Source organism: Lissotriton helveticus, chromosome 4_1, assembly GCF_964261635.1.
Source record: "Lissotriton helveticus chromosome 4_1, aLisHel1.1, whole genome shotgun sequence".
NCBI lineage: Eukaryota > Metazoa > Chordata > Amphibia > Caudata > Salamandridae > Lissotriton > Lissotriton helveticus.
Window position 1 is genome coordinate 1,677,861,685 of NC_136063.1, and position 1,153,433 is coordinate 1,679,015,117.

Below are 1,153,433 nucleotides of genomic sequence, written 5' to 3' on the forward strand. Positions count from 1 at the left end.
ATAAAACTCACTGTAATGAGAGTATTGGTTATATCCGAGCTTGAGTGAAGGGTAAATTAGCGTCGGTGCATGAATATCTATAAACAGGTTAGAGTCCTGTACGGGTACATGTTTCATATCTATAAACAGGTGAGAGCCCTGTACGGATAACGTCGTTATTTTGCTAACGGTGCATGATTTCTATAAACAGGTGAGAGTCCTGTACGGATTTCATGTGTGTTTGAAATTAGGGAAATTTCAGTGTGAAAGTGCGAGTTTGAAATGTATTTTATGTTCAAGTGGAACTCTTAGAACTTTCACTTCGCGGTGGGTTCAGAGCAAAGCGAGTTCATAATTATACGTGTTAGAAGGGTGGGGTAAGGGTTACTCTACTGACAATTGAATATTATCCTTAGTGTGAATAGCGCCGTCTATTCCGAAGTGTGGATACTTGAATGTATGTAAACTATCCTAAATAGTGAAACGAACAGATGTTGTCTTTATAGTCATTGTTAAGAATTAATTTACACTGAAAAGTGTTCTTAAAATGGCGCTGTGAAAAGATTTTGTGAAGGAGGGGTAAGCGCCAGGAGTGAGAAACGAGAAACCGCAGCTGCTGTGTACGTCACAGAGCCGCGCTGGGATTGGGTGACCTACGTCACAAGCTATATTCTGATTGGCTCTTGAGTCTCTGACGGCCTGTGAGCTGATTGGTCCTTCGGAAAAACTCCAAATTTATTGGTTGAGCAGAAAAGTGACGTAGCTCAACTGTCATTGGCTTGTTGGTGTGTTTCGCGCACGGATTGGTTGTTTTTCGAAACATCCCGGAAATATTTTACGAACGATTTTGTGAATTAGATTTAACTCCTAAAAATGAGTTATCATTTTAAACATGTTGAGAAAAAGCCAACATTATTTCAGAAGTTTAAGAATTTATTTTCACCTGACAAGAAAATCGAAACGCGAGGTGGTAAACTACTTCATAAGTATAAAACACCTGCAGCGTATATGGAAGGTGAATATGGATATCATACTGTCTTATGGTTCGATAGTTGGAAACGCTATACTAAAAACGACGGTGTTTTAACTTGGCCTGATGATGGTTCATTTAATGTAAAAGTCTTAAGAAATTTACGAGAGAAAATGAATGCTCTTGTTCCGAAACCGAGACCAACTCAATTTGAAGCTTTAGTTGAGTGGGAAGACGAGATGTATCAATTACAAAGAGAAGCTAGTGGGATTAAAAGACCTTCTAAAAATCCACCTTGGAGAAGAGAAACTCATGAAGATAGATTGCGAATGTGGAGACAGGGAAACATGAGTGAAGGATTGTATTTAATTCATGAAATGGTAATGGGTACTCCTACAGGAAAATCTATGGAAAGTGAATCTGAGGATGCAGTTATGGAAGAAATATATACAACTGCTAGAAAGAATCAGCCTTTGAGACCTCCTAGATCATGGTCTACTCCGGTGGTTTCTACTGAAACTTCACCGAGTGCACCTCCAATTAATGAAGCTCCTAAACTTTATCCAAATAATTGTGAAATCATTGAAACTCCTAGAAGACCAGAATTCGAGAATGCTCGAAATGAAGGTAGACATTTTACAATGGCTCCAAGAGCAAGAGAACCTCCAAAAGATTATACAAGAGAGGCAAGAAATGTTGAAGATGTTGATTATAATGAATATATAAGATCAAAAGAAGAATTAATAAAAAGAATGACAAAAGGCATGGAAGCTGTGACAGTTCCAGTAACAATTGGTCCTGTTCAACCCGTATTTGATCAAAGAGAAACAAACAAAACTGGATTAACTATTCCTTTAAATACAGAAATTCAAAAAGCTGCTGAAAAATTTTATTCAGACTTATCTGAAATAAACTCTTCTAAATCGAGAATGCCTGATTTAACCTTTAATGAGGATTTATCTCCAAAAACACCAATGGGTGCTATATCAGATATAGGGAGTCCTGAAGTCAGGGTAACCACACCAAAACTTGATGTGGCCAAATTAAAAGCGAATATCGAAGAATTAATAATTGGAACAATTGGTCCAGATAGTTTAAATTACTATCGAGATGATGAACTACTGTTCATTTGCAAAAGCATTCAGTGGAAAACGAAAAACAAATATGATCAACTAGAGGATCTAGCAGCAGAACTTGAAATTGATGTGAGTAAACAAAAGAATTTTGCAAAACATTACAGATTAGACTTTTCAGAAAGTGACATTGAGAGTTTAAACTCAATGGGAAGAATAGTTCATATTAAAGATTTGATTGTCTATATCAAAAAGCTAGGAGAACTGAACAAATGGAGAGTAAAATGGACGAAAAAGAAGGAAGATGAAAGATTGGAAAAATTGTCAAAACAATTTCCAATGAGAGAAATTGCAGGTGGAGGATATGTTCATGTCCCTTGGTCGAGACAGGACATTCTGTTATTTACAAATGACTTTCCAAAATTGAGGGAAAAACCAGTTGAGTGGTACAGGCAAGTCGATAGATTTATCAAAGTGTCAAAAGTTCTGTGGATTGATTTAGATGGATTTTTTGACATTGTTGTTCCATCTGATCTTTGGACAGAATGCAAAATATCGATTAGTTGGCCAAAAACAGAACCTGAGCGAATCAAAGAAACAGGTGCTCCAAATCCACTTGTAATGGATTTTTATGAGAAAGTAATTGTTTGGATGAAAAACAAAATTCCACCCAAAGAAGTCGATTGGGTTAAAATAGAAAGGACAGAACAGGAAACAAAAGAATCAGTCCATTCTTTTTATGAAAGACTACTGTTAATCTTTAAACAATACAGTGGTTATGAAAAATTAGATGAAAAAGACATGAGTCATTTTGTCTATAGATTTGTTTATGGACTAAAACCTGAAATTGGAGAAATGATCAGAAATAGTATTGTCGGATGGCAATCACTATCTGTAGATGATATTCTAAGGAAAGCAAAGTATTGTAGCGATGAAATAGAAGTAAAACAGAAGAAGCTGAAGGAGAAAGCCATGTGGGCTCAGGTAAAGGTGGCTGAGCAACAGATTGCCAGCATGGGAAATAAAAACACTAATTTTGTTCAAAATGGAAATACAAACCAGATACAAGGAAAGTTTAAAAGTAATAATTTCCCAAAGAAATTTAGCCCAAAGATTGAGGAGTTGAAACAAAGATTACCTTGTTTTAATTGTGGCGAAATTGGACATTGGAGAGACGAGTGTCCTCATCCTCCTAAAAACTTAAAGAATCCCTTATTAAATCCACAGATGCAGAATGGTGTTGACCTGCAGCGACAGCTACAGATGCAACAGGGGTTAAACGAATTTAATATTCAGCGACAGTTACAGCAACAGCAACAACAACAGGTGAATAATCGTCAAGACCAATTGCCACAACCACCTTTTCCGAATTGTGGGGGAGTTCAAAAATATAATCCAAACGTGGGATTTCAGGGAAGTGAACAGGTAATAAAACCACAAAAACAGCAAAAGCAGCAAAGGGTTCAAATGCAAAATGCTTCACAACAATTTTTATTAGCAGAAAGTCAAGATAGTGATTCTGATGATTATTGTTGACGGTGCCCGAGAGAGGAGGAAGAGTGTGTTGTTGGAGCCACTCTTGAGGTTGACCAGTCTGGTCCTTTTGTAAACGGGAAAGTTAATGATGTAGACATCACTTTTCTAGTGGACACTGGTGCTACCCGTTCTACTGTTAGATCAGTGGAAATTGAAAACCTACCTCTCTCTGGGGATACCATCCAAGTTGTTGGAGTAAGTAATCAACAAATTAAAACTGACTTAACTGATCCAGTACCAGTTGAAATTGGAAACTACAGAGACAAACACAGATTTGTGGTTTGTAATAGTAGTCCAGTAAATCTATTAGGCAGAGACATCCTATGTAAAATGAATTGTAGAATATATTGTTCTCCTGATGGAGTTGAGTTACAAACAATGGAGGAAGATGGTTTATACAGAATGACAATGATGATGATGGAAGCAGAAGAAACAAAATTGTTTCCTGCATTTGAAGAAAAAGATTTACCTGAAGAACTAAAAGAAACAGTGAAATCTGAAATATGGGATTTTACTGGAAATGAGATGGGTCTGATGAAAAACGTAGATCCAGTAAAAATTACATTGAAACAGGGAATAGAATTTCCAAACACTCCACAATATAAAATGAAAACAGAAACAATTGAAGGCATTACACCTATAATTGAAAAATTAATCAAGCAAGGTGTATTAAAAGAAATGGAAAGTAGCTCTTGTAATTCACCAATTATGGGAGTTAAAAAGTCTAACGGAACATTTAGAATCGTACAAGATTTGAGAAAGGTTAATCAAATTGTCGTTCCATGTTGTCCTGTGGTTCCAAATCCAGCAGTAATTCTATTTCAGATTCCACATGATGCTGAATGGTATACAGTCATTGACCTTTGCAATGCATTCTTTACTGTTCCCTTACATCCAGACAGTTATGAAATCTTTGCTTTCAGATTCCAAGGTAAGACCCTCGGATGGTCAAGAATCCCTCAGGGCTATACAGAAAGTCCTTCAATTTTTAACGAACTGTTAAAAAGATCATTAGAAGACCTAGACTTACCTGGTAGGTCTACGCTAGTGCAGTATATTGATGATTTGTTAATAGCTGCAAAGACAAGAGAAAATTGTGTAACAGACACAATAATTCTGTTAAATCGCCTTGCAGAAGAAGGACATAAAGTGTCCCCAGCAAAACTACAGTTTTGCAAACAAGAAGTAAAATATCTTGGTCACAGAATTGCAAAGGGAAAAAGACAAGTAACAATAGAGAGAATAAAAATGATTCAAGCAATGTTACCACCAAGAACACAAAGACAGGTCAGAATGTTCTTGGGAATGGTTGGTTACTGTCGACAATGGATAAGTGGATTTTCAGTAATTGCAAAACCACTACAAAGACTGACAAAGTCAGATGTAAAAGATCCAATTATTCTCAATGATGCTGAGATGGATTCTTTTGAGAACCTGAAAAAGAGCTTATGCCAAGCTCCTGCTTTAGGTATGCCAAATTATGAAAAAGATTTCGAACTGTATTGCAGTGAGAGAGAAGGATGTGCATTATCTGTGTTAATTCAGAGACATGGAAATTTAAAGGAACCTATTGCATACTTCTCTGCAGTTCTTGATCCAATTGCTAAAGCATTACCAGGTTGTTTGAAAGCAGTTGCAGCTACAAGTATCAGCCTCGAACAAAGTGAGGGGATTATAATGGGATTTCCAGTGAAAGTTTTTGTGCCTCATTCAGTTGAAATATTACTGACAAGAGGTAAGACTCAACATTTAACAAGTAGCAGATTGACAAAGTATGAGAAAATCATACTAGGAGCAGATAATGTTTCGATTTCAAGATGTTTGAATCTGAATCCTTCTACATTACTGCCTGATTCTGAAATTGTTGATGACATTGAAACAGAACATGAATGTTTAGATGTCATGGAATTCTGCACTAAACCAAGAAAAGACATCAAAGACAGACCTTTGTCTGAATCGGATTTTGTCTACTTTGTAGATGGGTCATGCTTAAGATCCGAAGGAGGTGTCTTAAAAGCTTCATATTCAGTTTGTACAGTCGTTGATATTGAAGAAGCATCATGTCTTGAAGGAGTTCGTTCAGCACAAGTGGCTGAATTGATTGCTTTAATTCGTGCATGTGAAATATCAAAGGATATAAGAGTTACCATCATTACTGATAGTCAGTATGGGTACGGAGTTGTACATGATTATGGACAACTCTGGTCACAGAGAGGATACATGACATCAGCAGGATCACCAATTAAAAATGCAGTTTTCATTAGGAGATTAATTGAAGCAATACAATTGCCAAAAGAAATCGCCATTGTTAAGTGTGCAGCGCACACTAGAGGAACTGATTATATTTCCAAGGGAAATGCCTTCGCAGATGAAACAGCTAAATACTGCGCAAGGAAAAATTATTCTTACAATCGGGAGAGGAGTAAAGAAACTGATTCAAATTCATTAATGCTAACAACTGTTGTAGAAACATGGCATGAGATTAGAGATTTACAAAATGAAGCAGAAGATGAAGAAAAAGACTTATGGTTAAGATCAGATTGTAGACCACGTGAAGAAGATGGAGTGTGGGTTTACAAAGATGGCAGAGTAGTCTTACCAAATTGTTTGATTGCTGACATGGCCAGATTATATCATGGTCCAGCACATCTAGGAAGAGATTCTATGGTTACACTTTTCAGAGAAACATGGTTCAATACCAAGTTTAGAACTATTGCTGAATCTTTTTGTCAAAGGTGTTTGTCATGCCAACAAATGAATCCAAACAGAAAATCAGTGGTGGGGACAGGAATAATTGGTCGAGAAGGTGGTCCCTTTACCAGGTTACAAATGGATTTCATTGAAATGCCCTTACACAATTGTTTGAAATATGTGCTTGTAATTGTGTGCTTATTTTCAAGATGGGTAGAGGCTTTCCCTACACGACATTGTGATTCAATTACAGTGGCAAAACTAATGCTAAGAGAAATCATCCCAAGGTACGGTTTTCCAGTCACTATTGAGAGTGATGGAGGAAGCCATTTTGATAACAAACTGATGAAGTTAATTTGCGAAGCTTTGAGCATTGAGCAGAAAATACACTGTGCATACAGACCAGAGGCATCAGGAGTAGTTGAACAAATAAATGGAACAATTAAAAACAGAATTGGAAAAATGTGTCTTGAAACAGGTATAAAATGGACCGATGCTCTTCCACTTGTTTTGATGTCATTAAGAAGTACACCAGATAAAAAGACAGGTTTGAGTCCTCATGAAATTTTAATGGGAAGAGTTATGAGGCAAGCTTTTGTACCTGTAGGTAAACTGTTGAGCATAAATGACAGTGCAATTTTGGATTACTGTAAAAGGTTATCTGATATGGTAACTTCTGTGTCTAATCAGGTGGGAACTGAAGCTCAATCAGATGAAAAGGTTTTGACACATGATCTGAGACCTGGCGATTGGGTCAGAACGAAAGTACATCGGAGAAGGAATTGTCTAGCTCCTAGATGGCAGAAACCTAGGCAGATAATTTTGATCACTACTAATGCTGTAAAGTGCAGAGGATTGAAACGTTGGATTCATCCTAGTCATACTATTCCAGTACCAACTCCTGAGAGTTCTGATGTTGAAAGTGATACCACAGACGATTCTGATTCTGAGGCAGAAGGCAAAACAGAAGGTGAAATAATTCCAGATTCTGAAGATCGACAAGAAAGTCGACATCTGGAAACTGTGCCAGTGAATGGAAATCTGACAAGAAAAGACTTGGAAATAATTGAAATAGATTCTGAAGGTGAAGAGAATCTGTTAAAAGGAAAGATAACTGAAGATTCGGTTGTCTCCATTGAAGACAAAGAAGCAGAACAAAAAGAAGTTTCAGACCAGGAGAGTATCGAAAGGCAGAGAACAAACTCTGAAGTAAGGAACAGAAATCCGAAATCTGGGAAGTTAGAGGTAATTGAGGAAGAGGAGGAAAACGAATTACCGAGTACCAGTGATGGAAGACTAAGTGAAGTTCCTGAAGGAGTGAAATTGCCGAATAGAGAAGTTCCTGAGTCAATTGAAATTTCAGACTACGAAACTGAAGAAAGTGACGTGGAAGGTGAAAGTGAAAACAGAAAGAAAAGGACTTGGAAGTCAGAATCAAATAATTCTGAACCAAAGAAGAAGTACGTGAGAAAAGCAGACTACTGGCCAGGTGGAAGATTGAGAGTCAGATTGATCAAAAAGCCAAAAGAACAAGTTGAAGAAATCAGTAGTCAAAAGAGTCCTGGAAAAGAAGTTGGAGTTGGAAGAAAAATTGAAGTGATATCGAGAAAAGGGAAGAGAATAATAAGACCAAACCAAAAATACAAATCTCCTGAGTGGACTTACTTAGTAATTCCACCTGTTATTGACATATATGATAGTAGTGAAGAAGAAAACGAAATCCAAGAAATTAGTGACAATGATTGAAGTACAGAAATATTAAATTGGCAAAAGGCTGAAGAAAATTTGTTAGTTGACACAAGGTCGAAGAAAAACTGTTTAGTTGAAGAAAAATTATGTATGACATAAGGTCGAAGAAATCTTGTTTAGGGTTTTAAAAAAAAAAAAAAAAAAAAATATTTTAAAAGGGGGGTGTAAATATAAATTTAGAATTTTAAAAATTATTTTAATTTTATTTTTTTGAGGCTAAAATTAACCAAGAATGCCTTATGTTAAGGAGAGCACTTCAAAGTGTTCTGTTTTTAAAAGATGCTGTAAGATGACTCTGGTGTGTCTGCTCATTTTAGTTCTGCTCTGGTTGGTTCTAGCTGTAATTATCCCTTTAGAGATGAATAGAGAATCACACAAAGTTAACTTAACAAACAAAGCTCTGGTTAGCCAAACTAAACATAGTGCGTCTGCAAAAGTTATTGATCATCAGCCTAACATTCATCAAGATAAATCAATTGGTGATTTTTCAAGTAATACATTCACAAAGCTATTGAGTGAATATGTTAAGGTAATGGATGCAAAAGACTGTTACGTCTGCGTTAAGTTACCTGCTTCTGTTTCTGAGGGAGTAACATATAATATGCTTCCTCTCACTTATGCTGTAACATGTAGTGTATTAACTAGTTTATTTTATCAAACTGGACGTTTAGAATATTACTATTCAAATTATGATGAAATTTTTGCAAATATTAAGATTGATAATGCTTTAAATAAGCATAAGAAAGCAAAACAAATGAGAGAATTTTTCCTTGTTACTAATGAACTCACTTACGAGTATGCTTACAAGAATAATCTAACATGTAAATTAAGTGCTGAAGGAAAGAAATTTTTGAATATGGTTGAGGAGAGAAGAGCAATTTATAAGAGGAATGAATTAGTCAAGCAGACTAAGTCAGGCTTCTGGCAGAGAGAGGATGAGAAATTAAATGGCAAAATGCTTGAAAATATTGCAATTCACATAGACAAACCTGTTAGTGGAAAGCTTTGCATTAGAAGAGATAATACACTTTTTGATAATTACTTTGTAGGTGCAAGTAACTGTGAAGATACTTATCAGATTCTGGGAGGTTGGGGATTTAAAGGTGGAAAAGATCCTATCTTTCCTGGGATTTATTTTGTTTGTGGTGACAAAGCCTATTACAACCTTCCAGACCACTGGTATGGAACTTGTTATGTGGGAATTGTTTTTCCTAAAGTGTTTCATGTTGACAGAGATTCAGAAGGATTGTTTAAAATTCATAATTATGTAAATAGAGTTAAAAGAGAAACTTTTACTGAAGTTCTGGGAGATATTTTTCAAGCTGTAATACCTTTTGTTGGTATAACCCTAAATGCAGGGAGAATCAGAAAATTGTCCACTATAGTTGATAGATTATCAACTGACACAGCTGATGGATTTCAATTAGTGAATGTTGAAGTTATTGCAATTAGATCTATGGTGATTCAAGACCGCCTTGCTTTAGACATACTCCTAGCAAAAGAGGGAGGAGTCTGTGGCATTTTACATGTACAACATTGTTGTACATATATACCTGATGAAAGTAAGAATATTGAAATGTATATCAAGAATATTACACAAATGCATTCAGAGATAATTCCTTTAGAAGAAGATGATTTTACAGGGAAACTTTCAAAAAGGTTTCAAGCAATTAAAAACTGGTTTCATAATATCGGAAGTTCAATTCTTGGCAAGATTCTGGCACCTTTGATTATAATAGTATTCATTTTTATTTTGACCAAAATAGGTTGTTTGTTACATAAAAGAAAGAAACAGTTGAAAGAAAAGAAAAGAATCTATAAACTCAGAAAAGAAGAAGAAAGGGAGATTGAATTACAGGAGTTACATAGAGAGCGTTATGCTAATTCCAAAGATTATGCAGAAACAGACTTTTAGGTTTACTGATACAAATGAATTTGAATCGATTTCTTAAAATTATAAATTACCAAAATTTTGAGTGCTGGTGTGGTGATTTGTTAATCACCAGATGAGGGAGTTGATGGAGCGAGATAGAAAACAAAATTTTGTTTAATCTCGTGAAGTCACATTTCCATAACATGAATAATAATATTAATGATTTGTGATATGTCGTGCTAATACAACTTAGATTAAACTTTACACATGGGGGGACTAACGTGTGTGCTCATAAACGTGCATAATTGTTGCATCTTTTTGTTCGTGCAAAATAATAAAATAATTTATTGTTTTCGTTTTTGTCATTACTAACTGCTGCAAATTTAAAAGAAGCATGTGCTTGTTTTGCTTTTCCTTGTCTGTGTGATGTCATTTCTACTATTCTAGGTGCATTTAAGTCTCATGGAGTAACGGAGACTGGTAGATATAAACGCTGCTTTATTTGTTTGCATTGGCTAGGTAACATTTTGATTAATCGGGTGGGTTAATTAATTAGTAAATCCTGGGGTGGATACAGAATCTACATTATTTCTTACATTAATACTTTTCTTGTGTTTGTTTTATACTAGAAAGTTTAAAGTTGCCTGCTTTTGGGCCTAGTCACTTGAGTCGCAGAAAAGAGCTGACTTGTAATTCTGCAAAAGTCACGAGACGCCCATTCTGAATTAAAGCGTTTATCAAAGCTGCGTTCACAAAGCAAAAACTAATGTGCTGTCATCATTCTGTCGGACATGGCCAAGGTCGAAAGTGAACATTTTGTCAGCCTTAACTTGGCATCCGCGGAAGTTGCTTGGACGTAGTGAGAACAAATTTGAACATTTGTTGCAAACTCAGGAAGCTCCTGGTTTCACGTGGAAGAGACAATGGTCTTTATGAAACATGATTTAATGGAACTTTTTGAAAAGTGGGTGACATGTCACTTGTCACTCTCAGCCAATGGGACGTCGAAGATTTCTGAAAACTTTCCTTTGCGTAGTTTAGTTAGCATAGAAAGGTATAAAAAGTCAAGCCCTTAGGGATGGGCTGGCTGCTGCTTTCTGACTTTCCGATGAGGGTGAAGTGCTGACGGACTTTGCGTGGAGCACGTAAGAATTCTCAAAGAACTTTACTTTAATTTCTATCTATTTAGCTCAGTTAGGGAATTAGGTTTTAGAAATGCTAAACTTTATATATTCACTTTAAATTCGATTCATTTGCTTAAATTGTATTTTCTCATATTTCTTTACAATCATGCTTGCTTTATTGCTAATAAGATTCATTTATAAAACTATCAACTTATATACCATAAATTAGTAAAATAAAATCTTACTTTTGACAAACAAGCTGGTCTTGGTTATTCAGAAGTGTAGGTTACTATTAGCTAGATCACGTCGCCAATGGTGGTCGTTTAAATGGTCAAGTTTTATTCTAATGACAATATTCTTTCCGCAGATGTATAAAATGTATATAGCTTGTAGATAATGTGTATATAGATTTAATTTGACCACCTGATTCAGTAGGCCCAAAATATGTCAGGTTTATAAATGGGTCCATATTTAGTATAGAATTTTGTTTATAGGTTATGAAGTTGGGTAGCGTTGTTTATGATATATTTTCTATAGGCCGCTGGATCAGTCCCATCATATAAAACCACTACATTGCACCTTACTTCTCTCACTCTCTGTGGTTTAGAAAATTTGCTCTCACCTTTACACACAATTCCAACCTTCATTATCACCACCCAATATCCTCCCTTTATCTGTTGACTCTTCACATTCTGTGTCAAATTGTAGTATATCTTAGTTTTATCTTGAAGATCAGAGACTCTTTTTGATACCGGTCAATACACACATCTTTTGCATTATTAAACCATATGGGACATTCTTTTCTTCCTGGCTCTCTTCTCTTCAGAAAAGCGAAGGGTGATACTCCAGACACCAAATGTGCCGTCATTCTGTGTGCCCGCACCATCTTCCTCAAGTCCTTCTTCCATGAAAGATGGTTAGCTAACAAGAGCTGAATGTTTTCCATAACCATCAAGTTTAACCGTTCCACCAATCCATTTACTTGTGGCCTAAATAAGGCTACTTTTTTATGACTGACGCCCATCCTGAAAAGAATAATCAGTCATCTTCCAGGAAACAAATTGGACCCCATTATCTGAAACCAAAGTCTTAGGAATTTCTTCCTCCATGAAAAGTTCTCTCTAGGAATTCAAACACATTAGCAGTTGTAACCTAATCTCACATTTCTGTGACAAACCACTTAGTATGTGAATCTGTGAATCTACTATTATCAAAATATACTTGTTTCTCACTCCAAGTTTAGCTACAAGACCAATGACATCAATAGTTAATCTTTTCTACGGCCTCATGGGGAAATCTGAGCATTCCAAGGAAGGCTGTCTAACCACTTTAGTCTTGTCACTATTCGCACATGCCAGGCATATTTTCACCACCTTTTCAATGCCACAATCCATTCCAGGCCACCAATATGACTGACGTACCCTCCTCTTAATCATGTTGCTCCAGGGATGTCCCTCAAGGGCTAGAGCAACTATACGGCTCCGAACTCAAGTGGAAGGAACAATTTGATTCCCTCTCATTACCTTTCCTTCAATCAAACTCAACTCATACCTCAGCTTGTAATATTACTTCAGCTCTTTGTTCGACACATCTTCCTCAAACCAACCTTGAACCACTCTCCCTTCAACTTCTCTCAACACCAAATCTCTGTCTTTGACTACCTTCCATTCATCAAATCCTAAAGCCATCCCACTACTCTCACAATCCGCAATCACCTCACTTTTCTCTTATTCCCCTGCAATCTCCTCGTGTTCCTCTTCAGTCACAAGCAACCTGGATAAACATTCCGCAATAACATTCCTACACCCCTTGACATACTCAACCTCAAAATTGTAGTCTAGAACGGGTAACATCCACCTTGATATCCGAACTGTAACATTCCCCTGCAATCCTCTACCTCCTTTAAACAGATAGATGAGTGGTTTATGGTCCATTTTGATTCTAAAAGGAATACCCCACAAATAAAATCAAAACTGCTTGATGCCCCAACAACAAGCAAGGGCTTCCCTCTCACTAAATAGGAAACGTTGGCACCTCTTAACCTCCTAGATGAAAACCCAATTACACGCTCTTCACCATTCACGCTCTGCATCAAAACCACCCCCAATCCAACAACACTTGAATCTGTAGCAATGTATGTTCTTCCCGATATTTTGAAATGCCCCATTGTCGGTGCCCATGTTATACTCTCTTTTATTTTTGCAAAGCACCACTTATCATCCTCATTCCACTCAAACACTAAATTGTTTGCCATGATTACCTTACTGATGCCACAATTTCCGCAAAGTTCTTCACATACTTGGAACAATATTCAGCAAGTCCAAGAAAGTATCTCAACTCATCTTTGTTTGATGGTTCTAATGTATTTTCAACAGCCTTCACAATACTTTCTTTCGGCCTTATTCGTTTAGTATTTAACACATGACCTAAATACGTCACCTCATTCTTTCTTAGTTGACACTTTTCTATCTTTATTGTCAAACCATGTAATTCCAACCTATCCATCACCTCATCAAACACCACATCATGATCCCGCTCTTCCTTCCCCAATATGAGTATATCCTCCTGAAAGCACATGACTTGATTAATGTCTCCAAAAATGTTCAACATCACCCTCTGAAAAACAGCAAATGCTGATGCCAACCCGAATGGCATTATTTTACACCGAAACGCCCACAAGGGTGTCACAAACACATGTAAATTCACCTGGTGATATGCAGACGACATGTCTAAGACACTAAAGATAGATCCACACCCCATGACAGCAATAGTCTCTGATATGTTGGGAAGAGGATGTCTGCCTACCCACATGTTCTTATTTAGATCTCGTAAGTCCACAATCAGCCGAATTTAGCTCCCAGCTCTTAGTCATGTGCCGACAGCACCGCTTTCACCGCTCTCCACGTGCACAATGAAACCCTTGTGCCACCATCTTGGCTGCCATGCTCCGCGCTCCTCGCGCCCTACCTCGAGGCTTTCACCGCGCTCCACACGTACAGTGGAATCCTCATGCTCCACTCCTCACGCTCCACCTTGAGGCCCGCTTTTCAATGGTGCCAACTGCTGCAATGAAGCACAAACCTCATTAAAGGATTGAAAAATAGCCGGACAGTTGTGATTTCAATCCGTTGTTTGTTCCACCTTTCCTTCCTCCTCTTCTTATTTTTTTTTCTTTTCTCCAATCCACTTATTTTTCTTTTTCTTTTCTTCTCTTTGCTGTATTCAGGGGTGGGAATACCTTAATTTCTGTCCCCTGCCAGACCAACACTCATCGCCATGTAAAGAAAATGCCACACCAATCTTCTTTTTTCTTCTTTAATTTGTAAGGTTCCCCAGCAATACAACTGCTTGACTCTCTTCACCTGAGCCAACCTTCCAACCACCCAATGACATCAGATTCTCTTTCCTGTGTTCCATATTCTAGTGAAGTCAACCCTACAGAGGATTCTCCAAGGGTCGTGGGCGAGGTGGGTGGTAGATCTTATTAGAGATAGTGTCACTGGGTGGGGAGAATTATGGAACAAAATTGTCCTCAATAACTAGATATGCCTCTAGGGTTTTGACAGATAATCTCAATTTAGATCTATCAATGAGGAGAGAATGGTCGATGACGAGAGAGTCCAGATATAAATATTATCCTGGAATGTCAACAGTCTAAGAGTGAAAGGAAGGAGGGATAGGATTCTGCTGTACATAAAAGATGCTTCAGCTCATATTATTATTTTACAAGAAACTCCTTTAACTGAAGGTAAATCCCTAGAATTATTTGGTACTAGGAGATGGATTGAGAAGGTTGCCTGTACTAGTCATCATTTTAATATAAAGGGGGAGGCCTTACTGATTAAGAAAAATTCATATATCACTACAAATGACAGTATAGAAAATAGAGCGGGCAGATGGGTCATTGCGAAATTAAGGATCCATTATCAAAAGCTCACATTAGTGGGCTACTATGGCCCGATTGCTGATGATGTAGGGCCATTCAGAGAGAAGTTGACAAATGTATTACATTTCCCTGACCCCCACATTTTAGCTGGGGATTTTAATGTGATCTTAGATAAGGAAGTAGGGCATAGATGCATCAAGCAAAATTGCGATCGCAATCGCAGCGAAACAGCGATTGCGATTGCAATTCCCACTTCAGCTATGCATCAAGTACAAAAGCAGAAAATTGCAAAATCGCAAAACAAAGAATCGCTAAACCATTTGGAAACCCCCTTTGCGATTCCTTAAAAGCGATTACCCACTTATTCTGCGAAAGCAATAGTGAATTCGCTATCAAATAGCAAACTCGCTATTCCCATTCATCATCTATCGCAAATACCGAAAATACCATAAATCGCTAATTGCGAGTCGCAATTTAAGGAGAAGCAAAACCAGGTGGTAACCATGAAGCCAAATTGGAAAAAAACAAAAATCTGCAAACAACAAACAGGTGATGGGTAAATCAAACACACTTAAGGAGACTCAGTAGGAGCATGAGGAAAGTCACAATGGCAGGTCTCTACATCGTGGCAAGGCAACACCACAGGAACGGAAGTACAATGCTGCGCATATACACACCAGAAATGTGATAGAGTGAACATTTGGCATGTTAAAGAGTCTATTCCACATCCTCCACAAGACTGGCGGGGCCCTCATTACCAGCCAGAGATCTGCTGCCGCATTGTTGCCGTGTGCGCCATGCTGCACAATATTGCCACCAAGCTGTTGAGGTGTCTGGTAGTGAGTCAGAGGGGGACACCTGCCACCTGCACATGTGCATCATGCACACGGGGAGAATCCTGCTGAAGGTCACAGGCGCCGTGCCAACATCAGACAGAACTATTTCTAGTGCACCAATACCCCTCACACAACACTGCACTCATGCAAGCCACATCAATGATTGACATGAGGAAGATTTGTTTTCAAAATAAAGTTTTTGTTTAATTCACAAGCTCTCAATGTGCTTTCATCAGCAAAATATAGGGGCACTGTATTCAGACATCCAAGCTCATTTAACCTGAGCTGGCGTGCATGGTTACCTCACCACGGGCACTGCCGGAAATGTCAAGTAACTAGCGCCTCCTGCTGGACGCACCCTGTCGCCCCTCACCCTCCATGGCAGGCTGGTTTTGACGTGATGCAGTGTTGGCCCTGGAACTGCGCCGCCTTTCTGTTTGCACCGGCACAGACAGGCTGCTGAGGCTAGATGTGTCTTCGCTGGCATCATCACCCCCCCCCTTCTATTGCCATGGTCTCCAGCCAGTTGTGAGGGTGTGCTCCACCTGTAGCTGCAGGGGTGTCCCTGGGTCTCGGTGCAGGTGCAGCTGCAGGTCCAGGTGCAGTTGCAGGTGCTGGCTGGCTCTCCCTCTACGTCTCGTCAGGTGTCTCCGCAAGTGGAGAATCTCACTGTCAGACGTGTCAGCATCCGCAGCACCTGTGATGTGGATGAGTGCATGATTAATGATATGATTCAGGCACCTGGGATGTAGCAACATGCATGCAGGCTCGCTATTGCTTGATGTCTGCATTCCATGACTGGCTTTAGGGGTCTGTGTTACTTGACTATTCTGACTGTGTGTGGCTATCAGGGCACATTGACACACTACAGGTTCCACAAGGCATTTCGGCGTTTGGGAGGAGCAGGGACTGGATTACTGGAGTTACAAATATGGATTGCACTGGGGGCATGGGCATTGTTAGGGTACGGAGTCGCAGTAGCATGGCTCTTACCTTGAGATTGGTCTGTGGCGCGGGAGGTGTCCAGTTGAGTGACCCCCACGCAGGCTGCAGGGTGGATGGTGTTCTCCACTAGGTCCTCCATGGGTGTGTTTTCAGGGACTGTGGAGTGTCCTCCTCCCATAGTCAGTCTCTCCCCCAGTCTCTCAGCAATGCGCTCTTTGGCACAGCCTCTGAGGTCGTACCACCTCTTTTTTAGGTCATCGATGGACCGGTGCATGACTCCCACCGCGTTCACCTTAGCCTTGATGCGCACCCAGATGCGCCTCTTGGAAGCCTCGGGCACCTTCCGGGACAGCTTCCCAAACAGTTGGTCGTGGTCCCTGCTGACTCCTTCTATCAGGTACTCCAGTTCTTTTTCACTAAATTTTATTTTGCGCTGCCTGGGTTTTTCACTTGGTCCTGCAGCTTCCTGGGACATTGTGGTATTTTTTTCAATCCTGTATTGGCACTGCATGTTGTGTCTCTTGGAGCTCAGTGCTCTGCCTCCTCCTGTATCTAGCTCTGTGATCCAAATGATGCATGGAGCCTGCTACTTCCTGGTAGTGATGTCATCATTGTGCTCAAGATGCAACTTCACGTTTTTGCGATCTTGCATTTAGCGAGATCGCTAATTGCGATTTCGGTAATTGCGGATTCTCAATTAGGGGGTTGGAAACAGCCGACTGCGATTTAGAAGCGATTTTTGCGGATTCGCATTTGTCGATTGCGGACGTTTGCGATTCGCAGATATTTAGCGATTTGGATGATGCATCCCATTCTGCAAATTCTAATCAGTGATTCATTATTTTTCGCTATTTGGGATTCGCAGAATGGGTGCTTGATGCAACTAGGAGTAGATCATTAGGGTAACAGCAGGTCAGTCACAAATAGTAAGATGACGTTTCAAATTAAAATCTCCATGAAACAGCTTGGATTATGCATTCTATGGAGAGAGAAGATGGGGGTCAGAAAAGGTTTCACCTATAACAACAAAAAAATATGGACACCAGTCTAGAATTGACTATTTTCTGGTCGACCAGAGGTTAAAAGAGTTTGTGCAAGATATCTTGCATGTAGGGGCCCACTTGTCACATCATTCTGAGCTTTCACTAGTCATGTTTCTGCCCAGCAGAGTAGCTCAAAGAGGGTGGACAATAAACCACACTTTATTGCAGGATGAGGCAGCTATTACGGTGCTTGGGCTAGAGACTGAGCAATTTCTTACTATCAAAGTGGATAGCGCACAAGTGGGAGTGATGTGGGATGCATGCTAGGCCTTTTTATGGGGGAAAATAATTAGTATGATAGCATTTTGAAGGAAAGGGTATACAGCAGAGGTAGGGAAATTAGAAACCCTAATTCAGGTTCAGGAATGGGAGATGGTAGATGCAGTGGATAATACTGGAAAAGCAAGTCTACACGTTTGTCTTTAGGTTTTAAAAACAGAACTTGAAGAAGTAGTGGAAGAGGCTAAGAATGAGGTGGCAGGTGACTAGAATCTCGCATTTTGAGTATGGAGAGTGCTGCAGGAAACTGCTAGCCTGGAAAGCTAAGACGTTGCTAGTAAGGAGCACCATAAAAGAAGTCAGTTGCTATCACTCTGGGAGATTTCTCTCAAGACATGGGGAAATTGAGGAAGCTTTCCAGAACTATTTTGGGAAATTATATCAGGAAGAGATAGTGGTTACCGAAAAATAGTTTAAGGCATAGCTGGATCAGGACACCCCACCTGGTATCAGTGAGTACACAGCAAGGTGAAAAATAGTGATATAACATCTACAGAACTTAAGGCCGCAATTAGGGCAGAGAAGATAGGTAAAGCAGCGGGACTGTGTGCCAGAGTCCTGGTGAATGGGAATCTCTCTATACCTTTTAAGATTCCAAGGGAGACTAGACAGGGCTGCTCGCTATCACCCCTGCTTTTCAACCTGCATATTGAACCACTGGCAACAGACATCAGGAATGAGGGACTATTCCTCCTGTTAGTTTTAAGGGTTGGGAAAAAAATTTGGCCTTGTATGCGGATGATCTCATGGTATATACCTCAGACTTGCAGGTTGCGAACCCTGTTATAAACAACCTAACTCTGAAATTTGGGCGGATTACAGGCTGCTCAGTAAACAATGTTAAAACAGAAATCAGGCATATGTAAAAAAGAGATGAGATATTTAGGCATAAAAATCACACTGGCTATCAAGGCTCTCCTGGAAGTAAACTTTTTAAAATAATGAAGGAAGATAGAATGAATGAATGAATAAGGGTCTTATAATGCGCAAACTTAGCCCAAGGGTCATCAAGGCGCGGGAAACAGACATACAAGACACCTCAGAGAACAGACATAAAAGTAACAAAATTACAGGAGACCTAAAATCCGTAGGCCTGGGAAAAGAGCCAGGTCTTTAGAAGTTTGCGGAAAATCCCCAGTAAGGGTTGACTGGATAATTCATGGGGGAGAGAATTCCAGAGTTTCGGGGCCAAGATGGAAAAGGCTCTTCCCCCCCACTTCGCCCTTTTAAATCTGGGGACAGAGAGCAGATTTTTAGAGGCAGAGCGAAGAGTTCGACTTGGAGTATAGGGGCTAACCAGTGCACTAATACCTTTAGAGCCTGATCTAAATACTGCCCTATGGGCCATGCAGATAAGCTTGAAAGAGATCCTGGCTTGTATAGGTAGCCAGTGGAGGTCTTTTCTAGCTTGCGTTGCAGACGCAAGCCTAGGAAGGTTCAAGACCATCCTGGCTGCGGCGTTTTGGACCTTCTGGAGGTGATGTAGAGACCTCTTATTAATGCCACCGTAGAGTGTCTTAGATGGAGGACGGAGGATAGAAGATTCAGGGCACTGCCTCCCATCCCTATCCCCTTCAGCCTGTCCACCATGACTGAAGGGGACAGGGTATCAAAGGCTGCCGTGAGATTCAATAGCACCAACAACGTGGTCCGTCCCCTGTCGACCTCAGTTCTGATATTATTAACCACGACTGTGAGGGCGGACTCGGTGCTATGGGCAGCACAGAACCCATTTTGGGAGATATCCAGCAGGTTCGCGCTCTCCAGATACGAGGCAAGATGACGATTAAGATGGGCCTCGAGTATCTTGGCCGGGGCTGGGAGCAGTGATATGGGCCAAAAATGTTTCAGGACTTCGGGGTCCAGAGAGGCCTTTTTTAAAAGTGGTTTAACTACTGCAGTTTTCCAAGATAAAGGAAAGATCCCCTCAGTGATAGACATATTCATGACCATTAGAAGGGGGGGAGGATAACCTCTCTACAGGTTTTCAGGATCTTTAGAGGACAAGGGTCAAGGGGCGAGCATGACTTGGTGGCATCTAGCAGGCGGTTCAATTCTTCCAAGGTCAAGGAAGGAAAGTTTGTACAACCGGGACTTAAACCCGTTTTAAGGACCGCATCATTGTTGGAATAGGAGACTGAAGGCAAAAGTGCACTATTGGTGTCCAGCTCCAGATTGAGGGTTTTAGAGAATTGTGAATATCCGCAATCTTAGAATGAAAGAAGCTTGCAATATTATCGCAAAGCTCCTGTGTCTCAACAACAGAGTTAGAGGCTTTCAGTGTCGACAAAGTGTCGATGATTTTAAAAAGCTCTCTTGATGATTTTAACGAGGTGGTGATGTTGCTAAAGTAGTTCTTTTTTTCATCAGCTATAGCTTTTTTGTATTCCCTAAGAGCAGATTTATGCTGAGTTTTCCCATGTGAGTCAGGACATGCATACCAGGATCTCTCCTTCTGCCTACATTTCTGTCGCAGTAGATTGCTATTTGATGATAAGCTGGGCTCATTTTCACTAACTGTTGGAAATGGCACTTTTTGCAGGGTTATCCCCAAACTTTTTGCTTCTTCCTCCCTTACTTTTCCTGACCCGTGGTTGTTGGCAATAGGACTCTGGGCACTTTACCACTGCTCATCAGTGCTATAGTGCATATGCTCTCTGTGTAAATTGGTATTGTAATTGATTATCCATGATTGCCATATTTGTATTACCAAGAAGTCCCTAGTAAAGTGCACTGAGTGTGCCAGGGCTGGTGATTCAAATGCTACTAGTGAGCCTGCAGCACTGATTGTGCCGCCCACATCAGTAGCCCTAAAATGGTGTCTGAGGCCTGCCACCGCAGTGCCTGTGTGCAGTCTGTGAACTGCCATATCCTCCTGGTCAGTGTCCCCACTGACCAGGGCTAACCATTCCCTTTCTGTACACATTGGTCACCTCTATGGAAGGCCCAAGGTACCCCTTGGGCAGGGTGCTGTGTATGTGAAAGGTAGAGCATGTACTAGTGCAGGTGACATGCTCTGGTAGTGAATGACAGCCATTTTTGTTTTTCACTATTGTAAGGCTACCTTGCCCATAGGCTATCATGGGGAATGCTGGCTACAGTGGCTACTGGCATATCTTCCCATAGGAGCAAGGTAGGACATAAAAGTCTGGTATCCCTGAACTCAGATTTTAATAACACATCTTTTAGGAAAGACGGTTTTTAAATCCTGCATTTGAGAACAGCACTTTTAGAAAGTTGCTATTCTCTTGTCTGACCTTTCTGTGTGCCTTGGCCTGTTTGTGAATTGACTGTCTAGTTTGAGAGTGACAGGGGTTCGGGTGCCCCCAGGAGGCTGGCTGAGTCAGCCCTAGGCTGAATGACTTCATCTGCATCTTGAGTGGTGGGAGGGGTAGCACCTGGGCCTGAAAAGGGTTGTGCCTGCCTTCCACAATGCTGGCTCCTCCTCCTGCTGGGTAGCTGACGACCCTGCCCCTCTCTCTGAAAGGAAAGGAAAGGCCAGGAAAACAAAGTGCTCAAGGAACACCCAGAACTGGTTCAGACCGGACTCAGAGCCCTCCTGCACAAAGGGAACAAAGACTTTTAAGGGTATAAGTACAGGACCCCTGACTACAGAAAATTAGATCATCCTGGAATCAAGAAGGAACCTCTGCCAAGGAGAAAGCTGGAAGACTGAAGAAGGAAGACTGTCCTGCTGTTGCTTTACTGGACTGACCTGCAGTTGCTTTGCTGCCAAAGACTTTGCTTTGCGCTGTGTCCCCTTTCTTGAAGGAATCTCCAAGGGCCTGAAGAAGAGCCGGCTCCCTGTTAAGAAGTCCCAGGAACAAAGGACTTCACCTCCAGCTTCCCTAAACTCTGCTGAGAGAGTTCTGTCCTTCCTAGAGTGCTTGGGCTAGTTGTGGTGCCTCTAGAAGTTGTACCTGTGGTCGGAAGCTGGAACCCAAGATTTTAAAGACTTTCTGCAAGTTTATAGCATCGCTCGCTTGCGGAGCGCATCCCCGCCAGTGCGAGGAAATTCCCCTCACTACGAAGGCCGAGATCGTCCCAGCAACTGTTGCCGCTGCCAGAGTGTCACATCCTTCGTTTGCGCGACCCACCAGTCCGGTGCAGGAAGATTACCATCACTGCGAGTATCGTCGCAGAGCCTGTTGTCACTGGGTGAGATTGTCGCATCGCTTGCTTGCGGACCGCATCACGTCGCTGCAAAAGTCATCGCAGAGCCATCACATCGAAGGGCCGCGAGAGGAGAAGATCCACGCTGAGCCGTGCCTCGTCGCCACATCGGAGATCGTCACCGCCCCGAAGATCGTTGCATCGAACCTTTTGCGAGCTGCTTCCACCGAAACCTGTGAACCAAAATCCACGCAAGGTATCGGATCCCTCCCCATACAGACCGGAGTCACCGCAACACGCCTGCTGCGTCCAGCAGGGTTGTCGCATCGCGTCCCCAGGGTCTCAGGAGTGATGCATCGCTTGCTTTTCAACGCTACAACTTTCACTTGGAACTTTTGTCATATCTAAAGGGTCTGTTGGCTAAAACGTAACGCAACTGTGGATTATTTTAACGCAACCTTAAGAACTCATTTGAAACCATATTCTTGAACTGTGTATCTTGGATTTTTGTCATTTTGGTCTTGTGTAGTTTAGATTAAAAATACCTTTATTTTTCTAAACTGTTGTGGAGTCAGTTTGTGGTGTTTTCACTGTTTTACTGTGATTTTTGGTACAAATACTTAGCACATTGCCTTTGATAAGCCTGACTGCTCGTGCCAAGCTACCAAGGGGGTGAGCAGGGATTATCTAAAGAGTGCATCCTTCTTACCCTGACTAGAAGCAAGGGTCCCTATTTGGACAGTGGTACCTACCTCTGCCAACTAGAGACCCCAGATCTAACATTGGTGGCAGCGGTGGGATCTTGAACTTGTATTTGTACTAGACCCACAGTGACTGGTGTACATCACTAGTGAGTGCAGACCACTACGGCACCGCATACTACGGTTGAGTTTTTTTCGATTGGTTCTATTTTTGAGTAACTCTTCAAAGCATCATGTCTGTGAATGGAAAGGCACCAAGTGTGGAGGCAGAATTGGAGTTGTCATTGAGGATTTGTATTCATACAAAGCTGAGGAGCTTAAGCATTTCTGCAAAAAGTTTGAGTGCCCAATAAAGAGCAGCTTCAGGAAGGATGAGCTGCAGAGAATCTTGAAGCCTGGTGGGAGGCCCAACAAGGAAATGATGCAAGTGGAAGGGAGGGGTTTCAGCCCCATGAATTGCCAGTGGGCAATCGAGGCTCAAGGCCTGGTAGCAACCATTCCAGCCGGGGTCTGTCCCCAGAGGAAATAGAAGAGAACCAAAGAGTGAGAGATCATGAAATTGAAATCATGAGAATGAAAATGAAGCAATTCGAAGTAGAGAAAGAAAAGGCGGCGGAGGAGAGCAAGAATGCTGGTGCCCTGGAAGAATTGAAATTGACCTTGGCACATGAATTGAGAATGAGAGAGCATGATTTGGAGCTTGAGAGGCTTGAGGCAATGAGTGTCTCAGCTGAAGAGGAAAAATGGGTAGCTCAAGAAGTTTTCTGAGTTGAGGTGGAGTCCAGCTCAGATGGTGGCAGCAAGATGGTAGTTTTCGGTGCTGAGAGAAAGGTACACACACCCAGAGATATGGCGTCTGACTTGATGGAGGTGCCCCTCCCTAACCTAGGGGCACCACTAAACTCAAAAAAATATAAACAAAAAAGCCCTGGCAGAGCATTATGGGGTGCTCTTTCAAGGAGCAGTGAATAAGTTCCTGCCCCTCTTTTATTATTCATTTTGGTGACCCGGTTAGCACCGGGGAAACCCTTTTTTATAATTACTAAGGACCTCATCTCCAGGGCCATAGTATTTTTAAAGGGGAGGTGCCCTTTACATGCCTGAGGGACCCCATTCCCGGGGCTTGTATTTTATTTTAAGGGGAGGGGACGCACACCCCTTACCCGAGCCAATAGCTGTCTTTTGGCCTTAAATGGGTGCCCTGGTGCCCTCAATGGGCCCCCTTCAACTAACCACTACTAGGTTTTCACTTGGCCAGTGACTCTTAATTGTGGGTGGTAGTTTTTGTTGAGTTGAAATCCCAATGCAGATTCTTGCCTCGTCGTGCACCTTTCATGTCTAGTTTTGTAATTTTCTGTTCAAATCTTGAAATATGTTTCTGCCTTATTCTGTAACTTACCTGGAATGTTTAAAGTATGATTATCTATGGTGAAATCATTCAGGATGTTGGGGGTGAGTGACCCTCGCTCCTGGGACCTTGAAGTGAATTTCTGTTTCTCTGAACATTAGCGTTTGCATTCAAAGAAGTCTTTCAGACAAGGGTTGGAAAAAGATAAAGATATGAAACAAGAACCATGGAAACGTATAAGGAAATGAAAAGGTAGTCATTCCGAAAAGCACACGCTCTGTGATCTCGACTAGTCTTGCTTTTTCAATTTCCTCTGTCAGATCTGTCGAGGCAGCTTCTAGGTAAGAGCCCACGCAGTAGCAATAAAGGCCATTTTGATCAAGGTAGTCCTCGAAACCTCAACTTGGGCCTTGAAATCGCTTCCGTTTTTTGCCGGTGAGAAATGTTTCTGACAGCAGTTGTTCCAATGTGAAATGATGAAAAAACTGCGAAGAAGGGATTCAAGTGACAGACAGGCTTGGCACAATTACCATGAGCTGTTAAACCTTCCTGCCACTCAAAGTCAGGGACTTAAAACAGTCTATCCTGCTTTCTCCCTCAATTAAGTAGACAGCGCAGAAGGCTCTAGTCACTCGCCTGGCTGCGCGAGGCGCAAAGACTCCACCCTAACTGTCGCAACGACGTCAGGCGCCTGTCAAAGTCCCGACCGAGAGAGTAGGACAAGAGAGCAGCCGCACACTGACTCCTCTGAAGCAAGCTACCTAGCTGCACACGAGGGAGCAGATGGCTTCTGAAATGCACCACTGCTTCACTGCATCAAGCTTTCATTGAAACCTGTATAGATTTTCAGCTGAGTTTCATTATCCTCAACCTGCTAAAACAGGGCATTTACACATGCCATTAGGTTTTCTAGTAGTAACGGGGGGGAAATGCAGGGTCGGACTGGGGCTGAAAATAGGCACAGGCATGAAAATAAAAGTGCCCCCCATCTGCGAATTAGAAAATGTGGCCCCTGTTTGTAAATTGGGTCTGTTTTTGAGTTTGCAAAGACACACTGTGTAAGTGTTTTGCAAAAGACTGCATGGATTTGAGCCTGCTCCAGAAAATGTTTGTTTTGATATCAGGAAATCAACATTAAAAACTGGCCCTGCAACAGGCCCTGGGGCGATAGAATGTATCCGTGCTCTTCGCTAATTCATTGAACTGCTGATATTCCGAATTCATTGAACTACTGATATTCGTGTGTAACTTGAGCTTTGAGTCAAGTCAGCCTCTTATCCTTCCCAGGTTGATAAAACCTTTACCATTGAGTATCATCCTTCAGAGCCTAGGTACAATGCAGCGTGTTGAGAGACCTTTGAGAATCTCGAGTCTTGCCTGTCTCCATAGACAACATATTTATCTATTTCTGCTCTGTCGTGTATTTTTGGTGTGTGCAAGCGATTGCAGGAATGCTCCATATGTCTCAATGTCTCTAATGAGCCTGTTCATGGACGTCCCCGCTGGATATCAATAGAGTAGGCAGCATGTACCTGCATCCCTTTCTTTTTCTATTTCAAAAGCTCTTATGAGCTCTTGTGCTTTCAGAGCGGCCATGGTCTGTCTTTTTACACCCATTTTTGGTATTCCTAAATTAAGTAACTGAAGCGAAGACATGTTTCAGATAACTGGCTGTGAGATGAAACTGGGATGGAAGAGGTGAGGCTTATCTTTTCATTAGACAAAAAATCTCTTAAGAATGCCATCTCAGACAGTAGCAGCTCTGTAATTATAGACATGCCTCCTTCATTAAAATGCAATGTCTGTAGAAAAAACAGCCAAGCCACAAGCGTAAAAGGGTTATGTCTTTTCGGTCATGAATTCGGAGATTTTCCAGACATTGCTCAACCTGCTACCGTATGCGTTAGGTTAAAAATATGGAAAAATGTCAGCTTTATTGTACACCACAATATTCTTATTTAGTTTAGTCATGCATTTATTTTTTCTAGTGGTAGGTGGAACTCACAGAATTTTAGGGGCATATTACCAACGATTAGCGATATTTATCGCTAACGAGGCTTAGCAACGAATTTTCTATCGCTAAGCAACGCCGGAAATTATCGCAGAGATAACTTGCTATTAGCAAGGTTTATCTCAGAAGTGATAAAAATCCTCGCGCTAACTGCCAAATGAGAGATTATCGCTGGAAAACCAACGATAATCTCTCGAAGTTTGGCGTTAGCTTGATGATAGGGGCTCACAAACTTAGCCATAATATCCACCTTCCATAGGATATCATGGCTAAGTCAGGAAAATACCAGGTGTAAAAAAAGCAGCGCTAACCGCGGTTAGCGCTGCTTTTTTTATCACTAACAGGGTTAGCGAAATCCTTGATAATAGGAGAAATGTCGCTTAACAACATTTCTCCAATTATTTTTCTCTGGAACGCCCCCTTTGCATCTCATTAGAGATGCAAGGGGAAGCAAAGAGAAAAAGGGTGCTAACATGCGAATTTGCGTGTTAGCACCCTGTTGCTGATAGGGAGATAATTTTATCTCCGCTTTCTTGGCTTTTAAAGCCAAAAAAGCGGAGATAAATCCCTTGATAATATGCCCCTAAGTCCGCGTAATTCCCTAGTGTTACCTAAAAAGTCAGCTAGATTCCGCATAATTCCACAAGTGGCAGAATTCCGTTCCGTAGCGTTGCTTCTGCTGAGTTTTAGTGCCAGGAGCTTTTCCCGCACTTTAAAATAAGCGCAAACAGCACCAGCAGCACGCCAGAGGGCCCTGTGTTTTCTGTCGCTTGAGTATAGTTTCTTTTTTTTTTTGTTTAAGAAATTTTTATTGAGTTTTCAATTACAAGGAGTACAAGAAGAAATAAAAGCGATAAAACAATAGTTATAATATATACAGCATAATATGCATACAATAAGAAAAAACAAAAGAACATAATGGAGTAATATATGCATGATCGGAGAAAAAGAAGGGAAAGGAAAGAAAAAAGAAAAGGAGGGAAATGGAGAAAAAAAAAGAAAGGTAAATAGATATAAGGAGGCAAACGAGGGAAAGAGAATAATATGACAGAAAAAAAAGAGGAAATAACAGATTAATGTGCAGGATTATGAGTAGATAGATAAGATGAAAAAGGAAACCATAGGAGATCAGATTTAATTTTTGGAGAGACAGAAAGAGAGGAAACATTAGTAATTCTATGCTCGTCACAGATAAAATTAAACCAAGTGACAGATGATAATGTAGAATTATCTTTCCAGGATAGTAAGATAACTTTAAAAGCTAGTGCAATAAAAAGATAAAATAACAAGGAAACAGGAGATGAGCAATCTACAACAGACGATAAGGAACCTAGAAATACATTTTGTAAAGATAAAGTAAGGTTGCATTAAAAAATTTTTACAAAAGGGGGTGGTGATGGACGGAGCATCTGAGCCAATCAAACACTCACACCCAGTCAAAAGATCTGGGTTTGATCCATCACCGTTCTTTAGCCCACTCTGCCACCCCAGTTCAGACATGGATATATGCATATCAGTTTGACCCTGTGCCTCATGGGAACAGTCCAGCCCGAACTGCCAAGCCATGCCTTCCCTGGACCGGAAACAAGCTTCCGAGGACCGTTTTTCTGGCATTCCAGCCGTGTTCAGCCCGGCTTGCTTGAATCCAGTGGCAAAGTGAGCAAGGGACTCACGTCTGAGCATACCCTGCCACACTTATGGCGGCCAAAGCGGTACAAAAGGGGGTGGTGATGGACGGAGCATCTGAGCCAATCAAACACTCACACCCAGTCAAAAGATCTGGGTTTGATCCATCATCGTTCTTTAGCCCACTCTGCCACCCCAGTTCAGACATGGCTATATGCAAATCAGTCTGAAGCTGTGCCTCATGGGAACAGTCCAGCCCAAACTGCCAAGCCATGCCTTCCCTGGACCGGAAACAAGCTTCCGAAGAACGGTTTCTGGCATTACAGCCGTCTTCAGCCCGGCTTGCTTGAATCCAGCGGCAAAGTGAGCAAGGGACTCACGTCTGAGCATACCCTGCCACACTTATGGCGGCCAAAGCGGTACAAAAGGGGGTGGTGATGGACGGAGCATCTGAGCCAATCAAACTCTCACACCCAGTCAAAAGATCTGGGTTTGATCCATCACCGTTCTTTAGCCCACTCTGCCACCCCAGTTCAGACATGGCTATATGCAAATGAGTCTGACCCTGTGCCTCATGGGAATGTAGTGTGGTATCTAGGAAACCTGAATCGATATTCCTATTTCATGCCCTTGTCAGGCTATAATCAATAATATCCATACAACGGCATAATAATCATATCCATAATTCAGTCGTAGCACATGCTGTCACATTAAGCAAGGCTACTTCTCCGGCCCCCTAGTAAGCACACAGAGTTCTCTAAACAAAACCAAGCCTCCAGCAACCTGGGAAATCCCCCTTGCTATTGTTTTGATTTCGTCCTAGAACTCCTGTAAAGCACTGTAAGAACGGGCAGTTCTTAGTGACATCTTTATTGACGTCTTATGTCCAACCTTACGTCAAACCCGGCACCTTTCAGGTATAAATATACCAACGCTGCCTTAAGCAAACACAGGGTGGTGAATCTGGAGCAGAGCAGCTATCTACTTCCGAGAGCCCAGCTGATGCGAGAGCCCACGGACGCTGCCCCTCCATTTTGACGCACTGAGAAAGACGCTGTCTTTTCTCCTGCCGAGAAATCCAGCTCCGGCGTTTCCAGCCTACCCTTGCGGGTTGCTTGGATATCGAGTCCTGAGAGAGAGATACCAGACCTCCTGCTTTATATTACCCAGGTACGGAGCTGACTAAACCCTTACAGAGAATTCTTGAGTCAGATTCTTGGCAAAACAAACTTAACTTAAACTGCTACTTACTTACTCCCTCCCACGTATTAGGCTTAGGTCAGGTACACCGGGGTAGGCGTATTTAGAAGCACCAGTTGAGTACGATTAGTCAATGTATATATGTATGTATATATTTTATCTATTTTAAAGTATCATATGGCTAAGAAACCATATCAATGCTTTTACAGTATCATTTTATAATCCTGCTTTTACTGTACGCACTTTACTTTACTATACGTATTGCAATTGTAGCAATTCATTTCTCTTGCATGAGAAAGGAGACTGCTCAATAAATAATACCTTTATTTGAAAACGCCCGTCTCTCTTTTCTCTGCAATCTGGTGAAACTAAGTACGCACCTTTGACTGAGTGAAATAGCTGTCTTTTGTTTTCACACGACTCTAGAGATATACTCTTAATCAGGGAGAGCAAAGTTGTCATGTTTTATGGTTGTCAGAAACTAAATCCCTTCTTGTCTATCCAGGGAGGTTAAACTCCTCCTCGCTTATTCGAGAAATTTTTTAGTGACCTCTGAGCTAGCTGGCAAAAACTTAAGTCTAATATAGTCAGTAGAGACCTAGTTAACCTCAGTCCTACGTCTACACTGCTGAATATATTATTCCAATGCGCAGAGCCTATTGAGACTATAGGAACTACATTACAGGAACAGTCCAGCCCGAACTGCCAAGCCATGCCTTCCCTGGACCGGAAACAAGCTTCCGAGGACCGGTTTCTGGCATTACAGCCGTCTTCAGCCGGCTTGCTTGAATCCAGGGGCAAAGTGAGCAAGGGACTCACGTCTGAGCATACCCTGCCACACTTATGGCGGCCAAAGCGGTGCAAAAGGGGGTGGTGATGGATGGAGCATTTGAGCCAATCAAACACTCACACCCAGTCACAAGATCTGGGTGTGATCCATCACCGTTCTTTAGCCCACTCTGCCACCCCAGTTCAGACATGGCTATATGCAAATCAGTCTGACCCTGTGCCTCATGGGAACAGTCCAGCCCGAACTGCCAAGCCATGCCTTCCCTGGACCGGAAACAAGCTTCCGAGGACCGGTTTCTGGCATTACAGCCGTCTTCAGCCCGGCTTGCTTGAATCCAGTGGCAAAGTGAGCAAGGGACTCACGTCTGAGCATACCCTGCCAAACTTATGGTGGCCAAAGCAGTACAAAAGGGGGTATGCTCAGACGTGAGTCCCTTGCTCACTTTGCCACTGGATTCAAGCAAGCCGGGCTGAAGACGGCTGGAATGCCAGAAACCGGTCCTCGGAAGCTTGTTTCGGGTCCAGGGAAGGCATGGCTTGGCAGTTCGGGCTGGACTGTTCCCATGAGGCACAGGGTCAGACTGATTTGCATATGGCCATGTCTGAACTGGGGTGGCAGAGTGGGCTAAAGAACGGTGATGGATCAAACCCAGATCTGTCAAAGGGGCAAGTACCTGGAATTCCAGATTTCCGTAGAGACGCCTGGCTGAAGAGTGATGCTAATTTCCCAACTCCCTTTCACCACTGAACCAGATTTCTCTGAACCCAGAGGCGAGGGGGAAAGGGGAAGTGGATGACAAACAGAGAGACAGACACACTGGTGACTTCCTTCTTCTTCAGATTATGGTTGTTCACCTGCAAGAGTTAACCAACCATTACTACATTCTCACAACATCTGAATAAGCTAGAATGTACTTTACTCTAAACCTTAGTGTTACCTGACTGAGTGTGTACATAAGCCTCTCTCTGAAATGACTCTAAAACGGGATAGACTCTAGCTGATTCTCTGGAGATTTATCATTGAGTCTTTAAGGCTGTGGTTGACTGCGTTAAGGTCTGAGAAGCTGAAACTGCTTGGCTTTGAAATGGAGTTAAGGGAATAACAGTTCTCCGTTGGGAAGAAATCTATTGCTGATGAGTAGAGTTGGTAAGCAAAAATATATATATATATATTTCTATCTACATTCAGGAACCTGCGTGTAGAATAATCAAACTGCTGCCAAAGTCCCAGAGCCTTGAGAAGATTGAATACTGAAGCCTTACTCTGAAGTTTGCACAACACGCAATTTCTGGAATTACTGGCGCAGTATTAAAGTCTTAAGGATATCTGAACTATAGAAACAAACACAGTCTTAGCCTGAGACTATATGCTGAAGAACTCCTCTCAAAAATGAATACGATGTTACTTGTCAGAGTCAGTAAGAGTTCTTCATTGATGAAACATGCGAAGGTTAAACCGGTAATTCAAGGAACAATCTTACCGGGCAATTCTGCTGAATCTCAGAACGGTGTGACTGGAATAGCGATGTCTACACAGGAATGCGCTCAAAGGAGAAAATGTCCGTTGAAGCTCTGAGGTGACTTGATAAGAACAGCGCTGTCATCACTGGAATGCGAGCGCTGTCATCACAGGAATGCGAACGCTGTCAACGCTGGAATGCGCTCACTGGAAAATGTCTTCGTGTCCGCTTAACAGCTGACAAGATTCAAAACAGACTACAAGGGGAAACGCGGCCACAAGAAGTAAACTGGAAGGGGTGACTGAACACCTAAGATTTCAGGAACGACAGACTTGTATTACCGCAAGACGCGGTTCAAATAGTTCAGAGAGCACGGGGAAGCTACCGTCTCTCAGAGGATTACAGTTGAAGTGCGCAGCGGTTACATCGCTCGCGCATCAAATTCCCTGCTCCAGAGCGTCATAAAGCAAGACTAGAACGCTGACCAGCAGAGACATCAGAGGCATTGGAAGTAGCTACCTCCATCTTGTGTCTGAATTTTGCCACTAGTTGCGTCCATTTGACCTTGTGACCACGCAACATCGTGATTGCAGGAACCAGATGATGAGGGGTTTTAACCAGGGTTAAGTTAATGCCTAGACCATTCCTGACAGTACCCCCCACCAAAACCCCCTCTCTAGGTTTCTGTGGGTAAGTTTTATGGAACTCTCTCACCAATCTGGGGGCATGAATGTTTGAACTGGGTTCCCAAGACCTTTCCTCTGGACCATAGCCTTTCCAATCTACCAAATAAAAGACCTGACCTCTTTTTATCTTAGAGTCTAGAATCCTTTTTACTTCAAACTCTTCCGCAGATTGAACTTGAATTGGGGCTGGAGGAAGGACCTTGCGCAAGTTAGGTGGATGTCTGCGTATTAGTGAAACATGAAATGTTGGGTGGATTTTAAAGGTTTTAGGCAAGCCAACCTTGACACACACTGGATTTATCATTCGTACCACTGGATAAGGACCCACAAATTTTGGCTGAAGTTTTCGATTACCTCTCAACCGCATATGACGAGTAGAGCCCCAAACTTGATCCCCTGGTGCAAAGACTGGTCCCTCCTTACGACTCTTATCAGCCTGCTTCTTGTAATCAGCTTTTGACTTAATCAAATTCGCAGAAGCTAACTGATAGGCCTGTTGCAATTTCAAAACTAAATCACCAGCTGCTGGAACCTCAACTTCCACTTGACCCACCAACATGTTGGGATGCCTGCCATAGTTTAAGAAGAAAGGGGAGAACCCGGTAGCAGAGTGTACTGAGTTATTGTACGCAAACTCTGCAGTAACAAGTAAAGACGGCCACTCCCCAGCTTGTTCCATCAAATAAATTCGGAGATATTGTTCTAGGTCTTGATTAACTCTCTCAGTCTGTCCATCCGTTTCTGGGTGGTAACTGGAGGACAAACGAGAGTCTATTCCTAACCCTTTCAAAAAGGATCTCCAGAACAGAGACACAAACTGTGGCCCTCGATCTGAAATGACCACCCGGGGAATTTCATGCAGTTTTACAACGTGTTGAACAAATAGCGTAGCTAATTGAGTGGCATTTGGAAGGCCTTTCAGAGGGACAAAATGACTCATCTTGGAAAACTGGTCAACCACTACCCAAATGACTGAATTTCCCTGACTAGAAGGCAACTCGACAATGAAATCCATCGACACAGTGTGCCAAGGATGAGGGGGAATGGGCAAAGGCATGAGAAGACCTTGTGGAGACTGTCTAAGACTTTTCCCTTTTAAACATTGTTCACAAGTGGCAACATACTGTCTCACCTGAGCTTCCATGCCAGGCCAATCGAAATTCCGCTTCAAAAGCTCCAAAGTTTTAGTTACTCCCTTGTGTCCAGCCAGTTGTTGATCATGAAACAAACCAATTGCCTTTTCTTGTAGCTCAGCTCCTGGAACGAATGTTTTTCCCAGCACTACCGGTTTTCCATCCATTACTGATCGATTTGGACCCTCAGAAGCCCAATTCTCATATTCTTCTTTCAAAAATTCTTCTTTGATTTGTTCCTCCAAGTCAAGTGCCACAGAAACTGCCACAATTCTTTCTTTAGGAATGATGAATTCTTCTGACTTAGTCTTTGGTTTATCAGCTGAATCATTTTCTGGATTCAATCGAGAAAGGGCATCTGCCTTTCCATTTTCTGTCCCAGGTTTGTAAGTTAGAACAAAATCAAAATCTGCGAAGAAAAGAGACCACCTGAGTTGTCGAGGGGTCAAAGTTCGAGCTGATTTCAAGAACTGCAAATTTCGATGGTCAGTAAATACTGTAATCACATGTCTCGCGCCCAATAAATAATGACGCCACTCTTGAAATGCTTCTTTCACTGCCAATAATTCTCGATCTGCAATGGGATAATTGATCTCCGCAGGTGATAACTTTCGAGAATGGTAAGCTACTGGATGGAGCTGCCCAGTCTTCCGGTGTCGTTGTGATAAGACTCCTCCAATGGCCCAGTTTGAGGCATCTGCTTCTACAAAAAATGGTTCTGATGAATCTGGATGCTGCAGGATAGGTGCTGAAATAAAAGATTTTTTTAAGAACTGGAAAGCTTCCTCAGTAGCAGAATCCCACACAAACCTTTCATTCTTCCTGAGCAATCGTGTGATGGGACTCACCTTTTCAGAGAAGTTTTGGATGAAACGTCGGTAAAAATTTGCAAACCCCAAAAAACTTTGGATTTCTTTTACAGATTTTGGAGCGGGCCAATCTTGAATTGCCTTTAACTTTGAATCATCCATGTAAACTCCTTGAGGAGAAAGAATAAAGCCCAAAAATTCGACTCGTGAGGAATGAAAAACACATTTCTCCAATTTGACAAAAAGTTGATTCTCCAATAAACATTTTAGGATGGTACGTACATGATGAACATGTTCATCCAAATCCTTCGAAAAAATAAGGATATCGTCTATGTAGACTACCGCAAACCTATCCAAGAACTCCCGAAGGATATCATTCACAAAGTGTTGGAAGGCTGCGGGTGCATTGCACAAACCAAAGGGCATAACCTGGTATTCAAATAAACCAAATCTAGTTCGAAATGCCGTTTTCCACTCATCTCCTTCAGCCATCCGCACCAAGTGGTAAGCCCCTCTTAGATCCAATTTGGTGTATATATGGGCATCTTTCACCTGATCCAGAAGCTCAGAAATAAGTGGAAGCGGGTAACGATTTTTTTTTGTAACCAGGTTCAAAGCCCTATAGTCGATGCAAGTCCTCAAACTTTTGTCCTTCTTTGGGATGAAGAAAAGAGGAGAGGAGACTGGGGACTGCGAAGGCCTAATAAAGCCATTGGCCAGATTCTGATCAAGGTACTCTTTTAAATTCAAATTCTCGGATTCTGAAAGAGCATAGATTCGACTACATGGCAATGACGCTCCAGGCTCTAACTCAATCTTACAATCATATTCCCGATGGGGAGGAAGTTTAAGAGCTTCTTTTTCATCGAATACTGATTTTAAGTCTTGATATTCTTTTGGGATTTCTGGAATTTCCACCGTGCAAATGATCTGAGGTTGATTAGCTAGGCAATAAGAGGTTGTTGGCTCTCTCTCCTTGGAAACTGAGTGAAAACAATGTTGTAGACAGTAGTCAGAATTTAATTCAACTGTTCTCCTGGCCCAGTCAATTTTGGGGTTGTGTTCTGTTAGCCAAGGTAACCCCAAAATCAACTGAAATTGCGGGGCATCGATTAGATTGAAACTGATATAACTACAATGTTCTCCTGGTCCCAAAATCGTAATCACTTCTGTGTCAAAGGATATTGGACCAGAGGAGAGTGGAGTTCCATCAACAGCGCGTACTGGTTCAGGTTTTGCTTTTTTCAAAAACTGGATGCCCAAACTCTTGGCAAAAACTAGATCACAAAAATTTCCAGTGGCTCCTGAGTCAATCATAATAGCCACTGTGGCCAGTCCGGATTTGCCAAAAGAGATTTGACATGAGAGAATAAGATGAGGAGCAGAACATTGCAAGGTATTTGCCAAACTTTGCAGGTTGGGAGTTGTCTTAGAATCTGCTTCCACCAGAGCAACTCCTTCTACTGGTGGAGCTTGTCTTTTACCCATGACGCAGTCTTGGGTCGTCTAGGGCACTCCCTTAGAAAATGACCTGAACCACCGCAATACATACACAGTTTCCCTACTCGTCTCTTCTCTCTTTCCTCTTTACTCAACGGTCCTCGGACGGTACCAATTTGCATCGGTTCTTCTGGAGTTACTTCTTCTTTAGTCTTTCCAACTTCAGCACGCATTCGATCAAACCTTGGAGGTATCGGTCGGATATCTTTTCTTCGTTCTGAACGTCTTTCTGATTGCCTCTGATCAATTTGAAGAACCAAATCTATCAATTCCGAAACATCAGTAGGTCTTTTAGGAATCTGAGCCAACCCATCCTTTAATTCGTCCCTCAAACCTCGATAGAATATGGCTGCTCTTTTGGACTCTGGCCACTTCGTTTCCACAATTAACTTATTATACTGAGCAAGGTATGCCACCAACTCTCTGTTTCCTTGCTTCAAATCCAGAAGCTCGTTGTCTGTGGACTGAGAAATTGATCGTCGATCAAAAATGCGCAAAAATTCAGTTTTGACATTTTCAAAATTATATAACACTGGGTCATTGGTGGATACCAACGGCATTGACCACGCCGCAGCATCGCCACTCAGGTAAGACAGCATGAAAGCCACTTTTGATTGATCTTCTTTAAAAATTATTGGTTTGCACAGATAATGCAAAGAGCATTGAGTAACAAATACCTGTGCCTTGTTTGGGTCTCCCAGAAATCTTTCAGGCGGAGCTAAAGGAATTGTTGGGGACATTGCATGCACTACCTGAGTTGTAAGTTCTGAGGACGAAGGGGAAGGACTGAATGTTTGGGACCTCTGACCACCAAAATTTGGACTGGGGCTAATAGTAAGTTCATTAAGCCGCTGACGCAGATAACTAGTCTCCTGATTAGATTTTTTAACCTCCTCTCTTGTCTCACTCAACTGTTTTTGTAAACCTTCCAAAATTGAGCCCAGTGCTTTCAAATCTAAACCTTCAGCCATGACGCCCAGACGGAAGGCAACTGCAGGCACTTCAATCTGTCAAAGGGGCAAGTATCTGGAATTCCAGATTTCCGTAGAGACGCCTGGCTGAAGAGTGATGCTAATTTCCCAACTCCCTTTCACCACTGAACCAGATTTCTCTGAACCCAGAGGCGAGGGGGAAAGGGGAAGTGGATGACAAACAGAGAGACAGACACACTGGTGACTTCCTTCTTCTTCAGATTATGGTTGTTCACCTGCAAGAGTTAACAAACCATTACTACATTCTCACAACATCTGAATAAGCTAGAATGTACTTTACTCTAAACCTTAGTGTTACCTGACTGAGTGTGTACATAAGCCTCTCTCTGAAATGACTCTAAAACGGGATATACTCTAGCTGATTCTCTGGAGATTTATCATTGAGTCTTTAAGGCTGTGGTTGACTGCGTTAAGGTCTGAGAAGCTGAAACTGCTTGGCTTTGAAATGGAGTTAAGGGAATAACAGTTCTCCGTTGGGAAGAAATCTATTGCTGATGAGTAGAGTTGGTAAGCAAAAATATATATATATATTTCTATCTACATTCAGGAACCTGCGTGTAGAATAATCAAACTGCTGCCAAAGTCCCAGAGCCTTGAGAAGATTGAATACTGAAGCCTTACTCTGAAGTTTGCACAACACGCAATTTCTGGAATTACTGGCGCAGTATTAAAGTCTTAAGTATATCTGAACTATAGAAACAAACACAGTCTTAGCCTGAGACTATATGCTGAAGAACTCCTCTCAAAAATGAATACGATGTTACTTGTCAGAGTCAGTAAGAGTTCTTCATTGATGAAACATGCGAAGGTTAAACCGGTAATTCAAGGAACAATCTTACCGGGCAATTCTGCTGAATCTCAGAACGGTGTGACTGGAATAGCGCTGTCTACACAGGAATGCGCTCAAAGGAGAAAATGTCCGTTGAAGCTCTGAGGTGACTTGATAAGAACAGCGCTGTCATCACTGGAATGCGAGCGCTGTCATCACAGGAATGCGAACGCTGTCAACGCTGGAATGCGCTCACTGGAAAATGTCTTCGTGTCCGCTTAACAGCTGACAAGATTCAAAACAGACTACAAGGGGAAACGCGGCCACAAGAAGTAAACTGGAAGGGGTGACTGAACACCTAAGATTTCAGGAATGACAGACTTGTATTACCGCAAGACGCGGTTCAAATAGTTCAGAGAGCACGGGGAAGCTACCGTCTCTCAGAGGATTACAGTTGAAGTGCGCAGCGGTTACATCGCTCGCGCATCAAATTCCCTGCTCCAGAGCGTCATAAAGCAAGACTAGAACGCTGACCAGCAGAGACATCAGAGGCATTGGAAGTAGCTACCTCCATCTTGTGTCTGAATTTTGCCACTAGTTGCGTCCATTTGACCTTGTGACCACGCAACATCGTGATTGCAGGAACCAGATGATGAGGGGTTTTAACCAGGGTTAAGTTAATGCCTAGACCATTCCTGACAAGATCTTTTGACTGGGTGTGAGTGTTTGATTGGTTCAGATGGTTCGTCCATCACCACCCCCTTTTGTACCGCTTTGGCCTCCATAAGTGTGGCAGGGTATGCTCAGACATGAGTCCCTTGCTCACTTTGCCACTGGATTCAAGCAAGCCGGGCTGAAGACGGCTGGAATGCCAGAAACCGGTCCTCGGAAGCTTGTTTCCGGTCCAGGGAAGGCATGGCTTGGCAGTTCAGGCTGGACTGTTCCCATGAGGCACAGGGTCAGACTGATTTGCATATGGCCATGTCTGAACTGGGGTGGCAGAGTGGGCTAAAGAGCAGTGATGGATCAAACCCAGATCTTTTGACTGGGTGTGAGTGTTTGATTAGCTCAGATGCTCCGTCCATCACCACCCCCTTTTGTACCGCTTTGGCTGCCATAAGTGTGGCAGGGTATGCTCAGACGTGAGTCCCTTGCTCACTTTGCCACTGGATTTAAGCAAGCCGGGCTGAAGACGGCTGGAATGCCAGAAACCGGTCCTCGGAAGCTTGTGTCCTGTCCAGGGAAGGCATAGCTTGGCAGTTCGGGCTGGACTGTTCCCATGAGGCACAGGGTCAGACTGATTTGCATATGGCCATGTCTGAACTAGGGTGGCAGAGTGGGCTAAAGAATGGTGATCGATCAAACCCAGATCTTTTGACTGGGTGTGAGAGTTTGATTGATTCAGATGCTCCGTCCATCACCACCCTCTTTTGTACTGCATTTAAAAATGTTCATGCATGTAGACCAAACAGCTTTCCAAAAGTTAAAAACATTAGCGCATTCATAAAGTTGGTGTCTCAATGTGCCAGTATCAGTAGAACAAGATCAGCATAGAGGAGAAGAAGAGGGAGAAAACTTTGAAATCCCAACTGGGGTCATAATAGCTCTATCATAGATGAAATATAAAGACTGAGTAATACGAGCAGCAGCAGAAACTTCAAACAATTTAGACCATAATTTGTCCCAAGTTGCAAAGGAAAAAGAAACAGACAAATCGGTTTCCCATGCAGTTTCAACAGAAGACTTCGGTCTATCAATAATACGGGATAACAATAACTTATATACAAGAGCAGCTTTAGGTCTATGTGTGGGAAATAAGAGATATAAAGGAGAGGTTGGAGTAAGGGAAGGTGTAGCATCTGGGATAACAAATGTATGTAAGTGTGATAGTGGATACTCTTGAATGCAGGAATCAGGTAATTGAAGTTGTAGTTGCAGAGTAGAAAAGGGGAGAACAGAGTTTTGGGAAACCATTTGATGTACATAAATAATACCCTTCTCCTTCCAAAATTTGTAGTAGAATGATTTACCTTTATACCTAAGATATTTATTATACCAAATTGTGGAGAATAAGAAACATTGGAAAGGGGTGAGATCATTAGAAAAAATATTATAAAGCAGATTCTGAGAATATTTTAAAATAGGGTTATGTGATAGGAAAGTGCTATTGGACATATAAAGTACATTTGGAAAATATTTTTTTTTAATAAGGAGCGTTCATAAGCAATCCATCTAGGAATAGGGATATCAGCAAAATCATATGATAAGGCAAAGGCTTGTTTAATTAGAAAAGCTGAATGATAAGCTCTGAAATTAGGGAAATGGACACCACCCTCAGATTTAGGACAAATAAGTCTGGTAAGGGAAATACGTGGGTGTTTCTTATTCCATAAGAATTTTATACACATGGAATTAATTTGAGAAAAAAAGGAGAGAGGAATGCGAATGGGTAGCATAGAAAGTGTGTAAAGGACATGAGGAACAATCATCATTTGTATAGTGTCCAGCCTACCCCACCAGGAAAGAAAGAAAGGAGACCAGGTGTGAAGAAGTGATTGAATTTTTGTAAGTAGAGAATTAAACGTGTATTTAAGGGTGGTATGCAAAGAGGAGGAGAACCAAATACCAAGGTAATTAATTTTAGAAGGGCACCAAGTAAAATGGGTATTGTTAAACATAAATTGAAAACAGATGGAGTTTAACGGTAAAACTTGTGTTTTTGAGAGATTTAATTTATACCCAGAAATACTAGAATATAATTGGACCTCTTCCATAAAGGGTGGGAGTGAGTCAGTAGGGTTTGACATATAAATTAATATATCATCTGCATAAGCAGATATTTTGGTCTCAATGGAATTATGAATATAACCAGATATACGTGAATTAATACAAATGCATTCCAGGAAAGGTACAAGGCATAAAACAAAAAGTAAAGGTGAAAGGGGACACCCCTGTTTGTACCTCTGGATAAAGAGAAACATTTTGAGAAATGATTATTAACAAAAATACTAGCCCGAGGACAGGAATATAATAACTTAACATAAGATATAAAAGTAGGGCCAAAACCAAACCATTGAAGAGTTTTAAACATTATTTGCCAATTGATCCAATCAAATGCTTTTTCGGCATCCAGGGATAATGCTGCAAGGGGAGACATATTTTTTAGCATATAAGATAATATTTGTAAACATTCGTGCATTATCTGATGCCAATCTACCTTTGACAAATCCGACTTGATTAGTTTTATCTAATAAAGGGACAATTGTTTCAAGTCTTGACGCAAGAATCTTGGCTAATAATTTACAGTCGTAGTTTATTAAAGATATAGGACGACATTTTTTACATTGAGTATGATCTTTATCTGGTTTGGGGATGAGAACAATTAAGGCATCCATAAAGGAACCAGAAGCTTTGGCATCTTTAATAAAGGAATTAAAAAGTGCTAGAAGGTGAGGGACAAAAATAGAGGTGAAGGTAGAATAAAATTCAACGGACAAACCATCAGGACCAGGGGCTTTGTATTTTTTTAGAGAATTAATAGCATTAATTATTTCTTGAGAAGTAATCTCTCTCTCTAAATCATTACATTTATCAGGTATAGAAGGGGGAGAAGGGAGGCCTGAGAAAAAAGTATGTAAGTTTTGATTAGAGGGAAATGTATCATCAGAGTAGAGGGATTTATAAAATTCATGAAAGACTTCTGCAATATCTTCATCTGAGGACACCATTTTCTTAGTAGAATCATTAAAAATGGGGCCCATATTCTTGCGTTCAGATTTAACTTTCAGGTAATTGGCAAGCATTTTACCAGCTTTATTTTGACCACTATGATATTTGGATTTAATTTTGAGAAGAATATTACAAGCCTCAGGGGTGGCTAGTTTATTGCGTTCAGATTTGGCCTTAACTAATTCATGGAGAGTAGAAGGTGACTTAGAGGTGTAGTATGTGTGTTGCAGTAATTTGAGATGGTTTAATTGTTCAGTATACTTTTTTCGCATAGTCTTCTTTTTAGTGGAGACATAGGAAATAGTGAAAGCATGAAAAGAGGCTTTGAAGGCATCCCAATTATTAGAGACAGAGGTATCCATTGGATTAATAAAATTAAAAAAATCCTTAATAAATGTGGTGGCTTCTGTAATGTAATTAGTGTCAGATAATAAAAAAACATTAAGCTTCCAACGACTAAATTTGGGTGAAGTAAGTGAGAGGTCAAGAATAGCATGTACGGGAGCATGGTCAGTGATAAAAATGGAACCAATTTGTGAGGATTGAATAGAAGGAAGCAGAGATTTACTAACTAGAACATAATCAACCCTAGAACGAGTATGGTGAACACTAGAAAAAAAAGTATATTCAAGTAAATCAGGATTACAAGTCTTCCAGACATCGTAAAGTGGACGAGAGGTGATGGCCGATTAAAATGCTTTATGAGATTTATCCGGGTTAAACTTGCATTTAGAAAATCTGTCTGAAAAAGGGTCAATCCACTGGTTAAGATTACCAGCAACAACAATATCAGGACAATCAATAGAAGAAATAAAAATTTTGATTTCATCCCAAAATTTGGGGTCTGGTTTGACAGGACCATAAATGTTCAATAAAACTAGGGTTTTGTTGTGTATAATATTTGTACAGATAAAGATTTATGAAATAAAATGGCAACACCCCCTTTTTTATTCAATGCAGGAGAATAAACAATTTGTCCCACCCAATTTGTTTTCAACTTAAGAGATTCTGCATCAGTACAATGTGTTTCTTGAAGAAAGGAAACCTGGGAATCAAGTTTAGATAAATGAGATAATATCTTCTGACGTTTGACGGAGTGTCCAAGACCACGAACGTTCCACGTGACGAACTTACACATAATGGAGGGTTAGGAGGGTAAAATACACGTGGAATTGAGACACAGCAGTAGCACATCTACAAAAAATGGAACAGCACTCATGAAATACAGACATAAAAAGAATGCAAGAAAAATGACATACAGTACCACATCACATTCGGAGCAGATACATTTCAAAGGTAAATCTACAAAAGAAGACGCAACACAAAACAAGGCAAAACGGATCTCAGCAATAATAATAAAGAAGATAGGGAGAAGAGGACAGACCGAGGAAGGTAGAATAAAGAGAAAAAAAAAGATCAAGAGGCAATTAAAGAAATCTAGAAAAGTCAGGCATTAGCGTCCATTCCATTAGAAGAGAGGCTGTGGAGAAAAAGCTTGAGTTTATCCGGATCATCAAAGGAGTGAGAATGACCATCATGGGTAATCTTGCAGAGACAAGGATGAAGAATTCCATATTGAATATTCAAATGACGCATCTGAGGGCGAAGTGCGAGGAATGCTTTACGACGTGCATTAGTTGCAGTAGAAACATCCTGCGAAATGAAGATGTTGTGGCCAGACCAAATAAGGCGTCGTTTAAGTTTTGCAGCTTTCAGGACTGTCATTAATTCAGTAAACTCCAAGAAAAGCATGATAATTCCATGAGGTTTCGTAGCATTAGAAGTTGGACGCCCTAAGCGATGGGCCCTTTCGTATGTTGAAGGGAGGAGATGAAGACGGGAGATCTAGATGCTCTAGAAGGAATTTCTGAAGAAAGAGTACCATATTGGGCCCTTCAACATTTTCCGGAAGGCCATACAGGCGTAGGTTGTTTCTACGGTTCCGATTTTCAAGATCCTCTGTGTGGAGTTTCAGCTTATGAATTTCTTGTTCAAGTAGCGGAATTTTTGTGCTAGCATCTTGTATATCGCTGACATGTTGTTCCAGATTTAACACCTTGTTTTCCATAACAATCCACCTCTCCTCGATCTGTCGCAACTTCTCATTTGTTGTAGACATAAATGGTTGAAGACCACGAGCTTCTTCCAAAATGGAGGTCTAGAACCGGATTCTGAGAAGAATGGATTGGAGATGGTGGGTCATTTTTTTGTCTTTTAAATTTTTTACCTGTTGCAGATGATCTAGCTGAATGGGAATTGTTAGCCATCGTAGTTTGGAGGTACATAAAGAGTTAGTTAGAGCATTCAATAAAGATCCGGTGTTAGCACAGAAAAAAGGAAAAATGGCGATGAAGGACACTGCATGAAGAACAAGCAGAGTAACTCCTGTAGACCAGGGATGAGAGAGCGCATGTACGGCAGATCCTTAATCATGAAAATACAGTTGGTATGGAGACCATGAGGCTGACTTATAAAAAAGTGGATATTATATGAAGGAAACCAAAGTGGCGATAAAACATGAGCTCAGCAACCAGAAATGATAGTTATCAGCATCCCCAAGAAGCAGGAAATAACCAAGCATCAGGGTACGATGGGAAAATGCAGTCACACATCATAAAATCATGGTCAATAGAACAAAAGTCCAGGAAATGAGCATAGAATCCCCTGTCATGCCAAGCAAGCGTAAAGGAAATATTGCTTGTAGAAATCATTACAATAATGTGAAAGCAGAAAAACCAGGATGACTGGCTATAGGGGAAGAAAAAGAAGAGGAAAAAGCTCGCGGGCGTGGGAGCCAGAAATGGCGACAGCCCGCCTCATGAAAATGCCAAGTTCCTTGTCCCCAAAAAGGCGAGGGCATGAAAACATTACAAACGCAATCAATGCGCTCACCGCATACTCCAGCGTTGGTATTTGGCACTCAGTCAGCAGGTAAACGAAAGGCCAGCAGGTTTGTGAAAAGAAAACGTGGAAGCGGCAGCGCAAAATGGCGGCCGCCCGCGTCGGAGACAGAACAGAAGCGCCGCTGACTGTAACTTGATGCAGAGAGCAGTGAGAAAGTCCAATCGCGGTCAGCAAATTCAGCAAATGCTCCAATAATAATAATCGTCGCCATAGCGGTGAAAACAGTGAGAAAGAGGTTCGTTAAGGGCTTCTGAGTTCCGCTGAAGAGCGGAGCTCACGCTGGATTCGCCATCTTGCCTCGGCTTCCAAGCCACGCACCCCTTGAGTATAGTTTCTACTCGAGTGACAGCTTTTGCAGCGCGAGCGGAAACTTTCTCAATGCAAGTGGTAGCCTCTTGCAGCGACTGCCCGTGTTGAGAAATCTTGCAGTGAGGCGGTCTTGTGCTTGTTTTTTCTTGCTCGGCATGTCAAGTTAACATTGCCAAGTCGCGAATGAAAAAACTCCACCACGCAGCGGTTGGCGGGGTTTATGCTGCAGAGTGCGCAAAACTGAGTTGACCACCCACCCCAAATTTTTACAAAGTGCCCATGCCACCTTCACGCTGCTTATGAGCACTTATCTGCAAAACAAAATTTCCAGATTTCTGGATGAACACACAGAGTGCAATTATTAGGTTCTGAGATTGGCAAGTTCTGAATTTTGTATCTGTAATCAAACTGGTGAGGTCATGGGACTTTCCCCCTTTTCAGAATTTCAAAAGGGAGCATATTTCTAACTGTACGCTCAGCAGCTGGAGACTACCTTTGAGTACTGTAAGCAGAGGGTGGTCCTAAGGTGTACTCATGTTTCGCTATGTGTACACAAAGTTTAGGCCAAGGTGTACTTTACACCTAGAAAAGTGCACATATTACTTCTGATTCATAACATATGAAACACACATTATGATTGACTGTAGATAAAATGTACAATTGAAAAACATGCTTAACACTAGTCTAGCTCATGTCTGGACACCCATGTCTGGACACCTAACTCAGAACTGAAGGATTCAGGAAAATAAAAATATCCTGTTCATTATATAATATACACCTTGCTGCAGGCATGCAGGCATGCACACACACATACAACTCTAAAATCACAAACCAGTTAGGAAACAATGCTAACAAATGGCCATGGCACCATAGTGGAGAATATGATAACCATACACACAGGCACATGATTTCACTAGCACTTTCCATTTACGGCCAGAAAACCTGCAGCAAACACAGGTTCAACAGGTTTCATGGGGTACTGCTTGAACATTTTTGTGAATTATATTTGCATGTGGCCGGTTACACATACATATTTGTCATGAGAAAGAAAACAGGCCCCTGTTTTAACCTACATTGCTTGCTTTGAGCAAAATGAAGACTCTTTTTCTATCATGTTGCTTTGTATTGTTGTGACAGTTCGTTGTGCATCACATTGGGTGAGATGGTGCAGGACACAAGAAACACGCACTGTTTTGTATGTAAAACAGGATGCATTAATGAGACAGGTGTATATGACAAATCACAATTTCTACCAACTGGTTTTTGGTGTGTATATATACATATATATGACAAAACATATGTGCTATTTTAATTAACATGCACATGGGTCTTTATTATTAAACTAGACAAGATGCACTGACAGATATTTAAATCCTTACTGTGGTGATTAAGACTATGCAGCAAGACAAATATGGCACCATGAGTATGGGCAGTGAAAAACAATACTGGTGCATCTTGGGATTTGTAGGATTGCGACATCATACCACGAGGAAAACATAGATAAAAGCACCACCCGTGTTTGCAATTTTACTCACCTGTGATCAAGGCCTAACAGCAAAACTCATAAGGACATGAAGTAAATATATTACCTTCTCGTGGTCCCCAGTAGGTAGTTATAGTTAGGACTTTGTTTCTATTCAAAAAGCGTTTTTTCTTTTGCAAAAATCTTTGGTGCCGTTTGACGAATGTTTGATAAAGTTTCAAAACTAATGAGTGGTCAGGTCAGCTCCTGTGTTGAAAGTTTTGATTCTGCATCTCTCTTTTGTGTTGGATTAATTTCAAAGGATCGCCATTCTCGTTCCCAGAAGGCGCCCTGCAGCGTTGGGGACCCCTGCAATGGAGTTTGCTGTTCTTTGGTGACATTTTTTGGGGTCATGACCCACTTGCCCCATACCAGACGTAAATAGGATTTGCCATGGATATCTGGAAAACAAGGTGAGAAAGGGAAATGAGAGAGGTAATAACCTCTCTCGGACAATTTTGAATTTCCAGCATGTCAAAATATATGTGCTATTTTTATTAACATGCACATGGGCACTTTATTTTTAAAGAACCAAGATGCACTGACAATTATTTCATCCTGACTGTGGTGGTTAAGACACCGTGCAGCAAGACAAATATGGCACCATGGGTATGGACATTGAAAAACAATACTGGTGCATCTTGGGATTGAAGGATTGTGACATCATACCACATTGTTGCATGGATAAAAGCACCACCCTGTGCTTGCAATTTTACTCACCTGTGATCAAGGACTAACCGCAAAACTCATAGGGACATGAGGTAGCAGCCACTTTAATGAAGAAAATAAACTCACTGTGTTTTTGGAAACAGGATTCTGCATCTCTCTTTTGTGTTGTGTATATATATATATATATATATATATATATATATATATATATATATATATATATATATATATATATATATATATATATATATATAATTGTCTTTTTTCCTTACTGCTGTGATATATCTCTAACTTGTTATATATTTGAATGCAATGCAATCCCCCAGTGAAAATATGAGTTTACACTTAAAGTACGCAAAGGGTTTTATTTATGTGAGCACTACAATACAAGATGGCACCCACACTGGATATGATTTATCTGTTTGCTTGCAATGTAGTCCTTCGCCTCTGTTGATTAAGATGAACAGTTTTGGCGCGCTTTGAGTAACGTTTAAATTGCACTGTGGTAGCTCATTCCGTTTGTCATCAGTGAGCAAGGACATTTTTGTCTGAAACGCGTCTATATATATATATATATATATATATATATATATTTTTTTTTTTTTTAAAGCACGTGGTCTGGGGCAACGCCCATGACCACTGGACAGACAAAATAATGTTGTGGACTAGATAGATAGATGACCTCTTTGTCGTCTGGCGCAGTGACCAATCCTCGGCTGAGGAGTACGTCGCTGCGCTGAACGACAACGAGTGGAACCTGAGATTTACCAGCACCATGAGCACGACTTCCGTGAATTATCTGGATCTGGAGGTCTGTGTAGACAACAATATCCTCCAGACTAGCCTATACAGGAAGCCCATGGCGGGCAACGCCGTGTTGCATGCAGCCAGCCACCACCCTAGGAGCTTGGTATGTAACATTCCCTTTGGTGAATTCCTACGCCTGAAGTGTAACTGCTTGGCAGAGGAAGATTACCAAAGTGCTAAGAATGAAGCCAGCACCAGATTTAAGACCAGGGGGTATTCAGACAACATTTTGAGGGTGGCTGTAGAAAAGGTAGCGAAGGTTAATAGGAAAGACCTTTTGGTAGTGAAACCCGTAACTAAAAGAGAGGAACCTGCCAGAATGATCACAGATTTCAACATCAAGTCAGGAGAGATGGTGCATATCTTTAACAAAAACTGGCATATTTTAAAAACAGACAATGCCCTAGAAAACACCTCCCTGATCGTCCACCGATAACCTACAGATGCTGCCACTCTCTTGGGGACCATCTAGTCCACAGTCATTTTTCAACTCCACTACAGTCCCAAAAGACACTAACTGTAAAGGGATTTTACCCATGTTTGCATAGCAAAAAGGTATTGAATTATCCAGGGAGACCAGATGATGCTAAACCTACTAGAGAGATCAGAAGACTTCTGAATTGCAACTCAGAATACACGATATACTGCCTGGGGTGTCCATGTGCCAAGCGCTATATCGGTAGCACAATCTACCCTGCGAAGAAGCGAGTGCTTGAGCACATGCGTGCTATTACTAATAAGGATAAGAACTACCCTGTAGCACACCATTTTGCCCAATACCACCAGAGCAATAGGGACCTATTAAGCTTCTACTGCCTAGATCAGGTAGATCGAAGGGAAAGGGGAGGAGACAGAGTCAAAACACTCAGAATCCTGGAGTCCAAATATATCATCGATCTCCAAACCAGGGCCCCTTTGGGATTAAATATTGATGAAGAGAAGTGTGTACATCTGTAAGCACACTAGATACTAGTTGATAGGGCATCGTAGAAGGCTGCAAATTCAAAAGGGAACTTAATGAAAATGTTAAGAAAGTGAGCTAATGTTTCATTTGAACCTACTTTAGAAAATAAAATTACACTTACACTTAATAGCTCATATTGATACCTCGACATCAGCCCATACAGGGCTAGATACCGACACAGGGGTGCAATATCCAAATTAATTCAATGTATGAGAATGTATTTATTGACACTGACTGGTCTTTCAGACATATTTCAATGTAAGGTTATGAATTACTATGGCAAACCTTATGAAATGACCATTTGATACGATATATTTACTATATTTGCTATATATGTCCTATTTGATATATTGGATTTTTTGATTTTTGATTCCCCTTTGCACAAATGTTGTTTGTTGTTTATTTTGTAAGCACTGAAGCACTTTACTGAACGGCCTCCTTTATAACTACATATTGAACAAAATATGTTAAAAGATGGCCGTGGCATTTTTAACCCTTGCCGACGTCATTCTTCCAATATCATGTAATGTATGTGATGTTTCACGACTAGAAATTGCCGCACTTTTTGCACAACAAAACAACACTGACGAAGCCAGTTCAGTGACTGGGTGACACTTTCTAGTGAGCAAAAATCAAGCAATGAAGATGAGGGTAACACAAATATCAGAAATTACACCCCTTTGAACAAGGACAAACACAAACTCTAAGTTAACTGCTGCAAAGTTTAAGAATAATTGTTAGACGGCTTTCATTTATCTGACTAGCCAAAATTGCAGAAAATAGATAAAGCAGTCCGGAAGACGTGTATAATTATAATCAGCTCCTTGCAGACTCCCTCGATTGCCCCCGGCTACATGAGCAGTAAGCATGGCTGCATTGGAAAGCTGAGAGTGCGAGGCACTCATTTAAGTCACAGCCAGGCAGGGATGTATGACGTTAAAACGCATACTTTTACAACGCATACCGTTACAACGGGACTTTTACAACGCAAATACTATTACAACGCATGTATTTACAACGCATTTTTTTACAACGCAGGTACCTTTACAACGCATACCATTACAACGTAAGTATTGGTAAGTATATATAATTTTTTTAATTGTATATTATTTAAAATTAATATAATTTAATGTAATTGTATTTAATTTAATTTAATTTAATTTAATTTCATTTAATTAATTTAATTTAAATTTAATTTTATTTTATTTTTACCCTGTACCCCTTTACCCAAAAACCCAAAACTGACCCTGAACCCTAAAAATACCCCTTTACCCAAAAACCCAAAACTGACCCTGAACCCTAAAAATACCCTTTTACCCAAAAACCCAAAACTGACCCTGAACCCAAAAAATACCCCTTTACCCAAAAACTGAAAACTGACCCTAAACCCTAAAAATACCCCTTTACCCAAAAACTGAAAACTGACCCTGAACCCTAAAAATACCCCTTTACCCAAAAACTGAAAACTGACCCTGAACCCTAAAAATACCCCTTTACCCAAAAACTGAAAACTGACCCTAAACCCTAAAAATACCCCTTTACCCAAAAACTGAAAACTGACCCTGAACCCTAAAAATACCCCTTTACCCAAAAACTGAAAACTGACCCTAAACCCTAAAAATACCCCTTTACCCAAAAACTGAAAACTGACCCTGAACCCTAAAAATACCCCTTTACCCAAAAACCCAAAACTGACCCTGAACCCTAAAAATACCCCTTTACCCAAAAACCCAAAACTGACCCTGAACCCTAAAAATACCCTTTTACCCAAAAACCCAAAACTGACCCTGAACCCTAAAAATACCCCTCTACCCAAAAACCCAAAACTGACCCTGAACCCTAAAAATACCCCTTTACCCAAAAACCCAAAACTGACCCTGAACCCTAAAAATACCCCTTTAAAAAAAACCTAACATATAACATTTTAAATATAATTATATACTTACCAATACTTACGTTGTAATGGTATGCGTTGTAAAAGTACCTGCGTTGTAAAAACATGCGTTGTAAATAAATGCGTTGTAATAGTATTTGCGTTGTAAAAGTTCCGTTGTAATGGTAGTGCGTTGTAAAAAATGCGTTGTAATGGGTGTATACCGCCAGGCAGGCTTAAAGCATGTTTTCTTTTTTAGACAGATAAGATTACGATTTGAAAACATCTGTGCCACCTTAAACTGTGTGGTGGGTGTGGCATGTCTGCTCCTGAACAGGATTTATTGTGGCTTAACAGGTGTGATCAGATGTACTGGGTGTTGACTTGTGTGACCTTGTTGCTCATTCCCTCCATTGAATGACAATTCATGTGTTGTTGATCAGGACTGGTGACATTCTCCGGCCCCCTTCCTATGATGGCGCACCTCATCAAAGCCTTTTCTCCTCTTGTCTCTTGGGTTGTGTTGAAGAATGCCCTGTTCTTCAACTCCACTCTCTTGTTAACCTTCTTCCTATGCCTTTATCCTCCTTTGTATGGTCACATTAGTTACCATTGCAGCTGTGAGCCCTAAACCTTACGCAGTGCTTTAAACGAAAAAAGAGACATGCCACTACTCAACACATTACTTGGGGTGGTTCTGGAAGGGATGTATCTTTGAGGCTGGCATGTACAATATCAGCATTTTTGCTACTCTCACTAATGACATGCTTCAGTTCTATTCTTGATATCATTGGAATGTTCATTCAGATATTGTCATTCAGCTGCCCAATCGAAGCTCATGTTAGATGTGAAGGACATCTAACATAAGCTTCGATTGGAATTCCATAGAGCATATTATCAAACCCATTATCGCCACTTTAGCGACACTTTCCTTCTGATAAAGTGGCAATAATTTTGTCGCCCTGGCTTGATATTATGGCCCAGAGTGCGTAGTGTACAGCAGCTTCTCTGTAAAATCTATAATTACCTCCGAGCAGTGACAACAGATAGGTTACAACAGTCTGACAAGCAGATCCACAACCTTATTACGCCACTTTTGAGTCACTTTTAACATGGGTAAAGTGATGCAAGGAGCTAGTAAATGTATGTCTGACTTTCAAGAAAAAACTCAACTCCAGGCTCTGCGACACAGTTTTAATGTTGTTTTCTCTCTCTCTCTTTCTCTCTCTCACTCTCTGTGACAACATTTTTCTTTATCTCTTAAACTTATAGACACTGCTGTCTGCTTGGACGTGTAGAAGAATTGTTTGAATCAAGTTGTGAACTCTACTTTCTTATGTGTTTGGCCGCAAGGTTTATACAACGGTAAGCACAGAGGCCTTGATCTACAAATCCTTCATAGCAATGCATTAGAAATAAGTGGGCATAACGGACGTCAGTAACGCAGTAGGCACTTCCATATAGACACCACTTGAATGCGGCACTATAACAAGTGAAATGTACCAGGTACACTGCACTCGTAAAACTGTAGTGTAACCTTTATTTGTGAAAGAAGAGAGGGCCATATTATCAAGCCTTGGCAACAAAATTATCGCCACTTTATCGACAGCAAAGTGCTGCTAAAGTGGCGATAATGGGTTTGATAATATGCTCTATGGAATTCCAATCGTAGCTCATGTTAGATGTGAAGGACATCTAACATGAGCTTCGATTGGAATTCCATAGAGCATATTATCAAACCCATTATCGCCACTTTAGCGACACTTTCCTTCCGATAAAGTGGCGATAATTTTGTCGCCCAGGCTTGATATTATGGCCCAGAGTGCATAGTGTACAGCAGCTTCTCTGTAAAATCTATAATTACCTCCGACCAGTGACAACAGATAGGTTACAACAGTCTGACAAACAGATCCACAACCTTATTACGCCACTTTTGAGTCACTTTTACCTTGGGTAAAGTGATGCAAGGAGCTAGTAAATCTACGTCTGACTTTTCAAGAAAAAATCCCAACTCCAGACTCTGCAACACAGTTTTAATGTTGTTTTCTCTCTCTTTCTCTCTCTCACTCTCGGTGACATCATTTCTCTTTCTCTCTTAAACTTAGACACTGCTGTCTGCTTGGACGTGTATAAGAATTGTTGAAAACAAGTTGTGACACCAACTGCCTGAAATGTTTAGCCGCAAGGTTTATACAACGGTAATCACAGAGGCCTAGATCTACAAAGCCTTCATAGCAATGCATTAGAAATAAGTCGGCATAACGTGCATCAGTAACGCAATAGGCACTTCCATATAGACACCACTTGAACGCGGCACTATAAGTAACAGAACTGGAATGTACAAGTCACACTGCATACGTAAAACCGGAGAGTTACGAAAACTTGTAGGGGCATATTATCAAGAACAGCGATAAAATTATCGCCATTTCAGCGGCAGGAAACTGCTGCTAAAGCGGCGATAATTGGCTTGATAATATGCCCTTGTGAATTCCCATAGTAGCGCAGGTTAACTCCAGAACCTGGTCTGCTATGGTAATTCACAAGAGCATATTATCAAGCCCATTATCGCCGCTTTAGCTGCAGTTTCCTACTGCTAAAACAGCGATAATTTTATCGCTGTTCTTGATAATATGCCCCGTAATGCTTCAGCTCATTTACTCACATCTACATAATTCTAAACTCTAATTTTCTTTTTTCTTTTGCAGATTACCAATCGGACACCTTTTGGAATCCATTTCACAATTTGTTTATAACATTGTTTGTTAAAGTTATTTTTCTAGTTCTAATATAGTTATAATTGAGTTTCGTTTATATTTATTGTTTAATAAAAGTTAATAAAAAAACGACATACTTCTTTTATTTTGTGGGGGAGGGGTATGACGGTCCACAATAAAAATAATGTTGAAATACTATAGTAAGATATTCAAGACTAGGATTGAAAACTACTGAGTTCTAACTAACAGATATAATAAAAAAACAATGGTGAAAAACTACTAAAATGGCGGTGGACGGAGTACGTAATCAATGTTTGGCGCCTCGGCACTACCTTTCAAATAAATATAGAAAAAATATGATTATTAATACTTTGCAAAAGTACAGCAGCGGATGACACACACTAACCGGGAAAAGAAAGCGACAGATTTACTACCTGAAATTAAGAAAGGTTTGCTTGTTGAACTTGAAGAAAAAGAAAACGTGGGCTTCGAAACGACACTGTGCATGTGTAGAGAGTCCAACTGCTTCACAAAAAAAAGGAAAGCTTTATATACTATCATAGAAATGAAGGAGCATATTATCAACAAAAGGCGATACATTATCGCCGCTTTTATCGACAGGACACTACCGATAAAGCGGCGATAATGTGCTTGATAATAGGCCCTTGTAACTTACCATAGCAGCCCAGGTTCTGGTGTTAACCTGGGCTGCTATGGTTATTCACAAGGGCATATTATCAAGCCCATTATCGCTGCTTTGTCGGCAGTTTTGTGCTGATAAAAGCGACGATAATGTATCGCCTCTTGTTGATAATATGGCCCATTGCTCTTTTTTTGACCAGTAAACTTAGGTGCATATTATCAAGGACCGGTGTTAAAATTATCGCAGTTTTATTGGCAGGAAACTGCCGATAAAACGGCGATAATGAGCTTGATAATACGGCCTTGTTATTTCCCATAGAAGCCCATGTTAACACCAGAACATGGACTTCTATGGGAATTAACAAGGACATATTATCAAGCCCACCCTCCCAACATTCATAAAAAACCATAGGCCCTTGTAAATTCCCATAACAGCCCAGGTTCCGATGTTAACCTGGGCTGCTATGGTTATTCACAAGGGCATATTATCAAGTCCATTATCGTCGCTTTATCGGCAGTTTCCTGCCGATAAAAGCGACGATAATAAATTGCCTTTTGTTTATAATATGCCCCATTGCTCTTTTTTTGACCAGTAAACTTAGGTGCATATTATCAAGGACCTGTGTTAAAATTATCGCCGTTTTATTGGCAGGAAACTGCCGATAAAACGGCAATAATGGGCTTGATAATACGGCCTCGTTATTTCTCATAGAAGCCCATGTTAACACCAGAACATAGGCTTCTATGGGAATTGACAAGGATGTATTATCAAGCCCGCCCTCCCAACATTAATAAAAAACTCCAGACAATGCAGGTTCCCAGAGCTGGAAGGTCATTTTACAAATCACTGCCTCAGAAAGGTGGTGTTCCCCGCGACGTGTACGGGGAGAGAGAGAGAGAGAGCTCAAAACATATATTTTTTTAAAAAGACCCAAGGGTTGCCGCTCACCAAGACTGCGGGGAGTAGGACCGTAACCCCCCCCCCCCGCATACTAAAACATAAAACCAGAGGATTGCCGTTCCCCAGTGCTCGGGGCACCTTACAAGCCCCCATTGTGCAAAAAAATTGCCCCCGTAATTTGCCCCCCCCCGGAACCTAATGAATGAAAAGGGCTACTAGTTTTTTCCACCTTTTCCACTGCGTACAAGTACTGCATGAGTACCCCACCATTTTTTATTTTAAAAAAAAATTGAGCCTAAAGATCCATGTACCACCCCCTGACCAAGACTATAGGGTCAGAATGTTTCTACCCTGCCCCCTTTCCTTATTTCTCAACTTTGTTTTATTGTTTTCTTGTGACTCTGCTCTCCCGACAAACAAGATGGCTGCCAACACTTCCTGGTTTGGAGTATTGACAGCCAAGCAGCATGCAGCTCTTGCTAGTAATTGTACATATTTCCATACGAGTACGCCGCGATTTTCCTTAAAAAAATAAAAATAAAAAATAGAGCCTAAACATCCATGTACGACCCCCTGAGCAAGCCCAGAGGGTCAGAATGTTTCTAGCCTACCCACTTCCCTTATTTCTCAACTTTGTTTTACTGTTTTCTTGTGACTCGGTTCTAGCGAGGCACAAGATGGCCGCCAACACTTCCTGGTTTCGAGTGTTGACAGACAGTTCACAGCCAATCAGCATGCAGCTCCCGCTCGTAATTGAACAGATTTCCGTACGCGTGCTGAACTCCGTCTCTAGATATCGCTATGATTTTACTTGCAATTTTCTCACAAACTTCTGAACGGATTTACACCATTTAACAAAAAGCACAATCTGCCAACAGAACTCTACCTCTCTGCCAAATTTCAAATAATTCGGTTCAGCCGTTCGGGCTGTAGCCCTGGCTAAAGGTCCCTATGGAAAATTGCATGGGGAAAACATGTTTTGGGACCCCCCTTTTTTTTCTGGCCCCCACTTGACGAATCACTCCCAAACTTTCAGGGAAGGAGCATAACCGAGCAGGCCATTTTCTTGGAGAAATTCATGAAGATTCGTCCACCTGCGCCAAAGTTATTCCAAATAGAATGTTGTGAATTTCCTATGGAAACTAGGTCCTAACTATAACTACCTAATGGCGACTGCCAGTAGGTAATATATATAAACATATATATATATATATATATATATATATATATATATATATATATATATATATATATATATATGTCGAGTCAAACACTCCCAATTGCTTGCAGCAAGACAGAGAAACGGACGCTTAATCTTCTTCTTGAAGTGGCAGGTATTTTATTATTCAAGATTTTTCAAATGCACTGCATAGTGCTAAAAATCCAGATGCGTTTCGGCGAGCGCAGTCGCCTTGCTCACTGGAATAAAGTGACATGTGACCGAACAAAATTTAAAACACCACAAACCAATCCTGTGTATGGAAGTCACATGACTAGTGGACAAACATGGTAAAAAGACTCTATATACCACGCTTTATCAAACAAGGACACTGGTAAAATCAATTGTCAAATATAAAAAACACTCTATCCAGAATATTAAATCTGAATTGCAGAGGTTTCAATATTATTTTGATTTGGCAGACAATAACAGTGTGCATACCTTAGGACAATTTACTTCATGAACAGCCAAATTAGCATCATATTAATGCATTTTTGTAAAATGACAATTAGACATACTTATTCAAGAACACAAATAATTACTGCATAATACAATATCACAGTTTCTATTTGAACTTGAATTAGTTGATATATCATAATTATTTTGATTGCGTTTACAAACAGTGCACAAGTTGGCGGCCTTCTCTTCCACCGCTAACTATTTTCTCTACTGATGAGGGAAGTTATCCCGAAACCCGAGCCATGTATTGGGCGATATCCAAGAACCCGGGACATGTATCGGGTCTAGAGATTATCAGTTCAACAAGTACCTACTTGCACCCACTGGGGGTAACCACTCAAGAACTCCATGCAACAGAGTCCCTAGGGGCGATCCGAAGGAGGGGCTAGCGGTGTGCTGTCCATTGCGATTGTGTCTACAAATTGGCTCCCTTGAGCTTTGAGCCGAAGGGCTCCTGGACGACGCACCTGCGTGCCGGTTCAAGCATCGAGGCCTTTGACGGTTGCTTGGAGGCCTTCTCTTCCACCCCTAACTATTTTCTCTAATGATGAGGGAAGTTATCTCGGAACCCGAGCCATGTCTCGGGCGATATCCAAAAACCCGGGACATGTATCGGGTCTTGAGATGATCAGTTCAACAAGTACCTACTTGCACCCACTGCGGTGAACCACTCAAGAACTCCATGTACCAGAGTCCCTAGGGGCGATCCGGAGGAGGGGCTAGCGGTGTGCGGTCCATTGCGATTGACTCTACAAATTGGCTCCCTTGAGCTTTGAGCCGACGGGCTCCTGGACGACGCACCTGCGTGCCGGTTCGGGCATCAAGGCCTTTGACGATTGCTTGGCGGCCTTCTCTTCCACCCCTAACTATTTTCTCTACTGATGAGGGAAGTTATGCCGAGACCCGAGCCATGTCTCGGACCATATCCAAAAACCCGGGACATGAATCGGGTCTAGAGATCATCAGTTCAACAAGTACCTACTTGCACCCACTGGGGTGAACCACTCAAGAACTCCATGTACCAGAGTCCCTAGGGGCGATCCGGAGGAGGGGCTAACGGTGTGCGGTCCATTGCGATTGTGTCTACAAATTGGCTCCCTTGAGCTTTGAGCCGACAGGCTCCTGGACGACGCACCTACGTGTCGGTTCGGGCATCGAGGCCTTTGCCGGTTGCTTGGCGGCCTTCTCTTCCACCCCTAACTATTTTCTCTACTGATGAGGGCAGTTATCCCGAAACCCGAGCCTTGTCTCGGGCGATATCCAAAAACCCGGGACATGTATCGGGTCTAGAGATCATCAGTTCAACAAGTACCTACTTGCACCCCCTGGGGTGAACCACTCAAGAACTCCATGTACCAGAGTCCCTAGGGGCGATCCGGAGGAGGGGCTAGCGGTGTGCGGTACATTGGGATTGTGTCTACAAATTGACTCCCTTGAGCTTTGAGCCGACGGGCTCCTGGACGGCGCACCTGCGTGCCGGTTCGGGCATCGAGGCCTTTGACGGTTGCTTGGCGGCCTTCTCTTCCACCCCTAACTATTTTCTCTACTGGTGAGGGAAGTTATCCCGAAACCCGAGCCATGTCTTGGGCGATATCCAAAAACCCGGGACATGTATCGGCTCTAGAGATCATCAGTTTTACAAGTACCTACTTGCACCCACTGGGGTGAACCACTCAAGAACTCCATGTACCAGAGTGCCTAGGGGCGATCAGGAGGAGGGGCTAGCGGTGTGCGGTCCATTGCGATTGTGTCTACAAATTGGCTCCCTTGAGCTTTGATCCGACGGGCTCCTGGACGACGCACCTGCGTGCCGGTTCAGGCATCGAGGCCTTTGACGGTTGCTTAGCGGCCTTCTCTTCCACCCCTAACTATTTTCTCTATTGATGAGGGAAGTTATCCCGGAACCCGAGCCATGTCTCGGGCGATATCCAAAAACCCGGGACATGTATCGGGTCTAGAGATCATCAGTTTAACAAGTACCTACTTGCACCCACTGGGGTGAACCACTCAAGAACTCCATGTACCAGAGTGCCTAGGGGCGATCAGGAGGAGGGGCTAGCGGTGTGCGGTCCATTGCGATTGTGTCTACAAATTGGCTCCCTTGAGCTTTGATCCGACGGGCTCCTGGACGACGCACCTGCGTGCCGGTTCAGGCATCGAGGCCTTTGACGGTTGCTTAGCGGCCTTCTCTTCCACCCCTAACTATTTTCTCTATTGATGAGGGAAGTTATCCCGGAACCCGAGCCATGTCTCGGGCGATATCCAAAAACCCGGGACATGTATCGGGTCTAGAGATCATCAGTTCAACAAGTACCTACTTGCACCCACTGGGGTGAACCACTCAAGAACTCCATGTACCAGAGTACCTAGGGGCGATCCGGAGGAGGGGCTAGCGGTGTGCGGTCCATTACGATTGTGTCTACAAATTGGCTCCCTTGAGCTTTGAGCCGACGGGCTCCTGGACGACGCACCTGCGTGCCGGTTCGGGCATCGAGGCCTTTGACGGTTGCTTGGCGGCCTTCTCTTCCACCCCTAACTATTTTCTCTACTGATGAGGGAAGTTATCCCGAAACCCGAGCCATGTCTCGGACGACATCCAAAAAACCCAGGACATGAATCGGGTCTAGAGATCATCAGTTCAACAAGTACCTACTTGCACCCACTGGGGTGAACCACTCAAGAACTCCATGTACCAGAGTCCCTAGGGGCGATCCGGAGGAGGGGCTAGCGGTGTGCGGTCCATTGCGATTGTGTCTACAAATTGGCTCCCTTGAGCTTTGAGCCGACGGGCTCCTGGACGACGCACCTGCGTGCCGGTTCGGGCATCGAGGCCTTTGACGGTTGCTTGGCGGCCTTCTCTTCCACCCCTAACTATTTTCTCTACTGATGAGGGAAGTTATCCCGAAACCCGAGCGATGTCTCGGGCGATATCCAAAAACCCGGGACATGTATCGAGTCTAGAGATCATCAGTTCAACAAGTACCTACTTGCACCCACTGGGGTGAACCACTCAAGAACTCCATGTACCAGAGTCCCTAGGGGCGATCCAGAGGAGGGGCTAGCGGTGTGCGGTCCATTGCGAATGTGTCTACGAATTGGCTCCCTTGAGCTTTGAGCCGACGGGCTCCTGGACGACGCACCTGCGTGCCGGGTCAGGCATCGAGGCCTTTGACGGTTGCTTGGCAGCCTTCTCTTCCACCCCTAACTATTTTCTCTACTGATGAGGGAAGTTATCCCGAAACACGAGTCATGTCTCGGTCGATATCCAAAAACCCGGGACATGAATCGGGTCTAGAGATCATCAGTTCAACAAGTACCTACTTGCACCCACTGGGGTGAACCACTCAAGAACTCCATGAACCAGAGTCCCTAGGGGCGATCCGGAGGAGGGGCTAGTGGTGTGTGGTCCATTGCGATTGTGTCTATAAATTGGCTCCCTTGAGCTTTGAGCCGACGGGCTAATGGACGACACACCTGCGTGCCGGTTCGGGCATCGAGGCCTTTGTCGGTTGCTTGGCGGCCTTCTCTTCCACCCCTAACTATTTTCTCTACTGATGAGGGAAGTTATCCCGAAACCCGAGCGATGTCTCGGGCGATATCCAAAAACCCGGGACATGTATCGAGTCTAGAGATCATCAGTTCAACAAGTACCTACTTGCACCCACTGGGATGAACCACTCAAGAACTCCATGTACCAGAGTCCCTAGGGGCGATCCAGAGGAGGGGCTAGCGGTGTGCGGTCCATTGCGATTGAGTTTACAAATTGGCTCCCTTGAGCTTTGAGCCAACGGGCTCCTGGACGACGCACCTGCGTGCCAGTTCGGGCATCGAGGCCTTTCACGGTTGCTTGGCGGCCTTCTCTTCCACCCCTAACTATTTTCTCTACTGATGAGGGAAGTTATCCCGAAACCCGAGCCATGTCTTGGGCGATATCCAAAAACCCGGGACATGTATCGGGTCTAGAGATCATCAGTTCAACAAGTACCTACTTGCACCCACTGGGGTGAACAACTCAAGAACTCCATGTACCAGAGTCCCTAGGGGCGATCAGGAGGAGGGGCTAGCGGTGTGCGGTCCATTGCGAATGTGTCTACAAATTGGCTCCCTTGAGCTTTGAGCCGACGGTCTCCTGGACGACGCACCTGCGTGCCGGTTCAGGCATCGAGGCCTTTGACGGTTGCTTGGCGGCCTTCTCTTCCACCCCTAACTATTTTCTCTACTGATGAGGGAAGTTATCCCGAAACCCGAGCCATGTCTCGGACGATATCCAAAAACCCGGGACATGAATCTGGTCTAGAGATCATCAGTTCAACAAGTACCTACTTGCACCCACTGGGGTGAACCACTCAAGAACTCCATGTACCAGAGTCCCTAGGGGCGATCCGGAGGAGGGGCTAGCGGTGTGCGGTCCATTGCGATTGTGTCTACAAATTGGCTCCCTTGAGCTTTGAGCCGACGGGCTCCTGGACGACGCACCTGCGTGCCGGTTCGGGCATCGAGGCCTTTGACGGTTGCTTGGCGGCCTTCTCTTCCACCCCTAACTATTTTCTCTACTGATGAGGGAAGTTATCCCGAAACACGAGTCATGTCTCGGTCGATATCCAAAAACCCGGGACATGAATCGGGTCTAGAGATCATCAGTTCAACAAGTACCTACTTGCACCCACTGGGGTTAACCACTCAAGAACTCCATGAACCAGAGTCCCTAGGGGCGATCCGGAGGAGGGGCTAGTGGTGTGTGGTCCATTGCGATTGTGTCTATAAATTGGCTCCCTTGAGCTTTGAGCCAACGGGCTAATGGACGACACACCTGCGTGCCGGTTCGGGCATCGAGGCCTTTGTCGGTTGCTTGGCGGCCTTCTCTTCCACCCCTTACTATTTTCTCTACTGATGAGGTAAGTTATCCCGAAACCCGAGCGATGTCTCGGGCGATATCCAAAAACCCGGGACATGTATCGAGTCTAGAGATCATCAGTTCAACAAGTACCTACTTGCACCCACTGGGGTGAACCACTCAAGAATTCCATGTACCAGAGTCCCGAGGGGCGATCCAGAGGAGGGGCTAGCGGTGTGCGGTCCATTGCGATTGAGTTTACAAATTGGCTCCCTTGAGCTTTGAGCCAACGGGCTCCTGGACGACGCACCTGCGTGCCGGTTCGGGCATCGAGGCCTTTGACGGTTGCTTGGCGGCCTTCTCTTCCACCCCTAACTATTTTCTCTACTGATGAGGGAAGTTATCCCGAAACCCGAGCCATGTCTTGGGCGATATCCAAAAACCCGGGACATGTATCGGGTCTAGAGATCATCAGTTCAACAAGTACCTACTTGCACCCACTGGGGTGAACAACTCAAGAACTCCATGTACCAGAGTCCCTAGGGGCGATCATGAGGAGGGGCTAGCAGTGTGTGGTCCATTGCGAATGTGTCTACAAATTGGCTCCCTTGAGCTTTGAGCCGACGGGCTCCTGGACGACGCACCTGCGTGCCGGTTCAGGCATCGAGGCCTTTGACGGTTGCTTGGCGGCCTTCTCTTCCACCCCTAACTATTTTCTCTACTGATGAGGGAAGTTATCCCGAAACCCGAGCCATGTCTCGGACGATATCCAAAAACCCGGGACATGAATCGGGTCTAGAGATCATCAGTTCAACAAGTACCTACTTGCACCCACTGGGGTGAACCACTCAAGAACTCCATGTACCAGAGTCCCTAGGGGCGATCCGGAGGAGGGGCTAGCGGTGTGCGGTCCATTGCGATTGTGTCTACAAATTGGCTCCCTTGAGCTTTGAGCCGACGGGCTCCTGGACGACGCACCTGCGTGCCGGTTCGGGCATCGAGGCCTTTGACGGTTGCTTGGCGGCCTTCTCTTCCACCCCTAACTATTTTCTCTACTGATGAGGGAAGTTATCCCGAAACACGAGCGATGTCTCGGGCGATATCCAAAAACCCGGGACATGTATCGAGTCTAGAGATCATCAGTTCAACAAGTACCTACTTGCACCCACTGGGGTGAACCACTCAAGAACTCCATGTACCAGAGTCCCTAGGGGCGATCCAGAGGAGGGGCTAGCGGTGTGCGGTCCATTGCGATTGAGTTTACAAATTGGCTCCCTTGAGCTTTGAGCCAACGGGCTCCTGGACGACTCACCTGCGTGCCGGTTCGGGCATCGAGGCCTTTGACGGTTGCTTAGCGGCCTTCTCTTCCACCCCTAACTATTTTCTCTACTGATGAGGGAAGTTATCCCGAAACCCGAGCCATGACTTGGGCGATATCCAAAAACCCGGGACATGTATCGGGTCTAGAGATCATCAGTTCAACAAGTACCTACTTGCACCCACTGGGGTGAACCACTCAAGAACTCCATGTACCAGAGTCCCTAGGGGCGATCCAGAGGAGGGGCTAGCGGTGTGCGGTCCATTGCGATTGAGTTTACAAATTGGCTCCTTTGAGCTTTGAGCCAACGGGCTCCTGGACGACGCACCTGCGTGCCGGTTCGGGCATCGAGGCCTTTGACGGTTGCTTGGCGGCCTTCTCTTCCACCCCTAACTATTTTCTCTACTGATGAGGGAAGTTATCCCGAAACCCGAGCCATGTCTTGGGCGATATCCAAAAACCCGGGGCATGTATCGGGTCTAGAGATCATCAGTTCAACAAGTACCTACTTGCACCCACTGGGGTGAACAACTCAAGAACTCCATGTACCAGAGTCCCTAGGGGCGATCAGGAGGAGGGGCTAGCGGTGTGCGGTCCATTGCGAATGTGTCTACAAATTGGCTCCCTTGAGCTTTGAGCCGACGGGCTCCTGGACGACGCACCTGCGTGCCGGTTCAGGCATCGAGGCCTTTGACGGTTGCTTGGCGGCCTTCTCTTCCACCCCTAACTATTTTCTCTACTGATGAGGGAAGTTATCCCGAAACACGAGCCATGTCTCAGACGATATCCAAAAACCCGGGACATGAATCGGGTCTAGAGATCATCAGTTCAACAAGTACCTACTTGCACCCACTGGGGTGAACCACTCAAGAACTCCATGAACCAGAGTCCCTAGGGGCGATCCGGAGGAGGGGCTAGTGATGTGTGGTCCATTGCGATTGTGTCTATAAATTGGCTCCCTTGAGCTTTGAGCCGACGGGCTAATGGACGACACACCTGCGTGCCGGTTCGGGCATCGAGGCCTTTGTCGGTTGCTTGGCGGCCTTCTCTTCCACCCCTAACTATTTTCTCTACTGATGAGGGAAGTTATCCCGAAACCCGAGCGATGTCTCGGGCGATATCCAAAAACCCGGGACATGTATCGAGTCTAGAGATCATCAGTTCAACAAGTACCTACTTGCACCCACTGGGGTGAACCACTCAAGAACTCCATGTACCAGAGTCCCTAGGGGCGATCCAGAGGAGGGGCTAGCGGTGTGCGGTCCATTGCGATTGAGTTTACAAATTGGCTCCCTTGAGCTTTGAGCCAACGGGCTCCTGGACGACGCACCTGCGTGCCGGTTTGGGCATCGAGGCCTTTGACGGTTGCTTGGCGGCCTTCTCTTCCACCCCTAACTATTTTCTCTACTGATGAGGGAAGTTATCCCGAAACCCGAGCCATGTCTTGGGCGATATCCAAAAACCCGGGACATGTATCGGGTCTAGAGATCATCAGTTCAACAAGTACCTACTTGCACCCACTGGGGTGAACAACTCAAGAACTCCATGTACCAGAGTCCCTAGGCGCGATCAGGAGGAGGGGCTAGCGGTGTGCGGTCCATTGCGAATGTGTCTACAAATTGGCTCCCTTGAGCTTTGAGCCGACGGGCTCCTGGATGACGCACCTGCGTGCCGGTTCAGGCATCGAGGCCTTTGACGGTTGCTTGGCGGCCTTCTCTTCCACCCCTAACTATTTTCTCTACTGATGAGGGAAGTTATCCCGAAACACGAGCCATGTCTCGGACGATATCCAAAAACCCGGGACATGTATCGGGTCTAGAGATCATCAGTTCAACAAGTACCTACTTGCACCCACTGGGGTGAACCATTCAAGAACTCCATGTACCAGAGTCCCTAGGGGCGATCCGGAGGAGGGGCTAGCGGTGTGCGGTCCATTGCAATTGTGTCTACAAATTGGCTCCCTTGAGCTTTGAGCCAATGGGCTCCTGGACGACGCACCTGCGTGCCAGTTCGGGCATCGAGGCCTTTGACGGTTGCTTGGCGGCCTTCTCTTCCACCTAAAACTATTTTCTTTACTGGTGAGGGAAGTTATCCCGAAACCCGAGCCATGTCTCGGGCGATATCCAAAAACCCGGGACATCTATCGGGTCTAGAGATCATCAGTTCAACAAGTACCTACTTGCACCCACAGGGGTGAACCACTCAAGAACTCCATGTACCAGAGTCCCTAGGGGCGAACCGGAAGAGGGGCTAGCGGTGTGCGGTCCATTGCGATTGTGTCTACAAATTGGCTCCCTTGAGCTTTGAGCCGACGGGCTCCTGGACAACGCACCTGCGTGCCGGTTCGGGCATCGAGGCCTTTGACGGTTGCTTGGCGGCCTTCTCTTCCCCCCTAACTATTTTCTCTACTGATGAGGGAAGTTATCCCGAAACCCGAGCCATGTCTCGGGCGATATCCAAAAACCCAGGACATGTATCAGGTCTAGAGACCATCAGTTCAACAAGTACCTACTTGCACCCACTGGGGTGAACCACTCAACAACTCTATGTACCAGAGTCCCTAGGGGCGATCCGGAGGAGGGGCTAGCGGTGTGCGGTCCATTGCGATTGTGTCTACAAATTGGCTGCTTTGAGCCGACGGGCTCCTGGTTGACGCACCTGCGTGCCGGTTCGGGCATCGAGGCATTTGACGGTTGCTTGGCGGCCTTCTCTTCCACCCCTAACTATTTTCTCTACTGATGAGGGAATTTATCCCGAAACCCGAGCCATGTCTCGGGCAATATCCAAAAACCCGGGACATGTATCGGGTCTAGAGATCATCAGTTCAACAAGTACCTACTTGCACCCACTGGGGTGAACCACTCAAGAACTCCATGTACCAGAGTCCCTAGGGGCGATCCGGAGGAGGGGCTAGCGGTGTGCGGTCCATTGCGATTGCGTCTACAAATTGGCTCCCTTGAGCTTTGAGCCGACGGGCTCCTGGACGACGCACCTGTGTGCCGGTTCAGGCATCGAGGCCTTTGACGGTTGCTTGGCGGCCTTCTCTTCCACCCCTAACTATTTTCTCTACTGATGAGGGAAGTTATCCCGAAACCCGAGCCATGTCTCGGGCGATATCCAAAAACCCCGGGACATGTATCGGGTCTAGATTTCATCAGTTCAACAAGTACCTACTTGCACCCACTGGGGTGAACAACTCAAGAACTCCATGTACCAGAGTCCCTAGGGGCGAACCGGAGGAGGGGCTAGCGGTATGCGGTCCATTGCGATTGTGTCTACAAATTGGCTCCCTTGAGCTTTGAGCCGACGGGCTCCTGGACAACGCACCTGCGTGCCGGTTCGGGCATCAAGGCCTTTGACGGTTGCTTGGCGGCCTTCTCTTCCACCCCTAACTATTTTCTCTACTGATGAGGGAAGTTATCCCGAAACCCGAGCCATGTCTCGGACGATATCTAAAAACCCGGGGACATGTATCGGGTCTAGATTTCATCAGTTCAACAAGTACCTACTTGCACCCACTGGGGTGAACAACTCAAGAACTCCATGTACGAGAGTCCCTAGGGGCGAACCAGAGGAGGGGCTAGCGGTATGCGTCCATTGCGATTGTGTCTACAAATTGGCTCCCTTGAGCTTTGAGCCGACGGGCTCCTGTACAAAGCACCTGCGTGCCGGTGCGGGCATCGAGGCCTTAGACGGTTGCTTGGCGGCCTTCTCTTCCACCCCTAACTATTTTCTCTACTGATGAGGGAAGTTATCCCGAAACCCGAGCCATGTCTCGGTCGATATCCAAAAACCCGGGACATGTATCGGGTCTAGAGACCATCAGTTCAACAAGTACCTACTTGCACCCACTGGGGTGAACCACTCAAGAACTCCATGTACCAGAGTCCCTAGGGGCGATCCGGAGGAGGGGCTAGCGGTGTGCGGTCTATTGTGATTGTGTCTACAAATTGGCTCCCTTGAGCTTTGAGCCGACGGGCTTCTGGACGACGCACCTGCGTGCCGTTTTGGGCATCGAGGCCTTTGACGGTTGCTTAGCGGCCTCCTCTTCCACCCTAACTATTTTCTCTACTGATGAGGGAAGTTATCCCGAAACCCGAGCCATGTCTCGGGCGATATCCAAAAACCTGGGACATGTATCGGGTCTAGAAGTCATCAGTTCAACAAGTACCTACTTGCACCCACTGGGGTGAACCACTCAAGATCTCCATGTACCAGACTCTCTAGGGGCGATCCGGAGGAGGGGCTAGCGGTGTGCGGTCCATTGCGATTGTGTCTACAAATTGGCTCCCTTGAGCTTTGAGCCGACGGGCTCCTGGACGACGCACCTGCGTGCCGGTTCGGGCATCGAGGCCTTTGACGGTTGCTTGGCGGCCTTCTCTTCCACCCCTAACTATTTTCTCTACTGATGATGGAAGTTATCCCGAAAGCCCGAGCCATGTCTCGGGCGATATCCAAAAACCCAGGACATGTGTCGGGTCTAGAGACCATCAGTTCAACAAGTAACTACTTGCACCCACTGGGGTGAACCACTCAACAACTTTATGTACCAGAGTCCCTAGGGGCGATCCGGAGGAGGGGCTAGCGGTGTGCGGTCCATTGCGAATGTGTCTACAAATTGGCTCCTTTGAGCTTTGAGCCGACGGGCTCCTGGTTGACGCACCTGCGTGCCGGTTCGGGCATCGAGGCATTTGACGGTTGCTTGGCGGCCTTCTCTTCCACCCCTAACTATTTTCTCTACTGATGAGGGAAGTTATCCCGAAACCCGAGCCATGTCTCGGGCAATATCCAAAAACCCGGGACATGTATCGGGTCTAGAGATCATCAGTTCAACAAGTACCTACTTGCACCCACTGGGGTGAACCACTCAAGAACTCCATGTACCAGAGTCCCTAGGGGCGATCCGGAGGAGGGGCTAGCGGTGTGCGGTCCATTGCGATTGTGTCTACAAATTGGCTCCCTTGAGCTTTGAGCCGACGGGCTCCTGGACGACGCACCTGCGTGCCGGTTCGGGCATCGAGGCCTTTGACGGTTGCTTGGCGGCCTTCACTTCCACCCCTAACTATTTTCTCTACTGATGAGGGAAGTTATCCCGAAACCCGAGCCATGTCTCGGGCGATATCCAAAATCCCGGGACATGTATCGGGTCTAGAGATCATCAGTTCAACAAGTACCTACTTGCACCCACTGGGGTGAACCACTCAAGATCTCCATGTACCAGACTCTCTAGGGGCGATCCGGAGGAGGGGCTAGCGGTGTGTGGTCCATTGCGATTGTGTCTACAAATTGGCTCCCTTGAGCTTTGAGCCGACGGGCTCCTGGACGACGCACCTGCGTGCCGGTTCGGGCATCGAGGCCTTTGACGGTTGCTTGGCGGCCTTCTCTTCCACCCCTAACTATTTTCTCTACTGATGATGGAAGTTTTCCCGAAAGCCCGAGCCATGTCTCGGGCGATATCCAAAAACCCAGGACATGTGTCGGGTCTAGAGACCATCAGTTCAACAAGTAACTACTTGCACCCACTGGGGTGAACCACTCAACAACTTTATGTACCAGAGTCCCTAGGGGCGATCCGGAGGAGGGGCTAGCGGTGTGCGGTCCATTGCGAATGTGTCTACAAATTGGCTCCTTTGAGCTTTGAGCCGACGGGCTCCTGGTTGACGCACCTGCGTGCCGGTTCGGGCATCGAGGCATTTGACGGTTGCTTGGCGGCCTTCTCTTCCACCCCTAACTATTTTCTCTACTGATGAGGGAAGTTATCCCGAAACACGAGCCATGTCTCGGACGATATCCAAAAACCCGGGACATGTATCGGGTCTAGAGATCATCAGTTCAACAAGTACCTACTTGCACCCACTGGGGTGAACCATTCAAGAACTCCATGTACCAGAGTCCCTAGGGGCGATCCGGAGGAGGGGCTAGCGGTGTGCGGTCCATTGCAATTGTGTCTACAAATTGGCTCCCTTGAGCTTTGAGCCAATGGGCTCCTGGACGACGCACCTGCGTGCCAGTTCGGGCATCGAGGCCTTTGACGGTTGCTTGGCGGCCTTCTCTTCCACCTAAAACTATTTTCTTTACTGGTGAGGGAAGTTATCCCGAAACCCGAGCCATGTCTCGGGCGATATCCAAAAACCCGGGACATCTATCGGGTCTAGAGATCATCAGTTCAACAAGTACCTACTTGCACCCACAGGGGTGAACCACTCAAGAACTCCATGTACCAGAGTCCCTAGGGGCGATCCGGAGGAGGGGCTAGCGGTGTGCGGTCCATTGCGATTGTGTCTACAAATTGACTCCCTTGAGCTTTGAGCCGACGGGCTCCTGGATGACGCACCTGCGTGCCGGTTCGGGCATCGAGGCCTTTGACGGTTGCTTGGCGGCCTTCTCTTCCACCCCTAACTATTTTCTCTACTGATGAGGGAAGTTATCCCGAAACCCGAGCCATGTCTCGGACGATATCCAAAAACCCGGGACATGTATCGGGTCTAGAGATCATCAGTTCAACAAGTACCTACTTGCACCCACTGGGGTGAACCACTCAAGAACTCCATGTACCAGAGTCCCTAGGGGCGAACCGGAAGAGGGGCTAGCGGTGTGCGGTCCATTGCGATTGTGTCTACAAATTGGCTCCCTTGAGCTTTGAGCCGACGGGCTCCTGGACAACGCACCTGCGTGCCGGTTCGGGCATCGAGGCCTTTGACGGTTGCTTGGCGGCCTTCTCTTCCCCCCCTAACTATTTTCTCTACTGATGAGGGAAGTTATCCCGAAACCCGAGCCATGTCTCGGGCGATATCCAAAAACCCAGGACATGTATCAGGTCTAGAGACCATCAGTTCAACAAGTACCTACTTGCACCCACTGGGGTGAACCACTCAACAACTCTATGTACCAGAGTCCCTTGGGGCGATCCGGAGGAGGGGCTAGCGGTGTGCGGTCCATTGCGATTGTGTCTACAAATTGGCTGCTTTGAGCCGACGGGCTCCTGGTTGACGCACCTGCGTGCCGGTTCGGGCATCGAGGCATTTGACGGTTGCTTGGCGGCCTTCTCTTCCACCCCTAACTATTTTCTCTACTGATGAGGGAATTTATCCCGAAACCCGAGCCATGTCTCGGGCAATATCCAAAAACCCGGGACATGTATCGGGTCTAGAGATCATCAGTTCAACAAGTACCTACTTGCACCCACTGGGGTGAACCACTCAAGAACTCCATGTACCAGAGTCCCTAGGGGCGATCCGAAGGAGGGGCTAGCGGTGTGCGGTCCATTGCGATTGCGTCTACAAATTGGCTCCCTTGAGCTTTGAGCCGACGGGCTCCTGGACGACGCACCTGTGTGCCGGTTCAGGCATCGAGGCCTTTGACGGTTGCTTGGCGGCCTTCTCTTCCACCCCTAACTATTTTCTCTACTGATGAGGGAAGTTATCCCGAAACCCGAGCCATGTCTCGGGCGATATCCAAAAACCCCGGGACATGTATCGGGTCTAGATTTCATCAGTTCAACAAGTACCTACTTGCACCCACTGGGGTGAACAACTCAAGAACTCCATGTACCAGAGTCCCTAGGGGCGAACCGGAGGAGGGGCTAGCGGTATGCGGTCCATTGCGATTGTGTCTACAAATTGGCTCCCTTGAGCTTTGAGCCGACGGGCTCCTGGACAACGCACCTGCGTGCCGGTTCGGGCATCAAGGCCTTTGACGGTTGCTTGGCGGCCTTCTCTTCCACCCCTAACTATTTTCTCTACTGATGAGGGAAGTTATCCCGAAACCCGAGCCATGTCTCGGACGATATCTAAAAACCCGGGGACATGTATCGGGTCTAGATTTCATCAGTTCAACAAGTACCTACTTGCACCCACTGGGGTGAACAACTCAAGAACTCCATGTACGAGAGTCCCTAGGGGCGAACCGGAGGAGGGGCTAGCGGTATGCGTCCATTGCGATTGTGTCTACAAATTGGCTCCCTTGAGCTTTGAGCCGACGGGCTCCTGGACAAAGCACCTGCGTGCCGGTTCGGGCATCGAGGCCTTAGACGGTTGCTTGGCGGCCTTCTCTTCCACCCCTAACTATTTTCTCTACTGATGAGGGAAGTTATCCCGAAACCCGAGCCATGTCTCGGTCGATATCCAAAAACCCGGGACATGTATCGGGTCTAGAGACCATCAGTTCAACAAGTACCTACTTGCACCCACTGGGGTGAACCACTCAAGAACTCCATGTACCAGAGTCCCTAGGGGCGATCCGGAGGAGGGGCTAGCGGTGTGCGGTCTATTGTGATTGTGTCTACAAATTGGCTCCCTTGAGCTTTGAGCCGACGGGCTTCTGGACGACGCACCTGCGTGCCGTTTTGGGCATCGAGGCCTTTGACGGTTGCTTAGCGGCCTCCTCTTCCACCCTAACTATTTTCTCTACTGATGAGGGAAGTTATCCCGAAACCCGAGCCATGTCTCGGGCGATATCCAAAAACCTGGGACATGTATCGGGTCTAGAAGTCATCAGTTCAACAAGTACCTACTTGCACCCACTGGGGTGAACCACTCAAGATCTCCATGTACCAGACTCTCTAGGGGCGATCCAGAGGAGGGGCTAGCGGTGTGCGGTCCATTGCGATTGTGTCTACAAATTGGCTCCCTTGAGCTTTGAGCCGACGGGCTCCTGGACGACGCACCTGCGTGCCGGTTCGGGCATCGAGGCCTTTGACGGTTGCTTGGCGGCCTTCTCTTCCACCCCTAACTATTTTCTCTACTGATGATGGAAGTTATCCCGAAAGCCCGAGCCATGTCTCGGGCGATATCCAAAAACCCAGGACATGTGTCGGGTCTAGAGACCATCAGTTCAACAAGTAACTACTTGCACCCACTGGGGTGAACCACTCAACAACTTTATGTACCAGAGTCCCTAGGGGCGATCCGGAGGAGGGGCTAGCGGTGTGCGGTCCATTGCGAATGTGTCTACAAATTGGCTCCTTTGAGCTTTGAGCCGACGGGCTCCTGGTTGACGCACCTGCGTGCCGGTTCGGGCATCGAGGCATTTGACGGTTGCTTGGCGGCCTTCTCTTCCACCCCTAACTATTTTCTCTACTGATGAGGGAAGTTATCCCGAAACCCGAGCCATGTCTCGGGCAATATCCAAAAACCCGGGACATGTATCGGGTCTAGAGATCATCAGTTCAACAAGTACCTACTTGCACCCACTGGGGTGAACCACTCAAGAACTCCATGTACCAGAGTCCCTAGGGGCGATCCGGAGGAGGGGCTAGCGGTGTGCGGTCCATTGCGATTGTGTCTACAAATTGGCTCCCTTGAGCTTTGAGCCGACGGGCTCCTGGACGACGCACCTGCGTGCCGGTTCGGGCATCGAGGCCTTTGACGGTTGCTTGGCGGCCTTCACTTCCACCCCTAACTATTTTCTCTACTGATGAGGGAAGTTATCCCGAAACCCGAGCCATGTCTCGGGCGATATCCAAAATCCCGGGACATGTATCGGGTCTAGAGATCATCAGTTCAACAAGTACCTACTTGCACCCACTGGGGTGAACCACTCAAGATCTCCATGTACCAGACTCTCTAGGGGCGATCCGGAGGAGGGGCTAGCGGTGTGTGGTCCATTGCGATTGTGTCTACAAATTGGCTCCCTTGAGCTTTGAGCCGACGGGCTCCTGGACGACGCACCTGCGTGCCGGTTCGGGCATCGAGGCCTTTGACGGTTGCTTGGCGGCCTTCTCTTCCACCCCTAACTATTTTCTCTACTGATGATGGAAGTTTTCCCGAAAGCCCGAGCCATGTCTCGGGCGATATCCAAAAACCCAGGACATGTGTCGGGTCTAGAGACCATCAGTTCAACAAGTAACTACTTGCACCCACTGGGGTGAACCACTCAACAACTTTATGTACCAGAGTCCCTAGGGGCGATCCGGAGGAGGGGCTAGCGGTGTGCGGTCCATTGCGAATGTGTCTACAAATTGGCTCCTTTGAGCTTTGAGCCGACGGGCTCCTGGTTGACGCACCTGCGTGCCGGTTCGGGCATCGAGGCATTTGACGGTTGCTTGGCGGCCTTCTCTTCCACCCCTAACTATTTTCTCTACTGATGAGGGAAGTTATCCCGAAACCCGAGCCATGTCTCGGGCAATATCCAAAAACCCGGGACATGTATCGGGTCTAGAGATCATCAGTTCAACAAGTACCTACTTGCACCCACTGGGGTGAACCACTCAAGAACTCCATGTACCAGAGTCCCTAGGGGCGATCCGGAGGAGGGGCTAGCGGTGTGCGGTCCATTGCGATTGTGTCTACAAATTGGCTCCCTTGAGCTTTGATCCGACGGGCTCCTGGACGACGCACCTGCGTGCCGGTTCGGGCATCGAGGCCTTTGACGGTTGCTTGGCGGCCTTCGCTTCCACCCCTAACTATTTTCTCTACTGATGAGGGAAGTTATCCCGAAACCCGAGCCATGTCTCGGGCGATATCCAAAATCCCGGGACATGTATCGGGTCTAGAGATCATCAGTTCAACAAGTACCTACTTGCACCCAATGGGGTGAACCACTCAAGAACTCCATGTACCAGAGTCCCTAGGAGCGATCCGGAGGCGGGGCTAGCAGTGGGCGGTCCATTGCAATTGTGTCTACCTATTGGCTCCCTTGAGCTTTGAGCCGACGGGCTCCTGGACGATGCACCTGCGTGCCGGTTCGGGCATCGAGGCCTTTGACGGTTGCTTGGCGGCCTTCTCTTCCACCCCTAACTATTTTCTCTACTGATGAGGGAAGTTATCCCGAAACCCGAGCCATGTCTCAGGCGATATCTGAAAACCCGGGACATGTATCGGGTCTAGAGATCCTCAGTTCAACAAGTACCTACTTGCACCCACTGGGGTGAACCACTCAAGAACTCCATGTACCAGAGTCCCTAGGGGCGATCCGGAGGAGGAGCTAGCGGTGCGCGGTCCATTAAGATTGTGTCTACAAATTGGCTCCCTTGAGCTTTGAGCCGACGGGCTCCTGGACGATGCACCTGCGTGCCGGTTCGGGCTTCGAGGCCTTTGACGGTTGCTTGGCGGCCTTCTCTTCCACCCCTAACTATTTTCTCTACTGATGAGGGAAGTTATCCCGAAACCCGAGCCATGTCTCGGGCGATATCCAAAATCCCGGGACATGTATCGGGTCTAGAGATCATCAGTTCAACAAGTACCTACTTGCACCCACTGGGGTGAACCCACTCAAGAACTCCATGTACCAGAGTCTCTAGGGGCGATCCGGTGGAGGGGCTAGCGGTGTGCGGTCCATTGCTATTGTGTCTATCAATAAAAAAGAAATTCATAAATTCATGGTAAAACACAGATAAATTGACCACCAGACTAACCTAAAAACCATCTATATAAAATGACTAAAAACATAATTTGAATGGATTAAAAAGTTAGAATATAAAACCTTAGAAAACCATAAGAACCACAAATTCATGTACATACAACTGCTGACATACAAAGCGAATGTGTTTAAAAGCCCTATAGATAATAGTGCAAATCCTCACAAATGTTGAGGCCCCTCGGGTTCTTAGTATCAAGCTCTATGATATATTTTGTTTCAAGTTGCCTGAGGGTCCTCTCCCTGTTGCCTCCTCTCTTGTTCTGTGGGACACTGTCAATCACAAAATATTGCAGAACGTTAAGATTGTTATTGTGTTCTGCTTTGACATGTCTAGCAACAGGGTATGATAGATCTGAATTGACCGTAGACCTTAAGTGCTGTAAGATGCGTGCATGTACTTGGAGCTTTGTGCTTCCCACATATTGTAGTCCGCAAATGCATTTTAAAACATAAACAGCATGGTTGGTTCTTCAAGTATAATGCCCACTTATTTTGATTGGAACCTCCGAGAAAGCATTAGAGAATGCGTTGGTATTAACTCCAAACTTGCATGCCCTGCATGTACTGCATTTAAAAAAAACTTTCTTGAATACAGCCAATTGCTTTTATTGTAGAGCTCAGGACTAGTTTTTACCAAATCACTACGCATGGAGTGTGCCTTGCGGTATGTAAAATTAGGTTTGCTTGGTAAAACTCCTTGTAGAACAACATCAATTAAAACTATTGGCCATTGGGTATTGATGATTTTCTTAAGAGATTGTGACTGCCTATATATATATATATATAATATATATATATATATATATATATATATATAATATATATATATATATATCAATGAAAAAACCATAGGTTATAGACCATATATAGTTAGGAATTAGCATTTAAAAAACCTTATTTTACTCACACAAAACCATTGAAATTCCATATATAGTTAGTTGTACTAACTATATATCGCGCACCCGCAATCCACTGCTGATCATGTCACATATTACATCATTCATGACATGGTCAGTGGCATCACTGATGACATCACTGATGACATCTCAAATGACATCACTGATGACATCACTGATGACATCTCAAATGACATCACTGATGACATCACTGATGACAACATCCAGTGACTGTATTTTTCTGTAAAGTTAAAATATGTCTTGAGTGGATGTATAAGTGTCTGGATGAAGGATTTAGTAGGTGCATGACTGACTGTATGAGTGAGTGATTAAATGTGTCTCACTGAGTGCATGGGTTAGTGACTAAACTGTCTTAATTTGTGCATCATTATGTCTGTTGTTCTGTAAACTGCTGCATGTGTTGATCAGTAGCTATATGAGTAACTATATGGGTTATTGATTGGTTGCCCAAGTATTTGTATGGGCGACTGAGTGTGTGTGTGGGTGGCTGGGAGGTGTATGACTCTGTGCATAGATGTGTGAGCAGTTGATTCACTAGATGTATGGGTTCAAAAGTGCATGTGGAAACAGCTGTATGGGCGGTTGACTGTGTGCATGAGTGTATTGGTGAGTGAATGGATATCTCAATGTTACATGTCAAAGTAAGTACATATGTAAAACACAGTACATGTGAGAGTTGACATATATAAATAACTGTGCATAAGAGCCAGTGAATGTGTGAGTGGCTGTATGGATCATTGTGAACTTGTATCAGGGATTGTATAAGAGAGTAAATATGTTTTAGTATATGTTTGAATAAGTATGGTGTGTATAACTGTATAGTTGAGAAAATGGAGGTATGATTGATTTTTGCATGACTGACTAGGTATGTGAGTATCTCCATGGATGAGTGACAGTCTGTGAGTGCCTGTTTACACTGAGTGTATCTAAGGTTATATTAGAGTCTGAAGAGGTTAATTGTATTATCACATGAATGATGTCATCAGTGATGTGATCAGTAATGTCAAATGAGATGTCATCAGTGATATCATTTGAGATGTTATCAGTGATGTCATTTGAGATGTCATCAGTGATGTCATCAGTGATGTCATTTGAGATGTCATCAGTGATGTCATCAGTGATGTCATTTGAGATGTCATCAGTGATGTCATCAGTGATGTCACTGACCATGTCATGAATGATGTAATATGTGACATGATCAGCAGTGGATTGCGGGTGCGCGATATATAGTTAGTACAACTAACTATATATGGAATTTCAATGGTTTTGTGTGAGTAAAATAAGGTTTTTTAAATGCTAATTCCTAACTATATATGGTCTATAACCTATGGTGTTTTCATTGAATTTTCAAGGTTTTGTAAATGCAAATTCCTAACTATATATGGTCTATAACCTATGGTTTTTTCAGTGAATTTCATTGGTTTTTTAAAAGCTAATATCTGTAGCTGTAAAATGTATTCTTCTTTAAATCCAAAAATATATTTTATATGTTTATTAATAATTTTTTTTTTTATATATTTTTTTCTTCGCTCCCGGTTCGCGAACCGGGAAGCTTCCCGTTAGCTCACCTTGATGCCGCGACCCAGTCCGCGAACCGGTAAACGTTCCGTTTGCGGAACTGCCGCGTTAGAAATGAACATCGTGATGCATCGCGGAAGCGCGACATATCACGTTGTCGCGTAATGCGTCTTATGACGCGCCGCGTTAGCGCACCCGGAAGTGCTCCGGTACGCGAACTGAGACGTGAAGCGCAGCTCCCCGGAAGTGATCCGGGGCGCGTCGCGAAAGCGCGATGTATCGCGTTGCCGCGTAATGCGTCTTATGACGCGCCGCGTTAGCGCACCCGGAAGTGCTCCGGAGCGCGAACCGAGGCGCGAAGCGCAGCGACCCGGAAGCGATCCGGGGCACGTTCCGCAGCACGTAACATAAGCGTAACAGGTCATGTGACTTGTTAATAAAACTTTTCATTGGTTCATTTCACTTTTGGTTTCATAATGATGTAAGGCTAGGTCAGGTGACCTAAAAATAACACTTTTCAACGGTTTAGAACTATTGTTTTTCCCAAATGATGAAAACCCCTCCTTCTTTCCTCACTCTGACTTTCATCTTTGTGAGAGGAAGACCTTATTTCATACTTGAGCAATGGCTTCAGTAGTTGCTTCAGCTGGTGCACCCCCACCACCACCTCCACCTCCTCATGGGAAGAGAGGACCACCTCCCCAGGTCATCACCAACACAGAGGAGGAAGAGGAAGAACTAGAGGAAGAGGAGAGAGAAGGACCACAGTTCTTGGAAGAGGTGCCCCGGGTTTTCCATAGGAAAGCCAGTTTCATTTGGCAGTTTTTTTCAATCCCTCCAGGGCAGAAGAAAGTAAATGCGAGGTATGTCACCTGCCTCATTTGCAAAGAGAAATTATCAAGAGGGACTGATAAAAAGTATAGCTATGGGAACTATACCATGCATCGGCACATGAACAGGTGGCATCCATTGAATTACAGCCGGGCAGAGATACGTGACCAGCAGGAGAACCCAACAACAACTCCTGTGGCCAGGTCAACTTCTCAAATATCGTTGTCAGGAGCAGAGGCACGGGAAACCGTGCCAAACATTCAAGAGAACTTTGCACACTTCAAGTTCACCTGTTTGTATTGTGGAGCATTGATTTCCTGTGGAAACATGAGCATAACATTAATAAATGTAGCTTATGAAAATCATAATTGCCCTAAACGCCCCAAAAAATAATTTTTTTTTGCTCCTGTTGAGCCCTTTTCAATGCCTGTTTTTTGTTGTTTCCCCCCCCAAAAAACCAAAAAATATATAAAATTGTTCAAAAAATACAAAAAAAACAAAAAATGTTCAAAAAAAAAATATATATATAAAACAACAAAAACATTTTAAAAAAAAGTTATTTTCAGAACTACCTCCCCTTTCAAAAAAAATTGCTAGAATGTTTAGCACTCTGGCAAGCTCTATTTCTTTTAGTTCGCTTCCCAGTTCGCTTCCCGGTTCGCGAACCGGGAGCGAACCAAATATTAAAAAAAAAAAAAAAAAAGAAGAGTAAGTATAAGGAAAGTAAACAGAGAGTGATGTTAAAAGAAAGACAGCTATAGGGAGTAAACCAGAGATACTGTTTAATAGATCTATTTACCGAAGAAAAGATTTAAGAGGGTATAATTGTGAAAAACAAAATAGATAAGGAAGTGAAAGAAAAAAAGGACAGTAGAAGAATAACAAAGAAGAGTTTCTTAGAGAATATGAGTGAATGTTCAAAATAAGATTAAAACATGTGGAATAACAGAGAGAAAAACAGAAAACAAAAAAGAAAAAATAACAGAAAAAGATTAATTGAAACAGCAAAGAAATGTAAATAACATAGAGCCATATCATCAACATAGGCAATAAAAGTTTTGCAGCTTTTATCGGCAGAAATGTGTCGCTAAAGCCGCTTTTGCGGCGGAAAACTGCCGCTAAAACAACTTTTGCAACACTTTTCTGCCGATAAAAACAGCAATAATTTTATTGGCTGTGTTGATAATATGCCCCTTAGTGTGCTTCAACTACACAGAAGAAGCATAATGAACAAGTAGTGAAAGAGTGATCAGTCAAAGACACTAAGAGTAATAGAGACGGAGTGAATGAACAAGAGTGAGGAACTATGAGAAGAGAGGGACTGAGAAAAGGAGTGGAAGGAGTAGAGTAAGTAGGTAATAGAGAAATGAATGAGGGAAGTAGCAAAGGCAGGAAACTGAGGGTTAAAGAAATGAAGCTGTCAAACTACTAGTAGGTGAATGTGATAGAAATGTAACGAAAAGAGTACAAAACATTTACCTTATAATTGTCATTAACTTACTCACTTTTTGTTTTTATACTTTCAATCTGTGAAAGAGAGAACAAACATTTGAAAAATATTAAAACATGTATTTAAAAATTAGAAAAGACAAGGGAAAAGATTGAAGGACAAACAGTTTTTCAACAACTTTGACACTTACAGAAGCTTCTGCTTCTCCAGGCCCCGTACACAGTCCTAAAGATATACATGTTAAACTAACAGTATCTTGATGCAGATGAAGTGAGGCCTATCTTAAAAAATGGTGCATCTTTTGCACTGCTGTTGTTTCACAAAAGTGTCGCAAGACACTAACATTTTAAATGTTTGTTTCAGGATGCCAATAAGATGTGTCCTATCCAGAGGTTTGTTTGAGGTGAGGCCTACTCAGGGTTCCAAATAAAATTTCGAGTTGTTGAAGAATACAGAAGAGATAATACATGTGAAGGCCTACCAATGAAGTAAGTCATGTCCACTTCACTCTTGAACAAAGGCCAGACCTCTTCTGTGTCTGTGGACAGACCTAAACTTCATCTGCACAATGTCATTCGTAAACTTAGGAAACACAGGTGATGTAATTGAAAAATGTGGAGTTTCTTTTCCTCATTTCACAATCACATCACCTGTGTTGCCTTTGCTTAGGTATCTCATAGTGCAGATGTAGTGCAGCATATTAAACAGTACCCAGAAGTGCACCACTGCATGCAACAACTTTGACACTTACAAAAGCTTCAGCTTCTGCATGCCCCCTACACACTGCTAATTATATACATTTTAAACTGATGGTATCTTGCTGGAGATGAACTGAAACCTATCTTGCAACATGGTGCATCTTTTACACAAAAGTGACCCACAATGGAGCAAAAGAGGCGCACGGCCACCATAAATCTGACCCTAACATTTTAAATGATTGTTTCAAGATGCCAATAAGGTGTAACCTATGCACAGATTTGTTTCAGGTAAGTCCTACTCAGGGTTGCAGATGGAATTTAGGTTTGTTGAAGAATACAGAGGAGATAATACATGTGGAGGCCTACCAACGAAGTGAGTCATGTCCACTGCACTCTTGAACAAATGTCAGACCTCCTCTGTCTCCAGGAACAGGCCTAAACCTCACCTACACAATGTGATGTGTAATGTTAGGAAACACAGGTAATATAATTGAAAAACGTGCAATTTATTTTGCTCATTCCACAATCATATCACCTGTGTTTCCTTTGCTTAGGTATCTCATTGTGGAAATGTAGTCTATCATGTGAAAGACTACGTAGAATATGAGCACTGTATGCAACAACTTTGACACTTACAGAAGCCTCACCTTCTCCATGCCTCCTACACAGTTCTACATGTACATCATAAATGCAAACAGTACAGAATTAATTATACATGTTAAATGGTTTATTTTTGCTGTTCTCAGAATGTATCAAATTTCACTAAAAACAGTGACTTGAAGGTATTCATCATATAACAGCGGGGAAAAAAAACACAATCAAAATGATTGTGTTTAAAAAACCCATACAACATAACAAATCAGAATTCAGAACTCCTTAAAGTTAACTTACTTTCCATGACGTCGAAGGATGTCCTATGAACAGCTTACACTCTGTTGTGCTGTTATTACTTTCAGACCGCCACTTTCTGAAAGAAAACCTCCATCGTTTTGAAAAACATGTTACATACAATAAATGACTTCTCGCTCTCTACCACACGTTTCCACAAGGCCAAATCGTGTCAGAGCCATTTATAACTCTTGGAATTCTTGTAAGCCAATCCCGTCATGTTGTATTTCCGCAACTTTCACAATTAAAATGTTGAAGATCATTTTCACAATCCTGGACTAGTAATATCTTCCCCTTCTTGCTCAGTCATGTTCTACATTTCCTATGACACTGATACTGCTTACTATGAAGCAGACTTACACTACCTCTATGACTACTACAATTATTTAATTCTCTACATCACTTTTAATCACAAAGCAATGTAAAACAGTAGACAGCATTGCAGACTTACATTCCCTCTACTCTATGTTTTGATTGGCTGCTTCAATTAGCTTATAAAAAGAAACAGTTTTTCTGAACTCATTCAAAGTGCACTTATTTCTCCATGACCTCCAGTCTTATGGTTAGAAGTTATGTCTCTGAACTACACTTATCCTCAAGGCCAAATCGTGTAGGAGCCATTAGAACTTCTTGAAATTCCTCAGAGCACATCCCGAGATTCTTTCCCTAAAATTTTGGTTTTAAAAACACCAGGTAAGAGTTTTTAAGGTCATACGGCAATTTTTTTTGGAAAATTTAAACAGAATCATTGCAGAATGACCAGCCATTTCTAGACTTTAAATAAGCTGTGTAATGTCCTGATGTTATTGAAGGACCATCATGATATATAATTGCTGCAGTTACAAAAGTCCTTCCTGATATTGACAACTGTGAAGCCACAAAATTTTTAATTAAAGTTGTCAATTTTGTTCCATCAGGCCTACATCGTTGGAACATTAAAATGACATACTGGCCATATGTTCGTATAAATAATGTGGACATCATTTCAGATTTACATTGGCTACACTCCATGTTGTGATCAGCTGCTTTTACTAGCTTATTAAAGGAGACTGATTTACTGTCTGGCAAAGTTAAATATATAAATCTTTCTGAGTCTACACTAGTAGTACTTGATACCCTACAGTTCTCGCAGTCATGCTGCCATTGATAAGAAAGCCCAAACAGCTGATCTACATCTACACCTTCAGCATGCAATACATCAAGCATATACATTAAAAACTCCTGACAATCTTGCTGAATATTTTGAGAGAATTGTGTTTGGCCTGAACATCTGTCTAACAGATTTCGAATTTCAGACACACTTTCTATGTTTGTTCTATCAGTGCTACATTTTTCTAAGACAGAATTTAACAAACTGCAAAATCTTTGATCAGAATTGACCACAATCTCTTCTTTTACATTTTCTAGAGAAAACAAAACATTAACCACTACATTAGCATAGCAGTTGACACCAGAACTGTTTTCAAATTGAAAACCAACAACATCTTCAACAGAATCCTTTTTGTTTCTGCTTATAATTTCAGGTTCATCGACTTTTCGTCTTTTTGCTACAACCTCCCCAGTATTGGTCACATTTCTTCGTTTCCGGCCTACCACACGTTTCTCAAACAAAGGATATTGAGGCAAATGTGGCGCATACTCTCTTCTTAACCTATTGTATTCCTTAACACAATCTAGATCCGCACAAATGTTTGTGACATCACACTCAATCAAGTACAATCCCGATAAAGTTCTAACTCGTGACAATGCCACATATGCCATACCCTCCTTGAACACAGAACTGCCAATATTCACCAATGCACTGTCTACACTTAAACCTTGCGATTTATGGATTGTCACCGCATATGCCAAGCAAACAGGAAACTGCTTACGGCGAACATATAAGTCTTTTACAAGCAAAAATCTAGCAGAACAACGACCAATTAGCTGTACTTCCTCAATGCCATCAAATTTAATTTTTAAAAATTCAATTCCATCTCTATTTCTGTATTTTACAAAATCAACAACATTACCCATTGATCCATTTACCAGACCTCTTTCAACATGTAAATTCCTTCTTAAAATTATACGGCAGTTCAAGCACACATTCAGAGTCTTTTCAAAACCTGCAGTTTTAGATATACTCTTCTCTAATGAATCCAATTTTGTTTTCAAATTCTCAGACAAAATAATTGTTGATCCCATATGCTCTACTCTGTCAATAGCTTCCAGTTTCACAATCTCTTGCTTTTCTAAATGCAACATTTTGTTGTTGAATTTGGCACATTCTGCAAGAGTTGGCATCAAACATATTCCAGATTTGTTCTCAGTAATTTTCTGAAAAATATTCTCAGGCACAACATCTTGTTCTGGATATAAATTTGACAGTAATCGTGCATGTAAAGCTTCTTTCCCATGCTCGGTCACTTTTCCAATTCTAACATCTTGTAGAATAGTCTTGTAAATTTCATCCTTCGCCTGACGCATATTTTCATGCAGTTCAGCATAATTGAAGTTTAACCAAATATTGACGTTGCCAATGCTCCCTAGGCACTTCCTGGTATCTTCATGCGTGAGCATTTTGAACACAGGTTGCCCTTTCACTGGTGTCAGCTGCAGAAGATCTCCGAAAACAATGATGTGTTTGCCACCAAATAACACATCATACTCTGTTTTGAGAACTTCTTGCATTCTCAAATGCACAAAAGCAAGCATGACATTGGAAACCATGCTTACTTCGTCAATGATAAGAAGTTTCATTTTCCTCAAGACTCTTGAAACTTCACAACAAGCATCTCCAGATAGCTTGTGATATTGTAATTTGTTGTCATGCTCCACTGGCAGCATCAGTAAACGATGTAAAGTAATCCCTTTAATGTTATGTGCTGCCAGTCCAGTTGGAGCGGTGACAACACAAGACAGCGATGACTCTGTCCTTTCCTGCAAATAACATGAAATTGCTTTAATAAGGAAACTTTTTCCAGTTCCCGCTTCTCCACTCACGTACAGTCGGACAGGCTTCAACGACGTACATGAGCACTCTTTCTTGTCATGACTTAATCCATGATCAATTTGCATGGTAACTTCGTCATATATTTTCCTTTGCTCAACGTTGAGTTGTCTTTCCAACTCTTCTAAGTTAACCGCATCCTCCTGAGCATGTGCCATGGCTCTTTCCACTTCATTCATAGCAGTGGCAGCTTCATTTTCGATAACAGGTCCTCCTAGTGGATCCTGACTCAATGAAGCAGAACTCTGACTGTCCTGAGAACTGTCTCTGGCAATCTCGGCTGCAATCGTTGCTTCCTGCTCGATTTCCACATTCAACATTTCTACATATGTGGGAAAAGCAGGACATTCTATGGTCTCCTTGGCGGCATTGAAAGAGTCTTCGTAACAGAGGAAATCTCCAAGCAGTTCCTCTTCTGCACGCCAAGGCTTGAAAAGTTGCAAAAGTGCTAAATAGAAAAACTCCTTTTTTTCAGGAGATTCGCCACTCAATTTTCGATGGTTTATCAAGTGGCATTTTCTTTGCTTGACCAGACATCCCTCACTTCCTATTACAGCATACACTCCTTTCTCAGTATCTTCTTTGATGTTCCTCTTGAATATGTAATTTTGAAGAACCTCATACAGACAAACATTCTCGAGGTGACTGCTTCGATTTGGATAATATGTATCCAACATGTTTGTCTTCAAAATGTCGGTACTGTTTGGCTCCTTTTCCGCCAAATACTCAATTTCCTGCACAGGTTTGAGAACTCGATTACGCGTTGCAGCAAGACCAAGACTCGCCCAAACGATACTCCTGGACTTGGCATAGAGACTTGCTGAAGACAACCGGTCAGAACATTCGTAAGCTCCGATTTCTCGATGCGACAACATCTTCAGACTGAAACTGTACAACTTCTTGCTGAGGCTCTTTTCATGGGAAATGTCCTCCCACATATCCTTCAATTCTGCCTTCTCTTTTTTGGTGATGTAAGATGTCACATACCGAGCCACAGCCATACAGTTATCAGCCACAAACTGTATATCCATGTTAGCATTCCACATGGACAAAATCACCGGGTTGTAGTCGTTGATGTACTTAGACTCTTTGTTCCTCTTCAAATTGTATGTGTTTTTAGGTGATTTCTTCATCACATTATGTCGCAGCGAAGACATCAAACTGTTCACTCTTCCTTTAGAAATCACCGGTCGTGGAAAGCCGAAACGACATTTGGTGTAGAACTTGTCTTTGTTTCGGAATTTACGACGACAGTACTTTCCACATCGATGGCTTTGGAAACGTAGAACTTTTTCTCTTAGGCTTTTCTTGTCCTTTGCGTTTGGAACAGCACACGTAGAATACTGTTGGATGAAACTCATCACTGAGTCTTCTGGATCCGTTCCAAATTTAGGTGCATCCTTGATCCACAGCAACATATGTATATGAGGAGCACCTCTTGCTTGGTACTCCTTTCTCCAGATGAAATCCAACACCTCTCCAAGAGGTGGATTCTTCTTATTCATGATGAAAGACATCATAGCTTCAAATCTATGATTGAAGTACCTACATACATTGACTGGATCCAAAGAGCACAGTTCTCCGGGTGTCTTGAATTCGATGTTTTCTACGTTAGCATTTGCCTCTCGTAGAAATTCAAGTAAGTCTTCCCAGCCATACTCGGCACAGCTCAGAGTGAGGAACCATGTGGGAGTTCCTAAGTTCCTCAGCATACATTTTAAATCACCATGACGACGGTACCAGTACTCATTAGTACCACGCTGACACGCCATGAGATTAATCAGGTGACAATCCAAAATACTGTCTTGGACATTGACTTTATCCATAAAGTCACTTGCCGAGATGTTTTGCATGTGTATACCACTTTTCAAGATGTGGTTCACTGCATATGACAGTCCAGACAGATCGCTTTCAAACAGGAGATGAAACAAATAAGGAATGCATTGTCGAAACCTAGCATCTACTGCATACAATCGCAAAGTCCCATATTCAGAAGCAGGAATTTGATGAGGTCGCTCATCATATCTTCCTCCCTGACCTGTTGGAAAAAGCTGTGGGAAACACCGAGCTTCCAAACTTTCCTCCCAAACACTAATGGGACTCCCTTTGGCTTGTTTCATTTGAAACAACTCAATAGCATTCCCCATGACTTCCTTGGAATGCAAAGGATGAACACTATAATGTTCATATATTTCTTCACTAGTAGAGGGTTCTACTTTCTCAATTTGACCAGCACACAAATCACTATCCTCTTCCTCACTTACTTCCTCTTCTGCAACATATACATTCTTATAGTATTTATTATTTTTTTTCAAATACAATGTTGCCTTTTTAACTTTCCTAACATCCACTAAATCTTGCCATATTTTCTTATTCTTTGTCGGAACCCCATTAACTAAGATAACCAGAGGTTCCTCTTCCACTTTTTCTACCCCAATTGTGTTAATGTTTTTCTTCAAATCTAGAGGCAAATAAACAACTCTTCCCTTTAATCCTCTCTGTAAATCTGATGGAGGCAATTTCCCTGTCTTTGGCTCCATTCTTACAATAGCCTGAAAGGGATGGATACTTTGAATCAAAATAGATTCATAAGTATTTAAATCCTTCAATTCAGAAGGAATCTCAACCAATTCCAGATTATTATGAACTGCTCTAGCAGGCATCTGGTTTTGATTTAATTTATTACAACAATAAGTACACACACGTTGATCCAATCCCAAATCAAAACAATTTTCTACCATCAAGTATGTTGCGAAATCCTTCCATTCACTATTATTTTCCCTTTCACTTTTTGCATATAAATCCACTAACTTAGTCTGATTCTTATAATAAGTGCGTCGACAACACACACAAGTGAAATTTGGCCTCTCACTTGATTTGACCTGAAACGTCGCAATTTCCCTCTGGAAATTATCTGTACTGGAAACCTGTACACTATCTTCCACATTACCCGCTTCTTCTTGGTCAATTTCAACATTCTCCTCTTTACTTCCAAAGTAACAAAACTCAATTTCTTCACATATATTCTTCACATCTATTTCAGAACCATGCAAAAGAGCAGCGCATAATTGTTTAAGCATAATTGCTGGACTCTTAGCATAATACAACATTCTAACTAATTTCCTCACTTTATTATGATGCACTGCTAGCATCCTGAAATGATGAAAGACACTCTGGCATACTCTCCTGGAAAGACAAGCCAGTGAATGACCATGCAAACCTGTCACTTCTCTCACTCTGCAAGGATCTAATTCTTGCAACAACTTCATTTTCTGCTTCAAACTTTTCTTATTAAATGACCGTACAAAATCACAAAGCAAATTGATGGAATCCTGTCGCACACTGCAAATACTACTACACTTCATGGTGTACACAGGACCCTTAGGATGTCTTCCTAAAACCTCATTACCTAATACCTCTTCTGCCTCTGTTGTCACAAGTTTTTCTTTTTCAACTGGACAACCATCTTTCACTTCATAAGCTCGACCACTGGTGTCAACTGCATGCACCAAATCATTATCCTGGAAATAACTCTCTTCATTAAAAAATGCCTCACAGCTTGAACTATGCATCCATTCTCCAGAAAAAACTTCACAAAAATTACTACGATTAACTATTCTCTTCCAACTACTATTTCTTTTGAAATCATAAATTGCCTTGTTTAGCTTCCTAATTCTATTGATTATCAAAATAAATAACTTACGTTTAATTTCAAATGCCTGATCAATAACTTTCTCAACTTTTTTTTTTCTCTTATAAAAAACCACTTTCTGTTGACCTTTCTTAATATTTTTTAACAAATTGCCAATTATCCTGTTGCGGAACATTCGTTTACGAATGTCCCTAAACTGTTGTTTCCTTCTACTATCATGCACAGAGTTATCTCTTGCTCTAGCAGTAACATTTTTCATTGGCCTTTCCTTTCCGTTTGAATTGCTTCTCTTTTTCTGGACTGAAACATTTTCTGTAGTAATATTTTTTTTACTACAGATATTTCTTATGAATGTTTTTGTACTCTTACCCGGTGCTTTCTTAGTGACTTGACAAATCTTTTTGTTAGAGGACTGCTGCTTTTTTTCATTGACCTGCTGTCTTTGACGTTTTGCAGCCTTTCTCAGTCTTTCTTTGGTTGGCATGGTGAAATCTTGAAATGATCTGCAGTTGAATCTGTGGTAAAATATATTAAAAAATGTTATTAACCACTATTACCCAACAGTAAATCAATAACAGTAATCAAAAACTTAAAACACTACTTGACTTTTTTACATAGAAGATTTTTTAGTCCTTGGCAAATTTAGAATACAGAAATAGCAGAAAAGAAATGGAATTTATATTAATTTTACCTGTGCTATTTTATATGTGAATCTGATCTAATTTTATGAGCATATTTTAATATTTTATTGAAGACACTACACATAACCTGTTTTTGAAGGTGTCTTTATTTTTAAATTAAACGGTTTACATTTTTACTTTTTATTTATTATAAATTTTTAAAATAAATGTTTATAGTTCCATAGGCTCAAGCACGTCAGCTTCCCATCCTATGTCATATAATTCTGACAAATCTGCATCCTCATCACGTTCTTCTTCATCCTCAGGATTTAAATCATCCAAGGGATCAACATCCACTGATGTTTCAATTACGAGTTCAATGATGAGGTCGAAATCAACTGATTGCTGATTGTCGCTGATGTTGATGTTGTCTTTATCTTTAAAGAAAGATAACAACAATGAGATGTTGCAGAGTAAGAGACAAATCTCAGAGATTATAATAGTAAAATTGTTTAACAAGAGTAACATTTTGCAGCTATTATTTAGCCATGTCCAGCGATGCTGAGCAGGTCAAGCCTATGTCTAATTTTTCACTGAACAGGACTCATCTCTTCTTAACCTTGGATAAGCCTCACCGACTCTGTGTCCCCTGCACATACTTAAATGTAAAGGGGCAGATTTATGTTAACTGGCACATCCCCAGGCATGCACCAGTTAACGTGCACCGCTGCTCTGCCACCCATGGTGTGCCGCATTTACAATCAGATAGGAGAAAGCTGCGTCAAAACCCTGCCCCTGCTTGAAGCAGGCATAGGTCTTGACGCAACATTGTGGAGATGGGGCACCCCTGAGCGTTGCTGGAGCTGCATCGCACTTGCGATACAACTCCAGCAATGCGCCACCTTAACGGCACAGATGCGTCACGCATATGTGCCATTTTTGCCCCATGCTGCGCCGCATTGTAAATGCAGCACACCATGGGTGGCGGAACAGCGGCACAGGATGACTGGCACATCCCTGGTGATGCGCCAGTCATCATAAATCTATCCCTAAGCTTCTTATCTTGTTAGAGATAAACCGCCATATGTATCATCAAACTATTTTGCATTTCCTAAATAGCGAATTTTAAAGAATAAATAGCGATTCTTTACCATTCCTAATTTGCGATGAGCAAATTGCTAATTACAAATTACCCATTCATTTCCATGGGCCAGGAGGCCCATAGGAATGAAGGTGCAATTTGCGATTAGCAATTAGCTCATCACAAATTAGGAATTTTTCCAAAGGTGCAGGGGTGTCTCAAGAACACCCTGCTGCACCCCTGAAAAAGAAATTTGGGGGCATATGGCGCACATACATGCCCTAAGGGCATGTATGGGCATCATATGGCACCTTTTGTTTTTTGGAAAAAAAGCTTTTTGAAAAGAATTCGCAAATTACCACCAACTAGAAGTTGGTGGTAATTTGCAAATCCTTAATGGCATTTTTTGCATATTTTTTGTTTGATACATTGCATTTAAGGAATCTCAAAATTTGCAAATCCTTAAGTGCAATCGCAAAATAAGGAATAGCAAATTTTGCTATTCCTTATTTTGCATCAAACTTGTTTGATACATACCATTTGTCTAATTAGCATTCGCAAAGGCCGAAATTCGCAGAATTTTGGCCTTTGCGAATGCTAATTAGCTTGATACATATGGCCCCAAGTGAGGCCTGTCTTGCAACATGGTGCATCTTTTGCATCACTGCTGCATCGGTTTCATGTGGCACGTTTTTTTTACACCATGACACATCTGTCTAAATGCATCAATTTGTAATTTTGTCGCCTCATAGCAAATCTTTTGCACCGCCGCTGCATCAGAAAAGTGACCAAAGTGGCGCAAAAGAGGCATACACCTATCATAAATCTGTCCCTAGCATTTTAAATGATTAATTCAGGATGACGATAAGGTGTGGCCTATCCAGAGGTTTGTTTAAGGTGAGGCCTACTCAGGATTGCAGATGAAAGTTACACTTGATGAAGAACACAGAGGAGATAATACATGTAAAGGTCTACCAATGAAGTAAGTGATGTCCACTTCATTGCGCCAGTCATCATAAATGTATCCCTAAGCTTCTTATCTTGTTAGAGATGAACCGCCATATGTATCATCAAACTATTTTGCATTTCCTAAATAGCGAATTTTAAGGAATAAATAGCGATTCTTTACCATTCCTAATTTGCGATGAGCAAATTGCTATTTGCAAATTATCCATTCATTTCCATGGGCCAGGAGGCCCATAGGAATGAAGGTGCAATTTGCGATTAGCAATTAGCTCATCACAAATTAGGAATTTTTCCAAGGGTGCAGGGGTGTCTCAAGAACACCCTGCTGCACCCCTGAAAAAGAAATTTGAGGGCATATGGCGCACATACATGCCCTAAGGGCATGTATGGGCGTCATATGGCACCTTTTGTTTTTTGGAAAAAAAGCTTTTTGAAAAGAATTCGCAAATTACCACCAACTAGAAGTTGGTGGTAATTTGCAAATCCTTAATGGCATTTTTTGCATATTTTTTGTTTGATACATTGCATTTAAGGAATCGCAAAATTTGCAAATCCTTCAGTGCAATCGCAAAAAGGGGAATAGCAAATTTTGCTATTCCTTATTTTGCATCAAACTTGTTTGATACATACCATTTGTCAAATTAGCATTCGCAAAGGCCGAAATTCGCAGAATTTCGGCCTTTGCGAATGCTAATTAGCTTGATACATATGGCCCCAAGTGAGGCCTGTCTTGCAACATGGTGCATCTTTTGCATCACTGCTGCATCGGTTTCATGTGGCACGGTTTTTTTACACCATGACACATCTGCCTAAATGCATCAATTTGTAATTTTGTCGCCTCATAGCAAATCTTTTGCACCGCCGCTGCATCAGAAAAGTGACGCACAGTGGCGCAAAAGAGGCATACACCTATCATAAATCTGTCCCTAGCATTTTAAATGATTAATTCAGGATGACGATAAGGTGTGGCCTATCCAGAGGTTTGTTTAAGGTGAGGCCTACTCAGGATTGCAGATCAAAGTTACGCTTGATGAAGAATACAGAGGAGATAATACATGTAAAGGCCTACCAATGAAGTAAGTTATGTCCACTTCATTGTGTCAGTCATCATAAATCTATCCCTATGCTTCTTATCTTGTTAGAGATGAACTGCCATATGTATCATCAAACTATTTTGCATTTCCTAAATAGCGAATTTTAAGGAATAAATAGCGATTCTTTACCATTCCTAATTTGCAATGAGCAACTTGCTAATTGCAAATTACTCATTCATTTCCATGGGCCAGGAGGCCCATAGGAAGGAAGGTGCAATTTGCCATTAGCAATTAGCTCATCGCAAATTAGGAATTTTTCCAAGGGTGCAGGGGTGTCTCAAGAACACCCTGCTGCACCCCTGAAAAAGAAATTTGGGGGCATATGGCGCACATACATGCCCTAAGGGCATGTATGGCCGTCATATGGCACCTTTTGTTTTTTGGAAAAAACAGCTTTTTGAAAAGAATTCGCAAATTACCAGCAACTAGAAGTTGGTGGTAATTTGCAAATCCTTAATGGCATTTTTTGCATATTTTTTGTTTGATACATTGCATTTAAGAAATCACAAAATTTGCAAATCCTTCAGTGCAATCGCAAAATAAGGAATAGCAAATTTTGCTATTCCTTATTTTGCATCAAACTTGTTTGATGCATACCATTTGTCTAATTAGCATTCGCAAAAGCCGAAATTCACAGAATTTCGGCCTTTGCAAATGCTAATTAGCTTGATACATATGGCCCCAAGTGAGGCCTGTCTTGCAACATGGTGCATCTTTTGCATCACTGCTGCATCAGTTTCATGTGGCACGGTGTTTTTTACACCATGACACATCTGCCTAAATGCATCAATTTGTAATTTTGTCGCCTCATAGCAAATCTTTTGCACCGCCGCTGCATCACAAAAGTGACGCACAGTGGCGCAAAAGAGGCATACACCTATCATAAATCAGTCCCTAGCATTTTAAATGATTAATTCAGGATGATGATAAGGTGTGGCCTATCCAGAGGTTTGTTTAAGGTGAGGCCTACTCAGGATTGCAGATGAAAGTTACGCTTCATGAAGAATACAGAGGAGATAATACATGTAAAGGTCTACCAATGAAGTAAGTGATGTCCACTTCATTGCGCCAGTCATCATAAATGTATCCCTAAGCTTCTTATCTTGTTAGAGATGAACCGCCATATGTATCATCATACTATTTTGCATTTCCTAAATAGCGAATTTTAAGGAATAAATAGCGATTCTTTACCATTCCGAATTTGCGATGAGCAAATTGCTAATTGCAAATTACCCATTCATTTCCATGGGCCAGGAGGCCCATAGGAATGAAGGTGCAATTTGCGATTAGCAATTAGCTCATCGCAAATTAGGAATTTTTCCAAAGGTGCAGGGGTGTCTCAAGAACACCCTGCTGCACCCCTGAAAAAGAAATTTGGGGGCATATGGCGCACATACATTTTAACAACATTCCTTTACCTCAAAAACGATTTTCAAGTCATAATTTGAAAACACTGCCCACGGGGAAATGACTTAAAATGTCCTTAAGACACATGAAAGTGTTTTTTTAAAGCCTTTGCAACTTTTTTGGGTCACTTTTAACATGGCTATGTAACTCAAACAGTCAAAATCTAAATTTACCATGCACAGGTGGGACCATATTTACAAGGAATGTGCTCCACGGGGAAAGGTCTTTTAATGTAATATGGGAAAAATAACATCAGAGACACTGAAATGCCTTATAAAGAAGCATACACCATTATGTCCTTGTCATAAATTTAAAAACCATTCCTTTTCCCCAAAAACGATTTTCAAATCATAATTTGAAAACACTGCACATGGGGAAATGACTTAAAATGTCCTTAAGACACCTGAAAGCGTTTTTTGATTGCCTTTCCAGCATGGTTGGGTCACTTTTAACATGGCTATGTAACACAAACATTCAAAATCTAAATTTGCCATGCACAGGTGGGAGCATATTTACAAGGAATTTGCTCCACAGGGAAAGGTCTTACATTAAAATGGGAAAAATAACATCAGAGACACTCAATTGCCTTATAAAGAAGCATACACCATTATGTCCTTGTCATAAATATTAAAACCATTCCTTTTCCCCAAAAACGATTTTCAAATCATAATTTGAAAACACTGCACATGGGGAAATGACTTAAAATGTCCTTAAGACACATAAAAGCGTTTTTTGATTGCCTTTGCAGCATGTTTGTGTCACTTTTAACATGGCTATGTAACGCAAACATTCAAAATCTAAATTTGCCATGCACAGGTGGGAGCATATTTACAAGCAATTTGCTCCACAGGGAAAGGTCTTACATTAAAATGGGAAAAATAACATCAGAGACACTCAATTGCCTTATAAAGAAGCATACACCATTATGTCCTTGTCATAAATATTATAACCATTCCTTTTCCTCAAAAACGATTTTCAAGTCATAATTTGAAAACACTCCACAGCTCCTATGCACAAAAAAACCCTGTCAGTACTAATACTTCACATTTTCTCCAATTACAATTTCTCAAAGAAACAAAATCTATTTGTAAAACACTTGAGGCAAAGCAACATTTGAAAAACACAACTTTCTTCATAATTTTCTCCTTAAAGCACACTATTCTCTATCTAAATTAAAGAAATCTTTTCTCACCTTAGCAAATACTTTGAGTTTCAAAACAGTCTCAGAAACACACCAATTTGTCTTCAGCAGAGCAAAAGGTATGCACTCCAGAGTCTGCAGCTATCAAAAGCACAGAAATGCTGTAATTCTTCACACATATCTCTCATGTCACCCAATCAAAACTCTTCCCTCACTTTTTTTCAAATCAAAACCCTTCCCCCCTCTGCCCTTTCTGCCTTTTTTGCATAGCAACCACCTCCTTGAAGGCCTCTGGTGTTTGCAAGTTCACACAACAATGTTGCAATTGAACTCTGAACTCTCAGTGCACCTCATATCCAGTGCATTCTTTCATTTAATGATTTTTTCTTGACCACTCAAAATACATCTTTCAAAGAACTCATCCATGCACCCTAACTTTCTGTTTTCAGCAATCAAAATCCACCAATCACTGTTACTGCTTCATTAACACAGAAACTCCACAGTTTTTTTCATTTTAAACTCTTATTTTTTCAACTGCCATTTCATTGCCACACTTCATCTGACTGCAGGAGAACCTTCTCTCACCATGTTTTCTGTCTGGATTGTTGGACATAGTTACATCTATTGGGCTCAGAGGTATGCTGAGAACAGGAATTTACCTAACCTCAATTTACAAGATGTGGAAATTAAGTGGTTTGGCCACAGAGGATTAAAATGTCACCAATTGATACCATTGGTGAAAACCTTTATGCATTTGCCAAAACCTGACCTGTTAATTGTGCACTGTGGAGGTAATGATTTGGGCACTTTGACTGGGGTAGGTCTGGAAATGCTTTTAAAGGACACCTTTGAGCAATTAATGGCACTTTTTCCTCAGACTGCCTTGGTATATTCAAATATATGCCAAAGACAGAAATGGAGGTGGTCGAACCAATTTTGTCCACAAATTGAAAAGTCGAGGAAGCATGTAAACAAATCTGTTTCAGCTTACATGAGAGACCATGGAATGGGCTCCTTGTACAACAATAACTTGCGTTACTACATGCAAGATATCTACAGAGGAGATGGAGTTCACTTCTCAGATGAGGGCAACAGAGTTTTCATTCTGAATTTAAGACTGTGCATTGGTACCTACTTATAAGTACGTAAATGTACCATAAACCCAAAAGCTCTTCTCAGAGCTACCCTACATCTGATCACTCACAATTATTATTTTACTCTAACTTTTTTCACTAATTTTCAACAAAGTACGCTCCCCGGGGCGCTACCCGGTACGCGGACCGGAAGCTAACCTCGTGAAATTTTAAAAAAAAAATAATAATTTCGCACATATGGGCCTCCTCAGCCACCCTCAGAAAACCTAGGGGGTCAAGATAAGTCTACCGTGCCCCCTTCTACCCATTCTGAGCATTATTTGCCCTCCATCTTGTATCTTAAGTCGACCAAAACACAAAATGGTGGACTCCCGTAACGCTTAAGGTTCGCGTACCGGGGCGCTCGCCAGTTCGCGTACCGGGTCGCTCCCTGGGAAGCGCACCATCAAAAAAGGTGGGAAAGTAGTTTACAGAAAAGCGACTGGAGACACTTTCACCAAATATAGATTAGCTCATACTACATACCAATCCCTACCATTTTCACAAATTTGATTGAAATTCCATTTAACCATTTAGCCTGTACACCTCTCTAAATACCCTGAGGTAAATTACTTCACAAAACACATCTGAAGTGTTGGAATTGACAACCAATTAAAATGTTACTTTCATTTTCTACTTTTTTACCTGACATTTGATTGGTTATGTACCTGAATATATATAAAGGAAGAGAGAGAAACACAGCCATTTTGACTACTACTTCCTGAACTACATTGCAAGATCATTTTCACTCACAACTTAAACTTGTTTTTAGAAGGTGAGATATTATTTTATAAATTTGAAAACATTTTCAGATAGTTAAATACTATCCCTCTGTAAGAGTTAGACATTGAGAAAGGCTTCTTTATTATAATTATGGATTGATTTAGGTTTCTGTGGTATAATTATGAATTTACTTAGGCTTCTTCACAGGCACTTTTTAATAGTACTACTACACGCCTGAAACCATACAGTGCCCATAGATTACTTCTCTGTTATAAACTCACAAGTACCTGTCTGAACTTAAACCCAACAGTGCCCTATCTCTACTGATATAATTATTTTTTATGCAAATTACAGCAATAAAATGGAAGGTGAGCAGAATATTTCCTTCGAAATTGTTCTGGAGAACAACACAGAAAGAGATATTGAGGATAATGATGACTCAGATTTCATGGATGAATCACGGGACCATGAATTAGTTCAATGTGTAGAATCTGTGGATCATTTACTTCATTATGATGACGGTCAAATGTGGGAAGTTATGTTCACTCAACAAGAGGACATATCTGACAGTCAAATGTTAGACATTCTATTAAATTTTGAAAAACAATCCGAAAAATAAAATTATATGTAATATTAAAAAATTATTTGAGTCTTTAATCATTTTTATATGTAATTCATAAACTAGTGAAATGTTAGAAATGTTATTAAATTTTGAAACACAATTACATGAATAAATAATTTTTTAAAAAATTAAAAAATTAAAAAATAGTCAACAAAACCAACAATCAATTAACATACAGTATTTGAAAAGTCTATCATTCTTTTTTCCTTATAGTACGCTGCCCAGAACGCTTCCCGGTTCGCGAACCGGGCGCTACCCACGCAAAAAAACAATTTTTTTTTTTCTTTTTTTGCCCCGCGGGGCCCTTTTAAAGCCTCCACATTAAACCTAGGGGGTCAGGGAGGATCTACTATGCCCCCTTATGGTCATTTCCCCCTTTGTTTTGGCCTCCTCTTGTCTCTCAATCCTACCGAGAGACAAGATGGCGGCCGCTCCGGACTGTTTAGAATGTTGACAGACACCGGAGAGCCAATCAGCTTCGCTACGCGAAGTTCCGTTACGCGTAAAGTCCGCGAACCGGAGCGCTGCCCGGTCCGCTGTTACAGATATATATCTTTTTTTGAACGTTAATTTCTCAAAATCCACTGAAGCACATATATTGAGACCTAGCAAAGGCACATCGGGCTACCAGTCCCTACAATTTTGCCAAGTTTCGTGGAAATCCATTCAGCCGTTCGGGCTGAAAGTGAGGCCAACCGCCCTATGGAAAACTCAATGTTAAAAACACGTTTTGGGACCCCCCAGGGGCTGCTCAGAAACAAAATGTTCCATTTTCCCAAAAATTTCAGCCAATTCCGTCCACAAACGCCAAAGTTATTAGACATAGAATTTTCAAAAATCCCATAGGGAAAAAATCCTAACTATATATACCTACTGGCGACCGCCAGTAGGTAATATATACATATATATATATATATATATATATATATATATATATATATATATATATATATATATATATATATGTATATATTACCTACTGGCGGTCGCCAGTAGGTAGTTATAGTTAGGACCTACTTTCCATAGGAAATCCTCAACACTCTATTTGGATTAACTTTGGCCCTGGTGGATGAATCTTTGCGAATTTCTCAAAGAAGATGGCTCGGTCCGCTGCGCTCCTTCCCTGAAAGTTTGGGGGGGATTGGTGAAGTGGGGGCTGAGATAAAAGGGGGGTCCTAAAACGTGTTTTCTCCATGTTATTTTCCATAGGACGTTTAGACACGGCTACAGGTCGAACGGCTGAATGAATTTATTAGAAATTTGGCAAAACTGTAGAGTCCGGCTCGCAGATTAAGCTTTTTTTGGAATGTTGTAAATCTGTTCAGTAGTTGCTGAGAAAATTAAAGTTAAAGTCAATTATATATCTATAAGCGCGTACGGGTGCGCGCATTCAAGCGGCTGCGCGCGAGCGGAATTTTTTTTTTGCTGCGTCACGTCTGTTAACGTTCGATTCGAAGGAAATCAGGAAGTGTTGACCGCCATTTTGTCACTGCGAGTAAATATATTGTCATTTCAAAGCGTTGGAACATGGAAAGAGGAGAAGGTAGAGATTGTTTTGCTGCGTAGGTTCTCTCAGGGTGTGCAGTAAGGCCCTTAAACGCGAAAATATATATATATTTTTTTAATAAAAAAGTTGCAGGGTGCGCGCACTCGGGCGCGCACACCTATTTACAAGAGTGTGAAAATGGAGATAAATCAGAAGTTTGAGTGCTTTGATATAAGGTGGCTCTGAAAAGAGCCCTTGTGTTAATTGAGTTTTTTCTGCATTTATAAGTAAGTACCGATGCAGAGTCTGATGTTGCAGAGGAAGATTCTGTTTCCCTCATCCGTGAAATGAACACCATCTGTCCTATAGATGTCTTGCATTTGGTAACGCAAGTTGTTGTGGTAAATAGAACCCATGCTATAATCTCTGAGGAAAGCAGAAACAGATTTATTTACATGTATCCTTGCTTTCTCAATTTGTACACAATGTTGATTGGACCAATTCCATTTCTGTCTTTGGCATATATTGGAATATACCAAGGCAGTTCGAGGAAAAAGTGTCATCAATTGTCGAAAGGTGTCTTTTAGAAGCATTTCCAGACCTACCCCAGTCAATGTGCCTAGATCGTTCCCACCACAGTGCACAATTATAAGGTCTGGTTCTGGGAAATGCATAAAAGTTTTCACCAATGGTATTAATTGGTGACATCTTAATCCTCTTTGCCCAATCCACGTTATCTGCACATTTGGTAAATCAAGGTTGGAAATTCGTCTGCTTGCTGCATATTTTCCACTCCAGTGAATATAGCTGTGTCCTAAAAGCCAAACCTTCATTTTCAAGGCAGATGCACTCGTACTCCGATGGGTTCTGGAAGTGGAATGGCAGTTAGAAGCTGAAAGTCAGGATAAAAAAATTGATGAAGCTTGGTGTGGTTGAAAAACGAAAAATGATTGGTTGATTCTAATACGTGAAGATTGAAGACTACGTTGCATGTTAATGTTATGTAAAAGAAAAAGTAGTATTGGGTGTGAAAAAAATGACATGTAACAGAGCTGTGGATAGGCAGGTGTTTCTGGAGGGAGAACAGTGTTGTTAGTTTGCTGTAGAACGTTGAGATATGAACTTTTTTGACCTGTGCCTTCAGCCAGGTGCAGAATGAGGTGTTACCATGGAAACAGCCAGAGATGGCAGTGGGTGATGGGTGACTTTTATGTGACATTGAAAATATTGTGAGGGACAACCAACTGAAATGTAAATTTGAATACAAAATTTTGCGGGAGGAAATATGATTGGTTGAAGAGACATATATGAGTCTGTATTGACTGGATATCTGTGCCATTGAATTTTGGTTGCAGTGATAGCAGCATAATTGAGACTTCCGTCAAACGAATATCTATTTTGTGACTGTCACTGTTGTACATCGTACAAAGCATTGGTAAAGGTAAGTCTGTAACTGTTTGTTTTGTCATGTACCGTAAAATATGGTTTACTCACAAACAATGATTGATTTTCCTCATAGTTTGAAACTAAACTCTTTTTGGCTGTCATAATGTGTTGTATTTCTAAAACTATTTTTAATTTAAATGTGAAATATGAAGTATAAAATATGTTTAATATAAAGAGTAATTATTTGTGTGATTTTGAAGCCTTTATATATAATGAGAGAAGTTGTTTATGAAGTGAAAAAATGATATTAGCAGAGAGACAGATAATGCAGATAGAGAGAGAAATGGTAAATTACATGTGATACCGTCGTGAAAAAATGTTAATGGTTAATGAATTCGTAAACTTTCTGTCACACGACAAAATTAGAGTGCGGTTTCTGGACGCGGCCTGCATTGGTGGGTGTAGGGTGAGAGGGGCAGGTGGTTGAGTGAAATAAAATGAAAAGTTGGTATATTACATGTGATACCGTCTTGAAAAAGTGGTAATGTTTAATGAATTCTTAAAGTTTCTGTCAGACGACAAAATTATAGTGCGGTTTGTGGCCGCGGCCTGCATTGGTGGGCGTAGGTGAGAAGGGCAGGTGGTCGAGTAAAATAAAATGAAAAGTTGGTACATTACATGTGATACGGTCTTGAAAAAGTGGTAATGCTTAATGAATTCTTAAAGTTTGTGTCAGACGACAAAATTATAGTGCGGTTGGTGGCCGCGGCCTGCGATGGTGGGCGTAGGGTGAGAAGGGCAGGTGGTCGAGTAAAATAAAATGAAAAGTTCTGACCATGAGGTTGTACACAGATTTGTGCAGTAAATGTGTTCGTAAATTGAGGTACCAAACGGAGTATAAAAATATCTCTCTCACTCCTGCTGTTTGACTGCATCTTTATCTCTCTTCTGTTTGCCGTCTCCGTTGCCATGTGTTATCTTATTGTGTCTGTGTCTGTCTGTGTCTGCCTTCAGTCCGGGCTGAGGAACTTTGCTGTGGAGACACACACAGATAGTCGCATCAAAGTAGTTGGAACGTTTTCAAAAAACTATTTATATAATTGAAATGCTTTTTTGAAGCGCTAGTGAATGTTTTCTTTCAGAATTACCGCTCGGTTGTTTCCATAGAGCAGAGGGTATGTTGTATTTCACTACTTAGTGCCTCTGCATGTGCACTCTGTTCTCTGGTGGCTGGCGGAGAAGTGTTCGTTATTGTGGAGATTAAAGCGTGATAAGGAGTGAAATACGACATAGCGTCTGGTCTGTAGAAGCGTGGGAGCAGTGATTAACACTGAGTGGAGCGGAACTGCGACGGTGCTTGAGAAGAGTAATAAATTATTTTTTTACAGAGGTACAACTGTCTGCATGGTGCGCGACCTACTAAGAAAGGGTTCACGGGCTGTTATAGGGCTGTGGGTTCTAGTATGAGTAAATCAGGTCGACAAAAGAAAATATTAAGTTAGTACAGCTGAAGTTACGTGGAACACATGAATACTGTTTCAGTATACAATCATTTTAGTTGAGATTATGGATTAAAAGAGAGAACGTGTATATTTGAAATGTTTATTCAGAAATGCACTGTTTTGAAGGCAAGTTTCTAATCTAATACGAGTAGAGACATTGCAAAAAACAAAGTAATCGGTATAGTCAGTAGTACCTAGAATATAAACGGTATAGTTGATGAAAAATTAAAATGGTTTTGCAAAATTAATTATACACTCTTATGAGGAAGTATATTATATTTTAATAAATGGAAGAAGGTCTCTGGCCTTTCAGTTTAGGAACGATACATGAAAATGCTAGTGGTTAGACATTATGTCTTTATCAATCAGCTCTCTGTATGCGAAGCACTATCACGTTTCTGTTATGCTATTGTGTAAGGGAAAAAAAAGCGCCAAAACGGACAAAATGGCGAGAGGTGCATGTATGTAATCAAAATATTTCAGTTTATGGAAAATTAAATGATCAGAGGTGTCTGAGGCGGAATTAAGCAGTTCAAATGCGAAATGGCGTTTACAGTTATAAAAAACTAATTCTATATTTACACATTAATTAGGGCACATGTAGCATATATTAGCGAGTTTTGGTTCGAGTACGTTTGAAATAACATAAGATAAGATATACAATAGAATTGTTGAGATTAGACATTAATAAAAAATAAAGTTCAAAATCGAGTAGCTGAAGAAAAAAAATTTAGTCCACATAAAAGATCAAAATTTAACCAGTAGGAAATCATAATGTCCACTGTTAGTAAAGCCAATAGGTCTGTTCATGTTAAGAAAGTATCCAAGAAAACGTGAAAAATATAGGGAGGCAAAACGAAATGTGGACGTCAATGGCTTGCATAACAGTCAACCCAGGATTGTATAGGCGAAGTAGGCAGCAACTGCTTCTAACAGGAAGTCACTGTTATGATCCGAAAACATGTCAGCCATCCAATTGAAAAGAGGAAAGCAGCATTCATGATCTGTTATTACCGGAGCCTCTAGTACCATCAGAGGACAGCTCGGTGGGTTTTCAATGTAGCTGTCTGTCAGGAAATCTTGCGCCGCTGCGAATATATCCCAATGACCCAGAACTCCTTGTATCGCTGCAAAGGCCATAATCCCTCCGTTGCAACAAAGTTGTTCATGATCAATTAACGGATTCATGAGATGATTGTAATTCACTTCAGGAGGTACCAAGTTGCAGAGACATAAGTCCAGGGCCCACATGAAATCACAGCTCAGGCAATGAAATACAGGCTGCACACAGGTGAAATAGGAATATCGAAATGATAATCGATATGAAGTATTCAGAGTCGAGAGTGCTAAGATGCCGTAGTAGTCAAGCATCTTCTGGCAAAATAGTTCTAAGTGTTCCGGCTTGTTTGCGAAGACAGGAGGGACATCCATTTTGAAATAAACGAGATGGGAACACAAACGTCGCAGCACTGGCAGTTCAACAGGAAGTCCACAGAAATAGGTCGCAGAGCATGGAGTGAATAGTAGCAGAATGACTTGATATAATTTTTGGCAATCCGGTCAATAAACCATTGGTTAGTAGTTATAAAAAAAATAGCGTGTCTTGAAGTGGAGGATGTGTTTAAAATTAAGGGAGTCACCTCAGTAAATTGTAAAGGAAGGCCACTCTTTTATAAGGAATGGTGTTGTCTGTGAATATTAGCTAAGTGAAAGATATGTTCGCGAACAGATGCTACGCTAACTTGTTTTTGTGACAATAAGGCTGTTGTTCATGTCTTGTTATTCAAGGCCGGAATTCGCTGCCAGATGAAAACATCAAGGTCCACATGCGTGGGGTAGATAAACTACATTCTTAAAGGGAAGCAAATGCAGAGTGATTTTTACCGCGTAAGCTTTGTCGTTTAAAAAGTCATAGTGATTTTCATTATATGTAAAAAATAATATCACTGATGAAGAATGAAAAAAAATCGTTATAATAATAGGCACTGGTGTCTTTTTGGAAAGATATGCAACATTACAGGGATTCCACTTAAATAAGTCATGTAATTGAAAGTGCCTGCATGTGGACGACTAAATATATGTTTAGGCGTTTAATATGCAGCTTTGAAAAAAAACGTGCGTTTGTTTTAAAAATGAAATGTAAAGGTTTAGAGCAGGAGTTTCCAAAGCGGTCGTGGAGGGCTAGATGCATGGCAGATTAAAAAAATTACTACATGTTTTTCAATGGGGTTATCTTAAACATATGGGGGCATATTATGAAGCAATAGCGATAATTATCGCTATTGCTTGGTTGGAGACAAAAATGTACCGTTGCGCTGCGGTAATTTTTATCGCAGATAAACCTTGGTATTACCAAGGTTTATCGCAAATGCGATAAAAAACGGCCGCAATGCATGAATATCGCTGAAAAGTCAGCGATATTTATGCATTACCGAGCTAATGCTCTTAGCCATGTTATCCACCTCCCATTGGATAACATGGCTAAGAACTGCTCAGGGCAGGTGTTAGCTTTTGGAGATATTCGCGCCTAGCACGAATATCTTCAAAAGTTGGTAATAGGAGATAGCGATGTTAGCGACTGTTTCCAGTCGCTAACATCTTGGCACGCCCACTTTGCATGTCATTAGTGATAAATATCACTGACATGCAAAGTGGGGCCCAAGATGGACGCTATCTCCTACTAGCTGTCGCTAACTGGTGTTAGCGACAGCTAGGTAATAGGGAGATAATTTTATCTCCGCTTTCTTGGCTTTTAAAGCCAAACAAGCGGAGATAAACCCCCTTAATAATATGCCCCTCGTTTCTTTATCTACTGTGTAGTTTTTCTGCATGTTGCCTATTCTTTGATTTTTACTGTTGCTGTGTCTTACACATTTTCCAGGGGCGGGTATAGGGTCATGGCAGCCCTGGGCAGGGAGCGTAGGTAGGGGGCTCTGTAACAGGGGGTTTGGGCGGGGCGGAGCGTGCAGCCCACTGAAGAGGGGGGGGTGGATCAAGGTGTTTGGAAGTGGAACAGAGGCAGAGCACGCCAAATTCCTGCCATGGTCCGCTACGCAAATATGTATGCATCCTTAGAGGATTATTCTATTAAGGATATATATTAATATGGTGGCTCCTGGGGTTTGGTGGTTCTGTGCAGGTGTACTGCTTGCATATGCCCATGGTTGGCCCTGTATTTTCTGTCTATGCACTTGTTCTCCGTCACATGGGCTTTTAGTTATGAAGGCCTTGTGTCGCTGGTGCATGAGTTTTAACATGGGAAAAAGTGATATATCTGTGGCGCAATGGTTTCATAAATGAGACATTTTGTATCTTATTGTAATGATAGAGAATCTTGGGGAATTTATCTGTTATGCTTGATCTTTGCTATAATGGCTCTATGTTGTGTAAGAAATAAGTCTGTAATAAGTTAATTAAATTTTATTATTTTCTTTTTTACAGTGTTTGGTGCTGAAAAGCAACAACGTGCCTTCTGAGTTACAGAATTTGAGTAATTATATTCTTTTTTTCAGGTGAGTTGGTATTTTTGCATAGGCAATTTCTTTGGGTGCACATGAAAATAATGGAGAAGATTTTTTTAAATGTTTGTAAAAGTTAATTTTGGAATATGATTTTATCTTGAATTATTCACATGGGTTGTATCTGCTTATACTAGATATGTATTTTGAGATATTCTCCACTGACAGTTGAAATTATCTTTTAATGGGCTTGGTGCATGTGTTCTTTTTGATGGAGTTCAGATTTACGGATCATTGGAGTATATTTCTTTCATGTTTCCATTACTTAAATCTTGTGAAGTGCTCATGATTTTTGAAATCTTGTTGCATTATGTTTGGCAGTTTTTCTCCTTTATTTACAAAGAGGTATTATGATATGGTTCTAGGTGTGATGGGTATCTTTCCTGCATATCTGTGATTATACTATGTATAGGCATTGTTTTACATATTCATGCAGAGGTTTATTATGAGGTTGTTCTTCATGCTTAGTATGACAGTTTGTATATGCTATGACTTTTACATGGTGAGTATGCTGTTGAAACATAAAAGGAACTGTTTCTGTGAGAAGTAGTAATCTGTTAAGTGAATGCTATGGTTTGTATAGTGTGAGCCTTCTCTTCAGAGTGCATATAGTTTACATAGCTCTTTGTACTGGTGAACTGAAAAAATGGGTCTCTAAAAATTAATTCTACAGATTATCAATATTTGTGATATCTAGAAAATCTAAAAAGAAATTTTACAGTAAAATGTCTTTTAACAAGAGTAATTATTTAATGGAAAAAAAAGATCAGTGTTAATGTTTAGGGTTATATTGCCAATTTCTTTTCAAAAGAAGAGGAACGTGATATCTTAAAATATATAGAGTTAATAAGTTAGAAATTATAAAAATATATGTAGTTTAAAAATTAGTAAAGGTATTTTTAAGTTATACATTTATGAAAAAAGATATAATTTAGTCTCTATATTTTTTAAAAAGGATACAGAAGAATAAACTGAGTCTAGTTATGGAGAATTCCTCAGAAGAGAAACAAATTCATTTTGAAATCATTAATGAAGTGATGGAGGAAATTTTAGACGCAGTCTTTCAAGAGGAAATAGATGAAAAAAATTATTTTATGGACATGTCTTTAGACTCCGCTTACTTAGAGATGGTTGAAGGAGATGAGGACTTTGGACTTGAAGAAGTCCCTGATGATATAATGGTGGAAGTTCTACAAAATTATGAAGATTTCAATAAATAAAAATGTTTTTGATAGTAAAGCATTCTTGAAGACAGTTTTCTTGTCCTATTCGTCGTTGATGTGCTTTAGGAGAGTGATAAGACATGTTCTCATGAAGTGTAAAAGAGATTGTAGTAAAAAAGATTAAAACATCTACGATGACCCATAGTTCTTGAAAAAAGTGTACTGTTTGTATGCTTTAAAAATTAGAATTAAAAACTGTCTATAATGTTAAAACAGATATGGAGTGTGATAAAATTAAGAACCAACATTCACTACAGGATTTCCTACTCTGTTCAGAGACTTTCTGTTATTTTCTTAATTCTACTTAGAAAATGAATCTGTGGTTTAAATTTGTACGTTATATGCTAGTAGTCAACTATAATATTTGTTATGTTTGTGTTTTACAGATTGAGAATGTCATCAAAATCTTAAATTAGGATGCCGACTAGAACTGAAAAAAGAAAGCTCTATAAACGGACTTACAATTTGAAGAAGAAAGGAATTGAAGAAGTATCAAAAGAACATAGGACGGATAAAAAGAAGAGTGCTCCTGGTAAGCAAACCAAAAAGTTTTTGAGAGCAATATGTGGAAGGAAAAATGTTAGTATTGAAGTGGACAAGGAAAAAAGTATACCAGTATCGAGAAGGAGACATGGAACCAAAGATAAAAATGTTTCTGGAATCAGGAGACAGGAATATCTGTACAGTAAAACTCGGATGAATCAATTTAGCCAAATCAGGAAGCGTATGTTTTACAACAGAGTAGTTTCGAATTTATTACAAAAGGAGAAAGTTTCTAAAAGAAGATCTGCTTTTCTTAAGAAGAAACAATATATAGAGGGTATTGTTGAGCGCGCGTTTGAGACAAAAAGAAAATTATTTATTTTAGTACTTAATAGAATAAATACGCTAAATAAGGCAATACAAGTTTTAAAAGCTAAAAGTAAATGGAAGAGACACATAAATAGGAGTAATTTTTGTAAAGTGTTTTCTGGGAAGTGGATGCATACTTCAACGTCTGAACCATTTTTTAATGAAGAGAGTTACTTTCAAAGTAACGATTTGTTGCATGCAGTTGACACCAGTGGTCGAGGATACGAGGTGAATGAGGGATGTGTAATTGAGAAAGAGAAAATTGTGGTTAGAAATGCAGAAGAGGTGATGGCTGGAGAAGCTTCAGGGGGACGTGCTAATGTTCCTGTTTACAGTTGGAATTGTAGTAGCATTTGTAGTGTACGACAGGATTCAATTGATTTCTTTCGCAATTTCTTACGTAAGTACACTAAAGAAAGTCTTAGAAAAAAAATTGTTATGTTGCAAGAATTAGATCATTGCAGAGTGCGAGAAAAAATAGGTCTGCAAGGTCATTCTCTGGCTTGTCTTTCTAAAAAAATATGCCAGAGTGTGTTTCATCACTTCAGGATGTTAGCAGTGCATCATACTAAAATGAGAAAATTGGTGAGAAAGTTGTATTATGCAAAAAGTCCAGCACTTAAACTTAAACAGTTAAATTCTGCTCTTTTGTATGGATGTGAATTAGATGTTAAGAAGATTTGTGCAGAAATTGAGGTAAGTTATTTTGGTCCAGAGGAAGGTAATGCAGAAACTGATATAATTATAGAAGGAAATGTGTTAGAAAATGTTGGACATGTTAATATTGAAAATTTTGAACAGGAAATAATAAAGTTTAAGGTAATTGCAGGTGAGAAACCAAATTTTTCTTGTGTCTGTTGTCGACGCATTCATTACAAAAGTCAAACTAGGTTAGTTGATTTATATTTAAAAAGTGAAGATGAAAGTAATGGTCAATGGAAAGATTTTGCAACTTATTTGTTGGTGGAAAACTATTTTGATTTGGGTTTTGAGCAACGTATTTGTAAATATTGTTATAATAAATTAAATGAAAATAAAATGCCTGCTAGAGCTGTTCATAATAATCTAGAGTTGATAAATATTCCATCAGAATTGATGGATTTAAATACTTATGAGACTATTCTGATCCAATGTGTACATCCTTTTCAGGCTATTGTTCGTATGGAGCCTAAGACTGGTAAATTAAATCCTTCAGATTTACAAAGAGGATTAAAGGGTAGAGTTGTATATTTGCCACTTGATTTAAAAACAAATATGGAAACAATTGGTGTTGAAAATGTAGAAGAGGAACCTCTAGTTATTCTAGTTAATGGTGTACCTACAAAGAGTAAGAAAATCTGGCAAGATTTAGTGGATGTTAGAAAAGTCAAAAAGGCAACGTTGTATTTAGTTCAAAACAATAAGTACTATAAAGATGTATACGTAGAAGAAGAAGATGTAAGTGAAGAAGAGGAGAGTGATTTGTCTATTGGACAAATTGAAAAAGTTGATCTATCCAGAAGTGAAGAAATTTATGAACATTACAGTGTTCATCCACTGCATTCCAAAGAAGCAATAGGGAATGCTATTGAATTATTTCAGATGAAAAAGGCGAAAGGAAATCCTATTAGTGTGTGGGAAGAAAGTTTGGAAGGTCGTTGTTTCCCACAGTTATTCCCTACAGGTGAAGGTACACGATATGATGATCGACCTATGCAGATTCCTGCATCTGAATACCGGACAACAAGATTATATGCAGAAGATCCGAGGTTTCGCCAATGAATTCCATATTTGTTTCATCTTCTGTTTGAGAGTGACTTATCTGGTCTCTCTTATGCAGTAAATCATATCTTAAAAAGTGGAGTTCATCTGCATAATATTTCAGCAAAGGAATTTATGGATAAAGTGCAACAGAAAGATAGTGTTTTGGATTCACACCTAATTAATTTAATGGCTTGTCAGCGTGGTACTAATGAGTATTGGTACCGTCGTCATGGAGATTTGAAGTGCATGCTTAGAAACTTAGGAGCACCAACATGGTTTTTAACTCTAAGCTGTGCAGAGTATGCTTAGGAAGATTTACTTGAATTTCTTCAGGAGGCGAATGCAAACATAGAAAATATAAACTACAAGACACCCGGAGAACTGTGTTCGTTAGATCCGGTTAATGTTTGCAGATATTTTAATCATAGATTTGAAGCTATGATGTCTTTTCTTACAAACAAGAAAAATCCGCCTCTTGGTGAAGTACTGGATTTCTTTTGGAGAAAAGAATACCAAGCAAGAGGTGCTCCTCATATTCATATGCTGTTATGGATCAAGGATGCTCCTAAATTTGGAAGAGACTCGGATGAGACTGTACTCTCTTTTATTGAACAGTATGCCACTTGTGACATACCTAATAGTACAACTGATAAGGACTTAAGAGGAAAAGTGTTACGCTTTCAAAGTCATCGTTGTGGAAAATATTGTCGGCGAAAATTCAAATCAAAGAGTAAATTCTACACCAAATGTCGTTTTGGATTTGCACGACCGGTACTTTCAAAAGGAAGAGTCAACAATTTGATGTCATCTTTGCGACATAACATCAGAAGAAGGTCACCTAAAAATACGTACAATTTAAGAAGAGGTGAAGAATCCAAATATATAAATGACTATAACCCAGTCATTTTGTCCATGTGGAATGCTAACATGGACATACAATATGTTGCAGACAACTCTATTGCTGTGGCTCGATATGTAACGTCTTACATCACAAAATCTGAAAAGACGGAACTGAAGGAAATGTGGGAAGACATTTCTCATGAAAAGAGCCTAAGCAAAAAATTGTATACGTACAGTTTGAAGATGTTGTCTCATCGAGAAATTGGAGCATATGAATGTTGTGACCGATTATCATCAGCAAGTCTTTATGCTAAATCAAGGACTATTCTCTGGGTGAGTTCGGGTCTTGCAGAAACATGAAACCGTGTTCTAAAACCTGTGCAAGAAATTGAATATTTAGCCCAGAAAGAACCAAACAGTACAGACATTCTGAAAACAAATATGTTGGATACATACTATCCAAATAGAAGTACTCTCTAGAAAACATTTGTCTGTATGAAATACTTCAAAACTACACTTTTAAAAGGAATGTTACAGAGAACATTGATAAAGGTGTATATGCTGTAATTGGACAAGAAGGATGTCTGGTGAAGCAAAGAAAAGGACACTTGATTAATCATCGGAAACTGAGTTGCGAAACACCTGACAAAAGAGAATTTTACTATTTTGCTCTTTTGCAACTCTTTAAACCATGGCGTAGAGAAGAGGAACTACTTGGGGAGTTTGATAGTTACTAAGATTCATTCAACGCATCTAAAAGTAGTATTGAATGTACTGTTTTTAGTAATTATCTGCAAATGTTGAATGATGAAATAGAGCAAGAAGTGACAATTGCAGCGGAGATTGGTAGAGATAGTTCACAAGATAGTCAAAGTTCGGCTTCATTAAGTCAAGATCCACTGGGACAACCAATTATCCAAAATGAAGCAGCCACTGCCATGGATGAGGTGGAAAGAGCAATGCAGCAAGGTCAAGAGGAAGTAATCAACTTAGAAGAATTAAAGAAGCAATTTAATATTGAGCAAAGACAGATATATGATGAAGTGACAGAGTACATTGAGCATGGCTTTCGTCATGAGAGAAAAGATTGCTCATGTATGTCATTTGAACCTATTCGATTATATGTAAGTGGAGAAGCTGGAACTGGTAAAAGTTTCCTAATTAAAGGAATTACTACATATTTACAGCAAAGAACTCAGTCAACACTGTCGTGTGTTGTTACTGCTCCAACTGGATTGGCAGCACATAATATTAAAGGTATTACTTTACATCGTTTACTGATGCTGCCAGTTGAACATGAAAATAAATTACAATATCACAAGCTATCTGGAGAAGCTTGTTTTGAAGTTTCTAGAGTGCTTAAAAAAATGAAACTTCTTATTATTGATGAAGTAAGCATGGTATCTAATTTAATGCTTGCTTTTGTGCATTTAAGAATGCAACAGATACTTAAGACAGAGTATGATGTGTTATTTGGAGGTAAACATGTCATAGTTTTTGGAGATCTACTCCAACTAACTCCAGTGAAAGGACAACCTGTATTTGAAACTGTTACGCATGAGGAGACTAGAAAGTGCCTGGGCAGTATTGGAAATGTTAATATATGGTCACATTTCAAATATACTGAACTGATTCAAAATATGCGACAGGCAAAGGATACTAAATATGGAAATATTCTTCAAGATATCAGGATTGGAAAACTAACTGAAGATGCGAAACACGATTACTTTCCAAGCTGTTTCCTAATGAAGATAATGTACCTGAGAAAATATATAGTAAAGAGGTAGCAGATAAATCAGTGATATGCTTGATGCCAACTGTGAAAGAATGTTCAGTTTTTAATGAGAAAATGATGAATTTAGAAAATCAACAAATTAGGAAACTGGAAGCTAAAGATAGAATAGAGCATGAAGGTAGTACTATTGTTTTGTCTGAAAAGTTGAAGTTAAAATTGGATTCTCTTCAAAAAAGTATATCTAAAACTGCTGGCTTAGAGAAAAATCTGTATGTATGTTTAAATTGTCGGATAATTTTAAGGAGAAATTTACATGTAGAAAGAGGATTGGTAAATGGAGCAATGGGTAATGTTGTTGGTTTTGTTAATTATACAAATAGAGATGAGATTGAATTTTTAAGAATAAAATTTGATGGAATTGAGGAAGTTCAGCAAATTAGTCGCTGTTCAAATCGTTTTTTGCTTGTGAAAGACTTATATGTCCGTCGGAAGCAATTTCCAATTTGTTTGGCATATGCAGTGACTATTCACAAATCTCAAGGTTTAAGTGTAGATTGTGCTTTGGTAAATATTGGAAGCACTGTATTCAAAGAGGGTATGGCATATGTTGCTTTATCGCGAGTTAGAACTTTATGTGGACTTTATTTAATTGATTATGATGAGACAAAGATTAGTGCAGATTTAAATTGTGTGAAGGAGTATAATAGGTTAAGAAGAGAATATGCTCCAAGTTTACCTCAATATCCTTTAATTGAAAGGCGTATGGTTGGTCAGAAAAGGAAAAATGAGGAGAAATGTGCTGAAGTAGTTGAGAAACGACGAAAAAAAGATGTAGCTGTTGTTGGTAGGCATAAGAAAACGGTTAGTATTGAAGAGATTGTTGGATTTAAGTTTGAAAACAGGTCTGGTGTCAACTGTTATGCAAATGTAGTAGTTAATGTTGTTTTTTTTCTAAAAAGTGTTAGGGAACAGATTGTAGAAAATCAGGAGCAAACATTTTGCTATTCCTTAAATTCTATATTTGAAAAATGTAGTAGTGGTGAAAGTGAAGTAGGAAGTGTTTCAGAACTAAGGAATGTTTTAGACATATGTGCAGGAGTAAATCAATTTTCACAGAATATTCAGCAAGATTGTCAGGAATTTATTATGTATATGTTTACAGTTTTGGAAGATGAAGGTGTAGATATTGATAATCTTTTTGGCCTTTCTTATAAATGGGAACATAACTGTGATAATTGCTCATTTTCAAGTAGTACTGATATACACAGTGAAAGATTTATATATTTAACATTACCAGACTGTAAAGAAGTGTCTTTTAATAAACTAGTTAAAGATGCGCATCAGAACATGGTCTGTTCTCAATGTAAGTCAGAAATGTTATCAACTTTATTTATCCATAGATATGGACAATATGTAATATTAATGTTTCAACGATGCAGAGCTGATGGGAGTAAATTGTCAACTTTAATTAAAAATTTTGTGGCTACTCAAGTATCTATTTCTAGAAGAACATTTGTAACTGTAGCCATTTTTTCATGAAGGGCCTTCCACATCATCAGGACATTATACAGCTTATTTGAAGTGTGGAAGTGGCTGGACGCTTTGCAATGATACCCAATTGACTTTTAAGAAACGTTTGCCTTTTGCCTTAACTAACTCTTATCTGCTATTTTTGGAACCCAAATTTCAGTAGAATCACTTGCTGTAGGAAGATTAATACTGTAAAGATATGAAACTTTCTTGTTTACAAATATCGTGTGACTGAGGGTCTACAAATCTATAAATGAAATTTGTGTTTGGTATAGTGATAACATCAGGTAGAAATTTAGTTAATGTTTGGTGGTATAAAGCATGTTACACATTTTTACTGTAAAGGTTCACAAAAGAATAGATAAGATTAAGATTAAGAAATTTCAGAAAAAAACTACTTAACTCATAGTATTTGGCCATGTGGAAAAATATGAGAGAAGAAAATGAGTACTTTAGATAATTATTTTAGAACATATATGGACGCAAGTTTTTGGGAGAGGTATTTAAAAGGTAATGAGTTAACTTATACAATTTGGCCATGCGGAAAGGTATGAGAGAAGAAAATGTATACTTAAGATAGATTTTTATAGGAGATACTTGCACGGTGTTTTTTTGAGATATATTTAAAAATAGGTCGTATAGTTTAATTAGTTTGTAACTGTGGAAGATGTAGTGTGCTTACTCAAGAAATTGCGAATTTGAGAAAAACATTTAAGATATGTTTTTTTCAGGTATTTATAATATGTATGGAGATTTTGGATGGGTTTTTTAAACACAATCATTTTGATTGTGTTTTTTTTTCCCCGCTGTTATATGATGATTAATATTGAAATCACTGTTTATAGTGAAAATCAATGTATTCTGAGGACAGCAAAAATAAACCATTTAATATGTTGTTTGAGTTATTTTGTTACATTGAATTTAGAAATATGTATTAAAACATATTTTTTTACTGTCTTCCACAGATATTATATTTATAAGGTAAGTACAACTAATAACATCCGAGAGTTTTCTCTGCCTCTCTCTTATTGACTCTACTTTTTTTAATTTTATGAAATGTACATTATAATCTTATTTTTACTTTTCTTCCACAGGTACTACGTTTTTAAAAGAAATTTACTTTACTTTTTTACTATTTTTTAGGTAAGTATAAAAAATAAAGAAACTTTTACATCACTGTGTCATTTCTTTGTCTATCCTGCTTAAAGCAATGTCACTTCCACATAGGATTGGGTGCATTGTTATAAGGCATGCTTTAAAAGTGATTTAATGAAATGAGCGACATTTTACTGAGTGAGTTCAGCAACACTGATATATGAAAACATTGGTGGGAAATGATATTAAATGTTACATGTTGTTCTTTCCAGGAGTTTAAGTCCTTTGCTGCAGTGGCAATTCTGCCTCAGCATTAGGGGGCCGGGGGGCTGAGTGGTACTTCTATGTTCATGATAGAGGTACTCCTTCATGAGCCACGGTTGAGATCTGTTCATGATACAGTGGTTCTCTCATGGCTCTGCTTAGTCAATAGAACGTGTCATGGAGGTACAATATTAGTGCTGTGCAAGCACAGGGGCAAGGCCATGACAAAACTGGTCTATTCTGGGGACAGCTGAGGCAATGCTCGTGATGGAGCGGCTCTGTCATGAGCATGGAAGGACTTAACAGGTGTTAAAAAAACATGAGGGGTCTCTTCAAAGAGAGTGTTGGTTGTAATTTAAAGGGCACTTTAAAACACATTGTAGCAGCTTTATGTTGACGTTGCGTCTCTTTGCGCCACAATTTCGTCAGTTTATTTAATACAATGACAGTGGAAATAATGTACCATATTTACAACGTTATGGATCTAGGAGATATGTCACATTCTAAAGCCCTGCACCATAAGGAAGTGTTCCTCTGAAGGAATGCGTCTTGAAAGTGGCTGACTGTAATGCATGATATTTCACTCAGTGACTTTCAGACCTATGCTGTTTCAAAACTGTGCATGTGCTTGAAGCAGGCGTAGGTATTGACGCAGTATTGTGAATATAGTGCATTGGTGAGCCTTGCTGGAGCTGCATCACACTTGCGATGCAACTCTAGCAATGTATTACTTTTTGAGCACCGATGTGTTACGCATGTATGGTGTTTTTGTACCATGGTGCGCCACATTTCAAATGTGGCACACCATGGGTAACGGAGCACTAGCATACTGTGGTGCACATTAACTGGTGCATATCTGGGTATGAAGTAGTTAACATAAATCTGCCTCATAGGTTACAAATCCGCGTTTAGTAGAGTGTTCGGCCTTTGTAGTGTTATGTTTTTCTGTTATTCTATGTAGGTATGTAATATTGCAAGATTTTTGTCACGAAATAGAAGCCATGAGTATTGGGTTTGTGAAAGATTGCAAGATTTTTAAAATTAAAAAGCAAGAACCATGGCATTGTTTAATATAGCATTGTAAATACTTATCTTTAATAATGATGAGAGAGTAAAAAAAGGTTAACCTGATGTTTTAAAGTTATTCACAGGCTTCTTTAGAGGAAGTGTTCTATATGATTGTAGCGTGGGTGTTTGACTTTTTTATAGGTAATAGAATGCATTTTGTATGCTGTAGCAGGAGGAGTACTACATGCTTGAATATTCTTCAGTGCTTATTTTCATTTCGTAAGTGGTATTGAGACCGACACAGAACTTCAATGGATCGGAGGAGTTGTTCCTGTGCATCTGGAGGACTGCCAAGCCGTTGCAGCAGTGGGAGTGAGGCCTCTCACGACAGAGAACTTCAATGGATCGGAGGGGCTGTTCCTGTGCATCTGGAGGACTGCCAAGCCGTTGCAGCACTGGGAGTGAGGCCTCTCACAGGGGCGTAGCGCAGCTCCTTTTGATGCTCACAATTGCAGATAACAGGGTAGAGATGTCTGTGGAATTTATAGATGGTTAGTCACACTAGAGTGTGGGCGGCGCCCCTAGCACTTCATTACGGCACACAGGGGAGCCGCGTTGCACAGTTTGAGAATCAGAAACTTAGGAGATAAACCTTCATAATAGGAAGGCTTCTAAGTGATAAAAATCCTGTAACAATCTCAGTATTTCACATTATCGCGTGAAAAGAAAGTCTTTCGAAAGATGTTGAACGTTGTTCTCTTTTGAGAGTAGAAAAGATAGTGAAATAAGTGGGTGGAGTGCTGCGTGTAAATTGCAGAATAGAAACTACTAAGAACCAATTGGAAGTGTTGTTTTCGAGTCACATGACTTCACATGCGCGTCTCGGGACGTGTAGGCGGTGACAGTATCTGGTCACGTACGCCATTTGGAAGTAGCGGTCTAATTCAGCGAAGTTTCAAAACGTGAAAAGGAGTAAATCCAAACACATCCGGATTTAATATATCTTCTGAGCTCGATTCAAGCATACAATTGTTAAAGTATAAAACCTTTTATATATTTTTTTTAAAATACCAAGGTGTGTACATTCGGTCACGCACGAAAGTTTAAAAAGACATTCTGCTCCATTTTATGAAAATTTTCATAATAATAAAAAAGAAGCATAGGTTTACTGTCTTTGATGTAGTATAAGTTCTTTGATGGGTCTATGAAGAAATTTAAGAAGTTGCAATTGCAAAGTTTTCACGAAATATATAGGCGGGTGCGCGCACACGGTCGAGCACGAACGAAAGCCAAAAAAGCGGAGATAAACCCCCTTTATAATATACTCCTGGAGCTCTTTTTGGTAGAATGAGTTAGTTCTGAAAATAACTTTTTTTTTATTTTTTTAAAACAAGTGTTATGTTGTTTTTGATTTTTTAAACTTGCAACAACATTTTCATGTGTGACACAGGATCAAAATGAAATGAAGAAATGTATCTTTTCTCGGGGCATTTATGACTCTCAATTTTTAGTTTAGTAAGAATGAGGCTCTGCTCTCCGTACAGAAGAATTTCTCCACACTCCTTGCATTTCATGTGCACCTTTGCAAGATATGGTCTCAAGTCCATCACAGCACTCGATGGAGATACAGGTCGTCCACCAGAAGATGTGCTGGCCACCTCTGATGGTAATAGCGTGGCCAGGGCTCTTGTCGATGCCTTAGCAAATTCCACAGGGTGCACTTGTTTGACATGCCGCACCATGGTATGTATGGAAAAGGAATATTTTTTTCTTGGATTTCCTCTTGAGAGAACCGAATTGCATATCGTGCAGGTAACTTTTGGCGCATTCACTTTCTTTTGTTCTTCAGGATAAGTGAAAAATTGCCAAATAAAAGATTCCTTTTTTCTTTTTAAAGGTAGTCGCTCATTTCCTTCAGATTCGGAAGATGAATGCGGGGCGGCAGCCATTTCAGCAAAGTCTGCCTAAGGGTGTTGAACGTCGTTCTCTTTTGAGAGTAGAAAAGATAGTGAGAGGAGTGGGTGGAGTCCTCCGTGTAAATTGCAGAATAGAAACTACTAAGAACCAAGTGGAAGTTTTGTTTTCAAGTCACATGACTTCACATGCGCGTCTCAGGACGTGTACGCGGTGATAGTATCTGGTCACGTACGCCATTTGGAAGTAGCGGTCTAATTCAGCAAAGTTTGAAAACGTGAAAAGGAGTAAATTCAAACATATCCGGATTTAATATATCTTCTGAGCTCGATTCAAGCATACAATTGTTAAAGTATAAAAGCTTTTATATTTTTTTTGTAAATACCAAGGTGTGTACATTCGGTCACACACGAAAGTTTAAAAAGACATTCGGCTCCATTTAATGAAAATGTTCATAATATTAAAAAAGAAGCCTAGGTTTAGTCTCTTTGACGTAGTATAAGTTCTTTGATGGGTCTATGAAGAAATTCAATAAGTTCAGATTGCAAAGTTTTCACGAAATATATAGGCGGGTGCGCGCAGTCGGTCACGCACGAAAGCCTGGAAATGCGCTATCCATTTTATTGAGAACTGTTGCCGAGAGTGCGCACACCGGGTCGTGCACGAAAGTTTAGAAAGGCTATTTTTATTTACAGGCAAATTTTAATGCGTTGAAAAAAAGGTAAGGTACAGACTTTCTAATTCTGTATCGCTTTACAAGGAGTCTGTATGCAACTTGAACAGTGAAGAAAACGGCTTGTTTCTGAAAAAAATATTGCCAGAACTTTATTGACAAAAGTATAGGTTGTATACACGAGATATTTCTGAATTAGCATTTTAAAAACCAATGAAATTCACTGAAAAAACCATAGGTTTTACACACGTTATAGTTAGGAAGTAGCATTTACAAAACCTATGAAATTCACTGAAAAAACCATAGGTTTGATACCAGTTATAGTTAGCTGGAAATTTTACTGATATAAAACCAATGAAATTCCACGTTATAGTTAGTTGGACTCACTATAACTTGCGCGTGTAATGCACTGCTGATGACGTCACATATTACATCACTCATGACATCACTGATGACACCATCCTTGTGACACAGTGACAGACCTCCTTTCACTGTAATCTAACCCTTGAAACGCATATTCAAAAATAGAAACTAAAATTTTCAAAAAAATGGAGATACCCATACCAGTTACAACAACCAATTCAGTAATTCCACCATCTATATACACATGCACTAATTCACCAACAGTTCTATATAGTCACTCATACATATATTCACTAATCATATGTAGTGATACACCTACACATCCTGTTACACACCGACAGTCATCCAAAAGTTATTCACACACATACTCACACATGCAAATAAACTATTGAACATCCATTTATTTGCATAAACAGCTATACACACACTACCACTTTACTTCTAAGGAAACTTACACATACTTACTCTCTTAAAAAATCACTTATAGAAACACATACTAATTTAAACAGGAACTCTTACAATCCCTCACTCTCACATATAGTCACTTATATACATCAATATTCACATATACTACATTAAAACATATGTAGTTACTGATAAAGACACTAATAAGACAGTCATTCACTCACTAACACAGACATATGCACACTAATCCACCCATACAGTCCTGCACATATGCTGTCTTCAAAACACATACAAACAGAGACTCAGTCATTCTTGCATCTATGTAGTAAGTAATACCCCCACCAAACCATGCAAACACTCATACTGATACTAAGAAAAACATCTAATAACCTATATACATACACATGTACCTACTCATCAACCCATGCAGCCGCTTATACACAAAGTGAAACACTAATACATATATTTAAATATTTAAGCATTACTCAGTAATATATGTATTCACTAAGATATTCAATAATATATACATATATAACACATATTTATTTTTCAGAAAGACACACATTCAATGGATGGTGTCATCAGTGATGTCATGAGTGATGTAATATGTGACGTCATCAGCAGTGCATTACACGCGCAAGTTATAGTGAGTCCAACTAACTATAACGTGGAATTTCATTGGTTTTATATCAGTAAAATTTCCAGCTAACTATAACTGGTATCAAACCTATGGTTTTTTCAGTGAATTTCATAGGTTTTGTAAATGCTACTTCCTAACTATAACGTGTGTAAAACCTATGGTTTTTTCAGTGAATATATATATATATATATATATAAATATATATATATATATATATATATATGTGTGTGTGTGTGTGTATATATATATATATATATATATATATAGATATATATATATATATATATATATATATATGTATTACCTACTGGCGGTCGCCAGTAGGTATATATAGTTAGGATTTTTTCCCTATGGGATTTTTGAAAATTCTATGTCTAATAACTTTGGCGTTTGTGGACGGAATTGGCTGAAATATTCTGGAAAATGGAACATTGTGTTTCTGAGCAGCCCCTGGAAATTTGGGGGGGGTTCGTCAAGGGGGGGCCGAGAAAAAAGGGGGGTCCCAAAACGTGTTTTTAACATTGAGTTTTCCATAGGGCGGTTGGCCTCACTTTTAGCCCGAACGGCTGAATGGATTTCCACGAAACTTGGCAAAATTGTAGGGACTGGTAGCCCGATGTGCCTTTGCTAGGTCTCAATATATGTGCTTCAGTGGATTTTGAGAAATTAATGTTCAAAAAAAGATATATATCTGTAACAGCGGACCGGGCAGCGCTCCGGTTCGCGGACTTTACGCGTACCGGAACTTCGCGTAGCGAAGCTGATTGGCTCTCCGGTGTCTGTCAACATTCTAAACAGTCCGGAGCGGCCGCCATCTTGTCTCTCGGTAGGATTGAGAGACAAGAGGAGGCCAAAACAAAGGGGGAAATGACCATAAGGGGGCATAGTATATCCTCCCTGACCCCCTAGGTTTAATGTGGAGGCTTTAAAAGGGCCCCGCGGGGCAAAAAAAATATACTTTTTTTTTGTTTTTTTGCGTGGTTAGCCCCCGGTCCGCGAACCGGGAAGCGTTCTGGGCAGCGTACTATAATGAAAAATGAATGATAGACTTTTCAAATACTGTATGTTAATTGATTGTTGGTTTTGTTGATTATTTTTAAATTTTTTTATTTTTTAAGCAAATATTTATTATTGTGATTGTGTTTCAAAATTTAATAACATTTCTAACATTTAACTAGTTTATGAATTACATATAAAAATGATTAAAGACTCAAACAATTTTTTTATTTTACATACAATTTTATTTTTCAGATTGTTTTTCAAAATTTAATAGAACGTCTAGCATTTGACTGTCCGATATGTCCTCTTGTTGAGTGAACATAAGTTCCCACATTTGACCGTCATCATAATGGAGTAAATGATCGACAGATTCTACACATTGAAGTAATTCATAGTCCCGTGACTCATCCATGAATTCTAAGTCATCAATGGGTTCCATAACTTGTTCATTGTTGCTGTCCAGAACAATTTCGAAGGAAACATTCTGCTCACCTTCCATTTTATTGCTGTAATTTGCATAAAAAATAAATATATCAGTAGTGATAGGACACTGTTGGGTTTAAGTTCAGACAGGTATTTGTGAGTTTATAACAGAGAAGTAATCTATGGGCACTGTATGGTTTCAGGCGTGAAGTAGTACTATTAAAAAGTGCCTGTGAAGAAGCCTAAGTAAATTCATAATTATACCACAGAAACCTAAATCAATCCATAATTATAATAAAGAAGCCTTTCTCAATGTCTAACTCTTACAGAGGGATAGTATATAACTATCTGAAAATGTTTTCAAATTTATAAAATAATATCTCACCTTCTAAACACAAGTTTAAGTTGTGAGTGAAAATGATCTTGCAATGTAATTCAGGAAGTAGTAGTCAAAATGGCTGTGTTTCTCTCTCTTTCTTTATATATATTCAGGTACATAACCAATCAAATGTCAGGTAAAAAAAGTAGAAAATGAAAGTAACATTTTCATTGGTTGTCAATTCCAACACTTCAGATGTGTTTTGAGAAGTAATTTACCTCAGGGTATTTAGAGAGGTCTACAGGCTAAATGGTTAAATGGAATTCCAATCAAATTTGTGAAAATGGTAGGGATTGGTATGTAGTATGAGCTAATCTATATTTGGTGAAATTGTCTCCAGTGGCTTTTCTGTAAATTACTTTCCCACCTTTTTTGATGGTGCGCTTCCCAGGGAGCGACCCGGTACGCGAACTGTTGAGCGCCCCGGTTCGCGAACCTTAAGCGTTACGGGAGTCCACCATTTTGTGTTTCGGTCGAATTAAGATACAAGATGGAGGGCAAATAATGTTCAGAATGGGTGGAAGGGGGCACGGTAGACTTATCTTGACCCCCTAGGTTTTCTGAGGGTGGCTGAGGAGGCCCATATGTGCGAAAAAAAAACATTTTTTTAAAAATTTATCGAGGTTAGCTCCCGGTTCGCGTACCGGGTAGCGCCCCAGGGAGCGTACTTTTTTGAAAATTAGTGAAAAATGTTAGAGTAAAATAATAATTGTGAGTGATCAGATGTAGGGTAGCTCTGAGAAGAGCTTTTGGGTTTATGGTACATTTAGGTACTTTTAAGTAGGTACCAATGCACAGTCTTAAATTCAGAATGAAAATTCTGTTGCCCTCATCTGAGAAGTGAACTCCATCTCCTCTGTAGATATCTTGCATGTAGTAACGCAAGTTTTTGTTGTACATGGAGCCCATTCCATGGTCTCTCATGTAAGCTGAAACAGATTTGTTTACATGCTTCCTCGACTTCTCAATTTGTGGACAAAATTGGTTTGACCACCTCCATTTCTGTCTTTGGCATATATTTGAATATACCAAGGCAGTTTGAGGAAAAAGTGCCATCAATTGCTCAAAGGTGTCCTTTAAAAGCATTTCCAGACCTACCCCAGTCAAAGTGCCCAAATCATTACCTCCACAGTGCACAATTAACAGGTCAGGTTTTGGCAAATGCATAAAGGTTTTCACCAATGGTATCAATTGGTGACATTTTAATCCTCTGTGGCCAAACCACTTAATTTCCACATCTTGTAAATTGAGGTTAGGTAAATTTCTGTTCTTAGCATACCTGTGAGCCCAGTGGATATAACTATGTCCAACAATCCAGACAGAAAACATGGTGAGAGATGGTTCTGCTGCAGTCAGATGAAGTGTGGCAATGAAATGGCAGTTGAAAAAATGAGAGTTTAAAATGAAAAAAACTGTGGAGTTTCTGTGTTAATGAAGCAGTAACAGTGATTGGTGGATTTTGATTGCTAAAAACAGAAAGTTAGGGTGCATGGATGAGTTCTTTGAAAGATGTATTTTGAATGGTCAATAAAAAATCATTAAATGAAAGATTGCAGTGGATACGCAGGTGCACTGAGAGTTCAGAGTTCAATTGCAACATTGTTGTGTGAACTTGCAAACACCAGAGGTCTTCCAAGAGGTGGTTGCCATGCAGAAAAGGCATGAAATGGCAGAGGGGGGAAGGGTTTTCATTTGAAAAAAAGTGAGGGAAGAGTTTTGATTGGGTGACATGAGAGATATGTGTGAAGAATTACAGCATTTCTGTGCTTTTGATAGCTGCAGACTCTGGAGTGCATACCTTTTGCTCTGCTGAAGACAAATTGGTGTGTTTCTGAGACTGTTTTCAAACTCAAAGTATTTGCTAAGGTGAGAAAATATTTCTTTAATTTAGATAGATAATAGTGTGCTTTAAGGAGAAAATTATGAAGAAAGTTGTGTTTTTCAAATGTTGCTTTGTCTCAAGTGTTTTACAAATAGATTTTGTTTCTTTGAGAAAATGTAATTGGAGAAAATGTGAAGTATTAGTACTGACAGGGTGTTTTTCTGCATAGGAGCTGTGGAGTCTTTTCAAATTATGACTAGAAAATCGTTTTTGAGGAAAATTAATGGTTATAATATTTCTGACAAGGACATAATGGTGTATGCTTCTTTATAATGCAATTGACTGTCTCTGATGTTATTTTTCCCATTTTAATGTAAGACCTTTCTCTGTGGCGCAAATTGCTTGTAAATATGCTCCCACCTGTGCATGGCAAATTTAGATTTTGAATGTTTGTGTTACATAGCCATGTTAAAAGTGATACAAACATGCTGCAAAGGCAATCAAAAAACGCTTTTATGTGTCTTAAGGACATTTTAAGTAATTTTCCCATGTGCAGTGTTTTGAAATTATGATTTGAAAATCGTTTTTGGGGAAAAGGAATTGTTTTTAAATTTATGACAAGGACATAATGGTGTATGCTTCTTTATAAGGCAATTGACTGTCTCTGATGTTATTTTTCACATTTCAATGTAAGACCTTTCTCTGTGGCGCAAATTGCTTGTAAATATGCTCCCACCTGTGCATGGCAAATTTAGATTTTGAATGTTTGTGTTACATAGCCATGTTATAAGTGATACAAACATGCTGCAAAGGCAATCAAAAAACGCTTTTATGTGTCTTAAGGACATTTGATGTTATTTTTCCCATATTACATTAAAAGACCTTTCTCCGTGGGGCACATTCCTTGTAAATATGGTTACACTTGTGCATGGTAAATTTAGATTTTGACTGTTTGAGTTACATAACCATGTTAAAAGTGACCCAAAAAAATTGCAAAGGCTTTCAAAAAACACTTTCATGTGTCTTAAGGACATTTTAAGTCATTTCCCTGTGGGCAGTGTTTTCAAATTATGACTTGAAAATCGTTTTTGAGGTAAAGGAATGTTGTTAATTTTTATGTGCGCCATATGCCCCCAAATTTCTTTTTCAGGGGTGCAGCAGGGTGTTCTTGAGACACCCCTGCACCTTTGGAAAAATTCCTAATTTGCGATGAGCTAATTGCTAATCGCAAATTGCACCTTCATTCCTATGGGCATCCTGGCCCATGGATATGAATGGGTAATTTGCAATTAGCAATTTGCTCATCGCAAATTAGGAATGGTAAAGAATCGCTATTTATTCTTTAAAATTCGCTATTTTGGAAATGCAAAATAGTTTGATGATACATATGGCGGTTGATCTCTAACAAGATAAGAAGCTTAGGGATACATTTATGATGACTGGCGCAATGAAGTGGACATCACTTACTTCATTGGTAGAGCTTTACATGTATTATCTCCTCTGTATTCTTCATCAAGCGTAACTTTAATCTGCAATCCTGAGTAGGCCTCACCTTAAACAAACCTCTGGATAGGCCACACCTTATCGTCATCATGAATTAATCATTTAAAATGCTAGGGACAGATTTATGATAGGTGTATGCCTCTTTTGCGCCACTTACAAAACACTGCCCATGGGGAAATGACTTAAAATGTCCTTAAGACACATGAAAGTGTTTTTTTAAAGCCTTTGCAATTTTTTTGGGTCACTTTTAACATGGCTATGTGACTCAAACAGTCAAAATCTAAATTCACCATGCACAGGTGGGAGCATATTTACAAGGAATGTGCTCCATGGGGAAAGGTCTTATAATGTAATATGGGAAAAATGACATCAGAGACAGTGAAATGCCTTATAAAGAAGCATACACCATTATGTCCTTGTCATAAATTTACAAACCATTCTTTTTCCCTAAAAACGATTTTCAAATCAAAATTTGAAAACACTGCACATGTGGAAATGACTTAAAATGTCCTTAATTCAAAATTTGCTATTCCTTATTTTGCGATTGCACTGAAGGATTTGCAAATTTTGCGATTCCTTAAATGCAATGTATCAAACAAAAAATATGTAAAAAATGACATTAAGGATTTGGAAACTACCACCAACTTCTAGTTTGTGATAATTTGCGAATTCTTTTCAAAAAGCTTTTTTTCCAAAAAACAAAAGGTGCCATATGACGCCAATACATGCCCTTAGGGCATGTATGTGCGCCATATGCCCCCAAATTTCTTTTTCAGGGGTGCAGCAGGGTGTTCTTGAGACACCCCAGCACCCTTGAAAAAATTCCTAATTTGCGATGAGCTAATTGCTAATCGCAAATTGCACCTTCATTCCTATGAGCCTCCTAGCCCATGGAAATGAATGGGTAATTTGCAATTAGCAATTTGCTCATTGCAAATTAGGAATGGTAAAGAATTGCTATTTATTCCTTAAAATTCGCTATTTAGGAAATGCAAAATAGTTTGATGATACATATGGCGGTTCATCTGTAACAAGATAAGAAGCTTAGGGATACATTTATGATGACTGGCGCAATAAAGTGCACATTACTTACTTCATTGGTAGGCATTTACATGTATTATCTCCTCTGTATTCTTCATCAAGTGTAACTTTAATCTGCAATCCTGAGTAGGCCTCACCTTAAACAAACCTCTGGATAGGCCACACCTTATCATCATCCTGGATTAATCATTTAAAATGCTAGGGACAGATTTATGATAGGTGTATGCCTCTTTTGCGCCACTGTGCGTCACTTTTATGATGCAGCGGCGGTGCAAAAGATTTGCTATGAGGCGACAAAATTACAAATTGATGCATTTAGGCAGATGTGTCATGGTGTAAAAAAAACGTGCCACATGAAACCGATGCAGCAGTGATGCAAAAGATGCACCATGTTGCAAGACAGGCCTCACTTGGGGCCATATGTATCAAGCTAATTAGCATTCGCAAAGATCAAAATTCTGAAAATTTCGGCCTTTGCGAATGCTAATTAGACAAATGGTATGTATCAAACAAGTTTGATGCAAAATAAGGAATAGCAATATTTGCTATTCCTTATTTTGCGATTGCACTGAAGGATTTGCAAATTTTGCGATTCCTTAAATGCAATGTATCAAACAAAAAATATGTAAAAAATGACATTAAGGATTTGGAAACTACCACCAACTTCTAGTTTGTGGTAATTTGCGAATTCTTTTCAAAAAGCTTTTTTTCCAAAAAACAAAAGGTGCCATATGACGCCAATACATGCCCTTAGGGCATGTATGTGCGCCATATGCCCCCAAATTTCTTTTTCAGGGGTGCAGCAGGGTGTTCTTGAGACACCCCTGCACCCTTGAAAAAATTCCTAATTTGCGATGAGCTAATTGCTAATCACAAATTGCACCTTCATTCCTATGAGCCTCCTAGCCCATGGAAATGAATGGGTAATTTGCAATTAGCAATTTGCTCATTGCAAATTAGGAATGGTAAAGAATTGCTATTTATTCCTTAAAATTCGCTATTTAGGAAATGCAAAATAGTTTGATGATACATATGGCGGTTCATCTGTAACAAGATAAGAAGGTTAGGGATAGATTTATGATGACTGGCGCATCACCAGGGATGTGCCAGTCATCCTGCGCCGCTGTTCCGCCACCCATGGTGTGCTGCATTTACAATGCGGCGCAGCATGGGGCAAAAATGGTACAGATGCGTGACGTATCTGTGCTGTAAAGGTGGCGCATTGCTGGAGTTGTATTGCAAGTGTGATGCAGCTCCAGCAAGGCTCAGAGGTGCCCCATCTCTACAATGTTGCGTCAAGACCTATGCCTGCTTAAAGCAGGCGCAGGGTTTTGACGCAGCTTTCTCCTATCTGATTGTAAATGCGGCACACCATGGGTGGCAGAGCAGCGGTGCACGTTAACTGGTGCATGCCTGGGGATGTGCCATTTAACATAAATCTGCCCCTTTACATTTAAGTATGTGCAGGGGACACAGAGTCGGTGAGGCTTATCCAAGGTTAAGAAGAGATGAGTCCTGTTCACTGAAAAATTAGACATAGGCTTCACCTGCTCAGCATCGCTGGACATGGCTAAATAATAGCTGCAAAATGTTACTCTTGTTAAACAATTTTACTATTATAATCTCTGAGATTTGTCTCTTACTCTGCAACATCTCATTGTTGTTATCTTTCTTTAAAGATAAAGACAACATCAACATGAGCGATAATCTGCAATCAGTTGATTTTGACCTCATCATTGAACTTGTAATTGAAACATCAGTGGATGTTGATCCCTTGGATGATTTAAATCCTGAGGATGAAGAAGAACGTGATGAGGATGCAGATTTGTCCGAATTATATGACATAGGGTGGGAAGCTGACCTGCTTGAGCCTATGGAACTATAAACATTTATTTTAAAAATGTATAATAAAAAAAAAGTAAAAATGTAAACCGTTTAATTTAAAAATAAAGACACCTTCAAAAACAGGTTATGTGTAGTGTCTTCAATAAAATATTAAAATATGCTCATAAAATTAGATCAGATTCACATATAAGATAGCACAGGTAACATGATTATAAATTCCATTTCTTTTCTGCTATTTCTGTATTCTAAAATTGCCATGCACTAAAAAATCTTATATGTAAAAATGTAAAGTAGTGTTTTAAGTTTTTGATTACTGTTATTGATGTACTGTTGGGTAATAGTGGTTAATAACATTTTTTAATATATTTTACCACAGATTCAACTGCAGATCATTTCAACATTTCACCATGCCAACGAAAGAAAGACTGAGAAAGGCTGCAAAACGTCAAAGACAGCAGGTGATTGAAAAAAAGCAGCAGTCCTCTAACAAAAAGATTTGTCAAGTCAATAAGAAAGCACCGGGTAAGAGTACAAAAACATTCATAAGAAATATTTGCAGTAAAAAAAATATTACTACAGAAAATGTTTCAGTCCAGAAAAAGAAAAGCAATTCAAATGGAAAGGAAAGGCCAATCAAAAATGTTACTGCTAGAGCAAGAGATAACTCTGTGCATGATAGTAGAAGGAAACAACAGTTTAGGGACATTCGTAAACGAATGTTCCGCAACAGGATAATTGGCAATTTGTTAAAAAATATTAAGAAAGGTCAACAGAAAGTGGTTTTTTATAAGAGGAAAAAAAAAAAGTTGAGAAAGTTATTGATCAGGCATTTGAAATTAAACGTAAGTTATTTATTTTGATAATCAATAGAATTAGGAAGCTAAACAAGGCAATTTATGATTTCAAAAGAAATAGTAGATGGAAGAGAATAGTTAATCGTAGTAATTTTTGTGAAGTTTTTTCTGGAGAATGGATGCATAGTTCAAGCTGTGAGGCATTTTTTAATGAGGAGAGTTATTTCCAGGATAATGATTTGGTGCATGCAGTTGACACCAGTGGTCGTGCTTATGAAGTGAAAGATGGTTGTCCAGTTGAAAAAGAAAAACTTGTGACAACAGAGGCAGAAGAGGTGTTAGGTAATGAGGTTTTAGGAAGACGTGCTAAGGGTCCTGTGTACACCTGGAAGTGTAGTAGTATTTGCAGTGTGCGACAGGATTCCATCAATTTTCTTTGTGATTTTGTACGGTCATTTAATAAGAAAAGTTTGAAGCAGAAAATAAGGTTGTTGCAAGAATTAGATCCTTGCAGAGTGAGAGAAGTGACAGGTTTGCATGGTCATTCACTGGCTTGTCTTTCAGGAGAGTATGCCAGAGTGTTTTTCATCATTTCAGGATGCTAGCAGTGCATCATAATAAAGTGAGGAAATTAGTTAGAATGTTGTATTATGCTAAGAGTCCAGCAATTATGCTTAAAAAATTATGTGCTGCTCTTTTGCATGGTTCTGAAATAGATGTGAAGAATATATGTGAAGAAATTGAGTTTTGTTACTTTGGAAGTAAAGAGGAGAATGTTGAAATTGAGCAAGAAGAAGAGGGTCATGTGGAAGATAGTGTACAGGTTTCCAGTACAGATAATTTTCAGAGGGAAATTGCCACGTTTCAGGTGAAATCAAGTGAGAGGCCTAATTTCACTTGTGTGTGTTGTCGACGCACCTATTATAAGAATCAGACTAAGTTAGTGGATTTATATGCAAAAAGTGAAAGGGAAAATAATAGTGAATGGAAGGATTTCGCAACATACTTGATGGTAGAAAATTGTTTTGATTTGGGATTGGATCAACGTGTGTGTACTTATTGTTGTTGCAAATTAAATCAAAACCAGATGCCTGCTAGAGCAGTTCATAATAATCTGGAATTGGTTGAGATTCCTTCTGAATTAAAAGATTTAAATACTTATGAATCTATTTTGATTCAAAGTATCCATCCCTTTCAGGCTATTGTAAGAATGGAGCCAAAGACAGGGAAATTGCCTCCATCAGATTTACAGAGAGGATTAAAGGGAAGAGTTGTTTATTTGCCTCTAGATTTGAAGAAAAACATTAACACAATTGGAGTAGAAAAAGTGGACGAGGAACCTCTGGTTATCTTAGTTAATGGGGTTCCGACAAAGAATAAGAAAATATGGCAAGATTTAGTAGATGTTAGGAAAGTTAAAAAGGCAACATTGTATTTGAAAAAAAATAATAAATACTATAAGAATGTATATGTTGCAGAAGAGGAAGTAAGTGAGGAAGAGGATAGCGATTTGTGTGCTGGTCAAATTGAGAAAGTAGAAACTTCTACTAGTGAAGAAATATATGAACATTATAGTGTTCATCCTTTGCATTCCAAGGAAGTCATGGGGAATGCTATTGAGTTGTTTCAAATGAAACAAGCCAAAGGGAGTCCCATTAGTGTTTGGGAGGAAAGTTTGGAAGCTCGGTGTTTCCCACAGCTTTTTCCAACAGGTCAGGGAGGAAGATATGATGAGCGACCTCATCAAATTCCTGCTTCTGAATACCGGACTTTGCGATTGTATGCAGGAGATGCTAGGTTTCGACAATGCATTCCTTATTTGTTTCATCTCCTGTTTGAAAGCGATCTGTCTGGACTGTCATATGCAGTGAACCACATCTTGAAAAGTGGTATACACATGCAAAACATCTCGCCAAGTGACTTTATGGATAAAGTCAATGTCCAAGACAGTATTTTGGATTCTCACCTGATTAATCTCATGGCGTGTCAGCGTGGTACTAATGAGTACTGGTACCGTCGTCATGGTGATTTAAAATGTATGCTGAGGAACTTAGGTACTCCCACATGGTTCCTCACTCTGAGCTGTGCCGAGTATGGCTGGGAAGACTTACTTGAATTTCTACGAGAGGCAAATGCTAACGTAGAAAACATTGAATTCAAGACACCCAGAGAACTGTGCTCTTTGGATCCAGTCAATGTATGTAGGTACTTCAATCATAGATTTGAAGCTATGATGTCTTTCATCATGAATAAGAAGAATCCACCTCTTGGAGAGGTGTTGGATTTCTTCTGGAGAAAGGAGTACCAAGCAAGAGGTGCTCCTCATATACATATGTTGCTGTGGATCAAGGATGCACCTAAATTTGGAACGGATCCAGAAGACTCAGTGATGAGTTTTATACAACAGTATTCTACGTGTGTTGTTCCAAACGCAAAGGAGAAGAAAAGCCTAAGAGAAAAAGTTCTGCGTTTCCAAAGCCATCGATGTGGAAAGTACTGTCGTCGTAAATTCCGAAACAAGGACAAGTTCTACACCAAATGTCGTTTCGGTTTTCCACGACCGGTGATTTCTAAAGGAAGAGTAAACAGTTTGATGTCTTCGCTGCGACATAATGTGATGAAGAAATCACCTAAAAACACATACAATTTGAAGAGGAACGAAGAGTCCAAGTACATCAACGACTACAACCCGGTGATTTTGTCCATGTGGAATGCTAACATGGATATACAGTTTGTGGCTGATAACTGTATGGCTGTGGCTCGGTATGTGACGTCTTACATCACCAAAAAAGAGAAGACAGAATTGAAGGATATGTGGGAGGACATTTCCCATGAAAAAAGCCTCAGCAAGAAGTTGGACAGTTTCAGTCTGAAGATGTTGTCGCATCGAGAAATCGGAGCGTACGAATGTTCTGACCGGTTGTCTTCAGCAAGTCTCTATGCCAAGTCCAGGAGTATCATTTGGGCGAGTCTTGGTCTTGCTGCAACGCGTAATCGAGTTCTCAAACCTGTGCGGGAAATTGAGTATTTGGCGGAAAAGGAGCCAAACAGTACCGACATTTTGAAGACCAACATGTTGGATACATATTATCCAAATCGAAGCAGTCACCTCGAGAATGTTTGTCTGTATGAGGTTCTGCAAAATTACATATTCAAGAGGAACATCAAAGAAGATACTGAGAAAGGAGTGTATGCTGTAATAGGAAGTGAGGGATGTCTGGTCAAGCAAAGAAAATGCCACTTGGTAAACCATCGAAAATTGAGTGGCGAATCTCCTGAAAAAAAGGAGTTTTTCTATTTAGCACTTTTGCAACTTTTCAAGCCTTGGCGTGCAGAAGAGGAACTGCTTGGAGATTTTCTCTGTTACGAAGACTCTTTCAATGCCGCCAAGGAGACCATAGAATGTCCTGCTTTTCCCAAATATGTAGAAATGTTGAATGCGGAAATTGAGCAGGAAGCAATGATTGCAGCCGAGATTGCCAGAGACAGTTCTCAGGACAGTCAGAGTTCTGCTTCATTGAGTCAGGATCCACTAGGAGGACCTGTTATCGAAAATGAAGCTGCCACTGCTATGAATGAAGTGGAAAGAGCCATGGCACATGCTCAGGAGGATGCGGTTAACTTAGAAGAGTTGGAAAGACAACTCAACGTTGAGCAGAGGAAAATATATGACGAAGTTACCATGCAAATTGATCATGGATTAAGTCATGACAAGAAAGAGTGCTCATGTACGCCGTTGAAGCCTGTCCGACTGTACGTGAGTGGAGAAGCGGTAACTGGAAAAAGTTTCCTCATTAAAGCAATTTCATGCTATTTGCAGGAAAGGACAGAGTCATCGCTGTCTTGTGTTGTCACCGCTCCAACTGGACTGGCAGCACATAACATTAAAGGGATTACTTTACATCGTTTACTGATGCTGCCAGTGGAGCATGACAACAAATTACAATATCACAAGCTATCTGGAGATGCTTGTTTTGAAGTTTCAAGAATCTTGAGGAAAATGAAACTTCTTATCATTGACGAAGTAAGCATGGTTTCCAATGTCATGCTTGCCTTTGTGCATTTGAGAATGCAAGAAGTTCTCAAAACAGAGTATGATGTGTTATTTGGTGGCAAACACATCATTGTTTTCGGAGATCTTCTGCAGCTGACACCAGTGAAAGGGCAACCTGTGTTCAAAATGCTCACGCATGAAGATACCAGGAAGTGCCTAGGCAGCATTGGCAACGTCAATATATGGTTAAACTTCAATTATGCTGAACTGCATGAAAATATGCGTCAGGCGAATGATGAAGTTTACAAGACTATTCTACAAGATGTTAGAATTGGAAAAGTGACCGAGCATGGGAAAGAAGCTTTACATGCACGATTACTGTCAAATTTATATCCAGAACAAGATGTTGTGCCTGAGAATATTTTTCAGAAAATTACTGAGAAGAAATCTGGAATATGTTTGATGCCAACTCTTGCAGAATGTGCCAAATTCAACAACAAAATGTTGCATTTAGAAAAGCAAGAGATTGTGAAACTGGAAGCTATTGACAGAGTAGAGCATATGGGATCAACAATTATTTTGTCTGAGAATCTGAAAACAAAATTGGATTCATTAGAGAAGAGTATATCTAAAACTGCAGGTTTTGAAAAGACTCTGAATGTGTGCTTGAACTGCCGTATAATTTTAAGAAGGAATTTACATGTTGAAAGAGGTCTGGTAAATGGATCAATGGGTAATGTTGTTGATTTTGTAAAATACAGAAATAGAGATGGAATTGAATTTTTAAAAATTAAATTTGATGGCATTGAGGAAGTACAGCTAATTGGTCGTTGCTCTGCTAGATTTTTGCTTGTAAAAGACTAATATGTTTGCCGTAAGCAGTTTCCTGTTTGCTTGGCATATGCGGTGACAATCCATAAATCGCAAGGTTTAAGTGTAGACAGTGCATTGGTGAATATTGGCAGTTCTGTGTTCAAGGGTATGGCATATGTGGCATTGTCACGAGTTAGAACTTTATCGGGATTGTACTTGATTGAGTGTGATGTCACAAGCATTTGTGCGGATCTAGATTGTGTTAAGGAATACAATAGGTTAAGAAGAGAGTATGCGCCACATTTGCCTCAATATCCTTTGTTTGAGAAACGTGTGGTAGGCCGGAAACGAAGAAATGTAACCAATACTGGGGAGGTTGTAGCATAAAGACGAAAAGTCGATGAACCTGAAATTATAAACAGAAACAAAAAGAATTCTGTTGAAGATGTTGTTGGTTTTCAATTTGAAAACAGTTCTGGTGTCAACTGCTATGCTAATGTAGTGGTTAATGTTTTGTTTTCTCTAGAAAATGTAAAAGAAGAGATTGTGGTCAATTCTGATCAAAGATTTTGCAGTTTGTTAAATTCTGTGTTAGAGAAATGTAGCACTGATAGAACAAACATAGAAAGTGTGTCTGAAATTCGAAATCTGTTAGACAGATGTTCAGGCCAAACACAATTCTCTCAAAATATTCAGCAAGATTGTCAGGAGTTTTTAATGTATATGCTTGATGTATTGCATGCTGAAGGTGGTCGCGGTCTTAGACAATCTCAGAAAGGGCATGGATGAGAACAAGCACCAGGCACTGGTCCTCCTCGATCTCTCCGCCGCCTTTGACACGGTGGACCACACCATCTTACTCACCCGTGTCAAGGCGGCCGGTATCGGGGGATCAGCTCTCGTCTGGCTCTCCTCCTTTCTGAGGGACCGCACTCAGGCGGTTCGGCTAGGCAACTTCACGGCCACTCCTCTCCCCGTCACGTGCGGTGTCCCCCAGGGTTCCTCTCTTTCCCCTCTGCTTTTCAATCTCTATATCTTTCCTCTCATTTTCGCACTCCAGCAGCTGGAGGTCACCGTTTATAACTACGCGGATGACCTCCAGCTCATCTTTGATCTATCCCCCTCTCCTCTTTCTGTCTCTAACTTCCAGTCAACTATGACTTTCATCAGGGACTGGATGAACCACAACCATCTCAAGTTGATCCCGGATAAAACCGAGTTGGTTCTCACGGGTGGTTCATCCAGCCCCTGGAACTCTCTCTTTTGGCCCCCCTCTTTCGGCCCTTCACCTACCCCTTCCACCACAGTCAAAACACTCGGTGTAAAAATAAATAATCAGCTCACTCTCCACTCACATATTAGTTCCGTGGTATCCTCTTGTTTCCTCACTCTCCGCACTATCCGCTCTATTTCCCGCTTCTTTTCCCCCCAGGCACTTAAGATTATCATGGCCGCACTTGTGATATCGCGACTGGACTACGCGAACGCTCTCTATCATGGTATCCCCGCATACAGCTTGCGTAGACTCCAGATTATCCAAAACCAGGCAGCGCGACTGGTGTATGGCCTTCCTCGTTATCACCATTCCACCCCCCTTCTCAGGGAGCTTCACTGGCTCCCTGTAAAAGAACGTTCCCTTTTTAAGATCGGCTGTATGGCCTTTCAGGCCCGCCAGGGCACTGCCCCTGCTTTTATCACTTCACTAATTCATTCGTATGTACCTGCAAGAGAACTTCGGTCTTCCTCCATGTCCCTTCTTCAGACCCCTCGCTTCACACGTAAAAAGTGGGGCGGGGCCAGCTTTTCCACCCTGGCTCCAATCTTTTGGAACTCCCTCCCCGATCACCTCCGCTCTACTACTCAGTACCTTCCCTTTCGTAAAGATCTGAAAACATTCCTCTTCAGCCAGGCTTTCTCTTCTTAAATTCCCTTCTTAAATTCTCTTAATTACCTTCTCTTATCCTTGCTTCTGGTCTCTTCTCCGCAGTAGCCAATCCCCCCAGCGCCAAGAAACCGCAAGGTGTACGCTGCGCTCTAGAAATATTTTAAATTAGAAATTAGAAATTAGGTGTAGATGTAGATCAGCTGTTTGGGCTTTCTTATCAATGGCAGCATGACTGCGAGAACTGTATGGTATCAAGTACTACTAGTGTAGACTCAGAAAGATTTATATATTTAACTTTGCCAGACAGTAAATCAGTCTCCTTTAATAAGCTAGTAAAAGCAGCTGATCACAACATGGAGTGTAGCCAATGTAAATCTGAAATGATGTCCACATTATTTATACGAACATATGGCCAGTATGTCATTTTAATGTTCCAACAATGTAGGCCTGATGGAACAAAATTGACAACTTTAATTAAAAATGTTGTGGCTTCGCAGTTGTCAATATCAGGAAGGACTTTTGTAACTGCAGCAATTATATATCATGACGGTCCTTCAATAACATCAGGACATTACACAGCTTATTTAAAGTCTAGAAATGGCTGGTCATTCTGCAATGATTCTGTTTTAATTTTAAAAAAAAAATTGCCGTATGACCTTAAAAACTCTTACCTGGTGTTTTTAAAACCAAAATTTTAGGGAAAGAATCTCGGGATGTGCTCTGTGGAATTTCAAGAAGTTCTAATGGCTCCTACACGATTTGGCCTTGAGGATAAGTGTAGTTCAGAGACATAACTTCTAACCATAAGACTGGACGTCATGGAGAAATAAGTGCACTTTGAATGAGTTCAGAAAAACTATTTCTTTTTATAAGCTAATTGAAGCAGCCAATCAAAACATAGAGTAGAGGGAATGTAAGTCTGCAATGCTGTCTACTGTTTTACATTGCTTTGTGATTAAAAGTGATGTAGAGAACTAAATAATGGTAGTAGTCATAGAGGTAGTGTAAGTCTGCTTCATAGTAAGCAGTATCAGTGTCATAGGAAATGTAGAACATGACTGAGCAAGAAGGGGAAGATATTACTATTCCAGGATTGTGAAAATGATCTTCAACATTTTAATTCTGAAAGTTGCAGAAATGCCAAATGACGGGATTGGCTTACAAGAAATCCAAGAGTTATAAATGGCTCTGACAAGATTTGGCTTTGTGGAAACTTGTGGTAGAGAGCAAGAAGTCATTTATTGCATGTAACATGTTTTTAAAAACGATGGAGGTTTTCTTTCAGAAAGTGGCGGGCTGAAAGTAATAACAGCACAACGGAGTGTAAGCTGTTCATAGGACATCCTTTGACGTCATGGAAAGTAAGTTAACTTTAAGGAGTTCTGAATTCTGATTTGTTATGTTGTATGGGTTTTTTAAACACAATCATTTTGATTGTGTTTTTTTTTCCCCGCTGTTATATGATGAATACCTTCAAGTCACTGTTTTTAGTGAATTTTGATACATTCTGAGAACAGCAAAAATAAACCATTTAACATGTATAATTAATTCTGTACTGTTTGCATTTATGATGTATATGTAGAACTGTGTAGGAGGCATGGAGAAGGTGAGGCTTCTGTAAGTGTCAAAGTTGTTGCATGCAGTGCTGCACTTCTGCGTACTCTTTCATATGCTGGACTACATCTGCACAATGAGATACCTAAGCAAAGGAAACACAAGTGATGTGATTGTGAAATGAGCAAAAGAAATTGCACGTATTTCAATTACATCACCTGTGTTTCCTATCATTACGAATCACATTGTGCAGATCAAGTTTAGGTCTGTCCAGGGAAACATAGGAGGTTTGGACTTTGTTCAAGAGTGCAGTGGACATGACTCACTTCATTGGTAGACCTTCACATGTATTATGTCCTCTATTTTCTTCAACAACTCGAAATTTCATCTGCAACCCTGAGTAGGCCTCACCTCAAACAAACCTTTGGATAGGACACATCTTATTGGCATCCTGAAGCAATCATTTAAAATTTTAGTGTCTTGCGACACTTTTCTGAGACAACAGCAATGCAAAAGATGCACCATGTTTTAAGATAGGCCTCACTTCATCTGCATCAAGATACTGTTAGTTTAAAATGTATATCTTTAGGACTGTGTAGGGGGGCTGGAGAAGCAGAAGCTTCTGTAAGTGTCAAAGTTGTTGAAAAACTGTTTGTCCTTCAATCTTTTCCCTTGTCTTTTGTAATTTTTAAATACATGTTTTAATATTTTTCAAATGTTTGTTCTCTCTTTCACAGATTGAAAGTATAAAAACAAAAAGTGAGTAATTTAACGACAATTATAAGGTAAATGTTTTGTACTCTTTTCGTTACATTTCTATCACATTTAACTTCTATTAGTTCCACTGCTTCATTTCTTTAACCCTCAGTTTCCTGCCTTTGCTACTTCCCTCATTCCTTTCTCTATTACCTACTTACTCAACTCCTTCCACTCTTTTTCTCAGTCCCTCTCTTCTCATAGTTCCTCACTCTTGTTCACTCACTCCGTCTCTATTACTCTTAGTATCTTTGACTGATCACTCTATCACTATTTGTTCATAATGCTTTCTCTGTGTAGTTGAAGCACACTAAGGGGCATATTATGAACACAGCCAATAAAATTATTGCTGTTTTTATTGGCAGAAAACTGGTGCAAAAGCGGTTTTAGCGGCAGTTTTCTGCCGCAAAAGCGGCTTTAGCGACACATTTCTGCCAATAAAAGCTGCAAAACTTTTATTGCCTATGTTGATGATATGGCTCTATGTTACTTACATTTCTTTGCTGTTTCAATTAATCTTTTTCTGTTATTTTTTGTTTTCTGTTTTCTATTTTTTCTCTCTGTTATTCCCCATGTTTTAATCTTATTTTGAACATTCACTCACATTCTCCAAGAAACTCTTCTTTGTTAATGTTATACTCTCTTTTTTTTTCTTTCACTTCCTTATCTATTTTGTTTTTCACAATTATACCCTCTTCCGTCTTTTCTTCGGTAGATAGATCTATTAAACAGTATCTCCTCTTTACTCCCTATAGCTGTCTTTCTTTTAACATCACTCTCTGTTTACTTTCCTTATACTTACTCTTTTTTTTTTTGTAATTTTTTTTGGTTAGCTCCCGGTCCGCGTACCGGGAAGCTAACCGGGAAGCGAACCAAAAGAAATAGAGCTTGCCAGAGTGCTAAACATTCTAGCAATTTTTTTTGAAAGGGGAGGTAGTTCTGAAAAGAACTTTTTTTTTTATATCTTTGTTGTTTTATATATTTTTTTTTTTTTGAACATTTTTTGTTTTTTTTGTATTTTTTGAACGATTTTATATATTTTTTGGTTTTTTTGGGGGGGAAACAACAAAAAACAGGCATTGAAAAGGGCTCAACAGGAGCAAAAAAAAAATTACTGGGGGCGGTTAGGGCAATTATGATGTTCATAAGCCAGGTTGATAGCATTTATACTCATATTGCCACATGCTATCAACGCACCACAGTGCATACAAGTATGTTTCATGTGGCCAAAATTCTCTTGTATGTTTGGCACAGTTTCCCGTGCCTCTGCTGGTGTCAATGAAATTGACGATCTTGATCTGGCCACAGGAGTTGATGTAGGATTTTCCTCCAAATCCCGTATTTCCGCCCGGCTGTAATTAAGTGGATGCTTCCTGGTCATGTGCCTGTGCATAGTATAGTTCCCATAACTATACTTCTTATCCGTCCCCCTTGATAATTTATCTTTGCAGATGAGGCAGGTGACATACCTCGCATTCACTTTTTTTTGGCCAGGAGGGATTGAATAAAACTGCCAGATGAAACTGGGTTTCTTATGGGAAACCCGGGGCAACTCTTCTAAGAAATGTGGTTCTTCTCCCTCCTCTTCCTCCATTTCTTCCTCTTCCTCCTCTGTGTTGGTCATGACCTGGGGAGGTGGTTCTCTCTTCCCATGAGGAGGTGGAGGTGGTGGTGGGGGTGCACCAGCTGAAGCAACTACTGAAGCCATTTCTGAAGTATTGAAGTACTAATAAAGGTCTTCCTCTCACAATGATGAAAGTCAGAGTGAGGAAAGAAGGAGGGGTTTTCATCATTTGAGAAAAACAATAGTTCTCAACCAATGAAAAGTGTTATTTTTAGGTCACCTGACCTAGCCTTACATGATTATGAAACCAAAAGTGAAATGAACCAATGAAAAGTTTTATTAACAAGTCACATGACCTCTCACGCTCATGTTACGCGCTGCAGAACGCGCCCCGGTTAGCTTCCGGGTCGCTGCGCTTCGCGCCTCGGTCCGCGCCCCGGAGCACTTCCGGGTGCGCTAACGCGGTACGTCACAAGACGCATTACGCGGCAACGCGATACGTCGCGCTTTCGCGACGCGCCGCGGATCGCTTCCGGGGAGCTGCGTTTCGCGCCTCGGTCCGCGCCCCGGGGCACTTCCGGGTGCGCTAACGCGGTACGTCATAAGACGCATTACGCGGCAACGCGATACGTCGCGCTTTCGTGACGCGTCACGATGTTGATTTCTTAACGGTTCGCGGACCGGGTCGCGGCATCAATTTGAGCTAACGGAAAGCTTTCCGGTTCGCGGACCGGGAGCGAAACAAAAAAAATATTTAAAAAAAATTATTAATAAACATATAAAATATATTTTTGGATTTAAAGAAGAATACATTTTACAGCTATAGTTATTAGCTTTTAAAAAACCAATGAAATTCACTGAAAAAACCATAGGTTATAGACCATATATAGTTAGGAATTAGCATTTACAAAACCTTGAAAATTCACTGAAAAAACCATAGGTTATACACCATATATAGTTAGGAATTAGCATTTAAAAAACCTTATTTTACTCACACAAAACCATTGAAATTCCATATATAGTTAGTTGTACTAACTATATATCGCGCACCCGCAATCCACTGCTGATCATGTCACATATTACATCATTCATGACATGGTCAGTGACATCACTGATGACATCACTGATGACATCTCAAATGACATCACTGATGACATCACTGATGACATCTCAAATGACATCACTGATGACATCACTGATGACAACATCCAGTGACTGTATTTTTCTGTAAAGTTAAAATATGTCTTACATATTTAAGAATGAGTGGATGTATAAATGTCTGGATGAAGGATTTAGTAGGTGCATGACTGACTGTATGAGTGAGTGATTAAACGTGTCTCACTGAGTGCATGGGTTAGTGACTAAACTGTCTCAATTTGTGCATCATTATGTCTGTTGTTCTATAAACTGCTGCATGTGTTGATCATTAGCTATATGATTAACTATATGGGTTATTGATTGGTTGCCCGAGTATTTGTATGGGAGACTGAGAGTGTGTATGGGTGGCTGGGAGGTGTATGACTCTGTGCATAGATGTGTGAGCAGTTGATTCACTAGATGTATGGGTTCAAAAGTGCATGTGGAAACAGCTGTATGGGCGGTTGACTGTGTGCATGAGTATATTGGTGAGTGAATGGATATCTCAGTGCTACATGTCAAAGTAAGTACATATGTAAAACACAGTACATGTGAGAGTTGACATATATAAATAACTGTGCAAAAGAGCCAGTGAATGTGTGAGTGGCTGTATGGATCATTGTGAACTTGTATCAGGGATTGTATAAGAGAGTAAATATGTGTTAGTATATGTTTGAATAAGTAAGGTGTGTATAACTGTATAGTTGAGGAAATGGAGGTGTGATTGATTCTTTGCATGACTGACTAGGTGTGTGAGTAACTCCATGGATGAGTGACAGTCTGTGAGTGTCTGTTTACACTGAGTGTATCTAAGGTTATATTAGAGTCTGAAGAGCTTCATCGTATTATCACATGAATGATGTCATCAGTGATGTCATCAGTGATGTCATTTGAGATGTCATCAGTGATGTCATCAGTGATGTCATTTGAGATGTCATCAGTGATGTCATCAGTGATGTCATTTGAGATGTCATCAGTGATGTCATCAGTGATGTCACTGACCATGTCATGAATGATGTAATATGTGACATGATCAGCAGTGGATTGCGGGTGCGCGATATATAGTTAGTACAACTAACTATATATGGAATTTCAATGGTTTTGTGTGAGTAAAATAAGGTTTTTTAAATGCTAATTCCTAACTATATATGGTGTATAACCTATGGTTTTTTCAGTGAATATATATATATGTATATATATATATTCACTGAAAAAACCATAGGTTATAGACCATATATAGTTAGGAATTTGCATTTACAAAACCTTGAAAATTCAATGAAAAAACCATAGGTTATAGACCATATATAGTTAGGAATTAGCATTTAAAAAACCTTATTTTACTCACACAAAACCATTGAAATTCCATATATAGTTAGTTGTACTAACTATATATAGCGCACCCGCAATCCACTGCTGATCATGTCACATATTACATCATTCATGACATGGTCAGTGACATCACTGATGACATCACTGATGACATCTCAAATGACATCACTGATGACATCACTGATGACATCTCAAATGACATCACTGATGACATCACTGATGACAACATCCAGTGACTGTATTTTTCTGTAAAGTTAAAATATGTCTTGAGTGGATGTATAAGTGTCTGGATGAAGGATTTAGTAGGTGCATGACTGACTGTATGAGTGAGTGATTAAATGTGTCTCACTGAGTGCATGGGTTAGTGACTAAACTGTCTTAATTTGTGCATCATTATGTCTGTTGTTCTGTAAACTGCTGCATGTGTTGATCAGTAGCTATATGAGTAACTATATGGGTTATTGATTGGTTGCCCAAGTATTTGTATGGGCGACTGAGTGTGTGTGTGGGTGGCTGGGAGGTGTATGACTCTGTGCATAGATGTGTGAGCAGTTGATTCACTAGATGTATGGGTTCAAAAGTGCATGTGGAAACAGCTGTATGGGCGGTTGACTGTGTGCATGAGTGTATTGGTGAGTGAATGGATATCTCAGTGTTACATGTCAAAGTAAGTACATATGTAAAACACAGTACATGTGAGAGTTGACATATATAAATAACTGTGCATAAGAGCCAGTGAATGTGTGAGTGGCTGTATGGATCATTGTGAACTTGTATCAGGGATTGTATAAGAGAGTAAATATGTTTTAGTATATGTTTGAATAAGTAAGGTGTGTATAACTGTATAGTTGAGAAAATGGAGGTATGATTGATTTTTGCATGACTGACTAGGTGTGTGAGTAACTCCATGGATGAGTGACAGTCTGTGAGTGTCTGTTTACACTGAGTGTATCTAAGGTTATATTAGAGTCTGAAGAGGTTAATTGTATTATCACATGAATGATGTCATCAGTGATGTGATCAGTAATGTCAAATGAGATGTCATCAGTGATGTCATTTGAGATGTTATCAGTGATGTCATTTGAGATGTCATCAGTGATGTCATCAGTGATGTCATTTGAGATGTCATCAGTGATGTCATCAGTGATGTCACTGACCATGTCATGAATGATGTAATATGTGACATGATCAGCAGTGGATTGCGGGTGCGCGATATATAGTTAGTACAACTAACTATATATGGAATTTCAATGGTTTTGTGTGAGTAAAATAAGGTTTTTTAAATGCTAATTCCTAACTATATATGGTCTATAACCTATGGTTTTTTCATTGAATTTTCAAGGTTTTGTAAATGCAAATTCCTAACTATATATGGTCTATAACCTATGGTTTTTTCAGTGAATTTCATTGGTTTTTTAAAAGCTAATATCTGTAGCTGTAAAATGTATTCTTCTTTAAATCCAAAAATATATTTTATATGTTTATTAATAATTTTTTTTTTTATATATTTTTTTCTTCGCTCCCGGTTCGCGAACCGGGAAGCTTCCCGTTAGCTCACCTTGATGCCGCGACCCAGTCCGCGAACCGGTAAACGTTCCGTTTGCGGAACTGCCGCGTTAGAAATGAACATCGTGATGCGTCGCGGGAAGCGCGACATATCACGTTGTCGCGTAATGCGTCTTATGACGCGCCGCGTTAGCGCACCCGGAAGTGCTCCGGTACGCGAACTGAGACGCGAAGCGCAGCTCCCCGGAAGCGATCCGGGGCACGTCGCGAAAGCGCGACGTATCGCGTTGCCGCGTAATGCGTCTTATGACGCGCCGCGTTAGCGCACCCGGAAGTGCTCCGGAGCGCGAACCGAGGCGCGAAGCGCAGCGACCCGGAAGCGATCTGGGGCGCGTTCCGCAGCGCGTAACATAAGCGTAACAGGTCATGTGACTTGTTAATAAAACTTTTCATTGGTTCATTTCACTTTTGGTTTCATAATGATGTAAGGCTAGGTCAGGTGACCTAAAAATAACACTTTTCATTGGTTTAGAACTATTGTTTTTCCCAAATGATGAAAATCCCTCCTTCTTTCCTCACTCTGACTTTCATCTTTGTGAGAGGAAGACCTTATTTCATACTTGAGCAATGGCTTCAGTAGTTGCTTCAGCTGGTGCACCCCCACCACCACCTCCACCTCCTCATGGGAAGAGAGGACCACCTCCCCAGGTCATCACCAACACAGAGGAGGAAGAGGAAGAACTAGAGGAAGAGGAGAGAGAAGGACCACAGTTCTTGGAAGAGGTGCCCCGGGTTTCCCATAGGAAAGCCAGTTTCATTTGGCAGTTTTTTTCAATCCCTCCAGTGCAGAAGAAAGTAAATGCGAGGTATGTCACCTGCCTCATTTGCAAAGAGAAATTATCAAGAGGGACTGATAAAAAGTATAGCTATGGGAACTATACCATGCATCAGCACATGAACAGGTGGCATCCATTGAATTACAGCCGGGCAGAGATACGTGACCAGCAGGAGAACCCAACAACAACTCCTGTGGCCAGGTCAACTTCTCAAATATCGTTGTCAGGAGCAGAGGCACGGGAAACCGTGCCAAACATTCAAGAGAACTTTGCACACTTCAAGTTCACCTGTTTGTATTGTGGAGCATTGATTTCCTGTGGAAACATGAGCATAACATTAATAAATGTAGCTTATGAAAATCATAATTGCCCTAAACGCCCCAAAAAATAATTTTTTTTTTGCTCCTGTTGAGCCCTTTTCAATGCCTGTTTTTTGTTGTTTCCCCCCCAAAAAAAACCAAAAAAATATAAAATTGTTCAAAAAATACAAAAAAACAAAAAATGTTCACAAAAAAATATATATATATAAAACAACAAAAACATTTAAAAAAAAGTTCTTTTCAGAACTACCTCCCCTTTCAAAAAAAATTGCTAGAATGTTTAGCACTCTGGCAAGCTCTATTTCTTTTAGTTCGCTTCCCAGTTCGCTTCCCGGTTCGCGAACCAAAAATTAAAAAAAAAAAAAAAAAAGAAGAGTAAGTATAAGGAAAGTAAACAGAGAGTGATGTTAAAAGAAAGACAGCTATAGGGAGTAAACCAGAGATACTGTTTAATAGATCTATTTACCGAAGAAAAGATTTAAGAGGGTATAATTGTGAAAAACAAAATAGATAAGGAAGTGAAAGAAAAAAAGGACAGTAGAAGAATAACAAAGAAGAGTTTCTTAGAGAATATGAGTGAATGTTCAAAATAAGATTAAAACATGTGGAATAACAGAGAGAAAAAACAGAAAACAAAAAAGAAAAAATAACAGAAAAAGATTAATTGAAACAGCAAAGAAATGTAAATAACATAGAGCCATATCATCAACATAGGCAATAAAAGTTTTGCAGCTTTTATCGGCAGAAATGTGTCGCTAAAGCCGCTTTTGCGGCGGAAAACTGCCGCTAAAACAACTTTTGCAACACTTTTCTGCAGATAAAAACAGCAATAATTTTATTGGCTGTGTTGATAATATGCCCCTTAGTGTGCTTCAACTACACAGAAGAAGCATAATGAACAAGTAGTGAAAGAGTGATCAGTCAAAGACACTAAGAGTAATAGAGACGGAGTGAGTGAACAAGAGTGAGGAACTATGAGAAGAGAGGGACTGAGAAAAGGAGTGGAAGGAGTAGAGTAAGTAGGTAATAGAGAAAGGAATGAGGGAAGTAGCAAAGGCAGGAAACTGAGGGTTAAAGAAATGAAGCTGTCAAACTACTAGTAGGTGAATGTGATAGAAATGTAACGAAAAGAGTACAAAACATTTACCTTATAATTGTCATTAACTTACTCACTTTTTGTTTTTATACTTTCAATCTGTGAAAGAGAGAACAAACATTTGAAAAATATTAAAACATGTATTTAAAAATTAGAAAAGACAAGGGAAAAGATTGAAGGACAAACAGTTTTTCAACAACTTTGACACTTACAGAAGCTTCTGCTTCTCCAGGCCCCGTACACAGTCCTAAAGATATACATGTTAAACTAACAGTATCTTGATGCAGATGAAGTGAGGCCTATCTTAAAAAATGGTGCATCTTTTGCACTGCTGTTGTTTCACAAAAGTGTCGCAAGACACTAACATTTTAAATGTTTGTTTCAGGATGCCAATAAGATGTGTCCTATCCAGAGGTTTGTTTGAGGTGAGGCCTACTCAGGGTTCCAAATGAAATTTCGAGTTGTTGAAGAATACAGAAGAGATAATACATGTGAAGGCCTACCAATGAAGTAAGTCATGTCCACTTCACTCTTGAACAAAGGCCAGACCTCTTCTGTGTCCGTGGACAGACCTAAACTTCATCTGCACAATGTCATTCGTAAACTTAGGAAACACAGGTGATGTAATTGAAAAATGTGGAGTTTCTTTTCCTCATTTCACAATCACATCACCTGTGTTGCCTTTGCTTAGGTATCTCATAGTGCAGATGTAGTGCAGCATATTAAACAGTACCCAGAAGTGCACCACTGCATGCAACAACTTTGACACTTACAAAAGCTTCAGCTTCTGCATGCCCCCTACACACTGCTAATTATATACATTTTAAACTGATGGTATCTTGCTGGAGATGAACTGAAACCTATCTTGCAACATGGTGCATCTTTTACACAAAAGTGACCCACAATGGAGCAAAAGAGGCGCACGGCCACCATAAATCTGACCCTAACATTTTAAATGATTGTTTCAAGATGCCAATAAGGTGTAACCTATGCACAGATTTGTTTCAGGTAAGTCCTACTCAGGGTTGCAGATGGAATTTAGGTTTGTTGAAGAATACAGAGGAGATAATACATGTGGAGGCCTACCAACGAAGTGAGTCATGTCCACTGCACTCTTGAACAAATGTCAGACCTCCTCTGTCTCCAGGAACAGGCCTAAACCTCACCTACACAATGTGATGTGTAATGTTAGGAAACACAGGTAATATAATTGAAAAACGTGCAATTTATTTTGCTCATTCCACAATCATATCACCTGTGTTTCCTTTGCTTAGGTATCTCATTGTGGAAATGTAGTCTATCATATGAAAGACTACGTAGAATATGAGCACTGTATGCAACAACTTTGACACTTACAGAAGCCTCACCTTCTCCATGCCTCCTACACAGTTCTACATGTTCATCATAAATGCAAACAGTACAGAATTAATTATACATGTTAAATGGTTTATTTTTGCTGTTCTCAGAATGTATCAAATTTCACTAAAACAGTGACTTGAAGGTATTCATCATATAACAGCGGGGAAAAAAAAACACAATCAAAATGATTGTGTTTAAAAAACCCATACAACATAACAAATCAGAATTCAGAACTCCTTAAAGTTAACTTACTTTCCATGACGTCGAAGGATGTCCTATGAACAGCTTACACTCTGTTGTGCTGTTATTACTTTCAGACCGCCACTTTCTGAAAGAAAACCTCCATCGTTTTGAAAAACATGTTACATACAATAAATGACTTCTCGCTCTCTACCACACGTTTCCACAAGGCCAAATCGTGTCAGAGCCATTTATAACTCTTGGAATTCTTGTAAGCCAATCCCGTCATGTTGTATTTCCGCAACTTTCACAATTAAAATGTTGAAGATCATTTTCACAATCCTGGACTAGTAATATCTTCCCCTTCTTGCTCAGTCATGTTCTACATTTCCTATGACACTGATACTGCTTACTATGAAGCAGACTTACACTACCTCTATGACTACTACAATTATTTAATTCTCTACATCACTTTTAATCACAAAGCAATGTAAAACAGTAGACAGCATTGCAGACTTACATTCCCTCTACTCTATGTTTTGATTGGCTGCTTCAATTAGCTTATAAAAAGAAACAGTTTTTCTGAACTCATTCAAAGTGCACTTATTTCTCCATGACGTCCAGTCTTATGGTTAGAAGTTATGTCTCTGAACTACACTTATCCTCAAGGCCAAATCGTGTAGGAGCCATTAGAACTTCTTGAAATTCCTCAGAGCACATCCCGAGATTCTTTCCCTAAAATATTGGTTTTAAAAACACCAGGTAAGAGTTTTTAAGGTCATACGGCAATTTTGTTTTGAAAATTAAAACAGAATCATTGCAGAATGACCAGCCATTTCTAGACTTTAAATAAGCTGTGTAATGTCCTGATGTTATTGAAGGACCATCATGATATATAATTGCTGCAGTTACAAAAGTCCTTCCTGATATTGACAACTGTGAAGCCACAAAATTTTTAATTAAAGTTGTCAATTTTGTTCCATCAGGCCTACATCGTTGGAACATTAAAATGACATACTGGCCATATGTTCGTATAAATAATGTGGACATCATTTCAGATTTACATTGGCTACACTCCATGTTGTGATCAGCTGCTTTTACTAGCTTATTAAAGGAGACTGATTTACTGTCTGGCAAAGTTAAACATATAAATCTTTCTGAGTCTACACTAGTAGTACTTGATACCCTACAGTTCTCGCAGTCATGCTGCCATTGATAAGAAAGCCCAAACAGCTGATCTACATCTACACCTTCAGCATGCAATACATCAAGCATATACATTAAAAACTCCTGACAATCTTGCTGAATATTTTGAGAGAATTGTGTTTGGCCTGAACATCTGTCTAACAGATTTTGAATTTCAGACACACTTTCTATGTTTGTTCTATCAGTGCTACATTTTTCTAAGACAGAATTTAACAAACTGCAAAATCTTTGATCAGAATTGACCACAATCTCTTCTTTTACATTTTCTAGAGAAAACAAAACATTAACCACTACATTAGCATAGCAGTTGACACCAGAACTGTTTTCAAATTGAAAACCAACAACATCTTCAACAGAATCCTTTTTGTTTCTGCTTATAATTTCAGGTTCATCGACTTTTCGTCTTTTTGCTACAACCTCCCCAGTATTGGTCACATTTCTTCGTTTCTGGCCTACCACACGTTTCTCAAACAAAGGATATTGAGGCAAATGTGGCGCATACTCTCTTCTTAACCTATTGTATTCCTTAACACAATCTAGATCCGCACAAATGTTTGTGACATCACACTCAATCAAGTACAATCCCGATAAAGTTCTAACTCGTGACAATGCCACATATGCCATACCCTCCTTGAACACAGAACTGCCAATATTCACCAATGCACTGTCTACACTTAAACCTTGCGATTTATGGATTGTCACCGCATATGCCAAGCAAACAGGAAACTGCTTACGGCGAACATATAAGTCTTTTACAAGCAAAAATCTAGCAGAACAACGACCAATTAGCTGTACTTCCTCAATGCCATCAAATTTAATTTTTAAAAATTCAATTCCATCTCTATTTCTGTATTTTACAAAATCAACAACATTACCCATTGATCCATTTACCAGACCTCTTTCAACATGTAAATTCCTTCTTAAAATTATACGGCAGTTCAAGCACACATTCAGAGTCTTTTCAAAACCTGCAGTTTTAGATATACTCTTCTCTAATGAATCCAATTTTGTTTTCAAATTCTCAGACAAAATAATTGTTGATCCCATATGCTCTACTCTGTCAATAGCTTCCAGTTTCACAATCTCTTGCTTTTCTAAATGCAACATTTTGTTGTTGAATTTGGCACATTCTGCAAGAGTTGGCATCAAACATATTCCAGATTTGTTCTCAGTAATTTTCTGAAAAATATTCTCAGGCACAACATCTTGTTCTGGATATAAATTTGACAGTAATCGTGCATGTAAAGCTTCTTTCCCATGCTCGGTCACTTTTCCAATTCTAACATCTTGTAGAATAGTCTTGTAAACTTCATCCTTCGCCTGACGCATATTTTCATGCAGTTCAGCATAATTGAAGTTTAACCAAATATTGACGTTGCCAATGCTCCCTAGGCACTTCCTGATATCTTCATGCGTGAGCATTTTGAACACAGGTTGCCCTTTCACTGGTGTCAGCTGCAGAAGATCTCCGAAAACAATGATGTGTTTGCCACCAAATAACAAATCATACTCTGTTTTGAGAACTTCTTGCATTCTCAAATGCACAAAAGCAAGCACGACATTGGAAACCATGCTTACTTCGTCAATGATAAGAAGTTTCATTTTCCTCAAGACTCTTGAAACTTCACAACAAGCATCTCCAGATAGCTTGTGATATTGTAATTTGTTGTCATGCTCCACTGGCAGCATCAGTAAACGATGTAAAGTAATCCCTTTAATGTTATGTGCTGCCAGTCCAGTTGGAGCGGTGACAACACAAGACAGCGATGACTCTGTCCTTTCCTGCAAATAACATGAAATTGCTTTAATAAGGAAACTTTTTCCAGTTCCCGCTTCTCCACTCACGTACAGTCGGACAGGCTTCAACGACGTACATGAGCACTCTTTCTTGTCATGACTTAATCCATGATCAATTTGCATGGTAACTTCGTCATATATTTTCCTCTGCTCAACGTTGAGTTGTCTTTCCAACTCTTCTAAGTTAACCGCATCCTCCTGAGCATGTGCCATGGCTCTTTCCACTTCATTCATAGCAGTGGCAGCTTCATTTTCGATAACAGGTCCTCCTAGTGGATCCTGACTCAATGAAGCAGAACTCTGACTGTCCTGAGAACTGTCTCTGGCAATCTCGGCTGCAATCGTTGCTTCCTGCTCGATTTCCACATTCAACATTTCTACATATGTGGGAAAAGCAGGACATTCTATGGTCTCCTTGGCGGCATTGAAAGAGTCTTCGTAACAGAGGAAATATCCAAGCAGTTCCTCTTCTGCACGCCAAGGCTTGAAAAGTTGCAAAAGTGCTAAATAGAAAAACTCCTTTTTTTCAGGAGATTCGCCAATCAATTTTCGATGGTTTATCAAGTGGCATTTTCTTTGCTTGACCAGACATCCCTCACTTCCTATTACAGCATACACTCCTTTCTCAGTATCTTCTTTGATGTTCCTCTTGAATATGTAATTTTGAAGAACCTCATACAGACAAACATTCTCGAGGTGACTGCTTCGATTTGGATAATATGTATCCAACATGTTTGTCTTCAAAATGTCGGTACTGTTTGGCTCCTTTTCCGCCAAATACTCAATTTCCTGCACAGGTTTGAGAACTCGATTACGCGTTGCAGCAAGACCAAGACTCGCCCAAACGATACTCCTGGACTTGGCATAGAGACTTGCTGAAGACAACCGGTCAGAACATTCGTAAGCTCCGATTTCTCGATGCGACAACATCTTCAGACTGAAACTGTACAACTTCTTGCTGAGGCTCTTTTCATGGGAAATGTCCTCCCACATATCCTTCAATTCTGTCTTCTCTTTTTTGGTGATGTAAGATGTCACATACCGAGCCACAGCCATACAGTTATCAGCCACAAACTGTATATCCATGTTAGCATTCCACATGGACAAAATCACCGGGTTGTAGTCGTTGATGTACTTAGACTCTTTGTTCCTCTTCAAATTGTATGTGTTTTTAGGTGATTTCTTCATCACATTATGTCGCAGCGAAGACATCAAACTGTTCACTCTTCCTTTAGAAATCACCGGTCGTGGAAAGCCGAAACGACATTTGGTGTAGAACTTGTCTTTGTTTCGGAATTTACGACGACAGTACTTTCCACATCGATGGCTTTGGAAACGTAGAACTTTTTCTCTTAGGCTTTTCTTGTCCTTTGCGTTTGGAACAGCACACGTAGAATACTGTTGGATGAAACTCATCACTGAGTCTTCTGGATCCGTTCCAAATTTAGGTGCATCCTTGATCCACAGCAACATATGTATATGAGGAGCACCTCTTGCTTGGTACTCCTTTCTCCAGATGAAATCCAACACCTCTCCAAGAGGTGGATTCTTCTTATTCATGATGAAAGACATCATAGCTTCAAATCTATGATTGAAGTACCTACATACATTGACTGGATCCAAAGAGCACAGTTCTCCGGGTGTCTTGAATTCGATGTTTTCTACGTTAGCATTTGCCTCTCGTAGAAATTCAAGTAAGTCTTCCCAGCCATACTTGGCACAGCTCAGAGTGAGGAACCATGTGGGAGTTCCTAAGTTCCTCAGCATACATTTTAAATCACCATGACGACGGTACCAGTACTCATTAGTACCACGCTGACACGCCATGAGATTAATCAGGTGACAATCCAAAATACTGTCTTGGACATTGACTTTATCCATAAAGTCACTTGCCGAGATGTTTTGCATGTGTATACCACTTTTCAAGATGTGGTTCACTGCATATGACAGTCCAGACAGATCGCTTTCAAACAGGAGATGAAACAAATAAGGAATGCATTGTCGAAACCTAGCATCTCCTGTATACAATCGCAAAGTCCGGTATTCAGAAGCAGGAATTTGATGAGGTCGCTCATCATATCTTCCTCCCTGACCTGTTGGAAAAAGCTGTGGGAAACACCGAGCTTCCAAACTTTCCTCCCAAACACTAATGGGACTCCCTTTGGCTTGTTTCATTTGAAACAACTCAATAGCATTCCCCATGACTTCCTTGGAATGCAAAGGATGAACACTATAATGTTCATATATTTCTTCACTAGTAGAGGGTTCTACTTTCTCAATTTGACCAGCACACAAATCACTATCCTCTTCCTCACTTACTTCCTCTTCTGCAACATATACATTCTTATAGTATTTATTATTTTTTTTCAAATACAATGTTGCCTTTTTAACTTTCCTAACATCCACTAAATCTTGCCATATTTTCTTATTCTTTGTCGGAACCCCATTAACTAAGATAACCAGAGGTTCCTCTTCCACTTTTTCTACTCCAATTGTGTTAATGTTTTTCTTCAAATCTAGAGGCAAATAAACAACTCTTCCCTTTAATCCTCTCTGTAAATCTGATGGAGGCAATTTCCCTGTCTTTGGCTCCATTCTTACAATAGCCTGAAAGGGATGGATACTTTGAATCAAAATAGATTCATAAGTATTTAAATCCTTCAATTCAGAAGGAATCTCAACCAATTCCAGATTATTATGAACTGCTCTAGCAGACATCTGGTTTTGATTTAATTTATTACAACAATAAGTACACACACGTTGATCCAATCCCAAATCAAAACAATTTTCTACCATCAAGTATGTTGCGAAATCCTTCCATTCACTATTATTTTCCCTTTCACTTTTTGCATATAAATCCACTAACTTAGTCTGATTCTTATAATAAGTGCGTCGACAACACACACAAGTGAAATTTGGCCTCTCACTTGATTTCACCTCAAACGTCGCAATTTCCCTCTGGAAATTATCTGTACTGGAAACCTGTACACTATCTTCCACATTACCCGCTTCTTCTTGGTCAATTTCAACATTCTCCTCTTTACTTCCAAAGTAACAAAACTCAATTTCTTCACATATATTCTTCACATCTATTTCAGAACCATGCAAAAGAGCAGCGCATAATTGTTTAAGCATAATTGCTGGACTCTTAGCATAATACAACATTCTAACTAATTTCCTCACTTTATTATGATGCACTGCTAGCATCCTGAAATGATGAAAAACACTCTGGCATACTCTCCTGGAAAGACAAGCCAGTAAATGACCATGCAAACCTGTCACTTCTCTCACTCTGCAAGGATCTAATTCTTGCAACAACTTCATTTTCTGCTTCAAACTTTTCTTATTAAATGACCGTACAAAATCACAAAGCAAATTGATGGAATCCTGTCGCACACTGCAAATACTACTACACTTCCAGGTGTACACAGGACCCTTAGGATGTCTTCCTAAAACCTCATTACCTAATACCTCTTCTGCCTCTGTTGTCACAAGTTTTTCTTTTTCAACTGGACAACCATCTTTCACTTCATAAGCTCGACCACTGGTGTCAACTGCATGCACCAAATCATTATCCTGGAATTAACTCTCCTCATTAAAAAATGCCTCACAGCTTGAACTATGCATCCATTCTCCAGAAAAAACTTCACAAAAATTACTACGATTAACTATTCTCTTCCATCTACTATTTCTTTTGAAATCATAAATTGCCTTGTTTAGCTTCCTAATTTTATTGATTATCAAAATAAATAACTTACGTTTAATTTCAAATGCCTGATCAATAACTTTCTCAACTTTTTTTTTTCTCTTATAAAAAACCACTTTCTGTTGACCTTTCTTAATATTTTTTAACAAATTGCCAATTATCCTGTTGCGGAACATTCGTTTACGAATGTCCCTAAACTGTTGTTTCCTTCTACTATCATGCACAGAGTTATCTCTTGCTCTAGCAGTAACATTTTTCATTGGCCTTTCCTTTCCGTTTGAATTGCTTCTCTTTTTCTGGACTGAAACATTTTCTGTAGTAATATTTTTTTTACTACAGATATTTCTTATGAATGTTTTTGTACTCTTACCCGGTGCTTTCTTGGTGACTTGACAAATCTTTTTGTTAGAGGACTGCTGCTTTTTTTCATTGACCTGCTGTCTTTGACGTTTTGCAGCCTTTCTCAGTCTTTCTTTGGTTGGCATGGTGAAATCTTGAAATGATCTGCAGTTGAATCTGTGGTAAAATATATTAAAAAATGTTATTAACCACTATTACCCAACAGTAAATCAATAACAGTAATCAAAAACTTAAAACACTACTTGACTTTTTTACATACAAGATTTTTTAGTCCTTTGCAAATTTAGAATACAGAAATAGCAGAAAAGAAATGGAATTTATATTCATTTTACCTGTGCTATTTTATATGTGAATCTGATCTAATTTTATGAGCATATTTTAATATTTTATTGAAGACACTACACATAACCTGTTTTTGAAGGTGTCTTTATTTTTAAATTAAACGGTTTACATTTTTACTTTTTATTTATTATAAATTTTTAAAATAAATGTTTATAGTTCCATAGGCTCAAGCACGTCAGCTTCCCATCCTATGTCATATAATTCTGACAAATCTGCATCCTCATCACGTTCTTCTTCATCCTCAGGATTTAAATCATCCAAGGGATCAACATCCACTGATGTTTCAATTACAAGTTCAATGATGAGGTCAAAATCAACTGATTGCAGATTATCGCTCATGTTGATGTTGTCTTTATCTTTAAAGAAAGATAACAACAATGAGATGTTGCAGAGTAAGAGACAAATCTCAGAGATTATAATAGTAAAATTGTTTAACAAGAGTAACATTTTGCAGCTAATATTTAGCCATGTCCAGCGATGCTGAGCAGGTGAAGCCTATGTCTAATTTTTCAGTGAACAGGACTGATCTCTTCTTAACCTTGGATAAGCCTCACCGACTCTGTGTCCCCTGCACATACTTAAATGTAAAGGGGCAGATTTATGTTAAATGGCACATCCCCAGGCATGCACCAGTTAACGTGCACCGCTGCTCTGCCACCCATGGTGTGCCGCATTTACAATCAGATAGGAGAAAGCTGCGTCAAAACCCTGCGCCTGCTTTAAGCAGGCATAGGTCTTGACGCAACATTGTAGAGATGGGGCACCTCTGAGCCTTGCTGGAGCTGCATCACACTTGCAATACAACTCCAGCAATGCGCCACCTTTACAGCACAGATACGTCACGCATCTGTACCATTTTTGCCCCATGCTGCGCCGCATTGTAAATGCAGCACACCATGGGTGGCGGAACAGCGGCGCAGGATGACTGGCACATCCCTGGTGATGCGCCAGTCATCATAAATCTATCCCTAACCTTCTTATCTTGTTACAGATGAACCGCCATATGTATCATCAAACTATTTTGCATTTCCTAAATAGCGAATTTTAAGGAATAAATAGCAATTCTTTACCATTCCTAATTTGCAATGAGCAAATTGCTAATTGCAAATTACCCATTCATTTCCATGGGCTAGGAGGCTCATAGGAATGAAGGTGCAATTTGTGATTAGCAATTAGCTCATCGCAAATTAGGAATTTTTTCAAGGGTGCAGGGGTGTCTCAAGAACACCCTGCTGCACCCCTGAAAAAGAAATTTGGGGGCATATGGCGCACATACATGCCCTAAGGGCATGTATTGGCGTCATATGGCACCTTTTGTTTTTTGGAAAAAAAGCTTTTTGAAAAGAATTCGCAAATTACCACAAACTAGAAGTTGGTGGTAGTTTCCAAATCCTTAATGTCATTTTTTACATATTTTTTGTTTGATACATTGCATTTAAGGAATCGCAAAATTTGCAAATCCTTCAGTGCAATCGCAAAATAAGGAATAGCAAATATTGCTATTCCTTATTTTGCATCAAACTTGTTTGATACATACCATTTGTCTAATTAGCATTCGCAAAGGCCGAAATTTTCAGAATTTTGATCTTTGCGAATGCTAATTAGCTTGATACATATGGCCCCAAGTGAGGCCTGTCTTGCAACATGGTGCATCTTTTGCATCACTGCTGCATCGGTTTCATGTGGCACGTTTTTTTTACACCATGACACATCTGCCTAAATGCATCAATTTGTAATTTTGTCGCCTCATAGCAAATCTTTTGCACCGCCGCTGCATCATAAAAGTGACGCACAGTGGCGCAAAAGAGGCATACACCTATCATAAATCTGTCCCTAGCATTTTAAATGATTAATCCAGGATGATGATAAGGTGTGGCCTATCCAGAGGTTTGTTTAAGGTGAGGCCTACTCAGGATTGCAGATTAAAGTTACACTTGATGAAGAATACAGAGGAGATAATACATGTAAATGCCTACCAATGAAGTAAGTAATGTGCACTTTATTGCGCCAGTCATCATAAATGTATCCCTAAGCTTCTTATCTTGTTACAGATGAACCGCCATATGTATCATCAAACTATTTTGCATTTCCTAAATAGCGAATTTTAAGGAATAAATAGCAATTCTTTACCATTCCTAATTTGCAATGAGCAAATTGCTAATTGCAAATTACCCATTCATTTCCATGGGCTAGGAGGCTCATAGGAATGAAGGTGCAATTTGCGATTAGCAATTAGCTCATCGCAAATTAGGAATTTTTTCAAGGGTGCTGGGGTGTCTCAAGAACACCCTGCTGCACCCCTGAAAAAGAAATTTGGGGGCATATGGCGCACATACATGCCCTAAGGTGCCAGTTCAATGATGAGGTCAAAATCAACTGATTGCAGATTGTCGCTCATGTTGATGTTGTCTTTATCTTTAAAGAAAGATAACAACAATGAGATGTTGCAGAGTAAGAGACAAATCTCAGACATTATAATAGTAAAATTGTTTAACAAGAGTAACATTTTGCAGCTATTATTTAGCCATGTCCAGCGATGCTGAGCAGGTGAAGCCTATGTCTAATTTTTCACTGAACAGGACTCATCTCTTCTTAACCTTGGATAAGCCTCACCGACTCTGTGTCCCCTGCACATACTTAAATGTAAAGGGGCAGATTTATGTTAACTGGCACATCCCCAGGCATGCACCAGTTAACGTGCACCGCTGCTCTGCCACCCATGGTGTGCCGCATTTACAATCAGATAGGAGAAAGCTGCGTCAAAACCCTGCGCCTGCTTGAAGCAGGCATACGTCTTGACGCAACATTGTGGAGATGGGGCACCCCTGAGCGTTGCTGGAGCTGCATCGCACTTGCGATACAACTCCAGCAATGCGCCACCTTAACGGCACAGATGCGTCACGCATCTGTGCCATTTTTGCCCCATGCTGCGCCGCATTGTAAATGCAGCACACCATGGGTGGCGGAACAGCGGCACAGGATGACTGGTACATCCCTGGTGATGCGCCAGTCATCATAAATCTATCCCTAAGCTTCTTATCTTGTTAGAGATAAACCGCCATATGTATCATCAAACTATTTTGCATTTCCTAAATAGCTAATTTTAAGGAATAAATAGCGATTCTTTACCATTCCTAATTTGCGATGAGCAAATTGCTAGTTGCAAATTACCCATTCATTTCCATGGGCCAGGAGGCCCATAGGAATGAAGGTGCAATTTGCGATTAGCAATTAGCTCATCACAAATTAGGAATTTTTCCAAAGGTGCAGGGGTGTCTCAAGAACACCCTGCTGCACCCCTGAAAAAGAAATTTGGGGGCATATGGCGCACATACATGCCCTAGGAGCATGTATGGGCATCATATGGCACCTTTTGTTTTTTGGAAAAAAAGCTTTTTGAAAAGAATTCGCAAATTACCACCAACTAGAAGTTGGTGGTAATTTGCAAATCCTTAATGGCATTTTTTGCATATTTTTTGTTTGATACATTGCATTTAAGGAATCGCAAAATTTGCAAATCCTTAAGTGCAATCGCAAAATAAGGAATAGCAAATTTTGCTATTCCTTATTTTGCATCAAACTTGTTTGATACATACCATTTGTCTAATTAGCATTCGCAAAGGCCGAAATTCGCAGAATTTTGGCCTTTGCGAATGCTAATTAGCTTGATACATATGGCCCCAAGGGAGGCCTGTCTTGCAACATGGTGCATCTTTTGCATCACTGCTGCATCGGTTTCATGTGGCACGTTTTTTTTACACCATGACACATCTGTCTAAATGCATCAATTTGTAATTTTGTCGCCTCATAGCAAATCTTTTGCACCGCCGCTGCATCAGAAAAGTGACCAAAGTGGTGCAAAAGAGGCATACACCTATCATAAATCTGTCCCTAGCATTTTAAATGATTAATTCAGGATGACGATAAGGTGTGGCCTATCCAGAGGTTTGTTTAAGGTGAGGCCTACTCAGGATTGCAGATGAAAGTTACACTTGATGAAGAATACAGAGGAGATAATACATGTAAAGGTCTACCAATGAAGTAAGTGATGTCCACTTCATTGCGCCAGTCATCATAAATGTATCCCTAAGCTTCTTATCTTGTTAGAGATGAACCGCCATATGTATCATCAAACTATTTTGCATTTCCTAAATAGCGAATTTTAAGGAATAAATAGCGATTCTTTACCATTCCTAATTTGCGATGAGCAAATTGCTAATTGCAAATTATCCATTCATTTCCATGGGCCAGGAGGCCCATAGGAATGAAGGTGCAATTTGCGATTAGCAATTAGCTCATCACAAATTAGGAATTTTTCCAAGGGTGCAGGGGTGTCTCAAGAACACCCTGCTGCACCCCTGAAAAAGAAATTTGGGGGCATATGGCGCACATACATGCCCTAAGGGCATGTATGGGCGTCATATGACACCTTTTGTTTTTTGGAAAAAAAGCTTTTGGAAAAGAATTCGCAAATTACCACCAACTAGAAGTTGGTGGTAATTTGCAAATCCTTAATGGCATTTTTTGCATATTTTTTGTTTGATACATTGCATTTAAGGAATCGCAAAATTTGTAAATCCTTCAGTGCAATCGCAAAATAAGGAATAGCAAATTTTGCTATTCCTTATTTTGCATCAAACTTGTTTGATACATACCATTTGTCTAATTAGCATTCGCAAAGGCCGAAATTCGCAGAATTTCGGCCTTTGCGAATGCTAATTAGCTTGATACATATGGCCCCAAGTGAGGCCTGTCTTGCAACATGGTGCATCTTTTGCATCACTGCTGCATCGGTTTCATGTGGCACGTTTTTTTTACACCATGACACATCTGCCTAAATGCATCAATTTGTAATTTTGTCGCCTCATAGCAAATCTTTTGCACCGCCGCTGCATCATAAAAGTGACGCACAGTGGCGCAAAAGAGGCATACACCTATCATAAATCTGTCCCTAGCATTTTAAATGATTAATTCAGGATGACGATAAGGTGTGGCCTATCCAGAGGTTTGTTTAAGGTGAGGCCTACTCAGGATTGCAGATCAAAGTTACGCGTGATGAAGAATACAGAGGAGATAATACATGTAAAGGCCTACCAATGAAGTAAGTTATGTCCACTTCATTGTGTCAGTCATCATAAATCTATCCCTATGCTTCTTATCTTGTTAGAGATGAACTGCCATATGTATCATCAAACTATTTTGCATTTCCTAAATAGCGAATTTTAATGAATAAATAGCGATTCTTTACCATTCCTAATTTGCAATGAGCAACTTGCTAATTGCAAATTACTCATTCATTTCCATGGGCCAGGAGGCCCATAGGAATGAAGGTGCAATTTGCCATTAGCAATTAGCTCATCGCAAATTAGGAATTTTTCCAAGGGTGCAGGGGTGTCTCAAGAACACCCTGCTGCACCCCCTGAAAAAGAAATTTGGGGGCATATGGCGCACATACATGCCCTAAGGGCATGTATGGGCGTCATATGGCACCTTTTGTTTTTTGGAAAAAAAGCTTTTTGAAAAGAATTCGCAAATTACCAGCAACTAGAAGTTGGTGGTAATTTGCAAATCCTTAATGGCATTTTTTGCATATTTTTTGTTTGATACATTGCATTTAAGAAATCACAAAATTTGCAAATCCTTCAGTGCAATCGCAAAATAAGGAATAGCAAATTTTGCTATTCCTTATTTTGCATCAAACTTGTTTGATACATACCATTTGTCTAATTAGCATTTGCAAAAGCCGAAATTCACAGAATTTCGGCCTTTGCAAATGCTAATTAGCTTGATACATATGGCCCCAAGTGAGGCCTGTCTTGCAACATGGTGCATCTTTTGCATCACTGCTGCATCAGTTTCATGTGGCACGGTGTTTTTTACACCATGACACATCTGCCTAAATGCATCAATTTGTAATTTTGTCGCCTCATAGCAAATCTTTTGCACCGCCGCTGCATCACAAAAGTGACGCACAGTGGCGCAAAAGAGGCATACACCTATCATAAATCTGTCCCTAGCATTTTAAATGATTAATTCAGGATGACGATAAGGTGTGGCCTATCCAGAGGTTTGTTTAAGGTGAGGCCTACTCAGGATTGCAGATGAAAGTTACGCTTCATGAAGAATACAGAGGAGATAATACATGTAAAGGTCTACCAATGAAGTAAGTGATGTCCACTTCATTGCGCCAGTCATCATAAATGTATCCCTAAGCTTCTTATCTTGTTAGAGATGAACCGCCATATGTATCATCATACTATTTTGCATTTCCTAAATAGCGAATTTTAAGGAATAAATAGCGATTCTTTACCATTCCGAATTTGCGATGAGCAAATTGCTAATTGCAAATTACCCATTCATTTCCATGGGCCAGGAGGCCCATAGGAATGAAGGTGCAATTTGCGATTAGCAATTAGCTCATCGCAAATTAGGAATTTTTCCAAAGGTGCAGGGGTGTCTCAAGAACACCCTGCTGCACCCCTGAAAAAGAAATTTGGGGGCATATGGCGCACATAAATTTTAAAAACATTCCTTTACCTCAAAAACGATTTTCAAGTCATAATTTGAAAACACTGCCCACGGGGAAATGACTTAAAATGTCCTTAAGACACATGAAAGTGTTTTTTTAAAGCCTTTGCAACTTTTTTGGGTCACTTTTAACATGGCTATGTAACTCAAACTGTCAAAATCTAAATTTACCATGCACAGGTGGGATCATATTTACAAGGAATGTGCTCCACGGGGAAAGGTCTTTTAATGTAATATGGGAAAAATAACATCAGAGACACTGAAATGCCTTATAAAGAAGCATACACCATTATGTCCTTGTCATAAATATAAAAACCATTCCTTTTCCCCAAAAACGATTTTCAAATCATAATTTGAAAACACTGCACATGGGGAAATGACTTAAAATGTCCTTAAGACACATGAAAGCGTTTTTTGATTGCCTTTCCAGCATGGTTGGGTCACTTTTAACATTGCTATGTAACACAAACATTCAAAATCTAAATTTGCCATGCACAGGTGGGAGCATATTTACAAGCAATTTGCTCCACAGGGAAAGGTCTTACATTAAAATGGGAAAAATAACATCAGAGACACTCAATTGCCTTATAAAGAAGCATACACCATTATGTCCTTGTCATAAATATTATAACCATTCCTTTTCCTCAAAAACGATTTTCAAGTCATAATTTGAAAACACTCCACAGCTCCTATGCACAAAAAAACCCTGTCAGTACTAATACTTCACATTTTCTCCAATTACAATTTCTCAAAGAAACAAAATCTATTTGTAAAACACTTGAGACAAAGCAACATTTGAAAAACACAACTTTCTTCATAATTTTCTCCTTAAAGCACACTATTCTCTATCTAAATTAAAGAAATCTTTTCTCACCTTAGCAAATACTTTGAGTTTCAAAACAGTCTCAGAAACACACCAATTTGTCTTCAGCAGAGCAAAAGGTATGCACTCCAGAGTCTGCAGCTATCAAAAGCACAGAAATGCTGTAATTCTTCACACATATCTCTCATGTCACCCAATCAAAACTCTTCCCTCACTTTTTTTCAAATCAAAACCCTTCCCCCCTCTGCCCTTTCTGCCTTTTTTGCATAGCAACCACCTCTTGGAAGACCTCTGGTGTTTGCAAGTTCACACAACAATGTTGCAATTGAACTCTGAACTCTCAGTGCACCTCATATCCAGTGCATTCTTTCATTTAATGATTTTTTCTTGACCACTCAAAATACATCTTTCAAAGAACTCATCCATGCACCCTAACTTTCTGTTTTCAGCAATCAAAATCCACCAATCACTGTTACTGCTTCATTAACACAGAAACTCCACAGTTTTTTTCATTTTAAACTCTTATTTTTTCAACTGCCATTTCATTGCCACACTTCATCTGACTGCAGGAGAACCTTCTCTCACCATGTTTTCTGTCTGGATTGTTGGACATAGTTACATCTATTGGGCTCAGAGGTATGCTGAGAACAGGAATTTACCTAACCTCAATTTACAAGATGTGGAAATTAAGTGATTTGGCCACAGAGGATTAAAATGTCACCAATTGATACCATTGGTGAAAACCTTTATGCATTTGCCAAAACCTGACCTGTTAATTGTGCACTGTGGAGGTAATGATTTGGGCACTTTGACTGGGGTAGGTCTGGAAATGCTTTTAAAGGACACCTTTGAGCAATTAATGGCACTTTTTCCTCAGACTGCCTTGGTATATTCAAATATATGCCAAAGACAGAAATGGAGGTGGTCAAACCAATTTTGTCCACAAATTGAGAAGTCGAGGAAGCATGTAAACAAATCTGTTTCAGCTTACATGAGAGACCATGGAATGGGCTCCGTGTACAACAATAACTTGCGTTACTACATGCAAGATATCTACAGAGGAGATGGAGTTCACTTCTCAGATGAGGGCAACAGAATTTTCATTCTGAATTTAAGACTGTGCATTGGTACCTACTTATAAGTACCTAAATGTACCATAAACCCAAAAGCTCTTCTCAGAGCTACCCTACATCTGATCACTCACAATTATTATTTTACTCTAACTTTTTTCACTAATTTTCAACAAAGTACGCTCCCCGGGGCGCTACCCGGTACGCGAACCGGAAGCTAACCTCGCGAAATTTTTTAAAAAAATGGTTTTTTCGCACATATAAGCCTCCTCAGCCACCCTCAGAAAACCTAGGGGGTCAAGATAAGTCTACCGTGCCCCCTTCTACCCATTCTGAACATTATTTGCCCTCCATCTTGTATCTTAAGTCGACCGAAACACAAAATGGTGGACTCCCGTAACGCTTAAGGTTCGCGTACCGGGGCGCTCGCCAGTTCGCGTACCGGGTCGCTCCCTGGGAAGTGCACCATCAAAAAAGGTGGGAAAGTAGTTTACAGAAAAGCGACTGGAGACACTTTCACCAAATATAGATTAGCTCATAGTACATACCAATCCCTACCATTTTCACAAATTTGATTGAAATTCCATTTAACCATTTAGCCTGTACACCTCTCTAAATACCCTGAGGTAAATTACTTCACAAAACACATCTGAAGTGTTGGAATTGACAACCAATTAAAATGTTACTTTCATTTTCTACTTTTTTTACCTGACATTTGATTGGTTATGTACCTGAATATATATAAAGGAAGAGAGAGAAACACAGCCATTTTGACTACTACTTCCTGAACTACATTGCAAGATCATTTTCACTCACAACTTAAACTTGTTTTTAGAAGGTGAGATATTATTTTATAAATTTGAAAACATTTTCAGATAGTTATATACTATCCCTCTGTAAGAGTTAGACATTGAGAAAGGCTTCTTTATTATAATTATGGATTGATTTAGGTTTCTGTGGTATAATTATGAATTTACTTAGGCTTCTTCACAGGCACTTTTTAATAGTACTACTTCACGCCTGAAACCATACAGTGCCCATAGATTACTTCTCTGTTATAAACTCACAAGTACCTGTCTGAACTTAAACCCAACAGTGCCCTATCTCTACTGATATAATTATTTTTTATGCAAATTACAGCAATAAAATGGAAGGTGAGCAGAATATTTCCTTCGAAATTGTTCTGGAGAACAACACAGAAAAAGATATTGAGGATAATGATGACTCAGATTTCATGGATGAATCACGGGACCATGAATTAGTTCAATGTGTAGAATCTGTGGATCATTTACTTCATTATGATGACGGTCAAATGTGGGAAGTTATGTTCACTCAACAAGAGGACATATCTGACAGTCAAATGTTAGACATTCTATTAAATTTTGAAAAACAATCCGAAAAATAAAATTATATGTAATATTAAAAAATTATTTGAGTCTTTAATCATTTTTATATATAATTCATAAACTAGTGAAATGTTAGAAATGTTATTAAATTTTGAAACACAATTACATTAATAAATAATTTTTAAAAAAATTAAAAAATTAAAAAATAATCAACAAAACCAACAATCAATTAACATACAGTATTTGAAAAGTCTATCATTCTTTTTTCCTTATAGTACGCTGCCCAGAACGCTTCCCGGTTCGCGAACCGGGCGCTACCCACGCAAAAAAACAAAAAATTTTTTTTTTCTTTTTTTGCCCCGCGGGGCCCTTTTAAAGCCTCCACATTAAACCTAGGGGGTCAGGGAGGATCTACTATGCCCCCTTATGGTCATTTCCCCCTTTGTTTTGGCCTCCTCTTGTCTCTCAATCCTACCGAGAGACAAGATGGCGGCCGCTCCAGACTGTTTAGAATGTTGACAGACACCGGAGAGCCAATCAGCTTCGCTACGCGAAGTTCCGTTACGCGTAATGTCCGCGAACCGGAGCGCTGCCCGGTCCGCTGTTACAGATATATATCTTTTTTTGAACGTTAATTTCTCAAAATCCACTGAAGCACATATATTGAGACCTAGCAAAGGCACATCGGGCTACCAGTCCCTACAATTTTGCCAAGTTTCGTGGAAATCCATTCAGCCGTTCGGGCTAAAAGTGAGGCCAACCGCCCTATGGAAAACTCAATGTTAAAAACACGTTTTGGGACCCCCCTTTTTTCTCGGCCCCCCCTTGACAAACCCCCCCCCAAATTTCCAGGGGCTGCTCAGAAACAAAATGTTCCATTTTCCAGAAAATTTCAGCCAATTCCGTCCACAAACGCCAAAGTTATTAGACATAGAATTTTCAAAAATCCCATAGGGAAAAAATCCTAACTATATATACCTACTGGTGACCGCCAGTAGGTAATATATATATATATATATATATATATATATATATATATATATATATATATATATATATATATATACACACGCATATTACCTACTAGTGGTCACTAGTAGGTAGTTATATCTAGGACCTTGTTTCCACTCAAAAAGCGTTTTTTCTTTTGCAAATACCTTTGGCGTCATTTCACGAATGTTCGCGAGAATTTCAAAAATTATGGGTGGTCAGGTCAGCTCCTGTGCTGAAAGTTTCGGGGTGAATCGTCAAGCGGGGGCGGGGGTGTTCTCTAAACATGTTTTCTCCATGTTGATTTCCATAGGAAACTTTAGACAAGGTTACAGCCCTTTCTGCTGAACAGAATTACACCAAATTTGGCAAAAAGGTAACACTTGATCCAAAAAACACTCTTTTTGTTAAATGGTAATAAAACAAGAAAAGGGGACAGGGTAGAAACACCCTGATACCCTAGGCCTGATCAGGGGGTCCCAAAGGGACCTCTTGGGCCAAAAAAAACATTTTTAATAAAAAGAAATATTCAGGGGTCACATTGGGTGTGCAATTCCTGCAGGAAATTAAAAAAATATTGATCTGCGGTCCCCCAAGCTTTGTTTTCTTTAAGCCCCCAGGTGGATCAGGTCCCGGGGGCAAGCATGAAAATACATGCACAGGCCTGCGTGGGCCCCCACTGCCCCAGGGACTGCCACCTCCCCAGGCATATGTTCTCTAAATGCAGGGGGCCACACAGGGCCCCCTCTGCCCTGGGGACCACCACCTGGGGCTTTATTTTTTTGAAAATTTGTGGGGGGCACCTGCCTCACGCAGCCCCGGGGACTGTCACCGCCCCAGGGTTTTTTTAATTAAATGTGGGGGCCATGTGGCCCCAACCCCAGCTCTGGGGACCGCCACCTCCCCGCAGCTATCTTTAAAAATGAAGTGTGGGGTCTCAATCCCCCCCACACAGCCCTAGGGACCACCACCTTACCAGGGCTCAAATTAAGTAAATACGGGAGACTATTGCGGACCCCTTGCCCTTGGGACCACCACCACTTCGGGGCTACACAGAAGATGGGAGGGGGGCGGCACTGCCCCTCTCCAGGAGCCCTCCATGGCCCAGGGGATCAACACCCCTGAGAGCCAGCTCAAGCAATGCCCCGGGGCACCCACCCTAGGACATTGCAGTTTGCTATGGCATGGCGGGAGCACTGTTCCCACCGTGCCATTGAAAACCCTGCTTCGCTTTCCATGTCATCAGTGAGTTAATTTGAGATGTCATCAGTGATGTCACTGACCATGTCATGAGTGATATAATATATGAGGTAAAAAGCAGTGCATTGTGGGGGCGCAAATTACAGTTATCTCAGCTAACTATAACTGCTGAATGTTGCACAAGTGAAATGTCAGACTGACTATAACGTCCCTCTAACATTTCTTTTTCTCTGTGAATATCAATGGTTTTTTAAATGCTAATTTCTAATGATAACGTCCCTGATATGAAGAAGAAATCCTTAGCCCACCAAGAGACCAGCAGGACACACAAGGTACGGACCACAGAAACGTTCCTGTTTTAAATTCAAAATAGTGCTTTATTGTATTCACAGCACATCACATCGTGTTGCACAAGACGCGTTTCGACCATAAGACACACGGTCTTAGAGAAGAGAGAGAAAGAGAGAGAGAAAGAGAGAGAGAGAGAGAGAGAGAGAGAGAGAGAGAGGGGTAGCTAGATCGATATAGATACAGATATTAAAGCTCCACAGGTTGCCCTTGCTTAAGCAGCACGCTGCACAGATATAAAAATTCAAGCCTTTATTTGTGGTATGAAAAGCGTCCTGTCTGCCAATGTCGATTGGCAGCTGCTCTGTCCCCTTGCACCAATGCGTTTCGAAGGCAGTTCCTTCTTCTTCAAAGGTTTGGAGACTGCAGTTCTGGTCTCCGTTCCACAGTAATTAATGCTGAATTCCACGCCCCCTGATGGGTTCCTCCTATGAGTGTGTGGCATTATGGGAACTGAGGTTTCTGAAAATAAGAGGCGCCAAGTACTTGACAGTGTTACAGTGAGCTGTGTCATGACTCAAAGATCTACTGGCATGCCACGATTGTCAGACCCCTACCTGGAAGAGGACCCCCTCAGAAGGCTCCTCTCAAGCTGCAACCCCCGAGCGACATGCTGCCACTCTGCTTTTGAGCAGACTGCTGAGTGCTGCCTATCAGCTACTGTTGATGGTGTGATCTCCCTTCCCCAAGAGGGTAGATGGTAATAGACTGAACAAGCCTAGATCCAAAAGACTAGGGGTCCCATTACGATGGCGGTCAGACCGTAACGGTGAACGGGACCGACTGCCAGAGGTGCGGCAGTCCCGCTGTGTCCATTAGGATGCAGCTGCCACCCTGGCGGTCGCATCCCGCATATTTAACATTGTGGCGGGCAGTGCTTTAATCAGCACCTGCCACAAGGTTAAATGTGCATGTTGTGCATTGGCATGCACAACGTGACAGGCACCGTGTGCTGCCTGCCACCTTGTGCATGCCAATGTAGGGGGTACCATAGGTACCCCCCAAGTGAGGCCCCCACCCCTCCCACCTCCCGGGGGTCCACAACAGACCTCCAAAGCAATTCCCGCATGCCTTTCCATGGCAGCATCGCTGCCATGGAAAGGCCTTCTCTGCCAGGCATCCTGATATGGATGAAGGTGTCTTTCAGACACCGCCACCATATAAGGCCCAAGTTTCACCCGGCAAGCAATCGGAACAATTGCCTGCCAGCAGAAATGCGGCTGACAGTCTTTACGTCCGCCGCTGTAACCCCGCCATTGTAATATGGTGGGAGGTAAATGGAGGGCGGGCGGGAAATGATGTCGGGCAGATCGCCACCACCTGACGGGCAGTGGCGAACCGCCTGACATCATAATGGACCCCTAAGTGTTAAGATTAGATAACAGGGGTTGATTACGAACCGCACCGCATCAACCGACATAGAACGTCAAACCTGAGGGGAGAAGCCCCGAGACAAGAGGACCCATAAGGGGCAGATGGATATCTAGTCAGCTGAGGTCCCTAGAGCAAAAAGACTTGCACCTGTGAACTGGGTATTTATGAATTATTGATTGTGAAATTCTATATTTTCTGTGTAATAAAGTACTTGTCTTTTCTACAAAGAGAAGCACTGTGCTGGACATTGCTCTTATTGTATTGGTGAGGAGTTGATATTGATTCTTGAGCCCGGGTACCCCCCCCCCACTAACATCACTGGGAAGACTGCTTGCCGTCCCTATAGCTGAGTCATTTGCGGAAAGGGTGGTACTTAGCCCAGTTTGCAGAGCCGTAGTAGAGCAGACCTGGGACTGCAGTGGTAAAAGGCCTCCCTCAATCCCTACAGTTGTGTCCCAGTAACTCCTACCGGCCCCATGCCCTCCTGAATTGGGTCTGACTGCTAGTATCTTCCTCCCTCTTCTTTGAAATACTGGTTTGTAATAGTGATAAATAAAGATGGCCATAGCCTATTTTTTTTAAAATAAACATTTCTTTCCTATTGTATTAAGAATAGTAAGGAACATGTTTTCCTAGAACTTGGATTCAATCCTGAGTCTAGCGTACCTTTTCCTTGAAAATATTCTTTATACGTGGAAAAGGTATTTTGCCATTATGGCATTTCTCCTAAGTGAAGTTTAATCATCCTGATTTTTTTCAGACAGTCTTTCTTCATGTTGAAACTCACCATAATGACAAAATTCCATGGACACACAGGACGCAAAACCTGCCTAAAGATAATCCAAAGCTTGTTGTCAAGTACCTACCTAAAAGTCAGTCCAACAGAATTCCTCCTATTGGCCAAAAGTTCCAAAAACTTGTTGTCAAGTACATACTTGAAATTCAGTCCAAAAGAATTCCTCTATCCGCCAACAGTTCCAAACAAGCAAAGATTACTGCATAGCTATGCCAAATAAATCTAGACAGCTTCAAAGCCCAGGTGATGAACACTTCCAGTACAAAACTAAGACCGCATGGTATCAGCTCTCCCTCCTCAAAATATTGGATTTTCAGGATTTTGATGGCTTGCAGACACTCATATCACATTGTTCCTATCCTCACAACCCCAACTAACCCAATCCGAGTGCATCCAGTCACTCAAACTGTCACTTACAATGAAGCTATAAGGACCTACGAAATGCCACCCAGAGCCATGTCTAGAGTCAAGTTGAGCCATTAAAAAGCCTTGGCATTTAAAACCATACTGGAGACTGTCTAGTAGGGGGGAGTAGCATGGCAGCAGTGCCAGAGGACCGAGGTGGGAGAGGAGCAGCCCGTGCTCTCGGCCCCCAGAGGGATGTGTCAGGAAGCTGATTAGATTCATGTCCCTAAGTTCACTACACCCTGTGATCGTTGTAAGGTTCCTCTATGAAAGTAAAATATGAACGGCATGTGTGGGGGTACCAGCTCAGCTCAGGAGAGGTCCCAGCTGATGAGATCTGTATGGGGACCTCGCTGCTGTGGAGCAATTTGCTCTTCAAGTCGAGGAGACTGAATTGAAGGATAGTTATGTCCCTGCATAATAGGGAAACAAAGAGCACTGGTCTACTGGCTCCCCTCTGCATTTACCAAATTTGAGCACTGAGTAGAAAGGCACTTCCGATGACACACCAGTTTAAGCATTGCTCCACAACAGTAGTTAGCATTGAGGGAGAGGGAACATAACAGGAAAAGAGGGACACAGGATCCAATAGCAATTAAATACAATTAACTGCAAATGTATGCTGCTAACAAGAATTATTGGGCAAAATGACCCGGGAGCCACAAGAGGACTCCTCATAACACCATTGGAGACTCACCATGCAAGGCCCTGACATCCAACACCGGGCCTTACTGGTCAGAAGTGGAGGAACAAACCCAGCTACATTATCCTCGAGTATCTTAGGACATTTACATCTGTTGGGGCATCTACCAAAATGTAACCTCACCTACAAATGTTCCCACAAACATCCTGGTGAATCCTTCTGGGGTAGCACAAGCATCACTCGGGCAAAAGGGGGCCTATGTCCATGAGGGGTAATCCAAAATCAAAAGATCCAATCAGTAAATGCTTTTGCTCTGCATCTGCCCCACTAAATGAACAACAAAAGCGCCTCCACCACACAACAAGGCAACTGCCTTCACAAGAGAGGACCTGAAAAGCAAACTCGTTGAATTCCAGTCGAGCCTGATGGGATCACTGACATATGGACTCACCTCCCCCAGAGAGGAAATGCAGGGCTGGCTAAGCAAACTGAAGAGCGATAGGCAATCCCTGGACCTCAGAATTGAGATGTTGGAAGGCCACATTACCTTCACGGAAGCAATGGTTCATCTGCGACACACAATACCTACACATCAGAAACCCACATTGAGGGACTGCAAAAAAAATGTGAAGACCTGGAAAATAGATTTAGGAGGGAGAATATCGGTGTGCTTAATCTTAAAGAGGGGAAGGAGGGAGAAAATCTCTATGGATGCCTTGAGGGCCGGTTTAAATTTGTGCTGCAGGCTGACTACGCAATAAAAAAAAAATCATTAGAGCGCAGAATTGGAAGGTGGTCTAATGAACTGGATCACAGCCCAGAGAATTAATAGCTAAACAAGGAGTCCAAATGAAAAAAGATGCCATCACCGCTGAGGGATAGATAAAGGTACCACACCACTTACAAGAAAAAGTAACAAAATCGCTTTCAAGACAGGAAGATACAGCTATATCAAGACGTCCACACTATCACTTTACAGCAGCAAAGTGGACTCTGTCCATTCATCCAAAAGCTTATCAAGCAATAGGTCAAATACAGGTAGACCTACCCAACACGTATGCAATATCAATGGAAAGAGAAACAATAGACAATAAATAATGTAGCACAGGCCTGCCTCAAACTTTCACAACTTGATGATGCCACAAGTTACCAGAAGGGAGAGAATAGAACAACAAACACAAAGGGAGAGAATGCATAAAGAAACTCACCGAGAGGATCTGCACCAAAGTCACGCAGAGACAGGTCAATGAGAAAGAAAGCAGACAGGACAGGTCACACCTAAGGATGACAGAAGAGATTCACTGGAAATGATCGACTGCTTGCTGCCCCAGGAGGGTACATTAACGTTTTATGAGAAAATAGATCATTAGTTAGGGTGGATGGAAATCTCTGAAAATAATAATATCCCTATTCTTGGTAGGTCATGTAAAGGTTTCAGTAATTTAAAAGTGAGCTTAACCCCTGGCAGTTATGACAGAGAACAGAAAGGCTTACCTTCAGAAAATATGTAAAGCATTTAGAAGTACCAAAAGAGTTACAAAGTTGGAAACACAGCACAATAAAAATCCCACCCCAATTTATAAAAATAGAGATTATTTTCATTAACAAAATGACACCCAAAAAATCTGAAAAGGGGGACCAAAGATATGAGTTATAAAAGTTTTTAAAAAAAATAGTGCCTCAAAGCTCCAACTACAGGCAACTGGCCATGCTAGATCGGACATGGGTAAGGTTTAAGGCCAACTCCAATGGAGCACGGGTCAGATATAGAGTTCAGGTTTGTCCCTATCTTGGCATATGGGTTACTCTGTCACAAAGTGGATATTCTGTCCGCCGAAATATAAATCTCATTGGAAATAATGGGATTTATATTTCAGCGGATGGGATATCCGTCACCCTTATGATAGAGTAATCCATCCGCCAAGATCAAAATCAGGCCTTCAGTCTCTGGAAATGGAAGCCAATATCTTCAGCAGAGTAAGGCAGCAGACTGTGATTGAGATTATTCTACAATGCCGGATAGCCATTGTACGAAGTCCTGGTGAAGCAGTTGACTTTTGGGGAGTAAAGTCCAAAGCAGGATAAATGCAAAATTTGCACAATGGAGGGTACCCTGCTGGCCAAATACTTTTGGCACCTTCGCCAGGTGAAGATTTCTACCTTTGCACTCAGTCACTTTTTGAGCTCAAATTCTTCTTGCTAGACAAGGCAGTAAGCTGTAGCAGAAAAGGGTTCCACGAGGCTGGATACCTACTCCGTAATGTCCCACTGAAATAGATTTACTGCTGCGAAAACTTCAGAGGGGAACAACCTGAATCTTTGGCCCAGCCGCAACACATCTTTGTCAAATCTGACCTGGTAGGTTTCTAAGTCCCAGGTTTTAGGGCTAAGTAGGAGTAGTGTATTCTGACACTTATCTAAGGCCTCATGACATCAGAAACACCATTTATGGGTCAGGGCTCATTCCAGTAAAAACCACCAACAGGTTTCATAGCAGGCCTATTTAGATCTGGTCAGCTGGGATCTTCAGGAATGTTGGCTTCCCACAGCTTGTGTGTCCCTGTAGCTTAACAGGAGTTAGCCAATTGATCCTTGGAGTCCACTTGTCAGTCCTGGGTACAAGTCGGAGCAGGTCCAGCCCTTAGGGTTCTCCTCACCGGTCACAAAAGCAGGTGCAGTCCTTCTTCTGTCTTTCAGAGGTCCAAAGGTGTTCTGAAGAGAGTACTGGGGTGCCACATGTATGCCCAGTGACTGGCTGTGGGAAAGGGGTTCTCCTGGCCACTCCCTAACTACTTGGGTAAACATTCTCATGGGTGAACATACCCACTTTAGCAGCACTTCCTCTGGGTTTTTTTCTGTAAACTATCACACAGTGCCCCGCCCAACATTTCTTCCCTTGTGCATCGCACCTTGTGCCCACCTAAAAGTGTGGCTATGATAATAGGCAAACCCTCCCTTGTAGTCACTCAAAATCTGTTCTGGGTGCAGTCCATCTACCACTGGGATTTGTTCCTGTCTGGCCAACAGGCTATAGAGGGAGAGCGACTAGGTGTGAGCTACAGCTGCCTGTGACAAGATAGGGACTATTTGAAGTTTAATGAGTTCCTGGACACAGACAGACGTCCTGTCAAGGGTAGGTCATCCCTCCTCAATTTGTCTCAATTCTTGAAGCTACTTCATACCTAATCAATGACCCAGTCAGCTTCTCAGTGTCTGTGAACTCTGGCAGAAAGGCAAATTTGACTCAGGCAAGAAAATTACAACTTTCTAAAAGTGTCATTTTCAAAATAGTTGTAAATCTGACTTGACAATTAAGTTGGAATTTAAATTACTATTAAAATGAGCCCTTGAATAATTTTGTTTGAAACTGAAGCTAGGCATTATAAGGTGTTGTAAAGTAACCCAGGGGCATATTATCAAAGACGGGCGATACATTATCGCCGCTTTTATCGGCAGGAAACTGCCGATAAAGCGGCGATAATGGGCTTGATAATATGCTCTATGGAATTCCTATCGAAGCCCATGTTAGATGTTTTCACATCTAACATGGGCTTCGATAGGAATTCATTGAGCATATTATAAAGCCCATTATCTCCGCTTTATCGGCAGTTTCCTGCCGATAAAAGCGGCGATAATGTTTCTCCCGTCCTTGATAATATGCCCACCAGTGCTTTCCCTTGGGAGAGCCAGACTTGTTACAGTGAAAAGCAACTTAGGAGATTTTTCACTGCCAGGACATGTAAAACATAAAATATACATGTCCTACTTTTTAAATACCATGCACCCTACCCTATGGGTGTTTAGAGCCTTCCTCAGGGGTGACTTATGAGTATTAAAAAAAAAGGCTTAGGTCTGGCAAAATGTTTACTTTTTATAAAGAAATTGTGGCATTGTCAGGTCCCCAAACAAACCTTTAATGCCGTTAAGCATCAATAAAGTTGGATTAACTAATTGGAGTGTATTCTACCACTTCTTGCCAGGTCGAATTTGCAGTTTTAAAACTGCCTACGCAGACTGCAAAGTAGGCCTGGAGACATGCTTTGCAGAATATGTGCTGTATTCCACTAGTGACATTTAACTTCCAGGCCAAGGGGTTCACTGTTGTTCCATATACTAGGGACATACAGGTAGGGTAAATATAGCATCAGGTGTATCTCAACTTAGCATGCTTTTAAGGGTCAAAGCACATACACTGGGTACCCAAAAGCAGTGTTCCAGTGTGCAGAATCCAAAAACCAGCAAAATAAATGATTACAAGGTAGAGGTGACCATACAAAAAGGGCCAAGGAGAGGCTCTTTCCTACACCCCTTGTGTCCTCACAAGTACCAATGTACAAGTAGATACTACACTTATTGAAAGACTTAACCTAACTTCCATAAGTGGGTAATGAAGATCTCGGTAATTGGAGGTGGGCAGGAGGAAGAGGAGACAACACAATACTCTTCCTCGGACTAATGAGCCTCGGAGGTCTAAAAAAAAACATCCACATGACACCACAAATGGGCGAGCTAAGGCTAACTGTCTAATTACTCCTGATGGTACGTCTAGCAACAGTAATCCAGGCCCAGTCAACCAGATCTATAGGTACTTCATTCATTTTGCTATGGGGAGGAAGGGAAGTTACTCAGCTCAAATTCTCAACAAAACTACAGGTGGTGGGGCAGACATCATGGAGTGCACATCATGACTCTCACAATTCAAACTATTCTCAATGTTAAAGGCCTCATTGCCCTTAATAAAAGGCACAGTGATGTAGCTAGACCTTTTGCTGTCCCTGGCGGGCCCTTTGTTTCCCGCCCCGTAACGGCTGCAGGTAAGAGCGGGGGGCGGCGGGGAGACAGACAACGACGAGGGTAAAAGGTCTGCTGCCACCCCAAAGAAAAGTCATGCCCCACCCTTTCTATGATATTGAAAAGGCTTAAAATATGACATTACTTGTCACAACAAGATCCAGACATGATGTATCTGCAGGAAACCTACTTGCTTCCCAATGATTATGTTTACATGTGGCATAAACACTGCTTGAGACAATTTTGGGCCTCGGCTACCACGAAGCGGTGGGGGTCACAATTCTTCTTAATCATATCATTACAGAGGTCACTACTTGAAATTACACCCAAAATTGAAGGCCAAAACGGTTATGCTACTCAAAACATATGCTCCTAATTCAATACAAATGCAAAAACAACAGTTGATGGACAGAATACAGAACAATGTCATACATTCACCCCAGTACAGGGATCTGGGCCTAAATCCATCGTTTTTTTGTTTGCACTCCACACCACCCCAGTTCAGACACGGCCATATGCAAATGAGCCTTGACCCTTTGCCTCATGGGAACAGTCCAGCCGAACTGCCAAGCCATGTCTTTCCTGGACCGGAATCAAGCATCCTAGGACCGGATTCTGGCTATCAGCCGTCTTCAGCCAGGATAGCTTGACTCCAGTAGTGTGGAGAGCATGGGACTCACGTCTGAGCATACCCATCCCACTCGGGGTGACAAATGCAAAAACAACAGTTGATGGACAGAATGCAGAACAATGTCATACATTCACCCCAGTACAGGGATCTGGGCCTAAATCCATCGTTTTTTTGCACTCCACACCACCCCAGTTCAGACATGGCCATATGCAAATCAGCCTTGACCCTGTGCCTCATGGGAACAGTCCAGCCCGAACTGCTAAGCCATGTCTTTCCTGGACCGGTATCAAGCATCCTAGGACCGGTTTCTGGCTATCAGCCGTCTTCAGCCAGGATAGCTTCACTCCAGTGGTGTGGAGAGCATTGGACTCATATCTGAGCATACCCATCCCACTCGGGGTGACAAATGCAAAAACAACAGATCATGGACAGAATGCAGAACAATGTCATACATTCACCCCAGTACAGGGATCTGGGCCTAAATCCATCGTTTTTTTGCACTCAACACCACCCCAGTTCAGACAAGGCCATATGCAAATCAGCCTTGACCCTGTGCCTCATGGGAACAGTCCAGCCCGAACTGCCAAGCCATGTCTTTCCTGGACCGGAATCAAGCATCCTAGGACCAGTTTCTGGCTATCAGCCGTCTTCAGCCAAGGAAGCTTGACTCCAGTGGTGTGGAGAGCATGGGACTCACGTCTGAGCATACCCATCCCCCTCGGGGTGACAAATGCAAAAACAACAGTTGATGGACAGAATGTAGAACAATGTCATACATTCACCCCAATACAGCGATCTGGGCCTGAATCCATCATTTTCTTGCAATCCACACCACCCCAGTTCAGACAAGGCCATATGCAAATCAGCCTTGACCCTGTGCCTCATGGGAACAGTCCAGCCCGAACTGCCAAGCCATGTCTTTCCTGGACCGGAATCAAGCATCCTATGACCGGTTTCTGGCTATCAGCCGTCTTCAGCCAGGATAGCTTGACTCCAATGGTGTGGAGAGCATGGGACTCACGTCTGAGCATACCCATCCCACTCGGGGTGACAAATGCAAAAACAACAGTTGATGGACAGAATGCAGAACAATATCATACATTCACCCCAGTACATCAAGCATCCTAGGACTGGAGACGGCTGATAGCCAGAAACCGGTCCTAGGATGCTTGATTCCGGTCCAGGAAAGACATGGCTTGGTCGTTCGGGCTGGACTGTTCTCATGAGGCACAGGGTCAAGGCTGATTTGCATATGGCCTTGTCTGAACTGGGGTGGTGTGGATTGCAAGAAAACAATGGATTTAGGCCCAGATCTCTGTACTGGGGTGAATGTATGACATTGTTCTGCATTCTGTCCATCAACTGTTGTATTTACATTTGTGACCCCGAGTGGGATGGGCATGCTCAGACGTGAGTCCCATGCTCTCCACACCACTGGAGTCAAGCTATCCTGGATGAAGATGGCTGATAGCCAGAAACCGGTCCTAGGATGCTTGATTCCGGTCCAGGAAAGACATGGCTTGGCAGTTTGGGCTGGACTGTTCCCATGAGGCACAGGGTCAAGGCTGGTTTGCATATGGCCTTGTCTGTACTGGGGTGGTGTGGATTGCAAGAAAACAATGGATTTAGGCCCAGATCTCTGTACTGGGGTGAATGTATGAAATTGTTCTGCATTCTGTCCATCAACTTGTTTTTGCACCTAATTTAATACAAGGCATATTCCTTATGCAAAACACTCGAGCAACTCATGCAGGAGCTGCAAGATGAGACAATCATTGGTGGAGATCTCCACACAGTTTGGGACCCCCAGCTGGAGAGATCGGTAGTGGCTCAGGGTGGAACACTTGTAGTCAGCAGGGGCACCCATAAGAACTTCAAAGAATGAAAACTGGTGTATACCTGTAGAGCACTATACCCTGACAACACAAGACTATACATTTTGCTTACATGTCTATAGGGCATTTTCATAAATAAGCTGCCTCTTTGTTACCCATGGGCTGGTAGGCACTTTGAGATTTTTTCCACTAACCATGCACATATTCAAATTGAATCAGATACCTACAACCCCAGTGCATGTTGGCACCTAAACAACAGCTTATTTCGAAACCAGGAAAATAGCTGAAATGGAACCGGCTATTGAAAAATATTTTGAGCTGAACAACCCGACAGACACTTCGTTATACACCTATTGGGATGCTTTTAGAGTGGTAGCCAGGAGAGAAGAAATAAAACTCTCAGCAAAGATAAAGCAACTAGAAGCTCTACACAAAATGCACCCAAATAGACATAATGAACCTCAGTAAAATGGCAGAGGCCAACTCAACCTTATTTGAACCAACAAAGTAGATCTTCTTAACACTAGGGAAGATATTCCATGAGAAAAGTAATTCAGTGGCAACATGCCTAACCGACAGATTGTGAGCGCAGAGAGCAAACACCTACATAGCTAAGATAAGACACCCTAGCAGCCACTGGGCTGCTAGTGAAGCAAATAAAAGGGCTGTCTTCATGGACTTCTATCAGTCAGTAAACACCAAGGGTACAGAGGACATCTCAGAAATTCATGCTTTGATACTACAGAAATACCACACATCTCCCAAACTTTGAGATTTGGATAGTCCCATTGAGACGGGGGTAATAAAAGCAATAAAAGAGATGCAGCCAATTCAGACCAACAGAGACCAATGATGAAGTAGATGTCCCTCTGATTCTGAAGCCAGGTACGCACCCTAATAAATGTGGCTCATATCAAATCAAATCAAATCAAAAATAGCTTTATTCGATTTCAATTGTAAAAAATCACAAAAGCACAGGTAGATATACAGTGGAAAACAAGAATACATAATCATCATAAACATTAAAATTCATTCAGGGCAAAACAGTATAACAGTTTAAGAGTACAGCGTTTTAAAAGATTAGGTCAATTCATTGATATTCTGTGTCTAATTATGCTTTTTAAAAACATTGACACTAGGTACATGGTCATTTCATGTTCTAGCATTTGCAGTCTCAGGAAGGCCGGTCTGCATTGTCTCAAACCCCAATTTCTCAACAAAGATCATAAGTATTTTTCCCTAGGCAAAGTATAAAATTTGCAGAACAAAATACAATGTAACATCGATTGTGCGGATGTATCATCGCAGGGGCACAAGTTCACGTTTTTGGACCAAGAATTAACTTCAGGGAACGTAAGTAGTCTGAAAAAACTCCCCCCCCTAAAACGTGTCAGGAGCATACGAGAATAACTACTTTGAGTGGAAATCAGATATGGCTGAATGCCCTGTCCATGTAGAATCAATTGATTCTCCAAGACAGAGATCTTACTTCTCTCTAACAGCCAACATTTGTTCTCCAGGAAAAGGAGACATATTTCTTTCAGCTTCTTTCTCGATACTGTCACTAAACAAGTCAGGGATTCAAAATATTCGGGATATCCGATATCTCTTAGGAAGTTCTTTACATATGTGATCCAACCAATTCTAAGAACCCCCTGGAGTGTCAGACAATCCATGATTATATCTCGATTAAGACCGGTCTCGTCGGTAGTCCATACCTTGTGCCATAGTAGGATGGGGCTAACTTTAATAAGGTCCGAGATATAAACTAGACCTACTTCTTTATGGCATACATATGTGGAGGTAGACCTAGGAACTGCTAGTAGGTACCGGAGGAATGCGTTCTCACAAAGTTGAATTTCGTGAGTATCTGCTGTCCCCCAAATTCCTGCACCATATGTTACAGTGGACACACATTTTGATTTATATATGTCCACCAAAACTGGCACAGGTCGACCCCCAAATTTCTTAGCGAAATTTCTCAACGCTCCAATGGCGCGCGAGAAAGCTAATTTCCTTGTATGAGCTGCTGACGACCAGGTCCCCTTCTTGTCAAAATTTATGCCCAGGTAAGAAAATGTGTTGATTGTGTCTATCTTTGTGAAAATCTTGCACAGAGGGTTTCTCTTTATATTACAACACATGCTAAAATTCTTACTAATATTAATTTTTAATCCTTTTGTGCTCATGTAGTTTGAAAAGTTAGTGAGCGATCTCTGTAGACCAACTTGAGTCCTGGCCATAATTACCGCATCATCTGCGTATAGTAGGATGGGGACTGAAAGGTCTCCAATTTGGGGGTAATCCTGTTTATCTTGAGTAAGGTGGGATGCCACGCCATTTATATATAAATTGAATAAAAACGGTGTGAGAATGCATCCCCGTCTTACTCCTTTATTTATGGGAAATTTGGTGGTACACTCGGCGTTGTTCCCGAACCGTACCATCGCGCCCACCCCGATATAATTCCTTAATAAGATTCAGCAGATTTAAATCAATGCCCAATTGCAGTAATGTAGACCATATAATTTCATGATTCAAGCAGTCAAAAGCCGAGCTCAGATCGACAAATGTTAAATATAGTTTGTCCATTTTTGCCACCACATATTTAGCTATTATCATTGCCAAGTTTAGTCCTTGTTCTCTGGTGCCTAATCCTGATCTAAAACCGTTTTGAAATTTTTAAAGGATACCTGTGTCTTCCGTCCATAGCTGTAGTCTCTTGAGTATTACCCCTCCCGCGACCTCCATTAGAGAGTCCAGCAATGAAATTGGCCGGTAACATCTTGGATCATTACGGTCTTTTTATTGAGTAGTGAAACAAACACGGTCAGTAAGTTACAATAATCTCGATTCCGCTTCAGCACCAGTAATACATCTGTACTTTATACATTTCTCACGTTTATAGCCCCAAGAAAAACAATTTAGTCTATGTCTTCTGAGCCAGTCTGTCGGACTCGAGGAGGCTCGCATATGTTTCCCCTAAAGTCATTCCAGCTTGACGATACTTCTCCTCATTTGCGGGGGCACCCTCTTGCTGTATATACAGTCTTTTCTTGCAGCATGCACCAATCCATGTCGCTTTGCCAGTCTGTCAGTTTCGGTGGATTGGGGGCTCCCCACAATCTAGCAATGTTTCTCTTTGCCACCATCTGCCCGAGTGTCACCCAGATTTTCCCTTTTGAAGATAGGTCCGTGGGCTCCCAGATATTAAGGAGATATCTCTTAGCCTCCAGGTGGATCTCTACTTCCCACACCTCCCGCATACAGTGCACCACTTGTCTCCAGTATCTTTGCACCTTCGGACAGTCCCACAATATATGAAAGAAGGTGCCTGTCCCTCCACATCCCCTTCTGCAGAGCCCCTCTCCTCCCCTCCCCATCGCTTGTAGCCTAGTACATGAGATATACACTCTGTGAAGAATTTTCAGTTGGATTAATCACAATCGGGCCGATATCGCCACCTCCCTAGGGGAGGCAAGAGCATTTATCCATTCTTCCTCATCAATCTCTAACCCGTCAGCGACCCATTTCTCTTTTAGTGGAAGGAGCGTGTCGGGGGGATTGTAGATTACATTTTTATATGTGAGAGAGATGACGTGTTCTGTAACGTGTCCGTCTAATAATCTGTCTTCGAGTGGGGAGGTCTGAGGCAGTGTCGTCTCTGGTGGAATGTTAGCCTGCAGGGAATGTCGCACTTGCATGTACCTGAAGTGTTCGGTGTGAGCTAGGTCGTATGTTTCTTGCAGTTGGGCAAACGTGTGAATTCCCTTAGGGCCCCAGATGTCTCTGATTTGTGAGGTTCCTATCAGGTCCCAGTTACGGAACCCCTTGGTGTGCCTCAAGTTGCCAAGTTTTTCGGAGGCCCAGAGTGGAGTTGACATAGTAAGGACATCTGACCACCCTAGTTTCCGCTGAGCGATATGCCATATCTGTACTGAGTGTTGAGTTGGTCCCGTGAGTTGGTGTTTATCCGGCTTGGAGTAGAGTGCGACCTCGTAGTTCCCCCCAGGAAGTAGCCATCTGTCCATCCCGTACCCGGGGTCGTTCCCGTCACTGTATGTCCCTTGGTTGATCGCTGAGAGGTGGGTGGCCCAGTAATATTTGCGAATGTCAGGGAGGGCGATTCCACCGTCGTACCACCCCAATGGGAGTTTACGCAATACGATTCTAGGCGCCCCTGCCCAAAGGAGGTCACGCTGCGCCGTTTCAACTGCTGCAAAATACGAGTTGGGCACCAGGTCTGGGTAGTTCTGCAGAGCATAGAGAAATCTTGGCAGTGCATCATCTTAAACAGGGCCGCTCGGCCCAGCAATGACAATGGGAGTTGCCGCCAGGACTTAGCGTCGCGCTGGAGCCGTCGTAGAGGTGGCAATAGATTTCTTTCGTACCGCAGAGTCTTGTCTGTGGAGACAAAGACACCTAGATATTTGAAGCTGTCCTCCGCCACTGTTATGGGACAAGTGGCCGGGAGCCTCGGGGGGTCCCTGTGGAGTACGTAAAGATGGGATTTGCTCCAGTTTATCCGGAATCCGGAGTTTCGGCCGAAGCTCTTGAAGATATCCAGCGCCGCAATGATAGATCTACACGGTTTGGAGAGGTACAGAAGGATATCGTCGGCGTATAGGGAGATCTTGCCCTCCCATCCTTCCGTCCAGGCTATTCCTTTAAGGTAAATCAACAGAAGAGTGACAATAAAAAAGGGTTAAGTTAATTCATAATATTACAAAAAAACATTCAATAGGTTTCAACCATTCAGACAATTCAATTCAATTCAATTCATTTATTTTTGTTTTGGAACTCCTACGGAGGTCCACAAAAACACATTAACAATTTAAAAAGACAAACATTACATACAGTACAAAATTCCTTCCTTATACATTACTATAACATGATATCAAACGTAGTGTGAAGTGTGCAAATAATGCTATACTACGTAAAACAATCACATAACCGGCCAATAAAATGCCTTATATACATACTAAGTAATGTGCAAATGATGCAATGAATACAGAGACAATTAAATAGACAACCAGTTGATATTAAGTCGAAACCAGAGTACTACTGTTAGACAAAATTCTAATAAATAAGCAAAAACGTTCTAAAAAATTGGTATATCTTAAAACAAACCATTTCATTCGGGGGTGACAAAACTAGAGAACGTGCAGCCTGAGCGGAGTGAATGTTAAATTTGATAAATACTGGTTTTAAAAACACTCGCCTGGCACTTTGCAGTTTTGGACATACAAATAAAACATGGTTAAGATCTTGGATTTGCAACTGGCACAGTTCACAAATTCTCTTCTCTCTAGGTGTTTTATCCCAGATACCAGTGACGTCTCTTAAAGGGAGCAGATTGAATCTCAGTAGGAGTATCAGCCTTCTAATCCCATGAGGGATATTCCAAGTTAAACAAGGCTGAGGTTTATTCCCCAATGGACTCCCACTGACCGCCACGTTACTGGGCCTGGATTTACTTAAAGTAATGTCTCTAGCTAAACTGATAGGGGATCTAAATTTCTTTAAGAACAGTTTCAAACTAGATTTAGGCATTGGAGAAGCGAGAGTTAAACTAAGACCAAAACTGTCAATTGCACATAAGAAAGACCTAAAAAACGTGGATTGTGCTTTTAGATTGCAAAAGATTTCTATTCTCAGAGCAGCCCTAAGAGTACCCTCTTCCCCCAGAAAGAGAGAATTACCCCACCTAAGAACTGCTGCCTGGGCTAGAATAAAGGATGAGACTAATCCGAATTCGAGGCGCAAAACCTGTGGGGCAGTCAGAGAGTTTAAATTACAGATTTGGCGCATAATTCGTCCTTCTACCTTATCAAACATATGCCAATGATTCATGTCCACCACCTCGGCAGCATATATTAATGAGGGTGGGATTTTGACCTTAAAAACAGATAAGACATGGCTGAAATGGCGTCTCCCGCAGGTTTTATAAAATCTATTTAATGCACTTGCCTGGGAGACGGCTTTACTAACGCAATGTTTAATATGTTCCAAGTCTCGACCTGTTTTAGAAAAAACTTTACCTAGATATACATATGAATCAACCAATTCCATTTTTTCAGAACCAAGCATCCATCTTAAACATTTCTTTATTCTGAGCCCCTGCTTATGAAAAACCAGGATCTTACTTTTTGCAATGTTAATTTTTAAAAAATGGACCTCTGCATATTTGTTTAGAACCTCCAGACGGCGTTGCAAAAAATGGACCATTCAGACAGAATCATGTGGCATGCACAAGGTGAAGAAAAAGAGCCCTCAGGCACCAACAAGACAGTTGGTTGCCATTTATCTTCATTGGGTTCTTTTCTTTCTGAAAAAGTGAATAAGAGTGAATAAGTGAGTTAAAAGAAGTGTGGGTTACTCCTCGGAAAAATTACTTTATTAGGAGTAACTCTAACTCCATTAAAATAGGTGAAGAAGTCGGACAGATTGGTGATTATGTTAGTTTGAACCACCCTGTCCTATAGGTGAAAACAATAAGAGGTCAACATGTTTCTGCTATTGGGAGCCCAACTTGGCTCAGCATTCATCAGGACCGATACAATTACAACATATGTGTAAAGCACACTAAGGCTTTACTGTCATATGAGGTAAAGAAAACATATATTTGTTAAAAAATACCGAATACGACCTTATGTGTATCCCAAAGCACTGGAATTTTCTAGTGCTTCATCTCCTATATATGAGGAAATTTGTCTGTGAAAACAATATGTAACAAAACACACAAAAATGTTGATTAAAAAACATTCAGGTATCGATTTTCATACATTTTGAATTGTATGTGCAGTGCAAAACAACCACATTTAATTTGCAGAACGTAAGGTGCGAGACCATTTCTCTATTGGGGCGGCACCCATTGTCTAGCATGCAAGATGTACACAAATTTTTGTAATACAGATGTAGCTAAAAAGGGCCACCTTTTACCCCTAGATTCATTTATAGATTCTTTTTTATATAAAGCCAAGGTAAAAGAGAAATATTTTACTTAAACACTGTTTTGGCGCGCGTTCAGTTAAAAAAATAAAGAAGAAGCGCAATTTTGAGAAACTTTCTCAAATCATATTGTTACCAAATGACCATTATTAAAACAATTCGACAACCTTGGTTGACGAAACCCTAAAATACACCTTAAATTCGACCAGGAAGACTAGAGAAGAAACGGATATATTGGCACCAATACTCACACGTTTGTTTAGTGAGAAATGTGCCATGAGCTCGCGGCAGGGGAAAATCTTCACGCCGGGTGTTCTCTAGAAAAGAGAAAACCGAAGGAAGCAATGCCGTTAGGAGTCCGGTTAAAAACAAAGGTTGGGCATGTTAAAGATAGCAGACTGCCTCTCACCGAGCCGTCAGAGTGACGACCCGGAAAGTCAGCGTCCAACCACCCCGCCACACCCCTCCCCGCTTACCAAACTACAAGTGGCTCTCCGCCTCTCAACCTGCTCGTTACCACATCCGCGGCCCGAAAATGTTAGGACCTCGGTAACCAGCCGTTTTAAACACTTGCTACACTACCGGCGAATGCAGATGACGCGTCAGTGTTTCCGATCACGTGTCATGCATTCGATGCAATTCTTAAAGGGGCTACGTGCACAAAAGTGAAGAGACTGAACTTTTTACGAACAAAAATCAGATTAACTAGTTTTATTGGATACCTTCTAGAGCAAGCAAAAGTCCCCAATTATCGGAAGAAAAATGGGAATTTCAGAAATATTTCCAAGGTATTTCATAATTCATATTTTCCAAATTCAGGTAACATTGTGTCCCAACCCGTCTATCTCATTTGGCAGTCCTAAACAGAACTAAAAAAGAGAAATGTAATGGGGAAAACAAAATGTAATAGTTGTAACCTGTATTAATAGTTAAATGACTTAATAGATGGACAGGTCATCAGCGTTTCATTATCGACCCCCATGGTATAGCGTCATTCAAACCAGTAAGGTGGGTCGACAGACGGTACACCCACCTCTGTTCCTTCTCAAATATACCCTTCTCATCGGTGTGGCTAAGTTGTTCAATAACCGTCCACCTGAGATCATTGGGGCAATGTCAGTTTTCTAAGCAATGTGCTGTTAGTTTTGTTGTACTTTTGCGGCACCTCACATTACTGCGGTGCTCGCAAATGCGCACTTTTACTTTTCTCATGGTAAATCCCCACGTAGCGGAGACCACAGGGACAGGTCACGAGGTAAATGACATTGCATGAGTTGCAATTTGTGTGTCCTCTTAGGTGCCAAAGTTTTCCAACTTCAAGATTCAAAGTTTTTGTCGCTGCTGTAAGATGGCATACGCTGCACCCACCACATGGGTAATGCCCGGTGACTGGGGGCAAACCCCATGTGGTGAGAACGTTGCCATCCTGAGTGGTTTCAGCTTGCCTTGGTCGAGTATGGACCAATGCATCCTTGAGACTCTTCTCTCGCTTATAGGAGAATAGCGGTTTTTGCCAGTTGCGACCATTGCTGGTCAAGATTCGCCAATGTTTGCCCACACTTCGACTCACTGCATTAGAGATATTACTGTAAGTTGTGACGCATGTAAGGGGTGTCTCTGCATCATTGTTCTTAACGCAGTCCTCTAAAAGAGCCTCTCGATTTTGATTTTTAGCTCTCTTGCGGCTCTTTTTCAAAATACCTTCTGGATAGCCTCTTGTAAGCAATTTGTTTGTCAGATCATCCGCCTGTACCTTGAAATCAGTCACATTACTACAAGTCCTACGAATCCGTAGGAATTGGCCAAAGGGTAAATTCTCACGCAGTGAGCGTGGATGAAAACTCGTGAAGTGAAGTAAGTTGTTCTTACTTGTAGGTTTATAATAAGTCTTTGTGACTAGATGGTCCTCTTCCCTGGATATTGTCACATCTAAGAAGACAATGGAACTCGGGTGATAATGGTGGGTGAATTTTAAGTGGGAATCACAGGTATTGACCCAGTCAAAAAATGCCAGAAGGCTGTCCTCCGAACCCTGCCAGATTAAAAGCACATCATCAATGTACCTCTGCCACAGGATTACATTGAGAGTGTAGGGGTTGGTTTCAGCCAGAATATGTTTTTTTTCAAAATTGTGCACGTACAGCCCCGCAATGCTTGGGGCAAAAGTACTGCCCATTGACGTGCCCGTCTTCTGTAAGTATAGATTGTCCTCATACTGAAAAAAATTACGCTTTAAAGCAAGGGTGGCACAGTCAATAATAAAAGATCTGGAGGTGGTATAATCCCATGTTGTATTTTCTAGGACATCAGCCAAAACTTTAAGTGTAGCATCCTGCGGGATGCAAGTGTATAAACGTTCTATGTCTAAAGAGACAAGGAAAGAGGGTTCGTCAGGCATTTGGACATCACGAAGTAGGGACAGCAGACTTTTTGTGTCCTTTACATAAGTGCTGGTCGATTGAACAAGGGGTTTAAAGAAAAAATCACAATACTTTGAAAGAGGCTCTTTAGACATAGAAAGTTTATACACTTGCATCCCGCAGGATGCTACACTTAAAGTTTTGGCTGATGTCCTAGAAAATACAACATGGGATTATACCACCTCCAGATCTTTTATTATTGACTGTGCCACCCTTGCTTTAAAGCGTAATTTTTTTCAGTATGAGGACAATCTATACTTACAGAAGACGGGCACGTCAATGGGCAGTACGTTTGCCCCAATCATTGCGGGGCTGTACGTGCACAATTTTGAAAAGACACATATTCTGGCTGAAACCAACCCCTACACTCTCAATGTAATCCTGTGGCAGAGGTACATTGATGATGTGCTTTTAATCTGGCAGGGTTCGGAGGACAGCCTTCTGGCATTTTGTGACTGGGTCAATACCTGTGACCCCCACTTAAAATTCACCCACCATTATCACCCGAGTTCCATTGTCTTCTTAGATGTGACAATATCCAGGGAAGAGGACCATCTAGTCACAAAGACTTACTATAAACCTACAAGTAAGAACAACTTACTTCACTTCACGAGTTTTCATCCACGCCCACTGCGTGAGAATTTACCCTTTGGCCAATTCCTACGGATTCGTAGGAATTGTAGTAATGTGACTGATTTCAAGGTACAGGCGGATGATCTGACAAACAAATTGCTTACAAGAGGCTATCCAGAAGGTATTTTGAAAAAGAGCCGCAAGAGAGCTAAAAATCAAAATCTAGAGGCTCTTTTAGAGGACTGCGTTAAGAACAATGATGCAGAGACACCCCTTACATGCGTCACAACTTACAGTAATATCTCTAATGCAGTGAGTCGAAGTGTGGGCAAACATTGGCAAATCTTGACCAGCAATGGTCGCAACTGGCAAAAACCACTATTCTCCTATAAGCGAGAGAAGAGTCTCAAGGATGCATTGGTCCATACTCGACCAAGGCAAGCTGAAACCACTCAGGATGGCAACGTTCTCACCACATGGGGTTTGCCCCCAGTCACCGGGCATTACCCATGTGGTGGGTGCAGCGTGTCCATCTTACAGCAGCGACAAAAACTTTGAATCTTGAAGTTGGTAAACTTTGGCACCTAAGAGGACACACAAATTGCAACTCATGCAATGTCATTTACCTCGTGACCTGTCCCTGTGGTCTCCGCTACGTGGGGATGACCATGAGAAAAGTAAAAGTGCGCATTTGCGAGCACCGCAGTAATGTGAGGTGCCGCAAAAGTACAACAAAACTAACAGCACATTGCTTAGAAAACGGACATTGCCCCAATGATCTCAGGTGGACGGTTATTGAACAACTTAGCCACACTGATGAGAAGGGTATATTTGAGAAGGAACAGAGGTGGGTGTACCGTCTGTCGACCCACCTTACTGGTTTGAATGACGCTATACCATGGGGGTCGATAATGAAACGCTGATGACCTGTCCATCTATTAAGTCATTTAACTATTAATACAGGTTACAACTATTACATTTTGTTTTCCCCATTACATTTTTCTTTTTTAGTTCTGTTTAGGACTGCCAAATGAGATAGACGGGTTGGGACACAATGTTACCTGAATTTGGAAAATATGAATTATGAAATACCTTGGAAATATTTCTGAAATTCCCATTTTTCTTCCGAGAATTGGGGACTTTTGCTTGCTCTAGAAGGTATCCAATAAAACTAGTTAATCTGATTTTTGTTCGTAAAAAGTTCAGTCTCTTCACTTTTGTGCACGTAGCCCCTTTAAGAATTGCATCGAATGCATGACACGTGATCGGAAACACTGACGCGTCATCTGCATTCGCCGGTAGTGTAGCAAGTGTTTAAAACGGCTGGTTACCGAGGTCCTAACATTTTCGGGCCGCGGATGTGGTAACGAGCAGGTTGAGAGGCGGAGAGCCGCTGGGAGTTTGGTAAGCGTGGAGGGGTGTGGCGGGGTGGTTGGACGCTGACTTTCCGGGTCATCACTCTGACGGCTCGATGAGAGGCAGTCTGCTATCTTTAACATGCCCAACCTTTGTTTTTAACCGGACTCCTAATGGGATTGCTTCCTTCGGTTTTCTCTTTTCTAGAGAACACCCGGCGTGAAGATTTTCCCCTGCCGCGAGCTCATGGCACATTTCTCACTAAACAAACGTGTGAGTATTGGTGCCAATATGTCCGTTTCTTCTCTAGTCTTCCTGGTCGAATTTAAGGTGTATTTTAGGGTTTCGTCAACCAAGGTTGTCGAATTGTTTTAATAATGGTCATTTGGTAACAATATGATTTGAGAAAGTTTCTCAAAATTGCGCTTCTACTTTATTTTTTTAACTGAACGCGCGCAAAAACAGGGTTTAAGTAAAATATTTCTCTTTTACCTTGGCTTTATATAAAAAAGAATCTATAAATGAATCTAGGGGTAAAAGGTGGCACTTTTTAGCTACATCTGTATTACAAACATTTGTGTACATCTTGCATGCTAGACAATGGGTGCCGCCCCAATAGAGAAATGGTCTCGCACCTTACGTTCTGCAAATTAAATGTGGTTGTTTTGCACTGCACATACAATTCAAAATGTATGAAAATTGATACCTGAATGTTTTTTAATCAAAATGTTTGTGTGTTTTGTTACATATTGTTTTCACAGACGAATTTCCTCATATATAGGAGATGAAGCACTAGAAAATTCCAGTGCTTTGGGATACACATTAGGTCGTATTCGGTATTTTTTAACAAATATATGTTTTCTTTACCTCATATGACAGTAAAGCCTTAGTGTGCTTTACACATATGTTGTAATTTTATCGGTCCTGATGAATGCTGAGCCAAGTTGGGCTCCCAATAGCAGAAACATGTTGACCTCTTATCGTTTTCACCTATAGGACAGGGTGGTTCAAACTAACATAATCACCAATCTGTCCGACTTCTTCACCTATTTTAATGGAGTTAGAGTTACTCCTAATAAAGTAATTTTTCCGAGGAGTAACCCACACTTCTTTTAACTCACTTATTCACTTTTTCTGAAAGAAAAGAACCCAATGAAGATAAATGGCAACCAACTGTCTTGTTGGTGCCTGAGGGCTCTTTTTCTTCACCTTGTGCATGCCACATGATTCTGTCTGAATGGTTGAAACCTATTGAATGTTTTTTTGTAATATTATGAATTAACTAAACCCTTTTTTATTGTCACTCTTCTGTTGATTTATTTGTAGATTCCTTAAGGGGTATAAGAGTGGCCTTTGAGCCCTTTCTCTCCTGTTGATTATATATATTCCTTTAAGGTAGACATCTTGCCTTATCCAGGCCGCGAGCGGTTCAAGGGAGAGCGCGAATAGGAGGGGAGAGAAAGGGCAGCCCTGTCTAGTCCCTCTCTCAAGGGTGAAGACCTCGGATGCCCTACCATTTACCACCACCTGGGCCAGCGGTTCAGTGTAAAGGAGACGGATCCAGGATATAAAATTCGGCCCAAAGCCCAATTTATGAAGTACCGCGATCATGTAGGGCCACTCCAGGGTGTCAAATGCCATGGTGGCGTCAAGAGAGACCACCACCGCATCGTCTTGTAGCCTATGTCGCTGCCCGATTACCCTGTTAAGGCGTTGAATGTTAAGTGCGGTGTTGCGGTGGGGCATGAACCCTGATTGATCCGGATGGACCAGGGTAGGCAGGACTGATTGAAGCCGATTTGCCAGTGTTTTGGCCAAAATTTTGGGCTCCGCGTTGAGCAGCGAGATTGGTCTAATGAGGCACAGGACTCTCTAGGTTTCCCTTCTTTAGGTATTGCCACTATAGTTGCTAGGCGTTGGTCTCGTGGCAACAGTCCAGCCTCTTTACTTTTTTTCGAACATGTGTTTTAGGTGTTCACTGAGGGCATCCGGCTTTACCTTGTAGAGCTCTATTGGGAGGCCGTTGGGCCCTAGGGCTTTGCCCGGGTGGAGGTCGGCAATAGCACGCTGAAGCTCAGTGACTTCTAGTGGGTTCTCAAGGGCTTCTCGGTCTTCCTCCGACAGTCAAGGCATTCGGATATCTGTCAGGAGGGCTACCGAGTCCTCCTCTGGCCGGTCAGACTCCCGGCTGTAAACCTGTTTATAGTGTCGTGCAAATTCGGCCACTATCTCCCGGGGTTCAGTTACAACAGTCCCTGAGGCCGTTTGTATTTCTGGCACTACTTAATTGGCCTGTTGTTTTTTATCAAGCCATGCTATAAGTTTCCCAGCTTTGTCGCCCTGGTAATATAGTCTTCCCATCTTATGTCTGGCTACTGTTTGAGCTTCCTGCGTAACTAGTTCCCTATATTCTGTTGTTTTGAGCTGCAGTCTATGGTGTACATCAGTTGCCCCGGTTTCACGCGCTTCCCTCTCTAGCACCGCCAGATCTACTTCCACTGTGGCCACCTGCTTTTCTTTCTCTTTCCGCTTACCTGCGATGGCCGATAACGCCTCCCCCCTGATCACTGTTTTAAAGGCCTCCCACTGGGGAGTCCACCGACCCCACATTATTGTCAAAGTAGTGGGTAATTGACTTAGAGAGCTTCCTCCTGGTCTCCTCGTCCTTTAAGTGCCAAGCGCTTATTGGTGCGACGCAGCCCTCACGCCGAGTCCCGCACGTTATGCGTGTAAATACCGGCGAGTGGTCAGATATGCCACGGGTTAGGTGCGTTGCTTCTTGTATCGTTGTGTCGTGTTGTAGTAGAGTGAGGATGTAGTCAAGGTGGGAGAATGAGCGATGTGGCCCGTAAAAGAAGGTGAAGTGAGTATCCGATGGATGTAGCAGCCGCCAGACGTCTGTGAGCCCGAAGGCCTCCACTAAGTCCGCCAGCCATTTCTGCCCTTGTGGTATGTCTCTGGGGGGATGTCTGTCCAGGGTCCCTGACATTACAGCATTATAATCTCCTCTCATTACTAATTGACCGTCAGGGAGGGAGAGCAGCAGTTTGCCCACATCTGTGTATGCTTGAGTTTGGAGGCCAGGTGGCATGTATACAGAGAGCAGGTTCAGGTGGTAACCTTCCCATCTGCCGGACACTATTGCAAAGCGGCCCTGAGGGTCTGTCTCAGTGTGGTCTATGTGAAGGGGCAGTGAGCGACGCAACAAGATCCCTACACCCCTGGAGCCTGAGGTGAAGCCAGAGTGAACTGCAAGGGTGTACCCCCACCTGTTGAGGGCCTGACATGCCTTTCCCATGAGATGTGTTTCTTGTAGCAGGACTGCGTCCGGCTGGTGCCTTTTGATGAATTGCAGGACTATGGTGTGTTTTAGACTGTCTCCTAGCCCGTTGACGTTCCAGCTCAGAACTTTGAGGCTTTTCTCCCATTTCCTAGCCATAACCATTACTGTGTGACATGGCTTTTACCTGTATTCTGGTGCCCGGGTCGATTCTGACATTGCAAACCACACATGACCGTTTAACCTTCCCAACTCCCTTGCCCTCCCAGCAACCCCCCCAACCTTCGTGTTTAACCACCCTTCCCCTTCTCCCCAACTTCGTGTATTGAACCCTCCCTCCCCTTGTACTGTTTGAGCTGGCCTGTCCCTGTACGCCAGTGCAATTCTTGACTACGTTCACAGTAGCAATGCGTGACCATAACAACCCCCCAACTCGCCCTCCCCAAACTTTCAAAACAGTACATAAAGCAATTGGTATCACTTTCAACGGACCCGTTGCCGTCAGTTCTCATCCCTCCCAGCATTACCTTCCCTCCCCGTCGAACAAACCCCCCCACCCTGCTCCCTGCTCTGTAGGTTTCAAACTACCCACTACCCCATTTAGCACAGCGCCTGTCGCCCAACCCCACCCCGGAGAGAGTGAACCTCTTCCTCCCTGAGGAAACTCTGTTAGTGAGAACGTGGGCCGGCCCCAACTCCAGCCGCCATTCCCGTCAGCCCCAAAACTATAGGTCCCTTAAGTCTATGGTGTACCTGGGGATCAGCTTTGAAGTTCAATAGTCATGGACGGATGTGTCCGCTTCCCCACACCGGTGACGCTGAAACCTTACCACTGTGGATGCTTTGTACATAACTGTTCGACGAGGCGTGGTTCTGCAGTCTTAATCCTCATCTTGCTGTATTGTCTTGGAGTGGGTCCCAGCGAGGACTGTTAGATCTGGAACGCCACGACCTTTGGCTCTGCTCGTCCCCCGCTGATCTCCCCGCCGCTGACCCAGGGGAAGGGGCCCTGGTTTCCCTCCAGTTGTCGCGGTCCTGCGTCGCCTGTGCCTCCGGCGCCATCCCATCGAGCCACTCCTGGACCGCTGCTGGCGAGGTGAAGAATCGGGACTTGCCCCCCGAGATAATCTTGAGTCTCGGGGGAAAAAACATCATATATTTGATGCCCCGTTCTCTGAGCGCCGCCTTTACTCCCATGAATGAGCGTCGTTCTTGCTGGACCTGCAAAGTGAAATCAGGAAAGAATCGAATGGTAGTCCCTTCGTATTGCAGGTCTCCCTGTTGTCTGGCAGCCTGGAGGATGGCATCACGGTCCCTGTAGGGTCAAAATTTTTGCAATTATTGTTCTTGGCGGGGCACCTGGCTTGGGTTTAGGGACCAGGGCTCGGTGAGCCCGCTCAATGGTAAAAATCTTAGAGAGTCTCTTCGGCCTCAAGTGGTGTAGAATTAGGTCCTCCAGAAATAGCTTCATACTTTGCCCCTCTGAATCTTCCGGCACACCTACGACGCGGATATTACTCCGTCGGGCCCTCCCTTCCTGGTCCTCGAGCTTCAGAGCCATTTGGCGGTGTTGGTGAACGAGTTCGTTAACCCGCCCCTCTAGCTGCTTTGTGGAGGCCTGGAGCGCCTTAATGTCCGTCTCATTGGTCTTTGATCTTTCCGTGGTCTTGCCGAGGTCAGTGCGCAGCAGGTTAACCTCAATGGAGATCTTGTCCATTTTTGTCTCGAGATTCGTGCCGAGCGTCTGTATTGCGGCCATTATGGAGGTCAATGAGGGCTCAGCTGGATCTGCGGTGCCTCCCCCCTTCGCTCCAGACTGTGTTGGGCCAGTCGGCACCGCATATTTATCCAGTTTATTAGTCTGGGTCGTTGTTCCCGCCTTGGGCCTCATCGCCGGCACCTGCAGGCTCTGTATCACAAGGCCAGTGGCCGACAGCCGCTATTCCTGCTTCGCCACAGCACTTTCGCTTGGGCTGGTCGGGTAGGCCGCGGGGAAGGTCGGGATCAGCGCCACGTGCACGGTTGCGGAGTTCGTATTAGGCCCCAGTCAACTACGCACTCTACTGGTCGGCTAAGCCGGTCATATCTGGCCCCTGGACCAGGGCTACCACTGCTGCGGGTGGAAGGCTCTCCCCTATTGGAGGCCGTCACGTCCTCGGTGCGTCACCGCGGCAGCTCCAGGGCCCGGCTGTGAGGGTCCTCAACCGGGTCCCTACTTGCAGTTCTTGGGAGCCGCGACTTGCCGCTCCGGCCACCTCGCCACCACTTCTTTCAAGTCGCTGTTTGTGTGACCCTCAGGTCCTCCGCTACATCCAGGGTGCACGCGCGGTAGATCCGCGAAGGAAGCCGCCTCCCTCCTGCCGGCTGGCTCCCACAGCGGGCCGGCGACGCCGCAGGACGGGGCCCACTCGGCTCCCCTTCTGGCTCTTAAATACCTCCTCCACCGGCGGGCACGCATGATCCCCCAGGCCACGCAAGCGGCGTGGCTCAGCGCCACCTCGCGCCGAGTCTCCGGATGTCGGGCCCCGCTCCGACCGGGGTCAGGGTGTAGGCGCGAGCCGGGGCCTCTATTTTGCGCCGCTCCGGTCCTCAGGCTCCAGGCCGCGATCACAGGCCTGGTCGCGGCACAGCCTATCGCGGCGTTTTGTCCGCACTGGGAGCTCGAAATCCGCTCCAAGCACAGATCGGCAGCGCTCTGTCTAAGGGAGCTGGTGCGCTTACTTGAGTGCGCTCCAGCTAGGATTTGACGCCGGATTTTGTGGGGACAACAGTCGGCGGAGCTCGGTTCCTAGGCGGCCATCTTCGTTGGCGCCTGGCCACGCCCCCCACGGTCTCCTTTCTCGAAGATTGGGACCACAATGGCCTCTTTTTCATGTAGGGAGAAACCCAGTTTTATTACAGCTATTTAAAACATTAGTCAAAATAGGCGCCCATAACTTAGCATTGGATTTATATATGTCTACAGGAACCCCATCCGGCCCTGGTGCTTTTCCTGCGGCATTCTCCGCTATAGCAGTTTCGACTTCAAATAATTAAAAGGCGATATCAATTGGAAATAGTCCATAGGTATTGCTATCCTCTACTCTAATTATTTCAACATTCACTTTCCCTGATAAATCATCTTTTTGATATAGCTCAGTAAAGTAGTTAATCCAGGTGTCCTCATCTATTGCCACCTCTATTGAATCAGTTTTCCCATCTACGAAAAAAGGGCATTTACCGCCTCCCAGAATCCTATATTATCTTTTGCTAAACAGCCTTGATGTAAGGCCTGCCACACCTCCTGCTTTAATTCCTTCTTTCGATTTTTTATTGCACTATAATATACGATTCTGGCGTTTCTAATTGCGGCAACATTTCTGGGTTCGCCTTTAAGCACCAGCTTCAGGTGTGCGTGAGCTTTGCTACACTCCGAGCCAAACCAGCCCTGCGCCTTAGGCTTGATATTCTTCAGAGTTCCTGTGAGAGAATTGCAGATTTCTTCAGAAATACGGCGGAAAGCCGAAATGACTGAAATACAGTCATCGTTATCTGAGAGGCATGTTACGAATTCTTTCTATTTATTCTTAACTAAAGTTTCAAAGAAGGTAGTGGGCTCTATTTTGTTCCACTTTATAGCATATCCGTTCTTTTTCGCTAAGCTTATTCTATGGCTATATAAATTATCAATTAAATCAGTTTTTTTCCTGTTACGTGCCGCAAAAGAGAGGGAGAAGCTATTTGGAAAGTGATCGCGTATTGCCTTGTCCCATGTTTTATAAGTAAGAACGCGGCAAGAGTGACTGTTGGAAATCAGTGCAAAATCTATCACTGAATTACATCCCCTTCCATTAAATGTAGGCTCAAAAGGAACCTGTGGGGTGCATAATTTGTTTACAAAACCCAAGTCCAAATGGAATATTAGATTATTAAGATAATTCCCTATGGTCGTATGTGAAAAATGAGTACATGGGTCACCTCTGCCATTATCCAGACCACAAACGCCCGAGTGGCTATTAGGGCATAGGAAGCAGTTAAAATCACCCATCCATAGGACACATCTCTCGACGGGACAATTGTCATCAATATTTATCAGGCTTTGTGAAATCTCTTCGAAAACCTTACTTAACTCTACTTTCGGAATATTGTTATAGAAATTAGTCACAGCAATTGTTTGATTACCTCCCACGCTCAGCTCTAAAAACTGATAATAATCAGAGTCAGTGTTGGATTTTATAACCATATCATTCAATTTATTTGAAATATAAATACAGAGTCCCCCTTTATTTCTGCCCCTCGTTGATGGAATAGCAGGAGTATGGAAAGTACGGAAGCCATTAATATGAATAGCCTCCCGTTCCCAACACTCCTGAAGACAGATAATAGAGAAATCTTGTATAAAAGGTAAAAACCCTGGATCCCTGAACTTATTTGATAACCCGGCAATATTCCAGGATAGGAAGGTAATGGTATGACCCTTTTCTGTATTCTTAAATTCGACATAATCGCTTTCATTTGCACTTAAATTACAGCAGACCAAAGGGTGTGAACAATGTTCTATGTTCTGTTGATTGTCTGCCCTAGGTTTTTCCTTTTCGCTTCTTAATGGGGATGCCTGCAATTTACAAGGGATACCTTTATAATCCGTAAAAGAATTGGAATCATTCCTTGTGTTCATTTTGCCTTCTGCAATGTATATGCTTTGCCCACTCGTATCAACATTAAAGGATCTACTTTCACTATGTTGTCCCTCTATTTCTCTCGTCCTTGCTGTGTAGAGTCCCTGGGTGTAATAATTCTTGGGGTAAGTCAATCGACCATTTCAAGCGCGCTGTATCTATTGCTAGTAGGGAAGCAAAACCCTCAGAATCATGCCCTCTTCTCAAGCCACTTTCAACAAACTTCCCTTCCAAAGACCTTCTCTGTTGGATATAATTTCTCTTGGGCAGTTCGGGGATATAAAAGTAAGTTAAATTTAGTGGCTGTATTCTGGTATTAGTAAAAGTAGGCCACCCATCGCAAATGTGCTGTACGGCTTGCTTATCCTTAAAATTTACAATAATATAGTCCCCCAAAATATTTTTTCTTGTTGTACCAACCCAATTAACTCTGCGTACAAATAAAATCTTACTTTGAATGTGATAAGGTAAGGGTCTATGGACATTGAGCCAGTGTGTAGTTTTGTTTTTTAATTATATGAATGATTTTTGACTGCCTTTTCCCAGCTCAGGGACCCCTGTCAAAACTACAACATACGGAACAGATTCCAGGTGTAAATCAATATTTGGGCGCAATGGGCCTTGATCCACCATTTCATTAAATTCCTTTCCACCCTTCCCTTTAATCAGACCACCCTCCGCTGCAACATTTATTTCGCCGGCTCTATTGATTAAGTCTCTTTTTTCCTGTGAGCTTATAGCGTTCTTTTTATGCGGTCCGCTTTCAGCATCGCTCCGTGAAATTCCTTTCGTCAAATCCACAACGGAGGTCTTAGACATAGGCGTAGGCGTAGGCGTCTGCACATTACTTGTAGCTTTAGTAGGAAGGGAGTTAACTTGGGATGCTAAGTGTGCTGTGAATTGGTTCTTTTTGTGGAGTTCTAGGTTTGATAAGGTCAATTGTTCAATTTTCTTTAATCTTTCTTCAATGACCTTTAGTCTGTCCGTAATTGGTCGGATAGAGGATACAACAATTCCTCCGACTTTAGCCCAGAACCCTTCATCGAGAACCAGTGGACCATCAACTGTAACATTAGAGCCAATGGTATTTTCTCTGTGAATTTCAAGGTCCGGGTTGAATTGTTCAGCCGATGTTAACGCAGGACAGTTAGCTTTAGAGCTTTTTTCTTGTTTACCCCTTTTGACACCCCCTCCACGTTTCTCTTTCGCTATTGCGCCCATTTATGTTCCAGTCGAAGCAAGTTTCGCTCCGGACTCAGCAAATGTTAATGCACGGGTTGATACCCCATCCGGAGGCCTGATCGCTGTATTGGTGTTACAGTTGGTTTGTGGATTAGAAAGCCCACTTGATAATTGAATCACTATATCTGTAGTAGTTAGGTCAATATCCAAACATACAGATGGCGACTCAATGATGGCTTTTGAGATTACACTGCGATCCGGTGTTTTTGACAACGTGATGTTACCCAATGATGAACGTTTGGTGTAGGCCGGATCAAGAGAAAGTCGACGCTCTGTCATGTCAATTTCTCTTGCAAGCACAGATGTAGCTCTGACAATAAACTCATCAAGAGTACCCACCACAGAACCCCCAAACATGGCCTTCGTACCTTTTTCCTGAGCGACCTGCCATTCTCAAAGCATATAATAGTTCAAGCACTCGATAGAGGACTTACTGGTAGGTCGCAGTCTTCAGCCATTTGAGGGATGGCCCAACCCAGCCACTCCAGACTCGAAAAGGCTCAAACGGCCCCGCTCTTGGCCTGGGCTTTGCCCGGAGCGCGCCCGCACGCGTTCCACGAAGCGGAATGCGCCCGTAAAGAAATAGGGGTAAGTGGGAGGGGCAGGAAGAGGCACACAGCTGAGTAAGAGCACGGGCTGCTGGTCCTCGCAGTCCCACCGTCAGTCAAATGCCCCAGAGTCACGGAGAACACCAGCAAACAAACCACTGTGAGCGGCCCCCACGAAGCGGGGGCCGCGAGTAGTTAAATGGAGTCTTCAGCGTGGGAGGGCGGGAAGAGGCACACAGCTGAGTAAGAGCACAGGCTGCTGGTCCTCGCAGTCCCACCGTCAGTCAAATGCCCCAGAGTCACGGACAACACCAGCAAACAAACCACTGCGAGTGGCTCATATAAATCTATTGCTTTGCTCAAGAGGAATGTGAAGATTTTTACAAAAATTCTTACAAATGGATTAGATGCATTGATACACTTCCAAGTAGACCCAGAGCAAGTAAGTTTTGTAAAAGAGTGTCAGGGCCCTGACAATATATAGCAAATAGGCAATCCTATAGACAATGTGACACAGAAAAGTACCCCAGTTATTATGCTGTGTCTGGACAGCATAACAATGTTTGATAGGGTTGTGGCTAATGGGGCACCTTTAACACAGTTTTCCCCACTATTTATACTATGTAACAAATGTGTTATTTTTATAATACATCTGACACTGGTATGAATCTAGTTATCTTAGTCCTGAGTCTATAGTCTCATTTCCTACCTCTGGTACTGCATCTGCATCTGCATAAATCAAATATGATCTCATAGTTCAGTAGGCCGTCACTGATGTGTGTACATATGGGAATTACTACTTATGCTCAGGTTGTAAACATGATTATGTGTCGTTCGGTACAAGAACAGAATCAGAATGGGCTCTGAGTTTCTGGCCGCATCACATGGACCTGCAGCAAACACCTTTCTCAATGATTTTTATATGGAGGCACAGGAGCTGTGGTGGATGAGTTGATGCACCTGGTTAATAGAGGGTGGCATGACAGACTGTGGAGAAAAACGGTAAACCTAAGAGTATTGTCACAAAACAAGATTTGTCACAACAACTTGGCAAGCGAATATATAAACGTACGCAACAGACACAGTGACCTTCTCCTTGCGGGATTCGGTGAGTCTCTTGCGAGAAGGAAGCAAGATGGCGGCCGCTTAGGAGGCCGAAAGCAGCACTAGTGAGCCTCAGCGGGTCTCTTGGTGATATGAAACCCCTGTAAGGACAGCTGAATTTAACAGAACCACTCAACTATCAAGTTAAATATTTCTCCCCTGCAACGGAGTCTGGCGGCCTGGACCAAAGTTGGATTGCAGATACTTAGAAGTGCCGCAGATAAATACCTGAACCAGATGGTGCAGAATTTAGGAAGTGGTGTAAAAATGGCCTGAAGGTAGCATAGAACTCCACCGCATCCAAATCCTTTGGAAATCTAAAACTGCGAGGAGAGACGCCAGTAGACCTCAATATGCTGGACCAGTCACCGGGACGCCTACAGCAGAATCTCGCGCCCGACCCGCCAGCAGTGAAGAGAGGAAGAGGCAGAGCAACAGGCAGAAATCGCCCGGCCAGCCCGGCGGTGGCTAAGTTACTGCTTCGAGCGAAGGACCCACAGACTGGAGAAGGAGCAGCAAGCGGTGAGAAGGGCATTGAGAAGGGCAGGCAGAACAAGGAGGTGAGTCCGGAAGAGATTCAGGACATTCCTGATGCAGAGGCCAGAGGGGACATTCTCCCGCATCAAGGGCAGCGGGTGGAGAGTGAGGCTCCCCCCTCCTGTATATTATTTTTGGAGGAGAGGGTAATGTGATGATGCCCGATAATGTGAAGCATGCCATGGCCGCAACTGTTGTGGCAGCATCATCGGCATGTGTATCACCAGCCACGCGTGAATGTGGTTGTGCAGGATGCGGCAGGTATAAAACAAGTGGATGGACATACTGACAATCCAGAAATACAGCAAATAGATGGAAATGAAACCCAGTCTTTTGTCTTAGCGCCTGATAGGAATAATGCAATGATGACAACAGATAGGTTAGCAGGGGACAAGAACACGGCTGACCTGGTTAAGGAGCCTAGTGACTGTTTCTTTTCCATCTCCGAGGGGGCAGAGTGATCAGATGATGCTCTAAGTACATCATCAGGGGCCAGTAATGTAGATACAGATCCCGAGGAGATCGACCCAGTCCTCCGTATAACAGCGAAAAAATCCATCTTCCGCCCTGCTTCTCAAGGTCGGAGGAGAAAGGACTTGAAATGGGACTATTCATCGGCAACTCCGCTATCGGGCCCCCCTTCTGGTATATCTCCCTCGGAAACTGGCGTGACTACCCCTACTCTGGAGGTAATTCATCAAGCTATCCTCTCCCATAGGGAAGAAAGGTGCCAAGACAGCCGGAAAGCACAGGCTGCAATGAGGAAAATGCAAGGAGTCATCAGGAAGCTCTCTAAGGCATGCATAAATATAAGGGAGAGGGTGATGAACCTCGAGGAGAGAAAGGGAAGATGGGGGGAATCGTAGGAAGCACATGGCTGTATAAAGAGTGGGTAAAATCTATGATTTAATAGGAGTTAGGGGGTATTGTAATTTATTTTGGATTAGAAGGACCCTGGCGGCTAGCGCTGTGTACATCGCATGCACAGACCTGGTCTGAACGCTTCAATGGGGTGGTGGGCGAGCACGAGGTAAGGGAGGGAGCAGGGGGGAGGGGTACAGAGGGTGTGTTGGGGGATGGGGATGGTGGGGGGTTGCACGGTGAGGGGAAGAAAATAAATACCTGGCAGGATTTTATATTTTGGCTTAAAGTTTTCTATACAAACCAGATAAATAGCCTGATGTTATCATGCCTTTTCTATGACTCTTTGACTCTATAAAGCACTCTGATACCCTAACGGGTCAAGTTCGCGCTCTATAAAACACTAAAATAAAATAAATAAATAAATACACCGGTTAGACTTGCTATGTTTACAAGAGACCCACTTACCAAAAAGGCATTTATTAAATATTTGAGGATTTGTTCTGTTGGCTTTTTCCTCCCAGACACCTACCATCAGAGGGGTTGCAATATTGGCAAAGTCAGCCCTGGGAAGGGCAAAAAGCCAAATGACAGATGCCCTTGGGAGGTGGGCGGTGGTCGAAGTTGGCTTAATTACTCTCTGCACAATCTACGGGTCAAATCAGGATGATCCTGATTTATTTGACCAGCTGGAGATAGAGTTGATGAATTGGCCGAGACCTTTGATAGTGTGCGGAGATGTTAATATTTCTGCTGATCTTAGTAATAATACCGGGTACATAGGCCGTAAACCAGAGGTATATCGAGCACTGAACTCATTAGTTAATTCACATGGTTTGGTAGATGTGTGGGGGAACAAGGAACCTAATAAACCAGGGTTCACATATTTTTCTTGCCCCTTTAAAAAGTATACCAAGCTGGATTCTTTTTTTATTTCCATGACAGAAATTAGGAAAGCTACAATTGTGAAATTACTGAAACTAGTATCGGACCACAATCCATTAATCCTACAGCTTGACATAGAAGCCATAAATAAAAGTCATTCAAAAAGTCATTCAAGATGGACCTTCGAGAGGAGGTTATTAGCTAATCCTAAATGTATAGAATATATAAGGAAGTGGACTACTTTGATATGAATCGGTATAGTGCATCCCGGAATATCGTTTGGGATACATTCAAGCAGCCCTTAGCGGGGAAACGATTAGCTTCTCCGCATTGGGTATAACCCTTAACTGCAACCTCAACATGCATAAACATATTAGCAATGTAACAAAGGGAGCACATTTCCAGAATAATATTCTAAGGAAGCTGAAACCCTTCCTACCAATCAATGACTTCAAGACGGCTGTTCATGCTCTAGTTATCCCCAGTGTCAATTATGGAAGTGTCTCTCTTTGCGGCCTCCCCAAAGCAACAACAGCACCACTGAGAGCCACAATCAATGCTGCAGCAAGACTCCTACGGGCTCAAAAAAAAGGTCCCACATCTCCCCTGACTTAAAAGCCTTGAATTGGCAACCATGGGAAGCCAGAATTCACCTAAAAATAGCCTACATGACTCACAAAGCCATTCACCATAAGACACCCAGCTATCTCACTCAGAAACTGACTATCTCTGGGGGTAATAGATCCACTAGAAGTGCAGAACACCTTTTACTGAAGCCACACAGATTCAATAAGATGAAAACGTATAAACGTTCCTTCTCAGGGATGGCTCCTAGGATCTGGAACTCACTACCCCCAGAAACCAGACTTATCACTTCTACTGCATTTTTCAAAAAGGAAGTAAAGGTGATTCTCATGGAAAAATTCACATGATCATTACCTAAGGAAACCATGACTTCTCTAGTACCTCTACTGGTAGTTCTTTTAGAACACGGGTACAAACAGACAACCTACGTTGCACAGGCGCTCTCTCGGTCCGCACCCTTCTCTTTGTTTTATTTTGCACAACGTGTTACTCATATTTGATCTACCTCCTTTGTTTGATTTATGTTGCACATTATGTCACGTATAATTGGTTCGACTTGTCTCTATTTTGTTGTATAATTTGTCATCACTGCTTGTAAAGCGCTCTGATATCCTCAAGGATCTGGTTCGCGCTCTATAAAACTTTCAAAATAAATAAATAAAATAAATAGGTTAAAAAAAGAGGCTTGGAATGGAAATGAGAGATTATTGGCTCAGCTAGTAGCTGCAGAGGATTGACATATGATAGATATCGGCCAGCAGAAAGAGGTCACTGAGATTCAGCAGAAGATTTTGACTATTAAATCAGAAATACATAAATGGATAGCCCTGAAATCTGCATATGAATACCAGTCACATAGAGGTAAGCTATATGAGACAGGAGAGCAGGCGGGTAAACTTTTAGCACTTCGGATTAGGCAGAAAAGTTCGAAGAACGTAATAACAAATATACGAGAGGGGGATCAGAATTATACAGAGCCAGTCGATATACTTAAGGTTTTTAAAGACTTCTATCTAAAACTATATAAAGAAGAGATTGGAATAGTTCCTGATAGTTTGGAGTTTGATGATAAAGGTCTTCAGCTGGGTAGTCAGACCAGAGCAGTACTTGAGAAAAAAAATTCAATAGGGGAAGTTGTGGAAGCACTGCAAGATCTATCAGCAGGGAAGGCGGCTGGGCCCGAGAGTATCCCGCTTGAAGTATATAAATGTATTCAGAGTGAAATTGCCCCTATATTGCTCAATTTATTTAATGGCATAATGCTCTCTGGCGAAATTCCAGAATCCTGGAAGGAAACTAACATTGTAGTGTTTCACAAAAAAGGGAAACCCAAAGAGAATCCTGCATCTTATCGTCCAATATCCCTCATCAATACAGACACTAAGATTTACGTGAAGGTTCTGGCGAAAAGGTTGGGAGGGGTCAGTGGCCATTTGGTGTCCCCGTGGCAGCATGGGTTTATCCCAGGCTGAGGGACAACGGACCATAGCTGTCCGGGGGGGGCGGATGGCCATGATCCTTCTCGACGCGGAAAAGGCCTTTGATCGTGTGACATGGAAGTATTTGTGGGGGATATTAGAGCGTAGGGGCTTTGGCATCAAAATAATGAGAGCTATTAAGGCCATGTATTCGGAGCCAAAGGCTAGAATCCAATTAATGGGAGGGAGCTCGGAAATAATTTTTATCTCCAGGGGGACGTGGCAGGGCTGTCCCTGTTCACCAATTCTTTTCGCCCTTTACATCAATTCCGTTGATTCAGCGAATATTAAGAACTCAAGATATTAAGCCAATAGTGTGCAATGGGTTTGAGACCAAGCTTTTGGCCTATGCTGATGATCTGGCCATAATCACCCCGGAGCCAGTCAGGGCTATGAGAGCTATTACGGAGATTTTGAGTGAATTTGGGCGGCGCTCTAGTTATCTGCTGAACGAAAGTAAGACCCAGATAGTCTGCACCAATAATACTATAATGAATGATGTAGGATGTATAGAAACGGCAGTCTATCTTGGGGTCAGGATAAGCTCCACAACGGATACAATTATAAAGGACAATTTTGTCCCGGTGGTAACATCTATTGCAGTGGATTTAAAAAGAATAGATGCTCTGCATTTGTCTATAATAGGGAGAGCCAATGTACTTAAAATGACTATGCTTCCCAAAATATTATATCTCTTCCACTCTATCCCGTTCATGATTGACGAGGGTCTATTAAAATTGATAGAGGCAGCATTTATGAATAGTATATGGCAGTATGGGAAAATCAGGCGTGCCATGAAATATATGTCTCTACCGCAGGAAAAGGGAGGATTGGCAATTCCTAATATCAGATTTTATCATTGGGCTTGTCTAGTAAGCCAGATGGCAATTTTATTTGATTCTGCTAGCAGCCCGACTGACACCTCATCTGGTAGCCAGACTCTTCCTTCCATTTATGAGTTGATGTTGGGCAGAGAAGCCTTAGGGCTTCTGCTGCGGAAAACTGATAGGCAGTATTACAAACAAATGAGTTATAAGATAATGGACAGTGCCTGGTAGGTATGGAAGCTGATACAAAGAACGCTGGCTGCTCCAAGAATAAATTATTATACTCCCCTCTGGAATTCAAGCATATTCCCACAACTTAGCTATGATAGGTTGGGGAGATCTTGGGAGCAGCAAGGAGTTAGAAGAATAGGAGATATACTTGAAGGGGACCAATTGATGGGCTTCAATTCCATTCAGCAAAAATTTGGCATTCACGCAAATCAAGGTTTCACATTTTTACAAATATACAATACTCTTATGGGTATTAGGCCACGGATCTCTCCAGGGGGTAGAATTAATATGATCGAGTATTTATTAGGTAGTGGAACTAAAATTAGAATGGTGTACTGTTCTTTAGTATCGAGTCTACAAGATGATCTCGAAAATTTGAGGCCTCTTGGATGACGAAATTATACAATCCGGATGTAGATTTATATAAAGCTCTAGAATTACCAGGGAAATTGTTTCGCTCTACAAATCTAAGAGCCCAACACTATAAAACCCTCTCCAACCTTTATTTTACACCAGCCAAATTATATGTTTGGGGGAGGAGGGAGGATGATAAGTGTCCAAGGTGTTTGGAGGGGCCCGCTAATCTGGTACACATGTTCCATCAGTGTGATAAACTAGGTGTAATTCGTGAAGAGATCGAGAAGTTTTGGAAGGGGCTGCTAGGTACTAAGATCAACCTATCCCCTAACCTAATGGTGATAGGAATTGACAGTAATTTGGGTCTCAGTAAGGAAAAGGAAGTCTTTGTTTTTATATGTGTGGTACTCCTGCGGATATTACTTGCGGCGGGCTGGAAGGATACTGTAGCACCTACCTTTCAGATGTGGCTGGCTAGATTCCTGGGGATCCATAATATCGAATCCTCCTTATACACTCAGAGAGGCCAGAAGATGAGGGAGCTGGGATTGAACATCTGGGCCCCCCTTAAGGGGTGGAGGGACTCATGTTTATGAACAGGGGCGAGAGTAGAAGATTATATATGGATGTGTATGGAGTAAGCCCCTCTCAAGCAACAGGTTGTTATTATTTTTAATGGGTCCCCAAGTCTACATGATGTCTTTTATGTGGTCTCTTACTCTGATTTTTACTCATATTAATTAACTGCTTCTCAATCAATGGTAGAATGCCACAATATATTTCTTTTGATGGTTTCTTACGTTTTATAAATCTGTGTATACTGGATTTTAACAGATTGAAGTATGAAATGTATTTATTGTTGTTGTACCAGGTATTTATTAAAAATTAATAAGGGGAAAAAAAAGAGATAGTGACCTTCTCAGAGGTACCTGGGGCACAGGTGAGAATACAGAAAGCACTGGCGCCCAAAAGCAAGCAGAAGACACACCAGTGTGGAGGGCCAGGATTATAAAATGAGGCAGATGCTCGGAGCAATTTGGCAGGTAGATGGAGTCTGCAGTAGTGAGAATGAGCTAGATGTACCCGTTTTTCAGCTGTAATCTTATTATCTTTAGGCAGTTTTAATCTGGCTCTTGATATTAAACTTACCTTTAGGCATAAACATAAAGCCTCATGCCAGCCTTCAAATATGTCCCAAAATCGGAATAATTGAATCCACAGAAAACACAATATAACCTTGGTTGAATGGCTTCTCAACCAAATCAGTTTGCTAAAATAATTCATATTCCCACTGAATGTGCATACATTGCAGAGTACTGGCACAGCTTTTTTGTGTGGTGCATACAATAATTAGACATGCTACAGTAGACCAGCAAAATAACTCATTTGCTATTCCCTATAAATAAATAGCGATATTGGCGGGAACATTGCAAAAAATACCTGATTTCAAAGCCAGCATCCTCTCTTCTCATACAGCACAGAGAACCTCAGTCCTAAAGAGGGCCCTGAGAGAGATTGAAATGAAAGAGATCAAATTTCTCTCTAAAGGAAAAAAGTAATCAGACCCTAAATTGGATGGAGCTGAAAGCAGAATAATATATGGAAACTTAACGGCTGCCCATAAAACACATGGAATGAAAAAAGTGAAAATGGCTCACATGCAGAGCCAAAGATTGGTGGGATTTACTTGATGAACACAGTCCTTATTCATAAGCAAATAGTTGCACAACAAAAAAGAAACTGAAGACCTTTAAAGTGGGGCCCACAGTGTTCAACTGCTAGAAAGACCAGCGCACAGGAGATAAATGATGGAAAACATTATTTACAATGCACAAGTTACAACCCGTGTCAATACAACAAATTGTTTACAATGCGAAATCCATTACAACACATGTCATTACATTACAACGCATTCCCCAAAGTAACGCCCCAGCGGAGTTAGAATAGTAATTGCGTTGTAATGAATTATGCGTTGCAATGACATGCGTTGTAACAACATGTGTTGTAATGGGTTTCGCGTTGTAAAGAAAATTGTTGTAATGACACGCTTTGTAACGCATGCATTGTAACGTGTCCTATTCATAAATTATAGCCCATTTTGGCATACCCAAAACGGTTTTAGTTTTTTAGGGGGGGGGGGGGAGAAACAATATGGCTGAGTGGTATTGTACTCTAAAACTTACCTATAAAATGCTATTGGAAGATGAGCAAAAGTTGGGGTCAGATTAGTTGTACGCAATTTACCTACTTATTGTACTGATGCCCTTTTAGAATAAAAGTGGTGTATATATACATTGAAGAAGAAGCAGCTTTGGGTAAGTTTAGTATGATTGCTGGGCAGTATCTGAGACAGTTCTCAAACATGATTAATCCTCAGCAACATGATGGAATACTATATTTAAGAGATCTGGCTGGATTAGAGGACAACGGGTAAATTTAAACTTACAGCAAAATAAACCTCCATGGGCACAATTTTGAGCTACAGGAGTACCCTATGTTATCAAGCAAATAACAGAAAGGTGCAAAAAGTGATGGATGGAGTTGTTGAATTAAGCACAGCCCATCTTAAATACCTTGGGCCACATTCCAATTCTTCATTGTTACTCACTGTGCGACTACAGAGACAAAACATATTCAATCAATTTTGGCCCTGTTCTGGTAGGATCAGGTCAGCCCAAACTGCTAGACCACTATCCTTATGAATGGGAATACAAGCAACCACAGACATCAATCAATCAATCATAGCATGTATAAAGCGCACTACTCACCCGTGAGGGGCTCCAAGCGCAGGGGGGTGGGGGATGCTCCTACTGCTCAAAAAGCCAGGTCTTGATGGGGTCTCCTGAAGGTCAGCAGGTCTTGGGTGTGCCGTAGCTGGATGGGGATGGTGTTCCAGGTCTTGGCGGCGAGGTGGGAGAACGATCTGCCGCCGGAGGTTGCTCTTCGGATGGGGGGACTGTGGCGAGGGCGAGGTCGGTGGAGCGGAGCTGGTGGGTGGGAGCGTAGAAGCTGAATCATCTGTGTGTGATGTGGCTGCGACAAGGGATGTCGAGGATCAGGCGTGCAGAGGCATTCTGTATGCGCTGCAGCCATTTCAGGAGTTTGGCCGAGGCTCCTGCGTAGAGGGCGTAGTCCAGCCGGCTGCTGATGAGGGCTTGGGTGACCGTTCTTCTCGTTTTGGTGGGGATCCACTTGTAGATCTTGCAAAGCATGCGGAGGGCGTTGAAGCAGGAGGAGGAGACAGCTTTGATCTGCTTAGTCATGAGAGGGTGGAGTCGAGGATGACCCCTAGATTGCTTGCGTGATTGGGGGTGTTGGAGCTGTTCCCAGTGCCGTTGGCCATCAGGAGTCGTCCCAGGTCGAGGGGGTGGATACGAGGATGAGGACCTCCATCTTGTCTGAGTTCAGCTTCAGCCGGTTGTTCCTCATCCATTCGGAGACGGCCTTCATTCCTTTGTTAAGGTTGGTTTTGGCAATGTGGGGGTCCTTGGTGAGGGAGAGGATCAGCTGGGTGTCATCGGCGTAGGAGATGATGTTGAGGTTGTGGAGTCGGGTGACGTGGGCAAGCGGTGCCAAGTAGACGTTAAACAGTATTGGGCTAAGTGATGAGCCCTGGGGAATGCCGCAGATGATCTCGGTGGCTTCGGAGCGGAAGGGGGGAGGCGGACACTCTGTGTTCTGCTGGAGAGGAAGGAGGTGGTACAGTCCAGGGCCTTCTCTTGGATCCTGGCATTGTGTAGGCGCATGCGTAATGTGCGGTGGCAGACCGCATCGAAGGCGGCTGATAGGTCCAGGAGGATGAGGTCCGCGGTTTCTTCGTTGTCTATCAGGGTCCTGATTTCATCGGTGGCGGCGATGAGGGCAGTTTCGGTGCTGTGATTGCTGCGCAACCCGCACTGGGATGGGTCCAGGATGCTGTTTTTCTTGAGGTAGCGGGTCAGTTGTTTGTTGACGGTCATCTCGATGATCTTCACCGGGAACTGGAGCAGGGAGATGAGCTGTAAGTTCTTCAGATCATTGGGGTCCGCCTTGGGTTTCTTGAGTAAGGCGTTGATCTCGGTGTGCTTGCAGCTCTCTGGGAAGGTTGCTGTCTCAAAGGAAATGTTGATGGCCTTCCGGAGATGGGGTGCAATGGAGGCTCTGGCTTTGTTTCAAGATGTGCTGCGGGCATGGGTCTTGGGCATGAGCCGGAGTGGACTGTGTTCATAAGCTTGATGGTGTTGTCGTCATCTATGTTGGTCCAGGAGAGCAGGCATTTGGTGCAGATGGTGGTTCATGGGGGAGGAGGTCTCAGTGGTTGTCGGGGTGGTCGTGGCGTTGAAGCTGTCGTGGATGTCCGCAATCTTGCGATGAAAGAAGGTGGCAAGTGCGTCACACAGGTCCTGTGAGGGTGGTATGTTGTTGGTGTCGGAGCTGGGGTTGGAGAGTTCCTTCACGATGTAAGGGAGCTCTTTGCTGTTGCGTGCGTTGTTGTCTAGGTGGTCTTTGAAGGAGGCCCTTTTGGGGGATCTGATGAGGTGATGGTGTCTCCGGGTGGCGTCCTTGTGGGCTGCGTAGCTGTCTGGTGTGAGTTTACGGTGCCAGTTCTTCTCTAGCTTTTGGCAATTTTGCTTGGAGGCCTGGAGGTCTTCAGTGAACCAGCCAGCTTTGTTGCTGGTGTGGCTGTTGGAGGGTTTTCTGAGCAGGGCGAGGGTGTTGACGCAGTCATTGATCCACGAGCTGAGGTTGCGGGCCGCGGAGTCGGGGTTGCTGGGGGTGGCGGATGGGCTCTGGGCAAGGGTGGTGGTTATCTGGTCTTAGGTGACCTTACTCCAGCAGCGGCGAGGCATCTGTTGGGTGTGGTGGTGCATGGTGGGTTTCCAAAAGGTGAAGTGGATGCAGCGATGGTCCGTCCGGTGGAGTTTGGTGGTGTGGTTGAAGGTGACGTGAGGGTTTGCGGAGAAGATGGGGTCAAGCGTGTGGCTGGCAGAGTGGGTGGGTGTTGTGACGAGTTGTCTGAGTCTGAGGTTGTCGATCAGGGTCATAGGGTTGGTGTCCTTGTTGTTCTCGAGGTGGAAGTTCTGGTCCCTGAGGAGGATGAAGTCCCTGGAGGCGAGGGCTTGAGTGCTGACGAGGTCAGCGATGGAGTCACTGAACTGTGGTCGGGGTCCGGGGGGGCTGTAGACGAGGGTAACTCTGAGGGTGGAGTTTGGGTCGGTGTGGATCTGGAAGTGCAGGTGTTCGGAGGTGCTGAGAGTGTCATCGGTTTTTGTTGAGACGCTGAGGGTGTTCCTGTGGGCGATGGCGATTCCTCCTCCTACTCTGTTGATGCGGTCCCTGTGGGTGATCTTGTAGCCTTCCGGGATGGCTATGGCGATGTTGGGTGCTGAGGAGGGGTTTAGCCAGGTCTCTGTCAGGAAGGCAACGTTTCGGGAGGTTGAGTCTAGTAGGTCCCAGAGTTCAACGGCGTGTTTGCAGGCAGAGCGGGTGTTGAGAAGAATGCATTTGAGGTGGTTGGGTTCTTTCCTGGTGTGTGGGTTGGCGGGCCGGATGCTAGTGAAGCGACAGTTCCGGCAGGAGAAGGGTCCTTGGGTGCGCCTCGGGGTAGCCAGGCAACAGGTGCGTGATCGTCCGGCGTTGAGTTGAGGAACGAGCCTGAGCAACGTCAACACCTCCAGGGATCAAACCTGAGCCAACAGGCCCCAGAACCCAAAACCAGGGACCAAAGAAGAACATCCACACCAGAAGCTCAGGGCCCCACCTGGGGAAGGAGAACTGGGAAAACCCTGGACCCTCGGACAAATAAAACTCAGTTTGAACCTACACCACCAAGGGATATCGTGAGAGTAGCGGTAGGATACACACCCTTGTCCTGCGCGAGCCTGTGCCCCCAGAAGGGCAATACCCGACCATTGAGCAAAAGCTCCTAGGTCCAGCACCCGCAGCAGCAGATACCAACGGAGGATCCCCCAGGCGAGCACCACCAACAGAGCAAATGCCCCATCCAGGCCAAACAAACCCAGAACCCACGGAAGCAAAGGGACCAGAGGAAAGCACAAAACCAGGAGCCCGAAAGAGAAGGCAGACAAAGCCACCACTGGGGACTCAAACGGAAAACTGGAACAAAAGTGACCCAGTCAATGACAGCACAACCGTGCCCAAAAAATCAAAGGGGCAAACCCAGCAACCCCCAGAGAATGAGGCAGGTGAAAAACTGCCCAGAAAAGAAACAAGAAGCCCCCACGGGGCAGGGGCAATCCCTGACAAGCCAAGGAATGGCCAACAGAAGTCAGACGAGAAACCCACCATCAGGTGTACCAACTGACCCAGTACAGACCGGGAACCCAAGCACGCCCCACAGGATGGCAAAGGTCACACTACACGGGAAGGGGATACCAGAACAGGAAGACCACTGGCCGCACCAGTAGACATCGCAGGAAGGGAGCCACCAGGGCAAGAGAGGGGACACCTATGGGAACAGGCAAAGCCAGGAACAAACCGGAACCAAGGAAGGCCCAGAGGCACTGAGACCAACTGGACGGGGAGGTCCTCCAACAGACAGACCAAGCAAGCACCGCCAGCCAACAAGGCACTAAAACACCTGAAACACTCCCCGTGAAAGGCCCCCACCAAGGCAGACAATCCCAACATGGACAGCTGGGGGGCCACACAAAGCAAACCGAAAGGGGACAGGCACCAGGAGGAAGGCAACCAAAAAAACAGAATAACCAGAAACAAGATGGGGAAAACACCAACACCCCACCGGGAAACCGGAACCAGATTAACAGGACCCGCTGGAGAAGAACCAGAAAGACAGCCAAAAAACTACCCCGCCAGAACCCGTCAAAACGTATACCTAAGCAGAGGCATGCGCCAAACCCCTGGCCCGACCAAGCCATCACCACCCAAAGGCAGTAGACCAACCAAAGAGCCACAGCACTTCGGACACGAGCAAGGGAGCCCAACAACCGACAATAACCAGAGTGGTCCAGCAGTGGACAGGACCCATGGAACCTAGACAGAGGCACCAAGGAAGGAGCGGCAACAGAAGGCCCACAACAGAGATCCAACCCCCAGGAAGCAAGGAGAAGCTCAATCAGGATGGGGGTGCAAGAGCCACCTGCCGAGCCAGGGAGCAGGAGGAGGCGGGCCACCACGGCCGCAGCCCTGGACAAGCAAGGAGCAGAAACAGCAGAAGCAAAAGCCCACATGGTGACCACAGAAGCAGCCAAGAGAAGAACGGCAGAAGGACGGACTGGTGCCAACTGCAGCCCGCCCCCATCAGACAAGCAGCAGCCCTCAGCCCCCAGAATCCCCAGGAGGATGACCAACCAGGGACCGACCAGGCCAGACCAAGCACAATAAATGAGAGCAGGATGGAGGGATCGCAGGCGCAAAGCCTCGATGTATATGCTTCCATCAGTACGAACAATAATATCAAACATATACAGCACAACTATTACATGTGTACTACTACCTAGAAAGCCCCAATGCAGTGTCCTGCAGTGCACTTTACAGTGCACGTACGGTAGTACAAAAATAATATTTACGACCAGCAGGTAATAAACAGAAAGCATTGATGCAACCATAGTATTATGTAGAAGACCTACGTACAGAAATTACAAATCTGCAATTCAGAGCTTAGGAAGGACACAAAGCCTTGTCCAGTGTGAGCCGGTGCCACAAGAGGCACAAGACCAACCCTCCAGCAATAGCTCATTTGTTGATTTACATACTGCCCTTTGAAGCAGGTCCCTCAACACCAGGATATAACGGGGAAAACCAACAACAAATCTGCACTGAGAGGATAAGGCAACCAATTCCAATTCCAAAAATTCTTTATTTCGGCCGCCTGGGCCATAAAAGATGCAGTAAAATACGGTACATAAATACACAGTAAAATGGAATGCATATATTACAGAAAATTACATATAAAAAGGCTAGAGGGTCTGCATGAGGTAAGGAAACACAGTGGCACCAATTCAGGGGGACATTTTCTTCCTTATTAACCAAGCTGCCATTAGGAATTTTGATACCGCAAAAACAATGTGTCCTAGGGTATTGGTTTTCATAACCCTGTATGCTTGTAGGTATTCCCGAAAACCCAGGTTTCGGCACAGCGGTGCAATCCAGCGCTTCCTGGGATTCTGGTATGCGTGGCAAACAAACATTATGTGCAGATCATCTTCGTTCTTGGTTTTACAACAAGGACAGAGTTTGTCACCCCCAGTGAGCCATTTGTGAGTAAATACTTTGGTGGGGAGTGTGCCAAACCTCCATTGCAGAAACAATTTCCTCGCCAAAAGAGGAAAAATAAAATCCATAAAAGATTCAAAGAGGTAAGAATTTTTGGACTCCATAAAACGACTCGTCAGGGTGCCGGTGCTATGAGCATTGTCCATGTTAGCCAAATTTTTGTTTTTGTACAGCTGGGCAAGAGTTTTGCGTGTGATCCTTTGACAACCCTGAACTGGATCATCCCAGAGGTCTGGCAAGTTCAAACTGGACAATTCTGATTTAATAAAAGCTAGCCAGGGGATTTTGTTGCTGCCATTCAACCTCAGTACATGGATAAGGTCCTGTCTATAGTGATGTAGATCCTCAGTGGACCATATCCGATGCCAGAACTTCACGGGTTTAGATAAAAGATCTTCAGCGATGGAGTGTAGGCCCAGATCCAATCTTAAGGGGAGGAGTGGCGTTCCCTGCGGGAGAGCAAGTAGGCGTCTCAAGAATGTATTTTCCACCGCTAACAATGCCTTCCCTGCTTTGTAACCCCACAGCTCGCTGCCATACATGGCTGCTGCCTTCGCTTGAGTTCTATAGGTTTCAAGGGCCGGGCTTACAGGCTTAAAGGTGGATTTATTTGCCACCTTCAGGAGCGCGCCCGCTAGCTGGGATAACTTCAGCCTTGATCTCGCTATCTGGCAGTCCCAGGCCAAGTTTTCTTGTAATGTTACCCCCAGATAGACAAAGGTCGAGACCCTCTCAAGACTAACTTCCCCCAGTTTTGGGTTGGGTCTGGTTCTGGCAGGGGGATTGAAGATCATAAACTTAGTTTTTTCTGTGTTGACCTCCAACCCATGTTGCCGACAGAAAAGGCCAAAACCATTTACAATCCTCTGGATCCCCATGGGGGATTTGGAAAGCAGGAGGGTATCATCAGCAAACATGATTGCCGGAACCCTCCTGCCTGCCAAAACCGGGGCGTCATTGTCCTCGACAGTGTCAAGGTGTTGAATGACACTGTTAATGAAGAGGCAGAAGAGGGTTGGTGCCAGGACACAGCCCTGTCTGACTCCTCTAAGGACAGGGAATTTGCCTGAGAGCTTACCATCCCTCCCACACCTTACTTGGGCATAGTTGTTCTCGTGGAGCCTGATGATAGTACTGAGAAGGTGTGGGGGCACTCCTAGCTTCTGCAAAACCTCCCAAAGTTTCCCTCTAGGGACTAGGTCAAAGGCTGACCTCAGATCCACGAAGACCATGTACAGTCTTCCACCCTCTATGGTGACAGTCTTCCAATATAGGAGAAGAAGGCGGAAGATCTGATCCATGGTCGACGTGTTCTTTCTGAAGCCAGCCTGGAGGGGGGTCAAGATGTCATTTTCCTCCACCCAGTCCAGGAGGTGATTAAGGATGAGGCGCGCAAAGAGCTTTTGGGGGACATCTATTAGGCTAATGGGCCTATAGTTGGCGGGGAGCAGAGTAGATCCCTTCTTGTGGATCGGAACAATCTCTGCCCCCAGCCACGACCCGGGGATTGACATACCTCCTAAGATGGCATTAAAAAGAATAAGGAGGTAAGGACCCCAGATGTCCAGATGGTGCCTAAACAAATCCCCAGGTAGCCTATCTAGACCCGGCGCCTTCCCCGCTGGTAGTTGCTTCAGGGCTGCCTCCACTTCCCCCAGGGATAGTTCCAATTCACGGTCCTGTGTGCCACAAGGTGCATCCAGAGCTGTGACAGGACAAGGATTGGTATCTTGATAAAGTTCCCCGAAATGGGCCTCCCAAACCTCGGGGGCAATATTAGGTTCTACTGCATTTTTGAGTTCCCCTGTGCCATTATTAACAAGGGCCCACAATTTGCGGGAGTCCCTAACTTTTAGGGCATCACAGAGATCATGCCAATGGTTCCAGTCCCACTCGGTCCTGGCAGACGCCATCACTGTTTTATAGTGTTTCCTATGGGCACGCACCTTGGCCTTGTTTGACCCCTCTTTTATTGCAGCAATGAGCTCAGACTTTGCTGCCCTACAAGAGGAGGTATACCAGGTGGGAACATGGGTCTTTTTCTTTCTATTTGGCACCAACGGGTGGAATACCTCAGCCAAATCTCTTACAAGACCCTGGTGGATATCACCCAGTTTCTCATAGTATTCCGGGGTTCTTGGTGCGTTTAGCAGTGCATCCACCTCCATAAACCTTGGGATTGCCAACCCGTATAGTTTGCTAATGGCCTCTTCTGAGCTCACAAGTTTTCCCCACTTAACCCGTCGCCTACTGGTTGTAAGAACCAAATCCCCCTCCTCTCCCCCTGAGTTTTCTACCACTTTTCCCGCTACATGGGGAGGCCGCTGGATATTTAAACACAGGGCATTATGATCGCTATCTGACCTGATTATTACCCTGAAATCGTGGACTTTAGGCCAGAGTGAGATATCCACCATGATATAATCTAGCCTCGACTCATGACCCCTCCTATTAAAAGTGCACACTGAGGGAGTATCGGAGATGGTGAGCCCATTACAAGCCCTCAGTGCGTAGTTCAGGGTAAGGGACATAAGTTGTATTACAAGGGGGGACCAGGCTTTAGGATGTGGGGAGGACGAGGGTGGGACTCCCCAGTAGTCATCTTCAGCCGTAAGGGCACCCTCCGACATGCCCTCAAGGGGTTCAAAGTGGCAGTTGAAGTCTCCTCCAAGCACCACCTTGAGGTCTCCCGGCAGCTGCCCCAAGAAAAAGGAGAGGTCGTTTAGGGTGGGGGATTCGTCAGGCGTGGCAACCGGTCGAGAGTAGACATTCACAATGGCCCATGATGGTTTGCCAGGCCATGTGAGCCGAACACACTGGATGTCCTGCGAGGACGTAAGTACCTGTTCCGCCTGACATCCAGTGTGACTCGCAATCCAGATCGCCAGCCCGCCCGACGGCCTCCCCCTCCCCCCCCATTTGGCAGGAATCTCAAATACATCAAACCCATTCCTGATTACAGTGTCCCGCGCCCACGTTTCTTGAAGGAGGAGGATGTCGCTACTGGCCAATAAATGGTCCCACTCCGGTGTGCCTTCCTTGTTTGCAATACCCGCTACATTCCACGAAACAATTCTCAGGCCCTGATCTGTGGGAAGAGCGCCTTGACCCACAGCGGGGGATTGCATAGGGACGGTGGGTAGATGAATTCCTGGCACAATGGTAGGTGGACCAGCCCGCTCGTCCCCCCCAGGTTGCAGGATATGGCCAGTCCCGGTGTTGTGAGAAGTCCCCTGTAAGCCCAGACTGTCACCGCTGTTCGGTGGTCGGTCACTAACATTGACCTGCGGGGCAAAATCTATTACGGGGGCTACAGTCATTCCCACCCGACTTTGCGCTTTAACTTTAGCATTCACCTGGAAACCAGGTTCAGCTACAGGGGCTCTGCTCTCTCCCACCCCCCTGCGAACCTCATCTACCATCTTTCCCGAGCCAGACGAGGTGCCACTGATTTGTAGTCAGTCGACCTGGTCTAGGCAGGAGAATCTGTTGTGATGAATGAAGTTTGCCTGGGCATGTGGAATGTGGTGCCTTGGTCTGTAGCGTGAACCATCCACAGCAAAGCCCACTCTAGTCCACCCCTTCTCCCCCCTTGCCTCTTTGCTACTTGCATTTGGGTAGAAATACGAGAGGGGGACTAATTCTATATTGGACTTGTCTGGCCTAGCAAGCCAATTAGAAATGTAGTTAGCTACGTGGGGGCTTTTAAAACTTATGATGATACAATCCCCCGCTCTATTCTTTGGGGTGTGACCGATCCAGGGGATCCTCCTAGCCATCAGGACCTCACCTTTCAGGTTAGGAGGCAGCGGCCTGTTGATGCTAAGCCAGCTTATCACCTTGTTGCGTAGCGAGTCTTGGGACTCCCTCATATCACCAGTTAACTCAGGTACTCCCACCATGATTACCGTGTAAGGGACCGCTTCTGGGGGCAGGTTGACCACCCTACGCCTATCACTTTGGGGAGCGGGACCATCAGTAGGGCCATTTGTAGGGATCACAGTTCCCCCAGTCTGTGGCGCTGGAAGTTGCTTTGATCTCCTTGGGGCCGGAACAGGGGGCCTGGAAGCCGAGGGCAACGAAGGGGGCGCCTGAGAAACAGGCGCACCGTCCGTCCCTGGCAGCACCGCATTAGCGCCCTGTGACGGTATAGCGGACCGCAGGCTATTTACCAGGGAGGCCCGGGGGACTGGAGGGGGGTTAGTCACATTTCTGTCTGACCCAGGGCTTTTCCTTAGATGACTGCTTTCCAGGGCCTTCAATCTGGACTCTATGGCGTCCAGTTTAGCTGCAATGGGGGTTAACAAGTTCCTCATAATATCAGTGAGTGTGTTAACTAATGAATCAGTGCTAGTAGAAGTGGAAGTTGCCCCACCAAAAATAAAAGGGCCTGTGTGCAAGGGTAGGGAAGCAGGAGCTGGCGAGCCCGTGCGAATTGGCCTGGACCGTGATAGGTTGAGGTCAGGAGAGGCAGAAATGTCTATGCTGTCAGTCTGGTTTAGCTCTACTGTGTCCACTTTAGCCCTTTTAGCCTTCTTTGCTTTCCTGGACCTTTTCCTTTTGGGGGGGTGTTCTACTATGCTGTCTACATCATCTATGGGCGAGTCAGCCTGACCTGCATCTTGCAGGACTGTTCCCCTGCTTTCCGGAATGGTAGTATGGTCAGAAATCCCAGATAGCCGGGATGAGTTCCTGTCCCTCTGCGTCAAAGGAGTTCTTAACTGCTGAAGGACCGACTCAATCGTCTGGTCAATGCTGTCCAGTAGTGACATGTGGGTGGCATCCAGTGTGATCGGTGTACTCGTATCTGTAGAAAAGGTATCCCCCTCATCCAGAAACACACTTTCCGGGCCCATCTCGAGGTGGGCCTCAGGGATTGACGAGCATTTACTAGCTAGGTTACTAGTCTTTGGGAAAAATTTATCCAGAGTGCTTGTACCTTGTTGGGCAGACTTGCTTCGTAAGGTTCTGGTCGCCATGATGGAGTATGTAAGGGAAGCCAAAGTAAACCCGGGGCGTCAGAGGGGTGGCCCGGTCCGGTCTCTGCCGGCCTCTAACGGCCTAGAACGGCCCGCTCTTTGCCCGGTCTTCGCCCCGGTGACCGCCCCGCGCGCGTCCCGCGATGCGCGTGGGCGAGTTCACCTAAGTATGACAGGGGGGCGTGGCACTGGGAGGGGGCGCGGCGCGGCGGGAAGAGGAACCAGCTGACGATGACCAATGGAATGCTGGTCCTCGCAGTCCCGCTCGCCTGCGCCTCTCACCTCCACTGCGGCCGGACTCTCAGGCGGTGTCTCCCCAGGCAAACAGGCGTTGGCTCCCAGCCAGGACAATGGCGAGCAGGTCAGCAGGGCAAATACTCCACACGAGCGGCACCCGCGGAGCGGGGGCCGCGAGGAGTTAAGTAAGGGCTCAGGCGGGGGGGCGCGGCACTGGGAGGGGGCGCGGCGCGGCGGGAAGAGGAACCAGCTGACGATGACCAATGGAATGCTGGTCCTCGCAGTCCCGCTCGCCTGCGCCTCTCACCTCCACTGCGGCCGGACTCTCAGGCGGTGTCTCCCCAGGCAAACAGGCGTTGGCTCCCAGCCAGGACAATGGCGAGCAGGTCAGCAGGGCAAATACTCCACACGAGCGGCACCCGCGGAGCGGGGGCCGCGAGGAGTTAAGTAAGGGCTCAGGCGGGGGGGCGCGGCACTGGGAGGGGGCGCGGCGCGGCGGGAAGAGGAACCAGCTGACGATGACCAATGGAATGCTGGTCCTCGCAGTCCCGCTCGCCTGCGCCTCTCACCTCCACTGCGGCCGGACTCTCAGGCGGTGTCTCCCCAGGCAAACAGGCGTTGGCTCCCAGCCAGGACAATGGCGAGCAGGTCAGCAGGGCAAATACTCCACACGAGCGGCGCCCGCGGAGCGGGGGCCGCGAGGAGTTAAGTAAGGGCTCAGGCGGGGGGGCGCGGCACTGGGAGGGGGCGCGGCGCGGCGGGAAGAGGAACCAGCTGACGATGACCAATGGAATGCTGGTCCTCGCAGTCCCGCTCGCCTGCGCCTCTCACCTCCACTGCGGCCGGACTCTCAGGCGGTGTCTCCCCAGGCAAACAGGCGTTGGCTCCCAGCCAGGACAATGGCGAGCAGGTCAGCAGGGCAAATACTCCACACGAGCGGCACCCGCGGAGCGGGGGCCGCGAGGAGTTAAGTAAGGGCTCAGGCGGGGGGGCGCGGCACTGGGAGGGGGCGCGGCGCGGCGGGAAGAGGAACCAGCTGACGATGACCAATGGAATGCTGGTCCTCGCAGTCCCGCTCGCCTGCGCCTCTCACCTCCACTGCGGCCGGACTCTCAGGCGGTGTCTCCCCAGGCAAACAGGCGTTGGCTCCCAGCCAGGACAATGGCGAGCAGGTCAGCAGGGCAAATACTCCACACGAGCGGCACCCACTATTAACCAACAAAAGTAGCGAGGCAAACACATACATACTGCTGCAACAGGTGTCGGAAACCATCCAAGAAAAAACACAAATATATATACATAATACACACTCCCAGAGTCTGTTGATACCCATTAAAGCACTGGGTCATCACGAGTCTGAAATGAGACAGCAGCAGCAGAGCCGAGCAATTTTGACAGCTCCTAACAATACTAGGGCACTTTCTCTGCCAGCTGAAAACCAGAACTTCAGTTTTGCTGCGTGAGAAAAACATAGTGTGCATGCGTGTGAGCAAGACACCCTACCAAACCTATACTCCATGAAACCCTTGTGAGTCAAGGAAATAGTGCAACTCATTACGTAAGGTAATGAAAAGACTCAGAAAGAAACTACCCAAAGGATTGGTGCCACCTTGAGGACACATGGTATTCTACAATCCATACGCCGCCGAGACTGAGGAACGGGATAGAGTGAGGCTACTTATGGGACAAGGGTTGCCTGAGGCTACGGCAGCAGCATGGCTCATGGCTGCATGTTGATCTGTACGGCTCCTGACAGCACGCCTTTAAGAAGGAGCTGCACGGATCCAAACCCTGTCTGCACGCTCAGCAAGCAGGCTATTGAGGTAAGGCCTCTCAAGTCCCGCATCACAACTAGGAGCTGCACAACATCAATGCGATCAGGCCACACCCACCAGTTTCGTAAATGTGGGAGTAAGAGCCAGAGACATTATCCCCTAAGCCACAGTTCCTCATCCAAGGGAATCCCGCAGAGATGCAGTAGCGAGGCCCTCTGTGGGCCCGAACCACAATGTAGCGGGTGCATGCCCTGGAACTGTAGATTGGACTGCAGGGCATCCCCACCTCAAACAAAAGTCCCTAGTCACCCAAGCAAAGGGAGACCCGGAGATGTTGGGAGCGTCCCCAACCAAAGGAGCAACACCAGGGGGTGGAGGGTGGTCCGGCATGGGTCAAACTACCAACAATCTGCCCACAAGGACAAGGTAACAGGAAAAGGGCTGCCAGGTAGATCCCCAGACCACCCCATCCGTCCCCTTGTAAACCCTCGGCTCGCTAAAGCAGAACCTAACCGGTCCAGACCAGACAACAGGGGAAGAAAGGAGGATGGTCCCAGAGTCCTAGGGTCTGCTAGAGCAAAGCCACCAACCAGGGACCACAGTTCCAGCTACAGCAGGAACCACTTACCTGAAACACGCTCTGGAGAATCTGAAGTGCAGCACCAAAAAAACAGGCCATAGGTTGGGCCGCACCTCCTCCTATAGAGGTCAATGGTGATATGGGTCAGCAATGTTGGGAAGGGATGGGAGGCTAACTTTTGCTTTGGTGGGTTCTGATATGGAGCTGAAGCTAACTTTGTTAATCATGTGGGGAGGAAGACTTACGTGGAGGAAGTGCCTTCCAGGTAGGCAGACACCTGGGTCAGCTTGTTGACTTGCTCCTTGATGGCATTCAGCACTATAATCTGACCCACAGAGATGCTCCTCAGGAGGTCAACAGCCTCCTCACTCAGGGCAGTGTGGCTGAGGTGCCTGGAGTGAGGGAGACCCCTATGCTCTTAAGGGAGCAGGAACAGCCAACTTGTGGGGGGACAACATGGAGGGTGACGATTGAACTGGGATGGCAAACAAGGATGGAGGTGGAACTAATTCTGTTGGGTCAGTCACCACTCTAGAGTGTCCACCAGGGGATGACTCAGAAGATGGCAAACTTTAGTTGATGTCCTCTGGGCTCTGGGGCCCTACTCATACCCTCCTGGTCACTGGGTCCCTTTGTGTCAGATGACTCATATCCTGAACCACCGTGACCTGCAGTGTCCCACCTAGTTGGCCCCTTCTCCTACACTTGCCCTGAATGTATCTGCAATGACATGTAACATAGGTTTAGTCCATACCTAACCATCACATATCCACTGAAAACATTGAAGAAGTCCACATATCACACCACCTTCATGGTTCCCTCCATAGGCTTCTAATTTAGCAGGAGCCCATACATGCATGCTACATGACCTGCAAACCATTGGGTCCACTCATGTTATAGCCCCAGACAGGCCCACATTTATTGATGGAATTCTCTAAACTCCACCCTTATGTCCAAACTAGGATAGTTGATCACCTTGTATACTGTGGCACTGTTGTATACCATTGTAAAGAGATGAAACCAAATAGGATGGATCCAAGTGTGAGATGTACACAATGCTCATTCAAGGCCCAGAGTCAAGGACATCTGACTATTACTCATGTGGGAGAAATCATGTCACATGCAAATGCTCATCATGTCACATGCAAATGCTCATTGCACACTGATGACACTTTGCACTCAAAATTACATCATAAGCCCACTACCTGAAAAGTCAAATGAAAGCTGTACACATGTAGTTTAGTTATGTATCATATTTAGCAGATAAAATTCAATGTAAACATTGAGGTCCAAACATTTGGTAGATAGTACTCTGATTTCACACAGCACAACGATCCATTTTGCCATATGAACATCCTCAATCCTGCTGGTTGCAGGTGACGACGCCAGTCATAGATTGTACATCCTCAAGCCATTACACCTTTAAAGGTTTTTGGTGTCCAAGAAAATCTATGAGATGAAGATGTGGGACCACTAGAGTTCCAATCTGCATGTACATCACATCAGTCTTTGGTACTGAATACTCAGATTTCTTTGTAAGGATCAGTGTAGAAATTCACGTTAGTTCCCCACAGTTCTACATCTCACAGTTCAGTTTAAATGCTGACTTGAAATTTTGCTGAAGCGAAGCAGTGTCTCTCCCATCCTCCTTCTGTTTAAAAATGTTCCCTTGAGCCACTGAGCTGACGAGCTCTTGCAGATGCATATGTGCGCCAAGAAGAGGTACAGAGACCTGAGAGGACTGTGGCAGATTTCTCAGCAACCCCCAGATGAATTTTGGTTTTATCTCTACTGATGAAGGATAATATCCAGAAACACATGTGACTAGAGATTAACAGCACTAACCTGCACCAACTTTGGTGAAACACTTCTGCAAAATTTCAAGTTAGCATTTAAACTGAACGGCATTTACCAGGATGCTAAGGGGTTAACTGTGCTGGGAGGTGAAGCAGTGTGCTCCCATTCCCATCCATTGGAATGATGAATATAGTCCATAAAAGTTAGTAACATAGTATACACAACATACTAAGACTAAGGTCGCAAGGTAAGGGTAGGTATGTGTGACACTCAGAGCTGCCTCTCTAGAGGCTGTGTGGACATGTGGACTATTCATATTAATAACATAGTAAGTCATAAAGAGTATGTGTTGTTTGTGCTGCCATCACAGGACACCCCTTTTGCCATATGTGACACTGTAACTGGAATGACTCTCAACTAAGTATGGGCGTAAAATCCGCTCCGCTCGCGGATTTTTCGGATTTCCGGCAAATTCGCAATCCGCGAACTCTCGCGAATTTGTCAAAAATCCGTGAATCCGCTCGCGGCGGATTTTTTGCTTGTTTGCGGCGCGCGGCGTGGTGCACGGCGTTCACTTTCCGTCATTAAGCGTTTGCCGAGTTGTTTTTCTCGATCATATTTTGCGAGTGCCGCGCCATTTTGGATCTTGCTGCGTGATCCCGCGGGAGTTTGGCGCCCGCGAATAGGTAATCGCGGCTTGCCACCTTGCACAGCACACCTCGCGAGAGTTCGCAATTGCGAACACGTAGTTGCGGCGGAAAGGAACAATCTCGCACTCGCGAAATAGAGATTTTGCAATTCTGCACAAGAAATCCACCAGCAAACAGGATAAACCTTCAGAAAATGATGATTTTTATCAGAATCACTCCTCAGGTTGACATTTGCATGGCCTTTTTTTTTGCAAGGAGTCCATTTTTTTGGGGGGGAGGGAAGGAAGTGCCCCACAGTCTCCAACTTCCTGTTCCTGTCCAGCAGGCTCCTCCCAGTGCTTTGTCCATCTCCTGGTCACTTTCAATTGGATCTGGAGCTGGAAGGATTACTTTTTGTGGGTGCTGCTGGATATTTGGATTTGAGGCCTTTTTGACTTTCTTTGGATCACTTTTGGATTAGAAATCAACTTTCACAAGTAAGTTTGTTTGGGGCATCACAGTTGCTGCAACTACAATTTTTGAACTTTTTCAGAACATTAAATAAATTATATTGTGGGTAGCCACAGTATCCAGTAGGACCAGGGTTGGTTATGGGTGCATGATACAACTGTTTTGTTGAATTTAAACACCATTGAGGCCATGGATGGGCTGGGATTGTGCTGATTTTTGTTGTTTTTGTTGTTTTTTTGGGGCTGCTGGTGGGGCCCTTTGCCCAGGGGTGGTGAGTGTTGCATGGGCCTAGTCTTTATGTGGGGTGTCTTCTTGAATTTAAACATCATTGAGGCCATGGATGGGCTGGGATTGTGCTTATTTTATTGTTTTTTGTTGTTTTTTGGGGGCTGCTGGTGTGGCCTTTTGCCCAGGGGTGGTGGTGCATGGACTGAGTGTGCCTGTGGTGTGGTCTCACTCTCTTTAATGTAAACATCATGGATTCCATTGGATTGTGGTGATTTCTGGCTGTTTTTCTGTTTTTTGGGGGTGTACTGTTGATGTGGACTGGCCATGTGGGTGGTGGTGGTGGCCATCTTGAGGGCTGGCTGGTACAAGCAACATGTGCTTGGGGTGCAAGGGGCCATTTTGAAGAGAGGCAGTGTCTGAGGCCTGCACTTATTTTGCCTACTTTTCATCCATTATGCCCAGGGGTAGTGAGTGTTGCATGGGCCTAGTGTTTCTGAGGGGTGTCTTCTTGAATATAAACACCATTGAGGCCATGGATGGGCTGGGATTGTGCTGATTTTATTGTTTTTTGTCGTTTTTTTGGGGCTGCTGGTGGGGCCCTTTGCCCAGGGGTGGTGAGTGTTGCATGGGCCTAGTCTTTCTGTGGGGTGTCCTCTTGAATTTAAACACCATTGAGGCCATGGATGGGCTGGGATTATGCTGTTTTTTGTTGTTTTTGTCTTTTTTGGGGGGCTGCTGGTGTGGCCTTTTGCCTAGGGGTAGTGGTGCATGGACTGAGTGTGCCTGTAGTGTGGTCTCACTCTCTTTAATGTAAACATCCTGGATGGCATTGGATTGTGGTGATTTTTGGATGTTTTTCTGTTTTTTTGGGGTGTACTGTTGATGTGGACTGGCTTGGGGTGTAGTGGGCCATTTTGAAGAGAGGCAGTGTCTGAGGCCTGCACTTATTTTGCCTACTTTTCATCCATTATGCCCAGGGGTAGTGAGTGTTGCATGGGCCTAGTCTTTCTGTGGGGTGTCTTCTTGAATTTAAACACCATTGAGGCCATGGATGGGCTGGGATTGTGCTGAATTTTGTCGTTTTTGTCGTTTTTTTGGGGCTGCTGGTGGGGCCCTTTGACCAGGGGTGGTGAGTGTTGCATGGGCCTAGTCTTTCTGTGGGGTGTCCTCTTGAAGTTAAACACCATTGAGGCCATGGATGGGCTGGGATTGTGCTGTTTTTTGTGTTTTTTGTCGTTTTTTTGGGGCTGCTGGTGTGGCCTTTTGCCAAGGGGTAGTGATGCATGGACTGAGTGTGCCTGTGGGGTCTCACTCTCTTTAATGCAAACATCCTGGATGGCATTGGATTGTGGTGATTTTTGGCTGTTTTTCTGTTTTTTTGGGGTGTACTGTTGATGTGGACTGGCTTGGGGTGTAAGGGGCCATTTTGAAGAGAGGCAGTGTCTGAGGCCTGCACTTATTTTGCCTACTTTTCATCCATTATGCCCAGGGGTAGTGAGTGTTGCATGGGCCTAGTCTTTCTGTGGGGTGTCTTCTTGAATGTAAACACCATTGAGGCCATGGATGGGCTGGAATTGTGCTGAATTTTGTCGTTTTTGTCGTTTTTTGGGGCTGCTGGTGGGGCCCTTTGACCAGGGGTGGTGAGTGTTGCATGGGCCTAGTCTTTCTGTGGGGGTGTCCTCTTGAGGTTAAACACCATTGAGGCCATGGATGGGCTGGGATTGTGCTGTTTTTTGTCGTTTTTTTGGGGCTGCTGGTGTGGCCTTTTGCCAAGGGGTAGTGATGCATGGACTGAGTGTGCCTGTGGGGTCTCACTCTCTTTAATGTAAACATCCTGGATGGCATTGGATTGTGGTGATTTTTGGCTGTTTTTCTGTTTTTTTGGGGTGTACTGTTGATGTGGACTGGCTTGGGGTGTAAGGGGCCATTTTAAAGAGAGGCAGTGTCTGAGGCCTGCACTTATTTTGCCTACTTTTCATCCATTATGCCCAGGGGTAGTGAGTGTTGCATACTTGCATGGCCCTAGTCTTTCTGTGGGGTGTCTTCAATGTAAACATCATGGATGGCATGGGATTGTGCTGATTTTTCTGTGTTTTGTCGATTTTTTGGGGTGTATAACTGAACTGATGTTCCTCTGTCTTCCATTGCTTTTAGGTGCACAAGACTCAAGAGAACCACCAGTGCCAGGAAGAAGTCCTGCAGCGGTGTGTGTGTGCAGCATAACGTCACGCGACGTCACGTCTGGACACAGACAACTCTGCAACTCGTGCAACTGCTGCCTGCTGTTCTGACCTGCTCTGAAGAAGATGGCCCCAAAAAAAGTTACCCGTAGCTCCTCTAGCAAGAAAGGTGCCAGTAAGGAGCAGAAGAAGCAAGTTACCAAGGAGACTGGTGTGCCGGCCGACCCTTTTTTTGGGAGTAAAAAAAAAAGTATGCCTGCAGCAGCAGCGGGATCTGCTGGGGACCAAGCTGGGAGCAGCACCCCCGCTCCATTGGGCTCAGTGCCACCACCACCACCACGCCAACTTAAGTCCAAGCCCTTGAGTGCTGCAGAGGCAGCCAGTATAGTTGTTCAATCACCATCGACCAGTGATGTTGGCTCATCGCAAGAAAGCAGCAGCAATGTCCCTCAATCAACACAGGTTGTTGTAGCTCATCTGACGAGTGTTGAACAACCACAGCCGCAACAACTATCACATGTGCAAGTACAAGCCCAAGTACATGTGGAAGGAGAGGCAGCGCAAGGAGATGCGCAAGCAGAGGTGCATGGAGGGTCACAAGTGCCCACAATAGTTGTTCCTCCAGAAGTAGGGGCACATTAGGAAATTGACAATCAAGGCCAGGTATCATTTGAGGAAGACACTCCTCCTGATGATCATTCATTGTCTTCCACACCCCTAGCAAGGAAGAGATCAAGGGTGGTGTCTACATCTTCTTCAAGCACACCTCCTTCTGATGATACGGATCATAATTGGGAACCAGCACCACTGCCGTCTGAGAGTGAGGCACACCATGATCTGACAAAGGTAGTTAAGCGTAAAAGGAAGCTCGTCCAAAGTCTCAGAGTTATGGAGTGTGATGATGAGGCTCAGCAAGAAGTGGCGGATACTGCTGCTGATGAAGACTCTGACAACGACGACCCAGTCATCATAAAGGTAACTGCAGCCCCAGCGGGCATGCAGCAAACAGACATTTTGACCCTAGCCCGAAAAGCTGCTGAGCGTGATGATGATGATGATGTTGTCGACGAGGAGGCAGTGGAAACACCACCACAATCATTGAAGTTAAGTAGTACACCAACTCGTACCGCTTCCATATTTCTTTCTGGCAAGAAGGGACCTCCATCCACCTCAACCTTAATTAGTGGCGGTGAAAGTGCACAACGTACAAAAGTTGGGCAATCCAGATCCTCCACTTCATCTGGCATTAGCAGCATGACCACCACCACCAGTATCGCCACCTCCTCCAGGCCCCACAGACACTTCAAGTCACCAGTTTGGGACTTCTTTACTGTTTGCCCAAAAAGGGAAAAGTTCGCCATTTGTACCCTTTGTAAGGTTGCAGTTAGTCGTGGTAAGTCAGGTACCAACTATGGTACCGGAGGCCAGAGAGGTCATCTTAAGAGACAGCACACTGTCCAATGGTTTGCGCACCTAAAGGCGATCAAGGAAGCCCGAATTTGAAGTCAAGAAAACGTTGATGTTTCATCTGATGATGACGAGGAGGAAGAAGACGTGTCAAACACTTCACTTACACCCAGTACCCCTGTCAGCAGCACACCCCATGAGAGGCACACTAAGAGTGTTGGAGCGAGTGAGACACCAAAGCGCAAAAGTTCACCAGCGAGCATAATTGCGTCAACGAAGTCATTATCATCCCGTAAATGCTTGGTCCAGGGCAACATTAGAAGCATGTTTTCTTCAGACGCGCCATATGAACGCAACCACCCACTGACGCGTCTGTATAACACTAAGCTGGCTAAAATGCTAGCTGTGGACCTTCTCCCTTTTTCTTTTGTAGAAGCGGAAGGTTTTCTAGAATTAGTGGCAACGCTCTGCCCTAAATGGAAAGTTCCTAGCCGGTTCTATTTTGCCAGAGTTGCGGTTCCAGCACTACATGAAGATGTGCTGGAGGCGATTGGGGCAGCTTTGCAGAAGAGTGCTGTTCACACTATACATCTGACAACAGACATGTGGACCAGTGGCGCAGGCGCTGATTACATGTGCATCACTGCACACTGGGTCTCTTTTTCAGGTGTTAAAGCAAAGCTAAACGCAGGTGTTGACCCGGACCAAGTTTTTAAAGCTGCTCGGAAACATGCAACACTAGCCATGTTTGGCTTGGAGAAAAGTCACACAGCACAAAACATTTTGGACGAGTTTAACAAAAAGGTCTTTCACTGGCTGTCCCCAAAAAAACGCCGGATTGGTTATGTTTCCACGGATAATGGCGCCAATGTAGTTAAGGCCATGGCGCTGGGTGACTATTTCAGAGTGCCGTGTTTGGCGCACTGTATCAACCTGGTAGTTCAAAAATTCTTGAGTGATAGAGACAGTACAGCGTTCGAGGTAATGGCCACCTGCCGCAAAATGTGCAACCATTTCAGCCATTCTTTTAAGGCCCGGAAGCATCTGAGGAGGCTGCTACTTGAACGTCGAATGCCAGTGAAAGCACTCATCCAGGAGGTGGCAACACGTTGGAACTCAACCTTCTACATGCTTGAGCGTCTGTATGAGCAGTATACGGTACTCGATCACTATTTCTTAACAGAGGGTACAGCTCAGATGGACCTGCGGATGGGTGCGGCGCAATGGGACATAGTTAAAAGCCTGACAGACATGCTTCGTCCTTTTGAGTTCTTCACGCGTGCAGTCAGCCAGGAGGACTGTAATTTGGGAAAAGCTATCCCATTGTTGTGCATGCTGGAGCACCAACTGAAGGCGGTGTCTTCTGAGTTTGAAAAGGATGCCAAAAAAAAAGACCCTTTTATTTTGTCGGAGAAATTATTAGAGCGCCTACGTGGTGATGAACGTCTTAAAAAGATCAACTCAGAACAGCATTACATTTGTGCTACTATTCTGGATCCACGCTACAAAAAGGCGCTGGCAGGCCAAGCATTCTTTCCTTTTGCTGATGAAGATGTTAAAAAGTACAAACGTTGGCTAGCCTGGTCAGCCAAGAGGTTTGAAAAAGAACGGCAGGATATTGAAGGAGAAGAAGGCAGTACATCAGCATCAGCATCAGCAGGCCATCCCCAGTCAAAAAAATCCACTTCTGCACCTGTGGCTGTGACACAAGTGACCTCTCAGCCGTTAAAGACACCGGCAACCGGATCATCTGCACCAGACACAACAGTAACAGTGGGTGCTGTACAGGATTGGCTAACTTTGCTTGGGTGTGGTTCTCGAAAAAATGTCACAGGCACAGCAAAAAGTAAGCAAAGTGGAGGAACCGCTGAGGACCTTGAGTCGATGGTGCAGGACTATCTGAATGACTCAACAGAGGTCTTTCTTAATGATGAGCCATTGCAGTATTGGCATGGGAAAAAACAATTGTGGCCACAGCTCTCCAACCTGGCTATAAACTATTTGTCTTGCCCACTCGCAAGTGTGTCTTCTGAACGGGTTTTCAGTGCTGCTGGTGGCATTGTAACTCCCAAACGGAGCCGCCTCTCGCCCAAAAATGTGGAGCGGCTGACAATGATCAAGATGAATCAGCACCTCATACCACCAGATTACAAAGTACGAGAAAGCACGCCGCATGAAGACCAGGAGGACGGCAACGTAGATGAGGGGATTTGTTCTCTGTTCGGTCACACTGACCTCATCCTGCCTGAATTCGCAGAGTATGATGACGAAATCTTCTTCTTATTCCCTGACACCGAGCCCTGAAAATGAGACAATGAATCAATAACTTTCTTTTTCGTCCTTATTCACTTTTATTCCTGTGTGTCTGTCTTTCTTTGATTTGCGCAGTTAATTTAATTCAAACTTTAATCACCTAATCCCAAAAGCAAGCCCATCAGCAGAACTGTCTTCACTTGTTTGCTTATTGATTTGAAGGTGCCGCAGTCTACATTCCTCAGGTTCACAAGTTCTGAAGAACATGCTCCTCTATCCTCCTCCTCCAGACTCCTATTTCCCTCAAAGCAGAGGGCTGGATTATGCCCAATGAAGAAAGACTCAGCACTTTTGGAGGTGTTCTACTTCTTTGCGGGTGAGTTGACGGCTCTGGGCCCATTGCTGTGAAGCTCTAATAACGGATAAAAGTGTTTTGGACCAAATATGACGCGGACATTTCTTGCCGTTTTTGCTGACTTGCTTGCCTTTGAGGTGCTCTTTGGCGGGGTTCCGGGTGTTTGTGGGTGAGTTTTGGGGTCTGGCAGCACTGCTGCGACAGTCTAATCTTGATTGCATTTGCTTTTCAGGAAATCCGTGGTGGAAAACAGGAGTTATGATGATGACCTAGCTGCACAGCGCGTTTGGACCGAAGGCCGAGAGATATTGTAAGTATGAGATTTTGCTTTTTGGCTGTTTGGGGGTGTTGTCGTGTGCTTTTTGGCGGGTGGGTTGGCGGGTCTCTTGGGGCATTCCTGTGAAGGTCTAATAACGGATAGAAGTGTCTAGGACAAAATCCATGCAGATTTATTTTTTGCTATTTCTTCTGACATCTTGCTCAATGAAGCGTTTGCGGGGACCTGTTTGAGGGGCTTCCTGGTGTTTGTTGGTGGGTTTTGGTGTCTCTGTCGGAGCACTGCTGCGACAGTCTAAACTTGATTGCATTTGCTTTTCAGGAAATCCGTGGTGGAAAACAGGAGTTATGATGATGACCTAGCTGCACAGCGCGTTTGGACCGAAGGCCGAGAGATATTGTAAGTATGAGATTTTGCTTTTTGGCTGTTTGGGGGTGTTGTCGTGTGCTTTTTGGCGGGTGGGTTGGCGGGTCTCTTGGGGCATTCCTGTGAAGGTCTAATAACGGATAGAAGTGTCTAGGACAAAATCCATAAGGAAAAACCTTTTGGCACTTTTTGTAACTTAGGGTTCATTAGGGTTAGCTAACTATTATTTTGGCCATACTTATTTACCCTTAAAAAGGTGACTCAGACAGAGTACGCAATTTCAACAATATTGTACTGTCTTAGGGAAATCAAAGTGTGACTTTTTGCACCACACAGCGTACATACCTTATATTTATTTATCAGTGGTATTGTAATAGCACTTCCTGTTTTACGTTCAATAATTACAGGCCGGGTTTCAGTCAACATCCGCCAGGCAGGCAGTGGACAGGGTGTCTTCTGTCAGTGGTCACCAACATTGATGGACGAAGCATCAGCTGGAATGGAGGAGTGCCGCTAATAGGAGGAATTGTTTGCTGCATGCAACTTACTTACCAAATTCAACAGGACAACTCCAACAACATACAGAATACAGATACAGTATCCATTGTTTTCTTCTATGAGTGTGACTGCATGTGGTTAGCTTTAGTTTGTACCCAAAGATTTCTTTATCTTCAATTATTGTTTGTCCATGCTGTGCTTTTTTTTCTTCTCTCAACAAAACCTACCCAAAAAGAAACCCCCATTCCCATCCATTTTCCAAACCCTAACCCTCTTCCCCCGGGCTGTGTGGTTTTGCTTGATGACTGACTAAATGACATCAATAATTCCACACACTTGCTGGGGAGGATAAGGTCATAGCAACAGGCTGGTGAAGGAATACGAGGATATATTCTAGCCTTACTCAGCTTCAGTACTATTTCTTGTTGTATTAGGAGCCAATGTCAAATAAATTCAACGCAAGTACTAGTTATACTTGCAATATTTTACCATTTGTTAGGCTACATTGTGGCACTGTTCTAGTGTACTGTCACCTGCTATATTCTCGATCGTGCCGTAACCGTTGTAATGCTACAGTAAGGACAAACCAGGTTTCGTTTTATTTTTTTCCATAGGCATGCAACTGCCACTGTGTCACACCACTAGTACCACCGCAATGAGGAAATTTCATCCGCCCAGGATTGCCAACCTTAATCCCCATTTCACGTGGAGCCAGCCCTGGACCTAGCCCTAATTTCTAACACAAATTACAGGTAAGATAAGCGTTTGGTGGGAGGTAGTATAATGGAGTATTAGGACTAGACGAGAGATTGACGGTAGTACTACTAAAGTCCTAGGACTCTTCAGGAAAACAAACTTACTGTTACACCCCCACCCACCAGACTGAAAAGCAGTAAAAAACAGGTATGGTCAGATAAAGTTTAAAAAAGTATATTTATGTAGCCCTAACAAAATAATCTCCCTCAAGACCCTCCCTAACCCCAACGATTGTCTTTGAAAAGTCCCAAAAAGCACCCAACTCCCAAATCCCACCCCCCAAAAGTCTCTAAAAAAAGGGCAAGGGACACTCCACTACTGGAGGGTGCTGGTGAATTTTGCGGCCAGGGCATCATACTCCTTGCGGAGGGTGGCATGCTCGAAGCGGAGGCCCTCCACCAAGTTCTTGTACCTATGGACCTCCTGCTCCAGGTAGGACATTCTCACTCCTAGACAGCGCTGGCGTGCCTTGCAGCTCCTGTGGGGGGCAGCTGGTCTTTTTGCTGCTTGGCGGTGGCGGTTGGCTTTGTTAGCCCGGCTCCGTTCCGCTGGAGCACTGCGCTGGCTGGCAGCCCGTGGGTTCACGGAGGAGGATGCAGCTGTCCCAGTCGAGGATGTTGTGGTTGCACCGGTCGACTGCGTGTCCTCCGACTCCTCCAGGGCCACCAGCCGCCGATATTCCGCGACAGTGGCATCCAGCCTCCGTTGCCGGGCCATTAGAGCCTGCTCTCTCCGTGATGTCGATTTGGAAGGAGCAACTATATGAAGAAAGAAAGACATAGTCTGTAACCATTGCTCCTTAACATTAATAACACAAAGTGATTGAGCCGAAAGTTGTGTCACAGTACAAGTAGCAAATTGAAAGCACAGTACATAACTATTGAGGACAGTATCTATCTAACCTCCCACTTCTGCATCCTTGCTCTAACATTAGTGGTAGTTTAATGAACAAATTCTACGACCACTATGGACTTCCATTACAGTCGACTATGACAGTACACCAGTTTTATTCTTCTTCTTCTCTCTTGTTTCGGAAAATTGGTACGTTATCTTATGCAAGCCGGCAGAATGCCAGCGCAGTGAACTTGCACCCGAGAAAAACAGACGCACACCATGATGAGTGAGACAAACTTGCGTTACTGTACCGGTCCAGTACATGCAGGTGGTGAAGCTATTACTTTTCTATTACGGGTGGCACTGAGAATACTCTGTTACAAGGGCTACTGCTTAATTAATTTACCTTTCACCCTACAGTGCAAATAAGTACTAGAAAAGGAAAATGAAGAAGCTAAATAATTAGATTATCTATCACTTCACATGGGATGTATTTGATGACATATGGGATGACTTTAGGTGCTTTGCTTATTATTGAGTGAACAGTGATACACCCACACATGAATGACGTACTACTACTAAACTAAAGTTATTAAGAGAGGTACGGAGTGTCCACCGTAATAACCGGATATATGCTGTGCTTGCAGTTGCAATACAAACTATTGCTACTATTCATGGTAGTATTGGACAAATTTACAATTTCTTTTCCTTGCCTTCCCTACACTGGAACGGACGTGCGGGTGCGGTGTTACATGCTCTTCAAGGTAACACTTAGTTCATCCAGTGACCATTTATTTATTTGCAATTTGTATTGCGCAAACTAAACCCGAAGGTGTCAAGGCGCCTATCAAAACAGATCAGAACGTTTGCAGAGCACCACTACAGGTATGCACGTGTGAAAAGGTGGGTCTTCAGAGCAGATCTAAAAGCTTGCAGAGTGGGGCGGGACCTTACTTCCAAAGGGAGAGCATTCCACCATTTGGGGGCCAGATTAGAAAAGGCCTTGCCTCCCCATCTTGTTTTCCTAACACGCGGCACAGAAAGAAGAAGCTTATGTGTGGAACGGAGATTCCTGCCAGGGTTGTACTGAGAAAGGATCAATCCAATACCTGTAGGGCTGGTTTTGGCTAAGGCCTTGTACATCATACACATGGATTTAAAAAGGATACGATCCTCAACGGGGAGCCAGTGGACCTGCTTCCGGGCTTCAGTGGCAGAGGCACGTTTGGGTAAGTCGAGAACAAATCTCGCAGCCGCGTTCTGGACCACCTGCAAGCGCTGTAGCTGACTCTTAATCAGTCCTGCATACAGCGCATTGCAATAGTCCAGACGGGAGCCCAGAAGTGCGACGGCAAGCTGCTTTCTTGCCTGGAGTGACAGAGAGTGCCTGATTTTCCTTAGGATGTGGATAGTCCCCCAACAGGTCGATATAGTCCTGTTGACCTGTTGGCACATGCTAAGGTTGGGGTCAATCATAACCCCCAGATTTTTTGCTGAGGAGGTAGGATCGGGGCAGACGCCCAGCGAGTTCGGCCACCACTCATCAGACCAGATCTTTTCCTTTTCTCCAAATACCATCACCTCCGTCTTCTCCCCATTCAGTGTCAGTGAATTGTGGATCATCCACTGGCCGACTGCCTCCATACAAGATCTAAAATTGGCTGCAGTCGACGTGACTGACTGGGAGAGAGAGACTAGGATCTGGGTGTCGTCCGCATAGGAAACTACCTCCATCCCAAAAGATCTAATAAGTCTGGCAAGGGGGGTCACATAGATATTAAAAAGGGTAGGACTAAGCGCTGACCCTTGAGGGACCCCACATTGCACAGACAGGGATGGAGATAGAAACGATCCCAGCATCACCCTTTGCTCTCTATGGTCGAGAAAAGAGGAAAGGAGTCCCAGGGCCGACCCGCGAACCCCAATCTCCCTCAGTCGAGATGTTAACACCGAGGGGGATAGGGTATCGAAGGCAGCCGTGAGATCAAGAAGGATCAGGAGGGAGGTCTGTCCCTCATCAACCCTAGTGCGGATGTTGTCAAGCACTATGGTGAGGGCAGACTCGGTGCTATGTTCCCTCCTGAATCCATGCTGGGAAAGATCCAAACAACCCGAGCTCTCCACAAATGCAGCCAGATGTTTGTTAAGATGGGCTTCTAACATCTTCGCGGGAGCCGGGAGCAGTGAGATGGGGCGAAAGTTTTTTAATACCCCAGGGTCCAGAGAGGGCTTCTTTAGCAGAGGTTTTACTACAGCATTCTTCCACTGCTGGGGAAAAATGCCCTCCTTCATCACCCTGTTCATGATGTCAACCAGTGGGGGAAGGAGGGATTCTCTGCAGTGCTTAAGGATCTTTAGCGGACAGACATCTAGCGGGGAGCCAGATTTAGTTTTGTTGAGCAGGATCTCAAGATCCTGACAGGAAAGAGGAGGAAAGGATTCCAGATCCTGAGGTCGAGATGATTCAGCATCATCAGGCTCAAAAAGAGCGGGCACCAAAGGCACGGCGGTAGAAGGTCTTTGAGCCTCCAGGGCAATGTAAATGTCCGCGATCTTAGACTGAAAGAAGGCAGCTATCTTGTTGCACAATTCCTGTGAGGCAACCACGGGGTTTGGAGTCTGGAGGGAGGTAAGGGAGTCAACGATCCTAAAAAGCTCTCTGGGAGACGAAAGTGAGGAAGTGAGGGCCATGAAATAATCTTGCTTGGTCTTAATCACTTCCAATTTGTAGTTTTTAAGCAGGACCTTATGAGCTTCTCTATCCTTAGGGACCCAGCTAGAGTGCCATAAGCGTTCCTGCCTCCTTACTTCCTGTCTACGAAGCCTTAGTTGTTCTGAGAACCAGGGACCATCTACTCTCTCTAGATACACATGTGCTATCTAAGAGTCAGATAATACCATGCTCCAGGCATCCATCCATTCAAAGTATATGCACACATACAGTTTATGTTTCACCCACCCAGGCTGTTGTCCTTCCACCCATCCTTGCTTCATCATTGACCCAGCCATGCACCATACCATATTCTTTCCTTCCCAGCCACCTCGGGGGCCAAGCAAACACATATCATTCTTCTTTGCCAGCCATCATAAAATTTCTCGTCCTTCCACACTTACTTACACCCTTCTTTCGCTTTTCGAATATATAGCTTACCTGTGCCCGCCACCACCGTGTCAACCCTCACAGGCACATTGGTGTTGTCCAGCACTCGCACCGCCTCCTCCCCAGAAGAGTTGTCCTCCTCATCCACCACCTCCGCGCTGGCCCCGCCACCAGATGTTCCACCTACAAAGTACATTTTTAGAATGTTAGAATACACCACTCACTACTGTATAATATTTGGTCGAGGAGGAATAAAGAAAGTTAAAAAAAACGAAATACAATGTAATAATTTGTAACTGTATACTCTACAGTAAAAATGTCCCTTTTTTCAGGGAAGGCTGTTGTCTTGCTGCACTTTTTGTCACAACTGATGAATGCTTGCTTTTTATTTTTAACACACAACACTTTTTCTCCTAACAGAAGCTTGACTTCTAAGAACACGATCAGGGTCAAGCTCAAGTTCAAACCAGGTGAGAGCTCAGCTCGACCACAAGAAATGTGTCCAATTAATCGTTAGCACTAAGCACTTTTCCATTTTCAGTTAAACGTTTACTTTTATGACAAAGTTGATTTTAATAAATGTGTTTAGTTTTAATACAGCTTTTAAACTTAAATAGACTCTGTGGTTTTTGGTCCTCCAGACTAGAGTGGATGAGCTAAAGGTTTTGGAATTTTTGCAAGCATGAGTGCCTCTGACACTTCTTGACTGTGACTCCGTACTCTTGCCCTGCGTAGGATAATCTAATGATCATTGGGGATCAATTATCGGTGACTTAGGGAGCTAAATGACTCTGCCACACTATCTAGTCAGTAAGGAGATTGGGGGTTCTTCAAAGTCTGATATCACTGAGCTATGTGGAAAGAAAGTCTACCTGCGCCTATTATAATTGATAAACAATGCACTATTTAGTGTTCATAGTTCGGTTTGTGCAGATTTGTCCCTGCAACAGTGGTAGAATGGATTGTCCTTCTATCCAAAACAAAAGTAAAGTAGTATCTTATTCTTTCTTGGTGGTCATTCACCTTTTTATTGTTGGCAATTGTCAAAGCATAAACATTTAGAAGACTTGAAAAGACATTATGGACAATCCCAGAGGACTGCACTCAGTGCATAGAGCTATTGCTGACTAGAATGGGAGTCCAATGGAATTGCCAAATGTGCAATCTTAGTTAGCTACACAGACAGACTAATAAGAATAATCTAGTAATACCACAGGGAGTCATAGTCGAGGCAGGATAAGAATTTAGATCCAGTCTACAAGAAGATCAAAGACGATTTAGAAAAAATCGAATGAGGAACGCTAGGAAAAAATAGGTACTCTTTATTAAAATTAAAACTTACTGGGGCCAGCAAAGGAGCCCTCGCCTGCCCGATCCTGGCCTGCATCCTCCTGAACAGCACCCTCCTCCTGTGTCCTCTTGCCCTTGGGGGGAGCTGATGTACAACATGAAAGAAAGAAAGACCAGAAAACATGGATGAGATTTGTCAACCAAATCAAACATTTCAAAAGAACTATAACAAAATATTTTTGAGAAATAGCAAATAGATAGACAACTATTCCACGGGATATATTGACCTATCTCATGTGGTATACTACGTTATTCGTATTGCCTGATTTGCGGACCGTTGACTTTCAAAGTTCCTATGTAACTCAATAAACAGACTACTAAAAAGGTTTGCCTAGGCCTGGTAGGCAGCAGTCCGCAGCACGCAAAGTGACAGACAAAGTCCATCCTGCTTGCAGATCAGTGAATACTCAAACTATCAATCCACCGACCACCACCACTATTTCTTCTTATAGCCATGTGTCTAAAGGAAGGAATGGACTTCAGTCTGTTGGGGCTGATTTAGAAGTCCCTTGCGGCTCATTTTCCTCCATTGTTGCGTGACTTTGTGACGCAGCGGCAGAACAAAAGAGTCGCCATGGTGCGACGTATATATTAAAAAAAACGCATATGGGAGATGCATCACGTTGTAAAGCCCTGCGCCATCAGGGGGCGTTCCGGCGCAAGGGAGGGCGTTCCTGCGCAGGAACGAATCCTAAAAGTGGGTGAGGGAAATCTACAAGATGTCAATCAGTCACTTTTAGGACAATGATGCGTGACTCAAACCCTGCGCCTGCTTGAAGCCGACGTACGGCTTGATGCAGCATTGGGGAGATAGGGCACCCCAGAGCATTGCTGGAGCTGCGCCATCGTTGGCACGCAACTCCAGCAATGCGCCGCCTTTACGGCACAGATGCGTAAGGCTTCTGTGACGTTTTGGGCCAATGGGTGGTGGTGGCATGGCGCACAATTACTGCTGCATCCCTGCTACTTTGCAGGGATGCGCCGGTAATTGAAAATATGACCCTTAGTGTCTAGCATTACGCAGTTCTTATCTTTACACTACACTCATACATAATTTCTCAGGCCAATGAAATGAACACAAAATACAAAACAAATAAGCATAGTAGCAAGCAAGGCTACTGAGAAGGAGAGCAGTGCACCTGAAATGCATAGAAGATTTTGAAATATAATGTACCTACAATGTAATCGGCAGCATTATTGCTCTTGGTAAAGAACAAAGATTTGCAAATAACAGAGCCGGATAAAACAGAGTAGTGATGAATAGCTACTACTACTCACCAAGCCCGGGGACCTCTACGCCGAGCGCGTCCAGCAAGTCCCGTTCCCGGTCCATAACATCCGTCCAGCGGTGGGTGGCCTGGTTATAGGTGCGCCGGACCCCAGAGAGCTTAAACATGGCCCGGCACACCTTCTCCCACCGCTTCCGGCGCTCCCGGATGCCATAGCCGGTTGCGATTTTGCCGCCTCCCAGGATGGTCTTGGGGAGGCGGCGCTGGACGTAGAAGATTAGTGCGGCCACCTCCTCCGCGCTAAAGATCTCCCGTGGCACCACTTGCTCCCCCCTCAAACGCCCGCACGGGAGCCGGGCACGGGGTGCGGGACCCTTCCCCTTCTCAGGGTGCTTCCCGGCTCCCTTTACCATGGTCTGGGCAGAAATAAAGTTAAATGATAAAGAAGAAATAGAATAGTGAAGAAGAAAAGAAAAGAGTTTAAAAAAGTAGTTTAAAATTAACTAAAAGTAGCGGAAAACACAAAAATATAGAGCTAGAAAAATAGAGGGATAGATAATAAGTAAAATAGATCAAATAAACTTCAAACAAGCAAAGGATGGCAGAGATTCAGAGAGGATACAGAAAGCATGCCCAGAACCATAGCAATGAATGAGAAACAAGATGGCCGCGCCCATTCACGACCGCGTGGGTAAGTTCGCGCGAGATTTTCCTCACGATCACGTGCGAAATTGTACTAGCGAGCAGCACACTTTGCGAGATTACACATAGCGGCCGGAAACGGAATTACGTCACGCAAACAAGATGGCCGCGCCCGTGTACGACCGCGTGGGTAAGTTCGCAAACGTATCACTACAAGCGCCTTGCGAACATGCAAAAAATCACGCGAACATACACGCCGCAAACAAAAAATTAATGTATTCGCACGCATCCGCGGCTTCCGAAATCAATCTCACACGGATTCGCGCCCCGCGAATAGCGCGAAATTGCAGAAAAACGATTTTTGCTAAACTGAAAGCAATCACCAGGTGCAAAAGTTCAAACTTAACATTAGTAACCATTCACTCTAGTGCTTCCTGAGGGGCCCCTCCAGAGTTCAGTTGCCTATTTGCAACTATTCTATGACCCTGCTATGACCCAAACAGCAGGCTCATAGAATAGCTACAAGTAGACCATAAAGGTCCTGTGAAAAAAAATAGCACTGCAACAGAAAGCAAATTACAGATAAGGAAGGAAGCAGGTGCCAGCCAGACTGAAAGTTTCAAAATTACTGACACATTAATCACCCCCAAATTAATTCATGGCAGTTGAAGAAGGGCAGGTGTGCTTGCTTTCACTGCAACAGAAAGCAAATTACAGATAAGGAAGGAAGCAGGTGCCAGCCAGACTGGAAGTTTCAAAATTACTGACACATTAATCAACACCAAATTAATTCATGGCAGTTGAAGCAGGGCAGGTGTGGTTGCTTTTTTTCACCCCCATAATATACAGTGATAAACAAACCTAATGGGTGGCAGTGAGGATGTACCAGAGGGTGGCATGGGTGTACCAGAGGGTGGCAGTGGTGAAACAGAGGGTGCTGTGAACCTGTGATGATAAACCAGACGTAGAAACAACATAGTCGCGGCCGTTGCGAGCCGAAAAGTAAGTTCGCAATTGCGAAATGGTCCACAAATCCTCGCGAACGCGCGCCAACACAAAAAACGTAAAAATCCGCAAATCCGCGAGAGTTCGCGTATTTTTGCGGATTGCGAATCCGTAAATACGCAAATTCGCGTACGCGAGATCCGCTAGATCCGCCCATGCTTACTCTCAACATACCATTGTATGTGTAGTGATAGGGAATACTGTAGCCAAGTAGATGATTTACATTTCTACATCTATTCAAAAGTAACCCACTATCAACACTGTTCATTTCACAGATGTGCAACAGAAATGTACAGTGTAAGAAACACAATTAGAAAAGTATCAACAGACTGTGTGAGTAAGAGGGCAGTCGTTAGTGACAGACTCACATTGACACCATGGGTCAGTGGAAAGAAGTATCAGGCCGGGGGTTGACCTCAGTCATCATGCCTCATGTTATCTATGTAACAGCTATCAGGGCTACTAGTGGTGCAGGTAACTTTATCTGGAAATATCCATGGATCAGCAGTTCTACAGTGACATTACTCTGTGCAACAGTTCTGCCACAGCCAAGCATTGCTCTCTGCAGGCTGAGACAGCTTATCCCACATGAACCTCACATTTCCAAGAATTCTATACAGAAAAGTGAAACTTCTGCCCATTTCATACGTGAACATACATTTGTATGGCACTCTTAAGGGGTCTGTGAGTTACAGCTACCTCCCCGAGAACTGTTTTACAAAGTCTGATGTGGGCTGAGTGATCAGTGGGACTGTACACTTGGCTAACATCATCCTCAAATACCAATAACAGTATACAGACATGGCTCATGGTGTAAAGCCTACACATAACAATACACATATCCCATGCTGAGATTTGAGAACTAATTGAAGCTACTACGAACTTGATCCCTGCATAGAAATATGCCTGTAACACTAGTAGAAATCACCCTTATCACACATTGTAAAGGTGGCCTTCTCTCCACAAAGTCCAGGGCCCCATAATCCATTGAATGTGTGCCCTTTGTAGGGACCACACAATGTATAAAATCAACATAATGCTTACACTCGGACACTCAGAGGCACATTCTAGCCTACCCTATGGAAATAGAAAAGAAGTAGTGAAATAGAGTTAAATATGTATTTGAGAAACTTACCTGTTCCTCTGGTGAGCCATAGAGCTTGGCATACAAGGGAAGGACCTCCACCACCAGGGCATCTAGCTCCTCTGGAGTGAAGGGAGGGGCCTTTTTCCCTGTAATGTGTGTCATGATTGTGCCTCGAGGTGGAAAACACCAGATAAAATGGAGGAGGTGTTCATAGCAGCAGTGTCAGGAGGCCATTGAGAATTTTTTTCCAATGGCTGTGTACATGTAGGCTACATTTGCAGTCATCAGCATCGGCGAGCACAGCGAATTGGTCACTGACCACCACCATCACCATCGTTAGCCTTTGTCTGTGACCGCTGTGTATGTGACTGCTTACCGCATGGTCGACAGCCACCAGTGGCATATGTTCGACATGTCCTATAAGCGAAGTCAGGCATCTGCCATGTTAGCGGTTAGGAACACTGTATTTGTTGACTGTTAAGGGCATCATCACCATGACAAATGAGGGCAAACATGTTTACATTTGAAATGCTCCATTCCCATGTCATGTCCAGTACAAAACACATATTTTATTCTGCACACTGTGACCAATATACATTTATGTGTTGCTCCTCACATAGGTACCCTGGGAGAGGGAGGAGATGTCAGGCTCCAAAGTACCTTACATTTGCAGACCTATGGACCATGGAAGAGCGACATGTTATCCAGAAGTTCCATTTGAGTCTTCAAACTATCCTAGATTTATGGCATCAGTTCAAGCCTGACCTCCTACCTCACATCAATTATCCTACATCAGTTCCATCACTTGTTAAACTCATCTCATATCAGTGTTGCATTTTTTGGCCACAAGCTCATTTCAAATCACTGTGGCTATGTCAGGTGGAATGTCACAACAGGTGCTGGCAGCATGTTTAAGACATGTGGACATCTAAAGCAAGTTCCCCAGACGTTAGGATTTAGCCACTGTAAAGACAGATTTCTATGGATTTGGTCACATCCCACATGTAATTAGATCTATTTATATTGAACAAAGAAGGGTTTGGCTTCAGTGCAGTAAAGCTACGCCACAATCATAAGTAACAAAACAAATGCCAGTACTGCTCGATTATTCTCTCAAAGAAAAATAAAGTTGAGCACCACGTTCTCACCTTAATAGACCACTCTTTCAGTCTTGAAATGTATCTCAAAATTGTTTTTATTTTTTAAAGAATTTTTGAGTTTTCTCTCTTAGTTAATAACATCCACCATTATTACATCAAAAAAGGGGGGGATGAGTCTACCTATTTATACTAATTACAATTTGGAGGAAAGACTCCAATGATTCAAATAAATTTGTGAATATGTACACGGACGGGGGTGTCAGGAAGGATGTGCACACAATGCAAAAGAAAACGTGCTGTTGGTTCAACACTCATTCATCAGGTTCATTTTCTCAGCAAACATACAAAAATGAAAAACATACGTGAAGGTAGGTGTGGGGGGAAAAAAGATTTGGTGGTGTGTAAGACACAATGAAAAAGATAAAATCCCTGAATCTAATTTGTTTCCTAATCCAGGGTTTTAAGAAAACGATGAGTACTTTTTCTTATGATCACCAAAGGTGATTAGGCCATCTTCTACTTGATCTTTTTGGATTTATTTACAACCATGATTGGCCTAGCGATATTGGAAAGAAAAATCTTTAAAGACACAAAACACAATTTAACGCCACATGGAAAACAACAAGGTCGACGCGTTTCGAATCCCTTGAATTCGTGGGATTCTCTTCAGGACCATAACAGATTCGATCTGGAAAACATGAAAATCAAAGAAACATTCAGTCAGTGGCAACAGGCAAAAATGACTTTTCATTTTTGTATGTTTGCTGAGAAAATGAACCTGATGAATGAGTGTTGAACCAACAGCACGTTTTCTTTTGCATTGTGTGCACATCCTTCCTGACACCCCCGTGTACATATTCACAAATTTATTTGAATCTTTGGAATCTTTCCTCCAAATTGTAATTAGTATAAATAGGTAGACTCATTCCCCCCCTTTTTTGATATAATAATAGTGGATGTTATTAAAGAGAGAAAACTCAAAAATTCTTTAAAAAATAAAAAAAAATTTGAGATACATTTCAAGACTGAAAGAGTGGTCTATTAAGGTGAGAACGTGGTGCTCAACTTTATTTTTCTTTGAGAGAATAATAGATCTATTTATGGCACTCATATTGACTTAGAACCACCACACAACAGAGAGCAGGTCCACCAAAAAAGGAAGCCCTTCCATTCTATCAATGTGCAAGTTGTCGGCTTATCGGATTTGCACATCAGAAACATCTGTGCCTGGCTCCCAGGATCTGCACTTGATGCGTTTGTACTGCGGAACAGCACTATACCCCAGCTGATGTCACAACTACTACTGGAGAGGGCCTGGCTTGTAGGTGTGATCTGTCCTAACTGTGTTTGGCAAATGGCAGGTAATATGATCTAAAAATGTATAATTAAATGTTGCCCTTCTGTCATTCTTCCATCTAGGAGACTTAGCGTATCCCAATCCTCCTTGGCTGTTGGACCTGCTGAGGAATCCTACAATGCCTGGGGAAGTCCACTTCAATGAGGCCCACGGAAGAACATGGCAGCCAGTGGAGCCGGCTTTTTGCCTCCTGAAAGCCAGATTTAGATGTCTGGACCAGACTGGGGGAGCCCTCCTCTACTCATCCGGAAAGGTGTGTAAGATCACCATGGCCTGCTGTATACACCAAAACATTGCCTTGCGACAAAACATGCCTTACATTGCAGAGGATGCAGGCCATAAAGAGCCACTGAGTGGGGAACCTGAAATGCCAAATGGAGATGATGATGGTGGTGAGGAGGGAGGAGCAGACTTGCACCTGGATCTCATCCAGAACTACTTCTACTGAGTGTAAGTATGGTGTGAGATGTGTTGCCCTTGACTATTATTGCAACTCTTGTAGTGATGCTGTGAGAAGGATGTTAATGTTGCTTTCTAGGAATATATTGTTCTGAAAATATCTGGGAAGAGGTATTTGTATTGTAAGTGTAGCTTTGTCCAGCTGTAAATGTTGTTTTGAACTGTGTTCTCCAGAAGGTGACAATGTGTTGTGGGTCATATGTATGTTTTCTTAGCGACTCTCTCTATGTTGGTCTGTTTTAGGTACCTTTACCATGTCATCTTCATTTGGACATTTTTAAGTTGTGACTTTAGCAGGCGTATGATGCTGTTCAGATGTAGGAAGTGGACATGGATTGGTCCTGGGAATGACTGTCACAGAGTTTGGGTGTACAAAGCTGGTACCAAGACAGCTTGCACAGCAAAAGAATGGAAGTCACCCGGCTTCGATTGGGATGTTCCCTTGTGGTGAGTTGTTCCTAATGCAATATGTGTGTCATCATGTGATCCAACACAATGTTGTGCCCAATTCATGCTATCCTGCTAATTCCTCATTGTGTATGAATTGTATGTAGCTGTTGAAGTGTCTCCTCATTGTGGGCCAAAGTTATTGTAACACATCACTGACATTTGTTTGTGACTTTCCACCAGATGCAATCAACACTGGAATGAAATGAGCCTGTGGTGAGGAACTGCTGTATTGACATGTGTCTGTTTATTTGTATATTTGATTTAATATTTCCTTTTGTGAGGCAGGAAATATTAGTCCAGCTTATGATGTAGACCTGATTTATTGTTGCCTATTGTGTGGGATATTGTCAGATGTATCCTTTCCTTCCATGTTGTGAAAGTCTGCAAGTGATTATGTGAGTAATTTCTTGTTGGATATGTTTCTGACAACATGTCAGCCTAGGGAATAAAGATGTTCTCAGCCCGAAACTTCTATGCACGTGTTGTTGCGACATGGTAGGGCTCCTGAGCTGAACATTGTTTACATTTAACATATCCATGCTTCCAGAGGTCCCAGGTTTTGACATTCCAAAGTTCACCTGGTAGTACATTCACATGGTTATATGTGAACATTAGAACATGAGACATTTCTTTTGTAACATGTTTTTAATGAAGTGAACAAGAATGAGATCAAGAAATTAACTTAAGAGGGGGGCGCTCAAACTGCCTGCAAGATCGCTGCAAGTCTGTAACGCTCCGTCAGCCATTGGAGGCTTTCACCATCTACAGACGTCTGACTTCCAGGACAACATGCTGGGAAGATTTGAGTGCCCGAACGTGGGGAGAGCAGGTATTCTTTTTAAGTGAAAGTTTAAGTCTGTTTAAGCCGTAATTAGTTTGTAGCTCTCTCGCATCGTGTACCTCAGCATCGGCGGTTGCGGACACCATTTTCTGATTTAGAAGGCAGGTCGAACCAGCAGCTGTCTCACTCGGTGCCTCCTATAATTCTGCAGGTTTTTTTCTTTTTTTTCCTCATTGAAAGCCTGAAAAAGGGAAAATCAGAGGAGAAAAAGGTAAAAAGGAAGGATAAGGGACAGCTCTTTTGATATTGTTCTTTTTTCCTTTTTATTTATTCATTCATTAAGAGCTGAAAAATTGGAATGCTAGCTCATCAATATATTTTGCAATAATAGTTCTGAGGTTATATTCACTAACAGCGAGTTTAAGAACTCCGGTTATTTCTGTCACTTCACTTTTCCTCAAAGGCTAGTTCTGTGGACTGTTCAGATTCTTCAGCTTCTGGTATTGTGTTTTTACAATATTAATTAATGTACACTCCTTTGATATTTTTCAGTGCAGCGTTACTGTGATCCTTCCACAGTGAATGTTGCAGAACTTACCATATGCTTATGGAGTCCTCTCTACCCTCTGGCCAGAAGGCTGCCACCTCCTCCGCAATAATGCCCTCTGTTTGTGAAGACTCGAATGCCTCTACAAAATGAAAAAAAAGATCCTGCCTCCCCTACAAAGTCTCCCTTACCTTTGACTTTAGATGACCTTATGGAGAAAATGAAACACGTGAAACCTTTTGTTATGGAGACCAATGTCACGCTTCACCGTATTGAAGAAAAGTAGTCTACTCTAGAGTTCAGAGTGTCAGGTGTGGCGCAACGAATTAGTGAGGTGCAAGATGTGCCTACCCAGATTGACGGTATGGCTAAGGAGATTGCGCTCTTGAAAAAGCAAACAGAAGATTTAGAAAATCAGAACACATGCAAAAATCTATGAATTTATGGCATTTTAGAAGGAGCAGTGCCTTTCTTAGAGCTCATATCCCTGAATTGGTGGGCCTCAGGGATGGAACTTATCTTAATTAACAACAGGCTCACCTAATGGAATGTGGCCAAGCAAGATGGCAGAATAGGCGCACTCTCTGAGAGCTCCCGCTATCTCCGCATCCTGTAACATCATGATGGTGGTAACTGGACCATAACAAACCGCATTCGACAAATCCCCCCTGTCTTTATCCAGGAATAAATCGCTGGAGCATTGACCTGATGTGCCTGTGGCTGAGAAGAGTCTCCGACTGCGGCGCCGGGAGCCGACCGGCCATCTTGCATGCCCCAGTGGCCTGGCGAATAATTCGACGTGGAGGCCGGCGTGCCAGAGCCTAAGCCGGGGCCGCTTTTAAGTGCCCACAAGCGGACTGCCGGGTGCTGTTGGAGGGCTCCTCTTGATGGAAACCAGCAGTGGGTGGCGAAGGAGGTAAATTGCGTGGTTCCTGCTTGCTGCGTCCATTGAAGCATCGCGAGGCATCCCTCCCCTGACCGCTGTGTTGTGTGCTACAGAGCGCTGCGCCTGGACGCCTGGGCAGCACGTTCTGCTTGCACCTGAAGACCTACCTTCTGCGGCGGTTCTCCGAGGCTCCGGCTGGCGTAGCACTCTGGGATGATCCACACGGATTCGCTGCATCCAAGACCTGCACCTTCTCCTACAGCTCGAGGCACGGGCCTGTTAGCGGGTGAGACGGTGGGCGGCATATTATGACGCCGGCTCCCCAAGGAGGAGGAGTGTCTTGCTATTTATTTCACAGCAGCGACCTGGTGGAGTGTGGGGCCGGCTGAACCTGGACTCTGCCAAGGCCTTGGGCATATATACCTTCTGCCACTGCTGACGGTCTCGCTGTGGAAGGGGGAAGAATTGAGATTGACCATATACACTCTACGCCTATTACCGAAGCCTTACATGTATATGGTACAAAAGGGGGTGGTGATGGACGGAGCATCAGAACCAATCAAACACTCACACCCAGTCAAAAGATCTGGGTTTGATCCATCACCGTTCTTTAGCCCACTCTGCCACCCCAGTTCAGACATGGCTATATGCAAATCAGTATGACCCTGTGCCTCATGGGAACAGTCCAGCCCGAACTGCCAAGCCATGCCTTCCCTGGACCGGAAACAAGCTTCCGAGGACCGGTTTCTGGCATTCCAGCCGTCTTCAGCCCGGCTTGCTTGAATCCAGTGGCAAAGTGAGCAAGGGACTCACGTCTGAGCATACCCTGCTGAGTGAACTAAAGAATGGTGATGGATTAAACCCAGATCAGTTGACTGGGGGTGAGTGTTTGATTTGTTGAAACGCTCCGTCCATCATCCCCTTTTGTATCGCTTTGTTCGCCCTAAGTGTGGCAGGGTATGCTCAGACGTGAGTCCCTTGTTCACTTGGCCACTGGATTCAAGATAGCCTGGCTGATGAGGAGTATGAATCCGAAACCGGTCCCAGGATGCTTGTTTCCGGTCCAGGGAAGACATGGCTTGGCAGTTCGGGCTGGACTGTTCCCATAAGGCACAGGGTCAGACTGATTTGCATATAGCCATGTCTGAACTGGGGTGGCTGAGTGAACTAAAGAATGGTGATGGATTAAACCCAGATCAGTTGACTGGGGGTGAGTGTTTGATTTGTTGAAACGCTCCGTCCATCATCCCCTTTTGTATCGCTTTGTTCGCCCTAAGTGTGGCAGGGTATGCTCAGACGTGAGTCCCTTGTTCACTTGGCCACTGGATTCAAGATAGCCTGGCTGATGAGGAGTATGAATCCGAAACCGGTCCCAGGATGCTTGTTTCCGGTCCAGGGAAGACATGGCTTGGCAGTTCGGGCTGGACTGTTCCCATAAGGCACAGGGTCAGACTGATTTGCATATAGCCATGTCTGAACTGGGGTGGCTGAGTGAACTAAAGAATGGTGATGGATTAAACCCAGATCAGTTGACTGGGTGTGAGTGTTTGATTTGTTGAAACGCTCCGTCCATCATCCCCTTTTGTATCGCTTTGTTCGCCCTAAGTGTGGCAGGGTATGCTCAGACGTGAGTCCCTTGTTCACTTGGCCACAGAATTCAAGATAGCCTGGCTGATGAGGATTATGAATCCGAAACCGGTCCCAGGATGCTTGTTTCCGGTCCAGGGAAGACATGGCTTGGCAGTTCGGGCTGGACTGTTCCCATAAGGCACAGGGTCAGACTGATTTGCATATAGCCATGTCTGAACTGGGGTGGCTGAGTGAACTAAAGAATGGTGATGGATTAAACCCAGATCAGTTGACTGGGTGTGAGTGTTTGATTTGTTGAAACGCTCCGTCCATCATCCCCTTTTGTATTGCTTTGTTCGCCCTAAGTGTGGCAGGGTATGCTCAGACGTGAGTCCCTTGTTCACTTGGCCACAGGATTCAAGATAGCCTGGCTGCTGAGGATTATGAATCCGAAACCGGTCCCAGGATGCTTTTTTCCGGTCCAGGGAAGACATGGCTTGGCAGTTGGGGCTGGACTGTTCCCATAAGGCACAGGGTCAGACTGATTTGCATATAGCCATGTCTGAACTGGGGTGCCTGAGTGAACTAAAGAATGGTGATGGATTAATCCCAGATCAGTTGACTGGGGGTGAGTGTTTGATTTGTTGAAACGCTCCGTCCATCATCCCCTTTTGTATCGCTTTGTTCGCCCTAAGTGTGGCAGGGTATGCTCAGACGTGAGTCCCTTGTTCACTTGGACACTGGATTCAAGATAGCCTGGCTCTTGAGGATTATGAATCCGAAACCGGTCCCAGGATGCTTGTTTCCGGTCCAGGGAAGACATGGCTTGGCAGTTCAGGCTGGACTGTTCCCATAAGGCACAGGGTCAGACTGATTTGCATATAGCCATGTCTGAACTGGGGTGGCTGAGTGAACTAAAGAATAGTGATGGATTAAACCCAGATCAGTTGACTGCGGGTGAGTGTTTGATTTGTTGAAACGCTCCGTCCATCATCCCCTTTTGTATCGCTTTTTTCACCCTAAGTGTGGCAGGGTATGCTCAGACGTGAGTCCCTTGTTTACTTGGCCACTGGATTCAAGATAGCCTTGCTGATGAGGATTATGAATCCGAAACCGGTCCCAGGATGCTTGTTTCCGGTCCAGGGAAGACATGGCTTAGCAGTTTGGGCTGGACTGTTCCCATAAGGCACAGGGTCAGACTGATTTGCATATAGCCATGTCTGAACTGGGGTGCCTGAGTGAACTAAAGAATGGTGATGTATTAAACCCAGATCAGTTGACTGGGGGTGAGTGTTTGATTTGTTGAAACGCTCCGTCCATCATCCCCTTTTGTATCGCTTTGTTCGCCCTAAGTGTGGCAGGGTATGCTCAGACGTGAGTCCCTTGTTCACTTGGCCATTGGATTCAAGATAGCCTGGCTGATGAGGATTATGAATCCGAAACCGGTCCCAGGATGCTTGTTTCCGGTCCAGGGAAGACATGGCTTGGCAGTTCGGGCTGGACTGTTCCCATAAGGCACAGGGTCAGACTGATTTGCATATAGCCATGTCTGAACTGGGGTGGCTGAGTGAACTAAAGAATGGTGATGGATTAAACCCAGATCAGTTGACTGGGTGTGAGAGTTTGATTTGTTGAAACGCTCCATCCATCATCCTCTTTTGTATCGCTTTGTTCGCCCTAAGTGTGGCAGGGTATGCTCAGACGTGAGTCCCTTGTTCACTTGGCCACAGGATTCAAGATAGCCTGGCTGATGAGGATTATGAATCCGAAACCGGTCCCAGGATGCTTGTTTCCGGTCCAGGGAAGACATGGCTTGGCAGTTCGGGCTGGACTGTTCCCATAAGGCACAGGGTCAGACTGATTTGCATATAGCCATGTCTGAACTGGGGTGGCTGAGTGAACTAAAGAATAGTGATGGATTAAACCCAGATCAGTTGACTGGGGGTGAGTGTTTGATTTGTTGAAACGCTCCGTCCATCATCCCCTTTTGTATCGCTTTGTTCGCCCTAAGTGTGGCAGGGTATGCTCAGACGTGAGTCCCTTGTTCACTTGGCCACTGGATTCAAGATAGCCTGGCTGATGAGGATTATGAATCCGAAACCGGTCCCAGGATGCTTGTTTCCGGTCCAGGGAAGACATGGCTTGGCAGTTCGGGCTGGACTGTTCCCATAAGGCACAGGGTCAGACTGATTTGCATATAGCCATGTCTGAACTGGGGTGGCTGAGTGAACTAAAGAATGGTGATGGATTAAACCCAGATCAGTTGACTGGGGTGAGTGTTTGATTTGTTGAAACGCTCCGTCGATCATCCCCTTTTGTATCGCTTTGTTCGCCCTAAGTGTGGCAGGGTATGCTCAGACGTGAGTCCCTTGTTCAATTGGCCACTGGATTCAAGATAGCCTGGCTGATGAGGATTATGAATCCGAAACCGGTCCCAGGATGCTTGTTTCCGGTCCAGGGAAGACATGGCTTGGCAGTTTGGGCTGGACTGTTCCCATAAGGCACAGGGTCAGACTGATTTGCATATAGCCATGTCTGAACTGGGGTGCCTGAGTGAACTAAAGAATGGTGATGGATTAAACCCAGATCAGTTGACTGGGGGTGAGTGTTTGATTTGTTGAAACGCTCCGTCCATCATCCCCTTTTGTATCGCTTTGTTCGCCCTAAGTGTGGCAGGGTATGCTCAGACGTGAGTCCCTTGTTCACTTGGCCACTGGATTCAAGATAGCCTGGCTGATGAGGATTATGAATCCGAAACCGGTCCCAGGATGCTTGTTTCCGGTCCAGGGAAGACATGGCTTGGCAGTTCGGGCTGGACTGTTCCCATAAGGCACAGGGTCAGACTGATTTGCATATAGCCATGTCTGAACTGGGGTGGCTGAGTGAACTAAAGAATGGTGATGGATTAAACCCAGATCAGTTGACTGGGTGTGAGTGTTTGATTTGTTGAAACGCTCCGTCCATCATCCCCTTTTGTATCGCTTTGTTCGCCCTAAGTGTGGCAGGGTATGCTCAGACGTGAGTCCCTTGTTCACTTGGCCACAGGATTCAAGATAGCCTGGCTGATGAGGATTATGAATCCGAAACCGGTCCCAGGATGCTTGTTTCCGGTCCAGGGAAGACATGGCTTGGCAGTTCGGGCTGGACTGTTCCCATAAGGCACAGGGTCAGACTGATTTGCATATAGCCATGTCTGAACTGGGGTGGCTGAGTGAACTAAAGAATGGTGATGGATTAAACCCAGATCAGTTGACTGGGGGTGAGTGTTTGATTTGTTGAAACGCTCCGTCCATCATCCCCTTTTGTATCGCTTTGTTCGCCCTAAGTGTGGCAGGGTATGCTCAGACGTGAGTCCCTTGTTCACTTGGCCACAGGATTCAAGATAGCCTGGCTGATGAGGATTATGAATCCGAAACCGGTCCCAGGATGCTTGTTTCCGGTCCAGGGAAGACATGGCTTGGCAGTTCGGGCTGGACTGTTCCCATAAGGCACAGGGTCAGACTGATTTGCATATAGCCATGTCTGAACTGGGGTGGCTGAGTGAACTAAAGAATGGTGATGGATTAAACCCAGATCAGTTGACTGGGGGTGAGTGTTTGATTTGTTGAAACGCTCCGTCCATCATCCCCTTTTGTATCGCTTTGTTCGCCCTAAGTGTGGCAGGGTATGCTCAGACGTGAGTCCCTTGTTCACTTGGCCACTGGATTCAAGATAGCCTGGCTGATGAGGATTATGAATCCGAAACCGGTCCCAGGATGCTTGTTTCCGGTCCAGGGAAGACATGGCTTGGCAGTTCGGGCTGGACTGTTCCCATAAGGCACAGGGTCAGACTGATTTGCATATAGCCATGTCTGAACTGGGGTGGCTGAGTGAACTAAAGAATGGTGATGGATTAAACCAAGATCAGTTGACTGGGGGTGAGTGTTTGATTTGTTGAAACGCTCCGTCCATCATCCCCTTTTGTATCGCTTTGTTCGCCCTAAGTGTGGCAGGGTATGCTCAGACGTGAGTCCCTTGTTCACTTGGCCACTGGATTCAAGATAGCCTGGCTGATGAGGATTATGAATCCAAAACCGGTCCCAGGATGCTTGTTTCCGGTCCAGGGAAGACATGGCTTGGCAGTTCGGGCTGGACTGTTCCCATAAGGCACAGGGTCAGACTGATTTGCATATAGCCATGTCTGAACTGGGGTGGCTGAGTGAACTAAAGAATGGTGATGGATTAAACCCAGATCAGTTGACTGGGTGTGAGTGTTTGATTTGTTGAAACGCTCCGTCCATCATCCGCTTTTGTATCGCTTTGTTCGCCCTAAGTGTGGCAGGGTATGCTCAGACGTGAGTCCCTTGTTCACTTGGCCACAGGATTCAAGATAGCCTGGCTGATAAGGATTATGAATCCTAAACCGGTCCCAGGATGCTTGTTTCCGGTCCAGGGAAGACATGGCTTGGCAGTTCGGGCTGGACTGTTCCCATAAGGCACAGGGTCAGACTGATTTGCATATAGCCATGTCTGAACTGGGGTGCCTGAGTGAACTAAAGAATGGTGATGGATTAAACCCAGATCAGTTGACTGGGGGTGAGTGTTTGATTTGTTGAAACGCTCCGTCCATCATCCCCTTTTGTATCGCTTTGTTCGCCCTAAGTGTGGCAGGGTATGCTCAGACGTGAGTCCCTTGTTCACTTGGCCACTGGATTCAAGATAGCCTGGCTGATGAGGATTATGAATCCGAAACCGGTCCCAGGATGCTTGTTTCCGGTCCAGGGAAGACATGGCTTGGCAGTTCGGGCTGGACTGTTCCCATAAGGCACAGGGTCAGACTGATTTGCATATAGCCATGTCTGAACTGGGGTGGCTGAGTGAACTAAAGAATAGTGATGGATTAGACCCAGATCAGTTGACTGGGGGTGAGTGTTTGATTTGTTGAAACGCTCCGTCCATCATCCCCTTTTGTATCGCTTTGTTCGCCCTAAGTGTGGCAGGGTATGCTCAGACTTGAGTCCCTTGTTTACTTGGCCACTGGATTCAAGATAGCCTGGCTGATGAGGATTATGAATCCGAAACCGGTCCCAGGATGCTTGTTTCCGGTCCAGGGAAGACATGGCTTGGCAGTTCGGGCTGGACTGTTCCCATAAGGCACAGGGTCAGACTGATTTGCATATAGCCATGTCTGAACTGGGGTGGCTGAGTGAACTAAAGAATGGTGATGGATTAAACCCAGATCAGTTGACTGGGGGTGAGTGTTTGATTTGTTGAAACGCTCCGTCCATCATCCCCTTTTGTATCGCTTTGTTCGCCCTAAGTGTGGCAGGGTATGCTCAGACGTGAGTCCCTTGTTCACTTGGCCACTGGATTCAAGATAGCCTGGCTGATGAGGATTATGAATCCGAAACCGGTCCCAGGATGCTTGTTTCCGGTCCAGGGAAGACATGGCTTGGCAGTTCGGGCTGGACTGTTCCCATAAGGCACAGGGTCAGACTGATTTGCATATAGCCATGTCTGAACTGGGGTGGCTGAGTGAACTAAAGAATGGTGATGGATTAAACCAAGATCAGTTGACTGGGGGTGAGTGTTTGATTTGTTGAAACGCTCCGTCCATCATCCCCTTTTGTATCGCTTTGTTCGCCCTAAGTGTGGCAGGGTATGCTCAGACGTGAGTCCCTTGTTCACTTGGCCACTGGATTCAAGATAGCCTGGCTGATGAGGATTATGAATCCAAAACCGGTCCCAGGATGCTTGTTTCCGGTCCAGGGAAGACATGGCTTGGGAGTTCGGGCTGGACTGTTCCCATAAGGCACAGGGTCAGACTGATTTGCATATAGCCATGTCTGAACTGGGGTGGCTGAGTGAACTAAAGAATGGTGATGGATTAAACCCAGATCAGTTGACTGGGTGTGAGTGTTTGATTTGTTGAAACGCTCGGTCCATCATCCGCTTTTGTATCGCTTTGTTCGCCCTAAGTGTGGCAGGGTATGCTCAGACGTGAGTCCCTTGTTCACTTGGCCACAGGATTCAAGATAGCCTGGCTGATGAGGATTATGAATCCGAAACCGGTCCCAGGATGCTTGTTTCCGGTCCAGGGAAGACATGGCTTGGCAGTTCGGGCTGGACTGTTCCCATAAGGCACAGGGTCAGACTGATTTGCATATAGCCATGTCTGAACTGGGGTGCCTGAGTGAACTAAAGAATGGTGATGGATTAAACCCAGATCAGTTGACTGGGGGTGAGTGTTTGATTTGTTGAAACACTCCGTCCATCATCCCCTTTTGTATCGCTTTGTTCGCCCTAAGTGTGGCAGGGTATGCTCAGACGTGAGTCCCTTGTTCACTTGGCCACTGGATTCAAGATAGCCTGGCTGATGAGGATTATGAATCCGAAACCGGTCCCAGGATGCTTGTTTCCGGTCCAGGGAAGACATGGCTTGGCAGTTCGGGCTGGACTGTTCCCATAAGGCACAGGGTCAGACTGATTTGCATATAGCCTTGTCTGAACTGGGGTGGCTGAGTGAACTAAAGAATAGTGATGGATTAAACCCAGATCAGTTGACTGGGGGTGAGTGTTTGATTTGTTGAAACGCTCCGTCCATCATCCCCTTTTGTATCACTTTGTTCGCCCTAAGTGTGGCAGGGTATGCTCAGACGTGAGTCCCTTGTTTACTTGGCCACTGGATTCAAGATAGCCTGGGTGATGAGGATTATGAATCCGAAACCGGTCCCAGGATGCTTGTTTCCGGTCCAGGGAAGACATGGCTTGGGAGTTCGGGCTGGACTGTTCCCATAAGGCACAGGGTCAGACTGATTTGCATATAGCCATGTCTGAACTGGGGTGGCTGAGTGAACTAAAGAATGGTGATGGATTAAACCCAGATCAGTTGACTGGGTGTGAGTGTTTGATTTGTTGAAACGCTCCGTCCATCATCCGCTTTTGTATCGCTTTGTTCGCCCTAAGTGTGGCAGGGTATGCTCAGACGTGAGTCCCTTGTTCACTTGGCCACAGGATTCAAGATAGCCTGGCTGATGAGGATTATGAATCCGAAACCGGTCCCAGGATGCTTGTTTCCGGTCCAGGGAAGACATGGCTTGGCAGTTCGGGCTGGACTGTTCCCATAAGGCACAGGGTCAGACTGATTTGCATATAGCCATGTCTGAACTGGGGTGCCTGAGTGAACTAAAGAATGGTGATGGATTAAACCCAGATCAGTTGACTGGGGGTGAGTGTTTGATTTGTTGAAACACTCCGTCCATCATCCCCTTTTGTATCGCTTTGTTCGCCCTAAGTGTGGCAGGGTATGCTCAGACGTGAGTCCCTTGTTCACTTGGCCACTGGATTCAAGATAGCCTGGCTGATGAGGATTATGAATCCGAAACCGGTCCCAGGATGCTTGTTTCCGGTCCAGGGAAGACATGGCTTGGCAGTTCGGGCTGGACTGTTCCCATAAGGCACAGGGTCAGACTGATTTGCATATAGCCTTGTCTGAACTGGGGTGGCTGAGTGAACTAAAGAATAGTGATGGATTAAACCCAGATCAGTTGACTGGGGGTGAGTGTTTGATTTGTTGAAACGCTCCGTCCATCATCCCCTTTTGTATCACTTTGTTCGCCCTAAGTGTGGCAGGGTATGCTCAGACGTGAGTCCCTTGTTTACTTGGCCACTGGATTCAAGATAGCCTGGGTGATGAGGATTATGAATCCGAAACCGGTCCCAGGATGCTTGTTTCCGGTCCAGGGAAGACATGGCTTGGCAGTTTGGGCTGGACTGTTCCCATAAGGCACAGGCTCAGACTGATTTGCATATAGCCATGTCTGAACTGGGGTGCCTGAGTGAACTAAAGAATGGTGATGGATTAAACCCAGATCAGTTGACTGGGGGTGAGTGTTTGATTTGTTGAAACGCTCCGTCCATCATCCCCTTTTGTTTCGCTTTGTTCGCCCTAAGTGTGGCAGGGTATGCTCAGACGTGAGTCCCTTGTTCACTTGGCCACTAGATTCAAGATAGCCTGGCTGATGAGGATTATGAATCCGAAACCGGTCCCAGGATGCTTGTTTCCGGTCCAGGGAAGACATGGCTTGGCAGTTCGGGCTGGACTGTTCCCATAAGGCACAGGGTCAGACTGATTTGCATATAGCCATGTCTGAACTGGGGTGGCTGAGTGAACTAAAGAATGGTGATGGATTAAACCCAGATCAGTTGACTGGGGGTGAGTGTTTGATTTGTTGAAACGCTCCGTCCATCATCCCCTTTTGTATCGCTTTGTTCGCCCTAAGTGTGGCAGGGTATGCTCAGACGTGAGTCCCTTGTTCACTTGGCCACTGGATTCAAGATAGCCTGGCTGATGAGGATTATCAATCCGAAACCGGTCCCAGGATGCTTGTTTCCGGTCCAGGGAAGACATGGCTTGGCAGTTCGGGCTGGACTGTTCCCATAAGGCACAGGGTCAGACTGATTTGCATATAGCCATGTCTGAACTGGGGTGGCTGAGTGAACTAAAGAATGGTGATGGATTAAACCCAGATCAGTTGACTGGGGTGAGCGTTTGATTTGTTGAAACGCTCCGTCCATCATCCCCTTTTGTATCGCTTTGTTCGCCCTAAGTGTGGCAGGGTATGCTCAGACGTGAGTCCCTTGTTCACTTGGCCACTGGATTCAAGATAGCCTGGCTGATGAGGATTATGAATCCGAAACCGGTCCCAGGATGCTTGTTTCCGGTCCAGGAAAGACATGGCTTGGCAGTTCGGGCTGGACTGTTCCCATAAGGCACAGGGTCAGACTGATTTGCATATAGCCATGTCTGAACTGGGGTGGCTGAGTGAACTAAAGAATAGTGATGGATTAGACCCAGATCAGTTGACTGGGGGTGAGTGTTTGATTTGTTGAAACGCTCCGTCCATCATCCCCTTTTGTATCGCTTTGTTCGCCCTAAGTGTGGCAGGGTATGCTCAGACTTGAGTCCCTTGTTTACTTGGCCACTGGATTCAAGATAGCCTGGCTGATGAGGATTATGAATCCGAAACCGGTCCCAGGATGCTTGTTTCCGGTCCAGGGAAGACATGGCTTGGCAGTTCGGGCTGGACTGTTCCCATAAGGCACAGGGTCAGACTGATTTGCATATAGCCATGTCTGAACTGGGGTGGCTGAGTGAACTAAAGAATGGTGATGGATTAAACCCAGATCAGTTGACTGGGGGTGAGTGTTTGATTTGTTGAAACGCTCCCTCCATCATCCCCTTTTGTATCGCTTTGTTCGCCCTAAGTGTGGCAGGGTATGCTCAGACGTGAGTCCCTTGTTCACTTGGCCACTGGATTCAAGATAGCCTGGCTGATGAGGATTATGAATCCGAAACCGGTCCCAGGATGCTTGTTTCCGGTCCAGGGAAGACATGGCTTGGCAGTTCGGGCTGGACTGTTCCCATAAGGCACAGGGTCAGACTGATTTGCATATAGCCATGTCTGAACTGGGGTGGCTGAGTGAACTAAAGAATGGTGATGGATTAAACCAAGATCAGTTGACTGGGGGTGAGTGTTTGATTTGTTGAAACGCTCCGTCCATCATCCCCTTTTGTATCGCTTTGTTCGCCCTAAGTGTGGCAGGGTATGCTCAGACGTGAGTCCCTTGTTCACTTGGCCACTGGATTCAAGATAGCCTGGCTGATGAGGATTATGAATCCAAAACCGGTCCCAGGATGCTTGTTTCCGGTCCAGGGAAGACATGGCTTGGGAGTTCGGGCTGGACTGTTCCCATAAGGCACAGGGTCAGACTGATTTGCATATAGCCATGTCTGAACTGGGGTGGCTGAGTGAACTAAAGAATGGTGATGGATTAAACCCAGATCAGTTGACTGGGTGTGAGTGTTTGATTTGTTGAAACGCTCGGTCCATCATCCGCTTTTGTATCGCTTTGTTCGCCCTAAGTGTGGCAGGGTATGCTCAGACGTGAGTCCCTTGTTCACTTGGCCACAGGATTCAAGATAGCCTGGCTGATGAGGATTATGAATCCGAAACCGGTCCCAGGATGCTTGTTTCCGGTCCAGGGAAGACATGGCTTGGCAGTTCGGGCTGGACTGTTCCCATAAGGCACAGGGTCAGACTGATTTGCATATAGCCATGTCTGAACTGGGGTGCCTGAGTGAACTAAAGAATGGTGATGGATTAAACCCAGATCAGTTGACTGGGGGTGAGTGTTTGATTTGTTGAAACACTCCGTCCATCATCCCCTTTTGTATCGCTTTGTTCGCCCTAAGTGTGGCAGGGTATGCTCAGACGTGAGTCCCTTGTTCACTTGGCCACTGGATTCAAGATAGCCTGGCTGATGAGGATTATGAATCCGAAACTGGTCCCAGGATGCTTGTTTCCGGTCCAGGGAAGACATGGCTTGGCAGTTCGGGCTGGACTGTTCCCATAAGGCACAGGGTCAGACTGATTTGCATATAGCCTTGTCTGAACTGGGGTGGCTGAGTGAACTAAAGAATAGTGATGGATTAAACCCAGATCAGTTGACTGGGGGTGAGTGTTTGATTTGTTGAAACGCTCCGTCCATCATCCCCTTTTGTATCACTTTGTTCGCCCTAAGTGTGGCAGGGTATGCTCAGACGTGAGTCCCTTGTTTACTTGGCCACTGGATTCAAGATAGCCTGGGTGATGAGGATTATGAATCCGAAACCGGTCCCAGGATGCTTGTTTCCGGTCCAGGGAAGACATGGCTTGGGAGTTCGGGCTGGACTGTTCCCATAAGGCACAGGGTCAGACTGATTTGCATATAGCCATGTCTGAACTGGGGTGGCTGAGTGAACTAAAGAATGGTGATGGATTAAACCCAGATCAGTTGACTGGGTGTGAGTGTTTGATTTGTTGAAACGCTCCGTCCATCATCCGCTTTTGTATCGCTTTGTTCGCCCTAAGTGTGGCAGGGTATGCTCAGACGTGAGTCCCTTGTTCACTTGGCCACAGGATTCAAGATAGCCTGGCTGATGAGGATTATGAATCCGAAACCGGTCCCAGGATGCTTGTTTCCGGTCCAGGGAAGACATGGCTTGGCAGTTCGGGCTGGACTGTTCCCATAAGGCACAGGGTCAGACTGATTTGCATATAGCCATGTCTGAACTGGGGTGCCTGAGTGAACTAAAGAATGGTGATGGATTAAACCCAGATCAGTTGACTGGGGGTGAGTGTTTGATTTGTTGAAACACTCCGTCCATCATCCCCTTTTGTATCGCTTTGTTCGCCCTAAGTGTGGCAGGGTATGCTCAGACGTGAGTCCCTTGTTCACTTGGCCACTGGATTCAAGATAGCCTGGCTGATGAGGATTATGAATCCGAAACCGGTCCCAGGATGCTTGTTTCCGGTCCAGGGAAGACATGGCTTGGCAGTTCGGGCTGGACTGTTCCCATAAGGCACAGGGTCAGACTGATTTGCATATAGCCTTGTCTGAACTGGGGTGGCTGAGTGAACTAAAGAATAGTGATGGATTAAACCCAGATCAGTTGACTGGGGGTGAGTGTTTGATTTGTTGAAACGCTCCGTCCATCATCCCCTTTTGTATCACTTTGTTCGCCCTAAGTGTGGCAGGGTATGCTCAGACGTGAGTCCCTTGTTTACTTGGCCACTGGATTCAAGATAGCCTGGGTGATGAGGATTATGAATCCGAAACCGGTCCCAGGATGCTTGTTTCCGGTCCAGGGAAGACATGGCTTGGCAGTTTGGGCTGGACTGTTCCCATAAGGCACAGGCTCAGACTGATTTGCATATAGCCATGTCTGAACTGGGGTGCCTGAGTGAACTAAAGAATGGTGATGGATTAAACCCAGATCAGTTGACTGGGGGTGAGTGTTTGATTTGTTGAAACGCTCCGTCCATCATCCCCTTTTGTTTCGCTTTGTTCGCCCTAAGTGTGGCAGGGTATGCTCAGACGTGAGTCCCTTGTTCACTTGGCCACTAGATTCAAGATAGCCTGGCTGATGAGGATTATGAATCCGAAACCGGTCCCAGGATGCTTGTTTCCGGTCCAGGGAAGACATGGCTTGGCAGTTCGGGCTGGACTGTTCCCATAAGGCACAGGGTCAGACTGATTTGCATATAGCCATGTCTGAACTGGGGTGGCTGAGTGAACTAAAGAATGGTGATGGATTAAACCCAGATCAGTTGACTGGGGGTGAGTGTTTGATTTGTTGAAACGCTCCGTCCATCATCCCCTTTTGTATCGCTTTGTTCGCCCTAAGTGTGGCAGGGTATGCTCAGACGTGAGTCCCTTGTTCACTTGGCCACTGGATTCAAGATAGCCTGGCTGATGAGGATTATCAATCCGAAACCGGTCCCAGGATGCTTGTTTCCGGTCCAGGGAAGACATGGCTTGGCAGTTCGGGCTGGACTGTTCCCATAAGGCACAGGGTCAGACTGATTTGCATATAGCCATGTCTGAACTGGGGTGGCTGAGTGAACTAAAGAATGGTGATGGATTAAACCCAGATCAGTTGACTGGGGTGAGCGTTTGATTTGTTGAAACGCTCCGTCCATCATCCCCTTTTGTATCGCTTTGTTCGCTCTAAGTGTGGCAGGGTATGCTCAGACGTGAGTCCCTTGTTCACTTGGCCACTGGATTCAAGATAGCCTGGCTGATGAGGATTATGAGTCCGAAACCGGTCCCAGGATGCTTGTTTCCGGTCCAGGGAAGACATGGCTTGGAGGTTCGGGCTGGACTGTTCCCATAAGGCACAGGGTCAGACTGATTTGCATATAGCCATGTCTGAACTGGGGTGGCTGAGTGAACTAAAGAATGGTGATGGATTAAACCCAGATCAGTTGACTGGGGGTGAGTGTTTGATTTGTTGAAACGTTCCGTCCATCTTCCCCTTTTGTATTGCTTTACATGTATATGGAGCATACGTTTGGGATACCCCTCCCCCACTAGTGGTGCTTTGCGACAGTAGTCACTGGTCACCCTACAGTCTGCTGCCTGCACTGTGTACTAATGGCCTTCTAGCTGGCTGACTCACCAAGAGGGTCAGGCCGTCATCATTGACTGTCGTAGCCAAAATCACACGCCACCTGAGGCCCTCCTAGTTATTGTCATTCGGCCACCACCCACAATGGTCAAAGATAAAGGGAGCAAAACAGCTCAGACCAACAAGATCTTCAATTACGCCCAGCCACTGCCTTTAGAACATGGGGCACCAATGTCGATGCTACCTACAGGCCCGGAGGCAGCGGCGCAGAATGCTGATTGGCCTCCATATTTTAGCGGTGGTCCTAAAGGCTATCCATGCCACCAGGGATTAATTAAGCCCCAAGATTGATTTAGTGGCTATAGACCTGAGTCTGCTACGATGCGATTTGCGTAAGGTCCAAGACTGCATGACACCCACTGAGAAGACGGTGGGCACACTACAAACAGAAATGCACACGCTCAAGGACACAGTGATCAGTATGCAGCAGATACTGGTACGACTGGATGCATAGGCTGAGGACGCGAAAGGGTCTTCCCGGCGAAACAATCTTCTCTTTATCAGGTTTCCCGAGAAATTGGAAGGCCCATCGACGGAGCTGTTCCTGGAGGAATGGCTGATCAGCATTTTAGCTCCGAATAAACCTTCCTGCTTCTTTACAATAGAAAAATTGCACCGGATGCTGGTCCCCCCTCCAAAACTGGGGACACCTGCCAGAACTGTAATAGCCCACTTTCTTAACTTTCGAGATAGGGACTTAGTGCTGCAACTGTCGCGCAACAAAGGCCAACTGCATTATGAAGGGCACCAAATCTCAATTTACCCGGATTACATGCAGAGGGTGCAAGAACAAAGACGATCCTTTTTAGCCGTCAAATGCCGCATGAGAGACCTGAACCTTCTGAACAGTTTATTTTATCCGGCGAAACTGCAAGTGGAGTACGGCGGCAAAATATTATTCTTTTTCTCTGCAGGAGACGCGACGGACTGGCTGCATGCAAGAGGCTCCTCGGGGTTTGTCTGGTCCCCTCCATAATGACGCCAAAGAAACCTGGAACTCGTAGCCAGTCTCGAGGACGCTGGCGCCAAGGACAGTCACTGGACACGGCTAAGAGCCACAGCCCTAACAGGATCTGAGTTTGCTCAGATGGCACATTGCAGGCATCGGCCATTGTGCCAGACTCACGTCCATTGTCACCGGGAAACCCGTCAAGTACCAATATGAGCAAAGATACAGAAGTATGATAGGGGACTATGCCGGGGTACCTGAACTGCTCGAAATGCCACACTGTATGTGCAATACCTACTTTGCAAGACTGAACTATTGTGGACAGGGTTGGAGACATTTGAATATTGTGGGGTTTATCACCAATCTACACCTGATGGCGGGTGCTCGAGGCTCCCCCTTTAGAGGCTGGTGCCTGTCACCGGAGTTGGAGGCATGTCCTCACACCTCGACAGCCAACCATCGACTCATTTCAATGGGGAAGGGTGGGGACGGAAGGATACTGTCATTTTCTTGTTTCTTACATTCTTAAGGTTACAAATTGGGGTGTTACAGTCAGGAATGGGGCAACACCTACATACCTACACCAGGCTACATGTGGCAGGGGTGGGGAATATGATATTGCCCAGGGGGTGGAGGGAAGTTGGAGTAGTAATGATTGACCATTACCAGTCCGTTCTTCGTAGAACTCAGATAAGTGGTAACCGCTTGAATTGGGTACGATGGAGCGTCAAGCAAAATGTGCTGGTGCAGCCACCATGAGTAAATGGATTACATGGAACGTGCCCAGCATTGCCACTCTTGAAAAACGTAGGCAGATATTTGCTTATTTGAAAAGATGGCGGTGGCATGTCTCAAGGAGGCGCATGTTTGGGGAGACTCTGTAAAATGTTTGAGGAAACGATGGCGGGGGCAAGTCTACGCAACTTCCTATTCTGGCTTTGCTTGGGGGGTCCTTATATGGATAGCACCGGGGGTTCCGTTCCAACACTTACACCATGTTATAGATCCCAACAGCCGGTATGTTATTTTACATGGGAGGCTGGACAGATAAGAAATGTGCATAATTAACGTTTATGCTCCACATGATAACAACGCTTCCTTTTTTGGGAATCTTCTTGTGATGGCCTCCCCCTACCTGGGAGCTCCGATACTATTGGCCGGGGACATGATCTGTCTACTAGATAGGACCCTAGATAGGGAACCTCCAAAGCTACACACTAAGCAAATAATGATTGCAGCCCTGAAGAACCAGGTTTTTAGAACCCAGCGGCGCCAGGGGAAACGCCCAAAGTCTCCGGGTCCACCTGTCTTAGAATACAGAGACACGGGGTACTTCTTGGTGACGTCAAAGATCAAATTTATTAGCTGCAGCCAGTAACAGAGATCCTAAAAGTACAACACGGTGTATGTTCTCAGGAGACTGCTCAACTTTACAAAGCAAGCCATCCCTTTTTATACAAAAAATTGTGCTTCAGGCAGACATTCCTTATTTACAGTTTAACCACTCACATGTTTCCACGACAAAAGCAGGAGCATGTTGACAAGCCCATTTTTCAGTTTGTCCAGCCCAAAATTAATCATAATAAACATTCTTCTTTCTAACAAGCCGGACAAGAACCCATAATAAAAGACCTCAACCCAAATCATAAATAGGCCATAAAAGAAGGAACAGAAACAGATGAGAAGCAAGATAGAAGGGTGTGTGCATGTACCATAAACTCAGCAATGTCCTGCTCTTTGATCTCTATCTTGACCAGCTAAAGGGCAAGAACTGGTTTGGCAAGGTCAGCTTCAGGCAGCAGGGTCAGTTCACTTCAGGTCAAACAGGAGTCAGTAAAAACTCAAGCTAAGTTGTACGTATCCCAGAGACTTGTTCAGCTACAGTCATAGGCCTATGTGAGAGCAACCACAAAATGGCTGTCATACACAAAATGGAACCCAAGGGTTTCAGAACGAAATCGTCAAATACACAGTGAATCCATCAATGTAACGTGACGGAAACACTCATGCTTGCTGAGCTCACTGTTTACGGTTCGCTGTTACCAAAATCGTAACAGAACCACGATCATTACGACCAATGGTCAGAATTCACGGAACCTCAACCCCTCCTTTTGCCCTTACATGGACAATGACCTAAACTCACGTCAATCTGAATCCAGGTCTATACTCATCAGATCATCAAGATGTTGCTGTAGCATCATGCTATTACTTAGCACGTCTCTTGATACAGGTCTCCTTCCACACTCGGTAGCACAAAGGCTACATATAGCAGGAGCACACTGTACACAAAGACAGAAGAGGAAAAGGATAGCTAATACCACGCCACTGACCATCAGAATCTTCCATCCCCAAGTGGATAACAATCCCCAAAACCATCCCATCAACGACCAATCTCCTTCATCCACATGCACAGACTCGGAGATCTTATGTAGCTTGGAAATGGCTTGGTACACTGTCGGAGCGTTGTCTGGAATAAAAATGCAGCAGCTCGATTGAATCAATTTACATACCCCTCCTCTATCTGCAAGTATGACATCTAACGCAACCCTGTTCTGAAGAGTCATAAGGCGATCCGACTGGAGCTCAGCAGTCAAGTTGCTAAGGGCACCGGCAGTTTCAACTATGGTGGCCTCAACCACTCTCGTCAATTGCCGTATGTTCCTGCTGTTAACCATAGGTCCCCAAAACGGCAGAAAACCCTTCAGAAAATTTCCCAATTCTTGTTCTGCAGTATCTTCCTACTGAAGACACCTCTAACATCTCTCGTCTTGTGGTAATCTGCCGCAGCTGTATACGTAGGAGGCAACAGGAACGAGACAAAACATGTGCCCGAGAAATCAGGGGGCAACCATGTGTATGCTCTATCGTAACAGACGAAATAGGTACCCTTAGCTGCTAGGAACGATGGGGAAGTCTGGGACGCAAAAACGTACGTCTCAGTGCAGATACTCTTCCCTAACTGAGCTCTCGGATTCTAGCCATTACCTTGCAGACAAAAATGACCCTGATGGAGTACAATCCAAATCGGAGAGGATCTTTTCGCTTGCTGGTTCTTACTCAGATTAGCTCCATATCCGGTCACGTTCCATCCAATATGTGCTAGTGTCTCATCTCTCGGGATAGTCTCATAGGAACTAGCTCCTTTAATCATATCGACTATTCCCTTAACTAGAGCACTATTCTTTGGATTGTCTTTCACAGAACGTAGGGGGTAGACTTCACGAGCATAGATGAACATCGTTCTGTATGCCCACACGGAACCATTATAGCTGAATGGCAGGACCAGGTAAGGAATACCTTTATCGGTAATATGGAGCATAAGGCCACACACCCAACAATTTGTCGTGTTCACTACTAGCTGGTGTTGGTGCAGAAGCTGAACAAAGGAGTTGTTAACGAATTCCAATCTCCTAATGGACTCATGTTCAGGAAGAGGATGAAAAGAATGCGAAGAAACAGTAGAAGAAGGTATGCGTTGTGTAGTGGGTGCAAACGTCACTTGAAAAGAGAATATAATATATCCCATCAAGAACATCATCAAGCTAAGTAACATAAAAAGACATAATATCAAAAAGCACTTTCTACTCATAATTCGGCACATTTTGCTCTTAAAACTAATTTCTTCAACAGGTCTCTCCATCTCGAAAAAATCCATCCTCTAACCGTGCTGATCGCGGCGGTTGGGTCTTCCGTGCTAAGGAATGCGTCTGTCAGTCCAGGGAACGCCCTAGGACCAACCAGAACCGTCGACCTTATGTCTTCGGCTTGCACTCCCAAGTCTTTACACCGCAACCCTACAGCAGAACACGGATGGCGGTTCGAAAAACAAAAATCAGTCAAAACAGTTTCTCAGATGGGAGAGCTGAACTTTCAGAAATAGCAAAAAGGATTTTCACTTTATTAGTCCCACAGCTCTTGGTCGCAAATTATAACGGTCTTTTCCAGGCAATGTCTGATCACGGAACAAGAGTTCAGGCTTGGTAGTGTCCAGTCGAACTGACGGTGGCACAGCTTCTTGCAGAAGATCGTCACTTTCACGCTCAGAACTTGTCCCAATTAAACGTGCATCGCTAAAAGGCAGAAAACAAGGCACGGTGTCAGTTTCTGAATCAGGAATGCCCTCCTGGACCCACCGGTTGTACGGCAGAGGCAATGTAACCCTCTTACAATGTACGCCATGGATACAGTTTTTCTTCCCTTGCACTCGTACTGCAGATCGTGTAGACAATAGCACCAAGTAGGGACCGGTCCAGCGGGGCTGATCGTTCTTTGTCCGCTGAAAGTTCTTCACTAGGACCCAGGAGCCAGGATCGATGGCGTGTCCTGAATCTTCAGAAGCCTGAGGCAATGTATCATGAACCTGTTGGTGTAAGACACGCAATTTAGCCGTCAATTCGTACAGGTAATCAAGCAGTACAGGGTGTTCGATCTCGCTGAATTTTGTTGGCCTCGGCACTCCCCATATGTTTGCCGGGCGACCAAAAACTATCTCATATGGACTAAGTCCCACTCGAGAATGGACAGTCATTCTAGTTGACAAAAGTGCTGATGGAAAAGCATCAGGCCATTGAAGACCAGAGCTCGCCTGTATCTTGGCCAATTTCAACTTAAGGGTGCCATTATAGCACTCCACTAGACCAGCTGATTGGGTGCGATTTGCAGCATGGAATTTCTGACGAATTCCTAAACCATCACATACTCTCTTCATCACTTGACCCACAAATTCACTCCCATTGTCACTCTAGACCATTCTCGGTAAACCGTACCTAGGGAAAAACTCCTTAACAAGGGCTTTAGCTGTGGACAAGGCAGTATTATCTTTCAGGGGATATGCTTCTACCCATCTTGAAAAGGCACAAACAACCACGAGTACATACTTCAAATTGTTGCACCTCTCCATGTGGATGAAATCTAGCTACAAAACCTCGAACGGATACGTTGGAGGCGCAAAATGACCAGCCGGAGTTGGAGTTCCCTTGCCAGGATTGTACATCAGACAAACCATACAATTCTTGACCACATTCTCTGCACACTTAGGAATTCCAGCATTTTGCCATACTGGAGCCAACAACTTACAAATCCCTTTCATACTGATATGAGCCATTCCATGCGCCATTGTAACCACTGCAAGTACGTACGCTTCGGGTAACAACCATCGCTGATGCTCTGACAACTCAATCCAACAACCATTCGAATCCAATTTACCCGTACTGTCTCTCCATACGCTCAACTCTTTCTCTGTAGCTTCAGTTTGAATTTACTTCACACTTTCTATCGTATCTTCACACATTCCTCTATCCGGAACCCATCTCGCCGGACCCGCAACATACATTCGACTCATCACATCCCTTGCCGTTTCTTTCGCAACTTCATCTGCAAACGCATTACCACGACCAACGTCATCGGTAACCTTCTTATGTGCACTGCATTTCACGATCGCAACTTGCAACGGCAAAGTAAGTGACTCAAGAAGCTCATTTACCAACTGACCATGCTGAATCTTAACTCCATGCGAAGTCAGAAACCCACGCTCTTTCCACAATCGTCCAAAACTATGAGCCACACCAAACGCATACTGGCTATCAGTGTACACAGTCACTCGTTTCCGTTTCGACAACACACACGCTCTTGTCAATGCAATCAACTCTGCTGCTTGAGCTGAGTTATGTGGGATACGTGTAGCTTCAACAATCTTGTGCAAAGTCGTAACAGCATTTGCCGCAGTCGTATCACCATTCGGAAGCTTGAAGCACAAACCATCTACCCATAAGGTACCATCATATTTTGAAAGAGGAGTGTCCCTAAGGTCTATTCTCCCTTTTGTTTCCTCCTCTGTCCTAAGAAAACAATCATGCTGTTCAGAAACATCTGTCTCCACTGAAATCGGCAACAACGTAGCTGGATTCAACGTGTTGTATCTCTTTATATGCACATGACTCGCTAAGAGTGTCAACTCATAACCTGACAATCGAGCACTAGTTAAGTGCTGTGTCTTTGTCCTGTTCAACAATGTATCCACTGCATGTGGAACCATTACAATCAACGTATTATCCATCTCCAAGCCAGCAGACTGTCGAATAGAGACAGCCGCTGCCGCTGTGGTTCTCAAACAACTCGGCAACGCTCTAGCTACCGGATCCAAAGTCGACGAGAAATACGCACATGGACGTTGCTTATCGCCGAACTATTGTGTCAAAACTGACAATGCACATGCCTCTCTCTCGTGGACATAGAGTGTGAAAGGCTTACTGTAGTCGGGAGTACCCAACACAGGAGCCGAACACAACACATCACGCAATTCTGAAAAACCCTTCTGGTATTCGTCAGTCCAAGGAATGGGATTCGGAGTATCCATAACAGTAAGAGCTATCAAAGGTTTGGCAAGAAGCGAAAAATTTGGAATCCACTGTCTACAATACGACGTAATACCCAGGAAAGCGCGCACTTCTCTCTGAGTAGTTGGCACACTCATTTTCGCAATCGCTTGGATTCGTTCTGGGGTCAATCTTCTTCACTCCTTCGATAAGAGATAACCTAAGTAGGTCACTTCTTGTAGACAATACTGCAGCTTTGAAAGAGACACCTTATGATGGAAGTCAGACAAATGACGCAACAACGACAAAGTAGCTTCTTTACAAATCTCTTCATTGTCAGCAGCAACTAACAAATCGTCGACATACTGAACAAGAGCAGCACCACCAGGTAAGACAATCGTATCAAGCTGTGTTTTCAAAGCCTGACTATAGATTGATGGACTCTCACAATAGCCTTGAGGAGCGCACTTGAACCGGAAGCTTCGACCACCTAAAGAGAAGCCGAAAATATCTCTACTCTCCTCGGCAATCGGGATGCTGAAGAAAGCATTCTTCAAATCAATCACCGAAAACCAAGTGGCTGAGGCTGGGATCATGGTCAGTAAGGCAGTAATATCTGGAACAACAGGAAATAGCGGAACTACAATGTTATTCACCTTGCGAAGATCTATCACGAACCTATATACAGGCGGTTGTGAAGAATCAGTACGTTTCAGAACAGGCAAAACCGGACTATTGCACACATTACCTCTCGTTTCTTCAATCACATCTTTCTCAATCAGGTCATGAATGATCGCTAGCAACGCTCTTTCACCATCACTAGAGATCCTATATTGGGGAATACGTGGCATTCGAACATTTGCTTTCAGTGTCACAACATATGGCGGTATCTCCAAAAGACCCACATCATTAGGACCAGTAGCCCAAAGAATATCAGGAAGAGAAGACAATTCGGCCGGGAGTCGGTCTTTCGACAAATACATCGGAGAGATCACTCTCTTACCTAATGTAAGTTGTACTCCCGAAGGAGAACATTGTAGTGTCGCATACAATCTTTTCAATAGATCCAATCCCAACAAATTCTCACCATAACCTGTCGTCAAAATAAGGGGTACTTCGAATTCACAGGGTCCAACAGAAAGAGACAAAGGACTGGAAATCGGGGTTCTAACTGGGGGTAGAAAATCCTACTGAAACATTCGTCAAGCCAGACAAAGGTGCACCAGGGAGTTTAGAGTGCATAATAGAACTCTTCGCAGCACCAGTATCCAACAGAAAAGGCTCTGACACACCTGATGTAATCACTTCAACATAAGGTCCACTCTGATCAACTCCCTCTCTTTGTCTATGGCTGTCCTAGCAATCATTACCGTCCATATTTTCACCTTCGACATAGTAGTCGTCAGCATAGTACTGAGTCGTCCTACCAGACGCACCATTTTGCTGATCAAAACAATTCATTGAATTTTGTGGAGGAAAGGAACGCGCATTCTGGGGGAACACACCACGTCCTCTACCTCTAGAAGCTTGCTGAACACCTTGACCTCTCACACCAGAAACACCATTCGCGCGCTGTAACAGAACCGGGCAACTATTTTTAAAATGGCCCTCTTCCTTACAATATGCACACTGATTAGGGCCTACAGGAAAACGCGGTTGAGGAGGCTCAAACCTTTGCGAGTTTCTCTGAAACTGCTGAGGCTGCTGATAATCACGTTGGCTACTACAAGGCGGATACGCTTGCTGCAAAAGAACCTTTGTTTTCAACTCTTTAGTCTTCTTGTCTGCTCTATCCTTCTCATCCTTATCCCTATTTTCGTAGTACTGTGCAGTAGCCAATATCTGTGCTAATGAGGAAACAGCTTAAGAGCTCTCCGAATCCTTCAATCTAGTACACAACTCGGGAAGAAAGTTATGCACAAACTTATCAACAAACAACCGTTGACCACCTTCCGTACTCATGTCTTGACCACTATGGTCAATAAACGTTTCTTCAAACCTAGTGAAGAAATCAGACATACTTTCATCTTTCTTCTGCTTACACGCAGACAATTTGTCCCAGTTTACTCGCATAGCAGGCATTAAAGTCTTCATATAAGTAACGATCCTACCAGGAAGTTCTGCAACTAGAGGCTCAGGTTTAGCACCACCAACTTGTCGACCATCCGCAGCACCAATATTAACCCAGGTATCACCTAACTCTAGCGCATGATCCATGTGACGAATCAATCCCCATAAAGGCTGTGGAACCACATTTCCAAACAACATGTCTATATCAGCTAGATTCATAATACATGAGTCTGCAGTCTGTGATATTTCCTTATAATACCCTGCAGGATTTTTACGGGGGTCAGGCAAAGTCTGCTTAAGAGCCAAAACTTCCGCTCGCTTCCACGGAACATTTGTGGAGGAAAGGAACGCGCATTCTGGGGAACACACCACGTCCCCTACCTCTAGAAGCTTGCTGATCACCTTGACCTCTCACACCAGAAACACCATTCGCGCGCTGTAACAGAACCGGGAAACTATTTTTAAAATGGCCCTCTTCTTTACAATATGCACACTGATTAGGGCCTACAGGAAAACGCGGTTGAGGAGGCTCAAACCTTTGCGAGTTTCTCTGAAACTGCTGAGGCTGCTGATAATCACGTTGGCTACTACAAGGCGGATACGCTTGCTGCAAAAGAACCTTTGTTTTCAACTCTTTAGTCTTCTTGTCTGCTCTATCCTTCTCATCCTTATCCCTATTTTCGTAGTACTGTGCAGTAGCCAATATCTGTGCTAATGAGGAAACAGCTTAAGAGCTCTCCGAATCCTTCAATCTAGTACACAACTCGGGAAGAAAGTTATGCACAAACTTATCAACAAACAACCGTTGACCACCTTCCGTACTCATGTCTTGACCACTATGGTCAATAAACGTTTCTTCAAACCTAGTGAAGAAATCAGACACACTTTCATCTTTCTTCTGCTTACACGCAGACAATTTGTCCCAGTTTACTCGCATAGCAGGCATTAAAGTCTTCATATAAGTAACGATCCTACCAGGAAGTTCTGCAACTAGAGGCTCAGGTTTAGCACCACCAACTTGTCGACCATCCGCAGCACCAATATTAACCCAGGTATCACCTAACTCTAGCGCATGATCCATGTGACGAATCAATCCCCATAAAGGCTGTGGAACCACATTTCCAAACAACATGTCTATATCAGCTAGATTCATAATACATGAGTCTGCAGTCTGTGATATTTCCTTATAATACCCTGCAGGATTTTTACGGGGGTCAGGCAAAGTCTGCTTAAGAGCCAAAACTTCCGCTCGCTTCCACGGAACATTTGTGGAGGAAAGGAACGCGCATTCTGGGGAACACACCACGTCCCCTACCTCTAGAAGCTTGCTGAACACCTTGACCTCTCACACCAGAAACACCATTCGCGCGCTGTAACAGAACCGGGAAACTATTTTTAAAATGGCCCTCTTCTTTACAATATGCACACTGATTAGGGCCTACAGGAAAACGCGGTTGAGGAGGCTCAAACCTTTGCGAGTTTCTCTGAAACTGCTGAGGCTGCTGATAATCACGTTGGCTACTACAAGGCGGATACGCTTGCTGCAAAAGAACCTTTGTTTTCAACTCTTTAGTCTTCTTGTCTGCTCTATCCTTCTCATCCTTATCCCTATTTTCGTAGTACTGTGCAGTAGCCAATATCTGTGCTAATGAGGAAACAGCTTAAGAGCTCTCCGAATCCTTCAATCTAGTACACAACTCGGGAAGAAAGTTATGCACAAACTTATCAACAAACAACCGTTGACCACCTTCCGTACTCATGTCTTGACCACTATGGTCAATAAACGTTTCTTCAAACCTAGTGAAGAAATCAGACACACTTTCATCTTTCTTCTGCTTACACGCAGACAATTTGTCCCAGTTTACTCGCATAGCAGGCATTAAAGTCTTCATATAAGTAACGATCCTACCAGGAAGTTCTGCAACTAGAGGCTCAGGTTTAGCACCACCAACTTGTCGACCATCCGCAGCACCAATATTAACCCAGGTATCACCTAACTCTAGCGCATGATCCATGTGACGAATCAATCCCCATAAAGGCTGTGGAACCACATTTCCAAACAACATGTCTATATCAGCTAGATTCATAATACATGAGTCTGCAGTCTGTGATATTTCCTTATAATACCCTGCAGGATTTTTACGGGGGTCAGGCAAAGTTTGCTTAAGAGCCAAAACTTCCGCTCGCTTCCACGGAACATGTACCCAAACACGTTGAAAATGGGCTGGTGCAGCTACAATACCAGCATTAACATCAGCCTGAACGGCCTCTTTCCACACCGGAGGAACCTCCCTCATTGGATATTGTCGCACTTTCCTCCTAACAGAAGGATCAGGCTCAAACAACGGCTGAGAAGGAGACTTACTCCTAAACGACAACCATGTCGCAACTGCTCTCTCAACATCGAGACCCACTATAGTTCCCTTCGCAAATTCGGACTGTACACGGAAAAACTCAGGCGGAGTCTGTCCCAATTCACCATCTTCCCATTCTTCACGAAGGAAAGTACACATTTCATCAAAAACATACCTCTGCTTCGGTGCTTCCCATTGACGGAAGACATCCATAACAGATTCTAAATCATATCTCAAAGTATTAGTAACCCATTTACGTGCCAAATGATCCAGTACTGTCCGCTCGTCGGGACCAGGCAATTGGCTACTTAATTGTTTACGCTCTGAAACAGGGGTCATACCTAGTGACCCAAAGAGAGGGGAAAGGAGACCAGTAATGGTATCAGTCATCCTCTGTCGAACAGAAGGAGAAGTTGACAGAAGGACAGGAGACAAGGCAGACTGAGAGGAAACCAATATAGGACCGGTAGCAGAAGAAGTAGCAAGAACAGGAGACAAAGTCGTAAGAATTGGAGACGGAGCAGGTAGCAAAGTCGGCGGCCCTTGAGAAGGCTGCGCCAGTGGAATAGGAGCCAACTGAAGAGGAGCTGGTGGCTGTGCAATACCCGGAGGCAAAGCAACCGGAGGTTTCACAACTAAAGGTTGCGAAGGTGCTGTAGCACTTTGCACATAAGGGGGTGGCGACCTCAACAAATGGGACATCAAAGGATCCTTCTCAAGTTCCTTTGTTGCATCTTGCTGATGAGGTGGCAAAGCTGGATAACACTTATCAATCGCCATTTTACGTTGCCTGTGTAACTGCTCACTCGCTTGTTCTTCTTCATTATCTTTAAACTGTATAGCAGCTTGCATTATCTAAATACCCTTCTCTCTTTTATTTCTCTTCGCTAATTTAATTTCTTTCTGTTTGGGTTCCTTTCACCAGAGGCGGAAAGAGTCAAACATCGCCGGCCGGGCTATCTTCTTGAAGAGTTTAACTTCTAAATTATCTAAAATCTCCGTGTCATAACCACCATATTGGGGCCACTTTAGGACACCGTCCTTTCTAGTGTAGCAAATCCACACTTCATTATACGTGATGGGGCCCACGCCATGTTTCAAATAGAGCTCATAGGTTGCAGTTCCAATCGGAGGGACCGGACACGAATCCTCCAATCGGGAATCCCTATTACAACCACAACAAAATAACTTTCCAAGTCTGCTAAGACCAGGCATCTTCGCTCACTAGTCTAGCTTCAAACTTCAAGGGAATATCGAATACAATAGTCTCGTGAATACACGAGTCCCTCGGCTTTGGAGCTTGCAAGTCCCAAATCAAAGATCCCAAGGATACCCAAAAACTGAGGACTGGGAGACGCTCCACTCATACTTAACTGAGGTATCGATCACGTCACCAGAAGACCCGTCTATCGTCTCGCTTTACAAATTGTCTAAGGGCTCCAAGACAGGGCGACAGTCAGGGCAGCAGTCCTTCGTAGCCGTCGGAAAGCGGGGAACCTCGCAGCAAAAGACTTTTGGACCACAACGACATACAGGTGTCGATGAAGTGGCAGGCCTTCCTCCAGATTTTTCACACGAAGCTCCTCACGATCTTCAGGCTTGAACCGGTACCGCTGAAGTCGCCCCGGGTCGGGCGCCAATTGAAGAACCAGGTTTTTAGAACCCAGCGGCGCCAGGGGAAATGCCCAAAGTCTCCGGGTCCCCCTGTCTTAGAATACAGAGACACGGGGTACTTCTTGGTGACGTCAAAGATCAAATTTATTAGCTGCAGCCAGTAACAGAGATCCTAGAAGTACAACACGGTGTATGTTCTCAGGAGACTGCTCAACTTTACAAAGCAAGCCATCCCTTTTTATACAAAAAATTGTGCTTCAGGCAGACATTCCTTATTTACAGTTTGACCACTCACATGTTTCCACGACAAAAGCAGGAGCATGTTGACAAGCCCATTTTTCAGTTTGTCCAGCCCAAAATTAATCATAATAAACATTCTTCTTTCTAACAAGCCGGACAAGAACCCATAATAAAAGACCTCAACCCAAATCATAAATAGGCCATAAAAGAAGGAACAGAAACAGATGAGAAGCAAGATAGAAGGGTGTGTGCATGTACCATAAACTCAGCAATGTCCTGCTCTTTGATCTCTATCTTGACCAGCTAAAGGGCAAGAACTGGTTTGGTAAGGTCAGCTTCAGGCAGCAGGGTCAGTTCACTTCAGGTCAAACAGGAGTCAGTAGAAACTCAAGCTAAGCCTATGTGAGGGCAACCACAAAATGGCTGCCATGCAGAAAATGGAACCCAAGGGTTTCAGAACGAAATCGTCAAATACACAGTGAATCCATCAATGTAACGTGACGGAAACACTCATGCTTGCTGAGCTCACTGTTTACGGTTCGCTGTTACCAAAATCGTAACAGAACCACGATCATTACGACCCAGGGTCAGAATTCACGGAACCTCAGCCCTCCACGGGATGGTGTAGGGACTACAATTGCTTGATGTGTGGAGGGAGCGCCACCCCACTGTGAGACACTTCTTGTGCTATACAGGGCCACACAAACTTCCAGAAGGCTGGATTATTGGTTCCTACCCTCGCACTTGGGTTGGAGTGCGGGAGGGATAACATATCAAACAAGATACTTCTCAGAACGTGGCCCGATCCTACTGGAATTGGGGAGTAGAAAAGTGAGACCCAACATACCCCTGTGGTGACTTAACGCTGATGCACTCACAAACCCGCCCTTTGTACCCACAATTTCCACGCAGCTAAGTAACTACTTCCAAGAAAATTGGGGTATGGCCTCGAGTCACACTATGGAGTGAGAGGCCATAAAGGTAGTGATTCATAGAATATGGATAAAGACCACATTTGGCATCCGAACGCAGTTGGAAAAGGATGTTGCTCAACACGAGTCTAAGTACAGCCCCAAAAAAGTTGACAGAGTAGACCGAGGTTAAGGAAGCGCTTATGACAGACGTAGGTTGGAAAAATAAAAATACACAACAACTTTATAGGGAAGGGGATAGAACTGGGACGCTCCTCGCATGGTTAGTTAAACAAGAAACGTCTGCTACTCAAATATTACAGATGAGGGATGAGGCCGGGGCACTAGTGTACAGGCAACATGTTATAACAGAGGTGCTGGCAACCCATTTGGAATGAGTACACCAACCATTCCTACACGGACTAGGGGGTAATGAGAGGTTTACTTAGATGCCCTTGGGCTCCCCCAACTCACTAGGGAAGGCTATGGTTATCCTGGTTACTAAAGAGTAAATACAAGGCACCATTGGCCTCCTCAAGACAGCCAAAAGTCTGGGCTCCGATGGCTTGCCCAATCAATCAATCAATCAGGAGTTTGTTAAAGCGCAACTACTCATCCGTAAGGGTCTCAAGGCGCTAGGGGTGGGGGGGGTGCAGGTTCCATTCCATCAAGGAGGGGGTCTGTCGAAGAGCCAGGTTTTGATGTTTCTTGCGAAGATGGGGAGCGATGTTGTCTGTCTGAGGTGGAGCAGAAGGGCGTTCCATGCTTTGGCCACGAGGAAGGAGAAGGAGCGGCCTCCCAATCTGGTCCTTCTGGTGCGGGGGACCACGGTGTAGGAGAGCTGGGCTGATCGTAGGGTCCTTTGGGGTGTGTGGAATTTGAGCCGGCTGTTCAGGTATGCTGGTCCGGTGCCGTGGAGGGCCTTGTGTGCGTGGGTGAGCATCTTAAAGGTGATTCTCGCCTCGACGGGGAGCCAGTGGAGTGTGCGCAGGTGCTGGGAGATGTGGCAGTGTTTTGGCAGGTTGAGGACCAGTCTTGCAGCGGCGTTCTGGATGTTCTGTAGCTTGCGGGTGAGGTTTTTGTTTATTCCGGCGTAGAGTGTGTTGCCGTAGTCGAGTCTGCTGGTGAACAGGGCATGAGTGACTGTCTTTCGGTGTTCGAGGGGGATCCATTTGAAGGTCTTACGAAGGAGGCGGAGGGTGTGGAAGCAGGAAGATGAGACAGAGTTGATCTGGTGGTCCATTTTGAGCTCGGAGTCCAGGATGATTCCCAGGTTGCGTGCGTGGTCTGTGGGGGTTGGCGGGTTTCCGAGGGCGGTGGGCCACCAAGTGTCGCTCCAGGTGTCGGGGTTTGGGCCCATGATGAGTACTTCTGTTTTGTTGGTGTTTAGTTGTAGGCAGCTGTTTTTCATCCATTTGGTGACTGCTTCCATGCCTTCTCGAAAGTTGCGTCTGGCGATGTTGGGCTCGTTGGATAGGGAGAGGATGAGCTGGGTGTCGTCTGCGTATGACACGATGTTGAGTCCGTAGGTTCTAATGATGGGGGCAAGTGGAGCCATGTAGACGTTGAAGAGCGTCGGGCTGAGGGAGGAGCCCTGGGGGACTCCGCAGGTGGTAGGTGTGGGGTCTGAGAGGAAAGGGGGGAGTCTGACTCGTTGCGTCCTGCCGGAGAGGAAAGAGCAGATCCAGTCGAGGGCCTTGTCCTGGATACCTGCGTCGTAGAGTCTGCGTATTAGGGTGCGGTGGGAGACTGTGTCGAACGCCGCTGATAGGTCTAGGAGGATGAGGGCTACTGTTTCTCCTTTGTCCAGTAGGGTGCGGATGTCGTCTGTTGCGGCGAGGAGGGCGGTTTCCGTACTGTGGTTTTTTCTGAAGCCGGATTGGGAGGAGTCGAGGATGTTGTGTTCTTCAATGAATGTGGTGAGTTGGCTGTTGATGGCTTTCTCGATGACTTTCGCTGGGAAAGGGAGCAGGGAGATGGGTCTGTAGTTTTTGAGGTCGGTGGGGTCCGCTGAGGGTTTCTTTAGGAGGGGTTTGACCTCGGCGGGATTCCAGTCGTCGGGGAACGAGGCGGTTGCCAGGGAGCGGTTGATGGTGTGGCGGAGCATGGGTACGATGGTGTCGGCGGCTCTGTTGAAGATGTGGTGGGGGCAGAGGTCCGTGGGGGCCCCTGAGTGGATTGACTTCATTGTCTTCAGTGTGTCTTCGGTGGTGAGGGGTGTCCATTCATCAATCGCTGGTTTCCGGGTGTCGGGGGTGGTTGGTGAGGGTTCAGTGTGTTGGTTGTCTTCGTCGAAGTTGTCGTAGATGCTCTTGATTTTGTGGTGGAAAAAGGTGCTGAGTTTGTCGCAGAGGTCTTGTGAGGGAGGGATGTCGATAGACTCGCTGGTGGGTTGGGCGAACTCCTTGATGATGCTGAAGAGTTCCTTGCTGTTGTGTGCGTGGGTGGAGATTCTGTCTTCAATCGCTTTTTTCCTCGTTTCTCTGATGAGTTGATGGTGGGCGTTGGTGGCGGCTCTGAAGTTGTTGTGGGCTTCTGTGGATTTGGTGTTTCTCCAGGGCTTTTCGAGGCGGCGGCATGTGCGCCTGGACTCTCGAAGTTCGGTGGTAAACCACCTGGCTTTCTTGGCACGGGTATTGTTGTTTTTCTTGAGGGGGGCTATGGTGTTGGTGCTGTCCGAGATCCATCTATGCAGGGTTCGGGCTGCGGTGTTGGGGTCGTCGTTTTCCACGATGGTTGGGGTGGAGTTGTTGAGTGAGGAGGTGAGCTGGTCGTCGGTGATTTTGGTCCAGTTTCTTTGTGGAAGCAGGTGCTGGTGTCTGTGGATGGTGGGTGTTCTGAAGGTGTAGTGGACGCAACGATGGTCGGTCCATGGGAGTTCGGTGGTGTGGCTGAAGGTGATGGAGTTTCTTGTACTGAAGAGGGGGTCGAGGGTGTGTCCTGCTGAGTGCGTGGGCTCGGTCACGATCTTGCAGAGTCCAATGTTGTGGAGGTTGTCCAGGAGGCATGTGGTGTTGGGGTCTAGTTGATTGTCGAGGTGGAAGTTGAGGTCTCCCAGCAGGGTGTAGTTGGTGGATGCGATGGCCTGCGGGGAGATAATGTCCGTGATGGAGTTGGCGAAGGGTCCACGGGGTCCAGGGGGTCGGTAGATGAGGGTTCCTCGGAGGGCGGCGGTGGGGCTGGCCAGTATCTTGAAGTGAATGTGTTCCATCAGTTCTGTGGACTCGTCAGGGAGTGTGCTCAGGCGGAGGCTGGATTTGTGGACGATGGCGATTCCTCCTCCTGGGTGGGTGGGGCGGTCCTTCCTGGAGATCTTGTATTGGGGGATGGCGATAGTGATGTCCGGTCCCGAGGTGGCGTTGGTCCAGGTTTCGGTGAAGAATGCTACGTCCGGGGTGGTACTGTAGATGAGGTCCTAGATTTCTGTGGCGTGTTTGTGGAGGGATCGGACGTTGTGAAGGATGCATTGCAGGGTCTTCGGTTTGGTTGTGTTCTTGTGGGCGGGTTGTGCTGGATCCGTGTTCTTGGCGGTGCTGCAGGTGTGCCGGCAGCGGTGACAGCTGAAGGGTCCACGGGTGTCGGCTGGTGATGCTAGCTTGCAGTTGTTGTTGCAGCCTGGGTTCAGGGAGGGCTGGACAGCTGGGGGCAGGAGCGGGGAGAGGAGCCGGATTGGGCCGGTCGCGCTGGGGGGGAGGGGCTGCGGGGGCAGCAGCGGCGGGGAAAGGTAAAGGGAGGAAGGAAGGGATAAAGAAAAAAGGGAAAATAAGCAGAAATAAGGTAAAAAGAGCATAGATGCAGAAAAGGGCAGAAAGGTGAAAGATGGAAAGGGTAGAAAAGCGAGTGAAAAGAGTGAAGGAGCAGAGGGAGAGAAAGGGAAAATGGGCAGAAATAAGGCACAAAAGAGCAGAGGTGCAGAAAGGTGAAAGATAGAAAGGGTAGAAAAACGAGTGAAGGAGCAGAGGGAGAGAAAGGGAAAATGGGCAGAAATAAGGCACAAAAGAGCAGAGATGCAGAAAGGTGCAGAAAGGTGAAAGATAGAAAGGGTAGAAAAACGAGTGAAGGAGCAGAGTGAGAGAAAGGAGACAGAGGTCCACTGGACCACCAGGGATGAGGCGCAGGGAAACCTGCGGGTGGAGGAGGGCCTCGATCACTAACACTCAAGAGTGTAGGGGCAGGGGCCCCTCACTGAATGGTGGAGCTGCGAGGGTGGGAGAGCAATTTCACTGACAATGAGTCAGTGGTCTTGCTCGCCTGTCCCCGCAGTGACCGCCATTAAGTAGGGGTCAGGGAGGGCTGGACAGCTGGGAGGCGGGAGCGGGGAGAGGAGCTGGATTGGGCCGGTCGCGCTGTGGGGGGAGGGGCCACGGGGGCAGCAGCGGCGGGGAAAGGTAAAGGGAGGAAAGAAGGGATAAAGAAAAACGGGAAAATAAGCAGAAATAAGGCACAAAAGAGCAGGGATGCAAAAAAGGGCAGAAAGGTGAAAGATGGAAAGGGTAGAAAAACGAGTGAAAAGAGTGAAGGAGCAGAGGGAGAGGAAGGGAAAATGGGCAGAAATAAGTCACAAAAGAGCAGAGGTGCAGAAAGGTGTACGATAGAAAGGGTAGAAAAACGAGTGAAGGAGCAGAGGGAGAGAAAGGGAAAATGGGCAGAAATAAGGCACAAAAGAGCAGAGATGCAGAAAGGTGCAGAAAGGTGAAAGATAGAAAGGGTAGGAAAAACGAGTGAAGGAGCAGAGTGAGAGAAAGGAGACAGAGGTCCACTGGACCACCAGGGATAAGGCGCAGGGAAACCTGCGGGTGGAGGAGGGCCTCGGTCACTAACACTCAAGAGTGCAGGGGCAGGGGCACCTCACTTAATGGTGGAGCTGCGAGGTTGGGAGAGCAATTTCACTGACAATGAGTCAGTGGTCTTGCTCGCCTGTCCCCGCAGTGGCCGCCAATAAGTAGGGGTCGGGGAGGGGTGGACAGCTGGGAGGCGGGAGCGGAGAGAGGAGCTGGATTGGGCCGGTCGCGCTGGGGGGGAGGGGCCGCGGGGGCAGCCGCGGCGGGGAAAGGTAAAGGGAGGAAAGAAGGGATAGAGAAAAAAGGGAAAATAAGCAGAAATAAGGCACAAAAGAGCAGAGATGCAGAAAAGGGCAGAAAGGTGAAAGATGAAAAGGGTAGAAAAACGAGTGAAAACGAGTGAAGGAGCAGAGGGAGAGAAAGGGAAAATGGGCAGAAATAAGGCACAAAAGAGCAGAGGTGCAGAAAGGTGAAAGATAGAAAGGGTAGAAAAACGAGTTAAGAGGCAGAGGGAGACAAAGGGAAAATGGGCAGAAATAAGGCACAAAAGAGCAGAGATGCAGAAAGGTTTAGAAAGGTGAAAGGTAGAAAGGGTAGAAAAACGAGTGAAGGAGCAGAGTGAGAGAAAGGAGACAGAGGTCCACTGGACCACCAGGGATGAGGCGCAGGGAAACCTGCGGGTGGAGGAGGGCCTCGATCACTAACACTCAAGAGTGCAGGGGTAGGGGCACCTCACTTAATGGTGGAGCTGCGAGGGTGGGAGAGCAATTTCACTGACAATGAGTCAGTGGTCTTGCTCCCCTGTCCCCGCAGTGGCCGCCATTAAGTAGGGTTCGGGGAGGGCTGGACAGCTGGGAGGCGGGATCGGGAGAGGAGCTGGATTGGGCCGGTTGCGCTGGGGGGGGGAGGGGCCGCGGGGGCAGCAGCGGCGGGGAAAGGTAAAGGGAGGAAAGAAGGGATAAAGAAAAACGGGAAAATAAGCAGAAATAAGGCACAAAAGAAAAGAGATGCAGAAAAGGGCAGAAAGGTGAAAGATGGAAAGGGTAGAAAAACGAGTGAAAAGAGTAAAGGAGCAGAGGGAGAGAAAGGGAAAATGGGCAGAAATAAGGCACAAAAGATCAGAGGTGCAGAAAGGTGAAAGATAGAAAGGGTAGAAAAACGAGTGAAGGAGCAGAGGGAGAGAAAGGGAAAATGGGCAGAAATAAGGCACAAAAGAGCAGAGATGCAAAAAGGTGCAGAAAGGTGAAAGATAGAAAGGGTAGAAAAACGAGTGAAGGAGCAGAGTGAGAGATAGGAGACAGAGGTCCACTGGACCACCAGGGAAGAGGCGCAGGGTAACCTGTGGGTGGAGGAGGGCCTCGATCACTAACACTCAAGAGTGCAGGGGCAGGGGCACCTCACTTAATGGTGGACCTGCGAGGGAGGGAGAGCAATTTCACTGACAATGAGTCAGTGGTCTTGCTCGCCTGTCCCCGCAGTGGCCGCCATTAAGTAGGGGTCGGGGAAGGCTGGACAGCTGGGAGGCGGGAGCGGGGAGAGGAGCTGTATTGGGCCGGTCGCGCTTGGGGGGAGGGGCCGCGGGGGCAGCAGTGGCGGGGAAAGGTAAAGGGAGGAAAGAAGGGATAAAGAAAAACGGGAAAATAAGCAGAAATAAGGCACAAAAGAGCAGAGATGCAGAAAAGGGCAGAAAGGTGAAAGATGGAAAGGGTTGAAAAACCAGTAAAAAGAGTGAAGGAGTAGAGGGAAAGAAAGGGAAAATGGGCAGAAATAAGGCAGAAAAGAGCAGAGGTGCAGAAAGGTGAAAGATAGAAAGGGTAGAAAAACGAGTGAAGGAGCAGAGGGAGAGAAAGGGAAAATGGGCAGAAATAAGGCACAAAAGAGCAGAGATGCAGAAAGGTGCAGAAAGAAATGGTAGAAAAACGAGTGAAGGAGCAGAGTGAGAGAAAGGAGACAGAGGTCCACTGGACCACCAGGGATGAGGCGCAGGGAAACCTGTGGGTGGAGGAGGGCCTCGATCACTAACACTCAAGAGTGCAGGGGCAGGGGCACCTCACTTAATGGTGGAGCTGCGAGGGTGGGAGAGCAATTTCACTGACAATGAGTCAGTGGTCTTGCCCACAGAGTTCTATAGGTGTTTCGGACCACTCTTGGTGGATGAACTACAGGAAGTCAACAACGAGGCATTGGACAGGACTGAACTCCAACCTAATATGAGTGAGGCACTTGTCGTCATGATCCTTAAACAGGATAAAGACCCTGACCTACCAGGCTCCTCTAGGCCGATATCGCTATTGAACATTGACGTTAAAATATTGAGTGGTATTCTGGCTGAGCCCCTTCTCCCACTGATGAAACTCCTGATTCACCCCAATCAGTCAGGGTTTATACCAGGATGGAACACGACTTATAATTTACGATGACTTGCACACATGTGGCATGCTCCTGCTCTCCTGCAGACTGATGCTGCCATTACGTCCTTAGATAGAGCACAAGCATTTGACTCGGTGGAATGGCCGAATACGTGGCACGTTCTGAGAACGATGGGAGTGGGTGCGCAACACCTGAGGTGGAGTCACTAACTTTACTTGGCCCCTACGGCCAGAGTGCGGGTGTGGAAAACAGTTAAGAAACCCATGGCTATACGGCTGAGGACGGTTATGGGTACCTGGGGTATATAGTTGGGGACTAATAATCATGTGCTGTCGCTCTATGCTGATGATACATTGGTTTATCTGAGACAACGAGAGCACCAAGTCAAACTACTTGTAGCTGAAATGAATACTGTTGGTAATGTCTCGGGATTGCATATCATCCGGGCAAAATCAAAACTGATACCAATGGGTAATTTGGCAGTGGCTATCCCGGAATCGAGGCCTCACCTGACTATCCTGTGGACGGAAGAAGGGTCAAGATACTTAGGGATTTATTTAGCGGGCTCTGCCGACTCCTTCCACAGACTGAATATAGACCAGGTGGTGGAGAGTCTGAGAGGCTCCATTCGCTTTTGGGCGGATTTACTGCTCTCATTAATGGGGCGAATAGCTATCAATAAAATGATTGTATCAATGCGCTGCCTCTATACACTGCAGCACTCCTTCATGATCCCATGATCCTATTTTATTACGTTGGAAGTCTTGCTTGGAGACTTATTTTGGGGCAGGAAATGTATTCGTGTGAGCTTACAAATATTGCAGAGCACATGGGGGACGGGGGGACTAGAGGTTCCAAAGCTAGAACTCAATTACATGGCCTCCCAGCTCCAGTGTACGGTACACTGGCTCGATGATGGAGACAATTGGGAAAAATTCCTTTTGGCGGGGACATATCGGCAGAATACACTTGCGGGGCTAATGAGGATGGGAGGAGAGGTTCCAGTCGGCTACAGATATATAATATGTCATGTAGGTAACTGTAAAATAGGTTAATAATTAAAGATAACAGGGAAACTAAGTAAAGGGGAAGAATACAGAATATCACAGTAACCTCTGGGAAAGTGCAGTTCGACGGGTAGTCTGGCACTCACAATACGCACTGATATGCCCCTGTGAGAAATCCGACCCTTTGCCGTGATTTCTGACTCTGTCGATCCGTCGTTGGAAGAAGGGGGGTTATTTACTTCTGGAAGACCTTTATAGGGAAGGGCAATTCATAACGCAAGACAATGCACAAACCGAGTTTGAACTTGGAACAGGACAATTCCTTCAATATGCCAAAATCTCGACGGTAGCCCGGGAGCTATGGACTAATTTTCCCTCTGAACCCCCTACCACTAACATATTAGCGATGAAGTTGTGTATGGCACAGGGACGACGCCTCACCTCTCACCTCTACCGAGAGTTGTGAGATGACATTCCGCAAGAACCTTTAGGACTGCAACACAAGTGGGACTTGCTACTGCACTCACCCCTGACAGCGGCGGAATGGAGGAAGGTACATGAAGGGGTCCATAAGGTTAATGCTAACCCAAGATTTAAACTACTTCCTTACAATGTCATTCATCAGGTGTATCTAACCCCGCGCACCCTTCACACGATATATGCTCACTGCACTGACACTTGCCCCAGGTGCACTGCTGGGAAGCAGACTTTATACATATGATCTGGCAATGCCCCAGACTCCAGCCTTACTGGGACACTGTTCAGACATGTCCGGGGTAGGTTGCAGGATGGACTATCCCATGGGAGATCAGACAGGTACTCCTGGGTCTACTACCTAAACCCAAGAATAAGGCACTGAGTAGGAAATTTGAGTAGGAAATTTGTAAATCTGGGATTGGTATTGGCTAATCGATGTGTAATTATATGGTGGATGCAACCCCAACCACCGACACACACTGGCTGGCTACGAGAAATGAAGGAGTGGGCAATGGCGGAGCTAATCAGAATTAAATTTGTGAGAAGAGATGACAAAGCAGAAGATGATAGGATGGCGTGGAATGCCATGATAATAGACCTCCAGGGAGACCAAGATCAGACCTCCCAACAAGCTGAGCAGGGGAACGCTACTCAGAGCGATGTGAGCGTTATTAGCCCAGGCCGGGAGGGGTTGGTACATCAGTAGATGGCGCAATCTACATTGAGGGTGTGCATGCCACTGAGAATCATGTTGCTCCAAGGGAAAGGACGTGAATACAGGGTGGTTACTGTTTATATTAATAGCAGTTTTACAAATTATTGGCGCCAAAGTTGAAGTACACCACAATATTTCGCAATGTTTTTTCTTCTGTTTATGTAATACTTGTGCTAAGTAAAGATTGTGGTCTTTTGGGAAAAACTGGAAAGAAAGAGGGAGTTAGTAGTGTGATCAGGAGAGGAGGCTAAAATGTGCTAATGTAATACTGGACCTTTTCTTCTCAAACCTCTGTGAGAAGGCCAAAGATAATATTGCAATATGTTTTGATAACACCATCCCAGGGGTTGAGGTCCATAGAGCTTCTGAAGGCATTTGTGGTCAGGTAGCATCTGATCTGACTATGACAAATAAACCCAGATTAACTATGGGTGAAAGGTGGCTTGACAACAACTGTTCACGGGCCCATCGCAATTTGACGCAAGCCCTTAAAAACATATCTTGAGATAAGTAGCTGATAGCCATGCTAAGGAAACAGTATAAGATCGGTGTTTCTAAGCGGAAAAACAAGATTAAAGAGGAGGCCTAGAATGCACTCTTATCTGTTGAAGTCCTTAAGGATAGCTCTAGATTCTGGGCTATTGTTAATAAATCCTTTTTTCCGGTATGGAGAATGACCCTTTAGAATGCAACATTACAGAGGCCCAGTGGCGCTCCCATTTTGAAGCAATTTATGGATCTAATTCCACCACAGACCCCTCCACCAGCTTGGAAGCTAATAGGGCTTCACCTCCCTTGGTCTTTTAAGGAGGAGGATGTAGAAAGGGGATAATACAGAGCTCGAGTAACAAAGCACCTGGCCCTGATTTCGTCCCCACTGACCTGTATAAATGTAACCCAAAATTCTGGGCCAAAATATTAACACATTTTTTTAATGTTTCAAGTTCACAGAGGTTTCCTGCTTCATGGTCTTTATCCATGATCATACCAGTTTTTAAAAAGGGTCAGAGAGGAGATCGATGGTGTTACAGACCGATATCTCTAATTGATTTTGCCGTTAAAATCTTAGACAAAGTGATCCTAGCTAAAGTCACGGATTGGGTGAACGATAATGAGGTCTCATCCAACCTACAATCTGGTTTTAGACAAGGTAAGAGCACTATGGACCAGAACCTTAACCTACATCTAGCAATAGGTAAATATACCATAGCTAAAGAAGGCACTTTACAGATAGCCTTTATGGACCTTTCCTCGGCCTTCGATCTGGTTAACAGATCAAAGCTGTGGTCTATTCTGCTTGATATGGGCATTGACCCTTGCCTAGTCTATTTTTTGGCAGATTTACACCAGGATCTCTCAGCAACAGTTAGGGTCACCAAGGAATGTAAATACACAAGGCATTTTAAATCGGGTGGTGGCGTCCGTCAGGGATGTTTATTGGTGCCACTACTTTTTACCCTTTATATTAATAATCTAGATAAGAGCCTAGATCAGGCAAGCTTGGATATTCCGCGAGTAGGAGAAAGGAGTATTCTGGTTCTCCTATATGCGGATGACGCTGTGCTATTAGCCAGTACAGCTATGGGTCTCCAGAGGCTACTGGATGCCTTTGAGGCCTATATGAAGTCCTTGAATTTAATAGTGAACATATCGAAATCTGACGTTATATCAATGGGCCAAAGAAATAGAAAAACTAAATTCCTTTACTGCAATGGGGCAGAGGTGTCCCGGGTGTCCTCTTTTACCTATCTGGGGTTTTTATTTGATGATAGAGGTACTTGGGTCCCCCAACAGAAATTCAAAAAAAGTGCAATGGCTAGATCAATGGCAGCTGTACAAGGGCTTGCACAGTGCCTGGGGGCTAGGCCCATTGAAGCTATGCTTAACATTTGCAGATCTAAATGCCTGGCTATTGCTATGTATGGCTCTGCTATCTGGGTCTACAAGCAATTGGAAGGGGTGCAGACATCTGAAAACAAATTCCTACGTACCCTCTTGTCAGTACCTCAATCAACCGCAACCTTTGCTGTTCACGAAGAAGTGGGGCTAGGATATTTGTCAGACTTGTTGAGATTGGCCCCCTGTGGTCTGCTGGCTTAAGACCTGGCTTAACCCAGATCTAACCCTGAATCACCAGATTATTCGGGATTGTGTTACCCTGGAAAAAGCCAGTAGTATCCCGTGGTTGCATTATGTAAAGCTCATTTTCTCTAAAATGGGGCGTCCAGATCTCTTTAGCGACCCGGATGGGATTAAAAAACAGGATGTTAAATGGGATAAATCTCAGCTTCTGAACTTATTGATGGTGGAGCGCGAGGAGCAGGAGTTAATGAAATCCTCAGTTAGGGCTCACTTTTTGCTAAAAACTACCCCACTAATTAAGCCATTCTTGAGAATTCTTACCAAGCTTTTCCATTGCTGGCTTTTAATCAGGTTACGTTTTAACGTAATTCATTTCTCGCTGGGTAATGTGCAAGGCTGGTGTAAACCAGAGGATATAGGCTTGTGATAATTTTTCGTCACAGGACACATTGCATTTCATAATGTTTTGTGAATATTATAGTGAAATTTGTAGGAGATTTTTAGTTCCTCTGCTGAAGGGAAAGGGCTTTTAACAGGTCAGACCGCCATTATATTATCTTCAATTGCTTAATGATACATGGGATATTTTTAATATTGCCAGCTTAGTTGCAGTGGTTCATCTCAGGAAAATAATGTATCCATTGTTAAATTTTGTATGAACACCCTTGTCTTATTCTTCTATGAAATTTCTCGTAAGTGAGTTTTTAAGCTTTGATGTATTATATAATTGATTCTGTTGTATTAATTTTTTTTGTATCGCTCATGCGTCTTATTGATTTACATTATCCTATTATATTACATATTGTGTATTGTACTTTTATGTTTTTAATTAATCGAATAAAGTGGTTTGACTGACTGACTGACTACTCTTCTTTGCCTCTGTTTGTTATCTAATCTGGATTCCCTTCCTTGGTGTGCTGTCTCTCAAGTGCCTCCCTTCCCAGACCAATTGTTTCTATATTATCCCCATGTCTTGGTAAGTGTTATTTAATGGTCTTTTTCGTATTTTGCATTTCTATTTTGTTTATTTACTTGTATTACTACGTTGTTGTCTTGTTAGTTGTATTAAGAACAATAATTGTTGTCTCTACTTCTATATTCTCTTTTTCTTTTTCTACGTTAATAATTGTCTCAGTGGTCATTGCTGCCCACTATTGATTGATTTTGGGCCTGTTGCTTGTCTTCAATTGTTGTGCTTCTCCACTATTCCTCTATTATATTTCTTCACTTTAGATGTGTTCCATTTTCTTAATGTCTGAAGCTCTTTGGCTTTTTATCATCCTCTCTGTCTCTCTCAGACTAATTGTTCCTTTCTCCATTTTCATTCCTTTGTCCTCTTTTTCATTCCTTTTTTGTTGCTCTTTTTTTTCTGTTTCTCTGTTCTCATCATAAAATATAGATCTTTATTGAATACAAATTGCTTGAGATGTTTATACGTATATGGTCTGTTGTTTAAGTCCCTTCATATTTTTGTTGTAGTTTAATATGTATGCTAACACATCACAATGGTCAATACACTCAAAGTTATTTCCAGGAATGTCAAGGGCTTACGGAATCCTATTAGGAAACAGCAAGTTGTTACCCATCTATCCCGTCTTAAATGTCACATTGCCCAGCTACAGGGAACGCACTAGCTTGACAAGGATTTAAATATGTTGCGAAGAAATTGGGTTAGTCAAGTATTTAGTTCTCCAGCCCTTGATCAAAAAAATTGGCGTATTATATTCGTACATAAATATTTTCCTTTGGTTATTGAAAAGGAGGAAAGAGATGCAGAGGGTGGATGGATATTACTGCATGCACTATTCATCATACACCCATATCTATTCTAAATATTTATTTCCCATTGGCATTGATGTGCAATTTCGGGAACTAATGTCAGTTATGCTACGCTCCTGCCCGAATACGGATCTTATAGTAGCTGGTAATTTTACCAGGTCGTAGACCCCTTCCTAGATAGAAAATCACAAGTTAAATATGTTCCAAAGAAGATGCAGAAAACATTTGCGAGATGTATTCATTCCACAGGACTGGTTGATGCCTGGAGGTTTTACTCTCTGGATACACTGGAATACACCTTCTGTTCACCTAATCATAAATCACTGTCTCAAATTGATGACTTATTTCTTTCCCCTCCATTAGTTACTACACTTACACATGCTGAAATTGAGTCAATATTAATTTAAGATCATGCTCCAGTTGTTGTTGATCTAGATTTATTACCAGAGACTTCTAAACCAAGTCAATGGCGTTTTAATATTAGTCTACTGAAGGATAAAGAATTTGTGCAGAATTTCTTCAGGAGCATTTTTTATATGACAACACACCCGATATTCCATTTCATATAATTTGGGATACATAAGGCATCTGCCCATGGACATATATTTAACATGTTATGGCCAAAAAGAAGAAAGCCATTAAAGAATCTTAACTATTACTCCAATCTATTAAACAATTAGAGCAAGGATTTTTCACAACTAAATAGGAAGATGTGTTATGGCGCCTAATGAATGCCAAATTCAAATTTAATAAAAGACCAACAGAGGAAGCCTCTGGAACATTATTAAAAACTAGCAGCCCGTCCCGATGTTGTCCGGGTATGAATTGCTGCCAGCCAGTAGTATATTGTTTTGTAGAATTTCGTTTTGATAGCATTTCTTATCTATGACAGTCCTGTGAAACGCTCCGATTCACAGTACACTGCTGATGCACTTAAGAGTGCGCGTTCAGTAGTGTGTGAACTTGAGTTTCCCTACTTTATTTTTCCTTGCAATATTATATAGCGCAAACTCGACAACATGGCGTGAGTACAATTTACATTACAGAAAAACACATTCATTTGTGGTAGGCACGGGGAGACAAAGCGATTTGCCTGGAATCACAGGATGTTGAGCTGATGCAGAGATTCGAACGTAGCTCCCCAGCACTAAAGTTCGCAATTCTAGAACTTGTGGCGGGAGATGTGTCTAAAAGTGTATGTCGGTGCTGGCCATCAATGAGAGAGACCTGTGCATTTTTCAAATCAGTGGTGAAAAAATATGAGTATGTTGCTGGAGATGTGGGCCGCCGTGCCACCAATGTACTTACCGGGGAGGGTAAACACCCAATGTTCTGCAACTTTCTTTCCGCATACCATCACTCCGCATACTTTCATTACGAAAGTACCATGACTCCGCAATGCCATTATAACGCATGGCATTACATTTTATATGCTTTTACCATTCATACATTTACAACGAAATTCGTTGTAAATGCATGAATGGTAAAAGCTAACCCTGGGCGAAGCACTAAGCTACGCTCGCGGAGTTTGCGAAGTTTTCGCAACTTCGCACTACGCGAGCTGCACGTAGCACAGTGCGAACATGCGTAGTGCAGCGTAGCGTAGTGCAGCGGTCATTTTTTGCTTGTTCGCGGTCCTGAACGTCATGTTCGCGACCGCGAACAATCAAAATTACATCCCGGCGAGATTCTCAATGCGAGGAGGTCAGGTTTCTCATTGTGAGTGGTTGCGCATGCTCGCGACCACTCTCAATGAGAAACTACCTGTTCACGTTGAGAAAGCTGCCACTCGAGTAATATTCTACTCGAGCAGCAGAAAACTACAGCTCGCACTGTGCAAGACGCCGTTTTCAATGCTTGCACAGTGCCGGATGCTTGTCCATGCTACTACGCAGCTCGCGTAGTGCTACGTGAAGTTCGCGTAGTGCGAAGTGCACTTCGCGTAGCCCAGGGTTAGTAAAAGCATGTTTTTTTTTAATGTTTGGATAAGGTAAGTATGGGTATAGGGGTATATGTTTTGGGGTACTGAGGTATATGTTTTGGGGTTGTTTGGGTATTTTAAGGGTTCAGATATAGTTTTGGGTTATGCGGTACAGGGGTAGTTTTAGGGTTTAGGGATAGGTATGGGTTTTGGGGTACAGGGGTATTTTTAGGGTTCAGGGGTAGGTTTGGGTTTTGGGGAATAGGGGTATTTTTAGGGTTCAGGGGTAGGTTTGGGTTTTGGGGTACAGGGGTATTTTAAGGGTTCAGGGCTAGGTTTGGGTTTTGGGGTACAGGGGTATTTTTAGGGTTCAGGGCTAGGTTTGGGTTTTGGGGTACAGGGGTATTTTAGGGTTCAGGGGTAGGTTTGGGTTTTGGGGTACAGGGTTATTTTTATGGTTCATGGCTAGGTTTGGGTTTTGGGTTACAGGGGTATTTTTAGGGTTCAGGGGTAGGTTTGGGTTTTGGGGTACAGGGGTATTTTAAGGGTTCAGGGCTAGGTTTTGGTTTTGGGGTACAGGGTTATTTTAGGGTTCAGGGGTAGGTTTGGGTTTTGGGGTACCGGGGTATTTTTAGGGTTCAGGGGTAGGTTTGAGTTTTGAGGTACAGGGTTATTTATCGGGTTCAGGGCTAGGTGTGGGTTTTGGGGTACAGGGGTATTTTTAGGGTTAGGGATAGGTTTGGGTTTTGGGGTACAGGGTATATTTATAGGGTTAAGATGGGTTAGTGTTTAAGGGTGTTGAGGTATTTTAAGGAGTAAGGGTGGGTTATGATTATGGGGTGCAGGGGTATTTAAAGGGAGCTGGGTGGACACCCGGAGCTGGAATGGACAGAGCCTGGGAAGAAAAAACAATGAAATATTGGGCAAAACGCTCGCTTTCCGTAATCCAGCGCCAACGCCCCCAGCACCCGCCCACAGAACACGATATGAGACATGGCATGAAGGGCGGAACATACCACACGCCCCCAGCGTCTGTCACGCCCCCCAGCACACGCCCACAGCACAATGCAGACACGCCCATAAGGGACTACTTTGCTGGCACGGTTCTTTTACCTTTTAAATGTATATGGTGGGCGTCTGCATAGCCTATGTCCTTCTGCTGCAACTGCCTTTTCCAATGCTGTATTGGGTGTTGTGATTGGTGCTGTGGTTCCTGAGATTACCCGCCTCAAAGGTTTGGGCTCTCTCTTTATTATATTAGTATAGATTAAATCTAAGTTCTATGGAGGGCGAAACAAGGCTGGCATATTACTTGCTAATTATCTGAAAGTCAAATCTCATAAGTCTAAAACAGTAAAGATTACAGATGAAAGTGGACTCCTCATTTTAAAAACACAAAAATCTTAAAGTGTTTCTCTGACATTTATACAAATCTTTACACACCAGATCACTTTCCCACGGATAAAGAATTAGATTATTTTTTCCATTCTCGCTCACCAAAACAACAACAGATACAGGATCTCTCCTTTTCAGATGAATCCATTTTAATTTCTGAACTAAAATCCAGGCTTAATTCTCTGCCAAAGGATAAAGCGCTGGTCCAGATGTTTTTTCTGTTTAATTCTGTTCTTGTTTTTCAGATCTTCTACTACCTCATTTACTTACTCTATACAAGTATTTTCTCTCACAAAATGAAGCCCGGGTCACCTTCTTGGAGGCTATGATTTGTTTAATCCCCCCCCCAAAAAAAGATCCTTCCTTGTGTGTATCAATTTAGATTGCAAACTTTTTGCCAAGATTTTATCTATTATGATTTCTCCCCTTATTTCTGATATGGTTGGATTTGAGCAAACTGGATTTGCTAAAGGAAGGCATATGACGGATAACTCTAGAGTGATTTTGGATATTTTACACATGATGTCAGCTAATAATACGCCTAGGGCTGCTGTAACTCTGGATGCCGAAAAGGCATTTGACTGTGCCAAATGGAAATATATGATGCAGGCTCTCAAATGGAATGGGTTTAGTCCAACTTTTCTCAATTACATTGCTTTATTATATTCTTCTCCAATGACTTCTGTTTTTCTAAATGGTAACCAATCTACATATTTTTCTCTTTTACGGGACACCAGGCAAGGAAGTCCTTTATCTCCTTTGTTTTTTTATTTTATCTTTAGAACCTTTCTTACCTACATTATGAAATTCCTTAGCGTTTCATTGCTTCCGATATAAGGACACTGAGATTAAATTCACAGCGTACGGTGATGATGTCATCCTTTATGTCAATGATCCAGAATCATCAATACCGGTCTTTGCCAATCTTTTAACATCCTATTCAAAATCATTGTGAAATAAACAGAATTTTTCAAAATCCAAGCTACTTCCCTTTAAGAAGTATTGTTGTTTGAAAGATATGTTTAATCGCACAGGACTTAAATGGTCTCCACACTGTTTGGGAATTAAATGGTCTATTTCCTTGGCTAAGACTATTCAGATTAACTTAGATGATGTTCAAAACAAAATTCTTCAAATGACGGAAAAGTGGTCACCTTTATATTTGTCTTGGTGGGGCAGGTTAGCCGTGATAAAATGATGTTTCTGCCTGTCATTAATTTTTTTTGTCCATGTTACCTATTAAACGTCCCCCAAAAATGTTTAAGTTGTTAAAGAAGTCAATTTCTGTGTTGTTATGGAATGGGGAAAAAGTGTGCATCTCCTTAGCATCTCTTTGTAAACCTAAGGAGCTGGGTGGCGTAGGTTTTCCAAACTTTAAACAATATCATACCACTTTTGCCCTAAAGCAAGTCTTACCTTGTATCAGGGATGCAGATTTTTCACCTAATAATATTTGGCATAAGGTGGAGGAGTCACTGATATCTCCCTTCCATTTTTATTCTTTAGTATACTTTTCAAATCCTCCGCAGGCATTTCCGCTCTAACTATTAAACACTCTAGTACGGTATCTTCCCGTGTTCTTAAAAGTTCCATGTCTCGGGTACAAGACTTCTTGGAATCCTCTATTTGGCATAATAAACTCACCAAAATTTGGAATCGTACTATTTTCTGGGGAGGTATAATTCAAGTCAAACAATTAATGTGTGATATGATTTCTCTTTCTTTTCTGGAAATTCAAACTAAATTTGATATTTCCTCTGCTTATGCCATTAGGTATGAATACCCTAAAGGTGCTCTCTTACAAACTATTTCCATGCTCAGTAAATCCCAATCTCCCACTTGTTCCTCGCCTCCCGACCCAATTACATTTTCTACATCACTTGAAGCATCCTCTATATATAAATATTTGCACTATATCACGCCTTCCCGTCCAAAATCTAAAACTTAGTTAACTTGGGCGTCTGATTTTCAGCATTCCTTTTCTTTAAGAGTCTGGGGTCTAATTTGGAAGACCATACACCATACCTCATGTAATGCTAGTACTACACACACCCTTTATTATTTTCTTAATATGTTATATATTACCCCACGTTCTCTGCAAAAGTACAACCCAACTCTTTCAACTATATGCTGTTCTTGCAATACCCTCGCCTGTACATATCTACATATGTTCTTTCTTTGTGCACCAATTACAGCCTTTTGGGTTCAGGTCTGTATAATTATTTCTACTATTTGTTCTATTAACTTTCCATTTGATATTAAATGCATTTTTTGGGAAGCTCCTCATGCTCTTACCCATCTCATTCTAAATTAGGTACATTTGTGGATCTCTTACTTGACATTGCTTTTCAAGTTATTACATCCAACTGGAAGAATGTAAAAAATGTCACTTTTACTGGTTGGTGGAACCTTCTTTCTATCATCCCAGACTTGATAAGTATCAGCCACTTCTACATTACAGAAGAATAATAAAGAACTCTTTTGGTCTCCGCTCACTGGTTACTTAAACAAAAGTTATAAACCTTCCAGGGATTCCATGATGGTTTTTCAACACCTATGACTGTCTTTCCTTTCCTGTTTGTTAATATATACAGTTTATTCTACAATTGTTATTCTATGAGATAAGTTGTTATATGACATGAAGTTAATACTGAAATAAGCTATTACATGACATAAAGTTTATTTTATGATATGTATTCAGAATATGCAATACATATTTTCTTGTGTCTGTTTTCTTTCTTTTCTTCTCTCCCCCTTTCTTCTCTTTTCTTTTCTTCTCTTTTTCTTTTTCTTCTTTATTTCTTCCTTTTTCTTAATTTCTTCCTTTTTTAGGTCTCGCCTGAGCCAGCGAGCATGCGCTGCCCTGCAAGACTTTTTGTAAGGGGCTTCAAAAATCTGACCACACGCTCATGCTTGTGGTCAGATTTTTGTCACAGGCTATTGACCTTTGCGTGCATCTTTCTAGGAAAGACAGCATGCAATTGGGCAAAGGCGGGTGCATGTCCCGCCTTTGCGCCACCCACGGCCTAATGCTTGCAGTTACTTGCATGGGCAGCATCTGTTTTGAATTATCGTGCCCAGACAAGGGTGCGATAATTGAAAACAGATCGCTCTCTGTGGATGTGTATTATGCAAGGAACAGAGGGAAGAGCTTACAAAGTGGATTCCACTGAGTAGTTTATATGGTCAATAACATCTTGTACAGAGTTTACATGCGGACTGCAATGTGAGGAAAAGAGGGTGAGACATTACCTAGTGCCACACAAGAGACACTGGTGGAGAGACTACGTGGCAAATGCCACTAGTGTTTGATAGGTCATTTGTTAGGCGAGTGACACTTTAGTGCCTGTGATGGGGAAGTTTGCTAGACATCTGCCACTCGAGAAATGGAAAGGAAAGTTTGAGATGAGCACCACTGGTTGTAGCGCGATTTCAAAGGGAGTGTCTTGGAGGATCAGTGTAGTGGTGGGCAACCCACTAATAAAGAGGGAGAGCCGAGAGTCTGGATGGGGTCCAAGAGTTCATGCACCACCCTTGCCCTTAAAATGTTTGGCATACAAACTGTGCAACAAACACAATTAAAAAAATATGATAACAAAAGCTCATTTTTATAACTTGCAGAAGCATTTCACCTTAGTAAATCGGATTATATCACTGCATAGCGACATGTTTTTAAGATAACAGTTCTTAAACATGAACTTAAAACTATTCATACCCACTGTCCACTGCCATTAAACAATGCATTAATAAATTAAGAGGCAAGTCATTTGTCATGTGCACACTTCATGTGGCCTGGATTCTTACATGGAGCAACATTATAGACTATTTACATTGGACATGAGCGGTCCATGTATAGCAAACACTCTGAACTCTAGTATTCCAAATTCAGTTCTACTGCTATAAAGAACAAGCATTGGAAATGCAATAGGTCTCGCCTTTGATTAAGTTAAAGCCATTTGCTTTGCTATACAATACCATTAGCAAAGCAAATGGCTTAAACTTAATGAAAGGTGAGACCTATTGCATTTTAATGCTTGTTTAAATATTATTTCTTGTAAGCACTCGCTTTTGTAAATGTTTTACTTTATAACTCAAATTTTTATTGTAAACAAAAGATAATTCTGTACATCTGTATTACATTTTAATAAAGCTTTTTATTAAACTAACTCACTCTGGGTGCCCACAGTTCCCCTCCTACAAGCCCGTCCCCACTGCCCTGGGCCCTTATCATAGACTGAACCCTCCCACTGGGTCCTGGTTCCTCCATGACTGGGGTGGTGTTAGCTAAGTGCAGGTTTTGGGGACAGTGTTTGGCTGTGATGTTGCAGCAATGGTGGGATATGTTGTAGTGGGCACAGGGGCCCCACTGCTGGTGTTTGCCCAGGTTGACAAGGTGGGCCAGGACCATCATCCATACCCAACTCTTCTCGAACGTTGTCATAGTTGAGGGCTTCATCCTGGGGTGGAGAGAAACTGTTCTGTTTCCAATCTCTGTACAGGTGCAGTGGTGGATTGACCTGTTGAGAGGATAGAGAACATTGTTAATGGTGCAAGGGAAGTATCTACATCCATGTTGTTTGTGTCAAGGTAAATGGGGAACTAGATTTGAACTAAATAGATAGAGAGTAGTTGTATCATCTATTTGCATGGAGTTGAAGTTGGTTAGTAGAAATTTGTAGACATTCAATATATGTAGTAGATTTCATCAGCTGATTGGATGTGCAGATATGTGCGATTTGGGCTGTAGGAATAGAATGACATCTCCACAACTCTGCTACAAACACAGTGTAGTCATAAAAATCTGTATTTGTCCATCCCAATGCCTAGTTGTCTCTAATGCAGGCAAACACCCAACTTGGTGGTATATTTAGCATTGTTCATCATGTGAGAAGTGTAGAGTTAAAGGGTCACCTGCCGCTGCTAATGAGCTGAGTTTCGTTGATGGAGGACATATATTAGAGGTACACCATTGTTATGGTGTCACTCATGCCATCAGTAGTTTGAGTTGATGGGTCAAGGACACCATCAAGCAAAGTATTCAGACGTATATCTGAGTGGAGCATTGTCTGTACATTGCACAATCCATGACGAGTGTAGATCAGTTGTGACATGGCAGACAAGTGAGAAGGAGCAAAAGGAATATAGAATCTTGGTCAGAATAACAATCACAAGGCCTCATGGTAGTTGTAGTCACTTTAGCAACACTTGAGTAATGGTAAGCTGAATGACTCGTGTAGATCAGCTGTAACATGGCAGACAAGTTAGATGGGGTACAAAAGGGTGTAGCATCTTGGTTAAAGTTGGAGTGACAGTGCCTCATGGTAGCTGTAGTCACTTCAACGTCACTTTAGCAACACTTGGGAAATGGTAAACTGTAAGACTAGTGTAGATCAGTTGCAACATGGCAGGTAAATGAGAATGGGAAAAAGAAGTCTAGCAAGTTGGTCAGAGTTACAATCACAAGGCCACATGGTAGTTGTAGTCACTTCAATGTCACTTTAGCAACACTTGACAAATCGTAATCTGTGTGACCAGTGTAGATTAGTTTTAACATGGTAGACAAGTGGGAAGAGGAAACAGGAGTGAAGCATCTTGTTTAGAGTTGGAGTGAGAGGGCTTCGTGGTAGTAGTGCTAGCTTTTGCCTCTGAACTTAGCAAGACTTGACAAATTGTAAGTTGCATGACAAGCGAAAATCAAGATTGACATAACAGACAAGTGATAAGAGGCAAAAGGAGTGTAGCATCTTGCTTAGAGTTGGAGTGAGAGGGCCTCATAGTAGATGTGGTCACGTCAAACTCACTTGATGAACAGTTAGTGTACCAAAGCTGTTGGCAACATGCATTTAGGATGGACAATACATTTAACCCATATCATGGGTCCTGGTTTGATATTTTGATTGTTATGCACTTACAGACAGCATTGCAACATGTGGCATGTCACAGAGTTGTATACATGTGCTCTTATATGCAGCAATACACATTGTCACATACAGCCCAACATGTCTGATACTTGGAGTATTGCATGTTAGGAAAGTAGATAGAGAACACATTTGCAAAAGCTGAGTTAAGAGCAAACAGGACATTGTGGTATTGTGGTAGTTATTGAAGTGTAGCTTACCAGAGTCCACTCCAACCTCTATTCCTATTAAGTCCTCAGTATGCAGAATGGCCAAGACCATCTCCTTCCGAGGAAAGAATTGTAATTGTGCACTGGGAGGGCCAGCGCAAGTCCTCTGGGCCTCCAGGGCCTTATTATGAGTTCAGCTGTGCAGGAGCGGGACCGCCCTACTCTCCACCACCAAACCTGTGCAGGAACCGACCGCCAGATCAGGAGTTTTCTCCCGCTCTGATGGGACGTTCTTTGGCGTTCCCAGGACGGTGATTATGAAATAGGCACGGCAATGGGAATGTCAAAGGCAGTACCTGCACAGCATGGGCTGCTGCAGTCTATGCCTATGCAGATATTGGTGTGCATGCACACAGGGGGCCACATGTTATGCCCCTCTGTCTGCATCCGCATGGCATGAGGCACCAGGGCCCTCTTTGTTTCCTCACTTCCACACATTTGATGGCAGTCGCACTGCCATGAAAAGTGTGGCAGTACGGAAACTTATAATATGCTTGGTGGAGCCACTCGGCCCCGCCAAGCATATTGCGGCCTCAAAACTGCTGGGCATCACCAAGAATCTCTGATCCATGGTGGTTGCAGAGGCCTGAGGGTGGCTGACTGCCCTGATCCTAATGGGCCGATTGGAAGACCGCTACCACCACGCCCATACAAGTCTGGCTATCCTTGGACTGCCAGACTCATAATAAATCCCTTAGCCCTAGGCCCTTTCGCTTCTTCCTAATGTCGCCCTCTGTTGAATATCTTGTCCCACATTTCAGTTTTACTACTGAGAGCAGTCTGCTGGACTTGGGCTCCAAAAATGTGTAGCTCTACACTAATGATTTCATCGACCATGACTCTCAACTCTTGCTCAGTGAAGTTTTTTTACCACCCGCCACAATGTAACACGTTTCCATTGACTTTTCAGTTAACAGATGCGCAGGCAGGAACATCTTAAGGTGTTTGGGGTCTCTTGGCCAAAACCTATTTTGTGGGTCCCTGTTTGGAACAGCTTTGAATGTATGATCCAAATTCAGCTCTTTGACGCTCTGCTTGGCCAGGTCACTGTCACTACACGGGCACACTCTTCTAAATTCTAAATGTGTTGACATCCAATATTCATTGATATGGGAGTGTATTCAAAATTGTAACACATACATTACAGCAAATAATCTTTGTGATACCCTCCCTTTTCTCACATGCTGGGTCCTGTTTTGATATAAAAGAAACTTAAGTATGTATGTTCCATGAAACAGAAACACACCTTCTAGGCAAACGTTCTGCAATAAACTCTCACACATCACCCAATTAAAAAATGTTCAGGAAGTATTTCAAGGTCATTATGGAAAGACTCTCTGTAGATCAGGGTTGGCTCAATCAGAAGGCACAGTGAAAGTCTGGGTCCCTGGGCCAGAGCCCACTTTGCCCTTTCCTCGAAACGTCTCTGTGCACAGACTCCTTGGCTTGAAGTGTAAAAGCGACAACCAATGACATCACCAAGTGCGATGCATATATGTGTAATGTGTAAGTGTGAGATATTAAAACAAACACATCATTAACAGCATTCTTCTCAAATAACAAAAGTTGGTGTAAGGTACAGACAAAACATTAGCCTGATGTTGAAAAACATAAGACAAAAAGGTAGGACAACTAACTAACTAGTCTGCAGGAGTAGTTAAAAAATATCTAACTTTCACACAATAAACACATATCCAAAAAACATCATAGGGAGAAGTGCAAGCAAAATGATGTTGACATTTCTCAAGACAAGCTGAAACTTTTGCCATTTGAAATACCACCCAAATTAATGTCTAGCCCAATCTGGATTCATCACACATGTCCATCCAAGGAACATTTCCCCTTGTTCTGTGTGACTCCTGCACTGGTTTCCATTCTCTGAATATTTAAACGTGTTCATTTTGATCACCAATCAGGGTGAAACAAACACATCAATTAGGTGGCATAAGTAGTCATCACTATGATGAATGCCTGCCCATAAAAACTAATCACCATCACATACCATATCAAATTGTGCATATAAATAACAAAGTAATCTCCTAAAATAGATGTAATATAACCTGCCATAATGTGTAAACATTATAAAATAGCGTCACAATTTAACCTCTGCAACATTGCGAGGTTCCATGGGGTGTTGAGACGGAATATTGAGTTGGAAAAGTTTATTTACACAAATATCGAGTTTGAAATATCATGATTCAGAAATATCGACAGCAAGAATATCATGGTCAAGCATATCGAATGTAAGGTAAGAAATACTGTTTTTTTAAATATAGAAGTCACTAATATTGTTTGCAAAAATATAGTTGTTTAAAATATCAATTTTTTAATTAGTGTTATGAATTTTAATTTATATTTTAAAAGTATGTGATGTATGTTTTTTGTATAAGTATTGTTTATGTTTTTTAATATATGTGTTACATTTTTAGTAGTTCTCAATTTTATTTTTTGTTTTTTAGTTCCTTAGCGATTTGAGGGTTTATAGGGCAATAGGGTGGGAAGTAATTTAATTCTATTAAATTAATGATTATTTTTATTTATTTAACTTAGATTTTATAGCATTAATTGTGGGAAGTAATTTATTTGTAATTCATTATTAATTGGTTGTTATTTAATATTTATTAATTAATTGATACTTAATTAAGGTAATTGTGTCGTTTTTTAAGGTGCGGGTTGTGCGGTTTATAGGGGTAAAGGGTAAGACGTTATTTATTTTTGATTAGTTGAGTTGTTAATTTATATTAATTAGTTAATTGAAAATTAATTATGGAAATTGTGTAATTAATTTTAGGTGTGGGTTGTGGGGATTATAGGGGTGATTGGTGGGAAATAATTTATGTTAAATTAATTATGAATTAGTTGTTCATTTATATTAACTAATTAATTGATTATGGTAATTGTGTGATTTTTAATTAGGTGTAGGTTGTGTGGTTTATGTGAAAAAGGGTGGGAAGTCATTTATTTTTAATTAATTAATAATACGTTCTTAATTAATATTAATTAATTGATTGAAAATTTATTATGAAAATTGTCTAATTCATTTTAGGTGTGGGTTATGGGGTTTATAGGGGTAAATGGTGGGAAGTCATTTATGATTAATTTACGTATAATTAGTTGTTAATTTATATTAACTAAGTAATTGATAATTAATTATGGTAATTGTGTGATTTTATTAGGTGTGGGGTGTGGGGTCTAGGGGGTAAAGGGTGGGAAGTTATTTATTTTTAATTAATGAATAATTGGTTGATCATTAATTTTAATTAATTGATAGGGGTAAAGGGTGCTGAGTAAATTAATTTTACTTGAGAATTTGTTTTTATATACTATTAGTTTTTTAATTTTAAATACGTTTTGATTGTGTAATACATTTTTTACAGTTTAATTTTACAAGTCGTTTGTGGGGATAATAGGGGTAAAGTCTTGGAAGTTTATTAATTTTAATGAATTTTAATTTGTTTTTAACTAATAATATTTCTTTAACTGGTAATTAATTTTGTTAATTATGTAAGCACATTTTTTATATAAAATTTAGATCTGGGTTGTGAATTGTGTGGTGTTATAGGGTAGGAAATATAAAAAGTAAATTTATGTAATAATTATTGTTTTTGATTCTAAATAATTTCACTTTTTTTAGTTGAAGTTTTTATTTTGTTTTTCCAATGCAGAGTATACAGTGTTTAACATCTTTGTGCCCCCCGCTCCCCCACCCCTACATTTACAAGAGTACCAGATTTACCAAATTCTTCAAGGACACAGAATTATACACAGATGAACACCTTAGGTTTGTATGTAAACTAGTAAAATTGCAAGGTTAATGAAAAAGAGGAAAAAACAGAAGGAAGAAAAACAAAGAAAAGAGCTAATCAGGCTGTGCTAGCCAGGTGGTGAGAGGTCCCCAAATATCTAGACCCTTTTTTCTCCCTTTGTGGCCTTTTTTGGCGTACACAGCTTTTTCAAGATGATAGGTTGCCATTAGCCTAGCTAGCCAATGGGAAAAAGGAGGTGGGTCGGCCCCGATCCATGCTGAAGCTACACAGATCCTCCACACTGTCATGGCTACAAATACCAACGCCCCTCCTTTTTTCTTACTGAGCTCTTCTCGTGTCCCTAGCATGATTGTCGTGGGGGTCAATACAAAAGCCTGAGAAATGACCTTCCCTAGAAATTCCTGTATTCTAAGAAGGACGGGGGAAAGTTTTTGGCAGGTGGCAAACATGTGGATAGAATCGGCGCCAAACTCGGAGCACTGTGGACTGTTGTCCCTTTACCCGTTCCCCATTTGGCAATTTTACTAGGTGTAATATATAAAAAGAAGGTGGTCTTAAAGTGTTGCACCTGTAGTTTTTGCTGACAGCAGGTCACTTTGGGAGAGTTCAAGAGATTTAAAAAACAAACTATGCAGCACCTCTAGTTTTGTGAGCCACTTATCCACTATCCTGGGTAAATCATCTGGGATTTCGATGTTTAAGGCAGCGTAGATAGAACCTATCCGTGGAGTCGCTGGAATCCATAGAAAATTGATAAATGTAACCTCCGAGAACCCAGCGAGTCCCCCAGTCTTTCGAGAAAGAAAGTCATGTATAGCAAGATATTTAACGGCGTCTTGATTTTTTAACCCATATTTATTTTGTAGGTCAGCAAACGTTTTGACCCTTTCGTTTGAAATTAAGTCTCCTACTTTTGAAATGCCAACCTTGTACCAGTCTGCTAGGTAGTTTCGGCCAAAGATGGCGGACAGGTTACAGTTCAAACTGATAGGGGTATAGTGGTTAAACCTTCCAAGTCCATTAATTCGACGTATATTGAAAAAACACTTTAAAAGAGTTCATCAATGTCTTGAACCTAACCCGCTTGTAGTACCCAAAGCATACCTTCCTGAACAGACAGCCACGAGACTCCTCTCCCAGCAAGAGCCAAAACGGAGAAGGCAAACCAATTGCAGGAGTAAGAGAGTGTTCTTTGATTAGGTCGGTGCTGTATTGCAAAACTGACGCCCATTAATAGAGTACTATATTGGGCAGTGTCCAGCTCCCCCCGCTCTCTAGGGAGAGACAGTTGTTTTAGGGCCCGTCTTGGTTGTGCGTATGCCCAGCTAAATTGCGTAAAGATTTGCTGAAATTTCAGTAGCTTAGCCTTGCTAAATTCCAGTGGGATGGAGCGAAAGTAATAGAGTAGTTTTGGGAAGAAGGTCATTTTAATTACATTATATCTTCCCACAAGGGTCGGATGGAAGTTGTCAATTTGTTTGAGGGCTCTTTTTGTTTCGGAGGCCAGGGGAGTTAAGTTCTCTGTTACGATTTCATCTAAGTTGGCTGTAATTGTCACCCCCAGGTATTTGGCCTTCGCAACTACCCGGCTTTTCTTCCAGTTAAATTCTTTGTTAATTATTATTTGTGTTTTGTTGCTATTTAGTGCATACCCCGAAATTTTTCCAAATAAATACTTGTGCCTCCAATTCCAGTGCCAGAGTAGCGCTTTCAGGTTCAGGGGTGGTGATGGCCAGGTCATCAGCGTACGCCATGATCTTAGTGTTGACTCCCTGCGTTCTCACTGCCAAAATTGCCGTTTTTTTTTTCAATTTTCTTGATTAGAGGGTCTATATAGAGGGCAAGTACTCAGATAGCCTCCCATTTGTCACTACACAGGCCATCGGGCACTGATATAGAGCCTGTATCGCCTGTGTAAGTTTAGGCCCGAAGCCCATCCTCTTCATAACACTCCACAGAAACCGCCAGGACACCCGATCAAATGCTTTTTCAGCATCTAGCAAGATCAAAGACATCGGGCCTCCTGACACCTGTGCTGCGTCAAACAGAGTGATAGCCCTCCTAATATGCTCGGTAGTGCTCATTTTTGGAATGACTACATGCTGCCATTCTGACACCAAAGACTCTACTACGGAAGATATTCTCATTGCTAGCATTTTGGAATAAACCTTGGAGTCACAGTTTAATAGAGTAATAGGCCTGTATGAACCCATCTCTAAGGGTGATTTATCCTTTTTAGGAAATATAGAGATGTTGGCGTTGGACCAGGAGGCGGGGGGGGGGAAACCTGTTGAATATAGCGGTTACTACGTCAAGAAAGATGGATTTTATTTGAGGTGCAAATATCTCGTAAAATTCCACAGGAATACCATCTATTCCTGCGGCTTTACTATCAGACAGGCTGGCTAAGGCTGCTGAAATATCGTCCTATGTCGGAGTAACCTCCAGCTGTGCAGAGTTGCCCTGATTAAGCTGCCTGAGTTCTATGTCTTGCATGTAGCTAGCTGTTTCAAGTTCTTTTAGTTCAGCTGGCCTGTTGTTTTCTTCTGAGTATAACGCTGCGAAAAGCTCTTGAAAGCCCTTCTTGGAGGTTTGGGAGGGTGAGAGCAAGGGAAAATGATCTTTGATAGGGTACTTTGTAATGGAAATGGTAGGGAGTGGGGTCTTGGAGGTAGAGGGAGTACCTGTGTGTGAAGAGTCTGTTGTGAGTGCAGGTGCATGTATGTCTGGTGTATGTGCTGCAAGTATGGGCGTGTTGTGTTTCTGTTGTATCTGTTGGGTGCTTGATTGTGTGTGTGATTGTGTTTCCTAGGTGTGTAGAATGCGACTGGTGGATCTGTGGCTGTTACAGCAGTGGAAGTACTGGGTTTGAGTGTTGTGCACACTGATGTGGTGGTGACCATGTGTGTGGTGTGTATATGGAAGTGATGGTGTTTGAGGGTGGGTGTGGTGTTCTCTGTGCTGGCTCTGGGAGTTATGGCAGTGAAACTGCTTGGTGTGGTTGTTGTGGATGCTGATGGGGTGGTGACAGTGGGTGTGGTTGTGTGTGGTGTGTATATGGAAGTGATGGTGGTTGGGGCTGTGTGTGGTGTTGTCTTTGCTGGTGTATATGGAAATGATGGTGGTGGGGTGTGGTGTGTGCATGCATGGGTTCTGTCATCCGTGCTGTGTGGGGATGTGATGGGGAATGGTGTGAGTATGTGGGTGTGGTATTGTCAGTGGTGGTTGTGTTTGTGATGGTGGAGGGGATGCCTGTGGGTGTGGTGATGTGTGTGGTGTCTGTGCGTTTGGATGCGTGCCTGGTTTTCTTGTGGGGTTTGTGCTTATGTGTAGATGTGCTGCTTGGGTCTATATGAGTGGGTGTGTGCAAATGTTTGGGTGTGCTTTGTATAGATTTGAGAATAGGGCTTGGTATGGGTAAAGGGCAGGGAATGGACTCAAGTTTGTGGGGATGGGAGGCTGCTCTGAGGGAGGAGGCCAGAGCCAGAAAAGATCTCTGTAGGCCTGTCATTTCACTGTGAATGCCTTCCAGGTAGGCCATCATCTGCTGCAGATGGCCTTCAGTAGTGCAGTCCTACCCACAGAGATCTTTCTTAGGAGGTCAATAGCCTTCTCACTTTGTGCAGTGGGAGAACAGGGGCAGGAGCTGAGGAGCCTGGAGCAAAGGAGATGGATCCTCTCTTAGGCTAACTGGTTGGAGAGCAACAGGGAGGTTGGGGAAGGAACTGAGGGTGGCAGACAAGGATAATGTTGGGGCAAGACCTCTGACCTCCTTGTCAGAAATCTCTGCTCTCCTCTCGTGCAGCACTGTTGTTGTGTTGCTGCCCCAGCACCTCTCTGGTAGCAGATATGTGTTCGAGGCCCTCCTCCAACTGTAGGTTTCTGCCTGCGACTTATTCCTTGTGGTCCAGTGAGAGAGCCTTGCTCTTCTGCAGGTCCGCTCTGCCAGTCTTGTCCGTCTGCCTTTTGTCTGTCTTCCCTCTGTTTTTTGGCTGCTTTGTGCACTTTATGCCATCTCGTTGCCTTTTTGTCTATTTGTGCTTTTTGCCTCTTTGTCTATTTTGTCTATTTGTCTCATATTGTCCCCTTCTTCACTCTCATCTTTTCCGTTATCCCACCACGTCTGCCCCCCGGCTCACCACCCCTGCATTTCCCACCTCCCAGCAGCCCTCTCTCCCCCTGTCCCCTACTTAATGGTGGCCGCTACGTGGCTGCGCTGCATTTGTGCCTAAGGTGCGCCAAAGCCAAGCCCGTCTGCCCTGTCAGTGACCTGACCACGACCAGCGCCAGGGACCATGGTTCTCCAAACTCCCTCCATAACGAATCATCTGCCCTCCATGCACTCAACCCTGGAAGCAACAAGAACTGCTAGTTGTTGATGCCGAACTTCACCCACGGCCAGTTCTCCTGCCAACACTGCCGCCGCATGTTCACCAACCTCCTGACCCCCAGAGCTACCACCCACCCACTGAACACCATCGCACCCAAACCACTGAGCTGCATCCTCATCAACTTATGCTCCTTGCACAGACAAGCAGTAGAAATCTGGAACCTCCTCGACACCCTGTCACCAGACGTCACCTTCTTCACAGAAACCTGCACCAACGCCACCTCCGCCCCTGACATCGCTACTGCCATCCCCGACAGATACAAGATCCAGAGGAAGGACCGCCTTAACCACCCGGGAGGAGGACTCCCCTTCATGCACGAGAACTCCCTCTGCCTCACCATATCCAGCACAAAGGACTCCTCGTCCCCCACAGACACCCTCCATTTCTAGATCCAACTCTCTCGAGATCGAAATCTCTTTCACAGGGGTCTATCATAGCCCACATGGAGATTGAGCATTAATCACTTCAAACAAGAAAAACTAAAGTTCGTGGGTAAAAAGAATTTGGGGCTGTCACCTTTCTGTTACCATATCAGAAACAACCCTTAATTGTTGTTTTTCCAAAATCTTCACAGGCATCAACATCTTTTTGAAAATACTGGTTCTTTAAAATTACAACAGGGGCGATTACCTCTATGAAATTTGTCTTTTGGGCTTAGGAAAAACAAATGAATGTACAGATACTTGGGACATTGAAATACACAGTAAGTCAATGGGGGTGGACTATTACTATTCAGTAAAAGCATCCACATGCTGGAATTCGCTCCCCCGCTGTCTGCGGCTGGAACCTGTCCACTTATGCTTCCGCAAACAGCTTAAAACTCTGCTGTTTCCCAAATAAGCTTTTCCCCTCCCGCGGCCATTTCAGTTCTTTACAGCGCGGGGATGCCTCCGGGTCACCAGGCACTTTACAAATCGTTAAATAAATAAATAAATAAATAAATACAGACAACCATGGTCTGGTAACCATGATTTGACTTATATTTCTTCGTTTCTTTCGCTTACCAGGGATTTAGGACAATTTCATTCAGAATCACTTGTTAGGGGTTTTTCCGGAAATCTAATTCATGGAATAGGCGGACCTTGCCCTTTTTCTAAACTAAGAAGTGAGTATATATTAATAAACACATGTTAAATTTGGAAAATGGGGCTAAATAGGATTGCCTGCTAAAAATCTCTTGCATTTTATTTACTTGCTTCCCAGAATACTGGGCGTATCGCAGCCACGTTTGGTATCTAATCTTAAGAAATAGTATCTACCAATTTCGGCAAATATTTTTTGTTGGAAGGTTAGTGACCTAGAACAAAAATTATTGGGGACCTCGAGCACAGTGTGTTGCACTAGTTTTGCAACAAACAAGGTGTCTGATTTCCAATATAATACGGCTATCAGACACCCTATCAAACAATTTATCAACTGCAATACAAGCTATGTGGTTTATTGTATCATTTGCTGCGGCGGACGTATCTATGTGGGGAGTACCATACGACCGCTAAAAGAGAGGATACAAGAACATTTGAGGGCAGTACACAACAATAACTGTAGTTGCCCCTTTGCGGTCCATTTTAATCAAAGTCACGCTCACAAAGACATCAGAAAAATTAGGTTTCATTGGATTACGCATACACAGAGTGGCCCTAATGGGGGGATAGAACTTTGGCTCTGAGAAGAACTGAGACACAGTGGATTATCAAATTGCATGCCGTGAAGATGGGGCTCAATTTTGACAAGGAATTGCATGTATTACTAACTAAAAGAAAATCATGTGTTTCCAATTGTTGATTAGTAGGAATATTTTCAAACACCAAGAATTTTGTGATGGGTTAAGTGATGTTTGTTGAAATGTGTTAGGAACTAGGATTTGTAATCAGTGTTGATTCTTGGATTCTGACGGATGATATATAATTGTATCGCAAAGAAATAATGCCAATGTGAAATTTTGTTAGTCTCAATATTCACAAGAAAGGAAAATTGTATTTTCAGATTGAATAAGATATGAGCGATTGTATGCATGAGCTCTTCTGTTGGCCTATACTTCATTTCATTTACTTGTTGTAATTAGATCTTGGTGGTGGTAACTAGTCTGTAAGCACTTTTTGCTTTTTTGAAATATTTCACATTTGGTGTTTCTTGGGGTCTCGGATAGGATTCATTGGGTACTGGTTATAATGAGAAATGGACTCTTATATACGTGTATATATGGCGTGATTTTTATTATGTCGGGTATAGTCAAATCATACTAAATATAAATAATAGTGATGCTCAAATGTAACACGCTAAACGCATTAAATATGGAATCATATTCATATTGGTCAATGTTTGGCAATACTGGCCAACTATATTACGAAAATGTCCAGTTTTCAAGGCTGTTTTTTGATAAATCACAGTTATAAATATACCAACTGCCAGAATCAACTCTTTCAAATATGTCCGCCACTTACAGCATCGATTCCTATGGAAGATAAGAGAAGCGAAAGTAAAAGGGGACTAACAATCCCAGTCCACAGAGGACAGAGTTCACGTGCGGTGTGTTTCACGTAGCGCTGGGTACAAATAGGGACCACCAACCTCACATTCTTTTCCCACACTAAATGGATATTCCGAAAGCCCCTGCCGCATGATTCTGGCAGCTTCTATTTGGTGAGTTGCAAAGGGAACACCCTTTTTTGGGGGGTTTGGTTCATACTTATTGGGTTACCGTTACCTGCAAACTTCGGATTGGTGACATGTCGGCAAACTGTGTGTGAGTTAAACTGACTTTCCGTATTCATGGGAGGTCATGCCGTTTGTTTTACACATTATGAGGGCTGCTTCAAACCAATTAATTATGATGCATTAACTTCCTTAAAATGAATGGTTCAGTTATGTTTTAAAGGTATTTTTTATGAACTGCCACTAGGGGGTTCTATGGTTCTTGTCATGGGGTGTATGTGGACATAATAATAAGGGTCTATATAAATGCGGGTGGCGATCCTAAGGGCCTATCATCATCCAATCACTTGACAATGTTTTAAAAACTGATTTGCGCGTCACGTTACAATTATATTTATTCCAAATCTCTCACCTAGGGGCCTGCCATAGCCCATACGGTGTTTGACAATTCTTAGGAAGTATATTGTGAATTATATTACTTTTTTGTTTATTAGAAATCTCTTTCACAGGGGCCTATCATAGCCCACATGGAGATTGAGCATTAATCACTCCAAACAAGAAAAACTAAAGTAAGTGGGAAAAAAGAATTTGGGGCTGTCACCTTTCCGTGACCATATCAGAAACAACCCTTATTGTTGTTTTTCAAAAATCTCCGAAGGCATTGACATCTTTTTGAAAATACTGGTTCTTTAAAATTACAACAGGGGTGATTACCTCTATGAAATTTGTCTTTTGGGCTTCGGAAAAACCAATGAATGTACTGATACTTGGGACATTGAAAATACACAGTAAGTCAATGGGGGTGGACTATTACTATACAGACAACCATGGTCTGGTAACCTTGATTTGACTTATATTTCTTTGTTACTTTCGCTTACCAGGGGTGTAGGACAAATATTTTCAGAATCACTTGTTAGCTGTTTTTCTGGAAATCTAATTCGTGTGACAGGCAGACCTTGCCCTTTTTCTAAACTATGAAGTGAGTATATATTAATAAATGAATGTTAAATTTTGAAAATGGGGCTAAATAGGATCGCCTGCTAAAAATCTCTTGCATTTTATTTACTTGATTCCCAGAATACTGGTCGTATCGCAGCCACATTTGGTATCTAATCTTAAGAAACAGTATCTACCAATTTCTGAAAATATTTTTCGTTGAAAGGTTAGTGACCTAGAACAAAAATTATTGGGGACCTCGAGTACAGTGTGTTGCACTAGTTTCACTTGGGATATATTGTACGTCATTTGGAATATGGGTCTTTAAATCTTTTTCTTTGATATTTCTCTTCAGATATGATGAGCACCATCTAGGTTTCAGTATTACTTTTTGGGAATTTCCCCCTATTTGTAGTTTGTTTCATTCTTCTTCTTGTTCTTGTCTTACACTTTCAGAAGTGTAATGATTTTATATTGGACATCATGATGAAAATGTTACACTAGAATAGGGATATTTTAAATCTATTTAGACAATAGTCTATAAACCATACACAAAACCATGGATCCACTTTAGCAATAGAAATTTTACATGATAATTCATTTTAACATTCTATATACATTTAAAACCATAAAAACACTAAATTGACATTCTCCGTATTTTAAAATCTTAATGTCTTAAAATTTCCCAACTTCCTTGGATGCCTAAATTACAGCTTCTCTTGTTACTTTAAAAAATGTCCCCAACGCAATTGTGATATCTAATAACGACATTTCTGTAAGGAGTGCAACCGCCTCCGATCGCGAGTTTACCTTGTATTTTAAAAATATTGGACGTAAAAACATTTTTCGCACTGGTAAAATCAATGTACAGTCCAATAGTATATGTAAAATGTCATTCTTTACACCTAGGCCACATTTACAAATACCATCAGGTTGGATCACGGCTACTTTTAATTTACTATCGATCATCCATGGGTTTAAGCCTACCCGAACCTTCATAATTTCGTACCTTAACCATTTACTGGGTAGCACATCGAAGTATGGAAACCGGACCTCCTTTTCCCATTCATTCCTTACTCAGTTCACTGATTTTTTTAGCTTCAGGTACTCCAGGTCTTGTGATCTGGAATGTTCGTGCCCTCGGTCCCTAAGCATTTTCTTAGTAAAAACTAAATCCAATGATGGTTGTTCGAGGGTCAACTTGATTTGCGCAGTTACTAGCTGAAGGGTTTTCCTCACTTCCCGTGCCCAATATAAGCTACTTGCTTGTATTTCCCTTCTGCACCAAATTGACACCTTCTGTTCATCACCGGGCATCTGGCGGTTCAAAAATCTTAGCAATGACATTTGTGCCTTTACCTCCCATGCTGGCAAGCCTACCTCCAATCTAATTGCTTGCAACATGGAACCGTTAGGTAGGGACAAAAACATTTTAATTATCTTTCCTTCCTCCCGGTCCCACCCCCTTTTACCACTCAGATAGAGCACTTCAGCGCCATAGAGAACTTGTGGGGGTATCATAGCTTCATATGCTTTTAGTAACCGCCTGTGTGACATATCACCATTGTCCTTATTAAATTTTTTCAATCCACAGACCGATGAGGACGCCTTTGAAGTTTGTGCCGCCACGTGGGTATTCCACTTTAATTCACTGTCAAACCAAAGGCCTAGATATTTATATTCACTTACTACCTCTAATTTGTCTGAACCTAAAAACCATTTACATTTTTTTACCCTCTTCCCAAAACATAGGATCTTTGTTTGCTCCATATTTACCGTTAGAAACTTTTTATCACAATATGTTTTAAAAGCGTTTAATTTCCTTTGGAGGCCCATTTCAGTTTGGTCCACGATCACTAGATCATCAGCATATAAAAGGCATGCAACTTTATTACTATTCATGTGCGGGCTCGCACTCTTATCAACTGCCAAAACCATAGGAAGATCTGCTAGGAAGATTGAAAAGAGCAAGGGTGCCAAGACGCACCCTTGTCTCAAGCCATTCTTTACAGGAATTTTCTGCGTTAATGAGCCCTTTGAATCTCTAATGACCTGGGCCCAATTGTCACTATGTAATTCTTTTAGAATATTTAATATGCCCTCCGGCAATGCATAGTTTTCTAGCACTTCCCAAAGGCTACTTCTATCTACTGAATCATAGGCCGCTCGGAAATCAATGAAACAGCAACATAATTTGCCGTTTTGTTCCGTCGATTTCCTAGCTAAAGCCCACAGGGCAAAACAGTGATCAATCGTGGAGTGGCCTTCTTTAAACCCACCCTGTTCCACTGGCACGATTGACCGAAGTTCCGCCCACGCTTTTAGCTTACCGACTATCATCTTTGCAAAAATCTATTTTCCTATATCTAGTAGGTTAATTAGCCTTAGGGGCATATACATCCCCTTTCTTATGCAGTGGCCTTATTATTGCACCCTTCCAGTTTGCAGGTACTACCCCTTGCTCTAGTATTAACGTAAACATTTTTTAGAAGAATTCCGCCCACCAGAGCTGATTTGAATTTAATATCAGGGCAGGCATATCATCCGGGCCCGCCGCTCTTGTTAAATTTAAAGTCCTAATTATCCTAAGGACATTTATTACTGAACAATCATGTTTGAGATCCTCTACTAGATTTCTCCACAGCTTTGGTGCCAAATTATCAGACAACCCCCCCCCCCCCGGGCATACAGTTTCTGAATGTACTCAGCCCATGCATCTTCCTCAACTACACAGGTCATTGGGGCAATCAAAGATTCCTTAGCTGACTGTATTAGCTTCCAGAATTGCCGTAGGTTCTTAGTTTCAATGGTTTCCAACAATTTGCCCCAGCACAATTCTTTATGGATCCTTTTTACATTGCGGATTAACATATTATATTCTCTTTTTATTTTGACTAATTTTTCCGCCTTTGCTCGTGTAAATTTTTTACATAGGCTACGCTCTTCTCTCCTAATTTCTCTTTTTTTCACTAAACAATCCTGATTGAACCATGTTCCCTTCTTACTTTGGGTATTTCCTTTCTTGTTCTGGTCATTTGCACGGGGCCTTAATTCTATACTAATACTTTCCACTACTTGTTTTATTTTTTCCACAAACCAGAATAGGTCTTGGCCCTTCAAACTGCCTAACTGAATCTTGTGTTGCAGGCTTGCTAACTTCTCAATAGATTTTTCAGATAACCTAGTGGTCATCGGCTTCGGATACTCTGTCTCTTGCCAGATAACTCTGTCAAAAACCATATGTTGTGCTATTCCCAATTCTAGCTTTATTAAATAATGATCACTACATTCCATGGGATTAATGCTAAAATCTTTCACTAACTCGAAATTCCATGCCGGCATAAACACATAGTCTATTGGGCAATTATGTGCCCCATATTTAAAAGTTTTCTTTGCCGGGCGGTCTTGGACTATCCTTCCATTTAGACAAAAGAAACTTTTATTTGATAAATAGTTACCCAATTCCACCGCATCTGCAGAAGTTTTTGTTACCATAAACTCTGCATTTTTTATATCATATGCCTCTAGAATTTCTGAGTACCATTGATCAGACAATTTTGGATTTAGTTTATGGTTAGAATCTCCCATTAACACAATCAGGTCATTTCCATACATTCTTAAAATGTAACAATTTGACCCCATATTCTTTCGTTGAGTTCCATTGCATATATACATTTATTTATTTATTTAAGGTTTTGTAAAGCGCGTAGTAACCCGTAAGCATCCCAGCGCTAAGATCCGGACACTGAAGAGGATAATGTGAGGGAGGAAATCAGGGGAAAAGGTGGGTTTTGAGAGATTTTCTGAACCGGAGGTAATCTGGCTCCATCCTAAGTGTGGGGGGTAGGGCATTCCACAAGCGGGCCGCGTTCACCGAAAAACGCCGTCCGCCAGTGCGTGCCCTCTTCACTCTGAAAGTAGTAATAAGGTGTTTGTGGTCAGAGCGAAGGGATCTTGCGGCTTTGTAGGGCTTGATGAATTTCTTGAGGATGGGGGGACCTTTGTCCTGCAGGAGTTTATGGGACAGGCAGAGAGCCTTGAATTCGACTCGCTCTCTCACTGGGAGCCAGTGGAGATACTTCAGAGCTGGTCTCGCCGATGATCTGGCCGGAGTGTTGGTAAGGATCCGTGCCGCAGCGTTCTGGATCCTTTGCAATTTATTGAAGGTTGCTTCGGGGGGGCCCCAGATATATGGCATTGCTATAGTCCAGCCTTGAGAGGATGAGGCCATGGATGAGCAGTTTCTGGGAGGCGGGAGGGAGCAGGGGCAAGATTTTCCTGATAGATTTAAGCAGCCCGAAGCAAATCCCAGTTGTGTTCTTGGCCTGGGTCTTGAAGGACAGATCATTTTCTAACCAGATACCCAGGCTTTTGATCTCAGCTTTGGGGGCTGGAGGTTCACCCAGACAGGGGGGCCAGATGTTAGGGGGGAGGGAGGTCCCCTTTTGGCCAAGGATTAGGATATCTGTTTTTGATCCGTTAAGTTTCAGTGACGAACAGTTCATCCATCCCTGGATTTCTGAGAGACAGCTGTAGAGGTTAGATGGTTCCTGGTTGGGATGAGACAGAGACACCACTAATTGTGTGTCATCCGCGTAGCTGATGATTTTGACACCGAACGGGATGACCACCTCCTCCAGTGTGGACATGTAGACATTAAACAATGTCGGGCTAAGCGACGAGCCCTGGGGCACTCCACACTGGAGGGGGGTTGCGGGGGAGCGGGAGTCGTTCTCCCAAACCTGGAAGGAGCGGTGGTCTAGAAATGATGCAAACCATGCCAGGGCAGTACCAACCACACCGATGTTTTTAAGTCGCTGGATTAAGACCCGGTGGTTAACAGTGTCGAAGGCCGCACTGAGGTCTAGGAGGATCACTGCCACTTATCCTCCTGCGTCCAGGATGATTCTGGCCTCCTCCACTGCTGCGAGCAGGGCGATGTCTGTGCCCTGGCCTGGGCGGAATCCGGTTTGCGAGTCCCTGAGCGAGTTGTTGGACTCGAGGAACTGCGATAGCTTTTTGTTAACTAGCTTTTCAGTAATTTTACTGATTCCAGGGAGGAGGGAGATTGGCCTATAATTGGCCAAGTCAAGGGGGTCATGTGAAGGTTTTTTGAGGAGCGCCTTGACAACAGCCGCTTTCCAGCTGGGGGGGACTATTCCCTGGAGCAGTGATGAATTGATAAGGTCCGTGAGGGGTGGGGCGATCGTAAAGGCCACTTTTTTTAGAATATGGAGGGGCACCGGGTCACTGGGGGAGCCGCTTTTCATAGTAGCTAACGTCGTTGTAACCTCTTCGATAGTTACTGGGCCAAGGGAATTTAGGTGGGGGATGCCTGGGTCCTGATTGGCATAGCTCTCATTGTTGAGACTGAGGTCGACAGGAGGTATGGAGGTGAGAATTTTTTGAATTTTCTCATCGAAGAATTTGGCTAAATTGAGGCATTTTTCTTCCGAGGTTTGTGGATCTGGAAGTTTCTCAAGTCGTGGCTCTGGGGCTTTGAGTAATTCCTTTAAAATGATGAAGGTTTCCCTGGCAGAACAGGAGGAGTTTTTTATCCTTTCATCATAAAAAGTGCTTTTGGCCTTGCGAAGGGCGAGTTTGTAATTTTGTAGGGAGGTGCGAAACACAGCTTTTTTACTTGTGGATTTATCCCTTCTCCATAAGCGTTCTCTTCTTTTGCACTCCTTACGTAAAAGGTTGAGATCGGGAGTGTACCAGGGGGTCGGGTTCACTCTTTTGACTCGTTTTAAACTGGTGGTTTTAGGGAGGAGATCGTCCAGTGAATGAGTAAGCCAGGTGTTGAACTGACTATCCGCGGTGACTGGGTCGGAGGCCATGGGGGGAGAGCGGCCCTGAGAGTGGTGGTCCACTCTTCTGGCGAAAGTTTGTGCCAACGCCGATCGGTGACCCGGGTTTTTGGCGGAAGAATGGGTGGGACTGGGACATACCAATAAATGGGTATAAAGAAATGGTCGGTCCATGGAAGGGGAAGGGGAGTGTGGGTTTTGAGGTCAAGGATGTTGGTGAAGATGGGGTCAAGGAGATGTCCTTTTTCATGGGTGGGTTCTGAGTTCAATAGCCGGATGTCATAGGACATGAGGTCGAGGAGAATATCAGAGGCAATTATATCCTTGGGGTCAAGGTTATATAATTATATAAAAGGTTCAGGTCCCCCAGGATTAAAAAATTGGAAGTAGTGGTTGCCATCTGGATGACTGTGTCAGCAAGAGCGCTGGGGAATTTAGCTGGGGGTCCCGGCGGGTGGCATATCAGTAAACCAGAGAGGGAGGATACAGGGGATATCTGTAAGGTAAAGGGCAGCTTTCACAGTTATCTATATTACCATCGTTGGTTCTGCAAGAGAATTGATCTTTATAGATTATTGCCAGGCAACCTCCTCTGCCGAGGGGTCTATTCTGGGTATGCATTTGGAGCCAGGTGGAAGAGCGTTGACAATGTGGGAGTCAGAGCATGGGGTGATCCACGTTTCCGTAAGGAACAGTATATCGATGGCATGGTCATAAATCAAAAGATTGATTTCGTGAGAGTGCTTAGGGAGGGACCTACAGTTGAGAAGGCCGAGCTGTAGGCCCTGGCGTTCGATGACGGTAGTCGCCGGATTGCAGAGGTCACAATTGAAAAGGAGTTTTTCTCCTGTATGGGTGTAGTTACACTTAGGGTTTTTCAGTGGGTTAAGTGCAAGGAGCCTGTCTCTGGGGTAGGAGAGGCGACCAGCAGGAGAATTGGGCATAGTAACTGAGCCTGAGGCCGGCTGGGCCCGGACGGGCCCAGACGGGCTTGCCTTAGGCGAGCCCGCTGCGCCCGTCCGCTGCGCGTACGTGGAAAGCACATCACTTATAGGCGGTGTTAGGGGCGTGGCCTAATGCACCTGGGCGTTGCCTGCGATCAGGCTGGGTGGTGGCGCCAGAGGTAATTGACGTTCTCCCGCGGCAGCGTTTTACTCGGCTGCGCGGGGGTCAAAGGGGGAGAGGAGAGCTCCGGAGAGCACTTGAACAGGTAGGCAGATTAGTCAAATTTTAAAATCATAAAGTGACACAAATGTTAACAAACAGCTTCAATAACCAAATACAAACTCCCGGCAGAGCCTCAGGAGTGCCGCGATTTAACAGGCGGGCTTGTAGTCAGTCCGCTTTATGTAGTCGGGGTGGGCGTGTGTGGTATCCTCGTGTTTGATCTCGAGCGCACCCGCCGCATGCATTGGAACTTGGAATCCCTGGTGTGGGATTCCGTTTAGTCCTGTGCAACGGTTGGCGTGGGTTCCTGTTATCTCCTATCTAACCTATATAATAAATCATCTTTAACAACACTCCACGTGTGAAGCTCATCATACTTACCAGGATTTATCACTGGCGACGAGGAAACGAACTCAGGTGATTTTTGGAGCCCACAGCCCCGATACTCCCGGATAAGATTACCGTTGTCAAACTTGAATGCGCTATCTCCACCACGCACTTTGTCGAAGCCTCTCTATCCTGTTGTTGACATCATCCCGAAAATCCCGCATTTTCTTCTGGCATGGTGAGACTTTTATCCTTTTTGCTGCATTTTCTCTCAATCGCTGACCATTTGATTTAACGCATGCGCATCTCCTCGCGCTAGAGACAAAACAGCTCATGCTCATTAGCCATTTCGCGCATGCAACACTACGTCTCTAGCAATCTAGTGCATGCGCATAACCTTGTGCCCCACGTTCCTTATTTTGTCACAGAGGCAGCGCCAGCACAAGCAAACTCCGTGTTCTACGTTCTATTTGCATCACAAAGGCAGAGTCAGCACAAGTAGACTTTACTCGCCTCTGTGACATCACAATACTTTTCCAATAAATTCATTTTCTCTGTAAAGAAAAGAACTACAATTGTCTTTCATTGAAAGAATCTATTCCAATTCAAACCAATCTTCAAGATTATTTATGACATCATTTTGCCTCTGTAAATAATTCTATATTACCAACAATGGAAAGTTTTAATGCCCCACCACCTTTTCTGGCAAGTCCAGGTGAACCCCCTTTGGAGTGGAAACAATGGCGGGAAGGTTTCGAAGCTTACCTAGAAGCCATAGGTGGAGAGAATTACACTGACAAACGCAAACTCGCTATTCTCAAGCATTCTCTAGGTGCTGAAGGAAGACAAATTCTTTCTCATCTTCCTCCTCTAACCTTGGATAATTCTTCTGAAGAAGAAACTGATGTTTACGAAAATGCCATCATACAATTAGATAAACAGTTTATCAAGAAAGTCAACGAAGTTGTAGCTCGTCACAAATTTCTAAGCAGACAACAACTTTCCATTGAACCCATTGATTCTTTTGTCAAAGATTTAAGGATTCTAGCTGCCAAATGTAATTATCAACAATTTCAAGACCAAATGATTAGAGACCAGCTGGTGCATAATGTTACCGATGTGAAACTCCAAGAGAAGTTACTAGACGCAAAAGATTTATCCCTTTCAAAAGCCCTTGATATTGCGCACCGATTTGAAGATATGAAGTTAGGCATCAAGGAGTTATCCGACAAAAAACCAAAAGAATCTTCTTTAGAAAAATCCAATGTCTCTGTGGTCCAAACCGTCAAAAAAAATATAACTGAATCTTTTCCCAACAAACCTACTTTTCCTTCTACATCATATCAAGGTTTCAGAAAAGAAGTAGTTTGTTTCAAATGCGGTTTTCCTGGCCATGTTGCAACTGACAAAAGGTGTCCCGCCATTGGACAATTCTGCAATTATTGCAAATCTAGAGGTCACTTTGCCAGAATGTGCAAAAGTCGCAACAGATCAAAGAACTTCTCTTCTGATTCCAGACGTCCCAGATTCTCAGAGGTTCAAGCTGTGGTCAATGATGACGACGTCTACGATGACATATGCACTGTTTATGAAGTCGGAGAAGAGAAAAAAGACTCACCTTACTGTATGCTTCAAATAGGGTCCAAATCTATAAAGGTTATGGCAGACTCTGGTGCAAAGTACACGTTGATTGGTGACGATGTTTTGTTAAAAGTATTTCCAGAGGTTATGTCCTTATTTCCTTCTGACATAAAATTAAGGGGTTATGGTAAAAAACCCATTGAGGTATTTGGGTACTTTCATTCCACCTTATCATTTAAGGGCAAGTCGATACCTGCTAAAGTATATGTTGCCAAAGATGGGTCATGCTTATTAGGTTGGCCACAACAAAGAGAGTTAATGATGAAACTTGATCCTAATCATCCTGATCAGGTTCTGGGGTATACTGATTTTATCAATTCAGTTGATGTAACTTCAAACAACAAATGGGAAACTACTTTTCCGCAGGTCTTTTCCCCTAATTTGGGCTTGCTTAAAAACTTTAGTCACAAAATCATTCTTAAACATAATGCTGTTCCCAAGGTACACAAAGTACGCAATATTCCCTTGGCTTTAAGAGAGTCCGTAAAAAAAAAGAACTTCAAAGATTGTGTGATTTGGATGTAATTGAGGAAATTGAATCCTCTGAGTGGCTTTCGCCTGTAGTTGTCGCCCATAAACCCAATGGGAAAATTCGTCTTTGTGTGGATATGCGCGATCTAAATTCCAATGTGTGGGTTGATAGGCATCCTCTACCCAATATCGGAGAGATGTTCTCTAAACTTAAGGATGCATCTATCTTCACCACATTGGATTTATCTAACGCATATCATCAGATAACCCTTCATGAAGATAGTAAACATCTTACATCGTTTATTACCACTGAGGGTGCCTACAGGTACAAGAGAATGCCCTTTGGCCTAGTGTCCGCGTCCTCAGTATTCCAGCGTGTCATGCACAACATGTTTAAAAATATTCCTAATGTATTATATTTTCAGGACGACATATTAGTTTTCGGCAAAGATGAATGTGAACACTCTGAAATTTTATTTAAGGTTTTGTCCATCTTACAAGACAATGGTCTTACCCTCACCAAAGAAAAGTGTAAATTTGAGAAATCTTCAGTAGATTATCTAGGCCATTCCATAAGCAAAGAGGGTATTTCCCCCAAGTTAAGTTTAGTTAAGGCCATTGAGAATGCTCCCGAACCAACCAACAAGGATCAGCTCAGATCTTTTCTTGGTTTAGCCGAGTATTATGCAAAGTTCATTCCTTCCTTTTCCGACAAAACTTCACACTTACGGAAATTAATGAAAAACCAACAACAATTTATTTAGGATGACAATTGCAAAGCTCAATTTAATTTTGTAAAGAAATGTATTATTTCTGCTCCTGCCTTATCACCTTTTGACACCAATTGTAAATCATTTATTGTCACTGATGCAAGCAATGTTGGCCTTGGTGCGGTGCTGATGCAGAAGCAAAATACTGGTTTAGTCACCGTTGCTTTTGCATCAAGACCATTACGTGGTGCTGAAACAAAATATTCCACTCTAGAAAAAGAAACTTTGGCTTGTTGGTGGGGAATCGAATATTTTCGCAGATATGTATATGGTACTGATTTTATTGTACGCTCTGATCATCGTCCCCTTATTGATCTTTTTACGACCAAAGGATGTAGCAAAGCCACCTCCAGGATTGCGAGATGGCAGTATAAGTTACAAGATTTTCATTTCTCAGTCGAATATATTCCTGGTGCAAAAAAAATTCTTGCCGACTTCCTTTCCAGGTTACCTGTTCAAGATGACAATCATGTTGCCCCTGATGATGATCCTGATAAAGTTGTGTCAATCTGTGAGGTATCCAATGGTTGCATCCGAGAAGATGATTGGGCACTGGCTTGTAGTGATGATCGTGATTATTTAGATGTTTTGTCTTTTGTAAAAAATGGTTGGCCTTCAAAGAACAATCTATCGTCTAGCATTTTGCCTTACTTTCATGTTGCACAAGAGCTTTCTGTCCAGGGAGAAACATTATTGAGGGGTTTACTTTTAGTTGTACCTCATGGTTTAAGAGACACCGTGTTAGATATGGCTCATGAGGGTCACCCGGGCATGTCCAGTATGAAAAGAAGGGTAAGAAGTGAATTCTGATGGCCTAGCGTTGACAAGCTAATTGAGAAAAAGGTAAGATCTTGTATCGAATGCTGTGTGAGTGATAAATCACAAAAACCTATAAAGTATCAACATGATTCTATCTCGAGGCCTTCTAAACCCTGGGAATGTGTTTCCATTGACATTGCTGGTCCGATGTCTTTAGGTCGTAACCCAGTATATGCCATTGTTTTGATAGACCAATTCTCCAGTTGGCCTGAGGTAAAATTTGTTCCTCATGTATCTTCTAGGATTATTATTGACTTTCTAAACTCCATTTTTGAAAAAGAAGGTTTCCCTACTTCCATCCTTTCTGATAATGGCACCCAGTTCACCTCCGTGGAAATGAAATCCTTTTGTTGCAACCATGGCATTTCACACAAACGCTCTTCGGTGTATTATCCTCAAGGTAACGGGATGGTTGAAAGGTGGATTAGGGTGCTCAAAGAAGGTTTACAACTTGCAGTATACAATGGTGAAAATTGCTACGATGCAGTTAAGAAGCTCTTGTGGAGTTACAGAAATACTCCGAAGTCCGTTGGTGATTTGTCTCCTTTCGAAAAAATGCGAGGGAGAAAGGGTGTGTGTAACATGAGTCAACCCTGGATGAGGAATCTTGTTGATGGTAAATTCAAGAAAAGTGATACTTCTATGAACTGTAACAAATCCAACAATCCCTGCATGATTGGTGATTGGGTACGAGTGAGGAAGTCTGGTTTTATTAGATCTGGTGTGTCGCACTTCTCCGACCCTATGCTAGTTGTTAGAGTAGGCAGGCAAGTTGTTGAACTGTCAGACGGTAATGTTTGGAGTCTCTCCAAAGTTGTTAAAGTTCTGTCTCTTTGTATGAGACCGTCTCCCTCTAGAAGTTCTTCTTCTCCCAACCTGACAGGAACCTCTCATTCTTCCAATTCAAGCCACCTACCTTCTGCCTCTCGTCTGCAACTACCTGTTCCCATTTCCTCCCGCAATTTGTGTACTCCCCGTCTAAAGAAACCACCTGCATGGTTCAAAGACTACAGTGTTGGAAAATAAGTTTTCACTACATCAAACTGCAATGTTAATTTTATTCCTTATATTACTTGTATGGATTTTGTCTTGTTATGTTTTCTTTCTCTTTTCTAGAAAGGAGGATGTGTGGTATCCTCGTGTTTGATCTCGAGCGCACCCGCCGCATGCATTGGAACTTGGAATCCCTGGTGTGGGATTCCGATTAGTCCTGTGCAACGGTTGGCGTGGGTTCCTGTTATCTCCTATCTAACCTATATAATAAATCATCTTTAACAACACTCCACGTGTGAAGCTCATCATACTTACCAGGATTTATCAGCGTGGCCTAATGTACCTGGGCGTGGCCTACGATCAGGCTGGGTGGTGGCGCCAGAGGTAATTGACGTTCTCCCGCGGCAGCGTTTTACTCGGCTGTGCGGGGGTCAAAGGGGGAGAGGAGAGCTCCGGAGAGCACTTGAACAGGTAGGCAGATTAGTCAAATTTTAAAATCATAAAGTGACACAAATGTTTAAAAACAGCTGCAATAACCAAATACAAACTCCCGGCTGAGCCTCAGGAGTGCCGTGATCTAACAGGCGGGCTTGTAGTCAGTCCGCTTTATGTAGTCGGGGTGGGCGTGGCCTAATGTACCTGGGCGTTGCCTGCGATCAGGCTGGGTGGTGGCGCCAGAGGTAATTGACGTTCTCCCGCGGCAGCGTTTTACTCGGCTGCGCGGGGGTCAAAGGGGGAGAGGAGAGCTCCGGAGAGCACTTGAACAGGAATGCAGATTAGTCAAATTTTAAAATCATAAAGTGACACAAATGTTTAAAAACAGCTTCAATAACCAAATACAAACTCCCGGCAGAGCCTCAGGAGTGCCGCGATCTAACAGGCGGGCTTGTAGTCAGTCCGCTTTATGTAGTCGGGGTGGGCGTGGCCTAATGTACCTAGGCGTGGCCTGCGATCAGGCTGGGTGGTGGCGCCAGAAGTAATTGACGTTCTCCCGCGGCAGCGTTTTACTCGGCTGCGCGGGGGTCAAAGGGGGAGAGGAGAGCTCCGGAGAGCACTTGAACAGGTAGGCAGATTAGTCAAATTTTAAAATCATAAAGTGACATTTAGGATCAGCATAAATTTATATTTCTTATCCACGAATGTGGTTTTGATTCTGCAGGCTAAAAGCCACTTACACTTTACAGGTATCAAAATGGTTTTACTTGTTAAAGTTGTTGATATCATTGTCAACAAGCCACCTGCAGGGCGCCCAGAGTTCGATTTTACAGCTGTGCGGTGGACTTGTCAAAACCCTTCAACTACTAGGGGTACACCACAGAGCCAGGTCTCTTGTATACAAATTATTTTGTTCTTTTTTGCAAGTTCTTTCACTGCTTCATGTTTTAAATGTGTCCCCAGTCCATTTATGTTCCAAGAGACCAATTGTGTGTTCTGTGGCTGCGCCATTGCCTATTCTACATCACTTAAAGGCCCATTCACTACGGAATCCTCCCTGTAACTATATGAGGGTCCTGCTAAGCTGAAGGTGTTACTCCAATTCTTCCATGCACCCAGCATATCTGTATTGTTTATTACTATATTAAAATGTTCTCTCCCTTCCTCTATTTCCTTCCCTGGGAGCTTCACCTGCCGCTTGCTTAGACCCCATGGTACCTTAGGAAAGGTTTCTGCTGGGGCACCATAAACACTAGCGCTAACTCTTCTTTGGGCACTAGACGAATCCCCTCTTTACGGATATATATATATATGAAATATGAGACTATGTCATTATCTTTGCAACCTTGAGAAAGTCATCGGATGTGACGAAACACGTGTCAGCTGTTGTGTTGTTGGATCAAGAGTATAGAGCTTCCAAACATCTTGTTAAATTAGTCTTGTAATTGTTATGTTTGTGTGAAAGAATAGGGGGTTTCTATGGTCGCTTTTTGAAAACTGTGATGTTTTAATTCATTACTTTGTCTAAATTAAAAAAATAAGTTTTCTTATGAATCCATTTCTGCTTGTGATCAGTGATATATTGAGAAAATGAAATGAACTCTTGCTTATAATGGTTGGACACTAAGGAAAATTTGATATTACTATTTTGAGTGCTGGGGTACTTTGTATTACATATTGTATTATACGGCAACTGCTTACAGTTGCTGTATGCTTATGCACCCAAGGTAGTAGGGTGCATTTGTAAACCTGAGTGGCACCACAACTAATTGTCTATTTGTCATCTATGATAAGGAAAATCTAGAACATCATCTTAACTGCTTAATCTGATTATATACTTCTCTCTGAGGTGCGATCTGTTTAGACACTACTACCCTTCTTTTGTATTCTGTTGGTACACAATGTGTACATCCAAAGTTTGTGACTGTCTTTCCCAGGATTAACTCATGTTCTCTTTGTACTTCAAAACAGCACCACATACATGCAAATGTCACAATTCTGAAACGTCCAATTGAAGATGACATGGTGAAGGAACCTAAAACAGATCAAAACAAAATATTACCAATCAAACATAACATATTAGACACATTACAAAGTGAATCTTTGGAGGACACCGAATCTCAAAACAGTCAGATATAGACAATGTAGCTCTCAACACAGTAGTCAATGTGCCAGAACTTTGATCAATAAACACCTTTGGCCTGAATTTGCCTGAACTTGCTCTTCCTAACAAATTACCACCACATACGTCTCTCATCATCACATCAGTAGTTGGTGTAAAACTGAAAGTGATAATATGTAATGATATATTTACACTCATGAGAAGAAGTTGTCAATGACATTTCAACGTAAGTCAACTCCTTCCTCTTCACCACTATTATCTTCATTTCACATTTCAGGATCCTCACTTGTGGTTCTTCATTGTCTCCATCCTCTGCGACGTAAGGGATGTTCCGCTGCAGGGCGATATTGTGAAGCATGCAGCATGCCATGATGATTTGGCACACCTTATCGGGTGAGTAGAGGATGGCTCTGCTAGTTTTGGTCAGACAATGGAATCTAACATTTAGAAGCCCGAAAGCCCACTCCACTGCCACCGTGTTCATCCATAGGCCTCAAAGAATTGCACTTCCCCTGGCGTTGTCTAATTTCTCAGCTGTGCCAACAACCATGGTCGGTTGGGATAAGCTGAGTCTACTAGATGAAAGACAAAAGAATTGCTAAAAAGATGTGATACAATTTATGATTGTTCAACTAGCAATTCCCCAAACAAAATTATGAAAGAATGTACTGACCAACAAGCCAGGCCCTTTCAGGTTCAAGTTCTGACATTTGTAGGAGTATGGAGCTGTTCTGTAGTACAAAGGAATCATGGGCAGAACTCGGGAAATGATGTACAAATCCGGTAAGCAGACAACTTGCATGTTGATTGAATGTGTTTCTGATTGCAGTACACCTGTTCTCTAAGGTGTGGTGGCACTAAGGCAATATGTTTGCCACCAATTGCTCCAACCACTTGTGGTAGGTGACCCAAACTGTAAAAGTCCCCCTTCACATTGGATTAATCCTGCTGTTGTGGAAACTGGATGAAGCTGTTGATGTATCTCATTATTAAAGATATAACTTCTTGTCGCACGCCACTGAAATTTAGTTGTGACATTCCACCAGTTACTACCACTCTGTAGTGAAAGGATCCTGTGGACACAAAGTTAAGTATTGCCATGAGTTTGACAATTGGTGTTATAGATGTGGGATTTCTGGCATGAGGCTGAAGACCTGGCTCCAGCTGAAGCCATAAATCCAGTATAGTTTGCCTATTCAATTTGCATTTCTTGATTATATCCCATTTTTTCATGGTGGCAAGGTATGGAAATGGGGAGTACACCCGAGGCTGTTGTCTCCTCACTCTCCATGGGTTCATATGTCTGCATTGGTAAAACATTTGAAAAATGTTCACATTTTCCACAGAAACATATTTAATATTTACACTAAAGTCATATGGTTGTACAAAATACATATGGTTTTGCTACATATTTTAATAAAACATCTACTTTTTGTCATTTTTTTATTCACAGTTTACATTTACAGCCTAAAATAAAAAAAATGAAAAGGTGTAAATAATACATTTCAAATATATGATTTTTTTTGTATTTTTCCTACAGAATTACCACCAACTGAGGTGTGCACAACACCCTGCTAATATTGCTTTTCAGCACAATAAAGCACTACATGTGCATGTTTTTTTTTAAAAGAATGAGTGTCCATCGAAGTTTGAATATGTAAACAAACTAGCCCCCATTTTGAGTGGTGATGACACACTTAACACTAGCAAACACACTATTTTGAATCTATAAAATGTTGGGTGCCTGACCTCGCTGATAGGACATTTAGAATCAGACAGTCGCGGTGGAAGTTGACTGATTAGTGGGCAGGAAACTGCACAATGGACACAGCCATAGGCTAACATTGCTGAAAGTAACATACAAAGGCCAATGGCTTTGTCCTTCTTCGCTGATGATCTTGTGCATCGCATAAATATATGTGACAGCTGGAAAAAAGCTCACTTGCCTCTTAACACTGCTGCCTCAAGACCTCCTTCCTTTTTGCTGCTGTCACTTACCTCTGGGAACAACAATGGCTGGTTGAAAAAGTGAAAGGGTCCCTGTCTTCTTGCCAGAGGAGCTGGACTTGTTGCCACAAGAGGTCCTCTCCCTGTATGGCCAGCTCCATAGCTCACCATAGTAACAGGTAAATGTCTGAAATGTATATGGGAATCTGTCTAACTTGTATTTTTCCATTAACACAGGCTACAATGTCCCTTTGAGTTCCTAAGTTAAGTGTAGTTAGTGATGTGAAGTGTCATATGTTTTTTTTCCTTACAGGCGACGATGATGTTGAGGATTTCTACGCACTTTACAATGTGAAAAAAACAACATTAGTATGCTTTATGTATTTAAAGGCCCAGATTCTAATTGGTGTTGATGTAGAAATATATCTGTGTATCTGTTTGAATTACATGTGCTATGTTTAATACTCACATAATGGAAATTAGACAACACATCATATACTCTCTACAACTGTCCATGCAAAGTTTTTTGCATAAACCGGCTAGATGTTCAAGGCTGTGAACTGCAGTCTCACTTCGATGTGTTGAGATATCAGAGCTATTTTACAGACTCACTCAAGTGGTGTTGTGATTGGTTCATGTTAATGTGAGTGGAGATAGGACATTTCTGAATCTTCTGTTACTTTTAAATTTAAGTTCTCATAGTTAGAGTTACAAGAGATTCCGTGTAGACTTTTAGAGGTACAGACATTTCTTCTTACCTTATTCTTGCAAGTGTGAAGCTTTATGCTAAACAATTATTTTCTTTTTCTTTGGACTTTTACAGAAGTCTGATGATGCTCACGCCTTCTTTTTTATGCTCCTGAATTATAGACCATTGGTAGATGGCTCTAAATTTGACATATGTTTAGAATAGAAAAGGGACGTTTCTTTATGTAACACCTGTTCCTTTTTATTTGTTACTGTACAATTGTGACTATCACAATTCTGTACCTCATTCTTTTGCATCTCAATCAACTGAGATACTTCACTTTGCCGATTGTACTACTGTACTTAAGGAATTTACTTTTGACTTGAATATTTACTGGATTGATTGGTAATCCAAATAAAGCCCTTCATTGCTGCTCGGTGATTCCTGGTCCTCATAGTAGAATCATGTGGGCTTCACAAGTTAAAATGGTATTGTTGATGCTTTCTCCCTTTTAATGCTTCATGTCAGCCATCAAAGGTTTATAGAACCAATGGGGAAAAATCTTTGACAACTTGACTAAGAAATTACGTTGTAAGGCTGAGTGCTCCAGCAGATTGGAATCAGAAATAGCTTCAGACATCCCAAACAAGTGCCTCACAATCATGGATCATGACATTTTGCAAAGGAGTGCTTATTTAGGAATTGTGAAATTCATCCTGACTGCCACAAATGTAATTATAAGAGTATTGTCAATCACAGGGTTAAACGCTTAAAACATTACATATAAAAAACATCGACTGAATTAAGACGTACAAAAGGAATTTTTGCGATGAATCATCTTAAATTTATAAATATCACCAAAACTGAGAATATTTCAGGGGTATATAGCAGCATCACATGATAAAGTGCAGAGTACAAATAGATTACAGGGGTAGCAGCAGAAGGAAATAGGCTATTAGACCCATAGATAAAAGTCCACACAATTTAGACATTAGCCAAAGACCAAAGTGCATATTATTCATCTGCATAAAAGCAAGACGTTCACATGATACAATCAGATCTACTTATGAGGGACTCATAAAGGCATGCGAACAAATAGCCATCTTCACAAAGGTACAAACATGGAGGGTTAATTTTTCCCCGTTAAGCTGAAGGATAATCCTGTAAGCAGCCATAACATCTGTTATTCCAATGGCTCTAAAGAAGGGAATCAAGAGTTGTTTACTATACTTTTGATAAAAGTTACAAAAGAATAAAAAAATTTAACATGAATTGCTTACCAAGATTACTGCAAGGACAAGGCAGTTGCTCAATATTTGTTTGGAAGCCTAAGGGGAAGCATAGCAAGTATTTTAATGTGCCAGCTCTGAGGCGAAAGAGCAAGCTTCGATCCCAGCGGTTAATGTATTTTAAAAGATAACGAGCTGGGAGATACGAAGGCGGGCCTCCGTCATCTACCATAGATATATAACGAGTGACAGATGGTTTCTAGAGCTCTTGTGCTTGTCTTGCTTCCCCGTAATATTTATATATGGCTTCTCTGATAGTCCTTTTATTGATACCCTTTAGCTGGTCTGGGTTTTGAAAAAAATGGCCAAGATTTACTCTATTCAAACTTGCCCTTACTTCCGCCAGCCATGGTATGTCTCTACCCTTATCGCATTTTAGACAATCAACAATAATTTCTCTGGTTAGCGAGGCTGCCGGATTCTGCCAAACTTTTAGCCAGTGGGGGAGCAGCTTTTGTGTACTATGGACATTGAGTCCTTATACACGAACATCCCTCAGACTGCAGCCCTTCTAGTCATTAGAGACATTCTTGAAACTAGGCCCAGACCGCACCGGGTACCCTCTTTTTTCATTCTCCAATTACTAGAGATTTGCCTAACGAGGATTTTTTTCTCATTTGAACAAAAGTACTACCAACAGGTGAAGGGTACATCAATGGGGGCTATTTTTGCCCCCAAACTGGCCATACTCTTTATGGATAAAATAGAGACCAACACCATACTGACGTCATCCAACCCGTTTTATTCTGCCATTGTTAACTGGAGGCGTTACATAGATGATATTTGTTTAATCTGGAATAACGACCTTGCCAGTTTCAATCAGTTCACCCATTGGCTGAACAATAATTGCTGTGGGCTCACATTCACCAGCACTGTTGATGCACACTCAATTCCCTTTTTGGATCTCAATATCTATGAATTTGAGGGTGCTCTACATACTGAACTATACCGCAAGCCAACTGAGAGGAACACCCTCTTAAGCTACAATAGCAATCATCCTAGGGCCCTTAGGGATTCTTTACCCTATTCCCAATTCCTTCGCATTAGACGCAATTGCTTTGAGAAGGAGGATTACTTTAGGGAAGCTTTGATCTTGTCCAACAAACTCAAGGATAGGGGTTACCCTAGCAGACTGGTTAGGAGAGCACTCAAACGTGGCTGGTACTGCCCCAGGGAAGCTCTCCTCTGCCCCAACAGAAAGGATTCGAATTCTAGAATAGCATGTGTAACCACATTCTCACCAGTTTCCAATGCCCTAAAGAAGACTATAATCAAACATTGGCCAATACTCAATGCAGGCACTTTGCAGATTGAACGTCCTCTCTTTGCATTTAAGAAAAGTTCTAATCTAAAAGACCACCTGGTCAGGGCCGCACTACCCAGCCCCCCGCGCGTGATACACTGGACTTAATTTGGAATTCTACTTCTTTGGTGGGACATGCCAAATGTGGTTCTTGTAATGTCTGTAATCTAACCATGGAAGGTAAATCATTTACTTTTAACAATGTCACCATCAATTGTAAATCCTTCACTAATTGTAACAGTTGTGATGTTATTTATTTGATCCAGTGCCCATGCAGGCTTGTATATATGGGCCAAACCAAGCAGAAAATAAAATCCAGGATCGGCCAGCACCGCAGCAGAATCCGTTGCAAGACCCCCAACGCTCCTTTGGTTGATCACTTTACGGAGAAAGGACACATGGACACTGATTTAAAATGGACTGTCCTTAGATCTGTCAAACTGCCTCCGCGGGGAGGAGATATTGACCATTTGCTCAACAGGGAAGAATTGAAATTAATTCTTCTCATAGACAGTATTAGAAATGGACTAAATCGAAATGAGGATTGGACCTCTCTTCTTTAACTCGGTCTGAATTCTATACACATCCTTACTTCTATGTATATTGCTTAGCTCTGCCAAATTGTTGATATGCCCAAATTGTATTGTCTTGTCACATAGACCAACTGCTTGAATTAATTATGTGCACTGTATATATTTAGTCACCTTCACTGCACCGTTTTGTTCATCTTCACTACGCTATAACACTGTACATAAATCAATTAACTCTCCTTACAGAACCGTAATTTTCACCCCTCTACAAGATGGCCACCACCGTTATTCCAACTTCGCCCATTCCAAAATGGCCGCCATGTTTTCAACCTTAACCTTGCCCATTATGGCCGACTGCTCTATTTCACGGGGCACAGCTAACTCCTCATCTCTGACTAGTGCCATTGGGCCCAGCAGACGTTTCGGTTGTTCGATTCTGAACACGACGGTAAGCGTTCTTTCCTGTCACCCCGTTGGTGCAGCATCCATCCTTGCCAGTCCTCATGGCGGAATCCCTTATTATTATTTATTTTCTATAGGTCTGGCCTTATTACAGGTCCACACCAGATCGCATTCGACCAAAACAACAGCCCCCACTGAGACCGGACTTCCGGTTCCCCTGAGCGGTCCTGCACAGAAATCCAAGGTAAACCCTGTCTCAACGTCACTCCCCGTATGCATCGGTCCTGGGATTTTTTCCGTGACTTATTCCTGTTATTCTCAACAGGTCCATCCGTAGCTGGATTATTATCGTCCCTGGGTCGTCACTGCCACCTAACTTTAGGTAAGCGGACTTTGGCTATGACCGCCTTGGGTCACTTGTTCCATCGCGTTGAGCTCACCCCCTTCCCCCTTTGATTCCCATAGGTTCCCCACCGTGGATCCATCGTGCCTCGTTGGTACAAGCCTCCTGACCCCGATCCTTCACTTGTCCGACCCTCCCAGCCGCCTCTAACATTACCATTGTTATTGGTCTTCATCGGAAGACCCTGATTACAGGTAAGCCTTGTCAGAGGTTCTTGCACCTATTGTCTCCCTCCTGAGACAGCGTGCTTACCCCCTTTCCCTCCCTTATCACCCCATAGTTTTGAACCAGCCCGGATCTCTCCTGTTCCCGGGTGCCAGCGCGATCCTCGCTGGGTAAGCTCCTTGCTCTCCGGCCATTACCATAGCCTCCTTTGAGCACCACGCCGCCATCACCCTCACTGTCTCTCGATCCACATCACGCCGAACCATCGGTAGTACGCAGCCCCTCATCACCTTGGTTCCTTGTGGTACCGCGTGCATTTGAATAATTGATGAATCTCCGTATAGCCAACCAGCATGCTATACCTTCCCCTCACTTTGCGGTTCACGCAGCAGCACAATGAGGTTTCTCTTCGCCGTAATCACTGTTTTCCTGGTTGAATGTTACCTGACAAGGTATCAGGCCCGGACTGGCCATAGCGGGCACCGGGCAATCCCCCGGTGCGCCGCACGGGTGGGGGCCGGTTTTGGGCCCCTTGGGGCCGATTTTGTTACAGGGCCGTTTTTGCAGTAAATCGGCCCTGGAACAAAATCGGCCGAAAACCGGCCCTGGCAAAGAGCTCGGCGGCACCCCGGGGGGTGGGGGGCCGCCCGAGCACTCTGCCAGGGCCGGTTTTGATTCCCAGTCCGGCCCTGCAAGGTATGCACCAACACGTATGGCATGGTGTCACCTCCAAGCATGGTTTGCAATCGCTGATGCAATGCAATTAAGGTAGAGGTGAGATTCTAAACAAATGTTCCTTGTTCTTTTTTTGTTTTCCCATTGTTTGATTACAGGCTCGCAATTCCAGGCAGTACATTGTTTGTCCTGATGATGATCCCTTATCTTTTTAGGATCGAAACGCCGTCGACAGTAAATGTGGTTTAAACTATGGTTCTCCATTGTGCGACATAATTATGTTTTTACTACATGAGTAAAGCTATGATATTAGGTTCCATATGTACTAGCTTCTCACAAAAGATCTATTGCCTGATGAACCTTCTACCCCCTTGTTTGCCTAATCCTGTTGTACACAGTGAATACAGGCTTGTGTCCCACTTCATCATTGTTGTGCTGTTATTTTTCTTGCATCCTTTTTATTGATTAAATCTAAGGATCCGGCTGGACACCTTACTTATTATAGTGCATATTGTGGCCTATAATTATTTAACTACTACATTCCTCTTTGTCAAGGACCATTGTTCTATGATAAAACTTTTAGCCAAAACAGGGCCAGGCGGGACATGATGTAATCTTCTATATAGAACAGTTTTAGCTCATTATGACAGACAAAGGATGAGGAGGAGATAGGTATCCCTAAAATTCTCCTACAAAATCTATTTTCTTTAACCTGAATACTGGCGGAGGCGGAGCTTCTGGCTTGGAGGTTGGGATTTTAAAATCCCCACCTCTAGGCCGCAAGCTCCACCACTGGGCCGGAAGCTCCGCCCCAAGCCAGAAGCTCCACCTCCGGGCCGGAAGCTCCGCCTCCGGGCCGGAATTTGCGGCTCGAGTTCGGACTTAGAGTTAGTAGTCTTAAATCAATTCTGTGAATACCGAAAGTAGTAAGTTTATTCTGTGAATCCCGAAAGTAGTAAGTTGACTCTGTGAATCCCGAAAGTAGTAAGTGCATTCTGTGAATACCAAATAGTAGTAAGTTTAGGATTTAGTCTTAAGTTCATTCTGTGAATCGGGCCCTAATATCTTAAGTGTATTGTCAATTAAAGAAATTGGTCGATAACAACTCGCGTTGGATCTATCGCCCTTTTTAAAAATTGGAACGATAACAGATGTTGGCCATGTATTGGGGATATTGGTAATTGTCAAATTATTAAAAACATTACGGGAAAGGGGCGCCCAGAATGCCGGCCTAACTTTAATAAGATCGATGGGAAACCCATCAGGGCCTGGGGCCAATAACCCAAACTTTGGTCGATAGCATCCTCAACCTCTAATATTGATAATTGAATTTGTGTGGCAACTTGATTGTCTTTAGGATCCTCACACTGAGGTGTACCTGCATATATTTGAGAGAAATGGGCTACCCAGGCTTTGCTGGTTATGTTGCAACTTAAAGGGAGTTGAGTTGTTTTCCCCTGCGATCTTTGCATTGAAATCCTCACCCAAGCAGATTCCAGCTAGTTTTTGATGACCTGTGAGATTAGGTATATCCGAAATAAAATTGAAAAGATTAACAAAATTCATATTAGGTATAGTTCAAAAATCAGTATTATATAAATTAATAAAACAGATGGAAACCCCCCGTGTGTATATCGAAGCTTGGATGTTAGCGCTTTTGGTGGGAATTGTTTTAACACTGCCTCCTGAAGAAATTTTCACCCAGATAGATAGGAATTGCGAAATTCATCCTGACAGCCACAAATTTAAATATAAGAGCATTGTAAATTTAGGGATAGGCCCTCTTTCGCCAAGCTGCTTTTTTTTATCAACAATGGCTTTCTCTCTTCTGCTACCCACTGTCCCTCCCCTTACATCTCCTTTCCATTCCATTCTTTTTCCATTACTTTTTCCAGTTTCAGTTGTCTACATCCACGCATCTCTAACTTAATCTCACTTTTCTTTAATCTCTTTCTCTGTTTCTCTCAAATCCTATCTCCCCCTTTCTTCCATCACTTCTACCAATCCATTAGCACCTCTTTTGCCTTTCCCACTCTATTTTCTTTAACCTCTTTTCTCCCTGGGCAGGTCTTTCTCCATGTGCTCTCTCCACTCCTTTTCTCACCCTTTCTCCCTTCTTCTTTCACTCAATCTCTCTGCACTCCCACCCTCTCTCCTCTCTGTTGGCATCCTCTCTTTTTCAATCCTCGCTATTTCACATTTGACAATTATCTTTATTCCATCAATCACCTCTCTTATTCAGATCATAAATGTGTTACAGTAGTACTTGCCTCCTGTCTCAAGGCACATTGCATAATCACATGTCCCCTAATCTTAGATTTTGTGTGAGAGAGCCATGCAACCGTCTATACAGCCGTATGCTTCCGTGACAAGGAAAAGTATTAGTTTGTTTCCTTTGTAAAATTATTTTTATGAACTAAAACTAAAAGCTTCATATGATTTAAGAATGTATTGGCGGCGCTTCAGAGTCTGTGTGCTGCTTTACAGGTGATAATATATGATAATAAAACCAGGAGTGAGGTCTTCTCTAAGATTTAGCTTGCCTAACAGTAACTCTTGATTGGTATGAACTCAGGTGTGTCTTCCTTCACTGACAAGACTGCAGCTCTGCACATGCAATATTGATGCTTTTTGCTGTACTGTATCATATAATAAAATTGTCACTGCTAAAAACACCACACTGACTGGTTTAATTTGCTGTTAGGTTAGGTCAATCCCAATTGCCCATGCCATTTCTTGCCTCATCCTGAAAACGGACCCCAGTTATCAGTCACCAGCTGACTGGGGTATTCTTCCTCTCTAAAAACATCTGCAGAAATGTAATCACACTTCACGGGTGATTCTCCAAAGACTCCATAGGGTCCTGAGATGTCCATCACCAATTTGCTCCATGGTGACATTAGAATTTTTATCGAGTTACCAGAGAAGGTTTAGTAACCAGAGCCTTATTGCTGAGAGCACACATATTGTGCTTCCTCATGTGGCTTTCTACCATGCAATCAATGCTAGACCACCAAAAGCCCCTACCCTAATTCTACGCTTCATGGGCCCAGTACCAATGTGACCTTCACGTGCAATGCTCAGACCTATTTGTCTCAGTGTCCCTTGCACAAATAAATGCGTCTCAACTAGCCTTTGTCATTTAACAACAACTTTGCCATCTTTCTAACTGGGCAACCAAAGTCAGCCCTGTAATAAAAATTAAAACCAGCCCACTACATTTGCCTCCTCATATAATCTCTCTTTCCATCCCTCCATCCATTCTCTCTCTCTTCTCTCTTCTCCCTCTCTAATCGTTTCCTCTGTACCTTCTTCCCCTCCCTCTCTTTATTATCTCTTGAAGCCTTCCTGTGCCTGCTGACATTTAACTCAGGAGATTGGAAGAGTGTCAGAGGCAGCAGGAGTGACCCTGTGTTATCACAACCAGCTTCAGAGGAATCTAGCCCATTGAGGAAATGCCAGGTGGAATAAAAAGCCTGTCCCACCGTATCCAAGTTCTTAAAGAGGGGCACTCTTTGATCACATACTCCACAATTCGGCTCAAAATGATAGCATGTTGTAAACACTTCATCCAACACCCACCCATGCAGTTGGTTATCACACACACCATCTCCACATTAAAACTAAGGGGCTCATTAGGATCGCGGTTTTCCCGCATCCTCCGGGCCGGCGGAAGCCACCGCCGGCCTGGAGGATGCGGGAAAACCGCTGCGGAGGCACAAAAGACCCACCGCCAAATTAGGATGGCAGTGGGTCTCAAAATCGGTCCGCAGCTTTTCCGCCGCGGTCGCCTTCCGACCGCGGCGGAAAAGCTCTAACATGGCTGGCGGTGTCTATCAGACACCGCCAGCCATATTAGGATGGCGGAAAACAGATGCCTTTCCACGGCGGATTCTCCGCCGTGGAAAGGCATACGGTGATTTCTTTGGGGGCCCGTTGCGGGCCCCCAGGATGATTGGGGGGGTCGGGGGTGCACATGGGGGTACCTATGGTACACCCCTGCATTTGCGTGCACGAAGCGGCAGGCACCGCACGGTGCCTGCCCCTTTGTGCATGCAAATGCTAAGCATGCATATTTAACCTTGCGGCGGGTGCTGCTTCAAGCAGCACCCGCCGCAATGCTAAATATTGAGGATGTGACCGCCAGGCTGGCGGTCACATCCTAATTGCACTGGAGGGACCGCCGCTGCCCCTGCGGACGGTCCCTCCTCCTCTAGGGTGGCGGACGGACGCAGGTCCGTCCGCCATCCTAATGAGCCCCTAAGTTCATCAACCTGTTCTCCATTGGTCAATGGCATGCTGGATAGAAAATCTGCCCATTTTATTTTCTTTCTTGGGATACATTCTAGTTCATACTGAAATTCGTGTAGGCGGAACCACAATGTAGCAGGCCTCAGAGTAGCCATTCCATCCTCAAACACAGTGAATAAATCGATTAAGAGCTTGTGGTATGTGTGAAGCACAATCCTATCCTCAGATCCACTGCCAGGATGATCAAGGAGATAGAAATGGTAATCAGTTATTATTACAAGCCCATCAATACACAACACTGGCACATTGTCTCAGAAGTAACAGCGAATGACCAGAAAGTTGCCATTTGAAAACAAATAGATACCAACGCAATGCATGTCGGATTAAAACCCTACAAAGAGTTGGACTTACATTGCCTCTAATAAGGTGCAGATAAAGGTAAAACATTCCTTTACAACGTCTGGCAACTTGGGAAACTACAATAGCAACAAAGCCAGGCAAAGTTTTCCATCTGTAACTGACTTCGATGATGCACAGACGCCATCCCCTGGCTCTATAAAGCTGGGCTTTTTTTTACAACTGCAAAATAACGAAAAGAGGGGGGCTTTCCCGAAAGTTATTTGACTATGTATGGTATCGATCAGCGTTTCTAACTTGTAGACTTTGTCTGCTACCTTTTTTTCAGCTCTGAGAATCAGTAGGAAGCACATCTGGAGCGGAAGTTACACTGGAAGAACTTCTCTTTTCCACCAACCGAAAATCAATCAGACTCATGCTTTGCTGATAACCCTGTCTCCCAGCCCAATATCAAAGGTGATTTAATTAAGACCTGTGCACATCTGTCGACACAGTGAGGACTCTCTCCTGTGTTTAATCAGCCTTTGAAGTAGTGATTTTTGCAGAGATAACTTTACTTTAGGGGGAATGGTGCCCCCACCTACTGCGAATGTACAAAAGATGAAGTAAAAAAGAATTTCTGCTAAATCCTGTTTCCCAGCAGTTATTCTGCATATCTGTTCCGACTTTTAATTGTGGGGCCCCCCAGCGATTAGACCAACGAAAGAAGATGCGCTACACAGATGCCAATAAGCATTACAACCCCAACTAATCATGGACAAACAGATGTGCTGCTGTCTCTGGTCAATTTAGCACAGGGACGTTAGAGTATCAACGTCATTTTATAAATGTTGTATTCACTCATTTTTTTTATCGAAATAGCATTTTGGCTCGAACGAGAGCTTCTCAATCGGGAAAGCGTCATTTCAAGGTCATTTCTCTATCTAATGACATTTCGGTGGATTCATCACTCGGGGTCTCGTTGTTCTTACTCGCAACTGAAAGCAAACCACCGAGTAGAACCGCTTCTGAGTACTCCTACGCATTTTTCAGGCGTTTTATTATATTGTGGCCATTGTCAACCGCTTGCCAATACCGCAATAGCAGCATCTAACAAGGGCTCTGCATTAGAGGAATCACACCTGCTATTTTCAAAAACAATATAACTCCTTCGCCCTGTCATTAAGTAGACAGGCGATCTGGCGACGACGTTCAGCACTTCCCAGAAGGCTCATTTTCTAGAAGCGGCGGGCGCATTATCTCCCCTCTGTGTGTGTAATTTCCGAGCGTGTTGTGTGGAAGATGCTGAGGCGGCGCGCGCGGCCCTTCTTGAGAAGGCGATGTTTACACTGACCCCATCACATGATTAGAGGCTGATTGATGGACGTCCAGATGGAACGCAATTGGATGAAACACAGTGACAAATGGACTGTCCTCTTCCGTCAATATCATTGATCGAAGGCTCAATTGAGGCAGTTTTCAAGCGAAGTGTTGATCGGACATTCTCCTCAAAATGAAATATTTTGGTGTCTCCGTGTGCTTTTCAAATTGCACTCTCATTTTGAGAAATGTGCCAACGCGCTACGACCTTTCAAGTTACCCATCTTAACTAGAGCGAATGGGCAGTAGAGCAAGAAATCAAACTTGAGTCCTCCAGCTGTCAGCTCGATTGTTCAGGGCTGGGCAACAGGACATTGTTACTTTTGTTATAAAACCTCAATTTTGAGCATTTTTATAGATACAGCAGTTGTGCGCTGTTTTTTTCATGCATTTGTGATGTAAATTGGAATCTATTGGGGTAATCGTCCTTTCCTTAACGGGATGTCAACCCCACAAGTTTAATCACTCCAATAGATTTCGATGAGTTTATCAACACAAACCACTACTTACCTGATAATAAATATATAGAGGATACTCCAGCACATAAGGGCTATCACCAATAAGGATCAAGCCTATCCAGTGGCTAGGCACTTTGAGGAGAACCATGATAGCAATCCAGTACACCTACTACATTTTGTTATTGACTCCATTCCACCTTTGAGGAGGGGAAGAAATCATGAGGCCCAACTTGGTCTTCTAGAAACTAGCTATATATTGGAACTAGATATTAAGACACCTGCAGGGCTGAATGCGAGTGAAGATTTCTACACTTGCTTATAGTGGGTGAGCGAAGCTATCTGAATATTGTATGTACTGTAGTAGCACCAGTTTTTTCTGTATAAGAAATAGTGCATATGCACAGATGTAAACATTTCCCTTGGTTTACACCAACATTTCAAAACCCTATGGCTATAAGAATTTGTTATTTACTTTTTATTTTATGCCACTCAGCACTTTTTTGAACCAGTTGGTTCAAGTGGGTGACATGTTTTTGCACAACACATATATTGACTGCTTAGACATGGAGTGGCTGTTCGCCCACTTGGGCTTTATTGTACTTAGCGCAACATATACAAAGAGCATATCATCTTGACACCAACAAGTGAATGAGTTTATCATTGTAATTAAGTGAGTAACACTTTACTTTAAAACCACACCTCTTTTTGCTTTTTGATAGCCTTATGTGTTTGTTTTGACATGGGAGTGGTTTTGTGCAAATGAGACTGATATAAATGTATGACCAAAATTAGGGTGTTAAAAATAATGGCATTTTTAGCTTTTTTTTACAGTTCTTATGCTTGAATGTTTTAACAGATTTTAAATGCCAAAAATCATGTCTCATGTTTACATTTGTGTTTAGATCTATTTTACATTTATGTATTTATTGATATATTTATTGTACATTTACGTATTTATTGAATCAAATGTATGACTATTTGCACATGGTCAGTAAAACCAAAGCTGAATATCTCGAAATAAGCCTTCAAATCAAGCAAAATCGAGTACATTCGGCCCTGTTCAGGAAATCTGCAGCAGGCAACAGTATACTTCATGCCCTCAGCAGCCATCCGGAGGCTCTCAAGTGGAGCATCCCATATGGTGAGCTGCTGAGGGCAAAAAGAAACAGCAACACTGAGGAAGCGTATCAGCAGGAAGGTAATGCCATGGTTGAAAGGTTCAGGGCAAGAGGATATCCCAATATGGTGCTCAAGAAGGCCAGTGAAAGGGCAAATGGGGTGGATAGTACCCAGACAATCTCTGAAACTGACATAGTGCCTACAGATACAGGAGAGGACCGTACAAGAATGATCATGGTGTACAGTTCAGACTCCAGGGATATCAAACGCATTCTACTAAAAACTGGGATATTCTTAAATGTGACAACATCATTGGTGATACCATTTCTGAAAGACCCAGTATAACTTACAGAAGAGGTAGAAATGTTAGGGATTTCCTAGTACATAGTGACATCACTATCTATCCCAATAGACGTGAACACAGTCTAAGTGGTTTCTTTCCCTGCGGCCTCTGTAAGGCCTGCAGAAACAGCAAATTTCAGAACAAGGTTACATATAACGGTGTCAATAAATCTATATCTCAGTTTCTTACCTGCAGCTCCACATTCGTCATATATGCCATTGATTGCCCCTGTAAACTCTGGTATATTGGCAGCACTACACTCATGGCAAAAAAACGTATATTGGAGCACAGCAGAGCCATCACCGGTAATGATCCAAAATATCCAGTAGCACGTCATTTTTATAAAAATCACTTTTCTAATGCATCCCAAATGGGGTTCTTCATTCTGGAACAGATTTACAGGAACCCGAGAGGGGGAAACAGAGTCTTGAAACTGAGACAAAAGGAGTCCAAATACATCATAGAATTTCATACTAAGATACCGGGGGGGCTCAACCAAGATGAGGAGCTTGCCATGCATTTGAAAGAGGAATAGAGTTCTAGGGTTGTACCCACATCTTGTGCTTTTTTATTTGACGCGGCTAGTATACATGTTGTAGTCATTCATATTCTTATTTGTGTTTGAACGTGTATTCTCGTGTATGCCCTCTTTCTTCTAATTTTCTCTGCATTAGAATAGGTAGGAACATGTAATTTGTTTTTAATCACAATAGTATTGTCTGAGACACGTCAACCTCACAATGCTATTATATTAATTTGTTCTGTTCTTTTGCTTTCTTACAGGAGGAAAGGAAAGGACCCACTCACCTGTACTCACCTGCACAGGCTGCCTACCCTTTTCCCCTTGGGCTCACCATCACATACGTCAAGTTGGTAACTCCTTGTTTGTATAAGGGATGTGTAGTAATTTGGACAGGGCTCTGTCTAATCAGTTGAAGTTTCAATCGCATAACCCTAAGTTTTCCATCAGCAGATACACATGCACGTCAGCCTTATGTTGTGTTCATTTAATAATTTCCATTTGAGCATGATACTTAGAGATATGTATGACGGCACTTGCCAATCATCGTATGCTCAGAGCACATAATATTTCAAAATCTCACGGAGCAGGGTACTTTTGGTATCCTTGTATTCTTAATCAAGATGACTATTTAGGCTTCTCAACAATAAGTATTTTGACACTGGTTATAGGGCAACTTTGCCTCAGTGGACAATAAAGATCATTAAGGCACTATGCCGACATGCGCGCATGTGCTTCTCCCTACAATTAGATCAGCTTTCCTTGAATCCCAGTGGACTGTTCACATCACAACAGCACTGCAACTGGCAGGTTCTCAGGAATTTGCCAGGGACACCCAATCAGGTGGGATGCACTGCAAGCGTAACACACTTGCTGCATTCAATGTGTTATTGTATGCCACTGTGACTTTGATAAAGCTTTATTGACATGCCATAGTTTTTTAAGGCCATTGCAACAATCATGAATATTACGCGGGATGCATTCAATGTTTTTCCATGGGGCCCTGCACATTGATACATTTTTTATGGACATACAGGGATCGATTCCGATCCTGGAAAAAAAACGTCCGTACGATTCGTATCCGGAGCCCTCTCCGTACGCATCGTACCCATCCGTCTGAGTCGCGTAGTACGATCCGTATTACGTGAATCTGTCCAAATCGTCACGATCCGTACTTATTGCAAGGCTGAAACCGTGAACCGTACGACTCGTAAACATGCCGTATGACCCGACGAGTAAAATCCGGACCGGGGTATGAGGACGCGATTCGTACGGTCCACTTCAGGTAAGGGCGATTCATGTGGAAAAGCACACAATCACATACACACCGTACGGTCCGTACACGCCATGATCGCAGGGGTACGATGCGTACCCCTGCGATCATGGGGTGTATGCACCATACCCCACGATCGCAGGGTGTACACACCGTACACCCAGCGAACATGGGGTACAGTGCATACACCCCATGATCGCGGGGTACGGTGCGTACACCCCATGATCGCAGGGGTACGGTGCGTACCCCTGCGATCATGGGGTGTACGCACCGTACCCAGGGGGGGGCTTCCGTACCTGTTTCGAGGCGAACTCTGCTTCTCCGGACGTTTTCGGCTCCCGTAGAAAAAGCGTTGTACGGTGCGTACCCGACACAAATCGTACTTGCTGGGTCGGAAAAACCAGCTGCGAACCGTATGGATGTCGCGTACAGCGGGTTCCGAGGGAGATTCGTACGGGGATTTGATTTGTACGTTCTTTGTACGATTCGTAAGGAGTCCAGCTCCTGGTACGAATCGTACTTCATCGTACGTACGGGGGACGTTGCAGGGTACGATTCGTATGGGAAAAATGCTCCGTATGGCTATTCGAAGCGGTTTTTCCCGAATCAGAATCGACCCCACAATGTTTTTGTGCATGCCACTGTGATACTGATAAAACTGCTTGAAAAGTGAATTTCCTCCAGCAGAATTCGGCTGGTAATCATCTGATTGTACCGCCATGTCATAGATTATGTTTATATTTGCCGTTCTGAGACTGTACCTATGTATTATTATTTTCCGCATTAGACTGAATGCAATTAACTGCGAGTGCAATGCTGTGAATGTAACGAAATTGGGAAATACCATGAAAGTTACCATTCTAATATGTCTGCCATTTTTGACATAATTTTGCGATTGCCCTACGTTGATGTTTACCACAACCATGAACCTATATCAGTTACCTTCTTTTTGTGCACATTTCACGTGATCAAAATGATATATAAATCGATGAACCCTGAGAGTGTCAGAGTTTGGCAGAACAATGCATCTGCCATAAAATGATGGCTGCACAACATAAGGCCTATTGAGAGATGGGGAAATGCAGGATTTCCATGGGCAGGGTCTCAGCTGGCTCTGCCCTCACAAGGCTGTCAGCTGCCAGGTTATGTTGACGGGCCTGCCCCATTTAAGGCATGGGGTGGCCATCACTTGGTTTGCTTACTCACACCACCACATGAGACATAACAGTTCCAAGCAGAGAAATCACAACATGGCATTTTCATTGGTTCGGCAAGAACAAACCCCTGCTTGTGCACATCAAACATTGTGCCTACTCAACAAAGTTCAATATTTTTAGTAGAGCTAACATACCCACAGGTAGACTGAAGGTATAGAGGTCTTGCCTGCCTGGCAGGCAGGGATCCCTAAACTTAGCAGGTGGGCCTCCAAACGTAGAGCATAGGTCATGCCATCTTTTGATGCTGCCTTGGTATTACAAGAGGCAATGCATCTCAGCTTCAGAACCATTGAGTGGAAGCTAGCCAAATCAACGGGGAGGCTCAAGTCCTTCTCTCTATCTCCCCCAATCTTTCATTCTCTATCTTTCTTGGACTGATGATACTGGGCATCAGAATTTCTCCTGGAGGCATGGCCAGTTTTGTTACTGGGGGCCGGTTTTGAAGCAGTGCAGCAGTTTTAAAAGCAGCAGCTGCAGAGTGCCTTGTACATCCAACACGTTTCAGGCATCAATACAAGTGTCAAGATGTGTCTGGTGATTGGTCTTCCTGCTGGAGAGAGATCAGACTTTTTTTAGTGGCAGTTTTGACTCATCTAAAGTAGTGCAGATGGATAATATGCCTGCTGCAAATAACTTCTAATATGCATATGATAGAACTGTATTTTATGTGCAAAGCTTAGTGGGTTACTGCTTTTGTCAGAGATATCCATTCTAGGTCCAGCCTAGACAGTGCATTCCCTGTTTGGAAGACCTGTTGTAGTCGAAAAAAACTTCTGTCCTGCATACTGCCTTCCCATTGGTACACTGCATTATCACTCTTCTTTGCTGCTTCCTAAATGATTCATGCAGCAATATCTCACTTACATTTTTTGAAGAGCAGCGGACACCTACTACAGTTACCTTCCTCCTGCATTGTTAATCTGTTTTTCGAGGGTACTCTTTTTCCTGTTTCCGGCGTACCAACACCATGGCGCCTTTTACGGGCCAACACAAGGAGATGATGGACAGAGCGCTGAAACTTTTCAGACACTCACTCCCAGTCACAGATCTGGGTTGAATCCATCATTGTTCTTTAGCTCACTTCGCCACCACAGTTCTGACCCAGCTATATGAAATTCAGTCTTGACCCAGTGCCTCATGGGAAAAGTCCAGCCCGAACTGCCAAGCCAGGTCTTCCTTGGACCGGAAACAAGCATCCTGGGACTGGTTTTGGGGTAACACCCCTTATCAGCCAGGCTACTTTGAATCCAGTGGCAAAGTGAGCAAGGGACCCACGTCTGGGCATACCCTGCCAATTTAGGGCGAACAAAGCAAACACAAGGAGATGATTGACAGAACGCTGAAATGCCATACGCATAACTTTAATAGGCACGGGCGCCGCGCTATATGTTTTAGCACGGCACCCGCTTTAGTCTTTATTGTGTATTTGTTTTCCTCCTTTAAAGTTTTTGGTTATCGGCATGGCACCTTTCATGGGCTGCCATGCGCATAACTTTAATAGGCCGGCTCCACGCTATATGTTTTAGCACAGCGCCTGCTTTTCTCTTTGTTGCGCATTTTTTTATCCTACTGTATCAATGCTGGTAATCTCCTCCGCTTGGTAATATGTACATAATGCAGGGCCCCACTCCTTTTCCATGCTCCACAGGTAGCAGTGTCACAGCCATATTCTGCGTTCAGTGGGGGCTCGGCTAGGGAAAGCGGCCAGAGACAGCTGCAGGGCCATGTCTGAAGGAGGCGGCTCTCCAAGCCCACTCCAGCAGTGGTTGCTTATTGGTGCTGCATGGCTGCTGCTTCAGGAGGCCGCAGCAGGGAGCAGGGAGCAGCAACAGCAATGCCTGGCCAGCCCTGAATGCAATGCCAATTGCTTGGCTGGAGGATTCCTGTGCCAAACTGGAGGTGCATTCCAACAGTGGTGGTGGAGAGTTGGTTGCTTGGATAATGGGTTCATGAGTTGAGATTTTTTAGATTAAATAATAACATTTGAATTCACAATGTTTTTATTGTTTTTGGTATGTTTTTTATATTTGTTAATACTTCTGTGAAGGAAAGTGTTTCTGGTGAGTTTTTTTTCGATCTTAGCAGGGTGCAAAATATTTTCGAAAATAAAGCCTCAAATGTAACCTAATTCAGACTCCGTTGAATTGTTGCCGATAGTGTCACGTGACCTCCCTAGCATCACCTGCATATCCTGCTATCTGCATGGTCGTAATGCAAGAGGATAACCTTGAATGAACTTTACGAACTATTTCAACAAATGTGAGTTTGCGTATTTCCTGAATCAACAGGTGTGATTGACAAACTCCGGAGACATAGCTTTAAAACAAAGTTAACAGTAACCCATTTCAATATTTAATTTACACATCTTAAACCATCCCCTAACCTGCGTAAGCAAACAGTCACCTGCTTGCCTCTTTCTGTTCTTACTTATTAACGATACACAATTTCACAATTAAAGTATCCCTCCAGTAAATCCGATGCAGAGAGGTGTTACACGGTTTAAACCTTAAATTGCAAAAATTGGAAAAAAACGATAAAAGTGAAAATAAATTGCGTTCTTTGGTTCGTAAAGTGGGTGTTCTCCTTCCCTTGCATTTTGGTTTCAGTGCTCCTAAACCTAGGATGTATCATACATATGTTTATATGTATATGTATGCATGCACCCATTTATTTACGTATTTATTTAGACAAAGTTTTATATGGCAAACACACCTCGCCTTACTTCAGAGCTGTGTAAGGGAAGATCCTTAACTGGCTTTCTTCGCCTCCCGCCCCTTCCTCCCCCTTCCAACCCCTCGTAAAGCTAATTACCTGGGGGGCCTTTTCGGGCTAGGAAGCAATTTCAGCTGAGAGCCATGGACTCATATTGACAGCATTTCAACAGTCTATGTATGTGAGAAGTAAAGTTCATATTAGTTTTATCCTGTGATTTGTTTGTTGGAGCAAAATAAGTTCAGTAACATAGATCACCGATAATGTAATCAATACAAAAAGGCTCTGCTAAATGTAAACTAAAAAAACATATATAAAAAAAATGTGCATTTACAACGCTAGTCGCTCTCACTTTCCCCAATGCGAGACCTATTGCAATGCAAATGTTCGTGTAACTTGCAGCTCATAAGTTTCAATCCTAATACAGCACAGTGAGCTACGAGCTGCCTTCAAAGATCTGCATGCAAACTGCATGCTACAGGTTAGAAAGTTACAGTCTTTCATTATCCTAATGTTGCTAAAAAGGTTTTGTTTGGGTACAAATAAATTCTTATTAGTAAAACGAACCCTAACAACTGTATAACGTTCTGAATCCTGAGTTTGTGATTCTCCAGATCACTCACTCTTAAAAAATGCCTACCAGTATGGATGACATGCGAATCCTACACACTGATTTAGGCACCTAGGATGAATTATCTCTGTATGTTTTACTGCAGAAAGTGACAAGCTTTTAAAAAACAAAAATGGTTGGTTTTCCCAAATCGAAATGTTTGTGTTTGATAGGTGTATGCGTGTGTTTTCCAAACAGATAAGCCGCTTCTTGGAGATAAATTGTACTTAAAGCAAATAGCTGAATGATAACTTATGCTGTGTTTTGGAGAGTTGTTTCTGATGTTTTCCTTGGTGTCAGAGGAACTTCCTATTGATAGAATGTGCTACAACAATATTATTGGTAACCATTGGTGAAGCTCTGGAATTGTGATTTAATCCTACACGGGTCACTATTATAATCATGTTTGATGTGGTCACCATTGCAACAGTAATAATATTTGCTAGGCGATCCGCAAGATTTCTATTGATCAAAAGGTTAAAGGCCCTGATGTGAAGCATTTGCAACTCGTCATCTGGAATTTGCACAACTGAAGCTGATAAAATGAAGCCTTAGGAGTGAGAACAGAGAGCATCAACTCATAGTTACAAACCCTGAAGATTCTTACATGACGTTCCTTTCATCTGTCTCTTTCACCTATAGTAGTGCTACGGGCTGCTAGTCCTGGTGCTGTCTGCAAGAGGGGCTGTTCAAAGGTGTCCATTTTCACACTCCCTTAAAGGGCTAAAGTCAAGGGACAACAGGTGGGCGGGAATGCTTTAATCTACTGAACCACGGGTAATTACTCTGGATGTATTTCATTCCATCAGTTTTAGCTCGTCTGAGCCACCTCAGGTAAGTACGCTCAAAAAATACATCCATCCCGACCTATAGGGCCTCTTTTCCTATTAAAGCGAAAACAGATTACATCAAATGTGTTTTAGGGTGTTTGGACCTCAAGTTACCTCATACATAAAGTTTAGCTTAAGTCGAGAGGACACATCAAGGCACTAAATCTGAAAGCGTGTTTTACCACAATGATGTTATGTTATGTTATATAATTTTATAACGCGTGCAGCTACTCCGAAGAGTGTCCTGGCATGAACCAAGAGGAGTCAGCAAACTAACACTAGGCAGAAAGGTAGGTTTTTAGATGTTTCTTTAAGGCCAAAGTGTCTTGGGTATTGCAAAGTGCAAAAGGAAGGGCATTCCATGCCTGAGTCGCTTACACAGCAAGGGAACAGCAGCCTATGACGGATGAAGCAGGGCACTTGAGCTAAAAGAAGTGCTGATGAGCGTAATTGTCTCAGCAGGACATAGAAGGAAAACTGCTTCCGCAGGTAAGCAGGACCATGACCATGAAGCGCGCGATGGGCAGTAACAAGGGATTTAAACTTAACCCGGTCTGCCACGGGAAGCCAGTGTAGTGCGCGTAGATGGTCTCGCACACTACTCCTAATGGTAATTTCAAGGAAAAGCCTAGAGGCCGCATTTTGGACAACCTGGAGTTTTTTCAATGAATATCCCGGGATGCCGACATACAAAGCATTGGCATAATCCAAATGGGAGAGAATCAGAGCGCAGAAAACCGTCTCTTTAGCCGGTCTAGGGAGAATAAGAAGAAATCTCCTTAAGGATTTAAGGAGACCAAAGCAACTACCTGAGAGCTTCTTTACCTGGGTAGAAAAGTATAGATTGTCCTCGAACCACACTCCCAGGTTCTCAGCGGATTTCCCGTTAGATGTCGGTAGGAGGCCAGATTGTGTCTCTGAAACTGGGGGGGAAATTACCATAGAGGAGAATCTCTGACTTGTCTTTGTTGCATTTGGGTTGAGCGGCAGCCAGCCAGCCAGCCAGCCACTTAAAGACAGAAAACAAGCAGTGCTGTACAGAAGATACAGAGTCTGCATCCTTTTCCCAGGTAAAGAGGAGCTGGGTATCATCTGCGTAGGCAATCACCTTAGCCACCAAGTCCTCAGCCAAGTAGACCAGAGGACTGACATAGATGTTAAAAAAAGGGGGCTAAGGGAGGACCCCTGTGGGACACCTGTGTCAACCGGCTGAGGGGCTAAAGCGACCAGCGGCCGTCGGCAGCCAGACCTGTTGCACCCTCCCTTCCAAGAAGGACCTAAGCCAGCCCCAGGCAGAGCCCTAAACACCAATCTCAGTGGGCCGGGTGAGCAGCAGTGAGTGAGGGACCATGTCGAACACTGCCGACAGGTCAAGCATTTCTAAAGCTGCTCTCCTGCCAGGATCCAGACACTCATGAAAGGCCTCGGAGACCGCCACCAATGCTTAGTGCTATGAGAGAATCGAAACCCTGACTGGGCTGGATGCAAGAGGTCTGACCCTTCGACAAACTCAGTAAGTTGTCTGGTCACCACCTTTTCGCAGACTTGGGCTAGACTAGGCAGGAGGGAGAATGGGCAGTAATTCCTTGGGATCTGGGGGTCAAGGGCAGACTTTTTTAGAAGGGAGAGGATTTTAGCCTGTTTCCAGACCTCCGGCACATGAGCCTCAAGAAGGGAAGAGTTTATGATGTTATTCACTTCTGGGTTAATGATATCCGCGACAGCAGCCAACAATCTAGCCACGCAGGGGTCAGCGGACGAGCCTGATTTCAGAACCTTCAAAATTTTGAGGGAGCTATGCAAATCCACTGGAGAGAAAGCGTGCACAGTGCCTAGGAATGGTAGGCGTAGGGACACAAGGCAAGGAGTCAGATAGAGGCCCAGAGCAGGGCGTAAACGGCGCCTAAATCATTTTGATTTTTCCATAAAAAAATTGGACAGAATATCGCACCTGGCCTCTGTGGCAGAGAGTGAGTTTTATTGTGCCGTTGGAGATGTAAAGCTCTGAACTATTGTGAAGATTTCCTTATAGTTATTTTGCACCTGCTCAATGCGGGCTGCATAATATTGCTTCTTAGCCTGTGTTATCGCAGCATAGTAACTTTTTTGTCTACACCTGAGATTACCCTTAGCCAAAGGACAATATTAAGGCGCCAGGCATGGTCAAAGCTTTTGCACTCATGCTTCAGAGTAGATAGAACCGGGCTGAACCAGGGTTTGGAAGGAGACTCCCTGGTGAACCTAGAAGAAGTGGGCATGGCTAGCATATTCATGGTATTGGATACCCAGTTTGAGAATCCCGCAAGACTCCCATCAAGATCCTGAGGGAGAGTGGGTCTAGAGGCCGCCAAGGACGAGGAGAGTGTGGAGGGCTCGATTTTTTAAATTATATCTGTGTAAACTGTCTTCTCAATATATATGAATAGGTATGTATTACGAGCACTCTTGTTACAATGACTATTGACCCCTTATGATCATAAATAAATAAGATATCGTGGTGGTGCAGAATGGCAACTATTGATGTAAACAAGACTTGTTTCGAAGCCACAATGATGATCCACATATTTTAAAAGGGATAGTGCTGAAATCAATGCTGAAAAAATATGCAAATTTAACACAGACAGTGTTTTTTTCACAGTTGCAAAGCGTAGCAGTTGTTGTTTGTATTCAACGTATAATTTGTGGAATAACAATAGCTAAATATCGAAGATCTGGTTTCCACATAGCTGCAGATAACCTGGAAAGAATGTGGAAGTTGTTTTAATGACAGCTGTCAGGTTACAGTGTGACTGTCGAGTTGCTCACCTTTTTTCTGGAATTAGTTTATATTCAGCAGGACTCCCTAGACTCTTACTTACATTTTTGATTGACATTGGAGTAAACATAGCACATTAATATGTTTAACTTTAAGCTATCACTCATCTCTAATCTCTGGGAGTTTAGTTCTGTAAAAAGAAATAAAATGCCGTGGCATTGGATCGCATAATGGACCCGCACATTTAACACTTTAGAGAGTCCTTGGGAATAGAATGATCAATCACCTCATAATATTGCAACCCTCCTTAGATTGCTTATTTGGTGGTTTCACCTTTCTAGCCTCTTCACAAACTCCTTGTGAACACGTCTTCCACCAACATTCGACTAGCAGAAGACAGTAATCACCTGTATAAGAACTTAAAAAGGAAGCACTTGCTTATTCTGAAAGGCTTGCAACCTGAAAGAGTTCACAAAATAGATATCTAGCTAAAGATCATCACTCCAAATTCATTTTATGTCAATGATTATGTGACTGTTTTTTTATAATAGTATAATAATACCACTTTCTTTATTCGGATGACAACACATCCATAAAAAGATACAATAAAACAGTCATAAAAATCAATACAAACAGGTAAAAGTACACAAGACAAAGTACCCCATAAATCTATGGTTATGTACCTCATCCTGCCAATATTAAACTAATAAATACAAAGCAATAGGGTTCAATCCATTTTTTTTCAGCTCGATGCGCTTCCCATCTAAAAGGTTTCTCCTCTGTAGGCGGTCATCAAATAATACTCCTAGGTAGCGGAAGGATGAAACCCTAGCCAGAATATGATGGCCCACTTTAAAACTTTTCATGTGAGGCCTCCGCCGCTTGGCCACTAATATATATCACTTAGTAAAATTAACCAACTGGTCCAGCCTGTCCATAAAAGAAATGAAGCCATCTATTGAAGTCTTCAACCCCTGGGCCATACGGGCCATAGACACTGCATCGTCGGCATAGAGTAAGACTGGTAAGGCTCTCCTCCCCACTCTAGGAGAATCCGACTGAAGTGCCAATAGAGCAGCCTCGAGATCGTTAATATACAAAGAAAATAACAATGGAGCTAAAATGCAGCCTTGGTGCAGTTAAAATGGTGCAGTTAGAATGCCCTTGTGCAGTTAAAATATTTAGTGAGTTCCCCCCCAGGAGTATATCTCAATGTTGCAGTCGTCTGGGCATGAAGTGGTATAAGTAGATGGACAATACAAGGTTACACTCCCAGGGAGATTGAGATATCCCAAAGCTTAGTCTGGTTGACACGTTCAAACGCAGACAGAAGGTCCATCAAACCTAAGTACAGGACACTCAGTTGTGTCAGTGTTTATTTGGCAGTCAAAAGATACAAATTGAGGCACAGGTCAGTAGTTGACATGCCGTCCCAGAAACCAAATTGGACTTCCGCTTAAATCTGGTTATCTATGGCCCACACAGGCAGTCTAGATAAAAGAACCCGACCCAAGACCTTAACAACAGCGTCAATAAGGGAGATTGGGTGATATGAATGTGGATTGTCCTTGTCCCCTTTTTTATAGATTGGAATAATTATGTCGGTGGACCAAGAGGGCAACGTCCCCTTCAAGGCTACCACATTTAAAACTTCGGCTAAAAGGGGGCCCAAACCTCGACATTATCACACAACAGATCTGGGGGTATTCCATCTGCCCAGGGCCTTATTTAACAATAGCAGCTCTATACTTGAATGACCCTCATCCAGCAAAAAACTGATGGGAATTGCAGATGGGCTAGACGGTATACCTACCTTTAAATCATACTGGGGGACTACGGAATATATCTTTTCAAAGTGAGATACCCACTGCTCTGAAGTAATATGATGACATATGAAATGTCTAGTCGATTCCGCAACGCAGGGGCTGTTAATAATTTTCCCTCAACTTCCCTGCTTTCGCTAGATCCTACCACGCCTGTTTTCGTATATGGTGCCTTTGCAATTTCACCGACTCTTTGTATGAACGCAGGCACTGAAACACTCTATCTTTCACCCAGGGTCCTGCTTCAAGGCTGCCTTTAACCTCCTCAGTGATTGAGAGCACTTGCGGTCAAACCACGAGTGAGGAGTCTGAACTTGCCCACTGACTGTGTCAATAAGGAGCCGGAGACCACTTGGACAATGGAGGTAAAATAGCTGAGAATGACCTCACTTGAGGTATAGGGTTCCAAACAAAGGGCTTTCTCATGCCGACAAGAGGAGAAGAGGCTATAGTTAAAGGCCTTAGCATCTATGCTTGACCAACGTAGATGCCTACCCTAATCCATTGATTTCTAGAGGTGCCTGAGACCTAGAAGAGGCCAATGTATGAATGCCTTCCTCCTCAATGTGAGTGTTGGGGGGGGGGTTATGGTTGCAAAAGGAGTTATGCTCTATGGTAAAAAGGCCAGAGTCCATGCCCAGGGCGGCAGACACAATAATATAGTCTATGCTGGTGGCGGATCCCTTACCTTTATAGGATGGGGGCAGATGTGAAATGGTCCTTTAGGAAAAATTAACATAGGTGGCAATTAAAATCACACACTACAATAAGGTTCATATACCCAAGACCCTCACACTTAAACAGTCTGAGGCAATATTTAGAGCATTAATATTGGACGGAAGGCCTTTACCCTTCTTCATGTTATGAAAATTGATTAACCCAAGTGGGGGCTCTCTCCCTATACACAATTGTATTCCCTGGAACACCCAAGAGTCCTACTTGTAAATCTGCACGTCCTGGCAAAAAACTAGCTCCACAAATATGAAAAGACCCCTGCTAGCTCTTCTCATGTTGGAATCGTGTGCAGGGAAAAAAAGGTCTTATACCCATCTTAAAAAAACATATTCTGTGTCTCCCAGGTTTCCTGTAGACATATCATTTTGAAAGATATAATATATAAAAGCCATCTATCATCGGAGAATTTGGCGGACAAGCCAGCCACATTCCAGAAGACAAGATTAAATTTAGTTTTAGGATAATAGTTAGAATCTCCTAAATCAGATAAGGGAGGGCGAAAGCATATAAGGCCTTGCCTGAGAGTCAGGATTGGCTTTGGGCTTCACCTTGGGAGGGGGCTCTGATGATATCCTAGCCGGCAATGAAACTGATGCTTCAGGATCCTGCCAAAAGGGGCCTTTTTGCTGGGGCGCTGATCATGCGTTGCCTCCGAATCATAAAGTCAATCCACTCTTTAATGTCTTCTGAAGGGCCCCCCCCCCCTGCTAAGTTCCTCGCCCTGGTTGTACAGTAAGGATCTGTAAAAGAAGCCCAATGGGAGTAGTTTTATGCCTGTGTCTAGGGAAAATGATTTAGAAGCCCCAATGAGTATTTTCTGTACTAACTCTTGGTGACGTGTAGAGATGATGATACAATTGCCATTAAACCTTTTCCTTGTTGGACCTATCCAAGCCACCTTCTCGCCATCAAAATATCCTTATAATCTCTTTCGGAAAGCCCAGAATACTGCGTTAGCCAATGCGAAGATTTGTTATTCAATTGAATGGTAGTTTCCTCTTTGTTGGCAGCTAAGGCTAGGACCCCGACAAAACCACAGTATAAGAGGTGCATGCTAGTGGACGATCGATCACAGAAAGCTGAACAGCCTTAGGGTGTTGCACCCTAAGGTGGGGGGCGTCTTCCCTGTCTAGGGCCCAAAAAGCAAGAGCAACAGAGTAAGGGCCCCCTTCCTCAAAACATGACTTAGTGACCCCTTGCGTTGCAAGTTGGGCTTATTCCCTCTTGGATACATTGACAGGTGAAGTACCCGTACTACTCCGAGGATTACCAAGGGGTATTGTATCCGATGAAGGTGGGCATAAAGACATGTAATCGGGTTGGGGCTAAGCAAGGGAGGTTAAAACTGTGTCCAAATTACGTGCCAAGTCCCTAGATGCTGACTCCAACTTATCCAGCCGTATCAAAATCGGTGATAAGAGGTCTATGAGGATCTCCTTGATTCTATGTAGCGCTGGGGCCAGCTGAGTCAGCAATTTCTCCGTGTTGGGTCCTAATACAACATTCCCCATAGTAGATTCCTTTGCCCTCTTGATCTTCCCTTGTCGCCTTGGTGCTGGAGGGCTCACCGCAACAACAGGAAGAGTGAACTGAGGGGGGAACGGGTGCTGGTCCTGAGGCTGTGGGCTCGCAAAGAGGAGACTTGTCTGCATCCTGGTTCAAAGGCGAACGGGAAGGAGCTGGAGATGGGGCCGTCAAAGGGGCATTAGATACCACAGATGGAGATAATGTTCAACCCAAACTTCCTACATCATCAGAAAGCCGACATTCCGCCCAGTCTATCTCCTTGTTGATGACATTCATGGCCTTAGCCAAAAGATGTTTCAATATTGAGGTGCGGCTGCCCACGTCACAGGTTGTGCTTTCCTTTTCCCCATTACAAAATGTTAATCAATATCCATGGGAAAAGTCCAACGGACCGAAGGGCAATGTTGATTCGTAGCAAAATTATACAGGGTATCCCCCCCCAATGAAGTAAGTTCCTGATAATGTCCCCCAAAATGATGGGCAAACACAAGTAGGGCAGCACTTGAGCCGGCGTGCTCTGGGAGAGGTGTGGAGTTAAACAAATTGGCAGTTCAGGCTAGACCGTTCCCATGAGGCACAGGGTCAAGACTGATTTGCATATAGCTGGGTCTGAATGGAGGTTGCGAAGTGAGTTATAGAACGATGATGGATTCAACCCAGATCTGTGACTGAGGGTGAGTGTCTGAAAAGTTTCAGCGCTCCGCCCAACAACTCCTTGTGTTTGCTTTGTTCGCCCGAAGTTGGCAGGGTATGTCCAGTCGTGGGTCCCTTGCTCATTTTGCCTCTGGATTCATACTAGCCTGGCTGATGAGGGGTGTTACACCCGACTGGTACCATGATGCTTGTTTTGGGTTCAGGGAAGACCTGGCTTGGCAGTTCGGGCTGGACTGTTCCCATGAGGCACAGTGTCAAGACTGATTTGCTATTGCATATAGCTAGGCCTGAACTGAGGTGACGAAGTGAGCTAAAGAACGATGATGGAAAGACATGTAAAATGATATTCCTGTCTCATGTTTGTGGCCAGAAACAACTTGCAATGTACTTTATTTAAAAAGGAAAGATCCCTGTAAAATGCTGCTTTAACTTAATTTTAAATTAAATCTGCATTTCAAACAGAGTTTTTCTGACAAAATAAAGTATCTTTGCATTTTGATGCCCAGAATAAAGCCTTTCACTCGCATCTTTTTCTAACAAAAAACATTGCTATCTTCCACAAACCTGAGGTTGGCAGTGCGGGGAACATCACTTGCAACGCAACTTTTACCACGCAGTGCCTTTACGACGCAACTTTTACAACGCAAACCATTGCAACGAATTGCGCTGGGGGGCGCTCTAGGATAGGGAAAGTGTTTAATGTACTATCCAACACCTTCCCTACTATCCACGGGGAAAGGGGTTGGAATAGTAAATTAAACAATTCACTATCCAGCGCCTAAAAGCATTATGCGTTGTAATGGTATGCGTTGTAAAACTCGCGTTGTAAAAGCATGCGATGTAAAAGCATGCGTTGTAATGTCGTACATCCTGGCAGTGCGGTTGTGCCTCCGAGGCTGCTGCTCGGGCCGCACAAGTCATGTAGGATCAAAGTGCGATGCTGGGCAGCAGAAGCCAGGTGTTGTGGTTCCACATGGGCAGTTTAACACTGCTCATGCCAGGCCAGAATCACTCGCTTCACCTCACCCCTCCCCAGCTAAAGCTCAATAGCCAATGGGAGAAGTTGGTTCGTGAGACAGCAGGCAGGAACACATACGAGGCTAAAAAGGCATAAAAATATACAAAATGACCATGACCGGGTACAAAAATGGGCATTGAGTCTCGAGCTACAGACAGGTTGTCAGCGAGCTACCGGTAGCTCGCGATCGACAGGTTGGAGACCCCTGGTTTAGAGTAACAGGGTCAGTCTTTATCCACAAACAGTGGCATCCCAAAATTGAATTTTCTTGTAGGGCCATGTCTTTATGGAATGGCACTTATGTCAGCCAGAATGCAACCGGGAAATGTACACCTACCTTGGACAAAGCATCTCACGTTACACTTGGACAGATAGCACTTTATTTGATTTATTTATTTATGCAATTTATATAGTGCGCAAATACCCTGGGGTGTCTTGGCGCTGTGGAGTAAAGGGAGAGCAGCAGAGTTGGGTAACTACTGGTTTAAGAGCCAGGTATTTACTAGTTTCCTAAATGTTAGGAGGGTGGGACTGGTTTTAATGTGGAGGGGGAGGGTATTCCACAGTCTAGCTGTGGCAACTGTGAATCGTCTTTCTCCCCAGGAAGTTTTCTTTGTGCGAGGAATAGTAAGTAGGTGAGCTGAGGAGGAGCGCAAGGGTCTGTTGGGGGTGTAAAGACATAGTACTTTTTTTAGGAACTCAGGTCCCGTGTTGTTAAACGCTTTGTATGCTATGCACAGTGCTTTGAATTTGGTTCGGCTTCTGATAGGCAGCCAGTGAAGTTGGCATATGACTGGAGAGATCGATTTGAACTTGGGGGTGCTGGACAAAATTCTGGCCGCCGAGTTCTTAACTAGTTGCAATTTGTTCAGGACTTTCTCCTGGGTATTTAGGAGGAGTCCGTTGCAGTAGTCAACCTTTGACATAACCAGTGTGCACATGAGGGTCTTACCGGTGCTGGAGGGGAGGAATGGTAGAAGTTTCCCTATCATTTTAAGGGTGTAGAAGGTTGAATAGACGACTGCGTTCGCATGGTGGATGGACAAGAGCTTGTCGTCGAACATTACACCCAGGTTCCTGACCTTTGTGACAGGTCCTGGAGGAGATCCTAGATTGGATGGCCACCAAGTGGGGGACCAGCCAGGAGCTAGGCTGACAAAGAGTATTACTTCTGTTTTATCAGAGTTCAGCTTTAGGCAGCTGTTTGCCATCCAGGAGCTGATGACTAGCATGCCCTCCTGGAAGCTGGCAGCAACTGCTCCTCCATCATTGTGTACTACCAGCACCAGTTGGGTGTCATCGGCGTACGATGTTAGTCTCATCCCGTGTGCTTTGATTACCCTGGCCTAGTCTGACACATAGATGTTAAATAAGGTCGGACTTGGGGCACACCACAGGGAAGGGTAAATACAGGGGAGTAGAAGTTGCCGAGTTTAACTGACTGGGTGCAGTTGGAGAGGAAGGAGGTTAGAAGGGCTCTGGCCTTATGATGAATGCCGATGGAAGAGACAAGGTCGATCAAGATGGCGTGATCCACCATGTGAAAGGCAGCGGACAGGTCCAGTAGTATCAGGACTGCAGCGCCGCCCTAATCTAGGATCATCCTGATCTCGTCAAATGCCTTAATAAGGGCCGTCTCGGTCCAGTGGCTCTTCCTAAACCCAAATTGGGTGTCATCCAAAAGGTGTTTGTGGTCGATGAACACAGATAGTTGAATGTTCATGATTTTTTCAAACTTTTTTGATGGAAATGGGTAGCATGCAATAGGTCTGTAGTTTCTGGGTTCTGTGGGGTCGAGATTGAATTTTTTTAGTTGGGGTTTGAGAATGGCCTTTTTCCAGACTGAAGGATAGGATCCTGTATGGAACATTGAATTGCAGATATTGGTATGGATGGGGCCTATCGAGTCAGGAATTAGTTTTAGAATGGAAGGGGGACAAGGGTCATGGGGGGTCCTGATTTAATGGAGGAGATTAGCTCTGTTATCAGCTCGTGTGAAGCCTGTCTGAATTCGGAGAACACAGTGGCCGAGGCGTTGGAGAAGGTATTGCAATTAGGATGGTCAGAATTGACCTGGGTTGAGAAGTTGGAGTACATTTGATTGACCTTGTCTGCAAAGAAGTTAGTGAGGGAATTAAGTCCCAAGACTGTCATGAAACTAACTTCTGCCTACTTATGTTTCATAGGAAATGGTACCATCAGCGTAGGCCATAATATTAGTTGTGGGATCACAGTATTCTGCGCTGACATGCAAGGGGCTCCTCTAGCCTCATGGATTTTTTCTGGCAGCGTGGAGACCTGCTGTATGCCCAGTTACCACCAAACTGGGTAGACATTTCTTTGCTCCAGTCTTGGTAATTCCTGGAATAAACATATCCAGTTTGCATAAACACCCCAAGAGCTACCCAACAACCATGCCACACCGCAACTGAATAAAGAGAACTGCAGAATATTAGGGCATGAGCACCTGGAATGAAGTTCCCCAGGAGTATCACATGTTCAATGATGCTGATCCTTTCTTTGAAATGTCATAGTGATATTATCGGTGATGCCACTGAGCATGTCATGAGTAACGTAATATGTGAGGTCATAACAGTGCATTGTGGCGGTGTGAGTTATTGTTAGCTCAGGGACTTTAACAGCTGAATTTCACTCGTTGTGTACTAGTGAAATCTGTGCCAAACTATAATGTCCCTGTAACCTTGGTTTCTTACAGTGAAATTCTAAGTTTAAAAAAAATGAAACTTCTTAACTATAACGTCCATTTAACTTTTGATTTTTTCACTGAGTTTCTAAGGTTTTTTTATTTTATTTCCTAACTGCAACCTATAACCTTTGAGAGTAAGTTTGTGAGGGAGTGCATGAGTGTCTCAGTGGGCATGTTAGTGAGTGTGTGAGTCTCTCACTAGGTGTTTGAGTAGGCACATGAGTGTCTGAGTTGGTCTGTGAGTAGGTGTGTGAGTGTCTGAGTAGGTGCATGAGTATCTGAGTGAGGGTCTGAATAGGTCTGTGAGTAGGTAGGAGAGAGCCTGAGTGATTCTGTAAGTGGGTTAATGAGTGTCTGACTGGGTCCGTGAGTGGGTATATGTGTCAGAGTTCATCTGTGAGTGGGTGCACGGGTGTCTAGGTGTCTGAAAGGGTCTGTGAGTGGCTGTGAGAGTGTCTGGGTGCATGAGTGCCTGAGTGGGTTCTGCTGATTTTCTGCTCAATTTCTTACTTTTTTCTCCTTACTTCTGACCTTTATTTTGTCTCTTTCAGTTATTTGTGACCTCTAAATTTGTCTCTTTCTGGTCATTTTTGAACTGTATACTGCCACGTCCTGCTCAATTCTGATCTCATTTTTTATTTCGTTTTGTTCGTTTCCGACCTCCATTTTGCCTCTCTATGTTCGTTTCTCACCTTTATCTTGCCTCTTTCTGCTCATCTCCGACCTTTATTCAGCCTTTTTCTGCTAGTTTCTGACCTTTATTTTACCTCTGTCTGATTATTTCTAACCTTTATCTTGCCTCTTTCTGCTCATTGCTGACCTTTATTCTGCCTCTTTCTGCTCATTTCTCATCTTTATCTTGCCTATTTTTGCTGACCTTTATTTTGCCTCTTTCTGCTTGTTTACCATTGTCTCTTGCTGCTGATTTCTGACCTCTCGTTTGCTTCTTTTGGCTTATTTCTCACCTTAATGTTTCTATTTCTGCATTTGCCACCTTTATTTTGCCTCTTGCTGCTCATTTCTGATATTTATTCAGTCTCTTTCTGTTTATTTATGACCTTTATTTTGCTTCTTTCTTCTCTTTTATATAAGGCAGCAGGTGGTCCTTTAAGGTACCGCAGTCCCAGCAGGCTTCCTGTCTCATACGGGGGCCGGCATTGCTGGTGCACAGTGGAAGCTGCTGGAAAGGCAGCTCCCTCCATGCAGGAGTAATCAGTTTCATCTTTTTCCCTGCCCGCATGTCTGCAGGTAGAGAAAGAGATGACACCTGCTTCCAGCAGGCGGGAGCACTTTGACAGCTCCTGTCCGGTGGAACCAGAGGGTTTGCTTTAGCTTGTTGAGAGTTGCCACAATACCTGTCAAGCTAAAGCAAACAGTAATGTCCCAGGCTACGCACACAGGATGTAGCAGAAGCCGGCCCTTGTGGATGCTAGTCCCTAGGGCCATATGACTCCAGGAGGGTGTCTATGCAGCCCCCCTCCTTTGATCTGCACAGGCCAGACCTGGGGAGGTGGTGGTCCCCGGGGCTGTATATAGCCCAGGGGGGCTGCACAGCCTGCCTCCATGTGTAAATTTAGAATTTTGCCACAGGGAGGTGGTGGGTCTGCACAAAACCTCTTTATTTTGTTTATATATCCATGGAGAGGTAGTGGTCACTGGTGCTTCTAAAAGCCATAGGAGGGGGTCCATGTGGGCCTCCCCCTTTTCTATAAAAACAATGGGTAGGTGGTGGTCCCTATGGTCCAGTGGGTCTGCGAGGCCCCGCTGATTATAATTTAAATAAGCCCTAGGGAGGTAGTAGGCCCCAGTGCATAAATATGCCCTTGGAGGGGGCCCTGTGCACCCCCTTCATGGTTTATAAATATAACCATGCCCCGCGGTCAGTGTCTACCCAGGGTCTTTATTAAAAATAACCGCAGGAGACCGCACTTGTTCTTTTGTATAAATGTTGCTGTATATTTGCGGCTCTGTCATGTTTCTGTGGCAAAATAAAAAAAAGCCTTTTATGCCATGACCAAGACTTTGGGAGTCAGGGTATTCCTACCCTGCCCTCGTTTCTTTTGAATTTTTTGGGGAGGGAGACTCGAGTCCTAAGATGGCTGCCAACATTTACCGCTTGAAGTGTTGGCAGCCAATCAGATTTGAGCACACGGACTGTCGGATCCTGGGAGTATCCGCATCCCTATATCTCCAACTTTGGATTTTTTTTTAACTATCTCAAAAACTACTGAACAGATTTACACCAAATCACAAAAGGGTTGCTTTATGAACCAGCATCTACCTTTCTGTCAAATTTGGTGTAATTCCGTTCTGCAGCTGGGGCTGTAGTCGTGTCTAAAATCCAAATGGGAATTTGCATGGGGAAAATGCATTTTCGTCCCCCCAGTTTTTATGCCCCCGCTTGACTGATCACATCGAAACTTTCAAGAAAGCAGCTGAAGTGAGCATCATACTAATTTTAAAAATTTCACGAGGCTTCGTCAAACGGCGCCAAAGTTATTTGCAAAACAAAAAAAAGCTCTTCATATGGACACAAGATTCTAACTATAACTACCTACTAGTGTGTGTTATACTTACCTTAGGGCATGAGTAATAGTTATGTGAAATAATTATAGTGGCTTAATTTCTATGGTTTTCTGTGCATAAAATCTGAACCTAACTACATTGTCCCCATACTCTTTGATTCTTTCAGTGAATGTCTATGTTGTTTTTAATAATTATTCTGAACTATAATGTCACTGTAACCTGGGTGTGTGAGGGGGGATTGTGAGTTGGCGTGCATGTGGTTGTGTGGGTGTGTGAGTATGTGGTGGGTATGTGAGGGAGTGTGTGTCTAGCTGTGTGAGTCTGTAAGTGGGTGTGGTAGTGGCTGTGTGGGTATGTGAGTGGATGTGTGTGTGTTTGTGAGTGGTTGTGTGGGCCTCTCAGTGGGTTTGTGAGTGGCTGTATGGATGTGAGAGTGGTACAGCCCGAACCATTGTACAGAATTACATCAAATTTAGCAGGAAGCTAGCTCTTGGTCCAGAAAGAGGGCTTTTTGTTATTTGGTGTAACTCCATTCAGTAGTTGTTTAGTATACTAAAGGGAAAACAAATGTGTATATCTAGTGACACAGATCCTCCTTGTGATATCATCAGTGATGTAACTTGAGATGTAATCAGTGATGTCATCAGGGATGTCCCTGATCATGTCATGAGTGATGTAATATGTGAGGTCATAAGTCATAAGCAGTGCATTGTGAGGCTGTAAGTTGAGGTTAACTCAGGTAACTATAACTGCTGAATTGCTATGGTTATGTACATGTGAAATCTGAGCCTAACTATAACATCCTTGTGACCTTTGTTTTTTTTGGTGAACTTCTATATTTTTTATGTTATTTCCTAACAATAACTTCCCTGTAACCTTTGTTTTCTTCAGTGAATTCCTAAGTTTTGCAAATTCTTTTTCCTTCCTATGACATACCTGTATCATTTGTTTTCTTTAGTGAATTTAAAACAAAATGTTAGCTTTATTTTCCAACTGTAACCTGTAATGTTTGAGAATAGGTGTGTAAGTGGCTGAATAGGTCGATGAGTGGGTGGGTGACTGGTTTTATGGGTATGTGACTGGGTCTGTGAGTGACTGTATGTCTCTGTGAGTGGGTGTGTGAGTGGATATATTGGTGGGTGAATGAGTGGGTGACTGATTGCGTAGGTCTGTGAGTAGATGTGACCGTAGCTGAACAGCTGTGTGAGTAGGTGTTCAAGTTTTACTGTCGGTGTGTGAATACCTGTGTGAGTGAGTGGGCTAGAATGTAAACTCCCTAGTTCCTTTATCTAACACAATCCACCGTTTTGTAGTAAATATCTTCAGTACTAGTATCCTTTCTACTGCTTAACTAGTAAGTGCATCTTCATTGGGTAAATTTCTACTGCACATTCTACAGTACTGTTGTGCATTGGATCTGCTGAAAATGTCTCCAGTGTACTTGTGTATCCTTTGGCAATCTGACCATTTATCATACATTTGTATCCAGAATTCTGTGGTACCTTGAATCCTTGTATTCAAAACATAAAATAGTTAAAAGAGGTGAGTCTTCACCAAACAAAGATACTTGCTCTTAAGTATAGAATGTTAGTGCTTCTTTGTTTGGTGGAGATGTCCTCACATTATTCTGCTTGAATAACACATCACCAAAATCCGCAAAATGTTGCGTGAGGGACCTTTTTGTAGTTGTCCATTATCCAGGCAAAATATGGGAAGACCTATCCCTAATACTTAAATGTACAAGGCTAGGGCAAATTTGCAATACCTTCAGGTGATTTTGCACATTTGATTACTCATACTCATTTAATTAAAGAATCATGAACTCTGCTTTCGTCTTTTAAATGTAAATTTGCTTAGAAAAGTCACATCAGGTCCAGGAAGTTAACTTCTTTGCAAAATTGACATGCATATTTTTGGTTGCAAGGAACAAATGGCCCTGATGTTTTTTTTTCTTTTTTTTATATTCGCGAATTCATTTTGAAAAGTCACATTACGTCTATTCCAGTTTCAGTTTATAAACTTTATTTCAGTTTGTTAAAAAGAACACAAAAGTTAAGACAGCATATACAAAGTGGCCCGGTTACAGTAACACACCTTATGTATGACAATAGGAAAAGACTTAATATGTAGTTGTCACCCCGGATACGACAATTAAAAAGATAATAAATAAGTAAAATATATACAAAACAGATCCATGATATATAAAAGATGTTAAAAAAGGTAAATATTGGCGTCGTTTTAAAAAAAATTGTTGACAGATTAATTACAGAAATGTTCTTAATTGAACAACATTATAAACAGTTAATGAGAACTCTTAATTTTCCATCTAATCACCCATACCCAACCCAGAAACTTGGCAGTAGCAACCATAGTCGAGCCTTCAACAGATGATTTTATAATTCTAAAGGCCTCACTGCTAGATCTAGTACCCAGGTTGACCCATACAGGTTTAAGCCAAGTACGTTTAGGTTTAGCATAAGCATGACAGACAAAGAAAACATAGGTCATGGTTTCACTTGCATCAGGGCAAAAGGGACAAGCACTAGACTTAGTGTTGCCCCATTTGGAAGTAAAATAATGTATTGGCAAGGAACCTACCCTAAACTGGTGGAATAATTTCCTGTCACATGTAGATGTGATAAGGTCCCAGTAACGCTCGAATTTGGGTTCGTGTTTTAGATCAATAAAAACCTTAGTCAGGGAGCCATTTGAACAAGAAGCAAAACGCTTCATGTTAATTTGCTTCCAATAGACTGCCTTCAACTCAGATTTACTAGGGAAAGTACTTCCCATAGGAGTAGTCCACAAATGGGCCAGCCCTAGCTCACATAGGGAATTTTTCAGAAAACTAAACCAGATGATTGTTTGATTAACATCTAAATCCCTCACTTCTAGAATGGCCTGGGCATAGTGAGCAAGTTCAGGGGTGACCCAGATACGCCTCCAGTAGACTAAGAGCCTATATCTGGCCACATCCCTGATCGATTGACAGCCCAGGTCCAATAAAAGAGGGACTATTGGTGTCGATTGGGGGAGACCAATTAGAGACCTCATGAATTTGTTCTAGCTCATCACTAGGTTGGTCAGGTTGGTGTGACCCCACAGCTCGACACCATATAGGATAGATGCTCCTATTTTAGCATTGTATATCTGGAGCACCGGGGCAATTGGTTTAGAGTGTGACCGATTATGTTCCCTGAGGAGAGCACCAGAGAGTTGGGCATGTTTTACAGAGAGAAAGTCTAGTTGTGCCTTCCAGCTCATTTTCCTGTCAATTAAAACCCTCAGATACGAAAATGTCTCCATTTGATCCAGGGATCCCTCCTTCATCCTAACTCTGCCAATGACTTTTTTTGAGTTGTGCAAGACCATATACTTGGTTTTGTCGACATTTACAATGAGATCATGGTCTGCAAAAACTCTTCAAACCTCGTGAGGGCCCTTTGGAGACCCTGTCTAGATTTAGAGAGTATGAGAGTGTCATCAGCAAACATTAATAAGGGGGTCTTGGTACCGGCCAAACAGGGTGCATCTGTGGGATGATCTTTAAAATAATGTATTACCCCATTTATGTAGATAGAAAAAAGGGTGGGAGCTAGGACACATCCTTGTCTCACCCCCTTCTCTACCGTGATTTTGCTCATGGTCCCACCTGCCGAGTCCCATCTAACCTGAGCAAAATTATCGGTGTGTAACTTTACCACTAGATCTAAGAGCTCTAGTGGCAAGCCCAGTTTTAGAAGCGTAGACCACAGCTTGGGACGCGGGACTAAATCGAACGCTGACTTCAAGTCAACAAAGGCAGCATAGATGGTCCCTTTCCCCAGGATAACGAATCGCCAATATATAAGAATACATTTTAAGACCTGATCCGCCGTGCTAATTGATTGCCGAAACTCTGCTTGTAGGTTGGAAAGGATATTAGAGTCATCCATCCATACCTGGATCCGGCCTAAAACTACCCTGGCCATATCTTTTTGGATACAGTCAATCAGGCTTATTGGCCTGTAGTTGCCAGGGTTCGATAGGTCTCCTTTTTTAAAAACAGGTAAAATTACAGCTCCTGCCTTTAGAAATGGTATTTAGTAATAGTTGTATGTACAAAGCCCAAGAATCAGCATCTTGTAAAAATAAATCTGCTGGAATGCAATCAAGCCCCGGGGCCCTACCTCTTGGGACCAGGAGCAGGGCGTTTTCTATTTCTTTTTTGGCGAGGTGTAAAGTAGGAACAAAGACTGGCATCTCAAAAGTCGTTTGATCTGATAAACTACATGCGAACTGGCTCTTAAAGTGGGTAACCCACTGATCGGGCGCCACATAATTGATTGGAATAATGTTTTGGTCGCCGTTCCCCCACTTCACTAAGTGCCAAAACGTAGTCATGTCCCTATCCTTACACGCCCTAAGAAAATCCCTCCAGTGAGCTTCGTCCCAGTCCCTCTTGGCCTGGGATTGGGCAACCTTACAGGCCATCCTTTTCTCCCTTATCCGGGCACCATCTTTACTTTTATAGCTGCAGTTAACCGTTTGTAGGCAGTACGACAAACAGAATTATACCAAACAGCAGCCTTCTGGGCAGGAGGAAGATGCGATTTTTTATGTTTAACGGTAAAAAAACCTTTGAGACCATTAAATAAGTTTTCATGGACCTGTGCAGTATTATGGATGAGAGAACCGTGTGTTTCGTCAGACTGTAGGGTCACTATGGCTTCAGCTAACATGTGGCTCATTTGATCCAAATGATCTGGCTTACTGGATACATTAGACCACTTGAGCCGACGTGTATCATGGGCTGAAAAAACATCTACACAGTCCTCTTCTGCACTTAAAAACAGGTCGTGGAAATCCAGGGGTTCAAATGTACAGTTTAAGTCCCCAGCCAATATTATGTGATTTTTACCTCTGTAGTTAGTTAAAAAGGCGTCAAGCAGCTCTATGGTGTTCATAGCCTTCCCACCTTGCACGCCCCTAGAATAAACATTAATTTTAAAAAATCAGGAAAAATCCTGATGATGAGGATGTCCTGGGAATCAATATAAATCTCCTCCAATTTAAGATTAGAGCTTTGCCTGACCCAGGTTGTTAGACCCCCTTTGGGGCGACCTTGTACTCCCTTTTCTGCATTTTCATAAAAGTTGATATAACCTGTGCGAAACACCTGGTCCACCGCCCAGGTTTCTTGGAAAGACATAATATCAAACTCCTCAATGAGAGTTGACTATTCGATTGAGGCTATTTTGGTTGCCAAGCCTGCAATGTTCCAAGAACCAAACTTTAGGCCTACTGGTTTCGGCATTATTTTAGTAATGTTTTCACATAGGCATAAATTGCTTTTGTGCGAAGGAGGGTTAACCACTAGTGGATTAAGATTCATAATGTGAATCGTACCACAATCCGATGTTCTACTTGGAATTAACTGTACAGGATTACTACTCCGGACTTGACCTATGGTAGCGTTTATATACGATTGGTCATTCTGGATAAGCGGCATTACCATGTTAGCCCAACTCACAAAATCCAGAGGTGGGAAAATTATAGTGGACTCAGCTTGATTGCCCAGTCAATCATTGTTTTCTGAATCAGAAAGTGGGTTAAAAGGATTCTGGGTTGATACATTATATTCGTAAAGGCCCTGACCAACGCTTCTTGCTTGGGGGTTACCCATTGGAGCCGGTAATAACGGTTGATTCCTATAAAAAAAAACAGGGGTAGAATGCCGATATCTGCCTCACTAAAGAGCCTGGACCCGGCCCTATCCAGAATCGTTTTCACTAGATGGGGAGACCCAAACTTCAACACAACACAATCGCCACTACAGGCTTTAGGCGACCTCCCAATCCAAGAAATTCTGCGAATCATTTTAAACTCGTGAAACAAGTGATTTCCCAGTCCAGTTTTATTATTTAAGTAGAACACTGACTTGTTTCGTAGCGCTGCCCAGTGTTCCTCCTTGTCAGAGGGTAAACGGGGAACATTAGTTAGAATTAGGGTATGGGGTGCAGCTTTTGGCAGTAAGTTATAATAATCTTTTGCATTAGCCATGCCACTCCTGGCCTTTCCTATGTTTCTTTCCCTGGGTCTACCCCCCAGTGGTACAGCATTCGACGTGCTTGCAGATTAAATAAAATGATCCATTGATAGTAACGGAGCACTGTTGTTAGGACCAAGGCCAGGGATATTAATAGTTGGAACAGCTACAGAGGCTGTTGCAACACTAGGGGCAATAAGACCCATGGTTGCTCGTTCAGAAGGAGTAGACTTGGGTTGGGAGATAACCTGCTCAATCTTGTCCAATCTTTGCTCTATTTTAGACAGCTGTGTTAATATAGGAATAAGCATTGTTGGCAACGAAGACATCGCCGACTTCATCAGCCCACACGCCCTCCCCTCCGCCGACTACATCCCCCTCGGGGACCTCAACTTCCACCTGGAGAACAACAACGACCGCAACACCACCACCCTGCTGAACAACCTCGCCAACCTCGGACTCAAGCAGCTGGTCAACACCCCCACCCACTACGCCGGACACACACTCGACCCGGTCTTTTCTTCCAGCAAAGACATCGCCTTCAGCCACGCCACGGGACTCCACTGGACGGACCACAGCTGCGTCCACTTCAGCTTCAGAAGGACCACGTTCCACCATCACCAGCAACAGGTTCCTCGCCGAAGCTGGAACAAGATCACAGCCGACCAGCTCGTGACTTCCCTGAGCAAGAACCCTCCCATCAGCACAACAAACCCCAGCCAAGCGGCCACCAACCTCACGAAATGGATCAGCGACTGCGCAGACGACCTCGCCCCTCTGAAGACCCCACCCAGCAGACCCGGCAGCAAGAAAGCCCCATGGTTTAACGACGAACTCAAGAGCTCCAAGAAGAACTGCAGAGCACTCGAGAAAACCTGGCGCAGAAACCCAACACCAGACAACATGACTACCCTCAAGCTCGCCACCCGAAAACACCACCAACTGATCCACGCCACCAAGAAAACCGCATTCAAGGAACAACTGGACAACAACGCACACAACAGCAAGGAACTCTTCAACATCGTGAAAGAGCTCTCCAACCCCAACGCCGGAAACAACGACATCACCCCTTCGCAAGACCTCTGCAACTCCCTCGCCTCCTACTTCCACAACAAGATCGCGGACATACACAACAGCTTCAGCACTCAACCGACTCACGCCACGACCGAACCACCGCCCCCCACAACCACCCTCCACGCCTGGACCCCGATCAGCACCGAAGACACCGTCCACACGATGAACTCCATCCACTCCGGATCTCCAACAGACCCCTGCCCTCACCACGTCTTCAACAAGGCCGACGCTGTCATCGCACCCCACCTGCGGGACATCATCAACACCTCCTTCGACACCGCGACCTTCCCGGAGAGCTGGAAGCACGCCGAACTCAGCGCTCTACTTAAGAAACCATCAGCCGACCCCACCGACCTCAAGAACGACCGCCCCATCTCGCTGCTCCCGTTTCCGGCAAAAGTCATCGAGAAGACCGTCAACAAGCAACTGGCCGCCTTCCTCGAGACGAACGGTTCCCTCGACCTCTCGCAGTCTGGCTTCCGGGCCAACCACAGCACCGAGATCGCCCTGATCGCAGCTACCGATGACATCCGAGCCCTGCTCGACAACGGAGAAACAGCGGCCCTCATCCTCCTGGACCTCTCCGCGGCCTTCGACACTGTCTGCCACCGTACCCTAGTACAGCGCCTCAGCAACGTCGGAATCCAGGAGAAGGCACTGGAGTGGATCATCTCCTTCCTCGCCGGAAGGACACAGAGAGTCCGCCTCCCCCCGTTCAGATCGGAGGCCACCAAAGTCATCTGCGGCGTTCCTCAAGGCTCCTCGCTCAGCCCAACACTCTTCAACGTCTACATGAGCCCCCTCGCAGCCATCGCATGCCAGCACAACCTCAACATCATCTCCTACGCCGACGACACCCAGCTGATCCTCTCCCTCACCAACGACCCCGCCACCGCCAGAACCAACCTGCACGAAGGGATGACAGACGTAGCCAAATGGATGTCGAACAGCCGCCTGAAACTGAACTCGGACAAGATGGAAGTCATCATCCTGGGATCATCACCCGCCGCCTGGGACGACTCCTGGTGGCCCCCCGCCCTGGGCAGCGCACCCAAACCCACAGACCACGCACGCAACCTGGGCTTCATCCTGGACTCCTCCCTCTCCATGACCAGACAAGTCAACGCCGTCTCCTCGTCGTGCTTCAACATCCTGCGCATGCTACGTAAGATCTTCCGATGGATCCCCATCGAGACCAGGAAGACGGTCACCCAGGCCCTCGTCACCAGCCGTCTGGACTACGGCAACTCCCTCTACGCCGGAACCACCGCCAAGCTCCAGAAGAAACTCCAGCGGATCCAGAACACCTCAGCACGACTCATCGTGGACATCCCCCGCCGCAGCCACATCTCCGGACACCTGAGAGACCTACACTGGCTCCCAGTCAACAAAAGAATCACCTTCCGGCTCCTCACCCACGCACACAAAGCCCTACACAACCAAGGCCCAGGATACCTCAACAGCCGCCTCAACTTCTACGCTCCCAAACGCCAGCTTCGATCGACCAGCCACGCCCTCGCCGCCGTCCCCCGCATCCGAAGAGCCTCCACAGGAGGAAGGTCCTTCTCCTACCTGGCCGCCAAGACTTGGAACTCCCTTCCGACCCACCTCCGCCTGACCCAGGACCACCTCACCTTCAGGAAGCAGCTCAAGACCTGGCTGTTCGAGCAGTAGCGGACCCCCTCTCCCCAGCGCCTTGAGACCCTCCGGGTGAGTAGTGCGCTATATAAATGCTTTGATTGATTGATTGATTGATTGCATTTGTCTTCTATTTGTGACAATAAACATTCAGCAAAATCGGTAGATACCCCGCAATCCTGCACATTAGTTGCGGGTGTATTGGATGTACAAGATTAAACAACCCCCTGGGATTTCCCACGCCCCGCTCCTCTGGTCTTTGCCACCTTATTAGCCTGATGAGTTGTAATTGGCAACCCGCCCGCTTTCCTTTTTGTTTTAAACAGGGGCGGGAACAGCGGCCTTGCCCTTTCTCCTTTCCTGAAACAATCGTTGATTTTCGGGTGAGAATATTTGCTGTGGGTGGGGGGCTGGCAATGGGCACACTAACTGGTGTAGGAGAAACTGCTGCTGATGCTGTGGAAGATAAAGTATTCTGGTGTGATGAACTATCCGGGGCTGAGTTATTGATTAGCAAGGGGCCCAACGATGGTACCACAGATGAGAGGCGACGGGGTTCTAGCGACAATCTCCTTTCTGTTAGAATAATTTCATGATTCAATACAGACTCTGCCCTCGTAAGGAATGCGTCTAGTGTGCCTACTACACCATGTCCCCCCACCCCTTTCCGACTACCTTTACCCATGTTAAATAAGGATAATAGACAAGAGTAATCCCGGCACTATAACGATGATGCTGCAAATCAACTTGAGCTTAAAAGTCACTAACCCAAATAACGGTGATGACCAGTGTCCAATGTCCGGTGGGAAATGAATGATATGTGGCCCAGCCTCCTCCGGGCTTCGACCTGCGCGGGCGTCCTGCGGGCGGGTGATTTAAGCGCCTCCGGCCGCTAGGACGCTGTCAAATGAGCGCGCCACTGGGGGATGCCGCGTGATGTAGTCCCCCGGTAGCAGGTCACTTGCCGCACTCTGGGCGTGAACGGGACCAGCTGGCAGGTCCGGTAAGCAGGCAAATCCCTCGTTGGCCGTTAAGTAAGGGCAAAAGTCAAAGGCAAAGTATGTACCGCGGAGCGGGAGACGCCCCGATGATTTAAGCACCTCTGGGCGCAAGGACGCTGTCAAAGGAGCGCGCCACTGGGGGATGCCGGGTGATGTAGTCCCCCGGTAGCAGGTCACTCGCAGCACTGTGGGCGTGAACGAGACCAGCTGGTGGAATCCGGTAAGCAGGCAAATCCCTCGTCGGCCGCTCAGTAAGGGCAAAAGTCAAAGGCCAAGTGTGTCCCCTATGTCTATTCCTTTGTCGCTGATATTCACAAAAACTGTGTGATTCTAGAAAAAATTAAAAACTTACATACATGTTATAAAATTTTGTTTGAGGTCAGTAGTTTACTAACGTAACATAAAAACATAGCCATTGCGGCACTTTTCACCGCTGGATCGGCAATTTTTTGACATTCCGGTGATGTGACATATTTATAAGGCCATGTAAAGCCACTTTATGTGGCTTTTCATGGCCTTATAAATATGTGCCTCTTTCACACAGAGCACTGCATGAAAGAGGCGTTCCATGGGTCTTGCTAATTGGTGTTGAAACGCAAGTCCCATGGAATCTGAAGCATTCCCAGATTTACGAGAAATTGTAAACGTGAGACGGCCTCAGTATCTAATGCCACCTCAGTGGTGACGTTAGGGAGGTGCAATGAGGAGAATTTGTAATATTTGTCCTGTTCTTTTCCGTTTTCTATGTGTGCTATGTTCTGCAGCATACACAGAAAGAGGAAATCACCTGAATTGATTGATTTTGTGCAGGAAGGTGTCCCTTCTAGCAAAAAAATCAATCAGCCTCACAATGCAGGCACCCTTGCACAATGCGCATGACAGTCCATTAGGCACTGGCACAGGGGGAAAAAACTGGAATGTGCAGTATCGGTGATGGATCAAACCCAGATCTTTTGACTGGGTGTGAGTGTTTGATTGGTTCAGATGCTCTGTCGATCACCACCCCCTTTTGTACCGCTTTGGCTGCCATAAGTGTGGCAGGGTATGCTCAGATGTGAGTCCCTTGCTCACTTTGCCACTGGATTCAAGTAATGCCATAAACAGGTCCTCGGAAGCTTGTTTCCAGTCCAGGGAAGGCATGGCTTGGCAGTTCGGGCTGGACTGTTCCCATGAGGCACAGGGTCAGACTGATTTGCATATAGCCATGTCTGAACTGGGGTGGCAGAATGGGCTAAAGAACGGTGATGGATCAAACCCAGATCTTTTGACTGGGTGTGAGTGTTTGATTGGTTCAGATGCTCTGTCCATCACCACCCCCTTTTGTAGCGCTTTGGCCGCCATAAGTGTGGCAGGGTATGCTTAGACGTGAGTCCCTTGCTCACTTTGCCACTGGATTCAAGCAAGCCGGGCTGAAGACGGCTGTAATGCCAGAAACCGGTCCTCAGAAGCTTGTTTCCAGTCCAGGGAAGGCATGGCTTGGCAGTTCGGGCTGGACTGTTCCCATGAGGCACAGGGTCAGACTGATTTGCATATAGCAATGTCTGAACTGGGGTGGCAGAGTGGGCTAAAGAACGGTGATGGATCAAACCCAGATCTTTTGACTGTGTGTGAGTGTTTGATTGTTTCAGATGCTCCGTCCATCACCACCCCCTTTTGTACCGCTTTGGCCGCCATAAGTGTGGCAGGGTATGCTCAGACGTGAGTCCCTTGCTCACTTTGCCACTGGATTCAAGCAAGCCGGGCTGAAGACGGCTGTAATGCCAGAAACCGGTCCTCGGAAGCTTGTTTCCAGTCCAGGGAAGGCATGGCTTGGCAGTTCGGGCTGGACTGTTCCAATGAGGCACAGGGTCAGACTTATTTGCATATAGCCATGTCTGAACTGGGGTGGAAGAGTGGGCTAAAGAACGGTGATGGATCAAACCCAGATCTTTTGACTGGGTGTGAGTGTTTGATTGGTTCAGATGATCCGTCCATCACCACCCCCTTTTGTACCGCTTTGGCCGCCATAAGTGTGGCAGGGTATGCTCAGACGTGCGTCCCTTGCTCACTTTGCCACTGGATTCAAGCAAGCCGGGCTGACGACGGCTGTAATGCCAGAAACCGGTCCTCGGAAGCTTGTTTCCAGTCCAGGGAAGGCATGGCTTGGCTGTTAGTGCTGGACTGTTCCCATGAGGCACAGGGTCAGACTGATTTGCATATAGCCATGTCTGAACTGGGGTGGCAGAGTGGGCTAAAGAACGGTGATGGATCAAACCCAGATCTTTTGACTGTGTGTGAGTGTTTGATTGGTTCAGATGCTCCGTCCATCACCACCCCCTTTTGTACCGCTTTGGCCGCCATAAGTGTGGCAGAGTATGCTCAGACGTGTGTCCCTTGCTCACTTTGCCACTGGATTCAAGCAAGCCGGGCTGAAGACGGCTGTAATGCCAGAAACCGGTCCTCGGAAGCTTGTTTCCAGTCCAGGGAAGGCATGGCTTGGCAGTTTGGGCTGGACTGTTTCCATGAGGCACAGGGTCAGACTGATTTGCATATAGCCATATCTGAACTGGGGTGGAAGAGTGGGCTAAAGAACGGTGATGGATAAAACCCAGATCTTTTGACTGGGTGTGAGTGTTTGATTGGTTCCGATGCTCCGTCCATCACCACCCCCTTTTGTACCACTTTGGCCGCCATAAGTGTGGCAGGGTATGCTCAGACGTGCGTCCCTTGCTCACTTTGCCACTGGATTCAAGCAAGCCGGGCTGAAGACGGCTGTAATGCCAGAAACCAGTCCTCGGAAGCTTGTTTCCACTCCAGGGAAGGCATGGCTTGGCTGTTAGTGCTGGACTGTTCCCATGAGGCACAGTGTCAGACTAATTTGCATATAGCCATGTCTGAACTGGGGTGGCAGAGTGGGCTAAAGAACGGTGATGGATCAAACCCAGATCTTTTGACTGTGTGTGAGTGTTTGATTGGTTCGGATGCTCCGTCCATCACCACCCCCTTTTGTACCGCTTTGGCCGCCATAAGTGTGGCAGGGTATGCTCAGACGTGAGTCCCTTGCTCACTTTGCCACTGGATTCAAGCAAGCCGGGCTGAAGACGGCTGTAATGCCATAAACCGGTCCTCGGAAGCTTGTTCCCAGTCCAGGGAAGGCATGGCTTGGCAATTTGGGCTGGACTGTTCCCATGAGGCACAGGGTCAGACTGATTTGCATATAGCCATGTCTGAACTGGGGTGGCAGAGTGGGCTAAAGAACGGTGAAGGATCAAACCCAGATCTTTTGACTGGGTGTGAGTGTTTGATTGGTTCAGATGCTCCGTCCATCACCACCCCCTTTTGTACCGCTTTGGCCGCCATAAGTGTGGCAGGGTATGCTCAGACGTGAGTCCCTTGCTCACTTTGCCACTGGATTCAAGCAAGCCGGGCTGAAGACGGCTGTAATGCTAGAAACCGGTCCTCGGAAGCTTGTTTCCAGTCCAGGGGAGGCATGGCTTGGCAGTTCGGGCTGGACTGTTCCCATGAGGCACAGGGTCAGACTAATTTGCATATAGCCATGTCTGAACTGGGGTGGCAGAGTGGGCTAAAGAACGGTGATGGATCAAACCCAGATCTTTTGACTGGGTGTGAGTGTTTGATTGGTTCAGATGCTCCGTCCATCACCACCCCCTTTTGTACCGCTTTGGCCGCCATAAGTGTGGCAGGGTATGGTCAGACGTGAGTCCCTTGCTCACTTTACCACGGGATTCAAGCAAGCCCGGCTGAAGACGGCTGTAATGCCAGAAACCGGTCCTCGGAAGCTTGTTTCCAGTCCAGGGAAGGCATGGCTTGGCAGTTTGGGCTGGACTGTTTCCATGAGGCACAGGGTCAGACTGATTTGCATATAGCCATATCTGAACTGGGGTGGAAGAGTGGGCTAAAGAACGGTGATGGATCAAACCCAGATCTTTTGACTGGGTGTGAGTGTTTGATTGGTTCCGATGCTCCGTCCATCACCACCCCCTTTTGTACCGCTTTGGCCGCCATAAGTGTGGCAGGGTATGCTCAGACGTGCGTCCCTTGCTCACTTTGCCACTGGATTCAAGCAAGCCGGGCTGAAGACGGCTGTAATGCCAGAAACCGGTCCTCGGAAGCTTGTTTCCACTCCAGGGAAGGCATGGCTTGGCTGTTAGTGCTGGACTGTTCCCATGAGGCACAGTGTCAGACTAATTTGCATATAGCCATGTCTGAACTGGGGTGGCAGAGTGGGCTAAAGAACGGTGATGGATCAAACCCAGATCTTTTGACTGCGTGTGAGTGTTTGATTGGTTCGGATGCTCCGTCCATCACCACCCCCTTTTGTACCGCATTGGCCGCCATAAGTGTGGCAGGGTATGCTCAGACGTGAGTCCCTTGCTCACTTTGCCACTGGATTCAAGCAAGCCGGGCTGAAGACGGCTGTAATGCCATAAACCGGTCCTCGGAAGCTTGTTCCCAGTCCAGGGAAGGCATGGCTTGGCAGTTTGGGCTGGACTGTTCCCATGAGGCACAGGGTCAGACTGATTTGCATATAGCCATGTCTGAACTGGGGTGGCAGAGTGGGCTAAAGAACGGTGATGGATCAAACCCAGATCTTTTGACTGGGTGTGAGTGTTTGATTGGTTCAGATGCTCCGTCGATCACCACCCCCTTTTGTACCGCTTTGGCCGCCATAAGTGTGGCAGGGTATGCTCAGACGTGAGTCCCTTGCTCACTTTACCACTGGATTCAAGCAAGCCGGTGCTGAAGACGGCTGTAATGCCAGAAACCGGTCCTCGGAAGCTTGTTTCCAGTGACTGATTTGCATATAGCCATGTCTGAACTAGGGTGGCAGAGTGGGCTAAAGAATGGTGATGGATCAAACCTAGATCTTTTGACTGGGTGTGAGTGTTTGATTGGTTCAGATGCTCCGTCCATCACCACCCCCTTTTGTACCGTATCTCATATATACAGCACATCCCTGCTATTTTTTATATGTAGGGCAGCACAGCAAGATGTCTTGCGGTACGGCCCTACACAAAAACCTCAGAAATGAGGCCCATTCATTTTATTAAGTAATTTTATGGAAAAAGACTCTTTTATTACATTTCCTGAAATTGTGATTGTGTTGGCATTCATCAATCCCACATGACTACGAAATAAAGGGATTTCATTGCATAAAACTCTTTTAATCATTCTAGAAAGGAAGTCCCTACATAGTTTTATTTTCTTTGATCTCCTATTACTGAAATTGGAGGTTTAATTTATTAGAGTTCCAGTTTTGATACTGCTATACCTTGTTTTGGATTGTTGGCTTTTTCTTTGTTTAAAATGGCATCAGGTGGCAGTGAAGAACAGTAGCCAGGCCACAGAAATGACAGTGCATCAGAGGAGAACCTTCCAGCAAAAATACAATCCATTGCCTCGGATTTATTTTCAATACAGTCAAGCAAAAAAAAAGGTTGTGCCAAGCACGTCAAGTACAACTTATGTGAAAAGTTCTTCTCCAAAGGAACATCCCAAAAATATTCTTGTGCCTCCACAAGTACTTTGAAACATCTAAAAACATTTCATTCAATGTTCTTGGCAAGGGTGGAGAGTCAGCGTTGCGCATCTGTCCCATGAACATCAGCATAAACACCAATTACTCCCTGTGATACTCTCCTACCTGAGTTTCCGGTAACGGGTCCCTGAACGAGCACCTGAATTAAAGAAGTTTGATGCATTCTGTACAGACTGTCAAAACGTTTTGACAGAGACAGCAAAAAAACATAATCATTAATTTATGGGGGATTTTATTTTATAATGACACTTGTTTCTCAAATTTTGAGTTTTTGTGTTAAAACGTTCTTTATCCCAGTTGAAATTTAAAATTTTAAAAATAACAAAATGTTAGAAAACTCCAAAAGTAAAAAAGGTTCACCAAAGTGGAAAAACAAAGAACTGTATGTGTCTGAATATATAAGTGAGAGCATGAGTACTTGCATTAGTGGGTGAGTGAGTGGTTTTACGGGTAGATGAGTGGTTGAAACAGTGCTTGTATGGGTGAATGAGTGAGTGTGGTAATGGCTGTATGAGTAGAGTGAGTGGCTGTGTGAGTGGCTGCATTGGGTGAGTGAGTGATTGTATGAGTGGCTGTATGGGAGAGTGAGAGTGGCTGTAAGGATGAGTGAGTGATTGTTTGAGTGACTGTATATGTGATTCAGTGGGAGTATGAGTGACTGTATGGGTGAGTGAGTGAGTGGCTGTGTGAGTGTCTGTATGGGTAAGTGGGTACATGTGTGAGTAGCTATATCAGTGAGTCAGTGTGTGAGTGTCTATGTGTGTTTGAATATATATATGAGTAGGTGTATGGGCAAGTGAGTGTGTGAGTGAGTGGCTTTATGGGTGAGTGAGTGGGCAAGTTGCTGTATGGGTGAGTAAGCGTGTGTGTCAGTAGCTTTACGTGTGAGAGAATGTATTTGTGTGTAGCTGTGTGAATGAGTGAATGGGTTTGTGAGTGGCTGTATGGACGAATGAGTGGACGTATGGGTGAGTGAGTCTGTAAGTGTCTATATGGGTGAGTGAGTTTGTATATCAGTAGCTGGATGTGACTGGGTGGGTGTGTGAGTGGCTGCATGGGTGAGTGAGTAAGTGTGTGAGTGGCTGTATGGGTGAGTGAGTGTATGAGTGGCTGTATGGGTGAGTGAGAGTGTGTGAGTAGCTATATGAGTGAGTGATTAGCTGTGTGAGTGGTGTATGGGTGAGTGAGTAGATGAGTGAGAAGCTGTATATATAAGTGAGTTTGTGTGTGAGTGGCTGTATGGATGAGTGAATATATATGGGTGAGTGAGTGGTTATATGAGTCACTGTATGGGTGAGTGAGAGTGTGTGAGTAGCTATATGAGTGTTTGATTAGCTGTGTGAGTGGTGTATGGGTGAGCGAGTGAATGTATGGATGGCTATTTAAGTGAGTGAGTGCTTGTGTGAGTGGCTGTATTGGTAAGTAAGTGCATGTATTGGTAGCTGTAAAGGTAAGTTATTCTGTGTGTCATTGACAGTGAGTAGGTATGTGATGTCTCAGTGGCTGTATCACTCTCTACCTTGGTGTGCACCTTGACAATGTAAGTTTGTTCAACAATACAGAAGAAGTAATTAGGACATTATATCACTCCAATAGATGGTGCCACTCATCTGTTTAAAAAGAAAGGTAACATAAATATAGGTTGGTATTACATTTTACAAAATTGTTTAGAAAAACTTTTAATTTCTACAGTGCATAAGTTCATATTATAAACAAAACAGTACACATTTCTTATGCTGTAAAAGTATTTCACATTATATTAAAGTATTTCATTTTCCGCTTTTTAAAGTTCCCAGCTATCATACTTGCACACCAAAAATGATGTACTGTTTAAAGAGTCATCCTTAAATAGTGGGGAAAAATACAATCATATAAATTGTAGAAAAAAACTGATCTGCATAGTATGTTACTATAAATAAATAACACTATGCATTGCACTCAGTACAGCAATTTAATAAATTGTTTTACCTATAATTACTGAACCAATCTAACCAAACATATCTTAGAAATATTTATTTTATTATTAGAAGTGGTGCAATACTACTATTGGATATAAAGGACACTTGAATGATGGAGACCCTTATGAAGACATCACCCCTTGTAAACAGTGAAGATCCACAGGGAACACATACCATATACCACATTTTTTTAATAATAATCCTCCTTATAACTTTGGTTGAAGAAACAAAAGATAAGAATTTGGCAGCTTGAAAGGCAGTTCTTTATTTTTTATTAATGTTTGCTGTCATTACATTCCGCCCATCCAGTTTGGCTCCTAAAATAGACAGTAGAGCTTTCAGATGCTACACTAAGTCATTGGTGAAACATGATAGCTATAGTAAAATAAGTTCTTCCAGAAATTTGCTAGTTGTTCAGCTTTGAATTTTATAACTTCTGTTTCCAACTTACTTCATAAGCTCAGCATTGTTGTAGGATTAAAATAAAGTTATGTTTCACTTCTTCGAATATGAAATGTTGACAAAACATCTGATCGACAATGTGAGCAGGTATTGTTTTGATGAGCTTTTAAGATCAATCTGTCAAAAAACACAGTTTTGGAATCAGATACAGTTAAGTAAAGAAATCGCTTGAAATCTATTTGAGTACTTGACGTGAATGAGCAATCTTCACACTCATGGTTCTGATGGAGCAGATTCCACCTGCAGTCAGGCATTGTTTATTTTTATGCTTCAGACAGACTGCATTTAATTTGCCACACACATTTTGGTGCAAGTTAAAAACATGGCACATGAAAAATATGAAAGTGAGGCCTAAGTCAGTCGGAAATGCTTGTGCTAAATTAACATGTGTTTTTTTGTAGTGTAGAGAAAAGTGGCCTTTTTAGCTTTGAAGATTAATAGAATGTGTTTCTTTCTTCCCAGCTCATTCCTTGTAATCTAAATTCACTATTCCTGTCTTAAAAGACTTTGACTTGTTGCATATTTTGATAAACATTTTCAGTTATTAATAACACCTCTTTTTATAATGTGTGTGATTTAATAATGCACCAAACATTGCACATGGGGCTAAATGCTTTTATGCATGAAAAGCTATCTAAAACACTAAAGCATGTTGCTGTGTGCGCTGTAGTAACTGTGTGCGCTGTATTAACTCAGTGTGCTTTTAAATTTTACACTAAAGCATAAAAATGCTATGTTGCACATTGCACATTTATTTTGCTAAACCTAACTGGACCTACCTTGCTGTTTGTCGACCGCTGGGTCAGCCACTCGCCGTAAGGGGAACGGCAGGCGGTCAGGCGAACTGCGAACGCCGTGAGGGCAACGGCTGTAGTTCCCATCAGCGGACTACTCTTCCCAGTACCTCCCGGGGCCGGAGCACCTCACACGTCAGCAGCGCGCCCGGAGGCGTTTGAAGAGGCTCGCGCTCCGCGAGTCCAGCGGGGAGCTAAACCTAACTGGACCTACCTTGCTGTTTGTCGACCGCTGGGTCAGCCACACGCCGTGAGGGGAACGGCAGGCGGTCAGGCGAACCGCGAATGCCGTGAGGGCAATGGCTGTAGTTCCCATCGGGGGACTACTCTTCCCAGCACCACCCGGGGCCGGCGCACCTCACACGTCAGCAGCGCGCCCGGAGGCGCTCGAAGAGGCTCGCGCTCCGCGAGTCCAGTGGGGAGCTAAACCTAACTGGACCTACCTTGCTGTTTGTCGACTGCTGGGTCAGCCACACGCCGTGAGGGGAACGGCAGGCGGTCAGGCGAACCGCGAACGCCGTGAGGGTAACGGCTGTAGTTCCCATCGGGGGACTACTCTTCCCAGCACCACCCGGGGCCGGCGTACCTCATACGTCAGCAGCGCACCCGGAGGCGCTTGAAGAGGCTCGCGCTCCGCGAGTCCAGCGGGGAGCTAAACCTAACTGGACCTACCTTGCTGTTTGTCGACCGCTGGGTCAGCCACATGCCGTGAGGGGAACGGCAGGCGGTCAGGCGAACCGCGAACGCCGTGAGGGCAACGGCTGTAGTTCCCATAGGGGGACTACTCTTCCCAGCACCACCCGGGGCCGGCGCACCTCACACGTCAGCAGCACGCCCGGTGGCACTTGAAGAGGCTCGCGCTCCTCTCGCCCCGCGAGTCGCGCGCGGGACCGCCCGGGCGAAGCCCGGGCAAAGGGCGGGCCCTCTTAGGCCCTCAGAGGCCAGAGGAGGCTGGGCTGGGCCACAGCTCTGACACCAACAACAAGAGGTGAGCCGGGCTCAATACATCATGGGAAAGCGTAATATCAATACGTCCTTAACATCTGCCCCTGTCAGCCCCCCTTTTCCACCACCCTCGTTTGAATGTTTATTAGAAAATGCCTTGACAATGGTCCAGGAGGAAATTGCTAACACTGAAAGAAGGATGTCACTGGGTTGCAGCGCCACTGTTTTACAGTCACCTCAAAGTAGTCCCTCAAACATTTGTCCGTTATCACCAACAATTACCATCACAAAATCATCCATCATGGCACCATCGTTGGAAATGCCGATTGGGGACAGCAGTCAGGCTATAACCATCGCCTCTCAGCCTGACTGCATTATACAGTCTGTAACATCACCCCTGCCAACAGGCAATAAAACCGGATAGGGCAAAAGGAAAAGGGGCCCCATGAAATCGACTGTAAACAAAAGGAAGCAACCGGCGCGTAATAAAAATCAACCAACTCCTCAGAGCATGTGGACCAGAGGGAAACAACTACAATCCGAGGCCAACACCGCTAACATTGAAATGCCCCTAAATATTGATTTAGCTACCCCTATAACTCTTTCCATTGATGACCCTAACTCCCTGGGTACTCAGACAGAGTTTTTGACTGAGAGCATCATCCAACCCAAACCCAATGGCAATTTTATCGAGACAATTGTGGACTCTATTTTTAAACAATTAGAATGTCAAATGATCAAACAATGTAATGCTGTTTTTAAAAGATTAGATAAATTAGAAAATGTAGTCAAACAGGAAGAGATAAAAAGGAAAGGGGCGATCAGCCTTGACCAGCTGAGGGGTGATCGTCTTTTGAAAGACCTGGAGTCAGCGGGCAAGGTTTTCTTGTGTGGCGCCCCTAGCCCTAGCAGTAGCATGATGGGAGCCCCTAAACCTGTTAGCAGTACCCCTACGGCTGACAACACACATAGTCACACCAATACAGGGCACACCAAATCTGTCCCTAAACCCAAGCTTACTCCTGTCGTTGCTGCCGTTTCCTCTAACACCACCACCACATCTAATGGCACACGACAGGAGGGCCTTAATACAATTCCGGCGAAACCTGTGACTCAAAGCTGTAATAACGTTAGGAAGGAACAACCAGCAGCCAGCAGACCCAGACAACCTCATGAATCTGCCCTCCACTTACCACCTGACGCCTGCCCATACGTTCTAGTATTGGCAGGCGTCCCACCTCTTAAGGAGGGACAAGGGGAGTCATGGGTCCAGTTAAATAACAAGTGTATCGACTGGCTAACTAAACACAAGGGGGTCGGCCATGACATTTCACGCGAAATTTTGTCTGCCCGCCGTGTAAGCTGGGTTGGCCCCTTACGTAAAGATTTTAATGGGGACTGCGTCGTTCTAAATTTTAGGTATCCTGGCACTGCTAAGCACATACTTAACCGCAATAGCTTCTACCCTGCTCCATCCACTGTTGTTACTCCCTTGCCTTTGGCCTATTTTTATAGGCCACCACCTAGGCAACTCCTTTCCGCTCCACCATCCTTTCCACTTTTTCCAGCACCACCCCCTTTCCCACTTTTTAACAGATATAGTGCACTTGCAGACACATGTAGTTTGGACTGACCATTAGAAATCTCATCTCACACTTCAGCTGGCAACTGCATTAATAAGGTAACTCCTGCTGGTGTCCCATCCATTTGTCCTATCGTAACATCGCCCAATTCTTTAGGTAGGCACAGGTTGTTATCGGACTCTTCCAGTGGTGTCCAGGGTCATGGCCTCACCACAGCCTCCGATGAATTCTCAATCCTGAGTTGGAACATTGCTGGCCTTAATGCCAAAATGAACATTAAGTCCTGGACTGATTGGTTTACTAGTTTTGACGTTTTATTGCTGCAGGAAACCTGGTGTACAAGACCCATACTCTTTGATGGTTATAGCTGTCATAATCTGATCGTCCCCTCCCCTCCCATTGGTCGTCCCAGTGGGGGTTTATCAATTTGGGTTAAAATTACAGACGGAGTCAACACGGAACTACTGCCAACTAATAACAATAGTTTCATGGCGCTGAAATATATAGGCCGGTTAAAGTTATGTTTTATCAACTTTTATAATAATGACTTTACAACCCATCCTAACATTAAATTTTTGAATTTGTTTAACTTCATTGATGAAGTTGAGGAGGGTCAAAAATACGGCAAATTTGACGGCATTTGTCTGGGAGGTGATTTTAATGCTCATATCCATTCCAGATTCCCACCATGTAGGAGAGGAGATGAATTACGCGATCTGCTGGCATCACGTGATCTAGTTAATGTAATGGAGAAACTAGATACTGTTGCAATTAATCTACCAGTTCCTACCTACATAGGGCGTGTCGAGCTCTACAACTATAGATTATGTATTTATCTCATCTCTTCTTGAGGATCTTTTACTAAAATCTAAGGTTATTAGGTCACTATATAGCGACCACTGTCCCATTTTTATTTGCTTTAAAACAATTAAAACTCTGAGGAAGAAAACCGAAATTGGGGCCAAAAATTTAACAGTATCAACGGACAGGTTAAGGGTAGCCTGGAAGGGGATAGACAACCAGGACGTCCTGGCTAGAGTCATTAAAAAACATCCTACTCTAGTCTCGGTTTGTCTATCTACCCCCAGCCTGGGGCTCGACATTGTAAACTCATTTTGTGAGCTCTGTAAGGCCATAAAAACTGAAATCTCCAAACCCATCCCTGTCCTAAAAAATATCAACCCCAGGTGGTTTGATACCTCATGTTCTAAAGCTAATCGGGATTTAAGGGCAGCTTTATCTGCTGCCCCTCTTGATCCGTCCTTAGTAAGGACTTTGAGATCCAGATATAAACATTGTCTAAAAGTTAGATCGGAAGAGCTATTAAAAGAACATTGGGACTCGCTTGTTCGTACAGCCACCCTACGAGACGTTGCAGGGTTTTGGAGGGAAGTCAAGAATCTTAGATTACTGGGCTCTAATATCTCCCCTATTAATTGTAACATAACTGGGGATGTGTGGACTGAGCATTTCTCTAAGATTTATGATGCCCCGGCGGCGGGTGAACTGATTGAACCCACCCCAGTCATTAAGTCTTTAAACATCTTGTTGCCGGAGGTGGAGGACGCTATTGCAGAAAGCGCGGGGAATAAAGCCCCCGGCCCAGACGGCCTATCCATTGACCAAATTAAATCCGTACCGGATTTCTGGGCTCCCTTGCTATGCAACGTCTTCAATAATTTATCCCTCACTATTGTCCCGGAAACTTGGTCCTGTAGCACCATTGTCCCTATATTTAAAAAAGGCGATAGACTCGACCCCGGATGCTATCGCCCTATATCCCTAATCGTCAATACATTAAGGGCTAGATGTAGGTAGCCTAATACCGGTCGGTAACGGCCGAAAATCGGTGTTTTCGGCCGTTACCGACCGGTATTCGGAAAATGAGATGTAGGTCGCTGAAAACCGGTAAAATTACCGAGTCGGAACAAATACCGAGTCGGTAAAAGTACCGACTCGGTAATTTTACCGAGTCGGAACAAATACCGAGTCGGTAAAAGTTCCGACTCGGTAAAATTACCGAGTCGGAAGAAATACTGTGTCGGTAAACGTTCCGACTCGGTAAAATTACCGAGTCGGAATTTACGAAATGGAAAATACCACGCAATCGAGATGTAGGAGAGCCTTAAAATACAGATTTGCTCCAAAATTCGGTAATTAGGAGTCGGTAATTAACATGGATTGCAAGCAGGTGGTAATCAGGTGCAGCCTATAAAAAAGGACCCCAAAATGCAACACAGGAAACAGCGGCATTTTACGTCATAGCAAGACGGCTAAGGCTACAGGCAGCAGGTGAGAGGGAATGGAGAAGGGAGGAACAGGTATATAGGCAAAGGATTACACTCTTCCAATTGACAGAGCCAGAGATACTGCAGAGATACAGACTGCACCCTGATACCATCATGGACCTGACCAGGGACCTGCATCCACTCCTGGACCACCCAAGACCAAGGGCCCATGCCATTCCACCCCATGTCCAGGTGCTCTGTAGCATACACCTCCTAGCATCCGGGAGCTACCAGAGTATAGTTGCAGCGGCAGGTGGGGTGTCCCAGAGCTGCCTGTCGCGTTTTTTCAAAAAGTTCCTGGATGCCATGATGCAAAGAATGGATCAGTACATCCACTTCCCAGACACTGATGCGGACTTGCTCAGGACCAAGACTGACTTTTACCTCATGGCAAACTTCCCACACGTGATTGGCTGCATTGATGGGACCCACATCCCCATTTGCCCCCCTGCTGCCACAGAGCACATATACAGGAACAGGAAGTCAACACACACGATTAATGTTCAAGCAATCTGTGATGCCAAGTTCTTCATCACAGACATAGTGGCCAGATACCCAGGAAGTACCCACGATTAATTTATCTTCCAGAACAGTGGGATCTATACCCGCCTGACAGCGGGTGAATTCGGGGAAGGATACCTGCTAGGTAAAGAAATGGGTGACACTCCCTTGATAGATGAAGCAGACGTATGTTAATGTGTGCATCTGAGTAATGTATATTTTGTCTTCCACTTTAGGGGATAGTGCATATGCACTCCGTTCCTTCGTCCTGACACCCTACCTCAACCCAACAACCCCCAGCCAAAGACGTTACAATGTGGCACATAAATCCACCCGCAACATCATTGAGCGCACCTTTGGCCTCCTGAAGAGCCGGTTCCGCTGCCTCCACAAAAGTGGGGGGGCACGCCAGTACTCACCTGTAACGTGCTGTAAGATTATTGCTACGTGTGCGATGTTGCACAACCTCGCTGCTAAGAGGGGCACAGAGGTGGAATTGGAGGACTATGAAGACCATGATGATGAGCAGGCACTACCATCAGCCAACCCAGTAGGAGGACCAACACCCACAGACGGTAGACAGAGACGGGCAGAAATCACACACAACTACTTCTGAGTAAGTATAGAGACAAAGCACGTATTGTATTTCAAAGCACGTAGTTTAATTTAGCACTACGTCGAAATGACATGAGACACACACAATACACATACTAGTGTGCCCAGCACTACTGTGTGGACGGGGGTTACGTCACCCTCACATGTCCATGAGCAAAAGTCTGACTCACTGCTTGCGTCCAAGAACACCCAGGCGTGCTGCCTGATGTTGATTTGGTTCAGAGTCTGCTGTGCCAGCGTCGGCACTCTGGCGTCTGCTGCTCCTTCTTACTTCAGGGGCTGGGGTGCTGCTCCTGCTACTAGGGGTATCTGTGTCCCCAACAGCTTCTAGTCCTGTGGTGGCTGCCTGGTTAGTCAGCAGCACTTCAAGTGCTGTAGTGACTCTCTCCATCCCCCGGGATAGATCAGTACAGCCGTGCACCAGGCCCTCCTGCATTGCAACTGAACGGCGACACATGAGTGAAGTCGCAGTTGCTAGTTGGCGCATTCCCCTTGTCTCATGATGTGTGCGACGGCTCTCCCTGCGCCTTTGTGGACGGTCCTCTCGCAGTTCCTCACACAGTGTCATCACAGACGAGACATGTCCCTGAGTCCCTCTGCCATTTCCCTCATGCTGTCTGCCATTGATGTGATTCCATTGTTAAAGTCTGTGAAGTTGCTGTTCATAATTCACATCTGCCTGTGTACTGCACTTATCCCTCTTGCCTGCAGGCGCTGGACCTTCACCATTGTGGTCTCGAGGCCTTGGAACACACTCTCATCACGGCCACTGCCGCATGACTCCCGGACCCTGCGACGTCTTGTTCCTTCAGATGGCCTGACAGGAGTGGATGTGTGCCCTGGTGCATTCCCTGCCATAGACTGCATTGCCTCATCATCTTCCCCTTCCTCATCCGAGGATGTTTGTAGGATCCTATGAGGGGGTCCCTCATGCCTCACAGGCCTGAGGATTTCAGACACCTCGGAGTCAGCTGGTGTGTGTGACTGTATTTCCGCAGGTAGTGGTGAGCCTATGAGCACAGGAGATGCTTCCAGTTGCATGGTGACATCTGCCTCTGGTATGTCTGCTGCTTGTGAGCATGGTGCTGTGGGTCTTGCACTGCTGGGCCCAGCATCCCTGCCTTCTTCCTCAGTGCTATCCTTTTTGGGATGTGTCTTCTCCCTCACCTGCTGTGACTTGCGTGATGTCTCTCCTGTGGACAGACATGGACAGTATCTTAGTGGTGCTTTCACCTTGTTCATCAATATTAAATTACACTTTCACATCACTATTTTCTGCTCCTCCCATGTGTCTGCTTGTATTGTGTGGCATGCCTGATGAAATTTAATGGTGACTGTACATATGGGTATTCTAATGACTACCACTCCCATAATGCATTGCAGGTGAGTACTAAAGTCAGGACTGGATTTCCTGATTACATAGACACATTGGGGGAGGTACACAGGCAGGGGGTGTGGGATGCTGGACATGTCCCTTACCTTTCTTAGCTGCCGCTCGGGCTGAGCTGTCTGCATCACCAATCCCCAGGACGCAATCTGGCTCCAGTGTGGACTCCACTAGCTCTTCAAGGTCTGTGAGTGGAGGTGCCTTGTTCTTCCCACCACCTGTTAAATTGGACTCCTTCCTTCTTGCAGCCAGTTTCTTCTTAGTGACGATCCTTAGATCGTACCATCGTTTTTTTAGGTCGTCCACTTCCCTGTTGGTGACTCCAATGGCGTTGATTTTAGTCTGGATCCCCAGCCAGGTGCTCCTCTTCACAGCCTCTGGTACCTGCAGGGAATGTTTTCCAAATATTCTTGGGTAGTGCTTCACTACCTCCTCCACCAGCACCTGCAGTTCTCCAGTGCTAAACTTCATCTTCCTCTTCCTCTCAGGTCCATCCCTCTGTGAGTCTTGTTGCTCCATTTGGTTTACCTGCAGGGATCTGCTTCACAACTGGCTTTCTCTGTGTGTCTGCTCTCCTGTGTGATCAGTTACACTGCACCTGCATGGGTGTGGCCACTTCCTGGTTGTGGGGTGGGGTCGATGTACAGGATTGGTCTATTGCTCTGTTGGTTGGCTGAGGGGCGGGATGGAGACACATGATTGGTTGATACTTCAACTGCCTGATATTTGTATCCCCGACTCGGTATTTACCGACTCGGTAAATACCGAGTCGGTAAATACCGAGTCGGTAGTTTCAATGCATTCCTATGGGCATCCGGGCCCATAGGATTGCATGTGACTTACCGACTCGGTATTTGCCGTATCGGTAAATACCGTGAATGGGTTACCGATTTTTACCGATTCGATATTTTTTACCGGATTTTGACCTACATCTCGTTTCACTTTACTTAAATACCGATTCGGTAAAAATCGGTATTTTAAAGTCGGTAAAAATGTGTTACCTACATCTGGCCCTAAAAGTCTTAGGCAGGGTCCTTTTTAACAGAATCAGTACATGGGCAGAGGAAAACTCCATCCTACACCCCTGCCAGCTAGGCTTTAGAAGTAAAGTTGGCACGGTGGAGCAGTGTTTGAACTTAAACCTACTCATGGCCAAATACACGATTGCCAAAAAATCCCCCTTATATTTTGGTTTCATGGATTTGAGTTCTGCTTTTGATTTTGTTAATCGTTCCCGCTTATGGTCTGTCTTGCTGAACTATGGTCTAGATGAAACTTTAGTATATTTTTTAGCACATCTTCATAGCAACCTGAAAGCCCGAGTCCGTATTAACAATGATGGTAAAGTCTCTAATGATATTTTAATTGGCAGGGGGGTCAGACAGGGTTGTGTCTTGGCCCCCCTGCTTTTTATTTTGTACATAAATGATCTGAGTGTTTCTTTGGCTAAAATAACTAACGATGTTCCGCAAGTCTACGGTAAACCTGTCCCTGCACTTCTCTATGCGGACGATGCGGTCCTTATGGGCCGCACACCCAATGCTCTGTGAATTTTAATTTTGGGTTTTGTTAAATACATGGCAGACTTGGGATTGTGCAACAATTTAAAAAAATCTTTTATAATGTCCTGTGGGCCTAAAAGCTACAAAATAAGCCACATTCAATCAGGGGACAACACTCTAAAAAGCACTTGCACTTTCCCACATTTGGGGTTGTTATTTTCAAATACTGGCTCCTGGCAACCACATGTAGCGCAAGGAAGGAACAAAATGAGTAAGGCTATAAATTCTTTAATTTCCCTTCGCCAACCTCACCAGGCAGACGTGATTATGTCACTGTTACAAATTTACAGAACACAATGTCTTCCGGTTGGCACCTATGGCGCCGAGGTATGGGGCTACTCTAACTGTACCCAACTACAGTCTGAAGAAAATAGATTTTGTCGGAAGATTCTGGGGGGGTAATTAGTGCACCAACCCATATCTGTCATAGAGAACTTAACCTCCATTACATTGAGGACTTTATAAGATCTCGACCTCCACTATTTTAGATAAAAATCTGGTGTAACCCTGCTGCCTCCCTGTCACGCGACATCATCACTGACTGCTTAAATTGTGAGAGGGCTAAACTTATACCTTGGCTTAAGGCTGTGGACAGTAGCTTATCAAGTGTGGGGCTTGGTCACCTTTTTACATCACCGCAATTGATTAACCACACGCATAAGAATATATTCAAAAAGGCCCTTTACGATTGCTACCGTAAGCAGAGGTTAATGCGTGATCTGGCCAAGCAGACCACAGTTAGATACACTTCCCTTATGGAGCAAATCGACAAACCATCCGCTTTGCCCCAGGGCTATCTTCGTTTAAAGCTTGGCAGGTGGAACAGGAGCTTGCTATTCCGGTTTAGGGATGGAAGCATTATAAACTTACTCAGCTTTCCCCTAGGTTTTAACAAAAATGTGGAAAAATTAAATTGCCCCTGCAATACAGGCGGCAAACAAAGTCTGCTTCATTTTATCTTTTTCTGTGATTTTTACAGAATGCTTACTATGCACTTCATAATGCCGCACTGAAGAAAATATGCTTTGACGGATTTTAAATTAGCTTTTAAAGATCTGTCACTGTTGAAAACGGACGATGTCATCTTCAGAATGAGCTGCTTTCTTAAAGTAGCTGTTCGGTCCCGTGCCTCTATGCTAACTGACTGAGAAACTGGCACTATGCACATTTTGCACCTTGCTTATTGCACATTGCACATTTTGCACTAACAATTGCATTTTTGCACATGGAAAATTATGTATTGCTATGAATTTGTAACCAAATGTAATGTGTGTTTTTATTTCTGTTGGTTTTTTATGTGTACTTTTATGGATGTTTTACAATCCGAATAAAGATCATTTGACTTGACTTTGACATTTATTTTGCATGCTGTCATAAATAATAGAAAAGCTGCTTGAAACTAATAGCTTGGCTAGGTAAACATTTATAAGGGGTATTAGTATGGAGTTTGGAAACATAATGGGCTGATTTACATGAAATTAATATTCTCTTTGTGTTTGTTTTATTTTTGGGGCCTAAGAAAAAATGGCTGCCTGTGAATCCAGCAAGGCTATGACTTGCAATTTTAATGAAAAGGGAGCATGCGCAGACTGTACCAGCTTTCCTAAAGGAGTCAAGGACACTTTAAACTTTGGACATTCTTGTGATTGTGCCAATGTACCAGTTAGATAAAGCATCCGTCCTGCTGCGCTGTGACAGGAAGGAAGAAAAACATTTTTCCTAGTAAATGTTGCAAATGTTTATAAATGTATTAAATCATTTGTGCTTCTTTTGGTAAAACTGGTATAGTTAGTATTTTAGAATGAGTCAGGGTAGTGAGAACTTATGCTATTGTGGCTGACCAATCACATACAGGTTTTCCTGAAGATGCAACATTTTTGTGTAGACTGCCAAGAATTAGAGTCTAAATAATGACCTCTCTGGAGGCGGGGTTGGCTTCTTGCTCATTTTGGCTACTAGGCTCACTCTGCTTCAGGGGGGCGTGTGAGCTCTTGAGAGAAGGAACAGATTAGACCAGACATTTTATGGGTTAGGTATAAGATTGTCACGGGTGCAGCCTTGGGCGTCCGAGGAGAGTCAGGTGGGGGGTACCCTGGTGATTTTTTTTCCAATGTCTTGGCACGTCATAATTTGGCACTGCAGGCCATTCCTTTGAGGTCTTGTGAAGGGCGGGCTGTTTTGCTCTTTAGACACAGACAGGAGCAGAGAGTGCAGCTGATTAGGATAGACTTAGATGCTAAACTTTAAGTTTATGCTTTGACTAATTACTTAGGTCTGAAAAGATTTATTTGACTTATGCATTTATTTTTCTTAATGGGAGATTTTTTGCAAACTATTTAAGTATTGCTTATCCTTGCAAGACTATTTTTTCCTAGAAACTCTTTAATAATTTTGCGCCACATTTTCTTTTCTAAGTGTGATGCTTATATTTAGGCTGTAATATGGTTTATATTAATGCTGTTTTTCCTGTTTTGCAAATTCTGTAACCTGATTGATATTTTACTAATGAATAAAGGGTCAGAGAAAAACTTAAATTTTTACTAGAAAATAAAACCCTTTAAAATACTCAACAACTCTCTTTATTGGCTTAAATAATAATTTCTTTTTTGACTGTTCATGATTATTTAAAATCTCCTGAAGGTAATACATGGTGTGAAGGGCTCAAGACCTTTTCAGCGGTAAATTAGAGTTAGCATGAGGGTTTTGCATTGAGAAATTACCAGAAGAAATTACCGCTCCATCAGTTCCATGAGTAACTCAATCCAAATTATTCATCTATACTTATTTCCTCTTCTTCTAAAACTCTAAGGATGACCATTATAAACTTCTATGCATCTTGTTGAGAGTCAAGAGTACATACTACTTCCGGACCGCCATTCCTGACCTCTCCTCCATTCCTGCTGTCTCCCCCTTGGAAGACAGATTGCTGTCTGAACCCCTCCCTGAGAAGGCCATCTCCTACACCTATCGGAAACTATGTAATAATCTTCCCAACTCCTTCCAGTCATTGCGGACCAAGTGGGAGGCGGACTTGGGCCCACTAGATGAGGAAGACTGGCTTCGGCCCTCATATCCCCTAGACAATCGGCTATCTGCCACAGGTTCCGATTGATACAACTGAAGATTTTGCATAGGGCATACATGTCCGCCCCTACCCTGGCAAAACTTGGACGACGCCCTGACCCGTTGTACCTGCGGGGCTGTGGTTTACCTGGTACCTTCTTCCATATATTGTGGGACTGCCCGAGGGGGCAGCGGTTTTGGGGTAGCATTGTCAGGAAAATTAGTGATTCCTTGGGTAAACCACTCTCATCATTGCCTAGGCCTTGTGTCCTCGATATCTGGGGAGCCAACGACCTTAACAATCAGGAACTGCAATGGGCAGCACTAAGTTTTCTGTTGGCTAAACGCTCCATTGCAATGAAGTGGGGCTCCCAGGACATGCCGCTGGTGGTGGGTTTGGTGGCCGAGATGGACAGGTGCATGATAGCAGAAAAGACTGTGTATAAGGTTTGTGGTTGCCCTAAGGTCTGGGCCAAGAAGTGGGGTCACTGGAATGCCTATGGGGTGAACTCTGCGACTCTCCTACAGCTGAATTAGCCATGTCACGTAATGGACCCGTAGGACGACTCCTACGCTAATTTGTAATATGTCTGACTTAGGTAATGTTTCCTGCAAGGTCAGCGCTCTAGTTGCGCTGTATGTGTTTTTAGGATAAAAGGTCAGTAGAAACGCAGCCGCGGGGTGGAGACGAGTCTAGCCGGTGGCAGTGGCTGACTCTATCTGCTTTGCGCTGTATGACAAGAGCTGCACTGCGAGCGCTGAATGTAGAGCGTTTTTAACTTTAGCTATTGGATGCTAATTTTAATATTCACAGTGAATTCTTGTGTGTAATTTTATAATTTGACTGCACCTCACCTGTGGGCTGATTTGAAAGCTCTGTGATCACGCACTCATTATACTCCCGCCCCGGTCCGCCGCGTCCATTCTGGGCATTTGATGAGGAGGGTGAGGAGGAGCCCAGCACTTCCGGGCTCAGGGCTGCAAGGTCAGCGCTCTAGTTGCCCCTGCCTCTCCGTAAATGTGTGTGGGTCAGCGACCGCGCAGCGGACGCGTGCAGCGGGCGCGCCGGAAGCGAGCCGAAGTCGAGCCAAAGTCAAGCCCGTCTGCGCCCGTCCGAGGCCGACCGGGGCATGGGGCCACGACCCCTGGCTGGTCTGGGTCCTCCCACATACAATATGGAAGACAGGTATTGCTAGATCTACGTCCGTCGATTATTGTACCCTGCTGGCACACGATGGAGGCGGCATCTCTTCGAAGCTGCCCCATATGCCCTTTTAAAATTGCTAGAGAACCTACTAAAGACCTAGATAAAGGAAGGGTACAAGGAGGACTGCTAAATTGTAGATCACTTAGCAAACGTAGTAATCAGATCCGTGACCTACTTGAAGACGAAGCACTGGACATACTCTTCTTAACAGAAACTTGGCTAGGGGAACACTCCGACCCCGAAATTATAGAAGCCATGCCACCTGGCTACTCTCTCTCCAGACTGGATAGGAAGGAGGGGAGGGGCGGAGGGATTGCAATTGCGATCAAAACTCCGCTGGAATGTTCTCTATCACCCCTGCAGATTGACCACTGTAAAGCGGGTCTATTCACAATTATACTTGGGCCTCAACACTCTGTATCGGGTATTCTTGTCTATAGACCCCCAGGCAGGCACTATGACTTCACTACTAGCCTTGTGGAAGCGGCTGCCCACTTAGCTATAAGGAAAAGCAGAATTATGGTACTAGGAGACTTGAATGTCCATTTTGACGACCAACTAGACAAAGAGGCAAAGGACATCAGGCAAGAGCTACAGTCCCTATATTTTGACTTAAAAAATAGTTCCCCCACCCATAAACACGGGCACCTGTTTGACCCTGTATTCGGCAACTGGAGTGGAGTGAAAGTTCTAGCATCCTCACCGGTACCATGGTCAGACCACTTTTTAATTCCTTTTCACATTTTGATGTCAGAGCCTGAGATTAAAAAGGACAATAATAACCGTTACCAATGTCGTAAATGGAAAAACTTCTCACAAGAAACCTTTAATAAAATACTTGAGCTAGGGGGACAGCCAGGGGGCACGGACTGCGAAAGCGCATACAGTAGGTTAGAGGAACGCATCTTAACTGCCCTAGACACTCCTGCCCCAATACGAACTATCAAGAGAGTTAATAGCAGAAAGAAAACCACCTCATGGTTCACACCCGAGTTACAGGCCGCGAAATCTATCTGTAAAAAATTAGAACGGCAATGGCGCTTAGACTTCTGCCCTATAATCAAAACCCACTACAAAAAAGCACAAAAGGAATATAACATAATACGTACTACCAAGGCCATGCATTATAAATCCCGCATTGGGGAAGCAGAAAATTCCTCTAAAGAGCTCTTCAAAATTTTCAAGGAGATCTCAGTAATAGCCAATGATAATACTTCCCAAAACGACTCAGTGGAAACATGTAATAAAATAGCCAACTACTTTTCTGGTAAGATACGAGACATCTATGCTACTTTCTCTGGAAACATGACATCTGGACATGATTTTGTAGAAAGGGAAGGAGCAAGCTCTGTGGAGGTATGCTTACAATGCTTCACGGTCCCCCCTCCAGAGATCCTTAATAGCATATGTAAAAGTATCAAATCAGGCTCCCCTCGGGACCCAGCTCCTCCTAGGGTACTAGGAGAGAGCCTGATTGTACTGGAGCCGTTTTTCAGGCATGTGCTCCAGGTCTCCTTTGCTTCTGCCAAACTCCCGGAAGTATGGAAGAAAGCAATTGTTCTTCCGATCAAAAAGAAGCCGAATGTGAGCCACGATACCCTTGACAACCTAAGACCTATCTCCTTGTTACCCTACTTAGCGAAGGTGGCGGAGAAAGTGGCTAACACTCAGTTAGTGTCCCATCTGGAAACGAACAATCTCCTTCACGCGTCTCAGTCTGGCTTTCGGCCTGGCTACTCTACGGAGACTGCCCTCCTGAGAGCCACTGAAACCTTGCGACAAGGAGCAGATGCTGGACATACCATGGCACTTATCATGCTGGACCTCAGTGCGGCGTTTGACACTGTAGCACATTCCATCTTGCTACAGTGCCTAAACAAAGCCGGGGTCACTGAGTCGGCGCTGGGCTGGCTGAAAGCGTTTCTTACAAATCGTAGCTTTCAGGTACAGCGGGGATCTTTCTGCTCAGACAGCATAATCTTAGAACAGGGGGTGCCTCAGGGCTCTGCCCTGAGCCCCACCTTGTTCAATCTTTACATGGCGCCCTTAGCAGATGTGGTGCAATCGTACGGTGTAGAATTAGTCTCTTACGCCGACGACACCCAACTGCTGATCTCTCTATCCCAAGCTCCAACCATTGCAGCTGCCAACTTCAAGGCCTGCATGCAGGACCTAGCAGGTTGGATGAACCACCACTGCTTGAAGCTCAATGGCTCCAAGACGGAGGTACTGGTGATAGGAGGAAATGATTCATGCTGGACGGGGGACTGGTGGCCAAACTGTCTTGGACCACTGCCTACTCCCTGTAAAGAAGCTAAGAACCTGGGTATTTGGGTCGATCCCAAATTATCATATGATGGCCATATTCACAGGTTAGTGGGAAAATGCTTCGGGGTACTAAAAACTCTCAATCGCACCCTGGACCTACTTCCCTTAGAGGCTAGACGAACCATGATCCAAGTTTTGGTGACCTCCCGTATAGATTATGGCAATGTGTTATTCCTGGGAACCACTGAAAAAAACTTGAGGCGTCTGCAGGTACTTCAAAACACTGCAGCCCGCTTGGTCCTGAGATTACCCAAAAGAGCATCATCTAAACCCACTCTTGCTGCTCTACATTGGCTCCCTATAAAAAAAAAGGATCCTATTCAAAGCACTCTTAATGTGCCATAGGATTATATGGCACAAAGCTCCTCAGTATATTAAGGACCTAGCTCACACTTATGAGCCAAGTAGAGCACTTCGCTCTAAAGGGACAGGCCTACTCAAAATCCCCCGTGTTCAAAAAGCTAAACTGGGAGGCCGCTCTTTCAGAGTGCTAGCTGCCAACAAATGGAACTTACTCCCTGTGAACCTTAGGTTAGCAGAAACAGAAACTAATTTCAGAAAACTGTTTAAAACGTATCTTTACACCTTATAGACTCTGTCTTTTTGTCTCGGCACTGTCTCTATCTCCACAGCGCAGGGACACGCCGAGATGGCGTCACCATGCGCTTTATAAACCCCTTTATTATTATTATTATTATTATTATTATATACTGCACTAACTGTGACTCTTCTTTGACTCTGCTTTTCTTTTCCGTCATATGTTCATGTTATGAATCTTTTTTTGTTTTGGAAAAATAAGAAAATACTAAACAGTCAATTCGATTTTATTACGATCACATACCTGGTCATGGCACTGTATCCTGATATTCAATAGCCGCCGAGCCCCCAGGATGTCAGCACGAAGGCCGTGTACTATTTTATTTTTTCTAACAACTGTCATACGCTGCCGGCCTCAGGGTTGTTCGGCAACAACCAGCTGTGTATGCTATACCTATTGAAATAAAAACTGTTTAAAAAAAAAAAAAGAGTTCCTACTACTGATCCACTACATATATCTATTAGATCTCGAATTCCTGAAGCACAATGTATTACAGTCCTATCAACATGTAAATGTTACAGCAAAGCACACAGTGCAGAACATAATCTCTTCTGTGGTTTCTGTTCAATTGCATTTTACAAGATGTGGCAAATGAAAGAGTACATTGAGAACAACATTTACAAAGCAGTTGACACCAGAAGGGTTTGACAGCTTGTAACCTAGAATATCGCCTGTGTTCTCTACTTTTTTCCTCTTAATAGATTCCTTGTTCTCCTTCTTTTCCTTCTTTTTAGCAAAGTTTGTAGAATCCTTTGCAAGCTCTCACTTTGGACAGATTATCATGTTTTCATTAATGGGACAAAATGAGGATCGTATATACTCCTTAACCGATTGTACTCTTTGACATTAGTTGCATCAGCATTTACTTTGCTGTCATCAAAATCAACTAAAACCAACTGAACAGTGTTCTAACTCGATGTAATGCTGCATAGGACATACCTTCTTGAAATATAGTACTACCAATATTAATAAAAGCTGCATCTATACTTAAACCTTGAGATTTATGGATAGCCACAGCATATGCTAGAGAAACTGATGCCGCCAAATATACAAGTCTTTTACAAGCAAAAAATGTACAATACATCTACCAATCTGCTTCACGCAAAAAATCTGATCAAATGTTATTGCTAAATAATCAACCTCATTCCTATTTGAAAAGTTAATGAAATCAATCACTTTATCTATAGGACGATTAACAAATCCTTCCTCAACATTTAAACTACACCGCAAAATTAACCAATCCTTCTTCAACATTTAAACTACACCGCAAAATTACTCTACAGTTTTTGCAAACACATAAACACTTTTCTGATCCCATAGTTATGGAAACAGATTTCTCCAATTAATCCAATTTTGCTTGTAGCTTTTCACGTAGCAATACTGTCACCCCCTTGTGTTTGTTGATTGGTGTAATTTTCAAAATGTCTTATTTCTCTAGATTTAGTAATTGTTCGTTAAAACAGGAGCACTCCTGAAGTGTAGTCATTAGGCAGACAATGAATTGTGAATTATATGTGCAGCTGTCTCGTTTGAAGAAAATAATTTCTTTAGAAGTCGACTTTCTAAGAAATGTGTGAGCTCCTACTCTAATATCCTTCACAATATTTCCCTATTCCACGTTAGATGTTTGTCGCATATTCTTTAGTTCTTGTATTGGAAGTCTAGCCAAATGTTTCGTTTCCAATACTGCCCAAGTAATTTCAAGTTTCATCATGAAGAAGTGTCTTGAACACAGGCTGTCCTTTGATTGGGGGTACCTAGAAACATCCTCAATTGGAGACAGACAGAGACTAAATGACACTCTAAGAGAGGTCCAGCACTGGCTATCACACAATACTGCCCAAGTAATTTCAAGTTTCATCATGAAGAAGTGTCTTGAACACAGGCTGTCCTTTGATTGGGGGTACCTAGAAACATCCTCAATTGGAGACAGACAGAGACTAAATGACACTCTAAGAGAGGTCCAGCACTGGCTATCACACAACCACCGAAAACTCAACCAAGATAAGATAGAAATCATTCTCATATCCCACAATGAGCAGACCCCCCCAAGTCTCAGAATGACTAAAATCCATTGATGCTCCTAATTGCAATCTTACCATGGCTGAATCTGTAAAATGCCATTGAACCATTCTGGACCCATGTTTAAACATGAGCAAATATATTAAGAGCACTGCGAAGAGCGCATTCTACAACCTAAAACTACTCAAAAATCAAACCCTTCATCCCTCACAGGCCACAGGTTCTGTCTATATTGGTCTAGGGGAATGGAATCCACACAGGCACGGCAAAATCTCACTAAGCCCCCTTTCGAACAACGCTAAATGCAGCTGCTAGTATGGTCACTGGAGAAAATAAATACGACCACATCTCTCCTTCTCTAAGAGAACTAAAATGGCTCCCGATTAGAGTCTGCTCCAACTTCAGAACTGTATGTTTCACCCACAAAGCTCTTCACACCGGTAAACCTGCCTACCTGGCATCCAAACTCAAAAAGGCAGGCCAAACAAGGAATCTCAGAAACGCAAACACACTACTTCTCATTCCTCCCAAAACTCACAACCAAAAAACCTTACCATGCTCCTTCTCTGGAAATGCTCCTAAAATTACAAACTCCATCCTAGTCCATATCAGGACCAACCCTTCCTTCAATAAACTTTAAAAGACAGCTCAAAGACCTCTTCCTCAACCAAACTCTTCAAACTCGATAGCATCCACCCAGCGAGACAGAGTACCTTTGCCACAGGAATCTCATCCAGCGGATAATCTAGCCACCTTAACGAGAAGGCATCTACATCGCCTGCCTTTTTATTTGCTTCTATGATCCCTTTCAGGCCTCAAGCAGAATCGACATGAGATAATACTGTTTATTGAAACAATGTGTGTCTGTTTGCATCATGATAAATGTTGTAAAGCGTTCTGATACCTTTAGGTCTGACCAGTGCTATATAAGTGGTATATAAAACTCTTAAATAAATAAATAAATAAGTTGTAGTAGATCACCGAACTTCATTAAGCAATCCCCTCCAAACAGCAAATCATACTCTGTTTTAAAATCTGTTGCATTCCCAAGTGAACAAAAACAAGCATTACGTTTAAGACCATGCTTGCCTCATCGATGAATAAAAGTTTCAGTTTCTTCAGGTCTCTTGAGATTTCATGACAAGCTTCGTTTGGTACTGTAGTTTGTTGTCAAGTTCTACAGGTAGCATAAGTAGTCAATGTAAACTAATTCCTTTGATGTGGTGTGCAGCTAATCCAATTGGTTCTGTTACTGCATATGACATCTTTGAGTCTGTAGTCCTCTGTAGGTAAGCGGTGAGAACTTCATTTAAAAAGCTTTTTCAATTTGACCACTGACATATAATAGTATTGGCTTAAATAAGGAGCATTTACATTCATTCTTCTCATGGAGGATTTCATGTCTAGTTTCTCTTTTACATCCATATATATTTCTTTCTAATTGTTGTTCAGTGGTAAGCCCTCAAGTACCCTAAAGAAAGGGTTGGAATTATTCAGGGTTCCCACACAGAGGAGGGTTTGGACAGTCGGGAGGATACTCCCATGTCCTATGTCTAGTTTCGCACCAGAGCGGGAGCCAACAGCTCCCTGTGCTAGTTTGAACTGGACTATGCAAGGAGGGCACCAAATGTGCCCCTCAAGCAGACAGAGTGGCACTGGCAAGCACCTCCACTCTGTTCTAATACAATAAGCCCTGTCTGGGAGGTGGCCACACCTCCCTGTGACAGGATATCTATTATCCTGCCTTGCTCTGCTTGAGCGTGGCTCAGCAGCAGGAGAGCAGAATCATGTCTCTGGTCGGCAGCAGCCATGTTGTTCTGTCCTGGTCTAGATGACTGGTACCGGGAACACTGAGGGCCTCCCGGAGGAGTTTTACAGTGCATGGAATCATACCTCCCACCCCGTTCACGGTGGGAGAGTATGATTCCAACATGTTTGATGCCAAACATAACAGGGTTAGTTACAGCGTGTATAGAGATGGTCATCGCGTAATGACGCATGGCCACTCTATGTATCATAATGGCTGATGCACTTACAACCCTGGAGAATAGACTCCGAAGGTTGTAGGGTTGTTCTTCTCAAGCAGGGGCACCCTCACACTTAGAACAGAGCAGCATGCCTTCAGGATTAAAAGGCCTGTTTGGGGGTGACATAAAGGTTTTATGTGCAGTGACCTTAGATATAGGGAAACCTAAATCTGTATCTGTCGTAAGTGGTGCTTACACAGGCTGCAATGGCAGGCCGGTAGCTACAGTTTGAGTGGTCTTCCATGGGTGTCATAATACATGCTTCCGCCCATGGGGGCCCCTGGTGTACCTATGCCCGAGTACCTCAGTACTATATACTAGGGCCTTCTAAGGGTACACCAGTATCCAATCTGGGATGTACCTAAGTATTTACCATAACCATTTTAGGGGAGAAAGCACAGAGACTGGGGTCCTGGTTAGCAGGATCCCAGTCAGACTAGTCAGAAACAGCATAGCACCAGTTAAAAAGTGGGGGTAACTATAAAAGCAGATCCTTCTTTCCAACAGCTGTCTTTCACAGAGCTAAAAGAATCTTCTTAGCAGTCATAGTCGCCAAGTAATTCCAATTAAAAATGCCCCGGGTTGAAAAGTTGTAAAAGTGCTAAATAAAAAAACTGCTCTATCAGGAGTTTGGCAACTAAGGGCCTGATTTAGATCTTAATGGTATTACTACCATTCGGCCGCGGTGGCAAGCCCAAGTACTCCGTCAAGCCGATGGTGTTCTGACTGCTGTATTTTGATCTATGTCTGTACAGCTGCAGTCCATGTCAACAGAGCTGTAACCGGCAGCCAATGTGGTGGATTCCAATGCTGGTGATGAGCACTCCTTCACCAATGGGACGGCAGCATTGTGCTGACCATATTTAAATAACACAGTTGAGCTGCCGGTGTACCAGTGGCGGTCCCATGACGGCATGAATCCGTTGTGGAACCCGTTCAGCATTGGACTATGGCTGCAGCTATTGAATGGATGTTAGCAGCTCACACCTGATATATATCCTGATATATATTGGACAATTGTGAACACCTGCAAAGCACATTGTAAAATCCATTTAAGACACCATGATACTTTGCTGTTTCACTGCTGACCACCATTCTGAGGACTAGCTTGCCACTGAACATCCAGGGTATTTTTTGTTTTCCTGTTCTCTCTCAGTTTCTTTTCCATTATGTTTTCAAATCACTGTAGGGACACTAGTATATAATTGTTTTTATCACAATGGCAGTGAGGAGCAACTTACGTTTTATAGAGGGATAATTGTCTGTCATGGTGGAGAAAGTCATTAGAGTAGAGCCACAATTGTTTGAAGCACAAGTACAAAATACTACCATATTTCAGAAAAGGCAATTTTGGGACAGAATAGTCATGAGAGTGAATGCTGTACCTAACAATCTTTGCACACAGGAGGAAATTAGGAAGTTGTGGAATAACCTGTGGGATAAAGTCCTGGCCTGCAAGTGTCAACTGGAGGTTCAGAGGACTTGTGGTAGTTCTCCCAGTCACCCACTACAACTATTTCCCTGGGAGGAGAAGGTCCTGCAGATCCTACACCCTGAAGGCTTGACAGGAATCCCTGCTGGAATGGAGACTGGTAAGTTACGCAATAACAAAAGAGAGAGTAAGGGATTGAATTCACAAACTGTGAATGGAGATTACTCCTGTTCCCCTGGGTAGGATATAACAGCTAACAAAAGGAGGAGTATCACCAGAGAGAATCATGGATTCTTAATGGGATGTGTTTTTAGGAAAAGGAAAAAGTCTTTCCTTTTGTAAAAAAACCCTCACTCACCAACCTAGTGGTGACATGCTTCATCATCGGGGTCCACCCTGATGACCGAGTGCCATCAGGGTGTGCTACGACACCTGGATTACAGTGGAGCTGGTTGTGAGTGTTTAAGTGCAGGAAAAGTGAGTTAAAAATTGTCCTGGTTTAGCTTAAGAAAAAGAAAGTTTATTTATAAGTAACTGGACAATTTTAAAAAGAAGTGTGGAGATACTTTGAGGGTAATTAAGACCAAGAGTATCTCTGTGGATGGTCTGGTCTACATGTTTCAGCCTATGTGTGGAAGTTACCAGGTTTTCGTCAGGACCAAGGGGTAAGAAAATGGACGGTCTACACCCCCTAAATGGTGTACCCAATCCTAGATTCTTAAGACCAGATGAGCAAAAAAGTCTGATATCGGTGTGAGCTCCTGCCAAAAATGGGCAGGCTTATAAAAAAAGGAAAAAGACCTGTTGGAGGAAAAGAAAAGAAAAGCAATCATAAATGGATTCATTTACGTGCCTGTAACCTTGTGATGATTCTCACGTGTCAGCATGCACCATGCCATTCCCATTATGTTCCAGTGAGTAGCCTGCCAGAGGTTCACGGGGCTAGCTTATAAGTGTATCAAGTTTGCAGTGCTGTTATGACGCTGCTTGGTAACCCAGTTGGGTTAAAAAGCCATCAACTTTCACACTGATCAATATGTGTGTGAAAAGTGGCGTTTTAATTTAGTCACAAGCGTCTCCAAACTGTAGTGGCGTGCTAGTACATCCTCTCAATATTATGTGTGAGGACGGGTTTAAAAACATGTAATTTTATCAGTGCTTCAAAATGACAGACAAAGACCAACAGACAAAAAGGACCCACAAACGAACAAACATTGAGGTTTAATCGGTCGTTCTTACTCCTATTCGGTGTCTTTTGGCATCGGAGGGCAGGGGATGGGTTTTGTCAACTAAAACATATTCTGTGGGTGGTGGGAGGTAAAAGAATCGTATAAGCACTAGGTGGCGGGGTCCCCATGGTAGTGCGGTTAATAGAGCAAAATCCGAGTTCCAACGTGGTGGAGAGCATCGGAGCTGTGAAGGAAAGGGTTAGAGATACTTACAGTTCTGCTGTGCAAACGAAGGCAATGTACCTATCTGCCAAGCCCGCTAGCCCCACTACACTGGCCGGGACTGCCGGGGTCTGTTAAGACCGGGGTTGATTTCCGGGGTGGGCGTGGCTAAGTCGCGGTCACGTGTTGGTTACCCTGGTGATCGCAGACTGTGGTCTTTACGGTGGCCCGGAGCAACCAGACTGGTAAGTTACACCTATGTTTGTCTCAGTAATCACAAATGGAGTCCTTGCCCTTAACTTAGATGTTCAGAATGTTTCTAGACACTTATCGAAAGATATATATTTAAACTTCAGTTTTCAACATATCTTGGGTTATACAAATCAGTAGCATCATGGTTGTTACAATCTATTTAATAATGACCAATATGTATTGTCATATTGTGTTGCCCTCCATAAATCACCCCTTGCATTTACCCAGTCCTTTGCTGTATCTTAAATTCATATGCACATGAATGTATAGTGCTTGTAAGTTGTATTGTTACTTATACACGAAATTTAAATACATGTACATACTGTAAATGTGTGTTTGCTTTTCACTGTAGTAATTAAAATATAAATATGTTAGTTTTTTCACAAGTATTGGCAATAGTGTCCACAAATGACGATAACTACCAAGATGCCTGGCTTTTGTCTCTGCAAAACAATAAGGCAATGTGATGCTGGCCAACTTTCTTTTTCTTCCACAAGTACACAAAAGACCAGTAGTTGGTTCTTTATATGGGTGGGGGGGATCGTCCCCTTGTTACTTTGCCACATTAAAAATATCAATCAATAGAAGATTCCATCTTTTTTGTGTGCAGTGACTGGCATGACCGTCAGCCAGTTAAAGAGGCTGCAATGGGGGGGTAGGCAAAAGCCTCTGTTTCAAGCCCGCTGATTGACAGGTGCCAGGTGTTGTGTTCTGGGTGCGGGCCACCTTAGGCCTCAGTGGGGCTGACTCGCTTGCGCAGGGGCAGGTCGCGCACCAGCGATAGCACTCAGACCGACACCAGTGTCTTAGTCGGAAGTGACGTGCACGAGCGCCCGTCCTCCTTTTATTCAACCCCGCACTGTGGAAAATGACTAAAATTAGGAATACATAAGCGGCGTTCATTTATGTTTACCACAGCCACTGTTGAAAGTAAAGTGAACATCGCGAAACAGTGGCCACGCCATCTTGTCCCTTTTAGGCCCCATCATGCACGTAGGTGGCAGCCATTTTGTGTGTCATGACCTCTCTGCCCACTGCCCATAGCCTGCGCGTCTCTCCCCCTCACTCCCCAGCCTCGCAAGCATTCCCCCGCGCTCTGATAGCCCCCGATCTTTCCTGCCCGGGCCATAAACGCACCTCTAATGCGACCCTGTCTCAGAGCCACATCCCGTGCTGAACCCCCTCGCTCTTTCATCTCATTCAAAGAACAGGCCCTTTTGATAACCTCTTCCTCCTTGCCCGATTGTCCGGCCTGATCCCAGGCCATCACCTAGCCCAACAGATGCAGTTTATTGCCCCCTACAGTAGGACCTCGCCTCACATCAAAGGAGCGGTGGTTAATCAATACCCTCACACCTCCAGATCCGACCGATCACCCACTCTCCCGTTCCCAGCGGAATGCCCAGCTGCGCGATAACCACCACATGCTGAGATCGGGGTGGGAACTCTACTGTAGATGTGTGTGGGAACGGGCCTGGACCGGGGATTCCAAGGATGTGTTTCCTGGCCTTCAAAGAAACATTACGGATGCAATGTATGTAATAAAGCCATAAACCTGTGTATAAGAGGCCAGGCCTCAGAGATGCGGTTAGAGCACCTCGAGAAGATACCCTGTTGTCTGATTTGACGTGTTCTGCTCCGTCGGAATAAACTCCTGTTTCCTGCCTTCCTGTCTCCAGCGCCTGACTCTTTGTTTGGTAATATTGAATGGTATGAGAGGCGACTATCGCCGGGCAAACACTGAAAGTTCTTGGTCGACATCGGCCCTGCCTTTTTCACAATTAGTGTCCCAAACGTGGGGCCCATCAGCTACACATGGATCCAGTGGGAGGGGTCCCAACGACAGAGTGAACAACTGCAACGATCGGGAAGTGCACCTGCCCGATAGACCCTCGTCTGGCAGCCGATCATCCGAACTTCACCGGTTCTGAGCAGACCTCTCTCGAGTGATCTACGGTCCTGACTGGGAACCATCAGGAGTGCCACAGCAATTACGGAGAATAGAGGACGATCAGGCGCTGGAAGCGGAAGACGAGAAACTGTCCATGCGGTCCGGGTAAGGTCGTGTAACACGACGAATTGCGAAATTGATTGTTTGATTGTTTGAAAATACTAGTATTACTCATTTGATTGTTTCTGAGAGATTCTCTGTCTGCAAACAGGGAAGAAAAGGAGTATTCTCTCTTTGCAGATAGTGAAGGGTAGGTAACGCTGGCCTTTGCCCCCGTTGTAATCGTGCCTGCTTCCCTCTCCATTTGATTGATTGTTATCCAAGCATTTACTGTTTTGGAATTGGTTCTCTTTGGATCATTCTCTATTTGCAAACAAGCACAGAGTCGCAATAGTCTGTTTAGTCTTTGCAGATAGTGAAGGATAGGTAACGCAGGCTTTTGCCCCCGTTGTAATCCGTCGTGCCTATTTTTATCCCTCATTTGATTGATTGTTTATCCGAACATTGATTATTCGGAATTGGTTCTCTTTGGGTGATTCTCTATTCACAAATAAGCACAGAGTCGCAATACTCTGTTTAGTCTTTGCGGATAGTGAAGGATAGGCAGTGCAGACTTTTGTCCCCTTTGTAACCCGTCATGCCTATCTTTGCCCCGTTTGTTGGTAGTTGGTTCAGCCCGGACCGTTTATTAGAGGTAGATCATCCGGCTCCACCGGAGGACACCCCTAATAAAAAGGACATATATATAAAAATGCGGATTAGCCGCTGTATCGTGCTAGCAAACTATAACGTAAAAATCGTTAGGAAAAACAAAAGGAATCGAGCAAAATCAGTAGGCCACTGATGGGATCTCTTTTTGACCTCGCTAAAATAGAAACATTAGGAACAACCCCTCATGAGAAATATGAAACTAGTGAGAGGAACCGAGCTCGACGCCATGATGGCTGCAAGACAGCTCGGCTCCGCCGCCCACCCCGCCCAAATGACGACAAACCCCATGCAAATAAAGGATAAATATATACAACACTCCAGCAAAGTAATATGTTAAAACGTTTTATTATACAACTATTTACATGGCAGCCGGCTGCAACATCAAACCCAATGCATTCGCCGTCTGCTTGACGCTGTTCCTGTCCCTCCTTCCTTAAAGTAGCAATGTTGGGCTACTTTGGGCTACTTTGGGCTACTTTTTAGTAGGTTTTGGGCTTTAGAAAGTCTACAAAAGCCATCAGCCGGCGAGGTAGCATCGGTGGCGGCCTGGGGTGGAGGACCGTTGTGCGAATAGCCCGGAGGCGACACCACGCGCCGAGGCCCGTCCCCAGGACATCCAGAGGTGGTGTCCAGCAAGTTGTGTGCGGGGGATGCCTTGCTGATGGCTCTCCTCACCCCCCGCACCCTCTTCTGTTGCCGGGCCCGGCTAGCTCAATCAATCGAGCATGAGACTCTTAAACTCAGGGTCGTGGGTCCGGCCATTTTGTATATCTACGCCAGGAGATGGCGTGGGGCGCCCGTGGAGAGGTGGCGCGGACGGCCCCCTCCCCCTCCAGGTGGAGGTTCCTCTCCTGCACCAAGATTGCCATTAGCGTTCCACTCAACGGGCCCCCGCGGTTGACTGGCCGGGGGACCCGCTCCGGTGGCCGTGGTGAAGGGCGGCTGCTGCGGGACTCACAAGATGGCGGCCGGCTCATTGGCCCTCGACTCCCGCGGGCTTCCGGTGGGGGCAACCGCCACTGTTGCTCGACTATCCCCCACGGATATGCCGCTGCCCCGGGTGACCGCCGCCTTATCCATATCTGGTGCCGTAGGAAAGGCTGATTCAGCGCATCGGGGGAGGGACACGCCTGCTGTCCCGCTCTCTGGAGTGGCCACAACGTTGTCACAAGAGGGTGGTGCTCTCATGCTGACGCCAGCTTTTGTCCAAATTACTAAGAGACACTGTAGACTGTCAACTCGATCAGCTCCGGTGGGACCTCAGCGTGACCCGGTAGGGAAGATTTTGCCTTCCTCGCTTTCAAGTCGCGGTTCATGCCGCCTGTCCTTTCTGCTGGCGTTAACGGAATTTTTTGAACTGCCGAAAGGGATTCTGGTCCGACCACTTGTTATTGGAGGCATTTGGACTATACTCTGGACCCGCCCGGCCTCGACCAAAATGGCGCCAGTATGGGCGGGACTTGCAATTCCTTATGACGTTCTAGTTGCTTAAACCTTGATGTTATGGGATATGTATGCGGTCTTTGTGCACACGGCGGGCGGGGAAGGGTACTGACTGGGCCTGCGGACAACCCTATTGATGTTTTTTTTGTCATTTTTGAATATTGTATTATTATAGCTTCGAAGTAATGTTACTGATGATACTCGCCCATGGTGTACATATGGACGATTTTATTGTAACTGATCCTGTTATATTTCCAACTATAAAATAAACCTTCACTGGTCCTGCAACCGTTAGTCACGTTTAGTTTTTCAATTAAATGGCTCGTCCTTTACTTACTTCTATACTACAGTGTAATGTCTCCTTACCTCATGCGTTTCCCGTCTGCTCCGTGACCGGCCTACATGGTCGGAGGCCCGTATTTGAATGCTGACATCTTCACAAATAAAGTTTTTTAAATATGTGGAACTAGCCTCATAACAGTCACTTAGATTGGTAGGTTCTCGAATAAAGGCTACTATTCTCAAATAAATAAAGGGCAAGTAAAATGAAGCAATTTTGGTTATGAAAAATTAGAAAGACATGGTACACAGAAATAATGCGAAAAGAATAGTCAGGATCTGTCGTATTTTACATTCCTGCAGCATAAGCAATAAGTAAAGATCCTGATATTTAGATATATCTATGAATAGGACAGTAGACCAGTTCCTCTGGGCTTTAATGCCGAGATGCAAGGTACTGCATCCCAAAGAAGACAAGTTAGGTACGTGGTAGGTAAAAACATTTTCGTGTTTATGCGCGCTGATGTGCTTTGAACGCTGTCACCCCCCCCCTCTTTTCTTTTCTGCAGGTTACATCGGAATTTCAGCTGAAGTATGGAGAAGACCTAAAACCGCGCCGTGTTCCGCGCAAGGAAAATAGGCTAGCTTTGTGAGACGGTACATCATATGTGGGAGCTAGAAAAATTGTATGCTATGAATGTGCGCATGGGCCCTGATTTGTGTCGTATGAATGCTTATGTGTGGCGCACGTCTGGGTTGACGAAAGAATGCTTTTTGTATGGCTGAGGTGTTGATCGAACGGTCAATGGGATAGGAAAATTAAGCCCGAACATGGTACCTGCATGTGAAAAACGAATAAAAATATAGCACTTTCCTTACTTAGGAACGACTCTCTCTGGAGCTAGCGAATGGGAGAGTGGCCTACGCCAGAAACTTGAAGGCTTATTTCAGTACGACGAACCCAACCCCAACCGATATCCCAAATGTACACCCAAAATAAAACGCACCAGTGAGTCAATTTATGTGCTGACAAAATAAGAAAAGTTAAGAGTACCCCGGGTTGGGGTCCATCCAAAATCTCCCTCAGCCCAGCTATTAGGGATATTGTTATTTTTTAGATTTACCCCTTCTTCTTCCACCCTCATAGAAAAGTCAGAATTGTACCATCGCACGTCCGACTGACACCCCTCCTTTACCTCAGCTTGGATCATCATTTGTTAGATGTTGGAAGACCTCATCGTGAGTATAAGCACGACTGGACTGGTGTCCGACCAATTAAAAGGAGTAAGTATTTTTGAAGCGAGGTTACCAACAAAAATTGTCTACTATTAGGAAGAAAGGAGAACAAAGAGCTCGACCCCCAAATGAATTAATTGGAGTACTGAAAATATGCAACACGCATGAAAAAGTCCTTTTGCCCAAAATAGCTCTGCGTTTTGTCTTAGGTTTTCGTACTTGATGTATGTACTGTCGCACCCTATCTGGTATTTGTGTGTACGTAAACTATGAATTTATGTTTTCCCTCAGCTTGTGTTTTATACGTGAAACCGACCCGTACTGTTCTATATGTGTGTGCACTGAATAGTCTATTATTATACACGTTTCTCTCTCTCTCTCTTTTTATGTTGTACGTGTACTAATAGCCTATTTGGTGCGCACGACGCTCTCTCCCTCTGAGGGCTCCCTTGCTCCCTTTTGAATAAATGACGACACTGTACCTCGCCGGTACAGGTATAATTGGCCTTAGACACGACAGTGTTTGAACAAATTGACAGAAACAAAACGATCGTATTTTGCCATATTACTACCTCTCCTTTCTGTAAAATGATGGAACTTAATTGGCTGAGAAAGAAAGGACAGGTAAGACGACTGATGTCCCCTAATCTGACCCTTATAAGGGAACTATATGTCAGTGGCTTTTGTTTTAGTGCTTTAGTAACACCACCCTCATCATTCGGATTACCACCGCCCATTGCACAAAAGTAGAATGTCCGAGATGTCCCCGTTTTTCCAGAATGGTCCCAGTTCTGTACCAGCGTCCCAGAAAATCTTAAAGACTGTAGCTGTAAGCCCATGATAATAGCACTTCACACTTTTTATAAATTAGCAGGCCTTGAAGAAACATATAGCTCAACAAGATTTGTTTTAGACAAACACGATTCTCTACTGGAGGAGCCGGTTTGAATTCGATAAACCATGTAATTTTTAGATATCAGACTTCTTGCCACGTTCGCAAATATAACAGGAATAAAACACCAGACAGGCATGATGTTTGAAAATAGAAAAATGCTTGCCAACCTGAACCACAGCAATGATGCATGAGTTAACAGCATACACCGATGTAAGGATTACTAAGCATCCACCCTATCGTGACCAATGAACGTTTCCCCAACTACTTGGGGTTGGGAGAGAAATTAAAGTGTGTAAACGTCTTCCCCTGCCAGTTCTCTAAGACTTGTTTTTTTGTACTCATTTAAAGATAACGTGCAGTCGTCGGAGGAGAGGGGCCGGACGTGACGCACAGCCTGGCTGCAGATCGGGGAATATCTATGACCTCGACCAAGGTGGAGCCACAAAGCAAAGAGTTGCGGGACAAGGCAACATTCTCAACGTGGAAAGTGAAGGAAAGAAGGGCTGTCCAGAAGCCCCTGCATGTTGATGAGCTCGTGCCGAAAGTCCCAGCCCATTGTGCCCGATTGATGGGCCCACTTGCTTGAAATTTCTGCCCTCCTTGGTCCGTCTCAGATCTGATCCCACTCCACCCTCTCTTCCCTCGGCCTCCCAAAGCACGCCCCCATCACCCCCTTTTTCCATATGGAGTTTTTTTAACTTGACTTAAAAAAGAAACACAGCACAAAAGATAGAATAGGGTTTGTCCCGAAAGAAGAACGGAATACGGGCACCCCAACTAAAAGTACCTATGGAAGATTAGTTAGGTAACAGGACAAACAGGACTGTGGTCCGAGAGCAAAGAATAGCCACACCCTGCAACGCGAGATCTGAAGTAGAGCTGGACGCATAGCTCCACCGCCGGTGCTCAACAGTGCCAACGAAAGAGGAAGAACGATGAGAGCCTACCAGTGATGGCTCGCTGTAAATAAGACACTGGGAAGACGAACCCTTTTTGAACATTGCCACTCCTTGACTGTCCCTTGTATTAAGTTGGATTCCTCTCCCAACCACTTTGTATTGATTATCGCCCAATTGAGCTTTCGTAACCTTACATCGCTCACTTTTCAACTGTACATGGATAACTAAGAAGGCGTTAACTCTGTACCTTGATGATTGTAGAACACCAGTTATGCACATGAACATGCTGTCTAGTTTTGACCCCCATGGAGTCCAGACCTCAAGTGATAATAGCCCTTATTCTGCCAGAACATTTTTTTGTATGACATCATGTTTGTATTCGAACGAAATCCCCTACATCATCTAAGTATTGTCCCCATCTCCAAGGTCTAACGTATGACGCAGCTAATGTAATTATATATGCTCTGTCTCCCCGCCCATCACATTGACTACATATGATTGTGTACGATTCTGTCTACATTGATAGCAGAATTATTTCCATCTGCCTGTAATGCATATGGGCTACCAAAGCGAATTGTATAACTAATGTCAGCTTGTACATCCTCACCTATGACATGAACAGGAATGAACTAACTTATGATAAAAACTGGGGACTGTGGAAAATGACTAAAATTAGGTATACATAAGCGGCGTTCATTTATGTTCACCACAGCCACTGTTGAAAGTAAAGTGAACATCGCGAAACAGTGGCCACGCCATCTTGTCCCTTTTAGGCCCCATCATGCACGTAGGTGGCAGCCATTTTGTGTGTCATGACCTCTCTGCCCACTGCCCATAGCCTGCGCGTCTCTCCCCCTCACTCCCCAGCCTCGCAAGCATTCCCCCGCGCTCTGATAGCCCCCGATCTCTCCTGCCCGGGCCATAAACGCACCTCTAACGCGACCCTGTCTCAGAGCCACATCCCGTGCTGAACCCCCTCGCTCTTTCATCTCATTCAAAGAACAGGCCCTTTTGATAACCTCTTCCTCCTTGCCCGATTGTCCGGCCTGATCCCAGGCCATCACCTAGCCCAACAGATGCAGTTTATTGCCCCCTACAGTAGGACCTCGCCTCACATCAAAGGAGCGGTGGTTAATCAATACCCTCACACCTCCAGATCCGACTGATCACCCACTCTCCCGTTCCCAGCGGAATGCCCAGCTGCGCGATAACCACCACATGCTGAGATCGGGGTGGGAACTCTACTGTAGATGTGTGTGGGAACGGGCCTGGACCGGGGATTCCAAGGATGTCTTTCCTGGCCTTCAAAGAAACATTACGGATGCAATGTATGTAATAAAGTCATAAACCTGTGTATAAGAGGCCAGGCCTCAGAGATGCGGTTAGAGCACCTCGAGAAGATACCCTGTTGTCTGATTTGACGTGTTCTGCTCCGTCGGAATAAACTCCTGTTTCCTGCCTTCCTGTCTCCAGCGCCTGCCTCTTTGTTTGGTAATATTGAATGGTATGAGAGGCGACTATCGCCGGGCAAACACTGAAAGTTCTTGGTCGACATCGGCCCTGCCTTTTTCACAGCAGGCCACGCCTGGCCTGCGGATGTAGGGATGCGTGTGCGTGCGGCAACTAGACCGCTACCAGTATTACATCCCTATCCAACCATATAATTTTTTTTTCAACGACTGAAACTTAGTTCTATCGTGAAGAACAGTTCAAACAGAATGCCTTAGTACTTGCATGTCCCTTGATGACAGCTTCAGGGTCTTAGCAGGCAGGTATAGTCCTTCAACTTCTGACTCGGTGCTGGATTGGGCCGCAGATTGTATCTCCGGGTGTTGGCTCGGCCACCTTCAGTACCTTGAGAAGCATCTCTGATTGTATCCAACGGTGTTTGAGACATCAATGCCGGCTCAGATCTCTCCGCCTGGCTCTCTGAGGGCAAATTATCTTCTTCTCCGGGCGTTGCGGCTATGTGTGGTTCATTGTCCTCTTCCGCTGCCCCCGAGTATTGCCTGGACTCTGGTGGTATTGCCTTGAACCAGGAGGTATTTCGTGACACTTTCTCTTCTCCTTTCCTTGCGGTGATCATGGTGCCTTTTGTGGACGTCACTGTCCAGGTACCCGGCTCATATCGAGTTTGGAATTTTCCCCCGGGGCGTCTATTCCTTATGATCACTCGGGTCCCCTGGCTAAAGTGTCTTGGGGTGGCTCTCCTGCATCGGCTAGCTCGCTGATTCGCTTGTCGTCTCCGATTCTGTGCTTCATCGGTGTTGGCCGAGTCCGGTGTCCACCCTGGGACAGTGGGAATGAGGTCTCTTCGTGGTCCTTGGAACATGAGGGTCCAAGGGCTCCGTTGCGTAGTGCAGTGAGGGGTGCCCCGGTACTCCCGTAGAAATTTGTGTAGTCTCTGTTCGGGATCGGCTTGTTCCACCACTGCTATCCGGAATACCTTGTTGAGGGTCCGCATAAATCTCTCAACATCCCCGTTTGCCTGGGGCCATTGAGGTGTCCCTACATGCGTGAATGCAGTGGAGACAACCCTCTCCACTAGCGGGTATTTAGAATAAGAGTCGATGGCCACTAGCGTGTGTCCTTCCCCCGGGAAGCTTCCAAAGTCTATGCTGACCTTGGTCCAGGGAGATGTACAGGCTTCTTCCGTGATTACCGGTGCGGGTCTCTCAGGATCGCTCGTCAGTTGACAGGACATGCAGTTTCTCATGTATTCCTCCACCATGGTTTCCAGCTCCGGGAACCATACCTTCTCCCTCATACGTGCTTTCATTTTTGTCGTGCCTTGGTGACCCCCGTGGGCGAGTTGTACTGCTCGGTGTCTTAGGCTCTGTGGTATCACCAGTCGTGACCCTCTTAGTAGCACTTCTTCTTCCGTAGCACTTAGTTCATGCCGGACACGCCAGAACTTTGTAAGTGCCTCTTTGTCTTCCGCGGTCCAGGAGTTGGGTGGGCGTAGGTAGTCGGCCCACGAGCCTTCTCGAACTGCCTGAAGCGACTTTATGTAGATGTTATCAGCAGCCGCTGCTTCCTTGATGTCTTCTATCGTCATGCACTGTGGACATGAGGTAAGGGCCACCCATTGAGCGTATTCCTCGCAGTCGTCGTCCACTGTTTCTGGCTCTTGTTGTGAGGGATGGCGCGACAGATAATCGGCAGGGTTTTTGGCCCCTGGCCGGTATATCACCTCCATCTCGTATGATTGTAATTGAATTACCCATCGTTCGATGCGAGGTGGTGGGTGTGGGGCAGTTCCCTTGAAGAGGGACACTAGGGGTTGATGATCAGTGACCATAACGAAAGAATGTCCTTGTAGATATAAATGGAAATGGCTACAGGCCCATTTGATTGCGAGAGCCTCCCTCTCAATCTGAGCGTACCCGGTTTCAGTTGAAGTTAGGGCCTTGCTGGCAAAAGCTAATGCTGTCCACTGGCCGGGTTCATGTTCTTGGGTCAAGACAGCGCCGAGGCCCACCGGGCTGGCATCGACGATTACCTCCGTACGTTTCGTGGGGTCAAAGTAGGAGAGGGTGGCCTTCTCCAGGAGAGCGTCCTTGATTCCCTGAAACGCTTCATCTTCCTTTGGGCCCCACTGCCACGTGGCATCCGTGTTGGTTAGTGCTCGTAGCGGCTCGCTCCGAGTGGCCAGGCCCGGTATGAACCGACCACAGTAGGTGGCCATACCAAGAAAACTTCTCACTTCCGTCGGGGACTTCGGCGCTAGGGCATCCTTAATGGCCTTGGACTTCCTTGGGTCTATCTGGATCCCTTCCTGGTTAAAGACATAACCAAAGAATTCAATAGAGGGCTGAAAGAACTGACACTTTTCTCTGTGGAGTGTTGCTCCATAGGTGCTTGGTCTCTTTAGGACATCCCGAAGGTGCTTGTGGTGTTCTGACGCGGTGGCAGAGTGTATTAAGATGTCGTCACTGACATTTATTACCCCCGGCAGTCCAGACAGGAGTTCTCTAATGGTGTTCTGGAACACCTCTGCTGCCGATGAGATGCCGAAGTTTAAACGCTTGTAGCGCCGGAGGCCAAGATGGGTGCGGAAAGTGGTGATGAATCGGCTTTCCTCCGCTAGTGGTAGTTGATAGTATCCAGCATTGAGGTCTATTTTTGAAAACCACTTTGATCCGTTCACGTCAGCCACTATATCATCCATGGTTGGGGTCAGATGTCTCTCCCTCCGCATAGCGGCATTTGGTAGCCGCATGTCGATGCATAGGCGTATCTCGCCTGGTTGCTTAGGCTTCTCTACAGTGACCATTGGCGATACCCACGGGGTGGGCCCCGTGACTTTTTCTATGACGCCTAGGCTCTCCAGTTTTTCAAGTTCCTTCTCCACCAGCGGGCGAAGGTGAAACGGTATCCGGCGGTGACGCAAAGCGGTGGGAGCAACAGATCTGTCAATGTGTAGTTTAACCGGTTCACATTTTATGCAGCCTAGGCCTCTGAATAGTTCAGGGAACCGTCCCAACAGTTCATCTACTTGATGCGCTGTAATGCGAATGGCAAATGCTATTAGTTTTCAAGTCCTCCGCTGTGTGACCACTTATTAGAGTGTCAGCCTCTCGGTTGATTATATGAACTGTCGCCATTACTTCTGACTCATCAGCCTGAATGGGTATTGTGATCTTTCCCTTGAGGGGTAGCGGTGTGTCCGCTCTGTAGGCGAATATCCTCGTCTTGGATGGCAGTACCGGGGCCGTGGGCGTAGTTTGTTAAATTGTTGCAGGCCCATTACATTGACAGTGGCGCCGGTGTCGATGATGGCTTTAACCTCGTTTCCCCCCATCTGCACGATGCACATTGGTTGTGGCCGCCGTCGTTGTTTGAGCTCCCGTGCGAACGAGACAATGTAAGCCTCTTCATCCTCCGACTCCGATTCGTCATACACCGTGGGTAGGTGTCTCTCTGCCTTTGCCGGCGGTGGGTCGGCCAGTGACAACTGATGAACGGCCTTGGTAGGCGTCCGTGACCTCTTGAAGTTCTTTGACGTGTTCTTTCTGCGACACACCGATGCGAAGTGGTTTGGGATTCCACAATTTGCACATGTCTTTCCCTGGGCCAGGCAGTCCTTGGCCGCGTGGGGCTCATGTCCGCAATATCCGCACCGGGCTCGGGGCGGGTCTCTCCGATAGTCTTTCTGTGGCGGTTCACGTGGTTGAGGCCGCACTGCATCTGCCCGTTCAACCTTGATGTTTTCGGTTTTGATCTGGGGCTTGTGTAGGGCCTGTTCCATGGCAGTGGCTCTGACGTTCGAGAGTTCATGAGATCTTGCCAGGATTAGGATATCTTCCAACGAGATTCCTGGTTGCGTAGAATTGACCCTCTCAGTGCCTTGTCTCGACACCCTTGGATAATCTGCCTCCTTATGGCTTTTGGTTGGTCCTCGTCGGTGGAGCTGGCTAGCTCCCTGACCCGAAACTGGAACTGGTCCATCGACTCACCCTCCCTCTGACGTGCCTGTCCTAACTTGAAGACTTCGAAGTCCACGTTCAGTTGGGGGTCAAAATGACCGTTGAGGGCAGTAACGGCGTCCGCTGCTCCCGTATTAGGCAAATGTTTGAACAGTCTAAAGATTTCATCCCCCGCATAGTGAAGTAGGAGCGACCTTTTCACAGCATTGTCTGTCTCTCTTGTGACCACAAAATAATTTTCTAGTCTTTCGAGCCATATTTTCCACCGTGGTGAGGCTGTGGATGGGTCTTCTGCTTCGCTGAACGGTGGTAGTACCCCCGCCGCGGCGTGTTGAAACGGGAAATTGATTGTGGGTGCTGGTGGATCTTCGTCCCCCATGGCGGTGGTGCGACTGTGCTTGGATGAACTATTCTTGGCGTTCCTCCTGTCCCCTCTTGTGTTGCGACGACGTGTGGCCTTGCAGACTAGTTTCCCCTATGGCGCCCGTTCAGCGGCACCATGTGGCAGCTGCGCGGCTCACCTCGGTTCCGCCGCGAGTTCAGTCGGCCTCCGGTGGCCTGAAGGTGTCGTGGTCTCGTCCGGGGTTTCCTCCACCACTTGGTCGCTGTTCGTACCCCTCCGGGGCGTAGAGGCGTGCTCCCAGGCTGTGTCCACGACACACGCGCAATGCGTGAGCAATTGCAAGGCGTTTCCGCGTCTCACGCGCAATGCGTGAGCATTGGTGGGGCGTTGCACCGGCCCGCGACTCACGCGGGATGCGTGAGGAACAGCATTCTGTCGCGTCTGCGGACCGGCCGTGCAGCTGTAATGACGCGTCCCCCCTTGTGGAGTGGCAGGGACCGCTCCAAGGCCCAGGCGAGGAGGCAGGAACAGGTGGGCAGGCCCAGGGCAGGGAAAACGCCACAGCCGGCAAGCACGCGGTAGGCACCGCGGAAAGGAGCGGACTGCTCCGGGCAGGTTTCCGGTGTACGGGCGAGGGTTGGGCCCCCCACGCTCGTCGCCAATGTTGTGTTCTGGGTGCGGGGACACCTTAGGCCTCAGTGGGTCTGACTCGCTTGCGCAGGGGCAGGTCGCGCACGAGCGATAGCACTCAGACCGACACCAGTGTCTTAGTCGGAAGTGACGTGCACAAGCGCCCGTCCTCCTTTTATTCAACCCCGCAGGCCACGCCTGGCCTGCGGATGTAGGGATGCGTGTGCGTGCGGCAACTAGACCGCTACCAGTATTACACCAGGCCTCCTTGAGGTGAAGTGTGCATGTTGGGTTGGACGGGTGCCTTGCTCGGACCAGCCAGACATGCGAACTTGAGCCCTTGTCCGGCTCTGCAATGTAGAAGCCCAGGGGATTGCTGACACAAACCACATGGGTGCAAATTAGCATTGCCAATGCTCAGTTAATCCTTGTACTGCTAGAGTTGCGGAGACGGGGCCTGATGCCTGGCCTGGAGGTGAGTCTGCACACTCGGAGGCAGCACTTCATGAGTGTTCTTCTCTGTGACACTGGGCTAATGAACTGTGTGTCATAAAATACAGCCTGTCCCTTCCCCTCCTCCCCACACAGGAGGACCCCGGGGGAGCGAGGAGTCAGACCCTCATACCTCGAGACAGGAGGCTGAGGCGAGCTGGAAGACCAGAACATGGGGCCAGGGGCTGCCCCATTGCCGGTGCTGTTGTGCGGTGACTGCGACTGCCTCAGAGACCCCGGGGGTTGTGTATATTAACACAATATTCTCTCTCACACTTCGAGGTCCACTGGGCTCTGAATCGATGTCCACTGGTCTTTGACAGACTGAACCGAGGTGAGCTCTATATTAACAGACCAGCAATGCAGTTTCTCTAATTTCGTTGTAATGTCTCGCGATTAGATCTCGAGCAGGCAGGAAGGCACAGGGGCGCTTTCTGTTTCTCTAACCTGAAACCAGCTGCCTGGCTTGCAGACAGCAGTGGCGCAACAGTGATTTGAAAATATGAAATCCATTTCTTTCCACATAGATCTCCACGTCCTATTCAACAGGGCTTGTTTTACTCGGCAAGGTTGCATTTCCCAGAATTAAGCACATGTTGAGCCTTTATATTTTCTAAGAAACTGTGATATTTTTATACAGCTTAGAAGCACCCGGCTATTGGGATAGCTGAACATGTCATGTACAGTGACTGTGCATGAAGAATTAAAAGTAACTGTGACCATGTGCTAACTGGCTGATGATCAATAGACGTTTACTCTTTGTTCATTCCACAGGCTTCCCATGATGTTCTTTTCTGGAATTTTGGGTTGTTCATGATTTTAAACTGCCTCACAAATCAACTAACCAATTGACTTTATTTTTTATGTGGACCAGTATATTTTTAAACTGTAACTTCTTGCATTGTATTCTTAAAAATACAGAAAACAAGGCACTGTCTAAAACAATTATAGATATTAAGACTATCAATCATCAGTCTCATATTAAATGTGGAAAAAATGTAGGCTTGAGAAATTGCACCCAGAGCTTTCTAACTTTTCACATATAAAATTGATTGTCGTTAAATATGAAGCACACAGGTTAAGCTAAGGTCAGATCTGCATGTTTTATGAGGTTTCCTTACTAGTATCCCCGTTATTGAAGGTTTCCTAATTTGAAATGTACTAATCATCATAATGTTTATTTTAAAATGTACTAATCATTGTAACCTCTCTGGAGATGTGTTATCATAAAATTCTGCATAGTGCTCACTACTCTCACCTCCTGCGTAGACTTCGAATACCCCAAGTCATGATAAGTGCAGCTGGTTCTACTCTGTGGTTGTAAAATGTAGTGAAGTTATGTTCTATTCCACGAATAGTAATTATTGCAAGTCCCCATTTAAGTGTTCCATGATTGCAAATTGAGGCTCTGTAACTCTATAGACCCTACATCTTTAGTTAATAAACAGCTTTGAGATATTGCCACCCGCAGTCGGTGCTCTGAAATGTCACACCTAATACCAAGGCGGGAGGGCCGGACTGGTAACCAAAACCGGCCCAGGCAAACTGATCGGCTGGCCCCACCAGGGGGTTGGGGGTGCGGCCGAGCTGTTTGCCAGTGCTGGTTTAGGCCGATTTTGTTACAGTGGACGATATTGCAGCTATGCTGCAAAAACGGCCCTGTAACAAAAAATGCCCCCCAGGGGCCCAGAACCGTCTCCCACCCTGGTGACCCACTGGGGAAATGCCGGGTGCCCCCTAGGGCCAGTCCGGCCCTGCAAGGCGGGGTAGACATAAATTTACCTAATGGCTCTTCCATCCACTATCAGAAACTCCCTGCCACTAAGTTTTTCTCCCTTTGCAACGGTTTTCCCATCTTTATCTTCCCACTCCTTTCTCCTTTGTGTGCTTACCCCTCTATTGCCCGCAGTCAGGGCTTGATGAATACAATAATTGTCGGTCCCCAATGTATTCACTGCCATTCAAAGTGATTCGCAGAGGGAATCATGCCTCATTAATATACATGAGGTGCTACTTCTGCAAATACCACTGAATGGGCACTATGCACTTTAGAAAGTTAGTACTGCAGTTCCAGAGCAGTATAAAGATGGCGTTTCAATGGGCAGCTGTGCAAAAACAGCAGCAGCTCTGAAAGTTAGATGTGGTGGCCAAAATTGTGTGGAACCACTACCGAGTATTTGAATGGCGGGTGATGGAGACACAGCGCATTGTTATCCTGGGCAAGTCACACTGTGCAGCTGAAGGACACAGAACACACTGCAGAGACCTCTCAGTGCGGCTTCACATCTCGATACACACAGGGGTTCTGTGGCCCCGTGATAGCACCTTTCAGAGCGATGCTACCACTTGTCAGGAGAGCTCTTAGACTTGCACTGTAGCATTACAGCGCTTCTAGCTTTTCCATACAAGAGGCGCTGTGCACAACGACACGAGCAGAGAACATCACACCACGAGCTCAAGGAAGCCTTCCTGCTGTCAACGCACTTGTCCTTGATCTACTCTAAGTGATGTGTCCAGGAAAACAGTGCTCGAATGTCTCTGGCTCTACCCATTCTATCTCTCTCTCACACTCACTTCCACTCCTCCTCACTCTCTTCCACTCTCCCTCTCTTCCACTCTCTATTTCTCCCTCTCTCAACTATCTCTCTCGCTCTCTCTCTTCAACTCTCCTTTCCTCGCTCAGACGTTCTCTTTCTCTATGTCTCTCTCTACTTCTGTATCTATCTCTGATTCCAGGCCCTCTTCTCTCTCCCACCAATTCTACTCCCTTCTCCGCTCACCTTCTGCTTTCTCCCTACTCTCTTCCCCTATCATTATATCGCTCTCTTCTATTCTCTCTCTCTAACACACGCACACCTACCAATCCGTGTTATTGTCTCTCAGACAACGCCTCTCTCTGACTCCCTCCTCTCTCTCTCTCTCTCTCACGCCCCCCCCCCCCCCACCTCCACTCCTAGTTGACAAGTTAGAATATGCATGACACCTTTTTTACACCACGGCTTGAAGAGGAGGGTTTCAAACCTTTTCTGAGCAGGCCTTTCTCTTTCGCTCACAGTGCAGCCTTGTAAATATTTTCTCCCCATGGTCCCACCAGCACGGCCCAGCTGCCATCGGTCTCTCAGTTACATGGGTTTTGTATTCTTTCTTACAATAGGCCCGTGGATGCTCTCTTAATACTGAGGGGTTTCATTAAAACACCACCAGAGGCTCCATAATATGCTAAGTAGTATCAGTCTTTATCATACCTTACATTATTTTGTACCCAAATGATGTCCTAACTACAATTGCTTTATTAACCTTCTTGCTTTCTCAACTTTGCTTGAAAATGCACTATTTGCCCACTCAGTTTTCAAAATGTTCTTTTGGGGAAACCCCCACCCCCCATTATGATGGTTTGCTTCGCTCGCTCACCACAGGGCACTCATCTCGAACTTTTATGCCTAACCACTTTTAAATGTCACCAGTCGCAACTGAAAAAAACAAAGCTTTATGTAGTTGTAATTCACCATTTCATGTATGTTTACAAATGTCATCTGATTCGGTTTGTTGTCACCTTCTTGTAACTCGATGGAATAGATCTACTTCCTTGAAGAAATCATAGTAGGATAGTCAAAGGTTTCCAATCATGTTCTTTGGCATGCTGATTATAAGTAGTAATGATACACTATTTGCTATGTAGTGTACATATAATGACCAATGCCATTTAATCCAATACGTTTTATCGTGGTTTGTTTTGGAGGCTGCAAGGACTTGAAATGGCTCAGCTCTCTAATCTCCTCTCTATTGTGTTGAGTTGCATGTCTGGTATATGGAATGTACACTTTCTAAAAAACAATTTATATTTCAGGGCATCTCTCCATCATTGTTACTGAAGTGTGCCTCTGTATGCATTGACCTGCATGGGTAAAAAGTGAAAACCACACAAAGGCCTCAACAGCCCATTACTCATTATTTTTTCTTTTCTTTAGGCTGCATCATCTATAGCTGGAGACAGATTTGAGGTACAATACAGACCTTTAATGTTTTTATATTTTGTAAGTCATATTAGGACCAACATCCAGGGCCAGTGGGCCACTGTCTGCACCTCCACTCCAGGACAGAATCAAGCGTTCAGTGAGGACACCACTCCTGCAGGTCCGGATGATGAGTGTTTGCCTGGCCAATCTGATTTGTCTGGGCAGACAGCCCCAGAGAGTCACACTCAACTCACACCTACACCTCCCACCCCAGCTACTACAACTACGCATACTCCCTATGTCCAGCGGAACACAACTCCCATATTGTGCCCCACAGTCCTGGCTACTGTTGAGTAACTATCACCACCTCCAGTTGTGCCAGGACCCAGTGGGATGGCCCACACTGCCTCAAGGGCACAGGATAGTGGGGGTGGGCATAGTGGGAGGGAGTCTGTGGTCCTTGAAAGTGAGGCCACAGGCATCATTGACACCCAGACCACCGTTGACTGAGTCGTGGGAGCAACGCAAAGTCCCAAGATGTGATGGGACAGTTCCTAACAGAGATAAGGGACCATAAGCAGGTGCAGAGGTAGCACAATATTGAGGTTCATAATCTGAACTCCAATTTGTGTTCCTTGACTGGGGCGATGTTTGAAATTTCTCATCACATGTGCAGGGCTTTTCCTGTACCATCTTCCACTGTCCTTCTACATCACAACACAATATACCTTTCACGGACAGGGAGGCCCTGTCACAAAAGGAAACTGATCCATCTACCCGAGTCCCGGTGGAACATTTATCCGAAAGACTTTCATCCGAACCACCAAGAGAGGATGGAAAGACCTCCACCACCACCTCCAAGAGAACACAAACCTAATTTCCTCCAGTGTTTGTCTACCATTCACTCTGTGGACTATTTCATGGACACATTTTCCTTTTCTGAGAACAGATATGGGGGCATATTAGCAAGAATCTCGGTAAAATTATCGCCGTTTTAGCAGCAGTTTCCTGCCGCTAAAACGGGGATAATGGGCTTGCTAGAATGCGTTATAGAATTCCAATAGAAGCCCAGGTTAGATTTCCTGCACATCCAACCTGGGCTTCTATTGGAATTCTATAACGCATATTAGCATGCCCATTATCGCCATTTTAGCGTCAGCTTCCTGCCACTAAAACTGCGATTTTTTTAACGAGGTTCTTGCTAATATGCCCCATATTTTGTACAGTGGAATCCAAACAATTTGTGCTCAGCAAATATAATTTTATCCACCATGATGGACTTTTTTATGATTGTCCTATTTTCTTTATGGTTTCCAAGCTATTGCACTCATCTTTTTGTTGAAAATAAATGCACATAAAAAAAAGTGAAAGACTGGTGTTATATTTGTTGTGGTAATTCATTTTCTATGTCTTCTGTACGTTGTCATTTTTTTAAATCTGTGAGACAAAATGACACTTAAACAAATAATATATAGAAACTATGTAATGTGTTTCCCATGTTTAAAAAGGATGGAAAAAGAAACAATGACATTTGAATGTATTGGTGTCATACATATCTAGGCAACAAGTTTGTGACACAAATATGCGTCCACAAACCATGCAGAAGCCAAATAGTCTGTTCCATTTAGAAATTGACAATCCAGAACATTGACACCATGGAAGAAAGGGAATAGTATTAAATAGGTCAACTATTATTGATGCATGATCACAGCTAGAGCCAGACATCCTGCCCTCACAAAAGAAATCCTACATCAATAACACCAGTAGTCCACATCATGGCTGTATAGAAATTTGAGGCCAAATTACCATGTCATCTTGTACCATGTCACAAACACCATGTCGTGGTGTGCTAAAAACAAATTCTTTCAACTATTTGGAGACGCATCAACAGCTTCCTACACTGGGGAAACAACCTTTACAATGCAGTCATTACATCGCACTACCTTTACATAGCAGTCATTATATCGCAACATTCTTTATATCGCATGTCATTACAACGCAGCCATTACATTGCATGTCACTACAACGCATGTCATTACAACGCAGGTCACTACAATGCAGGCATTACATCGCAAGTCATTACAACGCATACCATTTCAATGCATAGTACCCTTACACTATCCGACACCAGTATACTATGGCCTGATATACACCTTTGGTTAGAGACCGTTACGCAGCACTTATTGCCTTGGTGGCAACATCCCACAGAAAATAGGTTTGATACAATCTTAAGAACTTTCATTCAATCACAGTGCAAGTTGTCCTTGTACAAGAACTGTCCATCCCAAGTTAGTGTCTGTTCCATGCTCCTTTTGTAATTTCGAACAGCAACATATCACTCGAAATGGTACATTTTTAAATGTCCAATTGAAGATGAAATAGTGAAGGCCCCTGAAACAGAATAACAAAGGACAATTTATGTCAATAGACACAATAGTAAATGAAGGGAAATTCTGATCCACAAACATCTTTGCCTTGAACTTTCCTAAACTAACCATTCCAACAAAATTTCCATTGCATACCTATATGTTCCCTATGTCACAAGTTGTCCTGACATTTGATTTTACAAAACGTAAGGGTGAAGAAGTGGTCAATGACATCTTGAAATAGGTCAATTCCTTCCTCTTTGCCACAGTCATGTTCATTGGGCATTCAAACATCCATACCCGGTGGCTCTTCACGGTCTGCATCATCTGCAATGATTGGAAAGTTCCGTAGCAAGGCAATTTTGTGCAGCAGGCAACTTTGATTTGGCACACCTCATCAAGTGAGTACAGGAGGGCTCCATCGGTCTTGTCCAGATACCTAAATCTGGCCTTCTGGAGATCAAAAGCCCATGTCACTGTCCTCCATGTTGTTCCATGGACCTCATTGAAATGGACTTCACCTGGCATTATTGGATTACTCAGCAGTGCCAACAACCATGGTCAGTTAGGATAAGCTGAGTCTCCTACATGGAAGCAATACATTGATAGACTAATATCATATCAACTCATTGTACATTCCTAACCTAGGATTAAAGCAAATTATATGGTACCTTAGGTACCAAGGGCATAGGTACCCCAGAGGCCTACCAGGGGCTGAAGCATTTATTATGCCACCCCTGGGAAGCATTCCAAAATGGTACCACAGAATTGCTACTGCAACCTTGGTAAGGTGGTGCATGCACCCCTTACTAAGATATAGGTTACCTATATCGACCTTTAATCACTGACACATATAAACCTCCTATGGAAGGCCTTATCAATTTTGACGGCAGAGTGCTTGGTTTTGTGTTAGAGGGTGCCCATGCATGAGCAGGACCCCTCTGCAGCTTTCGGAATCTATTCTCTGAGACTGTCCTGTGATGCAGCCAAACCAGATACTCTTAAGTGCATTATAACCTCACGGTAAATGCTAACTTTGCTTTGGGGAGAGGAGTTAGCCTAACGGCTAGGGCGCTCGACCTCGGACCTGGGGATCTGGGTTCGAGTCTCGGTAACGAGGCCAAAACCTCCTGTGATTCTGGGCAAATCACTTAATTTTCCCGTGCCTAAAATGAAAGTGTGTCCTCATGTAACGTAACTGGAAAATATATAAAGAGCTCTGATACCAGATTCGGTTCGGGTCTAGTTCGCGCTATATAAAACTCTGCAAAAAAAAACAACAAAAAAAAAACTTTGGAATGGCTGCATGGAAACATGTCGTGTTTGGTGTCAAACACTTTGGAATCCTACCCCCCTGCCAGTCCAGGCGGCGGGGTAGAATTCCATCCTTCTAGAGGGAGACACATGTACACACTGGTCTAACCGGTAATAGTTTAAAAGAGCCCCTGGCATCACAAAATGGATGCCACAGCCACGGGTCTGACTTTCTGCTGCTGGACAGAAATCCGTCAGGGGAGGGCTGGACTATAGGTTTCCTGTCACAGGGAGGTGTAACCACCTCCCAGATACGCTTTAGTGTATTGGGGCTGGGTGGGTGCATTCAGAGAATGCTTTTCAGACAGTGCTGGGGGCACACTGTGTCCCTGTGCATACCCCAGTTCAAACCAGTTGCACTCAGCCCCTGCTCTGGCGTGAAACTGTACAAAGGGAATGGGTGTAACCACCCCTCTTTCCAGACCCTCCCATAGGTGGATCCCCAGAGTATGTCCAACCCCCTAACTTAGTATAAGTATGGGATCCCAGTCCTTAGGACTTCAGATTACACCTGGACGAAACCTGCAACATATATACTGGAACTTCAACATTCTACACGATTAGAAGGCAAAAGAATCTCCCTTGGGGTCAAGGAGTGACTCCCCTGTTCAAACAGGCACCAAAGAAACAAATTACCAGTCTGCATTTCCTAGGCTCCCGCTGGACCCCGAAGTATTTGTGACTCAGGACGCAGACTTCCAGACTTCTCAGAGGCCGACACAAAATCCCAGCAAAGCTGAGACCCCCAGCCCTCACAAGTGACGTTGAACTGGAACAACTTAATCCTGCCTCTTGACAGCCATATCTTCATTTTTGTCCTACCACGGCTATCGGCCCCTTTACTCTAAAAACTGTTTTGTTTCCCTGCCTCCCCCATTTCCTCTCGCAGTCTGAGATTTCTCAGTCCACAACCACCCACCCAGCCCCTCCCGTTCGTGCCTTCTTTCATGCCCGCACTTCTGTTTAAAATGCAATAGGTCTCGTGTAAATACGAGTCCTATTGCATTTTAAATGCTTGTTTGGTGTGTGATTGGTGGGTACATTTGCACTAGTTTTTAGGTTTTGAATCGCTTTCTAGGCGGATCGGCTGCTCGTTTGTCTCGCATGCATGCACAGGCACTAGCAGACGCTACTCGCTGTCTGCCTTGCACGGCTGCATGTTTATTTATTTTTTATCAGATGTGCACAGTTCACTGGGATGGAGAGGCTAGGGCGTGTGGCTCGCAGAATTTACAAATGTTAGCTCTCTAGTTACCATTCTAATTACATATGCTCCGGAATGCCCTAAGGAGAAATGCAGTGATGCGTTCCCCACTGCTTGTTTCCGGCCTGAGAGCGGGCACTGGGACTGTTTAGGTACTTCTGAGCTAGACTTCAGTCACAGACGGGGTACTTCTCCCATACATGGACAAACCGGCGCAGGCAGCACGAGCACTGCCAGGAAAGCGAGCAGATGTTCGCAGCCACTATGCCCGCCAGTCGTCTTTGGTGCCCTCCGGTAAGCATTCTTGTAACAAGGACACATCTTTGTGTCTGCCCACAGGCGTGTTAATAATTGAGCTTAGAGTGCCAAGTTGTGTTTGTGTTAGCTCTGGTAGCAGACAGTGAGGCAGGGATATTGTGGTGCAAAGGTAGCTGTTCTGGATGCTTTTGATCTGGCTCCGGGACTTGTTTCGATCTTCTCACACATTTGTTGACACGAGTAACTCTCAAGAAGTAACGCTAACCAGGAAAAGGCGCTGCACCGCAAAGCACGTCATGTGTGTCTTAAGGCAAAAAGCGCTGTATTTGTTAAAGACGTCTTGGGTCACGATCTTGTAATGTGGACTAATTGAAAATAATGTCCCACGGTGGTGCAATACACAGTGTTTGCTGTCCCAACAGACAGCTCCGTTCCATCCAAAAGTTACTATCTGCGTGCACTGATAAAGTGGCTCTGAGTCTTATTATAGGTACTAAGGGGCAGATTTATGTTAACTGGCACATCCCCAGGGATGCGCCAGTTAGTGTGCGCCACAGTGCGCCACAGCCCCGCCACCCATGGTGCGCCGCATTTACAATGCGGCGCACCATGGGGCAAAAACGGCACAGATGCGTGACGCATCTGTGCCATAAAGGCGGCGCATTGCTGGAGTTGCGTCGCAAGCGTGACGCAGCTCCAGCAAGGCTCGGGGGTGCCCTATCTGACCAATGCTGCATCAAGACCTACGCCTGCTTCAAGCAGGCGCAGGCTTTTGACGCAGCATTGGCCTGAAAGTGACTGAGTGAAATCTTATAGATTTCACTCAGCCACTTTTGCGAGGCGCACCTGCCCCGGAACGCCCACCCTGCGCCGGAACGCCCACAAGCGGCGCAGGGCTTTACAACGTGACGCATCTGCATAGATGCGTCACGTTGTAAATTGTTCGTAGGGATGCGCCACGTTTACGTCGCCTTGCGTGACGCAACAGCGGCGTAAACGTGGCGCAAGGGCCTCATAAATCTGCCCCTAAGTACCCATACCATAACTTTGCTGTTCCAATTCTAAACGTTTTGCCATATTGTTACACGCCGTTGTCTAAATCCACTCAGCGCCCTTAAACTGCATGTGAAATTGCCTTTAGCACTCTCCTATCTTAATATTCACACAAACGAAGCTTGTCGAAACGTCTTCAATAGCCTGCGATTGCTAAGGAACAAACAACCGTGGTTCTTAAATGTATTTACATCAGCTTGTTTCACCTCGACTTGTTAATATAGCACTTAGGGGCAGATTTATGAGGCCCTTGCGCCACGTTTACGCCGCTGTTGCGTCACGCAAGGCGACGTAAACGTGGCGCATCCCTACGAACAATTTACAACGTGACGCATCTATGCAGATGCGTCACGTTGTAAAGCCCTGCGCCGCTTGTGGGCGTTCCGGCGCAGGGTGGGCGTTCCGGGGCAGGTGCGCCTCGCAAAAGTGGCTGAGTGAAATCTATAAGATTTCACTCAGTCACTTTCAGGCCAATGCTGCGTCAAAAGCCTGCGCCTGCTTGAAGCAGGCGTAGGTCTTGATGCAGCATTGGTCAGATAGGGCACCCCCGAGCCTTGCTGGAGCTGCGTCGCGCTTGCGACGCAACTCCAGCAATGCGCCGCCTTTATGGCACAGATGCGTCACGCATCTGTGCCGTTTTTGCCCCATGGTGAGCCGCATTGTAAATGCGGCGCACCATGGGTGGCGGGGCTGTGGCGCACTGTGGCGCACATTAACTGGCGCATCCCTGGGGATGCGCCAGTTAACATAAATCTGCCCCTAAGACACTACCTTTCCGTCCCTTCAGGGTGCGCATCAGGGAAAGCATAAAAACGCCGGACATATAAAACTTGTGACTGAGGTGATAATTTTCAACTGAGTACAGGAATAACATCATCAACAAATGTGAGCATTTTAGAGAGGGTGTCAGATGGATGAATGGGTGGATAGGTGCAGCATGCCCATAGAACAGTTTATTCAAAGTATTCCGCACTATGCGCCGAACCCATAGGCATGTAAACCTGGTAAAACGGTGTTGCAGAGACATAACAAGAACAGCACGGTGTACATGAGCATAGGGAAGCACGGGAGCAAGAACCTGTGTGGGGCTAAATAGGCGTGTAAATAAAGGGTGCACTAATTCCCTGGTCTGTGTACTATCAGTGTTTAAGTCAAGGATTCTAAAACCAGACGAGCGCGACATTTGCATGTTACAATATTGAAAGTAGCCGTAATAGTAATTGCTCTAGCCTAGGGTGTCCTTCAGTTCCCTCTGGCGTTTGCACACTGTGACCTTAAAGTCTGCATGGGCTCTTCGCTTAACTCTGCCCCCTCATCAGCTGGGATTGGCCCCTATAGGAAGTATGAACTAAGGATTTGCTTGTGTATCAGATATTATGTGGAGTATTTAATGGGCGGCAAGTTCGACTGCTGTTAATGGTGTTTTTTAGAGCCGGTGCTCTCTGAGCTGCATTGATTGAAACCTAATGGTGCCTTTTCACAACCCTAGTGAACATCCCTGTGGGCCGTTTCCAAAGAGTTTCTGCTGGACCTAGTTACTGCCATTTTGGATTTCGGACACCTGTTGTTCTCCTGGGGGGAGCATCTTGCAACTGGTTATTGGTGTCCATTGATCAAAGTTGGTATTTTTGTTTGTGTCCTGCGTAGCAATGGAGATTCATTGTGGTCTTGAAGGTTCCTTATCTTTAACCCCACGTGCATTCAGTGCTTTTCTCTTTAATGCATCAGTAATTCACTACATATTCTAAAGGTGAGTGTGTTGTTCATAAGACGCCACATATATGGTGAAAGAAGTGCCCTTTCCTCGCAGCCTGCCTTCGGGTGAATGTAATGCCCTCTCACCAGCCAGTTATTCAAAAATAACATTTTAAATAAATACTTCTCAATGCAGTTCGATAATATGCCTATGTGTCCTTGCGTAATGTAACTGAGGCTCATGTTAACCACTCAAAAACCTTTGTGTCTAGTTTAAACTATTAAAAAAAATACTTCCACGTTAAAGAACACTAGATGTTACAGTGCCACCCAAGATAATATGCTGTATAGCTAAAAACGTATAAGCTTATAAAGGTGAGACCGATTGCATTGCAAATGCTTGTTTAGAATTAAGGGCTCTGTGTATTATGAGGAAACTGAAGACAGGCAAGAATGCCACCACCCAACACCTCAGGTAAGTGTTATTGAAAGATGACCTTAGGAAGACTGCAGAGCCTGAAAGGGTAGGCAATGGGGTGGAAAAAATTAGGGCTGGGCGTAGTTCGCGAACTGAGTAGTAGCATGTTCGCACTGTGCAAGATGCCATTTTCAATGATTGCACAGTGCAGACAAGCATGCGGCACTGTGCAATCATTGAAAACGGCATCTTGCAGAGTGCGAGCTGTAGTTTTCTGCCGCTCGAGGAGATTTTGACTCGAGCAGCAGCTTTCTCAACGCAGACCGGTAGTTTCTCATCGCGAGCGGTCGCAAGCGCACGCGACCACTCGCAATGAGAAACCAGCCCTCCCCGCGTTGAGAATCTCGCTGGGAGGTTTATTTTCCACGCTCGTGCTCAACAACTTGATGTTGCTGATCGCGAACGAGGAAAAAGTCTTGCCAGGATTTCATTTTGCTTGCTCGCGGTCACCAACTTGACGTTGGGGACCGCGAGAAAGCAAAAAATGACCGCTGCACTACGCTACGCGTGTTCGCACTGTGCTACGTGAAGTTCGCGTAGTGCGAAGTTGCACAAACTACGCAACCGTAGGGTAGTGCTTTGCCCAGGCCTAGAAACAACAGAGGGAGAAGAGGCCAGTGGTTCAAAACAACAGGACTCAGACTCTGATGTTGACCAGGCAGGTGACAATGACCTATACCTGGACCAACCAGCTCCAACTGGAGATGAAGAAGGCCATAGGGGCCCTTTCTTTGTCCCCCCCAGGAAGAATTAGAGATGTGCCTAGAAGGCCAAGATCTCCATCACAGGAATCTAACCATTCTGACACATCTGTAGGGACCTCTGTCTCTTCTCATAGGAGGCACACCTTCCAGGAGAAGATAGAGAAACAGCTAAGGCTTGAAGAAGCTCAATTGAGAATAAGGAGACAGAAAGTAGCCTTAGACAGGGAGTCCCTAGAGCTTGACAAAGCAAGAAAAAAGATGGGACTAGAGTCCCATGGTGGCAGCAACTTCCCTAGTGGTAGGGAAAGGTCTTATGACCATAGAAACTTAAACAAGATTGTCCCTCCCTATCAGAATGGGGATGACATCCACAAATGGATAACTGCACTGGAAAGTGCCTGCAAAGTACAGATGGTCCCCCAGGAGCAGTGGGCAGCAATCTTGTGGCTCTCCTTTGCAGACAAAGGTAGAGACAAGCTCCTCACTGTCAGAGAGGAGGATGCTGATGATTACAAAGTCCTGAAGAATACTCTAATAGATGGGGTTGGCCTAACCACTGAGCAGTATAGAATACAGTTCAGATATACCCAAAAGACACAGACTCAGGACTGGGTTGACTTTGTTGATTGTGCTACTAAGCCTCTGGAGGGCTGGTTACTGGGCAGTAAAGTGTGTGATTATACAGGGTTGTACAACTTGATTATGAGGGAGCAGATCCTTAATAACTGTCAGAATCAGCTGTTGCATCAGCACCTGGTAGACTCTGATCTGACCTCTCCCCAAGAATTGGGAAAGAAGGCAGACAAATGGGTCAGAACCAATGTGAAGCAGAAGGTACAGAACCAAGGTGGTTACCAGAAGAAGCAATATCCTAATAAGGGTGGGGAGAAGGGTAAAGACCAGAAGTCTTCACAAGGCCCCCAAAAATCTTCTAATGGTGGGAATTCCCAATCTTCCAAAAGGAAAGGCCAAAAGAAACCATGGTGTAAAGTCTGTAAGCAGAACAGCCATTGGACTAGTGACTACACTAGAAGAGATTCAACTCCAGTCACCATTGCCCCTAAGGCAACTGTTCCCCCTAGTTCAGCTCCAACTGGTGGTGCTCAGGAGCAGGGTATGGTAGGGTTAACCCTGGGTACTGAGATGGGCTCTGGCTTAGTCAGAGTGACAACTCAGGCTGTTCTGATCTGTGATGGAGGCATGCATATGTCCTCCTGTGTGAGCCCCAGTAACTTGGGCAAATACAGACAACTGCCTTTAATAAATGGAAAAGAGGCTATGGCCTACAGGGACAAGGGAGCAAGTGTCACAATGGTGACACAAGACCTTGTGGACCCTGGACAGATCATACTTGGTGAACTTTACCAAGTGACCAATGCTAGCAATGTCAGGACCGAACAAGCCCTGGCACTTTTTAATTTCTCCTGGGGAGGAGAAGCTGGCCTCAAGAAAGTTGTAGTAAGTACAGACCTCCCTGTAGAATGCATGCTTGGAAATGATTTAGAGACTTCAGCCTAGTCTAAAGTGGAGTTAAGGACCCATGCAGAAATGTTAGGGATCTCTGCACATGTGTTTGCTGTGACTAGGTCTCAGGCCAAAATGTCTAACACTGAAGAGGCCCTGGAGTCTGGAATAGTGGACCAGGTGCCTTCCAAGAAAAAGGCAGTAGGGTTAAGGCAGTGCCTTCTCCCTGTCTCATAGTGTTGATCAGTCTCTTGAGGGAGATGATTGTGCTCCTGAAGAAGGAACTTTCCCAGAGGAGCTTGAGCCTGATCAGGTTGAGTTCTTGGAGACAGGGGGCCCTTCCAGGGCAGATCTGAGTCAGGAGCAGCTGAGCTGCCCTTCTCTTGAACCCCTCAGACAGCAACCTGCTGCTGAGGCTGCTGGGAATGCCAGTGGCACCCATAAGATTTATTGGGATGATGTACTCCTGTATTCAGAGAGTAGAGACCCCAAGCCTGGTGCAGCCAGGAGGTTGGTTATACCTTTGAAATTCAGGGGCTTCCTATTGACACTTGCCCATGATATTCCTTTAGTAGGACAACTGGACCAAAACAAGACTTGGGACAGAATTGTCCCTTACTTTCATTGACCCCACATGTCTGAAGACACAAAGGAGTTTTGTTGCTCCTGTGTCACCTGTCAAGCCAGTGGCAAAGCAGGTGGTACATCAAAGGCCCCCATGACACCACTACCTGTAGTGGGGGTTCCCTTTGAGAGAGTGGGGATTTACATTGTTGGACCAATGGATCCTCAGACTGCATCTGGGCACAGGTGTATCCTACTGATGGTGGACAATGCCACTATGTACCCAGAGGCTATTCCCCTTAGGACCATCTGTTGTGGCAAGAGTCCTCTTGGGAGTGTTCTCAAGAGTGGGTTTCCCTAAGGAGGTAGTATCTAACAGAGATACTAACTTTATGTCTAGCTACTTGACTGCAATGTGGAAGGGGTGTGGAGTGAACTACAAATTCACCACACCCTATCACCCACAATGCAATGGCTTAGTTGAAAGGTTCAACACAACCTTAAAGGGTATGATCAAGGGTCTCCCAGAAAAGCTTAGGCGGAGATGGGACATCCTACTATCCTGCCTTTTATTTGCATGCAGGGAGGTTCCTCAGATGGGGGGTGGCCACAGCCCTTTTGAACTTCTGTTTGGGCATCTTGTAAGAGGCCCATTGTGTCTGGTGAAGGAGGGATGGGAGTTATCTCTCAAACCCCCTAAACAGGACATAGTGGACCATGTACTTGGTCTCCATTCCAGGATGACTGCGTATATGAAAAAGGCAACTAAAAACCTTGAGGCTAGCCAGGAAATACAGAAAGCCTGGCTGACCAAAAGGCTGTACTGACTGTTTACCAGCCAGGTCAGAAAGTGTGGGTGTTGGAGCATGTGGCCCAGCAGCTCTCCAAGACAAGTGGAGTGGACCCCACAATATTGTTGAACAGAAGGGAGGGGTTACCTATTTGGTAGATCTAGGAACTTCCAGGAGCACCAATAGGGTGCTTCATGTCAACAGACTGAAACCATATGTTGACAGGGCAAACATGGGCTTGCTCGTGGCTACTGATGAGGGACTGGAGGAAGAGAGTGATCCACTCCCTGACCTGCTCTTACAGGACCCTGATGATGGGTCAGTAGATGGTGTAGTCTTGGCAGGCAGCCTCACTGTCCAGCAGCAGACGGATTGCAGAGAGGTGCTCAATCAGTTCAGACATATGTTTTCTCTGACTCCAAGTCATCAGACAACCTTGTGCACTGATGAAGTGGACACTGGGGACAGTCTGTCTGTTAATAATAAGATTTACAGGCAACCTGATCATGTCAGGAACTGTATCAGAACAGAAGTCCAGAAAATGTTGAATTTGGGAGTTATTGAACCCTCAGATAGCCCTTGGGCTAGTCCAGTGGTCTTGGTACCTAAACCTCACACCCAGAGTGGTAAGTGAGAGATGAGGTTTTGTGTTGCCTACAGCGGTCTAAATGCAGTCACTAGGACTGATGCCCACCCAATCCTAAGAGCAGATGAGCTTATAGATATGTTGGCCTCAAACAAATTTCTGAGCACATTTAGTCTTACAGCTGGCTACTGGCAGATCAGATTAACTGATGATGCAAAGCCAGAGACAGTATTCTCAATCCTATTGGGCACTATCAATTTGTGGTAATAACCGTTGGTCCAAATAATGCACCTGCCACTTTTCAAAGGTTGGTGAACAAAGTCCTAACAGGCCTGGAAGACCATAGTGCAGCATATCTAGATGATATTGCTGTCTTTAGCTCCACCTGGGAGGATCATCTGGTCCACCTGAGAAATATTTTGGAGGCCCTGCAAAAGGCAGGCCTAACTATCAAGGCTACTAGGTGCCAGATAGGGCAGAGTCAGGCTGTGTACCCGGGCCCCCTTGTAGGCGGGGGCCAGGTTCAACCATTACAGAGCAAAATCCATACCATCATGGAATGGGTTGCTCCAACTACCCAGACTCAGGTCAGAGCTTTCTTGGGCCTGACTGGTTACTACAGGAGATTTGTCAAGGGGTATGGTTCCATTGTGACACCCCTGAATGACATAACTTCTAAAAGAATGCCTAAGAAAGTTCAGTGGACAGTCATCTGTCAAAAGGCATTTGATGACCTGAAGCAGGCCATGTGCAGTGCACCAATTCTGCACTGTTCAGACAGACCATAAGCCCCTCTTATGGCTAAAACAGATGAAGGGTGAGAACCCCAAACTTTTGAGGTGGTCCATTTCCCTACAGGGGATGGACTATACAGTGGAACATAGACCTGGGAGTAACCATGCCAATGCAGATGGACTCTCCAGATATTTCCACTTAGAACATGAAGACTCAACTGGTCAAGGTTAGTTTAATGTCCCTGCGTTTGGGGGGGTTGTGTAGGAGAGTAGGATCTGCTTACTATGGTTAACCCCAGTTTTTGCTGGCGTTTCACTGTTTTTCGACATTAGTCTGGCTGGGGCCCTGCTATTCGGGACCCCAGCCTTGCTGCTTTCTCTCTAAAATCATTGCATGTACTTTAGGTACACTCCTGATTGGTTACTGGGTTACCCTTGTGAGTCCCTAGTATATGGTACCTTAGGTACCAAGGGCATAGGTACCCCAGAGGCCTACCAGAGGCTGAAGCATGTATTATTCCACCCCTGGGAAGCCTTCCAAAATGGCACCACAGGACTGTTATTGTAGCCTGGGTAAGGCGGTGCATGCACCCCTTACTAAGATATCGGTTACCTATATCTACCTTTAATCACTGACACATATAAACCTATCAGTCGCTCCTATGGCAGGACTTATCAATCCTGAAGGCAGAGTGCTTGGTTTTGTGTGGAGGTTGCCCATGCATGAGCAGGACCCCTCTGTAGCTTTTGGAATCTATTCTCTGGGGCTGTTCTGTGATGCAGCCAGACCATATACTCTTAAGTGCATTATAACCTTGCGGTAAATGCTAACTTTGAATTGCCAGCATGGAAACATGTCGTGTTTGGTGTCAAACACTTTGGAATCCTACCCCCCACCATTCCTGTCGGCGGGGGTAGTTTTCGACCCTTCTAGAGGGAGAGACATGTACACACTGGTAATAGTTTAAAAGAGCCCTGGCGTCACAAAATGAATGCCACAGACACGGGTCTGACCTCCTGCTGCTGGACAAAACTCCGTCAGGGGAGGCCTGGACAATGGGTTTGCTGTCACAGGGAGGTGTAACCACCTCACAGACAGGCTTTAGTGTATTGGGGCTGGGTGGGTGCATTCAGAGAATGCTTTTCAGGCAGTGCTGGGGGCACACTTGGCGTCCCTGTGCATACCCCAGTTCAAACCGGTTGCAGGGGCACTCAGCCACTGTTCTGGCGTGAATTTGTACAAAGGGAATGGGTGTAACCACCCCTCTTCCCAGACTCTCCCATAGGTGGGTCCCCAGAGTATGTCCAACCCCCTAACTTAGTATAAGTATGGGACCCCAGTCCTTAGGACTTCAGATTACACCTGGACGAAACTCTGCAACATATATCTCGGAACTTCAGCATTCTACACAACTAGAAGACTTGAAGAATCTCCCTTGGGGTCAAGGAGTGACTCCCCTGTTCAAACAGGCACCAAAGAAACATCTTGCCAGTCTGCATTTCCGAGGCCCCCGCCAGACCCTGAAGTATTTGTGACTCAGGACATGGACTTCCAGTTTTCTCAGAGGCTGACACGAGATCCCAGAAAAGCTGAGACCCGCAGCCCTCACGAGTGACGTGGAAGCGGATCTCCTGGACACCGTGCACATTTCCAAGTGCATCAATTTTCCGAGCGTTCCTGTAGTTGTGTGTTGAGCTACTTGTAGTCCAAGCCCCGAGCACCATCTGCACTGAAGATTGTGGGCCTACTGTCACGATCAACAGGCTCCTCAGGATCAGGAAGATGCTCAAAGGTGTCCACCTCCAGAGTTCCCCGCACTCTGGTGATTGTATAGTATACAGAGTACAGAAGTAATCAGGCGAGGGATAGGATAGGGTGGGAACAGCGATGGAAAAGGGATACCTGTAACGAGAGAAACCAAACATTAACTCATGTATTTTCCTGACTAATCTGATATAATTCTCACTAGGTGCTGTTCTGTACCTGTTATCCAACTTCTGGAGATGAACCCTTCTTCCCTGCCCTGCGACAAGATAATTCCTCTCCCGGCAGGTAGGACTCACCTATGATGCAAAAACACAATTCATGAACCTATTGCTCCCCCTATGTAAGCTCACACACTCATCTTAATTACACAACATACATACCATTCATTGTCCACCCCAGAACAGTAAATAAGGTCAAACTTCAGCATCCTCCCAGGAGGGAATTAGAAGACTTCAAGAACAAAGCATAGAGTTGTGGTGAAAATAGAAAGTATATCCAAGAACAATACAAGTAGCAAACACTCTGGTTCAGATGCTGGAAAACATAGGAAGAATAATGTAACACAAAGAAAGTATCTACTTAAATGGTTCCTATCACAGATCTCCCTGCCCAGGATGAGGAACAATCAGGAGCCTTCCTTAGCCTCTCATGAGCAGGTTCCAGCAAAACTCCCACCGGAGTTAGTAGATAGCAGTTCCGCAATTCCCAGCCGGGAATGGAGGAGCTAAAAGAAGATAGTAAAATCCGCTCAGCCGAGGGGTAACAACAGAAGGCCAACAACACGGTCCCAGCCGGGGAGGATGGGGTAATCCGGCGTCTCCTTACCTGCCAGCCAGCACCAGACTCGGTCTTTGCCGGGAAAGGAGGGGCCAATACGGTGTCTCCTTAACCCAATGGCAAGGATCAGAACTCGGTCTCCACCGAGAAAGGAGGGGGCAATCCGGCGTCTCCCTACTTGCTGGCAACTCGTGGAAGACAAGAGGCGTTTCCGTTCAGCCGAACGGAAAGCGAAGTAAAGGAATTCAGGAAATAGAAAACAGCAGCCGCTGTCTTCAGAATACGCGGAGAAAGGGGCATCTAGAAAATATGACCACGAACGCGGTCCCAAGAAACTTCACAAGGCTCCGCGGGAACAGGGCGTCCGCCACTCTCCCAAACCTGCCAACAGACGAGAGTCACATACGACGCTCCCCGCGTCTCACGTGTTTAAGTGTTCTTCCTGGTTCCTCCCAGAAGGATGGCCTCCTGGGAGATATAGTCCTGTAATATTCCCTATTTCTAGGTAGGCACAGGTCAGACCCTGACAGTACGCCCTCCTCCCAAGTGCCTCCTAGCACCCGGCTTCCTCTGGTGGTGTGAATAGAACAGACGGACCGCACAAGGGGCATGTACCTCAGAACAGGGCTCCCACGAATCGTCCACCGAATGATATCCTTTCCAGGAGATCAGGAACCACAGCCTACCCTGGCGATATCTTGAATCCAGAATCCGGCATACCTCATACTCCAGTTGGGATGTATGACGTTACAACGCATACTTTTACCACGCATACCTTTACAACGCGGTTTTTACCACGCATACCATTACAACCCATAGCGCTTAGAGGTGCTGGATAGTGGTAAGTATAATTTTCTATTCCAACTCCAGTCCCCGTGGACACTAGGGAAGGTGTTGGATAGAAAATTAAACTTATTCCCTATCCTAGAGCGCCCCCCAGCGCAATGCATTGTAATGGTATGCGTGGTAATGCCTGCGTTTTAATGGTAGTGCGTTGTAAAAATTTCGTTGTAAACGTTACATACCCTCCAGTTGACCATCCATCAACACTGGAGGCACCGCTTTCCGTCTTGCTCCCCTAGCAGGTTTCAACAAACTACAGTGGAATACCGAATGCATCCTCAAGGAAGCAGGCAGCTGAAGCTTGTAGGCTACAGGGTTTATTTGGGGAAGGATGGTATAAGGACCAATGTATTGAGGATGGAAAACACTGCGATAGCGGAATCGTATGTTCTTCGTAGAGAGCCAAACTTTGTCACCAATCTGATACGTAGGGCCATCTTGCCGGTGTAGTTCGGCCCACTTCTTATAGGAGGTGTTTGCCTGATCTAATGACTTTTGTATCCGTTGGTGTGTTTTCAGGAGGGTCTTCACATGAGCTGCTACTTTAGGATGGTTTTGGACTTCGCTCGGATCACCAATGGCAAAGTGTTCGCATGAAAACGGGTATTAGCTCTGAACGGAGTGTCCTCTATGGAGCTGTGCCAGGCATTATTGTAGGATAGTTCAGCCAAGCACAACAGCGATACCCAGGAAAGTGTGGCCTCCTCAGAATAACACCTCAGATACTACTTGATGTTCTGATTAAGTCTTTCGGTCTGTCCATCTGTTTGAGAATGGAAACTGGAGGATATGGCATCTTCCACACCGAGGGCTTTACACCACATGTGCCAGAACCGCGCCACAAACTGAGGACCTCTGTCGGAAATGATGACTCTTGGAATTCCATGCAGCTTCACCACATGACTCAACAACAACTGAGCGGTCTGGCTTGCAGAAGGTAAATTATGGCAAGGGATGAAGTGTCCCAATTTGGTCAAACTATCAACCACTACCAAGATTGCATTGCATCCCTGATCGGATGGTAAGCCCACGATGAAATCAAGACTGATCATGTGCCATGGTTTTGATGGCGTGGGTAGAGGCATGAGTTTCCCCTTGCTCTTAGTCTGCACTCCTTTGGCTCGGGCACAGGTATCGCATTGACTGATCCACAACTCTACGTCCTTTTCCATACCTTCCCAACAGAAATGGCGCTTCACTAGATGTAACGTTTTTTTGTTTCCTGGATGACCTGCGAGTACTGCATCATGACACCAATTAAAGGCATTCAGGTGTATAGGATGTGTGGGTAAGTATAGTTTTCCATCATACATGGGTATCCCGTGTGTAAGGGTACGGAACCTGCTTTGTCCTGCCCATAGCTGCCACTGGGCCTGAGTCTTGTGACTGGCCACTTGATCCAGAAAGTGTTCCACTGTAACTGCGCATAGGACATTATCAGGAGATATAATCGCCCGTTGTATCTCTCGTTGTGGAGTAGCATTTTCTCCTTGTCTAGAAAGTGAATCGGCCTTACGGTTATCTGCCCCTGGGCGAAAAGTAATTACGAAATCATATTCTGATAAGAACAACATCCACTGCAGTGTCTTTCATGCAACTATTCTTGCATTCGTAGGAGAGGAAGCTGATAGTCTTGGGCCTCCAATCCATGGTGGGATTGTGTTGCCTCAACCATGGCATACCCAAAATGACCTCGTATTGTGGGGCCTCAACAGTGTTCAAAACAAACATTCTACATGATCTCGTGAACAGCCTAAGAGGATCAAATCCACCACCTCGGTGTGTTCTGTTATTGGGCCTGATTTGAGCGGGGTGCCATTCACTGCCAACACCTTTTCGGGTTTGTCATCGGATACTCTCACTAGTCCCAGGTGACGGACCAACCCATCATCTATAAAATTTCCCGTGGCTTCGGAATCAATCATGCTCTGCACAGGAAACTGCTGTTCTCTAGTTCGAGCAACATAGACAATACCAAGTGTGCCACTGTGCTTTTGGAATCGATGGCCACCAAGGATGGCAAACTCCATTCCATCCCTTCAGAACCATTCCCTGCTATCTGTGTGTTTGTGGCATATGTATTTTCCACCACAGTGGGCGCTAAATTGTTACTGGCAAAAAAGGGTTTTGCTCTCCTGGGCTTAAGGGTACAATCTTTCACGTAGTGTCCTTTTGTCCCACAATACATGCAAAAACCCTGGGTTTTACAGCTTTCCCTCTCACCTCTGGATAAAGGAGACCTAACAGCTCTGACTTCCATAGGCTCGGGAGGGGTATCTCTAGATGTGGAAGGATGCCGTGTTGCCTGCTCCGATCCACCTACAAACCTATCACTTCGTCTATGATCTCCGCCCCTTTCGGCCAATCGATGATCTAATCTTAAGGTCAAATTTATTAAATCATTGCAAGTGGTAGGCTACAGATCTATTTGTGCAAGCACGTCTTTAATATCATCCTTCAACCCCTGATAATAAAGCGCCATTCTTTTTTCTTCCGGCCAGGCGGTCTCGGCCACTAATCGGTTAAAAGTGGTCATGTAGGTAACTACATCCCTTTTGCCCTGACGTAGCACCAGGAGTTCCCTGTCGGCGCTCAGTGTGGTGGCCCTCCAATCGAACAGCCGTTCAAATTCTCTTCGAAAGGCAGCCCAATCTGATAGCAAAGGGTCATCGTTCTTGACCAAAGGGACAGCCCAATTAGCCGAATCCCCAGTTAGGTAAGTGTGATCCAGCCCCACGGGACACCCGACCCCGAGACACCCCCTCACCTCTGTTGCCCTATCGCCCCACAGCATGTCCGGGTAGACGCGAGGCCTCCCCAACAACAGCGTCCATGACGACCGGAATCCCGCCCCTCTCTCCATTGCAGGGTCCAATCGGGTGTAACGAAGGACCGGAAGGGCTACCCCGCGACCCCGGAAGTCCCGCCTCCCTACGGACGGCCGGATACAGAAAAGACGGAAGAGAAGAGACACTCGGAGTCGAAGGATCGTGGCAGAAGCTTTCGGCTGGAGCGGTGACGGACGGAGAGATCGGGAACGGAGACAGCGAGGAGTGGTCCGAAGAGTGGTGGAGTCCCACGGAGGTGGCTGAAGAGCGGCCGTAACTCGGAGGAGAGTTACGGCGGAGCGTGTGAGTACCAGTTCCCTTCTTGCGCACATTAGGTGCACTGTGTACATATCAGTAAAACCCCTCCCCTTGTATAATTGTTCCCGCTATCCTAGGCACGTCACCTGTAGGCACTAGGCATCTTGTAAATACACACTTGACACTGTATAAAGAGCACCCCTCTCCCCACCACCCTGTGCACGTCTTCTTTACTTCCCCTTCCTCGACTCTTACCCATACCCTCCTCTGCCCGTACCTGACCCCCGCATTCCCCTTTCCTTTCCTCACACTACCGGGTAACGGTGACGGGATCGGATCTTTAGTCCAAGTGCGACTAACGGCTCCCTTTCTCTCTTATTGCCCTCCGAGGTGTTCTCCGACCCTACCGAGGCAGCTACACCCAAGACCCGGACACCCGTCGGACCTTCGTCAGAACAGGACGACTAAAGAAGAAGAACACCTTTCCCTGAGTGTTGAACCTGAACTCTCCTCTTGTCCCCGTAACCCACTGTATAATAACGTAATAAAACACTATCGCCCACTATATCCGGCCTCCTCGCCTGACTTACCAGTCCGCCGACCGCCCACGGTCACAGTAAGAAACAGCGAAGGCTACTCTAGACAAGTTCGTCGGGAAAGAAGCAGGTCTGCAAGAAAAATGTAAAGTGATTTGCGTCAGAAAAGCCTGGATTTTATGAGGATCTCCTAAATACCTCTCAGGACTGGATAACGGAATGGGTGGGGGAACAGTCACCTGAATCTGCTGGGTGCCTGCTGACGCGTCGAAAGGATTTCTTGTCTGTCTATCAAATCTCTCTTTCAGGGCGGCAGTCTCCACCCGTGAGGTCGCTAGTTCTTGCTGTACCAGGACCAGTACCTGTAGTTCATCTTCTAAGGTGGCCATCTCCGAGGATCGTCCTGACCAGGAGGAGGTTTTGTGGGTACGTGATTCTGTCACGATCAACAAGCTCCTCAGGATCAGGAAGATGCTCAAAGGGGTCCACCTCCACATTTCCCCGCACTCTGGTGACTGTATAGTATACAGAGTACAGAAGTAATCAGGCGAGGGATAGGATAGGGTGGGAACAGTGGTGGAAAAGGTAGAATACCACAATGGATCGCACACAGCTAGCCTCTCCTCCGGATCGCCTCTAAGCACTCTGGTATTTGAAGTGCGTGTAGTTCGAAGAGTAGAAACAAAGTTTGTAAGTGGTTCACCAAAGTTGGTGCGAGTAGGTACTCGTTGTCCCCAAGATCTCTAGACCCGAGGCATTGCCCGGGTTTTGGAATAGTTTCCCTCATCAGTAGAGAAGTATTTGGGGTGGATGAGAAGGCCGCCAAGTATCCGTCACAGGCCCTGATGCCTCTCCGGCGCGCAGGTGCGTCTCCAGGAGCTCGTCAGCTCGGGGCTCATGGGAGCGCTATAAGTAGAATACCACAATGGATCGCACACCGCTAGCATCTCCTCTGGATCGCCCCTAAGCACTCTGGTATTTGAAGTGTGTGTAGTTCGAAGAGTAGAAACAAAGTTTGTAAGTGGTTCACCAAAGTTGGTGCGAGTAGGTACTCGTTGTCCCTAAGATCTCTAGACCCGAGACATGGCCAGGGTTTCGGGATAGTTTCCCTCATCAGTAGAGAAGTATTTAGGGTGGATGAGAAGGCCGCCAAGTATCCGTCACAGGCCCTGATGCCTCTCCGGCGCGCAGGTGCGTCTCCAGGAGCTTGTCAGCTCGGGGCTCATGGGAGCACTATTACTAGAATACCACAATGGATCGCACACCGCTAGCCTCTCCTCCGGATCGCCCCTAAGCACTCTGGTATTTGAAGTGCGTGTAGTTCGAAGAGTAGAAACAAAGTTTGTAAGTGGTTCACCAAAGTTGGTGCGAGTAGGTACTCGTTGTCCCCAAGATCTCTAGACCCGAGACATTGCCCGGGTTTCGGGTTAGTTTCCCTCATCAGTAGAGAAGTATTTGGGGTGGATGAGAAGGCTGCCAAGTATCCGTCACAAGCCCTGATGCCTCTCCGGCACGCAGGTGCGTCTCCAGGAGCTCATCAGCTCGGGGCTCATGGGAGCGCTATAAGTAGAATACCACAATGGATCGCACACCGCTAGCCTCTCCTCCGGATCGCCCCTAAGCACTCTGGTATTTGAAGTGCGTGTAGTTCGAAGAGTAGAAACAAAGTTTGTAAGTGGTTCACCAAAGTTGGTGCGAGTAGGTACTCGTTGTACCCAAGATCTCTAGACCTGAGACATGGCCCGGGTTTCGGGATAGTTTCCCTCATCAGTAGAGAAGTATTTGGGGTGGATGAGATGGCCGCCAAGTATCCGTCACAGGCCCTGATGCCTCTCCGGCGCGCAGGTGCGTCTCGAGGAGCTCGTCAGCTCGGGGCTCATGGGAGCGCTATAACTAGAATACCACAATGGATCGCACACCGCTAGTCTCTCCTCCGGATCGCCCCTAAGCACTCTGGTATTTGAAGTGCGTGTAGTTCGAAGAGTAGAAACAAAGTTTATAAGTGGTTCACCAAAGTTGGTGCGAGTAGGTACTCGTTGTCCCCAAGAACTCTAGACCCGAGACATGGCCCGGGTTTCGGGATAGTTTCCCTCATCAGTAGAGAAGTATTTGGGGTGGATGAGAAGGCTGCCAAGTATCCGTTACAGGCCCTGATGCCTCTCCGACGCGCAGGTGCGTCTCCAGGAGCTCGTTAGCTCGGGGCTCATGGGAGCGCTATAAGTAGAATACCACAATGGATCGCACACCGCTAGCCTCTCCTCCGGATCGCCCCTAAGCACTCCGGTATTTGAAGTGCGTGTAGTTCGAAGAGTAGAAACAAAGTTTGTAAGTGGTTCACCAAAGTTGGTGCGAGTAGGTACTCGTTGTCCCCAAGATCTCTAGACCCGAGACATGGCCCGGGTTTCGGGATAGTTTCCCTCATCAGTAGAGAAGTATTTGGGGTGGATGAGAAGGATCCCAAGTATCCGTCACAGGCCCTGATGCCTCTCTGGCGTGCAGGTGCGTCTCCAGGTGCTCTTCAGCTCGGGGGTCATGAGAGCGCTATAAGTAGAATACCACAATGGATCGGACACCTCTAGCCTCTGCTCCGGATCGCCCCTAAGCACTCTGGTATTTGAAGTGCGTGTAGTTCGAAGAGTAGAAACAAAGTTAGTAAGTTGTTCACCAAAGTTGGTGCGAGTAGGTACTCGTCCCCAAGATCTCTAGACCCGAGACATCGCCCGGGTTTCGGGATAGTTTCCCTCATCAGTAGAGAAGTATTTGGGGTGGATGAGAAGGCCGCCAAGTATCCGTCACGGGCCCTGATGCCTCTCCGGCACGCAGGTGTGTCTCCAGGAGCTCGTCAGCTCGGGGCTCATGGGAGCGCTATAAGTAGAATACCACAATGGATCGCACACCGCAAGCCTCTCCTCCGGATCGCCCCTAAGCACTCTGGTATTTGAAGTGCGTGTAGTTCGAAGAGTAGAAACAAAGTTTGTAAGTGGTTCACCAAAGTTGGTGCGAGTAGGTACTCGTTGTCCCCAAGATCTCTAGACCCGAGACATGGCCCGGGTTTCGGGATAGTTTCCCTCATCAGTAGAGAAGTATTTGGGGTGGATGAGAAGGTCGCCAAGTATCCGTCACAGGTCCTGATGCCTCTCCGGCGCGCAGGTGCGTCACTAGGAGCTCGTCAGCTCGGGGCTCATGGGAGCGCTATAAGTAGAATACCACAATGGATCGCACACCGCTAGCCTCTCCTCCGGATCGCCCCTAAGCACTCTGGTATTTGAAGTGCGTGTAGTTCAAAGAGTAGAAACAAAGTTTGTAAGTGGTTCACCAAAGTTGGTGCGAGTAGGTACTCGTTGTCCCCAAGATCTCTAGACCCGAGACATGGCCCGGGTTTCGAGATATTTTCCCTCATCAGTAGAGAAGTATTTGGGGTGGATGAGAAGGCCGCCAAGTATCCGTCACAGGCCCTGATGCCTCTCCGGCGCGCAGATGCGTCTTGTTAGACGGGGACCTGGAGGGTCGGCCGAGCACAGTGATCGCACAGACAGGTAACTTCCCCCCCACAGATGGACACCACACAAAGCTTATGGTAACACCTTTTATAGGCACTTCGGGTAGTAGAGTGGTACGATACAGGGCGATCAGGACACGATGATCCTCTCAATTCTAGTCTCTAGTAAGGGAAGGGGGTAGCGGGACAGTCTTGGTACCCACGGGTACGGGTGTGTAACGGTGATAGCTCACAATCCTCGAGCTCGGTGTTCGGATGGGTCAGACCGCGGCAGCGCCGGCAGGTCCCGAAGAGGTCGTAGGTGGCACGGGCCGCGGCAGCGCCAGCAGGTCCCAACGAGGATGAAGGTTACAACGGGCCGCGGCAGCGCCAGCAGGTCCCACGAGAATGCAGGTTGCAACGGGCCGCGGCAGCGCCAGCAGGTCCCACGAGGATGAAGGTTACAACGGGCCGCGGCAGCGCCAGCAGGTCCCACGAGAATGCAGGTTGCAGAGGGCCGCGGCAGCGCCAGCAGGTCCCACGAGGATGAAGGTTGCAGAGGGCCGCGGCAGCGCCAGCAGGCAGGACAATAGTTCACAAGGCAGGGCTGTGGCAGCGCCAACAGTCCGTCAAGGATGAGTTCGTCGCGGTGTCTCTCGACTCCAGGATACAACTGCCTTCCTGTCCTGGGGCTGCCTCAGTTATAGGTCTGGCGCCCTTTGATGTCCGGACCCTCGCTCTTGGAGGTCGGGAGGTCTGGGATGAGGGAGTCCAGACACCCAGCAGGGGGGTGGAGCCAGCGCCCGGGGAGGCTGGGGGTGCTCGGCACCTGGCGGGGGAGAGCCGTTGACACTTCGTACTCCCATTGACCTGCCAAGTGGGCCGTTCACCTCCTGGGTGGAGGGTGGTGCCGGGATGTCGGGGCCTGGCCAGGCCCAGGGTTGGGGTCGGGGTCGGGCTAAGGCCGCGCGGCCGCGTGGTGCCGTGTCCAAGATGGCGGCTGGGCCGGGCAATGGTGCTGACGGTGGCCCGGGCCCTGTCCTGCGGGGAGGGAGCGAGCCCTTCATGTGGCCTGTCCAACATGCGTCCCCCCCAGCTGAAGGCGGGGAGAGTCACCCATCTTCTTGGGGACTCTCCTCGTCGAGGCGGAAAAAGCGGGACAGGCCATCCGCGTTGGCGTGGTCTTGGCCGGGTCGATGTTCCACAGTGAAGTCCATCCCCTGCAGGGAGATGGACCAACGTAGTAGTTTCGGGTTTTCCCCCCGCATCTGCATGAGCCATTGCAGGGGTCGATGATCGGTCTGGACCCGGAAGTGGGTGCCGAAGAGATAAGGCCGGAGCTTTTTGAGGGCCCACACCACGGCGAAAGCCTCCCTCTCGATGGTGCTCCAGCGTCGTTCTCGGGCCAGGAGCCGTCTGCTGATGAAAGCCACTGGCTGGTCAAGTCCTTCGGGGTTCAGCTGGGAAAGGACTGCCCCAACGCCATGGTCGGAGGCATCTGTTTGGACGATAAATTCCCGACTGTAGTCGGGGGCCTGGAGCACCGGGGCGGAGCACATGGCGGCCTTCAGCTTCTCGAAGGCCGCTTGACAGTCTGGGGTCCAGTTGACCTTCTTTGGTTGGTTTTTGGAGGTGAGTTCCGTGAGGGGCCCTACGATGCTGCCATAGTCCCTCACGAACCGTCGGTAGTAGCCCGTGAGTCCCAAGAAGGCGCGGACCTCGGTCTGGGTGATGGGGGACTGCCACGACTGGATGGCCGCGATCTTGAGTTGCAGAGGGGCCACCAGACCGCTTCCCACCTGGTGCCCGAGATAGGTCACGGACCCCTGGCCAATCTGGCATTTGCTGGCCTTGATCGTGAGGCCAGCTCGTTGGAGGGCCTGTAGCACCTCTCGGAGGTGGTGGAGGTGGTCGGACCAGTGGTGGCTGTACACAGCGATATCGTCCAGGTAGGCGGCGCTGAACCCTTCGAGTCCTGCCAGGACCTGGTTTACTAGCCGCTGAAAGGTTGCTGGGGCATTCTTCATGCCGAATGGCATGACCTTGAAGTGATAGTGGCCATCCGGGGTAGAGAATGCAGATCGTTCTTGGGCCCGGGGTGTGAGACCGATCTGCCAGTAGCCCGCTGTCAGGTCGAAGATGCTGAGGTAGCGGGCAGCTCCCATGCGGTCGATTAGTTCATCTGCTCGGGGGATGGGGTGTGCGTCTGTTCTGGTGACCGCATTCAAGCCCCGGTAGTCGACGCAGAACCGGAGCTCCGGCGTGGCGCCGGGGGCGGCCGCTTTGGGGACCAGTACCACTGGGCTGGCCCAGGGGCTGTCTGAGGGCTCGATGATCCCGAGGGTGAGCATCTTGGCCACCTCCTCTTGGATGCAGGCCCGTACCCGATCTGGTACGCGGTAGGCCCGATGGCGGATAGGGGGACTGTCTCCCGTGTCCACGTCGTGTAAGCACCAGGGGGTGACCCCTGGGGTGAGGGAGAACAGGGTGGAGAACTGTAGCAGGAGGACTCGGCAGCCTTGGCGCTGTTCCAGGGTGAGGGCCTCCGAGAGTCGGACCCCGTCCACGGAGCCGTCCTTCTCCCGTGACCGTAGGAGGTCAGGGAGGGGTTCGGAGTCCTCCTCGGTTCCATTGTCGGTCGCCATCAAGAGGCTGAGTTCGGAGCGTACAAAGTGGGGTTTCAGTCTATTAGCGTGGAGGACCCGGAGAGGGTTTCGGGAAGATTCCATATCGATGAGATAGGTGACAGGGCTCTTGCGCTCGATTACTTTGAAGGGCCCCGTCCATTTGTCTTGCAGGGCGCATGGTTCAGTGGGAGACATTACCCACACTTGTTGACCGGGTTCAAATTCGATGGAGGATGCATTTCTATCGTACCACCTTTTCATGTCCTCCTGACTGGCCTCCAGGTTTGCTTTTGCCATCTCTCTGAACCTTCCGGTCTGGTTGCGGAGGGTTAGGAGGTACTTGAAAACATCTGGAGGGTTCTTTAGAGGGGGCATTTCCCAGCCTTCTTTGACTAGGCTGAGCGGGCCTCGCACCGGGTGTCCATACAAGAGTTCGAAAGGGCTGAAGCCGAGGGACTTCTGGGGGACTTCTCGGTAGGCAAAGAGAAGGCACGGTAGTAGCACATCCCACTGGCGACGGAGGGGCTCTTCCAACCCCCCAATCATCCCTTTGAGCGTGCGGTTGAACCGCTCAACCAGTCCGTTCCCTTGAGGGTGATAGGGGGTCGTGAATCGGTAGGTGACCCCACACTGTTGCCAGAGGGACTTCATGTATTTTGAGATAAAGTTCGTACCCCTGTCGCTGACGACTTCTCGGGGGAAGCCCACTCGAGAGAAGATCCCCATTAAGGCTCGACCCACTACTGGGGCTGTTATCGTACGAAGGGGGACCGCCTCAGGATAGCGGGTAGCGTGATCCACCAGGACCAGGATGAAGCGATGTCCCTGTGCTGTTCGGGGGTCCAGGGGCCCCACAATGTCTATTCCCACCCTTTCGAACGGGGTGGTCACCACGGGGAATGGTTGTAGGGGTGCCTTGAGTTTGCGGCCGCTCTTCCCACTGGCCTGGCAGGTCGGGCAGGACCGGCAATGGTTGGATACGTCGTTCCTCATTTTGGGCCAAAAAAAGTGAGTCACCAGGCGGTGGTAGGTCTTGTCTTGGCCCAGGTGCCCGGCCAGGGGGACATCGTGGGCTAGGTTCAACAGGAAGTCTCTGAAGTGGAGGGGCACCACCAGCACTCGCCCGGCCCCCAGTTCTGCGATTTTCTGTTCGCTGTACAAGAGATCATTGTCCCAATAAACCCAGTGGGCCCCGGTGGTGTCTCCTTGGCTCTGGGCGAGCGCTTGCTGTCGCAATCCCTCGAGGGAGGGGCAGGTCCTTTGCTCCTGCCGGAATTGTTCCTGGGTGGGCCCCCCTTCTTGACGCCACTGAGCCAGGTCGGGAAGCTCGGGGGGCTGTGTGGACCCCTCTGGGGTGGGGTCCGGGTGGTCGGTCTGGAGGAAGTCTTCTTCTGGAGTGATCGAGGGCGGAGGCGCTGCCCATTCTGGTTCTTCTGGTCTAGGGATGGTGCGGGTGGCCATGGACCGGGTTGTTACGCATGCCCAGTCCGGGAGACCCAACATCCCCAGATGCTCTCTTCTTTCCACAGCGGCCCACGGGGAGCTCTCGAGATCGTTCCCCAGGAGGCAGTCTACGGGGGCATCGTCACGGACAGTTACTTTCAGCATGCCGGACACTCCTCCCCATTCGAAGGGGACGCAGGCCATCCGACACAGGCTCTCCGAGTTGTCTGCCGATCGGACGGGGCAAAGTACGTTTGGTAGGATTTGTTCTGGGGTCACCAGGTGACAGCGGACGGCCGTCACACTGGCCCCGGTGTCACGCAGGGCCTCGGCCTTGCGCCCATTGATGCTCACCCATTGGCTGTACTTCCGAGTGTTGGCGGGCAGGGGAGTCCGCGGGACCATGTCTCTTCCTCCCAGGCATGACAGGGTCATGGCGGCGGGTTCCCACTCGAACTGCTCCGACTCATAGGTCTCCGTGTCTTCGGAGATTTGTTCTTCTCCCAGGGCGGCGGCCGCCATCTGGCGGGGCCCGGGGACCTGGTTCTTCGGGCAGGTCGGGTCACTGGCATAGTGGCCGACTCGCTGGCATCGATGACACGTCACGTTAGCTCGGAACCCCGGGCGCATCGGGGGGTTTCCCCGGCCTGCTGGAGCCGGGGTGGCGTTAGTGGGTGCGGCCGGGGCGGCGTCTCTGCCCCGGCCCGGGCCTCCTCCTCCTCCTCGGGGACGATGGTGACCTTGGTTGGTTCTGTTCTGCTCATTCGGCCCACTCCGGGCCACTCGGGTGCTCTCCCACCGGTCAGCCTCGGTGGCGAGCTGCCGGGGTTCAGTCAATTTACTGTCGAGGAGGTGCTGCCTGAGCTCGACAAAGCAGTTGTTGGAGAGGTGCTCCCATACAATGAGATTGAAGAGTTGTTCGTAAGTGGTTACGTTGTTACCCTTGATCCACCCCTCGAAGGCTCGGCTGAAATAGTTCACGTATTCCAACCACGTCGTACCTGGGATCCGGGTGCAGTTGCGGAACCTCTGGCGGTACATTTCGGGTGTAAGTCCATATCGACTGAGGAGGGCGGCCTTCATATGGTCATAGGACGTCATTTGATGGTCCGGAAGCTGCAGCAGGGCATCACGACCCTCGTTGACGAATCTCCCCCATAGACCGGCTCCCCAGTCACTTCGAGCGACCCGGTGGGCGGTCATGGCAATCTCATAGGCTTTGAACCACTGCTGTATGTCGTCGTTCCGGTGATATTCTCGGACCACATCCTTGGGGATGAGGACCTTCTGCTCGGTAGGGCCCGGGGAGTGCGGTTGCTCGGGCACCCCTAGGTTTTTGTTCAGTTTGCGTATTTCTATCTCCGCTAGTTTGCACTCGTGCTCGTATGCCAGTCTTTTTTCTTCGAGGTCTCTCTGTCTCTGTTTTTCCTCTCGCTCTTCTCTGAGCCGTAAGTGTTCTAAGTTTATTTTTTGTTCCGCCAGTTTCAATTCTCCGTCTAATCTGAGTCGTGCCAAGTCTAACTCGTGTAATCTATTTTTTTCCCGCTCCTGGATCTCTTCATGGGAGGGGCCTGGTCTCCGTTCCTCCGTCCGGGTGGTGTTGACTTCCGGGGCTGCGGGGTCCCGGGGGGTTGCGGTATTTGTCTCTGTCCAGGCCTCTAGGGCGTTTTTGAAGTCTTCTTTTGTGCTTAGCCCGGTGGTAGCAATGCCTAAGTCCATGCAAAATTGTTTGAGCTCTCGGTGGTTGTATTCTTCCAGCTTTTCCATCTGGAACTTCTCCGCCGATCCGCTCTCTTTGGTCGTCATTGTGGTTTTAGTCGTAGGGTGAGTTACTGTCTGTACGGTACGCGTTGGTTCGGATCGCGCCGCTAGCCACCAATGTTAGACGGGGACCTGGAGGGTCGGCCGAGCACAGTGATCGCACAGACAGGTAACTTCCCCCCCACAGATGGACACCACACAAAGCTTATGGTAACACCTTTTATAGGCACTTCGGGTAGTAGAGTGGTACGATACAGGGCGATCAGGACACGATGATCCTCTCAATTCTAGTCTCTAGTAAGGGAAGGGGGTAGCGGGACAGTCTTGGTACCCACGGGTACGGGTGTGTAACGGTGATAGCTCACAATCCTCGAGCTCGGTGTTCGGATGGGTCAGACCGCGGCAGCGCCGGCAGGTCCCGAAGAGGTCGTAGGTGGCACGGGCCGCGGCAGCGCCAGCAGGTCCCAACGAGGATGAAGGTTACAACGGGCCGCGGCAGCGCCAGCAGGTCCCACGAGAATGCAGGTTGCAACGGGCCGCGGCAGCGCCAGCAGGTCCCACGAGGATGAAGGTTACAACGGGCCGCGGCAGCGCCAGCAGGTCCCACGAGAATGCAGGTTGCAGAGGGCCGCGGCAGCGCCAGCAGGTCCCACGAGGATGAAGGTTGCAGAGGGCCGCGGCAGCGCCAGCAGGCAGGACAATAGTTCACAAGGCAGGGCTGTGGCAGCGCCAACAGTCCGTCAAGGATGAGTTCGTCGCGGTGTCTCTCGACTCCAGGATACAACTGCCTTCCTGTCCTGGGGCTGCCTCAGTTATAGGTCTGGCGCCCTTTGATGTCCGGACCCTCGCTCTTGGAGGTCGGGAGGTCTGGGATGAGGGAGTCCAGACACCCAGCAGGGGGGTGGAGCCAGCGCCCGGGGAGGCTGGGGGTGCTCGGCACCTGGCGGGGGAGAGCCGTTGACACTTCGTACTCCCATTGACCTGCCAAGTGGGCCGTTCACCTCCTGGGTGGAGGGTGGTGCCGGGATGTCGGGGCCTGGCCAGGCCCAGGGTTGGGGTCGGGCTAAGGCCGCGCGGCCGCGTGGTGCCGTGTCCAAGATGGCGGCTGGGCCGGGCAATGGTGCTGACGGTGGCCCGGGCCCTGTCCTGCGGGGAGGGAGCGAGCCCTTCATGTGGCCTGTCCAACACGTCTCCAGGAGCTCGTCAGCTCGGGGCTCATGGGAGCGCTATAAGTAGAATGCCACAATGGATCGCACACCGCTAGCCTCTCCTCTGGATCGCCCCTAAGCACTCTGGTATTTGAAGTGCGTGTAGTTCGAAGAGTAGAAACAAAGTTTGTAAGTGGTTCACCAAAGTTGGTGCGAGTAGGTACTCATTGTCCCCAAGATCTCTAGACCCGAGACATGGCCCGGGTTTCGGGATAGTTTCCCTCATCAGTAGAGAAGTATTTGGGGTGGATGAGAAGGCCGCCAAGTAACCGTCACAGGCCCTGATGCCTCTCTGGCGCGCAGGTGCGTCTCCAGGAGCTCGTCAGCTTGGGGCTCATGGGAGCGCTATAAGTAGAATACCACAATGGATCGCACACCGCTAGCCTCTCCTCCGGATCGCCCCCAAGCACTCTGGTATTTGAAGTGCGTGTAGTTCGAAGAGTAGAAACAACATTTGTAAGTGGTTCACCAAAGTTGGTGCGAGTAGGTACTTGTTGTCCCCAAGATCTCTAGACCCGAGACATGGCCCGGGTTTCGGGATAGTTTCCCTCATCAGTAGAGAAATATTTGGGGTGGATGAGAAGGCCGCCAAGTATACGTCACAGGTCCTGATGCCTCTCCGGTGCGCAGGTGTGTCTCTAGGAGCTCGTCAGCTCGGGGCTCATGGGAGCGCTATAAGTAGAATACAACAATGGATCGCAAACCGCTAGCCTCTCCTCGGATCGCCCCTAAGCACTCTGGTATTTGAAGTGCGTGTAGTTCGAAGAGTAGAAACAACATTTGTAAGTGGTTCACCAAGGTTGGTGCGAGTAGGTACTCGTTGTCCCCAAGATCTCTAGACCCGAGACATGGCCCGGGTTTCGGGATAGTTTCCCTCATCAGTAGAGAAATATTTGGGGTGGATGAGAAGGCCGCCAAGTATCCGTCACAGGTCCTGATGCCTCTCCGGTGCGCAGGTGTGTCTCTAGGAGCTCGTCAGCTCGGGGCTCATGGGAGCGCTATAAGTAGAATACAACAACGGATCGCAAACCGCTAGCCTCTCCTCGGATCGCCCCTAAGCACTCTGGTATTTGAAGTGCGTGTTGTTCGAAGAGTAGAAACAAAGTTTGTAAGTGGTTCACCAAAGTTGGTGCGAGTAGGTACTCGTTGTCCCCAAGATCTCTAGACCCGAGACATGGCCCGGGTTTCGAGATAGTTTCCCTCATCAGTAGAGAAGTATTTGGGGTGGATGAGAAGGCCGCTGTTAGAAATGGGATCCCTGGTTGGCCATGGCTTGCGCCAAGGCCAGGCAGAAATCGCCATTTCTAGTTAGGGTAGGGAAGTCACCCACCAAGACAACCCCTGCTCACCCCCTTGGTAGCTTGGCACGAGCAGTCAGGCTTATCTCGGAGGTCATGTGTAAAGCATTTGCGCACGCACCCCCAGCAACAACCTCCCGGGCCCCCCACCAAAGGAACTCCACACCATATATATATGAAAAATAGACTTTGTATTGAAAAACATACTTAGGGATAGATACACAATATACAAGGTGCCAGGGGCACGGGCAGGGTTACAAGGGAATATATACAGGACAGGGCCCTGGGGCCACTGCCAGGAATATGCACATGATGGAACTGGCATTTAAGCCACATAACCACTGGGAGCTTCCTAGAACTAGTACTAGAACACCTAACAACCAGGAGCTAGCATTAGAACACACGACAACCTGGAGCTTAATAGAACTAGCAGTAGAACTCACTCTAACCAGAAGCCATATACATGAGACCTAGGATATTTAAGAGGGAAGGAAGGACAAAGCACTTAACGTAACAGAAGCACCTTCAGAGGGGCAACACAGAATAACTCACACGAATCATATAAGAACATCAGGCAATAACTTCCAACAGGCCAGCGGCCTTTTCTGTGGCTAGGACCCCCCCAATGTCTCAGAGTCAGGACAGGCTGCAGGGAGCCATGAATAACCTACACGTGGCAGCTGCCCACGAAGTGCTGGGCAGCTGAGGGCCAAGGATGGGCCAACACGATGGAGCCTCGCAGGCTCGGGACAGATAACCGCTAGAGGAGCCTCTCAGGGCTCGAGAACGAGATGCTTGCCGAGCCTCACAGGCTCGAAGGACAATGGACAAAAGGTGGAGCCTCTCTGGCTCATGAACAGGAGGGGGAGTCCCTCTCGGGGGAATCGATATCACAGGGGCCCCACGGGCCAGGACGGAGCCTCTCGGGGCTCAGGAGCGAGGCTGTGGGCAGGCGGAGTCCCTCTCGGGGGACTCGGTATCACAGGGGCCCCACGGGCCAGGACGGAGCCTCTCGGGGCTCAGGAGCAAAGATGGGGGCAGGCGGGGTCCCCCTCAGGGGACCCGGCAACACTGGGGGCCCCCACGGGCCTCCGGGCACAACTGAAGAATCTTTGGAGGGGAGGGGCGGGCACCGGCAATGTGCCCTGACGCCCCGCCTCTCCCTCCTGCATCACTCACCGGTCGGCGGGCGCGCCAGTCTCTCCTCGCTCTCCTGGGCTCCCTCTCGCTCCTGGGGGCCCCGGGGGGAAGCGGCCAGTCTTCTGGGGAAGCAGGGGTGCGGAGTAGGCTCCCGCCGCCCCCTGCCTTCTCGTCTCTCTCTCCTCCGCCTCACAAGCTCCCCGGGCCGCCGTCCAATCACAGCGCGGCCCGGGGGGACGTCAGCAGCCCGGGCCGGCAGCCAATCACAGCGCGGCCCGTGGGAGGGCTTTACGAAGGGTCCCAGGCCGGCGGCGGTGAACTCGGGGGAAATCACAAGGAGTGGGCTCCCTCGAAAAGTACAGTAATTACGGGGATAAGCGAGGTAGGCACTCGCTGGGGATGCAGAACCTCGGTAGGACGGGGCAAATGCCGGGTGGGCACCGGCTTGTTGAATATAGCGCTCGTGGCGCTAGTAACACGGAAGAAGCGCTCCAAAGCGCTAGGGTGCAGGAACCAGCGCTCCCAGGCGCTAGGTAGAAGGGACAGCGCTCCCAAGCGCTGGGGGTCAGAAGAAAGCGCTCCCAAGCGCTAGAGGAAAATAGCAAGGTCCATAGGAAGTCCAGGACCTCAGGAGGAGCACCGCAGCTCCTAGCAGGGAAAGGCCATCAGAAGTCCAGGAGAAGGGCAGGGCCCAGGGAGGCAAGCCAACCCTGAGCCCAAGCAGCAGCAGCCCCTGGTAGATTCAAGTTGGGAACAAGAACATTTTAGAAGAGGTCACAGCCTCCTTTTGTACACGAATTCCTTTGTCTAAAGGTGCTGGGTGGGGGAGAAACCAGTCACAGCTGGTTTTGGGAGTATCTTGTTTTCCCCAGCCACCCTTTCCATTCAACAGGCTGGCCAGGATCATCAGACGCACCCCAGGGGGGTGGAGCCAGCATTGTGGGGGGTAGCCCAGACCCATACAGGATACAGGCACAGCCCCTCCCTCAGATCAGCATGTTATTCTCTCCATTCACCACCGGGGCAGACCCACACAGACTCCTGGAGCCAGGCTCCCCAGCTGGCTACAGCCAATCACGCGCTAGCACACCTACTGCACACACACACCATGTCTAGAAGTGGCACTTCCCTTCTAGACACACACACGCCGCACACATCATCTTGCAGCATTCAATCACACGAGTCCATACATACCAGACTCGACCCCGTACCCCCCACGCATCAGGAACTACTAGGGACACATACATTCCCCATGCATTCCTATGGGAGGGCAGGCTTCTCTCATCTACACGCACTCAGAGTGGGAATCACCATCCCCAGATCACATATAGCAAGCAAGAACTTCAGGGGTGGACCTGCCAGAAGGGCCCAGTCCAACAGCCGCCAAGTATCCGTCACAGGACCTGATGCCTCTCCGGCGCGCAGGTGCATCTCCAGGAGCTGGTCAGCTCGGGGCTCATGGTAGCGCTATAAGTAGAAGGCCACAATGGATCGCATACCGCTAGCCTCTTCTCCGGATCGCCCCTAAGAACTCTGGTATTTGAAGTGCGTGTAGTTCGAAGAGTAGAAACAAAGTTTATAAGTGGTTCACCAAAGTTGGTGCGAGTAGGTACTCGTTGTCCCCAAGATCTCTAGACCCGAGACATGGCCCGGGTTTCGGGATCGTTTCCCTCATCAGTAGAGAAGTATTTGAGGTGGATGAGAAGGCCGCCAAGTATCCGTTACAGGCCCTGATGCCTCTCCGGCGCGCAGGTGCGTCTCCAGGAGCTCGTCAGCTCGGGGCTCATGGGAGCGCTATAAGTAGAATACCACAATGGATCGCACACCGCTAGCCTCTCCTCCGGATCGCCCCTAAGCACTCCGGTATTTGAAGTGCGTGTAGTTCGAAGAGTAGAAACGAAGTTAGTAAGTGGTTGACCAAAGTTGGTGCGAGTAGGTACTCGTTGTCCCCAAGATCTGTAGACCCGAGACATGGCCCGGGTTTCGGGATAGTTTCCCTCATCAGTAGAGAAGTATTTGGGGTGGATGAGAAGGCCACCAAGTATCCGTCACAGGCCCTGATGCCTCTCCGGCGCGCATGTGCGTCTCCAGGAGCTCGTCAGCTCCGGGCTCATGGGAGAGCTGTAAGTAGAATACCACAATGGATCGCACACCGCTAGCCTCTCCTCCGGATCGCCCCTAAGCACTCTGGTATTTGAAGTGCGTGTAGTTCGAAGAGTAGAAACGAAGTTTGTAAGTGGTTCACCAAAGTTGGTGCGAGTAGGTACTCGTTGTCCCCAAGATCTCTAGACCCGAGACATGGCCCGGGTTTCGGGATAGTTTCCCTCATCAGTAGAGAAGTATTTGGGGTGGATGAGAAGGCCGCCAAGTATCCGTCACAGGCCCTGATGCCTCTCCGGCACGCAGGTGTGTCTCCAGGAGCTCGTCAGCTCGGGGCTCATGTGAGCGCTATAAGTAGTATACCACAATGGATCGCACACCGCAAGCCTCTCCTCCGGATCGCCCCTAAGCACTCTGGTATTTGAAGTGCGTGTAGTTAGAAGAGTAGAAACAAAGTTTGTAAGTGGTTCACCAAAGTTGGTGCGAGTAGGTACTCGTTGTCCCCAAGATGTCTAGACCCGAGACATGGCCCGGGTTTCAGGATAGTTTCCCTCATCAGTAGAGAAGTATTTGGGGTGGATGAGAAGGCCGCCAAGTATCCGTCACAGGCCCTGATGCCTCTCCGGCGCGCAGGTGCGTCTCCAGGAGCTCGTCAGCTCGGGGCTCATGGGAGGGCTATAAGTAGAATGCCACAATGGATCGCACACCGCTAGCCTCTCCTCCGGATTGCCCCTAAGCACTCTGGTATTTGAAGTGCGTGTAGTTCGAAGAGTGGAAACAAAGTTTGTAAGTGGTTCACCAAAGTTGGTGCGAGTAGGTACTCGTTGTCCCCAAGATCTCTAGACCCGAGACATGGCCCGGGTTTCGGGATAGTTTCCCTCATCAGTAGAGAAGTATTTGGGGTGGATGAGAAGGCCGCCAAGTATCCGTCACAGGCCCTGATGCCTCTCCGGCGCGCATGTGCGTCTCCAGGAGCTCGTCAGCTCCGGGCTCATGGGAGAGCTGTAAGTAGAATACCACAATGGATCGCACACCGCTAGCCTCTCCTCCGGATCGCCCCTAAGCACTCTGGTATTTGAAGTGCGTGTAGTTCGAAGAGTAGAAACGAAGTTTGTAAGTGGTTCACCAAAGTTGGTGCGAGTAGGTACTCGTTGTCCCCAAGATCTCTAGACCCGAGACATGGCCCGGGTTTCGGGATAGTTTCCCTCATCAGTAGAGAAGTATTTGGGGTGGATGAGAAGGCCGCCAAGTATCCGTCACAGGCCCTGATGCCTCTCCGGCACGCAGGTGTGTCTCCAGGAGCTCGTCAGCTCGGGGCTCATGGGAGCGCTATAAGTAGTATACCACAATGGATCGCACACCGCAAGCCTCTCCTCCGGATCGCCCCTAAGCACTCTGGTATTTGAAGTGCGTGTAGTTAGAAGAGTAGAAACAAAGTTTGTAAGTGGTTCACCAAAGTTGGTGCGAGTAGGTACTCGTTGTCCCCAAGATGTCTAGACCCGAGACATGGCCCGGGTTTCGGGATAGTTTCCCTCATCAGTAGAGAAGTATTTGGGGTGGATGAGAAGGCCGCCAAGTATCCGTCACAGGCCCTGATGCCTCTCCGGCGCGCAGGTGCGTCTCCAGGAGCTCGTCAGCTCGGGGCTCATGGGAGGGCTATAAGTAGAATGCCACAATGGATCGCACACCGCTAGCCTCTCCTCCGGATTGCCCCTACGCACTCTGGTATTTGAAGTGCGTGTAGTTCGAAGAGTGGAAACAACGTTTGTAAGTGGTTCACCAAAGTTGGTGCGAGTAGGTACTCGTTGTCCCCAAGATCTCTAGACCCGAGACATGGCCCTGGTTTCGGGATAGTTTCCCTCATCAGTAGAGAAGTATTTGGGGTGGATGAGAAGGCCGCCGAGTATCCGTCACAGGCCCTGATGCTTCTCCGGTGCACAGGTATGTCTCCAGGAGCTCGTCAGCTCGGGGCTCATGGGAGCGCTATAAGTAGAATACCACAATGGATCGCACACCGCTAGCCTCTCCTCCGGATCGCCCCTAAGCACTCTGGTATTTGAAGTGCGTGTAGTTCGAAGAGTAGAAACAACGTTTGTAAGTGGTTCACCAAAGTTGGTGCGAGTAGGTACTCGTTGTCCCCAAGATCTCTAGACCCGCGGCAAGGCCCGGGTTTCGGGAAAGTTTCCCTCATCAGTAGAGAAGTATTTGTGGTGGATGAGAAGGCCCCCAAGTATCCGTTACAGGCCCTGATGCCTCTCTGGTGTGCAGGTGCGTCTCCAGGAGCTCGTCAGCTCGGGGCTCATGGGAGCGCTATAAGTAGAATACCAGAATGGATCGCACACCGCTAGCCTCTCCTCCGGATCGCCCCTAAGCACTCTGGTATTTGAGGTGCGTGTAGTTCGAAGAGTAGAAACAAAGTTAGTAAGTGGTTCACCAAAGTTGGTGCGCTTAGGTACTCGTTGTCCCCAAGATCTCTAGACCTGAGACATGGCCCGGGTTTCGGGATCGTTTCCCTCATCAGTAGAGAAGTATTTGGGGTGGATGAGAAGGCCGCCAAGTATCCTTCACAGCCCCTGATGCCTCTCCGGCACGCAGGTGTGTCTCTAGGAGCTCGTCAGCTCGGGGCTCATGGGAGCGCTATAAGTAGAATACCACAATGGATCGCACACCGCAAGTCTCTCCTCCGGATCGCCCCAAAGCACTCTGGTATTTGAAGTGCGTGTAGTTCGAAGAGTAGAAACGAAGTTAGTAAGTGGTTGACCAAAGTTGGTGCGAGTAGGTACTCGTTGTCCCCAAGATCTGTAGACCCGAGACATGGCCCGGGTTTCGGGATAGTTTCCCTCATCAGTAGAGAAGTATTTGGGGTGGATGAGAAGGCCGCCAAGTATCCGTCACAGGCCCTGATGCCTCTCCGGCGCGCATGTGCGTCTCCAGGAGCTCGTCAGCTCCGGGCTCATGGGAGAGCTGTAAGTAGAATACCACAATGGATCGCACACCGCTAGCCTCTCCTCCGGATCGCCCCTAAGCACTCTGGTATTTGAAGTGCGTGTAGTTCGAAGAGTAGAAACGAAGTTTGTAAGTGGTTCACCAAAGTTGGTGCGAGTAGGTACTCGTTGTCCCCAAGATCTCTAGACCCGAGACATGGCCCGGGTTTCGGGATAGTTTCCCTCATCAGTAGAGAAGTATTTGGGGTGGATGAGAAGGCCGCCAAGTATCCGTCACAGGCCCTGATGCCTCTCCGGCACGCAGGTGTGTCTCCAGGAGCTCGTCAGCTCGGGGCTCATGTGAGCGCTATAAGTAGTATACCACAATGGATCGCACACCGCAAGCCTCTCCTCCGGATCGCCCCTAAGCACTCTGGTATTTGAAGTGCGTGTAGTTAGAAGAGTAGAAACAAAGTTTGTAAGTGGTTCACCAAAGTTGGTGCGAGTAGGTACTCGTTGTCCCCAAGATGTCTAGACCCGAGACATGGCCCGGGTTTCAGGATAGTTTCCCTCATCAGTAGAGAAGTATTTGGGGTGGATGAGAAGGCCGCCAAGTATCCGTCACAGGCCCTGATGCCTCTCCGGCGCGCAGGTGCGTCTCCAGGAGCTCGTCAGCTCGGGGCTCATGGGAGGGCTATAAGTAGAATGCCACAATGGATCGCACACCGCTAGCCTCTCCTCCGGATTGCCCCTAAGCACTCTGGTATTTGAAGTGCGTGTAGTTCGAAGAGTGGAAACAAAGTTTGTAAGTGGTTCACCAAAGTTGGTGCGAGTAGGTACTCGTTGTCCCCAAGATCTCTAGACCCGAGACATGGCCCGGGTTTCGGGATAGTTTCCCTCATCAGTAGAGAAGTATTTGGGGTGGATGAGAAGGCCGCCAAGTATCCGTCACAGGCCCTGATGCCTCTCCGGCGCGCATGTGCGTCTCCAGGAGCTCGTCAGCTCCGGGCTCATGGGAGAGCTGTAAGTAGAATACCACAATGGATCGCACACCGCTAGCCTCTCCTCCGGATCGCCCCTAAGCACTCTGGTATTTGAAGTGCGTGTAGTTCGAAGAGTAGAAACGAAGTTTGTAAGTGGTTCACCAAAGTTGGTGCGAGTAGGTACTCGTTGTCCCCAAGATCTCTAGACCAGAGACATGGCCCGGGTTTCGGGATAGTTTCCCTCATCAGTAGAGAAGTATTTGGGGTGGATGAGAAGGCCGCCAAGTATCCGTCACAGGCCCTGATGCCTCTCCGGCACGCAGGTGTGTCTCCAGGAGCTCGTCAGCTCGGGGCTCATGGGAGCGCTATAAGTAGTATACCACAATGGATCGCACACCGCAAGCCTCTCCTCCGGATCGCCCCTAAGCACTCTGGTATTTGAAGTGCGTGTAGTTAGAAGAGTAGAAACAAAGTTTGTAAGTGGTTCACCAAAGTTGGTGCGAGTAGGTACTCGTTGTCCCCAAGATGTCTAGACCCGAGACATGGCCCGGGTTTCGGGATAGTTTCCCTCATCAGTAGAGAAGTATTTGGGGTGGATGAGAAGGCCGCCAAGTATCCGTCACAGGCCCTGATGCCTCTCCAGGGCGCAGGTGCGTCTCCAGGAGCTCGTCAGCTCGGGGCTCATGGGAGGGCTATAAGTAGAATGCCACAATGGATCGCACACCGCTAGCCTCTCCTCCGGATTGCCCCTACGCACTCTGGTATTTGAAGTGCGTGTAGTTCGAAGAGTGGAAACAACGTTTGTAAGTGGTTCACCAAAGTTGGTGCGAGTAGGTACTCGTTGTCCCCAAGATCTCTAGACCCGAGACATGGCCCTGGTTTCGGGATAGTTTCCCTCATCAGTAGAGAAGTATTTGGGGTGGATGAGAAGGCCGCCGAGTATCCGTCACAGGCCCTGATGCTTCTCCGGTGCACAGGTATGTCTCCAGGAGCTCGTCAGCTCGGGGCTCATGGGAGCGCTATAAGTAGAATACCACAATGGATCGCACACCGCTAGCCTCTCCTCCGGATCGCCCCTAAGCACTCTGGTATTTGAAGTGCGTGTAGTTCGAAGAGTAGAAACAACGTTTGTAAGTGGTTCACCAAAGTTGGTGCGAGTAGGTACTCGTTGTCCCCAAGATCTCTAGACCCGCGGCAAGGCCCGGGTTTCGGGAAAGTTTCCCTCATCAGTAGAGAAGTATTTGTGGTGGATGAGAAGGCCGCCAAGTATCCGTTACAGGCCCTGATGCCTCTCTGGTGTGCAGGTGCGTCTCCAGGAGCTCGTCAGCTCGGGGCTCATGGGAGCGCTATAAGTAGAATACCAGAATGGATCGCACACCGCTAGCCTCTCCTCCGGATCGCCCCTAAGCACTCTGGTATTTGAAGTGCGTGTAGTTCGAAGAGTAGAAACAAAGTTAGTAAGTGGTTCACCAAAGTTGGTGCGCTTAGGTACTCGTTGTCCCCAAGATCTCTAGACCTGAGACATGGCCCGGGTTTCGGGATCGTTTCCCTCATCAGTAGAGAAGTATTTGGGGTGGATGAGAAGGCCGCCAAGTATCCTTCACAGCCCCTGATGCCTCTCCGGCACGCAGGTGTGTCTCTAGGAGCTCGTCAGCTTGGGGCTCATGGGAGCGCTATAAGTAGAATACCACAATGGATCGCACACCGCAAGTCTCTCCTCCGGATCGCCCCAAAGCACTCTGGTATTTGAAGTGCGTGTAGTTCGAAGAGTAGAAACAAAGTTTGTAAGTGGTAGACCAAAGTTGGTGCGAGTAGGTACTTGTTGTCCCCAAGATCTCTAGACCCGAGACATGGCCCGGGTTTCAGGATAGTTTCCCTCATCAGAAGGGAAGTATTTGGGGTGGATGAGAAGGCCGCCAAGTATCCGTCACAGGCCCTGATGCCTCTCGGGCGCACAGGTGCGTCTCCAGGAGCTCGTCAGCTCGGGGCTCATGGGAGCGCTATAAGTAGAATACCACAATGGATCGCACACCACTAGCCTCTCCTCCGGATCGCCGCTAAGCACTCTGGTATTTGAAGTGCGTGTAGTTCGAAGAGTAGAAACAAAGTTTGTAAGTGGTTCACCAAAGTTGGTGCGAGTAGGTACTCGTTGTCCCCAAGATCTCTAGACCCGAGACATGGCCCAGGTTTCGAGATAGTTTCCCTCATCAGTAGAGAAGAATTTGGGGTGGATGAGAAGGCCGCCGAGTATACATCACAGACCCTGATGCCTCTCCGGCGCGCAGGTGCGTCTCCAGGAGCTCGTCAGCTCGGGGCTCATGGGAGCGCTATAAGAAGAATACCACAATGGATCGCACACCGCTAGCCTCTCCTCCGGATCGCCCCTAAGCACTCTGGTATTTGAAGTGCGTGTAGTTCGAAGAGTAGAAACAAAGTTTGTAAGAGGATCACCAAAGTTGGTGCGAGTAGGTACTCGTTGTCCCCAAGATCTCTAGACCCGAGACATGTCCCGGGTTTCGGGATAGTTTTCCTCATCAGTAGAGAAGTATTTGGGGTGGATGAGAAGGCCGCCAAGTATCCGTCACAGGCCCTGATGCCTCTTCGGCGTCCATGTGCGTCTCCAGGAGCTCGTCAGCTCGGGGCTCATGGGAGCGCTATAAGTAGAATACCACAATGGATCGCACACCGCTAGCCTCTCCTCCGGATCGCCCCTAAGCACTCTGGTATTTGAAGTGCGTGTAGTTCGAAGAGTAGAAACAAAGTTAGTAAGTGGTTCACCAAAGTTGGTGCGAGTAGGTACTCGTTGTCCCCAAGATCTCTAGACCCGAGACATGGCCCGGGTTTCGGGATAGCTTCCCTCATCAGTAGAGAAGTATTTGGGGTGGATGAAAAGGCCGCCAAGTATCCGCCACATGCCCTGATGCCTCTCCGGCATGCAGGTTTGTCTCCAGGAGCTCGTCAGCTCGGGGCTCATGGGAGCGCTATAAGTAGAATACCACAATGGATCGCACACAGCAAGCCTCTCCTCCGGATCTCCCCTAAGCACTCTGGTATTTGAAGTGCGTGTAGTTCGAAGAGTAGAAACAAAGTTTGTAAGTGGTTCACAAAAGTTGGTGCGAGTAGGTACTCGTTGTCCCCAAGATCTCTAGACCCGAGACATGGCCCGGGTTTCGGGATACTTTCCCTCATCAGTAGAGAAGTATTTGGGGTGGATGAGAAGGCCGCCAAGTATCCGTCACAGGCCCTGATGCCTCTCCGGCGCTCAGGTGCATCTCCAGGAGCTCGTCAGCTCGGGGCTCATGGGAGCGCTATAAGTAGAATACCACAATGGATCGCACACCGCTAGCCTCTCCTCCGGATCGCCCCTAAGCACTCTGGTATTTGAAGTGCGTGTAGTTCGAAGAGTAGAAACAAAGTTTGTAAGTGGTTCACCAAAGTTGGTGTGAGTAGGTACTCGTTGTCCCCAAGATCTCTAGACCCGAGACATGGCCCGGGTTTCGAGATAGTTTCCCACATCATTAGAGAAGGATTTGGGGTGAATGAGAAGGCCGCCAAGTATCTGTCACAGGCCCTGATGCCTCTCCGGCGCGCAGGTGCGTCTCCAGGAGCTCGTCAGCTTGGGGCTCATGGGAGCGCTATAAGTAGAATGCCACAATGGATCGCACACCGCTAGCCTCTCCTCCGGATTGCCCCTAAGCACTCTGGTATTTGAAGTGCGTGTAGTTCGAAGAGTAGAAATAAAGTTTGTAAGTGGTTCACCAAAGTTGGTGCGAGTAGGTACTCGTTGTCCCCAAGATCTCTAGACCCGAGACATGGCCCGGGTTTCGGGATAGTTTCCCTCATCAGTAGAGAAGTATTTGGGGTGGATGAGAAGGCCGCCGAGTATCCGTCACGGGCCCTGATGCCTCTCCGGCGCGCAGGTACGTCTCCAGGAGCTCGTCAGCTCGGGGCTCATGGGAGCGCTATAAGTAGAATACCACAATGGATCGTACACCACTAGCCTCTCCTCCGGATCGCCCCTAAGCACTCTGGTATTTGAAGTGCGTGTAGTTCGAAGAGTAGAAACAAAGTTTGTAAGTGGTTCACCAAAGTTGGTGCAAGTAGGTACTAGTTGTCCCCAAGATCTCTAGACCCGAGACATGGCCCGGGTTTCGGGATAGTTTCCCTCATCAGTAGAGAAGTATTTGGTTTGGAAGAGAAGGCCGCCAAGTATCCGTCACAGGCCCTGATGCCTCTCGGGCGCGCAGGTGCGTCTCCAGGAGCTCGTCAATTCGGGGCTCATGGGAGCGCTATAAGTAGAATACCACAATGGATCGCACACCGCTAGCCTCTCCTCTAGATCGCCCCTAAGCACTCCGGTATTTGAAGTGCGTGTAGTTCAAAGAGTAGAAACAAAGTTTGTAAGTGGTTCACCAAAGTTGGTGCGAGTAGGTACTCGTTGTCCCCAAGATCTCTAGACCCGAGACATGGCCCGGGTTTCGGGATAGTTTCTCTCATCAGTAGAGAAGTATTTGGGGTGGATGAGAAGGCCGCCAGGTATCCGTCACAGGCCCTGATGCCTCTCCGGCGTGCAGGTGCGTCTCCAGGAGCTCGTCAGCTCGGGCTCATGGGAGCGCTATAAGTAGAATACCACAATGGATCGCACACCGCTAGCCTCTCCTCCAGGATCGCCCCTAAGCACTCTGGTATTTGAAGTGCGTGTAGTTCGAAGAGTAGAAACAAAGTTAGTAAGTGGTTGACCAAAGTTGGTGCGAGTAGGTACTCGTTGTCCCCAAGATCTCTAGACCCAAGACATGGCCCGGGTTTCGGGCTAGTTTCCCTCATCAGTAGAGAAGTATTTGGGGTGGATGAGAAGGCCGCCAAGTATCCTTCACAGGCCCTGATGCCTCTCCGGCACGCAGGTGTGTCTCCAGGAGCTCGTCAGCTCCGTGCTCATGGGAGCGCTATAAGTAGAATACCACAATGGATCGCACACCGCAAGCCTCTCCTCCGGATCGCCCCTAAGCACTCTGGTATTTGAAGTGCGTGTAGTTTGAAGAGTAGAAACAAAGTTTGTAAGTGGTTCAACAAAGTTGGTGCGAGTAGGTACTCTGTCCCCAAGATCTCTAGACCCGAGACATGGCCCGGGTTTCGGGATAGTTTCCCTCATCAGTAGAGAAGTATTTGGGGTGGATGAGAAGGCCGCCAAGTATCCGTTACAGGCCCTGATGCCTCTCCGGCGCGCAGGTGCGTCTCCAGGAGCTCGTCAGCTCGGGGCTCATGGGAGCGCTATAAGTAGAATACCACAATGGATCGCACACCGCTAGCCTCTCCTCCAGGATCGCCCCTAAGCACTCTGGTATTTGAACTGCGTGTAGTTCGAAGAGTAGAAACAAAGTTAGTAAGTGGTTGACCAAAGTTGGTGCGAGTAGGTACTCGTTGTCCCCAAGATCTCTAGACCCGAGACATGGCCCGGGTTTCGGGATAGTTTCCCTCATCAGTAGAGAAGTATTTGGGGTGGATGAGAAGGCCGCCAAGTATCCGTCACAGGCCCTGATGCCTCTCCGGCGCGCATGTGCGTCTCCAGGAGCTCGTCAGCTCCGGGCTCATGGGAGCGCTGTAAGTAGAATACCACAATGGATCGCACACCGCTAGCCTCTCCTCCGGATCGCCCCTAAGCACTCTGGTATTTGAAGTGCGTGTAGTTCGAAGAGTAGAAACAAAGTTTGTAAGTGGTTCACCAAAGTTGGTGCGAGTAGGTACTCGTTGTCCCCAAGATCTCTAGACCCGAGACATGGCCCGGGTTTTGAGATAGTTTCCCTCATCAGTAGAGAAGTATTTGGGGTGGATGAGAAGGCCGCCAAGTATCCGTCTCAGGCCCTGATGCCGCTCCGGCGCGCAGGTGCGTCTCCAGGAGCTCGTCAGCTAGGGGCTCATGGGAGCGCTATAAGTAGAATGCCACAATGGAACGCACACCGCTAGCCTCTCCTCCGGATTGCCCCTAAGCACTCTGGTATTTGAAGTGCGTGTAGTTCGAAGAGTAGAAACGAAGTTTGTAAGTGGTTCACCAAAGTTGGTGCGAGTAGGTACTCGTTGTCCCCAAGATCTCTAGACCCGAGACATGGCCCGGGTTTCGGGATAGTTTCCCTCATCAGTAGAGAAGTATTTGGGGTGGATGAGAAGGCCGCCAAGTATCCGTCACAGGTCCTGATGCCTCTCCGGTGCGCAGGTGCGTCTCCAGGAGCTCGTCAGCTCGGGGCTCATGGGAGCGCTATAAGTAGAATACCACAATGGATGGCACACCGCTAGCCTCTCCTCGGATCGCCCCTAAGCACACTGGTATTTGAAGTGCGTGTAGTTTGAAGAGTAGAAACAAAGTTTGTAAGTGGTTCACCAAAGTTGGTGCGAGTAGGTACTCGTTGTCCCCAAGATCTCTAGACTCGAGACATGGCCCGGCTTTGGAGATAGTTTCCCTCATCAGTAGAGAAGTATTTGGGGTGGATGAGAAGGCCGCCAAGTATCCGTCACAGGCCCTGATGCCTCTCCGGCGCGCTGATGCGTCTCCAGGAGCTCGTCAGCTCGGGGCTCATGGTAGCGCTATAAGTAGAAGGCCACAATGGATCGCACACCGCTAGCCTCTCCTCCGGATTGCCCCTAAGCACTCTGGTATTTAAAGTGCGTGTAGTTCGAAGAGTAGAAGCTAAGTTTGTAAGTGGTTCACCAAAGTTGGTGCGAGTAGGTACTCGTTGTCCCCAAGATCTCTAGACCCGAGACATGGCCCAGGTTTTGGGATAGTTTCCCTCATCAGTAGAGAAGTGTTTGGGGTGGATGAGAAGGCCGCCAAGTATCCGTCACAGGCCCTGATGCCTCTCCGGCATGCAGGTGCGTCTCCAGGAGCTCGTCAGCTCAGGGCTCATGGGAGCGCTATAAGTAGAAGGCCACAATGGATCGCACACCGCTAGCCTCTCCTCCGGATCGCCCCTAAGCACTCTGGTATTTGAAGTGCGTGTAGTTCGAAGAGTAGAAACAAAGTTTGTACGTGGTTCACCAAAGTTGGTGCAAGTAGGTACTCGTTGTCCCCAAGATCTCTAGACCCGCGGCAAGGCCCGGGTTTCGGGAAAGTTTCCCTCATCAGTAGAGAAGTATTTGGGGTGGATGAGAAGGCCGCCAAGTATCCGTCACAGGCCCTGATGCCTCTCCGGCGTGCAGGTGCGTTTCCAGGAGCTCGTCAGCTCGGGGCTCATGGGAGCGCTATAAGTAGAATACCACAATGGATCGCACACCGCTAGCCTCTCCTCCAGGATCGCCCCTAAGCACTCTGGTATTTGATGTGCGTGTAGTTCGAAGAGTAGAAACAAAGTTAGTAAGTGGTTGACCAAAGTTGGTGCGAGTAGGTACTCGTTGTCCCCAAGATCTCTAGACCCGAGACATGGCCCGGGTTTCGGGATAGTTTCCCTCATCAGTAGAGAAGTATTTGGGGTGGATGAAAAGGCCGCCAAGTATCCGTCACAGGCCCTGATGCCTCTCCGGCATGCAGGTTTGTCTCCAGGAGCTCGTCAGCTCGGGGCTCATGGGAGCGCTATAAGTAGAATACCACAATGGATCGCACACCGCAAGCCTCTCCTCCGGATCTCCCCTAAGCACTCTGGTATTTGAAGTGTGTGTAGTTCAAAGAGTAGAAACAAAGTTTGTAAGTGGTTCACAAAAGTTGGTGCGAGTAGGTACTCGTTGTCCCCAAGATCTCTAGACCCGAGACATGGCCCGGGTTTCGGGATAGTTTCCCTCATCAGTAGAGAAGTATTTGGTTTGGAAGAGAAGGCCGCCAAGTATCCGTCACAGGCCCTGATGCCTCTCGGGCGCGCAGGTGCGTCTGCAGGAGCTCGTCAATTCGGGGCTCATGGGAGCGCTATAAGTAGAATACCACAATGGATCGCACACCGCTAGCCTCTCCTCTAGATCGCCCCTAAGCACTCCGGTATTTGAAGTGCGTGTAGTTCAAAGAGTAGAAACAAAGTTTGTAAGTGGTTCACCAAAGTTGGTGCGAGTAGGTACTCGTTGTCCCCAAGATCTCTAGACCCGAGACATGGCCCGGGTTTCGGGATAGTTTCCCTCATCAGTAGGGAAGTGTTTGGGGTGGATGAGAAGGCCGCCAAGTATCCGTCACAGGCCCTGATGCCTCTCCGGCATGCAGGTGCGTCTCCAGGAGCTCGTCAGGTCAGGGCTCATGGGAGCGCTATAAGTAGAAGGCCACAATGGATCGCACACCGCTAGCCTCTCCTCCGGATCGCCCCTAAGCACTCTGGTATTTGAAGTGCGTGTAGTTCGAAGAGTAGAAACAAAGTTTGTACGTGGTTCACCAAAGTTGGTGCAAGTAGGTACTCGTTGTCCCCAAGATCTCTAGACCCGCGGCAAGGCCCGGGTTTCGGGAAAGTTTCCCTCATCAGTAGAGAAGTATTTGGGGTGGATGAGAAGGCCGCCAAGTATCCGTCACAGGCCCTGATGCCTCTCCGGCGTGCAGGTGCGTTTCCAGGAGCTCGTCAGCTCGGGGCTCATGGGAGCGCTATAAGTAGAATACCACAATGGATCGCACACCGCTAGCCTCTCCTCCAGGATCGCCCCTAAGCACTCTGGTATTTGATGTGCGTGTAGTTCGAAGAGTAGAAACAAAGTTAGTAAGTGGTTGACCAAAGTTGGTGCGAGTAGGTACTCGTTGTCCCCAAGATCTCTAGACCCGAGACATGGCCCGGGTTTCGGGATAGTTTCCCTCATCAGTAGAGAAGTATTTGGGGTGGATGAAAAGGCCGCCAAGTATCCGTCACAGGCCCTGATGCCTCTCCGGCATGCAGGTTTGTCTCCAGGAGCTCGTCAGCTCGGGGCTCATGGGAGCGCTATAAGTAGAATACCACAATGGATCGCACACCGCAAGCCTCTCCTCCGGATCTCCCCTAAGCACTCTAGTATTTGAAGTGTGTGTAGTTCAAAGAGTAGAAACAAAGTTTGTAAGTGGTTCACAAAAGTTGGTGCGAGTAGGTACTCGTTGTCCCCAAGATCTCTAGACCCGAGACATGGCCCGGGTTTCGGGATAGTTTCCCTCATCAGTAGAGAAGTATTTGGTTTGGAAGAGAAGGCCGCCAAGTATCCGTCACAGGCCCTGATGCCTCTCGGGCGCGCAGGTGCGTCTGCAGGAGCTCGTCAATTCGGGGCTCATGGGAGCGCTATAAGTAGAATACCACAATGGATCGCACACCGCTAGCCTCTCCTCTAGATCGCCCCTAAGCACTCCGGTATTTGAAGTGCGTGTAGTTCAAAGAGTAGAAACAAAGTTTGTAAGTGGTTCACCAAAGTTGGTGCGAGTAGGTACTCGTTGTCCCCAAGATCTCTAGACCCGAGACATGGCCCGGGTTTCGGGATAGTTTCCCTCATCAGTAGAGAAGTATTTGGGGTGGATGAGAAGGCCGCCAGGTATCCGTCACAGGCCCTGATGCCTCTCCGGCGTGCAGGTGCGTCTCCAGGAGCTCGTCAGCTCGGGGCTCATGGGAGCGCTATAAGTAGAATACCACAATGGATCGCACACCGCTAGCCTCTCCTCCAGGATCGCCCCTAAGCACTCTGGTATTTGAAGTGCGTGTAGTTCGAAGAGTAGAAACAAAGTTAGTAAGTGGTTTACCAAAGTTGGTGCGAGTAGGTACTCGTTGTCCCCAAGATCTCTAGACCCAAGACATGGCCCGGGTTTCGGGCTAGTTTCCCTCATCAGTAGAGAAGTATTTGGGGTGGATGAGAAGGCCGCCAAGTATCCTTCACAGGCCCTGATGCCTCTCCGGCACGCAGGTGTGTCTCCAGGAGCTCGTCAGCTCCGTGCTCATGGGAGCGCTATAAGTAGAATACCACAATGGATCGCACACCGCAAGCCTCTCCTCCGGATCGCCCCTAAGCACTCTGGTATTTGAAGTGCGTGTAGTTTGAAGAGTAGAAACAAAGTTTGTAAGTGGTTCAACAGAGTTGGTGCGAGTAGGTACTCTTGTCCCCAAGATCTCTAGACCCGAGACATGGCCCGGGTTTCGGGATAGTTTCCCTCATCAGTAGAGAAGTATTTGGGGTGGATGAGAAGGCCGCCAAGTATCCGTTACAGGCCCTGATGCCTCTCCGGCGCGCAGGTGCGTCTCCAGGAGCTCGTCAGCTCGGGGCTCATGGGAGCGCTATAAGTAGAATACCACAATGGATCGCACACCGCTAGCCTCTCCTCCAGGATCGCCCCTAAGCACTCTGGTATTTGAAGTGCGTGTAGTTCGAAGAGTAGAAACGAAGTTAGTAAGTGGTTGACCAAAGTTGGTGCGAGTAGGTACTCGTTGTCCCCAAGATCTCTAGACCCGAGACATGGCCCGGGTTTCGGGATAGTTTCCCTCATCAGTAGAGAAGTATTTGGGGTGGATGAGAAGGCCGCCAAGTATCCGTCACAGGCCCTGATGCCTCTCCGGCGCGCATGTGCGTCTCCAGGAGCTCGTCAGCTCCGGGCTCATGGGAGCGCTGTAAGTAGAATACCACAATGGATCGCACACCGCTAGCCTCTCCTCCGGATCGCCCCTAAGCACTCTGGTATTTGAAGTGCGTATAGTTCGAAGAGTAGAAACAACGTTTGTAAGTGGTTCACCAAAGTTGGTGCGAGTAGGTACTCGTTGTCCCCAAGATCTCTAGACCCGAGACATGGCCCGGGTTTTGAGATAGTTTCCCTCATCAGTAGAGAAGTATTTGGGGTGGATGAGAAGGCCGCCAAGTATCCGTCTCAGGCCCTGATGCCGCTCCGGCGCGTCTCCAGGAGCTCGTCAGCTCGGGGCTCATGGGAGCGCTGTAAGTAGAATACCACAATGGATCGCACACCGCTAGCCTCTCCTCCGGATCGCCCCTAAGCACTCTGGTATTTGAAGTGCGTGTAGTTCGAAGAGTAGAAACAAAGTTTGTAAGTGGTTCACCAAAGTTGGTGCGCTTAGGTACTCGTTGTCCCCAAGATCTCTAGACCCGAGACATGGCCCGGGTTTCGGGATAGTTTCCCTCATCAGTAGAGAAGTATTTGGGGTGGATGAGAAGGCCGCCAAGTATCCGTCACAGGTCCTGATGCCTCTCCGGTGCGCAGGTGCGTCTCCAGGAGCTCGTCAGCTCGGGGCTCATGGGAGCGCTATAAGTAGAATACCACAATGGATGGCACACCGCTAGCCTCTCCTCGGATCGCCCCTAAGCACACTGGTATTTGAAGTGCGTGTAGTTTGAAGAGTAGAAACAAAGTGTGTAAGTGGTTCACCAAAGTTGGTGCGAGTAGGTACTCGTTGTCCCCAAGATCTCTAGACCCGAGACATGGCCCGGGTTTGGAGATAGTTTCCCTCATCAGTAGAGAAGTATTTGGGGTGGATGAGAAGGCCGCCAAGTATCCGTCACAGGCCCTGATGCCTCTCCGGCGCGCTGGTGCGTCTCCAGGAGCTCGTCAGCTCGGGGCTCATGGTAGCGCTATAAGTAGAAGGCCACAATGGATCGCACACCGCTAGCCTCTCCTCCGGATTGCCCCTAAGCACTCTGGTATTTGAAATGCGTGTAGTTCAAAGAGTAGAAACAAAGTTTGTAAGTGGTTCACCAAAGTTGGTGCGAGTAGGTACTCGTTGTCCCCAAGATCTCTAGACCCGAGACATGGCCCGGGTTTCGAGATAGTTTCCCTCATCAGTAGAGAAGTATTTGGGGTGGATGAGAAGGCCGCCAAGTATCCGTCACAGGCCCTGATGCCTCTCCGGCGCGCAGATGCGTCTCCAGGAGCTCGTCAGCTCGGGGCTCATGGGAGCGCTATAAGTAGAATGCCACAATGGATCGCACACCGCTAGCCTCTCCTCTGGATCGCCCCTAAGCACTCTGGTATTTGAAGTGCGTGTAGTTCGAAGAGTAGAAACAAAGTTTGTAAGTGGTTCACCAAAGTTGGTGCGAGTAGGTACTCATTGTCCCCAAGATCTCTAGACCCGAGACATGGCCCGGGTTTCGGGATAGTTTCCCTCATCAGTAGAGAAGTTTTTGGGGTGGATGAGAAGGCCGCCAAGTAACCGTCACAGGCCCTGATGCCTCTCTGGCGCGCAGGTGCGTCTCCAGGAGCTCGTCAGCTTGGGGCTCATGGGAGCGCTATAAGTAGAATACCACAATGGATCGCACACCGCTAGCCTCTCCTCCGGATCGCCCCCAAGCACTCTGGTATTTGAAGTGCGTGTAGTTCGAAGAGTAGAAACAACGTTTGTAAGTGGTTCACCAAAGTTGGTGCGAGTAGGTACTTGTTGTCCCCAAGATCTCTAGACCCGAGACATGGCCCGGGTTTCGGGATAGTTTCCCTCATCAGTAGAGAAATATTTGGGGTGGATGAGAAGGCCGCCAAGTATACGTCACAGGTCCTGATGCCTCTCCGGTGCGCAGGTGTGTCTCTAGGAGCTCGTCAGCTCGGGGCTCATGGGAGCGCTATAAGTAGAATACAACAATGGATCGCAAACCGCTAGCCTCTCCTCGGATCGCCCCTAAGCACTCTGGTATTTGAAGTGCGTGTAGTTCGAAGAGTAGAAACAACATTTGTAAGTGGTTCACCAAAGTTGGTGCGAGTAGGTACTCGTTGTCCCCAAGATCTCTAGACCCGAGACATGGCCCAGGTTTCGGGATAGTTTCCCTCATCAGTAGAGAAGTATTTGGGGTGGATGAGAAGGCCGCTGTTAGAAATGGGATCCCTGGTTGGCCATGGCTTGCGCCAAGGCCAGGCAGAAATCGCCATTTCTAGTTAGGGTAGGGAAGTCACCCACCAAGACAACCCCTGCTCACCCCCTTGGTAGCTTGGCATGAGCAGTCAGGCTTATCTCGGAGGTCATGTGTAAAGCATTTGCGCACGCACCCCCAGCAACAACCTCCCGGGCCCCCCACAAAAGGAACTCCACACCATATATATATGAAAAATAGACTTTGTATTGAAAAACATACTTAGGGATAGATACACAATATACAAGGTGCCAGGGGCACGGGCAGGGTTACAAGGGAATATATACAGGACAGGGCCCTGGGGCCACTGCCAGGAATATGCACATGATGGAACTGGCATTTAAGCCACATAACCACTGGGAGCTTCCTAGAACTAGTACTAGAACACCTAACAACCAGGAGCTAGCATTAGAACACACGACAACCTGGAGCTTAATAGAACTAGCAGTAGAACTCACTCTAACCAGAAGCCATATACATGAGACCTAGGATATTTAAGAGGGAAGGAAGGACAAAGCACTTAACGTAACAGAAGCACCTTCAGAGGGGCAACACAGAATAACTCACACGAATCATATAAGAACATCAGGCAATAACTTCCAACAGGCCAGCGGCCTTTTCTGGGGCTAGGACCCCCCCAATGACTCAGAGTCAGGACAGGCTGCAGGGAGCCATGAATAACCTACACGTGGCAGCTGCCCACGAAGTGCTGGGCAGCTGAGGGCCAAGGATGGGCCAACACGATGGAGCCTCGCAGGCTCGGGACAGATAACCGCTAGAGGAGCCTCTCAGGGCTCGAGAACGAGATGCTTGCTGAGCCTCACAGGCTCGAAGGACAATGGACAAAAGGTGGAGCCTCTCTGGCTCATGAACAGGAGGGGGAGTCCCTCTCGGGGGACTCGATATCACAGGGGCCCCACGGGCCAGGACGGAGCCTCTCGGGGCTCAGGAGCGAGGCTGTGGGCAGGCGGAGTCCCTCTCGGGGGACTCGGTATCACAGGGGCCCCACGGGCCAGGACGGAGCCTCTCGGGGCTCAGGAGCAAAGATGGGGGCAGGCGGGGTCCCCCTCAGGGGACCCGGCAACACTGGGGGCCCCCACGGGCCTCCGGGCACAACTGAAGAATCTTTGGAGGGGAGGGGCGGGCACCGGCAATGTGCCCCGACGCCCCGCCTCTCCCTCCTGCATCACTCACCGGTCGGCGGGCGCGCCAGTCTCTCCTCGCTCTCCTGGGCTCCCTCTCGCTCCTGGGGGCCCCGGGGGGAAGCGGCCAGTCTTCTGGGGAAGCAGGGGTGCGGAGTAGGCTCCCGCCGCCCCCTGCCTTCTCGTCTCTCTCTCCTCCGCCTCACAAGCTCCCCGGGCCGCCGTCCAATCACAGCGCGGCCCGGGGGGACGTCAGCAACCCAGCCCGGGCCGGCAGCCAATCACAGCGCGGCCCGGGGGAGGGCTTTACGAAGGGTCCCAGGCCGGCGGCGGTGAACTCGGGGGAAATCACAAGGAGTGGGCTCCCTCGAAAAGTACAGTAATTACGGGGATAAGCGAGGTAGGCACTCGCTGGGGATGCAGAACCTCGGTAGGACGGGGCAAATGCCGGGTGGGCACCGGCTTGTTGAATATAGCGCTCGTGGCACTAGTAACACGGAAGAAGCGCTCCAAAGCGCTAGGGTGCAGGAACCAGCGCTCCCAGGCGCTAGGTAGAAGGGACAGCGCTCCCAAGCGCTGGGGGTCAGAAGAAAGCGCTCCCAAGCGCTAGAGGAAAATAGCAAGGTCCATAGGAAGTCCAGGACCTCAGGAGGAGCACCGCAGCTCCTAGCAGGGAAAGGCCATCAGAAGTCCAGGAGAAGGGCAGGGCCCAGGGAGGCAAGCCAACCCTGAGCCCAAGCAGCAGCAGCCCCTGGTAGATTCAAGTTGGGAACAAGAACATTTTAGAAGAGGTCACAGCCTCCTTTTGTACACGAATTCCTTTGTCTAAAGGTGCTGGGTGGGGGAGAAACCAGTCACAGCTGGTTTTGGGAGTATCTTGTTTTCCCCAGCCACCCTTTCCATTCAACAGGCTGGCCAGGATCATCAGACGCACCCCAGGGGGGTGGAGCCAGCATTGTGGGGGGTAGCCCAGACCCATACAGGATACAGGCACAGCCCCTCCCTCACATCAGCATGTTATTCTCTCCATTCACCACCGGGGCAGACCCACACAGACTCCTGGAGCCAGGCTCCCCAGCTGGCTACAGCCAATCACTCGCTAGCACACCTACTGCACACACACACCATGTCTAGAAGTGGCACTTCCCTTCTAGACACACACACGCCGCACACATCATCTTGCAGCATTCAATCACACGAGTCCATACATACCAGACTCGACCCCGTACCCCCCACGCATCAGGAACTACTAGGGACACATACATTCCCCATGCATTCCTATGGGAGGGCAGGCTTCTCTCATCTACACGCACTCAGAGTGGGAATCACCATCCCCAGATCACATATAGCAAGCAAGAACTTCAGGGGTGGACCTGCCAGAAGGGCCCAGTCCAACAGCCGCCAAGTATCCGTCACAGGCCCTGATGCCTCTCCGGCGCGCAGGTGCATCTCCAGGAGCTGGTCAGCTCGGGGCTCATGGTAGCGCTATAAGTAGAAGGCCACAATGGATCGCACACCGCTAGCCTCTTCTCCGGATCGCCCCTAAGAACTCTGGTATTTGAAGTGCGTGTAGTTCGAAGAGTAGAAACAAAGTTTATAAGTGGTTCACCAAAGTTGGTGCGAGTAGGTACTCGTTGTCCCCAAGATCTCTAGACCCGAGACATGGCCCGGGTTTCGGGATCGTTTCCCTCATCAGTAGAGAAGTATTTGAGGTGGATGAGAAGGCCGCCAAGTATCCGTTACAGGCCCTGATGCCTCTCCGGCGCGCAGGTGCGTCTCCAGGAGCTCGTCAGCTCGGGGCTCATGGGAGCGCTATAAGTAGAATACCACAATGGATCGCACACCGCTAGCCTCTCCTCCGGATCGCCCCTAAGCACTCCGGTATTTGAAGTGCGTGTAGTTCGAAGAGTAGAAACGAAGTTAGTAAGTGGTTGACCAAAGTTGGTGCGAGTAGGTACTCGTTGTCCCCAAGATCTCTAGACCCGAGACATGGCCCGGGTTTCGGGATAGTTTCCCTCATCAGTAGAGAAGTATTTGGGGTGGATGAGAAGGCCGCCAAGTATCCGTCACAGGCCCTGATGCCTCTCCGGCGCGCATGTGCGTCTCCAGGAGCTCGTCAGCTCCGGGCTCATGGGAGAGCTGTAAGTAGAATACCACAATGGATCGCACACCGCTAGCCTCTCCTCCGGATCGCCCCTAAGCACTCTGGTATTTGAAGTGCGTGTAGTTCGAAGAGTAGAAACGAAGTTTGTAAGTGGTTCACCAAAGTTGGTGCGAGTAGGTACTCGTTGTCCCCAAGATCTCTAGACCCGAGACATGGCCCGGGTTTCGGGATAGTTTCCCTCATCAGTAGAGAAGTATTTGGGGTGGATGAGAAGGCCGCCAAGTATCCGTCACAGGCCCTGATGCCTCTCCGGCACGCAGGTGTGTCTCCAGGAGCTCGTCAGCTCGGGGCTCATGGGAGCGCTATAAGTAGTATACCACAATGGATCGCACACCGCAAGCCTCTCCTCCGGATCGCCCCTAAGCACTCTGGTATTTGAAGTGCGTGTAGTTAGAAGAGTAGAAACAAAGTTTGTAAGTGGTTTACCAAAGTTGGTGCGAGTAGGTACTCGTTGTCCCCAAGATGTCTAGACCCGAGACATGGCCCGGGTTTCGGGATAGTTTCCCTCATCAGTAGAGAAGTATTTGGGGTGGATGAGAAGGCCGCCAAGTATCCGTCACAGGCCCTGATGCCTCTCCGGCGCGCAGGTGCGTCTCCAGGAGCTCGTCAGCTCGGGGCTCATGGGAGGGCTATAAGTAGAATGCCAAAATGGATCGCACACCGCTAGCCTCTCCTCTGGATTGCCCCTAAGCACTCTGGTATTTGAAGTGCGTGTAGTTCGAAGAGTGGAAACAAAGTTTGTAAGTGGTTCACCAAAGTTGGTGCGAGTAGGTACTCGTTGTCCCCAAGATCTCTAGACCCGAGACATGGCCCGGGTTTCGGGATAGTTTCCCTCATCAGTAGAGAAGTATTTGGGGTGGATGAGAAGGCCGCCGAGTATCCGTCACAGGCCCTGATGCTTCTCCGGTGCACAGGTATGTCTCCAGGAGCTCGTCAGCTCGGGGCTCATGGGAGCGCTATAAGTAGAATACCACAATGGATCGCACACCGCTAGCCTCTCCTCCGGATCGCCCCTAAGCACTCTGGTATTTGAAGTGCGTGTAGTTCGAAGAGTAGAAACAACGTTTGTAAGTGGTTCACCAAAGTTGGTGCGAGTAGGTACTCGTTGTCCCCAAGATCTCTAGACCCGCGGCAAGGCCCGGGTTTCGGGAAAGTTTCCCTCATCAGTAGAGAAGTATTTGGGGTGGATTAGAAGGCCGCCAAGTATCCGTTACAGGCCCTGATGCCTCTCTGGTGTGCAGGTGCGTCTCCAGGAGCTCGTCAGCTCGGGGCTCATGGGAGCGCTATAAGTAGAATACCAGAATGGATCGCACACCGCTAGCCTCTCCTCCGGATCGCCCCTAAGCACTCTGGTATTTGAAGTGCGTGTAGTTCGAAGAGTAGAAACAAAGTTAGTAAGTGGTTCACCAAAGTTGGTGCGCTTAGGTACTCGTTGTCCCCAAGATCTCTAGACCCGAGACATGGCCCGGGTTTCGGGATCGTTTCCCTCATCAGTAGAGAAGTATTTGGGGTGGATGAGAAGGCCGCCAAGTATCCTTCACAGCCCCTGATGCCTCTCCGGCACGCAGGTGTGTCTCTAGGAGCTCGTCAGCTCGGGGCTCATGGGAGCGCTATAAGTAGAATACCACAATGGATCGCACACCGCAAGTCTCTCCTCCGGATCGCCCCAAAGCACTCTGGTATTTGAAGTGCGTGTAGTTCGAAGAGTAGAAACAAAGTTTGTAAGTGGTAGACCAAAGTTGGTGCGAGTAGGTACTCGTTGTCCCCAAGATCTCTAGACCCGAGACATGGCCCGGGTTTCAGGATAGTTTCCCTCATCAGAAGGGAAGTATTTGGGGTGGATGAGAAGGCCGCCAAGTATCCGTCACAGGCCCTGATGCCTCTCGGGCGCACAGGTGCGTCTCCAGGAGCTCGTCAGCTCGGGGCTCATGGGAGCGCTATAAGTAGAATACCACAATGGATCGCACACCACTAGCCTCTCCTCCGGATCGCCGCTAAGCACTCTGGAATTTGAAGTGCGTGTAGTTCGAAGAGTAGAAACAAAGTTTGTAAGTGGTTCACCAAAGTTGGTGCGAGTAGGTACTCGTTGTCCCCAAGATCTCTAGAACCGAGACATGGCCCAGGTTTCGAGATAGTTTCCCTCATCAGTAGAGAAGAATTTGGGGTGGATGAGAAGGCCGCCAAGTATACATCACAGGCCCTGATGCCTCTCCGGCGCGCAGGTGCGTCTCCAGGAGCTCGTCAGCTCGGGGCTCATGGGAGCGCTATAAGAAGAATACCACAATGGATCGCACACCGCTAGCCTCTCCTCCGGATCGCCCCTAAGCACTCTGGTATTTGAAGTGCGTGTAGTTCGAAGAGTAGAAACAAAGTTTGTAAGAGGATCACCAAAGTTGGTGCGAGTAGGTACTCGTTGTCCCCAAGATCTCTAGACCCGAGACATGTCCCGGGTTTCGGGATAGTTTTCCTCATCAGTAGAGAAGTATTTGGGGTGGATGAGAAGGCCGCCAAGTATCCGTCACAGGCCCTGATGCCTCTTCGGCGTCCATGTGCGTCTCCAGGAGCTCGTCAGCTCGGGGCTCATGGGAGCGCTATAAGTAGAATACCACAATGGATCGCACACCGCTAGCCTCTCCTCCGGATCGCCCCTAAGCACTCTGGTATTTGAAGTGCGTGTAGTTCGAAGAGTAGAAACAAAGTTAGTAAGTGGTTCACCAAAGTTGGTGCGAGTAGGTACTCGTTGTCCCCAAGATCTCTAGACCCGAGACATGGCCCGGGTTTCGGGATAGTTTCCCTCATCAGTAGAGAAGTATTTGGGGTGGATGAAAAGGCCGCCAAGTATCCGCCACAGGCCCTGATGCCTCTCCGGCATGCAGGTTTGTCTCCAGGAGCTCGTCAGCTCGGGGCTCATGGGAGCGCTATAAGTAGAATACCACAATGGATCGCACACAGCAAGCCTCTCCTCCGGATCTCCCCTAAGCACTCTGGTATTTGAAGTGCGTGTAGTTCGAAGAGTAGAAACAAAGTTTGTAAGTGGTTCACAAAAGTTGGTGCGAGTAGGTACTCGTTGTCCCCAAGATCTCTAGACCCGAGACATGGCCCGGGTTTCGGGATACTTTCCCTCATCAGTAGAGAAGTATTTGGGGTGGATGAGAAGGCCGCCAAGTATCCGTCACAGGCCCTGATGCCTCTCCGGCGCTCAGGTGCATCTCCAGGAGCTCGTCAGCTCGGGGCTCATGGGAGCGCTATAAGTAGAATACCACAATGGATCGCACACCGCTAGCCTCTCCTCCGGATCGCCCCTAAGCACTCTGGTATTTGAAGTGCGTGTAGTTCGAAGAGTAGAAACAAAGTTTGTAAGTGGTTCACCAAAGTTGGTGTGAGTAGGTACTCGTTGTCCCCAAGATCTCTAGACCCGAGACATGGCCCGGGTTTCGAGATAGTTTCCCACATCATTAGAGAAGAATTTGGGGTGAATGAGAAGGCCGCCAAGTATCTGTCACAGGCCCTGATGCCTCTCCGGCGCGCAGGTGCGTCTCCAGGAGCTCGTCAGCTTGGGGCTCATGGGAGCGCTATAAGTAGAATGCCACAATGGATCGCACACCGCTAGCCTCTCCTCTGGATTGCCCCTAAGCACTCTGGTATTTGAAGTGCGTGTAGTTCGAAGAGTAGAAATAAAGTTTGTAAGTGGTTCACCAAAGTTGGTGCGAGTAGGTACTCGTTGTCCCCAAGATCTCTAGACCCGAGACATGGCCCGGGTTTCGGGATAGTTTCCCTCATCAGTAGAGAAGTATTTGGGGTGGATGAGAAGGCCGCCGAGTATCCATCACGGGCCCTGATGCCTCTCCGGCGCGCAGGTACGTCTCCAGGAGCTCGTCAGCTCGGGGCTCATGGGAGCGCTATAAGTAGAATACCACAATGGATCGTACACCACTAGCCTCTCCTCCGGATCGCCCCTAAGCACTCTGGTATTTGAAGTGCGTGTAGTTCGAAGAGTAGAAACAAAGTTTGTAAGTGGTTCACCAAAGTTGGTGCAAGTAGGTACTAGTTGTCCCCAAGATCTCTAGACCCGAGACATGGCCCGGGTTTCGGGATAGTTTCCCTCATCAGTAGAGAAGTATTTGGTTTGGAAGAGAAGGCCGCCAAGTATCCGTTACAGGCCCTGATGCCTCTCGGGCGCGCAGGTGCGTCTCCAGGAGCTCGTCAATTCGGGGCTCATGGGAGCGCTATAAGTAGAATACCACAATGGATCACACACCGCTAGCCTCTCCTCTAGATCGCCCCTAAGCACTCCGGTATTTGAAGTGCGTGTAGTTCAAAGAGTAGAAACAAAGTTTGTAAGTGGTTCACCAAAGTTGGTGCGAGTAGGTACTCGTTGTCCCCAAGATCTCTAGACCCGAGACATGGCCCGGGTTTCGGGAAAGCTTCTCTCATCAGTAGAGAAGTATTTGGGGTGGATGAGAAGGCCGCCAGGTATCCGTCACAGGCCCTGATGCCTCTCCGGCGTGCAGGTGCGTCTCCAGGAGCTCGTCAGCTCGGGGCTCATGGGAGCGCTATAAGTAGAATACCACAATGGATCGCACACCGCTAGCCTCTCCTCCAGGATCGCCCCTAAGCACTCTGGTATTTGAAGTGCGTGTAGTTCGAAGAGTAGAAACAAAGTTAGTAAGTGGTTGACCAAAGTTGGTGCGAGTAGGTACTCGTTGTCCCCAAGATCTCTAGACCCAAGACATGGCCCGGGTTTCGGGCTAGTTTCCCTCATCAGTAGAGAAGTATTTGGGGTGGATGAGAAGGCCGCCAAGTATCCTTCACAGGCCCTGATGCCTCTCCGGCACGCAGGTGTGTCTCCAGGAGCTCGTCAGCTCCGTGCTCATGGGAGCGCTATAAGTAGAATACCACAATGGATCGCACACCGCAAGCCTCTCCTCCGGATCGCCCCTAAGCACTCTGGTATTTGAAGTGCGTGTAGTTTGAAGAGTAGAAACAAAGTTTGTAAGTGGTTCAACAAAGTTGGTGCGAGTAGGTACTCTTGTCCCCAAGATCTCTAGACCCGAGACATGGCCCGGGTTTCGGGATAGTTTCCCTCATCAGTAGAGAAGTATTTGGGGTGGATGAGAAGGCCGCCAAGTATCCGTCTCAGGCCCTGATGCCGCTCCGGCGCGCAGGTGCGTCTCCAGGAGCTCGTCAGCTCGGGGCTCATGGGAGCGCTATAAGTAGAATGCCACAATGGATCGCACACCGCTAGCCTCTCCTCCGGATCGCCCCTAAGCACTCTGGTATTTGAAGTGCGTGTAGTTCGAAGAGTAGAAACAAAGTTTGTAAGTGGTTCACCAAAGTTGGTGCGAGTAGGTACTCGTTGTCCCCAAGATCTCTAGACCCGAGACATGGCCCGGGTTTTGAGATAGTTTCCCTCATCAGTAGAGAAGTATTTGGGGTGGATGAGAAGGCCGCCAAGTATCCGTCTCAGGCCCTGATGCCGCTCCGGCGCGCAGGTGCGTCTCCAGGAGCTCGTCAGCTCGGGGCTCATGGGAGCGCTATAAGTAGAATGCCACAATGGATCGCACACCGCTAGCCTCTCCTCCGGATTGCCCCTAAGCACTCTGGTATTTGAAGTGCATGTAGTTCGAAGAGTAGAAACGAAGTTTGTAAGTGGTTCACCAAAGTTGGTGTGAGTAGGTACTCGTTGTCCCCAAGATCTCTAGACCCGAGACATGGCCCGGGTTTCGGGATAGTTTCCCTCATCAGTAGAGAAGTATTTGGGGTGGATGAGAAGGCCACCAAGTATCCATCACAGGCCCTGATGCCTCTCCGGCGCGCAGGTGCGTCTCCAGGAGCTCGTCAGCTCGGGGCTCATGGGAGCGCTATAAGTAGAATACCACAATGGATCGCACACCGCTAGCCTCTCCTCCGGATCGCCCCTAAGCACTCTGGTATTTGAAGTGCGTGTAGTTCGAAGAGTAGAAACAAAGTTTGTAAGTGGTTCACCAAAGTTGGTGCGAGTAGGTACTCGTTGTCCCCAAGATCTCTAGACCCGAGACATGGCCCGGGTTTCGGGATAGTTTCCCTCATCAGTAGAGAAGTATTTGGGGTGGATGAGAAGGCCGCCAAGTATCCGTCACAGGTCCTGATGCCTCTCCGGTGCGCAGGTGCGTCTCCAGGAGCTCGTCAGCTCGGGGCTCATGGGAGCGCTATAAGTAGAATACCACAATGGATGGCACACCGCTAGCCTCTCCTCGGATCGCCCCTAAGCACACTGGTATTTGAAGTGCGTGTAGTTTGAAGAGTAGAAACAAAGTTTGTAAGTGGTTCACCAAAGTTGGTGCGAGTAGGTACTCGTTGTCCCCAAGATCTCTAGACTCGAGACATGGCCCGGGTTTGGAGATAGTTTCCCTCATCAGTAGAGAAGTATTTGGGGTGGATGAGAAGGCCGCCAAGTATCCGTCACAGGCCCTGATGCCTCTCCGGCGCGCTGATGCGTCTCCAGGAGCTCGTCAGCTCGGGGCTCATGGTAGCGCTATAAGTAGAAGGCCACAATGGATCGCACACCGCTAGCCTCTCCTCCGGATTGCCCCTAAGCACTCTGGTATTTGAAGTGCGTGTAGTTCGAAGAGTAGAAGCAAAGTTTGTAAGTGGTTCACCAAAGTTGGTGCGAGTAGGTACTCGTTGTCCCCAAGATCTCTAGACCCGAGACATGGCCCAGGTTTTGGGATAGTTTCCCTCATCAGTAGAGAAGTGTTTGGGGTGGATGAGAAGGCCGCCAAGTATCCGCCACAGGCCCTGATGCCTCTCCGGCGTGCAGGTGCGTCTCCAGGAGCTCGTCAGCTCAGGGCTCATGGGAGCGCTATAAGTAGAAGGCCACAATGGATCGCACACCGCTAGCCTTTCCTCCGGATCGCCCCTAAGCACTCTGGTATTTGAAGTGCGTGTAGTTCGAAGAGTAGAAACAAAGTTTGTACGTGGTTCACCAAAGTTGGTGCAAGTAGGTACTCGTTGTCCCCAAGATCTCTAGACCCGCAGCAAGGCCCGGGTTTCGGGAAAGTTTCCCTCATCAGTAGAGAAGTATTTGGGGTGGATGAGAAGGCCGCCAAGTATCCGTCACAGGCCCTGATGCCTCTCCGGCGTGCAGGTGCGTTTCCAGGAGCTCGTCAGCTCGGGGCTCATGGGAGCGCTATAAGTAGAATACCACAATGGATCGCACACCGCTAGCCTCTCCTCTAGATCGCCCCTAAGCACTCCGGTATTTGAAGTGCGTGTAGTTCAAAGAGTAGAAACAAAGTTTGTAAGTGGTTCACCAAAGTTGGTGCGAGTAGGTACTCGTTGTCCCCAAGATCTCTAGACCCGAGACATGGCCCGGGTTTCGGGATAGTTTCCCTCATCAGTAGAGAAGTATTTGGGGTGGATGAGAAGGCCGTCAGGTATCCGTCACAGGCCCTGATGCCTCTCCGGCGTGCAGGTGCGTCTCCAGGAGCTCGTCAGCTCGGGGCTCATGGGAGCGCTATAAGTAGAATACCACAATGGATCGCACACCGCTAGCCTCTCCTCCAGGATCGCCCCTAAGCACTCTGGTATTTGAAGTGCGTGTAGTTCGAAGAGGAGAAACAAAGTTAGTAAGTGGTTGACCAAAGTTGGTGCGAGTAGGTACTCGTTGTCCCCAAGATCTCTAGACCCAAGACATGGCCCGGGTTTCGGGCTAGTTTCCCTCATCAGTAGAGAAGTATTTGGGGTGGATGAGAAGGCCGCCAAGTATCCTTCACAGGCCCTGATGCCTCTCCGGCACGCAGGTGTGTCTCCAGGAGCTCGTCAGCTCCGTGCTCATGGGAGCGCTATAAGTAGAATACCACAATGGATCGCACACCGCAAGCCTCTCCTCCGGATCGCCCCTAAGCACTCTGGTATTTGAAGTGCGTGTAGTTAGAAGAGTAGAAACAAAGTTTGTAAGTGGTTCAACAAAGTTGGTGCGAGTAGGTACTCTTGTCCCCAAGATCTCTAGACCCGAGACATGGCCCGGGTTTCGGGATAGTTTCCCTCATCAGTAGAGAAGTATTTGGGGTGGATGAGAAGGCCGCCAATTATCCGTTACAGGCCCTGATGCCTCTCCGGCGCGCAGGTGCGTCTCCAGGAGCTCGTCAGCTCGGGGCTCATGGGAGCGCTATAAGTAGAATACCACAATGGATCGCACACCGCTAGCCTCTCCTCCAGGATCGCCCCTAAGCACTCTGGTATTTGAAGTGCGTGTAGTTCGAAGAGTAGAATCGAAGTTAGTAAGTGGTTGACCAAAGTTGGTGCGAGTAGGTACTCGTTGTCCCCAAGATCTCTAGACCCGAGACATGGCCCGGGTTTCGGGATAGTTTCCCTCATCAGTAGAGAAGTATTTGGGGTGGATGAGAAGGCCGCCAAGTATCCGTCACAGGCCCTGATGCCTCTCCGGCGCGCATGTGCATCTCCAGGAGCTCGTCAGCTCCGGGCTCATGGGAGCGCTGTAAGTAGAATACCACAATGGATCGCACACCGCTAGCCTCTCCTCCGGATCGCCCCTAAGCACTCTGGTATTTGAAGTGCGTGTAGTTCGAAGAGTAGAAACGAAGTTAGTAAGTGGTTGACCAAAGTTGGTGCGAGTAGGTACTCGTTGTCCCCAAGATCTCTAGACCCGAGACATGGCCCGGGTTTTGAGATAGTTTCCCTCATCAGTAGAGAAGTATTTGGGGTGGATGAGAAGGCCGCCAAGTATCCGTCTCAGGCCCTGATGCCGCTCCGGCGCGTCTCCAGGAGCTCGTCAGCTCGGGGCTCATGGGAGCGCTATAAGTAGAATGCCACAATGGATCGCACACCGCTAGCCTCTCCTCCGGATCGCCCCTAAGCACTATGGTATTTGAAGTGCGTGTAGTTCGAAGAGTAGAAACGAAGTTTGTAAGTGGTTCACCAAAGTTGGTGTGAGTAGGTACTCGTTGTCCCCAAGATCTCTAGACCCGAGACATGGCCCGGGTTTCGGGATAGTTTCCCTCATCAGTAGAGAAGTATTTGGGGTGGATGAGAAGGCCGCCAAGTATCCATCACAGGCCCTGATGCCTCTCCGGCGCGCAGGTGCGTCTCCAGGAGCTCGTCAGCTCGGGGCTCATGGGAGCGCTATAAGTAGAATACCACAATGGATCGCACACCGCTAGCCTCTCCTCCGGATCGCCCCTAAGCACTCTGGTATTTGAAGTGCGTGTAGTTCGAAGAGTAGAAACAAAGTTTGTAAGTGGTTCACCAAAGTTGGTGCGAGTAGGTACTCGTTGTCCCCAAGATCTCTAGACCCGAGACATGGCCCGGGTTTCGGGATAGTTTCCCTCATCAGTAGAGAAGTATTTGGGGTGGTTGAGAAGGCCGCCAAGTATCCGTCACAGGTCCTGATGCCTCTCCGGTGCGCAGGTGCGTCTCCAGGAGCTCGTCAGCTCGGGGCTCATGGGAGCGCTATAAGTAGAATACCACAATGGATGGCACACCGCTAGCCTCTCCTCGGATCGCCCCTAAGCACACTGGTATTTGAAGTGCGTGTAGTTTGAAGAGTAGAAACAAAGTGTGTAAGTGGTTCACCAAAGTTGGTGCGAGTAGGTACTCGTTGTCCCCAAGATCTCTAGACCCGAGACATGGCCCGGGTTTGGAGATAGTTTCCCTCATCAGTAGAGAAGTATTTGGGGTGGATGAGAAGGCCGCCAAGTATCCGTCACAGGCCCTGATGCCTCTCCGGCGCGCTGGTGCGTCTCCAGGAGCTCGTCAGCTCGGGGCTCATGGTAGCGCTATAAGTAGAAGGCCACAATGGATCGCACACCGCTAGCCTCTCCTCCGGATTGCCCCTAAGCACTCTGGTATTTGAAATGCGTGTAGTTCAAAGAGTAGAAACAAAGTTTGTAAGTGGTTCACCAAAGTTGGTGCGAGTAGGTACTCGTTGTCCCCAAGATCTCTAGACCCGAGACATGGCCCAGGTTTTGGGATAGTTTCCCTCATCAGTAGAGAAGTGTTTGGGGTGGATGAGAAGGCCGCCAAGTATCCGTCACAGGCCCTGATGCCTCTCCGGCGTGCAGGTGCGTCTCCAGGAGCTCGTCAGCTCAGGGCTCATGGGAGCGCTATAAGTAGAAGGCCACAATGGATCGCACACCGCTAGCCTCTCCTCCGGATCGCCCCTAAGCACTCTGGTATTTGAAGTGCGTGTAGTTCGAAGAGTAGAAACAAAGTTTGTAAGTGGTTCACCAAAGTTGGTGCAAGTATGTACTCATTGTCCCCAAGATCTCTAGACCCGCGGCAAGGCCCGGGTTTCGGGAAAGTTTCCCTCATCAGTAGAGTAGTATTTGGGGTGGATAAGAAGGCCGCCAAGTATCCGTCACAGGCCCTGATGCCTCTCCGGCGTGCAGGTGCGTTTCCAGGAGCTCGTCAGCTCGGGGCTCATGGGAGCGTTATAAGTAGAATACCACAATGGATCGCACACCGCTAGCCTCTCCTCCAGGATCGCCCCTAAGCACTCTGGTATTTGATGTGCGTGTAGTTCGAAGAGTAGAAACAAAGTTAGTAAGTGGTTGACCAAAGTTGGTGCGAGTAGGTACTCGTTGTCCCCAAGATCTCTAGACCCGAGACATGGCCCGGGTTTCGGGATAGTTTCCCTCATCAGTAGAGAAGTATTTGGGGTGGATGAAAAGGCCGCCAAGTATCCGTCACAGGCCCTGATGCCTCTCCGGCATGCAGGTTTGTCTCCAGGAGCTCGTCAGCTCGGGGCTCATGGGAGCGCTATAAGTAGAATACCACAATGGATCGCACACCGCAAGCCTCTCCTCCGGATCTCCCCTAAGCACTCTGGTATTTGAAGTGTGTGTAGTTCGAAGAGTAGAAACAAAGTTAGTAAGTGGTTGACCAAAGTTGGTGCGAGTAGGTACTCGTTGTCCCCAAGATCTCTAGACCCGAGACATGGCCCGGGTTTCGGGATAGTTTCCCTCATCAGTAGAGAAGTATTTGGGGTGGATGAAAAGGCCGCCAAGTATCCGTCACAGGCCCTGATGCCTCTCCGGCATGCAGGTTTGTCTCCAGGAGCTCGTCAGCTCGGGGCTCATGGGAGCGCTATAAGTAGAATACCACAATGGATCGCACACCGCAAGCCTCTCCTCCGGATCTCCCCTAAGCACTCTGGTATTTGAAGTGTGTGTAGTTCGAAGAGTAGAAACAAAGTTAGTAAGTGGTTGACCAAAGTTGGTGCGAGTAGGTACTCGTTGTCCCCAAGATCTCTAGACCCGCGGCAAGGCCCGGGTTTCGGGAAAGTTTCCCTCATCAGTAGAGAAGTATTTGGGGTGGATGAGAAGGCCGCCAAGTATCCGTTACAGGCCCTGATGCCTCTCTGGTGTGCAGGTGCGTCTCCAGGAGCTCGTCAATTCGGGGCTCATGGGAGCGCTATAAGTAGAATACCACAATGGATCGCACACCGCTAGCCTCTCCTCTAGATCGCCCCTAAGCACTCCGGTATTTGAAGTGCGTGTAGTTCAAAGAGTAGAAACAAAGTTTGTAAGTGGTTCACCAAAGTTGGTGCGAGTAGGTACTCGTTGTCCCCAAGATCTCTAGACCCGAGACATGGCCCGGGTTTCGGGATAGTTTCTCTCATCAGTAGAGAAGTATTTGGGGTGGATGAGAAGGCCGCCAGGTATCCGTCACAGGCCCTGATGCCTCTCCGGCGTGCAGGTGCGTCTCCAGGAGCTCGTCAGCTCGGGGCTCATGGGAGCGCTATAAGTAGAATACCACAATGGATCGCACACCGCTAGCCTCTCCTCCAGGATCGCCCCTAAGCACTCTGGTATTTGAAGTGCGTGTAGTTCGAAGAGTAGAAACAAAGTTAGTAAGTGGTTGACCAAAGTTGGTGCGAGTAGGTACTCGTTGTCCCCAAGATCTCTAGACCCAAGACATGGCCCGGGTTTTGGGATAGTTTCCCTCATCAGTAGAGAAGTGTTTGGGGTGGATGAGAAGGCCGCCAAGTATCCGTCACAGGCCCTGATGCCTCTCCGGCGTGCAGGTGCGTCTCCAGGAGCTCGTCAGCTCAGGGCTCATGGGAGCGCTATAAGTAGAAGGCCACAATGGATCGCACACTGCTAGCCTCTCCTCCGGATCGCCCCTAAGCACTCTGGTATTTGAAGTGCGTGTAGTTCGAAGAGTAGAAACAAAGTTTGTAAGTGGTTCACCAAAGTTGGTGCAAGTAGGTACTCGTTGTCCCCAAGATCTCTAGACCCGCGGCAAGGCCCGGGTTTCGGGAAAGTTTCCCTCATCAGTAGAGTAGTATTTGGGGTGGATGAGAAGGCCGCCAAGTATCCGTCACAGGCCCTGATGCCTCTCCGGCGTGCAGGTGAGTTTCCAGGAGCTCGTCAGCTCGGGGCTCATGGTAGCGCTATAAGTAGAAGGCCACAATGGATCGCACACCGCTAGCCTCTCCTCCGGATTGCCCCTAAGCACTCTGGTATTTGAAATGCGTGTAGTTCAAAGAGTAGAAACAAAGTTTGTAAGTGGTTCACCAAAGTTGGTGCGAGTAGGTACTCGTTGTCCCCAAGATCTCTAGACCCGAGACATGGCCCAGGTTTTGGGATAGTTTCCCTCATCAGTAGAGAAGTGTTTGGGGTGGATGAGAAGGCCGCCAAGTATCCGTCACAGGCCCTGATGCCTCTCCGGCGTGCAGGTGCGTCTCCAGGAGCTCGTCAGCTCAGGGCTCATGGGAGCGCTATAAGTAGAAGGCCACAATGGATCGCACACCGCTAGCCTCTCCTCCGGATCGCCCCTAAGCACTCTGGTATTTGAAGTGCGTGTAGTTCGAAGAGTAGAAACAAAGTTTGTAAGTGGTTCACCAAAGTTGGTGCAAGTAGGTACTCGTTGTCCCCAAGATCTCTAGACCCGCGGCAAGGCCCGGGTTTCGGGAAAGTTTCCCTCATCAGTAGAGTAGTATTTGGGGTGGATGAGAAGGCCGCCAAGTATCCGTCACAGGCCCTGATGCCTCTCCGGCGTGCAGGTGCGTTTCCAGGAGCTCGTCAGCTCGGGGCTCATGGGAGCGCTATAAGTAGAATACCACAATGGATCGCACACCGCTAGCCTCTCCTCCAGGATCGCCCCTAAGCACTCTGGTATTTGATGTGCGTGTAGTTCGAAGAGTAGAAACAAAGTTAGTAAGTGGTTGACCAAAGTTGGTGCGAGTAGGTACTCGTTGTCCCCAAGATCTCTAGACCCGAGACATGGCCCGGGTTTCGGGATAGTTTCCCTCATCAGTAGAGAAGTATTTGGGGTGGATGAAAAGGCCGCCAAGTATCCGTCACAGGCCCTGATGCCTCTCCGGCATGCAGGTTTGTCTCCAGGAGCTCGTCAGCTCGGGGCTCATGGGAGCGCTATAAGTAGAATACCACAATGGATCGCACACCGCAAGCCTCTCCTCCGGATCTCCCCTAAGCACTCTGGTATTTGAAGTGTGTGTAGTTCGAAGAGTAGAAACAAAGTTAGTAAGTGGTTGACCAAAGTTGGTGCGAGTAGGTACTCGTTGTCCCCAAGATCTCTAGACCCGAGACATGGCCCGGGTTTCGGGATAGTTTCCCTCATCAGTAGAGAAGTATTTGGGGTGGATGAAAAGGCCGCCAAGTATCCGTCACAGGCCCTGATGCCTCTCCGGCATGCAGGTTTGTCTCCAGGAGCTCGTCAGCTCGGGGCTCATGGGAGCGCTATAAGTAGAATACCACAATGGATCGCACACCGCAAGCCTCTCCTCCGGATCTCCCCTAAGCACTCTGGTATTTGAAGTGTGTGTAGTTCGAAGAGTAGAAACAAAGTTAGTAAGTGGTTGACCAAAGTTGGTGCGAGTAGGTACTCGTTGTCCCCAAGATCTCTAGACCCGCGGCAAGGCCCGGGTTTCGGGAAAGTTTCCCTCATCAGTAGAGAAGTATTTGGGGTGGATGAGAAGGCCGCCAAGTATCCGTTACAGGCCCTGATGCCTCTCTGGTGTGCAGGTGCGTCTCCAGGAGCTCGTCAATTCGGGGCTCATGGGAGCGCTATAAGTAGAATACCACAATGGATCGCACACCGCTAGCCTCTCCTCTAGATCGCCCCTAAGCACTCCGGTATTTGAAGTGCGTGTAGTTCAAAGAGTAGAAACAAAGTTTGTAAGTGGTTCACCAAAGTTGGTGCGAGTAGGTACTCGTTGTCCCCAAGATCTCTAGACCCGAGACATGGCCCGGGTTTCGGGATAGTTTCTCTCATCAGTAGAGAAGTATTTGGGGTGGATGAGAAGGCCGCCAGGTATCCGTCACAGGCCCTGATGCCTCTCCGGCGTGCAGGTGCGTCTCTAGGAGCTCGTCAGCTCGGGGCTCATGGGAGCGCTATAAGTAGAATACCACAATGGATCGCACACCGCTAGCCTCTCCTCCAGGATCGCCCCTAAGCACTCTGGTATTTGAAGTGCGTGTAGTTCGAAGAGTAGAAACAAAGTTAGTAAGTGGTTGACCAAAGTTGGTGCGAGTAGTTACTCGTTGTCCCCAAGATCTCTAGACCCAAGACATGGCCCGGGTTTCGGGCTAGTTTCCCTCATCAGTAGAGAAGTATTTGGGGTGGATGAGAAGGCCGCCAAGTATCCTTCACAGGCCCTGATGCCTCTCCGGCACGCAGGTGTGTCTCCAGGAGCTCGTCAGCTCCGTGCTCATGGGAGCGCTATAAGTAGAATACCACAATGGATCGCACACCGCAAGCCTCTCCTCCGGATCGCCCCTAAGCACTCTGGTATTTGAAGTGCGTGTAGTTTGAAGAGTAGAAACAAAGTTTGTAAGTGGTTCAACAAAGTTGGTGCGAGTAGGTACTCTTGTCCCCAAGATCTCTAGACCCGAGACATGGCCCGGGTTTCGGGATAGTTTCCCTCATCAGTAGAGAAGTATTTGGGGTGGATGAGAAGGCCGCCAAGTATCCGTTACAGGCCCTGATGCCTCTCCGGCGCGCAGGTGCGTCTCCAGGAGCTCGTCAGCTCGGGGCTCATGGGAGCGCTATAAGTAGAATACCACAATGGATCGCACACCGCTAGCCTCTCCTCCAGGATCGCCCCTAAGCACTCTGGTATTTGAAGTGCGTGTAGTTGGAAGAGTAGAAACGAAGTTAGTAAGTGGTTGACCAAAGTTGGTGCGAGTAGGTACTCGTTGTCCCCAAGATCTCTAGACCCGAGACATGGCCCGGGTTTCGGGATAGTTTCCCTCATCAGTAGAGAAGTATTTGGGGTGGATGAGAAGGCCGCCAAGTATCCGTCACAGGCCCTGATGCCTCTCCGGCGCGCATGTGCTTCTCCAGGAGCTCGTCAGCTCCGGGCTCATGGGAGCGCTGTAAGTAGAATACCACAATGGATCGCACACCGCTAGCCTCTCCTCCGGATCGCCCCTAAGCACTCTGGTATTTGAAGTGCGTGTAGTTCGAAGAGTAGAAACAAAGTTTGTAAGTGGTTCACCAAAGTTGGTGCGAGTAGGTACTCGTTGTCCCCAAGATCTCTAGACCCGAGACATGGCCCGGGTTTTGAGATAGTTTCCCTCATCAGTAGAGAAGTATTTGGGGTGGATGAGAAGGCCGCCAAGTATCCGTCACAGGCCCTGATGCCTCTCCGGCGCGCATGTGCTTCTCCAGGAGCTCGTCAGCTCCGGGCTCATGGGAGCGCTGTAAGTAGAATACCACAATGGATCGCACACCGCTAGCCTCTCCTCCGGATCGCCCCTAAGCACTCTGGTATTTGAAGTGCGTGTAGTTCGAAGAGTAGAAACGAAGTTTGTAAGTGGTTCACCAAAGTTGGTGTGAGTAGGTACTCGTTGTCCCCAAGATCTCTAGACCCGAGACATGGCCCGGGTTTCGGGATAGTTTCCCTCATCAGTAGAGAAGTATTTGGGGTGGATGAGAAGGCCGCCAAGTATCTATCACAGGCCCTGATGCCTCTCCGGCGCGCAGGTGCGTCTCCAGGAGCTCGTCAGCTCGGGGCTCATGGGAGCGCTATAAGTAGAATACCACAATGGATCGCACACCGCTAGCCTCTCCTCCGGATCGCCCCTAAGCACTCTGGTATTTGAAGTGCGTGTAGTTCGAAGAGTAGAAACAAAGTTTGTAAGTGGTTCACCAAAGTTGGTGCGAGTAGGTACTCGTTGTCCCCAAGATCTCTAGACCCGAGACATGGCCCGGGTTTCGGGATAGTTTCCCTCATCAGTAGAGAAGTATTTGGGGTGGATGAGAAGGCCGCCAAGTATCCGTCACAGGTCCTGATGCCTCTCCGGTGCGCAGGTGCGTCTCTAGGAGCTCGTCAGCTCGGGGCTCATGGGAGCGCTATAAGTAGAATACCACAATGGATGGCACACCGCTAGCCTCTCCTCGGATCGCCCCTAAGCACACTGGTATTTGAAGTGCGTGTAGTTTGAAGAGTAGAAACAAAGTTTGTAAGTGGTTCACCAAAGTTGGTGCGAGTAGGTACTCGTTGTCCCCAAGATCTCTAGACTCGAGACATGGCCCGGGTTTGGAGATAGTTTCCCTCATCAGTAGAGAAGTATTTGGGGTGGATGAGAAGGCCGCCAAGTATCCGTCACAGGCCCTGATGCCTCTCTGGCGCGCTGATGCGTCTCCAGGAGCTCGTCAGCTCGGGGCTCATGGGAGCGCTATAAGTAGAAGGCCACAATGGATCGCACACCGCTAGCCTCTCCTCCGGATTGCCCCTAAGCACTCTGGTATTTGAAGTGCGTGTAGTTCGAAGAGTAGAAACAAAGTTTGTAAGTGGTTCACCAAAGTTGGTGCGAGTAGGTACTCGTTGTCCCCAAGATCTCTAGACCCGAGACATGGCCCAGGTTTTGGGATAGTTTCCCTCATCAGTAGAGAAGTGTTTGGGCTGGATGAGAAGGCCGCCAAGTATCCGTCACAGGCCCTGATGCCTCTCCGGCGTGCAGGTGCGTCTCCAGGAGCTCGTCAGCTCAGGGCTCATGGGAGCGCTATAAGTAGAAGGCCACAATGGATCGCACACCGCTAGCCTCTCCTCCGGATCGCCCCTAAGCACTCTGGTATTTGAAGTGCGTGTAGTTCGAAGAGTAGAAACAAAGTTTGTACGTGGTTCACCAAAGTTGGTGCAAGTAGGTACTCGTTGTCCCCAAGATCTCTAGACCCGCGGCAAGGCCCGGGTTTCGGGAAAGTTTCCCTCATCAGTAGAGAAGTATTTGGGGTGGATGAGAAGGCCGCCAAGTATCAGTCACAGGCCCTGATGCCTCTCCGGCGTGCAGGTGCGTTTCCAGGAGCTCGTCAGCTCGGGGCTCATGGGAGCGCTATAAGTAGAATACCACAATGGATCGCACATCGCTAGCCTCTCCTCCAGGATCGCCCCTAAGCACTCTGGTATTTGATGTGCGTGTAGTTCGAAGAGTAGAAACAAAGTTAGTAAGTGGTTGACCAAAGTTTGTGCGAGTAGGTACTCGTTGTCCCCAAGATCTCTAGACCCGAGACATGGCCCGGGTTTCGGGATAGTTTCCCTCATCAGTAGAGAAGTATTTGGGGTGGATGAAAAGGCCGCCAAGTATCCGTCACAGGCCCTGATGCCTCTCCGGCATGCAGGTTTGTCTCCAGGAGCTCGTCAGCTCAGGGCTCATGGGAGCGCTATAAGTAGAATACCACAATGGATCGCACACCGCAAGCCTCTCCTCCGGATCTCCCCTAAGCACTCTGGCATTTGAAGTGTGTGTAGTTCAAAGAGTAGAAACAAAGTTTGTAAGTGGTTCACAAAAGTTGGTGCGAGTAGGTACTCGTTGTCCCCAAGATCTCTAGACCCGAGACATGGCCCGGGTTTCGGGATAGTTTCCCTCATCAGTAGAGAAGTATTTGGTTTGGAAGAGAAGGCCGCCAAGTATCCGTCACAGGCCCTGATGCCTCTCGGGCGCGCAGGTGCGTCTCCAGGAGCTCGTCAATTCGGGGCTCATGGGAGCGCTATAATTAGAATACCACAATGGATCGCACACCGCTAGCCTCTCCTCTAGATCGCCCCTAAGCACTCCGGTATTTGAAGTGCGTGTAGTTCAAAGAGTAGAAACAAAGTTTGTAAGTGGTTCACCAAAGTTGGTGCGAGTAGGTACTCGTTGTCCCCAAGATCTCTAGACCCGAGACATGGCCCGGGTTTCGGGATAGTTTCCCTCATCAGTAGAGAAGTATTTGGGGTGGATGAGAAGGCCGCCAGGTATCCGTCACAGGCCCTGATGCCTCTCTGGCGTGCAGGTGCGTCTCCAGGAGCTCGTCAGCTCGGGGCTCATGGGAGCGCTATAAGTAGAATACCACAATGGATCGCACACCGCTAGCCTCTCCTCCAGGATCGCCCCTAAGCACTCTGGTATTTGAAGTGCGTGTAGTTCGAAGAGTAGAAACGAAGTTAGTAAGTGGTTGACCAAAGTTGGTGCGAGTAGGTACTCGTTGTCCCCAAGATCTCTAGACCCGAGACATGGCCCGGGTTTCGGGATAGTTTCCCTCATCAGTAGAGAAGTATTTGGGGTGGATGAGAAGGCCGCCAAGTATCCGTCACAGGCCCTGATGCCTCTCCGGCGCGCATGTGCGTCTCCAGGAGCTCGTCAGCTCCGGGCTCATGGGAGCGCTGTAAGTAGAATACCACAATGGATCGCACACCGCTAGCCTCTCCTCCGGATCGCCCCTAAGCACTCTGGTATTTGAAGTGCGTGTAGTTCGAAGAGTAGAAACGAAGTTAGTAAGTGGTTGACCAAAGTTGGTGCGAGTAGGTACTCGTTGTCCCCAAGATCTCTAGACCCGAGACATGGCCCGGGTTTCGGGATAGTTTCCCTCATCAGTAGAGAAGTATTTGGGGTGGATGAGAAGGCCGCCAAGTATCCGTCACAGGCCCTGATGCCTCTCCGGCGCGCATGTGCGTCTCCAGGAGCTCGTCAGCTCCGGGCTCATGGGAGCGCTGTAAGTAAAATACCACAATGGATCGCACACCGCTAGCCTCTCCTCCGGATCGCCCCTAAGCACTCTGGTATTTGAAGTGCGTATAGTTCGAAGAGTAGAAACAACGTTTGTAAGTGGTTCACCAAAGTTGGTGCGAGTAGGTACTCGTTGTCCCCAAGATCTCTAGACCCGAGACATGGCCCGGGTTTTGAGATAGTTTCCCTCATCAGTAGAGAAGTATTTGGGGTGGATGAGAAGGCCGCCAAGTATCCGCCTCAGGCCCTGATGCCGCTCCGGCGCGTCTCCAGGAGCTCGTCAGCTCGGGGCTCATGGGAGCGCTATAAGTAGAATGCCACAATGGATCGCACACCGCTAGCCTCTCCTCCGGATCGCCCCTAAGCACTCTGGTATTTGAAGTGCGTGTAGTTCGAAGAGTAGAAACGAAGTTTGTAAGTGGTTCACCAAAGTTGGTGTGAGTAGGTACTCGTTGTCCCCAAGATCTCTAGACCCGAGACATGGCCCGGGTTTCGGGATAGTTTCCCTCATCAGTAGAGAAGTATTTGGGGTGGATGAGAAGGCCGCCAAGTATCCATCACAGGCCCTGATGCCTCTCCGGCGCGCACGTGCGTCTCCAGGAGCTCGTCAGCTCGGGGCTCATGGGAGCGCTATAAGTAGAATACCACAATGGATCGCACACCGCTAGCCTCTCCTCCGACGCCCCTAAGCACTCTGGTATTTGAAGTGCGTGTAGTTTGAAGAGTAGAAACAAAGTTTGTAAGTGGTTCACCAAAGTTGGTGCAAGTAGGTACTCGTTGTCCCCAAGATCTCTAGACCCGAGACATGGCCCGGGTTTGGAGATAGTTTCCCTCATCAGTAGAGAAGTATTTGGGGTGGATGAGAAGGCCGCCAAGTATCCGTCACAGGCCCTGATGCTTTTCCGGCGCGCTGGTGCGTCTCCAGGAGCTCGTCAGCTCGGGGCTGATGGTAGCGCTATAAGTAGAAGGCCACAATGGATCGCACACCGCTAGCCTCTCCTCCGGATTGCCCCTAAGCACTCTGGTATTTGAAATGCGTGTAGTTCAAAGAGTAGAAACAAAGTTTGTAAGTGGTTCACCAAAGTTGGTGCGAGTAGGTACTCGTTGTCCCCAAGATCTCTAGACCCGAGACATGGCCCAGGTTTTGGGATAGTTTCCCTCATCAGTAGAGAAGTGTTTGGGGTGGATGAGAAGGCCGCCAAGTATCCGTCACAGGCCCTGATGCCTCTCCGGCGTGCAGGTGCGTCTCCAGGAGCTCGTCAGCTCAGGGCTCATGGGAGCGCTATAAGTAGAATACCACAATGGATCGCACACCGCTAGCCTCTCCTCCAGGATCGCCCCTAAGCACTCTGGTATTTGATGTGCGTGTAGTTCGAAGAGTAGAAACAAAGTTAGTAAGTGGTTGACCAAAGTTGGTGCGAGTAGGTACTCGTTGTCCCCAAGATCTCTAGACCCGAGACATGGCCCGGGTTTCGGGATAGTTTCCCTCATCAGTAGAGAAGTATTTGGGGTGGATGAAAAGGCCGCCAAGTATCCGTCACAGGCCCTGATGCCTCTCCGGCATGCAGGTTTGTCTCCAGGAGCTCGTCAGCTCGGGGCTCATGGGAGCGCTATAAGTAGAATACCACAATGGATCGCACACCGCAAGCCTCTCCTCCGGATCTCCCCTAAGCACTCTGGTATTTGAAGTGTGTGTAGTTCAAAGAGTAGAAACAAAGTTTGTAAGTGGTTCACAAAAGTTGGTGCTAGTAGGTACTCGTTGTCCCCAAGATCTCTAGACCCGAGACATGGCCCGGGTTTCGGGATAGTTTCCCTCATCAGTAGAGAAGTATTTGGTTTGGAAGAAAAGGCCGCCAAGTATCCGTCACAGGCCCTGATGCCTCTCGGGCGCGCAGGTGCGTCTCCAGGAGCTCGTCAATTCGGGGCTCATGGGAGCGCTATAAGTAAAATACCACAATGGATCGCACACCGCTAGCCTCTTCTCTAGATCGCCCCTAAGCACTCCGGTATTTGAAGTGCGTGTAGTTCAAAGAGTAGAAACAAAGTTTGTAAGTGGTTCACCAAAGTTGGTGCGAGTAGGTACTCGTTGTCCCCAAGATCTCTAGACCCGAGACATGGCCCGGGTTTCGGGATAGTTTCCCTCATCAGTAGAGAAGTATTTGGGGTGGATGAGAAGGCCGCCAGGTATCCGTCACAGGCCCTGATGCCTCTCCGGCGTGCAGGTGCGTCTCCAGGAGCTCGTCAGCTCGGGGCTCATGGGAGCGCTATAAGTAGAATACCACAAACAATGGATCGCACACCGCTAGCCTCTCCTCCAGGATCGCCCCTAAGCACTCTGGTATTTGAAGTGCGTGTAGTTCGAAGAGTAGAAACAAAGTTAGTAAGTGGTTGACCAAAGTTGGTGCGAGTAGGTACTCGTTGTCCCCTAGATCTCTAGACCCAAGACATGGCCCGGGTTTCGGGCTAGTTTCCCTCATCAGTAGAGAAGTATTTGGGGTGGATGAGAAGGCCGCCAAGTATCCGTCACAGGCCCTGATGCCTCTCCGGCGCGCATGTGCGTCTCCAGGAGCTTGTCAGCTCCGGGCTCATGGGAGCGCTGTAAGTAGAATACCACAATGGATCGCACACCGCTAGCCTCTCCTCCGGATCGCCCCTAAGCACTCTGGTATTTGAAGTGCGTGTAGTTCGAAGAGTAGAAACAAAGTTTGTAAGTCATTCACCAAAGTTGGTGCGAGTAGGTACTCGTTGTCCCCAAGATCTCTAGACCCGAGACATGGCCCAGGTTTTGAGATAGTTTCCCTCATCAGTAGAGAAGTATTTGGGGTGGATGAGAAGGCCGCCAAGTATCCGTCTCAGGCCCTGATGCCGCTCCGGCGCGCAGGTGCGTCTCCAGGAGCTCGTCAGCTCGGGGCTCATGGGAGCGCTATAAGTAGAATGCCACAATAGATCGCACACCGCTAGCCTCTCCTCCGGATCGCCCCTAAGCACTCTGGTATTTGAAGTGCGTGTAGTTCGAAGAGTAGAAACGAAGTTTGTAAGTGGTTCACCAAAGTTGGTGTGAGTAGGTACTCGTTGTCCCCAAGATCTCTAGACCCGAGACATGGCCCGGGTTTCGGGATAGTTTCCCTCATCAGTAGAGAAGTATTTGGGGTGGATGAGAAGGCCGCCAAGTATCCATCACAGGCCCTGATGCCTCTCCGGCGCGCAGGTGCGTCTCCAGGAGCTCGTCAGCTCCGGGCTCATGGGAGCGCTGTAAGTAGAATACCACAATGGATCGCACACCGCTAGCCTCTCCTCCGGATCGCCCCTAAGCACTCTGGTATTTGAAGTGCGTATAGTTCGAAGAGTAGAAACAACGTTTGTAAGTGGTTCACCAAAGTTGGTGCGAGTAGGTACTCGTTGTCCCCAAGATCTCTAGACCCGAGACATGGCCCGGGTTTTGAGATAGTTTCCCTCATCAGTAGAGAAGTATTTGGGGTGGATGAGAAGGCCGCCAAGTATCCGTCTCAGGCCCTGATGCCGCTCCGGCGCGTCTCCAGGAGCTCGTCAGCTCGGGGCTCATGGGAGCGCTATAAGTAGAATGCCACAATGGATCGCACCGGGCTAGCCTCTCCTCCGGATCGCCCCTAAGCACTCTGGTATTTGAAGTGCGTGTAGTTCGAAGAGTAGAAACGAAGTTTGTAAGTGGTTCACCAAAGTTGGTGTGAGTAGGTACTCGTTGTCCCCAAGATCTCTAGACCCGAGACATGGCCCGGGTTTCGGGATAGTTTCCCTCATCAGTAGAGAAGTATTTGGGGTGGATGAGAAGGCCGCCAAGTATCCATCACAGGCCCTGATGCCTCTCCGGCGCGCAGGTGCGTCTCCAGGAGCTCGTCAGCTCGGGGCTCATGGGAGCGCTATAAGTAGAATACCACAATGGATCGCACACCGCTAGCCTCTCCTCCGACGCCCCTAAGCACTCTGGTATTTGAAGTGCGTGTAGTTTGAAGAGTAGAAACAAAGTTTGTAAGTGGTTCACCAAAGTTGGTGCGAGTAGGTACTCGTTGTCCCCAAGATCTCTAGACCCGAGACATGGCCCTGGTTTTGGGATAGTTTCCCTCATCAGTAGAGAAGTGTTTGGGGTGGATGAGAAGGCCGCCAAGTATCCGTCACAGGCCCTGATGCCTCTCCGGCGTGCAGGTGCGTCTCCAGGAGCTCGTCAGCTCAGGGCTCATGGGAGCGCTATAAGTAGAAGGCCAAAATGGATCGCACACCGCTAGCCTCTCCTCCGGATCGCCCCTAAGCACTCTGGTATTTGAAGTGCGTGTAGTTCGAAGAGTAGAAACAAAGTTTGTAAGTGGTTCACCAAAGTTGGTGCAAGTAGGTACTCGTTGTCCCCAAGATCTCTAGACCCGCGGCAAGGCCCGGGTTTCGGGAAAGTTTCCCTCATCAGTAGAGTAGTATTTGGGGTGGATGAGAAGGCCGCCAAGTATCCGTCACAGGCCCTGATGCCTCTCCGGCGTGCAGGTGCGTTTCCAGGAGCTCGTCAGCTCGGGGCTCATGGGAGCGCTATAAGTAGAATACCACAATGGATCGCACACCGCTAGCCTCTCCTCCAGGATCGCCCCTAAGCACTCTGGTATTTGATGTGCGTGTAGTTCGAAGAGTAGAAACAAAGTTAGTAAGTGGTTGACCAAAGTTGGTGCGAGTAGGTACTCGTTGTCCCCAAGATCTCTAGACCCGAGACATGGCCCGGGTTTCGGGATAGTTTCCCTCATCAGTAGAGAAGTATTTGGGGTGGATGAAAAGGCCGCCAAGTATCCGTCACAGGCCCTGATGCCTCTCCGGCATGCAGGTTTGTCTCCAGGAGCTCGTCAGCTCGGGGCTCATGGGAGCGCTATAAGTAGAATACCACAATGGATCGCACACCGCAAGCCTCTCCTCCGGATCTCCCCTAAGCACTCTGGTATTTGAAGTGTGTGTAGTTCAAAGAGTAGAAACAAAGTTTGTAAGTGGTTCACAAAAGTTGGTGCTAGTAGGTACTCGTTGTCCCCAAGATCTCTAGACCCGAGACATGGCCCGGGTTTCGGGATAGTTTCCCTCATCAGTAGAGAAGTATTTGGTTTGGAAGAGAAGGCCGCCAAGTATCCGTCACAGGCCCTGATGCCTCTCGGGCGCGCAGGTGCGTCTCCAGGAGCTCGTCAATTCGGGGCTCATGGGAGCGCTATAAGTAAAATACCACAATGGATCGCACACCGCTAGCCTCTTCTCTAGATCGCCCCTAAGCACTCCGGTATTTGAAGTGCGTGTAGTTCAAAGAGTAGAAACAAAGTTTGTAAGTGGTTCACCAAAGTTGGTGCGAGTAGGTACTCGTTGTCCCCAAGATCTCTAGACCCGAGACATGGCCCGGGTTTCGGGATAGTTTCCCTCATCAGTAGAGAAGTATTTGGGGTGGATGAGAAGGCCGCCAGGTATCCGTCACAGGCCCTGATGCCTCTCCGGCGTGCAGGTGCGTCTCCAGGAGCTCGTCAGCTCGGGGCTCATGGGAGCGCTATAAGTAGAATACCACAAACAATGGATCGCACACCGCTAGCCTCTCCTCCAGGATCGCCCCTAAGCACTCTGGTATTTGAAGTGCGTGTAGTTCGAAGAGTAGAAACAAAGTTAGTAAGTGGTTGACCAAAGTTGGTGCGAGTAGGTACTCGTTGTCCCCTAGATCTCTAGACCCAAGACATGGCCCGGGTTTCGGGCTAGTTTCCCTCATCAGTAGAGAAGTATTTGGGGTGGATGAGAAGGCCGCCAAGTATCCGTCACAGGCCCTGATGCCTCTCCGGCGCGCATGTGCGTCTCCAGGAGCTTGTCAGCTCCGGGCTCATGGGAGCGCTGTAAGTAGAATACCACAATGGATCGCACACCGCTAGCCTCTCCTCCGGATCGCCCCTAAGCACTCTGGTATTTGAAGTGCGTGTAGTTCGAAGAGTAGAAACAAAGTTTGCAAGTGGTTCACCAAAGTTGGTGCGAGTAGGTACTCGTTGTCCCCAAGATCTCTAGACCCGAGACATGGCCCAGGTTTTGAGATAGTTTCCCTCATCAGTAGAGAAGTATTTGGGGTGGATGAGAAGGCCGCCAAGTATCCGTCTCAGGCCCTGATGCCGCTCCGGCGCGCAGGTGCGTCTCCAGGAGCTCGTCAGCTCGGGGCTCATGGGAGCGCTATAAGTAGAATGCCACAATAGATCGCACACCGCTAGCCTCTCCTCCGGATCGCCCCTAAGCACTCTGGTATTTGAAGTGCGTGTAGTTCGAAGAGTAGAAACGAAGTTTGTAAGTGGTTCACCAAAGTTGGTGTGAGTAGGTACTCGTTGTCCCCAAGATCTCTAGACCCGAGACATGGCCCGGGTTTCGGGATAGTTTCCCTCATCAGTAGAGAAGTATTTGGGGTGGATGAGAAGGCCGCCAAATATCCATCACAGGCCCTGATGCCTCTCCGGCGCGCAGGTGCGTCTCCAGGAGCTCGTCAGCTCGGGGTTAATGGGAGCGCTATAAGTAGAATACCACAATGGATCGCACACCGCTAGCCTCTCCTCCGGATCGCCACTAAGCACTCTGGTATTTAAAGTGCTTGTAGTTCGAAGAGTAGAAACAAAGTTTGTAAGTGGTTCACCAAAGTTGGTGCGAGTAGGTACTCGTTGTCCCCAAGATCTCTAGACCCGAGACATGGCCCGGGTTTCGGGATAGTTTCCCTCATCAGTAGAGAAGTATTTGGGGTGGATGAGAAGGCCGCCAAGTATCCGTCTCAGGCCCTGATGCCGCTCCGGCGCGCAGGTGCGTCTCCAGGAGCTCGTCAGCTCGGGGCTCATGGGAGCGCTATAAGTAGAATGCCACAATAGATCGCACACCGCTAGCCTCTCCTCCGGATCGCCCCTAAGCACTCTGGTATTTGAAGTGCGTGTAGTTCGAAGAGTAGAAACGAAGTTTGTAAGTGGTTCACCAAAGTTGGTGTGAGTAGGTACTCGTTGTCCCCAAGATCTCTAGACCCGAGACATGGCCCGGGTTTCGGGATAGTTTCCCTCATCAGTAGAGAAGTATTTGGGGTGGATGAGAAGGCCGCCAAATATCCATCACAGGCCCTGATGCCTCTCCGGCGCGCAGGTGCGTCTCCAGGAGCTCGTCAGCTCGGGGTTAATGGGAGCGCTATAAGTAGAATACCACAATGGATCGCACACCGCTAGCCTCTCCTCCGGATCGCCACTAAGCACTCTGGTATTTAAAGTGCTTGTAGTTCGAAGAGTAGAAACAAAGTTTGTAAGTGGTTCACCAAAGTTGGTGCGAGTAGGTACTCGTTGTCCCCAAGATCTCTAGACCCGAGACATGGCCCGGGTTTCGGGATAGTTTCCCTCATCAGTAGAGAAGTATTTGGGGTGGATGAAAAGGCCGCCAAGTATCCGTCACAGGCCCTGATGCCTCTCCGGTGCGCAGGTTCGTCTCCAGGAGCTCGTCAGCTCGGGGCTCATGGGAGCGCTATAAGTAGAAGGCCACAATGGATCGCACACCGCTAGCCTCTCCTCCGGATTGCCCCTAAGCACTCTGGTATTTGAAGTGCGTGCAGTTCGAAGAGTAGAAACAAAGTTTGTAAGTGGTTCACCAAAGTTGGTGCGAGTAGGTACTCGTTGTCCCCAAGATCTCTAGACACGAGACATGGCCCAGGTTTTGGGATAGTTTCCCTCATAAGTAGAGAAGTGTTTGGGGTGGATGAGAAGGCCGCCAAGTATCCGTCACAGGCCCTGATGGCTCTCCGGCGTGCAGGTGCGTCTCCAGGAGCTCGTCAGCTCAGGGCTCATGGGAGCGCTATAAGTAGAAGGCCACAATGGATCGCACACCGCTAGCCTCTCCTCCGGATCGCCCCTAAGCACTCTGGTATTTGAAGTGCGTGTAGTTCGAAGAGTAGAAACAAAGTTTGTAAGTGGTTCACCAAAGTTGGTGCAAGTAGGTACTCGTTGTCCCCAAGATCTCTAGACCCGCGGCAAGGCCCGGGTTTCGGGAAAGTTTCCCTCATCAGTAGAGAAGTATTTGGGGTGGATGAGAAGGCCGCCAAGTATCCGTCACAGGCCCTGATGCCTCTCCGGCGTGCAGGTGCGTTTCCAGGAGCTCGTCAGCTCGGGGCTCATGAGAGCGCTATAAGTAGAATACCACAATGGATCGCACACCGCTAGCCTCTCCTCCAGGATCGCCCCTAAGCACTCTGGTATTTGATGTGCGTGTAGTTCGAAGAGTAGAAACAAAGTTTGTAAGTGGTTCACCAAAGTTGGTGCGAGTAGGTACTCGTTGTCCCCAAGATCTCTAGACCCGAGACATGGCCCGGGTTTCGGGATAGTTTCCCTCATCAGTAGATAAGTATTTCGGGTGGATGAAAAGGCCGCCAAGTATCCGTCACAGGCCCTGATGCCTCTCCGGCATGCAGGTTTGTCTCCAGGACCTCGTCAGCTCGGGGCTCATGGGAGCGCTATAAGTAGAATACCACAATGGATCCCACACCGCAAGCCTCTCCTCCGGATCTCCCCTAAGCACTCTGGTATTTGAAGTGTGTGTAGTTCAAAGAGTAGAAACAAAGTTTGTAAGTGGTTCACAAAAGTTGGTGCGAGTAGGTACTCGTTGTCTCCAAGATCTCTAGACCCGAGACATGGCCCGGGTTTCGGGATAGTTTCCCTCATCAGTAGAGAAGTATTTGGGGTGGATGAGAAGGCCGCCAAGTATCCGTCACAGGTCCTGATGCCTCTCCGGTGCGCAGGTTCGTCTCCAGGAGCTCGTCAGCTCGGGGCTCATGGGAGCGCTATAAGTAGAAGGCCACAATGGATCGCACACCGCTAGCCTCTCCTCCGGATTGCCCCTAAGCACTCTGGTATTTGAAGTGCGTGTAGTTCGAAGAGTAGAAACAAAGTTTGTAAGTGGTTCACCAAAGTTGGTGCGAGTAGGTACTCGTTGTCCCCAAGATCTCTAGACACGAGACATGGCCCAGGTTTTGGGATAGTTTCCCTCATAAGTAGAGAAGTGTTTGGGGTGGATGAGAAGGCCGCCAAGTATCCGTCACAGGCCCTGATGCCTCTCGGGCGCGCAGGTGCGTCTCCAGGAGCTGGTCAATTCGGGGCTCATGGGAGCGCTATAAGTAAAATACCACAATGGATCGCACACCGCTAGCCTCTTCTCTAGATCGCCCCTAAGCACTCCGGTATTTGAAGTGCGTGTAGTTCAAAGAGTAGAAACAAAGTTTGTAAGTGGTTCACCAAAGTTGGTGCGAGTAGGTACTCGTTGTCCCCAAGATCTCTAGACCCGAGACATGGCCCGGGTTTCGGGATAGTTTCCCTCATCAGTAGAGAAGTATTTGGGGTGGATGAGAAGGCCGCCAGGTATCCGTCACAGGCCCTGATGCCTCTCCGGCGTGCAGGTGCGTCTCCAGGAGCTCGTCAGCTCGGGGCTCATGGGAGCGCTATAAGTAGAATACCACAAACAATGGATCGCACACCGCTAGCCTCTCCTCCAGGATCGCCCCTAAGCACTCTGGTATTTGAAGTGCGTGTAGTTCGAAGAGTAGAAACAAAGTTAGTAAGTGGTTGACCAAAGTTGGTGCGAGTAGGTACTCGTTGTCCCCTAGATCTCTAGACCCAAGACATGGCCCGGGTTTCGGGCTAGTTTCCCTCATCAGTAGAGAAGTATTTGGGGTGGATGAGAAGGCCGCCAAGTATCCGTCACAGGCCCTGATGCCTCTCCGGCGCGCATGTGCGTCTCCAGGAGCTTGTCAGCTCCGGGCTCATGGGAGCGCTGTAAGTAGAATACCACAATGGATCGCACACCGCTAGCCTCTCCTCCGGATCGCCCCTAAGCACTCTGGTATTTGAAGTGCGTGTAGTTCGAAGAGTAGAAACAAAGTTTGTAAGTGGTTCACCAAAGTTGGTGCGAGTAGGTACTCGTTGTCCCCAAGATCTCTAGACCCGAGACATGGCCCAGGTTTTGAGATAGTTTCCCTCATCAGTAGAGAAGTATTTGGGGTGGATGAGAAGGCCGCCAAGTATCCGTCTCAGGCCCTGATGCCGCTCCGGCGCGCAGGTGCGTCTCCAGGAGCTCGTCAGCTCGGGGCTCATGGGAGCGCTATAAGTAGAATACCACAATGGATCGCACACCGCTAGCCTCTCCTCCGGATCGCCACTAAGCACTCTGGTATTTAAAGTGCGTGTAGTTCGAAGAGTAGAAACAAAGTTTGTAAGTGGTTCACCAAAGTTGGTGCGAGTAGGTACTCGTTGTCCCCAAGATCTCTAGACCCGAGACATGGCCCGGGTTTCGGGATAGTTTCCCTCATCAGTAGAGAAGTATTTGGGGTGGATGAAAAGGCCGCCAAGTATCCGTCACAGGCCCTGATGGCTCTCCGGCGTGCAGGTGCGTCTCCAGGAGCTCGTCAGCTCAGGGCTCATGGGAGCGCTATAAGTAGAAGGCCACAATGGATCGCACACCGCTAGCCTCTCCTCCGGATCGCCCCTAAGCACTCTGGTATTTGAAGTGCGTGTAGTTCGAAGAGTAGAAACAAAGTTTGTAAGTGGTTCACCAAAGTTGGTGCAAGTAGGTACTCGTTGTCCCCAAGATCTCTAGACCCACGGCAAGGCCCGGGTTTCGGGAAAGTTTCCCTCATCAGTAGAGAAGTATTTGGGGTGGATGAGAAGGCCGCCAAGTATCCGTCACAGGCCCTGATGCCTCTCCGGCGTGCAGGTGCGTTTCCAGGAGCTCGTCAGCTCGGGGCTCATGAGAGCGCTATAAGTAGAATACCACAATGGATCGCACACCGCTAGCCTCTCCTCCAGGATCGCCCCTAAGCACTCTGGTATTTGATGTGCGTGTAGTTCGAAGAGTAGAAACAAAGTTAGTAAGTGGTTGACCAAAGTTGGTGCGAGTAGGTACTCGTTGTCCCCAAGATCTCTAGACCCGAGACATGGCCCGGGTTTCGGGATAGTTTCCCTCATCAGTAGAGAAGTATTTCGGGTGGATGAAAAGGCCGCCAAGTATCCGTCACAGGCCCTGATGCCTCTCCGGCATGCAGGTTTGTCTCCAGGACCTCGTCAGCTCGGGGCTCATGGGAGCGCTATAAGTAGAATACCACAATGGATCCCACACCGCAAGCCTCTCCTCCGGATCTCCCCTAAGCACTCTGGTATTTGAAGTGTGTGTAGTTCGAAGAGTAGAAACAAAGTTTGTAAGTGGTTCACAAAAGTTGGTGGAGTAGGTACTCGTTGTTCCCAAGATCTCTAGACCCGAGACATGGCCCGGGTTTCGGGATAGTTTCCCTCATCAGTAGAGAAGTATTTGGGGTGGATGAGAAGGCCGCCAAGTATCCGTCACAGGTCCTGATGCCTCTCCGGTGCGCAGGTTCGTCTCCAGGAGCTCGTCAGCTCGGGGCTCATGGGAGCGCTATAAGTAGAAGGCCACAATGGATCGCACACCGCTAGCCTCTCCTCCGGATTGCCCCTAAGCACTCTGGTATTTGAAGTGCGTGTAGTTCGAAGAGTAGAAACAAAGTTTGTAAGTGGTTCACCAAAGTTGGTGCGAGTAGGTACTCGTTGTCCCCAAGATCTCTAGACACGAGACATGGCCCAGGTTTTGGGATAGTTTCCCTCATAAGTAGAGAAGTGTTTGGGGTGGATGAGAAGGCCGCCAAGTATCCGTCACAGGCCCTGATGGCTCTCCGGCGTGCAGGTGCGTCTCCAGGAGCTCGTCAGCTCAGGGCTCATGGGAGCGCTATAAGTAGAAGGCCACAATGGATCGCACACCGCTAGCCTCTCCTCCGGATCGCCCCTAAGCACTCTGGTATTTGAAGTGCGTGTAGTTCGAAGAGTAGAAACAAAGTTTGTAAGTGGTTCACCAAAGTTGGTGCAAGTAGGTACTCGTTGTCCCCAAGATCTCTAGACCCGCGGCAAGGCCCGGGTTTCGGGAAAGTTTCCCTCATCAGTAGAGAAGTATTTGGGGTGGATGAGAAGGCCGCCAAGTATCCGTCACAGGCCCTGATGCCTCTCCGGCGTGCAGGTGCGTTTCCAGGAGCTCGTCAGCTCGGGGCTCATGAGAGCGCTATAAGTAGAATACCACAATGGATCGCACACCGCTAGCCTCTCCTCCAGGATCGCCCCTAAGCACTCTGGTATTTGATGTGCGTGTAGTTCGAAGAGTAGAAACAAAGTTAGTAAGTGGTTGACCAAAGTTGGTGCGAGTAGGTACTCGTTGTCCCCAAGATCTCTAGACCCGAGACATGGCCCGGGTTTCGGGATAGTTTCCCTCATCAGTAGAGAAGTATTTCGGGTGGATGAAAAGGCCGCCAAGTATCCGTCACAGGCCCTGATGCCTCTCCGGCATGCAGGTTTGTCTCCAGGACCTCGTCAGCTCGGGGCTCATGGGAGCGCTATAAGTAGAATACCACAATGGATCCCACACCGCAAGCCTCTCCTCCGGATCTCCCCTAAGCACTCTGGTATTTGAAGTGTGTGTAGTTCGAAGAGTAGAAACAAAGTTTGTAAGTGGTTCACAAAAGTTGGTGCGAGTAGGTACTCGTTGTCCCCAAGATCTCTAGACCCGAGACATGGCCCGGGTTTCGGGATAGTTTCCCTCATCAGTAGAGAAGTATTTGGGGTGGATGAGAAGGCCGCCAAGTATCCGTCACAGGCCCTGATGCCTCTCCGGCGCTCAGGTGCGTCTCCAGGAGCTCGTCAGCTCGGGGCTCATGGGAGCGCTATAAGTAGAATACCACAATGGATCGCACACCGCTAGCCTCTCCTCCGGATCGCCCCTAAGCACTCTGGTATTTGAAGTGCGTGTAGTTCGAAGAGTAGAAACAAAGTTTGTAAGTGGTTCACCAAAGTTGGTGTGAGTAGGTACTCGTTGTCCCCAAGATCTCTAGACCCGAGACATGGCCCGGGTGTCGAGATAGTTTCCCTCATCATTAGAGAAGAATTTGGGGTGAATGAGAAGGCCGCCAAGTATCCGTCACAGGCCCTGATGCCTCTCCGGCGCGCAGGTGCGTCTCAAGGAGCTCGTCAGCTTGGGGGTCATGGGAGCGCTATAAGTAGAATGCCACAATGGATCGCACACCGCTAGCCTCTCCTCCGGATTGCCCCTAAGCACTCTGGTATTTGAAGTGCGTGTAGTTCGAAGAGTAGAAATAAAGTTTGTAAGTGGTTCACCAAAGTTGGTGCGAGTAGGTACTCGTTGTCCCCAAGATCTCTAGACCCGAGACATGGCCCGGGTTTCGGGATAGTTTCCCTCATCAGTAGAGAAGTATTTGGGGTGGATGAGAAGGCTGCCGAGTATCCGTCACGGGCCCTGATGCCTCTCCGGTGCGCAGGTACGTCTCCAGGAGCTCGTCAACTCGGGGCTCATGGGAGCGCTATAAGTAGAATACCACAATGGATCGTACACCACTAGCCTCTCCTCCGGATCGCCCCTAAGCACTCTGGTATTTGAAGTGCGTCTAGTTCGAAGAGTAGAAACAAAGTTTGTAAGTGGTTCACCAAAGTTGGTGCAAGTAGGTACTCGTTGTCCCCAAGATCTCTAGACCCGAGACATGGCCCGGGTTTCGGGATAGTTTCCCTCATCAGTAGAGAAGTATTTGGGGCGTAAGAGAAGGCCGCCAAGTATCCGTCACAGGCCCTGATGCCTCTCGGGCGCGCAGGTGCGTCTCCAGGAGCTCGTCAGTTCGGGGCTCATGGGAGCGCTATAAGTAGAATACCACAATGGATCGCACACCGCTAGCCTCTCCTCTAGATCGCCCCTAAGCACTCCGGTATTTGAAGTGTGTGTAGTTCAAAGAGTAGAAACAAAGTTTGTAAGTGGTTCACCAAAGTTGGTGCGAGTAGGTACTCGTTGTCCCCAAGATCTCTAGACCCGAGACATGGCCCGGGTTTCGGGATAGTTTCCCTCATCAGTAGAGAAGTATTTGGGGTGGATGAGAAGGCCGCCAGGTATCCGTCACAGGCCCTGATGCCTCTCCGGCATGCAGGTGCGTCTCCAGGAGCTCGTCAGCTCGGGGATCAAGGGAGCGCTATAAGTAGAATACCACAATGGATCGCACACCGCTAGCCTCTCCTCCAGGATCGCCCCTAAGCACTCTGGTATTTGAAGTGCGTGTAGTTCGAAGAGTAGAAACAAAGTTAGTAAGTGGTTGACCAAAGTTGGTGCGAGTAGGTACTCGTTGTCCCCAAGATCTCTAGACCCAAGACATGGCCCGGGTTTCGGGCTAGTTTCCCTCATCAGTAGAGAAGTATTTGGGGTGGATGAGAAGGCCACCAAGTATCCGTCACAGGCCCTGATGGCTCTTCGACACGCAGGTGTGTCTCCAGGAGCTCGTGAGCTCCGTGCTCATGGGAGCGCTATAAGTAGAATACCACAATGGATCGCACACCGCAAGCCTCTCCTCCGGATCGCCCCTAAGCACTCTGGTATTTGAAGTGCGTGTAGTTCGAAGAGTAGAAACAAAGTTTGTAAGTGGTTCACCAAAGTTGGTGCGAGTAGGTACTCTTGTCCCCAAGATCTCTAGACCCGAGACATGGCCCAGGTTTCGGGATAGTTTCCCTCATCAGTAGAGAAGTATTTGGGGTGGATGAGAAGGCCGCCAAGTATCCGTTACAGGCCCTGATGCCTCTCCGGCGCGCAGGTACGTCTCCAGGAGCTCGCCAGCTCGGGGCTCATGGGAGCGCTATAAGTAGAATACCACAATGGATCGCACACCGCTAGCCTCTCCTCCAGGATCGCCCCTAAGCACTCTGGTATTTGAAGTGCGTGTAGTTCGAAGAGTAGAAACAAAGTTAGTAAGTGGTTGACCACAGTTGGTGCGAGTAGGTACTCGTTGTCCCTAAGATCTCTAGACCCAAGACATGGCCCGGGTTTCGGGCTAGTTTCCCTCATCAGTAGAGAAGTATTTGGGGTGGATGAGAAGGCCGCCAAGTATCCGTCACAGGCCCTGATGCCTCTCCGGCACGCAGGTGTGTCTCCAGGAGCTCGTCAGCTCCGTGCTCATGGGAGCGCTATAAGTAGAATACCACAATGGATCGCACACCGCAAGCCTCTCCTCCGGATCGCCCCTAAGCACTCTGGTATTTGAAGTGCGTGTAGTTCGAAGAGTAGAAACAAAGTTTGTAAGTGGTTCACCAAAGTTGGTGCGAGTAGGTACTCTTGTCCCCAAGATCTCTAGACCCGAGACATGGCCCGGGTTTCGGGATAGTTTCCCTCATCAGTAGAGAAGTATTTGGGGTGGATGAGAAGGCCGCCAAGTATCCGTTACAGGCCCTGATGCCTCTCCGGCGCGCAGGTGCGTCTCCAGGAGCTCGTCAGCTCGGGGCTCATGGGAGCGCTATAAGTAGAATACCACAATGGATCGCACACCGCTAGCCTCTCCTCCAGATCGCCCCTAAGCACTCTGGTATTTGAAGTGCGTGTAGTTCGAAGAGTAGAAACAAAGTTTGTAAGTGGTTCACCAAAGTTGGTGCGAGTAGGTACTTGTTGTCCCCAAGATCTCTAGACCTGAGACATGGCCCTGGTTTCGAGATAGTTTCCCTCATCAGTAGAGAAGTATTTGGGGTGGATGAGAAGGCCGCCAAGTATCCGTCACAGGCCCTGATGCCTCTCCGGCGCGCAGGTGCGTCTCCAGGAGCTCGTCAGCTCGGGGCTCATGGGAGCGCCATAAGTAGAATACCACAATGGATCGCACACCACTAGCCTCTCCTCCGGATCGCCCCTAAGCACTCTGGCATTTGAAGTGCGTGTAGTTCGAAGAGTAGAAACAAAGTTTGTAAGTGGTTCACCAAAGTTGGTGCGAGTAGGTACTCGTTGTCCCCAAGATCTCTAGACCCGAGACATGGCCCGGGTTTGGAGATAGTTTCCCTCATCAGTAGAAAAGTATTTGGGGTGGATGATAAGGCCGCCAAGTATCCATCACAGACCCTGATGCCTCTCCGGCACGCAGGTGCGTCTCCAGGAGCTCGTCAGCTCGGGGCTCATGGGAGCGCTATAAGTAGAATACTACAATGGATCGCACACCGCTAGCCTCTCCTCCGGATCGCCCCTAAGCACTCTGGTATTTGAAGTGCGTGTAGTTCGAAGAGTAGAAACAAAGTTTGTAAGTGGTTCACCAAAGTTGGTGCAAGTAGGTACTCGTTGTCCCCAAGATTTCTAGACCCGCGGCAAGGCCCGGGTTTCGGGAAAGTTTCCCTCATCAGTAGAGAAGTATTTGGGGTGGATGAGAAGGCCGCCAAGTATCCGGCACGGGCCCTGATGCCTCTCCGGCGTGCAGGTGCGTCTCCAGAAGCTCGTCAGCTCGGGGCTCATGGGAGCGCTATAAGTAGAATACCACAATGGATCGCACACCGCTAGCCTCTCCTCCGGATCGCCCCTAAGCACTCTGGTATTTGAAGTGCGTGTAGTTCGAAGAGTAGAAACAAAGTTAGTAAGTGGTTCACCAAAGTTGGTGCGCGTAGGTACTCGTTGTCCCCAAGATCTCTAGACCCGAGACATGGCCCGGGTTTCGGGATAGTTTCCCTCATCAGTAGAGAAGTATTTGGGGTGGATGAGAAGGTCGCCAAGTATCCGTCACAGCCCCTGATGCCTCTCCGGCACGCAGGTGTGTCTCCAGGAGCTCGTCAGCTCGGGGCTCATGGGAGCGCTATAAGTAGAATACCACAATGGATCGCACACCGCAAGCCTCTCCTCCGGATCGCCCCTAAGCACTCTGGTATTTGAAGTGCGTGTAGTCCGAAGAGTAGAAACAAAGTTTGTAAGTGGTTGACCAAAGTTGGTGCGAGTAGGTACTCGTTGTCCCCAAGATCTCTAGACCCGAGACATGGCCCGGGTTTCCGGATAGTTTCCCTCATCAGAAGGGAAGTATTTGGGGTGGATGAGAAGGCCGCCAAGTATCCGTCACAGGCCCTGATGCCTCTCGGGCGCGCAGGTGCGTCTCCAGGAGCTCGTCAGCTCGGGGCTCATGGGAGCGCTATAAGTAGAATACCACAATGGATCGCACACCGCTAGCCTCTCCTCCGGATCGCCCCTAAGCACTCTGGTATTTGAAGTGCGTGTAGTTCGAAGAGTAGAAACAAAGTTTGTAAGTGGTTCACCAAAGTTGGTGCGAGTAGGTACTCGTTGTCCCCAAGATCTCTAGACCCGAGACATGGCCCGGGTTTCGGGATAGTTTCCCTCATCAGTAGAGAAGTATTTGGGGTGGATGAAAAGGCCGCCAAGTATCCGTCTCCGTCACGGGCCCTGATGCCTCTCCGGCGCGCAGGTGCGTCTCCAGGAGCTCGTCAGCTCGGGGCTCATGGGAGCGCTATAAGTAGAATACCACAATGGATCGCACACCGCTAGCCTCTCCTCCGGATCGCCCCTAAGCACTCTGGTATTTGAAGTGCGTGTAGTTCGAAGAGTAGAAACAAAGTTTGTAAGTGGTTCACCAAAGTTGGTGCGAGTAGGTACTCGTTGTCCCCAAGATCTCTAGACCCGAGACATGGCCCGGGTTTCGGGATAGTTTCCCTCATCAGTAGAGAAGTATTTGGGGTGGATGAGAAGGTCGCCAAGTATCCGTCACAGCCCCTGATGCCTCTCCGGCACGCAGGTGTGTCTCCAGGAGCTCGTCAGCTCGGGGCTCATGGGAGCGCTATAAGTAGAATACCACAATGGATCGCACACCGCAAGCCTCTCCTCCGGATCGCCCCTAAGCACTCTGGTATTTGAAGTGCGTGTAGTCCGAAGTGTAGAAACAAAGTTTGTAAGTGGTTGACCAAAGTTGGTGCGAGTAGGTACTCGTTGTCCCCAAGATCTCTAGACCCGAGACATGGCCCGGGTTTCCGGATAGTTTCCCTCATCAGAAGGGAAGTATTTGGGGTGGATGAGAAGGCCGCCAAGTATCCGTCACAGGCCCTGATGCCTCTCGGGCGCGCAGGTGCGTCTCCAGGAGCTCGTCAGCTCGGGGCTCATGGGAGCGCTATAAGTAGAATACCACAATGGATCGCACACCGCTAGCCTCTCCTCCGGATCGCCCCTAAGCACTCTGGTATTTGAAGTGCGTGTAGTTCGAAGAGTAGAAACAAAGTTTGTAAGTGGTTCACCAAAGTTGGTGCGAGTAGGTACTCGTTGTCCCCAAGATCTCTAGACCCGAGACATGGCCCGGGTTTCGGGATAGTTTCCCTCATCAGTAGAGAAGTATTTGGGGTGGATGAAAAGGCCGCCAAGTATCCGTCTCCGTCACGGGCCCTGATGCCTCTCCGGCGCGCAGGTGCGTCTCCAGGAGCTCGTCAGCTCGGGGCTCATGGGAGCGCTATAAGTAGAATACCACAATGGATCGCACACCGCTAGCCTCTCCTCCGGATCGCCCCCAAGCACTCTGGTATTTGAAGTGCGTGTAGTTCGAAGAGTAGAAACAAAGTTTGTAAGTGGTTCACCAAAGTTGGTGCGAGTAGGTACTCGTTGTCCCCAAGATCTCTAGACCCGAGACATGGCCCGGGTTTTGAGATAGTTTCCCTCATCAGTAGAGAAGTATTTGGGGTGGATGAGAAGGCCGCCAAGTATCCGTCACAGGCCCTGATGCCTCTCCAGCACGCAGGTGCGTCTCCAGGAGCTCGTCAGCTCGGGGCTCATGGGAGCGCTATAAGTAGAATGCCACAATGGATCGCACACCGCTAGCCTCTCCTCCGGATCGCCCCTAAGCACTCTGGTATTTGAAGTGCGTGTAGTTCGAAGAGTAGAAACAAAGTTTGTAAGTGGTTCACCAAAGTTGGTGTGAGTAGGTACTCGTTGTCCCCAAGATCTCTAGACCCGAGACATGGCCCGGGTTTCGGGATAGTTTCCCTCATCAGTAGAGAAGTATTTGGGGTGGATGAGAAGGCCGCCAAGTATCCATCACAGGCCCTGATGCCTCTCCGGCGCGCAGGTGCGTCTCCAGGAGCTCGTCAGCTCGGGGCTCATGGGAGTGCTATAAGTAGAATACCACAATGGATCGCACACCGCTAGCCTCTCCTCCGGATCGCCCCTAAGCACTCTGGTATTTGAAGTGCTTGTAGTTCGAAGAGTAGAAACAAAGTTTGTAAGTGGTTCACCAAAGTTGGTGCGAGTAGGTACTCGTTGTCCCCAAGATCTCTAGACCCGAGACATGGCCCGGGTTTGGAGATAGTTTCCCTCATCAGTAGAGAAGTATTTGGGGTGGATGAGAAGGCCGCCAAGTATCCATCACAGGCCCTGATGCCTCTCCGGTGCGCAGGTGCGTCTCCAGGAGCTCGTCAGCTCGGGGCTCATGGGAGCGCTATAAGTAGAATACCACAATGGATCGCACACCGCTAGCCTCTCCTCCGGATCGCCCCTAAGCACTCTTGTATTTGAAGTGCGTGTAGTTCGAAGAGTAGAAACAAAGTTTGTAAGTGGTTCACCGAAGTTGGTGCAAGTAGGTACTCGTTGTCCCCAACATCTCTAGACCCGCGGCAAGACCCGGGTTTCGGGAAAGTTTCCCTCATCAGTAGAGAAGTATTTGGGGTGGATGAGAAGGCCGCCAAGTATCCGTCACAGGCCCTGATGCCTCTCTGGCGTGCAGGTGCGTCTCCAGGAGCTCGTCAGCTCGGGGCTCATGGGAGCGCTATAAGTAGAATACCACAATGGATCGCACACCGCTAGCCTCTCCTCCGGATCGCCCCTAAGCACTCTGGTATTTGAAGTGCGTGTAGTTCGAAGAGTAGAAACAAAGTTAGTAAGTGGTTCACCAAAGTTGGTGCGCGTAGGTACTCGTTGTCCCCAAGATCTCTAGACCCGAGACATGGCCCGGGTTTCGGGATAGTTTCCCTCATCAGGAGAGAAGTATTTGGGGTGGATGAGAAGGCCGCCAAGTATCCGTCACAGCCCCTGATGCCTCTCCGGCACGCAGGTGTGTCTCCAGGAGCTCGTCAGCTCGGGGCTCATGGGAGCGCTATAAGTAGAATACCACAATGGATCGCACACCGCAAGCCTCTCCTCTGGATCGCCCCTAAGCACTCTGGTATTTGAAGTGCGTGTAGTCCGAAGAGTAGAAACAAAGTTTGTAAGTGGTTTACCAAAGTTGGTGCGAGTAGGTACTCGTTGTCCCCAAGATCTCTAGACCCGAGACATGGCCCGGGTTTCAGGATAGTTTCCCTCATTAGAAGGGAAGTATTTGGGGTGGATGAGAAGGCCGCCAAGTATCCGTCACAGGCCCTGATGCCTCTCGGGCGCGCAGGTGAGTCTCCAGGAGCTCGTCAGCTCGGGGCTCATGGGAGCTCTATAAGTAGAATACCACAATGGATCGCACACCGCTAGCCTCTCCTCCGGATCGCCCCTAAGCACTCTGGTATTTGAAGTGCGTGTAGTTCGTAGAGTAGAAACAAAGTTTGTAAGTGGTTCACCAAAGTTGGTGCGAGTAGGTACTCGTTGTCCCCAAGATCTCTAGACCCGAGACATGGCCCGGGTTTCGGAATAGTTTCCCTCATCAGTAGAGAAGTATTTGGGGTGGATGAAAAGGCCGCCAAGTATCCGTCACAGGCCCTGATGCCTCTCCGGCACGCAGGTTTGTCTCCAGGAGCTCGTCAGCTCGGGGCTCATGGGAGCGCTATAAGTAGAATACCACAATGGATCGCACACCGCAAGCCTCTCCTCCGGATCTCCCATAAGCACTCTGGTATTTGAAGTGCGTGTAGTTCGAAGAGTAGAAACAAAGTTTGTAAGTGGTTCACCAAAGTTGGTGCGAGTAGGTACTCGTTGTCCCCAAGATCTCTAGACCCGAGACATGGCCCGGGTTTCGAGATAGTTTCCCTCATCATTAGAGAAGAATTTGGGGTGAATGAGAAGGCCGCCAAGTATCCGTCACAGGCCCTGATGTCTCTCTGGCGCGCAGGTGCGTCTCCAGGAGCTCGTCAGCTTGGGGCTCATGGGAGCGCTATAAGTAGAATGCCACAATGGATCGCACACCGCTAGCCTCTCCGGATTACCCCTAAGCACTGTGGTATTTGAAGTGCGTGTAGTTCGAAGAGTAGAAATAAAGTTTGTAAGTGGTTCACCAAAGTTGGTGCAAGTAGGTACTCGTTGTCCCCAAGATCTCTAGACCCAAGACATGGCCCGGGTTTCGGGATAGTTTCCCTCATCAGTAGAGAAGTATTTGGGGTGGATGAGAAGGCCGCCGAGTATCCGTCACGGGCCCTGATGCCTCTCCGGCGCGCAGGTACGTCTCCAGGAGCTCGTCAGCTCGGGGCTCATGGGAGTGCTATAAGTAGAATACCACAATGGATTGTACACCGCTAGCCTCTCCTCCGGATCGCCCCTAAGCACTCTGGTATTTGAAGTGCGTGTAGTTCGAAGAGTAGAAACAAAGTTTGTAAGTGGTTCACCAAAGTTGGTGCAAGTAGGTACTCGTTGTCCCCAAGATCTCTAGACCCGAGACATGGCCCCGGTTTCGGGATAGTTTCCCTCATCAGTAGAGAAGTATTTGGGGTAGAAGAGAAGGCCGCCAAGTATCCATCACAGGCCCTGATGCCTCTCCGGCGCGCAGGTGCGTCTCCAGGAGCTCGTCAGCTCGGGGCTCATGGGAGCGCTATAAGTAGAATACCACAATGGATCGCACACCGCTAGCCTCTCCTCCGGATCGCCCCTAAGCACTCTGGTATTTGAAGTGCGTGTAGTTCGAAGAGTAGAAACAAAGGGGCATATTATCAAGGGGGTTAATCTCCGCTTATTTGGCTTTAAAAGCCAAGAAATCGGAGATAAAATTATCTCCCTATTACCTAGCTGTCGTTAACACCAGTTAGCGACAGCTAGTAGGAGATAGCGACCATCTTGGGCCCTGCTTTGCATGTCAGTGATATTTATCACTAATGACATGCAAAGTGGGCATGCCAAGATGTTAGCGACTGGAAACAGTCGCTAACATCGCTATCTCCTATTACCAACTTTTGGAGATATTCACGCTAAGGGCGAATATCTCCAAAAGCTAACACCTGCCCCGGAGCAGTTCTTAGCCATGTTATCCAATGGTAGGTGGATAACATGGCTCAGAGCATTAGCTCGGTAATGCATGAATATCGCTGACTTTTCAACGATATTCATGCATTGCGGCCGATTTTTATCGCTTAGGAGATTAACCTTGATAATAGCAAGGTTCCTAAGCGATAAAAATCGCCGCAGCTCGGCGATAAAAATATCGACGCTAAACCAACATAGCGATAATTATCGCTAGTTGTTGGTAATATGCCCCAAAGTTTGTAAGTGGTTCACCAAAGTTGGTGCGAGTAGGTACTCGTTGTCCCCAAGATCTCTAGACCCGAGACATGGCCCGGGTTTTGAGATAGTTTCCCTCATCAGTAGAGAAGTATTTGGGGTGGATGAGAAGGCCGCCAAGTATCCGTCACAGGCCCTGATGCCTCTCCGGCGCGCAGGTGCGTCTCCAGGAGCTCGTCAGCTCGGGGCTCATGGTAGCGCTATAAGTAGAAGGCCACAATGGATCGCACACCGCTAGCCTCTCCTCCAGATTGCCCCTAAGCACTCTGGTATTTGAAGTTCGTGTAGTTCGAAGAGTAGAAACAAAGTTTGTAAGTGGTTCACCAAAGTTGGTGCGAGAAGGTACTCGTTGTCCCCAAGATCTCTAGACCCGAGACATGGCCCAGGTTTTGGGATAGTTTCCCTCATCGGTAGAGAAGTGTTTGGGGTGGATGAGAAGGCCGCCAAGTATCTGTCACAGGCCCTGATGCCTCTCCGGCGTGCAGGTGCGTCTCCAGGAGCTCGTCAGCTCAGGGCTCATGGGAGCGCTATAAGTAGAAGGCCACAATGGATCGCACACCGCTAGCCTCTCCTCCGGATCGCCCCTAAGCACTCTGGTATTTGAAGTGCGTGTAGTTCGAAGAGTAGAAACAAAGTTTGTAAGTGGTTCCCCAAAGTTGGTGCGAGTAGGTACTCGTTGTCCCCAAGATCTCTAGACCCGCGGCAAGGCCCGAGTTTCAGGAAAGTTTCCCTCATCAGTAGAGAAGTATTTGGGGTGGATGAGAAGGCCGCCAAGTATCCGTCACAGGCCCTGATGCCTCTCCGGCGTGCAGGTGCGTCTCCAGGAGCTCGTCAGCTCGGGGCTCATGGGAGCGCTATAAGTAGAATACCACAATGGATCGCACACCGCTAGCCTCTCCTCCGGATCGCCCCTAAGCACTCTGGTATTTGAAGTGCGTGTAGTTCGAAGAGTAGAAACAAAGTTAGTAAGTGGTTCACCAAAGTTGGTGCGCGTAGGTACTCGTTGTCCCCAAGATCTCTAGACCCGAGACATGGCCGGGTTTCGGGATAGTTTCCCTCATCAGTAGAGAAGTATTTGGGGTGGATGAGAAGGCCGCCAAGTATCCCTCACAGCCCCTGATGCCTCTCCGGCACGCAGGTGTGTCTCCAGGAGCTCGTCAGCTCGGGGCTCATGGGAGCGCTATAAGTAGAATACCACAATGGATCGCACACCGCAAGCCTCTCCTCCGGATCGCCCCTAAGCACTCTGGTATTTGAACTGCGTGTAGTTCGAAGAGTAGAAACAAAGTTTGTAAGTGGTTGACCAAAGTTGGTGCGAGTAGGTACTCGTTGTCCCCAAGATCTCAAGACCCGAGACATGGCCCGGGTTTCAGGATAGTTTCCCTCATCAGAAGGGAAGTATTTGGGGTGGATGAGAAGGCCGCCAAGTATCCGTCACAGGCCCTGATGCCTCTCGGGCGCGCAGGTGCGTCTCCAGGAGCTCGTCAGCTCGGGGCTCATGGGAGCGCTATAAGTAGAATGCCACAATGGATCGCACACCGCTAGCCTCTCCTCCGGATATCCCCTAAGCACTCTAGTATTTGAAGTGCGTGTAGTTCGAAGAGTTGAAACAAAGTTTGTAAGTGGTTCACCAAAGTTGGTGCGAGTAGGTACTCGTTGTCCCCAAGATCTCTAGACCCGAGACATGGCCCGGGTTTCGAGATAGTTTAACTCATCATTAGAGAAGAATTTGGGGTGAATGAGAAGGCCGCCAAGTATCCGTCACAGGCCCTGATGCCTCTCTGGCGCGCAGGTGCGTCTCCAGGAGCTCGTCAGCTTGGGGCTCATGGGAGCGCTATAAGTAGAATGCCACAATGGATCGCACACCGCTAGCCTCTCCGGATTACCCCTAAGCACTGTGGTATTTGAAGTGCGTGTAGTTCGAAGAGTAGAAATAAAGTTTGTAAGTGGTTCACCAAAGTTGGTGCAAGTAGGTACTCGTTGTCCCCAAGATCTCTAGACCCGAGACATGGCCCGGGTTTCGGGATAGTTTCCCTCATCAGTAGAGAAGTATTTGGGGTGGATGAGAAGGCCGCCGAGTATCCGTCACGGGCCCTGATGCCTCTCCGGCGCGCAGGTACGTCTCCAGGAGCTCGTCAGCTCGGGGCTCATGGGAGTGCTATAAGTAGAATACCACAATGGATTGTACACCGCTAGCCTCTCCTCCGGATCGCCCCTAAGCACTCTGGTATTTGAAGTGCGTGTAGTTCGAAGAGTAGAAACAAAGTTTGTAAGTGGTTCACCAAAGCTGGTGCAAGTAGGTACTCGTTGTCCCCAAGATCTCTAGACCCGAGACATGGCCCCGGTTTCGGGATAGTTTCCCTCATCAGTAGAGAAGTATTTGGGGTAGAAGAGAAGGCCGCCAAGTATCCATCACAGGCCCTGATGCCTCTCCGGCGCGCAGGTGCGTCTCCAGGAGCTCGTCAGCTCGGGGCTCATGGGAGCGCTATAAGTAGAATACCACAATGGATCGCACACCGCTAGCCTCTCCTCCGGATCGCCCCTAAGCACTCTGGTATTTGAAGTGCGTGTAGTTCGAAGAGTAGAAACAAAGGGGCATATTATCAAGGGGGTTAATCTCCGCTTATTTGGCTTTAAAAGCCAAGAAAGCGGAGATAAAATTATCTCCCTATTACCTAGCTGTCGTTAACACCAGTTAGCGACAGCTAGTAGGAGATAGCGACCATCTTGGGCCCCGCTTTGCATGTCAGTGATATTTATCACTAATGACATGCAAAGTGGGTATGCCAAGATGTTAGCGACTGGAAACAGTCGCTAACATCGCTATCTCCTATTACCAACTTTTGGAGATATTCACGCCAAGCGCGAATATCTCCAAAAGCTAACACCTGCCCCGGAGCAGTTCTTAGCCATGTTATCCAATGGTAGGTGGATAACATGGCTCAGAGCATTAGCTCGGTAATGCATGAATATCGCTGACTTTTCAGCGATATTCATGCATTGCGGCCGATTTTTATCGCTTAGGAGATTAACCTTAATAATAGCAAGGTTCCTAAGCGATAAAAATCGCCGCAGCTCGGCGATAAAAATATCGACGCTAAACCAATATAGCGATAATTATCGCTAGTTGTTGGTAATATGCCCCAAAGTGTGTAAGTGGTTCACCAAAGTTGGTGCGAGTAGGTGCTCGTTGTCCCCAAGATCTCTAGACCCGAGACATGGCCCGGGTTTCGGGATAGTTTCCCTCATCAGTAGAGAAGTATTTGGGGTGGATGAGAAGGCCGCCAAGTATCCGTCACAGGTCCTGATGCCTCTCCGGTGCGCAGGTGCGTCTCCAGGAGCTCGTCAGCTCAGGGCTCATGGGAGCGCTATAAGTAGAATACCACAATGGATCGCACACCGCTAGCCTCTCCTCGGATCGCCACTAAGCCCACTGGTATTTGAAGTGCGTGTAGTTCGAAGAGTAGAAACAAAGTTTGTAAGTGGTTCACCAAAGTTGGTGCGAGTAGGTACTCGTTGTCCCCAAGATCTCTAGACCCGAGACATGGCCCGGGTTTTGAGATAGTTTTCCTCATCAGTAGAGAAGTATTTGGGGTGGATGAGAAGGCCGCCAAGTATCCGTCACAGGCCCTGATGCCTCTCCGGCGCGCAGGTGCGTCTCCAGGAGCTCGTCAGCTCGGGGCTCATGGTAGCGCTATAAGTAGAAGGCCACAATGGATCGCACACCGCTAGCCTCTCCTCCGGATTGCCCCTAAGCACTCTGGTATTTGAAGTGCGTGTAGTTCGAAGAGTAGAAACAAATTTTGTAAGTGGTTCACCAAAGTTGGTGCGAGAAGGTACTCGTTGTCCCCAAGATCTCTAGACCCGAGACATGGCCCAGGTTTTGGGATAGTTTCCCTCATCGGTAGAGAAGTGTTTGGGGTGGATGAGAAGGCCGCCAAGTATCTGTCACAGGCCCTGATGCCTCTCCGGCGGGCAGGTGCGTCTCCAGGAGCTCGTCAGCTCAGGGCTCATGGGAGCGCTATAAGTAGAATACCACAATGGATCGCACACCGCTAGCCTCTCCTCCGGATCGCCCCTAAGCACTCTGGTATTTGAAGTGCGTGTAGTTCGAAGAGTAGAAACAAAGTTTGTAAGTGGTTCACCAAAGTTGGTGCGAGTAGGTACTCGTTGTCCCCAAGATCTCTAGACCCGCGGCAAGGCCCGAGATTCAGGAAAGTTTCCCTCATCAGTAGAGAAGTATTTGGGGTGGATGAGAAGGCCGCCAAGTATCCGTCACAGCCCCTGATGCCTCTCCGGCACGCAGGTGTGTCTCCAGGAGCTCGTCAGCTCGGGGCTCATGGGAGGGCTATAAGTAGAATACCACAATGGATCGCACACCGCAAGCCTCTCCTCCCGATCACCCCTAAGCACTCTGGTACTTGAAGTGCGTGTAGTTCGAAGAGTAGAAACAAAGTTTGTAAGTGGTTGACCAAAGTTGGTGCGAGTAGGTACTCGTTGTCCCCAAGATCTCAAGACCCGAGACATGGCCCGGGTTTCAGGATAGTTTCCCTCATCAGAAGGGAAGTATTTGGGGTGGATGAGAAGGCCGGCAAGTATCCGTCACAGGCCCTGATGCCTCTTGGGCGCGCAGGTGCGTCTCCAGGAGCTCTTCAGCTCGGGGCTCATGGGAGCGCTATAAGTAGAATACCACAATGGATCACACACCGCTAGCCTCTCCTCCGGATCGCCCCTAAGCACTCTGGTATTTGAAGTGCGTGTAGTTCGAAGAGTAGAAACAAAGTTTGTAAGTGGTTCACCAAAGTTGGTGCGAGTAGGTACTCGTTGTCCCCAAGATCTCTAGACCCGAGACATGGCCTGGGTTTCGAGATAGTTTCCCTCATCAGTAGAGAAGAATTTGGGGTGGATGAGAAGGCCGCCGAGTATCCATCACAGGCCCTGATGCCTCTCCGGCGCGCAGGTGCGTCTCCAGGAGCTCGTCAGCTCGGGGCTCATGGGAGCGCTATAAGAAGAATACCACAATGGATCGCACACCGCTAGCCTCTCCTCCGGATCGCCCCTAAGCACTCTGGTATTTGAAGTGCGTGTAGTTCGAAGAGTAGAAACAAAGTTTGTAAGAGGATCACCAAAGTTGGTGCGAGTAGGTACTCGTTGTCCCCAAGATCTCTAGACCCGAGACATGGCCCGGGTTTCAGGATAGTTTTCCTCATCAGTAGAGAAGTATTTGGGGTGGATGAGAAGGCCGCCAAGTATCCATCACAGGCCCTGATGCCTCTCCGGCGTGCATGTGTGTCTCCAGGAGCTCGTCAGCTCGGGGCTCATGGGAGCGCTATAAGTAGAATACCACAATGGATCGCACACCGCTAGCCTCTCCTCCGGATCGCCCCTAAGGACTCTGGTATTTGAAGTGCGTGTAGTTCGAAGAGTAGAAACAAAGTTTGTAAGTGGTTCATTAAAGTTGGTGCAAGTAGGTACTCGTTGTCCCCAAGATCTCTAGACCCGAGACATGGCCCGGGTTTCGGGATAGTTTCCCTCATCAGTAGAGAAGTATTTGGGGAGGAAGAGAAGGCCGCCAAGTATCCGTCACAGGCCCTGATGCCTCTCGGGCGCGCAGGTGCGTCTCCAGGAGCTCGTCAGTTCGGGGCTCATGGGAGCGCTATAAGTAGAATACCACAATGGATCGCACACCGCTAGCCTCTCCTCTAGATCACCCCTAAGCACTCCGGTATTTGAAGTGCGTGTAGTTCAAAGAGAAGAAACAAAGTTTGTAAGTGGTTCACCAAAGTTGGTGCGAGTAGGTACTCGTTGTCCCCAAGATCTCTAGACCCGAGACATGGCCCGGGTTTCGGGATAGTTTCCCTCATCAGTAGAGAAGTATTTGGGGTGGATGAGAAGGCCGCCAGGTATCCGTCACAGGCCCTGATGCCTCTCCGGCGTGCAGGTGCGTCTCCAGGAGCTCGTCAGCTCGGGGCTCATGGGAGCGCTATAAGTAGAATACCACAATGGATCGCACACCGCTAGCCTCTCCTCCAGGATCGCCCCTAAGCACTCTGGTATTTGAAGTGCGTGTAGTTCGAAAAGTAGAAACAAAGTTAGTAAGTGGTTGACCAAAGTTGGTGCGAGTAGGTACTCGTTGTCCCCAAGATCTCTTGACCCAAGACATGGCCCGGGTTTCGGGCTAGTTTCCCTCATCAGTAGAGAAGTATTTGGGGTGGATGAGAAGGCCGCCAAGTATCCGTCACAGGCCCTGATGCCTCTCCGGCACGCACGTGTGTCTCCAGGAGCTCATCAGCTCCGTGCTCATGGGACCGCTATAAGTAGAACACCACAATGGATCGCACACCGCAAGCCTCTCCTCCGGATCGCCCCTAAGCACTCTGGTATTTGAAGTGCGTGTAGTTCGAAGAGTAGAAACAAAGTTTGTAAGTGGTTCACCAAAGTTGGTGCGAGTAGGTACTCGTTGTCCCCAAGATCTCTAGACCCGAGACATGGCCCGGGTTTCGAGATAGTTTCCCTCATCAGTAGAGAAGTATTTGGGGTGGATGAGAAGGCCGCCAAGTATCCGTCACAGGCCCAGATGCCTCTCCGGCGCGCAGGTGCGTCTCCAGGAGCTCGTCAGCTCGGGGCTCATGGGAGCGCTATAAGTAGAATGCCACAATGGATCGCACACCGCTAGCCTCTCCTCCGGATGGCCCCTAAGCACTCTGGTATTTGAAGTGCATGTAGTTCGAAGAGTAGAAACAAAGTTTGTAAGTGGTTCACCAAAGTTGGTGCGAGTAGGTACTCGTTGTCCCCAAGATCTCTAGACCCGAGACATGCCCCGGGTTTCAGGATAGTTTTCCTCATCAGTAGAGAAGTATTTGGGGCGATGAGAAGGCCGCCAAGTATCCCTCACAGGTCCTGATGCCTCTCCGGCGCACAGGTGCGTCTCCAGGAGCTCGTCAGCTCGGGGCTCATGGGAGCGCTATAAGTAGAATACCACAATGGATCGCACACCGCTAGCCTCTCCTCCGGATCGCCCCTAAGCTCTCTGGTATTTGAAGTGCGTGTAGTTCGAATAGTAGAAACAAAGTTTGTAAGTGGTTCACCAAAGTTGGTGCGAGTAGGTACTCGTTGTCCCCAAGATCTCTAGACCCGAGACATGGCTCGGGTTTTGGGATAGTTTCCCTCATCAGTAGAGAAGTGTTTGGGGTGGATGAGAAGGCCGCCAAGTATCCGTCACAGGCCCTGATGCCTCTCCTGTGCGCAGGTGCGTCTCCAGGAGCTCGTCAGCTCAGGGCTCATGGGAGCGCTATAAGTAGAATACCACAATGGATCGCACACGGCTAGCCTCTCCTCCGGATCGCCCCTAAGCACTCTGGTATTTGAAGTGCGTGTAGTTCGAAGAGTAGAAACAAAGTTTGTAAGTGGTTCACCAAAGTTGGTGCGAGTAGGTACTCGTTGTCCCCAAGATCTCAAGACCCGAGACATGGCCCGGGTTTCGGGATAGTTTCCCTCATCAGTAGAGAAGTATTTGGGGTGGATGAGAAGGCCGCCAAGTATCCGTCACAGGCCCTGATGCCTCTCCGGCGCAGGTGCGTCTCCAGGAGCTCGTCAGTGGTGGAAAAGGGATACCTGTAACGAGAGAAACCAAACATTAACTCATGTATTTTCCTGACTACTCTCATATAATTCTCACTAGGTGCTGTTCTGTACCTGTTATCCAACTTCTGGAGATGAACCCTTCTTCTCAGCCCTGCGACAAGATAATTCCTCTCCCCGCAGGTAGGACTCACCTATGATGCAAAAACACAATTTGTGAACCTATTGCTCCCCCTATGTAAGCTCACACACTCATCTTAATTACACAACATACATACCATTCATTGTCCACCCCAGAACAGTAAATAAGGCCAAACTTCAGCATCCTCCCAGGAGAGAATTAGAAAACTTCAAGAACAAAGCATAGAGTTGTAGTGAAAATAGAAAATATATCCAAGAACAAAACTAGTAGCAAACGTTCTGGTTCAGATGCTGGAAAACACAGGAAGAATAATATAACACAAAGAAAGTATCTACCTAAATGGTTCTGATCCACAGTTCTCCCTGCCCAGGATGAGGAACAATCAGGGGCCTTCCTTAGCCTCTCATGAGCAGGTTTCCAGTACAACTCCCACCGAGGTTAGTAGATAGCAGCTCTGCAATTCCCAGCCGGGAATGGAGGAGCTAAAAGAAGATAGTTAAACCCGCTCAGCCGAGGGGTAACAATCTTTGCTTTCTGCATGGGTTGCTGTTGCCAAGGCTTGTTGGGTCCAATCCGGATACCGACACTGCAGCACTCAACACCCTTTGTGGTTCAGCTCTAATCCAGCTCCTGGTTGTCGTAGATGCCTCCTGGTCCTCGTGGCTGAAGAGTCAAGCTTCACCTTCTTCACCTGAAGTCACCCGACATCGGTGGCCATCCGCTCATCGCCTTCCTGTGCAAGTGACCCAGACTCTGTCCCCGCTGCTTTCAGGTTCTTCACATCTCCGATCCCCCCTTGGATCCAGCACAACACTTTCAACTTGGTCGCCAGCAGCACTTTGCCACAGTGCACTGAAAAGCAGCAGTGGCCACAAAATGAAGTACTGCCATGAGTCTCACTATTGGTGTTATTGCTATTGTGCGGCATGAGTTCAGACTCCAGCTGTTGACATAAATCCAGTATAGTGTGACTCTTTAATCCGAACTTTCTGATTATGTCTCTTTCATCCATGGTGGCAAGGCCTGTAAACAGTGTGAAGACTTGAGGACAACTTCTTCTACCCATCCCTTGGTATGAGTGCATTTAAGGCAAACAAACTATCAATAAAAATTGTCATATAAGACTTTTACCATCAATACACATCCCATGTCTAGGTTAGATTAGTGTTCTTATTGTGTCAAATATGTTAACATAATTTTCAAGCATCTTTTCTACTACGAATTAATATTTTTATACATGTCTGACATTTTTCTTACAAATTATGTGTGAATAATTTATTTGAAATGTATAATTTTCAAAATTTGAATTTCGTTAGATTTGCTTGGGAAACTTGCCAGAAACTGAAGTATTGCCTAGGAATTTTGCTAAACTGACCATTCCTAACAAATTCCCATCACATGCATGTATGTTCCCTTGTCACAAGTTGTTTTGACATTGGATGTCATAATTTTGAGTGCTGATGACACAAAACCTGTTTAAAAATACACAGCTACATGTCCTAAAATGGCAGGTGCCTAACCTTGATGCCAGACGTTGACCGTGTAGTAGGTAGAACACTCCATGACAGGCCCTGCCATGGGCTAAGGTGTGTGACAGCTACGCATTAAAATCAATGGCTGTGTGCATCTCGGTCACGGATCACGTGCGTTGTGTACTTCTACTCACTTGCCTCCTAACGCTGAATCCAAAAGACGTCCTCTGGGGGCCAGGATGCTGGGCAAAGCAAATGAGAGGGCCACTGCCTTCACTCCTGTGGAGTTGGAGGTTCTCACCAGGGAGGTCCTATCTGAACCCAGAGGACCAGTTACTTGTTTAAATGAGAAATGTTTGCCAAAACAACTTGTTTCCTCTTTGTCCACAGGCTATTTGCTCCCTTTTTGTGCATGAGTGAAGTGTTGTGATTGGAGTATAGTGAGCTGAATGATTTAGCTAGGTACGAGGTGTTGTTTGAGGATGTATGAGATTGTATGTGTTTTTCATGTCAGTGTATGCAGATAAAAAGCTGTTCTCTCTTCCTTTGGAAATGACAGGTCTTGGACATCCAAAATGACACCTTGTATAACATTTTCCTTTAGCTCTGTATTTTTGATGAAAGTACTTGCCACATCTATATGATTGAAATTGCAGAACTTGCTGCTTCACGCCTTCTTCACCACTGTTGTTTGGGATGGCACATGTCACATGCTGACCGCTGAGCCTGTCACCAGGCGATGTCGCCCCCACACACCGCTGCTCCTGCCTCGCTAGCCGCTGCTTCTGCCATGTGTTTTCCCTTGTTTTTGCCTGCTTTTCCACCGGATGACCCAGCCGCCGCTGAGCCGCCCTCTGACCTTTTTCCCGCAGCTGCCTCCCTGCGGTCCCGCCCCCCGCCTGCCCATTCGCCGCCCCGCTCCCGCCACCCAGCTGCTCCTCCCTCCCGGCTCCCTACTTATGACGCCCACATGCACGCGCAGTGGGCGCGCCGATTGTGCGCCAAAGGCAAGCTCGTCTGCGCCCGTCCGCGCCTGGACCGCGCCCAGTGCCAGGACCCCTGGCCCCCGCCGATGCAAGACGACCCGACAGACCTACGACGCCGACGCCCTCAACGCACTCAATGCCGGCCGGAACCCCGCCTGCTGCCGGGCCACCCCGAGACGCATCCACGGACCTTTCACCTGCAAGGCCTGCAAGTTCACCTGCCTCCAAACCGGCACCGCACCCGCCAAGCCAAGCACCAGCAGCAACCACCTCAAGTGCATCCTGCTCAACACCCGCTCCGTTCACAGACACGCCGTGGAACTCTGGAACCTCCTCGACGCTACATCACTAGACGTCGCCTTCCTCACGGAAACCTGGATGAACGTCTCCTCAGCCCCCGACATCGCCATCGCCATCCCGGACGGGTACAAGATCATCAGGAGGGACCGCGTCAACCAGACCGGAGGAGGCATCGCCATCGTCCACAAGAACACCATCCGCATCATGACCGACGCCAACGACACCCTCGCCACCGCGGAACACCTCCACTTCCAGATTCACACCGACCCAAAGACGACCCTCAGAGGCACCCTCGTCTACAGACCCCTGGGACCATGCACACAATTCAGCGAAGACATCACGGACTTCATCAGCCCGCACGCCCTCCCCTCCGCTGACTACATCCTCCTAGGGGACCTCAACTTCCACCTGGAGAACAACAAGGACCGCAACACCGCCGCCCTGCTGGACAACCTCGCCAACCTCGGACTCAAGCAACTGGTCAACACCCCCACCCACTACGCCGGCCACACGCTTGATCCCGTCTTCTCATCCAGCAAGCACATCACCTTCAGCCACTCCACCGGACTCCACTGGACCGACCACAGCTGCGTCCACTTCAGCTTCAGAAGAACCACGAACCACCACCACCACCCGCAACAGGCTCCCCACAGAAGCTGGAGCAAGATCACCACCGACCAGCTCACCACCTCCCTCAGCCAGAACCCACCCGCCAGCACAACGGACCCCAACGAAGCAACCCGCAACTTCACGCAGTGGCTGACCGCCTGTGCCGATGACCTCGCACCACTGAAGAACCCTCCCAGCAGACCCAGAAGCAAGAAGGCATCCTGGTTCACCGACGAACTCAAGGACTCCAAGAAGACCTGCCGCACCCTCTAGAAAGCCTGGCTCCGCGACCAGACCACTGACAACATGACCGCCCTCAAACGCGCCACCCGCATGCACCACCAGCTTATCCGCACCACCAAGAAGAAATCACTGAAGGAACGACTGGACAACAACGCCCACAACAGCAAGGAACTCTTCGGCATCGTCAAGGAGTTCTCCAACCCCAGCACCGGCAACAACAACATCACTCCATCACAAGATCTCTGCGACTCCCTCGCCTCGTTCTTCCACCGCAAGATCGCCGACATCCACAACAGCTTCGGCGCACCATCCGGCACCCAACCGTCGAACCAACGCCCCCCACCACCACCCTCCGCACCTGGACCATGGTGACCACCGAAGACACAGCCCGCACGATGAACACCATCCACTCCGGATCTCCAACCGACCCCTCCCCCCACCACGTCTTCAACAAGGCCGACTCCACCATCGCACCCCAACTCCGGAACATCATCAACACCTCCTTCAACACCGCCACCTTCCCGGAGAGCTGGAAGCATGCCGAGCTCAGCGCCCTACTGAAGAAACCGACAGCGGACCCCACCGACCTCAAAAACTTCCGCCCCATCTCGCTCCTCCCTTTTCCTGCTAAAGTCATCGAGAAGATCGTCAACAGACAGCTTGCCGCCTTCCTCGAGACGAACGGATCCCTCGACCCCTCGCAGTCCGGTTTCAGAGCCAACCACAGCACCGAGACCGCCCTCATCGCAGCCACCGACGACATCCGAGCCCTGCTCGCCAACGGGGAAACAGCGGCACTCATCCTCCTGGACCTCTCTGCAGCGTTCAACACTGTCTGCCATCGCACCCTAGTTCAACGCCTAGTTCAAGCTTCTTTGGAATGCAGTGGATGGATGCTATACTGTTCATGTATTACTTCTGATTTAGATCTATCCACTTTTTTTTTCTGTCCACTTGATGGTAATATTTCAACGTCCATACAAATTAAATTTTGAACAATATCATTTTTGTAATAAATATTATTTTGTTTCAGATATAATATATATTTTTTTAAACTTTATTAACATCGACTAACTCTTGCCACATTTGTTTGTTCTTCATAGGCACACCATTTTCTAGAATGATAAGGGTTACAACAATATCTCTTTCTACACTTACAGTTTCAATATTCCATTTAAAATCAAAAGGTAAGAAGACAAGGCTTCCTTTAAGGCCTTTCTGTAGCTCAGTTGGTGGCAACTTCCCCGTCTTCGGTTCCATATGAACTATTTGCTGAAATGTGTGTATATATTCTCTGCTACTGTACCATGCAATAGAGCTCTAGTCATTTCTCCTAAACATAAGGCAGGAGTTTTCACACAGTAAAGTCTGCTAACTTTTTTTGGAACGTGGCATGGCTGAAGAATAAAATCAATAATCAAGAGTGGCTGGATTTTGTATCCAGGCATAATTTGATATGTCTACAGGAGACCTTGTTGACAGAGCCTGTACATATTAACGGCTTTAAAACATGTTTTGTCCCCGCTGTCCCGGTGACCCAAGGCAGATGCAAAGGTGGATTAAGCATTTTTGCCTCTAATAGCCTGCCACCCATTAAATTAGTCACTGGATGAACGAATCCTTAATATCAGGTGATTCTGTGTGAAGGGACAGGGTCAGCCAGGATGGTGGTGGTGAACTTGTACAACGATTGCCATAATGGACGTAAGGTGCTACATCTAAATAACTTACATGATTGCCTGGACAAACTGGATAACATTAGGGAAAAAAATCTATCAATTGTATGGGGTAGGGATTTTAATATACAACTGTGCCACTCACAGGACGAGAAAATATGTGTCATAAATAACTTAGATGGCTCAAGCAAAACACAGTTTGCACATAATAGCTATGGCGATAAGATAAACAAATGAATCTATTCTTTAGATATACTCTTTTGTATTGAACTGTCAGTACCATATGCACCTTTTAAATGTACTTTTAATGGTCAAAGCAATTTGAGTACTATTTGTGCTTTAAGTTCAAATAACTTGTTTCCTGAAGTCTTCCATTTTAAAACGCATTCCATTTTACTAAGCGACTATTATCCTCAATCAGTCGAAATATCAGAGTCTGTCCTTATCAAAGACAATAAAGTCCCTGTGACGGTTTCAAGTAGAGACCTAGATCTTGCAACAACTAATGGGTTTTCCCTGCGCTGCGACCGGATTATCCTAGATGACATCCTCAGTATACTAATAAGAGAAGCACAGAAAGACTTTGAGACCTGTCTGGATGACAGTGCAAAGTCCGTAGATATCATTTACTCTTTTCTAGAGATAGGCGAGAGGGTGAAAGAGAATTTGCAGTCATCAACAAAAACGAAGAAGTTTAAAAAGGAGTGGTTCGATACACACTGCACAAGGCGAATAACAAACTTAAACAGGCACTCCGTAGAAATCCAAGGGATATAGACAGGCTTTAAAAAAACAAAAAGCAAGGTTAAGAGACAAGGCCTGGGATTCATTGTGCAAAGCAAGCAGATCAAATGATAACAATACATTTTGAAGTTAGTAAACTCTTCTCCTTTGTGTGAAGATACTGGTCCTGACATCGTGGTTGCAATTGCGGAGAATGACTGGATCAAACATTTTTCTGCCATATACGCTGCACAGCCCCTCCTTGATTTACTTACTATTAATGAGGGTATTAGGGACACTTATCAGCCATCAAACATTGCCCCTATTACCTTAGATGAGGTAATCAAGGCGATAACTTCTAGCAAAGGTGGAAAAGCACCCATTCCTGATACCATCCCAGTGGATCTATATAAAGCAAATATACCACTGTGGGGGCCCATCCTAACTACTGTTTTAAAAGCCTACTGTTTGTCAGCATTACTTCCGACTTGGGGGGGGGTCTATAATAGTCCCCAACTACAAAAAAAGGGACCGACACAATCCCGCCTGCTACAGGCCAATCTCGCTGCTTGACTCCCTAGTCAAAATAGTTGGCAGAATAATTTTAAACAGATTACATGATTGGGCCAATAGTAAAGGTGTGCTCACCAATTTACAATATTGGTTTCGTACTGGGGTGGGGACGATTGAACAGAGTCTTAACTTGTCCATCCTAATAGGGAAGTACACAAAAATTAAAAGTTGCAATTTGTATTTGGGATTTGTCGACCTCTCATCCGCCTTTGATTGTGTTAATCACTCTAAATTTTGGACAAAAATGGGCAAAATGAGAGTGGACTCCCAGATAATTTCCTTCCTTAGGGATCTTTATGCAGGCGCAAAAGCCAGACATGGAGTCCATGGCGAATGTACTAAGTTGTTAAGCATAGGTAGAGGGGTGAGGCAGGGCTGTGTCCTTGCACCTTTTCTGTTCTCACTTTATATCAACAATGTGGGTAATCCCCTGGCCCTTCATCCAAGGGACCTGGCCCTGTGTCCGCCCTTCTCTATGCTGACAATGCGGTACTGATGGCGCACACCCCAAACTTAATGCAGCTGGTACTTAACGACTTTGTTAAATACTTGCAGGACCTCGACCTCCATGTAAACCAGGGAAAAAGGTTTGTAATGCAGTGTGGGAACAAACCTGGCAACACACGAGCTATGAGAATAAAGGACACCATTATTAAATCCACTCACACCTTCTCATATAATATCTCATCCTCCTGGAATCAAGCTGTTAAAACAAGGTTGTTACTTTTTCGAAGTGCCTGCATGGCACTACAAATTTGTTTTGAGTTTGGGCACATATTCCCATAAGGAAATGCTGAATATCTATAAGGCCCGGTGTGTCAGCAAAGCTATTTATGGGGCAGGCATCTGGGGACACATGAACTGCAAGCCAATCCAGTTAGTGGAAAATTAATTTTTAAGATACCTGCTTGCTACTCGTAAATCTACATCATGTCATGCAGAGCTGGAACTTCCATTTCTTACAGATTTAATAAAGATTGAGCCCATACTCTTGTGGCATAAATTGTTGTCATCTGAGTATACTGGTTTTAATCATCTTGTCATCAGGGACTGCCTAAACTCTAGTCAACATGCAAAGATTTTGGGCACCCAGAATATTTTAACAATCCTGAAAGCTTAGCGAAACTAAACAGGAAAGACCTAAAAACGGACTGTTTAGTACACCTGGAGAATAACAGGCTGTCGGAAGAACTATTGAAAGGTTCTGTTAAAAGAAACCAGCTAATTCTAACAAGCTACAATACTCAATTATATCTTATCCATGTCCCACACCAAAAGCATAGATACGTTTTAACACGTTTTAGGATAGACATTTTACACCGCATGGTTAAGTTTCCTGATGTAAGCGATTGGTCCTCCACTTTATCCAAGTGTCCATGCGGTAATGTTTTGGCACAGACAAAAATGCACATTGTTCTCTTCTGCAAATTTTATATCAAATGGAGGAGGCATTATATATTAAGTTACCTAAAGCATCTAGATTTCCATCAATGTCGTCCAGCTTATCAATTTTTGCAGTCCCTCCGACAATTGATATCGGCCTAAGAATGTCATCCTTTCTGTGGAATGTAATCTACGCTAGGAAATCTGCTTTATGAACTGTATGATGATCTACATGAAATTATTATGGATTGGTGATTGCTTCAGGTGAGCATGACAGGCAGGTATAGCATTCCCAGCTTTACTGAGGCTCTAACCTTCCTGCAGCTCCATGATAATACACCAGGAATATTTTTAAAGATATAAGTTATAAAAAAAAAATTTAAATTGACTGCTAAATGGACATATTGAAAGGTCTGTCATTTTATAATTATGGGATGATCTGTATTTGTTTGGAACCCTGTATTTAAGGTATTGTCATATTTGTTTTATATTCGTTGTATTGTGCTTTTATGGTCTGATATCTTCTTGACCAAATAAAGATAACGATTGATTGATTGATTAAAATCTGCTAACAAAATTTTGCATTTTAGCATGATGAACAGCTAACCTTCTGAAGTGATGAAATGTGCTTGTACACACTTTTTTCAATGGACATGCCTGTAAACGTCCCTTTAAATTAGTATACTTCTTACTTTACATGGATCTTATCCTTGCAAAATTCATATTTTCTGTTTCAAACATTTGCATGGAAACGTGAGTAGGAATGTTCTCAAAATATCAATTGATTCTTGACGAACGCTGCAAAAGCTGTTACAGTTCCGTGCTTTGTTTGGTCTTCTTCTCTTGATTGACAATACTGTTTTATCCAGTGTTCTCATTCTGTTCAGAATCAAATTAAATAGCTTCCTCATTAGGGCAAATTCCTTATAACTACACCCTCAACATGTTCTTTCTGTTAGACCGCTTCTCTTCTCCTTTTATACTGCCTCATATTTTGTTCCAAATTCCGAATTACCCTACTATGAAACATTCTGACTCGTATTTCCTTAAATTGCCTTTGTCTTCTTGTGGTATATAAATAAATATTACCGGATCTATTTTTGAATAAATGAATGAATAACAGATAGCTCAATAAAATAAGAGTCAAGATTCGAGGTAGTAGGAGTTTCTGCAGGTTTATTACAGCATAAGGACAGGATCAGGACAACCTGCATAGAACAGAGGTGACAGGGCCCAGCAGGACAACTGGGGCCCAGCAGCTGCCGGGGCTTGATCTGGGATGAGCGCGCTAACTTTTAATAACAATACATCAACTTATATACAGAGCGCAAACACATAGCATTACATTGCAGTAGGCGTAGCAGTGGGTGGAGCAGAAGGCGTGACGCGTAGCAGTCGCGAAAGATAACAGTAAAAAGAGGTGTAACTGGGAGTATACTTAGACATGTGATGCAAACGTAACAGAATATGTCATGAATGGGCGGAAACATTGGAGGGGGCTACCTAAGGAGCCGGGACCTCTAACCTAATGGTGCGCGAAAACTGGCAATGACGTGTTACTAGGAGAAGCTGGGGGCTACGAACTCTGTGCTAGGAGCAGAGACTAGAGTCTGGAGGGTCGGAGCGACATGTACCTAAACCCTATCTGGTATCTGGTGTTTAGGGAACATGTTGATATAAACTAGAAGTCATGAGGGGAAAAGCTAACTTGATTCTAAGACTGGACCATGCATTATTCTACATGTAGTGCGTGATGAGGAATATTAAATGACCATTAATACAGTATTTCTCTAACGTGGAGCCGAGAAGGCTAGACAATGACGGAAACTATTGATGCAGTTCAGTAGCTTAGGAATGTAGAGAAGAAGGACTGAACTGATAGCTGGAATCATAACATACTCTTGGCAGACTCAGAGGCAGAGCCAAGCTGCACCGGGCACTGCGAGGCAGGAAGTAAGTGAAGGGTCGAGGATACAGGTGGGGGCTGTATCGCTCCTCAGCGAGGCTTTCAGGAGACAGGAGCTGAATCTGTGGTCCGGGCCCTGTTGAGGCCTAGAAACGGGGACTTTATAATGGAATAACGTGCACACTGAGGAACGTGGCAACATAACTTTACCTAGGCCTGATATTCGTAGTATTCACGAGGACTGGAAACTAGCATACTAGAGGTGGACACAACTGTAATTGCGTCTTTATCAGACATGGGGAATAACAGATGCATATTGGTCATGCACACATAACATATGATGGATGAGGCGTAGGGACACAGAACATGGCAAAATTTACTTTTCCACATTCCCTCCTTGTCACTACGTTTCCATCAGGAAACATCAATTTTCATGATACCATCTATCATTTCATACAGTATCATTTGCTCGTCTCGAATTGTCTTGGAACGGGATTTAGAACGGGGCTTGGGACTAGGAATACAAGAGGTAGCACAAATGCTGCAAATCGCAGGGCCACATTGTATACAGAGGCAGCAGCTGAATATGATCGCTACTGCAATACCTAAAAAGGACAGGACTTTCCATCCCCATGCGGAAATTATATTCCAGAACCAACCGGACCATGTCCAGGTGCCTGGATCTTGGTGTAACAGATGGGCAATTTTATGGAGTCTGGTTATAGCTGAATAAACAGACGGCGCGTTATTTGGAATGAAAATGCAGCAACTAGATCCGATGACTCTACAGGCCCCGCCCCTATCGGCCAGTATGACGTCAAGGACGAGACGATTTTGCAAAACGACAAATCTCATAGCAGATTGTTCTTCGGTTAGGTTACCTAGAGCAGAGGCAGTCTCATTTACTACAGCTTCAAGGGTTCTTGTTAACCTACGGATTAGTTTACTATTCTGGACAGGTCCTACGAAAAAGAAGAAACCTTTATTGAAATCTGTATACTGTTCTAGAGCAGTTTCAGTATAATCGACAATTGGGGACTCCCTTCTATGTCTAATGTGTACTAGATGTGTGTTTCTGTGGTAATCAGATGGGGCTAGGAAAACAGGTGGCAGTAGGAAAGCAATGTAACAGGTTCCCTCCCAATCGAGGGGCAGACGGACATATGCGGTCTGACCACAAATAAAATAAGAATGACGTGAAGCTTTGAAAACAGATTTCCCACTGTCACTATACTGGATAACAGTAGTACATTCACTATGACCTACATGTATGGAACCATAACTACGGACACATAATTCGCCTTTGACAGGTAATACTGAAATAGCAGGTAAGTCTGGAGTAGTATCAGACTGAACATTCAGGACCATAAAATTCGACGAATAATTACCTAAATTATACACTTCATTTTCTAGATCTAAACCTGTTCTGTGGGGGAAACCTTGCTTGTCTGGAAAACATGTACTGTTAAGAAAAGACATATCTGTTGAGGATGACGTTAACGTGGACCATGCTCCACACGAACCATTGTGTGAGAATGGATAAGGAAAGAGTGGCAGAACTCCCTTCGGTGTCTGGAAAGGGGGGAGTCGACCACACACCCAACAATTAGTGGCATTGCTGGTCTGGTGTGAATAATGTAACATACGGATAAATGTGTTGTTGCGCATAGCGAGGCGGTATGAATATTCGTGAGGAGGCAGATCACTAAACGTGTGCTCTACTGTAGCATTAGCAGACATATTTACATGAAGAACTGGAAAATACAGATAGAACGCATAGCTGGTGCAGGAAATCATAATGCTGATGAATAATACGAGACTCAGAAAAACGATACATTGAATTGAACTTCGACTGACTCTCTCACTATGGGGGTCTATTTTATACATGTCAGAAACAATCTAACCGTTTCACCTAGGGGAGGACTTATACAATCAAACTGACTGACTTATTTTACTAGACCTGAGCTTTAACTTATACTCCTGTTGCGGAGTTTTCTCTAACAAGGGAGGGGTTGTAATAATGTCTTTTGCGGGACAGTCCTTTAAAACAATGTTTTGGCAGTCTTTAGAATCTTGGGAATCCTTGGAAATGTTTTTAGAAACCGGTTTCAATCCTTTAAAAAGTTTAACATGAGAAAGGTGGATCCATCCTTTTCTGCCTTCCAACTTGACGGCAGTACGGGTGGTCAAAAGGACCTGACGTGGCTCCTTCCAACGTGGTTCCAGCGGACTTGATCTGTCAAAATTTCTGATCATCACCAAGGAGCCTGGAACGATCTCGTGCGGTGCCACCTCAGTATTGTCTGGAAATGCGGCGGCAACCTGTGAACGACATGAGTTGAGGGCAGACATCAAGGAAGCTAGGTAATCTGTCAGCATATTACATGAAACATCGGTAATACTTCGGGGTCTAGGAGTACCCCACATGTTAGGGGGGCGGCCGAATACGACCTCATACGGGGACAGACCTGATCTGGAATGTGCGACCATGCGCATATAAAATAGAGCAACTGGCAGAGCTACTAGCCAGTCCACACCTTTTTCTTTACAAACTTTGGCAATACGGATTTTCAGGGTCTGATTATGTCTCTCGACCAGACCGGCTGCTTCAGGATGGCGTACACAATGAAACTTCCACTGGTACCCTAACAACAGGGAAACATGCTTCATTAACTCTGAGGAGAATGGCTGACCGTTATCAGAATATACGACTCTAGGGAGTCCGTATCTAGGGAAGAATTCACGAACCAACTGCTTGGCAGTGGTCGCGGCTGTGTAATCTGGGACTGGATATGCTTCTGTCCATCTGGACAAAGCGCATACAACTACAAGGACATACTTGAAACCTCGACATCGCTCCATCTGAATATAATCCATCTGGAGGACCTCAAAAGGGTGGTCAGGGGGCTGGAAACCACCTTGTTCCACCGGGACACTTTTACCTGGGTTAAACTGACAACATATCATACAGGTACGGACTTTCTGCTTGGCTGCAGCTCGTAAATGCTTGTTGAACCAAATGTTCTGGATACTGTCTAACATAGCTTTTTCTCCTAAATGTGCTGGACTATGTGCGGTATTAATAATGACTTGAACCATAGAGTCGGGGAGAAACCATGTGGCTCTACCCTTCGTTAACCATCCTTGATCTGTCTGGACCCCTCCTTGTTCAGACCATTTCTTGATTTCATCGGGGGTAGCATGTAACTGGATATCTATGACATCTTGAGTAGGGTCCTTAACTGTCATGCATGTAATCGGATCTGGAGTATGTGTCATGTTAACTGGAATGTCTGGAGTCTGTGCTGTAAGCTTGGCTGTGCGGTCTGCTAGATCATTACCTTGGGAAATAATGTCAGTAACTTTCGTATGTGCTTTGCATTTCATGATGGCAATAGATGTCGGTAAATGTATGGCATCTAACAGGGCTTGAATAAGGAGACCATGCTGAATCTTGGTTCCATGAGAAGTCATAAAACCTCTCTCCTGCCAGAGCACTCCGAAGTCGTGTACAACTCCGAATGCGTAACGTGAATCTGTGTAAACATTAACTTTCTGGTTCTTGGCGTGTATATAGGCTTGTGTCAGAGCAACTAGCTCTGCTGCTTGAGCGGACAGGGTGTCAATACGGTGTGTCTCAATAACTTCGGTGTCAGTAGTTACTGCATACGCGGCGACTAGTTCTCCTGTACTAGTTCTCATACATGAACCATCCACATAAAGTGTCAGGTCGGGATCTGGTAACGGAATATCTGTCAGGTCTTGTCTTGGCTTTGTCGTAATATTAACAACTTCCACACAGTCATGTGGGTCAGGATTTGAACTAACTGATGGTAACAGTGTAGCAGGATTCAGGACATTGCAGCGTCTGATTTCTATGTGTGGCTGGAACAGTGTCAATTCATAACCTGTTAAACGTGCAATTGTCAAGTGCTGAGTTTGTGTTCGGTTTAAAAGAACTTCCACGGAATGTGGGACTTGTACTGTCAGGGAGTGTCCTAAAACTATGGAATCACTTTGTCTGATAGCTAGTGCTGTGGCTGCAACTGACTTGAGGCACGCAGGCAACGCCTGGGCGACTGGATCTAATGTGCTCGAAAAATAAGCACAGGGCTTGTATTGTCCTGCTTGATCTTGTGTGAGAACAGATAATGCTGTACCTTCGCGTTCAGTAACGAAAAGTGTAAAAGGCTTACTGTAGTTCGGTGTGGCTAGAACTGGAGCTTGACATAGGGCTTTCTTTAACTCGTTGAAACTAAGTGTATGGTCAGATGTCCAAGGGAGGACAGTCGATACGGCTGCCTCCTGTGTCGTTAACTGTATCAGTGGCTTGGCTAGAAATGCATACTGGGGAATCCATTGTCTACAATAAGAAGTAAGGCCGATAAAGGCACGTACCTCCTTCTGGGTTCTGGGCTGGGGAAGACTCGCTATTAACTGGATACGGTCGGGTGTCAACTGCCTACCCCTCTTGGACAGCAAGTGTCCTAAGTATACCACTTGCTGGACACAGAATTGAAGCTTCGAAGGTGACACCTTGTGCCCCATCTCGGCTAGAAAATACAAGACTGTAAGGGATGCTCGTTCACAGTCACGTTCAGAACGGGCTGTGATCAGTAGATCATCGACATACTGGAGCAGGGCAGTGTCAGTTGGCATGTGAATATTGTCTAGTTGTCTCTTGAGTGCTTGACTGTAAATACTAGGACTTTCTGTGAAACCTTGAGGAGCGCGTGTAAACATATAGCTCCTTCCATTTAAACAAAATCCGAAAAGAAACTGGCTGTCTGGATGAATTGGAACACTAAAAAATGCATTCTTGAGGTCTATGACAGTGAAGAACATGGCTTCGGAATCAATGGCTGTTAATAGGGAAGAGATGTCTGGGACAACTGGGTACTGAGGAATAATACATTTATTAAGCTCTCGTAAATCAATCACTAATCGATATACTGGGGGTGCATTTGGATCAGTACGTTTCATAACTGGAATGATCGGAGAATTGCATATATTGGAGTCAGTTTCTACAACTACTCCTTGAGCTATGAGCTCGTCAATAATTTTGGATAAGGCTGCTACAGCCTCAGGTGGCAATCTGTACTGTCTGATTCGGGGTAACACTACACCTGGTTTGAGAGTCACACGATGGGGTGTGATTTGCATGTAACCTACATCAGTTGGACCTTGCGCCCATAAGTGCTGTGGAACATTAGACAATCTTGAATCAAAATCTCGTAATACATAGTGACCCTTAAAGTCACGTAGGAACAGACGTATTCCCTCTGGGGAACAGCAAATAACTGCACCTAATTCTTTCAGTGTCTTGATGCCTAATAGGTTTTCTGGACATGACTTAGTAAGTAACAGATCAGTAGTACGGGACAATGGACCTACTTCTAGAGTGACTGGCTTAGATATCTCATTAACTATTGGCTTTCCTGAAAATCCAAGGGAAACATTTCTTGAGCCTGAGAGCGGAGCCCCTGGAACTTCGGCATGACTAATTGTGGTCCTACTTGCCCCTGTATCGATCAAAAACTTTCTGTCTTTCCCTAATACTTGACTGTGAACATAGGGACCTTCTTGATCTACAGGTATCTCGATGAGAGGCAAGCCTACCTCCCTCTCTAGGCTGTTTCATGAATACTGCTGGTACTCTGGATACTCGGACTGTGCATACTGGTACATCTGCGATGTAACGTGCTGTGTTGCAGCAATAGGCTGTGGTGCGGGAACTGTCTGTTGTGCATTCTGTGGCTGAGGAATCTGTGAAACTTGTTCTTGTCTCGGCGGACGTGGTCTTTCTTTAGTCTTACCAGTAGCTATGTTATGTTTCAGAACTGCACACTCGTTTATAAAATGACCTGGCTGTTTACAATAATTGCAGTTCCCTTTAACGGGAGCTGCAGGATGACTGGCTTGATTCGGACCCCTCTTCTGACTGTCTTGAGGAACAGTTTGTGCAACTAGCACTTTCATTTTCGTGTCTTTCATACGTTTTCTTTCGTGTTCTTGCTCTTCCCTGATTCTATTCTGGTGATACTGGAGCATCTGGAGCATCTGGGACGGGGTATTAGCTTGCCAGGTGCTTTCGACTTTCAAAACTCGGTTTTTAATTTGTGGACTTGAATTCTCGACTAATTTGGTAACAAAAAGATGAGGGTATGACTCACTACTTGTCTTGAGACCACTGTTGATACTGAAACATTTTTCAAATCTAGAATAAAAATCACTAATATCTTCATCTTGTTTCTGTTTACAGGCTGAGATTGCATCCCAGTCTTCCTTCCTCGTTGTCAATAATCTGGGTAAAACTTGAATCAATAATTCTGGTAATTCTTTACATTTATCTCCAAGACCGGTACCTGGTACTCGTGCCTTGTCTTCAGCTTCTAGAGCTGCCCAATCGATCTTTTTCTCTCCCACCTCCCATTCTTTTTCCTTTAACTTTTCATACACCCCTGCGGGTAACAGGACCTTTAACATTTTAATGATATCTGGGTAAGTGTATTCTCCCATACGGAGCATGTCTTTTAATTCTCGATGGAACCCCGCTGGATCTTTGTCATGACAGGGAATTAATTTTTTCATTTCAAGAAGTTCCATCTTTGATATTGGAGTGTATACAAACACTCGTTGCATTACGCCACCCGCCCCTTGGACTGGGTGGACTTCTCGTAACGGATTCTGTCTGTCTATGTAGAATGATTTACTTTCTGGGGGTGAGACATGAACAAAATGCGGGTTCAAAAACGTTCTATATTTGTGGCGCTGTTCTAGAATGACACTAATTAAATCGGTACCTAGACCTCTCCATCTATACTGGAGTAACTCGTTCAGGATATCGTGTAACGGGCCTGGATCAGAATGTTGACCCTCATACAGAGTAATGAGGTGCTGGATCATATACATACCCACCAGTCGCTGCTCGGCTGGGGGCAATTTCAGAAACATTTGTGCCACTATTTCGTCTGGAAAAGTGGTAGAATCAGTAATCCACCGGACTGCTGATCGGGCTAGTTCTTGTTCATGCATATTACTTAACTCACTATAACCGATTCGTGATTTCAGGATGTGATCGGTAACTTGAAATACTTGTTCTAGAGAACCTTGTTCTGGAGCTGGATGATGGAAAATAGACTTGTGTTCTAGGCGTAAATGGCGATCTGGACATCTAGATTTTCCTACATACGCTATTCTGGCGGGATTCTCGTCTTCCTCTTCAGGATCAGAGATACTTTCTTTCTCGCTTACTTGGGCTGCTTTACGCTGGTCGTGTAACCTTATTATTTCTTTACGGATTTTCTTGTACATACTTTCCATGGCACCGACGGTCTTGTGCTTACCCTCGGCTATATTATCACTCCACCTTGTCAGGATTCTCATTTCGGCGGAATCTTTAGACGGGTAATCTTGTTCTCTTATTAGACAATTGATCAGGAACTTTAATATCATGAGCTGGATCTCGGCTTTCCTTTGAGACATAATCTCGCCAATACTTTCTGGATCATCCCCTGTACGGATGAAACGATATATTCTGTCTAGATCTTCTTTCATATTCGGCAAGGTGACTAGATACTCGGTCACTCTCCTTACACGTAAGGAATATAAAACCATATTATATTCGCCTGGAACTGGATCATAGACACATTCGTTAAGGGTTTGTCTGACTTCTGTAACAGACTGATGTTTGGGCGTGCGCTGTAACGCTTGAGCATGTAATTCGAGTAATGTTAAACGCTTGTGTGGCGGCGGGGTTTGAGGAAGACCTCCTCCCGCGGCCCCTAAACCAGTATCATCAACTGATGCTTTCCGACCTGGCAGGGTCGGTAATTGTAAAGTGGGCTGGACTTGTATGGCGGGCTGACCCGGGGGAGCTGTTAAGGGCACCCCGGTGTCTGGAGGCGCAGGAATTACCTGGTTTACAGGGACTGGCGGAGCGCGAACAGGATTTGCATATTCGGGGACTGTGTCGTCCAGATAGGACGAAATAAAAATATCAGCTGCGGTCGGTTTGTGACGTAGCTTGGTCGGAACTAATGGTGGCGGGAAATTACTGGATGCCTCTGGGGTCGCTTTTGGCACACCTTCGGCAAGAAGAGGATACATACCCTTAATGAGGGCATGCCTCTGTCTGTCTGACTGTTCGGTTTTGACTTGTTCACCTATCTCGATTAATTCTCTTTCTTGGGCTCGTTCCTGGGATTCTCTACTTAACTCCGACTTTCTGACTTCCTTTTCAGTTCTTCTATGCGCTTCCTTACGCCATAACTCGATGGCATCTTTCTGTGACTGTCTGGCTTTCTTTTTCCATAATGCTTCTTCTACTCGCATGATACATTCGGCATCCCATGTACCCGATACGGGCCATCTATACTTTTCTTCTAACTGTTTGGTATACTCTACCCATAAATCTAGATACATTATGGCGCTTATGCCATGTTTCTGATACATAAAGTGACCTGGACTGTCCCTAGGCGGGACAGGAACTGCTTCCTCTAATAAACCCTTTCTAGTTTTTAACTGACGTAACTTGGAAAAGAGCGGCATTGTAAACTTGAATCGGAACACAATACAATACACGAAAAACAATAACAATTGGGAAAACAATTCAGGCATACCACGACATTGGAAATACATTGAACAACATTATAAATGACAGGTCGAACAGAATATTACCTGAAAATACTGAGAACAGAAACAGAACAGAATTTCTCGAGAACGGAACAGACTAGAATTACTGGATGCACTGCTGTAACAGTACGGAACATACCGGTCCCATAAAGGAACGCATCAAGACCCGTATCCACCTAGGTGAACACTTCGTTTGTGAGTCTGGGCACCACCAACCCACGGACCAGGAGTCAATTTAGATTGGTCCTGTCTAGATACTACCCCAGCAATGGTACTCACCGGGCAGCACGGAACGGAAGGCCTTGGACTGGACTGGACTGCTACGACGACGAACTTCGGACTTCGGACTTCAGTTACGGGTGGGCCTCCGGATACCTCGGACCTTGGACTCTCGGCTTGGGCTCTGGTCGGGACTCGCCGCGTTCCTCCACCGTCTCGTTCGGATGCTGGACCGCCTCCTCCGTCTCCTCCGTGGGCCTGAGGGATACTTGAAGCAGAAATATCTGCACGTGGCCGGTATGGTTCCGTCACGGCTGCAGAGGGTCAGGGGGTCGGCGTGGCTTCACCGACGCGTGGGGAAAGGGCAAGTCCCTATTCGGGCGCCATTATGTGGTATATAAATAAATAATACCGGATCTATTTTTGAATAAATGAATGAATAACAGATAGCTCAATAAAATAAGAGTCAAGATTCGAGGTAGTAGGAGTTTCTGCAGGTTTATTACAGCATAAGGACAGGATCAGGACAACCTGCATAGAACAGAGGTGACAGGGCCCAGCAGGACAACTGGGGCCCAGCAGCTGCCGGGGCTTGATCTGGGATGAGCGCGCTAACTTTTAATAACAATACATCAACTTATATACAGAGCGCAAACACATAGCATTACATTGCAGTAGGCGTAGCAGTGGGTGGAGCAGAAGGCGTGACGCGTAGCAGTCGCGAAAGATAACAGTAAAAAGAGGTGTAACTGGGAGTATACTTAGACATGTGATGCAAACGTAACAGAATATGTCATGAATGGGCGGAAACATTGGAGGGGGCTACCTAAGGAGCCGGGACCTCTAACCTAATGGTGCGCGAAAACTGGCAATGACGTGTTACTAGGAGAAGCTGGGGGCTACGAACTCTGTGCTAGGAGCAGAGACTAGAGTCTGGAGGGTCGGAGCGACATGTACCTAAACCCTATCTGGTATCTGGTGTTTAGGGAACATGTTGATATAAACTAGAAGTCATGAGGGGAAAAGCTAACTTGATTCTAAGACTGGACCATGCATTATTCTACATGTAGTGCGTGATGAGGAATATTAAATGACCATTAATACAGTATTTCTCTAACGTGGAGCCGAGAAGGCTAGACAATGACGGAAACTATTGATGCAGTTCAGTAGCTTAGGAATGTAGAGAAGAAGGACTGAACTGATAGCTGGAATCATAACATACTCTTGGCAGACTCAGAGGCAGAGCCAAGCTGCACCGGGCACTGCGAGGCAGGAAGTAAGTGAAGGGTCGAGGATACAGGTGGGGGCTGTATCGCTCCTCAGCGAGGCTTTCAGGAGACAGGAGCTGAATCTGTGGTCCGGGCCCTGTTGAGGCCTAGAAACGGGGACTTTATAATGGAATAACGTGCACACTGAGGAACGTGGCAACATAACTTTACCTAGGCCTGATATTCGTAGTATTCACGAGGACTGGAAACTAGCATACTAGAGGTGGACACAACTGTAATTGCGTCTTTATCAGACATGGGGAATAACAGATGCATATTGGTCATGCACACATAACATATGATGGATGAGGCGTAGGGACACAGAACATGGCAAAATTTACTTTTCCACATTCTAGTTAAGGTATCTGCCTTTTAAAAAAAAATATTTCTCTTACTGTTACTTAGTTGTTCTCCTTTCTAAGCTGATTTGAAACGTTGCTTTTAATTTGCATGGTTTTGCTCACTCTGCATTTTCCTACATAATATTTTAAGAAACTTCTTAGTTTTCTTGCCAGCTGCTTTTTTCTCTTCTACCATATTCTCATAATTTTTTCCTTTTTGTTTCTCTGTTGTAAGGAGATAATATCATTTCCTATGTTTCTTTCTTCTTTCTGCTTTTTTCAGCATTATAACACTCTATAAGTACAAGTAGATGTCTGGAAAGAAAAAACAAATCAATAAATTTAGCTTTTCATTATATACTATCACATTATATAATGTAAGCATTTAAGTAACTACATAAATAGTTATGTCACTATGTAATAGCCAATCTAAGTCTGTTACTTTTTATGTTCAAATCAGTGTGTGCCTGGGTTTGTCAGCATATGCATCAGTGTGTGTCAGGGTGTGTCAGTGTATGCATATGTGTGGACCTGAGTCACTTAGTATATGAATCAGTGTGTCACTGGTAAGCATGAGCGTAAAATCCGTTACGCTCGCGGATTTTGCGAATTTTCGGTAAATTCGCGATCCGCGAACTCCTGCGAATTTACCGCGAATTTGCAAATCCGCGAGCGGCGGATTCCGGGGGCAAAAGTTCAAGCCTTGCTGGCCTGTTGTAACTATTTTACGATGGCGCCGGCAAGCTGCCAGCGCCATCCTAAAATAGTTACTAAGTTAGCTTCAACAGGAAGCTCTAATAGATAAAATAAAGCAGGTGCTCGAGCACCCCCCGCCAGATTAGGATGGCTGGGGGGTCTGGAAGACCGTCCGCCCCTTTTCCGCCGCGGTCGCCTTCCAACCGCAGCGGAAAAGCTCTAACATGTCTGGCGGTCTATATCAGACACCGCCAGGCATATTAGGATGTCTGCAGTTCTATGCCTTTCCACGGCGGCATTTGCGCTGTGGAAAGGCATATGGACTTTTGTTTGGGGGTCCATTGCGGGCCCCTAGGGGTGAAGGGGGGGTGGTGGTTGCACATGGGGGTACCTATGGTACCCCCCTGCCTTTGCGTGCACGAAGCGGCAGGCACCACGCGGTGCCTGCCGCTTCGTGCATGCAAAGGTAAACATGCATTTTTTTAACCTTGTGGCGGGTGCTGCTTCAAGCAGCACCCGCCGCAATGTTAAAAATAGAGGATGTGACCGCCAGGGTGGCAGTCACATCCTAATTTGCACGGAGGGACCGCCGCTGCCCCTGCGGACGGTCCCTCCACCTCTGGGGTGGCGGACGAACGCAGGTCCGTCCGCCATCCTAATAGGGCCCTTAGTAAGCGGTTTTAAATGCCTACTTGACCTTGTAGTAAAAGAGCACACAAAGGCTATGCAGTAGAAGGCATAACACATTTATAGGGCTATTTATCTGCATATGTAATTTAGAGTGTCAAAACTTGAATACATAGCTGATGAGTGAATCAGTATATCTGTGTGTGCGTCACTGGATGTGTAAGTAACTATCTCGCTATATGGCTGGCTGTCTTAGTATCTGTATAGATCTATATCTATATGTGAGTGGCTGTATATATTACCTACTAACTATATTAATAAGTGCTGGAGTATAAAAGTGTGTGCGCAACTAGCTCTGTTACTGCTGGTTACATAAGTACTGTATGGGTATGCAACTGATTGTGTAAGTTCCCATGTCTCTGTCTGACTGGGTAGTAAGTGCCTCTATGCTTTTGTAAGTAAGTATGTGACGTACAGTATGGGTGAGAGACTGGATTTTTATTCGTGCATATGGGTCTACAACTGTGCATGTAACTTACAAAAATTTCAAAGTGTATGGCTTACCTTCTAAGCACATAGCACCCTGCCCTATGGCCTACTTACACCCTACCCTAGGGGTAACTTCTATTTAGTAGAAGGGAAGTTTAAAGCTTGGCAGATAGTTTTCAATACCAACTACACACATACGCTCTGCAGTAGCAGTCTCAACACATGTTTAAAGGATTATTCACAGGCCCACTCACAGACCCACAGACCTACTCACACACCCACTCACAGATCCACGCAGACATTCTCACTACTTATATATATATATCATACTCATATTCACCTTATGTACACGCTTACTTTTTCAAACAATTTTTTTATGCCACACTTTATTTCACATACCTATTAAATGAGTTTGTTGGACCGTAAATTTTTTTGGCAATATCAGTTAGAATCTTTTCTCACAGGAAATATAAGCATAAGAATGGTACACCACTCTCATACAAAGGAACCATTAATGGCAATCTTTTCAATGTGGCTCTCAGTGATACTGTAGTAGTTATCAAATCATAACGTGCATTTCACATTTTATTTTTGTTATTCCACTTCTCAATGGTCAGTGTTTGTTAATCCTTTGTTGCACTTCTCTTATGAAGCCCAATCTGGTAGTGTTTTTGGGTGGGTTTGTGAATTGGTCACAACGCTCAATGTGGACCCCCATGTAATTTCACAATAGATTTGTGTATTCTCATGGGAGTTTGAAAAAGTATTTTATCATTGTACTCTTAATACATCTAAAATGCTCTTTATAAGATAGTACTGAATATGAAAATAGACCCTACATAATAGGCAATGGGGCACATGCATCAAGAGATTTTGTGATCGCAAACAGTGCGATTCACAAAAAAAAGCGTCCGTTTGTGATCGCAAAATTGCCTTTTGCAATGCATGAAAGTACTTGAGATGCGCAATTTCAATAATCAAATTTCTTTTTTTTTTGCGATTGCATGTAAGGAATCGCTATTTGTGATTCCTTAAATGCAATGCAAAAAGCACTTTGAAATAGCCATTTTGCTATTTGGGGCCGCAAATTACCAAAAAATTAAACGGTTCTGTAATTTGCAAAAACTTTGAAAAATGCACTAAAGTACATTTTCAAAGTTTCATGTTACACACACACATGCCCTTGGGGCAAGTGTGTGCGCAACATGGGTGCACATCACAATTTCAGGGGTGCAACAGGGTGTCCTTTTGACACCCTTGAAATTGCATGCGCAATTTGTGAGTAACTATTGGTACTCGCAAATTGCGCAAGCAATTTCCCATTCATTCCTATGGGCCTCTAGGCCCATAGGAATGAATGGGAAGCCATTCCTTAATTGTGAGTCGCAATTTGTGGGTCGCAATTAAGGAATGTTTAGGAATCGCTATTTTTATATCGATTCCTACATACATAGACTTTTACAATTTCTTAATAATCACAATTAAGGACTCGGAAACGCATATCTTGATGCATGTGCCCCTATGTGTCTAAACCACTCTAATCTAAACTATCACACTACTGTCTGTTTAATACCCTTCTCCCCTCAGTCTCTTAGCTGAGTTTCCATAGCAAGCCCCTTTGGAACACTCTCCTGAACCACTAGGTCAAAAATTCACAACACATTCTAGAAACAGCATACTAACTTCGAAATCAACTGTAGCAGGTGTGGTTAAGTGTTTGGAATTAAAAGCATATCCAAAATTGCATCACATTTTTTGTAATTTTACAAGATCCAATCACATATCTACTTACGTTTCCTTAACATCACTACCTAATTTTAGCTACCTGCATGTTTAAACTATCCAATGAAATATGTCCTTTTTTTAAACCAGGTCCTGTCCTCCATTTTAACTGCCTTTCATTTTGAAAACTGCCGCATTCAGCTGCAGCCTTCTGCTGTGTGCTACTCCTTCTTGCCTTGAAAATGGTTAGAGTGTGGATTGTTGGTCATAGTTTTGTGTTTTGGGCCAAAGAGTGTATTAGAACGAGTTGGCTTGGCAGGGACGTGGGTTTGCCTAAAGTGGACATTACTTGGGTTGGCCAGTTAGGTTTAAAGCAGCATCAATTGCCACCTTTGGTTGAAAGCATTGCTGAGTGGCAACATCTCAACCTCATGATTGTGCACTGTGGTGGCAATTACCTAAACACACTTACTGGAGTAGGACTGTAAATTCTAATGAAGTATACTGCTGTAAAGAGGGATTACGCACACGGAATACATTCAATAAATGGGTTTATTCATCTAGGAAATCGAGTGCGATCTCCACCCTGTGCCAGCTCAAAGTAACTCCTGCAGTACGAACAGTGAACGCACTGGTACTCTAGGACAGTGGAACAACAAACACGAGCATCAGCATGCGCTCACTTTTACATGAAAAACCTATCACCTAAGTAAACACAAGGAGATGATGGACGGAGCGCTGAAACTTTTTAGACACTCACCCCCAGTCACAGATCTGGGTTGAATCCATCATCACTCTTTAGCTCACTTCGCCACCCCACTACAGACACAGCTATAACCTATCACCTAAAACATAATATACATCATTACATGTCTTCCCCCTTTCATCTTACAGAACATTGCATTTAGTTAAACAAAGGCTAAGTACAGAAAGGAATTATGTTACACAATCTTTCAGATAGGCAGGAGGTCTCCTCACCCTCTGCCACCTTTGCCATCTCTACCCACAGTCTCACCGCATAGAGACACTTCCCTTCTAAGTTTCAGAGGACCTACATGTGAGTCTTGAGAAGGTCAAAATGCAGAAACAGAGGAGGCCAAGTCCTCTTGAGAATTAGCAACCAATGGTACAGAGACAGGCTGGACAAAAACAGATATTCCCGAAGCACTGGTAGAGCAAGATCCACTATCGTGCCTTTCTCCTCTTACATCCACCCTGGAAAGCTCTCCTACCCAACCTTACTACTGCCACTCACATTTCCACTCAACCCAAACTTAGCAACCCTCCTGTTTTTCATTTCTGACCATTGAAAAGTACCAGGTGATGGTTGTCGACTTCACGGACCTAGAAACAAGCCTTCCTGATTTGATCTTCACCCAATCACCTAGCCTAATCTTGTCATTTGCAGGATGACGCTGGACAGAGGGGTGGGATTCGGCCACACAACCTTCATCGACACTTAAATACTTTTTCCCCACTGAACAGATTCTCCAGCCAAGACGGGGTCCACTTGGTATTAGGCCTCCGACCATGCATCAAAAGAAAAAGTGAGGACCTTACAGTGGCATTCTCCATTGTGCGATATGAGACAGTCTTGTCAATGTTCAGGCCATTGGTCAAGGCTAATTGAATAGCTCCCTTAACCATTCTGTTTGCCCTCTCCACAATACCATTGGCCTGAGGATTGTAAAGGGCAGTGCGGGAATGTTGCACATCACACCCTCGCACAAATTCTCTAATTTCTTGAGACACCAACTGTGTGCCATTATAAGTAATGAGACACCTGGGATACCCTTACTCATTAAAAATTTCAGAAAGCACACAAATCGCAGAGGAAGTAGTTACTTCTCACAATCATTTGACTACTAACCATCTAGAATGCACATCCAACAATACAAAGGCAAATCTCTTTGCATGCCTCAACCCATCTATAGGACCTATGAACTCACCACACACAGTGTGCCACACTTGACCTGGATCACAAACACTCCCAAAATCAACCTGAAGCCCTACCTTCAACCTTTTTTCACATTCAATGCACTCCACACATCTCTCTACCCCATTCAACCACCTCCTCATCCATGCCTGGCTACCAAAATTCAGTTCTGATTCTCTTCTTAGTCATCGTTTGCCTCTAATGTCCCTCATGGGCAATGGCCACCAACTTGCCTCGCACACACATAGGTGGCACCATTTTTTTGTCTCGGACCAACATGCCCTCACCCATTATGGAAACCTCATCCAACACCTTTGAAAATAATCCAAGCGATAAGTGTAAGGTACCTAGTGCTCCTTTCAATATCAAAGCATAGACTCTCTTCAACACATCATCCTTTCCTCTTCAGTAACAGTACCCTACGACCACTGTACCACATCGCTCACACAAGCAACCGCTCCTCCACATTCACTCCTTGAAACAGCATCCTTATCCACCAGTTCCCAGTCCAATGGTAAATGTGTGAGGCAATCCGCTTGGCAAACACAAGGAGACGATGGATGGAGTGATGAAACTTTTCAGACAGTCACCCCCAGTCACAGATCTGGGTTGAATCTATCATCGTTGTTTAGCTCACTTTGCCACCTCAGTTCAGACCCAGCTATATGAAAATCAGTCTTGACCCTGTGCCTCACGAGAACAGTCCAGCCCGAATTGCCAAGCCAGGTCTTCCCTGAACCAGACAAAAGCATCCTGGGACCGGTTTCTGGGTAACACCCTTCATCGGCCAGGCTAGCTTGAATCCAGTGGCAAAGTGAGCAAGAGACCCACGTCTGGGCATACCCTGTCAACTTAGGGCAAACAAAGCAAACTCAAGGAGATGAAGGACGGAGCACTGAAATATTCCTTCAACCTGGAATAAATTCAAGTACATAGTTGTATTACTGCAATCTGGCTGACAGTCTGGCAAGTCTGGCAGACCCTTTGCCTCCTCCACTGGAGAAAGAATCCTCATAAACGGTTTGTGATCTGTTCACAGTTTCACTTGACTACCCCACACATATGTCCTGAAATACTCCATGCCCCATGCTGCAGCCAAAGCCTCCGTCTCAATTACTGAATAGTGACATTGAGTGAATGTCAAAGAATGTGACGCAAATGCCAGCAGGTTGAATCTGATGGAGAACTGCCCTGATGCCACAGGAACTTGCATCCACTGTGACAATGGGCTTACGTCTTGTGTCAAAGGGAACCAAAATATCAGCATTACAAATGTCTTTCTTTATGTTGTCAAGACATTCTTGTTGAATGGCAGACAATGTAAACTTGGCCCCTTACCTCAAATGTACCTTCAAATCCTCAGTCTTGGAGGCAAAGCTCTTCAAAACATTTGCATAGAACTGAATCAAACCTAAAGGTAGACCTCAGTTGATCTTTGTCCTGGGGAGACGGTGCCAATTTTATAGCATCCAAGAGATCCTTCTTAGATTTGATCCCATGCTGTATGGCTCAAGAAAACAATTTCTTTTACATAAAATATACACTTTTCTTTTCTTAAAGTCATACCAGCCTCTAAAATCTTGCTTGGGACCTGATTCAGTGTAAAATTATGGTTTTCCTCAGTGTCACCAAAAACTAGAATATCATCTTGGAAATATATAACATTTGTCATACCCTTGAACACCTATGACATCACTTTCCGAAAGACACAGGCTGCTGAACAAAGAGCAAATGGAATTTGAATAAATTGAAATATACCTTCCATGGTGATAAACACTGTCAGAGGTTTTGAATCATCATGGAGTTTGACCTGGTAGTAAGCATGTTTGAGGTTAGGTTTAGAGAAAAACTTTGCCCCTTTGAGCATTGAAATAATCTCATTGATGTTGGGAAGGGGAAAGTTGCCTGCTATGACACTCTGATTCAAGTTCCTTAACCCCTTCACTGCGGCGGCTATTCCGCCGCAGTGCCAAGGGGGGCGGGGCGGAAGAGCGGCAGGCGCATGCTGGTGACGGAACCGCTCCGTCACCAGCGTCAGTTGCGCTGTGCTTATGACGGAGCGGTTCCGTCACGGCCCTGCCCGCTCAATAGAATGCTCAGCGCAGGCGCGGAATCCGCGCCGCGCAGGCGTGCCGAGCGGGCCGTGACGGAACCGCTCCGTCATCAGCACGGTGCGACCGCGGCTGATGACGGAGCGGTTCCGTCATCAGCAGGGGAGGGGTTAAGTCAACACAAAATCTGAGCTTACCATCAGCTTTGCGGGTAATAACCACTGGGGAAATCCAATTGGAAACCTCCACAGGTTCTATAACGCAGCTCTCCAAAATCTCATTCAACAGCTTCTTCACCTCCCCTCTGATCATAATTGGCAACCTTCTAACTTTCTGTTGAACAATTAACACATTATGTTTAAGCTGCATCTGCTGTCCCAGCTCATTTCAAAATACCACTTGGGCATCCTTAACAATATCATCAACCTAAAATATTGATAGCTTCTCCTTGATAACCCCTGGATTTATGTCTGGGAGATAATTTTAATCCGGGCCACAATGAATGGCTAATTGTTTTGGAATGATAGTATGTAATGATCCTAAGTCAACCATTAGGGAAATCCCTTTTCCCCCTCTCTCAAAGTTAGCCCTGGACCTGTGCCTTGTACTTGGAGAATCATCGTCTTCACCGACATATAAGATCCTGTCAGTCACTGTGCCTACTTTAGTTGAGAGTGGTTGTGGAGAATCGCCACTCTACTTCATATTCCACCACAACACATGTGGGGAAAATTTCCTGCAGTCTTCCCCTTGAGCAATGCAAATCCTTCTTTTGGTGGTATGGTTGGGACTGCCACACCTCCTGCACATTCTTCTTCAGGTTTTAGTCCCTTGTACATTCTTATTGCCCTTAACAAGCGTGGAAGTAGTCTTGCTAATTGCCACAACTTCATTTGTGGGATAATCTACAGCAGCTACTTCATCTCCCTCTTCTCCATTTCCCTCATGCAGTACTCTTCAACAATTTTTACTATGGCTATTGCTTCTTTTAGGGATGGATTTTTTGCAGACCACAGTCCCACTTGCATTTTTTGACTTTTACATTGCACAATAAATTGGTCACAAATAATTTCTACAGCCATCGAACCAAACTGACACCTGGTAGACAATTCCCTTAACCTAGAAACAAACTTGTCAATTGATTCACCCAACCGCTGTGATAGAGTGTAGAATTTGTGCCTCCTCATTAATACGTTCTGTTCACTAATGAGCCTGACATCCAGCTTTTTCCGTGCTTCCTCATACACATCCAAATCTAGTTGACCTTCTAAAGCTGGTAAATATCTTAAGATATGTGGTCTTTTTTCTAACGCACTAAGCAACATAGCCCTTTTTTGGATATGATGAAACGCTAACCCATCCAACGCTTCTAAGTAATTGTCAAACATATCCAACCACTCCTCAAATTCAGTTGGAGGGCCACCGAGATGGGACAAGAATGACGGTGGTGGTGTTATAGCAGAATCCTCCATTGTGTATGAAAACCATAGGGAGTGGTATATTCACTGGAATACAACCAAATAACTTTGAATCTCCAATATGTAATGGAATGAAAATAATTACATTTTAAAAAAATGTGACATATTGCACTACAGTTATTTTGAAGACACACACTACCTTGCTAAGTGTTTCTGAAATTAGTTCTGGAATAGGAAGAAAACAGCACATTTTCCAGATCCTTATAACACTCCAACAGTACAATGGTCTTTCCTCTAATTTTCCCGTGTACATGTGGAGTGGCCCTGGACACACACTAGGGGCTCTCCAGAGCCTTCATTCTGCCTGAATCATTGCCTGCATGTTGACTGGTGGGAAAGCACGTACTGCCTGCTGAAAGGAATAACATTTCACTGTAGATGTGGAGGCACAAAGGGCAATGAAGCAGAGAAACAATACACAATGCCACCGGAGTGAGAGAAAGGGAAGAATACAGGCCAAGCTCTGCCTCCTCCTGCTGCCCTGACACTGGCATATGCAGGTATGTCCCTTTTTGTGCTGAAGATGTGTAGGCTTATGAAAGATACAAAGGAGTACATCTGTGCTCTATTGTCTTGGCTGATTCTTGTGCTTGCGGAGGAGAACCCTGATGCAGCTGAAGTGCTTGAGCTCCTGTTACTGTACGTGCAGTGAGGCTTTTGCGCTAGTGATAGTTGCCTGCGCCACCCGGAGTCAAAAACGGTGCATGCGCTGAGCCCTGAAGCAGCTCCGTGTGACTATCTCCATTAATACTTGCTCACTGTTACCAAAACTGCACAACGGCACTCCTTTGCCTGTGGCCTCAGCCCTGACCAGTGCCTCCACTTTTGGTGAAGAACCCTAATGCGGACGATGTTGTTGAAGCACAGGTTCCCAGATGCACAGTGAGTCTCGCACTAGCAGTCGTTGCTCGCACCGGCCAGAGTTCAATAGCAGTGCACGCGATGGGCCCTGAAACAGCTCAGTGTGGCTAGCACTGTTCTGAATGTTTACTCCTGCAAGTTATGGGTGGACTCACCGTTAAATTGATGAAAAGCTGTCCTTCACAACTCTGATGGGTATATCTCGCTAACCCAGCTGCGAGGTTCACGGTCCGACTTTCTCTTTGAGCCGGTGAGCAACTCGTCACCAAATTAATGCTTTAAAGAGGGATTTTGCACACACAATGAATTCAATAATTAGATTTATTAATCAAGGAAATTAAGTGTGACCTCAACCCTGTGCCAGCTCAAAGTAACTGCCGCAGTACAAACGCCAAACTCGCTGGTACTCCGGGAAATGCAAAAATGGAAGTGGTCAAATGAGTTCTGTCCACAGACATCCAAAGAAAAGAAACATCTTAATAAAACTGTGACTGCATTCCTCACAGACCATAACATGGGCTTTGAATACAACGACAATTTACACTTTGAAATGGATGGTATCTATAGAAGTGATGAAGTTAATTTCACAGAGAAAAGCAACAGTGTGTTTTCCAACATCTTGAAAGACTGCATCCTGCTTTAGGTGTAGTTTTCATCATTACATAATAAACAGAAAAGCTCTTATAAGAGCCACCCTTTTCCCAAACACTGGTTCATTTTCTTTTTTAATTCCTAATTTAAGTTATTTTTTAATTTATGAATCCGACGCGAATTCACAAAACAAAAGAACACATTCAATAGACACCAGCACATTACAAATTCACAACTGTATGAGTGGTTCTGAGTGGGTCTGTAAGTGGCTGTGTGAGTCTCTGAGTGGGTTGTTCACAGGGGCATGACTCTCTGAGTGGGTCTCTGAGTAGGTGGGTGAATGTATAAGTGGGGCTGTGAGTGGGTGCATGAGTGTCTCACTGGGTCTTTCAAAGGGTGCGTGAGTGTCTCACTGAGTGCATGAGACTTTGAGGGGGTCTGTGGGTGGGTGCATCAGTGCCTGGGTGTGTCTTTAGGTGTGTGTGTGTTGAACTGTGTCTGAGTGGATTTTGTGTGAGCGCATGAGTCTCTGTGTAGGTTTGTGAGTGGGTGTGTGAGTCACGGAGTAGGAATGTGAGTAGGTGCATGAGTCTGAATGGATCTTTAAGTGGATGTGTGAGTCTCTGAGTGGGTCTGTGAGTGAATGTGAGAGTATCTGAGAGGGCCTGTGAGTGGTAGCATGAGTCTCTGAGTAGATCAGTCAATGGATGTATGAGGCCTGAGTGGGCCTGTGGGTGGGTGTGTGAGGGTCTGAGTAGATCTGTGAGTGGGTGCATTAGTCTCTGAGTGGGTCTGTCAGTGGGTGTGTGAGTATATGGGTGGGTGTGTGACTGAGTGCATCATTTTCTGAGTGGGTCTCTGAGTAGGTGCATGAGTCCCTGAGTGTTTCTGTGAGTGTGTGCATTAGTGCCTGTGTGGGTCTGTGAGTCAGTGTATTAGTAAATGTAAATGTAAATGTACAGGAATTTATATAGCGCAAATCACCAAGCGGTTTCTAAGCGCTTGCTTAGGGAACCCGTCCTGGTATTCCCCTGTGAGATAACCCCGGCAGGGTATCCGCAAGGTGAAAGCCAGGCATCCCGCCGCGAGGGGCCGTTGTGGAGATTAAGCAAGCTATTGCCCAGAGTCGCAGAGTGTGAACCCGCGAATCGAGTAGGCACCGGAGCAAGAATTGTCGAGTCCATGGACATTTTAGGACTCAAAACCCCGCTGAGCCGGGAATGGGTGCATAAAACCTGAATGAGTGTTGAGTGGGTGCATGAGTGTGTAAGTGGATCTACGAGTGGGTATGAGAGTGTCTGAGAGAAATGGTTACATGAATCTCTGAGTGGGTCTGTGAGTTGGTGTATCAGAGTCTCAATGGGTGTGTGACTTGGTGTCTGAGTGGATCTGTGAGTGGGTATGAGAGTGTCTCGGAGTGCCTGTAAGTAGTTGCATGACTCTATAAGTTGATCTGTGTATGAGTATCTGAGTGGGTATGTGAGTACGTACGTGATAGTGTCTGAGTGGGTCTGTGCGAGGGTATGTGTGAGGGGTCTGTGAGGTGCTGTGTCTGAGTGGGTCTGTAAGTGGGTGTCTGAGTTACTCAGTGGGCCTGTGAGTGGTTGCAACAGTCTGTGAATGAGTCTGTGAGTGGGTCTGTGAGTGGGTGCATGAGTCTGTGAGTGGGTCTGTAAGTGGGGTCATGAGTCTCTGAATGGGTCTGTGAGTGGGTGCGAGAGTCTCTTAGTGGGTCTGTGCGTTTGTGCGTCGGTGCCTTTGTGGGTATGTGAATGTATGAGTAAGTCTGTGAGTGAGTGCATGAGTCTCTGTGTGAATCTGTGAGTGGATGAGTGAGTGACTGAATGGGTGAATAAGTGAGTGGGTGTATGAGTGTCTGAGTGGATCTGTGAGTAGATGTGAGAGTATCTGAGAGGGTCTGTGAGTGGGTGCTTTAGTGTCTGAGTGAGTATGTGAATGTAGTTTTTTCAGCAAAATTTGTGAATCCACCTCAAGGGTCCCAGGATCCGTGCTGAGCAGCACAACAGATTCACAAATTCCCATACGGGATCCCTCAGACACCCCTACATTGCACCCATGGCGTCAACGTACCGCTACCCTGACTCCTCTATAAGCTACAAGCTTTATCTGAGTTCCATTATATAAAATGGGGGCTGCAACTTCTACAGAGGTTGCGGCCACCCAATCACTGCAGTTCTGTTTGTGAGTGGATTCGCAAAGCGTCGCAATGGATTTGCGAATGTTTCACGCCTCCACATATACAAATTTGTTTTTCCATTACTAGCTCGAAAACTACTGCACGGATTTACTCCAAATAACGAGAAGCATTAAAATACAATTAGGTCTCACACTTGTGTTAGAGCTATTGGCGTTGTAAATGTATTAAAGCAGCATGAAAGACCATGTGCATGTTGTTGCTGTGGGCGCTATTCCTAAATGGTTTGGATTACAGACAATCGATACAATAAATATAATGATAAAGGCATCTCCAGATGAAAATTATTTTGGTGATTATATGAACACTAAAGAAATGGAGAAACCAGTGAAAATTCTTACCCAAGGCTACCTAATGCTTGGCCGGGTTGGGTAGCTGCCAGAGACCGGAAATCTTTGGGAAGACGGAGCTATGACTGACTGCACAGGGGAGAAATGGAGAAAGGCAAAAAAGTTATTATTGGAAATATTTGTGTTTTTTTTTTTTTTCTGAGAACCTGCTGAAGGTGAGGTGATGGGATAGTGCCTGGAAGGGCAGCAGGAATTTAATAAATTAATAAATGATTGTAGAAATGTGTATAGCACAGCCCTTAACTCCATCGCTTTTATGTGCTACATTGTAAATTGCAACAACCTCAAGAGTCCTGGCAAGACCATGCTTTGTTGATGTGTGGTTAGAGGCAGGCATCTACCCGGATAAGACCAAACTCATCCTAACGGGTGGCACCCATAATCCTTTGAGCCCACACTTTTGACTAAATGAACTGGGGTACTCCCCTTCCCCATCTTCTTCTGCTAAAAGTCTTGGGGTAACAATTAATTGCGATCTCACAATGAAGTCTCAAATTGGTTCAGTAGTCTCAACTTGCTTCTACCAGTTAAGGAAAATAAGAAAGATCAGTAGATTTCTCACTCAGGAAGCACTGATACAGGTTGTTCTAGCCATGGTCATGTCCTATATAGACTATGCCAACTCTTTATACCTTGGCATTCCACTATATTTAACCAAACGATTACAACTGGTGCAGAACCAGGTGGCGAGACTGATCTTCCAGCAACCTAGGCGGCAACATGTCACCCCTCTCATGAGGAAGCTGCACTGACTCCCTATCCCACAGTGATGTGCCTTAAGGTAGGCTGCCTCATCTTTAAATCCTTGAAAGGCAGGAGTCCTAAATTCATTGACAGCCTTATTCAAAGGCATACAACCATGCGTAACCTGCGCTCAGCTTACAAGCACTTCCTGAAAATATCCACCTTCAAACTGAAGCGTCTGGGCGGCGGTAGGTTTGCAGTACTGGCACCCAGGTACTGGAACTCCCTTCCCTCCAAAATTAGATCCTGCACTGACCTCTTGAGCTTCAGGAAGCTCCTCAAGACTTGGCTGTTTAGACCAGCATATGAGTAAGTCAACAGGGCTTCGGTACCTCTTAGAGCAGCGCCATGAAACCAATCGGTGTACGTGCACTTTATAAGAATTATTTAACATAACATAACATTTAATTAAGGTTTTACAACAGAGCATGTCAATATTGGCTTCTAGGTGCTACATTATTCAGCACAACATATTCATTGTCAAGATGCCACTAGTGTGTAAATATTTCTGGTAGACAAGGGGGTAAGTGAGAATGATTGAATGATGGAGGGGACAGTCGCTTGATTTGACTGAAAAATGGGAACTCAGTTTTGTTGAGGTGTGGTATTATGGTGTCCTATAAGCAGTACCAGTGAAGCAAGTATTCAGTGAATGAACCAGTGAACAGGTATTGTTGCTGGAAAGCTGAAAGAATGAATGAACAAGTCAATATATTTGAAGACTTACGTAGCACAACACCCTTGACTGAACCGTTTAAGTGTCGATTTTCCCATGACCATAACTTTAGAACACACAGAGAAATGACATGCCACTATTGCTGGATGGGCTGAAACAGAGATTGGGTAGAGTATCATTATGCAGAAAGAGAAGGATTGTATAGCAAGAAATCACCTCTAGGTGTTACATCCTTCTGTTCTTCAACTTCAAGGTGAAGGTGTGGTAGGTGGTCTCCTCCCAGGGCATGTGAATAAATCAATGGGAGCAAACTGTGCGCTACATTACACAGTGGGACACGTGCAAGAATGGAGTATGATAGGTACATGTCCTGTTGACGCAATAAGAGAAGTAAGCATCAAATGAATGATTGGATGTGGATATCTGTACACCGCGATACTGAATGACCGCCATGTGCTAGACAGACAGCATTAGGATGATGAAGTTTGAGGCCCCTAAAGGGTAGGTAGGAATGTATTGATTGCCGCTAGTTCTGTGTTAGGCAGTGGTCAAAGTGGGAGATAAAGTAGGGGAACGGTGGGGCATATTAGCAAGAACCTCGTTAAAATGATTGCCGTTTTAGCAGCAGGAAACCGCCTCTAAAACGGCGATAATGGGCTTGCTAATATGCGTTATAGAATTCCAATAGATGTCCGGCACATCTAACCTGGGCTTCTATTGGAATTCTATAACGCATATTAGCAAGCCCATTATCGCCGGTTTAGCAGCAGTTTCCTGCCGCTAAAACTGCGATAATTTTAACAAGGTTCTTGCTAATATGCCCCCTGTGTGTCAAGAATCAGAGGGCAGGACTAACCTGAGGATTGGGTCATTGGGTAGAGTCAGAGGGGTGGCCAGAAAGAGCAAAACATCTCTGTTTTTAGTATTTATTTGGCATTTCACTGACCAGTTACAACTTATTACATCATTTAATTCCACCAATGGAAACACATATTTATCTAAGGTTTAATCTGAGTTATTGACATTAAAATATATTCACAAAGTGAGATATGTTTCCAATCACAGAATGTTCTAAATACACTTAAAATTGGAATCACTAGCCATTTGTCTCCAAGTCATGCAGTTTCTGTTGCCAGAACTTCATCTACATTTTCCACAAGGGCAGTTCAAACATAAATGACAATATATCCTAGTTTGCAAATGTTTTCCATATAATTATGGTTTTGAAATATTTGCCATACAATACATCATCTGCTGCATAATCTGACTATTTTAACTAAAAAATTGTTTGTAGCTCAAACAGATTAAAAGTTACAAAAAAATGTGACTTGCGTTGCCGTGAAGTTGAGGGCCCTTTACAAAGGTAAAGTGGTTAGCTTTCTCACTGAAGCATTTCTATGTTACACTGGTACTAATGAGGCAAATGCTTTGCAGAGACTGTTAGTATGTGTAAAAATGTCATTATAATAAAGTATCCCAAAATGTACCACATTACACTGCAGACTTTTTTTTGCTGCATAATTTAGTCAAAACTGCAAACATAATTTTGTCCTCCATTGTTGCATAATTCCAGTGGCCCCAAAGCAATGAGCACATGTTAAAAGTGTTTGTGCGTGAAGCAGATAGACCATGAAGTTTGCAAACTTAGGGCCAGATGTAGGTAATGAAGATTTACCGATTCTAAAATACCGAATTATACCGATTCGGTATTTTAGAATCGGCAAATAATGATTCGGTAAATACCGAATAGGTAAATACCGATTTGGTATTTACCGAATCATCCATTACATCTGAAATGGCTCAATACCGGTCGGTAAGCCTGAAATTTACCGAATTTCGGGTTTACCGACCGGTAATGGGCCACCTACATCGGGCCCTTAGTTTGGCGTGAATGCAAATGCTGCAATGCCAATCCCTGGTGAGTTGCGCTACTACTGCTGAAACAAGGCCAATAAAGGAACCACTGGCAGAGGTGGACTGGCTTCAAGGGTCCTGTGACCTCAGGGACAGAGTCATTGTCACTCTAGGGTGTGCTGCTTTGCAAGCCTGCCCGCAAGACTGAAGGTGAACTTCAATATAGATTGTGGTTGACAGGCCTTCGAGGTTAACCCACACTTGCCACCACTAGGGTCCACCTGCTGGTGCTAAAACACCAGGGCTTCTAAGGTCTAGTGGGTTTCCAAGGTCTAGCATGGGAATGTGCTCCCTCAGGATAGTGATCTGGTGGACTGGTTCTGAAGGCTGAATCTGGTTCCCCAGTTGCAAATTCGTCAGCTCTGGCCATAGTGTCCCATCACACTGCCTTTACCTACAACCCAATTATGCATCGCTATAAACCCCTTGATGCGACTTAATTCAAATTATGCACTTAACAAGAGTAATATGCTGCTTGGAAAAAAAAGTGATAAAACACTCATTGGGAATGCTAAATTAAGTAAAGCATGTAAAATGTAAGCAGGAACAACATGGTTACCACAACGCTTTTACACTCATTATTCAGAAATCAATGAGTAATTTGCATAAAAAGTTAAAGACATGACTACAGGCCCCAGAAGGGACCCATTTCAATGTCCACTGCTTATATTCTTACAAAACATAAGCAGTATGGTTTAAAAAGACCACATCTCTGAACTCAGAGCCACGGTACATATTATATAAACTTAAATAACAAAAACAGCTGATAAGGATAACATTAAACTTTTGCCACTTCACGCATCAAGCAGTTATTGCACAGTACCTCCACGAATGGTGAACTGCCCACCCAGGGAAAATAATCTTGTTCAAAGAAAGAAGAGAAAACAAAAGTAACACTTTACTGGCAAACTGTAAAGTGTTGCTAATGTGTTTGGGTATGAATAAAAAGAATCTTATCACTTTGCGACCACTTTGTCTTGCTTTATTTAGTTATTTTTCATATTTTGAAAAATGTTTTCTTTTTGTGTGGAGGAAGCAATATAGAATAGAAAATTGTCAGAAAAGACTGCATATCCAGCAAAAGGGTTTCTTTTTTTTGGATCCATTTCACAAGGGAATAAATGAAGGAAATAAGAGGAAAGAGAGGTCAAGAGCAGTTTCTTGAAGTCACGGTTTTCATTCAGAAAGTGAGGGGGAGTGAGACAGAGACAGAAAGAGAGGGAATAAGAGGAAGAGGAAAATAGGGAGAGAGAGGGCGATGCAGCTGCCAGCGGCAAAGCAGGAGACGTGGACACTGCCCTTGTCTTTCTTTGGGCAAGGTGGAAGAGACAAAATCGCTGTGTCGTGCCCTGCCGATCTCACCCACTTCGACCACTGGTGTTAGGTTGGTAGCGCGCTGCTCTGCATCAGGTACGATGAGGACAGAACCCATTGGCTATTTTTTACAGAGTGCAGGAAGGGCTGCTCTAAAATCTGGGAAATACATTACGACTGCATCATTTATCTTTCTGTGCCCGGTCCTTCTGATTTAGCTGCATGGTGATGTGTTGCTTCCAACAGGGCAGTGATCTCTGCCCAGTGAGCAGCGGTTCTGGAGTCTAGCCGAGGGCTGCAATCTGACAGTAACTAACAATAGCTGTGCGAGCAGTGCCCTAAACATAGTAAATTAACTATGCAAACCTGTGTTTCACCCTAAGGTGATGCGGAGTAACACTTGCTTTCAATTAATAACCCTGTCACCATTTTTAAGAGGCAAATTGTCTCCTTTAAATCAAAATATTAAACTAAGTTGAAGGTAGCTGTTGGCAAAGCTCCTTGTGAGCCACCTAGGCATTTAATGGAGTCCTTAGGGCTGCTTGTCTGACTGCAGTAGCAGAAGCATCAAATCAAATCAGAGGAGGACTTCTACAGATTACCCTGGGATGTTTTTCTGTAACTGAGATCCAGCCCTGCTTACACTAATTGCAAAGGACGTGTGGCTTGGTCTACATCAAAATGGCTTGCTGATACATCTTACATAAGTATGGGAAGTTGAGTCGTCCCAAGAGTTCTGGAAAAAGGGTAATCCCACTATGCTCTATTAGGTCTAAGTAGAAGTATGGTATATCCGTATGTATTCACACAATCACTGTAATGTCATAATGGTTGAACTGTTTATCTTTTTCACCATTCTGGTAATGCTGATAACAATGATTTGTTACCTTCTACTTATAATTGCAGATCATATTTTTTACACAAGAAAATAATTGCTTCAATAAATGTTTGAAATGCTTGTTTCCAACCCTATCTCGCACAGTTGGGAATAGCTCTCCTTCTTTTAAAGGTTCCTCATAGACATTCATTCTTGCTTCAGATACCTTGTTAGTTGTTCTCAAGTTTCTAGAACTCATTGTGTAACCCTAGGTGACAGCTCCAGCACTTCCTCTACTTTCACATACAATGTTCATGTTCTGTCTCTTATCACTGTTGTATTTCCCTTCCCCCTACCCTTGCTTCTCCCTCATCTCCTTCTTTTTGGGTCTCTTGTATGTTGCTGGACCCATACGTTGAACCTAGTCTTATTCCTTCAATAGGCTTGTCTAACCTGTGATATTCAATATTGCTATCTGGTAGGCTGTGGGCTATGATGCTCTTCTTACTGCTTGCAGCCTTCTAAAAACTCAGCTACTGCTCGGAATTCAATCTGTGTACCGTACTAAGGATCAATCACTATATGTTTCTGCAAACCCCAATTGTGGTCACTATTGTGCCTTATCTTGGGAAAAGTATAGCATTTTTAGACAGGAATTCAAGTATGTGCGGTTCCTTGGGCTTGTATATAGTTAACAGCGAGGGCCATATTATCAAGAACAGCGATAACATTATCGCCGCTTTAGCGGCAGGAAACTGCTGCTAAAACAGCAATAAGGGGCTTGATAATATGCCGTATAGAATTCCAATAGAAGCCCAGGTTTGTGGTCCTTCATACCAGAACGTGGGCTTCTATTGCAAGTCTCTACGGCATATTATCAAGCCCCTTATCCCCACTTTAGTGGCAGATTCCTGCCGCTAAAGCGGCAATAATGTTATCGCCGTTCTTGATAATATGGCCTATTACCTATCCTCAGGTGTATACAATACATCTAGTTCATCTATCCTTTCTCAATTTGCTTTGCCTGATATATTCTGTGAGTTTCTTCCACAGATGTACAGAGTGCCAGATATTTCCTCTCCTTCATGTTTCTTCACGTTTAGTTTATCCGCGATTAAATCTCTCTGTAGAAAGGTTATCTTTGTAGTTGCGTCACATTCTGCTCATGCATCCAGTACCAGGGTGGGAACTGGGAAGTGCCAAGACACTACTCCTTGAGTTCCTTCCTCCACAATTCAGGAAGCCTAAACCTCGCTTGGCCCAAGCTATTCTCAGGGGGATAAAGTTGCAGAAACTCCAGTAGGCTCTGAGCAATCATTAATCTGAAAACCCCACTACAGATGTATCGAACCCTGAAGCTGCAAATATGAAATGTGCAAAGAGAACTATAATAAGAGTGAGTGGTTTGTGCTGAACAGACCCTGCCGATAGAATACCGGTGCTTGCATTTAATTGCACGTTTGCATCAACATGTCTGGCTTACATAAATTGTACTGATTCTGGAGCACTTTGAAGCATTATTGGCACTCCCAGAGCTTGCAAAAGAAAAATCTGCTGTGACTCGCGAGTGTAAAAACATTTTCACTGGTCGGTAAATTTAAATGTCAGACCACAATTGTACCAATTGCATCAGTCAATCCAAACTATATAATCTAGAAATGATTGTGCAATATACGTAATACAGCACTACGGGCACATGATCATTTCATACTACAAAAGGACTTCCTTTTGTAAAAACCAGCTGCACAGCAGGTGATGTGCATGACCCAGCATACGCAAGTGCACGTGCTGACAAGGATGGCAATTTGTCAAATATAATAGCTGTCCAATTTACTTTCTTTGGCTGAGTCTGCTCTGGATCCCATTATTACTGTGTAATGGACACACCGGCAAGGAAAGCAGTGCACCTGATACCACTAAGAATTATATGCAAGCTTTGTTTTAATCTATAAGGAATAAGGAATAAATCCCACAGGTTTTTGCTATAGGAAGCTAGGTTGCATGAAGCTGTCACCATTCACCTGACATAAAGCTGTAATAGAATGTAAGACATTTTTTGCACATGTTTATCTAAAATTTAAATTACTTTTGTTGGTTTATGTTCTTCATCATTCGTCATGCTACAAAGTACGAGAGAATTGAATTAAAGACAGAGTCATACATTTGTTAAAGTATGCTTTTTACTTTTATTACGTTTATGTCAGTTTTAACGTGTTATTACACTGTAGCTGAGAGACTTAAGGATTTAATTATTGTAGCAATATGTGAGGAAGTCCGGGGCATAGAATTTTGTTTCACTGTTGTTGGTTCGTCTAGTTCTTTGGATTATGTCTTAAATTAGATTTTCCTGTTACAGGTGTTCTTAGTGCCCTTCTACATAGTCTAGGTTGTCAGTGTATCCTTGATTTTCTAATTAATCTCGTTTCAGGTGCAGTAGGTGACATTCTTTTATTAGCAAGCATGCTGATTTAACTCGTGCCATATGGCGCAGTCATGACGAGCACATCTCTCACATATGTAATTGTCCTGATGCCAACCCACCAGTTGCTTATGAAAGCATCTGCAGTGAAATCTGTCTCGCATTTGTGAAAGTTAGAGCTATTGGCGTTGTGAAGGACAGTTTCTTTTACTTTTTTTACTTTGCAGTGGTGTGATTATTTAGATAATAAGCACACACAATACCAAACGTGCTTGGATACTGCTTTTACACAATAGATATACTACTTCACTAAATTAGGCACCAATATAAAACATACACAGTCCTGGCAACTATGAAACACTAGAAAGCAGGAGGACCGGCCTCTATGAACCCATAAATAAAACTCAATGAAAAGATCAGACCAAGAACACAACACACATGGCCAGATCTCTTTTTCTGTTGAGCATTCAGCTATATAATAGATTCCCCCTGGTTAATAAAAAAGCTGCAATTCAATGTAATCTCACCCCAACACGCAACTGACCCACTACCTCGAGGACAACAACATCCTAAATCCATCCCAGTCTGGTTTCCGTAGAAACCACAGCATCGAAACAGCCTCATCGCCGCCACAGACGACATCAGGACCCAACTAGACAACAGAGAGACATCAGCCCTCGTCGTCCTGGACCTGTCAGCGGCCTTCGACACGGTCGGCCACCACACACTAAAGACACGCCTCCAAGATGCCGGAATCCAAGAGAAGGCCCTGGACTGGACCACATCCTTCCTCTCCGGCAGAACCCACAGCGTCTGGCTCCCCCCCTTCCGCTCCGACGCCACCGACATCATCTGCGGCATACCCCAGGGCTATTCCCTCAGCCCAATGCTGTTCAATGTCTACATGGCCCCCCTCGCTCACTTCGCTCGCCAGCATGATCTCAACATCATCTCCTACGCCGACGACACTCAGCTGATCCTCTCCTTCACCAAGGACCCGCACACCACCAACACCAACCTCCATGAGGGATTGAATGCCATCGCCGAATAGATGAGGAACAGCAGACTGAAGCTGAACTCGGACAAGACGGAGGTCCTCATCCTCGGATCCGCCCCCTCAGCCTGGAACAACTAATGGTGGCCGACCACGCTAGGAACAGCACCGACACCCACCAACTACACACGCAACCTGGGAATCATCCTCGACTCCTTCCTCTCCATGTCGAAATAGGTCAACGCCGTCTCCTCCTCCTGCTACAACACCCTCCGCATGCTACGCAGGATCTACAGGTGGATCCCCACTGAAACAAGAAGAACAGTGACCCAGGCCCTCGTCAGTAGCAGACTGGACTTCAGCAACGCACTCTACGCAGGTATCCCGACCAAACACCTGTGACTACTGCAACGCACTCAAAATGCCTCCGCCCGACTGATCCTCAACGTCCCTCGCCGAAACCACATCACCTCACACCTGAGAGACCTACACTGGCTCCTCGTCAAAAAGAGGATCACCTTCAAGCTACTCACCCACGCACACAAAGCGCTCCACAACACAGGTCCAGCCTACCTCAATGTCCGACTCAACTTCTACACTCCCACCCGCCAGCTCCGCTCAGCCAGCCTCACCCTCGCCGCTGTCTCCCGCATCCAACGAGCGACCGCCGGTGGCAGATCCTTTTCCTTCCTCTTCGCCAAGACCTGGCACACCCTCCCCACCCACCTACGGCAGATCCAAGACCTGCTCACCTTCAGAAGACTCAAAACCTGGCTCTTCGAGCAGTAGCAGCACACCCGCCCCTCAGCGCCTTGAGACCCTCACGGGTAAGTAGTGCGCTCTATAAATACGATGATTGATTGAATTAGGGCTTATGCTCAAGTGTGACATCATTCTCTTTAAATACAGCTCTCTAAACACTGGGGTATATATAAGAACGTGTGATTAAGTACAGCAAAATCAGCGTAATGCAACCCTTCACATCGCAGTCTATCGTGGGAAAATAACGCTGTGTTAACTAAGTATTTACAACACGGAGGCACCATGCTTTTGGGCCATGACAACATGTCAAATGTCCATAATAAAGTGAACGCGATGCCGCAATAATGCGAAACACCAACGCAAAAAAAGTTGAGAAGAAGCCAATGGCGATACGAAAACCAGCGAAAACCAGCGACAGGTCTGCAAAACCCACGCATCATGCGGGAAAATGCACTATAAAAGCTACTAAAAGAACACAAACAATTCCAAGTGCGTAGCACTATGGATGCACCTGGACCAAGTGCAGAGGTCAACGCACTACTAAGACCTGGTAGCACCACATCAAAGGGAGAATAGTGACAAAAAATCAGCACAAAATATTGTTCTCTGCCATAGTGTAATCAAGTTCCAAATGTGTGACCTACTGGTCCGCTGTGTATGCTTGTGGAGTACGTCAATGAGAAAGGAGTCGTGGAGGCCGTAATTGTCTGAGGAGGCTGATAGGGTCGTGGGCCTCGGGCTTGGAGCTGGCACCGGCATGTGGTGGGCCCTCTTCGACACACGCCGTTGTCCGCAGGTGGGCAAAGAGGCCTGGGTGTGCAGGGGTGGGCAAGACTGGTTCGGGGACCAACGGGCCGGGATGCAGTAGGCGCACAGGATCACAGGCCCCACGGCTCACGGCGTCGACCTCGTGGCGTATGCCAGGCCAGCCTACTCTGCTCACGCTTATGGGGGGGATGTAACAAGCTACATTTCCGCGATCTTCCCCACAGGCTGGGGTAACATGGTTGTGTCCACTGTCCACTACACTCCAGACACCAGCGGTGTATGTCGACATGGATATGTGTGTGGTCTGCATACTGCAATCTGGCCATCACATCCACGCCACACTTGGCATTGTGTACATTCTCATTCATGGGTAACTTGCCTCCTTTGCACATGCCTGGTCCCCACCACTTCCCACATTCTGCTATTGTGTGGCTGAGGTGCCATGCCTTTGATGGCTTATGTACATGGCTGGTCCTGGTTCCCACAGTAAGTTGTGCTGTCGTGTCTGGTGGGTGGGCATGTCATTTGGCATGTTGTATGTGAGTTCCCCGTGTTGTGAGTTTCATGATTGTGCAGTTGAGGTGTGTGATGTGTTCATTTGGTATTTACCAACAAGCAGTGCATTTCCGTGGGTGCCATCCTGCTAGCGCTGGTTGATGAGGGACTGTTGGTAGATGTAGGAATCATGCACACTGCCTGGGTGGTTGGCGTTGACATTGGTGGAGATTCCCAGGGGTCCACTATTGCCTGCACATTGATGGAATACGTTCGCTGTCTGTAGCAGTTATTGTGTGCAGTGTTGCCAGGGGGCACAAGTAGGACATGTGTGCAGTCAAATGCCCCATTACACGTGCGGGAAACCAGATATGGATTAGACGCTTGCTTGGTCTCCAGCCGTTCCAGCGCAGTGTGGGGGAAGTATAGCTCGTGGGGTACCAAGCTGATGGTGTCATCCATGACCGTTGTGAGTGTCTTGGATCTGGCTGGCTGTGAGACTTATCCGACTCAGGCGGTTGTTGGTTGGAGGGTATCAGAGACCAACAGATGCAGGACAGCCAGCAGCTTTGTTTGAGATGGGATGTTGGTTGTCCGCTGTGTTGGTACCGTCAGCCTGTGGGCATGATGTTCAGGATGAGGAGGATTGCTGTCCCTTTGAGCCTGTAGTGGGCAATGGCATTCTCTGGTTTTGGGTCTGTGAGGTTGGTGCATTTCCTGATGGTTTTTGTCTGCGCTGCCTCAGTGTTGGTCGGGGGGAGGTGGTGGTCCGGGGGGGATCCTGGGGTTAATGATGGTGGGTGTTGTGGCCCTCTTGGGTGTCCGGGTTGCATGATTAGTGGCTCCATGACATCTGTTGCCCTTCAGGTGTGGCTGTGGGCTGGGCTCTCTTTGTGGTGCAGGCTGTAACAAGACTTTACACCAGGTCAGAGCAGGTGTTAATTTCCTTCTGCTAACGCGCCTTATCTCCTGTTTTGTGATCTTATCGCCGATCTGGCTGGTCGTTGAGAATGTTGCAGAGTGGTGTTGTTGCGGCATTTTGCACGGGAACGCATCTCATTAGCGATAGTTGCTGGGGTCATCTGTGACTATGTTTTTTGCGGGTGCTATCACAGGTGAAGTGGTGATATCGGCTATTAGCACCAGCTTGTGAATGGGTAGATAAATGTATAGTGACTTTGGCTGCAAAAAAGTGTTGATAACTCGGCGATAGTTCCTTGAGAATATGCCCCTTTCTGTATCATTAGCAGCATTGGCCAACCAGATAAAACTGTTCCTTAATTAAGTTGTCAACTTGGAGTTTTTCTCTGGACAGACGTTATTGCGTTTGTCAAAGGCGCCATATTCACCGTAGCATTTTTATAAGTGTACATGCACCAATTTTAAATAGCTGAAATCCAGCTTTTTTTGTGTTCAGAACGTACACAATTCTGCTAAAATGGGTCCAGCGGCAGAGAAGCTTTTGACCGAAAGTAATTAATAGACGATCAAACACCCTTATAGCGGAAAAGCAGGGATCGTTCAAGGCTATCCTGGTTCCTAGAGTCACTTATCAGCCATCAGCCCATCTCATGCGAGGATCATGATTTTGGTCTCAGTGTAGTGAGCTGACATGCTTGCACATTGTTGAGGACTTGTGGCACATTATTTAATATGTCCCCGTACTACGCAAGCTTATCAAACAACACTGTGCTTTATACTGGTGCTTCACAGCACGTGCCTTAGTATGAACTTTGGCAAATTGCAAGAAAAATATGATATAACGTGCTTCTACTTCAAAATGAACATGTGACAGACGGCAACCGAGCGTATTGTGCGATAAGAGCACTTTGTTTAGGCACCAAAGCAAAGTTACTGGTTGTGTCTTATGTATTAATGGGCAATTTCTAACAGGTTTATTCCTATATTAGTTATGCCCAATATTAATATAATTAATTGAAGTACTGGTAGGCATTGTTATTGATAATATTTATCTTACCAACGCGAACAATTACAAGTATTTGGGACATCCCTTGCAGTCCTCTAGGTAGAGAGTCAAAATAAATTTGTTTGCATCGTTTTAAAATAAAATAAATATTGTGCGCACGTGAACATGTTAAAGGGATAATAAAATGCACATCTTCATAGCTCTATGCCTATACAATCTATTGTACAATACTCTACTTCACCCTATAACAGTTTCCAACACAGTACAATGCAGCAAGTCAGTCCACTGTATGAGACCCCACTCCAATTTATAACATTTTCCTCAACTCTACACTCTCCTCAGCTATATAGAACTCAACTATATAAAAGTGTACAGCACTTTATGACGCTCTTTGGCATTCTACTCAACTCTATCCCCATACACTCCATTGTCCAATTTTATACACCACACTTTGCCCGTACACTCCATTGTGCAACACTCTATTGCAGTATACAACACTTTTCTATATGGAACAACACTCTACTGTACGCGACCCCTCTCCAAATTATAAGTTTACTACCTACGCTCTTCCACTCCACTCCACTCCACTGCACTCCATTCTCCTCTACTCTATGACACACCAATACACTCAATTGTACTTTACTCCCCACTATATTATGCCACTTGACTCGACTCTACCCCACTGTACAAGACTTTACCTCACTCTACCCTACTATACAAAAATCCACTCAAAGCAACTCTGCTTTTTGACACACTACTGTACTCTAAACAACTCTTCTCTGCAACACTCTCCTACACGGTTTGAAACTCTCTGACACTTTACTCCTGTGAATACCCCTACTCTCCACTGTACAACACTGTACTAAATGCCACTGTACAACACTCTACTTCAGTCTATGCTGCTCTATGAAACACTGTATGCAATTCTGTATGTCACTACATCCCAGTTTAATCCACTCTACTCTACGAAACAGTACCCCAGTCTACTACACTAATCCACACTCCTCCACTCCCCTCAATGCCAATCTATGCCATTGTACAGTATAACACTGTATGTCAATCCACTCTACCACAATCTACTGTGCTGTAAACCACTTCACTCTGCAAAACTCGATTAGACTGTATGTTAGCCTACTCTACTGTAGTCTACATCACTATCCAATACTGCACAACACACCATTACACTCTACTGTACAACACAGTGCTCCAATGTATGACACTTTACTCAACTGTATGCAACACCACTCCATTCTACAGCACACCATGCCACTATGTTCTGTGGCACACCACTACACTCTGCCCCACTCCAGAGTACTCCACTCCACTATGCTCCACTCTACTACACTTTATCCGACTCAACGCCACTGTACCATACTCTACTCTATGCCGCTCCACTGCCCAACACTCTACTCCACTGTATGCAACTACACTCTACAACACTGCACTACACTCTATGCCACTCTACTAAACTCTATGCTCATCCACTCTATTCCACTGTACTACACTGTATGCCACTTGATGACATATCACTCAACTTCTCTCTATGATACACCATTACTGTATGACAAGGCACTCCAGTCTATAACACTGTCCTCCACTGTACTTTACAACACTTCACTTGAATCCATTCTACGACACTCTACTTTACCTTACTAAACACTAACATACTCTATTCCACTATGACACCCTACTCTACTGTTCGACACACCCGTAGACGGTACAACTTGCTGCTCCAGTGTATGATACTTGACTCCACTATAAAAGGCACCATGCCACTACACTATATAACACTTTACTACTTTGTATGATAGACCACTACACTCTACTCTATTCCACTCTATTCCAATCTACAATACTCCATTCAATTAAATTCAGTTAAAATCATAGCATTCATAACAACATTTATAACTTCTCAAATGAAATAATGTGTCACCACACAGTGCATGGTAGAGTGGAGAGTAATGGTGTGGTCTGGTTAGTGAGCTGAAAAGAGTGCGTAACAAAGTGCACTACTTGGTGGTAGATAGAGTGGAGTGTTATATAGTGGAGTGGCGTAGATTGTAATAATGTATAGTGTAGTAGCATACAGTGGAGTGGCGTACAGTGGAGTGGTGTTAACTGGAGTGGCATACATTGGAGTGGGGCAGAGTGTAATAGCATACAGTGGACTGGCGTCCAATAGAGTAGTGCAGAATGAAGTGGGGTACAATGGAATGCCATACACTGGAGTGGCGCAGAGTAGCATACATTGGAGTGGCATACAGTGGACTAGCATACCTTGTAGTGCTGTGGAGTGGAATGGCATACAGTCGAATAGCGCAGAGTCTAATGCCATGGAGTGGAGTGGTGTACCATGAAATAACGTGTAGTGGAATAACATCCAGTGGAGTGACGTACATGGCAATGGAATAGACTGAAGTGGCGTAGAGTGGAAAAGTGTACTGTGTAAGAGAGTAGAATATAGTGTCAGACAGTGGAGCTGCGTACAGTATGATAGCGTAGAATAGAGTGGCATAGAGTGGAGTCTCATACAGTGAAGAGACATAGAGTGCAGTGGAGTAAAGTGAAATTGCTTATAGTGGAGTGGTGTACAGTGGCTTAGTATACAAATGTATATGAAATTTAGCAGCAATGTAGATCATGGTGTGCAGAGTAATGCAAGATAGCGAATTGCACTGCCTTGAGTTTCTCCAGATTTATCAATCAACACAGGGCCATGCATGGTGGCCTCGTATTCTTATAAATCTGGCTTAAGTAAAGAATTGCCCATGCAAAACTATGCATGACGCAAGGGTACCACAATCCAATAATAAAATTAGGCCTTAGCTATAGTTAGGGCCATGGTATACTGCAATAACTTTGCAGTATACTGTGGTACATGGCGATGACAAGCCAGTATATGCAACACCTGAACTTCAAGATACTGGCCAGCCCTACCACCACCCTCCGGGGAACTCTCATCTACCACCCCGCTGGACCCAGTGGCCCATTCACCAACTCCATCATGGACATCTGTCGTATATGAATTTAGGACCCTAGTGTAATTTTCCCGATTCATGCCCATATGTAGGTATAAATCACCCTATCCTTATATAGGCATAGAAATCATAACCATATTTAGGCTTAGCCTAGGCAGTCCAAATACAGCATGGCTACTTCCACTAGTTCCACATCGATTTCTTGAAAAAACCCACCATCAGCAGTCAGGGACTTCCCCTTGCTTGAATATTGATTTATCCAAGAACTCATGGAGTTTTCAAAGAACTGAGTCTTTGATGACGTTATTATGTCCAACCTTACGTCAAAGAAGGCACCTTCAAGGAATAAACATGCCCACACTTGCTCAATCAAACACACAGTGGTTTGGAGCAGTTCGACTATCTACTTGCCCAACACCCTGCTGCAGCAAGTGTCGAAGGAAGCCGACCCTCCAGCAGACGCAATGAGAGACGCTGTCTTTTCTCCTGCCGAGAAATCCAGCTCCAGTCTTTCCAGGCTACCATTGCGGGTTGCTGGGAAATCAAGTCCTGAGAGAGAGATACAAGACCTCCTTCATTCTGAAACCAAGGTACGGAGCTGATTAGACCCTTAGAGAATTCTTGGAAAGATTCTTTGCAAAGAATACTGTAACTAAGCTACACCTCACTTACTTCTTCCCTCGTACTAGACCTAGGTTAGGTACACCGGGGTAGGAGTATTTTAGAAGCACCAGTTGAGTACTTTTAGTCTATATTTATTAATGTATGTATTTTATGTATTCTATGTATTTTGTGGCTTAGAAACCATATCATGCTCTTACAGTATTATTTTATAATACTCTTTGTACTGTACGCATTGTACTTTGCAACCAGTATTACGATTGTAGCAGTTCATTTCCTCTGCATGAGAAAGAAGACTGTTCAATAAATACCCTTTTATTGAAAATGCCCGTCTCTCTATTTCTCTGCACCTCTGGTGAAACGAAGCATGCACGATTGACTGAGTGAAATAACTATCTACTGTTTCCGCGACTCTAGAGATATATTTCTTATTCTTGGGAAACAAAGTTGTCATGTTTATGCGGTTGTCAGAAACGAATCCCTTCTTGTTTATTCGGGAAAGTTTCTAGTGACCTCTGAGCTAGCTGGCACTCACAATTAAGTCTAGTATATTTGATAGAGACCTAGTCCTATGTCAAATCTATAGGATATATTATTCCAATGCGCAGAGCCTACTGGGAATATAGGAACTACACTACATGGCGCCCAACGTTTGTTAAGGCGATAATTTAACGCTAGATTCTAGAGTAACTCAATCGTGCTTTTCACACAGGCCCCTTTTTCCCGTAAAATACTCCAATAGACGTCTGGAGTGGGTTAAAGGATATAATATCCGCCATAACTGAGTAGGACGAAAATCCTATGTATTAGTTTTTGGTTTGTTCAACGTTGAAGGATACAGTGTTCCAAAATATTGTGCACCTAATCTTTGTTTCCTTGAAACTTGCTCTGCAAACTTTCGGTCAACAAAATGTTAGAGAGTGATGACGAAAGGGAGAGAGCTGCAGCAGCAGCTCAGGCAGTTTTAGACGACACAAGTCTCCAACAAAATAACCCGGGTGCTATACTCATTCCGGTAAATATAAGGAAAACAATCAATATAAAACTTATAGAAAATGGAGTATCAGCGAGAGGTGGTAAAGTAATATTTGTTATAGAGGCACATGAATATCGGGAGACAGAGGTATTCTATTCATGGATTCTGTTTCCTGCAGCAAATCCAGTAACACACGAGTTCCACTACTACAAAGTAGAGGAACCTTCAGCGGAATACGTTCCTTTCGAGGACGCTGAAATTCCACTAACTTACCAAGAGCATCAGCTCTGGTTTAATGGAGCCCTACAACATCAAAATCACATTACCAGGCTCGGTCCATTAGGTAGACCAGGAGCAACATGGCCGGTACTAGCCAGCTATACACCACATCCTGACATTGACAGAATGACAGGTCCAGAACTGTTAGCTCAGCTAAAACAGTTAATTAAAATACACAGACAATTGGTTCAATATGTTATGCGGACTTTAACAGTCCAACCTACTATAAGGATTCCACAGCACACCCCTCATCAGGGGATCACAAACAAAATCACACCACATACTATACAGTCAGTCATTGGTAAATTGCCCACAAAACGGGAACAAATTCCGTTCTGGTTAGCGCAAAAAATTACTCAAAAAGAGGCAGTATTTCCTGATAGTACACCTCATGGGAAACACAGAATTCTGACTATCTGTTTACCAATGGGGATTGCACCACATGTAGAGGACTGTGACACTTGGGGTACAGTCTTTTCTTCAATCTACACAAAAACACATGGTGTTCCGTCTATGGTGGTAATACCAGACGTTCTAAGACAGATTCAAAATGAATACGGTCCAGAACCTGCCTTAAATCTTGGTATGAAGTTACTAAAAGATTTCAAACAGGTCTCGGCTATACTATTAGCCAACATTAAAGGTGAAGCAGCATCCGTGGCAATCCGCCAAAAACTAAAAGAAACAGATATTACTGAGCAACCATATGAACTTGCCAGAATTATTGAAAAATCCTATGAAGAACTAGGTAGAGATAGTTTGGGTGGGAAGCCAGAAAAACCACAACTAACTGAAAATCCTGGAAAAGTTTGTATTCAAAATAATCTCACTACTCCTAAAAAGAAGTGGGAAAACACTAAACAGACACTTCCTAAAGAGAAGCATTCTCAGTCCAGAGGAAGGTCTCTTCAACAGGAGCCCTCTGAAAAGAGATGTGACCTTAGAAATAGGGATAACTTGAGAAAACCTGAAAGATATCAAGATACTGATACACGTTCCTCTCATACCTTCCAGAATTCCTCGCAGAAATCCAAGAGAAGAGGACGATCAGAACAGAAAGAAGAACGTGTGAAGTCCAAAGACGAACAGCACATTCTAAAAAATAAGAAAAGCCAATTTTCCAAAAAGAAGGTAGCAAGTCTAAAGATCAGACATGCCGAGGATCTTGAGGACACAACTTAAGAACGGGGAGTGGGCCCAGACAATGCTAGACAGCGCGGCAGAAGTAACCATAGCTTGCAAGATCTTGATGGATCATCTGGAGGCAGTGGACTTGAATGAATGGATTCAAGTGGAAACTGCCGACACCAGGGTTAGTGTACCACACATGTTATATGAAGTAACACTCTGGATGGAGGGGGAGAGAACTAGGAGAATAAAAGCACTCTTTTGGGAGAAGCTATCTAAGGGTTATGATATTCTTCTAGCTGAACAAGACTGGCCACCTGAATTTGTCAAGGAGTGCCCACATGGCGAAGAGATAATTATGCCAGCCTTCTCAAATCACATTCCAATTCATAAAAAAACACCTATGCCAGAAAATGGGCTGTAGCCCAGGCTCCAGCATTATACAAAAATCACGTAGGATGGGATGAGGACTAGCCTCATCATAAAATCTGGTTAAAAAATCAACCTACTGAACAAAGGCAGTATCCAGTTAAGCAAGAAGCTTAAAAACAGGTCAGGGAGATCATTGATCAACTTGAATACCAAGGGGTGATTGAAACATGCACCTCATCTATGAACAATCCTTTGTTTCCTGTCTCCAAGCCAGACAATACATATCGTCTAGTTTTGGACTACAGACACTTAAACTCTTGTTGCAAAACATTTGCAGTACAAAATGCACACAGTGCCGCACTGATGAATAACATCTTGCGTAAAAAGTATAAAACCATATTAGATATTTCTAACGGTTTCTTCTGTCAAAATATTGCACCAGAAAGTAGGCATTTGACCGCTTTCTCAATAATGGGGACACAATATTGCACCAGAAAGTAGGCATTTGACCGCTTTCTCAATAATGGGGACACAGGGACATTTTTGCCGTCTCCCTCAGGGATTCAAGAATAGTCCAGGGTTATTTTCAGCCAGAGTAACAGAGTTACTACAAACGTATGATGATGAGGCTTTATCTTATGTCGATGACATCTATCTTACAGACGATGATTTGGACGTTCACTTGAAAAGAGTGAACACCATAATACTTGGGTTCAATTCTGAAGGGTACAAATTCAATTTTAAGAAATCACGAATTGCCCACCTCAATGTCCTATTCTTAGGATACGAGTTATCAAGTGAAGGCAAAAGCCTGGCAGCCAACTTTCTAGAGAAATGTATGCTGCTCCAACCTCCGAAAACGCAAAAAAACTTACAGTCAATTCTAGGTTTCCTGAATTTTGGAAGAACTTATGTTCTAAATTACGCAGAAAGGGTTAAACCTCTCTACGAACTAATCAAACCTGATTTCAAACCAACTAATTGGACTAAAAAACACACAGAAATTTTGCGTTCAGTGCAAACTGACATGTTAACAAAAACACAGTTACAGACACGCGACAACGTGCGAAACCTTGTGATCCGAATCATCCCAGGGAGATGAGGATTCACATACCTAACCTTTAATGAAGGTGAAAAGGTACCAATATCATATAAATCACAATTGTACACACAAGCTGAAATGAAATTCACTTCTACAGAAAAAATTCTGACAGCGGTTCAAACTGCTGTAGCAAAAGAAAGAGCTCTCGCGCACGGTAAACGCATAATGATCGTTACACCTGTACCTGCCCTAGAGGCAGTGACAAAAGCGAGCATTCCAAATGCTAAGGCTTTACATCCGAGATGGATACAATGGGTTAATTCTCTTGCTGCAACAGACGTCGAATACGTTTTTGACCCCTACTTGAAAACACAAGAAATTCTACAATACAAACAGGAATGTCCTCTGCCGACCGAGATTCTGCCTCTAGAACATTACGGCAGTATAATATATACAGACGGATCAGCACAGCCCGCAATTGGGGTAAACAAGCCTATAGTGCTGAATGCGCGATTGTTAAAGGTCGAAGCCTTTGCGGCTTCATCAGCCAATGAATTCCCTGCAACATGAACGCCATCACGCTGATGACTCAGTGTATAAATTAGATGAGTCTTTTGTAGTTCTTTTTGTAATAGAACTACTTGTTCCCAAAGCATTTTATGCTTAATTGCGCCACCTTTTGCATCTTTGAAACCGTTTTGAACCCAGTTCTGCAGATAGGTATTGCAAGACTGGACTCAGTAATACGAATCGCATACTATGAGTGTGGGGACTTCGCGATCAGTATTTTCAAGCGCCATCTTGAAAGCCTGTAGTGCAGCTCGCTGAGCTGTACAGACTCCGAGTGATTGAGTTTTAGTGGCCATAGGTCGAAATTTACCTTCGTAAAGTTGTCATGTTTATGCGGTTGTCAGAAACTAATCCCTTCTTGTTTATTCAAGATAGTTTCTAGTGACCTCTGAGCTAGCTGGCACTCACAATTAGGTCTAGTATATTCAATAGAGACCTAGTAGACCTCAGTCCTACGTCAAATCTATAGGATATATTATTCCAATGCGCAGAGCCTATTGGGAATATAGGAACTACACTACACATCATCTCCCTGCATGCCATCGCATCCACCAACTACACCCTGCTGGGAGACCTCAACTTCCACCTCGACAACCAACCAGTGCCCGCCACCAAATCTCTCCTGGGCAACCCCCACAACATTGGACTCTGCCAGACCATTACCGAACCCACTCACTCAGCAGGACACACCCTCAACCCCTCTTCACAACAGGAAACTCCGTCACCTTCAGCCACAACACCGAACTCCCGTGGACAGACCATCGCTGCATCTACTTCTCCTTCAGAACACCAACCAGCCATAGACACCATCACCCGCTCCCACAGAGAAACTGGACCAAAATCACCAATGACCAGCTCACCTCATCACTCAGCATCTCCACCCCAACCACCGCGGAAGACGACCACCCGAAACCTGCCGCCTGAAATCTGCACAGATGGATCACCGACAGCGTCAAACCATAGGCCCCCTCAAGAAGAACAACAAAGCACACGCCAAGAAGGCCAGATGGTTTACCCCGGAAATCAGAGAGTACAGGTGCACCTGCCATTGCCTTGAGAAGATCTTGAGGAACTCCAAATCCATGGAAGCCCACAACAACTTCAAAGCCGCCACCACCGCACACCATCGGACACCACCATCTCATCAGAAAGACGAAGAAAACTGCAATTGAGGACAGAATTTCCACACACACGCATAACAACAAATAACTCTTCAACATCATCAAGGAGTTCGCCCAACCCCGCAGCGAGTCGACGGACATTCCTCACTAATAAGACCTCTGCAACAAACTGTAGTGTGTTCCTATATTCCCAAGATTCTCTTTGCATTTGTTTCCCAAGAATAAGAATATATCTCTCAGAGTCGCGGAAACAATAGATAACTAGTTCACTCAGTCAATCGTGCATGCTTCGTTTCTACAGGGTTCCAGAGAAATAGTGAAATGGACGTTTTCAATAAAAAGGTTTATTGAACAATATTCTTTCTCATGCAAGAGAAGTGAACTGCTACAATTGTTAGGCAGACTGCAAAGTATAATGCGTACAGCATAAACAGTAATATGAAATAATACTGTCAGAGCATTGTATGGTTTCTAAACCATATAAAAATACATAGATAAATAACATAGACTAAAATACTCAACTGGTGCTTCTAAAATACGCCTACCCCAATGTACCTAACCTAGGTCTAGTACGAGGGAAGAAGTAAGTATTGCTTAGCATAGGTTTAGTTTTTGCCAAGAATCTACCAAAGGTTTCTCTGGGTTCTAATCAGCTCCATACCTTAGAATGAAGGAGGTCTGGTATCTCTGTCTCAGGAACTCGATTTCCCAACACCCCGCAAGGGGAGCCGGAAACACTGGAGCTGGATTCTCGGCAGGAGAAAAGCAGCTTCCTGATCAGTGCATCAGCTGGAGAGTCGGCTTCCTTTGGCACTTGCTGTAGCTAGCTGTGTCGGGCAAGTAGGTCTTCGAACTGCTCCGAACCACAGCATCTTGCTATACCAAGTGAAGGTGTATTTACACCTTGAAGGTGTTTAGGATTGCCATAGTTTGACACTTATGAACGTCATAAATGAACCCCTGGGGAATAGCTGTTCATTGTAAAGTAACTGAGTTCTTGTAGAAATCAATATTCAAGCAAAGGGGAGTTTCCTAACGGCTTAAGCTGGTTTTTTAAGCTCACTCTAGCCCCAATCTGGAGCAAGATCATCAATAGCTCCTTGAGCGAGGGCCACATCCCGGACTGCCTTAAACTAGGACAAGTCACACCTCTGTTGAAAAAACCTGGCCTTGACCCCATGGACATGAACAACTTCAGGCCAGTCTCAACCCTTCCGTTCCTAGCCAAAATTCTGGAAAGATGTGTGCTCTCACAATTAAACCAACATCTTGAGAATTTTAACCTACTGGATCCTCTCCAATCAGGGTTCAGGAAAGGCTGCAGCACTGAAACCGCTATCCTAAATGTTCTTGACGATCTGCACATGTCACTCGACTCCAACCACTGTAGCCTTCTCATTCTCCTTGATCTCTCGGCTGCGTTCGACACAGTAGATCATACCCTCCTACTTAATGTCCTCCGAGAGAGAGCGGGCATCGAAAAGACAGTCCTAAAATGGTTCTCCTCCTTTCTTAACAACCGCACTCAAAGAATAAAGATCAACAGCTTCGAATCAGACCCTCTCCCCCTCAGCAGACGAGTCCCTCAAGGATCAGTACTCTCCCCACAACTCTTCAACATTTACATGGAACCCCTCACCTCACTTCTCAGGAAATCCAACATCCCCTTCCACCTCTACGCGGATGACATTCAACTCTATTTAGAAACCACTTCGATCACAGACATCCACAGATTAAATGCTACACTCCTGGAGGTCCAACACTGGCTCTCAGCCAACCACCTCAAACTGAACGAAGATAAAACGGAAGTACTCCTAATCTCGAACAAGGATGAAAACCCACAAATAGTGGAATGGCTCAAAGCCTTAAATGCCCTCAATGTCTCTATAACGCCAACGGACTCCGCAAAATCCCTAGGAATTACTCTCGACCCTAAACTGGTCATGATTAAACACATCTCTAAAACTGCCAAAAGCGCGTTCATGAACCTGAAACTTCTCTATAAAATTAAACCCTTCCTCCCCCCCAAAGATCTGAAACAGGCCACGCAGGCACTTGTGCTCTCCAGAATTGACTATAGCATCGCTGTACTGACCGGAACAGCCAAGTCGCACTTGGGTCCTCTCTCCTCCACCCACAACGCAGCAGCAAGAATGGTCACAGGAACAAAGAAATATGACCACATCTCTCCGGCACTCAAAGAACTGAAATGGCTCCTAATCGACCAACGAGCCAACTTCCGCACAGCCTGCCTCACACATAAAGCCCTGCATACAGGCAAACCAGAATACCTGGCCTCCAAACTCAAAAGGGCCGGTCAATCCAGGAACCTCAGAAGCTCCAACACACTACTACTCATCCCTCTGAAATCACAGAAACGCAATACCTCAAATAAATCCTTTGCGGGGAATGCTCCCAGGATCTGGAACGCCATCCCCCCACATCAGAATGACCGCCTCCTTCACGCAATTCAAATCGCTACTCAAAGCCCTCTTCCTGGAACGCTCCTCTGTTTAACGAGAACTCCGCCTGTTGGTGAAATCTGATATCTCTCTTGATCGAGAACCAATTGTTTCGCTCTTGAACTCCATCCCATTTTGCGCCCAAGCTGTTGTTTTACAGACTCTAACTCCTACCTGTTGTTCCTGATTCCTGTTTTCTATGTTTATTTCTCCTGTTGCATTTCCCTTTTTTCTGTGAAGCGCTCTGATACCCTCGCGTCCAGCCAGCGCTATACAAAACTTCAATAAATAAAAAAAATAAAAAAAAGTTTTCCAAGTAATCGTTGTGACGTTTGGTGAACGGATGGAAGTAGCCGTGCCTGTATTTGGGTAGCATGGGCTATGCCTAAATAAGGGCTGGATTTCTATGCCTATATAAGGGCAACGTGAATGGTACCTATATAAGAGCATGAATCAGGAAAATTCAATCGGAGCCTAAAACGCCACACAACACAACACCCACTCCACTTTCTTATGTACAACATTACTATGTTCTAATCACCTTAAACATATCTAAGCATGATGTGTTATAAATTCACCCAAAATACATAAAAATCCATTGGTACTGGTTGTACACAAAAAGAGCATATGTGCTGTACGCATTTAAAGCAATGTTTCATTCAAAGCATATAGTTTGACATTTAAAAATGCTAACCGAATAAATCATGAATAAATACATTTATGAAATGGCTCTTAAATACAGAAGAAAAAGTCAAGACCATTTTATGACAGATTATATAAACTGTTTGAATGTGGACAAAGTCAAATATAGTTTCTGGAAGTTTTCAAATAATTCTAGTTCTCTATGAATAGTTCTACTTTAAGCAGATTACTTATGTGCCAACAAAAAAAAATGAAAAAAATCAAATTTGAAAATGACATGACTGATGAGAGTGTGAGACAGATGTCTTACACGCATTCTTCTCCGCATAGCAGGCAGCGTAGAACAGGTAAGATGCAATCTTGCCAAATTGGTCTGAATGACAAAAACCATTTGGTATTTAATTCTCTTAAACAAGTTAATCCCAAAATTTAGACGATGCACTCACAACACTTCTTCACCAGTAGAGTGGTCTCCGCGGTGAACTGGGTATCGCTGGTGACTTGGCTTGCCATATCGAAGCAATAGGAGCAAAAATAGTATCCCTGCTGCGAGTCCCAAAATGAGAGGCAATCTGCCAAACAAAGAGTGCACGGAGTTTGGAAATATTCCTACGACTGCTTCAAAGGGTGCTAACAGTCCGGAAAAAACTGTTTTAAATACAAGTACAATACCACTCGTATCAGACATGTTTAAGATACAACGTAACATTTCTGAAAAATGTATATGGCAATTTGTAATTAAGAGGGCATGTATCTCTGCAGAAGTCCTTGAGACTTGCAGATCATAGGTCTCTTTGGCCGGGGTCAGTGGCACAGTTTTCTGTAAAAGAATGGCTTTAATTCTGCTTAAAGAATCAATTCGTAAAGAAGAGAGAGATGTTCAGTGAAGGCCATAACAGCGACTCCGGGTCTGTCTTGGTTTTAGGAAACAATACTTGCATACAGCCCGTGACCCTGGCTGACATAATTATGAGATAGGGTAAACCTGGCAACATGCCACAGCAGCTGTGATCATTCAGTCAGTCAGTCAATACATCTTTATTTCGGTAAATAAAAACCGAAAAAGCAATGCAATACAAAAATTCATTATATACACATCATATACACATTAAAATTTGTACAGAAGTAAGATGTACACATGATTGCAGTTCAAAACAGTCTAAAACAGTTAAAATCTTTGATGCAAAGAGAAAAGAGACAAAATCTGTGTCATGAATATAAAGGCCCAACCCTATTTTCAGACAATCCTCATTCAGTTGTGTGTCCTCCTGATTCATTTGGGTGAGTCTAATTTTATTTATATGCGCTGCCGCTACCAAATAACTGGCTACACTATAAGTAACCTGCATAGATTCAAGCATTTGTAAATGTAGGAGGGCAGACCTCACCTGGACGAGTTTTTGTTCCTTCAAAACAGGGTATAAAAATTTTTTACGGGCCACCAGATAGTGCTCGCAAAACATCACCAAGTGGAGCGTGTCCTGTGTAGAGAAACTATCACAGGTGCAGGGTGGAATATCTTCAGGGGTCCCCCACTTCAGATAGGTACCAAGTGTGAGGTGGATGAGGTTGAACCTGAATCTAACTAAAAGGAAACGATGGTAAGAGTTGGTCACGTACTTCAGATAGGGTTCCATGACTGGGGAGATCACAAGTTGATAGATTGATCTCACCGTAGGTTTCCTGAGTTCAACCTCCTCCCTTTCTGACTCAAGTAAATTGAGGAAGTTGCGCTTAATCCACCCTACATCCTCATTCCTGAGACCCTGTGGTGATAGAAACATTTCCGGACCCCCCAGCCTCACGCATGCCGCTCTAACATACGCAAGCCAGGGTATTCTATCCACTCTATCCAGGGCCATACAGTCCTTGAGTATTAGGTGGTTAAGCGTGATCTGCTCATTTAGCCAGGTTTTAACCCATCGTAATAAAGGGGCCATTTTTAAGTGATCAGAAAAATACCCCAAGCCTACTTCACAGTGGATGGAATATGTAGGGGATGATTGAGGGAATGACAGAAGGGATCGTATCAACTTATTTTCTATAAATTGGATCCCTGTTGTTGGAACACAGCCCCAAATATCTGTGATCATTCAACATAATGTAACTTCAATTGGAAAGTTGCCTAAAAATTGGATCAATCACTGCAGCTGGTGAGCCTTGCACGTGGCAGGATAAGTTGTTAGAGGAACCATCGCAGGCCCCGTGTAAATTAATACCCTGGCAAAGGAGAGAACCGCTTAGTGGGTTTTTGCAATTTTAACCACTAAGAAAAACTTCTCTACCCCACTCCAACATTTGTGTGTGTATGGTAATTCCCAGGATGTCTTGATGTATTCTTTACCCAACCTTTCATATGTGCCTGATGGTATATGTTTTAAGCAATACTGAAAATGGAAAATTGTAACAGGCAGAGTGATTGTTCCGTGTATTATCCATTCAATAGCTGTTTTTTCAGCGAGTGTAAATGGCAATCTTTCCAGTTTTTCGATGCTCAGCACTGTATAGTCTGCTCCCCTCTGTGCCAGTTTGATCTGTTTTTCAGTGAGATTGAATTCTGAAAACTGTGATGAAGTGTTGATTAGACGCCAAGGCACATAGCCTGAATGAAGGTTTTGTAACGTTCAGCCTAATAGCATGATAGAACGTAATTGCGACTGACCATGTTGCAACATGACCAAGTCCTGTTCCATTATGTCTTTGGCAGAGGATACTATGATGTCCAAAGAATATATTCTGGGCAACAAAGTCGCTAACCCATTGTCCACTATAGAGAGAGATTTCTCTAAGTTAATAAAATCAATTTCTTGTATTCGTTCTGCAGTCTCTGCTTGCGTAATCTTCCATGCTTCATTACACAATGCATAGATACCGGCATATATAAAACGTTTATGGCGCGGTGTTCTTGATCCTAGCAACAATTCCCTAAGATCAGCATCATCTTTAAGTAAAGATAAGTGTTGTTTAACATCCTTTAGTGTAGATCTATGAAACCATTCAAGGTACAGTTTCCCAACACTGTATGTTGTTACTATTCCTGGATGCTGTCTCTGAATATATCTTGGATCTGGCCTAGTGATTTTGAACCCCCGTGTTTTATTCAGGGATATATATTGACAGGTGTTTGTGTCTGTGGGCCAGATTAACCATTTATTCCAATCTGGATCTGTTGTGTTGTGATGCAAAATAGTATGTACGGCGACCTCCCCCTCTGAAGTGTTAGTGCTATCAGGTGTAGGTGTAGGTATGGATGGTTTGTTTAACTCTTTGACCTTGGCTAACCCAAGACAAGATGTCTGTTTGACAGTGTCATTCAAAAACATTATTTGCTCTGGGATGGTGCAGGCTCTAAATAAGGCTTCCAACCCCTGCACTTGCCAGTCTTTTGTGCCCCAGACAGTTTTTGTCTCAATGTTGTCTTTCCAAAAGTCGAAACCTAACGAAGACAGCTGAGCATAAAAGGCCACAGAATACATTTGTTTGGTATTTGTCAACATACATTTCATTTCTGTTCTATTAACATTTTTTAAGTAAAATGATTCTGGATTGGATACATTAAAACCTGAAAAGTATGGAAATTTGCCATAAAATGTTTTTGAGCTACCCTTTGGTGATGTCTCACAATGTTCCCATTGGTTACACATCAGTACATTTCTAGGATTTGCAGATTTGTTCAAGAAATGATGACCATAGTGATTATAACAATACATTTGTTCATAATCTGATAAACCTTCTAAGTATTCATGATTTGTAAATACAGCAGACATTTCCAAGTCTGACATCATATTATTAACAGTCTCAATGTCCCAATCATCAGAAAAGGTACTAGATGAAACAAAGTCATTCAAGGAAATCTTGAGGAATCTTCAACAGCTCTGCAGGGACAAAAATGTCATAATCAGTTCTGTCCCAAGCTATACCACCAGGCATAGGAACGGCTATGATGTTCACTGATGACAAGTTTCTTTGTTCACAAAGAGATGATTTGTGTTGCTTGAGTAGTAAGTTAATGTTCTTACTTGCTGTGTCCTTTTTAACATATCTTCCATTTATCAGCATTCCCCAAGTTATTACCAGAGTCAACCAAAGTAGAAGAAAAAGTACACCCAACACAATCCAAAGTTCAATCCATGGTGAAACCAGAAAAATATTTTCCAAGTGATGAAAAGGTCTGTTACTGGCGTCGTTTCAGGTTCGCTTGGATCCTCGGAAAACGTATCTACGTTAATGAAATAGCCAGAAGCAGTTCTGTCAATTGTTGGGATTGCATCAGGATTCGTTGAAATCTCTGGAATCACTTGATCACTTGTTACATTTGTATAGTCAGATGCTATTTCATTGTAGACAGGTGTTTCTTGACGAACTCTTATTTGCGTCTCAAGAGGTACAAGTTCCTTGGCTTTGTTGCATAGACCTTCATTTCGCACTGCAGATTCTTCAAAGGTGATGAGTCTCACAGTTTGAACCCCTTGGATAGTAGCCAAATTAGGGCGTCAGCTACATTGACGGAGTCCACTTGGCCTACTGCTTATGATCGGCCACATGATGTGGTTTGACCAGGTCGATGGACACAAACCTGTTCTCCTTTTTACCAGCAAGGGGCTGCAGTAATACTGTTCTTGATCCGTGGATTGCTAGGACGGTACTGGTTGTCTGTAAGAAAGCCCAAATTCCTTCCTGTCCGCGATCTTTTCTCTGACTAGATCCCCAAGCTTAGGAATCCAGACTTGCCTTGCTGGGACGATCCGTTTCTCTTCAGTGGTGGTTGGCTTCAGGAACACGTTACTTTGTTTCGTTCTTATTTCATTTAAGTCCTGTAAAACAGCCAAACGGTCTTTGATATCAAAGGGTTTTTGGTCTACCACTGAAGTCTGACAATCGAGATCCGAAATTATCATTCTGGTTCCAAAAAGGACTTCACATGGAGTGATACCCCCTAAAGAACTTCTTGGCAGATTATTAAGACTACGTTGGGAACTTATTAGATGTTTGACCCACCCGTCACCCGACCCTAATACCCTAGCTGTTATAGATTTCTGTATGTCCCGTTTTTTTTTCTCCACTACAAAATTTCCCTCAAGATGCAATGGACTAGAGTACCGCAATGCAACGCCCGATTTGGCCATTGGCTCCTTGTAAGCTTGAGAGCTAATCTCAGGACCCTGATCAGAATGCAGCGTGCCAACTGCCTATGTGCCGATAAAGACTTGCAATTCTTTTATAACAGTTCGAGCGTCAGCCGAGCTCTGAGGCCACATCCAAATGAATCTTGAACACGAATCCACTGCGACCATGATATATTTATAGTTACCATCCCTCTGTAAGGGACCGCAGTGATCCAGGTAAATTCCAAAACATAGTTTCTGGTCTGTTTCCTCATGCGTGACCACCAGTATCTTTGTTTTAATAATGACACTGTGGCGGAAACACCTGCGTGTGCAGAGACGAGCTCTTCAAGTGCTGCTAAAATTAGTCCTAATCTATGTTCCATGTTTGGAATTACTCTATCCCCCACTCCAGGGATTCGAGCAAACTGAACATTATTTGCATCAGTTATATATGAGTATTTGAGTGGAAAGCCTTTTGGTAATGTTTTACCACTGTCTTTTCTTGAAGCATTGACAGCTAGCATAATTTTGCTGTCTATTTCATTTTTGAACGAGTGATTGCAGCTACGGAAGCCGTTTGCACAGCTGCCTTGGCGGCTTCATCAGCCAATGAATTCCCTGCAATGTGAACGCAATCACGTTGATGACTCAGTGTATGTATCACGTGAGCCTGTTGTGGTCCTTGTCATAACTGTACTATGTGTTCCCAAAGCAATTTATGCTTGATTGTGCCACCTTTTGCATCTCTGTAACCGTTTTGAATCCAGTTCTGTAAGCTTGTGTGTACAAGTGTGATTTGTAAGCTATTGGTACATTTTTTCCTTCGTTAAAATTTAAGTACGTGAATCCACATTGTCCTGGAATGATTCGGATCACTAAGTTGTGTACGTTTACGCGTGTTTGCAAATGTTTTGTTGCTAACATGTCTGTTTGGACTGAACGCAAAACTTCTGTGTGTTTTTGTGGCAAATTAACTGTTTTAAAATAAGTTTTGTTTAATTCATAAAGAGGTTTAACCCTTTCTGTGTAGTTTAGAATGTACGTTCTTCCAAAATGTAGGAAACCTAGAATCAACGGTAAGTTTTTCAGCATTTTTGAAGGTTGGAGCAGCGCACATTTCTCTAAAGTTTGCTGCCAGGCTTTTGCCTTCACTTGATAATTCATATCCCAGAAAGAGGACGTTTAAATGGGCAATTCTCAATTTCTTAAAATTGAATTTATAGCCTTCATAGGTGAAGCCAAGTATGATGGTGTTTACCCTGTTCAAGTGCCTATCCAAGTCATTGTCTGTTAGATAGATGTCATCGACATATGATAATGCCTCATCATCATAGGTTTGTAGTAACTCTGTTACTCTGGCTGAAAATAACCCCGGACTATTCTTGAATCCCTGAGGGAGACGACAGAAGTGACGCTGTGTCCCCATAATTGAGAAAGCGGTCAAATACCTACTTTCTGATGCAATGTTTTGACTGAAGAAACCGTTAGAAATATCTAAGGTGGTTTTATACTTTTTATACACAATGTTATTCATTAGTGCTGCACTATGTGCATTTTGTACTGAAAACGTTTTGCAACAAGAGTTTAAATGTCTGGAATCCAATACTAGATGATACGTATTGTCTGGTTTGGAGACAGGAAACAAAGGATTGTTCAATATCGAGGTGCATGTTTCAATCACCCCTTGGTATTCAAGTTGATCTCATATCTGCCTGACCTGTTTTTTAGCTTCTTGCTTAACTTGGTCCTGCCTTTGTGTAGTTGGTTTGTTTTTTACTGGATTTTATGGTGAGAAGAATCATCATCCCATCCTACATGATTTTTATATAATGCAACAGCCTGGGCAACTACCCATTTCCTGGCATAAGTATATTTTAAATAAATTGGAATGTGGTTGGAGAAAGCTGGCATAATGATGTCTTTGCCATGTGGGCACTCCCTGACAAATTACGGTGGCCAGTCTTTTTCAGCAAGAAGAATGTCATAACCCTCAGAAAGCCGCTCCCAAAAGAGTGCTCTTATTTTACTTGTTATGTCCCCCTCCATCCGGAGTGTTACTTCATATAACTTATGTGGGACACTAACCCTGGTATCTGCAGTCTCAACTTGAATTCACTCATTCAAGTCCACTGTCTCCAGATGATCCTTCAAGTTCTTGCGAGCCATGGTGGCTTCTGCTGTGCTGTCCAACATCATTTGAGCCCATTCCCCATTCTTGAGTTGTGTCCTAAGATCCTCGGCATGTCTGATTTTTAGACCTGCTACTTCCTTTTTGGTGAATTGAGTTTTCTTATTTTTCTGAACGTGTTGATCATCTTTGGACTTCACGCGTTCTTCCTTGTTTTCTGATCGCCCTTTTTTAGGATTTCTGTGACGAAGTCTGAAAGGTACGAGAGGAACGTGTATAAGTATCTTCATATCTATCAGGTTTTCTCAAATTATCCCTATTCCTGAGGTTATACCTCCTTGCAGACAGCTCCTTTTGAGGAGACCTACCTCGGGATTGAGAACGCTTCTCTTTAGAAGTTTGTTTACTATTTTCCCACTTCTTCCTAGAAGGAGTAGGAGTGTTTTTAATAAAGACCTTCTAGTATATGATTCTATAAAATTTTGAATATACTTAGTAATTCCTCATCTGACATTGCTTCAATGTCATGGTCAGTTCTGTAGTTCGCTAAAGCTAGCCATGTTGCTCCTGGTCTACCTAGTGGACCAAGCCTGGTAATGTGATTTATATGTTTCATGGCGCCTTTAAACCAGAGCGCATGCTCCTGGTAAGTTAGTGGAATTTCAATATCCTCGAAAGGAATGTATTCCTCTGGTGGTTCATCTTCTTTGTAGAAGTGAAACACTTTTGTTCTTGGATCTGCTTCAGGGAAGACTATCCATGAATAGAATACCTCTGTCTGGTGATATTCATGTGCCTCTATCACAAAAACTGCCCTACCACCTATTGCTGATAGGCCATTTTGTATGAGTTTGAACGGCGTTTTTGCCTGTAGCTCCACAGGCCTCGGTATTATTATCGAGGGACATTTTTGTTCATTGAAAGTTTGCAGAGCAAGTTTCAATGAAACAAAGATAAGGTGCACAATATTTTGGAACATTGTATCCTTCAACATTGAATAAACCAAAAACGAATACATAGGATTATTCGTCCAACTCAGCTATGGCGGATATTATCCTTTTATCCACTCCAGACATCTATTAGAGTATTTTACGGAAAAAGGGAGCTCTGAGAAAAGCACAGCTAAGTTACTTTAGTATCTAGCGTTAATACCTTAACGGCGGCCGCGATTTTGCGGAAGTGCGGAACTTCCGCAAAACGGGCAGGGCCGGGTCGGCCATTGTCCGACGGCAGCACTGGGGAGGTAGTGCTGCCGTTGACCAATGGCCGATGGCAGCATGGAATGGGTTAAATTAGTGCCTTACCAAACATTGGGTGCCATGTAGTGTAGTTCCTATATTCCCAACAGGCTCTGCACATTGGAATAATATATCCTAGAGAATTGACGTACGACTTAGGTCAGTAGGTCTCTATCGAATATACTAAACTTAATTGTGTGTTTGCTAGCTAACTCAGAGCTCACTAGAAACTTTCTCGAATACACAAGAAGGGATTAGTTTCTGACAACCGCATAAACATGACAACTTTGTTTCCCAAGAATAAGAATATATCTCTCAGAGTCGCAGAAACAATAGATAACTAGTACACTCAGTCAATCGTGCATGCTTCGTTTCTACAAAGTTGCAGAGAAATAGTGAGACAGGCGTTTTCAATAAAAAGGGTTTATTGAACAGTCTTCTTTCTCATGCAAGAGAAGTGAACTGCTACAATCGTTAGGCAGACTGCATAGTATAATGCGTACAGCGTAAACAGTAATATGAAATAATACTGTAAGAGCATTGTATGGTTTCTAAGCCATATAAAAATATATACATAAATAACATAGACTAAAATACTGAACTGGTGCTTCTAAAATACGCCTACCCCAATGTACCTAACCTAAGTCTAGTACAAGGTAAGAAGTAAGTATTGTTTAGCATAGGTTTCGTTTTTGGCAAGAATCTACCAAAGGTTTCTCTGGGTTCTAATCAGCTCCATACCTCAGAATGAAGGAGTTCTGGTACCTCTGTCTCAGGAACTCGATTTCCCAACACCCCGCAAGCAGAGCCGGAAGCACTGGAGCTGGATTCTCAGCAGGAGAAAAGCAGCTTCCTGATCAGCGCGTCAGCTGGAGAGTAAGCGTCCTTCGGCACTTGCTGTAGCGAGCTGCGTCGGGCAAGTATGTCTTCGAACTGCTCCGAAGTGAAGGTATATTTATACCTTGAAGGTGTTTAGGATTGCCATAGTTTGACGTAAAGTTGGACATATGAACGTCATAAATGAACTCCTGGGGAATAGTTGTTCATTGTAAAGTAACTGAGTTCTTGGAGAAATCAATATTCAAGCAAGGGGAAGTTCCCTACCGGCTTAAGCTGGTTTTCCAAGAAATCGTTGTGACGTTTGGTGAACAGATGGAAGTAGCCATTCCTGTATTTGGGTAGCATGGGCTATGCCTAAATAAGGACTGGATTTCTATGCCTATATAAGGGCAATGTGAGTTGTACCTATATAAGGGCATGAATCGGGAAAATTCAATCGGGGCCTAAAACGCCACACAACAAAACTCAGCACCTTCTTCCACCACAAAATCAAGAACATCTAAGACAACTTTGACGAAGACAAACAACACACGAACCCTCACACACCCGAAACCATAATGCCAATGATTGACAGCTGGACAGCCCCCACCACCGAAGACACACTGAAGATGATGAAGTGAATCCACTCCTGGGCCCCCACGGACCCCTGCCCCCACCACATGTTCAACAGAGCCACCAACAACATCGCACCCATGCTTCGCCACACCATCAACCGCTCCCTGGGGAAAGCCTCCTTCCCCGACAACCGTAAATACGCAGAGGTCAACCCCCTCCTGAAGAAGGCATCGGTGGACCACACCGACCTCAAAAACTACGGACCCGTCTCCCTGTTCCCGTTCCCAGCAAAGGTCACTGAGATAGCCATCAACAGACAACTCGCCACCTTCATCGACGAGCACATCATCCTCGGCACATCACAATCCGGCTTCTGAAAAAAACACAGCACAGAAACCGCCCTCCTCGTTGCAACATACGGCATCCGCTTACTACTGGACAAAGGAGATACAGTAGCCCCCATGCCCCTCAAACTCTCACCGGCCTTCGACACGGTATCCCACCGAACCCTAATCTACAGAGTCCATGATGCAGGCATCTTGGACAAAGCCCTTGACTGGATCTACTCCTTCCTCTCCGGCAGAACCCAGAGGGTAAGGCTCCCCCCATTCCTCTTGGACCCTACACCTACCACCTGAGGAATCCCTAAGGGCCCTCCCTCAGCCCAACGCTCTACAGTTTCTACATGACTCAGGGCTCAACATTGTTTCATACGCAGATGACACCCAACTCATCCTCTCCCTATCCAACAAAGCCAACGCAGCCAAACACAACTTACAAGACGTCATGAAAGCTGTTGCCAGATGGATGAAAAGCAGCTGCCTACAACTCAGCACTGAGAAGACTGAAGTACTCATCTTGAGTCCACACCCCGATGCCTGCAATGACACCTGGTGGCCCCCTGCCCTCAGGAGCCCACCCACCGCCACAACCCACGCACGCAACCTCAGAATCATCCTCAACTCTAAGCTCAAAATGGACCGCCAGATCAACTCCGTCACATCCTCCTGCTTGCACATCATCCGCCTCCTACCTAAGACCTTCAAAAGGATCCCCCTCGAACACAGAAAGAACGTCACCCACGCCCTTGTCACCAGCAGACTCGACTATGGCAATGCTGGCATTAACAAAAACCTCACCCGCAAATTATAAAATGTACAGAATGCCGCTGCAAGACTGGTCCTCAACCTACCACAAAACTGTCACATCTCCCAATACCTATGCACACTCCACTGGCTCCCCATCAAAGCTAGAGCCACCTTCAAGATCCTCACCCACACCCACAAAGCCCTCCACAACATCGGACCAGCATACCTCAACAGCCGACTCAACTTCGACGCACCCCAAAGAACCCTACAATCATCCCTACTCTCCTAAGCCTTTTTTCCCTGCGCCAGAAGGACCAGAGCCAGAGGCCGCTCCTTCTACTTCCTCGCGGCCAAAGCATGGAACACCTTACAGCTCCACCTCAGACAGACAACATTGCTCCCATCTTCACAAACAACCTCAAAACCTGGCTCTTCGACAGGTCCGCTCCTTGATGGACTGGAACGCGCACCCCGCTCCCCCAGCACCTTGTGATCCTTGCGGGTGAGTAGTCACGCTTAACAAATCCATGATTGATTGATTATATAATTAGGAATGCCTGTTTTTACAGAATAAAAAGCCAGCCAAATTGGTTTACTGCACATTGACTGTGTTCAGTGCTAGGGCCTTAGATATAGATAAGTAATAGGCCCTTACCTATTACCATGAAGTGGTAATAGGTAGGCTTATTATTCTCTGAAAGAACTTGTTAAGGCCTTCACTCACCTGAAAATCCAGGCTGTTCAACTTGAGAGATTTTTCCATCCTGCCCACAAGAATTCACTCCTAGCTGACTGAATTTCTGAATACAGCCCAACAGGATTAAACTCCCAAGGGAAAGGGGAATTGGGACAAAATAACAAACAGAACACTCCAATGTCTTGCATCACTTAGTTCTGGAATGTTCTTGCATCTACTGACTGTCTATGTACAGAAAAATAAACAACATAGAGGTTAACAACTGTTTTTTGCGTATATATGTTTTCTTCTTTAAATCATCAATAATCATCAATAAAATGCAAATATACCTTTCACATCTGGTTATGTCTTCACCAGACGCTAATTTCTATTAAGGCGCAGTTTTTAGTAAATACCTTGTTTTGTCCTGTGCAAAGAAAATAATAATAACACTTGAGTCAGCCCTGCACTGCAACTGAAATAATTATAATTTTCATGTAAACATATTGTCTTCGTAAAACTCACTTTGACATCAATATGCAAGAAAAGCAATTGTTAAATAACCCATGTCCTGTTTTGTCTCTCAGTTGCAGAATTTACTGAAGTCCTGGAATTTCTTCAAGATTTCTTCAGCATTACAGGGTGAAGAAACCGTTTTGTCTATTGCAAGATTTATGATCCTTTCCACGGTTGCTTGAACTCAGAATGTGCCAACAAATAATACTTGTTTCTTAATTCACAAGTGTTCTGATTCTCCTTCAAAAACTGTCACCAATGTCTATTTGTTGTGTTTGTCTTTGTTAAAAAGAAAAGAAATGCTGCCTCAGTTTTCTTAACTAGTTCAGTACAATGCGCATTGCCTTTTTAACGAAGGAAGATGAAAGAGTTAACATCCACTTTCTTGTACGCAATGTATGCGTCTTTCTTTTAATAATGAAAACCAACTTTTCTTTTGCAGATCGGTGCGCGTTTCCAGTCAGACCAAAGTAGCGGGTGGAGGCGTTTCTGCAGCGTGAGGGGAAGAGGAATGCTGAGGGACAGGAAGACGTTCAGTGCGTTGTTGTTTCCATAACAACCGCTGGAGAGGAAGAAGCGCCTGGCAGCAAACTTGGATGAGGAATCCCGGAGTTCAGGTAAGGAAGGAGGAAACAACGAGCGTAAGCGCATTTGCTCACACGTTCAGTCTTTTTATAGCTGTGCTGGAGGGTGGGGCCTTTCTCGAAGTGGAAAGGAAAAAACGCGGTGCACCTGTAATAACTGTTTTCCCCAAACAACATGCACCATATGCTAATAAGTCTTCAGTACTTGAGCGCTCATTTTACTTTCAATCTGACTTTCCAAGAATAAACAAGCATTGGCAAACTCAAAAAAGGAAAAAAACATATATTTACCCAGGACATTGATTATAAATGCAAAGCAAGAGTTCCACAATAAACATATTTGTCAAAACAAGGGTTCCAACAGTATTGTTCATGGTTCAGTGTGAGGCTGAGCATAATTCTGTATAGAAACTCTAATAGAACTGCAGTGACACGTATCTTTAAGTTTAAATGCCTTATAACTTAAAAATACTTACCCTACTTAACTGTAATACCCAAAAGCATCTTCTGTGCACCATAATCTATAATCCAGTAATATTTAACATAAATCTGTTCAGCTGCTTTTGCACTACGTCAAATACAATAGTCTAGGGCAAATGCATTGATGGATAAACGTGTTTTGGAACCCCCTTTTTGTACCCACTTAATAATTCACCACAAAGAATTACATCATCTCAAAATGTAAAAAATGCTACAGGTCTGGAAAGCTTTTTGTGGTGATTTGTCAATGGATGTAAACTTATTAGGGAGCTAAAATCCTAGAAATGCCTATCTCTGGTAATACTAACTATAACTGCAGAGCAGCATTTAAATTTAAAGTGATTTCTTTGTTTTTTTTACTATAGCATTTGTTTTGTATTTGCCTGGGTGTCAAATTCCGTTCCGCTCGCGGAAATTGCAATAATTTGACATTTTTGCGTTCTGCGGAGAGCGTGAAAATGCCAACATTTCTGCAATCCGCATCGTCCCGGAATTTTTTTTCTTGTACGCACTGTAAAAATATGTTCTTGAGCACCCGATCGCCTTACCTGAATCCCTGCGTTCACGACAAGTTTTCCTGATTCGGTCGCGTTCTCCAGGAGATGTTGGATTGTTGTTAGCCATTTTAGCTATCTCGCAGGAGTTTGTGCCCGCGATCACATCATTTGACTCTCGATCATGCACTGCGAGAGTTTGAGATTTCGAACACGTCATTCTCCACCGCAAGCGAGAGCGTGAGGACACGGACACGTCATATTGAACGCAACAAGGAGCGAGAGAACCCGAACACGTCATTCTTCACCGTGAGCGAGAGCGTGAGGGCCCGAGCAAATCATATCAAACGTGACAAGGAGCGAGAGACCCCGAACACGTCATATCCAACGTAACAGGGAGCGAGAGAACACGATCACGTCATTTTGGACGAGCCATCAACATCCGGCGGAAGTAATGTGAAGTTTGAGAACTCGAACATGAAAAATTTTCAATTTGGAGAAGAATATCAGCTCTAGCAGCATGAAACCTTCTGCAAATGATGATTTGGATGAAAAAAACTCCTCAGATTGACATTTGGCTCTCCTTTTTTGTGCGAGGAGTCCTTTTTCAAAAAGGTGGGGAGAGGGAGGAAGTGCCACAGAATCTCAAACTTCCTGTTCCTGTCCAGCAGACTCCTCCCAGTGCTTTGTCAATCTCCTGATCATTCTGCCTTTGGATTTTGAGCTGGAAAGATCAGTCTTTTTGTCTGCTGCATCATGGCAATTGGAGTTGAGGATTTTTGAATTGGATATATTACAAGTAAGTGGTTGCTGTGTCTCTTTGATTGGGGGCATTGCAGTTGTTGCAACTACAATTTAATTTTGGTAACTATCATTCCTTTTTTTTTTAAATGTTGTGGGTAGTAGACTAGTAGTCAGTAGGCTCGAGCTAGTCATGGCCTCTTGGGTGTGTGCATGATGATGCAACTGTTCCTTTGGTGTTTTTTGAATGTATTTAATTTTCAAGCAGCATTTAGGGCCTGGATGGCATTGGATTGAGTTGGGAAACGTGTTTTTTTTTGGGTGGGCTTTCTGTTGTTGGGCCTGGCCTTGCGGCTGGTGGCCATTTAGAAGCCTAGGCCTGCAAGCTTGTCTGGCCTTGTCTGCCAACAGGCCTGCTTCCATCCAGTAGGCTCAGAGCAGGTAGCCACAGCTTTATTAATCAAGTGTTTCTGTGTGGTCTGTTGAATTTAGACATCATTTAGGGCATGGATGGCATTGGATTGAGTTGGGAAGTGTGTTTTTTCGGGGTGGGCTTTCTGATGTTGTTGGGCCTGGCCATGTGGCTGGTGGCCATTTTGAAGCCTAGGCATGCAAGCTTGTCTGGCCTTGTCTGCCAACAGGCCTGCTTTCATCCAGTAGGCTCAGAGCAGGTAGCCACAGCTTTATTAATCAAATGTTTATGTGTGGTCTGTTGAATAGACATCATTTAGGGCATTGATGGCATTGGATTGAGTTGGGAAGTGTGTTTTTTTGGGGTGGGCTTTCTGATGTTGTTGGGCCTGGCCATGCGGCTGGTGGCCATTTTGAAGCCTGGGCCTGCAAGCTTCTCTGGCCTTGTCTGCCAAGAGGCCTGCTTTCATCCAGTAGGCTCAGAGCAGGTAGCCACAGCTTTATTAATCAAGTGTTTCTGTGTAGTCTGTTGAATAGACATCATTTAGGGCATGGATGGCATTGGATTGAATTGGGAAGTGTGTTTTTTTGGGGTGGGCTTTCTGATGTTGTTGGGCCTGGGCATGTGGCTGGTGGCCATTTTGAAGCCTAGGCCTGCAAGATTCTCTGGCCTTGTCTGCCAAGAGGCCTGCTTTCATCCAGTAGGCTCAGAGCAGGTAGCCACAGCTTTATTAATCAAGTGTTTCTGTGTGGTCTGTTGAATAGACATCATTTAGGGCATGGATGGCATTGGATTGAGATGGGAAGTGAGTTTTTTTAGGGTGGACATTCTGATGTTGGGCCTGGCCATGTGGCTGGTGGCCATTTTGAAGCCTAGGCCTGTAAGCTTGTCTGGCCTTGTCTGTCAACAGGCCTGCTTTCATCCAGTAGGCTCAGAGCAGGTAGCCACAGCTTTATTAATCAAGTGTTTCTGTGTGGTCTGTTGAATTTAGACATCATTTAGGGCATGGATGGCATTGGATTGAGTTGGCAAGTTTTTTTGGGGGTGGGCTTTCTGATGTTGGGAGACTTAAAGACATGCCTTTCTTTTGTGTGTCTGGTGTGTGATGGTGTGCAATGCATGCACCCTGCAGAACTTTTTGGGGCCTTAAAAAGGAAGAGCAGTGTCCTTTAGCATGCATCCTTTGCCTGGCTTTTATAGGCCTTTTGTCAGCTCCTGGTATTTCCCAGGCCCCCTGCTTGTTGCTTGTGATTTGTGAGTGTCCATGTGGCTGGTGGCCTTTTTTGTGTTGGGAGTTATTAGTGTCCTGCTATTGCCATATAGGCCTACATGGTTTTCCTATTGGCTTACTGCTTCCATCCTTCCACCCCCTTTGCCAGCAGCAGCTCCATGAATGATGTGATGCTCAAATAATTTAATGGCAAATAGGGTCCACCCCACTTCCATTACATTTTTATTTTGGTGGTTCTTATTCTCTTTCCTATCCTTCCTGAGAGTGTAGTGTGTGTACACAGTAGTATAAAATAGCTCTTGTTGACAAAGTCTCAGAAATGGCTAAACTATATCTTTTGTTTACACTAGTACAGTATGTAACTGAACCACAACAACAAATGCCACATTTCACCGATGTTCTTCTCCTGGCTTATTTGCTTTTATGTGCACAACAAGACAGAAGAGGAGGTGTCATCATCATCACCCGTAGTACTGCCAGACAGAAGTCCTGATGCTCACCACATCACATCCACGTGTGACCACAGACATCTCTGTAACTTGTGCACCTGTGTCCTACCTCACATCTGAAGAAGATGGCCCCAAAGAAAGGTACCAGGTCCAGTACCAAGAAAGTTGCAGTTGAGAAGAAGGATCAGAAAAAGGAAGTGCCATTAACCATGACTGGTATGCCGGCCAATGTTTTTTTTGGGCCAAAAAAAGTTACAAGAACAGCAGTAGCAGCCGCAAGAACAGCAGCAGCAGCCGCAAGAACAGCCCACAATAGTAGTTGTTGCTCCTGAAGTAGGGGCATTTCAGGGAATCGAGCTTCCTGCAGACAAAGTGGAGCAAACCACTGTTTCTGAAGATCTATTGCCTTCCAGACCACCAGCAAGGAAAAGGAGGCTTAGTCCATCATCTTTTTCTTCAAGCCCCGCTTCTGATGATCGTGATGCCACCAGCTCAGTCTGAGAGTGATGCATTGCACGCCACAAGATAATGCTTCTGAAAAGGAAGGTTCCAGAAAACTTAGAGTTATGGAGGTAGATGTAGAAGAGGGGGATGATGTTGATGAAGACGAGCCAGTCATCACGCACATCACTCTCACTCCAAAGGGGATGGAGACCGGCATTCTCACCCTATCCATAAAGGCTGCTACTGAGCGGGATGTAGCATGGATACCACCAACACAGGTTACACCACCAGGACCTCCAGCTGCCATATTTTCCAAGGGCCGGCAGGGACCTACATCCAGCTCAACCATCTCAGTAGGTAGTGATAGTAAAAGTCACAGTGTAGCTGGACAGAGTCACATTCCATGCACACCCTCTAGTTCAACTGGTATTGAAAGTGGCACATCCAGCAGTGCCAGAAAGTTCTCCTCCCCAGTTTTGGACTTCTTTTCTGTTAACACCAAGGAGGAGAACATTGCTATATGCTCAATTTGTCGACAAGGCGTTTGGCGGGGTAAGCTTGGTACAAACTATGGTACCGGAGGCCAAGCAAGCCATCTCAGAATACACCACACTATCGTGTGGGAGAATCACCTACTTCACTTAAAACAAAGTAGAAAAACTCAACCCATTGAAGTTGGTCGGGAAGAATCAGGGGACGATATTATTGCTGTGGAAGGTGAAGAAGAGGGAGGCATTTCTAGCCCTCTCCCCAGTAGTGAAGTGGTACCGCCCACATCCTCCTGAGTAACATCTGAGTGGCACCGCAGTAAGAGCCATACTCAGAGTCAGGCTGAGACACCAAGGCGACTGAGTACCGCAATGAGACAAACTGCGTTGTTGAGCCTAAGTGGGTTAATGAAAACAACAGCACCACAAAGGAAAGTAATCCAGCCTACCATTGAGAGCATGCTTAGGTTGGAGGGGCAGTTCCAACGCAACCACCCAACGGCACGGTTGTACAATGCAAAGCTGGCTAAAATGTTAGCACTAGACCTTCTCCCTTTTTCATTTGTGGAAGGGGTGGGTTTCCTTAAATTTGTGTCAGCCATCTGCCCTAAATGGAAGGTTCCCAGCCATTCCTATTTCGCAAGAATTGCTGTTCCGGCACTACATCATGATGTGCTGGAATTGGTTGGACAAGCTTTGCAGCAGAGTGCTGTTCACAATATCCACCTGACAACAGACATGTGGACCAGTTGCCAAGCCACAGATTACATGTGCATCACTGCACACTGGGTCTCTTTGTGGGGGTTAGAGATAAGCTATCTGAACGGGGTGCTGTTGACACAGCTGAGATTTTTAAAGCTACTCGGAACATGCAACTGTAGCCATGTTCGCCATGGATAAATCTAATTTTGCTGTAAACATTTTGCAAGAGTTTCGAAGTATTGGTTTTGTTGCCACAGATAATGGCAGTTATGTACTTAAGGCCATGGAGCTTGGTTCCAATTTCAGGGTTCCGTGTTTGCCGCACTGCATAAATATTATAGTTCAAGACTTTCTGAAAAAAGAACCCATAGTGAGCAACTTACTGACCATCTGCCGAAGAATATGCACTCATTTCAGCCATTCTTTTAAAGCTCGGAAGCAGCTGAGGATCATTCAACGTGAATATAAGATGCTAGTCAAAGCACTCATCCAGGAGGTGACAACACGTTGGAACTCAACGTATTACATGCTTGATCGTCTGTTTGAGCAGTACAGGCCACTCAATGAACATGTCATGAAAAGACTGGATGCTACTGTGAAAGGCATGACCCTTCAGATGGACCAATGGTGCCTAGTTAAATGCCTGACTGAGATGCTTTGTCCTTTTGAGATCTTCACACGTGAAGTCAGCAAGGAGGACTGTACAATGGTCCAAGCTATCCCACTATTGCAAATGCTAAAGCATCAGCTGAAGAAGGTGTCTGAATCATACAAAGGTGTAGAGGACAAAAAGGAAGCCTATGACTTGGCGGAGAGCTTAGCCTGTCGCTTAGCTGAAAATACAAGGATGCAAAATAAGATTTTGTCACAAGAACATTACATTTCTGCCACAATTCTGGATCCACAGGCAAAATTGGGACAGAAGACATGAATTCCTTTTTCAGAGATGGATGTTGCCCGCTACAAAACTTGGATAGCTGAGGCAGCGAGTAAGTTGGAAAATGAACGGCTGCTAATTAAAAGCCCGCAAGATCAACCCACAAGAAGTACTGCAGCAGGGCATGCGGCATCAAGTCAAACTTCGGAGGCTGAGGGCAGTGCGCTTGGTTCACAACACTCACCATCATGACAACAGCAACAATAACTGGATCATTAGGCCCAGTAGAATCATTACACGATTGGTATTTACAGTTAGGCATTAATAAGCACAGTGCTGATGCACAGAGAAAAGAGCTCGAAAGGTTAGCAGCAGCACCCCTGAACATTGGACGGATGGTCCAGGCCTATCTGGACGACCCAACAGAGGTGTACATTGATCAAAACCCATTGCAGTATTGGTGTAGGAAAAGGGCTGAATGGCCACTGCTCAGCAGGCTTTCGATAAGCTATCTGGCTTGCCCTGTCGCAAGTGTCTCTTCCGAACGTGTTTTAAGTGCTGCTGGTTCCATTGTAATAGTGAGAAGGACCAGTCTCTCGCCCAAAAACATGGAGAGGTTAACAATGATCAAAATGAATCAGCACATAATACCACCGAATTACACAATACATGAAGCAAGCGAGGAAGATGAGGACAGCGGCTCAGGTGACAGAAGTAGTGTGTCACATCATGATTACCTACTACTGGCTGAAACCCCAGAGTTTGAGGACGAGCTATACTTCCCTGACAATTAGGCTTGCACTTACTGTCTTCCTCCCTTTTTTTCCTTTATTTGTGTGTCTGTCATTCCAGTTACAAACTTTGAATCACAACAAATCTATTACCACGTCTTCTACTCTTCATATTTCAATATACAAGTTTCAGGTGTCTGCATTTGACAGTACAGTCGTCCGAATCCAGCTCCTCCGCTCCAACATACTCAATCTCCCGTCTAAATCCATTGCCCTCATGATGATTGGATGATGGAAAATAGAAGAAAAAAGAAAAACTTCCCTAGTCCCGCCAAAAGCACATGATGACTTCTATAGCTATTCTCCTTTCAGAGCCGAGAGAGAACGCCCATTAATGGAACAGGTAATGATTGATGCCATGCATTGGACGCAGAGTCACAACTTTGTTGTTGTTTGTTGTGCATGAAGTTATGTCATTGTGCCCTAATCATCTTTCTACAGTACACACTAAATGTAACTCAAGGCAATTTTCCCCTTCTTGCATATAAAAAATGTGTACTTCTACTGCAGCTTGATACATTTCTTTTGATTGAATACAGGAAGGGGACTCAATCTGCACTGATTATGACAACAGCACCGTCCATGATGATGTTGGCGAAAAAGACGGCCCGTTAACTTAAGATGAGAAGGAACAGGTAATGAAAATGAATGGCATGCATTGGACACCGGACGCTGAGTGATTGATGTTTGTGTTTTTGTTGTTTGTTTGTTGTGCACAAAGTGAAGTCAAAGTGTACTAGTAGTCTTACTGTACACACTAAAGAGTGACTCAAGTCAATAATATTTCTACTCTTGTTGTGTAATAACAAAATGTTACTTCTACTGTAGGCCGATCTTCACAGTCAGTCAGTACAAGTATCGGAGATGATTGATGGAATAATAACAAGTCAGGAGGACGTTTCATGAGTGGCATAAAAAAAGCCTAAAGGTAAACACGTTAAGCTGTAGGCCTAGTCAAGTGACTCAACACAACTATAGTTTGTAACTCTGTCTAGTAGGCTATCCCCACCACCATTATGTTTTGTTGTACAATATTTTTGCATATTAATGTTGCTCGGTAAGTTCTGTACTGTACTTCATTCTACTACTCCTCGAATAGTCTCTCAAAGGCCACTGACGGTCTCCTTTTCTTTTTATGCAAATGCTGCCGCCCTGCCAGTGTCTAATACTACTACTACCACCACCACCACCACCACAATCATGGGATGTTAGAAAAAGGACACCATCATGCAGCCATCGCTGTGCCTAAGTTAAACATCAAGCAAAGGTAAGAGAAGTTTGGGGGAGGCATAATTAATAATGGACATGTTTTCAATCAATTCACACACCCTTTTGAGTCCAGATAAAGAATGCATAGACTAGAAGAGGGAGACTGACAGTACTAGTAGGACAACTCAATCAGTGAGGGGTGTCGCATCTATCTGTTTGTGTCTTACACAGTCAGCCAATTATTTAAATCAAACACTGGCTATGCGCCAGCAAGGAAACAGTGTGATGTAAAACAGTAACCCCACCTACAAAACATTAACAACATTGTATGTAAAGTAAAAATATATAGATTTAATAAACCCTAACAAAAATAAACTATGTAAAAAAAACACAAAAGCTGACCCACCCCCTCCCTAACCAATGTCCGTAACCGTAATGAGAAAGTCCAAATGCCCAAAACCGCAACGCCCAATTCCCACCCACCAAAACAAGAATTAAAAAAGGGGCAATAGTCAGGGTCAATGTGTGGCGGGATTGTCTCTGGAGGACACGTACCATTTCCTCTTCTAATTTGGTGATGCAGCGCTTTAGAGTGCGGCAGTTGCACCCACAGTGGGTGGGCACCAGAGATGGTAAGGCGGCGACGGGCGGCCGCCAGACGGTGGTGCCGTACCGCTGGAGGGCGGTGGCTGGGGCCCAGGGCACTGGAGGAGGCTTCAAGGGCTGCAGTCTCCTCCTCCTCCTCTTCCAAGACCACCAGCCGCCAATATTCCTGCTGGATTGCCTCCAGCTTGCGGCACCATGCCTTGGCGGCCAACTCCTTCCGATCAGGTTTGGAAGGAGTTGCTGTATATCAAAAAGAAAAAACAAGACATTTGTAAAATATACTTATAGAAAAACAGTAAGACAAGTTAATTATACACATAGTGGCATGGTAGCAATATAAAGCACAGTACATAACATTTGTGGTATGTATCTATCCTCCCACTTGCTTGGGCTTTAACATTTGCAGGATTTTTTTCAGGCATTCAACCAACTATGCATCATATTCTTTACTATCAGCCACCTTTGCAATTTACATGCTTGCATCACACGTATCCTTCTCTCTGTCAGTCATAAATATTAAATCTCGCCCTTCCTTCCTTCCACCCGTCTTTCACTTTTTAGTTCAACACCAGGTGATCTGATCTGACTTTTAGTCTTCTCCATAAAACTTTCAAAGCGGAGTTGAAATCACAGATAGATGAGGCCATTGATTATTCAATACTCCCGCCCCTAATGCCTTTACTAATGCCAATTAAAGGGTGTCTTTCTTCTCTCTTCAAACGTTCACAACAACTCTTACTTACTTAGGGCATCATTAGGAAAAAGTGACCACCCGACATAAGGGCGGAGGTCCCATGGGAGCAATTAGGATGCGCCCGCCACCGTGGCAGGCGCATCCGGTATTTTTAACATTGTGGCGGGCCATGCTGAAAGCACCGCCCTCCACAATGCTAAAAATACATGTTATGCTTTTCCAAGCACAATGTCACAGGCCCCGCATGGAGCCTGCCACGTTGTGCTTTGAAAGGCATGGGGGTAGCATAGGTACCCTCCATGGGGGCCCGCAATGGCGCCCCCAAGCATACTTGCTATGCCTTTTTGTGGCGGCAATGCCGCCACGGAAAGGCATTCCAAAATGTAGATTATATTATATGGCTGGCGATGTGTTTATGACACCGCCACCATATTGAACACTCTTCCGCTTGGTCGACATGTCGACTATGCGGAAAATTAGCGGACTGTTTCTATCAGCAGCGGACCCCCCCCAGCCATTGTAATAAGGCGGGGGGTCTTTTCTACAGGGATGGCGGGAGGTTTGCCCCTGCCTGGCCGGCGGTGACTACCGCCGGCCTGGCGGGGGCAATTCGCCCGCCATCCTAATGGGGCCCTAAGTCTCAACAGTACAGTATACATACAGTACAGCCTTGCAGTGAGTGTAATGTCAATAGTTAAGGATTATGAATCTAACTTACCACCGCCCGCCACTGGTGCTGGCACTCCCCCTACTGCTCCATCGGCATCGGCAACTGCCGCATCCTCTCCCTCCACGTCGCCTTCACCGCTGGCCCCGGCAATGGTGGTCGGTATTGCTCCTAGAAAACATTACACATTTTTTAGGCGTCATATACACCTCCCCCTTTTGGTCAGTAGCAAGATTAAAACATTTGTTAATAGTATACAACATATCACTAGTACAAATCAGGTAGTAGTAGAGTAGACACTAGTAGTTATATATGGTTCCTAGGGTCACTCTAGCCTTTGCTTAGTTAGCCCGAGCCATGCAACCATTTTACCTTTGTGTCTTTAATTTTTTCACATGTGACGTTACCTTGCAGCTTGTTGTATAAGACACCTTTGAGCCCACATGACCTCATACTGCTACTGTCTAAGCGCTGCATTCCAGCGGTCAACCAAAACATTAACAAGCCCCTTTTATATGAAGTTCTGGTGTACTGTTAGTCCACATTGCTTATCCATAAATGCTACACTTTTTGGCACGGCTGAGAAATGCTTGCAAGTTGAAATATACTAACGCCCACCATTTCATTTTTCACATTACAAATGGAAGATTCCCTTCTACGAACCAGAGCTTTGCAGAGCTTATGATGCAACAACTACCAGTACTAGGTTCTTCTAAGGTGAGGGGTCCCCAGAATTCACTCAGAGATCTTCATTTATAAATTTATATAAACTATATTCCTACCTAGGTGATGGTGTTTTATTTCCCAACTGTAAGTAAGTGTAACAATGTTTATTGTTTTAATGGTATTGATGTTCCTGTTGGTACTACATTATATAACAACGTACAGAGCTTGTCAATTCAAAATAAAAACTTTGAACTTACATAGACTCAGTGGTATTTGGTGTGGACTTACACAAGTGAGTGAGCGAAAGGAAGGGTGTGCATGTGCATTGCCTCCACAACTGAGAGGTTGGGTGTGTTATGTTCTGGGTTGTCTACTTGTTGGGTATCTTGGGGGGAGGGTTCGGAGAGCTAATAATTATGACAAGACACAACTATAACTAGTAGGGCAGGGGATTGTGGTGGGTTCTGAACTTCTGATTGAGGTGTGTGAGGAAGGTCCAACCTCCCATCACCAACATCCTATTTTTTTGTGCAAAGTTCTGTATGTGCAAAATCCCTACAACAGTAGTAGTGTGTCCTATCATATCAAAATAGAAGTAAATCTGGTTGGGCATTTGTTGGTGTGAATTGTCAAAGCCTCAAGATTAACAAAGACTCAGGATCAATAAGACTAGAAGTAGTACAAGAGGAAGACCCAAAGGAGTGGACTCAATGGCTAGAGCTACTGGTAAATCTGAGCTTTATTTAAAACTTTTTAAATAAAGAGTGGCCAACTGGGCAAGCTTAGCTACTACAGTACAGACAGACTAATAGTAGTAGTAGTACAGAGAGTCATCATAGCAGAGGCAGGGATAACAAGATTTTTTAAACAGTACAGATCGAAGAATAATTGTTGGTAAAAAATAGCATTAGGAAACGGAAACAAAAGTTCGGGAAAAATATGGTGCAGTAAAGGTTATGGAATAAGAATTATTATTAAAGACAAGAAGACTTACTAGGACCAGCAGAAGGGCCCACATTGGTGTACTCCTCTTGAAGTTGGTAAGGGTATCCCGTCGACTACGCCCCTGTCTGCCTGCCCTGGGTGCTAAACAGGAAAGATATAAGAAAGAGACAAACATTGATGGATGGTGTCAAACAAATAAAATATTTTTAAAGAACTGTAAAAAAAAAACACTTATGTATCAAAACAATTGCAATAACTAAATTGACCGATCTCATCTAGTCAACAAGTAGTATCGGAGGATTCGCGGATGGACTAATTACTATTGATCAACACTAATCCAGTCTTCCATTCTGATTCCAGAATACTAAGTAAGCCTAAGTACGATGTACCACCTGACCTAGCCCACCTATTCCAGGCGTACCAATTGTACATTATGTATGCATTTCTACTTCTTTTAGTCCTCAACAATGCATATGGTCAAATGAAGGACACCTGACTACATTTTTGTATACACCAAATTTTTGGTTGATTGATTGATGCTGATGTTCTGCTAGTGCTAACCCTATTACCACTCATTGAACAAACTAGAAAAGGTTCTAATAAAGACTAGGGTACAAGCAGCACGTGACGTAACCTGTGGCATCAAGCATACCACTAAAAAATTACAAACTCCTACAAAGTAGAAACTAAACCTAAGTATCAATCCGCCCCTATCTCTTAGTGACAGGACAAAGTAAGGACTAGAGTCACTATAGCATTAAGTAACTTAATTTCTCTAAAATAAACTCTTACACAAACACGCTACGCGAGCGCAAACGCAAAGTTGCAAACAAGTAAGATTAGTAGTAGCGCAGAAGAGTACCTGTGTCATAACAATCACAGAAGACTTTTAAACGTAATAATTAACCTGTAATGTAAGCAGCAGCATTCTAGCTGGTTAGAAAAAAAAAGATATTCGCAATATAATTATATAACACAGAGCAGAAGAACAGACACAAAGTAGTAATAATTAAATATTTACTCACCAAGACCCGGGACCTCCACTCCTAGCAGGTCCAGCAGGTCCTGCTCCCGGTCCAGGATGTCGGACCACCGGTGCGTCAGCTGGACCTGGGAGCACCGAACCCTAGAGCAGCGGAACACTGCCCAGCGCACCTTCCCCCACCGCTGCCGACGCTCCCAGAGCCCGTACCTAGGACCCAGGCCTGCCACCTTCTGCCAGGGTTAAGGGGAGGTGGCGCTGCACAAAGAAAATGTGTGCAGCCAACTCCACCTCCCCCAATAAGGCCCGTGCCTGCACCCCTTGTGGGCACCACCTTCCGCAACGAAGGCGGTCACGGCTCTGGCTGCGGTGAGCCCTACCCTTGGACATGGTTCTGGGGAGAGTGGGGCGGGGAAGAAAAGGTAATAAAATTAAAAAAGTAAGTAAAAGAAATGAAAATAGCAGGCAATAGAAAAAGAGTAAAAAAGTAGCTAACAAACACACAAAAAGTAGACAAAAACCAAAAATATAGAAGCAGGAAAATAGTCAGAGGGATAATGAATAAAAAAGATTAGAAAAAAGTGTCTTCAAACAAAGGATTGGAAAGATAGAGGGAGGACTGAAACTCAGGCCGCAGAACCATATCAATAGAGTGAAAAACAAGACCACGCGACCATTGCGACCACGTGCTTAAGTTTGCGTGATATTTTGTCCCCGAGCACGCAAAAAGCTGCGCAAACACGTAAAAGCGTTCCCAAACAGGAAATACGTAACACGAACGGGCGCAAGCATGCATTGCACGACCCGGAACAGGAAGTAAGCAGCGCGAGAGGGCGGGAAAAGTGAAAAAAAGATGGCCGCGCCCATGACCAATTGCATGGGTAATTTAGCGGGACATTTTCAATGCGATCACGTAGAAAATACCACGAACGTGCGGGGAAAAAACGACCGCGTGTTTGCGATATTTCCGTGTGTTCGCAGAGATTTTTAACATTTTCGCGATAGTTTGCGAAAGTAAATTTCGCAAATTCTGCCCCCCCTGGTATTGGTTTACATAATCATGTGACTACAAATGTGTCTTTTAGATGTTCAGATAGTAATTCTGAAACTTTCCGTATGCAGTCAAGTTTATGTTTTGGGCTTTCTTTCTACTTTTAGTGGGACTGTGCTACATAAGACGCCAGAAGTGAATGGAAGCCTAGTGGACAATTATTATGTCTTCCAAATAGAAGTTTGCAAAGCTCACTGCTAGGTCATATTTTCATTTTGTTGCACAGTGGTACATAAGAAAGATGCCATTTGTTTGGTTTGTTGGACATATATATATATATATATATATATATATAGTTCTACTTATCTCAAGTTACTATAACATGTGCTCTAAATTAACTATAACTCGTGTCCCTGCCATGCAGTTTCAGATGTTGCAGTGATCTCATCAACGATGTCATCAAACTTGTGATAAGTATTGCAATTATGAAGGTAATTAGCAGTGCTTCTGTGCTTAATGTTTCAGGAGGGGCTGCTGCATTTCATGCAGCTCTCACAACATAAAAAAATATTTGGTGGCGCCTCTACCTCTTTTAAGTGCATCACCATCAGTAAAGTTGGCACAGCTACATATCGACAAATACATTCAAGCGGTGGGTCCTCCACCATCGCAGAACGGCCTCCCATCCGATTCCAAAAGCTGAAGCTGAACTCCAAATAACTTGATAAGGCAGAGATGATTGAAAAGGTCATTGAACCCTGGATGTCTCCAATCATCAGGATGAAGAAACCCAAACAGCCAGGTGAAATCCAGATTTGTGTAGATATGAGTCTGCCTAACATAGCAATTCACTGTGAGTGCCATCTCACACCCTCCATCTAACCGGAGAGCGGAGTGGCGCTTGTTAGTTCTGCAAAGTTGATCCTCCGTCAGGGTACCACCAGTTGACCCTGCACCTCGAATTGAGATACACCACAACATTTTCTACAGACATTGGCCTCCACCACCATTGCTGCCTACATTTTGGGATTTCCAATGCAACAGAACTCTTCCAAAATGCCATCTGAGAGATGCTTGAAGCAAAGACATCCCCAGATATGCCCTCACGATCCCTGAGCACAACAAACAGCTCATAGGGGTGCTGCAGAGGATCAAAGATTCATGACTTAACCTGCACTGAGACAAGTGTAAATTTCTGACACAAAAGATCAGTTTCATCGGGTACACCTTCTCAGCAGATGAGGTAGCCCCTGGCCCTGCCAAAGTGAAGGATATCAAGGGAGCCCCAGCACCGTCCAATGTTGCAGAAATGAGAAGCTTCCTGGCCATGGTCAACTACTGTGGTCACTTTATACCAGGCCTGAACAACCTGACACAGCCGCTGAGGAAGATCATCAAGTGACCAAGGCAGGACCTTTCAAACGACCAAGGACGCACTGTCAGCGGATACCACACTGGCCTACTTTCACCCAGCCGGAGCCATGACAGTGGCAGCTGACTGACCTCTGGCCGTCCTCTTGCAACAGCAGCAGTAGGAAGCCCAGGCCCCCGTGACTTATGCCAACCACTTCCTGACTGCGACAAACCAAAGGTACTCCTAAATTGAAAAGGAGTCGATCGGCATACATTGGGCATGTCACCACTTTCAACTTTATGTCTATCGATGCCTCTTTGTTGTAAAGACAGACCGCAAGCCATTAATACCACTGTTCAAGGGTACCTCCTCGAAAGCCCCCACCATGTACAACCCTGGAATAAACACCCCGGCAGACTACTTCTCCAGGCCTTGAGGAGAAGTGATCCGGGAAGAGGTTGAGGAAGCGAAGGACACAGAATAGTATGTCCCATATGTGGTGGAGAGATCCCGACCCCTACCTCGATCACTCGAAAAGATCTGCATTAAGCCAGAAGAAGATGAGTGCTTACAGCTTGCCCTCTCCATGTTGCAGACTGGCAAGTGGGAGACCCTTAAAGAACCCATGGCTCTCTGAACTTGGGACGCCTAGCGGGTGCTAACCTCCCTATACCAAGTGCACCAGGAGCTATCAATTGATGCTGAAGGACGGCTCCTCAGAGGCCTGCGTCTTGTTATTCCTAGCAGCCTCACCGAGCAAATGATCCAATTAGCCCATGCAGGAGTAGTTAAAATGAGAAACTGACCCTGGAGCAAATTATGGCTCCGGTTAATAGATTAAATGGTAGAAATAACCATTTGTTTATGCAGATGGTGCCAAGTAGCGGGGTGCCCAGATCCACTGGCCCCCATCATCACCGAACCAGGCTCAAAACTGCTGTGAACCAGTGCAAGTTTGGGTTTTGTACACCTCCAGGATGGGTGATACATGATGGCTGTGATAGATGATCACATCAAATACCATGAGGTGGAAATTGTATTTTCACACCTGGTAAGAGAGGTGTTGCAGAAACTTGAATAAATACTAGTGTCCCATGGGTTGCTCAAAGTACTGCACATTCACAATTGCCTGCCATTTCACAACCAAGAGTTTACGGCTTAAGGCACCCCTACTATGCATGCCTGTTTTCTTGCGCGTTGACAGGTTTTCCAGCAGTACATTTTTTCCGGAAGGGTGTGCACAGAAATAGGGATAGTCATTTCTTATGTTTGGCACAATATGTTGTTTTATATTTATGTAGTTTTGTTTCCTTACCCTTGTCCTGAGGAGGCTAATATGTACATCAAGGCCAAAACGCATCCGCGTCAACAGTTTTTTGACAAGAGACGTCCAAATGAAATTGACAAAACTCTTTACGACTGAATGCACATTTGAACAAAGGTCTTTAGAGGGGTGGTAACCTTGTGTGCATATAAGACGACCTTACAGTGTATTGCCTTTATTTAATATGCAAACACTGATTATTTTTCAATTGAGTGGGTAGAAGGAACTTATGAATTTTGTTGTTTTTTTGTTGATTTTTAATGTATATATATATATGTTGTTTGCATATATGTTTTAAAAGAGAAAACAGAAATAATGATGGCTAATTTCCAAAAATGTGTCTGTGGTATGTGATTTGTTGTTTTGAATAAGGTAAATGAATTAATGACAGGTCTATGTACTGTTAATAGGGTAATATGAAGTCCCCTAAGCTTAAGTAGCTATAGATATATTTCCCTCCTTTCCATTTCTTCTTTTTCTACTTTTTGTAGTATTTTTACCTAGGTACAGGAGGGTAATTTGGGTAAACCCCAACATATTTTTGAATATACCTGTAGGCATTGAACATCATGCACAAAAGGTTGACTCCATGGTGGCCTTAAGCCAATGGCAAGGCAGAGGTTCATGTGAACCCTCAATAAAGGAATACTAGTTGCTCATGCCAACCAACAACCACGAGTCGGCTATATATATATATGTTTTTTTTTTTAGGAACTACCAACTGACCCCTCACTCCACCACTAGACATGCCCCAGGGCATGCTCGCATGCGGTGGGGGGTAGCAGACAGCATTCCCCATCATCCTGAATGGACCCCAACTCCCCTGAGTCCTGATTAAGTGCTGCAGAAGAGAAGGATGACTCACCTGTGGGCAAGTTGGCGCTGGAGGACACAAATGGTGGACCTCCCCATCAGAGACCAAATCTTCATCAAGGAGCAGTACTAGGGGAGAAATTTCGGATACCAATTGAGAACGATCCGTGGACAGTAGTCAGGCGCCAGGTCCCCTTAATCATGGCCCAGAGGAGAGGAGAGGGAGTCACCAGAAATGTCTGGGAGGAACGTTTGATGCATATACCGCTAGTGGTCCCTATGGAGTTGGATCTCCCCTTGGAGACCAGGGAACCCAAACCCAGAGAGAGAAACATCAACTTCCTGACTGCTCACACAACTAGCCCCTAATCATCCAGTAGAGAACCCTGTGAGGGGTGGAACAGTCGCACCAGGTACCCGTTCAGAGACAACCCAGCACTGTCCGGTCAACACAGTGGGATTTGATGCGAGAGATCTTATGTCCCCACCCCTCAGGGAGGTCCCTGAGGATTTTACATTGCAGTTACACGTTACTCATTTTGGATTGTTTTTATTATAATTGATGAGGAATGTAATGTTTTCCTGATGTTATGACCACAGGGAACAGGGCAGCACCACTGGTGCAGGTAGGGTTGTTGACAGATCCTGCTCTCCATGGCTGTTTGGCTTCCCCACCGTGACATAACGGGGGTTAATGCAAAGCTAGTTTGGGGCGGCCAGAAGGCAGTTAATGGCAAGTTTGAGAAACAACTCTGTGTCCCATGTCTTTATTAGTTCTAGGCCCCCATGACCTAGGTCCATGAGGTCCTGTGGACAGCCCTAGTGCGGGACCTTACACCCTGCATGGAAGCTAGTGGCCGGTGCAACTAAATGTCGATGTACCGAATACTTGGGCTGGTAGTCATAAATCCAATACCGGATACTCCCAGCCCTTTTTTTCTTGCTCTTGCAGTTTCCTGCTTTCTCTTTGGCATGGTTTTGCTGTCCTTTTCTTCCTCTGTCTTTCTGATCTGTATGTCTTTCTTCTCTTGCACGCGAGAAATATTGAATACAGAAAAATAAGTTCTGATCCCCAAAAATAAGTGCTGGTGCCCCCCACCAGAATCTACCGGCTAAAATTAAGCAGTGGATGCTTTATGTCACTTCCAATACTCCTGGCAGTGTGGTGAATCAACGGTATGGTAATGCCATGTTGCTGTCTACAATAAATGTGTGCGAAATGCTTTGCTCATAGTAACTTCAAGCGTAAGGATAAAACCAGGCACACATCAAGGTGGGCTCAGTGAGTTAAAGGCACTTTTTCCAAGCTCAAAACCTGATTCATGTCTCCAACCCATATGATGAAAGTTATAGCCGTGCTATCCTGCACACCATAGTCATTCAGACATGAGTATACATTGCAGTACTCTAAGAGCAGTGTACATGGGATGATTTAAAAGGCGTTTTCTAACTGTCAAAATCAGCTAACAGCTGTTCTTGAGTGCTGTGGTAGAAGCATGCCAATTCAGTAATATTTCTTTAGTAATAAAAGAGAAAACAAATAACATGTTGTTCAGTTAACTTATTTTGTGTGATTACACAATATTTTCACACGATTCACAGACAGAACTCTGCACAATTTTGAAACAGCAGAAGTGGGAAAACACCTGGTCTGAAAACGATGATAACAATCTGCTACCCTTGCAGGTGCAGCTGGGATTATAGCATGTTAAGAACAAGTAGTGAAAGTGAAAACATGTATAGTAACGAAATGGCACAACTCTTCATTCCATACTTTTGAGTATATTTTGAAAACTTAGATTGTTGTGTATTGACATAATATCCATGTACTGTAAATGTCAACTGTTTTTTTTACCGGGAGATTCACATTCTGCAAATGCTAGGTGCTACTTCGTTGTCATCATTGTATTGAAACGAAGGGCCAGATTTACCAACATTGTGCACTGTATTTGCATCACAAAAGTGCATCACAAAAATGATGGAAACCAGCACAAACCCTTTCAGTACAAAACCCATGCTAGACTCTCATACACACCCTTGCACTATGGGGCAAGGGTGTGCTCATGGTACAAAGCAGCAAAATTCTGCGCCGGTTTATGGGAGAGTGGAAGACGGAGCCATATCTATGTAGACATGGAACTCTCCTGCTTCTTCCCTACCACACAACGCAAGGCAGCATTTTTGGCTGCTGTGCTGCATTGTGTGACACTTTGATGAATCTGGCCCAAAGAGAATTTGAAGATAAATTGACCCTATCTAGGTTTCACTCTCTGACCTTCGGAATGTACACACATTATAGCAGCAGGTAGATTAACACCTTAGACCAGCGGTTCTTTAAGTTTTGACTTCTGTGGACCCCCACTGAATCACTACTGGAAGCTGGGGATCCCCGCCTAAGCAATTTCCATGATTCGAGCCTCAAAACAATACAGAAAAATACAGAGAAAAGTATAAATCAAACTAATCCAAGGTTATGAATTATTTGTTTTTAATTGAAAAAGAAATATCCAAAATTAAAATGTGTACTTTTTTATCTGACTGGTTGGAGCTTTTCAAAATATTGTCTTATTTCTAATAGACAATGCCATATGACAGACTCTAGCAAATCACTTTGTCTATTTTACACCTAATGCTTGCTCTCTTTTGTCAGTGAGTACTTGTGCTCCAATTGAGGCCACAAATTCTCCATAATGGATTCTGCTAGCTATACTTGCACTGCTCCATGAATCAAGATAAGGATACTAACTGTGGGGCCTAGTCACAGAACGCATTCTGTAGTATGTTTAGTAGTACTACAATAGTACTACTCATGTGCTATAACATGCTATTCACTAATTATGTGTGGAGATCTCCACCTCGACTATGGAGGTCTCCCCATAAGAATGCTTATGTTTTGATAGTAAATGCTAGATTGACAGGAGAAAGTGGCTGGAAAATGACAGGTATGTCTAAATGGGAGGGGTTTAGGGAGAAGTAATGAAAGGGTTCAGGGAGGTATTAGGATGGGTTTTAGAGAGGGGCATGCACCTACCCACAAAAGAGCAAGCCCTTTCATATTCACAAACTGCACTTCTAAAGTTACTACAGCTAAAAAACACTCAAAGCAGTCGTAAATATACTGCAGCTCTGACCTGGAGTAGCTCAGCATCACGCATGGCCAGGACCTACTAAAAGAGGCATCGGAAAGGATGCTAAAATAAATTAATTGTTTCTTCTTTTTAATAACATATCACATTTTGTTTAGTTTTAATTATATAAAGTATATATAAATACAACTAATGTTAATTATTAAAACAGTATTTGTAAAACCTTTTCAAAACATGAATAATAAATATTTATTTTAAATTAATACATTACTTTTAGTAACTCTTACTACATGAGAAATACATATAATCATTTTAGTTTAGATGGGTCTATTTTTATAAATATTAAAACAAAATTAATATATCTAAATTATTTAAATATTTAATTAAAAATTAACAGCCTGATTCATGTAGGTAAATTGCACTCGCAAAGGGCCAGATTCTGAGAATCTGGCCCTTTGCGAGTGCAATTTTTGCATTTGGTCTTCATGATACCAAATGCAAAAATCGCTATGTAAGAAGTCGCATATTTGCGTGGAATGGCATTTAAGGAATCTCTAATAGAGATTCCTCAAATGCTATTCATGACACAAAACAAAATAGCGATTTTGGACTTTTGGGGCCGCTATTTACCGACAGGTCAGACCTGTCGGTAAATAGCAAAAACTCAGAAAAATGCTTTTAAAAGCATTTTTCAAAGTTGCATGTAGCACACACACATGTCCTTTGGACATGTGTGTGCGCAACACCTGTCCAAAAGTACATTTTAGGGGTGCTACAGGGCGTCCTTTGGACTCCCCTGGCACCCTTAAAATCGCTATCTTAGTTGCGAGTAGAAAATTGCTACTCGCAAATCCCCATTCATTCCTATGGGCCTCTTGGCCCATAGGAATGAATGGGGAGTATTTGCGAGTAGCAATTTGCTACTCGCAAATAAAGAACATGTAGGAATCGCTATTTAAGTAGCAATTCCTACATGAATGCCGTTTTGCGTGTCCTCAATAGCGAATCGCTATGATTCGCTATTAGGGACACGCAAAACGGCATGTACATGAATCAGGCTGTATGTTAATAGTGCATAGCTCTTTTTATCTTGTTCTACATTTAGAATATATATGTATATATATATATATATATATATATATATATATATATATATATATATATATATATATAATATATATATATATATATAAATTCGGTATGTAGACGTCTCTCAAGCAAGTTGAAACTCGAAAAGTAGACGATGCCAGACCCGTAGTTAGTGCGAGAATATTTTATTTAGAAACCCAACACCAGTCCGCCATGACGCGTTTCGGCTTCACAAAGCCTTGATCACATGACACTGTCATGGGGGCTGATCACCCTTTTTAAAGTGCAAAACGTTAATTGACATAATGAAGCTGGAAAAGATACTATTACTGTCTTGAATACTTGCCACATATGCTTAAAGGATTAATCCTCACAGTCCAACACAATCATTTAACACAAGGAAAGTTATGCAAAATTAATAAATACAAATTAATTGAGCCGTCCTGTATGCATACTATGGAATATGTGAGGCAAAGCGAATAATATTAAAACAATTACACAATCGAACTGTAGTAAAACAATAAATATTCCCAATCATTGCCTCCACTGCTATAGCATATATTGGTATATAATTTTTTCTCTGCCGTATACTAACTAACAGCAACAGGAGAGATATATTATCCAACCACATCTTAAATGCTAAAAACATGTATATACAATATAATACATATTATTAGACGGTCTAGCATCACATCCTGCCCAAGTGGGTATAAAGTGCTATAAGATGGTTACGACTGTATATGGCATTATGTTGTTATTCAATCACGCCCAAGTGGGCACAGCACATTGTGCAAAGTTGCGCAATCTTCACTGTACATGAAAATCAAGACATATTTCATTATGCAATTAAATGTAAACGTGCTACCAGTGAAATTAAAATCATGAGTATGATGTTAACTTTCATGTAATTAAAGCCATGTGGAGGACTTACTCTCGGGGCACTTCACAATGGTTTGCTGCTATTTACTCAGTAGCAGCAAATAACACTATTTATAGCTGTTAATATAATATAATGTTAGACCAATCGTTTTGGGAAGCCGCCAATTTATAAATGGGTGTAACAATCCTCACTGTTATTAAGCCCGTTAGGTATCTTTGAACCTAGGAGGATGATATGCCTAGTCTCCAATTTCCTAAGTAGGGCCTCCCTGTCTCCACCTCTTCTCTGGGGGGGGTACAGTGTCAATCACAAAATATAGCAAAAGTGAGGCATTTCTAGCATGAACCTTTTCAAAGTGCCTAGCGACCGGATACGCTGGATCTGCATTGGTGATGGCTCGCAAGTGTTGCAAGATCCTTTTGTATATATATATATATTCACTGAAAAAACCATAGGTTATACACCATATATAGTTAGGAATTAGCATTTAAAAAACCTTATTTTACTCACACAAAACCATTGAAATTCCATATATAGTTAGTTGTACTAACTATATATCGCGCACCCGCAATCCACTGCTGATCATGTCACATATTACATCATTCATGACATGGTCAGTGACATCACTGATGACATCACTGATGACATCTCAAATGACATCACTGATGACATCACTGATGACAACATCCAGTGACTGTATGTTTCTGAAAAGTTAAAATATGTTTTACATATTGAAGAATGAGTGGATGTAGAAGTGTCTGAACAAAGGATTTAGTAGGTGCATGACTGACTGTATGAGTGAGTGATTAAATGTGTCTCACTGAGTGCATGGGTTAGTGACTAAACTGTCTTAATTTGTGCATCATTATGTCTGTTGTTCTGTAAACTGCTGCATGTGTTGATCAGTAGCTATATGATTAACTATATGGGTTATTGATTGGTTGCCCAAGTATTTGTATGGGAGACTGAGAGTGTGTATGGGTGGCTGGGAGGTGTATGACTCTCTGCATAGATGTATGGGTTCAAAAGTGCATGTGGAAACAGCTGTATGGGTGGTTGACTGTGTGCATGACTGTATTGGTGAGTGAATAGATATCTCAGTGCTACATGTCAAAGTAAGTACATATGTAAAATACAGTACATGTGAGAGTTGACATATATAAATAACTGTGCATAAGAGCCAGTGAATGTGTGAGTGGCTGTATGGATCATTGTGAACTTGTATCCAGGATTGTATAAGTGACTAAATATGTTTTAGTATATGTTTGAATAAGTAAGGTGTGTTTAACTGTATAGTTAAGGAAATGGAGGTGTGATTGATTGTTTGCATGACTGACTAGGTGTGTGTGTAACTTCATGGATGAGTGACAATCTGCGAGTCTGTGTTTACACTGAGTGTATCTAAGGTTATATTAGAGTCTGAAGAGGTTCATCGTATTATCACATGAATGATGTCATCAGTGATGTGATCAGTAATGTCAAATGAGATGTCATCAGTGATGTCATTTGAGATGTCATTTGAGATGTTATCAGTGATGTCATCAGTGATGTCATTAGTGATGTCATCAATGATGTTATTTGAGATGTCATCAGTGTTGTCATCAGTGATGTCATCAGTGATGTCATTTGAGATGTCATCAGTGATGTCATCAGTGATGTCATTTGAGATGTCATCAGTGATGTCATCAGTGATGTCACTGACCATGTCATGAATGATGTAATATGTGACATGATCAGCAGTGGATTGCGGGTGCGCGATATATAGTTAGTACAACTAACTATATATGGAATTTCAATGGTTTTGTGTGAGTAAAATAAGGTTTTTTAAATGCTAATTCCTAACTATATATGGTGTATAACCTATGGTTTTTTCAGTGAATTTTCAAGGTTTTGTAAATGCTAATTCCTAACTATATATGGTCTATAACCTATGGTTTTTTCAGTGAATTTCATTGGTTTTTTAAAAGCTAATATCTATAGCTGTAAAATGTATTCTTCTTTAAATCCAAAAATATATTTTATATGTTTATTAATAATTTTTTTTAAATATTTTTTTTGTTTCGCTCCCGGTCCGCGAACCGGGAAGCTTCCCGTTAGCTCAATTTAAAGCCGCGACCCGGTCCGCGAACCGGTAAGAAATCAACATAGTGACGGTATCGCGTTGCCGCGTAATGCGTCTTATGACGTACTGCGTTAGCGCACCCGGAAGTGCCCCGGGGCGTGGACCGAGGCGCGAAACGCAGCTCCCCGGAAGCGATCCGCGTCGCGTCGCGAAAACGCGACGTATCGCGTTGCCGCGTAATGCGTCTTGTGACGTACCGCGTTAGCGCACCCGGAAGTGCACCGGGGCGCGGACCGAGGCGCGAAGCGCAGCGACCCGGAAGCTATCCGGGGCGCGGACCGGAGCGCGTAACGTAAGCATAACAGGTCATGTGACTTGTTAATAACACTTTTCATTGGTTCATTTCACTTTTGGTTTCATAATGATGTAAGGCTAGGTCAGGTGACCTAAAAATAACACTTTTCATTGGTTGAGAAGTATTGTTTTTCCCAAATGATGAAAACCCCTCCTTCTTTCCTCACTCTGACTTTCATCATTGTGAGAGGAAGACCTTTACTACTATATGAGAAATGGCTTCATTGGTAGCTTCAGCTGGTGGACCCCCACCACCACCTCCACCTCCTCATGGGAAGAGAGGACCACCTCCCCAGGTCATTACCAACACTGAGGAGGAAGATGAAGAAATGGATGAGGAGGGAGAAGAACCACAGTTCTTAGAAGAGGTGCCCCGGGTTTCCAGAAAGAAAGCCAGTTTCATCTGGCAGTTTTATTCGATCCCTCGTGGCCAAAAAAAAGTCAATGCGAGGTATGTCACCTGCCGCATATGCAAAGAACAATTATCAAGAGGGACGGACAAGAAATATAGTTACGGAAATCACACAATGCACAGGCACATGACAAGGAAGCATCCACTAAATTACAGCCGGGCGGAAATAAGGGATATGCAGGACAATCCAAGACCAACTCCTGTGGCCAGACCAAGATTACCAATTGCGTTAACACCAGAAGAGGCACGGGAAACTGTGCCAAATATACAAGAGAATTTTGGCCACATGATACACTCTTGTATGCACTGTCGTGCGTTGTTAGCGTGTGGCAACATGAGCATCAATGCTATAAACCTGGCGTATGAACACCATGATTGCCCTAACCGCCCCCAGTAATTTTTTTTTTGCTCCTGTTGAGCCCTTTTCAACGCCTGTTTTTTGTTGTTTCCCCCCCCAAAAAAAACCAAAAAAAATATAAAATCGTTCAAAAAATACAAAAAAACCAAAAAATTAAAAAAAAATTAAAAAAAAATATAAAACAACAAAAATATTTTAAAAAAAGTTCTTTTCAGAACTACCTTCCCTTTCAAAAAAAAATTGCTAGAATGTTTAGCACTCTGGCAAGCTCTATTTCTTTTGGTTCGCTCCCGGGTTAGCTTCCCGGTACGCGGACCGGGAGCTAACCCAAAAAAAAAAAAAAAAAAAAAAAGAGTAAGTATAAGGAAAGTAAACAGAGAGTGATGTTAAAAGAAAGACAGCTATAGGGAGTAAAGAAGAGATACTGTTTAATAGATCTATTTACCGAAGAAAAGACGGAAGAGGGTATAATTGTGAAAAACAAAATAGATAACGAAGTGAAAGAAAAAAAAAGAGAGTATAACATTAACAAAGAAGAGTTTCTTGGAGAATGTGAGTGAATGTTCAAAATAAGATTAAAACATTAGGAATAACAGAGAGAAAAAATAGAAAACAGAAAACAAAAAATAACAGAAAAAGATTAATTGAAACAGCAAAGAAATGTAAGTAACATAGAGCCATATCATCAACATAGGCAATAAAAGTTTTGCAGCTTTTATTGGCAGAAATGTGTCGCTAAAGCTGCTTTTAGCGACAGAAAACTGCCGCTAAAACCACTTTTGCACCAGTTTTCTGCCAATAAAAAGAGCAATAATTTTATTGGCTGTATTCATAATATGCCCCTTAGTGTGCTTCAACTACACAGAGAAAGCATTATGAACAAGTAGTGATAGAGTGATCAGTCAAAGACACTAAGAGTAATAGAGACGGAGTGAGTGAACAAGAGTGAGGAACTATGAGAAGAGAGGGACTGAGAAAAAGAGTGGAAGGAGTTGAGTAAGTAGGTAATAGAGAAAGGAATGAGGGAAGTAGCAAAGGCAGGAAACTGAGGGTTAAAGAAATGAAGCAGTGGAACTAATAGTAGGTGAATGTGATAGAAATGTAACGAAAAGAGTACAAAGCATTTACCTTATAATTGTCGTTAAATTACTCACTTTTTGTTTTTATACTTTCAATCTGTGAAAGAGAGAACAAACATTTCAAAAATATTAAAACATGTATTTAAAAATTACAAAAGACAAGGGAAAAGATTGAAGGACAAACAGTTTTTCAACAACTTTGACACTTACAGAAGCTTCTGCTTCTCCAGGCCCCATACACAGTCCTAAAGATATACACTTTAAACTAACAGTATCTTGATGCAGATGAAGTGAGGCCTATCTTAAAACATGGTGCATCTTTTGCATTGCTGTTGTCTCAGAAAAGTGTCGCAAGACACTAACATTTTAAATAATTGCTTCAGGATGCCAATAAGATGTGTCCTATCCAGAGTTTTTTTGAGTTGAGGCCTACTCAGGGTTGCAGATGAAATTTCGAGTTGTTGAAGAGAACAGAGAACATAATACATGTGAAGGTCTACCAATGAAGTGAGTCATGTCCACTGCACTCTTGAACAAAGTCCAAACCTCCTATGTTTCCCTGGACAGACCTAAACTTGATCTGCACAATGTGATTCGTAATGATAGGAAACACAGGTGATGTAATTGAAATACGTGCAATTTATTTTGCTCATTTCACAATCACATCACTTGTGTTTCCTTTGCTTAGGTATCTCATTGTGCAGATGTAGTCTAGCATATGAAAGAATACGCAGAAGTGCAGCACTGCATGCAACAACTTTGACACTTACAGAAGCCTCACCTTCTCCATGCCTCCTACACAGTTCTACATATACATCATAAATGCAAACAGTACAGAATTAATTATACATGTTAAATGGTTTATTTTTGCTGTTCTCAGAATGTATCAAAATTCACTAAAAACAGTGACTTGAAGGTATTCATCATATAACAGCGGGGAAAAAAACCCACAATCAAAATGATTGTGTTTAAAAAACCCATACAACATAAGAAATCAGAATTCAGAACTCCTTAAAGTTAACTTACTTTCCATGACGTCAAAGGATGTCCTATGAACAGCTTACACTCTTTTGTGCTGTTATTACTTTCAGCCCGCCACTTTCTGAAAGAAAATCTCCATCGTTTTTAAAAACATGTTACATGCAATAAATGACTTCTTGCTCTCTACCACAAGTTTCCACAAGGCCAAATCTTGTCAGACCCATTTATAACTCTTGGATTTCTTGTAAGCCAATCCCGTCATTTGGCATTTCCGCAACTTTCAGAATTAAAATGTTGAAGATCATTTTCACAATCCTGGAATAGTAATATCTTCCCCTTCTTGCTCAGTCATGTTCTACATTTCCTATGACACTGATACTGCTTACTATGAAGCAGACTTACACTAACTCTATGACTACTACAATTATTTAATTCTCTACATCACTTTCAATCACAAAGCAATGTAAAACAGTAGACAGCGTTGCAGACTTACATTCCCTCTACTCTATGTTTTGATTGGCTGCTTCAATTAGCTTATAAAAAGAAATAGTTTTTCTGAACTCATTCAAAGTGCATGTATTTCTCCATGACGTCCAGTGTTATGGTAAAAAGTTATGTCTCTGTACTACACTTATCCTCAAGAGGCCAAATAGTGTAGGAGCCATGAGAACTTCTTGAAATTCCTCAGAGCACATCCCGAGATTCTTTCCCTAAAATTTTGGTTTTAAAAACACCAGGTAAGAGTTTTTAAGGTCATATGGCAATTTTTTTTTTGAAAATTAAAACAGAATCATTGCAGAATGACCAGCCATTTCTACACTTTAAATAAGCTGTATAATGTCCTGATGTTATTGAATTGCCGTCATGATATATAATTGCTGCAGTTACAAAAGTCCTTCCTGATATTGACAACTGCGAAGCTACAAAATTTTTAATTAAAGTTGTCAATTTTGTTCCATCAGGCCTACATCGTTGGAACATTAAAATGACATACTGGCCATATGTTCGTATAAATAATGTGGACATCATTTCAGATTTACATTGGCTACACTCCATGTTGTGATCAGCTGCTTTTACTAGCTTATTAAAGGAGACTGATTTACTGTCTGGCAAAGTTAAATATATAAATCTTTCTGAGTCTACACTAGTAGTACTTGATACCATACAGTTCTCGCAGTCATGCTGCCATTGATAAGAAAGCCCAAACAGCTGATCTACATCTACACCTTCAGCATGCAATACATCAAGCATATACATTAAAAACTCCTGACAATCTTGCTGAATATTTTGAGAGAATTGTGTTTGGCCTGAACATCTGTCTAACAGATTTCGAATTTCAGACACACTTTCTATGTTTCTTCTATCAGTGCTACATTTCTCTAACACAGAATTTAACAAACTGCAAAATCTTTGATCAGAATTGACCACAATCTCTTCTTTTACATTTTCTAGAGAAAACAAAACATTAACCACTACATTAGCATAGCAGTTGACACCAGAACTGTTTTCAAATTGAAAACCAACAACATCTTCAACAGAATCCTTTTTGTTTCTGCTTGTAATTTTAGGTTCATCGACTTTTCGTCTTTTTGCTACAACCTCCCCAGTATTGGTCACATTTCTTCGTTTCCGGCCTACCACACGTTTCTCAAACAAAGGATACTGAGGCAAATGTGACGCATACTCTCTTCTTAACCTATTGTATTCCTTAACACAATCTAGATCCGCACAAATGTTTGTGACATCACACTCAATCAAGTACAATCCCGATAAAGTTCTAACTCGTGACAATGCCACGTATGCCATACCCTCCTTGAACACAGAACTGCCAATATTCACCAATGCACAGTCTACACTTAAACCTTGCGATTTATGGATTGTCACCGCATATGCCAAGCAAACAGGAAACTGCTTACGGCGAACATATAAGTCTTTTACAAGCAAAAATCTAGCAGAGCAACGACCAATTAGCTGTACTTCCTCAATGCCATCAAATTAAATTTTTAAAAATTCAATTCCATCTCTATTTCTGTATTTTACAAAATCAACAACATTACCCATTGATCCATTTACCAGACCTCTTTCAACATGTAAATTCCTTCTTAAAATTATACGGCAGTTCAAGCACACATTCAGAGTCTTTTCAAAACCTGCAGTTTTAGATATACTCTTCTCTAATGAATCCAATTTTGTTTTCAGATTCTCAGACAAAATAATTGTTGATCCCATATGCTCTACTCTGTCAATAGCTTCCAGTTTCACAATCTCTTGCTTTTCTAAATGCAACATTTTGTTGTTGAATTTGGCACATTCTGCAAGAGTTGGCATCAAACATATTCCAGATTTCTTATCAGTAATTTTCTGAAAAATATTCTCAGGCACAACATCTTGTTCTGGATATAAATTTGACAGTAATCGTGCATGTAAAGCTTCTTTCCCATGCTCGGTCACTTTTCCAATTCTAACATCTTGTAGAATAGTCTTGTAAACTTCATCCTTCGCCTGACGCATATTTTCATGCAGTTCAGCATAATTGAAGTTTAACCATATATTGACGTTGCCAATGCTGCCTAGGCACTTCCTGGTATCTTCATGCGTGAGCATTTTGAACACAGGTTGCCCTTTCACTGGTGTCAGCTGCAGAAGATCTCCGAAAACAATGATGTGTTTGCCACCAAATAACACATCATACTCTGTTTTGAGAACTTCTTGCATTCTCAAATGCACAAAGGCAAGCATGACATTGGAAACCATGCTTACTTCGTCAATGATAAGAAGTTTCATTTTCCTCAAGATTCTTGAAACTTCAAAACAAGCATCTCCAGATAGCTTGTGATATTGTAATTTGTTGTCATGCTCCACTGGCAGCATCAGTAAACGATGTAAAGTAATCCCTTTAATGTTATGTGCTGCCAGTCCAGTTGGAGCGGTGACAACACAAGACAGCGATGACTCTGTCCTTTCCTGCAAATAGCATGAAATTGCTTTAATGAGGAAACTTTTTCCAGTTCCCGCTTCTCCACTCACGTACAGTCGGACAGGCTTCAACGACGTACATGAGCACTCTTTCTTGTCATGACTTAATCCATGATCAATTTGCATGGTAACTTCGTCATATATTTTCCTCTGCTCAACGTTGAGTTGTCTTTCCAACTCTTCTAAGTTAACGGCATCCTCCTGAGCATGTGCCATGGCTCTTTCAACTTCATTCATGGTAGTGGCTGCTTCATTTTCGATAACAGGTCCTCCTAGTGGATCCTGACTCAATGAAGCAGAACTCTGACTGTCCTGAGAACTGTCTCTGGCAATCTCGGCTGCAATCGTTGCTTCCTGCTCAATTTCCGCATTCAACATTTCTACATATTTGGGAAAAGCAGGACATTCTATGGTCTCCTTGGCGGCATTGAAAGAGTCTTCGTAACAGAGGAAATCTCCAAGCAGTTCCTCTTCTGCACGCCAAGGCTTGAAAAGTTGCAAAAGTGCTAAATAGAAAAACTCCTTTTTTTCAGGAGATTCGCCACTCAATTTTCGATGGTTTACCAAGTGGCATTTTCTTTGCTTGACCAGACATCCCTCACTTCCTATTACAGCATACACTCCTTTCTCAGTATCTTCTTTGATGTTCCTCTTGAATATGTAATTTTGAAGAACCTCATACAGACAAACATTGTCGAGGTGACTGCTTCTATTTGGATAATATGTATCCAACATGTTGGTCTTCAAAATGTCGGTACTGTTTGGCTCCTTTTCCACCAAATACTCAATTTCCCGCACAGGTTTGAGAACTCGATTACGCGTTGCAGCAAGACCAAGACTCGCCCAAATGATACTCCTGGACTTGGCATAGAGACTTGCTGAAGACAACCGGTCAGAACATTCGTACGCTCCGATTTCTCGATGCGACAACATCTTCAGACTGAAACTGTACAACTTCTTGCTGAGGCTCTTTTCATGGGAAATGTCCTCCCACATATCCTTCAATTCTGTCTTCTCTTTTTTGGTGATGTAAGACGTCACATACCGAGCCACAGCCATACAGTTATCAGCCACAAACTGTATATCCATGTTAGCATTCCACATGGACAAAATCACCGGGTTGTAGTCATTGATGTACTTGGACTCTTCGTTCCTCTTCAAATTGTATGTGTTTTTAGGTGATTTCTTCATGACATTATGTCGCAGCGAAGACATCAAACTGTTTACTCTTCCTTTAGAAATCACCGGTCGTGGAAAGCCGAAACGACATTTGGTGTAGAACTTGTCCTTGTTTCGGAATTTACGACGGCAGTACTTTCCACATCGATGGCTTTGGAAACGCAGAACTTTTTCTCTTAGGCTTTTCTTCTCCTTTGCGTTTGGAACAGCACACGTAGAATACTGTTGGATGAAACTCATCACTGAGTCTTCTGGATCCGTTCCAAATTTAGGTGCATCCTTGATCCACAGCAACATATGTATATGAGGAGCACCTCTTGCTTGGTACTCCTTTCTCCAGAAGAAATCCAACACCTCTCCAAGAGGTGGATTCTTCTTATTCATGATGAAAGACATCATAGCTTCAAATCTATGATTGAAGTACCTACATACATTGACTGGATCCAAAGAGCACAGTTCTCCGGGTGTCTTGAATTCGATGTTATCTACGTTAGCATTTGCCTCTCGTAGAAATTCAAGTAAGTCTTCCCAGCCATACTCGGCACAGCTCAGAGTGAGGAACCATGTGGGAGTACCTTAGTTCCTCAGCATACATTTTAAATCACCATGACGACGGTACCAGTACTCATTAGTACCACGCTGACACGCCATGAGATTAATCAGGTGAGAATCCAAAATACTGTCTTGGACATTGACTTTATCCATAAAGTCACTTGCCGAGATGTTTTGCATGTGTATACCACTTTTCAAGATGTGGTTCACTGCATATGACAGTCCAGACAGATCGCTTTCAAACAGGAGATGAAACAAATGAAGGTGTCTTTATTTTTAAATTAAACGGTTTACATTTTTACTTTTCATTAATTATACATTTTAAAAATAAATGTTTATATTTCCATAGGCTCAAGCAGGTCAGCTTCCCACCCTATGTCATATAATTCGGACAAATCTGCATCCTCATCACGCTCTTCTTCATCCTCAGGATTTAAATCATCCAATGGATCAACATCCACTGATGTTTCAATTACAAGTTCAATGATGAGGTCAAAATCAACTGATTGCAGATTGTCACTCATGTTGATGTTGTCTTTATCTTTAAAGAAAGATAACAACAATGAGATGTTGCAGAGTAAGAGACAAATCTCAGAGATTATAATAGTAAAATTGTTTAACAAGAGTAATATTTTGCAGCTATTATTTAGCCATGTCCAGCAATGCTGATCAGGTGAAGACTATGTCTAATTTTTCAGTGAACAGGACTCATCTCTTCTTAACCTTGGATAAGCCTCACCGACTCTGTGTGTCCTGCACATACTTAAATGTAAAGGGGCAGATTTATGTTAAATGGCACATCCCCAGGCATGCACCAGTTAACGTGCACCGCTGCTCTGCCACCCATGGTGTGCCGTATTTACAATCAGATAGGAGAAAGCTGCGTCAAAACCCTGTGCCTGCTTTAAGCAGGCATAGGTCTTGACGCAACATTGTGGAGATGGGGCACCCCTGAGCCTTGCTTGAGCTGCATCGCACTTGCGATACAACTCCAGCAATCACTACCTTTACAGCACAGATACATCACGCATCTGTGCCATTTTTGCCCCATGATGCCCCGCATTGTAAATGCAGCACACCATGGGTGGCGGAACAGCGGCGCAGGATGACTGACACATCCCTGGTGATGCACCAGTCATCATAAATCTATCCCTAATCTTCTTATCTTGTTACAGATGAACCGCCATATGTACCATCAAACTATTTTGCATTTCCTAAATAGCGAATTTTAAGGAATAAATAGCAATTCTTTACCATTCCTAATTTGCAATGAGCAAATTGCTAATTGCAAGTTACCCATTCATTTCCATGGGCTAGGAGCCTCATAGGAATGAAGGTTTAATTTGCGATTAGCAATTTGCTCATCACAAATTAGGAATTTTTCCAAGGGTGCAGGGGTGTCTCAAGAACACCCTGCTGCACCCCTGAAAAAGAAATTTGGGGGCATATGGCACACATACATGCCCTAAGGGCATGTGTTGGCGTCATATGGGACCTTTTGTTTTTTTGAAAAAAAGCTTTTTGAAAAGAATTCACAAATTACCACCAATTTACCACAATAGTTTCCAAATCCTTAATGTCATTTTTTACATATTTTTTGTTTGATACATTGCATTTAAGTAATCGCAAAATTTGCAAATGCTTCAGTGCAATCACAAAATAAGGAATAGCAAATTTTGCTACTCCTTATTTTGCATCAAACTTGTTTGATACATACCATTTGTCTAATTAACATTCGCAAAGGCCGAAATTCGCAGAATTTTGATCTTTGCGAATGCTAATTAGCTTGATACATATGGCCCCAAGTGAGGCCTGTCTTGCAACATGGTGCATGTTTTGCATCACTGCTGCATCGGTTTCATGTGGTACGTTTTTTTTACACCATGACATATCTGCCTAAATGCATCAATTTGTAATTTTGTCGCCTCATAGCAAATCTTTTGCACCGCCGCTGCATCATAAAGGTGACGCACAGTGGCGCCAAAGAGGCATACACCTATCATAAATCTGTCCCTAGCATTTTAAATGATTAATTCAGGATGACGATAAGGTGTGGCCTATCCAGAGGTTTGTTTAAGGTGAGGCCTACTCAGGATTGCAGATTAAAGTTACGCTTGATGAAGAATACAGAGGAGATAATACATGTAAAGGCCTACCAATGAAGTAAGTAATGTGCACTTCATTGCGCCAGTCATCATAAATGTATCCCTAAGCTTCTTATCTTGTTACAGATGAACCACCATATGTACCATCAAACTATTTTGCATTTCCTATATAGCGAATTTTAAAGAATAAATAGCAATTCTTTACCATTCCTAATTTGCAATGAGCAAATTGCTAATTGCAAATTACCCATTCATTTCCATGGGCTAGGAGGCTCATAGGAATGAAGGTTGCAATTTGCGATTAGCAATTACCTCATCACAAAATAGGAATTTTTTCAAGGGTGCAGGGGTATCTCAAGAACACCCTGCTGCACCCCTGAAAAAGAAATTTGGGGGCATATGGCGCACATACATGCCCTAAGGGCATGTATGGGCGTCATATGGCACCTTTTGTTTTTTGGAAAAAAATGCTTTTTGAAAAGAATTCGCAAATTACCACAAACTAGAAGTTGGTGGTAGTTTCCAAATCCTTAATGTCATTTTTTACATATTTTTTGTTTGATACATTGCATTTAAGGAATCGCAAAATTTGCAAATCCTTCAGTGCAATCGCAAAATAAGGAATAGCAAATTTTGAACTAAGGACATTTTAAGTCATTTCCACATGTGCAGTGTTTTCAAATTATGATTTGAAAATCGTTTTTGGGGAAAAGTAATGGTTTGCAAATTTATGACAAGGACATAATGGTGTATGCTTCTCTATAAGGCATTTCAGTGTCTCTGATGTCATTTTTCCCATATTACATTATAAGACCTTTCCCCATGGAGCACATTCCTTGTAAATATGCTCCCACCTGTGCATGGTGAATTTAGATTTTGACTGTTTGAGTCACATAGCCATGTTAAAAGTGACCCAAATAAATTGCAAACGCTTTAAAAAAACACATTCATGTGTCTTAAGGACATTTTAAGTCATTTCCCCATGGACAGTGTTTTGTAAGTGGCGCAAAAGAGGCATACACCTATCATAAATCTGTCCCTAGCATTTTAAATGATTAATTCAGGATGACGATAAGATATGGCCTATCCAGAGGTTTGTTTAAGGTGAGGCCTACTCAGGATTGCAGATTAAAGTTACGCTTGATGAAGAATACAGAGGACATAATACATGTAAAGCTCTACCAATGAAGTAAGTGATGTCCACTTCATTGCGCCAGTCATCATAAATGTATCCCTAAGCTTCTTATCTTGTTAGACATCAACCGCCATATGTATCATATAACTATTTTGCATTTCCAAAATAGCGAATTTTAAGGAATAAATAGCGATTCTTTACCATTCCAAATTTGCGATGAGCAAATTGCTAATTGCAAATTACCCATTCATTTCCATGCGCCAGGATGCCCATATGAAAGAAGGTGCAATTTGCAATTAGCAATTAGCTCATAGCAAATTAGGAATTTTTCCAAAGGTGTAGGGGTGTCTCAATAACACCCTGCTGCACCCCTGAAAAAGAAATTTGGGGGCATATGGCGCACATAAATTTTAACAACATTCCTTTACCTCAAAAACGATTTTCAATTCATAATTTGAAAACACTGCCCACAGGGAAATTACTTAAAATGTCCTTAAGACACATGAAAGTGTTTTTTTATTGCCTTTCCAGCATGGTTGGGTCACTTTTAACATGGCTATGTAACACAAACATTTAAAATCTAAATTTGCCATGCACAGGTGGGAGCATATTTACAAGCAATTTGCGCCACAGAGAAAGGTCTTACATTAAAATGGTAAAAATAACATCAGGGACAGTCAATTGCCTTATAAAGAAGCATACACCATTATGTCCTTGTCATAAATTTAAAAACAATTCCTTTTCCCCAAAAACGATTTTCAAATCATAATTTCAAAACACTGCACATGGGAAAATTACTTAAAATGTCCTTAAGACACATAAAAGCGTTTTTTAATTGCCTTTGCAGCATGTTTGTATCACTTTTAACATGGCTATGTAACACAAACATTAAAAATCTAAATTTTCCTTGCACAGGTGGGAGCATATTTACAAGCAATTTGCGCCACATAATTCATAATTTTCTCCTTAAAGCACACTATTCTCTATCTAAATTAAAGAAATATTTTCTCACCTTAGCAAATACTTTGAGTTTGAAAACAGTCTCAGAAACACACCAATTTGTCTTCAGCAGAGCAAAAGGTATGCACTCCAGAGTCTGCAGCTATCAAAAGCACAGAAATGCTGTAATTCTTCACACATATCTCTCATGTCACCCAATCAAAACTCTTCCCTCACTTTTTTTCAAATGAAAACCCTTCCCCCCTCTGCCCTTTCTGCCTTTTCTGCATGGCAACCACCTCTTGGAAGATTTCTGGTGTTTGCAAGTTCACACAACAATGTTGCAATTGAACTCTGAACTCTCAGTGCACCTGCATATCCAGTGCATTCTTTCATTTAATGATTTTTTATTGACCATTCAAAATACATCTTTCAAATAACTCATCCGTGCACCCTAACTTTCTGTTTTCAGCAATCAAAATCCACCAATCACTGTTACTGCTTCATGAACACAGAAACTCCACAGTTTTTTTCATTTTAGACTCTCATTTTTTCAACTGCCATTTCATTGCCACACTTCATCTGACTGCAGGAGAACCTTCTCTCACCATGTTTTCTGTCTGGATTGTTGGACATAGTTATATTCACTGGGCTCAAAGGTACACTGAAAACAGGAATTTACCTAACCTCAATTTACAAGATGTGGAAATTAAGTGGTTTGGCCACAGAGGATTAAAATGTCACCAATTGATGCCATTGGTGAAAACCTTTATGCATTTGCCCAAACCTGACCTGTTAATTGTGCACTGTGGAGGTAATGACTTGGGCACTTTGACTGGTGTAGGTCTGGAAATGCTTTTAAAGGACACCTTTGAGCAATTAATGGCACTTTTTCCTCAGACTGCCTTGGTATATTCAAATATATGCCAAAGACAGAAATGGAGGTGGTCAAACCAATTTTGTCCACAAATTGAGAAGTCGAGGAAGCATGTAAACAAATCTGTTTCAGCTTACATGAGAGACCATGGAATGGGCTCCCTGTACAACAATAACTTGCGTTACTACATGCAAGATATCTACAGAGGAGATGGAGTTCACTTCTCAGATGAGGGCAACAGAATTTTCACTCTGAATTTAAGAATGTGCATTGGTACCTACTTATAAGTACCTAAATGTACCATAAACCCAAAAGCTCTTCTCAGAGCTACCCTACATCTGATCACTCACAATTATTATTTTACTCTAACATTTTTCACTAATTTTCAACAAAGTACGCTCCCTGGGGCGCTACCCGGTACGCGAACCGGGAGCTAACCTCGCGAAATTTTTTAAAAAAATGTTTTTTTTTCGCACATATGGGCCTCCTCAGCCACCCTCACAAAACCTAGGGGGTCAAGATAAGTCTACCGTGCCCCCTTCTACCCATTCTGAACATTATTTGCCCTCCATCTTGTATCTTAATTCGACCGAAACACAAAATGGTGGACTCCCGTTACGCTTAAGGTTCGCGAACCGGGGCGCTCAACGGTTCGCGTACCGGGTCGCTCCCTGGGAAGCGCACCATCAAAAAAGGTGGAAAAGTAGTTCACAGAAAAGCCACTGGAGACAATTTCACCAAATATAGACTAGCTCATACTACATACCAATCCCTACCATTTTCACAAATTTGATTGGAATTCCATTTAGCCATTTAGCCTGTAGACCTCTCTAAATACCGTGAGGTAAATTACTTCACAAAACACATCTGAAGTGTTGGAATTGACAACCAATTAAAATGTTACTTTCATTTTCTACTTTTTTTACCTGACATTTGATTGGTTATATACCTGAATATATATAAAGGAAGAGAAGAAAACACAGCCATTTTGACTACTACTTCTTGGTGTACATTTCAATAGGATTTTCACTAATTCCTTCAACTTCTTTCTAAAGGTAAGTTTTTATTTTTAAAACTGAAGTATATTGTGCACTATAAGTTAATATGGTAAACTTTTTCTGGAGTTAGGCTTCTCTTGTATAATTATGAATTTACTTACGTTAAATCACATACACTTTTTTATATTCCTACTTCCACTCTGATACTATACACTGCCCAAAATTAATCCCAACAGTGCCCTATCTCTACTAATATATATTTTTTTAATCTAAATTTCAGGCAAAATGGAAGGCGAACAGAAAGTTGAATTTCAAATTGTCCTGCAAGAGAGCAGCCAAGAAATCAATGATGAAAATGATATTGAATTTTTCGATGAAACTTTAGACAAAGAACTACTGCAATGTGTACAAGCAGTAGATAACCTCCTTGAAAATGAGGACATTTTACACCCTCAGAGACTACAATGTATATTCAATGATAATTATGAAATTTCTGACAATGAAATGTTAGAAAGTTTAATAAATTATGAAACACAATCACAATAAAAAAAAATGCTTAAAAAATAAAGAAAATAAAAAATAATCAACAAAACCAACAATCAATTAACATACAGCATTTGAAAAGTCTATCATTCATTTTTCATTGCAGTACGCTGCCCAGAACGCTTCCCGGTTCGCGGACCGGGCGCTCCCCACGCAAAAAAAACAAAAATTTTTTTTTGTTTTTTTTGCCCCGCGGGGCCCTTTTAAAACCTCCACATTAAACCTAGGGGGTCAGGGAGGATCTAGTATGCCCCCTTATGGTTATTTCCCCCTTTGTTTTGGCCTCCTCTTGTCTCTCGATCCTACCGAGAGACAAGATGGCGGCCGCTCCGGACTGTTTAGAATGTTGACAGACACCGGAGAGCCAATCAGCTTCGCTACGCGAAGTTCCGGTACGCTTAAGGTCCGCGGACCGGAGCGCTGCCCGGAGCGCGCTTACAGATATATATCTTTTTTTAAACGTTAATTTCTCAAAATCCACTGGAGCACATATATTGAGACCTACAAAAGGCACATCGGGCTACCAGTCCCTACAATTTTGCCAAGTTTCATGCAAATCCATTCAGCCGTTCGGCCTAAAAGTGAGGCCAACCGCCCTATGGAAAACTCAATGTTAAAAACACGTTTTGGGACCCCCCTTTTTTCTGGGCCCCCCCTTGACGAAACCCCCCCAAATTTTCAAGGGCTGCTCCGAAACAAAATGTTCCATTTTCCAGAATATTTCAGCCAATTCCGTCCACAAACGCAAAAGTTATTAGACATAGAATTTTCAAAAATCCCATAGGGAAAAAATCCTAACTATATATACCTACTGGCGACCGCCAGTAGGTAATATATATACACATGAATATACCTTAATATGTAACATACAAATAATTTTACCATTTTTTTTTCAGCTAAATAAACATTTTACGATTTCCCTATAAATTACAATAGGGAGATCTACATCCCAGTGGCGATGATCTCTGCCATCCTCTGCCTAGATGTGACTTTATACTGCTATATTAGGCTTGTAATTCGGCTCTTTGGGGTAGGTTTACACTTGAAAATGATGAATAGGCAAAAGTAGAAATGTAATTACAAAGATTAAGTACATTTACATGTGCACATATAAATGTAAGTTTGCGAATTGGCCCTTTAGTTTTTAGCCTTTAATTTCGAATTCCTTAACATTTAGAGAGCATTTTAAAACTTTGAATTTTCAGTTTCACTTTTGTATGAGTATATACTTTATTTAACATACTTTAATTTAATTTTCTAAATAGTAGAGAACCTGCTGAGTATGCATTTTGGACTCAAGGTTAAGAACCGGTGCTCTAGATTACCCTTGCAACAGTATATTCAGCACAAAACAATACCTTCATGAAATGGTGCACACTGCCTTTTTGAAATATGTTTCTATTTATAGGGTCTATTGATGGATCGCTTGTAGGAACATGGTAGTTCCCAGACCTCATTGCTATAGTAGGTCAGTCATGTGGCTCGCATGTGCTTTCCACTCAGACTCGTGTTTTCACACTGGCAGATGATGAATCCCCATTGGCCAGGATACAATGCAGTTGACCGTACGTATCCCTAGGCATGCTGTGTTATTTTACTAGCTCAGCATATAGGCTGGCTTATGGCTATTCACTTCTGTGCTTTCTATTTGAGGTAAACGTTATCTTTTTTAACGGTGTCCCTGCACGTTAGTTATCTCCATTCTATGTACGAGGCTCGTTATTCTAACAATGACGGTCTGTATGTTGCATCATTGCTATTAAATCTCCATGTGGAGCTTAGACCCACCTCCACTGGCTTAAATTCATATGAATCCTCTTAGCTGCTAGGCTGTGGGAGTCTTGCACTGCATATTTCAATGCAGCTTGATTTATTAAGACCAAATGAAGAGAGCGAAAGTACTAAGACAGTGCAAGAATAAGGCATGGAGCCTAACATTGCTCTGTGCTGTGACAGCGACCCCATTTAGCTGGTAAGATGGATCAGCACGTTGAATACCCATTAATGGCATCACTTTGCACAATCAAAGCACCAGTTTGAATCTTGGGGAGGCCAATTCAGTCGTTCATTTTTCGGAATCTGATAAATTGGGAATTTCCTATTATTTACAAAATTTGGAAACTGTGGTATTAATTTCTGGTGGCTGGAAGTGCAGACTATTGACTGCATGGCCGCTGAACTTATTAAGGGTGTTACGGTGCTAACCTACCCAATGACACCCACACGTCACCCAAATAAAGGATAGACAGGCACTGCCATGTTGCCCCAAGTTGGACTGTAGCATCATTAAAGTGTCATTTTGACACTGTCACATTCGCATTACTAGGCTGGTTGGCAGAATACTACAGGATAATCCTCGGATGTCATTTTTCTACATTGCAATCATGCATAATACAGCATAACAATACTGAGTTTTGAATATTGTAGTAAGTAGCATAGCCAGAACATCAGCTACCAAAATATTGTGATGGTAGCCATATATTTACCAATCTTAACTCCTCATATATGTACCTTGACAATAAATATCTTCAAAGGATATACACGTAGAGCAACGAATAGTATCTCTACACTTACTTACACCTACCTGGCTTCAGAATATTTAGGTGATTGATATTCTGGCTATAATACTTTTGTAGCACAATTATTGAGCCTCGACTTTCCGACACACAACCTCAGTCCATTACCATGCTGCTCCATCTTGGATGAACACCAACCTGGCATCATCACTTGCCAGAGGAGCCGAATCAAACTTGCATTTAGACATCCAAGAACCTCGACAACAGTATCTCTTTCTGAAAAACCAGGTCAGCTAGGGAAGTAATGGATACTACAACTGCAGTAGTAAAATGCTCACACTAAAATCATGTCAAATCACTATCGTGATGCATAGGATGAACCTTTGTACAAACATCAATGTTACCAAGCATACTTACCGAATGGCAACTCTTAGGCAATTCCTCACCAGTTCTCATCTTCAACTTCTCTCACCAACATCTCTCACGCCAACACCAGCAATATTTTCCACCCTACCTGACAGAAAACCTCCTCAAAGAATCCTCACCAACAACTTCCAGCACACACTCTAAACTCCTGTCATAAAAATACTTCATACCAAAATGAGGGGAATCTAACACCCAGGAGTAACTAACTATAAGTAGATGTAAGTAAGCAGGTTGGCATGTCTTCTATACTTGGCCCCTTATGTGTCCACTAACTACTCCACATATGTTGCATGGCAGCTGAAGTGCAGTTTTAGTCATAAAGGATACCCTTTTATTGACCATTTAGAGCCACCAAAGAACTACTTGAAGGGCAGTTTTGCAGGGTAATAGCAACAGCAGAAAGGCAATTAGCATTTTGATTACCCAGGGGAGTGGTAAGCTTGCACATTGCATTTGGCTTCCGATGCTCACATATGGTGGTCTATACTAACATTATTGTGGCTTCCTGTTGTTGCACTTTCATGTGCGATGCCACAGGGGTTCAGAACCCTGCCGCAAGGGAGGATTGGGCAGTTGAAAAGAGCTGTGGAGGTTACTATATCAGGAAAGGTAAGCTCATGTTGTTCCTACCTCCTTCTTGACTAAATAAAGAAATTAGTTTTTGCCTTTGTGTTCCCGAGTCCTTCATTCTGTAACATTGGTGACGTGAGGAGTAATACTCTTCAACCAACAGGAGCTCCCGTTGTACATTTCTGCACTCACCGTTTGAGTGGGATTAATATGCTGGTGTTGTAGCGTTAGCGCAATGGGCCAATCTAAACCATTATCTTAGATTAGTTTTGATTGTTACTCTTTTAACCTTTAGCTACCACCATTCTTAGTTGGTCTCCGGTGGATCTTGTACTGTGCTGAAAGGGACTGGAATACTCAGAGGATAAGAAATTATCGAATGAGGACCAGGAATACGATAATTGCTCCACACTATTTCATACCATTCAATACTTAAATAAATCAATACCCAGACTAAAAGTGTGTTGATTATAGATTTTACCTATGAGTAAATATTGAGTCGGAATCAGTAGGTTTTAGGTTAAATAATAAAGTTTTGTATTTTTAAATGTAAAGAAAAAAAGCATTAAATGACACAAATTTCAATCCTAAAATCTTAATTATCGTTAGATTTAATAAGTAAAGGCAATACTGCGAGATACAAGTATGAAAGTGATATGAATCTTCCTCAGCCGAGGGAGATCATGGACATCTATAGAATTACTGAAATATCAGTTGAACCTCATACAAACCATTGGGAAAGTTCAGTGAGTTCCAAATGACCAGTTCCAGTTTGTTAAAGATAGAAAATTCTGTCTCAGTCCATCACTGTAACATCAAAGTCACAGCTCCATGACGCGAACCTTTCAGCCGAAAAGTTCTACCAGAAATGCATACCAGCTGGCAGCCAATCGCAGTAATATGCCACAGTTTGCGTCCTCCTTTTCAGTTTTAAGCTGGAAGGTGAGTAAACCAAGCCAAGCCAGTCTCTCAAAGAAGCATCTCTCCTCTCATCCTTCTTCCTTTCTTTCGTCATATAATTTTCCGTCCAATACCGAAACTTGTGCAATTATACTTCATTAATTCTGGGGTGATACCCCCCCGGCCTCACCAAAATTGTCAGACCACTCTGTCCCATTGGTCGTCTTCGATAGAATGAGATGATGTAGTAGGTAGAAAGTATACAACTATGAAATAATTAAGTAATCCGAATCATGTAATTTCCATAGAATCATTTTATGTTTAGTCTTATGAACAATGTGGCAATCAGAAACTCGGCGAGTTCATGCTCTCATATGTTGATCTGCTAGTTCTCGAGAATCTGTTCTATCATGTATCAGTTTTTGTTGCCAGTTCAGTCTAACTGTGCTACAGATGTCAAAGGAAGCAAATAAAAGTGAGAGCACAAGTGGCCACTTTACATAATATTCCCGTAGGCTTCAAGCTATTGAGTTCATAAGTTCAATGTTTGAAAAAGGAAAATAAGCACATTTTGAGACCTACATGAAATACAGTTCTCTTCACGATGGTAAAATATGAATCTCTTAACTAAATACATTAATACGCATTTTAACCAATTCGTGATTAATTCATGTAAGTATAAGGTTCTCATAAAAATTTCCCAAATGTCACTGTTCACACATAGGTTATATGAGTTTTCTTTGCATGCTATCTTTAAGGCACAGATCATTTAAAGGAACATGAAAGGAATGACTCAGGGAATACAGCTTCAGCTAGACTCGTGTTGCACTTAATTTTCTGAAGTCATTTTCAGTGCACACATTACACTTTTGATGCACTATTTATCTCTAACACGTGAAACATTAATGTGTGTATATAGAATCTATTATCATTATTATCACATCTTCTTATCGCATGATCAAATGTCATTAAAGTGTTGAAAATTTACATCTATTTAGTAAATATAAAATGTAATCATAAGTTCATTCTAACATTCTGCATGCTTTTACAATGCAGTATCTAAATTAGAATTCATTTTTTTTATCTTTCAGAAACAGGCAACTTAACACACGTTTATCATTTTCTATGTAAAGTTGTGTCACAAATTGTTTTTCTTAGTGGATTGTTATAAATTAGTAAGAGGAGCATTTCTGCTTGTTCACTGGTGTAACACTGTATAATCTAATTTCACATTTAGATAAAGGAGTTTCTAGTGAGTGCTGTCAGTGAGTACTTCTGATGCACTCTAATCATTCATTTCATGAGTCCGCATTCTAGAATTGATATGAATCACATTGGACCTCTTGACCCCGTCTACTAAGGGGGCCATTTTAAACTGGGCTTACCTGAATGAACAGCTGGCATTTTGGAACAGGTTCAGATGAATGTACTATGCCGTTTGGGTAAAGATCTGTACCTGTTCAAAATCTGCAGTCTGTTCCAGTTATTGTTATTTTAATTTACTCCACAGTTCCATGGTGACAGAGATGACCACTTTATTTGTTTTGTGTTTCTATCGACATTGGTGACTACATTACTTTATTTAGTTTCTTTTGTTCAAAATGTCAAGTACACTTCCTCCACCATCATTTTTACCATCTCGAGGCGATCCACTGGATTGGGAAACAGGAGAAGGAATCTTTCTAGCATATGTGGAGGTATTAAAAGAATATGTGTGTGATCTTCAAAGAAAACTCTATTTAAACACTGCTTTGGTGGTTTTGGGTTAAAGGAATTCAAGAATTTGCCTTTATTAGACAGACCTGGTGACATTGATGTATATCAGTATGCTTCTAGGCAAAGAAATACATGTTATGGAAGGGAAATCAATGTGGCAATGGAAAGGTAAAAGTTTTATTTTAGGAAGCAAGAAGACAGTAAGTTAATTGAGGATTGAGGAATATATTCATGTGTTAAGAGCTTTGGCATCCATATGATATTTTGACCACCGTAATTATGAACAAGCACTATGTGACCAAATATGTAATTAAAATTAACAGTAAATCATTACAAGAGACCGTATGAGTCAGTGCAGACATGTCATTAAATGCAGCAATAGAGATAACTAAAAGGGTAGAGCACTACGAGCCTTTTGTTCAAGAAATAAGAAATGAGGTTAAAGTACTTGAGGTGAATGTTGCTTCAAAAAATGTGATTATAAGTTTCAGATAAACACTAATATATCTAACGGAAGGAAGACAAATGCTACCCTAGCATGTTACCAAAGTGGAACCCAATCGCACCTAGGTAATTTCAGAAAGATAGTCTGTACTAATTGTAAAAAAAACTGCCATTTTAGTAAAGTGTGTAAGAGTTCAGACCATAAGAAGGTTAAGTTTATGACTGATGATGGTGACTGCAATGAAGCCACATCTGAATTTGAGCATGATCCCAATGTCATTTTGTTGTTCAAGTCAACCGAAGGAGTAAGAACTTTCATACTGTACTGTAAAGATTAATAGAAAACATGTTCTTTTTTATTTGACTAAAGTGCATGGTATACTATATTGAGTAAAGATGTTGTGAGAAGAAAATGGGGGAACAGAACATTACAGTCTTCTAATTTCTCATCTTGAGCCTATAGTGGACACAAAATAAATTTAGGAGGTTGTATTTTAACTGACTTAGATGGCCACATCAGAAAGAGGTGGGTATCAAAGTGGATCCCATATCTGATCCTCCAGTTTCATGTAATTAATTCTATGAGCTGTAAGGTGTCTTCCACAGAGTTTTTGTTGGAGGAATTAAAATCTACATTCAGTTTGCTGTTCAGTGACAAATTTGGTGAATACAAGGCGTTTGAACAACACATTATTCTACAATGCTGTACCTATTAAACTTTGTGTAAGATATTTTGCTCTCATGTATAGCAGCAAACTCAAGGAAATATTGACAATTTATGTAGGGAAAATATAATTGAGCCAGTTGAGTTGTCCGCTTGGGTATCACCAGCAATTACATTGATTAACGTGTATGGGGACCTGAGATTGAATATTGAGCTTCATAAACTTAATGAAGAAACTTGGGTAGCTTCTCCTCCTTTACACAATCTATATGACATGGTGTCTACATTGGTAGATACATCTGTATTTTTGACTCTAGTCAGTGCATTTCGCCAAGTTTTAGATGATAATTCTAAATACACCACTCCATTCATTACTCTTGAAGGTATGTTTCCTTATTTTAGGATGCCTTTTGGGTTAGCTAGTAGACTCCATTTTTCAAAGTCTTATGAAAGAAACATTAGAAAATGTCACATATGCAATTGCATTTTAGGATGACATATTGGTATTTGGTAAGGACATATCAGACCATGTGGATAATCTTAAGAATATGTTAAGAACACTTCAGAAGAAAGTTCTTACTTTAAAAATATCTAAGTTCAAATTACTTAAGCTAGAAGTCGAATACTTAGTATATACTATTTCCACCATAGGCATAAAACCCCAAAATTGCCATTTATCAGCTATTAAGAATGCTCACAAACCCACTTACAAAGAGCAGCTGATAGCTTATTTAGGTTCAACAAAATGTTATTCTGAAACCATACTGAATTATACCAACAAGGCAGAATCTTGAAGATCTGTACTCAAGAAAAGTGTGGTATTTGTTTCGGGATCATCAAAAAATGAAACTTTTTAATTCTTAAAAAGGGAAAATGGTAATGCAACATGTTTGAAACCTTTTGAAGTTGGAAAATAATGCATTGTGGGGGTTGATGCCAGTAATTGTGTTTTAGGTTCTAGTTAAATGCTGCGTGATAGGAAAAGAGAATGGATTGTATCTTATGGTTCCACAGCACCAAATCACTCATACAGACATTACTCAGTTATCAAAAAAGAGTTGCTAATATGTGTTTGGATAGTGGAGTATACAGAATATTCTTATGGTGTACTATGTATACCATAAGGACGGATCATAAACCACTATTATCCGGTGGAGAAAGATCTATGCCTACAGGGATGGAAAACTTGCTTTTTGTTGTAAAGTCCCCTTTTTGGATGGCCATCCCACCACCTTTTCCTGCTAGATGCCGTGGTAATTGATCTGAATGTTTGCTGGGTCCTGCTAACCAGACCCAGCACCAGCGCTCCTTTCCTCCCTTAAACTATAAATGTGAATTGGCGCACCCAATTGGCAAGTGCTTGTACACCAGTGTAAGACCCTAGTATATGGTACCAGTGGTACCCAGGGCAAGGATGTAAAATGGGTGCCAGGGCTGCAGCAGTTATTGTGCCACCCTGAGCAACCCGAGTAAAAACTAAGGCTGTAGGTCTGCCATGCCAGCCCTGCACAAGCACTTGCCCACTCAAGCTCCCCTTCCCGCTCCCGCCTCCCAGCTGTCCAGCTCACCTCAACCCCTACTTAATGGCGGCCACTGCAGGGACAGGCGAGCAAGACCAGTGACTCAATGTCAGTGAAACTGCTCTCCCTCCCTCGCAGCTCCACCATTAAGTGAGGCCTTCCACCTGCAGGTTTCACCTGCACCTCATCCATGGTGGTCCAGTGGACCTCTGTCTCCATTCTCTTGCTCTGCTTTTTCTCTCCTTTTTACTCGTTTTTTTCTCTCACTTCTATCTCCCCTTTACTCTCCTTCTGGGTCTTAACCTCCATTTTCTATCGTTTTCCCCTCATTTCAAGCTCCCCCCTTCACTCTCATTTGTCTTTACTCCGTTTTTTACTAATTTTTTACCCTTATCTCAATCGCCCCCTTTCACTCTCCTGTGTCCTCAGTATCTTTCCTCCACTCTTTTTTGCACTTTTGCTGCCTTATCTGCACTTTTATCTCTATTGTTGCCTTTTTCCTTTTTTAGCCTGTTTTTCCCGCCGCTGCTGCCCCGTGGCCCCTCCCCCCAGCATGACCAGTGCAATCAGCCCAATCCAGCTCCCCTCCGCGCTTCCACCTCCCAGCTGTCTAGCCCTCCCCGACCCCTACTTAATGTCAGCCGCGCCGCCGGGGCGCCAAAGGCAAGCCTGTCTGCGCTCGTCCGCGACCCGACTGCAACCAGCGCCAGGAACCCTGGATCTCTGCACCGCGAACGCTACGACCCAGCGGCACACAATTGAAGCTAGATGATTTCTATCTTCTATTGGAGAAGGTGCCGCTAGCTCCTTTCACGAATGTGGATGGGGGCTATGACTTGTTCTGTGAATGGATTTCTTATGCGCTTGACTCTCTTGTCCCGTTGGTCTGGTCGAAACGCCAGGTCAAAGATCATAGCCCTTGGTATGACAGCGCGCTTGCATCTCTCAAGAGAGAGTGCAGGCAAGCCGAAAGGCGCTGGAGAAAATCTTTCGACCCCGCGCTTAAAATCTGTTACGCGGGGAAAACCAAAGCATATCACAGAGCGGTATGTAGAGCGCGTGCAGCCCACTATGCACAGGAATTTCTGAGTAGCTCCAACCCCTCTAAAGTGATATTTAAGGTGTTAAAAGACCTTCTAGCCAAGAGAAGCACTGCCACAGAAATGCGTTCAGACGCTCACTGCGAAAACTTGGCATCTTTCTTCACTAGTAAAGTGCAAGCCATTTACCGCACTTTTCCCACTGTTCTGCCGACTCCAGAACCATGTAGTGCGCCCAAGGATATTGGTGTGGAGCTGGATATACTATCTCCCCTATCCATGGAAACATTTAACTCTCTGAGCAGGAAAATTAAGTCAGGTTCTCCTATGGACCCACTTAAACCGGCTTTGTTGAGGGATATGTCGGCGGTGTGCCGTGCTCCGGTACTGGATCTTATTAATTTGTCGTTGGCCTCGGGAACTGTGCCCACTAGGTGGAAACAGGCGGTAGTCACGCCTATCTTAAAAAAGACTACTCTGGACCCTCTTAAGCCCGAGAGCTATCGCCCCATCTCGTTGCTGCCATGGGTCACCAAAGTGGCTGAGGCCCATGTGAATGGGATCCTGGCTGACCACCTTGCCAGAGCTAACATCTTGGATCCCACGCAAAATGGATTCCGTGCAGGTCACAGCACGGAGACTGCTCTACTGTTTATGGTCGAGCATCTGCGCTCCGTGCTGGATTCTGGTCGAACTGCGGCACTCCTGTTATTAGATCTGAGTGCCGCGTTCGACACGGTTTCACACGGTATCCTTTTGCAGCGACTCGAGGAAGTGGGAGTCAGTGGCTCTGCGCTGTGTTGGTTTCGTTCCTTTCTATCGAACAGATCGTTCCAGGTCGCTATTCCACCCGGCAAATCTAAATCATACCCGCTGACACTAGGGGTCCCACAAGGGTCATCTTTGAGCCCCACTCTATTTAACCTTTACGTTAGACCGCTGGCTGCGGTGGTCAAACGCTGGGGCCTGACAATGGTTTCCTATGCGGATGACACGCAGCTGGCGGTCACGTTGAGTGGGGACTCTAATGTGGAGGCCCTCATGTTTCGCGAGGGCATCTGTGCCGTGGCAAATTGGATGAATCAGAACTGTCTCCAATTAAATACTAAGAAAACGGAGGTCATGGTGCTGGGAAAACAGGCCGGGCTGTGGAACGATAACTGGTGGCCACAAGAATTGGGGACGACTCCTTCTCCTGTAATTGAGATAAGAAACCTCGGGGTATGGTTGGACCCGGCGTTTAGTTTTACGTGCCATACCAAGAGAGTGGCAGGCTCTTGTTATGGTGTCATCAGAGGACTTAGGCCAATACTTAAGTTCTTTGATGCTTCCACCAGACAGCTGGTGGTCCAGGCGTCGGTCCTGTCCAGGTTGGACTACGCCAGCGCACTCTTGGCCGGGACCAACCAGGCAGAACTTACCCGATTACAGCGAGTGCAGAACACCGCCGCTAGAGTGGTGGTGGGACTACCTAAACGATGCTCTGTCTCTAAGACTCTGCGTTCCTTACACTGGCTCCCTATGAGCCAGAGGATTAAATTTAAGGTACTCTGCCTGGCTTTTAAAATCCTTAAAGGCATGGCTCCACAAATTCTGAATAACCTCTTAAAGCCGTATGTTCCGGTACGACCCTTGAGATCCCAGGGTATGCACCGGTCTACGGTCCCTCGTTTCAAACTTAGCAGAATGGGTGGGCGCTCTTTTCGAGTGGTGGCTGCAAAGTTATGGAACTCCCTTCCTGCTGAGCTTCGGGCGATGGATAACCTTTTGCAGTTCAGGCGAGCAATAAAAACCTTTTTGTTTCCCTAAATCCGCCTGTCGGAGCACGCTCCTTTTAGATGTTTGTGCTGTGTTTACCTTCTCAAGGCGCCAGGACGCCCCTTTGCTGGGGCAGCTGTGCGCGGTACAAAAAACAATTAACATAACATAACATAACTCCATGCTCTCAACCCAGGCTGCAACAACAACTGCAAGCTAACATCACCAGCCAACACCCACCGACCCTTCAGCTATCACCGCTGCCGGCACACTTGCGGTACAAAAGGGGGTGGTGATGGACGGAGCATCAGAACCAATCAAACACTCACACCCAGTCAAAAGATCTGGGTTTGATCCATCACCGTTCTTTAGCCCACTCTGCCACCCCAGTTCAGACGTGGCTATATGCAAATCAGTCCGACCCTGTGCCTAATAGGAACAGTCCAGCCCGAACTGCTAAGTCATGCCTTCCCTGGACCGGAAACAAGCTTCCGAGGACCGGTTTCTGGCATTCCAGCCTTCTTCAGCCCGGCTTGCTTGAATCCAGTGGCAAAGTGATCAAGGGACTCACGTCTGAGCATACCCTGCCACACTTATGGCGGCCAAAAGCGGTACAAAAGGGGGTGGTGATGGACGGAGCATCAGAACCAATCAAACACTCACACCCAGTCAAAAGATCTGGGTTTGACCCATCACCGTTCTTTAGCCCACTCTACCACCCCAGTTCAGACATGGCTATATGCAAATCAGTCTGACCCAGTGCCTCATGGGAACAGTCCAGCCCGAACTGCCAAGCCATGCCTTCCCTGAACCGGAAACAAGCTTCCGAGGACGGGTTTCTGGCATTCCAGCCTTCTTCAGCACGGCTTGCTTGAATCCAGTGGCAAAGTGAGCAAGGGACTCACGTCTGAGCATACCCTGCCACACTTATGGCGGCCAAAAGCGGTACAAAAGGGGGTGGTGATGGACGGAGAACCAGAACCAATCAAACACTCACATCCAGTCAAAAGATCTGGGTTTGATCCATCACCGTTCTTTAGCCCACTCTGCCATCCCAGTTCAGACCTGGCTATATGCAAATCAGTCTGACCCTGTGCCTCATGGGAACAGTCCAGCCCGAACTGCCAAGCCATGCCTTCCCTGGACCGGAAACAAGCTTCCGAGGACCGGTTTCTGGCATTCCAGCCTTCTTCAGCCCGGCTTGCTTGAATCCAGTGGCAAAGTGAGCAAGGGACTCACGTCTGAGCATACCCTGCCACACTTATGGCGGCCAAAAGCGGTACAAAAGGGGGTGGTGATGGACGGAGCATCAGAACCAATCAAACACTCACACCCAGTCAAAAGATCTGGGTTTGATCCATCACCGTTCTTTAGCCCACTCTGCCACCCCAGTTCAGACATGGCTATATGCAAATCAGTCAGACCCTGTGCCTCATGGGAACAGTCCAGCCCGAACTGCCAAGCCATGCCTTCCCTGGACTGGAAACAAGCTTCCGAGGACCGGTTTCTGGCATTCAAGCCTTCTTCAGCCTGGCTTGCTTGAATCCAGTGGCAAAGTGAGCAAGGGACTCATGTCTGAGCATACCCTGTCACACTTATGGCAGCCAAAAGCGGTACAAAAGGGGGTGGTGATGGACGGAGCATGGACGGAGGCACACCTGCAGCACCGCCAAGACCACTGACCCAGCGCAATTGGCTCGCAAGAACACAACCGTCTCAAAGACCCTGCAATGCATCCTCCTCAACTTCTAATCCCTCCAAAAACACGCCACTGAAATCTGGGACCTCCTCAACAGCACTACCCCAGATGTAGCATTCTTTACCGAAACCTGGACCAACACCACCTCTGGACTGGACATGACCATCGCCATTTCCCCAAGGATACAAGATCTCCAGGAAAGACCGTTACACCAGCCCTGGAGGAGGAATCGCCATTGTGCCCAAATGCACCCTCCACCTGAGCACATTCCCCGACGAGCCCACAGACCAGATGGAACACCTTCACTTAAAGACACTGGCCAGCCCACCTCCACTCTCCATGGAACCCTCATCTACCGACCCCCTGGACCCGACAGACTTTTCGCCAACTCCATCACGGACATAATCTCCCCGCATGCCATCGCGTCCACCAACTACACCCTACTGGGAGACCTCAACTTCCACCTCGACAACAAACTGGACCCCAGCACCATATCCCTCCTGGACAACCTCCACAACATTGGACTCTGCCAGATTGTGACCAAACCCACACACTCACAGGACATACCCTCAACACACTCTTCACAACAGGAAACTCCATCACCTTCAGCCACACCACCGAACTCCCATGGACTGACCATCCATGTGTCCACTTCACCTTCAGAACACCCATCATCCACAGACACCAGCACTGCTCCCATAAAGAAAATGGACCAAAATCACCAAATACCAGCTAACCTCATCACTCAGCAACTCCACCCCAACCATCGCGAAAAACGATGACACTGACACCGCAGCCCGAACTCTGCACAGATGGATCTCCGACAGCGCCAACACCATGGCCCCCCTCAAGAAAAACAACACCCTCTCCAAGAAAGCTAGATGGTTCACCACCGAACTTTGAGAGTCCAAACACACTTGCTGCTGCCTCAAAAAGGCCTGGAGGAACAACAAATCCACAGAAGCCCACAACAACTTCAGAGCTGCCTCCAATGCCCACCACCAACTCATCAGAAAAACGAGGAAAAAAGTGATTGAAGACAGAATCCCAACTCATGCACACAACAGCAAAGAACTCTTCAACATCATCAATGAGTTTGCCAACCCACCAGCGAGTCCACCGACATCCCTCCCTCACAAGACCTCTACGACAAACTCAGCACCTTTATCCACCACAAAATCAAGAGCATCTACGACAACTTCGACGAAGACAACCAACACACTGAACCCTCACCAACCACCCCCAACACCCTAAAGCAAGCGATCGACAACTGGACACCCCTCACCACGGAAGACACACTGAAGACGATGAAGTCAATCCACTCCGGGGCCCCAATGGACCCCTGCCCCAACCACATTTTCAACAGAGCCACCGACACCATCGCACCCATGCTCTGCCACACCATCAACCCTTCCCTGGCAACCGCCTTGTTCCCCGGCAACTGGAAACAAGCTGAGATCAACCCCCCTCCTGAAGAAACCCTCGGCAGACCCCACTGACCTCAAAAACTACAGACCCATCTCCCTGCTCCCGTTCCCAGCGAAAATCATTGAGAAAGCCATCAACAGCCAACTCACCACATTCATTGAAGAGCACAACATCCTCGACTCCTCCCAATCCGGCTGCAGAAAAAAAACACAGTACGGAAACCACCCTCCTTGCCGCAACAGAAGACATCTGTACCTTACTGGACAAAGGAGAAACAGCACGTTTGACACAGTCTCTCACCGCACCCTAATACACAGCATGTTTGGCACAGTCTCTCACCGCACCCTAATACACAGAGTCCACGACGCAGCGATCCAAGACAAGGCCCTCGACTGGATACACTCCTTCCTCTCCGGCAGAACGAAGCCGGTCAGACTCCCCACTTTCCTCTCAGACCCTACACCTATCACCTGCGGAGTCCCCCAGGGGTCCTCCCTCAGCCCTACGCTCTACAAAGTCTACATGGCTCCGCTCACCCCCATCGTCAGAACCTATGGACTCAACATTGTGTCATCCACAGACAACACCCAACTCATCCTCTCTCTATCCAACGAACCCAACACCACCAGACACAACTTTCGAGAAGGCAAGGAAGCCATCGCCAAATGGATGAAAAACAGCTGCCTAAGACTAAACACAAACAAAATGGAAGTACTCATCATGGGCCCAAACCCAGACGCCTGGAACGACACCTGGTGGCCCCCCGCCCTCGGAAGCTCGCCCACCCTCAGGGACCACGCACTCAACCTTGGAACCATCCTGGACTCAGAGCTCAAAATGGACCACCAGATCAACTCAGTCTCGTCCTCCTGCTTTCTCACCCTCCGCCTCCAACGTAAGACCTTCAAATTGATCCCCCTCAAACACAGAAAGACTGTCACTCACACCCTGGTCACCAGCAGGCTCGACTACGCCCACGCACTCTATGCCGGAATGAACAAAAACCTCACCCGCAATCTACAAAACATTGAAAATGCCACCGCAAGACTGGTCCTCAACCTGCAAAGCCACTGCCACATCTCCCAGCACCTGCGCACACTCCACTGGCTCCCCATCAAAGCTAGAGTCACCTTAAAGATGCCAACCCACGCTCACAAGGCCCTCCACGACACCGGACCAGCATACCTGAACAACCGACTCAAATTCTACGCACCCCAAAGGACCCTACGATCAGCCCAGCTCTCCTACGCTCTGGTCCCCCGCACCAGAAAGACCAGATCAGGAGGCCACTCATTCTTCTTCCGTGTGGCCAGTGCCTGTAACGACCTTCTGCTCCACCTCAGACAGATAACATCGCTCCCCATCTTCGCAAGAAACCTTAAAACCTGACTCTTTGACAGACCCCCTTCTTGATGGACTGGAACCTGCAAACAGCCCCCCCACACCCCCAGCACCTTGAGACCCTTATGGGTGAGTAGTCGCGCTTAACAAATACTTGATTTGATTTGATTTAAACCCTACCCACAACATGTGTGACAGGGTCACCTCACTGCATTTAATATATGTCAGTCACACCTACGTTAGGCCTCCTATAGTTCAGGAGGCAGGGTGAATTATATAATATTTGTGTAAATATATGTGAAAGCACATTTTGCCCTGTGGTAGCATTCTAAACATAATTCTACCGCAAGTGACAGTTGGGCCATCGGATAACATGGGCTGGCATATGGGCTTTCTCTTTATATCCAGCTCAATGATGGCCCGGCCGATTTCTTTCATGTTTGGTGTCAAACACCATGCTTTTTAGCACCCGACTCAATGGTGGTGTTGAGCTTTAACCAGCCTGTACCTAGGTGTCACTTTATACTGTGTCTACCAAGTTAACCCACTGTTCTCGTGCCTTGGTGGGCTTTTTCAAAGGTTTGCCGCTAAGACAGAAGTCTGACCTCATGCTGGGGAATGTATGCCACTCCCAAGAGTCAGAAACAAAATACCTGTGTGACCAGGAGGTGACACCACCACCCACAGAGGATGGCTATGAATATACTGGTGTGGCGGTGAGCCTCAAAGGCTTTACTGGCACCACTGGACAAAGGAAGTCCTCCCCCACTTGCAGAAAAAGCCTCCCCCTGCCCCAGGCACTGTTTTTCATGAGTAGGTGGGAAATTAGTTATGCAAGAGGTGTCCACCTCCACAAGAATGAGTACTCTTCTAGAGACTGGCAACTGAGACCCTTAATACTTATTGAGTTCAAACCTCAATCAGGTTTTGTAAAGTATGGTTACTCATCCATGAGGGTCTCAAAGTGGAGGGGGTGCAGCGGATCAGACTAAGTGCCGAGTTCATCAGAAGAGGCAGGTCTTGAGGTCCTCCCTGAATTGTGTCAGCAAATGTGATTTCCTGAGGTATATGGGCAGGGTTTTCCATGTCTTGCAGGCAAGGTAGTAGAAGGACATTTCTCTAGTTCTGGTCTTGCAGATTTGTGGGACGATAGCCAGGGAAAGCTGGGTAGAGCAGAGGTGTCTGTTGGGTACGTGGAATGTGAAGTGGTGATTAAGGTATGCTGGTCCAGCATTGTGAACTGCTGTGTATGCATGGGTGAGGAGTTTGAAGGTAATTCTTCTGTCGACTGGGAGCCAATGGCAGTCACAGAGGAACTGAGCGATGTGGCTGCGATGGGAGATTTTTGAGGATTAGTCTTGCTGCCGTTTTCTGGACATTCTGGAGTCTTCTGAGGATTTTCTGGGTGACGCCGGCAAAGAGCGCATTGCCATAGTCGAGTCTGCTGCTAAGGAGGGCATGTGTGACTGTCTTCCTGGATTTGGTAGGGATCCATCAGAAGGGCTTTTGAAGTAGGCAGAGTGTGCTGAAGAAACCTCCATATACATGCCGAAGCTCCCCATTGTCAATTGCTATATCAACATGCCTTAGTCTCCAGTTACCATATAAACATTCATTGACATTAAGCGATCAAAAAATCTATTTGTACAGCAATAGGTAAACCGTTCAATGTCAAAAGATTGACCTAGACCTAACAGAGTTTTATTCAGTTTGAAATCTTTTACCATGCCCAAATATATATCTGACCCTGCATCGGTCCCCACCAGTCAACTTTAAATGTTGCAGAGTCTACAGAAAATATTGTAACTCATTTTCTAGAATAAGGCCCACCTGGACAGTTCTCAGTCCACTGATCCACTTGGTTTCTTCCTGTCTGAACCTCACTTCCATGTCACCCCTACGAGTATAAACATTGGTTCCTCTATTTTCAAGGAGATTCAGTGCATGAAGCTAGGAAGGAAAGAAAACCTAAGAAAGCAAGGAGGGGTAAGCGAAGGCACCGAAAATATCAGACTGGGGGCACACAGTCACAACAAGAACAAATTTGAGTGTAAATAAGAGAGGGTTATAGCTTATGGATCTGATGGGCAAGAAACGTTGCAGGTGTTTAACATTTTGGATAGAGTTCTTACCACAATTGAGATAAAGGGTCTTCAACAGGGGCTCATCATTTGTCCAGACAAGTGTTGTGACTTTATGGAATTTTATTTGTATACATTTGCCAGCCGACTCGAGTTGAAAAGTTTTTTGGCATGAAAGAAAAACATGATGTACCTAAGAGCAGATGAATAAAAATATCTGATTTGACAAGTGCTCATGTTTATGATGATCACATCCTTTTATCTTTGTCTAATGAGGAAAATGTTGAAGTGTATAAGTGGTTTAGCAATACCTTAGAAATGTGTTCCGTAGGGAAATCAATTTGCAGCTATTGACTTATTTGTTAAGAAAACAATTGAGGAAATACACAACATAGAAGATCAGAAGCCTGTTTAGGAGACAAACCAGTAGGTGAACTAACTTTACCCTAGAAAAGCCTTAAATAATCTAGGCTCAGATCAGTCAATAGTAATAAGGGGGCAATATTGTCACATTCATTAAAGCATTATGAGTAGGATTATTTATAGCAATGAAATAAAAAGACAACTGAGTGATGTAAAGTGCTATGGGAAGTTGTTGAGTAATCCAACTTGGCAAGCAGGCAGACTGATTGCTGACAAATTGCCCAAAATCCATATATCAAAACACAATCCCCCTGGTAGACCTTTTATTTCAAGAATAGGCAACTTGATGGAATATCTTTCGGAATACTTGGACTTCTTCCTAAAACCTTGAGTGATGAACTTACCATCATATTACCATGATACCATGGATGTGTTAAATAAATTGCGAGATGTAGTTTCGGATACGTTTTTGAGTCTTGTTACATTGGATGTAGTAGGACTTTAAACATGTATAGAAAATGATCTCGGTCAATGGGCACTAAAATACTATTTGTCAAAAAGAGTGCCAGTCTTCTAGAACAATCCAAAATGTTGTTTGAAATGAGTGATCTCATCTTAAAGAGCAACTTTTTTCTATTTGAAGGAGAATGGTATCGTCAGACCTGGGGCACAGCCACGAGATCCAGATTTGCTCCGTCTTATGCCAACCTCTTCATGGGGTGGTTCAAGAGGGAGCATGCCTGGTCCACACATGTGGGCAAATGGATGAATCACATCCTGTTTGTGGATTGTTTTATAGACAGCATTTTGATTGTTTGGAGCGGCACCAGGGATAACTTGAAAGAGTATGTAGACTATCTGAACAACAATAGACTCAATGTATTGCTCACAATATGTCATGACCCTAATAAGATTGATTTTCTGGACATCTAACTGTACATCTCCAATGATGAGATTCAAACCAGATTATTTCACAAAGAAACTGCACAAATAATATCCAATATGCTTATAGTGCTCATCCTTCATCAGTGAATACATGTTTTCCGTGTGGTGAAATGATAAGAATCAATCCAGAGAAATTGTCGTAATGAGGAGGAATTTACTGCATGTTTGAATGAGCTGAAAAGTAGACTTAGGGCACGAGGTTACCCTGAACACATCTGGAGAAAAGCAGAAACAAGAGTATAGGACATCAAAAGAGCTGACACTCTTGTACAAAAGCCCAAAGGACAATCACAGGTTTGACTGACCTTCATATCCACCTACAGTTCAGACCACAACCAAATATACAAAATGTTATGGAAGAATTGGGATTTGTTGAAAGGTGTTCTAGGGTTAACTAATATAATTACGAACAAACCTCTTGCAGCATATAGGAAGAAACAAGGTAAAGGAAAAATATTTGGAACCTACTACAAACACAGGTTCTAATTGGTTGCCTTTCCAGACCAAAGGTTTTTATACATGTGGATTGTGTGTTATATGCAGTTAGCGACAAACCAAATTGAGAAAATTCAAGTGTAATACATCAAAAATATACCACATAAATCAATTCGCCAACTGTAACAGTTGTTTTCTGGTATATGCCATTATCTGTGATTGCGCTAAAGTCTACATTGGAAGCTCCAAGAGAGTTTTAAAGTTAAGAATCCAAGTACACCGCAGATCTATATTGAACAATGAAGTAACATCTCTAATAGCACAACATGTAAGGGAATGTCAACCAACCAATGTTGACTTAAAATGTCATGGAATTCAAAGAATTAAGAAGGACACGGGGGGTTGACATGGAATCAAGGCTCATACAGGAAAAAGCCAATTGGATCAGTATAATGAAAACTGTCCAGGTGGGCCTTCATCTGGAAAATGAATTACACTATTTTCTGTAGACATTTTAAGTTGACTGGAGGGGACCAATGGATGATGGAGAAATGTACAGATAAAGGAACATAAGGATGAATATATAGTAATTTAATGATTTGGAATGCTAAAATGGAAAACTGAGGATTATTTTGTAGATAGTTGAAAAACGTGTGTTTACAGGTTGGGTTGGATAACCTCGAAATATACATTCTAAGATAGAATTTATCCAGGTCAGTTCCGGAAAGAATGTGGAGGTTCACTTTTGTGTAGGCGGCCGAACGCCATAGAGGTTACTTCTAGGAAATCTTTATTTTCATTGGCCAATCTCATGGATGGACCAGAGAGGAAACTTTCATGGTCGACTACTATTCTCAGCACTACAATAGCAGAACCATAGACATAGAGGAGGCAGGAAACCATTGAGACTTCCGTGTGTATTAGTATTAGGTTTCTCATTGGCATGTTTACCCGACAAATCGGAGAGGAGGCTCTCTGTAGTAAAAGATGTGTCATTGAAATAGATAAGTACAGGGAGACCGTTTACAGAAATGCACTTTGACAGCCGAGTCGTGGACAGGAAGGTAGTACAATTCTATTTATACTTTTGGGCATGCAGATGCAATGCTTTTGTTTTGTGGAATGCCTGACAGACTGGAGAGAAACCTGTCCATGGAGAAACGTCAGTCATTTGAGTGGATAGTTTGTGAAGGTGTGATTCCAGTAGAGAAGGGGGCACATGCACTTAACGCGTTCTGACATTGATGGATATAAATATGATTAGGTTTTGAGAATGGGTGGCTTCTTAAGAAATTATTTGATTGGTTGAAATTACACTTAAATCGTAAGAACCTAAGAGACCTCAGTCTAGGCACATTTCCCGTAGCATTTTGATACCAGAGCATGAAGGAGAAAGGTCAGTACAGAATGGGGAGATAGAATTAATAGAACACAAATGTTGGGTAACTTAGTTGAACCTGGGGAGTTTAAATGGAGAATGTTTGTGTTATACTATAATAGAGGATTAAGCTCATGATTGGCTCATAGGTCACCTGTTGGGTAATGCCCACATATCAAACTTGATCTTTTGAAATGGGATTGTCAATAGAGGATATAATGATTGCAGGATGCCAGGATCTGTGCTTGGAGATTAGTTGTGTAATTCTCCCATTCCAAATATAATTATTGTAGATGGGATTGTGAACAGAGTAAATAGAGACTGAAAAATGCTATTATTTGACGTATGTGTGTGATTTAATAGCGGGTGATTGCTAAGCACATTGTATACATATTAAAGTGATTTTAAATGAACAGAGGATTATTTTGGTAATGAATACGACTCTCTCTGAATTTTAGATTTAACATGGGGTACTATACCACCCTCAACAAAGACTGATTCTTCATGAAGATTCTGTATTTGGGAGAATATTACATACCATACTAAGATCTGACAATGATGGAATTCACAAGTGGAATTCACAAGTGGGTGGAATTTGTAAATGAATTAATGAGATAGACCTTTTAATGGAGATTATAATACAGCAGGAGTATAAGGACCCAGTGAATTAGAAATATTTAGATAAGAAAAGGTACTTCATTGTTAAATGTATTAGGGAGTGGAATCTTTATATCAATTGTGGAGCTGGAATGCACAGTGTCTAACCAGTGTAACTCAAGAACTCACTGAGTTATAAACATCAATACACAAATTCAATTTGAATTTTGCATGTAACAACACATGTGATGAGAGACGTTTTTAATGGGGGAGGAGTTTTTTTGAAGATTGTATATAGGTAGGGAGTCTTGTGTTGTCAATGTATCATGTAAATAATCATGCTAAACTGTATTAATGTAAGCACTTGTATATGGACACAGAAGAGCTGTTGTGCTGCCAGGAAGGATTGCCACTTTGCGGCTTGATTTGCTGTGGTGCCAAATCCAATTCTTGAGTCCTTGGAAGTGAGTTTGCTGTGCTAAATAAGAATAAACCAGTACATCAACTTCGAGTGGGACTCCGGAGCCAGTGCCACACTTCGACATTGCACCGCTGCCTTCATCAGAGCCGTTGCCTCACTCAGCACAACTACCACAACTTGCAACACAGGACCGACCCCATTGCAGTATCTCGGAATATCCACCACAGCGTGAGTCTCAAACACTGCGCTACTGAAGTCCGGGGCACCAGACTCCGCCATAGCATCTGTGGTCGCTGACAAGGTGAAGGCAATGGCTCGTGGCTTGACCCTCGATGCTTCAGTGACTCCAAACCACCAGGAACCGATGCCTTGCCACCAACATCGCATCACCTGCCCTGTGCCTTGCAACATTCCGGGCAGCAACGGCTCAATGACTCTGCACCGCCTGCAGAACCCAATGCCTTACTTGCTTCAGTGACCCCTCACCATTATTGTGCAGTTCACCGTCCCGAGCATCAACATGCCAACGACCTGCACCGACAGTAAGGAACTGACGCCACATCAGCCTCAGTTACACCTCACATCCCAACACCTCGCAACGTCTTTATTTTGTCATAGTTTCCAAGGTATTGTAACCGCGTTCAGTGCAACTCTGCAGCCAGACCGCGCTCCATCGCAGTCGGCCCGAAATTTCAAACCCAAATTTGTCAAGCACATTCTTATAGCTCCAGCAAGAGTTATTGTATTTTTGAGTGCTAGAAGTGCATTTAGTCTTTCAGAATTCGTATTTTGATTTGTGTACTGTAGATTTTTGTCATTTAGGTCTTGTGTTATTGCGATAAATACTGGCTATTTTTCTAACCTGGTGTGGAGTACTTTTGTGGTGATTTCACTGTTACTGAGTGCATGGGCACAAATACTTTACACATTGCCTTTTTCGTTTAGCCTGAGTGCTCTGAACCAAGCTACCCAGATTTGAGCAGATAAACTGAGTGTGTACTACACTTACCTTGACTAGGATTGTGGGTTCTTACTTGGACAGGGTGCATACATCTGCCAACTGGACACCCAGTTTCTAACATTGGTGATCCACAGTGAGGATAGGACTTGTATTTGTGCATTATGTAGACTACTTCCATATCGCAGACCATTACGTATGAGCATACTGTTTTTATTTTTCTATTCTTTTTTCAACCTTTTGAGTTTAAGTCTAGAGGACCAGTAGCTGCACATGCAGATTTTGAGTTTGATTAGGGGAGGTTGGAAACCTATACAGTCCATCAGCTGCAAAGATATAAAGTGTACTTTTAAACACCTCACTAAAAAGGGGAGCTGCAAAAGGCGCTGAGGGCCTTGTTGGCAACCAGGGAGACAGATGGGCATCCAGAGGATGGGAATGAGGTTGTGGATATGGAGGAACAGAGTCTGCGTGGTGATTTTCTTGAAAAGCGGGATCTGCCTGCTGGGAAAACGCCCTCCAGGGAAGGGAGCAGTGTTTCCTCTAACGGCCTGTCCGCAAGAGAATTGACAGATAGGCAGGAAGAAAGGAAGCCCCAGTTGAAGCTGTCAAAACTCAATATGGAAGTGGAGAAGCAAAGGTTGGTCATGGAGGAAAAGAAAATGCTCTGGCTGTCAGGATTACTGCAATTACTCAGCTGAAAACCAGAGTGAAAAGGTCTAAGTGTCTGCGCTGGGGAAAACAGAAGAGACATTTTGGCAAAGTGCGGCAACATCAGGGTTGTTGCTTCGCCACTGTGTCAAACGCATCAAGTACTCTTTCCCTAGAAAGATGAAGCAGACGGTACCGCTTATCTTTAGGTCAGCGGTCTAGTGTTGCGGGCTCGCGAGCGGTTGAGCTGGTTAAGCGCGCGTTCAGTGAAGAGAACTGTGCACTTCAATTTGGCTTCGGAGCAAGGAGCAAGTGTCTCCTCCTCGCCCCGCAATTGTGAAGAATACAATCTTACCTGTTCTTTTAGAAACGCTTGTAGTCTTTAGTTTAGTTAGTTAGGGCAGTAAAACGCATGCGCGACGTGGGAGCAACTTCAGACATCGAGAAGTATCGAGCTGTAGCTGCAGTGCCAATTGATAAACTCGAAGTAACCAGCATTACAGGTGAAGACTATCCATTTTCCTGAGAAGGATAAGGTACCGAGAGGTTTTCAATTGTATTTTCATTAGAGCCATTGTCCGTTGTGGAAACCTGCAAGAATTTTGGAAGAGTAGAGTTGATATTTTCTAGGTTTAAGTAAAAGATTTGAAGTCATACACTGCTGGTAAGAATGGTAACAGTATAAAAAAATATTTACAGAGTAATAAGATTCTGAGCAAAATAAATAGTGAAATATTTCTGTTAACAGATATCAGTGTTTCAACTTCCATTACCAACCACAAAAGAGAGCAGCAATAGCCCAGGTCGATCGTAAATATTAAAGAAAACAGATAGCTAAACAATACAGTTAAGAAAAGGTTATTGTGTATATTCTATTCATGTTGTCTCCACAGGTGCAGTGATTATTCACCCAGCTGAACAGACCTGAAGCGGACGAGGACTCAAGTTCTTCTACGCGGACGCTGTCTCTCTGTTTTTTCTCCCATTCCCCTTTCCTCCGCGTTTTAGCTGGAACTCAGACTTGTTTAATCGTCCGGGTGACAGTTGAAGCGAGGGGGTGTTGGGAAACATTGTTGACTCCTGTGGCCTGGCTTGGAAATCTAACATTGGCTCAAGAACTTAGTTTGAAGGAGCTGGATTTGAAGGGGAAGATACATAAACCCAATAGTCTGGTAAATGATTATCGGGTGGGAGATGACATAGATCAGTGGTTTCGGGGCTATGAGGTAGCTTTACACATGAACAGGGTTCCTTACAGAGATTGGGGCCAGGCATGTCGAATCATTTGGAAGTGGAGGGGAGGGACACCTTGTTGGCACTAGGGCCAGCAATCCAGAAGGGGTACCGCACCATGAAGGCATCTCTGATCAGGAAATATGGTCTGAACCCAAAAGCCTACAGAGTAAAGTTTAAGGAGAGTCCTAAAATTGGTTCCCAGACCTGGGGAGAATGTGTTGATTCCTTTTACAGAGCACTGGATGTTTGGGTGGGCAGTAAGATAACAGACTATCAATGGCTGTAAAATTTGATTACATGTAAAACATGTTTGGGCTATTTTTTCCAGAGATGCGCCAGCACTTGGCTGATAGTAAGCTTACTGACCCTAGGAAGCTTGGAAAGGAGGTGGACCACTGTTTCAGCACCAGGGTACACAAGAAGTTGTATGTGGGAGGCTCTGCCAAGGGTGGGCACGATCCCCAACAGAAGAACGGGGGGGGGACAAAACTAAAAGTAAGGAATTCTTTAAAGGACTGCAAACTAGTTCCCATGGTAAGAATACCCAACCACCTGTTGAAAAGAAGAGTTGGATCCCCGCCAGGAAAGCCTGCGTGGAAGTGTTTTGCCTGGAGTCAGAAAGGGCACTTCAAGGGGGATCTCAAGTGGCCCCAGCAGGTACAGCCCCCCACTGGACGGCAGTCACTGGGGATGGAGAATGTAGTGCTTGTGGAGGAATTGATCCCAGCTAGTGGTGTGGGCCAGCTGAGATGACCTTAGTCTCTCTTGGTGACAGCGAGATGGTCCAGAGAACCCTCATGCCTGACAACACTAGGAAGTACAGCCAGTGGGTGACCATCAATGGGAGGAAGGTGAAGGCTCTGAGAGACACAGGAGCCAGCATGACAACTGTAGGGTGTTATCTGGTGCCTTCAGAGCAGGTAGTCCCTAATGTGGTCCACCAAGTAGTTGCTGTAGACAATAGTGAGCTTCAATGTTTGGTGGCTCATGTTCCCATTGAATGGGAGAGAATCAGGTTCCTTAAGAGTAGCTGTAAGTCCATCCATGCCTGTGGATTGTCTGCTGGGCCACGACCTGGAACATAATGGCTGGAAGGAGCTGGAACTCAGGTTGCACATGGAGATGTTGGGATTGCCGGAGTGGGTGTGCCTGACCACACCATCCATGGCAGCATGTGAGGGTGGTCTGAAGGACCTGGAGCCTGAAAGAATAGCCCAGGTCTCTGCCAGGAAGGGAAAGGGCAAGGGAAGTGGGAAACACACTCCAGAATTTCCTATGGTCCCTGAGGAGGCTGAACCTGAGGGCGACGCCCCTGAAACTACAGGGGAAGATGTTGCCAAACTGGGGAACCTACATGAGCTGTCCCAGTGGAAGCAGGACAGAGGTCCCTCCAGGAAGGAGCTCTATGCAGCGCAGAAAGAGTGCCCTACTCTCCCTACTCTTGTGGGTCTTCAGAAGCGAGCCAAAATTCCAGGCAGCTGGTGACGCCTCTGGAACTCACCTGCTTTAATGGGAGAATGATCTCCTGTAAAGCAAGCCTACGGTTGCTGAGCCTGGGGCAGACTGTATGCTGGTGATGCCACTAGAGACCCTATTTCTAACAATAATTAATAATTAAGCGTTAATAAATTATTACTTAATAACTTACCACCCCAGACGCCTACAAACCTACCATTGTGCAACTAAAGTTTAAGTGAAATAAATCAGTATTCCATATTTTAGTCATTAAAAATCAATTAAGTAATTAATTAACAATTAATAGTAAATTGGCCATTATTACCTAACGATCTCCCCACCCTAGACCCCTGAAAACCTAGCAGTCTGCAACTCAAATGCAAGTAACATATATACATTATCCATATTTAAATATTGTAATATCAATTAAATAATTAATTCACAATTAACAATTAATTGTTCATAAATTATTACTTATTTAATTCCCACCATATACCCCTACAAACCTAACAGCCTGCAAATAACATATAATGAAAATAAACAAGTGCTACAAAATGTACATAATAAATATCAATAATATAATTGAATAAGATGTATTCATTCATAATTAATTACCTATTCAACTTCCCACCCTACTCATCTACAAACCCATCACCTCACTATGAGACTATAAATTACTATTAATAATTAACTAAAAATGTTAAATCAGTTAAAATTACTAGCTATATTTAAACAAAAATGAATACTAATATATCAACTAAAACACTTTAAAATCATTATTAAAATGATATTCTTAACATCCACATGGGAATTGTTGGTTGAACCCTGGTCAAGCAACAGCCACAATCCATGTCGCTAAATTAACCTGTGCTTAACCCTAGGTAGCTTGGCACACAAAATCGCTCAGGCTTAACTTAGAGGCAATAGGTAAAGTATTTACACAGCACTCAAACAGTAATAAAGTGAATACACAACATAAGAAAAATCACACACTAATTTAGAAAAATAGAGCCCATTTTAATAAATAATTTAACACCAAAATGACAAAGATCCAGTCAGCAAAAACAAAGTCATACATTTTTTACGTTTTCAGCAAAAACTACTATTTTAAAGATCAAAGCTCCGATCATGGATATCTAGTCGCACAAGCTGTGTCAAAGTCCAAAAATATATTCATCTGTGATGTCGGATACAAAAAGTGGACTGTGCCCAGTCGGCACTTACCTTTCAGATTTAGAAGATTTTTCAAGTAAAAATTTTCTGAGGAGGTAAAGTTCAGTGCGCAAGGCTGCAGTCAGTGTCTGTGGAAGGAGCATTGTCATCGGTCAGCCGCTGGGTGAAGTTATGGTGAAGATTTTTACATTCAGACTTAGTCACTTTTTTGGAGGTCGAAAATCTCCAGCGGGCCGAGGCAGATGGCAGTAGCCGATGAAAGTTCCCGGATGCCAGATGCCTCTTGTTTAAAGACCTCTATTTGCTGCTGCTGCGAAGAAAGTAACAGGAGCATCTATAAAATCAGGCTGAGGGTGTTGTACCTTGATGGATAGATGAGCAGATTGGTCCTGTTATTGTCTCGGTTCTCACAGCAGTTTTTAGTCAACCATTTTCTAAGTCCAAAGTTTTAGATTTTGGCTATCTGGACACCTTTAGCACCACCACAGGGGATCCAGGACTGGAGGTGCACCTTTGTGGGGGATTAGGATTCACTCAGGTTGGGTCCATGTGCTATTCAAGATGACGGAAGCCTGTTATGTCCCTATGGCTTTGATCAGGAAGCCAGCAAATTAGCCAGTGGAGTCACTCTGGTAGTACTGGGTTGAGGTGAAAAATCAGGGCTCAAACAGCAGGACACACATCTGAGGGTTCAAGGCAGGCTCCAGGTAGCAAGGCAGTCCTTCTAGGTGCAGCATAGCAGTCTTGTTGAGTACACAGAAAGCCTGAAGTCAATTGAAGAGTGGGCCTAGGGGCCTGTCTTTTTCACCAGGTGCATTTTGTAAAGTAGGAAAAGTGGTGGTGACAAACCCTTTGTGTGAAGGCAGTGCACAGCCTATTAAGTTGCAAGTGTTGCTGTGCCCAGCTCCACTCCCCTACCCATCCCGACAGCTAATAACCCATTCAGACCCAACCAATCCCTCTATTGTGTGACTTTCTGGGAGGAATTCAGACAGTATAACTGGCAACTGCACGCACTTATTTCACCAAGGACAGGCTGCATACACCAAATGACTAAAGGCAGGAAAATGCCAATTTTCCAAAAGTGGCATTTTCAAAATTGTCATTTAAAATCCAACTTTGCCATGAAAGATGATTTTTATTTACAATTTCACAGCTACTAAACATGAAGTGCTATTCTGTCCCTGAAACAATGTTAGTACTTATTAAATCTAGTAAGGCAACCCAATGTTATCTGAACCGACAGGTAGACCGATCAGTAATAAAAGTCAAACTTAGGTATTATTCACTGCCAGGATATGTACAACTTAAACATACATGTCCTACCTTTTAAGTAAAATGCACCATTCCCTATGGACTACCTGGCCTACCTTAAGGGTGACTTCTGTGCAATAAAAGAGGAGTTTAAGGCTTGGCTAAGTCAAATTGGCAGTTTTAACTGTATTCAGGATGCAATGGCAGGCCTTGGCATGTTTTAAAAAGCTACGTGCTGCAGCCCCACCAGTAGCATTTCATTTATGGGCTCTGGGTATATTATATACCATTCAACAAGGATTTATAAGTAAATTAAATATGCTAATCAGGCATAAGCCAATTTTACCATGTTTAGGGGAGTGAGCACAACCACGTTAGCACCTGTTAGCAGTCCTCAGGCTAACAAAAACACATTTCAGCAAAAGTGGAGGGAAACAGAAAAATAAAATGGGGTAAGACCAACCTAAGGTTGTCAGGTCAAACAAACTATATTACTAAAAATGATATTAAAAACATAAATGTTCTTTAAAAAGATATTACCTTCCTCAAAACACGATATTCTTGTCAATTATATTTGTGCATCATGATATTTGTGTCACAATATTTAATTACCCATTTTTGTTTCTCCTGATAGTTTAAACTTAATATTTTGTCTAACAATATTCTGAGCCACTTTTAACACTTCTCTCCCTCTCACTTTTCTGTGCCTTTTCCCCTACTTTATAGAATTTTTTTGCCACTTTCCCACCTTTTCTGTCTTATTCCACCATTTTTCTCAGCCTCTTTCTGCTGCCTCCTCCTCTCCAGCTCTTCCAGCCTTTTTCGTCACTCCCACCACTATGTCTGCTTTTGCTTTGCAGCCCCATTCCCATTCCAGCCTCACCTCACAACTTAACTGCTCTCCTGCGCATTTCCTTCCCGTCCTTCACACTTCTTATTTCCATGCCTGCTAACCCTGCCCACACGCTCCTCCCCCCTCCCAGGACCTACTTAATGGTATCTGCGATACAAATGCACTGCTGGCTCACCGAAGACATGCGAAAGGCAAGTTCATCTGCTCCATTCACGCACAGTACCACAAACCCTGGTCCGAATAACCCCCACAACTACACCGCAGTGATCTTCCGCTCGCTCAACTCAGACCATCAATCCACCCACTGCTGCTGCAATGCACCCCATGCCATGGTAGAGCCCTTCACATTCACCCACTGCCATTTCACCTGCAGCAGCACATCCACACAGGTCCCCCATACACCAACTTCACCACCGACCAAACCAGTGCCTCAACACCCACTCACTTAGCAAACACGCAACTTAGAGCTGGGATCTCCTCAGTACCAGTGCGCCGGATCTCCTCTTCCTCACAGAAACCTATCTCAACCCTGAGTCAGCACATGACATCGATGTGGCTATCTCAATGGGCTAAAAGATCACACTTAAGGACTGCCCTCACAAGCCAGGAGGACTCACAATTATCCAAAAGGACAACATCAAAAGCATCACGTCCACAGACATGAACACCCCTTTCATGGAACACATGCACTCCAGTCTGCAAATGGACAACATCTGCACCCTGAAAGGCACCCTTACCTATCAACCACCAAGATCACTAACCAAGTTCAGCAACCTCATCAAACACTTTGTCGCTCCCTTCACCATCAACTCCAAGGAGTTCATACTACTTGGTGACCTTATCTTTCACCTAGAAGACCCAATAGACCCCTGCTCCTCAGCACCCCTGAACAACATCAGACTCACCCAGCTTGTCACAGACCCTACACACATCTCAAGACATGCTCCAGACCCAATCTTTTCCACCAGCATCAGGATCGCATACAATTCCACCTCAACGCTTACATGGACTTGCCACAGTAACAACGACGTGTTTTTTACATGACCTGTCAGAATTGGTTGAAGATTTTGAATACTGCAAATAAAAGACTCACTGACTGTATGGACTGTCTACATGAATTTTACAATTTTGAATGGTTGGGGGTTTGTTATAATGTTGGCAGGAAGCTTTGTGCTTTTCTGCCTAGTGTTTGGTGGCCTCTTCTCCCTCCTTGGAGCACCGTATGTTGTGTATTTGTACTTTGTATTCTTATTGGTATGCACAGTTTTGTGCCCATTTAGAACCTAGCCACCTATTCAAAAAAACATTCTCATAATACTGGACCATGGATAAATTGGAGCCCTCATCTTACTCAACCTCTCTGCTGCCTTCGATACCATCTCCCATCACACCCTCATCATAAGCTTGCACAACAGAGTCATCCAACGAGCAGGAAGAACACAGAGAGTCAGACTACTACCCTACAAACTGTAATCCAAGAATCTGATCTGCAGAGTCCTGCAGTGCTCATCATTTAGACCATCCCTGCTCAACATCTACATTACACTGCAAGTTAATATCATCAGATGACAAGACATCACCATCACATCCTATGCAGATGACACAAAACGCATTCTTTCTCTGAACGACAAGTCCTCCACCTCCACCAGTATCCAGCTTCCCCAAGTGCATGATCACCATAGCAGACTTCATAAGATCTACCTGTCTGAAACTCAACTCCCACCAGACAGAAGTGCTGATCTTTGAGAACATGAACTCTCCTTGGAACTCCACTTGTTGGTCATACGAGCTCGGACTCACACCAACCGACCAAGCAGAACTTGGGAATCATTCTGGATGACAGACTCAACATGACAGCACAAGTCAATGCAGTTGGCTCCTACTGCTTCAATATTCTCTGCATGTCCCACAAGATCTTCATATGGCTATCCCTGAGCACCAGATGCACCGTCACATAAGCCCTCATCACAAGCCAATTAGACTACGACAGCATACTCTACACTGGGATCTCCAACCATCTCCTCCACTGACTCCAGACCATCCAGAACGCTGCAGCAAGACTCACCCTCGACCTTCAACATCGCTCCTACATCTCATCACACCTTAGAGAGATCCACTGGCTTCTCATCCACAAATGCAGTCTATTCAAACTCCTGTCGCACGCATACAAGACACTGCACAACAATGGGCCAACATACCAGAACAACTGCCCTCATTTTCATCAACCCACAAGACACCTGTGCTCAGCCTCACTTTTAATCGCACAACATCTACAAATGCAGAACTGAAGATTAAGCATTCTCTTACTCTGCACCAATGACCTGGAATGACCTCCATCAACATATCAGGGTCGCATCCTCACTTCTTGAATTCCACAAGAAGCTAAAGACCTGACTCTTCGACTAAATCTGCTGGGCGGATGCCCAACATCTTCGGTCTTACGCATACACAACTGCTCCAGCACCTGGATACCCTCATCTGTGATTAGTTGTGCTATACAAATCCACAGAACATAACATACATAATACGGCAGAGAATGGAAAAAGCATTTTAAAATTAAATGATAGATTACATCAATTCGAAGTAGTATGGGGTAGATGCTGAGTGCTTATTTATCTGCTAGCGGTAACACTCTACTGAGCAAATATTACTATCGATATAGAATGTACATTTGTACAGCTGTTTGGTACTCAACTTTTGGACTCTAGATGCAGTTCAATCACAACACCGTGGATATGAGGTGGGGGAATTTTACAACTGAACTGCAGACATTATGGTTACATAGGCAGACAGAGGGTCTTGATGCAGTACGCTGAGCTGAGTACATGCTTAAAGATTGGATAGGAGGACACAAATTACATCAAAACTTAATATTAGGGGTTCCACTAGCTGCACTGTAGTTGAAGATGTGGAAACATTAACATTGATATGATACTTAATGATGGCATTTATGTTACCAAAGATAAGTAAGATCAGATTGGAGGGGCATGGGGTCTGTGAGATGACTGCAATTATGGTGTTTGTGATATGCTGAACAATATATTGCGTTACTGTTTGTGAAAAGTCAATAAAGCATTGAAACACAAATAAAAACATTTAGGTTCTTAAACTTCAGGTTAGAAGGGATTCAGAATGAATCTCTTCATCGCCAAGGCTGACAGGGCAAGTGGAAAAAGCGAAGCAGATCCGTAAGGCCATTTGAGAGGATTTAACCAATATTTATAAACCCAAATTTATCTGACCATCTAGCATGGATGTTTTGGGAAATGTCACCATCACCACTTAATGGGGAATTAATAGGTGCTAGGCGAAAACAGCTCAATCAAGAACTTACATTTACAATTATTTATCTAGATACCAACACGTGGCCGTATAACAGTAAGTGCCCCATGGATGCAACTGGCATGTGCACCTGCTCTCTGCATCACTGGGGCACTTGGGTATCACAGAATGGGCCCCCAGGTGCTTCCCCAGCTCCTTCTACAATAGTGATCGTACTAGTGCTACATATCCATAGGTGTACCCTCTTTGCATGGGGCTTGAGTCATTGCAAATGAAACACAATGCAGCGTTGGTTTATGCCTGCACTGGCAACAGCACATTTGTTATGATACAGCACACTGTTCCAGTCTGTGCCAGGCTCACAGACTTAATTGTGCACCATAGCACACAGTGGGAAAGAGCACATATCCACAATACAGCACCAGGTGTGCTACCATAATATTGTTTATTTTATAGAGCTGCACTTAGATCAGCTGCATAATATTGACTACTCACATATCGTCAAGTGAAGGTAAGTAGATGTGGAGCTAATGAATAATAAATCAGTACTTTCCTGCGTATGCTTTCTGTTGGCAGTTGATATTCTGGGAATGTTATAAGTGCAGGTCAATTTCACTGACCTCAATCTCCCTCTCTCCCCTCCCAAAAGTCTACCCATCATTTGGAAAGTACATCTCTACCAACACATGATTTACATATTGACATAAATAATCTTTGGGCTAATAATACAGGTCATTAAAAAACATGTTGTTTATGATTCTGGAGAAAACGCACATCGCAAAAACTTGTTTTAGAGAAAGCTTTTCTGTGAGACTGATGGTGAGTCAATTCTGGTAAATGCACTTCACCTCGAATAAATAGTCTGGTTCTTCTTTGATCATCTAGATTCTTTGTTTCCCTTTTAACTCCCAGTCTATGCACTTCATCCTCTGCTTACCTATTTTTTGTACTCTCATTGCCATTCCTATGCTCTGGTACTTCCCCACCTTTCTCCTTTAACTATAGGGCATATTCTCAAGGACACATCGCCAATTTATCGGCACTTTAGCGCCGCAAAAATGGCGATAGATGTATCGCCCTATTCACAAGCTGGTGCAAACTGCCGACATTGCCAGTTTTCCAGCAATAGCTGCCGCAAAAAACATCACCACAGATGAGCGTGACAACTAACGCTAATGATATGCAGAGTAGGCGTTTCCGTGCAAAAACACACGAAAACACCACTTTGCGATATTCTCAACGACCAGCCAGATCTGGGATGCAATCTAAAAACAGGCGATACGGCGAGTTAGTAGCAGGGATTTAACACCTGCCTTTTACTGGTGTTAAGCAGGATGACAAAATGCAGTATTAAAGGGAGCCCAGCCCAGAGCCACATCTGAAGACCAACACATGTCATGGAGCCACTGATCATGCAGCTTGAACACCCAAAAGGGCCACAACACCCACCGCTACCACCCCCAGGACCACTCCCACCCCTAGAACCACCCTCTGGACTGCCACCGAGGCGGCTCAGAACAAGACAGCGGACATTCCTAAAATGCACCAGCCTCAGAGACTTAATGCCAGAGGATGTCATTGCTCACTACAGGCTCCAAAGGACGACCATCCTCTGCATCCTGACCCACATTGCCCACAGGCTGATGGTACCAACACAGCGGACAACCAACATCCCCCCACAGACAAAGCTGCTGTCTGTGCCACACCTGTTGGCAGCTGGTACCTCCCAACCAACAACTGCCAGAGTTTGAGGAGTCTCACAGCCAGCCCTATCAAACTCCCGCACACATGTCTTGGATGCATGTCCACAAAAGCAACGGCGGGTCCCTGTGTCCTCTCCACCTGCTGGTTCAACTTTGTAGTGTTCCTGCCCAACCAACCCCAACGCCAGCTGTTGCTTGACGTCTCTGTGCCTAAGATTCATGATTGTAGTCACTTAAATGGGGGTGCGCAAGGTCATGAAGTCCAGTAGTCAACAGTAGTTTAAAAACAGTTCTTTATTACAAATACATAAATCAACAGTTCGAAAAACTCAGCCAACACATTCCATTCCCAATGGGGAACTTCATCAGGGCAACGTGTGGATTGAAGAACTGTAATCTTCATTCTCAGGGAATACTTACTAATAAAAAAGAACTTGGCACAGAAGCTGAAAATATGAAAAGACATCTTTATTAAAATTAATAAGTGAGACCACGTCACACAGAAGCTGTAGCAACTGAATGAGGTAGTCTGAGGAATACAGAGGACAGAGGCCTTTTATATGTTTTAGGGTTACATGACTCAGCACAAAAGTAAGGGGCAGTCCTAGCTTTTGCAAGCATGCAAAAAATCCAACATTCCTTCTTTACAGTTTGACCACTCACATGTTTCCACGACAAAAGCAGGATCATGATGACAAGCCCATTTTTCAGTTTGTCCAGCCCAAAATCAATCATTGGTTAAACTTAACATTTTTCATCAGACAGGTCGATCGGACCCATAATAAAAACGGGCACATCCCCATCGTAAATAGGCCATAAAGAAGTAACAGAAACAGATGAGACGCAAGATAGAAGGGTGTATGCATGTACCATAAACTCAGCAATGTCCTGCTCTTTGATCTCTATCTTGATCAGCTAAAGGGCAAAAACTGGTTTGGCAAGGTCAGCTTCAGGCAACAGGGTCAGTTCACTCAGGTCATCTAAGAGTCAGCTAAAGTCATCGGCCTATGTGAGGGCAACCACAAAATGGCTGCCATGCACAAAATGGAAAGCCAAAGGTTCAGAACGAAATCTTCAAATACACAGTGAATCCATCAGTGTAACATGACGAAAACACTCATACTTGCTGAGCTCACTGTTTACGGTTCGCTGTTACCAAAATCGTAACGGAACCACGACCTTTATGGCCCAGGTTCAGAATTCACGGAACCTCAGGATTCAATTAACTGCATATGCTGCTGAAACTCCTCAATATCCCGAAAGTCAGCATTCAGAAACCAGTTGGATAAATGGTGACAATGGTCAAGCGTCCGTATAGTCACAAACATAATCTGGTACAGTGCATTGCACTTGGACAAACCGGAATGCTTACAGGTATGATTAATCCTGCATAAAAAGACTTTAACAGAAGTTCGTGTGGGCGTAACCTTCGGAGGAAAGAAAAGAAAGGTTACGACCACACAAACTTCTGTTATGGTCTTATTATGCAGGATTTATCATACCTATAAGCATCACAGTTTGTATCAGCTTGAAACCCCTGCTCCATCACTACCCCAACACTGCGCAGGAACAGCTGGAGACCAAGCAAGGTAACTATGCCATAGCCACCTTCCCGCACATGTGGGGGCAATTTACTGCACACATGTACTACTTGTGCCCTCTGCTGACACTGCACACAATCACCGCAACAGAAACCACATGCATTCCATCAATGTGTAGGCAAAACTGGACCACCGGGGCCTGTTCACCAATGTCGTCGCGGCCACTTGGATGGGGGATGGATGGCTGACGTGACCACGCACATTGCCGTTGTGCTTCTTGCTCACTCTTGCTCTGCCCACGATGATCTGGCGTACCTGATGTTGCTGCTACAGAGCTCTCGCTGCCAAATTCTGCCTTCTGTGAACTCCTGCTGACCGCGTCTCAACAAGGAGGATTTGGGTGCTCAATACACTGCTCAATATAGCTGGTGACTCATCTAAGAGGATTTCGGTGTTCTTGTGGTTCTACGGCGATGTTTGCACTAACGACCGTTAACAATCGCTGTGAGTATTACGATCGAGAAGCATACCTTACTGGCGTTTTTTTCTGCCACTAGCTGCCTCCTTTGCCGCTTGCCGCATACTCCTCGGATTTGAGGCTATTACTACACTGCCGAGCTTCGCACACCAGAGCATTTGAGGGTTATATCTTAGAGACGCCGAGATGCGACAGCGTGGCAGGGTGGCGGCGAATGCCGGATGGAGCAGCTGAGTGACGGAGAGACCGGTTTGAGCTGTAAATGAGGTGAGGCGCATCGTCGTGAACACCCTTCCCGAGTCAAGTTTGCCCCCTCTATAACATTTGGCAGCACAGCTATCAGCGATTATAACTAGGATAGGAGTGACACCAGCTGGCAGCATATACTGAATCAGCTTGCACACAGCAGCTTCTCAATTTCCTGTTTTTCTTTTTGCAACTATTGCGGCTAGAGCCAGGGGCAAGCAGGGAAACGTGGACTCTGTAAGGGATCTGTTAAAATCCCCACCAGGAGTTGTAGTTCTACCCACAGCTAAAGACAGGGAGAAAAAAAGTAGAAGAAGAAAGGAGCAACAAAGAAGTGCGTTGAAACTAAAAGTCCAGGTCCAGGGTGCAGCAGAGAAACATACACAAAATAAGTACAGTATTTTAAATAACCAGGCTGATGAACTTGAGGAAGAAGATCTTGAGGAGGAGGAGGATAGGGATGAAGATGAGGAATTGTTATCAGAACTCTCAGCCGAGTTGAGTCTCTTGGTGGTTGAGGAAAAGAGCAAACAAAATGGAGACAAAGTGAATAAAGCGGAGAAAGTGCAAGAGGCGGATAAAATGGGCAAGATGGCTAATACTGCCACTGTGAAAACCCCTACTAAGAGGGCCTGTAGTCAATCAAGTCCAAAAAGTTACCCTCTCTTCTCTAAACCACTGCTCCAGCAAAGTCTATTCACAAGTACACCCACCCGGGAAGAGAGAAGTCAAAAGCGCGCTGATGGTACGGTGGAGAAAGAAGCCACTAATGAAAAAAGAAATACATCTAATTCAACATCACTCCCGGGGGGGACAGAGCCAGGCTCGGAAGGAACATCAAGTGCTAGCTTGCCTCCTCCTACAACTGTTCTACAATCTACCCCAAATCAGGCTTTGATAGCCCCCAGTTCAAATGTGTCTCTGTCCTCTCCTCAGACTCTCTCGGGTTCCAATTCGCAGACCCAACTCCACCACAGCCCTACTGTAACTCTAATTGAAAAAACGGCCTGCTCCACAATAAAAGCATTTTCTTTGAATAATGACCTTCTACCATCTCCCTTAGCTCTGGTGGTCCCGGGACAAGATATGTGTTTGTTACATAAGACACAAGAAGACAAATTAACCTTACCTTCTAACATCCCAAAAGAGAACTCTGTCGAGGATATGCTCGCCACCATACTTCGAGAACTCCGAGATTTCAAAACTTCACAAGCTCATGAAATATTACAGTTAAATAACAGGCTTACGAAAATGGAGGAATGTTTTGGAAATCTCCCTATGAGGGTCTCGGAGGTTGAATCTCGCATCTCAAAATTAGAAGATACTCTAATATCAACGCAGAAAGATCTTCTTGCATCAAATAAAGAAAAATCCCATTTGCTGGAAAAAATGCAGGATTTGGAAAATTACAATCAGAGGTCCAATTTACGCCTGGTGGGTATCTCTGAGGACCTGGAAGATAAGGACGTAGTAAAATGGTCAAAGTCCCTTTTGAAAAAAGCCATACCTGAGTTACAAGGCGACTTGACGATAACTAGGGCACACAGAGTCCCTGCCTATAAACCCAATAATCAGAAATATCCCCGTACAATACTGTTAAATTTTTCGGATTACAGGGTAAAAGAGAGAATATTGAATACTGCTTTCTCAAAGAAAACATTTAATGCAGATGGTTTGAACTTTCGGATTTTCTCTGACATGTCAGCAGCATGTGCACACAGACGCAGGGACTTTGTAAAGATGATTGATCTTTTTAAGGCCAAAGGGGCTCAAGCCATGATCGTACAACAGTCTGAACTGAAGGTCCTTGTAAAAGGGAGATTTTTTATCTTTACAGATTTACAAGAAGCCCAGTCATTTCTTGAAGGTCTTGTTCCATAACTTCAATCATACGCCGGTTCTCTAAATACTTTCCGTTTGAGCACGAAAGGGCGGTTTCTGGGATGAGACAGGAAGCACACAAGGATGTAAAAATATGGCATCCAAACAGAAGAAAAAGCAACAGAGGAGGACGGAAGTGGGACACGAGGAATCTCCGTCCACTCTAGGGGAGGGTGGGAAATAAATGGTGGTAAATAAATAAATAATACCCTATTTTTGAGTGCATGAATGAATAACAGATAGCTCAATAAAATAAGAGTCAAGATTCGAGGTAGTGGGAGTTTTGCAGGTTTATTACAGCATAAGGACAGGATCAGGACAACCTGCACAGGAATAGGATGGCAGCGCTGCCGGGGGCAGGATCTGGACAAGGGAAGGATAACTTTTAATAACAAAACATGAGCATATATACATAACGCAAACACATAGCATTACATTGCAATAGGCGTAACAGTGGGTGGAGCAGTAGGTGTGACGCGTAGCAGTCGCGAAAGATAAGGGTGAGAAGAAGGTGTAACAGGGCGTATACATAGACATGTGATGCAAACGTAACAGAATATGTCATGAATGGGGCGGAAACCATGGAGGGGGCTACCTGAGGAGCCGGGACCTCTAACCTAGTGGTGCGCGCAAACTGGCAATGACGTATTACTAGGAGAAGCTGGGGGCTATGAACTCTGTGCTAGGAGCAGAGACTGAAGTCTGGAGGGTCGGAGCGACATGTACCTAAACCCTATCTAGTATCTGATGTTTAGGGAACATGTTGATATAAACTAGAAGTCAAGAGGGGAAAGGCTAACAGACTCTAAGACTGGAGCATGCATTATTCTACATGTAGTGCGTGATGAAGAATATTAAATGACCATTAAATACAGTATTCTCTAACATGGAGCCCTGAAGGCTAGACAATGACGGAAACTATTGATGCGATTCAGTAGCTTTAGGAATGCAGGGAAGGAGGGCTGAACTGATAACTGGAATCATAACATAGTCTTGGCAGACTCAGAGGCAGAGCCAGGCTGCACCGGGCACTGCGAGGCAGGAAGTAAGTGAAGGGTCGAGGATACAGGTGGGGGCCGTGTCGCTCCTCAGCGAGGGTTTCAGGAGACAGGAGCTGAATCTGGTGTCCGGGCCCTTTTGAGGCCTGGAAACGGGGACTTTCAATGAAATAACGTGCACACTGAGAAACGTGGCAACATAACTTTACATAGGCCTAATACTCGTATTATTCACGAGAACTGGAAACTGACATACTAGAGGTGGACACAACTGTAATTGCGTCTTTTAATCGAACATGGGAAATAACATATGCATATTAATCATGCACACATAACATATGATGGATGACACGTAGGGACACAGAACATGGCAAAATTTACTTTTCCACATTCCCTCCTTGTCACTACGTTTCCATCAGGAAACATCAATATTCATGATACCATCTATCATTTCATACAGTATCATTTGCTCATCTCGAATTCTCTTAGAATGGGATTTAGAACGGGACTTGGGACTAGGAGTTATACTAGGAATACAGGATGTAGCACACATGCCGCAAATCGCAGGGCCACATTGTATACAGAGGCAGCAGCTGAATATGATCGCTACTGCTATACCTAGAAAGGACAAGACTTTCCATCCCCATGCGGAAATTATATTCCAGAACCAACCGGACCATGTCCAGGTGCCTGGATCTTGGTGTAACAGATGGGCAATTTTATGGAGTCTGGTTATAGCTGAATAAACAGACGGCGCGTTATTTGGAATGAAAATGCAGCAACTAGATCCGATGACTCTACAGGCCCCGCCCCTATCGGCCAGTATGACGTCAAGGACGAGACGATTTTGCAAAACGACAAATCTCATAGCAGATTGCTCTTCGGTTAGGTTACCTAGAGCAGAGGCAGTCTCATTTACTACAGCTTCAAGGGTTCTTGTTAATCTACGGATTAACTTACTATTCTGGACAGGGCCTATAAAGAAGAAGAAACCTTTATTGAAATCGGTATATTGTTCTAGAGTAGTTTCAGTGTAATCGACAATCGGGGACTCCCTTCTATGTCTAATGTGTACTAGACGTGTGTTTCTATGATAATCAGATGGGGCTAGAAAAACTGGTGGCAGTAGGAAGGCAATGTAACAGGTTCCCTCCCAATCGAGGGGCAGACGAACATATGCGGTCTGACCACAAATAAAATATGAATGGCGTGAAGCTTTGAAAATAGATTTCCCACTGTCACTATACTTGACAACAGTAGTACAATCACTATGTCCTACATGTATGGAACCATTATTTCGGACACATAATTCGCCTTTGACTGGTAGTACTGAAATAGCAGGTAAGTCTGGAGTAGTATCAGACTGAACATTCAGGACCATAAAATTCGAAGAATAATTACCTAAATTGTAAACTTCATTCTCTAGATCTAACCCGGTTCTGTGGGGAAGACCTTGCTTGTCTGGGAAACATGTACTGTTAAGAAAAGACATATCTGTTGAGGATGACGTTAACGTGGACCATGCCCCACACGAACCATTATGTGAAAAAGGATAAGGAAAGAGTGGCAGAACTCCCTTCGGTGTCTGGAAAGGGGGGAGTCGACCACATACCCAACAATTAGTGGCATTGCTGGTCTGGTGTGAGTAATGTAACATGCGGATAAAGGAGTTATTACGCATAGCGAGGCAGTAAGAGAGTTCATGAGGGGGCAGATCCCTAAACGTGTGCTCTGCTGTAACATTAGAAGACTTATTTTCATGAAGAACTGGGAAACACAGATAAAATGCATAACTGGTGCAGGAAATCATAATGCTGAGAAACAATATGAAACATAGAAAAACGATACATCGGATTGAGTTTTGACTGACTCTCTCACTATGGGGGTCTATTTTATACATGTCAGAAACAGTCTAACCGTTTCACCTAGGGGAGGACTTAGACAATCAAACTGGCTGACTTAATTTACTAGACCGGAGTTTCTGTTTATACTCCTGCTGCGGAGTTTTCTCTAACAGGGGGGGTTTTGAATCAATGTCATTTGCGGGACAGTCCTTGAGAACAATGCTTTGGCAATCCTTCAAATCCTGGGAAATGTTCTTAAAGACGGGTTTCAGTCCATTAAATTGTTTTATATGAGAAAGGTGCACCCAGCCTTTGCGTCCTTCCAACTTCACGGCTGTACGGGTGGTGAGGAGGACTTGTCGGGGCTCCTTCCAGCGAGGCTCCAGCGGACTTGATCTGTCAAAGTTGCGGACCATCACCATGGATCCTGGAACGATTTCATGCGGTGCCACCTCGGTATTGTCTGGAAATGCGGCGGCAACCTGTGAACGACATGAGTTGAGGGCAGACATCAAGGAAGCTAGGTAATCTGTCAGCATATTACTTGAAACATCGGTAATACTTCGGGGTCTAGGAGTACCCCACATATTTGGGGGGCGGCCGAATACGACCTCGTACGGGGACAGACCTGATCTGGAATGTGCGACCATGCGCATGTAAAATACAGCAACTGGCAGAGCTACTAGCCAGTCCACACCTTTTTCTTGACAGACTTTGGCGATGCGGATTTTCAGGGTTTGATTATGTCTCTCAACGAGACCGGCTGCTTCAGGATGGCGTACACAATGGAACTTCCACTGGTACCCTAGCAAAAGGGAAACATGCTTCATGAGTTCAGATGAGAATGGCTGGCCGTTATCAGAATATACGACTCTAGGGAGTCCATAACGAGGGAAGAATTCACGAACCAACTGCTTGGCAGTGGTCGCGGCTGTGTAATCTGGGACTGGATATGCTTCTGTCCACCTGGACAAAGCGCATACAACTACAAGGACATACTTGAAACCTCGACATCGCTCCATCTGAATATAATCCATCTGGAGGACTTCAAAAGGGTGGTCAGGGGGCTGGAAACCACCTTGTTCCACCGGGACACTTTTACCTGGATTGAACTGACAACATATCATACAGGTACGGACTTTCTGCTTAGCTGCAGCTCGTAAATGCTTGTTGAACCAAATGTTCTGGATACTATCTAACATAGCTTTTTCTCCTAAATGTGCTGGACTATGTGCGGTATTGATAATGACTTGAACCATAGAGTCGGGGAGAAACCATGTGGTTCTACCCTTCGTTACCCATCCTTGATCTGTCTGTACCCCTCCTTGTTCGGACCATTTCTTGATTTCATCGGGAGTAGCATGTAACTGGATATCTATGACATCTTGAGTAGGGTCCTTAACTGTCATACATGTAATCGGACCTGGAGTATGTGTCATGTTAACTGGAATGTCTGGAGTCTGGGCTGTAAGCTTGGCTGTGCGATCTGCTAGATCGTTACCCTGGGAAATAATGTCAGTGACTTTCGTGTGTGCCTTGCACTTCATGATGGCAATGGATGTCGGTAAATGTATTGCATCTAATAGAGCTTGGATAAGGAGACCATGCTGAATCTTGGTTCCATGAGAAGTCATGAAACCTCTCTCCTGCCAGAGCACTCCAAAGTCGTGTACGACTCCAAATGCGTAGCGTGAATCTGTGTAAATATTAACTTTCAGGTTCTTGGCGTGTATGCAGGCTTGTGTCAGAGCAACTAGCTCTGCTGCTTGAGCGGACAGAGTGTCAATACGGTGTGTTTTAATAACGTCAGTGTCAGTAGTCACTGCATACGCGGCGACTAGTTCTCCTGTACTAGTTCTCATACATGAACCATCCACATAAAGTGTCAGGTCAGGGTCTGGTAATGGAATATCTGTCAGATCTTGTCTTGGCTTTGTCGTAATGTTAACTACTTCCACACAGTCATGTGGGTCAGGATTTGATTTAGCTGATGGTAACAGTGTAGCAGGGTTCAGGACGTTGCAGCGTCTGATTTCTATGTGTGGCTGGAACAGTGTCAATTCATAACCTGTTAGACGTGCAATTGTCAAGTGCTGAGTCTGTGTTCGGTTCAGAAGAACTTCTACGGAGTGTGGAACTTGTACTGTCAGGGAGTGTCCTAAAACTATGGAATCACTTTGCCTAATAGCTAGTGCTGTGGCTGCAACTGACTTGAGGCACGCAGGCAACGCCTGGGCGACTGGATCTAATGTGCTCGAAAAATAAGCACAGGGCTTGTTTTGTCCTGCTTGATCTTGTGTGAGAACAGATAATGCTGTACCTTCACGTTCTGTGACGAAAAGTGTAAAAGGCTTACTGTAGTTCGGTGTGGCTAGAACTGGAGCTTGGCATAAAGCTTTCTTTAACTCGTTGAAACTCAGTGTATGTTCAGATGTCCAAGGGAGAACAGTCGATGCGGCTGCCTCCTGTGTCGTTAACTGTATCAGTGGTTTGGCTAGAAATGCATACTGAGGAATCCATTGTCTACAATAAGAAGTAAGGCCGATAAAGGCACGTACCTCCTTCTGGGTCTTGGGCTGAGGAAGACTCGCTATTAACTGGATACGGTCTGGTGTCAACTGCCTACCCCTCTTGGACAGTAAGTGTCCTAAGTAGACCACTTGCTGGACACAGAATTGAAGCTTCGAAGGGGACACCTTGTGCCCCATCTCGGCTAGGAAATACAGAACCGTCAGTGACGCTCGCTCGCAGTCACGTTCGGAACGGGCTGTGATCAGTAGATCATCGACATACTGGAGCAGGGCAGTGTCAGTTGGCATGTGAACATTATCAAGTTGTCTCTTAAGTGCTTGACTGTAAATACTAGGACTTTCTGTGAAACCTTGAGGAGCGCGTGTGAACATATAGCTCCTTCCATTTAAACAGAATCCGAAAAGAAACTGGCTGTCTGGATGAATTGGAACACTAAAAAATGCATTCTTGAGGTCGATTACTGTAAAGAACGTGGCTTCGGAATCAATGGCTGTCAATAGGGAAGAGATGTCTGGGACAACTGGGTACTGAGGAATAATACATTTATTAAGTTCTCGTAGGTCGATCACTAATCGATATACTGGGGGTGCATTTGGATCAGTACGTTTCATGACTGGAATGATCGGAGAATTACATACATTGGAGTCAGTTTCTACAACTACTCCTTGAGCGATGAGCTCGTCAATAATTTTGGATAAGGCTGCTACAGCCTCAGGTGGCAATCTGTACTGTCTGATTCGTGGTAACACTACACCTGGTTTCAGGGTCACACGATGGGGTGTGATTTGCATGTACCCTACATCAGTTGGACCTTGCGCCCATAAATGCTGCGGAACATTAGACAATCTGGGATCAAAATCACGTAAAACATAGTGACCCTTAAAGTCACGTAGGAACAGACGTATTCCCTCTGGGGAACAACATATAACTGCACCTAACTCTTTCAGTGTTTTAATGCCTAATAGATTTTCTGGACATGACTTAGTAAGTAACAGATCAGTAGTACGGGACAATGGACCTACTTCTAGAGTAACTGGCTTTGAAATCTCATTTACGATAGGTTTTCCTGAAAATCCAAGGGAAACATTTCTTGAGCCTGAGAGCGGAGCCCCTGGAACTTCGGCGTGACTAATTGTGGTCCTACTTGCCCCTGTATCAATTAAGAACTTTCTGTCTTTCCCTAATACTTGACTATGAACATAGGGACCTTCTTGATCTACAGGTATCTCGATGAGAGGCAAGCCTACCTCCCTCTCTAGGCTGTTTCATGAATACTGCTGGTACTCTGGATACTCAGACTGTGCATACTGGTACATCTGCTGTGTGACATGCTGGGTTGCAGCAATAGGCTGCGGTACTGTAACTGTCTGTTGTGCATTCTGTGGCTGAGGAGTCTGTGAAACTTGCTCTTGTCTAGGCGGACGTGGTCTTTCTTTTGTTTTACCGGTAGCTATGTTGTGTTTCAGAACTGCACACTCGTTTATAAAATGACCTGGCTGTTTACAATAGTTGCAGTTCCCTTTAACGGGAGCCGCAGGATGATTGACTTGATTCGGACCCCTCTTCTGACTGTCTTGAGGAACGGATTGTGCAACTAATACTTTCATTTTCGTGTCTTTCATACGTTTTCTCTCGTGTTCTTGCTCTTCCCTGATTCTATTCTGGTGGTACTGGAGCATCTGGAGCATCTGGGACGGGGTATTAGCTTGCCAGGTACTTTCGACTTTCAAAACTCGATTTTTAACTTGTGGACTTGAATTCTCGACTAATTTAGTAACAAAGAGATGAGGGTATGACTCGCTACTTGTCTTGAGGCCACTATTGATGCTAAAGCATTTTTCAAACCTAGAATAAAAATCACTAATGTCTTCTTCTTGTTTCTGTTTACAGGCTGAGATTGCATCCCAGTCTTCCTTTTTCGTTGTTAATAATCTGGGTAAAACTTGAATCAATAATTCTGGTAATTCTTTACATTTCTCTCCTAGACCGGTACCTGGTACACGTGACTTATCTTCTGCTTCTAGAACTGTCCAATCTATCTTTTTCTCTCCCACCTCCCATTCTTTTTCCTTTAGCTTTTCATACACCCCTGCGGGCAACAGGACCTTTAACATTTTAATGATATCTGGGTAAGTGTATTCTCCCATACGGAGCATGTCTTTTAATTCTCTATGGAACCCTGCTGGATCTTTGTCATGACAGGGAATTAATTTCTTCATTTCGAGGAGTTCCATCTTTGTAATCGGGGTGTAAACAAACACTCGTTGCATTTCACCGTCCTCTGTCTTAACTGGATGCACTTCTCGTAACGGGTTCTGTCTTTCTATGTAAAAGGGTTTACTTTCTGGGGGTGAGACATGAACAAAATGCGGGTTCAGAAACGTTCTATATTTGTGGCGCTGTTCTAGAATGACACTAATTAAATCGGTACCTAGACCTCTCCATCTATACTGGAGTAACTCGTTCAGGATATCATGTAACGGACCTGGATCAGAGTGCTGACCCTCATACAAAGTAATGAGGTGCTGGATCATATACATACCCACCAGTCGTTGCTCGGCTGGGGGCAATTTCAGAAACATTTGTGCCACTATTTCGTCTGGAAAAGTGGTAGAATCAGTAATCCATCGGACTGCTGATCGGGCTAGTTCCTGCTCATGCATGGTACTTAATTCACTGTAACCGATTCGTGATTTCAGAATGTGATCGGTAGCTTGGAACACTTGTTCTAGGGAACCTTGTTCTGGTGCTGAATGATGGAAAATTGACTTGTGTTCTAGGCGTAAATGGCGATCTGGAAATCTAGATTTTCCTACATACGCTATCCTGGCGGTATTCTCGTCGTCTTCCTCTTCAGGATCAGAGTTACTTTCTTTCTCGCTTACTTGTGCTGCTTTACGTTGTTCGTGTATCTTTATTATTTCTCTACGGATTTTCTTGTACATACTCTCCATGGCACTAATGGTATTGTGCTTACCCTCGGCTATATTATCACTCCACTTTGTCAGGATTTTCATTTCGGCCTGATCTTTAGACGGGTAATCTTGTTCTCTTATTAGACAGTTAATTAAAAACTTTAATATCATACGCTGGATCTCAGCTTTCCTTTGAGACATGGCATCACTAATACTTTCTGGATCATCCCCTGTACGGATGAAACGATATATTCTGTCTAGATCTTCTTTCATATTGGGTAGGGTGACTAGATACTCGGTCACCCTCCTTACGCGTACTGAATATAAAACCATATTATTCTCGCCTGGGACTGGGTCATAGGCACATTTGCCAAGGGCTTGCCTGATTTCTGCGACAGACTTATTACTCTTGGGAGTACGCTGTGATGCTTGAGCATGTAATTCGAGTGCTGATAAACGCTTGCGTGGCGGCGGGGTTTGAGGAGGACCTCCTCCTGCGGCCCCTAGACTAGAATCGTCGACTGATATTCTTCGTGGCGGAGCGGGAAATTGAAATGCTGGCTGGACCGGGGGTACCGTAGCAGGTACTGCATGGGGTGCCCCGGTGTCTGGAGAAGCAGGATGTGCCTGATTTACTGGGACTGGCGGAGCGCGAACAGGATTTGCATATTCAGGGACTGTGTCGTCCAGATAGGACGAAATAAAAATATCAGCTGCGGTCGGTTTGTGACGTAGCTTGGTCGGAACTAATGGTGACGGAAAATTACTGGATGCCTCCGGGGTCGCTTTTGGCAAGCCCTCGGCAAGAAGAGGGTACATACCCTTAATAAGGGCATTCCTCTGTCTGTCTCTCTGTTCAGTTTTGACTTGTTCACCTATCTCGATTAATTCTTTTTCTTGGGCTCGCTCTTGGGATTCTCTACTTAATTCTGATTTTCTGATTTCTTTTTCGGTTCTTTTATGAGCTTCTTTGCGCCATAACTCGATGGCATCTTTCTGTGACTGTCTGGCTTTCTTTTTCCATAATGCTTCTTCTACTCGCATGATGCACTCGGCATCCCATGTACCCGATACGGGCCATCTATACTTTTCTTCTAACTGTTTGGTATACTCTACCCATAAATCTAGATACAATATGGCGCTTATGCCATGTTTCTGATACATAAAGTGACCTGGACTGTCCCTGGGCGGGACGGGAACTGCTGCTTCCAGCAGACCCTTTCTAGTTTTTAACTGACGTAACTTGGAAAATATGGGCATGACTGAACTGTAATCTAGACACAATACAATACACAATGAACACGATACTTATTCCCCATTCATACCACGACATTGAAATACATGAAAAACATTTAAAATAACAGTTCGAACAGAATACTACCTGGAAATACTGAGAACAGAACACATGAATTTTCTCGAGAACAGAAACTGACTAGAACAGAAACTAGATGCACTGCTGGAACAGTACGATACTTACCGGTCTCATAAAGAGACACGTCAGGACCCGCATCCACCGAAGTGGACACTTCGTTTGTGGGACTGTGTACCACCAACCCACAGACCAGAGTCAATTAAATTGACCCTGTCTAGATACCACCCCAGTAACGGTACTCACCGGGCAGCAAGAACGGAAGGCCTCGGACTGGACTGGACTGCTACGACGACGGACGACGAACTTCGGACTTCAGTTACGGGTGGACCTCCGGATACCTCGGACCTTGGACTCTTGGCTTGGGCTCTGGTCGGGACTCGCCGCGTTCCTCCACCGTCTCGTCTGGATGCTGGACCGCCTCCTCCGTCTCCTCCGTGGGCCTGAGGGATACTTGAGCAGAAATATCTGCCACTGCGCAGAAGAGTTCCGTCACGACTGCAGAGGGTCAGGGGGTCGGCGTGGCTTCACCGACGCGTGGGGAAAGGGCAAGTCCCTGTTCGGGCGCCATTATGTGGTAAATAAATAAATAATACCCTATTTTTGAGTGCATGAATGAATAACAGATAGCTCAATAAAATAAGAGTCAAGATTCGAGGTAGTGGGAGTTTTGCAGGTTTATTACAGCATAAGGACAGGATCAGGACAACCTGCACAGGAATAGGATGGCAGCGCTGCCGGGGGCAGGATCTGGACAAGGGAAGGATAACTTTTAATAACAAAACATGAGCATATATACATAACGCAAACACATAGCATTACATTGCAATAGGCGTAACAGTGGGTGGAGCAGTAGGTGTGACGCGTAGCAGTCGCGAAAGATAAGGGTGAGAAGAAGGTGTAACAGGGCGTATACATAGACATGTGATGCAAACGTAACAGAATATGTCATGAATGGGGCGGAAACCATGGAGGGGGCTACCTGAGGAGCCGGGACCTCTAACCTAGTGGTGCGCGCAAACTGGCAATGACGTATTACTAGGAGAAGCTGGGGGCTATGAACTCTGTGCTAGGAGCAGAGACTGAAGTCTGGAGGGTCGGAGCGACATGTACCTAAACCCTATCTAGTATCTGATGTTTAGGGAACATGTTGATATAAACTAGAAGTCAAGAGGGGAAAGGCTAACAGACTCTAAGACTGGAGCATGCATTATTCTACATGTAGTGCGTGATGAAGAATATTAAATGACCATTAAATACAGTATTCTCTAACATGGAGCCCTGAAGGCTAGACAATGACGGAAACTATTGATGCGATTCAGTAGCTTTAGGAATGCAGGGAAGGAGGGCTGAACTGATAACTGGAATCATAACATAGTCTTGGCAGACTCAGAGGCAGAGCCAGGCTGCACCGGGCACTGCGAGGCAGGAAGTAAGTGAAGGGTCGAGGATACAGGTGGGGGCCGTGTCGCTCCTCAGCGAGGGTTTCAGGAGACAGGAGCTGAATCTGGTGTCCGGGCCCTTTTGAGGCCTGGAAACGGGGACTTTCAATGAAATAACGTGCACACTGAGAAACGTGGCAACATAACTTTACATAGGCCTAATACTCGTATTATTCACGAGAACTGGAAACTGACATACTAGAGGTGGACACAACTGTAATTGCGTCTTTTAATCGAACATGGGAAATAACATATGCATATTAATCATGCACACATAACATATGATGGATGACACGTAGGGACACAGAACATGGCAAAATTTACTTTTCCACAGGATGAAGGGGGGTGTTGCAGCTAATAGATCTTTTGGTGATAGTGCAAGAGGATACTATATGTGTGTATTTTGCTTCTGCGTGTTTAGATTGTAATAACGTTCAAATGATGGTATCGAGCTTTAGAGGAAAAAAGCTAAAAAGGTTTGAGCTCGTGATTAACTGCACTTTATTTGCTTTTTTTGCATAAGTTCTGACCCTTGGAATTTTAAGGGTCTATATAACCTCTATGCATTTGCACTTTAAATATTTAAATACTGAAGCGCAATTCCTGTTTTTTATAATAGGATTTTGAAATTTGTATATTTTGCACAAAAGGCTTTTTCAGAATTGCATTTTCTTGCTCCCTTTGCTCTATTTAAAATATTGTGCTGCTCATTTGCGTATTTGCACAAGATGAGGTTTAAATCTCTCCTGTATATACCTCATATTTTAGATATTGATTTATTCTTTTTCTTAATTATTTTAACCATTCAAGAAACATTAGTATGCTGAAGGTTGTCTCTTTTAACGTAAATGTTTTGAATAATGTTCGCAAAAAAATGCTATTGAATGTTGGTTAAAAAATATAAGCCCAGATGTTATTTATTTACAAGAAACTCATTACAGAAATCAGGTGGAATCAGACAAACTCCTTAAGGGATGGGTTGGTCTTAAAATCGCTGCAGCAGCCGGATTAGCGCAGAGAGGAGTATGTATACTAATAGGACGTCACATAGGTTTCTCTCTGGAAGGGGCACTTACAGACCCATGTGGCAGATGGGCACTTGCTCATGGTAAAATAAATCACGTAAACATAATTTTCGCCACAATCTATGCACCAGTTATAGATGATCCTCTCCCAATTCTACAGTTAAAAACAGCTATAACGGGTCTTCCCGGTAAAATAATATGGGGAGGAGATTTTCACTTTTTACAAAATACCTTTGTTGACTCCTCCAAAAAAGACCGGCGCCAGAAAAAAAAACACGTTGCTATTGCCATACAAAGCTGTAAACAAGATCTCGATGTCATTGATCATTGGCGATTCTGTAATTCTCTCGAGCGCGAATACTCATGTTATTCAGCAAAATATAATTCTACATCTAGGTTAGATATTTTTTAACATCATTTGGGCTAGAGCCTCATAAATATGTCCATCTACGAAACGAAAAAAAAACAATGTCGTCGCAAACTTCCCAGGCATTGTGCATGATTCCTACATCTTCCGCATGTCCATCACCAACCAGCACTTTGAGGATGGCACCCATGGAAATGCACTGCGCATCGGTAAGTACCAACTGAACACACCACACACCTCAACTCCACAATCATACAACTCACAACTGTGGGAATGCACACTATACAAAATCACACACAACATGTCAATCAACATGCCCAATTACCAGACACGACAACACAAGTAACTGTGGTAACCCTGGCCAGACATGTAGACAAACCATCCATGACATGGCACCTCTGCAACACAATTGCAGAATGTGGGGGGAGGTGGGAAGAAAGTATGTGCGAAGGAGACAAGTGACCCATCAATGAGAATGTACACCATCCCAATTGTGGCGGTGATGTGCTGGACAGACTTCACTATGCAGAGCACAGACATGTCCATGTGGACATATACTGTTGGTGTTGGTAGTGTTGTGGACAGTGGACGCAAACAGATCACCTCAGGCAGGGGGGAAGACCTTGGACATGTAGCTTTGTCATCCTCCTGTAAGCATGAGCAGATTGGCTTTGGCCATTGTATGTTGTGAATAAATAGCCCGGGGCTCTGGGAGTGGTTCAGTTCCAGGATGGCCACCAAAGTAACTACTGCGTGTGTCTCTGTGTCCACCATATCCTTACCATAGGCATACTCACACATGGCTGAACACCTTCAATGGCCAGATTTACACTGGAGACGGGGTGGCTACGTCCCCAGCCAACCCGTGCACATCTCGTCATCGCATGCGGGGTCGTGTCTGCCAGGGCATTTCCCCCCACCCAGCCACGTGGCCGCCGCCATGACCGGTGGTGCCTGCGTGACCTTGTGCACCTGCTGCACCCCAGCCCTGGTCCACAGCCCCGTATGCCGCCCGGCAATGACTGGCCGCCCCTGCGCACCCAGGCTTCAAGGCTCACCTGCCGCCACCGGCGTGTCTCCAAGAGGTCCCACCACATGCCAGTGCAACCACCTCAGCCGATTGCTAGATCCCATGCCGCAGGCCTACAGCGGCACCGCACCGCTGATTCATGTGTGTACTGACTGCTGCCTTCGGTGTACACTGCGGTCCAGCAGGGCTCCTAATTCATATTGAATTTTGACTTGCAGGACGGCGTATCGAGGCCTACGCTTCATCGCAGGCTGCACACCCGCTCAGCTCTTCAGAGGCCCCTACCTCAGTGCACCACAAGTCATCGTCCCATGGTGATAGGCCCCTGCTGGCCACAGTGAATCGGGTGCCACCAACTCTGTGCAACGCAAGTCATCGTCCTGTGGTGGTAGGCCCCTGCCGGCCACAGTGCAATGGGTGCCACCAACCCTGTGCAACGCAAGTAATCGTCCCATGGCAGTAGCCCCTGCCAGCCGCCGTGCAACGGGTGCCACCAACCCAGTGCACCACAGGTCATGGACCCTTTATGATTGAGTCTCGTGGTTTGGACACCATCATGTCACCTATGGGAATGTGATGTGGTAGGCCCCTTTTATTGGCAGGGTCACATGTCCTGAGACGCCTGTGCTGGATGGGTGTGGTGTGGTTGTAAACCAGCCCTCGGGGAGTGGCTGTGGTATGCTGACAACTTTTTACCCAAACCAGGATGGATCGAAGGGCCGCCGGTTTTAAAACTAACAAAAAGAGCTAAAATTTAACATGCTCAGATGAGAAGTCCAACCAAAGAATAAGACTTCCTAGAAGTAAAATAGTCCTCGAAGATAAATCATTAGCAAAGGCTGGGTGACTAAATTGTTTTAAACAAGAAACCTGAATATAGAGGATCGAGTAATGGAACCCTAATGACTGGGAGGGGGTAATCTCACAACCGTAAACTTTGTCCCCACCAAGTAGTGTGCTACAAATTCACAAAGAATAGAAAGTTTTCATATTTGAGTCTTGATAAAAAAGGTGGAATAAGGTAAAGCCTTAAACTCGACTGCACGGACATCGCCCTAGAAGTTGAGGGTCTGCAAGAAATCAGGGCATGTTTATATGACTGCTAATCGGGGCTGTGGCTACCAATGACAAAGATAACTGTCTATTTTATCTCTCGTTATTTTTATTTATAATTTGTATTTAAATTGTTGTTTATGTGACCAAGGCCCAGATGTAGGTAAAATAGATTTACCGATTTTAAATTACCGAATCATACCGATTCGGTAATTAAAAATCGGTAAAACTAAGGGGTTGAGATGTAGGAACATCCAGATGTTCCTGCTACCGAATCGGTAAAAATCTGTATTTACCGATTCGGTAAATACCGACCGGTAATGGCCCATTCATTCCTATGGGCTTTGAAGCCCATAGGAATGAATGGGCCATTACCGGTCGGTATTTACCGAATCGGTAAATACCGATTGACACAAGGGTGCAGGGGGTGTCACTTTGACACCCTCTAGCACCCCCAAAAAAGATTCGGGGGCCATGTGGCAGGCATACCTGCCCTAAGGGCAGGTCTGCCTGTCATATGGCACAGGTGTGCATGCACACATGTGCATGCACACCGGAATCGGTTTTTTACCATGAAGTTGGATTTCATGGTAAAATACAGATTCTGTAAGGCTTGTGGGACTCAGAAGAGTCCCACCTACATATCAATAATACCGAATAGGTATAAATACCGAATCGGTATTTTACAGATTCGTTAAATTTACCGATCGGTAAATTTACCGAATCTGTAAAATAATGTGGCCCTACATACCGATTACTGAATACCGGTCGGAAACGGCCGAAAATACCGATTTTCGGCCGTTACCGACCGACCTACATCGGGCCCCAATTGTGTTCATTATGAAATATGATGCCTGTAATTGGCTCTGAATTTAAATGTTTTTATTGAATCTTTCTCTGTTTTAAAAAAAAAAAGTATAATAAATGGTCCTAGGAAATTGTAAACACTATTGATTTTTAGTGAGTTTTTGTGCCAATATACTAAAGCCACCAGGTTGGCAGTGACCTTTTTGAATGGCTGGAGTTTGTACGCAGCAGGGTTGGTATGACTGAGGTGTGTATGAAAGTGTCTTTGAAGAAATCCCAGAGGACCGGGAAGACCTGGGAAGACCTGGGACATGTGGCTTTGTTGTCCCCCTTGTAAGCGTAAGCGGAGTGGGCTGGGCTGGCATATGCCGGTCCAGCGTAGGGGTGTGAACAATGAGGCTGGGGCTCTGGGCAGGGTTCAGTTCTGGGCTGGACAAGTAAGTAACTAGTGTGTGTGTCTCTGTTGTAGTGTCGTGCGACCCGGACTGCAATCAGCAATGTTGCACCCTGTGACTCATGTCCCACAACATGAACAACATGGACGTAAGGGGGAATCACTGACCCTACATACATCCATAATTTAATTCTTGAATGATCATAAGTGTGACATATCTGTGTGAATTTTAATGCTTTTTCACATTCAGTGGAGTGCTGAAGCTGGAGCAGTACAGGGCCATGCAAACCCCACTTTACACTGTTGCCCTGTGGAGTGCCAGCCAGAGTCCTTTAGGGAATGACAAGTTCATCAGAAGAGGAAGAGTTCAGTCCGCAGTCTGATTGCTGTGTCATTGGTCCCCAAACAGAATATGGCAGTCCATTTCGAGGTACAAGGTGAGTGTCGCAGAGTGTATCGGGGAACAGTGGAAGGTGATGATGCAGAGGGCAGAACCAGGCAGGAACAGGCCATATAGCGGAGATGAATGCTACTGCGTCCTTCTCAACACGAGGCAGTATGATCCACATCTTCGTCTTCTAATGTATCATGTGCCTCACATGTGGGTGGTGTTGTTTTGTCTGCATCACTGTGTGGCAGTGACACATCAGGGGTCGAAGGTGGAATGTCTGCCCCACTGTGTGGCACTGACACTTCAGAGAGCAGAGATGTAAATGCAGTGGTAGCAGCAGCATTCACCTGTGCCAGGCCTTGTGCCATGATGAGAGTATGCAAGGCATGGAAGAACCCAGCTACCTCTCACTGGTGTGCATCTGTGGCAGCCATGGCAGCCGTTCTTTCCACCTGCGTCCGCTCCATTTTCTCCATGATCCTCCGCATGTGTCCCAACTCCCGGCTGACATCGCTGGAGCCACTCTGACTAGACAGTTGTTCTTGTCTCAGAGTCAGGACTCCAGCGATGTCAGTCATGGATCATTGGAGAGCATGAAGCGGAGTCTGGGTGTCCGCTAGGGACTGTGAGTGGTCCCTGATAGGACTTAGACACCCACGTATGGCATCTTGTTTGGCTGCCATGAGGTCGAACCCCACCCGCACCTATTCAGCCATCTTCTCCTGGCACCCCAACACAGGGTGTTGGAAGTCCATGTGTTGTTCGAGGGGGTCCTAGGAGGCAGCTGTGGTGGTGGGTGCTTCCTGCTGTGTGGTCTGTGCAAGGGGTGAGGTCTCCTTGATGCAGCTGGGCTGCCCTGCTCCTGGAGGTGGGGTGCGAAGCTGTCCATGAGCTCTTGGAGGGCGTCATTGTCGAAGGTGTGGAGATCCTCTTCGTCATCGGTGAAGAGATGTTCTGTCTGCTCTGCAGGAGGTGTTGATTGTCCCTCTGCAATGTGAAGGGGAGATGCAGTTTAACATTGTGTTCACATGCATGTTGATGCACTGTACAAGTTTACATACAGACTGCATGACAATGTACATTGTGATTGTTTGGGTGAAGCTGCCAATTTGATGCGGGACAGTGAACATTTCGACAACATCATGGATGCGTGTTTGTACTTGTACATTGTCATCTCACAGTTTACTGATACGCCAAATGTGATTGGCCAGTTTCTACACACAAGCAGCACCAGTTGTCTCCTCTGTTCTGTTGTGAACGTGTTGCAGTTTGTACCACATTGTTGTCAATGTTGATATGCTCTGCATTTTATGTGTGTGTGGTATTTTGGGAGAGCCGCCCCTGAAGCTCTAATTTTGCTGCCCCTTATCCCTTTCAGGCGGTGTGCCTTTTACTTCTGTGCTTATACAGTGCAGAGATGTTGCATACTGTGGTACATTGGGCTCTTGGTGGGAATTGGGAGTCTGGGGCATGGTTTGTCCGTAGATGTGTTGTAGGCGTCAGGGGTTGTTTGTGCATGTGGATTTGTCAGAGTGTGACCTGCTCCTTTACGGATGTGGTCCACCCTCAGTCACCTCAGTGTCATGGCATGCAACATGTCATGATATCTTGACTACAGCAATGCTAATCGTCATGCAGTGTCACTTGCATTGTCAGTGTTGCTCACAGACACGCCGCTTTGCTCAGTTTGGCACATGTGCATGGGTTCGTTGTGAGATTGGTGATCTGTGGGAAGGGCCCCCTCTGGGCACATAGTCGACAGGGGCCTACTTACTGTTTCTAGGTGTGCGGCAGTGTGCCAAGGGGATAAGGGACATAATCGAGAGTCATTGTGGATATGCAATGTGCTATACTTAATTGTGCTTGTGTGCCATTGTGCCCATCTCCCCGTACCCCCAGTCCCTGGCCGGTACTCACCCTGTTGCTGTTGTGTCAGATCATGTTGAGCAGTGTCCGGTCCCCCAACACCTGCCACCGTCTCCACACTGATGTCTGTGGACACCATTTCCTCCACCTTATCCAGCTCCTCATGTGGCGCTGGACTCCCACCTCTAGTCTGCATTGCTGCCTTCTGGTTGTTGCTGAGTGTCTGCTTGGTTATGTGTTTCACATCATTCCAGTGCCTCTTGTCATCTTCCATTGTCCTGCTCAGCACTTCGACTGCATTCACCTTGTCCACGATGGACTGCCATATTAAATTTTTTGTTGCCAATGACACAGTGGAGGTGACGAACAGTAGTTGATGGTGTTCTATCACCTCCGTTATCAGGATACTAGACATATACATTAGGATTAGGAAAATGTATCGCAATTTATATCACAGTACATCATACCAATTTCCTATCACCCCTACCCCAAGCTACATATAGTAGTATCTCTACCACTACACATAACATAGTACCTCTACCCCTGCCTACATCTTAATGCCTGTACCACGACCCATACCCTAATATCTTATTCTCCTACACCTTTCAAATAATCCCATCTCTTTTTCTCCTTACGTGTTCTTGTCCCTCTTTGTGCTATCTCTTGGAGGTTTTTTTTGCTCAATTTCTTAAGTGTTTTCAAGGCAAAGGGTTTTCTTTATTTTGCAAACTCCCCGTTAGTCCTTTTGGATTTTGGCAAAATGATTCAGTCAAAATAACATTCAATTTTGTAATAGCAATTTTACTAGACCACAAAAAACCTACCAACGTAAAAATCCCTTTACAATTTGTGTCGCAGATTTATGGTTCAGCTGGTGCTAAAATGAAAATTCAAATGATTATTCAAGCAAATGCATTTCTGAAAACACAAAAGGCATTAAGGTGTGATTTACAGTTTGGCAGAGGCAGGGTATCTACCAAAAAGCTCATGTAGCCCGTCGGACAAATGTGCACGCTCTAATTAGAGTCATAGAAAGGGTGCAGTTGCTGGGTCTGAAGTGGGTCCACCTGCAGGAACTTTGATCGACTTCCCATCGACCCAAAGATTGTCAGCCACTGTACATAAACATATTGGCCATATATAGGGAGGTGGTTCCGATGTACATTTTTAGGTCGAGCTTTCGACATCTTGTATATACTTTAGTATACATTTTTTTGTGGGCATGCAGCCCGCCCACTGCTTTCATTTGTTTGTTTCAGTGTACTTTCAAAAACCTTGCTTGCTAGTGGCCCATCCTTCCTCTTCTACCTCCTTTTTTGTTTTTCGTTTCTTCCCACTGAGCAGGGACTGACTACAGTATCCTTACACTTTCATTTGGGGGACTATTTTGGCACTTGTAGCTACTTGTATATTAATGTAGTATTCGCCAATGAACAAAGTGAGGTGCTTACTTTAGCCCTAGCCTACCCGTGCACGCCTTTTATGTTATCAGCAGGGTGTTCCACGTGAAATTAATATTAGGGCATAGTAAAAAAGATAATGACATTGCGAACTATGGGGCAGATTTACGACTTCTGGCGCATCTCTGCTAATCAGCAGAGATGCGCCAGAAGAGTTGCAACGCATCTGCCCACCTGTGCGCCACCACTGATGCGCCGCATTTACAATGTGGTGCACCATGCCGCTCGGATGGGCAGATGCGTGATGCATCCCCGGCGGAAATGCGCCGCATTGCTGAATTGCGCCACAAGCGCGACGCAGCTCCAGCAAGGCTCAGGGGTGCCCTATCTCTAACATGCTGCGTCAATCCGTGCGCCTGCTTCAAGCAGGCGCAGGGTTTTGATGCAGCATGGCCCTAAAAGTGACTGAGTGAAATCTTGTAGATTGCACCGGAACTCCCCCTCTGCACAGGAACGCCTTCTTGTGGTGCAGGGCTTTACAAGTGAAGAATCTCCCAGATGCGTCATGTTGTAAGTGCCCCGCATAATGGCGTCAGATTTGCGCCGCCGCTGCGTCACAAACGTGACGCAACGGCGGCGTAAAAGAGGCGTAAGGGGCTTGTAAATCTGCCCCTATTTGTCTAATTGTAACATGGGTGCTTGTCAGGACATATACCGTGGTTCACCCGGACGTGTGCATGCCAGTTGTTGTGATGTATTTAATCAGCCTTTAAACAAAGGGTTCATCAGTTCTGGCGGCATGTTCTGGTGACAACTCATTTTCGAGTCCTTTCAAGAAGAGAGGGAGCTAAGTGATGCTGTTAGTCAGTGGCGGCTGGTGACATTTGAAAGTGGTGCGGCACAAATGTTTGGGACCTGTTGGCGAGCAAGCCTGATTGTCTCTCCCACACACACACACACACAATTTGCAAGTTAATGCAGGGAGAGGGTACAAAAGGGAGGGCACTGCTAACACACACCACATCAGTCACCCGCACAGGACGGCCAGCTTTCTTATCTGTCCAGCATATAGAAGCAAGTACCTTCACCACTGCCACGCAGAAGCCCATTCTACCTCCTTGTATCTGTGAACTCTGTCTACACGGGTCAATGGTAAAAGTGGAATACAGATGAAATACTGATACCCTTTCCATAAAATTTTTAGGTAATCCTAGAAAGTGGTTTTGTGATTTTTTTCTCTTTTATTTATTTACCCCTGGACCCAGGATTTGATAACAGGTCAGTGAGTATTTTTTATACTATTATCTTCTCTTTGAAATCTAAAAATGCCAATTGTCTTAATTTAAAATCTTCAAAAAGGATTCTCCAAGAAAGTGTCATGTAATGCTGTTTGAGGCCTGCAGGGCACACAGTCATTACTGGTATCCACCCGGTGGTACTAATTTATTTAAACTGTGCTTTTATTTGTAAAGCACATACGGAATTCCCGCAACTATAAATGTCAATAATACTAAAGTGTGTAGAGGAAGACAGTTCAAAATAACAGAATCAATAAAAGAGAAAATACCTTTAGTTGATTTCTCGAAGTGCCTGGCTAGTTTTTTCGAATATTTATTGGTCTTTGTATCGTACCAAACAGACTTCTACAAAAATACTGACTCTTTTTTTAAAATTTGTGCATGAATTAGGTTTTTGGACAGACAAAATGTCTTATTCACGTGGAAACAATATACAATCTAGATTGATAATTAACTATTCATTGTTAGGAGCTTTAAACACTACATTGAGGTATAAAACATACTATGATAGCTACATAGGATGAGAAAGGTCAATTGAAGTGTGAGAAATCGCCACGTTCAGACCTATACAACGGATGCGTTTACCACCTGCTGCAAGAAAGTGGTAAATGTATTCTGCCTCTGGGTACTGTGGAGGGCGGGGGGGGGGCATTGAGGTTTGGGTAATAGGGAAGGGATGGTAAAGGTAAGTTTTGCGCTGTTCACTCCCCCACCAAAAAAGACAGGAATGCAGCTTGGATGCAAATGCAGCCAAAACCTCTTGAGATATTGCCGAGAAAAATCATCTTCTGGAAAAAGCGGGTCCTGCTGTGTTCCCACAACCGGTAAAACCAGATGCCGGATCACAGGCCCACTGTGAATCATACGGAGCGAATTCCATGCTGCAAGTCCTCTGCGGCTAACTCATAATCAGGGTCCATATGGTAAAAATGTTGTTTTAAAAGTGGGAACGCCATTAATAGTCATAAAGAATGAACAGCACAGCGGTGAAAGTTTGCTATGAGCTTTCGAAGCATTTTGCCAGCCTTAATGTTTTTGAGGGGCATTCATCTGGGCTGTTGGTTGACCACCCTGAGGTGTATCCATCACATGATGAATTGTTTCTGGATGCAATGTAAGTGCTCGGATTCGATCTCTGAGTGCACCATCAAATAAATTACTTTATAAATAGATTATATACATTTGGCAATGGCCGAACAGGAGACACAGCATTACGTTAAGTTTTCATACTGCAGCCCTGAAAACATACATGATGGTTTGCATGATGAATGCAGACTATTTGCCCTTGTTCTAGGCCCGTGTTAAGTTCATATAATTTTTTATTTATAAAACGTTCATATTAACAAACGAAACTTACCTTAGTTAATGGCTTCCCGCTTTTCTTTCCTGACTGAGGCTCCAGACTTCCGACTCCCGCCGTTGCTGTAGAATTCCGACGTCATCAGAAGGCAGCAGACAGCCTCCCTCCCCTCCACAGCAGCCAGCGCTGTGATTGGTTCGGCCGGCTGCCCTACCTACGTCATTTCTCTCTGTATGCTGCAGCACAGCAGCATACAGAGAGACAGGGAGAGTGGGAGGGGTTACTCGAGGGCAGGGGGGAGCGGCTTGCCTACTGTGTTAATACTGTCTGTTTGGGTAGCCTCTCAGGCTGCCCAAACAGACAGTATTACCAACAGTGGGCAAGCCGCTCCCCCCTGCCCTCGAGTAACCCCGCCCACACAGGAACTTCTGCTTTCTCGCCGTGCGAGAAGGCAAGGCAGAAACAAATGGTTGTTATTATCATTGGTAATAATAACTACCTTTGTTTGCCTTCTCGCACGGCAAGAAAACAGGGGAGGCGACGCCCAAACACCCCCATGGACGAGCCGCCACTGCTGCTAGTGTCTCGTGTGCTGTTTCTTCACAATATTGCAGCATCCCCAGGCCATGGGTGCAGTACACTGGGGTGTCTCTTACGCCACGACCCTGCTGCAGTCTGGATACATTAGTTAGACTTCGGATACATTAAGGGTACCCACCCTTAAAGGCTCCTGGACCCGAGGACGCCACAGCCTCTTGATAATTTTCCTTTGCATGTCTCCATTAATAATGGTTTCCTATCCTATATTACAAGGCTTGATATTTTGTGAGGACTTAACATTGACTTTTAGAGAGAACTTTGGTTTGGTGCCCCAGGTCTCCACAAGTATGCAATGAGCTGATTCCTCTGGTGTACAAGGACTCCCGCTCCCCTTTCACTTTAACAGTGCTCTTTAGTGCTGCTCTACCTTGGTGCATAGGCACAGCTTCTTGTAGTCGAATTATCCCCTGCCCCTCATCTGTGGCTCTTCCAGGCCTCTCCCCTATCCGTTAATGTACTAGACACCTGCAGGTTTGCATTATACAACAATGTTGCCCTTGACCACGAGAGCAGGTTCTCCATCGCCTCTCGTCTATAGACAGCTTTAGGTGCTCTAAGAGAAGGGTAATAAGAGGTGCACACTTTTACTGCTGAATTTAAATTGCATTTATATAGCACTCCTCCTTCTAGGCCGTTTCTCCACTCCCTGCAGTTAGCTGTGTGGGAGTTTAGCTGTGTGGGAGTCGCTGTATTCCCCAGGGTTTCATTTGTTTCATTCTGGTTGGGGGTGGGGGTATTAGGTTCTTCACGTCACCATGGACTGCATTGTAGTTTAGTGTCGGGGCAGTTAAATTAGATAACACACGTGCTACAATGACTGTTTAATTATTTCTTTCTTTCTTGGAAATCTAAAACTTTATTGTACTTCGAAGTTTTAGATTTCCAAGAAAGAAGTAAGTAAGTAACATAGTCTCCTTTCTATGAAGACGCTTCAAATAGGAAGAGGAAACTGGTCTCCACTGACCAGGGGCAGAGTCAGCACAAGACGGAAAACTGTTCTCCATGCGGGTGAGAATGGGCCGACGGCCTCTGTAATTCACTGAAGGGTAAGATTTATGCCTCTTATAACTACGGTTCTCTCCCCAGCTCGGTACCAGAGAATCCCACGCTCCCTGCTGAAGCGAGAGGTTTCCAACATAAAGGTAATACAATATGCGTCTCACAATTAACGTTCCACCATTTAAACAGGGATTGATGCATTACGCACCAGATAACGCAACTAATACCGCGTTTCTCTGAACGCTAGACACACTGTTTAAAATACACCTTTACAGTGAGCGCTCCATGACGCACTATAACTGTGAGCTAAAAGTAAATCATGATGTTCGTCTTTGAGTGTGGCACAGACGTTAGCGGTCCTGAGTGGGACTATCCTTCTGAATATAGTATTTAATATTAGCACGTTTTTTCTAAAAATCTCAAATTGAAGTTTTTACGCATAGTGCTGAATCTGCACCCCCATATCTGTATGTTATGTTTCTTTTGTTTTTATTGTAGGAAATCTAAACATGTTAGAAACTAAGTGTTGAGCCTAACACTATTGAAATACTTCACAAGTTGTGTAAGTAACACATTTGTTGTTTGTTGTGTCTGTCCTGACGAATGCTCCGTAGACCCGGCTGGGCGGAATGGAGCAGAAACATGTTGACCTTGTGAACCACGTGTTATAATGAGATTCAGTAACACGATCTCAAATTATACCCATCATTTTTAATAACAAAACTCTACCCTTTTACATTAAAATTTACTTACGGTGGAGTTTTGCTTTTTTTAAAACTACCTCCCAATTCCTTTTCACTTTCTTTGGGGGTCTCCCACTATCTCTGGACACTACTACTTAAGCCAGAGGTTGCCTCAGGTTGAGGCTGGCATACAGCAAGTTTTTGGACACCCATGATAATGCCGTAACGCGTATGTGGGGCGGAGAAACGATATACACAGCACAATTAACATAGCGTTTATGAGGGTGATTCAATTTAACCTACGGTCACGTAGTTACAAGTGTCCATTCTCTCTTTTGATAATTTTGCATATTGAGTCTGGGGAAATGAATGGACCAGAAATCCTCCTCCCTACCTGTTGATTACGAAGGTAGCAACATGCCTGAGTGAGTCTGAGGCAACTGGAGGTGGGCATTCTACTGCCCCCCCACCTACTACACTGGAGTCAATGGAGGAGGCTACCTTGGAACCAGAGGCAGTTATGGGATTTGCCAGTATTGACACATCAGCACCTGCTACATTGCTAAGTAAGTCTAAACTGTTTCATTCGTTAACATCTGTTACCCTTAAACTGTCTTCTGTGTGCATTATTTAACACAAATGAACAAAAATAAACTGTCATAGTGCAATATGGGACATGTAGTCAAAAGATCACTCAAAGAAGTAAGTGCTAAACACTTATTAAATGAATGATAGAAATATATAAGTGCCTTTCCTTTATTTAACATAGATCAACCTGAGGGTGACAAAAATGGGACAAAGGTGGAGGGACAGGATGACTCACACTTGTTGGTTGAAGATCCCATAGTAATAGAAAGTCAGCCTACTACACCTTATGACCAATGTAGCAGTGCTTCATACTCCCCACATGCATCGGTAGATGAGGATGATGTCCAATAGCCGTAAAGTTCACTCCTACAGCCAGTTGTGAGGTCATGACAGCAGCATCTCGCAGTGTGTGCTCACAGTCGGTGCCATGAATCCTTCCATGGCCGCTAAGCTTCGTTGTCGCAAGTTACCGCAGAATATCTCCAGCTTTTTGGTGGCCTAGAGTCTTCCATACTCCAAGTTCATAACCTCCAACATAAGCAGATGAAAAGTCAACAACAAAACTACAAACAATGCATCAGTGCATTTCATTAGGTTTTAATAGTATGGTGGCCAATCAATTTTCCGGATAATCAAGCCAAGATGGACACTAAAATGGACAGCTTACCTTAATAAACAATGTCTTTGAAAAATTATGCCAACAAATGGCAGAGGGTAATATCATTCATAGGTGTACAGAGAGAAACACGGCAGCACATATGGATGCTTTTGCAGCATGGCATCCAGAAATCTGTGGAATAAATGTGAAAGCGCACTCTGGGAAATTCCACCAGCAACAGCAATCACACCGGGGTAGCTGCCAGAGTTTAAAAGCAGTAAAGAGTGCAACACCTCAACATGGGTGGGTATAGAATTGTTGAGCAGACTAATGCTTTCTAGATGCGTCTTTAACTGTCTATGAATCTCCAATATTACAGCCCTATTTAGCCCGTATTTGTCAGAATTCTGGTCCTCAGTTTGTTGAAAAATAGTCAGCCTGTCTTTAAAAATCATCTCCTGTCTCTGCCTCCTCCTCTGCTGAGCGTCCATTATTCTCATCCTCCTCACACTCACATACAAAGCAGGTATTTTGGCAACCCCTGATGCTTTCTGCGTCGGCTTTTATAGTTTGCACTCATTTACCACCTCATTTGAATTGGTGGAAAATAGCATGTACAAACCAGACTTTTTGCAACTAGTCGTTAATTGCAACAGCCTCAAACATACCATTTGCGAGTCAATATTAGGGATCCCATAATTGCAATTCACTAACTAGTGTTCGCAAACTTTTCGCGAGTTGCAAACTTTTCGCATTCCAATTATCAAATTGTGAATGACTTAAGTACGTGCGATTTGTGAGTCGCTAATGCCTTGTACATATAGTCCATAGACTCTTAGTAACACAGCAGGGAAATCAAAACACAAAATCAATAGTTAAGAAGTATACCATAAAGAAACATAAGGTGATAAGCAGTTTCTTGGGTAACAATCTCCAAGGCTGATTGAGCTGTTGTGAGTTCACATGCTAACCAGAAAATGGGCGAGAACACCTGTACCCCAAGGAGCCAGGAAAGATCTAGTCGAGGTCCAAGTCAAGAATCACAAACAAACTTATTGAGAACACCCTGTCTGTACTTCAATTTATGAAATAGAACCAAAATGCAAAAAACAAGAAAGTAAAGATATGTGGAGCCAAGTGCTGAACTAAACTGTAAAGGGAAGTCACACAACTAAATAAGTTATTGCCAGGCAGCTCCTACACCAATGCTAAAAGATTAATACTCCTGCTGCCTGGAATGCCTCAGATGTGTTACAGCCAGCAAATAATGGAAGAAATGCTGACAATGCAAACATTCTCCCCCAGTCAAAAGATCTGGGTTAAATCCATTGTTCTTTTGCCCACTACGCCACCCCACGTCGGACCCAGCCATATGCAAATCAGTCTTGACCCTGTGTCTCATGGGAACAGTCCAGACCGGACTGCCAGGTCAGATCCTCCCTGGAGTGGAAACAAGCATCCTGGGACCGGTTTCAGGGCATGTCACCCTTCTTCAGCCAGGCTAGCTCGAATCCAGTGGCACAGTGAGCAAGGGACCCACGTCTGGGCATAACCATCCCACTTAGGTCGAAAAGTGTTACAGCAAACAAATAATGGATGGAATGCTGACAATGCAAACATTCTCCCCCAGTCAAAAGATCTGGGTTAAATCCATTGTTATGTTGCCCACTACGCCACTCCAGTTTGGACCCAGCTATATGCAAATCAGTCTTGACCCTGTGCCTCATGGGAACAGTCCAGACGGAACTGCCAGGCCAGGTCCTCCCTGGACCAGAAACAAGCATCCTGGGACCGGTTTAAGGGTATGTCACCCTTCTTCAGCCAGGCTAGCTCGAATCCAGTGGCACAGTGAGCAAGGTACCCACATCTGGGCATACCCATCCCACTTAGGGCGAAAAGTGTTACAGCAAACAAATAATGGACGGAACGCTGAAAATGCAAACATTTTCCCCCAGTCAAAAGATCTGGGTAAAATCCATTGTTCTTTTGCCCACTACGCCACCCCAGTTTGGACCCAGCCATATGCAAATCAGTCTTGGCCCTGTGCCTCATGGGAACAGTCCAGACCGAACTGCCAGGCCAGGTCCTCCCTGGACTGGAAACAAGCATCCTGTGACTGGTTTCAGGGTATGTCACCCTTCTTCGGCCAGGCTAGCTTGAATCCAGTGGCACAGTGAGCTAGGGACCCATGTCTGGGCATACCCATCCCACTTAGGGCGAAAAGTACTGAGTGTATGACATTGTTCTGCATTCTGTCCATCAATTGTTGTTTTTGCATTCTGAATGCCTCAGAAGTATATCGTAAACCAGGAAGTGATGCTCTAGTATAGGTTAGCAGTGTACTCCACAGCCTCCACTGCTTCTTACTACCATATCTCTGAGTTTGAGTTAATGAGTGAAGGGAATGTGGACAGGTCTGACTAGTAACCTATGATATGTCTCTTAACTCATGGTGTTATAATGCGTGACTCTGGACACTGCCTGATATTGTCATGACGCTCTGCAGAGAACTGTTTGCCCTCACACCAAATTGTTTCTTGCCATCACCTAAGTGTCCTCAGCAGGGTAATATTTCACCTTTATTGACAAAGGAACAAATGATAAATAAATACATTTATAGATGTATATAGCGCAGCTTATCACCTGCGAGGGTCTCCAGGCTCTGCCCCTTGGGTTCGGAGAGATTAAGTGATTTGCCCAGAATCTAAGGATGTTGAGCCGACGCCGAGACTGGAAACCGTTTTCCTAGCTCCCGAGTTGGCAGCTCTGGCCCCTGCGCCACATCCACTCCCTGAGGGAGCCATGCTGTTGTGATTCGCACTGTGAACATGCTATCTATCCCCCGACCCTTTTCCTAGGTATGCCCTGATGAGCCAGGGAGATTTCAACCAGCTAGCACCTCTTCTCCTCAAGCACGGCTCAGTGGTTGAGTGGGTGGTGCACTACTACTGGGCACAGCACATCCCACCGCACTTTATTCCAGACCTCTGACCTCATCAGTCATGTATCTGTTTTTCCTGTAACCTATACCTCACTTGTATTGGCCACATTGAAAGTTCCTTGTGATGTTAAGCAGAGCCCTTTGGCAGTTCACAGACAGCCACCATGTTTACGAATAGCTATTGCACACTTGCTCAGGAGCTCCCAGCCCAGTCAGCAGCCAATAAAGCTCACAGACTCAGCCAAACCATCATACCTCGGCTGAGTCTGACGGCGTGCCTCAAGGAGCAACTAGGCCAGCAGCAAGCAATCCGCGGCAGAAGACCTCAAAGCAGGCCCTGTGAGTGGGAGAAGAGTGGGCAGCTGACTCACAAAATGCTTCACAGTCCATGTTACATTTTATAAGTTGGTATATTTAAATGCACCGTAATTCCCATGGAAATACATTTTTCGGTTTCTGTTTTGAAAATGGATGACTCACAGGGAAGTATATCATCAAAATCCTTTTAGGAGTACTGAGCATGTTTATTAAAACTCCTAGGTTCAAGCATAATTGTTGCAGAGTCTGCCATATTTCAAGAACTAGAAAAAACATGCTTTTGCAAATAACTTTTCAAAACTAACCAGCATGTGTCAATGTTGAAGTCTTATGATAGTTGAAGTGCTACTTTTAAGTAGTCTGTTCATTCATTTACAATAGTCAACAAATCAATGTCTTTCTTTAAATGTGGTGAGAGCTTAAATTGAGTAAGTGGTCTTTGCAAAGACAAAGTCTCTTTTATTTTCAAGATCTGCACATGAATTAAAGAATAGAGCACAAAAGAACAACCCTGCCCATAGGATATTGTGGTCCCAGAGGGGATCCAACCGATAATGAGGGGGTGATATGTCTAGGAGCCAGTACTGCACGTGACAAGAAGAAGGTCAATCTAGGTATACTCAGAGAGGATATGTTCTTTTTGTAAATATATTATTTATTACATTTCTTTGATTTTTATGTATCAAAAAAGAACAGAGATAATTTACATTTTTTAGTACATATAGTATTTACAACATCAAGTATACATGATAAAGAGAAAAGAGATAAAAATAGAGAAGAATAGTCCTAAGTCTGTAACAGCCTACCCAGTGATGTACCATACAACATTCATTCTATCATGCTCACTCATTCCCTTTCAATCCATCTGGTGTTCTTTCAATCAACTTTCATTCACTTATAAAGTCCTGGTATTTGCAACATGGAGATGTTAACTTTGTTCCATGAGTTTAAATGTTATTCCAGGGGACAGATGACACACGGAAAATTCCTGATGATTATGGGTCAGTCTGTCGTCGTCCTGGGAGCGCAAGCCGACGCCCGTTTCGGTGATTGGCCAGAGGGGCCACACCTTCGTCAGGGCTAGGGGTGGTTAGCTGGGAGGGAGACAGGTAAAGGATCTGGAAATAAAAACAATGTCTTAGATCTTCATTCAATGTACACTTTTAGATCATATACATATACATACTCTGTTTATTTGATAAGTATAGATAGCATTATTAATATCCTCTTTTATTTTTTGACCAGGCGTGGTTTCTGGTGATATAACTGTACCGTTAGTTTCTTGTGGCTGTGCAGCACTAGGCTACCTATATACACTCCCAGGGAGAGACTTCCTTTTTGGTGAAGTCTGTTTAAGGCAATTAGATAACCTGTCTTAGAGAACCATTGGGTACGTGTCATAGCATTTCTCATATGCAAGCTGGTTAACATTCACTCAAGTATACATACACATTCAGTCTAGAGCACATTGACCAAATTTTCCTAGTTGTCATTAAAATACATTTAGTTTTTAGTTTTTGCTTTAAGTCTATTTTCAAAGCAATTAATGGGTTTATTTTAAGAGGCCCTGAGGGGCATAAGTTTACTAATTATGTCCAATGTTTACAATGGTATGGTTTGTTTAGAATACATTATTTGCATTATACTGACACTGTGTTGGTAGCCAAACAGGAATTACTGGCAGATTTTGGGAGGGTTTTCACACTTTACAGAAAGAAGGATATGTGAGAAGGCCTCATCTACTATTCTTCAATGTTGCGAGGATTAGCTAGTGAGAAGGAAATGATAAAACAGAATGTTACCTATCTTGATGGACACATAGTCATAGTTAGATGGTCATTAGATAGGGTGGGTGATAATTTCTGGTTTCACTGGCATGGTACGTTGTTATCCTGTAATTACAACACAGGACAGTAAATGAGTTTTTAATATTAGCTGCGGGTTGTAGATAGGTAGCAGAATGGCTAATAGTGGTCCAAACACTGCTTTTACATTAATAGCAGGGAGGCGTGGTGGGGTCTCTGTTGACTTTTACTTAGCCCTCCGTCTATTAACAGAGCGTGGAGTTTTACATATATGTTCCATAGTCTTATTGGGGGTATTTAATTAAGAGTGATCTGGGGTTCATATGTCCTGTACTGTGGATAAATAGAGCTAAGTACTAGATAGCTTACCTAGAAGGATTTCCGGTAGTTTTCCGATGGCGATTTATGATTTTTATAGCTTCATGAGAAGTATTCGTAATGGCCAATCGGGGGACCTAATAAGAGGAGAAGAGGGCTAATTAAAATCATTTTTTAGTTAATCTATGACAGAGACTCACATTGTGGTAGATGGCTAACCGGGATGCGGTATCAAATTGCTATCCAGGTGTAAGGTGCAGCAAAGGTGGGACCAAACGCCGTGATATTTGCTGTAGACAGGGATTCTAGTCTAGAGCCAAAAGGGGCTAATAGTAACCCATGTAAAACCGTCACAGGCACTATCTTTATGGGCTTATGCGTGGAGTTTTACAGGTACGCTCCATAGTCTTGTAAGGGGTATTGGTTTAAGGGCGATCTGGGGTTCCAGTGTCCTATACTGTGGATAAATAACACTAAGTACTGGATTGCTTACCTAGACGGATTTTAGTCAGATCTCCGATCGCGATTTATAGTTTATATTTTTCCCAGAGATGTGTTCGAAATGGCCGATCGGAGGACCTAATAGGTGGAAAAGAGGGCTAATTAAAATCATTTTAGTGTTAGTAGCTCAGTGGTTTAGACTAGGGTTTCGCCACTTGGGTCTATAGCAGGGTCTCACTAAGTGGTAGGTAGCTTACCGGAATACGGTATCAGATGGCTCTCCAGGGGCAGTGATAATGAGTCCAAACGCCGTGATAGTTGCTGTAGACAGGGGTCCTTGACTAAAAATCAGAAAGGCTAGTTTTACCCCATGTTTTACCCGCTACAAGAACTATCTTTATGGGCTAACTCACGGACGTATCGGGGTATGTTCTTACCTTATAGAGCTAAATATTCGTCCTTAGGTGGGATTCTGTCGGCATAGTCCGGCCAACCAACCGCAACAGGAGACAGGAACCTCACGTTCTCTATGTCTATTGGGGTTTATATATGCAGCCAATTAGGTGCCAAGAGAAACGATTAAGCTGGGCTGTGGCTATAGAAATCGAGGGGGGACATGTATTCTACAATAGATGCACGGTGGCCATCTTGGAACGGTGAGATTTAAGTTTCAAAGGCGGAAACAAGTAGTTTCAATTCTCAATCCCATAAACTACACGAGTCATAATGATAGCCTGATATATATGAAACAACCCAGTTGTATCATACTGTAGTTATCTCCTATGGCGTTTATTTGTGGTCGTTAGGGCGGATGACCCAAAATATGGGTTTAGCTGTGCACTGGTTATGAACATAGATGGAAGACACATAATTTACAATAGATGTTTGGCAGCCATCTTGGAGCGGTGAATCTTAATTTAGTGGACAGGACCAGTGGTTATAGTTCGCCTTCTCCTGGGCTCAGGTGTTATAATGTTGGCCTAACATATATTGAGTAACCAAGTGGGGGTGGCATAGTTTTCTAATCTTCCATGAAATTGGTTGTAAGTAGTAGGTGTTTATTCCAGCCGCTTGTAGTCATTTTATAGGAATGCCTGATGCCAGGGGCATTCTTCATTAAGTCCCTGGGTCACAGCGTCCATGAAAAATATCCAAAATACCTCTCGTTTTTTTCGGAGGCTCACAGGATCGCTTCCTGGTCCAGACTTTATTTTTTCCAGAATGAACCAGCGTAATTCCAATTCATTGTGTTCTTTTTCAAGCCAATGTGTCACAATGGGGGCTGTAGTTTTCTTATTTCTGATATTTGACTTATGCTCCCCTATTCGCACTCGACATTCTCTACCTATTTCCCCATCTACCACAATGTGAGTCTCTGTCATAGATTAACTAAAAAATGATTTTAATTAGCCCTCTTCTCCTCTTATTAGGTCCCCCGGATGGCCATTACGAATACTTCTCATGAAGCTATAAAAATCATAAATCGCCATCGGAAAACTACCGGAAATCCTTCTAGGTAAGCTATCCAGTACTTAACTCTATTTATCCACAGTACAGGACATATGAACCCCAGATCACTCTTAATTAAATACCCCCAATAAGACTATGGAACATATATGTAAAACTCCACGCTCTGTTAATAGGCTAAGTAAAAGTCAACAGAGACCCCACCACGCCTCCCTGCTATTAATGTAAAAGCAGTGTTTGGACCACTATTAGCCATTCTGCTACCTATCTACAACCCGCAGCTAATATTAAAAACTCATTTACTGTACTGTGTTGTAATTACAGGATAACAACGTACCATGCCAGTGAAACCAGAAATTATCACCCACCCTATCTAATGACCATCTAACTATGACTATGTGTCCATCAAGATAGGTAACATTCTGTTTTATCATTTCCTTCTCACTAGCTAATCCTCGCAACATTGAAGAATAGTAGATGAGGCCTTCTCACATATCCTTCTTTCTGTAAAGTGTGAAAACCCTCCCAAAATCTGCCAGTAATTCCTGTTTGGCTACCAACACAGTGTCAGTATAATGCAAATAATGTATTCTAAACAAACCATACCATTGTAAACATTGGACATAATTAGTAAACTTATGCCCCTCAGGGCCTCTTAAAATAAACCCATTAATTGCTTTGAAAATAGACTTAAAGCAAAAACTAAAAACTAAATGTATTTTAATGACAACTAGGAACATTTGGTCAATGTGCTCTAGACTGAATGTGTATGTATACTTGAGTGAATGTTAACCAGCTTGCATATGAGAAATGCTATGACACGTACCCAATGGTTCTCTAAGACAGGTTATCTAATTGCCTTAAACAGACTTCACCAAAAAGGAAGTCTCTCCCTGGGAGTGTATATAGGACGCCTAGTGCTGCACAGCCACAAGAAACTAACTGTACAGTTATATCACCAGAAACCATGCCTGGTCAAAAAATAAAAGAGGATATTAATAATGCTATCTATACTTATCAAATAAACAGAGTATGTATATGTATATGATCTAAAAGTGTACATTGAATGAAGATCTAAGACATTGTTTTTATTTCCAGATCCTTTACCTGTCTCCCTCCCAGCTAACCACCCCTAGCCCTGACGAAGGTGTGGCCCCTCTGGCCAATCACCGAAACACGCGTCGGCTTGCGCTCCCAGGACGACGACAGACTGACCCATAATCATCAGGAATTTTCCGTGTGTCATCTGTCCCCTGGAATAACATTTAAACTCATGGAACAAAGTTAACATCTCCATGTTGCAAATACCAGGACTTTATAGGTGAATGAAAGTTGATTGAAAGAACACCAGATGGATTGAAAGGGAATGAGTGAGCATGATAGAATGAATGTTGTATGGTACATTACTGGGTAGGCTGTTACAGACTTAGGACTATTCTTCTCTATTTTTATCTCTTTTCTCTTTATCATGTATACTTGATGTTGTAAATACTATATGTACTAAAAAATGTAAATTATCTCTGTTCTTTTTTGATACATAAAAATCAAAGAAATGTAATAAATAATATATTTACAAAAAGAACATATCCTCTCTGAGTATACCTAGATTGACCTTCTTCTTGTCACGTGCAGTACTGGCTCCTAGACATATCACCCCCTCATTATCGGTTGGATCCCCTCTGGGACCACAATATCCTATGGGCAGGGTTGTTCTTTTGTGCTCTATTCTTGGTTCTTCCCTCCTCTGCCTGCCCACATCATTAAAACCCACTGGGGAACCCCCTTCTTTCTTCATTTGTCTCACAGCCCTGTACTGTGGGGGTGTACTGGGTGTTTGGTCTGGATGAACCATTGGACCTCATGTTATATGAGATTATTAGCATAAGTTATTAGAACAAATTTAAGCTGGGAACGTGTGGTGTGGTGGAGTACTACTGACCTAATTTTACCCCCTAAGGGTGTTGTTTTCATTCCTATTGGAAGGAACAATAAAATTCGAATAAACCCTGATTAAAGACAGTACTAAAAATGGATACTATAAAAACTTTTGGCTTCTCGGATGAGGACTTTTCTAAAATGCTTGGACTTCCCGTTGAGGGAAACCAGGGCTTTTCCATACCTAAAGGACTTAATGGAGACTGGAACAAACTACTTAATCTCCGAAAAAAATCCAAAAGAACAGAACTACACGCCAAATTCATGCTCGATTACCTTAGAGCTGGCACCATCCCTATTGGACTTAGAGTCCGCAACATCCCTGGGATGTTCATTGAGATCAGACAGTTCCTGGAGCGATGGGCCCTCATTTCCAACCGTTGCTCCAGGGACTGGATGATGCTCATTGTGGAAACAGCGCACATAGTTATTAATATCCTTAATAAAGAAATTCGTGAACTGGAGGATAAACTCAAAGAGGGAGATGCAGTAGATGAAGGAAAAAAGAAATTGGAAGAGATCCAATTTGAATTAGAGTCCTTCTCAGAATACCTACTTAAAAGAAAGACTGAAAAACTGCGTAAAGATATTTGGTTGTTTTCTCAAGAAAGGGCATATCCCTACTTGGGCACCAATTTTTACACTAACCAGGAGGAAAATACATCACATGGACAGGGACCTAGATGGGACCAGAGAAAAATCACCACCTTCTCAGAGACCACTGACTCTGACGGGGATATCCCAGAAGAGTATGACCCAAGTTACGACCAAGGACACAACCCCAATCGGGGAAATAGAAATGGAAGTTATGATAGGAACCACCAACAGAAGCATTTTTTAGGGAATCGCCGGGGCAACACCCGTCCCCCATCGAGAACCCCCCGAACGAGGAATTACCATCAGGGTCATGGACAACGACAAATGTATGTCCAGACCCATCATCAACAGTACTGGCGAACATAAGGGGGCTCCCTGTGTTCAATCTATCCGGGGAACCCATAGACCCCATGGCCACCCAACTTCTAACCAGGGGCCTATCATTCGTACCATCAGCAAACTTTAATAAGTTTGAATTAAATAGGGACCTGCAATTATTCTTTAGGAAAGTCCGCCTCCAAAAATTCTTTTTGGAGGCACCTCCCATAAACAACGAGGACAATAAGTCTGGATGTAAACCACCTTCCTCCTTTACTCCCTCATTGGAAATGGTGGGCCCCAAAGTAAACATCTTCGAGAAGACTGTCATGAAAAAAGTGAACAAAATGACACAATATGTACCCATACCTAAAGCGAATCTGCCCAAACAGGAGAACGAGGCACTCAAGTAACTCCAACAAAACAAAAATATCACAATCAAACCCTGTGATAAAGGGGGCGGAATTGTTGTATTTGACACCTCAGATTACAAAAGGAGAATGGCCGAACTATTATCCGCCTCGGGTCATTATATACCAATCAAACGGAACCCTGAAAATGCCCTGAAAAGACGCATACTGACCATGGTCCAAAGAGCGGTCAACCAAAATCATATCGGTGAAGCAGAAGCTGAATTCCTCACCCCCAGCAACACCAAAATACCCATTATATATGGAGTGCCTAAGACGCATAAAAGCAGTATTGACCCACCCATGCGACCCATCGTTTCTACAATTGGCTCTGCCACCGAGCCACTGTCGAAATATATTGACAGATTTTTAAACCCGATGGTCATGGACCTCAAGTCATACGTTCGAGATACGGGACATTTCATCCAACAGGTGGAAGGCACCCCATTCATTGAGAGATCTGAGATAATGGTCACCCTAGATGTTGAATCTTTGTATTCTAACATCCCTCAAAAGGGTGCATATGAGACCATCGAAAATATATTATCCAGAAACAATGACATCACCAATGGCGAATTTATCCTGCAATGCCTCAAGGTAATTCTCTTCGAAAATTACTTTGAATTTGACCAAACCTTATATAGACAAGCAACTGGAGTCAGCATGGGAGCAAGCTGTGCTCCGATTATAGCATGCCTATACATGGGTGAATTTGAAAGCACTAACATCTTCAATGAAATGGCTCCCTTCTACAAGAACGTCAAAAATTGGAAGCGATTTATTGACGACATTTTTTTCATCTGGAGGGGCACACAAGAACAACTCTATGAATTCATCGAATGGCTAAATGCGGCAGACTCCAACTTGAAATTTACCAGCCATATCAGTAAATCCAAAATTGAATTTTTGGATATCTGGATTGAACACCACGAGAATGCCATTAAGGTATCATTATATACTAAACCCACGACACGCAACACTCTGCTCCAGTATGCTAGTTTCCACCCACGGAGCCAGAGGGATAGTATCCCATACAGCCAGTTCCTCCGTATCAGAAGGAACTGCTCTGATATGCGTGACTTTCTGACCCAAGCAGACATCCTAAAAGAAAAACTCCTCATTCGAGGGTATCCAGCAAGACTGATCAAAGACTCTTTCAAAAGGGCCCGGTATACAAATAGGGAGGAGATGTTCATATCAAAAAACAGTGATAAGACCAACCAACTTGTTTGCATCACTCGCCACTCGGAAATGAACCACAAAATCCGACAAGCCATCAACTCGAGTTGGCACATCCTAAATTTTGAGAAAGACGGAACCCACTTGAGCAAACCTATATTTGCCTTCAGAAAGAACCCCAATCTGAAAAACCACCTGGTAAGAGGCAAATTACAGGAAGTATCTGAAAAGACTCAAACCCCCATAACCGGACTGGAACCCATTTATGGCAACCATAAATGTGGGACATGTCATATTTGCCCACAAGCCATCGTGGGTGAAAATGTCAGCACCAACACTCGCACGATCTCCGTGCGACGCAATGCAACTATGACCAACTGTCGCACCAGCAACATCATATACCTGATACTGTGTCCATGTAATCTCCCCTATGTTGGGGAAACAGGTAGAGAATGTCGAGTGCGAATAGGGGAGCATAAGTCAAATATCAGAAATAAGAAAACTACAGCCCCCATTGTGACACATTGGCTTGAAAAAGAACACAATGAATTGGAATTACGCTGGTTCATTCTGGAAAAAATAAAGTCTGGACCAGGATGCGATCCTGTGAGCCCCCGAAAAAAACGAGAGGTATTTTGGATATTTTTCATGGACGCTGTGACCCAGGGACTTAATGAAGAATGCCCCTGGCATCAGGCATTCCTATAAAATGACTCCAAGCGGCTGGAATAAACACCTACTACTTACAACCAATTTCATGGAAGATTAGAAAACTATGCCACCCCCACTTGGTTATTCAATATATGTTAGGCCAACATTATAACACCTGAGCCCAGGAGAAGGCGAACTATAACCACTGGTCCTGTCCACTAAATTAAGATTCACCGCTCCAAGATGGCTGCCAAACATCTATTGTAAATTATGTGTCTTCCATCTATGTTCATAACCAGTGCACAGCTAAACCCATATTTTGGGTCATCCGCCCTAACGACCACAAATAAACGCCATAGGAGATAACTACAGTATGATACAACTGGGTTGTTTCATATATATCAGGCTATCATTATGACTCGTGTAGTTTATGGGATTGAGAATTGAAACTACTTGTTTCCGCCTTTGAAACTTAAATCTCACCGTTCCAAGATGGCCACCGTGCATCTATTGTAGAATACATGTCCCCCCTCGATTTCTATAGCCACAGCCCAGCTGAATCGTTTCTCTTGGCACCTAATTGGCTGCATATATAAACCCCAATAGACATAGAGAACGTGAGGTTCCTGTCTCCTGTTGCGGTTGGTCGGCCGGACTATGCCGACCGAATCCCACCTAAGGACGAATACTTGGCTCTATAAGGTAAGAACATACCCCGATACGTCCGTGAGTTAGCCCTTAAAGATAGTTCTTGTAGCGGGTAAAACATGGGGTAAAACTAGCCTTTCTGATTTTTAGTCAAGGACCCCTGTCTACAGCAACTATCACGGCGTTTGGACTCATTATCGCTGCCCCTGGAGAGCCATCTGATACCGTATTCCGGTAAGCTACCTACCACTTAGTGAGTCCCTGCTATAGACCCAAGTGGCGAAACCCTAGTCTAAACCACTGAGCTACTAACACTAAAATGATTTTAATTAGCCCTCATTTCCACCTATTAGGTCCTCCGATCGGCCATTTCGAACACATCTCTGGGAAAAATATAAACTATAAATCGCGATCGGAGATCTGACTAAAATCCGTCTAGGTAAGCAATCCAGTACTTAGTGTTATTTATCCACAGTATAGGACACTGGAACCCCAGATCGCCCTTAAACCAATACCCCTTACAAGACTATGGAGCGTACCTGTAAAACTCCAAGCATAAGCCCATAAAGATAGTGCCTGTGACGGTTTTACATGGGTTACTATTAGCCCCTTTTGGCTCTAGACTAGAATCCCTGTCTACAGCAAATATCACGGCGTTTGGTCCCACCTTTGCTGCACCTTACACCTGGATAGCAATTTGATACCGCATCCCGGTTAGCCATCTACCACAATGTGAGTCTCTGTCATAGATTAACTAAAAAATGATTTTAATTAGCCCTCTTCTCCTCTTATTAGGTCCCCCGATTGGCCATTACGAATACTTCTCATGAAGCTATAAAAATCATAAATCGCCATCGGAAAACTACCGGAAATCCTTCTAGGTAAGCTATCCAGTACTTAGCTCTATTTATCCACAGTACAGGACATATGAACCCCAGATCACTCTTAATTAAATACCCCCAATAAGACTATGGAACATATATGTAAAACTCCACGCTCTGTTAATAGACGGAGGGCTAAGTAAAAGTCAACAGAGACCCCACCACGCCTCCCTGCTATTAATGTAAAAGCAGTGTTTGGACCACTATTAGCCATTCTGCTACCTATCTACAACCCGCAGCTAATATTAAAAACTCATTTACTGTACTGTGTTGTAGTTACAGGATAACAACGTACCATGCCAGTGAAACCAGAAATTATCACCCACCCTATCTAATGACCATCTAACTATGACTATGTGTCCATCAAGATAGGTAACATTCTGTTTTATCATTTCCTTCTCACTAGCTGATCCTCGCAACATTGAAGAATAGTAGATGAGGCCTTCTCACATATCCTTCTTTCTGTAAAGTGTGAAAACCCTCCCAAAATCTGCCAGTAATTCCTGTTTGGCTACCAACACAGTGTCAGTATAATGCAAATAATGTATTCTAAACAAACCATACCATTGTAAACATTGGACATAATTAGTAAACTTATGCCCCTCAGGGCCTCTTAAAATAAACCCATTAATTGCTTTGAAAATAGACTTAAAGCAAAAACTAAAAACTAAATGTATTTTAATGACAACTAGGAAAATTTGGTCAATGTGCTCTAGACTGAATGTGTATGTATACTTGAGTGAATGTTAACCAGCTTGCATATGAGAAATGCTATGACACGTACCCAATGGTTCTCTAAGACAGGTTATCTAATTGCCTTAAACAGACTTCACCAAAAAGGAAGTCTCTCCCTGGGAGTGTATATAGGTAGCCTAGTGCTGCACAGCCACAAGAAACTAACTGTACAGTTATATCACCAGAAACCACGCCTGGTCAAAAAATAAAAGAGGATATTAATAATGCTATCTATACTTATCAAATAAACAGAGTATGTATATGTATATGATCTAAAAGTGTACATTGAATGAAGATCTAAGACATTGTTTTTATTTCCAGATCCTTTACCTGTCTCCCTCCCAGCTAACCACCCCTAGCCCTGACGAAGGTGTGGCCCCTCTGGCCAATCACCGAAACGCGCGTCGGCTTGCGCTCCCAGGACGACGACAGACTGACCCATAATCATCAGGAATTTTCCGTGTGTCATCTGTCCCCTGGAATAACATTTAAACTCATGGAACAAAGTTAACATCTCCATGTTGCAAATACCAGGACTTTATAAGTGAATGAAAGTTGATTGAAAGAACACCAGATGGATTGAAAGGGAATGAGTGAGCATGATAGAATGAATGTTGTATGGTACATCACTGGGTAGGCTGTTACAGACTTAGGACTATTCTTCTCTATTTTTATCTCTTTTCTCTTTATCATGTATACTTGATGTTGTAAATACTATATGTACTAAAAAATGTAAATTATCTCTGTTCTTTTTTGATACATAAAAATCAAAGAAATTTAATAAATAATATATTTACAAAAAGAACATATCCTCTCTGAGTATACCTAGATTGACCTTCTTCTTGTCACGTGCAGTACTGGCTCCTAGACATATCACCCCCTCATTATCGGTTGGATCCCCTCTGGGACCACAATATCCTATGGGCAGGGTTGTTCTTTTGTGCTCTATTCTTGGTTCTTCCCCCCTCTGCCTGCCCACATCATTAAAACCCACTGGGGAACCCCCTTCTTTCTTCACATGAATTAAAGAGCCTTCTGTAAGGAAATCCTATGGTAACACCAGGGGTGTAACACAAGCCCCTGCAGCGCAGGAGGGCCCCCAACTGTCCAGGGGGGCCCCATTCAGCCCAAGGCTAATACATATCAGTGGGAAGGGGGGGACTCGGGAGACCCTCATCACATTCTACGGGGGTTCCCTTCATTTAGCGTTACACAGATGGGTAACACAATTACCGCTCTGTACGCATTACAGATCTGCTGCATTGGCAATACCTCATAAATTTGACCTCTACTCCAATTAGGTGCTAGATTTCTCAATTGTACTATGTAGCCACATCCCATCTCAACACCAGGCACCGAACTACCAATTCATAGTCTGTTTTCTTCATGCCTGTTTCCCATCACTTTTTTGAATTCTCTGCATTTAATTACCTCACCTGGGCCCCCGAGTCTCTTTCTTCTCTCTCCCTTGCCCTCCTTTTCTTACCTCTACACTTCCTCACCCCTACTCTGGTTATCCTGATACTTATATTATCCTCCTTCTAATATGGCCACACTCTCCTTTTTCGTAGGTCTCTTCTCCCTTAGTTGGAGACTCTTCCAGTTAACATTGTTCCTTTTTATTACACACAGGTGCGCAAACAAGTACTTTCTATTTGCAAAGTGTCCCGGGGATTATTTTCAAATGTTGGCAACTATGCTGCCTGTGGCTACCTCTACAATAACCTGACTGGGTTCTCCCGCAATCACGAGTGGTTTATTTGTATGGGCGTGGGGACTTCGCTCTGTGGCTATTGCCTCCTTAATTGTTTTTTAAATTAAATGCATCCTACCTGCTGCCATATATATTGATCCTTCAGCAAAGCTTCAAGTTTCGGTCCTCGCTCTGTGCGAGGGTCAGGCAGTCTCACTCTGGGACATTTTAAGGATTTTGGGGGCCTGGACCAAACGTATTTTGGGGCACCCTGTTTGGAACGGCTTTGCATTTATGATCTAACTACAGCTCTTTCTGGCTCTCTTTATCCAGGTCCCTGACACACTGACAGACATATTGATCCAAATTCTAAATATGCTTCCATCTAATATTCAGGCATAGTGATGTGTGTTTTCAACACTGTTTATGCAGCAGCACCTCACTAACATTATTGCATATAATCTCTGTTACCCTCTCCCGTTTGAATGTGTGAAGTCTTGTTTCCAATCAAAAATACACTTTTTATGGATGTTGCATGATGTTGAAAAACTAAACACAACATTTCTCTGTAAAATGTCTATAACAGACTCCCACACATTTCCTGTATTGAAAATAAATTAAAGGAAACCAGTATTTAAAATCACCTATGTTTTAGAATCATTCAAGGTAATCAGGGCAGGGCAGTCTGCAGAACAGAGCTCGTTCTCTGCAGGGGGTCCCCTGAAAGGCTGGGGCCCTGGGCCAGAGCCCACTTTGACAATGCCAACGTCTCTGGACTTACTGCGCATGTGCAGTGTCCCAGGGTTTTTAGGGCTTATGTGATTTCAGCCCTTGTTTCTGTGGCTTGCCCGAGTGTGGGCCACTCCTCCCCTGTAATGTGCACCACCCTTGCTGATTGACTCCAATTGTGCGCTTCAGACTGCAGCCTGTGCTTTCCAAAACAGTGCATCAGTCAGCAAGGGTTCACCTTTCACAACTCATCATAAAGTGGGGTGGATCAGCCAGTCTCCCTGATCCCAACCCACTCTGTGACGATTTGGAAACAGGATGCCAGGATTGGAGGCAACATCATGCTGTACTTTGGATGGGGAGTGAAGGATGTTTGTGTGAATTTGAGACACACATGGGGAACAGGAATTTTATTGTTCAAGCTATGCCCTGTTCATTTGACACGTTTGTCTCCATTTGTTTGTACCACATGAGCAGTCTTCTAAAAAAAAAAAAAGGTTTGTAGTAATGCTCTGGATTGGATTGGGTCCAGCGTGGCCAGGTAGTTGGTATCTGGGGGGAGGGTGTCCTGACTCTACATTTCAGCTTCGATAAAGTAATGTTTACAAAGCAGCAGCACAACGTGAATTATAGAATTGCTTGAGTGTGCTGGCATATTACATTTTTCAAGTGCACCATGGCAGACTTGCATGTGCATGCTTTGAAAAGTGCATTGCTTTTCAGTTAGTCCCCTTTGCTACTCATGGGTAAGAGTATTGAGCTAAGCAGAGATTTTTATTTTTATTTTTTTAAGGCTGTATTTGTGTTCTTTTTTTTAACAGCATGTCCCCAAGCATTCACATTGCAGTCCAACACACATTTTCAGAAAATGGAAAATTGTAAAACAGAGATACCTAAAGGACCTTATTTTTTTCAAATAAACTGTAGCAGTTGCCTAGCAAACACCTTTAGGCCTGGATTCGTAAAGTAATATGCAGTTAGATGTCACACATTTTTGAGTCCCCACAAATGTTTCTTTCTAATAGACACAATTTAGCCTCAAGTATTTTACTTAAGAGATCTAGCTCCTCACATTTGTATGTTTTAATGCAGCAAATATATATTATCTGCTTTGATGATCGGAAACATTATACAAATTGTGTAAGGTGTGTAACATGGTCTCGCACTGTAGAAATATGATAGTAACCCAATGTATCCAAGGGTGCTGTGTTTGCCTACTGATGGAGTTTCAAAAATAATGCTTCCAGGGGGTTGTTATGTCATTGTGCACTTGTATGTGGTCCAGGATAAACGTGCAACAATTTTGTTATGCGATTCGATTACTCTCTTTTACTAATCTAACTGCTCTGGGCCCTTTTACGAATAGACAATCTGCAGCACTTAATTTACCACAAAAATAATACTTCTCCGCTGATAGGAGAGGGAGAAATTAGGGTAACCAAACACCACATTAGATGTTCAATGAGGACCATTAATTGACAGCCAACTCACAAATTTGAGATCAGATTTAGGTACACCACTCTTAAAACCATGCTGTAGAAATAAAGAATAGCCACAGGAAGACCCAACCTCCTAAAGAAGTTAAGTCCAGTTAGGATTATGCAGACCAAAAGCTCTGCAACATCAACGCAAAACAAAAGAAGTAACACCTGATGCTCTGAAAGATCTTGCTGATACTCCCTACAATGCATTTAAGTTATATGTCACCATCATAGTTTAAATGAAAGAACCAACAGGACTCAATAATAGACTGAGACAGATATTAAATTAATTGGTTATTGTATTAAAGATTCAAAGTTCATTGCTACAAGCAATCTCATGAGAATGTCAGTTAAAAATATCACATCCAAACATTTAAGAGGGCTTTCTCGAATGGTTAAAATCAGGATCTGCTTAAAGAGTTACAGAGTCTCACCACCGTTAAGGCAGAAGGATAGTTTGTTGTCTAACAGCTCGAATCCTACGAAGATGGGGAAAAAAGTTCAAATTTAAACTCCATTAAGGGCGCGTCCAATAGCATAAACAGGAAATAAAAGGAATGAAAAATGGAAATCGTTCAGCAAAGGTTTAGTCCACCAGCTACCGACTGTAGCATCAGCAAGGCAGTCTAAAAGTAAGAGAAAGTCTAAAAAAGCAATCAGCATAGCATTAGAGTCTTAGAGTAGGATAAATCAGAATAGCTGTGCCCCTCCTTTGGGGTTTCTTCTTTTATAAAGTCTCTAGCAATTTCCAGTAATGTGGCATTACACCCTCCAAAACAAGAAGAGATACGCTTCTGTGCCAAAAGGGACAGGGTAGGTATAGTACTAGAAACAAAAATGTTTTCCCTTTTGTGTTGTGACTTTACTGAAGCATAAAGCTGCTAATCAAAAAAGGATCAGAAGATGCACTTATCAATTATCTAAAATATGAAGAAGACCTAAACTCTCACAATTATTCACTGTTCTCAGGAATTACTTGAAGTTTTACTATATGTATAAAATACATCCAATTTCTATTATTGCTATTGGTACAAGTAACACAAATTCACATTTAATGCACATTCCACATCCTTTACTACTACAAATAAAAGATCTACTTGGTTTAGCCCAATTTTTACAACACATTATTAATATTCATCTATCATAAACACATATTTAAATCACACAAAATATATTTCCTGTCATAAACACATTAAAGAACATCTGTTGCCACAGTGTTTCGATTGTACATATACTGGTTCACCGCACCTTCTCCAGGACATATTACATCTTGTTAAAAATCTAAACGACTGATTCATTATTTTTAGCCCAATCTTTCACACCCTTATAAATCCAACGTAATATATACATTTCCATTTAGGGCAAATTCTTTCTCCTTCCAGCTCATGCTACAGATTATTTTATTAACATTATGCATCTTCAAAGACATAGCTAATCCATAATTCCAAGTTTGCAAATAGTTGGCATCACACCACCATTGGAGGACTATCGTATGCTCAAATTCTCATAATGTCACCTGGAACACTTGCAACAGTGAGATCGTTTCCCATGCTGGTCATGAAAAATGAAAGATTGAGATTCCACATAGACCTATTATCGATAAAAAGAGATACAAAGTAATCATCTATAGCAACAGCTGAAATTCTGTTCCCATAGGAATATTTAATTGTGAATGCTAAAGAAACATTCAGTAATGACGAGGTGTACACATGTACAGGACACATAAAGTCACATTTCACCAATGGAAAATGAGCCATTGTATTAAGTAAGGGAAAAGGTCTATACTAGCAAAACATTTTTTCCAGAAAGGCCTTTAAGTTAGCATTGCACGTTTAAATGAAATGAGCTCTAAACCAACATCGAATATAATATAATTAAATCAATTCAAAATAAAGAATATATAGAACTTTCACCAATCCTTATTACATGAAAATAGCTAATTTTAGAAATACCCTACTACCACAAATTTTCTCAACATTCATATGTGGATAATTATTTAAATTCACATCACAAAATTAGTTTTGTATTTGCAGAAAGCATTAAGGGCCACATGTATGAATCTATTTTACGTTTGCAAATACAAATACAAAAAATTATTTTCCTATGTATCAAACTCTATCTTTCAATTCGGTAACCTGTTACCGAATCACAAAATGGGTTTGTGATTCAGTATTTGGAATGGGAGTGTTTAGGGCATTCCATCCAAATAGTGAATCGCAGTGGTATGTATGAATGTTTTGTGACCGTGAATGTGGTTGCAAAACATTCACATTTTACTACCTACTTTAAGTTCATGGTAACCCATTCACAAATCAAAAGGGGTCCTAAAGGAACCCCTTCCTCTTTGGGAATGGTGGCAAAAACGTTTATTAAGAGTAGACAGTGGTCCCACGGACCATTGCCTGCTCTCAAAAAATGAAAAGAAAACTTTTCATTTTTTCTTTTAAGCGTATCCCATTTTTCTTTAAGGAAAATGGGCTGAAATTTAAAAAAAGTATTGCTTTATTCAAAAGCAGTCACTGACATGATGGTCTGCTGACCCAAGCAGGACATCATCCCTGTGATTTTTCAAATTCATAGGGGGTTGCAAATTGTGACCAACTTCAGTAATATTAATGAGGTCAGTCGATTTGCTACATTTAGGAGTTGCTAAATGAAGCTCTTGGAGTTTCATACATAAGGAACAGATATTACTTAATTGCGATTCACAGAAAATTGCAATTTGTTTATCACTATTCCTAAGGTTGAGATATGTGCCCCATAAAACCTTAGGCCATTTTAATTGCATTAGTAAACGTTAATAAGCAACATTTTCACAAGTACTCATATTAGAGCAACTCGTTAACGTGTATTAGAGTTTCCTTGTATGGATGTTTTCATTATCATATTTAAAAGTACACTTTTACGGTGCTTCTACTACACTTGTCTCATTTCCATGTGCCTCCATGTTTAATGTATGCAAAGTATATGTTCAGCTCTCCATGTCTTCAATTAGTAGATGTGTCATGTTTTGTGATTTTTAAAATCGTGCTATATTAGCCCCCCTCAATCAACCACACTAGACCTCCTCACAGATTATGGTTATGTTGTCTTCAACCTTTTTCTTCTGCTCTCCTGTAAATCTTTTATTTCATTAAAGTATTTACATTGTTTATCCTCTATTTCAAAATCAGCTCTGGTTCTTTTCACTAAATGATTTGTATTCTTTTTATATCTGCAAAATTTGATTGATATTACCTGCAGCATTCTGAAAAAAGAGATTGCCACTATGGAAATCACCATTCCATTTCCCACATTTCAAAACCAGTTGCTAATGTTTGACAATCCCTTCCCTATAGTTTCCCAGGCACCATCTGCTTTTACAAGTCAGTAATGTTGTTAATGTATCCTTCTAAATCTCTACTCCTGTCTGGCATATAAGCACAAAAGTGTTGGAATTTAAACACTCGTCAGACTCCGCCCTCCTTCACAAACAGGATATCAGTTGATTTTGAATCCCCATCAATCTTCTCAATATAATTTCTTCATTTACAACAGTAAACTTCCCAGGTGTACTGGTGACTAGTTTATCCACAATAGTATGCAGCTTACTAATCTTTGAGAGTTTAGTACTACCCCTACTTAAGGTATTCGAACTCGAAATATGTCTCCTACTATTTAACTTGCATTTCTCTTAATTCTCACACTTGTATCCACTAATTATTCTTTAATTCTCTATTCCCAGATTACAACTCCCATACCATCCTTTTGTTAATTTTTAATTAATACTTGTTAGACTTGGCATCTTTTGACATGTTTTGCCTGTCTTTTTCCTTTCTCAACTCCTGGCTTTGACTCTGTTTTTGCTGGTTTAGTGCCCCTGCACACTTTCTAACTGCTGTCCAGTGTTAAAAAGTGCAAGTGCTCCTATTGTAAATTGGATTATGGATTGGTGTTTCCATGATTGGCATATTTGATTGACTGAAACATGCCTAGTAAAGTGCACTGAGAGTGCCAGGGCATGTAAATGAAATGCTTCAAGTGGGCCTGCAGCACTGATTGTGACACCCACATGATCAGCCTTTCAGAGAGTTCTCAGACCTGCCACTGCAGTGTCTGCTCTCAGTTTTTACTGAAATGGCAACTTGGTAAGGGCACCCACTTGCCAAACCCTAACCTTCCCTTTTATTACATGTGAGTTACCCCTAAGGTAGGTCCAAGGAATGCGAAAGGTAAGACATATCCTGGTATGTGTGACATGCCCTGATAGTGAAATATAGTTTATTTCGGTTTTCACTATTGAAAAGCTACCTGTCCTATAGGATAGGATGGGAATACTTTGTAACATCATACAAGTATATCTTCTCATTGAGGCAAGATAGAGAAATGGATTTTAGTATGCCAGAACTCAGAATGTAGAAATATATATTCAAGTAAAGATGATTTTTATGTTCTGTGTTTGAAAATACCACTTTTAGAAAGTAGGTATTTTCTTGCTTAGCCATCCTGTGTGCCTCTGATGGGTTGTGGATTGACTGTCTGACTTTGGAGTGACAGGGGCTGGGGATCTGCATTCTCTTCAGACAGCCACAGTGGGTCGAGGTGCTTCTTCCCTTTCCTGGATGAGTCAGGGTGGGCTGAATAGACTTTGGCTGCATTTAGAGTAGTGGGAAGAGATTTCCTTTCTTGGGACTGGTCTGCCTTGGACAATGCTGTCTCAACCTGCTGCTAGGAAGCCTGGCCAGAGAGGACCAAACTAGTTCGGCCTGAGCTCAGACACCCTCTGCCCAGTAGAATAAAGAGAAAGTCAGTATAAATATTGGGGTCTAGACCCCAGAACTTTAGAACTTGCTTGGTTCAAAGAACCTGCCAAGAAGAAGAACTGGAAGAACTGCCAAGAGGAGTACTTCCCCTGTGCTGTGATGTTGCTTTGCTGTGTTGGCCTGCAGTTTCTGCTTCTGCCTTGGGCAGTAAAGGAACTGGACTGAACTTTCTTCATTTGTTGCTGAGTATCTCCAAGGGCTTGAAATAGAGCTTACCTTCTGTTCACGAAGTCTCAGGGACAGCAAAGACTTCCCTTACCTCTTGGTACTGCCTCCTGAACCGTGGGTTTCAGTTGCTCAAAAGATGGAAAGCAGCTGACACCGTTACCGACACCGCTGTAAGCTCTGTGTTCTGAACGCATCGCAAACCCTTATCTCGACCGACACTGAGTCACTGCTTGCACCGGACCTGTGGGCACCACACTCTGCACTGCTTCGCTGCACTCCACCAACCTGGTCTCACCTATGGCATTGTTGGACACTGACCTCGACACCTTTGACCGCACCATGCTTTGTGGGCACCGCTTGTAAGACACATGACGCACCATCCCGTCCCACACTGCAGTCTGGGCTGACCGACGGCAGCTCGCATCAACCAGCACTGCTGCTTGCACCATGAGCTGTCAGCACCGCACCGAGACCCACCTCACTCCACACCGCTTTCACTGATGCCACTGGATGACCGCTACGAGACGCTGCCTGCACCGTGACTTGAGGGCACCACACGCTGCACCGCTACGCTTCACATCACAACAGCGAAGGTTGCCACAACCGTCCCACACCGACGCGGTGAGCCAGAACCAAAGGTACTGTTTACGAGTCTGCTGACACTAACGCCGTTCCGCAACGACACGGTTGGGCGGAAATTTTGGATTCTGTTGTTTTCAGCCCTGTGGTAGCCCCATACGGATCTACCAGCTTCAAGGAGCTACATTTTCAAGTTATTCTTGCAAAGCGTATATTTTGGATTACTGTATGTTGGTCTTTTATTGTTTTGGTCTTGTTTCCACAGATAAATATTGGTTATTCTTCTAAAACTGGTATGGTGTCATTTGTAGTGTTTTCACTGTATTACTCTATGTTAAGTGCAAATGCTTTACACACTGCCTCTGGGATAAGCCTGACTGATCGTGCCAAGCTACCAAGGGGGTGAGCAGGGGTTATTTCAGTAGTATATCCCACTTATCCTGACTAGAAGGAAGGGTCCCTATTTAGACAAATGTGCAAACCATTGCCATCTAGAGACCCCCATTTCTAGCAGCACTCTTCCCACAAATATAATGCACTTCAGGAAAAAAAGGATCTACACCTTCTAAATATCTTTCCCAGTTCTCCTTCATTTTATGTGTATATTCACATTTGCTAAGACCTACTAAAACTGTTTTAGTATTTGACTCCTGTCTGTATGTACAAAGTTTGCCTTTATGGTGCCAGTCTAAAGCTAATGAAACGATTCCCTCTATGATTTTATTTTCTTGTTGTGGTTAACCTCCAAAGAATTTATTTCTGCATTTATCATTATTTGTTACATTCCCTGGTCTACATTCCACTAACTCTATAACATTCTTTTCTGCTCTTGCTAATTTACAAGTTAGGTTATTTCTAAGTGCATAAGCCATGTCCAAGGATTGAGTTGGTCTGAATATGTAACTCATAATCTCAATGGTTGAAACTTCAGAAAGGTATTTAAATGTTTGAGTACGGTGATTTCAGAAAAGATCCTATCTTGATTAGCGTAATAATACTGCAACTGAGTAGTACCATAAAAAAACTAGCTAACACACTGCAAAAAATTCCATACATTAAACATAAGCTATGGTACATTACACCTTCAGCAACTGATGAAGTTATTTGCATACAGACATGGCAATCAGTAACTTCCATAGAAACTACATGTTTGCTAAGAAAATAAACATTTGAGCTACAATCTATTCCCAAAGCTTTGTTGTGTAAAGAGTTGTCATTCAAGTCAATAGAATTAAAATCATTTCTTTAAGTAGTTCAGTAACGATAGTAGGCTTTGAATCTTTACAGAAACATAATGTGGCAAATTTAGGAAAACAAACATTGCAATTAATATCAAACCAATAATAGAAAGAATCACTGTAGATACACATTTGCATTTGGAAGATATTCTAGTGTCAGATAACATGGCTACTCAAAAATAGCAGCAGTGGTTTGAGCAAATTCAACAAAGTCTTGGCACTAAAAGTATGGCAATGCTCGAAATCTTCTCTCATTTTTTTTATTATTTTTTTTTTATAAGACCTTTATTGTACATGTTACATTTGACACAGCATTTAGCCTACAACCCCTTCGGGTCGGCTGCAACAAGTGGAAATTGAACATATAGATGGCAGGATAACACAGCTGTTGTGGCCGACAACCCTGGGGTCAGGCGGCGTGGTGGGATTAAAACATGTATACATCATACCCAGGGCAGCTCAGGCAACAGTCAGGTCTGGGATTTTGTCATAGTTTTTATGTGGTAGTGAACCTCTGGTGCCATGGACATGCTAGCAGCTGTCCATAAACATCTATGGTTAGTGTCCATTGGCAACATTAAGCAATGGTATCAGAAATATAAACAGCACTGGTCTGTCGCGTGTGATACTGTGGTATAACAGACAGTTGGATCAATAGTGTGTTGTACCATGGCATAGTGGTAGTCGCAGTCGGTGGCGGGTAATGGAAGTGGCCTACATAGCCGTATCCCGCATGTCTGGTGTTTCTGCGTATGTGCCATTCTCTCGTAATGATAATGTTGCTATGGTAGTTAGAGATATAATTCGTACCAGAGGACCACCGGTGCGTGATCAGGGAACATGTCCCTCTGTCACGCCCCTCAAATTACGTGTGGTGCGCCTCTTATTGTGTAAATGAAGTGTAGTTAGGAAGTGTCAGCGGAGGTGTAGGCATCAGCATCACACACGTGTGTTACTGAACGTCTAATCAGGTATGGTAACGGTCTTGCTTTATAGTATAAAACTAACATGGGAGCTAAAACTTAAACCTTGACAGGGGAAAACAGGGAGAAAAGGGCTATTAAGGGGTAGGGCGCCTGTTTGTATATGAGTGCGGGGGAAAGTTGCAGCTATAGGCGGGGTCTGGCAGTGCGGGGCGAGGGCGAGGCAAGAGAGCAGCAGGGGCCCAAAAAAAAAAGGGGTGGTCACCACCAGGGTGTCCCTGTGGTGTCTCTGGGGCGGGAGAGCCGTGTCTGTTTGGTCATAGGGGGGGACACGGCTCGGTCGCCTGGGAGTTGGAAGGGCTGTGGATCTGCGTCATCAAGCCGGGTGCGTCATGGAATATCAGTGAGTCTGAGCGCGGGGGGCTGCAAGCGCGGTCCTATACACGTGCTCGGAGTACTGATGGTCTACAGTTATGAGCGGCTCGGTATGGGCCACCCCTTGGAAGGAAGAAATAGGAGGGGGGGTAACCGGCACCAGAGTCTCTCAAGTGTCTCATGCCCGCGAATTGGTTCAGGTGTGGGCTACCTCAGGTGACCCCTCGTTCTAGGCTTGTCTGTTGTAAAGACTTCAATACGTCATCCCAGTGCTGGGCAATGGGGAATTTCCTGAGGCCCGCCGTTTCCTCCCTGTGCAAAACCGTGCTCTCTGCGCGTGCCCAGTTGGTAAAGGACGCGTTCCAGTGTCGGAAGTGTGGGGGCGTGCTGGCCTTCCAGTGTTTAGTGAGCAGGCGTTTGGCTGTGATAAGTCCTAGGTCCCAAAACCTGGCTGGTACCTTATTCAGTTTGGTGCGTTTATATAGGCCTAGGATGCAGGCTTCCCACGTGTGCGTTACATATTCCTTAGTACTGAGTGTTAGTAGCGTCATGATCTCGTCCCAATATGTCCGGATATTGGGGCATAGCCAGATCATATGTAAGAATTCTGCCCCAACCAGGGAGCAGCGCTGGCATGCGGTATTGGCAAGTGAGAAATATCTGTTTATTTTGTCATGTGATAAATAAGCACGGTGAAGTATATAGAATTGTATGACTTTAAAGCGAGGGTTGCGTGGGACATTAGTCGGGCCAGCCAGCACCATTGCCCATTCCCTGTCGGTCCAGTCTCTCCCTCTATCCGTCGCCCACTTTTCTCTCAGTGGCAGGGTAGATTGTTGTGTATGGGTCAGGAGGGCCTGCGCTAGCCAGTGTACTACGTGGGAGCCGTTGCCCATGACATGCAGATATTGCATGAAGTTGTGCATTGGTGGTTCTTCAGATATGTCACCCCATGCTGTCATCATTGTGTGTAATAGTGACGCGTGTAATAGGAATTGCCCAGCCGGTAGGCCCGTGTCCGCGACGAGGTCCGCGAAGGGTAGCAGGGCACCTTCCGCATATAGGTCTCCCAGTGTCTCTACACCCGCTTGCGTCCAGCTGCCTAGTGTTGCTTCCGTCAACACTCCAGTGTCCCTAGGGGTGCCGATTAGGGGGAGTACAGGAGCGTATGGCGTCGTCGCTCGTGTGAGCCTCAGGCATCGTAGAAAGCATCTGCGTGCCACCGCTAAGTGCAGTTGGGCAGGGCGGGGGGTCCGAGTCAGCGGGTGAAACAGTGAGCACACTTGTGTTTGGGTCCAGACGGTATCGTCCGTGGCAGTATCGTCTAGATTCTTACCACACAGCCAGCTCGACACCCACTGCAGCTGTGCCGCCAGGTAGTACAGCTCTATGTTGGGGACCGCCATACTTCCCGACTCAGTAGGCATGTACAGTTTCGCTAGCGCTACGCGGGGTCGGCCCGCATTCCAAATAAGACCACTGGTCATGGCCTCTAGGTCGCGAAATACCCCAGTAGGGACGTAAGTTGGGATGTTGGCAAAATAATATAATAGTCGCGGAAGGACAATCATTTTCATCAGTGCCACACGGCTGGGCACATTCAAGGGCAGAGTTCTCCAAAAGGCCACTTGTGCACAGATGGAGGTGATCGCTCTTGTCAAGTTTCCATCCAGTATATCTGTGGGGTTCCGGTATATGTGGATCCCCAGATATCTGAACGTGGTGGGGTACCATTGCAGCTTCTCCCCTCCAAGTCGTATATCGTACTCAGGCGTGTCCGGGCCAAAGGGGTAGGCCCCTGACTTGGACCAGTTAACTCTCAGCCCTGACATGGCTTTGAAGGTCTGGAAGATACCCGTGAGAGCTCTTGGGATATTGGTCAGATCTCGAACGTAGAGAAGCAGGTCGTCTGCATAAAGCGAGATCACATGGACACTGTCCGATGGCCCCACTCGTCTCCCTGCGTCCGTAAGATTGTGGCCAGGGGTTCCATCGTCAGGGAAAATAGTAGGGGCGACAGAGGGCAACCCTGTCTGGTGCCTCTTTGCACTCGGATGGCATCAGACAGCAATTTGCCAGTGCGCACTCGGACCGTGGGTCTTTGGTATAATAGGGCCACCATGTCTCCATAGCCGTCCCCTAGATCGTATTTCTCCATCACCGCCTTAAGATACGGCCATTCTACCGAGTCAAACGCCTTCCGAAGGTCCAGTACTAGGCATCCTGCTCTCGGCCAGCGCCTAGTGGCATATTCCTGTAAGCGAAACAATCTGCGGATGTCATGAGAGGTATGGCGTGTTGGGACAAAGCCATTTTGGTCTCTATGTACCAGAGTCGGGACCAGTGGGGCCAGGCGCTGGGATAAGATGGACGCAAGTATCTTATAATCTGTATTTAGGAGGGCCAAGGGGCGATAGGAGCCCATGTGGGTGCTGTCCCTGCCAGGTTTGAGTATGGAGATGAGGTTGGCCTCATTTAGTGTGGGGGGGAGAGATGAATCTTCCCTGGCTGCGGAAAATATTTTCAAGAGCTCAGGTATGAGGACCTCCGAACCGGCTTTATAGAATTCGGCTGGTAGCCTATCTGGGCCGGGGGATTAGCCGTTGGATAGGTTGAAGATGGCCTCGCGGAGTTCCTCGGACGTCAGCGACGCACCGAGGTCGTCTTGCTGCGCAGCAGTCAGGCGTGGCATGGGTAAAGCAGAGAGATACTCCGTTTTGTCAGTTGGTGGGACTTGGAGTCGGGAGCCATATAAGGCTCGATAGTGTTCTATGAAAGCCTCATGGATGCGGCGCTGTGTGTAGAGTAACCTCTCCTCTTCCGTGTGAATCGCCGACACCAGGGCTGCGCGGTCTTCCTGCGCAATCAGCCAGGCCAATAATTTGCCTGATTTATCGCCGAGGTGATGTGTGCGCACGGAGTGGGCCGCAAAATTTAAGTTGCGAAGGCGTTCTAAGAGGCGTGCGTGTTCCATTTGCGCTTCCGTCAGCGGGTCACTAGTGCCGCTGATCGCGTCTTGTTCCCGTTGGAGTAGGTCTGCTTCCAGTCGAGTCAAGTCCCTCTCTAGGTGCCTCTGCATGTTGCGCTGTGTTCCCAAGCAGTGTCCCCTAATCACAACTTTGAAGGCGTCCCATTAGATCTGGGGAGAGGATGCTGTGTCTGAATTATCTTTAAAGTACTGCGCTGTTTGCGCCATGAGGGAATCCCGGAAGGACGCATCTAGCAACAGGGCCGGTTGCAGCTGCCATGTGGGGATAGGTGGGTGTGGGCGCTCCCAGGCTATGGCCAGGACGTGTGGATTATGATCCGAGTGTGTGCGGCCCATGTATCGTAAGTCAGCGACGAGGGGAAGGAGGTCAGCGGATACCATGTACCTGTCGAAGCGCACATGCAGATCATGCGCACCTGAGTAATAGGAATAGATGCGTGTGTCAGGGTTATGTGTCCGCCACGCGTCATGCAAATCCCATTGTGTGGCCCATCTTACCAGCGCTTTCATTGCGCCGTGTGCCGGCGTGGATGCGTGTGATGGGGAAGACCGGTCCAGTGTTGCATCTAAAATGCAATTGTAGTCTCCCCCCAGAATCCATGGAACACCGTGCCACGTCGCCAGTGTCGCTGATAGTTGAGTGAAGAAGCTGCCCTGATCTGTGTTTGGAGAGTATTGGGAGGCCAGCACCACCATCTGTCCATCCAATCTGCCCTGGACCACTACATACCTACCATCGGGGTCTATGTAAGTGTTAGAGGCCGCCCAGGGGGTCCCAGGTCGGACCCAAAGGAGGGTCCCGCGGGCAAAGGAGGAGTACTCCGTTGCATACAACTGCCCACGCCATCTGCAATGTAATGCTCGCGCTTCTGCTTTATTCAGGTGCGTTTCTTGCAAGAGCGCAATGTGTATCTTGTGGCGTTTTAAATAGGAATATATCTGATACCGTCGTGACGGTGTATGCATGCCCCTGACGTTCCAGGTACACATCTGAATCTCAGTCATGGTCGTCATCTATTTGAGTCCCAGTTCCAGCCCGCATGTCCAGTCCCCCGCATGTGGCCCCCTCCCAAACCTCCCCCCCGCCCCACCCCAATACAGAGCCGCAATTGTGATAGGAGATGACTCATACAGACGCTGGGGAATGAAGGAAGGGAGAACACAGAGTTCCAAGGAAGGATAAAACAGTAGTAAATACCAAATGGTCGGTCGTCTAACATGCCGCCGTCCAAACACTCAAGTGAGTTGAGTAAACTATACAATTCTAGGGGATATAAAGCAAAAGGGACCAATAGCGATGCAACAGTATTGTTCTCAAGAAAGGGGGGTAACTTCCCACCCCGGGCCGTGGAAAGTATGCCACAGCTGGCAGACATCGCCGGGTGTCAGCCCACCCAGTGCAAAGGGGGAATGTCTGTCTGTTGCTAAAGTTAGCGGGAAAGTTTGTGCGGGGGCACATGTCTCCGGCAGAGTCCGGCCGCTTGCCGCCACGGGAGGCACAACCACATCGAGGAAAGGAGCATCTCAATGTCACTTGACAAGTGTGTGTAGTGTCTGCAAGAGGTTACTCACTGTGTCACGTTGTCTCCATTGTTCGCAGAGCAAGGGGGCCTTACCCTTGCCCGTCGTCTTCGAGCTTCATGTACCCCAAGGCGGGCCAGAATAGCGTTGACAAGGCAGCCTCTGCTGTGCGTCGAGGCGGGAAGTCTTGGGGGCTCTCCTCAGGCAATTAGGTCTGCCGTCTGCGGCGTGACATCAGGAACGTCGGCGGATTGTTGAGAGTCTGGTAGTCCGTAGATGGCTACGTCGTCACTTGGGAACACTCGTGGACTTGCGTTTGGTGCAGAGGAAGGCGCCGGAGAGCCGCTGATTTCCGTGACTCTGCGCAGTGCGTCTTGTTGCTCCTGCAAGATCAGGTCCGCCGGTGGGGAGCAGGTTGTCGTCTCCTGCGAGTGGTGAGGCGTGGGCTATTTGTTGCGGCGACGTCGTCTCGATCCTCTTGAGCGTGACATCGTGGCAGTGCCCTCCTCAGGGTTGGTGAAGCAGTGCGTTTTATCCTGCGCCACCACTCGCAACCGAGCCGGGAAAAGGAGCGAGTATTTGAGACCCATCTGTCGCAGTCTTCGTTTTGCTGCCAGGAAGGAATGTCTCTGTCTCTGCACCTGGACAGTGTAGTCGGGGAAAAACATCACCGTGGCGTTGTCAATCCGGATGTCGCCGAGTTTCCTGGATTCGCGCAGGATTGTGTCGCGATCCCTGTAGTTGAGGACGCGAAGGATCAGCAGTCTGGGGTTAGAGCCCGGGGGGAGGGTCCTCGTGGGCACACGGTGTGCGGGTTCCACCACAAAATATGGCGATAGCACGCCCTCCGGTAGGAGGCCTCTCAGCCAGTCTTCCACATGTCCTGTGGGGTCGGTCCCCTCCCATTTTTCCGGTATGCCGACCAATCTAATGTTGTTTCTTCGTGCCCGCCCTTCCGCGTCTTCCGCCCGTTCTTCCAGGAATTCCACCCTGTTAAGGAGGTCACGTACATGTTTGTCCGTTTGACTCACCCTGGGTTTCAAATCGGCCACTGTCCCCTCCAATGTTGTGGTGCGGTCTTGCAGTTTCTTATGGTCAGCCCTGAGATGGGTCAAGTCTATCGCCACGCTATCTATCTTTGTTTCTAAGCAGGTGCGAGTCTGTTGGAGGGATTCCTCCAGGCGTTCCATTACAGCTAACACATTGTCCAGTTTAGACGCCACGTGGTCGGAATCCATCTTGGGCGGCAACTTGACTTGTTTCCCCCTCAAGGATGTGCCTCCTGTTCCAATGCGTGTCTTCACCTCCCCAGACATGAGCAAGGTGGTATGTGGATGCTTGATGTGGGCAGTTTTCAAAGGGCGGGTTGCAGCAGTTATGTGGGGGCAGGTGGGGCATCAAGGTGTCAGTCCCCCGGAGTGAGGCTGAGCTGCATCCGAGGGCAGGTCACAATAGCAGTGTGGGTGAAGGCTGGTCGTCAAGGTTTCAGCTCTCGGGCGGTGGGTGGTTTTTATCCTAATCTCGCTAGGATCGTCGGCGAGTCGTCTTGTCAGTCCCGCCCTGCAGGCATCATGGCAAATGTCCGCTCAGATAAGCGCTGGTTGGCAGGGCAGGTGGGGTAGGATGCACGGCAGGTGCGGCAGCTTGGTCGGGCAGTATCGCGGCATATTGCGCAGTTCGCCTTGCGCAGCTCACTGTGTTTCCTCATAGGAGCATGCTCCCAGGTGGAAGTATGCCTCAGCCAACCGCCGACTGTGCCGTCCCGACCTCCCCCGTGGCCCGCAGTCACTTCCAGCAAGCGGGGGACTCGGGGGGAGTTTCAGCAGGCAGTGTTGCCCCGTCGGATAACAGCCAAGGAGGCTCCAGCTACTAGTGGTCGTCTCCCAGTAGCCCAACTCCCGTGAGCCCAGGCTCCTCACCCTGCAGGGTCTGTCTTTGTGAGTGGCATCCAGTGAGTTTGGTTTCTCTGTCCGCGGCCTCCCGTGGCCCCCTTCCGCCGCCAGGGCCGGCCACGCAGGTGTGCAGCTCAGGGGTGATCAGAGTCTCTCTCCCCGGTATGGGTATCGCGGACGTCTAAGGATCGGTCCACCGCTCTCCGATGTCCCATTCGGGGCAAGGCCACAGCTCAGCTCGTCCGACGCCTCCACAGGCGCAGTCCCGCCGAGGTGTGGCGCCGCGTCCCCGGCGTCTGTTGTGTGCGGTTGCCTCACCTCTCCCGCAGCTCCGCCGGTGTCCGCGAGACTGTGCAGGGGCCGCCGCGGTGGGTCCAGCGTAGGGGCGAGGGGACGTCTGGCTCTTGCCTGTATTCGGCTGGCGTCTCAGTGGGGCAGTGGGTAGGCCGTACCACTGGGCCCGCTGTCCCCGCTGAATCCCCGGCCTCGCGTAGGCGGGCGCACCGGGCTGGTCTCGCCCAGCGCGGCTACTGTCGCCTCGTCTCCGCCGATGCGGGTCTGGACATGCAAACAGCCTCAGATTCGGCTGATGTGTGGGTGGGGGTTATTCCGGGGTCCGCTCCCAGCCGTGGCTTTATCAGGATGCAGGAAACGGAGAAACGGCCCAGGGAAGGGGAGCTCTGATCGGAGCTCTACCCTTCCACAACTGTCGCCATTGCGTGCCAAGCCACGCCCCCTCGAAATCTTCTCTCATATACAGAAAAAACTCTCATATCAGCTTAGTTAATGAGTATATTCAGGAAAAACTGTGTCAGTCTATTGATTGGTACATCCAGATTAAAGTTCAAATCAACAACAAAGTTTGTTTAAAGGAGGTTCAGGTGGACGCGTATTGTTAGCACAGTATTTGTGGAATTTGCGTTCCCATTCATTAGGAGCCAAATAATAAGCCCATTCAGTAGATGCATGCCTTTGGCTTGGAAGAGCTTTCAGGACTAGTTGATGGCACTCGTCCTATGGTCATACTGCTTCTCAGAATCTCACCTCTTGTGGGTCAATGGTCTCTGGTCTCTGGCACAACTCTCCTTCTTACTGCATTTGGCCCTTCGCTAAGATCTGTACCTCTAGTAGTCAACTCCATTGACTGTGACCCCTTTGGACTTACAGTTGACTTTCTCAGCCCCCCTCAGATCAAAAGAGGGGGGCTGAGCTTGCTGGTACCAGACAGCTTTAGTAACCTGAACCCTCTGTCTCAGGGTTACCACTGGCACATTAGGAACAGGTTATGTTTTATCATCATGGTGAATGGGACTCTGTGAGTGTGGCTGGCATGGACCCAGGTCGGGAGATCTCTGTACTTCACAGCGGTATTGGTGACTCAGTCACCTGGAATGGCCCCTTCCAATAAGGTTCCAAACATGTTCTGCGTATGTGTTTCTTCACCCTTACCCAGTCCCCCAGATTGGGTCATGGCACTGCTTCTGTTGGACCGCAAGGGCGGCTTCTCCAACCTCGTGAGAGGCAGAATGTGCCACATCTGTGAGGCCCTTGCAAAAATCCAGAATCATATTCTCTGGTATGTTGACCAAAGCATTTGCAGAAACAGCCGGCAGCCTCCTCACACGTCCCATGATAACCTCATGAAGTGACAATCCTGTCCTCCTATCTGGAGTACTTCTCAAACTCATCAACACAAGAGGCAATGCATCGGGCCACTTCAGAGACATAGAAGCACATACTTTTGCCAATCTGGATTTCAATGTGCCATTGATCTGCTCCCCCAACTCAGAAGCCTCCGGTCGGTAACTGCAATGGAGCTTCTGCTCAACCTGTAGTGCTGTACATAACATTTTTAGAACCTCATTATTAACCCCTCCCATGCTCATGACGAGCTCAGCTCATCATGAGGTACAGTTGCGCTGTGCTCATGACAAGCTATGCTCGTCATGACCCGTGCCGCGCTCACACTCGGGGGTCATGACGAGCTCAGCTTCCCCTGCTGTGCTGAGCTTTCCACGCAAACCAGTGTGGTGAGCACAGCGCCACCGTGCAGCGTGACGAGCTCAGCTCGTCGAAAGCATGGTGGCGCTGCGCGTGCACCCCCTCCCCCCAGCTCTGCGGGGGAATTAGCCCCATGGCGAAGGGGTTAAATAAGTTCCTCAGTCTGATTCAAGAGAAGCCGGAAATCCAAGCCTTGGGATCAATTTCCACAGCAGTAATTTTGCTACAGTTAAATTGTCATTCCTACGAATAGGTTAAGCTTCAACCCATTTCACACAATGACCAAAACATATTTTGCAAAGAGGTATTTCTATAAAGTCAATTTGCATCCAGCTGAAAGTACCTGCAGATTTACTAATTTGACTCATGACAACCTGCGTTTTCCTTCGTGGGTTTTGTTACTGACACACCACACAATGATGACATAGCATTTCTGTAGTTACGCTGAACCTAGGATTGTACCACACCTGTTGGAAAAGTTGCGTCATTGCATCCCTCCCAACATGTGCAGGACCATGGTAGTGTCTTCCTATTGGTGACAGCAGGCTGTCAGACAAAACTGGTCTGCCAGCAATGTAAACACACACATCATCTTCCTTTTTGGTGCAACCAGCCTGCACCCAACCATGCCTTTCTCCTTCTGTGACCTCATCCTGTAACTTCCCCATTAGTTATCTAAAGATGACAACAACAAATTACAATCTATGACGGTGGATGTGTCTGTCAGTATTTCTTCATTAAATGTGTGTGCATTCAAGGCACAATATCTTGCCATCTCATCAGCATTACTGTTATGGACGGTTCCACAGGCAATACTTAGACAATGAGCTACACATTTCACAACAGCAATTTGGGAAGGTATTTGTAGGGACTGCAAATGGCTCCTAGTGCACTCTCCATTCCTAATGGGTGAATGAGAGGCCGCCATGAACCCATGCTGTGATCACAACTGTCTGAAATCATGTACTACTCCAAAGCCATACTATCAGTATAACTGTAACTCAGAGCTGTCCTGAAATAGTAAATACTTTTGTCAGAGCTATAATCTCTGCAACTTGTGCAGAAAACACTCCTTGTAGCCATGAAGCTTCTACATCTCCAACTGTACACACTGCATAAGAAGCTTTCAGATTTCCTTTAATGTCCCTCAAGCATGAATCATCAACAAACAACGCATGATCAGATTCAGGCTATGGCTCATCAGAACTTTCAGGACGCAGCTTCATACACAGCTGAGTCACATCCAAACAATCATGCTCAACTTCATCAACCACATTCGCATTTACAGGCAATAGCATCAAAGTAGCTGGGTTCAACACTGAACAACTCTTAAGAGTCATATTCTCTACATCAAACAAGATTTGCTCGTACTTAGTCAGACAACTATTGTTCAGATACTGTGTTTACGTATGAGTCAACAGTATCACCACTGAGTGGGCACAAATATAGTCAGTGGGTGACTCATGACAGTACTTTCACACTACTCAAGACACACACGTAGATGCAACCAATTTAAAACATTTAAGTAAGGCAGCCATAAGTGTTGCTGAAAAGTAGGCAATAGGTCTACAGTTGCTTTCATGCATTTGCATCAACACTGAAAGAGTGCAACCTTCCCTCTCACTGCAAAGTAACACAAAGCACTTGTTATAATCAGGCATTACCAAAGATGGTGTCCTGCAAAGGCATTCTTGCAGCTCTGTGAAGGCAGTCGTGCAATTATCATTCTAGGGTACTGGAACTGACACATCTTTGTGTGTCAACCTCTGAAGAGGTTTTGCTGTTAAGGAAAAAAATGGAATCTACTGTATGCAGTAGACCACTATTCCTAAGAACCTGAGGACTTCTTTTTGGGTAGCTAGAGGATTCATGGTACGAAATGTTGAGATTCTTTCCTGTGACACTATCCTTGCTCGATTCTCAATATGATGTCTTAAGTACAGGATTTCAGTTTTGCTAAACTGTATCTTGGTTGGGGAATCTTTGTGTCAATTTCCTATTAGATAGTTCAACAAAGCAATAGTGTCAATTTTGCAGGCTTCCTTCATCGTTGATGCCACCAACAGGCCATCAATGTACTGAAATAGCACTGAACGAATTGGCATTACCAGAGACTGAAGATTCTTTTTGAGTATCTGATTAAAGATTGAGGGGCTTTCCGTATACCCCTGTGGAACTATACACCATGCCAAAATATGACTGCCAAAACTGAAAGCAAATAAAAATATACTGTCTTGCTAAATTGGAAACGATATGATGCACCTGAATGATCCTGGGAGCAGCTAAAGTTTGCACTTGCCCCCAGAATTTCTTTTATCCTGCCAGTAGTAAAGGGAGAGTTGCTTCTTGGAGTGGGGAAATGTGACAGGAATACGAAGGGTCAAGCGATATCACTTAGCCATAGAGCTCACAAATTATATGAACCATGAAAATGACAGTAAATGCATTATAGTGCTCTTGGCTAAGGTGAATCATTATCACTGTTGTTGATTGACCACCTAACTAGCCCGTAAGTGCATGTTGTTTTTAAGTTCCATGGTCCCTCAGTTCAGATTCCACTGCTAAACTAGCATGTTGTTGTTGTGCAATATATCCACTTTCTCCCCCTACAGGTACTGGGTCCCTTACTCAAGCTTTGATGAGCTTTCGCACCTATGGCTTAACCCTAGCCACTCATTTGATAGAAGTAAAGAGAAAGATCAACTGGCTGACACAATTTCAGCACAAGAGTAGATTCGAGAGGAGGCAAATGCGGAAGCTGAAAAGCACAGTAATGACGAGGACCTACAATCATCAGACTTGAGTAACAACATGACTCAGCGTAGGTTAACCAGTCCTATTGAAACTTACTCCCCAGCAGAAAACGTGAGGCACAATAAATCAACAACAAATGAGGCCAAGATTAATTCCCGTAAGGATGAAGGGTCTCTGGATTTTGTAGCTCCCCTCTTGCAAGCATTACAAACATCTACGACAACTTTAATAATGCAATCTGATAAATTGGACATTCAAATTGACTCAATGAACATAATTGCATCTTACATAGCAGGGATAAATACGAAATTAGACAATCTTAATAACTTAATCATAAGAGCCCAAGCAAATACTCTTGATCTCCAACCATCTTGCCCTTGCGGCCCAATTCTTGATAAAATGAGTACCTTACCAACTGTCCTTGAACAGATACTTAATCTAAATAAACGCTTTATTAACCTTGATACAGACTCAGAACGGCTGGGCACTTCCAAAATTGCGCACCAACTTCCAATCAACAACGAGCCTTCCGTAGGACAAACAAATGAGGAAGAAACCACTAAGCATGGGAATGCTATAATTAGTGATGAAACCAGCAGAAAACTTACGCCTGAGGCAATCATTTTTGAACCAACAAAACAATCATTAACTAAGAGACAAAGGAAAAAAGAACGAAAAGCTAGGAACAAAAAAGGCAAAGCAGTCTCACAGCCAGGCATTAGAATGTATCCATTTTTTTCAAATCTAAACAGAAGGGGAACAAATGAGGACTGTACCAGGGGAATTAGTCCGGACGGAACAGTAGGAGTTAATAGGTCCAATAATGTAAACCTGTCGTCCAAAAAGGAACGTAAGGGCTCCCGACTACGGGGAAGCCCGACAAGCTCCCTACAGATGCCAAAAACTCAGCAGAATGCCTCGCTAAAAGCGAACTACTCGCCCGTCACAGGCTCAGATAAAAATTCCAATAAAACTGTGACTTGGGAAAAAAACTGTGTTATCTACTCAGAGGACATCATGCAGCCCAATGATGCTCGGAATGGCATGCCACCTCTAGATCTGGCGCCAGCCCTGGAAACCAACAACATGGCAAGGTACAAACAATCAATCAACATAATACCAATTCCAATACCTCAAAAGACGCAATTTGGGGAGCATCCTGATGGCATTAAAGGGGTTCCAGATTGTGTTATTAGCCAGCTACAAACGGAACATCATAAAGGAGCAGAAAAAACGGGTTTGGCTGCTATTGATCCAAAAATAGCGCAACGGTTAGGAGCACAAGATATCGTAGACAATCCTCCGACACGCTATCAAAATCCAACATCAGAAACTCAATGTAATCTTATTCAGAGTAAATTAAGCTTCTGCATATTGAACAAGGAAATTATGCAACTGAACCCAGAGGCAGAAGTAAAGTCAAGGTCAGACTTCACTAAGCCCGGTGATGTCTGTCTTCAAATTATCTTGACTCCGGAGTATAAGTCACAAGGTAGTTATGACATATTGAACAGGAGCAACATATTGAAACTGATGGAGGAAATTAAGGGATTTAGTGACATTAAAACTACAGATCTAGAACTGGTTGAATTCCTAAGTGGAACAAACGATACAATAAATGAACAAACGCTGACTACTTGGAAATCTGCCGCAACAGTGCAACTAATACTAGAGAAATCAGATACATTTCAAACATGAGGCATCCACTTATCACAGCCGATTTATTTATTTCAGACCTTTCAGGTAAATTAAACAACTGCAATGCTCACTCGCTGAAACTAGGCAACTTACAACTCACTCACCTGGCATATGCCGATGACATCGTGCTTATGAGCTTAACTAAAGTAGGCTTGTTCAGACTACTAACAGAACTGTCAGAATTCCTGTTTGCGAACAACCATGCTCTCAACCTATCCAAAACAAAAACAATGTTAATCACCAACCGACGATCAGCACATCCTAAAATCATGCTGGAAGAAAAATAGTTGGAAAGGGTATCAAGTTATAAACACCTGGGCTATTACATCGACGACAAGCTTACCCTGAAAGATCAGAAAAATTATCTGACGCAAAGAGCAGGAGCTTTAATATTTGCACTTCGCACTCTGTCAAAAAAATTGGAAGGCCCCTCGTTCAAACCACTACTGACAGTGATTGCTAGCAAAGTACTTCCCACCTTAGCATATGCTAGTGTAGCAATTTCTCAAAAAATCTATGAGGAAAGAAACTTTACGGGGAAGTTCCTTGCCTAGCAAGCTAGAGAGCAAGCTGCGGCAAATTTGATTTGGGTGTTACAATGCCCTGTGACTCAGGCTGATGTCTCAGATTCGGCAGATATAGGGAAAATAATGTTCGCTCATTATAATAATATTTACAGTCAGCAACACAAGATTGATTACTCTAAATTAACCTAATTTTGGGGAAAAAATGTCTTGCCTACGCTCTCCCACACAGATTATTTGGCGATGATTACTCCATTCTCGATGGAAGAATTGGAGCTCGTAGTGAAAAACCTCCCGAATGGAAAGGCCTTGCGGCCCAGATGGGCTTCCTGTTGAGTTTTCTAAGGCTTTCTTTAGTGTTTTTTCTGCTCTGTTTTTGCAATTAGTTAATTCTATGTTGGAAGGGTGTCCAATTCCGGAGTCATTCCGAGAAGGCACGGTGATGAGTTTTTTGAAGAAGGGGTAGGTAGCTAAAGACCCCAATTCTTATCGGCCTATCACACTACTAAACTCCGACTACAAAATCATTACAAAATTACTCTCAATTTGTTTCAATAACATTGCAACAACTTTGATACATCCAGATCAAAATGGCTTTATCGCAGGACGACAACTGATTACCAATACACACTATCTTATTGAGGCTTTAGATTATTTTGAAACACGGGGGGTTCCAGCATTGGTTTTATTGTTAGATGCGGAAAAAGCTTTTAATTTGGTAGTATGGGAGACTCTTTTTATTATTTTACACAATTTTGGGATCCCTGGAAGAATTATAAATCTAATTCGAAACTTATACTCTGACGCGAAAGCCAATATTATTATCAATACCACCATGGTAGGTACAGTGGCAGTCAAGCGGGGCACGAGGCAAGGCTGTCCATTGTCACCTGCCTTTTTTTGCATTTTTTATCGAACAGCTAGCAGTAGCAATTAGGAATTGTATGTATATCTCTCCTCCTATTCCGTCCATGGCGAAGATTAAGATTTATGCAGATGACATTATGCTGATAATTAAGCCTAATGCACAATCTCAAGCGCAGGCTCTTCAGATCTTCGAAGAATTTGAGGCTCTGGGGGGATACCGAATTATTAAAAAGAAGACCGAAATTCTGGTGTGTGGGGGAATAACCCCAGACCTACATTCCGATCTTACTTCTTGTATTAATAATAAATCTAAAAGATACCTTGGTTTTTTTTTTCCTCTTCAGTAAATGATTTGTATAGACTTAATTTTGATCCCCATCTTCAGAAAATACGCACAATGCTTTCACGATGGAATTCGCTCCCATTGTCCATTCTTGGGCGAGTTGCTCTAATTAAAATATCCATCCTTCCTTTATGTAATTTTCTATTCTCCACCATCCCCTGCTTTTTGCCAGTCACTTTTTTTTCTAAGGTGGAATCTTCGTTTTTGACCTTTGTTTGGGCGAAAAAGACACCCCGGATTGCAATTGGAACTCTTTATGAGGAGCTAGATCAAGGAGGCCTTTCTCTGCCCAATTTAAGGGACTACTATAATGCATATTTTGCGCAATATATATCAAGATTTAAAAATTATAGTAATAGTCAAAGATTGTTTATTAATTTCTTTTTTGATTTAATTTGGTCGAAATTTCAGATACCCTCCCCCCTGCAGGTTTTCAAACTCCCAAAACATGCTCGCTATAAGATGTTGGTCTGGTTTTATAAAAAACGCTCTAGTATGCTTAAAAGATATGCTCTTTCTCTATTTAATTTAACAACGCCCCTAATAAGTGCGTTTCCGTTTTTAGGTATTAAAATAGGACATGCGATAGTCGCCAATTGGGCTAGGGTAGGTTTTACTACAATAATGGATTTCGTACACAACGGTCTTTGGATAACTCCATCAGAGATGATGGCGCGGATTCCTGGAATTTTTTTATTGGTTGGGTCATATAATATAATTTATATAATTTTGGAGCAATTAGATCTCGAACAAATTAGCTTCCCTACCCAATTGACTAATGATATCTTTATTGACGAACAGCCAAGGAAACCAGGGGCGTGGAAAAAATGCACAGCGCAGAGCCGGGAAATGGGCACGAATTCAAAAGCGATTGATAAATGGCTAAACCACGAGAATCATGTGTTAACTTTGAGTACATGGAGGAGTATAAATAAACTTATTGTTTTAAAAGGAGCCAATTGGCGCAGAATGTTATATTTTGGAAAGTGGTTATTATATCGTATTCCTGCAGCGATATCTAAAATGTATCCTAATACCTCTGCTATTTGTTTTAGATGTTTGAATTATAACCCGGCCAATTGGTCTCACACTATTGCCTATTGCTCTATAATTAAGCCATTCTGGGACGATATCTTCTCATATTGTCAGTTATTTGAAAAGTGCAACTCCTCTGAATGTTAAATTAATGCTGTATGGTATTGATTTAGATCTTGCACTTCCTGATCAGTTGGTCAAATTAATGTATATTGTAATGGCGGATGCCAGATCTTTGCTTTTGCAGAATTGGCGTTCAGTTCAGATTCCCTGTATTCAGGAATGGCTGCAGAAAATGAAAAGAGTAAAGAAAAGCGAGCAAATGTATGCACTAAGAATCAGGGGGATGAGAAAATTTGATAAAATATGGGGGAACAATTTCGATTAAAATTTTAGACATGATTGTATGATGTATATTGTGAAAACTATAATATGAATTTTGTTTTCTGTATCATGATTAAGCATTGCATTTAGGAATCTCAATAAAAAAAAAAATTTTAAAAAAAGAAGGCCACCGTAAAGGTTTTAAATCCATAGTTTTCTCTTCCTCTGGATGTCCAGTTGTTGGAGAATCATAAAGCCATTGAACAGCTTTCACTTGATGTTCTTCTATAGAATCAGCTCTGTTGACTACCCACCTCCTCTGGAGTTCCCTGTGAGAAGTTAGCACTCTAGATGAGTCAGTTCTATTGGTTTACCGCCTCAGTCAGTACAGGGCATTTAGTCTGCTCAACAATTCAAAACGATTGCTAGGAATGAGATTGGGAACAGGATTGGGTTTGGAACATTGTTTCGGACCAGCGTCCCCCAGATTTCTTGACAAGGGGCCTTCTGCCAGTTTTCCCCCTGTTTCCTAGGTTTATAAAAAAACAATTGTAACACTGAACTACTGCTATGGGTAACATTGTTGGTTCCAAAACTGTTCAGGATAAAACCAACACTCCAAGCATTGTGAAAATTAGACAACTATGCAATTCCCGGGATGTGCTTTCGGGATATTCCAAATCAACCCCACTCTATGGACCATTATAATTTGGTTGAATAGACAATCACAAATAGAGATCGTTGCTGAAAGCCAATAAACAATCTTATTTTTAAGCTGCTGAATGTTTTCCTGGACACATGGCTTTAGGTGCGGAACTTTGACCAAAGCTAAAACATACCGGGTGCAGGCTGGCAGAAGAACCAAAGAAACATTGGAGGAAGTAGTACCCCACATGGGTCCAGGTGAAGCATATTGGGTTCTCATTTGGGCCACTGGCGCCAACGCTGATCTCAAAGTACTTAACGCTGCTCTTTCCCCGACACCCAAGTTAATATCCCCCTTTCGTGCTGGTACAACCAGGTGTGGGGTGGGTAAGCTGCCCATGGGGTTGGGCAAATTATTACATGAGGTGCGTAAGTTGCCCAGCCCTGGTACAACCTCAGATATTGGGAAAGGTCTAGGGTCATGAGATCCATTGAAAGTCCATTAAAAGTTGCTTTGCTAAAAGGAGCGTCATGAATGGGGGTGAGTTATCGTCACAGAGATTTTAATCAAGATGGCGTCAGACCGCTTTCCAAGAAGCCCCACAGATTTCCACAAGGCTCCCACCATTTTCTCCATGTTAGCAACTCTTTGCATTAGAGTCTCAAATTCGGAGAAGATTTTCAGTTCCAGATTGGTTAACACATTCTATATCAAGCAGTTCAATTGGCCCCTTTTTACCCCTTTGTTGGTTTCATTGCCCGCTTCGGGAGAGGGCCCCTTTTTGCTCTTGAGCCTAGCACCCCCGGTTCCCCCACCCACTTATTTTGAGGTGGAAGCCAGAGCTTGTTTACATGAGGGAGGTGCTATTATCTGTGTTTTCTGTGTTTCCTGCTGGGCCCCGATACAAGAGGACTCCTGGGAATTGCCAGCCATAGTAGAACAATCCCCTTCCTTCAATGACAAATCTGACTCCTGGGTAGTTTGTGTCAGCTGATCTTCTACAAAGGAAATTTCCTCAGAGAGAGCACCCACTTCATGATTTAGAAAAGATAAAATGGTGCTGCTATTTCTAGGGTGCTTGTCAGCCACTTTCATCCAGTTTTTTCCCCATGATGTAAGAGAAAAATGGAGCCTTAGTAGCAAATGGAGTGTTACCAGCAAAATTCAAAGTTACAATCTCCACAGAAAACGGCAAGGCAAAGGTAAGGAAACACGATTAAATCAGAGCATAACATTACTCAAGCCCATCAACTGGTAGTTCAGGCAACAAGAAGTTAGAGAGCCACAGTACCTTAGATGCAGAGCTAAGAGAGGTGGCCCCACTCAGCCTCTTCCTCTTGCGATGGGCACAGGACAGGCCTTCCCTTGGCCTACACATGTCCCACGTAATAGGGCTACATCAGCGCTTTCTAGCATGATGTTTCGCCTCCCCCTGCTCTTGAAGTACGTACTGGGACTTACAGTCCCTCTGGCCTCCAAAGCGTCCTGCCAAAATGTGGGAGAGAGAAATCAACCACCAGACCAGCAGTGCTGCATCAGCGCTTTTCTAGCACGGTGTGTCATGTCTGAGTGCTCCGGCAAAGAGTTTTGGGATTCGTAGTCCCTCTGGCGTCCAAAGCGTCCTGCCAAAATGCAGAAATCAGCCACCATCTTTCATAGACTTTAGAAACTGTAGGTTTCTATGATCACTCCAAACCGCCATAGCATTCATTGCTCATTCCAAATAGTTCCTCCAATGTGATAAAACCTTCTTGGTGGTCAGAAATGGTCTGCCATACATAGTATAGTTCCTTTCAGCATTGTTGATTGTCCAGAAGTAAAAGGCCATGAGATGAAAAGCTGCTATATGAGGATATATTTGAGACAGGATTGCTCCTATGCCAGCAGCTGATGCATCAGTTTCCACTAAGAACTGCAGGTTGGTTTCTAGTTGTCTTATAGTGGCTGCTTTAATAAAATCAGGCAGACATTATAATCCCTCAAGAAGGTTACTTTCAAGGCTTGAATACACATTTTTCTTGTTTGATGTAGAGGCTACGGGCCTGATTTAGAGTTTGGCTAATCCATCAAAAAAGTAATGGATATCCTGTCAGCCATATTGCAAGTGCATTATATCTTATTGTACTTGTAATACGGCACACAGGATATCCATTACATTTGTGACACAGAAGCCCACCCCTCAAACTCTAAATCAGGCCCTATGTCTACTAAGACACAATAGGTCTTTTCTAGGATGTATCAGATGTTTTTTTTTGTTTCCAGAGAAAACCAAAATATTATATAAATGATTATGACAAATCATTCCAAAGACATTGTTGACCAAGTGTTGGGATGCCACCAGATAATGACATAATCTAAAGGACATAATTAGACAGTCAAAGTGCCCATTTTGGGAATTTAAACATGGTCTTGCATTCTCCTTCTTCTCTGAGGCATTCAATGTTGTAAGCCCATCTCAGACTACATTTTAAGTTTGGCAATTTTAATTTGATACAATAGGTTAGTTATCAGTGGTAACGGGTAATCATTATGGATTGCAATTGTGTTTAAATCCCTATATCCTTTACAAGGTATATATTGTCCTCCAGATTTTGGAATAAAGAAGATAAGTGCTGAATCTGGGAAATGGTATGTTGAATAAAACCTTTTTCTAAGTTCTCTTTACAATATTCTCTTAAGCCTTGTTACCTGTGAGAGGATATATTTGGCACTATGGGAGCTTCAACCCTGGAATAAAATCAGTTATATGGTCACAGTCCATGTATGGGGAAAGAAGGCCTGCCATTTTGTGCTAAACATACCTGCATAGCTTCTATAACCTTTGGTAGTCCAGTGTCTTTAGGTTTTTGTAACATATAACATCTTAAAGGTGGTTGGATTGGTGAAGAAAACCAAAGATAACATTGATGTTCGCAATACGATGAATTGAAGAGTATCTTTCCTTTAGACAATTTTATCACTAAATCAAATCCTAAAGCATCTATGATGTCACATTGCGCTCTTTGTAAATATCCAGAATGTGACTCCAGGAATAAAGTCTCTGTTCATAAACTACCTTTATGGACCTTAAGGTAGTCCTATTTACTCCAAAGATGGGTATGTTGTATTTCCTTTGCAATTTCTGATCTGGGAATTTACCAGAAGCCCCAGAGTCCACGGATGCTGATAAAGCAAAAGAACATTCTTTCAATGCCTAAAAAATCTGGAAAGAAAACAGATGAGGTTTCTTAGAAAAATATATTTCCAAATTGGATACACTTGGTCCTGGCCTGTCTTTCAAAACTAAGTTACCTCATCTCTCTCTAATGCAGGGCAATTTCATGCAGAAAGACCTGGGTGGCCATAGTATAAACATAGTTCTCGTCTTGATACCCTTCTCAGTTTTCGTCAAAGGTTTATGCATGTTTTCAATATGCATAGGAGTGTATTTCTTTTCTCCCACTTCTTTTCTCCCACTGGTGATCTCTCCATAATGAACATCAGAGATAAACCCTTGGCCTCAAGGTTCTCCTCATTGGTTCTTCATCAATTCTACAACGGTTCTTCTGCTGAGCATCAGTCTGTAAGATGAGATCAACCAAAATCCTTCCTATTATGAGTCTATTGACCGCCAACAATAAAGTATCTTTAAAATCTTTCCATAATCCTTGGTAAATGGCAACAGGTGTGGCCTCATATGTCCAAGCTGTTTTAACAGTAAGTTGCTGAAATTGAGCTATATCACTCACAAGGTCTTTGGATTGCGGTGTTTTGTATTTACAAAAAATAGCTTAACATTTGTGGAAAAATGTATTATAACCATGGTCACTGGAATTATGCAATTCTGCAGCTGCTGCTTTTTTCACATAATCATGGAGTTGCTGTATTTGCCACACATTCCATAATTTGCTGCCTAATCTGCAGATTCTAACAAAAATGTTTTTGACTCTTGCTCAAACGGAACAAAAGTTACAAAAAAAGTGATGACATGGGTTTGCTGTGGAAGGCCCTTCACAAAGATAGATTGGTCTTCTTTCAGTTGGTTATTTCTGTATTTAGCTGTTAAACTGGTACTAATGAGGGGAAATCTTTGCCCAGGCAGTATTTCCATACATGCATATTGCAAAATAATGAATTAAAATATATTTTTAAAAGTGCTGCATTATGCTGCATAATTTAGTTAACCCTGCTGTATAATTTGATGCTACCCTGCTGCATAATTACAACACCCCGAGTATAATTCTCCTATACAGACCCGTAGTCAAAATTATTGTGTTGACTATAACATTGCATCTTTAGTTAAATACGACAGAATAAATGCATCCTTTGCTCTGCCTAATTGAAAACATTGGACACGTGATGGATGATACATTGTGCAAGAAAAGCCTCAAATGTATTTGAATCGCCACCATATTTGACAGGGGTAGTGAGCTCCACACTACCCTGTATAACGCCTGAATATTCCTTTCAAGCGAAATATCCAAACTTACTGTTGAGGAGTTGGAGCTAACGGAAACCTTTGGCTGTGAAGTAACCTCTGAATTACTGGCAGTAACAGGATAGCCCTGGCCCCTTGATTTATACCACCGTAATAAATTGTTGTCCAGAGATTTTCATTTTTGATTTGTGTTTTTGGGTCATTAGAGAAGTCATTTAGCTTGGGTAGACATCGCTAATCAGGGCTCAAATTTTAAAAATGGCAGATGTGTTGCAGTGATGATGTAATATTTCAGAAAGCATGAGACGTATATACTTCATTTTGGTGTCAAAAGATAGGTTTTTGGGGTCAAGTAGTCTTATAGAGACAGAAAATAATTCCTCAGAGCAACCCTTTCACCATTTTCCATAATGGAGGCTCTATAATGATGTGTTGTAACCATCATGTTCGTAATATATTTTAACATTGTTTTTGTTTTTAGGTTTTATGTTGATTCAAATCCGTAAACATGAGCGAAGCAGGTGGTAGTAGAGGATCTTTACCTCATGACTGAGTGTTGCTAACTACAAAATCCAAGAACTCTTTATATAACGAAAATGTGTCAAATGCCAACCTAATACAAAAAAAAAAGGTAACATCAACAGCGGCTGGTCGGAGGAGAGTTTGAGATGCTGCAGAATTATGGCAAGGCGAAGTTGACAAAAGATTGAAACTGATGGGTGAATAAGATTAAATATTTTATCATTGTTACAACAAGCGGTACAAGTTACATACATTGGAAAAAGAGTCTGAAAAGAATTCATCAAAAATACCAGAAACCTGTGAATCACAACAAGAATCCCAGTCTTCTGTAAAAGCAATGACAATCAAACCCAATGACCATCCACTTAATAGATTGATAGCTACCCCTTGTCCACCTCCAACAACTGATCAGAAAGCAAAGTATCTTTAATATGTTATCTGTGGTTTGGCCAGAAAAAGGGCCAAAGGGATTGACAAAAGAACAAAGTACAGAGTATGTGAGTCTCAAAGAGCAAGAATGTTTTTATCTGCAGCTCGTTTCTTTCAAGATGACGCTTTCAGCTGAGTAGCTAAACAGCAAGGTGAATGTATTTGCAGTGGATTTATATGCTCACTCGAACTGCATCTGTACATACATTCGAAAATATGAATGTACAATCAGCTCCCAGCAGCACCGTAACCGCTAGCCCTTAGTTAAGTTGGCACACTTTGAAAAATCAAATGAAGTTTTAAAGCCACTCTTGAGTGCTGGCTATGGGTTAACACTCAGTGAGATCAAAGAAATAATGGTCAACATTGATGAAACTGTTGATCCGTAATAATAAATTAAGGTTTTTCTGGTGAAAATGTAGTGACAGAATTCGTTTTTCGTCTAACAAAAAAAATGAACTATTTTAAGAAGATTTAGATTTTGGACCTAATGACACATTTTGTGATGCCCCAGAGCTCCGCATATCATCGCAGTCAACAAGAATGCCTGATGTTGTGTTAATATTTTTTACGTAATTGTTTAATATCAGCAAAGCAAAACTGTTACAAACTTAAGTTCTTGAGTTTGGAACAGAAGCCGACAATATTGATGTTGGATTTGAAGATATAAGCGAAGAAGAGTAAGACAATCCCAAGGACCGACAGGCTTATGCTGTGCAAATGAACTGTTTTTTCCAAATCATGTTTTATGAATTACATCACAGTAAAAAGAAAACTCTGCTACACATGTTGACTGCCCACGCAATCTATGACAAGTACAACGGTAGAGAGCTAATCAATTTAACGAAGAGGACTGGTTAATCAAGAAGTTATAATGACATAGTACGGAGAAGGAACTTGTTAGCCGCTCATGCTGTAAATTCTTGTGAATCCGACAGCTCACCACTTCCAAGTCACTTTACCAGGAAAGGATTTACAAGTGCTGCTCTTGATAATTTTGATTTTGAAGACAGCTCTTCTTTGTCTGGAACATCCAGGACACATGATGCTGACATGGTGCTTTTTCAAGGCTGTACCACAGAAGAATCTGCTGGAAAACAAGCTGTGTCAGCTGTAGGCATAAATAAACAAAGCTGAAAACTTATAACCCAACTGTCTTGGCAACAATAATGCAAGATCACTACAAGCCATCAATACGTCCCAGTCTACCAGAAAGTGTCAAAGTGACTGAGTACATGGATCTTCTCCTACCTGATGCTGTGGTCCGCAAAGCTGATTTAACAGAATTTATCATATCGCTAATTCAGTGCAGACTGAAGGAAGTAGTAAAGCCAGTTTTCTTCCATGGGCTGGAATTCATGCTCTGATCTCCAAGAATGCAATCCCTCTGAAGAAGATTGAGTTTTTACCGATAATATTGTCTCCAGTGGCAAACTACGCCGCAGTATACTTAGCTCTCAAACAAATTCCAAAATGTGTGTTATTAGCTTAACGACCAGCCTATCCTGCAATTTTCTGCAAGTAAGGTATTTTTCATATTGTAGCTGATGTTCTTATGAGCAATCCCATTGAAATTGATGATCTTTATCTAATAAAGGCCATTTTCCACATGCCAAATATTGCATTTCGGAGTGCAGAAAGTTATCTCAGTGTTTGTGGCATAGACAATGCACTTATTGAGGCTAAAATCTTTGGTAGCAAAACTGCCCAGTCAGTATTGAGCGGAACTCATTATGTTTGTTCATTACAACGTATGCTCATCATATCTGAAGCTTTAGAAACATTGCGTTGGAATGCTTTCTGGAACAAGAATGACAAATTAGGTTTTGAATATCTTATCTCAGAAGTAAACGAGGCACAGGGCGCACTTTATTCAAAAGACATAATGCAAAGCCAGGCAATGTTCAATACACTGAGTTAAAAATAGGAAACCAAAAACCAACGGCCACATGCATCAAACGATTTTGGAGTCGCAAACGGTGCGAATCGGATAATTCGGCCGTTTGCGATTCCAAAATCTCTTTTTGGTATGCATGAAACAATTTTTAATAAAACGCAATTTTTTGCATTTCCTAAAAATGCGATTGCATTTCAGGAATCGCATTTGTGCGATTCCTGAAATGCAATGCATGAATGTTTTAAAAAATGCGAATTTGCAAATAGGAGGTGCAAATTAACACGAGGTTGCCCTCGTGTTAATTTGCAAAATCTTTCAAAAATGCTCAAAAAAGCATTTTTGAAAGTGTCATGTTACACACACACACATGTTCTTTGGACATGTGTGTGTGAAACTTGCACTTAAAAAAACATTTCAAGGGTGCAGGGGGGGTCCTTTGGACCCCCCTCAGCACCCTTGAAATGCATCAACAACTTGACATTCACAAAATAAAATTTGCAAAAAGGCATTGATTCCTATGGGCCTCTAGACCCATAGGAATCAATGTAATGCCATTCCTTAATTGCGATTCGCAATTAAGGAATCGCAAATACGGAAAATTAAGAAATCCTAAAAACTTTAAAGATTTCTTGATGCATAGGATTTTGCAATTCCTAAATTGCGATTTCTTAATTTTCGCAATTTAGGAATTGCAAAATCCTACAATGATGCATGTGGCCGCAAGATCTTAGAGTTTGTCAAAGAATATGAAGAAAAATCAGAACTACGACGGTGCTGGGAAAATGTTTTACACATAATAGCTCTAGTGAAAAACTTGGTATGTGCTGACTGGGAAGGTAAAGGGGAACTGCATGTGAAAACTAAGAAGTCACTGATTACTGTGTTTTGCGAATTTGATTGCATAAACTATCTGAATATGGGTCCTGTTATTTAGAAAGAGTGAAAAAGCTAGAGGTGGAAAAACCATACCTCTACGATAAAACTTCCAAAGACATTTTGTGGTGAAAGACAGAGAAGGAAGGTTCAATGCTGTGGCTTCAGATATGAAACTGGAACAGATGATCCAGAGATCACCGAACAACTCCAAGGGAATTGTTGGTCAGACAAGTAAAAGTGAATATGTTAGTCCACATACCACTACTTCGCAAGCGTTACAACGCATGTGATGTAACAGTGTGTAGCCTTTACCACGCAAGTTGTTACATTGTATGCGTTGTTACAACAACGCATGCATTGTAATGGCTATCTACTTCAATGGCTATCTACTTCGTTGTACGGAAACGGACTCGCTTCCGTTTTGTCACAAACGTGCACCTCTGACAACGCTGGCAGCCGGGGAAGAGAGGAACCACGCTTGAAGAAGAAGAGAGGAACCACGAGGAGAGAGAGGTAACGGGGCTGTGTAGGGTCATGTAGGGGCTGTGTAGGGTGTGTAGGGGGTAAGGGTAGTGTTTAGGAGTAGGGACAGGACTGGGGGTAGGGTCATACTGGGGGTAATTCTTTAGGGTTTAGGGTAGTGTTGTGGTGTTAGTGTAGTGTAGGGTAATGTTTTAGGGTTTAGGGTAGTGTCTGGGGGTTGTGCAGGTTAGTGTTTCAGTGGAGGGAACGGACTGGGTGTAGGGCCAGGGTCGTGCGGGGGTAATTTTTTAGGGTTTAGGGTAGTGTTGTGGTGTTAGTGTAGTGTAGGGTAGTGTTTTAGGGTTTAGGGAAGTGTCGGGGTTCATGCAGGGTAGTGTTTGGGTGTAGGGAACGGACTGGGGGTAAGGACAGGGTCATGCTTGGGGTAGTGTTTTAGGGTTTAGGGTAGTGTTGTGGTGTTAGTGTAGTGTAGGATAGTGTTTTAGGGTTTAGGGTATTGTTGGTGGGGCATGCAGGGCAGTGTTTCAGTGAAGGGAACGGACTGGGGTAGGGGCAGGGTCGTCCTGGGGTAGTGTTTTAGGGTTTAGGGTAGTATCGGGGTCGTGCAGGGTAGTGTTTTAGTGTAGGGAAGGGACTGGGGATATGGGCAGGGTCAGGCAGCATGTAGTCTTTTAGGTTTTAGGGTAGTGTAGTTGTGTTTGTGTAGTGTAGAGTAGTGTATTTGGGTGTAGGGTAGTGTCGGGTCGTGAAGGGTTTTATTTGGCAGTAGGGACAAGACTGGGGGTAGGGGCAGTATCGTGCTGGGGGTAATATTGCGTTGTAGTTGTAAGCGTTGTTTTTTAGTGCAAAGTAAAAGCATTTTTTTTTATTTCTAACCTGTTGCTAAGTAAAAGTATGTGCACTAAAAACTTAGTAATGGCATTTGCAAAGAAAAACTGCGTACTAAAAGCATGCGAAGTATTGCTTTGCGTACTAACGACACATATTCGACTATGTTGCTCACTGGCAGCTAGTTTACCATAAAGTCCTTTCTATTTGCAATGTTTTCAGAGAGATGACACATTCCAAAGTAATGGACCATCGTGAGACACCACAAAATTGTGGGATAGAGAGGGGAACGTTTTGATAAACATGTTAACTGCCTTATTTTTCCATACAGCAGTAAGGAAACTCCTATGAAATGACCGAGCCTGTGCGACTTCACAGCTTCGTGACCAAACAATATGTAGATAACAATATAAAGACATGTCTACCAGAAGTCCTGAAACATGGATACAAACTATATGCAGAACTAAAGCAGGAGAGATTTGTAATGAAAGAGAAAAAACTGTTTGTTATAAAACACTAAGGTTAAACTTCCACCCTTTAATTGCCATAGTAAGAGGTTCGTCTAACCAGCCACTACAAAACAGGTCATATAATCACAACTTTTGCTAGCACATAGAGAGATGGATGTAGCAAAAGAAACGGGTAAATTTATCAAGGACATTCTATCACATTATCTTTTACCATCAAACATATTATTTGATGGAAATGCAGCAACCAAACCAATAAAGCACAAACTTGTACAAGAGGTAAAAAAAAACTTTCACCTGAAGAATTTTTATTTGAAAAGGTGTCCTCATTGAAAACTGATGTTGTTGTGGACTGTATGTCACAATTGGAGATTTCATCCATGCAAAACATCGGAGAGGTCATTCAGACTGTTCTACAGATGTCAAAGCCAGTGTTCACTTTGCAAGCACTGCTCATTGTCTTTGACAGTTATCTTGAACTATCGGTCAAAGAATGTGAGAGAATCAGACAAATGTCTACAAGTGTAACAATTTGCCTTGCCTGCATCAAAAATTTGACACCTATACCTGTGCACCTTGATTAATTCTGGTCATCCACATCGAACAAGATAAACTTGGAGATGTTAACTCCCCAAAACATTGCTGATTCTTTAGTGAACACTTAATTTGTAATTACTGCAAGTGGAATGATCACCAATCAGGAGTTGGTGCATGCAGAGATATATTCAAAAGGTAAATGCCATAATGTTCAAGAACTTAACAGTAAACTGGAGAAAGCTGACCTTCGTGTTGTGCCACATGTTGAGTGAACTGTTCGAAATGGATCTAGTCATTGTACTTGCAAATGACCCAGATGTTATTATTGTGCTATTTGGATTTGATGCAATGTTCATAAGTAAAGGATTGTCAGAGTTATAAATACGATATGGAACGGGCGAAAAAAGACACTTCATTGCACTTCATATTCTGTACAAGAAACATGACCCAGCCTTGCCCATTGTTCTTATCGAGGCACATATTCTTACGGGTGATGGCACTATGAGCAAAATTGGAACAAACTTAAAGCTTTAACTGCTTTACCTGTGAAGTTTCTAAAATGATTTGATGAGACAGAAGAAGGATGTGACTTTAAAGACGTAAAAAAAATACTGTGTGTGTGTGTGGATAATTAGTTCTGATTGTCACACATTTGACGATCTTTGGTACAGAGCGCTCAAGAGTTCAGTCCCGCTACGTGACCTTCCACCAACATCAAAGAGTGATGTTCTACTTTATCAGAAGATGTGTAAATGTTTTGGATCATGCATATGTAGAGAAAGATCAGTGTGAATTTGGTTGGGATGATATTAATGGGGTGCTAAAACCTAAGAAATATCTGAAGTCTCTACCCACAGATCTTACATATACATGTACTTGCAAAACCTGCACTACAAAAAGATGTCCCAGTCGATATGCTCTTCTCAAATGTTCAACATTCTCCAAATGTGCCACAAGCGATTGCCGAAACAAATACATAAAGTGAACTAAGAAAATGTGTCTAAAACAAAAGTGCTGAACAAATTTTTTTTCATATTCAGATCATAACCATTGTTTGGTGTATAGATAAAAGGATTAGAACCCATTATTATTTGTTTCATTTCTATATGCGTTGCTTCATCCTATATTATAGCCACCATTTAGGAAATGTTGGAAGGGTTGCTCTAAGGAGTTGTTTTCTGTCTCTATAAGACTACTTGACCCTCCAAACCTATGTTTTGACACCAAATTGAAGTGTATAGGTCTCATGGTTCCTGAAAAATAGATCATCATCATTGCAACACATCTGCCATTTTTTAAAATGTTATCCAGAAAAAGTGAGCCCAGATATGTCTACCAGGGCTAAATTACATCTCTAAATATTCAAAATCAAAAATTTAAATCTCTAGACAACAATATTTTTATGGAGATCAGGGGGCCGCAATTAGAAGGGGGGGGTTCCTTATTGGTTAGTCTTTCCTTGCTGTGCCATTTTGAATTCATCCTGAATATTAATTATGGCTTTAGCCATTGCCTGTACAGGATTCACATCTGGATTCATGTCTTGGGCCTTGTACATTATTAAGGACCAAATGCCTTGGTAATGACATGAACCCAACCCTCCATTTTAGAGGTAAGAGATAGAAAAACACAACTGATTTGGTGTCTCTTCTGAAGGTGGTATGTGGAGGCCTCTCTCCCAATCTTTGCAGGCTTGTTCAGCAGCTTCACTCTCAGGGTGTTCATAGGATGAATCCGAACCGGATAGAAGAAACCTCCCTCACGTGGAGAGCTGTTTACAAAATACATACTGAAATGCGCCTGCAGCTTAATATACAGCTAACAATTGCACATAAAGGCTTAACTGTATATCTGATCGAAAGTACCACAATAGTAACAAACTGGAGAGCCTCTTACCAAAATATTCTCCACTGGTGCTGCAATGATCTCTGAGGGAGACTAGGAGACATTACCCTCAGGTCCCTCCAGTTGCTGTCCCATTCCTTACTTGTGGAGATGACCATTTCCCAGACTGAAAAAAGAACAGGGGGATGTTGGGACCCTTAACTCTAAACCCTCCTCCTGGGAGTACATAACCAGTACCTACCCAGGATTTTGGCTGTACTTTTTTCTGTCTGCCAACAGAATGGAACGGGGTTGCTGGTGCTGCTATTGCTGCATACTTCTACAGCCTTCTGCAGGTTCCTGCCCGGCTTCTGGGCTGTCCTGGATGGGCTGGATGGTGTCTCCCGGCCTGCTGGGCTTGGTGGGAGGTGCAAATGTTGCGGTCTCCCATTGCGGCTGGCACGCCAGCCCTCCCGGTCTGTTCTGGGTTGCAAGGGGTGTCTTCCTGGTGGATGGGCCGGTATGGGAGATGGGCTAGAAGCTAAGGCTCACAGGTCAGGGCTGACTAGGTGGTGCCCGTGGAGTGCCTGGTGCACCGTTGTGCCGGTGTGACTTTGGTCAAATGCAGGAGTGTTGGAGTGTGCCTGGGCTGGCTGGTGGGGGAAGACAGTGAGGTATGGAGTCTGCCTGCCCTGGGGGTGAGTACCGTATAATGGTTTTTCTTACCTCTTTTTCTTGCCTTTCTGGGTATCTGGCATACTAGAATGGTCGGGCTATTTGGTGTCCCCTGCCTTCCTGCTATTTGTGTTCCCTTCCTATACCTGTGGGGTCTTGGTGTTGGGTGCGCTATGGATCTGTGGCTCTCTTGTTCACCCTGTGCCTCTGGTATCTTTTGCTGGTAATGTGCAGCTGACCTTGGGTGGCTGGTGGCTCGGGGGCTTTGCAGGTGGTGCCTCTGGAGTTACTGGTGGCCGGTGTCGGGGTTTGCCTGTTGCCCTGTGCTGGGGTCCTGGGGAGCACCAGGGCTCGCTGGTGGGAGCAGACAGTGTGGTGCGGCGTCTTCCTGGCCAGGGGGTGGGTCCCACATTGCAGTTTTTTGTCCCCCCTCTTTTCGTTCCTTTGTGGGTGCCTTGGCCGTTTTTGGGGGTCCCCAGCCTCCCAGCATACCGGGTCTTTTGGCCACCAGTGGGGGCTTGGTGTGGTGTGTAATACTTTTGCATCAGCCTCTAAGGCTATTTTTGTTTCTCCTCTTTTGCTTCTGGCTGACTGGTGGGGATGTTGGGGTGGCAGCTATTAATGTCAGGTGTCTGCCTGCCCTGGGGGGGGTATGCCACATTGCGGTTTCCCCTGCTTTTTTTGCTGCTTTTCCGAGATTGACTTCCGCTTGGTGGCCCTGTTGTTCCACTTCGCCAGGGTGTGCCTCTTTTCTAGTCTTGCATTTCTGCCTCGGTGGGGTGCAGCTTAGGAGCTGTGCTCTGGGTGCCCCTGTGGAGCTTGGTTGCAGCTGGGATGGTTTTAGGCTTTTTCCTGCTGCTCTGGCTTTGGTGCTCACAAGGGCTGGTGGGTGGGGCCTTACTTTTGGTGGCTATGATGTCCGGGTCTGCCAGGGCCCAGGTGGTGTCAGGATAGCAGTTTTTCTTCTGCCTTCTTTCAGCTGTGGGATGCTTGGGTCTGGGGCTTTTGTGTTTGGTATGTCCTGGTGTCCCTGGCTTCTGTTTTGCAATGTCAAGCTACAGTGTTGGGCTGGAGAAGTGTGGCTCAATGGTTAGAGCGGCAGACCCTAATGCAGAGGTCTAGCCCGGGACCAGGGTTCAATTCCCCGTCGCGGTGGGTCTTGGGCTCAAAAATTCCACGGACCTGATAATTCTTGCCTCGGTGCCTATTCCAATCATGGAGTCCCACTCTGCAACTCTGGGCAATAGCTTGCTTAATCTCCAAAACGGCCCCCACAACGCTAAGGATGCCTGGCCTCCACCTTGGGGGTGCCCTGGAGTGGACACCTCAAAGGGAAAGCCAGGATGGGCTCCACAGCGGTATTCGTACAAGCGCCTTGAGACCCATGCGGGTGAGTAGTGCGCTATACAAGTATCAATTTACATTTCTGCCTGCTGTGTCCCTGGGGTTTCTGTGGCAAGGTTTGGGCCCCTGAGGTGTTGGCGGGGTTCTGTCTCTTTCCGCTTGGGGTTTGGTCTTGCAGTTTGGTTTTGGTACCTTGCGGTTTCTGCGCACCTTCCTGCTGGTTTGTTCTGGACAGTGCGTTATGGATCGTGGCTAGTTTTTTACCTCTGGTGCCTCCGGTCACTGGCCTTCTTGCGTTTTTGGTGGCCCTGCTGTTGCTGTGTTTGCTTGGGTCCAGTTTCTGACTAGTTTCTCTTCCGGTTTCTGCCCCCTCTTTGGGTTGTGACTGTGTGTCATCCAGGTTAGTTGTTCCTTGGTTTGTGGTGTCTCCACGGCTCTTTCTGTCTGGTGGTGGGGCCTTGCCTCTGCCTCTGTTTGTCTTGGCCTCACAGTGACTTTCTTTGCCCCTCATCGGCCTGTGCCGGTTGGGTTGGAGGTGCCTTCTCATGTCCTTGTCTCCTGGTTGGGGGCTTCCTGGTTGTGGGGACGCTTGCCTTCAGGAGGTGTCTGGATCAGGCTGTTGGGGCTTTGGGGGTCACCTTTTGGGTGTCTGCCGGTGGCCCTTTTTGGCTTCCCTTTCTCGGGTCCCACAGCTCCTTGTTTGGGTGTGGGCCTTTCGGGCCCCTGGTGGTTGGCGGTCCTGTGCCTGGTATGGCTGGGGTGCCGTGCTGGCCTCCTTGCCTTTTCCTCTGGCCTTTATTCTGCACCAGCCTTCTCCTGGGGCAAACATTGGCATGCTGGGGTGGGTTGCTTGGGTGTGCCTGGCTTCCTGCTGCTCTTTATTCACTTGGTAGCCTGGTTGTCGGGGTGTGGCTGTTGGCCCTGTGCTGCACCTTCTCGGCCTGTGGGCACGTTGTGTTGGTGGCCTCAAGTCATGCTCACGTATTTATGGTTCTGTCAGCTGGCATCTCAGGGGTCTGTGGGGGCATCTGCGGAGTTGGGCTGTGGGCTGCACTGATTGTCTCTCCTGTACTTGTGTCCCTTCTATGGATGGTCTTGGGACTTGCTTGGGGTGGGTCCTTGGTGTTGTCCTTTGTCCTGTGGGACGTTTGGTCAGTGTTTTTTTTTCATCCCTTCTGAGTTCCTGGGTTCCTCTCCAATGGCTGGCAGCATGGCTTCTCCGGACCTCTCTTTTTGCCTTCGGTTGACACCCGGGTTTGTGGTTGTGGATGCCATCTTTGGTGTGTGTTGTTTGGGGTTGGTTCTTCCCTGTTGGACCTGTTTGGACTTCTGATTCCCTTGGTCTCTGGGGCCTTGGGTGTTTGCCTTACCCCTCTCTCGGTTCTGTACGCTGGTCTGGTTCTGGGTCTGTGGGTGTCTGCCCCTTGCTTTTCCTTGATCAGGGTCCTGTTGTTGGCCTCTTTCTTGGTAGGGGTTGTGCCTACTGGGGTCCTGGCCTCTGGTTCTTCCTCTGCCGTTTCCTGTCCTAGTGGGGTCTGTGTTTCTCTGCCTGGTCTTTCCGGTTGGTCTTCGAGCAGCTGGTGTTCTGGTGCTCGTTGGGCCCACTTCTGTCTGGCTGCAGCTGTGCCTTTGTTGGTCGGGGTTCTGATTTGTGTCCCCTGCTTTCTCTGTGGGTGCCTCGGTCCTGGCTTGCTCGCCTGTCCCTGTGCCCCGGCTCCTTTGCCCAGTTTGAGTGTGTTGTGCGGTTGTCCTGTGTTGGCGGGTGCTGCTGGATGTTCCTGCCCTTGGGCTTGGTCCTCCTCTGTGGGTATTTTCAGGGATGGTGTCCTCTAGACTCTCTGGTGGCCTGGTCTGTTGGGTTGCGGGGAGGGACTTGCTCTTGGGCGCTGCCTCCTCCCTTTTGGTTTGATCTGTGTGGGCCTGCCCGTGGTCAGTCCTCTGGGACTGTGCCTTGGCCCTGTTGGCAGGCCCTTTCATCTTGGTCTGGGATAGTCTGCTGTGGGGCTCCCCAGTAGTGTTTGGATGGGTCCAGTTGTTGGCTGTGTCACACTTTGTCTCTGGGTTTGGGCTGGGGCTGTTGGGTCATTCCTTGCTTCCCCTCATCTACCTTGTAGGTTTCGTCAAGGGTCTTTTCAACTGTGTTGAGTGTTCTTTCCGTTGTCTGCTTGGAGGCACGCTTTGTCGGTTCTGCTGCTGGGTCTGTGGGACTGCCTGGTGGTCCTCGGCTTGGTGGCCTTCTAGCCAGGTGGGCACTCTGCCTGGCTTTTTGTGCCCTGTGGGGTTTGTCTGCTTTTCTGGCCCTCTTTGGGCTGGTTGTTTCTGGTTGCCTGGTTTCTTCAGCCGCACTGGAGTTTTGCCTTTGGACTTGCGGTCTCTGAGGTTTGCTTCCTTCTGGCTTTTGCTTGTTTGTATTTGCCTTGTCACCTTTGGGGCTGGCTCCCTCGGCTTGGCGGTTTTGGGGTTGGTAGGGCCGAGGTGACCTGCTTCTCCTTCTTTTCGGTTCTGCCGGTGACTTCTGGGGTTCTGGTTCATCCGGTTCTTGGCTGTGTCCCTGTTGGTATGGCCCTGGCTTTCTAGTGTGTCTGGTCTTCTTCAGTTTGTGGCCTCTTGCTGTCCTTCTGTTGAGGGTGGTCTGTGATGCTTCCTTTGTTGATTCAGGGGTGTTCCCGGTGTGGGATGGCAACCCTCTGGGCTGCTGCGATGTGGGTTGGCTGCTTATTTGTTCACCTTGGTCGTCTCTTGTGTATTCAGGGGGATGCGTCCCTGTTGTTTGTTTGGGGACGTTGCAGGCTGTGTGCTCCTGCCTGTGTTTTTCCTGTGGTTCTACCATTTCTTCACTTGGGATGCTGCTTTTTGGTGTGGTGTCCTGGGTGCGCTTGGGAGTTCAGAAGGCTGGGTTTCTGGTTTTGGTATGCTCTGCAAGTAAGGAATGGGTCGGAACTGGAGGGACCTTGGGGTAATGCCCTATTACTTATCGGTAATCTTCATTACTCCTGGTCCTGTTGTACCCATCCCATTCCTTATGCCCCTCCCTCCCTCCCGGACTGCAGGCCTCCCTGTGGGTGGCTTGGTATTTCAGACAGAATGCTGGTGATGTACTCCCATTGGGAGGGGTTGGGGTTAGGGGTCCCAGCATTCCTCTGTTATCTTTTCTGTCAGGGAGACGGTCATCTCCACAAGTAAGGAATGGAACGGGACCAGGAATAATAAAGATTACCAGTGAGTAATAGGACATTCCCAACCACCAGATGAAAGTATCAGTGGCAGCACCTAAAGACGGAGGAAGTGGGGAGATTCCACCACAACAGCCTTCCTAACAAAATAGGGAAATCAGAGCCGAGTGGCTGTGGAAGGGAAAAGCAAAATAAACTTAAAGGACGATTAGGCGAAGTAACTTAGCAAAGCACACAGTTGCCAGGCAATGAGTAAATGTATTATGTGCCTTCTTGTGCAAGTGTACCAGTGCTGACCCAGCAGTAGAAGTCAAAGACTGATGGGACACCCATCTGGATAGTGGCATAGTGCAGCACTAGGCCACCAGTCTAAAGACTTAGCAGCCATATTCATGTGTTCCATATTTTCCAAGCTCTCTGGCGATGTGACCCTTGACCCTTATTAAACCTGACAATAGGAAGATAGTTGGCCAGAACATTTGGATCCATTGTGGTTTGAGTGATTTGAAATGGAACTCGCCTAGAAAGAAACATTAGTCGCACATTCGTGACCAGGGAAAAGAATGATGATGAATTACTTCACCCAGACTGCTCTGCAAGGTTCTATAGCCCGATTTAAAACTTAGGTCTTTCGCATGAATCTCAATACCATCTCCTCTTACAGTGGTTTAAACTCTGAAAAGAATGCTTGTAGGACGGATTGAGGGATAGAAGGGAGGGCAAGAAGAGTGCTCTTTGGATTTTTGAAAATTTGTATCAGAAAATGTCATGAGGTCATTTTATTGTTGGGGAGAGGCTGGGTTTTCCGACTCATCTACTATTAGAATATGCCAAACATTTCTCTAAATTTGTTAGCCATTTGTCATTCAAGCTGGAAGCCATCCATACCATGAGTAAGGTTAAGAAACACATAGGAAAATGTGGTAAAGAACTCTTGTACATTTGGAGGTCCCATATCATCACCCTTATGTATATCCAACAGATTCGGCCTTATGATTAATGCTATGTTGTTGGCATATTTGTCCAGGCATGTAAAACAGTTATGAAAACTTAGTGTTTGCATAGTAAAGATGTATTGTGGCATTAAATATGTCTGCACACTTCTCTGATTGCATGTACAAGGTTTTGCAATGACCATATAATTAAATACCTGTCTGGGTTACACTCTCATTGGGTTATATAGAGAATACTGAACATTTTAAGAAAGTGTTTGGAGAATTCTCTGTATTACAATTTTGTTCAAAATTTATGCTCGTGATAAAGTAAAGATTCAGGCAACATGCTACACTATATCAAAATAAATACTTGAGACCTGAGTCACGCAGGTAGCTTTTGAGGAATTTTTACTACGCTTGGCTGTTCATAAAAACAGAGTGTTTCTAACTTTGTGAATTGTAATTAATAATAATACTGTCCGTTGTTAAATTTGAATCTTTCCAGTAATTCACATTTACTTGCAGAAAAACCTTTCTGGGCCAGGCTCAATTTGCTCCTGAGAAACACTGAATTTACGCTTCATTGTTTTAAAGAGAAATACAGAAGAGGAAGCGCACAGTTGAATGCTAATGCTAAAATTACTTTAACTGTTTATGTTGTATCCTTATAGCAAAGGTAAGGCAATGCAATGAGAGAGTTTTTTGTTCATCCTAAACTCGTAAGTTACTTACATTTAAAATTGCCTAGCAAGACAGAGTAATGTATGCATAAATTTGATGAGGTTGTTCAAATTCCTGCTTGAATCATTTTTTTCATATTTTAGTGCTAGTCATTTTTGTGTGGAAATGAGGGTTCCAATCAATAGACCCCACCTCCAAGCCACCCATATTTTTTAAATTTGCAGATCCTGGTTTTTTGATCTGTGCTGGCATTAAGCCCCCCTAATGGAGTCCCATCCACTGTAGCTTCCCATCAAAATGGATTTGAACTGTACTAGTCAGAGCTCACCTTTTTAAAATCAGATTCACTCCTGTGCAGCTGGAGTAAAAGGCATTGCACTTCATATTCTGTGAGTTTAGTCTATGAAAGCACCCTGACAAAGCCAGAAAGCCTGACGTTTTATTACTGCATCCCTAGTGATTGTGTTAGGCACATAGGGAAGTTATGGTGTTTTAGGGCTTAGTACCAGCAAATGTAAGAAAGTGCCTATGGCATAGGACTCCTGGATATATTTAGAGCGTTACTTGAGCTTTGCAACCTTTCCTTCTTTCATGCCCTTGGTAGTTTGCAAGGCCTTTCAGAGGGCTTCCCCTTAGGCAATCCCACCTTCCAGTTTGTATATATATCAATGTATTTGTGTGTAGTTTTGTCTTGTGTGTAATAAAGTACATTTTTTTGTTTAGAAAAAAAGCGCTGACTGGACATCAAATAAGTGTTATCTGTCGCTTGGATGAGTTCTGAATTTCTAGACTACAGCACCTCCACTGAGGAAGCCTGTAAGGGGTACTTAGCATTACAAGGTTTTGCAATGACCATATAATCAAATGCATGTTTGGGTTACACTCTCATTGTGTTATAAAGAGAAAATTGAACTTTTAAGAAAGTGGTATTTCTTTGTATTAAAATTTTGTTCATAATTCATGTTCATGATAAAGTAAAGATTGAGGCCACATGCTACACTATATCAAAATAAATACTTGGGACCTGGCTCATGCAGGTAGCTTTTGAGGAATTTTTTATTACGCTTGGCTGTTTATAAAAACAGAGTGCTTCTAACTTTCTGAATTGTAATTAATAATACGCTGCTGAATCCATTTGGGGAATCCTACCTGTTGTACACGGCGTGACCTGCCTTTCTGCTGTTGTTGGGCCCGTTTCGTCCCGCCGCCGCATCAATCACACAGCGGCCGCCGAGTGGAGGGGGACACTTTACATCGGAGGCGGAAGCGCTAAAACTACATTTCCTGCCCGCCCTAGCGGCGAGATTCACGGAGACAGTGCGCGCCAGGCGGCGCTTCAAAGAGGCGTCACCCCGGTGGTGCGGGTGACGCTGCTGAATCCATTTGGGGAATCCTACTTGTTGTACACGGCGTGACCTGCCTTTCTGCTGTTGTTGGGCCCGTTTCGTCCCGCTCCCGCCGCCGCATCAATCACACAGCGGCCGCCGAGTGGAGGGGGACACTTTACATCGGAGGCGGAAGCGCTAAAACTACATTTCCCGCCCGAGCGGCGAGATTCACGGAGACAGCGCGCGCCAGGCGGCGCTTTAAAGAGGCGTCACCCCGGTGGTGCGGGTGACGCTGCTGAATCCATTTGGGGAATCCTACCTGTTGTACACGGCGTGACCTGCCTTTCTGCTGTTGTTGGGCCCGTTTCGTCCCGCTCCCACCGCCGCATCAATCACACAGCAGCCGCCGAGTGGAGGGGGACACTTTACATCGGAGGCGGAAGCGCTAAAACTACATTTCCCGCCCGCCCTAGCGGCGAGATTCACGGAGACAGAGCGCTCCAGGCGGCGCTTCAAAGAGGCGTCACCCCGGTGGTGCGGGTGACGCTGCTGAATCCATTTGGGGAATCCTACCTGTTGTACACGGCGTGACCTGCCTTTCTGCTGTTGTTGGGCCCGTTTCGTCCCGCTCCCGCCACCGCATCAATCACACAGCGGCCGCTGAGTGGAGGGGGACACTTTACATCGGAGGCGGAGGCGCTAAAACTACATTTCCCGCCCGACCTAGCGGCGAGATTCACGGAGACAGAGCGCGCCAGGCGGCGCTTCAAAGAGGCGTCACCCCCGCGTCGCGGGAGCGCCCGGGGCTAAGCCCGGGCAAAGGGCGGGCCCTCTGTGGCCCTCAGTGGCTGAAGTAGGCTGGGCTGGGCCCACATATTTACATTTTATATTTTATTTTGTCGTCTTATTCTTGTTAAGCTTGATATATTTTTATTAACCATTCATGCTTACATAGACATTGACTTGTTGACTAATACAGAAACTCTGACTCACTTGCTCCAATAGCCTTATCTTATTTTTATTTTAAGCTGCTAATTATTGTTTTCTTTCATCGGTATTGCGTTCTGCCTTCGCTTTTTTCCTCTTGGATATAAGTCTAAAGATGACTGCTAAAAAGTTATGTTCTGGGAGACTCTTGGGGGGAAGGTCTTGTGTTAAGACAAGATCTAACCCCCTGCGAAACAAGGATTCAAAAAATCTCCAATTAAAGGGTCAATGCCAACTATTCCAGTTATGGGAAAAGACAACGGATAAGGACTTGATGAAGAAGGCTGACCCTGAAGAAATTGCTATAAATAAGAACATAGGGGTAGCTCCCTCACTTGGCGTAGAACCTGCGTTTGTAAAGAAGGGGCTTGTTTTGGTAGAAAAATCGATTCCTGCCTTACAGTCCTGTGAGGGGCTTAATTTAAACCCCGTAGAAAGCTCAGGTAGTGTTAATTTGCTTGCTTCTAGAATAGAGAATGTGCATCAAAATAATGTCCTCCCAAAGCTTGACATGTGTTTGACTAATGATTTAGTAGGAAGTACCCAGCCACAGGAGAAATGTAATGGTGACTCTCAAGGGTTAGATATTGACCAGGAGTTGTGTGGTCGTTACTTAGCAGATGGTTCACTGAAATTATTTGAAGCCACTAAGACCCCGATTGGCGCTACTCCTTCTGGCTTGCAGCTTTATAGTAGCACCCCCTCCCTCAAATCTCAAGATTCATTTATGCAGCCTAACCTTTCAAAAAGCCCTGTGCTCAACATATCAGGATTCGATCCTATTATACCACTAGACTTGGATAGACAGGAAAAGCCTATTTCGGAGTCATTGATTGCTTTGGAACATTTGTTGTCTTCGATATTACTGTTATTGAGTAAATTTGTGGGGAGCTCTGACTGTGTTCTGGAGTCTGTTACCCAGACATTAAAGGCTTTATTACTTAGATTTCCAGAGAAGACATCGGAATTAGATCCTAGAGTGGGTTCGCAGGAACCGATGTCCCCTGGCGCTTCTCCTTCTGGAAATAATCCTGTGCTCACGCTTTATAATCCTGATCAAACTATTCTGGGGGTCCCAACCAGAAGTGAGCTTTTTCCAGTCCCTAAATCATCTGCTTATAATTGTATAAGGGATTCTGATCTTGAAATTGTAGTAGAAGACGGGTTTTCCGCAGATTGTAAACTTGATAAAGCGCTCTTCCCAATTTTTAAGTCAGAATCCAAGGGGACAGAGGAAGAAGAAAAAGAAATAATAGGTAAGCACAAAAGGTGTAGAGGAAAAAAGAGAAAACCAATTCGCAGACATAAGAAAAAAAGGCTGAGACAAATAATATTTGAGGATTCTCAAGATCAGCCAAATGATCAGCCTATTATGGAAGAGCCAGTTAATGGGCTCTTGAAGCAGGATTCAAATACTGGTATCCCAGATATCCAAGTACCCTTTACAGATTGCAATAAAATTCTCCTTAATTGTTCCACTTTGCCTACAGGAGGACCTCCCCTTGATGTGGGGAGATCTACGATTCTTTTTCCTAAAATAGAAGTGACAAAGTCAGTCCCTTCTGTCCCAGTTGTCCTCAATCCCGCTGCTCCTATTTTTCATTCCCTGATTGAAGGTACAGCTTGTTTGCAAGAACCTCCTAGAAAAATTACAGAAGAATCTGTAGATACACTGATTCTAGACTTTCTTCCACGATTTGGCATTAAATAGAACATTGTTACTTAAATGTTTTAGAGATATGGAGAGCCTAAAATTAATTCAATCAAATGATATTGATTTCTATGTCAAGAACTGATAATACATCACATACTAGGGTAACATTCTATTACAAGCTAATAGTGAACCTTATTTTGAATCATGCCGAAAATGTTCAAAGTCGAGGAATAGATGTGATACCCATTTTGGCGAATTGTGGAGACAGATTTTGTGAAAATAGACCTATTCAATGGGGCTTGGGTCAAGCTGGTCACCCTCCCTTCTTCGAGGAATTAAAGATGTGTATTAAAAACCAAACGGCTAGTGTCCCATGTAATTCCTGCCCCGCAAAAAACTTACAGCATTTCAAGAGAGGATAACCAACAATGGAATTGGCTTCCTGGGGCTTTGTTAAGTAAATCAAAAGATAACCCAAAGCTATTTCCCAATCTTTACCAGTAGCTTAAAAATTCTTTCTTGGAATGCCGCGGGGATCAACAATAGTCCTGAAAAATTACAGTATCTTCTCTCGTTGAACCCCGATGTGATCTGTATCGACAGAATAACCGTGGGGAGGGACTATTTTGTTCTTGAGGTCGCAGCCTCCCCTTCGAAGAGAGGGCATGCAAAAGGAGGAATTGCGTGCCTTCTTCCTAATAGAATAAAGTGGAACTATTCCCATTATGTGGATCAGAGTAACCTTTTTCAGGTGGTCACCCTTAGTAGGTTTGGTAGTGGGGAAAATAAAAACCCACTGGTTATAATAAATGTTTATATCCTCCCTGATGAATGTTACAATAGTGTATTAAAGCAGGTCTTTATTTTTATTAAAAAGATTAAGGAGACAATACTTAATCCCCAGGTACTGTTAGTGGGGGATTTCAATTGCAGAGTCTCTAATTATAGCTTAGAGCTTTTTAGAAATAAGTCCAAAGAGGAAGCTTTTTTGATTCCTCAAGCCCTTTTTCCCGATAGAATTAAAACTAATAAAAGAGGGAAAATGTTGCTGGAAGAATTGTTTCTTATGGAGGGGCTAATAGTGAATGGTAGGCTCCCTTCTGATGTCCCAGCAAAATATACCCATAAATCCAGCACAAGTGAGTCCATTTTGGATTATGTAATCACAGACCACTGCTCCTTCTCTTTATTGAGAGATCTGGTGGTCTCAGAGAATATATTTAGTGATCATATGTTGATAACTTTAACCCTTTCAATACACTCTCCTAAATCTGACCCTTGGTCACTCAATGGTGATGCGGTCAATTTTCATAAGAAGTCTGGAAGATGTTTTTGGGACTTTAAAGCCATAAAGGGTCTGGGGCGTATCCTTGATAAAACTATATTAGAATTAAACAATTGGAAAGGGTCTGAATTAATCAATTTTGAGGATCTTATGAAGATCATTTTGGATGTTAAAAAATCAAATTTGGCGACAAAAAAGATTTGTCTCCCAAGTTCGATTATTCTCCTCAATAAGGAAATAAATAAGTTAGTGCGGGAGCAATACTTGTGCAGATCAACTGAAAGACTCCACAAAATTGATTGTTTAAAAAGAAGGAGAAGTAGAATTAAGAAAAAGATAAAAAAAGGAAAAGAAGATTCCCTATGGATAAGTCTACGGGAGGCAGCGGTTCATGGCAAAGTTAGACAGTTTTGGTCTCTTATTGGGGAGGGTTGTGGTGCAAGAGTTGGTCCCCTCCCAATTCCTATTCCTGAATCGTTATGGGTCAATTATATCTCCACATTATTCGCTATGAATGGGCAGTTGGGGGAGCTTAGGGGCCTCAGTATTGAGCTTGACTCTCCAATAGAGTCCCCTTCAGAAAGAACTATTGAACAGGCGATTATGGATATGCGTTCTTCAGGAGCTATGGGGCCTGACGAACTCCCGATATCTGTCTTGAAACAGGAACCAGTATTATGGGGCAAAATACTGTTTCCTGTTTTCAGATTTTGCTTCATTAAGAGAATTGTCCCCTCCTCTTGGGAAGGGAGCATACTGGTGCCACTGTTCAAAAAGGGCGATAGGGATATACCGAAGAACTATCGTCAAATAGCCCTCCTTGACGCAATTGAAAAAGTTTTCACAAAATGTTTGTTATCCTTAATTAATGATTGGGTCGATGCGAACCACATTTTACCCCTAGAACAGACTGGCTTCCACAAAGGGCACGGCACGGCACCTTAGATAATCTTACCGCACTTCAGATCATTTCTGATAAATATGTAAGGGTTCGTGGGGGATATGTGTATGCGGCATTTATAGACTTCTCCACAGCATTCGATAAAGTGGATCGCCCTTTGCTGTGGAGAAAGCTATCTGCCATGGGCATGCCTCCTCACTTGCTAGATCTGGTACAGGTTTTACATACTGATACATGGTGTTGTGTCCTGCAAGGTGGAGAAAGGGGGTTATCACGTGTCATTCCGTCAATCAATGGATTAAAACAGGGTTGTCTTCTTGCCCCACTGCTCTTTTCCCTGTATATTGCGGATCTTCCTGCATCTCTCTCCTCAGGTAATGGTATAGCCCCGGTTGTAGCGGGAACCCCTATCTCCTGCTTGTTATATGCAGATGATATTATAATATTGGATCTAACACCTAAAGGGTTGGCCAAACGTCTTCGTGCATTACATCTTTTTGCCGAAGCCCATTACTTGAGGATAAATGCAACAAAAAGCAAAATTATGTGTATCGCAGGGAGAAAGAAGTTAAAGTATAAGAACTTTGTTTGGCCAGTTGGTGGCCATAAATTGGAGGTGGTAAAGACTTATGTCTTTTTAGGAAAAATCATTTCCAATAATTTGAGTGACAAGCCCCACACCGATAACAATACCCGCAAAGCGTTGTCTCAGGGAAAAGGCTTGAGTGCATTATATTCAGCCACGGGGAGAAGACACTTCGATTGCCTACTGGAAGTCTTTAGGGCAAAAATCCCATCTTCCCTTTTGTATGGAATGGAAATGGTTGATTTAAGGCATTGTGATTTTTTACATTCTGTAGAAGGGAAGTTGTTAGGATCTATATCCTCTCTTAACACCGCTTGCTCAGCGGCTGCCTGCAGACTTGAATATGGCCTTCGCAGTAGTTGGGTGCAGGGCCTAGCAGCTGTAGTACGGTGGGTTGCCAGTCTGGCTAGAGGAGAAATGGGTTCATTAAGAAATCTTATGAAGGTTGAACTGTTGGGTAGCTTAAAGGAGTACTCGCAAATTGTTAAGAATTTCAGAAAGGCGGCCGCCCTTCTTCAATTGGAAGAGAGCACTCTTTTTATTGTGTCCGCTGCACAGTTAAAATCACTTTTGAAAGAGGCATCTTGGGATCTTAGCTTTAAAATGGACAAGGAGGCTATTTATTTTAAGAAGGGAGCTAACCATCTTACTGACTCGTATGTTAGGAAAGCTAAGCAACCTTATGTCGCCTGGAATTTACCACATAGCATTCAGCGATTTTGGTTTCTTCTAAGACAGGATTTGTTGCCATTAAACAATCTATTGGCAAAGTGGTATGGTGCTCCTGCAATTTGTAATTTTTGCAACTTGTCCACCCAGGATCGCTTGCACGTTCTCTTCATATGTCCTGTATTGCGCCCATTTCGGCGTAAGTGGTTAAGATATGTATGTTTGCAATTGGGCATTTTAAATGCTAACTCTTTCTTATTTGCATTGTATAATCCCCCAAATGAAATCCTCTGTTTTAACATTTTTAACTTTTTTAAATGTTTTTTAGCTATTTATTGATGGCTTTTGTAGTATGTGAATCTGATTATTCTGTATTTTTGTAAACATTGTAGATGTCTTTCTTGCATTGAATGGGTCTTGTATTGTGTTGTTGAAAATTAGTACGTTTTGGTGAACATTATCTGCGCCATCTTGCCTCTTCCCCTGATGCCACACTTTTGTCGTGCGCACCCGCCATTATAAGATGCCCCGATCAGAACGAACCCTTTTGCATGCCGCTGGCCCCTGACATAGCCCTTCGCCTTCACTAAGCCTGCACGCTGACCACCCCCCCTGCTTGCACCTGCGTTAAATCATAAACCCCTCTTCGGCGCTGCTCTGCCCCAGGCCCTCATCCTGTTCCCAGCGCGACACCTCCCTTCTTCCCTTTCATGATCTCCGGCCCTTAGATGCAAACCCCCTTTTTCCCCGTGTGCCCGTTTGTCTTCCCCGTTCCCAGGCCGACACCCAGCTCTGCCGATACCATTCCTTGCCCCTCCCCGTACAATAGAAAGCTTCCCCCATCAAAGGATCCCCGGGTTGATCAAAGCCCCCACTCCATGAGATCCGATCAAACCCCCCCCCCACATTCCGTGAATCGGCGGAATATCCAGCTGCGTGATACTCATCACCTGTTGTGACTAGGTGGGGACTTCAACTGTAAATGTGTGTGGGAACGGGCCCAAAAGGGGAGTTCCGGGAATGTCTTTTCCATACATCAAAGCTTTAACATGAATGTGTAATCTGCAATAAAGTCATAAAACAGTGTATAAGAGGCCAGGCCTCAGAAATGTATCTAGAGCACCTCAGAACGATACCTTCTGTCCGTTTCATTGTGTTCTCCTCCGGAGAGAATAAAAACCTTGTTTCCTGCTTTCCAGTCTCCAGCGCCTGCCTCTTCATTGATTAAATAACTAGAGGGTCACAGAGGCAATACCGCCGGGCAAATATCGATTGTCCCCGACCCGACTAAGGTTTCAACAATTGGCGTCCCAAGCGTGGGGCCCATCAGCGACTCGTGGATCCAGTGGGAGAGGTCCCGACGACAGAGTGAACGACTGCAACGATCGGGAGAGCTCTTGCCCAATAGACCCTCGTCTGGCAGCCGATCATCCGAACTTCACTAGTTCCGAACAGACCTCTCTCGAGTGATCTACGGTCCTGACTGGGGACCATTAGGAGTGCCGTGAGAAATACGAGAAAAAGAGGACGATCGGGCGCTGGATTCGGAAGACAAGAAACTGTCCACATGGTCCGGGTAAGGTCGTGTAATCACGACAAGGTGCGAAATGATTGCTTGATTGTTTGATTGCTTGATTATTTATAAAATACTAGTATTACTCTTTGTTTGACCTGATTGGAGATTCACTGTCTGCACACGGAGAAACAGTAGGCTCCTTCTCTTTTGCAAACGGTGAAGGATAGGTAACGTAACCGTCACGCCTATCTTTCTCCCCCACTGACTCTATTATTTCTCAACGGTTTTTGGGAGACTCCCCACTCCCTCACTGATTAACTGGGTTCTTTAACCCCGAACTACTGTTCACAGATTGTCTTCTGGAGATTCTCTGTCTGCAAACCGGAAACAACAGCTTCCTCTTTGCGGTTAGTGAAAGGGTAGAGGACGCAGACTTTTGCGCCCTACTTACTCTCCCCATTGTCCTTTTTCTATCCTATTTATTTATTCATTAATTGCTTGATTGTTCCGCGTTCTTGGTTACTCTTTTTTATTTTTGTTCATGAGGTATTCACTGCCTGCAAACAACGTAGAATAGGAATATTCTGTCTAGTCTTTGCACCTAGTGATAAGATAGGCACTGCTGACTTATTAGTCCCTCGTTACGAGCCGTCATGTCTGTCTTCTCCCCATTGATTGATAATTGGTTCAGCCCGGACCGTGTATTAGAGGTGGACCATATAGCTCCACTAGAAGGCACCCCTAATAAGGACATGTTCATAAACTATGGATTAGTTACCATAGCCTATAATAAATTGTGGCACAGGTATACCAAAGAAAGTCAAGACAAACAGTGGCCACTGGCAGGATCCTTTGACCTTGATAAAATAGAAACGTTAGAAATAGCCCTTCGAAATAATAAGACAATGCCTATTATGCTCGACAGTCTCGGTATGTGGCGCAGAGAGGCTATGCAACGACAGAGAAAAGACGAGGACAAACCAAGTAGAGAAATATACCGACAGGACAACCCCAGGACACCGCTACCCACAACTTATCCCCCGACACTATGCAAAAGACGACCAGACTTAGGGTCAGACCAATGCGCTTTTTGTAGATATGTCGGACACTGGAAAGCCCAATGCCCGACTCTACTGAGCGTGAGAAAAGGCAAAGGGCCGACAGGAACGACAGACCGGCAGTACGAGAAAAAGCGCGAGACAAAGAAGAACCCGACTTACATAGACAGACCAGATAGAACCACCACGTTTGATTATGCCCGATGGCACAGATTTCGCCAGGACAATTTCAGCGGCATGCTCAAGTTCTCCTAGGTCGGGCAACGTCAAGACGGGAACCCAGCCTCGTTTTAAAATTCACAGACGGAAAGAGATAATTATGACCAATAACTGTTTTATATTCGTCTTGGGTCTTTGTATGTCGTACTTGTACTGTCCCCCGTCTGAGTTTGTGTGTATGTAATGTACGAATCTGCGTCATCCCTCTACACGTGTTTCCGTGTTACTCAACCTCTGTTAGCAGAAACTTAGCATAAAAGCAACCTGGAAAGAAAGAAATGGTAAAACAAAATCCGTAGACCATTGATGAACTTGAACTTTTAATTTAGCACAACAAACAAGGAATAATAACGGTAAACTGTAGAAAATGAAAGTCAAACAGAACATTCGCCCCCCCCATTCTGGAACCTTCCAAAGTAGGGCAGGGTTACGGCTACGCCCAACCAACGGCAACCCATATAAGGCGGGCCCGGCCGCCAACTCTTGGTCAGGAAATCTTAACGTATGGGGGAGCCAGAGGAGAGGCAGGAGCCAGCAGCCTGGGCAGTTGTAGGTAGTCCCGCCACATGTCTCCTCGGCCAGCCGCAACGGGCCTGGATAGACTTAAGTGGTCCCGCCACATGTCCAGAGAAGAACGAGGCACCTCTTCCTTTTCCCTTCCGTAACAGCCGCAGCAGCTCTGGACGGCGGGATGTCCTGCACGTACCTCCACAACAATTTGTCCAAGTTGGGCTGGGAGGGAGAGGCGACGCGGACGAGCCTCTCCCACCTCCACCGATAGGAGGTCTCCCAGCCCCCGGCCCGACGCCGAACACCCCCAGTCAGGCGATGGTGCCAATACTTCCACAGCACCGAACACACCATGGTGGCACCCCAGTACTTGCGCAGCACCGAACGTGCAATGGTGGCCATATTTTCGGAACACCGAACCTGCAATGACTGCACTGATACTCGTGCCGCGCCGAATGCGCGCCACAGGTGGCCATACTCCCACAGCACTGAGCACAGGACTTGGGGAACACCGGATGTGGAGAGACCTTCATGCGGGACGATGAAAAAGAGCAGCATGTAGTGCACCGGGAGAAGGAGACGGCGCGAACGAGTCTCCCTCGCCCCCCCCCCGGTGGGGGCATCACAGCTGCACCCCAGCTGAACGTCCCGCTTTCACACAACAGGGACCTCTTCCTTTCACTCCGAAGGATCTCTCCCACTCTTGCAAACTCGACGAGAGTGGCCCCTGTAGGGCCTCAAAATGGCGTCTGGGTCCGCTGGAAGGCGGGCCCCGGCCACTAGAGTAACTTTGACCAGCAATATAACTCGAACATTTGCCCACTGGGGCACGAGCCCCCATCTCCGACAGCATCTCCGCAGCCTTGAAGATCCTACAAAGGTCCCCGGCGGAACCTTCGGCCTCTGCAGGTTTCCGGTAAGGGACGGCTGCCTTGATCGCCAACTAAATAAACGTGACATTGCCACTCCCTCTGTTAGCATGAATTCTAGAACTGCCGAAAAGGACTCTGGTCCAACTGCCAGTAATGGGAAACATTTCCCCCTGATGCTGCTTCCGGACTGAGTCGGCCCCGCCCAAGATGGCGCTGGTATCAATCGGAACTTACGAACACCTCGTGGTGTTCCTTCGCACTAATATAAACTTGATGTTCTGAGACTTTATATGATCCTTTGTACACTTGGCTAGAAAAGACAAGGAGAGCTCGCTCGACGAACAGTATGAAAGGATCCCGTTACAAATGTTGATTACAAATGTACAATGTATTATATTTTTTTATAGCTGATGTATAACCTCATCTATGACGCACACATACGGTATACATATAGGAAATCTGATTGCAACTATTATGATTATGCTTCTAAATTATGAAAATAAATGCCCCCCCGAACCCCCAGCCAATTAATAGACGTTTTAGTTTCTTACAAATGAATGAATAAAACTTTCCGATGTTTTTATTGCTGCAAACGACACCCCCCACTGTACGCACTTTAGCCATTGCCACGACCGGCCAAATACGACCGCACCCTCACAATCCACGTGCTGAAATGATTTTGCAAAATAAAGTTTTTTTGAAACTATGGACGGGTATTGCATGCTTCATTTTAAAAATGTGGGATCGGTGGGAAAGTTCTTTTCTGTGCACCCTACTCTGCTCTCTCTTTAAGGTTAAAAGAAGATGGTTGCCCAGCCCTGGAGGACGGATCGGATCGACAAACACGACACTCTGCCTTCAAAGTACGCGACTGACCCATGTACTCTCGCGTAGAGGAAGACCTTGACTTCCAAGGATGGGTAAAACGAACGGTGTAAATGAGGGAATGTAAAAGGAGGGTGAAATAAAATGGTGTAAATGTTATAAAGTACAACGTTCCAAAGTATCAGGGAACGGAGCTGACCCAAGAACCGAAGAACCTTAGAACGCCACAGCGTTGAAAGAGGTTTAAGGATCCCGATAGTGAGATACATCCTTTTGACTAGATACCTCGTACTAGGCACCTCTGGTTTCCTTTTTACGTTTTCCCCGCACACGACCTATAAGGGCACACTGCCCCCCTCCCCTCCCGACCCCAGAAACCATACCCCCGGGGCCCTGCCCCGAGGAGGAAAGACGAGTAAGAGGTAAGTAAAGGACTTATGAATCCATGTATCTGAATATGCGCGAATGCTGTCTCCCCCACCCCCTTTTTCTTCCCTCTGCAGGTTACATCAGAGATTACAGCCGAGGGGTGGCGAAGATCCGAAGCCTTGCCATGTCTAATACACGAAGCAGACTAGCGCCGCAAGGTGGTGCCTAAGCACGCCTGCAAACTACTCACGTATCGAACAAACCCGAAAAATTAGCACAACCTGATAAGAAGTGATCACCCTTAAACCAGACCGGACGAATGAACCCATGTCACGTATGATGCGAAACTATGAGAGAATGTGTGTGTGTGACTGAGGCGTTGACCCAACTGGTCGAAGGACCGAGAATGCGAGAAAGTGCGACAAAATGGTACCTCCTTTCTTCTTTCCTTTTTCTCAAGGCACGTCCCCTCTACCCTGTCTAATGCTCAAACTGCATGATTACAAGATTCTAACGCAGACCCGTGAATGCCCTTTACTGTGTAATGCACTAAATAGCCTTTCTTGAATACACTGCCACCCTCTCTGTTGCACGTGTACTATTTAGCCTGCCGTTGCGCTCGCTCTCTCTCTCTCTCTCTCTCTCTCTCTCTCTCTCTCTCTCTCTCTCTCTCTCTCTCCCCCTCTCTCTCTCTCTCTCTCTCTCTCTCTCTCTCTCTCTCTCTCTCTCTCTCTCCCTCTCTCTCTCTCTCTCTCCCTCTATTTTTGCACTCCCACTCTTCCGAGTGATTAACCCCGAAATTGGCAGACTGCCACCCCTAGCACACCACCTAATTGGCTTCAAATACCGTCAGTATTTGCACAAAAAAAACTTGTCTTTAATACAATCACCCTGAGACCGCGTCATTACCTCTCCTTTTCCGCTAGAAGTCAATGAACCGAGGTTGGGCCGTAAGGGAAAGGACAGGTAAGACGACAGAGGTTCCCTAATCTGGCCCGTAATAAGGGAACTACATGTCAACGGCTCCTATGGTATAAGAAAGGACCTCAGAATACGCGACCCTCCCCACCCCGAATTGTCGCAATACCCAAACAGGAAAAATGATCACCCCTGTTACATCCCCTGTATCAGCCGCCCAAAAACTGTAGTTATGAAACTACCCCTCATTTCCGGTTGTGAGAGATGGGTCGATTTATGCCCTTACCACAAGTTTCCTATGTCCCTGGTTGTCTCCCATAAAACCCCTGTCCTTTCTAATTAAGTAATCGGGCTGTAAAAGGTTACGTAGGATCCAGAATGATGTTTTACAAGGTTAACAGACTAGTCCAAGGTAAAGAAATTATCGAAATGAACCCCGTAGTAGTTGAAAAGCAGGATGCATCGATAGAAAAGAAATGTTTAGCCATGTTCGTCTCTCAGCAAAATGCCTGTGTAGTACCATGTTGACAACTCACAGTACCCTTTGTAAATGTAAAACTCTAGAGAACGGCATATCTTTGCCAGGTTCGTCTCACGAAGGTGGGTCACCATCAGATGAACTGTCGTGACTGTAATAAATAATCGTGAAGGAAAGTCATAGTAAATCCAACAGGCCCGTCACCGGTCATTCATATGCCAGTTGTGAACACTAATATAACGGGCATTTTCATTCTTTGCCTGGAGCTGGGAGAGAAATAGACTTTTTGATTATCTTCATCTGCAAATTCTCTAAAGACTGTCTTTTCAAACTTGTTTAAGGGTACTGCTGATGGAGGAGAGAAGGACCGGATGTGGGAGCACGAGGCCTGACTGCAGACTAAGGAACACCTGCGACATTAGCCAAGGCGAGACCACGACAGAAAAGAGCTGCAGGACGAGGCACTGTTTTCGACAACATGAGAAGAAAGGGCCGACCTGATGCCCCTGCTCGATGTCCAGTGTTTGCCGACAAGTCCCCGCTCTCTGAATTCGGTCACACGCCCGCCTATCTGAAGTCTCTCGTTCCCCTAGTTTGTTCCTAATTTGGCCTTGCTCCATCCCCCTTTTCCTCCGACCTACCCTATGGACTGTTTTTGTACGCTCTTCTTCCATCTGAACTTTCTGACAATCACCTCAAAGGACACAGGGCGAAAAGGACCTTTCCGACCAGAAACGCGAGGAAAGGGTCGTGCCCTGCAACGCAGAACTTAGAATAGAGCTGGACTTGTAGCTCCACCGCCGGTGCTCCACAGCGCCAACGAAAGGCAACAAAGAATAATGAGAACTCGTTAAACTTCGAACATTTGACATCCCCAATCGCCGTTTCTGCTAGGCCTCATTTCTCTCCCAGCCGCCATTGTATTGATCATGCTCCAATCCGAATCTGATATATGTAATAACCTGCCAGTCCACGTTATGAAATGTACTTGCTGCTCTCGCTACAGAATCGTTCTTGTATTGCATTCCTATGACTTTCCTGCTAAACAAATTGATCAAAGTTTATCAAATAGGTCCACCTCCTAAAAACTAGAAATGTTAAAATGTATTGTTTACAACTCTTTTCATCTAGGGTTCCTACCGTTTTCTTTCTCATGCCCACCACAATAGAACCGAGTAGAAAATGAACCAGCAAGATGTCTTGAATATGTTAAAGGGAGGACTGTTGAAAATTAGTACGTTTTGGTGAACATTATCTGCGCCATCTTGCCTCTTCCCCTGATGCCACACTTTTGTCGTGCGCACACGCCATTATAAGATGCCCCGATCAGAACGAACCCTTTTGCATGCCGCTGGCCCCTGACATAGCCCTTCGCCTTCACTAAGCCTGCACGCTGACCACCCCCCCTGCTTGCACCTGCGTTAAATCATAAACCCCTCTTCGGCGCTGCTCTGCCCCAGGCCCTCATCCTGTTCCCAGCGCGACACCTCCCTTCTTCCCTTTCATGATCTCCGGCCCTTAGATGCAAACCCCCTTTTTCCCCGTGTGCCCGTTTGTCTTCCCCGTTCCCAGGCCGACACCCAGCTCTGCCGATACCATTCCTTGCCCCTCCCCGTACAATAGAAAGCTTCCCCCATCAAAGGATCCCCGGGTTGATCAAAGCCCCCACTCCATGAGATCCGATCAAACCCCCCCCCCACATTCCGTGAATCGGCGGAATATCCAGCTGCGTGATACTCATCACCTGTTGTGACTAGGGTGGGGACTTCAACTGTAAATGTGTGTGGGAACGGGCCCAAAAGGGGAGTTCCGGGAATGTCTTTTCCATACATCAAAGCTTTAACATGAATGTGTAATCTGCAATAAAGTCATAAAACAGTGTATAAGAGGCCAGGCCTCAGAAATGTATCTAGAGCACCTCAGAACGATACCTTCTGTCCGTTTCGTTGTGTTCTCCTCCGGAGAGAATAAAAACCTTGTTTCCTGCTTTCCAGTCTCCAGCGCCTGCCTCTTCATTGATTAAATAACTAGAGGGTCACAGAGGCAATACCGCCGGGCAAATATCGATTGTCCCCGACCCGACTAAGGTTTCAACAGTGTATGGTTTTTATGTGGATCTCCTCGGAGTTCCAAAACATAATAAAGAATTGAATTGAATAATTAATAATAATACTGTCCATGGTCACAGTTGAATTTTTTCAGTAATTCACATTTACTTGCAGAAAAATCTTTCTGGGCCAGGCTCAATTTGCTCCTGAGAAACACTGAATTTACGCTTCATTGTTTTAAGGAGAAATACAGAGGAGGAGGTGCACAGTTGAATGCTAATGCTAAAATTCTTCAACTGTTTATGTTGTATCCTTATAGCAAAGGTAAGACAATGCAATGAGAGTGTTTGTTGTTCATCCTAAAATCGGAAGTTGCTCAAATTTAAAATTGCCTAGCAAGACAGAGTAATGTATGCATAAATTTGATGTGGTTTTACAAATTCATGCTTGAATTAATTTTTACATATTTTAGTGCTAGTTATTTTTGTTTGGAAATGAGGGTTCCAACCCATAAACCCCACCCCCAAGCCACCCATATTTTTTAAATTTTGGAGATCCTGGTTTTTGGATCTGTGCTGTCATTGAGCCCCCCTAATGGAGTCCCATCCACTGTAGCTTTCTATCAAAATGGATTTGAACTGTAATAGTCATAGCTCACATTTTTAAAATAAGATTCACTTCTGTGCAGCTGGAGTAAAAGGCATTGCACTTCATATTCTGTGAGTTTAGTCTATGAAAGCACCATGACAAAGCCAGAAAGCGTGAGGTTTTAATACTGCATCCCTAATGATTGTTTTAGTCACATAGGGGAGTTATGGTGTTTTACAAGTACCTATGGCATAGGTCCCCGGGATACATCTAGAGGGTTACTTGAGCTTTGCAACCTTTCCTTCTTGCGTGCCCTTGGTAGTTTGCAAGGCCCTTCAGAGGACATCCCCTTAGGCATTCTCGCCTAACAGTCTGTATATGTCAATTCATTTGTGTGCAGTTTAGTCTCATGTGTAATAAAGTACTATTTTTTAACGGGCTGACTGGACATCAATTAGTAAAGTGTTACCTATTACTTTGATGATTTCTGAGTCTCTAGACTACAGCACATCCACTGAGGAAGCCTAAAAGGGGCACTTACAGCTAGATTCATCATTGGAAAATGGGCTTGCAAAGGGCCAGATTCTGAGAATCTGGCCCTTTGCGAGCGCAATTTTTGCATTTGGGATTCATCATCCCAAATGCAAAAATCGATAATAGCGAAATCGCATATTTGCGAGGAATTGCATTTAAGGAATCTCTATTTGAGATTCCTTAAATGCAATTCATTAACCATTTTTTATTTGCGAATTCGCTATTTCTGGCCGCTATTTACCGCGAAGTCTGACTTCGTGGTAAATAGCGAAAACTTAGAAAAATGCTCTTTAGTGCATTTTTCTAAGTGGTATGTTACACACACACATGTCCTTTGGACATGTGTGTGTGTAACATCAGGCTAAATTTACATTTCAGGGGTGCCACAGGGTGTCCTTTGGACGCCCCTGGCACCCTTGAAATCACATCCTTATTAATTGCTAATCGCAAATAAGGAATGACTCCCCATTCATTCCTATGGGCCTTTGGGCCCATATGAATGAATGAGGAGTCATTCCTTATTTGCGATTAGCAATTTGCTAATCGCAAATAAGGAAGCTGTAGGATTTGCAAAATAAATTGCGATTTGTACATGATTCCCGTTTTGCGAGTCTGTAATAGCGATTCCTTATGAATCGCTATTACAGACTCGCAAAACGGGACTTTGATGAATCTAGGTGAGAGTTCCCAGTTAGGGAATCCGCAGTAACATGGTCCCAGGATACAAGAAGCCAAAGACCCCAGTTGTTAGAATTCGAGCGAAGGAGCGTGAGGCTGCCTGGAAACTTTTCAACTCAGATGGTATTGAACTTAAATATTTTTTTTTTATTATGAATACCATGTTTCTAAATCTTAGCACACAACATTTGTAAAGACATTTTTTTATAAGCTAACTTGAGAACATGAAAGCATTTTCTTTAAATAAAGAAGCATTTGTTATGCTGCAGCATCGAGCCGTTTTGTACACTTTCTTCCCCGAAAAGCTGCACAGTGAATGGGATCTGAGAACAGAGAAAACACCAGATGTGTATTTGATTTGCAAGATGTTAACTAAATTGGGTTTTTTGAAATACTTATACTGGACATTGCATTATCTTTAACTATCTACATAGACCTCCGCTATTTCCTACTCGCCAACCACTCACCATTCTGAATACTCCAAGGTAAACATCATAAATCTATGGGCTCCATCAGGCTGATCAACTCAAAAAATAAAAGACCTAGGGGTATATTTACAAGGGAAGTGACGGAGTGCTGCAACAATATGGTGCAGCCCTGTGTTTCCCCCAGCACTAGCACTAATTACAGCTGCCTAGCGCAAACGCAGAAACCCTTGCATCATAGTGCAAGGGTGCCTGCGTAGTGGGAATGATTGTTTATGTGAAGAAAGCAGGCCTAGACTGGCCGTTGCGGGCACCGGGCAATCCCCCGGTGCGCCGCAAGGGTGGGGGCCGGTTTTGGGCCCTGGGGGCCGTTTTTGGTGGCAGGGACGTTTTTGCAGCATAGCTGCAAAATCGTCCCTGTGACAAAATCGGCCGAAAACCGGCCCCGGCAAAGAGCTCGGTTGCACCCCCAGGGGGCCGAGCACTTTGCCAGGGCCGGTTTTGGTTCCAAGTCCTGCCCTGGCAGAAAGTTGTCCCTTCCTGCACATAAAACATCTTAAATGACGATCTGTAACTTCTATGTGTGTTGCTTTGTGCAGCACACAAAGAAGTTGCAACTAGTCTTTTTAGGTCTCGGCAACGAGAACTATTGTCGCCTAGTAAGCTAGCAAGGGACTACAGAGAGGTGGACGAGCCGACCAGGGTCTGTGAACGCGCACAAAGGCAGGCAGGCAGGCAGGCATGCGCCAGACACACACACAGACAGACAGACACACGCACGCACGCATGCATGCACACACACACACACACACACACACACACACACACACTCTCACACTCTCTCTCTCTCTCTGCCCCCCCCCCCCCACTCACCGGGCTCTTTCCCTCCGCATCGGGTCAGTCACGGCAGAAGGCAGACTTGTGTCTTCTCCGGTGATCTTCAGCTGATGTGCACGCCCACGCTGCGTCGTGCGCGCCCGTTGATCCTCAGCTTGTTTACAATAGCGATCGTTTCTTCCGCTAGCACTCCGTGGCATCTCAGACGCACAGCAGGTAGCATTAGCACCTCTTGTTTTAAAATGCGTTTGTTTATCTAGGACGGACACGTTTACTGGTTGCTTGTTATTTATTGTCTTCTTTCCTCTGCTTTCCCCTCCCACCCCCTGCATGCGTTGCTTCTTCCCTTCCCACCCAGTGTGTATTGCTTCTTCCTAACCCCCAACCCCCCACGGTCGGTGTTGCTTCTTTCCCTCCTACCCCCATTCAGGGTTGCTACTTCACCAGTCACCCCAGAAAGTGTTCCCTATTCTCCTATTGCACATACGACATGCTTTCCTACAAGGACACCTGCTTTTCCACTCCCTGCTCCTCATCTCTGGCCCGCCCCGGGCGTCGTGCTTTAGGTTTTCGCACTGCGCCAGCTTTCATATTAACAACACTGGCGCCATGCTTAATATTTTGACAGGAGCCCGCTTTTATGGGGTTTTTTTTGGTATTCATTAGCATTTTTTTACAGTAGTACAGCACGCTACACGTAATCTTCAACAAGGGCAGCCACGCAGCCCGCCTAGCTCTATTTCAACATCTGCCGCTCCTAATCAGCAACAATGGTGGCTGCACCTTCTACATCTTTTTCGTGTTTATCCAGTTGGTTCCTTTGTGAGATCTACACAACTATGTGCCTTTCCATTCAGTGGTCTGGAGTGCAGGTTTGCACGTATGTCGCAGTTTATTCAGATTCCTAACATACCGCGGTTTTGCACCAGCACTGGTGTGTTTCGGGCGGCCTTCAAACTGATTTATGTTCTGCATCTCTTCCCCACCAAAGCAGTGTCCAGTCCGAGTGCGCTCTTCGAGGACTTGTCGTTTCACTAGTTCTAGGAGCAGCTCGTGTGAGCACCAGTGTTTACAGGCGCACCGGCTGTTCATATTACTTATCGTCCCTGAGATATTTATTACCTATCTCGACTCTAGGGCAGTCACAAATTCTGACACTGCTTCCTACCAAGGACCTTTTATGGCCACATAAGAACCATTGTTTTTCTAAAACATTAGTCAACCCCAGGTTCACTTATTAGAGTCCCCTTGTTTTCCTTACTACATTGTTCTCACACGGCACGCCGCACTCTATTTCAACATCTTACAATGCTTTTTAGGTCTCGGCAACGAGAACTATTGTCGCCATGTAAGCTCGCAAGGGAGTACAGAGCGGTGCACGAGCCGACCAGGGTCTGTGGACGCGCACACACAAAGGCAGGCAGGCACACACCAGACAGACACAGACAGACACACGCACGCACACACACACGCACACACACACACACACAGCCTCCCTCTCTGCCCACTCCCTCTCTGCCGCCCCCCCCTTCTACCCCCACTCACCGGGCTCTTTCCCTCTGCAGGGGGTCAGTCACGGCAGCAGGCAGGCTCGGTGTCTTCTCCGGCGATCTTCAGCTGATGTGCACGCTCACGCTGCGTCTCCTGCGCGCCCACCACGCTGTTTCGCGCCCGTTGATCTGCGTCTCCTGCGCGCCCACCACGCTGTTTCGCGCCCGTTGATCCTCAGCTTGTGATTACTACTCCTTCTAACCCGGATTCTAAATTACTATTTCTTGGTTCTCTAACTCCACTCTGTTGATTCGTAACAAACTGATATTCAGCACATTTCACAGTCTCGCTTTTGCTTCTCATAAATACAATAAGATTATTTTAAGCAATGTCTACCCTTCTTTTGGTTCTGTGCCTATTATGCTTCGGACTATAGAGTTTTAGAAAGTGTGGTGGAAGATTCCGTGATATCAGCGGTGTGCACAGTGCAGAGTGAGTGTGCAGAGTGCAGAGTAGTGAGTGCAGAGTAGTGAGTGCAGAGTAGTGAGTGCAGAGTGAGTGTGCAGAGTGAGTGTGCAGAGAGAGTGTGCAGAGAGAGTGTGCAGAGAGAGTGTGCAGAGAGAGTGCAGAGTAGTGAGTGCAGAGTGAGTGTGCAGATGAGTGAGTGTGCAGATGAGTGAGTATGCAGATGAGTGAGTGTGCAGATGAGTGAGTGCAGATGAGTGAGTGCAGATGAGTGAGTGCGCAGAGTAGTGAGTGCGCAGAGTAGTGAGTGCAGAGTAGTAAGTGCAGAGTAGTGAGTGCAGAGTAGTGAGTGCAGAGTAGTGAGTGCAGAGTAGTGAGTGCAGAGTAGTGAGTGCAGAGTAGTGAGTGCAGAGTGAGCGTGCAGAGTAGTGAGTGCAGAGTAGTGAGTGCAGAGTAGTGAGTGCAGAGTAGTGAGTGCAGAGTAGTGAGTGCAGAGTAGTGAGTAGTGAGTGCAGAGTAGTGAGTAGTGAGTGCAGAGTAGTGAGTGCAGAGTAGTGAGTAGTGAGTGCAGAGTAGTGAGTAGTGAGTGCAGAGTAGTGAGTGCAGAGTAGTGAGTAGTGAGTGCAGAGTAGTGAGTAGTGAGTGCAGAGTAGTGAGTGCAGAGTAGTGAGTGCAGAGTAGTGAGTACTGAGTGCAGAGTAGTGAGTAGTGAGTGCAGAGTAGTGAGTGCAGAGTAGTGAGTGCAGAGTAGTGAGTGCAGAGTAGTGAGTAGTGAGTGCAGAGTAGTGAGTAGTGAGTGCAGAGTAGTGAGTAGTGAGTGCAGAGTAGTGAGTAGTGAGTGCAGAGTAGTGAGTGCAGAGTAGTGAGTGCAGAGTAGTGAGTAGTGAGTGCAGAGTAGTGAGTGCAGAGTAGTGAGTGCAGAGTAGTGAGTGCAGAGTAGTGAGTGCAGAGTAGTGAGTAGTGAGTGCAGAGTAGTGAGTGCAGAGTAGTGAGTAGTGAGTGCAGAGTAGTGAGTAGTGAGTGCAGAGTAGTGAGTAGTGAGTGCAGAGTAGTGAGTGCAGAGTAGTGAGTGCAGAGTAGTGAGTGCAGAGTAGTGAGTAGTGAGTGCAGAGTAGTGAGTAGTGAGTGCAGAGTAGTGAGTGCATAGTAGTGAGAAGTGAGTGCAGAGTAGTGAGTGCAGAGTAGTGAGTGCAGAGTGCAGAGTGCAGAGTAGTGAGTGCAGAGTAGTGAGTGCAGAGTAGTGAGTGCAGAGTAGTGAGTGCAGAGTAGTGAGTGCAGAGTGCAGAGTAGTGAGTGCAGAGTGCAGAGTAGTGAGTGCAGAGTGCAGTGCAGGTATGTGCAGTGCAGTGCAGGTGAGTGCAGGTGAGTGCAGTGCAGTGCAGGTGAGTGCAGTGCAGGTGAGTGCAGTACAGGTGAGTGCAGTGCAGTGCAGGTGAGTGCAGTGCAGGTGAGTGCAGTGCAGTGCAGGTGAGTGCAGTGCAGTGCAGGTGAGTGCAGTGCAGGTGAGTGCAGTGCAGGTGAGTGCAGTGCAGGTGAGTGCAGTGCAGGTGAGTGCAGTGCAGGTGAGTGCAGTGCAGTGCAGGTGAGTGCAGTGCAGTGCAGTGCAGGTGAGTGCAGTGCAGTGCAATGCAGGTGAGTGCAGTGCAGTGCAGGTGAGTGCAGTGCAGTGCAGGTGAGTGCAGTGCGGTGCAGTGCAGTGCAGGTGAGTGCAGTGCAGGTGAGTGCAGTGCAGGTGAGTGCAGGTGAGTGCAGTGCAGGTGAGTGCAGTGCAGGTGAGTGCAGTGCAGGTGAGTGCAGTGCAGGTGAGTGCAGTGCAGTGCACGTGAGTGCAGTGCAGTGCACGTGAGTGCAGTGCAGTGCAGGTGAGTGCAGTGCAGTGCACGTGAGTGCAGTGCAGTGCAGGTGAGTGCAGTGCAGTGCAGGTGAGTGCAGTGCAGGTCAGTGCAGTGCAGTGCAGGTGAGTGCAGTGCAGGTGAGTGCAGTGCAGGTGAGTGCAGTGCAGTGCAGGTGAGTGCAGTGCAGTGCAGGTGAGTGCAGTGCAGTGCAGGTGAGTGCAGTGGAGTGCAGTGCAGTGGAGTGCAGTGCAGTGCAGTGGAGTGGAGTGCAGTGCAGTGGAGTGCAGTGGAGTGCAGTGCAGGTGAGTGCAGTGCACACTGCACTGGAGTGGAGTGCAGTGCAGTGCAGGTGAGTGCAGGTGAGTGCAGTGCAGTGCAGGTGAGTGCAGTGCAGTGCAGGTGAGTGCAGTGCAGGTGAGTGCAGTGCGTGCAGGTGAGTGCAGTGCGTGCAGTGCAGGTGAGTGCAGTGCAGTGCAGGTGAGTGCAGTGCAGGTGAGTGCAGTGCAGGTGAGTGCAGTGCAGTGCAGGTGAGTGCAGTGCAGGTGAGTGCAGTGCAGTGGAGTGCAGTGCAGTGCAGTGGAGTGCAGTGCAGTGGAGTGCAGTGCAGTGGAGTGCAGTGCAGTGGAGTGCAGTGCAGGTGAGTGCAGTGCAGGTGAGTGCAGTGCAGGTGAGTGCAGTGCAGGTGAGTGCAGTGCAGGTGAGTGCAGTGCAGGTGAGTGCAGGTGAGTGCAGTGCAGTGTAGGTGAGTGCAGTGCAGGTGAGTGCAGTGCAGGTGAGTGCAGTGCAGGTGAGTGCAGTGCAGTGCAGGTGAGTGCAGTGCAGGTGAGTGCAGTGCAGTGCAGGTGAGTGCAGTGCAGGTGAGTGCAGTGCAGGTGAGTGCAGTGCAGTGCAGGTGAGTGCAGTGCAGGTGAGTGCAGTGTGTGCAGTGCAGATGAGTGCAGTGCAGGTGAGTGCAGTGCAGTGCAGGTGAGTGCAGTGCAGGTGAGTGGAGTGCAGGTGAGTGGAGTGCAGGTGAGTGCAGTGCAGTGGAGTGCAGGTGAGTGCAGTGCAGGTGAGTGCAGTGGCATGCAGGTGAGTGCAGTGCAGGTGAGTGCAGTGCAGTGGCGTGCAGGTGAGTGCAGTGCAGGTGAGTGCAGTGCAGGTGAGTGCCTTGCAGGTGAGTGCAGTGCAGTGCAGGTGAGTGCAGTGCAGGTGAGTGCAGTGCAGGTGAGTGCAGTGCAGGTGAGTGCAGTGCAGGTGAGTGCAGGTGAGTGTAGTGCAGTGCAGGTGAGTGCAGTGCAGTGCAGGTGAGTGCAGTGCAGGTGAGTGCAGTGCAGGTGAGTGCAGGTGAGTGCAGTGCAGTGCAGGTGAGTGCAGTGCAGTGCAGTGCAGGTGAGTGCAGTGCAGGTGAGTGCAGTGCAGTGCAGGTGAGTGCAGTGCAGTGCAGTGCAGGTGAGTGCAGTGCAGTGCAGTGCAGGTGAGTGCAGGTGAGTGCAGTACAGGTGAGTGCAGTGCAGGTGAGTGCAGTTGAGTGCAGTGCAGTGCAGGTGAGTGCAGTGCAGGTGAGTGCAGTGCAGGTGAGTGCAGTGCAGTGCAGGTGAGTGCAGTGCAGTGCAGGTGAGTGCAGTGCAGGGCAGGTGAGTGCAGTGCAGGTGAGTGCAGGTGAGTGCAGTGCAGTGCAGGTGAGTGCAGTGCAGGTGAGTGCAGTGCAGTGCAGGTGAGTGCAGTGCAGTGCAGGTGAGTGCAGTGCAGGTGAGTGCAGTGCAGGTGAGTGCAGTTGAGTGCAGTGCAGTGCAGGTGAGTGCAGTGCAGGTGAGTGCAGTGCAGTGCAGGTGAGTGCAGTTGAGTGCAGAGTGGTGTGTATTGACAATGTAAATGACAATGCCATTTATTTATGATTTAAAGAAAAAAAAGAAATGTCATGAGCAATGCCAATAGCTCTACCTTTAATGATGCCGAGACCATTGCATTGTAAATGCTTGTTTTAAATGATTGTTTATGTGCTGGGAGAGACACCTTCCTGCACATAGTCATACATGGCATTTTGCTGTTTCTATGTGGCTGCACAATGCAGCACACATAGAAACAACAAACACAAGGAGAAATAAAGCATGTATCCTTGTTGCGCCATGTTAAGACTAGGTTTTTCTAGTCTTAATTTTAGCACTGCCCCATATTTACACCACCCTTGTAAATATAGGGTAGCATAAAAATCAATGGGTGTTGGGGCAGAATCCCACCGCAACTCCCATTACTCTCCTCTTTTACTCTAAGTATAGCATGAAAGAGTCTCTTATTTACAAGGCAACGTTAAGCCACGTTAAGTGGCTTAACACTGCCTTGTCAATAAGGCAAAGCTTGTATAGCCACAGCAACGTCAAAAAAAGTGGCATTCCTGTGATGATAGGGGCTTGTATATATGCCCCCAAGTTTGTAGCGCTATCTATGAAAGGTCTACTATTCCAGTCTATGTAATTTGAACAGTAATGCTTACCCTGCAGTTATATAGAATTAGATTTTATTAAATATGTCCTTTGTTATTATAATATTTCTGTTATAATATTTGCAGAAAGGAAAAATTACAACACAATTGTTGCTCATCATGTGTATTCACTATTTGAATGAGATTTTCTTCAGATTCTCCACTGAAACAGAAAGTGGAAGTAATGAACAACTATGATGTGGAGTATGGTGTTGTTAATGTTATTTTTGATCCGGAGATACCAGGACTGCTTACCCTAGAGGGAAAGTAGTGGGCGCTCCCATTTTCTTTTTTAATCCATTGTTAATAATGAGTAGGTGGAAAATTAATAGTAGGTGGCAAGAGTTTGCAGAGGAAGGAATAAAGATTTGAGTTCAATTATTGTATTAGACATCCATATTAAACTGAAATCTGACTACTATCCACAAAATTACCTGAAGTACATGGTGTATGCCTGAAAATAACTTCCTCTGCATATATGCAGGGGCGTAACACAGCCCCCCGGCATCACCCCAGCTACGGGGGGCCCTCAGCACAGTACTCAGGTCTGAGCGCTCCGGATAAAATCTGGAGCGGGGGCCCTATCGTGTACATTGCCTCTTAAACTTCTGTTACGTCACGGCATATACGTGTGACAGTCTTAGTGTCAATTCTGAAGATGTTGAACTTGTAAGAACCAGAATCATTACTGTGACCATCTGTGACATAGTAGGACATCCCTAAGATAAGTTTGGTGCTTGTCTGGATGTATGGTTGAACCACTGTTTCAAAATCAGCCTGATCGGGCACCACAAGCTAACAGATCTGCAGGAATGTGCAGTATTGCAAATGTGACATCACATATCATTTTTTCCACCTATGACTTAATGGAGCAACTGATAAGGGATTGTAATTTTAAAAAAACGCTCTATTGTTAATATGACGCTGCAATATGCAATTAAATAGTGATTATAGCTATAAAGAACCAGTTAAATACATATTTACACTTTTAAGGTCAGTGCTTTGTTTCACTCTCACACAGGGCTTGCAAAGACGTTCACAATTTAGTGAACATCTTGCAAATCAAATACAAACCAGCACCATATATGTAGCTACCCTTAAGTGATGTGAGTGTGACAGGCTTTTATGGGTCTCACAGGAGAAAACCTGGGTAAGGTCAATCAATATCAACAAAGAGATGCAGAGGAGTTGACTAGGATGTACAACAGGGAAGATCAGGTGCCCAAACCTAGTGTTTTTGCGTCCTCTGTCAATATGCTTCTATCCTTAACATCAAATTGCTTCCACATTTTAGGATAAAAATTGTTCTGTTTAATTTCTTGGATGTCTTTTTATTGATGTTCTCCCTAAACAAACTCATTCCTTTTTCTTAACAGATTCCTCATTCACAAAATTTTGCATTCAAAGTTTTCCACAATTTGAGAGTAATAGTCCAAGGCAATAAATGCTCTTAATTGATTTACATGCCCATGTTTGTTACTCTGCCCTTACCTGCCACATTGCCACAGTCTGCTGTCTGACCCCCCTGGGTCTCGCCAGAGCCCGCTTGACGCCAGCTGCATCGGGTGGATGCCATTGTCCCGATATCACCAGGGACTCCACATCCTAGCAGCCCTAGCGGTGGGGGAAGCCGCAGTGATGCCGGAGAGCGCCAGGAGGCGCATAAAGGGGGCTTGGGCTTTCGCAGCGCGGGAGCCCGTGTTTGTTACTCTGCCCTTACCTGCCACATTGCCACAGTCTGCTGTTTGACCTCCCTGGGTCTCGCCAGAGCCCGCTTGATGCCGGCTGCATCGAGTGGGCGCCATTGTCGAAATCACCAGGGACTCTACATCCCAGCAGCCCCAGTGGCGGGGGAAGCCGCAGTGATGGCGGAGAGCGTAAGGAGGTGCATAAAGGGGCTTGGGCTCCCGCAGCATGGGACGCGCGCGGGCATGCCCAGGGTGGGCCCTTCCGCGCTCGTCCGAGACAGTCAGAGGCAGGGCTGGGCCATCCCTCTAAGACGTTGGACTGAGTACGGTACTTTGTTTTGTATTACATTCTATTTTTATACTCTTATAACACTTTTTGAACTTGTACTGGTCCAACCATGAGTAAGGGCAATTTTTTTAAAGGTAGGTCTGTGGCAGGGACCTTAGATGCCTTCCTGTTGAGGGCAGATCTTGTCCTCATTCATGAAATCCAGCTCACAGAGCGAAGATTGTCTCTTGAACCCCCCCTCTTCCTCAGAGTAGACTCTCCTTGACTCCCACATTCACGGTACCAACTACAGTGCCAAATAATGAAACTCCCTCATTATCAATTAGTACCCCAGTACAAGCTGTGATAGATTCAGCTACGAACACTGTCTCCTTAACATCGCCTGAACACAGCATTACTGGGTCAAAAGTTACAACTAGAGGGCAAAAGGCTAAATGTAAACGCAAGCATGCACATAATGTTGAATCCTCACCAAATATTGTCAAAGAAAAGGGTAAAAATATTACAAAGCAGCGTAAAGTCGCTACAAGCTCACTGGGGAGGAAAGGAAAATCGGTTGTAGGTGTATGTGAAACCACGGAGTTCTTAGCAAGCTCCACTAAGCAGAATGAAATAGGCAAGCCTGAGGATGTAACGGAGGATGAGAACTTTTGGGGCAGACTAGAGACATTGATGTCGACCCTTTTGGAACCCATTCAGTAAAAAATCACTAATATAGAAGCCCGGCTGGTAAAAGTGGAGGTGTTGGAGCATAGTACACACCAATCGGTACAGATAGCTGCCACTAATCCAATAGTACGCTCGTTAACCTGCCAAGTGAAAGATCATGCTGCGGGTCCGCCTTCCAATTTGTTACCGCTGGGCAAATGAAGCGCAAGGATGTTATTATTACATCAAATCCTAATAACCCCGCTTGTACAGTAAGCGGGGAAACTACAGGGGGGACGGAAGGTGGAAGCAGCAATGTACCTGTAAACAATACAAATCAACAGGGCCATCGAGAGAATTTCTACAACCTATCACAAAATTTAAATTTACCCCCACACACACGGTTATTCTGGCAAACGTTCCACCGTTCGCACCCAACGTATTTGAACACTGATCAACGCTAAGGAATAAGTCACTACACTTCCTTACCACTAGGACCGGCCTGATAAATCCCCTCTTCTCGAACTTTAAAATCATTTGAAGGAACGGGTGGGTCGGTACATCTCCCAAGTCATTAAGAGGAGACTGTGTTGTTATAATGTTTAGGGCACCACATCTGGTAGGCACTATCATTGAGAGGGGTTATAATGGGCCTGTTAACCCCCATGATATAAATATACTACCCCTAGGATATTTTTTATCACCCCTTAGAACCTGCAATGAATTCAGACCCCCGGTGTTTAGTAGAAAATTACCTGGGAACCAGGCAGCCAAGATATTATAATTGCAATACACCACAGAAACAACATACATTGGTCCAGCACTCTTGAATATAGTTATAGCTCAAATAATAAAAATAATTTCATGCATTAACACAACTTGTTCAATACAGATGATAGGAATTCAGTGAAGCTGTTTGTAGTATAATCTTTATTTATTCCAAGAATTGTTCTCCCAATAAAAAACAGATCGTAGCCGTAGCCAATGCGTTTCGTCCTTCACAGACTTCTTCAGGGCAAAAGATATAATGTCCTTATTCCTCAATGCTTTTAAAAAGGTCTCTGCCGGCTCCGAGGCGTGACGTCCATCGCTGTTTGCTAACTGAAGAAGTCCGTGAAGGACGAAACATGTTGGCTATGGCTACGATCGTTTTTTTATTGGAAGAAAAATTCTTAGTGCAAAGATAATCAAGATTTTCCTCAAGTAGCTGGCCGTTCAATCCCAGCCCTCTTGTGTGCGGACGATGCCGTGCTGATGTCACGCACACAGGTGGGCCTACAGCGCGTCTTTTCATGAAAGACCAGGGATGAAGGGTAAATTCTTCAAAAACTTTTATATGCGCTGTGGCAGAGGTTTTAAGACAAATAGAGACATCTTCATTGCAGGACAAAAGATTGAGGTTACTAAAAAATTCTCTTACTTGGGTATCCTTTTTTCCCAGAACGATTCCTGGGTACAAGCTGTAGCAGCAAAAAAACTGGCTCTTTTACGCACTACATCTGCCCTTACTATCTTTGCCAGGAAATTGGGTAAAAGACCTCCAGAGGAACTTATTAAAATATATAAGGCAAAGTGTGTGTCTGCAGCTCATTATGGGAGTGGGGTATGGGGGTTTGCCGACCTTACCTCTATTCAGACAGTTGAAAGCTCCTTTTTAAAATACATCTTATCCGTTCCAAGTGGCACCTCAGGAAGTATTTGTCATGCAATACCAGGTCTTCCATTTATCTCTGATTCAATTAGACTAGAGCCTGTGCTATTGTGGCACAGGCTATGGACGAAAGTGGAAACCAAACTGAATAGAGATATACTTTTAGACATCTTAAAATTGGAAGGAGTAATGAGGATTCCCTGGCTGAGATATGTTTATAATTTTTTTAGGATCTCGGCCATTTAGAGTACTTTTCAAATCCTCTTGCCATTATGGCAGTGACTAGAAAGGATTTGAGGAAAGAGGGTCTTATGCTGCTGGATACCCTGAGAATTACATCTGAGATTTTAAAGCCCACAGTCCTGCATAATCAACTGATTTTAACTACTTTTAACATTCAACCCTATTTATCCTCTGTTCCCGGTGCTTACAATAGGTTTTTATTAAGCCGTTTTAGGCTGGGGATCTTTCATAGACTAGTCACTTTCCGTGCTATGAATGACTGGTCGTGAGACCTCCAGCCTTGTCCCTGTGATCATATTTTCCCCCAAACTATGATTCATGTTATTTTATTTTGTTAATTTTTTTCCACTGTCAGGCGGCTGTTGTTGGTACCTATACTAAAACACTCTGGGTTACGCCAATGTCGCCCCGCTCTACTGTCATTACAACTTTTAGATCATGAAAATAGTGTTTTAAGAATCATAGCCTTTTTGAAAAAATTATTTTATCTTAGGAAACTTATGTTTTCTTGAATGCTTTTTGCACAGTAGCGATGGCCCTCTTCTTTTTAACCCCTTTAGAGCTTGTAAACAAACCTCCCCAGTGCTGCGCTGTCCATTATCCAGTGCTGAACTGGACGTCCAACGGTCGTGCGCAGCACTGGGGAGGTAGTGGCCGTGACGACCGTTGGCCGACGGCAGCAATTAAGGGGTTAATAATGTAATACTGTAATATTTAATATGATTCTATGTAATGTTTATTATGAATTTTTTTACATGAAATTGTTTATGTATTTTATAATTGTGTGCTTTTATGATTGCTATTCATCAATCGAATAAAGCATTTCTTGAACTTGAACTTGATATACATGAATCTCCTCAGACTATGCTTGACTAGCACAGCTCCCTCCTTCAGCTGAAGTTGGGAAACATAGCCCTTGAGCATTTCAATTTCACCATCCAAAACTTTGTTGATCTATTCCAAAACCCATTCCAAAATCTCTTCACAGTCTCTTACTACACAATTACACATTTCCCCTCAGAATGCAGGCCAACAATTCTGTGAAGGTCCTATTGCTTCTTCTAACCCAATATTCAGGGCCTACTTTCTAACACATGGGTTCTCGCAAACATTTTCCCAAGGGCCACAAAGTTTAGCCTGTGATGTAACTGAGGGCCGTATTGATGCCAGAGTGGTGGTGATCCAAGTGCGAGTGGGGCATTAAGGTGACAAAGGGGAAGCAAATCATACACATCTAGTGGCTGAATTGCACAATGCGAAACCAGAAAACCTGGGATTAATCCTAGCTTCCCTCACTTTACCAAATTGTGTGATCCTAGACAATTGTTTTATTTCACTTCCCCTCCTTTTTCTTTTATTATCACATATAAGAGTACTTTGAAATACATGTCTTCAGGATGTGGGCTGTACAAAACGTTCTTCTGTGTCTGATTTAAACAAATATAAATGTGTTCATGTATAATAGGAGACCACCCTAACAGGCACATGCATCATTGTACAAATTTGCGATTCCTTATTTGCGATTTTTAAGGAATTGCAAATAAAGAATCGCAAAACGCGATGCAACATAAAAATAGCGATAAAATAAAGAATAGCTAAAATTTGCAGAAAAAATTGCGAGTCCGGCTTTTGCGATTTCGCAATTAGCGATTTTGCAATTAGCGATTTTGCAATTAGCGAAATCGCAATTTCCGGAGTCGCACATTGATTCATCCTGATGGCATCAGAACCAGGAAGTGAGCACTCCAAGGCTCATTTTCAGTGCAGAGGCTCAGGGAGAGGAGGGAGCTGGCTCTGGGAGCAGAACAGGAGCGGGACATATAGATTGCAAACACCTGGCAACCAACTGAAAATGGAAGCTGCACAAACAGCAGAGGACAGCCAAACAGGCAGGAAAAGAAAATTTAAATTTTCAGAGAAAGAAATTGAAACACTCATTGAGGGAGTAGTCCACAGCCATGAGAAGCTGTTTGGCAAAGCTTCATTAAAAGTACCAGAGCAGGAGAAACGTAAAATATGGATCTGGATCCAGAAAAGAGTAAATGCCATTGGGGTGACACACCGCGCCACTGAAGAGCTCAAAAAGCGATGGTACGATCTGCGTAGTCGGGCTAAGGTGCGCATTGCAGACCGGCTGAAGGAGGCAATGAAGACAGGAGGTGGAACACCAACAGACACTGGGAACACTCCCATGGAGGACTTGGTGGAATCCACAATCCAGCCTGAAGCTGTTGCAGGTGTGACACAGCTAGACACCTCAGGAACTGCACACACATCTGAAGGTAAGATGAATGCATGTTGCCATTGTCCCAATTACTTAAGTCACAACCTGAGCTCAGCACAGCATAAGTGCACACTGTAAAGCATCTACTACACAATGTTTTCAGAAAGGGAAGTGCATTATGGGAGATGTAGGCAGGTCAAGCAGTTACAATGACAAACACACACATATGCAAAATAACGACTACAAATAGTGTAGCAGAAGTTCAACTTAATGACAGACTTAATAATTGATACTCTGTGACATGACCTCACAAGCATTAATTAATGCTGTTTTGCACTGTTTAACCTCACAGATTAGAGGCTGGGGATAGTGAGGTCCAGGAAATGCAGCACTCCAGCGCATCTGAACAAGAGGACACACCAGCTCTGCCAACTAAACAGTCACGTGCACCAAATTCATGCAGGGCACCTGTCCCAACACTGGTTCCCATGGCGTCAGATGATGAGGGCAATGCAACACCTGAGGGCATCCATCGCCAAAGTACTACCATCACAACTCCACCAACACAGGTCAGCAGAGGCAATCTCAGAGTCCGGCGTAAAAGACATAGAGCTCGCAGAACACAGCAGGCGGAGCAGACAAATGAGGTCTGGGGTGGCCTGGAGGGACAGATGCTTCGTACACATCGCCTGCAGAGCAAGAACACGCGATTAGTGAAGATGGAAATTGCAAAGATGGCAGACAACATAGCAGTACTGTCCAGTAGTGTGCAGCAACTGACCAGGGTCATGCAGGAGGGACATGCATCTCAGAATAGACACCATCGGCAACTTATGCAGCACCTCAAAATGTATGTGAAATCGAAGAATAGGCTGGCCACTACAACTGCACTGCTGGCACGTAGGTCCGTGACCATGCAAACACAAATGTGCCATTGGAGCGGAGATGTAGCCAAAGCACTGGACCAGGTGACCAATGCTGTGGAGTTGATTAATGCATCCACTAGTGCAGGCAACATGTCTGCGCAGGAAGAGGGTAGTGAGTGTGCCTCAAGCATGGGCAATACAATAATTCCAGTTGCCACTGCAGTGAGATGCAACACACGCAGCAGTACCCCCTCCACTCCCAACGTGAGGGATGAAGATGCTGGCACTGACAGGCATCTGGGTGTTCGTGGGAGAAAGCGCTAGGCTCCCATGTACAATGATTTACAAAGATGGTGAAGTAACCATTGTTGCAATGTGACCTTATGACTGACCTACTTTTCATCCATACATGTTTATTACCAAGACTCAAGTGCCACTGGTCACATTGAAAGTGTGCTTCAACACCCTGGTCATTATTTCCTTACATAAAGCTTACTTTGCTTGCAAAATACTGTTTTTGTGTCATCATTACTCACCTTAGAAGTAATTTTGTGTGATGTCCAATCTTCTCCTGCGCCCTTCTGCTGCGCCTGATCCTTGTAGGGCACGGTGGTGTTGCACTTGCTGGTTCCAATTCTCCAAGTCGCTGTCAGACAGCTCCGTTACCATTCCTCCCTTTGTCGCAATGTTGCGCAGCATGGCACATGCTGCCACTATCTTGCAGCATTGTTCAGGGTTGTATTTCAGTGCTCCACCGGTCTTAAGGAGGCATCAGAATCGGCTCTTCACCAGCCCAAATGTGCACTCTACGACGTTCCTGGTTGATATATGTGCTGCATTGTACCTCTGTTGGTTGGCAGTTGTAGGATTGAGGTACGGTGTCATGAGGTAATGCTGCAAGGCGTATGCGCTGTCACCTACATGTGAGGAAGCAAAGGGCGTCAGTGGTTGTTTGACATTGACATACGTACAATGAATGTGACAATGTATTGCACATATTTACCTAGCTGATGTCCCTCTCCAAATTCTCCCCTTGCAAGACGGGTGTGAATGCCACTTTGCCTGTATATATATGAATCATGTGCACTGCAGGGAAATTGCGCCACAATGTCAGTTATCATGTTTTTGGCATTAGAGACTACCTGAATATTAAGGGAATGATAACATTTCCTATTCCTATATAAATATTCCTGTGCTGCAGGGGGACATATTGCCACATGGGAGCAATCAATACAACCCAAAACATGTGGGAAGCCTGCAATCTGGTAAAACTCCTGCTTAGTCTTGGCAATGTCAGGGGCTGTGGTAGGGAAATTGATATGTGAGCCTATCCGGACCATCATGGCATCGAGGAATGCTTTGAATGTTCTTGAAATTGCGCTTTGCAACACACCTCCTGCTACTGCGATTACTCCCTGAAAACTGTCAGACGCCAGTAGATGTAGGCAACTTAAGACCTGTACATGCGTTGGGATGGCATTGGTCCTACGTGTCTGTCGTTGCAGGATGCAGTCCAATTCATTGATGAGATCATGGATCATTGCTGCATTCAGCCTATACTTAACGTATATCTCGTCCTCATGCTGTCCTAGCAAAGTTATGCGGACTCTGAAGATGCGCTCATTGATTCGCCTCCGTCTCTGTCCAGCAGCCTGCAGCCTCATCCTCCTCACCATCAGGTACAGCCCTGACAGTTTGACTTGTGGTAGCTCATTCTGGATGTGTTTAAATCAGTTTGAGTTGATTTGCAGCTGTATGAAATTTGCACTCATGATTACTACCTGGTTGCTTCTTATTTTGCGATTGCAATTTTGCGATTCTCAGGGGAATCGCTATTTGCAATTTTTTTATGCATTTCATTTGCGATTCTCTATTTGGGAGGCGCAAATAAAGAATCGCAAATGTTTTCTCAGAATTATTTTGCAATTCTTTATTTTTGCGAAAAATTACTGTTTTCGCAAAAATAACGTTGATGCATTGCTTCACTGTATTTTGCGATCGCAAATGCCATTTTTTTGCGATTCGCAAATTTCGGCGATTTCTTAAATGCTTGATGCGTGTGCATGTAGGAGTACATATAAAAACTGACTTGCCTCTTAGTTCATTAGGTCGAGCTGGCGTTGGAGCGCGAAGCGCTCCCGCCAGCGAGTTCTATAGTCGCTGTGTTCACTGGCAAGGGAGTCTAGAGCTGTGCACGAGCCGCTACTGGCCTGTGCACGAGCCGACTCAGCTCTGTGGACTTGCACGTCTCCGGAAGACGTGCTGCGCCCGAGCCGCCTCCCGCTTGTTCTTTCAGCAAATATTCTCGGAGCCGTAGGGCAAAGTTACCGAACAGCACAACAGGTAGGCTTTTTATATTTATGAAGACAGTATGATAGGCCTCGTACACACACCTCCCCTTCCAGTGCCATACTAAATCAATCTAGCAGTGTACCCTAGGTATTGTTGGGTACAGAGTATTTGAGATCTTGCTGTTGGCTATGGGCTATTAACGATGAAAGTATTCTCAAGCTTTGTCTGCGCAATTACATATTTTGTGATGATCATCGTGATTTCCTGTTTAGGTTTTTCGGATCCAAGAGAGGTGTTAACAGTCGATAAAGTTGATGTTTATAAAACTGTAACGTCCTGAACGTCTCAGGATCGTTAAACAAACACGATAATGAGGACGCAACCACTTGTGTATGCTTAGATGTTTTAATGAAGGCTCAAATAATACAATGAGTAAACAAAAGTTATAGTCACTGGAGGTCTCCAGTCCGTCTACGTTACCAGCCAACAGCACGGATGATGGTCCTCACCGTCCTCTGCAAATACACCGATCCCGGCGTATGCCAACAGAGGACAGGAAACGTAATGGCCGGCAATGCCACTCGGTATGCTGTGCGGGGCTCGAAGGGTGATGGGGGAAAACGAGGAGACAGGGAAACACCCAGCCGGGGTCTCTACCTGAAGGGAGCAGCCGCTCAACCTCTTCCTCGTACTGCACCGGGACGCGGTCGAGCTGGGAGCTACGGGCTGGGAGCTACGGCTTCTACCAGCTCAAACACCAATGCGCCTTGACTCAGCCGAGTCAGCGCGGAGCTCAATGGTTGTCCGGTAGAGCTTCCGGGTCAGTAACAGGTTGCCGTTGGACAAGACACGGCCCAGGGAGTAACGACTCAACCTACCTCCGTTCTTGTCTGTTTGGAGCACCACTCCGGAACGCTGCCCTTTCACGAAGCAGGTACGTCGGTGAAAACACAATATCCAACAGCGTTGTGCCTCCAGGTTCCTCCCTTTATAGGGCGTGTTTTCCTTGAGTTATGTAACGTGTTTCCCGATTACATAAGGGCGTGGTTTCCTTGAGTTATGTAACGTGTTTCCCGATTACATAAGGGCGTGGTTTCCTTGAGTTATGTAACGGCTCTCCCGTTTACATAACCTCTCAACCGCTAAGCATCCTGGGAGATGTAGTTCGTTTCCGCTGGTAACCGTTTTCCTCCTCTCGCATGTCAGGAATTCTTGACAGTACATCCTCCCTCTCAGCGGCTCCCCACGGGGCCAGCGCTGGCAGGAAAACGTCGATGGAACAAGGAAACCAAGCGCGGAGCATGAACCCCTTCAGCCTGTTCCCATGATTGCTCCTCCGGGCCATAGCCTTTCCACGCAACCAGGTACCACAGCTTCCCCTTGCGCCATTTGGACGCCAGTATGCCCGACACTTCATACTCCACCTCCGACTCCACGCATACCGGCCTAGGTGTCCCAGACGGCTTGGAGGGTGCTGGTTTGAGCAGTGATACATGAAAGACAGGGTGTATCCGCAACGACTGGGGCAAGCACACCTTTACGTTCACCGGATCCATACACTTGGTAATTCGATAGGGGCCCATGTACTTGGGATGGAACACACTGTTCTTTCGAAACCTCATGTTCCTTGTGGATATCCAGACGTAGTCTCCAGTGCGGTACAGAGGCCCGGGCCTTCTCTTCCTGTCTGCCGCAGCCTTGTATCTTCTCTTGGCCTCAATCAGGACAGCCCTTGAGCACATCAACGTGTTTTTAATGTGTGCCACCCTGTCCTCTGTGGCGGGAATCCTGTCCTCTCTGAACGGATGTAGAAACGGCAAGAACCTGGGATGGTGGCAAAAGTTGCTATAGAACGGAGATGACTGTGTGGAGCTGTGAGTGGCGTTGTTGTAGGCTATCTCTGCAACCCATAGCAAGTCGACCCATTCTTCCCTGCCCTGGTCCACAAAACAACGCAGATACTGTTTGAGCGTTTGGTTCAGGCGCTCGGTTTGGCCGTCCGTTTGAGGGTGGTAGCTGGTGGACAGGGCGGTCTTAACGTGCAGCGCAGTGCACCATGTCTTCCAGAATTGCGCAGTAAACTGCGACCCCCGGTCCGACACGATCACCCCAGGTAATCCATGCAGTCGTACCACATTCTTTAGGAGTAGTGACGCCAATTCCCCGGCCGTAGGGACTCTCTTGCAGGGAATGAAGTGCCCCATTTTCGTCAAGTAGTCCACCACCACCAGTATCGCCGTCATCCCCTGGTCTACCGGTAGGCCCACCACGAAGTCCAGTGATATGCTATCCCATGGTCTATCCGGGGTCGGAAGTGGATGTAAGAGCCCTTGGGTTCGGCCATGATCGGCCTTCATGGTAGCACACGTAGAACACTCCTGTCCCCACCTCCTGACATCCACTCTTATGGTTGGCCACCAGAAATGCCGTCCCATGCTAGCCACCGTCTTTTCAAAGCCCAAATGACCTGCGCATGGAGAGTCATGGCACCAGATGAATGCTTGTTTCCTTAGCCGAGGCGTGGGTATCAACAGGCACCGGCCCTTCAGGGGTATCCCGTCCTTCAGCTGCCATTCTCTGTGACTGAGGAGCCACCTCCGCCATGCAAATGACCTGATCCCTCTCCTTATTCCCCTCAGGAACGTGTCCGGCTGGATCACCCCCAATACCATTCTCGGGGAAATGATGGAATGCTCGTTCGCAGGCAATGGTTCCTTAACTGCCGATTGACGTGACAGGGCGTCCGCCTTCCTGTTTTCCGTCCCAGGCCGATATGTGATGCGGAAGTTGAACCCTGCAAAGAAGATCATCCACCTCAACTGCCTGGGAGACAGGTGTCTTGCGGCCGTCATGAACTGTAGGTTCCTATGGTCCGTATACACCGAAACCACATGTCGTGCCCCCATCAACCAATGCCTCCATTCGGTGAAGGCGTCCTTGATTGCGAGAAGCTCCTTCTCTGCAATGTGGTAATTGCGTTCGGCGTCGTTGAGCTTGCGGGACATGTATGCAACGGGATGAAGCACCCCGGTGTCGTGGGTGCGTTGGGACAGAATAGCCCCCAGTGCCACATCCGAAGCGTCCGCTTCCACCACGTAGGGAAGATCCGGATCGGGGTGAGCCAACACCGGTGCTTTACCAAAGGCGCTTTTCAGGGCCTCAAAGGCTGTGTTCGCTTCAGGGGACCAGACAAACCCCTTAGACTTCCTCAGTAGCTGTGTGATTGGGGCCACCAATCCCGAAAATCCATCAATAAACCGCCTGTAAAAGTTGGCGAACCCAATGAAACTTTGGACGTCTTTCACGCTTTGAGGCACCGGCCACTCTTTCACCGCCTTGATCTTGCGTTCCGCCATCTCCTGACCCTCCGGACTCAGCATCACTCCGAGGAACTCCACCGATGTGACGTGGAAATCACACTTGCTGAGTTTACAAAACAGCATATTCTCCCTGAGTTTTTGGAGCACTGCCTTGACGTGGTGTACGTGCTCTTCCACACTGGACGAATAGATGAGGATGTCGTCGATATATACGACCACGTATATATCCAACACCTCTCTGAATACCTCATTCAGGAAGTACTGAAAGGCAGCCGGGGCGTTGCACAGGCCGAACGGCATGACGAGGTACTCAAATAGGCCGAACCTGGTCTTAAAGGCGGTCTTCCACTCGTCTCCGTCTCTCATGCGCACCAGATGGTATGCCCCTTTCAAATCCAACTTGGTGTAGATACGTGCTTTCTTGACTTGTTCCAGAAGTACACTGATGAGAGGTAAGGGGTACCTGTTTTTTATTGTTATCGCATTTAACGCCCTAAAGTCCACACAGGCCCTCAGCTCCCCATTGGCCTTCGGGATGAAGAAGAGCGGCGAGGCGGCCGGAGATTTGGACGGACGGATGAATCCTAGTTTGAGGAGTTTATCCAGATACCCCCGGAGATGCACGTTTTCAGGCTCTGTCAGGGCATACAGCCTGCCACTGGGAACGCTGGCCCCCGGCACCAGGTCGATCTGGCAGTCAAACTGTCTATGTGGCGGTAGCACTTCGGCCTTCACCTCATCAAACACGTCCTCAAAACTGTGATAAGCCTGGGGGAGAGTCACATCTTTCTCTGCCGCTGTAGCCACCGTCTGACTCCCGCTACTTCCTGCGTCAATGGGTTCCGGTCGTATGCCACAATGCAGGGTGCAATATGGTGACGTCATTTCTATGCGATGCGTTGGCCAATCCACAGAGGGGTTGTGTTTCTGTAGCCACGGCAATCCCAATATGACCCCGTATTGGGGTGCTCGGATGATGTTAAAGTCAATGTTTTCCAAATGGTTCCTCCCATATTTCACCGGGATGGCCCCCGTGTGCTGCCCGATGGGCCCTGTCACCAATCGCCTTCCGTCTACTGCATAGACGTCTTCGGGTACTGCTTTGGGAACAAGCACTAGACCTAGCCTGCATGCCTCGTTGTAGTCCATAAACATGCCCGTGGCCCCTGAATCCACCATGGCCACAACGGGTATCCACTGGTCGTGCACTCCCACGTGCACTGTGAGAAACAGGTGTCGTTGCCCTTTGGTGACCGAGTTGGAAAGAGAAGGGATGGATAAGTGACTCCGAGATGCCCCTTCATTGGTCTGGGAGTCCTCTAGTTTTCCGCCGGTACGTCCACTACGGCTGTTACCGACCGGTTGGTCCGATAACGTGACGTCTTCGGCTTGGCAGGGCATTCACGTACGTAGTGGCCTTTTTTGCCACAATATAGGCACAATCCTTGTTTACGGCGTGATTCTTTCTCTGTGGCTGTGAGACTCGCTCGTATAGCGCCAATGTCCATGGGTTCCCCTTTGGCTGTGGTGGAAGTTTCAGGACTTCCCACCGTCACATACGATGGAAGGGCTTTTCCTTTTCTCCCATGATCCCCCTTTCTTTCGCTTAGCCTATGGTCCAACCGTAAGACCAGGTTGATAAGGCCTTCACATGTCTTGGGTTGAGGGTCAATATGAGCCACGGCGTCCTTGAGCTCATCGCACAGCCCTTGATGGAAGAGCGCCGTTTGTTTAGCAACAGGCCACTTGGTTTCCGCAACCAACCTACGGAACGCGTTGAGATACTGAACCAGGTCGTTGGATCCCTGTCTTAACTCAAGCATTTCCCGGTCCGCCGTGTACGAGTCAGCCCTCCGGTCAAAAACCTTCAGGAATTCTTCGCGGAAAGCACCCCAATCACACAAGATGGGGTCGTCCCTGCTCACCAGAGGTACGGCCCACTGTGCCGCGTTTCCAGCCAAGTAAGAAATAAGGAAAGCCACCCGAGACTGACTCGTGGGGAAGGCCTTCGGTTTGCACGACAGATGCAGTGCCACTTGAGTGAGGAATACCTGCACTGTGTTGGGGTCCCCATTGTATCTTTCTGGTGTTGCCAAGGGTATGGCGACCGGCATTTCCACTACTACCGCAGGGTTTTGGTTCGTGCGGGAGGAGCTGGGCGTGAGCGGGTCCAACTGTATAGCATCCAGTCTGGCCTTAACATCGGCTGTTTCTTGTCTAGATGCAGCCAATTCAACCTGCACGGCCGCCAATGCAGCCAGCACATCATCAAGGGTTGCCATGTTTGTTATCGACCAGGAGACAGTTAGTGTATATAAAGGTCGGATATTTTGTAACGTCCTGAACGTCTCAGGATCGTTAAACAAACAAGATAATGAGGACGCAACCACTTGTGTATGCTTAGATGTTTTAATGAAGGCTCAAATAATACAAAGAGTAAACAAAAGTTATAGTCACTGGAGGTCTCCAGTCCGTCTACGTTACCAGCCCACAGCACGGATGATGGTCCTCACCGTCCTCTGCAAATACACCGATCCCGGCGTATGCCAACAGAGGACAGGAAACGTAATGGCCGGCAATGCCACTCGGTATGCTGTGCGGGGCTCGAAGGGTGATGGGGGAAAACGAGGAGACAGGGAAACACCCAGCCGGGGTCTCTACCTGAAGGGAGCAGCCGCTCAACCTCTTCCTCGTACTGCACCGGGACGCGGATTCACCTCCGGGTGATGCGTCACCGATACCCAAATCACAACAAGGGGACAGAACCGAGAGCAGCCGCTCGATCGATCCTATGGACGTCCAAGCCTGTAACGCGGCAAACACCTCCTGGTGTGCGTTACAGCTGGTAGTCCTTGTATCTCGGGTCGGGCTGGGAGCTACGGCTTCTACCAGCTCAAACACCAATGCGCCTTGACTCAGCCGAGTCAGCGCGGAGCTCAATGGTTGTCCGGTAGAGCTTCCGGGTCAGTAACAGGTTGCCGTTGGACAAGACACGGCCCAGGGAGTAACGACTCAACCTACCTCCGTTCTTGTCTGTTTGGAGCACCACTCTGGAACGCTGCCCTTTCACGAAGCAGGTACGTCGGTGAAAACACAATATCCGACAGCGTTGTGCCTCCAGGTTCCTCCCTTTATAGGGCGTGTTTTCCTTGAGTTATGTAACGTGTTTCCCGATTACATAAGGGCGTGGTTTCCTTGAGTTATGTAACGGCTCTCCCGTTTACATAACCTCTCAACCGCTAAGCATCCTGGGAGATGTAGTTCGTTTCCGCTGGTTACCGTTTTCCTCCTCTCGCATGTCAGGAATTCTTGACAAAAACTATAATAAAGCGTCCTGTCTCTTTTTTGTGTTAAGATTTTTTTTGTTTTCTACACGTAGTATATATATATATCTATATATATATAGTCCAGGGCAGACAACCAAAGGAAGAAAATAATTTCACGAAAGGCGTGTATTGTATTGTAGCTGAATGTATATAGTGCTTCTTACCTCTGAGGAAGTGCACTAGAAGAGGGGTAAGCCCACTTACAGAGTGCAGTTTCAGAGTGCAGTTTCAGAGTGCAGATTGAGAGTGCAGATTGCAGATTGAGAGTGCAGATTGCAGATTGTGAGTGCAGATTGAGAGTGCAGATTGCAGATTGTGAGTGCAGATTGTGAGTGCAGATTGTGAGTGCATATTCAGAGTGCAGATTCAGAGTGCAGATTGTGAGTGCAGATTGTGAGTGCAGATTGTGAGTGCAGATTGTGAATGCAGATTGCAGATTGTGAGTGCAGATTGTGAGTGCAGATTGTGAGTGTAGATTGTGAGTGCAGATTGTGAGTGCAGATTCAGAGTGCAGATTCAGAGTGCAGATTGTGAGTGCAGATTGTGAGTGCAGATTGTGAGTGCAGATTGTGAGTGCAGATTCAGAGTGCAGATTGTGAGTGCAGATTGTGAGTGCAGATTGTGAGTGCAGATTGTAGAGTGCAGATTGTGAGTGCAGATTGTGAGTGCAGATTGTGAGTGCAGATTGTGAGTGCAGATTGTGAGTGCAGATTGTAGAGTGCAGATTGTGAGTGCAGATTGTGAGTGCAGATTGTGAGTGCAGAGTGTGAGTGCAGAGTGTGAGTGCAGAGTGTGAGTGCAGAGTGTGAGTGCAGAGTGCAGATTCAGAGTGCAGATTGAGAGTGCAGATTGAGAGTGCAGATTGAGAGTGTGAGTGCAGAGTGTGAGTGCAGAGTGTGAGTGCAGAGTGTGAGCGCAGAGTGTGAGTGCAGAGTGTGAGTGCAGAGTGCAGATTCAGAGTGCAGATTCAGAGTGCAGATTGAGAGTGCAGAGTGAGAGTGTGAGTGCAGAGTGTGAGTGCAGAGTGTGAGTGCAGAGTGTGAGTGCAGAGTGTGAGTGCAGATTCAGAGTGCAGAGTGTGAGTGCAGATTCAGAGTGCAGATTCAGAGTGCAGAGTGCAGATTCAGAATGCAGAGTGTGAGTGCAGCGTGCAGATTCAGAGTGCAGAGTGTGAGTGCAGCGTGCAGATTCAAGATGCAGAGTGCAGATTTATAGTGCAGATGCAGAGTGCAGTTAAAATGTTGCTAGGCTAGGGCTTTAAAGACACCCCAAACGTGGAAAAGACTGCTGTTTTTCTTTGGTTTTGTCCAATCTTGTCCAGACGGTCACGCCTAGTATTTTTTTGCAACTATCTTTTCTCCTAAAACATTAATATGCAGGATTGCTGAGGGGTCTCCCCTGTCAGTCCTCGTGGTTGTTTTTTGTGAAGCCCCTGCAAGAAATGGCCATAAAACAATTGGCTGTTTCAGTTGTCTAGAAACACCACAGATTCTGCTTGACCTGGGCGTGCTCCATGACTTGCAAGTGGAACTTCACAGACAACTACATAAAAAAAAGCATTTGCAATGCAATAGGTCTCGCATTTGCGAGAGTTTAACCTATTGGCATTGTAAATGACAATGCCTTTTATTTATGTTTTAAAAACCAACACATAAATAAAAGACATTGCCATTTACAATGCCAATAGCTCAAACTCTAACAACTGCGAGACCTATTGCATTGTAAATGCTTGTTTTTGCTATTATTGCCAGTGTGGGGGGGGGGAATGAATGTTTCTCAATTCATTTTTGAAAACTATCACTTAAAAAATATTTCTCAATTCACTGATATCTGCTATACTAAGGTAAAATGGTTTTGCATGTTAATGAAATACACTTTTTGAATTTTGAAGAGACCTTATATTTTAACACTTTTGCTGTAAAATGGCTTTGAAAGCGAAGATGTTCCTAAAGTAGAGGTTCAGGACAACCTAGAAACTTTTTTTCTTTAATTTCAATTACCCTTTAAATAAAGGCTTGCCTTTATATTTAACATATTTGTAATGTTAGTGCTGAGTAGAGTGAACAGCATCCCAGTGCTGCTGTTTATCAGGAGGCCACATGTAAAGGTCAAGAGGGCCGCATGCTGCTCCCGGTGTGTACTTTGAGTATCACTGTTCAAGCACATAGACTTTACCTTCTGCTAATCACCCTTTAAAATCTTTCTTGGACCAGATGTAATCTGAGACATTGACTAACCCCCCTTAGGAATATTTAGGATGTATATCGCTCTGTTGCAACAAATCACTCTACCAATTTTGGCCTAATATTGACCTCAAAATTATAGGCTATAAGGTGCTTGGGTCTTCTAAAAACTCCACTTTTCTCCCTTTTATCAGGTACTTCACCCTAGTTCTTGTCTTCCTCACTTCAATTGTATCCCCACCATTTATACACAATAATCTCTTCATCTCTCCCTAACCAAGTTCATCAACACCTTCTCCTTCCTCCACATATGCCCATTACCTTTACTGTCCATACACACCCTTGTAAAGCAACCCTTCTATCCACATTTTACAGAATCTTTGTTAATGGCAAAGCACCCTTGGAAATCGGCTGCATATAAGCTATTTCCCCCATCTTAAACTGTCTTTAAAATAATATTTCTTAGAACTCAACTGTTTTTTTCTCAACCTTATTTTCCCTTCTCATTCCCTACCGCATTCTAATTTTTATAAGGCAGTAACGTTATTTTGTTCTTCCTCTATTTTCACTATGGCAATGCCTTTCCATAACGTGGAGTTTCATCCAGCACAGATACTCTCCTTCATTTTCTTGTTGTTGCATTTCAACAACAAGAAAATGTTGATCTCTAATGAATTGTTCTGTCAGCTCTCCAAAGTCAATCAATCAGACAGAATGCGTAAAGCGCGGCTAATCAACCATGGGGGTCTCCAGGAGCTCCAAGTCATATTTAATGGCCAACTGTTTCGGAAAATGGCAAAAAATTGATCAACAGTCTTGTAACATTTCTGTGGATGGGTATGAAAACCGTGTCATTTGCAAGTTCTTTGATTTCATCTGTTTTTTGCTCACATGCACATATCCATTAAAGGTTGGTCCTGCTCATTAACGTCTACACACAAGTATGTAATCGTAAGCTGGACCACTTGTCCCACAGCATTCAATAATCAAGATTTTTATCTTGTTAGGCTAAAAATCCAAACCATTTACTGCTACCACATAGTTTTTTCTCCTACTATATTGGAAGTGGACCCGATTCATGTAGGACATGAGGGGGAGCTAGTATTGCCTATATTGTGGCATTGCTTCTGTTCGCGTCTATTGTTACTCTTAATAATGTGCAAAAAGGGTTGAACACTGAACACTTCAATGCATTATTTGAAATTACAGTTTAAAAATAGTTAACAGTATGTACAGATAGCAGTATGCGCAGATGGTCCTTCAATTTGCCTCCACTGTTGCTGGAGAAGGAAGTTCTCCAATAACTGGGCTTTAACTTTGGTTCCTGTATTCCAGAAACAGGTCTGGGACAAAACGAGCAGGGGAAAGTAGAAGGTGAGATCTGAACCAGCCATGTTGAGTCTAAAAAGCATGTTAATACTGAGTTATCTTTGACATTGAGAGCAATGTTGGGAGTTTGAGCCGGCGTGGTGAATGTTTGTGTGCCCCTCCTCTGGTTATTGCTCATATGTATATCAGTTGATCGGCAGCACAACAGGACAGAAGCTCTTGAGCACCCTTCAGTTGGAGAGTGCTCATGCACTGCTCATACTGACAATTGGCTATGCACGAAAACTTGCTTCTCTTTTTTGAATGTGTGTGTGCCAGTCTAGCATTTGTACCAGAAAAAAATTAAGGGCCTCATGTTTAAACATCTGGGGCCAGATGTAGGAAAACCGTATTTACCGATTCATAAATACCGAATTTTACCGATTCGGTATTTATGAATCGGTAAATATGAAGGAGGGAGATTTATGTAGATTCGGTTATTGAATTACCGAATCTGTAAAAATCAGTATTTACCGAATCGGTAAATACCGATTCTGTATTGCCCATTGATTCCTATGGGCATTGAAGCCCATAGGAATCAATGGGCAATACAGAATCGGTATTTACCGATTCGGTAAATACCGATTCCAGCAAGGGTGTAGGGGGTGTCACTTTGACACCCTCTAGCACCCCGAATACAGGCATGTGTGCCATGTGGCACACAGACATGCCCTAAGGGCATGTCTGTCTGTCACATGGCATAGGTGTGCATGCACACATGTGCATGCACACCTGGATTCGGTATTTTACCACCCAATTGGATTGGGTGGTAAAATATCGAATCTGAAAGGCCTTTGGGACTCAGAAGAGTCCCACCTACATCAGCAAGTTACCGAATCGGTAAAAATACCGATTCGGTATTTTACCGATTCGGTAAATTTACCGAATTGGTAAATTTACCGAATTGGTAAAATTGGCCCCCTACATGCCAATTCTTAAATACCGGTCGGTAACGGTCGGTAACGGTCGGTAACGGCCGAAATCGGCCGTTACCAACCGGTATTTGGGCTCCTACATCTGGCCCCTGATTTCCTAATTTCTTATTTGTGGTAATTACCGAAATGCAAATATCGAATTGGTAAATCATATGTTACAATTGGAATAGTTGGGTTCCTCTATTTGTGATATCTTACAATTCATATTCGCAAATAACAATTCAATATTAGCGAATCGCTAAGTGTGACTGCTGCACAGATTTGGGGAAAACATCTTTGAATGTGCCTGATTCACTCAAAAAAGATAAATCTGGTTGGCAACATATGAACAAATAAATGCTTTTGGTGTCACCAAGAGCAACATTGATGAAATACATTAGCACTGGTATCACTGGTATGACTTACGGTCTCTCACAAAAGAAAGGTTTGCACGGAGTCCTGGAGGTGGCTTTTCCACTGTCCCCCTGCAGAATGGAGGAAACGGTAGAAAGCACTTTTGCACCAGAAGCAGTGTCTGATATTAAAGACATCGAAATGTTCCTCTAACATAGGTAAGAAAGCAACATTTTAAATACAACTAACAGATAAGTTGATGTCAGTTTAGTTGTAATATTGTTTATTTAATTTTCCTAATATATATATAAACAACATGAATATACTAAATGTGTCATTACCTTTTATGAATCAGTGCTGGTATATTATGAACCACAAATCCCATGAGTAATCTGATTTCACAAATAAGCATATTTTCATTCTATTTATAACTATAAAGGTGTGCTTAGATGTTCTAAAATGATGTTCACATAAATATAGTAAATCTATGATTTATTGCCTTCACAACAATGCATTGTGGGTCATGCAGTTTTTTACATTGATATAAACTGAATTTCTTTCAAAATCAAATATATGTGTATTCTCTACAGACAGAAATCACTGCAGAACGACAATGTTTTAGAAAATTAAGGTGAACCTATTTATGAAATTGTAATGGGAAATACATCTGATGCCCAACAATTTAGAAACTGAGGAACTTTCTGAATTAAGAGATGAAGTCCATGCACATATACCAAGTCGAAGACTTGGACAAGTCCAAAACATCTGGGTATGATTTAGACATATTTCTGCTTCATCCAAATGCTTTTTGTGAAGCAGAATGTGTGTGAACGGCAGAGCAATTATAAGACCTACGGCAGCTATTAATTTTGAGAGAGAATTACAAACATATTTAGAAGTCTATGCTGCATTTACAGAAACAGCAGCTAAGGTAAATATGTAATTTGGGTACACAAATTAGTTGAATAGAGGAAATCATGGCATCAGGTTGTAATAGAATTCATGATTCTCACCAGTCTGTGTACAGAAATCTGGGCACTAACTGAGACAGTATCCACACTTTGTGGATTAATGACTACTGATATATTAAATGCCCAGCGTTGCTATATATATTTTACTAATAGACTACAAGGCTTTGGTAAATATGTAGATCACCTTGATACCACCACAAGGCTTCCATCTGGAAGATCTGTGAATCTACAACTAGAGCTTGGACAGGAGACGTTGTCAGAGGGCTAGCAAAAATAACCAATGTGTTATATGAGTTGGCAAATACACATGCAAGAAGAGCTGGGGAGATGGTGTAGAAGAGATTGAAGAGGCATAAAGCCACAGCAGTGTGTCTGTGCAAGAGCAGGGTAGTTTAAGACACAGTACTCTGCAAACCCCAGATGTGCATTGGACGTCTTTAACTACATCTAGTGACAAGAATGAAATGCAAAAACATGAGTTAGACAGTAAAGAGAACAATTTTGTAGCCTTATATGTTTATTTCTTGTATAATTTTAGAAAACATAAATATACCTGCTTTGCTGATACGTAACAGAGCTAGCAACACTGATGATTAAATCCTTTGGATTCACCCTTAACTCCTATGCTGACGACACTCAAATTGTTGTGTCAGCATTTAATAATGCACATATTATTGATATTAAGTTTCACGAGTGCAAACTTGCAATTAGTGATTGGATGAGTAAACAGTGTCTAAAGTTAAACTCGGGAAAGACTGAGGTGATTCTTTTTGGAAATCATACCCAGATCTGGGTGCCATCTTGGTAGCCAAAGGAAATGGCTCCCAAACCCTGTGAGAAAGGCAAAGAACTTAGGAGTTGTGATTGACGATGCGCTGAATTTCGGAAATCAGGTCAGCTGTGTGGTTTCATCATCATTTAACACCATGAGGGTGATCAACATTTTTATCCATACATACCATCATGTGCAAAAATAACTGAAATCACCGCCCTAGTCCTGTCGAAAATCGACTATTGCAATGGTTTAGATCTAAACTTGCAAGAACAATTCTTCCAAATTTCAATTAGTCTCCCAGGCTATCCGTGGGCTACACCGGTTGCCAGTCAGGAATCACGTCATATTTAAAGCTCTCTGCATAGCCTATAAGGCTTTGCATGATATCAGCCTGGAGTTTATGAGACAGTTGTTCGACTGGTACAAACCCAGCAGAAACCTTCGATCCTCGGGACCAAGAAAACAGAGGTTCCTAGATTTAAGAGGATGAACTGGGGAGGACAAAGTTTCACTGCTGGCACTACCAAGATTTGAAATCATCTTCCATCACATAACAGGGCCGTACCCTCTGTGCTTCCTTTTAGAAAGGAGCTGAACACTTGGCTAATTAATAATAAGGTTTTAATTCGAGCAATTACCAGCACCAAGACACCTAAGGGCATGCATTCCCTCTACAAATCGCTTTACATATGTGCATATTTACATTGTGAGTTCAACAAAAAATATGTTAAACAAAAAAACATTTTTTTCTTCTTTGGTCTGTGTAATTAAAAGGTAACTTAAATGTTGTTGTTTAACATTTATGTTACCTCATTTGTGCAAAGAAATAAGAAAAAAAGAAACTTTAAGTTAAAAGTAGTTGTTGGCGATTGGTGTTCTTATAGCCCTTCAATGGCTCTGTTTGCATCCAGATCTGGATTATGTATGCGAGGTGGAGGTATGTCGTCTTCATCACTGTTGTCCTTTACTATCTCTAATGGAAAAGTCTGCTGTGTAGCTGTATTATGTAGCACAGCACAACATGTCACTTTTCTACAGTAAATGTCTGGTGCTTACTGCAATGCTCCACTATTCATGTGCACACACCTGAAGCATCTTTTCAGTAGTCCAAATGCCCTCTCTATTATAGTCTTTGTGTGTTAGTGTGCTCCATTACCTCTTCGCTGGGTGGCTGAATGAGGATGCTGGTAGGGTGTCATAATCCAGGGGTGAAGAGCATAAGTACTGTCACCTAAAATTGAAAAATATATTTGGAATTCTCAAGGTAATTATTGCCAATCAATTAAGGTATAGACACATATATATATATACATATGGAACATCGGCCGGTATGGGTCAGCAACCTTTTTTAGGGGACATGCGATTGGTACTGCACCAAAAACAGTGGGAGCAGAATCTACCCCCTCGCCAACAGCAAAGAGGGAGAGGGAGAGGACGCAGATGGCCCCCAAAAGACCAAAAAGGAGAGGAAAAAGGAGCAAAAAGCAACGAAGGAACAAAAGTGGGGACAGAAACGCGCAGTATGCGCAGGAAGATGAACCCATAGAGGACGAACTCCAGGTGGTAAATCTATCCAAAAGGGAAATATCAACGACAGAAGAACAACTTCTGAAAAAGGGAATCAACTTCTGTCCAACGAGAAAAATGGACCTAGCCCAAGTCCGGATAGATTTTTACCTCTACATCAGGAAGATAAAACTGGCCAAATACTTTGCTGAAAAACAGAAAACTGGAAAGACAAATAAAATCCCTACACAGGAAAGGGACACAGCCTTGTCAGTAAAAGATTCGGAGACCCTGCTGACCCTGACAAACCTGAATGATGATGTGAACCATGATATCCCCCTTGAAGAAGCGTGTAAACAAACAGGTGCGGGTTTGAGTGGGATGAAACCCAAATCAAAGTTTTACCCTCAATTAGCGCCAGGAAATAAAATTGATCTTTTCCAGGAGGCGGTAACCCAAGATTTATACAAATTGAAAAACACAAAATATAAAGACAACTTAACAGAATTGGAGAGGAAGGCCCTCGTGGAGCTTTCGACAGACAATCAAATCGAAATAAAAATGGCCGATAAAGGCGGAAACGTTGTGATACTGGAGAAAACGGCATACATTACGGAAGCGCATCGTCAATTAAGAGACACAAAGTACTATGACAAATTGAAAAAAAAAACACCATGGAAATAAAAGAAATGGTGGATGCCAGATTGTCAGAATGGACAGAAAAGGGCTTAATTGATCAAGAGGAAAGAAAATACCTAACAGTTGCGCATCCGGTAACAGCAACTATATATTTCCTCCCTAAACTGCACAAACATCAAAAAATGCCCCCGGGACGCCCAATCCTGTCTGCCAAAGGCTCACTCCTGGAACCGATTGCCAATTACATCGACCATTTTCTAAATCCGTTTGTATTATGCCTGGATTCATACATACAAGATACAAGTGATCTACTCAGGAAACTTGAGAATACCCCATGGCAAGACACATACTACCTGGTATCCATGGACGTCATTTCCCTCTATACCAACATAGGGAATGACATGGGTCTGACAGCCTGCAACTACTTCCTAAAGGAAAGGAAAATGGATTTTGCAAATCACAACCAAATGATCTTGGACATGATCCAGATCTGCCTGACAAGAAACATCTTTATGTTTGGGGATGAACTATACTGCCAAAACAGCGGGACGGCGATGGGATTTTCCTTCAGTCCCAGCTATGCCTGTTTAGCGATGGGATGGTGGGAGAAGGAAATTGCTTGGAGTAACAGCAACGAAACATCACTGAACAAAGTAATAAGCTGGACCCGATATATAGATGACTTACTCATCATTTGGGATGGCAGCAAAGAAGAATTTCAGAAATACTTTGACATCATGAATAACAGCATACCAAACCTCAAGTTCAGCTATGTAATGAGCAATGAGAGGATTGTATTTCTGGACACAGAGATCTACATACGAGAGCGTCAAATACACACAACATTGCATTGTAAATGTACTGCCACCAATGCCACACTAGAAGCAACCAGCTTCCACCAGCAATCCCTGATCAGCAGTATCCCGTACGGGGAATTCTTGAGAATCCGCAGGATTTGCAGCGAAAAGGATGAATGGGAAAAACATAGCACTGCAACCTCGGAGAGATTCAAAAAACGCAAATATAACAACGGCATAGTGAAAAAATGCTGGGAAAGAACGGATCAAAAGAGCAGAGAGGAATGTCTTCAAAGAAAATCCAAAAAACCAACAGAGGAATCAGAACCAATACGCATGATAATGAACTTTTCAAATGAAAGCAAAAGAATTGCAAACATTCTCAAACGCAATTGGAAAATTCTTCAATTGGATGAAACAGTGAAAGACATTGTGGGATCACACCCGACCATCACCTACAGAAGAGCAAAGAACCTCAAAGATCATCTTATTCATAGCCACTTTAAAAAAACAACAAAAAAAGATGAGTGGCTAAAAACAACGGGGTTTGTGAAATGCTATGCCTGCAAGGCGTGTCAGATTGCCAAACCGACCAAACAAGTGCAAATGTCAAACAAAAAAAACTGGGAGATAAAGGAACTGATCACCTGCAAAACAACACATGTTGTGTATGTCGTCGAATGTCCATGCCCCATGAGGTATGTGGGCAGCACAGTGTGCGAACTAAAAAAACGCATCCTTGAGCACGTTCGTGCGACTATTCATAAAGACAAGGCTAATGCAATAGCTAAGCACATGGAACTATATCATCGAAGTGACTGGAGCCAACTAAAATTCTTTGGTCTAGAAAGTGTCCCCAAGAAAGAAAGAGGGGGAGACAGAGAAAGGCTCCTGAGACAAAAGGAATCCCGCCATATCCTAAACCTACGAACCCTAACACCCTATGGGTTGAACCAGTCAGAAGAGTTATATATACATTTGTGAGAGTTTCGCTGTGATAAATTGTTTAATTGTTTGTTGCCCAATATATATTCACAGTATCATGACTGGGTATGACACGTAAAATGTAAAATGGTGAGAATGAAAATGTTACCAATGTCTGAGTCCAATAAATGGGACCTTAACGCTATGTTGTGGACTAGAAAAAAACGATAGGGTGAAACATCTGTGACAAGAAGGTAGTCCCACTATGGGGCAATAATAATCTAATTTAGATTACTCAATGATACCTAAGTCACTGCTTTTTGTATTGAAACTGTCAAATCACAAAGATAATGACAAAAGTAAAGTCATCCCACTGGAGAAATTATCAGTAGAAAATATCGTAACTGTTTATTAACTAACGAGTCCCACCAGAGGGATCCTCTCATTACTAACGTGTCTGTATATCTTGGATCATAATTATTGTGATGTGAAAATTGCATAATAATGGGCAAATAGGGAGTAAGTCTAACAAGTTAGTAAAATTCATCAAAAAACTACATATCCCATAAAGCTATGAGGCACTGGCAAACCCCTAACAGGAAGTGATGTAATGTATACAATGCAATGCAAGTATATCAGGGAGGGGGAGTCAAGTGAACGGTTGATCGTGAGCAAGGTATTTGAAATACCGAAACGCGTAGATCGTAATATCTGCCTGTGGAATGTAATGAGAAAATAAAAAAAATTGCAAAAAACAACCCGTGGAGTGCGACCCAATCTGTTCCTTCGCGAGGGAGCTGTGACAATATATATATATATATATATATATATATATATATATATATATATATATATATATATATATATATTCCAAGCAAAGCGATCCTTCAGCATTCAGAGCGCTCCACAGTGTGTGCTAGCCCCAAGGCTGGATCCAAGCCCAATTTTAATCTGAAAGTCACAAAAATGGGCAGCACAACCGGATACTTTTCAAGAAGCTTTATTGCTTATCACACAACACCCCACCGACGCGTTTCAGCCTCACGGCTTTTCTCACGGTCACTAAGTCCCTTCTTACTTTTCAGTTATATACTGCCCCAACCTAGCCTTCAGGTGGCATTGTGGGATACGTAGTTTTTACTGATAATTTTTTTAAAACATTGTTTAGCACTGGAAAAAGGACAAGTGTGTAACTACAAGTGCTTATTAAGTACAAAGCATAAACTTGTGCATTTAAACTGGCATGCTGTGGCAATATAGTGCTCAAAACATTATAAATCAGTAATCAGGGTATAGTACCCAATAGTACTTGATATTATATTCAGTTCAGCGCATTGTTCATTCTACTCCAGATGTATATGGAGATCTTCCCCAAAATTCATTCCTCTTGGGTGTTTTGTTCGGAACCGGACAATGAGACGAGATTCCATTTGACGGAGCAGTCGAGTTGTATCTCCTCCTCGTTCTGGTTTTGTCAGCATTTTGAGTCCGTAATAGGTCATTGCTCGCCAATCCCCATTTTGACAACTGTTCAAATGTTTCGCAGTAGCATACAGCATATTAGAGTTTTTTACAGCACGGATATGTTCAAGTATCCTTTTCTTGAGCATGCAGGTTGTACAACCTATGTATTTCATTCCACATCTGCACTCGATGACATAAACCACATTTTTTGACGTGCATGTGATAAATTGCTTGATGGGCACGCTTTTTCCTTCCGGATCCACCACACTTTTCATTCTTTTCCCTATTTTACACGCTTTGCATGACATACAGGGTTTGAAGCCTATATTTTGTTCCGTCCACCATTTGGATTGTTGTTTGGTTTGGAAGAAGCTTTTCACCAATAGGTTTTGTAAGGATGTGGTTTTTTTGTACGTGATGGAAGGATGTTCCCCAGCCATTGTGCCTATGTCTGCATCACTGGTTATCAAATGCCAATATTTCTTCATCTTTTTGGCAATTATTCCGCTCTCCTTGCTGTATGTTGTTATGAATCTCGGCGGATCTTTATCCTGGGGGGGTTTCGGTTTCTCAATTAAGATTTGTGCCCTACTGAGTTTGTCCACTTTGTTTTTACAATTTTTCAGGACATAATTTTTATATCCTCTTGATTGGAATCTCGTCGTACATTCTTCAATCTTTTTCTCTGCATCTTGTGGGTTAGAGCAGTTTCTTTTCAAACGTACGAATTCTCCGTAAGGAATACTTCTGACTAATGGTTTGGGATGAAAGCTTGTGCCGTGCAGCACACTATTAGTAGCAGTTTTCTTACGGAACAATGTGGTTTCAATTTTACCATTCGAGATGTAGACCTTGGTGTCGAGAAACTCAATTTCTCTCTTGTTTGTGACACAGGTGAATTGTAGACCAATTTAATTTCTGTTTAATCTGGTGAAATATTTTTGAAAAAGTTCATCACTCCCTTTCCAGATTAAAAAAAGGTCATCGATGTACCTGACCCATAGGATTATTCGATCCAAATCCTCCTGATAGTTGTCATTCCAAGCTGTTACTTTTTCCCACCATCCCATGGTGACATTTGCAAAGTTGGGGGAAAATGAAATCCCCATGGCTGTACCACATTCTTGTCTATATAGATCGTTGTTGAAAAGAAACACATTATTTTTCAAACATATCTCTATCATGTTTAAAAGCATTGAAGTATGTTCGAGTTCCTTGACACTCCGTTGTTGTAGGAAATATTTACAGGCTTGTATTCCTACGTCATGTCTGATCGATGTATACAATGACACAACGTCAATTGTCACTAAAAGGTACTCCGGATCCCAGGTTACATTCATTAATGTTCTCAAGAAATCTCCGGTATCTTTTAGATATGATGGCATGCTCTGTGCGATAGGTGCAAGAAAGGTGTCCACATACCTAGAGACATTCTCATAGATTGAGTTACAGGAAGAGACAATCGGTCTCCCTGGTGGATTGATCAATGTCTTATGGATCTTGGGTAAAAAGTAGATGCATGGCGTGATGGGATGCTCCGTTGTCATGAATTTCTTTTCATCTTCATTAATTAACCCTTTTATATAGTATCCATGTAGTAAGTCTTTTAGATCTGATGTCATTTTGGGAATTGGATTTGAGTTAAGTTTACTGTAATGTTCAGTGATATTGAGCTGTCTCTCAGCCTCTTTGATGTATTCACTGGTGTCCATAATCACGATGTTGCCCCCCTTATCTGCGGGTTTTATCGTTATGTTTCCATTATCCATTAGGGTCTGAATGGCCTTGCGTTCTTGCTTAGAGAGATTTTCTTTTTTATTGTCCTTTGTTTTAATTAGGTTATCAATCTCTTCTGTCACAGCATCTGCAAACATATCAATTTTATTTCCCGGTGACAGAACTGGATAAAATCTTGACTTTCTCTTTAATCCAGTGTTTTTGCTAGAGTTAGTTTTGATGTTCATTTGTTCAAGCATTTGTACATCTGTCACGGTTTCTCCCATCGGATTGAACAACAGTTCGAATGTTTCTCTCAAGTCCGGTATTTGATCTATAGTCATGATCGATTCCTCTTCACTTGTTTCTTCCGTTATATTGATTGGTGTCACTGTGTTGGCATGGACTTTGGCTAGTTTGAGCTTTCTTATGAACTTGTAAAAGTCAATTTTTAACTGCGGATAATCGAAATGAGCTTCAGGGCAGAATGATAATCCTTTATTGAGCACACTGCATTCATCATCTGTCAGTTGATATTGTGATAAGTTTACAATCAAATTCGTTACTTCCTGTTTCGTAGGGGATATTGTCTTCTTTCGCTTTGCCCTACGGGTTTTGCGGGTGCTGGTGAGGGATTTGGTTGGTTTTGGGTGGCCCTTCCTCTCCCCCTGCTTCGAAAGGACGCGCCCCCCCTTCCTCTTCCTCTGGTGATGTTTTTCTCCATATTCACCAGTTTCACTTCCTCTAAAACAGTCAAGTTTTTTGACTGATGAAGTGTTGCGTCAATCATACTTGCATCTGATTCGCTTCCACTTGACAATTGTTGGTTGGGTTGAAAATTATTTTTCAAATTGTCATATCGACGTGCGAATGTTAAAATTCTCCCATGCAAATAATCTAGCTCATCTCGTCTGAATTTGCGTTCCTTGCGTTCTTCTATCTCAGTTTCATAAACCTCAAGTCGTGCTTCCATTTCCTGTCGCAATTTCGCTATCTCATCTTTATTTGTTTGAGTAGCAAGCGTTTCTTCCAGTTCTTTAATTTTTATCGTGATCTCATCAATATCCATTCTCGCGTGTTTGATGAGGATGCGCATCATATTGAGGGAACATATCATGTTATTTTCAAGCCATTCATTAATCAATACCTCCTTTGTATCTGGATGGGTCGGCATAGTGAAGATCCTCAATCCTCTCGGGATCCTCTTGACTTCCACATAATTTTCCAATGTTATCACCTCCCAGCTCTTATTTATCTCTTTTTTGTACAGGCGTTCAAGTGCGTTTAGCTGTTGTTTTAAAGTGATGTTTTCATTTCCTTGTACAGTATCAGTTAATGTGGTGTCTTCTATTGTCGCCCCAGGTTTGAACATAGTTAACGCTTTGGTCGCGCGTTTAGCTGCACGCGCTTCCATGGTCTTCTCAATCGTTTGCCAGTGCACTTAGGTACACACTAATTACTTCAAGGGTGTTTCAGCATTTGCGTGCGTTTTTTACAATGCGCTTCCGCTTCTCCGGTCTGTTTGTAAGGTAATGAGCCACTTGTACCGTTTACAAAGCGGCGTTTTACTATCACCTCAACTACAGCCACTTCGATTCCTACTATATTTGTCAGGATAGTCTGTGGGTTCGCTCACCTCATTAGCGGGTCGTTCGTGTCTCGCAGCAGTGTCTTCCGACTCTCCCGCTCCACAGCTCCACCATAGAGGGCGTTCCCGTTCTGACCACACCAGTTGCTCTCACGTAGGAAATCGGGCGCTCCGATCAGCAATTACAATCCAAGCAAAGCGATCCTTCAGCATTCAGAGCGCTCCACAGTGTGTGCTAGCCCCAAGGCTGGATCCAAGCCCAATTTTAATCTGAAAGTCACAAAAATGGGCAGCACAACCGGATACTTTTCAAGAAGCTTTATTGCTTATCACACAACACCCCACCGACGCGTTTCAGCCTCACGGCTTTTCTCACGGTCAGTAAGTCCCTTCTTACTTTTCAGTTATATACTGCCCCAACCTAGCCTTCAGGTGGCATTGTGGGATACGTAGTTTTTACTGATAATTTTTTAAAAACATTGTTTAGCACTGGAAAAAGGACAAGTGTGTAACTACAAGTGCTTATTAAGTACAAAGCATAAACTTGTGCATTTAAACTGGCATGCTGTGGCAATATAGTGCTCAAAACATTATAAATCAGTAATCAGGGTATAGTACCCAATAGTACTTGATATTATATTCAGTTCAGCGCATTGTTCATTCTACTCCAGATGTATATGGAGATCTTCCCCAAAATTCATTCCTCCTGGGTGTTTTGTTCGGAACCGGACAATGAGACGAGATTCCATTTGACGGAGCAGTCGAGTTGTATCTCCTCCTCGTTCTGGTTTTGTCAGCATTTTGAGTCCGTAATAGGTCATTGCTCGCCAATCCCCATTTTGACAACTGTTCAAATGTTTCGCAGTAGCATACAGCATATTAGAGTTTTTTACAGCACGGATATGTTCAAGTATCCTTTTCTTGAGCATGCAGGTTGTACAACCTATGTATTTCATTCCACATCTGCACTCGATGACATAAACCACATTTTTTGACGTGCATGTGATAAATTGCTTGATGGGCACGCTTTTTCCTTCCGGATCCACCACACTTTTCATTTTTTTCCCTATTTTACACGCTTTGCATGACATACAGGGTTTGAAGCCTATATTTTGTTCCGTCCACCATTTGGATTGTTGTTTGGTTTGGAAGAAGCTTTTCACCAATAGGTTTTGTAAGGATGTGTTTTTTTTGTACGTGATGGAAGGATGTTCCCCAGCCATTGTGCCTATGTCTGCATCACTGGTTATCAAATGCCAATATTTCTTCATCTTTTTGGCAATTATTCCGCTCTCCTTGCTGTATGTTGTTATGAATCTCTGCGGATCTTTATCCTGGGGGGGTTTCGGTTTCTCAATTAAGATTTGTGCCCTACTGAGTTTGTCCACTTTGTTTTTACAATTTTTCAGGACATAATTTTTATATCCTCTTGAATCGAAGTGGCTGTAGTTGAGGTGATAGTAAAACGCCGCTTTGTAAACTGTACAAGTGGCTCATTACCTTACAAACAGACCGGAGAAGCGGAAGCGCATTGTAAAAAACGCACGCAAATGCTGAAACACCCTTGAAGTAATTAGTGTGTACCTAAGTGCACTGGCAAACGATTGAGAAGACCATGGAAGCGCGTGCAGCTAAACGCGCGACCAAAGCGTCAACTATGTTCAAACCTGGGGCGACAATAGAAGACACCACATTAACTGATACTGTACAAGGAAATGAAAACATCACTTTAAAACAACAGCTAAACGCACTTGAACGCCTGTACAAAAAAGAGATAAATAAGAGCTGGGAGGTGATAACATTGGAAAATTATGTGGAAGTCAAGAGGATCCCGAGAGGATTGAGGATCTTCACTATGCCGACCCATCCAGATACAAAGGAGGTATTGATTAATGAATGGCTTGAAAATAACATGATATGTTCCCTCAATATGATGCGCATCCTCATCAAACACGCGAGAATGGATATTGATGAGATCACGATAAAAATTAAAGAACTGGAAGAAACGCTTGCTACTCAAACAAATAAAGATGAGATAGCGAAATTGCGACAGGAAATGGAAGCATGACTTGAGGTTTATGAAACTGAGATAGAAGAACGCAAGGAACGCAAATTCAGACGAGATGAGCTAGATTATTTGCATGGGAGAATTTTAACATTCGCACGTCGATATGACAATTTGAAAAAGAATTTTCAACCCAACCAACAATTGTCAAGTGGAAGCGAATCAGATGCAAGTATGATTGACGCAACACGTCATCAGTCAAAAAACTTGACTGTTTTAGAGGAAGTGAAACTGGTGAATATGGAGAAAAACATCACCAGAGGAAGAGGAAGGGGGGGCGCGTCCTTTCGAAGCAGGGGGAGAGGAAGGGCCACCCAAAACCAACCAAATCCCTCACCAGCACCCGCAAAACCCGTAGGGCAAAGCGAAAGAAGACAATATCCCCTACGAAACAGGAAGTAACGAATTTGATTGTAAACTTATCACAATATCAACTGACAGATGATGAATGCAGTGTGCTCAATAAAGGATTATCATTCTGCCCTGAAGCTCATTTCGATTACCCGCAGTTAAAAATTGACTTTTACAAGTTCATAAGAAAGCTCAAACTAGCCAAAGTCCATGCCAACACAGTGACACCAATCAATATAACGGAAGAAACAAGTGAAGAGGTATCGATCATGACTATAGATCAAATACCGGACTTGAGAGAAACATTCGAACTGTTGTTCAATCCGATGGGAGAAACCGTGACAGATGTACAAATGCTTGAACAAATGAACATCAAAACTAACTCTAGCAAAAACACTGGATTAAAGAGAAAGTCAAGATTTTATCCAGTTCTGTCACCGGGAAATAAAATTGATATGTTTGCAGATGCTGTGACAGAAGAGATTGATAACCTAATTAAAACAAAGGACAATAAAAAAGAAAATCTCTCTAAGCAAGAACGCAAGGCCATTCAGACCCTAATGGATAATGGAAACATAACGATAAAACCCGCAGATAAGGGGGGCAACATCGTGATTATGGACACCAGTGAATACATCAAAGAGGCTGAGAGACAGCTCAATATCACTGAACATTACAGTAAACTTAACTCAAATCCAATTCCCAAAATGACATCAGATCTAAAAGACTTACTACATGGATACTATATAAAAGGGTTAATTAATGAAGATGAAAAGAAATTCATGACAACGGAGCATCCCATCACGCCATGCATCTACTTTTTACCCAAGATCCATAAGACATTGATCAATCCACCAGGGAGACCGATTGTCTCTTCCTGTAACTCAATCTATGAGAATGTCTCTAGGTATGTGGACACCTTTCTTGCACCTATCGCACAGAGCATGCCATCATATCTAAAAGATACCAGAGATTTCTTGAGAACATTAATGAATGTAACCTGGGATCCGGAGTACCTTTTAGTGACAATTGACGTTGTGTCATTGTATACATCGATCAGACATGACGTAGGAATACAAGCCTGTAAATATTTCCTACAACAACGGAGTGTCAAGGAACTCGAACATACTTCAATGCTTTTAAACATGATAGAGATATGTTTGAAAAATAATGTGTTTCTTTTCAACAACGATCTATATAGACAAGAATGTGGTACAGCCATGGGGATTTCATTTTCCCCCAACTTTGCAAATGTCACCATGGGATGGTGGGAAAAAGTAACAGCTTGGAATGACAACTATCAGGAGGATTTGGATCGAATAATCCTATGGGTCAGGTACATCGATGACCTTTTTTTAATCTGGAAAGGGAGTGATGAACTTTTTCAAAAATATTTCACCAGATTAAACAGAAATGAAATTGGTCTACAATTCACCTGTGTCACAAACAAGAGAGAAATTGAGTTTCTCGACACCAAGGTCTACATCTCGAATGGTAAAATTGAAACCACATTGTTCCGTAAGAAAACTGCTACTAATAGTGTGCTGCACGGCACAAGCTTTCATCCCAAACCATTAGTCAGAAGTATTCCTTACGGAGAATTCGTACGTTTGAAAAGAAACTGCTCTAACCCACAAGATGCAGAGAAAAAGATTGAGGAATGTACGACGAGATTCCAATCAAGAGGATATAAAAATTATGTCCTGAAAAATTGTAAAAACAAAGTGGACAAACTCAGTAGGGCACAAATCTTAATTGAGAAACCGAAACCCCCCCAGGATAAAGATCCGCCGGGATTCATAACAACATACAGCAAGGAGAGCGGAATAATTGCCAAAAAGATGAAGAAATATTGGCATTTGATAACCAGTGATGCAGACATAGGCACAATGGCTGGGGAACATCCTTCCATCACGTACAAAAAAAACACATCCTTACAAAACCTATTGGTGAAAAGCTTCTTCCAAACCAAACAACAATCCAAATGGTGGACGGAACAAAATATAGGCTTCAAACCCTGTATGTCATGCAAAGCGTGTAAAATAGGGAAAAGAATGAAAAGTGTGGTGGATCCGGAAGGAAAAAGCGTGCCCATCAAGCAATTTATCACATGCACGTCAAAAAATGTGGTTTATGTCATCGAGTGCAGATGTGGAATGAAATACATAGGTTGTACAACCTGCATGCTCAAGAAAAGGATAGTTGAACATATCCGTGCTGTAAAAAACTCTAATATGCTGTATGCTACTGCGAAACATTTGAACAGTTGTCAAAATGGGGATTGGCGAGCAATGACCTATTACGGACTCAAAATGCTGACAAAACCAGAACGAGGAGGAGATACAACTCGACTGCTCCGTCAAATGGAATCTCGTCTCATTGTCCGGTTCCGAACAAAACACCCAAGAGGAATGAATTTTGGGGAAGATCTCCATATACATCTGGAGTAGAATGAACAATGCGCTGAACTGAATATAATATCAAGTACTATTGGGTACTATACCCTGATTACTGATTTATAATGTTTTGAGCACTATATTGCCACAGCATGCCAGTTTAAATGCACAAGTTTATGCTTTGTACTTAATAAGCACTTGTAGTTACACACTTGTCCTTTTTCCAGTGCTAAACAATGTTTTTAAAAAATTATCAGTAAAAACTACGTATCCCACAATGCCACCTGAAGGCTAGGTTGGGGCAGTATATAACTGAAAAGTAAGAAGGGACTTACTGACCGTGAGAAAAGCCGTGAGGCTGTAACGCGTCGGTGGGGTGTTGTGTGATAAGCAATAAAGCTTCTTGAAAAGTATCCGGTTGTGCTGCCCATTTTTGTGACTTTCATATATATATATATATATGTATGTATTGCGACTTATATAGCGCACGTATCACCCGAAGGTATCAAGGCGCTTGCTTAGGGAACCCATCCTGGTATTCCCCTGTGAGATACCCCGGCAGGGTATCCACAAGATGAAAGCCAGGCATCCCGCCGCGAGGGGCCGTAGTGGAGATTAAGCAAGCTATTGCCCAGAGTTGCAGAGTGTGACCCCGTGAGTCGAGTAGGCACCGGAGCGAGAATTGTTGAGTCTGTGGAATTTTGAGCCCGAGACCCGCCGAGGCGGGGAATTGAACCCTGGTCCACAGCCGATCTCAGCTTCCAGGTCTGCCGCCTCTAACCACTGAGCCACGCTTCTCCATATATATATATATGAAACACTATCATATACCCAAAAGAAAACTGTCTCCAAACTGGTAAATGTTACTATTTTGGTACAGAGATTTTGTCCTGGATGCTAGACAAATTTCAATGTGTGTACCATCAGTGCAGTCAATAACCTGAGGAAACTGTGTTACTAAGAAAAATGCAACCTTGGTGTTCAAAACATGACTTCCAGAAAATTCCTAAAACCCCTATATAGTGTACTCTGTGGAATTCCTCTAGCCTCAGCCACCATGGCATGATTTATTCCTCATGCAAAGTGATGCAAAGAGCACAGTACTCTAATGTGTGAGGGAATGGTCTGGCTTCAACGTGTATCTCTTTGTAATAAAGGATGCAGTTCTGTTATTAAATCTAAAATGACAGCAATAATAATCCTGTATTTGGTATAATTCTCCTCCTCTGTTTGGTTAAAGGGTGTATTCTGACGCTAAGGATAATCTCTTGCCCGTTCCTTCTCCACAGCCCTGCAGCCAAAAGTAGAGCCTCACCAGAGCATATAAAGTAGCCATTGTGAAACGATCTGTAGCCTTTTAGGTCACTTTTTATAGCTTGCATCTGGTTACCACCTGCAATCCCCTTGGTGGTAAATTGCGAGCCGTGACTTTTGTGTGGGGCCCGATTCACAAAAGTAATCTGACACAAATTCCTAACTTTACGACTTTCTGTATTCACAAAGGGCATTTAAGAGTAGTAAAGTAAGGATTTTGTCTCAGTTAAACTTAAGTTTTACTTAAGTTAAACGTAAGACCAAGACTTAAGTATAACTGAGACAAAATCCTAACTTTACGACTTTCAGTATTCACAAAGGGCATTTAGGAGTAGTAAAGTTAGGATTTTGTCTCAGATTACTTTTGTGAATCGGACCCGTGCATTTTGCAAATTATCACAATTAGTGAAGAATACTGAATTGTTAATTTAGATTGGCGAATACCTATTTGTGACTCAGTAACTGAAGGCATAAAAAAGCAATTCTGCGAATAATTAAATTGCAGCGCTATTTTAATAAATCTGTAAGAGATAATACTTTGAACATAATGATCCACCTTTTTAGTGGCCGCATGCCATTTTGCAACTGATTTGCAAATCGGTAAGCTTTTGAAAATAAGGAACAAAATTCCTCATAAGTATACTGAACTCTTGGTTACCAGCAGTATCTCTGAAAGTCCTGTATGAAATTTGTCAGCCCACTTACAAGAAGTCCTTCTGGTTGGTGGAGGCAGTTCCATAGTAAATGTATACTCCAGGGTCACATTGGGATCATAATTAGGCCCAGGCACTCCTAAAAAAAAGTGGCACACATTCCCAAATAGTTAGCATTTTTTGGTAGCTTTATATAGTGTGACCTCGGTCCAAAGACATTAGAGCAATCACCATGAGCACCAGCTACATTGCACAACATCACATTCATTTTATTTTAGGTAGATTAATTGATTTGCCTCATTCACTGGATATTGAGCTGATACCAGAACTCGAATGTACGTCCTCAGTTCTAACTTCAGCAGCCCTGAGACCATAACACTACACCCTATTTTTTTTTTTCCTCTGGGAACGGTGACCTCACAGCTAGACCTCTGCAAATACTCACCCTCTCCTCCATCAAGGTCTAAAAAAACACTGGGACCATGGTGACTACACCTGGCCCCTAACGAGGCCACTTCTCTTACTAAACCCGTTCCCATCCCATTATAGCCTTGGAGTATAACCTGTCAGGAAAAGGTGAGTTCAAGAAAAGCACACAGCTGATGCTGCTACTCCAGGGGGGCTTAGGTGAAGATGGCCCCCTGCAAGGCCCCTGCATACTCTCACCGTCTTCACACCTTCCCTGCCTTAAAAGTGATGGCTCAGCAGAGAAATGCCACTGCTTCTGGGCTGGGCCGGACACACGAGGCAGAGGGCTGAGGTGAGAATGCTCTAAGTGCCAGACCAACACCTGGCCCCCAGCCTCAGTTTGACAGCATGAAAGGGGTGTGCCCATGATAACAGTGACACTTCACAGTGGCCTGACGGGGACCGGGAAAGGTAGTACGTTTCTGTGGGCCGGTTAACAGAAGCCCTAAAAAAAAAAAAAACAGGCCACAGATGACCCTCAAGTATCAGCCCAATACCCAAATTCCCACCTTCCCAATTGGACCCTGGTATATGCTGCCACTTCCTCAAAACAAAGTGGGTAAACTCTCCATGTAACACAGATGTTGTGTGTTTGGTGGCAAGCTCCTCGTTGTCAAATAAAGTAACTCCTCAATGCATTAGTTTCTTGTAAACATCCTGTTTTAACTCCACCCACCGCAGCTTGATGATCCCTTCGCTTGCACAAGAAAACTGTTGCCCAGCTGAGCAGCAGGTTCTCTGACCTTACTCTACTGCAACATTCCATTGCATGAGTTCATTCTAACATTCCATTCAACATAACCTCCCAATGCAAAGTAATCATTGCAGAAGACTTTTGATATTTTTTGTAAATGATGTTTATTGTGTGAGTGATTTATGCATCAGTCACAGAGAAAAACTGAGGTCAGATAGCAAAGTACATTAGAACTGAGTATACATTTATTTTTCTGGAAAACCATCAAGCATAAAAACATAGCAACAGCCTTGTACATGATGGATAAGTTGTACAATGTATAATGTGTACCTCTCATCCCTAGCAACTGCCAATTCTTAGAAACATTAATAACATATCTTACATGAGCACGCTCATGTTTTATTTATACCCTACCTTGATGGCCATTATACAGTAATGCTTTTCTAAAAGCACCCACACCCTAGTAATATACAAAACCGCGCAATAGTATGGCGGCCATTAACAGCTGCTGATGTTGCTTAGAATAGACAACAAGATAAAGTTAATTACCACAAGAGTCTTTCACCTGACATATTCTATGCTGTGTGATAAGGGGCACATTAAGACATTAACAAATAATATATTTTTTAGTACACCAATTAATTTTGGAATTAAATTTGCTTTCTTGCCTTCTTCCCTGTAGTATATAGCAGTATATTTATCCACTCAACATTTCATGAATGTGTGCCTTACTGTGCTGTACACAAAGGAATTTGATTCACCAAAATGCCTGGGGTAATGGAAGTTACTTAAAGCTGACTTTGACTCCCAGAGAAAATATCCTGTTGATGCCTTCTCCCACCCCTTGATTTTCAAATGTCTCCTAACTATTTTATTAGGCCATTTTTCAGCTTTCTGAACACATACTTACACAGATAAAAAAATAGCATTCTATTCTATATTTATTTAGGTTTAAGATTTGTTTATTTATATAAAAGAAAGAAAAACAAGGAGAGTACAACAACAGCACACCTCATCCACTGGCCGGTGGTGATTAATTCAACTGAAAGAATCCATAGTTTATCAAAGAACAAGTTCATGTTGAGCTAGAAAGAAGGGGAGGGAGCACTGAGGACAACATTGAAGGGGAGAGGGGAGCGTGGTACCATTCTAAACTTCACAATGGCTGAGAAGTGTAAGGAAATATTGATGCTAAAGTGATAGCTATGGCGAAGTGTTGCTTCTGGAGGTCAATTGGAGGACCTGCAAGTAAAGTGGACAGGATACTTCTCTGAACTCCTTCGAGAGATAGCGGAAACAAGGCTTCCATGGGGAGAGTGTGTGCGGCTACTGCGGTTAGTTTCAAAATCCCAGTATTTCCCAAAGCTTGTGTAACCAGTCTAGGTGTACCAGTATTACTTCAGTGTCCCATTTAGAGAGAATAACCTGCTTACAGAGTCCCGGATCCAGGGTGAATTCTCTACCTTTATATGACTTCAGTGGATATGCCATTGGATTGTGGAGACCCAGGAGAATATAGCTGGGATAAGAAGCCACTTCTCAAAGGACGTGAGCAATTGGCCATCTACTGCCAGAGAGCAGTGGACAGAAGTTCTAACTTTGATTAGAGTGTAGGGAAAACCAGGAGAACATTCTTATCAAACAGATCACCTATGAGTTTCCAATTAGCCTCCTGCCAGACAGCAAAGGCAGTCCCACACTGACTTTGAGGAAAGCCTGGATTTCCTGTTAGTGGTGGCTTTGGAGACAGAGGGTAGACAGACCCTGCTGTAGTTGCACTGTATCCCCCCCCCACCCCCCCAGTGGAGCGTACCACTGAAGAAATATAAACTCCTGCAGATCTACGTGGTTTAGGCATCCAGGGCACCTTTCATATTGGAGAACAAACAAGCTGATGAGAGGCAACACAGAAGAACATTATTGAAAGTTCTTTCACAGGTACTGTTGGTGTGCGATGTAAGTCCTTTATTTGAAATATCTTTTAAACACTTTAGGATAGAGCCAACACATTTCACCCTTTAAGAGGGCTTCTTCAGGGCTGAAAATCCATATAACATAACTCGTTTTAGAGTCCTTTTGAACACAAAAGTCACGGCTGAAGAACGCCCATAAATAGGTTAAGTAAACCAGGACTATCATGTTTAAAGAAAAGAAAAAGTAAAAGTAGAGTCAGCGTCAGAAGAAGAACCAACCATGTGTAGTGAAACTGTATAATAGTGAACTCACTGTGATCTGTGAAAGAACAGCATAATAATGCTCCTAAAGATGAAGGTTTTGTTTAAAGATGTAAAATGTATTATTTAGAGATTAAGATCGTAGTGAGGATCCCCAAACAGAAAAGTGCAACCCGAGTGCAAACCAGGAGAAAACACAAATGTCCAGCACAAGCAGCTTATCAAGATTTATTAGCTGATGCAAGAGTGCAGATAAAAAATGGAGCGTCAACGGTGAATGGTGTCAAAGGGCGTCACTTGTACTAAAAAATATCTCCAACTTCCCCTGGTCTAGACACAGATGGAGATATTAGAGGCTAGGAATAGCGAGTGCAATAGCAAACATTCCCAGATCATCAATAATCAGTGTTCAGTCAGAAAAATAGGGCTGTAAGTCCTAGACCCTGCATCAGTAATAGTATTGCGGATCAAGCGGCCAACACAGTCGGAGGCCATAATAATTTGTAACTGCACTACGTAAACGCAATAAAACCAACATAAGCATACCTTTACCGACAATGGTATATTATAAGGCGTCAGTGTTCTCCAAGTCCCCGACGTCTCCAAAAGAATTGATAAAATTACCTTGCGTGAAGGAGACTAGTTGTACCAGAATGGTATGTAAGCCTAATATCACAGAGTGATATGCAAGAGGTATGCTAGAAACATCTAGAGTGAAAACAAATGCATCCTAATCAGTCAAAACTAGTCCAAAACGACTAAGTACATGGTCTGTATATAAAGGAATGCAAGGAGCTTAAGATATAAAAAGGGTCCTTAAGAAATCAGTGTCACCAGCATTCAAAACGTATAGGTAATTAACCACTGTTTGTATGGCACGTGACGTTAATGCAGCCATACTCCCATCCTTAACTTATCTGTGAGATGCTAAGAACTGAGTCCTGTGTGGCCAGGGTAATTACACAGAAGAGCACATTCAGTAAATGTTGCACCTATCTGAAAAATGCATGGTTACACATACTAAAAATCAATAGAGAAATGCAAAATTGCCCAGTAACCTAAATTATGATGGTCATATGCTCGACTAAGAAGCGTATGAGCCCACACAAATGATCATCAAATACGTGTCCCTTTGAGGTACTTACTTAAAGAGTCATCAAGGTAGTCCTGTGTACGGGGTTCAAGCAGTCGCTGTACCGCCTGTTTTGGAGCCTATTTAAGCGTGTGAGTGAGTCAGCACGAACCTCCCTAGCGTCCGCATGGTTACCAACATGACCAATATGAAGACCTCTTCCGGTTGGAAGTGAACTAAACCGCTAACATCAACCTCCTGTTTACAAACGTAACAGGGTATAGACGACTTCCTGTTGAGCGAGAGCTAGACCGCACACCGCGTAAACTTTACCTTGTGGGTCTTCGATCCAGTGCTCATCAACCAGTAAACAATAAAAGCGCCACACATGGTAAAACAATGAAAAGGTAAGGAAATTAATAACAACTGAACCAGTGGTGTGAAAGAGAGTGTTTCCAATACCAAGAGTCATGTACAGACAGGTACAATGGACACATAGAGTGGGTGCCTACGCTAGGACGAATAAAAAGGTCACAAGTTGACCCTCGTGGTGAGAAACCATCAAGATAGAGAATATAAAAGAATCGAGAGAGTCCTATCCAAAGATGTAAATCAAACATAGAGACGTGGTCAAGACAATCATTTCAGGAGAAATAGGATTTCATGAGACAGTCAGAATGTCATCGACTGGTAATAACAGCATAATCGCAGATTCTAAGAAAGAGTAATTCGTACAGAGTGGTGATGTACATAACAGTATGATTTTGAGTAGAAAGAAGGGTAGGGGGATTGAAAGGTGAACAGAAACAATGAAAGTTCATCAGTAAATTTGTGTTCTTGTACTTTTTCAATTTACAGATGCAATGACGATGGGTCATAATGTTCCGATCTCAATTTGTCCTGATTAACATATAGCTTCAAAAGCAGTTGAGGCAGGATAGAAAAGCCTCCGGCGGTATGCGGGTGTACAGGGAACATGATAAGGGCAATATGGTTACAGTGCCCAAAGTAGGTGTTAGAACATCAAAACATTCCTCACAAGGATATGGAAAGCTAAAGAAGAGACCATCCACCTGATAGTAACATATGAAACATAAGGTACATTGGATACGATGAAGGCTACGGAATTTATGAGTAGATCTCAGGGAAAAAAGTGCATCCCATTGTCCTCATCAAGACCACATGTGGTAGTATGTAAGTCACAAATCCCTCTAGCCTCCAGCTTCCTAAGTGACAGCTCCCTGTCACCCCCATTCTTGTTGGATTGGGCAACATCTATGCCATGAAACTAGAACCTAGAACTGTCCACACCTTCCTCACATTTATGTGATACCAAGGCATATGCTGTGTCTCCATTCAAGCATGCCCTACGGTGTTCCTGGATGTGTATCTTGAGCTGGCATGTCGTGCTGCTAATGTAGATCTTGTCACACCCGCAAATCAGTACATATATCACATAACTCATTAGACAATTGATAAAGTAACGTATCCTGTATTGTTTCCCTGTGTTGTTGCTAAAACTCACTGTTTTGTTACACCCCAAGTTACAGATGCTGCATGTGCAACAAGTTTAGAACCCCAAGGGTTTGTGAAGCCAACCTTGTTGCTGAGGTGTCTTACAAAATGTGGAACTAAGACATAGTGTGTGCCTAATGGCTCTGCTTCTCTTAAATGTGATGGATCGTTTGGCTGAGATGATGTTACCGACACCTGGTACCTGGTACCCTTTTAATATGATTTAGTGCAGAATGTGGTAATGAAAGACAGTCTTTGCTTATCATCCTCCTTGACATTTTTCTTTTTGTTGACTAACGTGTCTTTCCTGCTGATGTTCATAGCTCTATGTTCCGCAGCATGTAAGGTGCGCTGGTCGTACCCCCTCCTCTTGAGTCTGTCAGTGGCTAGTTTGGCTTGAGGCACAAAGTTGCCCTCCTCACTGAAGTTTCTACGGATACGTAGCAGGTCCCCATAATGGATAGCATTCTTGGTAGAAGGTGGATGTGAACTTGTGTAGTGTAAGATGCTATTCACTGCAGTCACATGTAGTGTACTCTGAATCCTGTTGTTACTGACATACAGTTCCAGGTCAAGGAAGTGTATCCTAGTTTGAGACTTGTCAAGGGTGAAGGTGACATTCAGTGTTGTCATTCTTGAAACTAAAGTATTCCTGCAGTTGTTGTCTGGTCCCAGTCCAAATAATGATGATGTCTTCTATGTAACAACCCCAGAACTGTATGTGTTTCATCCAGTCTGCAGCGACTGTGGACCATGCATATGTGTGTTCAACCCACCCCATGACGAGGTTGGCATACGATGGGGTGAATTTAGAGCCCATCCCAGTCCCTTGTTGTCTAAACCAGGTTTTGTCAAAAAGGAAAAAGTTATCAAGAATGAGTTCAATCATGTCTGGAAGCACCTCATTATGGTCAAAGAGGTTGGCCTGTCTAGTGAAAAGAAGAAACTCCACAGTTATTTTCCCAAGGTCTATCTTGATGCAAGTGTAGAGAGAGTCTTTGTCAGGACCGAAGGCTCAGATTATGCCTTCTTAATTCGCTTTATTTTTCCCAGCAGCATATTTTCAAAACACAATAACAACTACATTTCCCATGAACAATAGGGAAAGCAAAAGAGTTCCAACAGGAGTCTTTCCTCGCTGTCCGCACTCCATCCAACTAGCATAGTCCCTCTACACTGTCTCCTCTTTCTTTTTCTTCGCTGCTCAGCAGCAAGTTAAGTCAATCTTTTTTCTTCTCCTGGTTTGAGGGGTGAAATTTGTTGGTTTTCAAGGCATATGCTGAGAGCTTGCTAACTTTTCTATTTTCAGATTACCTGTGAATCGTGGGACACTCTGTCCATGCCTGACACGACTGTTAGTCCTCTGCAGGTGAGGTGTGGTCCTCCCACCGCCAGAGGGCGTTGTGCACTCTTTATGGGCAGCGTGAGTCAGGCACTCGAACGATAGAGTCCTGTCAAGCACTCTGCCCTGTGAGAGTTTTCTTGCCTTCTGCCACTCCTGGGGTCTGTATTTCCCCTTGTTTGACACCCTGGGGGGTCGAAATTGCACCAAATTGCCTGGTGATGTTGGGACACTGTCCCGCGTGGCTGCCCTGTGTTCTGAAGGGCTGATTTGTCCCACGGGCTCTGCCCGCCAACTGTGTGCCCTCGGACACCCACATTTGCCTGGGCTCCCTCCCAGCTACTATAATCCTGCCTTTCAGGGCATTTTGAAAGTGCTTCTGCGCAACACTGCCTATAGGTCTGATGTATCCCTGAATAGCCTTACTTACCTCAGTATGCAGGCGGAGCAGGATCAGTACCAGGAGGAGGACCCCCTAGCCTACCTCCCCTTGAATGACGATTTCTACCAGGCAGCGGACAACTCCATTTATAGGGCTGTATATCAAGCCATGAAGCCTTTATCTGTGCAGATAGCTAAATAATGCACTAAGTGGACTGCTCCCGTGCCAGCTGCCCCTAAGCCACCTCCCGTTCCTCAGCCTACTTCCCCCCTTCTAAGAAATCACGCACCTAGGGTGTTGATGTTGATGCGTTTGCATGCCTGAAACAGGCTTTCTTGGCGCAGGTGCCCCCTCAACATGACCCAGCACCCCTCGCGGTCTGCACCCCAATGCCTCTGCGAACCACTTCCCCAGGCCCCCTTGACAATGGGGATTTACCCAACAACACGGAGGAGGAAGCAGGTTCCTCCAGGTCCTGGCGACCATCCTCCACTCCTGCCCCTGCAGGGGCTTCTGACTAGGGGTGGGCGGACATTTCCGTTCCACCCACGGAATGGGCGGAGATTTTCCCCTTCCGCCTTCTGCAAAGAAGGCGGAAAAACAGGGCAAATTTCTGCACACTCAGTGGCGGAACGGAAGTTGCCCGCCTGCTGCCTGCCCGCCGCCTGCCCCCCTCCCGCCCCGAATATTAAACAGATTAAAGCCTAAAATAAGATTTAAAACACTTACCTTATCGCGGGGTCATCTCTTCCTAGTCTACCGCGCCTTCTTCTTGAAACTGCGCATGTGCGGAAGCCTGTGCATGCGCATTCCTGCGCAGTTTCAAGAAGAAGGCGCGATAGACCAGGAAGATGACCCCGCGATAACGTAAGTGTTTTAAATCTTATTTTAGGCTCTAATCTGTTTAATATTGCAGGCGGGAGGCAGGCGTGAGGCGGGCGGGAGGCGGGCGGGCCTTGGAGCGGTTGTCAAGTAACGGAAATTTGTAGAGAGGCACGGATATGGGTTCAATTTCCGTGCCTCTCCGTGAAAGTCCCTTACGCGACTTCCTCCCTCCCCTACTTCTGACACGTTGGACCCGGACGACATTGTCCATCCTAGATCTACGGATTGGGTCCCTGGAGTTAAGGTAGCCCAATATGTGGCGAGCTGTCTGTGCAAGCCAATGCACAAGGATGCTCACAGCCGCCTTTGGGCGGTGTGCCCCCGCCCCAGGTTGGAGGGGAAGGTTGCCCTGATGGCAGAGATTCATACTAAAATGGCAGCCTTCCTGGCGAAGTTTATGAGAGACCCTAAAAAGGGCATCAATCGTTCTTGGCGCACATGCCAAGACAAACTGATGGATGCAGTGGGGCCGGTCACCAAAATTCTTGACATGGCCGTGGAGGCCAAGGTAACAGGTGCCCTTATCTCCCCGGAAGTTCTCTCGAGCTGGGCGCAGCGTGCGATCGTGTTTATTAGAAATGCGAATTACGTGCTCCCCACAGAGAGAAGGCGGTCTCTCCTGATTAAGGTGGACCCCAAGTTGGGTGACCTGGTCTCTTCGGAAGCAGGGGGCTTATTTGGCAACCCGTTCATCAAAGAGTTGTGAAAGTTTGTGGTCACTTTCACTTCACTTGACAGGGTCTAGTCTAACATCAGGAAGGTCTTTACCCCATGGGTTTTCCAAGGGGCCGGTCGTGGCAGGGGTCGCACGATCGGCCGCTTCTCCAACCCTGACAGAGGGCAAGGCTCCAGGCGCGGGCAGTATCAGGACAACACCCACTTCAACAATTTCTATCCCACCAGAGGACAGACGTTCCGTGGCTGTGGTGGCCAACGAGGCTAGCACCATGGGGCTAGGAAAGGTGAGTGTGATACCATCAGCGAGCTTGCAGGTGGGGGGGCTCTTAGCGCTGTTTTTCCCAGCTTGGGCTTCCCTCACAGGCGATGCTTGGGTGCTGCAGACAGTCCAGGGCTTCCAGCTGGAGTTCCATGGTCGTCCTCATCAGTTACCCCGTCCCGTCCCATTTCCTTCTCTCAACGAGATACTGAGCTGGTGCGGGAATAGGTGTCCGCTCTCCTCCAAAAAGGGGAAATAAGTCACGCAGAAGAGCACCCCAGTGGTTTTCTCAGCAACCTTTCCTTAGTCGACAAGGTTGATGGCGGTCGGCAGCCAGTCATCAACTTGAAGAGTTTCAACGAGTTGGTGGTTTACCGCCACTTCAAAATGGAGGGCATACACATCCTCAGGGACGTGCTGAGACCACTCATTTGGATGGTTTGGCTCGACCTGAAGGACGCGTACCTGACGTTTCATATCTTTCCCCCTCATCTGCGGTTCCTGCAATTGAGGTGGGAAAGGCAGGTCTTCGAATTCACCACACTCCCTTTTGGGCTATCCTCTGCTCTGTGGCGTTTCACGATGGTCCCCCGACCGGTGGTGGAATTCCTGCATGCACAGGGCATTCACATGATTGTCTACTTGGACAACATGCTCTTCTGGACCAGTGCCCCAGAAGGATGTCCAGCCAGTTGAAGACTGTGGTCGACCTCCTTCAGGGCCTGGGATTTGTCATAAACAAACAAAAGTCTCTGTTGACTACCGTTCAGTGTGCAACATTTTTAGGCTTCAATGTAGACTCTTTAAAAAAAAATCTTTTATTGAGCAGAGCATCAAGAGCAATAAATAACATATAAGCACACATTTAACCTTAATCGGCACAAAATCGTTAACTTCATCTTTCCAGGTTACATGCAATGGCACAGTAGAAAACACGCCTATCAGAAATATCTAAAGCAGAGTAATTGGAGATTATATAATACCAAAGTGCAAAAGTGCAAGGGAAAAGTCCAAATGCTAGTGCAAAACATGCAGAACAATCACAATATTAAACTGCAAAAGTGCTTGACAAAGCACATTTCTAATTCCTCCAAATATTATAAGAAAAGAAGACCAATGGTTCAATTCTGAATTCCAAATAATTCTATCCCTCTATCGGGATTTCCACATTGCTTAAAAACTTCCAATTTTTTGAAAATTTTGTGGAAGCTCCCTTCCGCCTCGCGTAAGCTTCTTCACAAGCCTGCATCCTTTTCATTTTGTTCAGCCATTTGTCATAGGTGGGGACATCCCTAGACCTCCAATTTTGTAAGATTAAGGAGCGGGCCACTAAGCAAGTAATAGAAAGAAAAGTTGCTTCGGCTTCTTTTAAAAATGTTCTATCTTTACACACTCCAAACAGGGCAACTTTGGCCTCTGACAATAACCTCTTCTCAAATGCCCGGTTTATGTCAGAAAAGATTGCCTCCCACAAAGGCCCCAGCCTAGGGCAAGAGAAGAAAATATGGAGCCAGGCCCCTTCTCCTTCCGCCTGGCATCGGAAGAACCTATCTTCAGCATTCGGATATCTTTTCTTAATTGCATTCGGGGTAAGGTAGGCCAACCACCTGGCTTCAATGTAGACTCTGTGTCTTCTACCCTGAGTCTTCCCACCAGGAAGATGGCGAATATCAGGCACCAGCTGCGACAGACCTTGGCGAAGTTGTAAATTTCTTTGTGCCAGCTGGCGTGTCTAGTAGGCCTCCTATTCTCCTCAATACAGACCATTTTCCCCAGACGTACTCCCAGTCAATACCTCTGACGGATGAGGTGAGGGATGAGAGGGATGGTGGCTCACCCACATGGAGGTGTGGAATGGCTGAGCGATCTTTGGTTCCGCCCCGGACATCGGCATTGAGTCCAATGCCAGTCACTTTGGCTGGGCAAGCGCGGTGAGGAGAGTTCTGCACGGATGGAGCCTGGTCCACTCACAAACAGTCATTGCACATCAACCACCTGCAGGGTCGTTTGCAGTGCAAGTCTGGACAAAGGACAGGGTTCAATCCTGCGTCCTTCTCCAGATGGACTACATCTCTGCAATCCGGTACATCAACCACCTAGGTCGCACCAAGTCCAGGATGTTGGGGAACCTGGTCAGGCACTTCTGGAGATTCTGCCTAGACAAACAGATTTTGGTGACGGCGGAATACCTTCTGGGACGGGAGAACGAGGTGGCTGACTGGCACTCTTGTTACCTCCTGGATGCCAGTGTCTGGAATCTGGACCCTCAGGTCTTCTCTCAGTTGTAGGAGAGTTGGGGCCCCTTCTCGGTCAACTGCTTTGCATCGAGGCTAGATCATCAGTTACCCAGATACTTCAGTTGGCAGCCAGATCCTCAGGCAGAGGCGACAGATGCGTTCCTCCAGGACTGGCAGCAGGAGCACGGCTGTGACTTCCCTCCGTTCTCCATGATCACTCGTGAGTGTCCGTGATGCTTAGCCGCCAACAGGCGGTGGTGGTGTTGATCACACCCTGGTGGAGGCCTCTAGTTTGGTTTCCGGTTCCACTGGAACTTTCTTGGGATTCTCCAATATGACTCCCCCTCTTTCCTCACATTCTCCTCAATTCTGATCTTGCAAGCATGAGGTAGAAAGAACACGTAGCTAGTAGAATCTTCAAAATCACAAACATTACTCAGTGTGGTCCCCGAGCAAAGGCGTGGGCCTCCATATTACGTCTGATAATGGAAGGTCACAGCCTGTAACCTGATCGTGATCACTCCACGATCAGGTTACAGGCCATGACCTTCCATTATCAGACGTTCTGCTGCTGGTCCTTAATATGGAGGCCCACGCTTTTGCTCGGGGACCACACTGAGTGATGTTTGTGATTTTCAAGATTCTACTAGTTACGTGTTCTTTCTACCTCATGCTTTCCCTGACAAAGTTCATTTCATGAACGAAATGCGTTGGCTGATGTTTGTGTATATGCAATTGGATACTTATAAATAAAGAATACATCTACAAAGAAACTGATTAAGCTTCATTACTAACGTTACAGCTCTCTGGTAGTGCACCGCTCCAGTGTTCTCACAGTCTTGTTTCCCGATCTTGCGGGTTGCATCCTTCAACGGCGGGTGCAGGAGCTGATTGTGCACACCACTTACCAACAGATATTCTATCTTACTCTAGGGCAACTGACAGAGGTCTGAAGGACTGGACTATTTAAGGCCCAGCGGTGCCAGGGAACAACACCTAAAACCTTCGTGGGATACCTGTTCTGGCGCACTAAAGACAGAGACACGGGAGACTTCCTTCGGCGTCAAAGATCAGCGTTTATTACTGCAGGGATGCAAAGTCATGAGAAGTACAACAGAGTGTAGGTTCCAAGAGTCTGCTTCAAATTGCATTTGTGTGTCGCTCTCTTTTAAACAAGATCTTGTCATTGCACAATATGTAAGCAAAAGGTTACAGCTCAGTTCCCACAGTAAAATTCAAAAGGATCGCGTTCATGTATTCAGAACCCCGGAACATAATTACATTAACATCACCAGTTCCAACTGTAAAAGCACATCTTCCCACCATTAGGTACATTCCACTTGAGTTGTAAATAAGCAAGAGAAAGAGACAAGAACAGCTGCAGGGAAGTCAGACAACAGGGAGGAGAGAGTGTGAGGATAATATTGGATGCGTAATCGTAGCTTAAAAGGGCTTGATCCCAGCACGTGCGAGGCTGAAACAATAGACCGGCACGGCAGAATCACCTTCGAGCGGAGGCAACTGCTTTAGCAGTGTCCTCCCCCTACTCATAAAAGACGCATGAAAAAGGCATATGCTTCTTCCGTGAAGTTTGGGAACAAAAGGTCACGATGCGGACAGTTGCCTGTTCGCTGACTACGTGAGGGCAAGAAACAAAATGGATGCCGTATCTACAATGGAACCCGAGGGTTCATTGGAAAAACCTGTAAATGAGACGAACTCTTCTGGGTAGCATGGCGATACCGCGTACACTTACTAAACTCGTCATTTACGGTTCATAGATACCACACTCGTCCATATTCGGCGATGCCCAAAACGTCGTAACGATTTTCACGGAACCTCAGACGCTCCTTTTGCCCTCATGTAGGCAAGAACTAGTCGAAGTCGGAGTCAATCTCGATTCTCATCAGATCATTTAGATGTTGTTGGAACATAATTCTATCCATCAATGCCTCTTTGGTAACAGATGGCCTTCTTATACACGTTGTAGCACAAAGGCCACATAAGGCAGGACCACACTGTACACAAAGGCAACACGTGAACAGAAACGTGACAACAACCCCTATAACCATGAGAATCTTCCAACCCCAAGTCGACATTAGATTCCAAAACCATCCTAGAAGCGTCCAATCTCCCTCGTCCACGTGTATGGACTCCGAGATTTTGTGCAACTTGGAGATGGCTTGATAAACCGTTGGAGCGTTATCCGGTATGAATATACAGCAGCTCGAATGGATGACCTTGCACACACCACCTCTATCTGCTAGAACAATGTCTAGAACCATACGGTTCTGTAACGTCATAAGCCTATCCGCTTGAAGCTCTGCTGTCAGATTACCAAGGGCGCTTGCAGTTATGTTAGCGGTTGACTCTACTACACGAGTTAACTGTCTCAGATTTCTGCTATTGACCATAGGGCCCCAAAACGGTAGGAAACCCTTGAAGAAGTCTCCTGCTTCTTGACCGGAAGTATCCTCTTTACTAATGACGCCTCTCACAACTCTGATTTTGTGATAGTCGGCAGCAACAGTGAAAGTCGGGGCAAGAGATTTGCAATATAGCAGGTACCTGAGAAGTCATGAGGTAACCACGTATATGCTCGGTCATAACATACAAAATAGGTACCCTTGGCAGTCAGAAAGACAGGGGAAAAGAGCATCGGTAGAACGTAAGTATCCACACAAGCACTCTTCCCAAGCTGGGCTCTTGGATTTCGGCCACGACCTTGCAGACAAAAGTGGCCTAGGTGAGGTACAATCCAGATCGGAGATGAGCTTTTAAGCTGCCTATCACCCACTGTTGTACTATACTCAGCCTCACTAAGGTACTTATAGGCCTGCACTTCCTCCTCTGGGATGAGCGAAGCATCAAAAATGTCTCTATCTAGATCAGCCATCGCTATCGCCAGAGACTTATGGTACGGGCCAGGACCAAAGCTTGCTGAGCGTGGCTCTCGATGGGGGTAGGAATCTAGTGCACTACGGAACATGATTTGGAATGCCCGAGCTGACCCTTGGGGGCTGTACGGAAAAACCAAATATGGGATACCCCTGTCCATGGTATGTGGCATTAGCCCACACACCCAACAATTTGTAGTATTTACCACCAACTGATGCTGATGCAAAAGTTGCACAAAGGAATTGTTTCTAAATTCCGCACGTCTGACTTGCTCATGTTGGGGCAGTAGATGAAAAGAATGTGGAGAAACAGTAGAGACGAAATTTAGATCGTGAGAAGGAGAGGTAGGTAAGGCAGAAGGCAGTAATGATTGAAAACCAAAATATACTCCACCCACCAGCAGCATAGAAACAGTTAGGAACAACATGAAAACCTGTAATAAAAAACATTTTGTTCGAAATGTGCTGTACAATTTAGATCTTTGCGCCGCCTTTTCCTCTAGCTTCGACAGCTTGGAGAACTCCATCCTCTAACAACCGTCCGCAACGTTCTTGACGCACTTCGTTCTGAGTAGCGATTATCAATTCCCAGGAGTTCCCAGAAATCGACAAAAGAAATTGACCTAATGTCAATAACTGCTAAACAGAAAGAAGTACCCGCGCGGCCCTACGGCCAACCCAGATGGCAGGTTTTTATCAGTTAAATAATCAATTTTATATACGTCTCCTAGCTGTTCTGGAAAAGAAATACATACATAATAAAATGTCCACAATGGTCAAGGCAAAATGTGAGGGGGTATTTTGAAATCAAAATAATAAAAAAATATTTATTCATCTTTATTGCGTGTACGAAGAAAGTATCGGTTTCTTCCGGGTCGAGTCTGATCTTCAAACAGTGGATTGGATGGCGAAAGAGTGTTCGATTGTTCAGGCAATTGTTCAGTACTTGAATTCTTCAATGGTGAAGGAAAGGAAATTGTTTGAGAGGAATCAACAGGGGTGTCAGATAAAACTGAAGTGTTCCCTATGAGCTGAGCTTCGCTAAATGGGACAAAGCGCTGGGGAACGTCAGTCTCAGACGAGGAAAAACCTTTACGTATCCATGTATCTGCCGGCAGAGGAAGCGGAACCTTCTTGGTGTGGGTGGCATGCACCCAGTGTTTTCGTCCCTCCAGCCGAACCGCCGTCCTCGTGGCTAGTAGCACCTGGAAGGGTCCCACAAATCTCGGCTCAAGGTGACGTTTTCGTCCGAAATTACGGGTGAGGACCCAGTCCCCTGGTTGGAGCCGATGACCAGGACCCTCTGTTTGTGACGGCAGAGCCTCAAAGACCTGTTGATGAATCAAACTCAATTTAGCAGTCAGATCATATAGATAATCAATCAACATTGGATATTCAAGTCTGTTAAACTCTTTAGGCCTCGGAACCCCCCAAATGTTCGCAGGACGGCCGAACACAATCTCATATGGGCTAAGCCCTACTCGAGAGTGTACAGTAGCCCTGGTCGATAAGAGAGCTAGAGGCAAAGCGTCGGGCCATGATAAACCAGTCGTTGCCTGGATTTTAGCAAGCTTCAATTTCAGGGTGCCATTATATCCTTCCACCAAACCTGCTGACTGAGGATGATTAGCACTATGAAATTTTTGGGATATTCCTAAACCACGACACACACTCTTCATCACACTTCCCACAAACTCACTTCCGTTGTCCGACCATACAATCCGAGGCATGCCGTACCTGGGGAAATACTCTTTGAGCAGAATTTTAGCTGTGGATAGAGCAGTATTATCCTTAAGAGGGTAAGCCTCAATCCATCTGGAGAATGCGCATACTACGACCAAAACATACTTCAAATTGTTGCATCTCTCCATATGGATGAAGTCCAATTGGATAACTTCGAAAGGACATGTAGGAGGGGCAAAATGACCAGGTGGAGTGGGGATGCCCTTACCGGGATTATGCATCAAACATACCATGCAATTCTTAACCACTCTCTCTGCACATTTAGTAATCCCATCATTCTTCCATACAGGAGACAATAACTTGCATATGCCCTTCGAGCTAATATGTGCTGTGCCATGGGCCATTGTAACAACAGCAAACACATATGCATCCGGTAACATCCATCTCTGTTTCTCTGACAAGTCAACCCAACATCCATTCTCGTCTAACTTTCCCGTGCTTTCTTTCCACTTAGTCTTTTCCATTTCAGTGGCCTCATTCTGTATTTCCTTCACACTTTCAACTGTGTCCTCACACATGCTAGTCTCGGCTGGCCATCTTACCGAATTCGCAACGTACATTCGATTTGTCAGATCTCTAGCTGTCTCTTTAGCAGTTTCGTCTGCAAACGCATTACCATGACCAACATCATCTGTCACTTTTCGGTGTGCACTACATTTAATTATGGCCACCTGCTTAGGCAATGTAAGTGCATCTAAAAGGTCATTCACAAGCTGTCCATGTTGAATCTTCGTACCATGCGACGTAAAAAATCCTCTTTCTTTCCACAATCGCCCAAAACTATGTGCCACACCAAAAGCATACTGACTGTCTGTAAACACATTCACCCGTTTTCCTCTAGACAACACACACGCTCTCGTCAAGGCAATCAACTCAGCTGCCTGAGCCGAGTTCTGACTCAATCTCGCAGTTTCCACAATCGTACTCAACGTCACTACAGCATACGCAGTCGTCACATCACCATTCGGTAACTTAAAACAGGAACCATCAACATACAAAGTACCATCGGGATCTACCAATGGAGTATCTTTTAGGTCAATACGACCCTTCGTTTCTTCTTCAGTTCTGAGATAACAGTCATGTGGTGCTACATCACTTGACTCCGTGTTGATCGGCAATAATGTTGCTGGATTCAACACATTACACCGTTTAATCCGTATGTGACTAGCCAGTAACGTCAGCTCATACCCAGACAACCTTGCGCTCGTCAAATGTTGAGTTTTCGTTCGGTTCAAAAGAGTGTCAACTGCATGCGGAACCATCACCGTAAACATATTATCCATGACCAGACCTGCGGACTGTCGAATGGACGCCGCAGCTGCCGCTGTTGCTCTTAAACAACTCGGCAAAGCTCTAGCTACTGGGTCTAAGGTCGAAGAAAAATATGCGCATGGGCGCTGTTTGTCACCAAATTGTTGCGCCAGAACACTCAACGCACAACCATCCCTCTCGTGAACGTACAGTGTAAATGGCTTACTGTAATCAGGAGTACCTAACACAGGAGCCGAACACAACGCATCACGTAATTCAGAAAAACCTTTTTGACACTCTTCCGTCCATGGCAAAGGAGTCAGAACATCCTTGCAGGTGAGAGCTAACAATGGTTTCGCCAATAGTGAAAAATTTGGGATCCATTGTCTGCAGTATGACGTGATACCTAGAAAGGCACGTACATCTCTCTGAGTTTTTGGCACAGTCATTTGGGTAATCGCTGCAATTCTTTCTGGGGTCAATCTTCTCCCTTCTTTTGACAATAAGTGACCTAAGTAGGTTACTTCTTGGCAACAATATTGCAGCTTGGAAGGTGACACCTTGTGATGTAAGTCACATAAATGCCGCAACAACGATACTGTAGCAGTTCTACAAATATCTTCGGTATCAGCAGCTACCAACAGGTCGTCAACGTACTGAATCAAGGCTGCGCCTGCCGGTAATACAAATGAATCAAGTTGACTTTTAAGGGCTTGACTGTAGATCGACGGACTCTCACAATAGCCCTGTGGTGCACGTTTCAGTCTAAAACTGCGACCACCTAATGAGAATCCGAATAGGTCTCTGCTTTCCTCAGCAATCGGGATACTAAAGAAAGCATTCTTTAGGTCGATCACCGTGAACCAGGAGGCAGACGCTGGAATCAGGGTCAACAAAGTTGTGATATCAGGGACCACGGGGAACTGTGGAATCACGATTTTATTTACTTCTCTCAAATCGATTATGAAACGGTACACAGGAGGTTTAGATGGATCAGTTCGTTTTAAAATGGGTAACACAGGACTATTACACACATTTCCCCGAGTTTCTTCAACGACGTCCTTTTCGATCAGATCGTGTACAATCGTTAATAGCGCCCGTTCTCCCTCAATGGAGATACGATACTGAGGCATACGTGGCAATCGCACATTTGGTTTCAGCTTGATCATATAAGGTGAGATGTCCAAGAGACCCACGTCATTGGGACCTGTGGCCCATAGAGACGCAGGAAGGGAGCTCAATTCCGGCGGGAGTTTATCGATCGACAAGTACATAGGAGAGATTACTCTTCGACCTAATGTAAGCTCCACTCCTTCAGGAGAGCAATACAATGTCGCATATAACCGTTTTAACAAATCCAAGCCCAGAAGATTCTCACCACAACCAGTAGATAAAATCAATGGAGCCTCCAGCTCACGAGGGCCAATTGTAAGGGGTAAAGGGCTAGAGACAGGATTGCTAACAGGGGCGCCAGAGAATCCAACGGAAACATTTGTTAAGCCGGACAAAGGTGCGCCAGGGAGTTTCGAATGCATGATGGAACTTTTCGTCGCACCAGTGTCTAACAGAAAAGGCTCAACTACGCCAGATGTAGCAACTGCGACGTAAGGCCCACTCTGATCAACCGGGACTGACACTACTCCCTCTCTCTGTCGGTGGCTGTCCTAGTAAAGATCGTTTACAACAGTCTCATGTTCAACGTAATAGTCGTCCGCATAATACTGCGCTGATTTATCGGACCTTACATTTCGCTGGTCGAAACAATTAATCGCGTCCGAGGACGTATTAGGGCGCTCAGTCTGATTTTGGAAGGTACCCCGGCCTCTACCTCGAGATGCTTGTTGAGGACCACCACGACCCCCTCGTGCCGATACACCATTAAGGCGATCACGTAAAGCCGGACAATCATATTTTATATGTCCCTCTCTTCTACAATATGCACACTGGTTATACCCAAGCATAGATCTGAAGTCAGAGGAGTCAGGACGTGACTGTATTCTGGAGGATTGCGATTGTGGTCTATATTGCTGTTGCGAATCATTGTGATTTTAACATGGAGGATATGCTTGCTGCAACAAAACCTTCGTTTTGAGCTCCTTCGTTTTCTTATCTACACGGTCACTTTCTTCTTTTTCCCTATTCTCATAATATTGAGCCGTCGCTAATATCTGTGCAGTGGTTGAAACAGCCCATGCACTTTCTGAATTCTTCAATTTGTTGCATAGTTCAGGTAACAAATTTAACACGAACTTATCAACGAATAACCGCTGACCTCCCTCAGTGCTCATATCCTGACCACTATGATCGACAAATGCTTCCTCGAACCTAGTAAAGAAGTCCGAGACACTCTCGTCTTTCTTTTGCTTACAAGCTGATAATTTATCCCAGTTCACCCTCATCGCTGGCATAAGAGTTTTCATAAGTGTAATTATTCTCTGAGGTAGATCCGTAATTAACTGCTCAGGCTTAGCCCCACCAACTTGTCGGCCATTAGCTGCTATTAGTGCAGCCCAATCACCGCCTAACTCATTCGCATGATTTTCCTGACGAATTTTCGCCCAAACCGGTTGTGGTACAACGTTACCGAACAGCATGTCGATGTCGGCAATGTTCATAATAGTAGCATCTACCAATTGAGACAACTCTTTATAGTAACCCGCCGGATTCTTGCGTGGATCAGGCAAGGACTGTTTGACCTGTAATACTTCTGATCGCTTCCATGGGAGGTGTATCCAAACTCTTTGGAAATGTGGCAAAACTGGGGGAGCAGCACCAGGATCACCTGGCATCCACACTGGCGGGACCTCTCTCATAGGGTACTGACCAGGAGCCGCTTTCCAATTCTCAGAGTCGTCATCAAACGACACTCGAGAAGGCACTGTCGACCTATGGGCTAACAATCACTCTAAGGCACGTCGTACATCTCCACCTACAATCATACCATTCGAAAATTGACCTTGAAGTTCAATCATATCGGGCGGTACATTATCTAGATCATTATTATACCATTGTTCCCTCAAAAAGTTACACATTTCTTCGAACACGAATCTCTGTGTAGGCTCATTAAACTGAGAAAACGTCTCGAAGACCATGCATGGAGGGTAGTTGGCAGGATGTCTTATCCACCTATGTGCCATTGTCACTAACGTCTCTTTTTCCCTTCCACTAGGGATCTGACTCCGTCTTTGGGGAGTTTCAGAAGTATCGGATGGAAATAACTGACCAGAAAGCGGTGAATAAAGGGTAGCAACAGTGTTAGGGATACGATTACGAACAGAAGGAGAAAGGAGAACAGGAGCCACAACGTTTGAAGTGACGGCAGACACAGCAGAAGCAGGCAAGATAGTCGGGGTGGCAGGGACAAGAGGCTGAGAAGGTACAGGCAAAGGAGCAGTAGGAATAGAGACAGGTGGTGGGACAAACGTAGGACCAACACCGGGCTGACCCGCAGCCGCCGGAACAACAGGAGGGACAACAGGAGGAACAACAGGCGGAACTACAGGAGGAACTACAGGGGCTGTAGCACCCTGTGCATAAGGAGGTGGCGATTTCATCAAATACGCTAACAAGGGATCCTCCTTTAAATCCTCTTCTTTCTTATCCTGACTAGTTGGTAAAACCGGATAACATTTGTCTATCCTCATGTGATGCAGTCTAGTGGAAACTTCTATTTCTTTTTCTTCTTTATCTCGCTGACATTGTTGTACAACTTGCATTATCAGAATGATACCTTTTTTTTGATTCTTTTTAAATTGTTTGATTTCTTTCTGCTTGGCCTCTTTACGCCACAACCGAAAGGAATCAAACATAGCTGGCCTAGCTTTCTTTTTAAACAATTTAGCTTCAAGATTATCTAAAATCGCAAGTTCAAAACTTCCGTGCGGTGGCCAACTAAGGACACCATCTTTTTTCGTGTAACGGACCCAATATTTATTATATATAATAGGGCCCACACCATGTCGACTATAGAGCTCATATATCGGAGTTCCAACTGGAGGTATCGGACACGAGTCCTCCAACCGGGAATCCTTGTTGCAACATTTAAAGAAACCAAGAAAACCACTATGGCTAGGCATCGTGCACACTAACCTAGTATCAAACTTCAAGGGTTACCGAAGTACTGAATCTTCGTGAAAGACAAAACCCTCGGTTTTTGGCAATTGCAACTGTCAAATAACAACTAAGAACCAACAACTAAGAACCACAAATGCAATGGAACCATGCAAACAACAAAGCTTCAACAAGCTGAAACAACAACTAAGGACTGGGAGCGACCCACAAATACTTAACTGAGAGCTTCAATGGCGTCACCAGGAAGGCCCGTCTATCGTCTCGCTGTACGAAAGGTCTACGCCAGGCGTCGAAAACAGGTCGACAGTCAGGGCATCGGTCCGTCGCAGCCGTCAGGAGGCGGGAATCTTCGCGGGAAAAATCTTCGGACCACTTATTTCGACAACAGGATCGATGAAGCGGGGTGCACCTTTTCCTCGGAGATTTCACACGAAGTTCCTCACAATCGTCAGGCTTTGGACCGGTACCGCCGATGTGGCCCCACGTTTTGCCGCCAACTGAAGGACTGGACTATTTAAGGCCCAGCGGTGCCAGGGAACAACACCTAAAACCTTCGTGGGATACCTGTTCTGGCGCACTAAAGACAGAGACACGGGAGACTTCCTTCGGCGTCAAAGATCAGCGTTTATTACTGCAGGGATGCAAAGTCATGAGAAGTACAACAGAGTGTAGGTTCCAAGAGTCTGCTTCAAATTGCATTTGTGTGTCGCTCTCTTTTATACAAGATCTTGTCATTGCACAATATGTAAGCAAAAGGTTACAGCTCAGTTCCCACAGTAAAATTCAAAAGGATCGCTTTCATGTATTCAGAACCCCGGAACATAATTACATTAACATCACCAGTTCCAACTGTAAAAGCACATCTTCCCACCATTAGGTACATTCCACTTGAGTTGTAAATAAGCAAGAGAAAGAGACAAGAACAGCTGCAGGGAAGTCAGACAACAGGGAGGAGAGAGTGTGAGGATAATATTGGATGCGTAATCGTAGCTTAAAAGGGCTTGATCCCAGCACGTGCGAGGCTGAAACGATAGACCGGCACGGCAGAATCACCTTCGAGCGGAGGCAACTGCTTTAGCAGTGTCCTCCCCCTACTCATAAAAGACGCATGAAAAAGGCATATGCTTCTTCCGTGAAGCTTGGGAACAAGGTCACGAGGCGGACAGTTGCCTGTTCGCTGACTACGTGAGGGCAAGAAACAAAATGGATGCCGTATCTACAATGGAACCCGAGGGTTCATTGGAAAAACCTGTAAATGAGACGAACTCTTCTGGGTAGCATGGCGATACCGCGTACACTTACTTAACTCGTCATTTACGGTTCATAGATACCACACTCGTCCATATTCGGCGATGCCCAAAACGTCGTAACGATTTTCACGGAGCCTCAGGTCAGTGCGGCATTTGGAGTCTGCCGTTGGTTCTTTTTGTGTACAAAAATAGAATTAAAATTTGCCTAGCTATAGTGCTAATAACTTTCAAATCTAATAAGGACATGGAGGCCAGGATTATCCTGCCCAATGACCTCTGAATATGTGGACCCTCCCCGTTCTAATGTAAGTAAGTCAATCATGGGTCTTTAGTACTGTGGTAATGAGCTGATGTTGTGCCTCAGCTGTTGTTATTGCTTGTGGTAATGAGTTGATGTTGTGCCTCAGCTGTTGTTATTGCTTGTGTGTACTGCAGTTAGTTCCGGTCCATTCCTCCGACAGCTTATGTTTTGCAGGAAATGATGGTTCCAAACAAAAAGCATGAGATCTGACAGAGATGGTTCGCACGAATAAAGAGGAAGAGGAGACAGTGTAGAGGGACTATGCTGGCTGGATGGAGTGCGGCCACTCGCGAAAGACTCCTGTTGGAACTCTTTTGCTTTCCCTATTGTTCATGGGAAATGTAGTTGTTATTGTGTTTTAAAAATATGCTGCTGTGAAAAATCAAAGGAAGAAGGCATAATCCTCGCCTCCTTGTCCTTAATAGAATTAAAACTTACCAGCAGTATAGCTGGGCAACTTTTCATTATACATCCAATGTTGCAAACCACATAGAGTCCTCCCATTCCAAGTCATCACATTTATTAAGTATGTCCATACTGTACCCGATGTAGGATGGCAGATTGGCCACTAGGGGCTGGAGAAATGTGCCCAGAAGTAATTGGGCGACTTGGTGGAAAACGTTTTTTATGTATCTTCGGTAGTAGATAAATACAGGGAAATCTGGGCTCAGTGATTCTGAGAAAACTATGCTCTGAATCAGAAAGGAGGCCAACTTCCTTCCTGTGCATCAGTTTGTTATTAATGGCAGTGGAGGCTGGCGCACACAGAATGTTGGTCAGTCTAGCATAGTGCGTAGTGTTGTTCAGTTGCCTAAGTACCTCACCCTCATAATCACATCTGTTCATGACCACCACGCTGTCTGCTTCGCTTTTCACAAGTGAATAGTTGGCCTGTAGACTAAGCAGCGTCTTCCTCTCATCCGGAGATAGGTTGTCCTTGACATATCTCCTATGTGTGTGCTGGAGTCTTCTAGAAGGTGTAAATCGTCAGTAGCTGAGTTGTAAAAAATATCAATGCTGTTCAAGTGAGACCCTTGCGGTGTGAACTTGCTGTGTGTGTGTAGGCCACTGTCACAAGTGTAATCCTGTTTGATATTCAGGCTTTCAAGTACATGCTCCACTGAGGACTCATTGTCAGTGTCAAGTGATAGAAGTGTTGACACATCCTTGATGTTTGAGACCGTGAGGTCAGTGTGTAAGTCAGCATTCATTGCAGCTAAACTGTCATAATTAATAATGGCAAAGTGATATTTCAACTTGGCTTTCCTCACAAATTTAAATAAGTCAATATGTAGATCTGAAAATACACCCTAGAATACTGGACAGAATCCAAGTCCTTTATTCAATACATTCTTTTCATGTATGGTTAAAGTTTGATCAGACAAATTCACCACAAGGTCATCAATTAAAGTTTGATCAGACATCTTATTTAATGTATCATTCATTGCACATATCAACGTTTGTTCAATGTCTTTCTCTGGTTCCTCGTCAGGACCCTGTCTTTGTCTATGTTTTTTCCTCCCCCCCTCTCCTGGTTTTATGTTTTCTCTTTGTTTCTTGTTTCCAATCCTGAACCTCGGTTCCTCCTTTCATATTGGAATGCCAGCGACTGTCTGGTCAATGAAGCACCAATGTTTTTCAGTGCTAGGTCCGGTCAACTCTACAATTTATCGTAGCAGTGTAGCCTGGAAATAACTTTGCAGATTAGGGTCACCCAAGCCACCTTCTGCTTGTGGAAGATATGTCAGGGTGTCATGACAACGCCTCTTGTTGCCTCTAGAGTCTCAGCACACAAGCCTCAGCACACGTACAGCCTGAAACAGTACGTGTATCCACACTCGTAATCGGGCTTGTTACCCTGGTTGAAACCCACCTCTATCCTGTGTGTTATGAGGGGCAGCTAGCAGAGGCAGACTGTAGGCGGCCTGGTCGCGCGCGTGGGTGGTAGCGCAGAGCCGCAACAAATAAGGCAACACTCATGCCGGTCACGGTCGGAAGTGACGTCCCCGAGTGGACACCTTCCTTTTATTTAACCCCGCAGGCCACGCCTGGCCTGCGGATATGGGGATGCGTGTGCAGTCAAGCACTAGAGTGCTAACTATTACATCCCTATCCAACCATGTTCTTTTCAAACAAAATGTCCATCAACATCACATACATTTGGTATAGTTTACAGATAACTATGCTTGGTACTTGTGTGTCCCTTGGTGTCGATTCAAGGTCTCAGCAAACAGGCATAGTCTCTCAGTCTCTGGCTCGGATGTAGGTTGGGCCTCAACCCATATCGCTGAGGATTCGCACCCCCTCTCCACGTGTCTCGACGGGGGCTGCTGGAACTCGCCTCCGGAGTCGGGGGGGCTGTGCCTCGCTGTCTTCTCCCAGTTGGTCTCTCACAGGCAACTCCTCCTCGTTCCCTGCTACGGCTGTCATCTCTGGGTTGTGTTCACTCAGCGTTTCCCTCCTGCGGCTCTCCGCGGGACCTCTTTAAACCACAAGATATTCCTCGATACTTCCTCTTCTCCCCTCCTAGCCGTTACCATTGTGCCACTGTTAGCGGTGACAATCCAGGTGCCTGGCTCATATCTGGTTTGAAACTTCCCTCCTTGCCGCCTGTTCCGTAGGATGACCGGTGTTCCGTGTGTCGGTCTTCTTTGCGCGGCCCTCCGCCGATTGCTCACTCTTTGGTTTCTATGCCTCTTTCTTTCCTGCGCCTCTTCATCATTGAATGGAGCCGGTGTTCACCCCGGGCTATTGTGAACAAGGTCTCTCCGGGGTCCATGGAACATGAGCGCCCAGAGGCTCCTCTGGGTCGTGAAGTGGGGCGGGCCCGATATTCGTGGAGCCTCTGCTCAGGATCAGCTTGTTCGACCACAGCTATGCGAAACACCTTGTTCAATGTGCGCATAAATCTCTCAACATCCCCGTTGGCTAGCGGCCATTGGGGCGTGATTCGTCGGTGGTGGATTCCCCGCTGCTGGAGGAATGTGGCGAACTCTGATCCTTGGAAAGGAGGTCCATTATCACTGCGAACTTCCTGTGGGAGCCCAAACGTGGCAAATATTTTCTCCAGGGCTGGACCTACGTGGGTGAATGCGGTGGACATGACTGTTTCTACCACCAGGTACTTGGAGTAGGCGTCAACTAGGACCAACGTATGTCCTCCCGGGGAAAACTTCCAAAGTCAATGCTCACCTTGGCCCATGGGGTCGAGCACGCTTCCTCTGTGATAATTGGCAGGGGCCTTTCTGGTTCGCTCGTCAACTGACATGCCATGCATCTCCGGACATGTTCTTCCACCATATTCTCCAGGTCTGGGAACCATACCTTCTCCCTCATTCTCGCCTTCATTTTTGTCACTCCCTGGTGTCCATTATGTGCCAGCTGTACGGCTCGATTTTCAGTGGCACTCAGCTCATGTCGAATGTGCCACATTTTCGTGAGGGATTCCTTGTCCCCCGAGGTCCATGAGTTGGTGTGGTGGAGATATTCTACCCACGATCCTTCCTGAACCGATCCCAGCGTCCGGGTGTATACTGCGTCGGTGGTGGCCGCTTCTTTGATCTCCGCTAAGGACATGCTCTGAGGGCACGATGTGAGTGCTACCCACTAGGCAAATTCTTCACTGTCTCCATCTCCTCCTTCTGTCCTTGTTTGCTAGGATAGCGGGACAAAAAGTCCGCAGGGTTTTTGGCCCCAGGCCGGTACACCACCTCCATCTCATAGGGTTGTAGTTGGATCACCCACCGTTCAATCCTTGGAGGTGGGTGCGGGGCTGTCCCCTTGAAGAGTGAGACCAATGGTTGGTGGTCAGTAACCATAACAAACGGGTGTCCTCGCAAGTACAGATGGAAATGGCTGCAGGCCCATTTGATGGCCAGTGCTTCTCGCTCAATTTGAGCGTACCTGGCTTCCTTCGGGGTAAGGGCTTTGCTGGCAAAAGCTAAGGCCGTCCACTGGCCTGGCTCTAGTTCTTGTGTCAACACCGCACTCTGGCCCACTGGGCTGGAGTCCACCAGTACCTCTGTACGTTTGGTGGGGTCGAAGTAGGCTAAGGTGGCTTTTCCCAGGAGAGCGTCCTTTATCCCTTGAAACGCTTCTTCTTCCTTGGGGCCCCACCTCCAGATGGCATCAGATTTGGTTAGTGCACGCAGAGGTTCACCCCAGGTAGCCAGGCTGGGTATGAAGCGGCCACAATAGGTGGCCATCCCCAGGAAGCTCCTCACTTCCGTCGGGGATTTAGGTGCCGGGGTGTCTTTTATTGCTTTGGATTTCCTCTGGTCCACCTGGATGCCCTCTTGATTAAAAACGTATCCAAAGAATTCAATTGACGGTTGGAAAAACTGGCACTTCTCCTTGTGGAGCGTCACTCCATGTGCACTAAGTCTTTTCAAGGTGTCTCAAAGGTGCTTGTGGTGGTCGGCGGCTGTCGCAGAATGTATAAGGATGTCATCGCTGACATTTGATGACCCCTGGCAGGCCCGACAGTAATTCCCGTATGGTGTTTTGAAACACCTCTGCCGCCGAGGAGATCCCAAAGTTCAGTCTCTTATACCGTCGCAGTCCGAGGTGAGTACTGAATGTGGTGATGAAACGGCTCTCCTCGGCAAGGGGTAGTTGGTGGTACCCCGCGTTCAGGTCGATCTTGGAAAACCACCTCAATCCATTCACGTCTGCAATGATGTCGTCCATCGTAGGTGTTAGATATCGCTCCCTTTTAATTGCCTTATTTGGTAGCCGCATGTCAATGCACAAACCTATCGCCCCCGGTTGCTTGGGTTTCTCCACGATGACCATAGAGGATACCCACAGGGTCGGCCCAGACACCATTTCTATAACACCTTGGTCCTCCAGTTTCTCAAGTTCTTTCTCCACCAACGGTCTCAGGTGGAATGGAATCCGCCGGTGTCGCAGGGCAATGGGGGCAACTGTCTTATCAATGTGTAGTTTAATGGGTTCACACTTGATACAGCCCAGACCATCGAACAGCTCTGGGAACTGCCCCAGTAGCTCATCCACTTGGTGCATTCGGATTCGGTTGGCAAACGCTATAAGCTTTAGATCTTCAGCCGTATGGCTACTCAAAAGGCAAAAGGGTGTCCACCTCCCTGTCGATCACACAGATTGTTGCCATCACCTTAAGGTCACCCGCCCTGCTTGGTACTGTGATCTTCCCTTTTAGGGGTAACGGGGTGTCTGCTCCGCAGGCGTAAATCCTGGTTTTGGATGGCATGACAGGAGGGCGAGGTCGTAGTTTCCTGAATTGTTGCAGGCCCATAACATTGACCATGGCTCCAGTGTCGATGACTGCTTTGACTTCGTTTACAGCCATCTGGACGACACACTTGGGCTGAGGCCTCCGGCGTTGTTTCAGTTCTCGAGTGAATGAAACGATGTACGCCTCTTCGTCTTCCGTCTCTGAGGAATCATCTGCGGTCGGCAGGTATCTGGTTGGTCTTTGTCGAGCCCCCTCGGGGGGGGGTCGTCCATGGACAGCTGTCGTACCGCTCTTATCGGTGGCTTTTGCTTCCTAAAGGTCTTGGGGTTGCTGCGCTGTCGGCATACTGATGCGAAGTGGTTCGGAATCCCACAGTGGGTGCATGTTTTGCCCTGGGCCGGACAATCTTTTGCTGTATGGGCTCATGGCCGCAGTATCCACAACGTGGTCTGGAATTTTCCCTCTGGGACTCTCTCGGTTGGGGTCCTCGCGGCTGTGTTCTTACTACGTCGGCACGGTCAGTTTTAATTGCCTCCACTTTCCCCTGGGGCTTGTTAAGTGCTTGCTCCATCGCCGTTGCTCTCACAGCCGACAGGTCGTGGGACCGCGCGAGTATCAGGATGTCTTAGAGTGTAATCCCCGGTTTCCTTAATATCAGTCCCCTTAGCGTCTTGTCGCGACATCCTTGTTGTCATGGTTGAGTTATCGTCGGATTGCTTTGGGTTGGTCTTCATTCATGCACGTACTCGCAAGTTCTCGTAAGTGAGCGTAGAATAGATCCATCGACTCTCCTTCTCTTTGGTGTGCTTGCCCTAGTTTGAAGACCTTGAAATTCGGGTTCAACTGGGGGTCGAAATGGCCATTGAGCGCCGCTACGGCTGCATCGTAGTCATCCTCCGCTCCGGTGATGGGTAGATGTTTAAATAGTTTGAATATCTCATCTCCCGCGTAGTGAAGCAACAGAGACCTCTTGGTTGCCTTGTCAGACTCCCTCGTAACAATGAAATAGTTTTTGAGGCGCGCTATCCACGTCTTCCAGCGCGGTGACGCAGTTGCCGGGTCTTCCAGTTCACTAAATGGCGGCAAAACCCCTGATGCAGCATGCTGAAACTAGATGCGTATGGGGCCTGCGGCCAAGTCGGTGTCCCCCATGGCGTGATGTCATGTGGCACGTGGCACAATACACAGGGCCTCTGGCGTGGCGTGACTCGCCCTTTTTTCCTCTTTTCCCTCTTCTTCTGGAGTGCCCGGCACCACACCGTCTGTCCTCCTCAGGCGACACCTTGTCACACTCCCTCAGTAGTACTGTGAACTTCACCACGCACCTGTACGTGGGCGACGTGTGTGTGGGCTCACGGGCACGCAGGACCTGACTTGCAGCGGACCGTCGTGTTGGCGCCCTTTCCTGCTCCTGAACACCAGTGGTGATGTGCGGTGCCCCTCCAGCACCTTGTCTCGCGTTGCCTGTGCAAATGCCCCTTGTACTGTTCTGAGCGTGCCACCAGTTGCTGCTTCTCTCCTCCACTAGAAGAAGCAGGGCCCCCAGTAATGAGAAGGCAGGCTTGATAGTGGCCAGGGACTCCCGCAGTGATCCTCGCGCACTTAGCGCGCTCTCCCGTAGTATCACGCGCGATGCGTGAGCGATGGCAGGGCCGCACTGCGCTTGCAGCGTGCGCCCGGCGGTGAGCTCCCCATGTCGGCTCACCGCGTATCTGTGGATCGTAGGGCCGGTTTGTGACGCTGGGCAATGGCAAGGCCCCCCCACCCTCGTCGCCAGTGTTATGAGGGGCAGCTAGCAGAGGCAGACTGTAGGCGGCCTGGTCGTGCGCGTGGGTGGAAGCGCAGAGCCGCAGCAAATCAGGCAACACTCATGCCGGTCACGGTCGGAAGTGACCTCCCCGAGCGGACGCCTTCCTTTTATTTAACCCTGCAGGCCACGCCTGGCCTGCGGATGTGGGGATGCGTGTGCAGTCAAGCACTAGAGCGCTAACTGTTACACTGTGCAACCAGCACGCCATATTTTATGAATATTATTGTATTTTATGTTATTATGTCTTGTTACTTTATTATTGTATGTAAGTGTTATGTTTGTAACTTGTTAACAGTAATATTGCATTTTGTATAATTGAGTGCTTAATGCAATTTGGCCCGTTATGAGAGAGAACCACTGACTGTGCCCATTTTCAGGAAGCCTTTATTGTTACTGAGAGATATGCTGTGTGAACTCACATAGTCTTCAGAAAGCGCAGCATTCAAGGATTACCATTGCTGTCCCCAGAGCAAATGAAGGGATCGGGTGGCGCTGCACGTTGCATTGCATGCAGCATGTAGCAGCCATCTTGGGTGTGGCAACACTATAAATTGCCACACCCACATTCTGGAAGGTGCTTAGCCTTCCGCTAGTTTTCAAGGAGACAACACGCTTCCTGTTCCTCTATCTCCATCTCGGCATTCTTCTGGTTTCCTGTTGCAACATCCCATGAAAAAGAAGCACAGAAAGCTAAGTGATATTTCTCTTTTTACTTGGCGCCCATCGCAAGAAAGCAGGTACCAAGTACTAATTAGCATCTGAAAAGTTAAACTCAATTTTTGGATTGTTTTTTTCTGTTTGGGAGAAAACACAGAGACAGTTGAACGTTGAACATTGGAACTTGAACGATTTTGGGGCTTTTATGCCTAATTACTGTTCAAAGGACTTTGAGAACGAGCAAAGGACATAGAATTTGTTTGAAGACCATAGAGGATACTCTAAAGACATAGTGTTTGATTGCTTTGCAGTTTTGTTCTGTATATGTTTTATTTACCCACAGGTTGGGATGGAATACATTTAAGGGGAGCATTGCAAGTGAGTGTTGAATATGGAATAATACTGTTTAACACTGTACCTAAATATTTATGATCAGTAATTTGAATACTAGTAACTAGTGCTGTTTGTTTAAATCACAGAAAGAATTATTGCATACACACCTCACAGCGACTTCTCGTCGCGCCCCCTTGAACAAAGACCATCACCAGACTGCTTGGATGCTACACCGCAACCTTCTAGATCGCAGGTAGGAGGACTCACAATGTAACTAACAATTATCAGACTTAGGGTAAGGGTAGTTTAGTTGAAGCTCATGATAATATAGTTAATCATTCCTTGTTGCCTCGCAGGTCGACAACAGGAACTCTTCAACGTCTAGTATCCAGCCCTCCTTCCTGAACCCTACTGGGCAAACTTAGTGGGAATACCAAAAAACACAGGTTATAAGTTAGGGTGATGGGAAGTCGGCTCATAGCGTCTCTGCAAAACTCCAAACAAGCACCCTACATGTAAGAGTGATTTATGGTTTTGACACAGTTCTTAGCCATCCATTCATGCTTGTTCTCCCAAATAAAGTCCCATATAAGAGACTACAATTTATCTAGCATGCTCCGGGGAGGCTCCAGTGGCTACATTTGCAATATGTAAAGAATTTTGGGCATGAGCATGATTTAAACTGCAGCCCGGTGGCCCAACCAGCAAAGACTGTGTTGCTTCCATTTGGAAAGATCTGACCGCTTAGTTGTCAGAAGTCCGCCACAGTAATGCACCGCTGTATTTTTGGAGGTAGAATGTAGCTGTAAACCTAGATATGTTAATCCTTGTTCTGTCCTCAGAAAGGGGAACTTGGAGGCAAGCTGAGCCCAAATTGCTTCAGAAATGGTCAAGTTGAGTCTAGAGGACTTCTGTAAATTGGTTTTAAAGCCTGATGCTCCCCCAAATGCCTCCAGTTCCTCCATTAGTGCAGTCAAAGACTTGGGAGGATCAGTCAGGGTAAGGAGAACATCATCTGCAAATAGCATGATTATATTCTCTACGCCTTAAACCCCCCCGTCGCCTATCACCACATCCCTCACGCCCTCTTATCATCTCAAACCACATCACCTGACTTTGCGAATGTCCTGTCCTTCTCGTCGGTCTTCCATTCATCCAAAAGCATGAGCACTCCTCTTATCCACCTGCCGGCCTCTCTCCACTTCATCACACCAGACTCTCTCCCCTGATCAACAATGAACTCTTTCCATCCCCCTCAATCGCGCTCTCTCCCATTCTTTTAACCCAGACACTGTCCAACATAGAATGCAATCTTGCTACCCTGACAACTGAACTCTCAAGACTGAGAAAAGATTTCCACTCCCTCTATTTTAGGTCCCTCTCCTATTGTTCGAACTCCCTCAACTCTGACTCACAATGCACCTCCAATCCTAAACCCTGGAGCACTACTCCCCTCAGCTGCCATACCCATAGGCCCCTCCGTGCTTCATGCCATCTCTCCTCCTTGCTCTTTGCAATTTCTACCTTCCAATTTCCTTAATTAATGTACCCCCACTCACTCCAACATTCCTGTGATTCTGGGGACTAGCAGAATCCCCTCCTCTCCCACCTCCCACAGACCATCTCCCCAACCTACTACCATCCAATCAGGCCCTTCCCTTAAAGATAAACCTAAACCCCTCTCCTGCATGCTTGTAAACTGCTGTTCGGCCGTCCAACATGCAATCGAAATGTCTGAAACTATCCTTAGCAAAGCTGTCAATATCGCCTCCCTTACGGAAACCTGGCTCAATGACCACTCAACGTCCAGCCTTGACTTACTTTCTCCCCCTGGTTACTCTCTGATCAGAAAAGACAGAACTGAGGGAATTGGTGTGGATTAGCGACAATCTTTAAAAACGATCTTCAACTTTCCCTTATCAAGAATTCTGACCGCTCTACCTTTGAACATCTTGAAGCCGAACTTAAGCTTCAAGGTTCTCCCACGATTCGACTACACAACATCTACCATCCTCCTAGTTATCCTCTCACCTTCCCTCTGAAATATTTTGAACTGCTTACTCAATTCTCACTCTCTAACTCAAAAAATCTCTTCTTAGGTGATTTCAATCTCCACTGGAATGTGACTGATGATCCCTCAGTCAACCTCCTCACTAATCTTCTTGAGATCAGTGACCTCAAACAACTCTGCCTTTCCCCAACCCACATCAAAGGGGCCACCCTTAACGCCATTATTGCCAACAATGACTTGGCTTGCCTTTCCAACATCTTGCCCATCGACTGGTCTGACCATCACCTCATCCTGTTCTCAATCACCTCCACTGCTCCTCTCCCCCCCACTAATAACATCAAATCCACAAAATAACCCAGAAATCTTATTTGTATCCTCCATGGCGAACGTGAGTCTAAACTCCAAGCGCAACTTCTTCTCACCGCTCCCTCCCAAAATGCTAACGAATTTACAATGCATTTCAACAAAACTGTCACTGATGTCTTAGATCAAATTGTCCCGTCCAAACTAAAAACTCTAAGAAACATTCATCCAAATCTTGGTTCAATTCCTACAGTAACAAAAAAAGACGTGCTCTTAGACTTACCGAAAGAACATGGAGACAACACCCTTCACCCGCCCATCTTGTCCTCCTCAGATCCACTAGAGCTACCTACAAGAAACACATTTTCACAGAAAAGGCTTCCTTCTTCGGCACACAACTCGATCGTGCCAAAACGGGCTCAGAGAGCTGTTCAATATAGTTTGAAACCAAACTTCATCTGCCCCTCTAAAATGACAACCACCACTGATAGATGCGAAGAAATTGCAAACTTCTTCTCTGAAAAGATAGTCAAAAAAGACCAATCCTTATTTGTATCTCAGACCCCCCAATCCCCTAATCTCTGCATCTCCGCATCTCCGCCGACTCCTCTTCTAAACCTCCCTCCATTTTAACTCTCCCCCGACTCTTTCTCCCACCCTCTTGCCACTGCCCCTTCGGATAACAGCCTTTCTAACTCACAACTTAAAAACAACGCCTCCTGGCACAATTTCCACCCCGTAACAGAGCTCGAAGTCTCGAACATCATCTCTCAACTCAATGGCGGATAGATCGGGCGCTTTGCTAGCTCGTGTGGTACGAGAGCACCCAGACATCCCGGTGATAACCAGGATTAGGACGCAGGACGGACGTCTAGTAGACACGCAAACTGAAATAAACAGGGCATTCCATGATCACCTGACTGTGTTGTATGCGCAACCTATACGCGCCGACCCAGATCGAATTTATAACTTTCTGTCTGAACTCCCAGTCCCAGTACTGACCGCCGAGGCCCAAAAGGACCTTGAGGGCCCTATCACCCAACACGACATACGGGTGGCTATCAAGTCCCTGAACCGCAAGAAGCCGCCGGGCATGGACGGACTCCCAGTGGAGTTTTACGTGACTTATTCAGACATCTTGGTGCCGGTCCTGGAGAAGGTCTACCGAGCGGCATTAGTGGAAGGCCGATTGCCAGAATCCACGATGCAGGCGCTGGTGGTCTCGCTACCTAAACCCGGGAGGGATGCCGTAGAAATGACAAACTACAGGCCGCTATTGATGCTCTCCACAGAATACAAAATACTCAGCAAAATTATAGCGCTGAGATTACAGACGCACCTCCCGGCCCTGATCCACAGAGATCAGTGCAGGTTTCTTCCCGGTAGGAGCACCTCCATGAACACGCGATGATTGCACGCACTCATGGCGTCCACGCCTCCGACCCTCCCTAGGGCGGGTTGTATAGCCTTAGACCTCCGACAGGCTTTTGATTCACTGACCTGGTCGCATATGTTCCAGACTTTGGAGAGATTTGGGATCCCTGCCCATCTCTTGGTGTGGATCAGATTACTCTATACTGCTCCGTCGGCAAGGGCACGTACAGGGAGACATATCTCTGGTGCATACGTGATCCATCGTGGCACTAGACAAGGCTGCCCCTTGTCCCCACTGCTCTTCGTTCTGGCCCTGGAACCACTGGCCGTGGCCCTTCGGACCAGGATGGAACGGAGGGGTATCCCCAGCAGTGGAGTACAACATTTGATATTAATCTACGCGGACAATATATTGTTGTTCCTCCGCGACCTAGAGACTGACCACACGGATATATATGAGATCTTTGAGACCTTCTCTGCAATCTTGGGCCTGGCCATTAACCCTGAGAAGTCCATCAGCTTCTACTTCAGGGATACTCCGAATCCCGGCTCCATACCTTTTGGGGTTCACCTTATCCCGGTGGCTCCTGCCACATTTAAATATCTGGGAATGCAGGTCTATAGACGACAAGAGGATCAGATAGCGGGCAATATTAACAAAGCCATCTCAAGTCTCCGCGCCTCGGTGGGGTTTTGGACGACATTGCCACTTTCAATCATGGCAAGAATTGCGATCTCCAAAATGGTTATGCTCCCCGCATGCTTTATTTCTTTGTTAACCTACCAGTATTCCTGCCACAATCCATCTTTGACACCCTCAATTCACTCCTGACCACCCTGATCTGGGGGGCGGGGAGAAGACGGATTGGCCTTCGGAAGTTACAGTTGGGCACCAGAGTCGGTGGGCTGGGGGCCCCGGACTTTAGAGGTTACTATTATGCTAGCCAACTTCAATGGCTATCTTATTGGACGGCGGGACGGAACCTGCATGAAATAGATTATACGACTGACAGATTGCGTCGCGGAGAGTTGCATGCCCTGCTACTCCCGAAGAGCCGCATTCCTGCGGAATGTCACCCACTTCTGCGCACAGCTCTGAGGTGCTGGTGGAAAGCCCTAGCATATACGTCCTCGGCTGAGGCGTATGCGGCTAATATTCCCCTATTGGGTGTTCCTACGCCACAAGGCAGGCTTTCGGACAGAGCGCTCCGGTCATGGCATGAGGCGGGCGTGGACAGAGTCGGGGACTTTTTTGGAGATGATCACCTGCTTACACATGAGGCCTTCATATAGGCCACTGGTGCCCCCCCAAGACTGTACCTACTACATGCTGCTGTCACGCACTTCATACAACACAGATGGGCACCACAACGCCTACAACCCCCACAACACGAACTAGTACACTTGCTATACTACATGGGATCGGGAGGACACCTAGTGAGATGGTTGTACACAGGAGTTAGGGCGCACGCAGCAGTCCCACTCACAGCACTTATGCGAACATGGGCGCACGACGCGGGCCAAGAGCTGTCTGAAAAAGACTGGGCCACGATACTAGAACACCCCAGGCGGGTATCTCGTAATGTCAGGTTCAGATTTATACAAGTGATGGTTTTACACAGGACATACCTGACTCCTCTGAGGCTCCATAAGATGTTCCCGGGCTCCTCTCATAATTGTCCACGCTGTGGGGAGGACCTAGCTGGGTTCTTACATATGTTGTGGTTGTGCCCACAACTCCGGGAGTATTGGTTTGGCATGTGCCGAACGCTGCGGACTGTAACGAACCTGCCGGTGCCGGAAGAGGTGCTGTATTGCCTGTTGGGTTTGCGTAGAAGATCTAAGACGCTAAAGGGCCAATTGAAACAACTGGACCTAGCACTGCTGTTGGCAATAAGGATGATCACAATGAGATGGGAGTCCCCCAGGCCCCCAGGGATACTCCTTTGGCAGGCAGAAGTACTTAAATGGGGCAGGGCGGAGGGGACAACACTTCGGAGGGAGGAAACGCGTGGGCTCCGGAAATTTCCGATTTCCCAAGAATGGGAGGCTATGCTCATTACACTGGAGAATGAGGACCTCGGCCTGGGTGTAGGGAACGGGCCGGAGACCTAGAAAGGAAAGACCACACGGAATATAAGGAGTGTGGGAGGGCCCCAGTCTGCTGTATTCTTAGTATTAGTACCTGTAATGGTCCACGAGGCAACATATATTACCGCCCACGACAGCCGGGTACGCCCGAGCACTCTTTAGATAGGGAAAATTGATCCACCGCCGGGAGAGGGGAAGTTCATGTATACAGATGGGTGGGGGAGGGAGGGGGGAAGGGTTGTTAAAGTCATTACCTTTGAATCATAATACGATGCTGACATGAGACGGAATTGTGAATTACTAAGATATAAGTTCTCCTGTCTAGTATCACTGGTGAGAAATTACAAGTTGGGTACTACATGGGGAGAAAACAGAAAACACCGGCTGATATGTTGACACTGTGTAATGCAATGCGGATAACTGTGAGACTGCAGCAGTGAATAAAGTTTTTCAAAAAAATCTCTCAACTCAAACTGTCCTCACACAACAAAGACCCTCTCCCTTCCAACCTTGTCCAGGAGCATAAGCACGTCATTGCCTATTATTGGAGCGCTATCATCAACTCCTCCCTGATGACAGGATGTGCCCTTGTCTCCGTCCAACTCAGACAAATCAATCCCATGCTTAAAAATTCCAATGCTGACCCCAATGACCTTAATAATCTCCGCCCCATCTCCAACCTCCCACTGCTTGCTATAGCCCTTGAAAAAGGTGCCCTGCTCCAAATGGATAAAAAACATTGACACCTTAACCCTACTTGACTCCTTACAATCTGGCTTCCGAAAAGGATGCAGTACTGAAACTGCCATGCTAAACATTGTTGATGACATCCACCACTCCCTAGATAAGGGTGAGACCTGCCTACTTATTCTCCTTGACCTCTCTGCAGCATTTCATACTGTGAACCACCCTGCCTTACTTAACATGCTCAAAGTTCATTTTGTCCTCAACGGTCCTGTCCTCAAATGGTTCTCCTCCTACCTCCAACATAGAACACAACAAATCAAAAACTACAACTGCCTCTCAAACCCCACACTCGTCTCCCTTGGTGTCCCCCATGGTTCTATTGTCTCTCCCTCTCTCTGTTTTTTTTTCAGAACAAAATGTATTGTTTTCTTAAGAGAGATTGCAAGTAAACCACAGCACTCCGAACACCGGAGGGGCTGTGAGCATATAATTAAAATGCACAGAATAGCAATCAATACAGTAGTCAAAAAGAAGCATAATCACTATAGTTTTCCCAACCCCCCTACCCGGTATTGACCTCCCCCCCCCTGGTTCCCACCCTAGCCCATTGCACGATGTCCTCACAGGTCCAAGAAATAAAATCATTCTCCCTCCCTCTTTAACCTCTATATGGAACCCCTTACCCTCATTTTAAAACAAGCTGGAATCAACTACCATCTCTATGCTGACGACACCCAACTTTACTTTAAGAATAGATCCCACTCTGATGTTCTGCACCTTAATAACACCCTGGTAAAAATTCAAACCTGGTTCCACTCCAATCATCTCAAACTCAACCTGAAAAAAACAGAAATTCTCTTTTCTCCTAAAAACAACCCTCTTCCTATCCAAACATGGACCTTTGACCTTAATGCCCTCAACTGTCCGCTCTCCCTTTCTAACTAAGTTAAATTTCTTGGTATCACCATCGACAACTGCCTAACCCTTAAGGACCACATAAAAACTGGGCCAAAGGAGCACTCCTCTCTCTCCGTCATCTCAAGAAAATTAAACCCTTCATTCCAACGGACGACTTTAAATCAGTTGTCCAATCTTCAGTTCTCTAGAGAATAGACTATGGTAAAGCTATCCTCTCGGGAGCCTCCAAAGCTCAGCTTGCCCTTCTCAAATCGGTATTCAAACTAGTGGCCAGACTTATCACGGACTGCTGACGTTTTGACCACATCTCCCCAGCCCTCAAAACCCTCAAATTGTTACCCATCAAAGGCAGATCTTCCTACAAGATTGCTTGCATCACGCAGAAAGCCCTCTATAAAAATGCCCTGCTGTATCTCACTAACAAACTCGTCAAAGCGGGCTGCTCCCAGCCGTTGAGAAGCACCAACGCCCTCCTCCTTGTTCCACCTCTGTTAAAAAAGAAATCCACACAATCTCGCTCTTTCTCCAGAAACGCCCCTAACATCTGAAATGCCCTCCCTAAAGACCTGCGTTGTAACCACTGTTGCATCTGCTTTAAAAAAGACCCCAAACTGCTCATGCTTAACAAATATTGGAGTCCCTGAGGCTTTCATTTCGCTCCTTTTTTACTCCGTCCCCACCCTCGCCTTTTTCTATCCCACCTCCTTCCATACTCCCTTCCTTTCAGTTACTTCCTTAGTTCATGCTTTCTTCCCCCCTTTCTCACTCCTATCCACCATTTTCCCTCCTACCTTCCAGCCTTCCTCCATCTCTTGTTACTGTTTAATAATTTCAACTTCCTGTACACCTTTTATTTATGTAGATAGTTATTTCTTACCACTCTGACACATTTAAAAACACCTCCCACCATCCAGCCTTCCTCTAACTCTTGTTACTGTTTAACAATTTCGACCTCCTGTACCCCTTTTTATTTATGTAGACAGTTCTTTCTTACCTCTCTGACACATTTAAAATTGTATTTTGGTATTTGTTCTCTGTATTTCATCCTGTTTTGTATCCTATGTTATGCCACTCCTGTACTATTTCCACACTCCTGTAAAGCGCTCTGATACCTACGGGTCGAGCCAGCGCTATGTAAAACCTTTAAATAAATAAATAAATACATAAATATGCTCCCTACCCCCCATTCGTATACCCGCAATTTGTGAGTGGCCTCATATCCGTAATGCAAAAGGCTCCACCTATAGAGCAAAGAGTAGGAGCAACACAGGGCAACCATGTCTTGTCCCACGAGCAATTGAAAAGGGCTCAGGGAATACCCTGTTAACCCGTACACTAGCTCTGGGAAAGGAATAGCAGGAGTGGAGCCACCAGCGAAATCATGGACCCATGGCCAATGTTCCCTCTAAGTTTTTTTTTCTCTGTGTGCGGCAGTATAAGGTCTCTGTGCGCTGCAGTCAAGGTTATGTTCGGCAGGAACCCGACCGCGTGTGTGGATGCAGCAACAAATATCAATGCAGATTGTGTGAGTATTCATGTTAATCACAGCAACAGTAATGCGCTGTAATTGACATGAATACTTGCTCAGAGGCAAACAATATACCTGCACTGGGCCGGCATTAGCTCTGGTGGCGCCCTGTGTGACAATGTTTGTTGGAGACCCCAATGACCACCTCTGCCAGTGACTCCCTCACTATTACCCTTTAACAGTGCCGCTCAAGTCTCCATTACCCTCTCTCTGAGATGCACTTAATTTATTTTATAGCGCCACTCATACCAGTGATGGGTGTACTTTACATTACACACACATTAAACAGAGACAATCAATCATAGGTATGTACATCAGTGTATAAGAAATGTTACATATGACAGAGGACTGCAAGGTGAAAGAGTGACATGTCATTCATACTCGTAGGCAGTATAGTTTAAGAGTGTTTTGTCTGGAGAAGAACAAACTTGGAATTTAAAATGTAAAACCATGGTTAGGGTTTCTCTTTAATAAGAATCGCTTTGAACCCAAATGAACCTTTTTTGCAACATTAGGATAATGAATAGCTGGGGAAAAAATCATAACGTGCCTTGCAGTATGCATGAAGTTCTTTGATGACAATAGTTTACTGTTCTATATTAGGAGTTTAATTTATAAACTGTAGGTAACAGAATTATCTCTCTGACATAAGTAGTAACCCGCTAACCAATTTTCATTCTATGCACTTTGTGATCTGCACGTTGTTTGCAGCAGGCATATTAACACTCTGAGCTACCTTAAAACTTCCACTAGAGCAAATTCCTATCTGTCTCCAGGCAGTACATTAATCACCAGAGTTATTTTTACATATTTATTATTGCCTGAAAATTGCTGCAGACTAGGAACTTTGCAGCTGGCCTTTTTGAAGCAATAATATGCCCGTGTCTATTCGCTCTCCCCTGCAGCGAGTCACAGGCGTGAAGTAAGTCCGTTGACACCACGGGATGGCACATCAAAGCACATCATGCTTGTAGTCAAGGCTTTAAGTGAAATGAAAAAACTGGGGGGGTTCTCATAGGGGCCTGGCCAATGTAATTAAAGGAGTGGCTTAAAACACTTAAGTTAAAAATCTGTACTTAGCATAGTGTGCTGCCCCACTGGTATTAATTATGCTGCTCAATCAGTGGGTTTCTCAAGGAGCCTAGTATCACACGCAGTCACCTAGGGCTTTAAGTGGGATGAAAAAACTGGGCGGTCTCTCAAAGAGGAATGGCCGATGTAATTAAGGGCGTGGCTTAAAAGCACAGTAAGCTTAAAATCTGTGCTTAGCATAGTGTGACGCCCTACAGGTATTTTTGCTGCTTTTGTCATTGCATCCAGATATATAATATAAAAATTAAAATTACATTTAAACAACAAGCCAGGACTATTGGCTTTGTCAGTGGTTGTTAGTTGTATAAGATAAATAGGAAACAACTATGGCTTCATTGTATATAACATTGAAAATGGTTCAGGTCTGACATGATGAGACTGAAAGAAATATAACAAGTCTTTTTTAGTTACATCAAAGGCAGTGAAGGGTGGCACTGCTGCAGAGTTTCGATTTTTTTCATTCTGAAGCTGATGGCAAAAACAGTTATGACCCGGCCCACTTAAAGCCCTCCCGTCACCATATGTGAAGTGCTTTATATGAGACGCAGGGAGATACATTAGTTTCAGTGAAACAGAGAAGTGTAGAGCTCAGAGAGAAGTGTCAGGAGGGAACCAAATGTAAAGGAAGGAAGCAGGCTATGGCATGTGTATAAAACACGACAATTCTTCACAGACCGAATCAAATGAAATGTGTTCACATACACATATCAATTCCATCCCAGGAGGCTTGATGAAGGAAGGAAGGGTTACTAATAACCTATCCTGCAAAGCGCAGTTTGAAAATGTAGCCTTCTGTTGATGTTTTATAATGTGAAAGTTCCCCGAAAGTAGTGTCACTGATGAGGTACAAAAAACGTCCAATCTAGAGGTTGCAGTCGTTGCGTTGTCCTGTTTTGTCTAGCCGTGTTGCGTTAATATCTTGCCCCAGGCATTCTTTTCACACATAATTTGCTCCACTCTAATAACAAAAGATAGGCAGGAAGTCTAGAACCACAACGTGTGCTTTCACAATCACCTGAAAGCACACGTCGTGATTGTAGACTTGCTGCCTTTCATTTGTTAATAGGGCACAGCTGCGGGGCAGATTGTGTGTCTTTGTGAAAGTAATCATGTTAATTGCGATGCATTATCGGGCTCTGCGATTAACATGAATACTATTACAAAGGCAGACAATCACCCCCACGGCGGTGCCTTTTTAACAAAAGAAATGCAGCAAGTGCAAGAGACACTTTTTGCTGAACTTATCTGCCGCTGTGCGCACTTCAAACTCCACACTGCGCGCTCGAGGTGAGAGGGGTGCACGGGCACCCAGGCAGCTTACAGGGAACAGTGCCCATGGCCATCATACGCTCAAGGACCATGTGAAGGTACGGCCAATGGATCCGGTCAAAGGCCTTCTCCGCATCAATAGAAGTAGGGCCAGTATGGGAGAGCACTGAACTTTATCCAGTAGGTGACCTACCTGCTTCGTGTTGTCACTACACCTCCTCTCTGGGACAAAACCGATTTGGTTGGGATCCAGCAACCCCTACACATAGGAGCGAGACTGCATGCCAAAATACTTGTGAAAACCTTTGCATCAACATTTGAAAGCAAAATCGTATGGTCGGAAGTGCATTGTTCCCTGGTTTTGAGAATCACAGTAATAGTGTCACGGTACATCCACTTTAAAAAAGTACCACCAGCACTACATGCATTGAAGAAGCACGTTAATACGGGCGCCAACTAGGCACCAAAGGACTTATAGAATTCGGCAACATAGCCATCTGGCTAAGGGGCCTTGTTGTATAGCCTTAAGAACTTCTGTCATAGTGATATCCCTGTCAAGGGTACCCCAGATAAGTATGCCTCAACATAAGCCATCGGAAAAGTATCAGCCGAATATAAGGTGGCATAGAATGTCTCAAACTCATGAGCCATGACTTCATCTAGAATCCAGTGGGAGCCATCAGGTCCCGTAAATTCTGTTATTCTGCGATCTAATGCTTGTGCTTGAAGATAGTGAGCTAGCATAGGGCCTGCCTTATTACCCCAATATAATCTTGTTTTTTCACCCTGAGGAGTGTATATTCTACTCTACCCATGTCCAATACTTTTAACTGTTTCCGAGCCACAATCAGCTGATGATGAATCACCAATGAGCCAGACTGTTTCAGTGAATTTTCCAATTCCTTGACATTATTTTCAAATTGGAAAAGTTTCTTGTGCCTTTCTCTATTGTAGCGACTGACTATAGCAATAAAGTGGCATGGTATAGCTACCTTCAGGTTCTTCCACAAGATTGGGGTACCCTGGGTGTCATTAATCCCCCAAAAATGTGCCAATGGCTGTTGCAGTGTCAGTGAGGAAGCAATCATAGGCAAGGAGTTTCACATTGAGTCGCCAGGTCCATGCGGTAAGAGGACTATTACGGGGAATGTATTAAAGAACTATAGGAGAAGGATCAGAAAGGGCTGCCACATCTATGTCCACAGCTGATATCTCTTGTGTAATACACAGAGAAGTTAGAAAAAAATCAATGTGTGGGTATGTTTGGTGCGCAGCTAAAAAAAAGGTATATTCTGTATCTGCCGGGTGGGAATGTATACATGCATATGTTAAACCTGCGTCTGTCAGCCACTGTCTAGTAGCCAGGGTAAGATCTCCAGCCTAACCTGCCCTGAGAGTGGACCTATCCCTTTGTTAATCCATCACTGTGTGAAATTCTCCACCAACAATGATATCCATATCCGGTGTGGACAGCACCTGGCCCAGAGCATCCTTTATAAAGGCTTCATGATGGTCATTGAGAGCATATATATTTCCAGAGTGAGCCCATGACCCCCCAGTTCCATTAGTAGGGCCAAAGGTCTACCTGGTAAGTCAGTATGACCAGTATGACCCATCCCAGAAAGTGTGTCAGCAAAAGAATCGCAACCACGGCCCTCTCTACCCCCCAGATGAGAAGTGTTGGCGGTCAAACCAACAAGAGCACTATCGCCTCTAGTCTGTCTTAAGCAGGTGAGTCTCCTACAGGAGACAGACACCCCATTTTCACATCTCTGAGAAAGGGAAGGAGTGCCAGGCACTTCACCTGGGCATTGAGGCTCCTGACATTGAGACTAAGTATGGAAATCATTACCTACTTGTATGCAAGGAAACAACGTGAGATATATTCAGGACACAAATAGGCCAGCCAAAAGGCAATATTAGGTAACCACAGGAAGTAGGGATATGCAATGGATGACAAGAGGAGGTATAGAAGGTGATAAAAGAATTACAGAACATGAGAGTGCCTCGCCTGGGAACAACATAGACTGGTTTGTGACAGTCCATATCATTGGCGATTACACTAGTCGATCTGCAACTCCATATGTTGATGGAGCACCGGCGTCAAAGGTTACAAGCGATGTTCAGGGAAGATCATTGCTAACCTGAAAAACAATGACCTAAAGGGTGAATCGGGGGGCTCCACCGTAAGGATGAGACATTCTTAGTTCAGTGTGAAGAAGCAATGATCACTATCGACTTTGGTTGCGCCGTCTCGATGGTTCAACTGCTGGAGGAGCCTCGCTCGTCCCTTACGACTGTCGGCCTTGAAGGGCTACCTCAAGTGTTTCCTCCTGCGATGAGAGGCGTGGCTGGAGTCAGACATGTCAGCAGCCAATACCCGGGCCTGCGAGGAAGCCCATGGGTTAGTCGGCAGCATGCGCATATCCATATCCAAAAGTGAACAAGCTTTGTCAACAGTGAAAACACATCGCATCTCATCCTGCCAAACAAATTGAAGCTGAAAGGGGTGACTCCAGTTGTATCAGACAGTTTTCTCCCATAAAACGTCTGTTAGAGGCCAAAGAGCTTTACGTTGTTGTAAATTTATTGTGGAGAGGTCTTGATAGAGCCACAACGCCGTGGGTGTGGTCAAGAATGATCTCTTGATTCACCGGTACCACATAGCGAAAGAGGCGAGCAACAAAGTCTTCTAGCTTACCTGGTATCCCATGTAGAGGTGCGCCTTTGATGTGTATATTCGAACAGCAGGATCTGTATTTTAGATCTTCTAACTGGCAGCATAGCTCCTGGTTCTTATCCCACAATGCCAAAAGTTCATGGCGATGGTCATCCAGCTCCTCTTCCCGGGAGTCCTAGTTCAGTACTAGTGTATTCACTCTCAATCCCGGGTCATCCACATCACAACAGATATCATTAATATCTGTAGCTATATCTGTTTAAGTGCCACAAAGTCATCTTGAAGAGTCCCAAACAGTTGTTCCAAAAAGGATTTTATGATGAGGGCTTAGCCAGCAGTCGCTTCCTCTCCTCACTGGACCCTCAGTGGATAGGACAGTCAACGTGAATCTGATCCGTCTTCTTCACTGGGGTCTTGGTAAAAAGGTCTTTCAAAGAGATATCCTTCTTAGTGCTACGCTGAGATGACATGTTGAGACTGACAGCAGATCACAGACGGGATAAAATCTGCAGCTCCAGACCACTTCCAATATCTCTGGAAGCCTACACTCCAGGAGGACCCTCATCTCACACCACCCCCCCCCCCACAAGCATCCAGGAACTAGCAACCACTTTACATGACTTTCAAGAACTATGAAAGTCAATAAATAATCAGTAGAAATCTAATAAGTAATAACACAAAAAAGCGGGGGAAAATGAGGGAAGTTACAGTAAAATCGTCTTGTTTTGGGATGTGGCCTTATAATAATTGATTAATGTGCTGGTCAATAAAACTACTGAGAGATAATATGTTAAAAATGTCCATTAGGCTGCCTTATGGGTTTGTTAGGTACATTTGGAAAGAATGGACATGCAAGGATAAAACTGACTTGATACACTTCCGAGTTGAGGTTTACCATCTTGCAAACTGTAGGCATTTTAGGAAATTATAGAGCTGTGTCCTTGGAAGCAGATTAGTCTCAGATGTGCCAAAAATGTGTTGAACCGCTTCAAAGTGGCTCAACCGCAACCCTGGTGAAGCAGTGCTAAAATGAATGAAACTTTGGCTAAGATATACTGAATCCAGATGCTGCACCAAAGCAAGCAAGCAACGCCAACCAGTCATGTTGGTGGACACCCTGGTTTCTACACATCTGGTGGAAGAGTGTCTGCCATAATGAGAGATCCCCGTCTTTCTGGCATTGATCTGTGTGCCTATAACGCCCCGGCAGTGCACCAGATGACCAATAGGCGCAGCTAAATGCTAATCAATCCAAAAGTTGATGTGGCCTACTTGGCATTTATTTTGGTTCTGCATAATGAAAACTCCCAGTGGGGGGGTTTCATTCTGTAAAACAAAATAAACAAGCATTGGAAAAGCCAATAGTTCTCACCTTTTGGTCACCAGTGCAGACGTCTTGACTTTGAAAATGTTTTTTTGCTGATGCTTTTTAGTATCAGCAAAGTGAAACACTTTCTGCCAATGGTGTGAAGCATAATCAAAAAATAAAAAGTACGAAAAAAGAGGCTGATGGCATGATTAGTCAGTGTCATGAAATATATGTGCTAACATCACCACACTTGCTTGAGCACATGGCATGGCTAAAATATTGTTTCTTTTTTTGGTTACCATACCAAGATGGTGGGCATTAGTTTTGGAGAGGTAAATAAAAAAATAATGTTTGTCAAAACAAGGGTATTTTAATAATGGTGTGGCAGGGCACTAAATGGCAGCGGCTGATCCCACCAGAAATTCATTTTTTTTAAAGAGCATGAATGGAAAGTGTGGGAGTTATAATGCATTGCGTGGGGGAAGAAGTCAACATGGGGAGGAGGTTAAGGGGAGCAATATACCAACTTGAGGAAAAAGGGATAAAGAAATAAGATAGAGAAAAAAGAGCTGGGGTACAGAAGCAATGGGTGAGCCAGGAGAGGAAGGGGAGCAAAGTGGAGCACACAAGGAGTGTCATGTCTTAAGGGACAAGCAGCACATGAACAGCAATTTAAGAAAGAAAATCACAAAAATAGGTGACTGAAAGTGCACTCTAAAGAAAGGAGTGGCACAGTAGCAAATTGCAACTACTGGGCACTACAAAAAAAACAGAACTGAAAGCCAAGTAGGCGAGGGTGGGGGCAACAATAAATGATGGGCAATGAATTGATCCAAAGCCCACTCCAAGCGCCCGATTCACAAGCATAAACTTACATTAGAACTTCCTACCTTTTTATGTGCGGAGATTCCACAGTCATACAGATACTACTCATAAAATACCTTTGTGAAAAGCAAACAAACGTAAACTTCAACAAAGGTGTAAGGGCCCGATTCACAGAACTAACTTAAGACAAAATCCTAAACGTACTACTTTTGGTATTCACAGAAGTTAGGATTTTGTCTTAAGTTTGTCTTAAGACATACTTAAGACAGACTTAAGTTAGGATTTTGTCTTAAGTCTGTCTTAAGTCTGTCTTAAGACAAATTTAAGACAAAATCCTAACTTCTGTGAATACCAAAAGTAGTACGTTTAGGATTTTGTCTTAAGTTAGTTCCGTGAATCGAGCCCAAAGTTTCCATTTGTAATTACCTAAATAGACAGGACCTAAAAAGACTGGCTGTCTGGCCCAGTGTAATCGTAAATAATGTGGAAAATATTCTAACGTCTGCACCATTTTATATTTCTATTTTATTGTTTGTTTTTAGTTAAGTAACTTTTAAAAGGTGTATTGAGCCTAATTACTACCAAAGGTAAGGCTTTGATCTTCAGTCCAATAATCTATCATTTCTATAGTCTTTGTATTTCTGCATTTATGACTTTTATGTTTGTAACACCCTCTGAAAAGGACCAACCCTGCGACTTTATACAAAGAAAGGCTTCACACACATGTAGCATAGAAGCAATTCTAGCAATGTCAACCAAGTATGAAAAGTAGAAATAACATGCTGCAATGGGCGAGGGTGCTAAAATGCCAACCCAATTTGCCGACAGATAAAAACGCCCTCTTCAGATGTTCATTATTTAAATACCTCTGATAAATTGCTAACTGACTGGGCTCCTTTTGCTGGAAGCATCCTACATGAAAACACAAAGTATTACCCACTTACCTCCTGCTGTGATGGCGTGAAGAGGGCATGTTAAAAAAAAGTGGATTGTGGCTCAGTTTCTTAGCATTCTGCTGACAAGAATGAATGCGATAATATTCTCTCAAGTGAGAATCTTGTGGAATAATAGACGCTCCTGGCAAAGACAAAGGGATAGTGTTCAAGCCATCACTTTCCGAAGAGCACTTCCGAGTCATTTCAGGTAAAAAAGTAATGCTTTCACATGAAATCATCAAGGAAACCATATGAGTATTGTTCTGACAGGCCCATCTGAAAGGTAGCATTAACAAAACAAATACCAAGTGACTGTAAGGAAAAATGACATACAAGTAGAAAAATGTTCCTACACTTCGTAGCAGAATGCTTTAACCAGCTAGTGCCCAGCAGAGTGCAGCGGGGTTCCTACGGAGGAGCTATGGATTGGAGGCAGAGGCAGTGGGGAGAACTGAGAAAGAAAAAAATAAATGAACAAAACAAAGCTGAACGAAGAGTGGCAGCAGAAGCAATGAGTGAGTTGTGGGGGTGCAGAAACCCAACACATAGGGGCTGATTATGATCACGGACGGACTTTCGTCCGTCCGCGATCACTGAGGAGGAGGGAACGTCCGCATGGGCTGCGGCGTTCCCTCCTGTACGATTAGGATGTGACCGCCACCCTGGCGGTCACATCCTCTATTACTTACATTGCGGCGGGTGCGGCTTCAAGCTGCACCCGCAGCAATGTAAAAAATGCAGGTGTTGCATTTGTATGCAGAAAGAGGCAGGCACCGCGCGGTGCCTGCCGCTTTCCGCATACAAATGCAGGGGGGTACCATAGGTACCCCCCATGTGCACCCCCCACCCCCACTTCACCTAGGGGGCCCGCAACGGGCCCCCGCAGTGATGTTACACATGCTTTTCCACGGCGGAAAAGCCGCCGCGGAAAAGCATGTTTCCCATCCCATCCTAATCTGGCTGACGGTGTCTGAGAGACACCGTCACCATATTAGAGCTTTTCCGCCGCGGTTGTAAGCCAACCGCGGCGGAAAAGCAGCGGACGGAAACCAGGACCCACCAGCCATCCTAATGTGGCGGTGGGTCTTTGGTGGGTCCGCAGCGGATTTTCCACATCCTCCGGGCCGCCGGTGGCTTCCGCCGGCCAGAGGATGCGGAAAATCCGCTATCCTAATAAGCCCCATAGTGTGTGTTCAGAATGTGGAGGAAACAGTACGAGGGATAGAGCAAGAAAATATATGAAACACAAATCTTCAAGGGTTTCAGGCAGTTGGACTCCAACAGTAGACAGTGTGGCAAGAAATCACATTACCAGCCTGCACTGAGATAAAAACCTGTTCAATGTTGAGTTCTTTAGAGACACTAAGTAAACAAGTGTAGATGAGTTTATTAATATTGAGAAAATAATACAGTTTAAAATTAATGTGCAGAAATAATGTGTAGGCTTTACCAAGGAATAAAATTCATTTAAATGCAAAAATTGTAGTCGGCAACCATATTTACACCTACTAGGCCTCAAATGGCTGAGGCAGCAATGACTGACAAGCTGAGATGACTAGTAAATGCTTAATTGTGCATAAACTGTTTATTTTGTGACCTTTTCGTGGTCTTGTGTTTCACAATGAATAATAGTTGTATTAATGTTTTCATAAAACTCTGTAACATGTTTCTATTTACACAAAGATCACTGCCAACTAATGAGTACAAATTTGTATAGTAAGGTAATGAAGAAGTTCACATATTAAGATGCAGCATTTTTAGAGGGAATGAAGAATGTGACATTTTAAAGAGTTAACATTGTATTTGATAAGAAATGTTTCACTCGACATTGCTGTCTGTGGTCTATTGTATTCCTGTGAGAAGACGGGGAGTGAGCGAGCTACCATGAATACATAGGAAGCTGATTGGTCGACAGAAGAAGAAGCAACATGAAGATTGCAATAATAATGTTCTTTGTCTCCAATAGCGTGTGTTCCTAGAGTAGGTTACCCTCTTTTCACTCAGAGATTTCTCTCTGACACCCTGCCCAACACTCATGTTGCTTTGAGACTCTACTGAGTTTCTTGAACCTCTCTTTATGGGAAATTCTGCTTTGATTGATTATTGATTTGAATATTAATGCTGAACCTTTATACTTGTACGTTCACTCTCTCTTGAACTGGAACTCTTCATGGGTTCTGACTGACACTATTTCTGTTTTTTTGTTTTTGTTTTATATAGCGCGAACTCGACCCGAAGGTATCAGAACGCTTTACATTAGTACCAGTTGCATTACAGACGGAAACTTTCCATTCCTAGAATAGGGATTCTTTCCTCTATCGAACACGCTTAATGCATTTTATTGTGATTTATTCATTGCTTAGTGATTGCTTTTTGGCTTCTAATAAGATTCTAAAGTCTAAGAATATTATATTTATCTTGTAAGCTAATAAATATGATCTACTAAAAAGCTTGATTAATAAAACCCTTTAACTCATACCAATCTCTCATTTTTGACTGAGAACTAAAATTAGTAAATTGTGTTTACAATTTAATAGGATTTTCAGCTCCTGATTGAGCTCACTTAATGTCAAAGGTCCATTGGCCCAGAGGACAAGTGGGGATTAACCCTGATGATCACAACCCAAAAATTTAATTGTAACTAATTCCCGCTCCAGCACAAGAAATCTCTCAAACATATGAAGGGGACTGGACACAAAGATGTTCAGTAAAGTGGCATGCAGTATGGCATTAGGCATGGAAATCTCTGAAACTAATAAGTCAGATATTTAGCCCCTAATGTAGCCAATAACATGCAGTCACCCAGCACATTTATCACAGGGAAGGCTTCATAATTTTTAGGCTATGTGAGGACTCTGTCATGACTCCAGAGCCTTCACTGAATGGTGGGCAGTGTTCTTTGTCAGTACCCTGATGTCCCAGAATGCAGCAATGGAGCACTCCAACTGGAATATTAAGTTAATTTCTCTCAGAGAGTATGTTTTTTTCTGGATAGCAGGAAGAGGAGTTAAGCCTTACTGCAAAAGGAAGAACGTACACAACTTAAAACAAAACAGATACAATTATTACCTATAACAGAAAAATAGAAGATGTCAAATTCGAACCTTTTTATTGATCAGAGAAACTTGAATTGTCATGACTCTGGCAGTATGGATAATGTTATCCTATTGGTCTGAACTCTGTTTGTCTCAGCAGTGGTCTGAACCTGTAAGGCCTCTATTTCTTGAGAAAACATTTCTTCATAAGGGCTTCAGGCTGGTAAAGGGATACTGAAGTGCTGGACATTTGAAGATCAAGTTCCTGTACATATTGTTTATGTGCATGTTTATATGAATATTTATGGATTTTAATCGTTGTTTTGTTATGTTATTTATGTATTCCTCTGTGAAGCTCATGTGTGTGGGCGTGTTTCGCACCCTAGTGCAAAAGTCTGCCTGCATGCACATGCTTAGGGTGAGCAGGAATTGCACTGAGGCAGGCACTCAGTGATTTACATCTCAGAGGCCCAGTCTTCATCCCGGGATGACTTCCCTTGTCTGTTCTGTGTGATATGCTTTGAAGTGAAGATTGCCCAGGAAGAGGTGTGAACCTCAGGCTCTTTGCACATGGGCTCCTAACACCAGGATCCCAACAACACCAATGTGTTCACTGACCCCTGGAATCCTCCTTTAAAATGGAAATCTCACACACTCACACCTACATTTAGACCACGAAGGATTCACGTCCAAGACACCCATTTACCTTCACTCCCTCCCTCGCCTCCCTTCTGCCAACACTGGAAGTATGGATACATACCAGCAAGTGGCACTAGGTTGGCTAGATGCCTTTTAAATAACAACAAAATATATCTCAAATAGGCATCTTCTTTCAAATGCTCCTGAGAGGGTTTAATAAGGGATGGAGTGCGAAAGAAATAAAAGTGTTATTTTCTGTGGGTGATTAGGGAAAAGTTTGTAGAAGGGAGTCAGCCTGTTGTTTCTATGATGGGGTCTTTTCAGAGATGTGCAATCGAAGGGCGTCTTTCACTGTGGTTTTTAATAAAATGCCCGGATACAAATTGCCGGTCATATGTGAAGATGTCTGATATAGGGTTAGGGAGTTGCGGGTTAATCTGTAGAGCTTTATAGGAGAGCTGTACTGGTGTCTCATGTGGTTCTATGAAGGGTCTCCGTGAGGCTTAGGAGTGTTCTGCGTTAGAATGTTTTTTCATTGACAGCTTTGCTTTGAGGGAATGATTTTATGTGCTGTCTGGGTTGTTACGAAATCTACCTCTGGAGCTGTAAGGTTATATCTTAAGCTTTATATAAGCTTGTGGTGCGCACAGTGCTTGGCAGCTCACAACATCAGTGTATGTATCCTTGTCTAGTAGGTCCGTGGGTTTTACAGCTGTTGTGGGTGTGTCAGTCCCCAGGGGTCTCTTGGGTCATAAGTACCAGCATGCCAACCCTCCTGAACCATGCGGGAAGTTCCAGAACAAGGACCTTACCACCCGCCAGTAGAGCATAAAATTCCGATCGCCTCTGGTTTGCTTCTGATTCTAACCAATTTTCAATACGTGAAATCGTGAAGCTGGTTTTATAATGATTGACGGGCTAAGAGGAGGTCCTAGGAGGGTCCTTGTGACTGTACAACCCAGTGCTTTCCGCTATGGCCCCTCAAGAGACAACCCGCCCACCTCTAAGGAAACCGCCCTTGGTCCTGAACCGGAAGGTACTGCCCGCTGCTCCGGAAAGCGTTGCCCAGCCGAAAGTGAGTTGTTGCACCAGGCAGTGTGTGCTGAGGCTTCCCTTTGCACGCTGTGATCTGAGGAGCGGCCTGTGGCCAAGGTATTAATTGATTGGCTGACCCGGGAGAACAGTTTGTGGTACCAGATAGCTGTCTCTACCTGTAGGAAACAAGCATTTGCAATGCAATAGGATTTGCATTTACGCGAGACCTACTGCATTGCATTGCAAACGCGAGTGCGGCGGGGGGATCGAGAAGGCACAGACAGCTGGAGGGTGGGTGGGAAAGAAAGCATGGACAGCGGGAGTGTATAAAAATAGTGCTCACACTCTCAATCACACATACCATGCAACACTCAAGTGAAGGGGCCAGTAGCCTCGGATAGATACAACCGACGACATGGCCCTCATAAAGAGGGACTAACAAGCATATAAACCAATTGGAAGGCAGCATTTAGGAAGGACAAAGACACAAGCCAATGAAAACTATAGGCGGGGCTTAAACAAAGCTGCCCTGCTATGGCAAGACCTAAAAATAGGCAAACGGACCCAAAACCCACCAGCCAAACTACAACCACCCCTGTCAGAGTTCTGCTCCTAATGATATGTCCCAATCAGTCTACAAAACAATAGTTCAGGGGGGCCAGTTTTTAACCAGTATTTAACTACTATTGTAGTGAAGGTGGGAAGCCAGAGACAACTAAAGGTTTGATTTTTTTAAATGCTCAAACACTCCTCCAATCCCACGGAGGTTAATCTTCTAGTTGTTGTCCATCACATTTTTTCAAGCTTGGAATTGAAGAGTCACAGGTCAGACCAGTTTCAGCTGGTCAAGGTGGTTTGTGAGCTCCAGGTCAGACATATCCATTCACCTGTTTTCTTTGCCTTGGACATGGCACGGATGGAGGAATTTCACTAAAGCAGGGGGAAAGACTGGTCTGGTAGCCTTCACAAAACACCAGGCAGGCCAGGTTAGTAGGAGCAGGGACTAGGAAAGAATATGAGCAGACTGGTGTCCTCCCCGGGCAAAGCCACTGCCTTAAAACAGATGCACTATCTAATGTTGCAAGCATACAGAGTCAAAATGAATACAACTAATAATTTGGTCTCAGTCATCAATGCATACAGAAACAAACGCCTCCACAGAATCTCTGGGCATATACTCCACATGATGGAGATAGGAGATCCGGACTATGAGGATTCGACAGAGCTCCCAGCAGGGAGAACCAGTTGGCCTCCTTCCCACAAGGGGACAGGTGAAATGGACAGTGCCCTGGATTATTCATTTATTTCAACTATCATTAGACACAGTCTAGACAGGTTGAGGGGGCAGTAGTCACATTAAGTGACCTCCAGGACTCTGAGTAATTGAATGAAAAGTTATCCCCCGATATTTTCAGTACTATACTTGTCAAACTGCTGGAGAAATCAGTTTTAGCTCAACTTCAGGCTTTCACAGATGACTGTGCTTCATTGCACTCCTACCAGACATGTTTCAGATTGGGCCATTGCACCAAGCTAATGGTTTTTCAGTGTTGGATGATCAGCAGCAGCAACTTAACAATGGTGGGGTTAGAGCCCAAATTTTCTCAACACCATCACTCACCACATCTCATATTGCAGATTGAAGGAGGTGAGTGTTGGCCAGCACTGTGGGGTGAATCCCAGAAGACAGATTCCAGATGATCACATGTCTACGAAATCTGCCTTTTCTGTGTGGTCACCCCTAATTCTTTTCCTTTTGCTGGACACTATTTTATTTCTTGTTTGTAGACTATACACACTAGGACTATGCCATTCAATGCTCATTGTATGTTCTCCAACCCCTAAAACCTGGAGAAATTAGCTAATCTCCAATTGGCCATAAACTTTTCTACAAGGCCCTAGTATATGGTTCAGAAATACACCCATAGCATGAAAAGTTAACTGTCACCTGTGAACTGCTCTACTTATTGTGCCATCCACTAGTGTGACAAAGGAAAGCATTACATCAGGCCTACCATTCTAGCATGACTGCAGCAGTGTAAGGCCTTCAGTGCGACCTATTAAAATAAACCTTTTTGATAGGTAAAAATCGCCCTATTAAATATTGGTAAGTCACCCATGAAAATAATGTAGCACACTAGGTACAGTGCCCGGTATTTAAAGGCAGGGCATATAATTAATCAATGTTACCATGTCCCTAGGCATCCTTTGTAGAAAACCAGACTTCATATTAAAATAGTAATATTGTATCTCAGGAATGGGACCAGCTGGAAAAAATGAAACCACTTATCTTAATAATTATTGAAATCCAATGTAATGTGAAGTTGGATGTTTAATAAATATTAGTTAATAAATATATAGAAAAGTATCCTTTCCCATGCCTAATGTTTTTAGTGGCTTTCCAGTAATGCCAGATTTAAGTTAATTTAGTTTTATTATCAACAATGGGCTTACCACAGAGGCTCCATAGGGTTTACCCTACAAGGCTGAAGGACTGTATTAGATGCATTGAGACCCCAGCAGATTTCATCCAGTGGCATGGAGATGCCATGTGCTGCTGACTTACTGGACTCTGGTACTGTGCACAACAATCTTAAAAACTGGGACTGGTCCTGAACTGACAATGTGGCATTGCCTCTTGGGCATTCTGCTGCTTCCTAAGGAGAGTAAAAAAATGAAATACAGGTTTACTCAATAGGGATTGGTGCTGGCCAGATGCCGCATTGCTATTCACTGGGTGCAAGCAGCACCGTCAAAGTGAGATAAGGGGAGAGCAGACTTGCTGGAGTGTGCAGTGGCAGAGGAGTGTCGCCTCCAGAGAGTTCCCACTGATCTGCAAGCAGTGAGGGACTTGAAGATGTGGAATTATATGGTGGATCACTTGGGGGACGCTGAAGAAGTGGTGGAGAACTTAGCCAAGGGGTTCACTGTGACTGCAGTTCTTACTGCCTGAGTGGGGCGATGGAGCTGAGGTAGCTGGGTGTTTGCTGGGCAGCCCCCACGACCCCACCCCAGCATGATAAAGAATGTCGGACTAGATAAAAGATGAGGAATATTGGAGGAGTGTTTTGTTGGGTCAATGGTGGTGAATATGTGTCCTGCCCTCCTCCTCTGTCTCTGTGGGATTTGTGTATGTTTTTGTTTTTAGATGTAGGATGCCAGCCTTCACTAGGTACCCTTGGATGATTTCTCTATGGCAACCCCAGTGCTCAGAGCCCAAATTAAGTGTGTCACTATCTTGAAAATGCTCAAACCAATGGTATTTTAGGCCTGTTTGTAGTAAGGCAAACAGTAACTACTGAAAACGTGGGTAGGGATGGCCCCAGAAATATGTATCCCTTTGGTTGGGAGTACGCATGGGTCACCCCCACCCACTGCCTGATGCCAGGCATAAATGTGGCATCACCAGGCACCCACTTAAGAACACTTTGTGGACCTGCAGAATATCAGAAGTGGACTGAAACTGCTGTCTGTGATCTGAGATGAGCCCTCAAGAACTGGGTCTTCTCCTTTGTGGGCAAAGGAGTAGACTCCAAGGTTAAGCTGGCTGGCCTTCTGTGTGGTTACAGGGAGAAAGCAAGCTCCAAGAACCCTTTTCTTGGAAGTTCCTAGCTGACCAGTGTCAGCTCGACCTGGACCCTGCTGTTAGACTCTGCCTGACACCCTTTGAGTCTTTAAGCACCTTCCCTGAGAGGCTTTAGAAGTGACTCCTGTAGTTGATTAGAATTTAAAAAGACAAAGTCAAAAGGTAAAAACTTTCACCTGGATGAACCTGCTTGGTGTATCTGACCTATGCTCCATTGTGATAAGCCTGATATTGTGCCTGGGTCCCGGGCTACCGTGAGCATAAAATGTAATTTGCACATAGTGCTTTTTGGCACTATTTCTACTGAAAAAAAAATGTGGGTCCCGTTATTGGATTTTTGTCATTTGTTGTCATTTTGTTTATTAACCCTGAAAGTGCATGGTCCATCAAACTGCTTGCGCATGCCATGTGTGCCACAGTCGAAGTGTAGAATTGATGTTGGCACTGGTGTAGTCTCAGTTCAATGCCAACCTGTGTAAAAAGGTAAATAAGGTGACATTGAAAGTCTATATGTCGGTACCCAATAACTGAATGAAATGGCTGCAAATAAAGAGTACTGTGCCCATACTCAAATTAATGCCATACACTAAATGAAGTAGGAACGCTAAAGGAGGATGCAGCCAGGTTACGAAAGCAACGCACAACAATAGTTCAGTTCAGATCAAACTGAAATGCATGTGCTATGAAACAGAAATTAAGCAGGTGCTTGTGAAGAAATATTTAAGCACAAAGCCGACCAAATATCATAATGTTATTTGCTTTCATACACTAGTAGTATACAAGTTTTATCTATTTACCGTAACCATTTACAAATCACCATCCCATAACATGCTGCAAGGCGGCCTAGGACGGGGGGTCAAGGGCTCAGGGGTTGTGCTAGTAGAATAGTCCCCAGATAAAACGTCCCACCACCAAAGCTGCCGCATAGAGGCTAAGAACAACTCTCAGAAATCCCTCAAGCAAGGAGATCCAAAGGAGAGCCAGGGAGAGATCCAAGCTCCATAAGTCATTAAGGCTGACCCCGAAGCCAGCATATCACATGGTGCTAGAGAACCCAGGCATCAAGTTCCGCAAGAAGCACCTGAGAGACAACTACTGGCCACCAATGTATGTACGACTGCTGAATTCTTGAAACCGCCATCTGCATTTGAAACTGCCAAGAAACACAATATTGCCAATAGATGGACTGCATGGATAGAGATTTTTGAAAATGTCATAGATGAAAACTATGATCAAAAGATCAGAACGTTTCAGAGAAACATGGCTGGTGAAGTATTGAAAGAAGCCATGAAAAAGATACCACAAGAAGGTGAAGTGACAGCCTTGAATGTCAAATGTAATCCTGTGCCAAAAGTGGATTATGAAGATACATATTCAGTCAAGAACCCGAGAGTGTTCATTGAAAGAATATCGATGATAAAACATTGATCTAAAGAATATCAAAAAAATATATAGAATGGGAAAATATCGACTCCCTATATTTGAACAGGTAAGGTCAAAAATATTGAATAAAAAATATTGAAGTTAAAAATATAAATAAAATACATTCTTATATATATATATATAAATATGAATATTATCTTTAACAAAATAAATTAGATTTAATATACATTTTAACTAAATATAAAAAATAAACTTAATTTAAAAGAATATAAACACACAAACATAATAATTTATACATTTACTTTAAAATACTTTAACTATCATCTTTATTTAATTTTTAAACTTTTACATTATATAAAAAAAATATACATATATCAATAATTAGAAATGTAAAAAAACATTCTATAATTAATTAAAACATGAAACTATTAAAACTAAATTAAAACATACAGTACCCAATATAATGAATACAACAATAGGGAAAATATTGGATAGCGAACTAATTAAATTTACTCTTCCAACTTGAGTGAGCGCAACCATAGGGAAGGTGCTGGATAGTGAAGGGGTAAAATTACTATTCCCACTCCAGTGAGTGCTACAGTAGGGAAAGTGCTGGATAGCGGAGGGGTAAAATTACTATTCCCACTCCAGTGAGTGCAACAGTAGGGAACGTTTTGGATATTGGAGCGGTAAAACCACCATTACCACTCCATTGAGTGCAATAGTAGGGAAAGTATTGGATATTGGAGGGATAAAAATTACTATTCCCACTCCAGTGAGTGCAACAGTAGCAAAAGTATTGGAGAGCGGAGGGGTAAAGATTACTATTCCCACTCTAGTGAGTGCAACAGTAGAGAAAGTGCTGGATAGTGAAGGGGTAGAAATGACTAGTCCCACTACAAAGAGTGTAACAGTAGGGAAAGTGTTGGATACCACAGGGGTAAAAATTACTATTCCCACTCCAGTGAGTGCAACAGTAGGGAAAGTGCTGGATAGTGAAGGGGTAGAAATGACTAGTCCCACTACAAAGAGTGCAACAGTAGGGAAAGTGTTGGATAGCACAGGGGTAAAAATTACTATTCCCTATCCAGTGAGTGCAACAGTAGGGAAAGTGCTGGATAGTGGAGGGGTAAAATTACTATTCCCACTCCAGTGAGTGCAACAGTAGGGAAAGTGCTGGATAGTGAAGGGGTAGAAATGACTGGTCCCACTACAAAGAGTGTAACAGTAGGGAAAGTGTTGGATAGCACAGGGGTAAAAATTACTGTTCCCACTCCAGTGAGTGCAACAGTAGGGAAAGTGCTGGATAGTGGAGAGGTAAGAATTAATATTTCCACTCTAGTGAGGCAACAGTAGGAAAAATGCTGGATAGCAGAGGGGTAAAAATTACTATTCCCAACCCAGTGAGTGCAACAGTAGTTAAGTTTTGGATAGCAGAGAAACAACAATTACTAATAACATTTAAAAAATGGAAAAAAATGTAATAGTTTTAAAAATAAATAAACAGTATTTTAAAATTATACAATTAAATGTGTTAAACATATAAAAAGAACACATATTATAATGGTAATTACATATAACAAAAATTTACAAATATTATATCAAATACATTAATAAATACATTCATAAACAATATTTATTTAAAAGGTGCAAATATTAACCAACACAATATTTAAAACATCAATGTATTAATTTTATTTCCTACCCTATAACACCACACCAATTTAAAAAAGTCAACATTTGTATTTACATTTATTTCTGTAATTAACATTATTAATAATGAATTAAAAAATATTATTAATAAAAAAAGATTATAAACATTCATTGAGTACAAATTCTTTAACACTATAATATCCACAAAACACACCTAAAATGTATTACACAATTACCATAATGAATTCCTAATTAATTAATTTATATTAATTAACAACTAATTAATAATTCATCAATAAAAGATAAATTACTTCCCTTCATTCCTGCCATTTACACCTATAAACACCACAACACACACCTGAAATTAAATAAACAATTACCATCATTAAATACTAATTAATTAACTTAAATTAATTAACAGCTATTTATTAAATAATTAATAATTAATTAATTTACACATTCAACACTATAGCATCACAATGAAACATATGTAAAATAAATACAAATTATTCTATACATTGTATGTAATTAAATTACTTCCCATCCTATTGCCCTATAAACCCACAACTCTTACCTAAAATCGATATTCTTGACCACGAGAACTTGTCTGTCGATATTCCTGACCCGTGATATTTTTGCCACGATATTTGTGCAATTCAATATTTTTTACTCATTATTCTGTCTCTGCACCACCCCAGAGATCAGGTGAAATATCAATGAGTTTGTTGAGAGACTGGATATTCTGGGGAAGCACTATAAATTAAATACATTTAATGATAAGGAAGCTACCGGCCTCAGAGTAATTGATGGATGTCTGTCAGATTCTTTTCGACGACAAATGCTGAAGGAAACAGAACACGTCCATAAGGCTGCTCACACTGAAGAGCATGCTGATCATCAATCGAGTCACATGGTGGCCAGAGGCGCCCAAAGTGAGTCAGTCATGAGCATGAAGAGTAAGCCAAAGTATAAGGCTGAGGGATTCAAGGTGATGTCTCCACAGAAGAAGAAATCGTGTTACAGATGTGGACTGTCATTTCCACATGAAGGCGAATGTACCACAATTAGACAAATGTGCATCAGCTGTGATAAAGTAAACCATTTCCTGATGACTTGCAAGGCAAAGAGATAAGTGAGTGTGTCACAGCGTGAAGACAAAATGGCTGACCGAACTCTACCTCAGTGAGGTCCGACATGCTCCCACAAGGCCAAGTGGTCACACCAACTAAGGCAAAAGGACTCCATACGAAGTTGATCATCAACTACATCATCAACAAAGAGTTCCTCAGTATCGTCTCTGGTGAAAGTGACAATGATAAAAGTGCAATTACGATGTTTACTTCAGAAAAGCATGCACATGTGGGACTAGTCAAATGTGAGGAAAAATTGAAAGCGAAGAAAAATCTACACAAAAAAAGCACCACAAACATTCAAACATTGTCCGTAGATCACTTGAGCGCATTGATAAGTGTCATTCCTGAGGAGAATTATTGAGTTATCTCCGTTACCTCAACTTACGAAGTCAAAGACTAAAGTATACACATGGGCTGCCTCAACACCCTTAAAGAGTAAAGGTTAATTTGTAGCTACTATAAGAAAGCTGTGGTGCAAGAACCTACTTATGAACTACAACATGAATGGCAATCATGAAATTGTAGGTCAATGTCTTTCATTATTTCATGGGTTAGGAAAACTCAAAACAATGAAAGTAAAGTTACCCACCAATGACAATGTTTGTCCTGTTGCACAAAGACACTTACGAATTGTGTTTCATGTGCAAGGCGCTTTTGAAAAGAAACTAAGGGGCTCATTACGATGGAGTTATCATCACAGTTACGCCATCGTAATGATGAATACCCCCGCCATATTTTGATGGCATTAGGTATTGCGGCGGACGCAAAGTCCATCTGCTTCTTTTCCGCCGGTCAGCAATCGTTACGATTGCCGGCCGCCGGAGCTGGGACAGTAATATGGGTGCGGTGCCTAGCAGGCACTGCAAGCCATATTATGATATGCGTTGTTTCAAGGAAAGGCTGGTGGGGATTGGCTTTGGGGGCCCGTTGCAGGCCCCCAAGGGTGCACTTGAGGGGTACCCATGGTACCCCCCTGCAGTTCCCTGCACCAGGTAGCAGGCACTGTGTGGTGCCTGCCACATGGTGCAGGGAAATTGTGTGCATGCCCTTTTACCATTACGGACGGTGCTACAGCTAGCAGCAATGGTAAAAGGCCAGGATGCACCCGCCATTATGGCCTGTGCATCCTAATTGGGCCAATGGGACTGCCGCACGTCTGGCGGTGCGTCTCATCCCCATTATCATGGCGCTATCGCAATGAGCCCCTTAGTGTGTCATCTGGCTTTATGGGGTTTTGAAAACAATCGCCCCTCTGGCCAAACATGTTTTATTGGCTCTAGTCTCCTGAGACCATTGTGGTGTTGCTGCCTGTCTGTTAGATCGATCTGGGTTTTCCTGTTTGTATGCTTGGGTAAGGGTTATGTGTCTCTCCAACTTGTCATCAGTCAATCAGTAGCTGCAGGCCTAGGTTACAGGGCCTGCCTGACCACGTCTTTCTGACTCAGGGTTGAGGGGGATGTCATAACGAGTGAAATCAACAACAGGAATGCAAATTCGTTATTATACGTACATACATCATGGCAGACATCAATTGCCCCACACTTCATGACAGTCACATTGTTTGAGGTTTGATGTGTTTCTGTTGTGCCTGTTTCTTCCTCCCTAGTTACTTGCATTCTACTTAATTTGAGGACCAAAAACAGCACAAAAATGATAATAGGGAGCAATGATTTGCACAGTATGGTCACCCACTGAGGGAGCCAGGAAAACATATAAAAAAGCAGTTCTATTCAGGGACACCTCCCTCCTTCTTTAAGTCAGCTTGTAGATGATGCAGTGCTTGAATATCAAGAGTCAGTGTCTCATTGACCATATCATATCCAGGGATTAAAGTACAGCAAGACACATTGATCTTGGTATACACCCCACCCTCAATCATGGTCCTCAATTACAAAACATACCGATGTTGCATCACCATGAAGAAGATGATTCTTAGTTTTTCCTTGATAGCATTTTGGTAGAGCTCAGTATTGTTGCTTATCTTCAGTAGTTCCCATCTGGTTATTTGTAACCACGGGCGTTTGCCTTTGTTTGCAAGGTGGAGAAGGGTATGGATACTCCCGTTGTAGGAGAGTAGGCAGGCGCGGTGCGTCCATTGGGGCGTAGGGGCGAAGCCCCACTAAGCCCCATGGACCCACCACGTCGTCACTAGAAGCCAAACACAATTATTTTAAAAAATCGCGCTATCTGCCGGCCGGGAAACCGGGAGACACCCGACCTTCCCGGAGTGCGCAAGGGGGGGGGGGAAGGATCGGGCTGCTGCAGCTGCGCAAGTGTATTTTTGGGCACAAACATGCCCACGCATGCGCATATCGTTTTCTTGTGAATTCCCCCTTAGAGAGAGGACCAGGGGGCGGGCCGCAGCCCCCGGGGTTACACAGGGCGACTGGGCGAGGAGTCATGGTGCCCCCCCAGCCAATCCTGGCACAGGATTGGCTGGTCAATACATTGCCGGGTTACATAACCCCTGACGGATAGCACGGCCGACTTTGGTGCTGGGAAACCAGGTTCGAGCCTCTTATCGAACCATAAAAATGTATACATGACTTACTTTGGTGTTAAATAAATAGATATTTTAAAAAACAAATAAAAATGATGTTCCGACTAAGGTGTGAAATTGGTGTCGAATAAATACATGTTTTTAAAAACAATTAATATTAATCATGTATCATTGGTGCTGGAGTACAAGGTTCGAGACTGGTATTAAACACTGACAAGCTGTGTGCAAGTTATATGGTCATAAAAATACATGAATGATGGATGCAGGATGGGTGGATGCATGAATGGATGCAGGATGAATGATGGGTGGATGAATGGATGGGTGGATGCATGAATGAATGATGGATGCAGGATGGATGCAGGATGGGTGGATGGGTAGATGAATGAATGATGGATGCAGGATGGATGCAGGGTGGATGGACGGGTGCATGAATGAATGATGGATGCAGGATGGGTGGATGGATGGATGGATGATGGATGAATGATGGGTGGATGAATGGATGGGTGGATGCATGAATGAATGATGGATGCAGGATGGGTGGATGAATGAATGATGGATGCAGGATGGATGCAGGGTGGATGGATGGGTGCATGAATGAATGATGGATGGATGGATGGGTGGATGCAGGAATGGATGCAGGATGGATGATGGATGGGTGGATGGATGGGTGGATGGATGCATGAATGAATGAATGATGGATGCTGGATGGGTGGATGGGTGGATGGATGGGTGGATGGATGAATGAATGATGGATGCAGGATGGATGGGTGGATGGATGGATGGGTGCATGAATGAATGACGGATGCAGGATGGATGGATGGATGGATGGATAGGTGCATGAATGAATGATGGATGCAGGATGGGTGGATGGGTGGACACATGAATGGATGCAGGAATGGATGCAGGATGGATGGATGGGTGGATGGATGGGTGGATGGATAGGTGGATGGATGGGTGGATGGATGGGTGGATGGATGGGTGGATGGATGGATGGATGGATGCATGAATGAATGATGGATGGATGCAGGATGGATGGGTGGATGGATGGATGGGTGGATGGATGCATGAATGAATGATGGATGCAGGATGGATGGGTGGATGGATGGGTGGATGCATGAATGAATGATGGATGCAGGATGGATGGATGGGTGAATGCATGAATGAATGATGGATGCTGGATGGATGGGTGGATGCATGAATGAATGATGGATGCAGGATGGATGCAGAATTGGTGGATGGATGGGTGGGTGGGTGGATGGATGGATGGGTGGATGCATGAATGATGTATGGATGGATGCAAGGTGGTTCGGGCTCGCTCGCTGCGGTGCAATATGCAAATTAGTTTACGCCCCACCACTTTCAAATGTCACCAGCCGCCCCTGAGAGTAGGGTCTGCTATCCTATGGTCACCCCACATTTTTGCTTTTTGCTTCACTGGTTTATGACTTAATGTGGCTGTGGGCCTGCTAATCAGACCCACAGCCTGCTGTTCTCTCTCTAAATTATTGCCAATGTACTTTAGGTGCATTACGAAATTGGAACTGGTTCACCTTATTGGCCCCTGTAACAGTGTACCCAGGTACCCAGGGCATAGGTGCTTCCAAGGCCTACCAGGGGCTGCAGCACGTATTGTGCCACCCCTGGCCTGGCCTCCATATTTGACACAACTGGCTGATCACTCAGCTGGGGTAAGTCGGTGTAACCACCCCTTACTTAGGTGTAGTATGCCTATGCCTAACCTAAAATGGACACATATGTTCCTATCAGCCACTCCTATGGAAGGTCTCATCAATCCTGGGGGCAGAGTGCTTGGAAATATATGAGATGGTGCTCTGGCATGAGCTGAGCCTGTCTGCAGCTTTCGGAACCATGTCCTTTAGCTGTTTCATGATACTGCCATACCATATACTCTTAAGTGCATCATAATCCTCGCGGTTATATGCTATCTTTGGTTTGGCTTTATCAAAACATGTCGAGTAAGGTGTGATATGAATTGGAATATTACCCCCTCGCCAGTTCTGGCGACGGGGGTAGCATTCCACCCTTCTAGAGGGGCACGACATGTACCTAACCTGAACCCCGGTTAAAGTTAAACAGAGCCTCAGCATCACAAAATGGATGCTGCCACCACAGACACAAGTCTGACCTCCTGCTGCTGGGAGTCCTTCCAGCGAGGGCAGCTTGGACAAAGGGTTTCCTGCCTTGGGAGGTGCTAGCACCACCCCAGACAGTATTTTGTGTATTGGGTAGGACAGGGCTGAATAGAATCAGACATGCCTGGGGCACACAAGGTGTCCCTGTGCATATGCCAGTTCAAACCGGTGCTGGGGCTTTCCAGCCCCAGTCCTGGTGCGAAACTGAACAAAGGAAAGGGGGTGTAACCACCCCCTTTCCTGGTCCCACCCAGAGGAGGGACCTAGTAGGTGATCCGGCCCCCAGATTTGGAATAAGAGTAGGAGCTGTGTCCTTAGACTTCAGATCATCCTGAACTCGACTTGAAATACAGAAGAAACTTGGACTTCGACATTCTGCTGCACAGAAGACTGAAGAGAATCTCCCTTGTGGCCAAGGAGTGACCACCCTGTGAATACAGGCACCAACCAGCAACTCAACGTCTGTTTTGCCGCCGCCGGAGCCCGAGCCCAGAGCCTGACAAGACCCAGACTCCCAGACATCTCAGAGCCCGATCCACAGTCCCTGAAAAGAAGAGACCCGTGGAGGCACCAAGAGACGTGGGACCGGACATCTTGGAAGACCCCCGAAGAGCTGACTGCGCAGCACCCGAGGAACCCTTGATGCTGAGCTTTTGGGTTTAAGAATCCCCAAGACCGAGCAGCATTTGCACCGAAGATCAGCCCCCCAGCATCTCCACGATCTGCGTGGGGCCCTTTTGCACTTTGCCACTCAACGCGCCATCCCGGTCACTTGCCACGCGGCTAGTGGCCATCTTGGCAACGAAAACTACAACTTACACCACTGGTCTCGTTGCTCCAGACTGGCCCTTGCTCCCATGAAAAGGAGCACCCGCTCTGACCTTGCTGGTCCGAGTGAGAAGCTTGAAACGATTCCTGCGTGACTTGCTTTTGCCAAGGCCTGTTTGCTCCAATCAAGTTGCCGACACTGCCATCAGCGAGAGCCATTGTGGGACAGCTCGTGTTCGACTCCTGGACGTCCTTAACCTCTTCGTGTCCACGTGGCTGCAGAGACAATCTTCACGACATCGCCTGTTTGCACCCGACATCGCCTGGTTCCATCCTGGTTCCACGGTAGTCACTGGCTAGTGACTTTGAACATTGTCCCCTCTGCTTTCAGGTCTTCACCTCTTCAGATCCACCCTCGGATCCACCGGAACTCTTCACATCGAGCCGCCTGCAGCATCTTCAGCTCCAAGCACCATCGACCTGCGTGACGAAACCCGACACTACTTCGACCCTATGAACCCGCTTCCTGTGGGTGAGGTAACTCAGCAACGCCGGTGTTCCCACACTGGTACACACCTCTAGGGTCCGTGTCTAAAGTTTCATCCTCCTAGGTCACTCGGAAGGTTCCTTAATAACTAACTTTGTAACTTTTACGCACCATTGACATTGCATTGGTGTATGCGTGCACTTTAAGCACTGCACCCGAGTCCCGCGGGCCTTTCCCGACTTCATCACTGTTAGTCCTGAACAGCTCCAGCGATTCCCCAGGCCCTAGGCCTCTTCACTTTCCCCATAGTGGTTCTTATACCACTATTTTAGTATATGGTTTAGGTGGCCCCTAGGGCTCATCCATATTTGTGCAACTTTTGTATATTTAAACTGTGTTTTGTTTTAACGCATTTGCTTCTGTGCTCATAAAGAGTATAGGGGATATTTGTAGAAATAAATCTATATATATTTTCAATATATATCTGTGTGGTGTCCTTTCATTTGGTATTCAAGGGGATTGTGTATGGTAAAACAGCTTGCTTCACATGCCTTTACAGAGTTTAGCCTAAGACTGCTTAGTCCATGCTACCCCTAGGATAGCTTGTCTATAAGGTTGACTTTACAACCTCCACCATAAGGGTTGCTTGGCATGATACAAGGTGATCACTAGAACTAGTGAGCATCATATATCAGGCCAACTTCTCACACCCGTGTTTAATTGAGTGTTAGAAAACAGTCAGAATTCTTCTGGAATGTCTTTGTACTGTGCCCAGCCAAAGTAATCAGCAGTTCTTTTTTCTCAAGCCTGAGGCAAGAGAGTAGTTTTCTTCTGTCACGGATGTTGGAACACCTCTGACTGATCTTCTCCAGGGATGACCAGGGTTGGGGTGCGTATGTTTATGAGGGTGCAGAGGCCCCGCAATGTGGGGGAAGAGTTTAGCGTAGGCAAACTCACCATACTGCCAGTAGATATCCATCAGCGTGGAGGTGCCCTATTGCATATCTGGTACATGCAGTATTGCTTCACAAATTTCATTGGTGCCAAGTGGGATCGTTCCTTTGCCTCTGAAACACAAAGAATAGAGTGTACGTTTCCATGCAATTAGGGGTTGCCCCTTCCCTCCTAGCCATGTGTACCTATCTATCTCAGTGTCCCAGATTTCCTGAAAATGGGCTATCAATGCTGGCATTCAACCTTTCCCTTCTAGACTCATTTCCACTTATATAATCGGGCTGGATGGCCATACACTGGAATTCCATGCCTGGGGTCCATTTGTTATTATAGAAGACTGCCCAAGACATGCGAAGGGCCATCCTGATACCACAGATGGAGGCGGGAGTGGACATGTTTGTGCACTGGTGTGGTGGTTTTGCTACCTCCAAGAGCCTCTTTTCTGGAAATCCTTGGGGCAAAACAGTGTCCTCCCCTATGGCACCCTGCCAGCGCATCCTGTCTAGTTCAGTTTGAATAGTGCTAGGTTTGGTGGGAAGGTACAGTGCGGTTGGGTTGGGCTCGTACCGGGTGACGTTCCTCCTACTCTATGGGGTCTACTTGATTAGGTTGCATCCTGGCCCTAATCATACATAGGTGCAGGTGGATGAGACATTTTGCTTGTTGGAAGACTATTTTCGTTACAGGTAAAGTCTGTCTGTGCCCACGGCGTGGGTTATCAGTGAGCAAACATAGCACGACCTAGCCAACATACGGACGCCCACAAGAGGCATGTGCTGATATCAAGTGTTGTGTAATAGTGCTCTGTGTAGTCCATGTGGAATGGTAGTATTTGGTACAGTTTAAGTGTAAGTGAGGAGAGAGGGTCTCTACGCAAACACTGTAGAAATGTCGAGGTGGCTCCATGTGACTCTGTAGATTTCTCGCTACGGATAGATGTGACCACACCCATACTAAGCAGCTGGTGTACAAAGGTGCAATAAGGAATAACTTTTGGAACACTGCAGTTCTTGGGATGGTGTCTGGAGGGCTGGTTTGCAGCTTTCTGACATCCTGGGAGAATCTTTGCTTGCACAGTATAATGAGTCTGTTTGTAAAAAATATCATAGAAATAGTCTGTGGTTCTTTCAGCTTGATCACGTGGGCCTTGTTGGGATTTTGGATTTTGCTACTGAAGAGATGGCAACCACAGTAAAAGTGGTGCATATAAGGCTCGATTGCAGACCTGTTGCATAAGAACTGTGGGTTGTAGGTTAGCTTTTAGAACAACATACATAATTTTTCGGTCTTGGAAATTCCTGTGCCTGTCCTTTTAGGGAATATTTGGTACATCTATTTTGCGCAATCTTTTAGAGTAGTACAGGAAAGTAGCCCCAGTTCGGGAGACAGTGAAAATGTAGTCATGGAGTACCTGAGTTTTATCTTTGTGGGTCATTTGGTCCTCCCCCCTTGCCATGACAGGGGTGAGTGTTTTATTCGGGTGATCTTTGTCGGTGTGTGGATGACTCGTCTGTCCTAACTATTGTTTTATGGGTGTTGTGGGCCCTCTAATACTGTACTTTACCTAATGTGTGTGTGTAGTTATATCAATACCAATGGCACCTTTTGACCTATACATGCACAATGCGCTGTGAAAGGGAATGGGCGTGCAGTCATTTGGTGGTTGTGGGTAATTGCAACATGTCCTGAGGACACGTGGATGCCCCTCTGGTACCTGCATGTGGCGGGTAATGTGGTTTTTCCCAATGGAGTTTGGTGTTTTGACTACAACCATTTGCTGGAAGCTTAATTTTTGTGCTACTTTAAGGCTTAATCCTGAAGGTCATTGGGTGCCTTCCTAAGGTCTCACTTGTTGTTGACCTTATTGTAGCACATCATTTGGGGGTTGAGAACCTGCTCTGTGTCCCATGGGTGATTAAGATGTGGCAATAACTGGGATCAGTCCTATTGCTCCCTTGGATGATATTAGTGAGGCCCTGTGTATTTTTTACAACCCACTGGGTGCGGTAGTAAGCATATCTTTGCACCTTGTGCGGGAGGCTGCAATGGTCATCCACAAAACCCCTTTCTCTCCCGGTGCCCTCTCTACCTTGGATTCAGGATGGTTTGGGTATGCCATCCTCGGAGGAATCAGGGACTTCTTAACCGGTGACAAGCTTCTTCCACTGTTTTGGATAAACATGACCCGATGAGCAGACTTTGGATGTTTGGAAGCATGAAGGGAGAAGAGGAGGAAAATATCTTGCTTACGATGGGAGTCAGGTGCGCGTCTGGGACTTGTCGTACTGCGAGTACTGAACTGTGATGGATGATTGCCCTAGTGAAGTTCCCTACTGACTTGGTGCCAAATTGTTGCTTATTTGTGCATGGACTATGGAGTTCTATGGGGCATCTCGACATTCCGCCTGTGCGGAAAAGCCTGCCACAGAAATTGCGGTACCATGGGCTGTGTTTTGAAGAGATGTGGTACTATAGTAAATTTGATTATAAGGGAGGATGCTTTAAGCAGCTGATGGACACTTTTAACCTTTTAATTTGGTCAAAAATGCTACATACACCTCCTTTAACAACTGCATGTATATGAGGCTCTAGTCATGTAATAGGATTGCATTTTAGATAAACTTCTCTCCTTTACTGAAACACAAGAGAATATGGTTAAATAAATGAGCAGGAACAAACCTTCAGAAGATTAGGTACAGGCAGGTCAACAATTCTAGAGCACAATAGTGAGCAGGTTGATCTAGAGCTGAGCGCTTAAGAGTGCTGCGCGCTGAGGGTCGCACAGACTGCAGGGTTATATTGCTGCACAATAGCAAACAAAGCCATGTTCAAAGTGTGAGGCTGACTAGTGGTAACTCCATATTAGGTCATTTGTTAACACCAACATCAAAAACCGTAGTCAGGTAGTGTGCTCTTGAGCAGTCATTCAGTGCCTGCCAATTCTGCCAAGGAGACAATTGAATCATTACATTATGGAACTGTTCATAGAAGAGCAAATATCTACTGTTAAGCACCCGCAAAGAATGGATTAGGGACACTAATACATCTTAAAACCTGACCCCTCCCACCCTTAACCCTTCCCCAAACATGACAAACTTCCACAATTAGACAACATAAATATACCCTCCCCTCAAACATCCTTGCAACCCCTGTCCGTCCAACCTAACCCAAACATTGCCTTCTTGTTTCCCCTTCTCTAATGCCTCCTGGGGGCAGGTGTGTGGAGGGGAGCAAGTCTTCAGGCCTCTAGCACTGGCAACATAAATCTGCAACCTTTCCCAACAGCAGCAATACACACCTCAAAAGGAGCATCAGACTTTATTTGTATTTGTTGTCTGACAAGCACTCAATCTCCTCTTGTAAAGATGACATCTCTTACATGGCGTTGTCTGTCAGCATATATTTTCATCTTCTGTTTGCATACAAAGTCAATAGTATTATTCAAATTGAGGTTGGTCCATTGGGGCAGCTTCATCATCATTGCTCTTCTAAACATGAGAGTTGAAGGGATTTTCCCCTGTCATTGAGTGAGCTGCTAACGGTAAGCTAGAAGAGTAGTGTTCAAATACCTTTAAGGTCGAGCTTCTTCTATTCCGCATGCTGAACAGCTTTATTTAGAGTACTCACTAACCGTTCTACAAGACCATTCGCCTGTGGCAAAAGAGGAGTTCTCTTTTGATGCTTAATACTGAGGTGATAAGATTTGAATTCTCAACTATTAAAGTTGGGCTGTTGTCATCCTTCAAGATTGCGGGGACATTCCATGTTGCAAAAATGCCATCTAACTTTTGTATAACCTTTACATGTGTAGTGGATGAAAGGACTTCTGCCAATAGGAAATGGGAATTTTAATCAACAATGCATAGAAAATGATGTCCTTTTTTAAGAGGACCAAAAAAATCAATAGCAATGTTCTCCCCCACATGATGTGGCAATTCTCACATATTGAAATGGTGCTGCATGACTTGAGATGAAAGACAGTTGCATATATGACATATCTAATTCTTTTTCAACTATTTCATCAAGATTTAGAACCCAGACTCAAAGAGCTCTCTTGGTGGCAATTATTCCTTGATGTCCCTCATGGGCAACATCGATCACTTGTTGATGTATGCTCTCGGGAAACCAAATTCCTTTACCTCACAGAATGAGGACTTCTTGAGTCACTGAAATTTCATCTACTTAAAGTATTCACTGTCGTTAGTGAGAGGTCAAAAGTGCTGGTCCACGAGTGATGAGCAATAATGTCTTTTAACATTAACAAGACACAGTCTTGGCTCATGGCAGTGACAATTTGTTATAAAGACATGGCATCTGGTGTGCTCAATTTCACAATAAAATTGATGTGGGCCTCAGTTGTTTTTGCTGAGGTACCAGGACATTGCAATGGGACACTTGAAAAATAATCAGCAGGACTCTGATCTTCCCCTGGACAATGGAGAATTGTATAGTTGTATTTTTGTAACCTCAAACCCAAACGTTCAATTGGAGGAGGCATTTTGGCTTTGGGATTCATTTACGAACAGTCACTCCTGTGAAAGGCTTTCAGTACAAGAACACATGGAAATATTCACAAGCCCAGCAACTGCCAAACTTTCTTTTTCAGGTTGTGAGTAAGCATTTTCTGTTTATGACAGGCTGTTCAGTATGCTATGCCAAGATTGCATCTAACCCGACAGGGCTAGCTCAACTACAACCTCTGTATGAAGTTTGTGATCAAAAAAGCCATCTCAGTGGCATTCTCAATAGCTTGTTTGATTTTTTGGAAGCTCTTCTCACAATCATGTGACCAATGAAAAGACACAATCTTTTTCATCAGTTCTCTTAGCGGTGGACTGACTGTTGCAGAGTTATGTATGTATCTAGAACAGTAACTGGCCATTATAAGAAATGATTGTAACATAGAACTGTCTTGTGGGCAAATGGCACCAAACAAAGCTCGCACTTTGGCTGGATCAGGTTTCATATATCCATCTGAAAATACATGGCCAAAGAATTTCAAGCTTTTCTTGTTTAATTCACATTAGTCACCACTTAGAGTTACACCTATATTTAAATTCATTTACTGCATGCTGTTTGATACAAGTTCTGCAGCAGAGTATACACCAAAACTCAATTGCTTGTAGCAAAACATACCATTATGCGTAGAAAATGTTGCAAGGTACCTGGATTTTTGTTAATCTCCAATTGGTGATATCCTTTATTTAAGTTGAGTCGAGAGAAGGACTTCGCACCATTCAGTTGAGTTATCATATCAGCAACGTACGACCTGGATGTCTTTCTCGCTCAATCGCCTTGTTGGCCTGACGCATGTCAATGCATATGCGTACAGCTTCTTAATTGTCTCTTTTAGGAACTACTACAATGGGAACAACCCATGGCGTTGGACCAGTGGAGCGTTCAATGATGCCATGTTTAAGCAATTAATGAAGTTCCTTTTCAACAGACTCTTATAAGTGAAAAACAATGTGTCTGTGTCTTTGTGCAACAGGATGAACATTGTCATTTATGTGTAACTTTACTTTAATTGTTTTGATTTTTCAGAACTCAAGAAAAAATGAAGGAAATTGACTTACAGTTTCAAGATGTTCATTCATGATGTAGTTCACTGATATTAGTCCCATATCAGTTAGGCATTAACTGGTCGGCAAAGGCAGGCCTGGTTAGTGCACTCTTTTAGTACTAATCATTAATAGAATCAGTAGTGTACATTGTGTTATCAACCTGTATTTTTAAGTTGTTTGTTTGAATTTGTTTGAATTATTTTGACAGAACTTAAAACTTGAATGCAAATCACCCACAACAATTGGTGAACTTATCTGAAGCTGACCGCATTCTGGTAGCAGTTCGTGCTTCCAGCTTCTAGCACACAGCACCTTAATGTTTTTCCAATTTTTAACTTTGAGCCATATTAGGTTTTAACAAGGGCAGACATTAGGAGAATATTGTTACCATAGAGTTGCATCATTTACACTAGGGCGCGCTCTAGTGTACGAGAAATCCAGGACAATGAGTTTGACACTCTTTTATTGGTATGGCCACAGAGCAGATGCACGCAGCAGGTGCGCTGCTGGCTTAACAAAGACAAGCCCATCTGTACCCATACACATTCCGACCATGGCGGTTTGGCCATTAATGAACATAACAGAGTTGTCTACACAACTAATATATTGAAAGGTATGAGGATGGAGGGGTTTAAGGACTGTTCCCCATTTCTCTTGGACTGTATGGGCCCTATTTCTTGTGCCCATTGTAGATGTAGCCTCTTTCCTTATCAGGGGCAATATTATACGCACAGCTGGACAGACAATGATTTCAACAGGTTTTAAGGCTGATTTGATCAATGTTCGCTCCCTACATAAGCACACTTTAGATATTTTCAGTTTGCTTTAAGAGAATAAACTGCATGCTCTTTTTCTGACAGAGACATGGATGAATGAGGAGTCCTGACCACACTTACAGTTAGCGATTTTTGTTTGGGTGCCTGTAGACATGGTGGGCAAGCGAGGGGAGGAGTTGCTATTATTTTTAGAAAGGTTATTACATGTCGGACATTCAAGCTGGAGGAGCTGAAGGGCACAGAAGCCCTTGGCTTCAGTATATCCCCCAGTGCAAAACGCTTCATTTCAGGTGCACTGGTTTTATCATCCACCTGCCATACAGGAGACTCTCAAGCTTCCCTAGACCAGGCCCTAGCCCCTCTTTGCATAAACTTTGCACATTTAACATTACTGGGTGATTTCCATATTTATTTGGATACATTTATTTGTTGGAATCCCTAGCCACACTCACAATATGTGTAGATATTGGTCCCACACATAAAGCAGGACATGCCATTGATGGTATTCTGTCTAATTTAGCGACCACAGGGATAGCACGGTTCCGGTGGGCTGGTCTGATCACTTCTTGATCCCGTTCACCTTCCCTTATGCACCCACACAGGAAAGAAGTACTCTCACCCAGATGCAAGGTACCACAGCATGAAACAAGTTCTCACTCACCGATCCCAAAAGAATTTTGGATGAGTCCAAACCCGTAATCAAATTTTTGGTCGCCGAGAGCGACAGAGCTATTAGTAGCTGGCTCCTGATAGCGGCCGATGCTATATCGCCCTTGAGGCCCATCAAGAAGAGGTTGAAGGTGTGCTCCACCCGGTGATTCCCCCAGGTTTTAGTCCTTGAGAGAGTTGCTTGTAAAAAGTTGGAGAGATGGTAGCATCACCACTATCTAAATGAGGATAAAAAAAAGTGGCTCTGAATATTTGCCATACAAATCTAGAAAAAAGTGCGCTCTTCTTTTTACACCCAATATATTAGAGAGGCCGACAATGATGGCAAGGAATTTTTTTAATTGTTTCACAGACCCAAAAACAAAAGCCCCATTCCTAGAATACAATCAATCAATTTTTGCTGGACTACGGGACTTTTTCGAAGAAGACATCTTCAAAATCCAGGCAAATGTACCTGTCAATGCCCCAGATTTTGGTGACATCACAAGTACATTAGCCAAGACAATGCTGACACACTTTTTGCCACCCTCATTAGAGGATCTAAAAAAGCAGCTGTCTGCTTCCTGCAAATCAGGATCTCCTGAATCCCACTCCAACTTCATATAATGGTGGCTGTTTTTGACAATATTGCTTTGATTTATCAGGAACTATTCTAGGTCTCAATTCATTCAGAAACTATTCCTGACTCTTGGAGTCAATGTGGTTTCCCTTTTTAAAAAGACAAATGCATATCCAGAAATTTGACTAATTTTCCTGTAGTCTCATTATTGCCAGAGGCCGCTAAGGTTTTAGAAAAATCTGCTCCTCACCTTTTTGACAGATAATAAGCTCCCAGTATGGCTTTTGTTTGTGACACAGTACAGAAACAACTTTGCTAGTAATCGCAGAATCAAGTCTGGACTCTGGGCTCAATTTAGCATTTGTGCTGTTGGACCTGTCAGCAGAATTTGACACGGTGAACCAACCACGGCATCCTGTTAAAAAGACTGGATCATCTGGGTTTGGCAGAATCTGCTTAAGGATGGTTAGTGTCCTTTCTGGAGGAGAGAGAGCAGGTAGTGTGAATTAAGTGTGGGCTGAAAATTCGTGCCGCTTGCAGAATTTGCGAATTTTGGGCAATTTCGCGGTCCGTGAATCACGCGAAATTGTGAAAAAATTTGCAATTCGCAAGCTAGCGGATTTTTTTGCTTGGTCGCGCTTCAAAAATACAAACTCGCACCTGCTGCGTTGACTTACCGTGATTCTGAGTTGGCAGAGTTGTTTTTCCTCCCGGTTTGCGTGCGCTGCACCATTTTGGATCTGGCTGCGTGATCGCGCAAGACTTTTCAACTGCGAGTACGTCATAGCGGCCCGCCATCTTGCACTGCGAGAGTATGAGAACGCGACTACGTCATAAAGGCCCGCGATCACGCATCGCGGGAGTAAACAATTGCGAACACGTAGATGCGACGCGCAGCTGACTTCCGGCGGGAGATTTAAACAGCTCGCTTTCCCGAAGTTGCAAAAATTGCAAATCTGCACAAGAAATCTACCGCAGGCATCAAAAACCTTCTGAAAATTATGATTTGGATCAGAATAACTCCTCATATTGACATTTGGCTGCACTTTCTTGTGCAAGGAGTCCATTTTATTGGGGGGGTGGGAGGAAGGAAGTGCCCCAGAGTCTCCAACTTCCTGTTCCTGTCCCGCAGGCTCCTCCCAGGCCTTTGTCCATGTCCTGGCCACTTTTCATTTGGATCTGGAGCTGGAAGGATTACTTTTTGTGGCTGCTGCTGGATATTTGTATTTGAGGACTTTTGTTTGGATCACTTTTGGATTACTTTTGGATTTGAGATTTTACACGTTAGTTGGTGTTGTTTGTTTGGGGCATTGCAGTTGCTGCAACTAAAATTTTTAAACTTTTTCACAACTTAAAAAAAAAAAATATTGTGGGTAGGCACAGTATCCAGTAGGCCCAGGGTTAGTCATGGGTGCATGATAAAACTGTTTCTGTGAGTTCTGTTGAACTAAAATATCATTTATGTCATGGAATTGAATATCTCACTGTTATATGTGGAATTTATTTTTAATTTTGGGGTGCGTGTAAAGCCACACTAGCCAGTAGGCCCAGGGGTAGTCAGTGGTGCATGGACCAAGTCTTTCTGTGGGGTGTCTTGAATTTAAACATCATTTAGGGCATGGATGGCATTGGAATGTGGTGATTTTTGTGTGTTTTTCGATTATTTGGGGTGGTGTTGGGGCCTGGCCATGTGGGTGGGAGCCATTTTGAGGCCTGGTCCAGGCAGGGCCTGGCCATGTGGTTGGGGGTCAAGGGGCCATTTTGAAGCCAGGCAGTGTGCTTTGTGCCATAGGCCTGCACCCAGTCTGCCCTGCTTTCACCCATTATGCCGAGGGGTAGTCAGTGGTGCATGGACCAAGGCTTTCTGTGGGGTGTCTAGAATTTAAACATCATTTAGGGCATGGATGGCATTGGATTGTGGTGATTTTTGTGTGTTTTTCGATTTTTTGTGGTGGTGTTGGGGCTTGGCCATGTGGGATGGGACCATTTTGAGGCCGGGTCCAGACAGGGCCTGGCCATGTGGGTGGGGGTCAAGGGGCCATTTTGAAGCCAGACAGTGTGCTTTGTGCCATAGGCCTGCACCCTGTCTGCCCTGCTTTCACCCATTAAGCCCAGGGGTACTCAGTGGTGCATGGACCAAGGCTTTCTGTGGGGTCTCTTGAATTTAAACATCATTTAGGGCATGGATGGCATTGGATTGTGGTGATTTTTGTGTGTTTTTAAATTTTTGGGGATGGTGTTGGGGCCTGGCCATGTGGGTGGGGGCCATTGTGAGGCCTGGTCTAGGCAGGGCCTGGCCATGTAGGTGGGGGTCAATGGGCCAATTTGAAGCCAGGCAGTGTGCTTTGTGCTTTAGGCCTGCACCCAGTCTGCCCTGCTTTCACCCATTATGCCCAGGGGTACTTAGTGGTGCATGGACCAAGGCTTTCTGTGGGGTCTCTTGAATTTAAACATCATTTAGGGCATGGATGGCATTGGATTGTGGTGATTTTTGTGTGTTTTCTGATTTTTTGGGGTGGTGTTGGGGCCTGGCCATGTGGATGGGGGCCATTTTGAGGCCTGGTCCAGGCACGGCCTGGCCATGTGGGTGGGGGTCAAGGGGCCATTTTGAGGCCAGGCAGTGTGCTTTGTGCCAGAGGCCTGTACCCAGTCTGCCCTGCTTTCACCCATTATGCCCAGGGGTACTCAGTGGTGCATGGACCAAGGCTTTCTATGGGGTTTCTCTTCAATTAATGTAAACATCCATTTTTGAGTAGAAATAAATAATTGCAATTTTTATTTTTGGTCTTTCCGCTTTTCAGGTGTGTTGTAATAATAATAAATGCCTAGTTGCAAATATTAATTGAAGCACGACATATGCAACATTTATTTAACTGATGTTCCTCTGGCTTCCTTTGCTTTTACGGTACAAAAGGGGGTGGTGATGGACGGAGCATCTGAACCAATCAAACACTCACACCCAGTCAAAAGATCTGGGTTTGATCCATCACCGTTCTTTAGTCCACTCTGCCACCCCAGTTCAGACATGGCTATATGCATATCAGTCTGACCCTGTGCTTCATGGGAACAGTCCAGCCCGAACTGCCAAGCCATGCCTTCCCTGGACCGGAAACAAGCTTCCGAGGACCGGTTTCTGGCATTCCAGCCGTCTTCAGCCCGGCTTGCTTGAATCCAGTGGCAAAGTGAGCAAGGGACTCACGTCTGAGCATACCCTGCCACACTTATGGCGGCCAAAGCGGTACAAAAGAGGGTGGTGATGGACGGAGCATCTGAACCAATCAAACACTCACACCCAGTCAAAAGATCTGGGTTTGATCCATCACCGTTCTTTAGCCCACTCTGCCACCCCAGTTCAGACATGGCTATATGCAAATCAGTCTGACCCTGTGCCTCATGGGAACAGTCCAGCCCGAACTGCCAAGCCATGCCTTCCCTGGACCGGAAACAAGCTTCCGAGGACCGGTTTCTGGCATTCCAGCTGTCTTCAGCCCGGCTTGCTTGAATCTAGTGTCAAAGTGAGCAAGGAACTCACGTCTGAGCATACCCTGCCACACTTATGGCAGCCAAAGCAGTACAAAAGGGGGTGGTGATGGACGGAGCATCTGAACCAATCAAACACTCACACCCAGTCAAAAGATCTGGGTTTGATCCATCACCGTTCTTTAGCCCACTCTGCCACCCAAGTTCAGACATGGCTATATGCAAATCAGTCTGACCCTGTGCCTCATGGGAACAGTCCAGCCCGAACTGCCAAGCCATGCCTTCCCTGGACCGGAAACAAGCTTCTGATGACCGGTTTCTGGCATTCCAGCCGTCTTCAGCCCGGCTTGCATGAATCCAGTGGCAAAGTGAGCAAGGGACTCACGTCTGAGCATACCCTGCCACACTTATGGCGGCCAAAGCGGTACAAAAGGGGGTGGTGATGGACGGAGCATCTGAACCAATCAAACACTCACACCCAGTCAAAAGATCTGGGTTTGATCCATCACCGTTCTTTAGCCCACTCTGCCATCCCAGTTCAGACATGGCTATATGCATATCAGTCTGACCCTGTGCCTCATGGGAACAGTCCAGCCCGAACTGCCAAGCCATGCCTTCCCTGCACCGGAAACAAGCTTCCGAGGACCGGTTTCTGGCATTCCAGCCGTCTTCAGCCCGGCTTGCTTGAATTCAGTGGCAAAGTGAGCAAGGGACTCACGTCTGGGCATACCCTCCCACACTTATGGCGGCCAAGCGGTACAAAAGGGGGTGGTGATGGACGGAGCATCTGAACCAATCAAACACTCACACCCAGTCAAAAGATCTGGGTTTGATCCATCACCGTTCTTTAGCCCACTCTGCCATCCCAGTTCAGACATGGCTATATGCAAATCAGTCAGACCCTGTGCCTCATGGGAACAGTCCAGCCCGAACTGCCAAGCCATGCCTTCCCTGGCCCGGAAACAAGCTTCTGAGGACCGGTTTCTGGCATTCCAGCCGTCTTCAGCCCGGCTTGCTTGAATACAGTGGCAAAGTGAGCAAGGGACTCAGGGCTGAGCATACCCTGCCACACTTATGGTGGCCAAAGCGGTACAAAAGGGGGTGGTGATGGACGGAGCATCTGAACCAATCAAACACTCACACCCAGTCAAAAGATCTGGGTTTGATCCATCACCGTTCTTTAGCCCACTCTGCCACCCCAGTTCAGACATGGCTATATGCAAATCAGTCTGACCCTGTGCCTCATTGGAACAGTCCAGCCCGAACTGCCAAGCCATGCCTTCCCTGCACCGGAAACAAGCTTCCGAGGACCGGTTTCTGGCATTCCAGCCGTCTTCAGCCCGGCTTGCTTGAATCCCGTGGCAAAGTGAGCAAGGGACTCACGTCTGAGCATACCCTCCCACACTTATGGCGGCCAAAGCGGTACAAAAGGGGGTGGTGATGGACGGAGCATCTGAACCAATCAAACACTCACACCCAGTCAAAAGATCTGGGTTTAATCCATCACCGTTCTTTAGCCCACTCTGCCACCCCAGTTCAGACATGGCTATAAGCAAATCAGTCTGACCCTCTGCCTCATGGGAACAGTCCAGCCCGAACTGCCAAGCTATGCCTTCCCTGGACCGGAAACAAGCTTCCGAGGACCGGTTTCTGGCATTCCAACCGTCTGCAGCCCGGCTTGCTTGAATCCAGTGGCAAAGTGAGCAAGGGACTCACGTCTGAGCATACCCTGCCACACTTATGGCGGCCAAACCGGTACAAAAGGGGGAGGTGATTGACGGAGCATCTGAACCAATCAAACACTCACACCTAGTCAAAAGATCTGGGTTTGATCCATCACTGTTCTTTAGCCCACCCTGCCACCCCAGTTCAAATATGGCTATATGCAAATCAGTCTGACCCTGTGCCTCATGGGAACAGTCCAGCCCGAACTGCCAAGCCATGCCTTCCCTGGACCGGAAACAAGCTTCCGAGGACCGGTTTCTGGCATTCCAGTCGTCTTCAGCCCGGCTTGCTTGAATCCAGTGGCAAAGTGAGCAAGGGACTCACGTCTGAGCATACCCTGCCACACTTATGGCGGCCAAAGTGGTACAAAAAGGGGGTGGTGATGGACGGAGCATCTGAACCAATCAAACACTCACACCCAGTCAAAAGATCTGGGTTTGATCCATCACCGTTCTTTAGTCCACTCTGCCACCCCAGTTCAGACATGGCTATATGCAAATCCGTCTGACCCTGTGCCTCATGGGAACAGTCCAGCCCAAACTGCCAAGCCATGCCTTCCCTGGACCGGAAACAAGCTTCCAAGGACCGGTTTCCGGCATTCCAGCCATCTTCAGCCCGGCTTGCTTGAATCCAGTGGCAAAGTGAGCAAGGGACTCACGTCTGAGCATATCCTGCCACACTTATGGCGGCCAAAGCGGTACAAAAGGTGGTGGTGATGGATGGAGCATCTGTACCAATCAAACACTCACACCCAGTCAAAAGATCTGGGTTTGATCCATCACCGTTCTTTAGCCCACTCTGCCACCCCAGTTCAGACCCGTCCATCACCACCCCCATTTGTACCGCTTTTGGCCGCCATAAGTTTGGCAGGGTATGCTCAGACGTGAGCCCCTTGTTCACTTTGCCACTGGATTCAAGCAAGCCGGGCTGAAGACGGCTGGAATGCATGAAACCGGTCCTCGGAACTTGTTTCCGGTCCAGGGAAGACATGGCTTGGCAGTTTGGGCTGGACTGTTCCCATGAGATACAGGGTCAGACTGATTTGCATATAGCCATGTCTGAACTGGGGTGGGAGAGTGGGCTAAAGAACGGTGATGGATTAAACCCAGATCTTTTGACTGGGTGTGAGTGTTTGATTGATTCAGATGCTCCGTCCATCACCACCCCCTTTTGTACCATTTTTGGCCGCCATAAGTGTGGCAGGGTATGCTCAGACGTGAGTCCCTTGTTCACTTTGCCACTGGATTCAAGCAAGCCGGGCTGAAGACGGCTGGAATGCCAGAAACCGGTGCTCGGAAGCTTGTTTCCGGTCCAAGGAAGACATGGCTTGGCAGTTTGGGCTGGACTGTTCCCATGAGGCACATGGTCAGACTGATTTGCACATAGCCATGTCTGAACTGGGGTGGCAAAGTGGGCTAAAGAACGGTGATGGATTAAACCCAGATCTTTTGACTGGGTGTGAGTGTTTGATTAATTCAGATGCTCCCTCCATCACCACCCCTTTTTGTACCGCTTTTGGCCGCCATAAGTGTGGCAGGGTATGCTCAGACGTGAGTCCCTTGTTCACTTTGCCACTGGATTCAAGCAAGCCTGGCCAAAGACGGCTGGAATGCCAGAAACCGGTCCTCGGAAGCTTGTTTCCGGTCCAGGGAAGACATGGCTTGGCAGTTCGGGCTGGACTGTTCCCATGAGGCACAGGGTCAGACTGATTTGCATATAGCCGTGTCTGAACTGGGGTGGCAGAGTGGGCTAAAGAACGGTGATGGATTAAACCCAGATCTTTTGACTGGGTGTGAGTGTTTGATTGATTAGATGCTCTGTCCATCACCACCCCCTTTTGTACCGCTTTTGGCCGCCATAAGTATGGCAGGGTATGCTCAGACGTGAGTCCCTTGTTCACTTTGCCACTGGATTCAAGCAAGCCGGGCTGAAGACGGCTGGAATGCTAGAAACCGGTCCTCGGAAGCTTGTTTCCGGTCCAGGGAAGACATGGCTTGGCAGTTCGGGCTGGACTGTTCCCATGAGGCACAGGGTCAGACTGATTTGCATTTAGCCATGTCTGAACTGGGATGGCAGAGTGGGCTAAAGAACGGTGATGGATTAAACCCAGATCTTTTGACTGGATGTGAGTGTTTGATTGATTCAGATGCTCCGTCCATCACCACCCTCTTTTGTACCTTCCTTTGCTTTTAGGCGCACAAAGAGAACCACGAATCATCCTCATTGTTCATCATCAGTGCCAGTAAGAAGTCCTGCTGCGGTGTATGTGCAGCACAACGTCATGTGACGTCACGTGTGGCCATAGACAACTCTGTAACTCGTGCAACTGCGGCCTGCAATGCTGTTCTGACATCTGAAGAAGATGGGCCCAAAGAAAGGTGGCTGTAACTCCTCTACCAAGAAAGTTGCCAGTGCCACTGCTAGTAAGAAGGAGCAGAAGAAGCAAGTGGCGCCACTTACCAAGGAGACTGGTGTGCCCACAGACACTTTTTTTGGGAAAACAAAATCTACGCCTGCAGCAGCGGTGTCCGCCGGGGACCAAGCTGGGAGCAGCACCTCAGCTTCATTGGTCTCAGTGCCACCACGCCAAGTTAGGCCCAAGGCCATGAGTGCCGCAGAGAAAGCCACGTTAATTGCTCAATCACCATTGACCAGTGATGTTGGTGTTGACTCAACGCAAGAAAGTAGCATCCAATCAACGCAGGGTGTAACTCATCTGACAAATGTTCAACCACAGCCGCAATGACAACCACAGGTGCAACAAGGAGAGGCGCAAGGAGAGGCGCAAGGAGAGGCGCAAGGAGAAGCGCAAGGAGTGGCACAAAGAGTGGGGCAAGGAGTGGCGCAAGGAGTGGCGCAAGGAGTGGTGCAAGGAGTGGCGCAAGTAGAGGCGCAAGGAGTGGCGCAAGGAGTGACACAAGGAGTGGCGCAAGTAGAGGCGCGTGGAGAGGCTTATGGAGAGGCGCAAGTACAGGCGCATGGAGAGGTACAACTGCCCACAATGCTTGTTCCTCCAGAAGTAGGGGCACATCAGGAAATTGAGATTCAAGCGGAGGTATCATCCGAACAAGCCACTCCTCCTGATGATCCATTGTCTTCCAGATCCCCAGCAAGAAAAAGGTCAAGGAGGGCTAGCACAAGTTCTTCTTCAAGCCCCCTTCCTTCTGATGATCTCGATCTTGATTGGAACCCACCAATGCAGTCTGAGAGGGAGGCACGCCATTAGCCGACAGATAAGCCTAAAAGGAAGGTTCCCACAAGGCTTTCACTTATGGGTGATGACGACGAACAAGAAGTAGAAGTGGTGTATTCTGCTGCTGATGAACAGTCTGACGATGACGACCCAGTCATCACAGTCGTCACTCCAGCCCCAGCGGCATGCAGCAGACAGACATTTTGACCCTATCCCGAATTGCTGTTGAGCGGGATGTGGGTGGCTTGGCACTGGTACCACCACCAACACAGGTAACTACTACACCAACACAACCTACAGCTTCTATATTTTCTCGTCAGAAGGGCCGGCAGGGACCTCCATACAGCTTGACCTCCATTACCTCAACTAGTGGTGCTGTAAGTGCACAACAGAGTCAAATTCAGCCACGCCCATCCTCCACTTCATCTGACATTGAAAGTAGCACCTCCACCACCACCCTAAATCTCCAGTCCCAGTTTGGGACTTCTTTAGTATTAGCAAAAAGGCGCAAAACCTATTCATTTGTTCGATTTGTAAACAAGTAGTTAGTTGGGGTAAGCTTGGTACCAACTATGGTACCGGAGGCCAGAAAGCCAAAAGTACAAATCCAAATGTAGACATTGATATTGCATCTGATGGCAAAGAGAAGCTGATCATGCAGGGGGGAGGTGAACAACCGAGAGACATTTTCTTTGGTACACACAGCACCCCTGGCAGCAGCACAGCAGCGGTAGCGCCCACACCCTCCTCTACCCCAACAACATCAAGGAGGCACAGTAGTCTGGTAGAGACACCAGTGCGAAAAAGTACATCAATGAGCCTAACTGGGTTGAAGAGGTCTGCATCCTTATCACATATGAAAACGGTCCAGGCCACCATTAAAAGCATGTTTTGGTCGGAGGCGCCATTTGAACGCAACCACTCAACGGCACGTCTTTATAATGCAATGCTGGCTAAATTGTTAGCGCTGGACCTTCTCCCTTTTTCTTTTGTGGAAGGGTTGGGTTTTCGAGAATTTGTGGCAACAGTCTAAATGGAAGGTTCCTAGCCGGTCCTATTTTGCCAGAGTTGCGGTTCCAGCACTACATCAAGATGTGCTGGAGGTGATTGGGGCAGCTTTACAGAAGAGTGCTGTTCACACTATCCACCTAACAACAGACATGTGGACCAGTTGCCAAGCCCTTGGTTACATGTGCATCACTGCACACTGGGTCTCTTTTGCAGGGGTTAGAGACAAGATGTATGCAGGTGTTGACACTGACACAATTTTTCAAGCTAGTCGGAAACATGCAACAGTAGCCATGTTTGCCATGGAGAAATCTCATACTGCAATAAACATTTTAGAGGAGTTTAACAGTAAGGTCTTTGAAAGGCTGCATCCAAGAAAGCGCATGATTGGTTATGTTTCCACGGATAATGGCAGTAATATAGTTAGGGCCATGAATGATGGTGGCTATTTCAGAGTGCCATGTTTGGCGCACAGTATTAACATTGTTGTTCAAGATTTCATGAAAAAAGAAAAAAGTCAGCAAGTTACTGACGACGAATCTGCACACATTTCAGTCATTCTTTTAAGGCCCGGAAAAGCTGAGGATCATACAACGTGACCGTAGAGTGCCAGTCAGAGGACTCATCCAGTAGGTGGTAACACGTTGGAACTCAACCTTCTTCATGCTTGAGCGTCTGTCTGAGCAGTGCTTTGTAATCAATGAGTATGTCTTTGCACTTGGTTCTTCTATGAAAGACATGAGGCTAGAGTTGGAGGAATGAGACCTAGTTAAAAGCCTGACAGACATGCTTTGTTCTTTTGAGGTCTTCACGCGTGAAGTCAGCAGGGAGGACTGTACTTTGGGCAAAGCTATCCCATTGTTGCGCATGCTAGAGCACCAAATGAAGGCGGTGTCTTCAAGGTTCAAAGATGATACTGACAAGCAAGACGCATATCAGTTGGCGGAGAGCTTATTAACCCGCCTAGTTGACAATGAAAGGCTTAAAAAATTACATACAGAACAACATTACATTTGTGCCACTATTCTGGATCCACGGTACAAAAAGGCACTGGCCAGCAAAGCATTCATTCTTTTTAAAGAAGCAGATGTTTCAAAGTGCAAACATTGGCTAGCTCTGTCAGCCACTCAGTTCGAAAAAGAGCGGCAGGAAATTGAAGGAACCGGCAGAAGTACTACTGAATCAGCAGGCCATCCGGTGTCAAGGTCCACTTCTGTGGCCGAAGGCAGTCACTTTCCCTCAGAGCCATTACCGACACCAGCTACCGTATCATCATCCTCACCTTTACCAGGCCCAGCCATAATATTGTAGGAAGCGGATTAGATAAATCATCAAGGGCTTGCTCGTTCCAGTGCTGATGCAAAGGCCACAGATGGTAGGCAAAGTGGAGCACCCCTGGATGGCCTTGAGTGGATGATGCAGGCCTATCTGGATGACCCAACAGAGATCTACATTGATCACAACCCATTGATGTATTGGTATGCGAAAAGGGGTCAATGGCCACTGATGACCAAGCTGGCTCTAAATTATTTGTCTTGCCCACTCGCAAGCGTGTCTTCTGAACGTGTTTTCAGTGCTGCTGGTGCCATTTTAACTTCAAAAAGGTCCTGCCTCTCACCCAAAAATGTGGAGAGGTTAACAATGATCAAGATGAATCAGCACTTCATACCACCAGATTACAAAATACGTGAATCCACGCAGGAAGAAGAGGAGGACACCGACTTAGGTGACAGAAGTTCTTCTCTGTTAGCTAACCTACTCCCGTCACAGAGTTTGAGGGCGAGCTCTTTTTCCCTGACACCTCGGTCTGAAATACTGACATCCTTTTTTTTCGTCCTTATTCACGTTTTATTCCTGTGTGTCTTTCTTTGTTTTGTAACTTTTATCACAAGAAAACTCTAATCACAACAAATCCATCACCAGCACTGTCTTTGTCTTATTTCCACATTGAAGGTGCCGCTGTCTGCATTCCTGAAGTTCACAATTTCACAACTCAGTCATGCTCCTCTATCCTCCTCCTCCAGACTCCCCCTATCCATTTCCCTCAAGGCAGATGGCTGGATTACGCAGAATCAAGAAACTGTTGCTTCGTAGACGAGTCCCCTTGACAGAAGTTGCACTGGAATTACTGACTATATGCTGATTGCTGATGCTGACTGTTACTTCGGAAATTGACACGAGAGGCTGCCCTGTGGGCCTTAACTTTAAGAACAAGATGCGAACAAAAAGTGGAACAGGTAATGAATAATGAGATGGCATGCAGTGGACAACACTGGCTGTCTGGCTCTGTTGAAAGCAATTGCTGTTTGGTTGTTGTGCATGAAATGAATCATATGTGTTCTGTTATTATTTAATCTTTTACACATTAAATCTAACTCAAGTCTACTCTGTTTTTAGCTTCTTTAATTCAAATTGTACTTCTACTGCAGGGGCCACTACGTTGCATTCTTTAATATGGAAAATGTCCTTGGACTCACTGTGTGTAGACTGTGACTACATGAACAACATTGAGTTTGCCAATATACCATGATGATGATGAGTCTTGATGATCAAAGTTACATAATATCTTTATCCTTTACAGTCCCTCACTGGGATGGATGCTGGATCATTATCGTCGGTTTACGGAAGAACTATGGCCATTTCGTGAGTGGCAAACAGGTAAATAAGTCAACAACAACCACAGCAGAACAACATGTCTGTCTAGTCGTGGTAAGGAGTGGTCGAGCCAGTGTAGTGTCGTTATGCCAGAGTCCAGACAGCAGTTCATGTAAAATTGCGGCTATGTGGGTTGCTGCATACAATTACATATGCTTTGTCTGTTTGTGTCAAAGAGGTATGCTACATCAGGTTGGTTCACTCAGTGGTGCCTGCCTTGACCGTCTGCATGGCCCTGGCCTGCTGTGTGCTAACTACTATCCTTGTAAAGGAGACCCAGAGTACGCACTTTAGAAATGATGCTTGTTGTATGAAATACTGTTGCCTCTGAAACTGAAAGTGTTATTTTTGCACTACACACCGTACCTTATATATTTTCTCCGTGGTATTTTAATATCACTTCCTGTTTTTCCCTCAGCAATTACAGGCCGGCTTTTACCATGTTGCGATGGGAAAAACATTAAGTCAGGCTTACCATTAGCAATCCGCAATTCCGCATCCATCAGGCAGGCAGTGGACAGTGTGTCTGGTCACCAAGATTGATCAACGGAGCGTCAGATGGAATGGAGTAGTAACGTGAATAAGAGGAATGGCTGAATGCATGCAACTTCCCAAATTGAACAGGACTACTACAACATACAGCTACAGTATCCTCTTCACTTCTGCTTATCTTTTAAATAATTTTATTGTTGTGAACTTCTATGAGTGTGACTCTGTGTGTTTGCTCTCTGCTTCAAATTCATCTCCACAGCTATGTGATAAGTTTCTTTGCTATTTTTAAAACTAATTAAATTTGCTAATAAGTGTGTATTCTCTCTGAGGGCAGATAGGCAAGTGAAATTGCGTAAGTACTGCAGCCCTGTACTGTCAAATTGTTTATTCATAGTTAGTAAGTTGTAGTAAGTACTACTTTTCAGTAACCGAACCATCCATTTAGCAAACAACTTCATGCATGCAGTGCACTTCCTTTATGTCCCTTAAAAGGTTTTTGGATATCTACGTATCTAAACATTTGTTTTTCTTCATTTGTTGTTTGTCCATGCAGTGTTTTTTTTTCCTCTCTCCACAAAACTTTCCCAAAAACCCCCATCCCCATCCAATTTTCAAACCCTAACACTCTTCCCCCGGGCTGTGTGGTTTTCATTGACGTGTGACTAAATGACAACAACAATTCTACACACTTGCTGGGGAGGATAAGGTCAAAGCAACAGAAATTCAATTTCAAGGCTAGTGAAGGAGTCAGAGCATATATATATTCTTCTTCTTATTCTGCTTGGCACACACCCATGAGTATTTCTAAATCAAATCAGAATTTCATGTGTGCCATCAAGTGGATTGATCATCAACAACATCCTCCTCCTACACGTGACAAATCGAATTCTTATGCTGCTGTGTCCTTCACCTTCAGTACTATTTCTTGTAGTAGCCATACTCCACGCAACTAGTACTTATATTTTGAATACTTTAGGCTACAATTTATGGCACTGTTCTTGTGTACTGTACTATCTATCGTACTGTTCTAATGCTACGCTCAGGCCACTCAATGTTTCATTTCCTTTTTTTTCATATGCTGCTACTGCCAGTGTACACCAGTACTACTACCACCACAACGATGCCATTTCATCCGTCCAGGATTCCATTGCCAACCTTAATCGCCATTTGCCATGCAGCCAGCCCTGTGCCTAGCCCTATTCTCAAACACTAATGACAGGTAAGATAAGCATTTTGTGGGAGAAAGAATAATGGATTAGGAGGAGAGGAGAGACTGACGGTAGTACTAGTAAAGTAGTAGGACAATTGAATTCCCTAATTCTGTCAGTGGCACTTTTGTAGAAATTTGGGCGATTACTTATACAATTAGAATCAAGCAGCCAGTTAAGTTTCAGGAAAACAAACATGCAGTTGAGTTAACCCCACCCTGCCTCCCCCACAAAACATAAAACGCGTATGCTATGTTTCAGTAGAAAATAAATAATTATTTTGTCTACTATCCCGCAAGACCCACCCACCCCCCTTCCTAACCCCAATCAATGTCCATGAAAGCAAATGTCTCAAAAGTCCAAAAACCCCAATGCCTAATTCCCACCTCCCCAAAAGTCTTTAAAAAAGGGGCAAGGGACAGTTTCTCTCCATCTACTTCCGCCGGCGGTGTCCTGTGGCCAGGTGGTCCCGGAGCTCACGACGGAGGGTCTTGAGCTGGGTTTTCTACCTTGACAATTGGGCCACCTGCTGCTCATGGTAGGCTACTCTCAGGGACAAACGGTGCATCCTTGCCTTGCAGGCACTGTGAGGGGCAGCTGTTGTTGTCGCTGCTCGGTGGCGGCGGGTGGCTCCCAGACCATGGCCCCGTACCGCTGGAGGATTGCGCTGACCGGATGACCCAGGGGGAGCGGAGGAGGATGCAGCTGTTGTCAATGTCGACTACGATTCCTCTTCCTCCTGGGCCACCAGCCGCCAATATTCGGCGACAATTGCCTCCAGCTTCCGGCGCCTGGCCCGGTTAGCCAACTCCTTCCGAGATAGTTTAGAAGAAGTAGTATCTAAATGAAGAAAAAGAAAAATACTGTAACCAAGTTCAATACTCTTTAAGATTAACACAAAATAATTCAACAGAAAGTTGTGTCACAGTAGCACTAGCAACTTGCAAGCACAGTACATAACATTTGTGTGGCATGTATCTATCGAACCTCCAACTTCGCCTTCCTCTGCTCTAACATTAGTGGGAGTTTCAGGAATTCTACTAGCATTATATGGACTCACTATATTAGAGTCAGACAGTACACCAGTCTTCTTCTCTCTTGTTTAGCCAAATTAGTACATGAACTTGTGAAAGTCGGAATAATGCCAGCGCAGTCAGCTTGCACCCGAGAAAACCAGACGCAAGCTATGATGACGCAGACTTGTGTTACTGTTACCAGTCCAGTACATGCAGGTGGTGAAGCTCTTACTTTTCTATTACGGGTGGCACTGGCCATACTCTGTTACAAGGGCTACTGCTCAATTAATTTAACTTTCACCCTGCCCTGCCCCTGACTACTACAAATGGAAAATGAAGAAGATAATATGATCATCTATCCCTTCACAGGATATTTGCTTATATAAGGGATGTCTTTACGTGCTTTGTTTTTATTGATTGAGTGAACACCGATAGGCCACACATGAATGACAGAGTTGAAAAAAAATTATTAACAGAGGTAGTGAGTGGTCCCCATAATCGCCAGAGGAAGGCACTGAGTTGTGACTTGACTTGATAATGTGAACTATACAATAGATACACAATATATGCTGTGCTTGAAAACTACTGTTAGTCAACTTCTACTTTCCTCTGCTTTGCTACTCTGGCACGGACGTGCGGTCTTACATCCATGCTCTTCAAAGTAACACTCTTAGTCTTCATCCAGTGACCGTCTACTCTGTCTACTCTACATACACCTATGCTATCTATGAGGATGATACCATCCAGGCATCCATCCATTCAAAGTAAATATCAATCATTCTTCTTAATGGACAACCCTTACTTTTTCTCACCAAAAAATACCCTTTTTATTTGTTTTTTGAAAGCCGTCAGCCATGCATTAGTGCTTGACTTGCATTTGAATTTGCACCAAAGGATATATTGCGCACTCATACATTTTCTGTTTCAACCACCCAGGCAGTCCTCTTTTCTTTCTCCTTCCACCCATCCTTGCTTCAGCCTTCAATCGGCCATGCATCAGATTCACAGCCAACTGTGCCTGCATTCAAAAACACGTATCATTCTTTGCCAGTCATTAATTTAACTGGCTCGTCCTTCCTTAGACCCTTCTTTTCCTTTTCGTTCATCCCATCCATCAAGTTAAAATCTGATCTGACTTGGCTTCTCGATAAAACTTTCACAGCTGAGTCGAAGTCAAATTTAGAGGAGGTCATTGGTTACTCGTCAACTCCTGCCGCTAATGCTATTGCTAATGTGAAGTCAAGGGTGACTGTCTTCAGTTCTAAGTTCTACCTGGTTGACAAAAACTGAGGGGCATATTACCAAGGGTGGCGATAGGCAATTATCACCGGTTTAGCTGCCGTTTTCAGCAGCTAAGCAGCGATAATTCTATCGCTCTATTAGCAAGCTGTCGCTAACTGATGTTAGCAACAGCTTTTAGGCGATAGCGAGCGGTTTGGGGCCCGCTTTGCATATCAGCGATATTTATCGCTAAAGACATGCAAAGTGGGTGTACCCAACCTGTTAGCGACTGAAAGCAGTCGCTAACGGCGCTATCGCCTACTAGCAAGGCAGGCGTAGTGATGGAAATATTCCCGCTATCGCCAAAAACCAACGCCTGCTCAAACCAGTTCTTAGCCATGTTATCCAATGGGAGGTAGATAACATGGCTAAGAGCATTTCATCGCTAATGCATGAATATCGCTGTATTCTCAGCGATATTCACGCATTTCACCTGATTTTTATCGCTTTTAAGATAAACCTTGCTAATAGCAAGTTATCTCAGTGATAAAAACCGGTGATGCGCGGCGAAAAAAATATTGCCACTAACCCCACTTAGCGATAAATATCGCTATTTGTTGGTAATATGCCCCTTAGTTCTAAATGTGTAAGTCTTCTTAACAGTAAAGTGTACTTACTTGTACTGTACAACATATACACCCCTGCAGCGAGTCTACTCTGCATTCTCAATAAGGAAGGAATATAATAGCTTAAGCTTACCACTGCCCGCCACCACCGTGGCATCCCCCACAGCAATTCCTGCTGGCACCGCATCCGCCCCTGGAGTGACCGCCTCCGCGCTGGCCCCGGCACTGATGGTTGGCTGTGCCAATGGTGTTACGCCTAGTAAATACATGAGAAAATTTTAGATGCCACACACCACTCCCTATTTTGTCAATAAATTAAAAAATATATAAACAAATTTAATTATTTGTGACTCTCTAGTCTAAACTAAAAAATCCCCTTTTGGAAGGATAGGGTGTTTTTGTTTATGTTTAGCCATGATAAGAAGCTACACTTTTTGGCACAACTGATGAATGCTTGCTTTTTAACACGCACCATTTTTCTCATTACAGACAGAAGCATCCCTTCTACGAAAAACAGAGTTATATCTGTTATGTTAATCATCATCATCACCACCAGTACTTTAAGTTCCAACCAGGTAAGGGGTCTCCCACAATTAATGTGTAAAATCAGCCACTGTTCAGTTTGACTTCACCGTTTACCTTGTATGAATGAATTTGATTGTAATACATGTTTTTATATAATGCACGATTGAAATGTAATGTTCTGACTACTGGGTAGACACTGAGCTAGTTGTTTTACTTTTAATAAGCTTTAAAACTTACATAAACTCTGTTGTTTTTTGGTCACGAGTGAATGAGCGAAAGGGTTTGCAATTTGCAAGCATGATTCCGTGACTCTGAGAGGTCAGGAGTGGACTCGGACTCCGTAGTCTTATGTTCTGGGTTGTATAATCATTGGGGATCATCGCTGCATTCGGGAGCTAAATAATGACTCTGACACACTAGCTAGTCAGTAAGGAGATTGGGGGTTCAACTTCTGTTATGACTGAGGTATGTGGAAAGTCTAACTGCGTCTATTATCACCAATGTCCTATTTCTTGTCCATGGTTCTGTGTGTGCAGAATAGTCCCTGCAACAGTAGAAGTATGTCGTCCTATCCAATCAAAAAGTAAACTAGTATCTTATTCTTGGTGGCCATTGACATTTTATTGTTGGAAATTGTCAAAGCATAAACATTTAGAAGACTTAAATAGACATTATGGACAACCCAGAGGACTTCACTCAGTGCCTAGAGCTATTGCTGAATAGGAGTTTTGTTTAACACCTTTTGCCAACTGTGCAAGCTTAGCTAGCTACTCTGACAGACTAATAATAATCTAGTAGTAGCAAAGAGAGTCATAGTAGAGGCAGGATAAGAATTTAGAAACAGTCTACAAGAAGATCAAAGATGATTTAGGAAAAAATAGAATTATGAGGAATGTTTGGAATAAATAGGTGCTGTAAAAGATAGGGAAGTATAATTAATAATATTAATAGGACAATTTACTGGGGCCAGCAGAGGAGCCCTCGGCGGACCTATCCTGGCCTCCCTGTTGTTGTTCCTGCTCCGCTGGCACCACTACCTCCTCCTCTGTCCTCTTGCCCCTGGGGGAACATGAAAGAAAGACACAAACATGGATGATTGTTGTCAACCAAATCAAACATTTGAAAAAAAAACAATAACAAATTATTTCGGGGAAATAGACAACAAGTGCACTAAATTTATTGACCTATCTGATGTGGTCTACTAGAATATTAGTATTGCTGGATTCGCGGACCGTCTACTTGGAAAGTTATGTAACTCATTAAACCAACTCAAAAAGGTTCTACTAGGACTGGCAGGCAGCACCAGGCAGCACGTGAAAAGACAGACACAGTCCGTCATGATTGCAGACCACTAAAAAGTTTCCTACTAACCAGTCATAATATACTCAAACTATCAATCCACCACCAGTATCTCTTCGTAGTGGCAGGAGTACAAGGAAGGACTGGACTTGAGTCTCTAGTGTCTAGCATTACGCAGTTTTGTAAAGTACACTCATACATAATCACTTAGGCCAAATGAGCACAAAATTGAAAACAAGTAAGCATAGTAGCACCGCCAGTGAGCAGGCGAGCACCTGCAACCACAGAAGGTTTTGAAACATAATTTATCTGCAATGTAATCGGCAACATTCTTGAGCAGGAGAAAACAAAGTAGTGATTAAATAGCTACTACTACTCACCAAAACCAGGGGTCTCCACGCCAAGCAGGTCGAGCAGGTCGTGTTCCCAGTCCAGGATGTCGGACCACCGGTGCGTCACCTGGTTGTAGGTGCGCCCGACCCCAGACTCCCGATACATGGCCTGGCACACCTTCGCCCATAGCTGGCGATGCTCCCGGAGCCCGTACCCGGTACTGGGCCTGCCGCGACTATCTTGGGGAGGTGGCGCTGGACCAAAAAACCAGTGCGGCCACCTCCACCCCGCTAAAGATCTCCCGGGCAGTTACTTCCTCCCCCCTTAAGCACCCGCAGGGGAGCCGGCTACAGGGTGCGGGACCCTTCCCCTTAGACTTGCCAGCTCCCTTTGCCATGGTCCTGAGTGTAAGAAGAAAAGAATAGGGAAACAACGTAAATAAAAGAAAAGAGAGATCTAAACAAAAAAAGTAGTTATTAAAGTAACAAAAAGTTGAAAAAAACACAACATATGGATGTAGAAAAATAGAGGGATAGATAATGAGTAAAAAAGATCCAAAAAAAGTTCAAACAAAGGATTGCAAGATTAAAGCAGGATAGAAAAAGCATGCCCAGAACCATAGCAATGAATGAAAAACAAGATGGCCGTGCCCATTGCGACCACGTAGGTAAGTTCGCACGATATTTTCCCCGCGAGCACGCAAAAACGGACGCGATCACGTAATTGCGCCCCGCACATAGGAAATGCCCAACGCGAGCATGCAAGTAGCGCCCGAAAACGGAAATACACAACGCGAACACTGAAAAAAAGATGGCCGCGCCCATGTACGACCGCATGGGTAACTTCGCGGTACCTGCGCAGATAAAAAAAACAGCAAACACGCTAAAATAAAAAATCTGCAAATTCGCGAATTTTGCAGAACGGGAGTACGTATTCGCACTAATTTGCGTATCGCGAATTCGCAAATTTCACCCACACTTAGTGTGAATTAAACCATATTCTTTTAAACAGTTGAAACGGGGGTACCTCAGGGATCTGCAATGAGCCCCATCCTTTTCAACATTTATATGTCTCCTCTTGCATTTCAGGTTGAATTTTTCGTCATTAAGATAATTTCTTATATGGGGATTCAGTTAGCGCTAAAGAAACATTCACTCTTTGCTTAAAGGTGCTACTTCATTGGCTCAGGAAGAACAAATTACAGTGCAATCCAGAAAAGACTGACATCCTGTTATTTGGGCCTGACCCCCTTTCGGGATGGACAGCAGCTTGACCAAAGTAACTTAGTAAGTAAACAGCTTTATTGCTTGGTTAATTAAAACCATAACAATGTTACATATAAATATTCATAAAACATATAATACATCCTTTGAGTTGTAGCTTTTCGTGGCGTAAGTTCAAATAATTAATCAGTCACTATATAAAAGGTTGCATGTACCCTCTTATATTTTAACAGAAACATGTTTTTTTCATTAACAGTAAAAATCATTGTTCTAGCTGGACCCTCGTTTTAAGAACCTGTTCAAGAACCTTGAGGTACTTTAACAGTTTGCAGTTCAGTTGGGGTCTGACGGGTCAAGAGCTTGCATTATAGCAGCCCTCCATGTACTGATTCCTCGGGTTAGGAAATCTTTATTTAATAAGGTGATGTGTGCTGTCTGTAAATAGGGACATATACAAATTAGGATAATAAAATCCTCTTTTCTTGCTGCCGCAGAGTCTGCATGCTGTGGATCTGTTTTGCTTCTAATTCGGTTGTTCCGCTGTTGATGGTAGCTGGTCAAAAACAAGTGCCAATAATTGTTTCTTTAGGTATGCTGGGAATGTAAGATTTAAGTAGGGTGCGGTTTTAAGTTCTAGTAATTTGTAATCACTATTCAGGAGTGCGATCTGTTAATAAAGTGATTTTATCTCACAACAGGGAGTGGAATTTCGTGGTATAATATAGAGTGTGTTTAAAAGTTGCAAAATATACATTCTTATTCCACAACTTGACTGTTCCTAGTGAATGCTAAAGCCTTAGAGAGAAATTGATTACATGTAGATTTGTTATAATTTTTAACTTTTGACTATAGAGCTTTGTTAAGTGAGGAATGGTCCGAATTTTGTTTTATTTTGTACGCACATTTTATTGTGGTATACATTCTACCTACTGTTTCGTTTATTAGCCCAAATTCCAACCCCACCTGTAATGGTGATGTATTATGTGATAGTCGAAAGATCCACTTATATACTGTGGCCTGCAGCTTGCTCAGACGCGCAGAGACTTTCCCCTGAAGCACAATGCTAGTGTAGGATATCGTTGGGAGCATTTTTGCGGCTATTACAGATAATAGTGGTTTGTAAGATGGACCCTCCCTTTTTTTGGCCAGTGTGCTGAAAGAGAATGCTTGTGCATTGGCTCTTTTTGACTTAAAGTTCAGTTCATCTGTTCGTACTGACTGAGTCAGCTGTCAATGTAAGCTCCCAAGTACTTGTAGCTAGTTACTTCTTCCAGAAGCTTTCTATCTAACCAGATTTTAAATAAAGGGCTTGGGTGGTTACTAATCAGCATGGTTTTTGTTTTTGATATGTTAAATTCCAACTTATTAGTGGAGAGGAACTCATGCATTTCAGCCAGTGACCTCCGGAGTCCAACTTGGGTTAGACTCATTAGTACAATGTCTGCACATGAAAGGTGGGATAAGGTTATCTTACCCAAGTGTGCTGGATCAGAGATAATCTGATCTAGCCATGGTGTTAGATCAGACAGAAACAGGTTGAACAGGTGTGGGGCAGCACAAATTTATTTATTTATTTATTAGATTTTTAAAGCGCACAAATACCCTGGGGTGTCTCGGCGCTACGAACAGCAGTAAATGACCATAAAGCGTTTATTGATTGAACAGCCAAGTTTTGATCAATTTTCTGAAAGTGAGCAAAGATTGACAGGATCTAATCTCCAATGGGATGGTATTCCATAGTTTAGCTGTGGTGACCACGAATCTTCTGTCGCCCCAGGAGGATGTTTTCGTGCGAGGAACCTTAAGCTGAAAAGCAGCGGATGACCGGAGTGCTCTGTTGGGTACATGAATTTTTAGATGATTTGTTAGAAATTCAGGTCTATTTTTGTGAGATGCCTTGAAGGCAATGCAGAGTATCTTAAACTTTATCCGATTCTTTACCGATAACCAGTGATAGTTCTTACATATGTGGGAGATGGGTTTGAATTTAGGTGTTCCTGATAAAATTCTAGAAGCTGTGTTTTGAACCGTTTGTAATTTTGGAATAACCTTCTTTTAGGCATTAGCAAACAGTCCATTGCAGTAATCAATAGAGGACATCACCAAGGTAATGACTAGTGTTTTACCTGCATTCAAGGGAAGAAATGGGAGGAGTTTTTTTTATCATGCGTAATTTGAAAAACGCCGTCGAGGCTACTGAGTTAGCGTGTGACACAAAGGACAGTTTTTCATCAAATGTGACACCCAGATTCCTAACCTTGGTCACTGGAGTAGGTGGGGTGCCCATGGACGGGGCCACCAAGTTTGGGACCCACACGGGAGCAGTTTACCAAAGGTCATGACCTCTGTTTTTTCAGAGTTCAACTTAAGGCAGTTGCTGGCCATCCGACTACTGATGCCGAGCATGCCTTCCTGAAAGTTAGCTGCAATCCTTTCTCCATATCAATGCTTCAGGCCCTTGTTTGTGGTGAGTAGCCTTGAAATTCTGAAGCCATCACCCAACAGCACACTTATCCAGGTGTGGGTATAAAATAGCATTATTCCTCACAGTATTTTTTTAGTAAATGTTCCAACCTCTTAGTTTCATTCACAGGATGTGACGATCTACACTATCAAAGGCCACTTTTAAGTCAATGAAGCAGAGGTGTCGCTTTTGCTTTTTCCGCTTACATTTGTCTGCAATTAGTGTGAGGGCTAGAATATTTTTTATCATTCATGACCCTTTTCTGAAGCCTGTCTAAAATCAGGTTGTGCTTGTTGGTCACGTCAATGAGATCTGCTAGGATCAGTGATGCGTAGTACTTTGCTTCAACTTCCAGTAACACTGTAAGTCTATAGTTCGCCAGGTTCAACCTATCACCACCTTTATAGATAGGTGTGAAAATTGAGCCGTGCCAAGTGGGTGGCATGCAACCTAATAGTTCTACTTCTTTGAAAAGGATAGATAAATGGTTACTCCAAAAAGCTGGGTCACATTTGAAAATGACCTGGGGAATACCGTTTGGTACTCATTTACCGTTCCTTCTGCCCCTGTGTATTATGCAGACCCTCCAGGATTTCGCAATTTTGCGGTTTGCCGCGAAATCGGCACTTTTGTAAAAATGCCGCGATTTTTACAAAAGTGCCTGAGAAATCTGCACTTTTGTAGAAATCGCAGCATTTTTACAAAAGATAATGCATGCCGCTATATCCTGGGCGGTCTGAATTTTATACTATTGCGCAACTTCCAATGATGTGTCTGGAAAAAGTAAATGTATTCACATTTTGTCCTGAATTTTGACCCTCTGTCCTGAATTTTTAACCTCACCATCTTGAATTTGCACCCATGCCAGGTTGGCCACCCTATTCTGGAAACGAGAGCTGTGCAGTGTAGAGTGGGCGTGGAGGTGCAATGCCGTGCGGGGATGTGCGCTGGAACCAAGACCCGTGAAGGCAGCAGGGAGCTGTGACAGATGCACATCTGGAAACAAGAGCTGCACCGTGTAGAGTGGGCGTGGAGGTGCGATGCAGTGCAGGGATGTGTGGTGGACAGAGTTATCTATGACAGAGTTTGAGGATACAGACGGTGATAGAGGGGTCAGCTGTCAGAAAGACCGAGCAGTGAGGGGCGGCGCTGTGGGCGATCATTCCCTCAGATTAATTTTGCTCTGCTGGAGACAATTAACAATTCGCTGTTGGAGGGAGCGGTGCCCCTTGCCCTTGACCCTGTGTGCATCAGACACATGCCTGAGCAGAGGGAGAGGCAGGGTGTCGCAGCCCGGGAGGGTAGGAGGGGTGTCTCTCATCTCCTGCTCTTTGGTGTCTTGAGAGGTGTCTGAAGTGATTTTGTGTCAGTCCGGGGAGAGGGGAGATCATACGGAAGGACAGGGATACTGACATCTGATCCTGCTGCTCAGAACGTCAACATCCTGCAGCTCGCAGCATCCGCCTGCTCAAAGCCCTCTGAGTGCCGGCAGACACAGCTCTCGGAATCCCACAGCTGACAGAACATGCAGTCCACAGCACGCTACAGCTCACCGAATGCAAACACACACAGCACCTCACAGCAATCCAGGCATCCTGTAGTTCGCAGCTTCCTACAGCTCCGAGCACTACATCACAACAGCATCAACATCATTGATCTCACACAGCATGCAGTTCCTACCAATCCACAGCTCTCAGCATCTTGCAGCTCACAAAATCCCCCGACTCACGGCTACTTAAATCCCACAGGATCCTTCCTGTTGTGCCCTGTAGACTAGAGGAGCATGCCATCCACAGCTCCAAGCATAGGCTTCATACAACTCAGTGCGTAATACAGCTCCAGTGGCTGTCAACAGGTCATCCACTGCAAAGGCGGCGAGGCTGGCCGGCAGTCAGAGCACTGTCCCAGTGTGGAATGGAGTCGTCTGGTTTCCCGGAGGGGCTGGGACGGAGGCTAGACGCGCTGAAGATAGATAGCGCTGTGTACACGGCCTATATTCAGGGCCTGCTGCGGGAAGAGGAGAGTGACGAGGACAGGCTGGATGCATTGCAGAGCGTTCTGGGTGCCTTCTTGGAGGAAGTTTCCTTAAAAGATGTTTGTCAAGAATTTTTCACAAAATGGTGTGAAGCTGAAAAATCATCACAATCTCAGGAGAAGAAAGAAGATGAGATCAAAGCGATTGCAAGCATGATGGAGAAGCAGGCCCAGATTTTAGTGAAACCAAAGGAAATTTCAGAGAAAGAGAAACAGAGGAAGGCCCTGGAATTTTTCCTCTCCATCAAGAAGACGCTGAGAAGGCTATTTTAATTGATGCTAGCTGACTTTTTCTGTACTCAGCAGTCAGACGAGTTTGTCACAAACCTTGCCTTCACATCTATGTGAATTTTGTATTTTTATTATAAAATATATATATTCTTTCATAGGTGTGCATGTGTGAGCTTGTGTGCATGAAGACTGTTCTTTTCTGTGGCTTGAAACATTTTTAAAACTCATTGTTTTGCAGCGCGACTCGTCTTCCAAAGTGTTTACCCTATTATAACTACAGAGCTAAAAATCCCAACATGCAAAGTGAAAATCTGGACTAGTTGATAATTCAAGCACGGACCTGGAAACCTTTTGAGCCCTGATGGGACTTGTGGTCCCAGGGTGCACCACCACTGAATTGGGCACAGCTGCTGCATTGGGGAGGCGCTGACACCGCGATATAAAGCACTGCCTTGCCGCACGCAACGCAATAAACCAAATATACATAGCTTCATGTTGTTAAATACCTAAAAAAACGAAGATATCTGTGTTTGTTGTAGGAAAAATAGCCAAATAAAATGCCGCAAAATCGCCGCAAAATTTCCATATTTGTGCCGCTAAATTTCCATTTTTGCGCCGCTAAATTTGCTAATCCACGCCGCTATATCCTGGGGGTCTGATGTTGTTGACTTCTTCTACGGAGTAGGTCAACAAATTCATTTTATTTGCAGAAGAACCACTGTTCCTTTCATCAATTGTGCTGGATTTTTACTATAGTATCCATCCACACCCTGTTTTCTTGATGGTTAGTAGTCCCTAGTTGTTGGGAGTTCGATGAGTCTACTATTGTTCCCTCTTGAACCTCCTGGCCAGGAATTCTGCCTAATCTTGATCCTGAACACTTGAGTTTATTGCATTCACTGGCCTATTCAGGCTGTTTAGTGTTTCCCAGAAGGTTGGTTTGCTTTGCACTGAACAGTATTTTTGCCTAGAATATCTCGTTCGTGTTTCTTTTTTCTTCCCATGACGTTTTTTGTATTCCTTCCTTAGGCGATGTAAATTTTTCCATGTGGTTTGGTCACTGTAGGTTGTTCTTAGTTTCCTGACTGCTTTTCTTAACACTCTTTCAGAGCTTGCATTCATGTGATGTTGTGATGCAGGCCGTTCTTGGTGCATGCCTATGGTCGTCCAGTATTAATGATGGCAGATTTGTTGTGAATGCTGTCCAGGTGTCTATTAAGTTGCTTTTCTCTTTCCTACTGGCCATTGCTAGTTCCTTTGTTGTGCTGGAGTGTATCGTTTGTCTACTTCAATCGCTATAAATGAATCCAATGACCCTATGATTTAATTGAAGCATCGTACCGTCCATTATTACATTAACTGATAACCTACCCTCTCCTAGGTAAGTGTAGGGCCCAACCGCCTATTGATTCTCTGTCTGGTTGCATGTTACTTTCCGTGCCTGACTTTGAAGTTCAGGCTTCTGGGCACTGTTTTTTGGGGCTTTTGCTGGTAAAGCTTGCAGGCTGGGTCTGACTTTTGATGAGTCGTTTAGTCTGTTCAAAATAGTGTCCTGATTATTGCTTACTACTTTTTCTTCTATAATGCTAGCCATGTGCCCTAGTCCATAGGCTTTGTTATCCCTAATTGGTGGGCTTTGCCGGTTAGCTCCTTTGTCACTTTTGTCGGTTTTTCCCCATACGTGTTGGGTTGTTTTTAGGTCTCGCTGAGTCAGCGCATGCGCTGAACTGCAAGACATTTTGTAAGCGGGTTTTAAAAGTGCTACCAAAGGCTTGGCCACCAGCTTGTGATTACGCGCACAAGAGCGTGCCTCGCTCAGCCTCTCCAATGCAGCGCACCTCGCTCCACTCCTCCCCAACCACATAGCGTGTCCCTGCGATCATGATCGCTTTCATGGTCTTTTGCGCACTTGTTTTCAATAGTCTTGCTCTTAATATTTAGGAAGACCATCAGCAACACCTGTGTTTAATAAAATATCCACAAAATCATCTTGCTGTATTACCTAACCAACCATGACCATTGGATTCTGAGCTGATTTAATTGTTTTCTCAAATCGATTGTACCAGGCTCTATGTTTGCTCAGCACTTTGGATAAAAGCACCATAATAACGTTAATAAAGTACAAACAACTTTTTCACTAAAGTCTCTTGCCGATTCTCAAAGTGCACCCAATATCACACCCATCTAAGATACCTTATTTAGGGGTCAGAGTAATATATTTGTGGCACTCTCAAACACTGTTCAGCACTTCTACACTATTGATGTTAAGACACGGAAATGTATAAACTGTAGCCAAAACTGATGTACCATTTTAATCTGCACAGCACAGCAACACCGATATCGCAAAGGTTGACTGGTCGTCTTTCAGTTGCTCTTTGCTGTATTTGGATGATAATGAGGTGAAACTTTGCCCAGGCAGCATAAACAAATATAAAAATGACAAAATAATGAACGTACTATCATAGTATGCTCCAGATTATGCTTATTGTTGCAACATAATCTAGTCAACCCTGCCGCGTAATTCTGCCTTTCACTGCCGCATAATTCCCACGGCCCAGTCTGGTTCACAGTGTGTTTCAGGGACAAACGCTCCACTGAGTGAGCCATCCTGCCGGCACGTGCAGCATCTCAACACCTCAGCTCCTGCTTTGCGGTGCACACCTTGAGCAATGCAAGAACTTCATGTAAAAATGTTTTAAAAAATTACTTCACATCTATAAATCGCACCTCGATGAGGACACTTCACATATTTGCCAGATGCGCCTGATTAAAAGGTCAAAAGGGTTGAATTTCTTTTGAGTGTTAAACTAAATGGTCGCGCTTGCCGCACAATTGTGTGAGAATCATTAATTACCTGCTCGACTGGTGCGTTTCAGAGAGTGGGAGGCCTCTTCATTGATCCATCTGGTGAAGGGGGCATGGGGGACAATTAAAAATGACTTCTCTAATCAACAGAGTATCTTGCCTAGTATGCGGCTTCTCTATTATAGGCCCTGCCCACGCTCCTGACCCCCTGACCCCTGTCAGTCGATAGTTTGAGAAATGGACTGAACCTACTGGGAGAGTTATGTCATCATTCTTGCAGCTCTGTGTGTACAATGCATTTAGGCGGCGCTTGAAATGGAAATGCAGAAGTATTGGTGCTCACTATACCACAGTGCCTGTGCTCACTATCCCACAGTGCCTATTCGCTGTTAAGAAGTGCAAGCACTCAAAGCACTACATCCTTGTTAAGAAGTGCCTGTGCCCTCATTTTCAAATGAACAAAGTGCAGGTTCTTTATATTCTATAGTTGTGGTTTTGTATAGTGCAGTAGAGCACTTTACAAAGTAATTCAAAGTCTATAACTTGAAAATAACAATAACTTAAAAATGGCAAACTATCAAAACGATCCTTTAAAGCAGTGCCCTTGGCTTTGGGCAGCACAATAACAGTAGACAGTGGGGTCTCTGGGCTTCTTTCGAGCCACAGCCGAGGGCCCTACAACCTTACACTCTACACCTTCTCTGGGATGGCAGAGAATGCGGAGATGGCAGAGGAAAGAGGCGTGTGCTGTAAGGAGGCAGCATTCTTACCATGTTGGCCACTTTCGCATGCACTTCGTACCGCTAACTAACACAATAGCTACACGGGAACTCAAAGTACAAGCATTGGCATAGCCAATAGGTCTCGTCTTTGGGCCCTTAAAAGTATTTAGCCATGCAACAGTTGATGTTGTTGCACCAAGGATATTGTGCTGCATAACTAAATACTTATAAGGTCCCAAAAGCGAGACCTATTGGCTATGCCAATGCTGGTTGTTATCGGTGTTTCTTTCCCTGCTTGTGTTTTTCTTTCGAGGCCATTTTGGTGGCTCCTTAAACTATGTCAGTTTTTTGTTAAGCTAACCGAGATATCTGTGGATGGGTAGTGTGGTGCCGAAGCTTTGCTGGGGCTTGACTCTTCTGGTATGCCTAGCTCCACCTTTGATCTGGATGCTATATTGGCACTTGTGAGATTCTTAGATAAGCTGAATTCAGCCTTACTGTCCTGTGATGTTCCGAATATGGGTTATACTCTGGGTTTCTGTTGTTTTGCCAATTGTCGTGTTTTGTTTCTTGCTTTTCTTTCATGTATTTATTTTCTTTTTGTTTGGCTTCCCGTTTTAGGCTCATCTGTACTTGTTCTTTCTATTGGAGGCTGCTAGACCTTTTCAGAGGTTGGCCTTCTTGTTTCCTGCTTTTTTGAGGTTCACTCATTTCCCCAATGGGCTGGCAAGGGTCAACAGATTTCCCTTCTTGCTTTGTGGTATAATTGATATTTTCTTCTAGTCAACAGCTAATGGGAGAATTATTAGCCAGATGGCTTTTTTGATGCTTATTATCTCCTCCAATATCGCTGGTAGGGAGCTTAATTTGTCAATTATTGGGTCACAAGCACAGGATCCTTGCAACGGTGAGTGGATAGATTGGACTTCTATTATTAGATCTGTTAGTCTTTCCAGTTTGGTGTTTCTTTATTTTTTATTATTTTTTATTTTAAAAGATATTTATTTTGATTTACACAGGTTACACAGCCATATGCCTACACCCCTGGGGCTGGCAGCCTTCGATTAAATGATTTTATCTCAGAGAACACCGCCTTTACGCCGACATCCCGGAGGAGCACCAGCGATGTAGGATTTATTACATATGAGCGAACCGGTGCATGCATAACAATACAACTAAAACTATGTATTGTAACTAGCAAAGCAATACTCACAGAGCTAGAAAGCCCCCCATACCCCCTGCCATGCCATGAAGCTCAAAACCCAAGATCTACCCTCCTCTCATCCATCTGTGAATGTCTGTCGCATACCCCGCTTCTTCCCAACTGTATGGTCTCCTGCACCAGTATCCAATATAGCAATACATTATAGATACAATCCCCATCACAGCGTTAAACAAAAAGGGTTATTCACGCATTTCGATCTGCCCGTAGGTCAGAACCACCCTGTTCCAGCCAGCTCACAAAGGGCCCCCACACATCCAGAGGTCTAGATCTACTAGGCAGTAAATCCCAGTAGTTCGACAGTTGATCTTTGCAGTATGTGACCGCATTGATCCATTCCGCTATTGTACGCTGGTATGATTTTTTCCAGTGTACCGCTACCTGATGTTTAGCAAGCAGGAGCAACATGGACGCCAGCTTGCGGGGACCCTTTGGAATTTCCAATACAAAGCCCATTAGTGCCTCAAGTGGATTAGACTGTTTTTTAATGTTGGTAATGTTACTGATGTGCAAAAAAAATTCCGTCCAAAATTGCGCTATTGGTCTGCAGTACCATGCTAAATGTGTGAACGTGGCGTCTTGGGCCCCACATCTCCAACACCTTGTATCTGATTGTATACCCATTCGATGCAATTGTAGCGGTGTACGATAAACTCCATGCAAAAAATTAAAATGTATACGTCTTAACCTATAATTGGGCGAAAGGTGTTCCAGTTGTGTACAGCAGAATTACCACTGATTATCCGTAATGGAAATGTGAGATTCCCTATCCCAATCTGCTTTTAAGGTACTTGAAAAAATGGGGATGCCTCTAGCATTGTACTGTAAATTCTCGTTATCAATTTACGAGGGGACTGATTTGATACGATATTCTCCAATGCTGGTAATGGAGTCGGAGCAGTCGGGAACTCAACATACCTTGCCTTGCATGCCGCCCTAAGTTGATAATACTGTTTAAATAAACAAGGGGAATGATTTGTTTGAGGAAGTCTGAGGCTGGAATCAAAGGACTGATATCAACAAAACAAGATGCCTCAGACACCATAAATCACACTGGATTTTTTATACACAGGAGTCCCTTTTATTGACCCGGTACTTATTTTATTTTTTGCATCTTTTGTGTACTTTTTGCAATTAAGTATTCCTTCACCATATATTCAAAAGAGGGAGAAAACCTTTACATTTATATACAAAACATGACAAATATGTACAATGATACTAATTACACATATATGACAAACTTAATTTTTGCGAATATTTTAAATGTTTACAGTTTGGCATTTAAATATTTTCGCACAAAGAAGAGAAACCTTTGACACCTTTGATTAACTTTAGAGTTGATGGGCATTATTCGTGTTTCTACAGAATTCTAATGTCCTGTTGTTATTCAATGTGTCAAGACTATATACAATGTTAGTCTTGTCCACCTGTCCTGACTTGTGGTCCTTTAAGGTGGTCTGAAAATAACTTTTGGGTTTATTTTCAAAGGGCGGGTTTATCTTATTTCAACTCATCCAGATGGAGAAAAGCCAACTTGTCTTGGAATAGATCTTTCTAGACCATTGTATTATGCCGACGCGTTTCGACCTTGCAGTTGTGGGACCAACGGATGTATGACATTACAACGCATGCTTTTACCATGCATGCCTTTACAACGCTGTTTTACAACGCATGCCTTTACAACGTATAGTGCTTTGGGGCGCTGGATAGTGAATAGTTGAATTTACTATTCCAACTCCAGTCCCCGTGGATAGTAGGGAAGGTGTTGGATAGTAAATTAAACCTATGCCCTATCCTAGAGCGCCCCCCAGCGCAATGCGTTGTAATGGTTTGCGTTGTAAAAGGTGCGTCGTAAAAGCAACGGCGTGGTAAAAGTTGCATTGTAAAGGATGTTTCCCGGGACCAACACGTTAGTTTATCTCAAGGTCTTCATCAGGGCTGGTATCATTTGTAGTAGAACGTGTTTTGGTGTCGTCTTGGTAGCAGTGGAACTTAGGATTTCTATCTTCTTTATTACCCTCTCTTTTATGATTTGTATCTTTTCTGGTTCAGGATTATCACTGTGCATACAGCAGATTTCTTTTCTATTCCGGACCGTACCGGGTTTCCTGGACGTGCTGTTTTGACACGGGCTACGTAGAAATAAGATAAACTCGCCCTTTGAAAATCAACCCAAAAGTTCTTTTCAGACCACCTTAGAGGCCACAAGTCAGGACAGGTGGACAGGACTAACATTGTATATAGTCTTGACACAGTGAATAACAACAGGACATTAGAATTCTGTAGAAACATGAATAATGCCCATCAACTCCAAAGTTAATCAAAGGTGTCAAAGGTTTCTCTTCTTTGTATATATCTATTATGTCTGAGCGTGTTTTTAGCTGCGGACGCTAAGTGGGTTTCTTGTAATAGACATATGTCAGCCTCAATAAACTAAATAAGAGTGGAGTGAATCAGTCTGGCCTTCCTACGGTCATTTAAGCCCCTAACGTTCCATGAGAGACATGTGATGGCCGTCATGATGGATGCAAGTGAAATGCATACAAGTGAGCGCCCTTACTCGCCAGCGTGTCCAATGTGAGTGCATCAGCTCGCACAGCTATGGCAGCGTACGATGTGATGAATTCCCATCATCGGGCGAACGACTGACATGCATAACAGCGATCCTGGTACAACTGACTCGTTAACTTCGGCATTTTACATGGCAGGTATGCTAAACAAAACACAGTACCCTCTCCCCCACCCACACCAACCCCCCAATTAGGTTGTGAATTTCCCTCCCTCTCCCCCGTAAACAGTAAATAATCAGTCGACAATAGCGAACTTAAGGGAATCATCCCATAGGGGTACGTGAGGCCGCCGGCAATACTCCTCTACACTTTTGGTAAGGGGGTCGAGAACACAACATGCGACCTTTGTCCATGAATCAACCTGTTTTACATACCCATTTAACCAGGTAATACATCCTATCCAACTAACTTTTGGGTAAAACGCTTTTCGATAGTCAAACAGCATAGCCATGGCTACAGATAGTACAAAGAAACTTAGCACCACATTTGAAATGTAGCGAACACTTATCTGCTTTTCCAGTGATCATGTCCAACACCATCAATCATTGTCAATTAAAGTTCTTTCAGTCTGTGAATCATTCATTGTTGCTTGTTTTTTGTGATCTTTCGCCATCTGCTTCGCGTATGCAAGAGCGGCTTTAGCGTCTGTGAAAAAGGTAGGTTTCCCGTGGCTCTGAATTCTCAGTTTGGCCGGATAGATCAAGGTGTGCCTGGTGCCGATCTGTTGGCATATTTTCTACGCAGGAATGAACTCCCTACTCATGGGCAGCTTGTTCTTGTAGCATCAAGTACGGGAATAGAGGTATGTTATTTCCTTGGTATTGAATATCTCCCTTCTCCCTGGCGAGTCTGAGAATTGTATCTCTATCTCTATAGTTCAGTACTCTTGCCAGAATTGGTCTCGCCGGTGCTCCTGCTTTCAGTCGTGGTCCCAATGTGCGATGTGCACGTTCAATTAGGAACATAGCGGATAGGTCCGGCCCAAAGAGAGCCCTCATCATCTCCTCAATGTTCTTCTCCATGTTTTGGATATCAGTAGTTCCTGCTATCCCTGTAATTCGAACGTTATTACTCCTCGATCTAGCTTCCAAATCCTCGTTCTTCTATTTTATTAACTGTGGTACTCCATCCATTCCTCACAGTTTCTTGTCCACTTCCGTCAATCCTTCTTCCGTTTCTGTAATCCTTGTCTCCATTACACTCATGCGACCCTCCTTTTTCTCAATGTGAAGGTATACACCCAGGCTATCTTTACAACAGAAACCCTCCTGTTTCTCTACACGTTGCGTTATTCTGTCCATTCTCTCTGCAAGCGAGTCCATTTTGGAGTCTAACCCTTGAAGACTAGATTTCAGGTCTTTAAAAATTGCCCTTATATCATCTTCAGGTGGTGGATTTGCGACGCTTTCTCCAGGCTGTTCCTGTTGACCGTCATCACTGTCTGCAGATTTGTTGGATTTCTTGTCAAAGTAAATTTTTGGCTGTCGTGTTTCTGGTTTCCCCATGTCGGTTCTCTATGCCTGCTGAATTATTAGATTGCAGTGTCAATAGCCAAGTCATGTATACTATATGCTCCTTCCCTGTGTTGGTAGCAAAGCACCAATTAGGTAGGTATCCCAGTGCACTCCCTGGACTCTCTGTCACTGACGCCCACCGCCGACACCCCTGTGGGCCACACACGGAGTTACAACCTTCAGATTTTCATCCCATGAAGTGTGAAGTAGACTGCCTTCACTCCTCTGAACCTGCCCGCGCAGCCGCAGTCCACACCTGCAGTCCCCGCCATGGTCCTCCAGTGACAATGCGACTCAATTCCCAGCTGACAGCGTGATGAGTCTCACACAAACGGCAAGTTCACTTGGCCAATGCAGGCCTCTGGCCACTGCAACTAGACCCATACAGTACAAATTGGTATCAGGATGATTTTGCGACCATGTAGCGTTTTATGGTGCAGAGTTACAAGCCACAGCATGTGAGGCAGCGTATTCTACATATCGTAGCCCTTTTGCTCAGTGCCTGTTGTTTCTCCTCCAGACAGGGGGTCACCCACTCTGCCTAATCTACCGCTGACCAGACTTATCGCTGTCCGTCCGTAAGTGCTACTAGTGACGTCACTAGTCATGGCCTTTGTTGTGTTTCAAGCCGGTCTTTTATTGACACCAAATGACACCAAATCGCGCTCTACCGTATCCGGAGGTCTAGGAGGCCAGAAGGACTCTTAGCAGGGTCCCCAATGTAATGGGTACACTCAACTCCTATAACTGTCTCTCGGGCAAACCCGCGAGGCCGCAAGCTCCGAGCTGTATCTCTGCATTAAACCTAGCCACCCTACACAAAATAGCAGCAGCACGGGTGTTGCTCAAGTCTGCCACCCTATAGCGCCAGGGGCCGGGTGCTTGCTCTGTTGGTAGCACATCTGTGTGGTGCGGAGCCAACATGTTTCATTTTGTTCCGCCACGCTCCTGTAGCACTTCTCCCATAATAGAAGTCTCATCACCTCACATCCCGATACGTGACTCCCGGCTGGAGCAATCCATGTCGGCTTTACCACCCGACTTCAGTACAGTCACACAGCTTGCACAGAGGCAAGGCCCTCTGGCCCCTACCTCATTCAGACTCCGTTGTTCCGGGGGTCCCGGTGTCCGGTGATTGCCAACTCTCCTCACCAATGGCGCAGTCGCGTGTGCCCGTCCACCAGTGTCCCCGTACTGCATACCGGAGTTACTCCAAACTTTAGGCCCCTGGCTTCACACAGTAACATCGCAGGTAGGCCTCTCCTCGGCAGTGCAGTTCCACTCAATGTTACATCAAAGTCGCCCGAAGAAACAGGATTTCAGCTACCAATTTCGAATTGGCATCACTTTTACAGCATCGGAATGAAGTCTAGCATGCCATGAGCGGATATATTACGTATATTTCAATCGCGGCCGGCGCAGCCGTTCTAATGTTGCGGCCATTCCGCAGCACAGTGAAGCCATGCCCCCCTTTCCAGCTTGGTGTTAATGCCTGAAATATAGGTAGCTATTATATTCATTTGATCTATATGGATAAAATGTTTGTCGGATTGCATTATAAATGCTTCTGTTGAGGATTGTAGGTTATGAAGTCATGAGATATAGAGGCCACACAGGGCACTCAGTTCATCATTCAGCTGACTTTGTGCCATTTTTAGTCCAATAATTATTTGACTGCTTTGGTTGATATTTTGCAGAGTATTTGAGCGTGGTCGAGGGAAGTAAAGAGAGGTATCAAAAGAAGTTTGGGCGAGCTTATCGTTGTAGTTGTTGGGACATTTATCAAGTATCACCACTTTGTTTTCTGTTGTCATGTTGTGATTGTTTTTTTCTTTTCAGCCCTTTAGCTTCGCTCGCCTGAGTAATCATTTTTACTTCCGTGGCCTGTAGGGGATCCTCTTTGGTTGAGAGGGTGATTGATGTCAATTAAAAATGTTCCAGTGGTGTCAGAAGGCCCGTTACCACTCCAGGTATTGAGTTGAGTGCAACTCCTGGGTCTTTGAGAAACGTAAATTTGGAGCTTAAGTTTACTTTCTCATTTGAGTGCGCTTTACCAAACAGGTTTAGTACCCACAATATAAGGGGGCTCCTTTGTTTGTTTCATGATTCGCTTATTTTTGTTATCTTGCTCGTATTTGATATTTTTGATGCCCACTTCAGTTAGGATTATTCTGCCCTGGCAACTGCCTAATTTCTTCTGATCTCATTTCTTTTTAGGCACCTCTTCAAGTGGACCTTTCAGGCATTTCTAGCGTTTTCCAACGTTTCTGCTTATCACGTGACACTTGTTGTTAGTGTGCTCTCTGCTGATGGTTTTGCTAGTGGCAAAGTGGCTGAGGCTGGAGTCTGGATGTGGAACGGGTGTCTTGGATTGGAGCGGACCCACTGGGTGTGCCCACAAACTGCACCCAGACCTATCTGGGCCTCTTCCGTGGGCAACCTGAGGTACACACTTTGCTGCAGTTGAGTATAGCCACAGTGCTCGCTCCTTGGATTGTCTACCTCACTGGATCCTCCTGCTGCCCCTCCTCTGACATACCCACCCTTTGGGGATCAATTGGTCCCGCATTCCCATCCCGTTGCGCTTCAACCTCCCGACCTCCTCACCTCTTCGCTTCCGGCTCAATACTCCTTGATGTGGCTGAGTCCGGTCGCTGCTGCACTCCTGGGCTCCCAGACTGCCAAGCTGGCAGGCGAAGGCGGAGGGCGGAAGGGCACCTGGTCGAAAACGCCCGATCAAGGCCCCAGTACTGCCTCCTCACTCTTAGGCTCTTGGGCTGCCGAACTGGGCTGGCCACTTGCCCAGGCGAAGGGCGTGAAGGAACCTGGCCAGACCGGACTTGTGGGTGGCATGGTCAGCCAAACAGAAGGCCAAAGACCATCCCTGCTTTGAAGCCAAATACGGACCCCATAGAGACACCTCTACCTCCTCTGACACACTCCTCTGATCCTCCACTGCTCAAGAACTGCATCACAATGTCTCTTCCTCTACCAAATAGTAGTTTCCTGCTTGGCAAACACTCTTCACCAAAGAATGTCCCCCGACAACACCCCCAGCACAGGTGGTAAGAAACGTTGGGGTTCTGTTTGATTCACACCTTTCCTTTAACACCCAGGTTTCTTTGGTGGTAAAATCATATCTTTGGATTATTTGCCTGCTTAGGAAATTTCAACACCTGATTTCTCAGGAAGCGCAGTTCACAGTGGTTAGGGCTCTGATACTATCACGGCTAGACTATGTACCCCAGAGTACAAAGTCCAGCGTTTACAGGTGGTACAAAATATGGTGGTACAAAATATGGTGGTCCCCATATTGAACAAGCTACTGCAGTACCCGTTTGTATTGTTTTTCCGCAAGTAGCTTCACTGGCTCCCAGTGTTTAAGGAGATAAAGTTCAAAGCTCTAACCCTGACACATCAAGCCCTCCACAACAAGAGGCCATTATATTTTAATGAGAGGATCAACGTTTGCAATCTCTATGGTATTGGTTGACTGACTGAGGTCTGCTCATCTGTTTGAGCCATTGATGCTGAGTGCTGGGACACTCTTAAAGTAGTCAAGGGCTATATAAATCATTTTCATTCATTTATTCATATCTGCAGCAGTGTTGAAACTCAGCACACAGGCACTTGAGGCTGGTCATTGAAGTAAATGAACGGCTGCTTGTACAACAGTTTTCTCATGTTTCATCGTAGCTACATACACACCTTGACTCTTTAAAGGAGTTGAGGCACCTCATGTGTATTCTTAATTTTTTGACTGCATAAGTTGAGGCAGCGGAGATAACTCTGGATACTTCGCCTCAGGCGTGATATTTACTACTGCACCGCTGTCAATTATGAATGGTTTGGAACACCTATTTATCGTTAGGGTGATCTTCGGACAATGTTTGAATATTTGTCGTGCTTTTTCATGTCAATGTTTCTTCACTTCGAATTTTTCCTCATATTCGACCAGTCCCATATGTGCATTCCTTTCTGAAGTAAACATAGACATTTCACAACTATCATTGTCACTCTGACCAGAGAGTGATAGTGAGGAACTCTTTGTCGATGATTTAGGCAACAATAGACTTCGTTTGGTGTCATTTGCCTCAGTTGATATGACCGCTTGACCTTGTGGGAGTGCATCAAAAGTCGCAAAAGTAGCGTCTGGTCATCTATTTTGCCTTCATGCTGTGACGCATTTACTTTTCTCTTTGCCCTGAAAGTTGTCACAAAATTATTTGCTTTACCGCAGCCAAATTGCAGGGCATTTTCTTTCCTGTGGAAATCACATTCAACATCTGTAAAACATTTTCTTCTTCTGTGGAGACATCACCTTGTGCCCCTCAGCCTTATACTTGGGCTTACTGTTCAAGCTCATGACTGAAGCACTTTGGGCACCTCCATGTCAGTCGCTTGATGATCAGCATGCTTTTCATTGCAAGCAGCCTTAAGAACATGCTCAAAGCTCAGTTTCCTTCAGCATTCGCTGTCAAAAAGAATCTGACAGACATTCATTGATTACTCTGAGGCGGGTAGCTTCCCCATCATTAAATTCATTGAATTTACTGTGCTTCACCAGCACATTCAGTCCCTCAACAAACACATCTATGGTTTTACCGGGTCCCTGGTGTTCTTAACTGAATATGTATTTTCCCTAATCCACATTTGACATTGGATTAAATTTGACATTCAAGGCTGTTTTAATTTAATCATCCATCACGTCACCTTCTTGCGGTATCTTTTTCTTGGCTTTTTTTACTCCTTCACAGTCCATATTCTTCAGATTCTTTATGTTGTTTTATGATCTTTTTTATCTATTGCATCTATGAAATATTCAAAATTCTCAATCCATGCAGTCCATTTATTGCCAATATTGTATTTCTTAGCTATATCAAATGCAGATGGCAGTTTTAAGAATGTAGCAGCCGTATATACATTGGTAGACAGTAGTTGTCTCTTAGGCACCTCTTGTGGAACTTGATTGGGTAGAGTTTCTCTAGCACCTTGTGATGTGCTGACCTCGGAGTCAGCCTTTAAGACGTTTGTTGCTTGGATCTCGCCCTTGCTCTCCTTCGGTGCTCCTTGCTTGAGGGCAGTCTAGGGAGTTGTTCTGGGCCCTTATACAGCAGCTTTGGTGGTTGGCAGGTTCGTCCAGAGCTGCTAAACTAGCACAACTCCCGAAACTCCTTCTGGGATTGCTTTGCAGCATGTAATGGAACAATGATTCGGAAAGTAGATAAAGCTTGTATACTACTAGTCCATGAAAGCCGATAACATTATGATACTTGGTCGTCATTGTTCTCAAATGTTTCTTCACAAACACTTGGTTAAAATATGCTTCATAGCACATGCATTTAAGTTTAATCTCTACTGAACTATTCTTGTGCGCTGCTTCATAACCTGGTTTCAACCATCTTTAGCGTTCTTGCTCCATTTAGCATTTTTTTGCATAAGAGCGCAGTACCTTATATTTGCAGCTATTTCATGCAGTTCCTGGTCATCGACACGTAGACTTTCTTATTTTTTTTAATTATTTAAAAAAAATGTTTTTATTGAAAGTACAAAAGATAAATACAGAGATAAGACACCTTTTCAATCACGTACCTCCCCTCCACCCTCCCTCCGCCCCGACGCTTAAAATATCAAAGTAGGCATTGGCTGATGAGTAGTCTATTACAGGTATTCAATGGCTAATGTATTGAAAGTCGAGAAGATAGTGGAAAAAGGGTAGAGAGACGGAGAAAGAAAGAAAAGAGGACGAAAAGAAAGGAAAGAAAGAATGGCTGATAAAGGTTAGACATGATAATTCAAAATAATTTATACCATCAAAGATTAATTATAGCATCAGCAATGTAAATACGAAAAAAATTTCAACTAAAATCAAACGGATTAAAACAATATCATGGATACACCAAGGGGTGGATTCTGATTCGGGAAAAAATGCTCTGAATAGCCGTTCAGAGCATTTTTCCCGTACGAATCGAACCCTGCAACGTCCCGCTTACGTACCTCGAAGTACGATTCGTACCAGGAGCCGGACTCCGTACGAATCGTACAGAGACCGTACGACTCGAATCCCCGTACGAGTCTCCGTCAGAACCCGCTGTACGCGACATCTGTACGGCTCGTGGCTGGTTTATACGACCCAGCAAGTACGATATGTGTCGGGTACGCACCGTACGACCCTTTTTTTACGGGAGCTGAAAACAGCCGTAAAAGCAGAGTTCGAGCCGAAACAGGTACGGAACGGCCCCCCTCGGGTACGGTGCATACCCCCCATGATCGTAGGGGTATGCCCCATATACCCAGCGTACATGGGGTACGGTGCGTACCCCCCATGATCGCAGGGGTACACACCATACCCCATGTACGCTGGGTGTACGGGGTGTACCCCTGCGATCATGGGGGGTACTCACCGTACGGTGTGTATGTGATTGTGCGCTTTTCCGTACGAATCGCCCTTACCTGACGTGGACCGCACGGATCGCGTCCTGATGCCCCGGTCTGGATCGTACACGTCGGATCGTACGGCGTGTGTACGAGTCGTATGGAGAGGGCTCCGGATACAATTCGTATGGACGTTTTTTTTACCGGATCGGAATCGACCCCCAAGTGTCCCTCAGGATATCTCTCGGAAGAGCCAGCACTATTAGTTAGGAGGCGGAAGCCCCTATTAAGTCTGTCTATCTAAGCCAAGCGGTTTATGGTTGCCAGACAACAAGACCCTTTGTTTTTTACCTCTATTGCCCATTTTAGAAAATATAGCCTTATCCAATTAACAGGTAGAGATCAATCGAGCTAGCCAATGGGACAGTAGTGGAGGGTTGGAATCCTTCCATGATGAGGCTATACAGAGACGCAGAATGGTCATAGCTACAATAATAAGTGTGCCTCCGTTCTTTCTGCTGACTTTGTCTTGTGTGCCTAATAAAACAGTTCGGGGTGTTAGTTGGATTTCCTGTAGTAGGACTTTACTAAAGGGGTTTTCTTTCTGACCTAATAAAGGGGTAAGTTGGAGACAAGTAGCAAACATATGGATAAAGTCCACACTAAACTCTGCACACCTAGTACAGTGTGTTCCTGCCCCCGTTCCCCATTTTGCAACTCTCCCCCGTGTAATATATAAGAAAAAGGCGGTCTTAAAAAATTGTGCCTGCAATTTAGCTGATAGCAAGTCACTCCTGGCTGATTGCACAGCTTGGTTAAATGTGTTACAAGAGATATTTAGCCATTTATAGGCAGTGGTGAGCACATCGTCAGGCATCAAACTAATTTAGTGTGTGTATATATATATATATATATATATATATATATATATATATATATATATTACCTACTGGCGGTCGCCAGTAGGTATATATAGTTAGGATTTTTTCTCTATGGGATTTTTGAAAATTCTATGTCTAATAACTTTGGCGTTTGTGGACGGAATTGGCTGAAATTTTCAGGAAAATGGCACATTTTGTTTCTGAGCAGCCCTTATAAATTTGGGGGGGGTTCGTCAAGGGGGGGCCGAGAAAAAAGGGGGGTCCCAAAACGTGTTTTTAACATTGAGTTTTCCATAGGGCGGTTGGCCTCACTTTTAGCCCGAACGGCTGAATGGATTTGCATGAAACTTGGCAAAATTGTAGGGACTGGTAGCCCGATGTGCCTTTTGTAGGTCTCAATATATGTGCTACAGTGGATTTTGAGAAATTAACGTTAAAAAAAAGATATATATCTGTAACAGCGGACCGGGCAGCGCTCCAGGACGCGTACTTTTCGCGCAACGGAGCTTTGTGAAGCGAAGCTGATTGGTTCTCCGGCGTCTGTCAACATTCCAAACAGTCCGTAGCGGCCGCCATCTTGTCTCTCGGTAGGATCGAGAGACAAGAGGAGGCGAAAGCGAAGGGGCAAATAACCATAAGGGGGAATAGTAGATCCTCGCTGACCCCCTAGGTTTGATGTGGAGGTTTTAAAAGGGCCCCGCGGGGCAAAAAAAAAAAATAATAATAATAATCGAACGGCTGAATGGATTTGCACGAAACTTGGTAAAATATTAGGGACTGGTAGCCCGATGTGCCTTTGCTAGGTCTCAATATATGTGCTCCAGTGGATTTTGAGAAATTAACGTTCAAAAAAAGATATATATCTGTAACAGCGCTCCGCTTCGCGTAACGGAGGTTTGCGACGCTGATTGGTCATTCTGTCACTGGGCTATAGTTGGGCTACATCTGGCTGATATTTGGGCTACATTTGTTTTTTTTCGTCTCTGGCGGCCATCTTTGGGCTACATTGGGCTACATTGGGCTTCATTGGGCTTCATTGGGCTACATTGGGCTACATTTGGGTTCCAACATATATATAGGCCAATGTAGCCCAATATATATTTTTCAAAGTTAATTTTCGTAAAAACCACTGGAGCATATATCTTGAGACATAGCAAAGGCACATCGGGCTACCAGTCCCTACAATTTTGCCAAGTTTCGTGCAAATCCATTCAGCCGTTCGAGCTAAAAGTGAGTCCAACCGTCCTATGGAAATGAAGGAAATGAATGGGTAATTTGTAATTAGCAAATAGCTCATCGCAAACTAGGAATGGTAAAGAATCGCTATTTATTCCTTAAAGTTCGCTATTTAGGAAATGCAAAAAACTTTGATGATACATATGGCGGTTCATCTCTAACAAGATAAGAAGCATAGGGATAGATTTATGATGACTGGCGCATCACCAGGGATGTGTTAGTCATTCTGTGCCGCTGTTCCGTCACCTATGGTGTGCTGCATTTACAATGCGGCGCATCATGGGGCAAAAACAGCACAGATGCGTGATGTATCTGTGCCGTAAAGGTGGCGCATTGCTGGAGTTGTATCGCAAGTGTGATGAAGCTCCAGCAAGGGTCGGGGGTGCCCCTGTCGCAGGGTTTCTGTTCTCACACAGAACTGTGGACAGAGGATTGGAACCTCGGCGAATTAGGGTGTCCCAAAACTCACCTTAGTAATCAAAAACCCCTTAGCAAGCTAGGTACAGTGTCACATTGGATATAACAAACTCTCAATGTTTAGACAATCCAGAATATGAACTTATAGTACCTCAGGATACGTGGAACTCATGAACAGTCGGTCGTTATATATTTCTTAGAAACCAGAACATGGAGTTAAGAAGAACACATGTGTATTTGAAATGTTTATTTACTAATGCCGTCTTCTCAGGCGTAGTATATTAGATAATACAAGTACACATATTATCAGTAGCAAAATTACCAGCATAGTTACTAGTACATAAAAAGCAAATGGTGACAGTATGTTAACATGCTGTAAATGAATAAGAGTTAGCAACACTTATAAGCAGCCGCGGGCCGTGGAGGGAGTTACGGTGGGGCAGGGAGGCGGGGAGGGGGAGGGGCAGGGTGGAGAGGGCTCCACCCTGCTTCTCCCCCTCCCCGCCTCCCTGTCTCACCGTAACTCCCTCCACGGCCCGCGGCTGCTTATATCTCACCCTCCCTAATACACATATTATATTATTTGCTAAGAAGGTCTCTTTGTGTTGGTTTAGGGCGTGCCCATACTTTAGTGTCTTAGATTTGAAGGAATCACATCAGCATACACCAGCTCTCTCTTCATGTGAACCGCATCAAGTGTTGTGTATGTGTGTTCGGCAAAGCAATATAAAACCCGCCTCATGCCCAGAATTGGCAGAAGTTGCACTTATGTTATGAGTATGAAGTCGTGGAGATCAGACCTCATAACAATTCTGTATCGTGTTGTTCTTGAAACTTTAGCACTCGCTGTACAGATATAGTTTAACAAGCAAAGCAGATAGTAGAGCAATAACATATTATTCTCATGTAAACCACGATGAACTACTAGGTTGAAAGCTAAAGCAACAACTAAGTGTCGTGTGCAGAAGTTGCAAAAAAGGAAAAATGGCGTTTAAACCGGTAATGAGCCCATGCTAACTTAACACGGTGTAAAGATATCCAGGACGTAGATGACACCTCCCCATGATCCGGAAACGAACTGAATAAGATAATAGAAGTGCCATCTCATGAGAGCAGATTGCAAGTTTATATGTGGACGGTCCGCAAGGTAAAGCATTAAAAACTAGGAAAATTTAATGCTAAAGAAAAATAAAACAGCCAAGTACTTTATCGAGTCTTAAGCCAATAGGCAAGGTAAATAATAAAAACTTGACAAATAAGTCAATGAATTGTCAATGAAATGCTAGTACTCAGCATATCAAACATGAAAAAGGTCTATGACATAACTGTGTATGCAAAATAAGCTGCAACAGCCTCCAATAGGAAGTCACCGTCTTCATCCGAAAACAGTTCAGCCATCCAATTTAAAAGCGGAAAAGAACATACGTGCTCTCCCAGCACCGGATCCTCTATCACCATCAGAGGACAGCTCGGTGGGTTTTCAAGAAAGCTCTGTTCCAAGAAAGACTGTGTTGCCGCCAGTAAATTCCAGGGACCAATTAGTCCATGCATCAATGCCACAGCCATAATCCTTTCGCCAGGACAAACCAACTCGTGAGTAATGATAGGAGTCATCAGCTGATTAAAGTCGACGTCAGGAGAAACCGGTCCGCAGAGACACAAATCAATGGCCCAATCGAAATCACAGGTCAGGCAGTGAAATACAGGCTGGACACAGGTGAAGTAGGAGAATCGAAAAGATAATCCATATGCCGTGCTTAATATCGCCAACGGCATTGTGCCATAATATTCTAGCATGCGATTGCGGAACAGTGTCAGCAGCTGCAGGGCGGGAGGTTGCATAGGAGGGACATCCATATTTAAAAATGTAAAAAAGCACAAGAGCGTCCGCTGGTAATGCAAGTAAAAATGGCAATCCACGAAGCAGAGTGGAAAAAATACAATGAAAGAAAGTAGGGATGACTCGAAAGATTTTCTCAAATGAAGTCACGAGACCACTGGTAACAACTTTAAAAAAGTGCGCCAGGGCCTTTGTGGAGGATGCGTTAGAGATAGTCCGAACCATCTTGCTGAAATGGAAAGGCAAATCTGAATTGAAAAGGGTCTGCACCTCTGTACGGGTGTTCGCTATGTGAAGCACGAAAGTTTCACGGGCCGAACTCAAGGCCACCTCTCTCTGAGACAAAAGAGCTCTTATTCTTGCCATGCCGTTGAAATCTGCTCCCAAGGTTGGTATTTGTGGCGAGATTGAAAACTCCCTATGTTCATGTGTGGGAGGAAATAGAACATTTCTGCAGCAAATAACCTGTTCACTTACTGTTACGATAAAAGGAATACTTTTAATTAACCCAGATCAATCTTCATTATTGAGCATCAAATAACTACCATTTTCCAACAACTTGAACGTGGGGATGATAGCAGGAACTGGCGTGCCTTGCAACACGCAAGCCATATTTGGTCGGTGTTTGTTGCATGAACCGTGTAACTGTATGTGCCTACACATTAGTGAATGATCTGGCGTCTCAGTGCATTCCTCTCCATTCAGATAAACTTCTTGATCATCTTTAAAACATCTGTATGTGTATGGAAGCGACCAGACCTCATGAAGAAAAGCACTACCTAAAGGTTCATAACGACCTATTGGTATATATTTCATACAATTTGAAAACTTATATAAAGCAAAAGGCAGCGTTATTAAACCGTGTATAAGGCACGTTGCCAAAAAACCCGCAATCCTCTGCTGATGATGTCACTGAGCATGTCATGAATGATGTAATATGTGACATCATCAGCAGTGGATTACGGGTAATAGTATCTCTAGTTTACTCCCCTATAGCTGTCTTTCTTTTAACATAAGTGTCTGTTTCCTTCCCTTATACTTACTGTTTTTGGTTCGCTTCCGGTTCGCGTACCGGCGAGCGAACTGGGAAGCGAACTAAGAGAAATAGAGGTTGGCACAGTTCCAAATATTGTACCAATTTTTTAATAACGGGGAGGTAGTTCTGAAAAGAACTTTTTTTTTATTGTTTTTGTTGTTTTAAATTTTTTTTATTATTTTTCGGAACATTTTTTTACTTTTTTTGAATTTTTCTGAACAGTTTTATATTTTTTTGGGTTTTTCTTGGAGGGGGCAATGAAAACGATTCATTGTAAAGGGCTCAACAGGAGCAACAAAACAAAAAAAAAGTATTTATTATTTTGGGCGTTTCGTACAAACTTGCATATGATAGTCAATAGCTCTGTTGATCAGAGTGATGCTTCTTTCTCCGTAGCAAATGAATCCATCGCAAAATACGCAGGTGTGTTTTACTTCACCAAATCTCATTTGTATATTTGGCACCATCTCCCTGCCCTCTGGTCCCGTTACTTCCGGTACAACAGATCTTCTGGCCATAATAGGGAGATTATCTAGGTCGTTCCGAAACTGTGCAGCACTGTAGTTGTTAGGATGCCACCTAGTCATATGGCGATGCATTGTGTAGTTTCCGAAACTGTATTTTTTCTCGGTTCCTCTGGACAGTCTATCTTGACATATAAGGCAAGTTACGTATCTTGCATTTACTTTTTTCTCACCTTTGGGAATTTTAAAAAATTGCCAAATGAAGTTTTCTTTCCGGTGAGACGTCCTGGGCTCCTCAGGCAAAAACTGCCTCTCTTCGTGCTCGTCGTCCTGTTCCTCTTCTTCCTCTTCTTGTTGAATTATAACTTGAGCAGGTGGTCCACTCTTCCTTGGATGTGGTGGAGGTGGTGGGGAAGCACCAGCTGAAGCTACTAAAGAAGCCATTGCTCAGTGATCACAAAGGGTCTTTCTCTCACAATGATGAAAGTCAGAGTGAGGAAAGAAGGAGGGATTTTCATCATTTGGGAAAAACAAGAGTTCTCAACCAATGAAAAGTGTTCATTTTAGATTATATGACCTAGTCTTACATCATTAGGAAACCAAAAGTGAAATGAACCAATGAAAAGTGTTATTACCAAGTCACATGACCTGCTGTGTTTACGTTAAGCGCTTTGCAGGGCCTCCCGGTTTGCTTCCAGAAACCTGCGCTTTGCGACTCGGTTCGCGTACCAGTTCGCTAACGTAGCACGTCATATGACGTATCACGCGACAACGTGAAACGTCATGCGGACGGGAGGCGTCACGATGTTGTTTTGTAACGCGGCAGTTGCGGTAAAGAAACGTTTACCGGCTCGCGGTCTATTTCGCGGCATCAAGGTCAGCTAACGGGAAGCTTCCCGATTCGCGAAGCGGGAACGAAGAAAAAAAAATATTTAAAAAAAAAATTATTCATAAACATATAAAATATATTTTTGGATTTAAAGAAGAATACATTTTACAGCTACAGATATTAGCTGTTAAAAAACCAATGAAATTCACTGAAAAAACCATAGGTTATAGACCATATATAGTTAGGAATTAGCATTTACAAAACCTTGAAAATTCACTGAAAAAACCATAGGTTATAGACCATATATAGTTAGGAATTAGCATTTACAAAACCTTATTTTACTCACACAAAACCATTGAAATTCCATATATAGTTAGTTGCACTAACTATATATCGCGCACCCGCAATCCACTGCTGATGATGTCACATATTACATCATTCATGACATGGTCAGTGACATCACTGATGACATCACTGATGACAACATCCAGTGATTATGTGTTTCTGTAAAGTTTAAATATGTTTTACATATTGAAGAATGAGTGGATGTATAAGTGTCTGAATGAAGGTTTTAGTAGGTGCGTGATTGACTGTATGAGTGAGTGATTAAATGCGTCTTACCGAATGCACGGGTTAGTGACTAAACTGTCTGAAAGTGTGCATCAGTATGTCTGTTGTTGTGCAAGCTGCTGCATGTGTTGATCAGTAGCTATATAAGTAGCTATATGGGTTATTGATTGGTTGCACAAGTATTTGTATGGGAGACTGAGTGTGTGTATGGCTGGCTGGGAGGTGTGTGACTCTGTGCAGATCAATGTGTACTTGTATCAGTGATTCTATAAGAAAGTAAGTATGTGTTAGTATATGTTTCAAAAATGTAAGGTGTTCTGTGTTTAACTGTATAGATGAGAAAATGGAAGTGTGATTGATTCTTTTCAGGACTGACTAGGTGTGTGAGTAACTCCATGGATGAGTGGCAGAGTGTGAGTGTCTGTATAGGTGTATGAGTGCATATGATAGTGTTGTAAAGATGAGTGATTGTATGTATGAATGATTGTATGAGTGAATGTGTGTGTAGACATAGGAATCAGTGAGTGCGTATGTAGTAACTAGTATTGGTGTGTCAATGGTTTCAAAAATTATACTCTCTATTTAACACTGGGTGTAATAGAGGTTATATTAGAGTGTGAGGAGATGCAATGTATTATCACATGAATGATATCATCAGTGATGTGATCATTGATGTCAAGTGAGATGTCATCAGTGATGTCATTTGAGATGTCATCAGTGATGTCATCAGTGATGTCACTGACCATGTCATGAATGATGTAATATGTGACATCATCAGCAGTGGATTGCGGGTGCGCGATATATAGTTAGTGCAACTAACTATATATGGAATTTCAATGGTTTTGTGTGAGTAAAATAAGGTTTTGTAAATGCTAATTCCTAACTATATATGGTCTATAACCTATGGTTTTTTCAGTGAATATATATATATATATATATATATATATATATATATATATATATATATATATACAATTCTGGGCGGGTGGAATTTTGCAGTTTATCAATGACATCCGCTCTAGAAAAGCCAGCTGTCCCCCTCAGTCTTACAGGACAGGAAGTCTCTTATAGCCAGATATTTAAAAGACCGCTATCCTCCCAATTGAAATTTAGTTTTCAGAGCACAGAAGTATTTAATACCCTCAGTAGTTATCAAGTCTCCCATTTTCAATATACCTGCTCGATGCCATTCAAGTATATAGGAGGCATCAAATATCGATGGTAGAGTAGGGTTATTGCTAAGAAGGGTGTAGTAATTCAAACTACCCAGCCCAAATGTTTTCTGTATATTGGAGAAGATTTTGTAGGCGTTCATTAAGACCTTAAATCTTACCCGCTTGTAGTAGCCAAAGAAGAGCTGCTTCCAAAGGCATCCACGGGTCTCTTCCCCCAGGAGCAGTTGGTAGGGTGATGGCAGATTTGTTTCTGGGACATGTAAACGTTCTTGTAGCAGCTCTGCGTAGCTGCCGCCCAATAGTAGAACCTTAAATTAGGCAGCGCCCAGCCACCCCTCTCTCAGGGAAGAGAGAGCAGCATAAAGGCTCATCTTGGCCGGGAATATGCCCAGATAAATTGAGAGAAAATATGGTTGAATTTCTGTAGCATTGTTTTACTCATCTCCAAGGGAATGGCTCTAAAAAAATAGAGCAGTTTGGGGAAATAGGTAATTTTAATGACATTGCATCTCCCTACAATGGTAAGATGCAAGTTATTTAGTCGTTTAAGTGGCCGTTTGGACTCAGTAGCTAACCGGGTCAGGTTTTTCTCTACTATTAGGTCAGTATCGGCCGTTAAAGTAATCCCCAAATATTTCGCAGACTGTACCATCCGGACATCTGCCCAGCCAGTTTGATTATTATTAATGATCTGGATTTTACCTTGGTTAAGGGCATATCCTGTCATTTTCCCCATTTTTTTGGCCTCTAGTGCTAGAGCATTAATAGCACTAACTGGATCAGGGGTTACCACTGCCAGGTCATCAGAGTAAGTCATGATGTTGGTGTCTAGTCCAAATCTGCTTACCGCTCAAATAGTTTGATTATTTTCTATAGCCTTTATAAAGGGGTCTATATAAAGAGCGAAGAGCAGAAGTGAGCACGGACAACCTTGGTGGGTCCCTCGTGAGATTTTAATCTGCTCAGTCAGAGTACCATTAACTAATACATTAGCTGTGGGGTTACTGTAGAGAGCTTGTATGGCTTGTACTGCTTTTGGTCCAAAGCGCATTTCCTCATGACAGTCCAAAGGAATGACCAGGAGACCCGATCAAATGCTTTCTCAGTGTCGAGTAGAATTAATGAGATCAGATCTCCTGTTACTTGAACTGCATCCAGTAGGGTAATAGCTCTTAGAATATGTTCGGTTGTGCTCTTTTGAGAGATTAACCTGTGTTGCCACTGCGAAAGCAAAGACTCGATTCTCAATGACAATCTAGGAACAAATACTTTGGCATATATTTTAGAGTCACAATTAATTAGGGTAATTGGCTGATATGATTCCATTTCTAGAGCAGATTTATCTTTTTTTGGGAATATCACTATCTTGGCATTTGACCAAGGATCCGGGGGGGGAGGGGTGCGCCACTAAAGATCGACTCTACCAGTGTGATAAGGATGTCTTTTATCTGAGGAGCAAATATTTTATAAAACCCCACCGGTATATGGTCTGCACCTATCGCTTTTCCATCCGGAAGACTTCCTAGGGCTTTAGCTATCTCTTCCCATCCGGGAGGCTCCTCCAGTTGATCATAGTCATCGGGACTGAGTGCTGCCAGGGTGATCTGGTCTAAAGACTTTTATCCTCTCTCAGTTTGGATGTCCCTATGTTATCTTCTGAGTAGAGTTTCTGGTAAAAATCACAAAATGCGTTACAGATCTTTCTTGCATCTTTTGTGATCTCCCCAGAGCTAAGCTGAATTGAATGAATTGCGCTAGCAGACACCTGTTGTCTAATTCCGAGAGCGAGAATTGATTGGCCAATGTTATCACCACATTCGTATATTTTTTCCCTGGCAGAAGCCCATTTCTTGGCAATTTTCTCAGAAAATAAAGACCCTATTTTCGCCTTACTAGCTATTACTTCTCGCTGAGCATTTTCGATTTCAGCCCCTAGATTGACCGCTACAATTATTTTTACCTTTGTTTTTTTCATCTTGTCATGTGCCCTTGCTAGCTCTGCTTTATCTCTTTTGTTCTGTCTTATGGAATACCGCAGGGTCTCACCTCGAATGCCCGCCTTCGTTGCATCCCATACGGTTCTCACTACTGCTGATCCTATATTGATTTCCAAGAACACTTTGAACCACTCCTGCATATGTGAGTCATGGGTCATGGCTCTTCACCTGTCCTCAGCACTCTCTCAAAAACAATGTTCTGCTCTCACAATGGAGTATCTCAGTGGATTTTGAGGGAGGAGGGCACTGTATGCACACACAGCATAGGCGGTGTTTCATCCTTTACACACTTAGCATTCTTCCCACCACCAGCACTGGTACAGCTCTCCCTGTCCCTGTCATCAAACTCCAGTGCCTTTCCTTCAGGTTCAATGGTCTTGCAGTGCCCCAAGTTATGGTTTCATATCATTTGCATGCCTGACATCACAAATACAGCTAATGACAGACAGCATAACACCTATTTAGGCCCTGGTGTCCGCTTTGACAATGGTGAAGAGTCATGCTGTTACAGGTCTGTAAGGCATGTTTGAAGTGCCACTTCTCCTCAAATAGAGCATCGCCTGTCTGCTCCTTAATACTCAAACGTCGCCTGTTCAAGCAAACCCGCGAATCTTTTTTTTTTTTTTGTTACTCTCCAGACTTTCAGATGGAAGAGGAAAAGGACAGACAGAATCAGCTGCATTGGGTAGAATAACAGGGCTCACAGGGTGTGGGTAGCATCCCAGATAATTTAACAAGCACTGGCAAAGCCAATAGGTCTCGCCTATGCAAGATCTTTTGACTTTGTCAATGGATTTTTTACCATGTTGTACAGTAGTGGGCTACTGTGCAGCATGGCTGAAAGTGCGGGGGAAAAACGCTGGTAACACAGGCCGCATCAGTGCTTATTTTTTTACTTTGTACTGTGCTATTTAAAAAAACAAATTACATTACATTTGAAAGGACTATCTCTCACATGGTGAAACAATCAAAAACTCCAAATTATGAGGCTGTAGGCTCAGAGCAGTTTTTTTCTTAACTGCACCCTATAGAAGTCCTATAACTGAGCAAGATGGCGTTGTGGTGGAGGGAAAAAGCTATCTTTAAGAGCAACCTTTTCATTCATGGGAGCACTCTCAGGTACGTCAGATGTGGAAAAGGGGATGTGTGTGTGTGTAAGGGAATGGAGCCAGCAAATACACTGAGCACCCCAGGATGAACACACTGCAGCCAGGGAGCCTTCTGGAGGAGACAGGCCTAAGGCAAGGTGGGCGAATTCATAGATGACTAAGTGAGGTGAACGGATGCGTTGCTTGGGTTTGAATAGATAGATGAATGAGGAGAGTGGCTGGGGAATGGTAGTGGATGGATTTGAGTAGGTTGGTATGATAGCTCAGTGGATAGATTAGATGGATGGATGAATGGATGGTGGATGACGGATGAACGAATGATGGGATGAATAAATGGGGGATAATTGGATGACGAATGAACAGATGATGGATGAATGGATGATGCTTGAATGGGTGTGTGTGTGGATGAACTGATGGAATACTGGATTTCCTGTTCAGACCAGACCATGGAAATTCTCCACCCTCTGATGCATGGCTGCTATCTCTGTACAGTCTCAGTTTCCTAGTAGTGTTAATGAAATATTGCAATACTGTTGTCATTGCATTCATTGTAAAGCGTCCATTTTCAACATTTGTTAGTACATTACTTTATGTAAAGCCATCGCCCTAATTTCTTAAGTCTCTCAGGTAGAGCTTCAGAAAAGGGCTTTTTCCAATCTCACTGTAGTTTCCATCCTTGATCAACAATCGCCCTGGACGTAAGCACATGCCTGTGGAAAGAGAGAGCAGCGGGCACTGGGATGTGCTAGAAGTGGTGGGCGCATGGTGGGCATGTGGTGGGCACGTGGCTGTGCTTGGAGTGTGGAATGACCCCCTCTGCGCACGGGCTGTGAGAGTCTGAGTGCCGCCTCCTTCAACTGCAACTGGTAGTCACCACAGGTCGAAGTTCAGCATCCAATAAATACATTGGTACATGGAGAGAAGCGGATATGTGTGCACTCCGTCTAGCTTTGTGATAGTAAAGAGCATATAAAACAAACCACACATTGTAATGGAAATATTAAATGCATAAGGACCCCTCATGCGTACAGTACATGTCCCTTCCCTTGCTCACAACAGGCTTCATTGGTATGGGGCAGCAGTTGTTCATGTAATGAAGTGGACATCGCCTTGTTGTGTGGGTTCCCTGCAGTCTATTATGCACATAGTTGTAAACGTGAATGAGAAGAGGAAGAGGCGCTATGGTCAGAGCAGCTGACTTTTGAGGTGTGGAAGCAGGCTCAAGTCTCAGCGGCGGTTCAACATCCTGTGATGCTGGGCAAACCACTTTATCACTCTGTGCCTAAATATGAATGTCTCCTTGTACAATGGAACTGGTGCGCATGTAAAGTGCTTGAGTTAGCGCTATAAAAAACAGGGAAAATGCTACAAATATTCCATGTTTCTTTGAGGTTGGCGAATCCTAACAAGCCCCTCGGAAGACAGCGCCTGACATTTGATCTTGGCCTTTGAATGCACATCAAATGTTACGAGATAAGAACAAGGGGCCATATTATCAAGGTAGCTGCGGTAGTTTATCGCCGCTTTACCGGCAGGAAACTGCCGATAGAGCGGCGATAATGGCCTTGATAATATGCGATTCGAATTTCAATCGAGGCCCAGGTTAGATGTTCACACATCTAACCTGGGCCTCGATTGAAATTCGAATCGCATATTATCAAGGCCATTATCGCAGATTTATCGGCAGTTTCCTGCCGGTAAAGCGGCGATAAACTACCGCAGCTTCCTTGATAATATGGCCCAAGATTTGCAGACTAGTTTACAGAAAATACACACTCGGAAGGATAAGACAGCGCTTGACATTTGGTTTTTGAATGTCCAGCAAACGTGACAAGATAGAATTAAAGACTTTTGGACAGAAAATGAGTTTGTGGAAGAATACAATAAATATGGCTTTAGCATTGGATGGGACGAACTGAACTTGAACAGCCTAAAGCAAATAAAGCCAGTAAATGGGAAGCAAGAAAAAGTGAGTTACAAACCACAAAGCCAATGGCAAGTGATGGGCAGAATGCATTCCAAGGTCAACTTCTAAAACTCCCCAAGATGTCTTTCGTATAACAGACAGCTGCACTGTCAGGTAGGCTGCGACCTAAAAAACGGCCCCCAGGCAACTAGCCTTCTGAAGGATTACTTGATGCCCAATACTGTCAGTCCAACAGTGCACTGCTAGGAATAGCTTAAGACTGCCAGACAGTTGCCTACAGTACTGCCCAAATGACTTTGAGGGATTACATATTTCAGTAAATAATAAAATAGCAATGGGCAACATAACCAAGCCATTGCCATAGTCTAAATGAGGACCATTATCTGAAAGTACTCTGGAGTATAAAGTACAAGAATATCGTGACAAACTAATATCCTAGGCAAAATATTGAGGATTATGGAAGAATATTGAGTGCATATAGGGAAGGATAGATTTACTTTTCTTATCTTCACATCTATGTACCTTGAATATTTTCCTACTGGTGGTTGCTAGTAGGTAGTTATAGTTAGGACCTGGTTTCCATAGGAAAAGCTTTTTTTGGTTTGCTAATAGCTCGGAACTTCACTACATTTTCAAAACTAGTCAGCCCGTCACTAAAGCTGCTGTCTGAAATGTTTTGGCACGATTCGGGAAGCGGGTTCTGAGAAAAAGGTGGGTCCCAAGGGGATTTTAGACACAATTACAGTCCAAACCACTAAACAGAATCTCACCAAATATGTCAGAAAGCTAGCTCTTAGTCCAGAAAGAGCGTATTTTGTAATTTGGTGTAAATCTGTTCAGTAGTTTTGAAGTTTTTAAAGAAAAAAGATACATGCATATCTAGAGATGCGGATCCACACGCCAACAGAAATCCCATGATAGGCTAGACGCAACGTGCAAGAAATTGGGACATGGTTCCCAGGGGAAGAAATAAAGTGTAAATATGATATAAGGGGTCAGAATTGCAAATTCCTGACTCCATGGGACTGATGGAGGGGCCTGTGAGGGACCCTCATGGGCAAAGAATTGTCCAAAAAATGTTTTGAGGCCATGTGAGGATACGTGAGTCCACTGTGGTGCGCAGCACAGCCCCAGTGTGAATCTGTGATGGATTCACGGATCCAGATCCCAATTAAAAAATGTATTCCCACTCACTGACCCCCTTAAACACTCACTCATGCACCCACTCGTAAAGCCCCAAGCCCACTCACATATCCATATGGAAACTCAGAACACCACTCCCACACCCATACATCCACTCACACACACACACACACACTCAGAGACCCAGAGAACCACTCACACACCTATTCACAGACCCACACAGGCACCCACACACCCACTCACACAGCCACATACACACCCATGCAACCACTCAGACACCTAGTCACATACCTGTACAGCCACTGACTCACAGACCCATACAGCCAGTCACACATGCTCTCACACACCCACTTACACACCCATACAAACACTCACATACCTACTCACACATACATACCCATACAGCCACTGACACACCCACCCAGAGGTCCAGAGAACCCATCACACACCCATACAGCTACTCACACATCCACTCAGACCCAGAAAACCACTCACACACCCACTCAGAGACTCAGAAAACGACTGATACCGTTGCACAGAGGCACCCACACACCCAGGTACACACCTATATAGCCACTCACACACCCACTCACAGACCCACACTGCCATGCATACACCCACTCACAGACCCACTAACACCAGTCGCACATGCACTAACACACCCACCACACACTCACATACCCACTTGCACACCACACAGGCACTAACACACCTAGGTTACAGAGACATTATAGTTAGGAAATAGCATGAAAAACCATAGACATTCACTGAAAAGAACAAAGGTTACAGAGATGTTATAGTTAGGAAGTAGCATTACAAAAACTTAGAAATTCAATAAAAAACCCAAGGTTTTCAGGGACATTAGAGTTAGATTCATATTTTACACAGAGAAAATCATAGAAATTCAGCAGTTACAGTTATCTCAATTGACTGTAACTCATACCCTAAGGTAACTGTAACTAACACCCTCCTCATGCACTGCTAATTACCCCACATATTACATCACTCATGACGTCTTCTATGACATCATTGATACTACCACTGCAACATTTGCACCGAAATTATTGATGAGAAAATTGTGCATGGAGGGGCAGGAGTAACAGTTACCTTAGGGCATGAGCTATAGTTACTTAAGATAACTGTAACTATAGATACTACATTTTTATGTTTTTGTGTGTGTCAAATTGGAACCTAACTATAATGTCCCTGTAGCCTTTTGTTTTTAAGTGAATTTTTACGTTTTTTAAATGTTATTTCCTAACTATAATGTTCCTGTAACCTTTGCTTTAGTTATTTTAGCGAATATATATATAAATAAATATATATATATATATATTCACTGAAAAATCAAGTCACTCACCCATGCATTCAGTAAGACACAATTATTCACTCACTTATACAGTCAGTCACACACCTATTAAATCCTCCACCCACTCATTCTTCAATACACCTTTGTATATATATAAAACATATTTAAACTTGATAGAAACACACAGTCACTGGATGATGTCATCAGTGATGTCATTTGAGATGTCATCAGAGATGTCACTGACCATGTCATGAGTGATGTAATATGTGAGGTCATCAGCAGTACATTGCGGGGGTGCGAGTTATAGTTAGCTCAACTAACTGTAACAGTGGAATTTCAATGGTTTTATATGAGTGAAATGTCCAACTAACTGTAACGTCCCTGAAACCAATGGTTTTTTCAGTGAATTTCAACGGTTTTTTTTTATTCTAATTTTCAGTGATTTTAAATTATCACTCCATTCTCAATCTAGTGAATGAAAACAACTGATATCCCCCAGTTTTCCAGCAATAGCTTCCACAAAAAAAAATTGCCACTAATGACAGCAACAACTAACGGTAATAATATGCAGAGTAGACGTTCCTGTGCAAAAATAACACACAAATACCACTTCCCGATATTTTCCATGAGGAGCCAAATCGGGGGTGCGATCCAAAAACAGGCAATAAGCCGTGTTAGCAGTAGGAATCTAACATTTGCCTTTTACTGGTGTAAACCAAGATGACTACCTACAATGTGAAAGGGAGCCCAGCCCAGAATCACATCTGAAGACCAACATATGTCACAGAGTTACTGATCATGCAGGTCAGACACCCATGAAGGCCACAACACCCACTGCCACCAGCATCAGGACGTCCCCCTCGAACCACCCCCCTCCTTACTACCACCGAGGCATCGCAGAACAGGACAGCTGACCTTCCAAAAATGGCATGGTCCCTCAGCCACACAATACTTCAGTGTTGGCAGATATGGTAACCAAGTATGTGTGAAGGACGCAACTCACCCATCAATAATAATAATGCACTCAATACCAAGTGTAGGGGTGATGTGCTGGACAGACCTCACTATGCAGTACATATACTGCTGGTGCCAAAGTGTTGTGGACAATAGACACAACCATGTTGCCTGAGGCAGTGGAAAAGATCTCGGTCATGTAGCTGTGATGTCCCCCCCATCCCCGGAAGCAGGAGCGCAGTGGGCTGGTCCAATGTATGCCACTCCAACATAGGAGTATGAATAAATAAGCCGGGGCTCTGGGTGTGGTTCACTTATGCGAAGGCCAACGAGTCTACCAGAGTGGTGGGCCACACCCTGCCACGTGGCTGCTGCCATGACCGCAGGGCCTCCTCGACACAGACACCCTGCTAACACAGCGGCACAGCACCGCAGATTTATGTATGTACAGACTACTGGCTTCGATGTACACTGCGGCCAGCAGGCCTCACAATTCAGATGGAATAGCGATTGCAGGTGACGCAATCCAGTACTCAAGCCACATTACTCCCAGTGCGGCCTCCCAGGGCCACGCATCATCACAGAGTGCCACACACACTGAGTGCTTCAGGTGCCACTAAATCACTGCTCCATAAGTTATCGCCATGTGGCCTTATTAAGGCAAAATTCAATAGACAAAAGACATTGTTTTGAGTGCGGCTTCCCCAGAGCACGCATCTATGCAGGGTACATACACGCTGAGCGCCAAAGGTACTACTAACTCAGTGTACCATAAGTCATCACCACATGGCCTTATTAAAGCAGAATTCAATAGACACAAGACATTGCTTCGAGTGTGGCTCCCCAGACCACGCATCATCGCAGAGTATGTACTTGCTGAGCACCAAAGGTTCTACTAACTCAGTGCACCATAAGTCATCGCCACATGGCCTTATTAAGGCAGAATTCAATAGACAAAAGACATTGCTCCCAGTGCTGTGTGCCCGCACTACGCATCATCTCAGGGTGCCCATACGCTGGTTGCTTCAGGTGTCACTAACTCAGTGCACTACTTATCATCGCTGGTTGCACACATGCTGAATTGCCAATACTGTGCAGCTCTACTCAACACCACGTGGCTGTGTGCCCTTGCTTGCCGCTGCCTCCTTTCTATACTGCGGTCATCAGGGCTCACAAATAAAATTGAATTTTCAGTCAGTAATTACAGAGTGAAGTAGGCAACTAACTATAAGGACCCTAAAATCTACATAATATCTTTTTAGTATCCTTGCTTCAAGAACTTTTTTGATATAAATTATGGCATCATCACAGGGTGCACACACACTGAGAGCTTCAGGACCACTAACTAAGTGCAGCACACCTCATGGATCCTTTATGATACAATATTTTGTTATTTTCAACAAAATGGATTTCTGCAAGCATTTGATACCTGGGGTCGCTCTTATGAAGTGAAAAATATCTCTCCAATTGAAAAAGAAAAGATAGTTTCTAGAAATGTTAAACAAGTAATAGCTGAAGAACCTCAAGGAGATGTACCCAGGCTCCAGTGTTTACATGGGATTGTATTAGTATTTGTAGTATACGTCAACAATCTATTGATATTTTACTAAATTTCCTAGGACAATATAGACAAAAACTGTGAAACAGACGATGAAGATATTACAAAAACTAGATCCTTCCAAAGTGAGTAAAATACAGGGTTGCAAGCTCGTTCTCTGGCTTGTCTTTCTAGGAAAGTGTGTCAAAGTCAGTTTCATCATTTAACAATGTTAGCAGTACATCATTCCGAAATGCGAAAGTTAGTTAGAATATTATACTACATGAAAACTCCTGCATTATGTCTAAATGAGATTAGTAAAGCTCTTTTGCATGATTCAGTATTGGATGAAAGTTACATTTCTTTCCTAGTCAAGAGGAGTGTACAGAAAGTAAAAGTTGGATAAGTGTACGTGTTGAAGAAGAGATGGAAGATAGTACTAATGTGAAGTTTGAAAAAGAAATAACAAAGTTTAAAGTAGTTTCGGCTGAAAATCCCAACTATGTTTGTATTTGTTCTCGACGTACTCATTATAAAATTCAAACTAAGAATGTAGATGTGTTTTTAGAAAAGTGAAAAGGAAAACAATGATAAAGAGAAAGAATTTGCTGCTTATCCGTTTGTGGAAGGTCGTTTTGAGTTACGTACTGTACATTTGTAAATATTGGTACAATAAATTAGAAGAAAACAAAATGCCAGCTAGAACTGTCCATAATGACCTAGAATTAGTTGCTATACCTCCTAAACTTACAGATTTAAATACATATGACGCCATCCTTATACAATCTGTGCACCCTTCTCAGGCTATAATTTGTATGCAGGCTAAAACAGGTAAGCTGCCTCCAACAGATCTACAAAGAGGTTTAAAAGGAAGAATTGTGTTTTTACCTTTAGATTTTAGGAAAAATGTTGAAACTGTTGGTGTAGAAAGAGAAGAAAATGAACCTGTAGTCATTCTTGTTAATGGTGTACCCACAAAGACTCTGAAAATATGGCAAGAGTTAGTACACTTCACGAAAGTCCAAAAGGCAACTTTATATCTGGTGCAGAACAATATTTACTATCAAATTGTAAATGTAGAGGAAAAAGAAATGACTTTAGAAGATGAAACATCAAGTGGATAAATAAAAAAAAGTGGACAATTCAAGAAAAGAAGAAATTTATGAACATTATACTATACACCCTCTACATTCAAAAGAACGGATAGGAGATACTATTGAATTGTTCCAGATATAAAAAGCGATAGGAACTCCCAGGAGTGTGTGGGAAACTAGTTTGGAAGCTTGTTGTTTTCCACAACTGTTCCCTACTGGAACAGGTGGACGATATGATGAATGACCAGTTCAGATTCTAGCTTCAGAATACCGTACCTTACAACTGTACTCAGAAGAACCAAGATTTACTCAGTGTATTCAATAAATGTTTCATCTTTTGTTCCATAATAAAAAGGAGTCAAGCGCACGTGGCTGTACCCAGTTCCACTATCTATCTGTGTCCTTGTGTTCATTATGTATGCAACATTCTGCCCCTGGGCCCTACCACATTACATAGTGGTCTGGACAGCGTATGCAACCATATCACCTTTGACAGTGGGGGGAAAACTTTAGTTATTTAACTTTGTCTCGGTCATTGTACAAGTACGTACGTAGAGACTGGATAATTAGAGTACTGCAAGGAGAGTGTATAGAGAATTTATAAAAGTGTGGGGATTGGCGTAGTGATTATATATGTACATATGTTGGCGCAGCCTAACTCCGACAATGAGCTTCTCTCTAATTGGCTGCCCTCCATGTGCTAAAAACTGAAACTTCAACTTTCCATATCTCTGTATTGCTTTAGCTGTAACACTCCACTGAATGTGCAATAAACATTCATTTCTACACAGATGTCTCATGTCCACCATCTTTCTTGTGTGGAACTATGGATGAATGTAGGGTCAGTGATTCACCGTACCTTCCATGTTGGCCATGTTGTGGAACTTGGCCCACAGAGTGACACTTTGGCTTTTGCAACCCGGGTGACGGCAGCACTCCAACACGGACACTCGCATGGCGTCACAGGACATGTGACCCTACTAATAAAAAAGATCGGGTGCACGTGCTCTACGCCATTTTAGAGTTGTTCGCAACGCATGCACTGCCGTCGGCACAGTTAAACCGCCACGGTGATGGCCTGTCCCGGTGGTCTGGATACCTCATGTTTTGTGTGCTCTGCTGCACCACAGTGTAGGCCTGAGCCCAACAGCGAGGGCCTACCGCCACATGCGTGTGCTCACTTGTCAATGAGTTAGTAGTACCGCAAGCACTGAGCGGGTGTACAACCTGCGATGATGATAGGTGCACTAGTATGTCCTCTGCCATGGGGATATCAAGACTCAGTACCAAATATAAGACATGTTAGCTTACAGAACGGAGCTGTATGATGTGGAGGGTGCCCTGTCCGTGAAAAGGTGAGCAGTGAGGTCTGGGTGCGCAGTGATGGGCAGATACCTCTGGGCGGCGGGGCTGGATGTGGTACAGCAGCCTAGATGCAGAAAGACGACACCACGATTTAGGTGTACGCAGTCGAATATACTCTGCCATTACTAATTCTGCACTATCTTTCAGATATGGGAGCTTGAGAATTATACTAAGTCCTGGCACGTGGTTGGAGACAGAGCGGTGGGGTAAAGGGTAGCTGTGCCGGTTTTGTACACAGTGTGGGCACGCAGTGTCCCTCCTCATCTCTTCCTTGCTCTCCCTCACACTCTTTCTCTCTCCCTCTTCCTCTTACACTGTTCATCTCTTTCTCTCTCTCTCACTTTTCCTCTGTTTCTCTGTTCCTCTTTCTCACACTCTCCCTCTTTCTCTCTCTCTTCCTCTCTCTCACTGTTTCCCTCTGTCTTCATCTTTCTCACTCTTTCTCTCTGTCTTCCTCTCACTTTCTTTCTTTTTCTCTCTTTCGTCCTCTCACTCTCACTGTATTCTCTCTTTCCCTCTGTCTTCTGCTCACTCTTTCTTTCTCTCTCTCTCTTCCTCTCTCCTTTGATGGACGCATGATGCATAATCTTATCTTGCTTTTTAACTAACAGGCTGTGATTCACGAATCGACGTCCCCTCCCCCCCACACCACTAGAGCTGAACGTGCGTACAATCTGCGATGAAGCGTGGCCATCCTCAACACCTCAGAAAGTTGCTTCGGCACGTGGTGGACCCTCTTACACACACGTCGGTGACAGAAGGTGAGCAGAGAGACTTCTTTCCACAGCAGCGGGCAGTCACCTCTGGGCGGTAGGAGTGGATAGTGTGCAGCAGCCTGAGTGCACAGACACCTCCGATCAGTGGGAGTGGATGGGGTGCAGCAGTCTGATTGCGCTTTGGCTAAACAGAGAATTAAGCGTGTGCAGTTGTATGTACTCTGTAAATACTAATACTATACTATCTTTCAGATCCTAAACTTGAGGGTGCACTATGTCCCGGCACGTGGTTGGAGACACACTGGTAGCACAAAGGTGAGCTGCGAAGATTTTCTCCAGTGTCAACACTCCATCTCCATCTCTTCCTTTCTCTCTCTCACACTTTCTCTTTCTCTGTCTCTTCCTCTCTCTCTCATTTGTTCTTCTCTCTTCCTCTCTCTTTCTCTCTCTCTCCCTCTCTCTCACTCCTTCTCTCTCTCTTCCTCTCTCTCACTCTTTATCTCTCTCTCTTCCTCTCTCTCACACTGTTTCTCTCTTCCTTGCATCTCACTCTTTATCTCTTTCTCTCTGAAAGGGGTATCTCTCACAGACAGAGATCCGGTATGTTTTTTGAGAAATGCCTCGGACAGATGCCAGCTGATAGACTGAATCACAAAATGGCTTTTCAATGCTCATATAGTGTGACTTATGAACAGTTCGCACCCAGGCTCGCAGAGGGTCAACTGCAGCCTGTGGGCTCAACTCACAGAGGCAGAATTATGGGCCGTTGGCTCCCAAAGGAACAGCAGCGTAGTAGCTCGCAGACATAGAGGCACAGCAGCCTACTAGCTCGCAAAGGTAGAGAGCTTTGTGCCGACGGACTGGCTTCTAAAAGCATAGCTGCGAAATGGTGATGTTTGGCAGAGGGAGCGTGAAAGGGTTATTTGTTAATAAATCTTAAACCTTCACTGCGTCCATATCATCAATACACTGAGCTCTGGTATATTAAATTGTCCCCGGGACCTTTTTTTTATATTTTCACTCGATGCGAGGCACAAGATGGCTGCTAACACTTCCTGGTTTGAAATGTTAGCAGCCAATCAGAGGACACTTCCTGCTTTGAAGTGTTAGCAGCCAATCAGAGGCAAGCTTGTGCTCTGTAGTTAGGCATCGACCAGATATATATATATATATATATATATATATTTTTTCCTTTAATATCTCATAAACTACTGAACGGATTTACACCACTTTTACAAAAGTGAGCTTTCTGGACCAAGACCTTTCTCCCTGCCAAATTTGGCGTAATTCCGTTCAGCAGTTTGACCTGTAGCCATGTCTAAAGTTTCCTATGGAAAATGCATTGAAAAAACACATTTTGGGAACCCCCTTTTTTCTCAGTCCCCCTTGACCAATCAAGTCCTAAACTTTCAAGATAGGAGCTGATCAAAAAAGAGAAACTTTTTGAAAAATGTTGTAAACATTCGTCAAACTACACCAAAGTTATAAACACATGGAGGGCTCCAGGAGAGGGGCCGTGCAACACTCCTCCCAACATGAGTAAAGCCCCTGGACTGCAGGAACCACAGCGGGCCCCCGCAGCCCCAGCGAGCCCCCGCTATTTTTTTTTTTTAATTCCTCCGAGACCTAGCCCACCCCGGGGTCTCATTAAAATAAAATGCAGGAACCCGCGATCCTGGTGCGTGTTGTGCCAAATTTTCTTTCTTTTATAAAAGTGCTTTCTTTGGCCCTGGGGGTCCTTCTGAGACCCCCTAAGCATGCCTAGGGGGGTCAGGGTGTTTCTACCCTACCCCCTTCTCTTGTTTTATACCTTTGTTTCTCTGTTTTCTCGTGACTCGCTTCTAATGAGTCACAAGATGGCTGCCTACACTTCCTGGTTTGGAGCGTTGGCAGCCAATCATAGTGATGCTCATGTACTGCACTTAGGCTCCGCCCAGATATTGAAACTTTTATTTTTCTAATTTCTCAGCAACTACTGAATGGATTTACACCATTTGAAAAAAAGGTTGCTTTCTGATGCAAGCACTAACCTTTTGCCAAATTTGGGGTAATTCTGTTCAGTAGTTTTGGCTGTAGCCTTGCACAAAGTTTCCTATGGGAAATTGATTTTTTCACTCTTATTTTTTCAATTTCTCAAAACTACTGAACGGATTTACACCATTTAACTAAAAGGTCGCTTTCTGATCCAAGCTCTATCTTTCTGCCAAATCTTGGGTAATTCTGTTCAGCAGTTCGGGCTGTAGCTCGTCGCAAAATTTCCTATCGAAATTAACATGGGGAAAACGCATTTTGGGACCCCTTTTTTCTCAGCCCCTGCTTGACGAATCACCCCCAAACTTTCAGGATAGGAGCTGACCTGAATAGACTTTTTTGGGGGAGAATTTCGCAAAGATTTGTCAAACAACGCCAAAGTTATTAGCAAATCAAAAAATTATTTTCCTATGGAATCTAGGTTGTAACTATAACTACCTACTGGCGACCGCCAGTATGATATATATATATATATATATATATATATATATATACACACACACACACTAACATATATTTATATATATATATATATATTACCTACTGGCGGTCGCCAGTAGGTATATATAGTTAGGATTTTTTCTCTATGGGTTTTTTGAAAATTCTATGTCTAATAACTTTGGCGTTTGTGGACGGAATTGGCTGAAATTTTCAGGAAAATGGCACATTTTGTTTCCGAGCAGCCCTTGAAAATTTGGGGGGGGTTCGTCCAGTGGGGGCCGAGAAAAAAGGGGGGTCCCAAAACGTGTTTTTAACATTGAGTTTTCCATAGGGCGGTTGGCCTCACTTTTAGCCCGAACGGCTGAATGGATTTGCACGAAACTTGGCAAAATTGTAGGGACTGGTAGCCCGATGTGCCTTTTGTAGGTCTCAATATATGGCCTCCAGTGGATTTTGAGAAATTAACGTTTAAAAAAAGATATATATCTGTAACAGCGGACCGGGCAGCGCACTGGTTCGCGGACTTTTCGCGCAACGGAGCTTTGTGAAGCGAAGCTGATTGGTTCTCCGGCGTCTGTCAACATTCCAAACAGTCCGTAGCGGCCGCCATCTTGTCTCTCGGTAGGATCGAGAGACAAGAGGAGGTCAAAACAAAGGGGGAAATAACTATAAGGGGGCATAGTAGATCCTCGCTGACCCCCTAGGTTTGATGTGGAGGTTTTAAAAGGGCCCCGCGGGGCAAAAAAAAATAATAATAATAATAATCGAACGGCTGAATGGATTTGCACGAAACTTGGCAAAATTGTAGGGACTGGTAGCCCGATGTGCCTTTGCTAGGTCTCAATATATGTGCTTCAGTGGATTTTGAGAAATTAACGTTCAAAAAAAGATATATATCTGTAACAGCGCACCGCTTCGCGTACTTTTCGCGTTACGGAGCTTTGCGAAGCGAAGCTGATTGGCTCTCCGGTGTCTGTAAACATTCCAAACAGTACGTAGCGGCCGCCATCTTGTCTCTCGGTAGGATCGAGAGACAAGAGGAGGCCAAAGCGAAGGGGCAAATGACCATAAGGGGGCATAGTAGATCCTCGCTGACCCCCTAGGTTTGATGTGGAGGTTTTAAAAGGGCCCCGCGGGGCAAAAAAAAAAAATAATAATAATAATCGAACGGCTGAATGGATTTGCACGAAACTTGGTAAAATATTAGGGACTGGTAGCCCGATGTGCCTTTGCTATGTCTCAATATATGTGCTTCAGTGCATTTTGAGAAATTAACGTTCAAAAACAAGATATATATCTGTAACAGCGCTCCGCTTCGCGGAGATAAAATTATATCTGTATTACCTAGCTGTTGCTAACACCAGTTAGCGACGGCTAGTAGGAGATAGCGACCATCTTGGGTCCCACTTTGCATGTGAGTGATATTTATCACTAATGACATGCAAAGTGGGCATGCCAAGATGTTAGCGACTGGAAACAGTCGCTAACATCGCTATCTCCTATTATCAACTTTTGGAAATATTCGAGATAAGCGCGAATATCTCCAAAAAGTAACAGCTGCCCTGAGCAGTTCTTAGCCATGTTATCCGATGGGAGGTGGATAACATGGCTAAGAGCATTAGCTCGGTAATGCATGAATATCGCGGAGTTTTCAGCGATATTAATGCATTGCGCTCGTTTTGTATCGTATTTGCGATAAACCTTGATAATAGCAAGGTTTATCTGCGATAATTTCTGACGGTAAAAAAATCTTTGCAATGCATCGTTAGGGATAAATATCGCTTAACTTTGGTAATATGCCCCAACGTCTGTTAACGTTCGATTCGAAGGAAATCAGGAAGTGTTGAAAAACATTGTCTGCGCCATCTTGTCTTTTTTCAAATGCCACACTTTTGTCGTGCACGGCAGCCATTTTAGATGCCTTGACCAGACCCACTCTGTGCACGCTGTCGATCCTTAGCATGGCTCCCCACCCTCGCAAGCATCTCCCCCAGGCAGTGGTCACCCCCGCTCTCTGTCTTATGCATGGGTAATAAACCTCCCCCATCTGCGCTGCTGTTCCCTGAGAATCACACCCTGTGCCCGCCCGACACCTCCCTTTCGCCCTATTCACTACCGCACCCTCTGACACTCCTTTTCCTCTGTGTCCGATTGTCCAGGCTGGTCCTAGGGTATCAGCTAGCCCTGCAGATGTAGTTTATGGCCACAGCTGTAAAGAATCACCCCTCTTCAAAGGAGTTATAGTAGATCAAGGCCCACACTCGATGAGATCCGTCACAGCAGAAGCATTGCTATTATCTGAAAACCATCCTGTATTGTGATTGGGGAGGGGACTGAGCCTGAAGCGGAAGATTCCAGGGATGACTGTTTGTACATCAAAGTTTTTACAATTATGTGTCACATTAAAAATATATAGCACTCCGACAAAGTAGTAAGATTATAAAACTTTAATAATTTATAAATATATACAAGAAAACAAAAATAGTAATAACATATAAACATTTTTAGGGAAAAACAACGAAGTAGCGGTCGGCTGTGCGAATAGTCCCAACGCAGCACAACGTCCAGATTTCCGGCGTGGGGCGTCGCGGGGGGTGGGTCATCAGTAGCAAACTGTTGTGCGAATAGTTCCAAGGCAGCAGAACGCGCCGAAATCTAGATGACACGAAAGTGATGTCTAGTAAGTTGCCACCCAGCAAATAACGGCATGGGGCGTCGCGGGGGGTGGGTCATCAGTAGCAAACTGTTGCGCGAATAGTTCCAAGGCAGCAGAACGATGGCACCAAGGTGATGTCCAGTAAGTTGCCGCACTGGTTTTGGTATCCTACAATGCTGCTCCGAATAACGGCGTGGAGCGCCCCGGGGGAGGCGGCGTGAACGGGCCTCTCCAGGTGGAGTGTCATCTGTTGTAGTGGGGCGCCCCTTTACCGTTTCAGTTGCCATTCCGTCCGTTTTTGGTCCACTGTGTCAAAAGCCGCAATTCAGCTGAGTTGCGCCCACTCTTGCGGTGCAGCGATAGGCGGCTGTCACAGGACTCTCAAAATGGCGGCAGGCTGTTTCCTTTTTGGGCCTGGTCCACTGAAATGGCCCCGGGACACCTTGGAAATCGGACGCTTGTCTGCTAGGTCTTGGACCCCATTCTCGAAAGCGTCCCCTCCGCCTTGAGAATTCATCAAAAGTTTTGGGGGCTCCGACTCCTGCAGGCTTCTGGTGGGGAGCGGCTGCCATGATTGCTCGCGGAATGACCACGACTGAGCTACGAGATGGTGGTGCTTTCATGCTGACGCCAGCTTCAGTCTGAAACATCCAGAAACAAGGTGGGGCTTTCATCGTTTGGGAAAAAAAAAAAGTTTTCATCCTATGAAAAGTGTTGTTTTTAGGTCACATGATCATGCCTTCCATCATTAGGAAACCAAAAGTAAAATGAACCAATGAAAAGTTTTATAAACAAGTCACATGACCTGTTATGCGGCATAGGGTGTAAAATGCGGAGAAAATACGTTGGCACGTGAGGCGGCGTCAGTAGCGGACCGATGTGCGAATAGGCCGAAGGCAACACAACGCGCCAAGATCCGGATGGCACCGAGGTGGTGTCCAGCAAGTTGCAGCACTGGTGTGGCCATCCTACAATGCTGAAAGTCGGCGTGGGGCACCCCGTTGGCCTGTGAGTTTGCGTCAGTAGCGGACCGATGTGCGAATAGGCCAAAGGCAGCACAACGCGCCAAGATCCGGATGGCACCGAGGTGGTGTCTAGTAAGTTGCCGCACTGGTGTGGCCATCCAACAATGCTGAAAGTCGGCGTGGGGCGCCCCGTTGGCCTGTGAGTTTGCGTCAGTAGCGGACCGATGTGCGAATAGGCCGAAGGCAGCACAACGCGCCAAGATCCGGATGGCACCGAGGTGGTGTCTAGTAAGTTGCCGCACTGGTGTGGCCATCCTACAATGCTGAAAGTCGGCGTGGGGCGCCCCGTTGGCCTGTGAGATGGCGTCAGTAGCGGACCGATGTGCGAATGGGGCCAAAGGCAGCGCAACAATATTTTCTGATTTGAAGACACCACAAGGCGCTGAGATGCCAAGATCCGGATGGCACCGAGGTGGTGTCTAGCAAGTTGTGGCACTGGTGTGGCCATCGTACAATGGTAAAAGTCGGCGTGGGGCGCCCTGTTGGCCTGTGAGATGGTGTCAGTAGCGGACTGATGTGTGAATGGGGCCAAAGGCAGCGCAACAATATTTTCTACTATATTTCCGGAGTAGAAGACACCACAAGGCGCTGAGATGCCAAGATCCGGATGGCACCGAGGTGATGTGTAAGTTGCGGACCGATGTGCGAATGGGGCCAAAGGCAGCTCAACAATATTTTCTGAAGAGAATACACCACAAGGCGCTGAGATGCCAAGATCCGGATGGCACCGAGGTGATGTCTAAGTTGCGGACCGATGTGCGAATGGGGCCAAAGGTAGCGTAACAAGATTTTCTGTATGGAAGATACCACTAGGCGTTGAGATGCCAAGATTCGGATGGCACCGAGGTGATGTCTAGCAAGTTGTGCCACTGGTGTGGCCATCGTACAATGGTAAAAGTCGGCGTGGGACGCCCTATTGGCCTGTGAGATGGTGTCAGTAGCGGACTGATGTGCGAATGGGGCCAAAGGCAGCGCAACAATATTTTCTGACTGACACCACAAGGCGCTGAGATGCCAAGATCCGGATGGCATCGAGGTGATGTCTAAGTTGCGGACTGATGTGCGAATGGGGCCAAAGGCAGCGTAACAATATTTTCTGTATGGAAGATACCACTAGGCGTTGAGATGCCAAGATTCGGATGGCACCGAGGTGATGTCTAGCAAGTTGGTGTGGTCATCCTACAATGCTGAAACTCGGCGTGGGTCACCCCATTAGCCTGTGAGATGGCGTCAGTAGCGGACCGATGTGCGAATAGGCCGAAGGCAGCACAACGCGCCAAGATCCGGATGTCACCGTGGTGGTTTCATAGTTGAGAGGCACTTCATCTGCAGTGGGGCGCCGAGATCCGGATGGCACCGAGGTGATGTCTAGCAAGTTGCTGTACTTGTGTGGTCATCCTACAATGCTGAAACTCGGCGTGGGTCGCCCCATTAGCCTGTGAGATGGCTGTTCTTTGGATTTGGGCCTGGTCCACTAAAATGGCCCTGGGACACCTTAGAACTCGGACGCTCGATTTTTTTTTCCTTTCCTGTACATGCAAAAAAAGGTAAATGCCCGGTATGTTACACGCTTCATCTGCCACGATGAACTCTCCAGAGGAACCGAAAAAAAATATAGTTGTGGTAACTATACCATGCATCGTCATATGGAGAGGTGGCACCAATTAATTATAGTGCTGCATAAAAGAGAGATTTGGAGGAGAACCCCTGACCTGCTAGTACATTCATCAAAGAAGTGGCACTGAGAGCTTCAGAGGCAAGGGAAACGGTCCCAAATATTTAGAAGAACTTTGGAAAGATTAAAATGACATGTTTAGATTGTGGTAAATTAATTTCATGTGGGCAGATGAGTGTTACTCTAATAAATACAGCATATGAACATCATCATAGTCGATGGTTGGTAGAGACATTTTGACTATATCCTGGACCTGCCCGTCCTCGCCCAAAATGGCGCCGGAATAAATGGGACTCGTAACTCCTTGTTGTGTACTGGTTGCAGAACCTTGAAATCACGAGATACGTATGCAGTTTTGAAGCACATGGCGGGCGGGGACGAGAATTGATTGAATATTTCGACATCCCTATTGATATTAAGTTCTGATGTGTTATTGATTACTGTACTGTTGAAAATTCGAATTAACGTCACCCATGGTACTTGCCCGCAAATGTATATCTAGATAATTTTATTGTAACTGGCCCTGTCGTATTTTAATTATAAAATGTACGTCCACCGATTCCGTAACTGTTAGACACCTTAGTTTTTGCAACCTAATGGCCCGCCCGTTACGTTCCTCTACAGTGTAAATGTCTATTCATCATATACGATTACAGTTTGCTCCGTGGCAGGCCCACGTGGTTATAGGCTCGTATTTGTATAATGAAATTTTCACAATAAAGGTTTTTAAAAGAAAACATGGTAGTAGTGTATACATTGGTAAAGTTTTTAATAATAGTCACTGTTTTAGAATCATTAAAAGGCAAGTGAAATAAAGCAGACCAATTACATGAAGGGTAAAAGGTATAATACGAAGGAACGCAGTAAAGATAAATGGTCAAGGGCTGTTGTGTTTTCTATTCCTGCAAAATAAAGTGATCGATAAGAATCTCATATTCAGGCGTATCGGCGACTAAGACAGCAGGTCGACCCTCTTTTGCTCAACGGCTCCGTCATGGGACGAAGAAACGCTCTTTTTCTCGAAAAAAGAATATATTTTACTTGCAGGACAGTTGTAAAATTTCCGGGAAAGTACATTAGCCTGGAACATTATAACATATATTTAAGAGAAAATAATGTTCGGAAGTAATTAAAAGCGTAATTTTTAGGTGATATGACCAAGGCTTTCATCATTAGAATAAGAAAAGTAAAATGAACCAATGAAAAGTTTTATTAACAAGTCACATGACTTGTTATGCTTACGTTACGCGCTGCGCGCCCCGGATGACTTCCGGATGCGCTAACGCGGCGCGTCATATGACGCATTACGCGACAACGCAGGTCCAGAATATAGTCAAAATGTCTCCACCAACCAGCGGTCGAAACACAACCCCTTTCAGCAGGCTAAATAGTTCTGTTAAATGACAACAGAAGGGACAGGCAACAAGAACCATCAGTCAAAGAGGGGAGGGCTAGTTCTTCTCTACCGGGTTACATTGGGGCGCTACCGGACTGATCGAATTGGTAGTCTACAGTGTTTCTGGATGTTTCAGACCGAAGCTGGGGTTAGCATGAGAGCAGCACCATTTCGTAGCTCCGTTGTGGCCATTCCGCAACCAATCATGGCAGCCGCTCTTTATCGTTATTTTGGGCGGGGTGGGTGGCGGAGCCGAGCTGTTTTGCAGCCATCATTGTGTGGAGTTCAGTTCATCTCACTAGTTTTGTATTTGTCATGAGGGGTTGTTCCTAATGTTTCTATTTTAGCGAGGTCAAAAAGAGATCCCATTAGTGGCCTACTGATTTTGCTCGATTCCTTTTCTTTTTTTTTACACGATTTTTCGTTATCTGCAAAGACTAAACAGAGTATTGCGACTCTGTGTTTGTTTGTAAATAGAGAATGAACCAAAGAGAACTAATTCTAAAACAGTAAATACTTGGATAACAATCAATCAAATGGAGAGAGAAGCAGGCACGACGGATTACAACGGGGGCAAAGGCCTGCGTTAACTACCTTTCACTATCTGCAAAGAGAGAGTACTCCTAATAGAAATGAGGGGGGGGGCACCATTCAAAGCAGATCAGTGTGCATAAACACGAAAATGTTTTCACTTACCACGTACTTGACATTCGACAGCTTATGATATTTGCTATTAAAAAACCATTGAAATTCACTGAAAAAACCATAGGTTATAGACCATATATAGTTAGGAATTAGCATTTACAAAACCTTGAAAATTCACTGAAAAAACCATAGGTTATAGACCATATATAGTTAGGAATTAGCATTTAAAAAACCTTATTTTACTCCCACAAAACCATTGAAATTCCATATATAGTTAGTTGCACTAACTATATATCGCGCACCCGCAATCCACTGCTGATCATGTCACATATTACATCATTCATGACATGGTCAGTGACATCACTGATGACATCACTGATGACATCTCAAATGACATCACTGATGACATCACTGATGACATCTCATTTGACATCAATGACTACATCACTGATGATATCATTCATGTGACAATACAATGCATCTCCTCACATTTTAATATAACCTCTGTTTCACCCAGTGTTAAATACAGAGTATAATTTTTGAAACCATTGACACACCAATACTAGTTACTACATACGCACTCACTGATTCCTACGTCTACACACACATTCACTCATTCACCCATACAATCATTCATACATACAATCACTCATCTTTACAACACTATCATATGCACTCATACACCTATACAGACACTCACACTCTGCCACTCATCCATGGAGTTACTCACACACCTAGTCAGTCCTGTAAAGAATCAATCACACTTCCATTTTCTATTTTTTCCATTTTCCATTTAAACATAGAGTACCTTACATTTTCAAACATATACTAACACATACTTACTCTCTTATACAATCATTGATACAAGTACACATTGATCTGCACAGAGTCACACACCTCCCAGCCAGCCACACACACACTCAGTCTCCCATACAAATACTTGGACAATCAATCAATAACCCATATAGTTACTTATATAGCTACTGATCAACACATGCAGCAGTTTACAGAACAACAGACATACTGATGCACAAATTAAGACAGTTTAGTCACTAACCTATGCACTCAGTGAGACACATTTAATCACTCACTCATAAATTCAGTCATGCACCTACTAAATCCTTCGTCCAGACACTTATACTTCCACTCATTCTTCAATATGTAAGACATATTTTAACTTTACAGAAACATACAGTCACTGGATGTTGTCATCAGTGATGTCATCAGTGATGTCATTTGAGATGTCATCAGTGATGTCATCAGTGATGTCACTGACCATGTCATGAATGATGTAATATGTGACATGATCAGCAGTGGATTGCGGGTGCGCGATATATAGTTAGTGCAACTAACTATATATGGAATTTCAATGGTTTTGTGGGAGTAAAATAAGGTTTTTTAAATGCTAATTCCTAACTATATATGGTCTATAACCTATGGTTTTTTCAGTGAATTTTCAAGGTTTTGTAAATGCTAATTCCTAACTATATATGGTCTATAACCTATGGTTTTTTCAGTGAATATATATATATATACATACACACATATATGTATTTATTTATTTATGGGATTTTTAATGCGCAGCTAATACCCTATGGTGTCTAGGCGCAGTAAGATACTTTAGGATACAGTGATCAGCACACAAACTTATTGATTGAAGAGCCAAGTCTTCAAGGCCTTACGGAAGCAAATAAGAGTTGGGGCGGTTTTGATATGTGAGGGGAGTGAATTCCACAATCTGGGAGTTGCTACCAGGAATCGTCTGTCACCCCAGGTGGTAGTTCTTGTTCGGGGAACAGATAGTAGACAACTAGCCGCTGATCTTAAGTTCCTTATAGGGGTATACACCTGAAATGCCTCATTTAGATACTTCGGGCCAGTATGATGAATGGCCTTATAGGCAATGCATAAGGCTTTAAATTTGATCCTGCTCTCCACTCTTAGCCAATGAAGATGGCGTATAGCTGCCGAGATGGACTGGCGCCTATGAATGTTGAGAAGGATTCTAGCTGCCATATTTTGAACAGATTGGAGCTTGTTCAGAATGTATTTATTAGTGTTGAAAAAGAGGGCATTTCCGTAATCAAGCTTGGAAAACACTAAGGTGGTGATTAGTGTTTTTCCAGCTGATGCTGGTAGGTACGGTAGCAGTTTCTTTATCTTTTTCAACATATAACACACATATATTTAGTTAAAGCAGATTTATGTTTAGTTGCGTATAGAACATCTATATATACTTACCTTTTAAATATTCTGGTCCTCAATATTTTGCCTATGATATGAATGTGTCACAATATTTCCTTTTTTTTTTTTTTTATTGATTTTTTGTTGCAAACAAAAACAGAATATTTCATTAAATAGTATTGAATACAAAGTCATACAGACAAGAATCAAGTTCTCCAAAAGAGAGATCAATAACAGAAGGAAAGAAGTGAGTAAAGGGAAACAATACATTTTGACAAGGATAGAAACAAACAGTTGGTTAGTTTGTTTCCCCGTGGATCCATTGTTGTATTGGAGCCCACATTTTCATCCCTAGTTGTTTCCTTTTTCTTCCTTTTGTTGCATATATGGCAAGTTCAAAATTTAATTTTGCTAAAAGGCGAACCCTCCACATAGCAAAAGAAGGTGGTTCCAGACTGATCCACTCCTGAGTAATGCATGCTCGAAATTCGGACATCATAATAAAAATCAAAAGTCTTTGTTCTCTTTCTATGGAGTCTAATGATAATCCAAATAAAATCAGTTCAGGAGAAAGAATTATTGTTTTCTCTGAAATTCTCTCAATAAACGTCTGGATTTCTGAGATGATACCAGTTAATTTAATACAAGAAAAGAACATATGTTTTGCATCTGCTCCTATCAAAGTACAACGATTGCAGGTTATACCAGCAGTGACCCCCCATTTCATAACTTTAGCAGGTGTATAGTAGAGATCGAGCATAGCCATATAGTGTTGAGTTCGTGATCGCCCAGAAAATAATATGGACTTAGCTGTCTTAATTGATTCTTTTATTAGAAGATCGTTTACTCCTAATTTCACAGCCCATTTATCCTGAATCAAAGAAAGATCATCTGGAAGATAGGTCATAAATAAATTGTAAAAATAACCAATTTTTCTTTTGACATAAAGACTGTCCATGACCAAAATCTTTTTAAGGCCATGTCGATCATTAGAAGAGAGTGAGTTTAAAAAACTATGTATCTGTAAGTATTTAAAGTAATCTTGAGATGGGACTTTAAATTTAAGTTGAAGTTCAGAGAAGGTAGTTATATGATTGTCTGAACATAAATCACTCAAATAACAAATGCCATTATGATTCCACCTTTTCATCACAGGATCTCTAAAGATAGGGGGGAAACAGTGTGGTGAATTTAAAGGAGTATATATTACATGTTTAGGAATCCCAACCAGTCTTTTTATGATTCTCCAGGTTTTATATGCAGCAGTTATGTTCTTAAATTTAGTTTTTTTGTAATAGCTTGGTTCTATTATTTTTAATAGATAGCCGCTAGCTTCAGTACCTAATACGAGTTCATATATCGATGGGGAATGTGCATGTAAGATCGGGGCTTTGTTGTCCACGATCAAAGGGGATATAAATTGTAATGCGGATGCAAGAAAGTAAAATAAAAAGTGTGAAACGGCCCATCCTCCTCTATCCTTTGGTAAGATCATTTTTTTATGAGCTCTCCGAATGCCCTTGTATCCCCATAAAAATCTACCTGACATTTTTTAGTTGCTTAAAAAAATCTAAGGAAATTCAAGTGGGACTGTTCTAAATAGATATATAAATTTTGGTAGAATCAACATTTTTAGCACATTGCACCGGCCATGTAACGATAGATGTAAATGATCAATTCGTTCTAGGGTTGAGTTCGCTTTTTTCAAGATTGGAGTATAGTTGAGATTAGGAATATTCGAGATTGGGGTAGTTAATTTGATTCCCAGATAAGTTGCTTCAGTAACTACATTAATACGGGGCGGAGGGTTTTGACCAACAAAAAGTATTTGTGTTTTGGATAAATTTAGTTTATATCCTGAAAAGGAACCAAAGGTTGCTGCCAGTTCTTCAATCCTGAAAAAAGCCTTTTCAATATCTTTAGTAACTACCACCACATCATCTGCATATGCGAAAGCTCTATAGCTAACTCCCGCCAGCTCCACCAGAACTATATCCTCATCATGGTTTAATTGATTTGGAAAAATATCGATGTAGATGGCGAAGAGGAGAGGGGAGGATGGGCATCCCTGGTGTGTTCCTCTTTGAATAGGAAATAGTGCAGATTTAGTAGCCCCAGTTTTTACACAGGACAACGGATTTTTATACAGAGCCTTCAGCGCAGTTATTATACCTGAGCCGAAGCCCTTTATAGAAAGTAAATCCCAAAGATAGGGCCAGGCCACCCTATCGAATGCTTTTTCAGCATCCAATAGGGTGATCCCGATTGATGTATTAGTACCTTCTGCCCAGTCCATCATGGCAATAATTCTGCGAATATGATCTGCTGTATCTCTGTTTGGGATAAACCCATGCTGCCATCGGGAGACAATTGTGGATATTATTTTTGAAAGTCGTGAGGCGAGTATTTTAAAATATACCTTACTATCGGTGTTTATTAATGATATTGGTCTATATGATGCAGGGTTTAATGGGTCCTTGTCCTTTTTAAGAAATGTCATTATTACCGATTGGGCCCAGGAGGCCGGTGGAAGCCCTCTCTGTGCCTCCTGAAAGGTAATAAGCATATCCTGCTTTATTATATTCCTGAAAATCTTATAAAATTCCAATGGGATGCCATCAGGTCCCATTGCTTTCCCTGTTGCTAATGAGGATAATGCTTTTTCAATTTCTTCCCATGTAATTTCCAATTCTAAAGCTAATTTTTGATCATTAGAAAGAGATGGTAAAAAGTTTAACCTACCGAAGTTCATACAGAGTTCTGAGGAATAAGAATCACCCTCATATTGGTATAGTTTGAGATAAAATTGACGAAAGACTTCCAAGATTGATTCAGGTTTGTTATGTGTCTGCCCTGTTCGGTCCTGTATTGAATTTATGGTATTAAACACTTCTTTTTGCCTAGTTCTCTTTGCAAGAATTTTCCCTGAATTTTCAGCCATCTCATACATTTGAGACCTAAAGGTTGCCATCTTTTCCGCCACTTTAGACGCAAAGGATTCATATAGCCGTGCTTTATAAATAGCTAAATTAGTTTCAATGTCGGACGTTGGCTGTGCTTGGGCGATTGCTGTTACTAATTTCTTCTCCCAGAATAAAACATTTTTGTACCCTTGATCTATTTTTTGTCTGATAATTTTTTGTTTCTTAATAACATACGATAGTGATTCTCCTCGAATCGCTTCTTTGAATGCGTCCCACACATTCTGAGCGGTAGCCGTTCCTCTATTAATATTAAAGAATGATTATTGTTCCATATCAAATCAAATATCCAGTAAAAAGAAAACATTAAAGAGCAACTTGAGAACATCCTAAGTCAAACAAAGTCAAACAACTGGAAATACTGGTTAAACTAATTAAGGCAAGTACAAAACAGAAGTAATATACTTTTCTCTACCCCTTGTGAAATAAGAAGCTACTTGCTCTGTAATGAAACTCATGGAACATTTAATCTGGTGAACTGCTGCAATCAGCGCTTATTAATCCATTAAAGAATAGTAAATTTTTCAAAACGAGGCTAATAATTCTTTAGCTGCCCCCTCTGAAGTTAGAAAATAAGAGCGCTCTTTATGAATTATTTTAAGTTTAGCGGGATTTAAAAGAAATGCTTGAGCTCCCTTAGCTTGGAATAGCGGTATAAGCTGGCGCAACTGCCAGCGCAACTGAACTGTAACATGGCAATAATCAGGGCGCACAAAAAATTCCAAACCTTTGCCCTTGCGCTTTCTATTAGGCCTACTAAGTCATAGAGGGCCTCCCTAGCCAAAAAGTTATTAAGAGAGATCAGAATAGCTTGCGGTTTGAGAGTTGAATCTTGTCGAGGATTTTTTTGAAACGGAAATCTATGGGCCCTCTGTATTTCAGTTTCCCATCTCCAATGACTTAGCTCCGGGAAGGCCTCTGAAAACAGTTCTGTTACATATTGTCGAGGATTTGTCCCTTCGTTTCCTTCCGGTACGCCTAGGGCTCGGAGATTGTTCCGGCCCGGTCTATTTTCCAAATCGACAAGTTTCCAATTAACTTCTTCCTTTAATCCTTCCATTGCTCGTATTTGAGAGTTTTGCTGAGCCATAGTATCTTCAATTAGTGAGATCCTACTTTCTGTCTCTGTTACTCTCGCAACTGTTTCATTAGATACTTTCATCACCTTTCTTAAATTATTTTGCAATTTTCGTACTGCCCCTTGTGTACGTAGATTTTCTGCTGTTGTCTCTTCTCTGTGGTGGAGCATAACTTGATATAGAACCTCTAATGTTATCTCCGGTGTTTCGGGCCTCTCTAAAGATGATTTGGCTGTTTCGGGTAGAGTTAATGTAGAGGGAGGGGAGCACCCATTACCACCTTGCATAGTAATATTTGAATTCTCCTCTTCCCCCCATTCTGGCCTATTAAGAGACTCTTCCGCATCCGAATCCTCCGCATTACTTAGATAGTCTTGCCCGGGATCAGAAAACGATTTTTCAAAATCATGCAATGATTGGACCCCCTCTACTCCCTCTATGCCTTCTGCGCCATCGGAATCTAAAGCTTGAGACAAATCTGTCATAGAATAAAAGTTATCAGCAGAGTCAATAGATTCCGTATCCTCAACTGGGATCAATGAGGTTGACACCCCGGATAATTCCACAATTTGATCTAGTGTCTTAGTAGGTAAACCATTATTGGCACATACATAAATGATTATCCTGCAAAGTCTTTTGAATGTTTATATTTTTAGAGGGCTTTGAAGTAAGAGGATTCTTTTTAGTAAACATCCCTTGTATCTTGGGAATAGCGCCCAGCCTACATCCCCCAGAATTCACCATAGTCGTGTTTTCTAGATTAGGTATGGCAGAGGCTGTAATAGGAGATATAGGAGGGGGTAGGAGATTATTTCCCCCCACATTAGAATGAATATTTGTAGTGTTCATTGGGTTAGATGTAGTCACAATAGCAGAAGATACTGCCGTAGTCCCCATAACCTGAGTTGACTCTTGTGCTGCGGCGGTAACAGCCCTTGTCTTCGGTTTTTGTGGTCTCGGCGCTCCTGAGGTAGGATTTTTTGGAGACAATATTGAAGAAAGCTTGGCTGAATCCGAGGTTACACAATTCTGTTGAGTAGCCCGAATGTGCGAATTACGCTGAATATGCCGCTCAAGTGATTCCGGGCGTCTCTGCTGATCCCGGTGACTCAGTTGTGTGACTGGGCTAATCGCGTCAGGTGTGCTCCGGGGAGAGGAAGGGAGAGTTGGGCGTAGCCGCGCCGAACGAAGTGAGCGGGTGTAGCTCTTCCAGAAGTCCAGCCGCATACCAGTACCCTTCTGCTCCGTAAGTTAGTTTCGCTCTGTAATGAAGCGAGATTCCTTTCTGTTGTATGCTGCTTGCGTGTGTCCCAGCACGCAAGCTTCTAGAATGTGGAATGTTCATACGCTGTTATGGGTCAGTTGGAGCTGGACTGTCCTGTTGGGCAGTTGGTGGTTGTCTAAGCTGTTCCTTGTCTACAAATAAACCTATCAGATGAAGACTAAACCTTGTGTGGATACTTCATGCTTTACAACATACTGGCGACAGCGGGAGCAACCCTAGAAGGAAACGAGTCTTCAGGTTCAAAAAGGAAACAGCGTTCACGTCGGTTCTGACAAAAAGTAAGACTTTACATTTTATTTCATGTATGCGCACTGAAAGCGCCAGCGGCAGGTTTAAATAAAACCCCTTGTGCCTTGAAAGCACCTGCGGCAGTGTGGGACCTTCGCCTCAGTTTAAATATTGTGCGAGCGCAAGCATTCTGCGTGTCTCTGCTCAGCGGCGGTTTATGTCTGTGCACTTGATGGCACCCGCGGCTGATATTTAAGCGCGGAAACACGAAGGACTACTCAAACGAAGGGAAATTGAACTTTAAGATTAAACGTTTGACTTTGGGAAAACGTTGTGGTATTCAAGGCCACTTACGCGAGCGCACTGTAATTCCAACTGCGCAGTAGAACGTCGAGGTACACCATTCTCTCCCTCTGCTGCACTGACGTCAGGGTCATATCGCAGTGCATTCTGGGAGTGAAGGTTCACATCTCCTTTATGGTTCGGCCATCTTGGTTAGGGAGAGTTCAACGAGCATATTGAGGAAAATATATAGAAAGACTGACAATACACTAATTTTTTTTTCACAAGTACAATATTTTGTGCAAAATAATATAATTATAAAAAAAAAAAAAAAAAAAAAATTTCTGGAAAATAGATATTAACCTACTTTAAGGGACATTTATTGAATTAATTGGATTTTAACCCTAAAAGCCATGTCTAATATTATGGTTCCACCACATTTTTTACCAGTGGCAGGAGAACCGAAAATGGATTGGGATTTGTGGTATCCCATGTTTCTGGCCTATGTCAGTGTTTTAGAGGAGGAAGGTTGTTCGGCCAAAAGAAAATTAGATTTATTACGCTTGTCTTTAGGTGGACAAGGACTAAAGGAGTTATCTGATTTGCCTCCTTTGGAAGATTCTGACTCTGAAACAGATGTTTTTGAAATTGCAGTCAAGCAACTTACCATCAGATTTGGGAAAAAAGTAAACACAGTAATGGAACGTTTTAAATTTTACTCAAGGGCGCAAAAGGAAAATGAAACTATAGAGAACTACATTTCTGCGTTACGTGCTCTTGCTGGTTCCTGTGCCTTCGACACAATTAATTATGAACAGGTGCTTAGGGACCAGATAATGATGAAGACAAAGAGCAAGAAGATACAGGAAAGATTGTGGCTGGGGACTGAAACTTCACTAAAAGCAGTAGTCAATATAGCCAAAGGGATCGAACAGTCAGAAAAGTTCGTGTCTGAAATTAGAGGTCAGAGTCAGGGCATTTCAGTCAAGATCCAAGAAGCCGTACCTGAAGTTTCCGTTGTCAGAAGTCAAGCATTTCAAAAGAAACCTGTTGCATCCAATTTTAAAAGAGAAGGTTTTACGAGAGATAACAGGTCTAATGAAGGTTTCACGAAAGAAAAAAGGTTCAACAGTAGACGCTCTTTCATAATCTGTTACAGATGTGGAAGCTTTGAGCATATGGGGAATTTTAAAAGTTGTCCTGCTTTGAATAAGATCTGTGTTAAATGTAAAAAGACTGGTCATTTTGGGAAGATGTGTCGTTCACCACAAAAAGTTAATTGTATTTCTGTAGACGAAGAAGAGTTTGATGCAGAATTTTGTGAGTTCAACTGTATTTCTTGTGTATCCTCTGATGAATGCAAAAGTTTTCCTTCTGCTTTATTTCACATAGACGGAAAAGAGATTTCCATGCTAGTAGATTCATGTGCCTGGTATTCAATAATTGGGAGAGATTTGTTTGAAGAATTGTGGCCAAATAGAGAATTCACGAGTCCTGATATCAAACCTGGCAGCTATTCTGGCCACAAGATTGAATTAATTGGTTTCTTTTGGGCAAAGGTTGAATTTAAAGACAGGTTCACTCAAGCTAAAATATATATTGCCAATAAAGGGGAATCGCTTTTAGGCTGGCCCCATCAGAAAGAGATGGGCATTAAGCTAGATCCCAATGCCTCACCCCCTGTATATATTGACCCCACCATTCCATGGCCAGTTTGCATGGTAGCCCCGAATGACAGTGAATTTGTAGATAGCATCAAGAAAGAATTCCCAAAAGTATTTGAGGAGAAGTTAGGCGAGTATGCCCAATTCAAACATAAGATCATCCTTAAGGACAATGCGGTACCTGTAAGGCATAGGGTTAGGAATGTACCTTTAGCCTATCGAAGCAAAATGAAAGGGATCCTTGATGATCTAGTTAAATCCAACATCATCGAACCTATTGAGTCTTCTCCTTGGGTCTCCCCTATTGTTTTATCTTTAAAGGCCAATGGCGAGCTCCGCTTATGTGTGGATCTTCGAAGCCTTAATAAGGAGATATGGTCTGACATGCATCCCCTACCCAAAATCAATGAGCTTATTTCCACCCTCTCTGGTGCAAGCGTTTTCTCAACATTAGATCTTGCTAGTGCATATCACCAGGTTGTCTTGCATGAGGATTCTAGGAATCTAACAGCCTTTGTCACGCCTGAGGGTATGTTTCGCTACTTACGGATGCCGTTTGGCCTTGCCAGTGCTGCATCAGTGTTTCAGCGCTTAATGAAGGAGGTGTTGAATGAATGTGAAGGGGCTATTGCATTCCAGGACGATATCTTGGTTTTTGGCAATAATGTTCTGGAACACGATAAGAATCTCAAAGCTGTGTTGGGAGGGATACAATCTAAAGGGTTGACCCTCAAGTTGGCTAAGTGCAAATTCAGACAGGAGAAGGTAGATTATTTGGGACATGAGATCTCCAAGGAAGGAATAAGACCCAAATTTGATCATGTGTCCAGTATTTCAAAGGCTCCTCCTCCTACCAATAGGGATCAATTGTTTTCTTTCCTTGGTTTAACTGAATATTTTAGCAAGTTTGTGAAGAACTATGCTTCCAAAGTGGCTGCTCTTCGACTGTTACTTAAAAAAGGTGCAAAATTTGTATGGGGAAACGAACAGCAACAACAATTTGATGTGTTAAAGAAGGAAATTTGTTCTGCTCCTTTCTTGAAACCATTTGTTGTGGGTAAAGAATGTATTGTTTCTGTTGATGCGTGTAATACTGGATTGGGTGCAGTTCTGATGCAGAAAGGTATGGGTGAAGAAAGTATTGTTTCGTATGCTTCAAGGACATTGAAAGGTGCTGAGTGTAACTATTCGACGATTGAAAAGGAGCTATTAGCGTGCACTTGGGCAGCCCAGCACTTCCGGCAGTTTTTGTGGGGCACAAAATTTGTGCTTAGAACCGACCACAAGCCGCTAGTGAGTATGTTGGCTGCGGGTGGTGGAAGGATTCTTACAGCCCGATTGGCCAGATTGGCGGCCAAACTACAGGAGTATCGATGCACGGTGGAGTATATCCCTGGTAGACTCAATGTGCATGCCGACTGCATGTCAAGGTTAGCTTTACCTCATCACGAAGTTGAACAATCTGATGAGTGTGACGTAGCGTACACCATGAAAGACATTAATGTGGATGTTTCAGAGGTCATCAGTGAAGATCATTGGGTGGAGGCAATGTCTGAGGATAATACTATGAGTTTGGTCAAAACTTATCTTAAATGTGGGTGGCCTGAAGAAAGGAAGTTGTCGGGTGATTTAAGTTAATTTTTTAAGGTTAAGGATGAGCTCATGTGTTTTAACAACATTATCACCAGGGGTGACAAAATCATTCCTCCTTTGTCAGTCAGGGAGAAATTAATTAAGATTGCTCACGAGGGTCATATGGGCATGTCCACCACCAAGAGGAGGTTAAGGGAATACTATTGGTGGCCTTCTTTAGATGCTGTTGTGGATAGATGGGTCAGGAATTGCGTTTCTTGTTCCAACAGTGACAAGAGTGTGAAACCATTGTCCTCCTTGATCACTCCCATTGAGTATGCTGAAGGACCTTGGAGAAGGTTAGGCATTGACATCATTGGTCCTTTAAATTTGCCTGGCTGCAAGGAAGTCTATGGATTAGTTTTAATAGACTATTTTTCGAAATGGCCAGAGGTCAAAATTGTTGAAAGAATCACCTCCAGGCAGGTCATTGACTTTCTTAACAATGTTTTCTGTCGGGAGGGCCTCCCTTCTGAGGTTATATCAGATAATGGAACGCAGTTTACTAGTGTTGAGATTGAAACATTTTTTAAAGATCATGGCATATCTCACAAGAGGGTTTCCAATTATAATCCTCAAGCCAATGGCCAGACCGAGCGCTTTAATAGAGTGGTTAAGGAATCTATTCAGTTAGCGGTCAGGAACGATTTGAATTGGAAAAGAGCATTAAGTGCCACCTTGCTCACATATCATACATCACCCAATTCGGTGACGGGGTGTTCCCCTTTCGAATTGTTAAGAGGTCGCAAACCTGGATCTAGGTTGCTACCTTGGTGGTTGAAATCCAGTGGCCCCAGTGTGTCTGTTTTCAACGCCAAGGAAATGGAAGAACGAATCAAGATTTATCAAGAAAAAATGGGCAAACGTTCTGTGGAAAGTGTTTCACGCCACAAGGTCAAGGTTGGCGATTTGGTGCGTGTGAAATTTGGAAGTTCGTCTGTTAGGAATTGGGCTAAGTGGTCGGATCCTGTCAGAGTGCTTGAGGTATTTAGTAAGGCTGTACGTGTTGAAGGGGGGAAAATTTGGAATTTCAGACGTGTCTCTGTTGTTAGATCTGACAAATTGTTGATGGATCCTAGGAAATGTCTTACTCACTCTTATGCTGAGGATAATGTTCAATTGTTTTTGGATGATTTCAAAACTGTGCAAAACTCTCAGGTGTCTTTGCCTATGAATTCTGGTGTACCTGTTGTCACCACCCTTGGCCCGCAGGAGATTTTCAATGACTCAGATGGCTTAGTTGATGTCGTTGAATTGGCACCTGTGGTTCAAGATGAGTCTGTGCAAAGAAATGCAGACGTGGTACCCAGAAGGAGTGTGCGTGTCTCGCGGCCACCTGAAAAAATGAAAGATTATGTTTGTTCTTAGTTTTTTTTTTGGTGTTTTGGGGGGGGGAGGTGTGTTGTATGCTGCTTGCGTGTGTCCCAGCACGCAAGCTTCTAGAATGTGGAATGTTCATACGCTGTTATGGGTCAGTTGGAGCTGGACTGTCCTGTTGGGCAGTTGGTGGTTGTCTAAGCTGTTCCTTGTCTACAAATAAACCTATCAGATGAAGACTAAACCTTGTGTGGATACTTCATGCTTTACAACACTTTCCAAACTCAGCTCGTTTTGAAGAAAATCAGCGCTTCAGTAAGAAGATGATAAGAAGCATAGCATAGAGTAGAGCCGGACGCGAGCTCCGTCTCAGCGTTGCTCACTCGGACGCTGCTGCGTCCGCCATCTTGCCCTCGACCGTCACGATATTTCCTAGTCAATATTCTGAATGCACACCTGTTATCTTTTCAAATGGCATAAGATACAAAAATGCAGTAGTTGGGTGAAAATATAGGCATAATGTATTTGAAAACATATTTTATTATGCTATTTAATACAGAACATTTGTGTGAAGAGAAATGACTATATGCAGAATGTTCTTGAAAATAAGTACGTGAAAACATTACACTGCATCGCAAGTATACCCTATTTGAAGCTGGAGAGCAATCATGTTATTTTGATTTAAAGTTTAATACTGTAGTGTGTTCACTGACAACTATGTTAGGCCCTGTAGGCCCAGACGCCATTATTGTTCATGAAGAACACAGCACATTTTAGCAAACCTAACCTCGTTTTTCAAACCTGGTAAGGGAAGAGGGGTTTTGTGAGAAGTACAGAATTAGTATTTGTGATTATGAATGCTATCGAGCTTCCACGGCCGTTCAAGTGCTTCCTCGGAGAGAAAGGTTCCAGACACCTTTATGTTAGAATAACTGTAGTCACATGCCCTTCTTACATTGACTTGCATTAGTTGAGAGGGCAATTGAATTTGATATTTTGCATTGCTGACTGCTATTTCACATTAAACGCTGTTTAGACTTTATTTCCCTATGCGTTGTGTTTATTTTTTAACAGTTGTCACAAACCCTGCCCCTATATGACCTAAAAAACAGTTTACGCTCTGTATGTTCGCAAAGATATGCTCTTATTGCACCGTAGTGTGCTGGTGAAAAACCACATTGCTGCAATGCGCTACGGTAAAGTTGCATCTGTATCGCGTGCTTAGGTTTTTGGTTGGAAGTACTTGCAAGATCAAGCTGACAATCTAAAGTCAGCATGAAAAGACATTCATTTTATAATAAGGTCAAGCCTCCCGAAATAACACATACATCTCTATGAATAAAGGGTTTATCTCCCCACTGAATTAAAAAGAAGTCCATCAATGAAAGATTTATCTCCTCACAAATTAAAGAGAGTCTCCTGTCATGAAAGATTTACCTCTAGAAATAAAATATTAATTTTATAATAGATTGAACAGGACATTCCCTTCGATGGAAATGTCTTCTGACAAAAGGGCTGGGTTCGGTCATCATTAAATCTTAGGTGCGCAGGTTCAAATCTATGGTTTCACAACTATATTACTTTTCCAAAGCTTCGAGCCCAAAAGCTTATAAATATTTGAATAGCCAGGTGAAGTATTATTCTTCAAATTTAAGGTAACCCAAAAAAATGGTATTGTTGTTGATCTAAAAATAGGTCAATTTTCAAAGTGCTGTTTGTCCTGCAGAAAAATAGACCTTTCGATATAGATCCAAAATGAACGTTTAAAATAGTATTGAAGCACATTCTTGATAGTGGCAAATCACCAGAGACTGGGCTATGAGACCATGTTCATTATGTAGCTGGTCACAGGCAATGTTTTCTTATAACTTACAACACAGCGTCTAACCAAGTTTCAAACATCATACAACGCAATTGGAAAATCATCAATTCTGGCACCAGACAATGGGAAAAGCCTCGCTTCGCCTACAAAAGGGCCACCAATCTAAGAGACCAATTGGTGAATACCAGACCACGGCCAAAAACACAGAATAAAGACAACACCATCGTCAACGCATGGGGCATGCCCAAAATCACTGGCCACCAACCCTGCAACAATTGCAGTGTATGCCACTTAACATCTCCGTCAAAAACACTTGACTTGGAACCGGGTAAGACCTGGACACAACAACAGTTTACAAACTGTAACTCCTCCAATCTGGTATACTTGATAACCTGCAGATGTGGCCTAAGATATATCGGCATGACAACCAGAAAAGTACGCACAAGAATGACAGAACATAGAAGCACCATAAGATGTGGAAAAAACATAAGTAAGCTCACAGACCACTTCCTGACCCACAATCACACACCCAATGACTTTACGTGGACTGTCATTGAGAAATTTGACAACCTCAGAGATGAGAAACTCCTCTTGCAAAAAGAACAACGCTGGATATACCGGCTTTCCACACACATCCAGGGCCTCAACGATGCCATTCCATGGAATAGTCTAGCCGTGTAAACACCCTTGCAGCATATTGTATTACAGCCTAGCTGTGTAGATCTCCCCCATATCGTTCTGATAGCTGTGCCAAAGTACCCCTGCATGAGCGCCCCCTTCGCTGTCCCTTCGTGCCCTCCCAGTGTATAATAATGCACTCACTCGCCTTGTGTGAAATACACACACACTCTGACCCTCCTGCATGAGTCTTGACCAACAAGGTGGCCAACCCCACCGGTAGCGTGTCACTCGCAATACTTATCACGTGAAATACTTCGTTTAGAAACAAGTATGCACTATCAGTAATCTAACGACCAGTACGCATGCGCGTATATTCCAGCGCATGCGCCCAGTGCATAACACTGCCGCACAGTACTGCGCATGCGCCAAAACGCGCACTACTTTCCCGCACATGCGCTAACAGAGCTACCATGAGACGGCGTTTAGCGCGCATCCCTCCCTCTCTTTCTAACCCAAACAGGTGAATCGCATTTAAAAACAGTATAAATACGAAGCTAGGCGGCCCACTCACCTCATATCGGGCGCAGCAGAAGGACGAATAGGTCCAAGGAGGAACCAGACCGAACTACTCGTGAGTAAACAAGACCACTTGTCCTGCAAAATGGGGTAAGCAAGAACTCTTTCTCCTTACAGGTTAGATAGCCTTGTGAACCTCGTTTATTTCCACAGGGTCTCTTTCTCTGCCAGGCGACCCATGAGGCTTTTTACCAAGAAATAACAGAGTGAGGACCTAGTATCAGTACTTTCCTGTACCTCACCTTGTGATTTCGTTTTTTAGCCCACCACCACTCACTAACGGTTTCGTTAAACCCTCACTAGTCTCATGCAGATGCCATGAGCTCACCCTAGCCGGATATAGGTCGCACACCACCTTAAAAGCCGGCAACCAGTGGTTTAAAGATTTGCCACCCTAATATGACTCTTTCCTGTACGTCTTGTCTATGTCCTATGTGTTCTGTGTAGAAAAGCTTGAGGGAATCCCCCTCTAACAGTTACAGCGCCTTAGCGAGCGCTACACATAGCCAAAATTGACACAAACACTTAATTTAAGTTTATTATAATTTAATCTGCACTTTATCACTTATCTCTTTGGTCCTGAGGAAAGCCAGCTTAGAATACAAAAGGCACTGGCTGAAACATGTAGACCACACTGGACACTGGAGGTCATCATAACACTCCTTACTGTCCTTTTGTCTTTTTAATCTGCTAACAGAGGCCCAGTTCATTAAAACTTGTTAACCCTCGGGTGCTGGGACCTCTTGTATAGCTTTTTAATTTTCACTCGTCTCACCCCTTCACTGCACACGCAGCAATATACCAGCTCCGCAGTCACCTGGCGTTGCAGCACACCCGGGGCACATTCGGTGCCACTGCGGTGGGCCCGATGATGAAGCATACCACCGACTAGGTCGGTGGGTGAGGGCTTTCATAAGGAAAACATTGCTTTTTTCCTTTTTATTGTCTGACGTACCTGAGTCACTTTAACCCCTCCCCCCTAAAAATTAGCTAGTCCACATTGATCTTGACATATAACCCAGGGGATACGGGCTAGCCTACCTAGTCCTCTCTCTCTCTTTTGATCTGTATAATGTTTTCTTATAGCCCTTCCACGGCCTATATGAGCTCTCTGAGGACTCCCTGTGTGGTGTTCAGTCTGCGAGCTTTCACTCAGCAGGGAGTGCTTGTCAAAGGCAAAACTGCACAAGGGAGCAGAGCTTCATATCCTTAATGTGTGAGAGTATCCGCTCTCAGGCTCTCGAAGGCCTGTACTGACCAAGGGCCTGGGCAATATATAAGCTGACCGAAAAGAGCATTCAGTATTTGTAGGTAAATACTGCTGTTTAATTGAATATGTTGAATGAATATATACAGTAGATGAACGTTTTAATTGCAAAACAAAGTGTTCAATCTAAGCTTATTTGTTTTCAGTGAAGCTTGCATTTGCACAAATGTGAGAATCATCTAAGTGCATAATCAACATAATTATTTTTCCAGTTTGACGGTGGACAGATCTGAAAAAGTTCGGGGCATATTAGCAGGAACCTGGGTAAAATTATCGCCGTTTTAGCGGCAGGAAACTGCAGCTAAAACGGCTATAAAGGACTTACTAATATGCGTTATAGAATTCCAATAGAAGCCTAGGTTAGATGTCCTGCGCATCAAACCTGGGCTTCTATTGGAATTCTATAATGCATATTAGCAAGCCCATTATCGCCTTTTTAGCGGTAGTTTCCTACCGCTAAAATGGCGATCAATTTACCGAGGTTCTTGCTAGTATGCCCCTTCATTTGTGCATGGCTCAACTAACAAAGGGGCATATTATCAAGCAGGGCATTAAAATGATCGCCGTTTTAGCGGTAGGAAACTGCTGCTAAAGCGGCGATAATGGGCTTGATAATATGCCCTGGAGAATTCCAGTAAAAGCCCATGTTCACACCAGAACATGGGTTTCTATTGGAATTCACAAGGCCATATTATCAAGCCCATTATCGCCGCTTTAGCGGCAGTTTTCTGCCGCTAAAACAGCGATAAATTTTAATGCCCTGCTTGATAATATGCCCCAAAATGACTTTTTATTTCTCGGTTTTAGCCCCTTCAGCGCGGGTGACAAAGCCAGCTCGTCATGGGCGTTACCTGCGCTGCGCGCATGACGAGCTGGCTTTGTCACAAACAAGCCATTTTTGAAATTTCAGCGCACGGCGGGAATTCGCGGTAGCGCTGAAGCGGTTAAATGAACTGAGTAGCCCTACCTCCACCATATAGGGGACAAGATGTAACGCAATTGTGGACTGTTTGATGAATGCAATAGTGAATCTGTTGACAATTCTTAAATTATATGGGTTGATTGGTGAATTTAAGGACTAAAGAAGATCTTAAATCTTAATATTGCAAATGATAACCTGGGTAATAAACTTCACCCAAGATAATATGATCACCATATTCCCCCCTTTTGTACCGCTGTGTTCGCCATAAGTTGGCAGGGTATGCTCAGACGTGAGTCCCTTGCTCACTTTGCCACTGGATTCAAGCAAGCCTGGCTGAAGACGGCTGAAATGCCAGAAACCGGTCTAGGAAGCTTATTTCCGGTCCAGGGAAGGCATGGCTTGGCAGGTCGGGCTGGACTGTTCCCTTGAGGCACAGGGTCAGACTGATTTGAAGTATGGCCATGTCTGAACTGGGGTGGCAGAGTGGGCTAAAGAACGGTGATGGATTAAACCCACATCTGTTGACTGGGTGTGAGTGTTTGATTGGTTCAGATGCTCCGTCCATCACCACCCCCTTTTGTACCACTTTGTTCGCCATAAGTTGGCAGGGTATGCTCAGACGTGAGCCTCTTGCTCACTTTGCCACTGGATTCAAGCAAGCCTGGCTGAAGACGGCTGAAATGCCAGAAACCGGTCTAGGAAGCTTGTTTCCGGTCCAGGGAAGGCATCGCTTGGCAGTTCGGGCTGGACTGTTCCCATGAGGCACAGGGTCAGACCGATTTGCATATGGCCATGTCTGAACTGGGGTGGCAGAGTGGGCTAAAGAACGGTGATGGATTAAACCCAGATCTGTTGACTGGGTGTGAGTTTTTGATTGGTTCAGATGCTCCGTCCATCACCACCCCCTTTTGTACTGCTTTGTTCGTCATAAGTTGGCAGGGTATGCTCAGACGTGAGTCCCTTGCTCACTTTGCCACTGGATTCAAGCAAGCCTGGCTGAAGACGGCTGAAATGCCAGAAACCGGTCTAAGAAGCTTGTTTCCGGTCCAGGGAAGGCATGGCTTGGCAGTTCGGGCGGGACTGTTCTATGAGGCACAGGGTCAGACTGATTTGCAGTATGGCCATGTATGAACTGGGGTGGCAGAGTGGGCTAAAGAACGGAGATGGATTAAACCCAGATCTGTTGACTGGGTGTGAGTGTTTGATTGGTTCAGATGCTCCGTCCATCACCACCCCCTTTTGTACCGCTTTGTTCGCCATAAGTTGGCAGGGTATGCTCAGACGTGAGTCCCTTGCTCACTTTGCCACTGGATTCAAGCAAGCCTGGCTGAAGACGGCTGAAATGCCAGAAACCGGTCTAGGAAGCTTGTTTCCGGTCCAGGGAAGGCATGGATTGGCAGTTCGGGCTGGACTGTTCCCATGAGGCACTAGGTCAGACTGATTTGCATATGGCCATGTCTGAACTTGGGTGGCAGAGGGGGCTAAAGAACGGTGATGGATGAAACCCAGATCTGTTGACTGGGTGTGAGTTTTTGATTGGTTCAGATGCTCCATCCATCACCACCCCCTTTTATACTGCTTTGTTTGCCATAAGTTGGCAGGGTATGCTCAGACGTGAGTCCCTTGCTCACTTTGCCACTGGATTCAAGCAAGCCTGGCTGAAGACGGCTGAAATGCCAGAAACCGGTCTAGGAAGCTTGTTTCCGGTCCAGGAAAGGCATGGCTTGGCAGTTCGGGCTGGACTGTTCCCATGAGTCACAGGGTCAGACTGATTTGCATATGGCCATGTCTTAACTTGGGTGGCAGAGTGGGCTAAAGAACAGTGATGGATTAAACCCAGATCTGTTGACTGGGTGTGAGTTTTTGATTGGTTCAGATGCTCCGTCCATCACCACCCCCTTTTGTAACGCTTTGTTTGCCATAAGTTGGCAGGATATGCTCAGTCGTGAGTCCCTTGCTCACTTTGCCACTGGATTCAAGCAAGCCTGGCTGAAGACGGCTGAAATGCCTGAAACCGGTCTAGGAAGCTTGTTTCCGGTCCAGGGAAGGCATGGCTTGGCAGTTCAGGCTGGACTGTTCCCATGAGGCACAGGTGCGGACTGATTTGCATATGGCCATGTCTGAACTGGGGTGGCAGAGTGCGCTAAAGAACGGTGATGGATTAAACCCAGATCTGTTGACTGGGTGTGAGTGTTTGATTGGTTCAGATGCTCCGTCCATCACCACCCCCTTTTGTACCGCTTTGTTCGCCATAAGTTGGCAGGGTATGCTCAGACGTGAGTCTCTTGCTCACTTTGCCACTGGATTCAAGCACGCCTGGCTGAAGACGGCTGAAATGCCAGAAACCGGTCTAGGAAGCTTGTTTCCGGTCCAGGGAAGGCATGGCTTGGCAGTTCGGGCTGGACAGTTCCCATGAGGCACAGGCTCAGACTGATTTGCATATGGCCATATCTGAACTGGGGTGGTGAAGTGGGCTAAAGAACGGTGATGGATTAAACCGAGATTTATTTATTTATTTATTTAAGTAGCTTATACAGCGCGCAGCTACCCCCGGAGGGGTGTCCCGGCGCTAAAACAGAAACTCAGGAATATAGGAGAGGAACAGGACGAATTGTAGGACTAGATTCATGATCTGGAGAACAGCCAAGTTTTTAATTTGCTACGGAAGAGGGGTTCAGACGGGCAAAACCTGAGGTCAGGTGGGAGGCAGTTCCATAGTTTAGCAGTCATTACGCCAAACCCTCTGCCGCCCATTCTGGATCGTCGAAAGCGTGGAACAATCAGGAGACGTAAATTGTTAGATCTTAGTGATCTGATTGATTGAGATATTACCACTCGCTTTTTCAGGTATCCTGGCCCAAGGCCATTGATAGCACGAAAGGCGAGGGTGAGAATCTTGAATTGAATGCGGCTTGCAATGGGAAGCCAGTGAAGCTCTTTGCGATATAAAGCAACCGACTGACGGTAGGGGATATTTCCGATCAGTCTGGCTGCCGCATTCTGCACGATCTGAAGACGATCAATCAAATATTGAGGGGCACCAGCGTATAAGCTGTTGGCATAGTCTAAATGACATGTGATGAGGGCCTGAGTGATTGTTCTGCGAGCGTCTAAGGGGAGGTAAGGGAAGATCTTTTTAATCATGCGAAGTTTCGCAAAGCATACTGAGGTGACCTTGTTTATTTGTGCTTTACAAGAAAGTGAATCATCAAACTGAAAACCAAGGTTACGTGCCGATTGAACAGGGGTGGGCGAGGGGTTAAGCACTGTGGGCCACCACAGGCTGGGGGAAATTGGGATTTTCTGGTTAAAGAATAAGACCTCTGTCTTATCAGTATTAAGCCTAAGGTGGTTAACGGTCATCCAAGCACAGATGTTATCCAAACATTGGCGGAAGTTGGCAAAGGTGGAGTCAGAGTGATCTCTAAAAGAGAATATCAGCTGAGTATCGTCAGCGTAAGAGACCACTCTGACCCCACAGGACTCCACCACTGCAGCCGAGGGTGCAAGATAAACGTTAAAAAACAGAGGGCTCAGGGCAGAGCCCTGCGGAACGCCACACATCAGGGGTTTACCCTCTGATTTAAAAGGCCTAAGCGCCACCTTCTGGGTTCTGCCCGTAAGGAATGACTCAACCCAGGCTAATGCGGAGCCACCAATTCCAACCTGCCTTAGACGGTTTAGTAGGATTTTATGTGAGACCGTATCAAAAGCGGCGGATAGGTCGAGGAGGACCAACATGGCCTCCTCACCCCTATCCACACACTCATGAATCGTCTCGGATACTTCCAAGAGAGCAGTCTCGGTACTGAAGCCCGCTCTAAAGCCGGATTGAGAATCGTGCAGTAAAGAATTGTTTTCTAGAAATTCTGTCAATTGTAGCTGCACGGCCTTTTCCAGAATTTTTGCGGGTTTGGGAAGGAGGGAAATGGGGCGATAATTGCTAAATTTTGTAGGATCGGCATCAGGCTTTTTCAGAATGGGGACCAATAGAGCCTCCTTCCAAGCAGTCGGAAATATGCCATGATAGAGGGAGGCATTCCAAATCGAAAGAAAGGGTCTAGCCAGTGAGGGGGCCAGATCACCCATGACCTTGGCAGGTATTAGGTCGGAAGGAGAGCCAGATTTGCACTGGGTGAATAGCCTGAGTGCGGTCTCAAGAGTCAACTCATTGAAAGCCTGTAAGGAAGCAGATTCCGGGGCCATGACCGGGAGGGCCAGGGAGGGTTCCTCAGTAGGAAACGAAGTTCTAATTTTATCAATTTTCTCTAAAAAATAATCAGACAGTCCATCGCATAGTGTCTGGCTAGAGGGGTTCTGCGAGACCCTGGCGGGAGGGTTTACAAATTCCTTAACAATATTAAAGAGGGTTTTAGAGGAGTTCTTAGCATTAGAGATTTGTCGAGAGAAATAGTCTCTCATGGTAACTCTTTTTAGTTTAAGGAATTTTTTCAAAGCAATTTTGTAAATTGCTTTAGATTCAGGGTCATAATTCTGTCGCCACTTGCGTTCTAGTATTTTGCAGCGGCTTTTTTCCTCACGGAGGGTCGGGGAGAACCAAGGGGCAGAGGGGCGAGTTCTAGCAGAGGTGATAGATTTGAGAGGGGCGATGGAATCAATGGCAAGGAGCAGCGCGGAATTGAGTTTGGACACATTTTCATCAATGTCACTAGAAAAAAGGTCCGGCTGATAGTTGAGTAGGGGGTCTAAGGTCATGCAGGTAACTTTATGCCACATTCTTCCCAGCTCTTTGCCAAGGACCGTAGGTCTAGGTCCCGAACTAAGCTCTAAGTCAAAAGGGACAAGGTGGTGATCTAACCAGGTAAGAGGGAGAGGAGGATGAACTAAGATATTCGGGAAATTGGCAAAGATAAGGTCAAGTGTATGCCCAGCTGTATGTGTTGGACCCTTAACTAATTGGAGCAAGTTCAGACTCTGCATAGTTTCTAACAAGTAGTTGGCTTTCGTGCAGAGAGAATTATCCACATGGAGGTTAAAATCTCCAAGTACCAGGAAGTGTTGGTGCTTAAGGGAAAGATCAGCCATCAGGTGGGTTAATGCCGTTAAAGAGAGAGTCGAGGCAGTAGGAGGGTTGTAGACTAGAATACCCGCCAGGACTACTGCCGCGGTATCCGCAATAGTGAAGTACATAGCTTCAATCATCCCGATATTCGTCAGTTTGCTAATGGACAGATTGAAATGGGATTTTAGGATAATGGCGAGACTGCCTCCTATTTTGCCCCCTTCACGATTAATACCCTTCAAGAGATAACCCGGAGGGGTAGCCAGGTGGATGTCAGGGTTAGAGGTATCTCTGAGCCATGACTCAGTAAGAAACAAGATATCCCAGGCGTCCGATACAAGTGACGCCCAGATGTCGTTGGAATGACGAGGCAAGGAACGACAATTAATCAGACCTGCTTTCAGCGTTGAAAGGTGGGTCAGGTGCTTGGGCATGCTGAGGCAAGGAGAGGGGCGTAGGCTCCATGGCGGGAGGGTAAAGTTACATTGTAGACAGTAGAAAGGGGCGTCCTCCAGATGGCAGGGACTACAACGCGTAGTGGTCGGACAAGTTGTAGGTTTTAATTGAAGGAGCTGGGATCTGGACCAGCAAGTCCGACTAGAGACAGCCCGACCGCCAGAGGGACTGGCCCTGGGCACTGGCCAGGCACGGACGGGCGCAGACGGGCTTGCCTTAGGCGCTCCCGCTGCGCTCGTCCGCTGCGCTTGCGTGGAAGGCACATTTATAGAAAGAGGGGTGGGCGTGGCCTCACGTGTGGGCGTGTCCCCGCGTTACAGCAGCGATGGCGGCCGTGGAATATTTCCCTCAGCACAGCGCTAAGATCCGCTGTTTCAGGGTGTGACAGAGTGGCTGCTTGGCGGGAGTTCCAGAGAAGAGTTCTGGGTAGGTGCACAGAGATTAAAATATAATTAAACAACTTCACAAGATTATTAAAATAGCGAACAAGACACCTCCGGCTTCCGCCTCAGAGGTCTACAGTTTCCTAGTGTCGCGCTATCAGTCAGCGCTTTAAATAGGATTAGGGGTGGGCGTGGCCTCACGTGTGGGCGTGTCCCCGCGTTACAGCAGCGATGGCGGCCGTCGAATATTTCCCTCAGCACAGCGCTAAGATCCGCTGTTTCAGGGTGTGACAGAGTGGCTGCTTGGCGGGAGTTCCAGAGAAGAGTTCTGGGTAGGTGCACAGAGATTAAAATATAATTAAACAACTTCACAAGATTATTAAAATAGCGAACAAGACGCCTCCGGCTTCCGCCTCAGAGGTCTACAGTTTCCTAGTGTCGCGCTATCAGTCAGCGCTTTAAATAGGATTAGGGGTGGGCGTGGCCTCACGTGTGGGCGTGTCCCCGCGTTACAGCAGCGATGGCGGCCGTGGAATATTTCCCTCAGCACAGCGCTAAGATCCGCTGTTTCAGGGTGTGACAGAGTGGCTGCTTGGCGGGAGTTCCAGAGAAAAGTTCTGGGTAGGTGCACGGAGATTAAAATATAATTAAACAACTTCACAAGATTATTAAAATAGCGAACAAGACGCCTCCGGCTTCCGCCTCAGAGGTCTACAGTTTCCTAGTGTCGCACTATCAGTCAGCGCTTTAAATAGGATTAGGGGTGGGCGTGGCCTCACGTGTGGGCGTGTCCCCGCGTTACAGCAGCGATTGCGGCCGTGGATTATTTCCCTCAGCACAGCGCTAAGATCCGCTGTTTCAGGGTGTGACAGAGTGGCTGCTTGGCGGGAGTTCCAGAGAAGAGTTCTGGGTAGGTGCACAGAGATTAGAATATAATTAAACAACTTCACAAGATTATTAAAATAGCGAACAAGACGCCTCCGGCTTCCGCCTCAGAGGTCTACAGTTTCCTGTTGACTCGGTGTGATCTGTTGACTCGGTGTGAGTGTTTGATTAGTTCAGATGCTCCGTTCATCACCACCCCCTTTTGTACTGCTTTGATCGCCATAAGATGGGAGGGTATGCTCAGACGTGAGTCCCTTGCTCACTTTGCCACTGGATTCAAGCAAACCTGGCTGAAGACGGCTGAAATGCCAGAAACCGGTCTAGGAAGCTTGTTTCGGGTCCAGGGAAGGCATGGCTTTTGCAGTTCGGGCTGGACTGTTCCCATGAGGCACAGGGTCAGACTGATTTGCATATGGCCATGTCTTAACTGGGGTGGCAGAGTGGGCTAAAGAACGGTGATGGATAAACCCAGATCTGTTGACTGGGTGTGAGTGTTTGATTGGTTCAGATGCTCCGTCCATCACCACCCCCTTTTGTACGGCTTTGTTCGCCATAAGTTGGCAGGGTATGCTCAGACGTGAGTCCCTTGCTCACTTTGCCACTGGATTCAAGCAAGTCTGGCTGAAGACGGCTGAAATGCCAGAAACCGGTCTAGGAAGCTTGTTTCCGGTCCAGGGAAGGCATGGCTTGGCAGTTCAGGCTGGACTGTTCCCATGAGGCACAGGGTAAGACTGATTTGCATATGGCCATGTCTGAACTGGGGTGGTGGAGTGGGCTAAAGAACTGTGATGGATTAAACCCAAATCTGTTGACTGGGTGTGAGTGTTTGATTGGTTCAGATGCTCCGTCCATCACCACCTCCTTTTGTACCGCTTTGTTTGCCATAAGTTGGCAGGGTATGCTCAGACGTGAGTCCCTTGCTCACTTTGCCACTGGATTCAAGCAAGCCTGGCTGAAGATGGCTGAAATGCCAGAAACCGATCTAAGAAGCTTGTTTCCGGTCCAGGGAAGGCATGGCTTGGCAGTTCGGGCTGGACTGTTCCCATGAGGCACAGGGTCAGACTGATTTGCATATGACCATGTCTGAACTGGGGTGGCAGAGTGGGCTAAATAACGGTGATGGATTAAACCCAGATCTGTTGACTGGGTGTGAGTGTTTGATTGTTTCAGATGCTCCGTCCATCACCACCCCCTTTTGTTCCACCATATTCCCATGGCAAGTGGGTAGCTATGAGGGAATTTCAGACAATGTTAACATAATTGAGCAATGTTCTGATACTTAACTGGCGTAGCTTGTGTACAATAAAGGTTCTAATGATGTATTTCTACTGGCCTGTTGACCATCGTTTAAAGTGGACTCCAAGTAGTTATGACAGATGATTGATTTGCACTGTGCATAATAGCAATGAATTATATCGTGGTCACTTCTGTAGTAAAAGATTTACTAGAGGAGACAGAGGAAGAAATCTCTAGGGCTATCCAGAGACCACACAGAGATTCCTTCAAGTTGAACCCCAATCGTGCTAAACCAAGGAGAATTTTGGTAAATTTTCTCACTTATACTTTGAAGGAGTAGATTTTAGCAAAGACTTTTATTTATTTATTTTATTTATTAAAGTTTTGTATAGCGCTGGCTGGACCCGAGGGTATCAGAGCGCTTCACAGCAAGAATAAAGACGTTTAGACAGATAATGCGGACAAAAATCAAGGCAATGAGCACAGGAGTGAGTACAGTCTATACAATAGCAGCCAGGCGTGAAACAGGGCGGAGAGTCGTAGGCAAGTCAGTCAGCTCTGGGGTGAACGAGAACATGAACTATAAAGTCTAGGTTGGGATCTAGTTGTTTCCGGAGCGCTCAAGGAAGAGGACTTTGAGTAGCTTCTTGAATTTCGGGAAGGATGCGGTCATTCTGATGTGTGGGGGGATGGAGTTCCATATCTTAGGAGCATTGCCCGCAAAGGATTTGCTAGATGTAGAGAGTTTCTGGGATTTCAGAGGAATGAGTAGGAGCGTGTTGGAGCTTCTGAGTTTTCTAGACTGCCCGGCCCTTTTGAGCTTGTTGGCCAGGTATTCCGGATTGCCCGTATGCCGGGCTTTATGAGTGAGGCAAGCTGTGCGGAAGCTAGCTCGTTGGTCAATAGGGAGCCACTTCAGATCCTTCAGAGCTGGGGTGATGTGATCATATTTCTTTGTTCCCGTGATCATTCTTGCAGCGGCATTTAGAGTAGAGGTCAGAGGACGCAGGTGAGATTTGGCTGTTCCAGTCAGAGTGGCAATGCCGTAGTCAATTCTGGAGAGAACCAGAGCCTGCGTGGCCTGTTTCAAGTCTTTTGTGGGGAGAAATGGTTTTAGTTTGTAGAGCAATTTCAGGTTCAGGAAGGCACTTTTGGCAGTTTTTGAGATGTGTTCTTTCATATCCAGTTTGGGGTCAAGGGTGATCCCTAGGGATTTTATGGAGTTCTATGGAACAAGCGGCACATTCAGGGCATTTAAGGCTTTGAGCCATTCAAGAATTTGGGGGTTTTCTTCTTTGTTAGAGATAAGGGGCACTTCAGTTTTTTCCTCATTGAGTTTAAGGTGGTTGGAAGAGAGCCAGAGCTGAACTTCGGTAAGTGTGTGGTTCAGTCTGTGGATGTCCGAGATCGATGTGGTTTCCAGATAGAGTTGCGTGTCGTCCGCATAAAGGTGGAAGGGGATGTTAGCTTTCCTTAGAATTGAGGTGAGGGGCTCCATGTAGATGTTAAAGAGTTGAGAAGAGAGTACAGACCCTTGAGGAACTCCTCTGCTGATGGGAAGAATGTCTGATTCGCAGCTATTAATTTTTATTCTTTGTGTGCGGTTGATGAGAAAGGAGGAGAACCATTTTAGGACAGTCTTTTCGAGGCCTGCTCTCTCCTTTAGGACATTAATTAGTAGGGCATGATCGACTGTGTCAAATGCAGCCGATAAGTCTAAGAGGATGAGAAGGCTGCATTGGTTGGAGTCGAGCGACATGTGAAGATCGTCCAGGAAGTTAAGTATTGCGGTTTCAGTACTGCAGCCTTTTCTGAACCCTGATTGATGTGGGTCGAGAAGCTTCGTGTTCTCTAAGTGCTGGGAAAGTTGCGACAGCACACATCTTTCCAAGATTTTGGATAATAGTGGAAGGTTCGAGACTGGTCTGAAGTTATTCATATCCTGTAGGTCAAGGCCCGTTTTTTTTAGTAGAGGCGTGACTTGACCTATTTTAAGGCAGTCCGAGATGGAGCCCTCGCTCAGAGAGCTGTTGATGATCTTGGCCCAGATAGGGGCTAGAGTCAGCTTCAAGTCTTTGGTCACTCTCGGGGGAAGCTGATCAAGGGAGTGGGTTGAGGGTTTGGCGGTGGCTATGAGATTACTTATCAATTCAACCTGGATAGGTTGGAAGGAGGACCAGCGAGTGGATGTGATTGTTGGTCTTAAATGGGAAAGTGTAGCGAGGTGGTCTGCGGGCAACGTGCCGAGAGATCGGTCAATTTTCGCGATTTTTTCGTTGAAGAAGCTGGCAAAGTCGTCACATTGGGATTTGGACGCCACCATGTCTCTTGTTACCGGAATGGAGGTTTGGTTCTTGATGATGTTGAAAAGTTCTTTGGGGCGGTTTTTGGCATTATCAAGGGCCGCACAGAAGAAGGACGACTTTTTGTTCTTGATATGGTTGTAGTAGCTTTTGCGGGCTGCCTTGAGCTGGTCCCGGTTGCGTGAGGAGGGGTTGGACCTCCAGGATCTTTCCATGTATCTTAGGTGTCTTCTTTCATCGTTAATGACAGTGGAGAACCAGGATCTGGAGGGGGTGTTTCTTTGTTTTTTTAGTTTCCTTGGTGCCAGCTGGTCTAAGACGAGCTCCAAGTTGGAATGGTAGAGCGAGGTGAGTTCTGTGGTTGAAAGGGGTTCTGTCGTGATTGGGAGGAGTGAGCTGAGGCCCTTTTCTAGCTTGTCAAGAGGTACTCTCGATAAGTTTCTGATCCACTGGGGGAGGTTTGAGTGGGAGGGACGGAAAGCGCCGGGTGATTGATATGAAAGAGGATGGCGTGATGGTCTGACCAGTCTACTGGGATGATGTGGTCAATTGAGATTGTCTTTCTATCTGCGATGATAGCATCCAGGGTTGCTCCTCTGTGGTGGGTTTCCTCTGTGCAGTGCTGGGTCAAGTCATGGTCATGAATAAGGTTGTTGAGGGATTGAATGAGCGGGTTTTTTGATACATTCCATCTTAGGTTGAGGTCGCCCAGAATTATTCTGAAATCACTGTTGAGAGCGGTTTGCGTGATCAGATCCGTCAGCTGAGCGCCAAATTCAGAGGTGTTGCCCGGGGGATGGTAGAGGAGAAGGCATTGGAGTGTAGGATGGTGAGGAGAATTGATGTTGACCGAGAGGGATTCAAAGGAGTTGTAAATGACGGAAGCAACTTTAGTGATTGAGAGGTCGCTTTTATGGATAATAGCTATTCTGCCACCTTTGTGAATGGGCCTGTCTTTATGTATAATTGAGAAACCGGGCGGCACCAGCGTGTCCAGGATGGGGCTGGATAGAGTGTTAAGCCATGTTTCAGTGATGAAGGCTACGTCCAGGTCATGGGAGAGGATGGTTTCGGCTATTTCTGTTGCATGTTTGACGGCGGATCTGCAATTGATGAGCATACAGTTTATTTGGGAGTCATCCTGTGAGATATGATTGACAGAGGTAGCTCTGGGTAAGGAGGAGAGATAGGGTGGTGGTCTGGCAGTTTTACGACGGGACGTGTCCCTTCCCACTCTAGTGATGACTTGAATTGAGGAGAAGGGAGGGTGGTCAGGGGGCATTATTTGAGCTGGCTGAATAGGCGGGGTTTCATAGGAGGCGATGAGGGAGGTCACTTCCTGTGGCGAAAGGGAGGGAGCCGTTCTTCTAGGACTGTCGATTCGAGCCTCAGTCCTGGGATTAGAGAGAAGAGGCTGTGAGCCTGTGGGGGGCTTGGACCCAGTGTGTGTATGAGAGTCAGTCTTGGCGGGAGGCGGCTGGAGGTGAGGAGGAGGGACGTTCTGGGAGGGAGGCTGGAGTTTCTCTAGGGAGGATAGGGTTTCTTTCAGGCCGAAGATCAGAGTCGCGATCTGGGCTTCTAGAAAGTCCAGGCGTTGTGTCAGTTTTGGTGCTGGGGAGTAGGGGGGCGAGTGGGTGGACTTGGGTTTGGCGTGGGAGAGGTCGTGGAGCAGGACGTCGAATGGGGGGGTCTGTGACGGGGGGACCGGGTCCAGGTTGGAGTTCGATTGTGGGAGGACTAGTGAGGGAGAGTGGGTTTGGGGTGAGATACTGTTAGGAAGTGAGACGGGAGAGGGAGGCACGGAGTTAGCTTTCGTGAATTTTTGGTCAAGGGCAGGGTGGTGGGAGGGGCTGTTGGGCGAGTTACTATTAGGGGGAGTAGTCGAGATGGGGGATCTGATTGGTGTTTCGAGTTCGGATGGGCGGGGGGTAGGGAAGGAGGGGGGTTGCGGTCTCTTTGGGGGAGGTGGATGTCTTCACTACGGGGGATGGCGTGAGCAGTGGGAGTGAGGGATCGCGCAGGGCGATGTGAATCATAGACGGCGGGGGGCTTGGGAGTTCTAAGGGGAGGGGACTGAGAACCTGAGGGGGTGAGGGAGACGTGGTGAGGGGGGAGGGAGGTCGGCGGGGTAGGGGGGAGGGGGAGTCCTGGAAGTTTGGGAGAAGGGGGAGGACGTTTGGGGATGTAGGTGAGAGGGGGGTGGGGGGGTTCTGAATGTTTGGGAGAGGGGGCCGGGCGCTTGGGGCTGTGGGATAGAGGGGGAGGGGCTCGGAGGGACGGGTGGTTGTTGACGTGATTAAGAGCGAGGGGAGGGGATTGTTGGGGTGGATGGGGCATGTTCTGTGGGATAGAAGTTTGGCGAGGGTCACAGGGGGTGGTGGGGCGTGTATGTAATGGGTAGAGAGCCATGGCCGTCTTAAGAGTGTGAAAGAGGGAGTCGAAGAAATCGAGGTTGTCATCTTTCACCTGGATTAGAATGGTGCCATTCTTGAAGATGGAGATGGAGATGTCTCCGGTCAGGGAATGTTGGTTCAGGGGGGAGATCGTTAGTTTCCGGTTGTGTTCAGATAAGGTGGTTTTGGAGACTGGAAGGAGTGAGTTAAAGGTGGAGACCCACGCGTCTGGTCGGGTGGTATGGAAAATGAAGTCTGTTTTTCTCAGCCCTTTCGTTGAGCAATGGTAGGTGTCCACGATAAGAGTTTCAGGGTGTTGTCTAATTAAATTCTGTTTGAGGCGTTTTTTGGCTTTGAAGGAGATGCTGTGTGGGAAGGTAATGGCGTAGGTATTCCGTCCAAGAGGAGATAAATGGTTGAGTGCAGGGCTGGGGTGTATGTCTAGGCGCAAGGACGGAGGCATTATTGTGGAGCAAGGGGGGTGAGGCCGCTGGGGGACTGAGAGCGGCGTTAACAGAGGGGGAGGATAGAGTTTTAGAATCGGAAGGGAGGAAGTTCGGACTGGGGCCCCCACTGCACCTTCTTAGGTCAGGTGTGGCAACCGAGTTGGCGTCCGGCAGCCCTAGCAGGGGTGGAGAGAGCTGGAGCTTACGTGAGTGGCAGAGTCCAGTGCTTCAGCGGATCAGCGTATGTCTCTTCTGTATTTGGCTTCGAGCTGGCATAATGGGTACAGTTTGGAGGTTGGATCGTACGATACTATCAGAAGAGGAGACAGTGGAGGCATTAAAGGAGGAAACAAAGGATTTCTTTTTAAGAAATCAGGGTTCAGCTAATACTGGGATTGTTTGGGATGCCGGCAAGGCTTACTTAAGAGGTAGATTAGGAGCCTTGGCAGCAAGGAAAAGGCGATTATATTACAGTAGGGTGTCGGCTTTGGAAGTGCAGATTCGAAAATTGGAGGTAGGTTCAGTAGATGCAGGAATTAGGGTGGCCAGTGAAAAAGAGATGGAGGAGTTATCTGATCTAAAAGCAAATTTATTAGGAGTTCTGAGAGATAGAGATAAAAAGAAGTAGAAAGCCAGCCAGCTAGCACATTTTGAATATGGTGAGGGCTGCAGCAAATTACTAGCCTGGAAGGTAAAGAGCGAACAGGTCCGAAATCTGATTGAAACAAAATAAAAAGTGAAGAGACGGGCGTGGTGCTCACTGATAGTAAGGGAATTGCTGCAGCATTTCATACTAATTTTGGGAAGGTCTGTAAGGAAGATTTGGTTGTTAAAGAACAGGATGTGTTGAAATTGATGGAATATATGGCCCCTTTATCAGATGATCTAAAGGATATTTTGAATCAAGAAATATCCAATGAGGAGGTTGAGGAGGTTATAAGACGGGGCAAAAAAGGTAAGGCGCCAGGGCCGGACGGCCTCCCAGTTGAGGTTTATAAAACTCTGTCCGGTGTTTTAACACCTATCTTGAGGCAGGTATTTAATGAGATTTTCCTGTCAGATGTACTTCTGCAGCCTTCTTGGAAGGTAGAATTGTTTTGATTACCTTAAGAATAAAAAGCTAGATGATGAGACGGCATTAACCTGTGCCTCAAAGTTCAATTTATTATCAATAATCTTATGAAGGTTCTTTGCTTTGATGACTGGGATGGGTGCAGTCCCTAGTTCACCTGCCACCAGCTCTGTGAATAGCCCGCCGAAAAATTGCCAAACATGACTATTTCAGATTTATCTGAATTCAGTCTAAGACAATTAGAGCTCATCCAGGAGCTGACTGCCATCATACAATCCTTGAATTTTTGCACCTGTGGCGGAGTATTTTTAAAAGCAGACAAGACAATTTGTGTATTGTCTGGATATGATGTCAATGCAAGTCCGAAAGATCTAATAAGCGTCAACATTTCAGATACATAAATATTAAAAAGAGTGGGACTCAAGGACGAAACCTGTGGGACCCTGCAAGGAAGGATAAAGGAAGGAGAAGTGTAGCTGCCCAAGGTGACCCATTGTATTATTTCCGACAGAAAGGGGGAGACCAGTGTGAGAGCTTTGTCGGAGATATCAATAGAATTTAGACGCTTAAGTAGCAAATCGTAATCGACAGTGTTGAAAGCCGCCAACAGGTCGAGCAAAATCAGAGCAGCAGCACCACCTGTATCCAGAACTGTTCAGATTTCGTCTGTGCCTTTAATTAGGGCAGATTCTGTACTATGTTCTGCCCTAAAACCAAACAGAGTTTCATCTAAACAGTTGTTGTTGTGCAGATAGTAAGTTAGCTGTTCATTCATACTTTTTTTTACCAGGTTGGCAGGAAGAGGAACCGGTGAAATAGGTCTGTAATTGTTCAGTTTGGTGGGATCGATGTCAGGCTTTTTCAGTAATGGTAAAATAGATGCTCTTTTCCAAATGGAGGGAAACACACCCTGAACAAACATGGAATTAAAGATAGTGGTAAGACTCAGAGCCAAAGTCTCAGGGGCTTGCTTGAACAAATTGGGGAGGAAGAGGGTCATGGGGAGAGCCTGATTTGGCCTGCTGAATAACAGTAATTAACTTATTATTAGTAATTGGTTTAAATTCAGAGAAATTTGAGGCATTAGAAGAGCCAACATTGGCTAGGATGTCTCCATCTGGGCGTGTATTAGTGTAAAAAATGAAATATATTTTTTCCACATTCTTCAAAAGTGTTGCGCTAAGGAGTTGCAAAATTATTGTGAATGCTCAGTTGTGTTTTATTCTGGAGGCACAGACATGAAAGAGTTCCCTGGTGGAGTTCTTGCCTCCTCAATTCGTTTGTAGTCACCTATGGTCATGTGGCCAATAGTTGGCAAATTGCATTGTTGAAAGGTGTCTCCCCTGGTACCAAAGAGAGCTAGAAAAGGTCCAGATCAGTCTACAATAATACATTATTTAACTACTTCCTTTCTTGGTATCCTGACAAAGGAAATTACAACTTAACACTGGCTTTGAGTAGCAGAGCACAGAACACCTCAAAACAATTACCTTACATCCCAAATAGAAACTCCTCTTTCAGACAATAATTGCCATTTGGCTAAAGAAAAGAGCCGCAGGTTGGTGCTTTATTAAAACCCCCAGAATATGAGGGAGGTACCCTAATACTTAGAAAAGGGATGGTTACACTTTGCAGAGCCTACATACAATTTTTAGATATACATGCAATTTCTGTCCTGAAGAAGGTGACAAAATATCTGATTTTCAACAAAACGCAGCGTTGACAGTTGTTCTTTCAATATAATTTTTTTTAATCAATTTGCAAGTATTTTGTTTTTAATGATATGCAAACAATATTGTACTGATGGAATCATGTGGATATGATCTTATTAATCTATGTGTCTGTATTTTGTTCTAAAAAACATTATATAAGTTTTTAATAAAATCATGATTTATTTGAGTATTTATTTTTTATTTGATTGTGTATTGATTGTTTTAGGATCATAATGCAATAACCGGTATGTTAACCCTTTTATCCTTTTTCCTCTTTCCTTATGATTGTCTACCTTGGATAGGTTACTTATATCACATAATATGCATTTCTAGTTTGTTGGCATCATTGTATTCTCAGACTAGGTTTGTTTGTTTTCCGACTAATTGAAAAGGGAACTTTTTACTTTGCTTCTTTAAACCAGCCATTAGTGTCTTATCTCCTGCAGACAAATCTTGAAGTGGTGCAAATAAGACTCCAGACATGCATTCTATACATGTGGTAGGACTGCCATGATGGAAAGAGCAATGTGAGTGCTAATAAAGATAGGTGATGGAAATAATGAAAGATTACTTGAGAGGGCAAATTCAATGTAAGGATAGGCTGAAGAGATAAAGAGAAGGAAAGAAGAAAGAGAAGAACAGACAATAGAAATTAACAAGGAAGAAAATGAAAGCAAAATTATTTAGAAGTATTGGAAAAACATCCCTCCAATGGATATGTGAGCACAAAAAATTTGAACACTGATAACCACTGTTTTTTTACAAGTCTTGAAAAGTCTTGAAAAAACTGAAAAGCAATAAAATAAAAATCAGAGTTCACAACTAAGAGAAACTGGAAACAGGAAGGCCTATCTATGATGAACCAGAGTGGGAGGAAGGTCTCTGGAAATTCTCCATGTTGTTCATATTTTTTAAAGTTATAAGGCCTCTACTAAAGCTAAACACACAAACTTTGATTGGAGAAATGCTTGCAATATGTCTAAGGACTGGTAATCACTTGGGGTAGCATTCCAACTCATTGTTCTTTTGCCCACCATACTACCTCAGTTTGGACCAAGCCATGTGCAAGTGAGTCCCCCCCCCCCAACCCAAAAGGCCTGACCAGGTCCTTCCTGAACTGGAATACATGGTACTCCAGACCAGTTTCACTCTGATTCTGGCTTGGCGACCAGCTGTAGCTTAGCTCCAGTGGCACAGTAAGCATGGGAGCCACACCTGAGCATACCCTTGCCATTTAGGGCAGTACATACAACTCACAAAAGGTAATGGGACTCTGTTAAAGTTACACAGCTCAATACTCAGTGAAGATTGCCTTGGACATTTGTTATAACAAATATTATGATTCATGTGTGTGTTGATTGCATCTGGCCCTCTAGCACCAAAAGGGGGTGAAACAAGCCTCAATTGTGCTCAGAACATGAAATCATCAAAATTCAGTCTAAAATGTCCCACGTGTTTTACCTAGTCCATGATGTTGTAATGGCGGAATGTTTTCAGGTGCTTCAAGGACTATTCTTATGGGTACTAAGGCTATAAAGTATGATTCATCTTTAAATGTGCTGAAATCCCACGGAAGTTGCAGATGAGTTGGTAAGTCTGCCAAGGCTTGAAGCTCTAGTATTGTTTAGCCTATTCTGTCATCACTACTGGCACAAGTGACAAAATAAAATACCTGTATCTGTATATTCCCTAACCCACAAGGGGTGAGGTAGATAAGAATAACTGACCACATGGAGGGAGGCCTGGGGTTCCTTGCTGTCCTTGCTCTTGCCTGTGGTTCTTCTTGGTTAGGTTACTCTTGGCTATTGATCTTCTGTTTGGCTGCATCACTCCAATCTTCATGTGTTTCCTGACTGTCTTGTTTTGCTGTTCTGTTAACAAGGGGAACTGCTCCAAAGAAAAAGATTAATGTGGCATACCCCAAGTGAGATCTGGGGTGCTGCCACCCTACTGGCTTAAAAACTTGGAATCACAATTTCTACACAGGACAGGTAAATATGAAATGGTAAACACAAAAAAATGCCAAGGAATACTTTTATTAAGCTGCGTATTCAGATAATGATGAATGCCCTTTTGTACTGCTTTGATCGCCATAAGTTGGGAGGGTATGCTCAGACGTGAGTCCCTTGCTCACTTTGCCACTGGATTCAAGCAAACCTGGCTGAAGACGGCTGAAATGCCAGAAACCGGTCTAGGAAGCTTGTTTCCGGTCCAGGGAAGGCATGGCTTTTGCAGTTCCGGCTGGACTGTTCCCATGAGGCACAGGGTCAGATTGATTTGCATATGGCCATGTCTTAACTGGGGTGGCAGAGTGGGCTAAAGAACGGTGATGGATAAACCCAGATCTGTTGACTGGGTGTGAGTGTTTGATTGGTTCAGATGCTCCGTCCATCACCACCCCCTTTTGTACGGCTTTGTTCGCCATAAGTTGGCAGGGTATGCTCAGACGTGAGTCCCTTGCTCACTTTGCCACTGGATTCAAGCAAGTCTGGCTGAAGATGGCTGAAATGCCAGAAACCGGTCTAGGAAGCTTGTTTCCGGTCCAGGGAAGGCATGGCTTGGCAGTTCAGGCTGGACTGTTCCCATGAGGCACAGGGTAAGACTGATTTGCATATGGCCATGTCTGAACTGGGGTGGTGGAGTGGGCTAAAGAACGGTGATGGATTAAACCCAGATCTGTTGACTGGGTGTGAGTGTTTGATTAGTTCAGATGCTCCGTCCATCACCACCTCCTTTTGTACCGCTTTGTTTGCCATAAGTTGGCAGGGTATGCTCAGACGTGAGTCCCTTGCTCACTTTGCCACTGGATTCAAGCAAGCCTGGCTGAAGATGGGTGAAATGCCAGAAACCGGTCTAAGAAGCTTGTTTCCGGTCCAGGGAAGGCATGGCTTGGCAGTTCGGGCTGGACTGTTCCCATGAGGCACAGGGTCAGACTGATTTGCATATGACCATGTCTGAACTGGGGTGGCAGAGTGGGCTAAATAACGGTGATGGATTAAACCCAGATCTGTTGACTGGGTGTGAGTGTTTGATTGTTTCAGATGCTCCGTCCATCACCACCCCCTTTTGTTCCACCATATTCCCATGGCAAGTGGGTAGCTATGAGGGAATTTCAGACAATGTTAACATAATTGAGCAATGTTCTGATACTTAACTGGCGTAGCTTGTGTACAATAAAGGTTCTAATTATGTATTTCTACTGGCCTGTTGACCATCGTTTAAAGTGGACTCCAAGTAGTTATGACAGATGATTGATTTGCACTGTGCATAATAGCAATGAATTATATCGTGGTCACTTCTGTAGTAAAAGATTTACTAGAGGAGACAGAGGAAGAAATCTCTAGGGATATCCAGAGACCACACAGAGATTCCTTCAAGTTGTACCCCAATCGTGCTAAACCAAGGAGAATTTTGGTAAATTTTCTCACTTATACTTTGAAGGAGTAGATTTTAGCAAAGACTTTTATTTATTTATTTTATTTATTAAAGTTTTGTATAGCGCTGGCTGGACCCGAGGGTATCAGAGCACTTCACAGCAAGAATAAAGGCGTTTAGACAGATAATGGGGACAAAAAGCAAGGCAATGAGCACAGGAGTGAGTACAGTCTATACAATAGCAGCCAGGCGTGAAACAGGGCGGAGAGTCGTAGGCAAGTCAATCAGCTCTGGGGTGAACGAGAACATGAACTATAAAGTCTAGGTTGGGATCTAGTTGTTTCCGGAGCGCTCAAGGAAGAGGACTTTGAGTAGCTTCTTGAATTTCGGGAAGGATGCGGTCATTCTGATGTGTGGGGGGATGGAGTTCCATATCTTAGGAGCATTGCCCGCAAAGGATTTGCTAGATGTAGAGAGTTTCTGGGATTTCAGAGGAATGAGTAGGAGCGTGTTGGAGCTTCTGAGTTTTCTAGACTGCCCGGCCCTTTTGAGCTTGTTGGCCAGGTATTCCGGATTGCCCGTATGCCGGGCTTTATGAGTGAGGCAAGCTGTGCGGAAGCTAGCTCGTTGGTCAATAGGGAGCCACTTCAGATCCTTCAGAGCTGGGGTGATGTGATCATATTTCTTTGTTCCCGTGATCATTCTTGCAGCGGCATTTAGAGTAGAGGTCAGAGGACGCAGGTGAGATTTGGCTGTTCCAGTCAGAGTGGCAATGCCGTAGTCAATTCTGGAGAGAACCAGAGCCTGCGTGGCCTGTTTCAAGTCTTTTGTGGGGAGAACTGGTTTTAGTTTGTAGAGCAATTTCAGGTTCAGGAAGGCACTTTTGGCAGTTTTTGAGATGTGTTCTTTCATATCCAGTTTGGGGTCAAGGGTGATCTCTAGGGATTTTATGGAGTTCGATGGAACAAGCGGCACATTCAGGGCGTTTAAGGCTTTGAGCCATTCAAGAATTTGGGGGTTTTCTTCTTTGTTAGAGATGAGGAGCACTTCAGTTTTTTCCTCATTGAGTTTAAGGTGGTTGGAAGAGAGCCAGAGCTGAACTTCGGTAAGTGTGTGGTTCAGTCTGTGGATGTCCGAGATCGATGTGGTTTCCAGATAGAGTTGCGTGTCGTCCGCATAAAGGTGGAAGGGGATGTTAGCTTTCCTTAGAATTGAGGTGAGGGGCTCCATGTAGATGTTAAAGAGTTGCGGAGAGAGTACAGACCCTTGAGGAACTCCTCTGCTGATGGGAAGAATGTCTGATTCGCAGCTATTAATTTTTATTCTTTGTGTGCGGTTGATGAGAAAGGAGGAGAACCATTTTAGGACAGTCTTTTCGAGGCCTGCTCTCTCCTTTAGGACATTGATTAGTAGGGCATGATCGACTGTGTCAAATGCAGCCGATAGGTCTAAGAGGATGAGAAGGCTGCATTGGTTGGAGTCGAGCGACATGTGAAGATCGTCCAGGACGTCAAGTATTGCGGTTTTAGTACTGCAGCCTTTTCTGAACCCTGATTGATGTGGGTCGAGAAGCTTCGTGTTCTCTAAGTGCTGGGAAAGTTGCGACAGCACACATCTTTCCAAGATTTTGGATAATAGTGGAAGGTTCGAGACTGGTCTGAAGTTATTCATATCCTGTAGGTCAAGGCCCGTTTTTTTTAGTAGAGGCGTGACTTGACCTATTTTAAGGCAGTCCGGGATGGAGCCCTCGCTCAGAGAACTGTTGATGATCTTGGCCCAGATAGGGGCTAGAGTGAGTTTCAAGTCTTTGGTCACTCTCGGGGGAAGCTGATCAAGGGAGTGGGTTGAGGGTTTGGCGGTGGCTATGAGATTACTTATCAATTCAACCTGGATAGGTTGGAAGGAGGACCAGCGAGTGGATGTGATTGTTGGTCTTAAATGGGAAGTTCTAGCGAGGTGGTCTGCGGGCAACGTGCCGAGAGGTCGGTCAATTTTCGCGATTTTTTCGTTGAAGAAGCTGGCAAAGTCGTCACATTGGGATTTGGACGCCACCATGTCTCTTGTTACCGGAATGGAGGTTTGGTTCTTGATGATGTTGAAAAGTTCTTTGGGGCGGTTTTTGGCATTATCAAGGGCCGCACAGAAGAAGGACGACTTTTTGTTCTTGATATGGTTGTAGTAGCTTTTGCGGGCTGCCTTGAGCTGGTCCCGGTTGCGTGAGGAGGGGTTGGACCTCCAGGATCTTTCCATGTATCTTAGGTGTCTTCTTTCATCGTTAATGTCAGTGGAGAACCAGGATCTGGAGGGGGTGTTTCTTTGTTTTTTTAGTTTCCTTGGTGCCAGCTGGTCTAAGACGAGCTCCAAGTTGGAATGGTAGAGCGAGGTGAGTTCTGTGGTTGAAAGGGGTTCTGTCGTGATCGGGAGGAGTGAGCTGAGGCCCTTTTCTAGCTTGTCAAGAGGTACTCTCGATAAGTTTCTGATCCACTTGGGGGAGGTTTGAGTGGGAGGGACGGAAAGCGCCGGGTGATTGATATGAAAGAGGATGGCGTGATGGTCTGACCAGTCTACTGGGATGATGTGGTCAATTGAGTTTGTCTTTCTATCTGCGATAATAGCATCCAGGGTTGCTCCTCTGTGGTGGGTTTCCTCTGTGCAGTGCTGGGTCAAGTCATGGTCATGAATAAGGGTGTTGAGGGATTGAATGAGCGGGTTTTTTTATACATTCCATCTTAGGTTGAGGTCGCCCAGAATTATACTGAAATCACTGTTGAGAGCGGTTTGCGTGATCAGATCCGTCAGCTGAGCGCCAAATTCAGAGGTGTTGCCCGGGGGATGGTAGAGGAGAAGGCATTGGAGTGTAGGATGGTGAGGAGAATTGATGTTGACCGAGAGGGATTCAAAGGAGTTGTAAATGACGGAAGGAACTTCAGTGATTGAGAGGTCGCTTTTATGGATAATAGCTATTCTGCCACCTTTGTGAATGGGCCTGTCTTTATGTATAATTGAGAAACCGGGCGGCACCAGCGTGTCCAGGATGGGGCTGGATAGAGTGTTAAGCCATGTTTCAGTGATGAAGGCTACGTCCAGGTCATGGGAGAGGATGGTTTCGGCTATTTCTGTTGCATGTTTGACGGCGGATCTGCAATTGATGAGCATACAGTTTATTTGGGAGTCATCCTGTGAGATATGATTGACAGAGGTAGCTCTGGGTAAGGAGGAGAGATAGGGTGGTGGTCTGGCAGTTTTACGACGGGACGCGTCCCTTCCCACTCCAGTGATGACTTGAATTGAGGAGAAGGGAGGGTGGTCAGGGGGCATTATTTGAGCTGGCTGAATAGGCGGGGTTTCATAGGAGGCGATGAGGGAGGTCACTTCCTGTGGCGAAAGGGAGGGAGCCGTTCTTCTAGGACTGTCGATTCGAGCCTCAGTCCTGGGATTAGAGAGAAGAGGCTGTGAGCCTGTGGGGGGCTTGGACCCAGTGTGTGTATGAGAGTCAGTCTTGGCGGGAGGCGGCTGGAGGTGAGGAGGAGGGACGTTCTGGGAGGGAGGCTGGAGTTTATCTAGGGAGGATAGGGTTTCTTTCAGGCCGAAGATCAGAGTCGCGATCTGGGCTTCTAGAAAGTCCAGGCGTTGTGTCAGTTTTGGTGCAGGGGAGTAGGGGGGCGAGTGGGTGGACTTGGGTTTGGCGTGGGAGAGGTCGTGGAGCAGGACGTCGAATGGGGGGGTCTGTGACGGGGGGACCGGGTCCAGGTTGGAGTTCGATTGTGGGAGGACTAGTGAGGGAGAGCGGGTTTGGGGTGAGATACTGTTAGGAAGTGAGACGGGAGAGGGAGGCACGGAGTTAGCTTTCGTGAATTTTTGGTCAAGGGCAGGGTGGTGGGAGGGGCTGTTGGGCGAGTTACTATTAGGGGGAGTAGTCGAGATGGGGGGATCTGATTGGTGTTTCGAGTTCGGATGGGCGGGGGGTAGGGAAGGAGGGGGGTTGCGGTCTCTTTGGGGGAGGTGGATGTCTTCACTACGGGGGATGGCGTGAGCAGTGGGAGTGAGGGATCGCGCAGGGCGATGTGAATCATAGACGGCGGGGGGCTTGGGAGTTCTAAGGGGAGGGGACTGAGAACCTGAGGGGGTGAGGGAGACGTGGTGAGGGGGGAGGGAGGTCGGTGGGGTAGGGGGGGAGGGGGAGTCCTGGAAGTTTGGGAGAAGGGGGAGGACGTTTGGGGATGTAGGTGAGAGGGGGGTGGGGGGGTTCTGAATGTTTGGGAGAGGGGGCCGGGCGCTTGGGGCTGTGGGATAGAGGGGGAGGGGCTCGGAGGGACGGGTGGTTGTTGACGTGATTAAGAGCGAGGGGAGGGGATTGTTGGGGTGGATGGGGCATGTTCTGTGGGATAGAAGTTTGGCGAGGGTCACAGGGGGTGGTGGGGCGTGTATGTAATGGGTAGAGAGCCATGGCCGTCTTAAGAGTGTGAAAGAGGGAGTCGAAGAAATCGAGGTTGTCATCTTTCGCCTGGATTAGAATGGTGCCATTCTTGAAGATGGAGATGGAGATGTCTCCGGTCAGGGACTGTTGGTTCAGGGGGGAGATCGTTAGTTTCCGGTTGTGTTCAGATAAGGTGGTTTTGGAGACTGGAAGGGGTGAGTTAAAGGTGGAGACCCACGCGTCTGGTCGGGTGGTATGGAAAATGAAGTCTGTTTTTCTCAGCCCTTTCGTTGAGCAATGGTAGGTGTCCACGATAAGAGTTTCAGGGTGTTGTCTAATTAAATTCTGTTTGAGGCGTTTTTTGGCTTTGAAGGAGATGCTGTGTGGGAAGGTAATGGCGTAGGTATTCCGTCCAAGAGGAGATAAATGGTTGAGTGCAGGGCTGGGGTGTATGTCTAGGCGCAAGGACGGAGGCATTATTGTGGAGCAAGGGGGGTGAGGCCGCTGGGGGACTGAGAGCGGCGTTAACAGAGGGGGAGGATAGAGTTTTAGAATCGGAAGGGAGGAAGTTCGGACTGGAGCCCCCACTGCACCTTCTTAGGTCAGGTGTGGCAACCGAGTTGGCGTCCGGCAGCCCTAGCAGGGGTGGAGAGAGCTGGAGCTTACGTGAGTGGCAGAGTCCAGTGCTTCAGCGGATCAGCGTATGTCTCTTCTGTATTTGGCTTCGAGCTGGCATAATGGGTACAGTTTGGAGGTTGGATCGTACGATACTATCAGAAGAGGAGACAGTGGAGGCATTAAAGGAGGAAACAAAGGATTTCTTTTTAAGAAATCAGGGTTCAGCTAATACTTTTTGGGATGCCGGTAAGGCTTACTTAAGAGGTAGATTAGGAGCCTTGGCAGCAAGGAAAAGGCGATTATATTACAGTAGGGTGTCGGCTTTGGAAGTGCAGATTCGAAAATTGGAGGTAGGTTCAGTAGATGCAGGAATTAGGGTGGCCAGTGAAAAAGAGATGGAGGAGTTATCTGATCTAAAAGCAAATTTATTAGGAGTTCTGAGAGATAGAGTTAAAAAGAAGTAGAAAGCCAGCCAGCTAGCACATTTTGAATATGGTGAGGGCTGCAGCAAATTACTAGCCTGGAAGGTAAAGAGCGAACAGGTCCGAAATCTGAATAAAAAAAATAAAAAGTGAAGAGACGGGCATGGTGCTCACTGATAGTAAGGGAATTGCTGCAGCATTTCATACTAATTTTGGGAAGGTCTGTAAGGAAGATTTGGTTGTTAAAGAACAGGATGTGTTGAAATTGATGGAATATATGGCCCCTTTATCAGATGATCTAAAGGATATTTTGAATCAAGAAATATCTAATGAGGAGGTTGAGGAGGTTATAAGACGGGGCAAAAAAGGCAAGGCGCCAGGGCCGGACGGCCTCCCAGTTGAGGTTTATAAAACTCTGTCCGGTGTTTTAACACCTATCTTGAGGCAGGTATTTAATGAGATTTTCCTGTCAGATGTACTTCTGCAGCCTTCTTGGAAGGTAGAATTGTTTTGATTACCTTAAGAATAAAAAGCTAGATGATGAGACGGCATTAACCTGTGCCTCAAAGTTCAATTTATTATCAATAATCTTATGAAGGTTCTTTGCTTTGATGACTGGGATGGGTGCAGTCCCTAGTTCACCTGCCACCAGCTCTGTGAATAGCCCGCCGAAAAATTGCCAGACATGACTATTTCAGATTTATCTGAATTCAGTCTAAGACAATTAGAGCTCATCCAGGAGCTGACTGCCATCATACAATCCTTGAATTTTTGCACCTGTGGCGGAGTATTTTTAAAAGCAGACAAGACAATTTGTGTATTGTCTGGATATGATGGCAATGCAAGTCCGAAAGATCTAATAAGCGTCAACATTTCAGATACATAAATATTAAAAAGAGTGGGACTCAAGGACGAAACCTGTGGGACCCTGCAAGGAAGGATATAGGAAGGAGAAGTGTAGCTGCCCAAGGTGACCCATTGTATTATTTCAGACAGAAAGGGGGAGACCAGTGTGAGAGCTTTGTCGGAGATATCAATAGAATTTAGACGCTTAAGTAGCAAATCGTAATCGACAGTGTTGAAAGCCGCCAACAGGTCGAGCAAAATCAGAGCAGCAGCACCACCTGTATCCAGAACTGTTCAGATTCCGTCTGTGCCTTTAATTAGGGCAGATTCTGTACTATGTTCTGCCCTAAAACCAAACAGAGTTTCATCTAAACAGTTGTTGTTGTGCAGATAGTAAGTTAGTTGTTCATTCATACTTTTTTTTACCAGTTTGTCAGGAAGAGGAACCATTGAAATAGGTCTGTAATTTTTCAGTTTGGTGGGATCGAGGTCAGGCTTTTTCAGTAATGGTAAAATAGATGCTCTTTTCCAAATGGAGGGAAACACACCCTGAACAAACATGGAATTAAAGATAGTGGTAAGACTCAGAGCCAAAGTCTCAGGGGCTTGCTTGAACAAATTGGGGAGGAAGAGGGTCATGGGGAGAGCCTGATTTGGCCTGCTGAATAACAGTAATGAACTTATTATTAGTAATTGGTTTAAATTCAGAGAAATTTGAGGCATTAGAAGAGCCAACATTGGCTAGGATGTCTCCATCTGGGCGTGTATTAGTGTAAAAAATGAAATATATTTTTTCCACATTCTTCAAAAGTGTTGCGCTAAGGAGTTGCAAAATTATAGTGAATGCTCAGTTGTGTTTTATTCTGGAGGCACAGACATGAAAGAGTTCCCTGGTGGAGTTCTTGCCTCCTCAATTCGTTTGTAGTCACCTATGGTCATGTGGCCAATAGTTGGCAAATTGCATTGTTGAAAGGTGTCTCCCCTGGTACCAAAGAGAGCTAGAAAAGTTCCAGATCAGTCTACAATAATACATTATTTAACTACTTCCTTTCTTGGTATCCTGACAAAGGAAATTACAACTTAACACTGGCTTTGAGTAGCAGAGCACAGAACACCTCAAAACAATTACCTTACATCCCAAATAGAAACTCCTCTTTCAGACAATAATTGCCATTTGGCTAAAGAAAAGAGCCGCAGGTTGGTGCTTTATTAAAACCCCCAGAATATGAGGGAGGTACCCTAATACTTAGAAAAGGGATGGTTACACTTTGCAGAGCCTACATACAATTTTTAGATATACATGCAATTTCTGTCCTGAAGAAGGTGACAAAATATCTGATTTTCAACAAAACGCAGCGTTGACAGTTGTTCTTTCAATATAATTTTTTTTAATCAATTTGCAAGTATTTTGTTTTTAATGATATGCAAAAAATATTGTACTGATGGAATCATGTGGATATGATCTTATTAATCTATGTGTCTGTATTTTGTTCTAAAAACATTATATAGGTTTTTAATAAAATCATGATTTATTTGAGTATTTATTTTTTATTTGATTGTGTATTGATTGTTATTGGATCATAATGCAATAACCGGTATGTTAACCCTTTTATCCTTTTTCCTCTTTCCTTATGATTGTCTACCTTGGATATGTTACTTATATCACATAATATGCATTTCTAGTTTGTTGGCATCATTGTATTCTCAGACTAGGTTTGTTTGTTTTCCGACTAATTGAAAAGGGAACTTTTTACTTTGCTTCTTTAAAACCAGCCATTAGTGTCTTATCTCCTGCAGACAAATCTTGAAGTGGTGCAAATAAGACTCCAGACATGCATTCTATACATGTGGTAGGACTGCCATGATGGAAAGAGTAATGTGAGTGCTAATAAAGATAGGTGAGGGAAATAATGAAAGATTACTTGAGAGGGCAAATTCAATGTAAGGATAGGCTGAAGAGATAAAGAGAAGGAAAGAAGAAAGAGAAGAACAGACAATAGAAATTAACAAGGAAGAAAATGAAAGCAAAATTATTTAGAAGTATTGGAAAAACATCCCTCCAATGGATATGTGAGCACAAAAAATGTGAACACTGATAACCACTGTTTTTTTACAAGTCTTGAAAAGTCTTGAAAAAACTGAAAAGCAATAAAATAAAAATCAGAGTTCACAACTAAGAGAAACTGGAAACAGGAAGGCCTATCTATGATGAACCAGAGTGGGAGGAAGGTCTCTGGAAATTCTCCATGTTGTTCATATTTTTTAAAGTTATAAGGCATCTACTAAAGCTAAAAACACACAAACTTTGATTGGAGAAATGCTTGCAATATGTCTAAGGACTGGTAATCACTTGGGGTAGCATTCCAACTCATTGTTCTTTTGCCCACCATACTACCTCAGTTTGGACCAAGCCATGTGCAAGTGAGTCCTCCCCCCCCCCCCCCAACCCAAAAGGCCTGACCAGGTCCTTCCTGAACTGGAATACATGGTACTCCAGACCAGTTTCACTCTGATTCTGGCTTGGCGACCAGCTGTAGCTTAGCTCCAGTGGCACAGTAAGCATGGGAGCCACACCTGAGCATACCCTTGCCATTTAGGGCAGTACATACAACTCACAAAAGGTAATGGGACTCTGTTAAAGTTACACAGCTCGATACTCAGTGAAGATTGTCTGGGACATTTGTTATAACAAATATTATGATTCATGTGTGTGTTGATTGCATCTGGCCCTCTAGCACCAAAAGGGGGTGAAACAAGCCTCAATTGTGCTCAGAACATGAAATCATCAAAATTCAGTCTAAAATGTCCCACGTGTTTTACCTAGTCCATGATGTTGTAATGGCGGAATGTTTTCAGGTGCTTCAAGGACTATTCTTATGGGTACTAAGGCTATAAAGTATGATTCATCTTTAAATGTGCTGAAATCCCACGGAAGTTGCAGATGAGTTGGTAAGTCTGCCAAGGCTTGAAGCTCTAGTATTGTTTAGCCTATTCTGTCATCACTACTGGCACAAGTGACAAAATAAAATACCTGTATCTGTACATTCCCTAACCCACAAGGGGTGAGGTAGATAAGAATAACTGACCACAGGGAGGGAGGCCTGGGGTTCCTTGCTGTCCTTGCTCTTGCCTGTGGTTCTTCTTGGTTAGGTTACTCTTGGCTATTGATCTTCTGTTTGGCTGCATCACTCCAATCTTCATGTGTTTCCTGACTGTCTTGTTTTGCTGTTCTGTTAACAAGGGGAACTGCTCCAAAGAAAAAGATTAATGTGGCATACCCCAAGTGAGATCTGGGGTGCTGCCACCCTACTGGCTTAAAAACTTGGAATCACAATTTCTACACAGGACAGGTAAATATGAAATGGTAAACACAAAAAAATGCCAAGGAATACTTTTATTAAGCTGCGTATTCAGATAATGATGAATGCCCTGTTTTTCATGTGGGATAGGTTCAAATGGCAAGGTTTTAATCCACAGGAAGGTAGAAGTTTGTAATTGCACTAAAGTGTATTGTAAATACAAACATGTTAATGAAACATGTATAGAAAATATATAAGATGCTTCTTATATTTCTTTAGGCTGTCAAACAGTCATTGTACTAATATTGGACAGTATTTAAACGCATGTATTTTTTGTTTCTTCTTTCTTAAATACATCCTCCAACAGAAACAATAACTTCTGGCAGTCGTAGCCCGCTGCTGGGCTGATGTAGATTTTCATCACAGCAATTGTGCCCCTGACCCATGCCGAAACACATCTAGACAGTTTCAGTCCCCCACGACAGGAAATCACACATTCAAGCAGTTGCAGTCCATCTTGGACCAGCACATATATCATGACAGATGCAGCCTTGACATGGGTCAATACATATTACAGGGCAGCTGCAACTCTGACCTGAGTTAACACATACAGCAAGGTGGATGCAACCCACCCATAGAGAATGTGCAGATTCACAGTTATTGAGTGGAACTGCTGAGACATACGTAGGTCCTGTGCATCAAAGGGTTGCTCCTGGGCTGCTTATCCTGGACAGTTTCTCCTCCTGCAAGGCAAGCAGGACCGGACTGGCCGAAGCGGGCACAGGGCGTTTTCCCAGTGGGCGGGCCGATTTGGGACCAGTGTGGGCCTTTTTTGTTACTAGGGGCCAGTTTTGCTGCCATATCGGCCCCCTGTAACAAAAGCAGCAGCAGTAGTGCTTCCACCAGCTCCCCCCCCCCCCTCATTACCCCCTTGGGGTGGTCCGAGGTAATTACCAGGGCTGCTTTGCGTTCCCAGTCCGGCTGCGAAGGCAAGGTAGATTTATTTTCCTCTCTCAGCAGGCAGTAGGCTTTTAGGCATTAGGCATACATTTAGCCCCTCCAGCAGAACGGAAAATTACTATGACACATGTACTGCATATCACTTTGCACATGCACTCAATACATACATGACATGTCAATGCAAACATAGGATTGTCACATCCCAAGTGAAATTTATATGAGTGAGCGAGTTGGTTGTATTCCTCTAAGTCAGACAAAAAGGCTCTACCCTGACGTATTAATCCTTAAACATAAGTACATTGCCACCAGCAGGATATGTCATCAACCCACGACAAAAAGAGCAGCCCCATGTTGTTACAGAGGGTATACTTGGTGCATCCTCCAAGGTCATAGGATTGGTTCTTGATCTTGTATTTACCATGGACAGTCTTAGGCTTCAGTGCACACACTAGAATGGCCAGCTGGCTTAGCCAAACAAAACGTTAGGGTACTAGATTCTCATGCAGTCAGACAGGCAAGGCAGGGGTAAATGCAGTATATAATGCACAGTAATTTCCTATCCCTCCAGGCCCGATTTGCCTGCACAAAATGTAATGGAGGTTTTTCCAGATTACTGCATTTTTCAGTAGACATTGTTTGCACTTTTCCTTCAGTCATGTAGCAAGACCCCTAATAACCTTTTTCCTGAACTCCGACCAGCTAAAGGCAAATTTATTGGTCAGAAAAGTTTTAACTTAACATCTTGTGTTTCTATTAACCACACTATGGTGGGGAAATATACAGTAGAGGTTCACTTTAGTATTGTCACTAATGTTCCCTTCTGAATCTTTTAAAAACACCTGTTCACTGTTCAAAACACACTCCAGAATACTAATAGCACTTTCAGCTGGTTTATGTTCGTAAAATGAATACTCTCCAAGGTAGAAATATTTGCTCCATGTTCTGTCCAGGTGAAATGCCAATAGACCCTTTCCAGTCAGACCCTCTAAGGGAGGGTAAGGTAAGGTAACGTTTATTGTTTGTACATGGTTAATAAAAACCCTTACAAAATTGAAAAAACACCAATATATACATTTGAAAAGACGTTCGTACTTGGGCGTATCGAGTTAAATTAGATTAAAAAAGAAGAGTTAATTGAGATCAGTTCATGCTTATCCTCGGAACTGTGTAATGTTCGTCAAGCACTGTTTAGTCTTCTCTAAGGGAGGGGGGCATTAATTATTTTCTCCTTTCACTGCAATCACTGCCCAAGTAAACCTAAATATCCCCCTCACTAACAAATAATCTAGCTGTGCCATATTCAATTATCCATGAAAAGCAGCAGCTGGAAAGGGCACTGGGAGATTGCTTTAATAATTTGCAGAGAGAGGTTAGGGGTCAAAATAAAGCAGTGAAGGGGAACGAATGATAGTGCAATAAGGGCAAAAGAAAAGAGTAAGGAACAGTGAAATAAATAAATACAAGCACTACCAACATGAGAAAACAAGTAAAAAAAGGAAACAAGGAAATGAAAAGATACAAATAGGAAATGAGCACAAACAAGGAAAATGAAAAAACAGTCTTGTGGGCGAGAATAAGATTCGACAGCACCTAGTTTTCATATCTATGCTGACTGTAAAACTATTTGAAAACGTTGGTACTTCTGAAAATTAAATATTTTTTAATATGTTTTAATATTAAATACAGACTGTAAATGGAAGGTTAGGAAAGGGGAGTTGTGTGTGGGGAGTGGGTGGCAGTAGCGGAAAGGGCAGATAAAGTCAAACGCCTAAATATTCCCCACGCACCGAGTGCTGAGACGCTGTAAAGCTAAGCAGGGGTTTTTCTGACTGCAAATGTCACATTTGCCTTCTGGTCTCAGCTGAAGGTGAAGTTTTGTTGTGCAAGGGTTCAAGAACAAAGCCGGCAATAAAACGTCTTGAGAGCACATCCCGCCAGCCACGCGCACTCAATTAAATAAGGAAAGCTAAATCTCGGCCTGACTTTGGAGGGTATCGATTGTCTCGAGCTGTAATGGGATTGGCTGCTCGTGTTACAAAGCCTGCGCGCGAGGCCTGGGCATAACATCAACTGCAGCTTCACCTCATTGTTCTTGATTTACGGCACCAATAGGGATCCCCGCGGCCTGATTTATTAGGCCATTCAATATTTCCCAGGGGACCCAAGTGATGTGACCTTCAGGCTTCTGCCGCGGCTGCAGTCTGTTCCCGGCGCGTCATTGCCATGCACAACTGGCAATACACAAATTAGACATTCTAATTGCAAGCTGTTATTTTTTAGGCTTGTTTCAGCCGCTTCTTTGTTATTCTTTTGCCCGCCATTTAGAGAACATACGTACTAACTGGCAAAGTAAATCAAATATAATGCACAGGCACAGATGCCAGTCTGTCATTCATTATCATGGTAGCAATATGAACACGAGCCTGTCCAGGCCTGGTAGAACTCTGCATTGTAGACCTCAGCAGATGTTCACGGAGGATGATGGTACGTCCGCCTGATTAAGTCATCAGTTCTCGAACAAGGACATGAGCGTCCTTGAGCCAATGACTGGTGTCCTCAAATACCGAGGAAGTGACCCCACTGGAGAGCACCGTCAAATCATAAAAGGTCAACATTGCCAGTATGGTGCATACTAAGACAATTGGGCAATGGGTCTATGCAGCGTGACAACACTAGTAGCAACCACATAATTATGCTTAGTGAAACAAAAGTAACCCAGGCAGCTATGGACGCCAACCACTACACCCCCAAGAGAAACAGAAAACGTCAATGCATGCACAAGTATAAAAAACCCGCACACATATTGTGTCCCTTACACCTTTAATCACTCCACTGACAACGTGCTTTGGTGCCTTAAAAGGTTTCAGTTTATTCAAACATAACATGGTTGTACATTTCGCAATTTTATTTGGTCATTCATAAACAGCCATACTATTGTATACCTTAATTGTCCTTGTTTTTAATTGTCGTTATTTGCTCCCAGATGTCTTCTTCTTGCTGGAGGGGCGGAGGGGGAAGTGTTAACTCTGTGCCTTGCGCCTCTTTTTAAACCCCCCAGCTGCTTGCCACCTTGCCCTCTGATTGGGGGGCGTCTGAATCCTTGGGGCGACCAATCCTACCGCGAGGGGGGGGGCTCCCGCCTCCAGGTGGCGTTTGCCCTGTCCCCCATCGGGTCCGGCTGCACCTTCTGTGGCCCAGGTTTTGACTCCTTCCACACTAGACACGAGGACAAAATGCCTTTCACTTACACTGCATAGCAATATACTGCATGAGCTTATGTAAAACAATACAATAGCTGGCTTGGTGAAAAAATGTAATACGTAGAGTAACAGTGAATGACCCCAGCAGGAGCCATCCTCACCCCTGACATGCTGCAGACACAGGAGAATCTACAAATGGCAAATGCAGATTAAACAGAGCCAGCTCCCTACTGCACTCCATGAAACTACACATACTTTGCCTGTGAATTCAAAGATACCCAGCACTTAATTTGTGCCAGTGGTTGCTGGTGATGGGCACCAGCACTTCTTTGGGGGAAAGGGAAATAGGGACTTATTTTTCACCAACAGATTTCCCCGGGAGTAAGACACAAAAAGGCAGAACAGGGAGAAAGAAGGACATATAGGAAAACAATGACAAAGGGGAAAAGGAGGAATGAAAAAGAACTCCACAGCTGAGAAAAAGACACAAGAAGTGTAGGGTTGTGCAAGAAACAGACATGAGGTTAAGTCAAGACTAGGCCGCCTTGGTATTCACAATACCGGCACTCAGCAGCACCTTGGGAGGGCTTCTAAGGATATCTTTCAGCCCCTGCACTTAAACTTTTACAAAGTAAGCACTAAAGATACCATTAGAAGCATTGGATGCAGTTGTGGTTCAGAAACGTGACACATGTAACAAACGCCTTGGCCTGCCTGGGACAATGGGACTGTCTTGGTGCATTGTCACACATGAAGTACATGAGTCTGAAAATCATGGCAGACTGAGACAAATTAGACGGCTACTGTGTAGAGAGGAAAAAGGATGGGCAACTACTCGGTCCAAGGACAATAGAGGGCAAAGGAGGTCCAGAAATGGAAGCTGCTGCCATGGCTGCAGCAACTTACTGGTATCCAGTGTCTGCTAACTGTGCGTTACGATTAGATCAACTACCACAGTACTAGTTATAGTCACAGAACACTTTGCCATCCTACATGGTATACTTATGATGACCTGTACCCTCCCTAAAAAGTTGAGAGATGGAATAGTGTACATTAGTCACAATGAAGAACTGCAGTCAACCAATTTTCCATATCTTTTCCCCAGATAACAGTAGGAAAGCCACCATGTCCGAAAGAAAAGGGTGCCCAACCCTGTACTGCACTTATGTAGAAGTGGCTCTTTGATAACCCACAAATGCCTGTAGACATCTGGTAGGGAGACCACACTTGGAAACTCCTACACAGCAGTATAATCAAAGAAAGAGAACATACAAACGACAACATTTCCTTCCTGTTAGAAAAGGAGAAGAAAGTGAAGTACCAGCAAAACCAGACACACAAGAACATTTACTCAGGCCAGCTGCTAAGGGCGATGTGTTGAAATATTGAATGAAGTCGTAGTTAGGAGCTCCTCCATCGAAAAAGAAAATCTCCTAAAGATTCCTCATCTTTAAAACTCATCCACCCTGAAAACCTCATCTACAGGAAATGAAAAACTTTAACGTCTATTCTGCGTGATACTGAGGTGACTTCCTCAAACAGATATGTTTACATTTGACTGCAGGGCCAGGTACACTCCTACTCACTCTGAGGATGCAAGCAGACCTCCAGGTTCTCTACACAGACCCTAGAACTTCTTCAGTGTAAAGTGCAGGCTTCAGCTGACGTCCCCTCATGCCTGAGACTGGCAGTCATGTAAGACACCAGCCCCAGTCAAGCATAATTCCTTTAAGACCTCTGCGGAGCACTTCCATACTTGGTCATGAAGAATGTGGAATTGGAAAAGAGGGGAGTGAACTGAATCCCAGTTTAATACACATTTTCTGGACAGGGGATGTGGATCTAATATCTAACGATTCAGAAATGGTTTGAGTTAGTACCCTTTATTTTCATTTTCTGGCTGTTGTACAGACACAGCCTTTGTGCAAGGTGATGACTCTCACAGCAGATAGTGGTTGGCTTCCAGCAGGAGTATCCAAAGCTTAGGCACAATGAAGTGAGAGATTTCTGCACTTGACTGTAACCATCCTCCTTGAAGCATACTGAGGCACAGGTAAAAGGAGAGGCCATCCCTAAAACTTTGTCACCTTGAACAACAGAAACTGCAGTCCCATTCTTCACCCCTACCACCCACCAAATGGCAGTGCTAAGGAAGAAGAAATACTCAGCCATTTGCCAACAAGGCCCTCAGCGAATTTCTACATGAAGCCCTGTCACCATCCTCCTTCACGCCAGGATATAGGTCTCCACCCTTCAACCAAAGGAAGGCAGTCAATACACATCCACTGTCTTGTAGCATGCTAAATTTAGGCCATGAAATGAGGATTCTTCTGGTCCTACTACTCAGACTCTCTCCACACATATATTTCTACTACCCACAAATATGTCACACACTCACTGTGCTTACAGTGCAGCTCAAATAAAAGTGGAACTTTATACAAGAGGAGTTGGTACACCACACTCTCTTTGGGACAAAGCAAACACTTCTGATTGCACTGTTGATCACAAAAACAGGGTACGCTGCCCCTATCACTTCTGTGACTTGGTTAAGGCTTGGACAGTAGCCCCAGGCCATCTGTGAGGGTACATCCTGAACACCTTTCTAGGTCCCAGAACAGGTTCTAGACTACTGCATTCAAAGGATCTGGCCTTGGCCTCTGCAGACATGCTAGATTCGTGTGATACCAGGGGCATACAAACATCAAGGATAAAAGTTTAACATGCAGTCAGGCCCTCAGGGTAGGAGTGCGTGCCCTTTAACCATGTAGGAGACATTCCCATTCAAACGTAAGGGCACTTATTGTAGTCATAATTACTAACATACAGCAGGCACGAGAACTGACCTCCTCCTCTTCATGAATTGCACAAAGGAACAGAAAGTAACATCCTAGCCAGTCCTAGCCGACCAAGCCCCCACTTATATATAACCGTGGTTAGAGTGACCCACATGTTGTCCTGGTGAGAGCTGTTTAACAGGTACGAAGGTCCCATCGTTGACTACCAGGAGCTGGCTGAGCGTTATTCAGAGCATGATGTTGAATATGTATCTGCAGATTAATGTCCCTCATAACATATATGGCAAGCAGATGCATTGTCAGAGATCTGCTCTGGTTTATCAAGAATGATGTTGTTTATCCCAGAGATTGCCTAAATGGCAGTAAACAGTGCTATATAAGTAAGTTCATTCATCCGCTCCTAGCTTGAAGTACTCCCTGCCATTTCATGACTGGAACACAATACGCAGCTCCCTCAGTGTACATCAGTTTTTCAGCTGCACCCCATGCAAATTCATAAATTATGACCCACACATTACTCTGTCAATCACCTTTTTTAGATCGAGCCTGGGCAACGCATGCGCTGCTCTGCAAGGCATGTTGTATTCGAGTATAGACTTGAAGCCCCACCTACTCTTCGCCCATATTGGTCTTTGGGTTGTGTCAATGTCCTTCGTAAATGCTGCCTTCTGGTTTGTTAATAGGTTGTTAGTCCCTCCTTAGTACCGCCTTGTCTTCATTTGTAACCTCCCATGGGGAATGACCCTTTTACTTCTGTTGTTACACGCTATGTCTTATTTAGTCTGTAAGCACTATTTTCTCCTACTGCAAGCACAACATGCTTTCCTGCAACATTCAGCACGCCATGTGCGCTTTCACTTTCCAAGTAGCCCGGGACAATGGCGGCTGCTTATTTGAAATGAAATAGGCTTCGCATTTACAAAAGTTTGAGCTATTGGCATTGTAAATGACGACGCCTTTTATTTATGTGTTAATTATCAAAGCAGATAAATAAAAGTCATTGTCATTTACAATCCCAATAGCTTAAATTATCGCAGATGTGAGACCTATTGCATTGCAAATGCTTGTTATAATTTGCAACCCCATTATCTATTCCAGTTCTGATAACCGAAAATAGCTCTGCCAAATCACCAAAATCCTATCCTACAACTGCGGACGCAGCAGGTAAGAGTGGTGGGGCGGTGGGGGTGGCTGGGGGGGATTTCGAGAGACGACCACAAGTGAAAATTAAAATAAGTAATACATTTTTTCAACGTAGTCGTCTCTCGAAATCACCCCCAGCTGGCCCCACCACCCCACGGGTTTTACCTGCAGCGACCGGGGCTGCTATCGTGTATAGTACTCTTTGGGGGATATTCTCAAGAATGTGTGATAATTACTGCAAAATTAGCTTAACGCAACTCTTCTTATCTCAGTCTATCACAGGAAAATAACGCTGTGTTAACGTAGCATTCACAACAATGCGGTACCATGCGATAGGATGCAAAAACAACAGTTGATGGACAGAATGCAAAACAATGTCATACATTCACCCCAGTACAGAGATCTGGGCCTAAAGCCATCGTTTTTTTGCTCACCAAACCACCCCAATTCAGACATGGCCATATGCAAACCAGCCTTGACCCTGTGCCTCATGGGAACAGTCCAGCCCGAACTGCCAAGCCATGTCTTCCTTGGACCGGAATCAAGCATCCTAGGACTGGTTTCTGGCTATCAGCCGTCTTCAGCCAGGATAGCTTGACTCCAGTGGTGTGGAGAGCACGGGACTCACGTCTGAGCATACCTGTCCCAGTCGGGGTGACAAATGCAAAAACAACAGTTGATGGACAGAATGCAGAACAATGTCATACATTCACCCCAGTACAGAGATCTGGGCCTAAATGCATCGTTTTTTGCTCACCACACCACCCCAATTCAGACATGGCCATATGCAAATCAGCCTTGACCCTGTGCCTCATGGGAACAGTCCAGCCCGAACTGCCAAGCCATGTCTTCCTTGGACCGGAATCAAGCATCCTAGGACCGGTTTCTGGCTATCAGCCGTCTTCAGCCAGGATAGCTTGACTCCAGTGGTGTGGAGAGCACGGGACTCACGTCTGAGCATACCCGTCCCACTCGGGCTGACAAATGCAAAAACAACAGTTGATGGACAGAATGCAGAACAATGTCGTACATTCACCCGAGTACAGATATCTGGGACTAAATCCATCGTTTTTTTGCTCACCACACCACCCCAATTCAGACATGGCCATATGCAAATCAGCCTTGACCCTGTGCCTCATGGGAACAGTCCTGCCTGAACTGCCAAGCCATGTTTTCCTTGGACCGGAATCAAGCATCCTAGGACCGGTTTCTGGCTATCAGCCGTTCTCAGCCAGGATAGCTTGACTCCAGTGGTGTGGAGAGCACGGGACTCACGTCTGAGCATACCCGTCCCACTCGGGGTGACAAATGCAAAAACAACAGTTGATGGACAGAATGCAGAACAATGTCATACATTCACCCGAGTACAGAGATCTGGGCCTAAATCCATAGTTTTTTTGCTCACCACACCACCCTAATTCAGACATGGCCATATGCAAATCAGCCTTGACCCTGTGCCTCATGGGAACAGTCCAGCCCGAACTGCCAAGCCATGTCTTCCTTGGACCGGAATCAAGCATCCTAGGAACGGTTTCTGGCTATCAGCCGTCTTCAGCCAGGATAGCTTGACTCCAGTGATGTGGAGAGCACGGGACTCACGTCTGAGCATAAACCGTCCCACTTGGGGTGATAAATGCAAAAACAACAGTTGATGGACAGAATGCAGAAGAATGTCATACATTCACCCCAGTTCAGAGATCTGGGCCTAAATCCATCGTTTTTTTGCTCATCACACCACCCCAATTCAGACATGGCCATATGCAAATCAGCCTTGACCCTGTGCCTCATGGGAACAGTCCAGCCCAAACTGCCAAGCCATGTCTTCCTTGGACCGGAATTAAGCATCCTAGGACCGGTTTCTGGCTATCAGCCGTCTTCAGCCAGGATAGCTTGACTCCAGTGGTGTGGAGAGCACGGGACTCACGTCTGAGCATACCCAACCCACTCGGGGTGACAAATGCAAAAACAACAGTTGATGGACAGAATGCAGAACAATGTCATACATTCACCCCAGTAGAGAGATCTGGGACTAAATCCATCGTTTTTTTGCTCACCACACCACCCCAATTCAGACATGGCCATATGCAAATCAGCCTTGACCCTGTGCCTCACGGGAACAGTCCAGCCCGAACTGCCAAGCCATGTCTTCCTTGGACCAGAATCAATCATCCTAGGACCGGTTTCTGGCTATCAGCCGTCTTCAGCCAGGATAGCTTGACTCCAGTGGTGTGGAGAGCACGGAACTCACGTCTGAGCATACCCGTCCCACTCGGGGTGACAAATGCAAAAACAACAGTTGATGGTCAGAATGCAGAACAATGTCATACATTCACCCCAGTACAGAGATCTGTGCCTAGATCCATAGTTTTTTTGCTCACCTAGCTTGAAGTACTCTCTGCCATTTCATGACTGGAACACAATACGCAGCTCCCTCAGTGTACATCAGTTTTTCGGCTGCATCCCATGCAAATTCATGAATTATGACCCACACATTACTCTGTCAATCACCTTTTTTAGGTCGAGCCTGGGCAACGCATGCGCTGCTCTGCAAGGCATGCTGTATTCGAGTATAGACTTGAAGCCCCACCTACTCTTCGCCCATATTTGTCTTTGGCTTGTGTCAATGTCCTTCGTAAATGCTGCCTTCTGGTTTGTTAATAGGTTGTTAGTCCCTCCTTAGTACCGCCTTGTCTTCATTTGTAACCTCCCATGGGGACTGACCGTTTTACTTCTGTTGTTACACGCTATGTCTTATTTAGTCTGTAAGCACTATTTTCTCCTACTGCAAGCACGACATGCTTTCCTGCAACATTCAGCACGCCATGTGCGCTTTCACTTTCCAAGTAGCCCGGGACAATGGCGGCTGCTTATTTGAAATGGAATAGGCTTCCCACTTACAAAAGTTTGAGCTATTGGCATTGTAAATGACAACGCCTTTTATTTATGTGTTCATTATCAAAGCAGATAAATAAAAGTCATTGTCATTTACAATCCCAATAGCTTAAATTATCGCAGATGTGAGACCAAATGCTTGTTATAATTTGCAACCCCATTATCTATTCCAGTTCTGATAACCGAAAATAGCTCTGCCAAATCCCCAAAATCCTACCCTACAACTGCGGACGCAGCAGGTAAGAGTGGTGGGGCGGTGGGGGTGGCTGGGGGGGATTTCGAGAGACGACCACAAGTGAAAATTAAAATAAGTAATACATTTTTTCATCGTAGTCGTCTCTCGAAATCATCCCCAGCTGGCCCCACCACCCCACGGCTTTTACCTGCAGTGACCGGGGCTGCTATCGTGTAAAGTACTCTTTGGGGGATATTCTCAAGAATGTTTGATAGTTACTGCAAAATTAGCTTAACGCAACTCTTCTTATCTCAGTCTATCACAGGAAAATAACGCTATGTTAACGTAGCATTCAGAACAATGCGGTACCATGCGATAGGCCCACGATAACGTGTCAAATGTCTGCAATAAAGTAAACGCAACGCAGCAGAAATGCGAAACAAGAACGCAAAAAAACTTGCAATGAGGCCAATTGCAATAAAAAAATAGCGAAAACCAGCGACAGGCCTGCAATCTCCATGCGTCAAGCGGGAAAAGGCACCATAAAAGCAGAACAAAAACAAAGGGAAACAAAAATAAACCACGTAGCACCATGGATGCACCCAGATGAGTGCAGAGGTCAACGCGAACCCAACAAGCCCCACAGACCCCCAACAAGGAACAACGGGGTTGGGGAAGGCCAAGGAGAAGAGGGAGAGGAAGACGGGGCGCAGTCCGCAGGAAAACCAGATCAGTATCACGGAGGTGGCAGAACACTACCATCAACTGACCTACAATTAGAATAACGTGAATCTTGTCGATGTGTCAAGGAGGTCAATGGAGGAGGCCAGGAGGCGCTGGCATGATGTGAAAAGCAAAACCAAGCACAAACCCGCTGCCAACAGGAAGGCAGCAGCGACGGGGGGCAATTGGGGTCCGGGGGGTAGGTGGGGTCCTGGGGGTGGTGGCGGTGGGTGTTGTGGCCCTCTTGGTGTCCGGCCTGTATGATCCGTGGCTCCATGGCATCTGTTGCCCTTCAGGTGTGGCTCTGGCCTCTGGTGCAGGCTGTTGTCCAACTTTACACTAAGTCAGAGCAGGTGTAAATTTCCTGTTGCTAACGTGCCTTATCGCATATTTTGGTATCTAATCGCCGATCTGGCTGGTCGTTGAGAATGTTGCGGAGTGGTGTTGTTGCAGCCTTTGGCACGGGAATGCCTACTCTGCATCTCATTAGCGATAGTTGTTGGGGTCATCTGTGGCGATATTTTTTGCGGCTGGGGGAGTGAGCTAAAGAATGATGATGGATTAAACCCAGATCAGTTGACTGGGGGTGAGTGTTTGATTTGCTCAAACGCTCCATCCATCATCCCCTTTGGTATCACACTGTTCCTCATTGGCCACATTCTCATGCTGTTACTATTGTTCCGTAATGGATGCTCCTGCTGTGCCCACCCAGGTGCTGGCATTGCTCAAAACACTAACATAATCATTTGATTGACATCTTTGGGATACTTCCACTGCACGTATTGGATGAGGATTGGTGTTTAACATTTTGATATGCTTATTTCACCTCAGTGCAACCTGTGTGTCATTGCATCTGGTGCCCCTTTCAATGGGCACTAGACATATGCCTGGCTTTGCAGACATCTGCTTTCCTGAATTTTAAACAGCTGATGAGTCCCTTAGCAGCCCATTATCAGGACTTCCTTGGGTTTGTGACTTCTACAACATCCACGTCTAGTACCAGTAGCCACCGAGTATCTTCTGCAACTGTGCGACTGAGGATGATTTATGTTCTTTAGATCTTCTGAATTGGGCAGTGGCCTTATCCTCCTAAGCAGAGTCAGACTCCGTCATACAGTCCTTCACTTCCGCAATGGCTGATTACATACTGGATGCCTCTGACACACATTGATTGGATATTTTTTCCTTGTTTATCAAATTGTCTTTACATGCCTTTCTTGATTATTGGTTCTTGAGAACAACTTTGAGTTTATTTATCTTCCTGACTCTGTTATCCCTTTCCATGCTACCTTCCTGACCAAGGGGAGGGTGCCGTGTTCAGTGCATGTCCCATGGTAGTTTTCCCTATGTTTGCCTAACTATGCACGATGTAGGTGGCATTTGCTTTGCACACATTACTTCACAAATACACTTGTTTTTGTGCCACATTGTACTTTCTTACAGAACTTGCAGTTGTTTTTGCGTTCTGTTCTTTCCTGGGATTTAGTCTGAACACAGCAGACAAGGTCAAACAACAATTTTCCTTGTTATTTTGTTCTGGCCAGGCACTAGCACCTAGACACCACACAGGAGTGCAACTTCTGTTTGTGATCATGTGAGCCTCATCATATGGGTATGCAAGGGCAATGTAACATACATTGAGAGAGAAACTTTCTGAGAGGACATCTCAGCTGTATCTGAGATGTAGAACATCCAACTGTGTATGCTAAAGTATGGTGTCCGCTATTAGTTCCAGAGATCTTTGCTATATAATCTTTCTGCTTCGGTAGAAGGGGAGGGGGGTTAGGCTAATCTGTCTTATAATATGCCAGGCCTTTCATACTATATGGTTTACTGGCTATGCTTACTTTTTTTTTATTATGCATTTGTTTTCTAATTGTGGCACAAATACTGCATTCTAGAGCATGATGGTTTAATAAATATTTACAACTTCCTTTGTGTCACTGCTATATTTTATTGTGGACGAATACCAGTGTGAGAGCGAAATGGGGTGTCTTGTTACTGCGAACCCTGAGAGGGTCAGGAGTGTTGTGTTCTGGGGTGTCAACTCACTTGTCTCTCTGGATATGCCGCAAGACTGAGAAAGCTTGGTGACAAGAACCCTCCACATCAAACTTCTCCACACTCAAAACCACCATACGCAAACACCACCAACTAATCAGAACCACCAAAAGAGCGTACTACAACGTACTACAAAGAACGCATAGCTAGTAACTCACATAACAGCAAGTAACTCTTTACTATCATCAAAGAGCTCACCAAACCCAAGTCCTGCAACACCGATCCCACCCACACACAAAACCTATGCAACTACCTCTCCAACCACTTCCACCACAAAATCCCAGACATACACAACAGCTTCACACCACCGGCACCCACTCTCACCTCCACCGTCACGATCCATGACACAACACCCCTCCACTCCAACCAACTGCACACCCGGGCCCCTACCAACGACGAAACAACCATGAACTCCATCCACTCGGGATCCCCCATGGACCCCTGCCCCCATCACGTTTTCAACAGGGCCATTCCAATCATCGCTCCCCAGCTCCGCTCCGTTATCAACAGCTCCTTCGACTCCGCCGCCTGCCCGGACTCCTGGAAACATGCCGAAGTAACCGCACCCCTCAAAAAACCCAAAGCAGACCCGGATGACATCACAAACGACCGCCCCATTTCCCTACCCCATTTCCCCGCCAAGGTCGCTGAGAAGCTAGTGAACGCCCGCCTGTCTCACTTCCTCGAGGAAAAAAATGCACTTGACACCTCCCAGTCTGAATTCCGCAAGAACCACAGCACAGACCGCCCCCATGCCCTCATCGCCTGCACTGATGACATCAGAACCAGAGTTGACAAGGGCGAGACCGTCGCACTCATCCTCCTGGACCTCTCCGCAGCCTTCGACACTGTCTGCCACCAAATCCTCCAAACACGCCTCTTCAACGCAGGTATCTGACACAAGACCCTGGACTGGCTCACCTCCTTCCTCGCAAAAAGAACCCAGAAAGTTCGCCTCCCCCCGTTAGAGTCCCCAGTAACCAAGCTCATCTGCAGGGTCCCCCAAGGATCCTCCCTCAGCCCCACCCTCTTCAACATTTACATGGCCCCACTCGCCAACATCCTCCGCCCACACGGAATCACCATCATATCCTACGCAGACGACACCCAGCTCGTCATCTCCCTCACCAGGAACCCCACCACCACAAAGACAAACCTCCATGCCAGACTGCTCGCCACCGCCAACTGGTTGACAGCAAGCCACCTCAAGCTCAACTCCAACAAAACCAAAATCATCATATTCGGACCCAACAGGACAGTATGGGATGACTCCTGGTGGCCCACCGCCATAGGAACACCCCCATCATCATCCACCCACGCACGCAACTCAGCATCAACCTAGACTCCTCTCTCTCCATGACCCAGCGAATCAACTCTATAACTTCCTCATGTTTCAACACCCTCCGCATGCTGCGTAAGACCTTCAAATGGATCCCCATAGAAACCAGGAAAACCGTCACCCACGCACTGATCAGCAGCAGACTAGACTACGGAAACGCCCTGTACGCTGGCACCACAGTCAAGCTCCAACAGACACTCCAGCGGATCCAGAACGCAGCCGCCCGGCTCATCCTCAACCTCCCACGCCATGAACACATCTCCGCCCACCTCAGACTCCTTTACTGGCTACCCATCAGCAAAAGGATCTCCTTCAAAATCCTCCTCCACGCCCACAAATCCCTCCACAACACTGGACCAGTCTACCTCAACGAAAGAGTGAACTTCCACACACCCACTCGTCTCCTCCGTTCGGCTGACCTCGCCCTCACCACAGTCCCCCGCATCTGTCGCACCACCTCCGGAGGGAGATCCTTCTCCTACCTTACCTCCAAGACCTGGAACTCCCTCCCCACCAAACTACGCAAGACCCAGGACCTCCTGACCTTCAGAAAACCCCTCAAGACATGGCTTTTTTAACAGAAACTCATCACATCCCCTGCACCTCCCCCCTCAGCGCCTTGAGACCCTTCTGGGTGAGTAGCGCCCTTAATAAATTTGTTGAGTGATTGATTGATTGATTGAATATGACTAAGAGGGCAAGTGAGACACTATAGCTAGCCGTACCCGGGCTCATGGGTACTGAGGTGGTATGGTGACTCAGTCCCTACCTACTGACATTCTATGGTCCCTAGCATAGCTCTGTCCCTGGGTAGAATTGCTGCAACATTATGGTTAGCTATTTAGTTAGCTAAAATAAGGACACATTTTCAGCGAGTCCTTAACTATCTTCCTCATTCATGTCAGTCAACCATTATAACATGGATAGTGAAACATGCACTTCAGTAGTCAGTCAGTTAACTCCATAGTAATCAATGCAATCAGCAGATTAATGAATAATATACTAAATTAGTGAATCCTGAACTCTTCACGGGGCCTGCAGACCACCATATGCCTGCTGATTTGCGAATCTGGCTCATAAGTAAGATCATAAGCAGTACATGATGCACACATTAGTTATTATTAATTTACCAACTACAACTGGTGAATTTCAGTGGCTTTTGGTTTTGTTTAGTAACCATAACAGTGCATTAAATGTGGTATCCTATGTGAATTTCTTAGGTTTATTTAAACTTATGTTTAGGTATTATGATCAAAGCTAACCATAACCTCATTAACCTTAGGTTTTTTTGTCAATGAAATTCTGGGACTTGTTTGCTCGAATATCACATCCAAATGTTCTTTGCACCTAATCTTCTATTCACTGCTAATCCAATCCCTCGCGGTGGAAAAATCCCACAATGCACTGCTTTTGACCAACTGCAGTGGGGTTTGGCTCAATGCCTGCCCTTTGGCCTGGCACTGTCTCTACCCACGAGGAGTTTCCAAATCTCGCAATGCTTAGCATATGACCAGGCCCTGTATCTAATCCGTTGTGGGTGGCCGACCCCCACAGCAGCATACCCCAAGAGATTTTGTTATTTTTTTCAGTTTTCTATTGACTTGTGGATCATTTTGTAGTATTCACAAATCTTCAACTGCTCATGAACTTTTCTTGGGAACTATAAAACTTGTTTTTGATTTGAAGAACCCTAAAAATGGTTACAAATGAATCCATGAAGCCCATGAGATTGAAGCTGTTTGTCAATGAAGCGTGTGCCATGTTTGTGGGCCCTAGCCAGGATTTGTTGATATTTTATGGGGCAATTAACCCAGCCCCAGGATCCACAAGCGCTGCAGAAAAATATGCATTTTTTGATTCGTTTTTCAATTCAGAGGGTGTCCCTTTGAGTACCCCCACACCTGTCTGTGAGTCAAGGTATACTCATCCTGTCCATTTATGGGCCGTTTTTTTTCTTTTTTTGAGCACATGGGGGCTGAATCCTTGCATCATTTAACCCCTTCGATGCTCATGACGGAACGGTTCCGTCATGAGCGACGGTTGAGCTGTGCTCATGACGGAACCGTTCCGTCACGACCACACCCGTTTCTTAGAACGCTCAGCACAGCGCGAAAATTCGCGCCGCGCTGAAGCGGTTAATGGCAGCTGCAATATTGTTTTCCAAGTTGCACCCAACCAATGCTGCCCGGGTTTGTGGATTTGAATGTGAGTTTGCAGGCTGAAATGGACGTCAGGAGAAAACACTCTCTCCTCCAATCATATCTGAATCATTTTTACATGTAATTTAATTTTTGGGTCTGTTCAGGTACACAAAACTGGGTTTGCAGGACTCCATGAATTAATGATTCAGAGATCTCTAAAATGTAGGCTTTTAATGCCCCGACGGATCACTTTGTTAAATGCTAATTTCTCAAAAACAACTGAACTAATATATACCAAACTAAGCAAAGACACTTCCTTGAGTAAAGGTCTACTGTCATGCCAAGTTTCTTTATCGAACAGCAAACAATCCTATGGAAGTTAAAATGGGAAATAACATTTTTGGGACCTTCACTGGTTTGTGTCCTTCACTTGATGGATCTGCACAAAACCGGCTATAACGAACCCACAGTAGATGACCTTTTATTCTGGAAACTTTCATGCACATTTCTCAAAAGGTGCCAACGTTATTAGCAAAACAAAAGTGGCTTTTCAATGGAAGCCTGAACTAATCATAACTATACAGGCACAATGCTGCTTTAAAACAAAATAATATATGTATCGTGAAGATGCATACTTACCATTATAATCTTAACTTTATTGTATTTTAGTGCTCAGTGTTTACAGTACAATGCAGGGCTGCAAATCTCCGTCTGAATGGAAGGAGCTTGGTCCTTTTATACCCACACAGGGCTCAAAAGAAGGCGGTACAAGTACAAGCAGTAGGTTTTAGGTACATATAAGGTCATACAGAAAATGCACAGTCAACAAGTGGGAGGAGCTAACAGTTGCTAATTCTGGTGAACACATCCTGACATTTACGGACTAACAGCAGCTGCATGGACAGCTGCAAGCTCAACTTAGCATGTGCAAAGTAGAAGAGGCTAAATATAACCTGTCTCTAAGCAGATTTCAAGAGCGGACAACAGCAAGGTAGGACAGAGCACATGGCACGCACGTGGTAGCACATGGCAAAGAAAATGGCTGCCATAAATACAAAATGGATTCCACAAAACGGACAAGATAGCCTCTAAATACAGGATGGCTTCTGCTAGTATATTTACTAGAAGAGTATTTTTTCAGGACAAAACCTATGCTAGACATCACACACACCACCCTTGGACTAAAGTGCAAAGTTGAGTGCAAGGCACACGGCACCAAGAATTGCAACGGCACAGGGGGAGAGGTAAACAACACCATATCTTTGTAGATATGACACTGCTATGCTCCCTCCATTTGACACAGTCCAGCACAGTTAATTTGGTTGCTGCACTGTGTTGAATGAAAAATTAGAACATTTAGATACATTTGGATGGAAGAGCTGGATAGCTCCTGAATGGCTGGCAAGTAGATATCTGCACGGTACTCAGCACAGACAGTGTCAGAGCAATTCTTATATTAATAAAACAGACAGAAGCGTGCTAGCTAGAGTGGGCACCACTTACACCATAGCTCAGCCCTGTCACCACTATAATGTGGTTTTATTAAGGTATGCTATCAATTCTATGCGGGCGCAGTCCCTACCCCGATGAGTAGATGTAGATTGTTACATAAGCAAACAGTTCATGAAAGCCTCCTTACACACACCACACAAATTGCAAATTCCTTAACCATCAGATGAAGATCGGATGCTCAAATGTGCCCCAGGAAGGGTTACCATTAATTTGGTTGACATTACCTTGCACATTAAACCTCAACACCACCATTGATCTGAGTCCCAATTTGTGCGACAGACATGCATTCATCAGTTATTGCTACTCTACTGTCCTCAATTGAGCGGTCTATCCTTTTCAGGTTTGGAATATCTGTACATGGCAAGAATTATATGTTACGTTCAATGACTGCTGGCTCTTCTACCATCAAAATCTTGATACATATCTATCGGCCTCTTCCACTGTACATCTGGCCCTGAGTATCCAACAAGGCAAAGGGCTCTAAATGTGTGAGACTCCCATGGCATCATGGTTCTTTCCAAAGCCTAAAACTTAAAAGTGACAGGAGCTCAATTCCCTATTCTGTTCTTCTGCTCACTGCTGGGCATGTCGGAATTGTAACCACAGGTCTGTACATTGGAAGTGCTTCAAACATTGTCATTATGTATTCTACAAACAGTCCAAGTGGTCTCAATGCATCCAGCTAGGGTCAGTTCTTTAGTGTTGGTCATATTATTCAGGACCTTATTTGACCATCCAAGTAATATATCATGTGAAATACTATGCTTTGAAGGACTTTCCGAGGGGAAATCAGCTTTATTTCCCTTCTTGTGACCCTGTGACTGCTAGAACATTTGAGCCATTGTTCCATATTCGTCATGACTGCAGATAAGCAAATCTTTCTATATTCAATGTTCTGGCCTTTAGCTTTTCATTCAGACTGACTCGCTTTCCTGTCATCTTAATGAGCTCTCTGGAGTGCATAGTCCAATGCAGGAATCTTGCCTGCCCTGGGTAGTCTGCAGATGCAAGGTTTGCTGGATCAATATATAATGCAATCTCATTGTGTCAGGTTATGAGTCAAAACTTTGCTTAAAATAGGGCATTTTTAGATGTTTTTACTAAGTGAATGGAGTACAAAGATCATGGCGCAACTTTTTCAGAAATGTGATACATTTCCTTACACTGATCTGCCTTTTTAAAGAATTTCACCGGGGATTGGTTGTATTCTGAGTGTTTTTTTGCCCATTTGTAGTTTGTAATAAACGTACCAAATTAAGGTTTTGTTTATGGACAATTATGGACCAACGTGTATTTTGCTCACTGTTAGCTTGGTGCTTACATTTTTAGGTCTGGCAATAGCCAAGACCTTTTTATATTTACTAATGTTATGTTTAATACGCTGACTTTAGTGTTGCTTTCAGTAAGCTTTCTTCGTCCATTGATTTATTTTGTGTCATTCACATTTTTCATCCACCCGCGATGGCATACATCATGTGGGAATGGGACAGACCTCTTCAGTCTTTGGTTAACTTCACTCTGATTCAATCCATTTTGCCCTTTTGCCAGGAGCAGTTCTACACACAAAGTAGTTTCCTTAAGTGACTGTTGCCCACATGCATCAAGGTAAATTGCATTCACAAACGGTGCGAATCGCATTTTTCTGCCGTTTGCGAATGCAATTTCCTGATTTAGGATGCACCAACCTTTTTCAGAAATTCGCAATTTAAGAAATTGCACAATTGCAATTTCTTAAATTGCGAATGCATTTAAGGAATCTCAATTTGAGATTCCTTAAATGCAATTCATCATACTTTAACAAATTGCGAATTTGGAAATTAGAAATGCAAATTACCATGAAGTAGACCTTCATGGTAATTTGCGAAAATCTAGAAAAATGCTTTTAAATGCATTTTTCTTTGTTACATATTACACACACATGTGCCCTTGGGGCATGTGTGTGTGTAAGATGTATCCAAAAGCAAATTTGAGGGGTGCAACAGGGTGCCTATTGGACACCCCTGCACCCTTGAAATTGCATTCTCAATTTGCGTATTCACAATGATGAATTGTAAATTGAGAATGCCCTCCCATTCATTCCTATGGGCCTCTAGGCCTCATGCTGCTGAAGGTGTTCGTTTTGACACTGTAGTTTGTCCAAAAGTGCATATTTTATATAGGCAAGCGCCTGGACACCCTTGGGTATTAGTCACGCTATACAAATTTCCTTTCATTCATTCATCCTTTCATTCATTTTCGATTGTATAGTATAACTTTTCCATCCCACTTTACCGCTGTGTGTACCAAAAAGTCAAAAGCTTGTTGGAGGCCCACATACAAGAGCATGTGCTCCCTTTAGAGTACTGAGAATACATTATTATTATGCAGGGTGTCGGTGTGGTCTGTTGGTTTTGTGTTTGGGTACAAATCATATTAAACATCAATGTGAAAACATCTTTATTCTTTCATTTGGAATGATACAGAGGTGTGTTCATATAGTAGTATCAGAGAGAGTAGCACATAGGTCGTTTTGGTCAGATCGGGTGCCATGCATGTAATGGTGTAAAGAGGCCCTCTGCCCACATGTGAATGAAGTGCCCACTTTGCTAGATCAAATGTACTACTATGATGGTATGGCTTGGTATCTCGTTTATTTTGTTGGAAACCAGGTGGCTGGATTTTCCAGGTAGCTGTAACATGCATTGTCAAATATAAGATCAGGTCTTGGAAAGCTAGTGTGATGATTGTGTTTTTTCTTTATTGCGAGCAAATGCCACGAAATTAAGAGAAAAAACAAAGGAGACACACCATCTCTCAGCTAACATGACTGCAACATAAAAATGAAAGACAATGTAACCCTCACATATAACTTTAATCAAATGGATAGGTGGGTCCTAGCAGATAAGTGCATTTAGAACAGGTAGAGTAACCCTTTTTTGTTTTAATGCACATGAATAGAATATATTATTGCTACTGGAGTAAAAAAAAGTGTTATATTGGCTTTTAATTACTGTACTTCGAAGACAGTTTCGATGAACAAGGATGCCAAAAATAAACAGGGAAAAGAATTGACAGAAAAAATCATTGGGAAAATAAATGACTGGCCCATCAGCCTTTTCTCTGAACTGAACTTCTCCTAAGCAGATGTGCACATGTGATCGTGAAAAAGACTGTCACTCACAGAGCAAGGCAGCCAATGACTGTAACTTGGTGACCTATTGGGCCCTCTTCTGAGCTGTGGTGGACGGAAGCAAAATGTGATTGACAGTTGACTAGGCCAATGGATGGAGAGGCCTGGCCCAAAGCCCCACTATACATATATACGTACGCATTTTTGTTTATGAATTTTGTTTCATTACATGAGGATGGAAAGACAGCTAAAGCCGTGTCTTGGTAAGGCTTATATAATCCTTTGTTGATGAGGTGGGCTCTGGCCATAGCCAAATAGCATACCGTGATACATGTAGAAGTTTACAGTACCCTCACCTTCTGGTTGGAGGCTGATCCGCAGCACTTTCCTGTACACAGACTCCAGATCTGTACCCTACATATATATATATAACATCTTATACACATGTTTCAAAGCATTCCCCCGCGCACAACCTCCAAGCCATGCTCACGGTCGCTATTGCATTCTCATGCATGCATGCCACAGAACACAGTTGTAGCAAACAATCCTGGCACCTGTTCGCATCACAATGTTCATTTTATTGGCTGCCTGCAAGAGATTACTTGAGGGTCCTGTGTGTAAAATACCGGTTTTGGGCGCATCATAAATAGGCGTGCAGGCAAAGGGCAGAGCTGTGCACCTCTTGTAATACATTGCACTGTTTAAATTGCACAAAGTTTACTCAGACATTCTGTGGGTCAATGCACGAGCTGCAGACAGCATAGCTCGATAACAGAGAGGCAGCCGCTGCTGCCTGTTGCCGAACTGTGCTTTCTGCAGCTCATGCATTAACTCGTAAAATTGCTGTGCCAATCTGCCCATTTATTATTATTAAACTCCAATGTGCAAGACAGTGTTCTGGGGCCTGTGCTTACAACTCTTGTTGGTGATGCTTTAATACAAAAATAAAATAATGATGTCTGAATATTTTGGGGTATGAAGAAAATCGTGTGTTTTTCATGCAAACACCAAACAATTATTCTGCCAGGCGTGTAACCAAAACAAATAAGTAAGGCATGATGTTAAGGTGAACTTTTCATCTGCTTTACTATATCAGAAATGGGTACCACGATATCCTCACTGTACACATCTAACACTATATAAGATGCTTCCCCTAAATCCTTTCTTAGTTTACAGCGGAATTTTAAGGAAGAGAATTACTTGTTAAAGGAGATGTTGAATAGGTAATAAGCACGGGCATGGACACATTTCTTTGGGAGAGGGCAAAGGAAAGATGTTCAAAAAGTATCTCCAACAAACATAATTTCATTGGGGAAAGTCCCAAAGCCCATCTGTAAAACTGCAAATGCCTATTGATGTTGACCTATGTACTTAGCATCCCAATATGCTTTAAAATGTACCTTTCTTTTGAGAAGAGGCTTTAGAGAATAGCACCTCTGTAAAATGCATTTCCTTTATTTGCCTTTAATAAAGCCCCTACATAGTTCATACTAGGTTTCATGTCTGCTCTGTTTTTTATTTAGATTTTCTATAACGTGTTGAAACCTCAACTGTAACCTTTGGGAGTGGGTGTGTGGGTGGCTGTATGGGTCAGTGACTAAATGTGTGAGTGGTTGCATGGGTCTGTAAGTAGGTGTGTGAGTGCTAGGGTGTATGAGTGGCTGCATGAGTAGTTTTGAGGGTGTCTGAGTGGTTGTGTGAGTGGATTCATGAGTCGGTGAGTGTATGTGTGAGTGGCTGTATCAGTCAGTAAGTGGGTGTGAGAGTAGCTGTTTGGGTTTGTTAGTGGGTTTGAGTGTAGCTGTATGGGTCTGTGGGTGTGTGGTTGTGTGGATCTGTAAGCAGGTGTGAGAGGTTGTATGAATGTGCGAGTGGTTTTGTGTGTGTGTGAGTGGCAGTATGAGTCTGTGAGTGGGTGTGTGCGTGAATATGTAGGTGTGTGAGTGACTGTATGGGTCTCTGCATGGGTGTGTGAGTGGCTGTATCAGTCAGTAAGTGGGTGTGTGAGTGGGTTTGTGTGTAGCTGTATGGGTCTGTGAGTGTGTGGGTGTGTGGTTGTGTGGATCTGTAAGCAGGTGTGTGAGAGGTTGTATGAATGTGTGAGTGGTTTTGTGTGTGTGTGAGTAGCAGTATGGGTATGTGAGTGGGTGTGTTAGTGGAAATGTAGGTGTGTGAGTGACTGTATGGGGCTGTGAGTGATTTTGTGGGTGTGTGAGTGACTGTATGGGTGTGTAAGTGGCTATGTGAATCTGTGAGTGGATCTGAGAGTGGCAGGATGGGTGTGTGAGCTGGTTTCTGAGTGTATGTGTGGGTGTGTCAGTAGCAGTGTGAGTGACTGGGCCACAACGGAACCTCACCTGCTCCTTTATCCAACAAGAGTACACAATTTTGCCCAAAGTGTCTACCCAACTGGAGTACTTTCTACTGGTTAATTACTAAGTGCTACCTTGATGGCTAAATGCCCAGTTCGTATTCTACACTACATCTGGGTAATGGACCAAAAGGAAATGTCCCCAGTGACCTTGTGTGCATTTCGGCAATGTGATTGTTCCTGCAAAGTCTTCATCCACAATCTGTGATAACATGAATCCTCCTCAAGAGAAGATGACGAGGCTACAAAGAGGTGAATCTCAACCAAACAGAGGTACTTCCTATTAACTATATGAACTAAGTGCTTCTTTGTTTGGTGGAGATGTTCTTATATTTCTCTGCATCAAGAATGCGTCTCTAAAATCAGAAGGAAACTCACTCTGGCCTTTTGTCTGTCAGCATGGGAAAAGGTGAAAAGACTTTTGCACACTCTCCTAAGGAAAATAGGGTGGGCCAAATGGTCGGACCTTGCAGAGAATTTTGGGCATTTGGATAATCAGAGTAATTAAAAGAGACAACCATTGACTCTACTCTCACCAGGAGATGATAAGAAAGAAACCACTTGTCACAGTCACTATTGATCAGATTGCGCTCCAAAAGATAAATGATGGTTTCACCTCATTAAGTATTCCAATTTGTTTTTCAACATGGAATATGAGAGGAAATATACTTGCTTTGCCTTCCCCAAGACCAAGAGGTTTGGATCCTTTGTGCTTTAAACAAGGGAAGGGGGATGCGTGGTCCACCTCCCCGGGTTGATTTTGGCCTTGGGGACCCAATATTCCGGGACCCAGTCACTTGATCATGGGTGCCTTTGAGCCACCGAGGGCATCCAATGTCCAATGCTGTGGATAGTGGGGGCGCCTCAATGCCTCTGCAGTCTCTGCAGGCTCCCCACCTCCAGCAGGAGCGGCATTGCCACCACATGCAGGGAGCAGACAAAATGCTGTTTCCTGCGTGAGGGAGCAACTTTTTCATCTGTTTTCGAACCCGCTTGACAGCGGGCAGGAAAACAGATGAAAATTCAGCTCCCAGTTGGTGGGAGTAGTTTCCCTGCTTCCACCCGCTAAGAGCGAAGTTACTGTTTGCTCTTGTTTGGCAGGAGCTGTCTAAGCTCCTGCCTAGTGAGCGAAACCTTCTATTTCCCTAGGGTGGGTACCTCAGGAGATAGGGAGCAGGCTCTGGGGGATGGCAGTCCCCAGGGCCATTAATGGCTCCAGGAGGGGGGGCACATGGCCCCCCTCTTTTCGATTTGCACAGGCAAGATCCGGGGAGGTGGTGGTCCACGCACAGGGAGAGGGGTCCATGCAGCCCCCCTCGATTATTTACATAAAGCCCGTGGAGGTAGTGGTCTCTGGGGTCTCAAAAGAGCCTAAGGAGGTAGGCCACATATGCCCCCTCCCAATTTTATTATATTCAAAATGCCCCCAGGCCTGGCCTACCCACGGGCTGAAACACAAACAAGCGGGGGAGACAGCGTATCTTTTATTTTAAAGTTTTGCACAAATTTGCAAATACATCACAATGTTCACAGTGAATAAAAAGTGCTTTTGATCCCTACGGGGCCCCAGCACCAGGCATAGGGGCTCAGGGTACTCATACCCTGCCCCCTTCTCTTATTTTTACCTTTTTGTGAGGGATTCAGCTGAGTCAGAGTCCAAAATGGCTGCCAACATGTCCTTGTTGAAGTGTTGGCAGCCAATCAGATCTCAGCACTAGATTACGAGGATTCATGAAGTGTTGTAGTCAATACATATACAAATCTGTTTTTCTTTTAATATCTCCAAAACTGCTCAACGGATTTATACCAAATCATAAAAAGCACGTTTTCTGGACCGAGATCTAGCATTCTGCCAAATTTGTTGTAATTCTGTTCAGTGGTTCGGGTTGTAGTTGTGTCTACAATCCCTATGGGAAATTGCATGGGGAAAACGTGTTTTGGGAGCCCCATTTTCTTGGGCTCCATCTGATGAATGACCACAAAACTTTTAAGACAGCAGCTCAAATGAGTGGCAAACTTGTTTTGAAAATTTCATGAAGATTTGTCAAACTGTGCCAAAGTTATTGGCAAAGCAAAAACACTTTTCCTATGGAAATTAGATCCTAACTATACCTACTGGGACCCCCAGTAGGTAATATATACTTATACATAAATTATTTAATGACTCATTCCATCTCAGCAGAGGGAGAGTCACACACAGAATCCAGTTACCATAATACATGGGATCTCTGTGTATGTAACTCTCCTTCTGCTGAGTTGGGTTGCACAAGTTTTATATATAAAATCAATATGTAAAGAATTTAAAAATATATATATTAATAATAATAATAATAACATTGTTTTTATTACAATTAAAAAAATAACAAAAACATACCTCACAAACAATTAAACAAATACAGAACAACATAAGAACACAGCAGCAGACCCAGGTCAAGCACATTCACTTCACTTAGTTTCAAAATTATTACTATGAGTGCAACAACTTCCAGCACCTGCTGCTGAGAGATGCCTATTAACAATAAGAATTAAGGACAGAAGGAAGGTGCACTGCATGGACAAATCAAGAGGATATAAGTTCTTTGAAGGTTCTTCCTTTTTATTACATTTCTTTGAAAACAACAGCGGCACACAGCCAACGCGTTTCGTTCCCCCGTGCCACTAGAACTTCGTTGATGGAAGCTCGCACCACTAAGCCCGTCAGCTTCGTATCATGGAAGCTCTGACTGGCTAAGATACGGAGACTGTTCTCTCAAGCAGTTGGGACCCTCACCTTCTGTCACTACTGTTTATTGCCTCACTGTGAAGGATACTACAATACCTTGGTGTGATAAGAATGTATTTATTTCCTGGCATCGTCCAATATATGGAATTCCTGAGGTGTGGTTCTACGTAGCACTCACTTGAAACCTTTGGAATTACCAACCGTGCTCAGTTATACTGCAAAAATATTTTCCTCTACGCATTAGGACCATCTAAGCTCCTCCTGCGCAACGCTCACTGGACATTGACTCTCGGATATACGGTGTACTTGGGTTCGATTTTGGAAGCCCCTATTGTATCCTATTAGCCCTGACGAAGTTCCCGTGGCACGGGGGAATGAAACGCGTTGACTGTGTGGTTTCAAAGAAATTTAATAAAAAGGAAGAACCTTCAAAGAACTTATATCCTCTTGATTTGCAGTGCACCTTCCTTCTGTCCTTAATTAAGCAAATACAATTCATATAGAAGATTGCTTTAGAATAAAAATATATTTTAAAAAGTATATAAACCTTACAACAATATAAAATACTCAAAAATACTAATTACAATTAAATACCAGCAACAAAATGTATGTTTGTAACAGACATAGGAAAAGTGTCAACTTCGAAGGACTTAGATTTACTCTCTCACTACAGCAGGAGCAAAAGCATGGTAAGTGTTGGAATTCAGAGGGGTTAGATTTACTATTCCCCCCTAATGTAGCCAATGTCGGGGAAAACGTTGGATTTAAGTGGGGTTAGATTGAAAATTACTACTCCAATCTGTGCAACAGTAGGGAAAGTGTTGGACTTGAAGGAGTTAAATTTACTATTCCCATTATATTCTTCTCAACAGTAGAGAAAATACTGGACTTTGGAGGTGTTAGATTTACAATTCCCACGCCAACATAAGCAAAATAAGGGAGAGTGTTGGACTTTTGAGTGGTTAGCTTTACTATTACCACTACAATCTGCACAACACTACGAAAACTGTTGGACCATGGAGGAGTTACAATTACTATTCCCTACCTAATTAAACAAATTCAAGGAAAGTGTTGGGCTTTGGTGAGGTTACATTTACTATTTCCTCTTAATTCTACACAACAGTGGGAAAAGTGTTGGACTTTGGGGGGGTTAGATTTAGTATTCTTACTTCAACATTAGTAAAATCAGGGAAAGATTTAGATTTTCAAGGGGTTAGATTTACTATTCCCACTCCAATCTACACATCAGCAGAGAAAATGTTGCCCTTAAGAAGGGTTATGTATACCAATGAACTCTTATATATGTTAAACAAAATATTTTAAAACATAACAAATCAAAATTATTATAGCAGATTCAAAACAAGGGAATATATAAATCATAAATAAATACAAATTAGTTAAAAAAAATAAAAGAATAATAATCACAAATATTTACAAGTTAAAAAACAAAATACAGAAACTTAAAATAAATACTCTTCCCTCAATACTCTCCAAAATAACATAAAAAAACTGTAAAAAATTAAAATTAAATAGCATTAAAATATTATTTAAATAAAATGACTACAAATAAAACCAACAATAAATATAAAACGTATCTTAAAAACATAATAATTGCACAGACTTATCAACAAATAAAAAATTCCTGCTCTCTCCTTGCGATGGCCCACTGTGTGCATCTTTGCGCCTATTCAGGCACCCGTAACCCTACAAGGGTACCTGCATTACAGACAGGATTGTTTTTGTGCAGGAAAGGAAACCTTCCTGCACATAAACAATCCTTAGGGGTATTTTCCTCTTTCTAAAACATGGAAAGATGAAAAAATTAGGAAAAATAAACATATTTCTCCTACTTACACCTCACATGAGAAGGCATAGCATTTTGACGTATTCCCAGGTTTACAAGTCTTTGTAAATCTGGGAATGCGCCAAAATGCATGGGTAGATGCATGGGAATACCGATGATCCACCCATGGTAGGCCTCCCAAGTTGAAATGTAAGTAACGTAGCGCGAGCAGCTGCCTTGTGTTATATTTCTTTACAAAGCCACGCAAGGCCACCCATATCGGGCCTTACGTGGCATTGTGTTGTCTTTGTGTCGCCTATCTTTATGCAAAAACTATGCAAACGCTTCATAAATATGAGCCCTAGTTGCAAATTGACCTCCCTAACTAATATTCATTAGGTAGATCAGAGATTGCAACTCAAGCTTTTTGGTCACAATTATAGGGTCTACAATTATCAACAGACCACCATGTCAGCATTGATTTAAAAAAGTAAACTATTTTCTAAAAAGCAAGGGAACAATATCAAGGAATTAATTGAGAAATCTATTTTATTTTCTGTGCTTTAGTGCTCAACCCTTACCGTTTTTCTTGTGTATAAGTGTAGTGTTCTGAAGGGGTATTTAGCACGAAAATAACAGTGGTTACTTGTAATTAATTGTTGTTTTTTGAACATTATGGTGGATGACAGGGAAAAATTGGCGGCAGAAATGTTCAAGATGAGCAAAGGTTCAGGTACTTCGGGGAAAAAGGATACACCTGCTAATAGTTTGAGGGATACATTTCTAAAATTGGAGAGACTTAGGAAAGCTGAACTTTCTAAATGGTGGGACGGAGTGACCTTACAGAATTATTTAGATCTTAGAAAGGTCCCCAAAGGTCTTCGAATATTAATATTCCCGAAGTTCGATGACCTCGATGATGATTTACTAAAGGATTGGGAAGATAATCTGTATAACTCATCATTTACTATGATTAATATCTTGATCAAGAACGCAAATAGGAAAGTGGATAAGTTGAAACAGCAAATACTGGATATAGAAACAGAGATAAAAAACATGAATGTACCAGAACTCACAAAAAAGAATTATGTAATTTTGAAAGAGGTAATTAACAAATATCAATTGCAGATAAAGAAGAAGATGACTAAAATTAGACGAGATGAAAGAGACTATGCACCAGGGAGGATTTTTACTTTTGCCAGAGGGTATGATGAATTGGTAAAACCAAAGGGCCCCGTGAACATAGGGGGACAAAGTGATCTTAGCTCTGTCAATTGTAGTTGTTCGAGTGTCTCGTCTACTGAGGATTTGATGGGTGGAGGAGCAGCGGCTGCTGCCCCGCCCACCAGCTCATCTTTTTTGGACGAGATTACTCGCATCAAAAAAGGAAGAAGAAAAGGCCCAGTGGTATCAGGAGGGGCAGGAAACATAGGAGGTACAAGGATGGGCACAAGGAGTCAGGTTGCTCAAAGGAAGTAGTAAGAACCTTACCTGGAGATGAGCAAGGTGAATTGCAGGTCATTAATTTGTCTGACAGGTGTTTGAAGGCTGATGAATTGTCAGTATTAAAGAGGGGTTTATCTTTCTGCCCGATGTATAAGTGTGACTATACAGACTTAGAGATTGATCTGTTTCATTTTTCTAGAAAATTGAAGTTAAAATGTTCTTTTGCAGAACATAATAGGCCTGTGAATGTCAACTCAGTATCTAATAAAGATTGTGAAATGTCTATCAATGACCTACGGAATACTCATCTGTTGTTGTCTATTACAGACGGGGATGATTTGGGGGGAGGATGATGTTGCTGAAATGTTGAATGTAACAACAGATTACAGTTGTTCTAGCGGTCTCAAACCCAAATATAAATTCATTCCTCAAGGGGGACAATTCATGGCAATTGACTTGTATGTTAGTAAGACTTTGGAGGAATTACACAGGATACAAGATTCGAATTTGAAGAGGAATGGAAAATGTAAAGATAATCTGTCACCAGGCGAGCGTATTGCCCTTAGGAATTTGAGAACAGACGGAAATATTGTTATACAGCCAGCGGAGAAAGGGGGCAATATAGTTATTATGGACAGACTCGATTACAGTGGGGAGATTAGACGACAACTTGAAGATTCGACTTGTTATGTTAGGTTATCTGGGAATCCCATTTTAGAGGCAGCTTCGCGTATTAATGACTGACTATTCACCTGGGAAGAGGAGGGTATGCTAGATGAAGCAGAATACAAATATCTCAGCATTACTAAACCTTCCTATCCTATCTTACCCAAGGTGCATAAATCAAGCACGAATCCCCCGGGCAGGCCTATAGTGGCAGGGATGGGCAGTATGACTGAACACATGTCAGAATTTGTAGATCTGTTTTTGAAACCCCTGGTGATGAATCTTCCCTCTTATATCAGGGACACCATGGACGTCCTCAATAAATTGGAGGATGTAACATGGGAGGAAGGGTACACCCTAGTCACCATGGATGTGGTGGGGTTGTATACTTGCATACATTCGGACAAGGGCATGGTTGCATTGAAACACTTTCTTGGCAGTAGGGATGTGAGTTTAAGGGAACACTCTAACATGTTGGTTGAAATGGCCAGACTGACACTGGCAAACAACTACTTTTTGTTTGAAGACTCCTGGTATCATCAGATTAGAGGAACAGCTATGGGCTCCAGGTTTGCTCCCTCTTACGCAAACCTATTCATGGGTTGGTTTGAGAGGGAGCATGCCTGGAGCAGAGGGGCTAATAAATGGATTGACAATATTTTATTTTGGACGCGTTTTATTGATGATGTCCTCATGATTTGGAGAGGGTCATTAAATGACTTGCAGGAATACTTTATCTATCTGAACCACGATGATTTTAACGTGGCTCTGACATTGGAACATAGTCAATCACGCATTGTATTTTTGGATGTGGAACTCATTGTGGAAAATGCTAAAATTTTGAGCAAGCTATATAGGAAACCTACTGCCACCAACTCGATTTTAAGAGCTGATAGTCACCATTCAAGAGCAGTATTTCGAGGCATCCCGTACAGTGAGCTGGTAAGGATTCGGCGTAATTGTAGCAAGGATAGTGATTTTCATTTAGAACTTGATGCCTTACAGAATAGGTTAATTCAGAGAGGTTACAAAGAGCAGGATCTAAGCAGGGCTCAAAGTAGAATGTTGAGAGTGAACAGGAAATCCACATTGACTCAGAAAAAAAAGAATAACGAATCTAAAGGTCGTTTAGCTTTTGTGACCAAGTACTGTATTCAAAAAGGTGACATATATAAGGCATTGAATAAGAACTGGAATATTCTTAAAAGTGTTCCATCACTCGCGTCATCATTAGGGGAACGGCCTGAAGTAATTTTCGGGAGAGTCCCACTGTGAAACAAATGATTACCAGTAATTATTTGGAGCCAATAAGTGTGAGGCAGACAGATTGGCTACTCAAACCTCCTTTGGGTTTTCATATTTGTGGGTCGTGTAGTGTGTGCAAGTTGGGAATGAACAAAACTAAAGAATTTTGTTTCAATACAGACCAGGTGTACATGATCAAGGAATTCATAAATTGCAACAGTGAGGGCATAGTGTATGCCATTCTTTGTGAGTGTAAAAAAGTATATATTGGCAGCACTAAAAGAAAGCTCAAACTGAGGATACAGGAGCATGCTAGATCCATTCAGAATCAGGATGAGAAGTCACCTATTTTTCAGCATATCAAGGCATATCATCACTTGGAGACCAAGATAAGGTTTCATGGGTTACAGAAAGTGATGCCTCCTAAAAGAGGAGGAGATTGGGTGTTGCATTTAAGACAGCATGAGTAAAGGTGGATCAGCCGTTGTAGGGCAGTACAATTTGGTCTTAACACAGAGAATGAGTTACATTATTTTCTATGAGTAGTAAGGGGTGCATGGTATCGATGTAGTCTCTTTCAGTATAGAGGAATGTAGTTATATATTTTAATCCAACATAGGATGAGGGCGTGCTGAAGTAGTCAGGATACGGCTATTTTCCATGTTAATAGGGACAATTTTAACGGATATTTTCAGATTATTTATTTTGGACTGATAGAATTACTCAGGTAAATCAGTAATAGTTTGTAATTTTGGTTTAGATCCAGTTGACCTATGGAAGGACTAGGTTGGCAATAGTTAGATTAAGGGGATTAATTGTGTACCGGAAAGATCAGGAGTCAGTGGTTAATAGGGTAGCTTTGTAAGGGAACCATTAGGAAGTATGTTAATAAGGTGTTGATAATCATAGGTATATCGGTTGCACAGAGTGGGTGTGAACTTTTAGTTGAGAAGGTCGAATCATAGGCTTCATCATATAATATACTACAAGGGAAGTTAATATGAGAGTTAGATAGAGATTTGCGCATCGAGTGGTTTCGATAAAGAGTACTATTTTCTCGATAAAATAAAGTAGTAGGTAAAGCAGCTTTTGTTTACGGGGGACGAGGAACTGCCGATAGGTCGATTGGTGACACGTGATATAAGCAAATAGGATATGGTTAAACAGTGGGAAGTGTGCTGGGGAGGATTGGCGTTGTAGCCGGGCATTGTTGACAGGCGGACCAGAAAGGGAACTGGTAACCCTTGGGTTCACTAGTAATATTCAGGTGACGTATTGTATGCCGATTGGCTGTTTAGGAAAACAGGAAACACTATGACCCTAACAATAGTAAGTAACTTTCAGGGCGGAAATTAAATGAATCAGACCGGTGAGGGAACCTTAGATATTTTATTTTAGCGCGAACGGGTGTGATTCGCTGATTGGTTGATAGATGGTTTAAATAACGGCAGCGTGCAAGCAGCCTCAATCCTCATCCGTCCCGCTGACTACGAGCGGCGAACGGCAAATCTTGATTTTTAAACTTCACTTTCCCGATCCCGCCCTCCTGACTCCTCCCATCACGGCGTCACAGCCTATATAGGCTCCGCCCACTTTCGCCTCGCGTTGACTGAAGCCCTGTGGCAGAGGGCAGAGGGTTAGCGCGCTGTGCGTTGTTTGTGCACTTTGATTTTAACTCTTGCCTGTTTTCACTGCTGCTGAGTGCAAGCAGCCTCAATCCTCATCCGTCCCGCTGACTACGAGCGGCGAACGGCAAATCTTGATTTTTAAACTTCACTTTCCCGATCCCGCCCTCCTGACTCCTCCCATCACGGCGTCACAGCCTATATAGGCTCCGCCCACTTTCGCCTCGCGTTGACTGAAGCCCTGTGGCAGAGGGCAGAGGGTTAGCGCGCTGTGCATTGTTTGTGCACTTTGATTTTAACTCTTGCCTGTTTTCACTGCTGCTGAGTGCAAGCAGCCTCAATCCTCATCCGTCCCGCTGACTACGAGCGGCGAACGGCAAATCTTGATTTTTAAACTTCACTTTCCCGATCCCGCCCTCCTGACTCCTCCCATCACGGCGTCACAGCCTATATAGACGGGCCTCATGCGTCAGCGCAGCGGACGAGCGCAGCGGGCGCGACGTAGGTGCGCCGGAGTTGCGCCAGAGTCAAGCCCGTCTGCGCCCGTCCGCGCCTGCACGGGCCTAGGGCCCAGCTCCTCTGCTTACAATCATGTAACTTACTCCCGTACTGCCTTATTGCAGTTGCGGGGGCCCCCTTGTGCCATGAATACTGTTTTTAATTGTCACAATGCTCCTATCTCGTGTCCAAACTGCAGCCTTTCACTGGAATCTTCCGTCTCTAGCTTAGACTGCACATCCTCTACATTCTGGAATATTCCATCTCAAAGCTACAATCCTTCTCTCATTCCGTCTCAACCCTGTCCCTCTTGGAAATTTATTAGTATCAATTGCCGATCCCTTGTGAAACACAAGAGGGATATCTTCGACCTTTTGGAGACAGCTAGCCCAGCTGCCATGTTTGTCACCGAAACCTGGCTGAACGATAGCTCCGGCCCTGACATCGCTATGGCTCTCCCCAATGATTACACCTACATTGGGCGAAACCGGGTTCTTAAAGATGGTGGGGGAATCGCTATCATTTTCAAGAGAGAATTCTCCTGCAAATGGGAAGATCTCGATTTCCCAAACTGTGAGGCGGGTTTGTTTAAACTCTTACTCACTCCTCACTTTACCTTAACCGGTACGCTGATCTATCGCCCTCCGGGTTCTGCTAGTAATTGGGCGGCTTCCTTCCCTGAACTCATTGCCCCATTTTTGGCGCAATCAACCAATTTTATCATCGTCGGTGATTTGAATATCCATTTTAACTCTGCGTCGTGTGTTATCTCTACACGCCTCTTACAGGACCTTGCAGCCTTAGACCTTCATTTGCATAACTCTGACCCTACTCATAAAGCCGGTAATCTTTTGGACCCCATCATTTCCAACCTTACGGGCATCTCTTATCAATCTGCAACGCCGGTCATCTGGTCAGACCATTTCATTGTTGATTTTTCTATTAAAGCAACAATGGCGATTTCCTCAAACCCCGCTCCCCCTCATAAAGCCAGTAGGAACTGGAAACGTTTAAACTTGGATAAATTCAATTCCCTTCTTGCTGACTCTCAACCTGCGTCTTCTAGTATAACTACTAATGAGCTACCTACTATTAGACGATGGCTGACAACAGCTTTGGATTTTTGTCTTCCGACTCAAAAAAATAAACCTCAAATCCATCATCCACCAGCACCATGGTTTACTGACGCCCTTCGCTTACAAAAATCTAACTGTAAAAATTGGAGCGTATTTGGCGTACCAATTATAATCCTGATCAGAAATTAAAATATAAGGTTGCCCTCAAAGCTTATCACTTGGCCTGTGATATTGCCAGAGCCAATTTTGCCAATACCACTATCCTTATGGCGCAAAATAGACCCAAGGCCCTGTTTAAAATTGTAAAAGAGCTTTCAGGTGCGTCTGCTGCACCCACAGACCCTTGTTTGGACACTACCCAATGTGAGGTGTTAGCTAATTTCTTCGTCGAGAAGATAGATAAAATTTACGGCACTTTTAATCCCACCGCCGCTGTGTCCACTAACTCTGATCCAACCTTATGTAATCTTACTCCAGCCATTACTGGTTGCTCTACTTCCACGACTCCCACTCTACATGCTTGGGATCTTATCTCCCCCTCACTTCTAAAAAAGTATCTGCATGACATTAAATCTGGCTCCCCTCTTGATCCAATACCTCCTCAGGTTCTGAGATTTTTGGATCCAGCCCTACTGCATATCATTTTGAAGGTCCTGAACGCGTCTTTAATAGAAGCGATCGTTCCTAATGAATGGAAGCATGCCATGGTGGTTCCATTATTAAAAAAGGTCAACGCAGATCCCAATAACCCATCTAATTTCCGCCCTATTTCTTTGCTTTCATGTTTTTCTAAAATTTTAGAGAAACATGTTAATTCTTTGCTTAACGCCCACGTTGCATCTTCTAATTTTCTTCATGGTTCTCAATCCGGGTTCAGGGCTGGCTTCTCCACCGAAACCACCCTTCTTGGTGTATCGGAATCCATCAGACAAAAGGTGGACAATGGGGAGACAGTGGCGCTCATTTTACTTGATTTGAGTGCCGCATTCGACACCGTCTCCCATTCCATCCTGTTGTCCACCTTGAAATCGGTGGGTGTCGATGGTTCCGCCCTGGCCTGGATTGCTAATTTTCTTTCTGATCGCACGTTTCAAGTTTTTTCCTCTACTTCTGTTTCATCAATCTTTCCTTCTAAACACGGTGTTCCACAAGGGTCTATCCTCAGTCCCCTCTTTTTTAATTTGTATGTGAGACCTCTTGCTTTTCTGGCGGAACAGGCAGGTCTCACAATCTACTCATATGCTGATGACACTCAAGTCATCTATTCACTCTCCACCAATAAAAACTCTCCCTCTTCTTCTCTTCAAATGGGACTGCGACAAATATCTACATGGATGCTGGAGCACAAATTAAAATTGAATGGGGACAAAACAGAACTGCTCCTATTTGGCTCTGATAACTCCCTATGGGGCCCACAACATTGGCCGCCGGAGATGGGTCCTCTTCCTACCCCAACTACAACTGCTCGTAATCTTGGGGTCCTCCTTGATAACCAACTATCCTTCAAGCAACACGCTGTGAAAGTTTCCGCCACCTGTACCACCATCATCAGGTGGCTGAGGAAAATCACGTGGATGCTGCCTGACGACACCCTTAGGACCGTAGTCCAGGCTCTTATCATCTCTCGCCTGGACTACGGGAACATCTTACTCTTGGGTGCCTGCAAGGAGGTAATTAGGAAGTTTCAGGTGGTACAAAATATGGCTGTTCGCCTAATTTGCAACCTCCCTGCTAGAACATCGGCCACGTCTCATATGCGCAATCTGCATTGGTTGCGAATTGAGAGTAGGGTTAAATTTAAGGCCTTATGTTTTATGCACAAAATCATGACTGGAAGAGCCCCGCTTTACCTATCTGGTTTAGTGCAGCACTATGTCCCCCCTCGCACACTCAGGTCCTCTACCCAGAACAAATTTAAGATACCGCGTGTCAAGAGAGCTAAAATGGGAGGCCGCTCGTTCTCTCTGTTGGCACCATCTCTTTGGAACTCTTTACCTTTATCTTTGCGTTCTGAAATGTGCTTCTTAACTTTCCGTAAAGGAATCAAGACTTGGCTCTTCAATATGTAGGCTTTTGTCCACTGCACCTCACTTCGTGTATGCCTTCTGTCTGCTATAGCGCCGGGAAACCTCCGGGTAGCTGCGCGCTTAAACAAGTGTAATAATAATAATAATAATAATAATAATAATAATAATAATAATAATAAGAGAGGTGGTTGCACATTGGCCTTGCAGTACGCCCGATGTCGCCGGCCGAGACTTCCCGCCATTAGAACTTGGAGATACTGGAATAGTTAAGGAGTAGATAGCGTTGGGAATATATTTTTGTTTTTATTTTTTCTGAAAGCCTTTCAGAACAGAAAAGAGATAAGGGTACTATTTGTTTATCTTAACAGGATTGGATGTACTGGAATTGTTTCGATCAGGTGAGGAGAGCATGGTTATTTTGGAGAGTACTTTGAGGAATTTTTGGAATTAGAAGTACGTCTTCTGACTTGAAGCCTGTGTATATTTTTACAGAATTGTTAGAGTGGGACGCAAAATGCATGAATAGAGATACAAACGGGTGCACGGAAATACTGAATAGAGTGGTAAGCGTCATGTGGTTTTTTGAAACATGGGGGGCAATAGGACAATCGAGGACATTTTGTGGCTCTAAGGAAGAGGTGATTCATAGACCGTTTTATTTTTCTAGTGATCAGAACAGTGGCAACAGAACAGGGGAAGGGAAGTTGAGGCCTGAATACTTACTGAATTGTGCATATAGGTGAGAATACTTTGAAAAAACATGAATTTCCTTTAGAGTAAATTTATTCTCATAGGACAGAATTCGAGTGATACAGACATGATCTAAATGTTGTACCATACTGGTGACGTGCACATTGTAGTCTTCCCACTATATAAGGGGTTTTGAGACCTAACATGAGGAATGTATGTACTGATTATGTATATTATTGTTATGGTTTCCTTTTAGAATGGTAATTGCTGTCAAACATATTGCTAAACGCTGTGAAGAAGAAATCTGCTTCTGTGAATTGCAAATATTGTGAGGTAGGTGTGCTGCATATATAAAAATAATGTGAGTTCTGGAGCAGTGATTGTACTGTTCTGTGGATTAACAGTACATAGAATTAACAATAGATTGTTAATTAGGCAGGTGTAATATTATAAATATAAGTGTTTAAATGATTATGCTGAAATATTTGTAACTGCAAAGTTTAAAACTACAGGTTATATAGAAATGGTCATGTAATAAGCTTCTTTTTCTCTTTTTTTTGTTTGATTTTAACAGCCCTGATGATGTCGGACGAAACGCGTCGGCTGTTTAATGACTGGTTAACACATGATTTTGATTTGCAAAAATAATATTGGGATTTAACTAAGAATCTGTCGTCATTTCTGTTGGATATATGAATAAAGAAAAACTTTGGGAATCAACAACGTTGACCCTGTGATACATTTGTGAAGTTGAGGTCGCTCCCTCAAGTCACTGGATGTTATTTTGGACAGCATGGGATCTTAAAACGGTGGATCCACATGAGGTTTTGAGCGTACTGTGCACTAACAAGGGAACAATATCAAGGAATTAATTGAGAAATCTAGTTTATTTTATGTGCTTTAGTGCTCAACCCTTACCGTTTTACTTGTGTATAACTACAATTATCAACAGACCACCATGTTAGCATTGATTTAAAAAAGTAAACTCTTTTCTAAAAAGCAACCCAATGTCCTTAAAAGAATCGGACAGATTAAAAAAAAAATATATATATATATTACCTACTGGCGGTCGCCAGTAGGTAGTTATAGTTAGGACCTAGTTTCCATAGGAAATCCTCAAAATTCTATTTGGATTAACTTTGGCCCTGGTGGATGAATCTTTGCGAATTTCTCAAAGAAGATGGCTCGGTCCGCTGCGCTCCTTCCCTGAAAGTTTGGGGGGAATGGTGAAGTGGGGGCTGAGATAAAAGGGGGGTCCCAAAACGTGTTTTCTCCATGTTATTTTCCATAGGACGTTTAGACACGGCTACAGGTCGAACGGGTGAATGGATTTATAAGAAATTTGGCAAAACTGTAGAGTCCGGCTCGCAGATTACGCTTTTTTTGGAATGGTGTAAATCTGTTCAGTAGTTGCTAAGAAAATTAAAGTTAAAGTCAATTATATATCTATAAGCGCGCACGGGTGCGCGCACTCAAGCGGCTGCGCGCGAGCGGAATTTTTTTTTGCTGCATGACGTCTGTTAACGTTCGATTCGAAGGAAATCAGGAAGTGTTGACCGCCATTTTGTCACTGCGAGTAAATATATTGTCATTTCAAAGCGTTGGAACATGGAAAGGGGAGAAGGTAGAGATTGTTTTGCTGCGTAGGTTCTCTCAGGGTGTGCAGTAAGGCCCTTAAACGCGAAAATATATATATTTCTTTTTTTTTTTTAAAGTTGCGGGGTGCGCGCACTCGGGCGCGCACACCTATTTACCAGAGTGTGAAAATGGAGATAAATCAGAAGTTTGAGTGCTTTGATATAAGGTGGCTCTGAAAAGAGCCCTTGTGTTAATTGAGTTTTTTCTGCATTTATAAGTAAGTACCGATGCAGAGTCTGATGTTGCAGAGGAAGATTCTGTTTCCCTCATCCGTGAAATGAACACCATCTGTCCTATAGATGTCTTGCATGTGGTAACGCAAGTTGTTGTGGTAAATAGAACCCATGCTATAATCTCTGAGGAAAGCAGAAACAGATTTATTAACATGTCTCCTTGCTTTCTCAATTTGTGCACAATGTTGATTGGACCAATTCCATTTCTGTCTTTGGCATATATTGGAATATACCAAGGCAGTTCGAGGAAAAAGTGTCATCAATTGTCGAAAGGTGTCTTTTAGAAGCATTTCCAGACCTACTTCAGTCAATGTGCCTAGATCGTTCCCACCACAGTGCACAATTATAAGGTCTGGTTCTGGGAGATGCATAAAAGTTTTCACCAATGGTATTAATTGGTGACATCTTAATCCTCTTTGCCCAATCCACGTTATCTGCACATTTGGTAAATCAAGGTTGGAAATTCGTCTGCTTGCTGCATGTTTTCCACTCCAGTGAATATAGCTGTGTCCTAAAAGCCAAACCTTCATTTTCAAGGCAGATGCACTCGTACTCCGATGGGTTCTGGAAGTGGAATGGCAGTTAGAAGCTGAAAGTCAGGATAAACAAATGGATGAAGCTTGGTGTGGTTGAAAAAGGAAAAATGATTGGTTGATTCTAATACGTGAAGATTGAAGACTACGTTGCATGTTAATGTTATGTAAAAGAAAAAGTAGTATTGGGTGTGAAAAAAATGACATGTAACAGAGCTGTGGATAGGCAGGTGTTTCTGGAGGGAAAACAGTGTTGTTAGTTTGCTGTAGAACGTTGAGATATGAACTTTTGACCTGTGCCTTCAGCCAGGTGCAGAATGAGGTGTTACCATGGAAACAGCCAGAGATGGCAGTGGGTGATGGGTGACTTTTATGTGACATTGAAAATATTGTGAGGGACAACCAACTGAAATGTAAATTTGAATACAAAATTTTGCGGGAGGAAATATGATTGGCTGAAGAGACATATATGAGTCTGTATTGACTGGATATCTGTGCCATTGAATTTTGGTTGCAGTGATAGCAGCATAATTGAGACTTCCGTCAAACGAATATCTATTTTGTGACTGTCACTGTTGTACATCGTACAAAGCATTGGTAAAGGTAAGTCTGTAACTGTTTGTTTTGTCATGTACTGTAAAATATGGTTTACTCACAAACAATGATTGATTTTCCTCATAGTTTGAAACTAAACTCATTTTTGGCTGTCATAATGTGTTGTATTTCTAAAACTATTTTTAATTTAAATGTGAAATATGAAGTTTAAAATATGTTTAATATAAAGAGTAATTATTTGTGTGATTTTGAAGCCTTTATATATAATGAGAGAAGTTGTTTATGAAGTGAAAAAATGATATTAGCAGAGAGACAGATAATGCAGATAGAGAGAGAAATGGTAAATTACATGTGATACCGTCGTGAAAAAATGTTAATGGTTAATGAATTCGTAAACTTTCTGTCACACGACAAAATTATAGTGCGGTTTGGGGCCGCGGCCTGCGATGGTGGGCGTAGGGTGAGAAGGGCAGGTGGTTGAGTGAAATAAAATGAAAAGTTGGTATATTACATGTGATACCGTCTTGAAAAAGTGGTAATGCTTAATGAATTCTTAAACTTTCTGACAGACGACAAAATTACATTGTAGTTTGTGGCCGCGGCTTGTACTGGTGGGGTGAGAGGGGGAGGTGGTCGAGTAAAATAAAATGAAAAGTTCTGACCATGAGGTTGTACACAGATTTGTGCAGTAAATGTGTTCGTAAATTGAGGTACCAAACGGAGTATAAAAATATCTCTCTCACTCCTGCTGTTTGACTGCATCTTCATCTCCCTTCTGTTTTCCGTCTCCGTTGCCCTGTGTTATCTTATTGTGTGTGTGTCTGTCTGTGTCTGCCTTCAGTCCGGGCTGAGGAACTTTGCTGTGGAGGCACACACAGATAGTCGCATCAAAGTAGTTGGAACGTTTTCCAAAAACTATTTATATAATTGAAATGCTTTTTTGAAGCGCTAGTGAATGTTTTCTTTCAGAATTACCGCTCGGTTGCTTCTATAGAGCAGAGGGTATGTTGTATTTCACTACTTAGTGCCTCTGCATCTGCACTCTGTTCTCTGGTGGCTGGCGGAGAAGTGTTTGTTATTGTGGAGATTAAAGCGTGATAAGGAGTGAAATACGACATAGCGTCTGGTCTGTAGAAGCGTGGGAGCAGTGATTAACACTGAGAGAAGCGGAACTGCGGTAGTGCTTGGTAAGAGTAATAAATTATTTTTTTACAGAGGTACAACTGTCTGCATGGTGCGCGACCTACTAAGAAAGGGTTCACGGGCTGTTATAGGCCTGTGGGTTCTAGTATGAGTAAATCAGGTCGACAAAAGAAAATATTAAGTTAGTACAGCTGAAGTTACGTGGAACACATGAATACTGTTTCAATATACAATCATTTTAGTTGAGATTATGGATTAAAAGAGAGAACGTGTATATTTGAAATGTTTATTCAGAAATGCACTGTTTTCAAGGCAAGTTTCTTATCTAATACGAGTACAGACATTGCAAAAAACAAAGTAATCGGTATAGCCACTAGTACATAAAATACAAACGGTATAGTTGATGAAAAATGAATATGGTTTAGCAAAATTAATTATACACTCTTATGAGGAAGTATATTGGGGCAGATTTATGAAGGCCTTGCGCCGCCGGTGCGTCACTTTTAACATGGGAAAAAGTGACACACCGGCGGCGCAAGGCCTTCATAAATAAGGCTCATTATATGTTAATAAATGGAAGAAGGTCTCTGGCCTTTCAGTTTAGGAACGATACATGAAAATGCTAGTGGTTAGACAATATGTCTTTATCAATGAGCTCTCTGCATGCGAAGCACTATCACGTTTCTGTTATGCTATTGTGTAAGGGAAAAAAAACGCGCCAAAACCGACAAAATGGTGAGAGGTGCATGTATGTAATGTGTTGGATCGTTCGCAAATCAGTGTTGAGAAGAACTACTGTATTGAGATATCTTTTGAAGGTTGCAGTATTGCATTTGAAGTACAGTACGAAAAACAATGGAAATATTATTGAAAGAACATATTTTTCTCTTATGTATTAAAAAATATTTTAGTTTATGGAAAATTAAACGAGCAGAGGTGTGTGAGGCGGAAATAAGCAGTTCAAATGCGAAATGGCGTTTACAGTTATGAAAAACTCATTCTATATTTACACATTAATTAGGGCACATGTAGCATATACTACCGAGTTTTGCTTCAAGTACGTTTGAAAGAACATAAGATAAGATATACAATAGAATTGTTGAGATTAGACTTTAATAAAAAATAAAGTTCAAAATCGAGTAGCTGAAGAAAAAAAATTTAGTCCACAGAAAAGATCAAGATTTAACCAGCAGGAAATCATAATGTCCACTGTTAGTAAAGCCAATAGGTCTGTTCATCCAAGAAAACGTGAAAAAGATAGGGAGGCACAACGAAATGTGGACGTCAATGGCTTGTATAACAGTCATCCAAGTATTGTATAGGCGAAGTAGGCAGCAACTGCTTGTAACAGGAAGTCACTGTTATGATCCGAAAACATGTCAGCCATCCAATTGAAAAGGGGAAAGCAGCATTCATGATCTGTTATTATCGGAGCCTCTAGTACCATCAGAGGACAGCTCGGTGGGTTTTCAATGTAGCTGTCTGTCAGGAAATCTTGCGCCGCTGCGAATATATTCCAATGACCTAGAACTCCTTGTATCGCTGCAAAGGCCATAATCCCTCCGTTGCAACATAGCTGTTCATGATCAATTAATGGATTCATGAGATGATTGTAATTCACTTCAGGAGGTACCAAGTTGCAGAGACATAAGTCCAGGGCCCAAATGAAATCACAGCTCAGGCAATGAAATACAGGCTGTACACAGGTGAAATAGGAATATCGAAATGATAATCGATATGAAGTATTCAGAGTCGAGAGTGCTAAGATGCCGTAGTAGTCAAGCATCTTCTGGCGAAATAGTTCTAAGTGTTCCGGCTTGTTTGCGAAGACAGGAGGGACATCCATTTTTAAATAAACGAGATGGGAACACAAACGTCGCAGCACTGGCAGTTCAACAGGAAGTCCACAGAAATAGGTCGCAGAGCATGGAGTGAAGAGTAGCAGAATGACTTGATATAATTTTTGGCAGTCCGGTCACTAAACCATTGCTTAGTAGTTATAAAAAAAATAGCCTGTCTTGAAGTGGAGGATGCGTTTAAAATTAAGGGAGTCACCTTAGTAAATTGTAAAGGAAGGCCACTCTTTTATAAGGAATGGTGTTGTCTGTGAATATTAGCTAAGTGAAAGATATGTTCGCGAACAGATGCTACGCTAACTTTTTTTTGTGACAATAAGGCTGTTGGTCATGTCTTGTGATTCAAGGCCGGAATTCGCTGCCAGATGAAAACATCAAGGTTCACATGCGTGGGGTAGATAAACTACATTCTTAAAGGGAAGCAAATGCAGAGTGATTTTTACCGTGTAAGCTTTGTCGTTTAAAAAGTCATAGTGATTTTCATTATATGTAAAAAATAATATCACTGATGAAGAATGAAGAAAAATCGTTATAATAATAGGCACTGGTGTATTTTTGGAAAGATATGCAACATTACAGGGATTCCACTTAAATAAGTCATGTAATTGAAAGTGCCTGCATGTGGACGACTAAATACATGTTTAGGCGTTTAATATGCAGCTTTGAAAAAAATCGTGTGTATGGTTTAAAAATGAAATGTAAAGGTTTAAAGCAGGAGTTTCCAAGGTGGTCGTGGAGGGCCAGATGTATGGTAGATTAAAAAAATGACTACATGTTTTTCAATTGAGTTATCTAAAAAATATGTTTCATTATCTACGGTGTAGTTTTTCAGCATGTTGCTTATTGTTTGAGTTTTACTATTGCTGTGTCTTATACATTTTCAAGGGGCGGATCTAGGGTCATGGTGGCCGTGGGCAGGGAGCGTAGGTAGGGGGCCCTGTAACAGGGGGTCCGGGCGGGGCGGAGTGCAGAGCCCAGTGAAGAGGGGGGGGGGGGTCAGGCTGTTTGGAAGTGGAACAGATCCAGAGGACGCGTAATTCTTGGCATGGGCCATCACAGAAACATGTATCTATTGTCAGAGTATTATTATATTAAGGATATATATTGGCATGGTGGCCCCCGGGGTTTGGTGATCCAGTGCAGGTGTACAGCTTGCATATGCGTAAGGCCAGCTCTGCATTTTCTGTGTATGCAGTTGTTGTCCGTTACATGGGTTTTTACAAAACGTGTGTGTGGTGAAAATGAAATGTAAAGGTTTAAAGCAGGAGTTTCCAAAGCGGTCCTGGAGGGCCAGATGCATGGCAGATTAAAAAAATTACTACATGTTTTTCAATGGGGTTATCTTAAACATATGTTTCTTTATCTACTGTGCAGTTTTTCTGCATGTTGCCTATTCTTTGATTTTTACTGTTGCTGTGTCTAATACATTTTCCAGGGGCGGGTATAGGGTCATGGCAGCCCTGGGCAGGGAGCGTAGGTAGGCGGCTCTGTAACAGGGGGTTTGGGCAGGGTGGGGCGGAGCGTGCAGCCCACTGAATAGGGGGGGGTGGATCAAGCTGTTTGGAAGTGGAACAGAGCCAGAGCACGCCAAATTCCTTCCATGGGCCGCTACGCAAATATGTATGCATCCTTAGAGGATTATTATATTAAGGATATATATTAATATGGAGGCCTCACCTCAAACAAACCTCTGGATAGGGCACACCTTATCGTCATCCTGAATCAATCATTTAAAATGTTAGGGACCGATTTATGATAGGTGTGTGCTTCTTTTGCGCCGCTGTGCGTCACTTTTGTGACGCAGCGGCGGTGCAAAAGATTTGCTATGTTGCGACATATTTACAACTTGATGCATCTAGGCAGATGTGTCATGCTGTAAAGTCCTGTGCGACATGAAACCAATGCAGCAGTGATGCAAAAGATGCACCATGTTGCAAGACAGGCCTCACTTCATCTCCAACAACATACCGTCTGTTTAAACTGTAAACATTTAGGAATGTGTAGGGGGCATGGAGAAGCTGAATCTTCTGTAAATGTCAAAATTGTTGTATACAGTGCTGAACTTCTGTGTACTCTTTGATATGCTAGACTGCATCTGCACAATGAGATACCTAAGCAAAGGAAACACAGGTGATGTGATTGTGAAATGAGGAAAAGAAATTCCACATTTTTCTATTACATCACCTGTGTTTCATAACTTTACGAATCACATTGTGCAGATGAGGTTTAGGCCTGTTCACGGACACAGAAGAGGTCTGACCTTTGTTCAAGAGTGCAGTGGACATGACTCACTTCATTGGTAGGTCTGCACATGTATTATCTCCTCTGTATTCATCAACAAGCCTAAATTTCATCTGCAACCCTGAGTAGGCCTCACCTCAAACAAACCTCTGGATAGGCCACACCTTATCGTCATCCTGAATCAATCATTTAAAATGTTAGGGACAGATTTATGATAGCCATGTGCCTCTTTTGCGCCGCTGTGCGTCACTTTTGTGACGTAGCGGCGGCGCAAAAGATGCGCTATGTTGCGACATATTTACAACTTGATGCATCTAGGCAGATGTGTCATGCTGTAAAGTCCTGTGCCACATGAAACCTGCGTCAGGTTTCATATAGGCGTTTTGTTGCAGGGTGGGCATTCATTTGCATGAAAGCCCTGTAAAACTAACACAGTGAAATTTAGAAGATTTCACTGAGTCAGCTTTATAGCATTGCTGAATCAAATCCTTACGCCTGTTTGAAACAGGCAATAGGAGTGATGCACCATGCAATGTGTGGCTTGCTCCTGTGCATTGCAGTAGACATGTCGCGCTTACGACGTGATTCCTGCAATGTGCTGCTTTTGCGGCACAGATGCTTGACGCATCTGTGCTGTTTTTGCTCAATGGTGCTCCACATTGTAAATGCGGCACACCATGGGTGGCAGAGCAGCGGTGCACATTAACTGGTGCATCTCTGGGGATGCGCCAGTTAACATAAATCTGCCCCTTTACATTTAAGTATGAGCAGGGGACACAGAGTTGGTGAGGCTTATCCAAGGTTAAAAAGAGATGAGTCCTGTTCACTGAAAACTTGGACATAGGCCTCACCTCCTCAGCATCGCTGGACATGGCTAAATAATAGCTGCAAAATGTTACTCTTGTTAAACAATTTTACTATTATAGTCTCTGAGATTTGTCTCTTACTCTGCAACATCTTATTGTTGTTCTCTTTCTTTAAAGATAACGACAACATCAACCATGAGTGATAATGAGCAATCCGTTGATCTCGATCTTATCGTTGAACTTGTCATTGAAACGTCAGTGGAAGTAGATCCCTTAGATGATTTAAATCCTGAGGATGATGAAGAACATGATGAGGATGCCGATTTGTCAGAATTGTATGACATAGGGTGGGAAGCTGACCTGCTTGAGCCTATGGAACTATAAACATTTATTTTTAAAATTTACTGGAAATAAAAAGTAAAAATGTAAACCGTTTCATTTAAAATTAAACACAACTTCAAAAACAGGTTATGTGTAGTGTCTTTAATAAAATAGTCAAATATGCTCATAAAATTAGATCAGATTCACATATAAAACAGCACAGGTAAAATGTAGAAGCATTCCATTTCTTTCCTACTATTTGTGAATACTAAATTTGCCAATGCACTAAAAATTATTCTATGTAAAAATGACAAGTAGTGTGTTAAATTTTTGACAATGATGAGAGAGTAAAAAAAGGTTAAGCTGATGTTTTAAAGTTATTCACAGATTTCTTTAGAGGAAGTATTCTATATGATTGTAGCGTGGGTGTTTCACTTTTTTATAGGTAATAGAATGCATTCTGTATGCTGTAGCAGGAGGAGTTCTACATCCTGTAGAACGTTGAGATATGAACTTTTGACGTGTGCCTTCAGCCAGGTGCAGAATGAGGTCTTACCATGGAAACAGCCAGAGATGGCAGTGGGTGATGGGTGACTTTTATGTGACATTGAAAATATTGTGAGGGACAACCAACTGAAATGTAAATTTGAATACAAAATTTTGCGGGAGGAAATATGATTGGCTGAAGAGACATATATGAGTCTGTATTGACTGGATATCTGTGCCATTGAATTTTGGTTGCAGTGATAGCAGCATAATTGAGAATTCCGTCAAACGAATATCTCCACCGGAGGACACCCCTAATAAAAAGGACATATATAAAGAAAATGCGGATTAGCCGCTGTATCGTGCTAGCAAATAAAAGAATATAAAAATCGTTAGGAAAAACAAAAGGAATCGAGTAAAATCAGTAGGCCACTGATGAGATCTCTTTTCAACCTCACTGAAATGGAAGCATTAGGAACAACCCCTCAGGAAATATGAAACTAGTGAGGAAAGCCGAACTCAACGCCATGATGGCTGCGAGACAGCTCGGCTCCACCGATCACCCCGCCAAATTAACGACAAACCCTAGGCAAATATTAGAAATATACAACACTATAGCAAAGTAACAGGTTAAAACGTTTTTATTTGAACAAAAATATATTAAACAACTATTTACATGGCAAAGGGCTGCAACAACAAACCCACAATGCATTTCACCGTCTGCTTGACGCCGTTCCTGTCTCTCCTTCCCCAAAGTAGCAATGTTGGGCTGCTTTGGGCTACTTTCTAGTAGGTTTTTGGGCGTCAGAAAGTCTACAAAAGCCGTTGGCGGCGGCCTGGGGTGGAGAACCATTACGCGAATAGTCCGGAGGCGACACCACGTGCCAAGGCCTGTCCCCAGGATGAACCAAGGGACCCGTTCCTGGGGCCATGGCAAAGAGCGGCCGGCCGCCATTGGCCGGAGAAGGCATGGGCCCGACCCGGAATGTACTGGTCCTCCCATTCCCTTCTTCTCCCGGCGCCTCGCAGGCCACGGAGGGGGGGATGTCTTGCATATGCCTCCGACCCCCCCCCTCTTCTTCATCGGCTGGTCCGGCCATAACAAATGTCAGCGAGACGCCGTGGGGTGCACTGGGAGGGAGAGACGGCGCGGACGAGCCTCTCCCACCTCCCCAGGTGGAGGCCCCTCAGCTGCACCCCCAACGCTCCACACACCCGGCAAAGGGTTCGTCCACTCTTGCAGTATAGGGATGGTCCACACACCCGGCAAAGGGTTCGTCCACTCTTGCAATATAGGGACGGTCCACACACCCGGCAAAGGGTTCGTCCACTCTTGCAGTATAGAGACGCTCCACTCACCCAGCAGGGTCTCGTCCACTGTGGCGGTGCTACGACGCCTTACCCAGCAGGCTGGAGTCCGTCTGCTCATTTGACCCAGTGACTGCCGGTAGCTGCAGAACTCCTAAAAATGGCGGTCGACTTTGCAGGAATGGGCCTGGCGTGAAAAGATTGGCCTGGTCGCCTGTCAACCAGAAAATGGGCCCCTGTCCAGAGGCGTTCTCCTCAGCTTTGAAGATTCTACGAGAGTTGCGGAGGGCCCTCGACCTCCGCGGGCCCCCAACCGCCCCCGATGGGAAATGACTGCCATGATCGCCCGCAGAACGACCAAGACGTAGCCACAAGACGTCGGCGCCCTCATGCTGGCGCCAGCCTCAGTTTGAATGACCAAGAATCCTGCAGACTACTGATTTGATCAGTTCCGGTGGAACACCAGTATGACCCGGTAGGAAAGATTGTTGCCCCCTCCCTTTTCTTTGATTAATGGTTCATGTCACCGGTCCCTTCTGTTGCCCCTTAGCGGAACTTCTGGACTGCTGAAAGAGATTCTGGTCCAACCCCGAGTTGGGGGAGACATTTTGACTGTACTTGGACCCGCCTGACCCCACCCAAAATGGCGCCGTTACAAACGAAACTCGCAATTCCCCGTTGTGTTCCGGATGCTCAGACTTGATATCATGAGATATGTATGCAGTTTTCGAAGCACATGGCGGGAGGGGATGAGTGTTGCTTGAACATTCGGACAATGAATTGATATTAAGTTCTGACGCATCATTGATTACAGTATTATTGAAAGTTCGAATTTTTGACACTGATGATACTTGCCCACAATGAATTCTCGATATGATTTTATTTGCACTTATCGTACCTTGATGAAATAAAATGACCACCGACTCAGTTATGTTTTCCTCAGATAAATATGTCCTCATGTACAGTTCCAGTCTGCTCCGTGGCTGGCCCACGTGGTTGCAGGCCTGCATTTGTACGTCAACATTTTTTTAAATAAAGATTTTGTGAAAAACAAATATAGTCGTAGCTCTTGGATTGGTAAGTTCGAATACATAGCCATTGTTTCCGACCTACGTAAAATACAGGCGAAATAAAGCAAGTCGATTACTGAAAGGTTAAAAAGCAAAGTACCTAGAAATATTGAAAATGTGAATGGTCCAAGTTTGTTGCGTGTATTTTTTTTACTTTTGTGCAACATAAGGCAATCGATAAAGGCCCCGGTGTTCTGGTTTACTTTGTATGCCACATATCTCAGGGAAATTGTTTCAGATGCCCCTAAACCAGACCCGGTACCACTGTAGACCACCCCGCCTCCTCGAAGGAGAACACGAGTTCACCCCACTTTACACTGACTGCCCTTTTGTTTCGACACCCCCCCTACACAAGATCCGCAATACCACACGTGGGCAATCTATGCAATGTGCAGTCCATCAATGATTATGCCTCCCGCACTACCAGTCCCTCTGGGCTTAAAACGCCGAGATGGAAGGGACTGCACCCCGCGGAGATAGGTCGAATACGTGGTAAGTAAAAGCCTTTTGGGTTTATGCGCGCGGATGTGTTTTAAAACGCTGCCCCCACCCCTTCTTCTTCCCCTTCTTTCTGCAGGTCACATCGGAACATCGACTAAAGTATGGAGAAGACCTAAGCAACACGCCAGGGTTCCGGGGGGAAAAATGATACATTAACCATGGGGACTGCCCCAAGGACATGATGAATATGGGTGATATGAATGCACGCGTGTATGACCGAATGTGTGTAACCCGACTGGACATACGTTGCACGCGTTGACTCGATAAGAGAGATGTTTTCGTACGACTTGAGTGATGAACGAATGACCAATGGAATGGGGAAAAAGGGGGTCTGAGCATGGCACCTATACACGACGAACAATGCAACCAAGAATGACGTGCACCTACGAGTAGGTTCATACGGTAACTAAATAGGGGAAGGTTCAGGACTATTCATGGGTAAGGTTTACCAAAGTACCCTCCTCCTGGAAGACTAAGAAAATCATCAAATGTCTAAGATTTTCCACCTCCCACTTACACCCTCATAGACGTGAAACTTGAAACTGCCCATTGTTCCCCCGACTGACACCCCCGTTGCCTCAGCCTGTATACCCATTCACTAATAACGATTCAAAGATTCCACCGTAAGTACTAGCCCGACCAGGTTAGTTCCCGAACAATCGACGAAAGTGTAAGTATTGGCAACAGAGGCCAACAGCAAAAGACAGCGAAACGAATTAAATAGGATACTAAGGATGCGCAGCATGCAGGAGGAAATATCTTTGGCCAAGTACTGTTCTATGTGTTGTCTTGAGTTCTGTATATAATACATGTACCCCCCGCCTGAATTCATGTGTACGTAGTATATGGATTTACGTTGTCCCTCAGTCTATGTTTCTATATAACGTGACCCTACTGTTTCGTGTTGTGTGCGCATTAAATGGCCTATTATTGTACACGTTTCTCTCTCACTCTCTCTCTTTTTCTCTCTCTTCATGTTGTACGTGTACCGAATAGTTCATTTAAAATGCGGACGACTCTCTCTCTCTCTGAGAGTCCCCCTGTTCCCCCTTCCTTTGTGTGGTAACGTCGTGCCCCGCCGGCACGAGCCTAATTGGTTTTCGAACACAAAGGTGTTCGGCAAATTGACAGAAACCAAAACAAGTGTAATTTGCCATATTACTACCTCTCCTTTCTATAAAATGATGGAACTTGAATTGGCTATGAAGGAAAGGACAGGTTAGACGACTGAAGTCCCCTAATCTGGCCTTCTTACAGGAGGACTATATGTCAGTGGCTTTCTGTTCTCAGCTCGTTAGAAACAATGCCCAGATTACCCCACCCCTCTGCACCCAAGTACAGATGTCCAAAACGTCCCCGTTTTCTCCCGATTGGCCCCAGCTCCATAACACGAAGTATGACTGATGACCCCGATTAACTGTTGCCCCCCCCGAGAAAAGAATGTTTAGCAATTAGTAGTAAATCAGTAAAAAAAATATAACAAATAATACATTTAAAAATTATCATTTACAAAACCTTCAAAATTCACTGAAAAACCATAGGTTTTACACACGTTATAGTTAGGAAGTAGCATTTAAAAAACCTATGAAATTCACTGAAAAAACCATAGGTTTTACACACGTTATAGTTAGGAAGTAGCATTTACAAAACCTATGAAATTCACTAAAAAAAACATAGGTTTGACACCAGTTGTAGTTAGGTGGAAATTTTACTGATATAAAACCAATGAAATTCCACGTTATAGTTAGTTGGACTCACTATAACTTGCGCGTGTAATGCACTGCTGATGACGTCACATATTACATCACTCATGACATCACTGATGACACCATCCTTGTGACACAGTGACAGACCTCCTTTCACTGTAATCTAACCCTTGAAACACATATTCAAAAATAGAAACTAACATTTTCAAAAAAATGGAGATACCCATACCAGTTACAACAACCAATTCAATAATTCCACCATCTATATACACATGCACTAATTCACCAACAGTTCTATATAGTCACTCATACATATATTCACTAATCATATGTAGTGATACACCTACACATCCTGTCACACACTGACAATCATCCAAAAGTTATTCACACAAATACTCACACATGCAAATTATTGAACATCCATTTATTTGCATAAACAGCTATACACACACTACCACTTTACTTCTAAGGAAACTTATACATACTTACTCTCATAAAAAATCACTTATAGAAACACATACTAATTTAAACAGGAACTCTTACAATCCCTCACTCTCACATATAGTCACTTATATACATCAATATTCACATATACTACATTAAAACATATGTAGTTACTGATAAAGACACTAATAAGACAGTCATTCACTCACTAACACAGACATATACACACTAATCCACCCATACAGTCCTTCACATATGCTGTCTTGAAAACACATACAAACAGAGACTCAGTCAATCTTGCATCTATGTACTAAGTAATACCTCCACCAAACCATGCAAACACTCATACTGATACTAAGAAAAACATCTAATAACCTATATACATACACATGTACCTACTCATCAACCCATGCAGCCACTTATACACAAAGTGAAACACTAATACATATATTTAAATATTTAAGCATTACTCAGTAATATATGTATTCACTAAGATATTCAATAATATATACATATGTAACACATATTTATTTTTCAGAAAGACACACATTCACTGGATGGTGTCATCAGTGATGTCATGAGTGATGTAATATGTGACGTCATCAGCAGTGCATTACACGCGCAAGTTATAGTGAGTCCAACTAACTATAACGTGGAATTTCATTGGTTTCATATCAGTAAAATTTCCACCTAACTACAACTGGTGTCAAACCTATGGTTTTTTCAGTGAATTTCATAGGTTTTGTAAATGCTACTTCCTAACTATAACGTGTGTAAAACCTATGGTTTTTTCAGTGAATATATATATATATATATATATATATATATATTTATATATTACCTACTGGCGGTCGCCAGTAGGTATATATAGTTAGGATTTTTTCCCTATGGGTTTTTTGAAAATTCTATGTCTAATAACTTTGGCGTTTGTGGACGGAATTGGCTGAAATTTTCAGGAAAATGGCACATTTTGTTTCTGAGCAGCCCCTGAAAATTTGGGGGGGTTTCGTCAAGGGGGGGCCGAGAAAAAAGGGGGGTCCCAAAACGTGTTTTTAACATTGATTTTTCCATAGGGCGGTTAGCCTCACTTTTAGCCCGAACGGCTGAATAGATTTGCACGAAACTTGGCAAAATTGTAGGGACTGGTAGCCCGATGTGCCTTTTGTAGGTCTCAATATATGTGCTCCAGTGGATTTTGAGAAATTAACGTTTAAAAAAAGATATATATCTGTAGCAGCGGACCGGGAAGCGCTCTAGGACGCGTACTTTTCGCGCAACGGAGCTTTGTGAAGCGAAGCTGATTGGTTCTCTGGCGTCTGTCAACATTCCAAAAAGTCCGTAGCTGCCGCCATCTTGTCTCTCGGTAGGATCGAGAGGCAAGAGGAGGCCAAAACAAAGGGGCAAATAACCATAAGGGGGCATAGTAGATCCTCCCTGACCCCCTAGGTTTAATGTGGAGGCTTTAAAACGGCCCCGCGGGGCAAAAAAAAATAATTTTTTTTTTGTTTTTTTGCGTGGGTAGCGCCCGGTCCGGGAACCGGGAAGCTTTCTGGGCAGCGTACTGCAATGAAAAATGAATGATAGACTTTTATTTTTTAAGGATTGTTTATTGTGTTTAATAATTTATTAAACTTTCTAACGCGGCGCGTCATATGACGCATTACGCGACAACGCAGGTCCAGAATATAGTGAAAATGTCTCCACCAACCAGCGGACGGCACACAACCCCTTTCAGCAGGCTAAATAGTTCTGTTAAATGACAACAGAAGGGACAGGCAACAAGAACCATCAGTCAAAGAGGGGAGGGCAAGTTCTTCTCTACCGGGTCACGTTGGAGCGCTACCGGAACTGATCGAATTGGTAGTCTACAGTGTTTCTGGATGTTTCAGACTGAAGCTGGCGTTAGCATGAGAGCACCACCATTTCGTAGCTCCGTCGTGGCCATTCCACGAGCAATCATGCTAGGCGCTCCCCACCAGAAGCCTGCGGGAGTCGGGGGCCCCCCAAGACTTTTGTAGAATCTTCAAGGATGAGGGGACGCTTTCGAGAATGGAGCCCAAGCTCTAGCAGACAAGCGTCCGAGTTCCAAGGTGTCGCAGGCCCATTTTAGTGGACCACGCCCAAATCTGAAGAGATGGCCGCCATTTTGAGAGTCCTGTGGCAGCCGCCTATCTAGCTGAATAGCGGAAGAGGCACAGTGTAGCAAAAGCGGGCTGAATGGCAAATGAAACGGAAAAGGGGTGCCCCACTACAGCGTGTCTTTAGGTGAAACGGATTGTGGGACAAGGTGAAGAATGGAAGAGTCACCAAAAGGAAAAAAGTTCCGCTTGACCCCGGGAGCCGGCCACCTATGTCGGGGGCGATCTCAGGCCACACCAGGGCAACACGACTTGGGGAGGGGGCCGGAGCCAAGCGCCCCCTCCGAGTCCGCGACATGACACCGTCCCTCGGGGGCCTCCGTCAAGCGGTTCAGGGTGGCACCGCATCACAACAGCCCCCACTTACTTTAAGAATAGTGAAGATGAAGCAATTGCAAATAGGCTTCAGACAATGTTACAAGCACTCCTCAAAACTTTGAACTTTCAGAGTGCATGAGTTGGGACAGCGAGGGGTGATTTGGTTTCTCGGATTTGGTTTCTCGGACTGTTTTTCTGGTCTCTCACCACTGGCATAGTTTAACGTTTTCTTGTTTCTAGGACATTAATAGGTTTTATCATTACGTTATGTTATCGTTTCTTTGTTTGTTGTTTAATAAAAGTTCATGTTCATCAGTGGCCTACTGATTTTCGTTTTCCTATTTTTTTCTTTCCAGGTTGTTTCATGGTAAAGTTTCTGTTAACAGGATACAGTGATCACTTCGTTATTATTGCATATGTCCTTTTCACTAGGGGTGCTCTCTGGTCGGGCCAGATGACGTATCTCTAGTAAATGGTCCGGGTGAAAAAGGTGCATCAATCAGTGGGGAGTAGATAGGCATGACAGATTACAACGGGGGAGAAAGGTCCGCATTACGTACCCTTTCACTACTTGCAAAGATTTTCCTACGTTTATATGCAAACAGGGAATACCTCCAAAAAGAACTAATTCCCAAACAGTCAATGTTCGGACAATCAATCAATCAATGAGGAATGAAATAGGTACGACGTGTTAAAGGCTTGCGTTACCTACCCTTCACTATCTGCAAAGGGAGAGAGAATATTCCTATTCTTCCTCGTTTGCAGGTAGAGAAGATCCTTAAGAGAATTAACTTCGAACAATTCAATGCTCGATTGAAACAATCAACAAGGGGTACTGTGAACACAAATGAACGCCGCTTATGTACATACGCATTGCTATTTTCAACAGGTTGTTCCTAATGTTTCTATTTTAGCGAGGTCAAAAAGAGATCCCATTAGTGGCCTACTGATTTTGCTCGATTCCTTTTGTTTTTTTACACGATTTTTCGCTATCTGCAAAGACTAAACAGAGTATTGCGACTCTGTGCTTGTTTGTAAATAGAGAATGAACCAAAGAGAACAATCAATCAAATGGAGAGAGAAGCAGGCACGACGTATTACAAAGGGGGCAAAGGGCTGCGTTAACTACCCTTCACTATCTGCAAAGAGAGAGTACTCCTAATAGAAATGAGGGGTGGGGGGCAGTATTCAAAGCAGATCAGTGTGCATAAACACGAAAATGTTTTTACTTACCACGTACTTGACATTCGACAGCTTATGATATTTGCTATTAAAAAACCATTGAAATTCACTGAAAAAACCATAGGTTATAGACTATATATAGTTAGGAATTAGCATTTACAAAACCTTGAAAATTCACTGAAAAAACCATAGGTTATACACCATATATAGTTAGGAATTAGCATTTAAAAAACCTTATTTTACTCACACAAAACCATTGAAATTCCATATATAGTTAGTTGCACTAACTATATATCGCGCACCCGCAATCCACTGCTGATCATGTCACATATTACATCATTCATGACATGGTCAGTGACATCACTGATGACATCACTGATGACATCTCAAATGACATCACTGATGACATCACTGATGACATCTCATTTGACATCATTCTTGTGCTAATACGATAAACCTCTTCAGACTCTAATATAACCTTAGATACACTCAGTGTAAACAGACACTCACACACTGCCACTCATCCATGGAGTTACTCACACACCCAGTCAGTCATGCAAAGAAACAATCTCACCTCCATTTCTTCAACTATACAGTTAAACACACCTTACTTATTGAAACATATACTAACACATATTTACTCTCTTATACAATCCCTGATACAAGTTGACAATGATCGATACAACCACTCACTCATTCAGTGGCTCTCATGCACAGTTATTTATATATGCCAACTCTCACATGTACTGTGTTTTACATATGTACTTACTATGACATGTAGCATTGAGATATCCATTCACTCATCAATACACTCATGCACACAGTCAACTGCCCATGTAGCTGTTTCCACATGCACTCTTGAACTCATACACCTAGTGAATAAACTGCTCACACATCTATGCATAGAGTCACACACCTTCCAGCCACCCCCACACAAACTCAATCTCCCATAGAAATACTTGGGCAACCAATTAATAACACATATAGCCTCTCGTATAGCTAATGATCAACACATGCAGCAGTTTACAGAACAACAGACATAATGATGCACAAATTAAGACAGTTTAGTCACTAACCCATGCATTCAGTGAGACACATTTAATCACTCACTCATACAGTCAGTCATGCACCTACTAAATCCTTCATCCAGACACTTATACATCCACTCAAGACATATTTTAACTTTACAGAAAAATACAGTCACTGGATGTTGTCATCAGTGATGTCATTTGAGATGTCATCAGTGATGTCATCAGTGATGTCACTGACCATGTCATGAATGATGTAATATGTGACATGATCAGCAGTGGATTGCGGGTGCGCGATATATAGTTAGTGCAACTAACTATATATGGAATTTCAATGGTTTTGTGTGAGTAAAATAAGGTTTTTTAAATGCTAATTCCTAACTATATATGGTGTATAACCTATGGTTTTTTCAGTGAATTTTCAAGGTTTTGTAAATGCTAATTCCTAACTATATATAGTCTATAACCTATGGTTTTTTCAGTGAATATATATATATATATATATATATATATATATATATATATATATATATATATATATTTATATATATATATATATATATGCGGCATAAACTCCTTCCTGACAAAAGAGTACAGAGACCCAAGGGGAGACATGTGGAGGCTTTATTGAAGAGTGTGGCGGATGCATTTCTGGCTGTTGTCATGCCTTCGTCAGCGCCCAAAGCCTCCGTAGTGAAGTATCACTGTGTTCAAAGTCCCGCCTCTTTTTGAACTCGATGTAACGAGTCCGCACCTCCCCCAAAGAAGCTTAAAACAGCACACCTGAGTAGTGTCCCGTACATCTAGAGAAACTACTAGTCCCAGAGTCCCTTGTAAGTGGACCATGGGGGTTAGTGCTGGGGGGATGGAGTGAAAAATAAAACCATGTGCGTGCTTGCGGGAGTAAAACAAAATGAGTTCACAGAACAGAGCAAAATGCGATGCTCCGTTTATCAGCTTCATAGTCCGCAACAAAGCCTCCTCTGCTCCCCTAATACGCCTCAGCCTCCGATTCCAGGTGTCCATAGGCAGGGGCTGCGAAGACAATGCCTGTAGCCCACAACGAGGTTGGGTTAACTTCGCCACTGCCGACTATCTTCCTGGGCTCCGAGGCGGGTAAAGGACTGTCCAAATAACTTTGATGCAACGTAGAACTGAAACAGTCCAAGCCTGTGACGTCCAAACCCAAGGTGAGGCGGGGTACTCTGTGATGGTGTCTCAGGCTGACGCGTGGATATGTGCGGCATAAACTCCTTCCTGACAAAAGAGTACAGAGACCCAAGGGGAGACATTTGGAGGCTTTATTGAAGAGTGTGGCGGATGCATTTCTGGCTATTGTCATACCTTTGTCAGCGCCCAAAGCCTGCGTAGTGAAGTATCACTGTGTTCAAAGTCCCGCCTCTTTTTGAACTCGATGTAACGAGTCTGCACCTCCCCCAAAGAAGCTTAAAACAGCACACCTGAGTAGTGTTCCGTACATCTAGAGAAACTACTAGTCACAGAGTCCCTTGTAAGTGGACCATGGGGGTTAGTGCTGGGGGGATGGAGTGAAAAATAAAACCATGTGCGTGCTTGCGGGAGTAAAACAAAATCAGTTCACAGAACAGAGCAAAATGCGATGCTCCGTTTATCAGCTTCATAGTCCGCAACAACGCCTCCTCTGCTCCCTTAATACGCCTCAGCCTCCGATTCCAGGTGTCCATAGGCAGGGGCTGCGAAGACAATGCCTGTAGCCCACAACGAGGTTGGGTTAACCTCGCCACTGCCGACTATCTTCCTGGGCTCCGAGGCGGGTAAAGAACTGTCCAAATAACTTTGATGCAACGTAGAACTGAAACAGTCCAAGCCTGTGACGTCCAAACCCAAGGTGAGGCGGGGTACTCTGTGATGGCGTCTCAGGCTGACACGTGGATATGTGCGGCATAAACTCCTTCCTGACAAAAGAGTACAGAGACCCAAGGGGAGACAATTGGAGGCTTTATTGAAGAGTGTGGCGGATGCATTTCTGGCTGTTGTCATGCCTTCGTCAGCGCCCAAAGCCTCCGTAGTGAAGTATCACTGTGTTCAAAGTCCCGCCTCTTTTTGAACTCGATGTAACGAGTCCGCACCTCCCCCAAAGAAGCTTAAAACAGCACACCTGAGTAGTGTCCCGTACATCTAGAGAAACTACTAGTCCCAGAGTCCCTTGTAAGTGGGCCATGGGGGTTAGTGCTGGGGGGATGGAGTGAAAAATAAAACCATGTGCGTGCTTGCGGGAGTAAAACAAAATGAGTTCACAGAACAGAGCAAAATGCGATGCTCCGTTTATCAGCTTCATAGTCCGCAACAAAGCCTCCTCTGCTCCCCTAATACGCCTCAGCCTCCGATTCCAGGTGTCCATAGGCAGGGGCTGCGAAGACAATGCCTGTAGCCCACAACGAGGTTGGGTTAACCTCACCACTGCCGACTATCTTCCTGGGCTCCGAGGCGGGTAAAGGACTGTCCAAATAACTTTGATGCAACGTAGAACTGAAACAGTCCAAGCCTGTGACGTCCAAACCCAAGGTGAGGCGGGGTACTCTGTGATGGCGTCTCAGGCTGACGCGTGGATATGTGCGGCATAAACTCCTTCCTGACAAAAGAGTACAGAAACCCAAGGGGAGACATTTGGAGGCTTTATTGAAGAGTGTGGCGGATGCATTTCTGGCTGTTGTCATGCCTTCGTCAGCGCCCAAAGCCTCCGTAGTAAAGTATCACTGTGTTCAAAGTCCCGCCTCTTTTTGAACTCGATGTAACGAGTCCGCACCTCCCCCAAAGAAGCTTAAAACAGCACACCTGAGTAGTGTTCCGTACATCTAGAGAAACTACTAGTCCCAGAGTCCCTTGTAAGTGGACCATGGGGGTTAGTGCTGGGGGGATGGAGTGAAAAATAAAACCATGTGCGTGCTTGCGGGAGTAAAACAAAATGAGTTCACAGAACAGAGCAAAATGCGATGCTCCGTTTATCAGCTTCATAGTCCGCAACAAAGCCTCCTCTGCTCCCCTAATACGCCTCAGCCTCCGATTCCAGGTGTCCATAGGCAGGGGCTGCGAAGACAATGCCTGTAGCCCACAACGAGGTTGGGTTAACCTCACCACTGCCGACTATCTTCCTGGGCTCCGAGGCGGGTAAAGGACTGTCCAAATAACTTTGATGCAACGTAGAACTGAAACAGTCCAAGCCTGTGACGTCCAAACCCAAGGTGAGGCGGGGTACTCTGTGATGGCGTCTCAGGCTGACGCGTGGATATGTGCGGCATAAACTCCTTCCTGACAAAAGAGTACAGAAACCCAAGGGGAGACATTTGGAGGCTTTATTGAAGAGTGTGGCGGATGCATTTCTGGCTGTTGTCATGCCTTCGTCAGCGCCCAAAGCCTCCGTAGTGAAGTATCACTGTGTTCAAAGTCCCGCCTCTTTTTGAACTCGATGTAACGAGTCCGCACCTCCCCCAAAGAAGCTTAAAACAGCACACCTGAGTAGTGTTCCGTACATCTAGAGAAACTAATAGTCCCAGAGTCCCTTGTAAGTAGACCATGGGGGTTAGTGCTGGGGGGATGGAGTGAAAAATAAAACCATGTGCGTGCTTGCGGGAGTAAAACAAAATGAGTTCACAGAACAGAGCAAAATGCGATGCTCCATTTATCAGCTTCATAGTCCGCAACAAAGCCTCCTCTGCTCCCCTAATACGCCTCAGCCTCCAATTCCAGGTGTCCATAGGCAGGGGCTGCGAAGACAATGCCTGTAGCCCACAACGAGGTTGGGTTAACCTCACCACTGCCGACTATTTTCCTGGGCTCCGAGGCTGGTAAAGGACTGTCCAAATAACTTTGATGCAACGTAGAACTGAAACAGTCCAAGCCTGTGACGTCCAAACCCAAGGTGAGGCGGGGTACTCTGTGATGGCGTCTCAGGCTGACGCGTGGATATGTGCGCCATAAACTCCTTCCTGACAAAAGAGTACAGAGACCCAAGGGGAGACATTTGGAGGCTTTATTGAAGAGTGTGGCGGATGCATTTCTGGCTGTTGTCATGCCTTCGTCAGCGCCCAAAGCCTCCATAGTGAAGTATCACTGTGTTCAAAGTCCCGCCTCTTTTTGAACTCGATGTAACGAGTCCGCACCTCCCTCAAAGAAGCTTAAAACAGCACACCTGAGTAGTGTCCCGTACATCTAGAGAAACTACTAGTCCCAGAGTCCCTTGTAAGTGGACCATGGGGGTTAGTGCTGGGGGGATGGAGTGAAAAATAAAACCATGTGCGTGCTTGCGGGAGTAAAACAAAATGAGTTCACAGAACAGAGCAAAATGCGATGCTCCGTTTATCAGCTTCATAGTCCGCAACAAAGCCTCCTCTGCTCCCCTAATACCAGCCTCCGATTTCAGGTGTCAAAAGGCAGGGGCTGCGAAGACAATGCCTGTAGCCCACAACGAGGTTGGGTTAACCTCGCCACTGCCGACTATCTTCCTGGGCTCCGAGGCGGGTAAAGGACTATCCAAATAACTTTGATGCAACGTAGAACTGAAACAGTCCAAGCCTGTGACGTCCAAACCTAAGGTGAGGCGGGGTACTCTGTGATGGCGTCTCAGGCTGACGCGTGGATATGTGCGGCATAAACTCCTTCCTGACAAACGAGTACAGGGACCCAAGGGGAGACAATTGGAGGCTTTATTGAAGAGTGTGGCGGATGCATTTCTGGCTGTTGTCATGCCTTCGTCAGCACCCAAAGCCTTCGTAGTGAAGTATCACTGTGTTCAAAGTCCCGTCTCTTTTTGAACTCGATGTAACGAGTCCGCACCTCCCCCAAAGAAGCTTAAAACAGCACACCTGAGTAGTGTCCCGTACATCTAGAGAAACTACTAGTCCCAGAGTCCCTTGTAAGTGGACCATGGGGGTTAGTGCTGGGGGGATGGAGTGAAAAATAAAACCATGTGCGTGCTTGCGGGAGTAAAACAAAATGAGTTCACAGAAAAGAGCAAAATGCGATGCTCCGTTTATCAGCTTCATAGTCCGCAACAAAGCCTCCTCTGCTCCCCTAATATGCCTCAGCCTCCGATTCCAGGTGTCCATAGGCAGGGGCTGCGAAGACAATGCCTGTAGCCCACAACGAGGTTGGGTTAACCTCGCCACTGCCAACTATCTTCCTGGGCTCCGAGGCGGGTAAAGGACTGTCCAAATAACTTTGATGCAAAGTAGAACTGAAACAGTCCAAGCCTGTGACGTCCAAACCCAAGGTGAGGCGGGGTACTCTGTGATGGCGTCTCAGGCTGACGCGTGGATATGTGCGGCATAAACTCCTTCCTATGTATATATATATATATATATATATATATATATATATATATATATATATATATATATATAAATATAAATATATCGTTTTTTTCAAATTTTATTGAGAGTTAGTAGCGGCACTCTGAACACACTCTACCTGAAATCTTTTCACGATACCACAAAAGGGAAGGGGACCCCTTCCTTTTTGTGATTAGGTTCCAGTGGCAGGCACCGCTGCTAAGGCAGAGGAGCATCGCCCCACTGTTCAATAAGAAAAATAAAATGATAATAAAGTAACGTTACTATCATTTTATTTTCCCTATTGCAGTGGGTATTTCATGTGGGACCGGCTGGCCAGAGCAGGGGGGAGGAGTAGTGGCACTCTCCAAGTGTGAATGACGGTTTGGCCGGCCATCTTTGGCAGGCCAAACAGTCATGTACACCTTGCATGTTCCCCACCAGGCTGTCACAGCCTGTTGGGGAACATGCACAGCCTCCCAGTTCCTGTCTGAGCGCCGAACCATGGCGCTCAGACCAATCACGGTCCTGCTCTCATGGTGACAGCAGCTTTGTGATTGGCTTAGGGGATCCTGGGAGTCTGGGTGCTTCCTGCAGGACAGGACAGGAGAAGATGAAGAGGACGGAGGAGAGACTGCGGACGGCTGTAGCCAGATAAGTGATTTTGTTATTGTTTTTTGTAATTTCCCCCTGTTCTCTCCACCCCACAGCCAAAGTCCAGTAGCAGCCATCACTGCTTGGTTATGACCACAACTTGGGCGTCAGGAACTTTTCAATGGTTTGGAGACGGAATCCTGGTCACAAACATATGATAAAAAGGGCCCCATTGCAATTTGGAAAAGGCACCCAAACCAAATTGTGGACATGTATCCAATTCAGCAAACCATTTTAGAAGTTGGAAAAGATGTACTGACTCCTAAAATAGGAGATAAACGTGCTACATTTTGACCGGTCTATCAGTAACAGTTTTGCCATTTGTGCACTTCTAACATTGTTGCTGTTATGAAGTAGTAATGATTTTATGCAACAGAAACTGTGAGCTGTGCAATCTCTGGCACTCGGCATGTTTAACTAATTTGCCAGCTCATTACATCAGTGACCGCTGTTCACTGTTTATGTCATGTCTTGTAAATTGCTGTGACCACTGCACAACAGACTCATAAAATCTACCCTGTAAAAGACACATTTAAAGAGTGAACCGCTTTCATAAAATGTAAGCCAAGGCACGTTGTCCTAATTTTTCCAATGATGTGATAATATTATAACAGGATGGTTGCAGCTTGCCACTTTAGTTGTAAGGACCGGACAGGCCTTTTCTTCCACCGGGCATTTCTCTGGTGACTTGGGGCCCCTATAGGCCAGTTTTGATAGCTCAGAACCATACCTGTGCCTCTGTCACTTCCACAGCTCCCAAGGTTAATTGCAGCAGTCACAGGGGGCTTCACGAGTGAGAGAAAGCGGGGAGGGAAGGAGTGGGATAATGGATGGATGAGTGATTGAATGAAGAGAAGAGAGGAGCAAGGCTAATCTGAGTTTTTAGCTAGAGCTGCTTTTGGTTTCTCAGTCTGGCCCTGGTAGTTGTTTCAGAGGCTTTGGTTCACTAATGTTTACGAATATACTGCTGAATATCTTAGGAGCTAGTGCCAGATTCCTGAAGTTATTCATTAATTTTATTATTATTATGCTAGGGATACAGCTTACATATGTTTCAAATTATCAAAATTGTAATAGATTTGCAATAATATAGATATATTAAAATTCATGTGAACAAACAGGGGTCGCAATCTGGCTTATGCATATTTTAAGGTATCCAAATTAACTTACGTTTGCAATAATACAGTTGCTAAAATTCATGTGAACAAACAGGGGTCGCTCTCAATTCAAAACAATTCCACCCAACTGCATTAGATACAACACATACAATGTGCGTTAATAGACCCATATACACTCCTATAAAGTGCACTTGATACCTTATGTGCCTGGCTTATTAAACCCAAACCCCACGCCAGCACAATTCAAGAGCTACAACATAGTGCTGCACAGTGCTAATAGTGCATAACATTGCATAACAAACTGAACAAAACATTGCTATGTGCATCATATTCATCCAGCTAATGCAACCACGGGTGACCGTGACTATTTTCTTAAGGCTTTATTACCAAAAAAGACCTATCAAACTTTTTGAAGTACTCTTAGTTTCTATAACTATTGTCATGGGGGTTGGGCCTTGCATTTTCACTGTGTTAAGTTAGCGTGAGCTTATTAGAAGTTTAACCGCCATTTTCCTTTCTGCTGCCTTTGCACACGGCACACATTATTACAAATGTTTAGAGTCTAGAGGACTGTTTTGCTTCACACGAGAATAATATGTTTTTCTAAACTAGTAGCTTGGTTTGGTAAGCGGTGTCTGAGCAGTGAGTGCCGAGGCCTTCAAGTATATTTCAACACAGTGGTTGTTGTTCGGTCTGATCAGCGCACGTTCTAGACATAACATATATGCAGCTGTGGCCGCCTCTGAATTTGGCGCGTTTAATAATGCACTGCACAGGCATGCTCACACACATTCTTTGGAGAACATTCGCATGCAGAGAGCTGGTGTAGAAAATGATGTGATCCATTTCTACTAGGACCAGAGGTATGGGGCCGCCCTTGTAAACCCAAGAGACCTTCTGTAGATATAAAATAACCTAATAACAAGGGAGTGTGAAATCTAGGTGTAATCTAGTCTATTTCCATTTAGCATTCTAACATGCTTTCTCCTTCTGTATTTTATGGAATAGTAACTATGCTGATAATCTTGTTGCTTATAATGTGTCTGCTTGTATTAGCTAAGATACTGCGCTTGAGAACACGGCATTAGAAATAAATATTTCAAACTTGCACGTGTCTTCATTTACTCCCTGTTTTGGACTAGCATGAGAGTATAACGAAAGAGTGTTCATGTGTTCCACCTTGCCTGAGGTATTCTAAATTCCATGTTCTGGGTTGTCTAATCATTGGGGGTATGGAAGAACCAATGAGACACTGATTGCTTGTCTGGTAGGGGATTTTGGCTACTAAGGTGAGTTTTGGCACACCCTAATTCAATGATGTTCCAAGTCTCTATGCACAGTTCTGTGTAGGAGCAGAATCCCTGCTACACTATATTTGCTCCAATTACAAGGCTCCTACTATAGTGCAATTGCCCCATATTTTCCTGTAACGTGACACTGTATTAACTCGAGTTTGATGCGAACATTCCCTTTCACTAACAATCTTTAACATGTTAGAACATTCCAAAATCATGGGTCTAATAGAGAATTTCCAATAGTTTGCAATAATAGACTGATCCACAAATATAGAGATAAAATACATTGTACACCTTCTTTTCCATAAGGGGATGTGGTCGCAAAGCCCACTAGTGCAATGGTTCACATTGATTTCCCCTTGTCCACCAGTCACATCTCACATGAAATGAAAAAGCTAACAAATAGCAATTGAATGAAACTGATTTATGTTTTTTAATGCATTCAAGAATCTGAGTTTAGGCCACCCTTGTGATAACCTCGCCAGCATCAGACTCAAACAACTCGTCACCACACCAACCCATCGAGCAGGAGACCCCCTCGACCCCATCTTTGCCACAGGAAACAGTATCCAGTTTAGCCACACAACGCAACCACCATGGAATGTGTACACTTCACCATTGACAAACCTAGAGCACATAAACCTGCGCCACACCCACAGTAAAGGAACTAGAGCAAAGTCACAGACGAGCAACTTAACTCCACCCTCACCCGGGGCAGCCACACCTGGACTGCAGACACCAACAGCGCAGCCAGAGAACTGCACACATGGATCTCAAACTGCACAGACGAGCTCACCCCACTACGCAACCCCGACAAGCAACGCCCCAGGAAAGCCGCCTGTTTCACCACCGCCCTTCAGGACACCAGGTGCACCTGCAGATGCCTGGAGAAGAACTGGAGAAACACCAAGTCAGCCGAAAACGACGTGACCTACAAGAACGCCATGACGGACTACCACAACCAAATCAGAACCACCAACAGGAACTTCATCTGGAACAAAATCCTCGCCAACTCCACAAATTCCAAAGAACACTTCAGCGTTGTCCAGGAATTTACCAACCCACACAGTGAAACCATAGACATCACCCCTTCCCAAGACCTCTGCAGCAAGCATGGAACTTTCTTCCACCACAAGATCAAAAAACTCTACGACAATTTCACGGACCGCCCTTCAGACACCACAGCCTCCCTCCAAACCCTACTCTCCACATACAAGAGCCAACCAACCATCTCCAGCTGGACACCCCTCACAACCGAAGACACCATCTCAGCCATGAAAGACATCCACTCAGGGGCTCCCACTAACCCCTGCCCTCCTCACATCTACCACAGAGCCGTGGCCACCATCGCACCCAAACTGAAATGCACCATCAACATCACCTTCGAAACAGGCACCTTCCCGGACGTCTGGAAACGTGCAGAAGTCTGGCCCCTACTCAAGAAGCCAACAGTGGACCCCACCAACCTCAAAAACCATTGGCCCATCTCGCTCCTTCCCTTCACAGTCAAAGACTCAGAGAAACTGGTCAACAGAGAACTGACATGGTTCGTTGAACAGAACTCCGTCCTCGACCTGTCCCAATGCGGATTCCAAAGCAACCACAGCACGGAGCCCGCCCTACTCACCGTCACATATGACATCCGCACCCTCCTGGATCAAGGACACTCAGCAGCCCTCATCCTACTCGACCTATCAGCAGCGTTCGACATTGTCTCTCACTGAACACTAGTCACCAGACTACACGACTCCGGCATACAAGGATCAGCCCTGGACTGGATCCGATCGTTCCTCACCGGAAGAAGCTATAGAGAATCAGGCTACCTCCCTTCCTGTCTGACCCTACGGAAACCACCTGCGGAGTCCCACAAGGATCATCACTGAGCCCAACCCTCTTCAATATCTACATGGCCCACCTCACAACCATCGTACGGAAACATTGCCTCAGCATTGTATCCTACGCCAACGACACCCAGCTCATCTTCTCCCTCATCCGAGACCCCACCACTGCCAAAATTAATTTCCAGAAAGGAATGCAGAAAGTCACTGATTGGATGACCACCATCTGTATGACACTTAATGCCAAAAAGACAGAAGTCCTCGTCTTTGGGACAACACCTAGTGGCCAACTGCCCTCAGGAGCCCACATACCCCTGCAGACCACGCCAAGAACTTGGGTATCATCCTCTACTCCTCACTCACGATGAACGGACAGGTCAACGCAGTCACATCAAGCTGCTTCAACACCCTCTGCATACTCCGCAAGACCTTCAAATGGATCCCCCCGAGTCAAGAAAGACAGTCACCCACGCACTCATCACCAGCAGACTGGACTATGGAAAGGCGCTCTACGCCGGCATCAAGAGGTCCCTACTTCACAAACTCGAGACCATACAGAACACCTCAGCCAGACTCGTCCTTGGCATCCCCGACAAGAACATGTCAGCCAACATCTACGAAGACTCCACTGGCTCCCAGTAGAGAAAAGAATCACCTTCAAAATCCTCACCCACGCCTACAAATGCCTACACAACAACGGACCTGAATACCTCAAATACCTCAACGACAGAGTCAACTTCTACATACCCCAAAGAAGCCTTCGTTCCTCCAACCTCACACTATCCAAAACCTCGTGCTTCCACAGAGCCAGAGCAGGCGGAATATCCTTCTCCCACATCGCAGCCAAGACATGGAACGAGCTACCGGCAGACCTCAGACGCGCCCCCTCCCTGAACACCTTCAGAAAGACCCTCAAGGCTCTTTCGGCTAAGCAATCCAGCGGACTCCCCCCAGTGCCTTGAGACCTCCCACGGGTGAGTAGCACGCTTACAATTCCCCTGAGTGATTGATTGATTGCAATAAAAAAAACACATCTGACATATCCCTGCACTATGTGGCAGTCAAGATGTGGCGCCTGCCTTATGGTGCATGGATATGTATGGCACATATCAGAGGCCGGAGGTAAGTGGGACCCGCTATTGTCCTCAAGTCACTTTCTGCCTGCCTTTTCATGGCGGGTTAACCGCCATGAACCGGATGACAGAAAGGTACATTGTAATCCCTATGGCGGTGCCTGAGCAGGTGCCGCCACTGTTGTAGGGATTGCAGGCCCTCCCATCGGATGCATGGCAGTCAGTCTCCCTGCCATCCCCTTGCCATCATAATGCGGCAGGCGGACCTGTAGGGTCCAATGGCAGTAGGACCACCACAGATGGCCTGGCGGTGGCTCTCCCACCGCCATCATAATGAGGCCTTGTGTTCTTATATTTGAGAGGAGTATAGTACTCCACTGGGGATCACACAAAAGTTATGTAGCGCACCTGGAAGTATACTCTCGGTGTTACCTGCACATGAAAACGGGTTTGTCCCGATGTTAAAAGGAGTAGCAGTCTGGAATGCAGCTACTGCACCAGGGCCTCACAACACCACACACAGAAGGCAGATAGAACATTTTCGGACTTTTTCTTGACAAATGAGTGTCACTTCACTAAAAGTGAAAGCAATGTTTATGCTCAGGTTAAAGTACGAAAATGATGCACAAAAAAACAGAGGAGGTTTTGGAAATAACTCTGGGTGAAAGATTACACCCAAAGATGACAAATGATGCCCAAGTCGGGCCTCAGCAAAACCCTTTGTCTATCGTGCCTCCAAAGTCATACAATAGGTATGTTCTACAGCTCAAACGCTAGCTATAATCAAGTTGTCTTACATCACACTGATTCATATTGCCATGTGCAGTGTATATAAAGAGATGATGGATATGGTAGACATACCAAGAGCAGCAACACAATTTTTCCTGTGCATTGAACAATGCAAAAATGTAATTGGTTTTTAACAAATCGACATGTCTGCTTCGAAACATACATATTTGTCTTCTTCCATATATAGTGAAGTAAACAACAGAGCAAGGCAAAACAGTGCGCGCCACTTAGGGAAAAATAGTGACGCGGGACAAGCCTTTGCATACTGACCCCTTCATTTGTGCCTAATGTATAATAAATAGCTTTTTGGGTTTCTTTGCCTCCTGTTCAGAAAATATTATTTCGTGAATTTGTTCAGACAGAGGTTGCGTGCGCGCTAGTGCTCCTGTGAAATTATCACCTCATTAGCCATAAAAATAACCAAACGTCAGTTTGAAATAAATTTGCAGCAGGCTAGAATTGCCTGCCTGCACAATTGTTTAAACATAGATGTAATGTTGTGTAGAAATGCTGCAAAAAATGGTCATTAAGCTAGACTCTGTAGCGCCCTGGGAGTCAGCTGAACTAACTCGTGGGGCCAGCTACTGTTTAAAAATATTAAATAAAAGTAGCAGAATAACAAATTATATACACATAAAAAGATACATTCAAAAATGTTCTGTAAGGTGTGGGAATTCGAAATTGAAAGCCAAAAATGAACTTGGCATCTTTAGCTTGATACCTGGGATCAGCTCAAGTTCAGCAATTAGTGGTTGTTGCAAAGTCATCCTGTGCCCTGGGCACCTCCCAACTTTTTGCTGACGGATGCTAACTGATTTTGACTGACCCAGGTCTCTGCCTAACCAGGCCCAGGGCCAGTGCTGAGCTGAAAGGAAAACATTAGAATACTGTTAAAACACCCAACATACACTAGGGTACACTGTGGTATAATGGGGTACCCCTGTAATCGGCATGACCTAACCCATAGGCCCCTAATATATAATAGGGGAGGGGACTGAAACTACCCAGTAGTACACAGTACCCTGGGGTTTGGCAGTTTAGAGGACAGCAGCTCTTCTGCACTAAGCATGTGTGCACTGCTGAAGCCTGAGGTCAGTTTAAAAGCAGCACTGGTTGCCAGGATTACTTTTAAACAGTAAATTGTGCCCAAACTCGACTTTGGAAGTAGGGGCACTTAAAAATGGAAAACTTACAATGGTTTGGCATATTAGGGACCCCCAGGGTCTCCCCTGGGTATCCAATGGGTGGGGGTCAGATATATATAAGGTACACCCTAATAAAATGAGTTTTTATAGGCCTGGGTAAAGCGAAATCTCGCATTTCACTCCCCTCATTGTGTTAAAGTGCTGCTCAAATTCGACTTTGATGCTAGGAGCACTGGGTAAGGATGATTTGCAATATTTCTGCAGATTCAGAAACCCCAAAGTTCTCCCGACCATTCAACGACTTCCCAGAATGGTAATAGTAAATCCAACAATATTATATTGTTGGATTTCCCCATAAGTGTACATACCAGAAGTTATAAGACTTTCTTGTTTATAGGTCCAAATTCAGCCTTCCAGTGGTCTGCCCTGATTGGTCAGAGTTAAGTGGTAATTAAGGACCTCTGGGTTTAACCACTCTGCTGGGAGGGCAGTGTGCTGGTCTATAGGAATGCCAGGCCAGGGCGTGGAGTTGTAAACCATGCTCTTCAAAGGCAGAGGGGAGACCTGGGTTTCAGATTCATTTTGACACTCTTGACCCAGAGTCAGGGCTAGGCTTAAGGAAGGTATGTGCAGATGGTAGGGGGAGAGTCCATGGAAAAAAGCCATCTCAGGGGGTGGGTTTAGCCAGCTCTTACCTCCTTGCTGGAAAATCAGCCATTATGGATTTGGGAGATTTGATGCACTCTGGGACAAAATAATGCCACAGTCTACAGGATGTGGTCATAACTGTGAGGAGTTGCCCTGCTCTCATTGGTCAGAGGCGACCTGGTACTTGACCCAGAGAATTTTGAATAAGAATCTGAGAGGGGCTGAGCCCTCCAGATCTGCTGCTTGAAACTGAATGAAGCAAGAACTGCCCTGCTGAAAAGATTTTGCTGTGCAAGGAACGCTAAGGCCTGGCCTATGAAGACTGCACCATCTGAAACTACAGCCCTGTGGATTATCTTGCTGGAACAGAACTAAAGAGTTGACTTCCTGAAAGCTACAGGTTAAAAGAAGCTCAACTGGAACATCGCCAACTAAATCTACACCTTGGAGACTCATCAGTGGATTTGTCAGGGTTTTGTTCAAGTGGATTGTGAAATTGACGTTTTACACTTTCAAGGACCCTCTTGGAGATTCCAGAACCTTGGACTGTGTGTTGAATACTTTGGGACCCACCAGCAGAACTTCAAGAAGGAGTTCTAACTGGACCCAGCCTGCTGGAGAAGGCTGCACAAGAGTGGTGAGAAATTATCCACAAATATTTCTAAAGGTGTGCCTCTGTCAGAGAAAATGAAATGACTAAAAGGGGCACTGTTGGTTTCTAAGCACTAGAAAGTGACTCATCTTTAAAAATTCATATCTCTGGTTCCCTACAGTGGATTATTTTCGTTTTGGTGTCATTTAAAGTATAAAAATATTACCTATTTTTATAAATTGGTGTTGGATTTTTATTTTGTGGTGTATCTTAATTATTTACTGAAATGGTGTTTTTAAATGCTTTACATACCTGTCTTTGAAGTTAAGCCTGTCTGCTCGCAGCCACGTTACCAAGGGTTGAGCATAGGAATAATTTTCTAAGACCTATGCTGGGTCCTACCATGTGTTAGCGGCCTTATTGCCAGTGGTAGACCTACATTTGCCCCTACCAATAACCCACTTTCTAACATTTCTGAAGCACTAGTGTGCACCGAAAAAAATAAAGCATACACTAGGAGAGAAAATTACATAACCCTATGCTAGAGCCTATCATTTCGCGTTATGCTTTGAAAATAAATCCAAATGTTGAAACGCTCCAACCTTCCCATTTACATACAAATTTCAATTTTTGTAAATGTGTTTGTGTGTTCAATAAACTATTTCATAAATGTTGTATTTGCGTAATGTGTACTTGTTTCTGTATTTTTATGTATTGTTTTGAGGTTAAAATAGTAGTTCCCGGTGTCCAGTAGTCATGTTATGTTATGTTATGTTAACTGTAATTTCTTAAGCGCACAGCTGCTCCAGCTAAGGGGCGTCCCGGCGCTATATCTGAAAAGGTAACATAACCAACAAGACCAACAGAGACATAATTAATAAGGCAGAGGGAAAAGATACGTTTTAACCGCTTTCCTAAAAGCAAAGAGGGTTTCCAAAGAGCGAATGTGAGCAGGGAGGGCATTCCACAGTCTGGCGGCCATCACCATGAACGAGCGGCCACCTAATCTGCATTTTTGGAACCGTGGGACGAGTGCCAAATTTTGACCAGCAGAGCGAAGGTTTCGCGAAGGAGTGTACAAAATCAAAAGATGTTGAAGGATGGCAGGGGTATCAGTTTTCAAAATTTTGAACGCAAAACAAAGACTCTTAAACTCTATACGTCTGATTACAGGTAACCAATGCAGTTTGCAGATTGTAGTGCGGGCAGAACAGAATCGCGGCAAGCCTACCAAGGCTCGCGCTGCCGCATTCTGTACCCGTTGGAGTCGCTGGACTTCCTCCTGGTTGGCGCCCAAAAGTAATGAGCTAGCGTAATCTAGTCTGGATAATACGCTCGCTTGAATCACCATCTGGCGAGTCGGGGCATCGAAAAATTTAAGGATGGGCCTTAAACCTCGCAAAATGCCAAAGCACATAGATGCCACCTTCTTAGTGTGACACGCGAAGGTCAGTTTAGAGTCCAGCCAGACGCCAAGATTTTTTAGTTCAGAGATCGGTTTAGGGGGCGGTCCCAGCTCCTTAGGCCACCAGTTGTCACCCCACAGATCAGGATGTTTTCCCAATACCATCACCTCAGTTTTGAGGGCGTTGAGCTGTAAACAGTTGAGCGTCAGCCAACTAGCAACAGCCCTCAAACCAGCCGCAAAGTTCGATGCTAGCTGGTTAGAATCCCCATTGAGGGCCACCGCCAACTGGGTATCATCGGCGTAAGATACCATTGTGAGACCCCAGCTCTTCGCAACTTCCGCCAACGGTTGGATGTAAAGATTGAAGAGCGTGGGGCTCAACGCCGAACCCTGCGGGACTCCTTGGGTGATGGCATGGGACTTAGATCTGAATGGTGGCGCTACCACCTGAAAGGATCTATCCGAGAGAAACGAGCGGAACCAGTCCAGCGCCCTGCCTGAAATGCCAGCCTCACCTAGCCTACGGATGAGAATGGTGTGGGATACAGTGTCAAAAGCGGCACTAAGGTCCAAAAGGACCAGTGCCGCCGTTTGACCTGCGTCCAGTACAGAGCGGAGGTGCTCTACCATATAAAGGAGCGCCGTCTCTGTACTATGTTCAGGCCTAAAACCATTCTGTGTTGGATCGAGTAGGTGTGCAGAGGCCAGATGTTTTGTTAAGATGTTATTAACATGGGCCTCTGTGATCTTTGCTACCCACGGGAGAAGGGAGATGGGTCGATAGCTCTCCGACTTCAACGGGTCCAATCCTGGTTTCTTAATGATGGGCATGACACAGGCAGCCTTCCAACTGGGTGGAACTAACCCGGTGGTGAGGGACTGCTCCACCAGAAGGCGAATAGGAGGAAGGCAAAGGGACGCCGAGCCCAAAAACTGGGACGGCCTCAAAGGGTCGTCAGGAGAACCTGATTTAACCTTGGCCGCTAGGAGGGTAAACTCCTGTTCCGATGGTGTGGGAAAAGTGGCCAAACACTGAGAGGTACGCGGTGTCAAGGTCGTACTATCAGAGTCCGCTTTGGGGAAAGAGCGATAGATGGCATTTACTTTTTCCACAAAGAAACTGGCTAACGACTCACAGTGGGCCAGGGAGCATATCTCAGTGACAGGAAATCTATTCACTGCAAGCTCCTTCAGGACTTTAAAGACCAGTTTAGATGGATTGGAACTCGCCTGGAATTCCCGAGCATAGTAATCAGCTCGAGCCCGGCAGACAGCTCTATGGTATGCCTTTAGCTTAGCCAAATAGCATACTTTAAGGCCTTTGTCATAGTTCTTCCTCCAAGCTCTTTCAGCTTGTCGGCAGGTAGTTTTAACACACTTGAGTGCCTCAGAATACCAAGGGATAGGCTGGGAAGATCGTATTTTAAACCAGCTGGCCGGTATCAGTGCATCAAGCGCCTTAATAATCCAGGCGCAGAATGTTTTATACCCCGTAGCTATGTCATCCGTATGAACCAGGGGCGTAGTGATCAAAAGACGATGGAACTCTTCCAACTTGAGCTTTTTCCAGGGACGCCTGAAAGATGTTTTATCTTGCTTCCCAGCAGGACATACCACCGATGAGATGACAAGCTCAATGAGGTGATGATCACTCCATCCCATGGGTCTAGGGGGCGAGACCTCGGCCAATTGGAGGTTAGTAAAAACCGGGTCTAAAATATGGCCACCCTCATGGGTCGGATGACAAATCAATTGGGATAGCTGCTCTGCTTCGAGATCATCCAGCAAACCTCTAACCGCTGGAATCTCCGTGGCATCCAAGTGTATGTTGAGATCGCCGACGATGGTAAAATTAGAGGAGGACAGGGAGAGAGAGCTTACCAGCTCGGGAGGGCCTTCCTAAAAGCACAATCACTCCCAGGGGGGGCGGTATATCAAAAGACCTGACAGAGTATGGTTCTGACTAATGCCAATAGAAAAATGGGCACATTCTGCAGCCGCCAAGTCCATAGGTTTCCAGGTACAGGTAAAGCAGGTTTTGAAGGCCACCGCAATACCTCCACCTCTCCCCTTACGGTTTAGAGTGTGGATAGCATAGCCCGGAGGAAGAGCCAGGTTAACACTGGCCGTGTCCTCATCACTTAGCCAGGTCTCCGTCATGAAGAAAACATCAGGGCCATCATTCATTGGGGATCCCCCGAAATCAAAAGGTTAAGAACCGCTGATGATGCTAAGAAGGCTGATGTGTTTGTGGTATATGTGCGCATGTATGTTCATTTCAATTTGTCTGTGCAGCAGACACAACAGCATGAGAGCTGGCAGTCAGGCCAGGGCTTTAAGTGGGCCGGGTCTCGCAGATGCTGAGCACTGGCAGTTCTAACAAGCATTGGTATAGCCAATAGGTCTCGCTTTTGGGACCTTATAAGTGTTTAGCCAAGCTACACGTTATCCAGGGGGCTGTGTCTCCAGGGTTTGAAGGTCTATACAATTACTACACACTGGGTCATGCAGTCTGATTCAGGAATACATGCTTGCCACATGAAACATTTATGGACACAAAAACATAAAAAGGCGGTGGTATTTGTAGGATGTATATTTCCATTTATTTATTTATATCATTCTTATAATGTCATTATCAATCTTTGGACGATGTTACTAATACTTTTTAGAAATCATGTTGTAACACGCCTAAGCTAAGAACCATCTAAGGCAGTATTAAGAGAAGCAAACAACAAGAATTAACTTTTGCTTGGTCCCACAGAAAAGTAAAATATTGCAAATTGTTTTATTTATGAGAAATTGATTATTTTTCAATCAAGGCTGGGGCAGTATCTTGGCCCGATATGGCCCCACCACGGTTCAATTCTCATTAGTAACAGGGGAAGAATGAATGGTCAAGTGAACCCATGGCTATTTAAGCTTGATTGCAGTTCACACACGGGTTTCAGTAGCATTGCTTTTAGAAGATTTAGCCTGTTTTCAAAAGGCTTGTAATACATATGGGCCGAGGGAACTGGTTTAGTGAGAACTTGGCAGGAGGAGAACAAAATCTGTACAGGGCAGTGCAGTTGCAGCACTGCCTTTGTTATAAAGTTGGACACCAAGGCTCAGATGGAGCACAATGGCAACTGGAGAGTAATGCTATCAGCGTGAGAGTGTGACTGAGAGAGTGCATTGCTCCTTTCTTGGCTAGCAAGAAATCACTCTGCTAACAACTTCTTGAAGGAACAGGAAGTCTCAACAATTGTGTAGGAACAGTATTTAGTACATACTCCTGGTAGATGGGCCGGTAAACTGGATGTTCTGAATACTAAAAGGTGAATCATAGGTGTTCATGGGAGTTAGTGCCACAAGAGGAAAACAGTAGCTAAAGCACACATGTACAAATGTAGTATTCCACCTGGATGGTTTCCTGAGCCCCACCGCTTCCCACAGTAACACTAGTGCGCAATGAACTCTCCCTATTTTGCAGGAGGAGTAAAGCTAATAATCTGCAGATTTTAACAAAATAAATGTCTTGGTTCAAATATTACCAAAACCTCTGCAACACATGATGCAGCGCGGTGGAGGGCACTTTGGAAACATTGACTGGTCACCTTTCTTCAGCCTATTGCTATAGTTGGGTGTTAAACTGGTACTAAAGGGGTGAAACGTATGTCCAGACAGGATCAACAAGTTTAAAAGTGACAAAATAATGAAGTAATACTATCACAAAACACATATTGGGGCATAATTTGGCTTTTTTTGCAGCATAATGTACTCAACCCTGCCATATAATTATGCTCTCTCCTGCCACATAATTCCAGTGGCCCTGAGCATGACCAGTTGTCGCGGGGTGCCCCTGCAGGGTCAATGCGCTAAGCGTTTCCCTACTGTTTGTCTTATAAAGACGGAATGGTTTACATTGAATCGCATTTATGTAGCGCTTACCATCCCTGACAAGGCGCTGGATGTATGCTTCCTGTGAAGGTTGCCTTATGATTTAATAACCTTTCTCTTCGTTTTGAGTAATCCATGTTGGCGGGGTTCTTAGGCCCTCCCTGCCTTCCCAAAGGGGATCTGAAGGAGCAATGTGTGGACATTCCATTTTCAAAGCTGATGTCTGTCTTAAAATGTTTATAATATGTAGGCATTAATGTGAGATGTTCTTCTGAAGTAAACTTTGCTGCATACTTCTGTAATGAAATGTGTTTGTGACTCTCATTGGTGAGGGTGGGGGAAGTTTGTACTAGTGATTAAGCCACTACACGAGTAACACTACCCCCGCGTGCAGCACTGGACGCACCTTCGTCTTCAATTACACCAGATTATTTTGAAGCTGATTTGATTGCACACAAATCTTTTTGAGGCGTGTGAAGGCTCTGGGGAGAGGAGAGATCCGCACACATGCCCCACTCCCAACACCGCCCCCTCACCCCCTCCCCGGCCGAAGCAGACAGACCCAGGGCTGCACTGCTGCTGCAGACAAGCGCTGCACTTCACAGGTTCCCCAGAAGTGAGTCTGTGAGAGAACCCCAAGTGTCTGCGGACTGTGGAGAGAGAGGGGGCCCGATGAGCGGGAGGGGGGGAGAGGAGGTGACAGGATGAGAGGCAACAAGAAGATGCTTGGACGCAGGGGGGGGTGAGGGACGAGGGAGGGGTGAGTGGGGAAGTGAGGGCGAGAGACAATGAAAGCGAGAGGGAGGGATGGAAGAAGGGAAGGATAAGAGAAAGAAGATGAAGGAGGAAAGTAGGAAAAGCACCCTGGGCCAGAAGTAGAAAGAAATCAGAATTAATGAAATAAGAGAGCAGAGATGGGTGTAGAGACAAATAGTGTTAGACGAGAGAGCGGGATGAAGAGGCCATACAATGTAGAGGACCAAGGGAAGATAAATTGGTGGGAGACAAGAAATGAGAGAAAGAGGAACGAAGGAGAGTGTGAGCGTGAGATGAGAGGTGGCATGGGGTGGAGCTAAGGAAGAAGAGCTGAACAGAAGGGGGAAATGAGAGAGAGGAAGAAGAAGGAAAATAGACATGGTGAGAAATTACAGAGGAAACAATCGCGGCCGTGAAAGCGACTGTGCTTTGTTTAATTAGTAACATGAGCCAAGACAAGATAAGGATGAGGGAGGAATGCAGCTGGCACAATGCGCGTCGCTGATCGCTCCCGACACCCCTAGGCCATGGGAGTGAAAGTTTAGAGGGAAGGCGGGACATGCACCCGTCTTTGACCATTTGCGGGCTTTCATTCTTGAAAGCCACACGCAAAGGCCAATGGAATGTGTGGGAGGACACTGACCCACACGGAGAAGTCTCCTGGAAGTCTTAAGTGATTCCAAGAGGCCCTCTCCAAGAGCAGAGCATGCATGCTGCACTAGACAAGACCTAAAAAGCAGGTGCCAAGACGGGTCTCTATGGGGCTCTCCAGTTTTGTCCTCACGCTACAGGTAGAAAAAAATATCTTAACTCTGCAGCAGTACCACCCTTCACTGTCTTTGGAGTAACTTCAAAGAGACCTGTTAAAATTTTTTCACAGATTCATCATTTCAGAACTGAAGGATTGTCATAGTCAACGAAGTCATAGTTTTTGCTTATTTATCTTATGCAACTAACTATCACTGTCAAAGCTGATAGTCCTGGCTTGTTGTAGGTGTAATGTTACTTGTATTATATATCTGAATGCAGCGACAGAAACAGCAAAATACCAGTCGGGCAGCACACTATGATAAGCACACATTTTTTGCCTATGCTTTAAGCCACGCTCTAAATTACACTGGCCACGCCCCTTTGAAAGACCCCTCCCAGTTTTTTCATCCCACTTAAAGCTCTGCTGACAGTTATTTACCATCATACGGGAATGAACTTCTAATTATTCCTATGTTGGAGTTGCTGTACCTATTGACATTTCACCTTGGTAAATAAGGGATGTTCTGCCGCACAGCTTGTCAAGGATGAATCCTGAGACCTGCAGTACTGGTTTCTATACTTTGGCTATGAACTAATCAAAAAGACCCTTCAAAGGCACTTAAGAACACACTGGAAGTGGTGATAGGTCAGCGGCATGGCGTCGCTGTAACATGAAAAGATTCCCTGAACAAATGAATGTAGTGGTAGGCCGCAAGCCCTCCATTCTGTCAGCAAGTGTCATCAGCACCTTATTGTTTTCTGCTGACCACAGGTGCTCAGGAGGAGCCCGAGGCAAACTACAGACAGGCTGTGCTGTGCTGCCGTGTACATGGATTTAGAGTGACGATGAGTTGTGCTTCATAGCATTAGAATTTCTTCCTGACATTTCCCTTAAGGGATGATGAGTTTTCCAATAGGTGCCTGCGTATATGGTATAACACTTTAAACTGAGTAGGATAATCCCAGATCTAGCTTTTTATCAGGACCGGAACTGATAATGTGTGCTGCTGAGAGGCATGCATTTACTGTGTTGGGAGAGATTTTACCCACTATTTTAATTTGGTGCCCAGCAGTATGCTATTGTTTTGTGGGTCTTTAGGTTGCTTTTGGGGTGGTGTGTCACCAGAATATTGTTTTAAGAATATTGCCTCACAAAAAATCATGTCCTAAACATTGTATACAAAAATATTACCCCATGGGTGTTAATAATAGAAAATCTTCGCACAAAGGTATCATATTTTGGTAATGATAGTTAAGATACAATTTTGTTTGTCAGACAACATTTCTATTTATGATATTTTGAAGCAACCCTAGGGATAGCACTAGGCCCTTGCATGTATAGAGTGTGCAATGCTTGTTGAAGACTCCTGTGTCTCTCAGGCACGATGGCGCATTCCTGGCAGTATGATAGTGAGTAAAATGCCGCTTTATAAGATAGGTCTGCACTAGCAAATAAACATAACTGTAACTCTTGACAGACATAAGTAAAGGTTTCCCTAATACAAGAGAACAAATAAAGACCCACCAAACCTTAAACTTTGCACATCAAAACCACCGGCCCAACAACCATTTAGTTTGCACTGAGTTTGCTTAAGTCATTTATTTTTGCTACCTTTCACTCTTTGCTTGCCCACTTCAGGTCCTTCTAATTCTTTCATAACCATGGATTTTAGCTCAAGTGTATCCTCCATCATGTACTAGAGAGACCTGCTTAGTTTTTAGAGAGGGCCTTTTTGAGAAAGCCTCTGAAGACTTGCGTGATTCAGCCTGCATGGCCATCGCTGTTTAGACGGTGCAGCTTTATTAAAAATACAAGCTATAAAAATTAATCTTTGAGATGTCAGACTTCTATCGGTTAACAGAAGGCAGCAGTTGTAACCTCTTGTAAGACTATGCGTTCTAAAGCATCAATATTAACTTTAACCATCATGAAGTCATTCTAATGGTCCAACCAGTAGCCGCATAGATATAGCCGTATGAACGATGCGATTTCCTAAAACTACTAGATAATAAAAGTACCCCACCAAAGAAAAAGATCAATGGACTTTACCTAAGGGTATTGATATAAAACCCTACTGAGTTTGGAACTTTATAAATGCCACCAGATAATTCGAGTTTATAATATCCACATAGGAACAGCAAAGATACAACACCTAGAAAGATGCAGCTTCCTAAAATCTCTGAAAAAACAACTGTAATATAAGGGTCAAGGGGACAATCTTTACCGACCTCTCTAGTCCACACCCCCACTTGGAACAGTAAACAACAAAGAAGAAACTAGGAGGTCTGTTAAATGAAGGAAAAGTGACCACGAGAAATTGACACACACTACTATCACAACTAACGGTGAGGGTCCATCAGTGATGAAAGAGTCCTATCAGCCCACCCATTTGGCGGAACCTCGTCATCTAGGACCTTATCAGCAGGTGCTCATATGGCCAAGCTCAATTGTACTTGCTTGGTGCCAACAGTTCCCATGCTGAAAGAAGATGAGTCCTCACTGCGAGTGGTACTGATAGGGTGCAGTGCTCAAGAGAAAAGTGCGTGGTTAAAATGGCGGTCAAGGTAGAATTTTTTTTTTTTATTGGTATCTCCCTGGACGTCAGATTAAAACAGATGTGGCAACAGTGTGACAATATCACTGTCAAGTAAGCATCTAGGAATTAGGCCAACATGTTTCTGCCTTTCATGTATAGTTTTACAGGCATTCGTCAGGGCCAAGCTGTAAAAACGGCTACTGCAACATCTATTATGTTCTCTATATAGAAAAATTAATTAAGAAAACAAAACAAACTATATAGCGTGGTTGTGATGGTAAGTTAAGTCATGTGGCTAGGTCAGCCACCCTACCGTCTCTGGTAAAACAACCATGCAGAGTACAATCCTTTCCCAGCACTGTGTGGGAGTCAAGCCTCACCTCACCCGGCAACGGCTCGGATAGAGAGGCCCCGCTCTGTCCGTCGGTACCTCCGTGTGTGACCGGAACCGATGGGGAGGCCACCCCATCGGTTCCGGTCTTACCATCACAACCACGCTATATAGTTTGTTTTGTTTTCTTAATTAATTTTTCTATATAGAGAACATAATAGATGTTGCAGTAGCCGTTTTTACAGCTTGGCCCTGACGAATGCCTGTAAAACTATACATGAAAGGCAGAAACATGTTGGCCTAATTCCTAGATGCTTACTTGACAGTGATATTGTCACACTGTTGCCACATCTGTTTTAATCTGACGTCCAGGGAGATACCAATAAAAAAAGAATTTCTACCTTGACCGCCATTTTAACCACGCACTTTTCTCTTGAGCACTGCACCCTATCAGTACCACTCGCAGTGAGGACTCATCTTCTTTCAGCATGGGAACTGTTGGCACCAAGCAAGTACAATTGATCTTGGCCATATGAGCACCTGCTGATAAGGTCCTAGATGACGAGGTTCCGCCAAATGGGTGGGCTGATAGGACTCTTTCATCACTGATGGACCGTCACCGTTAGTTGTGATAGTAGTGTGTGTCAATTTCTCGTGGTCACTTTTCCTTCATTTAACAGACCTCCTAGTTTCTTCTTTGTTGTTTACTGCTTCCTAAAATCTACCAATGTTTAGACTCTATAGGAGCAATCCAGGAAGAGCAGAAGTGAAAAGCATTGGAATAAACATATCAGCCTGTAAGACAACCCCATGGAAGATTTAGCTTCCAAAACATCTGCTATATAGGCTTATGTTGACTACCCATGGACAGTGGATGCAACGCTGAATTAATCATCCTCTTTAACTACAAGAGTCTGTGGGTCCACTCAGGAGTGGCAAAGTGCACTCCTATGGAAAACAGAGTTTATTAAAACGAACACTTTAAAGGCTCCAAGTGGCACATGAGAAACACTATTTGAGAGCTACATATTAAAGGTACCCCACGAGAAGTCAGAATCCTATGGGGTGCATCAAAGAGTGCAAAAGGTGCCCCCCTGTGGAAGACTTATCTCCCTAAAAAACCTTGAGGAAGTCAAAAGTATATGTGGTCTACTCAGAAGCAACAGAGGTGAAATACTATTGAAGCTGCAGCTTCTTAACAATCTTCTGTTATTAAGATTGCATGCATCCACTTCAACGTGGTAGAGATGTGACGCCACAAAAGACAGTTCACCCTAATACACACAGATAGTAGGAGTCCATGGTGTCCAGCTGAGAGCCGCAAAGGGGGACTTGAAGGAAAATGCAGCTTCCTAAAACACACCAGATGTTAAAAATCTGCAGAGAATCCGGGACGGGGAGGTAAGTGTTGGAGGCGCTGTGACTCCCCTGGGACACTGTTGCACATTCTCTGGGAATACCCCAAACTAACACATTCTGGAAAGATATTTTGTCAGATATCGGTACGCATTTTAACACCCAGCTTCCCTGATTTACATCATACGTTGTGCTGGGCCTTCCCAAACCACTGACTTACCCACTTAAATCCAGACATATCGCTTTGGGACTAGAGGTGGCACGGTAAACAGTCTAAATATCGATTTTTTTATTTTGAGGTACAAGAATATCGAGTTGGAAATATCGTAGGGGCAGAATATTGAAATCAAAAATATCGAAGACCAGAATATCGACCTGAAGGTAAGAAATATCATTTTTGTTAATATCGAAGTTAGTAATATCGATAGCAAAAATATAGATGTTACTAATATCGATATTAATATTAGTGTTATGTATTTTATATGTTTTTCTTTATATTTTTTGTTAATTATTGTACCAGTTTTAAAATATATGTATTCCATTTTTAGAAGTTAGTAATATTTTTTTAAGTAAATTATGCGTTTTAGTACTGCAGCGGGTTGTGGGTTTATAGGGGAATAGTGTGGAAAGTAATTTCATTGTAATTAAGTAAATTTTTTTATTTATTTATTGGTATTGATAATTACTTTTATGTTAAATAAGTATTAATTGGCAAATAATTGTTATTAATTGGTAATTCATTCTTATTAATATATTTATTGGTAATTATATTAAGTGTATTCATTTATTATTGAAGTGTGTTGTGAGGTTATAGGGCATTAGGGTGGGAAGTAATTTAATTTTAATTAAGTAATTATTTATTTTATTGTTGAGTATTCATAATACATTTGTTAATGAATTATGAATTGGTAATAACTTTTTAATAATTAATATTTTGGGGGAATTCATTTATTGTTTATTAATTAATAATTGGTAATTAATTGTGATTAATTATAATGTATTGGTATTTATCAATAATATATTGTTAAGTAATAATTAATTGCTAAATATTTTTTATAATTATTGTTTTTTGTTTTTGAAAATTAAGTAGTTTTTATTCCATTATTAATTGGTAATCACATTTTAATAATTATTATTTAATTGTTTTATCATTAATTTAATTGTCAATTAATTATTAATTGGTAATTGTTTTTAAGTAATTTTTTATTTGGTATTGTTAATTAATTTATTGTAATTTAATAATTAAATTATTATTTATTTAAAAAATATTTTAATTATTAGTACGTTATTTTAACCCCTACGCTATCCAACACTTTCCCTACTGTTGCACCCTCTGGAGTTGGAATAGTAATTTTTACCCCTACGCTATCCAACACTTTCCCTACTGTTGCACCCTCTGGAGTTGGAATAATAATTTTTACCCCTACGCTATCCAACACTTTCCCTACTGTTGCACTCTTTGAAGTTAGAATAGTAATTTTAACCCCTAAGCTATCCAACACTTTCCCTACTGTTGCACCCTCTGGAGTTGGAATAGTAATTTTAACCTCTATGCTATTCAACACTTTACCTACTGTTGCACCCTCTGGAGTAGGAATAGTCATTTTAACCCCTCCTCTATCCAACACTTTCCCTACTGTTGCACCCTCTGGAGTTGCAATAGTAGTTTTTACCCCTACGCTATCCATAACATTCCCTACTGTTGCGCCCTCTGGAGTTGGAATAGTAATTTAAACCCCTACGCTATCCAACACTTTCCCTATTGTTGCACCCTCTGGTGTTTGAACAGTAATTTTAACCCCTACGCTATCCAACACTTTCCCTACTGTTGCACCCTCTGGAGTTGGAATAGCAATGTTTACCCCTACGCTATCCAACACTTTCCCTACTATTGCACTCTCTGGAGTTGGAATAGCAATTTTAACCCCTACGCTATCCAACACTTTCCCTACTGTTGCAGTCTCTGGAGTCGGAATAGTAATTTTTACCCCTATGCTATCCAACACTTTCCCTACTGTTGCACTCTCTGGAGTCAGAATAGTAATTTTTACCCCTACGCTATCCAACACTTTACCTACTTTTGAACTCTCTGGAGTGGTAATAGTAATTTTTACCCCTACACTATCCAATATATACTGTTTTAGTTAATGAAGTTTACATTTATTTAAAAAGATTTTTATTGTTATATATAGTTTTGATATTTTAATTTATATTATGGTTGTATGTGTATGTATGTTTTTATTTAGTTTAGTTTAATTCATTTAATTAGTTATTATAATAATTAATTATAAATATTATTAGGTAAGTATATGTATTATATTTTATATGTATATGTTTAATTATTTTTTACATTAAAGGGCCGATTCCGATTCGGTAAAATCCAGTCCGAATCGCCGTACGGAGCGTTTTTCCCGTACGAATCGTATGCCGAACCGTCCCCGTACGTACAATGTAGTACGATGTGTACCCAATGCAGTTCTCCGTACGAATCATACCAAAGACCGTACGATTCAATAATCCGTACGGATCGCACTTGGCACCCGCAGTACGCGATGTTCGTATGGATCTTAGCCGCTTTGTACGACCCAGCAAGTACGATTCGTGTCGACAAAACTCCGTACGACTCTTTTTTTACGGGACCTTAAAACGTCGGTAAAAGCCAATTTTGCCTCAAAATGCGTACGATACGGACCCCCCCCGGGTACGGTGCGTACACCCCATGATAGCAGGGGTACGGTGCGTACACCCCTGGATTTCAGGGGTACGATGCGTATGTCCCTGTGCTTACACCCCATGATTGTAGGTGTACGGAGCGTAGGGGTACGGTTCGTACCCCCAAGATCGTAGGTGTACGGTGCGGACACCCCGTGCGTACACCCCTTGAGTTTTGGGGTACGGTGCGTATGTGAATGTGTGGCTCTCCGTTCGAATTGCCTATACGTGACGTGTTCTGTACGAATCGCGGATCGTACTTGGCGGGTCGTACGGCATGTTTACGAATCGTACGGTTCACTGTGAGAGTCTAAGTCGTACGGATTTAGCGTTGTTTTTCATACGGTTCGCATGGATTCAGACGTATTTCTAACCTACGGATGGTACTACGCGATTTGGACGGATTTGTACAATTCGTACGGAAACGGCTACGAATACGAATCATTGTACGGATTCGTTTCCCGAATCGGAATCGACCCCTATATGTATTACTTATAATTTTAAACATATTTTTATCTCTGTTTATTTTAAATATATGTTTTATTTTACATTATTTTTAAACATTAAAAAGAAACAATATTTTTAACAACAATATTTTTGCAACAATATGTTTTTTTCGATATTTTTGTACTTACCATGATGTAGATAGGATTTCGATATTCTTGACATCGATATTCTGCCTCCGATATTTTTGACATCAATATTTTTGATGTCGATATTCTGTCAGTAATTCGGGTGGCACATCAATCAATATTGGCCCTCTGGGGCACAGATAGGAGCCCGACTAGACATACCTGGCTACACCAAATCTGGCATTTATTGAGGATGGAGAGGCTTTCATCGACACTCATGCTACAAGGGGACACATTCCGGGAGATCTGGCAGCCATTTATTACACTTCTCTCCCAGGAATTCACGGAACTCGCCTGCCCTAACTACCTAAAATTGCTGTGCCTGACCTAGCCGTCGGCGTAATTCAACCAGGGTCTACCTCTGAGGGGACACACACTGCAAGACCATTGTGGTAATAGTACTTTTGACTCTTTAGCTGATCCTGGGACTTAGTTTTCAGGCACCCAAGATGGTGGCGCTTTTTGCAAAGCAGAGCATTTTTGCTGTACTTCGTGGGTCGCAGCGGACCTCAAACGAGGAATTATGCAAGCGTTTCCACTTGAGAGCCTTTCTGATGCAAAGGACCACGATCTATTGCGAATGACTGGTTAGAGATCTGACTTCAGTTTCCGTTTAAGCAATGCCTGACCCTAAAATGGCGACAGCCATCTTGTACTCAATCTACCCCCTCCCACTGTCTTCGGACCCTCTACCCTCCAAAATGGTAGCTCCTGTTAATGTCTACAGAAAGAGGACTGCTCTTTAAAAACAAACCAGGGCCCTTAGCTGGACCGAAGCCAGGCTGGTTTTTCAGGCAGTAGCAACAGAAACAGGACTGCACCAGCACTACAAGCTAGGGCCTATTCGCTCAGGTGGCGGCCGTCTTAAAGTGGCACCGACCAGCTGCAACATTCTACAAAAGACCTGTTGTCTCGTGGGAACTCTCACCTACGACACAGCTAATTTGTTTATCTCCTACAAAGTTCACCATCTTAATTACCATGATCATAATGACTTCGGCTGCTTACTGATCCAGGTCTCCCTGAGTGTGCCCAACCCTAGCCAACATGGTTGGTCCTGGTCTGTCTGCTTCTGGGGCTAATTCATACACCCTGGTTTACCCCCCTAACTCTCCAAAAACGCTACAAAAGCCTTCAAACACCTCACCCTGAAAAATCACCCTGAGTCACTGATCTCTGACTTGCATTTCTGTGCGGACAACGGCACAGTCATCAATGACCTCGTTTTCTACTCCAGTAAAATCCCCTTTTAGCGCAATACCTTTTCACTCCTCCTCAATGTACATTCCCTATGGCACTAAGCTCACAATAGCGCCCTCTGCAACCCTGCGAGCTGACCTCACCATCACCCTTCACAAAAGCTGCATTGTATTGATCCAAGCCTCAACCAAAAACCTTAATAAATTTGCCGATATTTTTACCATCCTCCGAAACCATGTGCATGACACTGGGAAGGCGACCAACACCCATCCTGACGATCGTCCAACCCACCTGCCCCACAAGCCACCTCTCTAGGAGTCTCCAACACAGTTCCTCCTAACCCCCCAGCTCATCTACATGCCTTGCTAACACTACCACCCCGAGACCCTGGGTCTCCTCCCCTCTATCTCTGCCTCCCGGTCTCCAAGGTTTCCAACACAGCACACCCAAACCCCCTCAGTCCTCCTACCAGCCTCCCCAATGCAATCGACCCGACACCCTTGGTCTCCTCCATTCATACTCCCCACTCGAACTCCACGGCTTCCAACACAGCACACCCTAACCTCCTCAGCCCTCCTACCAGCCTCCCCAACGCAATCGAATCAAGACCCTTGGTCTCCTCCCTTCATGCTCCCCACTCGGACTCTAAGACCGGTACGCCTCCAACGACTTATGCTGATGCAGGTGAAGTTAGCCCCGCTAACACACAATCCACGCCTTCTATGACCCCTAACACAGTCCATCCTAACCCCCCCATTACACTGATATCGATACTCTGCAATCCAGAACCACCAAAATAATTCAGAGCATCCACTTCTCCATCCTGGATCTAAAGAACCTCCTTCACCTCGCCAAACTCTCCTTCGTTAGCCTCAAGCCTCAACTGAATCCCAGTTCCCCTCCTATCCCAGAGTTTCACAAACACCCACTACCGACATCCTTGAGACATCTTTGCCCTCGTAAGCACCCTAGCCACCTATCGGAGGAGGAAACCCTGGCCCTCGCCCTCTCCTACAACCCTTCCCTTGTCACATCAAATCCCCTAGACCTCATTGAAAAGGAAATCCTTGACATTCTCCAGGACCATAATGCAGCCCAGTCACTCCCTATCTATCAGATGTGAGTGATGTTGCTATCAACCCTTGCATATCAGCTCCCCTCTGTAACAGAAGGGTGATCAGAAGCAATCTAGCGCCTGTGCACCTGGCTGCCCCAACTCCAGACACCACCCCCCCCGACTGGTCTCTTAATTAACTGCTGATCGGCAGTAAAGCATGCCGCCGATGTTGCTGCTCTCATCCTGAATAATAACTCCGACTTAGCCATTTTAACAGATTCATGGCTTAATGATTCCTCATCCCCAAGCCTGGACCTCTTAGTTCCCCCCAACTATAACATGCTAGGCTAGACAGACAACATAACAAGAAAGGTGGTGGCATCGCCTGCATCTATCGCTCTAACCTCCTTCTCATAGAGCTCCTGGCGTATACTACTGATTCCTGCAAATACCTAGCCCTCTCAATTTGCAGTAACACCACCCAACTGTGCAACCAGTACATCTTTTACCACCCCCCAGGCATCAACAACTCCTTCACTGACCACCTTATGGAAATTCCCACAGCAAAGAGCTCCTCCAACGCCAAAGACATTTTCCTCAGAGATTTCAACCTACACTGGAACGATCCCAAGGATCCTCATGTCAACACCATTAAGGACCGCTTGGCCGATCAAGCCCTGACCCAAGCTTGTTCACTCCCAACCCATTCAAAAGGGGCCACTCTTGACTGGATCATCTCAAAAGAGGCAACCATCAAGCTTATCTCTATAAACCCCTGTGACTGGTCTGACCACCACGCCATTACCTTCCTTCTACCCGGCACCCACAAGATAAGGACGCCACAACCGGTGCTTCCCAAACATTGGGTAAGAGACACAAAGAACCTGGACCGCAAGGAACTTGAGGTCCGCTGCAAATCTGCCCCCCCCACATATCACATCTGTCAGTGACCTCAATGGTCACTACTCTGCAACTATGTCGAACATTCTGGATGACTTAGCCCCTCTTAAACTCCGACAAGCCGAAAGAATCTGGAGACAGCACCCCTCGGCCGCTCACCTAAAACTTCTCCGCCAGGCCAGAAATACATACAAGAAGAACATCCTCAACTCAAAAAAAGAGTTCTTCAGAGGGGAACTAGGAAATGCCCAGAACAAACCATGCAAACTCTTCGAGTTGGTCAAACACCAATCGAACAAATTGGTCAAAACATCGAAAGAAAACCCCAAGTCTCTCATCACTTCCGAGGAATTCTCCTCATTTTCGCAAACAAAATCAAAACCTTAGGTAACGAACTTAGTTCTGCCTCACTCTCTCTACCGAACCCTGACCTTCCGCCTCCTCCCCCCTTGCCTCTACAGTCCTCACCTAAGAATCAAGCACATTGGACCGACTTCTCACTCTACGACGATGACTCTGTCACCAAAATCCTTTCCACCTTAAACCCGAAAAACCATTTCAACGACCCGCTCCCCTCAAACTGTCTTGTGACCGCCGCCAAATCCATTATTCCTAGCTGGACTGCGATAATTAACGTCTCTCTCCCGCAGGGATAAATCCCTGACTCTCTGAAAGTCCTTCCCATTCTGAAAAAGCCGTCGCTGGATCCAGCCTCCCCAGACAATTTCAGACCGATTTCCAACATTACTCTCTTAGATAAATGTGGAGAAGTGTGTGCAACTGCAGCGAAGTCACCACATCAACAACTTCCACCTACTCGATGACTGCCAATCTGGGTTCCGACCTGGACACATCACTGAAACCACCATGCTCCATATCGTCGATGATGCTCTACAAGTCCTTGACCAAGACAAAACCTGTCTCCTAATCCTCCTAGATCTATCCTCGGCCTTCGACACGGTCAACCACGTGTAGCTACTTGAACGCCTCAAACTTAGGATGGGATTAGATGGCCCTGTCCTTGACTGGTTTAGATTAGGCCTGGGCGGTAAATTCTGTTACGCTCGCGGAATTTGCGGAATTTGGGTAATTTCGCGTTACGCGAAGAACGCAAAATTGCCCACAATTCTGCATTCCACGACTTCACAAAATTATTTGCTTGTACGCGTTCTCAAATGCGTGTTTGCGAGATATTTTCCCCCGAGCACGCAAACAGCGATTGCGAACAGTAAAAAAGCATCGTGAACAAGCAATTCCGCGTGTTTACTAAATTTCTGCATGTTCGCGGAGATTTTTTACCGTTTCGCGGAGATTTGCGCAGCGCAATTACACAAATTCCGCCCACCCCTAGTTTAGATCCTTCCTCCAAAACCGGTCTCAGAGATTCCTAATCAACGGTAACCTGTCCGCTCCCTCCTTGGTCACGGTTGGAGTCCCTCAAGGATCAACGTTGTCCCCCACCCTTTTCAACCTTTATTTAGAACCCCTACCGAAGTCCTTCGCACCACAAATATCTCCTATCATATGTACGCCGACGACACTCAGATCTACATAAAAATCTCATCTCTCAAGGAGATTCTCTCCCTGAATGAGGCCCTGAAGTTGACCGTCCAATGGCTCTCCACCAACCAACTTAAACTCAATGCAAAGAAAACTGAGTTCCTTCTAATTTCCCCGCCAAACAGCAACTCTGAGATCCAGACATGGATCAAAGCCATCACAGCCTTTTTTTTTTTTTATTTTTCAAAAACCTTTATTGAAGGATGGAAACATGGCAGACACAGTACACGGTGCAGAACCACCGCACGAAGTAGCAAGATAGAGAACAAGTCGAACATTTACTTACAGTTAGGTTACGTTTACAGCAATTTAGTAAAAACCAGGAGTGTTAAGGTCGCTGCTCCACGGTCCCAGGCTACTTCCCTAAAAGAGGGAGCGCGCACAGAAGCACAATAGCAGGTAAAAAACTAAAGCAGCAGGGCGCTGGGGGGCAATAGGGGGGGTAGCATGCACTAACCAACACAGGCGGCCGCCGCGGACCCAAGGCCGGCGGGGAGCGCGGGAGACGCAGCGTCGCTGGGGAGGGAACGGGCAAGGAGATAGGCAACCAGGGGGGCCCAAATGTCGACTGGGTGTGATCTGGCAGGCATTAAATCCAAAAACTTGAAGAGATGAGTCTGGCATCGAGAGACATCCTCCAACCAACTCCTGACCTCAGAAGCAGGCCACCGACCCCAACACATGGCCACCCTACGTCTGGCGACGATCAGTAGCATCAAAATCAGGCAGCTGGAAGCATCTGGGCAAAATTTAACGAAGCCGAGCAGACACAGGGGAGGGTCTGGGCGTACTACAGCCCCGGTGATGTCAGAGATAGTGGAGCACACCGCCTGTCAGAACTCGGAAACCTTGGGGCAAAACCAGGCTAAATGGGCGAAGTCTGCGGCAGGAGCAGCACATCGCATACAAGAATCCCCAGGGGTGAGCCCAAGCCGGTGGAGCTGCACTGAGGTGCAGTAAAATTTATGCAAGTACTTGAAGTGGATCAAACAGAGCCGGTAATTCGGTGACAACTTTTTGGTTTGATTGCAGCAATAAAGCCAATCGGCCTCCGAAATATCGATTCCGAGGTCCGCGCTCCACGCCTCCCACGTACGATCCAAGGAGATGGGGGCAGACACCAGGGAGAAAGCGTACAGTTGGTGACTAACTTGTGCGGCGACGAGGAAGTATAAATGAAGTCCAAAGCTGGAAGGGAGTGCCGGGTTGAGGGAATGTGGAGGGCAGTTTCCGGCAAGTGGCACGTAATGGTAATATAGTAACGTGTTCTGCAACCCCGGGGACTCTGGGAGAGAGTAAAAGGAGTTCTCCGGGTAAAGATTCGCCACCATTCTCAGACTCAATCACGCCGCGTGTCGAGACATGCTGGAAGACTGAAGCGAGGGGAAATCTGGGTGGTTAACGATTTGCATTGCATTGGCCGAGAGAAGAGATAGATCGAAAAGCCGGCGCAGGCAAGACCATGCCCAGCGCAGCGTCTCAACCGTGTCAACCTCCGCCCAGGTTCGCCTCGCGGGCACGAACAGAGCAGTGGACAGGGGCCAGGGGGAAGCCACATCAGTCTCAAGTGCGGTGTGGGGCAGATATGGGGTGGGGTGAATCCAGAAGTGCAGGAAGCTGACCTGGGCACATAAGGCGTAGATCCGAAAGTCAGGTGCACCCATCCCACCGGCAGACATAGGGAGAGTGAGGATATCATAGGCCACCGTGGGTTGTTTACCCGCCCAAACAATTCCCCCCAGTAGCGAGAGTGAAGTCTTGAGACTGAACCGGGTAACAGGTGCATCTCCTGTAAAAGGCAGATGTCCACCTTGTGGCGCTGTAGGTGGGAATGTATCAGACAGGACTTGCGGTAATCATTCAGGCCGCAGACATTACAAGCCCAGCAGATAATGTCAGCCATTGGGGGCAGGGAAGTGTGCAGCATCTTGCGACGTGGACAGCGGAAAGCACAACTCATCACAGCGCACATTTAGAGCCAAGGAGCCAAGGAGCTAAATGGAAGCCAGAGGAAATGTTAATGGGGAGCGGCGCAATTGGGGAAAGGCAGTTCACGGTGGAGTGCCGCCGGCAGAGCAACTGGGGCAAAGCGCAGGATCGGCTGACTGGCAGTTGTGGCTGAGAGAACGCAGAGCTCCGGCAGACATCACCCAACATGCCCAACCGCTGGAGTGTGCAGCCTAGGGAGCGAGGGAGGAACAGTGGAGCAGCATGTGGAACTGTAATACATAACCAGTAAGTACAATCAAGCCAAATCGGAGAACATTGTGCAATGTAAAAGTCAAAGCAAGACAAAATGCGGACTGGAGTGGACTTGCGACGATGCTGTGTATGAAACATGATGCAGTGTCAAGGACCAAGCAAGAAGAGACACGTAAACGCGACCACCCACCACCCCAATACATACCCACCAACCAAAAAAGAAAGAAACCTATCCACCCCGCAACCACTCCAACCCCCCAATCAGGCTGAGAATACCACCCACCCCGCCCCAGGGGCCCACAACTTAGAAGGGACAACATAACATCTTAAGAGGGAATCATCCCATTGGAGGCATGGCAGGACTCGGCGGGCACTCCTGCAATTAAGCAGGGTGGCCAGGCTTGGGTTAGGTAGTGGCATCAAGAACAGATATCATGCTAAACAAGGAATATAGTCCACACAGTCAATCATTGTGACTAAGGCGGCTAGCACTTTCAAGTGGGGACTTTGGAGGAGAGGACCGAGATTCTTTATCCAATTTCTGTGCGAAAGCCAGGGCCTCCCTCGGGTCTGGAAAGATAAGTGTCTTGGAGCCCTGTTGGACCCTCAACTGCGCCAGGTAGGCCAGAGAGTAGGAGACGTGCTTCTGGAGGATGCATTTGGCCGGCAAAAACTCTTTCCTGGTAGACTGAATAGTCAGGGTATATTCCGGGTAGAAGGAGAGGGTGTTTGCCAGGTGTGTGATGGTGCCCTTGTCGTGAGCCCCTGAAGGATAGCATCGCGATCTCGGAAGTTCAGGATCTTCACCACAATGGGGTGAGGTGGCAAACCACGACCCGGGTGCGGGCCAAGAGAGTGGTAGGCCCGCACCACGACGAAGAAGGGGGACAACACGTCACCGAAGATCTCCTTAATCAGCTGCTCGACAAAGTCTTCCATTTTGGAGATGTTGGACTCTGGAAGGCCCTTGATGCGAAGGTTACTCCGACGGGAGTGAGCCACCAAATCCTCATTTTCTCCCGAATTACTGCAAGGATCTTGTCCATTTGGAGTAGCTTCTGCCTGGTTTGAGTTGCAGAGTCGACACAAGCCTTCACTGAGTCTAGGCGAGCCGACAGCTGATCAGGCTGGGACGCAATTCCGGTGATGGTAGACTTTATCTCAAGCATAATCGCCTTGAGGTCGTCGACTCGGCTCGGGGGTGGAGGGGTGCATTGTTGCAGCGGAGTCGGCTCTGTCTGAGCCCGCGCCGTCCTGGCGTGAGGACGTGAGGATCTCCTGAGTTTGAAGGCGATCTTGGGCTGCTTGGGATCTGATTTCCCCATAGCGATGGGCACTCGAAGCAGGCACCTAGCCAACCCGGGGAGGAGGAGAACCAGAGGCGGGGAGTATGCACAAATAAGTAGCAACCAACAACACAGGGTCCAGCAAGGAGCAAAATCCGGGTACCAGAAGAGACCCAGTTCCAGCAGGCCAGTGGGGACGTCCTCTGCAGCACAGCACAGCAAGCAGCCGACAAACAGAGGTGGAGGGTGGGAGCCAGCAATGCAGTCCCACGGTCAGCCGTCACCTGCCGGAAATGTGCAAGGAGAAGCAGGAGCACAACATAGTGCGGAGCGCCCCAGAAAGGAACGACATGCAGGTGGCCCTGAGACTAAGTCGAACCCTGCAACCAGTGGGTCTAGCCAGGTGTAAAGGAATGACCCACAATCCCTGGGGGCCAGGAGGGAGCAAGTGGCGCACTATGGTAGGTATCACGCAAAATTATAGGTCCAGACCAGAGCATGATGTCAGGCAGCCCCCGCCAGAAGGGCCAAGATATAGCAGGATGGCAGTACAGCAGTGGGCAGGGGGCCAAGGAGGGCTCGTGCAGAAAGGAATGGTGGGTAAATGGTTGTCTGTTCACTAGGCCCAGCCACGTCCAGGAAATCTCCAGACAAGGAAAGAGCAGTCAGGTTGATTCGCAAAGGGGGGGAGGGCCCTAAGGATGCGAGAGTCAAGCACCGAGGCCCAGCGGGGGCAGGCCGGGATCCCCCCAGGGCAGGCGGGGTGAAAATCAGAAGCTGCCAGATAGAAGCGCAGGCTGAAAGCCATCACAGCCTTAAACTGTCCCCCGACCATTGTGGACTCGGCCAAATCTCTGGGAATAACCTTGGACTACAACCTAAACATGCAAGACCACATCAACTCAATGGCCAAATTTGCCAGATTTCACCTGAGCTACCCAGGGCCGAACTGGCCGTTGCGGGCACCGGGCAATTCCCCCGGTGTGGCGCGAGGGTGGGGGCCGGTTTTGGGCCACTGGGGGCCGATTTTGTTACTGGAATGTTTTTGCAGCATAGCTGCAAAATCGGCCCAGTAACAAAATCGGTCGAAAACCGGTCCCGACAAAGAGCACGGTCACACCCCCAACTCCCCCGGGGGAGGGCGGGGGGGGGGGCGGCAGAGCACTTTACCAGGGCCGGTTTTCCTTCCCAGTCCGGCCCTGGACCTACCTATGGGAACTGAAACCCTTTCTTGACGCTTCCGACCTAACACTTGCAGTCCAAGCACTAGTCATCTCTAGGCTGGAATATGGCTGCTCCACCCTCTCTGGTCTACCCAAGATCTCCCTAGCACCCTTAACCCCTTTGCTGCTGGCAGGATTCCCCTGCTGTGCTGGGTGTAGGGGGAGCGCACAGTGCCCCCATGCTCATGACGATCTCAGCCCGTCACGACCACGACCGTTTAATGGAACGATCAGCACAGCAGGGGAATCAGCCCAGCGTGCAAGCGTTCCACGGGCTATGACGAGCTCAGCTCGTCATAAGCACCGGAGCGCCGTGGCTCATGATGAGCTGAGCTCGTCATGAGCACAAGAGGGTTTAAAAGCCTGCCTCAATGCAGCCGCTAGGCTACTCACCAGCACTAGGAAATTTGATCACATCACTCTCCATCTCAAAGCGTTGAACTGGCTTCCTCTCGAGGCCAGAATTCAACTCAAGCTGGCATGCATCACGCACAAGGCCCTACACTCAAACTCCCCTGCGTATCTTACATAGAAACTTGTGATATCCGGAGGTAGCAGAAACTCACAATCGGCCAATACCCTCCTACTCCAGCCTGCACGCTTTCGAAAAAAAATAACCTATAATTGGGCGTTCACTGGGGCTGCACCAAGAATATGGAACTCCTTCCCACCCGCCAACAGAAGAATCCCCTCTCTGGCACGTTTCAAAAAGAAGGCTACATCCTTCCTCATGGGTAAATTCCTCGGCTAACCTCATCCCACAACCACCTCAGAGACTATTGCCATCCTCCTTCGACCTCGCCCCGCCAAGAAACCAGGGGCCTGTCTTCAGCAACTGTAATATTGAGTATCCTGGTATACTCCCATTCCTCTTGTATTCAGCACCCCCCTGCCTAATGTACAGTATACTCTTGTTTTATCATGCCTCTTGTCTGACTCTATGACTCTGTAAAGAGCTCTGATACCCTAACGGGTCAAGTTTGCGCTCTATAAAACACTAAAATAAATAAATAAATAAATAAACTAATAAGGTCAAACTGGAGTCCTTGACCTGCTTCACCAAGATGGATGCTTGGGAGAAGGGAAGATAGGCTTCTTTTTATGACCCAAATTTGCTCTTATGGGGATCTGCCAGGGACACTTAACAAGAGCTGGATGTAGCGAATTGATAAAGCACACAGGGAGAAAATATACAGCAACAAAGAAGAACAGTGCCCTTCCCAACATATGGTACTGCCCACAAGCATGAATTTAAAAGTAAATCAAAGCCCCTTAATGAAATAATGAATAATGGGCCCTCACGAGGAGGACAAGAGAGATTTGAGATAGCAGTGTTGTGAAGTTAACTGCAATGCAAGATATCGAAGTCTTTTTCTCCTTTCGTGGCCCAAGTATATTATGGCCCTCAAGTGACAGAAAGATGGAGCATGGGCTCGGGCTAATGCTAGGTTAGAACTACAAAACTGAAAATATAATACAGCAAAAGGGAAAAACAACACGCATCACTACATATGGCATTAATGCCAATCACACTTTGAAACGTAAATCATTGCCCCTCCATGAAATCATGGATAGCAGACCTTTTTAAGCAGCTGAGGAAGCAGAAGGTAACATGAAGTGTTGGATACAAGAGCCTTTCTCCTGATTTGTGACAGCAGAAAGATATGGCACACAAGGGGAGAAATGTGGTGGTTACAGGTATGAGTCAGGCTCAGACAAATGTAACTGTAAGGTGGCATGGTTAAGGGCTTAGTGGTTAGAGAACGGACACAGGAAGAAAAATGGGTAGCGATGGAGAAAGGCAATATTCTTAATCACAAATGTCGCTGCCCATAATAATGTTTTCAAAAGTAAATCAATGCCTCTTGATGAAATAATGCACACAATCCCCAAAAAGAAAGGACATTGGTAAGGGGAGATAAAAGGCTTGTTAAGTTACCTGCAGTGCTGGGTATGGAAGCCTGTCTTCTCGTTGGCGGCACTATGATGCCCTAGTTAACAAGAAGAGAAACACAGTGGTTTGATGTTGCATGAGCTTGGGCCAATGCTGAGTCACCTGACTAAGAGCCAAGGGACAGCAGCTGAAAGAAGAAAATCTAAAACATGACGCACTGACTGAAAAGAAAAATACACTTTGTGGCAGATGGTGCAGCGTGCAATCACTTTTTAAAAGTAAATCATTGAACCTCAATGAAATAAAGAATAGTATTCTTTCACAGGGAGGGCAATGACAAGGAGAAAAGGAAGTTGTGAAATTACCTGCAGTGCTGCATATCAAAGCATTTCTCTTTCTTGACGACTACTGTGAGATATACCAGGCAATTGGGTGAAATGCAGATGTTAAATGTTGGGCCGGGCAGGTACTAATGCTGGGTCACATTAACAGTGGAGTGTCAGTGGGACACAGTAAGTAGATAGCATTCCGTGCCCTAATTATTACTTTTTGAGACACAGGTCATATTAGAAAATCACCAAAATAGGTTTTCTTTTAAACTTCATCATTCATTTCCCTGATAAATCTGTGTCAGCCCTGTACACATAGCCACTTCTATTTCAAAACTTGGTAGCCTTGAGTTAAGGATTTCAAATTTTCTCTCTATGAGCTTCACCTTTGGGTGTAAAACATCAGCATCTTTAGGTCAAAGCCAACCAAACAGTGCAGCTGTCTGGATGCGTAAAGACTTCTTGGGGATGTTAAAGCAGAAACATGGATTAAAAGTGCTAGTTTACCAGCATCAGGACTAACCCCTGTCGCTCACGATGGATCCTTAGCGTTGATTTAGAGGTTAAAGGTTTGAGCAACATATAAAAAAAATCAAATGACTATTCTTTTTTAGTCCAAAATAAAATGTGAGTTAAAAGGTTTTATGAATAAATCATTTTAGTAGATCATCTTTATTTTCAAACACAAATTAAACTCAGATTAATCTCAAAAGTCAACATATGATAGAAATATAAAATCAATATCAGTTAATCAAATAATATAATAAATGCATTAAAGTGCATTCAATTAAGGAAAGAATCCCTATTCTAGGAATACGGAGAAAATGGAGTTAGAACAAATAACGAGTTGTAGTCCGAGAAAGAGAGAAAAGCATGAAGCTTTAGCTTTTAAATCAGCTCAAAATGATCAAAATATCAAAGTAGAACTTCCCATAAAGAGAGGTTCTAGAAATTCAGTAGAGTCTCAAAGCAATGGGGCATAAAGTCTGGGTCTGGGGAAAGAGTGTATGGAAGGATGGAGTGGTGGCCTACTCTGGGAACACTCACTATTATAGACACCACACTTCACAAAGCTTTCGCAATATGTTGCTCTTCTCATTTCCCATCAGCCAATAAATATTAAATGCTCTCCTGGGAACTGGATCACTCCTCCTCTTCACACTCAAATACAATAATCCACAGACAGCAGTGTTATGTTTGCAACAAAATTATTGTGAATATGTGCTCACATGGAGTTGTCTCATTGAGGCCTATTTTCTCACATAGTCACCACATCTTTTAACCTTTTAATATCATGTTTCTTACTAATAGTCTATGTAGAAGTCGAAACATCTGTATAAATAAAAAATAAAACATTTTGCAGCACCACTAATGATTGAAAAAAAAACTAGTTAGTTAGAAAGGTAAGTTCTGAATTTAGACTGTATTTCAATATATAAACTCTTTACTACCCCTTTAATGAAAATAATTAATTAAAAGTGAACAATGATCTTTGTATGTGTGTATATAGAAACCTTTTGCGGAAATACTATATAAGTAACTAATTATTTATAAAAAAAACATGTTCACGGAAAGGTCAAGAATCAAACTTTTAAAGCATACTTAACATTTTCTATTCAAGCTTGTTTTTCAAGCTATGTTGCTTTAGTCATATGAGGCCTAGTAGGAGTAATGCGTTTCGGCATTTAAAGTTATTATTTTCAGTAAAGCTTACATGTTAATTCTGCTTATTTATTTCAAACCGTGTTATTTTCTTGATCATTTTCAAATGTATTTCTCAGTCCCCATCTGATGGTTATCTTAACCATCACATTTCCCATCATAAATGAATATTCAGAGTTCACTCTCAATTGAGTATTTTCTCTTTCTTTTCAAGCTCTCATATTGATTTGTCTTTCTGTATTCATCACAAATGTGATCTTTAAGTGCTCGTTCTCTTAATATATTGTATGTCTCTTTTTATGATTTTTCTTCTATTTTTGTAAAATCTACCGCCTTTATGATAGGCAAACATGATCAATAAGTAAAGTACTACAATAAGCATTGGCATAAATATAGCTCTAATAATCCCTTTTCCAGCTGTTGCAAACCAGTTTCCAAAACAAAAACTCCTTTGTCTTGGTTTTCTAAAACACTAGGGGGGTCATTAGTATGGCGGGCAAACTTTGTCCGCCCGCCATACCCCTGGGAAATGGGACCGCCCGCAATGCATGCGGTGGTCAAGCACATCCCATTAGGATGTGCCTGCCACACTGGCGGGCGCCTTCCTAACATCCCTGAAAGCACCGCCCTCCGCAATGCCAGAAATGCAAGTTGTGCATTTGACAGTACAACGTGACAGGCACCGTATGGGGCCTGCCACATTGTACTGTAATGTAAAAAATGTAATGTCCACATTTGTAAAGCGCACAATCACCCGTAAGGGTCTCTAGGCGCTGGGGGGCCGTCGGGAAGATTAAGCGAGCTATTGCCCAGAGTCACATGGTGCTGGGCTGACCTGCCGCCGGAGCCGGGGATCGAACCGTGGTCCCCAGATTCCAGCGTCAGTCGCCCTGGCCGCGGCGCCACCATAGTTACCCCCCCATGTGCATCCCCACCCCCATAATCCCTGGGGGCCCGCATCGGGCCCCTAGTGTTGAGAACCGCATGCCTTTCACGCCACCACGGAAAGGCATGTCCCCCACAGTATTCTAATATGGATGCCGGTGTCTACCAGACACCGCCACCATATTAACACCTTTTCTGCCCGGTCGACTCATCGACCGGGCCGAAAACCAGCCATGGTAATGTGGCGGGGGAAATTTGCATGCGAGCGGGGGAATATGTTAGGAGGATCGCCACCGCCAGCGGGCAGTGGTGATCCACCTGACCTACTAATGGGACCCTAGGTGTCTCCAACTGTTCTAATTAAGGTTTCAGGTCAGAAATGTACTTTGTAAATTTTAAAGTGTTCTTTCTTTTGTCAGGTATATATGCACAGCAATGCTGAACTTTCAGCATCTTGCAGACTCCACCTCTTTCTTCAAGTAAAACGTCTAATGCTAGGCGATTTTGTAAAACCATGGATCTAATAGCCACTAAATCTGTATTCATAACTAATAAGGCTCCAAAAGTACTAGATGCCAATTTGTACACATCTATGAAAGCTTTCTAATTTTCACGTTCTTTAGAATAACTCCTATTGGTGGTGTGAGTGCTCCATAAATGTCTCTAACTAGTTGTGTTCCATCACTTCCAGTACATGTGTGCTAGTGTGAAGGTGTCATTATTAAAGCATCTATACTTTATACACCTTAGAAAACAGTAAAGCTAAATAACAAAAACCCTCCTAATCAGCCAGTAATTGGGAATGAGCTTCCTGCCCACAAACAAAATAAACTCTTGGAATGACTTTTTTTTCTCCTTATAAAATTTGCTGTGTTTCATAATTTCAAATGTGGGTTCACAACTACTAAACTCTACGTGTTGGCTTTTAGTTTGAGTTCTTCTTTTATAAACAATTTTTTCCCTTTTCTCTTCTGCCCAATCTCAATTTAGGGTATATTATTTTCTTATTAAATTCATGATGTTCTTTCTTCCAAACATTTTTCAAAACATTTTCCTCTCTATGTTTACTGTGTGGAATGTGTATATTTCTTCTCTCTAATGTAATGATTAATACCTTCTCTATGGGTCTCATTAAGCAAAGTAAAGTGTTCCGGAATGCCTTAATACTATCTATATGTATGGATGGTCTACAATAAAACCAAGCTGTATCCATTTACTTTGCCTGTAGTTGTAAATTCATTCTCTTCTTTAATGGAACTCTAGAAAGGACTAATTCGTAATTAGAATACAAATATTCAAAGTGTTCTCTCCTAAACACTAAGCTAAGCAAAATGCTACATGTATTTGCAAATCACAAAAGTATGTGGTGATGAGTTACTTACTCGCAGCTGACAAGGGTAAGTGTGCACAAACATATTAGTCCTTTGCGTCCAGTGCTTGTGTGCATTCTTGCACTAATCTAAAATAAATGGTAGTAGAACAATCTTCTTGTTTGTAACGCACACATAAACCCTTTAATTTTGTCTCATCTGTGTGAATACATTGTATTTTCAGAAGTAGATATATACTTCTCTGTCTCTGGTGTCAAATAAAACCCAATTAATGTGGTTAGAATCACTAATACTGTTACTAAAAATTTAATACCCATAATAATCTTGCATCCAGCTCTATTTAGGGAACACATGTTTGTCTGTACCCAGCCCTTTAAGCAAAAATATAACAGCAATATTTCACTGTTTGTTTCCAGATTTTCATTAAGCAGTTTCTTGAATATTCCTTTGCAATTAGTTAATTTTAAGCTTTATTTACAGTAGTCTTTGCATAATCATCCCTAACTCTGCTCCATCTTCTTCAAAATGTGTTAATCTTACTCTTCTTCTTCAGCCTTTCAACTATTAAATATTTAATCTCAGTCTTTTGCACTTTCTCATTTAACAAAGTCTCTTAACTTTTGCTTTCTTTCAGGAATCTTTTTCAAACACCTTATTCCAAAATGTGTTTTAGTATAATGTCACCATGGTTCAAACAGTTACGATCTCAAGGGAAGCACGTTTTCCACAGCCCATTTCACATTTGAATAGTGTAGAATGTCCATTCCGGTACAGATTACCTCCTACAAGGTACTCTTGCTCTTTTAGACCTTTTTGGTTTTTGCTGACCGTCTTCTGTGTCACTTATTTAGCTTGAAAATGTCTCCTCTGCAATTGCTGGCGCTATGCGATTAACTGACACACTAAATCTTAATTTTCATTTACCTTAATGCTACGGCCATTCAGTAATATAGGTGACTCTTCACATTCAAGCACTTGTTCCTTCACCCCGATAATCTGCTTGTTCTACTACAGTCTTGACTGTTCTCTCAGGATGAGATATTGTCTCATGTTCTTCTACAGAGACTTCAATGTCACTTCGAGAGATCACAGGAAGGTGGACTGATGGCTATTTGTCATTCTTCACTCCTCTTTCCTTCTTGCTGTTGTGTCTCTTGCAGTATTTCTCTTTGTAATTGTCCAGCTTGTGATGGTTCTGTCATTAGTGCTCTGCATTCTGGCTTACAGAACACTATTTCTTTGTATGGATTTCTCACTCTCAAGATATGTGACGCATGCACCCAGTTAACTGCAGTTTTTGTGATGAGGATCACCTAGTAGGGGCTTTTTATCTAGGTTCCAGGCAAGACTATTGCACATGCTTCTTGACCATCACCCAGTCACTGCTCACAACGTGCATTTAAGGTGCCAGCTTCAAGCTGGCGAGAGACAGAGCACACCACATCAACCAATCCTTTGCAGTAGTCAAGTATCATGCCAGCTATGATATTCAACAGTGCATTTGCAGGCACAGCGGCCACTGTACACCCCTTCAAGACCTCATGGGGGGATAACACAGTCATACTGTCAGGAATGTTTTGGACACTCATCACCACTAAAGTTAAAGCATCTGGCAATTTCATTGATGTAGAAGCACACACCTTTGCCAATTGGGACTTAATGGTTCAGTTGAGCTGTTCAACTATTCTAAAAACATCAGGTGGATAACTACAGTGAAATCTTTGTTCAATCTTTAATGCTGCACAAATCATTCTCAGGACCTCATAATTAAAATGAGTCCACCGATCTGACTCCAGAGAAACCGGTAATCCATACCTTGATATTAACTCCCTCAACAACAGAAAATGTACACTATAACGAGGACGTATCTCAAACTGTTACAAACAGGCATCAATAAAGTCCATCTGCATTCTGTTGAAGAGCCCACCTGATCTCCCTATGTGACTTAGTGTTACTGGTGTCCATTTCCCTGCTTTCTTCTGTTGACATGTCACACATCAATGGCATAATTCTCCTGCAAGCATTCTAAATCTAGGATTGAACCAATTTTGTCTGAATAATATCACTATTACATGGCTTACTAAATGTGTTGAACCTTGGAAGTAGTGTGTCATGGGAAACAGTAAACTGTCTCGTAACACTGGTCTTCCATCTGCTGACATCGGAATGTTGTTTGCATTTTTCTCACATCTGTCTGCAATCCAACCCTGCTGATCTTCTTTTAAAACATCTTCCTGCAATTTTAAGAGCTTTTCCAATGTATCAGCCAATGATAACAAAATTGAGAAACAGTGTCCTCTTCAAATTTATTTATTAAGCCTTGTTAAGCATGCAAGCCACAAGTGCACAATATCGTACAACTTCATTAGCAAATCTGTTCCCAACAGTAAGATATTCATTATCATTCCTGGAACCTGCACATTTATCAACTGCAATTTCTGCAGGTTTCTGTAGTGCCCTAAGTGGCTTTCATACATGTTCTCTATTCCAGATTGGGGTTCCAGATGAGAACTGAAACCTCTTTGTGACCGTAACTGTCCAAAATCATGGATAACACCAAAGCCATATTGACTATCTGTAAATATAGTCACTCTCAATTGGGCTGTTAAATTGCAAGCTCTTGTATGGGAAATTAATTCTGCAACTTGTGCGGAGGTCACTACTCTAAGGGCAAGATGTAGGTCGCCCAATACCAGTTGGTAACGGCCGAAATTCGGTAATTTCGGCCGTTAGCAACCGGTATTGGGCTTTTTAGATGTAGGTGGCATTCTTGTAGGATTCGGTATTTTACCGAATCTGTAATTTAAGGATTCGGTAAAATGCCAAATTCTTAACATACCGATTCTGTAAATTACTGAATCCAGGATGTAGGGAGCACTCAAGTTAGTGCATTCCTCAGTTAAGGATTTGTTATTTACCACCAACTACAAGTTGGTGGTAAATAATGAAAACCTTTGAATAAGCATTTTTTTTTGCTTTTCCAACAGTGCCATGTTGCAAACATACATGCCCTTAGAACATGTATGTCTGCAACATGTGCACCCATACGCAATTGAGGGGTGCAACAGGATGTCAAAGTGACACCCTGCCACCCTTCAATGTTTCCCCTTTTTACCGAATCAGTATTTACCGATTCGGTAATTGACATTCATTCCTATGGGCCTCCAGGCCCATAGGACTGAATGGCAATTAACGAATCGGTAAATACCGATTCAGTAAATACCGAATTTTACAGATTCTGTAAAATTTACCGAAAAATGACCTACATACTATTTATCTATTCTTAAATACTGAATCGGTATGATTCGGTATTTAGGAATAGGTAAATAGTATTTACCTACATCTGGGCCTTAGCCATGAAGCTTCTATAGCCTCTCAAATTGCACAGACAGGGTAAGTTGCTCTCAATATACCGTCATTGTTTATCAGACATGAGACATCAACAAACATTACATAATCTGGCTCGATCAATGGTTAATTTTTATGTCTGAACCTGGCTTGGTACATACGTTCTTCACATCTAGACAATCATGCTCTACTTCATCTCCATTGAAATCTTCATTCTCAGGCAGTAGGGTTGATGGATTCAGAATTTGGCATCACTTTAAAATATTATCCACGGCTAAAATCTGTTGTTCATACTTAGAAAGCCTGCTGTTGGTCCTGTATTGAGTTTTTGTTCTGGTGACCAAAATTTTAGCAGAGTGAGGGGCAATAAAAATGTAAAAGTATCCCTTCACTATGTTCTCACTCCTCTCGATGCTAACTCCAACCACTGGTACCGAATTAAGGCAGCCAGGCAGTCCTGTGGATACAGGGTCATGGTTAATCGAAAAGTAAGCCGCAGGACATTTTGCATCTCCATGCATTTGAGAAGCACTAGGAGAGCTCAGCCCTTTCTCTCATTGCAAAATAATGTAAACATCTTCCTGTAATCAGTTATTCCTAGTACCGGTACATGACAGATACTTTCTCTCATCTCTAGGAAAACTTTCATTTAAGCGCTCCTTGTTCCATGGAAATGAATCAGGCCCATTATTGTGTGTCAACCTAAGTAAAGACCTAGCTACTAGGGACAAGTTTGGTATCCACTTAATACAGAAGCCAACCATTCCCAAAAACATTCTGACTTCTCTCTGGGAGGTTTATTTGTAAAATGGCCTCAACTCTTCCAGGTGATACTTTCCTTGCTCTTTTCTCAATGATATGTCCCACCTATTGGACCTCTTTCTGTCAAAACTGCAGTTTACCTAGTGACACTTTCTGTTAGTTCTCAGCTACCTGATTTAAACGTGCAGTCGTATCCTGTTTAAAAGCTTTTCATGTATTTGATGGCAGAAACAAGTCATCAATGTATTGCACGAAAACTGAACTATAGGGCATCTAAAATGATTCCAAAATCTTTTTCAAGATCTAGTTAATAATGGATGGGCTCTCCGTATACCCTTGTGGAACTTGGCACTATGCTAAAACTCACTCTCTGAACACAAAAGAGAACAAGAACTGGCTGTCCTCATGCAATGGAACAGAGAAGAAAGCCTGACACAAGTCCATAACAGTGAACCATTCTGCAGTGCACGGGATCTGAAAAAGTATGGTGGCTGGATTCTGTACCACAAAACAACATGGAACACCAATAGTATTACTCTTTAAGAGGTACAGCAAAATCCAATATTTACCATTAGGCTTTTGCAAACCCAGGATCGGAGAACTGCAAGGGCTTCCAAAGAATTTCTCTCATAATCCCTTTCCTCAACATGTCTTCGATTACTGATTTTATTCCTGCAATTGTTTCTGGGCACAAATTAAATGATGGTGTTCTGGGATACGCAACATTAGGTTTTACTGTAACTCGGACAGGTTCTACACTTTTAATCATTCCAATATTTTTAGAAGGATAATCCCACACTTTGGGTTTCATGGTTTCTTTTAAAGCAGGAGGCAATTCTTCAACCGTCCTCACTGGACATAATCTACAGCTGTTTCTAGTTGGGCCAATGTAAACTCCACATCCTCATCATGTGTTTGAAAGTCAACACCATCTGGTGTGCAGTAGATAGCACAATTTAACTTGCGCGATAAATCTCTTCCTAACAGGTTTACAGATCTCGATTCACAGACAACAAATTGATTACTCTTTTTAAATGAACCCATTTTTACAGGGGCGTTTTCTGAAACTGGATTGATAACTGCTTGATTGAAACTCCCACAACTTGGATCTTCTTTCCCAAGAGATGTAGTAGGTCTGGGATGTCTTTAGGAAAACAGGGGACCCCTATAATTACAGCTAGCTATAACATAGGGAAATAAACTAATGTAAGGAAATTATAGCTAGAAAAGGATATCTACCACAATTTTAGACATAAATACCTCTCTTGCTAGTAGAATATATAGGTCTCTAAATAGGACACCCTATATCGACAATGTACACACTAGAAAAAGATATAATGATATATTTATTGATTTATTTTCAAGTATACATTTTATGTTTCATATTTCTTTTCATGATTTGAGGTTACATATAAAATTCGCATTAATCATTTCATGAGATTAATTTTGACAATCAGCATAAATATATACAAATACAAATGATAGACGAGGCGTTGATTCAGGCAGTGCGGCAGATGTCTACAACGCGCGATTCGGCATACACGCCTTCATCAGGTAGCCGTCTATTGCACTATAAAATATAAAATATCGATTTCATTAATTTTTAACAGGGTGTCTACTCAATAAATAACAAAATTACAACAGGAGGTTTTTAAATAGAAAACAATTTCAGGTGGATCTACTTGCACTACAAGTGATCTAAAAAAATTCAGAAAGTCACCAAATCCTATACCCATATATACATATACAATAGAGCAAAGTCAAACATGAACACACATATATATACATTTAGTTAGAAAAATATATTCTTATGTACACTTATTTACAAATATTTACAGACCATGAAATGTGCCATGTATGATACAGAGTTCAATATATGCATATTTGTATACATAATAAAATCTAAAATGGCAAATGGGGCATACTATGTCGAGGGGGTCTTAGATGCAGTACACATATCAATGCACAAAAGCAGATACTCTTACCAAAGTAGCCTATTCTGGATATAAGTAAAGATGTACTATGGCTTCAAGTATATCTCTTGATTAATTTTGAAACTGCGTAGAAGTTGACCGCGTTGGATATGTGCAGCCTTGCTTGCTAAAGGAAAGAAAGCCTTCTATTAGATACATCAATGGAAAGTCCTACGTCTGAAGTACAAGGCTGTAAACTAAGCATAATTAAACTAGATAAAGTGAATCGAATCTAATGGATGGACATGCTCGGTTAGATAAAACGTATATATGGCGGGACAATTAGGAAATATACATTCTCTCAATCAAGGTCTATATAGACTTAATGATTTATCAAGAAGCTGAGAACAATAATGATCCTCTCTTGGTATGACTCGATACCATAGGTGCATAACACTGGTTAGTTCTTACATAAAGAGTGGAACTGAGGGTGCTACATTCAGTGCAGACACCGAACCCATTGGTGGATACAAACACCTGAATGATATTTGCCTGAAGTAGTACGGGTAAGGGTAACGTGTTCTATTTGGGCTGAGATGACGTCTCAAGAAAAAGACTGGACTGAATTTCTCTAATGTGCGTGGGTCCTACCTTACATAATCTATATATATCTGACAGTCTGCTACAAACAAGAATAGCAAAGTTACAGGGGATTGAGGTAGTAAAGTGTGACTGGAGTTAAAAAATAGTTACTCTATGGTAAAGGGAAAGCGACAAGGGCTACTTACACACAATGGTTGCGGATGGGCGTAGGCGTCTCAGCTCAGTGTAGGTGAGGGACAAAAACTGTAGCAGACCGGCGTTACTGTTCTATAATGAAAAAATTGAATATTTGGACGTAGGGGTATAGATGTATCATGATGATAAGCAAATCAATATGATATCGAAGATGCAGGGATGTATATATTTACCTAGACAAAAGTAATTAGAGACTTAAAAGGATTCACGGTCGCCACGTAGTAGCAGAAAAGGTGGGGCACGTTAAACAAAGTTGTTCCAGCCCAGAATTGGCCGGTAGAGTTCTCCTGACAATAAAATCGGAATACAATGTAACTATGTAACCATGAAATTAAGGTTACACGAGAGAAGATGCCATAGTGGAAGAGGCGGCAGGGCTAACATTTACCTGAAAATGGGAGAAACCGATACAGGAATACTCTCGCCAGGACGTCGCAGGCTGCGGGTCAGCTCTGATACTAACGGTCTGAACTGGGCCGGGCATCAGTATACGTGTTATATATGACCGGAAACGGCAGGAGAACCAATGAACGGATCTTGGTTATTTCGAAGGTGAAACACATGAGTGGCTCGTGGAAGAAAGGCGGAGCTATGAGTCTGGTATGTTTGAGACGCGGAGTTGTTTCGAACCCACGGAGAACTCGGGTAAAATAACTGAAATTAGGAAAGCGAAGCGGTAATCAGTGAGTGTCACAGGATAGGTGTAATCACTGGACAGAATGTAAAGGTACAGACCGCTATTATCTCGCCAGATAGAAAGGGAGTGTCTCATAATAACGTGTACATATAATAATGGGGATTACGGTGAAAGTGGGAGGATGTATACATGGCAATTGTTGCCTTAGTAACATATATTTTGCTTAGGGCCGAAGCTCAAAATGTATTATGAGTACTTTGCAGTCTGTGAGTAAGAGATAGCAGATCAGTGAGGCAAGGGGCTGGGAATAAACAGAACTGTTGAAGCCACAGTACACCGTGACAGAGAAAATGAGTCAGAGCAAAGGCTAACAATTATGCAGGTTCATATTATTGTTTCCAATCATATGGTTTCTACATAGATGGATACAAATACTTTAGCTTCTATTTTCCACATATATGGTCATATGGATTACTAATCATTTTATGTCTAAATAACCTACAGAGTAACATGATGTATATCTGCATTACAGTTGTGCGTATTTACAACAGTATAAACCACCGGCCGGTGGAATATGCATCACAGAAAAACCACTTTTTTCATATAGAGGAGGTTCGTGATGGTTACGAAATCTTACTGATTGGAGAGAAAGAAAAGATTAAATGATTGCATTTTCCCAGGGAATTTCCTGATTTAGCCCATTTTTGACTGTATCTACCTGGAAAATATAAAAGACTTCTTGTTTCTTTCTTAGTTTATCAATTATAATGCCTTCCTTAGGGACCATTTTCTCTAGTATAAACCACTTGATATCTTCAGGGGTGTGGTTATATTCTAAGAAATGTGATACCATGGGGGAATTGGTTTTTGCCGTGCGTATAGCGTACCTATGTTCGGTGAGTCTTGCATTCAAAGATCTGGCGGTCTCTCCCACATAACCTTTGTTGCATGGGCAGATCAGGAGATAGATGATGTTTTTTGTTTTGCAATTACTCATGCATTTACAGACAATCTGTTGTCCATGGTATCGTAATTCTCTGGCTTCGATTGCCAAGGGGCACACTATGCATGTACCACATTTGTAGTTTCCTACAACAGGTGTCATATCGGTAATGCTACGCTGTATGGGTTCTTTACTCTTGTTTGGCATGCGTGATCGAACAATCAGATCTTTTAGATTCCTATTTTTTTGATATGCGAACATGGGCTTCTGTATATGGTCCTCTTTGGTATTATTCACATTTAGTAGATGCCAACATGAACAGATAATTTGTCTGATTTGTTGGTTCATTACTGAATGTCGAGTAACGAAAACCAGATTGTCGGTCTTAGTTTTACTAGAACCTGACAAAATATGTTGGCGGTCATAAAATCTGGCTCGTTTGTAGGCCTCCCGGACCAGCCGGTGCGGGTAACATCTCTGTATGAATTTGGCTTTCATGTCAATAGATCTGAGATCGAAGTCTTCAAGTTTGGTACAGTTTCTACGCAACCGGAGAAACTGTCCGAACGGAATGCTACTTTTTTGGTTGGTAGGGTGGTAGCTATTGAAGTGCAACAAAGTGTTGCGGGCAGTTGGCTTAATGAATAGGTCTACAAATAATTGACTTCCATCGTGTTTTATTATAATGTCCAAGAACTCCACCTGAACATTGCTAATATGTGACGTGAATTTTAGATTCTCATCGCATAGATTTAGCCATGTGATAAACTCATCAAGGGTGTCTTCAATATCATCCCAGATGAAGATAATGTTGTCGATATACCTCGACCAACAAAACACGGATTCAAAAAAAGGGGCCACCTCATTGAATATGTATTGTTGTTCGAAGTATGCGACGTAGATGTTTGCTATAGTGGGCGCACAAGAAGCGCCCATGCTGACCCCCTTAGTTTGTTTGAACAGATCGCCACGGAATTCGAAAAGATTTTCTTCAAGTATGATTGTAAGGCATTCGATGATGAAGTCATGGTCACAGTCCACATCATGTAAATTCATAAACCATCGTACTGCTAGAATAGCCCCGTGGCAGGGAATATTCAAGTATAAACTCTCCACATCAAGTGTAACTAGCCATTGTCTGTGTGGATTAAAAGGAGTGCCTTCCAGGGTGTTTATTATGTGACAAGTGTCTTTGATATATCCAGGGATTTTATGAATATAAGGACATAAGATAGCGTCCAAATATTTGGAAATTGGTTCTGTAATAGATCCAATAGTAGTGACAATTGGTCTTAGGGGTGGGTTGTCAGCATTTTTATGAACTTTCGGTGTTCCGTAAAAGCTAGCTACTTTAGGGTTTTCTATGTTCATATATTTGAACTCTTTGTCACAAATGACACCATTACCTAGCGCTCGATTGGTAAGTTTCTGGATTTTAGATTTTATTTTAGAAGTGGGATTTTTTTGAATTTTCATGTAAAATCGATCATCATTAAGCATTTCATCCACCTTCTCGATGTATGTTTCTTTTTCCATAATGGCTATCCCACCACCCTTATCGCAGCTCTTTATTATGATTTCAGAAGATGCTTTTAGGGAATTAAGGGCCTCATATTCATGGGGTGAGATGTTAAAAGGGGTTTTGGGAACATATTTGGTTGCATTCAACAGTTTATTGTACACAACCTGCTCGAAGATCCTGACTTCTGGTGCTATTTGTTCAGAGGAGGGCGTGAAACTGGACTTAGAGGTCAAACCTGATCTGTTAATAACATCAGTGGTGTTCTCTTTATCTCGAAAAAACCATTTCAAACGTATTTTTTGAAAAAATATCATAAGGTCGTTGAAAAATTCAAATTTGTTGAGCCCTGCATGGGGTACGAAAGATAACCCTTTTGTTAAAAGGGAATAGGTAGCCTCGTTCAGATGGTGTGAACTAAAGTTGAAAATAGGGATTTCTTTCATTGTCTCCAATATCTGGCATTCCTTGTTTCCAGATACTGGTTTGTATTCGCTTGTTGAGGGCCCTGATGTTGAGGTTGGTATTGTTGTTGGAATTGTACACGAGGTTGGTAACGGGGCTGGGAGGATGGTTGATGCTGTGATGGATAGGGTTGGCGCCAGTTGCCTCTGTTCTGATAGCGTCTCCCTAAAAAAGGACGATAGCTGTAGTTTTGACGACTCGGGGTGAATTTGTTGCTTCTCTGATCGAAAGATGGCATCATATTTTCACCATCCGAATCTGATGAGTCTGAAAAGGTATTAACTCTTCTAGTTTGAGATCTTACTGGTGGTTGGTAACTCAAGGTATCCTATCCAATAGCATCTGTTTGGCTATAAAAACCATCTGCGAAGTAAGGATATGTATGTTCCTTACTGTAATAGTTTATATCTTTTTGAAGTTTGTCTGGGATGTCCTCTGTTCTAACAGTGGATCGGTTAGCACCAATATCATTCAGAAAGGACACTTGGTTGCTATTAAGTTCTTCTTCTACAAATGGTCCACTCTGGTCTGCCTCCAAGACTGCTCCAAGCATGCAATCTTCCTCCTCCTCCGGCACCATCATTGGGAATAGTTGGAGCCAAAACTGTCATTGTCCATCATTGGGAGCTGCTGAAACCTGAATTGTCACATCACCTCTCACACGACTCCTAAAATATTTCAAACATTTCATGAATATGGATTATTCAACAATTAGCAAAGAGCGAAATTCGACTTCACAAATGTTTTTATTCTATTCCATAAATGTCAGAATTTTTCACTCCAATCCTGTACAAGCTTTAATACTTGAAGACACATTAACTAATCTCAATACAGCACTTACACAACAATTGACCTAAAGCGCATGGCACTCAGTGTCATCATCAACCAATAGCAGCACGTCAGAACACCAACCAATCTCAGAGCGGCACACTATGACGCATGAGGTCAATCCTTACAGATGTTCACCCTCCTTTACAATTTTTCTCTTGTACAACAATGTTCAACCTTAAACAAATGCCCAAAAAATAGTCTTAGTCTGCCTCACTAAGAAAAACAATAGTAATTCAACAATCTAAATATTAAAGTTTGAACATGTTCCAACGTTTTTCACACAAAAAGGTAGGTATGTAATGCAAAGATTATTAGGACAATTATTCATAAATCATTTAAAAACAATACAACTGTAGATTCTAAAATTGCCTTAAAAACCCGCTGCCCACTTCGAAACAGCACACCGTATTCACACCCATCATTTAAACCCTTTTTGACTGTCAGTATAAAGTGTGCAGTTCCCACTGCCACATCAAAATAATACATTTTGGACAACACTTCCATCGCCTCCAACCTATAACATGTTTAATATGTTAAAAACAAGTCTTTTAAAAACACAATATGAGCAGATATACAAAACAAAACACAATCCATAAGTACAAGGAGCATTTTACATTCAGAGGACATGTACAAAATCTATTCCCATTCCTAGTCGCGTTGCACCATTTCCTGGAGGTAAAGATTAGGTTACACCCCACTTATAAAATTTCATTTGTATTCTGGGGTTGGGGAATCTGAGCCAAGTAGGGGAAGACCGTGTCCTGGCCAAGGGTAGTGAAAGAGAAGCTGAGCAAAGATTTTTCCCTTAGATAGGCCTGGTTTAGAGAACCAGCAACCGTTCACTCAGATTCTCTCAGAGCTAGTTTCGATGGGGAATGGAGACCAAGATTCTATTCTCCCAGAAGGAGTGTGCAATTTTTTTAAATCCCTTAATCAATCAATCAATCAATCAATCAATCAATCAATCAAGGAACTGTCAAGCGTGCCACTCACCTGTGAGGGTCTCAAGCTGCTGGGGAGAAGGGGGGGTGCAGCTCCGGTCAGTCAAAGAGCCAGGTCTTGAGGGTCTTCCTGAAGATGTGCAGAGTAGTGGTGCATCTGATGCTGATTGGGAGCTTGTTCCAAGTCTTTGCCACGATTGCCACGATGTAACGATGTTGGAGAAGGATCTTCCACCCATTCTGGCTCTGCGGATGCGCGGGGTTTCGGCGAGGTCGGCAGATTGGAGGTTTCTCTTGTGTGCGTGGAAAGAGATTCTTTTGTTGAGATATTGGGGTCCGGTGTTGTGTAGGCATTTGTAGGTGTGGGTGAGTATCTTGAAGGTTACTCTCTTCTCAATGGGGAAACAGTGTGGGGCTCACAGGTGCTGGGTGATGTGTTCGTCTTGAGGAATGCAGAGGATGAGTCTGGCTGCGGTGTTCTGTATGGTCTGGAGCTTGTGGAGCAGAGATTTGTTGATCCTGGCTTAGAGGTTGTTTCCGTAGTCCAGTCTGCTGCTTATGAGTGCGTGGGTGATGGTTTTTCTTGATTCGGTGGGGATCCATTTGAATGTTTTGCGAAGGATGCAGAGGTTGTTGAAGCAGGTGGAGGAGACGGTGTTGATTTGTCGGGTCATGGTGAGGGATGAGTCTAGAATGATGCTGAGGTTCCGGGTGTGGTTGGTGGGGGTCAGGGGCTGTGGAGGGCGGTGAGCCACCGAGGACTTCTTTCTTTTCCGAGTTAAGCTTCAGGCAGCTGCTGCTCATCCAGGATGCAACTTCCTTCATTCCTTCCCGGAAGTTGAGTCTGGTGGTGAGGAGGTCCTTTGTGAGTGAGAGGATAAGCTGGGTGTCATCGGCATAGGATACTATGCTGAGTCCATGCTGTCTGATGATGGCGGAGAGGGGGCTATTTAGATGTTGAAGAGCGAGGGGCTGAGCGACAATCATTGGGGTACTCTGCAGGTGATCTCTGTGGGTTCAGAGAGGAAGGGGCAAAGTCTGACTCTTTGGGTTCTGCCGGTGAGGAAGGAGATGATCCTGTTGAGGGTGGTTCCCTGAATGCTGGCGTCGTGGACTCTGGCGATGACAGTGCGGTGGTAGACGTTGTCGAAAGTTAGGTGCGGATTTCAACTGTGGTGGTGAGTAGGGCGGTCTTGGTGCTGTGGTTGCTGCAGAATCAAGATTGAGAGGGGTCAAGGATGGAATTCTCTTCGATGAATTTCATTAGTTGAACGTTGACGATCTTGTCGGTGACTTTGGCTGCGAAATGGAGGAGAGAAATGGGTCAGTAGTTCTTGAGGTCTGTCGGGTCTGCTGAGGGCTTCTTGAGGAGGGGTTTGATTTCTGCACGTTTCCAGTTGTCGGGAAAGTGCTGACTTCGAAAGTTGCGTTGATGGTGGGTCGTAGCTCAGGTGCAATGGTGGCGGCGGTTCGGTTGAGGATGTGCGGAGGCAGGGGTCCGTCGGGTCTCCTGAGTGAATGCCTTTTATGGTCAATGCAGTGTCTTCGGTGGTGTTTGTGGTCCAGGAGGAAATGGTAGGCTGGTTGTCATTGCTGGGGGGAGGAGTGGGTTCGGTGTGCGAAGTCTATTCGTTGAAGTTGTCATAGAGGGATCTTATTTTCAGGTGGAGGTAGGAGCCAAATTTGTTGCAGAGGTCCTGGGAGGGTGTGACGTCTGTGGATTCACTGGGGGACTTGGTGAATTCCTGAATGAAGCTGAGGAGTTCACTAGAGTTGCTGCCGTTGGCTTGGATTTTGTTTTAGATGAAGGTCCTTTTGGTGGATCTGATGAGTTGGTGGTGTCTAGTCATGGTGTTCTTGTAAATGGTGCAGTCCTCCAAGGTTTTTCTGTTTCTTCAGATCTTCTCGAGACATCTGCAGTTGTGTCTGGATTCTTGGAGGTCGGCAGTGAATCAGGTGTCCTTCCTGGGCCGCTGTCTGTTGGGGTTGCAGAGGGGGGTGAGCTGGTCTGCACAGTTGGTGATCCATCTGTAAAAGTTCTTTGGCTGCGGAGTTGGCGTTGGTAGAGGTTGGGGGGCATCGTGGTTGAGGGTGGAGATTTTAGGTGTTCCTCTGTGAACTTGCTCTAGTTCCTTCTTGGAGGGCGGGGTACAGGTTTGGGGGAGGTGGGTTTGTCAACTTGGAAGTGTACACAGTGGTGGTCCATCCAGGGGAGTTGCATGGTGTGGCTAAAGTGGATGTTGTTACCTCCTGTGAAGATGGGGTCGAGCTTGTATCCTGTCTTGTGGGTAAGGGTGGTGATGAGCTGTTTCAGTCCGAGGTTGGCGAGTTTGTCCTGGATGGTGGTGGACTTTGGGTCGCTGAGGTTGTCAAGGTGGAAGTTGAGGTCTTCGATGAGTATGTAGTCTGTGGAAGCGATGGCGTAGGATGTGATGGGGTCAGCGTTGGTGGTGATAAATGCGGATCGAGGTCCGGGGGGTCTCTAGGCAAGGGTGCTATGTAGGGTTGTTCTGCGGCTTGTCTGGATCTGGAAATGGAGGTGTTTGGTTGTGGACGGGGAGTCGCTCGTGCTGGAGGAGGTGAGTTGGAGGGAGCTCTTGTATGCAATGGTGAGTCCTCCTCCTGGGCAGTTGGAGCGGTCCTTCCTCTGGATCTTGTAACCATCAGAGATGGTAGTAGCGATGTCAGGGCGGAGGTGGGTTTGGTCCATGTTTCCGAGAGGAAGGCGATGTCTAGCAAGAGGGTGTTGAGGGTGTTCCAGATCTCTACAACTTGCCTGTGCAGGGAGCGCATGTTGAGGACGATGTACCTTAGGGCTTCGGGGATGCTGGCATCCGGTGCAGGGGCAACGGCCATGGCAGTGCGGAGGGTGGTGAAGTTTTGACAGCAGTGTCGGCATGAGAACTGGCCATGGGTGGTGTTCGGCGTAGAAAGCTGACAGTTGTTGTTCCTTCGTGGGTTGAGTGTAAGGAGGGCAGCTGAGCAGTAGCGATGGGTGGTCAGAGATACAGGATCTCTGGCGCTGGTCGTGGTTGGGAAGCAGAGGGGCACAGGCGGGCTTGCCTTTGGAGCACCCACCATTAAATAGAGAAGCGGGGAGGGAAGCGAAGCTGGGACGCAGGAACGGCAGGGGGAAGGGGCTGCAGGGGCAGTGGGAAAAGGGCAGTGAAAATGGGCACAGAGGACAGAGACAAAGGGCATAGGTACAATTACGAATAAAACAGGCAAAAATAAACTGAATTATAAAACAAAATAGATACAAGGCACAATAACAAAAAGACAATAACTGGCACAAAACAAGCAGACAGACAACAGTGGACCAGCAGAAGAGCAAGGCTCTCCCACTAGATCACCAGGGATGAAGCACAGGCAGGAGCCTGCGGGTGGAGGAGGGCCTTGAACACCTACCAGGAGAGAGGTGTGTGGGGCAGCGGCAGGCAGCACAACAGCGGAGCTGCTGTGGTGAAGAGCGGGGACTCTGGCCAGGAGGTCAGAGGTCCTGCTCAGACACCCGAGCAGTGGCCGCCTTTAAATAGGGAAGCGCAGCTGGTAGGTGGGAGCGGGAACTGCAGGGGGTGGGGGGGTGGGGCAGCAGCAGTTGGAAAAGGGCGCCAAAAACAGGCATGGAAGACAGAGACAAAGGCCACAGGTAAAATTACGAATAAAACAGGCAAAAATAAACAGATTTACAGAAAAAAAGATACTAGGCACAATATCAAAAAGACAGAAAAATGACAATAATAGGCACAAAACAATTATGAATAAAACAGGCAAGAATAAACAGAATTAAAGAAGAATATAGATACAAGGCACAATAACAAAAAGACAGACAAAAAAGCAATAACGGGCACAAAACACGCAGACAGACAACAGTGGATCCACAGAAGAGCAAGGCTCTCCCTCTGGACCACCATCTTCTTTTACTACCATGGATTTCATCCCAACACAATTTGGATACCTTTGGGGTATCTCTATCAAATGGTAGCTTTTTGAATAGTCTCAGGATGTGGGGATTCGGCAACAGATTCCAAGAAACCAGATTCAATCCTTCTCCGTATTCCCTGAACCATGGTTCCTTGAGGCAGCGACAAGAGCCTCCTGAGTACAGCACTCTCTAATGAGTTCCATTCACAAGAGCGATCAAGGGCAAGTGACTCTGGGGCATGTTACCAAGGGCCTTTTCGCCGCTTTAGCGGGAATTTTTCCCGCTAAAGCGGCAAAAATGTTATCGCCCTATTACCTAGCTGTCGCTAACACCAGTTAGCGACAGCTAGTAGGAGATAGCGATCATCTTGGGGCCCACTTTGCATGTCAGCGATATTTATCGCTAATTACATGGAAAGTGGGCGTGCCAAGATGTTAGCGACTGGCAACAGTCGCTAACATCGCTATCTCCTATTACCTACTTTTGGAAATAATCGCGCTAAGCGCGATCATCTCCAAGAGCAGTTCTTAGCCATGTTATCCAATGGGAGGTGGATAACGTAGCTAAGAGCATTTGCTCGGTAATGCATGAATATCGCTGACTTTACAGCGATATTCATGCATTTCGGCCAATTTTTACCGCTTTTGAGATAAACCTTGATAATATCAAGATATCTCAGCGGTAAAAATCGTCGGAGTGCGGCGATATTATTTTTGCCGCTAACCATGCATAGCGATAATTATCGCTATTGCTTGGTAATATGCCCCTATGTTCCATACAGCCCTCGCAGGGGAATTTTCCCTTTGTAAGCCTTTATTAGGGGAGTGCGGGCCAAACCTCCATATTTCCAGGTATATCTGACAAAACAACCAGCTTGCAGCATGGGCCTTTGCTTGATGCACCCCATATGTGTATCCCATTTTAAGCTGCTACTAAAGGACAGCCCTAGATATGTATAAGAATTCACTACTTCCACACTTTGGCATTCAGGTACTATTTAAAGTTAATCAATTTTTACCCAACGATCAGCCCCTTTGTTTTCTCCAAATTAATTTTCAGCAAGTCCTGCCTGCTATGAGCTGCGAGAGAGTCCAGTTTTCTCTGCAGACTGATCGGGGTATAATCACCTTTGCCCACCAGTCGCTGTTAGCCTGATTTAGATCTCGCTAGACTTGTTACTCCATCACAACAGTGACAGATATCCCGACTGCCGAAATATAAATCCCATTATATCCAATGGGATTTATAATTTGGCGGATGGGATATTCGTCACCGTTGTGGCAGAGTAACCCTTCTTCCGAGATCTAAATCAGGCACTAAGTTAACACTGCTGGGATATTGTTTGGGCCCACAACTCTAGATAGCTTAATCCGATCAATCACATAAAAATATTTTCACACATACGAATGACATCTCGAACTTTCAAAATCACCTGATCAATGTAGCTTACCTTTTGCACAACCAGGTTCTGCCAATACCAATCAATATTAGTACTTTTGTAACAGTTTGTTATATTCCCTATCTCAATTGTGTAGTTAACGGAACCTCACGACCTACAACACAAATCTCTAGCAGACACGTAAAAACCCTATAAAGTATATTCTACACATATTCTAATATCCTGGGATATTAGGCTTTGTCAATCCTAATAACTTATTCAACTTCTTCGTAATAAGCACATAAACATCAATAATTCATCAAACTGCGCCTTGCGACAATATGAACAACACATCCAGTACAGAAACCACCTTCGAAACTGCACCTTGTCAATCTTTAGATACTGGTCTTTTGGCAACAGAACTTAGGCACTTAATTAGGGATATTATTATTATTAGCTCCTCTTCTCATAATGTAAATCATAACTCCGCTACCAAAATTATTAAAGCAGAAGCAGGGATTAAAAGTGACAGTTTACTAGCATCAATACTAACCACTGTTGCTCACTTCTGATTATATGGATCTTTGCCAATGTCCTACAGAAGAAGCGGGTTGAGCAATATATCAAATAATAATCGCAATAACTATTCCAATTCAGGCAATAATAAGTGTGAATTGAAAGGTTTGATTAATACATCTTTTTAGTACATCATCTTTATTTTCAAACACTAATTAAATTCAGATAATCTCAATAGTCAACATATAACAGAAATATCAGAATTATGGTTAATCAAATCATATAATAAATGCATTAATGAGCGTTCTGTTAAGGAAAATATCCATATTCTATGAATCAAGAGAAAAGGGAGGTAGAACCCATAATGCGTTCTAGTGTGAGAGAGTGAGAAAAACATGAAGCTTTAGCATTTAAATCAGCTCTAAAGGATCAAAATATCAAAGCCAAATATCCCATAAATAAAGGTTTGAGAAACTCAGTAGAGTCTCAAAGCAATGGGACATTGGGTCTGGGGAAAGAGTATGTGGAATGGTGGGGTGGCAGCCTACTCTAGGAACACGCACTATCATAGACATCCCTTTTCAAACAGCTTTTGCAACATGTTGCTCTTCTTGTCTCCCATCAGTCAACCAGTGTTTGGTGCCCTCCAGGGAAAAGGATCACTTCTCATCTTCTCACACAAATACAATAGTCCACAGACAGCAATGTTACATTTGCAACTAAATTATTGCGAATATGGGCTCACATGGAGTTTTTCTTGTCCAGGCCTACTTTCTCACACATTCACTACACCCTTTAACCTTCTAATATCAAGTTTCTAAACAATAGTCTATGTAGAAAGGGAAACATCGGTATTAGTGAAAAAGAAAACATTTTGTAAAACTACCATTTGTTGGGGAAGAAACAAGTTAGTTAGAAAGTGAAGTTCATTATTTAGACTCTGTATTTTTATGTATGAACTCTTCTTTGCCCCTTAAACAACTAAAATTAACACCACTCTACTCTGCACTACTCCACTCTACAACACTCCACTCTGCAACACTCTACTCCATTCTACAGCACTCTATGCCGCTCCAGGCTATGACACTTTACTCCACTATTCCACTTTACAACACTCCACTCTACGCTACTTTATGCCCCTCTACATTTAATACCACTCTACTGTACGACAATCTACTCCACTCTATGCCACTCTACAGCACTCTACTCTATGGCACTCCACTCTATTACACTCCACTCTACATCACACCATGCCACTCCACTGTGGGACACTGTACACCACTACTCTACTCCACTCTATGCCCCTTCAGTCTACAGCACTCCACTTCTGTCTGCACACCTCTATGCCACTCCACCTTAAGACACTCTACTCCATTACTCCACTGTACTCCACTCTATACCACTCCACTCTATGGCACTCTACACACCTCCACTCTATGCCTGTCCACTCTATGCCCCGCCACTCTATGCCTCTCCACTCTGTGACACTTTACACCACGTCACTCCATGCCACTCCACTCTATGCCCCACCACACAACCTTACGCCACTCCACTCTACTCTGTGACACTTTACTTCATTCTAACCTATGCCACTCAACTCTAAGACACTTCACTCTATGCCATGTCAGTCTTCGCCACACCACTCTATGACCCTCCACTTTACGACACTCCATTGTACGGCATTCTACTCCATTCCACCTTATGATACTCAACTCCACTCTTAGCCACTCTATGACACTCTATTCCCTCCACTCTACAACACTCTACTCCACCCTACACAACTCTATCTAAACCAATTCACTCCACTCTACTCCCCTACTCCACTCCACACCACTCCACTGTATGTTAGTGGTTCCCAAACTTGGGAACCAGGGACCCCCAAGCAATTTGTATGGTTTAAATTACAAATATTAAGGGGCTGATTCACAGAACTCACTTACGATAAAATCCTAAACTCACTACTTTTGGTATTCACAGAAGGCATTTAGGGCCATATGTATCATCAAACTATTTTGCATTTCCTAAATAGCGAATTTTAAGGAATCGCTATTTAGGTAATGCAAAACAGTATGTATGTACAAAATCGCTTTTCAATAGCGATTCCTTAGCATTCCTAATTTGCGATTAGCAAATTGCTAATCGCAAATTACCCATTCATTTCCATGGGCCAGGAGGCCCATAGGAATGAAAGTGCAATTTGCGATTAGCAATTTGCTAATCGCAAATTAGGAATTTTTTCAAGGGTGCAGGGGTGTCTCAAGAACACCCTGCTGCACCCCTGAAAAAGACATTTGGAGGCATATGGCGCACATACTTGCCCTAAGGGCATGTATGGGCGTCATATGACACCTGTGTTTTTTTGTAAAAAAGCTTTTTGAAAAGAATTCGCAACTTACCACCAACTAGAAGTTGGTGGTAATTTGCGAATCCTTAATGGCAATTTTTGAATATTTTTTGTTTGATACATTGCATTTAAGGAATCGCAAAATTTGCGATTCCTTAAGTGCAATCGCAAAATAAGGAATAGCAAATTTTGAAATTCCTTATTTTGCATCAAACATGTTTGATACATACCATTTATCTAATTAGCATTCGCAAAGGCCGAAATTCGCAGAATTTCGGCCTTTGCGAATGGTAATTAGCTTGATACATATGGCCCTTAGTAGTCTTAAGTTAGGATTTTGTCTTAAATTAGGATTTTGTCTTAAGTTGATATTTTGTCTTAAATTAGTATTTTGTCTTAAATTAGGATGGATTTTGTCCTAAATTAGGATTTTGTCTTAAGTTAGGATTTTGTCTTAAGTTAAACTTAAGAAAAACCTAAGTTTAATTTAAGACAAAATCCTAATTTAAGACAAAATCCTAACTTAAGACAAAATCCTAATTTAAGACAAAATCCTAATTTAAGACAAAATCCTAATTTACGACAAAATCCTAATTTACGACATAATCCTAATTTAAGACAAAATCCTAATTTAAGACAAAATCCTAATTTAAGACAAAATCCTAATTTAGGACAAAATCCTAACTTAAGTCAAAATCCTAACTTAAGACTACTAAATGCCTTCTGTGAATACCAAAAGTAGAAAGTTTAGGATTTTGTCTTAAGTTAGTTCTGTGAATCGGGCCTGAAAACAGTAATTTGCTAAAAATACACAAACAATTGCTCACCAAAGAAATACTCGAATTACTTAATATTGAAAAAATTTACAAAAATCGAAAACCTTTTCAGGAAAGGTTTGTGCTGCATCGACTAACTTTTCAATGCTTGGTTTTTGTTTTGTGGTATGAGGCTACTGCTCCTGCCAGGGCTGGACTGGAAACCCTAAGCAGCCCGAGCAAATGTTTTCAGACCCGTCCAGATACGATGCACTCCAAGTGCAGTGAGTGAGCCTCACTATTACAAAGATACAAAGGAGGCTTTGGTGAGCTCTCCGCCCAAGACAATTTGGGAAAAAATGATTCATTGCACAACAAACTTGTTATTATATATTGAATTGTAATAGCTTTTAAAACATGCGGACAAACTTTTCTTTGGCTTGCAGCAGACGCATGGCAGGCATGCCAAAGGAAAGTTCGTCCGCACCCATCCGCGACCAGAGTCAGGGACCCTGGTCCTCCAACCCACCTGCGCTACAGCTCCTTGGCTCTCTGCGCACTCAACGCTGGCAAGAACAACAACGGCAAGCTTTCTTCACCTTTTGACACCCACGGACCTTTCACCTGCTGACACTGCTGACACTCCTTCTCCTTCGCTGAGACCCAGGACCCACCTCCACCCTCCAGTAACAACTCCACTGCACCTGACACCTTGCAATGTATCCTCCTCAATGTCCGCTCCCTCCACAGACACTCCGTGGAAATCTGGGACCTCCTCAACAGCACCACCCCGACGTCGCCTTCCTTACAGAAACTTGGACGAACGCCACCTCATGGCCTGACATCACGATTGCCATCCCTGAGGGCTACAAGATCACCCAGAAGGCCCACCCCAACTGGCCCAGAGGAGGCATCACCATCGCCCACAAGCCGAACCTCCGACTGAGCACCTACACCGACGGGCCCACAGACCTGATGGAACACCTCCACCTTAAGATACACACCCACCGGATCACCACCCTCCGAGGCACCCTCATCTACAGACCCCCCAGACCCTTCGCACCTTTCTCCAACTCCATCACCGACATCATCACCCCACAAGCCTTCACCTCCACCAACTACACCTTGCTGGGAGACCTCAACTTCCACCTTGACAACTTCCAAGACCCCAACCCCACCTCCCTCCGGGACAACCTCCTCAACATCAGACTCAATCAGTTCTTACCAGAACCCATGCACTCAGTAGGACACATCCTTAACCCCATCTTCACAGCAGTAAACTCCATCACCTTCAGCCACACCTCCGAACTCCCATGGACGGACCATTGCTGTGTCCACTTCACCTTCATAACAAAAATCATCCACCGCAGCTCAAGCGCAGGAATTGGAACAAGATCTCTGAAGACCAGCTACCCACCCCCTCAGCAGCTCCGCTCCCACCACCACGGACTACAAACCAATGACCGCTGTCCATACCCCATGCAACTGGATCCCCGACTGTACCAACACCATCGCCCCCTCAAGAAAACTTCCAACCCACACGCCAAGAGAGCCAGATGGTTCTCCACCGAACTCCGAGAATCTAGACAAACCTGCAGATGCCTTGAAAAGCTATGGAGGAACTCAAAAACCCCAGCAGACCTCGACAACTTCAAAGCAGCCACCACCACCCACCACAAGATCATCAGATACTCAAGGAAGAAAGCACTCCAGGACAAAATCATCACAAACGCATACAGCAGCATGGAACTCTTCGGCATTATCAAAGAGTTCGCTCAACACAACAATGAGACAATTGACATCCCCCCTCCCAGGACCTCTGCATCAGACTCAGTGCTTTTTTCCATCATAAAATTAAGGCCATCCATGACATTTTCGATAATGACACCGACGCGCGGAACCTACTCCCACCGTGCCCTACACCACACACTTGACAGCTGGACTGCCCTCACCATTGAAGACACCCTGAAGACTATGAAGTCAATCCACTCCAGGGCCCCCACAGACCCCTGTCCCCACAACATCTACCTCAGAGCCGCAGACGAATCATCAACCACTGTTTCAAGACCGCCTCCTTCCCCCGACGACTGGAAACACACGATTAACCCTTTCCTGAAAAAACCCTCGGCGGACCCCACCGACCTCAAGAACTTTAGACCAATCTCCTTACTCCCGTACCCAGCGAAAGTCATTGAAACAGCCATCAACAGCCAGCTCGCCTCCTTCATAGAAGAAAACAACATCCTCAACTCCTCCTAATCAGGCTTCAGCTAAAACCACAGCATCGAAACTGCCCTTCTTGCCGTGACAGACGACATCCGCTCCCTCCTCGACAGAGGAAAGACTGTGGCCCTTATCCTACTGGACCTCTCCACAGCCTTCACACATTCTCACAACGCACCCTAGCCCACAGACTCCATGATGCAGGGATCTGGAACAAGGCCCTCGACTCAATCTGCTCATTTCTCTCTGGAAGAACTCAGCGGGTCAGACTCCCAGTCTTCCTCTCGTATCCCACACCGACCACCTGCGGAGTTCCCCAAGGATCCTCCATCAGTCCCACCCTGTTTAATCTCTACATGGCCCCACTCGCACACATTGTCAGATCCCATGAACTCAACACCGTATCGTACGCAGACGACACCCAACTCATCCTCTCCCTATCCAACAAACCCAAAATCTCCAAACATAATTTTCAAGAAGGAATGGAAACAGTCTCAATGCGGATGAAGAACATCCGCCTGCAACTAAACGCGGACAAAACCAAAGTACTCATCATGGGCCAACACCCCGACGCCTGGAATGACACCTGGTCGCCCAAAGCCCTCGGAAATGCACCCTTCCCGACTGACCATACACGCAACCTCAGAGTCATCCTGGACTCGGAAATCAAAATTCACCACCAAATCAACGCTGTTCTAACACCCTCAGTCTCCTATAAAAGAGCTTCAACTGCATTCTCCTCAAACACAGGAAAACCATCACCCACCCCCTCATCAGCAGCAGACTGGACTACGGCAACACATGCTGCACCGGGATCAACAAGAACCTCACCCGCAAACTCCAGAATGTCCAGAATGCCTCTGCCAGACTAGTATCAAACTACAGCATCACTGCCACATCACCCAACACCTGCGGATACTACACTGGCTCCTCATTGAGAAGAGAATCAACTTGAAGCTTCCCACCCACGCCGAATATGCCCCTCACATCACCGGACCTGCTTACCTGAACCACCGCCTCTCGTTCCATGCACCCCAAAGATCCCTCAGCTCAGCCCAGCTCTCCCTTGTGCCAAGCATCGAGAAGACCTGAACAGGAGGTCGTTCCTTCTTCTTCCACCCGGCCAAGGCTTGGAACACCCTCCCCACCTCCGACAGACACCAACACTCTCCGAGTTCTTGAAGGACCTCAGGAGATGGCTTTTCGATGAATCACTGTGATTGTCCAGGAGCTGCGCCCCCACCCCCCCAACAGCAGCTTGAGACCCTTTCGGGTCAGTAGTTGTGCTTAACAAACCCTGATTGATTAAACAAGAGGGTCAGGTTTAGCACAATCCTAACATGTAAGTATATACAGGCAGATTAATAAATCTCCTAGTTAATTAGCTGGGTGCGGCATGGTTTACCAATTTGCACAGTTAACACCTTTTCCAATTCAGGTACTTTCAGATGCATTACTAATCCCTAACTTTTTCCTTTGGCAGTTTATTGGAACACTCTCCTAGGGACGTCCATTATATGAGCTCACACACCTACATGTGAGCATTGGACGATACCCTCTTCAATCTCAGCATCCACCATTGGGTATGACTTTGTTACCTTTGCCAGCCATTATAGACCTTGTTTTATTTTTCTATTTTTACGGTGTTATGTTTACGTCTTATTTTGCATCTATATATTTGGACATTAAGGTGCATGATTTACGGTTTCCTTTAACTGCAGGACAACTTGACTAATACTACGATTAATCCTCCGGTCTGTTTGAGGACACTTGGTCACGACATCCGTATGGGGGAGCCTTGCAATTGGTATATGCAGGTGCTTTTATGTATGTTATTGTTTTCTGTCATTACATCCCACTTGTGGTTTTGGATGCATTAGTTGGGAGCTTGATTTATAGGTTTCTTGTATATCCCCATTTAGAGTTTCTTATTTTTCCCTATTTATTTTATTCCACTCCGTAGATGACCGTATATGTGATAGGGGGTTTGCTAAGATGGGACAAGCTTTTTAACTAGCTAACAAGCATCAATACGATAAGCAGGGGGTTTGAGATCCCCCAATATTCTATGTGATTATGTAATTCCAACCTAGACTCGTGTGTAGTTGTCTACAACAATATATGGGTGCAGCAATATACCTTTTTGCTTGTTGAGCCACACATATCGTGACTCTGTTTTTCTAATTTTTACTAGAACTTCCCAGGTGTTTTATTATGATACTTGGACCAGGATGCTTTCATTTTATATTCGTCAACACTTGGACCATTACCTGACTTCGGACTTTCTTCTTTGTTTATATGGTAAGCGTCATTTACGCTCTGAGGGGGCCTTGGTCCTCATTATCTTGGATCATAGTAGGATGCCCCTTTTGGTTCTTATCTTAAGGATGATTAGACTCTTGGCTTTTCCATGTTACATTTTTTATCTCATTTGTCTCTGTTGTGGAACCATCATTACCAATGATTCTTTTAAGTGTTTTGAATATATCTTATTTATCAGGTTCCAATTTTTATATCTTCCTGTTTGGACAAGCCCTTATGCGACACATGACGTTATTCTTCATCCTGCTTAGGTCAGTCATTATATATTCATTTCCATCCAATTTTGGATAGTCGGTATAGATTAACATTAGCTTCTACGTTACAGTGGGCTTTCACTCTACATTGGTGTTCACTGATGGTCTTGGGGCTACTGGTATATTTCTATACCTGTTAATTTTTGGACTTCATCTAATCACGTCTTGCCCTCCTTTTACTTCTCCTTTTTCTTCTTCTTTTTCAACATCACCATCACTTGGGTTATCTTTTCTTTCTTCTTTTTTCTCCATTGATAGAATTATTAATGTACAACATATGTTATGTTCTAGGCCCTTTTTTCCTTCGTTTTTCTTTGTTATTACTTTGTTACATATTTGTTAAATCTATATTATATGATATTTTTCTGTCTTATTTCACAGCCTTGAAAAAGTCTTTAGTACTTACCCCTAGTACTGACGAAACACGTGTCGGCTGTTTTTTTGTCAAGCTTACTCCTATGGAATTTTGAATAAAGAATAAAGAGAAACTGAACTCCGTTGACCAACCATCAATGTCATTGAAAAACCTTTTGTTTATTGAGAATTAACTGGGAGATTTATTAATCTGCCTGTATATACTTACATGTTAGGATTGTGCTAAACCTGACCCTCTTGTTTAATATGTATCTGGCCAATCTTTGATTGTCATTAATATCTCTCTTGGTAGTGGGGGATAGTGGTCTGTACAGCACTCCGTCTTCATAATTGAAGTTTTGTTACACTTCCAGTACTTAGCATATATTTAATTGTTAACAGTGAATGTGCGGTCTCTTCCTTTTGGATACACCACTACCGTCTCTCCCTCTTAAACCCTGATTGATTGATTGATTGCTTAAAGGTGAAGGATTCACGTCATCCATACTGGTAGGCATCTTTTAAGAGTGCTTTGTCTGGAGAAGCACAAACTCAAGATACAATACATAACACAGTAGTTAATGTTGACTTTAATAATAAGGATTTATTTCTACCCAAGAAAACCTTTTATAGCAGCATCAGGATAAGGAATGACTGGGAAAAACATAACTTACTAACTTGTACCATACAGCTTGCATACAGTTCTTTGATGGCAGTTTATAGCTCACTGTGCTAAATTTCTTTTGTAACTTATGAACTGCACACTAACAAAATAGGCTCTGTGACAAAAGCAATAACCCACTGAGCTAGGCACATAAAATACAGTTTTTTAAATGCATGGTACAAGTTCACTGCAGCAGGCATATTAACCATTTGAGCTACCTTAGATGACTCAAGGCTGCCACTGGGCAAATCTCCCATCTCTCTCCAGCAGGTACATTAATCACTGGAGTTATCTTGACACTTTTATTGTTGCCCAAGAACTGCTGATTGTACAAGGAACTTTGCAGTGCTTTTAAAACTGCTGCCTGCTGACCCCCTGGGAATGTGTCACGGACCCCTGGGGGTCTTCGGACCACAGTTTGGAAACCAGTGCTCTATGCCACTCCATGAAAGTGAGCTACAGGACGTTACCCATAAACCCAGCGGAGACCAGTGCAGTTAAGTTAATCATAAACATTGTCTCGAGGGGTATCATTAGTAAGGGGGCTTAGTCAATAAGCAAAGGTGAATTGCTGTGGAGGAGCATGGGGAAACACAAAGAAGTGGAACGAGACAGTAATGTGCAATTGCTTTCCACATATATTTAAGTAAATGATATGTTCAAAGGAAAAAATGGTTTCATATACATATTGCACTGTGTTACTTTAAATGTCATGTAACGTGTGAAAACGTGCAAAAGTGCTTGTGAAGGTGTGGACGGTGAAAGTAACACATGAAGTGATATATACAGCAGTGGAGAGGCGCAACCAAGAATATATACAATTAGGATAGACTGTGATGCCTATACAGTTAATGTATTTATGTACAATTGGATTTTTTGTGGGGGCAATCAAAGTGGAGGCGCCGTAAGTAACGCTGTGGTGGTTTGGACTTTGTGAAATATTAGGCCATCATCAGGACCAGGTTACACAATTCCATACAGTGCTTTACAAGGGAGTAAAAATAACATTCAGTTGTGGACCTTGAAAAGCGGATTAAGGATATAGGAGGTTGAAGTGAAGGAAAGAGCCGTGAAGGCTAGAAATTAGGGGGTGAGACAGGGGACCTCTGTGGGTAGAAGAAAAAGTCCAAGGGACAGTTAAACACACTATATGAAAATTGACAGGTAATTGCAAGCGGCACAGGTGTGGCAAATTACTGTTACGCAGAAGAAATTATGAAACAGTTGGGTTGACCAAAAGGCAATTAAGGAGGACTAATCGTTCTCGGGAATTGCGCATAGATCAGAGAAAAATTGTGCTTAGTGTCGGGAAAAGGATCTGACTGTGTGGGAGGTGGAAAACTTGCTGATTAGGAGGTCACAGACTGATTCCGCATGGCAAAATCCCTGGTGTTGAGAGTACACGCGGCCAAGGGTTTGAGCTAGGAAAGAAGATGCGTGGGTAAGAGCCAGAAAGGGCAGAAAATGGGACAAAACTGAGAAGTTAAGGAGATACTCACTTACTGTGGTATGTGCTGAGAGTCAGAGTGTCTTCTCTGTGAAAGAGAAAACACGGGCATGATGAGGATGCGGGAGCAGTAAGGAATATGAAAGGGTCAATGAAGGACTTACGTGTCGGACGATCATATCTCGAATGAGTTGAAAGGTGGAGCAACCAGGGACTGTCTGCTCGGGCTCAGGGCACATCCTGCCCAGCCGGCGTGAGTCCAGAGCTGAGTGGAAAGGCAGTTAAAAGCAATCAACTTAATTCTAATTAAGCGGAGGATGCGAGTTATGTGACGAAGTGTGAGTCGGAGAGGAATGGAGAGTGGAAAAAGACCGAAAGGGGAGAAGGAAGAATAGATAAAACTGACATATTGAAAATTGAAAAGATAAACCTTTTATGGAATTGTGGGTGCTTTATAATGTTACTAATATAGTCATCAATTTTAGGTGATAATTTCAGAAATGTAAGTAAAAACTTTACCCATCATTTTGTAAAACAGCGAAATTAAAAAGCAAAAAATAGTTAGACATATTACATCACAGTTGTGTGTTGTTCTGTGAAAGAGGTTTCAGACTCTTGAAGCGGTAACACTGTGTTGAGAACTTAGGGGAAGTCAAATAGTTGTTACAAAGAAAGGTAGGGGCGAACTGTAGGGGACAGGTACAGGGGAGCAAGTGAACAGATAAGGGGCATCAGACAGAGCCCCTAACAGATTATGGTGTTGTTCCATTCGTCCAACAAGTTGAGACCATGTTTGCCTGTCCGACAGTGGGCTATCCAACTGCACTCGCAGCAGTTCAGCAACTGTTGCATGTTGCCACCTCTTTGTGGCTAGGTAGGTTTGTCTATAACCTGCCATGTGAAGTCCAATTCATTATGGTTCTTGTTAGAGCTGTCATAGCTTGGCGTGATTACCCCTGACTTTTTGACTTTGCCTGCTGTGAAGTTAGATGCTGTAGGTACTTGCCACTGCTAATCAGTGTGCAAGTACAGATGTTCCCTGTATAAATTGTAGTGGTGTTTGGTTGTCTCTGATTGGTATGTTTGCCTTACTAGCAAGATCCCTAAGTGGTGTGCACTGTGTGCGCCAGAGCTAGTTCTAAAGAAATGGACAGAGAGGGAACACAGGTCTTCAGAGTAGGGCCTGTGCACATTGTGCTAAATTAGCATGTTGTCGTGACAAGTGCTACCACTTGTCAGGCCTTACTTTCCCTTTTGCATACACATGGGGCACGCTTGTAGGATGTCAAGGGTAACCCCTTGGCAGGGTGCAGTGTAGGTAAAAGGCAGGACCTGCGCCAGTGTGGGTGCTAGGCCCTGACAGTGGAAAATGCTCTATTTCATTTTCCCTGGTGAAAGGCCATCCTGCCCATAGGACAGAATGGGGAGACTGGGTATAGTATTGTTAGCCTAGTTTCCCAAGAATTGGAAATGGAACAGTGAAGTTTGGTATGTCTGAATTGGCAGCGTCATCACGCACCTTTTTGGCTAGATAGTTTTGTCTCTGTGTGTCCAGAAAACGCTGTTTGAGAAAATAGCCAAGTTTGTGCTTTAGACCTTTTTGCCTGTCTCAGCAGAATGTGAATTGCCTGCCTGGATCTGGGTGAGGTGAGAAAGGCTGAGGGAGGTTGTGCCCCAGGGGAGGGGGGGAGACGGCGCCAGGCTGCCCTGCATCTGGAGCAGGGACAAGGAGAGGCTTTTCAAGGTGAGGAGGCCTGGTTCAGAGCCATAAAACAATAGACCCATCACCCTCTGAGTGATTAAAGATCCAGGCCCCCAGTATCAAGGAGAGGACGGTGACAACGGGGGGAGATACGCAAGACTGATTACGGGAAGGGTCGGGGACCCCTGAGCACAAGGAAACTTCAAAGACAATGAGGGGTAACACTGGAAGAACTGTAACCCCAAGAGTTTGGTTTTTGTCATGTAGATGATGTTGTTGAGAACGGTCTCAATATCGTTCAGAGAAGTGCTGGGAGCGCTGTGAAGATGCCGTGGACTGGTCGAGCCTCGGGCTGGCGACTTTGACCTGTCCGCGATCGGAAAGGAACCCTCTGCCTCAAGAAGAGTTGCTGAATAGTCAGCGGGAGACACTTTACCCTTGCTTTGTGATCTGGGGCTTGAGGGCAGTTTGTAGGTCTTGACCGAGAAGAGACTGAAGGGGCACTGCAGTGGGTCGTGCCCCCCTTTTTCCTGAGCAGAACTTTGCTGTGTGCTGTGTCCTGTACCCCAAGGCTCCGAGGTGAGCTGGCTCCCTGTTCAGAAATACAGGAACATAAAAATTTCCAGGAAGTCTCAAGTGGCGCGGTGGTGGGACTGTGTCATGGCAGCCTGAGACCTCCAAAGGGGTGCCTAAGGTGATCGTGGGCACCTGGAGTGAATCAAGACTCTGACACGCAGGGTGCGTGTCTTGGTGCGGCTACAGGTGTTGGAGCGCCTGTGGAGAGTGCGCATCGTGGAATAGAGCTGAGATTCGGGACACGCAGGGGGTGCGTGTTGCAGTGCAGTCCAGGCACTGGTAGAGAGTGCCGGGACATCATGGCACTAAGGAGGAGTGAGTCTCTGACATGCGGATTGGCATGTGGTGGAGAGATGAGACTCAGACGCACAGTGTGCGTGTCGTGGTGCGACCTGGGCGTTAGTGGATAGGGCTGGATGACCGTGTGCACCAGGAGACGGAGTAAGTCTCGGACACGCCGGGGGTGCATCTCGAAGGTGCTGGTGTGGAGTACCGCGGAGCGGTGAGTACCAGGGAATGAAGAAGTCCTAACAGCGCTGGAGAGGAGGGCCAAGTGATCGGGCCCTCGAAGGCAATGTGAGGTAGCACCAGCGTCGTGTGGAAGGCTTTGTGGAAAGATTTTGTGCTGAACATTGGTGGCTCGGACCGGCAGTCCCGCAGGAGCTGAACTACCAGCCCGAGCGCGCCTTGCCCGTGGTGACTAGGTTCTGGAGTAAAGCCAAGCCGCTGCGACAGGAGAGGAGAGTGGGGTCGCGCTCACCAGGGAAAGTGGATGATCCACCTGGGGCAGGTTGCGGGCCCGGAGGGACACTCTCTCAGCCTCTTGCTGCTGGCAGCTATGTGTGCCTGTTGCTCCTGCCCAGATCTCAGTCTGTGCTGTTACCGGATGGGGCAGTACAGGGGCCAGGGCCCGGAGTGGGACTTGGGTGTCATCGTTGATCAGTGTAGGTGCCAACCGGTTGCACACTTTTAAAAACAGTCATATAACACTTTGCATATTTTTTTGCTAACAAACTATTGAACAACGTCTGCCAATAGAGGGGCTTAACAAACTTAGGGGTTATTGCGCTATGCACTACGTTATGTTTCCCTTGCAGGATACAGGATCATAGCGTAGCACACTGCATTGATTGTTTACTGCACTGTACTGAATTGCACTGTGACACATTACCTTATTAATTCCGTGCACAGGGCATGCTGGTAGAGATACGCATTGCATTGTTTTCCTATCTCACTATATGTAATTGCAGCGTGACGCATTGCTGTATTTCTTCCTTGAACAGGGCATCCTGGGAGCGAACCGAGTTGCATTATCTTGTGTTGACTCAGTACATGATCTTGACGCTACGCAGTACATTGTTTCACTGCGGTACTGTACAGGAACCCATCGTTAAGTTGTGCAATATTCATTGTATTTTGCAACATGTGTGAATCTAGGGAAACGACGTACCTAGCCTGTTGTGAACGGTTAAAAGTCAGCGTAACTGTTGGTTGAAAGCGGTAGTTGGGGATTAGGACGGCCAAACCTACCGGAAACAGGGAGTTGTATTGTGTATATCTTTTTATAAAAAGTATACTTGTTTTATACAAACTAGTGTGGAGTCCATTTGTGGTGACATCATTTGGATTTCTGTGTGCGTGGTTGCACATACTGAACACTTGTGCTTTGGAGATAAGCCTGGCTGCTCATGTCAAGCTACTAAGGGGGTGAGCAGGGCTGTCTCGGACGGTGTACTTTCTTGGCCTAACGTGAGAGCAGGGGGAGTGGGGTCCGGGTAGCGCGTACTTGACAACAACGGTGCACATGGGAAGTCCGGCTTCTAACAATTCTAATCTTGGAGGTGTCGCACCAGAGTTGCATTAAGGGTGCCATATTTGAGGGGACTCCGATGTTGATTTGTTCTGTCTTTTTTTATTATCTGGATGGTTTGCTCAATTTAATAGAGGGTAAAGGGGCATCGAATGGCATATATGAGGTTGCTGGATCTGTAGTTTATGAGGCTCCTCAAAGAGTGCATTATCTCATTGTCTTTGAACTCCAAGGTGTTAAGTTTGGAGGAGCAGGCAATGCACCTCTGGCATTTGTAGTGTCCCTTAATGGGGTCAAGGCCCCATGCTGTGGTAATTGAGGAGTCAATGTTTGGTTTGCTGGGCCAGGTAATGGCGTGCACCAGGTGGTCCGATAAATTCCACCCTCTACGATAGGAAAATAAAGAGGGTTCCTTGAATGTTTCCAGTGTCCTTAGAATGTTCCAGTTTTTTTATGATCCTGCAGACTTTGTTGTTTGATGGTGAAAAGGTGGACACAAGTGGTATGCGAGTGTTCCTGTGTTTTTCTTTATGTATGAGCAAGGTTTCCCTGTGGTTATACCAGGCGCGTTTGCGTGATCTGGTCACCAATCTTTTAGCATAGCCACTTTGGATGAGTTTGTCCGTGAGGACGCTGCCTCATGGAAATAGTCCTTTCTACATTTACAATTGTGACAGATCCGGAGGAATTGCCCGAAGGGAAGACCATCTCGTAAGCCCTGTGAATGGAAACTCTTGTAGAGTAAGAGAGAATTCAATTCCATTGGTTTCCTGATGCAAGAGGATCCTACTTTCTCGTCTTCGACTTAATTGGTTAGGTCCGCGAAGGGGAGATTAGATTATTTTCTTTGGGTTCAGCCGTGAATTTAAGGTGTACTTGACATGAGTGGAGCCAATCGAGAAAAAGCTGCAAACTTTCTTTGGTGCCTTTCCAGATAAGCAGGATATCGTACATATAGTGACAACAGAAAGTTATATGTTCCTTGAAGGGCTTATGTGGTGTGAGAATTTTGGTTTTTTCAAGGTGATGTACATAGAGTAAAGCTAAATTGGGAGCAAAGCATGCACCCATGGAGACTCCCTTGGCTGAGGGAGGTTGTGCCCCAGGGGAGGGGTGGAGACGGCGCCAGGCTGCCCTGCATCTGGAGCGGGGACAAGGAGAGACTTTTCAAGGTGAGGAGGCCTGGTTCAGAGCCAAAAAACAATAGACCCATCTCCCTCTGAGTGATTAAAGATCCAGGCCCCCAGTATCAAAGAGAGGACGGTGACAACGGGGGGAGATACGCAAGACTGATTACGGGAAGGGTCGGGGACCCCTGAGCACAAGGAAACTTCAAAGACAATGAGGGGTAACACTGGAAGAACTGTAACCCCAAGAGTTTGGTTTTTGTCATGTAGATGATGTTGTTGAGAATGGTCTCAATATCGTTCAGAGAAGTGCTGGGAGCGCTGTGAAGATGCCGTGGACTGGTCGAGCCTCGGTCTGGCGACTTTGACCTGTCCACGATCGGAAAGGAACCCTCTGCCTCAGGAAGAGTTGCTGAATAGTCAGCGGGAGACACTTTACCCTTGCTTTGTGATCAGGGGCTTGAGGGCAGTTTGTAGGTCTTGACCGATAAGAGACTGAAGGGGCACTGCAGTGGGTCGTGCCCCCCTTTTTCCTGAGCAGAACTTTGCTGTGTGCTGTGTCCTGTACCCCAAGGCTCTGAGGTGAGCTGGCTACCTGTTCAGAAATACAGGAACATAGAAATGTCCAGGAAGTCTCAAGTGGCGCGGTGGTGGGACTGTGTCATGGCAGCCTGAGACCTCCAAAGTGGTGCCTAAGGTGATCGTGGGTACCTGGAGTGAATCAAGACTCTGACGCGCAGGGTGCGTGTCTTGGTGCGGCTACAGGTGTTGGAGCGCCTGTGGAGAGTGGGCATCGTGGAATAGAGCTGAGATGCGGGACACGCAGGGGGTGCGTGGTGCAGTGCAGTCCAGGCACTGGTAGAGAGTGCCGGGACATCGTGGCACTAAGGAGCAGTGAGTCTCTGACATGCGGATCGGCATGTGGTGGAGAGATGAGACTCAGACGCACAGTGTGCGTCTCGTGGTGCGACCCGGGCGTTAGTGGATAGGGCTGGATGACCGTGTGCACCAGTAGACGGA